The sequence below is a fragment of the Delphinus delphis genome, chromosome 13, assembly GCF_949987515.2.
Source record: "Delphinus delphis chromosome 13, mDelDel1.2, whole genome shotgun sequence".
NCBI classification, from domain to species: domain Eukaryota; kingdom Metazoa; phylum Chordata; class Mammalia; order Artiodactyla; family Delphinidae; genus Delphinus; species Delphinus delphis.
In genome coordinates, this window is record NC_082695.1 from 11,930,291 (window position 1) to 13,083,723 (window position 1,153,433).

At 43.8% G+C, this 1,153,433-nt stretch overlaps 6 protein-coding genes, 4 non-coding genes and 1 pseudogene across 25 annotated transcripts; 7 read left to right on the forward strand and 4 right to left on the reverse strand.

The window, feature by feature from the left end:
- Positions 1-673: 673 nt before the first annotated feature.
- On the forward strand, positions 674-63,601 carry TESC (tescalcin). Its single transcript, XM_060028098.1, has 8 exons — positions 674-879; positions 27,575-27,644; positions 49,342-49,422; positions 55,196-55,335; positions 56,960-57,021; positions 57,118-57,225; positions 61,031-61,078; positions 63,342-63,601. Exons 1-8 carry the CDS (start codon positions 822-824, stop codon positions 63,417-63,419), a joined length of 645 nt encoding a protein of 214 aa, XP_059884081.1. The 5' UTR covers positions 674-821; the 3' UTR covers positions 63,420-63,601.
- A 4,925-nt stretch (positions 63,602-68,526) lies between these two features.
- Positions 68,527-182,987, reverse strand: FBXW8 (F-box and WD repeat domain containing 8). The gene is made up of 11 exons (XM_060028099.2): positions 182,626-182,987; positions 168,081-168,185; positions 155,422-155,586; positions 151,612-151,700; positions 137,907-138,064; positions 116,478-116,674; positions 113,109-113,315; positions 87,825-87,952; positions 74,585-74,758; positions 72,089-72,199; positions 68,527-71,442 (listed from the first exon to the last, which is right to left on the reverse strand). The coding sequence occupies exons 1-11, from the start codon at positions 182,944-182,946 to the stop codon at positions 71,298-71,300; spliced, it is 1,800 nt and encodes a 599-aa protein (XP_059884082.1). The 5' UTR covers positions 182,947-182,987; the 3' UTR covers positions 68,527-71,297.
- Positions 172,916-173,022, forward strand: LOC132436689 (U6 spliceosomal RNA). The gene has a single exon (XR_009521842.1). It is a non-coding gene; the product is annotated as a U6 spliceosomal RNA (small nuclear RNA).
- Positions 182,988-203,043: 20,056 nt separating the features above from the next.
- On the forward strand, positions 203,044-203,319 carry HRK (harakiri, BCL2 interacting protein). Its single transcript, XM_060029379.1, has one exon. It carries the CDS (start codon positions 203,044-203,046, stop codon positions 203,317-203,319), a length of 276 nt encoding a protein of 91 aa, XP_059885362.1.
- Positions 203,320-228,081: 24,762 nt separating this feature from the next.
- RNFT2 (ring finger protein, transmembrane 2) lies at positions 228,082-288,766 on the reverse strand. Of its 3 annotated transcripts, XM_060029380.1 has the most exons (11): positions 288,616-288,766; positions 286,802-286,972; positions 286,230-286,288; positions 280,656-281,134; positions 278,304-278,380; positions 274,798-274,898; positions 271,497-271,650; positions 236,925-237,074; positions 235,537-235,602; positions 235,299-235,400; positions 228,082-229,334 (listed from the first exon to the last, which is right to left on the reverse strand). In XM_060029380.1, exons 2-11 carry the CDS (start codon positions 286,934-286,936, stop codon positions 229,200-229,202), a joined length of 1,458 nt encoding a protein of 485 aa, XP_059885363.1. In that variant the 5' UTR covers positions 286,937-286,972; positions 288,616-288,766; the 3' UTR covers positions 228,082-229,199. The 3 variants fall into 3 exon arrangements, with proteins under 3 accessions (XP_059885363.1, XP_059885364.1, XP_059885365.1); XM_060029381.1 differs by lacking the exon at positions 286,802-286,972; XM_060029382.1 differs by lacking the exons at positions 286,230-286,288; positions 288,616-288,766 and having other exon boundaries at positions 286,802-286,878.
- A 164-nt stretch (positions 288,767-288,930) lies between these two features.
- On the forward strand, positions 288,931-625,881 carry SPRING1 (SREBF pathway regulator in golgi 1). Of its 12 annotated transcripts, none has more exons than XM_060028103.1 (8): positions 288,931-289,171; positions 298,463-298,619; positions 302,519-302,670; positions 303,063-303,176; positions 508,128-508,189; positions 545,403-545,517; positions 597,464-597,512; positions 610,752-610,798. In XM_060028103.1, exons 1-8 carry the CDS (start codon positions 289,061-289,063, stop codon positions 610,781-610,783), a joined length of 792 nt encoding a protein of 263 aa, XP_059884086.1. In that variant the 5' UTR covers positions 288,931-289,060; the 3' UTR covers positions 610,784-610,798. The 12 variants fall into 12 exon arrangements, with proteins under 12 accessions (XP_059884086.1, XP_059884083.1, XP_059884085.1 ...); XM_060028100.1 differs by lacking the exon at positions 610,752-610,798 and adding an exon at positions 600,931-601,403; XM_060028102.1 differs by lacking the exon at positions 610,752-610,798 and adding an exon at positions 600,976-601,403.
- Positions 435,240-435,345, forward strand: LOC132436714 (U6 spliceosomal RNA). The gene has a single exon (XR_009521864.1). It is a non-coding gene; the product is annotated as a U6 spliceosomal RNA (small nuclear RNA).
- A 5,405-nt stretch (positions 625,882-631,286) lies between the features above and the next one.
- Positions 631,287-927,180, forward strand: MED13L (mediator complex subunit 13L). Of its 3 annotated transcripts, none has more exons than XM_060028113.1 (31): positions 631,287-631,392; positions 673,740-673,977; positions 792,758-792,842; positions 804,375-804,458; positions 864,628-864,773; positions 867,650-867,844; positions 868,217-868,405; positions 872,801-872,966; positions 874,895-874,999; positions 879,339-880,070; positions 881,101-881,326; positions 882,313-882,415; positions 882,708-882,832; positions 885,618-885,717; positions 890,723-890,943; positions 891,237-891,442; positions 895,705-896,642; positions 900,815-900,994; positions 901,611-901,834; positions 903,718-903,910; positions 904,597-905,023; positions 905,612-905,831; positions 907,101-907,289; positions 910,658-910,881; positions 911,072-911,214; positions 914,578-914,736; positions 916,111-916,287; positions 917,885-918,042; positions 920,707-920,868; positions 923,165-923,277; positions 924,328-927,179. In XM_060028113.1, exons 1-31 carry the CDS (start codon positions 631,321-631,323, stop codon positions 924,458-924,460), a joined length of 6,633 nt encoding a protein of 2,210 aa, XP_059884096.1. In that variant the 5' UTR covers positions 631,287-631,320; the 3' UTR covers positions 924,461-927,179. The 3 variants fall into 3 exon arrangements, with proteins under 3 accessions (XP_059884096.1, XP_059884097.1, XP_059884098.1); XM_060028114.1 differs by having other exon boundaries at positions 890,726-890,943; XM_060028115.1 differs by lacking the exons at positions 631,287-631,392; positions 673,740-673,977 and adding an exon at positions 821,345-821,435 and having other exon boundaries at positions 792,759-792,842; positions 924,328-927,180.
- On the reverse strand, positions 892,078-892,179 carry LOC132436710 (U6 spliceosomal RNA). The gene has a single exon (XR_009521861.1). It is a non-coding gene; the product is annotated as a U6 spliceosomal RNA (small nuclear RNA).
- Positions 927,181-983,776: 56,596 nt separating the features above from the next.
- On the reverse strand, positions 983,777-984,299 carry LOC132436396 (PRELI domain-containing protein 2 pseudogene; annotated as a pseudogene).
- Positions 984,300-1,009,669: 25,370 nt separating this feature from the next.
- Positions 1,009,670-1,009,742, forward strand: TRNAE-UUC (transfer RNA glutamic acid (anticodon UUC)). The gene has a single exon. It is a non-coding gene; the product is annotated as a tRNA-Glu (tRNA).
- The last annotated feature ends 143,691 nt before the right edge of the window (positions 1,009,743-1,153,433 follow it).

The window sequence follows — 1,153,433 nt, forward strand, 5'->3', positions numbered from 1 at the left end:
GGACTGGCCGGGGTCACCCAACCTGGTTACGGAACCCAACTCCTTCAGTCAGCTTCAGGCAAAACTTCTCCCAGAAGGATGGCATTCTCTCTGGTAGTTTGAAATGCAGCCTCCTGGGCCCTGCCTGAGTCAGAATCCCTGAACCTAAAAACCGAGAACGTCCCCACCCTAAGCAACTAGGCTGAGTAGCTAGGACAGGCCAGTCTTGTACGTGGGTGTGCCCACTTCATCAGGGTGGGCTTTCCTGGAATAAACCAACGAAAGCCCCCCACTTGCGCATTCAGGTTGGATTATGATTATTATATTATCTTTATTGCTGTTCACCATAGAGATAATTAATGCTGTCCTTCTCCATTGTTCCCAGGGAGTTTCCCTCCTGACATCTGGGAGGGTGGCGGAGGGCATGGAACCTCCGTGGGGTCTGATGCCTCCTACCTATACCCCCAACTCTGCTCACACCTTCTTCCCACAGCCGGCAGGGGTGCGGAAGGGGTGAGGCGCGACGAGCACGGCCGCGGTTGTGGGGAATGGGGAACCTGGGTCCCCCTCCTCTCCTCACCCCTCTCCCCGCCGTTTCCGGCCCGGGGCGGGGCGCTCCCCACTCCCGGCAATGCGCGAAGCCGGAGCGCACTAGGACCGTGGCGCTCCGCCCGCCGCCGCTATAAGAGGCCGCGCTCGCACCCCACGCGGAACCCGCGGCTCAGACCAGTTCCTGGCGTCCCGACCTGTGTCGGACCCGAGGCCGGACCCGCCGCTGCGCAGCCGACGCCAGCCCAGGGCCTGGGAGGGACGAGCGCCCCCGGGCCCCCGCCGCGGGCACCATGGGCGCTACCCACTCCGCGTCCGAGGAGGTGCGGGAGCTCGAAGGCAAGACAGGCTGTGAGTATCCCGCGGGGGACGGTGACGGGGACCGCGACCGCCGGCCGGCTGGCACGGGGGCTCCCAGCCCACGGCCACCCGCTGGGCTTCGGGCCACCGCGCTGTGTGACCTTGGACTAGTAGCTGGCTCTCTCTGCGCCTCAGTCTCCCCCTCCTTCAAATGGGTCCCCGCCGGCCACTTTGCAGGCTGCGGTGATGCTGAGTAAGTGTCGCGGCAGCTCTGCCTCGGTGCTCTCGGAGTTGGCTGGGAACCCCTGAACCTGGGACTGCGGACCCGGGAGGGAGCAGTGTCCGGGCTCCCGGGCCGGGAGAGCTGGTGCTCAGCTGTTGTACGCGACCCGCACCTGAAAGTCGTTTGGATTCAGGATTACGCAGGGGGAGGAAAGTTTTTCAGTCGGCGGGAGCTGGGTGGGAGCCCGGCCCCGCGACCTTAGCGCGGGTGAGCGGGTCTCTGAGCCTCCCGTCTGTAAAATGGTTTCAGGCGGGTCCCCCGCTACCCCACCATGGGTAACTGGGAGGATTAAGCGAGGCAGCGCCCGAAGAGCACTTTGCTGGAGCCCGGCGACCTTCGTGGAGCTCGCCCGGACTCCCGGGCCCGCAGAGGCTGTGCGCCCCGTATCCGCCTGGGGCAGGGCGCACTGCACCGGGAGGCCGGGCTGCGGGCCGAGCTGACCGCAGGGAAGTGATGGCGGAAGCGCCTGACCGCCCAAGTCCAGCCGGGCTGGGAACTTGACCCTGGCACCCGGTTCTATTACGGGCTGTGAAGGGGGGTGTGGACTTGAAGACCGAGAGAGGCCAGGTGAGTGGGCAGACTGGCTTTGGCAATGGGCAGACCGGGTGTCAACCCCGCCAGCGCTACTTCCTGGCTGTGTGTCCTTGGGCTAGTCACTTTACCTCTCTCTGTCTCTGTTTCCTTCCTTCTAGAATGGGATTTCTGCTAGTATTTTGTAGATAAATGCTCAAGAAAACGGTAGCTGCAGGGGTAATTTCCAGTCAGGAGCTGGCTTCTGGTGCCTGCTTTGAGTTTAGTGCAGACAGTCAGCGGCCATGGTGGATCAGCTGGAGGGAGCGGCCCCGCCATTTGTGCGTGAGCTGAAAAATGACCCCTCCTGACTCCCAATCTAAACACCTGATTCCCATTACCAATCTAAACACCTCTTTCCAGGAGAATTGGGTGAAAATTACAGAAAGCCCTTAATAATTGGTGTCTGGGTCTACACATGCATACATACACAGACATGTATGCGGACACCTTCCTGCGTACAAATATAGAGCTATCTTCAACTGGAGGAAAAAAAAGTTGTGGTGCATATATATCATATGGCACCCCTTTTTCTTTTTTAAAGAGGGGGAGTAAGAGTATATTTTTGTAACTTTTATTTGCATCAAGGAATTAAGAATAATACTTATTGGGGGATTTGGTAGAAAAGATGAAGGGGGGGTGAGCTTTTCACTGTTAACTTTTTTATGTTTTCATTTTGAACCATGTGTGACTTTCACTTATTCAAAAAGTTTTATAAAGTCTAGTTCAACAAGGCGCACGTGAGAGAGGAGGTAGGATTCCTGTCACCTGAGTTTCTTGAATTTCCCCTGTTTTTATTATTTCTTGAGTGCCCTCTGGCTGCCTTAAATCTGCCTGGTTAGAAATGGGGGTTCTCTGAGGCTGGTATCTCTGCAGGAAGGGTGGGCTGGCCGCAGTCTCTCAGGCAGCCCCTCGTGGCAGGCAGTCTGGGGGAATTCCATCTGGTTGTGGGTTTGACAGGTGACGGGGCTGCAGAGCATGCTGGGAATCTTGTCAGTTTCCTGGGCCCAGCCTCCGACCCGGATGATAGAAGCTGAGGGTCCCGTGCTTTGTTGCTTTCCTAGAGGTGGCTGATTTGACTTCCCTTTTTGCTGCTCAGAACTCAGATTTCACACCCCAAAGAGGGAGGGGAGACAGGAGGTCAGGGAAGGAGTTCTGAGGTCAGACTAGAGGGGAGGATAATGCCTTCCGTTATCTGAACTTCAAGTAGGTGGAAACTTCCCCCTAGTTCTGTGAAAGAGGTTGGCACAGTCTGAGCGCTTTTATCCATTCAGACCCAGAGAGGTTGATTTCCTGAGGGGAGATGCACAGCATAAACAGATCAACCCACTGGTGTCAAGTTCCGTGAAGAAGATACAATCCGATGGCATGAGAGTTGGGGAGGGGCAAGGAAACATTTCTTTCGAGGGGACCAGGAGGGCTTCTCGGGGGAGGTGATAATGGAATAGACCCAAGTAAGAAGGAGCCAGCTGCGTGAAGACCAGTCGGAAGTGCATTTGGAGCAGAGGGCACAGCGAATGCAAAGGTCCTTTGGCAGGAACAAGTTGAGGACAATGAATGAGGTTTGTATGAGATGAGGACGTGGACATGGGGCTCAGGTTGGGATGGGAACCTGATTTAAGGGGTCTTGATAGGTATGCAGCCTTGGGCAAGTCATTTACGCCCTGAGTGCCTCAGTTTCATGCACTATAAAATCGGGATTAAAGTGGTACCTTCCTCTGAGTTGTTGGGAAGGATTAAGTGAGTGAATTCACCTGAAGTATTTAGAACAGGCACAAGTGTTTAGTATCATCAGCCATGCTTTAAATACCTCGAGAGGTCCTGGTTGCTCTGAGCCACAAGTAAGAGTTAAGTCGGTGCCGCTTCTTCACAGCTGCATGACCTTAAGCAAGTCGTTTTACCTCTCTGAGCGTTAGTGCTCCCACCTGGATCGTGGGGTGGCGGTATAGATTCAACAAGAGGGTGTATGTATGTGTGGCAGTGCTTGACTTGGTATGGGAACGTCAGCTCCCAGCATCCTGCGGGCTGGGTGGAGTGTTCCTATAAGAACCCTTGGGAAGCATCCCTGAGAAGGGGGAAGAGCCCTAGGTCCAGGGCAACCAGAGAACAGGCTGTGCCCACAGGGTTTGCTAGGCTTTCCCCGCCTCTCTGAGGACCAGGGTGATCCCTTTGCATGCACTCTCTTGGAATCCTCATGGTAGTCCTCCAGGGAAGGTGGTACTGTGGCCATTTTACAGAGGCTCAGAGGAGTAAAGCAACTTGCCTCCCGTCCCGCAGCTCCTATGCGGAGGAGTAGGGATCTCAGGATCCCCAGGCTCACTGTCCTGCTACTGCTGTGCTTTCACTGTGTTTCGTTGCCCCTCAGATTTCTAGGAACCCAGAAGGGGTAGGAACAGCCTGCCCGTATATTTTTCTCACCACCAGGCCTTTGTACAATCGGTTCCCTGTGCCTGGAGCACTCTTCCCATCTCACATAATGCGGCGTTTGCATATGTCCATACTTCTGTAACCACCACCCAGGTGAAGATCGCGCACGTTTCCTCTTTGCCCCGTCTCTCTCTCTCTTTTTTTTTTTCTTTTTTTGGGTAGGCGGGCCTCTCCCTGCTGCGGCCTCTCCCGTTGTGGAGCACAGGCTCCGGACGCGCAGGCTCAGTGGCCATGGCTCACGGGCCCAGCCGCTCCGCGGCACGTGGGATCCTCCCGGACCGGGGCACGAACCCACGTCCCCTGCATCGGCAGGCGGACTCTCCACCACTGTGCCACCAGGGAAGCCCTGCCGCGTCTCTTTATGAAACTCATGCTCTTCCTCGTTCAGAGCTCAGCTTAGCTATTGTTTCCTTCCAGAAAGCCATCCCTGGCTACCCTCCTTCCTACCTTTGTGTGTTAAATGCCCGTCGTCAGCACTCCTGCAGCCCCTGCATTCCCTCCTGTAATAGCTCACATCACACCCTGTTATAATTGTCAGCTTCGTCGCCTGCCACCCCCTTGAAACTTGGAGCTCCCTGAGAGTGGGGAGTGTTCTCAGTACCTTTGTACTCAGTGAGAACACAAGAGGTTCACGTCGAAGGGGTGAAGGCCCTGGGGACTTTATAACCCAGGGAGTACTGCCCAGGAGCCAGTGTCCGGTATAAAATCTAGTGCCACACCAGCAGCTGGCCTTGGCCACGTCAGCCCTGCCAAAAATAGGCCTGAGCGCAAGCTCGCTCACGCAGGGCATCCTTGGGTCTGCACGCCCACCTCGCCTTGCCTGTCAGAGTCTCATCGACTGATTTAAAACATAGACAAGTACTCCCAAACATCGTTTCTGCGCCAGGAACGCTGACTACCTAGACTGTTAAAATTCATATTAGAAACCCGAGCGAAGGCATTCTGGTCGTGTGTCCGAGTGGTGAGCTGGCCTTTCTCCGTGGCAGGCGTGGTGTCAAACCCAAGGTGTGTCCCAAGGTGTGACGTGGACGCTGGGCAGGAAGACAGGAATCACTCACTGTAGCGTGTTCCCTGTCCCCACCTTGAGCGGGCCTGGAGGTGGCCCCCGCTTCCTGTCCCCCCAACCCCGTGTCTGCTTCTGGAATTGGAAAGGAAAGAATGCGAGGAGGAATCTGGGAAAAGTGGAGGGGTCTGTTTTTTCCTTCGGGCTCCAGGACAGCTCCACAGCTAATGTTTATCGGGCGCCTGTCACCTGCCAAACACTGTGCTGAGCTATGAAGTTTCCCCGCGGTGGCTCATGGAATCCTCCCAGGAACACTGTGGCCTTCCCATTCCAGAGATGGGGAAGTCAAGGTTGAAGAGAGGACGTGACTGCCACAGGCCTCTGAGAAGCAGAGGCGGGATTCAAGTCCTGGTCTGACCCCCGGACCTCATCCTTTGGGGAGGGAACCAGAGATGCGGGAGGCCTGTGTGGCCTGGGCTGCATTTTCCACTGGAATCTCCTGGCTGGGCAGTACTCCTGGGTTATAAAGTCTTCAAGCAGCCCCAGACCACAGCCTCAGCCCCTTCACCACATGCCACATGCCCTGGTGGCATGACACCTCCCCTGCCTTCCTGAAGCTCGGGGCCTTGAGGGGTAAGGGCGGACCGGCCGGTGCCACTGTGTTCATTCCTGTTGTCACCAAGGCTTGTGAAGCTGAATGGCCAACAAGACCTATTGGCTCCTTTCCGTTTCCTCTGGGGTGGACTGTGGTTTTAACTTGGGGTCCTTGGGGAGTCTCTGAAACCCATAAAGTGGGGTGCAGAATTGTGTCCGTGGGGCTCTGGGAGATGTAGACCCTCAACTTCCCTGAGATTCTTAAAACAGTGACGATACATTCCACAGTATGTAAATCAGATCCCAAATAGAGAGTAATAATAAGAGCACTTAAAGCTCTTGAGAAGAATGAATAATGGTGGCTCCCTGCTGAGGGAGGAGCAAACTTATCTGGGAGGACTGATCCCCAAAGGCTGAGCTCTCAGGGGCCCTGGGCGCAGTGGTCATGACCACAGCAGGGAGGGCCAAGGGACCCCAGCCCTCTGGAACCTTTTCTGCCTTGGTCGGGTGGGTTGTCCAGACCTCTGCCCACTCCCTGGGTGCTCCCAGTGTGGAAACGTGCGGGAAAGGGCTGGGTAGCAAGTGAACTAATTCCTGGGCACCCAGAAGCACCCCCTGCCCTGGCCCGTTTTGCACTCTGTGCACCCGGATCCGGTCATCCCACGTTAGCAGTAGCTGCAGAACAGGGCTCGGAGGCCGGCGATCATCGGGCTTGCCCCACGCGGCAGTGCTGGGACGCCTGCTCCAGGCCGCAGCCCTCTCTGAGCCGCCGTCTCCACCCCTTTGAAGACGTGGCAGTCAACGAGACAGTCTAGAGCTGTGGATGAGGTAACAGCTGCTCTTTCTTGGGCCTTTTCCATCCATCATCTCATCCTCCTAAGAGCCCAGTGGGACTTTTGTTACTTGGTTACAGATGAGGAAACTGAGGCTCAGACACGCAGGTGACTGCTCAGGGTCACTTAGATGCATACGTATAACTGAATCACTGTGCTGTACACCTGCAGCTAACACGGTTTTGATATTATAAATCAATTATACTTCAATAAAAACAAAGAAAATATAATTAAAATAATATAATTAAAATAAAAAATATAAAATATAATTAAAATAACTAAAATAAAAACAAAGAAAATATAATTAAAATAAATTAAAATTAGATGTGGTATGTGGAACCCAAATTCAAAACAAGGCCTCTTTCATGGCATAGATGATCTTACTTGCAAAGCAGAAGTAGAGACGGGTAGAGAACAAATGTATGGATGCCAAGGGGGAAAGGGGTGGGGTGGGAGGGACTGGGAGACTGGGATTGACACATATATATTATTGATACTGTGTATAAAATGGACAGCTGATGGGAACATGCTGTATAGGATGGGGAACTCACCTAATGCCCTGTGGTGGCCTAAATGGGAGGGAAGTCCAAAAGGGAGGGAGTATCTGTGTGTGTCCGTATGGCGGATTCATTTTGTTGTGCAGTGGAGGCTAACACAGTGTTGTAAAGCAACCATACTCAATAAAAATAAATTTAGGAATACACTGTAAAAAAAAACAACAAAAAACTCTTTTTTGGGTGCAAAGAGAAACTGCCTCTCCCATGTGACAACATAGGTGGAGAGTGTGAGTGACCCCAAGTCGTGTTATCTGTGAGAGTCAACACTGCTGCCCCGTGACCTTGTTAACAGTGTTCCACACACTTGTTTGCCCAGCTGGCAAGGGGAGAATCGGACCTCAAGGCAGATGGGATTAGCTCTGGGTGATGTGGAAAGTTCTAGAAGTGTGGGCTATGCCCCCCAAACCCCCAGGGAGGGCAAGCTTGGTGATGAGCAGCGTGAGGGGTGTGGGGAGGGCTAAGAAGAAGAGACCCCCTCCATTTCCTGGGTCTGACTGTGTGGCTCACGTCTGTTTCAGAAGTTGTGTTTTCTCTGCGTGAAAGCAACCGGCAATCCACTCCAAGACTTCTCAGCTCCACGGATTAGTAGTGATTAGATCCCTCATGCATCTTTCTTTCTCGCCTCCCCCATCCCCACGCTGGCAGGGTAATTTTTCTGTGAGTTAATGGTCCCCAGAATGTAGCATGGAATTTAATCACTGCTCAGATATGCCATACGGCCCAATCCTACAGAAAAAACGCCGCGATAAGATGCGTCTACTTTTGCAAAGCACTTTAGTATCTGCTATCTCAAGCCCGGGGAACAAGGCGTTTTTGGCTCAGGAGTGCCCACTGCTTTGGGAAGATAAGGCAGGGCCTCCTTTTCCCAGCCTGGAGAGGCTGGGCAAGGTGACGAGGAGCCTGGCACCCTGGTCCTGCCAGCCATCCTGTCGCCGGCTCCATCTTTATTATTAATTCATAAAACCAGAAGGTCAAGTGGGTGATTTCTGCCAGTGGTGGAAATCACCTTAAGCGTGAGGACATAAAGGCCCTTTGTTGTCCCAACAGTGTGACCTTTGTGGACGGGCAGGCTGTCAGAAGTGGGCCTTCTGTTCTCAGCACAGCTCCCTGGGAGGTGAAAGGGAGCAGTTAGGTCTCAGGGCCCAGGTACTCTGGGAGGGAGGGCGGGTGGCCAGGCAGGAGACAGCAGCACGGTTGGTGTGGCTGAGTTATACAGCGATGGAAAGAGAAAGCGGGGGGGGGGGGGCGCCTTCCCAGCTCCTGAGCACCCATGCCAGGGTCTCAGTGATCAGAGAACCCCAGGTGAGCACCCGGCACTTCACAGGCCTAACCCACCTGGTAGTTCTCAGGACTTCCCTTATCTTGTCCTCTCCTGCATCTCCAAGGCCTCAGCCAGAGTCCCACGTGGACACAGACTAGCCTTCCACCACCTTGACCTTTAGCAGCAGGTAGATGTGGGTTTGAATCACGACGCTGCTGTTTACTGTCTAAGCAAGAAACTTCGCCTCCCTGAGTCTTAGTTTCCTCATCTGTATGACGGGAATGTGTCCCAGGGCTGCTGTGAGGATTGAATGAGAATTTGAGTAAAGCTCTTCACACGTCATAAGTGTTCAATAGTTGTTGGCAGGTACAGATGGTTTCGATTGTAAACCTTTCAGAGGCTGGCCATATGTCTCCGTTTTAAGGGTATTCTGTAACTTCCTTCAGTAATTCATATCACTCGTGACACACCTGCCATCTTTGACATGCGTCAAGTTTGTCATTTTCTTGATGTTGTGCTAATGATCAGGGACCTTAGCGTGCTTTAATTTGTATCACTCTGTAGTATTTTTTCTTTAATTTAAAAACCTACATATTGGTTTTTGTTTTATGCAGACTCTATTAATTTTTGCAACCATTCTTCCTTACAGATTCAGGGTTTTTTTAAATATGTGTTTATTTTGGCTGTATGAGGTCTTAGTTGTGGCATGCAGGATCTTCGTTGCGGCATGCAGGATCCTTTTTTAGTTGGGGCGTGCGAGCTTCTTAGTTGTTGCATGCAAACTCTTAGTCACAGCATGCATACGGGATCTAGTTCCCCAACCAGGGATCGAACCCGGGCCCCCTGCCTTGGGAGCACAGAGTCCTACCCACTGGACCACCAGGGAAGTCCCCAAATTCAGTTTCTTCTTATGTAACACACCTTTCCATGGAGTTTGCAACAAGTCTCTGTGAGTTGTCAGCTTGGTCTGAAAATGTCTTTATTTTGCCAGGCTGCAGGAATGGTCATTTGGCTGGGTATAAAATTTGAGGTTGCTGCATGTTTTCTCGCAGCACTGAGTTTTTGGTCTCTTCTTGCTGTGGAAAAGTCATCTCTTTTGTCTGATTGATATTTCTTTGTAGAAATCTGCTTTTTCCCCTCTGTTTAAAAATATTTGTTGGTGGTGTTTTTTTAGGTGCTTTGTGTAGGTGTGGATTTAATTTATCCTGCCTGGGAATGGTTTATGCTGTATTATTATAAATTGACTGATATCTTCCATAATGAAGATATTACCTCTCCCCTTCCTCCTAATCTTTTTCCTCAGTAATTACTTTGGAAGGGGATGAACCGTGTCATCCTGTCCTGAATGCCTCTTTACTTTTCTTGCATATTTCCTATCTTTTTGTTGCTCTGTGCTGTATTTTGATTTGTTTCCTTAGGTCTGTCTTCCAATTCACTAATTCTCTCTTTAGCTATTACAGCTTTGCTGCCTTAACCCAACTTAGTTTTTTAAATTCCATAGACTTAAAAAAAACCATTTTGTAAGTTCTATAAGGTTTTCAGATTCACTGCTTTTGTCATAGGGCACTGTTCTTATATTATTTGTAATAATTTAAAGCTTACTGCATAGTTTCTGCTGTCTCATCTTCTTGGGGGTCCATTCCATTTATTAACTGTGTCTGCTGATTATCCCATATGGTGGTCATTTGCTGTGTAGTTTGGGTTTTGATTCTGAGCTCATCTTTGGGCTGGCTCCCCCCCTGGTTTTCAGTCATCTCCAGATTCATGCTGAGGCCACACCAAGTAGAGATGGGCTTAGCTGAAGTACCTCTCCCATGAGAGTACCCTGTGCCCTGGGCTATAGAAGTACCTCACACAGTGCTTTGCAGTTGTTGTTCTGGGTACCTTAGGGCTTTCGCTGGTCTGGAAACACTTTTTACGTTAATTCCTCAATTTGGCTTTCCTGTGCCACAGAGGTTTGGATTTTTCTCTTGTGAATGACACAGGCCTGGAGTTTTGATTCCTCATAGAGTCCCCCTCCTCTTCTCTGCACCCTGCCACCTCTTCTGCAGAGTCAACTTCCTTGTTGATCCTCTGGGCCAGCAGGGAACATTTTTCTGTCCCACCTTATATGGAGAGGCAGGCCTTTGTGCTCTAGCTTTTGATAGGAGTCTCACTTCTAACTCATGGACCCAAGGCCACTGCTGTCACTCAGTGGGCTAGAAGCCACACCTTTGCTGTGAGAGCCTGGAAATATTCTGGTACCCCTGGGCCACCTCACTTGCTGGGTCTGAGTCCCCTCCTTGCTCTGGCACCTGGGGATTTCCCTCTCTTTCAAGCTTAGTGATGTCTTAAATTTTTTTCTAATTTTGTCCAGTGCTTCACAGGTTCATAGTGGAATGCAAAGTCTGTGTTAGCTCCTTGTAGAAGGAACTGGAGTTTTGTTTTTGTTTTAATATTTTTTGGCCGTGCTGTGTGGCATGTGGGATCTTAGTTCCCCAGTCAGGGGTCTACCCCACGCCCCCTGCTTTGGAAGCGTGGAGTCTTAACCACTGGACCACCAGGGAAGTCCTGATACTGGAGTTCTTTACCTAAATGTCCTACCATAATAAGCCCTCATGCTTTTGGTAAATCTGGAGCTGAAGATAGTTCTGGAAGAATGTGAAAACCAGTTTCCTAGAGACTCTGAAACGTGCCCAAATCTCCGCTGATTAACTGTTGCTTTTCTCCCTTCCTCATCTTTACTCTTTTTATTAAAATGGAGACATCTCTCTTCGTTTAGTGATGTAAATGGTATGTATTCATTGTCCCAGTCGCTTCTTAGTTTTGGCAGACAGCACGGCAGATGGTCATGAGAACAGATTCCGGAGTCACAGACCTGGGTTCAGATCCCAGTTCTGCCACTTATATCCGTGTGACCTTCAGCGAGTGACTTACCCTCTCTGAGAGTCAGTTTCCATATCTGTAAAATGGGTGTGATAACCCCCAGGAGAGGCAGGCACTGTGACGAGGACTAAATAAGATCATGTGTGTCAAGTGTTTGGCTTAGTTCCTGCCTCTGAGTAAGTGCTGACACTTGGTGGTTATTATTACCGCTCTAAGGCAAATGGGAAAGAACAGAGGCTAGCCGTAGGAAGGTGAGCGCGGATGAGCAGAGCATGGTCTGTGCGATTTTGAGTCATGCTCACCCACTCTGACAGCTTCCTGAGTTGTCTCGTTGCTCATGAGGGGAGAATGTTTTCTGAAATCATGTCCCTTCAGCCTGTCCCAGAGTCCCCTCCAGTCCTGAGATTTGGAGGATTCATTCTGTGCAGAAAACAAAACAAAAGGAAATATCCTAACAAGACCCTCGGTACCTAAAATAAATGCCGTCCTCAGGCCGGCATGGGCCCGGGGCAGCTCTTCCTGGGAACCCCTCAGCTTTTGCACTTACAAAGCGGGTTGACGTTTTCGAGCAAAGGGTTGAAAGCTGCTGGAGGAAGGCCAGCAATTAATCTTCTTGTCGTTGCTTCTGCTTTGGAATAGAATTGAGCTTGATAACTTCATTCTCAGGACCGAGGGCACCCAGGTGCATCTTTGGATTACTTTAAATTCCCAGCAGTGAGGTGTGGTCTGGCATGTGTACACGCCCGGCACATGGCTTCCAAGGGGCAGGCAGGTGGAGGAGAGGAACAGGGTATCCGGCACCGTGAAGCATCGTGTGGGTGCCAGGCGTGTGGGGGAGGGTCCCTTCCAGGCTGTGGAGGCCGGTCCCTCGCTCTCCCTGCCCAGGCCCCGGCTTAGTCATTGCTTGGGCTGTAATTCCAGGAGGGGCACAAGTTCTCTCTCCCCTGGGATCCTGGAGGCAGCTGAAGAGCCGCATAGGTACCATGAGATTATTGCTTTGGGGACATAATACTAGCAAGCACGGCGGCTCCAGGATCTTACGCTCTTCCGGCCAGGTTCAGTGCTCAGTGTGTATATCATTTTTTTTTCAATGGGGGCAAAATTCACATAACATGAAATTTACCATCCTAACCATTTTATTTTATTTTTATTATTTATTTATTTATTTTGGCCGCACCGTGCGGCTTGCAGGATCTTAGTTTCCCAACCAGGGATTGAACCTGGGCCCCCAACCGTGGAAGTGTGGAGTCCTAACCACTGGACCAACAGGGAAGCATGCAATTCAGTGTCATTAAGCACATTCACGATGCTATGCCGCCGTCGCCACTGTATTTCCCGACCATCTTCATCACCCCACAAAGAAGCTTCAGCAGTCACTCTAATCTCCCAACTCGTAGCCCCTGGCAACCACTAACCTACTTTCTGTCTCTATGGACTTGCTTCCTTTGGGAGATTCATATAAAAGGAAGCGTACAGTAGTGGCCTTGCGTGTCTGGCTTCTTAATGTCATGTTTTCAAGGTTCATCCAGGTTGTATCAAGCGTCACTGCTTCATTCTGTCTCGTGGTGGAATAATGTTCCATTGGATGGAGATGCCGCATTTTGTTCATCTGTTCACAAGTAGATGGACATTTGGGTTCCCACGTTTTGATGATTATGCATGTTGTTTATGTGATTTGATTGTTTTTCGTGGTATGAACAGCCACGTGTAGGCAGTGCTATTATTATCTCTGAATTACGGAGGAGGAAGTTAACAGTCTTGGGGAGAAGGTTTAGTAAGACGAGAAGCTGGGGGTTGAACCTGCAGCTCTTGGAAGCGATGGGGTTAGCTCACCTTTCTGTCTGGCTGGGCGCATCTCTGTGTTGCAGGACCTCGGCCAATGCCTGGGTTGAGTACTGGCCAGTCTCTCGGGACACAGCCAGCAGGAGAGCTTTGGGGGTCCTGGAAGCCACCAAGCCCTTCCCAGTGATGCCACTTGGAGTCCCAGAGCCTGCATCCAGGCTGGCACTGCAGGGGGAAGCGGAGGGAGGCAGGGTGGCTTTGGGGTGCCCCTGGAGACAGCAGCCAGCATGCTCTCAACCACCCTCGCTTCTCTCAGCTGTGTCTTGAGCGCCCTTCCCTACCTCGACTGCTCCAGCTGCCCGCCTCTCGGTGGGTACCCAGCCCCATCGTCTGCATCAGCCCTCCGTTCGGTTACCGGGCACATGGGATGTGGTTCTGTAGCTTAGCACCCTCCGGAAACTCAGGGTGAAGTCTGAGTGCCTTAGTGTGACGTGTGCGCCCCCCACTCCTGTGCCCCTGTTCCTAGTCTGCCTCCCACCCGTGCTAAAGGGCTTGGAGCTCCCCGAGTTCTTCCCACTCTGCCTGCGCCAGCCCTCAGCCCCTGGGATCCCACTGGGCATCACCTCCCACCCCATCCCCGTGGACCGGAAGCCCTACTCCAACCTTGGTGCTCCTTGGCAAGCGGACACTGCACTTAGGACCCTGGATCCCAGCGAGGTGAGGGCTCTGCCTCTTGTGTCTGCATCCTTGGTATCTGGCAGGTGCCCAGCAAACCAGAGGCACTCAGTAAATATCTCTTAATGAGTGGTGGGGGCACCTGTCAGAGGGTTGAGCAGATACAGGTGTGCCACGGAGGAGTCCGTCAGGCCCTCACACCCCTGAGGGCAGCCCAGATTCTGGGAGGAAGAAGCAAGTGGTATTCTATATGCCCCTCGCCACCAGGCTCAAATAGTCCTGACCGCCCCGTAGCGGACATGGGTAAATGGGGATCTTCGGTTTCCTCGCAAGTCATGTGAGGGAGGCTGGACCTCGTGGGAGATTTTGGGTGCCTAGTCTCCTCCCGCCCTCCTTCCTGAGTGTTGTCTCTGACCCCTGGTCCGTACGACTCTCCTTCCCCAGTGACTCCTTGCTTAGCATACCAGGGCGGCAGCCTGACCGTTGGGGCCAGGGCCAGGCAGAGACCCCATATCCATTAGCACCCCACTCACGCACTTTCTGTGTCCGTAGATTTGCCTGTTCTGGGCATTTCACATCAGTGGAATCACACACTATGTGGCCTTTTGTGTCTGGTTTCTTTGCCTCAGCAGAATGTGTTCCAGGTTCATCCACGTCGTAGCAGGTGTCAGTTACTCCATCCTTTTTTATGGCCAAATAATATTCCATTGTATGGATAGAACACTTTTTTATTAAGTCAATTTTTAATCAAATATTGTTCTTTGTTTCCTTAAATATGTAGTTTTTAGTAAACAAGCAAACTGAATATGGGAGGAAAAAACTATTTGTGCTGCCGGCCTTTTTTCTTCTTCCAGTTTTACTGAGATATAATTGACCTACAGCACTCTATAAGTTTAAGGTGTGCAGCATAATGATTTGACTTACATACATCACGAAGTGATGCTCGCAATAAGTTTAGTGAACATCCATCATTTCATATAGATACAAAATTAAAGAAATAGAAAAAAACCTTTTTTTCTTGTGATGAGAACTCTTAGGATTTTCTCTCAGTAACTTTCATATATAACATACGGCAGTGTTAATTATATTTACCATGTACATTACGCCCCTAGTACTTATTTTTTAAATTTAATTTTAAACTTCTATTGGAGTATAGTTGATTTACAATGTTGTGTTAGTTTCAGGTGTACAGCAAAGTGATTCAGTTATACATATACTTATATCCATTCTTTTTCAGATTCTTTTCCCATATAGGTTGTTACAGAACACTGAGTAGAGTTCCCTGTGCTATGCAGTAGGTCCTTGTTGATTATCGGTTTTAGATGTAGTAGTTTGTTTATGTTCATCCCTAACTCCTGATTTATCCCTCCCCTCCATCTTTCCCCTTTAGTAACCATAAGTTTGTTTTTGAAGTCTGTGAGTCTGTTTCTGTTTTGTAAGTAAGTCCATTTGTATCATTTTTTAAAATTCCACTTATAAGTGATATCATATGATACTTATCTTTCTCTTTCTGACTTACTTCACTCAGTATGACAATCTCTAGGTCCATCCATGTTGCTGCAAATGGCATTATTTCATTCTTTTTTATGGCTGAGCAATATTCCATTGTATATATGTACCCCATCTTCTTTATCCATACCTCTTTCGGTGGACATTTACGTTGCTTCCATGTCCTGGCTATTGTAAGAGTGCTTCAGTGAACATTGGGGTGCATGTATCTTTCAAATTAGTTTTCTCCAGATATATGCCCAGTAGTGGGATTGCTGGGTCGTATGGTAGTACTATTTTCAGTTTTTTAAGGAACCTCCATACTGTTCTCCACAGTGGCTGTATGCATTTACATTTCCACCAACAGTGCAAGAGGGTCCCCTTTTCTCCACACCCTCCCCAGCATTTGTTTGTAGACTTTTTTTTTGAACATCTTTATTAGAGTATAATTGCTTTACAATGGTGTGTTAGTTTCTGCTTTATAGCAAAGTGAATCAGTTATTCATATACATATGTTCCCATATCTCTTCCCTCTTGCGTCTTCCTCCCTCCCACCCTCCCTATCCCACCCCTCTAGGTGGTCACAAAGCACGGAGCTGATCTCCCTGGGCTATGCGGCTGCTTCCCACTAGCTATCTGTTTTACGTTTGGTAGTGTGTATATGTCCACGCCACTCTCTTACTTTGTCCCAGCTTACCCTTCCCCCTCCCCATATCCTCAAGTCCATTCTCTAGTGGGTCTGCATCTTTATTCCCATCTTGCCCCTAGGTTCTTCTGACTTTTTTTTCCTTCTTTTTTTAGATTCCATATATATGTGTTAGCATACAGTATTTGTTTTTCTTTTTCTGACTTACTTCACTCTGTATGACAGACTCTAGGTCTATCCACCTCACTACAAATAACTCAGTTTTCGTTCCTTTTTATGGCTGAGTAATATTCCATTGTATATATCTGCCACATCTTCTTTATCCATTCATCTGTTGATGGACACTTAGGTTACTTCCATGTAAGAATGCTCAGCATCATTAATCATTAGAGAAATGCAAATCCAAACTACAATGAGATATCATCTCACACGGTCAGAATGGTCATCATCAAAAAATCTACAAACAATAAATGCTGGAGAGGGTGTGGAGAAAAGGGAACCCTCTTGCACTGTTGGTGGGAATGTAAATTGATACAGCCACTATGGAGAACAGTATGGAAGTTCCTTCAAAAACTAAAAATAGAACTACCATACGACCCAGCCATCCCACTACTGGGCATCTACCCTGAGAAAACCATAATTCAAAAAGAGTCATGTACCAAGATGTTCATTGCAGCTCTGTTTGTCGACTTTTTGATGACGGCCATTCTGACAGGTATGAGGTGATACCTCATTGTAGTTTTGATTTGCATTTCTCTGATAATTAGTGATGTTGAGCGTCTTTTCATGTGCTCTTTGCCCATCTGTGTGTCTTCTTTGGAGAAATGTCTGTTTAGATCTTCCACCCGTTTTTTGACTGGGTTTTTTTTTGATATTGAGCTGCATGAGCTGCTTGCTTAATCCAGTCACCTGTTGATGGACATCTGGGTTGTTTCTACCTTTTGGCTGTTATGCATCGTAGTGCTGTGAACATTCATTTATGGGTTTTTCTGTGGGCGTATGTTTTCATTTATCTTGGTTATATACTTAGGAGCAGAATTTCTGGATTGTGTGGTAAATCTATGTTTAATTTATTGAGGAGTCACCAAACTCTTTTCCACAGCAGCTGCGCAATTTTCCATTCCCACCAGCAACGTCTGAGGGGTCCAGTTTCTCCACAGTGTCACCAGCGCTAGGTATTTTCTGTTTTACTTTTCATTATAGCTGTTGAAGTTAAAATTTTTTTAATTTAAATAAGATGACACACGTAATCCCTATTAATTGCAGAAAAGTTAAAGGACAGGTAAGCAAAGATAAGGAGCTAGAGGAGGGAAATGTCCTGTCATTCTACTTTCTGGAACAATTTACTATTTTGTTGTGAACCTTTCCTAATTTTTCTTGTGCACACACTTGTATAACAATATGAACTTGGATGTAAATGAGATCTTTGTTGCCTGTTGGTTTTTCCATGTCATGATATTCCATGAACATTTTCCGATGTCCCACGATATTTTAAACATATTTTCTCAGGCCGTCTAGGATGCGCCAGGATTTATTTAACCCGTTTCCCGTGGCCCGGCATTGCCCCAATTTTTTTACTGTTTGAAACAGACAACGATGATTACTCTTATCTGTTTATCTTTGTACATATGTCTCGGTTACTCAGGATTCATTCCTAGGGATCAAGTTCCTGCTTCAGAGCGCGTGTACCAAGCACTCTCCAGCACAAATATAATGCAAGGTGGAATAATTCTAAATTTTCAACGAGCAATAGATGGAATGTAATTCCCGATTTTCTAGTAGCCACATTAAAAAAAAAAAAGTAAAGAAACAGGTGAAGTTAGTTTAATAATATATTTAACCCATTGTAACTAAAATATTATTTCAAATATAATTAATATAAAAATTATTAAGACAGTTTACGTTTTTTTCGTACTAGGTCTTTTAAAGCCAGTATTTTTTTTTACACTTCAGCACATTTCAGTAGCCACATGTGGCTCTGTATTGGACAGTACAGGCGTATACGTTTTGTTTAAACTTTTGATACAAAATGACAAGTCACTCTGCCCTGCCCCCCCCCCCCCCCCCCCCCCCCCCGCAAAATTGGGCAGATTAAACTCCCACCAGCCCCATGGAAGGGTGTATATTTCCCTCAGGTTGAAATCTGATACCCAAAATAATGAGGTGAGATGCCAGGCTCAAGGTGTCTCTGCCTCCCGTTCCCATGGCAGCTGTGACCTCACAGGGGCCTGGAGAGAGGGCTCAGAGTGAGGAGCAGGGAAACTGGAAAAGCTTCCATCCCGGGAACCTTTGAGGGGACAACAGACAGGGCCTTCCAGGGTGTGACATGGGCACCTGTGTATCAGGTGCTCACGGGACAGACCTTATAGGGGGCCCAGGGTCAGCCTGGGGGGCCGGAGTTGAGGGCACAGGAGCTTAGCTGAGGGCTGAGCTCTTGGCTCTGAGGATTTGAGTGCCAAAAAGATGGAACCAGAATTGGGGAGTTTGTCCTCCTAATTCCTCTGCTTTCAATCAAGCAGGACAGAGAGGTGCGTGTGTCACGTGTGCATGCCCTTTGGATGCAATTAGCTGGAAACTCTTCGAGAAATCTGGTCTGAGATGGTTCATGGTTTACACAGTGCTTCCTGTCTGTGTGACCTTGGGCAGATCTCAGTGTTCCCATCTCTAGGTTGGGGAGAAAACTGTGCCTACCTGATAGGATTGATTGAGACTTATGTGGGCCAAGGCTTGTCGAGAGTAAAGTCGAACACAGTGCCCAGGACACAGCTCGACGAATGCCTATTTTTAATTAATGCCTATTGTTGTCATGATTATGCACTAACTTCTTTCTTAATGTCCTTATTGAGATATAACTCACATCCCCTGCATTTCACCCATTTAAAGTGTCCACAGTTGAGGGCTTCCCTGGTGGCGCAGTGGTTGAGAGTCCACCCGCCGATGCAGGGGACACGGGTTCGTGACCCGGTCCGGGAGGATCCCACGTGCCGCGGAGTGGCTGGGCGCGTGAGCCATGGCCGCTGAGCCTGCGCGTCCGGAGCCTGTGCTCCGCAACGGGAGAGGCCACAACAGTGAGAGGCCCGTGTACCGCAAAAAATAAAAAAAAAAAAAGTGTCCTCAGTTTGTCGTGTAATCACAGGGTTGTGTAACAGTCTAATTTTGGAACATTTTCATCCCCGTCAAAGAAACTCCTTTGCTATTAGCAGTGATTCCCTCTCTCTTTCCACAGCCCCAGGCGACCACTGGTCTACTTTCTGTCTCTATGGCTCTGCCTCTCTGAGTGTTTCGTATAAATGGAAACCCGCCAGGCGTGGCTTTGTGACGGGCCCCTCTCACTTATTTTTCATGGAGGTGGTTTAGGAGCGTGTGGTTGGCATTAATTTCTGATCATTATTTCACAACACATCAGTGTATTTTTTTAAAATTACTGAAATATAATTGATTTACGATGTGTTAGTTTCAGGTATATAGCAAAATGACTCAGTTATACATATATATATTCTTTTTTAGATTCTTTTCCATTATAGGTCATTATAAGATATTGAGTATAGTTCTCTGCTATACAGTAGCACCTTGTTGTTCATCTATTTTATATATAGTAGTGTGTGCATGTTAATCCCAAACGCCTCATTTATCCCTCCCTCCCCCCTTTCCCCTTTGGTAAACATAAGTTTGTTTTCTATGTCTGTAAGTCTATTTCTGCTTTGTAAATAAGTTCATTTGTATCATTTTTTAAGATTCCACATATAAGCAATATCATATGATAATTTGTCTTTCTCTGACTTACTTCACTTAGTATGGTGATCTCTAGGTCCATCCATGTTGCTGCAAATGGCATCAGTGTAAGTTTTTTTGATTTGTGAGTTAGAGCTGAGAACTCTAATTGGCCAGTGTCATCTGATCACCTAAAGCGAGGCAGTGTGGGGTGTCAGTTAGAAAGAAAACCTTAACTAAACCACACATGTTCTGCCAGACAAACTAAGTTAAAATCCTGGGTCTGCCTCTTTGAAGTTTAGTGACCTTGAGCAGGTTACTGATCTGCGTATCTGTAAAATGGGAATCGTCTGTCTTTTGGTCATTGGGTCACGGAGATGATTAAATAAGCACACACGTGCCCAGGATACAGTACTTGCCAATGACTGATTCACCACTAACAATATATTTGAGATCCCTCGGCTGTCTCACATGGGGCCATATTGGGTGCTTAAAATATTCATTACATGACTAATAAATATATATTGTATAAGAGACGGTTTGGAAAATATAGATGAATCAAAGCAAAACAAACATAGTCTTTAATCCCAGCCTTGAGAGATAATTGCTATTATTATTTGGGGAAAACAGGTTGATTTTCCTTCCTTACTTATATACATTTGTATATATTTAGATGTTTTCCCAATGGGCGTTCGTGCTGTTTTCATAGCGTTGTTTTTAGACAACATTATGTTGGAATGTATGTTCACATTCAGTACACAACTGTCACTTTTAAACACAGCATCTTTTTTAAAAAATCGGCTGAACCTCCCATAAAGTATTTAACTGATCTGCTCGTGGTGGGCCCTGAGGTTGAGTCGTTTTACACTGTTGTAGAGAATGTAACGGTGAACAGTTATGTACTCATCTTGTTGTACCCGTTGGATTTATTCTTTCAGGATAAATCCCCGCCGAGTAGAATTGCTGAGCTTCTTAAGTAAATGTTTTATTGCGATATCGTATACAGAAGAGTGCATCACTAGTGAGCATGCAGATCCCAAAACTTTCTGAGAACACATCTCTGTAACCTGCAGCTGGATCAAGAATTAAACGCTTCCAGTTCCCAGAAACCCTCTCAAGCCCCATTCAAATTACTGCCCCATCAAGGGCAACTTCTATCCTAACTTTTAAAAAATTAAGATGTTAATATGAGCCATTTTAGGTTAACAGCAAAATTCAGGGGAAGGTACAGAGATTACTCATGGCCCCCTGCCCCCCCCCCACGCACAGCCTCGCCCACTGTCAGCATCCCCCACCAGAGAGGACATTTGTTACAATTGATGGACCTCCATTGATACATCATCACCCAGAGTGCACGGTTTACATGAGGTTCCCTCTTGGCGTCCTACATCCTGTGGGTTTGGACAAATGTATGATGACGTGTATCCATCATTATAGTATCATACAGAGTAGGTTCACTGCCTTAAAAATCCTCTGTGCTTCGCCAACTCATCGCTCCCCTGGTAACCACTGACCTCGTTGCCGTCTCGGTAGTTTTGCCTCTTCCAGAATGTCATGTAGTTGGAATCGTACCGTATGTAGCCTTCCTATCCTGCCTTAACACTGCAGATGAGTGTTGCCCGTTTTTGAGCTTTATGTAAATGGAGTCATAAAGTAGGTACTCTTCCATGTCTGGCTGCTTCTGCTTGTTGTTATGTTTTGGAACTCACCCAAGTTATTGTCCGTACTGTTTGTTCATTTTCACTGCTGTATCCTATTCCATTACTTGCATATACCACACACTTTACTCTGCCATTGCAGGGCGTTTGGATAATTTCCAGCTTAGGGCTCTTCAGATCGTGCTGCCGTGAACTCCTTCTACGCATCTTCTGATGTGTGCAAATATGCATTTCTGTTGGGTATGTACTTAATTTAAGAGTGGACTGGCCAGACCATGGAATACACGAATGTCCGTGCTAACATACATATGATGTAAATGGCTGTATTTTCCTCCAGAAAGGTGATAACTGTCCCCAAGGGTTACCTGACCTTTCCGAGTGTCAGTTTCTACATCTGTAATATGGGATGCAGCCTCCTGCCAGGGCGTCATGAGGAACAGATGAGCTAATGTGTGGAGATGAGCCCCATTCCCCCAGCACATAGCAGGCCTTCGGGATGGGTTGGTCATTGTAAAGCGTATTTTCTAGCCAACAACAGCTTCTAGAAAGGCTTGAGAATTCTGAGTTGCATATTCTTTTTTATTTCGAATATTTATTTATTTACTTACTTTGGCTGCACCGGTTCTTAGTTGCTGCACACGGGATCTTCATCGCGGTATGCGGGATCTTTTTTTTTTTTTTAGTTGCTGGCATGCGGGATCTTTTAGTTGTGGCACGCGGACTTCTTAGTTGCGGCGTACACGCGGGATCTAGTTCCCAGACCAGGGATCGAACCCAGGCCCCCTGCATTCGTAGTGTGGAGTCTTACCCACTGGACCACTGGGGAAGTCCCCTGAGTTGCAGATTCTTGAAGAGATCACAGCTCGAGCCTGAGGCTAAAAAAAAACATGAAGTAAAGTAAGGTGACCAGTTGGCCCCAGAAATTAGCTACCTCTGGAACAGGAAGAGAAAAGATGCTTAAGGGATGAGAAATGCCAAGAGTCTGGTGCGGGGAGAGAGCCCTTCCCCAGCCCAACCACCATTTCGGAAAGTTTTTTTAAATTTATTTATTTTATGTTAATTTTTTTTTTTTGGGGGGTGCATTGGGTCTTCGTTGCTGCACGCAGACTTTCTCTAGTTGTGGCGAGCGGGGGCTGCTTTGCATTGCAGTGCTCAGGCTTCTCATTGCAGTGGCTTCTCGTTGCGGAGCATGGGCCTTAGCCATGCGGGCTTCAGTAGTTGTGGCTCGCGGGCTCTAGAGTGCAGGCTCAGTAGTTGTGACGCACAGGCTTAGTTGCTCTGCAGCATGTGTGATCTTCCCCAACCAGGGCTCGAACCTGTGTCCCCTGCATTGGCAGGCGGATTCTTAACCACTGTGCCACCAGGGAAGCCCCATTTCAGAAAGTTTTGCCGGAACTGTCCATAGTCCCCAGGCACCAGGCCTAAGGGCCTCAAACACTAGGATATTCTGGGAAGAGAGGTGATGTTGTGTAGCGGTTAAGGGTGGGCTGTGCAGCTGGGGAGATGTGAGGTTGAATCCCAGTTCCACCAATCACAGTTGTGTGATCATAGCACCCTCTGAGCTACACTTTTCCAGTGATACAACAGAGGGAAAAAGTATCTATTCACAGGGTTGTTTTGAGGAGGAAGTGAGAAGGTACACATAAGGGTTTAATATTGTGCGTTTCATAAAATAAGCACCGACACGTGGGTGGAAGCCTTCCAAAGCTTGGAACCCACCAGGCCCAGTCTTAGCTGTGGAATAAACAGGGTCTACCCACCAAAAAATGGTAATAAAAAAAAAAAAAAACTGTAGGTTTTCTAAAACAGTTGGGGGTGGGGGGGGGACTTGGATGACGGCAGTCAGAGGGTACGATCTTGCACTTATAAGATAAATCAGTACTAGGGATGTGATGTACCACATGATAAATAGAACGAACGTTGCCGTATGTTATACATGAAAGTTGTTAGGAAAGTAAATCCTAACAGTTCTCATCACATGGAAAAAAATAGTTTTTTCTTTTTTTTTTATTAACTTTTATTGGAGTACAGTTGATTTCCAATGTTGTGTTCATTTCAGGTGTACAGCAAAGAGATTCAGTTATGCATATACATATTTTCATTGGTTTTCAGATCTTTTTCTCATATAGGTTATCACAGAGTATTGAGTAGAGTTCCCTGAGCTGTATAGTAGGTCCTTGTTTGTTATCTGTCTTATATACAGTAGGGTGTGTGTGTGTCAATCCCAAACTCCTGATTTATCCCTCCCCCCAGCTTTTCCCCCTTGGTAACCATAAGTTTGTTTTTGATATCTGTTTCCGTTTTGTAAATAAGTTCATTTGTATCATTTTTTAAAATTAGATTCCACATATAAATGATATATTTGTCTTTGTCTGACTTAGTATAATTTCTAGTTGCATCCATGTTGCTGCAAATGGCATGATTTTCTCCTTTTTTTATGGCTAAGTAATATTCCATTGTATACATGTACCACATCTTCTTTATCCATTCCTCTGTCAGTGGACATTTAGGTTGCTTCCATGTCCTGGCTATTGTAATAGCGCTGCAGTGAACATTGAGGTGCATGTATCTTTTTAAATTATAGTTTTCTCCAGATATGTGCCCAGGAGTAGGATTGCTAGATCATATGGTAGTTCTGTTTTTAGCTTTTTAAGGAACCTCCATACTGTTCTCTATAGCGGCTGTACCAATTTACATTCCTACCAACAGTGTAGGAGAGTTCCCTTTTCTCCACACCCTCTCCAGCATTTATTGTTTGTAGACTTTTTGATGATGGCCATTCTGACTGGTGTGAGGTGATACCTCACTGTAGTTTTGATTTGCATTTCTCTGATAATTAGTGATGTCAAGCATTTTTCATGTGCTTCAGGCTATCTTTATGACTTTTTTGGAGAAATGTCTACTTAGATCTTCTGCCCTTTTTTTGATTGGGTTGTTTGTTTTTTGATATAAGAGCTGCATGAGCTGTTTGTATATTTTGGAGATTAATCAATCCCTTGTTGATTGCTTCATTTGCAAACATTTTCTGCCATTCTGTGGGTTGTCTTTTTGTTTTGTTTATGGTTTTCTTTGCTGTGCAGAAGCTTTTAAGTTTAATTTGGTCTCATTTGTTTATTTTTGTTTTTATTTTCATTACTCTAGGAGGTGAATCAAAGAAGTTATTGCTGCAATTTATGTCAGAGTGTTCTGCCTATGTTTTCCTCTAAGAGTTTTATAGTGTCTGGCCTTACATTTAGGTCATTAATCCATTTTTTAAAATTTATTTATTTGGCTGCATTGGGTCTTCGTTGCTGCGCGCAGGCTTTCTCTAGTTGCGGCGAGCAGGGGCTACTCTTTGTTGTGGGGCACGGACTTCTCATTGCAGTGGCTTCTCTTGTTGTGGAGCACGGGCTCTAGGCACGCAAGCTCAGTAGTTGTGGCTCGCGGGCTCTAGAGCGCAGGCTCAGTAGTTGTGGCGCACGGGCTTAATTGCTCCACAGCATGTGGGATCTTCCCAGACCAGGGCTCAAATCCGCATTGGCAGGCAGATTCTTAACCACTGCACCACCAGCGTAGTCCCCATTAATCCATTTTGTTTATTTTTGTGTATGATGTTAGTGTTCTAATTTCATTCTTCTACATGTAGCTGTCCAGTTTTCCCCAGCACCACTTATTGAAGAGACTGTCTTTTCTCCATTGTATATTCTTGCCTCCTTTGTCATAGATTCATTGACCATAGCTTTGTGGGTTTATTTCTGGGCTTTCTATCCTGTGCCATTGATCTATATTTCTGTTTTTGTGCCAGTACCATACTGCTTCAATTACTGTAGCTTTGTAGTATAGTCTGAAGTCAGGGAGCCTGATTCCTCCAGCTCCATTTTTCTTTCTCAGGGTTGCTTTGGCTATTTGGGGTCTTTTGTATTTCCATACAAATTAAAAAAATTTTTTTGTTCTAGTTCTGTGAAAAACACCATTGGTAACTTGATAGGGATTGCATTGAATCTGTAGATTGCCTTGGGTAGTATAGTCTTTTTGACAGTATTGATTCTTCCAGTTCAATAACGTGGTATATGTCTCTATCTGTTTGTGTCTTTTATTTCTTTCATCATATCTTATAGTTTCCTAAGTACAAGTCTTTTGCCTCCTTAGGTAGGTTTATTCCTAGGTGTTTTATTCTTTTTGCTGCGATGGTAAATAGATTATTTCCTTGATTTCTCTTTCTGATCTTCCGTTGTTAGTGTATAGGAATGAAGAGACTTCTGTGTATTAATTTTGTATCCTACAACTTTACTGAATTCATTGATGAGCTCTAGTAGTCTCCTGGTAGCATCTTTAGGATTTTCTGTGTATAGTGTCATGTCATCTGCAAACAGTGACAGTTTTACTTCTTTTCCAATTTGGGTTCCTTTTGTTTCTTCTTCTTCTCTGTTTGCCATGGCTAGAATTTCCAAAACTGTGTTGCATATAAGTGGTGACATTGGACATCCTTGTCTTGTTCCTGATCTTAGAGGGAATACTTTCAGCTTTTCACCATTGAGAGTGATGTTAGCTGTGGGTTTGTCATATGTGGCCTTTATTATTTTGAGGTAAGTTCTCTCTATACTCACTTTCTGGAGAGTTTTTATCATAGATGGGTGCTGAATTTTGTCAAAAGCTTTTCCTGCATCTGTTGAGATGATTATATGGTTTCTTTTCTTCAGTTTGTTACTGTGGTTTATCACACCGATTGATTTGCAGATACTGAAGAATCCTTGCATCCCTGGGATAAATCCCACTTGATCATGGTGTATGATCCTTTTAATGTGTTGTTGGATTTGGTTTGCTAGTATTTTGTTTAGGATTTTTGCATCTATGTTGATCAGTTTTATTGGTCTGTAATTTTCTTTTTTTGTGTGGTACCTTTGTCTGGTTTTCATATCAGGGTGATGGTGGCCTCATAGAATGAGTTTGAAAGTGTTCCTTCCTCTGCAATTTTTGGAAGAGTTTAAGAAGGATAGGTGTTAATAACTCTTCTCTAAGTGTTCGATAGAATTCACCTGTGAAGCCATCTGGTCCTGGACTTTTGTTTGTTGGAAGTTTTTTAATCACTGTTTCAATTTCAGTACTTGTAATTGGTGTTCATATTTTCTATTTCTTCCTGGTTCAGTCTTGGAAGGTTGTACCTTTCTAAGAATTTGTCCATTTCTCCTAGGTTCTCCATTTTATTGACGTATTGTTGTTTGTAGTAGTCTCTTATGATCCTTTATATTTCTGTGGTGTCTGTTTAACTTCTCCTTTTTTCATTTCCAATTTGATTGATTCGAGTCCTCTCCCTTTTTTTCTTGATGAGTCGGGCTAAAGGTTTATTAATTCTGTTTATCTTTACAAAGAACCAGCTTTTAGTTTCATTGATTTTTCCTGTTGTTTTCTTTGTCTCTATTTCATTTTTTTCTGCTCTGATCTTTATGATTTCTTTCATTCTACTAACATTGGGTTCTATTTGTTCTTCTTTCTCTTGTTGCTTTAGGTATAAGGTTAGGTTGTTTATTTGAGATTTTTCTTGTTTCCTGAGGTAAGATTGTATTGCTATAAACTTCCCTCTTAGAACTGCTTTTGCTGCATCCCATAGGTTTTGGATCATTGTGTTTTCATTGTCATTTGCCTCTAGGTAATTTTTTTTGGTTCCTCTTTGATTTCTTCAGTGATTTATTAAATTTTGCATATGAGATGATGGACATTCACTAAACTTACTGTGGTCATCGTTTCATGGTGTATGTGACTCAAATCATTATGCGGTACACCTTAAACTTACACAGTGCTATACATCAATTATATCTCAATCAAACTGGAAGGAAGAAAATGAAACAATTGAGGTTATCTAAATACATTGCCCACAACAGCAATGATCAAAATTCTATTTCTTTTCCTTCCACTTCTCTTGCTTTACCAGATTCTCTGTACACTTCTTACTACGGGTCTCCCAAATCACTTCCGGCACCAGCCTGAACCACTTTGCCCCTTCCCTCCTCCTGTCTCTTTCAATGTGACATAGGAAGCCCCTTTTTCAGTGGGGAAAAGCCCATCTCCAGGAGTGGGAGGGGAGGAAGTCAGACAAGCAGGTACCATCTCTTTAATGAGCTGAGGAAAGAGAGGGTGACCTGGTTCACGTTTGTCCTGTCCCACAAGCTGTTATTAGTAGTAATTGTCTTACTGCTAAAGGGGCAGAGTTAATAACCTCAGAGCTGTGTTACCAGGAGGAATGGCAAACCCGCTTCTTCATCCTGAGCTTCGTTTTGCCTTGGTAGGAGATGGCGAGAGGATGAATGGAACAGGAGGGTGAGGGTGAGACTCCAGCCTCCCTCCCGTAGCTCCGAGTTCAAAGGTCAATGATGCCTTTCTCACTTCCTTTTTTTCTTTTTTTCTCCTACTTCGTAGTCTCGTCTGACCAGATCGAGCAGCTCCACCGGAGATTTAAGCACCTGAGTGGAGACCAGCCCACCATTCGGTAAGATCAGCAGCTGGGTTTGGGTGTCGGACAGGGCCGTGACCTTCAGGGATGGCCCTTTCCATTTATCTCTTCCCCTGAGTGCTGGCTGGCTCTCCCAGAGCCCCTGGGTAGCCCCATTTCCTGAGACAAAGCTGTAGTTGTCGTAATGCTTTTGGTTCCTTCTAGACAAGATGTCCTCACCCGGGAGGAAAAGAATCTCATCTGTTTCTATTGGGATCAGAAAATTATAACTGGAGTGAAAACAAGGGGTTGGGGACAAAGAGCTGGTCAGCCACCCCTACCTCACCTTGCCTTCCCTGGAGCCCCAGACACACATGACGGGCCTGTTGAGTGCCAGGATCACTCCCAGTGCTGGGCACCCCAAAGATGATCAGTTGTGGTGCGGCTCAGTTCAGGGGCTTGAATGCTGTCATGAGGCGCCGGCTGTTGACCCCGCTTCCTCTGGTTGGTAGTTCCAGCCTCAGATTTCTGTCAGGGAAAATCACCATTTCACATTGCGTTATTTAATGTGAATCTTGTAGAGGCTGGTGGGTTACCTTTCTGTGAGGAGGAACGCCTTGGACTGTTTGCCGCCTTCTACGAGAGTGTGTTCAGTCTTAGGTGGTGGTTGTTATTTAGAACTAAGTTAGTGAGAAGTCCGAGTCAATGAGTCGAGCACAAAGTTGATGAGGAAGCTTCGAGTTGAACTAAAGCAAGCAGTTTCCAATGTAAAATGAGTACTGTTCTACCACAAACTTTCTAACAGATGTAGTTTCCTAGAATAGACATTCAGAGTCTCAAGGTTACAGTCTTGGAACTTTAAAATAAACCTTTAAATAGTCCAGGGAAGCATGTTTTTTTCTTAGTAAATGGACTTAAAATTTAACCAAATTTTTATGGAAAGCAACATGTAAAAACTATCCACTTTCTCTCGTCTGTCTAAACAAAGGCATGTTGTTAATCCAGTGCATTATATTCTCAGAGCATCCGTTTCCAAAGCTCAGAGTCTGGTGGGCTCAAGGTTCTGATGGCCTCTGGTCTCAATTTGATTATATCCAGGGCGGGAGTAAATTAAATCAGGACTGACTTCTTGAATTCTACACATCTCACTCACTCAGCCCACTGAAGAGCCCAGCAAAAGTTCCTCTGGCTTCTCATTGGCTCTGATGGGGTCACATGCCCAGCGCTGAGCCAGTCACCATAGCCAGGGGTTGGAAATGCAAATTGTTTTTTTCCCAGAGCTGTGAGTGAGCAGGGCTGGGTCTTCTGCCAAGGGCAGGGGTGGAGGGTGGAGTGATTTCCAAGGGCTTCCTTGGACCAGGGGCTGAGGAATGGGTGCAGGTCTCAGGGGAGGTGACACATGTGCACCTGGATTTTGGAACATGGAGGTGTGAAGGGCAGCCTTCATTCCCTTAGAAGTTCACGGGCACATGCTCTGTGCCAGGTGGGCAATATCTGTGCTGGCTGGCGGGACCACCATGCAGCTCACAACTGGGGGGGGATGAAGGCGGGGCCCCCTTCTTCAAGATAATTTTCCACCAAGCTGTGCCCCCAGCCCTATCATAAGCTGCCTTGGGCTTCTCATTATTATGGGTCTGGGGTCCGTGGGTCTTGGCTTGGTGAGAGGTCTCAGGTTCAAATTCCACATGTGTTTTCAGACTTGGGGGAAGCAGAGGCAAAACCCAGACTTGGGAAACATACCATATTTGGATCATCCATATCCCTGGCTGTGTGACTTTGGGTTAATTGTTCTGTTTCTCTGAGCCTGTCTCCTCCGTAAAGTGAATGTGGTCATTTGGGATTTGATTTAAGCATTAAAGATGAGCACATGCAGGATGCTTCTGCTCCGAGCTGGGTTCCTTGGCATTTGGCAAACAGGACTGTCATCATTCGGCCGTTGGTGAGGTCGTGAGGACCCACCTTGAGATGTCCGAGCAGTGGCCGTTGATTATCGGGCTGGAGTGGAGGTGGGGAGCACAGGTGCTGTGTGAGCAGGAGGTGGCAGTGCTGGTGGAGGCCCCTCCCACTTTGAGATTCCAGCATCCGAGCCCTGACTGTGTTGCCCAGCGGCCCCTCATGGGCTTTTGCAAGGATGTACTGAAACGTTGAGCTCTACACTTTTTTTTTTTTTTTTTTTAATGTTATTGAAGTATAGCTGATTTACAATGTTCTGTTAATTTCTGCCTGTACAGCAAAGTGATTCAGCTGTACATATATATATTCTTTTTCATTATGGTTTATTACAGGGTATTGAATGTAGTTCCCTGTGCTGTACAGTAGGACCTTGTTGTTTATCCATTATTTTTTTAATTGAAGTATAGTTGGTTTACAAAGTTATGTTAATTTCTGCTGTATGGCAAAGTGACCCAATTATACACATATATACAGACTTTTTTTAAGTTATTTTCTGATCTTTTTAAAATTTTATTTTATTATTTGGTTGCACAGGAGGGATCCATAGTTGCGGCCCACGGGCTCCTTAGCTGTGGCATGTGAACTCCTAGTTGCAGCATATATGTGGGATCTAGTTCCCTGACCAGGATCAGACCCGGGCCCCCTGCATTGGGATCGTGGAGTCTTAACCACTGCGCCACCAGGGAAGTCCCTACATTCTTTTTCATATTCTTTTCCATTATGGTTTATCTAGGAGATTGGATATAGTTCCCTGTGCTATACAGTAGGATCTTGTTGTTTATCCATCCTGTATATACTAGTTTGCATCTGCTAACCCCAAACTCCCAATCCTTCCCTCTCCCTCGGCACCCACAAGTCTGTTCTCTATGTCTGTGAGTCAGTTTCTGTTTTGTAGATAGGTTCATTTGTGTCATATTTTAGATTCCACATATAAGTGATATCATATGGTATTTGTCTTTCTCTTTCTGACTGACTTCACTTAGTATGGTAATCTCTAGGTCCATCCATGTTGCTGCAAATGGCATCATTTCATTCTTTTATATGGCTGAGTAATATCCCAGTGTATATATGTACCACATCTTCTTTATCCATTCATCTGTTGATGGACATTTAGGTTGTTTCCATGTCTTGGCTATTGTGAACAGTGCTGCTATGAACATAGGGGTGTATGTATCTTTTTGAATTATAGTTTTGTCCAGGTACATGCCCAGTAGTGGGATTGCTGGATCATATCGTAATTCTGTTTTTAGTTTTCTGAGAAACCTCCATACTGTTTTCCATAGTGGCTGCGCCAACATACATTCCTGCCAACAGTGTAAGAGGGTTCCCTTTTCTCCACACCCTCTCCAGCATTTGTTGTTTGTATATTTTCTGAGGATGCCCATTCTAACTGGTGTGAGGTGATACCTCATTGTACTTTTGATTTGCATTCTCTAATAATTAGTGATGTTGAGCAGCTTTTCATGTAACTACTAGCCATGTGTATGTCTTCTTTGGAGAAATGTCTGTTTAGGTCTTCTGCCCATTTTTGGAGTGGGTTGTTTGGTTTTTTGTTGTTGAGTTGTATGAGCTGTTTGTATATTTTGGAGATTAAGCCCTTGTCGGTCACATCATTTGCAAGTATTTTCTCCCATTCCGTAGGTTGTCTTTTCATTTTTTTTTAAATGATTTTCTTTGCTGTGAAAAAGTTTGTAAGTTTGATTAGTTCCTATTTGTTTATTTTTGTTTTATTTCTATTGCATTGGGAGACTGACCTAAGAAAACATTAGTATGATTTATGTCAGAGAATGTTTTGCCTATGCTCTCTTCTAGTCTTATGGTGTCATGTCTTATGTTTAAGTCTTCAGGCCATTTTTTAGTTTATTTTTGTGCATGGTGTGAGGGTGTATTCTAACTTCATTGATTTACATGCAGCTGTCCAACTTTTCCAGCACCACTTGCTGAAGAGACTTTTTCCCATTTTATATTCTTGCATCCTTTGTTGAAGATTAATTGACCATAGGCGTGTGGGTTTATTTCTGATTCTCTATTCTGTTTTGTTGATCTGTTTGTCTGTTTTTGTGTCAATACCAAACCGTTTTGATTACTGTAGCTTTGTAGTATTGTCTGAAGTCTGCGAGAGTTATGCCTCCTTGTTGTTGTTTTTTTTCCCTCAGGATTGCTTTGGCAATTCTGTGTTTTTTATGGTTCCAAGTAAATTTTTGGATTATTCTAGTTCTGTGAAAAATGTCATGGGTAATTTGATAGGGGTTACATTAAACCTGTAGATTGCTTTGGGTAGTATTGGTCTTTTAACAATATTAATTCTTCCACTCCAAGAGCATGGGCTATCTTTCCATTTCTTTGAATCTTCTTTAATTTCTTTTATTAATGTTTTATAGTTCTCAGCGTATAAGTCTTTCCACCTCCTTGGTCAGGTTTATTCCTAGGTTTTTTTTGTTTGTTTGTTGTTTTTGGTGTGATTTTAAAAGGTATTATTTTTTTACATTCCCTTTCTAATGATATTTCATTGTTAGTGTAAAGAAATGCAACTGATTTCTGAATGTTAATCTTGTATCCTGCTAGTTTGCTGAATTCATTTATCAGATCTACTAATTTTTGTGTGGAGTCCTTAGGGTTTTCTATATATAGTATCATGTCATCTGCATATAGTGACAGCTTTACCTCTTCCCTTGCAATCATTCTGTATATAATAGTTTACATCTGCTAATCCCAAACTCCCAATCCCTCCCTCTCCCAACCCCCTCGCCCCTAGCAACCACGAGTCTGTGCTCTATGGCTGTGTGTCTGTTTCTGTTTCGTAGATAGGTATATTTGTGTCATGTTTTAGATTCCACGTATAAGTGATATCATATGGTATTTGTCTTTTTCTGACTTACTTCGCTTAATATGATAATCTCTAGGTCCACCCATGTTGCTGCAAATGGCATTAGTTCATTCATTTTTATGGCTGAGTAGTATTCATTGTGTATATACCACATCTTCTTTATCCATTCATCTGTTGATGGACATTTAGGCTGTTTCCATGTCTTGCTATTGTGAATAGTCTACACTGGTTCTTTCCCAGCATGCGTGTACGTGCAAATCACCCGGGTATCTTGCTAAAACACAGGTTTTGATTCACGGGACCGTAGTGGGGCCTGGGACTCTGCATTTTTACCTGTCATGGGCAGTCTTGGTGAGGTGCCTAGAATCTGGGGGTGGCACCCTGTTTGCCCTCCAGGCTTGGCTAGGTGCTGCTGTCCACCCCCAGGTGCTGAGAGGTCCATGTGCAGCCTCCTATTTCCCATGCCTCGTAGGTCAAGCCAGGACTTGGGAAGGTTTGAGCTGGTGACTGTGCCCGCCACCCTGCACCCCACTTACGTATCTCCTGCACACCCACCCCTGGGAGCACCATATGCATTGCCCTTTCCACCCCTGCCCTCAAGCAAGCCCTGATTATATCTACCTGGACGCAGGGAGCAGCCCCTGCTCCCGAGCCCTCGGGGGCTCCCCAGTCAATGTCATGTCCATGCCCTTTAGCTGGGGTCCACCAGGGTCTTCAGCTGCTGGGTTTTGCTTTGCTGAGGTCTCAGTGTGGACACCACCTCCTCCAAGACACCCTCCTGCCTCCTAACCCCCACAGATTCCTCCTGGGGGTGCCCCAGCCCAGAGTTGTAACTGCTCCCCTTCCAGCCACCCATCCCCTGCAACAGACTGTCGGCCCCTTGCGGGGCAGGAACTGGGTCTGCTCCCCTGGCTCTAGTGCTGAGTCCAGGGCTTGTAACAGGGTCGATGCTCTGGGAGGAGTTGATTGATTGAATGAATGAATGAATGAGAGAGCAAAGGAGTGAGGAACAAGTGAGTGAGCGTATTGACTAGAGGAGTTCTCTGTAGTCCATCGAGCATGGCATAGATGAGACCTGTTGTTGTTTGTAGTCTTTCCCTCACAGGGCTTATATATTCCGGGTAGAAGAATTTATCTGGGGGCCCGGCACATGGGGACTGTTCACAGGTAGAAGCTATTGTTTCAGCACATTTTATGCTGCACAGCCTGTTACTTCCGCCTTATACAACCCCACAGGTAGTGGTAGGAACACCTGTTCTCCCCGTTGGACACGTGAAGGTGAGGCTCGGGGAGGTCACGTACCTGGCTCCTGGTCGCACAGCTCATAAGTGGAGGAGCTGATTTGAAGCTGGTGCTGAGATCCTTCTGTAAGCAAGCTGGGGGCATGGCTTTGACTTGCGAGTGTCCTGTGAGGGCCTCAGTCTCCCCGTTCTGCTCTCTGAGGACCCTCCGCCCTTACCGTCCTGGGATGCGGGGTATCATTCCCAACACCACAGCGCCTGCTGCAGTGGCTGCAGTCTCTGCTGGGCGGGTAGTGTCAGCTATACACAGTGATAGCCCGGCCCAGCATGCAGGAAGGAGGTAACACCACTCGACTGCAGCGCTTATGCAAACAGGCCTGCAGGAAGGGCCTCTTCCCAGTGCCCTGGAACTGCTCTGCCTAGTTCTAGTCCACCCTCCAGGGCCTGGAGAAGGGCGATGGGGCGGTTTTTCCAGTCCTCCTAGGCTTTCCTGCACGTTCTCCTTGGGCAGAAGGGATGAGCGGCCCTGGACTGTGATCTGGTCCCTGTTCTGCAAAGGGTTTCCTGTGTGACCCCAGGCTGGGCCTTCAACCTCTCTGATCCCTGGGCATGTCCAGGGGAACATCCAGGAGTCCCTGGGCCACGCTGGGGTTTTGGAGCATAGAACAGAGCTTTGTTTCTTTAGTGTCAAGATTTGTGAAAGTCGTTGACTGGGGTCCCCTGAGCAAGGTCCCCAGTACCCCAGTCTGGGAGGGGTGTGGGATGTGGCCCCCTCTGCCCCCCTCCCTCTCAGAGAACAAAGGTGCCCGAGAGGTTACTAGGGTCCCATGGGGGGACTTTGGAATACTTCCAGTGCAGAAAGCCCCTTAAAAGTGACCATTTACACCTGCAGCATTTATACATAGACTAGTAGGACTTGTACGTTGTGTTTAAAAGTTTAATGAAGAATTGGGTTTCTGAATTTATTTATTTTATTTATTTATTTTTGGCTGCATTGGGTCTTCGTTGCTGCGCGTGGGCTTTCTCCAGTTGCGGCGAGCGAGAGCTACTCTTCGTTGTGGCGCGTGGGCTTCTCACTGCAGTGGCCTCTCTTGTTGCAGAGCACGGGCTCTAGGCACACGGGCTTCAGTAGTTGTGGCACGCAGGCTCAGTAGTTGTCGCTCACGGGCTCTAGAGCACAGGCTCAGTAGTTGTGGCGCATGGGCTTAGTTGCTCCACGGCATGTGGGATCTTCCCGGACCAGGGCTCGAACCCGTGTCCCCTTCATTGGCAGGTGGATTCTTAACCACTGCGCCACCAGGGAAGCCCAGGTTTCTGAACTTATGACTTCAATAAGTTGAATATAGCTTTTAAAAAAATCCTATGGGGTAAAAATCGCGAAAATTGTTTTTAATTTTAACCCACCACTTCCTACCCATATCTGGTCCTGTCCCCTCTTTTTCTGAAAAATCATGTAAGGACATCCAGGGGTGAGTTTACCCTGAGGCTTCAAAGCCAGCGCGTCAGGGCCCCACTCTGTATGGGTTCCTTACAAGTCCCAGCAACTGACTTTTTGAAGAATTCCTAATGCTGAATTCTTTTTCTTCAAGAGGGCCCCCCAGATTATATGTGTTTCTGGACCCCCCAAACCTGAATCCACCCTGATCACAAAGCACTCTGTTCTGAGGCCTCTTGATGAAAAATGCTTGGATAGAAAATGTTCATCTGACTCATTAATTGAGCACCTAATATGCAGAGACTTCTGTCCTCAAAAGCTTTTCTTCTAACAGGGAAGACCTTCCATAAATAAGCTTGTTAAACTATGCTGATTTTAGACAGTGAAGAAAATACAGTACTGGTTTCTTGCACTTCTCCTTTCTTTAATGGGGTCCCTTGAGCATCAAATGTTTTAAACAGCAGCCTTTGACTTCCTGATAGTGCCCTGGCAGGCTCTCCAACCCCCAGAAATAGATGCGATGGAATCCTTCAAATCTAGTGATGGGGGCCAGGAGGGTGCCTGATTAGATAGAGCTGCATTACAAAAATATTTTTAGCTGCATCGAGCCACCACATGTGGAGTGATTCCCGGGATGAACGCAACCACAGATGTACACGGGGAAGAAAAAGGACGCAGCTGCCCACTGTCCAGCGCCACCAAAGTGCCGAGCAGCACTGTGATGGGCCAGATGTCAGCAAAAGTCCTGACTCCAGGGCTTGTTTTGCATCCCTCGGCCGTGCCTCTCACGGCTTTATCCAGTGAGAGGTTAGCTGTTAGCTGTGTGGTCTCGAGGGTCTCGGCATGAAGTTCACACCATTACCCCATTTGTCAGATGAAGAAACTGAGGCTAAGAAGGTGAAGGTCCCACAGCAAGGCTGGCTGTTGGAATAGCCAGAGCCCTGAACCACTGTGATCACATCGCTTTTCCCCAAGTGAAGTCACTTTTTAACCCAGTCGCTTTGTTTTTTAACCTGTCAAATAACTGAGGATTTACTTTTTCTTTTTTTAAGAAGTACTCACAACAGTGAAAGAACTGAGGCCCCACCTAGATGGTGAGGCTGTTTCACTGTCAGTATTTAACGTATTCCAGGAGTTTACAAGGACTCCCTTTAAAGCCTCAGCTAGGATGATACACATTCACTTAAAAAGAAAAACCCGCAGTTACTTGTAAAACTGCCCAGGAAACAGCAGGTGAGAGTGGCCCCGGGGCTCTCACACCTGCTCAGGGGACCGTGTGAGGTCAGATGTGAGAAGGGGACCCATGAAGGCATCAGTTTGGTGTGAAAGGGTGCCCAGGTGTCCCCCAGATCAGGAAGAAGCTCCCTAAATGGTCCTAGATTTAGGGACTCACATACAAAAATTTTTTTTAACAGATTCTTTTCCCAGGACTATTAATACTTGACTCAGTCCTTGCTTTACAAAAGCAGGTGTTAAGACCTTCCATGGCAGGTTCTAGTGCCGAGGAGACCGAATGAGAAGTGAGGCTCCCTCTGCCCCTCGGGGGTGGGGGGGGGCTTCTGTTCAGGTGTGTGCGTGTGAGTGTGAGCGAGGTAACTAGCATATAAGCCAGCTTGTTATATACAGTGACGAAGGAAACGGGGCAGAGAGGGTGCATACCTTGGGACCACCACGTGGAGAAGGACCTTGGGACAGGTGGTCGTGAAGGCCCCCCTGAGGTGGCCGCCCTGAGGCTGAGAGCAGAATGGAAAGAAGGGGCCGGTGTGTGGAGGGAAGAGGGAAGGATGCTCCAGGCGGAGGTGGGACCGAGCTCCATCAGCCCGAGTGATGAGAGGACGGGAGAGTTGGGGGCAGATCTCGGAGGCCCGCCTTGGCCGTAGGAAGGACCCGAAATAAAAGACTCAGTGCTGGCTCAACATACCACCTGGATATTAACTGTCTAATTTGTATCTCCGGCCAGGCCATCTCTGAACTCCAGACTCACCTAGCCCCTGCCCGTCCCCTTGATGTCCCAAAGGCATCTCACGCTTAACACATCCCAGGGCAAAGCCCCCCGTCGCCCCCCACCCCGGACCTCCCATCCAGGCTGCCATCAGCTCTCACCTGGGTTAGTTATCATAGCAGCCACCCCCCCCGCAAGACCTCCTGCTCCTGTTCTCCCTGCCCCGCCCTCGTATAGACCCACAGTGATACATGGTGGGGGGAGACTCCGAAAATGGCACTTCTCTGCTAAGGCTGCTCCGTCTCGCCGAGGAGAAGAAGTCAGGGCCGCCTGGTCAGTGCGTGTCCTGCAGAGCCCTGCGCCCACCACCCCTCCGATCTCCTGACCATCTGCCTTTTACTCCTTCTGTTCCAGCCGCGTGGACGTTCTTCCTGTTCCCGCCTCAGGGCTCTAGCACGCACCGTTCCTTCTTTCTGAAATGCTTTTAGAAGCCAGAGTAGGCTTTCCACGGGCGCTTGGAGCTGGATCACTCTTGTTGCGGGGGGGGGGGAGCCTGTCATGTACGTTGTAGGATGTGGAACCGCACCCCTGGCTGCCTGTAGCACCTCTTCCCAGTGTGACAGCCAGAACTGTCTCCAGACGTTGCCAGGTGTCCCCTGGGGTTGAGCACTCGCCTCCCGCGGGTCTGTGCTCACGTGTCACCTTCACCGTGAGGCCGTTCCCAGACCAGCTCACGGAGACTTGCACCAGCTGCCTGCGGTCTCATCCATCCCCGATGTGCTTGCTGTGTCTGCGAAGCGCTTCTCACTGCCTGAGATGCTCCGTTTTCTTTTCTTTTTTTTCTTTTTTTTAAAAAGTGTGTTGTTTTCCTTCTTTAGCCAGTGTGACTTTGATACCATTAACTCTTAAGTGTCATTTTCTTTCTTAAGTTTTTGGCCACACCCCACGGCATGTGGGATCTGAGTTCCCCAGACAGGGACCGAACCCACGCCTCCTGCACTGGAAGGCAGAGTCTTAACCCCTGGACCACCGGGGAAGTCCCTCCGTTTTCTGTCTCTATCATTTCCCCCACTGGAACCCCAGGAGGGATCATGTCTTTCGCATCGCTGCTGAAGCCAGCACGCAGAACAGGGTCTGCCACCTGGAAGGTGCTGCAATACCTGTCGCTCCCCCTGTAATGAGTACGTGACCGGTATTGGGGTGCGGCCGGGCCGGGCATGGAGCAGCAGTGGGGGGCGGGGCGGGAAGCGCGTGCGGGGAGGAATCAGGTCGCTGATGCTGCCTCAGCTTTTGGAAGAGGCATTTGTCCGGGGGCGGGGGGACCGGGGCTTTCCTGCCGGAATCTGTTGTGCAAAGGCATGTGGATGAGAGAACCGCCTGGTGCAAGTAGGGAATTCTCAGAGCTTCTCAAACACAAACTTGCGTACAGATCCTGGGGATCGAGGTGAAATGCAGGTTCTGAGTCAGCTGGTTGGGCCCAGCCAAGACCCTCCACTTCTCACAAGCTCCCTGGTGCTGCTGCCACTGCTGTCCAGGCTGCCCTTTGAGCGGCTCGGCACTGCCTGCCAAGACACGGGCTAGATGAGACGTGCTCCTTCCTTCATGAGCCCCTGTGGGCCCCCAGTTGCCCTGCTGTTTAACCATCACAAGCTCAACACTAAGTGCAGGGAGGGGGTCCGGGAGGGTAGGGCATGCGGCCCGCAGAGGAGAGAGCCCTGTGTCTTTCCTTGAGCTGTGAAGCCCTGGGCCAGCAGAGAGCAGGGAGGCCGGGGCTCCAGGCTGAGAATCCTCCCCAGACTTGCAGAGAGAACTTTGCAGTTGAGCTGAGCCTCAAAGCCGCCGGAAACCAACCCACACCGCAAGGCAGGAGGAAGTGCCCGGCCCACCCTCCTTCGTGGTTTTTTCGTCTTTCCTTCCTTTGTGGGCTGGACACTTGTCTTGCCCTCTTTCTGGGTCCCCGATGGGGCCTCTCGGGGCTGGGTGGGATCAGATGCCTCATGAAGATCTCTCTCGTTCTCTCTGTTTAAATTAAAAACCACAACTTGAAGGAAATAGCAAGTGTGAGGAAGTGCATGGGGGTGGTGAGAGCTGGATTCAAAGCTCTTCTACTAGCTGTGTGACGATGGCTTAGTCACTTCACCTCTCTGGGCCTCATTTTCTTGCCTGTAAAATGGGGGGTCATTGGCGTCACCCATCATTGGGGTGTGAGGGTGATTAAACATGGCTGAGCTCACAGAGTACTCAGCCTGGCACAGGAAACACGAGGGGGACTCGAGGGGGAAAGTTGTAAACCCACAGAAGCTGTGTGCCCCTGGACCCCTCATGGGTAGACCCCTCCCCACTGGTCACTGGGGCAGCATCGCTGGACCACTGGCCACCGTGTATCAGCTCCAGCCCCAGCCCTGGGCTCAGGGTGAAGCAGAGCTGTTCCCACGGGTGGCAGGGAGACCTTTGGCTGAGTTGGTTCAACCAGCCCCATGGGCACCTGGGGGTGGGAGGGGAAGAAGGAAAAATGAGACTGAAACTGGCCTTTACAGGACTATTGAATCAGAACCTGCATTTTACCACGATCCCCAGGATTCGTGTGCACGTTCATGTTTGAGAAGCGCCAAGAGTTCCCTGCTTTCTTTTTGTATTCTTTTATTTATTTCTTTATACAGCAGGTTCTTAATAGTTATCCATTTTACACACATCAGTGTATACATGTCAATCCCAATCGCCCAATTCATCTCACCACCATCCCCACCCCCACCCCCGCCGCTTTCCCCGCTTTGTGTCTATACGTTTGTTCTCTACATCTGTGTCTCAATTTCTGCCCTGCAAACTGGTTCATCTGTACCATTTTTTAGGTTTCACATATATGCGTTAATATACGGTATTTGTTTTTCTCTTTCTGACTTCACTCTGTATGACAGTCTCTAGATCCATCCACGTCTCTACAGATGACCCAATTTCATTCCTTTTTATGGCTGAGTAATATTCCATTGTATATATGTACCACATCTTCTTTATCCATTCATCTGTCGATGGGCATTTAGGTTGCTTCCATGACCTGGTTATTGTAAATAGGGCTGCAATAAATATTGGGGTGCATGTGTCTTTTTTTTTTTTTTTTGTGGTACGCGGGCCTCTCACTGCTGCGGCCCCTCCCGTTGCGGAGCACAGGCTCCGGATGCGCAGGCTCAGTGGCCATGGCCCACGGACCCAGCTGCTCTGTGGCACGTGGGATCCTCCCGGACCGGGGCACGAACCCGCGTCCCCCACATCAGCAGGCAGACTCCCAACCACTGTGCCACCAGGGAAGCCCACATGTGTCTTTTTGAATTATGGTTTTCTCTGGGTATATGCCCAGTAGTGGGATTACTGGGTCATATGGTAGTTCTATTTGTAGTTTTTGGAGGAACCTCCATACTGTTCTCCATAGTGGCTGTGTCATTTACATTCCCACCAACAATGCAAGAGGGTTCCCTTTTCTCCACACCCTCTCCAGCATTTGTTGTTTGTAGATTTTCTGATGATGCCCATTCTAACTGGTGTGAGGTGACACCTCGTTGTAGTTTTGATTTGCATTTCTCTAATAATTAGTGATGTTGAGCAGCTTTTCATGTGCTTCTCCGCCATCTGTGTGTCTTCTTTGGAGAAATGTCTGTTTAGGTCTTCTGCCCATTTTTGGATTGGGTTGTTTTTTTTAAATATTGAGCTGAATGAGCTGTTTATATACTTTGGAGATTAATCCTTTGTCCATTGAATTGTTTGCAAATATTTTCTCCTATCCTAAGGGTTGTCTTTTCGTCTTGTTTATGGTTTCCTTTGCTGTACAAAAGCTTTTAAGTTTTATTAGGTCCCATTTGTTTACTTTTGTTTTTATTTCCATTGCTCTAGGAGGTGGGTCAGAAAAGATCTTGCTGTGTTTTATGTCAGAGTGTTTTTCCTATGTTTTCCTCTAAGAGTTTTATAGTGTCCTGTCCTATTTTTAGGTCTTTAATCCATTTTGAGTTTATTTTTGTGTATGGTGTTAGGGAGTGTTCTAATTTCATTCTTTCACGTGTAGCTGTCCAGTTTTCCCAGCACCATTTATTGAAGAGACTGTCTTTTCTCCATTGTATATCCTTGCCTCCTTTGTCATAGATTAGTTGACCATAGATTCGTGGGTTTATCTCTGGGCTTTCTATCTTGTTCCACTGATCTATATTTCTGTTTTTGTGCCAGGACCATATTGTCTTGATTACTGTAGCTTTGTAGTATAGTCTAAAGTCAGGGAGTCTGATTCCTCCAGCTCTGTTTTTTTCCCTCAAGACTGTTTTGGCTATTCTTGGTCTTTTGTGTCTCCATACAAATTTTAAGACTTTTTGTTCTAGCTCTGTAAAAAATGCTATTGGTAATTTGATAGGGATTGTATTGAATCTGTAGATTGCTTTGGGTAGTATTTTGGTAGTCATTTTCACAATATTGATTCTTCCAATCCAAGAACATGGTATATCTCTCCATCTGTTGGTATCATCTTTAATTTCTTTCATCAGTGTCTTATAGTTTTCTGTGTACAGGTCTTTTGTCTCCCTAGGTAGGTTTATTCCTAGAAAGTTTATTCTTTTTGCTGCAGTGGTAAATGAGAGCGTTTCCTTAATTCCTCTTTCAGATTTTTCTTCATTAGTGTATAAGAATGCAAGAGATTTCTGTGCATTAATTTTGTATCTGGCAACTTTTCTGTGCATTAATTTTGTATCCTGCAACTTTACCAGATTCATTGATGAGCTCTAGTAGTTTTCTGGTGGCATCTTTAGGATTCTCTATGTCATGTCATCTGCAAACAGTGACAGTTTTACTTCCTGTTTTCCAATTTGTATTCCTTTTATTTTTCTTCTTGATTGCCATGGCTAGGACTTCCAAAACTATGTTGAGTAATAGTGGTGAGAGTGGACATCCTTGTCTTGTTCCTGATCTTAGAGGAAATGCTTTCAGTTTTTCACCATTTAGCAGGATGTTTGCTGTGGGTTTGTTGTATATGGCCTTTATTATGTTGAGATAGGTTCCCTCTATGCCCACTTTTTGGAGAGTTTTTATCATAAATGGGTGTTGAATTTTGTCAAAAGCTTCTTCTGCATCTATTGAGATGATAATATGGTTTTTCTCCTTCAATGTGTTAATATGGTGTATTACATTGATTGATTTGTGTATATTGAAGAATCCTTGCATTCCTGGGATAAATCCCACTTGATCATGGTGTATGATCCTTTTAATGTGGTGTTGGATTCTGTTTGCTAGGATTTTGTTGAGGATTTTTGCATCTATATTCATCAGTTATATTGGCCTGTAATTTTCTTTTTTTGTAGTATCTGTCTGGTTTTGGTATTAGGGTGATGGTGGCCTCATAGAATGAGTTTGGGAGTGTTCCTTCCTCTGCAGTTTTTTGGAAGAGTTTGAGAAGGATGGCTGTTAGCCCTTCTCTAAATGTTTGATAGAATTCACCTGTGAAGGCATCTGGTCCTGGACTTTTGTTTCTTGGAAGATTTTTAATCACAGTTTCAATTTCATTACTTGTGATTGGTCTGTTCACATTTTCTATTTCTTCCTGGTTCTGTCTTGGAAGGTTATCCCTTTCTAAGAATTTGTCCATTTCTTCCAGGTTGTCCATTTTATTGGCATAGAGTTGCTTGTAGTAGTCTCTTAGGATGCTTTGTATTTCTGTGGTGTCTGTTGTAACTTCTCCTTTTTCATTTCTAATTTTGTTGATTTGAGTCCTCTCCCTCTTTTTCTTGATGAGTGTGGCTAATAGTTTATCAATTTTGTTTATCTTCTCGAAGAACCAACTTTTAGTTTTATTGATCTTTGCTATTGTTTTCTTTGTTTCTATTTCATTTATTCCTGCTCTGGTCTTTATGATTTGTTTCCTTCTGCTAACTTTGGGTTTTGTTTGTTCTTCTTTCTCTAGTTCCTTTAGGTGTAAGGTTAGATTGTTTATTTGAGATTTTTCTTGTTTCTTGAGGTAGGCTTGTATAGCTATAAACTGCCCTCTTAGAACTGCTTTTGCTGCATCCCATAGGCTTTGGATCATCGTGTTTTCATTGTCATTTGTCTCTAGGTATTTTTTGATTTCCTCTTTGATTTCTTCAGTGATCTCTTGGTTAGTTAGTAACATTGTTTCGCCTCCATGTGTTTGTGTTTTGTACATTTTTTTCCCTGTAATTGATTTCTAATCTCATAATGTTGTGGTCAGAAAAGATGCTTGATATGATTTCAATTTTCTTAAATTTACTGAGGCTTGATTTGTGACCCAAGGTGTGATCTATCCTGGAGAATGTTCCATGCGCACTTGAGAAGGAAGTGTTATCTGCTGTTTTCAGATGGAATGTCCTATAAATACCAATTAAATCTATCTGGCCTATTGTGTCATTTAAAGCTTGTGTTTCCTGATTAATTTTCTGTCTGGATGATCTGTCCACTGGTGTAAAAGTGAGGTGTTAAAGTCCCCCACTGTTATTGTGTTACTGTCGATTTCCTCTTTTATAGCTGTTAGCAGTTGCCTTATGCATTGAGGTGCACCTATGTTGGGTGCATATATATTTATAATTGTTATATCTTCTTCTTGGATTGATCCCTTGATCATTATGTAGTGTCCTTCCTTGTCTCTTGTGACATTCTTTAAAGTCTATTTTATGTGATATGAGCATTGCTACTCCAGCTTTCTTGTGATTTCCATTTGCATGGAATATATTTTTCCATCCCCTCACTTTAAGTCTGTATGTGTCCCTAGGTCTGAAGTGGGTCTCTTGTAGACAGCACATATATGGGTCTTGTTTTTGTATCCATTCAGCGAGCCTTCAGTGTCTTTGGCTTGGAGCATTTAATCCATTCACGTTTAAGGTAATTATTGATATGTATGTTCCTATGACCATTTTCTTAATGTTTTGGGTTTGTTTTTGTATGTCCTTTTCTTCTCCTGTGTTTCCCACTTAGAGAAGTTCCTTTAGCATTTGTTGTAGAGCTGGTTTGGTGGTGCTGAATCCTCTTAGCTTTTGCTTGTCTGTAAAGCTTTTGATTTCTCTATCGAATCTGAATGAAATCCTTGCCCGGCAGAGTAATCTTGGTTGTAGGTTCTTCCCTTTCATCACTTTAAGTATATCATGCCACTCCCTTCTGGCTTGTAGAGTTTCTGCTGAGAAATCAGCTGTTTACCTTATGGGAGTTCCCTTGTATGTTATTTGTCATTTTTCCCTTGCTGCTTTCAATAACTTTTCTTTGTCTTTATTTTTGCAAATTTGATTACTGTATGTCTCAGCGTGTTTCTCTTTGGGTTTATCCTGTATGGGACTCTCTGCACTTCCTGGACTTGGGTGGCTAAAAACTTTCCCATGTTGGGGAAGTTTTCGAGTATAATCTCTTCAAATATTTTCTCGGGTCCTTTCTCTCTTTCTTCTCCTTCTGGGACCCCTATAACGCGAATGTTGTTGCATTTAATGCTGTCCCAGAGGTCTCTTAGGCTGTCTTCATTTCTTTTCATTCTTTTTTTCTTTTTCTGTTCTGCAGCAGTGAATTCCACCATTCTGTCTTCCAGGTCACTTATCTGTTCTTCTACCTCAGTTTTTCTGCTATTGATTCCTTCTAGTGTAGTTTTCATTCCAGTTATTGTATTGTTCGTCTCTGTTTGTTTGTTCTTTATTTCTTCTAGGTCTTTGTTAAACATCTCTTGCATATTCTCGATCTTTGCCTCCATTGTTTTTCCGAGGTCCTGGGTCATTTTCACTATCATTACTCTGAATTCTTTTTCTGGAAGGTTGCCTATCTCCACTTCATTTAGCTGTTTTTCTGGGGTTTTATCTTGTTCCTTCATCTGGTACATAGTCCTCTGCCTTTGCATCTTGTCTGTCTTCCTGTGAATGTGGTTTTTGTTCCACAGGCTGCAGGATTGTAGTTCTTCTTGCTTCTGCTGTCTACTCTCTCTCCCTGCTTTTTTTTTTTTTTTTTTGGGCTGCACCACATGGCTTGCAGGATCTTAGTTCCTCAACCAGGGATTGAACCCGGGCCATGACAGTGAAAGCACTGAGTCCTAACCACTGGACGGCCAGGCAGGGAATTCCCAAGAATTCCCTACTTGGCACCAGATGGTTCTCCCATCCCCATGCCTTTGCACAAAAAATCCTGGCAGGAAGGTCCTGGTCCCCTCCCCACGCCCCTTAGGAGAAGCTGCTCCCGGGCTAGAGCTTCCAGGTGCCACCTAAGGGGTATTGTTCTTAGCAGTAAGACATTTCTTCAGCTCTCTGCCTCGGTTTCCTCATCTGTAAGGTGGAAATATGTTCTTACCTTGTAGGATAATAATGTAGGGCTCTCAGAACAGTACCTGACACCTTGGGAGTACATAGAAGGTCAGCTGCTGCTGCTGCTATAATTATCACCATCATCATTTTAAAATGACAATCTCACTGCGTGTCAGGCATTATGCTAAGCACCTTACCTGTGTTTATCTCATTCAATCATTTCATTAACCCCATGGTCCTGCTGGGATATTCCCACAATCCCCATTTTACAGATGAGAAATCAAGGCTCTGGGACATGCAGTGGCTCACCCAGGGCCACATGCCTGGTCAGGAGCAGAGCCTGGACCGGCCCCCAGGTGCACTTGACTTCACTTCCCCTTTGATATTGGGGGGTGGTGCTTGGTCTGTACGCAATTCACAGATGAGGAAACTGAGGCTTGGAGAGTCAGTAAGGTGCCCGTGGTGAGGGACAGTGTGGTTCTAGCTTCTGGAGAAAGGCAGCTAGGCTTCAAAGACACCTGCACAGACCTGCCAGGGGCTGTGCGGCCAGGACCCAAAGACACTGTGTCCCCTGTTCGATTCCTGGCACCTGCCTCACCTCTGGGCGGTCAGACCTCTTCTTTGTTGTTAATTTTCTCCTCCAGACACACAGTCAGGCTCTTCGAGGTCCTTCTGCCTCTATCCTCCTCCTGGGGCCTTGCTGTCTGCTCTCCCTCCCAAGTCAGCCAGGGTCCCTCTGGCCCTTTGTAGGATGTCATAGTGCCGGGGGGCCCTTCTTGCCACCTTCACAAGCATGGGGACCGGTGTCTCCCAGTGCCCCCCGAACCTGCAGCATCCCCATTTTTGGCCTCTGTTCCCTCCTGGGGAATTAATCAGATCTACTTCCCAGGCGTGTCCCCACATGTGGTCCTTCCAGCAGCCCTGGGACAAAGCTCCTCTGAGAGCCCCATCCAGGACTCGGCAAGGCAGAGCAGGGTTGTGATGCTCTCCAAGGATCTGCAGACTGACTCCTGGGGGGCACCAAAGGGTGTGGATGGCTGGGGAAGGAGCAGAGCCTGGGGGCCGGGTGCCCTGCCCACACCCGCCGTCCCTTCTGCTCAGCTGTTCGGTCCACACGCCGTGTTTTGAGCCCCTGCGCAGCCCTCAGCTGTGTGAGGCCTTGAGGCTGTGGTGCTGTGGAGACGAGAGTCCTGTCCCCGTGCTCTCGGATGCCTGAAGGCCTCCATCCATGGAGCCCTTGCTCTTCGCCAGGCACTGTGCTGAGAGCGACAGCCGCACGAGGCTTCTGTGTGTAGAGGAGCAAATGGAAGCTCAGAGAGGCTAAGTCACTTGTCCCAGGTAGCAGAGCTGGTAGAACCCAAGTCTGACTCCAGAGGCTGTGCCCACTTCACAGATGAGGAGACTAAGGCTGAGGAAGAGTTAGCAGTAGCCAAGACCCCTGGCCAGTGAGAGCCAGACAGGGCTTGGGGGTCTCCTGCCAACTAGCAGCTGCTCGCTTCCTTTCCCTTCTCCCCACATCCCCTCTCAAGCTCCACGTGGCCCCTTTAACTTGACCTGTTCCCATCCCGGGGGCTCTGGGTTTTCTGTTTCCTCCTGTGGCTGCTTCCCACTCACGAGGAAGGAGGGGAGGATGGGGGTCTGTGCCAGTGTGGGGCGACTGTCATGTGCATGGGGAAAAGGGACAGGGGCGGTGAGATGATCTTTCACAGACTGAACACAGCCGTGACCCCAAACCCAGAGCAAGGGCAGAACATCGTCAGCCCCAAGAGCTCCCTCCTGCTCCCTCCTAGTCAGCATTCCCGGTAGCTGACCGTGAACCTGCACAGGTGAGCGCCTCACGTTTTGTTCTTTATATCGATGGAGCGATAGTGCAGTGGTTCTTCGCTTTTTGGTTTTTAAAAATAGCTTAGGGATATTTTAAAACAGCCTCATTGAGATATATTTCACATGCGACACACTTCGCCCACTTGAAGTCTACAGTCAATTTTAGAATGTTTTCATCACCCCCAAAAGAAACCCTGTGCCTACGAGCCATTACCTATCCCCCGGCCCCTGGCACCCACCAGTCTGCTCTCTGTCTCTATGGATTTGCTCATTCTGGACATTTCGTATAAATGGAATCATACACTGTGTGGCCTTTTGTGTGTCTTCTTTCACTGCTAAGTGGGGAAATAAGGTTCACGCTTGTGAGGTTCATCTGTGTTGTAGCATGAGTCAGTACTGCATTCCTTTTTTTATGGCCAAATAAGTATTCCATTGCTGCAGGCCAGCTGCTCTGTGTCGCCCCCTTTAGGACTGGGCTCTCGGGAATCTAAAATGTTGGCGTCCACTGACGCCGGCTCCTGAGTTTGGCCAAGTGCTGCGAGCAGGCCGAGCTGGGAGCGCTGGGGGATGGGGAGAGGCGGAGACACACAGAGATGGAGAGAACACGGAGGCGTCGGGGCCCCAGGCAGGTCCTCCTTCTCCTCCCTGAGCCTCAGCATCCCCATCTGTAAGGTGGGGGCAGGACAGGGGTCAGCTGTGTCATGACAGGACCTTCCAGCTCTGACGGTGCTGAATTCTCCGTGTATGTGACACTTCCTCCTTCCCAGCATGGGTTGGTTCTAGTTTCAAGTTCTGAATCTGAGGGCTCCTGGACATCCTCGTTTTAAGTGGCTAATATCCTTCCTCCTCTCCCCACTGGGCGTGCCCCCTTGTTCACCGGAATTCCCAGCCTGTGCCCTGGGTCCCTTCCAAGGCCACTGCCCGTTGAAGTCCAGCGAGCTGGAAGCAGATTCCGAGAACAAAGGATGGCCTTATGCAGGAAGGTCAGGTAGATGAGGGACTTGCCTGCCTCCACGCCTGCAAACCCACAGCCTCTAGGACCCAGCAACACCTGTGCGCAGCAACAGAGTGTCTGTGTTTGAAATTCACCCTCTGCTGCAAGCATCTCTCCTCCCTCTCTCTTTTTTCTGGCCGTGCTACTGTTTGGCATGCAGGATCCTGTTCCCCGAGCAGGGAGACCGGGGATGGAACCCACACCCCCTGCGGTGGAAGCGTGGAGTCTTAACCACTGGACCACCAGGGAGGTCCCTCTCTCTCTCTCTTTTTTTAAACAGCTTTGCTGAAATACAGCTCACATATCCTACAATTCACCCACTAAGATGTGCAATGCAGTGGCTTTTAGTATGTTTACAGAGTTATGCATCCATCACCACAGTCAATTTTACAACATTTTCATCATCCGCAAAAGAATCCCCAGACCTGTAGACACCATCCCCAGACCTGTAGACACCATCCCCGCTCCCCATCACTCCCAATCCCCCAGCCCCTGGCAGTCACTAAGCTACTTTCTGTCTCTGTGGATTGATTTATTCTGAACATTTCATGTGAATGAAATCATACGCTATGTGGTCTTTTGCGTCTGCCGTCTTTCACTGAGCGCTGTGTCTTTGAGGTCCGTCCGTGCTGTAGCCTGTGTCTGTATTTCATTCCTTTCTATGGCTGAATACTATTCTCTTATATGGATAGACCATATTTATCCAGTTATCTGCTGGTAGACATTTGGGGCGTTTCTACTTTATGGCTGTTAGGAAGAATGCTTCTATGAATATTCATGGACAAATTTTTATGTGGATGAGTTTTCATTTCTCTAGGGACATACCCAGGTATATACCCAGGAGTGGAATCCCTGGGTCTCATGATAACTCCATGTTTCTCACTTGTTGAGGACCTGCCACACTGTCTTCCAAAGCTCCAAGCCAGCATCCTGCTTCTCTGATTCCAGAAGGGCCAACTGAGGGTTTCCCTGCCTGGGTTCTCTGACCCCTCGGAATGGGGTGCAGATCTTGTGTTGCTGCATCTTCCTGGGGGTGGGTGTCTAGGACGTTTATCAGATTCACAAGGGCATCTCTGAGCCTCCAGACCCTCTGTGGTCCTGCCAGTCCAGAGGTTAGAGGAGGAGACAGACCAGTGCAGCATATTCCAGTCCTGTCTCATTCTGGACTGTTCGCGTGGAGTCTGCTCAGGATAAAACAACACAGCTTGAGAAGCGATGAACATGCTCTCTGACGTCTGCTTTCTTTTCTCACTCTTTCCCCGGTGCGCCCCCTCCTTGGTACCCAGCAAGGAGAACTTCAACAACATCCCTGACCTGGAGCTCAACCCGATCAGATCCAAAATCGTCCGTGCCTTCTTCGACAACAGGTGGGCCTTTCTCCTGGAGCTGCCGATGGTGGGTGACTTTGGGGGAGCATTTGCCCTTGTAACTTCTTGCATGACTCGTGTGCTCGGAACAGCCCCTTAAGCTGACGCAGAGAAGAGGGGGCTTTGTCAGGTAGGAGCTACAAGCCACAGGTCCAGGGTCTGGCAGTCCTGGATTCATGGCTGGGTGACTTGGGACAGCTCACTCAATCTCTCTAGGCCTCTGTATTAGTTAGCTATGGCTGTGAAACAAATTACCCCCAAACTTAGCAGTTTGAAACAATATATATTTATTGGCTAACCATTTTTGAAAGTCAGGGATCTGGGTTCTCAGGCTCAGGGTGGGTCAGCTGGGGCTACATTCACCTGAAGGCTCGATTGGGGGAGGCTCTGCTTCCGAGCTCACTCTCCTGGCTATTGGCTGGAGGCATCTCATGGACCAGTCACCAGGGCTACCACACCTGGCAGCTGGCCTCCTCCAGAGTAAGCTGTTCCAATGAGAGAGAGAGAGAGATTGGACACCTGAGATGGAAAACACCATCTTTTGGTAACTTCATCTTGCAGATAACATGCCATGACTTTTGCTGTATTGTCCTCGTCAGAAGTCACTGGGTCACCTCGCACTTGGAAAGGGGACTACATGGGGCATGAGTACCAGGAGGCAGGGTCACTGGGGCCCCTCTCGGAGGCTGCCTCGATTTTCTCACATATAGAACGGAGGTGATAATAGCATCTGCCTCTCAGGGTTGCTGTGAGGCTGTGCTGAGATGACGTATGTTAAAGAGCCAGGGTAGCTGTCGTTACGCACAGCACCCTGGCTTACAGACTGAGGCAGAGACAGGCACTATGGACAGTATCCCAAAGCTGAGGCTGACACCTGAGTTCATGTCCCCAAATGTCTAGTGTCATCGGAGTTGAAAGACTCACATATCCTCGTGGAGATCACTGTGTCTGAGGCTTGGTGGAGAGGTGCAGGGGTGGGGGGGTGAGGGGGTCACGCCCTCTCCAGGTTGCCAGAACCTGTGGACAAACACACCAGGGGCCCAGGCCTGACACCCTGTGTCTGCAGAGATCGCTGAGAAGCAGAGAGAACTGGCAGAAAGAGGAAGGAAAGGAATAGGCATGTCCCTTCCTTGAGGTCGTATCATGGGTGGGGACTCCCGGTTGGGTTTCAAGTTGTACGAGCCTGAACTGCCCAGCTCTGGTTCTGCCAGGGCTGCAGGGCCCTGAGGAAGACTCCGGGCCTCACCTGTTTATGGGTTGGGGCTACGGGGTCCTCAGGCTGCCCCAGAAAATGCAGAGGCCTTCCTCCCGGACCTGTGGGGTGAGACCTGAGGAGAGAGTGCCCAGGAGTTAACTAGGCAAAGCAGAGAGAGACCAGAACTGCACGTGCAAAGACCCTGTGGCACGGGGAGTGGTGCGAGTGGCAGAGGGGGCCTGGCTGGAGCACAGAAGGCCAAGCATGGTGAGAGGTGTCGGGTGGGCAGGGCCCTCAGCTCCTTTTTAATCCTCGTTCTGCCTGCGGAATCCCAGAGGGAGGCCTGGGTGGGCAGTGAGGCAGAGCAGGATTGGGGGGGACTGACAGCTAGTGGAGAGGGGAGGTGGCAGGGGGAGCGGTGATGCGGCCCCCAAACGTGGAGACGACATGGTTGTCAGGGCCTAGAGTTGGAGGCATCACAAGAAGATGGTGCAGGGTGACCAGAGCCTAGGGACACCTAACATGTGTCTGTATAGACACACGCCTGCATGTATGTGTCTGTGAGGCTTGTTTCCAAACGGCTGGACGAGACTGGGCCAGTTGTGAAGTTGGCCGGGCCCCGGGGACCCAGCCTTCTGTGGGTTGGAGCTAGAGGGGCTGGTGTCTCCTGGCCCTAGGTGTGCTAAGGTGAAGAGAGGATGACACCCCAGAGGTCCTGGCAAACCCTGCTTCCCCCGAGCCTGTGGAGCCCACCCAGGGCCAAGGGCTTGGTTCTTCCATCCTCACCGCCAGCGCAGGAGGAGACAGGTTGGGCTGGAGAGGGGCCCGAGGGAAACCTCTGGTATCCTGATTGGGGGGTGGGTTTCTCAGGTGCACACATTGGTCCAAATGTAAGATATGTGCCTTTTACTGTATGTAATTATTCCTTAAAACAAATCTGGGGACTTCGCGCTGGTGGCGCAGTGGTTAAGAATCCACCTACCAATGCAGGGGACACGGGTTCGAGCCCTGGTCCGGGAAGATCCCACATGCTGCGGAGCAACTAAGCCTGTGTGCCACAACTACTGAGCCCGTGTGCTGTAACTACTGAAGCCCGCACGCCTAGAGCCCGTGCGCCACAACAAGAGAAGCCACCGCAGTGAGAAGCCCGCGCACTGCAACGAAGAGCAGCCCCCCCCCGCCACAACTAGAGAAAGCCCACGTGCAGCAACGAAGACCCAACGCAACCAAAAATAAATAAAAAGTAAATTAAGAAATTTATAAAACAAACAAACAAATCTGGCCCGAGGTGGCTTGGTGCTCAGCTGTCCCCTGTGGGAACCAGAACAGATCCAGGAGTTGCGTTTTCAGCTCTTAGAGTGGAATTTAGGCGTTGCCAGGCTTCTGTCCATGAGCACTGCCTCTGCTGAGGGGACAGTGCGTGGGCAGGGGCCAGAGGACAAGAAGGCGTGCCCTGAGTCCACAGTCCATAGTCAGAGGCAGGAGAGACCCGCTACTGTACTTGAGGCATCTGAGGTTAGGACAGAGCTCTTAAGGGCAGCGCAGGTGCAGTGGCACCTAAAGGGTGGAGGAAGGGGCCTTAGTCGATCAGGGAACGTTGAGTGCCCAGAAGGTGGGCATTGAAACAAGCTTTGGGGCCCCTGGGGAGGGAAAGGTGGTGAGAGCTGGGCGGCTGGGACCAAACCTCTTGGGCCTGGGAGACGAGGTTGGGGGCTTGGGGGTCACCCCAAGAGCTGGAGGAGCTTCCCAGAGGGCATCGAGGAGAGAGCGACAGAGCCTGATTTGCTTTTTGCAAAGCTCATTCTGTCTGCGTGTGGTGTGCTCGCTGAGATGGTGGAGGCTGGACCAGGCTATCCCAGGAGAGACGAGAAGGGATCCCAGAGAGATCGGAGGAGTGAAACTGGAGATGGACTGGATATGATGGGGACGGAGTCAAGGGATTCTCGGGTCTGCAGTGCGGGCAGCTCACGAGGCACCTGCTCTAGGGAATTGCTATCGGAAGATGACGCCTGACAGCAGGAGAGGGAGGGCAGTGGCCAGTAGGGGATGGTGAGAGCCTCCCCTGTGGGGCCTGGGGCCTCGGCCTGGGGCGGTTGCTTAGAGACACGGTGTGGAGAAAGGGAGGCCCCGGGTGAGTCGGTGGGCAGCCCAGAAGTCACCAAATAAGGGAGGATTAAGGAAAGGCTTCCCTAGCCTGGACCCAGAGCAGCTTGGCGCCTGTGCCTCCTTCACATCTCGTCCTGTTTCAGCAAGGAGGTGGGGGAGGACTCAAGAGGAGGGGCTGGAGACGGGATTTTCCTTTCAAGAAATACCAGCGTCCACCTTGCTTCCTAAGACGTTTTGAACCGAGAAGCTGGTCTTGGAGAGCAGTTTGAGCTGGGTTTGTCCCCACCTCCAAGGGCTCTGATCCTTACAGGGTCATCGGAGAGTTAAGGAAGCGAAAAGACTGCTCTAAATCAGGCCTCCTTGCAGAAAGAATGCTCTCGTGCTGCGTTGCAGATTTGGATGTAGCCCCTGTTCTTCTGTCCCCCGACCCAGGTCTCGGGTGCTCCGTTGTGGAAGTGGACTGGAGTGCACGTGGGTCTGGCTCTAGGTGCTGCATCTGGGTTTCCTCGGTCTCTGCGTTGTGGTCACCTTTAGAGACCATGATGCTGGCCCGTGTGGACCTCCTGGGGACACTAGGAGGAGAAGGGATGCCTAGCCCCTGAATCAGGTCCTGATGCTGAAACAGCCAGGTCTCGACCTTCCCTGAGAAGGACCCGTTCGTGGCCAGCCTGCCCCGGGGTTGATCACGTGTCCCCCGAGCTCGTCATCCCTCTCGCTGCAGCCTGAACCCCTTGAGAGGGACGTGCAACCCAAACACAGTGAAAAGACCTCCGAGGAGCCCGATAGATCCTGGGGCTATTTTTACGCCCTGTGAATTTGGACTGTGCCCCTGGCAGCAAGAACTCTGAGATGATTAAAAATCTGCCTGGAGTAGCGGTGGAAAAACTTTGTAAGAGAAGATTTCCGGGAAGATTGAGAGTTTTTACTCCAAGACTAGGCTTCCTGAGTCCAGAAGATCTCGCCTCACCTCTCAGATTTGTTGTTTCATGATCCACCTTCCCGGTTCCAGGCTTGGGAGCCACCTCTTTCTGGAAGATGTCCTGGCATGGAAGATTGGGAATCGCGAGATCTCTAAACTGTGAAGTGTGGTACTTCAGGGGCAGTATTTGAAAAGGAGTAGATGGGCCCCTAGAGAGAGAACCTCGAATGTATTCCTTTAAACCGAGATATGGTCCTAACCGCAGGTGGGACCCAAATGCATTTGACAAGCCCTAGCCCTTGACTGTTATCCCGGGCCAGCTGAGAACTGTCTCTTTGAAAGGATGCACAGTGAGGGCAGAGGGACCCTCAGCCCATCAGCCCGATGGCCACCTGCACCAGCGGAAGTCGGTTAGTGATGAGGGTTTGGCAGCAGTGGGTCAGGAGCCCGTGTTTGGTTGGCGTCATCTCCAAGCTGTTTTCTCAACTCTTCTTCTCTGCCAGGACCCTCACCCAGTGGCTTTTCAGTGCACTCACGCATCTGCTGAGTATCCTCCGTGTGCTAGGCACAGGGCAGACCCAGCCTTGGGTTCGCTCCCAGAGCCCCGCCTGGAACACAAGCCCTTTTCTTGCCCCCTGCAGAAAAGCACATCCATAGGGATGTTGGAGTGGTGGGAAAGTGCACGGGGAAGGGAGGTGTGACGCAGGCCCCCCTGGGACTCTGTGCCGTGATCTATCAGAAAACCTGCCGTCATCGGCGAGTTTTGCACTTTGGTAGGAAACGTCAGTCAGAGCTGCCTGTAACTGATCGTTGTGCTGGAGTTTTAAACAGCTGATAGCAGGAATTGGCAAACTTTCTCTAAAAGGCCAGAGAGTAAATATTTTAGGTTTTGCGGGCCACATGGTCGCTGTCACAGCTGCTCAACTCTGCCTCTGTAGCTTGTAAGCAGCCACGGATACTATGCAAATCAGTGGGCCTGGCCGTGTGCCAATAAAACTTTATTTATGGACGCCGAAATTTGAATTTCATGGAGTTTTCACTTGTCATGAGATGCTATTCTTTTTTTCCCCGGCATTTTTTTCAACCATATAAAAACTCCTCTTAGTTTATGGGCTGTATAAAAATAGGCAGCATGTGGGATTTGGCCCCCAGGCTGCAGTTCGCTGACCCCGATCTAAAGGTAAGGGTCAGGAGATGTACCTGGGGGAATTACTGCCTCGCTTTCCCCGTGTTTAAGTGCCCAGCTCTGTGCACCGCAGCGTGCCCGGGCAGCCCTCCATCCCAGCAGCTGTGCAGTTGCCCGTGTCTCCCCCCAGGCCCTCAGATGGTGATTTCTGGGGGTGGGGGGGGGCCTCCGGGGAGGGGCTGGACTAAACTGCCCTGGGGCCCGGGGCCCCCACGAGCAGGTTGTTGGGAAACAGAACCCAAGGCTGGGACAGCCATCGTAGGTGAAGTGTGTGCGCAGAAGGGCCGGGTTCCCGAGGGCTGTTGGTAGCAGAAGGGCAAGATTCTGTTCTTAATGCATTTCCGACACCCCCTCGTGGCTCCCGTAGGAACCTGCGCAAGGGGCCCAGCGGCCTGGCTGACGAGATCAACTTCGAGGACTTTCTGACCATCATGTCCTACTTCCGGCCCATCGACACCACCATGGATGAGGAGCGGGTGCAGCTGTGCCGGAAAGAGAAGCTAAGATGTGGGTGTCCCGGGGCCCCTCCCCGGTGCGCACCTGGCCGCCCCCAAGGGGGTGTGGGGGAGGGTCGGGTCAGGTTGCGCCAGCCCAGGCCTTGGGGAGGTTGGTCCCGATCTTCACACACAAAGGGTGGCGTTTGCACCTCCCTCTCCTCCGAGGCTGTTGCGTGGCAGCCTCCTTGTTGACACTTCTCAGCAGCTGGTGGTTTTCTGGGAACAGAAAGAGGTGTCAGTGATTGGAAAAGGTTAAGGCCCTTGGTTTGGACAGACCTGGTTCAATCCAGCCCCTTCACTAAGCAGCTGTGTGACCCTGAACCTGACGGTGGGGATGAGGACTGAGCATAAGGATGATTCTGAGGCTGGGTGGGATCTCGGGTGCTTCCTGAAAGTTCCTTTCTTCCCTCCCCTGGCCCATGACTGGCCACTGTACGCAGTTTCACGGGGCGGCCTCTGTGGGGCTCGTCCGTCCCAGAGGAGCCTCTGCTGGCCCTGGGCTCTGAGCAAGTTTAGCTGGGATCGGCCCTGGTGGGGGATGGCACAGAGTCCCAGGGTGGCTTGCGTCACACCTCCCTTCCCCATGCACTTTCCCATGACTCCAGCATCCCTCTCTATCCCACCCGAGTAGCAGCGTCTGCGCAGCGTCTGCAGGGACATGTAAACACGGGGCTTGGGCTATACTTAGCTCGGGCTGTGTACTGAGGGTTGTTGGGGGCAGGGCGGTGATGCCTGGTGTCCGCCCGGCTTCCACACTGTTCCAAGGACCAGGTCAAGGGGTGTGAGGGCTGTGGGATGGGACGGACTCTGGTTCAAACCCCCGGCTGCCCCTCCCTTAATGGGGTGGCTGCGGGCAAATGCCTTAGCTTCTGTGAGCTTGGCAGCCCAGTCTGTGAAATGGGCTCAGGGTAGCCCTGGCCTCACGGGGTCATGTGAGGATGAGAGGAAGAGATGTTTGCACAGCGTCGGGCTGGCTAAATGCCAGGACCGAGGACTTTTATGAGCCTGAGGCTGAGCTAGGGGGCAGAGAGGTCACCTCCCCTTTAGCTCCTGGCTCTGTTGGGCTGCGGGATGCTGAGTGATGTCTGTAAAGGGACCACGTGATGTCACTAAGAGTGAAATAACTGGAGCGGGTGTGAATGCCCCTCGTACCATCAGGGGCCGGCTCAGGTCAGCCAGGGGCAGGATGTAGGCAGCCGGGTCCGTGATCTGCCACAGGCCTGGGATGACGGCCGCCCTCTGGGTCTGTCAGGAATGACACTTTGAAATAACGCTGAGCTGGCTTCCTGTTAATGAGACTGTCACATCATCTGCACTCACAGTGTGCCAGGCGGTCGCTGGCCCTGGTCCACCAGCCTTAGCTCACCTGGCAACACCATGAGGCAGATGTGTGCTTACTCCCATTTTACTGATGGGGAAGCTGAGGCTCAGAAAAGTTAGGTCACTTGCCCAAGGTCACCCACCAGGAAGTGGTCGGTCTGGCCCCATGGCCTTTGCCCTCTATGGCTTTGGCAGGTTTCCGTTACTGGGGTCTTTTGCTCAGTTTGAGGTAGGGGAAGGTTGGGGGGCGGGGCGACCCGGGCTCCCCCCCGCCTTGCCTGACTCAGCCGCTCTCTCCCCCTGCCACCCCCCAGTTCTGTTCCACATGTATGACTCAGACAGCGACGGCCGCATCACCCTGGAAGAGTATCGAAATGTAAAGTATGCTCCCGCGCCGGCGGGCCCCAGCGCCTCCCCTGCCCTGCGGCCGGGACGGAGGCCCAAGTTCACGGCGTCTCTGCTCCACCGGCAGGTGGTCGAGGAGCTGCTCTCCGGAAACCCCCACATCGAGAAGGAATCTGCGCGCTCCATCGCCGACGGGGCCATGATGGAGGCGGCCAGCGTCTGCGTGGGGCGGATGGTGAGAGCCGCCGGGGCCGGACCCCCAGATCCCTCCCTGCCCCTGCTGACCCCGCCGTGCCGTGCCCTGGTACTAGTCTGTGTTTGTGGAAGGCCCCAGCGGGCAGAGGCTGTGCGTGTCCTGCTCGCCGCTCTAACCGGGCCTGGCGCAGACCACTGCTCACAGGCTAATCGCTGCTTTCCTGTCCCCCCAGAAGACCGGCCCCATGTCCCAACCCCTGGGGGGGTCAGGCCAAGCAGGGGAGTCTGGGCTTTGGGGTCTGTAGACCCCACTACGTAGCTCCCTCGGGCCCACAGGCAGTGCCTGGCACAGTGCCAGGCCTGGTTGGCGCACAGCCCGGGCTTGCTCTCATTTAATTATTAATGAGGGGATTTGTGGCCTGGAGGGCAGGGGTCAGCAGGGAGCTCTCTTGAGGGCCCACAGTCTGGGGTCCAGCGAGGAGCTGGGAGCAGCGGGGGGTGACGTGTAGATGAGACAGCAGAGGGGCTGGGCCATCAGGGCTTGTGTGCTGATGAGGGTGGGAGGCTCCGTGCTGACAGAGGCACTTGCAAGGCTGCTACGGTGGCCCAGGCGGAGGGCCGGGCTCGAGCTCTGATGGGGAGGGAGGCGGGTGGGCCACGTGATCAGGAGCTGGGACACAGCTGAGGCTTGTCAGGGTCCCACTGGCGTAGAAGTGGCTGGATCATGTCTCGGAACCGTGCTGTCGGGCCTCCGGTGATGTCAGTGGGTTAGAGCAGGGTTTCTCCGCCCGGCCTTGTTGACACGTGGGCTTGTCCTGGGGTTGCAGGGGCCTGAGCAGCCTCCCTGGCTTCCACCCACTAGATGCCAGTCACCCTCCAAGTCGTGACAACCAACATGTCTCCAGACACGGCCCACCGTCCCTGGGGCGGGGGGCGAAGTCACCCCCCAGTGCAGAACCGTTGGCGCAGAGGGGCACAGGAGCGAACGGTCAGGGCAGTGGTAACTGGCACGTCGTATGAGGGGTCACTGCCGGCTTTTACGTGCTCTGATGGTGCCGTCGTCAGGGTGGGGAGGCACGGACTCTGGCAGGCGCCCCCTGGAGGCTCCAGGCAGCCAGGTGCCCCCAGGGTCACCTGGAGGGTGACCACACAGCGTGTGCAGGCACCGTGCTGGCTTCTTCACGTGCATCGCTTCATAGATTTGTAACCTTGCTTCACTGGTGGGGACATAAAGAATTTTCTGGACTTTGGGGGCAGCGACCTTTTTGCTGCGCTGGGTGGACTCGCTCTTGCAGGGCCGGGTCCACTCCAGACAGCCCCTGACGCAGGGGCTCGGAGCCCCCCGGGAGCCGTGCGGGCAGGCACGTGACCATCTCCTTGGATTTTCTTCCCTGAGGGTTTCGGGTGGTCCCCCTGGGGCCGTCCCCTCTGGCTCCTGTGTATTTATAGTGGCTGCAGCCCCAGACACCATCATGGCTTTGGGGTGACCCCAGCCCAGATGAAGGGGTGTTTTCCTGCTGAAACCTGCTGTCTGTGCCCAGGCCTGTCATCAGGAGATGGCGGGCAGGGGGCTGAGGTCACTTTCTCAGCCTGTATTTCATTTGTCTGCTTCGGGGACCCAGGGAGAGGCTTCTGGCTTTGGCGAAGCCACCCCACTCAGACAGTTAACTGCCGCGGAAAAGGCCGGTGACCTCGGTGGGGAGCGCGGGGATTCCCCTGCCGGGTTGCCCGAGCCAGATTCCCACTTGATTTAATGACAGTCTCCTTCGTTAAATTGCTCCCCGTCCCGCTCCAGTTTCAATTGGCGGCAGTTTTCTTAATTTGCTGTAGTAAAATTGCTGTCAGCTGCTGATCTGCATAAAAGCTGCACAGCCTCAGAAGCCGGGGCTTTCCGGGAGTCCGTGCCGGCTTCCCGGGTGCGCCTCCTGCTCGCCGTGTGCATCTCTCTTTATGTACGGATCCTCTGTGTGCTCTTAGAGGGTTTTCTTGTGTGATCGTCGACCAGATACACACAGAGGCGCAGGGTGAGGGGTGGCCGAGTCAGTTCACACCCTGTGGCCCCTGAGGACGCTTAACATTTCTGCCCGCACCTCTCACCAAAGACAAATGACGCATCGCCCCGCCGTAACGGACCTCCGAAGCCGGCTGTCGACTGCGGCAGTGAGCTCTTTCCAGGGTGTTTCCCTGGAAACCTTGTTGTGGCTGGAGGCTGGGGCAGCTGTGCTGGGGTCTCAGCCTAGAGCGCTGCCCTGACCCTGCAGCCCCTCCACCCGGTGCCCGCCCTCCAGCCCGGGTCTTGGGCCAGGGGGACCTTATCTATAATTAGCTCCCCTCGCTGCCCTAGGAATCCGGAGTCTCTGGCAGGGAGTGGGCGGCCACTTCTGTCTGTGCCCCTGGGCAGGAAGAGCCGACAGCCCTAGGGACAGGGCTGGCCCAGGCCTTCTAAAAAATTGGTGTTTTTCATAAAATTAAAAAGTATATCCAGGGGACTCCCCTGACGGTCCAGTGGTTAAGACTTCGCCTTCCAGTGCAGGGGGTGCAGGTTAGATCCCTGCTCGGGGAGCTAAGATCCCACATGCCTCTTGGCCAAAAAACTAAAACATAAAACGGAATGTTGTAACAAATTCAATAAAGACTTTAAAAATGGTCCACATCCAAAAAAAAAAAAAAAAAGTATATCCAAAATTAGATTAAGAACAGAACCCACCTCTGGGAGCTGTTGTGAGGTTTGCATCAGTTCGTGGTAATAACGTTTGTAAAGTACACACGGCAAGTGCTCAGAGAGCGCCTGCCGACGTTTTCTTAAATACACGTAGGAACAAATCTCCAAGCGGTACAGAAAGAGAAGTGCGTCTTTCTTGGCCCTCCTCCCGTCGGCCCTGGTCCTTTTCCCTAAAGGGAACTGCCCTTGATGGTGTTATTCCTGACACAGACCGACGTGTACACGTGTGTCTTTCGGTTCTGACTCACTCAAAGTGGCACTGAACTGCCGCAGCTCGCTCTCCCCCCTGCTGACCCCACAGGTCCGCGGAGCAGGTGGCAGCCGTCTGCTTAGTGATGTAGGACAGAATCTGCAGCCATCTTTCTGCTCCTTGTTTGTTTTTTTCCCCCGTGTATGTATCTTGGAGCCTTTTCCATATCAGCAGGTCTAGATCGACCCCTTCTTCGTGGTAACCAGTAGCCAGGGCGACCACGATTTATTTGGCTGGTGTTGTATTGACGGGCAGTGGGGTGTCAGCCCAGCTTTCACTGTCACAGAGGGCGCCGTGGGGACTTGGTCTTAGCACCATGGGCAGGAGCCCCATTTATCGTCTCGTGTGTGTGCAGAGACTGGCACTGCCAGTGACTTGGCAGGTGGGAGGCTCCTGGGCTGGATGTTATCAGGGTGACTCACTTGGCCCTTTCCCCAGTGTCTGGAGTGCAGGTCGGCCCAGAACTGGTCTTACCAAGGCTGGTTTGAGGAGGCAGGACCAAGAAATGGCAGGAGGTGTCTGCTGGTGGCCATACTGTTGGGAAGTGGCGGGAGGCGGCTGTGCCGGGTGGAGCGAGCCCTGCCTCTGTGCCCACCCTCTTCCTTTCCCACCCTCATCTGACCTGTCCTCCCTGGGGGGGGTGGGGGGTGGCCCTGGTGAGCCTGCACCACCTTCCGTCACACCGTCGAGCCAGTGAAGGAGACGCTGGAGTTCAGGGCGACCAGCCTCGAGCTGGAGGCGAACAATCCAGAATGTTCTCCCCATTCTCATGATTCTACCTAAATGGCCCCAGCCTTCTGTGTTGCAGGGTGGGGGGAAGATGGAGAGTCTCCAGGCAGAAGCCCCTCACTGCACCCTGTGCTCTGTCCCCAGGAGCCTGACCAGGTGTACGAGGGCATCACTTTCGATGACTTCCTGAAGGTGGGTACCTGGGGGTGGGGGTGGGCACGGGGGCTGTGCTGGGGCCTTGAGGGGGCCCCTGCTGGTCAGGAGATGGGCGTCTCTGTGGAAAGGGGTCAAGCCTGGGTGTGGCCTTTGAAATAGTTTAAACCGGTTTTACTTATTTTTATTGGAAGGGTGATGATAGGTATACACGGTCAGAACAACTAAGCAAGTGCAAAAGGGCCTGTGAGGAAAACTCCATTTTTCTCCCCCCCTCCTCAGAAGCACCCTGTTGACAGTTGGAGCCAGGGTTCTGGAATGTTCTGTGCCTGTAGAGACCTGCCCTTCACAGAAGCACACCCTGGTGTTGACCGCGTGTGCTTCTGCCTTGGGGCTCGCAGCCCATGCTGCTTGTCTGGCTTCCCACCTTCCACCCTTGTTAGTGGACATTCAGGCCTCCCCCAGCCTTCACTGCTACAAACCTGCTCACAGGCTGGGAACTGGGGCCCCTCGCTGCTCTGACAGGCAGATCCCTGTGGCAAGGAGTCGAGCCCCCCATGCCCTGCCCGTGCTTTGGCCCTGAGCATCCCAACAGCGGTGTCCCCGAGCCCCTTCCAGGAGGCGAGGAAGATGGAAGTCAGGGGGACGATACCCAGGGTGGCCCCCTGGCCGGCCGCCGACTCTCCGGGCGGCCCTTAGGGAAACGGGCCTGTCCCTGGGTTGGGGCCGGGGACTCTGGTGAGCTGAGGGGCAGCTCAGCTGGGCGCTCCCCCAAAGTCTGCGCCGCCAACCTGGCCAGTCATGGCAAGAGGAAGGGGGCGGGCGGCACAGACCTGGGCCTGAGGGAGAGACCTGAAGGGCCTACTGGGCCAGAGGACAGGCGCCCCATGCCCCCGCCGCCCCCAGGGCTGGGCAGGGCAGGCAGACTGGGAGCGCCTGAGCTGCCGTCGGTGCCACAGGCCACCTTGGCTTGTTCTGAGGTCTGCGCTCCAGAAAAGTGATGACACCCAAGCAAGAACCAGAATAAGGAGTTAGAAGATCAGGGAGGCCAGGGAAGGTTAGGGAGGAGGGATGGCTGCTTTAAGCCAGAAGATAGGATGAAATCCAATTTTGGCCTCAGAAACCAAGCTTCTTCCCCAGAAGGCCGCCCCCGCCGCTGCCCCGCCTCTAGTGTTCCCAAGGCCGTTGCCTCTGCACCGTGGGACTTTTTCCTGACCAGCCGGCCCATCCCATTCTCTGAGCCCCACCACTAGCCTCTTGACACCTGGCATCACCCGGCCTTTGGCAGAAACCACCCACCCTGGCATCCAGGTATCTTCTCCTGGGAACATCTTGTTCACCTAACAAGGAAAGCACCTGGCGGACCGTAGGCATGTGACAGTGGCAGGAAATGTGCTGAGGCCTCCCTGCCACTTGGGTGCCCACAGGGCTCTGCTTTCCCCAGCCTCAAGGCTGTCCCTGGAGATGTTGAGGGCGACAGCTTGAGAGTTTGAAGTTCTTACATAAGCAGGGAGACAGTGACAAGTCACTGCCCACCACGTCCCTCCGTTCCTGTTTGCATCCTGCCCGCCATCTCTCCATCTGTGGTCCTCCTGGGCCCCGAGTGGCCAAGGAGCTGGCGGGCGCACAGTCCTGCCCGCGCTGGGGCTTCCTAGTGTGGCAGATACAGGGTCTGGTGGCCTGAGTGTCCGCTAGGGCCCTAGCCAGGATGGACCGTGATGGCAGTGCCAGTAGCAGGTATGTGGTGATGGATGTGGGCTTTGGCAGAAATTACCTTTCCTGGGCATGAGCCTTGTCTGTCTGGAACACGGTGACCTCCTATCCCTGGGAAGACCTAACTGTTGTGACCTTTTAATTTATGATGGCTTAATGAAACCTTATAATTGCACAGCCCTTAACAGTTTATAAACCGCTTCCGTGCATGATTCCCCTGGAGCCCCCAAAACATTCCGTGAACGGGCAGCACAGGTGGTGGTCTCGACACTTTTCTGGTGGAAAGGAGGTTTAGTGGGCTTAAGGAATTTGCATGAAAATCATAGAGCCTGAAGTGGCGGGTGGGATTCAAGTGACTTCAGCTAAGAGCTTGGATTCAGTACTTAATAATAACTTGCTGTGACAATCCATAAAGAATCCAAATGTCAGCCCAATTAACCAGCAAAAAGGCAGATGGAAGTTTCTCTTCCACGCTTCGCACTGGATTCCACCTGCGGGAGCTTCTCAGTGGGTGGCGGAGGAGGGCGGGTGGGAATGTGGCCGAGGACTCCGGTGGGGAAGCCCGCTCACACTGCTCCGTCTGTTCCAGATCTGGCAGGGGATAGACATCGAGACAAAGATGCACGTCCGCTTCCTTAACATGGAAACCATCGCCCTGTGCCACTGACCGCCCCTCCCCCATGGAGAACCCGCACTTGGACCCGGGCAGCGAGGCCCACGGGGGCCCTTTTGCTACAGCTTTTGTAAATAGTCAACATCCCTCGCTCATCTCTTTTTCCCGCAGGGTATGGTACATGGGGCTTTGCTGTTTTTATCTCCAATAAAATAGAAAAAGGGTTTGTTAATGAACCTGGCTCCTGTCTGTTCCCCACGTCCATGCACGTGGCCTGGCCGTTTGGCGGCCCAAGGCTGGCTGACTATATGAGGAGCGAGGGGCAGCAGCAGCAAGTCTTCAGAGACTGGTTTGCAAGCGGATTTATTTTTCCCTTCCTTTCTGGTTTATTGTGGGTTAAATATTTGCTGTTTTCCCCGCATGAGTGCTGAGAATTCACCTGCCTTCGCAAGCCTAGGCAGGAAAGTAAGGAGAAGCAGCTCCTCACTCCATGGGGGCCGGGACTTGGGGGGGGGCGGCGGGGGGCTTCCTTGGTGCCACGACCGGATATTCAGACCCAAGGAGGAGACAAGTGGAGCTGAGCCTGGGCCAGCTGCAGTGAGGGCCCGAGCTCACCCCATGGTGCTGGGGCCGCCAGCGGTCCCGGCCTGGCGGGAACAGGCTGGGTGTGCCCTGCGGCCCTTCCTCAGGATGGGGGCCGGCTGCATGGTCTGCACTCCACTGTCCCCAGTGCAGCAGCAGCAGGGGAGGTAGCATCTCCCACAACTCCCGTTGTCACCTTCCAGCAGTGGGGTTTGAGGGGAGGAAGAAACAAAGGTCATTCATCTCGGTTGGTGGCAGTAGCCCATGAGTCAGCAGAGGGCTGGCAGTCGGTGGTGCCCTGGTGACCTGCTGACTCACTCGGGAGAGCTGCCATCACCGTGGTCACTGGTCACTGTTTACATTCCAGGCTTGTTGCTTTCATCAACACTCACTGGGAGGCACCTTCCTAGCCTTCCAGAAAAGTTCCCCTGATAATTGTTCCCCTGATAATTAGCTATTGCTATTATTTGCATTCTTGAATTTGTAATTCAGTTTTGATATTAAGTGTGCTTTATCTATCTTATACCCACATGGTGTGGGGTTCAGAATGTAACAGGCGCCCCCTGGAGTCTTCATCCGATGCCCAGCACCTGGTCTTCCCTTCCCTGAGGCAGTCATGATGGTCCTTCCTCTGACATCCGCCCCCACCCCCCAGCTGTGTTGTGCACACGTTGCTTAGGACGGGATTAACGTCAGTTTTTAAAAGCCAGCAGGCGTCCCGAGGGCGGCAGTGGAGCTGAGAAACCCTCATCATTTAGACAGAGCTGGCGCGGGCATCCCTCCCTAGTGAGCCTGCGGTGGACCAGGCTGGGCCTCCGACCCCAGCCATGCCTGAGGAACGCCAGTCTCCATGATGCGCCTGACAGGCGGCCAGGGGCAGCGCGGCCCCATTTCTGGTAAGTAGAGAGCGGTCTGAAGTCACTTCTAGAGCTCTGCTTTTTTTAACTTTTTTAAAATTTTTATGTTTTAACTCGAAGTATAGTTGATTTACAATGTTGTGCTAATTTCTGCTGTACAGCAAAGTGACTCAGTTATACATATATATATATATATATATATATTCCTTTTTTAATATTTTCCATTATGGTTTATCCCAGGAGATTGGATGTAGTTCCCTGTGCTACACAGTAGAATCTGCTTCTTATTTAGACTTGTGCTTAATTCCACAAATATTTTGACATTTTCAAAGCAGTAGGTCAGGGCCAAGGCTGTGCTGCTTACTCTCCAGGTGCCGGCAATGGGGTGGGAAAGTGGGATGTGATTGCCCTCCCCACTCCCCCCCTTCTCCTGCTGCTGGGATCAGTTGCTCACACCCCTGGGTGCCTGGCTGCCCACGGAAGAAATTTAGAAAGGACTGGTGTGGAGAGATCTGGTCCTGTTTAGGTGCTGGTTAGCTATCGTCCAGGACGGGTCTCCAGTGAGACCCTTGCAGCCTGGCAGAAGCGTGCGTCCCCGTGCCCTCCCCTGCCCCGCACTACTGCCAGGGACCCGTGGAGTTACAGAGCAGCACGGACTGCTGGTGTGGCCACGGTAGGCTGGATTTTCTGGGATTCTCCCAATTTGCTTCCATTTTCTTCTCAACAAAGGCAGTTCATTAATGTAAAGTGTTTTTATAAGTAATAGATCTTCCATCAGCCCCCCTGCAGAGCCTGCGTTTGGGAGACATGGCCACTGTGGGCACAGGCAAGCGTTTGCCCTTGTTCAGACCACCGAGGGCCGGCCTCGTGTCTTTGAAGCTTTGAGCATCCGCTTACCTAAACTAATTAAAATGAGATTTATTCAGCCTGAGCCCAGTCCATACTGCTCAAAACCAAGCTGTTTGTTCACCGTCACTGAGGATGTCATCTAATCGGCAGGGTTGGGGCTCATTTCCACCAGAGGGCGGGCCAGAGTCCGCCTGGGGCTCCCCCGCCGGCTCCCAGGGCACTGTGTGCGTGACGTGTTTTCACTCATTTGGTGGTTCCGGGAGTGATGGGGTCAACTATTAGTTGGTGCGGACCTGCTCCTAGGAAGGGTGGTTATTCCCCCCAGTCTGCTGGCCTTTGATTAGAAAGAACGAGGGTCACTGCTCTGGGTACGCATCTCAGGACGGCTGTCTGGGCAGTGCGGTCTGCAGAGGCTGGAGGCTGGAAGCTCGGAAACAGCCCCTTACCGGCCGGACTGGTGGGCGTGCCCAGGAGGGGCTTTCTGGCTGCAGAGACCCTGAGGGAGTGTAGCACCTTCCCCCCATCTGAAGCAGCCTGAAGCAGGTGATGTTTGTTCTAAAAGTTGAGAAATTAACAAATGCACTTGTTTTACAGCTTTCCTTTTTTTTTTTTTTTTTTTGCGGTACGCGGGCCTCTCACTGTTGCGGCCTCTCCCGTTGCAGAGCACAGGCTCCGGATGCGCGGGCTCAGCGGCCATGGCTCACGGGCCCAGCCGCTCCACGGTATGTGGGATCTTCCCGGACCGGGGCACGAACCCGCGTCCCCTGCATCGGCAGGCGGACTCTCAACCACTGCGCCACCAGGGAAGCCCCGGTTTTCCTTTTATTAGGAATTATATCCCTGTGACTAATCAGTGCTAAGTCAAATATCTGAAGTCAGTGCTTCGAGGGCGTCAGGCTGTGTGTGTGGGTGGAGGACACGGGGAGCAGGGACAGTGCAGCCTGCGGGATGAGGGTGAGGTCACCTCTCTCCATGTTCTCCACCCGTTTCCCAGGAATTGGGTTGAAAGCATATCACCAAGGGGAAAAGTTACCAGAACTGGGCTTTTGGCCGTTAAAAGAATACGGCAGTTTGACACAAACACGCCAATTTGGTAGGTTTACAAAAGGGCTGTGTAATGGAAATCTACTACGAGCAGCTCAGGGGAGAGCTGCTGCAGCCACGTTAAACATGAATTATGGATAAGGGAACGCAGTAAGATGACAGCAGCTTCCAACTGTGGCCAAGCATCCTCTGAGGGAACGACTTGCTGCTAGACTTTAGCAAAACCATTGCATTTTTTCTGATCCCAGGCACTGGCAAGTTCTCCATGTGCGTCATGTATGGATCGGATCCTTGTCCCTGAGCAGCTGAACCTGTCTCCACTGCCTGTGGTTCACCAGGCCGGAGCTGAACTGCAGGCGGCACAGTGACTGACGCAGGCTGATGGAGAGTTAAAGACACAAGTTGCCTTGGCAAGGGTTCTGCAAACACCTGCTTTGCAAGCTGTCCTCCCACACAGCGACCTTGGGAAGGCCTTGGAGAGTTGCGTGGGAGGGGCCGGGGTTTTCACCATGACTTCCCAGGGCGTCAGTGTTGCCTTTGTCTCCAGGCTCTTCTGGAATCAGTGAACAAGTACCAGCAGGGATTCGGCAGCGGATGAACTTGGCCCCAGCAGGACTGAGGACTCTGACGGGCACACGGCGGCTGCTCTTCCTTCTAATCTGCATGTTGACCAAGTGAGCAAGGGGCTAGGTTTCTGGTCTTTACCCCAGGAGTGGCCCAAGGGGCAGCAGTAAGGCTGGAGGATGTGCCGAGCAGCAGTTTACGGCCGCCTCCATCTTAGAGAAACGAGGCGGCTGCGTTAGTGTTAGCACCGGGCGAGGGGACAGGAGAACAGTGGTGGGGCGGGGGGAGCCTGCCCTGCCTTCCTAGGGGATGAAAAGGTCCCCGGCACAGAGCTTCTGCCTGGAAGCCCTTGCCCACCATCAGAGGCAGAGAGCAGGCTGGCACCCGCATGGCACAGGCCGGAGCCCAGCGAGAGGGGCTGTGCCGTTGCCCATCCCAGGCAGCCTCCGTCCAAATCGCTGCATTGCCCACTGCAGCAGCCAGGGAGCCATCTGGCCTGGCCGCTGGTGAGGTGGGCAGGTCTGCGAGGCTCAGGGCGCTGCAGACGGGTGGCCAGCACCACACGCTCCTGGCTGCCACAGCTGCTGCCCAGAGCAAAGGTCCGAGTCGGGAGAGCCAGCCGGCCCCCGCCTCAGTCACTCTCGTAGACCTGCCCGTCCTGACAGGCCGTGGACGGCCTTAAGGCGAAGGCTGTGCCCCTACCAGGAAACCGTTTCTCTCCGAGCTGAGCGAAGTTTGTTTGCAGTGACCGGCGTTTGTCATTTGAATGCAGAGTGGGACGCGCTATCCCCTCAAACGCGGGCCTCTGGTTCCCAGGAGGGGTACGGAGGACTTCATCCTGCGGTGGTCAGCTCTCCTGCACAGAAAGGACCAAAACTCCACTGTTGGGGACATTCAGTTTTTCCTCGAATCAGCTGAATCTGGGCAGCCTTGGTAGGGGAGGTGTTGCTGGCCCTAGGGTGTCTCTGCAAATGGATTATTGCCTGGGCTGCAAAGCACAGCCTAGCGGCCGCTTGGAGAACCTCATGACAGAGCCATACTTCCTCCCAGAAAATGCCCTGATGCACAATTTCACATATGGTTGTGTGGGTTTCTTGGATCCTGGGCTAGGAGGCCCTCTAATAGTGGTTCTGGGAAAAACTATTCAGCATGTCAGGTGAGATTTCCAGGGTGGGGGGAAGCTGGTAAAGTGGTATGCCAGGGGACTGTCACCACACACCTTGCCAGGGTGACAAGTAATATCAGCAATAAATACATTTAAAAAATTTAATACTAGAACCAACATGGACATGTTATAAAGCAGAAAACAAAGTCATACAATGTTTTAAGACAGGGCAGAGATTTCTGGTGTTTGGCCCTCTGGCTCCCCCAGCGGCATATCTGAGTCTCTTCTGTCTTTAGGGGAGACATGGGGCCCGAGTTTGAAAAGCAGAAGAGATACAGAAGAAAAGGAGACGATAAGTCAACTAAGAAGTCAGAACTTGCAAAGAAGCTCCCACAAAATAGCCAACGGAGACCAAGGTAAGATGGGGTGAGCAGATGGGGGTGGACATGGGCCAAGATTTTTTTAAGCCACTGGTAAATGTTGGTTCATAAAGGAACTTTGATCCTTTCCCCATCAGGCTATTTCTTCCAGAATGTAAGGTTTAAAGCAAAAAACACTGACTGAAAGTGGTGTGCTTGGAGATTATTTGGGTCCAATAAACCTCCTTCACAAAACCCAGGTGGTTTCCGTGAATGGGAGATGTTATCAACAGGCTGGGAGGAAAAACCCCATGCTTGTAACATTTACACTGGACCAGCAGTTGGCAGTGAATGAAAGTAGTTTAAAACTGTTTTTACTTTCAGTAAAATTTTTCTGGGTCGAATTTCTTTTGAACTCTTCCATTACTCTTAATTCCTGCAAAGCTAGGAGGGAGAATGTATCTGCAAAATGAACTGTGAAATGAGACTGGAAGGGGCTACTTCTTGAAAGGAAAAATAAACTTTCCGCAGTGGTCCAGTTGCATTAAGACTGTGAGAGGTGAAAACCGTATAAAGCGAGGTCACTAGGGGGTCAGAGCAGCACAAGGCAGCGAGCGTAAATAAAGTACGTACTCCATTTGCCCACTGCACGTTGGCTTCGTTTATGAAGTAACTGGGTTTTCTGAAAGGAAGCAGAAAACCCTCCTGACACAGCTGCCTTCCGGGGAAGGCAGCCTGAAGGAAAGCAGTGCTCTCGCGACTGAGGGGATGGTTCCCGGTCGCGGCTCTCTATGTGGCTCTGTCTAGTTGGATGTGGATTTTTTTATGACTGAGGATCTTAATTTGAAAAACCTTCCAAAACCCTCACGACTCAAAAAGTTGTAGGACTCTGCGTAGTGGTGCATTTCCCAACTGCGTACGCTTGTGAACAACAGGAAAGCTTCACTTCGCTCTTGGATCGGGGGGAAGTGAGGAAGTGATTCCCATGCTGAAAATACTCGGTTTGTCCCTTGTGCCTTTTTTTTCCTTTATCAAGAGTCGTATATTTTGTCTTTCCAAAAACCTGCTTTCCGCTTTGCTTTATGATCAACTTCACTATTTGTTGGTTTTCTAGTTCATTAAAGTATTTTTATCCTTTTTTAACTCCTTTAAAGAAGGATTTAACTCCTTCTTTCTACTTTGTTTTTCTGTCTTATTTTCTATAAAGTCATGACGTCTCCCCGCCCATTCGGGCCTCGTCCCCTGGGTCTTGGTGTTCAGTGCTTCCACTATTACCCTGGTCTGGAGAGTTTCTATTTTCCATTTTTCTTTCCCTGTTTAAAACCAAGTTAATTCAGGAGTGCCTGGGGCTTCCAGGTGTATGTTTTTGTTTAGCTTTTTGTTGATTTCTAATTGTACCACATTGGGACTGGGGGCACCGGATTGGACCTGTCTGGTATTGCTCTTTGTGTAATCTGAGATCTTCCTTGTGGCCTTCATACATGGTCATTTTTTATGCATGTTTTGTGGGTATTTGAAAAGGGACAGAATCCTACCTACATCCATCGTGTCACGCTTATAAATTAAGTAAATCCGCCGCATCACCCAGCATGGGCATGGATTTTGTTTCTCTGAGTAGTTGTCAGTTTTCTGCTTTGCTGTTTTGAAGGTACAGTAGACGGCGGCTGCTGCTCACAACAGTCTAAATCGTGAGTAACGCAAGGCTTTGCCCTCTTAATCCTTGGAAACGGAAGCTAGTTATCACACGGAAGCAGCCTCTCGTGCTGCCCCGTGTTAGCTCGGTGGTTGAACGTAATGGTCCCTCCGCGTTCTCCCCTTCTCAGTCTCTACTCCAGAACCCATCACCTTCCACCCCACGCGGAGGATGGGTGTTTACGGTACGTAGAAAGTGTCTACTTTGTATCGTGCATTGCAGACACAATAGTCAGCAAAACAGTTATTAATGAAGTAGTTGTATAAATATATAATTATAACCATGTTAAAATCTACCAGGAAAAAGCACTGCTCTCCCAGGTTGGGTGATGGTGTCAGAGAAGACGACCCAGAGATGGTCTCAGATCCAGATCCAAGGGCTCAGAGACTAGCATGTCCAAAGGCCCCCAAAGAAGCAAGGGTTTGGAGACAGGAAAGAGGATGAGCAGGGGTGCAGAAGGGCCTTTCTCAGAGCTGGAGCAAGGGCTGTGTGTAGTGTACAGAACGATGTGGGGAGGTCCCAGCTTGGGCCCGGGCGACACTCCTGAGACAGGTGGGGAGCAGATGCAGGGCTGCGGTGGAGGAGCGTGGGGGAAGGAGGTACAAATCTGAGCCATCAGTGTGTGGTACTGAAAGCCCTGAGTGAGAGTGAGAACAGAGTAAGATGAAACGAGCCCTGACAAACGCAGCTGGAGAAAAATGAATTGGCAAAGGAGAAAAGCAAAGGCAGTAGAGGAAGATGTGGGGGTCACATAAGCGCGCCCTGCAGTTGCTTTTTTCCCCCAACACTTAAAACCTAGTGAGGTGCTCCTCTGTAGTTCTAAAATACACAGAATTGGTTCTTCCCATGTTTCTCCCAGCTCCCAAATGAGACAGTTCTCTAACTGTTGTCACAGGGAAAAGCAAGCACCAGGTCATAGTTGTAACCCGGTATGGTGTCGCAGGACGAACGGCAGATGGGCACAGTGCTCTGAAAGGCCAGCCGGTCCACTGCAAACTCGTAGGCCTGGATCAGCCCCCGGTGTCTAGAGAAAGCACAGAGACGGCGGCAGGGTCAGTCCTGGTCCCCAGCCCCCCCAGTGACTTCTGTCTTTGCAGCAGGGACGTGCTGGAGACAGGAGAGCGAGTCATCGTGACACACGTCTGCTTCGGCCCCACAGTGTGTTACGGACGCTCCAGATCCCGCGACTAGAGACCAACAGGTGAGCAGACAAGTTTGATGGAGGGAACTGAGTGCTGGGAGGCATCTGTCTGAACAGGGAGGCAGGAAGGGTCAGCCTCAGGGAAGGCCTCACACGAGGCTGCTTGGAAGCCAGGCCAGTAGTAATCAGAAAGGGTCCCGGGCTTCCCTGGTGGCGCAGCAGTTGAGAGCCCGCCTGCCGATGCAGGGGCCACGGGTCCGTGCCCCGGTCTGCTTTGCCTCTGTCACTGGTATTCAACACCACAGGTCCCTAAGCCTTTTGCCTTGGGCTCTTGGCACGTGTTGTTGGCTGACGCCATCCTGCCCGCATGTACATGTGCGCTCCTGACTTCTATGAAAAGCGCGGCTAAGCCTGAGGGTACCATCCTGTACGGACCAATGTGGCCTGGGATGTTCTATTAATAAAATCAAGCTAAGAGCGTCTCGTCTGAACTCCTACAAACCTGGACCAACCCAGCCCAAGCACTGACCTCCGGTGGGTGACGAAGTTGTCCAGGTCGGCGTTGCGCACCACCCTCTCGTAGGGCACGTGGGCCGTGATGAGGCTGTGGCAGTTGAAGGAGATGTGCCGCACGGGGTGTCTGGAACAGATGGGAGAGAACGCTTGTCAAGGTTAAGTCCACTGGAACTCAGCACATCCCACCTTTGCTGCTTTGGTCTCGGAAGTCTGGAGCTGCAAAGGACTCTAGAACCACCTAAGCCAGCTTTTTCTTTTACAGAGGAGGAAACCGGGCCCCCAGAGGGGCAGTGTCTGCCTCAGTTCCCAAAGCTAGCTGGAGAAGGCCCCACGCCAAGCCTACTCTGTAAACACGTCTCAACATCCCTGTGCTCACTGGCTGATGCCCTAACACCTTGGTGCGTTGGGACACAGAGGACAAACAACCTGAGACAATTCGGACACACGCAGTGGAGAACAGCGCCACTTCTGCCCCCCCGGCTGGCCGGCCGGCCCTGGGCGAGTCACTCCAGCTCTCCGAGCCAGGTTCCCCAGCAGCAGGCTGTGTTGAGCGGTGCCCTACACAGGCCCGCCAGTCCTGAAGTCAGAGGCTACAAATGATACGTGTACTCTGGGTTGTGAAAGCCATTCAGAAAGTTTTGGAACAAAATGGCTTGAAACCTATGTAGCAAAGGCTTTTGTTCATTCTAAAAACTTTTTTCCAGCGGAGCACTGAGCCAGGAGACACAGGATAAGAAAGATGTCTAATGCAAGCAGATGCCTGCCATCAGAGGGATTCCCAACTGTTAAGAAGGTGAGATCCATTCCCACAAAAAATAACCAGTGTTTCTAGAGCACAAGAGGAGACACAGAATTCAGCACTTGGCAGCAGGAACAGGAGACCGCAGCACGGACCGCAAAGGCAGCCAGGCCGCTGCAGAAGGGCGGAGGGCGGCACGGAGGGGCTGAGGAGGAGTCCCTTCAGGCTGAGCCACGGCTGTGCCAGAGGCAGGGACAGGCGTCTTGGCCACAGCAGAGGATTCTCTCAAGAGGGGTGCCTGAGTCGGGGTTTGCAGCACCAACTGGAGAAAGTGTGGCTGGAGGACTTCGCTCAGGGCCCAGTGAGGCAGGAGGGATGGAAAACAAAGCCGCGAGGAGGACAGGGAAGGGAGAGTGGGCTGGGGAGGGCAGGAGACCGAGCAACAGCGGGACCAGAGCTTGAGAGGGAATCAGGCCCACCAGCACGCTGTGCCGCGAGGACGCGCGTGAGCACGAGAACCCGGGCGGGAGCCTTGCTTTGGTGGCCGCCTCTGGGACAAGCCACTAAGCACTGGTGAGAACCGCATGTGCACTTACAAATGAGTTAGGAAGGCTGGGACAGGACGACAGTTCTGGGCACGACCTCGCTTAGCCTGGCTTCCCCTGAATGACCCATCCGAGGGAGTGCAGCTTTTCAGGGAGAGAAATGAGATCTGCTGGAGTGCAGGCCTAGTGAACTAAACGGAGCTGCTGGCGGCGGTCCCTGGGGGCCTGGACTGCTGAGGAGGCTGTCCTGGAGGCCAGGTCAAGCCAGCTCTTTAAAACAGAAGGGTGTCCTTAAAGGCAGACGGTTCTGGGCTTCCCAAGCGTGAGTTTTAGTTGCCTTTTGGCACCACCTGGTGGCAACTCAGTGCATCACCACAGCAGGCAGGGAGGGACAGAGCCAACCAAGAAGCGTGGAGACCACCGTGGTCTGAGAAAGATGCAGGCCCAAGCACCGGTTACGGCCACCCTCCAAGGAAGAAACCAGTTCCTCTTTTGACCTCGTACTTAAGCTGGACTTGTGAGCAGTCTTCATTTTATCACTCTCTGCAGTTAGTGGGGACACGTCTCATCCCAGAGGTGCTGAGGGACAGCCAGGGGAGCTCGGTGCCCGTCTCGCACAGGCATGGGGGCTGGATGGATGTGGGCAACAGGGGAGAGCCTCGGGTCCGCTCCAGCCGACCCCTGCTCCAGGCAAGGCCGCCTCTGCTTTAAAGGTCAGACGCCAGCGCGCAACGTTTAACCGGCTGGGCCACCTTAGTATTCATTTACCTACATCCATACAGCCCTCTGCTGCGCTTGGGAGAACAGCTCTTGAATTTTAGAGCTAAAGGTTAAAGTTACAAATTCCTCCTTAGTTGAAGCCTGAATACTTTCAGTCTGAAGCGCCCTTGTAAACAGTAAGGAAGATCAAGACTTCCTGGAGTGGAGGGGATGGGGGGGGGGGCCTGGGCCCGCCCCACCTGGGGGCGGATGGGCTGCCTGCAGTGCCCCCGCCCGCCGTCTGGCCTGCCCCACTGTGGTCTCTACCCGAGCTGGGAGCTGTGGCAGTCTGAACAGTGACCAGCGCCATTTCTGAGCCCATTTCACAGCAGCTGACTTGCAGGGTTCCAGTGAGGACCACGTGGTAACGTGTGGACAGCACTCGCACAGTACCTGGCTCAGTGGCTGACTGATGCCATCATTGCTGCTACTGTGGTTACTGGAAGCACCTGAAGACCCACCTTACCTGGAGTGCACCTCCCACAGCTTCTGGTTCATCCGATAATCCCACACGGAGACCAGGCCCTCCTCGCCCCCGCTGACAATCTTCCAGTCGTCCATCTGGACTGAAGAGACTCCGAGCTGGTGGGCAGAGATGGACAGGGCGATCGTGTCAGTGCGGAGGTCGTGGATCCTCACCCTGCAGGGCCAGAGATGAGCGCAGAGATTAGCATTAGAGCCTGAAATGACGAATTCCTCCTCAGCCATCCTGGTCTGTGTACAGCAACCCTATGAAAACAGAGTATGAAACCCCTCAGTTACGATATCTAAATACTGATACTAAACTTTCACCACCTCCTTAGCGTCTCTCAGAGGAGGCCAAGAGGCACTAGAAATGAACTAGTTTAGAGCACTCCCCACCGTTCAAAGCACAGAATAAGGAGGACTCAGAACAGATACACTGGCTGCCCTGCTGCTCACTTCAGGGGAGACGCCTGCCCTGGGCACAAGCCCATTGCGATGGAGGCTGACCTGACTGCCATGGGGACGTCGGCCTGAGAAGGCTGTCCAGAGGGTAAGTATACTGCCCAGCATGGCAGTTTTGCTGTTCATATAAAAGTCTGTTAAGAGCAAGTTGTAAAACAGCTACATTTGTCTGAAACCTGAACCCTTACCTGGTTGGGAAAATAACACTTTTCGGGTAATTTAACTCAACTTTTAAGTTCATCACCATCTTGTTGGAATTTGGAAAGGCGATGCATCTACAGTTGACTAAGCATAACAGATCGTGATAAGAGTATGTGGACACTTGGCAGTCACTTATCTAAAGTCTTGAGATAATTACTTACCTTGTAATAATCTGAATTTCTTTAAGAACATCTTTAAAAACTACTTTCTATACAAGTATATGCTGAATTTCCACATAAGGATAAATTAGATGAGACAGAAATCTCTTATCCACTAGAAGTACCAACACAGTTCCTGAAATAAGCCACAAGAGCTAAAACTGAATGTGGCAACATTTCAGTACAGGTAAAATTAACAGCCCCTATGCTGCAAGTCACAAAGGAAAAGACAGTCGCTGCCCTGAAAAGATGCCACTAGCTAGCTAGCAGGGGAGCTGGACAAACATGTCTGACACAAATAATGTGGGGAAAAGGGATCATCTCGAACACGTTCTAGGTCCTAAACTCTTACAGGTACATGAGCACGCACAGACACAAAGTATCTTTGCGTGAGGGGAAATTATTTGAACTGGAAATTCTATACCTAGCTCACCTACCAAGTTTGAGGGCATAATGAAGACTTTTTTTTAAACATAAAAGGACTCAATGTGAGCTACCCATGGATACTCTCTGAAAGAAAGTGGTGTAGAAGGGCCATGAGGCGCCGACACACACGCCACGGAGGGATATATGAAACAAACACTGAATGTTAGCAGACAGCTTAGAAAGCCCTATTGCGTCAGCTGGGTGGGCAGACGCACACAGGACAAACCCACCTCTTAAGAGCCTCAAGTCACAAAGCAAAACTCAATATAGGGACTTCCCTGGTGGCACAGTGGTTAAGACTCTAGTCAGGGAACTAGATCCCACATGCATGCCGCAACTAAGGTGCCTGCCTGCCACAACTAAGACGCAGCACAACCAAATAAATAAATAAATAATTTTAAAAAGCAGGTTTGAAAAAGATTTTAAAAAAACCCCTCAATATATGCTACACACGAAGGGCACATTTGCATGTGACAAGGAAGAGGTGACAATTTTAATACCTGAAAAGGTAGATTTCAGAGCAAAAAGCATTAGCCTGAGAGTACTTCAAAATGATGAGAAGGATACAGTTTACTAAATGTTTGATAAAACGTGCCAGGAAAGAAACAAAAAACCCCACATGATACCCGAAACTAATATAAAACTGTAAATCAACTATATTTCAATTAAAAAACCACACATGGACCTAATTTCTGTAGGTTGATTTTCCCCCCTTTTTAGTAATTCAGTTTCTTTCATCATTATACTCTATTTGGGTTTTTTATTTCTTGAGTTCATTTTTTGAATCTCCATATTTGAAGACCTAGATGAATAAATGACATTGTAGGAAAATAAGAATTATCAAAACTAACCCCCAGGAGACAGAAAATCCAAATAGATCAAGGAACACAGAGCAAGCTGGGAAAGCTGTCGAGGAGCAAGCTGTCCCTGCAAAACAAGAACAAGCAAAATGGGTCCAACCTGGAAGGAACAGACCGCCCCCCCGCATTCCCCAAACCCCGGGCTACATCTACTGTTCCACAGCACAGCAAAGGGAGGAAAGCTCTGACTCTTTACATGGAGCCAGCGTTGTGATTACGCAAAACCTGACACCGCAAGCATGACGGAGACGACAGATCTGCACCAGTGCTAAGACCTGAATAAAATATCAACTAACAGAACTCACAGCAACACGTTAACCAGCAAGTGGACTCTGTCTAGAATGTCCATTCCTGTGGCCCACCATGCCTCTCTGACAATAAGAAACCCATAGAGAGGGTCACTTCCGTGGACACTGAAGAGAGATTTGATGACACAGAACACTTATTCCTAATGAAAAGTCTTTAAAAAATAGTAATCTACTTTTACCAATATTATTTCACATTGTTTTAAAAAAATTAGATACAATTAGATAAAAGAAGAGAAGTGGACAAATTTATCATTAGGGTTGACAATCCAAGGTAATTCAGAATCAAATGTATTTTAATATGTCAAAATCAATAACTATCCTTTGTACAACCACTAGTTTTAAAAATGTAATTGAAGAAAAGATCCCACTTAAATTCGCAATTATAAGCAAAACACCCTGTAACAACTTTCTCAACTTGGAGCTCTACCATATGCATTACACCAACATTAATAACAGAGGGCTCAGAGAGTTAAAACAAATATTCAGGATAGGAAGGCCTTTCTAAACATTACAAAAAAAAAAAAAAAAGTCAAGGCAAATGGTAAACTGGGAAAAATGTTTGCACCAGAGGACTAATTTCTTATAAAAAAAATTCCTTCAAATTTATAGTAAAGACTGATAACCCAGGATTAAACTTTATTAAAGTTTAAGAAAAGAAAAAATAGTTCACAGGAAAAGAAGTACTAATGGCTTTTACACACTGTAAGACGTTCAAGTTCACTGGTAATGAGAATGCACTAAAACTACAATGCAGTAATACCACTCAACCTGCCTACCCAGCAAAGGTAAAGTCTGGTAGTACTCCGAGACCCCTTCCACGCTGGTGAGCCCTGGATAGAGAGGTACTTCTATACGGCTGATGTGAGCACAAGCCCAAAGAAAGTGACTTGGCAATATCTAACAAAATAAAAAATATACTTCACTTTGACTTAGCAGTTCTGCTTCTAGGGTTTTATATAGGCTATATCTAACATACATGTACATCCACATATATACATACAAGGCCATTAGCCACAGTACTTTTTCAGTAGCAAAGATGAGGCTTCTGTTTCAGGCACCCTGTTGACCCTCCCACTGAAAATCACTTCATACTGCTGGATAAGACGTTAACTACATCCTTTCAAGTGCACTGCTGAGCTCACAGAGTAAGCGACCTCCCTAGGGCCCACGCAGAAAACCAGGTTGGAGAGCTCGAGTTGCAATTTTGGTTGCCTCTATGCATGTGCGGTAGGAGTGAGGCTATTGGCAGGTGCCAGTCTCAGGAAGCAACAGGACTGGCTCTTACTGTACCACGGGGGCAAGGCTGTAAGACTGGGGTCCACTCAAAGGGGAGTATTGAGACCTTGCTTTATAAAAAAGCAGTATAGAACTTCTAGACACGAAAACATAATCCCTGCAATTAAACTCATTAGATAGGCTAGAAACAGATTAGACAAAGCATTTGTAAATTAGAAAATAAACCTGAAGTTACCTAGAATGGAGCACAAAGAGAGAAACAGATGAAAAACGTGAATGAAGCGTTAAGAGACAGGAAGGATGGAAGGGGATGATGGTTCCAGCTTACGCCCAAAAGAAATCCCAGAAGAAAAAAAATCTAGTGTGTGGCAAAGAAGCGATATTCAAAGTGTTAATGGCCGATGCTTTTCCAAAAGGAAAGATAGGCGTACTCACACTCATGAGCTCTAATCAGAATAAATGAAAAGAAATACGTATTACAGAGTATCATAATAAAGTAGGGGAACCGCAAAAGACACAAGGGGTCTCAAAAGCAACCTGAGACAGAAAGACTTCTGATAATCAGACCAACAGGAAAAATGAGAAACAGTATTTACACTGCCATGAATTTGAGTGACTCAACGGGGAAGGCACATAACCTATCAGCAGATGCCAGGTAAAGCCGTGACGGTACATCCGGTACAGTGGAGACCTGCACGGGCATCAGAGAATGAGGCAGAGCTACACATACTGAGGACAGCCGTCGCCCGAACAGTCACACCCAGCGCACCAGGCCCAGCTGCGTGACGGCAGCTGGGGGGCGGGGGAGGGGGGCGCGCATCTGTGCGCAGGCACCCTCTAGAGAACGCCGCAGCACAGCCTCCGCTGAGGAAAGAGAAGCTCCCAGGAGACAACTTCTCCCTATATATACTTTTTTGTGCTTTTGAATTCAAAAGGTTACCTGCTTAAGTTAAAAAAATTTAAAGATAAAATTCTGGAAGGACATACTGGAGCTGGTAACAACAGTTACCTTGGGGAAGAGTCTCAATGGAAGAATGAGGGGAATAAATGCGGCTTTTACTTTTTATTCTAGGCGCTGCCATGTTGTTTAAGGAACAAGAACTCGTTCATGACTGGGAGGGGCACCCAGAGGCCTTCACAAGTACTGGTCACACTCTGTTTCTTAAGTGGGTGGGTGGGTGGCGGGAATGCTCAGGTGTTCCGTTCTTTAAATTGTACACAGCATACCTTGTATACACTCCCATGAGGATGTTTTGTTTCAAATAAAACAGGGTTTTAGAAATCTATAGTCTTATGACACGGGGGTGAGTGAGGTCAATGGCTTCTTCCCTGCTGGCGGCGAGGCTGACTGAGAGCTCCCTTAGTACAGCAGGCCAATCAACACCCCCCCCCCACCCCGCCTCCCCTCTTCCCAGGGAGGGGTCTGTGACCAGAGGGATGCCAAGCGAGCAGGAAGCACACAGAAGACAAAGAGCTCCAGAGCTCCCGCAGTCAGCATTTGCAGACACTAATCTTTAGGCATTTGTGGGTTAGAGAAGGGAGAAAAGGTAAAGTTGCCGTGAAAGGAACTCTGCCTGGAGGCTACAGCTGCACTGCTTACTAATGGGAACGTGAAAAGGAAAGGGGAGGGGGGAGAAATGTTTAGCTTGAGTACTTTTCAGTGCGTATTTGGTTAATAAGGGTCTATTTTGCTCTAGTGATTTTCATAAAGAGCTCCTCTGTTGAATATTTATACTCCATAATTTACAGTTTGGCTGTTAAGGAGACAAAGGCAAACACAAATTTGGTCCAGAAGTTCAAAGTTTGCCATCTGTTTTCCTATTGTATTTAGATACCGGCATGGATGGCTCCAAACAAAATACACAAATACACCAAAAGATACAGCCTTAGTGTATTTTATCACTAAGGAAAACAAAAATGGGCCAAAAAACAGACTCGAACTTCTCCCCACAGGGAAAAAGGAGAAGCACTTAGAAGACATCTCCTCAAAAAGGCACTGCTCTGGTTTCTGGCTGACAGAAAGAGATAGCACACAGCGCGGGGTGCGAAGTCCACGCGAACCCTTCGAGTTCACATCATGAAATGCATCTCTGCTTCACACACCTGACGGCGCGGCCCCAGCGTGCACAGCAGCGTTCCCTGGCAGAGCCCATACCCTCAGCGCTCAAATCAAATTCCTGACGTGGGGAAACAGGTAGCACAGCAAATGGGCACAAACATGCCAAGACAACTGATTCCAGGGACAAAAAGAAGCCAACGGTAGACACTGCGAATCCCTATCCAGCGTGTGTTTCATCAACTTTGCCCGTTGAAAAGAAAAAAAATTGGTCTGAAAGCTGTAATTGTATTATGTTTAATATTCATGGTTGGGTTTGGAGGGCTGTTCCAACACTCCCTCTCTCCAGCCCCTCTCTAATGAAAATCACACCATAGGAGTCAGCTCAAGCCCGCCAATTAAAACAAAAGACACCGGAACCTTCCAAAGACTCCAACAGAGGAGCATCCATCAGATGGGCAGGAAAACGTGCCGCGACTGAGAGGGAGGCACGCGCTGGCTGGTCCTGTGCTGAGCGCTTTGAATAACTTATTACAACACTTGCAGATGGAGCAAATGTAACATTTACGCCCCACTCACTCTCCCTAACGGCCAGCAGCAGCACCAGAAGCCACCACAACTCTGCATTTGTCAAGGCGAGAAGCTCCGACACTCTCTAATTAGGGGTCACAACTCAGAGCTTGCTTCCCATTGGTTTGGATAAAACAGTCCCATGAAATAATAAGGCAAACTGTATTTGATGGCAAAGATGAAGCCTGTTCAGGCTCTGGCTCAGCAGTTTCATTAAGAAGGACCTGACCTTCAGCTATATTTCTATCCAGAAAATACAGGGAACAAGCAAGACGGCATTAAAACAGTCTCTCTTTTTTTAAATGACCAAATTAATCAAGAAAACTCATTTTTTTTAAGAAATCAATAACATGATTGTTTTGTCTCATCGAACCTATATGAAAGAGGATTTTTAAAAACAACGTTATATGCCCAAATTAGTAGCTATAACATATATACAGCACCAATGATGGCCTTTGGTGAACGATTCATTTTTAATAGCAACTAGAAAGACATGTATTTTCAGGTAGAACTGCCCAGTTTAATCCAAGCAGGCTATGGTTAGAGCTCTGTGTATTGTAAAGCTGTGTCTCTGAAGTTTAGAGTTCTTTGCTTATTGCCCATAAAGAGTAATAAGCCCCTTGGACTGATCGCTCGACCTTTCTGGACCTGTTTCCTTAGCTGGGCCAGCTATTAGATGGTCTTAAAGAGCTCTGCTAGACCGAAAATTCTGCAACCCTTACGAGCCAGCCCATACCACCACCAGTGGACAAAAATGGTGTATGGAAACACAGAGACATTCAGCTTACTTTAATAAATCCTTTTAAATTTCAATCAGATGAGTGTACCTAGAGTAAGCTCTCTATTTTATGGTCAACTGATTTTCAACAGTGGTGCCAAGACAACTCAATGGGGAAAAAATAGTCTTTTCAACAGATGATGCTAGGACAATGGATATCTACATGCAAAAAAGAATGAGGTTGGACTCCCACCTCACACCATATACAAAAATTAACTCCATATGCATCATAGACCTCAGTGTAGGAGCCAAAATCGTAAAAATTCTTTTAAGTAAACATAGGAGTAAATCTTTGTGACTTTGGGCTAGGAAATGGCTTCTTCAATATGATACCAATAGCACAAATGACAAAGAAAAACTGGATAAATGGAATTTCATCAAAATTAAAAACTTCTGTGCTTCAAAGGACATTATCAAGTGTGAAAAGACAACCCATAGAACGGGGAGAAATATTTACAAGTCATATCTGATAAGAGGTTGGTATCCAGACTATACAAAGAACTCTTGCAACTCAATAAATAAAAAGACAACCTAATTAAAAAATGGGCCAAGGATTTGAATAGACATTTATCCAAAGAGGCCAAAAAGCACATGAAAGGATGTTCAACAACATCATACCTTTAGGACAGCTATAATCAGAGACCATAGCAAGTACTGGTAAGGATGTGGAGAAACTGGAACCCCCATATACTGCTGGTGGTGTAAGATGGTACAGTCACTTTGGAAAAGAGTCTAGCAGTTCCTCAAACAGTTAAACATAGGGTTATATAAGCCAGCAATGCCACTCCTAGGTATATATCCAAGAGAACTGAAAACATATGTCTACACAAAAATCTGTAGTTGAATGGTAACAGCAGCATTATTCATAATAACCAAAAAATGGAAACAACCCAAATGTTAACTGATGAATGAATAAGTAAATGTGGTATACTCGTACAATGGAATATTACTTGGCCATAAAAAGGAATTAAGTGGTGATTCAAGCTACAACACAGGTTTATCTTGGAAACATTATGCTAAGTGGAAGAAGCCAGTCACAAAAAGTCACACGTTCTATGATTCCATTTATATGAAGTATCTAAAACAGATCCGTAGAGGCAGGAAGTGATTAGTGGTTGCCTAGAGCTAGAGAAGTTGGGGGGACATGGAGAGTGACTGCTAATGGGCACAAGGTTTCTATTTGGGGTGATGAAAATGTTCTAAACCTGACCTGGTGATGACTGCACAACCTTGTGAACTTTACACTGGATTGTATAATTTAAATTAGTGAATTGTAGGTATGTGAATTCTATCTCAATAAAGCTAAAAATTTTTTAAATCAATTTAAGATTACAGGAGGAAAAGCAGTGGGATTTGTTGGCTCAGTGCATGTTGCTCTGGCAGCCCACTAACAACCTGATGTACGCCCTTACCACCAACTCTTCTTTTTGGCCCCGCCATGCCGCCTGCGGGATCTTAGTTCCCTGACCAGGGATTGAACCTGGGCCATGGCAGCGAAAGCGCAGAGTCCTAACCACTGGACCGCCAGGGAAGTCCCACCCTTATCACCAACTCTTATTTTGATTCTCCCCAGCAGAGCATTCTCTGGTCTAGATCCCTGATTTCATTCGTTAGAAATGAGCAGATCCCAGATGAGAAGACTAAGAGCAACAGAATGGGAAGGGACCCCCTTTAATACAGCCCTCTACTGCCAACTAAACAGTTTATTTAAATTATTTAAAGAGAGTAGGAGTTCTGCATCTGACCTAAAGTAAGCCCATTACTGCCTCTGTCTTCTGCTGCTACAACCCAAACCTCTGGACAAAACACAAAAAGCAAACACCTGAGGACCCTGGGGAGCTGACTCACTACAGTGGATTGTGGGGGAAGTGGCCACGGAGGAAGGGGCCGTGGGGAAAGGAGTTTCTCTCTCACAGCCTCACCCCGAGTGTGAGCTCCTGTAGCACAGCTGTGTGGTAGCTAAAACGCTAACAGAAACACCCTCTTTCTGAAGAACCAAGGAGAGAAACCCCTAAGTCCAAAGAACGTGGGTGTGGCATTTTTGGGGATTCCCCCATCTCTTTTCTGTCTGGTTTTGCCCCAAGACTGTCCCTATTCACAGAGCTGCATGGTGGTAGGGATGCCAGCAGGTGAAACCCTGAGAGAAACCCCATCTTCTCGTCAGAGGCCCAGGGGACAAGGGCCCTGAAAGCTAGAAATCACAGGGATGAAGAGAGGGAGGAACTGGAGACGGGGAGCCCGTGATACCGCGTGCGACCCCGCGCGTGGCCCAGGCGCAGACCCAAAGCAGTACAGCAAAGGCTCAGGTAAGATTTCAACCACTGCCAGCTCAGACTAACCTCTGGGTGGCACGTGTGCAGGGCAGTCAGAGAAGCACAGCAAAGGTTTTGGAAATTGAACTGACACTGGAATCACCACCCACAGAAGGGAAGACACAGCTTGCAGTCTGAACCTAACCAGGGGGACTGCCTGTTTAAAACAAAAACAAAACTCAACATCCTCCAGAGGATTACGTAACAGGATCGAAAGTGGACACAAAATGTCCAGGATACATCCAAAATTACTTGACATACCCCCACCCCAAAAGCCCCAGGAAAATGTGACCCATTCTCAAGGGAAAATGTCAACCCTAAAATAACCCAGACTTTTGGAATCATCAGTGACTTTAAAGCAGCTATTGTAACTATATTCCATGAGGTTAAGGTACAATGATAAGAATGAATGAAATTCTGAGCAGAGAAACAAACAATGGAAATTTTGAACCAAAAAAGTATAAAATCTGAAATAAAAAATTCACTAGATGGGTTCAACAGCAGAATGGAGGTGACAGAGGAAACAGTTCATGAACCCAAAGTTAAATCAGTAGATATGTGCAACTTGAAGAATGTAAGGCTTAGGAAAGAAAATGAATAGAGCTTCAGTGACCTGTGGGATAATACCAAAAGTCTGTTCTTCACATCACTGAAGTTCCAGAGGAGAGGGGAAAGGGATCAGTGTGGAAAAAAATATCTGAAGAAATAATGGCCAAAAACATCCCAAATTTGGTGGAAGACATAAATTTACAGATTCTAAATGTTCAGTGAACCCCAAAGGTTAAACTAAAGAAACAAAACAAAAAAACTCACAGTGGTCTATTTCCTGCAGACTTTATCTTGGTAACCCATTCAAGTTTCTCATAACTGTTCTAATTCCTAAGATTTATTTTTGCCTTCATTGAACAAATACAGACTTTTGTTTAATTGAAAACACCATCCAATTCAAGAAGCACCATTACTTTATGTAATATTTTAACATGCTGCCATTTGTAAGATGTTATTATAAAAGACACATCTTGATTTTCATAGATGTGAAAATGTAAAGAAAAAAAAAGTGCATCTCAGAATAAATGCAAAACATACACAGTTAAGCCCTCTCTGAGCACTAGACAGACACTGTGGTAAGACACAAGCGTCCTGTCCTAACACCGGATGCACACCGCTCCCTCCCTAATGTTACTTACCACTCTTCTTGGCTTAGCAGGAAAGGACAAAATACGCATTAAAAAAACCTCATTGATCTGTAGTGTTAAAACTCTTGTGCAGAGCCCCACCTATATAACCCCACTTTATAACCCTTCCCTCCCAGCGAGGGAAAAGTACAATCCAACCATAACTCAGTTCCCACCCTGATCATTCTCTTAATCTTTATCAGACTCTACTTAACCTCTAGTGACAAGCTAGGTGAGCTATTTGTTTCATTTTTAATTTCAGCTTATACCCACCCCCCCAAAAAAAACCAACTCCTTAGAAAATTCCACCCATGTTATTAGCAAAGTTACTCAAGCTGATTTCCTTAAAGAAACATTATTTTTGTTTTAACCTTGGACAGTTTTATGTACCTTTCGAGTCCATTTCATTCTCAGGTTATTTATAAAGTACTAAGAGAATGCAATAGAAGTTCAGTTTTTTAAATAAAAATGGAGGTTCCAAGGTTTTCAAACTGCATCTGTCATGAAGTGATAGCCACCTAGCTCTCTTCACAGTGTTTGCCCCCTCCGTCCCACTTCTGAAATAAGACATAAGCTGTACAAGCCTGGGTGTGCATCTCTGATGAGTTCCTACTCATAGCTATTAAGTCTCTGGGAAAAACCCCACAAGACATACCTCTATCACTTAAAAGTCTAGAGTCCTTATTCCTTCCTTTTTCCAGATGTATAGTGCTTTTAAGCCCCATGTTTGAAATTCATATTGCTAACACTGTTAATGTGATTCATAAAGAACAATCTTATATATGATGGCAAGCCTCTGCGGTACCAGTAGTGGTCAAATAGCTGGCACACAGATCTACAAGTGGCCCTGATTAAATGCCATTTTGGATAGCCCCCTCCCCAACTCCAAGTCCCAAGTCTATTCTTTTCATCCAAAAAGACAAAGGGTGTAAAAAACCCCACAAAAAACGTAACTGGTTTACTAATAAAATGGCTTTTAACGTGGTCAGGTCTGGCCTTCAAAATGGCCAGAGAGCCCTGTACACTGCACATTCGGCTTCTCCTCTGGCAACGGGGAGCACGGTCAGGCAGCCCTGCTCCAGAGGAAAACGTCAGCTTTACCGAGTATGTACAGGCCTCCTCACTGACAGCAGGACGTGCAGCTGACAATGGTCATGACAATCTGGCTGTAACTGTGCTTCTGGAGCTAATGAGGTTACGTTATATAGAAAGCAGAGGTCTCTTCTCTGGAACACCATTTTGGTTTCCTGGGAGCCTAGCTGTGGTTGAACACCTAAATGGTCATGCTGTCAACAAACTCTGAAGCATAACTTACAATCCCAAACCCTTCCATCTGGATGCCCCACAGAGCCCTCTGCATTTGCTCTCCTGGAAGGCGAAGAGCTGTTAGGTCCCTGTGGGTAGATCCTATCAGATAAGCTTGAAGCCTTTGTACAGCTCAGTCAGAACTGAAAATGGGAGAGTAAAACTATAAACTGATGTGTTTCATTTGCTGTGCCACAAGTGGGGCCACTTATCAAGCCTAGTTTGTTTTCTTTTTTTTTAAAGAGAAAAACTGCCTGGACATACACTGAGGAGTTCAATTCTCAAGCATGAGAAGTATCAGCTGTTTTAGGAGGGCTCGAGGAAAATAAGATCAGGTATTTTCTTTCAATAAAGCATACTCACATCTTTTTGCTCTCTGGGAGGGAGATAGTAGTAGTGAAGGTCAGAAGTTGAAAATATTATCTGACAAAATAATTATTTTTGCAAGCTGCTGCACTGGTACGACAGAGGTCTGGGATTTGGCACAAAGGAGGACCCGCCTCACGATCTGATACCCCACCAAGTGGCCCACCACCTGCAGCCCGGGGCTGGCCAGGGGAGGGGGCGCCAGCTGAACCTGGCCTCCAGCCATGCTACCTCTCTTCAGGGCACTGGGATCAGACATGACAGATAACCAGTCAAAAAAAGAAGAAAAAAAAAAAAAAAGGAAGAAGAAGAAAGAAAAGGAAAAGACAAGGGGGAGAGGGAAGAGAAAGGAAAAAAGCCTAAAATTTGGACTCAGACAGTCTTTTCAAACACTTTAATCCTTCCATGCTGATGGGTCCTGGAGCGGCCGGAGCTGGCACTGGACCCTGTACCGGGAAAATCCAACTCCCTAAGCCAATACGTTAAAGGGAAGACTGCTAATCAGCTAAATAGAAACTGGAATCTGTTCACATGAAGTCTCTTTTTTTCCCCCATCACCGGAGGGACACCATAGTGGTCTGAAACACACTCTTGACATCATTTGGCAGGCAAACCTATTTTGCTGAACATGATTCATCCCTTAGGTTGTTGTTTTTAATATTAGAAAGTGAGCTTTTAAATGCCAAACAAATTTTACAGCAGGGGGACAAAAGATATTCCAAGTGGTCTCACTGGACCTTCCACCAACTGCGTCCACCAAATGGCCTAAAAGACAACCTTCCCATGGTGTTTCAGAAATGAGGCAGAGACGCAACTCCATCCAACTATTACCTAATACAAGACTTTGTTCTCCAAGTTCACACGGATGGTATTTATGGGATCAGGGCTGAACTCAGGTGGGCAGAGATGTGAGTGAGAAGTGAGGAGGGTGAGCCGGGGAGGAAATCAGTGAGCTCAGTGGAGGCCGAGCGGCCAGGCCTCAAGAGAAGCTGCCTGTGGCTCTAAGATGCGACTCTACTGACACCTACCTCCTGTCCATGTTGCCACTGACCATGAGATTGGGAGGGCTGTCCCGGAGGTTGACGCAGGTGAAGTCGCCAAGCGCGTTGCCCAGCTTCGAGAGGCAGCGTTCCGCTTCCAGGCTATACACCAGGATCTGGGGAGGAGGAAAAACACGTGGGTGTGCGTTAGGGGCAGCAGGCCTGCACAAACAATTTCCACCCAGCGTCGCCCCGGGGCACGGTCACAGCGCCAGCTCCCATTAGAGAAGAGGCTCTAATACTCCATTTCCTGACCCCTTCCAGGTAATGACAGTATAAGGATGGCTCTTAGAACAACAAAAGGAAACACAAGAGAAAAGAAAATCCAAAGAATTCCAGGCCAAGGTGCAAACAAACTCATAGGACACAAAAAAATGCCAAATGGGGAAATTCGGTATCCCAGTTTCTTAACACAGAAAAAGAAGCATGGAAACTAAGGGTCACTGACTGCTTCTGATTAGTTAATGGGGGAGGCTAACAAGAAGTCTGTGTACAGGGTTCTCTCTCGCTTTTCCCCCTCTGTATTTATACCACAGAAGGTAAAAAGAACAAACAGTATAAGCATCCAGGATGATGAAGCTTGTACAGTTAACCACTAGATGATTCCTTTAGATTAAACTACAAACCAAAACATAGTCTTATTCCCAAACGTTAAAAAAAAATTTTTTTAATTGAGGTATAACTGATATTCCCCAACATCTCTCTCTTCAGTCACTCTCCACTAGCTAATTATAGTAAGCTCTGTTCCATAAGGTATGGAGGCAAGTAAGAGAGTATCCTTGATCTCTAGACAATGTATTCATTACATTTGAACACTGCCTTTTCTCCAGCAAATGGGGAAACAAGGATGATTCATAAGGAATCTTTCTGAAGATTATTTAAGTCTTTTACTAAAAAGATCTTAGTAATTCAATTAACATTAAGTGCTTGCCATGGGTCAGTAATTGTTGTAAGTACTGAAGACATAGTTAGTCCTTGCACCCAAATTCACTGTTCAAAATCCTCCTCATTTAAACACACACACACATGTGAGTATACATTATATTCTGTTGATCATGTGGTTAAAATTAATCACTGAACTCAAAAGTTTTAATGTTAATATTTTGTAGAGTCTCCTCTCTTAGCCCACACGTGAAAATGATGTGCTATTTTTTCTTATTAACCTATACATTTATCAATTATCAGTGTACAGATTCCTATTTTAGTACTGAGAGGTTAATAAATTGACTCCACCTTGAAAACCATTGATCTCATTGTTGACACATATTTCTAACAATTGAATCTTTGGAAATTCCTAATAGTCAAAACAACACTATAATATTAAGTAAAACTGCTCACGGTATCTGAAAGGAAAGAGCAATTTCAAAATGTAAAATGCCTTCTTTTTTTTTTTTTTTTTTTTTTTTGCGTTACGCGGGCCTCTCACCGCTGCGGCCTCTCCTGTTGCGGAGAACAGGCTCCGGATGCGCAGGCTCAGCGGCCATGGCTCACGGGCCCAGCCGCTCCGCGGCATGTGGGATCTTCCCGGACCGGGGCATGAACCCGTGTCCCCTGCATCGGCAGGCGGACTCTCAACCACTGTGCCACCAGGGAAGCCCGTAAAATGCCTTCTTAATCCCTAAAGACCATAGAGAACAAGCTAAATTTTATTTTTATTTTCATGCAGTTGAAAATAAAAGTTTCTGAGAAAATTTCAACTGTAAAATATCCAAAATAAGATTCTTCTTCCAAGTATGGACATAGAAATAAATCAAATCTTCCATCTACAGTAAATATCCTAAAAATTGCATGAAAATTGGTTCCTGGAGGGAGGAAAAAAAAAAAAAAACACCAGCAATGTCATGGTCTACCCTGAAAGTAACATTCTGCACTTATATATGACTATACAGCTTTCAAGAGGGCTTTTGAACTCAATCTCTTCTTCTTTTTAAAATACTTCAACATCTATAGCAGGAAGAAATGTTCCATGATAAATATAAGAATTAAAATCTGATATTGAGTCTGTTCCTATGTCTTTATACTCTTTTTTAGAAGTTCTTTTTTGACAAGAGGATAGATCATTTCTGAATGAAACAGTGGGATCTAATCCCTCTTCAAAAAGACTGCAAATTCATCGTATAAGTTAGTAGTCAGGAGTCAAGTATTTTCTAAAATGTTTAATAATTCAATGAATCAGAACTATCCAAAGAGTACCTTGACCATTACGTTTAGTTAAAGACCGCAGAGATTAGAAAACACATTACCCATCTCAGAGGCGGTTCTTCCCACGTTACGAGTCCCTCAACAACCTTTAGCATCTCTCTCTCCCCTCCACGCTCTCTCTCTTTTAATAAGGTTGAGCAAATGGGACTTCATTTTATCTGATTGCCACAGACTAGTGAGATTAATTATTCATGCTCACACTCTCCCTCTTGTTAAGACCATGCATTAGACTAATTTTTCTCTTTATTGCCCTAGTTGGGTGAGTCTCAACCCACGGCCACTTGACTCACTCTCAGAAGTGTATGGATATGCTGGAAAGAAGGAAAAAACAACCCATAGCTAAAACCTTGGAGAAAATGTTCTGCACCAATGTGACCGCCAAATCAATAGATGTTGCTGGGGATATTTTTCTTAAGTACCACATGTATATTACAAAAGGGTTTAAACAGTGATAAAGGCGCAAATTTGTATAGAAGTTGGATGTTTCTTTAAGAATTATCTAAAATGACTGAACCATGTTGTATATTTTACAAAGGTAACTGCAGGAGATGCAGTGTGTAGTCTCGGACGCTGCAGGGTCTACTCCTTTCTCTTTGGCTTCCAGGGAGATCTAGAGGGCACCTGGTGGAAGCAAGCATTGTTTAAAAAGAACTTTCTGGTTTTTTCCTTCTTAGAGATGTTAAGGTATTTTCACAAATCCTAGTCTTAGAATCCTAACTTTCATTGTTGTCAATTATTCAGATTTCTCTGAAATTTCTCTGAAATTAAATAAACTGTTAAACCACTTTAACAGTTTAGTGTATACAGTTGTCCCTTGGTATCCATGGGGGTTTACTGCCGGGACCCCCCGGATACCAAAATCTGCCCACACTCAAGTACGTCCCTTATATAAAATGGTGTACTATTTGTATATAACCTACATCTTCTCATCTACTTTAAATCATTTCTAGATTACTTACAACACCTAATATGATGTAAATGCTATGTAAATAGTTGCTGGTGCTCAGCAAATTCAAGTTTTGCTTTTTGGAACTTTCTAGAATTTTGGGGGGAATATTTTCGAGCCGAGGTTGGTTGAATCCGTGGATTTGCAACCTGTGGATGTGGAGGGCTATGTACTGCTAGACTTTGTCTTGTCTGTTGTGCGCACACTCTCTCTCTCTGTGTATAAAATTATTTTTTTCTCTCGATGGGACTGTCGTTCTACAACTTGTTTTTCCTACTAAATAACATGAGAGTTCTTTCCTCGTCAGTACCTATACATAGATCTTGTTCTTTTTAAAGGCTGCATAGAACTTGTCTATGGATATATGATTCCATATTGATGGGTATTTGGGTTGTTTCTAATATTTTAGACAAAATAAATAATGCTGGAATTCTTTCAACCGCCAGTAAACAAACGTTTATGACTCTTCTCTGTGCAGCACTGGAAGGAACAGGGAGGTGGATGATGTGCAGGAGCCTTGGCTGGCTGCCAGCTGAAACAATCCACCTCTTCACCAGCTAGTGCACAGCCACCAACTGTCCTGGTCTGCCATTTGTGGGGCTCGCCTCTCTAAGGAGACCCACCTTACAGCCATGTTCTAGCAGGTGGTGGTGTAACAGTAGGGGCAGCAGTGTAGAGTCAGGATGGAGGTGGTGGCCACAGGCCTGACATCTGGGAAACATCGGCAACGCGCCGGTGCAGGCAGGCCCCGCCCCTCCCGGGTGTGACCTGAACCATTCGGTGTGCCTAGGACTGGCTTTCCAACCAAACCATGAGGAAAGGGATAAGAAATGGCTACTGCCCCTGCAGTGGGGTGAGCTCAAGGCAGGCCAACTTCCTCCTTCACCCATTAAGAACTGGACTTAGCAATACAAACATTTCCTAATCTGGGACTGCTATTAGCCTCATAATGAAACAGGAACCACTGTATACAGAAATAGCTATGAAGAGATTACAGAGCCTTGCAGTCCCAGACTTTTGGCTGTGTGCTAATGACTGAAAAAAGGAATTCCATTTGTGTTTTCTTTAAGTTTACCAAAATAGTGAGTCTTCCTCACACTCCTATGTGTCATCTGCCAAAGGCATTACACCACCACCAACGTCAACCTGAGCAGCGGGCTCACCGCCTCAGGACCCCAGGCACTGCCTTTCCAAAGGGGTGAGGAGTTGTCAGAAGGCTTCCTTACAAGACTATAGCTTTTTAAAAGGCATTGTGAATTTAAGATAATTTGTCTGCCACCATCTAAAAAAAAGGGAAGCGACAGAGAGAGAAAAGGTTAGGAGACGCTGTGCTGGATTGCAGCGAAGTAAAGATTAAAAAAGGCATGGGGAGGAAGATCTGACTGACATTCCTGGAGATAACAAAGTCTACCTACTTTCTTTTCTGATCTCTAACAACCCACCTCCATCACTACCACATATATTTTGCCCTTCTGAGGGGGTAAAGTCATGATAAGAAGCCAAATTCTAGAGAGTAAAGAAAATAATCCTCATGGTCTCTCCTCTTCCATCCCAATTAAGCTTACTGTGGGTTCTCTTTGAGCCCTTAGCAGAGTTTATTCCCTCTTGTCAGCGCTGAAGGTATTCACCATCTACGCACCCCATCTGGTGTCCCCAGGGGGCCACCTTGAACCGTACATTTGCTTCCTCCAACTTTTCCCCAGACCCATGGTTCTCAAACACTGGAGGGTAGGAGGGTCACCGAGGAGACTGTGATTTTAGCAAGCCAGCTAAGGCACTGTTACCAAGCGCCATGCCACATATTGTAAAATACTGTCCTAGACTTAGACTGTAAGTTCCTTGGGGCAGCAATCCTATCATTCATTCCTGCAGCACTGACTAAGGGCCAGCACGTGCCAGGTACTCAGTAAGTGCTTGTAGATTAACTGACTGGTACACATTTATCAGGCAAACCCAGGGCTTACCATGGTCTGGTACATAGTAAGTACTCAGATAGTCCTTGTTTTGCTTAACACATTCCCCCATTTCTGGATGCCTAATCTTGCTGCCGGCTTGTACAAAGGAACCACTTCCTTGTACTCAAAACAGAAGGTTCCACAGATCTCTCTCCACAGTCTCCAGATTCCAGAACTCCCAAACTGTATCCAGGCCCAAGGTTCCACCTCTGACAACACAGCACACTATGAATGTCTAGAATGTCTGGGAAACCATCCTGTTTAAAACACTGAAGATTCAGTCTAGTAAACATTCCTGTAAACATTCTGTTTAACTCCTACGAAACCCGAGAAAGTCCGAGGAGGCAAAAATGAAGAGAGCACTACAACCTGAAAGGGAAGTAGTACTCACATCAGGGGCTGCTCTGGGGGCGTCTGCCAGCGTCAGAGCCTGGAAAACTGGGGAAATAGGAGGCAAGGTTTCCAGCCAGTGCCAGGTGGAACCAGAACTGATAAGTCTGCCTAAAGCTGGGCCCCTTGGACAGCTATGTACACTCAGCAAAAAGCAAGATAGGAACAAAAATCTATCCACTGGTGAAGAGAGCCTACGTGGCAACTTGCCTGTCTCAGGTTCAGCTCAGGATGGAAAATGTTTGCCCTCGGCCTGCAAGCCTCACGCAGGTTGGGAGTTTGAAGTTATACTACCTGCAAGGCCAAAAGACCCCAGGTCTAGTAATAGAAGTACTTTCATGCTGGTGACATGCTTCCTGGTACCTGGCAGAATCTTCTCAGGAGGAAGATCCTCTCAACCCAGGCCCCACAGGAGATCTACAAATCAAGATCAGCCAAATGTGAGCTCACAATTAAAAAAAGTTTTTTCCCAACACAGAAACAGCTCATCACAAGTGAGAGACAGAAAACAGGCTTCCAAGGATATCAGATATTTATCAGATGAAGAAAAATATGCATGCTGGAAATGTTTACAGAAATAAAAGAGGGTGAGGGGTCAAAAGCAGCAAAACTGATTAAGTAGCTTTGAAAAACAAAACAAATAGAATTTCTAGAAATTAAAAAAAAAAAATCAGGGGACTTCCCTGGTGGTGCAGTGGATAAGACTCTGCACTCACAATGCAGGGGGCCCTGGTCTGATCCCTGGTCAGGGAACTAGCTCCCACGTGCATGCCGCAACTAAGGAGCCCGCATGCCACAACTAAGGAGCCCACGTGCTGCAAATAAGACCCAGTGCAACCAAAGGAAAAAAAAAAATCAATGGATGAGTTAAATGGAGTCCAAGAGAGAATCTGTGAACTGGAAGACAAAGATGAAGAAATTATTCAGGACGCAACACAGAGAGATGGAGATGGAAAAGATGAGTGAGTGAGGAAGAGCACAGAAGGGAGAACAAGTTGGTCTAACACACATCTAACCTGAGTTCTAGATAGAAAGAATAGAGAGAATGAGGGGAAATTTCAACAAGGCAATGGCTGAGACTTTCTGCAACTGAAAGGAAAGAAGTGCAAGAGAACCCCAAACAGGGAAAATAAAACTAAATCCACACCTAGAGACAGCAGAGTGAAACCACAGAAAATTAAAGACAAGGAAAAACCAGCCAAAAGAAGAGAAAAAGTCCTAAATGGGAATGACAGTTAAACAACTTCTCAGTAATAACAGTGGAAGTCAAACCAATCACCTCTTCAAAGGTCTGAGAGAAAACACCTGTCATCCTGGAATGATAAAGAACTGGTAAAACCACCTTTCAAGAATGAGTATGAAATAAAGATGTTCTGGGATAAAAATACCGAGAGCAGAGAGCACTTGTGGCCAAGAGACCCTCACTACACAATACACTTTTGGAAGATATAAAATCATTCCAGAATAAAAGGTCTGAAATGCTGGCAAGAACAGTGAGAGAAGATTCAGGTAGATGTGCACGAATATATGCAAATGTTGACTACACACAACAACAATGCTGATATGGGGTTAAATAAATAGAATAAACCCTATCTAGTCATTATTATTCCAAACAGTCAAGTGCCATGCATCAGGTCAAAGTACCAGGAGGACAAAGATGCCAGGTGCACGGGGGACTCCAGCATCATGGTTTGGAGTGAACAGATACTTTCTTGGATACCTGTACCGTGTTTGGCACAAAGGAAGGACTCAGTATCTATTTGCTGAAAGAATGAATAAGTGCTGCACACCTCTGCCTGTGTCGATTACAGGTGAACGACACACCAGCCTTACATTAAAGATATCCCCCCCCCACAGATGAACACATTAAGTCAATTTGCTTTCCACCAACAGCAGCGTATTTAGCTGGTTCGTAAGTGGGAGGTACAGTTTTATTCCATACAGAACTTAAAGTACAAGACTAGTAATGCTCAACTTAAAAAAAAAAAAAAAGACAGACGAAAAAGACCTCTCAGTCTTTGGGGTAGAATTTACTCATGTAAACGACCCAAGCTGCTCTTCTGACCCAACATAAATATGACCCTCAAAAAATGTGCTCAAAAATTTTACTACAAAAAATGCAGGGTCTGCATATTGATGTTCACATACAAAGCTAAGTGAACAGTCTCTATAAATTCACAGATGAGCTAAGATTGTAAAAAACGATGAGAAAGACAGTTGGGGAGGGAAGGCGAGCTAGTGAGAAAAGAGTAAATCATACAAAAAACAGCCAATAAAAAAATAAAAAAGCAGTTAATATACATGAATAATGGATGTCTGATTTTAAAGCAGTTTACTCTGATATGATGTAATTTTTGACAATCAGCCAGAGAGACTATTTTGTAAGTCCTTGCCAGAGATAAGTCAGTGCAAGAGGCTTGGTAACGTGGCGTATCTGTGAACATGTGGAAAATGACTTTCACCACCATCCCAAAGGTGACTCTGCTGGCAAACAAAAACTTGCCTCTCAGGTGCTTTTAGCAGCAGCAAACAGCAAGATGCAGAGCCGAAGAAATGGACCCCTGACATGAGCACAGCTCCCTGAAACACAGCAGCCCCTCAACAGTCTCCATGACATGCTTCTGGCACAGTCCACCCTCAAGCGCGGCACAAAGGGAGAAGCAGCCTGAACTGCTTTCATGTTTAAGTTTTAATGAGAGTGACAAGCCCACGAGGACAGGATATTTCAGGGATGGGACGGTGTTGCTGAGCCTCGCCAGGCACCGGGTAGGCAGGCCCGTGTGCACTCCCCACTACCACGTGCCAATGCACCTGCAACCCCTGCTGTTCCAGGACTGGACTCTGCCCGGGAAGGCACTGCCAATCACCGCAGACTGTGCCAAACATGGGGCTTTGTGATGTGGGCAGATGTCTACAAAGGACCAGAGCAGGCCAAACCAACACCTATTGTGACCTAAGCCTGAAAAGAACCCAGAGAGCAGGAGTGCACTTGGGTGAAAATGCAGGCCAATATGACCCAATCTCTCTCTCCTCCTACACCCATAGGTGCTGGAAATAATGCAGGAAGGTAGTGACCAGAATATGGTTCTCTGCTTTGCTTCAGGGATCTCTTTAGACAGCCTCTGTCCTAGTGCTAGAAGAAGGACAAGAGGTACGACTAACAAAGAACGGGCTGATGGGGTACATAAAATGAACAGGAAACGCTCACTGTCAGAGCATTTAGCACAATGAAGAGATTATAATTATTATGCAAATATGTAACTCAAAGCTGAAAATCCTCACATACTCCTTTCAGGTTCCCAGCAGGCCTCATCACAATAAAGAGCACAGACAGTTTTGAGCACTTCACAAATATTAACTACATGTAACTAACCAAAGTCCCCACGAGAAAGAAAGTTATCATTAAATCTGTGTTATGTAGGGAGGAAAACTGAGGCTGCAAACTACGAAATGAATTCTTCAGAATTAAAGACAACCTGGACATGATTTTTTTACATGGGAAGATTGCAAGTGAGAGCTGGTCGTGTAACAACACTCGTGAGCCTGTAGACTTCACACTGTATACGCAATTCAGGATATCCGGTGCTTGCGCGTCAGTCTGCAACCGGCCTGGCAACTTCTCATTTGGCCCCAAGTTAGACTGGACAAAGGCTTAGAAGTGGGTAGACAGGCAGAATGTGGCTACAATCAGATCACCGAGACAAATGACAGCTGATGCAGGAGCATGAAAAATTGCAGTGAACTACTGGCGCCTTTGGTGTAGGGCACACAGTCCACCCCAGTCCCCTTCACACGCTTAAGGGCATAACAACCTTTCACTATATGGTGCTACGTGGTACACGACAGTGCCGGCACAAACGTGATCAGCAGCGTCTTGCACACGAAGTACACTGTAAATAGCAGCTGTTAATAATCATCATGATATTCCGTTCACACAAATCCTTTCAGAATATCATTCCATCTGATTCTCACAACCAGCAAAGGAAGACAAACACTACCGTACACATTTTATGCATAAAGAAACTGAGGTTTAAAATAATTTAAATAACTTACTCCAAATTACACAGGTAACAACAGCAGCTGAGGATGCACTAGGCAGAGCCCAGCTAATCTCATTTCTAGGTCAGTGTTTGCCACCATATGACAAGCCTTTTCCTGAGTCCTGGCAAAAATGGGTAGTGATGCCTAAGACTTATAGTGTCCTCTCATGTGCAAAACACTGCGACTACGCGTCCTCTCACCTGATCCCCACCATGCCATACAGTGGCTATCATGACTTTACTCACTTTATATATGAGGAAGCAGAGGTGCAGAGAGGCCAAACCACTTACACAGAACTGAAGGTTTGGAACCAGAATTCAAAGCTGGGTGGGTGGGCCTCCAACTACCCCGGGGCGCTCAAAGTGCGGCTCTGGACCAGCAGCATCGGCAGCGCTGGGCACAACAGACCCTCAGGCCCCAACCCAGACTCGGTGAGTCAGAAGCCTTTGGGGTGGAGGCCCAAGATCTGTATTTTTCTGATACTCCCTGGCGTTTGAGAACCCCCGCACTACACCGACACTGACTGCCTCCCAAGCCAAAAAGGAATCGGAAACATTAAAGCAGTGGTACTCAGCTCTAAATGCTCACGTCCTGCCTCCCAGCTGACAGCAATCTGGTTAAGAATAGCGCTGGGCAGTAACAGTAAGGCAAGGTGAGATGCAGACCCTGTGTACTGTAAGTGTAAGGGAAGGGAGGTGTTCACTGAGAGCCACAACAGTTGAGAAGGCTTCTTCTGATAAGTGGGACCCTGGATGGACCTTTCCTGAAAGGACACGGAGCGACAGGAGGGGAAGAGGGAATGCTGCTGCTAGTCCGGAATAAACATGGCATATTCTGGACTGCACAGGCTCCTTTTGCAGGTGCAGGGTGGAGAGTGGCAGGCTGACTCTCCAGGGTCTGGAAGGTCAGGCAGAAGGTGCGCACCAGCGAGTCACCCACAGTCCTTGGCACGCAGCCACTGCTCCTCCGACAAAATCTGAAAGGGACCATGAGGAGGGACACTGACAGGTGGTACAAGAGACCAAAGGTGGGGAAAGGGCAGGGGCAGGTGAAGGAGGGGGGTGCTGGGGAAGAAGTATTCTCATGTCATTTTCAATATATGCTTTAAAACTTATTGTGGAACATGAGATAGGAGTTCACACCCTAAGGAAACTCCGCAGTCCAGAGAGGCCACCCAGGGGAACAGGCAGAGCCTGGGCCAGAGGTCCTAACCTAGAAAGATCCAAAGAAATGTGGGTATTGAATCTGGTCCTGGTCCAGTTGGTCAGTGCCATATCAATGGACCACCTGCAGCAGGAGACGGTCAGAACCCAGGTCACGGCAGAACTGCTTCCCCTACGTGGCACATTCAGACGATTCCGGGCCTCACTGTGACCCACTGAAAACCTCCCGAGTCCCTTAATCTGGAATGTGATTGTTCAAATGTGGACTGAGCTGGGGTTTTCCTTTGACTATCTACAAAACTGGATTTACCCTGTAAATTAATAACACACTGAGAGGATGCTTAAGAGAGTTAACTTTGCGTCCATTAGAAGAACTCATCTGCAACTCAGTAACTGATAAGTTAATTATAAACCCACTCTCTAACACAGTGCCTTATAGACTAAAGTGCCGGGTAAATTAAAAAATCATATTCATCTACATATTGAATAAAAAGCAAAAGCCCTCTACTTCGTAATATTTTTGTTAGTTTAAGCTGCTACGTGTACTTGCAAACAATAGAATGTCTTAAATATTGTGAAATTCAAACTCACTCAGGCCATTTTCTGTGTGCCCTCTTCTCCTACCCTCTATCAAACCAACACCATCTGTCTCAACTGTCTGGATTTATATACATGGAAAGCCTGCAGCCTATTCTACAGTGTTACTGTTACTGATTATAGAGCAAAGGTAAACATTTCCAATAGGCCCCAGTGATCTTCATTAACTGAAAAACGAGCTGATTTTTAACCCTAACAAACTAGTTGCTGCTCATCTGGCACAAAGAAGCCAAAGCCACCTATTCAAAGAGTGAAATAAACGCCAAGATCAACTCCAAGTTCACACTCTCCCATGGGTATGGAACGGTAAACCTGGATGGAAATCCCACATAAGTAATCAGGAAAGCCATTAGAAAAATTAGGCCCTATATAAAATTCTAAGCTTAATTCAAAAGACAAATGAGGGCTTCCCTGGTGGCACGGTGGTTAAGAATCCACCTGCCAACTCAGGGAATACGGGTTCAAGCACTGGTCCGGGAAGATCCCACATGCCACGGAGCAACTAAGCCCAGGCGCCACAACTACTGAGCCTGCGCTCTGCAGCCCATGAGCCACAACTACTGAGCCGTCGTGCCACAACTACTGAAGCCCACGCACCTACAGCCCGTGCTCCGCAACGAGAAGCCACCGCAACAAGAAGCCTGCACACTGCAACAAAGAGTAGCCCCTGCTTGCTGCAACTAGAGAAAGCCCGCGTGCAGCAACGAAGACCCAATGCAGCCAAAAATAAATTAATTAATTTTTTTTTAAAAGGCACATGAGAAAAAAGGAAATGATCGTCATATATGTCAATGTAATGGTCTTGTAAAAACTTGCTCAGTGCTTCTAGAATTCTGATCAATGTTTTTAGAAATTAGAAAACGATACACGTGTCACGATATACAAAAACTACACCAGTGTGAGCGAAGACAAAAGATACTTAAGACACAGTGCCGGCCCTCTCCAATGAGGCTCCACATCTCAAAGTGACCATACACGAAGTGACTCAGCATTCACATTAATTTAACTGCATTCATCCTGCAAAAAGTTGAATTCCCCCAGCCCTTCCTATTCTGAATGTATTCTTGTAAAACAACTCTCAGGAGAATGGCTCCTAGCAGGTATGGCTTGAGCACAGCTCCCACACCAGCCCACGGCACCTGTGCTCCAGCCCGCCTGGGCCACCCCAGCAATACTTCCTGGCCCCCCAGAAACCCTCCTCCAGGCCTGGTGCCTCTGCCTGGACTGCTCCCTTGCCCAGGATTTCCTGATGAACTCTGACCTGACCCCAAAGCTGGTGGGGATGGGGAGGTGAAGGAGGCGCCTAACAAGTCTTGAGCACCAGCCATAAGCACATTACCTCCTTTCCCCAGATATTCTCCCATTTCCAAATGGGAAGCCTGAGGCACGTAAGCAGCTTGCCTAGGGCTTATCTGACTCCAAGTCCCCAATGGTTATACCACTACCCGACTTAGCTGAAAATACTTTTCCCTATATTCACTTTCTATAACTTCCATCACTCCCTCCCAGGAGTAGCTCAGGATCGCTGGAGATCCTGAAGCACTCTTAACTTCTACAAGAAGTGGCAGGGTTCTAAGAAATAGTTTTTGCAGAATCACCCATCATGGTTGTAGAGAATATCAGAGGTGGTCGGGTCCTCAAAGGTCTCTAAGTCAGAGACATTGTCTTGAGAAGCCCTTGGGGCTCTGTAGAGGCATTTCAGGGTTTTCACAACATGTGAAAACTATTCATTTATTATCAACACACTAACAATTATATCAATTATTGATACATTCTATTTATTTTTTTTATACAGCAGGTTCTTATTAGTCATCCATTTTATACACATCAGTGTATACATGTCAATCCCAACCTTCCAAATCATCCCACCACCGCCACCCCTCCACTTTCCCCTTTGGTGTCTGTACGTTTGTTCTCTACATCTGTGTCTCTATTTCTGCCCTGCAAACCGGTTCATCTGTACCATTTTTCCAGATTCCACATATACGCATTAATATATGACATGTGTGTTTCTCTCTCTGACTTACTTCATTCTGTATGGCAGTCTCTAGGTCCATCCATGTCTCTACAAATGATCCAATTTCGTTCCTTTTAATGGCTGAGTAATATTCCATTGTATATATATATACCACATCTTCTTTATCTATTTGTCTGTCAATGGGCATATAGGTTGCTTCCATGACCTAGCTATTGTAAACACTGCTGCAGTGAACATTGGGGTGCATGTGTCTTTTTGAATTATGGTTTTCTCTGGGTATATGCCCAGTAGTGGGACTGCTGGGTCATATGGTATCTTCTATTTTTACTTTTTTAAGGAACCTCCAGACTGTTCTCCATAGTGGCTGTTATCGATTTACATTCCGACTAACAGTGAAAGAGGGTTCCCTTTTCTCCACACCCTCTCCAGCATTTGTTTGTAGATTTTCTGAAGATGCCCATTCTAACCAGTGTGAGGTGATACCTCATTGCAGTTTTGATTTACATTTCTCTAATAGTTAGTGATGTTGAGCAGTTTTCAATGTGCCTCTTGGCCATCTGTATGTCTTCTTTGGAGAAATGTCTATTTAGGTCTTCTGCCCATTTTTTCATTGGGTTGTTTCTTTTTTTAATATTGAGCTTCATGAGCTGTTTGTATATTTTGGAGATTAGTCCTTTGTCCATTGATTCGTTTGCAAACATTTTCTCCCATTCTGAGGGTTCCCTTTTCATCTTGTTTATAGTTTCCTTTGCTGTGCAAAAGCTTTTAAGTTTCATTAGGTCCCATTTGTTTATTTTTGTTTTTATTTCCATTTCTCTAGCAGGTGGGTCAAAAAGGATCTTGCTGTGATTTATGTCATAGAGTGTTCTGCCTATGTTTTCCTCTAAGAGTTTGATAGTGTCTGGCCTTACATTTAGGTGTTTAATCCATTTTGAGTTTATTTTTGTGTATGGTGTTAGGGAGTGTTCTAATTTCATATTTTTACATGTACCTGTCCAATTTTCCCAGCACCACTTATTGAAGAGACTGTCTTTTCTGCACTGTATATTCTTGCCTCCTTTATCAAAGATAAGGTGGCCATATGTGTGTGGGTTTATCTCTGGGCTTTCTATCCTGTTCCATTGATCTATATTTCTGTGTTTGTGCCAGTACCATACTGTCTTGATTACTGTAGCTTTGCAGTATAGTCTGAAGTCAGGGAGCCTGATTCCGCCAGCTCCATTTTTTTCCCTCAAGACTGCTTTGGCTATTTGGGGTCTTTTGTGTCTCCACACAAATTTTAAGATTTTTTTGTTCTAGTTCTGTAAAAACTGCCACTGGTAATTTGATAGGGATTGCATTGAATCTGTAGATTGCTTTGGGTAGTATAGTCATTTTCACAATATTGATTGTTCCAATCCAAGAACATGGTACATCTCTCCATCTCTTTGTGTCATCTTTGATTTCTTTCATCAGTGTCTTATAGTTTTCTGAGTACAGGTCTTTTACCTCCTTAGGTGGGTTTATTCCTAGGTATTTTATTCTTTTTGTTGCAATGGCGAATGGGATTGTTTTCTTAATTTCTCTTTCTGATCTTTCATGTTAGTATATAGGAATGCAAGAGATTTCTGTGCATTAATTTTGTATCCTACTACTTTACCAAGTTCATTGATTAGCTCTCGTAGTTCTCCGGTGGCATCTTTAGGCTTCTCTATGTATAGTATCACGTCATCTGCAAACAGTGACAGTTTTACTTCTTCTTTTCCAATTTGTATTCCTCTAATTTCTTTTTCTTCTCTGATTGCCATGGCTAGGACTTCCAAAACTATGTTGAATAATAGTGGCCAGAGTGCACATCCTTGTCCTATTTCTGATCTTAGAGGAAATGATTTCAGTTTTTCACCATTGAGAAGGATGTTTGCTGTGTGTTTGTTGTATATGACCTTTATTATGTTGAGGTAGGTTCCCTCTACGCCCACTTTCTGGAGAGTTTTTATCATGAATGAGTGTTGAATTTTGTCAAAAGCTTTTCTGCATCTATTGAGATGATCATATGGTTTTTCTTCTTCAATCTGTTAATGTGGTGTATCACACTGATTTGCGTATGTTGAAGAATCCTTGCATCCCTGGGATAAATCCCACTTGATCATGGTGTATGATCCTTTTAATGTGTTGTTGGATTCTGTTTGCTAGGATTCTGTTGAGGATTTTTGCATCTATATTCATCGGTGGTATTGGTCTGTAATTTTCTCTTTTTGTAGTATCTCTGGTTTTGGTATCAGGGTGATGGTGGCCTCATAGAATGAGTTTGGGAGTGTTCCTTCCTCTGCAATTTTTTGAAAGAGTTTGAGAAGGACGGGTGTTAGTTCTTCTCTAAATGTTTGATAGAATTCACCTGTGAAGCCATCTGGTCCTGGACTTTTGTTTGCTGGAAGATTTTTAATCACAGTTTCAATTTCATTACTTGTGATTGGTCTGTTCATATTTTCTGTTTCTTCCTAGTTTAGTCTTGGAAGGTTATACATTTCTAAGAATTTGTCCATTTCTTCCAGGTTGTCCATTTTATTGGTATAGACTTGCTTGGAGTAGTCTCTTAGGATGCTTTGTATTTCTGCGGTGTCTGTTGTAACTTTCATTTCTAATTTTATTGATTTGAGTCCTCTCCCTCTTTTTCTTGATGAGTCTGGCTAATGCTTTATCAATTTTGTTTATCCTCTCAAAGAACCAGCTTTTAGTTTTATTGATCTTTGCTATTGTTTTCTTTGTTTCTATTTCATTTATTTCTGCTCTGATCTTTATGATTTCTTTCCTCCTACTAACTTTGGGTTTTGTTTGTTTTTCTTTCTCCAGTTCCTTTAGGTGTGAGTGGAGATTGTTTGACATTTTTCTTCTTTCGTGAGGTTGTATTGCTATAAACTTCCCTCTTAGAACTGCTTTTGCTGCATCCCATAGGTTTTGGATCGTTGTGTTTTTGTTGTCATTTGCCTCTATCTTTTGATTTCCTCTTTGATTTCTTCAGTGACCTCTTGGTTATTTAGTAACATATTGTTTAGCCTCCATGTGTTTGTGTTTTCTACATTTTTCCCCCTGTAATTGATTTTTAATCTCATAGCATTGTAGTCAGAAAAGATGCTTGATATGATTTCAATTTTCCTAAATTTACCAAGGCTTGATTTGTGACCCAAGATGTGACCTATCCTGGAGAATGTTCCGTGTGCACTTGAGAAGAAAGTGTAATCTGCTGTTTTCGGATGGAATGTCCTATAAATACCGATTAAATCTATCTGGTCTATTGTGTCATTTAAAGCTTGTGTTTCCTTATTAATTTTCTGTTTGGATGATCTGTCCATTGGTGTAAGTGAGGTGTTAAAGTCCCCCACTATTATTGTGTTACTGTCAATTTCCTCTTTTATAGCTGTTAGCAGTTGCCTTATGCATTGAGGTGCACCTATGTTGGGTGCATATATATTTATAATTGTTATATCTTCTTGGATTGATTCCTTGATCATTATGTAGTGTCCTTCCTTGTCTCTTGTGACATTATTTTAAAGTCTATTTTATGTGATATGAGCATTGCTACTCCAGCTTTCTTTTGATTTCCATTTGCATGGAATATGTTTTCCCATCCCCTCACTTTCAGTCTGTATGTGTCCCTAGGTCTGAAGTGGGTCTCTTGTAGACAGCATATATATGGGTCTTGGTTTTGTATCCATTCAGCAAGCCTGTGTCTTTTGGTTGGAGAATTTAATCCATTCACGTTTAAGGTAATTATCGATATGTATGTTCCTATGACCATTTTCTTAATTGTTTTGGGTTTGTTTTTGTAGGTCTTTTTCTTCTTGTGTTTCCCACTTAGAGAAGTTCCTTTAGCATTTGCTGTACAGCTGGTTTGGTGGTGCTGAATTCTCTTAGCTTTTGCTTGTCTGTAAAGCTTTTGATTTCTCCCTCGAATCTGAATGAAATCCTTGCCGGGTAGAGTAATCTTGGTTGTAGGTTCTTCCCTTTCATCACTTTAAATATGTCATGCCACTCCCTTCTGGCTTGTAGAGTTTCTGCTGAGAAATCAGCTGTTAACCTTATGGGAGTTCCTTTGTATGTTACTTGTCATTTTTCCCTTGTTGCTTTTAATAATTTTTCTTTGGCTTTTTGTCAATTTGATTACTATGTGTCTTGGCGTGTTTCTCCTTGGGTTTTGCTTGCTGGACTTGGGTGGCTATTTCCTTTCCCATGTTAGGGAAGTTTTCGACTGTAATCTCTTCAAATACTTTCTCGAGTCCTTTCTCTCTCTCTTCTCCTTCCGGAACCCCTATAATGTGAACGTTGGTGTATTTAATTTTGTCTCAGAGGTCTCTTAGGCTGTCTTTTCATTCTTTTCTCTTTATTCTGTTTCACAGCAGTGAGTTTCACCATTCTATCTTCCAGGTCACTTATCCGTTCTTCTGCCTCAGATATTCTGCTACTGATTCCTTCCAGTGTATTTTTCATTTCAATTATTGTATTGTTCATCTCTGTTTGTTTGTTCTTTAATTCTTCTAGGTCTTTGTTAAACATTTCTTGCATCTTCTTGATCTTTGCCTCCATTCTTTTTCTGAGGTCCTGGATCATCTTCACTATCATTATTCTCACTTCTTTTTCTGGAAGGTTGCCTGTCTCCACTTCATTTAGTTGTTTTTCTGGGGTTTTATCTTGTTCCTTCATCTGGTACATAGCCCTCTGCCTTTTCATCTTGTCTATCTTTCTGTGAATGCAGTTTTCGTTCCACAGGCTGCAGGATTGTAGTTCTTCTTGCTTCTGCTGTCTGCCCTCTGGTGGATGAGGCTGTCTAAGAGGCTTCTGCCAGCTTCCTGATGGGAGAGAGTGGTGGTGGGTAGAGCTGGGTGTTGCTCTGGTGGGAAGAGCTCAGTAAAACTTTAATCTGATTGTTTGCGGATGGGTGGGGCTGAGTTCCCTCCCTGCTGGTTGTTTGGCCTGAGATGACCCAGCAATGGAGCCTACAGGCTCTTTGGTGGGGTTAATGGCAGACTGCAGGAGGGCTCACGGCAAGGAGTACTTCCCAGAACTTCTGCTGCCAGTGTCCTTGTCCCCGTGGTGAGCCACAGCCGCCCCCCAACTCTGCAGGAGACCCTCCAATACCAGCAGGTGGGTCTGGTTCAGTCTCCTATGGGGGTCACTGCTCCTTCCCCCTGGGTCCTGACACACACACTATTTTGTGTGTGCCCTCCAAGAGTGCAGTCTCTGTTTCCCCCAGTCATGTCGAAGTCCTGCAATCAAATCCTGCTAGCCTTCACAGTCTGATTCTCTGGGAATTCCTCCTCCCGTTGCCGGACCCCCAGGTTGGGAAGCCTGACGTGGGCCTCAGAACCTTCACTCCAGTGGGTGGACTTCTGTGGTATAAATGTTCTCCAGTTTGTGAGTCACCCACCCAGCGGTTATGGGACTTGATTTTATTGTGATTGCGCCCCTCCTACCATCTCATTGCGGCTTCTCCTTTGTCTTTGGATGTGGGGTATCTTTTTGGTGAGTTCCAGTGTTTTCCTGTCGATGACTCTTCAGCAGTTAGTTGTGATTCCGGTGCTCTCCCAAGAGAGAGTGAGCACACGTCCTTCTACTCTGCCACCTTGAACCAACCTCTTACCACTGATACATTTTAATATTAAAACATGTACAAAATGCATATGAATATTCAATCCTCATCTACGTATTTACCTGTATAACTTTTCAGTACTTTGGAATTCAGCAAATTAACCGTGAAGGTCTCCCTACGACCTCATGTCCATCTCAACATGGAGAAAACCACCTCTGTATCACTAAGTTGCTGTTAAAGCCCACGAGGAGGTAAGCCCCGACGTGGATGTCACGTTTGAGACATCCCTGTTTGCAGCATGGTCAGATATCCAGCAAATAGTGTGTGTTCAGTAAGCAGTCGTTCACAATGACAGCAACGTTAGCAACAAAAGCGGACCCTTTGGTAGTCAACATCACTCAACAACCCAGAAAACTGGTCGCCAAGAGCTATTTTCTTAAACTTTTCCAAGCAGAAAGTAAATAAATATGAAAAATGTTAAAGGTTTAAGGTGAAAGTGAAGAGGAAATGAGATACTTATTTACTTTGTGAACTTTCAATTTCAAATTACTCATCCTGCTTGTAAAATACAGTTTTTAGTTCTCCTCTGGAATGGAACCTTGAACAAAAGGAAAGATGGATTTCATATTCTGGTGTAGGTATGGAGAATGGTGCCAGAATCCATGAGCCTTTGATCCCAAAGGCTCTTCCAGACAGGTATTTCAACTTGTGACGAGTGCAATAACCAATCCAGAGTCTTTTCACGTCCGCGTACAGGGAATGATTATCCTAAGAGACGTTAGCAATTATTTTCCAGCGTGATGTAAGCTGAGGCAGCAGCGCCAAGCCAGTGTCCTTGTCAAACACACCCCAGCCTCCTGGATTACTTCACTCACGTCACCCTGATTAGGATGCGTGCCGCGTGCTGCTAAATACAATCTGCCACCGAATGCCAAGCACTTCAGAACTAAATTAGGAAATATGTCCAAATACACAGAATGATGCTGAGAGCTGTAAGTGGGTCTCTCTCTTCCTTTATGAGGCATGAGATTCATCGTCAACATAATGCTCTTAAATGAGGCAATTCTATCTCCTAACCCTCCACCTCTGAGAGCAAAATTTAATTCAGGCAGCAAAAGAATTAATAAAGATGATTAGCATCATAAAAACATTTTCATGGGTGGAAGTATTTTTGACAGATTCAGGAAGTATGAGACTAAAAACAAATTTTAAAGGGCTATTTGGGCACAAAGGGCCACATTAAGAGAGTTGACACTGATCTTTGCCCTGCAACATGATGAAGAGATGAGGCCAGAGTAACTGCTATTCCATTTGTTTTCTTTTACAATCATGTGCCACTTAGCAACGACTACCTTTAAGATCATTTATGCCACTGAAGTGTGAGAACCCAAGAATGCAACGTCAACACTTAAGAGTCCATTTTCATCTAAAAGTAAAAGACATTCAAGCAGCCCTTCTCACCACATACCCCTTGCCCAGAAAGACACAGGAATTGATGAAAAAGTACCAAACAATTTCCTGCCCAATCATTCCTGCCAGCAATAAGCATGGCCCTTAGGAGATCCCGTTAGAGAAGTAACAGGAGAGCAATGGGTTCCTCAATCCATTTCAGAAACCCTCAGCTCCCAAATAGCCTCCAAGGACAGACCAGCTCAACACGACTCCACAGGTAAAGGAAAAAGTTTAAACCACCTAACTGCTTAAAGAATCAAGGGGGCTTCCCTGGTGGCGCAGTGGTTAAGCATCTGCCTGCCAATGCAAGGGACACAGGTTCAAGCCCTGGCCTGAGGAAGATCCCACATGCCACGAAGCAACTAAGCCCATGCGCCACAACTACTGAGCCTGAGCTCTAGAGCCCGCAAGCCACAACTACTGAGCCCACGTGCCACAACTACTGAAGCCTACGTGCCTAGAGCCCATGCTCCGCAGCAAGAGAAGCCACGACAATGAGAAGCCCGCGCACCACAACAAGGAGTAGCCCCCGCTCACCCCAACTAGAGAAAGCCTGCACACAGCAACGAAGACCCAACGCAGCCAATAAATAAATAAATTAATTAAAAAAAAAAAAGAATCAAGGAACGTGAGTGCTGGACAGGAGACCAAAAGTCACATGTCCAACCCTCCTCATTTTACAAAAAAGAGGCAGATGAGCCTACTGTCTTTAAAGAACCATGGGTTCTCCCTCAAATGGTAGCAAACAAGCCAAGAAGGGGCACATATCAGTGTGTGCTGTAGCTCTGTCCACCCTAATGGTGGTCTGATAAGGCTGTCAGTCCCACTGCACTGATTCTAGGTAAAGCATGTGATTCTAGATGAGGTCATTCATCCTCAAAGCAGAGAGCTACAAAATAACTTAAACGAAGGCAGGACCAGACAGAGCTCTGTTTATTCCTTCTGGCCTCATTTTGTTGTGACCCTTCTGTAAAGCCTGTGAGAGGAAAGATGTTAAGAACTGCTAGGAGAATGGGATGCACTGCCATCCTCCACTTTCCAAGGAACACCTACTATAGAGGGCAACAGCTATCAAAATCATGAAGGCACAGCACCCTCTGACCCAGCAAGTCTTTACTTTGAGGAACTAATCCTACAAATACATTCATGTGGACCAAGTGTTGGTCACAACAGCAAAAGACTGGGAGCAAGCTAACATCCATCAATAGGGGGTAGGGTCGCAGAATTACTTAAGGTACAACTACAAGGTGCAATATCATAAAATTGCAAAAAATAAAAAAAACCTACCAGGAAGTTCTTTATTATGTTATAAGAAATGATGAAATCATCTCTAAGAGATTCTGTTGCACAAAAAAGCAAGAGGCAGGACAAAAATAGAGTATTTTACTATTTATATTTTTTAGAAAGAGGGGATTGAGGGCATGTATGGACAATTTGCTTACATGTGCATAAAAAATCTCTGCTGCTCCAGGAAGAGAAACTGGGTGGCAGGTTGAAAAGAGTGGGAAGGAGTCATCCCACTGCACACCCTTCCTTTCATGTCTTTTGATTTCTGAATCAGGTGAATGCATTACCTAGTCAAAAAATACTTTTTTTTTTTTTAAGATGTTTAAAGATCTGCTCTTTTAAGAAAGAGTGCAAATAGATAATAGCCTTTTTTTTTCCTACAACTTTACGTGGCCAAAGAAAGAACATGCTGGCAAACCCAAGCGTGGCCCCTAATGTTAGAGCACTAACACCTTCTCTGAGCCTTCCTACCAGAGCTGGAAATGACTGAACCAGCTGTATTCACAAGCCTTTTCTTAAGATTAAATGGATAAACTTCTGCTAAGTTACTTGGTTTCATTTCCTTAGAAAACTAAGTATGTTTACTAACAGAGCTAAGTTACTTGACAAATACCCGTCTGCTGAAATCTGTGCACAATGTTGTTTTAATGCTCCGGTGCCAGGACACAACTGGTGCTCTGTAACTCTGTGATAAATACATGACAGGCTGGCTAGTAGATATGTGAACGGATGAGTCTGAACCATTATGACTGATGCTCAGACAGCTGTGGTGTCTATAAAATGCTAATGTGATCATCATATGGTGTAAAGACATTTTCCAAGTAAACAAAAGTAACACTGCTGAAATACTCCTACAGGTCAGGGAAATTTCAGTTCCTGACTAAAATTCTATTACCAACATTTGAACTTCATGTCTGCTTTTATCACAGTTAATCAACAGTGGACTCTAGCTAACCCCCAGTTCTGTATCAGGTACAAAGGAAGATAAACCAGACTCTGTGTTCTCATAAAGCCTTCATCTGAATCATAAACATACAGGCCCAGAGGCACAGACACAAACCCTCACATGGACACAGCTCCAGGCAAACTCTACTGCTCCCAGTCTCATACCAACCTAGTAAAACGTGCTGCCAGGCCGGATGGAGACCGACAGGACCAAAGCGTGGAGCTCACAAGCAAGGTGACACAGAGCCTGCACATAAGACTGAAGAATTATGACAGTACATTATGGGGTGGCAGGATGCTACTAAAATCTCACAGAGCCACCCATTACATGGCTTAATTCACACAGAAATGTTGGTTTTTCTGAGGAAGCAGAAAATCCATTAAACATAATCAGACAGAAAGTCCTACCTCTGCAAAAATAAGGAAAGTTTCACAGTTAAAGCTTGGCTTCCCTCACGTTCAAGTGGGTGGCGTTCATGTTGGAAAAGCATCTCAATGCAGTTACCACCAGCACTACTAACAACAACCCATCCACCCACACAAGTGTTTGAAGGTTTGCTGGTGTACTCAAAATACTTGCATGACTAAATGCTACTGTCAGATTTCAAAGAGGCACTTAAACACATTCTTGTAGCAAATTTACTTCCACTCTTAATTTTAAAACACCAATGAAAACTACCCGCTAACAAGTTATTAGAGGGACTATAAACTTTTAATAATGAATTTTTATCAAATTAACAGAAGAATCAGCTAATTCTTATAATTAATGCTTTTTAATTGGGTTGGAAATATTGAGAGGCATCCAAGAAAGTGCTTACTTACATCAACACCTAAAGGATGCTCCCAGTCTATTTTTTTTTCCAATCTAATTTTGTGCTGAGCTATCCCTTTAACTGGTTTCTCAAATATATCCACTGCAACTGTATCACTATAGAAACAGATCCACTCAGGTAAGTCAGAGAAATAGAACCTGTTAGGTGAAAAGTTTATTAAAAATATGAAAAATTTAAACCAGGCTAGGATTAAATAAACTATCACCTCACTACACTGAGAACTGGAGAAATAAGTGAGATAACTGAAACTTGAAAGCATGATGGATGAAAAATTAGAAAGCAAACAGTCTCTCTCCTCTCATCAAATGAGCTCACCAGGGATCAGAAAAGAAAGTGTTTTCGAAGGCCAAGAAAGGAAACTGCCTTAGGAAACCAACTGCTGTCCCTTTCCCCCCACGTCCTGGGAAGACAAAACACAGGAATGACTTCATCACAGACTTTCCAGCTAAGATATGCTGACTATGCTCCAGCGAAGCAGGCCAGCTTGAGCACAAAGGGGTCCCTTCTCACAGTGAGACTGAACTAAGCCACATGTAGTTTCTACGGCTTCATGTAGCTTCCTGGGTGAAGCACATATAATTGGAGTCCATGTTGCAAAACCAGTGAACACCTAGATAGGTGAGATTTGACCTTACAGGTGGCTGCACAGGAGAAACAAGATGTAAAAATCACAACCAGAGGCTAGACTCAAACTATGAGAGCTAGAAAGAACAGGAAGCACACAGTGATCGTTAACTCCAATGCCAGGTACTATGCTTAAAGCTTTACACATATGTTTTCATTTAATCCTACAATTCTGTGAAGTAGGTACCATTATGAACTCCCTTTTACAAATGAGGGAACTGAGGCATAATGAGGGTTAAGCAACCTGTTTAAGGTCACACAGGGTAGCAGGTGGTAGGCCTGCAGCTGGAACGCAGACGGTGTGCATCCAGAGACTGGCTCTTTTCCAGTTCACAACACTGCTACGTGAAAAGGGCCTCCTTCCTTGGGAGAAGGACGTCGTCAGAGGAGCTGCTGGCTCAGAAGTTCCTTCCCAGGGTTACACCCACTGCCAGCAGGGTCAAGACCCAGCAAACTGGAGGAAAAGCAAAATAAAACGAACCTTTATCCCTCTCCCCCGATTCCACTGGAAGAGAAAGAGTTCTGTAAGTCAGTTTTAAGACTAAGTACTTGGCCTGCAGTCAGGATGGTAAAATACTAAGCAGTGATAAAATTGAGTCATTATGCAAAGAATTTCAATTAAAAACTTATCTCCTTGTTTCTGGCTGAAAGAGTATCAGAGACACTTTTACAAACTGTGGATAAGAATATAAATTTTGATGCAACCTTTTTAGAAGGCAACTTGGCAATGTCCATCAACCCTTTGACCAAGCAACATAACTGCTAGCAATTTATCCTAGAGATTTACAAGTTGCAACACACACTGTAGCGCTGTCTATAACAGCCCAAACAGAGAAAGCAACCTAAATGCCCACTAGTGAGGAGACTGGTTAAGCAGACTACGGGTTGTAAGCATCGCTGGAATTCTAGGGAGAGGGAGCTCACATGGAATGCTCTCCAGGGTACATTACTGAATAAAAACGTTGGGCACAGAACAGTATGTACACTATGATCTCATTTCAACAAAGGTATGTTTTTTAGTGTATAAATGTACCTATATATGCATTAAAATTTTCTAGATGGATACCTAAAAACTGTTAATAGTTTCTTCTGTGGAGTAGGGCTGGGGGAAGGGAAGAGAAAGAAAACAATTACTTATATCATTTTGAACTACCTGAATTTTTTTTAACCAGGCTGATATATTTGCCTGAACACATCTTTTAAAAATATATTAGAGATCTTTAATTTTTAAATTGCCTTTAAAAAAATAAAATCCAAAATCTTTTTTGTTAATTGCACATCTTGCTATTTTTGTACCTTGTTTCCTTCGTACACCCATCCCAGACTCTTCACACCAAAAGCAGCCTGGTTGGAGGAGACGTCTAGACATGTGACAGGCTGCCCGTAGACATAATGGAGGGTTCTGGCAGAGTCTTCGGCTTTTAGCAGGTATACCAGATCTCCAGCAGTGGCTACGGCCACAGGATACCTTCCAGTATCTGGAACTATTTCAAGGTAGTCAACCTGTTAAAGAATAAGAGTCATTTTAGTCCTTCAGGTCTCGCCTACAATTCATCCTGACTTGCTCAAAAATACACAATTCCTCCTACACATCAATGAGAAGACCAGCAACCCAACAGAAAAAGACGGGCCAAGGGCCAGTTCACAGGAAGTGAAACACAGCTCCTACACAAATGAAAAGGTGCTCATCGTAAAAGAAACACAACACACTCCTAACAAGAGAAATAAAAGGTGAAAATTCACCAAGATAGCATTTTCATCTGTCATATCAGTAAAGGTCAATTAGTCTGATAAGACATTGGGCTGGAAGTGGAGAGGGGACAACCACATTTATGGATCCCACTAAGGTTGGTGGGATGTAATCTGGTCCAAAATCTGGGAACACTTAACACAATGTCAGATGAGCATAGGCTCTGACACAGCAAGTCACTTCTAGGAATTTATTTACAAATAAACGCACATTTATGCAAAACGACTGTGTACAACATTATTTGCTGTAGCACTATTTGGTCATAGCTAAAAACTAGAAAACCCTAAACATGCCTTACTAAGGGACTAATTAAATTACTTACAGTACATCCATGTATTGGAATACCATGTGGTCACAGAAAAAAGCAGGAAGACAACCTTTATAAACTCATACAAACGGGGTCACCTCTAAGATAAATTTGGGGGAAAAAAACAAGGTAACAGGATTCACAGTGTGCTACTATGTGTAAAGGTGGGGCAGAGGAAGCCTGTGACACGCTTGTCTTATACGTGCACAAATCTAACTAACAACGGCTGCCTTCAGGGACGGAAATGAGTTGTGGGACAGAGTGGAAAGGAGATTCTTACTGTAAACCTTATTGTTTTTTAAATTCTGAACCACAAGGCTAGAATAACTATTCAAAAATAAAAGTTTTTATTTTTTTCACAAGAAACTGAATAAATAACATAAAATTCACTCAGTTCCAAATTAGCCAAAATCACATTTTATTTATTTGTGCAGTACGCAGGCCTCTCACTGTTGTGGCCTCTCCCGTTGCGGAGCACAGGCTCCGGATGCGCAGGCTCAGCGGCCATGGCTTACGGGCCTAGCCGCTGAGCGACATGTGGGATCTTCCCGGACCGGGGCACGAACCCGCGTCCCCTGCATCAGCAGGCGGACTCTCAACCACTGCGCCACCAGGGAAGCCCCAAAATCACATTTTAACATTTGTGCAAATAGCAAAAATGTGTTCCTAAAAGGTTAAAAGCACCCGAGTTATCTACTTTCTCCCGGTTTCAGTGCCATCCTAGGGTAGGAAGGCCACTGCAAGCACTTTTATGCCACACAGTCCTCCGGCCGCATCACTGCTACTACTTTCTCTAATCTGCGTAGGTATGAGGAGCTGCCTTTAAGAGTAACTTGCTTTCCTATGTTCGTTAAGTGGCACGCTTCCCCCGAGTGCAGTTTACATCGGGTTTTCACCTCCCTGAGTAAATTCTGAGAGTACAGAAGCAGAAGGTAAGCCACCTATGTGATTATGAAAATCCATGGTCCCTGACAAGAAGCCAAACGAGTTCAAAGACCTGAATCCTGAGAACTGTCCAGAAGCGCTCGAGAGAGTAAACATCTGGGTGGCTCTGCTAGCCCTGAGGACCCACAGTGTGAGTAGTGGCCCCACATCCCCAGCCGAGGGCCCATCGCGAAGGACAGCTGTTCTAGGCCAGTATGACCACCTGGGAACACTGCCACTGTGATTCAGGGAGCCTATCTGAGGAAGACAAAGATGGCCCAGCAGCCCGGGCCAGGGGCTGCCTTTTCCAGAGACAGTACATTCTGTGGCCAGCCCTCATCCAGGGTGAGAAATAACACATGAAGAGCGTTATAACACAGGGCTCCAGCAACGGCTGCTTCATTCCTCTCTCCCCCATCCTAAAAATCACTTCTTGCTTTCCTAAAATCAACATCCTCAGTCTAGCCATTTAATTCACCTTCATGCTGCATGTGTGACAGACCAAGAGGCTCAGACTGACTGCGGTTGTGCCATCTTCTGGGAACTGTAAACAACTTCAGAAAGCTTCCGGTCGATGCCAGGATGCCACCTTATTGCCAAGGCCGGATTTGCACTTTCTGAAGGGACTCACGTCTCAAGTAATTGTCTGAGTTCATATAGCTATTGTTGATCTACAGTGTTCTTTAGGCAGAAACCAAATAACAAGCACTATGTAGTTTTGAGGACAGAAATATGGTACTTTCACATTTTTCTAATAAAACTCCAAGAGAAGAAGACAGCATCAGGCAGTTTTGAGAACACTACACTAGAACCGCAGAGGCTGAGCATTAAAGGCACAAGCAGCTTACAGAGGTGAAGCAGTGATGCCATGGCTTTTTAGTTATTCATGTCTAACAAGATTTTCACCAGGGGAAAAGGGAGAGGAACAGGATTTGTTCCAGGTCAGGCCATCAATTCATTATTCAGCGTTGGCTTTTCTGTTCACTCCCCCACCAGTGCCAAAATCAAGTTTGCTTTAAATTAAATCCAAATTCAGCATAGACAGATTTCAGCTCTTCCTTCTTACCACCAAATCATCTCCCACCATGCAAATGTTGAGGCTCATGTACAAGTGAACTCAGAAACAGGCTCTATGTAATGAACTAGTAAGGTTAACTGAGCTTCACACATGACGTCATGGAACACGGCTACCCGATTAACACTGACTTGAATCTATACTCACTCAAGAGTTACCCTTAATGCCAAGTGAGAAAATCTTCGGATGGAGAAAGTGTAGGATGGAAACTTTCTTTCCCATATAGCCTTCAATGGTACCACTGAACTCATCTTCACTTATGTATCAGGCCAGATCCTGATCTCAGATTTCCAGGGGTGAACGTTCTGTTAATGTGAAGGAGGCTGAGGACCACAGTGATGAGAAACTGCAACCCCGATGTCAGCCTTGAGGTCAGAATCACAACTTCTTATCAGGGGCAAGTCAATTCACTGCTCTAAGATTTTATTGGCTGCTTGGTAAATGAGGAAAATACAACTACTTATTTTGCAAGGCTGTTGTGAGATTTATGGACATGAGGCCCACAGAAAGCCCTGAGTGAATGAGCACTGCCAACATCATTACTATCTGTTTATATCAGACCCAGAGATTCTAAGAATGAAAAATAAAATGACCAGACTAAAAGCTCACCAGTTTCTGAACTTCAAATTCTGCAGCTATTTGCCAATATCCCTCCTCATTGGGGCGTAACATTACGACATCAAAAGCAGAAGCTGTGGCAACAGTTGCATCTTCCTGGCTGAGGGCTAGTGCTTGTATTCTTGCATCATGCTCAAAACGATGAATAGGATACCTTCCAGTCCTTAGATCCCAAATATTAAGAAATCCTATGTAGAAAAAAAATTCAGGTAACAATTTTAAATTCATTTAGTATGCACAATTATAAAATAATCATGCAACATAAAGAAAATATAAAAGATAAATAATAAATTAGTAAAAAAATCTGCATTACGTATAACAAAGAGCCTATTTCCTTAATATATAAAGAGCTTCTAAGATTCAATAAGAAAAAAGCAACTGAAAAGTGAGCAGAGGACATGAGTGTGCTATGGTGTTCATAGAAAAAGAAATGCAGTTGACATATAAACATTTAAAAAATAAATATAAAAATTCACTCACAATTAGAAAAATAAAAACTAAAATAGGATACTATTTTTCACCAATCAAATTGACAAAGACAAAAAATTTCATAAAACATTTTGTTTTTGAGGATATGGGGAAACAGGCTTTCTCTTAAATTGTTCACAGGAATGTGAACTATTTCAACTAACTCTGGAGGCAATTTGATAATAGCTACCAAATCACAAATGTATATAAGATAGTTACTACGTTTTATATTATGTCAAAAGATTGGAAGCTACCTAAATGTCCACCAATAGAGAAATACTTAAATAATGGTACCTCCATAGTTTGGAATTTAAATAAAATGAGCAATTAAAAGAGTCAGCCTTATACACGAGCTATATAAAATGATCAACAAAATATACTGTTAAATGAAAAAAGGAAGGACAGAATAGTGGTGTAGTATGCTATGTTACTTTTGCATTTTAAAAAATGTACCAGCACACATACACACAAATGTATACACAGAGTATCCTGGAAGGATACTTAAGAAACCTAACAATGAAAAAGAAATTGTTAAGAATTGTTAAGGCCTCTAAGGAAAGAAACCAGGGAAAAGGGAGAAGAGGAGAGAAATTTACTATAACATCCCCTTGTATATTCTGAAAAATTTCCCCAAAATTATCCTTGCCAAAAAGATAAATTTTTTTTTTTTTTTTTTGAAGGAACATTTTATTTATTTATTTTTGCAGTACGCGGGCCTCTCACTGTTGCGGCCTCTCCCGTTGCGGAGCACAGGCTCCGGACGCGCAGGCTCAGCGGCCATGGCCCACGGGCCCAGCCGCTCCGCGGCACGTGGGATCTTCCCGGACCGGGGCACGAACCCGTGTCCCCTGCATCGGCAGGCAGACTCTCAACCACTGCACCACCAGGGAAGCCCAAAGATAAATTTTTAAAAAATACTTTTATGAGAGATCTAAGAAGAATGGGAGGCCATAATTGTTCAGTAGTTTTAACATATGGAGTTCTTAATTCATTCCCTTATTTGTCTATGCAACAGATTTTTTTCTAGTTTTGTTAAAATATAATTGACACAGAACATTATATAAGCTTAAGGTGTACAACAGAATGATTTGATATATGTATATACTGTGAAATGATTACCACAATAAGTTTAGTTAACATCACCTCACATAGTTACAAATGTCCTTTTCCTTATAATGAGAACTTTTAAGATCTATTCTCTCAGCAACTTTCAAATATACAATACAGTATTATTACCTATAGTCATCATGCTGTACATTACATCCCCAGAACTTATTTATTTTATAACTGGAAGTTTGTACCTTTTGACCACCTTCAACCAATTCCTCTACTCCTGGCAACCACAAATCTGATCTCTGTTTCTATGAGGTTCTTCTTTTTTTTAGGATTCCACATATAAATGAGATCATACAGCATTTGTTTTTTTCTCTTATCTCACTTAGCATAATGCCCTCAAGATCCATCTATGTTCCTGCAAATAGCAGGATTTCCTCCTTGGTTATGGCTGAGTAGTGTTCCACTGTATACATACACCACATCTTCTTTATCCACTCATCTGTCAACGGACACTTAGGTTGTTTCCATGTCTTGGCTATTGTGAGTGAACACGAGGGTGCAGATATCTCTTCAACAGTGATTTCATTTCTTTCAGATATACACCCAGAAGTCAAATCGCTGGATCACATGGTAGTTCTATTGTTAATTCTTTGAGGAAACTCCACACTGTTTTCCACAGTGGCTGCACCAGTTTACATGCCCACTAACACTGCATGAGGGCTCCCTTTTCTCCACACCCTCACCATTTGCTATCTCTTGTCTTTGATGATAGCCATTCTAAGAGGTGAAGTAACATGCAAGGAATTATTATTGAGCACTTTTTATATGCCAGGCACCGATCTAGACATTAGCAACATCTGAAAACAGCCACTAACCCACATTCTAAGAGGTTCTTATAAGTATTTTACATCCCTCCTCACCACCACCTTCTTTTAGCCACAGTTAGCAGAGATGTTTTATTTTGCATAGTCTAAAACACGAGCTTGACTATCCCAGACTTGTTAAAAACCATGATTTAAGGAATTCCCTGGCAGTCCAGTGGTTAGGACTCCACGCTTCCACTGCCGGCGGCCCAGGTTCAATCCCTGGTCGGGGAACTAAGATCCTGCAAGATGCATGGGTGGAGCAGTCAAAAAACAAAAAACAAAAAACACCACGATTTACCCACATACTATACACCCTTCTCCCCAGCCCCCTGAATGCTGCTCCCCAGATGAATTCCTCTTCCACACAGTGGCTGTGTCTCCACCCTTCTCAAACTGTCTACAGCAATGATATCCAAGTGTAGACCCTGGACAAGCAGCATCAGCAACACTTGGGGGCTTACTAGAAATGCAGGTTCTCGAGCAGCAAACTCTGGGATATATGCCCAAGTTTGAGAACCAGCTGTCTACAGGAACTTACACTTTTCTATCAGAAATATAAATTTTTCTGTATTTGGAGGGCCACTTATTCTTTTCTTGCCAAATAATTTCTTTTTTACCACTCCCATCCACTAAGCTACCTTTTTACCCACAAAGCTTTATTCAAGAAAATAATTACTTTCTGCATCATGCTGGATAATGTCCTGTTCCAATTCCAACTGATTTTATTTTTCAAAAATCACTGAAAATAATTGTGTGCAGATAACACAGTCTGTGGTTGTTTGAGTTCAAATCCAGCTCCGCTGCTTGCTAGCTGAAGGCCTTGGGCAAGTTACTTAAAGCTGAGAGCCTGTTTTTTCACCTGTAAAACTGAAGGTAACATTACCCATTACACAGGACTGTTGGGCAGATTAAAGGAGATAAACCACACAAAATACTGGAGACAGACCAAGCATTTCTACATTTTTATGTATTCTATAGTGCCTGCCATGTTATAGAACATATTTAATCTATTAATAACACTAATCTCCTCTCTACTGCCCATCCATAAATCCAGTCCTACTTCCTACAACTTTCTAAAATAAAGCTTTCACTTCTCATCTTTTTGCAATCCCTCTTCCCATTTTTCTTGTCTTGTACTTTGTCCTTAAACAGTAAATGCTTTGAACTTAGGATCTTACCATAAGGTATCATTCATCACTAAATAAATACATCGAGTCAGAAGAAAACAATACTTGTGGGTTGCTTTGCAAGCCTTTCAAACTGTCAGTAGGCTAAGTAGGTGATTACAAACAAAAGCAGAGCTTTCTTCAAGTTAAATGTTGCTTCAGACGTAAAACAGTGCACTCTTCTAAGAATTATGATAAACTTGGGGGATAAGCAGATTGCAGAAGGTTCCACAACACATTCCTCTGGCAAATATTTTAGCTAATTCTTTCCATTTTGACTCAGAAGAAGCAGATACACTGCAAAAAATGCCAATGACTCTACACATTAAATAGGAGACAGGCACATTCCAGGATGTGCCTCTTCCAAATAGGCCTGCACTGCATTTGTTTGCAGACATTACAATAAAACAGTAAAGCAACCACTATTGCATGAAGCCTCTGAGTGTTCAATCACTTGTCTCCTCTCCTTCAGCGCTAACTTCCATCTTGGGAAGAGCATCATTATCTTCGTTTGACAAAACAGAAGAAACAGAAGCTCTGAGTGGTTCAACAACTGGTCCAAAGCCACTTGGTACGTGAAGTGGCTGGGCTGGAAGTTAGTTAGAAAGTGCAGGATGAGGGCTTCCCTGGTGGCGCAGTGGTTGAGAGTCCGCCTGCCGATGCAGGGGACACGGGTTCGTGCCCCGGTCCGGGAAGATCCCACGTGCTGCGGAGCGGCTGCGCCCGTGAGCCATGGCCGCTGAGCCTGCGCTCCACAACGGGAGAGGCCACAACAGTGAGAGGCCCGCGTACCGCAAAAAAAAAAAAAAAAAGTGCAGGATGAGCGGCTGCATTTACAAGTGCATGAAGTAACCATGAGTCCATGAGTAACTGACATAAACTTAACCTGTGTTCTGCCAAGTGTGGAAGTTATTCAACCACAGCTCACTCGAAGCACACATGGAGTTTATCTATAAACACATTTTTCATTACTAATCAAGTACTGGTTTTGTTGGCTTCATTTCCCCAACAGAATTGTATGCAACAAAATCCCCTTTACCACAAGGTTGCAGAGCTGTTCTAAGAAGGGTCTTTTTAGAAAATATATTCTGGGTGCCATGTATTTAATGGTCACATCCTTCTCTTCTGAATGCCTGTTGTGTCATGATCTTTGTCTGTTTTCTCTACTGCAGCTATTAAGTGTGTAACTCGGCCAGATCCTCACTTGTCATCAGTGCCACTATCGTTTGCACAGTCCTCCAAGATCACTTTTAGGTGCATTAACACTTAGGATTGTTGTGTCCTCTTGATGAAGTGACCCTGTATTACATGAAATGTCCCTCTTTGTGTTATGTTCTTTGCTCTGAAATCCACTTTGATATTGATACAGTCACTCCAACTTTCTTTCGGTTAGTGTTAGCATGCTATGTGTTTTTCTGTGCTTTCACTTTGTGTTGTCTTTATATCTAAAGTGGGTTTCTTGTAGATGGCATTTAACTGATCTTGCTTTTAACTGGGGTATTTAGACTACTTATCTTTAATGTGATTATCAGTAAGGATGGGTTTAATCTACCATTTTGCCACTTGTTTTCTATCTGTCCCATTTGTTCTTTGCTTCCTTTCCCCCTTCTTCTGCCTTCTTTTGGACTGAGTATTTGGATTAATTATGTGTTTATTTCATTTTAATTCCTTTGTTGGTTTATTAGCCAAAACTCTTTGTGTTTATTTTAGTTGTTGCTTTAGGTCTTTAGCACGCATCTGTAACTACCAGTCTACCTTCAAGCGATATTACACCACTTCACATACAGTGAAGCAGCGCACTTCCATTTCCTCCCTCCCAGCCTCTCTGCTATTGTTGCCACACTTTTTATTTCTACTGTATGTTATAAACCCCACATACATTGTTATTATTTTTGCATAAGCAGGCAATTGTCTTTTAAAGAGAAATAACAAAAAAAGCCATTTATATTTACCCATGTAATTACCACTTCTACTGCTCTTCCCCTTACCACGTTTAACATTATTAAATCCTGCAGCTTTTGCAAGATGTGCAATTTCACTTTGCAACTGTGTTGTTGGATATTTGACCCCAAGACACATGGGCAAGGTGAGCAGGAACAGACACAGCAGCTAACAGGACGGATGCTTGAGTGAAAGCTAATTTTATAAAAGGTCATTTTATTAGTTAATATAGTTTATATCATGCTACCTTTACAACCTCAAAACTGCAGGGGCTTGAACAGTGAATACTTGAATTATAAGAATGTTTTATGATATTGTAGAGGATTATTATCCATGTTAACCAACATTTAGCCAAAAAGGAGTTAATGCAACAATACATTCAACACGTATTTGAGCCCCTGCCTTTCTAAGCACTGGGGAAACTGCAGTGAACAAGACAAAATAAAACAAAAAAGTCCCTGACCGCATGGAGCTGACATTCTAGTGGCATCACCAAGCATCTTGTTTGGGGGCATACAGGAGGGATATGATCTCTGTTCTCACAAAATTCTCACTGCAGAAAGACGTGTTATAGTCACGAAAATATAACAAAAATATAAAAGATATATACACAAACTGCAATGGGACAATAGCTAAGCTTAAAAATGGATAAGTCCTATTGTCAAACTATTTTAAGATTCCCAAAAAGGAGCAGCTAGCTTACGCAGGCATTTCAAGTTGAACTGGGTCCACATACACTGCACAATATTAGTCAATACCTATCAGAGCCAAATAAATTTCCTTCCCAAACAGGTGATGATTTTAAAAATTTGATGTAAATTCATTTGAAAGGCCAAGTTTCATCATATTGCAGACACAGCACTAATATGGATTTGGCTCCTAGTATTGGGTGCATTTCTGAAGTGGCAGGATTGTGTCCTTTTTCTGCTACATTTCCTACGGAGTGACTTCACAGTACTGAAAGTGGCTGAACATCAATAAAGGTTTGCTGAATGTTTGTCTTATGTTTTAGCAATGGAACATTTGGTCGTAAGAAACAAATCCACTGAAACTGGTTTAAATACAAAAGGAAACAGGCTGAAAAGGAACAAGGCTATTTCATGGAACCCAAGGGCAGGAAATACAGCTGGACAGTAAAAGGGATCAGAACCGGAAGTAGGAAAACATTCAGATCAAGGTAGTACGTTTCTTGTTGCACCATACATCTTGCCTCTGCTTCTCTCTGTAACTGCATCCCTCCCTCTCTACACAAAGCAGCTTTCTCTATTCCCCACTTCACAAGGTCTTCTACTCCAAGCACACAATTGAGACTGAAAGTCTGCAGCCCAAATGGTTCAGCCAAGAACATGAATCAGCTGCCCCAGGCCTGGGGTCCCCATCCTTGTCTACTCAGCTGACGTCAAAAGACCAACTCAAATTCTATGAATATGTCTACCTCTAGAGGGGCTTCAGAGCAAGGAGACACTCCAAAAGGTATCTACCACCCTTATCCTGTATGCTAGGCCAAGGTGAAACAAGAGAAAACTTCTCGGCAAATGCAAAGGGAGCTTCTGTGTGGCTCCTCAGTAGTGACTTAGTAAACAGGTCATTGCCATCATTCCCTGAACCAGGCATAAATAACCCTCAGAGCTGGAGCTGACACCCACACCCGGAAAGCTGAAAGGAGACCAGGTGTCTGTCTTTCTCCATGACAAAACCTCAATGGCTGCATAAAAGATGCTGACCTCTGAGCTAGTGCTGGGATCACAATACTGTTTCATTCATGAGAAAAATGAAAAGGACACAGGCAAAAAAAAAACAAAAAAAAAAAAACAAGGGTCTCTCAAAAACTGCGAAAGACCACAATGAGTGAGGGCCATCAGCCCAATAAAGTAGACAGGAGTAGGGCTTGGCAGTCCCACTGCTCTCTGGGCTCAGGGCCCTCCACCTTGACAAGCAGCACCAGGGCTGCAGGAACTCTGAGTTCACCCTAGCCTAGGAACAGTCATTAAGGGGGAGATGAGTAACGATGGCCAGTCTTTGGAGGAGACATAAAGTCTGCTCAGCAGCTGTGGATGGGCACCCATGCCAGTTTGCAGCATGCCCCTTCCACCTCCCAAAGGAGGCCAGCCAGAGTGTGGTAATGAAACTGCACATAGTGGAAATGGGATCTAAATGAGTTTAAACTGATTTATGTTAGCTTTTGTAAAGATTACCCGATATCAGGAAAGTGCTACCACTGTGAAATAATGTCAACAATCCTTAAGACCTCCACCTAATGGTACTTGCACAGAATATTTATATTCCTCATCATAGGAACAAGGACCATAATGGATACCGTTTTTGTTTTATTAGGGATGCATATTTAAATTAATCTGCTATTTGCCTAAACAATTAGCTGCTTCTGTTTGCATGCACAAAGCCAAAACTGCAATTAGGCTTCCATCAAAAAGATAAGTCCCAACTAAAACTGTCCCAGTGGAATCATAAGAGCTCAGGGCAGAACTTCCCAAAATTGCTTTTTAGCATAATGGTAATTATGTTAATTGCTTGAAAGGTAAATAACTGCTGAACTGGTTTTGGAAAAAGACAATTGGTATTATCCCTCCCCTCTGATCTTTTTCATGCACCATTAAATTTAAAACAGGTTAACAGTTTAGAAAGTCATAGACTGGTCACTTATTGAACTGCACAATTTGTCTTGTGGTCTTTCGCGCTTTTTTTCTCTTTTTAAATTAATTATTTATTTTTAGCTGAGTTGGGTCTTCCCTGCTGTGCACGGCTTTCCCTAGTTGTGGCGAGTGGGCGCTACTCTTCCTTGCGGTGCGCAGGCTTCTCATGGCCGTGGCTTCCCTTGTTGCGGAGCTCGGACTCTAGGTGCGCGGGCTTCAGTAGTTGTGGCGCACGGGCTTAGCTGCTCTGCAGCATGTGGGATCTTCCCGGACCAGGGCTCGAACCCATGTCCCCTGCATTGGCAGGCGGATTCTTAACCACTGGCCACCAGGGAAGTCCCATCGCGCTTTCTTGATCGGAACTTATTTTAGCCATGAGCTCCTGTTCACTTGAGCTTGCACAATAAACACCTGACTCTGAGGCTTGGTCTCAGCTTCATAATAACTAAGTAGACAAGATCAACTAACTGCAGTTCAGAGACACTTAGTGACGCTGACTATTCATAAAGCCAGCTGGCAATCTCAATTTCCACCAAGGCAAGTGTAAATAAACACTTGCCTATAAGAAATTAAGGAGGAGTCAAAGGAAATTCTGCAATGAGAAAAAGCATCTTAACAGAAATTTAAAATACACCCATACAGGTCGTAGGTGATCAGTAAATGTTCCTTGCTCTTCCCTGTATGTCAGAGGAGGAGCCATGCAAGAAAGCCAATCCTGCAGATCTCTGGCCGACAGAGAAAAGGCATATTCTTACTACAGTGTAAACCTGGAGCAAACAGGCGCCCAGGGCAGGCCACCTCCCAGCCCTGAGGAGGCTGGCCAAGTGCATCTGTGCGTGTGTGTGCGGGGGGGATGCTTCTGACCCAGGATGGGGTGAGGATGGAGTTGGGCCCCACCCAGTTCAGGGGCCCTGATATTTGTCCTTCAGGCACTGCTCTCAGCCCAAATATTTGGAGGTTTGCCTGCTGAGTTTCTCCTTGGCCCACGGCAGCCATGGGAGTGCCTACTGTGGGGGGCCTGGTGTGTGTGTGTGTGTGTGTGTGTGTGTGTGTGTGTGTGTGTGTGTGTGAGAGTGAGTGAGTGAGAGAGAGAGAGAGAGAGAGAGAGAGAGAGAGAGAGAGAGAGAGAGAGAGAGAGAGAGAGAGAGGGAGGGAGGGAGAGGGAGAGAGAGAGAGATGCAGTAACCAAAAATAGCTCTGATGAAGCCTGGACCAGGCTGGGAAAGTGGGAAGAGCTGGGAGAGGGGAGAGTCAGGAGGCAGCCAAGCTTTTTGGTGGGACTGGGGTTCATTGATATAGAAGCTTCTCACCCACAGCTGAATGACTGCTTTCCCTCTTGCATGTCTCATGTCTAAGCGTAAGGTGCTCCTTGTAACCAGTTGCGTAAAATATCTGCATCATGGGCACGTGTTAAAGAATCTGTGTGTTAAAGAGACATGTACTGAAGAAACCAGTTGTTAGGAGATTTTCAAGGATGCTTCAAGGGTTATTTCTTTGGGCTTCTTCATGTTTGATTCATGTATTAAATCGGGCATTTAGAATAAATAAATAAATATACCCATAGCACTCACTGAACGTGTACCTCTTCACTCATTAAGTCTACACAACATCACTATGAAATGTAAGCCAGAGATGTAAGTGGCGTAAAGTTTGAGAGGACAAAACAAGTTCTGCTTTCATGGGAGAAGAGGCCAGTAGGACATTAAAATCAGTGTAAACAAGGGACATAAAGAAGGGCTAAATCATGGAGGGTCTTGAAACAGAAAAAACTAAATGAAATTTATCTCTCACCTAGATGCTGCATCCACTGTGCATGTCATCCTCACCATCCCAGCTGAACAGAGCTCTAAAGCTGAACTCTCTTGCTTATGGCAGAAAAACAATACATATGAAGTATTCTGGAAGCTGCATTCCAGACTGACAAGGGAATGTGAATGGGCTTGTGGACCAATGAAGTGACTGGTTAGTGCATAAGCAAAGGAACGACAAGACATAAGATCACCAAAGCAGAAACTGAGTCAAGAAGGAGGAAAGATGAATATATTTAGTGGTCTCAAGTTCAAAGCAGAAAGAAAGAACATTCTAAAAAGAAGAATCAAAAACAAAGAGACAGTAAATTAAAAAGGAGGCAAGTGATATAGTGTAGGAATATGACAATGTGACTAAATAGAAGCATTTACAGTTAGCAAAGTCAAAGGAAAAACAGATCGATGGGGAAGAATTTGGACCAGCTCTTCTATAAGGGGAAGTGCAGAGAAGGCAGACAGTGCAAGGAAGACATCATTGTGCACACAGCCACTAACTCCAGCCAATTTTCTCCTGCACCACAACTAAGTGATGTAAACAATATAGAGTATATCTGGAAAACTATATCAGACGCTGGGACTGGTCAACGTCTCTAGAGAAGAGAGGGGGTGACTGGGGGGAACCAGGACCCCGTAGTGGTAGGGAGAGAAAGAACACTTTTTTACTACATGTTTTTTCTACATGTAATACTACATCAAACAATTTGTTATAATTTGTACACATATATTTATAAATATTAATTTTATCAGTGATGAGATATCTTTATTATTTTTCCCAATCACAATCCACATTTTATAATTAATATTTAACACGGATATACAAAATTAAATTAAAAATTCTACTTCCGATTCATTGATGGGTTAAAGTGAATTAAACTCCAAAGGAAAGGGCTTCCCTCGTGGCGCAGCGGTTAGGAGTCCGCCTGCCAATGCAGGGGACATAGGTTCAAGCCCTGGTCCTGGAAGATTTCACATGCCAAGGAGCAACTAAGCCTGTGCGCCACAACTACTGAGCCTGCTCTCTAGAGCCTGCGAGCCTCAACTGCTGAGCCCGCATGCCACAACTACCGAAGCCCGTGTGCCTAGAGCCCGTGTTCTGCAACAGGAGAGCCCACCACAATGAGAAGCCCGCACACCGCCGCAAGGAGTGGCCCCCGCTCGCCACAACTGAAGGGAGCTCACGCGCAGCAGGGAAGACCCAATGCAGCCAAAAATGAATAAATAAAATAAATTTTTTAAAAAACCCAAAAACTCCAAAGGAATCCGTAACATCACCACCACTTCTCCTGGATCAGGCCGGCACAGGGCCTGGGCTAGGACTGGCATTCAGTAAGTCTTAGCCTCCTTGTTCTTTTTCTTTTTAAAATTACTGTTTACTGCTAACAGGAAAATATGTCTGTCTTCAAAAATAGCTCCACTCATATGTTGAGTGATATAACCGTATAATATTTAGAAACCTGTGTAATTTAAAAGCAGTGCTGGTAACTACTGAAGCTGAGGGACAGGGATACGGGGGCTCATCAGACTATTCTTTCCACTTTTGCATGTTTTGAATTTTCCATAATAAAACAGTTTTAAAAAATAATTTGAAAGGCCATCCCTAACAAAAGCAAAAACATATTAACTTGTATCTTACAAATGTTTTCAGTAGCTGCCCTGAAAACTAAGTGACTTCTCAATTAGGATGGAGTTGCAATGAAACTTCTAATGATAACACTGGAGGACTTTTACATCTATGTTCATGAGGACTATCAATCTGCAGTATACTTGTTATCATATATTAGTTATTATTTTTCTTCTTTAGTCTTGATAGGTAATGCTGGCCTCACAAGCTGAGTTGAGAAGTGTTCCTCTTAGTCTATTTTATGGAAGTGTGTAGAATTGGTATTATTTCTTCCTTAAGTGTCTGGTAGAATTCACCAGGAAAGCCATTTGGCTTGCAGTCTCCTTTGTGGAAACTTCTAAATTACAAATTCAATTTCTTTAATGGAAATATAGCTATTCATGTTTTACAGTTCTTATTAAGTGAACTTAGGTAGTTTGTTTTTCAAAAAATCAATTTATCCATTTTATCTAACTGGTTGAATTTACTGGCATAAAGTTGTTCAAAATAGTTCACTGTAACTTTTTAATATCTATAGGATCTGTAGTGATGTCCCCTCTTACATTCCTGATGTTGGTAATTCATTTCTTTTCTTCTCTTTTTGTCCTGATCAATCTGGTTAGGGTTTGTCAATTTGATCAAAATTTTCAAAGGAACAGTTGCCCATTTCATTGATTTTCCTCTATTGTTTTTTTCTCTATTCTATTTCATTGATTTCTGCCCTTATCTTTATTACTTTATTCTTTCCACTTATTTTGTTTAACTTTCTCTTCTTTTTCTAGTTTAAGGTGAAAAGCTATACTGTTAATTTGAGACTTTCTCTTTTCTAATATAAGCGCTTAATGCTATAAATTTCCCTCTAAGCATTGCCTTAGCTACATCCCATATACTGATATACTGTTTCTAATTTTCATTCAGTTCAAAATTTACGCATCGTGCTGTGTCATTAAAAATCAGTGTTCAATATATACGGAATCTAAAAAAATGGTTCTAACGAACCTAGGGGCAGGACAGTAATAAAGACGCAGACGTAGAGAATGGACTTGAGGACATGGAGGGGGAAGGGTAAGCTGGGACGAAGTGAGAGAGTAGCACTGACATATATACAATACCAAATGTAAAATGTATAGCTAGTGGGAAGCAGCTGCAACATACAGGGAGATCAGCTCAGTGCTGTGTGACCACCAAGACGGGTGGGATAAGGAGGGTGGGAGGGAGATGCAAGAGGGAGGGGATATGGGGACATATGTATACATATAGCTGATTCACTTCGTTATACAGCAGAAACACAACATTGTAAAGCGATTATACTCCAGTAAAGATGTTAAAAAACAAAATCAGCGTTCAATATACACTATGGAATATTAGCCGTAAAAAGGAACGAAAATGAGTTATTTTTAGTGAGGTGGATGGACCTAGAGTCTGTCATACAGAGTGAAGTAAGTCAGGAAGAGAAAAACAAATACCGTATGCTAATGCATATATATGGAATCTGGAAAACTGGTACTGATGAACCTAGTGGTAGGGCAGGAATAAAGATGCAGACGTTGAGAACGGACTTGAGGATACAGTGGGGGAAGGGGAGGCTGGGACACAACGAGAGAGTAGCACCGACATATATACACTACCAAATGTAAAATAGATACCTAGTGGGAAGCTACTGCATAGCAGAGGGAGATCAGCTCGGTGCTTTGTGATGACCTAGAGGGGTGGGATAGGGAGGGTGGGAGGGAGGCTCAAGAGGGAGGGATATGGGGATATATGTATGCATATAGCTGATTCACTTTCTTGTACAGCAGAAACTAACACAACATTGTAAAGCGATTATACTCCAATAAAGATGTATTTAAAAAAATATATCAATGTTCAGTAAAACCACCCCCCAATTAACCAAAGGATTAACACCAAACCTTGTATCATAAATGCAATGTGCCACTGTTTCCTGCATGATAAAACTATTTCAAATTATTTTCACTAGTAACTTAAAAATTTTGTAGTTATCCTAGAAGTTGATCATCTGCTATGTGTGCCTAGAGCATGAGAACTTCCCTCTCCAGTGTTTCTTAAATTTGAGAGTTTGCAGACCTCTAAGAATTCATCTATGAATCAGTCAGCGTGAAAAACAAAGCATTACAAGGCACACAGGTGATCACTTGGTGCCAACAGCCTATGACTATAAAATGCAAATTCAAATAATGAGATCTCACAGTATGGTTTAGTTACAAGGTCAAAAGATCCAGATTCCTTTTTAAAATTACGATAAAAATACACAGATTTAAAAAAACTTTCTGGGCTTCCCTGGTGGCGCAGTGGTTGAGAATCTGCCTGCCAATGCAGGGGACACGGGTTCGAGCCCTGGTCTGGGAAGATCCCACATGCCGCAGAGCAACTGGGCCCGTGAGCCACAACTGCTGAGCCTGAGCGTCTGGAGCCTGTGCCCCGCAACAAGAGAGGCCGCGACAGTGAAAGGCCCCCACACTGCGATGAAGAGTGGCCCCCACTTGCCACGGCGAAAGCCCTCACACGAAACGAAGACCCAACACAGCCAAAACTAAATAAATAAATAAATAATCAATCCTTCCCTCTACTAAAAAAAAAAAAATTTCCTAGAGATCTCACAACTCCCACCCACGATTTCATCTGTGGAATGCTACTTAAGGAACACTGAACTATTATTTAGTTACAGTGCATATTCAGTCCAAAGTACATATAAGCAAGTGTAAAACAAATATAACTTCAAACTCCCCTCACTGAGGAATAGAAAAACTTTAAAAAAGCATTTTTATTCAGCAACTTCCTCCATCACATAAACATAGTCTCTATGGCTTGTCTATGAAACAAAATCTAACACCCTAGACCATTCCAGGTGGCAGTCAACTTTAAAGTTCAATGCCCTAAGAAATACTTCCTCAGTACTGAAAGAACCACCTCAGTTCAAAACTCTACATTTCAATTTTTAAATCCACTCTGAATATCTTTAAAATGTGAGCACTCTTACTGTTAAGAAAAAAGGACTCCATCTGGTATTTTTTTGGTTTTTATCAGAAAGTTGTTTCATGTTGTTTTATCCACCAAGTGTCTGAATAAGACTCCTAAGACCTAAGGGTAGGCAACGGTTTCAGGCAAGAATTACTTATTGAAACTTTTAAGAGAAAAATGACCAGAAAAGGCAGGCCTTGAAAAAGCACAAAATTCTCCACAATCCACAGTCAGGTGTCCTAGCCATCTCCCAAGCAATGCATTAGTATGTTAATAATCCACTTCTGAAACACCAGGGGAGAGGAGGAGATTGAATATTACATTCAAAGGTTATGTTATTAAATTGAAATGTCATCATCAACATACAAATGAGAGACATAAACAAAACTATTGAAGAACTGATTTTTTATTAAACATAAAGTTACAAATAAAACTTTAGAAGCACCTAGTCTCTACAGCCGTCTAAAATATGGTCCTACTGTTCACTGCTAAAAAGAAGCTTGGAGAGACCCACTCCCATCCATTGTGTGCACGAGAGTAAATGAGAAATCATAGTCACTTCGGCCCAGGTCAGGCACAGCCCTGGACAATGGAGCATGCGTGCATTCAGACAGCTGCACTAGGAGTGCTGCAGGAGTGGATAAGCCACTCTGCCTTGCTTGACAGCGCCACAGAAAGACGACTGTTGGCTGTCCTATCTAGGCTTCCACGTGCTAATGTGCACTGGGTCTTGTTTCTCCTCTCTCCACTGAGGGGGACAAATAAGAACTTCTTTGCACCTAAGAAGTGTGTAATCTCATTTCTCACTAAAGAGTGAGTTTTCGTGACAAACTCTGAACAGGGAGCGGGTTTCGAGTATGCTGCCATTTCCCAATGCTGTGGCTCCAGGCCAAAGGCAGGCAAGCATGGAGCAGATGGAGTCCTGGCAAGGTCTGCACTGTCCCTGCATTAGTAGCATCTGCTCATTACTCAGAACCTTCGCCTGCTTTATCTAATGCTCCAGGAAAAGCATTTTGATTTGATTCATTTCGGTACGGTAACGTGCAACACAATTAGTGGTAAAATCAAACTGGAGGACGGCCAGTGCTGACAATCGGAAACAAGGCAGAAGAAATATGAGGCCAGTGGGTTGGAATTCAAAAAATCACAACTGTGGATCATCTTGCCAAATCTCAACACCCCAGGTGGGTGGTACAGTGTTCCTGCAGGGCCAGGAGGCTAAGAAGGACGTGGGGATGACTAACTTTTTCCCAAAGCAGTTTCCATCTCCCCCTCTGGACCTGACTCCTTCTGCGGAGAAAATGTGTACAGACAGACCATCAAGGCGGTCTCAATGGCTACAGAGCTTCCCTTTGGCACAAACAGGGAGCTGAAGTTCACTGGCTCATTTTATTATCTTATTCTTCTTTTCTGTGGGGCACAGTCCCGAATTTCAGACCTCACGAGGTGAATTTCCTTTGTGCTAGCATGGCACTGCCTAAGAAGCGCGTGTTCCCCGCTCCTAGAAAGAAGCAATACGAAATGTGTGTTTGATTATTTCAACCTGTCTTTGGCCAGAAGTAGTTACTCAGGAGTATGTTGGTACAAATCGCACAATGACAATCTGTTAAACTGAAGTTAAGACCAAAGACAATGCTACCTGAGGTCTGGGGTGAGGTTGGAGGGGGGAATGAGAAGGTGTTGCTTATCTCAGAAAGTAACAATTCCCATCAGACAGGTAAAACAAGCTGAGTGAGAGAGGAGCAAGAAAACACAAGAGCTTTTATCAAAGAAACAATCCTAATACCAAAAGGAATTCAAGACAAAGCAAAGATTTCAGTGTAAACGATGCAGCCAAGGAAGTACTATAGATTTTACCCACAGAAGGGCAAAATGAAACCCAAAATAATAAGACAGACAAACGTGATGATGTAAGTGTAAACAACCAGACAGATCAACTGAACAGAATGTAACATCCAGAAACAGACCGAAATACTAAAAGAGTTTCATGTGCAGAAACTTGTACAGGCAGCACCTCAAACCAGTGAGGTGGAGATGGGCTTTCTAATAAGAGATGCTGCAAAGATATAATCAGATTCATATACTATTATTCTAGGATGAACTCTATACTGGTCAAGATTCAAATATAAAGATAAGCCATAACACTATCATCCAAAAGAACACAAATAACAAATGTTGGCGAGGATGTGGAGAAAAGGGAACCATTATACACTGCCGGTGGGAATGTAAATTGGTGCAGCCACTGTGGAAAACAGTATGGAGGTTCCTCAAAAAACTAAAATTATAACTACCATATGACTAAGCAATTCCACTGCTGGGTATATATTTGAAAAAAATGAAAACGCTAATTTGAAAAGATACATGCATTCCAATCTTCATAGCAGCATTATTTACAATAGCCAAGATATGGAAGCAACCTAACTGCCCATCAACAGATGAATGGGTAAAGAAGATGTGGTGTGTACACATGCACACACACACACACACACACACACACTGGAATACTTCTCAGCCATAAAAAAGAATGGAATTTTGCCATTTGCAACAACACGGATGGACTTAGAGGGCATTATGGTAAGTGAAATAAGTCAGACAGAGAAAGACAGATACTGTATGATCTCACTTATACGTGGAATCTTAAAAATACAACAAACTAGCAAATACAACAAAAAAGAAGCAGACTCACAGATACAGAGAATAAACTAGTGGTTACTACCGGGAGTAGGGGTTTAAGAGGCACAAACTCCTATGTACAAAATAAATAAGCTACCAGGATATATTGTACAGCACAGGGAATATAGTCAATATTTTATAATAACTATAAATGGAGTACAACCTTTAAAAATTGTGAATCACTATGTTGTACACCTGAAATTTATATAGTATCATCTCAATAAAAAAAAATTTTTTATTAAAGCCCAAACAGTAACAGAAGAAAAAAGAATTACAAGTAGCAGGTACATATGTGAAAAAATTCAACCTCTCTCACACTAAGAGAAATGTAAGTTGAAACATTTGGATACCATTTCTTATCTATCAAAGTGACAAATACTGAACAGTTTGAAACATACTTTGCTGAGAAAATGGGCTCAACTTCATACCCTGCTGGTTCGAGTGCAAAATAATATAAGCCCATGCGCATCCACCTTTTGACCCAGACATTTCTGTAGGAAATAATCCTTCCTGCATTCACATGAAATGTCATACGTACAAGGCTTTTCACTATCACACTGTAATAGCAAAAGCATAACACAACTGTTCCTCAATAAAGGACTGTGTAAATAAACCACAGTGCGTGTACACAATGGAATACCATGAAAAAGGAGCATCTTCTCCATACACTGACATGGACAACGTTTCAAGCTGTGTCATTAACGAGATGTAAGCATTCCCAGGTTTATTACAGCATTATTTACAATAGCCAAGATATGGATACAAGCCAAATGCCCATCAGTGGATGAATGGATAAAAAAGACGTGGTATACAGACACAATAAAACATTATTCAGCCATGAGAAAGAAGGAAATCCTGCCATTTTCAACAACGTGGATGGACTTTGAGCATATTATACTAAGTGAGATAAGTCAGACAGAGAAAGACAAGAACTGTATGGTATCACCTACATGTGAAATCTAAAAAAGTCAAACCTGTTTAAAAAAAACTGAGTAAAACGGTGGTTATGGGGTGGGGCGGGGGAGGAACAGGCGGGATAAGACTGATGGTGTTTAAAGGTACAAACTTGTAACAAGTGGTGAATAAACCACAGGGTTCTAATGTATAGTATAATGAATACAGATACCAATATTGTACTATAACTATGTAATGTGATAAATATCACTACAATGGCAGTCATATTACAGTATATAAATGTATCAAAGTAACACAGTGTACACCTTAAACTTACACAATGTTACATGTCAAATTTATCCAATTAAAAAAAAGATACACCATTAAGTGAAAAAAACCAAGGTATGGAATGATATAAAGTAGTACGCTATCTTTTGTTTAAAAAGGGGGGGGAGGGACTTCCCTGGTGGCGAAGTGGTTAAGAATCCGCCTGCCAATGCGGGGGACACAGGTTCGTTCCCTGGTCCAGGAAGATCCCACGTGCTGCGGAGCAACTAAGCCCGTGCGCCACAACTACTGAAACCCACGCCCCTAGAGCCCGTGCTCTGCAACAAGAGAAACCATCGCAATGACAAGCCTGCACACCACAACGAAGAGTAGCCCCCATTCACCAAAACTAGAGAAAGCCCACGCGCAGCAAAGATGACCCAAAGCAGCCAAAAAAAGAAAAAAAGAAAAAAAGTAATACTTACTTGTATTTACAATAAAGAAATACTAGAAGGATAGAAAACAAACTAAAAAATATGGTTGCTTTAGAATGGAGTGGACAAAAATGGGTAGAAGCAAGACTTTGCAATGCATAACTTTATATATTAGCTTGACCTTACATCCCTTAAAATGTATTACTTAGTCACATGCATTAAATTACAAAATAAAACCCACTCATTTATGGATTAAAAAATTAAAATCACATATTCACATACATACATAACTACTGTCTAGAAAAATAAACCATAAACAAAGTCCATTGAAGAATAAGGGACAAATTGAAAAAATATTTAAAATCAATGACAAGGGTTATTTCCTTAGCCCTTTATTTTCAACTGCAGAAGATAACAACCCAAAGAAAATGGGGAAACAATTTGCAGAGAAAGAAATACAAACACCTAAAAACACAATGAAAAGATGTTCATATATACTTATATAAAGAAAGGTAAACAAAAACAACAGTGAAATACCATGTCCACCTATCAGACAAGCATGAGGAAGCAGTCATTCTCATATACTTTTAGCGAGACTATAAACTAGTGAAACCTTTTTGGAGGGCAATCTGGCAGCATTTATCAAAACGTAAAGCATCTGTAGCCTCCAATCCGGGATTACTGGTAATTTGCTCTGTGACTATACTTGCATAAGTCCATCACGATACTTGTTCAAGGATATTGTTTTGCAGCACTGCTTTTAATAACAACAACAACAAAAACCAATCCAAATGTGCATCGTTAAGGGCCCTAATAAATAAATTATAGTACAGCCACATAATGCAATACTACACAAGCTGAAAAAGAACAGGGTTTACCTATAAGTGCTAATATGGAAAGATCCCAAGATGTGTCATTAGGTGAAAAATCAACATGCAGAAGAGTACACAGAGTGGGACATACGTGTGAAACGTGAGAGGAACTAGGAGTAGGGGAGCAGGGAGGAACACTTCAACTTCTTTTTGTATGCATTTTCTTTTTTTATATATTATCCTTTTGTGCTTTGAATTTTAACTACGAAATTTTTTTAAACCAAGTATTTAAAATACATTATGACAATTATTTGCCAAGTATTTACTGAAAAAAGAAGTTTCCCTAGCCTATCTACAAGGTTTCCTATTATTTCTGTGCAACGACAGGGATAAGGGTGACAACTACAATTCTAACCAACAAACTAAAACCGGCAGCACACTTGCACATCACCAAAAACTCTATTTTCAAGCTCACAAGATATGAGATGTGAGGGTGCAGAAAATTGAGATGCACCTCTTTCTAAGTGTCTCTGTGGAGTTATTACATAAACAGCACTACATCCCTGGCATGGCCCAGAAGACACACCAAAGTTCTCAATTTGCGACTGATGAATGATTCAACCTCAAGGAAATAACTTAGTCGGCTTCTCTGGACCTCAGTTTCCCGATCTGAAGAAGAATGTGTCTGTGGCAGGAAGAGGCTACTGGATGGTTCTAAAACTGTATATGATTCTAACTTAAAAGTATTACAACTTCTGCATAGTTGTTTGAAAAAAACCTCATTGATAATTCGGCACATAGGAATCACACTCAAGCTGCTCTTATGTTATCTATTCAGGATGTTAACAAACATACACGAACTATGACATACCCCAGAGACAGCTTAGCTGAATTTCTAGAGGCTGAAAGGAAAATCCATCAATGGTGCCCAATTAATGTCAAACCAAAAAAACAGAGTTCATGTTAAAGTAATAAAATGAAAATATTTAATATTTCAGCTCTAATTTTTATTTCTTAAATGGCATATGGATATAAAATTCCCCATTAGGTCCTTTACTACAGTCTTGTCCCTCTGAGCTACCTCTGAAGATTTGCAACCACGCCATGACAGGAACGCTAACATTCTGCAATATCTTGTGATCCAACTTTCAGGCAAGTGGGGAGACAAAGCTTTTGGAGACTCAAACTTTACAACATAATGGAAGTTAGGAGCATGAGAGGTAGTATACAATATCACAGCCATCAAAATTATTAGACTCTTCTTACCTAGTTCTGTAAATCCACAGCTGCCCACACACAAAAAGAATTCTGTTGATCCCAGAGAGACAACGTATTACCATAAATTATCTCGTATGGTATGTAAGTGCCAGGAAAAGGTAGGCCCTGCCTACCTTTATTTTTCTATTTCCATATTTGTCAATAGATTATCTATGTCTATCCTCTTTTCACTCTTTCCTTTGGATCAAGCAGAGACGAAAGGAAAAGTAGGCCAAGTATATTTAACACCAAACAAGTTATTTGCTTAAGATGGCTTGGCCAGCCTTGTCTGGCTCTAAAACCTAGCCCTACAGTTCCAGTAGGAATTAAACACCAGTTTGAAAGGGCGCTGTGTTCCAATGCCTACTAATGCATTGAGGGTTATTGGCCAACTTCTTCACATAAAGGCAAGAATAAGGGTGTGTGTGTGAACATGTGTGTGCCCACATGTATGTACGGAGGGATTATGGGTGGAGCCGGCCACAGCTGCTTAATTTTTGTCAAGCTTTTTTTTTTCCTTAACAGGGAGGAGGCCTGTGGTTACTTACCATCCTCGTAAGCCGCTACCGCCAGCGAGCTGTTTATCCTCACAAAGGAGACATATGGCTGCATTCCAGGCTCATCCTCCTCGTAGTCCGATTCCAGGAAGGGGGCTGTGTAGTCCCAGGTGCGGGTGTCCCACACCCTCACGTCCCCTGATGTATATCTGGAAAAGAAGGACACGCTTGGTTCCAAATGGGGAGTGAAGAGCAGGGCCACCATGGAGAGAATGGGGAAGCCTTAAAACGACAGAGGAGTCAGATCTGGCGGGTGTGGAGCCACTGCTGCAACACTTTCCACGAGTCACTCCAACAAGAGGAAATGGCAACTCTGTAACAGAAAGGCCAAGAGCACGTTTCCTGTTCTCGTAGCACAATGGGGACAATTTCAAGTGAGAATACTGTAATAAAAAATTGGGTAGCAAGATCTCCTTGTTTTTCCTTTTTGACTATTATAACCAATCTGTTACCTTAAGTCCTCTCAGTAAAGGGATCACTAGCAGAAATGTGTAGAAGCCACGCTATTTATACACAGACGCACACATGCGAAAGACAGAGAGGGAACTGCTAAGGACTAATGGTCTTACAGGCACAAGCTTTCTAGTACTTCATCCATGCATCAGATTTGACTGATTAAAGTCCCTAAAGACTAATTGATTTGCTGAAACAATTAAATCTTGCCTTTAGCAGCCAGACAGTGCTGCCTTCTCATGAAAAGCTCTTGCCAACATGTATGACACACCCCGGTTTCGCCCGCTTAGAGGACAGGAGCGCTCACTCTCTCCGATTACACCTGCCACTGAAGCAAATGCCTCACTCCATCAACGCCAAGGCAGGGCCAGAACCTGCGCAGACACCAGGCCCCGAAGATAACGGAACGGCCAGATGATGAGGTGGTGCGCTGGCTGCCACTGAGGTGTCTACGCTAAGTTCTTCACATCTGCTACAGGGGGTTTGATTCAACATGTAAAGCAACGGTGGGAAAGCACGTTAGAAACGGGGTAATGTATGTATATCGATGCTCCTCTCACTTCACCCCAGCTTCCACCTCCCCCCTCCGGCCCCGTGTCCTCAAGTCCATTCTCTATGTCTACGTCTTTATTCCCGCCCTGCCACTAGGTTCATCAGTACCTTTTTTTTTTTTTTTTTAGATTTCATATACATGCGTTAGCGTACGGTATTTGTTTTTCTCTTTCTCATTTCACTCTGCATGACAGACTCTAGGTCCACCCACCTCACTACAAATAGCTCAATTTTCTTTCTTTTGATGGCTGAGTACAGGGAGATCAGCTCGGTGCTTTGTGACGACCTAGAGGGAGGCTCAAGAGGGAGGGGATATGGGGATATATGTATGCATATGGCTGATTCACTCTGTTGTACAACAGAAACTAACATAGCACTGTGAAGCAATTATACTCCAATAAAGATTAAAAAAAAGAAAAGAAACGGGGTAAGAGTCTCATGATGAACCCACACAAACACAGAGACAGGCAGACAACTGTAAAGGTGTTCAGTCTTCCTGAGGCCAAGCCATAGTTCCTTCTTTGATCTCATATTACAAGTGTAGAATCGAACAAGATAACTCCAAGATTTATTTAATTACTTAAGTCTATGACATGATGCATCTATGAAGTGGTTATAGATGAATTTCTCATGCGAGGTTTCTTAATAAAGAAACTGGGAATATTCTGATTCAGGAATGCTTCATTTACTAAATGTAGCAGTGTTTCCCTCAAATTATTAGTTGACAGCAAATACGTACATTATGAATTCAAAGGCCATCCTGTCACACACATTCTCTAGGTTGGAGCACTGGACTCTCTCCCTGTAGGACAGTGACTGGAGGGTGTATGCGTAGTGTAAAGAGTCAAATAGGAGAGACGTGCTTTCTAAAACTGGACTGATGGGCCTCTGTTTGACCACTGATCCTCCAGTAAAGAGAAACGCTCACTCCATGAGTGTCATTACACCTGGCGATGCACAAGCAAAGGCAGCTATTGATATCGCCACGGCCGCTGGCTCCCAGACCCTCCAGGCAGAGCTCCATATCACCTTCAATGAGGAAACCTCCATAAGAACACACACTGCACTGCACCAAAGCTACCAGGCTCACCCTGACACCCTGAAAATGACTCCAGCATTCCCTGCAATAAGGCCACATGCTTAGCAACAGAGACACTCAACAGAGATAACGTGGCTGAATTTCTAGTCTGTGTATGATTATTAGATTCTTAAGGTTAAATTCTTCGTGAAAGGAACCGGCCAATTCAGAAAAGAAGGGTAAGAAGGATGGCAACATCTTTCAGAAATACAGAGAAGGTAAGTGAAAGACAGAGGGAACTCAGGAGATCAGAGGACTCAGGAACTTTGAGAGAAAGAAGTACACAAACCAGGAAAACGTATGTACTTTCCATCAGTCTTGGTCACTCTGTTTCTTATGACCTGCATATGGGACCACACCAGCCGTCTTCACGTGGTCCTCTGAGGTGCCCCCTTAGTGGATACAGAGGACAGGATTTGGGTGGCCTGAGCGCCACCATCCGCAAGCTCCCTTTACACAAGGGGTTCCAAGGTAAAGCAACAACCACCAAACCAAAACTTGAAAAACTGCTGAACCACACAACCGTGAGCTATGAAATACGATGTGTCTCTCTCTTTTGGGGAAGAGGAGAGACGGAGGGCAGAGGTCACCCAGAGAGGAGCATCTTTTAACATCGAAAAGGCTCCTGACCAGCCTCTTCTTCCATGCGGCTGTCCCCTTCCCACTGCCATTCCACCCACCTAAAATTAAACACGTGCTCTCCTCAAAAAGCCTCAGCCCACAACCAGACTGGCCGGTTGCAAGTTCCTGATTCTGTCGGTGACAGCATCCATCCCAGGTCACTGGTACAAAACCGAGGGGCTCCTCCATACCTCCTTCCCTGGCCACCCACACTGCTACACATGCGGTCAGCACGCCCTTCCTGCCCTTCTCGTTCCCCGTCTGCCAGCAGGTCCCACTCCCGCATCAGCTCCCGGCCGCCCCACGGCAGCCTCCTCACTCCTGAGCCTCGCCCACCTGCAGCCAGCCCCGCACCAGCCAAGCCCTCAAAAATACCTGACTACGCGGATCTCTCTCCCTCTCTCTCCACACTAGACCCTGAGCCTTATCATCTACCATGACAGCGGCCTAGACTTTCCTCGAGTGGCAACTGTGTGAGTACGTGTGTAGTCATCTGACTGTTCGTCTCCCCTACGAACCCACAAGCTTCTAAGGTCAGGGGTTGGGTCTTGCTCACTGATGTTGATCCAGTGACCAGAACAGTAGAACTACGATAGTACTTGACACCTAGGAAGCCCTCTGTAATCCTGAGGCCTCAACACCACACTGAATGAAGCTTTAACTACCGGCCAGGCACTGAGAACTCTCCACAAACTGGCCTCCACCCCTCTTCCAGCCTCACTTTCTCCTCTTCCTTAGCATGAGCTGGCCTCTAGCCAGGCCTGCCGTTCACTGGCTTCCACACCATAGGTGTCTCTGCACCTTGGCTCCACCTTTCTGGAGCCCCTTCCCTCCCCATGAACCAGCTGGGTGGGTCAACCTTGGCTATACATTAGAGTCACCTGGGATGCTTTTAAAACTCCCAATACCCAAGGGCACACCAGATCAATGAAATCTGACTCTCTGGGGGTGGAACCAGACAACAGTGTTTCCCAACGTGCCACCAAGATTGAGAACAACCTATCTCACTCAAGCCCACCAACGTCTCAAGGCCTAGCCCAGGCCCTCCTCCTCCATGAAGCCTCTCTGACTCAACTACTGCGCCCTTGGACCTGAAGAAATGGCGTTCACTGCTACATCCCACGTCTCCTCACCCTGACCGTGAAGTCCTCGTGAACGCCCTACCTCAATGCCACAGCCTCCATCACAGTGCCTTACACACAGCTGAAAGAAGGGGGTCCCCAGCTGCTTTGAGTGGCATCTCCTTTTCTTTCTGCTGCCCACCTTCTAGTGCTAATGATCAGTGAAACACCGGAATGCGTGCATCGAGATGCGTCAGACTTCTTGCATTTACTTCCAAACTGATTAAAACCTCTCTATAAAACACGGAATAAGCTAAATTATTTTGGTAAACATGAAATTTTCCATATATATCCGTTTAAATCAACTCCATTCTTCATGGCTAAAAAGCATGATAATAGCATAAATGCTGCAAAGCAACTCACAAGGCAAATATAAAAGACTCGGGGTCTCCTTTATGACGGGAAAAGAGAATAAATATCCCATTTCAGCAGGTACTACACGATGACTCAGCAATAGGCTCTAAAATCTGACACATGAAAGCAACCATAGCAGTGGTGCTCAAACTGTGTTAATGAACTCGTGCTAAAGAAACAGACATTTTCATGAGGTTAAAACACTGGTTGGGGCAGAGGGACCTGGACCAAACTCTAAATGTGATCTAAAAGCGCTTAATAACGTTGGCCAGGAGAAGCAAGAACAGATAGGAAAGGGAGGTAGGGAAAAGAGCTGATTCTTCTCCAGAGCTCCAGATGTCTTTATGGCTGCCTAATGACAATTACACTCAACCAATTAAGACACCACTATGACAGTTGCATTGTCAGTAAGCCTTTGGACCCCAATGTTGATGGCTCTCTAATTAGTGTCTGTGCAAAGTACAACTGCGACTAATATATTAGCTGATGTAAGAACGCTAAAGAAAAACTAAGGAAGAAAGAAGCCTTTTCCAAACGAGTAAGGACGTCCCAGCCCACGGCACGGACCAGTGAAGCTGTATGCTTTTCCCAGTCTTTTTTTATGCTTGGCAACGTTGAGTTTACCTCCAAATAAATAGGTCAGAGACCACAGCTGATTTTTTGTTGAAAGAATGGGAATAGAGCCTCTTTCAAGCTCGGCACACCAGAGCAACTGCCAATTTAAAATGATTTACCATGGAAGAGCTTTCATTAACTAGTACATTTCCAATAAGCAGACTACTTATTTGGACTAGGAGACCTGAAGAAAATGGAAGAAGTGCTGTACAGCTGCAAACCACCTTGAACCTTTCTCCTCCTCTAAGGAGCCAAGCAGGTGGGAGCTGTGGGGGGATGGTTCCATTTTGCTTCCAGCTGCCAGTGATTTGCTAAAAAAATTTTTTTCAAGGCTCTTCACAACAACCTGGGGCACTGTTTTAAGAATCTGGTAGTCAGGTTAAGTGACTTACCCAAGGTCACAAGAAACATTTTAATGGCACAGCTGGGGTCAAACCGGGTCCCCAGGCTTTTCTCTAACTGCTGCTCTAGACAACAAGTCACTCTGCCTCCTCCGATGAGTGTCTGTAAACACATACGGCTTTTAAGAACCATCCCCATTTAAGTGCAATATAAGGAATTTACTGTTTTCAATACTGTGACTCAGGCTTGCCGGACATAGCCCCTGACCCTAACTCATCAATTCTACCACTACAGCTCAACTGGAAGGCAAGAAGCCAACAAGAAAAAAGCTCAGTATGCTGGCAAGGGGCGTGGGACTGGGCAGATGCAAAGGTGCCGCCTACACATGCTTCACAGGTGATGTGGGAGCACATGTGGGATGGCTGGTAAAACTTCACCCTCTACAGGACCACAGTCACAGAGCCACCCCCAAAGTCACAAGTCTATTCTGATCAAGTACTCACAGCAGCCAAAAGGAGCCTTGTTATGAGGCCTCAGGCCAGGAACAGCAAATGGTTTCATTTGTGTGTCAAATCCAATAAATCAGTAGTGGCTGCCTACAGCCCTGTGTTGAGAAGGATTCTGAAGCTGTATTCCATCCAACTCACCAGAAAAATAAATGCTGTAATGGATTTTTCATGCCCACCGTTGGTTTGGGAGTGAGGAGCCATGGAATCTATGCAAGTTACTTGCGTCCTTACTCCATACAAAACTCTGCCTGGGGACTTCCCTGGTGGCCCAGTGGGTAAGACTCCACGCTCCCAACGCAGGGGGCCCGGGTTCGATCCCTGGTCAGGGAACTAGGTGCCGAATGCCACAACTAAAGGAGCCTGCGTGCCGCAACTAAGACCTGGTGCAGCCAAATAAATAAATAAAAACTCTGCCTGGCCAACTCCTAGTCATCCCTTCCAGACTCAACTGAGAAGTCACTTCTCAGGAGAAACCCTGCCTGACTTGGAGCCTACACTAGGTGCCTCTCCCCAGTGTGTTAGGGTGCCCGCTCTTCCCCTACCCTAACCTCTCTCACACTGTCCTGTAACCACCTGTAACTGTATCCCTTTGGCCTATGAGCAAGGGATGTGTACCCCTCCCCTCAGCAAGGAAAGCAAGAGATGTGTACCCCTCCCGTCAGCAAGGAATGTGTCTGCAGTATTCATCTGTGCTTAGTACATGCTGAATGAACGATTCTGACTTAAACTCAGAAGATGGAAGTGGTTTAAAGCCTACAAAGCAATCAGGCAGAGGCCCCTACAAGTGCAGTGCCCACATTTCAAGAAATGTTCATTATGCCCTTAACATGCAGAGGTTTTAGGAGCTAGTCACACATACTCCATACTTTCTTTAGTAATACCAAAGATTACAAATCAATGAAAGCAAGAGTATTTACTGTTTTCTATGAAACATGACTGTGTTGTATTATGCAATTAACAAAATGAACTCAATCCCACGGTGCAGTCTTTCTGTGGAAATGCACTACTACAAACATCAAGTGCAGCTTAAGATGCATCAATTGAAAAATAATGAACATCTTAATGGACCTTACGAGATCCATGCACTACACACTTAAAACTGTTTTCCATACATCTTGGTTAATCACAATCAATAGAGTCAGAGCCAATGATGATTATGCAGAGTAACTGTAGCTGTGGCCCTTCCCATTATTCCTTGGAGAACCAGAGATGGATAAATGCAGTCATGAGTTCACCAGTATTTATTAAGGATATTCTGGAGCTCCTTCATTAAGGATATAATAAATGTAAAGCTCTCCTCTGGTCTCTTATCAATATCTTACCTCAGACTTACTTACCAGAAAAGCATGTATACCTCACAGCAGAAAATAAAAGTATTTATAAAAAGAGGTCCCTAATGGGTAATGATCGAATTCCTTATGGGAAACAATCCAATGTCATAATAAGCAGCAGCACAAAGTCTATATAACGCAAGGTTGAAAGGAACTGCCAAGAGAAACAGTTTTTTAAAAAGGAGAAAGACAGAAAGCAAGTCCTTAGTAAGTATAAATATGGGGTGACATTTATCTAATGCAATTTTTATCACCAATCTGTATTTACAAAGCATCTGTTATCATCTCAAGAGCCTCAAACTAATCCTATGTATTATCCATTTTTATACATTCACATGAAGCTAGAGTATTACAAACACCATCCTTGAGGTCCTCAGCTCCTGAATAGCAAGTGTTGTAAAATTCAGGGCAAATACACACTATTTCAGATCAAAGCCATATTTTGGCATGGTACATGGTCAATACAAAGGCACATTTTTAATTACTGGGAAAAGTGGAGAAAAAATGGCTAAAAGCAAGATATTTCAAGTTATCTTAGACACGTGCCTGTGTCTGAACTATTATTTTCCAACAGTTCTTAATTATAAACAATGATAACATTCCAATAAAGTGTCAATAGGCAAAGTGAACCAACCAGAGATTCAGACACCAAATTTTACATATATAAACCGGAAGCTCAAAATGTTGCTTCATGTCTACATAAGACTGGCAACCCTCTCGACTCTGTCCAGGTTGTGACAGACAGAGCTCTAGGAAGGATAAAAGCCAGAACGACAGCCAGAGGTCACTTGGCTGCTAGAGACGTGTGTGTGGTTTTGCTTGGTGTCACTTGCCTCAGAGGGAATGGAGATGGAGGAAGTGCAGGAGACCAAACAGGACAACTGAGTACTTTTCAGGGAAAGAAGACACCTAGCACTTGGTGACATCAGACGATCCAGTTTTCCCTCCAACCACACTTGACAGAGAAGAAACATGGATACACAGTCACTGTTCCTTCCAGTCAAGGCAGGAGTTGCACCCTAAAAAGGCAGATCACCACAGCAGAAAACGGAAGGAGAGGCATTTAGGAGTGCTGAGAAAAACCTTGACACAAAGAGGGGGCTTGATGTTTTTTAAAACCAAAACGGGGCGGGGGCGGGGAATGGTCCTCTAATGTGAATAGTATGCTTTCTTACGCAAACTGAAGCGCTTCAGACTTATGAATCTTAAGTGACAGTGAGGAGGGACTTCACTGCAAAACACCACCATACTCCTGGGCATCTGATAAAAGCTTCTCGTGAGCTAATAGCTTAATGGTTAGCAGAGCTGGCACAAGGCTCCCAGTGAGCCCCCCCGCTTGACTTTCTCCGGCAAGTTTTACCCGAGATGCTCTCCTTCACTAGATGGCAGTAAAGCGAATATATTCCTGGCAAATTATACCTAGACCTACATCTCAGGTTATAATGTGACCCTTCTGAACTCATGATGTCATCTGTTTTCAACACCCTTAACTCCCAGAGTGCAACTGTGGAGAAAGAGGACGGTCTAGGCCTCACAAAACAGGACTGGGATGCCGTCATAGCCTCGTCCCTTCTAGTCTTTTCCCTCAATGATAAACGTATAATTTGAGAGACATTCTAAAATTCTCGGAGCTCTCACCACAAACAAACAAAAACAAAGAAACAAACACCATGCTTCCTAATCACTTATTATCAACCAACTTTCTAGATAACATCTCTTCTTCTAAATCCAAGGAAGACACATGCTAAACCTCACCGCATTTCAGGAACGCTACCAGACCACAAAGAAAACACAGACACAGGCTGAGCTCTGAGAGAAAGAGACAGGTGGCTTATCGCAGAGATTGGTGGCTTCTCAGCACAAATTATTCTCAGGTTAAAGAAATGGGAAATTTTAGCCAGAAAAAATCAAAGTAAAGGTTGTATTTGAATTACATACTTAGTCACCATTGAAGGAACTTCCACTTACCTGACCAGCAAAGAAAACCACTGTTTCTGGTATTTTCTGGGATGCTGCATATCACTGCTAGGTGGCCACATGACACCACAGAGAGGCACGAGGAAGGGCCAGAGTTAAGAGCTTGGTAAGTCAAAGATGCGGTAAGGAGGCTCAGAGAGTGCAGGGTCTCAGAAGTGCAAGAAGTTTTCCTTCTATACATACCTTCCCCAAAGTTTCCTCGGTGCTGGGACTGGTGTTAGGCTCTGAGGTTACAAACATGCTTTATACATGGCCCCCACCATTTGAAAACGGTACAGGCAACAAGATAAAACTCTTGATCTTTATCTTTTTTTTTTTTTAAATTTGTCATTACTTAAACTATATTTTCATATTTTGCTTTTTCACATGTTATAGTAAGAGCATTTTCCTATGTAATAGTATCCTTGGAAAACCATGTTTTGTTGAATTTTTCTTTGAAGACAATGTAGACGCGATAGAATTGTAAGAAATGATACAGAGAGAGCCTGTATATCCTTTGCCCTATGCCTCCTGTGGTAACATCTTGCAAAAACTATTGGTACAATGTCACAACCAAGATATTCACATTTGTTCATTCACATAAAGAGTATTTCCATCACTACAAGATCCCTCATGGTACCCTTTTTTTTTTTTTTTAACATCTTTATTGGGGTATAATTGCTTTACAATGGTGTGTTAGTTTCTGCTTTATAACAAAGTGAATCAGTCATACATAAACATATGTTCCCATATGTCTTCCCTGTTGCGTCTCCCTCCCTCCCACCCTCCCCGATCTTTATCTTTATTTATGGCACTGACCGAAAAAAAGGAAGGTGCACTCAGGAGACCGGGTTTGAGGGATGGTTTAGAGACTTCAAGGCAAAAAGTTATATGGGAAAGAAGTTGAGGATTATGAAGGCATTTTAAAATAATTTCTTTTTTAAAATTTTTTGGCTGTGCCACACGGCATTCAGGATCCTAGTTCCCCACCCATGGATTGAACCCGTGCCCCCTGCAGTGGAAGTGCAGAGTCTTAACCACTGGACTGCCAGGGAAGTCCCTAAAATAATTTCTTAATCTGGAAAAAATAAAAATCCATCCACCTAAATCCAGCAATATTAAAAAACAGGCAGAAAACTAAACGGTACACACCAAAAGCCACAACGGGAATTGTGGCAGCATGCTGGGGTTTAGGTGGATTTCTCGTCTCCACTTTCTAATAGTTTTGCAAAGACAATGTGGTTTTACTGCTGTTTTCATTTTTAACAGAAAGGAAAGGTCCACACATGCCATGAAAGAAACCAAAGTGACGCTATAATAGCCAAGCCATCAGAGTAGCGAGCGAGGGCTGCAGAAGGCAGCGCTGGGGCCCGGCTCTCCACACGCCCCCCGCAGAAGCACAGCGAGGCAGGCAGGGCACGGCTGCCAGCTCACTCCCCGGACCTTGCTGAGCCTCAGCTACCTCACCCAGAATGAGTGTTTCGGAAGAGAGTCTCTAAGTTCCTTCCGGGTTTCAAGCTGTATGATTCTAAGTTGAAAAAAACTAAGAAATCGGAGAACAGACAAAAGAAATTAGGAATTCCTCCAGCTTCCCACGTACCATCGAGTATACAGGTGGGGGGAAGGGAGTCTATCAAATGTTAATCCTTTTTTTCAGACTAAAAAAAAGTATTAGTACTACAGAGCATTTAATGAAATATTATATATCACCTCTAGTTTTAAAAGACGCTTACAAATTAACTGAAAAAAAATACATGGCTGTAAGGTTAAGACAAAAATGCTTAGGCGAAGCCTCAAGGCCACGTGATTAGCTGCCCTATAAGCTGCAGATAATCACCCCTCCGGAGGTGTGAGGAGGGTAGACGCTGGGGCAGAGCGGCAGTGGGGCGCTAACAGGCTAGCACCCCATGGAACCTGTGGGAGGAGGCAAGGCTTGAGCTGGGCGCGAAAAAACGGGGACTGGGTTTCTTTCGGGGGTAATGAAAACGTTCTAGAATTAGATAACGGTGGGCAGTTACACAACCTTGTGAATATACTAAAAATCACTGACTTACACAATTTAAGAGGGTGGATTTTATGGTATGGAAACAGCATCTCAAGTTAAAAAAAAGACATGGTCAGAGGTGACTAGGACAGTGTGGCAGGGCGGGGGGAGGGAACCAAAGGTGCCCTGGGAAGAGTAATGAGGAAAAAGGGAGGTTGGAAACAAATTTCAAAGGCTCCAAACATCAGGAAAAGGTAACTGGAAAACTATCACCCATGAGACAGGAAAGGAAGCAAACACTCATGGACAAGAGTGAAAGATCAAAGCTTTGAGAATAACGTCTGTTTCCTCTGCTGGAAAAACAAGCCTCAGGTAAGAGGCGTCCCGGTCCTTTCACTGGACAGGGACTTGAGTGTCTCCACGTTTCCGAGTGAATGCGCATCTGAAGGGTGCCCTGGTTCTGCGCGCAAAGAAGAGTAAGGCAGAGCCGAGACTGGGTTCGCTCTAAGCTTAAGTGTGACACAAATTAGTCTAAGCCTAAGCAATGCAGTTCCAATCCAGGAACATTTACACAAAAGGACTGAAAAGCTGGGAAGAAGCTGGGGCAAGATTCTGCAACATAATCTTCATCAATTATATAAAATAATTTTACAGGTTTAAATGCAAAAATGTCACATCGGTTAGCTGCAGATATAAAAAAACTAAGCGTCTGAACAGATTCTACTTGTGTAAAAAAATAGAGAAGAAGGAAGGGAAGAAGAAAAATAGGAGAAATGCAAGAGAAGTAAAAGAGAAGGAAATGGTGAGATGGCCACTGTCTCTTTAAGAAGCTCCTTGGAGATACATAACTGCAGAAAGCCTGGTGAATACAACATTGATTGGGAATGAGGTAACCACAAACACCGCTGTCTCAAATGAAAAGGGATTCAAGATCTGACCCAGAAAACAAGCATCGTAACCACCAGATAAAATTTTAATGATAAACACAAAATGCTCTATATACAAGCAAGATTGAAGTATCTGATGCTAGGCCATAAACTAAGGTTCTCTTAGAAAGAGGGGCCATGAGGAGCCTCTCTGACCCACAGATCAAGTTTCATCTTATCGATCCACTAAACTCTGCCATCGCTTTGCTTTGTGCTGGCATAATCTGTAATGTTGAGCAGGCCTCGAGGGAACGGAGAGGCAGGAAAAGAAGGACTGGCATCTGGACTAGTGTCCAGATAAGAAATTCATAATTGGCTTTCGAGAATCGTCTCATTTCTAATTCCTTTTATGACTCTTTCAGTTCAATCTCAATAGTCTGTCCTCAAAGGCCCCTGACACACCAGGAGACTTCTCTAAGCTAGAATGATCCCAGTCCCTTTGGGAGTTATTGAGGAATCTCAGAATTAGCAGGTGAAAAGGATCTTACCTAGCATGAGCTCTCAGGCCCATACTTGAGCAATGAGGGGCAGAAGCCTAGAGCCACACTGATAACTGAAGGGATAAAATTCTAGATTTCTGGTCCATTAGTTTTTCTAAAAGTAATAGTTCTATAGCACTCCCAAGAAGGGTATTTACTGGCCTCGAAATCATGGCCAGTAAAACACAAGGCAATGGAAAGTGTTCCTCCTAAGGCTTATCTTGTTTGAAGCAAAATACTTTTACATAGGTACTACGGACCACAAAATATTAAAATAATCTGACTCTTGGAAATTTCAGTTAAGGAATGCTTCTGAAGGAAAGAGTTTTCTTTAAAGAAAAAGGCTCTCCTACTACTAAGCTGTTAAGTCCAAGGTTTGTTTCTGTTTGCTCCTCCAGGTAGAAAGCTCTTTTGGGTGTCTCGCTGCGAAGTCAATCCAGACTCAGAAGTTTAAGTGTCCTGGTCTCTAAGGCATTAAGTACACAATGTGAGAGACTAGTTCAAGACATCTTGTTAATCCAAGAAGAAAGTCATCTTCTTATTATACATTAAAGAAACACATAAAAACATCTCTGTAATAAAATATGCAGAATTCATGAAAGTGGTTTTTGGAACAGAAGCCAAAGGAATTCACACAGAAGTTAGAATTAAATTTCTCGGCAATGGAGACAAACAAAAAGCGTATTTCAGGACAAGTTAACTGCAAATACGAACTGTGTGGTGGGGAAGGAAGATTACCTGTGGCCACAGCCCTTCCTCATAATAAAGGCTTCAGAACAAGAGATCAAGAATAGCACCTGGGGCTTCCCTGGTGGCGCAGTGGTTGAGAGTCCGCCTGCCGATGCAGGGGACACGGGTTCGTGCCCTGGTCTGGGAAGATCCCACATGCCGCGGGGCGGCTGGGCCTGTGAGCCATGGCCGCTGAGCCTGCGCGTCCGGAACCTGTGTTCCACAACGGGAGAGGCCACAACAGTGAGAGGCCCGCATACCGCAAAAAAAAAAAAAAAAAAAAAAAAAAGAATAGCACCTGTTTCTCCCAACACTTATTATTATTGCTTGACTTCTTTATGTCTTCATAAAATACAAACTGTTTGCCTTAATGAAAATCTAACAGAACATGCCATAAGAGTGATTTAAAAGCTCAAAAGATGCATGGACACAAATGGATCACAGAGCCGCTCCACACCACTAGCTTCAGAGCTCTCAACTACTGGAGGATACAGAGTCATGGAGACGGCCCATCTCCACGAGGGCTATAAGTGGGAAGGCACGCACTCCCAAGGGAGAATAAGGTGGCTGGGACGCAGAGGGTGGTCCATGAAAAGTGAAAGACCTTAGGATGAAGAATATTAACTGAAAAACTGTTTTCGCTTACCCAGCAATGACAACACCATCGTGAGAATGCACATCGCATAAAACCGCGTCAGGAATGTGTTCCAGCTCACTCACGGCGCCTTTGCGATTCTGCATAAGAAAAGGGGGTGCAGTTTATACTACTCTCTGGATAGCCAGGAGACAAAGCATTTCGCTCTCAACTACATTCATGGCAGTTTTTTACGGCATGGGCTGTGTCCATAGTTATCAAGACATTCGAAAGGACAGAGACAACTAATATGTTAAGCTACGTATTTATGAGTTACAAACACACTGAATGAAACTACTGGGCACGGGATGCGCGAGACGAGGGCCCTGTCCTTGAGGGGATTACAGGATGTTAACCACTCCACTCCGCAGTGGGCTGCTACTGAAGAAATGTATAAAGTGTATTTAAAAAGTCCAGTTCAGATGAGAGAAAGTAGTTAATGGTATTTTACCTGTTAACACCCCTTATTAATGCTCTCAGAATAAAATGAAAAAGTATATACAACAAGATAAAAATCAGGATGGGGAAAAGAAAAGACATTGTTTCTGACTGAGAGGTCAGAGGTTCATGGAAAGGGTATTTAAAGGAAACCCTAAAACCCATAACACAGCTGCTCCTGAGGAGGGAACTAGGTGGTAGGTGGAGAGAGGTGAGAAAGAGATGTATTTTCCAGTATATGCCCTTTTATGACTTTTGATTTACTGCATCACGATTGTTTATTTACTGATTCAAAATATGTATAAATAAAATAATTATTTTTAAAATAAAGGGAATCTTGAAGAATAGAAAGTATTTACATGTGGGATGTTGGGAAGGGCAGGGCAGGACAGTTAAGCCAAAAAGCAAGCGTGAATAAAAGGTATTCAAGAACACCAAGCCATGAAAAAATACATACACATAACGGAATTGCTTTGCTGTACGCCTGAAACAATACTGCAAGTCAACTATATACTTCAATTAAAAAAAATACCAAGCCATCCATAATTTCAACTTTGCTGTACCAGCACAAGGATTAGAAATAGTGTGTGTAAGTGGCAAGCACAGTTCTTAGCACACAGCAGGTTTTCAATAAATGGTAGTTACTATTTATATTATTAGGAGACAGATGATGACATCCGTTCCATTAAAACCAATGTTTATTAAGCAGCTGTACTCCAGGCACTGTGCAAGACGATCTACATGGTGATCTCACTGAACTCGAGGACCAAGTCCAAGGCTGAGGGACACAACTGGACACATCCAAGTGGGGCTGTCCTGCTAGTGGAGACATGGGGATGGAAGGACTTGAGAATCATCTGTTCGAGGGCCACAGCCAAAATGACAAGAACAGCAAAGCTCTTTTGAGGGACAAGCTATTGAAAGAAAAGGAGAGGGCCTGTGTGCTCACGTCCTCCACTAAGTTTCATCACGTGGCTTCCTCCCCATCAAGGGCTCCAACCCCACACTGGTATTCTGGATTAGAGAGATCCTAGAATGCTACAGTGAAATGAGTGTATGCAAACACCAGGGAAAGGAACATCATTTGCATGCTGGCTCTGAACTGCAGGTCCAGGTAAGTTCCTGCATTCACAGGTCATCCCCTGTGTGGAAGTACTGAGAACCCTGGGGTCCCTTCTCAGCTTCCTCCAACACCAACCTAGGAGATGCCAAACCAAATCACCTGCCCAACCCATCCTGAGGCTGACCATGAACAGCACCAAACCACAGCATCTGCGTGCCAAGGCCGATGCTAACTGAGCAGCAGACACAGGCCACGCGCTGTGGGAGGAGTGTTAGATATATCATTAGACAGTCATCCTCACGACGGCGCAGAGAGCGCAGCTACTCTCAGCTCCACATTAGAGATGAGAAATCAGAGGCACACAAAGGGAAAGCATCTTGCTCTGCACTACCTTTCATGTTTTCATAAGAATTCCTTTCATTCTAGAATCACAAGAATCCCATCACTACAGTTAATGCAAGAGTCATCATCTGACATTTTACTTCTGTAGTCCTCACAGGTATAACAGTGCAGGAAATGGGCCCGAGACACTCCACAGAGAAGCCTCCCTCCGGTCTCCCTGCAGTTTGACTCCAGGTCATTCAAGCAACGACCTCTTATTGAGCACTTAACAAACACATGGCTTTGGGTTTGTTGGAGAAGAACAACAGAACAGACGTTCAGTTGGATTGTGCGTAATCTGTATACTGGCATTAAGTGCTGGATGCTATGCGGCGGGTCTTTAAACCCCTTCGCTTCGGCCCCCTCCAGCCTGGATGAGGAGGGGGCACCTGCTTCCCTCCCTAGCTTTCTAATACCAAAGAGGAAACAAAGAACTCAGCTGCTGCTTTCTCTCTTAGAATCTGACATTTATGAATTCAAGCCAGGGTACATGGAATATCTCCAGCTCTCATGCTCACGAATCTCAAAAGTATCCCTCCTTCCCAGACAGAAAGGCCCTAGTAAACGCCTCACTCTCAAGCTTTCCTTAAATTATGGCTCCTCCTGCCAGGGTCAGACCCTCTGCTTTCCGGCCCCCAGCCTGTCTAAGCAGCTTTGGCAAACCCAATGCCTGCTCTCACTTATGTCCTTCACACAGACATAACCAAGCCAATGGGCAAGAGGGCGAGGGGGCCCTCACGCGAGTTTATTACCTGGAGTGGACACACAGAGCGGGGGCCAGAGGGATCTGTACTTAGTGGTGGGTCTTCATGGCCAAGCATGGCTATGCTAATCCTCTTTAGAAGGATGGTTCTCACCCAGGGCTGATTTTGCCCTCAGGGGACATCGGACTGGTCTGAAGACTTTTTGGTTGTCAGAGCTGAGGGGAGGAAGAGAATGCTTCTGGCATATACTGGGGAGAGGCTGGACATGCTGCGGAAGATCCTGCAATGCCCAGGACAGACTTCACCGCAAAGTATTGGTCCCAAATGGCACTAGTGCTGGGGTTGAGAAACCCGAGTTAGAGGAACACTACGTCTTATTAGCTTTGCTAGGAACTGTGACGCTGCCCAGATCAAGAGTATCGGTCACTAATCAGGTTATGAGGTGACTGGGGACAGACATGCACATAGGCAATATGTCACTATCAGTAATGAGCAAAAGCTTGTTAATCTCAAAGTCTATTAGGATTGACCTTTACAGGAGGGGAAAGAATACAGTTCTGTCCCTTCCTTCCAACTGAATATCCAGCTACCCAGGTGGGAAGAAACGGGCACCACACTGCTGTCTCGTCATGCCTTAAACAGCTTTATGTAACACTGTTCTTGACAGTTATTTTCTACAGAAACACTGTTCTGTGCAAATTCATAGCTGTGATCTAATATTTCTGTAGAAATTTTGAAGTGATAAATGTTATGGAAGCAAGCCAATAGGTTATGTGAGGGAAGAGAAGACAGTACTTAGAGAAGCTTAATGATCTCCCTCTTAGAATTTACTGGAGATAGCATTTTCAGCCCCTCTTTTGTATTCAGGTGGTGCTTTCTTGGTCCATCCAGGGAGACGGTGGCAGTGAAAAGGGGCTGCACTGAGCACTAGCCTAAAGACCCCGACCACCAGAGGCGAGGGGACCGGATCCTCAGTCTCGCCCCTCCTCTCCTAGAGGACAACAGGACGCTCCCAAAGAGTGTGCTTGAAAACAAGGGCAGATACTCTAATGGGCAACAAAAGGGGCAACAAATCACCAACAGCTGAAGGGACGCTCACCATCCTCCTCCTCTCCTTGTTTTTGGCAGTTAATCTCAGGATGAAATTGGAAGGACTCGGGTGTTTAATCCCAGGCTTGGATTCCTGTGTCCTTGCAGGCTATTCCCCTACAGGTAATGATATTGGCCACTGCCTACCTTCCAGTTGGTTCTTAACATGTGTTCCTTGGCTCGGCACTCTTGGAAGATGAGCTTCCAGCAAGAATAATCGGAGATGCTGCTCTCGGGAAGGTGCCCTTCCTGCTGGCACAGCCGGTACCAGAGTACTTCATCTTCTGCAATCACCTTCCACGTCTTGCTCACCTAAAACAGCAGAAGTGACACAAATGTCAAATTCTGCAATTAGAGAAGTCCCTTGTCATCCAAAAATCAATCAACACCTTTATTACTGCCCTGGGTTTATGGCAGTATAAAATGTCTCATTAACAAAACACTCTGAGGCAAAAAAAAATACAAGCAAATGTTTCCTGTTTTATCTTTCAAGATTTCAAAATTGTTGTACTACCATCTAATATCACATTTTAAACTACTTGGTTAAATTATTTTATATATATATGTATAAAATATAAAGAGAAAAAAATACACAAATACATAAAAGGCATAAAATATACACTGTAACACGTTAATAGATATAAAATCATACACAGCTTTTCAGAACAGAATCTCTTTACTTTTCACCAATAAGCACTTGTCTTTCCATCTTATAGAGCTACAGACCAATGACCTCTGAAGTAGAGAGCTGTAATAAAATATCCATAACCCCAAACTTCTGGTCATATGAGAAATTCAGATTTATACTATGTGCAAAAACTTAGATTATAAATGTGTAGATTAAAAAAATTATTTAACAGAAAACTCAAGCAATTATCTAGGATGGTAAGATCTGATATAGAGAAATTAATATTATGACTGGACCGAATTTCAAATCCCAACAGTATCCAGAGGAAATGGCCATTTTAGCTATTAGTGTGTGTGTGTTTGTTTTACCACCAATGTCTCTTTTTTTTACATCTTTTTTGGAGTATAATTGCTTTACAATAGTGTGTTAGTTTCTGCTTTATAACGCAGTGTATCAGTTATACATATGTTCCCATATCTCTTCCCTCTTGCGTCTCCGTCTCTCCCACCCTCCCTATCCCACCCCTCTAGGTGGTCACAAAGCACCGAGCTGATCTCCCTGTGCTATGCGGCTGCTTCCCACTAGCTACCTATTTTACATTTTGTAGTATATATATGTCCATGCCACTCTCTCACTTTGTCCCAGCTTACCCTTCCCCCTCATATCCTCAAGTCCGTTCTCCAGTAGGTCTGTGTCTTTATTCCCGTCTTACCCCTAGGTTCTTCATGACATTTTTTTTCTTAGATTCCATAAATATGTGTTAGCATACTGTATTTGTCTTTCTCTTTCTGACTTACTTCACTCTGTATGACAGACTCTAGGTCCATCCACCTCACTACAAATAACTCAATTTCGTTTCTTTTTATGGCTGAGTAATATTCCATTGTATATATGTGCCACATCTTCTTTATCCATTCATCCAATGATGGACACTTAGGTTGTTTCCATCTCCTGGCTATTGTAAATAGAGCTGCAATGAACATTGTGGTACATGACTCTTTTTGAATTATGGTTTTCTCAGGGTATATGCCCAGTAGTGGGATTGCTGGGTCATATGATACTTCTATTTGTAGTTTTTTGAGGAACCTCCATACTGTTCTCCGTAGTGGCTGTACCAATTCACATTCCCACCAGCAGTGCAACAGTGTTCCCTTTTCTCCACACCCTAGCTATTAGTGCTTTGTCTTCCAACCCTAACTTTGGGGAAGGATGGATTTACTTCATCATGGGATAATGTACAAAGCTGGGCAGACTGCAAAGATGGACTCTGCTCGCAAAATGAGAAACTGATCCGGCAGATCAACATGATCTGGGGTCTGCAACACATTCTGCTTGCTGTCCACCCAAAGGCTGAGCCTCACTTCTAAGAAAGTAAGAGTCATGACCAGTGGTTCATGGTAACTTGTGCTCCTTAACACTCCCTTGGGGCCACTTCAAGACATCAAGTACTCAGACAAGAAGAGAGAACATGAGACAAAGAGAGAGCACACAGCATGTGCACGGCAGACTCTCGTTACACAAGGGTGCCTCATCTGAGAAATACCAATAGGGAGTTAGCTTCCAGGACTACAGAGTTGAAGATCTCAGAAAATCTGCTCCTCCACAAAACCAACAAGAATACTGCCAAAAATTGTCAAAATCAACTTTTTCAGAACTCTAGAAATTAACTAAAGGCTTGCAACGTTCTGAGAAGCATCTATTCAAGAAAAATGGCTGAATCTTGGTAAGAATAGCAACCTTTGTATTGTTTTCACTTGCATTAATCCCATCCTCATCCTCTAGCTCCATGGTAGCCTTGAAAACCAACAGCCTCCAACTATAGCAGCTGTAAAAACCAGCAGTCTAGCAGCTCCCAGAGAGGCCAAATGGGTTTATAGCTCTCCAAAAGTACCATCCCCAGAGAACCGTCACTATTTGGCCTGTCTGGCAGCTTGCTAGAAAGCTCTGTTCTCGAGGCTTGTCTTTATCTAATCTGACTTAGATCTAACTGTCCTATATCCAGGGCATTTGTCAGAAAAAAATAAGGGACAACTGTTTAACGGTGCAGCTGCCTGACATGGCACTACCAAGTAGGGCTAAAAGGAGGCTAATCGAAAGCCTTAAAAGGAAAACCTGGGGAGTGGGACACCCCATTATAAATATATTCAAAATACTAAAGGAAAGCATATCTAAAGAAATAAACTTATGAGCACAATGTCTCACAAAGTAGAGAATATTGACAAAGAAACAATATTGTATTTTTTTTTAAAAGAACCAAACAGGGCTTCCCTGATGGCACAGTGTTGTTAAGAATCCACCTGCCAATGCAGAGAGCACGGGTTTGAGCCTGGTCCGGGAAGATCCCACATGCCACGGAGCAACTAAGCCCATGTGCCACAACTACTGAGCCTGCGCTCTAGAGCCCACGAGCCACAACTACTGAAGCCCACACACCTAGAGCCCGTGCTCCACAAGAGAAGCCACCACAATGAGAAGCCCGTGCACCACAACAAAGAGTAGCCCCCGCTCGCCACAACTAGAGAAAGCCTGCATGCAGCAACGAAGACCCAACATACTTAAATAAATAAACTTCTTTAAAAAAAAAAAGAAGATAGTAATATAGGAAAAGAGGAACAAAAAAAACATACTGACAGCTCCTTAAATGGCTGAAGGCAGCCATCACATTTCCCCTTAGTCACTTCTTCACTGGTCTAAACACACCCATTTTCTCCAACTAATTGTCATAGGACTAGCTCCCCTACCCATTATCTCTGAAATGTACCCTAGTATTTATGCACCTCTGGTGTCCCTCTTCAAAAGTGATACTCAGGACTAAACAATACCCCAGATATAGACTGTCAAGTGCCATGAACAGAAGGATTTTATCAGATACTAATTTGCTACTTCACTTGAAGATACATCCTCATGGTTACAGAACGTATGGTCCAGAGCTTCTGGAGTCTGTTTATTTTATTAAATATTTAAGGCAGACAAATAGGTATATATTACAAACACCCATGGATACACCACCCTGCTTAAGAAATATTACCAATAAGCTTAAAACTCCTGTGCATCTCCCAGTGTCCACATCCTTTTCTCACCAACAGTAACCTCAGTTCGGTATTTATCAATCTTCAGAGTCTTTTTAAATACAAGTTGCAATTAAAGAAAAATAAATTCCCCATTTCTTACTCACACTATTATGTCTTAAACTTAAATTCTTAACTTTCTAAACTTTCTATCCATTTTAAATCCCAGCTCATCACACATACCCACCCCCAGCATTTTATATCATTTTTGCATCTCAATTCTGTCATCCATTGTAGGTATGCTACTTTTCCTTTACATAAGTCATCAGCAAAATACAGTCTGTGGGGCTTCATGTCTTAATTATTTTAAAAAATTAAGCAGGATAGGGCTGAGGACGGAGCCCGTGGCAAACCACTAGAGCCCTCCCCCAAGGCTGCCATGGATCCATTAAGCAGCCCACCCCAGGCACGGCCACAGCATCAGTTACAAATCCACTTAACCACACTGTCATCCCACACTTCTCCATCTTAGCCATAAGGGCATCGGGGAAACAAACCCTCATCTGATCACAAGTGGTCAGGAAATAAAGAATGGGATAATGACTCGGTAACACTGGAGTTCCAGTTTCGACTAGACAGAACACCATGGTTTTATTTTTGGCATGTTTGGTCCACAGCTGAGCCTGTCCATGACACTGGGTGGTGTCTGTCCATCTGTCTGTGCCAAAGTGAGTCTCAGCACTAGGCAATCATGAAGCACAGACAGGGACAGACCAACATCAGCTGTGACGGAGCCAGGCTACAGCTCAAATAGCTCCAGAGCAGAGTATTTCTGCCACAGGCCCCTGCAATTCAGGGTTAAATAAAGTATAAGGGTGAACACACGGACACCCTCATGGCTTCTCAAAGGCACAAAGTGCTAGCTAACCACACGGCAGTTTACTCTGACCCCTGGGATACATCAGCCCTTTTTTGTAAAAATTATAAAATGTAAAATTTTGTAGAATTTATGAAATGTAACTACTAGACGAAAGACCCAGACTCATTATTTCACTACACAGACCAGCACTTCCTAAAGCATATTCAATAGAATAGCAGCTCCTTAGGGTATTAATAAGTTATTTTAAAAAAGGATTCCACGGTCACACGAGTTTGGAGAACACTGGTTTAAACAAAACTAAGCAGGACTCTTCACTGCAGAACTTCTCAGAGCTTTTAGCAGACTGACACGTGTTGCATATCTCTAAGAAGGAAATATAAGAGGCTGCATTCCTCGAACTTATCTGGCTCCTGAACTCTTCTTACAAGGAGTGTCTCAAAAGCCCAGTGTCCTCCAGAAGACACCTTACAGAACATTGATATGAGTATCAGTCAGTCAATTAAAACATATGTTGGGCACCAACTGTATGCGGGCACTAAGGCCAGCAATTCTTATCTACTTTCCACCTCAACCTGCCAAACTGACACCTTTGCAGGTGGGTGACACCCCACGGACATGACCAGTTTGGGGCCGCCTGCCCATGGCTGGGGAAGCTAGAGGGAAAAGTTCTGGTCTCTGCCCTTACAGTCGAGTTGGATCACAAGACTGGCCCCCAACAGCGGGTAATCTTTGTAATTCTGCAGTCCAAAAATTAGCTACAAGGCTGCACTTTGTTAGATGAAGCCAGTGAATCATCATCATTTCAGGAGAATCCAAATTCAATGCTCAGTGACTACAAACTAGAATATCCCAATTAAACATTCTGGATGAGTTTTAATGAGTACTAAACTGTACAAATTCCAGCCACTTTAAAATAGAGAAACTTTTCAGAGACTTTCAAGAACTCTCAAATACATGTCAGACCTTAAAAATCTTGGAAGCCGAAAACATTTTTTTATATCAGCTTCGAAGAAAATGTCAAATTGTCTTAAATAACACAGTCTGAAATTTGTACAACAGGGTTATGGGATAAAAACCTGAGAACAAAACATTGATGTTTCGGTGCATCATCCCCACCACTGACCCCTAGACCACAGGGCCTCTTCTGTAGAAAATAATATTCAGGATAAAGTTTAATCCTGGAAAACAAACAATAAAGCTCTTTGAGGGATTTATAAAAGCTAGAGGTGAGAATTACTTCCAAAAAGGGATCAGGATTGTATCTACGATCAGGTATTGAACACAGAAATGTGCCAACAATTTCTTTAGCAAATGATAAAGAGAGGGTTGTCTTTTTATTCTTCTTGTAAAGGAGAACAAAAATGATAGGCTTTAAGAATTTCTTTCAATCCTGAAGGGGGAAAAAATCAACAAGAAAAACACCTAGTCAAACTTTCACAAGTAAATTTTAAAGAGTCTCACCAAAAGGAAATCTAATTGTTTTGATTTCTTAAATTACATTAAATCTAGAAAGTTTACGAGCCTGAATTTTCCAAAGGCCTAATGGTCTTTCTTTAATACACCAGGATTGGACTGGCCCTGCCCAGTAAAAGCCCCACTGAGTGAGCCTCAGCTGCAAGAATTTGCTAATAAAAGTGTCTCCAGCATTTTGCTTTATAGCACCACTATGAATTGCAGCATTAAAAGAAAAAAAATTAAAAAGCCCTTGACTCAAAAACTAGCTTTATTAACTCTGCCTGGATTAAGGTTACCAGTGAGGCCCACAACAGGGGAAAAAGTGTCACTGTTCCAGTCACACAATGACATAATGAAGTCTACCTGGGGAGGACACACCACTGACCTCCCATTGCTAAACCCAGCAGTCTCTTCTCAGTCCTCCTCTCACTTGACCGCTTATTACCTTTGATCACTTTCACCTCCTTGAAAATTGCCCTCCCTTGGTTCAGAGGACTGTGCACGCTAGGTTTCTTCCCAGCTCACAGGTACCGCCTTCTCAGTCTGCTTATCGTCTACTCACAGTCTGTGCCAGGGCCCAACCCCTAATCTCCTCCTCTATCTACACTCACTTTCCTGATGATCTCGTTCAGTTTCCTGGCTTTAAATACCATTCATGTGCTGACTGCTTCCAAATTGACATCTTCAACCCTGAGTTCAACCCAGAACTCATCTGCAGCCTCACATTCAAGTACTGATCTTCCCCCCAAACTTGCTCATCCCACCATTTTCCCCTCATTAGTAATGGTAACCTCATCCACCCAGTTGCTCAGGCCAAACACCCTGGAGTCCTGTTGACTCTTCCTCCTCTCCCCACACCCAACCCATCAGCAACCCTGACTCCACCCACTTCTACCAGCACAGTCCTGGTCCAAACCACCATGTAGCCTTCCAACTGGTCTCCTTGCTGCCGGCCTTGTTCCCCGGCATATTCTTCACATGGCAGGGAAAATGATCCCTTTTAACATATAAGTCAGACCTTGTCACTCCTCTGATTAAAACACTTCAATGGCTTCCCATCTCATTCAGAATAAAAGTTCAAGTTCTATTAACAGATTAAGTGCCTTCTGAATTTGGACCATCTCTCCTTCTATTAGCCCTGTCTGCTCACTACATCCCTGTGTTAGTTTCCTATTGATATTCTACAAACTTATCACAAACTTATGGCTTTAAATGACCCACATTTATTCTCTTACAGTTCTGGGGGCCAGAAGTCTAAAATCAAGGTGTTGGGGGAACTCCCTGGTGGTCCACGTTTCCACTGCAGGAGGCACGGGTTCAATCCCAGGTCAGGGAACTAAGACCCCATAAGCTGCACAGCGTGGCCAAAAAATAAAATAAAATCAAGGTGTTGGCAACAGGGTTGCATTCCTCCTGGAGGCTTCAGGGGACGATCTGTTTCTTTACCTTTTCCAGCTTTGAGGGGCCACGTACATTCCTTCGCTTGCAGCCCCTTCCTCCATTTTCAAAGCCAGCAACATAGCATCTCCTCTCCTCTCTGACCTCCTGCCTCCCTCTAAGGAGCTCTGTAGTCACAATGAACCCACCTGGATAATCCAAGATCACTCCATGTGAAGATCCTTAACTTACATCTGCAAAGGTCTTTTTACCATAAAAGATAACGTAGTCATAGGCCTGAGGATTAGGGCATGAACATCTCAGGGAGGCCATTACTCAGTTGCCACAGCCTAGCCAGTCTGACCTTCCTGCTGTTCCTCACACAACAGGTACACTCACCTCAAAGCCTCTGCACCTGCTATTCCCCTCTGCCAGAGACCAGCCCAGCTTCCTTCTTCCCTCCTTCAGGTCTCTGCTGAAAGGTCACCTTCTCTATGAAGTCTTCCCTGGCCACCCCAGATGATGCAACCCCCAACATCATCTCTGCGTCTCATTTTTCTCCATAGCACTTACCACCATCAGATATAGTCTATATTTAATGATATTATTTACTGCACATAATGTAAAGCTTTCCAAAAGGCAGGGGTTTTTATGTTTTGTTCACCGTCTAGAATGGTACATGGCACATAGTAGGCCCTCTGTAAATAACCGAATGAGAAGAATAAGTCCAATTTTTTTTTTTAAGTTCAACACCTAAAAAAACTGGATTGCTGGGCATATACCCAGAGAAAACCATAATTCAAGAAGACACACGCACCCCAATGTTCACTGCAGCACTATTTACAATAGCCAGGTCATGCATGGATGCAACCTAAATGCCCATCGACAGACAAATGGATAAAGAAGATGTGGTACATATATACAATGGAATGTTACTCAGCCATAAAAAGGAATGAAATTGGATCATTTGTAGAGACATGGATGGATCTAGAGACTGTCATACAGAGTGAAGTAAGTCAGAAATAGAAAAACAAATATCGCATATTAACGCATATATGTGGAACCTAGAAAAATGGTACAGATGAACCAGTCTGCAAGGCACAAACAGAGACACAGATGTAGAGAACAAATGTATGGACATCAAGGGGGGAAAGTGGTGATGGGGGGTGGTGGTGGTGTGATGAATTGGGAGGTTGGGATTGACATGTATACACTAATATATATAAAATAGATAACTAATAAGAACCTGCTGTATAAAAAATAAAATAAAATTCAAAAATTACAAAAAAACTGGATTGGTTTTATTTTCAAAGGTCAGCTCCTGGCATGTGCTGCTCTCAGAAGGCTTTGACTTTCTTATTCAAATATAATCTCTTGCTTTCTGATTTTTTTCTCTTTTAAGTTTTAATATGAAAAATTTCAACCACACAGAAGTAAAGTGAACAGCGTAATAAACTCCCAAGTCACCCCCACTCTGTTCAAATGACTATCAATATTTTGCCATTCTTGTTTCATCTAGTTCCCCATCTTTTTTTCTGGAGTTGCTTTGGTTCTCCCTAACCCCTTTTAGAGGGAGCAGCCACTGCAACCTGGGGAATTAAAAGGAAACTCCTGTGGATGCCTGGGTGTCAGGCATGCACATATCTCCCTGAGAGAAGTCTGGGGGCAAAGGTGGAAATTAAGAACTAAGGGAATCCTGCCAGCAACTACAGGTCCTCAGAATAATTTCTGCTCTGAAAATCAACCAGGCACACTTGGCTCTAAATTTCCAACCTTTAAAAATGTCATTAAGATCTGTAGCTAGAAAAACTCAAATTTTAGTTTCTCCTATTTGGACATATGGGAAGATCATAAGATCACATTTGCCTTGAAACTTGAAATATCATAATCTAATACACTGGGCTTTAGTTCCAGAGCTACTTATTTATTTTGGTAATACCTACTTCTTGCTTGCCAATTTTAACATAAATCTTAAGTTTTTAACCTCTCCCATCTTCCTTCTTTTTCTGTATTACATTCTTCAAGGACGTTTTTCTACCTTTTACTTGAAAATCATGGCCCTGTTGCCTTTGCAACTCTATTTCTAAACTTACACATTAGGAAATACACATAACTAAAATATATGCTAAAATTGAAAATGAAAAAATAAAGTTATAGAGATGGAGAACAAATTCGAGGTTGCCAGGGGTTAGGGAAGGGCATGGCTATAAGAGTAGCAGGACTCTTGTGATGAAAATTCTGTATCTTGACCGTGTGGTCACTCAAATCTACACACGTGATAAAACTGCGTAGACTTAAATACACACAAATAAGAGTGTATTAAACTGATGAAATCTGAGTAAGCTCCATGGACTTTGCAAATGTCAATTCCTGGTTTTGATATTGGGCTACAGTCTGCAAGACATTACCAATGGAGGAAACTGGGGGAAGGGTACACAGAACTTCCCTGCACTATTTTTTGCAACTTATGAATTTCTAATTACTTTTAAAGTTTTTTAAATGAACATTGGTAAATACTTAAAAACCTTTACTCCTTAGAATTACTCATGTTGTAATATAACAGCACACTCACTTTTCTCATAAAAACCAAACAATTTTGTAATTTCGAAATCGACAATTTTGTCATTGTTGTCCATTTTAAAATATTACCCTTTAAAGTGTTTGGAAATCCTGTGGACACACACACACAAAAGAACAAAAAATTCTAAGTAGCGAAATGATAAACTGCTCAATGAACCGCCCCAAGCATAACTGCTTACTAAAACCCACACTGTTTGAGACATCCCAGCATGATACTCTCCCAGAGATACTAAATCCCTCGAGGGACAAGTATGGATACCAAGGAGCTAGAGGTCAGCATTCAGGGTACACAGGACCACAAACTAACGTAAGGGGGCTTTAGTTTTGAAGCGTAAAGCCTCACAAAGCAGAAAAGAGAGGGGATGCAGAAAGGAGACAAAGTCAAGCGCCAAATCGATTCCCCAGTACAGTCTGTGGCATAATGAAATCTCAGAAGTCCGCCCCAATCAGGGTTCCTTACTGTTAGTCAGTTACCAATTTGGCATAAGGATCTAAGCAAACAGGTTTTCTCCAAGGGCACACATATAGTTTATGGTGCCAATTCCACATAACTGGCCCGACCACTTTCACTGAAATCCCAAGGCGGCTAGATTAAAAGAGAACCAGAGAGAAAGAGCGAGACGGAAAGAGCGAGCCCCCTCTAAAATAACATCATAAAGCAGCAGGACACTCCATTCAACAGAAGGCCCTTTTCCTGTTTCAAAAATAAAAACACCACGAGAAACAAATGAAAATGCTACTTATTTTTATTACTTTGTGGTTTTCTTTTAATGCTTGAAAAAAACAAAGCCAAGTCACAAACTACTGGCCATCCATCGTCATCTTTGTGCAAAAGCTCTACGAAAAAAATCCTGGCTTAGAAGATCAGAGCCACCTCAGGGGTTCTGTTTAAGTATATTTTCTAATCTTATACATGTGCTCTAAAAATTAGGTTCAACCACAAAAACCCAAATCCAACTGGCCCAAGAGGGAAGAATTCTGGTGCACAATTGGACTACTGTGTTGCAAATTAAACTGTTCACACCTGCAGAATAATCTCACCAGCATAACCAATCTACCCTGGAATGCAGCCCCACGGTACCAAAAGGGGGATTTCTTCTTCCACCAGATCCTATCTTTCACTGATAAACTCTTTGGATGAGAAAACCAGCAGCAGATGTGAAAGCCACATGGCCCTCTACAAAGCAGGAGAGCAAAAGCAACGTAAAAAGAAATGATTCCTTAAACAGCAGCTCCCTATCAAGAATGAAGATTTTATCATCTAAGGCTGACTTTGTGGAAAGCTAGCTATTGGATAGACCCTGTTCCAAGACTTTGGCTAACAGCATCAGGCTGAAATCCAGGAGCTGGACTCGTTTAGCTACACCCTTGTTTTCAACTCTTGGGAACAGGGCCAATGTGTAAAGTTAGAATATAACAAATCCAACTTCCAAGGCAAAGAAGAAGACAATGTAGGTACTCTTACTTCATGCGGTCGATAGGCTCTGAGCATGGTTTACACTTCAAACATTTTTATTTTGTGAATTTTAGCCTCTGCATAGTTTCTTCCGAAAGATTTCCACACCCTGCATCAAAAAATATTTGCCAATACCCCCCCTTAACTGATGCTGTGGCAATCAAAAATACTGAACACTTTCTCAAATTCATATTTAAGTAGAAAAATAGTTTTGATTAAGCAAAATGCTTCACAATAGGGTAAAACCATAATAGGGGAATAAAGTAAAACCAGAAACTCTCTAAATTGTCCTGTATTTTGTGTCATTTCACTGAACTGCCATGGAGTTAGACAGCTCTAGAGTCTGTCTAGTTTTCACCACCCTCAAACTGCCTTAATATTTTTACCTGCATATTCATGGTGGTGTTTCGGATTTTTATTGTATAGTTCTCCTACCACTCAATTTCACCAAACTCTTTCTCCTGAAGGTACAGAAACTTGTATCAAATGCATTATAGGATTCAGGGATGGGAAACAGTAACCACTAAACAAATTACTTCTTTGGCAATGGATACTCCAGTGCCTTCTGGGAACACAGCTGTCCATGAAAAGCCAAATGGTCAATCACATACACATTTAACTTATGAGAAATTAGACATTCTTCACCAAAAGGAAGAGAACAACAGACTAACTTTAATAATATAAATGCTTGCCTCTTAAAGCACGGCCAAAGCCACACTTGGCATCACCTGGTAGAAATGCAGATAATTGGGCCACACCCCAGACCTCCTGAATCCGAATTAGCATTTTATCAAGATCCCCTGTGATTCATGCACACAATAAAGTCCAGCCTAGACTGTATCTCCCACCATTCCACGCCATGGGCACGTGCCCCAGAGTAGGCATGAGATGGGTGACGCCGATCTGCAGTTCCCTCAGTGGATCTCAGCTCTCACATGCCTCTCGCCTCACTAAGTGGAATTCTGATGTTTGAAGGGTAATTTGGATCATACAGTGGAACATGACTTCACTGTTTTGTCCCCAGGCTGACCCTCAGCTCCCAACCTAATGACTGGCGTGACTGAACCAAGGCCTTGCATCTTTGCATTAGAAACGGTGAGGACATTAACAGGTCTGGTGATCTCAGTAAAGGCAAGTACAACCTTGTCAGCCTTGAGCATGCTGCCACCGGTCAGCCATAACTCAGACTGCAGGAGGAACACAGCTCTGGGACAGACGGTCACAAAAAGATAAACATGACATGGTGATATGGAACATAATCGTTTATGTTCAAGGTTGCTTTCCTTCAAGTAAAGCTGCTATCCAACTCATTATTTCTTTAAAGTTTGTCATTCTGTAAAGTAAATTTCTGCTATGGAAGAGCTTCCCATACTTGAATTACACATGTAGGTAGATCCTGACCATCCATTAATGACAGCTTACCTGCGCACACCTTCCTAGTTCTTTTCTGTCCAGATACTGAAATATATTGATTGCCAACTCGTACGGCAGTTGGATATCAAAGAAGGGCACGTCATCCATTTCATTCTGAGGAGGAAAAATAAAAGAAACAAGCTTAAGATTCTGAGATATGAAAATGTTCATATTTACAGGCCCTTTAATGACCAGCAATAGCCTTAAGTGGTGACAAGAGAGACGATGCTGATTCCCAGGAGAAGCAAAGCATTCTCACTATTCTGCAGAGCAGAGTCATGGAACTAATTCAGAGCTTGACAGCTACTCTCAATTCTCCAACCCCCACAAGCTTACCCTCCTTACATTCACTTATAAACTCCACAAGACCATTTCCCGTAATGCTTCAGAAAGGAGAAGCAGGGGTACCATCTCACAACCTGGCGTGTGCCACAGGAATCAGTGCAAAGGTTTGTGGAAAACCTCTCAGCTTCTAAGGAAAGGTGAGTGGTAGGCAGTCAAGAAAGAGCCTTGGAATCAGGGAGGCCACTGGTCCTTCCAGGACAACTGCTACTAGCCCCCAACTTGGAGGGGGGTGAATGCCCACAGCGAAGAAATGCTGACCTAGGTCACTGCAGTGTTTTCATCAGGAAGAGGGGGATAGGGCTGTGAATGTGAGCAAAAAGTAAACAAATGAAGTGCTGCTCTTGAGTAAGGTGAGTCCGTCTCCCCGTGGCCACAGGAGAAGCACAAGGTTTCCTAATGCACCCGGGGGCTTGTGCTGCTTAACCTGAGTGAGCCAGTGCAAACAGAGCAGTTCTTCTTCGGTGTCATTTATTAATGTGGAGAAATTAGAGCTTGCCTGCCTTTGGATAAGCAATTAGGGATGAGGTAACAGGCTTTATTTGAGAGATAAGGCTGTCATGACGATCCTGGTAGCACAAAGAAATACGAGGGTGAAACAGAAAAAAGGCCAAGTGTGCACATGGATCCCTCTGCCTGTTCCCGACTCCACCTGCCAAAGCTCACTTTGGTGTGTGCTCCTGTAAAGCTGAGGAAAGCAGAGCTCTGCATCCCAACAAAACTCGCTTAATAAAATTCATGTTTAATAAGCTTTGGCTGACGTCGGTGACTTACTGGTTGCAAGCAAATTATTAATCCACCACTCAAATACAACAGTTGTATATTGCAAGGCTTCATGAAAAGAATCTCAGCATTTTTAAGGGAGTGTGAGCACCGACTCAAACCCTACCACGATTCAGGGTGAAGATTTTTCTGGAATCATGTTTCCATTCATCTAGGAGTCTCAGGGCTAAAAGATAATCCAGGGCATAAGGAGGTAATGTATTCAACTGCAAAAACAGCGCAAGGCTAAGCACGAAGGCCAAGAAGGATCTCTAGAGGAAAAAAGAGGAAGAGCTGACAGTTCTCGGCGGGTAAAGAAGGAACGGCATGTTAAATCAGGACAGAAGTGTTGGCTTTACAGAAAACAACAGAAAAAAATCTGCAAGTGTAATTGGAAGACAAACGGGTCCTTGCCTAAAAAAATAATGGAAAGTCATTTGTCTAATGTCATGCTAGGTCCCCTCCTACAGCTAATCAGCTTTACTCATCGAGAGAGAGGCATCACTTTCTCTATGCCCAGATCCAACTTGAGACTCCTTACCGTAACTATGGAGGGAATGGAGGAAAGGTGCACACAGTACAAGACTATCCTTCACAGCCCTGGACCTCCTTCTGCTTTCTCTTTTGGAGTTTTTGACTATGGTGAGGTGGAGAAGTCTACCTTATCCACTCAGTAAAGAAACAAGAGAAAAATGTTCCCTATCCTCATACAAGCAGAATAAAGGCAAAGAAAAGTCTGCACTCATGCAAACTGAACTCATAATTAGCTTTTTTTTTTCTCCCCCCTGCCAGAGGCATTGCTTTCTTCAATTGGTCCCTTCGGGACTCCCTATAAACTGATGTCTGTACTTGACACTACTGCGATGAAGCATGAGAAGTCATCTCTGTTCTTAGTTTTGCTGGTGCAGAAAAGTCACAATTCTGGTGGCAGGTGCCTTCTCCCTTTTGCCTGTTCAGTTGGCCAGTTCTCTATTCTCATCCTAGAAAATACCGCCTCTGCCTTAGCATACTCCAAACTCTGCCACCATCCTCCTTCATGCCAGCCCCCATGACCTCTGGGATGCAGCAGAGCATGGAGGGTTAGAGCACAGATTCCAACCGATCATCCTAGTTCTGCATCTGACTAGCCACGAGACCAGGCTAAATGCATCTGATTCTTAGCTTCCTCAGCTATGAAACAGATATTAACACACCTAATACGTTATTCATGGGGCAGTTACGAGAAAAATGAAATAATGCATGGAAAGGGCCTGGCACAAGTACCCAGGCTCAGCATGCAATAACTGATTGCTAATAGTACTATTTTCTTTCCTTGAGTGGCATTCCAGGTCCCTTTTTTTCCTTCAACACATACTTTTGATTAGGTCCACATTCCGCGTAGCCCCCACGTCAGCTTGTTGTTTACACAGAAAGTTGTCTCCCCTTGTCACGAGATAAGCACATGATAGACGATGACAGTGGAAAGGGGGTGGTACAGCAGAAGCTGTCATTCACAAGTATGAATACTGAAAGTATCCACACAACAAGGGCTTTTCCAAGAGGGCTTTAAAAAAAGAATCATCAATTTAAAAAGGTTATACCACAGTAATAACTACAGATGGATCTGCTCTAGTGCACAGAGGATGAGAAGGAGGTAGCCAGCAGGGTGTGAATGACCAGTCCGGGGTATTAGGGCTCCCACACCAACAAACAGTCAGAGACTCCATGCTGGTCTCACTGCTAACACACGGTGTTATGGTTCTTGATCATTTATAAGTTCTGGAGAGCAACAACTGCTTCAAAGCATTGAATTATAATTATATAAACACCAACATCACAAAGCCAAACTTTTTTTTTAAATCACTGTGCTCTTAGAAAAGGGAACTCTCCTACACTGTTGGTGGGAATGTAAATGGATACCGCCACTATGGAGAACGGTATGGTGGTTCCTTCAAAAACTAAAAATAGAATTACCATATGACCCAGCAATCCCACTACTGGGCATACATCCTGCAAAAACCATAATTCAAAAAGAGTCATGTACCACAATGTTCACTGCAGCACTATTTACAATAGCCAGGACATGGAAGCAACCTAAACGTCCACTGACAGATGAATGGATAAAGAAGATGTGGCACATATATACAATGGAATATTACTCAGCCATAAAAAGAAACGAATTTGAGTTATTTGTAGTAAGGTGGATGGACCTAAAATCTGTCGTACAGAGTGAAGTAAGAGAAAAACAAATACCGTATGCTAACACATATACATGGAATCTAAAAAAAAAAAAAGGTTCTGAAGAACTTAGGGTCAAGATAGGAATAAAGAAGCAGACGTAGAGAGTGGACTTAAGGACACGGGGAGGGGGAAGGGTAAGCTGGGACGAAGTGAGAGAGTGGCATGGACATATATACACTACCAAATGTAAAACAGATAGCTAGTGGGAAGCAACCGCATAGCACAGGAAGATCAGCTCAGTGCTCTGTGACCACCTAGAGGGGTGGGATAGGGAGGGTGGGAGGGAGACACAAAAGGGAGGGGATACGGGGATATATGTATACATATAGCTGATTCACTTTGTTATACAGCAGCAACTAACACAACAATGTAAAGCAATTATACTCCAATAAATGTTTAAAATAATAATAAAATAAAAGGTGTGAAGAGTGGGGAAAAAAAAAATCACTGTGCTCTTAGAATTGCATCTAAACTGCAAAATGATGGTCAATCCCAAACAGATCAAGTCCCAGACTCTTATGTAAATGACCTTCCCTGTTGCTACCACTGGCTGGGAATGGCAGGAAAAAAAAAAGAAACCAACATACTAAAGGAAGGTCCACATCTCCACATCTTAAGAAATATGTAGACCCACAAGGTCAGGAGACCAAATGCTGAAGTTTCATGTTGCACCCTTAGCATCCTTCTGGCAAGACATTCTATCATTGGCTCTTGTAGTGGAGGCTGTGGTGGGTCACTCAGATTCCCCCTCTGGATCCATGACACCTTCCCCCCAGATGCCCAGAATGCTGCCTGCCACTGGCTCTAGCTGTGTCCCTTCCCAGGCACTGCCCTTGGCCAAAAAGCTGCCTCATTCCAGGTTACACTCCCTCCTCAAGGGCAGTGTGCACCCAATGACTACTCAACAGCTGAATATAAAGACCTCTATGTGGGACCCCTCAGAAAGGCCAACCCATGAAACCACCTGCATGCAAATCTCTATCTCGGAGACTGTTTCACAGAAATTCTAATCTTTATTCCCAAATAGTCCTGTGTTCAGCACATTCACAAGGGCTCTTATGCACAACTCCAGAGACATTAGGTAACCTACTTCCCTTTCTACTAAGGAGGCAACAGTGGAATGCAGGTAAGTTAGAGTGATGTTATTATACCGAAAAACAAAAAACTAGAGCAGCTTCAGGGTTAAGTAAATCACTCATAAACTTCTCTCTCTTATTATTAGTAACATATCACCTGGGGAACACCTTACAAAAGACTGAGAGTTACGAGCATGCTGGATCCTGTGGTTAAAAATCCAATTCTTTTACAGGTACAGCATAATTTGACAAGGATGTGGAGCCACATCCTGGACAGAGGCTGCAGCCCAGTAACCACATGTACCTTAATAGTAGCAGCAAGAAGGTCCTAAGCACTCTCACTTGGTACTACCCTGGTTCACAAAGTAAAAAAAAAACAAACAAAAAACTACTACTTGCTACTAGTGTGCAGAGAAGTACCCTGCCATCTAAAAGGTGCTATCAGTGCTCGCTTCAGCAGCACATATATTAAAATTGGAACGATACAGGGAAGATTAGCATGGCCCCTGCACAAGGATGACACGCAAATTCGTGAAGCGTCCCCTATTTTTAGCAATTATACTCCAATAAAGATGTTAAAAAAAAGAATTTAACTGCAGTCTCTAAATAGAAAAAAAATTAAAAATAATAAAAGGTGCTATCAGACTTCCATCTAGGCTATTTTGAAGCATACAGCCACCCTAAAAGTTATGGGCCACATTAACCAACTATATCTATAGTAACTTAAATATGGAAATGGACAAGTTGGCAGTTCAGAAACTAAGATATTCCAAGAAGAAAAGAGACACTTGAAATATAGGAAACGTGGTCGTACTATAAAAAAGTCAGTATGACTACAATGTTTAGAGAATAATTTAGAATGGACAAATTTATGCTACAGAAGACCATACAGAAGACCAGTAAATTTAAAGTATTAACATTCCTTCAAATTTAAAGAAGGACACCCTTTGGACAACATACAACTTGGGTTTTAATTTTTTTTTTAATGGTTGAGATATTGATTCTCTCTCCAATATTGGTGACTCTTGTCCTGTATTATACATCAAAATCATCTGTGTGTGTGTGGGGGTGTGTGTGTGTGTGTGTGTGTGTGTGTCTGTGTGTGTGTGTCTGTGTGTGTGTGTGTGTGTGTGTGTGTGTGTTTTAAACCAAAAGCCCAGGGTCTCACTCAGACCTACTGTCCCAAATTCCCAGGGATGGGGCTCAAGCAACTCTTCCTCAGGAATCCTCATACAAACCAAAAGTTGAGAACCACAACCCTAACTTACCAAAAGACTTAAGAATCAATCCTTTCCCAATCAAGCCAAAAGAAAAAAAAAAAAAAAGCCACCACAAAGGGGTCATGTTACTTTGTTAATTCAAAGTCAGTGAATACTAGATTTTCCCAAAGTCTACTGGACTTACTCCAAAAAACGCTAAGAGAAATTGCAAATAGATCCATCCCCAGGGAGGCTGATTTGTACTCTTATGTGCTAATGTAAGACTAAGTCTGTAAATGGACTGGTTTTGTGCCTTACTGTTAGAAATTTAATCTGTCTTCTCTTGTTTAGTAGAAGGAGGGATAATTACTAAGAGCCAAATCAGTAAAAAGTGAAGAAATTGACTTAAAGTTTGTTCCCAGTGTAATCTCCAGGGCAAACAACAGGAAAGATCTCTCTAGATGGTGTTTTAAGAAACTAAGAAAAGCACCTGAGTTCAAACAATAGATACATAGCATTTCTGCTAAATCTGTCACTGAAAGGAGACTGTTTTCTACATGAATTTATCTCAACTTTCTACATACTGCTAAGGAGTAGACGCACACAATCTCAATCAGAAGGAACAGATGAGTTCCAGTTTCACCCGCATTTTCTTTAAGAAAAATAAAATTAGTTGATTAGGGGAAAAAAAGGTCTGAAACACTGTCAAGATAAACAGCCATTCATTTACATTCCCAAATGTGTCTCAAAACACGTTCTTATTTATACAAAAGAAAAAAAATGACGAAAGTCCACCAAAATGTTAACAGCTGTAGCCACTGAGCAATAACATTACAAGAGATTTTTGTTTTTCTATTCTTCTGAATTTCCTCAATATTTTTACAATAACCATGTTTCACAAAGAAAAACAATACATTTGTAAGATAAGGTGTTTTATGTTCAAAACACTATCTGAATTCAGGTCCATGCCAGGTGCTGGGGGGAGGGAGGTACTGTTAGCAAATGTATAAGAAATGATATCAACACCCAAAGAGCTAAAATCTTTTATAGAGCTAAATCACTGTCACATAAAATGGAATAAAAACTGGAGTCTACAAAAGGCAATAGAGATAGCCCCCCAAGGTATTCCCAAGTTCATCAGGAAGCCAGCTATTTAGAACCTGGAAATCACTTCTCCGACGCAACAATGCTGTGAAGAGTGGTTAAGCTCCCAAGCAGTCCACAAAAAGCCAACTTATCTTTTAACATTTAACCTAATCCCTTGCCTCGCTATGAGAAAGAGCAAAAGGTATTCAATAAATTTTTGTTGACAGCATACGTGGATGATATAGCTGAACTTTAACACTACAACATCTAACAGGTACATTGCACTGCATACAGTAGATGCACATTAAACGTCCATGGGATTTGATTTTTTTTTAATGGGCTTCCCAACTTCAAGAGCCATTATCATTCACCACCTACTGGTATGATTCCCCTGGGCACTCTGGCAAGGGGTGGACACAGAGAGCAATCTAAACGACTGGGCAGTGAGGGCTGGGGCAACCCCAGGAGGCTGGGCAGTGGAGAAAGCTAGGGAGGCAGAGGACGCACGACCTCTGGTTTCAAAGCCCCCTTTTAGTCGGATACAGTTTTTCTCTCCAGAAAGAAGTCAGCAGGGGGGGGGGGGGGGAGCTCCCTTATCAAAAGCTTCCGGTCCCAGAGGGGCCTGTGTGGGTATGGTTTGTTTGTGGAAAGAGTTTCACGTCAAGGGTCCCAAATACTCCAAACACATTCGTACCATCAAAATTGGCTATATAATTTGTAGAGCCCAGTGGAAAATGGAAATGCGGGGCCCCTTGTTCAATATTAAGAATGTCAAGATGGCAACAACAGAGCATTAAACCGAGCACAGGGTGCTTCTAAGCCTGGGGCCCTATGTGACCACACAGGTCACATGGGCCCACGAGGCCAGCTGGCCCTGGCCACCACAGAACCTTTGCACTTGCCATTCTCTGCCTAGAATGCCCCCCCCCAATCTCTGCACACTTGCTCCCTCACCTCTTCCATAAGCATGACCTTCCTAGGAAGGCCTCTTGGCTAGCACTATCCCCAACACATACACACTCTGTCCCTTCCACCTGCTTTCTTCTTCTCCAGGGCATCTATTACCTGACAATTATTTGTTCATTGTCCATCTCCCTCTTGCCCAGAATGTGGGCTTTATAAGAGCATGAATTTTTTCTGACTTGTTCACTGCTGTAGCCTCAGTGCCTAGAAGAGTACCTGGTACCAAGAAGCCACCTAATGAGTACTTGAGGAGTGAATGAATGGAGCCCAGGCTGCTTCAAGCAGCAGAACCTTTCAACAAACAGACGTCCTAACTTACAAGTTGTTCCAGTGTACACAGAGACCATTACAAAACATGTCCAAGTAGACATGTGCTCACTCGTAACAGGAAAAAAATACATGGCACTGACAAGAAAACGTTTTAGTTGGAGTAAAGGAAAAGGCAGAGAACCTTGGGCTGGAGGGATCAGGGGAGAGTTAACATAGGAACAAGAATCAAGTTAAGCCTTAAAAGGAAGGAAGGCAAAGGACAGAAAGAGGAAGGAAAGTCCCTCCAGGTAAGCCAGTGCATGAGCTCACATTTGACTCGGTTGCCTTCTCATTTTGTGTTAGTCAGTTCCCCTACTTGTTTCTAACTTTAAAAAAAGAGGAACGTCAAGTCATCAAATTGACCTGCTGACAACATAGATGTAGGCTCTGACAAATTAAATATTGACAAAGTGAGCAATAAATACTGGCCAACAGTATTAAAACTTTCATCAGGCCTGAAAACCCAAATCGTAACGCTCCGAATGTTCGCAGGGGTTCTAACCATCACAGAGCCTCCTTATGAGGCTGTTGCTGGAAGCAGCAGCTCTGCCCATGCTATTTCAATTCCACACGTGCCGACGGGGCCCCCACTGCACTGAGTACCATAGGCGGGGTTACAAGAGGAAGACAAGAGACGCCGCCCTCCAGGGATTCCAGGGGGCGGCCTGAAGCAAGAGGCTCACCAGGGATAAGCTTTAGCAAAGAGGAAGTGAGATAGTATAATGAACTTTTCTGCAATACTAATGATAATAATAGCACCAGCTTTAATTTACTGTCTACTTATTGTAAGCCAGCTTGGTGCACTAAGAATGTCCCAGCCTCTACACAAGATCATACTAGCCTGGTCCTCATCTGATAAGTAAGGCAGGGTAAGTGACCTGCCCAAGGTCAGACAACAAGTCAGCAGCAGAGACCGCACCTGAACTCAGGTCCACCCGATTCTGAGCCTGGACTTGTAACCAAAGCCATCCTGCTCCATTAATGTTACACTTTCATTTAAAAGAAGCAACACTAGGCTTCTGAGGTCAGGGACTGTGTCCATTCTGCTTTCTACTGATTCCCCGGCGCCCAGCTGATCCATAAATGTGTTGGATGAACAGAAAACACCTACATTGCTACAGTTAGTGCCGCTTCAAACAGTTACCCACTTAAAGTGGTCATCTGTTGTTTCTGCCCAACATCCGTCCCCTCTTTTCTTTTAGGAAACCACCCCACTCTTGGTCAACATGGCTTAGGTGGGGCTGACCGCACTCTTACCTTCAGGAGTGGGCAGTGGATATGAGTCTGGCCAGTTTGCGTCAGTGACTGGTTTGAGGATGGCTCCATGACCCAGTCTGGATCAATGGGAATTTAAGTTCATAACTTCTGCTGCATAAAACAGATGCTCTCTTTCCCCCGGGTTGATAAGCTGACAGAATATAAGACTGGAGTTGCTGGCAGCCATTTTATCCCAAATTGGGATAAAGCCAATTCTATGAATAAAGCCAAGGCTGTGAATAAAGCCAACAAAAGGAAAGCAGGACTGAGAGATGGAGAGATTTCTACAGAGAAAAACAATTTTGTAACTATTGAGGTAACTGGTGTTAACTAAACTTACTGTGGTAATCATCTTGTAACATATACATATGTCAAGGCACCGTGCTGTACCTGTTAGTGCTCTATGTCAATTGTATCTCAGGAAAACTGGGGTGGGGGGAGGACAAATAAAAGAGAGATGGAGAGACTGCTAGTTACATCATAAAACCACCCAGAACAAGGACCACACCTGGAATTTTCAGTTACATGAATCAACAGATTCCAGTTTGGTTTTTTTTAAGCCAGTTTGAGTTGGGTGCTGACTGCTTGCAGCCCAGAGTCCTGACACATCATCTAAGTAGAGACGGGACCGAGCAACTGGATTTCATAACCACCACAGTGAAGAGAGCAGCAGCATACTTGCAGTTATACTCCACTATCTGTGAGAAGTCCGAATTTACTGAGAAAGGGAAAAAAGACAAAAAAGACAAAGTGCCTACTGCCTCTAAAATTCTATGCAGGGCTGTATCATTTCTTTCACTAACTCAACCATATACCAAGAAGACAATTTAGGTGTCCCTAACTCACCACCTGAAACAGATGGTTTCTAAGCACTATCACTAAAAGCTTCACAAGAGAAGATGAGGCTCAATGGGAGTCGTTTCTAAGTTTTCGTTTCAGCTGGGCTTGTCCATCAAAGGTCTTGCCTGTACCCAGCCATGTGACACTGTAAGGTGATGCTGTTCATGTGCCCATCAAGAGGCAATTTCACGCCTGACTGCTAACGTACTAGTTGTTCTTGCTCTAGTGATGATACTGAAAACTGAAGTGAAAGAGACCGCACCAGAAGTACAGCAGGATGTGCTGGTAGAACAGAGTGCTCCAAAGGTGGGGAAAAAGGGGAGCGGGGCTGTCAGGAGGTGGTGCCGGCTTTTTATTTCCCTTTCATGTCAACTGGATGCGCCTGTCAGAGTTTCTGGGGAGTCCCAAATGAACTAAATTTTCCTTTTCAGGAGTCACCCACAGATCAAAGGATTCTTGGGAAGACAAAAAGCAAAGATCACAAACTCATGGCCCAAGGCAAATCTAGTCAAAGGAAAGGCGTCGTTTTCTATCGTGTACATATGTTAACAAAAACTAAAAGTGGGAAGAGTTTTTGTGGTAGATAGTTATATTAACTAGTCCCCTAATTTGTTCACGCTTCTCTGTGTTCAAGCATTTGGGTATCTGACTCTGGGTGAGGCCATATGAATTGCATTGGTCAATGAGACAATAACAAACATGACCTAGGCAGAGACTTCAAAAGCACTTGGGCGTTGGGACTTGCCTTTTGCTGCTCTCATAACTCTGGTAAGGTCCACCCAGGGCTAACGTGCTGGAAGATGAGACACATAATCCAGACACACACACACACACACACACACACACACACACACACACACACAACCAGAAGTGGAGCTGCCTCGCTGACAGGAGTTAACCTCAGACAGGTACACGAGCCCACTCACGCCCAGCTCAACTGTCACTCTGCAAGATGGTGAGCTAAATAAATCTTGGTTGTCTTAAACCAAAGTTTTGGGGGTTTTTTGGTAGCAAAAACTGATAGAGCCCACATAAAAATACATAATCGCAATTTGGGGGGAAAAATCCCTAAAGACTCTGCAACACCAGGACCACATTCCTACACGGCAACAAGCAGCTGACCCGGGCAGAGGCTCTCGCTTTTAGCCCAGCTACAGCTTAACATTTTCCAATTCGTCACCATCATCTCATCCACGCTAGGGTCACGTTCAGTTGCCATATGTCGTCTCAGTTGGGTGGTGGTATATTTATGGCAAAGAAGAAAGTGAAATACTATATTCCACATACTCCAGTTACTATGAAAAGTGAAAAACAAAGTACAACCACTTTGGAAAATGGTCATTATCTACTAAGGCTGAACATACACATATCTTGTAACCTAGCAATTCCACTCCTAAGCAAATACCCAAGAAGAGTGTGTACATATGTTCCAAAAGATGTACAAAATGTTCACAGCAGCACTATTCCTGACAGCCCCAAACTGGCTATTAACAAACTAGTTATCAGTAATGCCCATCAGGGCTTCCCTGGTGGCGCAGTGGTTGAGAGTCTGCCTGCGGATGCAGGGGACGCGGGTTCGTGCCCCAGTCCGGGAAGATCCCACATGCCGTGGAGCGGCTGGGCCTGTGAGCCATGGCCGCTGAGCTTGTGCGTCCGGAGCCTGTGCTCCACAACGGGAGAGGCCACAACAGTGAGAGGCCCGCGTACAGCATAAATAAATAAATAAATAATAATGCCCATCAACAGAATTAGTAAGATGTGGCATATTCATAGGGATAAATATCATACATAATGCTGTGCACAAGAACCCAAAAGTATGTGTTGTACGATTCTACTTATATAGTTCAAAATCAGATAAAATTAAAATAAGACGTTAGAAGTCAGGTGAGTGGTTACCCTTGGGCGGAATGGCACACATACGGGTTCTGTAAAGCTGGTAATGCTGTTCTGTAACCTGGGTGCTGTTTACATTGATGTGTACACTCTTGGAAATACATCAAGATGTACATTTATGGTTGGTACACTTCAATAGAGAGGTTGCCTTTTTGTTTTAGTTTTTAAAAAGTGGGGAAACAAGACCAAGAGGAGGGCTGTGCTTCAAGAAAAAATGGTTGAGTATTTTTCTTTAGGGGTATTGTGAAGACAATCTCTACACCATTATGTTTACTACTTAATGTGACAAAAAGAACGGTAGCCGTTATGAAACAAATTATTACAAAAGTATGGCTGGAATCTGAAGACACAACGCCTGATGAACTAGGGAAAGAAGGATCAAATGAGTAACATGTAGCCTACTTCACTCATTTGCATTTCCTCCCTGCCCTCTGTGGGCTTTGGGACTTACAACCCCTGAAATACCTTTTCTATAAAGGCTGCCATCATTTCTCAGACTGAAGATACTGGGTGGGTCCCTTAAAGCAATTACTTTCCTAAACCTCATCTGTCATATGGGGCTAATGCTGTCCACTGGTGAGGGCCATTGGGAGAACTGAAGAAGACAACGTCTCTAAACCCTGACAAGACAATACCCAGGAGACAAACAAGTAAGCACGCAATGAATTATGATTACTTTATTTTTTATTTGTAGCAGTGTTACTGATGATTGCTAAGTACAAAAAACAAAAAAACAAAACCACTAGCGGTGCCCCAAAGTGTGGATGCTCCTCACGGTAGCCTAGAGCCTAGCAGAGCCTAATGTGGTGATTCCAAAGGGAGCAGAAGGGATCAAGGGCATATACTCCAGGGCAGGCTTTTTCTAACTATAAATGAAACAGATTCTGAAGTCCCTTGGATCCTCCAGCAGGCAGGCCGCTTCCATTTTTAGGATACTTCAGTTAGGGCTCCACTATTTTTGGTATCAATGCCTGTGCCTCAGGAATGTTAGGACTAGAAAGACTAGGGAATCCAGGCTTCAAACCAAAATAAGCTGTACAGCTAGAACAATGTCTCAAACTCACCTGATCATCCCAATCACCAGGTTTCTGGGCCCCTCCTCTGGAAACTGATGCAGCAGGGCTGGGAAGGGCCAGAACCTATATTTTAATAAGGCTTAATGTGACTGTTACAGCAAGTCAAGTTTAGGGAACTCCTACCTGGTGAAATTTAAAGTCCAACAGATCTGAATCCAAATTCAATCCCAAGAACTTGCAGCTGGGTAACCCTGGGCAAATTACAGAAAACCTGCATTTCCTCATTTGTAAAATGAGACTGACAATACCTACCTCCCAGGATTGTTGTGACTCCTGAATACAATGCCACATTCAGTGCGGAGGATTTGCGAGGCCCCAAATGTGCCTTTGTCCTAATAATCCACATTCCTGTTTCTCTTTACCCCCAAAGCTGGTCTTGCCTCAGCCTACAAGTTTACTTTTATGGGGATAACTTGTATGTAGATCTGGACTAGCCTGAATGACTTATCAGGTGCTAAGTCACCTTCCCAAGGCATTGACAAATTTAATTTTTACATGTCAGACTTCTTCAGTGATGACCATGACGCCAATATGAATTTTCATATATAAGAATTAACACATTAAATGAGAACGCTTATAACACACACACACACAAAGTTGACATCTAACCTTAGAGATAGGCAGAGCACAGAACCAGAAACTCTGTGAAATCTTATAGCTACTAATGTTATTTGAATATAACTACATATTATGTTGAATAAGCCATTTCTTCTGGAAACAGCTTAGCAATTACACAATTACTCCCTATTGAGAAACCATAGACGCTGCCTTTGAGCCCAATTTAAGTCACTAAAACCTGCTGCCTTTTTCCAACTCTTAAACATGAATGTGTTTCAGGTGATCTTGATTGTGACAACTTCGTGAAAGGGGCTTTTTTTTTTTTTTTTTTTTTTTTTTTTTTTTTTTTAAAGAGAGGGTTCCTAGCTTACTCCAGATTCTGGAAGGGATTCATGCCCCACAAAATGTGCACTATGATTAGCATGGAGGTTCTTATCAAAAGTTTTTTTTCTGCTTTAACTGAAGTAATACATGAACAGTTAGAAAAACTTGAACTGTACAAACACTATATAGAGAAAAGTTAAAATTCCTTCCTATCCACGTCGTGAGTTCTCCTCCACAAAGGCAACCTTGTTAAAAGTTTAGGAACCCTTCTAGATCAGGATTTCTCGGTCTCATACTTGCTGACATTTTAGACCAGATAATTTTTTGTGGGTGCTGTCCCGTGCATTGTAGAATGTTCATGAGCATTCCTGGCCTCTACCCACCAGACGCCTGCAGCGAACACACCCCCGCCCCAATTGTGGCATCTAAAAATGTCTGCAGACACTGCCAAAACGGGGGACAAAATCGCCCCCAGCTGGGAACCACACCTTCCAGACATACTCAATGCACGCACAAACACAGCGGTGTGTACCTCTACTCATTTCCCCACCCCCACACTGGTGGCACACAGTTACTTTCCAACTCATTAGGCCATTTGTACCGGGGCGACGGCCAGCCCGTGCCTCGGCGGGAGGCGACGGCCACTCACCAGGTCCCGGATGAGCTGATCCACCAGCTGCTCCCCGCCGCCGGCAGCCTCGCGGGCCGGAGGGGAGCGGGAACGGCTCGCCGCCTCCTGCCTCTCGGCCCGGGTCGCCCGCGCTGCCGGGGGCCGCCCCGCGCCCTCCAAAAGGCCCTGGGCCAGCGCCAGGTACCCCGAGGCCTGCTGCTCGCCGCGCCCAGGGACCACCTCGGGCCGCCACGGCCGTCGCTCGGCAGCCTCGGGCCGCCGCCGCTTCCTCAGCGCCTGGGCCTGCGCCAGCTCCTCCTGCCAGTGCCGGCGGAACTCGTCCAGACTGTGGTCGGCCATCGCCGCCGCTCCCGGCCAGCCGCGTCCCCGTCGGCCCACCAGGTGCCACGGGACGGTCCCTCCGCGGGAAATGTCCGCCGCCACCGGAAACTGCCGCCGCTGCCGCGCTCGGGTTCCGGGTGGCCTGCCCGGCCCCGCCCCGCCCCCAGTGCTCCCTTCCGGCTGTCCCTGGCGCTGTGGCTTGCGGCAACCCAGGCCGAGGTCTGTGCCCTGCCCCCACCCCCAGCTTCTCAACTTTACGCTTGTGGCTTTTGCCAAGCGCAGACTGTGCGCCAAGCCCTGTTTTTTCATTCAAACATGCATTGAGCAACTACTATGTCAGATGCTGAGAATTCAGTATTTGAATCTGCAGCAACAAAAATAATCTCTTCCCTCTTGGGGTTTGCATTCAAGTGAGGGGGTGGGAAGGAGGAGGCGTTCAACAAACGAATATGAACGTTTGAATCCGTGGGAGGCGTTATGAAGAAGCTAAAACAAGGTAAGGTAATAAAACAAGGCGAGGGACGGGGATGGGAGAATTACTTTTAGAAGGATGGTCAGAGAATGGACTGTCTGATATGTCATGTGAACTAAAAGCTAAATGAGGAGAGAAACCAGCCATGGGAAGATCAGATCTCAGAAGAGATCTTTCCAGAAGGAACTGCAAGTGAGAGGGCTATGAGATTGGAAAGAAAGAGGCATACAATAGCATACCAAATTCTAAGGGCTTTGTATCTGTTGTTCGCTCCTCAGGGACTTTTATCCCCACCTTGACCTGGTTAACTCTTACACATCTTTCATATCTCAGTTCTCCTCCCAAACCCCGCCCCCGCAAATCAGGTCTCCCTGCTATTCATTCTTAACAGCATCCCATACTTATAGCACAGAACACAATTTGTAATTTTATATCTGTATGATGTCTTACTAACATCTCCCTTCCCTACTGGACTGTCAGTTCTTAGCTTGGAGGCCAGTGATTAATAGGAGCTCAATAAATATTTACTTAATAACAACCCTTAAAGTGAGAACTACTGTCTCCACTTTACAGATAAATAGCCACAGATCACGCAGCTGGTAATTTGCAGACCCAGGATTCTAATCCTCTTTCTTACTCCATACCTGACCTATTAATTATCAGAATCATAGAGCCCACACATCTAAACCAGCTAGGAAGCACTTGGCGGCACCTCTGGTTACTATGCGTGTGTGTGTGTGTGTGTGTGTGTGTGTGTGTCTATTTTCAAATTCAGTGATATCACCAGCATGGTTGTTGACAGCCTGGGTGCCAGAGTTGGATCTAGGTGGGAATCCCAGCACCTTCATTTACTCACATCCTTTCTTCCAGCAATTCCACTTCTAGGAATTTATCCAAGAGAAGAAAATTGAGGAGTTCAAAGAATACCTTCAAGGAGGTTTACTGAAGCGTTGTTTATAGTGCTAAATATCAGAAGCGATCTAAGTAGTTGACAATAGGGCGTTGGTTAATTAAGTTATGCTCCATTAGAATGTAAGAAAGATCCTAACTGGCTTGTCAGCTTCATGAGAGCAGAGACCTGATCTATTTGTTCTTTGCTATGTCTTCAGTGCTCAGAACAGTGTCTGGCACATAGTACTACAAATAATGAATGAGTAAATGAAAAACTGTGCAGCTATTGAAAAACTGTGCAACTATTAAATTACATTGGAGAAGAAAACTTAACTATGTGAAAGTTATTCACAATATAGCAAAGGCAGGATACATAACTGTAGGTACGACATGATCCCAGTGGTGTCTCTTAAAGAGAGTGTATGCATTAAGAAGAATATACACCCAAATCTTACCAAAAGAGATCTCTAGAGAGAACAGAATTATGGGTGTTTTAGTGTTCTTTTTCTTTATCTGTATATTATAATTTGCTACAATAAATGTTGTCCCAGCCTGAGTTCCTCCAGAAAGCAGAGCCCGAGACCTAGGCTTGCAGGCAGCTAGTTATTTGTAGGAGTGATTCCAGAGAAGAAGCGTGGGGGACTGAGAATACTGAAACAGGGAAGGAGGGACAGCTAATCCAAACAGCATTCTTGAGCTGGTCCTGTTCTGGGCAACTTACACTCAATCTCACTGGGACCTTCTAAGGAGCCTTGAAGATTGTCCTCCCAAGAAGTAAGAGCTGGAAGGCAACATTTATCCACTGGCTCATCCTCCGTTAGAGAAAGGTTAAACCATGGGTTTTACATAATCTTTCACTTCCAGGTTGAATATAAGTAAACAGATTCCCATGGATGTCCCACACCAAGGCAGTGGAGAGACGCTGGGGCAAAAAGCAAGAGATACTCTACACAGCTAACAGGAGGGACTGTCAGGCACAAGTCAGTTGGTACAGCCAGGGCTAAAGTAAATGGCAAATCAAGAGGATGTAGTGTAGGGCATTAGAAGTGCCCAATAAGTATTTTTAGTTATAAAGATCAAATGAGCTATTTTCCCCCAAAACACTCAGCTAACATCCCACTTCATTCTAGATGCTTTCCATATGAATTCCAAAGATCAAACTTGTTTTTATTTATCTGCTTGTGGGTCAGAAGGCAAATAAGGCTCTTATGGAGCATCTAATACTTGAAAAGCAAACTAGAAAAAGTTTTAAATGCCTAATTTTGATGATCAAAAAGTCAGTTTCCTCTTGCCCCTTTGAAAGAATTTTAAGTGGCTGAGGGGGCAGGCTAATGGGGCAATTAGTCACCCAGGGAAAATGAAGAAAGGGGAGAAAAATGCTAAGAGGAAGGGAAATACTGTCCTTTTCTCAGTATTACCTACCATTCACTAAGAATATCATGTTGATTTTATATCTTGCCAATAAAATAGCAAATTCCTGGGCCTCCATATCCTCAAATGAAAAATAAAGGTAAAGGGCTTCCCTGGTAACGCAGTGGTTAAGAATCCTCCTGCCAATGCAGGGGACACGGGTTCGAGCCCCGGTCCGGGGAGATCCCACATGCTGCGGAGCCACTAAGCCCATGCGCCACAACTACTGAGCCTGCGCTCTAGAGCCCGCGACCCACAACTACTGAGCCCGCGTGCCACAACTACTGAAGCCCGCGCGCCTAGAGCCCGCGCTCTGCAACAAGAAAAGGCACCGCAATGAGAAGCCCGCGCACCGCAACGAAGAGTAGCCCCCGCTCACCGCAACTGGAGAAAGACCACACGCAGCAACGAAGACCCAACACAGCCAAAAGTAAATAAGTAAAATAAATAAATTTATTAAAAAAACAATAAAGGTAAAGATATCTTCCCTTCAGAGTAAGGCTGGTAAGATGCCATAAGATGTGCCATATGCTAGCATCCATGAGGCACAGAGCAGGCGTTCTGTGAATAACCGTTATGATGCACATTAATACGGTCTTGGCAGTTAGATTATGTCTAACCTATCCTCCGTACGTCTAGTGTTCCATGAGCCCCACCTTTTCCCCTATCAACAGTGTTCCTTGCAAGTCCAATCCATTAGAGATCTTTGGTTGCAAGCAACAGATATCAGATCTCGATACCTCAAGCATAAAGTAATCGAACTCGGAGAAATAAAGGAAAAGAGGAATGCCTAGGCCCTTGGAATGCCCAGAACCAGATCAGATTCAGAGATGTCATTATAGGAAATCCTGAACCATCCATTTTGGTTACATTCACCACCTGTCTTCCACATTCTGGGATTCAAAATCCCAGAGCAGGAGCTCTCAGAGTGTGGCCCTTGGACCAGCATCACCTGGGGACTCCTTAGGAATGCAATCCCTCAGGCCAGACTACTGAATAAGATACTCTGATGCAACCCTAGCAACCCGTGCTTTAACAGTCCCTCCAGGTGACTCTGATGCACAATCCAGTTTGAGAACCACCATCCCAGAGGATCACTGGAATGGCCTAGTTTGGGTCACATTCCAGGCCCTGACTAAGGAGCGGGGTCTACAGTGGGGTGGATTTCCAGGACCGTATGAAGTGAGGCAGCAGAGTTCCCCAAAACAGCAGAAGGGGGAAGGGATACTGGACCAGGCTAAAACATCTGCAAGGCTGTCATAGGAAGGAGGCTTTGGGAAGTCAGTCTTAGTACTTCCCATGCCTGCACACCTCCTCTGCCCATGGTCGAGATGTTGTACGCTCCCCTCCAAACCCCAGCTCTGCCAGAGCCCCAGAAAGATGGCTGAAAAATGGCCATCACCCTTCCGCCAAGTACCTCCTGCCTCACACCTCCTCCTCAGACCACTCATATGTTGGACTACAAGGGTTCAAGAACTTCTTCACTGCAGAGTCAGGGAGGTCTCAAAAAAGTAGTTACAGCGGGAGACAGGAGCAAAGATGCTCTCATGTACAAGGTAAGAGGGTTTATCAGTTTCCATGGCCGCTGTAAAAAATTCCTAACACACAAACAAACTAAGTGACTTAAAAACAACACGCAATTATTCTTTTACAGTTCTAGAAGCCAGACGTCCAAGATCCATTGCGTGGGGCTGAAATCAAGGTGCTGGCAGGGCCCTGCTTCCTCAGCGCCTTGAGAGGAGAATCTGTTTTCTTACCTTTTCCAGCTTCTAGAACGTACACTCCTTGCGTTCCTTGGCTCGTGACTCCATCTTCAAAGCCGGCAGGGTAGCGTCTTCCTTCCGCCATCACACTGCCTTCCGTCTCTGTGTTCAGATCTCCCTCTGCCTCCGTCTTATAAGGATTCCTGTGATTACATAAGGCCCACCTGGGGAATCCAGGCTCCTCCTCTCCCCATCTCAAGATCCTTAATTTACTCTTTTTTTTTTTTTTTTTTGGCCACTGCGCAGCATGCAGGATCTTAGTTCCCCAACCAGGGATGGAACCTGTGCCCCTGCAGTGGAAGCGAAGAGTCTTAACCACTGGCCCCCCAGGGAAGTCCCTCAAGACCCTTAATTTAGTCACATCAGCAAAACCCTTTTTGCCATCTAAGGTGGCATTCCAAGGTGCCAGAGATTAGGACCTGGCTACCTTTGGGGGCCATTGTTGGGCCTACCACAGAAGGCCTTCAGCGACCACAGAGCCAAATGCCTTCAGGTGACTCCACGAAATCAAAATGAGGCAAGGAGAGCAGGTGTGGACAGCGGCAAATGGAGTGTGGACGCCCATCTAGAGGGGAAACCGAAACTCGGCTCCAGCCGCCGTTGGATCTTAATCGGAATCTTCCAAATCCCAGTATCTTGATTTTTAATGACTAGCAACAAATTTTGATTTTTAAAGAATAAAGATTTCTATTAAAAGTGTAAATTGCATTCAGTAGCCTCCAAACCCCAAAGGTAGTTCATTCTTGAGCAATCCATCAATTAGGACAAAGCTCCCTTCCACTTACCATTAAGATACCTCTTTAGCTCTTGTGAGCAGGATTGAGAAACGACACCTCATTTGGGGCCACTAATGAGTGAAGGACACCAGGAGACTAACATGAAACTAACAGAAAGAAATAATTGTGACTTCAAAGTACAGTGTTTAGAAACATTAACAGAAACATCAGAATTTTACAAGCAGCCATTTCGCATATCAACATGACCCTGGTGTATTCGTTGCTATAGGCATTATTGCCCTTTGTTGCTGTTTTATGCCTTCATAAATAGCAAAATATAAAATTCCTTGGGGAACAACTCTGGTCTTAAAGAAAAACTATCTATAGCAAGAAACAATTTGCTTGTTCTTGAGAATTCTCCCATCAATAATTCCATTTTTAAAAATGTTGCACAGACGGAATTCAGTGTCAGCTGCCAGTTACAGACTTAATCACTTAAAAGGAGGTTGTCCCATATGGACACCAGTCCCCATATCTGTTTCTCTCTCCTCAGTCTCCTCTTGTTTTTATTGAAGCCCTCACCCCTTTCATCTCCCCAGCCCGGTTCCAAAACCACCCCCTCCGTAGGTGTTACTCTCCCCAGGGTTCTATCCCTGGGTCCCTGTTATTTGTCTTGAAAGTTCAGCTCCACCTGAGGCTCATCAGAGACGCTCTGTTAATGGAGGTGGCCATGGTTTGGGGGCTCTCACTCCTGCTTAGACTCTGAGACTCCAGGAGCTGATTTCCTTGCCTGCCTACTTAAGAAGCAACACACCAAGGCAAGCTTGGGTTTTTCCTGGAGCCGTCCCCGTCTGGGTTCACAGGAACAGATTCTTGTTAGCATGACTTTGACCCTGACTCCGTTAAGACAGGAACGCTGACATCGTTTCTTCAATTCCAAATCCTCCCTCCCAACTTGTTTCTCTGCAACCCCGACCAAGTGTTTCCTATCTCAGCAAATGACGCCGCTGTCCTGACGTTGCAGCCAAGAAGCTGGTTGTCCCTCTCCCCTTCCTCTCACATCAGCAAGTCCTGACAATTCTACCTTCACAATATATCTTGAATCTGTCTGCTTCTCTCCACCGCCCCTGCCACCATCCTGGTCCAAGTAGGGTTGCCAGATAAAATACTGATGCCCAGTTAAATTGGAATTTCAGATAGACAATGATTTATTTTTTTTTTAGTGTAAGCATGCCTAAGCAAAATTTGAATTTCAGATAAGCAAAGAATAAAGTTTTAGTATAAATATGTCCTATGCAATCTGTGGGACATACTTATATTTAAAAAAAATTATTTGCTTATCTGAAATTCCAGTTTAACTAGGTGCCCTTTGTTTTTATTTGTTAAATCTGACAGCCCAAAGCCCAAGGCATCATCATCACACCTGGAGTATCTCCTCACTGGTCTCCCTACCTCCACTCTAGCTCCTGGCAATGAATAAAAACCGACAGAGAGCTTTTGAAAAAGTGAATCATGGATTTCCCTGGCGGTCCAGTGCTTAAGACTCCATACTTCCAATGCAGGGGGCATGGGTTTGATACCTGGTTGGAGAACTAAGATCCCCCATGCCCTGCAGTGAGGCCAAAAAAAATAAAAAGTGAATCAGATCAGCACACTCCCCTGTTGAAAACACCTCAAGGTGCCTCACCTGTTCTTGAAATAACAAATCCATTTTTAAAAACAGCTTTATTGAGATAAAATTCACATACTGTACAATTCACGCATTTAAAATGCACAATTCGGGAATTCCCTGGTGGTCCAATGGTTAGGACTCGGTGCTTTCACTGATGGGGCCCAGGTTCCGTCCCTGATCAGGGAACTAAGATCCCACAAGCTGAGTGGCGTGGCCAAAAAATAATAATAAAATAAAGTAAGTGCACAATTTGATGGCTTTTAGAATATTCACAGATGCACGTAACCATCACCACATTTTAGAACATCACCACCCAAAAAAAATACCCCACTCCCTTTAACCATCACCCCTAATCCTCTCCTGGGCAACCACAATTCTGTTTTCTGTATAGATTTCTCTATTCTGCACAGTTCATAGGAATGGAATATGATATATGGTCACATGCGACTGGCTTCTTTCACTTAGCATAGTGTTTTAAAGGTTCATTCATGTTGTAGCATGTGTCAGTACTCATTCGTTTTTATGGCTGAATAACATTCCATTGTATGAATGGAACACATTTTGATTATCCATTCATCCACTGATGGGCATTTGGGTTGTTTCCACCTTTTGGCTCTTATGAATAACACTGTTATGAACATTCATGGATAGGTTTTTATGTAGTTGTGCTTTTATTTCTCTGGGGTATATACTGAAGAGTGGAATTGCTGGATTACATCATTTTTAATCATGCTGAATCATTTGAGGAACTGCCACACGATTTTTTCAAATTGGCTGTGTCACTTTACATCCCCACCAGCAGTGTATGAGGGTCCAATGTATATCTTACACCTTCCCATTCAAACCTATCTGCGGTCTGAAGAAGCAAGCCGTTTTCTACCTTTGGGGGCCTTTGCACACACTTCTGTTGTGCTAAAGTACTCTTCCCACGTCATTCCTCAGTGCAGCTGACCCTATCCACCCTTTAGTTCTCGGCTTACGTGGGCCCTCCTCAGACAAGCCATCCCTAAGTGCCTCATCTAAGTAATGCACCCACACACCATTTTCTCCATCACTGAAACTGACCCTTACCTTAACAGTTAACTTGTTTTCATTATTATTTACTTGCTTGTGTGTCTCCCGCATTAGAATGTAGCCTCCCTGAGGGTGGGACCATCTCTGTCTTGTTCACCCTTGTGTTCTCAGCTTGGTTCCTAGGATGTGCTAGACAATTGTTAGTTAGTTGGTTGGTTGGTTGGTTGGATGAATGAATGAATGATGAAATGAATGAATCCATGGGTGATGAAGCTAAGAGAAGGAAGAAGGTGTTTCTGAGGTTTGTGACCACACATAGTAGATGCTCAATAAATATCTGTGTCACTGATGAGGCTGCAAGAAATAAAGATATGCACAACTACACACACACACACACACACACACACAAAACGTAAGAGAAAGATGAATTCACTCCTTTAAGAAAGAAGTGAGGGATGTCATTGAAAGTCATAAATCTCAACGTGAGTGCTCATATAGGAGATAGAAAGCGTTGCTTGGTCTATTCCACTTTGCAATCTGCTGAAGACATGCATCTCCTCTCCTCTCTGTTTTATAGAAAAATCACTCTGAGCACTTTGGTGCACTGAGCACTTTGGAACTCTAATTACATGTGACACACAAATGGAAAGAAAAATAGGAAATCAAACAATTGAGCCAATAAGTTGCAATTTATATGGGCACTTAATAGCAGAAAAATGCCCTAAGCCACTCAGAATTTCCTCAAAGCACTTTGCAGATGGACATCACAGGAGCTGTCGTGAGAATGAAGTCGAGAATGTCTAAAATGTGCCTGAGTTCCTTGGTGACATGTCAGTGCTGTGAATCTTAATGTCCATTTTCACAATATTTCTCCAAGGTCAATGCCACGTAAGACTTTCTGAAGTCTGTCTCTAGCTCACCTCTGTAGTCTGATTTCTCAACACTGTCCCTCAGTCTCTAAGCTCTAATCATCTCAATCTCTTAGAGCTTTCCGCCCCATCGTGCTCCTATCCACTCTCACCTGCATCTGCCTAACTCCTACCAGGTTTCATTTTAGAGGTCACCTCCTCCAAGAACCCTTCCTTTCCTTTTTCCTTCTCCAGGCTGAGTTAGATTCTGTATTAGTTAAGATTCTTAGGTTGACTTCTGATTCTACATGTAAAAAGCTTTGAAGTTTCCACTCTGTCCTAACAACAAGTGAAAAGCTGAACAGACTGAAAAACCATCAACTCTTCTCGGATCCATAAGACAGGTGAAGATAGAGCAAACCACTGCCCCCAAGATTGGTGAAACAGGTGAATACAGGAAGTCCAGCTTACTGAAGCAGAGGCTCACAAGCAGAACAGTGCTGGGGAAGGGAAATCGGAGCTGTAGTTGATGAATTGCCTGAGGTTCAGTGTGCACAAGTCTGAGAGTTAAAAGCTCCAGGGGATCCAGTCACGGTGGGGCTCCACACTTTTCTGAGGTTTTCCTACAGAAGCTGCACCAAGGTGTCACAGTAAATATCAGAGAAAAGTCCCCTCATAGTTCCGGCAGGGAGACAGGAAATGAACCATTTTGAAATACACCAGAGTATTCTGTTCTTCTTAACCAGTCCCCTCATAGTTCCGGCAGGGAAACAGGAAATGAACCATTTTGAAATACACCAGAGTATTCTGTTCTTCTTAACCAGGAGAAACTAGTTAACCAGAGGGTAACCTGCTAGGGTATTTTCAGAACCTAACTGACTTGGAGGAAGGGAAATGTCCAAATCCAGCAGCTCCAGCCTCCACATGGGAGAAGGGAAAAAAAGAGAAAGGATGTAAATTACTAATATCAGAAATGAAAGAAGGGATAGCACTACAGATCCCATGGACGTTAAAAGGATAATAAAAGAATATTATAAACAACTCTATGCCCACAAATTTGATAACTTGGATGAGAACCCACACAAGAAGAAATAGATGATCTGAATAGGCTTACATCTACTGAAGAAATTGAATCAGTAGTTAATAACCTTCTAAAACAGAAAGCACCAGGCCCAGATGGGTTCACTAGTGACTTCTATCAAGCATTTAAGGAATAAATTACACAAATTCTCCACAATCTATTTCAGAGGACAGAAGCAGAGGGAATACTTCCTAACTCATTCTATGAGGCCTGCATTACCCTAGTACCCTAACAAAGACATGATCAGAAAACTACAGACTAATATCTCTCATGAAGATAGATGAACATAGATGCAAATAGTCTTAGCAAAATATTAGCAAATCAAATCCACCAATGAATAAAAAGAATTACATACCATGACTGTGATATTGTGACTTTTAAGAAAGACATATCAATATAATTGGTCATTCGGATGACCAAATATATTTCTCACACGTACTTGGTTTTCCCCTTTGGTTCGTGGCTCACAGCTCCTGAAACCTTTGGAATTTCCTAAGTTTAGAGAATGGACAAGTTACCTTTTGTTATGCTAATGAGGTGACTTTTGGAAGGCACCTAAGGATGGGCTGGTTGCCCATAGAACCAACCATGTGATTAGAGGGTTGGAACTTTCAGTCCTACCCCCCTGACCTCTAGGTTAGGGAGACGGTCTGGATATTTGATTCGATCACCAATGGCCAATGATTTCACCAATCATGACTATGCAATTAAGCCTCCATAAAAATCCAAAAGGATGGGGTTTGGAGAGCTTCTGGATTGGTGAACATGTGGAGATGTGGGGAGAGTGATGAGCCTGGAGAGGGCACACTCTCTCCCCTCGTACCTTGCCCTATGCATCTCTTCCATCTGGCTGGTCCTGAGTTATATCCTTTCGTAATAAACCAGTAACATGTTTCTGAGTTCTGTGAGCCACTCTAGCAAATTAATCAAACCTGAGGAGGAGGTCGTGGGAACCTCTGATTTAAAGCCCAGTGGGTCAGAAGTACAGGTAACAACCCAGGCTTTCGACTGGCATCTGAACTAAGGTGGGGGGCAGCCTTGTAGGACTGAACCCTTAACCTGTAGACTCTGATGCTCTCTCCAGGTAGAGAGCATGAGAGTTGACTTGAATCGCAGGACACCCTGCTGGTGTCTGGATAATTGCTTGTTGGTGGAGGGAACCCTCCCCACCAATGTTAGAACTGGATCCAGGAACCCAAAAGAATGACCAAGTAGGATTTATCCCAGCTATGCAAGGCTGGTTCAATACTCAAAAGTCAATTAAGGCAATTCATCACATCAGCAGGCTAAAAAAGAAAAATCTAATGATTATGTCAATAGATGCAGAAAAGGCATTCGACAAAATCCAGCACCCATTCATGATAAAACCTCTCAGTAAAATAAGAAAAGAGGGGAACTTCCTCAAGTTGATAAAGAATATCTACCAAAAGAACCTATAGCTAACATCATACTTAATGGTGAGAAACTAGAAGCTTTCCAACTAAGATTAGGAACAAGGCAAAGATATCCCCTCTTACCACTCCTTTTCATCATACTGGAAAATTCTTAGGTTGACAGAAACAGAAACCCAACTTAAAATGACTTTAGCTAAAAAGAGAATCTATTTTTGCTCTGGGAAGTTCAAGGGTAAAGTAAACTCAGGCTTCTGATCTCTCTTACTCCCCCGCCTTCCTCCCCCACCTTCCTCCTTCTCTCTCTCTTTCTTCCTCCTTCTCTCTCCCTCTTTTTCTCTGTTGGGCTCACTTTCTTCTACTGCAGTTGGGGATAAGCATTCCTGGAACATCAGGTGGCATAAAGGAAAGAGAATTAACTTAACACATGTACTACAATCCCTGACTCCATCTAGTATGGAATCTGGGGACAACTGGTAGGCAGAGTGTTGAGGAAAGAAGAAGCCCAAAGACGTTGGCTGCTGTTCTAACATATCCAGGAGCTAGCTCTGTGATCTTGGGCAAGTCACCTGACCTCTATCATTCCCACTTTCCTCATCAGCAAAATATAAAAAATAACCTAGGCCATCAGTTTTCACACTTTAACGAGCATCAGAAACACAGGGGGTGGGACCCTATGCCACAGTGCCTGACTGACTGGTCTAGTTAAACCTGGAGAATTTGCACTGCCAATAAATTTTCAGACGATCCTATTGCTGCTGGTCCAGGGACACACACTTCGAGATGATTTCTGGGGACTTTCCAAATCTGAGATTCTATGGATCTAAAAGCCATGGGAATAAGCAAAGGAAAAGATTAAGAACGATAAAAGGTTTTTAGATTTGGAATCATGATTGTATGAGGGTGTTTTGTTGCTGTTGATTTGATTTTTTTTTTACTGTGCTAAAATATATATAACATTAGGACTTCCCTGGTGGCGCAGTGGTTAAGAATCCGCCTGCCATTGTAGGGGACACAGGTTCGATCCCTGGTCCGGGAAGATCCCACATGCCGAGGAACATCTAAGCCTGGGCGCCACAACTACTGAGCCTGCATGCTGCAACTACTGAAGTCCGTGCGCCTAGAGCCCATGCTCCACAACAAGAGAAGCCACCTCAATGAGAAGCCCACGCACCGCAACGAAGAGTAGCCCCAGCTCGCAGCAAGTAGATAAAGCCTGCGCGCGGCAACGAAGACCCAAAACAGGCAAAAAAAAAAAAAAAAAAAAAAAATATATATATATATATATATATATGACATAAAATTTACCATCTTAACCATTTTTTTTTGGCTGAGCCACATGGCTTGCAGGATCTTAATTTCCTGACTGGGGACCTCAGGCCCCAGCAGTGAGAGTGCCGAGTCCTAACCACTGGGCCGCCAGGGAACTCCCCCATCTTAGCCATTTTTAAGTGTACAGTTTAGTGACATTAAGTACAATCACACTGTTGTAACCATGACCACCATGCGTCTTCAGAACTTTTTCATCATCCCCAAATGAAACTCTGTATCCATGAAACACTAAATACCCATCTCCCCTCCCCCCAGCCCCTGGCAACCACCATTCTACTGTCTGCCTCTGTGGGTCTGACTACTCTAGAAACCTCATATAAGTGGAATCGTACAGTACTTGTCCTTTTGTGTCTGGCTTATTTCACTTAGCATGTTTTCAAGACTCATTCACTTTGCAGCATGTATCAGAATTTCCTTCCTCTTCAAGGCTGAATAATAGTTCTTTGTATGGATAGAGCACATTTTGCTTACCCATTCAGCCATCCATCCATAGTATAGCTGTCTTTACTATGTGTCAGGGCTTTCATTTCAACAAAGGTGGAAGATTTAACATGGTTATTGTAGGGTTTCCCAGGAAGCCAATCTGAGATGGAGATTAGCATACAGGGGGTTGTTAAGGACACCCTTGGGATTGCCACCTAGGGAAGGGAGGAGAAAGAAGCAGGACCTGGCACAGGGAGAAGTTGAACTATGATGTGGTCCCCATGACAGACAGCTCTGTATCTTAGTCATTTTCCCTCTGTTTATGTCTGTGTCCAAATTTTCCTCCTCTTACGAGGACATCAGTCATTGGATTTGGACACACCCTAATCCTGTATGACCTTGTCTTAACTAGTTTACATGTGCAAAGACTCTATCTTCAAATAAGGTCACATTCACAGCTTCCAGATGGAGACAAACTTTGGAGGACACTATTCAACCCAGTACACATGTGATATCTGGAGATGTGGCAGCCATCTTGCAGCCATGAGGCAATAAACCTGAGGACCAAAACCAAAATACTGAGGACTGTGGAGCAGAAGCAAAGACATAGCCTGATTCTTAATGAAATAATTGTACCACAAACCTAACCCTGAGCTTGTCTTCCTCCACACCAGGGGTTGACATACATTTTCTATAAAGGGCAAGATAATAATATTTTACCATTTGCAGGCCATATGATTTCTGTTGCAACTATTCAGCTCTGCTGTTGCAGCAGAAATGCAGCCAGAAATAATATGTAAATGAATGAGCATGACTGTATTCCAATAAAATTATTACAAAAACAGGCAGCAGACCGATTGGCTCACATACCATAGTTTGCCAATTTCTGCTCTGGACTCATTGTCAAGTAAATAGTAAAAACTCTTATGATTTAAGCCTCTACCAAATGTATACCACCTGCTATATCTAGGACAGGGTTTCCCACACTTGGCACTATTGACGTTTCGGGCTAAATAATTCTTTGCTGTCTGTGCATTGTAGGCTGTTAAGTAGAATCCCAAGCTTCTACCCATTAGATGCTGGTAGCACCCTTCAGTTTTGACAACCAGAAAACATCTCCAGACTTTGCCAAATATCTCCTGGGGAGCAAAACTGTCCTTAGTTGAGAACCACTGATCTAGAGTAAATAGCTAGAAATGTAATCAGCAGGTCATAGGGCATGTGAATTTCCAATTTTTCCAGGTCTGCCAAATTGTTCTCTAGTATTTATCCTCTCATCAGTATAATTTCAAGTCTAGTGATTCACTTGTTTAAAGTAAGCTCAGTTGCCTACAATAAAGTGATTATTGCCTGAGCAAAGGACGATATGTCTGAATTTTCACAGCAGGAGTACAAGTTTAAATTTATATTTTATTGGTTTTTTGCCTGCGTTGGGAATTCGTTGCTGCGTGTGGGCTTTCTCTAGTTGAGGCGAGCGGGGGCTACTCTTTGTTGCGGTGCACGGGCTTCTCATTGCGGTGGCTTCTCTTTGTTGCGGAGCACAGGTTCTAGGCATGTGGGCTTCAGTAGCTGTGGCCCGCGGGCTCAATAGTTGTGGCTCATGGGCTCTAGAGCGCAGGCTCAGCAGTCGTGGCACACGGACTTAGTTGCTCTGCCACATGTGGGATCTTCCTGGACCAGGGCTCCAGCCCATGTCCCCTGCATTGGCAAGCAGATTCTTAACCACACCACTAGGGAAGCCCCATGGGAGTACAAGTTTAATCAGCCCTAACTCCTGTGACTCCAGTAATCAAGGAATTAGGTTTTATTTAAGTGAGCTTTACCCTTTACACTTAAAGTATTGATGAGACTATAATTATGGGCTGGTTAATCTTTTCTCTCCTGCTGTGGACATTCGTCTGCTGTTTTCTCTTTACTTACAACAAAAATATCCTTAAGGGAGAAGTAGCAAATGAATAATTAGGAGAGCCCTAGAGGAATTACCCCATCTTTCCAGGTATCAGAGGGTTAAATAGGATAAATGTGAGAGATGAGCACCGTGCTGCTCTGGCTCTATTGAATGCAAGGGACTTTCCTAGGAATAACTGTGATGTAATTGAATATTGGACTCACTGAAATATTAATCCTCTTGTTTTCCCAGTGGGTTTGGGTCATGGTCCCTGTTCTGTTTCTTAAGTGGATGCTTAATAATCCTGATACATCAACAAGGGCCATAACACATATTTATTGAGTGCCAAGCACTACGCTGAACGCTCGATAACGTTCTTTCTTTTAATCCTCACAACAACCCAGTGAGGTAGGTGTTTTGATTATTATTCCCATTTTACAGATGGGAAAGTGGGGGCTCAGAGAGATGAAAATTATGCCCAAGGCAGGGCCGAACATTGCATGATGGGGCTAGAGTTCAAACCCAGGTTTCTCTGGCACAGAGTGTCAAACCACTGTGCTATAACTCTGATTTAGATTCAAGAACTCTGTTGTTCACCAGGCTAACACCTGGCATCAAATCTGGCCCTGGCATTAATACATGGCTTCAGGAAACACAGCTGTTTGGAGGAGGCAACAGCTGTTCATTCATTTATCACTTCACGAAGCCACATGAATTAAAACACCGTAAGGTAAGGCTCAGTTGGTCTCCAACACCAGGATAGGTTATTATTGATTTAATTAAAGAAAAGAAATACTACCCACCCCCCCCCAATACACATACACTTCCTGCTAGAAACACTTGAGTTTTGATTTCTGTAGAGGTAAAGGAATGATTTGTGGCAAAATTTTTTAATGTTATTGATAATAACAATTCTATGTACGTCACCATGCATGTCTGAAAGTGGGAAAGACAAATCAGGATGCTTACCATTCACTCATTCTTTCCTTCTTTTCTTCCCTCCCTCTTTCTTTCTTCCTCCCTTCCTTTCTTCCTTGCTTTCTTTCTTCCTTTTGACAAACATTTACCGAACACTTACCATGGGTTAAGCCCAGTTTTAAGCACTGGGGCACCACAGGAAGTCTTCGTGGACTTGAAAAATCTATCTTATTTCTTTATAAGAGAGAGGCTGCACATCCTTGCAATTGGTATGGAAAGTTTTCTCTGAATAAATGTATCAACTGGATTTCATGAACTATTTCTCAAAATAATCCCCTTAAACTCCTCCTCCCTTAAAGATCTCCAACAGGACATGAAGGAGGAGGAAGGAAAACGGATGAACAGTCCTAGAAAAATAGCCAGGCACGTGCTCGGCAGTAAAAGTGGCCATAGGCCTTTCTCACCTTCTGAGATGGCCCACACTCTGCCTGGGGAGTGTGTTTCTCTCTATATAAATCCACTTCTTACCTATCACTTTGTATCTCACTGAATTCTTTCTGCGATGAGACATCAAGAACATGAGCTTCATTAAGTCCTGAAACCAGGTGTGTGATCTCAGTTGGAAAACCATGGGTTTTGGCCGGGTTTGAGTCCTGGCACGTGGGTTCAAGTCCCAATCTGAGGTGCACAGTTTCAGAATCAGTAAGGCCTAAAAGCAAATAAAGCAACCTAAAAGAGAAAAAATAATGGGGGGGTGGTGAGGAAAAAGAAAAGAAAAAAAAAGTGGCCATAGTCTGGTGAATATCTGCTTCTAGCTTCTCTTTTAGGGCATTTTTTCCCTCTCACTCCCTCTGTATTAGGGCTGCCATAGCAAAGCACTACAGATTGGGGGGCTAAACATCAAAAGTTATTTTCTCACAGCTCTGAAGGCCAGAAGTCCAAGATCAAGGTGTCAGCAGGGTGGGTTTTATCTGAGGCCTCTCTTCTTGGCTTGCACATCGCCATGTACCCGTGGTGTCTCTCCCTCTTCTTATAAGAAGACCAGTCATATTGGATTGGGGCCCAGCTCTAATGACCTCATTTTAACTTAATTACCTCTTTAAAGGCCTTGTCTCCAAATACAGTCACATTCTGAGGTCCTGGGGCTTAGGACTTCTGCACAGGAATTTTAGGGGGATGCAGTTCAGCCCATAATAGCCGCCCTCCCTCCCTCTTCCTAAGTCCCCAGTGGTGACATAATGCCAAAGAGCATTAACTCTGGGGCCAGACAGCTGTATGACCTTTGGTCAAATTATTTAAATGCTGGGATAGGGAGGGTGGGAGGGAGGGAGACGCAAGAGGGAAGAGATATGGGAACATAGGTATATGTATAACTGATTCACTTTGTTATAAAGCAGAAAGTAACACACCATTGTAAAGCAATTATACTCCAATAAAGATGTTAAAAAATTATTTAAATGCTCTGCCTCAGTTTGCTCATCCAAAATAAAGGACTAATAATCACACGTGTCCTATTACATAGGGTCGTTAAATGAGTTGCTACATCTAAGGCACTTAGAACAGTGCCTGGCACAGAGTAAGCACCGTGTAAGCGTTTATTAAACGTGAAAATCAAAAATGCATTTTTACTAAAGCGTTAGGAGAGTGTTACATGTCACTCTCCCAAAGAATTTGCTTTTTCTAGACAATACTCAACATCAGTGACAGAATCGCCACTTCACAATAGGGGAACCGTATATATTTGAGGGTGCGGGCCTTCCAACATTCTTCAAAACGCACTGTTTAGCGAGCACATGATCTACTATAAAATAGTAACAGTAGCCAACATTTATTAAATGCTCACGGGTGTGCTGGGCACCGTGCTCAGGGCTTCCTGGTATGATCTTATTTATGAGGTAGGTACTATTGAAGTAGGTACTATTATTCCCAATTTACAGTTGAGGAAATGGAGGCTCCAAAAAGCCTCATCTCAAGGCCAAGTTCCCCAGTTAGTGAATGAGGAACTTGGTGGGCCCACTCTACGGTGAGCCAATTTAGGGACTGACTGTCACCTGCAGAGTATTGGGGGGAGAGAAGGAGGTCTTCTCTTCTCCCCGACTTTTCCATCACCCCCTGTTCTCCCTCTGCTGAAGGACACGTCCCCAGTGCCCACGGCCAAGGCTGCACTCTCTCTGCTACAGAAAACATCCAAGCTGCCGGGACCCGACCCAGCGGCACCTCACGAGCCCAGCATTTTGAGGGGCAGGCTTCCAAACAGGGTAATAATCGTCCCATTAAAATTAATGTCCATGAAGTGAGCCGTTAAAAGCGTGCAGATTAAAACGGGGGTGGGGGGGAGGGAACTGTTCAATTTAAATCCAAAGGGCTTTTTAAATAGACACTGTATCTTCATTCTTGGAACACTACCCTGGGCAACGGATCAGGTCCCCTCTGCAAAGACTAGGGGGGATTAAGGAGGTGAGTCCCAGGAGAATGGGGAAGTGGTTTCTGGCCAGAAGCAAAGGGAACCAAGGTTTATCCAGGGCCCGCTGCATGCCAGGTGCTTGGCATACATTTCTCTCATTTAATCTCTGCCCCGATCCTAGGAGGGAGGTATTATTATTCCCAGATTACAGGGGGCAGTATAAAACCACGGTTAAGAGTTTAAAGCCTGCGGCAGACTGCCCTAATTTAGATCCAGGTTTATTCCTCATTAACTCTGTGATCTCCTGGCAAGAGACCTTACCTCCCTGTGCCTCAGTTTCCTCATCTGTAAAACAGGATAGTAACAGCACACTCTTACCACCCTAGAACGTGGAAACTCACTTTAGGCAGTGTAGACAGGGGCCTTAGCCCAGTAACCTACACAGAAGGCACTCAGTAAGTGTTGACCATTATTAAATAGGAGAATTGGGGTTGGGTGGATCTGAAGAACCACCAAGATCACAGAGCACAGCTGGGGTCTGAGCCCTGACCGTGCTGCAGGTCAAGGGGAAATCTCTCCATGATAAATCCAGACCCAAACTAAGTTCATAGTCTTGAAGAATCTTTTCCAAGTGACCAAAGGACTCCTCAGGCCTTGGCAACACCCTGCTGGTGGGAAGAAGAGGATCCGAGCTGCCTCATCAGGACCTAGAAGGCTGGCCTGGAGCCACCTCCAGGCTCCCCCAGTTTCCTGAATCCCCATGGATTCAAGATGGGTGAAGGTCTCATTCTCCTCCAAAGAATCCTGAGAGTCCCTTCACTCATCTGCACCGTCACCAGCATGGACAGTTCCAGATTTCCTACTCTGGAGGGTCATAGGGGCAGTTCTCGGATTGGAAAAAAAAAAAAAGGAGCTAAAATTCCCTGCCGGCGGCCCCCATCCCCGACCCCGCCGACCCCTTAGCGTCGCCATTGCGCGTTAAATCGGGATCACTGCTAGAAACTAACCCCTGTAGGAAAGTAATCTTGACAAAGGAAGCAGACAAAAATAAGTTTCCTTCTGGAAAACCCCTTGTGAGGGTCTTTCGGGCGGAGGCGCGGTGTGCCGGGAACAGCCGAGACTAAGGGCCGACCCCCTAATCCTCTCCCCGCCTCCATCAAGGTTTCTAGCGGCGCTGTGGGCGTTTAAGGGTCTGGAGGCCTATCTCAGATGGGGGTGGGGTTGTGCGTCGGGTGTGCTCATATCCGCAGCCTACAGGTGCGGAGTCAGACCTGAAAGTAGGCAAGTTGGGTTGAATCCGGCCCTCTCATGAGATTTTGAATCGACCCACCTCCCCCAAACCAAACAATAGCTTCGGAACATTTTTTGAATAATGCAGTCGAATTCGATATCGGCTTCATCCAAAACGGCAAATAAGCCTGCCCCCCTCGCCAAATCGGAATTGGAGCTGAATTCAGGAAAAAGAGACGGAGAAAACCTCCCCTGGCGCTCCACGCCTCCGCGAGGGTCTCCCGCGACCCCTGAAACCAGAGACCCAAGCGGCCGGTCGCCTTCAGGCGTCCCAGCGCCCCGCGCTCCTCTTCTCCCAACCCGCGCGCCCCCTCACTGCCGGCGCCGCTAGGGTTAAAAGTTACCTCTCGGTTTCTTCTGCCTGCACCCCCCCCCCGGGGCCGGATGATGTAACCCCCCTCCCCGCGCCCTCCCCGCCCCCTCCACCATGTGACACTTTAATTAATAATAGCGCCGTCAGCACAACAAACGCACAACACAAGGAGAAACTTGGTGTCCAGGGGAGGCCCCCGGCGACTGGAGCGCGGCGGAGGCAGGCGCAGAGGCCGAGGCAGAGGAGGCGAGGGGCGGCCCGACGCGGGGAGGGAGAGAGGCGAGCGGTCATGTGCCCGTGCCCCCTGCACCGCGGCCGCGGCCCGCCGGCGGTGTGCGCCTGCAGCGCGGGCCGCCTGGGTCTGCGCTCGTCCGCCGCGCAGCTCACGGCCGCCCGGCTCAAGGCGCTCGGCGACGAGCTGCACCAGCGCACCATGTGGCGGCGCCGCGCGCGGAGCCGGAGGGCGCCGGCGCCCAGCGCGCTCCCCACCTACTGGCCCTGGCTGTGCGCGGCCGCGCAGGTGGCGGCGCTGGCGGCCTGGCTGCTCGGCAGGCGGAACTTGTAGGAACGCGGGGCTTCTTGGTGGGGCCGAAGCCGAGACCCAGCCGGAGCGAGCAACAGGTACGCTAGCGAGCGAGCGCCAGCGCGCGGTGTCTGGGGACTGGAGACTTGCGGCTGGCTTGGGAGCGGGAGAGCCTCAAGTTTGGCGTTCTTCTCTTCCCATCTCCTTCTTGCTCCGCAAGGATCTCGGTCCCCCTCCTAGGCAGTCCCCATCTCTCCTTCCAAGTACCGGCTCTACCGTTTCTGCCCCTTCTCTCCGAGTCCTTAAGCGCATCTTGCCACTCTCTCCATCGGGGTGGCTTTGGGAGGACTTTAGCCTCCGTAAGCCCCACCAGCGGCTCAAGCAAACACACAGTGCAAGTAAAAACTGGGCTTGCTCTGAGAACAGTTATAGGCCAAGCCAAAGAATTATAATCTATCGCGGTTTCAAGACGAGCCCTCAGTCCTCTTTCAGACGCCTGCCACTCCAGAGTCGCCACCGTTTCCATCACCGCCGCTCCAGACCCCCTTCTCCTTAAGTGTCACTTCTCCAGTTTCTGTTGCCCGTCTCCCGGCGCCCCGAGCACTTCTCGCGACTTCCTCCCCCTCCTGGTTCCTGGCCGGCTCCGTCTTTCTCCCTACCTAAAACTTTGCAGTTTTCCTCCGCTCTGGCAACTTCTTCTCCCCTCCAGCGAGGTGTCCCGTTTGAGGAGCTTGGCCTCCTCTTCACCAAACGGAGGAACTGAGATGAAGGAGATGCCCCCAAGTGAGCTGGGATCGGAGGCTCTCAGGGAAACTCCAAGGGGAAGCCTTAATGAAAGAGCATCAGCTGAGCTCTATCTGGGTGCTAGGCCTTGTTGAGGGAGGAGGTGTTTGAGAGCCTGCAGTATGCTAGGCACTGCGCGGCGGGGGTGGGGAGTGAGTATGGAGCTAGTGTGTCTGGTACCAGTAGGAGAAAGGTACTGAGCACCTACTGTGCGCTAGGCCCTTGGGATTGGGGAATTACTGAGCACCAGCTGTGCGCCTGGCACTGTGCTAGGCGCTTTAGGGGAGCAAACGTGTAAGGATCGTCTTTTCAGATTCTGGAATAGAGAGGAGAGCTGCAGTGAGTGCGAGTGGAGAGAATCAGGCTGAGCTTACCAAAGGTGGGTCTAGGGCCGGAAGGTGAAGGTCGAAGGTGAGAAAGCCAGCCTCGGGATGCCATGGCCCACAGAAACCGAGCTCTCGGGTCGCGGCTGAGCCCCGCGGTGCGCCAACACCCTGGGAAGCTGGCGCGGCGCCCGCAGGGAGAGGCGGCAGCCGGAGCGTGGGGGGTGGCAGCGCCCGGGGAGATGCGGGGGTGCGCGGGGTGTGAGCCGGGAGCGCGGGCGACAGATGTCTCGTGGGCCGGCGCAGCCCGGGCGCTGGCGAAGAGAGGTGCGCGCTTCGGGACGCTCTCTGCCCGGCTCGGAGGTCACATCCGATTCTCCTCCTCCCGGAGGAGAGGCCCGGGGCTGCCCTCGACCGCAGAAGCCCAGGCTGGGGCCGCCGAATCCTAGAGGCAGGAACAGAATTTTGGATGGGGCACGGGGAGGTGGGGCAGAAAAAGGGAGCCAAGCAAGAGACGCGAAGCCCAAAGTGTGTAATTTAGGGAAAGGCGGAATGAAGGTGGGAAAGGAGGCAAAGAAAAAACGGGCGGCGAGACGAGGAAAGAAAGGCGGGGGAGCTGGAGAAAGAGAGAGTTCCTGGAGAACAAGATAGTGGCAACGTGGATTAGAAAGATGGGAAGCGAGGGGAATCCAGTAGAAAGGGCGAGGAGGGCTAGGACACCGCTTCCTCCAGTCTTGGAGACCAGGCGAGGCTGGGGAGGCGCTGCCTTCTCGGGACTAGACGGTGCAGGATGCTGGGCGTCCCACCTAGGGGGCGGAGAGCGCCCACCAGAGCCCGACTGGCGCGCGTCGGGGCCGGGGGTGCTCCCGGGGCCCTCAGGAGTAGGCTGCCGCCCTGGAGGTGGCCCGAAACCTCCGCGAGGGCGCGCGGGGCGAACGCAGCGCGTCTCTCTGAGCTCGGGCGCGAGGAAGGACCCACGCGACAAGGAAGGGGGACGGGAAGGAGTTTTCGCCGGTGCGGCGTCAGCGGATAATTGTCGTCGCAGAGTTTATTTTCCCTTCCTGACTCTGCTTCAGCCCCAGAGCCCCGTGCTACGTCCTGACTCCAGGCCACCTCCTTAGCATACCCCTGGGTTCTCCTCCATCCTGCTGTGTCCCGTCCGGGCGTCCCCAGCAGGCACACCCTCTAGGGTCCTCCCGCCTCGGGTGCCCTGACCCCAGAATGCCCGGCACGGCTTTCCTGCCGCGCTGCACCTCACTCCCTCGGATCTCCGGTAGAATGGTATTGAACAGAATGTATACCACTACCATCCCGGGCTTCGCCTTGCTGGGTCTCCCAGGCTCGGCCCCTATCACAAGGACTTGGCTTCTCTCGCTGCTACCTCCACCTCGGGGCTTTCTTGTGCTTTGGGCTTAACCGGGGGAAACCCATCTTTCTCCAGCCTTCCCTAAGTTAGCAAGACGTGAAAGGAAATCCCCTGGAGAAAGACAGTTTGTTGAGTTGTGTGTGGTCCTCTCCACATTTCCTACCCCAGAAGAGAAATGGGAATGCTCACAGGGTGCCTTATTGGTTTCAGGGAGGCCTGAATCAGCCATCTAGAGCAGACCATTCTCTTAGGTTAAAGGTGAGCTTAGCTATATGCATGACAGCAGTTTCAACAAGCTTGTTTTGAGCCTCTACTGTGAGCCAGCAATAGTTTGCTTAGAAGTCATCATTAAACAGACAAACAAAAATCCAACCTCTCCTCTGAGACTCAGTTTTCCTATATGTAAAATGGGGACAATAATAGTACTTAAATGCACAGCTGTTGTCAAGAGGGTAAAATGAAGTCATTTACAGAGAGCTCTAAAACAGTGCCTGGCACATAAGAAGTGAATATAAATGTGAGCTATCATGACTATGATTGTGCATTTAATATCTTTCTTTCCGAAAGCAGACAACACTTTGCCATTGTCATTGCTGGTGATTCCACACTATTCTTACTTGCCATTTTGGGGAATCAAGGCCACATGGGCCAGGATAGTATAGGGGTTAAGAGCATGGGTTTAGGGATCAGATGAAACTGGATTTAAGTCCCAGCCCAAGACCTTTCTGGCAGTGTGACTTTGGGTAAGAACCGTAACCTCTCTGAGCCTTTATCTGTAAACCGGAGCTGTATCTCTATCAGGATTGTTGGGAGGTTGATAGGAGAGCATCTATTTCACGTGCCCAGTGCAGTGCCTGGCACTTAGTTCAGTTGTCAGAGGATGCTATGAAATGGTTAATGCCATTCAAAAGGGAAACTGAGGCAGAGAGCGTCCACCTGAGTCGTCCCAAAGGATCGATCAATGGCGAAGTCAGAACTGGCATTGGAGTCTCTGCCTTTGAAGGCCTGCAGCACACAGCCCGTCGGATGACTTGAGGGATGCGGGGGAGGAGATGATACCAGGGCGGCAAGCAGAAGGGGTGGTGAGCCTCGAATTCCTGCACTAGAGAGATTCCCTTTCTGAGGGAGCCTCGGGGGAAGCTCCTTGGAGGCTGGGGAGGCCTGGCGGAGAATGAGTGTGATTTAACCAGTCACTGCTCCAAGATACAGGAGAGGGAACAAAAGATGCTTTATGGTGAGCGCTGGCTGGTGGAAGCGTGGGAGGGAGAAGTGTCACTTGCCTTGGGTGGGGGTCGGGGGGAGGGAAAGAGAAGGAGGAGGATTCGGGCTGGGGTGGGCAGAACCTTGCCTTAGGACTAAGGAGAGGGGAGAAAGGGGTACTCTGCGCACCCAAGAGGCGACGTAGTCAGCAGCAAGGAAGATAATGGGCCAGCAGGAGCCTGCTTTAATGAGTTAATGACGGTCTGGCCTGCCCGCCAGACATGCTAACTGGTTCTTGGAAGGTATTTGGGGGATTAAGTGGTTAAACCTGGAGGCGCATCCCTCAGGCCTCCCTCCCAGACTGCTGCACCCCTGCCAGGATTACTTTTAGAGCTTGAAAGCCTAGGCAAGGAAGGAAAGGAGTGAGCGGAGGAAGAGACAGCTGTTGGGGAGGAAACCCCCACCGCTGCCCCCCCAGGAAGCGGCCAGATGTGCAGGACGGTGGCAGCCTTCCTGCCACATGGTCGCTGTCTGGAGTCACACTCTTGCCTACCGAGAGGCCAGGACTCAAGTGACTGAGCTGTGGATGTAAAAACAGCCCCACCCGGGAAGAATTAAATACACCCGCAGGTACGGGCTGCGTGGATTTGGCAACCGCACCTCTGGGTTTTGAAAAGTCAGCTTTCCAGACCTCCATTGGGGGTGGGAGGAGTGGAGTGGGGGCTTCTGTCGCCCTTCTGGTCATCACTGTGTGTGACAGGATTTCATGGTAACAGTGAGCTGCCCCCACACGGTCCCTAGCCCATGGCAACTTGCTTGTCACATAGTAGATACAAAATAACTATGATGAATACATGAATCATTCAGAAACTGTGCACGGTGAGCATTAGTGTTTCCTAAATTCGGCCTCTTTCACTTTTTCTCCTATTAATTATTGAGTTCCTACTGTGTGCAGGGCATGGTGGACACAGGAAGGACCAAGACATAGAAGCCCCTGCTCTCACGGAGCCTACATTTTAGTGGGAAGAGACAGATGATAAATCAGTAAAGATTGTTCTGGTTACAGCTGCTGTGTAACCAATTACTCCAAAACTTAGTGGCTTAAAACAACTATTCAATTAGGCTCATACATTCTGTGGGTTAGAAATTCAGACAAAGCATAGCAGGGGTGACTTGTCTCAGTTCCAGGCTGACTGGGGGCTGGAGTCATTGTGATGGGATCTTCATTTATAGGCCTGGCTGTTGATGCTGGGTGCCAGCTGGGACTGCCAGTCAGAGCATCTACACTCAGTCTCCTCTTGTGTCTTGGGCTTCCCCACAACATGGCAGCCTCACAGTAGATGGATTCTGACCTGGTATCTTAGAGCTCCGAAGGCAAGTGTCTCGGAGGGTCAGATGGAAGCTGCTTTGCCTTTTTTGACCCAGCTTCAGACATCACTTTGGTTCAGCCCAGATTTAAGGGGAGTGGAATTAGACACTACCCCATGGGGGAGTGGCCAGGTTCTAGAATAGCCAATGGGAGAGAAGATATTGCCGTGGCCATCTTTGGATTATGCAGTCTAACACAGAATTTCAGAAAGCGTTCAGGGCTCTAAAGGTAACACACGAAGATAACGTCCAGGCACACCTCGGAGACACTGTGGGTTTGGTTCAGACCACTGCAATACGGCGAGTCACAAATGTTTTGGTTTCCCAGTGCATATAAAAGTTATGTTTACATGATACTGTAGTCTATTAAGTGTGCAGTAGTATTACGTCTTTAAAAACAATGTACACACCTCCATTAAAAAATACTTTATTGCTAAAAAATGCTAACCATCATCTAAACCTTCCATAAGTCATAATCTTTTTGCAACAATCACATCAAAGATCACAGATCACCGTAACAAATATAATAATGACGGAAGATTTGAAATATTGTGAGAATTATCCCAATGTGACACAGAGACACGAAGTGAGCAAATGCTGTTGGAAAGAAAGATGGCATCAATAGACTTGCTCGACACAGGGTTGCCACAAACCTTCGATTTGTAAAAAATGCAAACATCTCCGAGGTCTGCCTTTCATAGCGAGAGCCTGGAGCGCTCCTTACCTGCACTGGTTGGAGATGGTCACTTAGAGGAGGAACCAAGGAACCAATGCTGTGAGTGACGAAAAGGAGCCAACCACGTGAGTACCTGGAAGAAAGGTGTTCTGGGGAGGTGAGACTTTGCACCGTGTGCTTGAGGAGGAGGAAAACGAGCAGTGGGCTAAGACCACGTGAACTTGGGGGAGAGGAAGACAGAGGGCAGGCAGGGGCCAGATCAGGCCATGGTAGGGACGTTGAGTTTTGTTGTCAAGGGATTCACAAGTGCTGACAGTACATGAAGAGGTGCTTTATAAGAGGAGAATTAGATGTGATGCAATGAACTACTCATCCTCATGCATTTGCAAATATGAATTGAGCACCAGCTCAGGGCTAGGCACCAGGATGCAGGGATGCAGAGATGAGTAAGTCCCAGAACCTGGCCTCAGATGCTCCTAGACCTCAGGAGCAGGAGACCCCGGCTCTGACCCCCACTCCAGCCTACTCTCACTGGAGGAGACCTCCCACCAAGGTCTGAGAGATCCTGGCCCTTGTGCCAGCTCTGCCCAGCCCTCAGTGCCCTCAGAAGTTTGTGGATACTGGCTGGATTTCCATTCAATTCCATATTGTCTCCCCTCCCTCCTTCCTGCTTTAAACTGGTGCCCTGCAGTTGGGTGAGGGATCTCTGTTTTAGGCCACATCAGTGAGATGTGTCCTTTTAGTACTGCTGGATACCCAGGAAGAGAGAAAGCTCCTTTCCCTGCCCTGTGGAGAGAAAATTGGCTGCCCCACAGGGTGTTGCCATCTTTGAACTTTTGCCCCACAGGCCATGGACTTGGGCAAGATGGAATTAAATTGTTTTGGGAAACTTAATAATAATAATAAAATAATAATGTAATATTCCTTTTTTTAAGAAAAAATAGCTTTTTCTTGATTACAAAAAATATTACAAGCACGTTATCAAATACTTGGAAAATACTGAAAAAAAGAAAGATTTAATCGATTGTTTTTATCTCACTACCCATTGTTAACATTTTGAGAGGTTTCTTTCCATTTTAAAAAAAATGCACTGAGAGGTACTTTAACAAGTAGAATCCCTCTAAATGCATTCTCTGTAATTTGACTTTGTCATTATATCATGGACATTTCTTCATGCTTTATAGTATTTTCTATGACACGCTTCTTTTTTTTTTTTTTTTTTTTTTTTTTTTGGCGGTATGCGGGCCTCTCACTGTTGTGGCCTCTCCCGTTGCAGAGCACAGGCTCACGGGCCCAGCCGCTCCGGGCATGTGGGATCTTCCTGGACTGGGGCACGAACCCGTGTCCCCTGCATCGGCAGGCGGACTCTCAACCACTGCGCCACCAGGGGAGCCCTACAACATGCTTCTTAGAGGTTGCTTAGTATTTCTGTTTAGCTCTTCCACGATTTACCTTCTCAGGCAGCTATTATTGGACATTTAGACAGTTTCCAGTGTGATGCAGAACATCCTTGGGTGTAACTCTGGATACACCACAGGTGATTTTCTTAAGAATGCCCACAAGTGGAACTTTGATATCAAAAGTGTAGGTAAACATTCTTTTATTATAAAGGTTGTCTAAAAGAGTACAAGATCTTGTAGTTTCTAGATAAACTCTGCTGCTTGTTCCCTTTTCTCATTTACGTCCCTGGCCACCATCCATAATGTGGTTATTGGCTTGTCTGTGGAGCAGGCTGTTACCATCCCCAGCTAAATCTGTGTTATCTTTTTCTGGAATATCCTTCATGGACCGCATCTCTAGCCATTGTTGGAGTGCATGAGTGAGATGACTGCTGACATGCCCATTCCAACTTCAGGGAAAGGCTGCAAGTCATAGCAGTGTCAATAAGAGTTTGAAGAGCTTCTCTGCCTGCCTGGCTGTACTTGGATCTGGTGCATGGTACTTAATAAATACTGTAGGATGCTAACATATTGATGGTGGGGAAACTTAGACAAAGTGAGTTTGGAGGGGTCTTCAGAGGGTGGGAATGTGTCAAGGGCCACGGGATAGATTTAAGAAGAGGTAGCGTTTTCAAAGACAGCCCAGATTTATAATGTTTCAGCCTGTTGGCACACCATGGGGCCTCATTCTTGACTCAGAAGATTTAACTGCTGGTAACTGTTTATCTAATTCACCCAGATTTTATGCTGAGGTAGGACAGCTTGATGGACGGTGACATGAACTTTGGAGTCAGGCTGACTTTCAGATCCGGTCCTGATCGGCCATTTCCCAGTTATGTGACCTTAGGCATGTCCCTCTACCTTCTGAGCAGTATAAGGCATATCACTGCCGTTCAGAAAAGGGTAAATGATAGTGCAGGATATGTGTTGTTCTTATTTGGTGTAAATTTCAGTCCATGGGCCCATATTCAGAGTATGGTGGCAACTCTTAGGGGACTTTTCTGAGCTTTTTGTACAAAGCAGTTGCTAATCCTGCCCCCGCCCCCAACAGCCTTCTTAAGCCACTGCGCCAGGGCTGGGGGAACCTCCAGGACAGGACTCCCCAACCTGGGGGACACTAGCCTCCGGGTCCCGTGAGGGCCCCAGTCCTGGCTTTTTGTCCATCACTGTATCCCAGCACCTGGCATGGTGACCAGTGCAGAATGGGCATTCACTAACTACTGAATGAATGGATGGATGAATGAGTAAATGAATGAATGAATTTGGGAGAGGCTCAGGGAATTGGGGACACCCCCCCAGAAATGAGACATAAAATTGGCTGACTTCATACCCCTCTATTCGCCGCCCCCGCCCCCCGACTTCAGAGAGAAATCATTGCTTTGATCTCAAAAGTATGACCCAAAGAGATCACTGTTCTAAAAACACAGCCAGAAATAGACAGGACTTTAGAAACCACCTGACACAACTCCCTCACCTTATAGATGGGGAAACCAAGGCACAGAGATGGCTTCTGAAGGTGAAAATGAGGTGGGCTTACATGCCAGCTGTCTCTGTCGAAGAATGTCTTAGCGTCTAGGCAGAAGTCGAAACCTGGTAGTTTCCTGGCTGTAATTGGCCTGCCATTTAGCTTTATTTGACTTGCATGTCTTCCGCCACACGCTTAAAAATCAGGCACTTTGGGCTTCCCTGGTGGCGCAGTGGTTGAGCGTCCGCCTGCCGATGCAGGGGACGCGGGTTCGTGCCCCGGTCCGGGAGGATCCCACATGCCGCGGAGCGGCTGGGCCCGTGGGCTATGGCCGCTGGGCCTGCGCGTCCGGAGCCTGTGCTCCGTGGCGGGAGAGGCCACATCAGTGAGAGGCCCACGTACCGCAAAAAAAACAAAAAAAACAAAAACAAAAAAACAAAAAAAACCTGAAGTTCCTAGAGGTGAACTTGTTGGGTGAAAGAATATGTGTGTTGTAACATGTGATACATAAGGCGAGATTGCTTTAAGAAGGGTCTGTCCATTTAGTTTGGTGTCGATTGTGTGCTGTGCTACCCCCAACTTCTTAGTGCTTATTCTTTTGGACATCAAGTTAGTTTGGCATTCAAGGCCCACCTGCCAGAACTTCATAGTGGGCAGAGTTCTGAGGTCTCTGGGCTGTCTCCACAGACTTCATATAATCAATAACTCTTCACTGATAGCATTGATAACTATTCACAGTTAACAGGGGCAATAGATAGGTAGGCAGAGAGAAGGAAGCACATCTTCCAGGAGCTGCCAATGGCCTCTTCCTTTCTCATACACCCCACACCTAGCCTTCTGCTCTTTTAGTCCGCTCAGCCACCGTCTCCTCAGAGCCCAGTGTCCTAACTGGCCAGCATGAGCTACATGGACAGAGATTTAAATGCTAACATGGACCAGAGCATCTTCCCTCTAGGAGGATTCCACATGGAGAGCTTTGTACCCATGATTCTTAGACATCAGGACCGACCACTGGTACCATTTGAACTCCATGGTCAAAATCAACCCGCTGAAACCAAAGATGGAAGAGTGGGTAATAAGAACCTGCTGTCTAGCACAGGAAACTCTACTCAATACTCTGTAATGACCTATATGGGAATAGAATAAAAAAGAGTGGATATATGTACATGTGTAACTGATTCACTTTGCTGTACAGCAGAAACTAACACAACATTGTAAATCAACTATACTCCAATAAAAATTAATTTAAAAAAAACAAAGATGGAAGAGTGGGGAAGTTCCCACCATTATTCACGTGCTCACTTAGCCATTGTCACTCAACAGGTTGAATTGAACACCTGCTCTGTGCAGGGCACGGTGCTGAGCCCTGAGGATGAAATCCTGGGTCAAGGGGAGAGACAAGTGTGTGTAAATGCACAGAAAGTATTCTGGGGGGCTTAGGGGTGGAGTGAAGGCGGCTTTCCTTTTATTTCTATATCCTTCTCTGCTATTTGAACTTCTAACTTATCACATATGCAAACGGCAAGAGCAAAAAAGATATTTTTTTCAACTAAAAATTGGGACCTCTTAGGAGGGAACCCAAGAGTCCTAACTCTTCTCAGATGTAGGGAAAAGGGGGTGAGGCTCCTGCTCTAACGGTGCAGCGGGATTCACAGCTCACAGCTCTCCACCTGCAGCGCCCCAGTCCAGGCAGCCGGTCTCTCGAGGCTTCTCCCTCTCTGTCCCCCGCCCCTCCACTCTGTGGTCGCAAAGTGGAAATAGGGACATTTAAGAACAGGCATTTCATGAATCTCTTCACTTGTGAGCTTTGGTTGTGAGTCAGCATTTGAGAAAGTGCTTTATGAGCCAAGTTTGAGGAAAAACATCCCAGGGGCAGTTCAAGTGGTTCATAGGGAGCTGTGGACTTTATGTTTTTAAACTAGTTTAAAATTGTACAATGACTCCTTACTCCTTTCAAAAAAAGAAAAGAAAAAAATAACATAAACAATACAGAAGTAAAGTATACCAAGTAGAGCGCTGTAATTGTTCTTTTACTCCACCCCCAAAGCCACTCCCCTGGGGTAACTTTCAGGCTGGAGTATATAACAACAATAACAATAATAATAACAACAAATGCAGACCTTATGATGTGCTGGACTTCTAAGTCCTCACATATGTTAACACTTTCAGTCCTTACATCAACACAGTAAGATTCGATATACTCCCCCACCTTTTTCGTATAAGGAAACTGAGACCCAGAGAGGTTAATAACTGGCCCAAGGTCACACAGCTTTTAAGTGTCTGAATCAGGATTCCAACTCAGGTGTCGAGCTCCAGAGTCTGGGTTCTTAACCATTATACTATTTTGCCTCTCTGCCATACTTTTTATATGGATCTATAGATAGATATAGCTATCTGTGTACACACACACACATATTCATTAAAGGAAAAAAATCTGGGGCATGTGCTCTTTTCAATTAAAAATCGTAGCCATCTTTCTGTCTCAGTACATTTAGGTTTACCTCTTTCTGATAGGCAGGCGGCTTAATTTGTTAATCCAGTCTCCTGTCAATAAACACATGGGTTGTTTCCAAACTACAGATTTGTAATAAATTCCAAATTTATTACAAATAAAGCTGGAGGGAACATCCTTGAGCACATTTATCTGACTGCTTCTGTGGGCTAGTGGAGGGTGTCCAATTTAAAGTCCCCCAGAAGAAACAAACAAAAAAAAGAGTTATACTTACTGACATAACATATCCTGAAGTGAAAAAAATGCCAACTAAAAAACGAACAAACAAATCCTCCAGAAGTGTATACAGAGGCCCACCCTCTGTGGAGCGTGCTGTCGTGGTGTTGATGCCGTGCAGAGGTGTGCTTCTAATATTCATCCTTCACTGTGGACGCCAACCGGTAATCAGTACACAAACGGGCACAGGAATTTGTCCATTTAGCAGCCCTGGGAAACCCTTAGAAAGACTCATTATACGCTCAATGATTTACAGGTAGGAAAAGTGAAAATCAGTTGCTGGTCCTAGTTTTGCAAGGAAACAATACAGTTTCTCGCCTGATGCCACTGTTATTTTCCCTTCGTCATCTCCATTCAACTCAGGTATCAACACAGCCTCAATTGTCACAACTTTCAGATGCAGTTCCCTGCTCATCAGGGTCCCCTGTTTGAGCCATACTTGTCACTGCCCTTGCGCCTTGCTTAGGCCCTTCCCCCACCTAAACGATCCTGCCTTCTTCCAAATATGGCAAAAACATTGTCTGGGGCTTCCCTGGTGGCGCAGTGGTTGAGAATCTGCCTGCCAATGCAGGGGACACGGGTTTGAGCCCTGGTCTGGGAAGATCCCACATGCCGCGGAGCAACTAGGCCCTTGAGCCACAACTACTGAGCCTGCGCGTCTGGAGCTTGTGCTCCACAACAAGAGAGGCCGCGATAGTGAGAGGCCCACGAACTGCGATGAAGAGTGGCCCCCGCTCGCCGCAACTAGAGAAAGCCCACGCACAGAAACGAAGACCCAACACAGCCAAAAATAAATAAATAAATAAATAAAATTAAATACACAAAGAAACCATTTAATTAAAAAAAAAAAGGTCTGTGTATCTTCAAGGCCCAGTTCAAATCCTGCTTCCTCTCTGAAGCTTTCCTGGTGAGTGTAACCGCATATCGACTTCTGGGCTCTAAACACACCCAGACCAATGTGTCTGCACACTCATTGTCTGCAGACAATGGTCTTTTACAGTCCTGGCCTCTGGCATTTCATGTCTTCCCCAGTAAGACTGGAGGCCAACTGAGGGCAGGCACTGAGCTTTATCTTGTGCAGAGAACAATGCTTAGCATGAAGTCAGCACACTCCATAGCACACAGTAGGTGCTTAATAAACGTGGTTTCTTTCTCGCCCTCCATCGTTCCTTTTTTGCACCCATGCTTAAGGCAGCATAATCACCTCAGGCTAATGCTGCAGGGTTCCACTGACTTTGACTCTATAGGTCAGTATGACTAGACACCAACCAAGTGAGATTTTTAGAGGTTACAGAAGCTGGTTTCCATGAACTAAATTGAGCGTGCTTCTCGGTTGAGTTGACGGTGACTCTGAGTCAGTACTCCATGAAAACATCTAGCAGCTACACAGTAAAGCAGAATGCCTTCTTCGCTTGTGCCCTGATGGGACAGGAGGGGAACGGGGTGGGGGTTGGTGGTTGGCGGGCTGCAGGGGTCTTCTCCCTCCACCTGAGCAGGTCAAAAGCAAAAGGTTTGAAGTTGCTGATTCAGATCCTTGTGACCAGCAGCTAAGGTCGATTGTGGGGTCCATGTGATTATGGACGCAGTTGTATGTATCGGTCAGGGTCCAAGTAAGAGGCAGAGAGCACCTCCAAACTGAGTAATCAGAGGAGAATTTAGTAAAGGTTCGATGGCAAAGTGTGTGCAGGGTTTAGGAAATCAGTGAGGGATCCTGCAGCCCCACTCCCAGGTTGGCAGCCCCCCTGGCCTAAAGGCGAGGCGAGGGGACAGGACCCAGAGCCTGGAGAGGGGCCTGGAGCTGCGCCAGAGAGCTTCCTGGCAGGTACTCCGGCCGACCTGTGGCCCTGTCTCGCCGTGCCATTGCTGCCTTCTGTGAACCAGACCCCGGAGGAGGCCAGAGGCCAAGGGAGGCTGTTGGTGCAGTTCATACAAGTCAATATCCCAGGCTTTTGTCCACTTGAAGGTCATAAAGTCATCTCTCTCCTACACCATGTGGTTTGTATCACGCACATGGCAGTTTTCCCACCACCTGCTTTAGAGTAATGTACGAATTGTGTTCATCTCCTCTGCTGACTCTCCAACCTCATCTCCCGCCTGGCCCCAGGGCCCAGCCTTTGCTTGCGGCTCATCGAGCTTCCTGACCTAGTCATGGTATGTCCTTCCTCTGTGTCCTGTTTCTTCTCCCTTCCTCCCCTCCTCTCTTCATCCCCTTCCTGTACTCCCTCCCTCTCCTTCTCTCCCTCTTCCTCTCCTCCTCCTGATATGCTTCACATCCTTTTCTGCGGCGGGCCGCTTCCGACCAGCAGAATAACGAGCCGCCACACGCAAGATTCTTCTCGTATCACACTTTATTGGAGCACAGCTTGGTTGAAGAAAGATGGAAGGAAGACCCCGCAATCCTATAGCAGTCTGCTTATATAGGGATTAAGAACATGTGTCGCTCTGTGATTGGCTTTCGCCGATGGTGCGATTTGTGAGCCAGCATCGGATAGGTCGCTACTTTAAAACCTCATTAGTATACTTAGCGCAAGCGCAGTGGCCACAGGAAGGATGACTCAGCTTATTTCAGCTTCCTGCCGCGTAGCAGTTAGCTGACCGCGCCCTACATCTCCCCCTTTTTTATTTATTAGAATCACCAAGCAGAATGTAGCCCGTACAAGTGTTCACCTCATGATGTGCTCACTGTTCGAGGGCAGTTTTCCGTTGGCATGTTTGAGACACCTTCCTGCGTGCAATGCCAACAAGGGCTGCAGGGTGCAAAGGCTGACTCAGAATAATGGCTGATTCCCTATAGAGGTGCAATGGCAACAAGGCCTCTCTGTGCAAGGGCAATCAGGACAATGGCTGACTCCCTATAGAGGTGCAATGGCAACAAGGCCTCTCTGTGCAAGGGCAATCAGGACAATGAATGACTCCCTATAGAGGTGCAATGGCGACAAGGCCTCTCTGTGCAAGGGCAATCATTTCGAATTATTCAGGGCGGAGAGCCAGGCTGCGGGAGAATCTCCTTCCTTAATAGCCAGAAGTGCCTGAGTAAGCAGGACCCTATCTCGATGTGCCCTAATGCGCACACGACAGACCAACCAGAGACACAGCATAATCCCAAATACACAGCAGACTCCAAAGATTCCTACCCCCACCCACTCCCCAAAGGAGGAAAAGGCAGAAGAGAGCCAAGAGGCAAAATCTCCAAAGGCAACGGGCTCCAGCCCGGCAGCACTCAGTTGCACAATCTGAATAATCCTTTGTGGAATTCCAACTAATACAAAGACTTCGATTAAGAATCATCAGGAACATCCAGCTCAGCATCTTCTCTGAAGTTTTCTTCAACAATTCTCGTCAGTCTTGATGGCACCCAGATCGGATCTTGATCCGACGGTTCACTCCGTGTGTCGAGTTCTGAATCGGTCCTCCATGCAGGGCGCGAAGTTCCCGGGTTTCGGCACCACTTGCGGCGGGCCGCTTCCGACCAGCAGAATAACGAGCCGCCACACGCAAGATTCTTCTCGTATCACACTTTATTGGAGCACAGCTTGGTTGAAGAAAGATGGAAGGAAGACCCCGCAATCCTATAGCAGTCTGCTTATATAGGGATTAAGAACATGTGTCGCTCTGTGATTGGCTTTCGCCGATGGTGCGATTTGTGAGCCAGCATCGGATAGGTCGCTACTTTAAAACCTCATTAGTATACTTAGCGCAAGCGCAGTGGCCACAGGAAGGATGACTCAGCTTATTTCAGCTTCCTGCCGCGTAGCAGTTAGCTGACCGCGCCCTACACTTTTCCATTATCTTCGTGTGTTACCTTTAGAGCCCTGAACGCTTTCTGAAATTCTGTGTTAGACTGCATAATCCAAAGATGGCCACGGCAATATCTTCTCTCCCATTGGCTATTCTAGAACCTGGCCACTCCCCCATGGGGTAGTGTCTAATTCCACTCCCCTTAAATCTGGGCTGAGCCAAAGTGATGTCTGAAGCTGGGTCAAAAAAGGCAAAGCAGCTTCCATCTGACCCTCCGAGACACTTGCCTTCGGAGCTCTAAGATACCAGGTCAGAATCCATCTACTGTGAGGCTGCCATGTTGTGGAGAAGCCCAAGCACAAGTCAGTGGTGTTTATTATATTTCCAGAGTTGTGCAGCCGTCCCCGCAATCAATTTTAGAGCATTTTCAGTTCCCCAACAGGAGCCTCGTGTCCATTAGCATTTAGTCCCCAATTGCTTACATTCCTCCCCAGCCCTGGGCAACCACAAATCTGCTTGCTTGCTTTATAGATTTGTTTATTCTAGACATTTCCTGTAAATGGAATCCTACAACATTTGTCCCTTTCGCGTCTGGCTTCTTTCATTTAGCAGCATGTCTTCAAGGTTCATCCGTGTTGTAGCATGTGTCAGTGATTCCTTCCATTTTATGGTCAAATAATGTTCCATTGTATGGAAATACCCTACTTATTTATGCATTCATCAGGTGATGGGCATTTGGGTGGTTTCCACTTTGGAACCATTATAGATAATGCTGCTCTGAACATTTGTGTACAAGCTTTTGCATGGATATATAGTTTCCATTCTCTTGGGTATGCACTGTTTTTCTCTGCCCTGCCGGAATACCTCCCCGGAATACCTCCCCTTATCCTGGCTAATTCACTGGCATCGTTCAGTACTCAGCAGGGGCCTTCCTCTTTCTCTGACTTCCCCTCCTCCCTCATGAGCTGCCTCTCCTGTGGGCTCCCATAGGCCATGTCTACCCAGATTGCAGGCTCTTCCCATGACACTGTCATTATTGATTTCATCTCATCTCCCTTTGTTGGCTTTTGAGCCCCTTAAGGGTAAGAACTGTGTCATTGGATCTGTAACACCTAGTATGGTGCTTGGCATGTTCGTCAATGAATGAGTGAATGGATGGATGGGTGGGTGGATGGATGACAGCAGAGACTGTCCTACAAGTCTGCCTTGAATATGGATCTATGAAATGAATAGATGATGGTCCCGTTCCTGACACGGAGGAGCAAAAAATGTAATGTGTCTCCACATCGTCTTTTTAAATCACAGAAGATGCCTATGTAAACGTGTAGGTCTGAAAACAAGAGGGGTGTGTGTGTGTGTGTGTGTGCGCGTGCACGTGCACATATATGTTTAAGGAAGGCTGCTATATGGACAGAGCTTTGGGGGGAGGGGCAGCACCAAGACTAGCTTTGGGGGAACCTTTCCTTCCAAATCAGGGCTTTGGTATCTAGCAGCTCTCGCCTATCCCCCTCCCCCTCCCGACAAGCGGAGCTGGCTGTGCAGCGGCCCAAGGCGCTGACGTCATCCCCAGTGGCTGTCTGCACGTGCCTACTGACTGAAATACAAATCTTTATTTCTGCAGGTTGGTGAAAACCCTGTGTCCTTGGAGAAAGCCGGTTCCCATTTTCCTGAGGGGGGAGCCCAGAGCTTGAAAGGCCGCAGTTGGCACTTCGAGAAGGAAGTGGAGAATAAAGACGGCGCCTGGAGCAATAGTAGCAACGCGGAATGGGACTGGGGAAGCCCTCTTTGATATCCAGCTGCAGAAACAGACACCCCAACGCTATTTACATACAGCTCTATATATATATAGAAAAAGAAAATATGAATATTATTCTTCAGTGCATGCCTTGTCGAGGATGTGGTCCCCTCCCTTTTCTGCACCTTCCGATGTGAACTTTGATGCTCTTTCATGTCTGGGGCACTGGAAGAGAGATGCTTACTGTGTACCTAGAAATTTTGCAAAGACTGGTGGGAATTAGCCTCAGAGGCGACCAACTGCCTGGGAAGGGATGCCGGTGGAGGAGGAGGTGAAAGTGCAAAAAGCAAAATAGAAAACAAAAAGTGAGGACTCAGGGCCAATTTTGTAGGGGCAGTCTGGGACACCTCCATTTCTAAGTCTTGACAAGTCCTAGCCTCTCTCTACCTACCTAGATAGATGGCTAGTCCCACTGTCATCAAGACAAATGGCATTCCCCACCCCCCCTACCAATCTGGTGTCTCTGGTGCTTCGCTTAAATTTTGCTGGTGCTACATGTGTTCTTGCTGGTGCTGTCATGGTATGCTGTTGCCAGACCTGCAAGGCCAGGGGACGAGAGAGGTTTCTATTTTGCTGTTTCAGATTCTTATTTTAAAGGAATCAGTCACAAAAGTGCCACTTGAGAGTCTTTTCTCTTTCTCTATGTGGGGATGAATACACGGAGGTGTTTTGGAGCAAACCTTGGGCTCTGGGAGGGAGGAAGGGTGGGTGATGGCACTGAGTGGCTTGCTGGTTACGGGGTGGAAAACTGACCTCACGTGTGACTTGTTTGCTGCCTCCTCCGCCCGCAAGTACCCTGCGAGTTCAGACCACAGCCTCCCCGACTCCCCAAGGGGATTTCAGGGCTTAGGTTTTATGGATTGAAGAGCCAAGAAATGGCTACCTTCTGGTCAAGGGTGAATTATAAGCCAGGGACGTTGGGGGAGGGAGAGGGTCATTTCAATGAAATGCACCAGCATCTCACTTTCTGAGGGTCTGATTTTTTTTCTTTTTCCCCAGGATAAGCTACTATTTTCAGAAGTTTCTAGAAGGGCTAAAAAAAGATGTGTGCTGGACTGAGACTTGGCTGCAAAGACTCTTCAGGGAGTGATGATTATGTTTTGCTTTCATTAAAAAAAATATCCAACAACAGGTATTATTCCTCTGTGCAGGGCTCACACTGCCCTTTTCAAAGCTGAGATGGTGAGGCACGAGGCTGCAGGTTCAGTCATTCTACAAGGCTGGATTTGCAGGTCACCACGCGGTACCTGTGGAGAGGGGGTCTGCTGGTCTGGTCTGCAGACACTCTTCCAGTCCTAAGAAACCAGCAGAGGGACCAGCCGTTTTCAGGTTGACATGGGTCTGAAACGGCAATTCTTTCTCATGGGCGTTGCTGAAAATTACCAGGTCCTTTAGAATGCAGGGGCTTTCAGGGCTGCTGCAAGCTGAGAGCTGTCTTTGTTTAAAAAGAAAAATAAATCCATGCCTTATGTTTTCCTAAGTAGCCCTTTAAAGAAAAATGCAACCCAGAACTGCTGAATGTGAGGGCAGCTTCCCACCCACCCCCTCCCCACGGCCGCCCCCCCCCCCCCCCCCCGACAGCTTGGAACTCGGCAAAGCCAAAAAGAAAGCTTGTTTATAGAGAATTTGTTTCCCTTCATGGCTGGAGCCCTTCCTGCAGTTATGTTTACAGGGGATGAGTGTGTAGGCAAGGTCGTCAGGGAGCAGCAGGTGACATCCCCGCCAAGCCGTGAACTCAGAGAAGGCAAATTCATTAGAATGATATGAAATACAGTCTCTGCTTTTATTTAGTCACTTTCCTAGCCAGACACTAGACTTTCCAGCTGACCCCATTTTCTGGGGAGGGGGTTTTCATTACTGTAGTTGTACGCGATCGTAGCTCTCTGCTCCTTTAAGGCTGAACCTTCAAGACCACAGTGGGGACGTGCTGACTACCTAGACACAGGTTAAAGGTCAGAGGATCCTTTTTTTCGACCCTGACTAGCTTATGACATTCCCGCTGGAGGATCCAAACTCCAAATGCTGGGGTTTCAGGCAATTTTGATGTCCATGAAGCCACATCGCTTGAGAGAACCGGGCACCCAGGACCCTCCTCATGGAGCTTTACAGCCAAGTCCCTTGTACATATTCTCTTATATTATTAGAAACTGTGTATTTATCTAACCCTGGCTTTTTCTTGCACATCATTAATTTGAGTGCATTTCTCAAATGCCCCGATTTTTGACAAGGGGTTGTTTTTAATGCTTGTTTTTATATGAGATTTGACTTCTTGATGGACATTTGTATTAGGAAATTGAAGCATGATATATATGTATATATTGTCTCCACCGTCTCTCCTGTTGCATTACTTGGATTGCATGAGATAGTGGGGTGGTGGTTTTTTTTAAAAAAAATATTTCCACAGTGTGCAAAGTGCTGGCACCATTTCCCCCCCCTCCCTGGCTTTTCTCTGGCTGCCAAGGAGTCATTGATTTTGATTAGCTTCACTGCAGAGCGTCTGTGAAGAGAGAGAGAGAGAGAGGGAGGGAGGGAGGCTTTGAAATAAATTTTAAAAAAGACCTCATATCAGGTTTCAGCAGACAGCAGTGTGTGTGTGTGTGTGTGTGTGTGTGTGTGTGTGTGTGTGTGCAAAGCAGAGGGGGGCTTCTGAGATCATCGTTTAGGTAGCTTGCTGCATAATGAGGTGAGAAGCAAACAGAAGGGCCTCCTCCTTTCTGGTTGCTCTCAGAGGGTGAGGGTACGGGAGCCACAGGGATTGGAAGCTCTTGGGACCTCAACATTCCAAATTAGATCCATTCCCTTCTGGAAGGTTCTCTCCCTTACCCCAATGCCCACGAGCAAGTAAGATCTCTTTTCCCCTTTTCAGTTTTGGGTTCCATTTCATAGTCCCTTGAGCATAGCTCGATTAACGGTTTCTTTGGAGGAGCCCTGCACCTCTCTGGCTGCTGTCCATGGTCCTAGGCTGTACGTCTCCTAGAACCCAATTCCCATTTTGTTCCTCTTTCATTGGGATCCTGGAGACGTTTTTTCCACTTCTTCCAGTGATCTCATTTTTAAATTCTTTTCTATTTTGATGAGGGGGAAAAGGGTGATTTAAACAATACGGTCACAGTACAATGGAGCTGTGACTTTGGTTTCACAATTTATATGTCTGATCTCATGTACTCCTAGCTTTATTATCATGTTTCTGACAGTGACAAAATACCACTTCCCCTTGCTTGGGAAATTGAGGGAGTCCTCCTCTGATGCTACCCAAGTGTCTTTTGGGGACACTGGCTTGCCATTGTGGACTTGTTGAGTGTCCACCTGGTATTAGAAGTTGCAGTGACCAGAATACAGGTTTTGTTCTTCCGTGTGGATACCATTTCCTTTTCTGAATGTCCCCTTAAGTCCACCTGGGCCCATCACAGGGTCAGACGCTGGTTTGGGGGGGTGAGGGGGCGGGCCTAGTCCCACGGGAGCTGATGGAGGAAGTTGATATCAAAAGTGTCATTTTGAAGTATAAATCGTAAGCTTATTTTTAAAAGTTTAATTCATTCATTCAGCACCTACTTATCGAGCACCTACCATGTTCCAGGTTGTAGAATCTCCTCTGGGAAGAGACTTACGTATTGATCATGGAGGGGTAGACCTGCTTGGCACCAGATGATGCTCAAATGTCCCTTTCCATTATGGTTCACAGATTTGTCGGGTCATCACTGTGACCCCAAGCCTTGCTGGCAGATCGTTCTATAGAATTTGCATGTACTGAGCTCTACACTATCGTGAAGGCAATTCAGAAGCCGACGACCTCAACTCATCCCCAGCACGAAAAGGCTGGTTCTTGCTACTTCACACAGTAAAGCAGCACTGTGCTAAGAGCTTTACGTGTTTCCCCCTTAGCTATTCCTCACGCCCACTCTGGAAGACAGTGCTGTGATTATTCCCATTTTACAGTTGAGGAAGCTGAGGCTCAGCGAGGTTATGCAACTTGGCCAAAGTTGCACGCGAAGAGAGAAGTGGCTGAGCTGAGATGTGGACTCAGGTGTGCGTGGAGCCCACCCCCACCCTGGCCCCACTTCCCTCCAAGCCCCCCAGCTAAGCTTCCTGCTCCACCGGGTTCCTTCCTGAGCTGGTCCCACTGGCATTGCTAGTTCCAGGGCAAGCACGTGCCTGGGGCCCAGCAAGGAGCAGGGGAGCCTAACTTAGGTTGCATTCGGGGACACTCCAGCACAGCCTGGATGGTTCAGTTGGAGATTTTATGTATTTGTTCCCTGCCCTTTGTGTTCCTGACTTCTGTAAGGTCCCTGGGACAAGCATCTCATTTGCAAACGAGGCCTGTTTGACCTACTTCCTAGGACACGGGAAGTCTTTCTCATCTCCTTCCTGTCCCCTCCCCCACCCGAACCCCCGTTTCCTCCCCTCAAGGTCTTCTGCACTCTAAGCGCCCAGGAACGCCTGTGCGCGGTGGAGATGGCTGTGGGGCTGTCTGGAACCTCAGTGAGCCCTCTGACTCAGCTGGAGAGGCGATACGCTTGGGGACATTCCGTTCTGGTTTCTACCCTTGCTGGCTCGCTGTGCTCTTTTGTAAGAGGAATTTCATACCTTGGAGACGCTTTGTACATATTTGTAATGACTTTATTAAAAAAAAACAAAACAAAACTGGTTGTGTACTTCCAGCCAAAGGCCTCTGCGTTTTCATTTCCTTTTGGAAGGTTGGTCTCCAAAGACTACGGGAGGATCTGGCTACACACGCCAACCTTCCCTGGGACAGAAGGCCACACACTCATCTCCTGTCCCTGTTGTGTTCCTGGGAACACCCCAAGGGGAGGGTTGGCCTAAGCAGTACCCTTGGGTTGAGCAACACGTTGGGGGAACTGGTCTAACAGTTCAAGGTCAGTGCAGAAAAGCATCGTTTATGCATGACATGACGCAGATAAGCAAGTGAGCCTGCAGGCTGATGTCTCCAACTATGGGTGAATGGGCCGCTCAGGGTGGGGTACTTTCACCTGCATTTACCTGGTCTGAGTTGTACCAAGAGACCAAGTTCTAGTTTATTCCTAAGAATGGTAGGTTGAGGACAGGTGGTTTTTCTAGATAATAGATCCTTTTTTCTTCTTTGGGGACCCACCCCTTTCCCACTCTCAGTCCATGCGACTTGGAGGGATGGACTTCATTTCCCACCCACCTCTGTTCCCACGTCCAGAGCTCAACAGCCGACCGAAGCTTGTCCAGTGCTCTGAGTCCCCAAGGCTAAAGTGATTGGTTTGGGGGCAAACTAATGAGAATCAACCTCAAAACTCCAGCTGGAGCTTTGGGGAAGCAGGGGCTCTCTTTGCTGGGGTTGTGAAGCTGGTAGAACATAAGCTCTCTGGAGGCTCTCTTCCCACCATGTGGGATCCGACTGCCTGAAGACTAAACCACCATCTCAAAGGAAAACACTTGAGGGATGGAAAGACATGATTCTACTATCATCCCTGGAGCCCCTGAATCCAGCTGTACCTAAAGCCCATACTGTTACATGAACCAAATAAAGTCCTTCTTTTACTTAAGCTGTATTTGGCTTGGTTCACAAATAATTTCAACCAAAAAGTTCTGCTTGATGATGCTTCTGTGTCTGGCTTCATAACGTTGCCCTGAGAGGCACCAATTGTCACCTAATGCTGTTTACGTTTTAAATATCCATCGTCATCTGAGAAAACCCTTCTTGAATCAGCCCATGCACCTGGGGTCCAATCAACCTATAGTTAATGGCCACAGTGGGCTCTGTAGCTGCCACCCCAAGATCCCTTCTACCAGCTCTGGGTGCCATCCTGCACCTTTATGTGCTTTGTGGCACCCGACACCTTCAGAGGCCTGGGCCTCCTCAGTGGAGTGCCTGAGAGGTCTCCCACCCCCCACATTGGCTCACAGCCGGGAGCACAGAAACCTCAGGGTGGGACAAACTCTGAGATGCAGCTGATGCTCCGGACTCCCGGCAGGACCAAGCTGAGCTGGGACTTCTCTGAGAGTCGCCCTCTTGCTGGGCTTCATCCCCTCCCTCTTCTGTTTCACTCATTCCCTTACTAGTTTCTCCTGGGAGCACTTCCTTAATAAATCAAGCGCCAACTCAACGGGATCTACTTTGGGGAAAACCTGCCATCAGATGACCACCCCCTGCATGAAGTGTGTCTTCGAATTTGTCCTAAAACAGGTCCACCTGGCTTTAAGGGGCAAACGGAGACTCAAGACCGTGGATGTAACTTTCAACGACAGATCATATTTATTGGCAGAATGGAACTTAAGGGGACATTAAAAACACCGAAGGCAGCTCTGTTTGGCCCAGAGCAAAAGTACTAAAAGATTCCAGGACTCCCTTTTTACATTTTCTCTTTCCAACCCCAAGTCTTGGCAGCCTGCAAGTCTCCCAATACACACTCCCCTAAGGAAGGTAATGAACCTATTACATCCAGGTCCAGAGCTTGCTTTTTTTCATCTCATATTTATTATGGTCAAGACCTTTTACGTTAGGAGGGTCATTTACAAAGACTTCGTGGAACTTGAGTCAGTGAGTCATGAGATATTAAGAACAGGATTCTGCGACCTGACAGTCGATTAATCCTGCTTCTAACAGATGAGCTGCAGAGCCGAGACAGGTAAAAGAGGGTGGCATTGTTCTTCCTTTCCAACGGTGGCTCTTGGCTGCTTCTACTAAAAGCTCGTGCTAGGGAAAACATGCTGCTTTATGTTTGGAAACCTCTGCCCTGGCCACGGTTCCTCCCTGAAGCAGAAGTTAAATCCTCCCACCCAAAAGAAAACCTCCAGACATGACTCCCCCCCCCCAGAGGGGAGGGAATGAATAAATAAAATCCTAAACTAAATCATCCCACCTGCCCCCGAATGTTCCCCACATGGGACCCTCTTTAGAGTGTCAGGGACATGGCTCATTATTTGTGGAATGTTAGAGGTTTTTTTTGGTGGCATGAGTGTAATTGACAAAACCGTTGGGGTATTCACCAGTAATCTACATTGTTAGTTTCCCTGGTTCCAGTAGACAATACACTAGGCTTTGTCACCCTGGAGATGGCTCCAGGGAGGTGAAGTGACTTCTCAAAGTCGTGCAGAGTCTGGAATCAGAATTCCAGGCCTGACTCCCCACAGACCGATCTATCTGCTCTGTCACATGCTGCCACTTTAATAAGTAAGTCTTCTCCAGCTGCAATTTCTCATGCTTCTTTGATGGCATCTGCAGGCAGGGCGATCTTTCTGATAAAAACCAGTTGCAGAAGCTCCTGTTGCTTCCCTTCAGTTCTTCCTCAAGGCAGGGGGTACAGAGCAGCCGAATCTGCCTGGCCCCATTTCCCTCCACTTCCCCTTCTGAGCTGATTATCCAGGCAAGTGGGATTGTAACATCGCGGCCATTGCCATAGTAACAGAGCTTGAAAGATGCCACGCTGCCCTGGAAGGGATGTCTTGCTGGGTATCAGGAAATAGCCAGGGATGTCAGGCAAAGGAAAAGGTCCTGGCTTGACAGCACACAGGGGTGAATGCTCTGAATCTCTTGGGGACAGGATGGGCATGTGAATACTGGCTGAGAGTGCGGTGGCAGCAAGGCTCCCACCATTTCTCCTGGGGCTTCCTCGCTAACCTGCTCAGTAGCCACACAGATTGCTTTCTCTGTAATGCCGTTGGCGCTAGCCTGTTGTGCTGAGGTTGACAATGAGAGAATAGAGTTGGGAGACGGGTAGGGCACACAAGATTCCAGTGGCTTCTAAGGGATCACCTGTGCCTTCTCCTCCCAGATTTCAGGGCAGGGAGGGTCTCACGGGTGGAGAACTTGTGTTACAGAAATTAGTAGCTCTGGTATAGAGATTCCAGAAACACTGATCACTGCTGTGCTCTATACCACCACCCTGGCTTGTGGAAAAATCCATAACATGGATCACGCCTTTTGCTCTGAAGGCTACCAGGGGAGAAGGCAATGGCCACAGGAGCTGTTGACAAGCCTGAGTCTTAAGTGAGGGACAGGACAAAAGGAGGAGGAGAGAAATAAAGATGGGAGTGGACACCCCATGACATCTGCATCTGCACCAGAAATGGCCTTTCGTGATAGCCAATCACGATTGAGCATCCCCGCCACAGTCCAGCTAAACAGCAGTTTTAAGGACCAAGTCTTTCCATGGACCCAACCACGACTAGATTTCAGGAGCTAGTGTTCACTATTAGCATTCTCAGTGCAGTCCAAATCGAACGTGCTATGCACCTGAGCCACTGACGGGCGTCAGAATCACCTCTTGTGCTTTTAAAGAAACATGTCTGGGAGGCCCCACACCTGAAGTGTCTGAGCAGTGGGTCAGCATGTGGTTAAGAGTCAGGCTCTGAAGCCAGACAGGCCCGGGCTGGAAACTTGGTCCATCATTGCTCACTGGGTGACCCTGGGAAAGTTTCCACATGGAGCCCTATGCCTCAGTTTTCTCATCTGTGAAACAAAGGAAACAACAGTACCTCCACCATAGGGCTCTTGTGAGGATTACAGGGGGTCGTCCGGGCAGGAGGCTCAATGCTGTGCCCAGCTCACACTAAGTGTCTGGTACACGTAGTTACTGTAGGTATAAGGTGGGGCTCAGCATTTGTATTTGGAAAATACTTCACAGTGATTCTCATCTGCGGACTTGGGCCATTTAGGGGGAGACAGCATCTCCAGGCCTCTCTCTAGTTTGCAGCATCAGGTATTAGGTCACCACGAGCTAAAATAATCAACAGGTGGGACTTGGTCCATTACCAGTTCCTTGACTTGGAGGGAAGTGGGAGACCTACATAGGTGGAGACCGAGTCTGAGTGAGAAGGCGTCCCCATGTGTAGGGGTAGGATGCACACACCATGATCAGAGCAAGAGAAGAAGGTGAAGGTGGGGAAGGGGACAGGGGCCTGGCTTTAGAGGAAGAGATGGAGAGAGGCAGGAAGGAGGACAGTCAGTGCTTGAGGACTTTTTCCCAGGAAGCCCCCGGCGTTGGACCCAACACCGCTGACCCTCCGTCATCTCGCTGGTGTGCCTGGGAGCACCGATGCTGCAGTCTTCAGCCCTAGTACACCTGGAAGTGTGCCGAAGTGGCCCCGTCCTTCCAGCAGCGCAGGGTATCCACGGCAACCGAGCGGCAGAGCGGGCAGGTGCGCTCACGGTCCAGCCAGAGGCAGAGGCACTCCTCACAGAACACGTGCTGCGGGGACAGCAATCAGGACCATTGGGGTCACTTTCCCAAGCATCCACCCTGTGCCCGTCTCGGTCCTAGGAGCTGGAAGCCAGTAGCGAGCAAAACAGACAATTCCTGCCCTCACGGAACTTGTATTCTAGCTGGGGAGACAAATAGCAAGAGGAATCTCTAAGAGGCAGAGTTTGCCAGTGGTAAGTGCTCAGATGGAAAAGCAGGGAAGGGGGGATAAGAGGGCTTGGGAGGCCTGTGATGGTGAATGGGGTGGCCTGGAAGGATGTTCCTGAGATACTGATATTTAGGGAAAACTTGAAGGAGGGTGAGGAGTGAGCCCTGGTGATATCTGGGGAAAGAGTGCTCCAGGCAGAGGGAATAGCACGTGCAAAGGCCCCGAGGCAGGAGTGTGCCTGGTGTGCCCGAGAACGGCAGGAGAGTGGGGCTGAGCCTGGGGGTAGAGGGCGGGATGAGGTCAGAGAGTTGTGTAGGGCCTTGGGCGGGCTTTGGCTTTTATTCTGAGAGAAGCAGGGAGCCATGGCAGGGTTTTGAGTAGAGGGCTGACTTGATATGATTTGTATTTTGAAAAGATCCCTTTGGCAGCTGGGTTGAGAACAGACCACAGGGGTCAAGAGAAACATGGGGAGGCTGGAAACATTAACGGGTTCCACTACCCTCTGGCTACATAACTTGGACAGGTGATTTAACCTCCCTGTGCCTCTTTTTCCTCACCTGTAAAATGGGGATACTACTACTGCCCTCACAGGAAGATTAACTAACATTAAAGTACTTTCACACGATAATCAAATGCACTATATGATTCTTGATTGGATCCTGGATGTGGGGAGAAACCCTAGCTATGAAGGATGTTGAAGACGATTAGAGAAATTTGAATATTAGTATTTTACATCAATTAAAAATTTGATACTGTGATAGTAGAATTGTGGCTATGGGAGAGAATGTCCTTGTTCTTGGGAAATGTCTGCTGAAATATTTAGGGATGATAGAATCAAAATGTCAGCCACTTATTCTCAACAGGTTTAGGGGGAAAAATCTATACTAAGAAAAGGCAATGTGGTAAAACGTTCACGATTAGTGAATCTAGATAAAGGATAAAACGTTGTTCATTCTACTATCCTTCAACTTTTCTGTAGGTTTGAGATTTTTTAAAATAAAATTGATAATATAAAAATCCAAAAATATGTTTTTTAAAAAAAGGCACTTAGACCAATGAATGCCTGGCAAATAATAAGTTTTCTGTAAGTGTTGGCTTGGCTACTATACAGTAATAGTTATTATTACATTATATCTGTTTATTGTTTATTATCTGTCTCTCCATGGCAGACTGTAAGCTTCTTATAAACCCATTCTGGCACAGTATGCAGTAGGTGCCTAATTGTAGAAAGTGTTCTAAAGAAGTGCTCCATGATGCTACAGGAGTATGTTACAGGGGGACTAGTCTGATCTAGGGGGTAGTCGAGGAAGGCTTCTTGGAGGTGGTGACACTTGTGTTGAAGCCTGAAGGATGTCCGGGAGTTACCTAGGTGACGAGAGGGGGTGGGGGCTACAGCATTCCAGGCTGAAGGGAACAGATGTGCAAAGCTCCCAAGGATGGCCAATGTGGCTACAGTGAGGTGGGTGTAGGGGAGTGTGGGAGAGGAGGTGAGCAGGGCACACAGAGTCTGGATGTCCATGCCCAAATTCTCACCATGGGCTGAAGGGCAGGACCCAGGGGTCAGCAGACCCAGCGGGCCCCAGGAGGGCAGTGACTGCTGCTGTTGTCTTCCCGCTGCCCAGCCCTGAGCCTGCACAGAGCAGGGGTTCTGACAATGCCTTTCCAGGCAGGTTAGGTGGGAGATTCTTGAGATTCTAGGAGGATGAAGACCTGGTCCCTGGCCTCCAGGAGCTCACAGTTCCCTTCTCAGATAATCAGGCAGGACCAAATCTGGTGCCAAATTAAGAGATTCAAAGAACACAGGACCGCCCAGGGGCTGGGCTGGAGGAGTTCATGACCCAGGACTGCCTCTAGCATTTGGAGAAAGGAATAAGACCCTACAGAGGGAAGGGGAGGAGGGGTCCTTCCAAGCTGGGTGGGTTTGTGGTCAGTGGAGAATGCAGGTGGTGCTGGACTGTTAACAGCTCCCTGGCTGTGTCTCCTGGAGCACGGAGTTGGGAGAGGTGTCCCTAGGGTGGGACAGGCTACCCCACCCTGATCCCAAGTTCTATCCAGACTCCCCACGTCTTGCTCAAAGATTAAGAGCAGGCTCGCTGAGCCTGTCTCCTTCTCTGTAAAACAGGGCTACTATTTCCCCCACACGGTATCTGTAAGGACGCAAACAGGTAAAGCCCATCACAAAGCATCAAGTGTGAGGCACGTGTAAGGAACAAATCAACGGGGGTCGTTATAGTCTTGCCCTCTTCCCTTTGCATCACCAGCCCTCTGAAACCAAACTCCTGGCAGTGACCAAGAACCGGAGGGCAGTTTGTTCTGGAACATACTCTGACCCTTCTCTTTGGCAAGGAGGGCTTTAAATACGGCAGATTCCTGACTTCGTGTTCAAAATGCCCTTTCCCTGACCCCCCCGTAGGCTGGCAGGAGGCATGCCATAAATATCGTGGAGTGACCGATCAGGCGAGTGTGCTCCGTCTGAGCGGAGAGTTCTAACCTCTGGACATGCTCCGTGTCTGCCTGACTAGCTCCAACTGACAATCTGCTTCTCAGGCCCCAGCTCTGGGAGGCGGTGGTAGGTGGTGGGTGTGAGTGACCCACTGAGCTTAATTTGATGGCCCTTTGAAGGCGAGATAGGACGTTCCTTTAGCCCAGTGGGCTCTTCATCTATCCATGCATGCATCTGCCCTTCTACTCATCAATCCAACTATCCATTCATCCACCCATCCATTCCCCCATCTACCCATCTATTCACCCACCCATCTGTCAAGCCATTTGCCCATCCACCCAGTCACCCACACATTTATCTTTATCCACCCACCTTTGCACTCACCCACACACCCCTCCACTTGGCTACCATCCATCTCCATCCCAACCACCCATCCATCTCCTCTATCCCATCCATCCAACCATCCATCCACCCATCCATCCATCCATCCATCCAATGTTCACTGAGTCAGTACTGTGATTCCACTACTAAGAAAGACAGACATGGTCACCACTCTCAAGTGGCTTATAATTTGGCAAAGAGGAGACAGACCTTACACAACCAGTTGCCCAATTAATCATCTAGCTGACAACTGAGATAAGTGCTATGAAGGAAAAACACAGGATCTGCAAGGACATGTAGCTGGGGGCACTGACGAGACTGGGGAAACAGAATCAGAGAAGCCTTTATTGAGGATGTAAAGGCTCATTACTGACTCATTCATTCATTTGTTCATTCGTTCAGGGCATTTAGGAATTAACAAGGTCCTTTCACCTGTGGAAGTGCCCTTCTAAGCCCGGCTCACAGCAGCAGAGGAAGACTGAGACGTGTGCTAGGCCTGGCCACGTATGTGGGCTTCAACCACCACTGGATGTGGCCCCTGCCCCTGGATCTGGGGTGACGATGTCTTGTCCAACCCCACCCACTAATTCTAATCCAGCTGTGGGAAGACGTAGTGGTACCGGGAGAAGAACGGGAGAGAGGCAAACAGACTAAGGCTTGGAGAGACTGCCAGCAAGGAAGAAGAAAAGCTTTCACCTTGACATCCTGTTCAAAGAATTGCTGCTACCAAAAAGGAAATACAGATGCTCTGAAGCATATGAGAAGATGCTCGTCTGCTCTCATAATTAGGCAAATGCAAATGAAAACTGCACCAAGATAGTGTTTGTCACCTGTCAGATTGGCGACGCTCAAAAAAGGCTTCATAACACGGTATGTTGGTGAGGGAGGAGAGCCAAGAGGGTGCGTCATGCTCCACACTGGGGTTGCAAACGGATACACTCTTTATGGAGGGCGATTTAGCAACATCTGTCAGAACTGCATACCCTCTGACCCAGTAATTCCACCACTAGGAATCTATCCTACTAAGAGCTTGCACACATGTGAAACGGGATACGTGCCAATGAGAGCTAACATTTATGGAACCCTGACCACGCACCAGGCATGGTTCTAAATGCTTCACCTGAATTAACTCATTTCATCAACACGATGAGTCCAGGTAGGTGCTATAGATCTCCCTATTCCTGATCTCTCATAACAGCCATATTTGTCATAACAAAAGATTATGAACTGCTAAATGCCCATCAATAGGAGAATGGTTAAGCAAATTATGGTCTATCCATAAAATAGGATGTTACACAAATAAGGAACAATCTCTTCAGGCAGAGTTTCAAGTCAAAAAGAAAAGATGCAGAATGCAGCTTGGGTAGCATGTGCCACAACTTATGTCTTTTTGGAAAAGATATGTTTGTGTATATGTGTGTGTCTATATATTTAAATTCTGCAAAGCATCTCTGGGAAGATATAAAGGAAACTTTCCCAGTTGCCCATGTGGGTATTTAGGGGCCTAGGGAGCTGGGGATAAGGGTAGGAACCCTGTCACCACTTCCCTTTTTGTATCTTTGAAATATTTTTTTAATGAACTTTTTATTTTGGAATAATTTTAGACTTACAGAAAAGTTGCAAAGGTAGTACAGACAATTCTTGTATGACCCCTCACCTAGTGTCAGTATCCCCTAGTATTATCCTCTTGCATCACCGTGGTACATTTGTCAAAGCTAAGAAATCCACATAGATGCATGACCATGGACTAAACTCCAGACTTTCTTCAGATTTCATGAGGCTAGTTTTTCTCTCCTGTTCTCTCTGTTACAGGTCCCACACTGCATTTAGTCATCATGACTTCTTCATCTCCTTTTTGAATTTTTGAGTCAAACAAATTTACTCTCAATTTAAAAATAAGTACAGTTAAACATTAAAAACGAACCTCCTAAACACCCCCAAACAGCAAAACCAAAAAAATTCTGCTGACGCCGAAAGAGGACCCCACCTCCTGTCCTCCTACCCCTGGAAGGTGCGGGGGAGCCCTATGCTCTCCCATTCCTTCTAGTCTGCAGGCTACGCCTCCCCCGAAGTCTTCTCAGCCTCCAACTCGTCGCTCTCTGGCCTGGTCCCCTGGGACACTGCATGACTCTCTCTTACACAGCACTTATCACTGCCTGCCTTGTTTCATAGTTATTTATGTATGCGTCTGTTTCCCCAAGGAGACCGTGTGTTCTAGAGAAGGGGACAGGGTCTATGTGCCCTCTGCCTGCCTCCCCTCCCCGGTATCTGATAGGATGCTTTGACTCATACACATTTGCTGAATTGACATCTTAGCCCCTTATGTGGGGAGGAGGGGGAGGGGGAGAGCAGGGAGGAGGCAAAGGGATACATTTAGGCAGTTAAAGGTAACTGACCAGTACTGACTACTATGGGTTGGTGACCCACAACTAATAATGAAAACAAACGGTAATAATAATTATAATGATACTAATAACTGTAATAATCGTAAGTTTTAGGGCTGAATAATTAAAATTTAGCTCTTTCCAGAGATGATCTCATTTAATGATAATAATAACTCTATAAAGTAGGCATTATTATGATACCCATTTTATAAATGAAAACGACCAAGGCTCAGGGAGATGGACTGAGCCACTCGGGGTCCACACTGCTGCTGAGATTCAAACTCAGGCTATTCTGACGCTATACCCTACTGAAATGTTCATTTTCTACGTTTTACCACTGAAATCAAAGCTCAGAGAGGTGAAGTAAACCTGCCCAAGGGCAGCCAGCTAGTAAAAAGCAGAACTGAGATTTGACCTTGGGTCTGAGGGACTCCAGGCTTGACTACACTGTTCCCAAAGACCCATCCCAGAGCCCCAAGGTTTGGTCATTTGGTTTTGGTCAAGCGTCCCATGCAGGCACTTGGGACTTCTGCATGGGGCAGGGCCCTGCAGTCCCCCAACCTCCGTCTCCAACAGCCCCGCCCAGCCCTGCTCACCTGGCACATAAGGATCAGAGGCTCTCGGAACTCAGCCTGGCAGATAGCACAGATATCACCAGCTTCTGTGCACTGCTGCCCAGTGGCCCGGACTCCATAATTCTGTTTGATGGAAGGGAGAGAGACACAGACACAGCTGTGGTCCCTCGCTGGAGAGACACCCTCAGAAGCACAGCAAGGTCTGTTTCCGGCTCCTGGCTCCTGTGACCTCGGTCAGGACCATTGGAAGCCAACTCACCTGAGAGGTGCAGAGAAGCTTCAGGGCTTTCCTAACTCCACCCACGCGGCCACAAATGTCGAAAGACTGAAAGGAGAGAGAGGTGATGGCTGAAAAGTATCCAAGGATTGTTCGGGATCTCTCTCACCATTCCTGAACAACCACCATGGACCCTCCTCATCTGTGACTCCAGACATTTTCAGGGCACATCCTCCCATCTGAAACTCCTCATTCCCATCAGTTTTGCTTGGCTTTTGTCTTGCTGCCTTCCATCAGCAGTCTCCCCTGCCAGTGGGGCCAGGATAGCGAATATATGGCATGCCTACTGTCTTTTCCCCCTCCCAAGCCCCAGGCAGGCATTGCTAATTGATCACAGCACTCTTCTTCTGAGTCAGGGCATAATCGTTCTTCTCTGTCCAGCACTCCAGTCAGCCACTGCCAGCAGATCAGAATCAGTAGAGGCAAAATAAGCCCCAGTGGTTGACAGTGCATGGGTTGCCCGGCTAGTCCTGCTTGGAGGAAGGAAAGGGAACACATGCATTCCTCCAGAATTCTCTAAAGCCTTAAATAGATAAGGGAAAAGAAAGAGGAGGATGTGTGTGTTGTTAGGGAGGAAAACCTCATTTGTACTAATGATGAAAAGAGAAGCACTGCATACTGATTTGCAGAGCTGAGGGTATGCAATTTAAGAGGAACAGAGAACAAATTCTGTAGCAGTGTTGCCGGTGGGTTGAGAGCTCCAGACTCGGATGCTTGTTCTGTGATCACTAGCTGAGTGATGCTGGGCAAGTGACTTCTCTCTGAGCCTCAGTACCCTCGCCCATAATCTAGGAGTGATAATGGTATGTATTTTGAAGGGTTGCTGTGAAGAGGATGACATGAAATGATGGCATATGGTGAGGTTTATGGGCAAGAAATTAGGATGGCTGTAACCATAAAAAGGAGTGAAGTACTGATATATGCTGTGACGTGGAGGAACCTCGGAAATGACGCCAAGTGAAAGAAGCCAGACACCAAAGGTTACATAGTGAATGATTCCATTTATATGAAATGCCCAGAACAGGTAAATCCATAGGGTCTTCAGAAAGAAGACTAGTGGTGGCCAGGCATGGGCGGAGGAATGAGGAGTGACTGCTTCACGGGTACAGGGTTTCTCTTTGGGGTGATGAACGTGTCTTGGAACTAGACAGAGGAGGCAGTGGCACGACACTGAGAATCCGCTAAATGCCACTGAATTGTTCACTGTAAAATGGTTAGTGGTTAATTTTGCGTTGTGTGAATTTAATTTTTCAATGAAACAAAGAGATGAGGGTGTTATTCCAGGCTCCCCACTTGCCCTCGCTGCCAGGCCCAGCTAGTGAATGGGTCTTCCTCAGGCCAGCCCTCCAGCCTCCCCCAGGCCACCTCACCTTGCAGAGGCTGTAGAGAACGATCAGGACCCCTCCGAGGAAGTAGCTGTTGGAGGCATCGTCACCCATGATGTATTTATACCACAGCTGGATGGGAACGAGTGATCGGAACAGCTGGCTCAACTCCTCGATGACCAGATAGAACTTTCCCTGCAACCACACAGAAAGCATCAATTATGATTAGCAGTAAAGACCCAAAGGACCCAGCTGGGGGGCCCCCCAGCCCGGGGAGTAATGACATTCCAGGTCACAGGCAGCCCATTAATCAGCTTTGTAAAGCACTCAGGCCTGCTTCTAATGGGCCTGCAATGTGGCCGGGGAGACACGGCCCCTGCCCGCTGCCCTCGCCCGCTGCCCACCAGCCCAGTAGATCAACACTCTGGGGATCACGTCTCAGGGAGGGAGAAACTGGACACCTTTGGCCGAGGGTTGGAGTGTGGGTCACTCCCTGGTGCCTGCTGTGGCTTTGGGGGCTCAAAGCCAATCATGGGGGCACAGTCCCTGGCCCTGCACTCGGATCACTGTCATCTCTAGGGGGCTGACCCAGGCATCGAGGGCGACTGCCCTCAGCGGCGTGGGCAGGGCGGACCACAGGATGCAGGAAGGACAGGCAGAGAAGAGGAGAGGGGGGAAGACGTGTTCTCGTTCCCAGCTGCCCCACCTACTGTCTCCAAGGAGGCGGGATCATATCTGGTGAAAGAACATGGACTTGGGTTCTCAGACCTGGGGGACTCAGCACCTTATCTTGCTGAACGTTCGTGAGCCTCACTGTGCTCATCTACAGAATGGGAATCACAGCTGCTACCTTCTAGGGTGGCTCTGAAGGTTAAAGGGAATAAACAGGAAAAGCATCTAGCGTTCTCTTTCTCTTCCTCTTTTGGCTTTTATTCAAGTCCCTCAAGCTTTCTGGGGCCTGTGCTATAAAATGGACAAGAAAATAACCCACCCTGTCGTGTCTAATAAAGTTAAACAGACACCTGCTTAGGACTCAGTAATTCCACTCCCGGGTGTGCACCTGAGAGAAATGAAAACATATGTCCATCTGCGGGCGAACGTTCACAGCAGCTTTATTCATAATATCTTCAAACTGGAAACAGCCCAAATGTCCATCAATGGAAGAATGGATAAACAAATTGTGGTATATTTATATAATAGGACATTACTCAGCAATAAAAAGGGAACAAATGTTTGCGATACACAGCAACATGAATGAATCTCAAACATTCTCTCCTGTCAAAGGAGACAGATACAAAAGAGTACATAATGGGTAATTCTGATTAATATGAAGGTCTAGAATAGGTAACATAAAACTGCACTGAAGACTTCCCTGGTGGTGCAGTGGTTAAGAATCTGCCTGCTAATGCAGGGGACACGGGTTCGAGCCCTGGCCCGGGACGGTCCCACATGCCATGGAGCAACTAAGCTGTGTGCCACAACTACTGAGCCTGTGCTCTAGAGCCCACGAGCCACAACTACTGGGCCTGCGTGCCACAACTACTGAAGCCCGTGCGCCTAGAGCCCGTGCTCCACAACAAGAGAAGCCACAGCAATGAGAAACCTGCGCACCGCAACGAAGAGTAGCCCCCGCTCACCCCAACTAGAGAAAGCCCGCGTGCAGCAACGAAGATCTAACGCAGCCAAAAATAAAAAATAAAGTTAAAAAAAATAAACTGCACTGATGGAAATAAGATCAGTGGTTGCCTGGGGTGAGCTGGGGGAGGAATGACTGCAAGGGGGCGTCAAGGAATTTTGGGGGATGAAAGAAACTGTAGATTGTATATGTAAATTTTGTATTTTATATAGTGATGGGGGTGGTGGTTACACGTAGGTATACATTTGCCAAAACTCACTGAAACGTGTGCTTCAAATCTATGCATTTTCTTGTACAGATATACAATGTTATACACCTCAATAAAGTTGATTGAAACAAATAAACAAACATAGAAACAAATAGTACCGCCCCAAGCATACACAGCCTTAAAGATGTGAATAATCTTGGCTCCGGCAATTCTACTTCTAGGAATTCATCCTAACAATCAGGGATATGTGCTAATAGATATGCCAGTAGGAATGGCCACTGCAGCATTCTTTGAAACAGTACAAACAAAAACACGTAACAACTAAATGTGCAAAAAGAGGGTCTGGTTATGGTAGGGATCGATAATGCAAAGCCATACAGCCAATCAAATATCATCCTGAAAAGGAGTGACTTTGCAGTGAAGAGATCCACTACATACTGCCTTAACCAAGTGATCAAGGTTAACATCCCCAGTAATAAGTCATATTGAAGCCTAAACCCCTGATAAGATGCCCTGAGAAAAATACAGCATCATCCTGTGTATTCTGGTCAAAAACTTACAAGCTCAATTGAATCATAAAAAACGAGACAAAGCCAAACTAAGGAACATTCTACAAAATAACTGCCCAGCATTCTTCAAAAGTGTGAAGGTCATGAAAGACAAAGAAAAGACCAAGGAATTGTTAGATTAGAGAGGACTAAGGAGACATGACAAATAAATGCAACGTGGGATCTTAGATTCGATCCTAGACCAGGAAAAAGACATTTGTGGAACAACTGGCAAAATGTGATAAGGTCTGTAGTTTAGTTAATAATAACGGTACCAATGTGAATTTCCTGGCTTTGCTATTGCACTATGGTTATATTAGATGTTAATATTAGGGGAAGCTGGGTGATGGATATATGGGAACTCTCTGTATTATTTTTGCAACTTTTCTCTAAGTCTAAAATTATTTCAAAAGAAAAAGTTAGAAAAGAAATCATCCTGGTGAAGGATATCTATTAATTCAGGGAAGTGCTCATATTATAGTTCCAAGTGGAAAAGATACAGAATGCAGAGACTACTCGTTTTCGTTGTGGTTTTCTGCCTTTTCCTTTTTTTTTTTTTTTTTTTTGTGCTGAGCATAGTGCTTAAACTAGAGGGAGAAAAAAGGTATAAAAATGCATTGTGGGGCTTCCCTGGTGGTGCAGTGATTGGGAGTCTGCCTGCCAATGCAGGGGACGCGGGTTCGAGCCCTGGCCCAGGAAGGTCCCACATGCCATGGAGCAACTGGGCCCGTGCGCCACAACTACTGAGCCTGCGCTCAAGAGCCCGCAAGCCACAACTACTGAGCCCACGTGCCACAGCTACTGAGGCCTGCGTGCCTGGAGCCCGTGCTCCGCAGCAGGAGAGGCCGCCGCAATGAGCAGCCTGCGCACCGCAGTGAAGAGTAGCCCCCACTCGCCACAACTGGAGAGAGCCCACGTGCAGCAACGAAGACCAAACGCAGCCAAAAAAAAAAAAAACCCAAATAAATAAATTTATAAAACAAAAAAAAGTGTTGTGTATCCATCAAATGGATGATGTACAGAATGTGGACAGAGACTTTATATCTACCCCATTATATTCTGTCTTGATGGGCTGAGCACAGGTCGCTTGGAAGAGGACTCATTGAGGCAGATGTATCCACATCTTCTAAGGACCAAGGAAAGGCATCCAGTCATCCACTCACCCCAGTAGCTGACCTTGCAGAACTGGAATGTCACCCGAGATCTGCTGAATCAGAATCTGCAATTTAACAAGGTTCCCAGGTGATGTGTGTGCACGTTCAAGTTTGAGGAGCACTATTTCAATGGATAAGTGGAACAAGGGCAGTGAAGTAATATGGGCAGGATGAGGAAAGAAAGGTATTCCAGCAGCCCAGAGGTGATGGAAAGGATGGTCAATCTTTGGCCATCTTGCTGGGCAGCCTCCTGCTTTGTCCTCCTGGCCTCATGACCACCTCATGAAAGGTCCTATGTCCCTGTGTCTCTTGAAACCCCTGCATGCTGGCATCTGGTTGACTCTGGAGACAGACCCTGCTGTCCCCTCTCAGGCTAATCTTGCACAACCAGCCTGGCTTGGTGGTTAAGAGTGTAGCTCGGGAACCAGACAGGCTGGAGTCAGATCCTGTTGCCAACCACCTTGCTATTACTGATCCTTGGTCACTGTCTTTGGATCCCCCAGTTCTCAGGCTCCACTAGCTGCAGGCTGGTCTCCTGGTCCAGACCCCAAGCTTCCCACTCACCTAACACGTGGGTCTGGAACAGAGGTCAGCAATCTTCTGCAAAGGGCCAGATAGTGAATACTTTGGCTTTGAGGTCATACAGCCTCTGTCACCACCATTCCCCTCAGCTATCGACAGTAGGGAAACATATAGGCATGGCTGTGTTCCAATAAAACTTTACTTACAAACACAGATGCTGCGAGGCATATTTGATCTGCAGCTTGCGGTTTAACAACCCCTGGTCTATAACATCAGAACCTAGATAAGTCAAGTCATGATGGGGACTCCAATACATCCCCAGAATTTCAGAGAAGGCTCAGGGACCAGCTTCTTGGCCCTTCTTTCAGGTGCTCTGCTATGTAGACCAAGCTCTTCCTCTGTAGATGGACTAGTAGTCCCCTACTCTTTGCCGAGCTAACACCTGTTCATCTTCTGGGTCTCAGCTAACTGTCACCTCCTATAAGAAGCCTTCCCCAACTCCTTAATTAAATTAAGGGCTCCTGTTACACCCTTTGAATCACCTTAGAGCACTTCTCACAATATTAAAAAAAGTACTTCAGTATCTCTCTCTCCCACTGGACCGTAAGCCCCATTAGCATGAAGATAATTTGGTTCCTGGTCATATTCCCAGCACGCAGCACACAGCAGGTGCTTATTTAAGAGCTAGAGACCTCAGAAGCCTAAGATTTTCCACCCTTATTACTCGGGTCAACATCTAGAGTTTGCTGATGGAGAAGGAGAGTTGGAACATGGAAGAGAGTACTTCTCTTCATAGGCAAGCCCTGATGTCACAGAAGATAAAATAAAGGGAGAGAGGTCTAAAGGCAGCAATTAGCTGCTGGGGGGCCGGCCACTTGGAGAGGAGGTAAAACCACTGGGGAAAACCGGGCATATCCCAGTGAAACCATCTCTCTCTAATTAAGCAGTTTTATAATTCCAGGTTGCTTAAGCAGGTTATTTCTGACGACCACCGAACGGAACATGTGGTTTCTCCGGGGTGTCAGACAACAAGGAAAGCGATCAGATTATGACCCGTCTGCCCTCCCTGCCACCCGTAAAAGGGGAACAGTAGCAATTGCTGCAGAACTTAGGCACAGAGAGCTCGCTGCTGGGATTCTGATAAAGGGGGTTGGGAGCGGTCAAGGAGAGGAAGGCAGGTTCTGTTCTGACTTTTACTGTGAGGATGGGGGAGGGACCAAAAGTGAAGTGGGAAGCAAGGAAACGACAGAGGGCTGACTGGAAGGGAGTGGGAAATCATGGCGAGCAGGATGCTGAAAGCCGAAGAAAGGAACAGGTTAGGAGACTTTCGAAGAACGCACCTACCTGGGAAAGGTGATGTGAAGGATCATGGGGATGAAGAGGAAGGGGAGGGAGACATAATCAGAGCTGTTAGCAGCGTAAATGTACAAAGATATAAAGAATGGATAAACAGGGATAAAAGTTTTTTTCTGCATCAAAATTAATGATGAATATTTATATGGCTTTACCTGTTTATAAATCTCTTTCATACACATTTTCTCACCTAAAGAAGTAGGACAGCACAGCAGTTAAGGGCATGGGAATTGGGCCTCCAAAGTCAAATCCGCTACCTACTAAATTGGTTGATTTTGGACAACAATTTAACTTCTCAGAGCCTCAGTTTCCTCATCTGTAAATGGGGCTGAAAACACATACACACAGACACACACAAACAGAGACACACACACACACACACACACACACACACACACACACACACACACACACACACGGTGGTGTGCTGGCAAATCAGTTCTCCAGAAAACAACCAAAAAAAAAATGGCCCTGATATGTGTGCTTCCAATTTCTGTGGTCTAAGTACTCCCACAGGGCCAATTTCAAGCTTCCTAGGGTTTTAACGACTGCTTGCAAATTTCCTGAAAATGTAACCATTGGCTTTCACAAGCCCATGCAAACTTGCTCCAACAGGCCAAGGTGATTGTGAGGATTGAGTGAGCAAATGCACCTAAAACATAGGTACCCAGGAAGGGCCCAGTGCATAAGAGGTAGTAAAGAACCTCATGATGACCTGGGGATGTGGGCATTATTACTGTCACTCACGTTCTTTTAGAGACAGGACACCTCAGGTTCAAAAGAACTAAGGAATGAACGAGAATGAGGCAGAGGTGCTATCTGGGACTCCCAGGCCCAGGCTGCATGAGACCTGGCAGCTGTCACTGCCTCCCTCTTGCTTGCCCTTCCTCCCCTTCCTTCCTCCTTTCTCACGTTGTGAGAAACCCAAGGGACAAGGGGAGACCACGTGCAGAGGCCAGGTGCAGAGGGAGAGGTTCTGAGCAACACTACACAGGGGAGAAGCAAGGAACCCAGCCAACAGGGAGAACCGAGGCCCCAGATATAGGACCTGAGCAGTCTTCCCACCCATGTCAGCTGAGGCATTAGACCTGTGAGTAGAAAAGTCATTGTGGATGGTCCAGCCTCAGTGGACATCACATCACAGCTGTCCCCAGTGTACCCTGGCTGAACTCCTGACCCACAGAATCATGGGAAATAATAAAATGGTGGCTGTTTTAAGCCAAAAGAAAGAAAAAAAGAGAAAAATGAACTAAAGTACTCATCTAAGGAGGTGATGGTGATGTTTGCCAGTGCTTCTTAAGGCTGGCTTGTTGGGTCAGCACTCCAAGATCCTGTGCCAAAAAGCCAGCCACACTGCCATGAGGAGAGCGATATCTGTGCTTCTTTCTAGAATGTTCTTTGAAGAACACAAATCTGATCATTGCGGACCCCTGCTTATTACCCTAGGCCAGGGGGCCTTTGGGAGGTAATCAGGTTATGAGGGTGGAGCCCTCATGAATGGGATTAGTGCACTTATAAGAAGAGACATGAGAGCATCCTCCCTCCTTCCATGTCTGTCTGTCTGTCTCTCCCAAACCCCTGCAATCATTCTTGACTCTCCTTTCTCTCAGAACCAACATCCAGTTCATCTACAAATTCTGCTGGAAACAGCTCCCTAACAACTTCTGTTGTTGTCCCCCTATGATTTATTCCTGACACGGTATCCAAAATGAGCTTCTCAAAATACAAGGCAGAACAAATCATCCCAGGGCTCAAACCTGCCAGTGTCTTCTATCTCCCTCAGAGTAACATCTGAAACTCTCACCCTATCTTCCAGATCCTATAAGATCTGCCCCCTGCCCACATGTCTGATGTGCCTGATTCTCAAAAAAAAAAAAAAAAAACAAACAAAAAAACAAGCACAGTTCTACCTCAGGGTCTTTGCACTTGCTCCTCCCTCTTCCTGGAGCACTCTTCCTCCTGATGTCTGCCAGCTGGCTCCCTCACTTCCCTTGGGTCTTGGCATGCATGTCATCTCATCAGGAAGGATCACTGAACAATGTACATAAAATAGCACCCCTGCACTTCCTACTTCCCCCCATCCTCCTCATCCTCTGTATTCAGCTTTCATTTTTCTTTTTTGCACTCACCCCCAACACGGACTATATTTCTTTGTTATGCTCCTGAAATACAGGGGCTCTGTGTCTTTTTGGCATCACCATTTCTGTTTGCAGAATCTAGAGGAGTGCTTGGCACCAAACAGGGTGCTCAGCCGAGCGAATAAGTGGGCCTCAGTGTCTTCATCTATAGACTTCAGGTAATAATAGTATGTCCCTCAAAGAGTTTTGATGTTAATAACAGCAAATACATACACTGAAGGCTTATTACTTGCCAAGTGCTGTTCTAAGCACTTTGTATTAATTTAACCCTCACAACAACCTATGAGATAGGAGCTATCATCATCCCCATTTTACAGAAGAGTAAACTGAGGCACAGGGTGGTTAAGTCACTTGCTCAAAGTCACACAGCTGGTATGTGGCAGAGATAGAATTTGAATCCAAGCAGGCTGGTTCCAGAGGCCACTTTATAAATCCTCTCTCATCAGAGAAATAACGTGTAAAGATCTTAAAACAAGGTGTGACAATGTTCATTGCAGCACTATTTTTTTTTTTTTATTGCAGCACTATTTACAATAGCCAGGACATGGAAGCAACCTAAGTGTCTGTCGACAGATGAATGGATAAAGAAGATGTGGCATATATACACAATGGAATATTACTCAGCCATAAAAAGAAATGAAATTGAGTTATTTGTAGTGAGGTGGATGGATCTAGAGTCTGTCATACAGGGTGAAATAAGTCAGAAAGAGAAAAACAAATACCGTATGCTAACACATATATATGGAATCTAAAAAAACAAAACAAAACAAAAAAAATGGTTCTGAAGAACCTAGGGGCAGGACAAGAATAAAGACGCAGACGTAGAGAATGGACTTGAGGATGGGGGAGGGGGAAGGGTAAGCTGGGACGAAATGAGAGTGGCATTGACATATATACGCTACCAAATGTAAAACAGATAGCTAGTGGGAAGGGGCCGCACAGCACAGGGAGACCAGATCAGTGCTTTGTGACCACCTAGAGGGGTGGGATAAGGAGGGTGGGAGGGAGATGCAATAGGGAGGGGATATGGGGATGTATGTATACATATAGCTGATTCACTTTGTTATACAGCAGAAACTAACACAACAATGTAAAGCAATTATACTCCAATAAAGATGTTAAAGAATAAATAAATAAATAATAAATAAAAGGAGAAAAAAAAAAGGTGTGACATACCATACTATTAAATGTTGGCTATTATTATTATCACTACTACTTGCTGCCTGTTAAAGGAAGCTCATTTTGGACTAAGGGCTAAGGAGAGATAAGTCATAGCCATCCTGGGTGCTGACTGTCCCATAAGGCAAGTCTCTTGGGTGGGTCTGATGTGTGGATGGCTGGTGATGTTTGCCAGTGCTTCTTAAGGCTGGCTTGTTGGGTTAGCACTCCAAGACCCTGTGCCAAAAAGCCAGCCACACTGCCACGAGGAGAGCGATACCTGTGCTTCTTTCTAGAATGTTCTTTGAAGGATACAAATCTGATCATTGCGGACCCCTGCTTATAACCCTCCCTGGCTCCCCACTACCCCCAGGACAAAGGCTAAACTACTTACCAAGCCCTCTCGACCTGGCCGTCTACAGTGGAGCCATAGGGCACTGTGGAGGCTCCATGCATGTGCCACATTCTGGGGAAAATTCGTCACCTTGATCGTGACTACTACATAGGGATACTGTAAGCATCCAACTAAATCAGCATTTCTCCAAGTGTGGTCCAGGACCCTGAGGGTCCCCAAAACCCTTCCAGAAGGTCTGTGAAGTCAAAACTATTTTCATCATAACTCTCAGACATTAACTGACATTTTTATTCTCTACCAAGAATACAGTTGAGTTTTTCCTGAGGCTATATGACATGATTTGCAACAAATGAGAAGGCAAGTATCTTCTATCAAGCCAGATATTAATTTATAAAAATGTAAAAACAAGTCCCTTTTCTCATTAATTAAAAAAGTTATGTCTCTTTAAAATGTTATTTATTTTAACACATAATGGGTTGATTATTATTTTAAGTTAATTAGTGAGTACTGTAAAAAGTTCTTGGTTTTAATTTCAATTGTGGTGAATTGATTTTAATTTCTATTATGGTTACAAGGGTCATAGCAATAACCCACGTAAGCAAGTTCTTTAGGGTCTTCAATACTTTCTAAAAGTGTAAAGAGGCCCTAAGTCTAAAATGTTTGCGAATCCCTGAGAAGCATGTGGAATAGAGTGAGTATTCAATAATTTTGACTATTATTATTTTTTTTAAGAAAGCATTTTTTTTTCTTTTTTTGTGGTATGCGGGCCTCTCACTGTTGTGGCCTATGCCGTTGCGGAGCACAGGCTCCGGACACGCAGGCTCAGCAGCCACGGCTCACGAGACTAGCTGCTCCGCGGCATGTGGGATCATTCCCGGACCGGGGCACGAACCCGTGTCCCCTACATCGGCAGGCGGACTCTCAATCACTGCGCCACCAGGGAAGCCCGAAAGCATTTTATTTTTAAAAATTTATTTTTATTTTTTAAAATTTTTATTTTGTGTTGAAGCATAGTTGATTAACAATGTTGTGTTAGTTTCAGGTGTATAGTAAAGTGATTCAGTTATACATATATATGTATCTATCTTTTTCAAATTCTTTTCCCATTTAGGTTATTACAGAATATCAAGCAGTGTTCCTGTGCTACTCAGTAGGTCCTTGTTGGTTATCTATTTTATATTATTATTATTATCTATTTCTTTGATAGGCTGTGAGCTTCATGAATGCAGAGAACCATATCCTGTTCACCATCTTTCCCCTATGCTTAGTCAGGGTGTGTCCCCAGTTGCTGTCAGCTTACATTCTTTCTCTCCTTCTTCCTTAGCACTAGAGTCCTCAATATTTTAGCTGGACGATAGCTTAAACAAAGACTACATCTCCCAGCTTCTCTTGCAACCAGGTGCCATTCTAGTGGCACTTCAGTGGCACTAAGCTATAGTAGAAGTGTCATGTGACAACTTCAGAGAAACTTTCACCTTATTCTTCCCGCTGTCCTCCTTCCTGCTATCTGGAACTTAGATGTGATGGCTAGTGCTCTAGCTGCCATCTTGGACTATGAGGAGGAGTCCCACACCCTAGGATTGGTGAAGTAGTAACCTGGAAGGTGTCACACTACCAGGTTTGGACTGCTTACCTTTGGACTTTACATGGGAAGAAATAAACCCTTCTTAAATTTAAGCTATTATTATTTTTGCTGTTACTGGCTTATCCCAATTCTAACTAATACAAAGGATTTGGCACTGAGTAGGTGATCAAAAAATGTTTTTTGAGTGAATGAATGAACAAATGAACAGGTGGGCTAAATGACCTTGTAGTTCAAATAGCTAGGTTTTCCACAGGTGTGGCTCATAGAGAACCCTGATGCCAAAGGTGCTAGGAAGCAAGGGTCAGTGTATAAGGAAGGGTTTATAAAAAAGATGAGGCTAGGAGAGAGGAAAAGGGGCTGTCTAGTGACTGCTGGGTTCAGCACAGAGCACCATGAGAAAGGCATGCAGTGTAGAAGAAAGGACGATGACTTGGCTCTTACTATGTGCTAGGCACTTACTCTCTGCACAACACTGTGAGGTAGGTGCTATTAATGCTCCCATTTCACAGATAAGGAAAGAGAGAAAGAGAGGATAGCCCCAGGGGACACAGCTAATAGAAAGTTCTGTACACCTCTACCTGGTAGGAAAGATGGCCACTAGTAGCCCCAAGCCAACACTCTCACAGCTTAACTCCAACGGGGGGGGGGGTGGTGGTCTTGTTTCTCCCGGGGGAGGGGGGGCGGGGGGGCATTTGCCAACCAGGACAGCGAGCCTTGGATGGAATGGTCAGATGGGGCAGGGGGTGGGCGGGGCGCCGTGACTGACAGCCGCATCAGGAGAGGGAGAGGCGGTTCCCCACAGAGAGGGGGTGTCAGGAAAGAGGCCGGAAAGCTTCCCCGAGTTAAGGCTAGCACTGGGCCAAAGGGACTCCTCATTGCAGAGCCCTCCCCTAATGTGGGGAAAATAAGCAGGAACTGCGTCCAGCCTCCCGGGTGTTTTCCCTCATTTGCTTTTCTTGCCCTGGACCGCTGGTTAGCTCCCGGCCGCCACAGGGGACAGGGCCACGCTTCCGAAATGGGCGGGCTGGGCCCGCGCAAAGAGCTGAAAACAAAGACTTCTTTTCTTGGGAAGGCGGCCTGCAGGTCTGTTATGACTGCAGGCTGCACGGGGGACCGCGGCTGAAAGAGCTCTTCAGAACAGAACAGCCGCAACATCGACCCGCTGAGGAGCAGGCGGGCCCGTCTAGGACTTCTCAGACTTGAGAAGGCTTGGCGGGTGGGGAAGAGCTTGGTAACTGACCTCAGAACAACGGCCAGGAGTGCTGGGGGCAACAGGTGTTGAGGGCACTGGGACTAGAAGAAAGGCTAGAGAGAAATGCAGGGGGTGGGGGAGGAGAGGGACACCGGAGAGGAACTAGGGGATGTGGGCAAAAGAAGAGAGGGGAGAAATGACAGAGCTAGAGGACAGAAGGAAAAGGGGACCCAGGAGTGAGAGACCAGGCAAAGAGGGGGCCAAGGAGGAGAAAGTAATCTCATTATTAAGCACCTACCATGGGCCAGGAATTGTGCATCAAATGCTCCCCTGGTGGGGTAGTTATGACCCAGTCCCATTTCTCAGATGAGAAAGCTCAACATAGGCACAAGGAGGCAGGAATAAATCGTGGGAGACTGAGCTAATGAGATAAGTACAAGGGGAAAGAGACAAGAAACTAGCAGCAAAAGAGAAGAACTAGGGCCAGTTAACAGGTGAGAAAACAGGCTCTAAGAGGTTGCCCAAGTGCTAGGCAGGGGTAGAGCCAGGTTTAAATGCAGTTGGACTTCCTATCTCGCGCCATTTCGTGCTTTGAGTGCTATGAGGAGCGAAGAAAAGGAGACTCTAGGAGGAGTTAAAGTGAGACGTGGGGAGAGAGAAAGAAAAGATACAAGGTGTGTGGGAGGGTGGAGAATTGAAGAGGGAGGATAAGATTCAGGATAATGGGCACCTTGGCAGGGGTACTGACCAGAGGGGAAACGAAGGAGCCTTTCGGGTGCTGGAAATGTTTTATATCTGTGCTGCCCAATACAGTACAGATAGTACTGTAGTAGTCACATGTGTCTATTGAGCACTTCAAATGTGGTTAAATCTGCACTGAGATGTACTGAAAGTATGGAATACACAGGAAATTTCAAAGTCTTAGAAAAACAACGAAAAGGTAAAATAGCTCATTAAAATTTTTTATATTGATGACATGTTTAAATGATAATAGTTTGGACATTCTGGGATAAATAAAATATATTATTAGAATTAATGTTACTTGTTCCTTTTTGCTTGCTTAATGTGACTACTTGAAAACTGTAAATTGCTTATGTGGCTCGTATTATATTTCTATTGGAGAGCGCTGGTGATATCGACACATATGGGTATACATGTACATATTTTACATATGGATACATACATATGTAAAAACTCATCGAGCTTGTATACTTATAATTAGATCACTTTACAATATGCAATTTATGCCTCAATAAATAAAAAAGGAAAGAAGAGTGAGCCAGGTTGGGTACAGGCTGAGAGCGCGGCAGGTGGGGGGGCGGGGTCGGAGGGGGCGGGGCCAGAGGCAGGCGGCCGCACGTTACCTGGCAACGGGCACTGCAGGTGACGTCACCGGCCAGCGGCCCGTCAGTCCCCCTCCGGGTTGGGCGGGCGGGCCGGGCCTCCTGCCTCCTCCTCCCCCTGGCCCCGATGAGATCACCGCAACGGGCGGCAGGCTGTCCCCGCGCTACCAACAAATCGACTCCTCGGCGAAAGCCAGCATCTCATGATCTCATGGTCCCGCGGGACGGCGCCGGGCGATGAGGTCACAGCCCCGCGACCCGGGCCCGCCCGGGTCTGCGCACCGGCTCCGGGCCGGGACCTCTGGGCGCCCAGCATCACTACCAAGCAAGCCCCCAGCCCCCGGCTCTTCAGCCTTCAGGGACAAAGGAGGTGGCTGTTTGCGAAGGGCAAAGCTGCCCTCTCCACTCTTTTGCTGCATCTTGCCCCGCCCACTTTATTTGAACATTTCACCCCTCGGGCCACGTGTCTATCAGGGAGTGACTGCACCAGCTCTCCAGGACTTGAGGTCAGGCGCAGTGCGAGGCGATTTGCACGCATGATTTCACAGCCGCACAGTGAAAGAAGTTCTATTCTTAGCTGTCTGACAGTCTAGGGAACTGAAGGCTCAGAGGGGTAAAGGCCCTGCCCCAGGTTACCCAGCTAGGAAAGGGTGGCTCTCCCTTTCTTCTCCCTTGCTGCACCCCAAACCTCTGCTCCTTTGTCCCAGTTCCTCCTTGCTCTGGTGGGAACAGTGATCATGGCCACGCTTGCTAGGTGTCCATGATGTGCTGGGCACTTTATATTAAAAGTCACTGTTCCACATGCCAAACCCACAGGAGAGGTATATTATGGACTAGTTTGTGGATGAGAACCAGAAGGCTTAGTCAGAGGGGTGAAATGACTTGTGGCAGAGCTAGGGTTGGATTCTACAGCACAGTCTTTGTATTACTGTATACCACATTCCCCAGCAAAAGATGAGCTTTCCTGTTGACAGTGGACAATATACCCTCTCACCTTTCTCCCTCCCTCCTGGGGTCAGCCATCAAAGGAAGTCAAAGAGGGGCCAGTGAGACCCTCTTAAAGGGCGTCCCAACTCCTTTGCCGGCAGCAGGTTTTCCATCACCTACTGCTCACTAACACAGCACCTCATTCAATCTCCAGCAATATTCACTGCCCAGGTCAACAGGGAGGGAGGGGGATGACATTTACCGAGTGGCTGAGCCAGGCACTGAGTCACGGCCAATACCAAGAGCAGAGCTGTGAGAGGGTCATTTCCAGCTTCATTCTGCAGATGAGAAAACTGAATTTATTTGTTTTTTGAATGAAGTTTTATTTTACCATTATTTTTTGGCCGTGCCGCACTGCTTGCAGGATCTTAGTTCCCCAGCCAGGGATCGAACCTGTGGCCCCTGCAGTGGAAGTGCAAAGTCCTAACCACTGGACTGCCATGGAATTCCCCTGAATTTATTTTAACTAAAGGCAGATAGATGGCAAGGAAGTACAAGTTTCAGCTCCAATATCATTTCCACAGAGAAAGGCCTTCCCATCTTCCTAAACGAGTCCTCCATGAATTCTGTGTTTATTTTATTCTTAGTGCTTATTACACTTTGTAGCTTTATGTTTGTGTGTTTAATGGTGATCTCCCCAACTCAATGAAAGCAGGGACCCTGTCTGTTTCATCCACCACTGCATCCCCACACCTGTGTAGTGCCTGTCATACAACAGACACTCAAGAAATGTTTTTAGAGTGGGTGCAAAGAACTGTTAGCTCAGACTGGTGAGTAGTGCTGATATTCAAACCAAGGCTCATTTGAGCATAAGGCGTGGGCTTATTTTGTACTTTCTAGGAAGTCCAAGCCTCTTTGTACATGTGCTTTATTCACAGCGAAGTCCCTTTGGTGCTCACTCACAGCCTATTAATTGTAAGTTTACTCACGGTACTGACAAGCTTGATGTTCTGGTTTCCCAGCCAGCAGTGTCCTTGCTTGGTAACAGAGAGGAGAGGGCAGGAGGAGGAAGTTGGTAGGAAATCAGGTGTGGAAGGGAGGAAGTTATACATGCTTATGCCTGCTCGGATCTTTACTAATAGCTCAGCAAGGAAGGAGACATAAAAACTACAGAAAAGCAGACACAAGGAAAATGAGGGAGTGGTAACCACAAAACTCTGTGGTTTCTTATGTGCGAAGGGAGGAAAGGAGATGGATGGAACCCAGGGGGTAGGCACAGGGAGTTTCTAAGCCACAATTAATTTTCTGTTTTTTAAGCTGGATACATGAGTACTTATTGTTTACAGACACAGAACACATTGTTTCTTGTTATAAGAAAGAAATACTATGCACCGTGTTCTTTCATAGAACGGAAGATATATTTGAAGTGTGATGCATGTAGTATATTGTTTAAGAGATCTGTAATACTGCTCTTCTAAGCCTTAGAATCTAAGGTACTTTAAGCTGCATGAATCTCTGTGTTCTAAAGGTGAGTAAGATGAAGGCCATTCACAGAGTAGGAAGGAAGCTTGTTTCCCATACAGAAAATGTATATGTTTCTTACAATCTAGGTGAACGGAGTTTTGTACAGATTGTTCTTTCAATGTATGGAACTTGTACACAGGATTTGGAGTAGCCAGTGAAATGTTTGAAAAACCTGCAAACCTACTTTTTCCAGAGTTTAACTGAAAGCTGTATGAAACTGTGTTCAAAGCCCAAATAAGAGTGAAAGCCTTTCAGACTGCATGGAAAGGCTTGTTTCCCATTTAGTAAATGTATGTGTCTCTCATAAGCTAGACAAAAGAATTCGTGTGTGTGTGTGTGTGTGTGTGTGTGTGTGTGTACACACCTTACACGTTATCTTAAAAAAAACCACAAGCAGAACATTTGCTTGCTTGCTTTTTAAACTGACTATAACAACCCCATAAGGCAGGGGGCAAATTAGTACCCCCAATTTCCTAGAAGGTACAAAATAAACCCCTGCTTTATGCTCAAATGAACCTGGGTTTGCCCACTAGCCTGAACCACCAAATCTTGGGAGAAACTGAGGCTCGGTGTCAGAGAAGGTCGTCATTTTGCCTAAGGTCACAGAGCTAATAAGTGGCAGAGGTGGGATTTGAATCCAGGTCTGTCTGATGTCAGCATGGATGCTCTTACCCACCACTACATCCTACCTTCTGATAACTAGAGACTTGTTATTAAAGACCAGAGCCGGTGAAAACACCTGCTACCTTCTCCCTCCGACATCCAATTTCCTACATGGGTCCTCTCTCTGCTCTTCTGGCTTCCATGCCAATGGCTGGGATTGGCCTCTGTGCTGTGGCCCCAGGGGCCAACTGACAGAGAGCCCTTGGGGCTGGGCTGAGGCCGCATAGGAGTCTCTAGGCTGTAAGGAGAAATCTGCCCCCCAACAGCAGCAGTCAGGCGCCCAACTTCATGGGCTCTGGTTCGCCTGATTTAAAAGCTTCCGCCCCATGAACAGGAAGGGCCCAGGCCACGTGTCCCAGCAACACGCATATCAGGAGCTTCCTTACAAACAGGGCCCTGCTCCTTGGGACCCAGGAGAGGCCTAATTATAAGGTGTTGATGATTAAGCCCGAAGTGGCCTGGGACCCTGTTAGCTGCAGAAAGGCGGCCTCTTCCCTCTGTCCCAGTCCCAGGTGGATGGATGTGCTTATCTGTCCCCATGTCAGCTATAATCTTAGGCACAAATGCTCTGGGCCACAACTTCCCAAGCCTGTCTACCTCCTAAAGCACTGGGGGTTGGGTGCATGGGGAGAGGGAGGCCACGATGGGCAGAAGGTGCCTCCTTCCTGGTGGTCTAGAGATCATGACAGGAACTAGATAGACATGGGACCCAACTGCAGGTCTGTCCCTTTTCTGGGAGGGTGATTTTGCCCAAGTTACAGCGCCTCTCTAGGCCTCAGTTTTCTATAAAGTGCGGGAGGTGGTACAGGCTGAGTAATGGCTCCCCCGATATGCCCACATCCTAATCCCTAGAACCTGTGAATGTTACCTTGCATGGCAAAAGAAATTTTGTGCATGTGCAGATGTGATTTAGTTTTAAAGATTTTGAAAAGGGGAGGTTATCCTGGATTATCAGGGGTGGGGTGGGGGCAATGCCATTACAAAGGTTCTTATCTGGGAGGATGGAGGGTCAGAGAGAAGGAAGCAGAGGTTGGAGAGATGTGCTTTGAAGACAGAGGAAGGGGCCACAAGCCAAGGATCACAGGCAGCTTCCAGAAGCTGGAAGAGGCAAAGGAACAGATTCTCCCCTAGAGCCTCCAGACGTAACCAGCCCTACGGACACTTTGACTTTAGCCCCATGAGACTGAGTTTGGACTTCTAACCTCCAGAACTGTAAGAGAATAAATTGTGTTGTTTTAAGCCACTAAGTTTGTGGTAATTGTTACAGTAGCAAGAGGAAACTAATACACCCTATATTAGTTCCCACTGTCATGAGGATAGTGTCAGGACCAAATGGTCAGAGAATCTTAGTTTAAGGCCTCTCCCTGAAGGGTTGGATCTAGGGCAGGATGGGAGGAGGCCAGAAATCACGCTTGGGGCTGGGAGTGGCATCTGGTGCTGTGGTCCCCTACCGCCTCTCTGACTGCATCTCCTATGACCAGGACTGACGACCTAATTTGCAACGCTCGGTGGAAAATGAAAATGCTGGGCCCCTTGTTTTAAAAAAAGTTTAGAATTTCAAGACGGTGACAGCAGATCATTAAAACAAGTGTGGGGCCCTTCTGCACAGGTCGCACACCCACGAGTCTGGTCCTGCTCTGCATTCTGCTCCACCCGTACTGACTTGCTGCTCCTTGAACTCGCTATGCATTCTTCCACCTCAGGGCTTTTGCACGTGCTATTTCCCTTGCCCAGAATACCCTTCCCCAGATATCGGCATGGCATATTCTCTTGCTTCTTTCAAGTCTTTGCACGAATGTCACCTTCCCAGTGAGGCCTCCCTAGCTACCCTATCTAAAACAGCATCCGCCACCACGACACTCCTGGTTTTACTTTTCTCTACCCGATATATTGCTTATTTATTTCAGCCTTTTGTTTACGTAAGTCCCTTGAAAGCAGATAATGTGTTTATTCACTGCTATATACCTAGGACCTGGTACAGGGCCTGGCACAGAGTAGGTGCTCAAAAAAATACTGGTTCAACGAACGAATGGGTTGATGGATGGGTGTAAAGAGACTAGGATGGTGCTTGGCACGTAGTACGTGTGCTGTGATTGGCTTTTGCAATGACAATTCTTATCCTCATTTGTTCCTAGGTAATAACAGGGGTAGGGGTGGTGTCATGCCTTCCAGGGCCCCCTTTCCTCTGCTTACCTTGTATTTTCAGTAAATAATATATTGTGGCTACAGTGATAATAAATAGTAAATTACTGAGCTGCAGTGATTAGACGGCTTCATTCATAAGCATAATCTTGTTTACTCTTCACATCAGTATGATTACCATCCTCATTTTACAGATGAGGAAACTGAGGCTTAGAGATGTCTACTGACTCACCCAAGGTCCCATGGCTAATAAGTGGAGCAACTGAGATGGAGCCTGCTTGTTTGATTCCAAGTCCAGGAGACCCACTCAACTCACTGTGCACTCAGTTTGCCTTTGCAACATTCTCATTAACTAATTACTTAGTCAATGTCTGTGTTTTTGAGTGCCTACTACATGCCAGACACCATACTAGGAAAAAAATGAAATGTACGGGAGACCTGGTCCCTGGTGTCACGAAGCTTGCAGTCTAGCTGGGGAGACAAGCCAGCAGTCACAACGGCACACGATGAATACGTGGGAGCACAAAGGTGGGTGGTCCAGGCCCACCTGGGGCCAGGGAGACAGTCTTCCCAGCAGAGGGAACAGCCACTGCAAAGGCCTGGAGGTGAGAGAACAGGAGCAATGATGGGGGTGGGGGGAGGGACCAAGAGAAGTTCAAAACATCTGGCAAGTGACGGATGGGATGTTAGGCTGGAGAGAGAGGCAAGGAACAGGCAGGTGTTGAAAAGGACTCCAGTGCGCTGAAACCATGGGGATGATTATGGTTCCCCCTCTTAAAATAAGAGCAGCCCTGGACACAGAAGGTGGCTGCAGGGAAGCCTCCGCCTCACCTAGCGTGGGGACAAGTCTGCTCTGGGTAATACCAAGCCCCAGAGACCTACAGCAACCCGGTCAAGTTCATCAAGGAACAGAGCACTCGCCCCTCCCCTCCTCAGCCATCCCGCTGCCCCTGCTGCCATCACTCAGCACGAATTTATGTAGGGACGAAATGTTCCAGGGACCTTGAACAAGGACACGGCAGAGAATAAGTCTCTGTGATCCGGGTGCCTCTCCCTCTGCCCCGTCCTTGTTCTTTTGTGTGTATCTCCCTCCCTGTCTCTGTCGGCCCCTTGAAGGCAGGACCAGCTCTTATCCTCACAGCAAAGATTTTGCAGGCACTGAAAACTCTGTGCTAAGCCTTCTAAATCCATGAGCTCATTCTCTCCTCACTGGGCTCCTCTCTGACATGGGTAATATCGTCTATTAGCCCCATACACAGAGGAGGCAGTGGAAGCTCAAAGCCCTCAGGTACACAGCTAGCGGCAAAGCCAGATTCAAAGCCAGGCTGTTCCAAGACCCAGCCAGGGTAGGAAGTGTAACATTTCTTTCCTTCTTTGGCCCATTCAAGGTCTGACCTTGGCACTCCTAAGCCCCGAGGAGAAGAGGCAGGGGTCCGTCAAGCCTTAGTGGGCTCTCAGCCGCTGAGCAGTAGGCCTGGTGTTTACCTCCAATCTCTAAGCTCCAGCAGAGTCCTGACCTGTGGGTGCCACAGGGGAGAACGCACAGAAAGAGAAACATATACACACGTACTGAGAACCTACTACGTGTCAGGAGTTGCTGAAATCACCTCCACCTGCGTTGTCTCAATTTATTTTTTAGCTTATCTCAAATCTCCCCTAAAACCTGAGGGAAACAGCATTATCTCTTTTACAGATGCGGAAACTCAGGCACGGAGCAGGGAGGTGACTGGCCAGAGGTGATACTGATGGAAATGGCAGAACTAGGGTTCAAACTGGGATCCACCTCTCTCCAGAGCCCAAGGTCTTTCCAAATGACTCTGGAATGTTTTTGGACAAGCTGGAAACTGAGAAGTGGAAGTGGTGGGCTCCTCGGACCAAATCTCAGCTCTAACCCCCTTTCTTGCCCCTGGGGTTACCTGGAGGAGATGTGAGAGCAGGGCAGCCCTACCCACAGCAGTGGAAGCCAACCCCAGAAAAGCAGCAGAGCGGCGGCCCCCCAGCGCAACTCCAGGCCCCCACCCGGAGGGAGGGAGGAGGTAAAGGGGACACCTCCGAGGCCACCTCAGGGAGTCTGGCTGCCTCCCTCATCATTTAGCTGCAGAAGAGCAAAATAATCACCACTTAGCTGGCTAATTAATCCCCGCAGCACCCCAGAGCAGGGGTTGCTCCTGCAGTCATAATGTGGTGTAGAAAGGTACAGGGTGGGCCTGAGAGCCAGGGATCAGGGCCTCCCTGCTCGCCCTGAATGCAAATTCACACCAGCCATTTGCATCACTCCTCTGTTCATTTGAGAGTCACTACACACCTACCACACGTCGCCTCATCACGAGCGCGGCAGACGTCACCCCTGCCCTCCTGGAGCTTAGAGTCTGGTAGGGAGGAGATATTCAACAGTTACCTGGGAAAATGCATTTGCCAAACTGCTTTCCATTTTGGTACCGTGGCTCTGGCTGTCCCCTCTCCCTGGCCTGCCCTTTTGGTTTGCTTTTGCCTGGCTAACTACTACCCATCCTTTAAAACTCAGTTCCAAGGTCACCTTATCAAAAAAGACTCTGCTGGGGGCTGGTTTAGGTACCATCTCTGTTTTCCAAGAGGGCTCTGCTTCCCTGCCTATCACCCCATCAGACTGTGAGCTCTGAGGTTGAAAGTGCTAGGTCTGGGTAGCTCCCGTGCCTAGCAGGGTGCCTGGCACTCTGTTGATGGCTAATAAATACTTGTAGAATGAATATATGAGAGGATAAATCATGTGATCTGGAAGCAGTAACTTTTGGGCCTTGGTTTCCTCACGTGTAGAATAAGAAGGTCTTTCTGGGTCTAACAGTCTGTGAACAGGAGGGCAGGAGTAGAGCCCAGCCTCTGAGGGATTGGGGGGGCCTCTGGAATGTCCAAACTGGGCATTAATCATGGTGGTTTGCCCCCTGCCAAAGCCACCAGCACGCCAAATCCTCTGAATCCCTCCAGCCTCTGCTAAGGGAAGTGGTGTAAATGTTCAAGTTCTCTCTGCCTGCAAGGAACTGAAACTGACTCTGACCTGCCAAAGCCAAAAGGGACTCTGGAAGGATTCTGGGTTCTCTCGGGCTTCAAGGGAGCGCGGGATCACCAGGCCACCTCACAGCCAAAGTGGAAAATCCTCTCCTCTTGACCGGTGTTTTTCCAACTTTCCCATGCACACGAACTACCTGGGGATCTGGTTAACACACAGACTGATGCATGACACTGCTCCCAAGTGTTGAGTGAATGAATGTAACCAGCCTCTGTGTTCCTCTTTCCCTGGAAGAGGGCACTGCATGGGTCCTGCTCGGGCCAGGTACCTGCCCCAAATTTCCAGTGGCAGGCCGGGCAGTAGAGGTGCCAACAACAGCCACGGCCCCAGCCCTGTTCCCAAGTACCCAGTTATTCCCAGAGAAGCGTGGGCCTAGGCATGGGCCGGCCACCCTAAGACAGGTTGACTACAGCTGCGGGAGCTGCACCAGCTCCCTGCGTACTCGGTGACCATCTGAACTGGTGAAAGGTATCATCTTTCAACCTGGAAAGTGATTTCCAAGGGCCCAGTGCTAGGGGGGCAGGTGGAGGAGACTTTAAATAGCAGCTGTGCTCCTAATTTCCCCAGGAGGAGGCCTGGCCGCCCCTCCTCCATGTTGAGTGTTTGCCATTAAAAACAGACAGTATCATTTGGTTCAATAGAAAATGAATTAAAGGGAATTAAACGGCGGGGGTCATGCGACAAGCCCTGTCCCCCACTGTCTGAAGCCGTTTTTCATCTTCCCCAGTGGGGAGCACCAGCTTGGGGGGTGTGGAGCTGAGCAGGGCTAGAAAGATAAACAAATAACGCAAAAGACCCCCCTCCCTCCCAGGGGCGGAGGCTGGGGTGCGGGAAGTCCTGGGTGCCCGCTTGGGCCCTGTCCCTGCTGTGTCCCTTGGAGGCAGAATGTAGCCCTTGAGAGTCTCCCAGGGAACGGAGGGAAGGGAAGCAAACAAGACAAGAACAAAAAATGATACACAGGCTTCTGAGACAGAAGGGGGGTCAGGCTGGCTGAGGGAGGAGATTATGGACCAGAGGGGCCAGGAGAGGGGGGACTCTGGCACCTGGATGGTAGGGAGCGATTCTGGCTGTCCCTCAGCTGCACGAAGCAAGGCTGCTGCGGCCATCCGTGCTGGGGTAAGTGAGTCAGGAGGGCAGGGGTGGGGAAAGATGGGCAGAGAGGACTGGGGAGCGGTTAAGAGTGGGGGTCCTGAAACTAGACTGCCTGAGTTCAAATCCTAGCCCTGCCACTTACCAGCTATGTGCCCTTGGCAAGTCACTTACCCTCTCTGTGCCTCCGTTTCCACATCTGCAAATTGGGAGTAATAAATATCTATCTCATAGGGTTGTTGTGATGATTAAATTAGTTCATGCCTATGAAGCATTCAGAACAGCACTAAGCACACTGGCTACTTGTTACTGCTGTATCTTATTATCATAGAATATTGATTATGTTATTACTGTTGGTCCCTGGGGGCATCTCCCTTGGCATCTGAAGACCTAGCCATAAGCCATAGCTCTGCCCCACAGACTTGCTGTAGGACCCTGGGTAAGTGAACACACCTTGCTGAGTCTCGGGTTCCTCATCTACAAACCAGGAATAATCATCCTGGGACAGAGGGTGCTGGTGCCTCCCAAGGTCCGTTCTTCCTTTCCTCCTTCAAAATAAGAATCCTGATTTTTGCTTAAGTCTACTGGCACCCAGCTGCAAGAAGATGCTCCCCAGCTCCCATGCAGTGATTGTGCCTGAGTGGTGGCCAATGAGATGTAAGTGAAAGTGACAGGAGCAATTTCCAGGAATTGGAAATGCTCACCAATGAAGGCAGAGGAACACTAATGACAGATGATGCAAAAACCCCATGTAAAATGGTAGCATGCAGAATCCAGAAGCATATAAAAAAGATAATCTATTATGACCACGTGGGGTTTGTTCTAAGAATACAGGGCTTAATAGGAAACCTACTAATGCCATTCTTCATATTAACAGATCTAAGGAGAAAAATCAAATGATTTTTGATCAAATTCAATAATCAGTTTTTACTTTCAAAATTTTAATAAACTGGACTTTCTGGATAATTCCTTGACACAATAAAGCATTGGCCTCAGTCCCAAAGTCTATATCTTGTTTTATGGGGGATTGTGATGGTTAGTTTAATGTTTCAATTTAGGCTATGGTATCTAGTGATGCAGTCAAACACTGATCTAGATGTTGCTGTGAAGGTATTTTGTAAGTCTGAGAAACATCTACAATCAGCTGACTTTAAGAAGATTCTCCTCAATAGTCTTGAGGAGACTGTCCCTGCTGTGTCCCTTGGAGGCAGAATGTAGCCCTTGGGCCTCATCCAAACAGCTGAGAAGCCACAGAGCTCTGCAGAGGTCAGAATGTTCCACTTTCTTTAACAAGGAAGAACTGAAGGTAAAGGCTTAGGCTTCATCTTTTGTGCTGACATTGATTGGTAGAGGCTGTCTGGATTGCTGCACTGAGAAAGCTGTATCTGGGTAAAGCAGGGTCATGATTGTTTAGTGATTCCTGACACAAGCACAGGTTGGCAAATGGTAGCTCCTAGGGTGTTTGCCATCTCTGGATTCAGCGCTGCTCTAGGGATTAGTGGGCACCTGCGCTACAAACGTCAAGCAGAGCAAAGAAAGAACAAATCCTAGGGTTGTGTGTGAACATCTGATGCCTTGGGGTAAAACTAAAATTAGCCTCCTGATTTCAAAGAGGTAAGTTGGCCAAATTCACTTCTGATGGCTTCCAGCACAGACTCCCGGCCACATTTCACTCCTTGGGGTCTTCTATTTCCCAAAGTATCTGTGTGCTGCAGAATACTGAGTCCCCCACTCAGACAAAACTTTCCTGCAAAGGCCAAACTAGAAGGAATTAGGAATGCAAATGAATTCAAACTCCTGACCAGGGTTAGCAAAATTTTTCTTAAAGGGCCAGATGGTAAATAGATTAGGCTGTCTGGGCCATAGAGATTGTCAACACTACTCAACCCTGCCATTGTAGCATGAAAGCAGCCACAGACAATACATGAATGAGCATGACTATGTTCCAATAAATCTTTATTTATAAAAACAAGCACTGGGTCCATAAGTTGTAGTCTATCTCTGAACTAGGTTTTGCAGCATATTGTGCTCCTTAATACAAGGTTCCATGGTTAATAAGTTGAGAAAATGTCAGGGAAAACAAAGTGAAACAATTTTCTTGACTGCAGGACTTCTCAGAGCCTTTACTGTGGCAAGTGGAGGATAAAGTTTAAAGCATTTCCCAAAGTCCTCTGACCATGGAACACCTCTTAACAAAATGCCTATCAACATCTCCCCAAGGCCCCAGAATCATAGTTTAGTCAATGGTATTTTCTTCCATCTGATTTTGGTTAGATTCTGACTTTCTTGCTCGCCTTGAACTATAAATGGGTAACTGCAAATGCTCTCTACTTTCTTTAGAATAACAGTACCTAATAAACAACAAGGATTTACTGTATAGCACAGGGAACTATATTCAGTATCTTGTAATAAACTATAATGGAAAGAAGGAAAAATGGATATATACATATATATGTATAACCAAATCACTTTGCTGTACACCTGAAACTAACACAATACTGTAAATCAATTATACTAAAAAAAAAAAAGCATAACTAACCAGCCATCATTTGACTTGTGTTATCTTAATCCTCACAACAATGTTGTGAGTCCTAATATTCCCATTTTAAAGATGGGGAAACTGAGGCTCAGTGAGGTTAATCAGGGTCCCAGAGGGTGAATATCTTATGGGCCTAATCTAATCACGAGCCCTTTAAAAAAAGAAGGGGAAGTCAGGGAGATGTGAAGCACATTCTGGCTTGAAGATAGAGGAGGCCACGTGAACAGACCAGAATGTGGTTTCTGGGAGGTGACAGTGACCCCTGGCCAACAGCCCACAAGAAAACAGGGATCTCAGTCCTACAACCACACAGAACTGAACTCTGCCAACCTGAATAAGCCTGAAAGTCAGTTCTCCTCAAGAACCTCCAGTAGGAGCCCAGCCTAGCTGACACTTTAATTTTGACCTTATGTGACCCTACACAGACAACACGGGCAAGCCCACCTGGCTTTTGACCTACAGAACTGTGAACTAATAAACGGGTGTGTTTTTCAGCCACTGAGTTGGTGGTAATTTGATAGGCAGCAATTGAAAACTAACTCGGGTCCATACTATTGTGATCTCATTTTATAGACGAGGAAGTGAAAGCCCGCAGAGGTGAAGGAACCTGCAGGGTGACACAGCTGGTAAATGGCAAAGGGTTTCTCAAACAGGAACTGAACCCAGGCAGTCTGGCTTTTTACTGTTACGCTGTGTTTTACATATGTACTTGTCTGCAACAATCTCCAACATAGATGGTTAAGTTAAAAAAAAAGCAAGGTGGGAGCTGTGTATAGAATATTACTGTTTGATTACATGAAGATGAATAGGGAGAACATACACATGGGTCTGCTTGTATATGTGCATGGTAGCTATGAAAAGAGTCAAGGATGATATGATTATTTCCCGGGGAGGGGGAAATGGGTGTCTGGGGGCAGGACAGGGAAGGAGACTTTTCACCATATATTGTTTTTGGTGTTTTGACTTCTGAACCCTGTGATTGTATAATGCATTAAAAAAATGAAGTATCCTCAATAATGAGAGGAATGGGGAATACCTGGGAGACATATGAATAGGTGACAAAAACACTCTCAAAAGGGCCCAGTACTGTAGGTAAGCTGGTTTGTGGGTATATTAATTTGCTAGGGCTGGGGGGCTTATACAACAGAAATTAATTTTCTTACAGTTCTGGAGACTAGCAGTCTGAGAACAGGGTGTAAGTCCCTTCTGGGAGCTGTAAGGGAAGTATCTGCTCCACGCCTCACTCCTTGGCTTACAGATGACTGTTATCTCCCTGTGTCTTTACGTGGTCTTCCCTGTGTGGTGTGACTGTGTCCTAATTTTCTTTTTATAAGGACACCAGTCATATTAGGTCAGGTCCCACCCTAATGACTTCACTTTGACTTAATTACCTGTTTAAAGACTCTTTCTCCAAATATAGCCACATTCTGATGCACTACGGGGTTAGGCCTTCAACATATGAATTTTTGCGGGGGACACAATTCAGCCCATAAAACAAACATTTAATCCAGGGTTTCTCAACCTTGGCACTACTGACATTTGGGACTGGGTAATTCTTGGTCTCAGGGGACTGTCCTGTGCACTGTAGGATGTATAGCAGCATCATTGGTCTCTACCCACTAAATACCAGCACCACCCCCATCCCATTATGACAATCAAAAATGTCTCCAGAAATGGCCAAACGTCCCCCTAGTTGGGAACCACTGCTTTAACCCCTTCTAGCCCTGCTGTGTGGGAAGCTGCAGCAAGTACAACTGGCTCTTCCAGAAGTTCTGCACTTTTATACACAGAATGATGTACTGTGAGAACCACAGCTGAGACCTAGCCAACTCAGACCTGCCCTGGTGGAGACCTGCCTCTGCTCAGGAGGGGAGGGGAGAGAGAGAGGAATGACTGACCCCCAGGAGAGAACATGACTCAATCAATGGGAAACCACTTTGAGAGCAAAAGTGCTGGGTTCAGGGCCCAGAAAAGAGAGGGATTTTAATGGCACAAAAAGCCTCATGAATCCTCTTGGCTCTCACATCCAAGAAAACCACCTTTCTTGCTCTTGTCTGCTTCCCCCTGTACTTAAGAGACGAACCACTGGGGCTGAAAGCTCGTGGAATTGCATCCTATGGAAACCTCTCATCCAGGGGCTGGCTGTGCAGGCTGCACTAGGGGTCAGCTAAGATGATTTCAGACATGGGAAGGGCTTCCTCCTTCCCGTTCTTACGGGAGAAGACAGGAAGTTGGTCACATGCTGGGTTTTTTGGAGAAACAGGTCAGCTAAACGTTTCCTTGTTTCTGATACAGCTAGTCCTAGTATCCACTCAGCAACTAGATACCCAGCCTTCTACCTTCTGATAACCTTAATGGGATAAAAACAACCATTTAAGAGATGAGGAAGCCAAGGGCTCCAAAGAGTGAGGTCACCTGTCCAAGGTCACATAGGTAGTAAGTCCAAGAACCAGGATTTGAACCCAGTTTTGCTGACTCGAGGCCAGTTTTCTTCCTGCTGTGCAGTGTTTACTCATGACACACCCGCTACTGAGAGTTTTTAGAGAAGTACCTGCTTTTATATTTCTCCATCTGAAAAATGGGCAGAATGGCAGCTGCCTGCTACCTATGCTAGTGAGAGGTTGAACGAACCCTGCCCTGAGAATGTTCTAGAACAATGCTGTCCACTGGAATGTTCTACATCTGCTTTGCTCAACACTGTGGCTATCGAGCAGTGCAACTGAGAGACTGAATTTTAAATTTAATTAATTTAGATGTAAATAGTCACCTGTGGCTTGTGGCTGTCATACTGGACAGTGCATTTCTAGAATCATAAGCCAAGAGGATTTCATTTTAACAGAAGGAAGGAGCAATGTGGACAAGTCAAGTTTTAAATTATTACTACTATTAATGCCAGGAGTTGGAGTGTCAAGAAAATTTTCCAGGACAAGAAAATTTGCTTTCTTAACTAGGTTCGGGTTAGGTTAAAACAAAAGTTTCACTCGCAGAGAATCAGGGAGTACACGAAGGTGAGGAGGGCGTCTTACTTGTTTTTATATTCTCAGGGCCTAGCATTGCCTTTGTAAGCAAATAAGTCCCAAATAATGTCCACTGGATTGAGGAGAGAAAGGGGATGTGTCTGAGAAGAACTCTACGTGGTGGGGTAGCAGCAGGCCTAGTTTTAACCCCCAACAGGAAATTTACACGAGGCTCTTCATTCAGCCCGTAATATCCATGTGTCAAGACAGACCTAACGGTCCTTGTTCTCATGAGTCTATACTTGAATAGTGGGGACAGAAAATAAACACAAGACAATCCAATCATTTCAGATACTGGCACACGCAAGGAGGGAAATAAAATGGTGATGGGGTAATGCAAACTGGGGACCACCACTCTGAACAGGGTGGTCAGGGAGGCGACAGAGTCTCAGAGGAAGTGACACTTGAATGATGGGAAGGGGACAGCCTTGGGAACATAGAGAAAAACCTCCCCAGGTGGAGGGAGCGGTAAGTGCGAAGGGCCTGAGAAGGAAGGTGCTGGCTGGTCCAGGGTGAGCCAAGGGAGAGGACAAGTCCTGGGTGATGAGGTTGGAGAAGTGGGTAGGAGTCTGATCAGGCAGGGCCAAGATGTATGAACTGTATAAGTTATCTGGATCTATGATGACAAGTGGCTGGTCTAGACACCCAGCCAGTGTGATGGTTTGGGACTGAGGTTATAGATCGGTGGCCGTCATTGTTAACCCACCCCCTTCTTGGCCGGCCAATGAGCACGGCTGTCCTGGGAGGCCCAGGTATGAGAAGATCCCAGACAGACCCTCTGGTGTCCAGAGGCACGTGGGAATCAGCGGCTCACCCAGCCTCACACATCAGGGACCGTGGGGCCATCAAGCAAACCCAAATAGCAGAAGCCCTTCCAATATAATTATAATATTAAAAACCAACCCACCCTCTCAGTGGACGGCATGGAGGCGCAGGAAAGAGCATCTGTGCTGTGAGCCATTAGGGGTCCCTGACAGATGTGCTCCTCTCCCCCCTCCCCCCACCAGCTGCAAATGAAGACCCGTCCTTTTCTTCTGCCCAGACAAGGATTGATGAGGATTCGGGAGAGCACTCAGACAGGCAAGGAAAGGCTGCGAACCTTTTCCAAGCCTGCAATTTATCTTGAGGAGACTATTCACATCACTTTTTACAGGCTGGATTATGCTCTGACCTGGCACATTAATCTCGCCGAATAAAATAATAATAATCAGAAAAAGGGAGCTGGACAGTTGCCAGGGAGGCATTAATAACTGTCGCCCACACCTCAGAGGTGCAGGGAAGGGGTGCCACCTCCCATCCCCGCCCCCTGGCCCCCAGCGGTGCCCGTCGAAAGGGAAGGAAGTGAGGTAGCCATTGCCTGAACTTGGGGGAATTTTATAGAGATGGTGTACGGGGACATTGCTCCTCAGTCAACTCCGAGGAATTTTCCAAGCACATCCAGAGAACTTCCGTGGGAGGGAGTGTGGTCTAGTAACTCCCTCCCAGAGCAAGGGTTCTGGAATCAGATTGCCTGAGTTCAAATCCCCACTCAGCCACTCATACACTGTGTGACCTTGGGCTACTTCTTAACCTCTCACTGCGTTTGTGTTTTCCTCTGGAAAACAGGGATAAAACCAGCAACTGCTGGGAGTGGAAAATGGTGTAGCTGCCGTGGGAAACAGTTTGGTGGTTCCTCAAAAAGTTAAACAGAATTACCATATGACCCAGCCATTCCACTCCTAAGTATTTACCCAGAAAAACTGTGTTCAAACAGATACTTCTACACAAATGTTCAAAGCACTGCTATTCCCAATAGCTAAAAAGTAGAAGCAATCCAAATGTCCATCAATGGATGAATGGATAAACAAAGGGTGGTCTATCCACACAATGGAATATTATTCAGCCATTAACATGGAACGAAGTGCTGATTTCTGCTACAATGTGGATAAATCTTGAAAATATGATGCTAAGTGAAATAAGCCAGACACAAAAGGTCACGTAATGTATGATTCCATTTATATGAAATGCCCAGAACAGGTAAATCCGTAGAGGTAGAAAGCAGATTGGTGGTGGCCAGAGGGAAGGGGGAGTGGCTGAATGGGTACGGGGTTTCCTTTTGGGGTGATGAAAATCTCTTAGGACTAGATAGAGGTGATGGTTGCACAGCACCATAAATGTACTGAATGGCACTGAATTGTATACTTTAAAATGATTGCTGGGACTTCCCTGGTGCTCCAGTGGAAGACTCCATGCTCCCAATGCCGGAGGCCCGGGTTCGACCCCTGGTCAGGGAGCTAAGATCCCACATACCGCAACTAAGCCCGTGCACCACAACTAGAGAAGCTCACAGGCCACAATAAAGACCCAGCGCAGCCTCAATAAATAAACAAACAGACAAATAAATAAATGTCAGTTCTTGAAGATCCACCGAAGCCAAAATAAACAAATAAATGTCAGTTCTAATTTATAAAAATAAAATAAAATAAAATAAAATGCTGGTTAATTTGATGTTATGTGAATTTTACCTCAATTTTTTAAAAACCCACAAAACAACAGCACTTGCCTTGTGAGACAGATGTCAGAGGGAAAAGGGTTAGAGCAGGGCCTGGCCCACGTGCAGGGCTGACTCCACATCAGCTGTTCCTATTGCCATCAGCGTTGTTACTCTGAGGTTTGCAAACTCTGGCAGGTTATTTAACTCAGTTTCTGCTCTGTGCAGAGAGATATCAACAGTATCTACCTCCCAGGATTGCTAAGATTAAACAAGACGATGTCTTCAGTAGACTATAAACTCCATGAGTATGTAGATTTTTGTCTACTTTGTACTTTGATACTGATGTATCCCTGTGCCTAGAACAGTGCCTGGCACACCTCTGGCATTTAGTAACTATTTCTTGAACAAATGGCAGTGCTTAACACACTGCCTGACTCCTGGTAATTGTTCGGCAAGGTTTACTTGCATTTATTACTATCGGTCTGGTTGCTGCATTTCTTTGAAGGTTTGCTGCATGTTCCTTTCTAGCACAGGGAAGTGAGTACTACTTTGCCTTGTAGATTTTGGTGTCTTCATGACAGAGGTATCTGGACACCTACCATATATGAGAGGTTTGAGCTGAGCTGACAATGGAGTCTAAGCTCTCACTGAGGTTACAGGAGGAGGTGATGAGAGTTAGTGTAGCTGTCTAGACTATCAACTCATCCACTCACCCATCCATCTACCAACCTGTCTGTCCATCTTTCTAAATATCCATCTACCCATCTAAATATCCATCCATCCATCCATCCATCCATCCAAGTACCCATCCATCATCTATCTAAATATCCATCCATCCATCTCCCATCCATCTATCCACACAATCACTGGACTATCCATCTGTCCACATATCCACCAACTTTCCCATCCAGCCATCCAATGCATCCATCTACCTATATATCCATTCACCCATCCATCTACCCACCCAAACATATATACATACATACAATGAATGCTTCCGAGTGCACATCAGATGCTGGTGATCCATCAACAAAGAAACCAGATGCATTCATTTCCTGCTGTCACAGAGGTTACAGTCGAGCAGAGCAGGCAGACAATTAAACAAGCAATTACACTCAGGGTGGTGAGTGCTAGAACAGGGGAAGTACAGGATGCTGTGAGAGTCCCCAGTAGGGGCACCATGCCTCACCTGAAGGGGCAGGGGAGGTTTCTAAGAGGCTGTGATCTGCAGGAGGAGCAGGAGGTGGTTAAGACACAAGAAAGGAAAAGGGTCTTTGAGGTAGAAGGGCAGCACACAGCTGACTCTGGAAGCTGTAAGGGTTAGTTACTCAGTCTCAGTTTTCTCATCTGGAAAATGGGGATAGAACATCTACCACATGTCAGATTGGCACTAGTTGGTGTATGGAAGGAAATGAAAGAAGAAGGGTCTGGCTGAAGCACAGGGAACAGAGGGAAGAGGGGCAGGAGAGAGTGAGAGGAAGACTAAGGATGCTGGATAGGCAGGCGGGCTGCAAAGCCTCACCTGCTTCCTCTCCAGGCAATGACAACCCACCCCTCATTTCACCCACATACATAAAGTCTTTTTATGTTTGCAGCATCTCAAACGGGGTTTTGTAAACATCTCAATTTTCTAAGGGAAGAAACATGTTCAGGCACATGTAGTGACTCACCCAAGGCCCCGTGGCTGGAAAATGGCAGGGTCAGGAATGGCCCAGGAATTCCGACATCCATTCAGTGCTGGGCAGATGATCTCCTGACGTGGCCATGGCCTTGGGAGTTGGAAGATGTGAATTCTGATTCTATAACTGACCAGCTGGGTGTTTTTTGGACAAAATATCTCACCCCTCTTTCAGCCACAGTACAGGGTAAGTGAAAGAATGGCCACCCAAAGATACCAGGTCCCAAACCCTGGAAGCTGTGAATGTGACCTCATCTGGAAAAAGGGTATTTGAAGACACAATTAAGTTAAGGCTCTTGGCACGGGGAGCGTGTCCTGGATTGTCTGGGTGGGGCCCAAATGCAGTCACATGTATCTGTATGAGACAGATAGAAGGAGACGTCATACACAGCAGAGGCCAGGTGACCGCAGAGGCAGACTGGAGTGATGCTGCCATGAGCTAAGGAATGCTGCCAGCTACCAGAAGCTGGAAGACGCAAGGAAGGATCCTCCCCTAACATCCAGCACCGCCCCCCCACCACACCTCTGACACCTAGACTTCGTTTCAGTGACACTGATTTTGGACTTCTGACCTCCAGGACTGTGAGAGAACAAATTTCTATTGTTTTCAGCCCCAGGCATGTGGTTATTTATTATAGCACCACAGGAAATGAATACAGTGGGCCCTCTATCCGCAGGTTCCTCGTCTGTGGATTCAACCAATCTCACACAGAAAATCCGAGGATGCGGAACCGCAGATGTGGAGGAGCAAACGGAAGGGACTTGAGCGTCCACGGATTTTGGTATCCGAGGAAGATCTTGGAACCAATCCCTCGCAGATACTGAGGGATGACTGTACTCAGCTTTTCATCTAGAAAGTGGTGATAATAATCTCTCTCTCACTCAGAGGGGTGTTGAGAGCCTTCTATGAGTCAAGACATGGGAAAGAATCTAGCAAGAACCAGAATGCGCTAGGCAATGAGTAACCATTCTCTATCTGTTTTCCTTATCTTTCTCCCATACCCACTGTGAGGTACAGCTTGGGCCCCGAAGCTGAAGCCCTGGGCTGGAGTCCCAACTCTACCACTTAATAGCTGTCTGCCTGCTCAACCTTCCGTCTCCTCCTCATGAACGACAGGAACTGTACCTCCCTGAGAGGAACAGCAAGAGGCTACATAAGGTAATGCATACGTGAAGTACTTAGTACGGTCTCAGGTTCACAGTCGGTGCTCAACAACTGCGAGCCATTATTATTCCAGGCAGTCAGTGCGGAGCCAGCTTCCTCACATGCCTGGATTCACGTCTCCTGCCTTCAACAAAGTGCCACAACTGCTATGAAGGAAGAGGTTCAGGGCATCTAGAACCCAAGGGGCACTGAACCCAAGGAGGGGGTCATGGGAACCCTGATTTGTAGCCGGTTGGTCAGAAGTACAGGTGCCAACTTGGGGCTGGTGACTGGCATCTGAAGTGACAGGGGCAGTCTTGCGCGACTGAGACCTTATCCTGTGGGATCTGACACTATCTCGAGGTGGACAGTGTCAGAACTGTGTTAAACTGAAGGATACCCAGCCGGTGTCAGAGAATTACATGATGTGTGGAAAACCCACACATCTGGTGTCGGAGGTATTGAGTGTGTGTGTGTACAGAAGAAACACAGGAGTGTGTTTTTCCTATACACCTGGCCAGTGATTTGATCAGTTGTCACTCAAGACAGATGGTCAATTCCAACCCGCTCTTCTGCCAACCAATGCCTGGGAAATTCTGAGCTTTCTGACCTAACCGTGATGTCTTTTCCTCACACTGCTCAGTCCTCTGAATTCCAATGATTATCCCCCAAGACCTCTTCATCCCAACACCTCCTGCAGGCCTCTCCCTAAGGTACACTCCAAAGAATCACTGCCACCAGTCTGCTTCCTGTGTCCACGGCAGGCGTCACTCATGGATCACAGAGTCCTTTTCTTCTGAGCCTCGGTACCCTCTATATAACGTGCCCCAGAAGCCACAAAGAGTCAAAAACCTTTGAGAGCCATCCTTCCCTGGGAGAAGCAGGACCCAGGGCATGTCAATGTGCTTTTTTTCCTTCCTTGGGTGAAATTTAGATGAAAATTGCATCAAGGCCAGCTCTGAACAACAAAACTTAGTAAATGCACTTGGAGAGCAGAGGCGTGACAAGAAGGTGGTGACAATAAAGAATGATGCTCAGCTTCAAGGGATGACAAGAGGTGGGAGACAGGATCTGCTAGCTCAGGCTCTGTTCACTTGATGCACTGACATTAGCTCTGCCCAAGTCCAACCTTTCCTTCTCCAGAAGGCATCCTGAAACCCCTGCATGATTGGCGTGATGGGCCTACCTTGGACTTGACGGCCAGGATGATCTTGGGCAGGGCCACGACAAGGCACTTGAGGGCGATGGTGATGTACTTGAGCACAAAGTCTGCGATGCCCACGATCCACAGCAGGTCAAAGAAGTCCAGCGTCTCCAGGTTGGGCTTCAGGAATATGAGGCTGGGGGAGGAGTCAGAGAGTCAGGATGCTCACTTAGGGTCACTGGCCCTTAGGGGCCCTTCTACTCATTCTAGGAGCCTTGTAAATATTACCTGTAGAAAGAGCACTAAGCTGGGAGTCAGATATCTGTGCCCTGTTCCTGAATCTGCTATTAACTTGCTGTGTGACCTCAGGTGGGTATCTTAACCTCTCTGAGCCTCAGTTCCCCTGAGAGTTAAATGATGAGACTGGCCTAGAGCATCATTAGCTAAGGTCCCCTCCAGTTTTATGGGCCACAAAAGGCTTCACAAGAGGAAACAAAAGGAAGGAAGGAAGGCCGACCAATAACATGAAGGAGGGAGAGAGAGAGAAGGAGGGAGGAGGGATTTGATGTGCAGACGCTGTGCTAAGCAATTTACTCACTGTATCTCATTGTCCTGCAGAGTGAGCACTGCTCATCCCCACTTTATAAATGAGGCCCTGAAGCTTGGAGATGTGAAGTTAAGTTGCCCAAGGTCACACTGCATGATAAGCATATGGGCATCAGTATCAAGACAGACTTGAATTTGAATCCAGGCCTCTCCATTACTGGACCCTAGGCAGATAATGTTCTCTCTGTAAGCCTCAGTGTTCTCATCAATAAAATGGGAATCGGTCCCTCCCTCAGTGTTACTGGTGGGATTCAATTTGATAATAGGTATACTACTGACTCTGTCATGCAGCAGTAATAATGATAACAACATCTCTACGGGGCAGGCACTGTTACCTACCCATTTTGCAGATGAGAAAAAAGAGGCACAGAAAGGTAAATGAACATGCACAAGGTCCTACAAATATGATGGAACGGTGGTGGATTCGAACCCAGGTGTCCCGGCTACAGTTACTGCTCTCAGTCCTTATTCCACAGCAGTACTACTCGGAGTGTGTAAACCCATTTTACCCATCCGTGACCAGGTAAGTCACACTCAATTTCTGTACTTCCCTCACTGGGGACAGACAACAAGCCATTCTCGAATTGGCACTGATCCATAGACCACATGCTGAGTAGCACTGCTCTCCATCACCTCTGTGGATGATGATATTAATAATATCTTGGCTTTCTACAGCATGCTGGCCCTAGTCTACATGCTTTGCGTGTCTCAAGTCATCTCATCTTCCCAAAGGCTCTATGTGGTAGGCACTATGATTATCGCATCTTGAGCTGGGGAATCTGGAGCGCTTCGACGTGGAGTCACCGCCCACGGCATCTCAGCTAGAATGTGGCGCTAGGATTGGAACCAGCACCCAAATGGTGCTGGTCCCCTCGCTTTCCCTCCCGCCAGATTAGAGGCTCCAAGCAAAGGCCACCCCGAGTCCTGCCTGTCCACCAAAAAGCAGGGGACAGTGCACACAGCCCAGAGTGAATGCTTTCTAAATGCTTCCCACATACTCTGCTGGGCTGGTGGAAAATGGTGCAAACTGAGGCCCCCTGAGGAGAGCATCCTAGGAATGAACTGGTCTGTTTTTGTACTTTTATTTTTAAAAGTCAATTTCTATTTTGAAGAGCGAGAGTAGGGTTAAATCAATGAAAATAATCTATTTTTGCAATCTCTCATGATACCTTTGGTGTCCTTCCACATCTGAGCCCTGTCTCTGTGGGATGCCTCGTCTGCAAGTCTGAGTGGCATCCGAGTTACGATATGGGGAGAGGCTGGCAGCCCTGAGCTCCCCTTTTTGTCTCTGCTCTTGTCCCTCCCTGGGCACAACCCAGGCTGGCTGGTTGACTTCCATGCCCTGCTTTTCTATTATGCATCTGTGATCGCAAAAGAAATGAAGATCTGCCCTCCACTTTCCATTTGATCTCAGAGACACCGATCTGTTAAATTCACCCACGTAGGTTTTAGTTCATTGTCTTAGAGTTTTTTCTGTTTTGGCTTTTGGAGCCAGAAAGATGCCCAAGTGTTTTTCCGCAGATTGATCACTAAGTCCACTTATTTCTAACGTACACTATGAACTTTAATGGATGAATACATTTTATTGTCAGTTTTCTGCCCCATTAGCCATCACCCCCAATAGACAAAGTAATTTATCATAAAAGAATAATATTATGATATGATTATGACATATCAAATGTTTCACAGTTTGCCCAGTACTTTTCACATATTAACATTTGGCCTCTCTGATAATTAGCCTGTGGGTGGGTAATGACCTTCAGGTGGGTAAGGCAGAAATTAACTTGCTCTTGGTTTCACAAATGCAGAAACTAGGCGAGGTTCGAAGAGGTTCCACTGTTTGCCGAAGGGCACAAAGCTGGTACGTGGCAAGACTAAGAACCTCTGACACTGGTCATCAGACTTCAAATCCGGGGATGATTCAAAGTCTCTGTTACCTACTGGGACTAAGGCTTATTAGAAAGGGTTTCATTAAGCCAAAGTTTCCTCACCTGTAAAACAGGGACAGCAATACCCTGCTGAGTGGGAGGGCAAAATAAGATAATGGCTATTGGTAGCATTTACAAACCCACCCTAGACCACTGACATCAGTAAGGAAGGAGACTCAGCTCTGCTGCTTTTCTCCGGGTCACTCTCTTTCTCTTTGTGTGCTGCCGGTTTGACTCAGCACTGGTTTCATGAGGGCACAGAGGTCTGAGCCTGTGAATGTGATCATGCCCAGAGAATGGCGTGAGCTGGAAATTCCTCCAAGGTTCTGGGAGACTCCATCTCCTTTATCCTCCACCAGGACCTTGATCTTCTGGGCCAGGCAACTAATGCAGTGTGCGGGAGGCATGCTGATGCCTTGGAACTAACTTCCCAAATTGCTTTCATGCAACTTCGGGTGGCCCCAGAAAGTGGTGAAATGGGTCACTCCTCAAAGTCCATTTTTAAAACAGATGGGCATGATCTGAAAGCTTGGCTTGAGTTTCAACTCTGTGCCAGAGACCATTACTGGCCAGTCCTCCCCGCCCCCACGCACTATGTGGCTACTAGAAAATGCAAAATTACACACGTGGCTTGCATTATATTTCTATAAAGAATTATGCTCTAGGCACGTGTATATGACAACAGGGTGGGATGTGAAAGTTACAACATGACCTAGAGCTACTGCATTGTTCTCAAATGAAGGGGCTGTGGGTCCTGAGTCCAACAAAGCCCCCCACTTTCTCACTGGGGGTCAGACTCCCCTGCTCACCTGTTATACAGCTGCTGGGAACTGAACGTGTAGAGCACATACAGGGTGTTCCCCGCCAGAAAGGCTAAGATCCACAAAATGACCAGCACCGACCTCTTCTCCTAGAGACAAAGCAAGAGATCTGTGGAGATGCTGAAACGCCAAAGGTGCACCTGGCAGGATATTCCAGAATGTTCCCCGACAAAGGGCAAATTTTCCCTTTCTCAAAGGTTTGGAGGAAGCGGGGCTAATGGTGAAAGGAAGGGCGTTGGCATCTTTCCATCCCACTGGAACCTAAGGGATGGTTACAGAGAAGGTAACAGAAATGTGTGAACCTGCTTGGAGAACAATCCAGAGAGTCAGAAGGGCACCACGGTTAGCAAATCAGACTCTGGAGCTGAGTGGCCTGGGTTCAAATCCTTGGTCTATTATCTGGAGGCTGTCCAACCCTGGGCAATTACTTAAACTCTCTACATTTCTCTGTAAAATGGGTATACATTATATCTCTCTTCTAGAGTCTGAGAATTAATGTACATGAACTGCTTAGAACAGTACCTGGCATGTAAGAAATGTTAGTTTACATTTACTGTTAGGAACTGAGGCACAGAGAAACTAAGTAACTCTGGCTCAAGGGCACATGTTTTAAGCTCCAGTGTCCTCATTAAAAAATGAGGTTTGGGGACTTCCTGGTGGTGCAGTGGTTAAGAATCCGCCTGCCAATGCAGGGGACATGGGTTTGAGCCCTGGTCCGGGAAGACCCCACATGCTGTGGAGCAGCTAAGCCTGTGTGCCACAACTACTGAAGCCCATGTGCCAGAGCCCGTGCTCCACAACGAGAAGCCACTGCAATGAGAAGCCCGCGCACCACAAAGAAGAGTAACCCCCGCTCGCCACAACTAGAGAAAGCCCGCGTGCAGCAACGAAGACCCAACGCAGCCAAAAATAAATAAGTAAAATTTTTTTTTAAAATCAGGTTTTGTTAAGGATTAAGTAAACTCGATAAATGTAAACATTCAGTCTGGTACAGGCTCACATTTCAGGCTCACTAAATGGTAGGACTTGTTGTTCTGACTTTACAACCCAGCAGTAGATTCAGATCGACAGGTTGGAAACTTCTGTTCTAACTTTTTCCGGCATGGACCTTTGGGCTACTGCCCTGGACTGACCATTCAACATAGGGCCACATTTATAGGATTAAATTCAAACTCGTACACATGGATGTCAAAGCCCTTTGCAATCTAGCCCCGTTTCTCTTTCTCCAGCCTTGTTTCTGATTAGTCCCCAGGAAGACAAGCTGGGAAACCTTCTCAGTTGGCTGTTTCTCAGTAGTCTCTCAGCCCGACAGCAACCTAAGGAAATTCCTAGACGAGGCGTAGAGCAGGGCATTCCTGGGATACATAATCAGACCCCCGTGTACCCTGGGATACATAATCAGACCCCCGTGCTGCTGACAAGCTGAAAAGCTTGTCTTTTCCTGGACCAGGGCGGCTGCATTGCTGGAATAAGATGAGGTCATAACTTTCCCAGTGTAACCTTCCCTGTGGTTTCGGTAAATGCTCCACTGTCTCCAGACACAGCTCAGTGCTCGACACACTGTTACAACACACGTTTCCATAGTGTAGACAAAATAAATGCATCTCCATCCACCCATTATTCCAGGAGGGGTCAAGGTTAACGGCCTGAGAAACCACCTCCAACCAACCAACTGCTCTTATCAATGTGATTAATCCACTCGGCAGCCCTTTTTATGCCAATAAATAATAGATTCCGGTTTAATCCCCTGTAAATCCAAACCAAAAGTGGAAGAGAAAGGGAATTAGCAATGCTCCGAGAAGCCAGACTCTGAAGGACAAATGGGGTACTTCTCTAGTAGTAAGTTGAGATTCCTAAACTTACTAAGAGTCATGCAGACTCTCTTCCACTGAAATGTACACAGACAGGCAAAGCATCACCTGTGTCTTCATAGGGTTCAAAGACCCCCAGAAGCCTGTCCATGGATACAGGCATCCCCTTGCCCCTAAAATTCAAGTCAAGGCACCACGCGGATGTTACTGCATCTGAGAAAGAGCCACAGCCCCAATAGTCTCCACTATGACATTGAGCAACCTGCTGTTCTAATAGCAGCAGAAAGGGGTCTGCATGAAGAAGATGAGACTAAGGGTCAAGAAGAACCTCTGGCTCCATGCCCAACTCCAGACTTCAATGTGCTCATGTAACAAATAAAGACTGAGCTGGCATCTGTGCCTCATGGACGCCTAGGTGCTTCTGAGAAAGCAGACGACCCCAGAGCAAGGTCAGAGAGGATGGTGGCTATTATAGGATCACATGTGCAGCAGAAAACAGGCTTGTTAAAAATAGCTCAATTAAGTTGTTCCTATGAGCCAGGCACTGCACTAAACACCTTCCATGCACCATCTCATTTAATCCTCTCGATGGGTGTATGAAGTTGGTGTGGCAGTTCCTTTTCCAGAGGTGGCACCTGAGGCTGTGATCAGTGAGGTAACCCATCCAAGGGCTTGCAGGAGGGTGGAGGAGCTGGAATTTGAATCTGGGGGGTAGTACAGGCTTTGGGCTCAATGCCTGGGTTCATATCCTGATGCCACCCTTCACACTGGCTGTGTGGCCTTAGGCAAGAAACTCATGTCTTAGCCAAGAAATTCTGGGCCACTATTTCCTCACTGGGAAAATGAGTTCAGAATGATTTTGCCTCCCTCCCAGGTTGCTGGGATGAAACTGCAAGAGGAGCTGTGTAATGGGTCCAGCACCGTGCTGGACATGGTTAGTGCTCGGCAGATACCAGAGGGCATTCGGGGTGACGGTGGTGAAGCCGTACAGCCACCCAGCAGTGCCCGTGGGGCGGCCTTAACCATGGGCGTGGGTTGGAAGTGAGCTAACTGATTGAATGCCGGGAGGATAAGGGGAATGGGCCAGGGGCACATGGGGAGAGGCTGCTGTTGGAAGGGAGAAGGATGGCACATCCGGGGATCTGCCCAGGGTGGGAGGCAGAAGAATGGCCTCCCAAAGGTGTTCCTGTCCCAATCCCTGCAACCTGTGAATATGTTAGGTTACACAGCAAAGGGCAATAAAGGTTGCAGGTGGAATCAAGTTTGCTAATCAGCTGACCCTGTGTGAGGGACAGTCTCCTGGATTATCCAGGAGGGTCCAATGTAATCACAAGGGTCCGTAAAAGTGGAAGAGGGAGACAGAAGAGGAGAGTCAGAGGGAGATGTGTCTATGGAGGGATGGTCACAGAGATACAACGTTGCTGGCTCGAAGAAGGAGGAAGGGGCCATGAGCCAACGAATGTGGGTGACTTCTAGAACCTGGAAAAGGCGAGGAAAGAGACTGTCCTCTGAACCCTTCAGAAGGAACACAGTCCTGTTGACACTCTGATCTTAGGCTAGAGGGACCCACTTCAGGCTTTGATCTACAGAACTGCGAGTAATCCCTCTGTGTTGCTTTAAGCCATCGAGTTTGTGGTCATTTGTTACAGCAGCCCCAGGACAGTAATTTACCAGGTGACTCACCTTTAGAGAGACCTGCTCCCGGAGCGTGGAGTTGGCATAGGCGAAGGTGCTGGCCATCCCGATGCACACAGCAATGCCTGCAGGACAGAGGAGGGGCCGAGACCACCCACTTAGACTCGTCAGACCTGGCCCGGGCTTACTACGGACAATCCCTGGTCCCCTCGGGGTTGACATGCTAACCACAGAGGAGAGAGAAAAATCCCATTTCTGGGGCATTTGGGCTGCCATGTATATCACTGGGAACCCCAAGCCACTCTGAGAAGAGGCCTCTGACTTAGGGATGGGATTGAGGCCCGCCACTGTGGGCGTATTTTATAGAACCAGTTAGAAGCATGGGCGGTGCAGTCTGGTAAGACCTGTGTTCAAATCTCGGCTTGGACTAATCACTGCACCTCTCAGAGCCCCAGTTTCCTCCTCTGTAAAACAGACAGAATAATAACAGTACTTAACTCAAGGAGGGATACTGCTTACAGTGTACAATCTCTAGAAGTTAGTAAGTGGTGCCTATTATTATTTCTACTTCCAAAAAGAATCTGAGGCGTGTTATTTGTAATAAAAGCATATGTAGGGCTTCCCTGGTGGCGCGGTGGTTGAGAGTCCGCCTGCTGATGCAGGGTACACGGGTTCGTGCCCCGGCCCAGGAAGATCCCACATGCCGCGGAGCGGCTGGGCCCGTGAGCCATAGCTGCTGAGCCTGCGCGTCCAGAGCCTGTGCTCCGCAACGGGAGAGGCCACAACAGTGAGAGGCCCGCGTACCGCAACAAAACAAAACAAAACAAAACAAAAAACAAAACAAACAAAAAAAGCATATGTAGAAAAAGACCACAACACCATAAGAAATTGAAGTTTCATGTTAAAGGGGAAAGAATTCCTAGCTGACAGGAAAACATGACCCTTGCAGAGTAGGGAAAAAGAACTGAATTTTATTCCACAATTTAGCAAGCTACTATCTTGGAATTCTCCCTAAATAGGGATTTTCGAATCCTACTTTTTGTTCCCTGTGGAAAGGATTCTGCTTTCACATGACATGCACAGTTCCCAAGCTTGGAGTTCACTTTTACTTTTTAAATAGTACGTGTATTCCAGGCATTCTTCCAGATCTTCTTTGTAAAAGATGTGTTTCTTCATTAAAAACATATAAAATCAAAACCAGTAACCCCACAATCTCTTCTTGTACTATTCTCTTTGATCAAACAAAAAAACCTGCCAACTGAGAAACAAAATGACCAAACTTGAGAATAAAAATTAGTGGTGAGTTTGCTGGAATTCAGGGTAAGGGAGAACACGCCAGGTTCCATTTCTAGGAATAAAAAGGGAGGGACTGACATGGTAGCACCCCAAAAAGGAAGGAGTGATCTGAGTCAGCTGGAACCCACCAGAAAGGGGCAAATGAGACACAAACGATGGCCTAAACTCCTCTAGATATTTCTTGTGGGCTGTAATAAGCCATGAGACAGTAATTAGTACCATAATTTCTATCATAAGATAAAAACAATAGCCTAAACTCTCCAGGACACAGCAACATCATGATCTAATAACAGTACATAACAGATAATAACAACAGTGGACCGGAAGCCACAGTTATTGACTGTTAAGTGTGTGTCAGGTACTAGGCTAAGCACTTTATGAATCATTATCTTACTTCCTAATAATAATATTAGGTAGTATTTACTGAGCACTTGCTATGTGCAGGGTTCTATGTTAGGTATCTTACATGTATTAATAATGAATATAATAAAAATAATAATCTACACTTGCGTAGCACTTACTCTCTGCCAGGCACTGTCCTAAGTGCTTTACATGTTTATTCATTTAACCTCACTCAATCTCACGAAGGCAGATGCTGTTCATATACTATAATAGCATCTGTAACATACTATTAGAGTCTATGTATAGCTATAATACATATGTAATAGTATTTGTAACAGTATATATACTATTTTAACCCCCATTTTTTGGATGATTGGACTGAGGCACAGAGAGGTTAAATAATGTACCCAGCGTCACACAGCTAGGAAGGGGGCAGAGCCCAGGTTCAGACCCAAGCAGTCTGAACTCCTGGGTAGTACACTCTATTCCTTCACATCACCCAACCAGCTGTGGGAGCTTCTACCACAACCCCGCTGGAGAGATGGCGAATCTGAGACTCAAAGAATATGAGTGGCTTGCCCCAAGTCACACAGCTAGTCGGCCAGGATTTGAACCCAGGTCTGACTCAGAATCCTGGACTCTTAAGGACTTTGCACCATAAGGACCTCTACTGCCTTCCCTTGGCACTTGGGATGGAGACGCCATCCCCCTACCCAACGGGTGAGGCGGCAGTCTTTGCACCCTGCATCCCTCCACACTCACCGAGCTTATGTTGGAAGCACACTTTGGCCAGCAGGATGAGGATGAAGGGCAGCCCTTTCTGGAGCCAGCAGATCACGGCCTTCAGCTCGGACAGGGCTGGGGCGGGCGTCCCCGGCTGCTCGTCGCCGGCCTCGTCGGAGTGCGTGCGGTGGTCCCCGCCCACGTGCTGGAGCAGGGAGCCCCCGCGGTGGCCGCCGTGGTGGAAGTGGTGGTGGGGCTGGCGGTGGTGGTAGGCGCCCCCCTCACCGCGGCCCCCACCTTCCTCCCTGGATGTGGGCATCTGGAGAAACACGTCCCCGCCGCCCGCCGCGGCCCCCAGCACCAGGCTGGACGGGAAAGGGGTGGCGGGGAGGCTGCCTGTCGGGAGGCCCGATAAGCCGGAGAAGAGCGCTGGCGGGGAGGCCGCTTCTGCCTTCAGACTCTCAAAGACTCCGCCTTCGTCCACACTCGCCTCAGAGCTGAGCGCTTGACTGCGATTTCTGGGCCAGAAGGGAGGAGAAAGCCGCCACCAAGTCAGGCAGTGGAGGATGGGGGGCAAGGGACCCTATCAGTGATGTTAGGGGCCGAATTGGGGCCCCTGCCCCAGGAAAATCATATGTTGAGACCCTAACCCCCAGTACCTCAGCCTGTGACAGTTTTTGAAGACAGTGCTTTTGCAGAGGTAAGTGAAAATGAGATCATTAGGGCCAGCCTTAATCCAATATGACTGGTGTCCTTATAAGAGGAGGAAATTTGGACACGGGCATGCGGGAGGGAAGACGATGTTAAGACACAGAGAGAAGGCGCCCATCTGTGAGCCAAGAAGAGAGGCCTCAGAAGAAACCAACCCTGCCGATGCCTTGATCTTGGACCTCCAGCCTCCCGAATTGTAGAAAATAAATTTCTGTAGTTTAAGCCACCTAGACTGTGACACCTTGTCACCCTGCAGCCCTAGCAAACTAATATAAGTAATAATAGCAACAGGGTCATAATCTTTACTGAAATTTTACTATGTGCCAGATACTTTTCTAAGTGCTTTCCATCAATTAACTCATTAAATCTTCCTATCAACCCTGTGAACTAGGTACTAATAATACCAACTTACAGATCGAGAAACTGAGGCACAGAACAAAGTAACTTGTCCAGGATCACACAGCTGGTAAGGTATGGAACAGGGAAGAGTCAAACCCAGCAAGGCTACCTCTGGAGCCTGCTTTCTTAACCACTACACTTTACTGAAAAGGGAGCGCAGAGTCCTCTGATTCTAGAATAACCTCAGAAACTCAGGTACCCCTGGTTCTGTAATCTCCAAGTTCAATGATTCCCAGTTCCCAAGAGGATCCACCTTGGTCACAACTGGTATTTGGAGGGCAGCAGAAAGTAATGGGAAGAAGATTTAATTGGAGAAGCCCACATGTGAACCCTAGCTCCACCCTTCCCAGGGGTCTTAACAATCCTACACTCAGTTTTCTCACCTGGAAAATGGGTATAAACACCATTCATGCATAGAATTCCTGGGGATCAAATTTAGAATACCCCTTTCAGTGTACCTCGCACTTAGTAAGTGGGAACTATTATCTCTAGTCCCTATGGAAAACCTCCAGGGCTAACTGCCATTTCTAGTTCCAAGCACAGGCCTGTTGTACTGGAATCAGGTAAAGGATGCTGATGCTCTCTCAGAGCCATTGCTGGAGGAGCAGAGAGCCTAGAGTTACCCTTCTGAGAATGGTGAGCCCCAAACTGGGTGCACTTTCCCATGAACACCATGCCCCGGAGTTCTGGATGTCATGTGTCTTCTCTTGGGCTTGTCCTTTTCGAATGCAATCAGTCTACACAACAGGTGGAGTTGATTAGCTCAATGTGCTGTGTCAGTGGGAGGGGCAAAGAGCCACCCTCCCCTCCTTATCTCACCCCAGAGTAGGGTTCCCAAGGAACCTCCACAGACCCCTATGGTACTCTAAATACATCCTGAGTTTACTGAAAGTGAGTGCTGAGTTCCACTCATCCTGTGGACCCCACAACCCAGGGCATACAACCCAGGTGCTTAATAAAAGTATGCTAGTTATCGGGCTTCTCTGGTGGCGCAGTGGTTTAGAATCCGCCTGCCAATGCAGGGGACACGGGTTTGAGCCCTGGTCCGGGAAGATCCCACATGCTGCAGAGCAGCTAAGCCCACGTGCCACAACTACTGAGCCTGCGCTCTAGAGCCCGTGAGCCACAACTACTGAAGCCTGTGCGCCTAGAGCCCGTGCTCCGCAACAAGAGAAGCCACTGCAATGAGAAGCCCGCACACCGCAACCAAGAGTAGCCCCCGCACCGCAACGAACGGTAGCCCCTGCTCTCCACACCTAAGGAAACCCTGCACGCAGCAACGAAGACGCAACGCAGCCATAAATAAATAAATGAATAATAATAATAATAAAAGTATGCTAGTTACCATCCAGGCACAAAATGGCCCCAGAGGGAGGCTGCAGGGGAGGTTTTACACTGCTTTCGCACTCGATCTTACGTAATCTATTCTCCACTCAGACAAGGGTGCATTAAAAAAAAAAACAAAAAAAACATGTATTTGATTATTTCACTAACCCACTAAAAGGGCTTCCCATTCTAAACTCCTTCCTGCAGTCTCAGATAAACCCTAAAGATAGGAACTAATATCATTTCCATTTTATAGATAAAGAAACTGAGGCTTAGAGAGATGAACTTGCCAGATATCTTGGATTATCTTGCCCTGAACGCCAATCTCACCATGTGCCCTTTTCTTACTGCCCAAGGGCTTCCAGGGCCCTTGCCCAGGCCATCCCCTTCATGGGCTGTCCCCCTGCCCCACCCTGTCCCACCTAGGTAACTTACGCTCATCCCTCAGTTTCTGGCTAAAAATCTCTCTTGCTTGGTGGAGCCTTCCCTACCTCCTGGACGACGACAGGCTCCTTGCTCTTTGTCCTCACTGCACTCTACCCTCCCCTGCACAGGACTGATCATATTTATTGTTTTACTCCTTACCTGTGACTCTCAACCCTGGGTGTACATTGTAATAACTCGAGGGAGCTTTTGAAAAATACAGGTGCCCTGGACCCAATGTTGACCAACTGAATCAAAATCTTTGGGGTTGGGCCTCAGCACCGCTATTTCTTCAGAGCCTTCCGGGTGATTCTAACATGCAGTCAGCACTGAGAACGGCACTTGAGACTGGGCCCTGCTCCGTAAGGTCAAAGACCATGACTGTTTGCTCCCCACTGGATTACCACTACCCAGCACAATGCACCTCGTGCATAGAACATGCTCAATATTATTTGAAAGAGTGAATGAATAAGCATGCTAAAGGCTCTAAGAAGACCTGCAACTGAAAAAATTAACTTTGTTAAACCTAGTGTTTCCCAAACTTATGTGACCATGGAATTATTTTCTTCCATGGAAAACCTATTCAATCTTGTAGAATACTGTGAAACCCAGCAGGGGAGATGCCGGTCTGGAGAAATCTTGGGGTTGGCTTCGCTGGCCTTACAAACTTGAGGTGGGGGTAAGTTATCATAAACCACCAGGTTTACACCCCAGCAAGGGAGGGAACTCGAAGATGGTTACCCACCCCCCTACCTCCCATGGCCCATCCCTCCTGGCTCCAAAAGCCCAGGAAATGAGTGGTCCTATTCTCTTGGGTTTGGGATAATAATAAAGATAGTATTAATAATGACAACAACAACTAACACCATGGCTATGATCGTCAAGGGGACTTGAGCTTTTTCTGCACTTCAAGAAGCTGAGCTCAGAAAGCAGGAGTCCTGGCAGGTGCCCACAGTGGCCGCCCTCTCTCCCCCACCGTCCCACAGGGACCTGGAAAGCCTCCTGTCTGCCTTGAGCTTGCCAGCACTCTGAGTCCACTGGGCTCAGGGGGCCTCCAGTACAACAACCAGGGAAGACTCAACCCACCAAGGACCTTTACATAGCTGGCCCCCCTTCTCTAGGCCTAAACGGGAAAGAATATTCCTTGAGGGGCAGAGGCTGAGCTTCCAACTTAACCACTTAAAGGCTAGAACGTGAGGTAGCCCGGGAGAAGAGTGAATCCACCCAGATAGGAGGCAGATGAAATGTGGTATCTCAAAGCACAGACTTTGCAGGGGTCAAATGGACCAGGGCCTGAATCTCAGTCCTGCCACTTCCTGGCTTTGTGACTTCAGGTAACTTACCCTCTCTGAGCCCCAGTTTTCTCATCGATAAAATGGTGATAAAAACAGTCCTCACTTCCACAGGCTAATGTGAGGGTGACACAAATAGGCACACAATACACAGCGGCCATTATTTCTCCAGCATGGTCTCTGTCCTCAAAGCCCTCACCGTTCATTTGAGAGCAAAGAGTAATTCTGTCTTCAGAGGCTGGAAAAGCTCCAACAGCCATGCTTATTAAATGCCGGGTTCCGTGTTTGTGTATCTTCACTCATTCATAAGCAAACCTGAGTTTTGCTATCTGCCATTTATAGATGGGGAAACTGAGGCCTAGAGGTGAAGGTGCTTGCCAAAGGCAGCAAAGGGGGAAGTGGCTGAGCTGGGATTTTGGCCAAGGGTTGTCTGACTTAAGGCCAGTGCCCTTCCCTGCAGAACAGGCAGGCTTGATGGAAAACTCAATACTGGACTGGTGGGTACTTTGTGATAGTGCGGCCAATCTCAAGAATCGCAGGGGACTTGAAATGGGCTGCAAGGGAGGAAAAGCTTGGCTGCCTGTTCCTTGGATGTACGGTCCAGCATGGTGAGGGGGTTGTGGCTGGGAGACTGTCACAACCTGAGAACAGGTCCCCATGGTCTGTACCCTCTTTGGCTTAAGTAGATGGAAGTTCTAGCTTATTAGTGTTTTAACTGCATTTTCTTAGATTCTGTACTTGTCTATTTGGCATCTGCACATTACAGGGTCAAACTAATGGCCAAAGTTGTTTACAACTCCCCTGTAAACTCACATCCCTAACCACCTCCAGAGCTCACATCCCTAACCACCTCCTTTATCTAATTCCCATTCTTAGCCAATATTTCCTCTGCCCCAAATCACTCAGGGCCAGGTACAGACAACTAGAGACCACTCCTACAGCCTAGAGTCCACCAACATTATTCAAACTAGTCAATCCTAAGTTGTTTCCCCTCCCCTGCCTTACTCTGTGTGGAAAACACAATAAAAGCTGTGACCTATGCTTTCCCTTGCTCCTTTCTGCCTCCTGGCTGACCCCGGTGCTTCCCCATGTGGCCCTGCGTAGGGTGACATGCCCCCTTATCTTGGAAACTGCAAGTAATAAAAATCTTCTTTCAATGTCATCCGCCTCTCCATGTTGCAACTCAGACACCTCTATAAATTAAAATCCCCTGGGTACAATCATTGATACAATGAGTCAAGTGGATCACTGTTTGCACAGGCTTTGAGAATTACCATAAGAGCAACAGCAAGCTGTCACGTGTTGAGGATGTGAGGCCATTGCCGCGCAAAGCAGTGTCCAATCAGATCTCCTCTGCTCTTCTAACGAGTAGCCCTGAGGGGCAGGTATTACTCCATCCAGTTTTGGGTTGCCCTTGACCACCTGAAGCTCAGAGCCTCAGATGGAATGAGGGGATGCCTACCTTTCAGGTGGAACGTTATCCGTGTTGCTGCTGTGGCGTCTCTGCATTTTCCTTAAGACCTAAAAGTCAACACATGCATGAGCCAGAGTCTCCCAATATTCTCAGTGCCTGTCAGATCACCATGGTAACCATAAACAAGTACTACTTGTATCTTACTTCCCTAGAGCTCTCTGACATTTTGCAAACTGTGTTTCAGTCTGTTATGCCATTCAACCCTCAAATCAACACCCTGTCCCATGAAGAAAGTGTCATCAGCCCATTTCATGGATGAGAAGGATGAGACCGGAGGTGGAGGAAGTTCTCATGTCAGAGGAGAAAGAAGTGAACTGTAAAGCAAAGAGGTGCTGGAGGAGGTCAAGTGAGCAGCAGACAGTTAGGAAACATGGATCCTGGACTGATGCCACCCCTAATTTGCTGTGTGACCCTGGACAAATTGGTAACCTCTCTGTGGCCTCAGACTCCCCATAGGTTAAATGGGAGAGGGGTGAAGTGTCCGAACCCAAAGCTTCCTTCCAGCCCTCACATTTAATACAGTGGTAATGAAGATCTGAATTCTCATGGAGACACGTCACCTGGTTCACTGTGAGGAACCACAGGGACTTCAGAACTCCATGTTGACGACACCTGAGGTGGGCATTCAGGTGGGGATGTGACCACTGGATTCCAGAGAAAGCAGGCCTCTCCCTCTTCTTCCTCTCCAAAGGCATGCACGGGTCACAGGAGCTTATCAGAGGCTCCAAACCCTGGATGGAATAGAACACTTAAGTGAATAGTCCATGGGATGCCTTGAACCTGAGAATAAGTCTTAGGGCTTCATGGGTAGTTATAAGCAGATGGTTTTGTTGCCTCCTTGTCCCTTGTTAGCCTTCCATTGATACCTTGTTGGGACTCCTGAGGACCGTTATGCTCTGAATGTATTAATATCTTGTCCTATTGTCAAACTCTGAGTCGTGATTGGGGAATACAGAAAATATGTTTAAGGCCCTCCGCAGGCTACCCACTGCAATCAGAATAAAATTCAAGCTCTGTTCCTGGCCTGCAGGCCTCACCTGTTCCCAACCTCATTTGCCTCCACTCTCCTCCAACCACACTGGCCTTTTCGTTTTTCAAACGTGCCAGCTTGTCCCTGCCTCCGGGCCTTTATACTTGCTGTTCCCTCTCCCTAGAATGCTTTTCCTTCTGGCTAGCTCCCTCAGGACAAATGTCACCTCCTTCCAGAGGCCTTCTCCTCTCACCCTCCTGACCCAACATACATTGCCCCGTTTTACCTTCTTCATAGCACTTATCATTTATTTACATGTTTGCATATTCATTTATGGTCTGTCCTCCATTAGAATGCGAATGTCACAAAAGACACGATCGGCCTGCCTGGTTTGCCCTTCTGCTTCCACATCTAGAACGCTGCCTGGCACAGAGTAGCACTCAACAAGTATTTACTCAATGAGCAAAACATCAATGGGTCTCTCACTTACCTTTTTCTATGTCCCTTGTTCCCTCCCTGACCTCTCACTCTAGAGAAGAAATAAAGGCCAGAGACTTTTCATGAGTTGGTTTAGCTTCCTTGAATATTTGTTTTTGTACCAGGACCAAAGATGGCGCTCTTAGTTCAGGGTGCCATACGGGTTGTTGAGTGACTTCCTGATCCTGACCAGCCTTCTTCAGGGGACAGCACTGGTGTTACCAGGGCCACTGATTAGCGAGACAACCCACCAGCTAAGCCTCCTTTCTCATTTGGAAAATCAGCCAAAAGATGGGTCAGTAGCACCATCTTCATATATGAAGGAAAGCTCATGCCCTAAATCTGTTTCAAGAACTTGCAATCTCGCCTTAATGCCCCCTCCCCCCGCAATGATTCCTCATCGCCTGCAAATCCTTGGGGAAAATAAAATACAGAATCTCAAGTTTCCATCCATAAATTTGACACAGCCCCCTAAATAAAATACCCAAGATTTCACTTTCAGATGCTTGCTTTCGAAGGGGCTTCAGGTCCTGTGTTGGCAGTAGGCCGTACATAATTATTCCAATATCGAATTCTGTAATAAAACGTTTGCACGTGGGATGCATCTGAATGACTGAATGAAATGCCTTTTTACCCTCTGCTCCATACATCGCGCTCCATCCCTAAGGAGGATTTCACCAGAGTTTTCAATGTATGAGAGGTTTTAAGTTGCACCCCCGAGCCGTTATATGACTGCACCGAAATGCACGCAAGAGAGCATCTCCTGCATCACTTGCACTGGAAGCAGGCAGGTGCGCTCCGTATACAACGCTGCAAGCGTTTTTCATTCCTGCAACCAAAGTTTACCGCGAAACGCCCCAGGACTGAAAGGGCAGGAGATTACGCTGACCATACCGGGGGGAAAAAAAAATAACATTATCTTTTTACCTGCCCAGACGATTCGGCAATCTCAGCGGCATCATTCTCGTGCTTCCAAGCCAATCACTCGCTCGGCCCGGGGAGCACCTGACTTCCGAGTGCTTCCGGCCTCTCCCCAGGTTCTTTCTCAGGTCGCGGCGCCCAGCGCTGAGACCCGGGCAACAACTCCACCGGCCGCACGCACACGATTGCCCGCCCCCTTCCCGGAATTCAGCCAATAGAAAGCCGCCGCTATGCAGGGACCAATGAGGAGGAGGCCGAGCGAGGCCGGCGGGTGACGCGCGAGGTGTGCAGGCGGTGTGTGGGGCGAGGTCACGTGGGGAGGCGCGGGGTGGCTGACGGGAGCTGGCTGGGCTGAGGGTTGCGGGGCCGGCGCCCGCCGCGAGCCATGGGGCTGCCGGCCGCGTAGGGGCCATGCCGCCCGGGCCCCGGGCCTGTCCCGCTCCGCGCCGGGATGGTGAACCTGGCGGCCATGGTGTGGCGGCGGCTCCTGCGGAAGAGGTGGGTGCTCGCCTTGGTCTTCGGGCTCTCGCTCGTCTACTTCCTCACCAGCACCTTCAAGCAGGTCAGTGGCCGCCCTCCCTCCCCGGGTGAGGGAAGCTGCCTCTGCAGCCGCGCTGCCCGAGTGTCCGGTGCGCCGGGCCGCCTCCGGAGAGGTGGGCGTTCGTGTCCCGGGGCTGAGGACGGGCGAAGGGACCCGCCCATTTCGTTGGTAGGCCAGGGGCAGAGCTGGGACTCGAACCCGGTGCTGTGGGCCCTTACGCTGTGCTTGTTATCACCCTGAGGGCCGTCTCCTTGCCTCCTACCTGCCAGGCCGAGTGCTGAGCGGGGGCGAGCATTTCTCCCTTCTCCTCACGGCCGTTCTGGGGGGCGGTGTCCCCGGGTTCCAGCAGGTAACTCGAGACTGGAAAAGGTGGAGATGCCTGGGCCAGTAAGATGCCCAGCTGAGCTACGAAGCCAGCGCTGGTGTGCCTGGTTTTCATTTAATTTAGGGGCTCGGTTGTCCGGCAGGGAGACGCCTCAGGACCCACGAGGTGCTCTTTCTGTGCATAACTTGGTTGGGTGGAATTTTCCTTTCACCTCCCCATCCGCTTAGTTTTTCTTCTCTGTGCGAATTTGTGGGAGAAAAGGCAGGATGCTTTGGTGGGAAATGTTACCCAGAGCATTGTCCCTTCGTTTAGAAGTCCAGTTCAGACGTTTAGGTTTTTAGAAAGGGTGAGCATATGCCAGGGTGTACCCGGGACAACCCTGGTTTATGCTGTTGCGCTGATGCAGTTAGAAAAGCTCCCCTTTTCATTCTCAAGGGTCATATTCGTATAAAATTTGTCAATGAATAGAAAAGAAATACTAAGTGATATGGTCACCTTAGTTTTAGGAGATTGTAAAACGGAAAGTTAGGGGACCGTAGCCCACCTCTCACCTCAGGCTAACAGAGAGGCTGAGTGTTGTAAGCCTCTTCTGGTGACTGGGATGCGTCGGTGACATTCATGCAGACTAAGTGCTTGCACTTGTGTTTTCACAACTTTGCAGACACCTGCTCATGGCCACGTGTTGTTCCTTCCCTGTCAGGTGGGTGCTGTAGTGACCCCGGACTCAGCCCTCTACCTTCCTCCCAGCTGACCCAGCTCATCTCTAGCACCATTGGTTTAAATACCAGCTGTATGCTGTTGCTGTTTCTAACTCCAGCCTTGACCTATCCAGAAACCCCACGGTTCATATCCCGTTGCTTGCTTGACGTCCCTTTTTGCGTGCGTTGTCGGCTCCTCATACTTGGCCAAAACAGAACTCCTGATTCTCCACCACCACTTCCTCTCCAGTCTTCCCAGCCTCACTGAGTGGCACTACCATTCCCCAGCCACAGATACCTTCTGCTTTTCCCTGTCCGGACTGCTGTAGTAGCCCACCAACAGGTCTCTGCTTCGTTGCTTTTTTTTTTTTTTTTTTTTTTGCGGTACGCGGGCCTCTCCCCGTTGTGGCCTCTCCCGCTGCGGAGCACAGGCTCCGGACGTGCAGGCTCAGCGGCCATGGCTCACGGGCCCAGCCGCTCCGCGGCATGTGGGATCTTCCCGGACCGGGGCATGAACCCGCGTCCCCTGCATCGTCAGGCGGACTCTCAACCACTGCGCCACCAGGGAAGCCCTGCTTCCTTTCTTATTCTGCAGTCTATTCTCTAACCAGTAGGAGGAGTGATAATCTGAAAAGAAAAAAAAAAAAATCCCAGCACTCCCTTGTGTATAGTTCTTCTTTGGGTTCCTGTTGCACTCAGCTAAAACTCCAGACGCCCGTTCCAGGATCTCTGCATTGTGAGTGTTTTTTTTTTTTTTGGTCAGTTCAGGTGAGGCTAACTATTACTGCTCCAGGTCACAGCAGGTGACACAATCTCAGTGATTTCAGTTCCTTGCCCATAGTCCTGCTTTATTTTCTCTGCGGTAAGCATCACTTACTGAGCATTTCTGGATCATTTACTTGTTTATCTGTCTCCCCTCACTCTCCCTTCTAGAACGTAATTTTTTGGAGACCAGGGACCTTGTCTGTGTTGTTCGTAGAATCTCAGTCCCTAGAATACTGCCAGGCACTTCATGGGTATTCAAATATTGGTTGAACAAACAATCACATCTTTTTAATTGGGGTGACTTTTCCTTTCTTCCCAGCTTGGCACAGTCCTACTAATTTTTCCTGCCTGACTCAGATGCTGTCTACACTGTGACTTTCCCTACAACCACTTTTTTTTTTTGGCTGCACCGCGGGGCTTGTGGGGTCTTAGTTCCCTGACCAGGGATTGAACCCGGACCCTCAGCAGTGAAAGTGCAGAGTCCTAACCACTGGACCACCAGGGAATTCCTCCTACAAATGCCTTTTAAGTACTCTGGTGTACCTTGTTCTTATTTTATTTTTCCCTGTGTGTCTTTTTTTTTTTTTTAAACTTGTGATCTGTGACTACAGTCCTAGGGGTGTGTGTATGTGTGTGTGGGGGGGGGTGATCGTGAATCCCCTGAAACTTTCAGCAACAGTTTTGTTTTGCAGATTTTTCTGGATCTGATTCCCCCACTGCCTAAGAAACGCGTTAGCTATAACCTCTGTATCCCTGCCCATCAAGCCCCTGGCAACCACTAGTCAACTTTCTGTCTCCATGGATTTACGTATTCTGAACATTTCATATAAATGGAAACATACACTATGTGGTCTTCTTTGTCTGTCTTCTTTCAGTTAAAAGCCAGTCAAGTCTCATCCATGTTGTAGCATGTATTAGTACTTCATTTTTATGTCTGAGTAATATGCCGTTGTAGGCATCCAACACATTTTGTTTAGCCATCATCATTTGATGGAGACTTGGCTTGTATCTGCCTTTTGGCTATTATGACTAGGGCTGCCATGGACATTGGTGTACAAGGTTTTGTTCGGAAATATGTTTTCAGTTCTCTTGAGTATGGTCCTAGGAGTGGAATTGATGGGTCACTTGGTAACTGTGTTTAACTTTTTGAAGAACTGCCAGGCTGTTTTCCAAAGTGGCTGCACCATTTGCAGTGAACTTTTAAGAAACTATACTTGTCAAGTTTTGAAGTAGTATCAAAGAAGATTATCCATGATTATCTGGAAGAGCCACTAAAATACTCCTATTTCCAACTGCACATTTGTGTGAGGTAGATTTTCTTCATAAGCTTCAACCTGAACAAGGTATTGCAATAAATTGGATTTAGAGGCAGTTGTGAGAATCCAGCTGTTTTCCGTCAAGCCAGACATTAAAAACATTTGCAGAAATGTAAAGACATTTTCTCATCTCACCAAGTATATTTTTTTGTTTTGAAAAACATTTTTCCCCCCACACACATGAAAAACTGTTGACATGTAATGGGCTCATTATTGTTATTTATTATTATTATTTTTTGCGGTATGCGGGCCTCTCACTGTTGTGGCCTCTCCCGTTGCGGAGCACAGGCTCCGGACGCGCAGGCTCAGCGGCCATGGCTCACGGGCCCAGCCGCTCCGCGGCATGTGGGATCTTCCCGGGCCGGGGCAGGAACCCGTGTCCCCTGCATCGGCAGGCAGACTCTCAACCACTGGGCCACCAGGGAAGACCTCATTATTGTTATTTTTAAACGAATAAATAACTTATTTAAATGTTTTAAGAATTGGTTTTAATTTCCAGTATGATAAATATCATTAGCCATAACCCTCATTAACTCACATACTGAAGTCTTCAATAATTTTTAAAACTGGAAAGGATCCTTGGAGCCTATTCTGACTGATGCCCCTCCTGCGTGCCTGTGAGTTTGCTGCAACTCTGCTCTATTCTCTGCTGCAGTTGCGGTCTTCCAGCACTCCTGAGCTGTGTGGCTTGAGGGAGTCTGCTCCATTTTGCCCAGCCTCAGGCTCCATCTGTAAGGAGCTGTGCTGTAGCACAGCTGTCTGTCTATTGGACGGGAAGGCGGGGTGGGTGTGGTTAGAATTAATTGAGAAGAGGCTGTGAAAAACTCGAAAGCTTTGGAGTTTTTCATATGATCCTTAGCTCTGCTTCAGTGAGACTGTGAACTCATGGAGCAGATGTGGCCACTTTTTGCCTAGAGAATAGTTGATTATTCTCTACAGCTTTGAATTCCTGTTTTGATTTTCATGTTAATTAATGCTTTGGGAGATAGCTTAAATTGTAGGGATGGGAGCACAGGAGAAATTAGTGACCTTGGTGGGGATGCCATTGGGGGTGAGGACTGGGTGCTAGGTGACTTGGGCACATTGATTTAACAAATGTTTAGTGAACACCAGCTGCACCAGGCACTGTCTGCTAGATGATGGAGATACAGTGGGAGGCAAAGCAGATACAGTCTTACTCTCCCAGAGCCTATATTCTGTAGGGGGTGAGGGGTAGAAATGGCAAATGAGCAGAATTATTTCAGATAATAATTTGTGATACAAAGAATACAAAACAAGGTACTGTGATAGAGCGGCAAGGTGGGCCTAACTCTGTGGGGCATTTGAGCTGAGAATAGAGAAATCCGTCTTGGAGTCAGAAGGGTCCTTAGAGGTCCTCTCATGTAAATAACTGTTCTCATAGTTGTTCAAGTGGTGCAGTTCCAGAAAGTGTCAGGGCTATTTGCATAACTCCTTGAAAATATATAAACATCCTTAGCTTTAACGTAATTAAGTATGTAAATTGGTTTCAAGTTAGACACTATATAAAGTATAATAAATCATAAGAGAGAGTTGCTAATCTGTTTTTCTGCTCTGTTTTTCACCGTATCAACAAGGTACATATACCTTTCAGAGTCTGTAAAGTGCTGCACAGGGTAGAGGAGGAAAGCAATTATCTTTAATCTCACCAAACAGAGAGATTTACTGATGATATTTGGGCATATTTTCTTTCTTCATATTTTAAAAATATAATTAGGGCCTACTGTTTCTTCACTTAACATATATGCATTTTCCCCATCTTTAAAAGCTCTTTCGAGGTGTAAGTTTTTATAACTAAAAATTTCCATGATGAGGCTATATTTATTAGCTATTCCCCAAATATTAGACATTGGGATTCCCTCTGGCCTTTATCCCCTTTTTTCTTTTACTTTTGAGAATCATAAGCGATTCTTTTAATGACAGTGCCTTATGTTTAAGTGCTTTACTGCTTACATGGGACACATCTCATTTGACCCTAATGATAACCCCCGAAAAAGAGACAGGACAGTTATTAAAATACCCCTTTTTAAATCAGAGGTTAGGTAATATACATTAGTAATAAAAACATTTCTCTAGCGCCTTGTAGTTTATGAAGAAAATTCTGGAGGCTCCTTTTTTTTTAAAAAATAAATTTATTTATTTATTTATGGCTGCATTGGATCTTAGTTGCTGCATGTGGGCTTCCTCTAGTTGCCGTGAGTGGGGGCTACTCTTTGTTGTGGTGCGCCGGCTTCTCAGTGTGGTGACTTCTTTTGCTGCAGAGCACGGGCTCTAGGCGCATGGACTTCAGTAGTTGTGGCATGCAGGCTTAGTAGTTGTGGCTTGCGGACTCTAGAGTGCAGGCTCAGTAGTTGTGGCACATGGGCTTAGTTGCTCCACTAGCATGTGGGATCTTCCCGGACCAGGGCTCGAACCTGTGTCTCCTGCATTGGCAGGTGGATTCTTAACCACTGCACCACCAGGGAAGGCCCTGGAGGCTCTTTGAAAATAGAGAACCTGCCTATCTTTGTCTCTGTATCTTTAACACATTGTAAGAACTTGATACCTTTGAATGAATCTTGAATTAAAAAATACACACACACACACACACACACACACACACACACACACACACACACACACACACACACACACACACACACACACACACGCGGCGGGGGTGGTGCTCAAAATTGAGACAGCCTAGTAGGGTAGTTTCAGAAAGGTTTAAAGCCACCTGTCCAATGAAGGAATTCCCTCGGTGCCCCTTCACCACACCCTTGCAAGACTGGACCTTCAGGAAAGCGACCATGTGCTAATTCATTACATTTGCCATTATGTCTTACACAATCTCTTGTACGGTCTTTTCTGGTTGTACAACTCTTACCAGTTCTTTTGGAAAGGTCTTAAATATTCATGTTTGAAAACAAGTACAAGTGCTGGGAGAATTGCCATCCTATTTACCAGGAACACAGTAATGTGAAAGAGGTCCTTCTGGGATGCCCTTGTCCGTGAACTCTTCATTTTCTTTCAGAAGGAATAACAGGAAAGTTTGAGAGTGATGTCAAGAGCACTTTCAACCTTGTTGTGAGATCCAGTTTACTGTACTTTGACCAGCTTCTTAAGTCTTTATGGCTGTTAATTTATCTAGGGTAGCATTTCAAGTGCACTTTAGTTTGCACATAGCTTGATTATGCCGTTAATTGACACGGTCCCAGCAGAACTCATGAATTTACAGGTGGTTAAGCATTGTGCACCTAAGTGATTTTTCCCATATTCTCAAGACTTATGCATTTAAGTCCTTTTCTTGCCCCAACCAAGGAATACCGATGTTGTTTTTGTATTGATATAACCCATCCTGTTCCTGCTAGTGCCAGTTCTTTCCTATAAAAGAAACAAAAGAGAGGGGGCGGAATAGAAATGAAAGCCACCTTGAAGGACTGTTTTACCTTTAGTAAATTAAGGAACAAAATTCAATAGTGGAGTGGCACACTGTTATTTAAATTCTGGTAATGTTACAAATGGCATATATAACTTTTGGGAAATTATCAATATTTGGCACTATTTAGCATTGACTCTACTAATAATAATTCCTACCACAAATTACTCAAGAGAATAAGCAAAAGGTCTACATTTTTATTGCAGTGCTATTTATGATAACAGACCCCTCGGTGGGCTTAAACGTTGATCTGTAGAGGATGTTTTTACTAAATTACAGCACATCAAGGTGATGGATTATTATATAGCCTTGAAAATGTGATTATCAAGATAATGTAGGTACTTGAATCGTTTACCATCCAATTAGTGTCAAGAGGAGCTGAATGTGAAGCATACTAATTTGTAGTATAAATGCTGGGGTCAAAGGCTAGAAGTTAATATGCAGAAATAGATACAGCTTTATTCAAGTGATGCGATTGTGGGCAATTTATGTCTTTTATGTTGGCAGTCATTTTTTTTTAAATAAACTTTTAATTTTGGAGTAATTATGGATTTACAGAAAAGTTTCAAGGATAGTACAGAGTTCCTGTAGATTCCTCATTTAGTGTCTCCTGTTGTTAATGATCATCATGTTTTTAATAATTTTTTATCATTTTATTTTAAATTAAAAATGAAACTATTCCAACGATGATGAAAAATGTTAATAATCACCTATGTCCTTTCCATGTTAATGGTTTGTAGTATCTTTGCATGCATTTATCTCAGCTCTTATAAACCCATATGTATGTATTAATACAGTTATCATAATACAATGTGTGATAATATGCACATTATTTTGTAACTTGTTTTTTTCCTTAATATACTATGGACATCCACCAGGGATCTGCAGCCCTCTGTATTAAAATTATCCGAGTGCTTTAAAAATATTGATTCCCAGGTCCCATCCACAGAGCTTTTTACTCAGTCTGGAGTTGGGCTCAGGAATCAGAATTTGAAGTCCTTAATAATCTGATGTGCAAGTCAGGTTTACGGACTCCTGCTCTAGATAAATACACATAAGTCATAGGTAATTTTTAGGTAATAGCTATGGCTATCCAGTGTTTATTCACTCATTTCTCTGTGGTTGGGGTTCCAGGTTTTTTCCACCACATAAACAGTGCTGTAGTAGACATCCTAGTGCACCCTTACACGTCTGTACTTTCCAGAGGCTAGGCCTCAAACATGTGTTTGCTGTGCCAAAGTAGATGTGGATTTGCATGTCTTAAATATTAATAGCTCTTCCCACATAGCTTTCCTAGAGATATCTTAGTAACTGTATAGCTGTTTCCCATTGTCTTAAAGTATAACCTTTGCCATCAACTTTCAAGGTTAGTCCCTTTTTCTCAAACAGTGACACATGACAGATCATTCTTAATGGCAAAAGCCACAGAACTCTATTAAAATGGTAGAATGGTTAAACTATTATGTATAAAAATCCTCTTGGAGGGAGTCTTATCATTGTTTTGTTTTCCAGTGATAGATAGGTTGAAGAATCCTCTGAGAAGATGGCTCTTTCTTGCATGGCTTGTTTTTTTGGCACTCAGGCACCTTACTTAGTTTCTTTAAGAGTATAACAAAGGCAATTTGGAAAGCCCGACTGTGCCTTGGGGGCTAGGAGAAAAGATCTAAACTCTTGCCTCTAGAGAAACTCCTCACTTTGCATGTCTCGGTAAAGGGCTGGCTGGCATGGGTGTCTTTTATAAAGAAAGGTATGTTCTAAGGGTCACATACTTAGTATTTTTTCATAGAAGAAATTTGCAAGTTGACATGCTTCTTCTTGCCCCTGAAATCAACCTCCCAATTCAGCGTTCCCCTTAGTTTACCACTAAACTCCTTACTGCAAATGAAAGTAAGCTTGTGCCCTAGACCTGTCCAGGTATTGTCTGAAATGACAGTTGGAAAGTTTCTTTGAAGTTTCCTTTTCTATTTTAAAAGTGTATTCAGATTTTACATTCTATTCCACAATGTATTTGTTTTAATATAAAAAATATTTTAAATGATTTGCCATCAGAAAAATTTCAAAATTTTTTCCCTCCAAATTTTTTTGACAAAATTAATGCTTTTGTACACATTCATAACATGCACGTAGTCCAAGGGCATTTATGTAAGTCTGCCAGTTTTGAAGCATAGCCCTAATTTATTACTTCTTCCTGCAGGTTTATTTTGCATTTTTTGAAAGAAATACATTTATTTATTCTTGGCTGCATTGGGTCTTCATTGCTGCGCGCAGTCTTTCTCTAGTTGCGGTGAGTGGGGGCTACTCTTCCTTGCGGTGCGCGGGCTTCTCATTGCAGTGGCTTCTCTTGTTGCTGAGCATGGGCTCTAGGCGCACGGGCTTCAGTAGTTGTGGCACGCAGGCTCAGTAGTTGTGGCTCACAGGCTCTAGAGTGCAGGCTCAGTAGTTGTGGCACATGGGCTTAGTTGCTCCGCAGCATATGGGATCTTCCCGGACCAGGGCTCAAACCCATGTCCCCTGCATTGGCAGGCAGATTCTCAACCACTGTGCCACCAGGGAAGTCCTGGTGGGTGGATTCTTAACCACTGTGCCACCAGGGAAGCCCTGCATTTTTTTTCATGACTTTGGCTCAGACTTTACTCATACCAGGGGAGTGCAGATTCCTGTTGTGCAAGCTGTTTTATATTGTTTCTTTCCTATTACTGTAGTTTCTATGAAAAAATTGGTGAAAATGCAAGAAGTGATACTTTAACCTTGTCATTTATGGTGTCTTTGTAGGAGGAGAGGGCAGTGAGAGATCGGAATCTCCTCCAGGTTCACGACCACGATCAGCCCATCCCATGGAAAGTGCAGTTTAACTTGGGCAACAGCAGTCGGCCCAGCAACCAGTGCCGGAACTCCATTCAAGGGAAGCACCTCATCACGGATGAACTTGGTTAGTCTGGCTCCCTTCCTCTCCTGCAGTCCCTGGGCCATTCGTAGGTTTTTAAATAGGGATTTTATATGCTGTCTTTCCCCCTCTTGCCCATTTCAACACTTCTCACGTCTTTTTCTTTTATATCTGACTCATCATTCAAGGTTCCCCTCAACATCAGAGAAGCTTGGTTTGATAAGAGACACTCTCCAGAGTTAGAATTACGGTTTTAGCATTTTATCATGCGTCAGCCCCTTGACTACTTCCTGCCAGTCTCTTCCCAGCCCCAGTACTTTCAGATCTTAACAGTCTTTTTTTTCTCATTTTGATGGTGAACTCTACAAGATAAACAGTTTTCCTTCTTGGTGACGTGAATCGTATCCACATAGTGTTGGCATTTAGGAAGAGAATGAATGCAGTTGTTGACTGCATAATCTCAAATGAATTATAAACACTTCCAAAATGTTTTACTGTTACTATTAAAACATCAGTCTGTTTCTTTTTTGTTATATTCACTAGTTTTATTTTTAGGTTCCACGTATAAGTGATATCATACAACATCAAAGTATTTGTCTTCCTCTGTCTGACTTACTGCACTAAGTGTTATACCCTCCAAATCCATCCACGTTGTTGCGAATGGCAAAATTTCATTCTTTTTACAGCGGCAAGATAGGGCTGGGGATTAAGAGGTACAAACTACTGTGTATAAAATATAAGCTACCGAGGTATATCAAACAGCACAGGGAATATAGCCAATATTTTATAATAACTATAAATGGAGTATAACTCTTAAAAATTATGAATCACTAAGTTGTCACCTGAAACTTATGTAATATTGTAAATCAATGATACCTCAATTAAAAAAAACAATCTGTCTGTTTTGGTGCCTTCTCCCAGAGTTTTAGTGTATAAGAAAGGCGATTCCTGTGCTGGCAAGGCGTTTGGATTAGACAGCCGCTAGAGCTCTAACCACTCTAAGACTGGCCCAGTCCCCCAAGGAGAGACTCCTGGTAATGCTCTGCCTGCATTAATTTAGCCCTTACTACATGCTGGGCACTGGGCTAAAAGCTCTCCTTGAATAACATCTCATTTGATTGTTGTAGCAGTCCTGTGAGGTGTAGGTGTTTCTGTCTTCACTTTGTAGTTGAAGATACACCAAGCGGTTCAGGAACCTGCCCAAGGTGGCAGGGGCTCTTTTACAAACCATAAACGGGATACCATTATCACGCCAAGAGAGTACCACTTTTCCTTAATGTCAGCTATCCAAACAGTGGTCAGAGTTCCCCGACTGGTTTACAGATTGTTTATTCCCTTTTCACCTGGTGGTTTACAATAATCTGGTTAGTTTGCAAGAGTAAAATTGGCTCTCTCTTAGAGAGTCTCCGAACAAATGGGTTATGAACGTCACAATACTGAAACTGATACAGGTAACCTTGAATCGATACCTGATGAAGCCTAACAAAATGAAGACACGTGCTATCTTCAAAATGGAACTATAGTGCTTTTTATATATCTATATTTAAAGTTTGCAACCCCAGCAAAATAATTAAAAAAAAAAAACTTTTCCAAAAAGATCTCAAAGGAATCAGAGCAGATGAGATTATTTGGGATTGAAGGAAGGAATCAGGAAAACCTCCCACCTAGATTAGAAGAGCTGGAAAATTTTGCACAAAAATGCACTGCTGACTCAACAGTGCCCAGCTCTGTTTTTAAGATCACATTGAAAAAGCAGATTAAATTGCAAGTAACATTTGTTTTGCTTTTTTTTTTTTTTTTTTTGCTTTGTTTTAACAGTAAAGTTTAGCGAAGGAAAGTTACTTCCATAAGATGACCCAGCTAGTCAGTCAGGGGCAGACCTAGGACTAAGACCAGGACTGAACTTGGAGTTCAGTGCTTTTTTCTTATAGGCTTTTGTTTGTATGGTACTCAGTGAGAAAGTGTGAAATCTTATGACTTGACTTTAATATTTAATATTAGTTATGAATGACAGTTTGTCCTTTTCTTTTGTCATAGCTAGCAAAAGAATGATTTCCCTCTGCTTAATTCAAGTGAGACAAAGACTCTCAGATTTCTTAAGTTCCAAGAACCAATCAAAAAAAATCCAAGAACCATAGGTTTTATTTTACCTCCATGAATGCAGGAGAGGAGATAAGCAGTGTAATAAAGAAAACTTGCAGGAATTTTTGCCTTTTAGCAAGCAGATGCCACCCCCACGAGTGTTGTCAGGGTGACACCTTATTCAGTAAGACAACCAGCAGAGTTACAAACTTTTCAAAGGTTAGAAGTTGGTTTCCCAGTCAGTAGCAGCACACTCTGAGGTTGTGATCTCACAGGACTCCTCATTGGAAATAATGTTTGCAGGAGTACATTTCTGATGCAAAAGGAGAAATCTTGATGGACTTTCACCAGGAGTTAGAAAGACCCGCCTGGTTTCAAAGCTAAATACTTGCAGTTTGTACTGGGGAAAAACAGAAGGCCTGAGATGCTAACACTTATAACATGGAAAAGAGAAAAGGGCAGAAAGATCATTTCAACAAGTGTAATGTTTTACATCTTTCTGACACAGATCATGTGATAAGATGCTCTGTATCATTTGGGGTAGAATTTTGAGGAACATGCTGGCTTATTCAGATTTTTAATTTATAACCCTTCTGAAGGAAGTGAGTAAGAATAGTTAGGAAGAATCCCAGAAACATTTAATATGGCATTAGAATCATCCTGTCTTAATTTAGAAGACAAAAGGCATAGTTAAAACCACAACAGCAGCGATCTGGTTCTCAGTTTTCCCCGTGTGACGTGAGGGCCCTTCTGGTCCCTTCCACTCTTATTTTAATGGTGCCTCCTGCGTTTGCACAGACTTTGTTTTCCAGTGTAGTTTCTGAAAACAACCTCATGCTTTGTTTTTCCAGAGTGGTTTCTGAAAACAACCTCATGCTTCATGATGTCTCATTCTCTGAGGATTAAGAAGCTGGGGCATTTAGAATGGAATGATGTGAGGAACAGCTGCTCTGCACCTGTGTGCACCCGTGGGCCCGTGTGTGTACCTGTGGGCCTGGGCCTGCACCTGGGAATTTCCCATGGGCCACGTGGTGTCCCTAATGGACTTGTTCTTACATTTTTCTGTCCCACTCCCAGAAGGATATAGAGAAATGTGTATTTAGCAGCTATGAACAATAAATTAGCTTTTGTGAGGAGATTCTTAAAGTTGAGTATGAATGAATGAACTAGGTTGGAGGGGGTGTGTTTAGATGATGAATGGAGGGAATTGGGAGGATTTTTCTTCCTTGGGTATTAGAGTACTCTCATTCCCTAATTCTGAGGGGTAGTTGAATCCCTGCAATGTATACTTAAAAGGAGCCTAAATCAGTTTATAAAGGTTAGGTGTGACTACTATTTTAAAAAATCCTTCAAATTACTAAATGTAAGTATTTAAAAGGTATTTAAATGTAAAAAGTATATGTGGAGGTTTTTTGTTTTAAATCTAGAAGGATCTCACTTTCAGGAGTGAAAACCTTGGTTTTTTCCTCTTTTCAGATTTTTCTTTGAAAAATAATGACATTTTTTCCCAGGCATAGATGAATAATTAGCTTGCATAGGTTAGCACAGGAGAACATAGGCGATGTGTTGATTGCATCAAATATGTGACAGCAGACTAAAACGTAATTTTAGGTAGATTAGGATATATATAGCCTACTTACAAGATGGGAGTCCATGTTTCCTGTAAACTGCTGCATGCAGGAAGCAAGCTCTGATTAGACACTCTCTGATTCCAGGTTCTGTGGTCCTTAGGATGCCCCTGACTCCAGACTCTATCTTTATGTTCTTTGCATGCAGGACTTTCATTGCTGCCTCATGATCGCCCCTGGTGGGCAGGTGGGGGGACTGCTGGGTTTATACTCAGGTTAGTCTCTGACTTTCAGGTTACGTTTGTGAGAGGAAAGATTTGCTGGTAAATGGCTGCTGTAACGTCAACGTCCCTGGCACAAAGCAGTACTGCTGTGATGGCTGCTTGTCCAATGGCTGCTGCAGCGCCTATGAGTACTGTGTCTCCTGCTGCCTGCAGCCCAACAAGGTATGGAGAGTTGCTCCTTGTGCTGCATCTCCTTTATTCTTTCTGCCTGCATTTCACGAGGAGCATTAGAATCTTCTTGTGAGATTCTTCTGGAAATAGAAGGGAACCTTGTCGGTGTCAGAAATGGCTGCTGTGAGGTAGCCTTTGTCTGCAAGGAAAGGAGGTGGTTCCCAGTTCCTCCAGTGGTTCTTTGACAGAATGGGCCATTGTATTCCTAATCAGATATCTAAAGAATAAAACATCAGCCCTCCTGCTCACTTGAGCTCCCCTCTCTCTCTCCTTCCCCTCTTCTTCCCCGTATCAGCAGTCTGTTAGTTTAAGAGAAATTTCCAAGGTTACCTTGTGCTTCTGAGTTTGGAATTTATTACAGGTACTGACTTTTGTTTCCATAGCAACTTCTCCTGGAGCGCTTCCTCAACCGGGCAGCTGTGGCATTCCAGAACCTCTTCATGGCAGTCGAAGATCACTTTGAATTGTGTTTGGCTAAATGCAGGACCTCGTCCCAGGTCAGAAGCTGTGATGCCTGTAGCTGGGGTATTTGCTGGTGGGAGTCAGGGTCTGCAGGAAAACTCGAAAATATGCACTGGGGGCTTTTGGTGGGGTGATAATGGAGAAGAGATTTAAACGACGTTGTGTGGAGCTTTGGTGGATTGATAGTACATCATCCCTTGGTATCTGAGGGTGATTGGTTCCAGGACCCCAAATCCCTAAATGTTTATATAAAATGGCATAATATTTGCCTCTTACCTACTTAAATCCTCCCGTATGCTTTAAATCATCTCTAGATTACTTACAATAACTAATACACTGTAAATACCATGTTTTGCTTTTTGGAATTTCTTGGAGTTTTTTCAAATACTTTTGACCCGTGGTTGGTTGCATCCATGGATGCGGAACCCGTGGTATGGAGGGCTGACTGTATTCAGAATGTGAACATGAGATTTATACAAGTTAGGGATGTAAAATATTTATATCAAATCAAGGTCTGACTAACTTGCATCTTCCCTATCTGATTAGCTTGTCTGTATTTTAACTGGAAGCTTAAAATTATTTTAAAGTCTGGGTGGAGTCTTGATAGTCCAATTCCTGAGAGAAGTTCTCTCCTCCGTCTTTGAAATTTAAGGCTTTCCAGCAACCACTCATTTAGAGTGGGTACTCATTTATTCTGGGACAAAGTTGTGGTTTATTTTAGGATTCAAGGGGATGGGGCAGGTGGGTGTTGAAAAATACACAGGTAAATCTGTAGGTTGCCAAGCTCTCAGTACTTTTCAGCACGTTGTCATTAAATGCTTTGCTCTTGGGCACTAAACACGGCACCAGCTGCTGAAAGCGTCTGAACGTCTTTGCCTTTCCATCATTCCGCATCCTCTGCTCTCAGCCTTTGTGATCGGGCGGTTGTTGGAGCTCTCTTTGTAAAATCACCAGACGTGTTTGTCATACGGGTGCTCTTCCTCTGGCTTCCATTCATGGTGTCTGCAAGACTGTCCTGGCTCCGTCTGAGATGAATGACTCATTTGTCATTCTCTGGAGCTCTTGTACCCTTTGCCAGATTTCTGTAGTCTGCCTTTGGGTTTTACGCCACTCTTTATGTCTCTGGTCTGCTCTTAGAGCATTCAGCATCACTGGGTAAATGTTTCAGGGATTATAATGAGCATTTGAAACATGAAGAAATTCCTGATGTCCTTGTTTTGCTGGAAGAGCTTTCCATTTGAATGGGCTTTAAAGGAAATGTGGAGGATGGCTGAACCCATGACTTACTTTGATTCATACTGTCATTCTGAGAAATGTTAGAAAAGGCCAAGTATTTTCTTTCTTTAACTGATAAAACCCAGGAGTTATTTCCAAACTTGAGTGAAGATGCTAAAATTTCAGACTTTGCATTTTCATTGTAAAGAGAAATTTACCAGTTGGCAATTTGCCTTTATAAGTGTCCCAAGAAAAAGAAGATTTGGCTGCATGTTTGTAAATTGGATTAATACTTACAATTTAGATGTTTAGCCTTGGTTTTAGGCTAATTAATGAATTCTAGACTAGCCAAAAACTCAAGTTGCTTGTATGAAAACAAATTGCTGAAAAATTAGCCACCACGGATGATTGTCTGTGTTAAATCACACTTTGCTTGGCCAGATGAAGCTTGTGTGGTACTGTGGGATTCGGCTTGTGTACCAGCCCTTAGGTACATAAAACTTGACGAAAGCAATTTGAAGTGCATCTCCTTCATCTCTGCAGGGTTCAGTGCGGGGGACTGAATTCCTTTGAAGCACGGGGTCAGGTGCAAAACACCCATTGGATCTTAATCTGACTTAAAATACTTTGAGGAAAATTTTTTGTCTCAAGTTATCCTAGTCACAGCTAGGTTGTTAAAAAAAAAAACTCACTAGTGTGCATAGAAGAAACAGTCCTGTGGTGACACTATGTCCATTTTCATGCCCTTCATTGGCATTCTGTGCTGAGCATCTGCGTTTGCTCCAGAAAGTGCCCTGGACCCTTTTGGTGACATTTGGAGATGGACTCACCCGGGCTTCTGCAGGGAGCGTCTGCCGGACGCCGTCCTGCTCTCTCTCACGGCGCTCTTCTCTTCCCTTTTGCCAACAGAGCGTGCAGCATGAGAACACCTATAGGGATCCCATAGCAAAGTACTGCTACGGAGAGAGCCCTCCCGAGCTCTTCCCCGCGTGACGGTGAGGGAGACTCAACCCACTGGGAGGATGCGCTGCTGAAGAACTTGTAGCCTGAAGCCCTTCTCTGGTCTTCAGGAGAAGACTTGACCTTGACCACTTGTGTTGTGCTCTTTGGCCTCACTCGCCCCCGGGCTTACCAGATGGACTTGTTCCGTAAAGCAGTTGGAAATGCCAGCCAGCGGGTTACATTCAAGAAAAACAAGACTGTGGGCGACCTGGTGAAGGCATCAGCACTCTGAGCGCCTCTCCTCTGCGGCTGCTTGGGGACCTGTGGGCATCTGTGTGTGTTCTCCCCGGGCCCTTCACTGTAAAGTTATTTATTGGACTTCTTTAGAGTAGTGGGAAAATTCTCATGTTTCCTATAGGAAAATTCTTTGATAGTTGAGTATATTCAAGGAGATTGTTCTTGTTGTTTTCTTGTGTTCTTGAGTTTCAAGAATGAGATCGACCCTTCACCCAGATAAAATGTTTGGTCTCTTAGAACATGCATGTTCTCTCGCGGTGGTTTGTTCTTGGTTTTGTTTTAACAGCATCTTCAAGAGTGGGCCCTGAACACCGTGTCCTGACATCTAAAATTGTCTAGAAACTCAGATGCTCTTCCCTTCTCATCCTGTGCCAGCTTTCTAGCAGCTGGCACCATGTGCTCTCAGGTTGTTTCCTAGTGGTATTTGGATATGCTTGTTTACCTATGTGCATGCACCGTTTTAACCAGAAATTCTGCCTTGTTGTCCTGGAGGGTTCTGTTCTTGTTTCCACTGCCCCTGTTGAAATGACTGGTCTTCTCAGCCGTGGGACAGTGGGAGCCTCAGGAAAGTCATCTGCTGGGCGGCCTCCTCCTCTTCTGTCATGGAAACCCCATCTTAAGGCGATTCCTCAGTGGAGATGCATCTCGCAACTGACTGTAAGTGGTCGTCCTTTATCGCTTTCAGCTTCGGGAGATGTAATAGGTACAGACATTTGGTATCCCTGTGATTTACAAAGAAGAACAAAACTCAAGTTTCTGTCGGGGTGCCCTAAGAGACTCACATCTACCTTCCGTGGACATTGGATGTGCAGGCTGCTGGTCCACACGATGGAGGTGTCCTGTGTTTCTAATATGACACTAACCCTCTCTGGTCAAGGCTGAGAGTATTTGGTCCTCAGATCAAGGCGTCGTGCCCCTTTTTCCTCTCCAGAGTCACATTACCGCACACTGTTCTTTCCCAGAGCCCCTCACTAACCCTGGTATTGGGCAAGGTCTTCCTTGTTCTTTTTCGGTTGTTCAGCGGTTGCCCTCAGAGCAGAGCACGAGCTTTACAGCCCGCTTTCAGCATTTTTATTTCAGTGGAGCTTTTCCCTTGGGCCATGTTTGCCTTCCTGTATGTTTCTGCAGTCTACTCAATGGAATAATTTCCCTTAACTCCCTCCTGTTACTTATACTTATCTTCCCAAAGTAGTTTGTCCCCCTAAGTCAACTTTCTTAGAGGGTGAACTGTCTGTCAGTTGTTTTTAATGTTAGATCCCAGGAAATCTATTCAGTTTGCATCAGGTTTTTCAGATTCTGTGTGTGTTCACTGGTGCTAAATCAGACTGTGTGTGAAAGTAATGGACACGTCTGCATGTTTCACCAGCTCATTGCTTGTGGTAACTCAGTCTCCTGGTAGTTGTCACTTTGAGCTTATTTGAACCCTTGGGCAATAACGTAGATTTACTGTGAAAACAGTTTATATCAGAGGTCAGCCATACCTGTTTATTCTGTATTTGAATATTGGCGAGCACATTTTGCATTTTCACTGCTTTCACAGCCTTTGCAACTTAGGTAGAGAATTAAGCTCGTTTGTTCCCACCTCGTAGATGAGGAAATGGAGTGAAGTGACTTCCCTGGGTCCCATGACGGAACCAAAACACGACCTTCATCTCCAGCGCTGGGTCCACTGTCCTTCCCACCACCCCTCGCCAGCTCCAACGCTGACTCATCTGTAAACACTCCTCTGAGAGCATACAGATCTCGGTTGTCCAGGCCAGCAGAGGGGAGAGGTGGTATAAGTAGCCAAATTGGGTCAATAATCCAAAGGTCATTTTCATTCAGCCCTGGAATATGTTTTTCTATACTCCTAAGAGGCATGTTCGCTGTTTTGGAATGTCACGGTACTGCAGACTCTGTAACGAAGCCACCCAAGGACGTGGAACATCATGGGCCTCTCCAGGCTTCTAGCCTGGACCCCTCCCTGCTCCCCTCTCTGGTTTGTTTCTGGTTCCTTCGACTGAAGGTTTTCAGAATTAGGGACCTTGTTGTAGTTTTGTATGCCCAGAACTTAGCAAAGTGCGTGATACACATTGGATTTTAAGAGAAGATCAGAGAAGGAATGAAAACACCTTTAGTTTAGAAGAAAAATTTTTAAATTGTTACGTTTGGGGTGAAAGGTAATTGGGTAATTCAAAGCATTTCCCTCAGTTCTGAATCTTAATTGCCATGCTCATTGCTGGAGCAATAAAGATAAGGTATGTTCTAACAGGGAAAGAAGCATTCTGTAGAAAAAGGCACTGTCTCCGCAGGGCCTGGGACTTGGGGTGGCCCTGGACCTGGCGACGCTGGGGCTGGCATCCAAGGGCGAGCTCAGCAGCTCTTGGAAAAGCGGGCGATAGGATTTTAGAGCAGGGTTTGCAGTTTTTGGCCTGCTCCCGGAGCTGACTTGGAGGCTGTCCAGGGGGTGCCTCAGTTGGTGAGGCTGCAAAGGCGCTGCGGGAGCTGTGTGCAAGGTTCCGAGCAAGCTGTTCCCATCGTTGGGATTTGCAGGTAGATTGTAAATGAACAGATATGTTGCTTATTTAGTCTGCTCTTTTTTCTTTTTTAATGTTTATTGGAGTATAGTTGCTTTACTCTGTTGTGTTAGTTTCTACTGTTATTTAGTCTACTCTTCACAGGCTGGAGAGAATTCGGCCTCGCAGTCAGTAACTCCTACTTATTAAGGCATGGCCTTGGGTAGTCTTTCCTCTTCTGAGTCCCAGGCCCTGCTCTGTGATACGGGATTGCATCTGCTCCTTGTGGGGCTGTTGTGAGGTGTTGGAGTGAGTAAAGGCCCAATGCTGGGCATGAAGTCCACATCTGCAGTCCAGTGGGGGTCTGACATCACATAGTTGGCAAGGTGAGGATGGGTGGGCCCCTTGGGTGGAAGGGTGGCAACTACAGAGTTCTAGGTATTATTTTTACTACTGTTTTTAGAAGAACTCATGCTAAAGATAATTTTTAAAATGCAGGTTATTCAGAAATGTGTCAAAGATGAAAGTAATAATGACCTAAAATCATGCAACCTAGAGATCAGCCCGTTTTTTTTCTCTTTCCCTCATGACTTTCTAGGCAGATATGATAATACTTTTTCTTCTTGAAAGCAATCCTCTGATGGACATCCTTCTATGTGACATATAGGCCTATCTAATAATTTTTAGTGACCACCTGGTGTCAGTTTCATGGATATACTGTAATGTTATTAATCCCTGCTGAGGTCATTTAGCTTATTGCTGTTTTTTTTTTCTTTTTTGGCTGCTACAAATAATGCACTGATGATATGCTTTCACATACACGTTTGTATGTTTATTTGAGAATGATTTTCACCAATTTATACTCCCACCTAAACTATGTGGGGAGTGGGACTTCCCCGGTGGTCCAGTGGTAAAGGATCCGCCTTACAATGCAGGGGACGCAGGCTTGATCCCTGGTCAGGGAACTAAGATCCCACATGCCATGGGGCAACTAAGCCCGCGCGCCACAACTACTGAGCTCGCAAGCCTCAACTAAAGAGCCTGCGTGCCGCAAACTACAGAGCCCACATGCCCTGGAGCCTGCGCGCCACAACTAGAGAAGAGAAAACCTGCACGCCACTACTAGAGAGAAGCCCGCCCACCACAACGAAAGATCCCATGTGCCACAACTAGAGAAGTGAAAACCCGCACGCCACTACTAGAGAGGAGCCCGCGCACCACAACAAAAGATCCCATGTGCCACAACTAAGACCTGACACAGCCAAAAATAAATAAAATAAATAAAGTATGCGAGGAGTGTCTTTTGTCATATACCTACGAACCCCTTGGTATCATTTTTTAACTCTTTTTGCTAATGGATCTCTATGTTCTAATTGATATTTAATTTCTTCCCATATTTTGATTGGGTGTTTATCTTTCACATGTGGTAAACTGCTCTTCTTGACCTTGGCCAGTTTTACTTTTGTTGGTCTTTTTCTTACAGAGCGTTCCTCACTGAAGGAGGCCTTAAATCCCTTTTCTTGTTTTTTTCAACCCTGCATTACTCAGAATCAAGTGGCTCACTTGTTGACTAGCTTTTCCAGTTGATCTAGGGCAGCAAATGGGGGCAGTTTTGCCCCCAGGGAACAGTTGGCAACGTCTGAGACATTCTTATCACAACTGAGGGCAGGCGGTATGTGTAGTGGGTGGAGCCCACCACTGCCCCCGTGACACAGTCATCCAGCTCCACGCATCAGCAGTGCCGGGTGAGGCAGAGAGGCCCTTCTCTCGAGTCACATTTTACCCCCTTCGGTTAAACAGAAAAACTACCAGGAGCTGAGAGTGGACTTGATTATTTCGCTGCCCTTGTCTTCTGCCGCACGCAAGTGCTGCTGATTAAATTACCCTGGAATCCCATAGGACGTGCTGCTTCCTCCTTGGTCTCTACCAGCCCGGTGCTGCCTCCAGGAATGGCATTGTTACTCTGTGGCGGCATCCCTCGCGCGCTGTCACAATCCAGGTGCAGACACCTCCTGTGGGCAGAATGACCAGGTTTACAGAGAGCCCCCCCCAACCCCCCGGCCGCAGATGTGCCCTCCCCATCCCCCTACAGTGGCTCTCTGCAAGGAGGGCCTTTGGGGGTGGGGCGAGGGGAAATGAGTCACTACCGATTCCATTCGGAAAACTGGTCATTCTACTCTAAAAAGGTACCACATAAGTAAGTAGTAATAATTAAAAGAAAAAAGAATCCGGTGGGATTGTGAGAGTTCTTTCCTACACAGCACTTTTCCTGACTCTGTGGCATCAGTGCATTGCCTTCCAGGCCCTTTGCCTTTGTGGACTCTTGTTGCATAGTGTGTTGTCATGGTGTGAGGACAGTTTTGGGTACCAGGATCCCCGTTTTCGCTCAGTCACATGTCTGCAACATTCAGCGTCCAGTCAGCTTACACAGACATGAAGAGGAACAGGTGGCCTCCGAGGGCCTGAGTGGGGAACAACAGCGGTTGTGTTTGTGTGGCCAACTACGTGTCCCGGCAGCCCCTCGCCACGTACCTTCAATTGTACAACTCGATTCATGTCTGCTGTTAGAGCTGAACTGCTGGACTTCTTAAAAATAGAAGTACAGCCTTTAATATTATAATAAACAAAACAACTGGCCAGTTACAACCAGTGGGCCCTGCAGTCAGTCAAATGTTTGGATAGGGGTCCAGCTGTATTGTTTCTCAGGACTGTACAGTCTGTGGGCTCAGAGGAACCAAAACATATCACTGCGAGAAATGCATTTTATTTCTAAGAGGGTACTTTCCAAGTTTTTGGTAGGGTCAGTAGTTCCTCAGGTCTTTGGACTTTCTAAATTCATACATTTTTTTATGCAGCATAGAGTAGGCAAGCTCTCATCAGCTTACATCCGGTTATCAAAATCAGAAGTGTTTGCTAAATGAGAAAAAGTGGTGTTGGCTATCAGTTAAATTCAAGATTTCAGACTATGTTGGTCACATGTCACTATTACTGAGGGAGGAGTGTGTGTGTTTATAAGTGTAACAGCAAAATGAAGTCTGTGAGTAGCATCCTAATTTTACTGATGAGAGCACAGGCATTAATGACCTTGAGTAAATTAACCTCTTCTGGCTTTGGTTTCCTCATTTGTCAGAGGAGGGTGATTGCTAAGGTATCTTGCAGATCCAAAATTCTGATTTTTGTGCCAAAGATCCTGCCACGTGTTAAAGCAAGACCAGAGCCCAGCGACTTGGTCCTTGGCTTTGATTTTCACTGGGTAAGTGGAGACCAGTAATCTGGAGCCTGTTTTCTTCAAATCAGGGCTTCCCCTTCTCTCTTGAAGATTTCAACTGGGGCTCACCACTTTTTGCCTTTTTCTCCTCAGATTTTCAGTAGAGACCATATTCGTCTCTGCTGGGACCAGCTTATTATGTATTGCTGCTCTGCACCTGTGAAGACAGCTGCTGTGTTTTCCATCATAAAAACAGCTGCCTTTTGGCAGGGAAGCCCAGAATGTGCTATGTAGCTATACCTTAATACAGTGCTAAATTATTTAGGCATGCTTAACCCGAGATGCTCAGAGCATCTTGGAATTCCTATTAAGGGCTTCTGTAGTCATCGCTCAGTAAAAGGTTTCCCTTTCATTTCTTTCGTGATTACTAGGCAGAAACCTGAAAATGTAGGGAATTACATTTTAAAATATAGAAAATTACAAAGATACTAAATTGTGCCACAATAGTCAGATCCCCAGCCCCCAAATATAACCACTAATTAAAGTTTTTATGTAAAGTTATCTTTTTTCGTACATGAATGTGTATTTTGTGTTAGTACATAAATAAAGGTAGAATCCTGCTGTACATAATATTTTAAAAGTTCTTGTTGTGTTGGCTTAACCTAACTATAGCTAATTGATTTACGGAGTGGGAAAAGTACACATTTTATTTTTTTAATTTTTATTTATTTTTAAATTTTTATTTATTTATTTTTTTAAAAGTACACATTTTAATTGTGTAATCTGGCCTCTAAAATAAAGCCAGGGTAGGATTGAAAGCCCTTTTGGAAATGCATACAAGTTTGTCATTGCATTTCTGCATCCCTTTTCTATCTGATTTTTACACAGTGGGGAGACAAGTCTTTGTGTTCTTCACAAACAAGTTACAGACATTCTATTTCAGCCAGAGTTGACCTGCAGGAAATGTGCTGAGGTCAAAGCCTGTCACGGCAGAATCCCACTTTCCTGAGAGAGCTAAGAGAAAAAGATGGGGGGGAGCCCCACTCCAGATCTCTGAAGTATGTCATTCATTTCAGTGAATCACTACAGAATTAAAAAAAACAAAAAAATATATAAAATGCCTGGGAAGGACACATGGGGACCGTCTTTCTGGATGTCTAGTTTGGGGAAAGGATGAGCTGAGCTCAAAGCAGCCAAGTTTCCCCAAAAGCCAACTCTGCTTTGTCAAGTTTGTGGCGCATGTGATGGTTTTTGAGGGCAGGAGGGATGTCGTTTTCTAAAGATGTTCCCAGATGCTCTGTGGGCTGCTATTTGGAGCTGGAATCTTCTCTGCTCACCTCCATAGTCCCAGAGGCCTAGAGTTCCCCCCCCCACCCCGCCCCCCGCACATGCTGGACTCAGTTTCTCTCGGGAGGTTTTTGTCTGGGCAGCAATCCAGGGCGTGCTCCGAGAGCTCAGGCCCTGACACCCGTGCCCCTCCTGAGCTTTGCCTGTAGCCTGCTGAGTGCCAGCTTGGAGGCCTGAGATAAATAGTCTTGCAGCTGCTTAGCCGTCAGCCGGGCTCATTTATTTGACACAAATAAGCTCATTGACCTGATTTAGCGCAGGGAGGAACTACGGAGTCAAGTCCAGTATGATCTTAAAGCCCTGTCTTTTCACCGCAGCCTTTTCAGACCTTCAAGGATGGCCACTGAATTAAACCATGGTCGTGGGCACTCTTTCAAGGAAAGAAGGAGGAAGAGAGTTAGATGGGAGGAAGAGGAAGGGGAGAGGAGAGAAGACGGAGGTGCCAGGGGCACAAAGAGCAGTTGCTGTCTGTGCCACTTGGTGGCACCAATTCCTTAGGTTTTCTGTCCTCAGCATAGTCCTTGTTGGGAGACTGTGGGACCTGTGCCTGAGTGGGTTCCCTCTCCTTAAGACAATGAAGGACCATCTGGTAGTGACGACAAACCAAGACTCTTTCCAGGGCCCGTCGATTTTGTGCACAGGGACTCAGAGGAGTATCCATTGCAAGGAGAAGGAAATAGATCTGCTGCTGGTGCCCTCGAAGACACCAGGCTTAACTCGGTGCCCGTGACTGCCCCCTTCTTCCTCCTCTCCCGTTCACCGAGGCAAAATGTACAATAGTCTCTTGACCATTCCTGCCCAGACAAAAAACATTTGCACCATCACTTTCACACGGCACTGTCTTCTGAGGCTGGTATTCTTTCTCATCTTCATTTTAAGAACAAGGCTCTGATGCTCAGGTTAAATTTTGCTCCAGGTTATACTGTTAGATGCCAACTTCAGAGCCCTGGAAGGTGCATGCGGGCCCAGCCTAGGAACACTGTGATAGCAGCGACTGTCTTCCTATCATTTCTGGCGCTAAAGGCCTCTTATTTAATCCTAACAACCACGCTTATGTGATAGTAGGTCTTTTTATCCTCATTCTAAAGAAACGAACTTGGATTAATTTCTTCGCGTAGGGGAACACTGTCTTAGTGGTTTAAACCAGGATAGTGACGGAACCCAGATCTTTTTTTGCTCTTGGACCTGGACTTTTAGCCCCTGTGATGTAGTGCCATACTGGGCTCTTGAGCGGTGAGAAGGAGGTCCTCGGTGGAGGAGGGGTTACTTGCTCTGAAGCTTGCTGTTTGACCTTGGGTTTGGATCATCCTTGATTTAAGCAGAATGTTTCACCTCGCTGCTAGTCCTGCCAGGAAGGGTTTTTGAATAATGCATTGAAAGGGGATCTTAGCCTTTCAGCACAACCCAGGTGAGAGGGCTCTATCTTAACATTCTTTTTCCCACTGAGCAGAGTCCTTATAATGGGCTGAATTGTCTCCTTCCAAAATCCGTATGCTGAATTCCCAACCCCAGTCCATCAGAATGTAACCTATTTAGAGAAAAGGCCTTTGAAGAGGTGATTAAGTTAAAGTGAAGCTGTGAGGGTGGCTTCTAATCTAATAGTACTGTGCCCTTCTAAGAAGAGGGAGAGACACCAGGGCTTCAGGAAGGCAGCCGTCTGCAAGCCAAGGAGGGCCTCAGGAGAAACAAACCTACTGACACCTTCATCTCGGACTTCCAGCCTCCAGAACTGCGAGAGAATAAGTTGCCATTTAAGCTCCCCAGTCTGTGGTATTTTGTTATGACAGCCTCACTGACTGATAAAATCCTTGAAGGAAATGATGCTGAGTTCTACGAAAACCCGAAGGACAGCACGGGGTAGGGAGCAACACTGAGCTGCGTTGCTGAAGCCATCTTGGCTCCAATGTGTCTCTTCTTTTCTGGGCCTGTTTGCCCATCTGTGAAAGTGTACAGGGGAGCACGTATGAGGGTCCTTCCAGCCCTGGCATTCCAGGATTCTAGTTGGTAGCTTCAAGACCTGGAAAGTGCTGCTTTAAACCTGTGGTGTTTAACTGCAGGGAGATTTTGCCCCCCAGGGGACATAAGCCAATGTGTGAAGACAGTTTTTTTTTTTTTTTTTTTTGTGAAGACAGTTTTGATTGTCACGAAGTGTGTGTATAGAAGTACTGTGGGCCTCTAATTGAGGCACAGCCCCCACTGTGTTTTGAAGTGGAGAAACCCTGGGTTAAACTTCGTTGCCCCTTGAATGGTGATGATGTGGAATTGCCAGCCCCAGTCATTCATTCAGCACGTATTTACCTGGCATTTACTGTGTGCTTAGCTCTGTGCTAGGGAGTACAGAGAACTGGAAGACGGTCTTCTGGAATTTAAAATCGAGTTGATCCTGAGCCTCTGGTTTTGGGAACATAGTACCTAAACATTCTTAGGTGTCGATGCTACTGTCCGCCTTAGGATAAACTGTCACTTTGGGTTTCCAGAGAAAGTCTTTTATGCTTGGACATCCAGGAACCATTTATTTAGTCCCACCTCATTCATAGACCTACACTAGTATAGCTTGTTTCTTTTCAAAAAGGATTTGAGGAAACTCTATGTATTTGTATGTAGTACTGATTAGTAAAGCAAATTAAATTATAACCAGTTTAAAATAGAATGCCGACATGCAGTTGTGAGACAGCAACACAGTTGATGCATATACACTATATGCATTTTTCTAATTTTTCCGAATTATAAAGTGACATGTTGCATTATAGAAAATTAGAGAAGAGAACAAAAGCTTTCATAATCCTTCCATTTGTAGATCACCATTATTTGGTGTGTATCTCTTTTCATATACATGCACATATATTAATATATTTAACAAAAAAGAAAATTGTGATCCTATTTTACCATTTTGTAACCAAATGAATGACCCTCTAATGGGGCTTTGACATCTGATTTGGTGATCACAAGGCAGAGAAAGTGGCCTGCATGCCAGGCTGGCTGTGGAGTTACAGAACCAAGGTCACTGCCCACCAAGAATGCATTGATCCAGGGAGGTGGGTGAAGGCCCACATTTCATTTCACAATTCCAGGGGGCATCATTCATTTGGTAACAAAGAGAATGGTGTGTTCCACGCCACCCCTTGCCCCTCCCCCTTTGTGTGACCCAGCAGCCCTGGAACTCTATTTTTGGTAGCAGCTTTGTTGAGAATACAATTCACTTACCATGCAGTTCACCATCTAAAGTGTACAATTCAGTGATTTTAGTATATCCACAGAATTGTGCAGCCATCACCACAATCAATTTTAGAACATTTTCAGCACCCCAGAAGGAAGTCCCATACCCATTAGCTATTGCCTTCCCATTTCCCCCCAGTCCTTCCAGCCCTAGATGACCACTAATCTACTTTCTGTCTGTAGATTTGCCTATTCTGGACATTTCATATAAATGTAATCATACAATATGTGATCTTTTGTGACTGGCTCCTTTCACAAACATGAAAGCACCATGTTTTCATGGTTTGTCCAATTATAGCATGTATCAGTACTTTGTTCTTTTTTAAAAATTTATTTTTTAGTTGAAATATTCATACACCATACAGTTCACCCTTTTTAAGTATACAGTTCAGTAATTTTTCCTATTCACAAAGTTATGCAGACACTACCACTAATTCCAGAACATTTTCATCTCCCCAAAAGAAACCCCATACCTGTTGGCAGTCCACTCCTCATTCTTCCTCCCTGCCAGCCTGTGGCAACAATTAATTTACCTTCTGTCTCTACGGATAGACCTATTATGGATATTTCATATAAATAGAATCATACAGTATGTAGTCTCTTGTTACTAACTTCTTTCACTTAGCATGTTTTCAGAGCTCACTTATGTTGTAGCATGTCTCAGTACTTCATTCCTTTTTATGGCTAAAGAGTATACCATCATATGAATAGACCACATTTGCTTATCCATTCATCAGTTGATGGGCATTTGGGTTGTTTCCACTTTTTGGTTATTGTGGATAACGTTGCTGTGAACATTTGTGTATAAGTTTTGTGCGGACATATACTTTCTGTTCTAGGCATATACCTAGAAGTGGAATTACTGGGTTATATGGTAACTGTATGTTTCATCTTTTGAGGAACTGCCAGACTGTTTTCCAAAGCAATTGTACCATTTCACATTCCCACCAGCAGTGTATGAGGATTCCAGTTACTCCACGTCCTTGCTAAGACTTGTCATTGTCTGTCCTTTTGATTGCAGCCATCCTAGTGATGATGAAGTGGTATCTCATTGTGGCTTTTGACTTAGCATATCCCTGATGCCTAATGATGTTGAACATCTCTTCATTTACTTAGTGGCCACATGGACGTCTTCTTTAGAGAGATGTCTATCCTAATTCTTTGCCCATTTTAAAATTGGGTTGTCTTTTTATTCTTGAATTGTTCGAGTTCTTTATATATTTTGGATATGAGCCCCTTATCAGGTTCATGATTTGCAAACATTTCTCCCATTCTGTGCATTGACATTTCACTTTCTTGATAGTGTTCTTTAAAGCATAAAAGTTGTAATTTTGATGAAGTTCAATTTAACTAGTTTTTCTTTGGTTGCTTGTGCTTTTGGTGTCATATCTAATACCACTTGATTTTTAATGAATGATAATATTCCTTGGAATAGATGTAACATAAAGGCATAATTATTTGATACTAACTTGCATAATGTTTTAATGCCCTTATCCCTACCTCCACCCCCAGTAACTTTATTCTGGTGATATCTGGAGTTAGACCTCAAGCCATTTGCAAATTTCGTCAGATCCCTGTAGCCTTTGTAAACACATCATTGTTCCTCATGTCTCTTTTTCTCCCCTGGAATGTGCTTAGCGATGCCCAGACCTCTGCAGTGCAATTGACAAGGTGCACAAGTCTCCAAGTAGCACAACTTCAGGTGCCCTTTGTCCCTGTGATTCCATCGCCAACGTTGCACTAATGCAACCTTATGGGACCACGTCGCCATCTTCTGGCAAAGATGGGAAAGTGCAATGCCAGGAACTTGAACGTTCTGTGGAAGGTCTTTTCCTTTTTTCCCTTCTCCGTGGTAGATTGTCAGGTACCAACTAATTGTTTTCATTCTGACCTGCTTTTGTTGCTTTAAAAGGTTTTTCCACCTTTGGAGGTAGCGTTTAAAGATTCAACCACTTATGAAAACCAAATCTGTTTTCTATAAGGCAGGGAAGCTTGTGTGTTTCTCATTCTACAGGCAGTTCCCGGCGTGTGAAACATTTCATCATTGAGTAGAAAGCAATACTTTACCTTAGGTGGGGAAAGGAAAATGAATGCAAGTCATTTCTCTTGTCATATGGGTCACATTATCATATTTGTTGAGTCCCTGATAGTCTAGGACTCTCAGGTGTATCATTATACCTTCTCCCAGCCCTCCCAGGTATACCCAGGTGTATGTATTGTCCCTACTTTGCTGATGAGAGTGAGGCCTTGGAAAGATAAATGACTGACCTTTGTTTTCTAGGACAGAATGGGCAAAAACTTTTTTTTTAATGAATGATAGAATGGTCAGGAGGTGAAATCATTAGTATCCAGTATAATGCCTTATACTGTATTTTAATAGGTCTTTATTGAATGAATGAAAAAAGTAAATTCTGTGCCCTGACTCCTGACCTACTTTCTTTTCACCGCATCCAGCTGCTTCTCCTGTCGTACATGCCTCGTCATTTCAACAAATATTTGCAGTGTTGTTCAATGAGAGAACAGGTGTTTATAACTTTCAACCTTTAATAAAAGGAGTAAAAATGTGATTTTTTAAAAAATGTGCAGAAAAACACACAGATATTCATACCAGTGTTGTTCACAACAGCCAAAAAGTGGAAATAATCCAAATGCCTGTCAGAAGATGAATGGGTAAACAAAAATGTGGACTATCCATACGATGGAATATGATTCAGCCAGAAAGGAATGAGGTCCTGACACAAGCTACAGCATGGATGGCCCTTGAAAACATGATGCTGAGTGAAAGAAGCCAGTCCCCAAAGACCACATGTTGTATAATTCCAGTGCAACACATGTTGGGGTGGCTGCACAACTCTGAATATACTAAGGATACACTTGAAATAGGTGTGCATTTTATATTTATATTATGTCCCAATAAAGCTGTTTCTAAAATGTGTACAAGAAGCTTTGCAAAGGGCTGGTGTGGGTGTTGGGGAGAGGTGTTGTGCTTGGGACCCCCACGGAAGAAGTGGAACCCAGAGTGGAGAGCCAGGCTCAGCCAGAAGGACCTGAGCTTAAACTCCAATTCTGCCCCTGACAAGTAGCGTCATTTTACCCTAATACTTAGTTGCTCTGGAGTTTGGTTTTCTTATTTGTAAGACAGGCATGACAGTACCCTCCTCACAGGCTCTTTTTGGCTTAAATAGATTATGTATGTAAAGTTTCTTGCACATGCCGCGTTCAGCAAATACTCATTTCCGTCTTCCAACCCTGAATTGCTATGATTCTGTGACTTTCAGGCTGTGAACGGGCTGTTAAGCCCTTTTACCTTCAGAAGCTTCTAGTGGGCAGTGCAGCTGAGTGGATCCAAAATGTGAAATGAGGGGTTTGGACTAAGCTAAAAGCCTGGCCACTTGCAGGAGTCTGTGGTTTCCTTGTTTAGATGCCCTAAGTTAGCGGTCTGCTTGAGCCCTCTGTGGTCTACACTGCAGGACCCCAGTCCTGCCCATGGCAGTTTGTGAGTCTGTGGGACACACATGCATTGTCCTCTGATTCTGAAAGGCCTGTGCAGCATCTGTAGGCAGGGCCCTTCTCCTGTCTGCTGGACACCCCCAGCTCTGCCTCCCCAGTTCCTTCTTCAAGGGGCCGATTGGCAGAGGGGCCTTGTTGTAAGGGGGACGCTGGGAGTGTTTCCAGCAGCAGAGTTTTTCTTTACCTTCGTAAAGCAGTTTTGTTCTGGATGAATAAGGACCCTTCAAGCTACTCCACACAAAGGCAGATAAGCATGTACCAGTGAGGCTGGGGGAAAAATGGAAGGGGGTGTCTAGAATGTCTCTGCCACCCCCAAGCTGACAAGTCACATCAGTCCTGCTGTCGGACACCTCAGGACCAGAGGAATTGACTTCATTGGTGGCCCCTGACCCCTCCCAACAATCCTAGGCAACCCCGGGACCTGGCGAGCTCCATCCCTGTGCTCTTCCTTGAACTAGAGGCCTCACCCAGTGGGTGGTGCGCAACACAGGGGAGTGAATTCTGAACACGGAATTTTCAGATTGGGTGGTGGGGCCTGGGGAGGGAGGGCTGTTGGGGATGAATTGCAGGGGAAGGCAGGTCCTGCGATTCTTATGAAAATGAAATAAAAGGGAGAAAGAGTCTATTGGGTTTTGACATTTCCTAATTGTCACTTTTACACTGGGGGAGTAAATTCAAATTTCCTTCTTTTTAAAATTACATAACCTTTCTCCTGTCCAAGGACACTTATTCAGAGGCCTTCATTTGGGGTCTTGTGCTAATAACCGTAATGAGACTCTGAGAGGAGAGCTGTGGGGCCAGGACCGGAATGGGGGGGTTTGAATAGGGGGAACACCGGTTAATGGGGGTCGGTCCTCCCTTCTGGCCCTCAGTAGAGGGAGCGTTGTGTGGCAGCACTGACAACGGAGTCTCGAAAGACATAGTGAAACACAGCACAGCATCCCTGCAAAGCAGGTAATGTTTCCCACTTTACACAGGAGGAAACGATCCGTGAGAGGGGATGCAGTTTACCAGGCCCAAGGAGCCAGGAAGTGGGGCTCAGACCCAGCCCTGCATTTTGATGTGATGCAATGGCCTTAGGCAAGAAGTGACTTAAAATGAAGGCCGTCTGTGCTCTTTCCCGGGCCCTCTCTGCCCTTCTGCCAACAGCATGCCCATGTCTAGGCTGAGCCCCTTGTCCTATACAAAGGTTTTCTCCCCACATGGGTGTGCTGGTTCTTGTTTCAGCCTAGAGTGCAGAATCTCAGAAGCCCTATTGATGACATAGACACCTGGAGATGGATGCATGAGATAAGCCTGGTCAGGGCCAGGGGCAGTTTGACCCTCCCAGGTGGAAGATCATGGTCAAGGCAGATGTGAAGTGCAGGAGTCAACACACTTTCTCTGTAAGGGGTCTGAAGGTAAGTATTTCCAGTTTTGAAGTTATACGGGCTCTGTTATAAATGTTTAACTTTGCTGTCGTAGCTTGAGTGCGACCAAAGACACTATGTACACAAATGGGCTTGGCTGTGTTACAGTAAAACTTTATTTACACAGGTCGGGGGCCAGATTCGGCCTGCAGGCTATAGTGTACTGACCTCTGGCTTAGCGAACCAGTCTTAATTGGTCAAACTCCCTTCTTAGTGTTGTCCTTTATTTAGAGACAAAGTGCTAGAAAAGATGGAGTCTTTTCAGTGGTCCCTAGAAGGTTGCTAACAACCATGAAAGGCCACCTTCGGAGAAAGACCTCCACCAAGTGAAAGCAACAGGAGTTCAGAGCTTTTACCCTCCAGCAGATGCTCAGAAATGAAGATTCTACTTTCTTCCCATTGTCCCTCAACGGAAGGCTGGGTGTTTTAATTAGCTAATGTTGGCAAATTGCTTTGAAGAAGATTGTAAAACATTCGTGCTACAAGTGCCAAGAACCCTAATTAGCTTTCCTTAAAGATACCACCTGGAAGTGTGATAGCTTGTTGCTAGAGGTCCGAGCGGACCCAAAACCGGTTTTTAAGCAAACACAACTGAATACAATCGGATCTCTACATTGACGTCACATTTTCTTCCTTCTGCCGAATCTGATTCCAAGCAGCTGGGATATTAAACCATGAAAGTCTGCTAGCGACAGGGGCATGAAACAAATTAACCCATCCATTTGTTGCCGCCGATGTTGCCTTTTGGATTTTTAGCTTGTGCGTTGGAGGCCCTGCCCTGGCGTGTCAAGGTTACAGGGAGGAGGAGGCTGGCAGCCACTTAGTCATACAGCAGGGCTGGCTCCCAGGTCCCCCAGTCTGAGAGAGACATGTATATGCTGTCGCTCTTAACAGCTGGATAATGAATTTGCTCTCCAACACTCTTGTTTCATGTGGTGGCAGCGGCGACAGCAGCAGCATCTGATCTGTGTCACCATCAGAAGCAAGTGAGATGTAGTTAATATGGACCTTAGCCACTGACATGCATTGATTCGGAATCTCCAGGCTCTGATGAAGTCCTGCTAAATTGGTGGGGCCGGGCCCTGTGTGAGAGGATGTGGCAGGGGGCAGGGATGGGGAGGGATTCCTCAGCCTCACCACTGTTGACATTTGGGGCCAGATGATTCTTTGAGGTGGGAGGTGGGGAGGCTCTGCTGTGCACTGTAGGACGCTGAGTAGCATCCGTGGTCTCTACCCACTAGGTGCCAGTAGCAGCCCTCATTCCCAGTGGTGACAGCCCACAATGTCTCCAGACACGGCCTAATGTTCCCTGGAGGGGACAGTCATCCTAGTTGAGAAACACTGGATTAAGGGGAGGAGGGGGGCATGGAGTCATGTTTTCCAGGGATGCACTTGGACCAGGGACCTAGTGGAAAGTGGGCTCCAAGCATCACTCTTGACTCCTCTGTCACACCCTCATCCAATCCATGAGCAAGTCCCAAAGGCTCTACCTTGACGGCGTGTTCTGCACCAGACCACTTCTTGCCACCCCGCCTCTCCTGCTCTTGTTCAGGCCCCTGCGTTTCTGGCCTAGATGATGCTAGCAGCCTCCCAGCTGGTCCTTCTGTGCCCCTTTGCTCTCCATAGGCAGAGGGACTCTCCGGAAAGGTAAGCAAGAGCGTCTCAGCATCTTGCCAGGAACCCCCAGGCTCCCTCGCACTTACACTGAAATCCCTAGTCCAACCAGGTGCTGTGCCCTGTGTGCGCCTCCCCTCTGCCCATAGACGTCCTTCACTCCCCTGGGTCTCTGCTCAAATGTCCCTCTCCAGGGGCCTTCCCGCACCCCTATCCTGAAGAGCACATCTCTGTCTTCTCTGCGCTAGGGGTCCTCAGCCTCAGCGCTAGTGACATTTGGGGCCAGACGATTCTTTGCAGTGGGGGCTGTCATGGGCATTATAAGATGTTCAACAGCATCCATCTCCCTTCCCCACCAGATGACAGTGGACCCCCCCACCCAATTGTGACAACCAACAATGTCTCCACGCATTGCCCACTGTCCCTTAGAGGCAGCATCGCCCTGGTTGAGAATCGCTGCTGTCCTGCAAGTGTTTTTCTTCACGGCGCTCTCCGACAGGGCATCCTGTTTGTCTTCTTCACTGGAATGCCAGCTTTAGGAAGACAGGACTTAGATTTTTCCCCTTCTATATTCTCAGGGCATAGAATAGAGCTTGGGACATAGTAGGTGCTCCGTAATGGTGTTGAATGTTATGAACTGCATGCTTCTAAGCAACCTGTGACGTGATGGGGTCATGGATTGGGGCAGGACTGACCGGCAGAGTGTGTCTTACTGGTTATAGACATCGAAATGCTGTGCCTTGGACATCTGCAAGCTCTTTAAAGCACAGAGAAATCTTTGGGAACCCTAAGCCAGGGCTCTGGTGGAAGGGCAGCTACAGAGCCCCTCCCTGGAAGCGCTTATTCCGGGGATAAGGTGCATTTTCCAGGGGCACCCAGATGAGCCTGCAGACCACACTTGAAGAGACACTAGGCTCTGTTGAGAGTAAATGGTTTCTGGCCAGCAGACATTTCTTGAACTGAAGGGTTTGTGTGGTCTGGAGAGCCAGCGAACATTCTAGCTTCTGTTTGTGGGTGTGTTGAGGATTTCTTTCCTGGCTACAGGTGGTACCTGGAACTTGGCTGATGAGAGCGATTCTCCTCCTTTCCTTCATCCCCCTCTCTCAGCATCACCAAGACATCCAGATGGATGGCTCTGGTTGGGTGTGGTGAGCCCTACGAACACAGCCATGCATCAGCGTCATGGGGGGGTTGGCCATGTGCAAAGCCACTTCTTCCTCCTTCTGGTGCTACTCTTCTAGCTTCTGGCGTTTGCATGTTATTTCTCCCACCCTCTCTTCATAGCGGAGGGGACATACTGTAAAGTGTAGCAATTATGAGAAATCTGACTTCAAACTGAGACTCCTCCACTGGCCACGTGACTTTGGCAAATGACTTAACTTTTTAAAAACTCGGTTTGCCCATCTCTACAGTGGGGATAATACCCAGTTCTCTGTTTCCTCCTGAGGATGCCATGAAATGAGCAGGGTTCCTCACCTGGCCTGGCCAATGTAAGTCCTCACTGAGGAGTTACTGTTGTTATTTCCTGCCTACCAGCGGCGCCTTCCTTCAGCCAGCTCAGCCCTCAGCAGGGTTCACCTGCCTCTTCCCTTTTCCTCTCGAATTTGGCTCCTGTTGCCTCTTTGGTGTCATCGTCCCCACTAGCAAGCAGCTTCCCCCTCCTGACTCTCGCCCCCTCTCCCTCCCTTCCCAGCATGCGTATCTCATCACTGTGATTACACCGTATTAGCCACCGTGATTGTTCCATGCCTTGGCACCTCATTACTGAAATAAAGTTAACATTAATGGGAGTCCTGCAGCTAATCCCTCTGCTCACCTCTCCTGAAAATGCATTCCAGTGATTAGCAGGAGAGACACATGCATATATTCATTTTAAAACTGTTCCCCGGCTTCCCCCCTCTCCCTCCACATCTCCTCCTCAGTCACTGCAGAGACGGAGGCCAGGGGGCCTTTTAGCTGCCAATGGGTGGAGGAGGCAGTGAAATCCTTCCGAACTGGGGCAGGCAGGATTTTGGGAGCAGCCAACTTTTCCCCCTAGAAAAGAAACGCATTGGTTTTTTTAGGGTGGGTGCAATTAAAAACAAAACCAACCCACAAACAAAAGGCCTTAGAGTGAAACAGACTGGGGGTGTGTCCTAGTCTTGCCACTTTCTCCTAGGAGACCTCTGTAAAATTGGTTTAACCTTCCTGAAGTGCAGTTTCCTCCTCTGGTGAAGGGGAGGATTATGTCAGATGAGGAATGTGGAAGAGCCTAACGCCTCAAGGATCGCTTTCCTCCCCTCCCCTGGCCTGCGAAACCAGAGGTCGGGGGTGTCCTCGGGACTCCTTGAGGCCCCCAGTGTTGGGATGGTGCTGAGCACGATGAAGATGAATTTCCCAGTGACGTATTATTTATAAGAACTTGGGTGAAACTCACTCCATCTTCCTGCCCCCTGCCCCGGGGAATCTGCAAATCCACAGACTGACAAATACCCTCCCTCATGGGGCTCAGGAGCTGGGCTCCTAGGTCCTCTCCTTTCCCGCATTTCCTCTGTCCTGATTAAAACTGGGGCCAGGATGACTCCCCCCGCCCCCGCCGTGCAGCTCCCCCTCGGCAGCAGCCAAGAAAAGGGAGCAGGGGAACAGCAGAGGGAGGCGTGGGGCTGTAATGAGATTCACCGGCGCCCTCACTCACCCTCCGTGTCAAGGAGACATTTTCAAAAAGGTTTGACACAGCATCCTCGCAGAGCCCTTTGCCAAAACGCAAGGTGGAGGCCCCCGGAGTACTTTAAGCCGGCTTCTGTTAACAGAGGGGCCCGTCTGCATATTATAATCACGCCGCTCCAATTCCCCGTTAAGCAGCTGTTCCCACAAAGAGGGACAATAGCTCAGCCCCACCCCTTTGAGAGCTGATTTCAGTCTTGTCTTTGCCGGTGCCAATTCTTTGATCAGTTTTCACTTAGGATCTGGAGGGCATGTTACAAAGTGCTTTGGGATGGCTGCCAACAGGCGCCTCACTGGAGCATGACAGGGGCCCAGAAGTGTCAGCGTTGGGAGAGAGACAGAGCTCACAGGATGCCTTTTAAAAAATAATTATATTTGAATTTTAAAAGCAATCTTCATATATGTTAGTAGATTCATTTATATGGAAAGCTATGCCAGTTCCTCTACCCTTTTAATATTTGATGTTGCATCAGCTTCCTTCACAGTTGGGATGAGCGTTCTCTGGCATCTTGGAGACTTTGGGGACTCCTGGGTTAAAGAAAAAGCAATGAGAGGCTGGATACTGTCATTTCTTTCCCATTCCTCATTGGCTCTCCTTCCTCCCACCCCTCAACCAGATGCCTTGTTTCTAAATTGATTGTAGAGGATCCGAGGGAGCAAGGCAGGAAATGGGGGGGGGGTCCAAAATACACTTGGTTTGTTGGTGGTGGGAGAGTAACAATATCTATCATTTATTTTATTTTTTTATTGTGATAAAATATACCTAATATAGAATTTACCATTTTAACCATTTCTCAATGCACAGTTCAGTGTCACGAAGTACATTCATATCGTTGTGCAGTTTTCACCACCATCCAGCTCCTGAACTCTTTGCATTTTCCCAAACTGAAACTGTACCCATTAAACACTCACTCCCCTCCCCGCCAGGCCTTGGCAACCACCTTTCTACTTTCTGTCTCTATGGCTTTGACTTCTCTAGGTACCTCATGTAAGTGGAATCATGCAATATTTATTCCTTAGTGTCTGATTTCTTTCACTGAGCATATTGTCGTCAAGATTCATCCCTGTTGTGGCAGGTTTCAGAACTTTCTTTTTATAACTGAATAATATTTCATTTCTTTATATACTACATTTGCTTATCCATTCATCAGTTGACGGCCACTTGGGTCGCCTCCCACGTATTGAATCTTACAGTTTCCAGCCGGCCACGTGAGGTGTTTGCCTACCTACAGACATTGAATTTAATTCTCACCAATGCCATTTTATGGTTGAGGAAAGGGAACCTGGAGAGATGAAGGGGCTTGCTTGAGGTGACTTGCTGTTAATTGGTGGGGCTGAGATTTGGTTTGGGGAATGTCTCACTCTAAAACTATAGTTCTCAAACATTCCAGGATTGCTTAGGAGGTTCCTGGGCCCTGTCTTGACCTATTCCGGTTCAGAAAGTCTGCAGTAGGACCCAGGACTTTGTGTCTTAACAGGCACCCTTCTCCAATACAGGTTATCAGAGAACTAGAGTCTGCTTAATATGTGTGAAGTCTAGGGTTTTGACAGCTATCCTATATGACCTTGTTCCTAAGGGAATTGGAGGCAGCTTTCCCCCAAACACTTTAAGATAAACAGACGTGTTCTGCATAAAGGGAGAGTTGGGAGAGACTTCTGCATGCAGTCCATAAGGCATTCATACACAGGGGCATGTGTGAGGGGCTGCGGTTTGGGCTGCATGGTCACCTCTGAGCTTCCTAGCAGCCCAAGCAAGGAGTAAAACAAGATTAGCCACAAGATGTATCCAGCTCACAACATAAAACATACCACCAGGAGCACAGCTATTGTGTGCATTTGGTCTGAGGGCTCCTCACTGAGAAGACCCTGTGCTGTGATGGAAAATAGTCACAAGCCCCCCTGAATCAGTTTGACAGAACTGTCGTAGGGCTGTGTCTTTAGGGCAAACTGAGGTGCGATGCTAACGAACCCTCCTGGTAGAGACAGACCTAGAGAAGACTGCACTGAGCCATTTCAAACCTGCTTTCTGCAGGGGTGTGATAGAGTTCTTCGTGTTCTAAAACAGATCCCCTGGCTTTTTGTTAGATTGCTGGCCTGCCTCGGCAGCTCCATTCTTTCCAGCTCCTCTCCTGAGCCTGCAGGTCCCCCTGCCCTGGAGAAAAGAGCCCAGCGGGGGGCCTCTGCTGTAATGACTAGGATGCTTGTCTTTAAAGTTTGCAAAGCCCTTGGCCTCCAACCAGTGGCCAGTGTGGCCCTTCTCTCCTTCGGCATGCAAGAAAAGCTGCTGTCTGGTTGAGTGAGCTCTGCTATAAATCAAAGTGTCACCACTTAGCCAGTAGAAGTGATTTAATTAATCCGCTGTGTTGTCCCCTGAGCATCACTCCACCTGACTGCTAATCAACTTCCATCAGCAAGAGGAAAATACAGGCCCTCTTTTACTGAACCGCATTGCATGAGATGAAGGAAGAGAGGGAGGGGGAGAAAAAGTTAATTGCGGCACGGGAGCTCAAACTGTCACAAGAAAAAAGTCTCTCGTCTGGCATCTGCCTCTTAATACACTGTTGTCCCGTCTCGGGTGAGTTGCAGGAGAGGACCACATTTCAGTGATATTAATAGAGACATTATCTATTGTCCATATCTATTTATAAGAAATAATATCTTGCCTGGAAACCCTTGACAGCTGGCATATTGCAAAAAGGAACTGTTCTTTTTATCATGCACCCAATATTTAGACCTTAAAAAAAAAAACCCACACAAAACCTTCATTGATAATCAGATAAGATTGAAAGTTTATGTATCTATCTCTCGGTCACAGGAACATTTTTGACGGGTGACCACCCCAATTTCTGTCACATTCAGGTGAAATAAATGCAAGGCATTCCTCTGCAATGTAATTAGGCAGATCTAGTTAATGCTCTAGTGCTTTGAAGGTGAAACGAGCTTTTGTAATGAGAATTCTAAGCCCAGGATTCTTGAAACCTTTAAGAGCCTTATATCTCAAACCTCATCACTAACGGGAGCTCGCATGGCTCCATTTTACAGTAGGAGAAACCGAGGCAAACAAGGGTCAGGGAAATTTCCAGAAAGTTGCAGAGCCAATATGAGTGTTCTGAAACTGGGATCCATCCCTTGTTGGGGTGGGGGGAGAGGGGGTGCCTAAGATTCTGTTTTAAAGCATGGGCTTATCTGGAATTGGATTCTTTTCTGATTGCTGAGCACTTACTCGATAAAAAGAAATTTATAAATTCTCTTAAGCAGGATAAAGACCAGAAAATCTTTCATCTGATCCAAAAACTGACATCTTGCATCAATTATGCATAAACCTTGGTTTTTCCCCATCAGAGGACTCCCCTTCCTCCATCCCCCCCCCCCCACTCCCCGCCCCAAGCAAATGTGGAATTCCTGCCTGTGTTTTGTGGGTGAGTCATTGTGTCTTTAAAGGTTAGGGGCAGTGTTTACCTGCTCAGAACACTGTGTTTCAGCAAAGATGTGCTTGGGATCAGAGCCTCTGCTGTACTAAAGTTGATGGATGTGCCATTTAAAAGAAAGAGAGCCCTGGAATCTAATTCCAGTGACTCTGAGTGCCCAGGGCCGTTAAGGACTTCCCTGGGTATCTGCACACGTGACCTCTTTATGTGCATTATCACTGCTGGGCCAGGGCCACCCCTACAATTCTGGATGGGTGACAGGGTGGATGACAAGGGTGCTTCTCCATTATTATTAAGTCAAAATCTGATTAAAATGGATATCTGGGGCAGCTTTAAAGGGAAAGAGCTGCCATAAGAGATGCAGAGGTGTGTGGGGTCCGTCGAATGCTAGAGGGCAGTACAACCTTCTCCCCTACCCTAGGATGTGGCTTCTCTAGGCGGCTTTCCTCTTGCCTGAAGGAAGGCCAGGGCTGCCTGGGCAGAGGAAAGAGGGAGTCACTGGCTTCCACCAGCTAAAGCTCATGGGCACCCAAAGGGCAAGTGCTCCCTCCTTGTAGAGGGTGAGGGCCTGCCCCAGTCTGTTGCTGGGGGTAGTGCAAGGGCTGGGATTGGAGCCCCATGGAGCTGGGTGGAATTCTGACTGAGTGCCCCTCTTTGGACTCAGTTTCCTTATCTGAAGAATGGGAATGCCCATCTCCCAGAAGGGACATCAGGATGAAATGAGATCGTATATACAAACGTCCCCAGCATGGCACTAGGCACATAGGAGCTGCTGGATAAATGCAGCTTCTTTGTCCTCACCTGCACCCTCCTTCCTCCACTCCCCCATTCTCTCATTCCTTTCACCAGCCCTAGAATCTATGCTACAAAGTACTCGATTTGACAGAGGGGACTCAGATCCCAGAGTCACGCAAGGATCCAAATCCTGCCAAGCCTCCCCCCGCGCCCCTGCCCCCCCAGGCAGGCATCAGAGAGTGTCCGCCCCTCAGCTCAGGGCGCTGAGACCCCCCTCTCTCCACCCAGCTCTCTTTTCCTTTCTTGCATTTCTACCACAGCCATTGAACCGCACTCCAGGCTGACGCTGGGCATGTGGGAGCCAGCCAGGGACCCTTCATTATGGCTTTGTTTATTTTTATACACAGTTTAGAAACATCTGTTCTGACATTTTCCGGGGTCGAAGACAGGAAGAGAACAAGGTTGATATTTCTCAGGTGCTGGTGCGCTAGTGCATCTGTAATTGGAAAGCAAAATGGTTGGGTTGCTTCTCCATTTGTCATAAACATTTCATTTGAAAGAGAAGGCAGTGTTATGGTGCCCAGGGGTCACATTGTATGCAAACAGGTAAACATTAAAGGGAAGTCTGAGAAGTGAGAAATGGCAAAGCATTAAGAAACCCATGGTAAAGGTCTGTGCAACTTTCTTTGAGACAAAAGACTGGCCATGGGGAGATGACTGCAGCCCTTGTCTGCTTTCTTGAATTGGAAGCCTATTTTCCTTTTCTCAGTTAATCCCCTTCTTAAGATGAACGTGGTAAAGGTGGTGTCCAGAGGTTCACTGAGGGTAGGTGATGAAATGTATTCGTTCAGAAAATATTTACTGAGCACCTACTCTGCCCAGATCTGTACTAAGTGATACATAAGACACCGCTCATGCCCTGGGTAACATAATTATAATACAAAGTGGTGAGTATCACCATGGGCAAGTGAATTAATACTAAGGGAAGTCAGAGAGGGAGTCAGGAAAGGCTTCATGAGAAGTTTGCCAGGCAGAAGAGGAGGAAGGAGATCAGGGGATGGAAGGCAGAGCTTCTACCAAAACCAGAAGCAGTAACAAAAAAAGTGCTAAAGCCATCAAATAGCATCATTCGATTATATACCGAACAGTATGCTAACTGCTTTCTTGTTAAATCCTCCAACGTCCTGCACGGAGTAGGTGGTATTATCCCTGTTTTTCAGATGATGCTGGGGGGAGACTGTATTGCTCAGCAGAGGTTAAGGCTAATGTGTGGAGAACTAAGATTTCTCCCCAGCCCTGCCTGTCCCTCGTGCCCGCCATGCTTTCCCCCAGTGCCACACTGCGTGGTATGACTCGAACGTGGAGGATGAAGCTGGAGAGGTTAGGGGGATGGATTGCAAAGGACTTTTCATGCTGTGTTATAGAGTTTGGACTTTTTCCTGTAGGCAGTGGGAAGCCACCACGGGTTTTTAAGTGGATATTGATTCCGTTACCAATGGGAGATGGGATGGGTGAAATACCCTATGCCAGACTGTGCCCAGAACCTTGACCGGCCGTCAGATTCAAGTCCTGCCCATCCAGCTTCTTGCCCAGCCTCCAGGATGGCTGGCTGCTCAGCTGAAAGAACTAGACCATTGGGGAGGACAAGTCTCATAAGTGATGTGAAAAGAGAGCCTTTTTCTGTTCTTTATCTTTTTTGGCTTGGGTATGTCTTTTTGTTCTTTGCTATAAAGCTATAGGCATCTGAGATTAAAAAATATAATAATGTGGTATAAAAAGAGAAATAAAAGTAAAAGTCGTCTTCCAGCTCATCTCATTCCCCAGATGTAAGCACTGTTAACAATTTCTTGTATAGCTTTCCTGAAATTTTCTATTCAGGTATAAGGATATGTATTTACATGTAACCTTTTTTAATTTTTAATTTTGTCTATTTCTGAACAGCTAATACATGTACGTGGGTCAACATTAAAAAGGGGTTTACTGTGAAAAGTCCCTCTCCCACTGCTGTCCCCCGTTTCTCTGTTTTCTTCCAATGTCACCATCTTCTTGCGTTTACGCATGTGCAAGCTCATACTTCGCACATGTGATGTCTGCTTTTCCCGTAAGTACAAAAGCTACGAAGAGTGCTATCTGCACCGTTCTATCTCTTGCTCTTTCACTTCATGGTAATTAAAAAAATTCCAGTATTTAGATAGTGCTTACCAACTGCCCCAAATTCATCTAAGTGCTTCATGTATGATCCCACTGAATCCTTTGACAGGGGCAAGTGCTTATAGTCCCCATTCACTTGGAGGAAACTGGGGCACAGAGAGATTGAGTGACTCACCCAGGGTCATTCAGTTAGTAAATTAGCCCTGACTGTTGGGCTGGAATTGAAATAATGCAAGAGAGGCGATACCACTGGTAGTCAGGGCCAGTCTGAAGGTGTTCGAGTCTTGCTTTTTTGGGGATATCAGCATACCTTGGAGATCTTTCCAGATCAACACGTATAGACTTAGTTATTTTACATGGCTGGATGCTTAACTTCAGTTACTTCATCATTTGCCTGTTGATAGATGTTTGGGTTTTTTCTAATGTTCACCTACAGATAGTGCTGCTGCTGGAACTTCCTTGTATGTACACCTTGCAGTGCTAGAGCCAATGTACTGTAGAATAAATTACTAAAGTGGGCTTGCTAGTCACCAGGCATGCACACTTTACATTTCAGAGATATTGTTAAATTGTGCTCCAAATATCTGCACCGGTTTACTGTCCCCAAGAATGTGTGAAAGTTGCAGACTCCAGCCCCATATCCTCACCCTCCCTGGGCGTTATCAACCTGTTTCATCTTTGACAATATTCGTGCTGAAAAACTGGCTCATTGTAACGTGCATGCATTATGAGCACATTTTTTCATGTGTTTATTTGACCATTTATATTTCTTTTATGAACTGGTTTTCCGTGTCCTTTGCACATTTTGTGTTTTGACTTTGTCTTTTATAATAGAGATATATAAGAGCTCTTTGAATACTAAATAAATGTGTTACGAATATTTTTCTAGTTTATTGTTTGCGTTTGTATTTTTTTTCCACCATGGAGGAGATTTTAATTTTTATGTAGTTAGATATATTAATCTTTTCTATATGGCTATTAGGTTTTGTGTTTGCCTTTTCCTCTCCACAATTATATATTTTTTTAATGACCAATTTTTTTCTCCTTAGCCTTTTTATGGCTTTAATTTTTAAATTGAACACTAGTGTGTTTGGAATTTATTTTGGTGTAAGGAGTGATATAGGGGTCTGGCTCAGTTTTTGGCTTTGAGGGGAACCTGTTTGGACTCCTTGGTGACCAGGCTTCACCGGATTGTGGGGGGACCACTAGCAGAAGGCTGGATCGGGTGGGAGAATTTCCAAAGGGCGGGCCAGCGCCACAGCACGCTGGGGCCTCAGCCCCCAGGGGCTGCCGGAAACCCAGAGTGGTCAGCCCTCTGGGCACCTGGAGGAACAGGGACTCCTCTGGGGTGCATATCTGAACCAAACACAGGCCTTATCGTCATAGGGAGAGAAGTGCATCTTATCTGTGTCCGTATATTCTCAGTGCTGCTCTGAGGCCCTGGCACAAGCTGATAATTGTCACGTTGTATGGAATCAACTAATTCTGACCCCCAAGCTGCTGCTCATTTGGTGCATTGTGACCTTGGGTTGTTGAGTGCATCCCTCCATGTCTCTGAGCCACACTGTCCCCATCTGTGAAGAGAAGATGGGTGATCACAATACTTAACCCAGGAGCTATTTCAAGAGGTTTCTAGAGTAAAGGGAGAAATGGGTGTGATTGCACTTGATGAACCCCAACGAGCTCTGTGGATGGAAAGTTGAAACTCTCAGCCACTCTCTGCTGCTATTCATATGTCTTAGCCTGTAATCAGTTGAAGTTGTAAAAATTACAATTCATCTCCTTGTGGGACATGGCTTTTTTATTTTTTAACTCTTAATGAGAAAAGGCAGCTTCTAAGCTTGTTTTTTCTGAATGCGTTCTTATACCTGCCAAAAAGTTATCTACTACTATCCCCAAACCTCTGACATTTGAGAAAATAAAGATGGGCTCAGAATGGGAAGGTCTCTATAAAGCAGAATCAGGTACCTACAAGGAACTGACCAGGGAATTCACTTATGGTTCACGTGGAAGAAAGTCCTGGGCACTCAGGCTTGATTTGATCCTGGGTGAGACTTGGGCCACTTCCGTGCTTCAGTTTCTCTCACTTGGTTAAAAAAGAGACCTCACACCCAAGAAAAATCAATCTAGAATAGCCATCTAGACTAGTAGTCAAGAGGGTAGGTTCCAGAATCTGACTGCCTAACTTCAAATCCCAGCTCCACCATTTACTGGTTGACTTTGGACAACTCACTTACCTTGTTTGTCATGGGGTAGGTGAAAACCTGAGTACCTGAGTACCTAAGGAGCTTAGAACAGAGCCAGGCATACAGCAAGTGCTTAATGAATGCACCTGTTATCATCTTCAAAGATTTCATTGTGATTGGCAGCCTGTTATATATATCAAGTCATCTTTGGTTGATAGTTCCATAGGAGGTTGATAGTCTCAGGGGCGGTGGATACAAAAAGAAATTAGAGGGATGGTCCTCAGAGAACCTAGGAGATACGCTCAGATAGGAGAGATGCCACAAACACATATGAAAAGACTGTAGACTTGGGACTTCCCTGGTGGCGCAGTGGTTAAGAATCCGCTGGCCAATGCAGGGGACAAGGGTTCAAGCCCTGGTCCGGGAAGATCCCACATGCCACGGAGCAGCTAAGCCCATGTGCCACAACTACTGAGCCTGCGCTCTAGAGCCCGTGAGCCACAACTGCTGAGCCCGTGTGCCACAACTATTGAAACCCGCGTGCCTAGAGCCCGTGCTCTGCAACAAGAGAAGCCACCACAATGAGAAGCCTGCACACTGCAACGAAGAGTAGCCCCTGCTCACCGCAACTAGAGAAAGCCCGCGTGCAGCAACGAAGACCCAGCACAGCGAAAAATATATTAAAAAAAAAAAAAAAAAAGACTGCAGGCTTAGGGTTGCAGACTCTAGCGCCTATAGAGGACAGACAGGCATCAGACAGGAGTGATACATACTATCTATATAAATCATACATATATGATTGTGCATATTAAATCACAAAGGAATAATCTTTTTCTCCATAAAGAAATACGCTTTCTCCATTTGTCTTGAAGTTTGCTCAGCTAGATTTTCTCATGTTTGGTGGAGGCCTGGCTGCAGAGAGATGGTTCTCTAGCATCATAAAAACAACAGTGCATGTAAATGATCCATGACAGCTGAGCCTGGCCTCAGAGCCAGGGAGACAAAAGGGAACCGGGGGGTCTTGGCAACTGCAATAGGGTGACCCCATCTGAAAGGCAAGTACTTGTGAGGCTAGAGGTCCTACATTTTCAAGAGAAAGCAGAAATCAAGATTTTTATCATATTTTTAAAATGTTGGATACAATAATTTTATCCAACACAGCATGCCTGTGGGGATGAATTTGGCCTCGGGGCCCCAGGTTTGCACCTTTTGCATATGGCCTGTCTCATAAGCGTACAGATGTGCAAATTCACGCACATTGCAAAGTTGTCACATAGGAAGCATTGCCTAGCTAAGCAGTTTTGTTTTTCCAAATCATTCAGGTGTTGTCTCTTCACAGATTCCACTATTCCAACTCATAGGCTGCCATGATCCCTTCACACAAAACTGCCTTTTAGGAAAAGACAAGATGGAAAGCATAGTGTGTTTTCATACACTGTTAGGTTAGAAGAAAGACATGCAGGGTTTGAAGTTGTGGGATAATCAGTGCAACTGCAATTTTAGACGTTACTTGGTTGAGCGTGCCAACATTCACAGCAGCGTTATTCATAATAGCTCAAAGGTGGAAACAGCTCAAATGTCCATCAGCTGATGAATCAATAAACAAAATGCAACATATCCATACAATGGAATAATATTTGGCAATGAAAATGAATGACGTGGCACAGGTAGATGCTCCAACGTGGATGAACCTTGAAAATATGATGCCAAGTGAAAGCCAATCCCGAAAGATAACATTGTATGATTCTATTTATATGAAAGGTATAGAATAAGCAAGCTGTAGAAACAGAAAGGAGATTCGTGGTTTCCAGGGGGTGGAGGGAAGGGGAACTCAGGACTAACTGCTCTTGGTACAGGGTTTCTTTTAGGGGAGGCAAAAATGTTCTAAAATTAGATTGTGGTGATGGTTGCACAACCCTGTGAATGTACCAAAAACCACTGAGTTGTATGGTATGCGAACGATATCTCAAAAAGTTGTTTAAAGAAAAAGATTATATGGTTCATTCTTTGGTGCTCTTTGCCAGGTACAGGTACAATATCAGCCATCCCTGAATACAAAGGACAGTGACCTAATTAGTGATAATTACAGCCTATTAAATGCATTGTCAGCTGCCATAGGCAAAGGTAACTGCAGTTCAGACGTTGGAGCCCTGGATCATTATTACATTATTTACTAATATGAAGTTCAGCATCCATATCCAGCAGTGTAAACAGTCTTGCTAATTTTAGGTCTGTGAGGACAGGGCAATTTTAAGAATGCTGGTGCCTCTTCCCATAATCTGCCTCGTTCCGGCAAAGGGAAGCCTGACTGCTTTGCCACCAACCCAGAGTCAAGTGTGAACCCAGAGGTCTTGGCTCGTGGCCACCGGTCCATCCTGTTTGCTACCACTTGGGGGTTGTGTGTGTGTGTGTGGGGGGTGTGGTTATGTTTTCCTTTTGGCTGCCAGTCAGGCCTCCCCTTTATCCTCTTCACCCTCCAACCCCATCCAGGTAACCCCACCAGTGAAGGTGAACTGGACAGTCCCCTCCACCTCTGCTGAGTGGAAATGAATGAGGGCAGCCAGGTGGCAAGAACCAAGTGCCACATCTGGCAACAGCCTCATCTGCTTTCTCTCAACGGTCTCCTGTTGTCCTCCAACCGGCTCCACACATTTCCCATCAGCAAAGAGCACGAGTGGCCATGCAGACTGTCCCGGGGGTCCAGGCACCACTCTCCAGTCCTCTTGCCAAGTCTCACCACTTTCCCCCAGAGCACCTTGCCCAGTGATTCAAGCTGGCTTGGCCAGTTCCCCGAGTTCATAATATATTTGTGTTGTTCCCTCTCCTCTTCTCTGAACTCTGAGGTCAATGCCCCTTCCTATTGCTTTTTTGCTTGCTCCGGTGTTTCACTCCGGACTGTCACTTAGCACGCTTCCTGCCCGAATAGGCCAAGACCTGCTAATGAAAGTCCCCCTTCACTCCGGGGGGCCCTTAAGCATTAATGGCCTCTGGAAGCAGATATTGTCTGACTTCCGGGAGTCTAAAGTGCTTGACCTGCACATAATTACAAAATGACCTACCAGACAAGGAAATGTTTGTTTACACTCCATCTCTGTCATCCCTCCCCACAGGCACAACCCCCGCAAGGGGAGAAGTTTGGCAAGGTCCATTCCCCCAAGTCCATTGTGAGCCTTTCCTCTTGGTTTCCGTCCTGTCGCCTCCCCTCGGACCCGCCAGCAAGGCGGGCAGTTAAAAGCAGATCGAGTGAGTGTTCTTGCTTAAAAAGTAGTCTTGAGTTGTGCAGGTGGATTGCCTTCCCTCACACCTGCAGCGTGTATCTCTTGAACTTATAAGATGAGCCAGGTGCCATGTCAGACACGATGCTGTCGGAGCATGTCTCATGTGGTTCCTGCCCTCGTCAAGCCTGCAGTTTAGGGGACAGATGCAAGATGAGAACTGCAGTAAGAGCTCTGATGGAAGAGTTCAGGGCACCTTGCAAGCATTTAATGGGGAGACCTGACCTAGTGGTACTGGGAGATTGAGGAGGTCAGAAAAGGCCCACACTGCATTATTCAGGCCTTGGTGGACCCCGTTCTCATTTAAAAAATTACATTTTACAATGGAGTTAGTATAAACCCAGGCTAGATTCATCAATATATAGTTGTTATTATAATCAGTTTGTTCTTCTGATTTTAAAAGAACTTAAGCATTTTTCTCACGGGCCCCTAACGGTATTGTGGGTCCTTAGCTGTGTTTGATGGAGAAATTAGCCCAGGAAAAGCTGCCCTGAGGAAGAGACAACTGAATTGAGACCCGAGGAATAAACAGGAGTTAATTCAGTGAACCAGGCAATGGAGACAGCATATGCAAAGGCCCTGTGGCTGAGGAACTAACCCTTGGGGAGTGTCAGTGACGTGTAGTGCAGAGAACAAGGGGACACAGGGATAAAGTGAAGCTAGAGAGAAGGCAGGACCATGTGGGCCATGAATGTCATTGTGATCTTTACCCCAGGAGAGTGGGAAATCATCGATAAGTTTCAAGCAGGGGGGAACTTTCCTGGTGGTCCAGTGGTTAAGACTCCGAACTCCCAATGCAGGGGGCCCGGGTTCGATCCCTGGCATGCCACAACTGAAAAAAGATCTCACATGCCGCAACTAAAGATCCCGTATACCACAACAAAGATCTTGCATGCCTCAAGGAAGATCCCACATGCTGCAACTAAGACCCGGTGCAGCCAAATAAATAAATAAATATTAAAAAAGAAGTTTCAAGCAGGGGGGTTTGAATGACTTCTGAAGATATCAATAGGGAAAGCTGACTAGAAAACCATAATGCTCCCCACCCCCAAATTCTCTCTATTAAATCTAATCAACAGAATGAGAACTGGTCTGGAATTGGTCAGGCATCAGTGATACTCATATTAAGAAGAAATTGAGACATGGCTGCTGGTCTGTGGTTAGTGGAGAAGAAAAGACAATATTTGCCCCCAAATTTTGTTAGGCTCCCCCATCCTGGATCGGGTCCTCAGGAAACAGATTCTGAGGCAGAGATTGCGTGTAGATTTATGGGGGTGTGCTCTGGGGAAAAGCATCTAAGGAAGTGAGGGCAGGACCGAGCAGATGTGTCAGGCATTCCCATGGGGCTCCCTGGAGAAACATCACCAGTGGAGGCCAGGGAGCAGGGCCTCTGCAACTGCCAGATGAGGGCTGCCACAGGGGCGGCGGAGAATCTCGGGCGAGCAGCTCTGAGGGCAGTTCCCGTGGAGGGTCTCAATGTCCAGCAGCCAACACCACTGGCCCCTGGGGAATGCACTTTTTCTGTAAAGGGCCTGATAGTAAATGTTTTCAGCTTTTTGGGCCATACAATCTCTCTTGCAACTACTCAGCTCTGCGGTTAAGGCACAAAAGCAGCCGTAGACGCTACGTCATGAGTTGGCATGGCTGTTGGCCAATAAAACTTTTTATGGACAGAAATTTTAAATTTCATATGATTTTAATGTCTCACAAAATATTCTTCTTTTGCTTTTTTCCCCAATCATTTAAAAAGTGTAAAAACCATTCTTAGCTTGCAGGCCTTGGACCAGGTTTGGCCTGCGGGCTGTAGTTTGACAACCCCTGGCCTAGAGGGATTTAGGAGATACAGGAGTTGGAATCTTTGATGTTTGAGTTGTCAGCTGTAGGCTGGTTGACAGGGGACTTTTCCCTTCTACCTTCAGCTTTCTTGTCAGTAAAATAGGAGTAACTCTGAAACCCAAGCTCCCGAGATTGTGGTCGAGTGGGGCTGGGGGCGGGGGCAGACTCTGTTAAAGCAGTCGTGAATCCCATTCAGAATATTGAGTACCGTGGGTGCATTTTGCCATCAGTACCGCCCCTCAGGCCCGAGCCATGCATGAGTCTAAAGAAGGTGAGTGTGTCTGATAAGGAAGCTGGTGACATCCTAAAAGTGTACAAGAGGGAAACAGAGCCATGGCTGGTTGAGGATTTGGGGGCGTTTTCCCCAGCATGAAAGGCACTTGGGGCCCAAACCCAAACCCGACGATTTCCTTTCCTGTTTCTCTTTCTGGAGGGATCAGCAATCCACTCTCCCCACCCCCCTCCCTCCCCTGCCTTCACTTCTCACCCTTTCACACTCCTGTGCGTTAGCAGCCCTTGTGAGTGTCCTAACATAGGCTGCAGTCCGTGGGACTGGGTTTCCAAAGCTGCCTCCAGGAGGCCTCTGCTTACGGATGAAGGGACACAGTCTCTCCGGCAGCCTCCTCTCCCCAGCCCCACACAAGCGAGCGCAGATAACCAGTACACAGCCCAGAAGGCTCCGAGGGAGCATTTGGTCTGGGTTAGTGACCCTAAGACCCACAGATTGCAAGAAGAAACTAATAGAACATCAACCTTGAATTTCACCCCTGTCTCGACCTCTTTCCTCTACAGGTGCGTGTGCCCCTCAACCTGCACTTGTAGTTCACATCATTGTCGGCTGCTGTTTGATTTAGGGGTCAGGAAGTGATTGGGAGGGAGCAGAAGGCCATTTTAGGGAGCCACAGCTCCCAAAACGTGTTGCAGAAGTCATCGGCCCTTCTGAGTGTCTGCAGTCACACCTGACCCTGGGGCCGGTTCTCTGCTTCCGGCACAGCGCGACTTGGCCGCTGCTACTGCGCCTTGTCATTTGTTGTCCCATTTAGCTTGTTCACTTGCACCCCCCTTGTTCTTGTTCTGTTCGATTTCCTTCCTCTCTTCCTCTGGAATTATTCTGGTTCTTGGGGAAGGAAAAAGGTACAGCGTTTCCATCTGTCACCCAGTGGTTGTCTGGGTCCTCAAAGGCAGCACATCTGTGACAACTGGCGCTGAAGGAGCTGGCCAGTCTTTCTGTTCCCTTTCTGCGTTCTGTATGCCTGGGTCCGAGTGCCGTTTTCATTTCTGTCCCTTTAGTCCTGGGATGTGTTTTCTTCTGACAAAGTCTATTAGCCTTGTTGAGAATAGTTAATGGATAGTTACTAGTGGATCAATTAGATATAAACTCCTGCAGGCTCAGGATCATGTCTTGTGTTTATTTTCCTGTATCTCTGCAGTGCCTGGAATAAAATAGCCTTCTAGGGTCACCTATTGGTTGGCGGGACAATTCTGGTATTCCACAGGTGGACTCTTTCCTGGATCCCACCCTCCCTCTGCCACCTCTGTTTCTTGGGCTTTTATAATAATTTCTTATTTCACCTCCCTGCCCTGCCCCATTCTCTGGATGGCTCAAATATTTGAGCCTATGACTTCCACTTTTTGGCCTAAGTCTGTTTGGTGGGGCAGCAGGGAGCCCAGATATTCAGATTTTCCTGGACTGTGTGAGGGTGAAGGGGGCCCATTTCTCATCCATCTTCAAATCTTCATTGTCTATCACAAAGCCCAGCTCTTGTGCACATTTAACAGTGTGTGCTGAGTGAGTGAGTGAATGAATGAATGAGTGAAAAGGAGGAACCTCTTTAACTCTGCATGCCTCTGCCTGCCTCCAGCTCGCTCTAATCCCAGCCAGGATGAATTCTTCTGACTCCAAGCAAAATCTTCTGATTCAGAGTCTACCAGCATATATTGCAAAATCCGCCTCAAAGGAGGGATCCAGAAGGGGCCCAGCATCAAATGAGTTTGAGCACTGCTGCCTCCTCTTTCCATATTTCAAGACTGACCCTGCACTTTGGCATTTAAAGCCTCAGAGACATCCCACATTCAGACACCTCCTTAGCTCCGTTTAATCCCAAATTTCCCAAACTCATTTGACCCTGGATCTCTTGTTCTCAGAGAATCTCCCACAACTAGTCTTCCATAACTTAAGAGGTTAATTTGTACACCTGGTATTCTTATTTATAGAATACAATAATACAATGCCTGATGCCTCAATAGAATTATCTTCACTGGCAGCCCCTGATTCTGTTTAGGTCATTTCTGAGAGTAAATGGTCAGTCCACAGAAACACGCATTAGCAATGCAGACATGCACAGAAGTGAACGTATTGAAATGACACAGATGTACGTAGTGATGCATTCTCATGGATCCCCATGACGCAACATTCACTGGTATATCCGTTCCCATGCCCATTTATTCATTCAACAGACACTTAATGAAAGCCCATTTTGGGACAGGCACTACTCTGGCCGCTGGGGATGTAATAGCGAGCAAAGCAGACATAGTCCCTGAGCAGCGGATGTGGATATAAAGAAATAAACTGATGAAACTGTGCCTCCCAACAGGTATTGGGAGAAGCAGGCCTTCCCTTCCAGAGTCCTTATCCTTCAATTAAAGGAGACTCTTGGAATCTTTAAAGATCCCTTCCTGCTCACAAATAGATTGTTCTATGGAATACGATGATTTCTGTGAAGGCAAGAGTGTGCCTCAGATGCTCATTTTAAATAAACAATGTGTTCTGGATTTAATTTGTATAAATAAAAATTTGTTAAAAGTATAATCCCAGGGTCTTCCCTGGTGGCGCAGTGGTTGGGAGTCCGCCTGCCGATGCAGGGGACACGGGTTCGTGCCCCGGTCCGGGAGGATCCCACATGCCGCGGAGCGGCTGGGCCCGTGAGCCATGGCCGCTGGGCCTGCACGTCTGGAGCCTGTGCTCCGCAGCGGGAGAGGCCACAACAGTGAGAGGCCCGCGTACCGCAAAAAAAAAAAAAAAAAAAAAAAAGTATCCCATTATCTAATAAATGTACATTTTCTTTCTGAGATGTTTAAACCTCATTTCTAATTGAGCTAATGATCACAGTGATACGGGAACAGTTCAGTATTGAAGTCTACCCTCCTCCACCATAGGTAATTGCTAATTTTTTTTTATTGTGGTAAAACAAAAACACATAACATTAAATTTACCATCTTAACCATTTTTAAATGTACGTAGTGTTAACTATATTTACATTGTGTGCAACGAATCTCTAGAATTTTTGACCCTGCCAAACGGAAACTCTGTACTCACTAAACACTTATTCCTCTTGCCCCCTTCCCCCCAGCCCTTGATAACCACCTTTCTCCTTTCTCTTTCTTTGATTTTGACTGTTTTAGATAGGTGCTTCATATGAGTGAAGTCATACATTATTTGCCCTTTTGTGTCTGGCTTATTTCACTAAGCATAATGTCACCCAGGCTCATCCATGTCGAAGCATGTGACAGGATTTCCCTTTTTAAGGCTGCATAATATTCCATTGTATGGATATAGCACATTTCCTTTATCCATTCGTGTGTCGATGGATACTTGGGTTGTTGCTTCCACCTCTTGGCTATGACGAATAATGATGCAATGAATGTGGATGTGCAAATATCTCTTCAAGATCCTGCTTTGAATTCTTTTGGATATATGCCCAGAAGTGGGATTGCCAGATCATATGGTAGTTCTATTTTTAAATTTTTGAGGAACTTCCATACCGTTTGCCGTAATGGCTGCACCATTTTACGTTCCCACCAACAGCACACAAGGAGTCCAGCTCCTCCGTCCTCACCAGCACTTGTTACCTTCTGTTCTTTTGATAGTAGCATCCTGACAGGTGTGAGGTGATATTTCATTGTGGTTTTTATTTGCATTTCTCGTGATGTTGAGCATCTTTTCATATGCTTGTTGCCCATTTGTATATCTTCTTTGAGGAATTGTCTATTCAAGTCCTTTGCCCATTTTTTAATTAGGTCATGTGTCTTTTTGTTGTTGAGTTGTAGAAGTTCCTTACATACACTGGATATTAAACACTTATCAGATATATGGTTTGTAAATATTTTCTCTCATTCTGTAGATATCCTTTTCACTCTGTTGATTGTTTCCCTTGACGCACAGAAGTTTTTACGTTTGATATAGTCTAATTTGTCTATATTTGCATTTGTCGTCTATGCTTTTGGTGTCATATCCATGAAATCATCGCCAACCGCAGTGTCCTGGAGCTCTTCCCCTATGTTTTCTTCTAGAAGTTCTGTAGTTTAAGGTCTTACATTTAGGTCTTTAATCCATTTTGAGTTAGTTTTTGTGTGTGGTGTAAGCTAAGGGTACAGCTTCGTTCTTTTGCGTGTGAATATGCCGTTTTCCCAACACCATTTGTTGAAGAGACTGTCCTTTTGCCCACTGTGTCAGTAACTGCTGATTTTTAAATCAGACCTTAAATGGACCAGGATAGCAGTGGTAGTGGTAGAGGATGGTCTATTAGCATTACCTGGGCCCTAGGGACATCTTTCAACTAACTCCCCTCCCCTGGGAGTGGGAAGCATGGGGACTGGCCAGGTGAATGTTGAAGAAGCTCCAGGTGATCCAGTACACGTGCCCCTCTTCTTCTGGTTAAGAGCCTAGAACCAACAGAGGAAAGAAATCATTACATTGGCTAGAAGGGTCTCTGTGCAGGGTAGAGACACTTTGCCCCATAGGAGTGTGCTTCGCAAATGTGGACTTTGTTCCTGCTGGGTTTTCTCAAAGCAGGGTGCACCTGTGAGCTCTCTAGAGGATCGTGGATCTGGCTGCCCAGGTACTGAGGGAGAAGTGCTGGCTGCCCTGTACCTGGACAGTCCGGGAAGCATCCCGAGCATCTGCAGTCTGCACATGCATTTGAAAGGTCTCCTTGGGAGAAAGGGAAGGAGGAGCAGCTGGAGGGAAGAGGGGAAGAGGGACAGACAGTTCGTCTGCATGGAAGGCAGCGAGCACAGGTGTTTGCAGCAGCAGATGGCAGCCTGCAGCAGAGCCCTCCTTGGACCCCCTGTCCCCGCAAGGGGAAATGAGAGGGAGGGGAGGCCAGCCAGGCTCCTCTGGAGCTGCAGCCTGGAGCGGCAACGCCCACCTCAGTGGATATAGCATGCACATCTGCTCCTCCCCTCCGAGTATCGATCCAAGGCCAGGAGTACACAGGCGTCTCAGAGAGCCAGGTCTTAGCTGCAGGCCTACTAGTGCTTCTAAACGATTGTAGCCCAGAAGCTGTGCTGCTGCATTTCTGAACACCTCCACTTTGGCCGCTAAGTGCATGAGGGAGCGGCCCAGGGCATCCAGCTTTTCCTGCTGGAGAAGGCCATTCACAGGCTGCTCAGCCCTTCAGAACCCTGTAACTTTAGATCAGGCGGAGGAAGAAAGAAGTCCAGAAACAAAGCCTGAGCAGCCTGGATGCAGCAGAGCTTATATCCGTTACTCTCAGTGAAGGCATTATTCTCTGGCAGGCAACCCAGTGGTGGGTGGGAGGTGGAATGGGCAGGAGATGAGTGGGGGCAGCAGGGAAAAGCAGGCACCACCACTCTGTGTTCACAGCAAAGCATAGCTTCCCCATCAGCATCTCTACTGTACTTCAGAATCCTCCTCAACACAGCTCTTCAGGAAGCTACCACTGGCCAGTTGGCATTGGCCCTGGAGAGGGAGAGGGAGACCTGTCTTGTAGGGTACTGATCCTGGTTCTGCCTCAGTGGCCTCTTTGCCTCTGGAGGAGTCCCTACACCCTGGAGACCTTAATTGTCCCAGCTGGAAGAAACAGGAAAGTTACTCCACCCCAAGTATTTGTTCTCTTTGCACGGCAGCTGGAACAGAAGCCCAGAAATCCCTGCTCCCGAGTTCTATGTGGTGTGGAACCTGGGAAGTGTGGGAAATCATCTACACCAAATTGAAAGGGAAGGGATGAGGCAGGGGTATGTGTGTCCAACATTATGAGCGACCAGGGAGATGATAAAAGCCCCATTCAGCGCGCCTGCACGGGCCAGCCTGATCTGAACACTCTGCACGTGTGAGTTCATTCAATGCCCCCAATCACCGTGGAACTAACCCCCGAAACCTTTCCTATTCCACACATGAGGAAACGGACTCTCAGCCAGGATTAACCCATCCACACAGCTGCTGCTACTACTACTACTACTGGGCCAGCATCAGATTTCAGGGAAGCTGGGTGTAAAGTCCATGTTTTTAACCACTGTTCTATGCTACAGAACAAACAAACAAAAACAAACCAAAGACCAAAAGCCGTTTTTCACCCACCAGACTGACGACAAATAATAGGTTTGATACAATCAGTCGCGATGAGGCAGTGGTGAAGGGCCTGCACCTAATTACATCCAGGAAGGCCTGGAGGGCTAGGATTGGGGCTTGAGGTTGGTGGGCACTTTCATCTTATCTGTGTTTATTTTGCAATGCAGAATATAGTTGCACATGGCTTGGGTTCATAACTCATTAGAGAGAGAGAGAGAGAGAGAGAGAGAGAAGTGAAGATGGTCAGGAGACGAGAGCCAAAGATAGATGGAGGGTTTTCAGAATCTAGAACTGCCTTTGAATGTGACCTCTTGGCTGCAGAAACTCTGATGGCTTTGAGCCTAGGGGGAGCTCGTGCTTTTCTCAGCACACCTTTATTTACTGAGGACCCCTATATTCCAGGCTCTGGGTTGGGCTCTCAGCTCTTTCCACGCAAACGCAGGGTGTGTCCTGGTGGTACTGTCTCACGTCTGTCCCCAGTCTGGGTGCCTCTGTGGCGATGAGGTCATGGCCATATACAGGGAGGAACCGGTTTACCCCTCAGCTTCGATTTGTGATGGGCTGTTCCCCCAGAGCAGCTGCTGCAGCAACATTTACTTTGTACAGCGGCCAAGAGAGAGTGAGAGTGAGAGAGAGAGAGAGAGAGAGAGCGAGAGCAGGCGAGCCAGCAAGAGTAAGTGCGCATGAGCCTACCCCATCCCAAAATGTTTCTGACAAAATCTGGCACTCCTGGTTCTAATCAAAATACTGAACTTTGGAACAAATTAACATTCCACAGCCCTTGCAGGGAAGGAGAACTCAGCCGAGACAACTTCAATTCACAACCACAACAAAAATAGCTTCTCCCGGGGAAGACACAGTCTGCTAACAAGGTCACTTTTGTTTTGCTTCCCCTGCCGTCTGGCTGAGTGGCACCAGCGGCTGGATTTGGTACCGGCTTCTTCTGCCGAGAGTGGATGGGAGCCGGGTGGCACTGCAGAAGGCTTCTCAGCCTCCTGGCAAAGGGTGCCGGCACAAAGTTACCTTCAGACACCCCCCAGCAGGCACGCGGGCAGATGGAGCCCCGGTTTCACCCAGCCCGACTCTGCTCTGAGCTCCGAGTGTGCAGAAGGTGTGACACCAGCAGACAGCAACAAGCAGGTGGGAATCAGGGGAGAGCGAAAAACACGACAGGATGGGAAAGCTATCTTCGTCTTGAAAAACATTCCAGGACTCAACGTAATGCTCGTTCTGGCAAGTCGGGAGTCTGAGTTCCAGAAGGCGAACAAAGAAGCATGATTTTGGGTTTGGGTTTGGGTTTTTTTCTTTTTCTCTTCCCTTCTGCTTGCAAGATTCAGCTCCTTTCAGTATTATCAGGGACCTTCAGTAACCTCCCTTGGCCTGTTTCCTCGTCTGTAGGATGGGAATCACCTGCACGGTGTGGGTGAAGGAAGCGGATATCAATTGCCTAAGGGTGCCTGGCTGGGGTTTTCAGAGAACACACATGCACTCTGACCTGGTAGCCCAGGAGGGCTTCCATGTAGAAAGACCCCTTGACAGCCCTCTGCAGAACTTATACCATGACAATGGTCTGCCTAGAGTTACTTCATTTTGAAGGTGTGGAGCTGGGATTTGAACACAATCATTTTGCTTACAAAGATGCTGCTGCTGCTTCTGTATCAATGATTTTCAATCTTTTAAAAAAGGATCAAAAGCCGTGAATGTCCACAAGGGGTACATGACCTACTAAAACCATGCCCCTCCCATGAGGAGTCTAGGGATCTTGGTTAATATCATAGTAGACCTGCTGGGAAAACAGACAAACAAACAAATAAACAAAGCTTTAGTAAAATGGAGAAGGAATCTTTAAAATGACCTAAAGCCTCCCTACCCTTAAATGAAGGAAAATAATTTCATTAGAGCATCTCCTTTAGGATTCTGCCCCACCCCTGCAAAGACACGTAAGGAAACTTTGATTTCAGGTGAGTTGAATCTGGTCTCCAAGGGCTCGGAGGTGGAGTGAGGCTGGTGAAGGTTATGGGACTCTGAGGTTGTGTCACTGCTGTCCCTGGGGAGTGGGGTGAGCAAGGGCGCCCAGGGTCCCACAGATGCAGGTGGTTCCTGAGTCAGAACTGAGCTATGACAGCTGGCATAGGATTTAAAAGGTTGGGAAGAGTCCTGGGGCCATTTGCAAGTGTTAATTGGTATTAAGGACTGAGCCCTTCTCTGCTGCTGGTACCCAAGGTGCTTGCTTCCCCAAATAGCATGGGGAGGACTTGGCACTGCCCCCCAGCAGGGAATATGGTGGAGGGCAGGCCTCTGAGTGTTGATTATATACCAGGCAGTGTGCTCAGCTCTGGTGTACAGCAAAGAAGAGAGATAAAGCTCTTGCCCTCAGAGGACTTTCAGACTTGTAGGGAGCTAGACATTTAACTCAAAGAAATAGCACTTTACATGCCTTGGAGGCAATGAGAATTGTCTGAATCAAAGAATGCATGTGGGAGGAGCTGATGGAGACCGGTGCCCATGGCTAAAGCCTAGACAAGGGCCCTCCTGGACCCCGCCATTGGGAAAGGACTCGCTGCCTTCAGAGGAAAGGAAGGGGACTCGTGCACTTGGGGATCATTAGCCGGGGAGAGTGAGCAACACGGAATGAGAGGAGAGGTTGAGGAGGCCAGATCTGGAGAACAGAATTTCTGAAGGGGAATCCATGGGTCACCCACATCAGAATTTCCTCAGGGACTTGCTCCAGTTGAGATGCTTGGGCCCATCTCAGACTTCTGGAATCAGCATCTCTGGACAAGGAATCTGGAATCTGCTTTATAAGCAAGTGCACTGGGACATTGTTCTATGCACAGGGGTTCATGGTCCACAGGAAGGCTTTCTGGATTTTATCCCAAATGAAAAGGGAGGCCACTAAAGGGTTTGGAAAAGAAAAATGATGCAGTTCATCTTAAAGATGTTGTTCTGCCTCTTGGGTAGGCATTGAGTGCAGTGGGATTGCGGGGGTGGGGGGAGGTGGACAGAACACCTGGGCAGCCGAGGCAGAAGTCCACACTGCTTCCTCGTACTTTGCTTCCCTGCCAGCAGCACTGGGTAGACTAACTCCTTACCTTATTAACCGGTCCTGTGGCACCTCCTGGATTCTCCCTGGTCGTCTAGGCCCTCATGTGGTGGCCTCCTGGGGTCCAGAATTGGTGGATTGACGCTGAGCCTTGGATTGTCCACATCTTGGGCCTCAGAGCGTCCCTTTCTCCTTTAACATCTCACACAGTCTCTCGCTGTCAACACAGCAGTTGGTTATCCAAGGTGTAGGGCAAACTACCCTCTCACCTGTCCAGGATGGCTTAGGTAACATCAGGCTTGAGAACGGGGTGAACCTTTCAGGCATTCTGTCTGTGCTGACGGGCCCTACAAGTCTGTGACATGAGCTTAGGTGGTAGGGAATCAATGAGACTGCCACCTCCAATAGGTCAGGCTCCTCATAGGGGTCCAGGAGACCCCACCAGGGCTCCTGGTTTGCAAATGGGCAAGGAGGAGCCAAGGGTCACAACTCTTCCCAATCAGAGCCTGTGCTAAGTGACTTTTGATTTAGGCTGGTGCTTACTCAAACTGGCCGCCGTCTTTCAAGTAAAGGACACAGTTTTCACTCTCTCTGCGTTTTCAGAGAGAAGCTGACAGAGAGGGAACGTTGCGAATCACAATCAGAGTTCCCTGCCACAGAGCACACAAGATGAGAATTGACTCAAAACTTTTACTGTCATCATTTACTGAGTACTGGAAACACACACACATAAGTCAGCAGAGAAAAACTCAAGAGTCGTGGTCTCTAGCTGCATGTCAGCAGAACGCCTGAATAACATCGCTTGCTGCAACACAAAGCAGAATCAAACCACGACCCAGCCAAGCCTCCTTAGGTTCCCAAAGTATCAAAGAGATCTTCGTGCTGCCTTCATTATTCTTTTAATCAACTTTATTGAGATAATTTACACACAATAAACCCATTTTAAGTGTATGGGTTGATGTTTTGACAAATGTCTACACCCGGGTAACTATCACTTCAATCGAAGTATAGAATATTTCCAACACCCCCCATCCCTGCAAATTCCTTCCAGCCTCTTAGAAGAAGTCAGTCCCCCTTCCACCTCTGCCCTCAGGCAACTACTTATCTGCTCTCTGTCACTCCACTTTTACAATTTGTATAATTTCATGTAATGGAATCAGACAGTGTGTACTCTTGTGTCTGGCTTCTTTTACTGGTTTATGAGATTCAGCCACATTGTTACGTATATCAGTAGTTCATTTCCTTTTACTGTTGAGTAGCATTTCAGTTTGTTTATAGATTTACCTGGTTGATGGGCATTTGGGTTGTTTCCAGGTTTGGGATATTATGAATAAAGGTCTTATAAACATTTGTGTATAAGATTGTGTGGACATATGTTTTCATTTCTCTTGGATAAGATAAATACCTAAGAGTAGCTGAGTTGTATAGTAGGTGTATATTTACTTGAGAAACTGCCAGACCTATTATCCAAAGTAGATGTGCCATTTTCACATTCCTACCAACAATATCTGAGTTCCAGGTGCTCCACATCCTCACCAACAATTGATATTGTCAGTCTTTTTAATGTTATCCATTCTAATGGGTGTGGTGGTGTCTTATTGTGGTTATTATTTGCATTTCCTTGATGACAAGTGTCAGGCACTTTTTTATGTGTTTTTTGGACATTATATACCTTCTTTTAGGACTCTCTTTTTAAATCTTTTTTTCATTAAAAAAAATGAGATTGGGACTTCCCTGCTGGTCCAGTGGTAAAGAATCTGCCTTCCAATGCAGGGGACGCAGGTTTGATCCCTGGTCGGGGAACTAAGATCCTACATGTCGCAGGGCAACTAAGCCTGCATGCCACAACTACTGAGCCCAAGTGCCTAAAATAGAGAGCCCGCGTGCCGCAAACTACAGAGCCCATGTGCTCTGGAGCGTGTGCGCTGCAACTAGAGAGAGAAAACCCACATGCCACAACTAGAGAGAAGCCTGTGCGCTGCAGTGAAGAGCCCACGTGCCGCAACTAGACCCGATGCAGCCAAAAATAATAATTAAATAAACATAAAAAAATGAGATTGTTTGAATTATGAATAAATTGTAAGCATTCTTTTTAGATTCTCTCTACAAGTTCTTTGTCAAATACATATATTTTCTCCCAGTCTGTTGCTTGGCATTTATTTTTCTTTCATTTTCTTAATTGTCTTTCTCAGAGCCAAGTTTTAAATTTGGACAAAGTTTAATTCATCATTTTTTTTATGGTCTTTGTTTTTTGTGTCTTATCTTAGAAACCTTTACCCATCCCAAGATCACATAGTTTTTCTCCTGTGTTTTCTTCTAGAAGTTTTATAGTTTTAGCTTTAATACTTAAATTTATGATCCATGTAGGAGTATTTGAATTTTACTTCTTCCGTGCAGATATTCAGTTGTCCCTTCACCATTTGTTGTAAAACTTTTTTTTTTCTCACTGAATTACCTTGATGTCTATATCAAAAATCAATTGGCTGTATACCTGTGGGTATATTTCTAACTCTCTGTTCTGTTCCATTGATCTATATGTCTATCTTTTCAACCAATACCACATAGTCAGGTTAGTACTCCAATGCTCTTTCGCTTTCTAAAATGTTGCTTTGTCTATTCTAGGTCATTTGCATTTCCACATAAATTTTAGGATCAGCTTGTTTCTATTAAACACTGCTGGAATTTTGGTCGGAGTCATGTTGAATCTATTTGGGGAGAATCAGCATCTTAATAATATGACTCTACCCATCCATGAACATGGTATATCATTCCATTTATTTTAGTCTTTTAAAATTTCTTTCAGCAATGTTTTGTAGTTTTCATTGTACAGTGTACATATTTTTTTTACATTTATTTCATTTTTTGGTGTTATAAATATGGAATTGTATTTCTTTGTGTCCATTTGTCCTCTTCCTCTCCTTCCTTCTTTTTCAGTTATCTCTTCCTTTTTGATTCTAACCTGACATTAAAGCCTTAAATATATCTTCTTATCATTGACACTACTGATATCCAGGGTTCGAAAATTTCCCAGTTGATGGTTTAGTTAAAAATTGGCATTGATGCTACCCTACATCTTAGAATTTACAGCTTTTCTTAGCATAATTCTCAGCTTATCAAACCATCTCCCTTTTATCACTTTCATTCTTTTTCACAGCTCCCACAGTCACACCTCCTCCATATAGCCTTCAAGAAAAATGTGACAGGTTCTCTGGTATCTTTTCAACATTGAATCTTCCGTTACTCACCACCACATTGATTGAAACAATTATCCAGTTGTTCAAAATGAAGGAATTTTATGTTATTTAACTGTTGTATGCCTGTGTTAGTTTCTTTGGGGTGCTGTAACAAGGTACCACAAACTGAGTGGCTTAAACCAATAGAAATTTATTTTCTCACTGTTCTGGAGGCTGCAGTCTAAAATCAAGGAGTTGGCAGGGCTATACTCCCTCTGACTTCTGTAGGGGAGAATCCTTCCTTGCCTTTTCCAGCTTCTGGTGGTTCTCAGCAGTCCTTGGCATTACCTGGCTTGCAACTGCATACCTCAATTTCCACTTCCATCTTCACATGGCATTCTCCCTGTGTGTGACTGTGTTTCTTCCTCTTTTCTTATAAAGACACCAGTCATATTGGATTAAGGGTCTGCATACTCCAGTACGACCTAATCATTACATCTGTAATGACCCTATTTCCAAATAAGGTTACATTCTCAGATATGGAGATTAGGACTTTAACATCTCCTTTGGGGAAATACAGTTCAATACATAACAATGTCTTAGCTCTTTTTGTCTCAAATGTTCTTCCTCATTTTATTCTCTTGAAGAATTACTAGAGGACCTAGTTCAAAATCCACCTTCTTGGTTATTTTTCCTGAATACCCCAGGAGAAGTGAATCGCCTCTTTGCCTATCTTTATAAGCATTTTTAAATGACTATTAGAAAATTTCTCAATTGTGTGCCACCTGGGAACAGAAGCCACCTTATTCATCTGGAAATAGAGCTCGAAGTCCCAGAATCCCATTTAGACTTCCTCAATGGCGTAGCTCTTCCTTATGTGGGCATTTCAGGCGATATTCAAACAATCCCTAGTCTGTAGATTAAGGAAGAAAAATGAGGAAGCTTTCAAGATTCTGTGTTATTTAATTTTTTATTTTAGGAATTTTATCATTGGGAAATACTCTGGATAAACATCTGAGGTCCTATTTATATGTCTTCATATGTAAAATTCGCTTTTCTTATTGACTACTGTATGTTCAAAATATAAAATAAAAATAGTCTTGTAATGTAAATACAATATAACTGAGTTTCTCAACCTTGGCACTATCGATATTCTGGGTTGGATTATTCTTTAGTGTAGGGGGCCGTCCTGTGCATTGTAGGAGGTTGAGCAGCATCCCAACCTCTATCTAATAGATGCCAGTAGCACCTTCTTTCCCAGTTGTGACAACCACAAATGTCACATAGCCAAGAATCCCCCAGTTGAGAGCCACTGTAGAGAATCATAAGGCAAGTTTCTCATCATTCTGCTTTCTTGTTAATACTCTCCTCGGCCTGTAAAGCTGCTCTGCACTGAGGCCACTGGCGTTGGGAGTAAATTGCGTGGCTCGGCTTTCCCTTGCTGCTGCCTCTGTACATCTGGGTCCCGTGGGTGGCCTCATTCACACAGAGGGAAGAATTAATGCCCCTGCTTATCATAAAGACTCAAGGACTCAAGGAACATAAGGAACCAAGTCAGTGCCCCGGCGTGCCGAACCTGTAACTTCACTCTCACCTCAGAATCTTCTAAAGCACTTGCTGAGTTCCTCCTCAACTTATTGAACTAGAAGGAGTAAGACTGTGGTTTTAGAAGAAAGACCAAAAACCAGGGGTGGAAATCATCTGGAGGAAATTTTTTAAAATAGTGTATACGTGGACAGGAGGACTGGGAAAAGAATTCTGTCAGTGGCCCCGAGCTGTCCAGAACTAGAGGTATTTCCTGCAGCGGTTTCCAAACACAGACCTGGCTGCCCTCATTCCCAGGCAGGCCAGATCGTGACCCTTTTAAGTGTAATTTCTGTTTTGTGGTTCAGAGGGAGAGGGCAGGACTTACTGTTAGGAAATGACCTTGAATCTGCCCACTTTTCTCAACACTTTGGTTTCAGTTTGGAAGCTGCTGCATTGCAGGGTGGGGTGCGAAGGCCCCCCTCTTTTGACTGGCTGGCAGGTGTTCCCGAGGAATTAGGAGAATGTTTCATCAGAGTGGAGACCCCGCCTTGGGTGTGGGGCTCTGCTCAGTAATATAAACCCTTCAAATTGTGGGACAGATTTTTACTGAACGAGAAAGCTGTTCCACTCATGCTTTAAAAAAAAAAAATGAGGTAAAATTCACGTCACATAAAATTAACCATTTTTTAGAGTATACATTTCACTTATATTTAGTACATTCACAGTGTTGTGCAACCATCACCTCTATCTAGTTCCAAAATATTTTCATCGCCCCCAAAGGACACTTCATACCCATTAGGTATGAATACCCAGTCCTCCTTCCCCAGCCTTACAGCTATGAATCTACTTTCTGTCTCTATGGATTTGCCTGTTCTGGACATTTCATATAAATGAGATTATACAGTATGTGACTTTTTGTATGTGGCTTCTTACACCTAACGTATGTTTTGGAGGTTCATCCATGTTGTAGCAGGTGTCAGCCCTTCATTCCTTTTAATGGCTGAATAATATTCCATTGTATACATATGCCACCTTTTGTTTATCTACCCATCTACTGATGGACATTTGGGTTGCTTCCACATTTTGGCTATTGTGAATAATGCTATATGAACATTTGTGGTTTTCATACTTAAATTAAAAATTTTTTTATTATTATTTTTTAAAATTTTTATTTATTTTCGGCTATGTTGGGTCTTCTTTGCTACACCCAGGCTTTCTCTAGTTGTGGTGAGCGGGGGCTACTCTTCGTTGTGGTGCTAGGGCTTCTCATTACGGTGGCTTCTCTTGTTGCGGATCATGGGCTCTAGGTGCGCAGCCTTCAGTATTTGTGGCACGCGGGCTCAGTAGTTGTGGCTCATGGGCTTAGTTGCTCCACGGCATGTGGGATCTTCCCCAACCAGGGCTCCAACCTGTGTCCCTTGCATTGGCAGGCAGATTCTTAACCACTGCGCCACCAGGGAAGTCCCAAATTTTTTTTTGAAATTGTGGTAAAATATGCCATTTTAACCATTTTAAAGTGTACAGTCCAGTGGTACTAATTATGTTCATAATGTTGTGCAACCATCACCATAGTCTGCTTCCCAATCTTTTCCATCACCCCTAAAGGAGACCCCTTACCCAGGAAGCAGTAACTCCCTAACCCCCCACCTCAACCCTAGCCTCTGGTAATCACTAATGTACTTTCCATCTCTGTGAATTTGCCTAGTCAAGATAATTCATACAAATGGAATAGTACAATATTTGTTTGTTGCTTCTGGCTTCTTTCACTTAGCATAATGTCTTCAAAGTTCATCCACATTATAGCATGCGTTAGTGCTTTATTCCTTTTTGTGGCTGGATAAATACCCCATTGCAAGGACACACCACATTTTGTTTATCCATTCAGCTGTTGATGGACATTTGGGTTGCTTTCCCTTTTGGCTGTTGTGCATAGTGCTGCTGTGAATAGTCATGTCTCTCACAGGCATTTAAAGAGTGCCCATAACCCTTAGCATAATGTCCTCCTAACTCCTCAGCATGACACCCATCGTGAGGCCCCTTTTATTCCCCTTTCCTGGCGTGCACCCTCCTTATGGCCTGGCCACACGAACTACGTATGATTCCTGGAGTTTGACTAAATATGCTTCCAACTCCTGTGTCTTTGTACAGGCACATCCTTGGCTTGGAACGCATCTTCTGTACCTTCTCCACCTGGGTACCTCTCTCTTAAGCGGCCTTCAAGGTGGGATGAAGTGTCGCCTTCGCTGGGAAGAGTTCCCTAGCTCAGCATACCTTGCCGGCTTAGGCAGAGTAGCCAGGCAGAGACCAGGAATGGACCCAGGAACCCAGGCACTGGTGAACTAGTAGGGCGGTGGAGGGTATGGTGCAGTGAGGCAAGGGGGCATTGTGAAAGGTGTTGCGGGGTCAGGGACAGTTTTACTAGGGGTGGTTTTCTGGCTTCGATGGGACGGATGGGCTAAATGCATCCCAGGTCTGCTGGTTCCTGTTGTGTTCCTGAAGCTCTCTCTGCTTCTCTCTGTCACAGCTCTCATCTTGTCATTGTGTCACAGTCTGTTCATCTGATGGTCTCCTCTAGTGGACACATAGCCTACTACCTGTACTGAAAATAGGCACACTTCCTACGGAAAGAAGACCTACTCTTATTTATTGAGCCAGTTAGACTGAATCTTTTTTTTAAAAAAAAATAGCTTTATTGAGATATAATTTACCCATGTAAAGCGTGCAGATCCGTGGCTTTTAATATATTCACAAAGTTGCACAACTCTCACGATAAGAATTGCATATCCATTGGCAGTCACTTCCCATGCCCCTCGCTCCCCCACCCCACCCTAGGCAGCCGCTTCTCCTTTCTCAGACTGAGTCTTAAATACTCTGAGCATTAGACACCCTACCTCCCCTTTGCATGTCAGGTTTGAACATCCGAGTTAGTGAGAAGATTTTTCTAGTCAGATGAGAGAGAGGAAGGGTTATCAGAGAGAAGAAGGAAGGAGGGGACAGACACTCTGGGGCACAGAGGCAGCATATATATATGAAACTGGGACCATCTGGCTTAGAAGATTCGTAGGAAAGAAAGTATTGGTTTGGCAAAAAGTTCGTTCAGTTAGTGAATACGTTGTTCAATAAAGTTCTTAGTGAAAATGAAAAATGTCATTTATTTTAACTTAGAACCGAGCGAACTTTTTGGCCAACCCAATAGAAGATGCAGAGAAATAAATAGAGAGCCAAAACGTATTCCTTTGGGAAAGTGCAGAGTTCTTTTCTATCGAAAGAAACAGTGATGTCATGGAAATTAGGTGGCTGGGAATATTGTTGGGATGAATGTTCCCACTGATTACATGAGCTGCTGAGGAGCTGCAGCAGAAATGCTGCTGTGTGATCCGTGTGCAACATTTTAAAAGAAAGTGACGAACATTATCCAAGATCCTTTTTCCATCCCCCATTGTCATGTGTATGAGGTAAGTGATCTGCCTTTTGGATTCTAAATCTCCTAATTTAATAGGCTCCTGAATATGTAAACATGTCTGAGTATAAATATTGTATTGAAATGCAGATTTCCATTTTTTTCCACTATGTTCAGTAAAAAAGAAAAAGAAAATAACAGGTCCATTTAGAGGACTTCTTCCCCCTCTAATGGGTGAAGCAGAGCACTGAGGGTTTCCTTGGGAGGCAGAATAATGGCCCCCCCAAAATGTCTACAGCCTAATCCCAGGACCCTGTGAATATGCTGCCTTGTGTGGCAAAGGGGACTTCGCAGATGTGGTTAAGAATCTGGAGATGGGGGGATTAGCGTGGATTATCCAGGTGGGCTCAGTGTAATCATAAGGGTTCTTATCAGAGGGAGGCAGGAGGGTCAGAGTGACAGATGATGTGACCATGGAAGTGGAGGTGGGAGTGAGGCAGGGCCAAGAGTCATGGAACACAGGTGGCCTCTAGAAGCCAGAAAAGGCAAGGAAGCAGATTCTCCAGAAGGAAGGCAGCCCTCACGACGCATTTCAGACTTCTGACCTCCAGGATGGTGAGATGATAATTGGGGTTTTAAGCAACTCAGTCTGTGGTAATTTGCTACAGCAGCAATAGGAAACTCATCTAGATTTCCACCTTCGGTTTGAGTTTTACTTTGAGATGATGGCTTTTCCTTATTGAGATAATATCTCACAACTGCTGTGTGAGTGATGTGGCAGGAACTGTGCCAGACTTGGAACAGATGTCATCCCATTTCATCCTCCCAGTGACACTACTAGACAGGCACCATCATTACCTTATTGTGTGTGTGTGCGTGTGTGATTGTGTGTGTGCATGCACGTGTGCATGCATATTTATACAGTATGTATGTGTGCATAAGTGTGGGCCCAGAATCAAGGTGTCGACAGGACCACATTCCCTCCGGAGGTTCTAAGGGGAATCCACTAAGCCTCTTCCAGCTTCTGGTGGCTGCTGGCTTTCCTTGGCTTGTGTCCACATCACTCCAATCTCTGCCTCTGCCTTCACTTCGCGTTCTCGCCTCTGTTTCAGTGTCAAAACTCCCCCTGCCTGTCTCTTCTGGATACATGTGATTGTGTTTAGGGCTTGTCCAGGTTAATCCAGGATGATCTTCCCATCTCAGTATCCTCAACTTAATCACATCTTTTGCCATATGACTTAATCTTCACAGGTTCTGGGAATTAGGAAGTAAATATGTATCTTTGGAGGGCCATTTTTCAGTGTACCACAAGGGGATAGGCACTTTATACATCTTTCTCTCTCATATCAAGCCTAAAAGGTAGCTATAAGTTTTGAAGTTTTACAGATGAGGAAATCGAGGCTCAGTGAGGTTTACTATCTTGCCAGTATTTGTCACGCAGCTGGTAAGTGGGCCAGCCTCTTCCTGCTACCCCCAGAGAATGTTCATGGGAGAGATACTGGATCATGCTGTACCATCCTATGTGACTTAAGGGAGTTCACTTAGTTTCTCAGATACTTCAGTATCTGAATTTTCATCTGTAAAATGAGAATCAATTAGATAATTTTGGGGGGAAAATTCTTTGAAAAATATTATGTTATATAGATTCAAGGGGTTATTATTATCTAGAGTGGGTCAAAAGAAAGTCTTCATATAAGAGAAAAGAGATGACTTAACTGAGTACCATGAATGAAATGCCAAAACATTCATAGTTATCATCACCCTGGCTTGGAGTGCTGAGTCTTCACTTAAGATAGTGAATAAGGTTCTGATGTAGATACATTTAAAAATCTTCCCTGTTTGAGGAATTATACCTGGAGAAGGACAGGAAGAAATGCTGAATTATTTCAAGTTGAGGGGGGAAGGGAAGGGAAGTTTTACCCCTTCTGACGCTTATTTGTCTCTTCATGCTTCCAGACATTCATAAACCAGTGTGTTAGAATTTGGTTGCAATCGTACCACATGCTGTTTTTGTCTGTTAACTCTCTGTGGTGCTGTCATCTGGGTAATAGAGAAAGGATGGTGGGAGAAAAGTGTGGGTGGGAGGTTGCATAGGTAAGCAGTAAAATGACACCCGCAAGAAAAAGTCAGGCACGGTGAAGAACATTTAGTAAGAACCTAGACGTCTTTATCAAAATTGATCTTTGACTAGTCAGACCTCTACTCTGCATTCATGCTGTATTTATAAATCTAGATCAGACGTGGAAAACATGTCCCCTTAGAATAGAGCATGTCCAGTGCCATGGCAGACCATGCTAATCAATCACAGCAAACCAGCATCCCTACCAGTCAATGAACCCTAGTTTTTGCCTCTGTACTAGATGATGAGCCTAGGACACAAATTTTACTGCATTAACTTCCCTAATTCAGAAGTCTTTAACCTGTTGTTTATACCCAAGCTTAAGCAGCTCGTTTACTATTTTAGTAAAACCTGGTTTCCTTGCGACCCAATAATACCAGCTACTCATCACTCACTGTGTACCAAGCATGCTACATTTAATCCTCACAAGTGTTTTCTAGGTAACCAAAGCGCATCTGAATATGATGTCAATCAAAGGAAGGGTTCTGTTGCTCACACACTATTTGAAGATTACTGCCCTAGAGAGTAGTGTTTCTGGAGATGAGTGAGACATTGCTCTGCATTTATTCTCCAGTGTTTATTGTTAGATGGCTTTGGGAATGCAAAAGATGTTGTTTACCCTCAAAAAACTTATAGTGTGATCCAGTTAAGGAAAATCAAAAACCAAATCGTGTGTGCATGTGTGGAAAGAAAGTGAGAGGGCATTGAAGCAAATATGACAAGATGTTGCCAGTTGTTGAATGTGGGTGGAAGATATTCAGGAATTCATTCTTTCAACTTTATGTTTGGAACTTTTCACAATAAAAAGTTGGGGATGGAATAAAATACAGAGAAAGATGTATTTGGAAAAAAAACCCTCTTCATTTATGAGCTTTTTGTCACTTCTGTTTTTATTTTTTTAATTTTTATTGAAATATAGTTAACATATAATGTAAATTCACCCCTTTAAAGTATATATTTCAGTGGGTTTTTTCTGTGTATTTGCTATATTATACAATAATTACCACGATCTAATTCCAGAACATTTCCATCACTCCAAAGAGGAACCCCGTACTTACGAGCAGTTAGTCTCTATTTTCCCCTCCCCTATCCCCTGGCAACCACTGATATACTACTTTCTGTCTCAACTGATTTGCCTGTTCTGGACATTTCATATAAATGGATTGATACAGTATATGGCCCTTTGTGTCTGGCTTCTTTCACTTAGCATAATGTTTCCAAGGTTCAGCCACCTTTTGGTGTCTGGATAATATTCCATTGTGTGGCTATATAACATTTTATTTACCCATTCATCCATTGATGGAAATTGGGGTCGATTCTGCTTTTTGGCCATTATGAATGATGCTACTATGAATGTTCATGTCCAAGTTTTTGTGTGGACATACGTCTTTAATTCTCTTGGATATATACCTAGGAGCATAATTGCTGGGTCATATGATAACTCTATATTTTACCTTTTGAGGACCTGCCAGATTGTCTTCCAAAGTGCTGCACCATTTGACATTCCCACCAGCAGTGTATGAGGGCTCCAGTTTCCCCACATCGTCACCAACACTTGTTATTGTCCTTTTTCTTTTTTTAATAGCCATCCTATTGAGTGTGAAGTGATATCTCATTGTGGTTTTGACTTGGTGGTTTTGATTTCCACCACTTCTGTTTTCTATTTTAATTCTGATGGCTGACTTTTAGCTGAGAAACCGGACTGAGAAAACCAATAGGGGATCCTAACAGCAACTGCATTCTGCCCTTACTTAGAATCATCTCCTCGTGCTCTACAGACTACCCCTGAGTTGATTGAATCTTGTATTGGTTTTTCTGTTGCTGTCTAACAAGTTACAAGCTCAGTGGCTTAAAATAACACCCAAAGTGTTACCATCTCACAGTTCTATAAGGGTGGAGGTCCAGCATGGGGGAGCTGGGGTCTCTGCTCAGGGTATCACCAGGCTGTAATCAGATGTCATCTGGGCAGAGTTCTCAACTGGAGGCTCTGGGGAAAATTCAGTTTCCAAGGTTGTTCTGGTTGGTGGTGGAATTCAGTTTCTCATGACTCTAGAATTTGCTGACTGTCAGCTGGGAGCCACTCTCAGCTCCTAGAGGCTCTCCACATTCCTTGGCACGTGGCCCCCTCCGTCATTAAGCCAACAATGGCGTATAGAATCCTCATTCTTCAAATCTCGGACTTTTCTGTCTCTGACATTTAGATTCAGCTTTATAGGGCTCATGTGAGTAAGTGAGGCCCACCTGGAAAACTCTGTCTCTTAAGGTCAACTGATTTGCAACCTTAATTACTTCTGCAGAATTCCTTCTTAGCAGTACCTAGATTAGTGTTTGAAGAACTGGGAAAGGTGTATATACAGCAAGAGCTGGGCATCTTGGGGACCACTTTAGAATTCTGCTTCCCACAAGGCTTTTGACACCAACATTAAAATAGGTCTTTTGTTGACCACGGCTTCAAAATGTTTTAATGCACCAGCCATGCAAGAAGTTCCAGCTTTACAGTGGATATTGGCCAACAACCGTTTAAAGTATGACAGTATTCTGCAAATTCGTTGATATTGTCTCTACTGACTCTTGTTGTTGCTAACTGTTGGCTTGTTGTTGAATTGATGGCTCCTGTTGGCTTCAGGGACTCCTAACATGTGGACTGGGACCTTGGTGAACCTTGACAAAGTGATAAATCGCACTTGTACGTCCTTGTTTGATTCTGTGGCTCTTTTGAAAGAAATACCCTTCTGATGTGCCCAATAAAATCCTCTTTGATGTGCCAGTTGAACTTTTAAGGAATTTTAAGCACAAAAAATTAGTATTGGCCCACATTGATGCAAGTACCACTTTATGTTTATTCCTTATGGTGGACATTAGATTTAGGAAACTCCTCATCCTCAGCAATGTCACTTCCCTCCCCTGTATGAGAGTCTACCTCTCACATTCTGAAACGAGAAAAAATTGCCTCTTATTATATTCAGCAAATAAACCACAGTGGGCACATGTGAAAGCAGAAATGACTTTGAAAGAGAAAGCCAATGGGAACAGAGGTCAAGTCAGAAGTGACTAGAAATTCTTTTAATACTGTTGAAATGAAGTAGGTTTCAACTAGTCTAAAAACAGCATTTTCCAGCATGTGTTATTGGGACACGAGTTTCATAAGATGAATAATAGATGTTAAGTGAAAAAGGGTTCTGTGGTCAAATAGGTTTGCCATTAAAGTGTATTAAAATTTCTGAGGGAGAGATACAGTATGTTGTGATTTCCAAACTTAGAGGTTGAATGCTTATTTTGGTTTTCCATTTAGGAAATATTTATGAGACTGGAGCTTTAAAGAACATGCTTTGGGAAGGATTGTGTTGAACACATTCTCTGACTTGGAAAGCAGGACTACGTGTGTTAGCATCTTTGTGGCACCAACCCAGAAATGGACACGTCTCCACATTTATGTCACAAGTACATGTATGTGGGCCATAGATGCATACATTTGGATCATAAAGATAGCAATTTTTTCTGCCTCAAATAAATTTCCCAGTATAATTATTTCCTAATTCCTTAATAGTCTATTAATACTATTCTCAATCTAGCCTTAGAAGTCGCCTCAGACACTTGTTACAATTTTATATCTAGTGAATGGAGAAGAGAAGGAAATGAATATTTATTGATTATCCCCAGTGGGTTGGGCGCTTTGTATACTTTGTCCTACTTAAACTTCACCATAACCCTGCTGAAGTGAGTGTTATTACCTTCAGTGCATAAATGAGGACACTGAAACTCAGAGAGCTTAAGCAGTTTGCCTAAGGTCACACAGCTTAGAAGTAGCAGAGGGCATTCAGATTTGGGGTCCAGGATGGTCTGACTCCAAAGCCCCTCCTCTTCTCAATATACCCCCCTGCTTCTCTGCCCTTGTTGCTGATCTATTTTAATTTATGCTATAAATGAGCTTGCTAAAAGCTGGGTGTAGATCAACATTTCAAATCGAGTTGTATTTTCCCACTGATCAGCATTATGATTTCAGTGATGCTTCATCTGCAACCACCAGTGGTTTGGGGTGTATATTTGAGTTCTCAGTTTCCCCATCCCTTCCCTATTCTCTATCAAGTGATTAATGATCTGAAAAACAAGCTTTTATAATGTACTAGGGAAAACAAATTCTGATTTCATTTATTTTCCATACTTCTGTGCTACGAGGGGAGCGCATTTTTCATTTATTTGCATAGTTATAGAAAGCCTACAGCCAGACAGACTCAGGCTCAACTCATTTGACCTTTGGCAAATGACTGTTTCTCTGCCTGTTTCCTCAGTCTGTAAAATGGGGACGGTAACTCACTCTCAGAGGCTAGATGAGGACTAAGTTCGTGAAATGGGACAATTTAAAGCGCTTTCATAGGGGTGCTGAGAAAAATTGTTAACTTCTCTTCTTCCTCAGTATCAGGGCTTAATTTTGGTGATAAAGATGAAAGACAGGAAAAAAAAATGCCAGGACACCATTTAAGGGCTCTGAAAGTAGTTACGAAGAAACTAGCACCTGTTCCCCCTGTTGCTCTTACCGGTTTTGCTACTAGTTCATTTACGGCCAGTTGGTACCAATTCAGGGTATACTTGAAAATTCGAGCAAACATGAACATACATTAATATTAACCAAAGAGCAAATATTTGTGAAGCTCCTTCATGTTTACCTTCACTCTGAGAAGTGTAGTTAGCAGAAGTAACGTGAAACAAGAAGGCTGTTCCCATCATCCAGGGAAAGGGATGTCCCCTGTTTGCCACACTGGGCCTCTACCTGATCTCTGTCCTAAATTGAGGAAGATACATTGGTGTTTAAGCACAAGGTATTTTTACTTAATATGTCATTTAAAAATGCTCTTATCTTGATATCCACAGACTTAGAGAGCACAGCGCCTTGCCCGTGCTAAGATCATTTTGCTGAATCAATGAATATTTACAGAAACATGCTAAACTCTATTTCCCTGCATATTTAACTCCCAACGGCATGAAAAGGTTTTGTTTTGTGTCTGGACGCAGTTCGGCTCCTGGAAAATATTTTCCCAAGGAGCCCAGTGGAAGATGAAATAGCCTGACTGCTCAAAATAAAAGCTATGCCAGTATTTGTCCCCCAGACTCACCAGCTCTGCCTTTCGGCTGTTTGAGACAGACTTTCATGGCTCAGCAGAGAGAGCAGCAGGGCGTCTCACTTCTGCCTGAAATCTTAGGTTGACTCTAGACCCCACCATACACACACACGCACACACGCGCACGCACACATACACACACGCATACGCACACCATAGTCTTCCTGTTTAGAATCGTCAGCTGTCCAGTTCACTCATACCTCCTTTTGTAGGGTAAATAAAGAGTGCTGAAGCAATCTGGAAAACGCGCCACCTTTCCACCCTGTTAAATGATCCTGTACCCACTGTGTACACACCGCATAACCCATTCCATGCTGCCCCTCCAGCTGCTTCAAAGCAGCTCCTAATCACTGACCTGGGTCAGCTTCGCCTCTCGCCAACTGGAGCGGCAAGGTTTTCCAACCTTGTACCCTTTTGCTTTTGAGTCCTCTGGTGGTCACCTTTTGGATCGTATAGATTAACCCCATTTACAGCAAATTCCGCTCAGAGACCAGGTGGGAGCCGGTCTGACCAGTGAACTGCACAGTCCCAGAGGGAGCGCTTTGCAGAAAGCCTACTGAGACGGTGACAGCGGAGCCTCCCCCCTCGTCACTCACGGTGGCAAATCGGAACAAATTGTCCTCAGTTTTTTATATTTGGGGTAGTCAATGGGTTGAGCAGGGTGGAGCGGGCAGTCTGCCAGTGGAGGAGATGCAGTCTCCCTTTTTGCCAATAGGGGCTTTTAAAATAGTGTCTCAAGAAAATCGTTGCAAACAAGAGATTGCAGGGATGTTACACAGAGATACACAAGGAGGTTGTTGCTATTTCTGTTAGCTGCTTGGGTTAAGATGATGAGTGGTTTTTTTTTTCTTTAATGTGGGGCGGGGGGCAAGGGGAGAGCAGTAGGATTTGAGAAACAGAGAATGCGCTCCAAGATTCTCTCTGCTAACTGGGTCTCTCAAGCCTCAGGCAGCATAGCTTCTCTCTTAGGACAAGTGCAGCTGTGTCCATATTCTCTCCTTCCTCTCTGCTGGGGAAGAACAAAACTCATGACAGAGACAAGAAGTCAAATATCCAACTCCAGTGCTTTTGCCACATCCCTGGCATTTCCCTATTGAACTCAGCTCTAGTTCCTTTTTTCTTTAAATCATTTATTTTACTATTATTTTTAGCTGTAGTAGATATACATACATAAACTTTACCATCCTAACCTACACTTTTAAGTGTATAGTTCAATGACATTAAGTGCATTCACATTACTGTGCAACCATCACCACCAGCCATTCACAGACCTCTTTTCATTTTGCAAAACTGAAACCCCATACCCGTTAAATACTAACTCTCCTTTCCTTACACCCTCCAGCCCTGGTAACCACCATTCCACTTTCTGTCTCTGTGAATTTGACATGTTTTGTTGTCACAACTTGGTTGGGGTGCTACGGGCATCTGGTAGGTAGAGGCCAGGGATGCTATTAAACATCCTGCAGGGCACAGCACAGCCCCCAAAGACCAAGAATTACCTGGCCCTGTCAATAGTGCCAAGATTGAGAAACCCCAGTTTAAGAGATACAAGGAAGGAGGAAGAGGAAGGAAAAGAAATGGACGTTGACCCGGAGAAGGAAGGATGGAGAGAAAGAAACAGGAGTGGACACATTTACCGCAGGGAGCCAGAGCCAGAACTGCAGCCTGGGAGTCGGAAAACGAATTGGGCTTTTCTTCCCGCCTCTCCAGTAAGCCTGGTCCCCTTCCCTAATCACTGAGTCCCTTTTTTTCTCTGCCTCAGTATCTTCCTCTGCTTAGTGGGGCTAACGCCAGCCCCCTGTGCCTGACATAGTGACTGAGAGTGACTTTGCAAGGTACTGCCAGGGGTTGGACATGCTTGACCTCCGGGGCCTTTGATGGCACCCATGTCACCCACCAGCGTAGGTTCGTAGGTTTGACCCTTCTGAGCCTAACGGAGGGGCAGGAGCTGAGAGAGTAGGGAGAAAGCATGACTGTGGTCGCAGGGCAGTTCCCACATGCGTCTTCGCCTAATGCTACCTACAGACTCTCACACTCCACTGACTGACTCCCAAGAGGCTCCCTGGGTTTCAGATCATCAGTTGACATTCCCAGAATAACCAGATGATGCATGTCTTTTGAAAATACTGTTTTCTTCATTTTAAGGCATTCTAGGTTAGTGACAGAATGCAGAGGAGAGCCTGCCCCGTCCTCTCGGGTCCTGTTTGTAATTTGGTGTATTTCCATATGTGTGCCCATCATAACACCAGGTGACGTAATCGTCTTGGTTGCAAGTGCTCACCTGTCTGGCCTGAGCCGAATTTGCAAATGCTCCCTATAAATATTCATTAATGATGAGGTCAGATGAAGCTGTGGAATTCAACAAAGGATCATTATTGACACAAATCACAGCCTTCTCCCCACCTGAAGGGACCCTGGGCCTTCCAGTAGGAGCAAGGAAGGCACAGGATCACATGTCAAGAGCTCAGAAGAAATCAGACTGAGTTTAAATGAAATCAGGACATGAGAAGATGCGCCAGATGTTAATTACAGGGGGAAATACACTCCCGGTGACAAATGCGCTGTTCTTCTAGGCCTTGCTGCCCTCATTTCCTCTATCATGGCAATTTCCCTAAGTGCAGCGGGGGCTGGTGAAAAATCTTTATGCCAATAAAATATTTGTAAGCTACTTTTTTTTTTTTTTAATTTGGTAAGCCCACCTGGAACGCTGGCATACATACTGATGAGCTGGAAAATCAAAATGACCACAGAATTCACCTTCCAACAGGGGAAAGGTAAATACTGAGGATTGTTTTCATTAGTCCACAGATCACATATGAACAGCCTCTGCTGCCAGGGTTTATTGGCCTTCGTGTAGGTCTTTGGATTCTGGAGCGGGGGAGGGGGGCTGCGTCAGTTATAGACAAAATAGATGGCCAGCCCAGTGCCGATTAACCTCCCTTTAATTGATAATTAATTTTAAAACCTATTTACTCTCCCTGGAACAGCTGAGACTTTAAAGAGACCACTGTGAAAACAAATAGAGAATAAAGTCATCTCTCAGGAAATGAAGGGGGCCTCTTGGGGACTGAGAAAGAGCAGACCTCTCGGACAAGCCATTCAATTAAAGGATTCTGAATGTTCATGGAGGTGACAGATAAAGTCATAAGGTGGTAACAGCTGCCTTCTAAGTTTGCTGTCTCTTTACAGAACTGCCTCACTCCCCAGTAGGCTGACCAACTGTCCCCTTGTGCCCGGGACTGAGGGTTTCCCGGGACACAGGATTTTCAGTACTAAAGATGGGACAGCCTCATGCCCTATCTGAGCCCTAAACCCTCTAGATCGATTCTTTCCATTTCCTGCCTCCTTTGGACTCCAGGCATTTGCCAGTCTCCCCTCCAACCTCTTTGGCAATGCTCTCCATCCCCCCACACCCCATCCTTTAGCCTCATTGCCCTGTAGAACTTATAGAATGTCAAGGTTGCCGCACTGATGGATGTCCAGAGTGACTTATCAAATGCATTCCTTTGGCTATTTGTTCAAAAATAGGTTTATTATTATTTTTATTTTATTTTATTTTATTTATTTATTTTTTTGTGGTACGCTGGCCTCTCACCGCTGTGGCCTCACCCGTTGTGGAGCACAGGCTCCGGACGCGCAGGCCCAGCGGCCATGGCTCACGGGCCCAGCCGCTCTGCGGCATGTGGGATCCTCCCGGACCGGGGCACGAACCCGTGTCCCCTGCATCGGCAGGCGGACTCTCAACCACTGCGCCACCAGGGAAGCCCCTTATTATTATTTTTATTTAATTATAAAAACAACTAAAACATCCTTACCAACAAAGAATACCTGGGGTGGGGAAGGGATAAATTAGGAGTTTGGGATTAGCAGATACACATCACTATATATAAAAGAGATAACCAACTAAGACCGACTGTATAGCACAGGGAACTATATTCAATACCTTGTAATAACCTATAATGGAAAAGAATCTGAAAAAAATGTATATATATTATATATGTATATATATAACTGAATCACTTTGTTGTACACCTGAAACTGACATAACATTGTAAATCAACTACCCTTCGATTTAAAATTAATTAATTAATTAAAAAAAGAATACCAACAAACTCAGAAAATGCAGAAAAAATAAAGAGAATATAAATATACAGAGACTATAAATAGAGCAAAACAGAGATCACTTGAATCTCAGCTCTTGGGGGAAACACCATCAATATCTTTGTGCAGACCTGTTTATTTTTCTTTACTTTTTTTTAAATTATTTTTTGTTTTGTTTTTTGTTTTTTCGGTACGCGGGCCTCTCACTGTTGTGGCCTCTCCCGTTGCGGAGCAACAGGCTCCGGACGCGCAGGCTCAGTGGCCACGGCTCACTGGCGCAGCCGCTCCGCGGCACGTGGGATCCTCCCGGACCGGGGCACGAACCCGCGTCCCCTGCATTGGCAGGCAGACTCTCAACCACTGCGCCACCAGGGAAGCCCAGACCTGTTTATTAATCTTTAAAACAAGGAAGTCTCAAATCTTCTGGTCGTATCCTATTTAATTCACTCACTTTTTAATGGCCTGGGGAAAATATGACTGTGGTTTCCACTGTATCTCCATCGTGATTATTCTAGATACTCAGAAGAGACCCAGATATGGAGATTCTGTTGTTCATAACATCATCTGTAATGATATATTATAACATCATAACAGAACAGTTAATGGTAAATATCATCATAATCATGACAAAATGGTATTTTCTACCATTGCTAATGAAAAATGCACTTCGGCTTGTTCAGAATTTAGTCCAAAAAGTGTTTGGGGTGGGGGTGGGGCAGCTAAGAGAATCATTGCCTGAATGTGTGAATTTGACTGTGCTCAGGGTGTGAAATGAGATGTCTTGGAGGGCTCACCTTGGCTAATGTCTAAACCTATTGACCAGCCCAGTTATTCCTGCAGGGTTTAAATTGGGAAGCTCAAACTCTTCTCTTCCTGGAGATCTCTGAGTTTCACAGGAGGGTCTATGAATCAGCACACAGTAAAAGATCTGTGATTCTGAGTTTGAAACCCCAATTCCCTTGTGAGATGTGGATGTAATATTTACTGGTGTCTGGCAGGGGGATTGGTAAAATAACCCACATGCTCTGTGAGTGCAAATGCTCATTACGTACAGCAGCCCTAGTCAGCTTCTATTCAAATAATAGAGTCCTAGGACTCGAAGGAATCCTTAAAGGTTGCCCTGCTTCTGGAAATACTGGACTTATATAATTTTCACTCATTTTTTTCACTCATTACTTTCCCTTCCTCCCTCCCTCTCTTCCTTCCTTCCTTCCTTCAAGGCAGCTCTAGTTGACACTATGGATTCCCAAGCTAGTCTATCTAGGTATAAACTCCACTCTCCATTTACTAGCTGTGTACCCTTGGGCAAATGACCTAACCTTTCTATACTCAATTTTCTCATCTGTAAAATAGGGAGAATAATAGTACCTACATCATAGTGTTAGTTTGAGGATTCAGTGGGTTAATATGTATGTATAGCACAGGTTCTATAACAATTCTAGCTCAGTCAATGCTAATTCATTCGTTCACCTAAGACCTACTGAGTTATTACAATGGAGCAGGGAGTGTGCTAGGTCTGGGGGCCTTGCATTAATGAGAAAACTTGCTAGGTCTGGGGGCCTTGCATTAATGAGAAAATCGACTCTGGTTTAAGCAGAAAAGAGATACTTTAAAACGATGTGAGGTCACTCTCAAAGTTATTGGAGAGGACCAGACTTGAAGCTAAGCTTCCAAGAGCAGCCCCCAAAATGATGCCTGCAAAGGGGCCTGATGCTTAAATCCCTGTGCAGCTGATGCTGAGCGCCACATGCTCCGAGCACAGCTTTCCACCAGGGTCCCAGCTCGACTGGCAGCCTCTGGGCCACTGCTGCTGCTGTTCTGGCCACAGGCAGTCAGGGGTCTCTGCCATGTACACCAGCAAACCCAGACCTTTGGGACTGACTCCTCATCGTGAGGAGCGGCCGATGCGTGGGTTCTGGGTCACACACCTACAATGGGGCCTGGGAATCTGCATTCTATATTCTAAACCATTGAGCGGGTGGGACTCATGTGAGGACAATTCTTTATTCCAAGAGGGCAGCCAAGAACACGTCATATTGCCAGAACACGACAGCAGCCCATGTTGGCAGGGCAGGACACTTGGATCCGGTTGGGAAGCAGTTGCAGTCACGAGGGCAAGAGCCAATGGAGTTGGGACTAGCTCGGTGCCTGGAGCTAGGCAAGGAGCAGCAGGTGGTCTTGAGAAGTGATTTGGAGGTCACAGCTGTAGGACTTATTAATGGCTTGGATGCGGGGGAAGAGGAAGGGAAAAATCAAGGATGAATGCTGAGGTGCCGGTCTCTAGTCTATAGATATTTTGATCATATTTTTCTAAGGAAAAATAAAGATACCTCACCCAGCAACAAGACGGGGTTTTGAAATTAAACAATTCCTGGGAAACTGAGGACAATATCAGATCTATCGGCCTGTTCCTCAGAAGTGGATCTGTTATCCAGAATATTCTTCTGCATCTACTTTCTTTGTATGTCTCAATTTTCTCCAGATACCTTGTGAATGAGTATCTGGAAGGAACTGATAACCTGGGTCATCATGTTAGCTCTTGAACTCCCCCCTCCCCTCCATTGTCTCCTCTACGTGGGCTTCCAGGTGGTGAAATGGACTGATATGGGTTTCAGCTCCTCTGTGACAGAAGTGCTAACAGGCTGTGAAACGGTTGAGGCAGGCTGAAGGAGGTGGCAGGAGAGACCCCGTCCTTCCTGCAGGAAGTGGGACTCACGGGCTCACCCAGCCTGTGGTCCGTGTCAGGTCCTTTGTACATAGCCCTTAATGGGGACAACGGTGCATGGATTTGGTGAGGGACATGCAAAGCCATCAGCTTGAGGGCTCCTGGGTCTGCCTTTGGCTCATATAGAAACACAGTCCAAAGAGTAACTCAATCCTACACATCATGGGTAAACAAAGTCTGCTGTGCTGCATTGGAGGTTTGAGTCAGTCAAGGATGAGAAAACAAGTTAGATGCAGAGAAAGGACCAGAAATCCCCTAGACTCTAGTGAGTCTGGGCTTGTGTCTTGATGACTTCTCCTCTCAGGGTGTCTGCAGTCTTAAAAAGACCAAAGGAACAGTCAGTGTTGTCCCAGAGTCCTGGGGCTCCAGGGTTGTTCTAGAAACATCTTTGTTACTACCCATTAATTCACACTGTGGAGATGGGTGTCTCCTCCCCTGCCCCCCACCATGAGGGTTGGGCTTGCTTTGAGGTTGGCTTCTCACCAATCGCATGTACATGGTGGCTTTACCACGTCACCTTGACTGGGCTCACCCACGTTTCCCAGAATCCCCATCCCTGTATGTTCCCGATGATTCGGTCAATCATGCCTATGTGATGAAATCCCAAATCTCTGCACAGAAAAGCCTGGTAGAGCTTCCTGGTTGGTGAAAACATAGCTCTGCCAGGATTCACGTTGATGATGGAACACATAGATGATGCCCTGATTCCCGGGGAGAGGGCAGGGAGGCTCCATGTTCGGGACCCTCCCAAACCTCACCCTATGTGTCTCTTCCTTCAGCTGGTCCTGATCTGTGTCCTTTACAACAAAACTGTAATCATAAGTATAGCACTTTCTTGAGTTCTGTGAGTTGTTCTAGGGAATAATCAAACCAAAGTGGGTCATGGGAACCCCTTGGTTTTGTGGCCAGACGTGCAGGTGGCCTGGGGACCCCACTTGGGGCTGGTGTCTGAAGTGGGGGCAGGTGTGTCTAGTGGCCCAGGCTTTCTGATTGGCCTCTGGGTGATACACGTGCCTCGTCTGCTAGTGCTCCCTGCCTCCTCTACCCAGGGTATTCTTTGCTATCCACCCAGACCCTCTGCTCTACTCTTTTATCACACACTTGTCATTTTCCAGTTCCCTGGGTGTCAGAGAAGGAGTGATGCCAATCAGTGCTACAGACACTAAATGGGTGAATATTGCAATGGCGCTCCAAAAAAAGGACAAAGCCTTGGCAGATCAGGGCAGGCTGGAAGAAATGCAGCATTTATCGGCTTCAGAAGCTTGGGAGAGATTTCTGTGACTAGAGATTGGTTGAGGTCTTAGCAAGAACCTTTCCTTCCTGAGAATTTTTCTGATACTTGCTACCCAAACCATACAACCCCGGAATTGTATGCAATTTTCCTCCTTGTTTGATTTCCGCTTGCTTTTAAAGATCTTTCTTCACTAGACTGTCAGAGCAATAATAGCAGCTACCATTTGTAAAGAACCCACTCTGTGCCAGGCACTTGCCATACGTTATCCCTAAAGCTTGCAGTCCACGAGTTCGGATTATTAGCTGCACTTTGCAGATGGGAAAACTGAGGCTTATAAAGCCACGTGCTTTGGGCACAGGGCCGTACAAACAAGTATAAATGGCAGAGCTGTGATCCGAACCCAGATCTCTCTGGCTCTGAAGTCCGTGCTTTGCCCTCCCCTCCATGTAAGCTCTTTTAGTCTAGGGAGACACCTCTGCGTCTCTGGCACACAGCACCAGGTCTGGCAAGAGTTGCTTTACCTTTTTTGAAAAATAACTATATTTTGGAAAAAAAAAAAAAAAGAGTTGCTTTACCTTGTATTTGGTGAATTCTTCTGCCCCACCATCTCCACCTCCTTAACTGGCCCCTTTTCTTCCCCGACACAGGGAGGTGGGGGAGAAAGGCTTCCCTGGCCTGCCCCTGCTTGGAGCAGATCGCTGGGTATTTTTAGCAGCCTGGGAGGACTGCTAGTCAGAGGGGCTCAGGTTTTCAACTTGCCTTGTCAGCCCTGCTTCCCAAGTTCCCCACGAAAGGTTTACGGTTAACTCGGAGCAGGTTTGCTGATGCAGCCACAATCAAGCACTCGGAGAGCCCCATCGCTGATTTCTTGCCCATCTCTATCCTGTAACAGAAGATTTTTCAATCGAGTAGGTTCGTCTCATGCACAACATTAGTTTTAAAATAGCTCTAGCCCAGCTCTGAGGATGGCACGAGGCCCCACACAGGGATTTGTACTCGAAGTCATGGAAATACATTTATTTTGCTTTCCTCTTTCTCCCTCTTTGAGAAATACTCACGCAGGAGTATTTCTCGAATGTCAGGAAAAAGACTCGCTCTGCAGTGACTCCGTTTGGGCTCACCCGCAGGCTTCTCAGGACTAGATAATGAGGGGCTTCCTTAGCACTTGACCCCGGGGGTGTGAGCTGGAAACTTGCAGCAATGGTGATCTTCCTGCAATTTCAACACTGGACGCGGGGTTGGCAGAGGGGTGTCGCTTTGCCAGTTTCAGTGTAATGGGAAAGATGAAGCGTACCTGGGTGTGACGAGCCCTACAGACAGCATGAAATCACAGCCTGAGCCTGTTCGTGGACAGAACGGCTGACCTGCAGAGATCAACGCATAACCTCATGCATCATCATTTTGTACCTACTCAGGTGTGTCTACAGGATGAAGTCCTAGAAGTGGGGTTGCTGAGTGGCAGAATGTGTATTAGTTTCCTTTGGCTGCTTAGCCACAAACGAGTGGCTCAGGACAACACAGAATGTATTCTCTCACAGTTCTGGGGGTCAGAAGTCCAAAATCAATTTCATCAGGCTAAAATCAAGGTGTTGGCAGGTCAGATTCCTTCTGCAGGCTCCAGAAAAATCATTTCCTTGCCTTTTTCAACTTCTGGTGGCCACCTGTCTTCCTTGGCTTGTGGCCCCTTCCTCCATTTCCAAAGGACACTAATCTCTGCTCTGTCAGCACATCGCCTCCTCCTCTCTGATCTCCTCCCTCCCTCTTATAAGGACCCCTATGATTACATCAGACCCACCTGGATAACCTAGAATAATTTCCCCATCTCGGAATTCCTAACTTAATCTTAAATCCTTTTTGCCACATAAGGTAACACACATTCTGGGGATTATGATGTGGACCCTAGCATTCAGCCTCAAAGGGTCTGTACTTTTATACTCTTGAAAAAATGTAAATTGCTCTCCATAAATGTGGTAACAATTTACCTCCTCCTTACCATCACTATAAAGGCAAAACTATTTCTTATACCTTACCAGCACAGCTTTCTCAAACTGATTTCTGCAAATGTGATGATAAAAAGTCATACCCATTGTGGTTTTAATTAGCATGTATCTTATGAGTGAGATAGAGAATACGTTTATATGTTGAAGAGCCATTGTATTTCACCTTTGGTCCTCTGTCTTGTCACATCTTTTGCCCATCTTCCTTTGGGTTGTTGGCCTTTTTGGCCTTTGAGTTGAATTGCAAATGGTATTGTTATTATTAACCCCATTTTACAGGTGAGGAGGTTGAAGCACAGAAACCTTAAACAGCTTGCTCAAGTCTGCGGGATGGTAAATGGCAGGGTGGGCATTGAAACCATCCTTGACTTTGAACTTTATCTATGTTGCAGTCTTATCAGCTGGCAGCTAAGTGTAGATTATTTCTCTGTCAAAGCACATGTTAGGGATAACAAACAAAAAACAAAATAACAAACAAAAACAAAAAAGAGGTTTCCCTTATGCTGGATGGTGCTATTGCAGTTTTCCAAGAGCTTTTATTTTTATTACCTCACTTTTACCTTCCTAGATATTATCATCACATTTTATAGGTGAGGAAACTGCGGCTCATAGAGACTTAGGAGCCTGGCCTCAGCCATGTGACTGATGGGTATAAATCTAAGTTCAGAACCTGCTCTTAGCGCAGCGCCTTTGTGCTGTGCCATCAGCCATTTGTGGTTTAAGGCTTTCGTATACCACCTTCAAATTTTGTTACCCCAAGTCCAACTATATAATCACTTCTTTACTATCATTTTAAAATTGACTCATTTTCTAAAAATGTATCCCCATTCTAATCAGTAACAGTCTGATGTGCCCTATTTGTTCCTAATTCCACATATCTAAGAATTTCCGTCTCCCACCTAAAACCCTCTCCTTGTTTCCCATAAGTGGTGAAAATACTGCACATTTTGGAAACACTGCATTACATTCATAAGACCTCATGGAAGATGACAGACCCTTACAACCATTGCCCTTTATTAAGTACCTACTAAATGTCAGATGCTTCATTTAATTCCTATAGCAACCCTAAGAGACTGGGTTTTCTCAGTTCATGGAACAGGAAATGGAGGCTCAGAGAGGTTAGTTGACTTACCCAAGGTCACACAACCAGCAAGTGGCAGAGCTGGGATTTGAGCCCAGGTCTTTCCGACTCAGAAGTCCATGCATTTACCCCAGACCTGCACTGCCCCAGGTCCCCACAGCCTGGGCTCTAGTTTGCTGATTGCAAAGCCTGTCCCCAGTTGATGATCGCTGGCCAGGACCTCAGTCATCTCTGTAAGCTCTTTCACTGTGCACAGTTAGGATTTCTGAGGCAGCCCACCGAATGATTACAGGGCCTTACTGGTATGCCCTCAATTGTTTTATGGGCATAACACCTCCACGAGGTGGGCAAAAACAATGAACCCATTTACAAGTGAGTAAAGTTGGAGAGGTTACATGATTCCCTAAAGTCACCCAGTAAGTGAGCTGCAGAGCCAAGAATAATAAATAATATTATTTCAGGAGACTCAAACTCAGTGAACCTAAGAGCTTCCCAGGGCCCCGTGCTACTCAGGTCATCAGAAGGTGTTTCCCGGCCCTGACCCTTCAGAAGCAACGCTTCCTCACCAGTGCAGAGGTCAGGGTGCAGTGCTTACGTCTGGGAGTTATTCAGACTGTCCATGTGAGCTCAGACCACCCAGAGCATTTTCTCACCGTTATTCCTTTCAGATCATAGCTAGCGTATGTTTTCCATCAAGAGAACGGCACTATGTATTTTGTGGTGGTAAAAGTAATACAGATTTTATTTAGTGGAACACTCCCAGGGTTACTGTGAAGATGAATGAATTAGCATTCCCAAAGCACTTTTGAATCCTAGACAGGCTGAAGTGGAGGGCAATTCTATTGTTGTTCATCCTAACAATAGTACAGGCAGACCCCAGAGATATTGCGGGTTTGGTTCCAGACCACCGCAATAAAGCAAATCCCATGAATTTTTTTGTTTCCCAGTGCATATAAAAGTTATGTTTACACTATACTGTGGTCTGTTAAGTGTATACTAGCATTATGTCTTAAAACAATGTACATACCTTAAGTTAAAAATCCTTTGTTACTCAAAAATGCTAACCATCATCTGAGCCTTCATCAAAGGTCACTGATCACAGATCACTGTAACAAATATAATAATAATGAAAAAGTTTGAAATATTTCGAGAATTACCAAAATGTGACACAGAGACAGGAGGTGAGCAAATGCTGTTGAAAAAAATGGTGCCGATAGACTTGCTTGACGCAGGGTTGCCACAAACCTTCCATTTGCAAAAAATGCAATATCTGCAAAGCATAATAAAATGAGGTATGCCTTTAATTGATTGGCGGGGCCCGGGTTGGGGTGGAGGGAGTATTTCCTTGATAACCTTTTGATTCTGCTATGAAAAACTGGTTGAACAAAAGGTTGTTATTCCCATGGGTATAAAGATAATTCATAGCTTCCGATCTCCACTTCAGCCATTTCCCTGGTATTCTTAGCGATAGTTTTTCAGATTCAAGTGGCCAATGTGACTGACACAGCAGAGTAAATTCCTTTGGGCTTACTTCGAGACTGCAAACTATCAGAAGGATGCTGTATATCCGAGACACAGCTGGTTTGCTTTTTCAGACTTCGGGAGTTAAAAACTTATGTCCACACAAAACCCTGCACACAGATGTTTATAGCAGCTTTATTCATAATTGCCAAAAGTTGGAAGCAACCAAGATGTCCTTCACTAGGTGAATGGATAAATAAGCTGTGGTCCATCCAGACAGTGGTCTATTAATAGCACTAAAAAGAAATGAGCTATCAAACCATGAAAAGGCATGGAGGAAAATTAAATGCATATTAGTAAGTGAAAGAAGGCAATCTGAAAAGGCTACATACTATATGATTCCAACTATATGACATTCTGGAAAAGGCAGAGCTGAGGAGATGGTGAAAAGATAGTGGTTGCCAGCGGTTGGGTGGGAGCAGGAAGAATAGGCAGAGTGCAGAGGATTTTTAGGGCAGTGACACTGTTCTGTTTGATACATGTATGGCTGATGCATGTCGTTATACATTAGTCAGAACCCATAGAATGTACAACACCAAGACTGAACCTGAATGTAAACTATGACTTTGGGTGATTGTAATGTGTCAGTGTAGGTTCATCGATTGTACTGTAACAGATGTACCACTCTGCTGGGGGATGTTGAGAATGAGGGAAGCTGCACATGTGTGGGTATGTAGGAGGTATATGGGAACTCTCTGTACTTTCTGTTTAACACTGCTGTGAACCTAAAACTGCTCCAAAAATTAAAGTCTATTAAAAACAACACACACAAAAAACTTAGAGTATGTCTCCTGGAGATTTCCAGTTTATACATAGGAAAGCTGAGGGTAGACTTGGGCATGCAGTAGGCATCTGATTCCAGATCTGCTGACCTTGAGGTCGTGGTCCTTTCCGCCATGCTCTATCTGCCAAGGAAAATGTCAGCATCACCCCATCCGTGATCTGGTTGCCCACACTCAGAATGGAAGCCGCAAACACTAGCGTCTGTGGCCCCCATGAGCCACCCTCCCCAGAACCTCTTCCTCAAGCATTCTTGCTGTTGAAGCCGGACTGTAGCAATCGCCTCTCAATGGCAGTGGTGCCTGTTGGCCTGGATGGTAGTTGAAATCTTGTGTGCACACTGACTGGGCAATAGGGGGTGTTTATGTTGTGCCTTGAGCAAAGGAAGGCATTACTCACACCAGCATCTGCTCCCAAGAAGTCTGAGAAGCTCACTTATTCAGCAGAGCACGATGGAAAAATGCAACCCCGAGCCAAAGGTCATCCTTTGGCTTGTTTGAATGTGGGGAACCAGGAGTCCTAACCCTTTCCTTTTATTGGCCCCAACTGTTGCTTGAAACTCTTCAATCTTAACTTGAACTCTATAAATACTTCCAGTTTTTAAAAAAGTATATAAAACTTTTTTTTTAGTAAAAAACTTTATACCAGGACAGTTTGCCTCTTATATCTTTGAATGGATTAAGTTTCAATTTATAAAGTCAGATTAAAATGGGGGAGCCAGATTCCCACTCGCACAGGGTGTTTACTCTGCTCCTGGAAGCCTCAGGAGGAGGTCTGGCCCCTTAGCCGTTTCCTCTGACCAGCAGCTGATTCCTTTGATATCCCATCTTGTGTCCTGTCCAAAATAAATGATGGGAGCGATTCAGGCTCCAGTAGCATGGAGAGACCGTCTGCTGGTGCCATCTGATTCCTCAGCAGGCGGAGCTGCACAGCCCTGGGATGCAGTGGCCACCGAAGCGGATTTGTCGGCTGCGGGTTGGGGGATACCACCTTGCCCTTCACACAGGAAAACAGCCTACGAAGAGGGAGCGCTCTGCATAGTCTCAGGTTCCAGGCACTGGAACTTGTGCCAAGAGCTCTCCTGGACCTTTGATCCTACAGGAAGCTGCCTCCTGTGTGATGGATCGCCACCAAGTTGCTGTGTGACCTTGGGCAAGGCACTTCCCCTCTCTGAGAATAATTTTCCTCATATGTAAAAGAAAAGAGCATCATCATAATAATAGTTAATGAGTATATCCTAGGCACTCTCTTAGTACTCCCCTCCCAGAGGTCCTCTGTGATTGACATTATCATCCTTATTTTGCAGACTAGGGATTGTGACTGAAAGGTTTGCCCACAGTCACAGAGCTGGTAACTGACACAGCCAGAATCTGGGCTCAGTCCATCCGACTCCAGAGCCTACGCCATTAACCTCCCACGATATGATTTCAAACACCTTCCGCACGGTCTCTGCGAATCCTCAAAGCAACCATAGGAGGCTGATGCTATCATTACCCACGTTTTATAGGCGAGCAAAGGTCTCGTAACATCTTTTCCACCTGTGAAAAAACTATTATTTTTAAGTTCAGGAGGCCGGTGACAGAAACATGAGTTTAGGAAGGTCAGTGCTCAGACTTCCTGTTGGTGGAGGAGAAGGGACAGAGGGCATAGAGTGAAGGGTAAATGAGAGGAGAGAAAGTGGCTCCTCAGCCAGGTCTGCAAAGCCCTTTCCAGGGGACCCCTTAGCGCTCCCAAATCATTGATTGCAACAACCGTGGGAGGTAGGTGCTGTCACCACCCACTTTTTACAAAGGAGGATGGGGAGAGAGAAAGAAGATGCCCAGGTTACAGAGCTCTTATGTGGAGCCTTGGGGCTTGAGCCCAGGCCCCCATGATTCTAAAGACCGAACTCTTGAGCTCTTTGCCATCCATCCTGCCTCCTGACACTGACCCTTGACCCTCTACTCTGTCCACCCGAGCCCTCCAGATTCTATAAACGCCCCATATACTTTCCAACACCTGTGCCTTTCACTGTGCAGGTTCCTCTGTCCAGAACGCCCCTTCTCCCTTTTGTCTGTTGGCCAGATTCCTTCACAGTTTTCTGATCAAGCCAGCTCTGGGCTTAACTCTTCTGAAGTCTTTCCTGAGACCCCTGGCAGATGGCACGCCTCTCCATCTGTGTCCCCTGAGCTCTGTCATGGAAATGAGAGTATGGGATGATGACGGTGGCTGTAATAATAATCATTGTTGTCGTAAAAACTGCAGCCTTTCTTGAGTCCTTACTGTGTGCCAGGCCGGGTGCTCAACATTCACACATACCTCATTCAACGTGTTCCCATCACCTCTGTCTTTCTGAAGAGGAAACTGGGGCTCAAAGGAGCTAAGTACCTTTCCAGAGACCCCTCAACTAGTACACGCCTGCACCTGTGCTGTCGTCAGCAGTAGGAGATGTGATGATGGAAACGAGACTGGAAGGATGCAGGGAATGCGCCACAAGCCAAGGAACATGGGCAGCCTCCGGAAGTGGAAAAAGGCAAGGAAACCCATCTCCCCTGAAGCCTCCAGAAGGAACCAGCCCTGCTGACACCTTGATTTCAGGCTTCAGGCATCCAGAACATAAACTTGTGTTGCTATAAGCCACTAGGTTTGTGGCCATATGTTATAGTAGCAAGAGGAAACTCATAAGGCAGAAATGCTTTTCAAGAGAGGAGCTGACATTCTGTGGTCAGCACCTCAGCCAGGGCCCTGCTTACAGAAAAACATGCTTGTTCAATGAAGATGTGCCGTCTGGGTGTTATCCATGAGCAGGACTGTCAAAAGATTTCAGTCCACCCCCCTACCCCCTACCCCCATCTGGAATGTTGGCTTTTAAACCCGGACCTCTGGAGTTCAGCCTGGCCTTTCTGTCTACCGTTCCGGGAGAACAAGCACATCACCCCCACCCCCTCTACCCGTCCTGTTCGAATGAATGGTTCTTTTCTATCTGTGTAAGGGATTATTGTTCTAATTATTTGTGCATCTCTATGGAAACATTCCTTAAAAATACTATATGTCAACTTGAATTTTCCACCAGCAACGTCTTTGGAACATCTGTCTGACCATGGACTTGGTTTACATTGAGGGAGGAGGTACTTCCCTTTCGCCCTCGCATCAGTGATAGATAAAGCAATGGAAAAGCCTCTGGGCGTCAGGAAGCCTGAGCTCCGTCCGGCCCAGGCCTGCCCTTAACTTTCTCTGTGACCTTGGACAAGTCACTTCACCCCAAATCCGAGTACTTCAACTTTACTTCCTTACTTGTAAAGTGTGTTGAACTGAATAATCAAGAATACGCCTTTCTGTTCTAAGATTGTATGCTTCTATATCCTCTGCCAGTCAGAAACAATGCTTTTCTACCTACCAGCCAGCCTTGTTGTCCATCACTGTCCCTTTGCACTCTGTGTCCAGGGATTACAAAGCTATTTACATTTTTCTGAATATAGAGTAATAATATTAGTAATAATAATACCAATATCTGCTTCCCATTTGTTGCTACTCTGCTAAGCACTTTATATGCATTATCTCATTTAATCATCACTGCCCCAAGGGTAGATGTTTTTTTTCCCTCTTTTATGTATGAGTAAAATTAGGCTCAGAGAAATTAAGTAATTTTCCTGTGGTCACATAGTTAGTAAGTGGCAGAGCTGGCATTTAAGTGAGCTGTCTGTTTTCAGAGCCAGCAGCACTCTTAACCACTTGTTCATAGACTACGAGGAACATGGTTAGGGCCCCATCAGCATTTGCAGAATGTTTGAATGAATGAACCTGAAAATCATTCCAAGAAGCAAAACAGTTATCACATTTCCCTGCTTGGGGCTGAAGGTACTTCTTAGAGCAGCCAGCCTCCAGCCAAGCTTCCTGGGGGCACACGTAGGAGGTTCCTGGTTGGTTTATGGCATGCCCTGCCTTGGAGGTCAGACCCGCAGGAAAATGGCAAGGTCTGAAGCACGGGTTTGGATTGTCCCTTCGAAGCCAGAAACCCCAGGGGGAGGGTGTCCCAAAGGAATGCATTTTATTGCTTTTGCCTCAGCTATTCATTTACAGCATGAATTTCTCAGGCTCACTCCGAACTTGTGTTCTTAACCATGGAATTGGGTTAGTTATATAGAGAGAGACAACTTTATTCTGGAGTAGACCTGGAAAGAGTTTTAAGCCAGCCCTTGGCTCCCTGCCTTTTAGCCCAGCTGCTCCTGTCAGCAGCCCCTACCTGGTTTCTGAGTGAGAAGTCCAGGCAGGAATTCTTGGAGGCTATAATGAAGAATGAGCATGCTTCCCTTATTCATTTCCCCTTCTGTGGCTAGTTAGGAAGCAAAGAGAAAACCTGAGCATTTCCCCCCTGTACATGCCAGAAAGTCTTTTCACAGAAGATCTTTGCTTAGGTCTAATTCTGTTTAACAGAAGACCAGTCCTAGGTTCCTTCTAGGGCTGCCATGTTTAGTGGTCTGGGTCGTTTCCAGAAGGACACAGAGAAATGCCTCTTTAGAGGGGCTATGCTAGCCTCTTAGAAGAGGTTCATCTTTTTGACCTTTTTTGAGAGCTTGCTGTGTACATGCTAATCACTTAGAACAGGAGTTCTCAGTGGGGGAGGCTTTGCCCCCAGGGGACAGTCGGCAATGTCTGGAGACATTTTTGGTTGTCACAACTGGGTGTGTGTGTGTAGGGGTGCCACTGTCCTCTGGTGGGGAGGGCCCGGGGTTGCTGCTCAGCATGCTACAATGCACAGGACAGCCCTCACCACAGAGAATTGTCTGGCCCCAAATGTCTCTAGTGCTGAGGCTGAGGACCCCTCGCTTGGAGAAGACAGAGTGTGTTCTTCAAGGTAGGGGTCAGGGAAGGCCTCTGGAGAGAGACATTTGAGCAGAGACACAGAGGAGTGAAGGAAATCTGTGAGCAGAGTGGGGGCACACTGCCTGGTGGGACTGGGGGTTTCAGTGTAAGTACAAGGGAGCCTGGGGGTTCCCAGCAGGACGGTGAGATGCTCTCACCCTGTGCTGGTGGGAGTTGGAGGTACTTCGCAGGAAACACGTGGAATTTGTAGTATCATCAGAATACGAATACAAGTACACATTATATTTAAGAGTCTGGAGACTGATAGTGGCAGTAAGTCTATAGGTGCCTACAGCCATTTCCAAATAGTTTTGGGGATTCCATTCAGTCTTTGCGCACCTCTTAGCCATTTGTTCAATAAATACTACTTAGCACCTATCAAGTACTAAGACCAGGGTAGGCACTGAGGCTTCGAAGATGTACCACAGGCAAGAAGGAGGAGAAAAACCCAAGTTCTGGGGTCCAGTAGGTTGCCTCCTGCCACTCACCAGCTGTGTGACCTTGGATAGGACATTTCTTTACCTCTCTGAACTACAGGTACATCGTCTGAACACTGGAGGGAGTTGATAATGTCATCGACCTCCTGGCATTTTTGGGAGTGGGTAAGTCACTTAGCACCACACCTAGTAAACAGGAAATCCCCAGTTAATGGCACCAGTGATGAGATGCTATCCCTGTGGCCCGGGAACTCACAACCAGAGCAGAGAGCACCAGAGAGAACAGTTACTGTCACTGTTTTATTGTTAAATCACATTTACACTCATCTCTACTGCAGTGGATGCGCAAGATACACTGTCAAGTGAAAAAAAAGTATATTGCAAGAATGCAGGCAAAGTACCGTCCCATTTATGTAAAAGAAGAAGTTTTACGTATCACACGTGACTGTGTAGTAGACTAGGTTATGAACAACGTACATAAATACACATATATTAGAGGACGATCTGGAAGGATACCGACCCAGCTGTTACCAGGACCTAGTTACCTCTGCAGAGTGGGATCGGGGCTTGGAGATAACTTTCAGTCTGTGGCAGAGATAGTCATGCTCACTGCATAGCCCTGTGTTCACATCCGTTTCCTCATCTCCATGTGGTCTGATAGGGGCTGAGTGACTCATCTGGCCGTTGGAGTGAGTGTGTCTGTGTGTCCCTTCTGGGTGGAGGTATTTAGAAGCAGGTGGGAGCTTTTTTACTTTACTCTCCCCTTTGTTGCAGTGACTCTGATTCCATGGGCTGAGGCTGGGGGAATCCGCATTGTCCTGCATCAAACTTTGTATAATTGAGAAATGGCCTCGTTAGGAGTGACTGAGATTTGGGGGCTGCAACATAGCATAGCACAGACCAGTTCACACCAGAAATGGCATCTACTTCTGTGCAGTTGGGTTTTTCCACATTAAGCATGCATTTTAAAAGTTAAAATTAAACTTTTCTCTGAAAAGGCTACATACTATACGATTCCAACTATATGACATTCTGGAAAAGGCAGAGCTATGGAGAAAGTAAAAAGTGAGTGGTTGCCAGCAGTTGGATTGAGAGGGATGAACAGGTGGAGCGCAAAGCACTTTTCAGGGCAATGAAAATAGTCTGTGTGATCCTGTAACGGTGGATACATGTCATTATTCATTTGTCCAAACCCATAGAGTGTACGACACCAAGGGAGGACCCTCGTGTCAACTATGGACTTGGGCAATGATGCTGAGTCAGTGTAGGTTCATCGACTGTAAGAAATGCCCCACTGTGACGGGAGGCGTGGATAGTGGGGAGGCTGTGTGTGTTGGTGGGGCGGGGCACATGGGAACTCTCTATACTGTCCACTCAGCTGTGCTGTGAACCTAAAACTGCTCCAGAAACGAAGTCTGTTTTTTAAAAAGTTAAACTTCCGCTGTGGTACGGACAACTCCTGTGACTTTAGAAACATACAAATTCCTGAAAACACCGATTATTATTAGGCTCAGGAATTAACCAGTCATGGGAAGTCTAGGGGTTCAGTGCCAATGTCAGTGTTGATCTACATCCTTGGGTGGAAGGCCAGTCATTTGGGGGAGCTTCCAATAGTTTGGGGACTCTACGGCTTAGGAAGGAAAAGGGGAGTGAAGACATTCAGGAGGATAACGCTGAAAACAGGAGGCTTTGAAATGGAAGGCAGGTTTCTTTTTGTGAGGCTGAGTCTAGGAGCTACGAGCTGCCTCTTTTCCTTTTAGTATCTTTATTCGGAATGAGACCAACAGCCCAGCCAATATCTATAAATAAACAGCCCATGATGATTTGTCCCTCCTGGTTGCAATTGTCCAAACAAAGGAAAGTAGCCCATTCCCGGATCTAAGCCCCCCTGGCCACACTGAAGCCTTGGCAACACTTGAGTCCCCAGAAAGAGATTTTAGTGGTTGCTGTGCAAGAATCCTCAAAGGCGTTTCTGCTCCAGTCCCCGGCCACAATTTAAGGATGGAGTCAGCCAAACATTTGTGAGGCTAAGTGGGAGGAGAAAGAGCAGAAGGAGGAAAAAGGCATTTCCTAGCGCCCAGGGGACCCAAATGAGAAGCAGTCTTTCAGCAGTTTGATTTTTTTTTTAAATCACTTTTGTGGTGCCACAAACTTGCCCTCTGATCTTGGCAAGGGGAGAACTTCTTGAGATAAGAATGCCAGGGCACTGGCATTCTTATCTCAAGGCTCCCGCACTTCCATTCAGCCCACTGTGTAATGCAGTCGGCTTCTGCCTCCCCGCCTCCCGAGAAGCTGGGCTTCCGAAGCCAACAGCAGTGTCCCAGTTGGCAAACAGAGGGGCTCCTTCAACCCCGGTGGCTCTGACTGCGTCTTCCTCTTCCTGCTTCTACTTGCCGGCTACTCCTTGTGAGTTTCTCTTGCGGCTTGCAGTGAGTGTGGCCGTCCGTGTTCTTCCTTAGCTTTCTTCTTCCTTTTTTTTTTCTCTTAGCTTTCTTCTTGTCTCAAAGTCTTTCTTCGTGCCTGCCTTCATATAGATTTCCTGCAGCAGGGCCTGAGACCTGTTTGGTCACACCGGGCCCCACTCTCAGAAGGACTCCGTGCTTGGTTTAATGTTTGCCTCTCACCGTCCTGAAGTTCTTAATACGTTTTGAACAAGGTGTTCTCATTTATATTTTGCAATGAGCCCTGCAAATTACGTAGCCGGTGCTGCCTACAGGTACTTTGTTTTAATACTTCCCCAAAAAAGTATGTGGGCAGGTGACTTAATTTCTCTGTGTCACAATTTTCTTGGGTTATTAAGAGAATTCAGTGACATCGGTCTCGGAAAGTGCTAAGTGCAGTGCCTGGCAGGCATACAGCAGGCACTCAGCAAGTGCTGGTCAGGGTTACTATTGCTTCTGGCCTCTCTCCTCCCTTGAGCTGGTTCCCTCTTGCTCATCTCAGTGAAAGAGATTAGCAGTCATTCAGAAGTGTAATCTGTTCATCGTAGGCTCCTCCCACTTCCCTTCTCCACATCCAAACCGTCATCAACTCCTCTTTATTCTGCATTTGAAATGTTTATTAAACTTTTCCTCTCCCTCCCTCTCTGCTGCCACTGTGCAGACTTAGCTTACACGAGTTATTGCAATGGCTTCCTAATTAATTTCCTCGCCTCCTGTCTTTTCTTTTTTTCTTTTCCAAAACAGAGCCACTTGATCCAGCAGCTGAGATTAAGTCAAGCTGGTCCAACAGGAATTTATGCAAATGTCCAGGTTTGTCCTTGAGGATGGCGTGTGCTCCATTGAAAGAGGTTGGGAAAGGAAAACAAACATGGGTGCCTACTTCCGTGCTGAGCTTTGGACACACAGTTTTGCATGCAGTCGTAACCAGGATGCTATTAGGTGGAGATGGTCATCTCCCATTTTATGGGGCAGAAACCAGGGCTCCGAGAGATGGTAGGGCTTGGGCAATTTCATGGTGACAGAGCTGGGATTCATACCCAAATCTCTCTGACTTGAAAGTACCTGCTCACCAGAAAAAAGACATGAGTGGAAAAACTAGTGAAATGGGAATAGGACCTGTAGGCTAATACCAGTGATGCGCCGATGTCAGTTTCCTGGTTTGGCTCCTTGTGCAATAGTTGTGTAAGATGTTATCAGTAGAGAAAGCTGGGTGAAGCATACACGGGAAATCTCTGTACTATTTTTGAAACTTTTCTTCAACTCTAAATTTATTTCAAAGTACCAAGTTAAAAAAAAAAGAAAAGAAATACCTTTCCACTACGTACTCTGTGCCCTTCACTGAACTTCTTGATCTTATTGTCTAGAACAATCCCCACTTCGCGATACTGTCCCCCCAAAACACACACACATGCACACACATGCACGTGTGCACACACATGCTCATGCATACTCCACACAGTGTCTTGCACAGGAACGTCAGCCCCAGCTCTCTGCACCCATCAGCTGATGCAGCCCTGGCTATGACCTACCCCAAGGCATCAGTGGGAATTATGGAAGGAGACAGTAACCGGGTGCCTGTGATTTACACTATAACTGTGTTCACCCCCCCGCACCCTTTGGCTATAAAAATGCAGCGGTGTTGCAATTTATACATTGCAAAATGCCTCTCCTGCCCCCCACCCATCCCCTGCATCACCTCCTCCCCTGTCTCTGAGTTGGCGTGTAACCTTGATGATCCAGCCAAATGAGTTATTTGAGATGGAAACGTTAATTTATTTGAGCAGATGGGTGTCACCGCTGCTCTGTAAAAAGGTGGCGTTTTGCCGTATTGGCCCAGAGTGCCGCAGATGAAGTCCTGGCTGCGTCGCTGAATCACCGAGTGTGAACGGAATCATATGTTAACGGCACTAAGGGAAATGCCTATTTAAGCCAAGCCCTTCCAGAAAACAAATCCTCGGCCCCCCCCACCCCGATTTTTGTTTTAAATCTGGATTTTCGCATCTCTGATTTGCCGAGGGTCTGAAAAACCTGAAACTCATTATTTCTCAAAGTGTGGTCCAATGTCCGCCCACATCAGAGTCAAGCAAGGGTTTTATTAAAACACAGATTTGTGGGACCCACCCCTGACCTACAACCCCCCACCCTTGGGAGTACAGGCTTGGGGATTCTGCAGTTTTAACAAGCTCCCTGGGTGACTGTCACACACACTGAAAGTGGGACCCCCGTGGCTGAAATGATGCTATCAAACTGCCCAGGAAAATCTTCAAAACAAAACAGAACAAAGCAAGAAACCTTGGGATCCGAGGTGGGGTTTTTTGGGGGGGGTGGGGTGGGGGGGGGAGACCTGTTTTGTTTCTTTCTACTTTCCTCTCCCTTTTCAGATTTTGTGCAAAAAAAGTATTACTTTTGTAGTTGGAAATAAATACGTAAAAGGGATAAAAAGATAGCACAAAGAGATTATTTGTGCACTAGAAGCCAAAGACGGTTTGGAAATGTCAGGAATTTCCAAGACAAGGGGTGTCGCTGTCCTTGGCCCTGAACTTTCAGTCTGTACTCTCTCCTCAGACACCCTCCACCACCCCACCCCACCCCCACCCCTGCTCCCCCGACCGCTGCCTTCTCCAAGTGTTACATCCAATTTTCTCTTGAATACATGTAGTGAAGAAACTCAATGACCTCCCAGGGGACCTCACTTATAGGGAAGAAGCACAACGAGAGGATTTATGGAACGTCTGTAAAATACGTGTGTAGAAACTCGCGACATTTTGATCGCTACCAAGGAGAAAAATGGACAGTTTCTTACCAGTCAGTTGCATGAGCCTTTTTTTTAAGGGTTTTTAAAATTAATTAATTCCCCCCCTTTGTTAGAAATTCTTGGCACAGACACAGGCCCCGAGAAGGGAAACATTGCCCACGGGCTGTATGTCCAAACTGTCAGGATTTCAATCCCAAACCTCTGGGGGCAAAGCCACATTTCTTGTGCTTCCCATGAAGTGGGGAGAGCCCTGTCAACATTCACGGGAAGGAGGGTATTATTAGTAATAGTGCTGCCTCTTTTCTAACAGCCTCCGTGCCACTTCAAGCATCACAGGCTCCCAGATAGCCTCTCCCCCGGGCTGCCTCTGCACCCAGAGCCATTTTCAGGGGAGAAGAGCCTGAGATGTTTGCCATGCGGCATTAGGCCTCGTCCACCTCCAGCCCCTTGTCAAATGCAGGAGCATCGATTAGGCATCTGGTTTTTCTCAGCCTTGCAGGTTCCATTCCTTCCCCCGGGAATTTGCAGCCAAAGACAATGAGCTGAACGGAATTTCCCGAATGGCTGGAGGAGGAAGAGCCCTTGGAGGAAAATTTGGGCCCTGCATCCTGCTTTTGTCACCAACTAGTCTTGGGTCCTTTCTTGGCCTTGGTTTCTTCATCTGTAAAATAAAAATCTAGAGGAGTTATGAAGATCAGAGAAAATCTATAAACAAATAGTTATCAACCAGAAGCGACTTTGTCCCCCATCCCCCCCACCCCGGGACGTTTGGCAATGCCTGGAGACAGTTTTGGTTGTCATGACTGGGGCGGGGGGCAGTGCTACTGGTATCTAGTGCATAGAGGCCAGGGATGCACGGGGCAGCCCCGCACAACCAAGAATTATCCAGCCCAAGTATCAGTGGTGCTGTGATTGAGAAACCCTGATATAAAGGGCCCGGCAAACAATTAGTGATTCAGGTGGTACTTGTGAGAAAGGGTGTGGGAAAAGGAATACAGTAAGTGTATTCAATAAACCTTAGCTATTATTAGTAGATCTGAGTTAATTGGTAGTTGCTTCCTGGAACGCCTTGAAGGATTCTAAGGCTACAAACAAGCTCAGCTAGACAGTGTCATGATTGATTAGCGATGTCTGCCATGGGCTTGGCAGGGGGAAGTGGCAGCATGAGTGCAGTGTATTTTCTGACCCTGGACTCTATGATGTCTAGCATCTGTTTCTACTCTGACATTCTGTGATCCTATTGCTATGATTCTGTGAGTCTATCTATAAAGTTCTGTAGTCAGCATTATTTACAGAATATTTAAGCAGGCCAGGCTCCTGCAGGCTTGCTTGGCAGGGGAGGAGGGTGAATGGAAAGCCAGGACGACAGAGCTGGCTCTGTGCAAGGTAAACTAGATAGCCGCTGACAGGATGTGGGGGATGTGATGCAGGCAACCCCCCTCTTACTGCCCCTAAGTCTTCCCCACCTCGCCTGGGTTAAAAATGTTTATGGTTAGAGTCACTCCACTGGATCAAACACTGTTTCCAGGAGGCCTTTGTTTAAATGCACAGAGATTACCTAGAAGGGATAAGCATGCAATCCATCCCTATGTATTAATTCAATAAACTAGTCGTTGCTCGGCAGAATAGAACTGAGGGACAGGAGACAGGTTATCTGTGAGAGCAGGTGAGGAGGTGGGGGAAAGCACGCCTTACAGGGCAGGAGTTGGAATCAGTATTGCACAACTCCAGGAGGTGCTTTTTGCACTGAATTAGGGTGACCAACTTGTCCCGGGACTTCCCTAGTTTTTTTTTTTTAATGTTTACTTACCAATTTTATTTATTTATTATTTTTTTGGCTGTGCTGCATGGCGTGTGGGATCTTAGTTCCCGGACCAGGGATCAAACCCATGCCCCCTGCATTGGAAGTGCAGAGTCTTAATCACTGGACCACGGGGAAGTCCCAGGGACTTTCCTAGTTTTAAAACGGAAGATCCCATGTCCCAGGAACTCCCTCTGTCCTGGGTGATCCAGGATGGTTGATTATCCTACCTCTAGGCCACATGGCATGGAAGGAACTGTGTAGTCCTTGCTGTAATTTATCCCTCATGCAGCTGCCTGAATTCTCTTTCTGGACATGTTCCTCCCTTGCCTATGAATCCTCTGTGGCTCCCTAGGGCCCTCCAAACTAGCTTGGGACTCTCCATCATGGTGCCCAAGGTGTTCCCAGCCTTGCTTCCTGATGTCACCTGATCCACCTGCCATGAATCACTCCAACTAGTTGCCATATTGGAGACGCGCTGTGTATTACTCTCTCTCTGGGTTAGAGGAGGAGCTTTCCTGGAGAGGGAACTCACTTCTTGGAGTGTATTCAACTTGTGTCAGTAGCAAAAGAGTTACTTAGCCCAGCCTTTGTAAATAGTATACAACTCATCTGAACCCCCCGCCCCCGCAGTGAGTCAGGGCTCAGGGATATGGCTACCACTCTGTGTCAAGAGAAATCCCACATACCCCAGAGAACCCCAGGAATCCTTGGAGGATGAGGGTAAAGCCACCAGGCACATGGAACCACTCTAAATGAAAATAAAGCCTTCCTTCCTTCCTACACTCTTTAAACTTTTCAAAGCAGTTTCACACACAGCCCTGGACAGATCCCCTTTGTATCTCTGAGAAAAAGAGAGGATGGATGTCATGCCCATCTGACAGGTGGAAAAACTGAGGTCCCGGGCAGAGGGTCCTATACTCAATAAAGAAACGTTTCTGGATTAGGAGGATCAGGCACAGTGACGTTTAGTGTCTCATGGCACGTGGGTGCCTGGTCTACAACTAACCAAAGTCTTCTGCCTTCTATCCTCTGATGTTTTCATTCATTCATTAACTGAATGCTTAGTATGTGTCAGGCACCGTGTTCGTCTCATAATAATGATTGTAGCTAGGGTCGTGGGGGATTTTACTACCTGCAAGTCCCTCTGCTAAATTTTGGATGTGCCTTCATTTCAATGCTCAGAGCAAGCTTCGTGGTATGGGTACAACTACTGTCCCAGATACAGGGGAGGAAACAGACTGAAGAGAGAAAAGCAACCCATCCAGGGTCACTCAGCTCACAAGTGGGGGCTCTGCTGAGGCTCATCGTGTTCCCTGGTGTGGTGTGCTTGTGTGGAGCTCTCACTCTTGTAAGGAGAGAGACATGCCAGTTTTCTGAGGTCCAGCCTTTTCCTCTAAGACTCTCCAGGCTGTTCCCTCCCAGTGAGCAGCACTCCAAATAGGAGAGAAAGGAGACCAATGTTATTGAAGCATCTTCTGTGGGCCAGGCATATGCACCTATGTTTTCCACACCACCTGGCGAAGTAGCTGCAGTTGAGTCCAGAAGAAATCAGGGCTCCTTGGGTTGACGTGATTGGCCAAAGCTGGCACAGCTGGTGTGCTGGGAGTGGAGACCTGGCCTTGGACAGTGATGCCACATGACTTGCTTTTTCTGCCAGTCTTGGCTCTCCCAAAGGACGTGCGGTGGGGAGAGTTTGCTGCAAGTCTTCAGGTCACATAGGAACCACAGAACACTTCTCTTGCGCTTGGTACGTGATCTTAAGCACAAACTCTCCGGACAGGAGCCAGAAAGCCACTCTCCCACCCATTCATTGTAGGGCAGGGGAGCTGGGGACAGGACCCAGGGCCGGGCCCAGTGGAGTCCTGCTGCCCATGTCAGGCAGCAGGTGGCGCTGTGGCCCCGGTTTAACAAGGACGGCGGGAAGGTGGAAAGGAGGGGGGAATCCAGAAAGAAAAACTTGTGGAAAACAAGGATTTAGAAAGAAGAACAATTTGTTCCAAAACATTTGCCTTGTGACGGGGTCATCTATAAATTCTGGGATTTCCTGTTTGCCGCTGGGCAGGCTGGCCGGCGGGCAGGCCACTCTCTTCTCTGCAGTCTGGAAGAATCATTTAAGCCCAGCTCACGAGCTCTGGCCTCCCCTGGCCCAGACTGGCTCTGAAATTTCCCGGCTTTTGTGCCCATAAGCAGGATCCTGTGACAGCAGGTCTCCTTGAGCCGTGCTCCAGTTTCCACGGGGGTGGGAGGAGGAGTGAGATCATGGTCATTTTTAAAGGAGAGACTGTCCTCACGAGCTCCCTATGTTCTCCGTGCTGCCAGGCTTGTTTGAAGGCATAAACTGAGGGAAAAGAATAAAATGAAAGAGACAGAGGTGGATTCTTCTATTTTCCATAGTCACGATTTTGTGTGTGTGGTGAGAACACTTAAGATCTACATTCTTAGCAAATTTCAAGTATGCAATTCAGTACTATTAACCAGCAGTATTATTAAATAGCTCCCCAGAACTTACTTATCTTCAAACTGTAAGTTAGTACCCTTTGACCAACTCCTCCCCGTTTCTTGTACTCCCCAGCCAGCCCCGGCAGCCACCATTCTACTCTCTGCTTCTGCAAGAGCGACGTTTTTAGATTCCACACATAAGTGATACCATGCAATATTTGTGCTTCTGTGTCTGTCTTACTTCACTTAGCATAATGTCTTCTTGTTGTTGCAAATGGCAGGATCTCCTTTTTTATGGCCTAATAATATTCCTTTGTGTAAATATGCCACGTTTTCGTTAGACATTCATCTGTCAGTGGACACTTAGGTTGTTCCCATATCATGGCTGTTGTGAATAATGCTTCAGTGATCATGGAAGTTCAGATATCTCTTCAAGATTCTGAGTTCATTTCCTTTGGATTTATAACCAGCAGTGAGATTGCTGGGTCATATGGTAGCTCTATTTTTATTTTCTTGAGGAAGAAGGTAGCCCCTTTAAAAAAGAGAGAGAGCTCTTCTAGTCAATATGGGGAGAAACATTTCACTGGAAAAGAGAGAGAAAATTCTTTTTACCAGCCTGGTAAAACTTGAACCAAGCCTAAAGCCCAAAGCCATCAATGAATGAATGGCTAAAGAAAATGCATGCATGCTTCCACACATCCATCCACTCATTCATCCATCCATCTATCTACCCATCCATGAATCCATCCATCTACCACTCATCCATCCATCTACCACTCATCCATCCATCTGTTCATCCATCCATCCATCCATCCATCCAATTGCTCACTCATTCACTCAGCAAACAATTATGGAGTACCTACCATATGCTTGTACCTTTTCCTGTTTTTACTCTGAGGGTAAACCTAGACCAGCTCTGTGGTCTCCTCCTGGGGTCAGTGGCATGTGGAGGACATACGAGTAACATCTGGAAATGGGATCCAGAAGGTGGGCTTGGGATTCCTGGACAAGAACTGTTAGGAAGGATTGCAACATATTTGGCCAGGGTGAGGCGTACAGTTTGTGGCTGAAAACAGAGTTTTTCTCTGAATAAGTCAAACGAGCCTGTCTGGGATCAAATCCACGAGGGCTGGACAATCTGGTCTCAGCAAATTAAAACAACATGGGCACCAGCCAGCTACATTTTTGAAAACAGTATTTGTGTTGTTTTAATCAAGGACACCACCTTCTCTGTCCTTTGCTCTTGACAAAAAGCTCTGAATTGAAATGGGGCAGAATTTATAAGAAAATAAAACAATTCTTGGGCATCCCAGCACAAACTCATTTTCCTTTTCATTAGCTTCACAGTTTAAGGGCCTCTCTCTATCTCGTTTTACCCTTCTGCCTGCAGGATTATGAGGATTAATGAGCCCATGCCAAGATAGTGTCTAAGTGACACAAGAGCAACACTGCTCTTTCCATATGTAGCTGAACCCAACCTGTTGCGTCCTTCCCACAGGTGGAGAGTCCCTTTTAGTAGGGTCTTGGTCCCTGCAGTGACTGTGGGCAGCCAAGGGGGCAGCTTGAGCCCCAGGCTGAGTCTGTGTATTAACTGTGTCTTATTTTCTATATTCTGATGCCTTGAACATCTTGGAACCTTGCTACCCAGGGAGGGACTGCTCCTCCTGGACTTAGCCAGTTCCTAGAGATAGTGAACAACTAGCCAGGAAGCACGCCTTTCAAATGCAGACCAACCAATCCAAAGCTCACATCTCCAACCCTCTTCTTGATGGGGCTCTCACCCTCTGAGCCACTGTCTACCTGCCCTAATCACCGCAGGACACACAACTTGGGCACAGCCCCCATGCCCCGGATCTTGCTGAGATTATTCAAACTAGCTCCTCTTGAGCCTGTTTACCCTGCCTCACCCGTTCCTTCCAGGAGAAACCACAATAAAAGTTCTTGCCTGTATTTTTCCCTTACCGCCTCTGCCTCCTGACTGACCCTGGTGCTTCCCCATGTGACCCTGCATGCTGGGCCCTGCCTCCTGTTTCTAGGGATCTATGAGTACAGTACACTTCTTACTTCATGACAGTCATTTCTGTGTCTTGAGTGTCTTATCAAACCTGCTGAAAACGAATCCCAGGTACCCTTAATACAGCATGCTCTGACTGTCTGTGTGACTGTGGCAGGTCGCTGTGCTGTCTTACCTGCAGCCTCCTCTTTCATAAAATGGGGACAGTGATGTCCAGTGCTTGTGGGGATCGAGCAGGTGACAGAAGTGATTTCCCAGCCTCAAGGAGCACCTCTCCAGAGACCTTCTTTATACCATCCTCACTGTTCTCTCTCTCTCTTTTTTTTTTTTTTGGCCATGCCACACGGCTTGTGCAATCTTAGTTCCCTGACCAGGGATCGAACCCATGACCCCTGCAGTGGAAGCAAGGCGTCTTAACCACTGGACCTCCAGGAAAGTCCCTGTTCTCTTTTCTTTTTTTTTTTTTTTTTTTTTTTTTGTGGTATGCGGTCCTCTCACTGCTGTGGCCTCTCCCGTTGCGGAGCACAGGCTCTGGACGCGCTGGCTCAGCAGCCATGGCTCATGGGCCCAGCCGCTCCGCGGCATGTGGGATCTTCCCGGACCAGGACACGAACCCGTGTCCCCTGCATCAGCAGGCAGACTCTCAACCACTGCACCACCAGGGAAGCCCTCTCTTTTCTTTATAACATTTATTTGTAGTTGAAATGACTCCTTTCTTTCTTTGCCTGCCCCACCCCCACTAGAATGAATGCTTTTGTTCACTGCTGAACACCTAGACCAACGCTTAGACCAGTGCGTTGCACACAGTAGGTGCTCATTTTACAATATGGAATGTGTGTGAACGCATCTAGCACTTAGCACACATGCTTGTTGCTTTCCTCCCTCCTTAGTCTTTCGATCTTTCGGGATCCTCTTGCGTGAACTGGCATGGGTTTGGGCCACTTTACAGATTGGAAGCTGATGAAGGAGATTCTAGTCCTTTCTGCTGGCCTGTAAAGCTTTGTGCTTGTGTGGAGGCTCTTGTCCAAGACACTCAGAGCACTTTATAAACGTTGATGACATAAATGGTGTACTTTGTTTGCAGCAGGTGGGGCATGATTTGCCGAAGCAGGATGGTTTCCAGTGAAGCCAAACCTGTTCTGGAAGTGAGTGGAAAGTTTAAGCGCAGTCAGAGACCTCAGGGGCCATTTGCCCAGTGACGTCCAGTGAGTGGCTCGGGACAGCGAAGATTCCTGGAAGGCAGCCCCTCACCCCTAGGTACCCCTTCCTCCCTGCACAGCCTCGTGCCCTGGAGTGGGTATTGTTTTGCTCCATTGGCAGAGCTTCCAGAATCGAGTTAAGAGGATTCTTCTGCTGCCAGAAGCCTCCTTGCATGGATTTATTGAGCCCTCACTTAGCGGAGGTGTTGAGGCTGCAAGTCATATGGTACTCACACTCATTCATCCAACAGAGCCTTCTGAGTATCCGGTCTGGGCAAGGGCTGTGGACAGAGGGGTGAGGAGACCCATGAGGGGACAGTGACTCTCACAGAGGAAGTACTTGACTGAGTGCACACAGCACAGGGTCTGTAGGAGCCCAGAGAAGAGGGTTGGGTCAGGACAGGCTTCTTGGAGGTACTCCTGTTGCTTCTGTTGACACCCAGGAGTCTTTTAGTTATAGGTTACAAAACCCCAGCTCAAACAGGCTTAAGCCATAAAGAAAATACATTAACTCACAGAATGGGCAAATCCAGGAGGCTCTGGCTTCAGGCATGACTGGATCAAGGGGCTTAGATGAGAACTCCATCTCTTGGTGCTTGTTTCTCTCTCTGCCTTGGCCTCATTTCCTCCAACCATAGGCAGCATTTACCCCACTTAGTGGAAAAGATGGGAATTGGAAGCTCGCAGTTCCCATTCTTCTCCTTCTATTCATATGTTTACTTAACCAATATTTACTGAGTGGTGAACAAGACGTCTTACAGATTTAGCCAACAGTTAAACTTGTGTTTTTGGGCCAAAGACACATGTGCAAGAATATTCATTATGACGTTGTTTATACTAACCAAAGACCAGAAACAACCTAAGTGGCCTCCAGAAAGGGATTGGGTGGGTAAATTATGCAGCAGAAGACTGGATGGCAATTGGAAGAATGAGGTAGATTTATATCAGTAGTTCTCACTCTGGTCAGCTTTACCCCCTGAAGGACATTTGTCCAAGTCTGGAGACATTTTTGGTTGTCACAACTGAAGGGGGAGGGGCAGCACTACTGGTATGTAGGGGGTGGAGGCCAGGGATGCTGCTACACGTCCCACAATGCATGGCACAGACCCCACAGTGAAGAGTTACGCAGCCCACAGTACCAGTGGTGCCACGACTGAGAAACCCTGCTCTGTATCTGCTGATGCAGAAATCTGTAGGATATGTTAAGTTAAAAAAAAAGCACTGTGGAAAACAATCAATATAGTAGACTACCATTTGTGCAAAACAAGGAGCATATCTATATATGTGCTTATATATCATAGAATTATCTCCTGATGCATAAATAAGAGAATGGGGAGCCGTGTCTTGTGACGGCCTGGGGGAGAGGTGTGGAAGAGAGATTTATTTTCATTGTACAGCTTTTTTTTTTTTTTTTTTTTTTTTACTGTTTGAATATTTTTAAACCACATACGTGGATTCTTAAAAAAATTAAAATATAAAAAGGATGATAGTTTGACTCGACCTATCCACATTCCCTGTCTGACCCCTTCCTACCCATGTCTTCTCCTTTTGAGATGATTAACTTTAAGAGCAATCCCTCAAAGTCACAGTTGGAACTGATCTTAGAGATCATCAAATCTTAGCAGTAATCAAAGAGGTCGTGGAAATGCTGGCTTAGATGCGTTTAAGTGAGTCTTTTCTGGAGGACTTCTTAGAGCTATTTTTTTTCTTTTTAAATTTTTATTTATTTATTTTTGGCTGCGTTGGGTCTTCGTTGCTGCGCGCCGGCTTTCTGTAGTTGCCGCGAGTGGGGGCTACTCTTCGTTGTGGTGAGCGGGCTTCTCATTGCGGTGGCTTCTCCTGTTGTGGAGCACAGGCTCCAGGCACGTGGGCTTCAGTAGTTGTGGCGCATGGACTCAGCTGTGGCTTGCGGGCTCTAGAGCGCAGGCTCAGTAGTTGTGGCTCACGGGCTTAGTTGCTCAGCAGCATGTGGGATCTTCCCGGACGAGGGCTCGAACCTGTGTCCCCTGCACTGGCAGGTGGATTCCCAACCACTGTGCCACTAGGGAAGCCCCTTCTTAGAGCTTTTAATGCAAGAGTATGACTGGTGGTCTCTGAGGGGGTGCGCCGTACAGAATTAGCAGATGTCCTGACTCCTTTAGCAGGGCCCTAGGGCGGCCATAACAAAGCACCACGTACTGGGGGGCTTAAAACAACAGAAGTTTGTTGTCTTACAGTTCTGGAGGCTAGGAGTTTGAAATCAGGATGGCAGAAGAGCCATGAAGTCTCTAGGGACGGACCCTTCCCTGCTTCTTTGTAGCTTCCGGCAGTCTCCGGCAGTCTTTGGCATTCCTTGGCCTGTAGCTACGTCCCTGTGATCTCTGCCTTCATCACCATAAGGCCTTCTTTCTGTGTGTCTGTCTTCACATGGCTGTCATCTTATAAGGACACCAGTCATACTGGACTAGGGGCCTCCCCTACTCCACTGTGACTTTATTTTAGCTAATTACAATTACTCTGTTTCCAAATAAGGGAACGCTCTGAAAGTCTGCGGTTAAGACTTCAGTGTTTCTTTGGCTGGGGGGTGGGGTGGGGACACAATTTAACTCATCACAGTTCCTAAGCATACACATATGTAAATAGTTTTTCCATTTCATTTCAAAAGACTACTGTTCTTCTGATTATGTTTCAAGTAATGTGGATCTCATATAGTTCCGTCACTTTGCAGTTGAGGCATCTGAGGCCCAGAGAGGGACAGTCACTAGCTCAAGATCACACAGCAGATTAGGGGCAGGGCTAAAACGAAAATCTAGGTCACCACTCTCCTGGAGAAGAGAGTCAGTGAACCCTGTCTGTCCTCGATAGGAGCTGCTCTTTATATATGAGGCTGCGACTAACTGGTGATCAAGACAGCATTCATCAATTCATCAACTCATCCACCCACCTACCATTCCACTGTTTTATCTCCCAACATGCAAGCAAAGCTACCTGATGGAGCAGTTCCTACTCCTATGGACACGGGTCTTACTTCTGAATGTTCCCAAGTGTGTTCTCTGGGACTCTAGGTTGTATGTGATAGAAACCACTGTTTGAAGTGGTTGAAGACTGTTGAAGCCATAAGAAGAATTTATTGGCTCATGTATCAGAGGAGACACAGCTGGATCCAGGAGGCCAAACAACGCTGTCCTCGTCCTCCCTCTCTCCTCCTCTCGGTCCTTCTTCTCTTGTGTTGGCATCATTTTCAGACACACTTGCTCTGTGGTGGGAAGCATGGTTCTGGCAGCTCCAGACTCACCAGCGCTGAAAGGAGAGTCTTCCCTTTCCCCAGGCTCCCACCAAGGTCCCTAGGAGGGCTTGCTGCCCACACCCCAGAACCTATTCCTATAACCAAGAGTATTTGGTTCTCTGCTTGGCCAGACCTGGAGCAGGTGAGTGGGGTCAGCTCCACCTGAACCACGATGTCTGAGAATGGGACCGTACTCATTCTCCTCAAAGGTGTTAGTCAGGTGAAACACAGTGCTGCCCCTTTGCTGACTCTTCAGCAAATGCACAGTTACTTACAGTGGTGACTGGGTGGAGACTAAAAGGCTCTGGGCAGCCCCATTCCCACTGCTGTGGGCCAATTTGAACCATGGGTTCTTTGGTCTCCTCTGTGTTTCTCTTGACTCTTTTCACTCTAATGGATGTTTACTTTTCTATCCCCCACCCATAACCAGACTGTAAACTCCTTGAAGGCCCCTGGTTTATTCCCCTTTGCACATCAGTCTGTAGTACAGCAGGCAGAGTAGGCTCTCAGTAAATGCGCATTGAATTGGGAATCTCTCATAGGTCTACGGATCTCCTAGGTACTCCATAAAATTTTGCTGAATGAATTAGTGAATGATTGTATGGTTCTGTGGATGGATGGATGGATGGATGGATGTGAGGATGGATGGATGCATGCATAGGTGGATGGACGCATGGATAAATGGATGGATAGACACGTGAATAGGTGGTGGATAGATGAATAGATGGGTGGCTGGCTGGCTGGCTGGCTGGATCAATTGACTGATGCATTGATGCATGGGTGGATGCATGAATGGATGAATGGATAGGTGAACAAGTCGATGCATGGATGGAGAGGAGAGTTGACAGGTGCTATCATGATCATCACTCTGTCACAGCCTCTACTGCAAAGAGCAACTCCTATCAAGGGCGGAAAACTCACTGATTCTTTCATTGTCTGGCTACCTGTCTGATTTCTGTAACACAACCTGGTCACTTTCATTTACAAGACAAGGTGTTAGTGCTCATTTGCCTAGTGAATTTCATCCTGATTCTACTGTTGATCATCACAGACAGTAATGAACCGTGCTGCAGAGGACAAGGACCCAGCTGCCTGCTCTAAAAAAGAAGGAAACGGTTAAGAAGTAGGAGCTGTGTGCACCCCTCTCTCTTCCTGTAGACAGACTTTATCCATACGGTAGTGGAGATGGCTAGGGTAATCCTCAAATCACATCCTTCCAGCTCCGTAGAGTGGCAGCTGTCTTACCCTCGCTTGTACAAGCCAGGAGAAGGGCCCGGGCATCCTGGATCTGATGCTCTGGAGACAGCCCTGCCGTGACTTCCCTAAATGTGCTGCCCGATGGAGACTCAGCCTGCCTCCGCTTCAGATGGAGTCGATCCCAACAGGGAGAGCATAGCACTCTGCCCTGTGGAACTCTGGCTTCCCTACTCCCCTTGCTCTTGCCCTCATGCCTCCCGGGAAAGGGGCCAACTCAGCAGTCAGTCTCAGAGGGAAACCCTCTTGGGAAACAGCCCAGAGGGACCACCTGCACTGGCGGGCAGCAGAGCTGTTGGTAGCTGGGCAGCCCTCTGGAGTCCAGCTTGCAGTCAGAGAGTGCTCACCATCAAGCACAGCAGACCCCCCGTCTCACTTCGGTGTCAGCTCTTGTGAGGTTCAGTGAAGTAGTTGGCTGGATGCTGAGCGGAAAGGCTCTTTCCTGCTGCCCCTGCCACGCTGTCCACGGGGTGCTGTACAGGAGCAGTGTGCATTCAGCTCCTCCTACGTGCCAGGCTCCCTCCTACCCGCGTGAGACAGCTATTAATATCCCCACTTTACGAAAGAGAAAATGGGCTCAGAGAGATGCGTGGACTCACTCGTGTTCATGCACGAGCCAAGACTCAATCTGGGGCTCCCTGCAAGTTCACAGCCACCTCTGTGGACTGGTGTGGCCAGGACTTCAGTGGTGCTCACTGCTGGTCCATTTTGGAGTTGAGTCAATGGAAACCTCACTTAGCTATTTATCTTTTGTATCAGCAGTTCATGAAGCATCATAGCCTGTGAGGGAGACAAGTTGCCCACGGAAACAAAGATTGATGCTAAAAACTGGAAATGAGTCAGTGTTAAGCGCTTGTGTGCCCTTTCTGTTTTGGCTGCTGAAATTGAGTAAAAAGCATGGGACCCTGGGAGAAGTGATGTGAGGATCCCTAAGAGCTCCCATCACCTAACAGCTCCTTGGTTTCCTGAGATTTCACCTGGAGACCTTCGTTTCTTAGGGTCTGAAATCCTTTTGGATTTTTTTTTTTTTTTTTTTTTGCGGTACGCTGGCCTCTCTCTGCTGTGACCTCTCCCGTTGCGGAGCACAGGCTCTGGACGCGCAGGCTCAGCGGCCATGGCTCACGGGCCCAGCCGCTCCGCGGCATGTGGGATCTTCCCAGACCAGGGCACGAACCCGTGTCCGCTGCATCGGCAGGCGGACTCTCAACCACTGCGCCACCAGGGAAGCCCCCTTTTTGATTTTTGAAAGACTTTAATTAAAATGACAATACCTCTGAGAATGGTCAGTCAGGGTTTGAGCCTGTGCATCAGCTTAGAGCTTAAGCAAAGGAGCAGAGAGTGTGGCCTTAGGAAAGGGCACACGATGCACAAACGTGAATGGGAAGCAGGTGCAGACCCTGAAAAGAGGACCAACTTTGCCTCCATCATGATTTCACCCAAGGCCAGCTGAAAAGGGAGAATATTGTATTGGCTATTTATTGGTGCATTACAGATTATTCTGACACTTAGAAGCTTAAAGCAACAATAAACATTTATCATCGCATACAGTTTCTGTGGGTCAGAAATCTGAAGATGGTTAGCGAGGTGGTTCTGACGCCTGCTCTCTCAAGAGAGAGTGGGTGGGAGCTGGGGCTGCAGTCTCATCTGAAGGCTTGGCTGAGGCTGGAGGATCTGCTCCAAGTGACTCACTCACATGGCTGTTGGCAAGATGATGCTGGCCAATGGCAGGAGGCCTCAGTTCCTCTCCACATTGACGTCCCCCTAGGGCTGCTTGAGCATCCTCACAACATGGTGGCTGGCTTCCCTCAGAGCAAATGAGCTGAGAGAGGGAGAGAGAGAGAGAAGAAAGAGGAGGCTGCAATGTCTTTGACCTTGGCTTAGCAGTCTCACTCCATTTCTGCAATATCCTACTGGTTCCACTATTCATTGCAGGAGAGTCCCACACAAAGGTGTGAAAACCAGGTGGTGAGATTATTGGGGACCATCTTGGACACCAACCCGTGGCTTCTGCAGTCATCCTCTTTATTGTACAAGTGACAAAATGGAAGCATGAAGAGCTTACCTGAACACATCCTGGATTTTTTTGTGAGTCAGGGGTCACATCTGATTGTTCACTATAACATTCCTGGAAGCGCCTACAACAGTGTCCAGCATTTAGTGGCTATTCAGTAAACACTCACTGAATGAGATGTGTGAATGAACTCATGCTTGAGAAAGTAAAGTGGTCCTTGAAACCTAGTCCATTTTATTTACTGTCCCATTAGATGTCTTTAGGGAGCAGGGATCGAGGAAGAGGATTTTGCATTGCTAGATTTCTCATATCGTTGACTTTTTGTGCACGTATGTGTTACCGTGGCCTATCGTTTGTTGAGTCCTCTGTTTCTTTAAGACCCGAGTCTCCTGGTGTGTTGTTGAAGGGAAGGGGTTTGCAGAAACCCCACAGGGAGGAGCCCTCCCCTTCTTTGGATGAAAAAAGGGTCACTGTACTTGCAATAGAGTTATAACTCGTTACCAGATTTAAACACAGGGCCTCTCATATGTCAAAACCTCAGAGCAGAGAGATTATATATATGGGTAGCATATATATAAATGTATGTATAATTTATGCAATATTTCTCCTATTCGCGCTCTCTACCTAAGCTACCCATTAAAGCCCATCACATTAATTTAATTGAAAAATTCTGGGGGAATTGTATTAGTTTTTTTCCCATTAAATTAACATTACAGCCTTTAAATAGATGTCCTGGATGCCTATTGTTGCTAACAAAATTATTATGCAAATTGAAATCTGCCCTTTCTGGATTTGGCCACCAGCTTCTCACCCTCCTCCTCTTTCCGTGACCCCGTTAATTTAATTGCCCTTTCCCCTGAGTTCCCAGGCCACAGAAGTGGGACAGGAACCCTGACCTAAGCCAGAGGCTCCAGGCGGGGCTGTGGGGCTGGATCTGGGCTCAGCAGAGCAGGTTAGAGTTTTAGACTCTGGTCTCCAAGGCCCTTGTGAAAACACTCTTATCCCGAGAAAGAGAAAAAGGGTGGGCGGTCTTTCCCAGGCCCCTCTGTGGCCAAGATTGTGCTTAGTATTAAAGAGGATGGCATGTGAGTCAGAGGGGCTGGGTTCGAAATTGGATTCCACCCCTTAGTGAGTCTGAGATTTTGGGCAAATTTCCTAACCTCTATAAAACCAAAACAACCACCCCTCCCTCAAGGGAAGCTGAAGGAGGACGTGAAATAATGGACAGTGCCTGCCTGGAGCAGGTGCCCCTGAAGGGTTGCTATTATCACTTATCATTCACTCGTTCATTCAGCCATTCATTCAGGAAGTAGTCTTGGAGCCCACTGGGCTGGGTGCAGGGGCTGTGGCGAGAAGCAGATGACCCAGCTCTCTGATCTCCTGTAACTTGTATGGTGGGGTGGGGGGTGGGGAATAAACAAGTAAGTAATATGATTGTGCATAGAGGTAGGTGTTATTGCCATTATTAGCAAATCAGACATGTGTTTAAAAAGTGAAAAATGCAGTTCTGCTAATTAATCAATCACGCTGATTTGCCTGCTCCACTTAAACCTCCAGGAAGTAGAACCGGCCGTTTCCTTTGGGCTGGATCCCAGAGGCCTGGTTAATCCCTGGGTACTAGTTGGAAGGAGCTTTTTCTTTAACGTGAGCTGCTAGTTGGCTGGAAACAGAAGCTGAGTGACAGGGACTCTGGAGCAAGGAGATCTCTTTGTGAAATCGGCCATATTCCAGTTTTGGATGGGGTAGGGGTTCCGCCAGCCCTGCTTTAGGTCTTATCTCTCTGAACAAAGCTCGTGAAGTGATCCCCAGCTAATCTCTCTGGATGAACACCAAGACTTCACTACCCTTCAAGAGTATCCAAGGGGGATGTCTTATCTCATCTTTCCCATCTGTTTGATCTCCAGGAGTCTTTCTCCTTTCATGAATGGGCTCTTCCATTTGCATAGACACTAAGTAGATTGAAATGAGGTTTGAAAAAGGAAAGTCAAAGCTTCCTTTGTCTTTAGGGTTTGAAAACACACCCCTGAAATAAACAGCAGGGGTGGAAACCAGCCTACTCCGGTCCACAGGTTAGTTCTCCCAGTAAAACTAGTGCTAAGCTAGAGCCTGGAAAGATGGGTCCCTTGGCTGGGCAGTTCTAGCTCAGGGTATCTCCTATGGCTAGGGCAGGGGTCACCTCGAAGTTTTCATGCTCATGTCTGGCATCTGGATTGGGAAGACTTGTTGTACAGCTGGGGGCTGGAACAGCTGGGCTCCTTGTGTATATATTACATCTCAATGTGGTCTCTCCAGCGTGGTGGCTTTAGGGCAGCTGGATATCTCACATGGTGGCCAAGGCACCCAGAGCAGATGTCCTGAGACAGAGAGAACCAGGTGGAAACCATATCACTTTCTGTGACCTATCCTTGGAAGTCATGCTGTCACTTCTGCTGCCTTCTGTTGGTTGAGGCGGTCAGAGGGGCCAGCCCAGGTTGAAAAGAAGGAAAAAGAGACTCTACCTCTTGATGGCAAATGGCAAGATTCTGGAAGAACACAAGGGACTGAACATATTGCAGTGGGTAATGTTTACTCCTAAACATTCCTGGTTGAGATTATTAGGATGGTTGTAGACTCAGATGTGCAAGGACAAGACAACAAGAACATTTCTAGGAGATAACGTAGGAGAATGTCTTCATGACTTCAGGATGGGCAAATGTGACATAATAAGACACATGTATTGCACTCTGTGTCTGTTTCCTGACACACAGCTCCTAAATCCCTTGGAATTTCCTGAGTGATAGTAGGTTCTTTTGTTCTAATGAAGCAACTCTTCATGGTCTCCTGGATAGCTTCAGGATGGGGCCTGGTCATCAAAAAGATCAAGCCATGATTAGAGGCTTGGAACTTTCAAACCCACTGTACATCCTCTGGGGAGAGGGGAGGAGCTGGAGGCTGAGTTTAAAGCCAATCATGCCTATATGATGAAGCCTCCATAAAAATCCCTAAACTGTGGGTCCTGGAGAGCTTCTGAGTGGATGAACACATCATATTTCAGGGAGTGGAGCATCCCTACTCCATGGGGATAGAAGCCTCTGTGATTGTGACCCTTCTAGATCTCACCCTATGTACCTCTTCATCTGGTTGCTCATCTATATCCTTTATAAGTGAATGTTTCCCTGAATTTTGTGAGCTGTTCCAGCAAATTATCAAATGTGGGGAGTGGGAACTCCTGACTTTCTAGCCAAGTCAGACAGAATTATGGGTACCTGGGGCAACCATTACTTATGACAGGCGTCTGACTGGGGATAGTCTTGTGGGACTCAGCCCTTAACCTGTGGAGTTTGATGCTAACTGCGTGTAGTTGGTGTCAGAATTGAATTAAATTATAGGACACCTAGTTTGTGTCCCAAAATTGGAAAATTGGTTGGTTTTGGGGGAAAAAAATCCAACACATTTGGTTCAGAAGTGTCGTAAGTATAGAAACAGTTTTCCTTTAACAAATATTTCTGAAACAGGGCACACACACAACTAACCAGAAAAAACAATTGATCAGTTCTTCATTAAAATTAAGAACTTCTGGGGCTTCCCTGGTGGCGCAGTGGTTGAGAGTCCACCTGCCGATGCAGGGGACACGGGTTCGTGCCCCGGTCCGGGAAGATCCCACATGCCGCGGAGCGGCTGGGCCCGTGAGCCGCTGAGCCTGCGCGTCCGGAGCCTGTGCTCCGCAACGGGAGAGGCCACAACAGTGAGAGGCCCGCATACCCACCCAAAAAAAAAAAAAAAATTAAGAACTTCTGTTCATCAAAGGACTCCATTAAGACAATGAAAATGCAAACCACAGAGTGGGAGAAGATAGTTGGAATAAAGATATCAACGGAGGACTCATATTCAGAGTATTCAAGAACTCCCGTAAATCAATAAGGAAAAGAAAAACAATCCATTTTTTTAAAATGAGCAAAACATATGAATATGATTTTCATAAAAGAGGAATCCAGAGGGCCAATAAACCTGTCAAAGAGTCAACATCATTAGTAATTAAGGGAATATGATTCAAACCGCAAAGCATTTTTATATGAGTAAAAGCTTTTAGCTGGACACCTAACATTTTTTAACTTTACTATATATAAATTTTACACATACACATACAAGAATGGCTAAAATTACAAAGAAAGAAATCTGTCAATACCAAGTGTTGGCAATGCTGGGAGCTGCTGGAACACTCATATACTTAAGATAGGAGGGCAGATTAGGATACCCACTTTGGGAAGTTACTTATTCAGTATTTACAAAAACCGGTTGTAGCACATGTACTCTAGGAATATGCTCAATAGCAATAAGTAAATGTGTGCACCAAAAGACGTGGCTAAGAATATTCACAGTGGCATTATTTGTATTAGCCCTGTCTTAGTCCATTCAGGCGGCTATAACAGAATATCATAGACTGAGTGTCTTATAAAAAACAGACATTTATTTCTCACAGTTCTGGAGGCTGGGAAGTCCAAGATCAAAGTTTCAGCCAAGTTAGTGTCCAGTGAGGGTCCACTTCCTGGTTCATAGATGGCCATCTTCTCACTGTGTCTCACATGGTGGAAGGGACAGAGATCACTCTAGGTCTGTTTTATAAGGGCACTAATTCCATTCATGAGGGCTCTACCCTTATGACCTAATTACCTCCCCCAAACCCCACCCCTTAATACCATCACAATGGGGATTAGGTTTCAACATAAGAATTTTTGAGGGACACAAACATTCAGTCTATAGCAAGCCCCAAACTGGACCTAAATCCCAAACTGGACCCAAGCCCCAAACAACCCAAGTATCATCAATAGCAGAACAGATATATACAGTGTGACATATTCTTACAATATGATAATTGCAACACTGTGTATAGAATACTGTATAGCAATGAAATTGGACAACCCACACAATAGCATGGAGGGATCTCTCTCACATATCACTGAGTGAAAGAACGTGCTGTATGATTCAATTTACCTAAAGTTTACAACCAAGCAAAACAAATGATAAGGACAGAAGTAAAATTAGTGGCTATCTTTGGTGGTGGGGGGTGGGGATAACTGGGAGGAGCACAAGGAACACTTTTGGGGTGTTGGTAATGTTCTACATCTTAACCTGGGCGGTAGTTAGAAAGATGTGTTCACTTTGTAAAAATTCATCAGATTGGTGTACTTTTATCATATGTATATTACATATACTTCAATGAAATAGTTTGCTTTTTTTTTAATAGATCTTTATTGGAGTATAATTGCTTCACAATACTGTGTTAGTTTCTGTTTTACAACAAAGTGAATCAGCCATATGCATACGTATATCCCCCATATCCCCTCCCTCTTGAGCCTCCCTCCCATCCTCCCTAACCCACCTCTCTAGGTCATTGCAAAGCACTGAGCTGATCTCCCTGTGCTATGCTGCTGCTTCCCACTAGCTATCTGTTTTACATTTGGTAGTGTATATATGTCAGTGCTACTCTCACTTCGCCCCAGCTTCCCCCTCACCCCACTGTGTCCTCAAGTCCATTCTCTATGTCTACATCGTTATTCCTGCCTTGCCACTAGGTTCATCAGTACTATATATTTTTTTAATTCCATATATATATGTTAGTATACGGTATTTGTTTTTCTCTTTCTGACTTACTTCACTCTGTATGACACTCTAGGTCCATCCACCTCACTACAAATAACTCAGTTTCATTTCTTTTTATGGCTGAGTAATATTCCATTGTATATATGTGCCACATCTTCTTTATCCATTCATCTGTTGATTGACATTTAGGTTGGTTCCATGTCCTGGCTATTGTAAATAGTGCTGCAATGAACATTGGGGTACATGTCTCTTTTTGAATTATGGTTTTCTCAGGGTATATGCCCAGTAGTGGGATAGCTGGGTCATGTTAGTAGTTCTATTTTTAGATTTTTAAGGAACCTCCATACTGTTCTCCATAGTGGCTGTATCAATTTACATTCCCACCAACAGTGCAGGAGGGTTCCCTTTTCACCACACCCTTTCCAGCATTTATTGTTTCTGGATTTTTTGGTAATGGCCATTCTGACCAGGGTGAGGTGATACCTCATTGTAGTTTTGATTTGCATTTCTCTAATAATTAGTGGTGTTGAGCATCTTTTCACGTGCTTCTTGGACATCTGTATGTCTTCTTTGGTGAAATGTCTATTTAGATCTTCCACCATTTTTTAATTGAATTGTTTGTTTTTTTGATATTGAGCTCCATGAGCTGTTTGTGTATTTTGGAGATTAATCCTTTGTCTGTTCTTTCATTTGCAAATATTTTCTCCCATTCTGAGTGTTGTCTCGTTTATGGTTTCCTTTGATGTGCAAAATCTTTTTTTAAATAAATTTATTTATTTATTTATTTATGGCTGTGTTGGGTCCTCGTTGCTGTGCGCGGGCTTTATCTAGTTGCGGTGAGTGGGGGCTACTCTTCGTTGCGGTGTGCTGGCTTCTCATTGTTGTGGCTTCTCTTGTTGCAGAGCACAGGCTCTAGGCATGCGGGCTTCAGTAGTTGTGGCACGAGGGCTCAGTAGTTGTGGAGCGCAGGCTCTAGAGCGCAGGCTCAGTAGTTGTGGTGCACGGGCTTAATTGTTCCGCAACATGTGGGATCTTCTGAGACCAGGGTTTGAACCCGTGTCCCCTGCATTGGCAGGCAGATTCTTAACTACTGCACCACCAGGAAAGCCCCTTGATTACTGTAGCTTTGTAGTATAGTTTGAAGTCAGGGAAGCTGATTCCTCCAGCTCCGTTTTTCTTTCTCAACATTGCTTTGGCTATTTGGGGTCTTTTGTGTTTCCATATGAATTGTAAAATTTTTTGTTCTAATTCTGTGGAAGATGCCATTGGTAGTTTGATAGGGATTGTACTGAATCTGTAAATTGCTTTGGGTAGTTTAGTCATTTTCACAATATTGATTCTTCCAATCCAAGAACATGGTATATTTCTCCATTTGTTTATATCATCTTTGATTTCTTTCATCACTGTTTTATAGTTTTCTGAGTACAAGTCTTTCGCCTCCTTAGGTAGGTTTATTCGTACTTACTATTTTTGTTGCAGTGGTAAATGGGATTGTTTCCTTATTTTCTCTTTCTGATTTTTCGTTGTTAGTATATAGGGCTGCCAGAGATTTCTGTGCATTACTTTTGTATCCTGCAACATTACCAAATTCATTGATTAGTTCTAGTAGTTTTTTGGTGGCATCTTTAGGATTTTCTGTGTATAGTATCATGTCACCTGCAGACAGTGACAGTTTTACTTCTTCTTTTCCAATTTGTATTTCTTTTTCTTCTCTGATTGCCATGGCTAGGACTTCCAAAACTATGTCAAATAAGAGTAGCGAGAGTGGGCATCCTTGTCTTGTTCCTGATTTTAGAGCAAATGGTTTTAGTTTTTCACCATTGAGTATGATGTTTGCTGTGGGTTTGTCATATATGGCCTTTATTATGTTGAGGTAGATTCCCCCTATGCCCATTTTCTGGAGAGTTTTTATCATAAATGGGTGTTGAATTTTGTCAGAAGCTTTTTCTGCATCTATTGAGACGATCATATGGTTTTTATTCCTTAATTTGTTAATGTGGTGTATCACACTGGTTGATTTGCGTATACTGAAGAATCTTTGCATCCCTGGGATAAATCCCACTTGATCATGGTGTATGATCCTTTTAATATGTCGTTGGATTCTGTTTGCTAGTATTTTGTTCAGGATTTTTGCATCTATGTTCATCAGTGATACTGGTCTATAATTTTCTTTTTTTGTGATATCTTTTTCTGGTTTTGGTATCAGGGTGATGGTGGCTTTCTAGAATGAATTTGGGAGTGTTCCTCCCTCTGCAATTTTTTGGAAGAGTTTGAGAAGGATCAGTGTTAGCTCTTCTCTAAATGTTTGATAGAATTCGCCTGTGAAGCCATCTGGTCCTGGACTTTTGTTTGTTGGAAGATTTTTGATTACAGTTTCAATTTCATTATTTGTGATAGGTCTGTTTATATTTTCTAATTCTTCCTGATTCAGTTTTGGAAAATAATACCTTTCCAAGAATTTGTCCATTTCTTCGTGGTTGTCCATTTTATTGGCATATAGTTGTTTGTAGTAGTCTCTTACAATCCTTTGTATTTCTGCAGTGTCAGTTGTGATTTCTCCTTTTTCATTTCTAATTTTATCAATTTGTGTCCTCTCCCTTTTTTTCTTGATGAGTCTGGTTAAGGGTTTATCAATTTTTTTTAACTTCTCAAAGAACCAGCTTTTAGTTTTATTGACCTTTGCTATTGTTTTCTTTGTTTCTATTTCATTTATTTCTGCTCTGATCTTTATGAATTCTTTCCTTCTGCTGACTTTGGGTTTTCTTTGTTCTTCTTTCTCTAGTAGCTTTAGGTGTAGGGTTAAATTATTTATTTGAGATTTTTCTTGTTTCTTGAGGTGAGATTGAATTGCCATAAGCTTCCCTCTTAGAACTGCTTTTGCTGCGTCCCATTGGTTTTGGGTCATGGTGTTTTTGTTGTCATTTGTCTCTATGTATTTTTTTATTTCTTCTTTGATTTCTTCAGTGATCTCTTGGTTATTTAGTAGTGCACTGTTTAGCCTCTATGTATTTGTGGTTTTTACAGTTTTTTCCCTATAATTGATTTCCAGTCTCATAGTATTTTGGTCAGAAAAGATGCTTGATATGATTTCAATTTTCTTAAATTTTCCCAGGCTTGATTTGTGACCCAAGCAAAATGTGATCTATCCTGGAGGATGTTCCATGTGCACTTGACAGGAAAGTGTATTCTGCCACTTTTGGGTGGAATGTTCTATAAATATCATTTAAATCTATCTGGTCTATTGTGTCATTTAAAGCTTGTGTTTCCTGGGCTTCCCTGGTGGCGCAGTGGTTGAGAATCTGCCTGCTAATGCAGGGGACACAGGTTCGAGCCCTGGTCTGGGAGGATCCCACATGCCGCAGAGCAACTAGGCCCATGAGCCACAACTACTGAACCTGCGCGTCTGGAGCCTGTGCTCCGCAACAAGAGAGGCCACGATAGTGAGAGGCCCGTGCACCGCGATGAAGAGTGGCCCCCGCTTGCCACAACTAGAGAAAGCCCTCGCACAGAAACGAAGACCCAACACAGCAAAAATAAATAAATTAATTAATAAACTCCTACCCCCAACGTCTTCTTTAAAAAAAAAAAAAGCTTATGTTTCCTTATTTATTTTCTGTTTTGATGATCTGTCCATTGGTGTAAGTGGAGTGTTAAAATCCCCTACTATTATTGTGTTACTGTCGATTTCCCTTTTCATGGTTGTTAGCATTTGCCTTATGTATTGAGGTGCTCCTATGTTGGGTGCATAAAGATTCATAATCGTTATATCTTCTTCTTGGATTGATCTCTTGACTGTTATGTAGTGTCCTTCCTTATCTCTTGTAACAGTCTTTATTTTAAAGTCCATTTTATCTGATACGGGTATTGCTACTCCAGATTTCTTTTGATTTCCATTTGCATGGAATATCTTTTTCCATTCCTTCACTTTCAGTCTGTATGTGTCCCTAGGTCTGAAGTGGGTCTCTTGTAGACAGCATATATATGGGTCTTGTTTTTGTAGCCATTCAGCCAGTCTGTGTCTTTTGATTGGGGCATTTAGTCCATTTACATTCAAGGTTATTATCAATATGTATGTTCCTATTACCATTTTCTTAATTGTTTGGGGTTTGTTTTTGTGGGTAGTTTTCTTCTCTTGTGCTTCCCGCCTAGAGAAGTTTCTTTAGCATTTGTTGTAAAGCTGGTTTGGTGGTGCTGAATTCTCTTAGCTTTTGCTTGTTTGAAAAGCTTTTGATTTCTCCGTCAAATCTGAATGAGATCCTTGCTGGGTAGAGTAATCTGGGTTGTAGGTTTTTCTCTTTCATCACTTTAAGTATATCTTGAAGTATACTTAAATGAAATAGTTTGCTTTTAAAAAATAATTATATAGGGGCTTCCCTGGTGGCGCAGTGGTTGAGAGGCCACCTGCCGATGTAGGGGACACGGGTTCGTGCCCTGGTCCGGGAGGATCCCACATGCTGCGGAGCGGCTGGGCCCGTGAGCCATGGCCGCTGAGCCTGTGTGTCCGGAGCCTGTGCTCCGCAGCGGGAGAGGCCACAACAGTGAGACGCCCGCGTAACGAAAAAAAATAAAAATAAAAATTATGTCCTTGTTCTGTAGCAGAGGTCAGCAAACTGTAGCCCCTGGGTTAAATCCACCCATTACCTGTTTTATAAATAAAGGTTTTTTAAAAAATATTTATTTATTGTGGTTGTGCTGGGTCTTAGTTGTGGCATGCGGGATCTTTAGTTGCGGCGTGCAGACTTCTTAATTGTGGCATGCGGACTCTTAGTTTTGGCATGCAGACTCTTAGCTGTGGCATGCGTGCGGGATCTAGTTCCATGACCAGGGATCGAACCCAGGCCCCCTGCATTGGGAGCGTGGAGTCTTACCCACCGGACCACCAGGGAAGTCCCTATAAATAAAGTTTTATTGAGACACAGCCATGCCCATTTCATTTACATACTGTCTATGGCTGTTGATGTGCTACAATGACAGAGTTGAGTAGTTGTGACAGAGACCAAATGGGCCACAAACCCTAACATACGTACTATTTGGTCTTTTACAGAAAAAAATTTGCTGACTCCTTTTCTATAGCCTATCACTTTGGGGTCTCATTCAGTCCTTCTGCTTATATTAGAGAAGAGTCAGGACTGTTTTTCAAGGAAAATGTCAGCCCTATTAAAAGGCTCTCCTTCAGTCTACTCCCTTGCATAGTTGGGGTGCCTTCAACTAGCTGTATATCTCCTTGGGTTTAGTGCTTTAAGACCCCATACCAGATGGCCAGCTCCACTCTGCCTTCCAGTGATTGTCAAAGTAATTTGATTTGCTTTGAATTTCCTGTCCTAATTCTGTTTTTAAAAATTCTGGTTATTTGAATTACAAAAGTAATACATATCTTTTGTAACATTTCAAATAATAAAGTATCTAAAATAAAATTAATAGTCTCACCACTCCTCTCCAGTCCAGCTCCCGGTGCAATCAGTGTTAGCAATTAGGTATAAATGTTTCCCTACTGTTTTCTTTATTTATAAAAACATATAGAAACCCGCTTACTGGGTGTGACTTTTTTTGGTCTTTTTTTTTTTTAAATAAAAATAGGATCACATTCGCTTTTATTCTATTTAACAAGGTGTCGCAGGCATATCTCCCAGTCAGTGTATACAATTTTATTTTATAATTTTTGATATCTGTACTGTGTTCCTTAATGTAAATACATCCTGATTTTTTTCAACCATTTTCCTCTTAATGTACATTCAGATTGCTTCCAGGTTTTTTGGTGTTTTTTTTTTAAACTATTACAAATTATGCTGTAATATACTTCTTCATATATTTATGTCTTTATACAATGGCATTTTCATTTCTGGTGGATATATTCCCAGAAGTGGGAGCGCCGGGCTACAGTTTAGATTTTCAAAAATACCAACAGTTGATTTTCCACCACTTTATAATAATTTGCAGTCCTCCCCCAATGGTGTTTGAGAGAACTAGATTCCTTACACCCTTGCCAGCTCTGGATGTTACACATATTTTCCATTTTTGCCAATCTGATGGGTAAAAAATAGTAGCTCATTGTTCTCATTTGCATTTCCCTGACAAGTGAGCCTGAGCATCTTTTCATATGTTTATTGAATATTTGCATTTCTGCTTCTGTGAATTTCTGTAGCCTTGGCCCGTGTTTCTACCGGGTTATTGGTCTTCTCCTTATTAATTTGTAGGATCATTTTATAACCTAAGCATATTAGCTCTTTATTAATTATACGGCTGCACATATTTTCTGTTTATCATATGTTTTGCCATGGCTCTGCTTTTGATTAAAAATAATTAAATTTCTGCCCACTAGGTTCTTGCTAAGAATATAACTAAAACCGTTAACTTTTCAATTCTTATCAGAATCTCAGCTCTGAGAAATAATATATGTGGAGCTTTATTTAAGCAGTGCTTCTCAAACATTTTCTAATTTAAGTAACCGACCCCCCCCCCTTTTTTTCCCCAAATACGTCCTTGGGTTGAAAAAAGAGAAACTGATGTAGTTGAATTGGGTCTGGGGGCTCAGATCTCTGCCTGAGAGAGGCCTCTTCCCCTCTCTTCCAGCAGCCTCTGAGACACTGGGGGAACCACTGGTGCTCCATGGAACCGAGTTTGAGAATCGATATTAAAGGCTCTGCAGTCCCTCCATTCATTTCATTCGTTTTCTACCGTGTGTTCCGTAGCATATGAAGTAGGATATTAACAAGCGCTTTGTGAAGAAAGGACTCTGAGATTGTTCCATGGCCTGCCAAAATCGGGCACGCTTTCCCTTTTCGAACTAGCTCACACTTGGATTCTTTTGAGATGGAAATGCTAGTGTACCAAGAGACAGAAACTGGACAAAGGGTAACACACACCCTTAATTTCTTTTCATAGGCGATGCCAAAACAAACAGACAGTTATTGCCCTTGCTGCTCCCCGCCATCAGCCAAAGGTGCGACTCTTGTTTTCTGACTGGTCTGGGTAAGTACTGCTCATTTAGCGCTCAGTTATGGGTAGCCAAGGACATGGCTATGGTTATGGGTAACTGAGGGGTCTTATCTGACATCTACAGAGGTGACCAGCAAGGAAAAGGGGTATGCTGACCCCTTTTTAGTTTCTCAGGGGCAGAAATTGTGGACTCTTAGTGACGGTCCATCACACCTTTCTTCTGCCTTATTTGGAATTTGAGTGACCAATTTCTTTTCCAAAAATCATTTATTTATTTGAAGTCATGCCTAGAAAAAAAGAGCAAAGAGGAGTTTAAATAAAGGTGCTTTAAGGAAGAGATTTGAACATACTACTTTGTTTCCTTCCTAGGTCCCTTTAAGAAGGGACAGAGGAAAGACATATTGGCATACCTTGCTTAAGAATGGCAGTCTGTTCATCTTACCTGTTCTTATGAGAAAGAAAAACTCTTTACAAGTAGGATCAATGGACCTAAGTCCCGTTTGGAGACTGTCCCTAGGTTCTTGCACAACAGGGGGCAAAGGAGCTTGGGAAGTGCTGGATTTCTTTACTGCAGGACTTCTCAGAGCCTTTAAAAAGCTAGTGTTCGCTGTGAGGTTCCAAGAGGAAGCCATGGGGGGTTTCCCACCTTTCCTTGACTGCAGAACCCTTTGTGGGCAGAGCTTCTCCAGGACTGGTATTCCATCACATGTCCTTTAGGAAAAGCTGGACTAGATAGCCTTACATTTTTCCGTGGATAAAACCAGACTCTCAGAGGATTGCAGCCTTTTATTCCTTTGTTTTGGCCACTTATAGGTTGGCTTGTATTGAACTTCCCTTAACCTGCATTGAGCATAAACTTGCTATCATTTTTAATGCCAGGTGGTTGCAAGTTTACTAGTAGAAGCTGTGCTTTCCTAAGCAATGAGTTTGCTTATATCCAACACCATCAGTTTTGTTTCCCTCTTTGCCCATACTGCCAGGATGCTCAAACCAGATTTCTGGGTCACTGCCAATAATGGTATAGAAATCTGTGGTATATATTTTGGGTACCGATCTTATCCTTTATTTCAACATATTTTCCTACCTTTTCAATGAGTCCCCATTTCCTTGTTTAAAATTTTTTATTATGTTGTATTGATGTATGTAAATAGGCTACCTTCTAATCCTATTTCTGAAATGCAGTGGAGCATAATAATAAGATAAGCACATACCTACATATGTAATCCAACTAGTGTATATTAAATGCTTACCATATGCAAGGTACCCATTAGGGCCCTGGGGAAATAGAGACGAACATGTTGTGGTTGTCGTCCCCGGTGGACCTACAGTGCTGTTGTTGGTGAAGCAGACTAAGTAAATTACCACCATCAACAGGCATAAATAATCACTACAGTATTGTGTGTTAAATTGTAAAAGAAGTAGGTATAAAGTGCTCTGGACGTTCCAGAGAGACTGAGTAGAGAGAGAGGGACAGGCAGAGCTGCCCCAAGCCCCTGGCTACTGCTCCTGGCTGTCTAGGCCTTTGCAGCATCAACCTCCAGGTACAGGTAGGTGAGAGAGTCTTTGGATGATTCCAGCTGCAGTCTCAAGCCACCCCAGCTAACAGAGTGGAGGGTACCTCTGAGCCCTGCCCAAATGACAGATGTATGAGCAAAATAAACTATTGTGGGGTTTTTTTGGCTGCACTGGGTCTTCGTTGCTGCACGTGGGCTTTCTCTAGTTGCGGCCAGCAGGGGCTAATCTTCGTTGCAGTGAGCGGGCTTCTCATGCAGTGGCTTCTCTTGTTGCAGAGCACAGACTCTAGGCACGTGGGCTTCAGTAGTTGCGGTGCATGGGCTCAGTAGTTGCGGCATGCAGGCTCTAGGGCGCACAGGCTTCAGTAGTTGTGGCTCGCAGGCTCTAGAGCGCAGGCTCAGTAGTTGTGGCCCACGGGCTTAGTTGCTCCGCAGCATGTGGGATCTTCCCAGACCAGGGCTCGAAGCCGTGTCCCCTGCATTGGCAGGCGGATTCTTAACCACTGTGCCATCAGGGAAGTCCCAAAATAAACTATTGTTTCGAACTAAAAAGAAAGTGCTGTGGGAACCCAGAGAAGGAGCAAGTAACTTTGTGGGGAAGAAGGAGAGGAGGGTTGGGATTGTTTGGCTGAGACTGTGGGTGAGGTACAGCTGGACAGGATCTGCAAATCCGTGTGTCTGAGTCTGTGCATTTTTTGAGAAGAGGCTCCACTGCTCTCATCAGATTCTCAGAAGAGTTCATGACCCACAAAAGGTTAAGATCCATTGCCTTAAAAGGGTGAGGAGACAATCGCCAGGACAACAAAGAATGGAAAAAATGTGCGAAGCCCTGGAAGCCCTGGGGTCTGTTTTGGCGAATATGTAGGGTAGGAGTGACTGAAGATTCACGTTCACTCCATCTTCTTTCGTTTGACAAATAATTTCCTGAACACCTACCATGGATCGGGCATTGTGCTTGGCTCAGAAATACAACAGTGAACGTGATCTTTTGTCCCTCTACAGACCTCACAGGCTCCAGAAACCTCCCCAGAAGGCTATCCTAATCCCCATATCTTTTTCCCAATGACCTGGGAGGCGAGCTTAGTCACCGGAACGTACCACAATTTCTTTCTTGGGAAAGAAAAAGCCCCAACAAGGAATGAAAAGACTTCTTTCTAAGTCGAACCAGACAATGGATGCAGTTAATAAAGAAAGCTGGAGAAAAAAAACGTAGCCACGTGATTCGATGTGCTTTTACTTGACTATGATTTCAATTTAAATCTTGATTGTATACAAACAGCATCTCTCAACACTGAAAACCCGCACCTGTGAAGACTTGTTTTCCTTTTTATCTTTCTCTCTCCCCTCTCTCTTACCTCCCTGCTCCCCCCGCCCATGCTTTCAAAATTGTTTTCAAGGCATCAGGAGAAATTTATACTGCAGTTGTGAACTTGATTCTTGGTTTTATCACTGACTCACCGTTCCCACGTACTGTACCTCTGATTTTCCATCTCCGAAATGGGTATGATTATACAAGAAAATAATGTCTGTGGAAATATTAAGAACCTCAGGTGATGAGTTTTGTAGAACTTTCACAAATACACACATACACACAGAGGATCTGATTAACCTGTAGGCAGAGTGGGGGTGGCAGAATTTCCTCAGGACAACCTCAGCAGACAGCGTGTGGTTCCCTTACCTGTTGATGCATTTGTTTATATGTTTGGTTGAATTATGTCGCTGGATAAACCAGCCTGCAGCCACCTCATACTTGATCTTGAAACACAACACATTCTCTTTCAGGTACAGAGCTTCCAGCTCTGGCTGCTTATGAGTAGGGGAAGGGGAATGGACACGTTCTGTTCCTTGCTCTGTTCCTAGGACACAGGTTCAAGCTTGCTTCCCCCACCCCCATCCCATGAGTTTTATTCTCTGGAAGTCTTCCCTGAACCTTGGCAGACTCAGAGAATCTGTTACCAATGAGCCCTAAACTGGTGTTTCTCACCTCATGTGAAGTTCATATTGTCTATATGTTGCCCATAAAGAGCAATTGTCGCTGGGAAGGTCTTTCTGTGTTGCAGGGGAAGGTAGGGATATCAGGGGAAGGACAGCTATGCAGTCTAGTGTGGAAACAGCAAAAATAAACACCAAGGCTCTGAGTTTAAAAGTCAACCGTTCTTAAAGATGTTCTCTAGTGGACGTTGGGTACTGTGTCTATTGTTTTTGCTTGCCTATCAGCCTTTCTCCTTTCTTCTGGAAAGAGCAACCCAGTTTTGTTTTGGTGATCCATATTCCCCCATTGGATGTCGTCTTTTTGTTTGTTTAAATACAATCAATTGTACAGATTATTTATTTATTTATTTATGGCTGCGTTGGGTCTTCGTTGCTGTACGCGGGCTTTCTCTAGTTGCAATGAGCGGGGGCTACTCTTTGTTGTGGCGTGTGGGCTTCTCATTGCGGTGGCTTCTGTTGTGGAGCACGGGCTCTAGGTGCACGGTCTTCAGTAGTTGTGGCACGTGGACTCAGTAGTTGTGGCTCACGAGCTCTAGAGTGCAGGCTCAGTAGTTGTGGTGCACGGGCTTAGTTGCTCCACAGCATGTGGGATCTTCCTGGACCAGGGGTCGAACCTGTGTCCCCTGCACTGGCAGGCTGATTCTCAACCACTGCGCCACCAGAGAAGTCCTGGATGTCGTCCTGGTAGTGTCATTAATCAGAGTGCCTTACTCTCCTCTGGCCAAGACACAAGCCCATGACTGTGTCTTGTCCAGATATATTCTCCCAGAAATTTGAGTCTAGAAGGACTCCACAGGGTCGGAGCTCATTCATCCAGGCATCTGTGCCCAGAAGAGACTGACTCTTAGTTCCCCTGGGTCTCCAGAGCTTCTGTGGCCTTCTAAGGACTGTTCTTTGGCTATTACATCTATTCTGTGAATCTCCCTAGGCCCTTCCAATGCATACTTTTTTTTCTCTCAAGTTAGTTAGAGTAAGCTTCTGCCTCTGGCCATAATGAAGTAACTGGCACCAGACTTGTTTTCCAGCTGTACACAACTAGAAAACTGGACAAAATATATGAAACAACTGGTTTCAGACATTGGGCAACAGGCTGTGCAGAACTGTGAGCCTGAAAGAAAGGACGCAAATGAGTGGGCCTGTGATCACCTTTCTGCCTGGAAGTACTTTTTAGATTGCAGCACAGGAAGGATGATTCTAAGCAGAGCATAGTGACCTCTTTGAGTTGAGGAGACATAGATGATCATATGCAGAGGTTGATGAGGCTGGAATTTGTGAGGCAAAGTTCCAGAGAAGATGGTACTACATAGATAAACAGTGCCAGAAATCTGTATAAGGAGCCCTTTGAGTCATTGGCTGAATACTAAGTTGCTCAGGCTTTGGATAAAATGCTACAAAGTTGGCAAAGAACAACTACTGTGGAAGTATACACTGAATAATTCCCAGAGCTCTTATGGGATTGGGGGACGTTCAAATTCAGCAAGTCAGTATGGGAATAACCTATTGAACATCCAGTGCATTCATTAGAGACCACAGTGAGGTCAGACCTTAGTAGTAGGGCTAAACTAGCCTTAGAAGAAAGGCTTCTCTAGATCCACCCCAACAAAGCTTTTCAAAAAGCCTCAAAAAATCAAGCTGACCAGTAAATAACTTAACTTCCCTCCAAAATCAACAACAAAATCTAGACATTCAATTCATAACATTAATAATATCTAGCATCTAATAAAAAATTACTAGACATGTAAAGAAGAAGCATAGAAATGTGAACCATTACCAAGAGAAATATCAGTCACTATAAACAGATTCAAAATGATAAAGATGGTGTAATTAACAGACAAGGACTTTAAAACAGCTATTAGAAATATGTTCAAAGATTTAAAGGAAAACATGAACATAATGAGAAGTGGAAGAAAAAAATTTTAAAGAACCAAATGAAACTTCTAGAAAGGAAATATACAATATCTAAAATGTAAAATTCACTGGATAGGTTTACATATTAAACAGCATATTCAACATATTCTTAGCATATTAAACAACAGCACATTAAAAGTTGCATAAGAAAAAATTAGTACACATGTTGACACAATAATAGAAGTTATTCAAACTGTAGCCCAGGGAGAAAAAAGACTAGGAAAAAAATGACCACAGCATCAGAGACTCTGAAACAATATTAGATGGCTGACCCTACATGTAATTGGAGTCTCAGTATGGAAGGAGGGCAGAAGTTTGGAGGTACTGATGGTTTCAGGCTCTGCTGGATCCAGGAACTCAGACAATGTCATTGGGAATCTCTCTATCTCTCATCTTTGCTTTCCTTGGTTTTGGCCTCATCCTCAGGCAGGCTGTACCCAGATAGTGACAGAGATAGCATCCAGCAGCTCCAGGCTCATATCCCACACAGATGCAGATCCAAGAGAAAGTGAATTTCTCTTTCCCCATATTTCAACCATTATTCAGTCTGATTAACCCACTTAGGATCACACACCCATCCCTGAGTAATTCCTGACTCTGATCGGCCAGGTCTGAGTTGTATATCCTCCTTCCAGGGGGGTGGAAGAGAGATGCTCTCCCAAAGGTAAATTGGTGCCATAGATGTTGAACTGCCAAAAAAAATAGTCAGTTACTACATTGTGTAAAGCACTAAACAATAAGAGCTGTCGAGTACAGCCTCATCCAAGTACAACTTTGCATGTACCAACTCACTTAATCCTTACAACTGTATCAGGATGGAAGCTCATGAAGGACCCAGCTTTATGATGGTTTTCTGGTTCCAGCTCCCAGCCTTGTGTGACCCAAGGTGGTGCCTCCTGTCCCCAGTCACTTCAGGTACTGCACTATCAACTTTGGGCTTTCTTTCCGTCTTTATTTTTGGCCCCTGGGAATTACCCCAATTTCCTTAGAAACTTTGTTATGCATTAGCAGTAATTATTCTTTTCAACATCTCTCTATATGTTTAATAGCAGGATGGTTTTCAGCTCATCTCTCCATTGTACAGATGGATCCCCAATGTATAATGGGTCATGTCCCCATTGTATCAGTGAGGAAACTGAGGCCCAGAGAAGTTAAGTAGCTTACCCCAGGCAACACAGCTAGTAAATGGCAGAACCAGTATTCAAACCCAGAGCCTGTTTTTTTTGTTTTTTGCGGTACATGGGCCTCTCACTGTTGTGGCCTCTCCCGTTGCGGAGCACAGGCTCCGGACGCACAGGCCCAGCGGCCATGGCTCACGGCCTAGCCGCTCCGCGGCATGCGGGATCCTCCCGGACCGGGGCACGAACCCGTGTCCCCTGCATCAGCAGGTGGACCCCCAACCACTGCGCCACCACGGAAGCCCCAGAGCCTGTTTTTTAACGCACCATGCTCTGCTACATCAGTGAATGGTGGCTGGTTAATGAGGTCACACACCTGCGTCTCTGTCTGTGGCAGAGTCTTACCTAGACCTAGGGATCCCAGCTCCTCCCTAGACCCTGGAGTCCTTGAGGCACCATCCTACTTCCTGATAATTACTAAGCCCACAGGAAAGGGAACCTCAATGTTTATGTAAGACACCTTGCAACCAAGATACTCTGAATGTTTTCGTCTGGACAAGGGGAAAGGGGTGGTGGGGAGAAGACCTGGCAAATGGAAGCCATGGTGGTTTGTTAGTTTCCTGTGGCTGCCATACCACATCCTTGGTGTTCCTTGGCTTGGAGGTGCATAAAGTCCAATGTTCCCCCGTCTTCCCCTGGCCTTCCCCTCTGTGTGTCTGTGTGTCTGTGCTCTTCTGAGTGTCTAATCTCCCTTTGCCTCACTCTTCTAAGGATACCTGTCATTGAATGTAGGGCCCACCCAGGTAATCCAGGATGACCTCACCTTGAGATCCTTAAGTTTGTTACATCTGAAAAGACTCCTTTTCCAAGTAAGGTCACATACACAGGTTCCAGTGGTTAGGATACAGACATCTCCCTTTTGGGGGGAAGGGGGCACTACTTAACCTACTACTGTGGTAAAGCTGCCAAACTTTGTTCTGTCTCTGAGCTGTGACCGATGTGGAGAGAGCCACAGGTTTGGCTGAGTGAGCGAGCCGTGGTGGGTTTTTGACAGTGCCTCTTTTATTGTTTTGTACTTTTCTGTTTTGAGGTTTTCTGCCCTCTTTTCTGGAAGGTGCACGATGCTCAGTGCTGGGCTCTGTGGTTATTTTCACCTAACAGCTGTGTTTCCGGCGAGCAGCTGGGGATGCTTCTGACTCAGCAGAACCGTAGCAGTAACCGTCAAGAAGCCGTTCAAGCAAGGCTAGAAATAAAGGAGCAGTTTCTTCCCCCATGTCCCCTCCTCCTTTCACTTCCCCACCCGCGGGGACCTTTCGAAAGTCTCAACAAAGCACTTCTTAAAAAACTCCCGCTTCCACCAGTGTGCTCAAGGCCTGGCTGAAGGTGGCCCTCAGCTAGGCTTTCCGAAGGCAGATGGATTCCAGAAAGGACTCTGGCAAAGCAGCCTGGCTTTGTATGTGGGAGGCCCCTCCCAAGATGCCCACACCCCCTCCCCACACGGCTGTGTCTTACAAGTTTCCCACAGGTCTGAGCAGTGAAAGCAGAGGCTGGCGGGACTTCTGTGGTTTTCCAGGGTGTGGCCACAAGGGCCAGGGTATCTACATTCAGCAGCCCTTCTCTGTTTAAAAGGTAATGATTTCACCCTGGGCCTGGGAGGCAGCTCCAAAGTTTTACCCCCTGGAGAGAGGCCCTGGAAGTCCTGCCTGCAGCAGGAAGGGAACCAACAGGAAAAAAAAAATTTGCGTCCTGGAGAGCCAACGTCTGTGCATGCTGGTGCCTGCAGAAGGCTCACGGGAGAGCGAGACAGCTGCATTCTGAGCCTCGTTGCTGCTGTTCCGAGAAAGAAAGGAACAAATAAATTTAGCTCCGTCCTACGCATCCTTCACAGCTGCTTATTGACTAAACAGAAAGAGGCCTCTATTTCAACCCTGGCTTCTCAGCTTTTTTGCCTGATGAGGTCTGCCACCGCCCTTTACAAGGAGGTGACTGGCCCCCGCCGCCTTTAGCTCTCAACTAGAGGCTGTACAAGGAGCTCAAGTTCAGGGTTTGAGGTGCCTTTTGCCATCCTGAAACAAAATGGCGGCCGGTAAATGTTTCCACCTGGGCCTCGGCTACTGGACTTCCTAATGTATTTCTTTGCAAGGCAGAACGTGGGGAAGGCTTGACTGCTCAGAGGCCAGCCTGTAGTTCCCAGAGCCATTAGTTTAATAGCACCATTTGTGGAAATAAAGAACTCGCTGACTGGATTTGCAAGTTAAGAGACTGGAACGAAGCGCTGAAGAGGTTTCATGGGGCTTCAGCTTGGAGGGGATCCTCTGGGACAGGAGCAAACTGTGGACTTCGAGTCAGACAGATCTGGGTTCAAGTCCTAGCTCCACTACCTAAGAGCAGAATGCTTCTGGGCAGGGAGCGCTGTCTCCTCACCTGGAAGTGAGGCGTTGGCCACGATGTTGAGCTTCTCTGAGCCTCGTGAAACAGCAGTAATGATACAGGGTTGTCGTGACATGACATCATGTATTGAACATGCCCAGCCCAGTTCTTGGTGTTCCAGGATGGCACCAAGTCCGTCCGCTTCACCTGCCTAAGCCTGATCCCTTGGCTTCTGGCCACAGCATCCGACTCTTTTCTGTAAAGATTTCGGGCTCACCTTACCCTCAAACTCTGCAGGTGAGTTCGTGGCCCAGGACTGATCATGGAGAATCTCACACACCCCTGGCCATAGTGATTAGTTCCTGGATGTTCACGGGACCCAAGCTGAGATCATCAGAGCCAACTTCAGGGATGTTGGTGGAATTATTGGGATGGAGAAAATCTTTCTGCTGGGTTTCTAAGGGGTCAAATTTTAAACATGGTGATGGTGGTTGATCTCTTTATGTAAAGGAAGGAAGAATCTCCCTGAGAATAAAGCCAACACAGAAGAACGCAAACAAACCGACAAGCAGACTGTGTTCTGACCATTTGAGGCCCTTGATTCAGCCATGCCTGAAGCCGTCATCCCATGATCTTTCCAGTTATATGAGTCAATACCTTCCTTTTTTGATTTAAGCCAGTCTGAGTTAGGTTCTATCTCTTGCAATCTGACGAATCCTAAGTATTACACAGCTCAGTACATATCTTTTTGTATTTGAATTTACTTGTGGCCTCATCCAGAACCAAGAGGTATGCAGATGACTGCTCACTGCCACCTCCAGGCGTGAGAGTCTCTGAAGAGTCTCTATGTTCTGGCATGCTGATTTCCTTTGGGCCTCTCTTGCAGATAGGGAGGCAGTATAGTGTAGAAAAAAGGAAGGAGTTTTAGGGTAAAACAGATTGAGCTCAAATCTTCTTCATCATTTACTAGCTCAGAGACCTTGGGCAAGTAACTTATTCCCTGTGATCCTCTGTCTTCTCACCTGTGGAATGGGATACTATTACTTGTGAGTTGCAGTGTGTATGGGTACTAGATTCTAAAGCCAGAGTGAAGGCAAAAACATACCTGAGGGCTTCCCTGGTGGCGCAGTCGTTGAGGGTCCGCCTGCCGATGCCGGGGACATGGGTTTGTGCCGCGGTCCAGGAAGATCCCACATGCCGCGGAGCGGCTGGGCCCGTGAGCCATGGCCGCTGAGCCTGCACGTCTGGAGCCTGTGCTCTGCAGTGGGAGAGGCCACAACAGTGAGAGGCCCGCGTACAGGGGAAAAAAAAAAAAAACCTGAAAATCTGATAGACTGCCCTCCCCCTGAAGGGTTGAGAAACCTTGTTCTAGAATCACACTTAGCGCAGACAGCTGTTCATCACAGGAAAGGCTCCCAGGATTGGAGACTGCAGATGAGCAGGTCCATATATTCCATTTCCATGCTTCCTGGGTGGCAAGTCCACATGCGAACAAGACGGGGCATTGTCCACACCCTTTCAATGAGCATTTCTCCCTCTTTCTTTTGGCCAGCGGTGCATGGCTGAATTGGTGTAAGTCAACGCTTGCAGGGTGTGCCAGTCCTGCTTCTGCCTCATAGAGTTGCTGCGAGCATCTGAGAGGCCCTTGTGTAGAATGGGCTTTGCACAGAGCGAACCCTTAGGCGTCAGACTTGGTACTTGTACGATTTTCACACGTAGCGCAAACCTTGTGCACAGTAAGTGTTCAGCATGGGTCTTCTGAACTGCCTTAAATTCGGAACGAGAGCACCCAGCCTTGTGGGGAGGAGGTGACAGTTCCAAGGGAGTCTCAACACGCGTGGTTCTTGTCTGAATTTGCAGCTCTGACAGGGCCTCTCACCACCACCTTCTTCAGTAGCTGTCACCCCTCGTGTGCTTTTCCCAGCCCTCAGCCCCAGCACACGGAACATGGGACCAGTTTGCTTGGAGACCACACTCTGGCCCCCAGCCCCAGCTCCTGCCCTTGACCCTCATCCAGTCCCTTTATCTCTTGGAGCCTCAGTTTCCTCCCAGTTAAAACAGGGATCCTAACTCCCAGCTCTTCACGAGATCGTCTGTCGGGACTTATTAAGTGCACCAGACTTACACCTGGGCACCACAGACCTGAGATTCAGTCTGTGGGCTTGTTTATTTTTTGGCCTATATATTTTCTCTTAAATATTTGAAATACATATTTTCTAGTATTTTTAATTGAGGGGCAATTTACATAATATGAAATTATCCATTTTAAAGTGAACAATTCGGTGGTATTCAGTACAGTCACAGTCTTGTGCAGCTGCCTCCTTGATTTAGTTCTAAAAAACTTTCATCACCCAAAAGGAAGTCCCATACCCATTATTCATTCGTCCCCATTCCCCTCTCCCCCCAGCCCCTGGCAACCAGTAATCTGCTTTCTGTCTCTGTAGTTTTGCCTATGTTGGACACTATATATAAATGGAATCATATACTATGTGACCATTTGTATCTGGCTTCTTTCCTTTAGCATCATGTTCTTGAGGTTCATCCATGTTGTAGCCTCTGTCAGTACTTCATTCCTTTTTATGGCCAAATAATATTCCATTGTACGGATAGACCACATTTTGTTTATGCACTTAGCCCTTCATGGACTTTGGGTTGTTTCTACCTTTTGGCTATTTGTGAATAATGCTGCTATGAACATGCTTGTAGATGAGCTAGTTTGAGCACCTGCTTCCAGTTGTTTTGGGCACATAATGAGGAGTGGAATTGCTGGGTCACATGGTAATTCTATGTTTAACTTTTTGAGAAACCACCACTTTGTTTTCCACAGTGTCTGGGCCACTTTTTATTCCCACCACCAAAGTATGAGTGTTCCAATTTCTCCACATCCTCCCCAACACTTGTTACTTCCCATTTTATTTCTTTTATGATAGCATCCTAGTTGGTGTGATGTGGTACTTCATTATGGTCAGATTAGATAGTAGCAGGTAAAAGGAAAAGATTTCACATGAAAATCCAGAGCAACAGCTTCTCTTGAGAAAGGAAAGAGCTGTCAACACTGGGACTGCATTCGGGAGAAGGCAGGCATTGTCTGAAGCTCAGTGGCAGCTGCCCCTTCAGCGGGGGTGTCCCTTCTGGGTCCTCCACAGGCCCCAGCCCGCCTTAGCGTTCCCCCAACTCTGAGTCAGCTGCTGCTTCTCATCACACTCCACCGCTCTTTTTCTTAAAGAAGAAACCGGCACCCATGTCTCCATCAAAAGTGAGGAAAAAGAGACTTGGAGAGCCCTGTTGTTTTGAAGTAGAGGAAGACCCGCAATTCTCTGTGGAAGTGTTTCATATGCGCCTGCGTCATTTACTCATTTCTGCCACCTGGTCCCCATGGGCATCTGAGCGGGTGACACACCCACAACTAGCTCTGTCCACTGTCCTTCCTTAGGGGTGGTGGGGAGGGCAGAGCGATGGCGCCAGGACTGTGCCCTTCTCCCAGGCTGACGCACCCAGGCCAGCCTGGGCCTTCCTGGGCTCATACACATGTGGTCCTTCTGCCTGGCACTTTCTGTCCTGCTCTTCCCCACCCAGCCCAACTCTGGTCCTTCTCCAGGTCTTAGCGTAAGCGCTGTTTTCTCCAGAGTCTTCCCTGCTGCTCCAGAGCACATCAAGTATCCCTGCTGTGTGTCCTTGCAAGACCCTGGACTCCCCCCAGGTCCTCAGCACAATTATCACTATCTATCCCTTACAGGAGTTCTTCCCTTTGTAAAGTGTGGACCCCGATGCACACATGCATAGATTCACACGTCCCGGTTTAGGCCACAGGCCCAGCGCTTGTCCATCCCAGACCCGTCTCGTGCCTGCCTTCATCTAGGGCTGCCACTGTCCCTGCTTCCCGCGGGCAGCGACTCCAGTGTGCACAACATAAACTTTCCAACCCACTTTCCAGTGCTTATGAAGCATGCATAATGTTGTTCTTTGGGCGTGTATGTTTTAAATTTATGTCACTGGGGTTGTATCATAAATCTCAGTCTAGTTCCTACTTTTTTCATCTCACGCTATGTTTTTAAGATCTATCCATGGTGATATATGCAAATCCAGTGTATTATTTCTGCCTGATGCGTATTATTCCATGATCTGCATTTATCGGATGTGGTTTATCTATTTAGCCTGTCATGGACAGGTAGGTCACCTCTGACTCCTTGCTTTGACAAACCTGGCCTCCACCAACATCCTCAGGCGTGTCTCCTTGTCATCCTAGGCAGGGGTGTCTCTAGGATACACACCTGGGAGAGGCACTGCTGTTTCATATATTGTTATGGGTTGAACTGAGTACCCCCCACAAAGGTACGTTTGAAATCCTAACCAAGAGTACCTCAGGATGTGACCTTGTTTGGAAACAAGGTTGCCGCAGGTGTAATTAGCTAAGATGAAGTCATATTGCAGTAGGCTGGACCTTTAATCCAGTATGACTGGTGTCCTTATAAGAAGAGGGAAAACGATGTGAGAAGACAAAGGCAGGAATTCAAGTAATGTAGCTGCAAGCCAGGGAGCACCAAGGATTGGCAGCCATCGTCAGAAACTAGGACGAGGCAAAGAAGGATTCTACCCAGAGTGTCAGTGGGAGCGTGACCCTGCTGACATACAGCCTAGGTCTGCATTCATAAGCTTCTCTGAACATTTGGAACTAGAACTTTCTCTTGATGGTGAATACTGGTAATTTGGATCACTCTCATTTACAAACAGACTATATCCATCCATTCATCCATCCATCCACTACCTGTACATCCATCCATCATCTGTCTGTTAATCCATCCATCTATCCATCCATCCATTTATTTCTCCATCTATCCATCCATCCATTTATTTCTCCATCTATCCATCCATCCATCTATTTCTCCATCCATCCATCCATCCATTATCTATACATCTGTCTGTCATCCATTCATCCACCTATTTATCTATTATTCATCCATCCCTCCCTCCCTCCCTCCCTTCATCCATCCGTCTATCCATCATCCATCCATCCTCTCATACCACAGATTTTTACTGGGTGCCTGCTCAGTTCTGGATTCACAGTAACGAACAAGACAAACAGTTCTTTGCCCTCATGGAACTCATCATTAGTGGGGAAGACAGACATTAAACTAACAATTACTTAGATACAGGTGTGATAAGCTCTGTAAAGGACAAATATAGTGCCTGTGAGAGCAGAGAATGGGGGGACTTGGCAAAGCCTGGGGGTCATGGAAGACTTCACTGCAAAGGTGACATTGAAGCTGATGCCTGAAGGATGGGTAGGGATTGGCCAGAGGAAACATGGGCAGGAAGGGCCTCCCACACAGAGAACAGGTGTGCATAGTTTGAGATTGGAAAGCATTTGGTGCTTGTAAAGAAGTAAAAGCAGGTCAGCATAGCTGGAGTGGAGGGAGGGTGGGAAAATGCCTGAGACGTGGCTCAACAATTGGCTGAGCCAGTATCCCTGAGTGTCCCCTAGGGACTTGTGCATCGGCAGGGAAGAGCCCCACAGTAGATTAGGAGTAGGAATTACTTCCGTCCACATGGCTCACTTCAAAGCCAGCTCCCTTATTAGTTTGCTGACTAAGAAATGGGCTTAACAATATCCACTCCATAAAAGAGGTGAGCAATGAAACAGTACTCCATAAATGCCTCAAGGCACCTAGGAGAAAACAATTGCATAAATCCATTCATTTTCGCCATTATTTTAAAAATCCCACAGGTTAGTAACGCACACAGCAAAAGCAAAGGAAATGGCTACCCTTAGCATTTACCTGGTTCTGGTCTTTCTTGGGGACTAAAATATGGCTTTTAGAGGCTTGTCTCATTTATCCTAGAGCAGGACTATGAAGTGATAAAGGTGGATCATTACAGATGAGGCAGCGAAGGAGTTGAGAGGTTAAGTTACCTGCTAAGGTCACACCACGAGACGGGGAAAGACGTTGGGGAAGAAGACAGGCTTCCTGCCTCTCGGTCCATTGCCAGACCCCTTACAGCCAGACCAGGGAGGAATTGCTTCTCTCCATAAGTGGGAATACCACTGAGAGCTAATTTCTCCCCACTAGATCCACAGAATGGAGAAGAGCACTTGACCTGGAGTCTTGTTCTTGGGGTGGTCTGTCGTGCAGACTGTGAAAACTATCAGGGAGCCGTCATATTTCCATTTCTCTTGGGCTGCTCCTGTCCAGAGAGAGAGAAAGGGAGCCCCAATCAAGGCTGGAAGAGCCAGCCTGCAACACATCCACTCAGGGCTGTCAATACTTGGGTTTTACGGACACCCAGATTCAGAGGCAATAGCTTAGTGCCTCTTCATCGATTTAACTATCATTTCAGGTCCATAGCTCACAGCTAGAAACCAGCCTGCATAAAACCTCACATTATGGTGCTTCTGTTCTTCTTAAGGACACTACATTCCATTAGGAAAACCAGACTGTTAGGGGCAGGCTTGATGGATGAGCCTGATGTTATTATCTCGCTAAACAATTACAGGGCCAGCCTCTTAGAGGGGGACTCCCCAGTACACACAGTACACACGTAGGATTTGGTCGACGAGATGTGCAGAATGGAGGGAAGGGCTGAGAAGACCCGGGCACTCAACCCTTTAGTGGGCATCCAAGTTTACTCTCAGAAGTCCTTAGGGAATGGTGCTTCAGAGAGAGACCTTTCTTCTGACCTAACTGCAGAGTCCAAACAATGAAAATTAATTACTGAACAAGTATGGATTAAGTGCCTGCTCCATCTAGACCCTGGGCTAGACAGCAGGGACCTTTAGAAGCTTTAAGCTATGGTGTGGTCTGAATGTTCTCAGCATCCCACTGAACATGCTGCTCTGGGTGTTCCCTGCCTGTTTGATCCAGGTTGGTACTAGAGATGAAACCTATTTGTTATCTGTGGTCTGGGAGTTCAGAGTGGTCAAGCGAGGCTCTTTGATAAGGTGGAATGGGCTAGGCTTTGAAGGACAGGCAGAACAGAGTTGAGGGGATTGGGGTGTCTGGTAAGGCAGTATTTTGAGACAGTCCAGTTTTCATCCATTTCCATCTTCCATCCATGGACACCTTAGCTTATCTGGGACATTGGTGAGGCCACTTAAGGGCAGGCTTGTAGACATCTGCTTTGCAGACACACAACAGAGCACACACATGGAGCACGCACACACACAAACACACACAGAGTATATCTATTCTGGGCATGCTCATTAGCAGCTAACTTTAATCTTCTTTAACGCTTGCATCTCAAATCCCAAATACTTTAGTGTGTGCTGTCTATGAACACACACCAAAAATAGTTCTGGGTAGATAAACACATTGAGCCAAGAGGCTGTCTGATTGCAGTTTGAGTCGCGTGAAGTCACTGCCTCCTAGATCCCTTCAGTGCAGCCGAGGAAGGAATCTTAACACAGAATATCAATAAATAACTAACCTGAACCGCACCTCCTCCTACCCACTGCGGCCAGCAACCCATGCAGCTCACCACCCCCTGTGGGAAAGCCGAGATGCTCTGTCCCTAGGCCTTCGGCAGGATGTGTCTGCTTGAGGGTCTGACCATGTGGCTGAAACTCACTGTTTCTTGCGCCCAATTCACCCCCTGCATTGCACACCTAATTGCAAGATGCAGCAGCTCTTGCAATTAGGTGTGCAATGGCTGCAAACTTGCATCGATGAAAGAGTTGATGAACGTCAGTGAAAAGGAAAAGTTGACGGTGCCTTTCTGCCATCTGCCTCTTTCCTTCCACATTGCCAAGTACCTGATGCTGGCTGCTGACTTGATATATTCATCGTTACAAGAATTTAAAAGTTAAGAAAAAAAAGAAAAAAATTACAGGAGTGTGCAGCCTTGTCCCCGTCCACCACCCACAAAAGGAAGGACCCAGTGTCATTTTGTAGTGGGTGAATGCTGGCCCCCCACAAAAGGTATGTCCATATCCTGACCCCCCAGAACCTGTGAATGTGACTTTATTTAGAAAAAGTGTCTTTGCATATGTAATTAAATTAAGGATCTTGAAATGAGATAATCCCGGATTTATCTGGGTTGGCCCTAAATCCGATGACAAATGTTCTCACGAGACACACAGAGGACAGACCCACAGGCAAAGGCCACATGAAGACAGAGGTAGGAAGTGGAGTTGGTGGCCACAAGCACAGGAATGCTAACAGCCACCAGGAACTGGAAGAGGCAAGGAGCAAAAATCTTCCCTGGAGCCTCTGGAGGGAGCACAGCCTTACTGCCACCTTGATTCTGGACTTCTGGCCTCCAGAACTGTGAGAGAATAAATTCTTATTGTTTTAAGCCATGAAGTTTATGGTGATTTGTTTTGGCAGCCCTAGGAAACTCATACACATTTCTTACTGCATTAATGGAAAAGCGGGCCAAGTTAAAAAAAAAAAAAAAAAAGAAGAATGGAGAAGCCAATAGGATTTAAATAACAAGTTGCATTTATGGGGCACTTAACATGCCAGGTTCCTGCTCAAATTAGAGTGACAGAACTGAGTTTGTACCTGGCAAGGTGAGCCCCAGAGCTCATGCTTTTAGCCAGCTACCCTATACTTCTGGAAAAGAGTGGGAGCTGTATTTGGAAAGGGAGATGGGAGGGGAAATGAGAAAAGTTAGATCTGAAAGAGAGTTGGGGAGAATTTGAGAGAGATGTGGGGGCCAGGTGCTGTGGAAGAGAAGTACAAAAGTTCTGAAGTTTTGCTTTACATTATAAATAGGATTTTTTGGGTGTTCCCTGAGAAATTTGGTAAAGATTTAAATTGCTCTCTAGTTAAGTTTTTTTTTTTTTAAGAAAAAATTTTTACATGACATCATGACGAGACTTGCTTATGTGTTACCTGTGTTTTGTACAGGATACTTTTTCACTCGTTTGACATTTCTTTATTCCCTGTGCTCTGGCTTATCTGCCAAAATCTGTGCTAGGTGCTGGGCAGACCTGCAGGTAAATGAGAACCAGACCCTGCCCTGGGGTGCTCAGCTCATGAGGTGGGCAAGGTCCAGCAGACGAAGGTCCTTGAGTTTGGACATCATTCTGTGGGCAGTAGGAAATTTTACGCAGGGGACGCAATTGAGAGAGAGTGAGAACTGGCTCTGTGTTCCCCAGGCCGCTGTGAATCCCTGCCCCCTCTGACCTTTAGCAGCTGGTGGCTAAGTGGATAGACTGATAAACTTGCTAGACTACTGAGGATTAAAGAGTTTCCCATTAAGGTGACACCATCAGATTTTAACTTTTTTTTTTTTTTGGCTGAGCCGCGCAGCTTGCGGGATCTTAGTTCCCTGATCAGTGATTGAACCCAGGCCCTCGGCAGTGGAAGTGGGGAGTCCTAGCCACCGGACCACCAGGGAATTCCCAACATCATCAGATTTTAAAAGTTTTTTTTTTTCTCTAGGCTTTTTTAGTATGGGGTGGGGAGGGAATGGGAAATGGGGCATGGAGTGATGGTGACTGACTTTCTTCAAATCCTATTGCCTTGATGGCCCCTACTGAACCCAGTTGTAGGGTTGGTCCTGGCTTTCAGAAGATATTTACCTTGACAATATGGACAAAACCAGTTTCTATTCATCTTTGCGATTACATGGGAGTCACATGGGAGGATAGTACAGCTCTACGTTAATAGAATTCAGACCATGATCAGAAATTAACCTTGAAAGCCCTTGGAGAGACATTACATTGGAGGCTGTCGTGGTTTCTTGCAGTCAGTCCAGCATAGCTGGGTTTCTATGGAATTGGAGAAGGTTGTTGATTGCTCAGTTGAGCACCAGATGAAGCTGGCCAAAATTTAGAGGCTGTGTTATATGAAAACAGCAGATATTTAAGCACTGGACTCATACTAAGGGCTGAGAGGTGCTTGGAGCTGAGACTACTGCATGGACCCCAGAGAAGAAAGGCAGGTGAACCCTTGCCTGGCACTTACATGTATTTGTTCTATCTTTTCTCTCATTATCATATTATTGTTATTATTACTATTCTGCTGAGTCCCTATTGTTGAATGAATGTACAGAACACAATTGCATACATTGTAGGACTAGACTATAGTATAAATTTTTCTTAAAAGTTCTTGCCTTTCACTATGAGAGTTATCCTTTCTCAGAATAAATTTGGCCGGCTTAGCTGTCCGTGTGGCTCTGCTGAGGGATTACAGTCTTCCAGCCAAGTTGGGTCTTGTCCACAGTGATCCAGAAGCCAATTTTCTGAATAAATCACAAAAATGCTCCAGAGTTGGTATATTTACCCAAAAGCTCATCTTCTCTTGCTATGCACACATAATAGTTGTGAATGTACTTTGCATTTTGCAGTATTTTATATAGTGTGGCATTTCCCAAAGCGTGGTCTGGGGAACACCAGGGTGGCGGAGTGTTCTGTGGAACAAGAGTTTCCTGGGCGGAATACGGTTGGAAACTACCTTCTTTTGGATGTGTATTCACACGTCAACTGAGTCTGAAGTAAAGACATCTGGGTAACTTGGTTTAATGCAGCACTGGCCAAATTTGGTTGCCCATGGAATCACCCTGTTTGGTGCACTCTGGCAGCCAGAAGCACAGGGGAGGGGCAGGGCAAGAGGTGGCCAGGCCCACCCTGGGTTTCTCAGGCCCTGGGGCAAAACTGAGTTGGAGGGTGGGAGACTAAGCTGGATGTTTCATACTGGCCAGACCTGGACGGGACTTGTTAATATTGGAAGCTGGCCAGAAAGCTATAGGATATGCCCAGGCTGCCACTAAGGGCTGGGAAAGGGAGATTTGTACGAATATGGCTGATAACTGTCTTTGGAGGAAAATTCAACCCTTTTCTGTTTGTACCCATTGGGTTCAATAACCTGTTATAAAGAATAGGGTTGAGTAGCATCCCACCAAAATTCATGTCTACTTGGAGTCTTGAAATGTGAACCTATTAGGAAATAAGGTCTTTGCAGAGGTAATTAAGGTGATGATCATACTAGATCAGGGTGGACCCTAAATCCAACAACGAGTGTCCTTATAAGAGATGGAAAAGAGGCACACAGGGAGAAGGCCATGTGAAGACAGAGGCAGAAATTGGAGTGATGTGGCCACAAGCCAAGGAACGCTAGGAACCACCAGAAAATGGAAGAGGTGAGGAAGGATCCTCCCCTAGAGCCTTTGGAGGGAGTGTGGCATGGCCCTGCTGCCACCTTGACTTCAGACTTCTGGCTTCCAGATCTGTGGGAGAATAAATTCCTGTTGTTTTGAGCCACCAAGTTTGTATTGATTCATGATGGCAGCCCCAGGAAATTAATACAAGCCGATGCTAGTCTCACCCTTGGGTGCGACAGGATTTCCACACAGCCTGAAACTGTGAATCAGATACATCCCTGTTGATGAAGGCGTAATGGATACATGTGAACTCGAGACCTGCTAACTTCTGCACCAACGCTGGATAATTAGTTAGAGGCTGCGTGACAGTCTTGAGGGCTCCATGCAACGTGGAAGAGGAGAGATTGCAGAGGAAAGGGGCAATTTTAGGGACACTGAGGGATGATGGGGTACAGGGAGGGCAGGTGAATCCCATGAACTGTGAGAGGTAAGTCAACTAGAAAAGATGTGAGGAGCCTCTTGTTGGCAGACCTGAGAAAGAGTGACTCAATGAAAAGACACAGCTGGGAGGTGCCTCCAGGCTGGGTCCGCAGTGAGTTGCCAGGTCTGGGACCTCAAAGGCCCAGGCAGCCCTTTTGCAATTAATCATTTGTGCCCAGGGTCAGCCTGACATTCCAGTGGACTTGGAGTTACTTCTCATACTGTCATTTAACCTTCCCAGAGCTCAAGTCTCTGCTGTATGACCTTCAACTACTGGCTCCACCTCTCTTAGCCTGTTTTCTGACCTACAAAATGGGGGTAATAATAATTTGAACTTTGTGGGGATTATGTGAGATAATGCACATGCAGGACGCTCCACAGGTTCGTGGCACATGGCAAATACTTGCTTTGTTAGCTACTAGTACTGTTACTGTTCCTGTTTATGACCTGTGATCCTACCTACCAGCTTTCACACACTGAGCACATACTATGTGCCTGACAGCGCTGAGCACCTTACATGTTTTTAATTCTCACAACAACTTCAGGAGGAAGCAATTACAAGTACTGTTGACCCTTGAACAATGCGGGTCTGCTTACACAACCAATTTTTTTCAGTAAATACTACGGTACTACACAACCTGTAGTTGGTTGAATCCTCCGTGAGGAGCCATGGATATGAGGGCCACCTGTAAAGTTATATTCGGATTTTTTGACTGCGTGGGGGTCCGTGCTGCTAACCTGTGCAATATTCAGGGGGGCTGGGGGAGGACAGGACATTGGCCAGGTTCAGATGGCAAAACCAGGATTCAAAGTCAAGGCCAACCACATGCAGAGTCCAGGCTTTTTACTACTGAATCTGAGAGTACACCGGGTGATTTTATGTGCTACACCGGTGAAATTTTTACTTATAATAGTTATATATCTATTCTATTTCCTATTAGAAAAATACAGTTTTCCTATTTATAGTAGTGATTAAATTTTCCTTTTAAAATAAACATTCAGTGCTCACTGCAGCACCACATATCCAAAAAATTGGAACATACAGAAAAGATTAAACAGCCCCTGCGAAAGGATGACATGCAAATGTGTGAAGTGTTTCATGTTTTTACAATATTATATGTCAATTATATTGAAATGAATGAATGAACAAATGAGGTAAACTTATTTAGCAGCACTACTCGCAATAGCCTAAAGGTAGAAAGAGCTCAAATATCTATCAATAGATGAAACAATAGACAAACTGTGGTGGATGTAGACAACGGAATATTATTTGGCCGTAAAAAGGAATGAAGCACTGACACATGCTGCAACATGGATGAACCTCAGAGACATGATGCTAAGTGAAAGGAGCCAGACACAAAAGATCACATCTTATATGATTCAATTTATGTGAAACGTCCAGAATTGGCAAATCCATAGGAACAGGAAGCAGATTAGTGGTTGTGAGGGGGTTTAGGGGAGGTGGGTATGGGGTCTTATGTTGGAGTGATGGAAATGTTTTGGAACTAGACGGAGGTAGTGGTTACACAACACTGCGAATGTACTAAATGCTATTGAATTGTTCAGTTTGAAATGGTTGCTTTTATGTTGTGTCAATTTCACCTCAGTAATTAAACAATTATTTAAGTTTAGAGAAGGAAATTAATTTCCTTAAAAATTAATTTATTTAAAGAAAAATATGAAGTAAATCATAGCACAGGGGGAGAGCGAAGGTGGTACTTAGAAAATATGGCACCGTGTTATGCGTTAAAAGCGCAAGGCATCTCCTTAAGGGCCAAGTCTGGCAGAGTCTGAGTCTTGCCCTCCTTTGTTTTTTTTTCCCCCTGCAGCCAGCTCAGTGCTTAAGAAATACTTGTTGAGTTCAGCGCAGCCTGGCTTAGTTAATTGAGTTAAGGCGAGCTGAGTCGTACTGAATGCACCAGCTGGCTGGCCTGGAGGAGATCCAAGTTGAAGATGTTAAGAATCACACTAATTCAATAAGCGGCTGCAAGGTAGTCTAAGTAATGAGCCCACGCGCCTTTCCTTACCCAACTTACCCGTGTTGTGCCGGCACCTTAGGAGCCTTCTCTTCCTGAAGTCCCCTGTGTGTGCTTGCTGGAGACACCAGGCAAGAGAATGTAGGAGAGGAGGTAAGGGGACATGGAGAACTTTCTGTCTGTGTACAGGTACGGCTACCCCCACACTCATCACGCACCTCACGGACTACCTAACCGTCAGCTCGTGCTTGACTCTGACTGCCTGAGTTGGAAGCTGGCTGAGCACCTTGGAGAAGTTAATTCATCTCTCTGCACCTTTGTCTCCTCACCTGTAAAACGAGGCTAATAATAGTACCTACTGTATGGGGTTCTTGGGAGGATTCGATGAAACAATACCTGTCAAGCGCTTAGCATACACTTTTGGGAACATTGTAAGCACTCAGGAAGGTTAGCTATGATGATTAGCAGTGACCAGCGTTGTAGAGAGGTGGGTTTGAAGTATGTGGCAGGGCTGGTGCCTGGAGACACGGGAGGACAAGAAGAGAAGTTGTTTGTAAATATCTTAAACAGAAGCACATGGCTTACTCATGTAAGTTCTTCTGGGATGCGATGTAAGCTCCCAGTATGAGGCAGGAGTAGCAGAATCTGGCTGTTTTTCTCCATTCTGGTGGGATTTTACCTACAGAGAGTCCCCAGCGGCTGCCTGTACCTGGAGAGCAGAGAGAAAGCCACACACAGTTTCCCTCTTTCTGCTGTCCTCTGGGAAGCTGCTCCATTCTGCATTCTTGGCTAACCAGTCATTGAAGTACCGCAGAGGTGCATGTGGTAATCTCTTTCCCGAATCTCTTTCCCACCCGCAAGGCTGCACATGGGAAGGGCAGGACATGGGAATCCCAAGGTGTGATTTCCCAGACTATGCATTTTGTTGCTGCTGCCCGCCTGGCCTTGGTCAGGCTCCTGCCTCTTTCTGGCTATTGTTCCTCATTTATGAATGAGGGAGAGGGCAAGCATTGTACAAAAATCACTGATTTTCAAGCTGTAAAAATATGAGGAGCTGTCTGATAAAATAAAATTGTTCAAGGGAACTGAATATACAAATGGACACAAGAGTTGCCACATGGTTGGAATAGGGGCGGGGGTCCTATATAGTCCCAGACGCTGAGCTTCTGTCACCCATCCTCCTTGCTTCCCCCTGCTGTCTTCCTCCCTCCAGCAGTGCCCAAGATGCATGTTTTGAAAACTGCCAACTGGAATGAATTCATGGGGCAGGGGCAGGGCTGGAGTTCCAGGTCTAGATAGAGCGTGAGGGGGTCCCCGAGGTAGTCTCCAGCAGCCTGGAGGAGGTGGAGGGCAGATCTATGTGCAGGCTTGCCTGCCCATGTCACACTTGGCAGCATGACATGGGAGTATAGGACACCATGGCTTTCTGCCCGCCCATCATCCATTCCTCCTGATAGGAGCCCTGATATGCTTTGGGGGAACCACTCACTCTCACTCCGCCCCTGTGGGTTAGCTAGGCTTCGGCAGTGAACACTTGACTGGGCTCTGGGCGATCAGATCATTCCAGCCCCCTTGTCCTGGTCATTGGTTTAGCAGTGGGCAGCTGAACCTATCAGAACCCACCAGACATGCCCCTCGGACTTTTACAGAGGCAAGCAAGAGGAAGCCTTGACTTGACTCTGCGACGATGTACAACAGGTGGAGAGAGCCAATCTCAAAATGAAAGCAAAACAGGGAAAAGCAGAGCTGAAGAGATGGGGAGAGGCAGATTCCTGAAAACTTAAAGGAAAGCCTAGATCCTGCAATGCCTGAAGTTAATGAGAAGCAAGAAGCCCTTGCTTCTCGGTTAAAAACTTCAATACATTTTTGATCTGTCTTAAGTCCATTCAAGTTAGGAGTTTGTCATTTTGCAGCTGAAACCTCCCGACTACTACAATGGGCAAGCTTTTCACCTCCGTTAAGTTTCAGTTTTCTCATCTACTAAGTGTCTCTAAAAATCCATAAACCTCACCTTTAATGGGATCTATAAACACATGTATTTTATCACAGCAGCAGTAGCAAGACATTAGCAAGAGTGGTTAAGTATTTTGAATATTTATTAGTTCTAAGGAAAGCAAAACAAGAGTTGGTTAATATCAGTTCACTTTGTTCTCTAAAGGGGGTGGGGGGAGCAAAAGACAAATAAATGTCCATTATAAATGGGAATGGAGAAAGCAGGAGCAGACCCCATATTAACGGGAAAATGCCAGGGGAATGCATGTGAGTCCTCAATTTTGGATTTTTTCAATTAGATGGTGGGGAAGAGGTCTGCAGGGGACTAAGCCTCCTAGAATTATGCAGGTAGGGCTGAGCCCCAGGGAGACCCCACCAGTATAAGCAGGTAGGGCTGAGCCCCAGGGAGACCTCCCCCAGCCCCGCCCCGCCCCGCCCCGCCCAGGCTCTTGAGGCCAGGGAAAATCTAGAGGAAGAGTTGAGACGGATTTGTCTTAGAGCAGAAGGTTCAGAGGCCTGAGCTCTACAACTGTGGATGAGCTCCCAACAAGCCACTGCAGCTCATGGCCAACGCCATGCACGTGGCCAAACCTTCCCTGACAGACTCAGGCTAGCCTTTTGTGGCCCATAAGAGCTGTTTCTGGGGACTGCCAGCTCAGAACACTATTGTGGTCTGCTCAGGAACCTTTGAAATCGAAAGCCCCCAGCTCCCCTTGTCACTGCTGGTGCACATAAATACAACCAGGGGGGATTTCCCACGGAATTTTTTGCAACCACTCAAATGTTTCATTTCCCATTGTTTGCCAGCCCCTCTCCGAGCCTCAACTGTCAAAGCAGCAGCAAACACAGGCTGCTTTTCCCTCAGGACCCCACGCACGGCGCTTGCTCTTGCTCCTGCTCCACATCGGGAAGCTGGCGTTGGCAGGATGTGATGGGCTTGGCCGGGGAATAAGGTCTGTTAGTCAACTAGTGAAGCAAGTCAGCAGAGGGAATACCCGGCCCTACCCAGCCCAGCCTGCTGGGGAGGCACAGCTCTGTGCCATCCCCCTGGTTATTAGTATAATCATGGGGACTAATAATTATATTTATGGGAAGAAATCCCTTCCACAAGTCCAAAGCACTTGACCAAAATATACAATGCAGCTGTTAATTTTTTGCTTTTAAAATATGAACTTGAATCATTTTTTTCCCTGACCCAGCATGTGTTAATGGAATTCTAAGTTGTATTCCATACATCAGTGCTTAGAAAAGGCCATCTTTATTGATTGAAAACATCTGTTTTAGACAGGCAGTGTGCTGGGCATTTGGGGGACCCAAATACCATAAGGAGGTGTAGAGATTTCAAGGCAACATTGGGTGGAGAGTGATAAATGGGAAGTTTATCCAGGGGATGTTGGTCTGAGGGGTGGGTAGGAAGCCAGGCAGACACGTCTGTGATCTGTCACCAGCTGGCACTGAGTACACATAGTATGCGTAACCCTGGGCACCCACAAAGCTGATTCTGTGAGGGTCAGGGATGGTGAAGATACCTGTAAACATCCGTTTACCAGGGCCCACCCTCTGCACCGCAGAGATTACCCTAGTAATGAATTTACTCATGTAGCCATTCATTCACTCGTCCATTAAAGCCACGGATATTTACTGATTTCTTTAGGATGTGCCAATTTGAGGCTATATGTTGGGGACACAGAGATAACCCAAAGTCAACCTGGTGCCTTTCCTCTTAAAGTTTCCATCCCAGTGGGGCAGACAGCCATTAAACAAATACCTACGTAGAAAAATAAAGAAATATACAATACAATAAAGAACAATCAAATACCCATGAGAATCTTCGTGCTCCTCATTTACTGATCTCCCACTCTATGCCACATGCTGTGAGGGCCACAAATTTGAATCAATGCCTGTGCAGCAAACCCCAAAGACCAACCAGAACTCCTGACAGAAAGAGGACGGACCACGGTGACAGTGGCACTTTGCAGTTTACATGGCACTTTTTACACCATGGGCACTCTGGATCCTGCCAGCAAGGCTGGGCTGGCTTGTTAAGGAGTTATTCCCTCCACTTCCCATGGGAGGAATCTGAGGCCTGGAGAGATAAAGGGACTGGCCTGCCTGAGGTCACACGGCTAAAAAGGCCAGGAATGCTATGCCTGTTTTTACAACGACAGAAGCGGAAGCAGAGCAAGGTGGCCATTTTATTTTCCCAAAGTCACACTAAGACACACTATGTGTCAGAGCAGAGGGAACATAAGTGCAAAATTCTACCTGGAAGGAGAACAGATCCTGAGACAGGTGAGTCTCAGAAAGTAGAGACTGAGGAAGATAATAACACAAGACGTGAATTCCAACTCACATCTCTTCGAACGGGACCTCTCCTCTCGGCCTCCCGATGAGTGGGTTTTCGTGTGGCCAGAGCGTGATCTGAAGTCACCGGAACTAACACTTAGCGACCCCTCTGATATCCCAGACATCACAGGATTCCTGCGAGGAGCATATTAAAACTCCCATTGTCCAGATGAGGAGGTTGAAACCCTGACCACACACAACTAGACAGTAGCAGAACCAGAATGTAAACTGTGGTCCCTCTGATACTGGGACCTGTAGAGCTTCTGATACCCAGAGCTGCCTCCCTCTGGGGGCCTAGGAGTCCTGGCAACAGGATGCTGGAGGAGGTGGCCTGCAGAGGCAGGGCCCAGGGGTTGAGGCTGCAGTGCTGCCCAGGAATGCAGCCTAGCCCGCCCACTTTTTAACACAGTGGCATCCCTGACAGACACCCTTGTCCTTTTCCTGTGCTGGCCTTCGTAACACAATAAATAAACCCTGAGAGAAACGTGACCTGAGCCAGGCAGTAAATGATGGCACTGTCAGTTGTACACGACTGTTGAAACAAACACAGACTGTAATCATCGTGCTGTACGGGGAGAAAGACATTTGGCAAATGAGATTCCATTTTCACATTGGTTTGTGCTGAGCATATAAATTTCCTGCGGGCCGGCCAGCGTTGGGGATGTGTAATTGATTGCCTGCATTATAATAAACAAGCCGTGACAGGTGATCATTCATCATATTCCGCTGAACGTTCCAGCACACCAGAAAACGGAGGAAGAGAGGGAACGCGCGAGCGAAGGCAGAGGAGAGGAGGAGCCTGGGGGAGGGGAGAGGGTCGGAAAGACGAAGTATTCCCGACAGACAGAAAGCCAGGGAAGGGGCGGGGGAGAGAATCCGCAGAGCGGGCTCGGGGAAAGTGAAAGCAATTACTATAATTCTTTTGATTATCTAATTTGTTCTTTCTGGTCTTCGTTATGTGACCCTACCCCCATCCCACTCCAACACAGGAGGTCCCCCTCGGGGACTTGGGAAGACACAGAAAATGCTCCTCCCAAGATTGAGGAGAGGAAGGGGAAAGGCGAGGTGGGGGGAGGGGCCGTCTAGTTGTAACCGGAGTAGATATCGGGAAAACCTCGGGAGGGTGCGTGCGTGTGTGTGTGTGTTCGGGAAAACCTCGGGAGGGTGCGTGTGTGTGTGTGTGTGTGTTCGGGAAAACCTCGGGAGGGTGTGTGTGTGTGTGTGTGTGTGTGTGTGCGTGCGTGCGGGAAAACCTCGGGAGGGTGCGCGCGTGTGTGTGTGTGTGTGCGGGAAAACCTTGGGAGGGTGTGTGTGTGTGTGTGGCGCGAGTGTGTGCGGGACTCAGCTTCGCCTTTTGCTCTGTGATGCCTCCAATCAGATGGATGGGAACCCGTTTTTTTTTTAATAAAAAAATTTAAAGCGTTTTTGAAAAAAGAAGTGAAAAGTTCCTTTTATTGAAGGAAAAAACAGAATCCAAGTTGGCACCGGATCTGGTTCCAGAAGCCTGTCATGTGGGGCTCTCACTCCTCCCCCCTCGTCCCCCAACCCCGCCCCAGCCCCAGCCTCTCTCGGCCCTTGGCCCGGGGCTGGGGTCGAACAGGACCTGTTAGGTAGCACCCTCCTTTCCAGGAGCTTCAACCTAGACCCGAGGCGGAAGCACATTGGCATGTGAAGGACAGAAAGACAAATGCAGAGCTCTCGAGGCAGCGCACGCATTATATAAGTACTTACATTATGCAAAAGCCAAGGCCCTCAACAAGGGAGTGAGTGAAGACAGGGGACAGGGAGGGATTCGTCTCCCCAGTTCTCACCCTGTCAATTTCTAGCCCTCCCATCCTCACCCATCAAATGCCCTCTCATCCCCTCTCGGGTACCAAATGCTGAACGCAGGTGGGAGCCTCCAACCCTGGGAGCTGGGAGTTGAGGGGGCGTGGCCAGCGCTAAAATAGGGGGCGGAGACTGGGTGGGGCTTAGCCAGGGGGCGGAGCCCGCCCTGGAGTGGGCGGGGTGAGTACAGAAGAAAGACAGTAACGTGATCGGCGACTTTGCTTCTCATCTCCCACTGCTTCCTACAGTCCTCTGTCTTTTTACCCTAGCTTTAACAAATGTAATCTGTTACTTTGGAGATCATTATAAAGTCGCCGCTTTTGGAAAATCTGTTCAAGAGACCTGCCTTCTGAAAGCTGTGACATCAGCCCCAGCGGTGTGGGCTGCCTTCCCTGGGTGATCTATGTGGTCTTTGAAAGATTAACAGCTCCTTTGGGTCTCCCAAGAATCCCGGAAGAAAGCTAGGGCAGGTGCCGTTTTCTCAATACGCTTATTTCTTCCCATCTCCACATAACAATTTATGAAATGGATCTTAGGGTCCCGATTTTTACAGGGGAAGAAACGGAGACACGAAGAAATAAAGTTACTTGCTTAAGATCTGGCAGCAAAAAGAATAAAAAATTGAATCCAAGGGTCTTCTTCCTGCATGCTTTCCAGACTCCCTGTGAAGACACATACTTTCTCCCTTCAAGCCCCATGAATGATAAGTGCACACATGTACGTGAGGGAGAAGAGTTGGGTCTGTTTGGAATGGCCAAGCCCTCCTGCTACATATCACTCAAATTTGCCCCCTTCTCTCCACCACCACTGTGCCCTCTGGTCCAAGCCATCTTGCTCCTGGACCATGCTCCCACCTCCTCAGGGGTCCCCATCCTAACACTGTTGCCCACTCCCATCCATTTTCCATCTGCAGTCAGGATGATCTGTTCATTGATCTCAGCATGAAAACACCATCCAGGTCTTTCACCAGCTGGCTCAGCCTACCTCCCTAGCTCCATCTTTTATTATTATTATCATTATTATTATAAAATACACATAACATAAAATTTGCTCTTTTAATGATTTTAAAGTGTGCAACTCAGTGACGTTAAGTAGATTCACACTGTTATGCAGCCATCACTACTATCTAGTCCAGAACTTTTTCATCACCCAAACAGAAACCCCTTACCCATTAGAGGTCACTTCGTATTCTGCCCTCCCTCAGCCTCTGACAACCACCAATCTTCTTTCTATCTCTACGGGTTTCCCTACTCTGGAAATTTCATATAAATGAAATCCTACAGTATGTGGTCTTTTATAACTTCTTTCACTTAGCATAACGTTTTCAATGTCCATCCATGTTGTAGCAACTTCATTCCTTTTGATGGTTGAATAATATTTCACTGTATGGATAGATCACCTTTTGTTTATTCATTGATGAACATTTGGGTTGCTTCCAACTTCTGGCTATTGTGAATAGTGCTTCTGTGAATACTTGTGTACAAGGTTTTGTTTGAACATCTGTTTTCAGTTCTTTTGGGTATATACTTAAGAGTGGAATTGTTGGGTCATATGGTAATTCTATGTTTAACTTGTTGAGTAACCACCAAAACTCTTTTCCACAGTGACTGCACCATTTTACATTCTCACTAGCAGAGTACAAGGCTTCCAATTTTTCCACATCCTTGCCAACATTTGTTAGTTTCCTTTTTTGTTTTTTAATGGCCATCCCAATGGGTGTGCCTAGCTCCATCTTTTAGTTCTCTTCCCCTCACTTTTACTTCTCTGGCCTTTCACATCCTCAAATATACCACTTTTTCTTAAAAGGGAGCTTGTATATACAGTGACTTCTGCCTTCCCTTGTCTCCAAAGCTAGATCAGATTCCCCAGTGATGATGCATCTAAGTGCCATAGCCTTCCTTTCATCGGTCCCAACTTGGTTATGAATTTACACTTCCTGTGTGATTACTAATTAACATCTGTCTTCTTGACTTGACTACAACCTCCCCCCAGGCACGGACAGTTCTGCTTTTGCCATCCTCTGTATCCCCAGCACTTAGCACAGTCCCAGGTAGATTCTTGGTGCTCAATAAATACTTGTTGGATGGATGGATGAACAATGAATGAGATCCAAGTTTGGGTCCTGCATCCTTATGAATTTCTCTTTTCTTTTTTTCACTTCTCCGTGGAGTTGGTAGGTCTCCATGAATTACAACCTGAAAAGCCTGCTCCATCCGTAAGGTATGTGGAGGCTGATGAGGTTCTGGTTGCAGAATGCATACTCACTAACAACTCCCTTTAGAGCCATGGTGATTCTGGCCCGGGATTCTGAGTCTTGCGTGGGAATTGTGCTGATTCTGCCCTTCAGTGCTGCCGAAGGTTTAGGAGCTTGAAATATACGTGCTTGGTGTAAACATGACCTCGGCATGACAGGGTGATCCCTGTGTTTGCCAAGCCATTAATTTTTAAGTAATAACAGCCACCACAACAAACTGCATTTCCCCCACATTCTGAGTCATTCTTAAGGTCAGAACTATGGGATGGTATGAGACAAAAACCTTATAAACTAGACTGTAGTGGTGAGTTCTCTGCGTTTACAGCTCTGCTCCTACACGCAGGTCCAAAGAGCTGAAAATAGAGGATTAAAAATTCATGCAGCTACTCTCTTCCAAGGAATTCCAAATGCTTAGAAGACGATCTTTATCCCGCGAAGTCATCAGCCTTCGGATGTCACCATGCCCGTCTTGAAGACAGGGAAACAGAGACCCAGAGATGTGAAGCGACTTTGCCAGGGCCCCCCCGATATGGGAGCCACAGGCTCAGGCAAAGAGCCGCCTCTCACCCATCTTTCTAGCCCATGCCCTCTCCATTAGCTTGATTAAGACAACTGATTTATTCATTCTCGGTGGTTGAGAGGGGAAAAAAAACCCAACATGCCATTTGTGTGATATAAATATCGCTGGAAAAAGCTTAAAAACATTGTGTCATACATATTTCCTTAATACCACAGTCAATCACACATGTCCAAGTGCACAGTTCCATCAACCGAGGATGGGGGTGGGGGGAGACCCAGGAGAGACTTAGCTCTGAATCCTCAGTCCCAGCTAAAGGTACACTGGCGATTTTCTCTTTAGTGTATTGCCTTTAAAAAACCTCCTCGAGGTCTCAGAAGCTTGATGTTGGGCCAGAACATGAGTAGGCAGGGAAGCAAGGGTGCCAGGGTGCCTGTCAAACTGGCCAGTTCCCAAAGAAAAGATGGGGATGGCCATTTCTCATTCAGTGTGCTCCCTGGACTCACAGAGGGATTTGGATCTCAATGTGGTTCCTCTTCCCCCGCCACGCACCTCCCCCCCAACGCCCACCACCATCATCAAAAAGCCTTTAATCCCAGTGATTCTACTGTTAGGAATGTAGCCCAAGGAAATAATTAAAGACGTGTAAAAAGACTTAGTGACAGGATGTTTCTCACAACACATAGACTATGGCAAAAGATTACAAACAGCCTCCATAGCCAACCAACTATAGCTGATTGATAAGTAAATCATGTGGTTCATCCCCTAAAACCCTGCTCAGATTTAAAAAGAAAAAAAGACTAGAAGGAAATAAACCCAGATGTCCACAGAGCTTGTCTTTGGGTGTGGAGATATGGGTCATTTTTCCCTTTCCTGTAGTAAGCTCTTATTTTGGGGTGATCTATTCAAATTTGGTTGACTCTACTGGAAGCTTTATGAAATCACTAAGATTTAGAAGTCATAAATGGAACAGGAAGGGACATAAGTAAAGGCCCAGAGGTAAATCAGTGTCAGGGAGGAAGCAGCCGAACTGCAGTGGGAGATTCCAAATGCTGAATGCTGAGAACTGCGGTGGGTTTGTGGGTTGTAGACAGACTGTGAATCTTTTGAAAGCCAAGGAAAGGAAAGTATACTGGATGTGACAGGCACTTGGGAGCCAGTGTAGATTCTTGAACAAGAAAAGACATGGGCAATTCCAAGTCAGACCAAGGAGAGATAGTCAAAGAAATGAATGAGCTAGGAGTGAATCTGGTGGTCTCATAAATCTTTTATGGAAGGATCTGATTTCATTGGTTTGGAGGTAAAGCGTTTTGGAGAATAGCGAAACTCTAAAGTAGTCTTGAGATTGTTTTCATTTTACAGATATGACAACTTGAGCCCAAAGAGTTAAATAAATTGTTCCCAGATCCACAGCAAGATGGTGGCCAAGTTGGGACTGGCAACTAGGGGTCCTTATTCCCGGCTCCAGTCCCAGCCCACCTCTTTGCTGCCTGGGATCCCAATTCTGAGATGTTAACCATGTGTACAACTTTCTAGGAGAACCAAAGACCCTGGCTTACTTTCTGGAGTCCCACATAAACCTCCATCTGTTCATTCATTCATCTGTCCATCCATCCATCCAACACTTATTAAGCACCTATTAGGAGACAGACATGCTAATTGTTAGAGTGGGGGTAGAGAGGAGATGATGATGGCACATAGTAGGTGCTCAATAAATATTTGTGGAAGGGAAGGAGGGAAGGAGAGAAGGAAAGAATAGTTCCTGCCCTCAAGTCACACAAGATCTAATTCAGGAAACAGAACCTTATGTGCCGGGTGAAAGCCATGCTTTCACGGAGATGTGAACTCATGTACTGCAGCCCCAGGCAAGATACATAACAGAACCAAACCAAAAAGAGTCGACTTCCTCCTCTTTTATAAGAGGACTTAATTCAAATAGCATTTATGGAGCACCTATAATAGGATAGGGATTAAGATTGTCCCTGTTTACACATGAAACCCAAAATGGCCAGGAGGAAGGATCTGTGGAAAGTGAAAAACCAAGGGGTCACCAAGCGTCCAGAAAGGACAGATGTTGTTTGTTTCTTTGAACAGCTTTGACTTCTTTTTCACACTCCAGCCACTTGGTCTGATTTTCCTTTGGTTACTGGTCCTGGGGTCCTTGGCTCTGGTCTGCTGGAGGGTGGGCCAAGCTCATGCCACAATCAGACCCTCCCATCAGCCCCACCCTCCTCCATTTCCCTTTTCCAGTTATTCAGGCTTCTCAGGCCATTGCAACCTCACATTGCCAAGTGAACATAAATCAAGAGGCCACAGCTCCCGGATCTTTGAGAAATGGGGACTTTGCGGAGCCTTTCCAAGGGGGTGCATGGGGAAGGAAGGGGAAAGAGGCATAAAGAGAAAGTTCCATGTGGTTCCTTTAATCACTGGGTGGAAGGAGAGAGGAGAAAGTTCAAACAGAGCCCCGCAAGCCAGGCCGGGAAGCCAGCTCTGAGCTCCACTGTTTAAGCAACTGCTGTTGGCATCACTGAGGTTTGTCTTGGCCCAAACCTGTCCTGGGAAACAAGAGAAGCTCATGCTCTTGGAATTTGCTCCCTTAACGATTCACTCAGCAACTCAGCTTTGGTGGACAATTTTTTAACAAAAAGAAAGAAAGAAGAAAGAAAAGAAAAGCCATGCAACCAATGGTTAGATATGCACTCCCCAAACTCATCAGCTTGGACCGGGCTGGGAGGAAGAGAGAAACTTTCTGAGCTTCCCACGGGGAGCCTCTCCCAACTGTGAACCTCCACTTCCTAGAGTGGGATCCTGGGTGAGACAGAGCGAAGCAGCAATCTGGAACATTGTGATTCAAATGCTATCCATTGAACTCTATGGACTTTGGAGAGAGGCACTCGATAAACAATGAAAGTGCAAGGTGGCTCTCAAACAGTTGTCTTTTACTGAGTGCTTTCCATGCACCAGCATTGTACCAGAACTTTCCATCCCTTGTCTCATTGGGTCCTCACAGCCACTCCACCAGGGCGTATGTTTCAGTCCCACCGCACAGGTGAGAGAGCTGAGTCCTGATCTGTCACTGACCCGCCCAAGGACACACAGCTAATGAGTGGGGGGCATCCAATTGTGAATCTGATCCCCTATGACAGCCCCACCCCCAGTCATGCTCTTGACCACGCTGCCCTCCTGCCTTTATTTGTTGCTTCATCACCACGTGTCATCACCGTACCTTCTCGGATGACATGGAAAAACTGAACAGGCGTGCACTCAATCACAGGACAAGATAGGACAGTGACCCCAGGTGGCGTCTTCCCAGCTTGGTTACTGAGGTTCTCAGTAGCCCTGGCCGCTTATGGAAAGTAGCACAGTGTGTGGAAATGCCACTGGATGAACATGGGTTCGAAACCTGGCATCCTCAGACCCTTTGCAGGTGCATGGGTGCAATTCAGGGGTCCATGAGTTTAGCTGGGGAAAAAAATGACATCTCTACTTTCACTAACCTCTAGTAGAAAGGCAGCATTTTCTCCTATGAGGAATGAAGGTGACAAACCCCTGTAGCATCAGCAGTTCCTGTGACTTCAGCACACGTGCAAATCACAGAGACTTTCCTGTCACTAACAGTTGTTGCAAAGATATCAAAATATTGTCTGTGCTCCTCGCAACTTAAAAATTGCAGTAGTAGACAGACCAGCATCTAGATCTTGATACTTAAGGCATAATAAAGAAGCTCGTATAGTACCGTTCCACAAACTCGCGTTTTCATATTCTGATATCTGTATTATAGTATAATTGGTTTCCTTTGCAATCCTATGTGCTTTATTTTATGTAGCCTGATTCTGAAAAGGGGTCCCTGGCCTTCACCAAATTGCCCAAGGGACGCATCCGTGGCCTATGCCTGGGAAGCTGAGGTGAGGCTCCTGTTCTTAAAAAGTATGCAGTCTAATTGGAGAGTGAGACAGATACACATACCAATATTTAAGATGCAACCTTAAGTGTAAAAGAAAAGAGTAAACTCTTTGAGGGCAAGCACTGCATTTTTTAAAAAACATGCTCTTGAGGGGTGGGGTAAAATATATATTCTTTTTTTGTTTTATAAATTTATTTATTTATTTATTTATTTTTGTCTGTGTTGGGTCTTCGTTTCTGTGCGAGGGCTTTCTCCAGTTGCAGTGAGCGGGGGCCACTCTTCATTGCGGTGCACGGGCCTCTCACTGTCACGGCCTCTCCCATTGTGGAGCACAGGCTCCAGACGCGCAGGCTCAGTAGTTGTGGCGCACGGGCCCAGTTGCTCCGCGGTATGTGGGATCTTCCCAGACCAGGGCTCGAACCCGTGTGCCCTGCATTGGCAGGCAGATTCCCAACCACTGCACCACCAGGGAAGCCCCTCTATATATTCTTATATCCATAGCACCCAAAACAGTGCCTGATAATCAGTTGTGATAGGTCATTAGCAGAGAGTGCAGATGCACAAGCTCAGCCTCTCGACCTACGCCGCCTACAAGCCGAGTGATCTGGGGCCAGTGACGATGACCTTTCTGTCTTGATTTCCTCATTTGGAAGAGGGGCTTAGCAAAACCTTTTTCTCAACGTTGTTGACACAGTCCAATAAGATGAAGGGTGTGCATGTACCTAGCCTGGTTCTGGGCTCATCATAAGGGTCAGTTCAGAATGACAGCAGCCCCTATGGCCCCCAAAGCTCTCTCCTGTTGGAGATCAACTTTGAGAAACCTGCCCAACAGGCTCCACCCCTGGGGTGGAGGTGAGTCACCCTGGAGGGTCTGCATCAGAGCTCAAGACAGATAAATCAGTTGATGTGGGTCTGTCTGTCCCTTTTGGTACCTCTCTGATAGCCTGGACACCCCACACACCTCCATGAAGAAAGCACTGTCTCGCCTCCATTGTCGCACGAGGAGGCAGGGTGGGGGAGGTGAGGCAGGACTGGACAGTCAAGTCCCTTGGCCTCCTGCCCCACCACACGCCTGGTTGGCATGATCCGTGATTGGAGAATGCCTACCTTATCTTGCCACTCTTAAGCTCACACATTTGCTTGGAAGATGTCTGTGTCTGCAAGGGCTGGTAAGAACCTGGAACAGGCTTTGAAGGTATCCAGCCAACTGAACTTAATTAAACTGCAGTTCCAGAAGCCAACAGCATTTTCCTAAGAAAGCAATACAACTTCTAAAAGTCCCCTAACACTCCCGTGCAGCCCATTTCCTGTGCTTCAGACTATGTCATAAAACTGTCCATAGGGTGGTTTCCTTTGATGATGGATCCGGTTAGCAAGACATTTTTTTTTTAAGCCAGCCTCACTGTCTCATCTTTCTTAAGTTAGGAGCATCCTGACCCTCCCCTTACACTGCATTTGTTCTTGCTTCTCCAAGCTGAAGTCATAGGACCTTTATCTTTTCAACTTGGCTTCTTGTTTGGCCCCAGAGGCCACCATCTTGGAGAGTCATGTGCCCGCTAGCTCAAGATGAGGGCACCGTCACACCCTGGAGCCAAATTTGGTTGTATTGCTGCACGAAGTAGGATAAAGTGGTGGCTGAAGAGTGCTCCTGCTTCCAAACATACGTTTCAGCCGTTCATTCTTTAACCGTTGGGCCCTTATTATGTGCTAGGGGCCAGGGATATAACGGTGAAGAAGATAGCACAGCTCCCACTTCCATGGAGCTATATTTATATGGTCAAGGGAGAGGGAGAGATAATGAGGACATAAGCAAATAAAGACATAAAACAGTTACAGATTGTTAAAAGTGCTAAGAAGACAGAAACAGATGGCTGGAGTATAGTGGAGAGATATTCTTAGATAAAGTCAAAGAAGATCTCTCGGAGGAAGTGACATTCAAGCTGAGACCTGAGGGATGAGACTGAGCCAGGCATGGGAACAGCCGGGGCAAGAATATTCCAAGGCAGCAGGAACAGCAAGTGCAAAGGCCCTGGGGTGGGAAAAGCTTGGCAAGAGCTAGGAATTGACAGGTCAGGGTTGCTGGAGTATAAGGAAGAGAGTTGCAAGAGGTGAGGAGAGAGAAAGGCAAGGGGCCGTGGAGACCATTGTGAAGAGTTTGGATTTTATTCAAGTTGGTTGGGGACAGAAATTCACGTGGGAGATGCTCCACATATGAATTTGTTGGATAAATGGATGATTTAGAAATATCCTTCCATTTGGAGGCTTATGCATCAAAAGTCTTCAGCAATTGCATCCCTATCAGAATTTCCCCCAGGACTCATTTTTCTATCATTCAGTTGGTCCATTTGCATATATGCCTATAAATGAGCTCTAAAGACATGGTTATGGGAAGACCCAGGCATGGGTTTACCAGGGCAGCTGCACCGGCTGACTCCAAGAAGGTACCATTCCTAGATTTGGGCAGCACAAGGTCCTGGTCCCAGCTTGGACACTCACTAGCTGCACGACCCTGGGCAAGTTTCGTGCTCCCTCTGGCCCTCGGTTTCATGAAAGAGGATGATGCCACACCTACCTCCCGGGGTTGTTGAGAGTTTTCAAGCCAAGGCAGTGAAAGCACAGCATTTGAACTTGGTAAAGAAGGGTAACCAACTGGGGTCCTAGAATGAGCTTCAGGGATCAGTGGACCCCCTGAAATTGCATACAAAGTGTGCATCATGTGTGTACATCTGCATACAAAGGTCAGTGCATTTTTCAAAGGAGAGGTTCCAAAACTCTCTCCTCTGTTTCTCAGAGACCCGTGATCCACCATAGGGTAAATGGTATTATACACCTGGCAGTTGGGACTGCTACTGGCCCTTGAAGTTGTTCTCTTGCTCTGAGATCTAGTTAAACATTTGCTTGTTGATGTCTTGTTTCCTCTGGAGTCTGTAAGCCGATTGGTGGCAAGCGGCTGCCTGCACTGACCCTTCCCTCCCCACCTTCCAGTCATGCTAACCCCTGACTTCCCACGGACCCACCCAGCAGCGATCCATCAGCCCAGGGCCAATCCCTCCCCACTGTGCACACAGGAGGCTCAGGTCCCAGGTGCATCAGTGACCAAGAGTGGGTGAAATGAGCTAAATCAGTGTGCTGTTCCTGAGCCAGGCATTGCCTTACTCCTCCCAGGTAATAAGATGCCTTAACCCAGATACACATTCTCTGCAGGCTACCCCCAAGGAGCGGTAGCTAATGGCAAGGATTTCTGGCACCAGGTTCCGCCCAGGAGGAAGATGCTCCCGTTTGTGAGAAGGGGAGATGTGAGAGCTTCCATCCCCCACAGAAGGTTGACCCTGGGTGGTTTGTATATGCCTGTGTTCCACACACATCCCACATAGTGCCCAGGACATTACAGGCACTTAACAAAAGCAATAAATAAATAATGGTCATTTCCAGCCCATCTACCCACCACACCCTCTGGGGATCTTAATGCAGTACCCTCACTTCTCATCTAGCCGATTCCTAACTGGTTCCCCCACCTCTTCCTGAGAAGTAATACAGTTAATGATACTTTGTGTAGATGATGCATCTTTCTTCTCAAGAACTCCAAACACTTGACTGTTACTGGCTCTTCATCCTCATTTCTGAGTTAGGTTTAAAAGGCAGGGGTGGGGCTTCCCTGGTGGCGCAGTGGTTGAGAGTCCGCCTGCCAACGCAGGGGACACGGGTTCGTGCCCCGGTCCGGGAGGATCCCACATGCCACGGAGCGGCTGGTCCCGTGAGCCGTGGCTGCTGAGCCTGCGCGTCCGGAGCCTGTGCTCCGCAACGGGAGAGGCCACAACAGTGAGAGGCCTGCGTACCACCAAAAATAAATAAATAAATAAATAAAATAAAAGGCAGGGGTGGGATAGTCTACCCACCCCTATGCCCTCCCACCAAATCGATGTTATTTCAAGGAACTGAGGCCTAGGACAGGAACTTTGCCCAGATCTGAAAGTCACAGGCAGGGGGAACTAGGGGGAACCTGCCCCCCCGGTCCCCATCCCCGAATTTGATCTAAGACTCCCAAAATCTTTTTTGCCTGGAAGCAAAGAAGATCTTTCTAATTCTGCTAACGTCCCTAATATTCTCTCAGTTCCTGAAGTTTGAGAAAACCCCTTGCTTAGGAAGATCCCCACAGGGAAGAAAAGGTCCCGCACAGGGTGATGCAGCCAGACACTGAACCAGGTCGCTGCTGCCATGTGGACCACCTCGAATTCAGATGAAGTCCCTCCAACACACCCCAGAGAGTGTGAGTTAGAGATCCTCAGTGGGCTTGGATCTCCACGGTAAGCACCTCCCTCCACTTCCAGAACAGAGCCCACAGTGCTGAGAGGCTATACCATGGGAAGCAGCATGGCTCAGGGAAACTGAGAGGCCTGCTCCTGGCTCTAATTATCTGAATCACCCAAGGAGAGAATGAGTCGGAAGTTTCCAGACCTCGGTTGCTTCATCAGTTAAATGGGTCTAATATTAGCCATCCTGTGTGCCTCATCAGGAGGTTGGCAGCGCAAAGCCAGACAGATGTGAAAGTGCTTTGAGAAAACTGGACATTCTGTTGAGATGCTGCTGCCGTGGACATCAGGACAGATGCAGTCTGTTCTCTGAGGATCACCTACAGATTTTTGGAGCCAGAGGGGAACTTGAGGCTCACCAGCCTGTCCCTTTTCCAGAAGAGACCAAAGATGGGAAGTGAGTGTAGTAACGTGAAAAATGCCCCCCTGCCACAAAGATAGTCCCATCAGATCCTTGGAACCTCTGAATGTGATCTTATTTGGAAAAAAGTCTTTGCAGATGTGATTAAGTTAATGATCTTGAGATGAGATAATCCTGGATCATCCAGGTAGGCCCTAAATGTTATCACATGTACCTTTATAAATTAGACATGCAGAGAGAAGAGAAGGCCTTGTGACCATGGAGGCAGAGATAAGAGTGATGCGGCCACAAGCCAAGAAATACCTGGAGCCACCAGAAGCTGGAAGAATCAGGAAGGATCCTCCTCTGGAGCCTTGGGAGGGAGGGAGGACATGGCCCTGCTGACACGTTGATTTTGGACTTACAGCCTCCAGAAGTGTGAGAGAATAAACTTCTGTTGTTTTAAGCCACCCAAGTTTGTGGAAGTTTTTGACAGCAGCCCTGGGAAACTAATACATGAGCTGGGCAAACTCCCACCTTTTATTGATGGTAGAACCGGGTGTCCTGGCTCTGCATCCAGCATGTGTCATGTCACATCCCTCCTGGCCTCTTTGAGAGGTGAGGAATGAAGCCGTATGTTACCCAAAGGGCCATCTCCAAAGCTCAGGGTCAAGGGAAGAGAGCAACAGCCGCCGAGACCAGCTCCTTTTGGTGGCACAGAAAGAGGGCAGAAGGAGGCCACTGCACATACAGAAAATGCATCTCATGAACCAGCTGATGCTGGAACCCACAGAATACCCCCGAGACCAAGCCGGCTGACTAGCAGTGTCCTCTGCAAGAAGAGGAATAGGTCTTAGCTACAAACTAGATGCCTGGAGATGCAGAACTCTGTGTCCTCCGTGCCCTGACCTGGATCCCGTGCTCCTGGGCCTCCCAGCGCAGCGCAGAGCTCCACGTGTTTTTGGAGGATGGGTACTTGGATCTGATTTTTGGTGTGTCAGAGGGACAGTGGTTTGTGTTTAGTTCTTGCCTGCCATCTGGCAAGGAAGGCCCTCAGCGCTGAGTGAGTCTTCTCCCCATGAGAATATTCTCATGTTCAGAGAACTCCAAAGATTAATTTCTGACCCGGAGCAGATTTTCACAGCACTGACAGAAACCAGCGCCTTGACTTCTAGTTTCCCAGTTAGCCAATCACTGATGAGGGAAATTCCTGCTTAAGTTATGGCATTTTCTGGTTCTAGTTCCCAGGGTTTCACAGAGGAGTGGCCACAGTGGGATCGGGGAGCAGAGCAGGCTTTGGATGGAAGGAGTCTTTCCTTTTTGGAGTCTTAGCTGAGCGCTGATGACACCTCACATTGTCGGGGCTGCACTAGGGGCTTCCCCTCGCTGATGGGGACTGACACCCATCAGTCCCCAGCTTTCTGCAGGGTGTGCCGGCTGTGTGCCATTCTGGGGTCCACACTGAAGCATGAGGGGTCTGTCTACCCCAGGGGCTCTGAACCAAGGCACGATCAACCTCTGGGACCGGGCATTCTTTGGGACCCCATTCTGTGGGGCATTCTTTGGGACCCCGTTCTGTGTATTGTAGGGCATTTAGCAGTGTCCTTGGCCAGCGGCACCCTCCACCCTGTCGTGACAACCAGAAATGACTCGAGACATTGCCCACATATCCCTGAAGGGCAAAATCACCCCCCTTTGAGACCCGCTGGTCTGTGCACACCTGGTTTCCCTTTCTCCTGGTGATAGAAGCTTCCTCTTTGCAGCGTCACCCCCATGATATCTCAAAGTTCACTGTCCTGTTACACCACTGCTTGTTTCCCCTCTATTGGATGAGAAGTAAAAATAATCGTAACAACAATTTATTGTATGCTGATTTTAAATCAGTCACCTCATTTAAATCCTTGTTAGCAACTCTATAAAATTATTCCATTGTAAAATGTTATGAGTAACCAGGAATAATGTATTACAAGACGAGGAGACCAAGGCAGAAAAAGGTCAGTGAACTTGGTCAAGGTCACACAGCTTTTAAGGAACTGGGCCAGGATTCAAACTCAGGCAGCTGAGCTCTTAAGCACCATTCTATACTACAACTTCAGTCATACGAAATGTTTGGGATGTGCTTTCGAATTCTTAACTTTGTAAGTTGTCATTTATACAATTGGATGCGAGATGGCATGGCAGGTAGCAATATGATATTATTATCATCCCCATTTTTCAGATGAGGAAACTGAGGCTTGTCCAAGGCACGTGGTGTTTCAAACACAGTCCAAGGACCTGAATCCTGGTTTCCTGTCATAGAATTCAAGCTTTTCCTTCTATGCCAGGCTGCATCTGAATAGGAACTTTAGTGAGAGGCGCTGAAGGTGTAAACATTCCTTCAGGTATTCTGGCTGTTAACTGTCAAGCCAGGGAATTGAAAACAGGAAGCTCTGCTTTTCCATAGCAATCCTGGAACCCCAGATGAATACCGCACACGGGTAGCTGGGTGCCTGTGTGCATTCTGCACATTTAACATGAGGTATAGCAGGTGAATTTGTCTTGCACCACCCAGACCCTGGAGACAGCTGCTCCTTTCAAGGGCTGCTGGGCACTGCTGGGAGGTGACAGGCCACAGGTGACCCTGGTGACAGCTGGTCAACTGCAGTTGCTTCCTGGACAGAAAAGCCACCCTTGTTGGCATCCGCCCCTACCACAATCCACTCCCCACGTATCCAGTGTCTCGCTGAACAGCCTGTGTAGGTGTTGTGTTGTTTTACTGGAATGGCAGTCCTGTGGGGGTGGTTATTATCATTCATGTTTTGCTGGTTAGAAGACTGAGGATTGGAGAGTTTCAGGGACTCAGTCAGGATCACACAGCCAGTAGGCGGTAGAGCCAAGGTAGCATGCTGGGCCCCTGGCTTGCCTTCATCTGCTGCCCCCTCTGGTGCCCAGGCCTTCAGGCTTGTCAGGTTTTGAGCACAGAGTGCTAGAGCGGAAACGTGGAGCGCTCAGGGACAGGCCTGCATCCTAAAGATGACCGGTCTCCTTGCTATGGGAGTTCTGTCTGGATTGTTCGCTCGTTCAACACGTAGTAGTCCTTGAGGGCCTACTATGTGCCTGGTGTTGTGCTAGTGTGGGGCACAGAGGTGAATGAGTAGATAAGCAGTGGGGTGAATCGTGACCCAACCCCCCCCACACACACACAAGAGGTACGTCCACCTCTGAATCCCCGTACCTGTGAATGTGACCTTTTTTAGAAATAAGGTCTTTGCAGATGTAATTAAGTTACAGATCTCAAGATAAGATCATCCTGGATCCCTCAATCCAATGACAAGTGTCCTCATAAGAGAAAGACAAAGAGAGATTGGAGACATCCACGTGAGGACAGAGGCAGACACTGGAGAGATGCAGCCACAAGCCAAGGAACGCCCGGAGCGTGAGACGTTGGAAGAGACCATGAAACATCCTCCCCAGGAGCTTTTGGAGGGAGCGTGGCCCCGCCAACACCTTGATTTGGGAGCCCTGGCCTCCAGAACTGTGAGAGAATCAATTTCTGTTGTTTTAAGTCAGTGATTACCAGTTTGTGGTCACTTTTTATGGCTGCCCCAGGAAAAGAATATATCCTGAAAGGGGATAATTTTGAGAATGAAGGGAAAAAAAAGAAGTCTTGGTTGCAAGATGACCCAGGTAGCACATATTAAAATTCACTGGACCAGACCCTCTCATGCCCTGTCAGAACAACAGGCAAGTTCTTCGTGGAAAGTCGCTAAAACAAATGCAGTGGAATCATCCACCCCCGAACTTCCAGCTGGTAAAAGACAGCAGCCGACAAGTCAGCAGGGTAATTAGACAGAGAAAGGAAGTCAAGTTGCTCCAGGCACCTTCACGGGAAGGGTGTCATCAGCCCCAGGTTTATTCATTAATGTCCAAGAATGCCTCCATCCCTCCCTCTCCCACAAACACGGAACGTGTGTGTGCGCACGTGCACACGCTCTGTGGGAGGCCCTGTGCCAGGCTCTGAAGAGGGTACCACACAGCCCCATCCCCATCCCCATGGGGCTCAGAATCTGGTGGGAAAGCAGTGATGTCAGCCCCTGTGCTTAGAGGCAGCGCTGACATTCACTGGGATGTACTGATACAGCAACGCTGTTTGTTGAAATGGTGGAACACTTCTGTCTGGAGCAGTTGGTAATGAGCTGTTGATCTGAACCCCTAAGTGCCACCTGCCACCTCGGCTGTGCCAGCCCCTCTCCTTGCAGGTCCCCATGGACCTCTTCACCATCCAGCAATAGGGGGAGAATGGTACCTCGGTACAGTGGACCCCTCCAGGATCCTGCTTCTGTGCTACAACCAGGATCTGTTCTGACTGGTCCCTGCTGTCCTGAGTGTCACATATTTTGACTATCTTCGCTGACTAGACCTCAGTGCCAAGAGAATAAAAGGCTGGCTTTGAACCTGTGTATCTCAGCTATTTAATCCCAGTTAGTCATCTTGAAACTGCATGCCTTAGGTGCACGGAAGACAAGCGAGGGTGAACCAGTCTGTGTACATCATTCTTCCATGCCTGGAAAGTAGCCTCAGAGATATCACCTGTTCCCACAAAAGCACTGAAAAGATTCTGGGAAGAGCTCTGGAACGCAGACCAGTGAACAGATTGGTCAGACCCATGCCTGCAAGTTACCAAGGTCAAAGAAAGATCAGAAGCCAAGTCCAGGCTGTGGAGCCCACCGTCTGTGGGCCCTGCTGAAAGTCAAGCGTCTGGAGCCAGCAGGCAAGAAGACAAAGCCGGATCCAGGGTTTAGGTAGAGGAGGTTCCAGATGGACCAGAGGTTATCAACTCAAATACTCACAGGAGCCGGGCAGCTAAAGCAGCTGCCCCCAGCCTAATAGTGGGACAGCCTTAACACACTTCCAAAAGCCATTTCTATAATTCTTATAGCATCAAAAAAGAGTATTTTTTCGGGCTTCCCTGTGGCACAGTGGTTGAGAGTCCGCCTGCCGATGCAGGGGATGCAGGTTCATGCCCTGGTCCGGGAAGATCCCACATGCCGCGGAGCAGCTGGGCCTGTGAGCCATGGCCGCTGAGCCTGCGCGTCCGGAGCCTGTGCTCCACAACGGACAGGCCACAACAGTGAGAGGCCCGCATACAGCAAAAAAAAAAAAAAAAAAAAAAGAGTATTTTTGTGGTGGGAGGGCTACTGGCCCAGGGTTATGTCAGGAGATTGGCTGCAGGTGCCGTAGAAGGAGTGCATTTCTATCCTTTTTTATTTTTCTCCATGAGGCCAAGGGGCCAAACATGAAAGTTTCCAGGGTCCTTCCGTGTGCTTTTTGAGAATTGGAGTTGGACAAGCCCCTTCCCCCTGGTCATCAGCATTGTTGCTATTATACAGGGATGAGGATGTTTGGTCCATGAAAGGACAGAGTTTTCCAGGAGTTGGCAGAAACCAAAGATGGAATGGACTTATATCACTTAACCATTAATTCATTCTGCAAATATTTTTGCAAACCCATTATGTGCAGAGCCTTTAGGGGCTGAGGTAGTGAACAAGTCAGAAGTCATCTCTGCCCTTCTGGCACTTTCAGTCAGTTGAGCACCTACTATGTGCCAGGCCCCTTACAAAAATAATGTGAAATAATCCCCACTACCCACACTCATTGAGGGCTTATGCTGCCAGGGACAATCAAGTTCAAGTATATACTTCCACTAATAATTGCAGGAACATGAATTCTCTCTTGTCACTTGGCATGTACGTGCTGCGTGCTTTGTGAGCATTATTGGGGTTAAACCTCCAGCAACATCTCCAGGCTGAACACTACCAGTACCCCCATCATCCAGATGAGTATACAGAGGCACAGAGAGGCTGTGACTTCTTCCAGCTAGTAAGTGGCAGAGGGGTTTGAACTTGCCAGATTCTAGCACAGATGCTCTTAATTATGCTGCCTCCCTTTTAATTCTCAAAACACCCCTATAGATAGTCATTCTTAGCCCCATTTTGCAGATAAACCTGAGGCTCTGAGAGGTTTTTATTGTGTCTGCTGCTGGGGGCTGGGGCTATTGGCTGAAAAAGTTAAAAGGGCACCAAAAAAGTCACTGATCAAGATGATATTATTTTAATGGAATTTTTTTTAAACTCAAAATGAGTGCCAAAAACTCCACAATGAACAAAACATCAGAATTTTAAAGAAAGATTCCACCCTGAACTCGCAGGACCTCGTTTGACAACACCCTAACCCCAGTCCTGTCTTTATTTAAAATTTTCATAATTTGTTCATCATTGATTTTCTAGCATTACTTTTCTTAAAAATATTGTTTTAAAATATTAATCTTGATTACTGGGTTTTGGCCGGCACTTAAATTGTGTACCTAGACAGGGACCTGGAGTCCTGCTTCTCACAGTTGCCTTTTATTGAGCGCTCACTCTGGCGCTATAATCGTGCTTTGCCTGGGTCTCATTTTATCCTCTCAACCGTCTTAGGTAGGCAAGCATCATCGCGCCTGTTTTACAGATGAGGCTACTTCGGACCAGAGAGGTCCAGAGCTCTGATTAAGGTCACACAGCGGAGGGGTGGAAACTTGAACCCAGCCAGGTTTCCTCGAGAGTGGGACTGAGCTCCCGGTACTGGGAACAGCCCAGGCACAGGCGGAGAACTGAGGATCGCCCGGCGTGTAGGGAATTCCTGCTGGGCGTGGGAGGCGGGACTTGATGACCTCCGAGTTCCCAACAACGCCCAGTTCCAGCCTTCTACGATCCCATTGTTTCCGAAGAAACGGTCCCGTGGCTCGGTGGCGGCGCGGGGCTTGGGCCCCTGCCTCGGCCTGGATAACCGGGGTGGGGGACGCAGAGTCCCCGGCGCATCAGCGGGCGGAGGGTCGGGCGCGGCCCTGGGGAAGGGGGTCACAGCCCGCCGGGCGTGCGGAGCCCCGATCCTTACCGCGCCGGAGCAACCCTGGGAGGGCGAGGCATTGCGATGCAAGAAAGCTCTTGGTAATAAGCAGAATTGGGTTTTAATGGGGTTCGCAGAGATAGAACAGAAATCAAATTAGGGCCTAATTGGCACGCACGCGGCAGTGAGAGCGGCGGCGGCGCGGCGGTCCCGCTGGGGCTGAGCAGCGCAGCAGCCCTGGGGACGCGGCGTCCCGCCGGCGGGAGGCCCCAGGATCGCGGGGACCCCTCTGCCGGCGGCGCCCCTTCTCCCGCCCGTGCAGCCCGCGCGCCCGCCCCGCCCCCGGAGGACCCGGGCATGGCCTGGGAATGCGCAAATACCGGCCGGCTGCGGGGCAGGGGACCTGGCGCTGGGGCAGCCATACTCAGCACCCACCCCTGACGTTGACCCGGCTCCTAGAAAATGCCTGAGCGGCTGAGCAGCGTCCACGGCTGGCCTTTTCGTTTGTGTTGATGGAAAAAATAAAAGGGTGTGGGGGGATGGCCGTGGGGAAAGGACAGGAGAGGGAAAAGATTTATCAGCAAAAGAAACCGAGAACCCAGCGCGTAATTATTAATAGTAGTCGTAATATGAGTGATATTGGGCGCTGACCCTGGGCCAGGTCCTCTGCCGGCACGTTTTGCTGTTTTACATCGTGACTTCTGTGAGGTTTGGTAATCCTCTTTCTCTCCATTATACCCACGAGAAATCGGAAGCACAGAGGGGTTTGGTTGCTTACCCAGGGTTATCAACGAGGACACCTTGTAACTGACCCTCCATCCCAAGACAGGGAGGCTATGCTTGTATCTGTTTCTGCCATGAACAGTACATGTAGTTAAATTTCTTTTTTTATCTATCTTTAAAACAAGATTCTCCTTAGACTGATGATGTGTTGGTTTTGTAAGATGACATTTCTTTTTAAGGTTTTTCAATTTGGGTTTTCACTATATCTGAGGAATTTTATTTTATATCTGCCATATTTCCCTGTAGTGTCCTTGGAAGTCTTAACTCTCTTCAGGCCCTGTAGGTCTGTGCCAAAGAGCACTCCTAGTGTTTGGGGGATAGAAACCGAGAGAAGCAAAGAGAGATCCCAGCAGTTCCACAGGTGAGCAGAGCAACGGTGGAATGAATAACTTTAGGGAAATACCAATAGCAACTCTCCCTCCTCAAGCATCCTCTGTATAGTATGTCCATTCCTCAAAAAATTCTTGAAGGGAGGCACTTTAATCCTCATTTTTAAATGTGGAAACAGGTTCAGAGAAGTACAGTGACTTACCCAAGGACACGCAGTGAGTCCATGGTAGAACTGTCCCAGAACTGTCTGACCCCAGATCTCACGGTCTTTAGATCATCTGTTCCAAAAGCACCAAGAATTGGTGGCTGTGCCCTTCTAGCAGTTGGGAGGTGGATGATTTGCTTCCCTCCACACCATGAAGCCTTTGCCAGATTGTTTTTAAATTTTTTTTTTTTTTTTGAACCAGATTGGAGGAAACTTAGAGCACCCAGTACTGACCTTTTTTCAAGCCTGGGCTGGAGCCTTGATCTGCCTCCAAGGGGATCAAACATTTCTTGGTGGCAGCTGATTGAGAACATTCTAGGACAGCATTTTCCAAAGTATATTATATGAAACATGTCCAGAATTGTTCATGAAACAACAGGCTCTGTGATCAAATGATCTGGGGAAATTTAGGGTTGAGCAAAGTTCGACCTGCTTCTTTACTGCAGGACTTTTCAGAGCCTTTAACACACTCAGGCACGCGATCTCCAAGAGGGTCCATTGTAAGAAGCATTTTCCAAATCGTGGACGCTCTTTTTCACAGAGTATTGTGCAGGACTGGGGCTCCACAGAACCTACTCTGGGAAACATGACCTAGTGTGTTCTGGAACTCACGCCTTTAGAATTCTGTCCCTGATTGGGGCTAGAGCTTGCCCTCTTAGTTGCTACCTACTGTCTCCTTTTGTTAGGAGAGATGTTTTAAAGTCTCACTCAGAAAAGTGTTCACAGTTGAACAAGGAGCCCCAACTGTATATTTCCCCAAAGTGTTGCCAATCACACTCCCCAATCAAAAATATTTATTGGGCCCTTATGCCTGCCCAGGGCAGTAAGGGGCTCTGAAGACTTAAAAGTAAATGAAATTAACTAGGTGATGTATGTAGCACGTTTAGCCTGAGGAATGGTGGAGTTAGTATCGGAATTTCTGTTATCTGCACTGCTGTTAGACCTGGTCCCTGCCGTTGTAGAGCTCAGAGACTGGGTGGATAATTAAAACACATGCACTCAACATAATAAAACAGCTTGGCACATCTGTGACAAAGGCCAATTGCAAATATTTTGGAAGCATAGCTATTCTATTCCCCAAGCACATTAAAAAATCTTTATTAGATTTTTAGTTATAAAATTAATACAATGCCTTTTGGAAAAAAATAAACACTTTAGAAAGAAGAAAATGAAAAGCAAAAGGTTCCTGTTCATGCTCTCTACTCTGCCACCCCTAACTCCCTAGAAGTAATCACTGTAAATGCACTGTATACCATTCCAGACTTTTCTGTGCATGAAACAAACATGTAAATGTGGAGTTTTCTTTTTACAAAAAAAGGGGGTCATAAGACACTGCTTGTAACCTACTTTTTCCCACTTCGCTATACATTGTAGACCTTTCTAACACAACAAGATCAACCTCCCTCCACTCCCAGCCATTCCCAAGACCCAAGACACCCCTTGTGTGCCTCACTTTGTGAACCCCTGAGGAGGGAAAAGCCATAAAAGTCCACTCATTTGTTGGACATCTACTGAATGCCATACACATGTGTGCTAGGGGATTGGGAAAGGTGGAAAAGTATTTAAATGGAGGGAACACCATATGCAAAGGTGTGCAGGTGGGAAGTCGGGTGAGTGGTGCCAGGTGTGGGAGATGTGTCTCTCCCTTTTCAGTGCCCAAGGCCATCCCATTCTATGCATGAACCGTGATTTACTTGCCCAGTCCCATTCATTTTAAAATGCTTTTTATAAGAAAGGTTAGAATATTGCTGATCTGGTGTGGCCGGAGCGTAAGCACCTAGAAGGCAGTGGATCAGATCTCTATAGGGTTTTATCCAGCATCCTTTCCCTGTAAATGCCGTGACTATTAAATCTTTTAGCCAATTTCATGATTGTTTCCAAAGGCGCTATGAATTGGAATCACCTGGTGTGAGACCCTTTTACTTAAAGAGCACAGTCAAATGATAAACTCCGCGACACAAATGAGTGACTTGAGCATGTCACCAGCCACTTGTCACGTTCATTCACACACTCAAGGGGTCAGTTGTAGCTGCAATTAGCTGGTTAACTAGCATTTGTTGGGCTCTCAGGAGTTGCTGAAATATAGCAATGATGGCAGGAGGAAGCATTGCAATTGCAAGGGCAAATATCTGTCCCTGTGGCAAAGGGAATAGGGGAGAGGGGCCCCTTTAAGAGTTTCCCCGGGAGGCAGTGAGGAATTAAAAAGCAATCATAATTAGTCTTCAAAATGAAACACGATGGGCCAAATGTCAGACGCTCATCCTTTCTCCATGCCGCAGACTCAACCAGACAGGTCCTCCTTGCGTTCTGGCACTCCGGTTCCCTGCAAGGAGGCCCGGAGACTCTATTAAAAATCCCAAATAGCTGAGATTCTCCAGGATCAGCAAATCCACACAGAAGACCTTAAATCAGCAAAATCTGTGAGCTTTCAGCTTCGGTGGCTGGTGTGCAGGGCTTTTCAATTGTCTCCATTCAGTTCCTCGAGTGGATCTCATAGGCTGAATGAGATCTTTATCATCTGTCACTGGGGCGATGCACACTGGACCTGCCACGGCAGAGTCCATCCCAGCTGCATGAAGACATCAGCAGCTCGCCGGGGCTGAGTCCCTGCCCTGTCGCCACATATGGAATGCATGGTCCCAGCTGAGGATGCCACACGCCCCTGGCTTCACTCACCCGGTCCTGGAATGGCATCACCTCTTTTCCCATTCAGCTACAGCCCTCTCACTGCCAAAGTCAAAACCTCTGAGAAGCAATTTAAGTGGCTTGTCAAAAAGGAGGTCATCATAACCCAGCAGGTGGCTGTAGATAGGTAGTCGGGAGGTAGTGGATCTGGGGGGCTGTCCCAGCTCTGCTACCTGCCTGCTGAGTGCCCTTGGACGTGTCATTAGAGCACTCAGAGCCTCCACTATAAATGGGCATGATAAAATCTCCCACCTTCTTGGGAAGGTGAAATGATTTAGTTAAAGCAGAGACTTAGAGTACTTGACTAATTCAGAAAAGCATGTCTAGTCTCGAGCAAAATAAATACCATTAAGTCTTCTGACATCATCATCGTCAAAACACTTATTGACACAATAATGTGAAGGTACTTAATGCCACCTAACTATACGCTTAAAAACAGTTAAAATGATACATTTTATGTCATGTCTATCTAAATTTAAAACAAAACGTATTGAGCAACTGCTTTATGCTAAATGTTGTACCTGCACTTAATCTGCACAACTCTTTAGGTGGGAGAAATTATCCCCATTTTAAAGAAGAGGAAGTGATCTCTGAGCGGCCACCCAGCTAGCAAGTAGCTGAGTCAGGATTCAAACTGAATCTGTCCGACCCCAAAGTCTGTTCTCTTAACCTCGACGTTTTGTTGTTGTTTTTTTAATATATATATTTTAATATTAAAAAAATCTATTTTTAACTGCGTTGGGTCTTCGTTGCTGTACGCGGGCTTTCTCTAGTTGTGGCGAGCGGGGGCTACTCTTCGTTGCAGTGCACAGGCTTCTCATTGCGGTGGCTTCTCGTTGCAGAGCACGGGCTGTAGGCACATGGGGTTCAGTAGTTGCAGCACGCAGGCTCAGTAGTTGTGGCACGCGGGCTTAGTTGCTCTGCAGCATGTGAGATCGTCCCAGACCAGGTATCGAACCCGTGTCCCCTGCATTAGCAGGCGGATTCTTAACCACTTCGCTACCAGGGAAGTCCCAACCTCGACGTTTTGATGTCTTGTTTGCCCGAGGGTGGTATCATCAGATGTGTCTATTCAGTATATCACAGCAGCTCACAGCCCCATTCATACATTCAGTCAGACTTGGGTGAGTACCCGATGGGTGCCAGGGACCAAGTCAGATACCAGGGAGGCAAAGATGAATGGGAGTCCGAGAGCACTTCTAGCACAGGCCACGACAGGCAGAAACAAAATACCATGTCCTTTAGGAGTGGAGCGAGTTGCAGACAGAGGACCACGAGGAGGGGTGTCTTTGCAAAGGAAGTAACGGCTGAGCAGAGGGGGATGATTTTTTCCCAGGAAGTGGAAGAGGGGAGGGCATTGGCCAAGGCATTAGTGGCAAAGGGGCATGACTACTGTGTCAAGAAGTGCAGAGGGATCCAGGGAAAGGAGTTTAAGAAGATGCTGGGAAGATAGCCAGGCGTAAGCAAAGGAGGCTGCATGGTTATCCTGCAAAAATTTTGAAGGAGAATGACAAGGTCATGTTCATAGAGCTGCAGAGAGAATATCCCACTTCACTTTTTGTTTTTGGCGTGGGGGCAGGGGTGGCGCGGTAAAAACAATATAATGCAAACACCCCAAATGTCTTATCAACTGCTGCATAGATAAACAAAATGTGGTATATACACACTGGAGATACTACAATGGAATAGTATTCAGCCATTAAAAGTAATGGAGTACTAACACATGGATGGACCTTGAAAACATGATGCTAGGTGAAAGAAGTCAGGCATGAAAGGCCATGTACTATATCATTTCACTTACATGAAATGTCCAGAATAGGTAAATGCATAGAGACAGAAAATAGATTACCAATTGCCTGGGGCTGGGTAGGCAGAGGGAATGAGACTAATGAGTGTAGGGTCTAATGAGTGTGGGGTCTCTTTTTGGGGTGATGAAAATACTCTGAAATTAGATCTATGTACAACTTTGAGAATGTACTGAAAGAAATAAAATCGCTGAATTGTCTGATTTTAAAGGGTGAACTTTATGGTATATGAATTATATTTTAGTAAAGCTGTTATTAAAAAACAGTATAACCATATTAAATAAAAGTTTGAAAAATAGAAATCCCCTCTAGTCCTACACCCCCAACATACAGCTATTTACCACTTGTACATTTCCTTCTTTGTCCCCGCACTTATATATTTTACATGTACATTATCAGAGAGTATCATTTTCTATTCCTTTTTTAACTTAGCATTTCATCACAAACATTTGTTCACATTCCTTTGAGGTCTCCATAATTGTTTTCAGATCCAAGTTTTAGGAAGATGAATGAATTCATTCAACAAGTATTTTTTGAGCACATGCCAGGAACTGTTCTAGGCACTGGACAAGGCCCCTGTTCTCCTGGAGCTTATTTTCTGGTTGAGAGGACAGACAACAACAAACTGATAAATGAAGAAGATAATTTCTGATTGTGAGGAGTATGATATGAACAGAAATCCAATAGGGAAATGAGACAGAGAGGCATGGCATGGAGGTAATATTAGAAAGGGTGGTCAGGGACAGAAGTGACCTTTGAGCTAAGACTTAAGTGATGAGAAGACACCAACTATGTAAATTCTGAGAGGAAGTATTCTAGGACAAGGATACAGCAAGTGCAAAGGCCCCGAGGCAGCAACATGCTTACATGCTTTAGGAACAGTAAGAATTTGGGTGACAATGCAAAGGGCAGGTTTGGGGAAGGAAAGATGTGGCAAGGGACCAGGTAGGGGGCAATGGAATTTGAATCATCTGAGACTGCCGTGAACATCACTTTGGCCAGAAGCAAAGACCAACGAGTCCTAGTTGTTCAAGTCCAGTCCTAGCATAGTTGTCAAAGTTACCTTCTGGCCTGTGCCTGGGAAGAAGCCCGAGAGCCAGAGCTCAGGGTACACTCTGAATCAGAGCCGGCACCAGGCCCCTGCTCAGTGCTCTGGCTTTCCCAGGTGCTTTCCAGCACAGCCACATGAAGCCACACCCAGAGAGCCCCGGGGGCCTCCGGAGCCCGGCTAGTGTGTGGGCAGAGCCAGCAAGCGCCAACCTGACAGCTGATGGCAGCCCAGCCCCTCCCTGCCGCCTCACCACCTGCACATCAAAGTGGCAACGCTCCTGGCACATCCGCTTCCTCTGGCCCCAAACCCACAGGGCTGGCACTGCGCCCCCCAGCACAGAGCCTCTACCCCTCACCTCACACCCACGGCTCCCAGCCCTGGGCTTTGTAACTCTCTCCTTCACTCAAATCACAGGCTTGCTTTGGAGACAGACCAATCTGGATCAGGTCCCCTGTGAAACTCGCATGGCTCCCTGATTTCTGCCTGGTAACGCTCATTTTCCTTTGCATTAATCACTTAATATCTATCTGTCTTTCGCTTTTGACTGTAAGCTCCAGGAAGGCAGGAACAATGAATCCATAACGTTTAGTACATCTTACAGTGCTGTCGATAGAAATATAATGTGGGCCACATATGTAATTTAAAATTTCCTAAGAGCCACATTCAATAAGCAAAAAAAGATAGGGGCTTCCCTGGTGGCGCAGTGGTTGAGAGTCCACCTGCCGATGCAGGGGACGCGGGTTCATGTCCGGGTCCGGGAAGATCCCACATGCCGCAGAGCGGCTGGGCCCGTGAGCCATGGCCGCTGAGCCTGCGCGTCCGGAGCCTGTGCTCCGCAACGGGAGAGGCCAAAAAAATAAAATAAAATAAAATAAAAATAAAGGCAAAACAAATTTTAATAATATATTTTCTTTAACCCAACAATCCAAAATATTATTTCAACATGTGGTCAATACAAAGACTGTTAATGAGATATTTTATATTCTTTTTTCCCATACTAAGCAGTCAAATTCCAGTGTATATTTTATATTACAGCACATCTCAATTAGGATGCTAAATTTTCATGGGAAATAATCTTATTTGGATTATATCAAATTTATGGGGAGAGTCCATTCACTTACCCAAGTTGTGCCGAACATACATAAAAGTTTTCCAGTAGTGGAATGAACAGCTTTTAACTTTAAATTTAAATAAAGTAAAATTAAATAAAATTAAAAATACAGTGCCTCAGGCACACTAGCCATATTTCAAGTGCCCCATCGCCCATGTGGCTAACGGCTACCATATTGGAAAGCAAAGCTATCAAAATCCCCATATTTGCAGAGTGAATGGATTGATAAATCCCACTTTCACCATTTCCTTTTAATATGACTTGGGCCTTGGGGTGGTTTTAAATACCCACCAATTCTTTGATACTCCCCCTGTCCAAGGGTAGAGCCTGATTCCTCTCCCCTTGAGTGTGAGCCAGACTTAATGACTCACTTGGAGGGAATGGAATGTGGCTAAGTGACAGTGTGTGACTTCCAAGACTAGGTCATGCTGTGTGCTGTGGGTCTGTCCGCCTGTTCTACGTCTTGACCTCAGATCCCCCCTGAGAGAAGGTCTCCCCGGCTCTCTCACTGCTGTGCAGTGGAAGCCACCTCCGTTGGGCAGTGCTCTCACCCAAGACCACGTCTGAGCCTCAGTCTTCGGATCAAGCCCACGCCTGGTCCAGGAGGCTGTGGTCAGGGTAGCGAGGCCATGAGGTCACAAGGCCAACTTTTCTCAGAAGATGCCCAAAGAACCAAGGACATAATGGTCTTGTCTAAGTAGTGCCCTTGGGTGAGTCCACTAATGAACATGGACCTGTTTCCTTGTCTGTCAAATGACGGATGATAGTAGGACTTAGACCATGCATCAGTTAGCTATGAGGGTCTAAGGAGGTGTTTCAAAGAAAAGTCCTTTCCAACAGGAATGTCTCATTTAAATACTATTGCTGTGACAAAGGTAGCTTGCTGTATACGTGAAATAGAAAAATGTAACCATCGTCCGATTAATCAGGACTGTCCTATTCAAAGAAGTCACAGAGACTTAGGACACTGGGCACATTTTAAACACCAGTGAGATTAAGAAGATGAGGTTCAGTTAAAAAAAAAAAAAAGCAGCAGCTGTTTCTTGCCTGTGGCGTTTCTAGCTTGTGCACATCATCCCTGTAATATTTCTTCTTCCTTTTTTGTTAATGGCTTGGGGATTTGAACACTGTTTTGTTCAGCCACATGGGGAAATGTTTAATGAATCCTTGTGAATATTCATTAAATGCTGTTAATATTTTCTGGTGGGGGAGGCCCTGCTGCCCGTCCGGCGGGTCTTGGAATGGTGGCAGGGAAGCCGCCCACCACTTGATTTCTGTTACTTGTTTTCCATTTCATTTGCCCTATTTTCTGAGACCTCAGGTGGTTTGCAGGGGCCAAGGGTGGAGGCAGAGCTGGCTTCCTTGCCTCCTCTCCCCAGATTCACAGGGATTTTTAGAGAGGGGTGGTGTGGAGTCAAAGATGACTATACCCTACCCCGCAGCGACCACACTCCTTGGTATGTACCTCCAAGAAACCCTCACACGTGCACAAAGAAATATGCAGGGAATGCTCCTGGCAGCACCGCTTGCGACAGCAACAAAGAGAGAAACCACACAAATGTCCCTAACGGGAGGATGGATGGATTTAGAATATTCCTACTAATGGATTACTACGATCCAGGAGTGAAAATGAATGACCAGGGCTGTGTGTTACGGTTGAGTCTTTTTTATGGAGATGTAATTCACACATCAATGCGGTGGTGTTTAGGATATTCACAACATTGGGCAACCATCACCACTAAGTCCAGAATATTTTCATTACCTCCAAAGAAACCCCATACCCGTTAGCAGCCACTCCCCATTCCTCCCCACCTGCAACCCCAGGCCACCCCTAATCTGCTTCCTGCCTCTGGATTTGCCTATTCTGGACCTCTCATATAAATGAAGTCATACAACATGTGGTCTTTGGGGACTGGCTTTTTTCATTTAGCATAATGTTTTCAAGGTTTGTCCACTTTGTAGCACATAACAGTACTTCATTCCTTTTAATGGCTGAATAACATTCCATTGTACAGATAGACCACTTTTGTTTATCCATCAGTTGATGGACATTTGGGTTGTTTCTACATTTTCACTCTTATGAGTAAGACTGCTGTGAACATTCACATACAAGTTTTTGTATAGACATTTGTTTTAATAATCTTTTTAAAAAATATTTATTTTGGCCGCTTTGGGTCTTAGTTGCAGCATGTGGACTTCTTATTTGCGGCCTGCGGACTCATAGTTGCGGCATGCAGGAGGGATCTAGCTCCCTGAACAGGGATCAAACCCGGGCCCCCTGCATTGGGAGTGCGGAATCTTACCCACTGGACCACCAGGGAAGTCCCTATTTTAATAATCTTGAATATATACCTTGGAGTGGAATTGCTAGGTTATAAGGCAACTCCTCATTTAACTTTTTGAGAAACTGCCAGATTGTTTTCCAAAGTGGCCGCACTATTTTACGTTCCTACCAGCAATGTCTGAGGGTTCCAGTTCTTCACACCCTCATATGGTTGAATCTGACAGACATAATGTAGACAAAAAACAAGTTGCCGAAGAATCTGTTCAGTATGACCCCATTTCTACAAAGTTTAGAAACATACAAAATAATACCATAGATTACGCAGAGCTACACTATGTGCAGTTAAAGTACAAAGAAAGTGATGGGCATGGAAAACACTGAAACGTGGATAATGCTTCCCACTGTGGGTGAGGAGACCAATTCGATCAGGTGTATGAACATATGGGACTTCCATTACATGGGTGTTGTTTTATTTCTTAAGCTAGGTGCTGTTCATGGGAATTTTGAATTATTCTTTATACTTCGTAATATATTTTTCATATTTCCTCATAATGTATTGTGTTTACGTTTAGTTTTAGGTAGGACATATTTTAGAGGTATGCCTATCTTTTTCTAAAATTTCTTTCTTTAGGCTGTGCCAGGTCTTAGTTGTGGCACTTAGGAGGCCCACTCTGTGGGGATCTTATGGAACTGCAGAGTTTCCAGGTTGGAAAATCTTCTGAGGGTTTGGGTCTCCATCCCGGCACACAGTTTCCGCCACCGTTAATGTCGTAGGGGTATAAAGAATATTGTCTCTGGGATCTTTATAAGTAAAGACCCAACTACACATAACTGTAGTGGCTTTAAATCCAAAAATTCTTTGCTACCCCTCCCTTTAAGAACTGGAGCTTAATTTCTCTCCTGTTGAGTGTAAGCTGGTGTACATGACTTGCAGCTAGTGAATAGAAAAAGGTAGAAGTGACAATGGGTTATTTTAGAGACTTGGTCATAAAAAGCATTGTGGCTTTTTCCTTTCTCTCTCTTTTGATCACCAATCTTGGGGAAAGCCAGCCACCGTATTACGAGGACACTCAAGCTGTCCTATGGAAACACCCATGTGGTGAGGAGCTGAGACCTCCTGCCAATAGCCAAGTGAGTGAAGCATCTTGGGAAAGGATCCTCCAGCCCCAGTTGAACCTTCAGATGGCTGCAGCCCAGGGCAGCCTCTTAACTGCACTCATGAAACCCTGAGCCAGAACCTCCCAGCTAAGCTGCTCCAGATTCCTGACTCTCCACACTGTGTGAGATAATAAATGTGTGTTGTTTTAAGCTGCTACATTTAGTGGCAATTTGTTAAATAGCAATAGATAAGTGATAAGGGATTTATTATCTCACATAGCAAGCCTCTTGAGGGAGAATATTCCAGAGTGGTTAATTCAGTGATATATTGATACCATCAATGACCCACATTTTTTAAATCTCCTCACTCTACCGTCTTGAATGTGCTGATTTTTGTCTTCAAGTTTGTCTCTTCATGATTTCAAAGTGGCTGCCACAGCTCCAGACACCACATCCCTATAGAACTGCACTGAGTGAAAGAGGTAAAAACACTTTTCCCACAAGTGCACCAATAGCCTTCTCCATATGTCTTATTGGTCCAGGCACATCACATACTCCTGCCCAAACCAGGCACTGCCAAGGGCAATGGAATCACTTCGAATGGCTTGGGCTAAAGCCAAGCACCAGTGGTGGCCATGGAGGCATGCTACTCAGATCTCCCTGATGCGATGAGGGTAGTTACCTGACAGCCTGCAGGTGCTGCACCTTCAGATCTGCTGCAGCATACATGCAGATACCCTGCTCTCCCCAGGCTGTTCCAGAATAGTAACTGTATTCGGTGGGGGTCCTAGAGCTGGGACGTTTCTGTCCCATGCGGGACTCTAACTCCTGGCCGAGACTTCCTCGGAGCTGCACTGCAATCTGAGGCTCCTCTTCACCAATCCTCCTTCCTTCCTTCCCTCTATCCTTTCCCATGTGTCAGACCAGCGTTGTGATCTGAAAGCTCCCTGCTTCCTCGTGCTCCCTTCCTCTGTCCTTCACAGGCGGCTCCCTAGTACGTCTCTCGAGCCAGTCTGTTGTCTTGACGTCTGCTTCCCAGGGGACTCAAATTGCCACATAGCCCCCTGGGTCTAGAAATAGGCTTCATTCCCTATGCATGAAATGGTGTACACACAAACAAAGTCAGGAAAGAGGAATGGCTGTCGGGTAGGTAGCCTGCGACAACAACAAAGAGAGAAACCAGTCCAAGCAGTCCAAGTGGGGCCGGGGCCCCACTTGGACTGCTCGTGTAGGACCTGGAGCGTTACTAACCTCTCTGGTCTCAGCCGGCTCCTCTGTAAACTAACACTCAGGATCATGGACAACTTGAAAGAGCATCTGTAAATCTCCTAGCATATGATAGTAATGACAGCTACCATTTGCGTGATTCCTGGTTTAAGGCACTTTATGTGGCTCATTTATTCCTCAGTTACCCTCTGGGGTGGTGCTATCTGTGGCCCCAAGTCTGAAGCCCAGAGAGGTTAAGCAGTTTGCTGAGTCCCACGGGAGTGAGTGGCAGGGTGGGTATGGAACACAGATGATCCAATCACAGCACTGATGCTTAGGGGGCATCGGGCTGTACGGGACACTGTAGGTGCTTGACGTATGCTGGTGCTGGGCTTGATGGTTCCACGACGGGGCAGTTCAGCATGATGATTGCTATCATTTACGGAGCGCTAGCTGTGTGCCGGATGCTTTAAATAAATTATCTCATTGAAATTTCACAGCAGCCTGTTGAGGGAGGGTCTCTGCAGGCCATTTTACAGTCCAGGAAACAGATGCACAGTGAGGAAGGTACGAGGCTGGGATTCCAGCAGGGCAGAATGACCTCAGAGTCCACAAGCAACTGCTGCACTGCCTCCTGGAAAGAAGCGGAGCTTCCCCCAAAGGGTGGACCTGGTTGGAATCCCAGCTCTACCTGTGAGCCCTGTGACATCGGGCAAGTTACTTAATATCACCAAGCCTCTGTTTCCCCACCTCTTAAACTGGAGATAAGTAACACCTAACTCAAAAGTTTTTTGTTTTCTTTCTCTTTTTTTGCGAGATTTAAATGAGAAAACATCTTTAAAGCTAGGACAGTGTCTGTTACCCGAGGAGGCTCTTAATTAATCATCACGGAATTCCAGGCATTGTTGACATTTATCTCAGATTCTTGTCTTCCCAGAAATCATAAATCTGGTTCTGATTATCACCTCATGCAAAGGTTCTTCCCAAGGATTCTCAGTCTTATTCTTTTATCTATTCTCTAAAATATGATCCAATTTATAAAACTTTGACTTACAACTCCTTTAGAAGCCCAGCTGGTGTGTAAAGTGATGCAGTCTGTGGCACCGCAAAGAGCACAGGCCTCCAGGGACCCGGCCAAGAATGGGATCCTCAGTTCTTTGGTACAATAAAGGATCCTTTTCTAAAACAAGTAATACCAGCTCGTGTGTTTGTGGGGACAATCCAGATTTTCCAGTTTAAAGCAGAGCCCCCAGCATCTCATTCCCACAGGGAAGGCCAGCAGAATAAAAGGCAAATGGCCACACCTCCAGCTGTCTTTAGAACTCCTCACAGATCACAGGGCTGTGGCAGTCGCCCCTCACTCAGTTTCCTTATCTGTAAAATGGGCATGATATTTGCATTCTACAGTATCCTACACCCAGCAGGCGTGTAAAGGGGCTTGGTGCCGTGAATGTTTGTAGAACTGGATTTAGTCATTCACATCACTCAGCAAGGGGTTGTTGTCATTCACATCACTTAACAGGAGTTTGTTGAGCAATTTCTTGGATCCAAAAGAAAGATAAGATGGGATCCCTGCCCTTCGAGAGGGTTACTATTCGAGTGGCATCAGGAAGACGCTTTATTTAAACCCGTGCCTTCTCTCTTAACACACTCAACCGTTCCATGTTTTAATGTTACTTGGAATTTCAAAATAAATGAAACGTGGCCAGGAAGAAAGAAAACAATTAAAACAATACACACTCTAAGAGATGAAAATAAATGTCCACAATTAGAATTTGTACCCGAATGTTCATAGCAGCACTATTCACGATAGCCAAAAGGTGGAAACAACCCAAATGGCCATCAGTGGACGAATGGATAAACCAGATGTGGTCTGTCCATACAATGGAATATTACTCAACCATAAAAAGGAAGGAAGGACCGATTCACACCACCACAAATATTAACCTTGAAAACATTATGCTAAGTGAAAGAAGCTAGTCCCAAAATATCCTGGATTGTATGATTTTGTTCACACAAAAGTCCAGAATAGGGAAATCTATAGAGACAGAAAGTAGATCAGTGGTTACTTAGAGATGAAGGCAGGGAAGCGGGGTTGGAGAATTAAAATAACAACAACAGCAGCAATAATAGTGATAAATATTGACTTTGCATGTCCATCACCCTCTCCCATTTACCAAGACATTTGCCCCCAGAAACAACCATTGAATAGAAATGCACGTCCCCAAACTTATGAGTGTCATAGGAGGTACTGGAGGAGTGTGGGCTGAGAGTATGGAGGAAGCCTTGGCGAGGAGGTGGGAATGAAGGAAAGGTAACATAATCCCCTGACAGGGAGAGTGCGGGGGGTGGGGCCTTGGGGGAGGAGCACAGGGAGCCCATCCCAGGAAGAGTTTGGGGTTGGGAGTTACCAGGGTACACTTGGGGGATGTTGAAGAACCTGTTCTGACTGGAACAGCAGGGTCATTACAGGAGAAAAATAGTAGGTGGGGTCCAAGTGCTAGAAGGATAGGATCATGGGGGTCCTTGGGTGGCCATGGCTTTTGAGCCAGGGGCTAACTGATTTAAGAGGCAGTGAGGCTGTGCTTATGACCAGAAGTCTTTACACACACACACACACACACACACACACACACACACACACACACACACACACACACACACACACACACACACACACACACACAGCAGCAACAGCAGCTCAAGTCCCAGGGCTCAGATACTCAAGCTTTTTTGAAGGAAGCAACCAATAGCCTAACCCAGGGTGGGAGTGCTCAGGGATCCGTTTCCAGGACCTCCTGTCTTCAGAATCAGGCAAAAAGATTAAGCTCAGACCAAACAGCTCCATCTGGACCCGCAGCACCAATAAATTCCACCCCAACCCCAGGAATTGGGCCCCCAATCTGGTCCCCCCTGGGGCGGGACCAGACAATGAGTCCTTACCTGGAGGAGGCCTGGGTCTGTGCACTTCCGCCAGCCCCTGCCTCACCCCTGGGGCGGGCGGGAGGAGATCGGCAGGTGCAAGGGATGGGAACGAACAGGACAGGTGAACTGGGGCGTGTGGGGTGGGGGGTGTGCAGGGAGACTAAGGGCAGATGAGGGGAGCGTTAGCGCCCACAGGCCGGATGTGACTGCTGGGCTGAGCACTTTCTCCCTCGGCTCGGAGCGCCCGGCTGCTTGAATAACCGTGTTAATCTGTGTGCATCCCGATGGGGGAGCCCCTAGACTCCATCTGTAATCAGGTCACTACTCTCATTTAGAGGGTTTAATGTACCATCGTTCATAGTGGGACACACAGTGTCAGCCCATCAGCCGCTCAAAGGAGCTGCTTTTCTGTCTCCTCCACCCCTTTCCCTCCACCTCTGCCCACAAATCTCAACTGGACCCTGGTCTGTTGCCCCAACCTGCCACACAGCTGTCCCTCTCTCCTCTGAGATGTCCTCCCTTGCAGTGCTAGGGGGATGGTCCTAGGGTGCAAATCTGCCCCTACTTCAAATCCTTCCTGTCTCCAGGCCTCACTGCCCAGCCCACCGCCATGGCGTCACTGCCTGCGTTACCTTCCCCAGCTATGCACCAAGTGCGCAGCATGCAGCAGACACCCTGCCTCCTCTGTGCTTTGTGGCGGGAGCCGTCCTGTGCGTTACCAGGTGCTGAGCAGCATCCCTGGCCTCCACCTACTAAATGCCAGTAGCGCCCTCCACCCCAGTTGTGGCAACCAGAGATGGCTCCAGATATTGCCAGATTGCCCAGGGGGCCCGATCATCCCCCCCATTGAGAATCACTGCTCTGTAGGCATATACAGAAGGCCAGGACCACGTGCTCTCAAGCCAAAAGGCCTGGATATACCCCTTTGCCCTCCGAGCTACACAGCACTGGGCAAGTCACCTTAAATGAAGACAGAATGGTTCCTCTCTTGTAGTATTGGGTGACTGTCAAATGAGGTGATCCATGAAAAACAGCTGCACAGCCAGCACGTGATAAACGCTGGCTGGTGCTAGTATGCCCTGCTTTGTTTAGTTCCGTATTCCTGGCATCACCTTTCTCCCCCTTCTGTTGGCCAGCAAACTGTGTTTGTTCTTCAAGATTCAGCTCACCCATCAGCTCCTCCAAGAAGCCCCTCTCAACCTCTCCCAAATCCTGGACATTTCTCCTCCCCCACAGCGTGTCCCACCTTGTACTGAAGTTGTGTGTTTAAGAGTCTGTCTCCTGCACCTGCCTGTGAGCCCTTAGGAGCAGAGGTCTTTAACCCCAGCCCCTGCATTCATGCTTAGCTTTTGTTGGGATGGAAAAGTGCATGTTGGTGCATGTCTCTGTCAGTCTGATCTGCAGAGATTGAAAGCCTGTGTGTCTGGCCCAGGTTAGGTACAGTGGGCTGTAGTCACCACAAAGAAGGCTGGAAGCTCATTAGCTCAGACCATATCACCCACATCCTTGACCTCATCAGTTTAAGGCAGGGATGATGCAGATAAGGTACCCTGTCTCCAGGTCTCAAACCCGATCTCTGTGGCTCACAAAGTCAGTTGACTCTGAGAATCTCAGTTTTCCCATCTGTATAATGGCAATCATCACAGCTACCTCCCAGGGTTACTTTGAGGACAGAGATGATGCACCCTGAGCAGTTTGCTCACGATAAAGACATGCATTAGGCAGCAGGCGAGCAAACCTAGCAGAGGAAAAGGATTCATAGAGCACATTTCTTTACTAGAGAAGACCAGCCAGGGGTGGCAGTGGTGGATGGTATGTTTCCACATCAGGGAGAGTTTCTTCTCCTTTGTTTGTGGTCTTAATCTAGGAGATGTATGGGACACACAGCTTATTTTTCCTGTTGAGCTGTACAGAAAGGTCTCTGTGTCCACGAAGGACAGAAGCAAAAGAAAGCCGCTTAAGTCGTAGCAGCCGATATCTAGCTTGGAATCCAGGAAGAATTAATTGATAACAAGGGTCATTAATCCCCAGAGCAGGATGCCACCAGCACAGATAATAGAATTTCAATTACTGGAGGGTTTCTTGTCTATTAAAGCCCTCCTGTTTCTACAAGGCAGTGTTTAACTACCAGAGCCCCCAGGACACCCTCCCTGCCACATCACTGCAGACCATTCTTGGTATCCTTTGACCTCTAGAAGAACTAACTGCCTCTGTTCTGTCTTGTCGTGTGTGTGTGTGTGTGTGTGTGTGTGTGTGTGTGTGTGTGTGTGCATGCAGAAGGAGAGAGTCCCAACTAGATCCTACCTTGCAGTAGCTTTCTTTACTAAAATGCCTTTGGAAGGTATTCAAACAATATCATTCCTCTTACAATTAAGAAAAAGTTTTAAAATTGCACAGATAACCCATATTCGTTGTAGAAAAATCAGAAAAATCCTGACAAGCCACAAGAGACAGAAACAATCACCCATAATCCCTCTACCCAGAAAGACCCAGTGTTAACATCTTTCCATGGTTCTTCTTTGTTTGTTTTTCAAGTTCAGCCAATTGCATGAATGCATGCAAACTATTGAAGACGAGTTAGGATATAAAAAAGTACCCCTTTTCCTTCTTCCCCAGTCCCTCCCCACAGAGGTCACTGCTATTAACTGTTTGGTGTGAACTTGTCCACTGTCTTGTTTTTTGTAGACATGCATGTATGTATAGATAGATACATAATATTTTTTAAAACACACACAGGACCACGCAATGTGTATGTTTCTCTGATTTGCCTTTTTTGTCACCTGACAATGTGTCTCGGAGAGCTTTCCGTACCCACTCATTCAGATCTTCCTTATTCTCTCTGACACCTGGATAACATGCCACTGCATTCACAAACTGTGGTTTATAGCCCCACTCCCCTCCTGATGGGCACTTAGGTTGCTTCCAATTTGTCACTAATGCAAAGTGTATGTCTTTGTCCACCCGTGCAAGCATTTTTTTTGTGGGAAAGAGTCATAGAAATGAAATTATAGATCACTTGATTTAAATTTTGGTAGACATTATCAAGTGCCTCTCCAAAATGACTGTCCCAAATTATACCTCTCCTTACAGTGCATGAGAAAATAGGATCCCCCATGCCCTTGGCAACACTGGAAATTATCAGTCTTTTTTGGTCAATTTCCTGGGTAAACACATCATCTTCATGTGCATTTGCCTGATTACTATGAAGCTAGGCATCTTTTCATATGTTTGTTGGCCATCAGCCTTCTTTCTATACATATGCAGCCATATACACTTTTTAGATGTATTGCATTGCTTCCTTGTAATCTGCCTTTTTTCTCCACGGTACAGGAAGGACATCTTTCTGTGTCAGCACACGCACTTTTGCATCATTCGTAGTGCTTATATCATGCGTCAGTACCACCCTTTTCAATCAGTTCCTTATTGCTGGGCATTCAAGTAGGTCCCCATCTCTTGCTGTTTTTGCCAAAACTGTGGTGAATATCATTACAGCTAAGTGACACATTGAACACTCTCTGATTTCCTTGGGATGAATCCCTAGGAGTGGAATTGCTGGTCAAGGGACACACATATTTTAAGGCTATTGCTACTTACTGCCAAAGTGCTCCCCAGAACAGCTGGCTGGCAGGTCTGCTTTCCCACCAGAAGTTCATGAGAGTGTCCTTAACCAGACATGGCCAAATGTCCCCTGGTGGGGAAAAGTCACCCCCAGTAGAGACCCACTTATTTAGAGACAGAATGATTTCAATGCCCAGGCAGCTCTAGACAAATATTCCTTTTATTCCCTCCTATGGTCTGACTCAGTGGTTCTCAAACCTGAGTGGTTTATATACAATACTATATATACCCTACTTTATGGGCGGGGAATTTTCAAGGATAAATTGACTCCATCCTTCATGTCTTATGTGCTGACGTGAGAACCTAAAACCTCCCTTAAATTTAACACCACCGGTCTCCTGAAGAGCCCTGCAGTGATCACAAAGGTCTTTCCAGCAGAGAATCTCTCTCACTCCCAGGCTTCTGCTGTGAGGTCAATGATGACAACTGCCATTATTGAACATTTCCCATGGCGTCGGTCCATCCCACTGCATCCTCACGTTGACTCTGTGAGGAAGGCACTATTACTGTCCCATTTCACAGAGGAGACACTGAGGCTCACAAAGCTTAAATAACTTGCCCCACATTACACAGTTAGTGGATGGCGAGGGCATTTGACCCTGAGTTGTAGTGCTTTTCAATAAAAAGCATGCACCAGTGGGTAAGAAAATGTCTGTAACCAGCTCCTGTTTACTGATTGACATTTCTGCCTTCATGATTCCAAATCAAGTAGGTGAAAAGTAAAAAATGCAGCCTCCGTGGCTCCTTGCTTTTGTCTTCAAGGGGGCAGGGGTTGGGATATCCTGAGCTATGGGCATCCAAACCCAAGATTCTGAGTGTTGTTGGAATAATTTCCGCTGTAGGGTTGTGTCAGCTGTTTACACCAGTAGGGTTGCCATTTGGCGTCTGGGAATGATTCTTCTTTTGTAACTTAAAAGAATTTTTTTTTTTTTTTTTTTTTTTGCAGTTGAGGAAACTACCCCTTACCCTCCTCCTTCACCTCCAGAAGGACTCTTGACCCTAATAAAAGCTAAGCCCTTTGAGCTCCTTGGAGGAAGGGGTGCCTGCAAAACCAAGGGTGTGATTAGATCAGGCGGGATCTTCCTGTTCTGACCAAAGGAACCAATTAGATGATCTAATGGGAAACATTTTTGTCATCCAGAAATTATATGATGCTGTAAAGCTGCCCACTATTATGTACCCTTGATGATAATAATGGCTCCTTCCAGGGTCATGTTACAAAATGTAATAAACTCTTCTGAAAGCCTTGGTGTTAATGGCCCTGTACCCATTTGGCTGCTGGTTAGAGTGAGGCAAAGAAACACCAGGGGCCTGGCTCACCTTGCCCCAGCAGGGAGGCTTGTCCAGTGGGCTCAGTGAAAGCAGGAATCATATTTCTATGCCGTCAATCTGAAATTCCAGCTACAGCAGAATTTCCCCAAAGTTTTTTTGGGGAAAAGTAGTGTTTTGGGGAACACTAGTCTCAGAAGAAATTCTGTGGGGAGCTTGGAAAATGCTCATTTCTAGTCTTTCATTGGATTTTCTTATGTACATTGGCATATTAAAGACTCTGAGAAGCCCTGTAGTAAAGGCATCTCTTTAATTGTTTTTAACCAGATAGTTCCAAAACTTATTTGACCGCAGAATATTGCACATATCCCTTAACACCCCCTGGATGCCCTTCTGGTAATTCTGTGTTTGAGATACTTAAATGGTCTCTGTTGTCCCAAAAACTTTTGCAGAGAGGACCTGTAGTCAGGGATAAAGGAGGCAGAGGCCATCATTGGAGGATGGGCTTGGTAATCAGGATAGCAAGACAGCTTCTGAGGAATCTTCCCCACGTTTCACAAATGCCCTAGGTCTCTGAACCTGAAGGCCCCCAGACCTTAAGAATGCCCTTGCCCATGTCAGGTCAGATACAGTTTCACCATTGGCACATGTCAGTATTTTCCAACCATTTTTAAACTGGGGCAGAATTGTTGCCTGGTGCTGAAATTGATGGGAGTATGACCTTGGGGATAGTGTTGGGTTGAACTGAGGAGGATCCCAAGCAGGGAATGAAGACAGAGCCAAGAAAACAAGGAGTGGTGTTGCCCCCCAGGAGCAGTGCACAAGCTTAGGACTCAGGTGAGGAGCCTGTGAAATGCTCCTTTAGATCATGCCAGATGGGCATTGATGGAATGAAAGGAACCAAATGTCACCTACACCAAGGCAATATGGCAGCAGGGATGTCTAGTGTCTGTATGTCTACACGCCTCCTTCCACAACCATCTAAGGCAGCTGAAAAATTCAGCCAAGTGACGTTAACGGAAGGAGATGAATGGGGGAAGGCGGGACAGACAGAGATGGAGACAGAAAATGAGACAGGAATGAGGCTGGTACAATGATGATGACCATAGCGTCCTTGGCATTTGCTGTCTCGCAGCCAGCCACCTGTTGGCTCAAACACGTTAGGTGTTTGTTTGCCTAGGCGGGCTGCAATTTATTGAGCACCTACTCTGTATTGATTCCTGTGCTAAACACGTTCTATATTTTTTTCCAAGGAGAAGACTAAACACATTGTACATTTTCTCCCATGAGGAAGGCTTTTCATCTCCATTACAGAGATGAGGAAGCCAAGAGACTCAAAGGCTAAGCAGTCGGGTAGTGGGGACAGAGCTAGGGTTTGAACTTGGGACTTTCTGAATCTTGAGACTTTCTATTCTCTTGATCCTGTGCTGCACTGCCTGAGCCATATGGACCAACAGATGCCCCCCTTCCCTCCCTGCATTTTCTTTTACTGAGAGGTGACCTACATATGGAAAAGGGCGTGAAACATATATGTCAGTATGAAAATACTTATCAATTATAAATACAATTATAAATACTCATATATCAACCACCTAAGCAAAGAAATAGAACACAGCCAGTGTCTCAGGGGCCCCTGAGTGTCTCTCCCAGAGGCATCCACCATCTAAACTCTTTAGATATTTATTTTTAATTGTTTTGCCACATATGTTTATATCCCTAAACCATTTCATTTTGTTTTGCCTGATTTAGAACTTTATATAAATAGAATCATTCTCATAAATTCTTTTTTTCCCTTGCTTCTTCATGCTCAACAAAATGGGAGATTCAGACATACTCTTGTCCATAGCGGTAGTTCGTTCGTTTTCATTGCTTTGTTGTACTCCATTGTACGAATGTGCAGTAGACCATCCCTTCTACGGTTGATGGACATTTGGGTCATGTCCAGTTTTTGGCAATCATGACAATGATGCATTGTTACATGTGTCTATGAGTGCACACGGTTAAGAGTTTTTCTAGAACATAAACTTGGAGTGGAATTGCTGGGTCATAGACTGTGTGCATTTCAACTTTACTAGAAAGTGGTTGTACAAGAGCTCCTGTTCCTCCAAGTCCTCACCAGCATTTTTTTTTTACTCACTCCTATCTTTTCTTCACCATGATCATCTGCCATCTTTATCCTGCACCAATCTGTTAATAAATTTTCAAAGGCAAGTGGAGGAGCCCAGCATATACACTGGCTGTACCTGCACTGGACCCTGTATTTACTGACTCAGAATCGCCAAGGGAGCAGCCCAGGAATCTGTGCTTTTCATAACCTCCCCTAGTGGTCCAGATAATCGAGTGGCCCTAATCTAGTGACCCTGTTATCTAGAGCCTTGACATATTTTTTTACGTCCTGGGGTCCTTTTCCAAACTAAATCTTATGCAGAATGCTGTATATAAAATAGATAAAATCGGAATTGCCCTGCTTGGAGCAGGAAGTGGGAATGGAGGGTCCCATGAAACAGACTGGCTGGCTCTTCACCACACTCATTCCTCTTCCTCCTGTAACAGAGCCAGACTGCATTTCCCAGCCCCCTTTGCAGGTAGGTGTAGCCATGTGACAGAACTGACTACATTTCCCAGCCTCCTTTGTGAGTAGGTGAGCTCTAGCCAATGACTGGGAGTGGAAGTGATGGGGCATATCCAGGCCTGGCCCGTAAAATGCTGCCCCATCTGTAGGCTAAATGCAGAGGATTCTGAGGCTGAGAGATGGGCAGAGGCAAAAGCTGGAAGGAACTGGGGTCCCCAAAGGATCGTGTGGAAGGCTGCCTGCCAATCAAAAATACCCATCTGGGATTTCACATAGTAAAAAATAAACGTCTGTTGTGTTAAGTCATAGTTTTTTTAGGGGAGGTGGGTGTCAGTTTGTTTCAGCAGCTGGCATTGCCTTAGCCCGTCCCTGCTGTTTGCCCCCAGGGCACCTCCACGGACTCTTGGTTCTCTGTGAAGCCATGTGGAAAACCACAGGTATAGATGAAAGGAAACACCACATGCAGTCACAGGGCCTGGGCTTTGAATCTCCATCCCTCCATAAGAGGAGGGAGAGAGGACCCCGCCTCCCTCCACTTTTGTATGGATTTAATGAGATAATATATCTGGAAAGCACTCTGGGTACAGTGAAAGGCATTTCAGATGTGAGTTATATTTAGTTATTGATACTGTGTTTCTGCATGTGTTTCTTTCCCTACATGCGCAGCCAAGCCTCTCTCCAGTGGCTACTCCACAGAAACTGGAGAAGCATTAATGCAGTAAATCTCGAAACTCAGCCCCTTGCTCCCTACTCCAGGCAAGGCTGGGCCGTGGTCCCCAGAGCAGCTGACCCTGAGCATAATGCAATACTGCGTTCTGTAAGGCTATTTTAAGGCAAGCAAGGAATAAGGCTCCCACTATCCCCATAAGAAATATACATCATTCCCTATTCTCTAATTTCCTTTTGATTAAAAAAAATCAGCCTATCTGAAAACTATCTGCTATCTCTCCTTATGCTGAGAGATGAGAATTATTAAAAAAAAAAAAAAGTCAAATATGCTTCCTGGCCTTTCAGAGTCACAGGGACCATTTAGGACTCTTTGCTGTGAGACTTGTGTGGATGCTTTTGGTGAATGATGAGGGTTTGGGAATCCGATCATCTTAGTTCTCTGGGCTGGAGAAAGAGGCGGGTTTAAATTCCTCTGAAATGTGTGATGGAAGTTGTAGCCTCCAATTTAGCCAAGTCCTGTCTGATGGCTGAAGGAAAGAGAAGAGAGGCAGTCTCTGCTTTTCTTCTGGCCCCCAAACCTTGACCCAGACTCTTTATCTTCTCTCACTTCCCTCCTTTCACTCAATCCGTCTCCAAGGTGGTCACGTGCCCATTCATAGATCAGCACCTAGTAGGGCGGACAGTTCCCATTCTTGCAGGCATACCTGCAGCCCCTTCTGTGTGCCGGGCACTGTGCACAGCCCTGAGCACAGATTCCTGTGGACGAAGCCCTGTTTGCCACTCTCAACCACAGCAGGCTTTCTAACTGGGGTCCAGTCTACCGTCCCCTCTTCTGCTCTGTCAGACCAAAGCAGAGAAAGCCACTCACTCATAACAAAATACATATTACTTTCCTAGAGCTCCCGTAACAAACTGCCACAAGTTGGGTGGCTTAAAGCAATAGAAACGTATTCTCTCATAGTTCTGGAGGCCAGAGATCTGAAATCAAGGTGTCGGTAAGATGCGTTCCTTCTGGAGGCTCTGAGGGAGAATCTGTTCCACATCTCTCTCGTAGCTTCTGGTGGCTGCCAGCAATCGTTGGCGCTCCCTGTCTTGTCACGAAATCACGCCAGACTGCCTCCATAGTCACATCACCTTCCTCTCCTTTTGTCTCTGTGTCCTCTCTTTTATAAGACGCCAGTCATTGGATTTAGGGCCCACCGTAAACCTAGGATGATTTAATCTTGAGTTCCTTAACTAATTACATCTGCAAAGATTCTATTTCCAAATAAGGTCACATTCTGAGATGCCAGATAGACATGAATTTTGGGGGGACACTATTAAACCCACTACGCACTCTGGACCCGCACAATTCACATCTATTCCACAATGCAGAATACTCTCACCCTATCCCAACATCTGGAAATGGAGGGGTGGACACTGGAAAATGGGGCTGATTATAAGACCTCTCACAAAGTGCCATTTGGACAGTAAAATAAGTCATTAACAGGCTTAGCACAGTGTGTGACTGATAAAGAAATAAATGCACCGATGAAAGGTAGCAGTAGAAGTATTTGTACATATACTGTGATGGTGAACAACTGGATAGATTTTCCCAAGGCACTGTTTTTTTGTTTGTTTGTTTAATCACTGTCTTCCTTAAAAACAAACGAGGTTTCCCATTGCCTGCAGAACAAAGTCTGAGCTTGTTCGTTTAGTTAGTAAGGGCTTTGCAATTGGTCCTCCATCAGAATTACCTCTCTCTCTCTCACCTCTTACCCCCAAGCCCAGCTGATAACCTGAATTCTCCCAGTTTTTTCTTTGTGTCCTGTCTACTCGCTTCTACCAAAATCCTCCCGCGTCTGCTAGGCAGTGCCTCCTGAAAGCCTTCTGTTCCCGGTGAAGTCTGCCTCTGCTGGGCTCACATGGCCCATACAGGTGCTCACTTGGGTCACTGACTCTGACCTGTGGTTCTTTTTCCACATGTTCATTTCTCTGCTCCACCGCAGACCATGGCTTCATGAAGGCAGAGACTGTGTTTCTGCACGAGGACTCTGTGCCACAGAGGAAAGCCCTTGGGCTCTGGTCTCACAGTTCTGCCCTTTAGGCAAGAAACATTAATATCTCTGCACCTCAGTTTCCGAATCTATAAAATAGGGGTCATTCTGTCTTCCTGTTAGGGTTCTTGGGGAGTTAAGCAAAGTAACGCAGCTAAAGTGCCTGGTACCTATGTAAGCAGTCAGTAAGTTCCCATCCACAGATGCGTGTTACCCCCTGCATCTGGTACATAATGGGTTTGTACCAGTGGGGGTTTTGTAAATGTTTGTGGGTGCTGGTGAGCATTGAGAGGAAAGGACACATTCTGGCACAAATTAGGGCATAAATTTTTAACCAAAACAACAACAGCAACATGTATCAGGCAAGGTGCTAATGCTTTCCATGCATCGTTATTTAATCCTCCCGTCTTACCAAGAAACGTATGGCACATACAGTGCCCAGTAGAGGTCCTGCTATGTTATAGAAGTCAATAAAGGCAGCCCTGGGAAAAATCATCCTGGCCAAGATTCAATGGGGATGTGCCCCTAACTTTATGCCCCCCCTCCCTCCTTCAAAGTTATCTGGCGGCCCCACAACCACCAAAGTTCCCTCCCTGTCCCCATCCCCAGTGTGCCCTAGCAAAGTGCGCTTGTCACCGAGGTCTTCCAGGGGCCAGAGATCTGACCCAGGGCGCTGGAGGAAATGTACAGGAAAGGGGGTGCAGGAAGAGCCGCTGAGAAATGGATGGGCGCTATTCCCATGGTGACTTGAAAATGTTTATGAGGCAGATGCTATGGGGTGGGGGGCAGGGAAGTTGAGACACGTGATCAAGGAGGCAGCACCAACCAACACAAACGGAGTAACAATTCCTTCTCTTCCTCTGGGGTTCTATAATTGCACAAAGTACTTTCCGGTGGAGGGCAAGGGAAGTACAACACTCTGGCCAAGCCTGGAGCTTGCCAGCCTTTAGGTTCCGAATTTGGAATGTGGGCGGGGCAACTTTTTAAAACAATCCCAGCTGCCTGCAAGGTTGGCACCGGAGTCCTTCCTAGGAAACGTATTTTCACAGCAGCCTGCAGGAGTCAGAAACAGGCTGCCTCGGAGCCCACGAAGGTCAAATATAGGAAGTTCAGGCCACGGCAGGCCAGCCAGCGGGAAGGCAGCGGCAGGGACGGCTGGGGCCAAGTGGTGCCTTTTGCATCCTTCAGATGGCCACCTGTGAGTCAACTCGCTGATAATGGCCCAGCTATGACTCTCAACATTTATATTTACAGCTGGCAGTGTTTGCACCCCTTGTACAAATGCCCCAAACAGCAGACCTTGTACTCTGCATGCGAAGGAAAATTATCACCTTGGATTTGAATAGCTCCTCTTCCCTGGGCAGCTCCAAGGATATGATTTAGTAAATTGTTCCGAGGACATAGAAAATACAGAAGGTAGAGCTGCTCCCTTACTACAGAATAATCCAGCTAAGAGTGCAGTCTCTGGAGAAACGTAAGTGTGAGTTTGAATCCCCTCTCTGCTCACAGAGCTGCTGCTGGTCCATCCATCACCACTGTGGGAATTAGGAAAGGATGCCCATCCTTCAAAAGGACACCACTGAGTCCCCCACCCACCCCCTAGTTGACCTTGACTAAGTCATTTATTCTCCCTGAGCCTCGGTCTCCTCATCTGTGAAATGGGGATAATAACATGAAGTCTGGCATAGCTCCTAGCTGGAGGTCAGTAAATAATAGTTCATATCAGCTGAATGCTTGCCCTCTGCCAGGCCTCTGGTCTCTGCTGTCTATATGCCCTGTCTCATTTAGTCCTCACGACAACCTTGCGTGCGAGCAGCGTTATCATCAAGAGTTCATAGGTGGGGAGGGGAGGAGAGGAACTCCCCTTTTTGTGAAACTCTTAAGAAATCCACTTCTCTCAATACTGCAGTCCCTCCGGCTGGATTTACCCACCTTCCTCTTTGAATGTGGCTTCATCATAGAGAGAGATTGCAATCATACCATCTTTTCTGAAGTCCAGTGATACAACCCAGTGACCAAGTGTAAACTGGCATTTCCAATTAAGAGTCACCTTGACTCAATAGGGCCATCATGTAAATCAAGCCGTTGCTGTATGTGGATATGTTCAAAAGACATGTTCTGTCCCAGGGTTGCTCCGATGTGGATGGAAAAGACTTGGCTACTTCGTATCCGTAGATGGGTCCCCAGCCCTCGGTGCAGCACTGGCCTGGCCAGATTCCGTACTTTGAGCTTCACCTGAAGTTACCACTTTGATCCCTGTTACTCTCACTCTCTTTTGACACACGAGGAAACTAAGGCTCAGAGAGGTAAAGTCAGTTGCCCAGGTCACACAGCAGAGTGGCAGGGCCAGAATTTGAACCCAGATTTCCTGCCTCCAGAGCCCACGATTGTGACCACTTCACTGTACTGCCTTCATCTATACCAGGAAGGCCTTGGACTAGGTCAGGGGGATCTGGGGAGGGGGTTTGGGAGAGCATCTTTTTTTAATAGACTTCATTTTTTAGGACAGCTTTAGATTTACAGAAAAATTATGAAGATAATACCAAGAGTTCCTGTATACCGTATACCCAGTTTCCCCTATAATTAATATCTTACATTAGTCTGGTACATTTGTCACAATGAGTGAACCAATATTAATACATTATTATTAACTAAAACCCATACTTCATTATTCAGATTTCCTTAGCTTTTCCCTAAGGTCCACTCTCTGTCCCAGGATCCCATCCGGGTTGCTACATTACATTTAGTCATTGTGTTTCCTTAGCCTCCTCTGGTCTGTGGCAGTTTCTCAGACTTTCCTTGTTTTCGATGACCTTGGCAGTTTTGAGGAGCAGTGGTCAGGGATTTTGCTGGATGCCCCCCCCCATTAAAATTTGTCTGATGTTTTTCTCTTGATTAGACTGGGGTCATAGGTATTAGGGAGGAAGAGCACAGAGGTAAAGTGCCATGCTTCTCACATCACATGAAGAGTACACGCTATCAACTTGACTTACACTCGAGGTTGACCTTGATCACCTGGCTGAGGTAGTGTTTGTCAGGTTTCTCTCCTGCAAAGTTACTTTTTTTCCTCCTGGGGGTTATCTTTTTATCATTTACAGTTCACATTCTTTCTAGCTAGGGAATCTTTCTTTGTTTCCACCGTATGAAATCTTATTTATAATCACAGCTGACAAGACTCATGGTTGGGGCCGGCTGCATGGGCAGGCGACAGGTGCCACCCCACAGGGCACACACTTGGTCATTGAGGCTGTGCTGTCACCATCTTGAAATTCTTAATACTTTTATCTTTGGATTTCTTTTGTAAGTGGAAGTTGATGGGACAATGCAACGTGCACAGAGGGCGTAGAGCCTTGACCTTGGGGTCTTGCTCCTGCTGCCTTCCCATCTCCCCAGAATGGATTCTCTCTGCCTGCTCCCCAGCCCCACCCAGTGACTGCTGCCACCGTGTCCCTGGCAGGACTATGGGCACTATAGGCAGAGTTGGGGTTGGGCGTGTGTGTCCTGTGGCATCTCAGAGTGGGGACAGAGTGGCAACCATCTGTACCCTAGACTGGCAGCGCCATGGTGCATTCAGCAGGCAGCTCAGAGGGGGCAAGCCTATTACACACCCCAGTTCAGGTGCTAAGTGGGGTCTGGCACGGAGACCGCAATACCCGTGGGGTCACCTGCCCACCAGGACCAGGGTGACAGGCCTGTGGGAAGGGAAGAAGTCCTGGTCAGTTTCCCCACCCTACCCAGGGGAGAGCAAGTTAGGCCGGTGGCTGGTGGGAGGGGATCCAGCAGCCAGTGGGCCACGCATGAGTGCATGCCAAGTCATGGCGGGGCCCTGGGTACCCGGGTCTGCACTTGCCCCCAAGTATCTCGATGCCCGAGAGAGCACAACATTGAAGATCTAATAAAAGCACTCAGGTCAAGAGAGAAAGAGAAAGCTTTTTATATTTTAGTACTTTTAACAGCCCTGTTCCTCTGTTTTGAACAAGAGCCCCACATTTTCAGTTTGCACTGGGCTCCACACATAGCCAGTCCTGCCCTCACTGTCCTTAGTGTCCCCACCCCACACTGTACCCCAAATCTTTCTGAGGAACCCCACCTCTCCATGGGATGGAGCCCTGCAGGTGGCATTTTTGTGGGCCCAGCTGACTCTGACCTGAGGCCGGCCACGGACCCGGAGGGCACAGCCCTTCTGGGCCATGCAAGGCCCAATGTCACCAAGTAATGGATAACTGGAGGAACTGAGGCGCAGTGAGGAAGAATGACTTAACTTATTCTGCACACAGCATGCAAGCCAGGGTTGGACTAGGGGTTTCTTCCAGCCCCACCCAGAGTTGGCTGACAGCTGTGGAACCGTTGCGAAGACCCTGAGGTGGTAGAGAGATTGCTGTGCCAGGAGTTGGACAGAGCTGGGTTCTAGACTCAGCTCAGCCAACTCAGGCAAGTGTGCTTTCCTCTCTGAGCCTCGATGTGCTCATCTGTAGAATGGGTGTAAAACACGAGGTGCCTAGGACTAAGCTTGATCAAGATAACGCACGTGGGTCTCTTAGGTGCGGGAAAGCGTGACTTGGATATGAGGTGTCGTCACCATATACAGCCAAGTATAAGTGTCTGCTGCATCATTTTGCCCATTTCTGCTTCACACTTGGATATATTTCAATGTGTCCCTGCTGCCTGTTTGAGGACGTGAATGCCCAGAGGGCCAAACCCGCCGTCTGTTTAAGTCCCTCCGGGCCCTGGGTGGAGTAGACTCTGGCTTAATAAGAACCTTGAGCAGGGAGGGAGGTGGAGGTGTTCCTGCTTCACCTGGAGCAGGCTCGTCTGTTTCAACTCCATAAACTGTGAAGGCGACAAAGCCCTTTCTGTATTTTGCGAGAGATACAGTTTGCACATGATCTCATTACTCCTGCAGCCATGAACAGAGTTATGTCGGGCCTTTCTAACAAGTGGCAGTAAAACATTTTATAGGCCCCTCGCTCCCCCTCCCTCTCCCGCACTGTGTAATTTGCTCTGTTTGGGGTTAGACTTGGTGTTTTCCCTCTTTCCTTTCTCTTTCTCCTTGCACTTTCTCTCATGTTAATTACATTAGTTGCCATGGAAACAGTGATGTCATTGGCACGGGAGCGCTCAATGACATCCAAAAGCACAGTTTATAGCATGGCTCGAAATTTATTCCATGGCTCGCAGCCTTGAGGGGGTTATACCTCGATTATATTGCAGGCACCATCTGGGCCGGAGGGTGGGAAGTGGTAGGAAAGCAGCTGAGTTTGGGGTGCCTTCCAGAACCCCAGATACTGGGGGATGGTTACATTTGGACAGCCTGGAGGACACCTTGGGTACCGTGAAGGGCTGTCTGTTGGTTTTTACCTACACTCGCTGCCCAAAAAGCGCCATGCCCCATGTTTGTTCCCGGTTTAGGATTTCAGAATCCTGTGTGGAGAGGTGCTTGAAAGTGCTTAACACAAGAGGCATGTGTGCATGTGCACATGCGGGCATGTCTCTAGCGCGCCCAAACCATGCTGTTAGTATGAACGTGCGATCTGCGGCATGCTATGCACGGTAGTTCACGCACTGGGCTCGCACACACATGAGCACACTTGCCCATCTGTGGTTCATTTTGGAAGGTGCAGTTGCATCCACATCAGTGACTTTGGGGCCCTGCGCCCCCGTCCTCCACGGCTCACTTCTCAGTGAGTTGCCTTTGCCCAAGCTCGTGGGGGTCAGGGGGTCAGGGCTGTGCACGGAGGTGGTGGGGCTGTGGCGGAAGTCGGAGCGCTCTGTGCATCTCTCGCGGGGAGGCGTGCAGCTGAGGGCCAGGTGAGCTCGCCCCTACGCCCGGCCTGCCGTTGTTCGTTGGGGAGGCCTCGTGTCTTGATCTGACACTGATCAGACAGACGCCAAGGTGAGAGCCACTCGGCAGTCCCCTCTTCCTCCCTGGGGACCTAAGGATGTGTTTTCAGTTCCTGATCTAAGTACCCCCTTGAGTTTGCTGAGGGAGGGCAGGCAGCAAACAGCGTGCAGAGCTAAGGGGACCCCCAGGTGTCCCTCATCAATTTTGGAGCTCTTGGGTCTGAGATCATAAGCATGAAGGGCTCTCTAGCAAGGAGGACTTGGAAGAGCACTGTAGGAGGCACTGAAGCTCAGAGGGCACTGGTTTGGAAGTCAGGGGGTGTGACATAAAGGGACAGACAGTTCACTCCAAACAGCTTCAAGGAAATAGGCAAATTTTTAGCCCCAGAAGTGGGGAGTTCAAGGTGGAGACTTCAGGCATCACCTGCCCCAGGGCTTCAAATAGTGACATCCGGGCTCTCGCTCCATTTTTCAGTCCTGTCTCTCTCAATTTGGAGTCCCCTCCAGGTGCCATGAAGGCTGCAGGGACCCTCAGGATTGCCTTTAAGTCTTCTTTGTTCCAAAAAATGTCATTGGACCAAGTTGAGTCATGTGCCCATCCATGAGCCAATTGTTGTGGCTGGGGGGGTGGGACTTCCCCTGATTGGGCAGGCCTGGTTCACGTGGCCACCTTTGGCGTCAGTAAGAGAGGGCGGCTGGGCAGGGAGGAGCAAGATGGGGAGAGAAGAATTGGAGCTGGGCCGGCTCCTCTTTTTTCTGCCCCTATCATAGGCTTCCCACCCAAGGTACTTGACCTACTCTCATCAGAATTTTCAGTGATCGCCAAGCCCCAACTGCGTCTGCCACCAGGACACAGAGATGAGTGAGCCATCGCCTCTGCCCCCACCCCCAGCTCCCAGCTTGCGGAGGTGGGGGTGGGCAGGGGCCCACTATGGGAACTGCTGAAAAAGAGATAAGAGCCTCCAATGGAGGAGCCCAAGGGTGCTCCAGGCCCTGAGGAAAGTCTTTAGAGAACCAATCAGATCAGAACCAGGTCCTGGGGGAAGAGGGGGAGGATGCCAGGTGGAGAAAGGGGGTGAGGTCCATGCAAGTAGAGGGAAGGGCAGGTGCAAAAGCACAGAGGCATGAAAGGGCTTAGGGAAACTAAGACCCACATGCAGTAGCAATAATAGTGATAACTACTGGCTTAGCCCTGGGCTAAGAAGCGTTGCTTTATCATGACCAACCTCACCAGCCCTATGAGATAGTGCTGGGAAGTTAGTTCATACATATACAAAGCACTTAGCCCAGTTCCTGGCCACGTAGACAGTCCTAGATAGATGTTCGCATGGTAGTAATAGTAATAATACTTATAGTAGGGAGCCGTGGATGATTTTAGCAAGGGAAAAGATGAGGGTGAGGAATCGGGTAGAAGGAAGGGCACAGAGATGGCTTAGAACTGTGAGTCTCAACCAGGGTGATTTATTTACCCCCACCCCAGGGGACATTTGGCCATGTCTGGTGACATTTTTGGTTGTCACAATTTGGGAGGAGGGGTGCTACTGGCATCTAGTGGGTAGAGGCCAGGGATGCCATTAAATATCCTACAGTGCATAGGACAGCCCTCACCAAAGAATTCTCCAGCCCACATGTCAATAGGTTTGAGGCGGAAAAACCGGAGTTTAGGTGAAATATGCTGGGGGCTGTTGCAGGACAGTGTGGATAGTCAGAAGGAGGCTCTGGGCAGGACAAGGGCCCTGGGGTGGCCAGCGACTGGAGGAGTCTCCCTGCTGCCTCTCATCCTCTCCTTCCCTCACCAAATGAGCATCGGAGAAGGGGCTGGCTGGGGGAGGTGTATGTCGCCAAAAGGTCTGTAGGCCCTGGCAGACTGCAGGCTACGCTCTCTCCAGTTGCGCGTGCAGTTCCCAAGTCACAGGCCTAACAAGTTCCTTGAGTGGGTGCAGATGTCCCACATCCATGCGCCTCTTGCCACTTGGAGCCCCCTGCCAGAAACCTGGACCCCTCACCGCTCAGCTTGCAGATCACAAAGCCTGGGCAGCGGGCCTCCCCTTCAGTCCTCTGAGTCAGAAATGTTGATTTGTTATAGTAACATGAGCACAGGGGAAGGACAAGAGGAAAGTGAGCAAGAGAGAGAGAGACATCGACAGCGAGTCGAAAACAGTGAGGCTGGGGGACTTCCCTGGCGGTCCAGTGGCTAAGACTCCACACTTCCAATGCAGGGGTGCAGGTTCGATCCCTGGTCCGGGAACTAAGACCCCACGTGCCGCATGGTGCGGTAAAAAAAAAACCACACAAAAAAAGAGTGAGGCTGACCAAGAGAGACTGGGAGAGACAGACTCAGCAGGAGAAAGAACCCCCAAAAAAGAAAAACACAGACCAAGACGGAGAGATGGAGACCGAGATGGAAGGAGACATACTGAGAGTTGTGGGGGAAAGAGAGAAAGAGGAAACCAGACTAAGAGAAGGTAGGACAGATTGAGGTTAGCGAAAAGAGAAGCAGACCGAGAAAGAACCAGAGAGAGAAGGATTGAGTGGAAGGGAAGACGGAGAGAGTGAGCAAGAGAAAGATTTCCTTGCAAACCCCATGGTCCTGAGCCCAGTAACTCTCCAAGGCTCTGCCCTATTTGAGCCATGAAACTGGGGAATTGGGGAAGTTTTCCCGTGGCAGGTCCGGGACGAGCAAGCATTGTTCACATTACTGCTGGTGTTCCCTGCTAACTGGACATTAGCCAACAGGAAATTCCTGGGACAAATCTTTCCACTCAGAGTCTTTTAAAATTTTATTTATTTATTTTAATTTTGGGGGGATTAAAAAAAAAGAGGGAGAATGAAAAAAAACAGAAAAAAGAAATGAGCCACTCGGTATAAGAAAAACGTATCTAGCAACAGCCCCAGCCAGGCCAGGGGAGGCTCGGAATCCATTGTGTCCCCTCCATCCTGTTCTTCCTCTGGAAGGATTTATGACCTCACACTCCCATGACATCACAGTGCGTTGCCATGGCCCTGCTTTATTATCATAAACAAAGGGCTGGTCCTTGGGACACTGGCTGGCTGAGCGGGAGGGGGTGGGGAGGCTCTGTGTAATGTGTTTTCTTGGGAAGGCAGCTTGTTCGGAAGTCTGAAAAGCTGTGAAAATAGTTGTACACACACAGTACCCTCCGTGCAGCCCTGTAGCCTCTGGACAAGTTGGGCGATGAAGTCAGCTCCCTGCAGGAGGACCCTCTGGCTCAGTGTGTTCTCACTGCCAAGGAGCAGCTTCCCCGGACTTACCTCAGTGCTCCAAACAAGGTTTTCATTCATTCACCCAAAAGGCACTGAGCGCCTACTATGTGCTAGGCACTGACAGAGCTGGGTTATTATAGATGGATGAAAAACCCAGATACGGGCCCTGCTGCCCCCTCCACCCCCCTCCCGGAACCTGGAATACTCAACAAGTATGCAGATAAATCAACAAGAATGTGTAAAATTGTCTTGGGTTAAGTGTGCCGAAGGAAGCAAACGGGAAATGAGGATGAGAAGAATGGAGGGAGGAGGCTACTTAGACCAGCAATCTGGGAGGGCCTCTCTGAGGAGGTGACATTTTAGACAAGACCTGAAGGAGGAGAAAGAGTCAGCCATGAAGAGTGGGAACAGGTGGCAGGAAGTGAGCAGAGACAGCAGCTCCAGGGAGAGTGACTGTCAAGATTGAAGTTCCCATCAGGGGTCTCTTCCTACATTTTTTACAGCATCCTGGACAGCTGACTCAGATGAGGGGGCTGGTAAAGAGGAGTCATTTCGTGAATCCGAGTTGAGAAAAGATTCTCTCTGGACCTGGCTGCAGCAGTGCCAGTAAACCCCCATTTCCAGCTCGAAGAGAGGTTTGCAGAACTGTCAGACTGGCACTTGGTGAAAACAAGTTAGCCAGGAGTAGAAACACCTGTAGGACCCCAAACCCGCCCTCCCTGGCTGAGTCAGATGATGCTCTTAAGCCACAGAAAGGAGAGAAGGAAGGGCAGGGGAACGGAGGGCAGCAAGTAGGAGAGATGTGGGCACTGCCTGCTGGTCAGGAGGCCAGATGAGGGGTAAGCCATTCCCCCCTCCCAGGAGATGGACTCTGAGGGAGCTAGGACCCTAGACCTAGAACGGGATGAAGACTTCTAGATCATCAGTCCAGTGACGGGGACAGATGGGGACATGAGGCCCAGAAAGGGGAAAGGCCTGGCCTGAGGTGGCACAGGAAGTTAGGGACAGAACTCTGCCCCTCACTTGTTTTGTAACCTTGGGGAGCTCACTTCATGCCTCTGAGCCGCCATCCCCATTGTAAAATGGGAAGAATGTACAGAAAGGGCTTTGCACAGCTGCAACATGGCTGCTGTTTTCTACCCCTACTTTTCCAAGAACACATTTATTAAACCCTGCCAGGCACTGTGCTTTGGACTTCTCATACATTCAGCTCCTTTAATATTCAGGGAAGCCCTAAGAGGCAGACACGGCTGTCCCCATTATGCAACTAAGGAAACTGAGGCCAAGAGAGGCTGAGTAGCATCCGAGGTCCCGGGGCCAGATCCCACCCCTGACCTGACTGACTTCAGGTGGAGCCCATGTGCTCGACCACGGAAGGGTGGCCTGTTTCGTGGTACATAGCTGCGTGCAGGCAGGAGGTGGCGATGGCGACCAGAGAGGGGACCCTTTGACACAGAACTAGGAAGGAGTGAAGGCTGCAGAGCTGTGAGAGCCAGCTTGCAGGCCAGCAAGAGCAATGGCGTGCCAGAGGCCCACGGGACAGCAGAGAAGAAAGGACGTGGGAGAGGAAAGAGGACTCCATTCTTCATGCTGAGTGATGTTACCAGAAGCATGAATCTAATTTTTATGTCCGATGCACGTTTAGGCTTCTCCAGATCAGGGTAACGAAGTGTCAGTTCACACACTAGTAACTCAGCTGAGTCCAGCTAACCAGTTGAAAAAGCATCTATTTGGGAAATTAGGGGGTGGGTGGACCATTAGACTAGGTGTCAGGCACCTCAGCTTCTAGGGAAGTGTCGCATTTAATGAATGTCTACCCCTGGGCTAAGCACTTTACTGACCTTGCTTTATTTAATTCTCACCACATCTTGTGATATTGTTTCCCGATTTATAAATGTAGGAACTAAGGCCCAGAAAGATTCCAGTCCTGGCTGTGTGCCCCAGGGGAGAGATATAATTTCTCTGGGCCTAAGTTTCCTGTTACAAAAAAGTGGAAGGATGGGTCTTAATCAGGGGTTGGTGAACTTTTTCTGTAAAAGGCGACATAGTAAATGTTTTAGGCTTTGCAGGACACATCATCTTTTTTCAACTGTTCAATTCTGCCCTTGTGGCAAAAATCAGCCATAGGCAATATGGAAATGACAGATGAGCATGGCTGTGTTCCAATAAAACACTATTTACAAAAACAGGTGACAACACTTTACACCCACTAGGATGACGATAATTGAAAAGTTGGTGAGGATGTGGAGAAGTCAGAATCCTCATACACTGCTGGTGGGAATGTCAAATGGTATAGCACTTTGGGAAACATGGTACCTCAAAGGTCAAGCATAGAGTTATCACATGACTCAGCAATTCAACTCCTAGGTATATACCCAAGAAAATTGAAGACATATGTTTACACAAAAACTTGTACACTAATGTTCACAGCAGCAAAATAGTCATGAAATAATAGTCAAAAAAAAAAAAAGTGGAAACAACCCAAATGTCCATCAACGGATGACTCGATAAACAAAATGTGGTCTGTCCATACAGTGGAATATTACTTGGTTATAAAAAGCCATGTAGTACATCTGATACATGCTACAACACAGATGAACCTTGAATTATGCTAAGTGAAAGAAGCCAGACACAAAACGCTCCTATTGTATGATTCCACTTATTCGAAGTGTCAGGAATGGGTAAAGCCATAGAGACAGAAAGTAGATTAGTAATTGCTTAGGACTGGAGTGGGGAGAATCAAGGGACTGGGGGCGGGGGAGGGGGGATGCTGATGGCTAAAAGATATGGGGTTTCTTTTTGAAGTGATGAAAATATTCTAAAATTGACTGTGGTGATGGTTGCACCTATCTGTGACTGTACTAAAAGCCTTTGAATTGTACGCTTTAAATGAGCGACGTTTATGGCATGTGAATCACATCTCAGTAAAGCTGCTATTAAAAATTTCATTTACTGGGACTTCCCTGGTGGTCCAGTGGGTAAGTCTCTGTGCTCCGAATGCAGGGGGCCAGGTTCAATCCCTGGTCAGGGAACTAGATCCCACATTCATGCTGCACCTAAGAGTTCGCATGCTGCAACTAAAGATCCCGCGTGCTGCAACTAAGACCCGCCCGGCGTAGCCCAGAAAAAAAAAAATTTTCATTTACTAATAAAGCCAAAAAAAGAGGGGGCAAGAGGGAAATCTTGGGAGTGGATAGAAATGTTCCCAAAATTGATTTTGGTGCCAGTTGCATGACTGTATATATTCACAAAAATATATCAAACTTTACATTTTAAATGGGTGAATAAAGTTATGTAAATTATATCTCACTAAAGTCCTTAATGGAGGGGGGAAAGTAGGCAGCAAATTGGAATTGGCCCATGAGCCGTGTTTTGCTGACCCCAGTCTACATGATGATCATATCAGGACTCTTTAGGTTTCAAGTAGGCTATAACCCAACTCAAGCTGATTTAAGCAAAATGAGGAATTTCTTGATGCACACAACTGAAAAGCCTAGAGGAGAGGTGCGCTTCAGGCACTGTTGGATCTAGCAGTACAAATGTCACCAGAACTCCGTATTGCTTCCACTCTCAACTTCCATGAAATGGCTGCCCGCAGCTCCTGTCAAGGAGTTCGAGTCCAGCAGGAGAGTGAGTAGCCTTTTCCAAAGGCTGTAACAAAAATCATTGTGTCCTGTTGGTTCTGATTGGGCCACATGCCCATTTCTGATTCACTCCCTTTGTCCGGGAAATGCAGGGTTCTGGTTGGCCAGTCCAGAGTCACATGATCCCTGAAGCCCAGGGACTGTGCATAGGGGTGGCAGGGGAGAGGTGGCTCCCTAGAGGAAAATTGGGGAGCTAGACCAGGGGGACCCAACAACAGAATTCAGGAAGTGTTTCTTATGCCAAATAGTTTTGCTTAAGTAGTTCCAAAACACCAAAGGAGTTAAATAAACATTGTTAGTCATGTTCTATCAATGACAAATTGAAGCCCCCAAGAGTGAAGACAGCCTGCAGGTCACTGGCAAAGCAAACCGCCCCCAGCCCCCAGCCCCAGCTACTTCACCTTTGCTCTCAGCACGAGGTTTAACTACCTGTGAGTCAGGACAGAAGGGGTCATTTATTCAACAGACGGTTATTACAGCCAGCCACACACACCATGTCTGTAAAATTATCTGAGATTGGTAAATTGGAAGGCCTGGAAATTAAGGGGCAGACATAAAGGCTGTGCAGCGGAGCACACAGGCTGGCTCTTGGGCTCTGGGGGCAGTACCCCACTGCCCGGACAAGCCAAACCTTTTTGCGGGTGGCAGCAGAGCCTTGAAAGTTCTCCTCCAACACCGCCAGCTGAGTCACTGTCTTCACCTCTTCAGAGGAGGAAACAGGATCAGATCGAGAGGAAATCAGAAAGTCAGGGTCCTGGGTCCTAACCTCAGCTCTGATGCTAACATGCTGTGTCACAAGAGGTAGCTTGTTTGTCTGGGCCTCAGTGTCCAATGAGAATGAGAGCCTTTTCACTCACCTTTCACTTCTGCCAGCCTTGATCTGACCCTGGCCCACTTCTGTACCTGCATCACCTCCCACGTCCCCCAGTCTCCCACTCCATCCATCCTGGCTTCTCTGTTCCTTGCATATTGCTGCTTGTTCCCACCTCTGAGCATTTGCACTTGTTGTTCACTCTGCCTGGAAGACTCCTCCTCTCCCCGCATCTTCCCAAGACTATTACTTCTGGATCACTGGGGGGTCAGCTCAGGGAGACCTTCCCTGACCACCCACACCCCCTCGAGCCCCAAGGTGAGACCCTCAGGTCTCTCTCCCTCACAATATCCAGTTTTGTCTCCTCAGTAATGGGGCCCAGCTCCAAGATGCTCAACACGGGTTTATTCATTGGACAGAAACAATTATAGGACAAGTAGGGACAATGTGCATCTCTGACCCAAACTCCAAGGAAGACGCAGTGCCACCGTCCAATCCCCCAAACTGGGGCCCAAGCATAGGATGGCGTCCAGTGTGTCCTGACTTTTCTTTCTTCTGCTTGTTTCTCCCAGCAGTTGTTGGTCCTGAAGCCAAGGATGCATGTCTTCCCTCCCCTGCACCTTCCCACAGTGCTCTGCGCCAGCAGCCAGGGCAGCTGCCCCGTCCCCAGCCAGAGTGGGTACAGGCCCTAAACACCTCCCTTCAGTCAAGACCCATCCACGGGTCCTGCCAGCTCCATGCTCTGTGCCTTTGCAAAACAGACGCCCTCCTTCCCCTGCCCTTTCCTTGCCCATCTTCATCCTGACGCCCCCCCGCCGCGGGCCCGAGCCTCCTCTCGGCACCAAAGCACCATACTTGTGTTCCCTGTGGGCCCCTGCCTGGCTACCTGTGTTCCAGCCGATCCTTTTGCCTCAACACCCTTCCCTATTCCTCTGACCAGCTCCTGCCACCTCTCAGCGCCACCTCTTTCCAGAAGACTCCTTGAACCACCCCCCCCCCCGCCCTAATAGGGTTGGGAGTCCCTTTTCTCTCCTGAGGCCTATCCAGCCACCAAATTCTGCAGCAGCCCTTCCCGCACTGGAGGGAATTACCTGCCATCCTCTCCCCAAGTAGATGTGAGCATCTTGAGATCAGAAACGACATCACTTATCTTTGCTGTTACTGCACCTGAGTGCCTGGCACCCAGTAGGCGCTCAGGAGGTGCTTTCTTGAATGACAGGTGTGTGCGTGCAAGTATGCCTATGCGAGCGCTCTGGGGGCAGGGGCTGTGTCCAGTGTGCCCAGTGCCTCAAAGAGCCTGGCCTATGGTGAGTCTCAACAGATGTTCAGAGAATGAATGAATGAATGATTCCTTCAAGGCCTGTGTGAAGTTACCTCCTCCACACAGAGTGACCAGCCGTCCCCATTGGCCCAGGATGTGGAACTTCCAGTGCTTAACCCGGGCAAGTCCCAGGCAAACTTGGATGAGTTAGTCATCCTACTCTACCTACTGCTTCTGTGACCCCCTGTAAGACCTGATCCCAGTCAGGCTGCACTAAATCCCAGTCGCTTGCTACTGTTGTGTATTTTAATGGCTTTCTAATAATTTCACACGTTTGTGGCAGTCTTCCAATATTACTAAAGGACAGGGGCCATCTTTCTTTATGGCCTTCTATAACCATTCAGGGCCAGACACAAACAGGCTTGGAAAGGTCTTCATCTTTCTCATCACCATTTCTGAAGGCCTCGTCTAAGTTGTTCTTGTCCATTTTCTTCTTTAATTCTCCCAATGACCGCACGAAGTAGGGATTTTCTTTCTCGTTTTACAGATGAGGCTGTTTTCAAAGGCCAGAGTTGAAGGCAAGACCAAGGTAAGCTCACATACCTTGGAAGTCGCAGGATAGGAACCCAGGACTGTCAGAGATCGTAGCTTTTGCTTAAAGAGCACCCAGAGGTAGCCCCTCTCGGGCACCCGGGTCCTCTGAGGTCTGGTGGTTTCCTTCGCCTCCCTTAGCCCCTGCATGCACAGCTGGAAGAGAGTGCCCCCCACCCCGCCCCAGCCAACGGAGACATCCTTCAGCTGCCAGAGCAGGGACCTGAGTTTTGGAGAGGAGAGAATAAACATGATTCCCAGGTGGTGAGAAAACAAGTCACTCTCCAGCTCTGGAGACTGGACAGGACCGGGTTTGAGGGCCGGGAACCCTTCCTTATCTGTAACAGTTGTGCCGTCATCCCGTCAGACCCAAGAGCAGGCAAAATGGGTCCCCCAAGGACAGGAGGTTGTATTAGTCTCCTGGGGCTGCTGTAACAAGTTACCAGGAACTCAGTGGTGTAAAACAACAGAAAGGATTCTCTCACGGTTCTGGAGGCCAGAAGTCCAAAATCAGGGTGTCAGCAGGCTTTGGTTCCTTTTGGAGGCTTTAGGGGAGAGTCGGTTCCCTGCCTCTCTCTTAGCTCCTGGTGGCTCCAGGCAATCCTTGGCATTTCTTGGCTTGTGTTTGCATCACTCCAATCTCTGCCTCTGTCTTCCCATCACCTTCCTCTCCTTTTGTCTCTGCATCCTCTCCTCTTCTTATAAGACACCAGTCATCAGATTTAGGGCCCAGCATAAACCCAGGATGATTTCATCTCCAGGTCTTTGACCATATTTCCAACTAAGGTCACACTCTGAGGTTACCAATGGACATGAATTTGGGGGGACCCTATTCAACCCAGTACCTACAGAGCTTCATTGCCTTGGGTCCTCCCAGTGTCTGCTGAAAACCTTACCTGCATTCCCATGCCCTCCCTCCGCAGGACACCCCTGCAACAGCTGCCGTCGGGGCAGCCGCACACCCCCTCCCTGCAGACCCATGGAGCCTCCTGACATGCTCACCCCACCCTCCCAGCCTCCCTGGAAGTCTGAGGGCTCCACGACAAGCCCCACATGTTTGCAGGAGACGCGCGGGAAAGGCCACAGTTGCGGAATCCCAGCATTCTGGGAGAAGGAGAAGGAAAGTGCTGACTTAAAGATTGAAACCCTGACAGATGTAGCACTTTTTAACTCTGCGATGGACCATTTGGCACTTGTCGATCCCAGCACGTTTGCTAATGTGCATTTTCATCAAAGGGCTGAGCCTGCCCCAGCTCCCATTGCCTGCCTCACCTCTTTGCTTCCAATTCCTTTGCTGGGTTGGTCCTGCCTGTTCTCTTTCCTGATTACTAACCTCCCCTCCCCTTTCCCTCTCTCTCTCAATGTCTCTCCCCCCGGAGCCCCCTACCCCAGGCTTTTCTTCCTTCTGTCTCCTTTCCTCTCCGACTCTGGGTCCCCTCTCCTCCTCTTCGCTTGGTTCAGCAAGATAAACATTTGTGGAGCAGCTACAGTAAACCGGGGGCTGTGAGGGTGACAGGATGGAAAGACAAACAAGACGGGTTGTACTCACCCCTTCCTGCCCTGCTCTGTTGTTCTCTGTGTCTCTCTCCACGTCCCTCCCCTCCTCGCTCAGCATCTTGTCTCTCTCTTCTGTTTCGCAGGCCGGTTGAACCAACTCTTCCCTGCTTTGTACCAGGCGCCCTGCTAGGTGTTGTGGATGCAAACCGGACCAAGATGAGGTCTCTGCTGTCTCAGAATCTCCTGGTGTTTCTCTCTCTCTTCTTTTTTTTCTTCCTCTGACTTCCTTCCTCTCACTCCTCCCAAACCCTTACCGCCATTGTCCATCGCCTTCGCCCAATCTCAGGCTTCAGCCTCCCAAACGAGAGAGGCAGGGTGCTAATCTCATGGCCCCCTCCACTGATGGGGCCAGGCCCAGCCGTGTTGCCCGACAGTGCTGGAGCCGCTGGCTGGGAACAGCTGATGCATGTGGACAGACAGGATCCAAAAGGCCCTTGCCCCTGCTGGCCTCCGCCCAGAACTGCTGATCAGCCAGATATGTCTGACTGCACAGGAGCAGTTCTGAGAGGCCTCAGCCCTGCGGGCAGTCAGGAAAGGCTGATGCGGGTGGACACATGATCAGGAGCAGGACGGAAAGTTCTCTGGCTGGCTCTGAGCTGGGCTGGCTGATTGGAATGGACGTGCGGGGTCACTGGTTGGCTGGACACTGGCGCGTGGGGGGCAGAGGGGACTGAAGGAGGATGTTGCCCAGGTGTTGGAAACCATGGCTAAAAAGGAAATCAGGAGTGGAGAGTGACTGGGCTGGAGGTTTCAGGACCACCCTTGCCAGGGCTGCTTTCCTGAATATCCAGGAGGCCAAGAGGAAGGCAGCTCCGGGTTCAAACCCTGGATCTGTTCACCGTGCTTAACCCCACCCCTCCCACCTCCCCAGAGTCTGTTCTACCCAAGTGAGGATGTCAGGCATGGGGCTCCCATTTCTCTTGCTGTGATTGGTTCCCCAGTGGTTATGTGATCCAATGACAGCCAAGGAGACACACGGGAAAGTCTGCTGGGGCTTCTGGGAAAACTCCTCCCTCATAAGAAGGTGATGCTGGACAATCATGGTGACATTGCAAATCCTGCAGCCTGAGGCGAAGTCAAGCCTGAGGATGTCAAGTCTGAGATGGGAAGAAATGGTGACCTTGAGGATATCATGCAGCCACCAGCATCACGCCCAGAGTGTGCCCTTCCTCGGATCTCTTATTATGTGAAATAATGACTTTGAGTGTTTAAGGCCATTTGAGCCTAAGTTGTGTTGTCTGTAACTTGCAGCCTAAAGCATCCTAAATAACAGACGAGAATCATTAGAGATCATAATGCCCACACCCCAGGATTGCTGTGAGAATTCATGAAATGATGCATTTCGCTCAGTCCATGGTACATAGAAAGCACTCGTAAACACCACTGTAATTATTACTTACATATCAATACGTTATAAACAACACATTATTTGCAGTCAGTTACACATGGGAGTCACTAGTGCTGTTTGCCAAAGGTTTCTGGTTCTCTTCCCTTGCAAGCATGATGCAGTAGTACAGACCTCTGAGATATTGTGGGTTTCGTTCCAGAGCACCACAATAAGGTGAATATTGAAATAAAGCGAGGCACATAAATCTTTTGGTTTCCCAGTGCATATAAAAATTACATTTACACTATACTGTAGTCTATACCTGAACTAAAAAATACTTTACTGTTAAAAAATGCTAACCATCATCTGAGCCTTCAGTGAGTTGTAATCTTTTCCCTTTAGTCACATCAAAGATCACTGATCACAGATCACCATAATAGATATATAATAATAACAAAGTTTGAAATATGACGAGAATTACCAAAATGTGACAGAGACAGGAAGTGAGTAAATGCTGTTGGAAAAATGGCGCCGATAGACTTGCTTGACACAGGGTTGCCACAAACCTTCCGTTTGTTAAAAAATGCAGTACCTGCGACGCACAATGAAGCAAGGCATGGCTGTTCTTGGTTCCTTCGCGGGTGGGAGAAGTCATGTGACTATTCACACAAGCTGGCCCTGTTCCCACCACCTGCCAGTACCCGAGTGGCCCCTCGTTTTGTCAGTGTTGCCCTGTGCCAGGTCCCTCAGGCCATCAGTGCTCTGGCAGCGCTGGCAAAACATCGCCTCCCTCAGTGACAGTCAGGCAGAGGTGTCCGTGGCAGAGCTGGCTGGGCTCCAAGGGTCTAGGCTATCTCTCAAGTCCACACACAGCCGTTTCCCCCCATGGTACCCACACGGCACCTGGGGGCAGCTTGCCATGTTGAAATCCTCACCAGGCCCCGTAGGACTGGTGTAGCTTGGAGCTGCTGTTTTTATCTGTCTCTTTCCTTGTGATGAATTATTTCTGGGGGGACCCAAATTGTTCGTCCTGCACTCTGGCCTTTATAGGGCTTTCCTGTAATTCCAGAAGACATGGCTCTGTGTTTCAGCCCCAGTGGCAGATGGGAGCTTACCTCAGCCCCCATGAGAAATCAGTGATTATTTTAAAAATGAAAGAAAGAAAAGTGTTGGCAATGGTGGGGAGGTATCGGAACATTTGTGCATTACTTATGGGAATGAAAAATGGTACAGGTGTCATAGAAAGCAGCACAAAGCTCAATATGGGGGGACCCTATGACCCAGCAGTCCCACTCCTGGGTCATGAGATATACGTATATATATACACACACCCAAGGGAACTGAAAACATGACCATACAAAACCTTGTCCACAGATGTTCATAGCATTATTTATAAAAGCCAAAAAGTAGAAACAACCCACTATCTACCAATGGATAAACAAAATGTGGCCTATCCAGACAATGGAATATTATTCGACCATAAAAAGTAATAAAGTGTTGAGGCATGCTCCCACGTGGGTGAACCTGGAAAGCATGAGGCAACGTGAAAGAAGCCAGTCCCCAAAGGTCACGTGTGATCTGATCCCGTTTATATAAAATGTCCAGAGTAGGCAAATCCATAGGGACAGAAAGGAAATTAGTGGCGCCCAGGGGGTAAGTGAGTAACAGGTACAGGGTTTCCTTTTGGGGTGACGAAAATGTTTTGGAACTTGATAGAGATAATGGTTGCAGAAGATTGTGAAGGTACTACACTACTGTATATAAAATAAACAATGAGGACTTACTGTATAGCACAGGGAACTATTTTCAATGTCTCGTAATAACCTATAATGGAAAAGAATAGGAAAAACTGGATATATGTATAACTGAATCACTTTGCTGTACATCTGAAACTAACTAAACTGTGTTAGTTTCAATTTAATGAAAAAGAAGTTGTGCATGTACTAAAGGCCGCCAAATTGTACACTTTTAACATGGTTAATTTTATGTTATGTGAATTTCACCTCAATTTTTAAAATATCAGTTATTAGAAATGTGTGTGGAGGAGGGGAGGGCAGGCAGGCAGGGAGGGGAGGGGCATGACATCCAGTTCCAGAAATGCCCAAGCCCCCTCCTGCCTGGCCCCAAACCAAGTCTCACACGTAGTAGGTGCCGCACAAATGTCTGTTCCTCCCCTCCCCCTCCCCACTACCTGCTCCCTTTATAAAAAGGAAAATAATTCTTTTAACCACCCTCATTGCTGTACTTGAACATTTGGACTGAGTCCTGTCTGCCTTTAGGGAAGGTCTTGTTTACCTTTGTGCCCTGACCACAAGCCTGCCCTGAGATCTGCGTTCCCTCCAGCATTGCTGGAGAAAACGCTGCCCAGCTCCAGCTCCAACCGGCATAATTACACATTATGCTGGGTCTCACTGCCACTGTTTACAGAGCCAGCATCATAATTAACTGTTTATTAGGGTCTTTCGGGCCGGCTGGGATTCCCCAGCTGCAGTGAGCTACAGTGTTTTCTGGCTGCACCTCCCTCCCCCTGCCATTCAGGAAAGACCTGGTTCTGGTGGCCGCCGGCCAGAGTCCCTGCACGCTTCAAGAAAAGTTTCTTCCCTGACAGTTCCTGAGGTTCCCTGGGCTGGAAGCTCTTTTTGGGGTGTTGAGAGGAAGTAGGGGTGGGGACAACAGCTGTGACTCTGGCCACCTCTGTCCCTCTCGGCCAGAAGGGGAGCACCTGCTACCTGCCAGACATGGAGTAGGGTGGATGGAGAGATAAGGTACCTCACAGTCTAGGTGGGGGAGGAAGAAAGAGGAGGAGGTGGTCACCTCCTGTAAGACTCTGAGCAAGACCAGCTACGGAGTTTTCGGGGTCCAGTGCAAAATGAAGATGTGGGGCCCCTTGTTAAAGTTATTGAGAATTTCAAGACAGCGACAGAGCATTAACAGGCATCACCCTTCTAAGTGCCAGGCCCTGTGGAACTGTGCGGGTGGTGCATCGGTGAAGCTGGCCCCGTCTCAGAGCATTAGTAACAGCAGGCGTGAATTGAGCACTTACTGTATGCCCATGGCAGGAGACAGCAGGGCTTAGGAACACAGATCCCAGCTCTGCCTCTTCTCTCTGTGATCGTGGACAAATTATGCAGTATCTCAGTGCCTCACCTTCCTCATCTCTGAAATGGGGGTGATACTAATAAAAAGTGTGGGTCTGTGTCTGGCGCGTAGTAACTGCTATACGAGCATTCACTGCTATTATTTAGTTTGCAAGGATGGATTCAGCTGATAGCCAGAAGAATCTAAAAGGTGGATGCTATTACTGTGCCCAGTTCCAAGTGGGGAGACCAAGGCACATACAGGTTAGATAACTTAACCTCAGTCACTCAGAGGAGAGACTCATATTTGAACCCAGAAACGCTCTAGCACCTGGGCTTTGGTGGTGGTGCTGCCATGGAAGAGGGGGAAGATCAGTGTGAAGGGGCAAGAGGGGAGGGCCTTGCGTCCATTCTCGGGGTCAGAGGGCAGAGCACAGCCCCTCAAGCACCGCACTGTGCCTGGCTCTGAGTCTGCGCTCTGTAAGCATGGGTGGAATGGAAGCTCTGATGCTCCTTTGTGCCAGGCACTGTCTTAACACTTCATTCACATCTCAATGTGTGTTTGATCATTTCCCTTGCAGATGGGGGCCTTCACCCAGCGCTATGAGATGTCTCCCCGCCAGTGTCACCCAACCAGGAAGGGGTGAGTCAGACGCTGCCCTCCCGGCTCTCTCGGATTCCAAACTCCTGGCTCTTTCCTGCTCAGCCAGCTCCCCTCCGGAAGGAAGCTCTGCCCAGAAACATGCCCGGTTGGCATTGCTCAGCCTGGGAGCCTCGGTTGGCCCGAATCCCAGTGCCACCCACGCTGCCCTTCTTCTGGGCCATAAAGATCCTCTCCTCTCACCCCTGCCTGGCCCTGGCAGGTAAAACAGCGAGACCACCCCAGGTGGTGCTCTCAATAACGCTTCCTGACAGAGGGCGGCTGCTCTAGCCCCTCATCTCCATTATCCTCTACTTTGTGGCTCTGACTGGAATCTTCCAAATCCAGATGGGCAAGGAGGGCGGAGCTGTGACTCCATGGCCGTGGGCTCCCGGGAGCTCCCAGGGAAAGCTTTCCCTAGCAGTCCCCTCAGAGCCTGTGGATTCTCGCTGTGAACAGTCCAACACCCAGCCCTGCCTTCAGAGAACCCTGGGCGTGAGTGAGGGTGGGGGGGGTGAGTTTAGCGGTAGCCCAGGCTGGCCGTTGGCTCCCTGTCCCCTGCGTGCCGTGAGAGGGAGATGGGAAAGGAGCAGAAGTCAGCTCGGAGTCAGGCATTTCCAGGGACAGTTCTGCCCCCAGAGGGGATCACTTTTTCCTCTTTGGGGGCAACCATGCGCCCACCACAATTTGCTTCTTTCTTTTTCTTTATTACTTTTTATTTGAATATAATTTGGGGCCTACAAAAAAGTTGCAAGAGCAGTACAAAGAATTCCCATATACCCTTCACCTGGATTCTCCAAATGTAAACGCTTCATCACATTTGCTTTATTCTTTTCTGTTTCTCTCTAGATAGATATATAGGAGAGAAAGATGTATTTTTTTTCAGAACCGTTTCACAGTAAGCTGCAGACAGAACACCTCTTTTACCTCTAAATACTTCAGCGTGTATTTCCTAAAAACAAATGACATTCTCTTACAATATGATATCTTACAATGTAATTACCAAAATCAGGTAATTAACACTGAGACAGCATTATAATCTAATCTACAAACTTTATTCAGATCTTGCCATTTGTCCCTAGAATGTCCTTTATAACAAAAGGAAACTCTGAACCCCATATGGCATTCGGTTGTCATATCTCTCAGCCTCTTTCAATCTAGAAGAGTTCCTTAGTTTTTCTGTCTTTGAAGACATTGACGATTTTTAAGAGAAGTGGTCAGTTAGTTGTAGAATGCCCCTCAGTTTTGGTTTGTCAGATATTTCTTCATGATTACTTTCAGGTTATACACTTTCAACTGGACGATCACAGAAATGTCCTGCATTCTTCTCAATGCCTCCTTAACAATTTGCCCCATTCTGGTGATGGGGTTAACTGTGATCACTGGGTTAAGGGGTGCCTCTATATTTTAAAGCTAAAAACAAATAGAAAAGCTTGAATTCTAGTCATACCCTCTCTAACTCCCAGCTCAGAAGCCACAAAACCCCCCACCACCAATTTGTTTGCTTACTCAGAAAAAACTTAACGTATCAGTTATCTATTGCTGCATAAGAAACCATCCCATGGCACAGTGGCTTAAAATAACAGCTATTTTATTGCTTATGATTCTGTGGATCAGGAATTCAGATGGGGCCCAGTTCTTCATCTTATGTGGCTGCACTCTGCTGGGATCTTGGCTGGGGCTAAAAGATCCAAGATGTCCTCCCTCATCTCTTTGGTAGTTGGTGTTGGCTGTCAGCTGGGGTGCTTGGTTTTCCTCCGTGTGGCCTTTCCAGCAGGATAGCTTGGGCTTCTTGACATGGTGAAAATAGAAGCTGCAAGGCCTCTGAGGGCCGAGGGCTGGAAGCTGACCAGCCTAACTTCTGCTGTGTTCTATTCTGAGGCCAGCCCTGATTCAATCAGAGGGGAGATAACCCTGCCTTTGGATGGGAGCAGGGGCAACGCTGACTGCAAAAGAGCATGTGAGATGGGATTTGTTTGCTCAGCCATCTTTGGAGATAGAGCACACCAAGGGTGCCTGCTTACTCACCCAGAATGTACAAGAGAGCTACAAATGAGGAACTGGGCAGTCGCCTTGGCTATGCCTTTCCCAGGGGAATATCAGTCCCCACGCTTGGAATGTTTCGTTTTCACTCTCCTTCTCAGTTCTGTGCAATTCCAAAAGCCTTTCTTGGGCATCTGTTATGTAGCGATAGATACGGAGCACCTACTGTGTATGCAGGGCTCAGTGCTGAGGATCGAGGCATGAAACTGAGTTAGTCCTTGATCTCCGGGAGCTCATCACCTAGAGATAAAACTGAACTATAAACGAACCTTTGCAGGTGGTTGTCAAGAATGTGGGTGTGTGAAGGGTGGACTCCAGAGAAAGGAGGGGCTAAGTGTGGCTGGGGGCACTGGGGAAGGGACATAGAAGAGACCACGCAAGAGCTGACTCGTGAAGAAGGAGCAGATGGGCAGGCCAGGCAGAGGGGGCAGCCTAGGGTGGGCGGTGGGCGTGTTGGGGAATTACCCCTACCCAGGAATGGCTGTCAGCAAGGTATAGTGGGGCCCAGGGGAGAGTGCAAAGAGATAAGACTAAGGGGTGATCACGGACTGGAGTCTACAACCTCCAATGCTGGTGTTTCTACCTCCTTCCCTTTCTTCCGTCAGAGCGTTTGCCAGCCCAGGTCTAAGTCCTTAACCCTGTAGACTCAGTAGAATCTCCATTCAATACAGACACGGGATGGGACAAGTGAGGAAGGGGGAGAAGACTCTGTAGAGAAACTTCTTTCATCTACATAACTAAGAGCTGGGAAAATGAGAGAGCAAATGCAGTCTTGGAGTTTGGAATGGGGGATGAGAGAACGGGGGAAAGGAGGGGACAACTTGCATTTGGCGCTGCTGTGGGGTTTGGACTCCATACAGTAAGGATTTGATTACTATTTGATAGCTAGACGGCAGTTCTTTGCATGCAGCTAAGTCATAGAAGGAGCCATATGGGAAGCCATAATTTATATGGGTTACATATTTTTATATACATGCACCAACAGTCATGAGGGAGGTCACAGTTTTAAAAGGAATGTATTCTTGAAAATCTTTACATAATTAAAACCTCAACGAATTCAAGCATAGCCCTGAACGGGGTGGTGAGCCTGTCTGTTTATATCCATTAAAATGTCTCTAACACATGGCCACTATGCGCCACCGGTTAAATTTCACTCAAGCCATTCGGCTTTGAAATGATGCAATTACTGATGCCTTTTTTTTAAACTGGGAAGATTTGCATGATTCCACATTTTGCACCTAAAGGGAGGCTTTATTTCCTACATATTTTTATGTTGCAGTATTTCTTATTTCATATTCTCTCTCTCCCATGTTACACACTCACTCACACAGAAGGGAAGACATTGCAGTAGGGTGGGTGTCTTGGGAAGAATCCTGTGGTTAAGAGGGGACCTCTGAGGGTTTCTGGTGCCTCCCTCATCATGAATGAGACAATAGAGGCTTGGCAGGTTTTGTTTCCAAGATGCTACAGTGAAAGGCAATGAAAGGTAACAGAGGAAAATCCCTCACTTGAACTCAGACATGTGGACCGATTTTCCTGTTCCGGCCAAATAACATAGCAGTGGAGAACTTGGGTTTTGTAGTCTCTGCCACCTGCTAGCTTTCTGACCTTGGGCAAGGCATTTTTCACCCCTCTGAGCCTCAGTTTCCTCATCTACAAAATGTGGTTCCTAATAGCCACCTGAAGGTGGAGATAATAGGTAACATGGTTCTTCGCACAGGGCCAGACTCAGTAAATGCTCAGTACCAGGTAGCCGTCACGCTTACCGCTTACCGTTACAACATCACCTTGGCCTGTGCCTTGCTTATCTGTTTACTTTGGTTTCCCAGCCAGACTGTGACTCCCTGAGGGCTCACTGGTGTTTACAGTCCCAGCCCAGTGCACAGAGCCGACCCAGGGAATGCGGGATGTCTGCAGGACTCCACACAATGCACCCCACACAATATGGTGCAGGGAGCTGTGGGGTGGGTTACATATGCCCTTGGGGATCTTCTCCTTCTTCCTTCAAACTGCAATCCCAGGAGCTTCCTTGCTATCTCTGGGGGCAGGAGGGGAAGCAATCCCCACCTCCTCCCTTTCTGGTGAGATGTGGAACCCACGTTTCTCTGTGCCCCACCCTTCCACTCAGGGGTAGATGGAACACGCTGGTAAACGTCTTTTACCCCCAAGCACTGGGGACTCAAAGGGGCAGATCTGCATTTTAAACAACCACTGAGGAGCAAGGGCAGTGCTAAACACAGAGAAAGTGCTCACTAATGCTAATGGGCCAACTATCGAGGGAGACTTTCCTAAAGAGAATAATCTCCTACCTGCTCAACCTACAGAGGGCTGGTGCTGTCAGCACCCTAAGTATTGGTTTCTGTCCCCTAAACAAAAGTTGACAGAGACCAGAACTTGGAGAGGAAAGAAAATAACTTTTACGACACCTATTGCATCTCTGACTTCGAATCTTGCCGAATCCCTCAACTCCCAGCAGTATGACCTCCACTTTGCAGTTCAGGAAACTCCTGCTCAGAGAGGTTAAGTGACTGGTTGGAGAACACACAGCCTACAGGCTGCAAAGCTGGGATCCAGACCTGATCTGTGCCACACCAAGGCCAGTGTGCTTTCTTGCATCTTTCCCTCAGGCAGAGGCCATGAGGCCAACTCAGAGGAATGGAATGTCTGACATTCATGGGCCTCTCTGACTCCCCCAGAAGCTCCTGGGGGATCTTGACTCATGTGCAGGAAGTCAGTCCCCTCAGCCCCAGCCTGCCTCCTCCCCAAATCCACCAGATGTCTCAGCATTCTCAGAACCCACCTTGTACTCCTCGTGGTGCTTTGGTACACACTGTTCCTGAGTCTGGTTTTCCCTTTCCCCACCCCTTTTGCCTTGAAAACTCCTTTACCTCCTTAATGATCCAGATCAAGTGTCTCCCTGACCCTACACATATAACTCACACCCTTATTTTTTCTCCCATTCAAGCAAGGCTTCCATGTACCTTTGTACAGGTTGTGCACTGCACAACTCTAGAGGCACCATTTGCAAAGATCACAGTGGTATTGTCTAGATGCTCCTTTATATGAGTTGTAATAATGTCTGTTTGTGGCTCTAAATCTGAGGGTAAGGATGAAGTCGTGATAGGCACCACACCCAGTGCCTAGTACAGGGCCTACTGCTTAACAAATGTTGAATAGATGAATGAATGAATCTTACAAGATACAACTCTAATGTACGGAGACCACAAACATCCCAGTACTTGCCTTTCCAAACAAGTGTTTCCCCTGCCACAGTCATCTCTCCAGGGACTTACTCTCTTATTCCAGGAAAGCTCTCAATGCTTAAAGCCCTTTTGGAACTCCTCTCTAGGGATTTCCTTCAGAGCCAGGCTCCAAGCCATGCAAGTCATCCCTGCTCATTATTTTGCAATCACGGATCTTTTCTCACCCAGAGCGATCCCAGCCAGCTTCATCTCCTACCTTGTTCATCAGACCGGGCTCCATTTAACTTTGGGCCCCATCCAGAAAGCAAGTCCACTCTCCAAGAGCAAGGACCCGCCTGTCTCTGAGGAAACATCAGGACAAACTGCCGAGGTGCTGAAGACTAGTGAGCAGCCAGCTCCCGAAATACTGTGCCAGGGCCGCTGCGTCCGGGCAGCCTGTCTGGCCAGGGGTCGGGCTTCCCAGGGGCCTCCTCTGAAGGAGCATGCTTACTTCGCCATGTATGTTCTGGTGTGCAGACTTCAAAAATTCACTTTTAATCTCACAGCCTTGTCAGGAACTAACCGAGTGTTAGTTACTGAGCATTCACTGGGTGCTACAATTTTTATGAAAATTGTCTCCTTTAATCTTTGTAACCATTGGGTGGGATGGATCTAACTCTGCCCATTTTACAGATGAGGAAATTGAGGCTTGGAGAGGTAAAGTGACCTTCCCAGGTGCTGTACTGGGTCACTGCAGAGCTGAGACTTGGACCCGGATCTGTCTGCCTTCCAAACCAATGTTTTTTGTTGTTGTTGTTTTGTTTTACTATAAGCACCAGCATTGCCCTTTTACCCTGCAGACACTGTTTCCTGTGCTGGTTTACCATCCAGGAGGTAGAAATCTGGATTTCATGTGATTCGCCACTCGTGAGGCATTGCTGGCTCCTCTCCGTTGCCAGCAGGACGTGCTGGGCTCCTGCCCCCGGGGCTCCTCCAATGAGGTTCATTTGTGTAAATCCCTCCACACTCTTCCCTCGTCCTCCTTGTGATCACGGGCACCCAGATCTCCGGCTGGGTCAGGGGTGCTGTCACTAGATATGAAACCAGGTTCAAAATGTGGGCCACATTAGCACTAGGCTCTAAAACAGGTAAATCTCACAAACTGGATTTTTTTTTTTTGCAGTTAGATACCACAATTCTTCACCCTTGTATTCAAGAGTGTGGGTCACAGAGCATTAGTGATGAGTCTTAGTTGTTTATTAATTTCTGTCCTGAGTCCATCCTCTGTGTTCAATACATTTCAAACACACTGAGGATTGAAGACTCAATCAACACTTACTAAGCACTTCTCCATGTTCTAGAACAAGGGTCATTGATCTATAGCCCTTGGGCCCAATCTAGACAGACACCTGTTTTTGTAAATAAAGTTTCATCGGAACGCAGGCACCCCCCATTTGTTTACAGAATGTCTATGGCTGTTTCCATGCTACAAGGGCAGAGTTGAATAGTTAACTGTATGACCCTCAAGGCTGAAAATATTTACCCTCTGACTCTTTACTGAAAAAATATTGTGACTGGAACTTCTATGGTGGTCCAGTGGGTAAGGCTCCGAGCTCCCAATGCAGGGGGCCCAGGTTCGATCCCTGGTGGGGGAACTAGATCCCACATGCATGCTGCAACTAAAGATCCCACACGCCGCAACAAAGGATCCTGCATGGTACAACAAAGGATCCTGCATGCCGCACGAATATCCCGAGTGCCACAGCCAAGACCCAGTGCAGCCAAAATAAATAAATAAATAAATACTTTTTAAAAAGAAGTCTTTAAAAAAATATTGTGACCTCAGTTCTAGAAGACATTGGATGTTTTTCTGACTTCCCAGCCTCTGAACCCCCTTCTTATAATTAAGGAATCTCCCATCTAATGAGATGGGGCTCACTGCCTACCTTAGAACCTGAAAACACAGATACTCACTGCAGCGGGTTGAATAGTGGCCCCAAAAGATATGTCCACATCCTAAACCCCAGAACCTGTGAATGTGACCTTATTTGGTAAAAGGGTCTTTGCAGAAGCAATTAAGTTAAGGGTCTGGAGATGAGATCTTCCTGGATTATCCAAGTGGGCCCTAAATCCAATGGCAGATATCCTTATAAGAGACACACAGAGGAGAGACACAGAGAGAGAAGAGGAGAAGGCCATGTGAAGACAGAAGCATAGAATGGAGTGACATAGCCACAAGGAATAGTGACAGCCACCAGAGGCAGAAGAGGCAGGGAAGGATTCTTCCCTAGAACCTCCAGAGGAACGGCAGCCCTGCCAACGCCTGGAATTTGGACTTGAGGCCTGCAGAACTGTGAGAGAATAAACTTCTGTGGTTTCAAACCCCCTCGGTGGTGGTTATTTGTTACAGCAGCCACAGAAAACTAATACGCTCACTTTCCCAGCTTCCCTTGCAGTGAGGCACAGACATGTGACTCAAATCTACCAATCAGATGCACCTTCCTAGGTTAAATGGAAGCTAGCTAATGATGAGAGGAAGCAGGGACCACACCTGTCCCGTGCCTTCTCTATGCTGGCGAGAATGGCATTAGGAGCAGCTCTGTGGTGTTTTCAGAGATATCAGTGGCTGCAGTTTTAGTGGCATTGACCAGTGTCCAGAACTGTTGGTGATGACAGGCATGTTACTGTAACTGTGCCAGAGGGGACAGTAGCAGCATCTTCACTATTAGACTGCTTCTCCAGGGATTTAGGGTATAGCTCCTGGCTGCACAAACTCCAAGTTTAATTTACCAGCTGGAAATTCTGCAAGCTACCCCATATCCTCTGAGTGCATTTTCTTTTGTGATAAAATTAGCCAGAGTTTGTGTCTGTTGTCTTCAAGGCTGTACTCAAGCGGGCTTATCTCAGCTCAGAAGACCCAGTGGTTCACTCCTCTTCCCAACTCCTCATTCAGCAATGTCATGTTGGTAGCTTAAAATTGGCAGCGATGGGAGTATTTACACCATAGAAATTGGCAAGTGCTACCAATCAGAGCTTTTTATTTTTCAAGGAGTTGATTTATCAGCAGCAGTACCACAGGATCTTTCCAACTAAAGCTCTGATTGATAGCCATGGAGCATCTCATTTCATCCTTGTATCCCTCCAATAAGGTTTTTTTAAAATATATATATTTATTTATTTGTTTATTTGGTTGTGCTGGGTCTTAGTTGTGGCTCGCCGGCTCCTTAGCTGCAGCAGGCGGGCTCCTTAGTTGCGACTTGCCAGCTTCTTAGTTGCGGCACATGGGCTCCTTAGTTGTGGGATGTGAAGTCTTAGTTACAGCTTGCATGTGGTTTCTAGTTCCCTGACCAGGGATCGAACCCGGGCCCCCTGCATTGGGAGCACAGAGTCTTAACCACTGTGCCACCAGGGAAGTCCCCTGCCAATAAGATTTTACGATCATCTTTCTACAATGAGCAATCCAAGAGAGATGAAGGGATTGTTCAATGTCATATGTCTATGAGGTGATAAATGAGGGACCTGAACTTCTGATTTCCCATCCTCTAAATCAAAATAAGGCTAATGACCACTTTTTTTTTGAAAGTGAAGATTTAAAGATAGACTGCACCAAAAATCAAACAACAAAAACCACACAAACCTCCACAATACCCAAGGGACACTGTCTGGCCTAAACTCATCCAAATCACCAAGGGTCTTGCAGAAGAGGGATCCCTCCTGGCAGAAAGTTTTCAGGTGAGAGCCTGAGTTCAGAGGCGTTTCGATTAGATAGATCTGAAGTACAGTCTGCTTTGCAGTTAAAACTCCCTTGATGCTCTCAATGAAGGAGACAGCCTTCCACATTTGGAGAGGAGTAGACTGCAGGTGCAATAAACAGGCTAGAGGGAGGCAGACAGTCTCACCTTGATGCTCTCAGAGTCCAGGTCTTGCTCTGTGGGCACAGACAGATTTACCATTAGCAGGAGACATAGAGAGCCTCGGTGCTCATTTCCAGGGGAGAGATTTATAATGCCCACACAGCTGTTGGAGCGCAGCTCTAGCCAGATACCATGTGCTGGGCAGCTTCCGGTCTGAAGACACAAATTCACTCCTGCCGGCTCAGCCTGGAGTCTGGAACTTGGGAACAACAGAAGGAATCCTGTGGATGTTTCCCTGATGGAATCACACCACCTTGTCCCTTTGGCTTCCCCTGGACACGTGCTTGCCTATTGTGAAGAATGCCACATCCTGACCTCTGCCCAGAAGACGGACAGGTGCACAGGGATGCTGGGGGTGACGACAGGAGACTGCGCATGACCCCATGCCTGCGTTCCGCCGCTCCCAGCAGGTGCCTGGGGGCGCTGCTGTGGGTCAGGCTGGAAACCACCATAGAAATTGGCAAGAGCCAGAGCTTTACGCCAGCTGCAGGGGGTGGGCACCTCCAAGACAGAGTCCTGCAGTAATAAAGATAAAGGCCTCTTCTGTTTTGTGAGACGTACTATGTGTTCTACATACATGAGTTCAAATCTTTACAACAGCCCTGCTGGGCATGCACTATACCCCCATTTTTCTGATGTTGAAACAGAGGCCTGGCGAGATTAAGAAGTATAACCAAGTCCACAATCTGTAAGTGCAAAGGCAGGATCAGAACCCAGGACTATGTGATTCCAGTGCTTAGGTATTGAACAGGGTTGAACAGTGTCCCCCCAGTTCATGTCCACCCTGAACCTGTGAATGTGACCTTAGTTGGAAATAGTTTGTGATTAGTTAAGATGAGTTCAGGCTGGAGTAGGGTGGTGTCCTTGTGAGAAGAGGGAGATTTCGACACAGAGACCACAGGGAAGGCAATGATGGGAAGATGGAGGGGTTGAGACTGGGGCGATGTGTCTCCAAGGAGCACTAAGGATGGCAAGCAACCACAAAAGCTAGAAAGATCAAGGAAGTATCCTCCCCTAGAGACTTCGGTGGGAGCGTGGCCCTGCTGATGCCTTGATTATAGAATTCTGGCTTCCACAACTGTGAGAACAAATTTCTAGTGTCTTCAACCATTCAGTTTGTGGTACTTTGTTACGGCAGCCCTAGGAGACTAAAACAGCTACTTTGGGAAGATGGGCTTTCATGCCAGGGGGCCTGGGAGAGGCAGGGGAGACTGCTCACACACCCTGTCCTCTTTTGTCCTACCTTCATCTGTGCTCATCTCCTCTCTGCCAGGACCACACCTGGGAAGCTGTAGGACCAGGCTGCTTCCCGGTCCCTGACCAGAGAGAAACCCAAGAGAACTCTCACTGGGCCCGAAGACCCAAGGCCAAATGACTAGCCCCTACCCCTTCCCTTTCCTTTTCCTCAGGAACCTTCCTTAACCAACCCTGTGAGCCTCTGCAGCTGCAGGTTCGATGTAAGGCAGGGACGTTGTGGGGGAGGGAGACCCATTTCTGTCAGTAAACAGCCCTCTGGGGGCTTCTTGACTGGTAGCTGGTGGCCTGGAGGGCCTCGTGTCAATTTGGTGTGATGCTGGGCGAGTCATTTTACCTCAGAGAGGCTCCTGAGGAACCGGGCTGCACCTCAGCCTTCCAAAAAGAGGTCCTACAGGCAGGGACGCCCTCCAAGTGACAGCTCGGCAATGTTCTTCTTCTTATGTTCTTGTTTGTTTGTCTGGGATTGAAAAGCCCTCTGCTGTCACCCTGTGTCTCTGGGGACCACCACAGCAGTTCCAAGACCCTGTGATTGGGTCCACCCTGCCGGTGGGCCCGTCTGCCAGGGAAGCACTGGAAAGGAGCGTGTCACCCTCTGCTTGAGCAAATGTCTCTCAGGAGAGGCATGGCGAGCAGACTACCTATGTTACCACCATTCAGTGGCATCCTTCTCTCCTAGACAGTGGTCCAGTCTCATTTCCCATTGAGTTCCCCAGATCTGACACAGAACAGTTTCTTTGTAAATGTGTGGACCGAACAAACCCCCAACTCACCATAATCATCTTGATTGTCTCAAACCAGTCCATTCATTGACTGAATTGATCCAACCAACAGAGCTGCCATTTTGGACCTCCTACTACGGGCCTGCAGTCTGATATTTGTCATCCCAAGAGAGTGTATTACTATGGCATTGTTTGCTCAGGCCCACACAGCTGAGATGCAACAGAGGCAGGATTTGAGCCCAGGTCTGTAGAGCTCTGGGGTTCCCTCCAACCCCAATCCCTTTCCAAGACCCCTACTCCCCTCACGCCAGTCACCTAGTTGGGGTCTGTGGACACACAGCCTTAGTCCAGATCTTTCAGAGAGTAAGTTTTTTAAAGTTCCGTCTTGAAGTTAAACGTTCTTGATACGGGGTTTCTCAGACACTCTTCAGCCCACACATTCCCCCAGGAAGCGGGGGGACGGCGACCTCTTACCAGGACATCTTGTCGCTATTTTTATGGAGTTGATCTTGTCCCGCAGCAAAAGTGACCTGGAGGGTCCAGGAGTGTGGGGTGAGTTTTCTTAGCCCCCTCAGATCATTGAGCTTTGAGTTTCTCAGGATCTCCATTGCTAGGGAAGTAGTCTTTTCATGGGGAGATGATGATGATGATGATATTATGACACTGACGATTACCACTTCTTAGGTCTGCGCCATACACGGTGCTAAACTCTTCCACATCTACTTAGTCCTCAATGAATCCTGTGCCAAAGGACACTGTCCCCATTTCACAGACGAGAACACTGAGGTCACTCTCACAGGATTCAAACCTTATTCCAACCAATAAGCTGCCTCTTACTCGATGACGCACGGATGCCACTGGACAGAGCTGACCACAGAAGGGTCTTCCAGAATGATCTAACAGTAGCCTGCCTCCTTGGCCTGCAGAGTTTTGCCCTGGAGACATCAATAAGAGACTCAATTTACTTCTGTCCAGAAACCAGCAGGGCCTCCTTGTGCCATGGCCCCCAGGTAAGTGGGACCCAGCATGGGGCCAAGGTTTCCTTGAGCCTCCTTTTGACCTGTCAGTGGATTCCTTCAAATCAGCCCAGTTTTCCTGTGTTTAAAAGGAGACTAATCACAGCTAAGCAGTTTGAAGTCCTGGTCTGAAAAGCATCATTATTACTCCCTTGAGGGCCTTGGCATCTCAGGGCCTGAAGAAAAAGAAAAAGAAAAAAAAAAACCACATTGATTTCTAATGCAAATTGGGTTTGAAGAGGATCCCAGCCTCTCTGGAGTTCCCAGTCACCCACAGAGGAGGGCACACCCCAGGGGGGACTGTTGCCTCCAGCAAAGAATTTCCTCTTGTCAAGACAAAACCCAGATATGGTCCTTTCCCGCTTTCAGACCCCACCCGCTGCCTGCCCCTAGGAATGTGCAGCCTCGACTTGACTTAAGTCAGAGCAGAATTCCCATGTCTGTGATCACAGGGCTGCTTTTCTCTCCCTCCCCTCCTTCCCTCCCACTACCCTACCCACCATGTGTGCACACACACGTCCTCACATATACACGCACGTGTGTACACTCACAAACATAGTTCTCACACGGACACACACAACACACTTACAGACATTCTCACACACACACACACACACACACACACACTCACTCACTCCCTGGCCCTTCCCTGTTAGTACTTGTTTCTCTGTGGCATCATTTTCCTTGCCGTTTTCTTTGTGGTTTTGCCTGCTAATCACCCCCTCTCCCCAGACCCTGGGATCTTCAGCCAGTCTGTCGAAATACCTGATGTATTTGCTCAGAAAGACAAGAGCAAATGCAACTCGGGTTTGATGGAAATTTGCTTCTCCTAAGTCTGCTATCAACTTCACCCTGCCCCCACCCTGCCGAAAAAAAACAAAGGGAAGGAAGTGGATTCTTGAAGGCCTTCTCCCTTCCTGGCACCGGGCACAGCCTTCTCTCCCTCCCATCCACCCTCAGAGATCGAGATGATTTTTCCCATGTCTTGGATGAGGAAGTCAAGGCACAGAGAAGCTTGCTGATTCGTGTTAGGTTAATTAATTCTTTCAAAACGTATTTCTTGAGTACCTACTATGTGCCAGGCCCTGTTCTGGCAGTGGAGGCTGCCACATTGAACAGGACAAAGAACCTGGCCCCTGGGCACACGCTCCAAGACCAGTGAGTCGGAGAACAAAGAGCCGCCCTCTGGTTTCTGTAACTCCAGATCCTTAGTTTTTCTATGTCCCTGCAGGGCCACTCTGGTGCCTTAGTCACTTTTGCCTTTGTGGATCCCTTCCTCCATAATTATATTTTATGGCTTCTTTCGTATAAAGACAAATATAATCTAGGCCAAATTCAAAATTAAAACATTTTTTTCTTTTTTACTTCTGATTTTCAAAGAAATGAAGACATTTTCCTGGGCCGTAGGCACTGTGCTGCTGTACATAACAGGTCCATCGGGGCCCTGTGTCCCTAAACACCCAGGTGGGGTTACCTCCCCTTAAAAAGTGAGCCTTGGGACTATTCACCATAGCTGAAAAGTGAAAATACCCAGATATCCATCAACGGATGGATAAACAAAATGTGGTCCATCCAGACAATGGAATATTATTCAGCCATAAAAAGAAATGAAATAATGACGGATGCTACAGCATGGAAGATCTTTGAAGACATGATGCTAAGTGAAAGGAGCCAGTCGCAGAAGGCCACGTACCGTGGGATTCCATCTATCCGAAAGGCCCAGAATAGGTAAATCGGTAGAGATAGAAAGCAGAGTAGTGGTTGACAGGGGCTGGGTGGGGGGGCAGGGAGTGACCACTTAACAGGTACGGAGTTTCCTTTTGGGGGTGATGAAAGTGTTTTGGAACTAGATCAGGATGGTCGTACGACCTTGTGAATGTTAATGTTATGTTCTGTGAATTCCGTCTCAATTAAGACACAATAACGCTGGTGCCTGCGACTTCCCTGTCTAACTCACGCTGGAGGCTCTGGGTAGGAGCTGCTGGCCGTTCCCCCCATACTTCCACTCCCACCTCCCTCCTCCCATGTCGTGGCCTTTTCCTGGAGTGATAGAAATTACCTTGGCCGAGGAATCCTGGCTGTGCTTCCGATGTCCTGTGGGGTACAGGCCAGAGATTGCACGTGGTGACCCCAGGGCCCAATCTGGCCTGCTGATATATTTTCCTTGGCCTGTACAGCGTTCTTAAGAATTTCCAGTTAGGTGCCAACATTTCAAAACCGAGAGATTTCACATGAAACACACCCGCATATTTCCAGCTTCTCAGGAGAATTTTAGAGGCGCTCACCACTCTGGGCCCCCTTCCCTCATGGCTGTGGGAAACAGGCCGCTGCTGCTGCCCCGTTAAGAGGGGCCCTTCTCTCCAGTTTGCCACAGTTCCCACCACTCCTCATCATCTTGGACAGTGTTGGTTGCTCCTGGCTGACCCTTGTGGCATTGGATTTTGTGACCCCAGCCTTAGGCAAAGGACCGAACCTCTCCAGGCCTCCTCAGCAAAATCAGAAGGTGGATTAGGGGATCGTTAAGGGTCTTTTCAGCTGACAGTCTGTGATTCTTAGCTGCAAACTTGATTGTCTACCTGTGACTTTGCTGGACCTGGGAGTCTGCCTGATGTGAAGGTTCGGGGATGGAGAGTGAGAAGTTGTTCAAGGGATACTCTTGGTGCCTTGCTTAGAATCCCTTTAGAGGGGTGATGTGCACCGCCCCCCCCCCGACTCTGGGAGGAACTGGGAGTGTTGACTGTCCTCGAGAGGCATCCGTCAGACACCATCACCGTCTCCCCTTCTAGGACTGCCAGATTTAGTGAAAAACAAAAACACCTGGCACCCAGTTCGTTTGGCGTTCCAGAGGAGCAGTGGATAGTATTTTTAGTATAAGCGTATCCCATGCAGTAGTTGGGATATACTTATACTAACAAGGCAGCTTGTGTTTTATCTGGCAGCACCCCTTTTACAGAGGAGGAAAAGGAGCCTGGGAAGGGTGAGTCACTTTCCCCAGTAAGTGGCAGATCCAGGAGCCCAAGCTGGGTCAGTCTGAGTCTAGAAGACTCCTCAAGCCTGCGGCCACGAAGACTTCTGGGAGGATCAAAGTACTTGATGCACAGGAAACATGATTTTAAAAGAATAAGCCCCGCTCAGGTGGGAGAGGTGGCTACTTTTTTGTGCATCTCTCTTGCTCTCCAGACTCTTCTGTGGCCTTTCTGTTGGCACAGCGTCCAACATGGGACCCAGCACACAGTAGGCGTTCGTGCAGCATTTTGTCCCAGGGAAGCGAAAGATGGGTTCTGCAAAGTCCTGGCATTCAGCACAGCGCCTGGTGCCTAGTGGGTGCTTGATAAATATTTGATGACTGGGTGATCGTTTTTACAAGGACAGGTGACATTTCCCTCTCTGATCACTGTCAGAGGACACCACAGTGCAGGAAGCCCACGGGGGCCGCCCACTGAAACCCATAAATCACCGCATACCTTAACGGCTGTGCCGCCACCTACATCTGTCTCCCTCGCCTGTGAACATTCTCTGAAACTCACTCATAATCATGACTGAAAGCAACATGTTCCCAATTTCCATATTATTAGAAAGAGGTGGAGCTCGCCATAAATGATTCAAGACGTGTCAATCAAATGACAATACAAATGAGGCATTTATTTATTTTCGCCTCTCGCAGCAGACTTGCTTTGTTCCCACGTTCTCCTTCTGGGGGGTTTCTCGCGCCCTCCTTTTCTCTTTGAAGTGCGTTGGCTAATATTTTATTCATTATAGAATTTAACAAAGGCTGCATGGTGAAAGAATCCAGTGTGGTACCTCTAAGACAGTGGTTAGCAGTACAATGTGAAGACCTCAGGGCTCCACTTGGTTCCAGAAAATTCTGGTTCTTCTTCTGAGTTGATTCAGTCATTGGGGGAGCAGGGACACAGCAGTGAGCAGGGCAGACACAATCCCTGCCCTCGTGGAGCTGACATTCCAATGGTGACGATTTTTGTGTGCCCTCGATGGGAGGCTCAGCCCTTCTGGGCCTCTCCTCTCTGATGGTTGGTTAGGCTGCCAACTCCTACTTCAGCAGAAATCCCACGTAGCCCATTTTAAACAGTTCCTGAGTGGGGAAGGAATGAACAAATCCATCAGAATGTGCATCCTCTTTGACACTGAAGTTGCACTCCCAAGAATTTATCCTGAAGAAACAATTAAGGATGTACCCAAAGACTTAACCATCAGCGGCTTCCTCTTGCCGTCTTTCTCAGTGGAGGGAAAACAGAAACCCTCTATCTGTGCAACAGACTTACAAAGTGGCTCCAGAGCCTGTGGTCTGAAGCTCTGCACCATACGCGCTTGGCACATAGCTTCTAGAAAACTCTGAAAGGGTAAAGGCAAGAGCAGTGCTCTCTGGTGATTGGACCATAGGTGGTTTTGATTTTGTTCCTTTTGGCCTATGTGTGTTTTGAGTTTTCTACTAAGACCATCCACTACTTACATACCTTACCGAAAATAGAAAATAAAAAAGAAATATCAGTATTGAAGCCAATCAATTGATGTGCTATTTCCGTGCGCCTTCTGTTGTGAATGAACCACCCCATGTCACAGCCAGAGTCACTTGTCCCCAGACCTTGTGGCCACGGGGGTTCCCTCCCTGCACTGTCAGCCAGGGTGTACATCGCAGTCCAAGTTGCCTCCTGGTGCCATGTGGGGCTTTTGAAATCAAGGCAGGTTGCACAAGGGTGGCTCGCCCTGGAGACACAGAGCTGTTTATCACCCCTGAGTTATTTTTATTGGTGTGTAAACCGAGCTCTCCTCTTTGGGAACTTCCTGAGGCTGTAGAGAATCCTGAAACCCCTGCCGAGGGAGGATGGGGTTGGCCAGAGCTGGCCTGGGATTTTGCAGGAGGCCCCCTGTCCAGAGTCAGGAAAAGGTGTCAAAAGGAACTTGACGCCTGGCCTGGCATCCTGGGTGTCTGCCAGACCTGTCTGGTGGAGGAGATGATGATGATGATCGCGGTGATGTTACAAATAAAGCAGATAGTCCTTGCTTTACACAGTCATGCAGACCGTAAGAACATGCAGCTGAAATTGTGCATAAACGATCTTAAAAATCAATGCGATAAGATTATTCTGTGACCTTTAACATTTTTTGTCAAAACATTGAATACCCTCTTACTGTCAGTTATAAATGTTTAAGGAAATGTAAAACTAACATGTATTTAGTATACTTCAATTTAGACCATTGCAAACATTTAGAACTAAAGTGTGGTATTTCCTTGTATAAAAATTATCAAGGATAGTTTGAACAGCAGTTGCCTTCTTCTTCTGGTTGTTTAATAATACAGAGGGAGCATCTTTTATATGCCTTGGCAAATTGTCATCTTCCTTTCTAAGACTGGCTCCGTTTCCAACATTTTATCCTTTGTACTTTAATGTTGTGAAATATCCCAGAGTTCCTGCCGGCCTCACTTCCTCTGGGATATCTTCATCCTTTCTGTCACAGCCACTTCCCTCATTCATGTCAGTAAATCTGTCTTCCTCTGGCAGCAGGTCTAGAGGCTCTTAAATGGAGACAGTGTCAACATTCCCATGACGATCTATTTCTTCTATAAGCCTGTAATCCTCTCATGGTTAATTTTATATCAATTTGGCTGGGTCCCAGTACCCAGATATTTGGTCAAACATTATTCTGGCTACTTCTGTGAAGGTATTTTCCAGATGCAATTAACATTTAAATTGGCAGACTTTGAGTAAAGCAGATTACCCTCCTTAATATAGGTGGGCCTTATCCAGTCAGTTGAAGGTCTTAATAGAAGAAGACTGACCTCCCCCAAGGAAGAGAGAATTCTGCCAGCAGATGGCTTTTAGACTCAAGCTGCAGCATGAACTGTCTCTCTAATCTGCCAGCCTACCCTGGAGATTTTTTGTTTGTTTGTTTGTTTTTTGTTTTTTTTGTTTATTTTGGCTGTGTTGTGTCTCTGGTCACTGCGCGCGGGCTTTCTCTAGTTGTGGCGAGCGGGGGCTACTCTTCGTTGCGGTGCATGGGCTTCTCATTGCGGTGGCTTCTCTTGTTGTGGAGCACAGGCTCTAGGCGCATGGGCTCAGTAGTTGCGGCTTGCATGCTCTAGAGCACAGGCTCAGTAGTTGTGGCACACCGGCTTAGTTGCTCCGCAGTATGTGGGATCTTCCCGGACCAGGGCTTGAACCCGTGTCCCCTGCATTGGTAGGCGGGTTCTTAACCACTGCGCCACCAGGGAAGCCCTACCCTGGAGATTTTGTACTTACCTCCTTTATCTGTCTATCTATCTATCTATCTATGGAGAGTATATCATATCTGTGCATAACTGATATATATGTGTATATATACATATGTCTCATATATATACATATATACCTCATATATCATCTATTATTTCTGTTTCTCTGGAGAAGCCCAACCCCTGATGTTCCCCAGTGACAAACCCCACTGAAGCTTGATTCAAATCTCATTTCCAGCTTCACTTCTTCATTTCTTTGCTGCACTGCACTTTCATCTTTGTTGGCCAATTCTTTCTTTTTATTATCTATTTGTGTAAAATGTCTGAGAGACAGGGAGGGAACACAGCTACACGCTCAGCTGTCCGTATGTTGACTGAATGGCAGATGCTCAGTGACCAGTCACCCACAGACTTGGAAAGAAGTGACGTGACGGGTCACTGACCGTGACGCCCATCAATGATTTACATAGTGATCTGGGAACTGAAGAGCTAGCAGCAAAGTTTGTACTTCGTGCAATCACTCACACTTAATATGCTGTGGTCAGTGAAATTTGAACCATATGGTGGGGGGGTGGCCAGTGCTATTTTTTTAAACTTGGTAACTGAAGTTCGTGCATATCACAACCGTGCAAAAGCGAGGACTGCTGTAATAATAAATAATAGCCAAGACTTTATGCCACCTGTGAGTCACGAGCCCCTGGGCCAGAGACATGGCCTTTCAGAGCCTCAGCTTCCCCATCTGTAAAAGGAAGGATCAAGTCCTACCTCATAAAGATCAAATGAGATAATAATACACGTAAAGTGCATCATAACTGGCACACGGCAAGTACTCAGTAAATGTGAACTCGCCTCCTTGTTACCAAGCAGACATTCCAGCACTTACACCGAACTGGAATTGTCTGCTCTCCATCTCCCCAGTGGACTGGGAGCTACTTTAGGAAAATGAACTTTTCAAGCTCTGGCCTCTGCTTCCAGAGCAGTGCCTGGCACAGAGTAGGTGCCCATTAAATGCTTGTTAAATGAGTGAATAAAAACCAAGACGAGCTTGTTCCCCAGCTGCCCATGTTAAATGTAGCTGCAGAGAGTAGCCAATAACATTTACTGAGAACTTGCCATGAGCCAGCAACTCATGATGCCAGATCCTTTATGTGCATATTATCCAGTTCACCATCCAGGCAGCTCCGTAAGGTGGGTGTTGTTATCGTCTATGTATTTAAGTTCCAGAGAGGCAGGGCTGGGGTTTCCACCCAGCCTGCAGGACCTACCAGTGTATGATCCCTGCCCAGCAGGGTCTGGCATGCCAGCAAGTGGCAGGGGAGGCAAGGGGGGAGTGCTTTCTAAAGGGTGAGTCCTCATCAACAGGGTGCAGACCTGCAGTGATTGTGGAGCTATACCAGCCTTTGGTTCTGCCCTTTTTGCTCAGAGAGGCTTCTTGCTGTAACGCTGCACCTCGCCAGTCCTTACCAACTCCCACTGGGTCCCTTCCCTTGTGTCCCCTCCCATCCAAACCTGCCCGGCCCAGGTTTCATGGCTCCAGGCTCCTGCTTCTGTGCTGATCATGGGTGGTGCTGGGTTACTCAGCTAAACACATCCTCGCTCTCCCTTGACCACCCAAGTCACTGCTGAAGCAATTAATTAGGGAACCAGGTGCAGCCGTGGGACAGCTCATCTGTTGCTAAATTGAGCCGTTATTTAATTTTTTTATTGTTCTTCAAGTTTTCACAAGTGGGCTGTTTTGTAAGCTTCCCTTACACTCCCTGAAGTGGCTCTCCCTGCCACTCCAGGCGCAATGCACAATAGGTATTCAAGAAATTCTTGTTTGGTTTTCCTGTTGTATTATCTCTCCTGGAAAATCTAACAGCTTGTACCTCCAGAGATAGAAGAAAAGGGAGTAGATCTTGTCGCCATGTCTGGGGAGCCCGGGGACTAGTGCCACCCACCTGTCAACCCTCTCCCACCTCCCAGTACCCAGGGGACCCCTAGGGCACCAAGTTTGAAAAGCCCTCGACCATTTTCTCAATTGGCTGACTTGTCTGTTTTCTGTAAACTTCCTGAGAGCAGCAGGGATGAAAAAACAAAACAAAAAGCAGCAAGAACTTGGAGCCAGACCCAATTTGCCTGCTCGCTCTGCTACTTACTACATGCTTGAATTGCAATAAGCCCCTTAACGCTTAACCTCATGGGGCCTCAGTTTTCTCCTCTGCAAAATGGGGAGAATCATAAATACCTGCTTTATAGCATTGTTGCGATGATCAAATTAGCTACTCAAATACCACGTAAATTACCAAACGTGAGTGGATCTTTCTCCCACAATGGTCTGTTCGCAATAGGCACTAAAGAGATATTGGATGAGTGTAAGTTGACACATCACATTTCCTGAGACCTTTAGGAGCAGACTGAATGGTGGAAATCTCAGGTGCAGTGACTGGCCTGTGGGTGATTCGGGGGTGGGGGGGTGGGAGGAGGGATTCCTCTCTGCCCCTTCAATCATCTACATGGCAAAACTACTACTCTGTTTACACGTCAGACTAGTCCTGTCTCTAATACCTCTCTGGGTCTGGGCAGCAGTTCTTCCCTAAGAGGGAGAAAGAGGAACTAGTGACTTCATAGATAGCATCATCCCACCCCACTTCCCAGGGCACCCCTCCAAGCTTCCTTCCCTCCTTGGCATATGTTGGGTGGAGCCAGCTTCCTGTGGCCCCAGGAAAGGAAAGCTGGGCTCCAGTCTACACGAATTTAGGTGCCTGGAGTTTGCCAGCTCGCAACTAGGTGAGCTATTCCAATACGTTTCTCGAGAGATCGTTAGCTGAGCATTTACTATGTGCTAAGAATTTTATGTGTGTTCATGAATCCTCACAACAAACCTGCAAGATGAGCACTATTGTTAACCCCATTTTACAGATGAGAAACTGAGGCTTAGCAATGAAAGGGAACCAAGAAGGTGCTGAGTTGGGATTTTGGGCCAAATCTGATGGGCTCCAGAGCACTTGTACTAACCACTGCCCTGCACTGCTCCTAATGCCTACGTCTCCCTCAGGACCCATGGTCACACTGTCATGGTCTGGGTAATGCTCACACTTGCAATGGGGCTCCCTTGTTGGTCCTCATAAAAGGAGAAAAACAGGCTATTTCAGCCCCAGACTCTGACCTTGTGCCTGAGGGTCGTCAGGTCTGACTCTTTGTGTTTTGCAGCTGGGTTTCCCTGATCCTCTGGGGGCCTTGGAGCTCACTCAACAATTTAAAATTTGACACATAATGATGGATCAGTCATGCTATGCCATACACTATGCAGGGCACTGAGATTATAGATATGGTGCCTGCCTGCAGGGGACAGAAAGAAAACAGATGATGGTCTTTGGGACGAAGGCCCTCCTGCTCTCTCATAGGGTGGAGTCCAAACCCAGTAAAGGAGACTCATAGAATCTCAGAGCTTGGCAATCTGTCCTTTTCTCCTGTTTTAGTTATCTATAGCTGCCTAAAAATATTCCCACGGCTCAGAGGCTTCAAACAACACATATCTATTATCTCACAGTTTTTGTGGATCTGGAGTCCAGGCAAGGTTTATCTTGGCCCTCTGCTTAACATCCCTTACTGCAGTCAAGAGGTCAGCTGGGGCTGTGATCTCATCTGAAGCTCAACCAGGAAAAGATCTACAGCTGTGGAAGGAGAGGGACAAAGGTACCCATTAGGGTCTTGCCTCAGCGGGAATAGCTAAAAGGTACCTTTATCGCTAGGAATACTAACCCCCATTGGCTTTTCTACAAGTTACCAAGGTGGAAGGGTATCTATCTTCCTTGTAGCCTTGACTTAACATTACAAAATATCCTCCACCAAATGCAAATTAAGATACCATTTTACACCCATTAGATTATCAAAAATGAACAAAATCTGATGATTTCAAGTGTTGGCAAGAATGTGATGAAATTAGAATTCTTATTTGTTGCTGGTGGGTTGGCAGTTGCTAGCGGATTAGAAATTTGGAAATATCAAGCAGAACTAAAGATACATATACCCTATGCCTCAGCAAATACATTTCTACATGTATGTCCTAGAGAAGCTCTCACATGTATACACAGACGTGCACAAAGATGTTTATTATAGTATTATTGATAAGAACAAAAAATTAGAAAACAATAACTGTCTCTTACTAAGAGGGTAGATTAATAAATGGTGGTTTATTTACAAATTAAATACTGTTCAGCAGTTAGCGTGAATAAATTTGGTCTCAACATACATATAAAAGGAAACCATAAGAGAAGAAGCGGACTGTTAAATTTTATACACGTATGGGAGCACTTCCAGAATGGGAAAGGACCTCTGAAATCCTGCCTCTCCATAAAAGCAATGAGAACACTATAAAAAAATTTGTCAAAATCAACTTTTTGTGGACTCTGGAAATTAACTAAAGGCTTACAACAACCTAAAGATTATTTTTTTAATGGCTGAATTTCAGCGACAACAGTGAGCTTCGCAATGTTTTAACTTACCCTAATTCCATCCTCCTCCCCCTAGCAGCTGCTGGAGGGATCAGATGGGTTTAGAGCTCCCCAAAAGTCCCATCCCCAGAGAACTGTCATCATTTAACCAGTCTGGTGGCTTGCTGGAAAGCTCCATGCTTAGGACTTGTCTTTATCTGACCTGACTCAGAACTCACCCAGTTCTGTAGCCATGGCATTTGTCGAAAACAGTCAGTGACAATTTTTTAACATCACAGTCACCCAAGGCAGTTTTACCATTTAGGGTTAAAAGAGGCTGACCAGGGACTTCCCTGGTGGTCCAATGGTTAAGGATCCACCTTCCAATGCAGGGGGCGTGGGTTCAATCCCTGGTCGGGGAACTAAGATCCCACATGCCATGGGGCAACTAAGCCCATGTGCCACAATTAGAGAGCCCATGCACTGCAGTGAAGGATCCCACATGCCACAACGAAAGATCCTGCATGCCGCAACGAAGATCCCACATGCTACAATGAAGATCCCGTGTGCCGCAACTAAAAAAAACTGATGTAGCCAAATAAAGAAATATTAAAAATACACATATAGGGCTTCCCTGTTGGCGCAGTGGTTGAGAGTCCGCCTGCCGATGCAGGGGACGCGGGTTCGTGCCCCGGTCCGGGAAGATCCCACATGCCGCAGAGCAGCTGGGCCCGTGAGCCATGGCCGCTAAGCCTGCATGTCCGGAGCCTGTGCTCCACAACGGGAGAGGCCACGACAGTGAGAGGCCCACGTACGGCAAAAAAAAAAAAAAAAAAAAAAAAAAAAAAAAAAAATATATATATATATATATATATATATATATATATATTTTAAATGGCATTTAAAAAAAAAAGAGGCTCACCAAACGACTAAAAAGAAAAACAAAAAAGAAAACAGAGCTATCAGCTGTCTGTCGGGGGCTTTGAAAAGCTCTGATATAAACCTGGGAATCTAGAAGGCCATGCACATATGCAAGACTATGTGTATGCTCAAGAAATACGTTAGAAGGCCCTTATGTCTCAACTCTAGCTGACCTTGAGGAGCTTTACAAGCAGAAGTGAAGGTTAAGGTATTTATAAAAACTGCCTGCCACAGCATGGAACCTATAGCCCAACACACATAAGCCTTCAGCAAAGATTGGGAGACTAACTAGTTCAAGGCATTTAAGAAAATCTCTGTTCAATAAAAAGCTGACCACTGGGGCTTCCCTGGTGGCACAGCTGTTAACAATCCGCCTGCCAATGCAGGGGACACGGGTTTGAGCTCTGGTCCAGGAAGATCCCACGTGCCACGGAGCAACTAAGCCCGTGCACCACAACTACTGAGCCTGTGCTCTAGAGCCCGTGAGCCACAACTACTGAGCCTACGTGCCACAACTACTGAAGCCTGCGCACCTAGAGCCCGTGCTCCACAACAAGAGAAGCCACCACAATGAGAAACCCGTGCATTGCAATGAAGAGTAGCCCCCACTTGCTGCAACTAGAGAAAGCCCACGCACAGCAACAAAGACCAATGCAGCCAAAAATAAATTAAATAAATAAATTTATTTTTAAAAAAAGCTGACCACTAAGCTAGCCAAGTAGAGATTTCAGTGACCATGCACAACAAAAATTAAAGACTTCACAGAGTAAGTACAGGAAAGTCACTAAACAAACAGTAACAACAACGAGCAGCAAAAGCGGGAGGAAATCTGATTTCTAGAGTTGCCATATTATGTTACTAAAAATGTCCAGTTTTCTATAAAAAATATTAGACATTCAAAAAACCAGGAATAGGGCTTCCCTGTTGGCGCAGTGGTTGAGAGTCCGCCTGCCGATGCAGGGGACACGGGTTTGTGCCCCGGTCCAGGAAGATCCCACATGCGGCGGAGCAGCTGGGACCGTGAGCCATGGCCGCTGAGCCTGCGCATCCAGAGCCTGTGCTCCGCAACGAGAGGCCACAACAGTGAGAGGCCCGCATACCGCAAAACAAAAACAACAACAAAAACAAAAAAACCAGGAATATATGGTTCATACACAGGAATTAGTCCCTTGGAAAACCAAGACATTTGACTTACTAGACAAAGATTTTAAATCAGATGTTTTAAATTTGTTCAAAGAACTAAAATAAACCATGTCTAAATCATAAAAGGAAAGTATCAGATGAGGTATTGCCAAATAGAGATATCAGTAAAGGGATAGAAATTATTTTTTAAAGATCCACATAGATATTCTGGTGTTGAAAATTGCAGTGCCATAATCAGAATGAAAAATTCAGTGGAGGGACTCAAGAGCAGATCTGAGTTGGCAGAAGAAAGAATTAGCAAACATGAAGACAGGTGAGTTGAGAGTATCCAGTTTGAGCAACAGAAAGAAAAATGAAGATAAATGAACAGAGCCCCAGAGACCTGTGGTATACCATCAAACATACTCACTGTGCATAATGGGAGTCCCCAAAGGAAAAGTGAGAAACGGGCAGAAGGAATATCTGAATAATAATATCGCAAATTTGATTTAAAACAAACTAATCTCACATCCAAGAAGCTTAACAAACTCCAAGTAGGGTAAACTCAAAGAATCCATATCTAGACACAGATATGTTACAGATAGACAAACTGTCAAAAGGGAAGACCAAGAGAAAGTCTCGAAAGCAGAGAAAAGTGGCCCATCACCTCAATAAGATTAACAGTGGATTTCTCATCAGAAATCATGAAGTTTGGGAAGCAGTGGGATGACATATTCAGGATACCAAAAGGAAGACTGCCAACAAAGAATTCCATACACAGTATATCTATCCTTCAAAAATGAAGATGAGAGCTTCCCTGGTGGCGCAGTGGTTGGGAGTCCGCCTGCCGATGCAGGGGACACGGGTTCGTGCCCCGGTCCGGGAGGATCCCACGTGCCATGGAGCGCCTGGGCCCGTGAGCCATGGCCGCTGAGCCTGCGTGTCCGGAGCCTGTGCTCCGCAACGGGAGAGGCCACAGCAGTGAGAGGCCCGCGTACTGCAAAAACAAAAAACAAAAACAAAAACATAATGATAATCAATCACGGAGGCAACAGAGCCCTGAAATGCATGAAGCAAAAACTGACAGAAATGTGAGGAGAACTAGACTACTCAGCAATAAAAGCTGGAGACGTCAGTACTGTACTATCCAAAAGGGAGAAGATAAACAAAGAAATAGAAGACTTGAACAGTACTATAAACCAACCAGACCTCTTAGATGTCCGTAGAACACTTCACCCCAAAACATCAGAAACCATTCTTCTCAAGTGCACATGGAACGTTCTCTAGGCTAGACCATAAGCTAGGCCTTTGAAAAGTTCTCATTAAATTTTAAAGGATTTGATATGTAACTAAATAAACTTCCTATGAAGAAAAGCCCAGGCACAGGTGGCTTCACTGGTGAATTCTACCTAACATTTAAAGAATAATTAACACTGGTCCTTCATACACTCTCCCAAAAAATAGAAGAAGAGAGAATACTTCCCAAATCATTCTATGTGGCCAGTATTACCAAGATACCCAAACCAAAGACATCAAAAGAAAAGTATAGACCAATATCTCTTGTGAATATGGATGCAGGACTTCTCAACAAAGCAAACTAAATCCAGCAACATATAAAGCGGATTATATACCATGACCAAGTGGGATTTATTCCAGGAATGCAAGATCGGTTTAACATATTAAAAAACTAATCAATGTAATGTGCCGTATTAATAGAAAAAAGGGGAAAAGCCATACAATCATTTCAATAGGTGCAGAAAGAGTATTTGACAAAATCCAACATCCTTTCATGATTAAAAAAAACACTCAGAAACTAGGAATAGAAGGGAACTTCTTCAATCTGATACAGGGCATCTATGAAAAACCCCACAGCTACCTCATACTTAATGATGAAAGACTGAATAATTTCTCTCTAAGATCAGAAGCAAGACAAGGATATCCACTGTCACCACTTCTATTCAACATTGTACTGGAGGTTTCAGCTAGGGCAATTAAGCAAGAGGAAGAAATAAAAGGAAACCAGATTAGAAAGGAAGATGTAAAACTATCTCTGTTTGCAGATGGCATGATCTTGTACATAGAAAATCCTAAGGAATCCACAAATGCAAAAAGCAAAGGCAAAAAACTATTAGAACTTTAAAATGAGTTAAGCAAGGTTGTAGGATACAAGATCAATATACAATAATCAATTGTATTTCTATACATTAGCAATAAATAGTCTGAAAATAAAATTAAGAAAACGATTCCACTTACAATGGCAAAAAAAGGATAAAATACTTAAGGATACATTTAACAAAAGAAGTAGAAGACTTGAATATTAAAAACTATAAAATGCCATTGAAAAATTAAAGACCTAAGTAAATTGAAAGAAATCCCATGATTATAAGTCGAAAGCCATAATATTATTACGATGGCGATACCACCCAAATTAATCTACATATTCAATGCAATCTCTACCAAAATTCCAGCTGCCTTTTCCATAGAAATTGACGAACTGATGTTACTATTTAGATGGAAATGCAAGAGATCTAGAAGAGCCAAAACTCTTGGAAAAGAAGAACAGAGGACTTCCCTGGCTGTCCAGTGGTTGAGGCTCCGCACTTCCAGTGCAGAGGGCTCAGATTTGATCCCTGGTCGGGGAACTAAGATGCTGTGCAGCACGGCCAAAAGAAAAAAGAAAAAGAAGAACAAAGTTGGAGGACTGACATTTCCCGATTTCAAAACTTACTGCAAAGCTAAAATAATCAGGACAGAGTGGCACTAGTATAAGAAGAGACATACAGATCAATGAAATAGAATTAAGAGTCCAGAAATTAACCTTTACATTTTGTTCAACTGATTTTCAACAAGGGTCCCAAGACAATTCAGTGGACAAAGGACAATCTTTTCCACAAATTGTGCCGGGACACATGTAAGAATGAAGCTGGAACCCTACTTTATACCATCTACAAAAATTAACTCAAAATGGATCAAAGGTCTCAACATAAGAGCTAAAACTGTAAAATTCTTAGAAGAAAACATAAGCATAAATCTTCATGACCCTGGACTAGGCAATGGTTTCTTAGAAATGACATGAAAGTAAAAGCTAAAGTGACAGGGCTTCCCTGGTGGCGCAGTGGTTGAGAGTCCGCCTGCCGATGCAGGGGACACGGGTTCGTGCCCTGGTCCGGGAGGATCCCACTTGTCGCGAAGCGGCTGGGCCTGTGGGCCATGGCCGCTGAGCCTGCGCGTCCGGGGCCTGTGCTCCGCGGTGGGAGGGGCCACAGCGGTGAGAGGCCCGCGTATCGCAAAAAAAAAAAAAAAAAAAAAGATAGCCAGTAACAAGTATTGGCAAGGATGGGGAGAAATTAGAACCCTTACCATTGCTGGTAGCAAAGTAAAATGATGCAGACACTTTGGAAAACAGTTGAGCAATTCCTCAAAAAGTTAAACGTAGAGTTACCATGTGACCTAGTAATTCCACTCCTAAGTATATACTGAAGAGAATTGAAACACATGTTCACACAAAAACATGTACACGAATGTTCACAGCAGCATTACTCATAATAACCAAAAAGTGGAAACAACCCAAATGTCCATCAACTGATGATGGGATAAACAAAATGTGGTCTATCCGTACAATGGAATATAATTCAGCCATAAAAAGGAATGAAATATTGATACATGCATGCTACAACATAGGTGAAACTTGAAAACATTATGCTAAACTAAAGATCCCCAATGACCACATATATTTCATTTGTATGGAGTGTCCCGAATAGACAAATCCATAGAGACAGGAGGTAGACTAGTGCTTGCCAGAGGTAGGAGGGAAAGGAAAGGTGGGAGCAGGGGTGTGGTTGTTAATAGGTACGGGCTTCTTTCCGGGGTAATGAAAATGGTCTGGAATTAGATACTGTTGGTGGTTTTACAATTCTGTCAATATACTAAAAGCCACTGAGTTGTACACTTTAGAAGGATGAGTTTTATGATGTGTGAATTATATCTTTATAAAGCTGCAGATTTTTTTTTAAGCTGCAGATTTTAAAAGGGATAAATACCATGTAATACCATTTATGTAAAATTTTAAAAACATACAGGAACTGTCAATTGTTTAAAGTTACATACAAATGCAGTGAAAGTATGACAACATGCACGAGAGTGAAAGACCAAATTCAGGCCTGTGGTTCTCTCTAAGGAGAGAAGGAAGGGAAGGGATGTGTTTGTTATGTTTTATATATATATTTTTTTTTTTTTCTGAGACACATCTGAGCAATTACGGGAAAACGTTAACATCTTTTAAATTGGGGTTCTGGGTAGATGGATGTCGGTTATTTTATGTTCTGTACTTTTTAATGTTTAGAAGCATTAATGATTGTAAGTTTTAGGGGGCAAATGAACCCTTCTATTTCCTAAGCCTGTAGCAGGTTGAATGGTGGCCCCCAAAAGATATTTCCACTTGTGGATGTGACCTTATTTGAAAAACAGGTCTTTGTAGATGTAATAAAGTTAAGGATCTCAAGATGAGATTATCCTGGATTGGGGGGGAGGTGCGTAAATCTGAAGACAAGCGTCCTTAGAAGAGAAGAAAAGAGAAGGCGGGGAGACGCACATAGAGGAGAAGGCCATGTGAAGACAGAGACAAGTTTGTGGCCATTTGTTACAGCAGCCACTGGAAGCTCATACACTGCCCGTTTCTTCCTGCTCAGCTGACCCCTCCTTCTCCCAGGCACTGCCCCCACCGTCCCGGAAGTCCACAGCCTTTCCTCTCTCCTCAGTTTCCCTCTTGCTCAGCCAAATCATCTTCCCCGCTGCAAGTAGAAAGGAGGGGTGCCTTTGTGGCTATACCCAGTGGGGCCACATCACATGTGATCTAGGGGACCACGTTCACTGGTTTTGCTGATGGATTTGGAGGTCTCATCGCTCATCCCGCCAAGCTCTCTTCACCCTTCTATGGCTGCTTCCTACTTCCTCCAACCCCTGCCAACGCTCTCGGGCCCCTTCTGCTCGGCTGCTTCCTGGCCTCAGCACCCCAGAGTCTCTGACACACCCGGACACGGTAGCAGACCTCTGCTTCCAGCTGCCAGCAGCCCGAATAATGCCTTACAATTAAAACAACATGCAAGATGAAATGCAATAAGAGCAAATGATCATTTAGCTATGTTCACATATATCATCTCACTTAAATTTATAAACTAGGTACTATTACTCTTCGTGTCTTCAGATGCTCAGAGAAGTTAAATAAGTTGCCCAAGATCCTATAGCCAAGCTGAGCTGGGCTTTGAACTGGGACCTGGCTAATTGCAGACATGCTGGGTGAGCATCCTGGCACAGCTGCTTGCTGGCGCTGTGAAATCAAACCTGTTACTGAACGTCTCTGCTGCTCCATCTCTGCATGTGTAAAAGAGGTAATAGTGGTCATTTCTGTCTCAGAAGTTTGTTGTGAGGATTAAACGAGGTTTCTGTAGAAAGCCATCACTTGGCACCTAAGAAGTACTTGATAAATGTCAAACAGTATTCTCAATGTCAGTGATGGCTCTAGCAAACTTTTGGTCAGCATACATTTTACTCAGTTCAACACTCCGTGGGGAAATGGTTTTGTTTGGTTGGTTAATTTTTAAAAAACAATGGCTCCTTTTAATTTTAGTCCGAGCCAACGTTATCTCTCCGAGTGGACCTAGATGTGCATTTCAGGTTTTCTGTTCACAGCCTGAAGTCAGGGTTGGTGCTTGTGGCTGTCTGTGCCCCTGTGCTCTGGGACTAAAGGGAAGGTTCTCAAAGGGGCTGGCTGTGAGTGGTGAGGGGCTCCGCTGTGCCGCACACCTTTTGCAGCAAGCTTGCTTCCTTGCAAAGTTGAAGATCTCCCAGGCTCTAAGGACTCTGTCAGAGGGAGAATGCCTTCTTCTCTGGCTTATTTGCTCAGGGTTTAAAAGGTATTTCTGGGCTTTGGCTAAGAGGAAATTTAGCTTTCGAGCAAATCCTCGTGCACTGGTTTTCTGTAAACATCTGAATGTAGTGTGTGCATCTTGGAGGCCAGGCTGCCTGGCTTTTCCCAGACTTGACGGCCAGTTAGGATGGAATGAAGTCAGCTTGATATTTGTAGAATGACATCAGCCTTGACAAGCAGGTTCTAGATGTTACTGCTGGGGTTGTCCCCCAGCACCATACTGGGGACATGCAGGGAGGTAGATGAGGGTTAGTTAGCATGAGTATTGGGAAAGGATGGAGGATTAGGTGGCATGATTAAGACCTCCTTCCTGCATCACCATCCAGGAAGCTTCCCAGTGGTCCAAGGACCTCAGAGATGGGAGATTCATTTGGTCACTTCCACAAATATTTCCTGAAGACCTACTGTGTGCCAAGCCCTGCACTTGACACAGGGGACTCTACTTTTATGAAGCTTGAGTTCTGGCGTAGATGAGTCCTTTCCCAAGGAAACCCTAGACCAGAATCTCATTGTATCAAAAACCCTTCCAGTAATATCTGTATGAGTGAGGATAGTCTAGCTGCTGTAACAAACCCCCATCTCAGTGGGTACCCCAATAACGGTTGAGGTGCACATTAAAGTCCAGTATGGCTCAGTGGGAGAGCAGTCACTCAGACATCTTCCAGTTCAGTGGTTCCACCCTCCCCTAGGGTCTCAGAATCTTCCATGGGATCCTCTGCATCTAAGCAGCAGATAGAGGCTCATGGGCTTTTTTCAGGGCCAGGCTTGGAAGTGACCCTCATCACTTACCCCACATTCCATTGGTCAGAATTCAGTGGCATGAACCTGCCTAACTGCCAGAGTTCATCTGTGTGTCTCAGAGAATGAGGACATGGGGTTTGGTGAGCACACGGCACTGTCTCTGTCACAGGATCTATGTGCCCACGACAATGTACGGGTCCCAGAAGGAGTGTCCATGGTGCTGATGGTGAGTGTGGCCAACAAGAACGGGACACACATGCTAAGTGCCAGGCTCTCTGCTCACAATGGGGACAGAGTGTCTTCCGAGCCCAGACTGCCTGCTCTCCACCCAGCTCTTCTGGGTAATAGCCATGCCTCCTTGGGCAAGTTGCCCTGCTTCTCCAAAATGTAGTTTGCTCAGCTGGAAAACAGATGCTAATTGCAGTCCCGACGTCACAGGTTCCTGTGAAGAGCCAAGTGGGCTGGGAGTGGAGAAGCAGGTTGTAAGTCCAGTGTCTGCCACGTGGTCAACACCTTATAAATATGGGTCATGATAAGAGGAAGCTGGGCTTGACTTCCCTCTGCCACTTATGAGGTGTGTAATGACTGTGGCCAGACCACCTTGACCCCTTTGAGCTTCAGTCTCTGAATCTCCAAAACGAAGATAATAATCATCCCTGCCCCAGAAAACAGCGTCAGGATTAAAGGCATTAAATAAAGCCTGCTTAATTTATTGCCTTATTTATTTTTAAAAAAGCTTAGCACCAGCTTGACGCATAACAAGTGCTCAATGAGGATTAGCTATTATCATTATTATTGTCATTATTATTATTATTGAAGCCTTTTTACATATATTACCTCATTTAAGCCTCACATCTACTCCCTGAGATAGAAAACAATCAGTGAGTCTGCCCATGTGTGTCTGTGAGAGACGATTATGTGCTCTGGGAATAAATGAATGAATGCAAGGAGGAATGAACGAATCACCACGATAACCTGTCTTCTGCGGCAGTAGGTGCACAGTCTCCATTTCTCAGAGCAATGGTGAAGTCTGCCCAAATGAATGAACTTTCCCACATCAATGACTCATTTGGCAGGAATAACAGCCGTGCAAACCGAATAGAGAGTGGAGGGGGGGAGGCCACAGGGCCGAGGGTGGGATGGGAATAGGAGCTCTGTGATGACTCAAGATAGAAGAAGCAGCTTTTCGTTCTCTCGCTCTCCCTCTCTCTTCCTTTTTAACCAAAAACATATTATCAATATATAAATGTGTACGTTTAACCTTTTGAAGTGGGGGACGTAGAGGCTCCCAGCTATCGAGTGGCTTTGGATCTCAGGAGCAAAGAAGGGGGCTTAGATACAGCGTCGTCAACCCCTTGCTGGGTGGTTGAGGGTCCAGGGATCACCATGGCTACATCGTGTGTGGCCAGGACAGGCCTCCAGCCAGTGTTCCTTCCTTATCCCAGTGGCTCTGGGTGAGTCCTGGGTCTCCTCGGACACTTGCCCTTGCCCAGTCATTCTCACACCCTGCTATTCTCACACCCTGCTCACGCCTCCCTCAGTGGCTGGGGAAGCTTTAGGGCAGAGGGACGAAAGATCAAAGACTGAGACCACAGGTCCTAGAAGAGAAGGGACTTAATTACCTGCTTCTCGTCCAAGGCGGGGTTATGAGGAGGCCTCTAGGAGGGGTTCTGCCTGTCTCCTAGAAACCAGGCCAGAGGCAGCAAGCCTAGGATAAAAGAGATTGACGACAGACACAAAAAGGAACTTTTTGATCTCTGCAGTGATGACATTCTACCTGAAACGTGGCTCGGACGGGCCACTCGAACTTTCTCCAGCTCCCAGCTGCCTGCAGTACACAATCCATTTTAGACTTGTGGTTAAGACCATGGGCTTTGGGGTCAGAGAGACCTTGGCTGCAATCAGTGCTTGGGAAATTCACTTAACTTTCCCAGCCATTACTCTGTAAAATGGTGTCTTCTTTTGCTAGGGCTGCCGTAACAAAGTACCACAAACTGGGTGGCTTAAACAACAGAAATGCATTGTCTCACAGTTCTGGAAGCTAGAAGTTGGAAATCAAAGTGATGGCAGGTTTGCTTCCTTCTGCGGGCTGTGGAAGGAAGGATCTGTCCCAGGCCTCTCTCCCTAGTGTGTAGTTGGCCATCTCCTCCTTGTATCTCTTCCTACTGCCTTCCTTCTATGTGTGTCCAAATTTCCCCTTTTTATAAGGACACCAGTCACATTGGATAAGGTCCCACCCTAATTACATCATCTTATCTAATTACTTCTTTTTAAAAAATTAATTAACTTATTTGTTTTTGGCTGCGTTGGGTCTTCGTTGTTGCACGCAGGCTTTTCTCTACTTGCAGCCAGTGGGGGCTACTCTTCATTGCGGTGCGCGGACTTCTCACTGTGGTGGCTTCTCTTGTCATGGAGCACAGGCTCCAGGTGCGCAGGCTTCAGTAGTTGTGGTGCATGGGCTTAGTTGCTCCACGGCATGTGGGATCTTCCTGGACCAGGGCTCGAATCCGTGTCCCCCTGAATTGGCAGGTGGATTCTTAACCACTGTGCCACCAGGGAAGTCCTAATTACATCTGCAATGACCGAAATAAGATCACATTCTGAGGTACTTGGCAGGGGGGCGGGCAGGGGAGTAGGACTTCAACATATGAATTTGGGAAGGACATAATTCAACCCATAAAAAATGGGTAGCAGGTAGAACCTATCTCATAGAGTGGCTACAAAGAGTGAATGAGATTATGCATGTGAAGTGCTTAGCCCAGAGCCTGGGGGGTTGTAAGTGTCCCCCAAAAATGTGACCTAAGATAATCATCATTATGGTCGTGGACACTCTTGGTCACTTGCCCAATGACCCCTTCTGTTTTCTTTCTTGATAAATTCCCCTGATGTTGTTCAGATAGCAGACGGTCCAGGCCCAGTAATGGGTCATGTCTAAATTAGAAAAAAAAAAAAAAGGCAGTGTTTCTCTTTGCCAGTAATTTGTTTAGAGGTAGGCAGGTGACCTAGTTCTGCCCAAATAGATATAACAAGAAGTCTTCTATGGGAGTGGTCTTGGAAAGATTTTCTTTCCCAAAGGAAAAAGAATTGCCTAAGAATAGCACATGTAAAAACTCAGTGAATACCTATCAAATGAATGACTAAAAGAGGCTTTAATAAATAACAGAAACCCAATACAAAATGAGTTAAGTAGTAAACAGTATTTATTAGATTATACAACTAAAAATTCCCCAGGGAAAGTTTCAGGCAAGGCTGGATCTAGGGGCTCACACAGTGTCATCAGGCCTGGAATATCTATCTCATGGTGCTAATATTATTTCATTCTCAAGTAGATCCTCTTCACAAGGTAGTCTTTGGCAGCTCCCAACTCTGAGACCAATGGACAGAGCATCTCTTCCCCCTCTGATCTTATAATAGTGCCAGGATTAATCCTAACCCTCACACTAAATCACATGGACAGCCCTGAACTAATCATTGTAGCTGGGGGAATGCAATGCTCTGGTTGATTAGAGTATGTCTACCCTGTCTTAGTTATCTATTACTACATAACAAATGACCCCCAAACTTAGCAATTTAAAACAGCCCACATTTATTATCTCATAGTTTCCATGGGTCAGGAACCTGGGCACAGCTCAGCTGGGTCCTCTGCTTCACATTATCTCACAAGGCTGCTATGAAGGTGTCAGCCCTGGGTCCACAGTCTCATCTGAAGGCTCAACTGGGAAAGGATCCACTTCCAAACTTACTCAGTGGTTGTTGTCAGGGCTCAGTCTTTTATAGGATGTTGGACTGAGGGCCTCAGACTTTCACTGACTGTTGCCTTGGCTAGAGGTTGCCCTTAGTTCCTCACCACACGGTGGCTTATTCATCAAAGCATGCAATCTGAGAGGGAACTAGAGATCGACTGCTGGCATCACAGAAATCACAACCGTTTGTAACTTAATCACAGACATGACATCCGTTACTTTCACTGTATTCTATTGATTAGAAGCCAGTCATTAGGTCAGCCGACACTCAGGAGGAGGGGATCATACAAAGGTGTGAACACCAAGAGACAGGGACCATGGGGTGGGGGGCAAGGGGGGATCTTGGAAGTCTGTCTACCACACACCTGTACAAGCCAGAGGTGAAATCAGTTCCTCCTGAACTATGGGGCTGGAGAGTGGAGGGAGTAATCCCCCCAAGGAATATTGGGGTGCTTTTACCAGAAGAAGGGAGAAGGGGTCCAAGATGGACACAACAGCAAAGGCCTCTGCAAAGCAACTGAGGACATGTGTGGTGAACACCAAGATCAGGATAAGCGTTATCTACCTGGCTTGTTTCTGAAAGGTTGTACCGTTTACCCTGAATGAAAAATGTCTGGCTCACCACATCCTCATCAGCATTGACTACTACTGGGTTTTCTTTTTCCCCCTTAACTTTGCTAGCTTGAAAGTCTAGGGACTTCCCTGGTGGTCCAGTGGTTAAGACTTCACCTTCCAATGCAAGGGGTGTGGGTTCGATCCCTGGTTGGGGAGCTAAGATCCCACATGCCTTGCGGCCAAAAAACCAGAACATAAAACGGAAGCAATATTGTAACAAATTCAATAAAGACTTTAAAAATGGTCCGCATCGGGTTTCCCTGGTGGCGCAGTGGTTGAGAGTCCGCCTGCCGCTGCAGGGGGCACGGGTTCGTGCCCCGGCCCGGGAAGATCCCACATGCCGCAGAGCGGCTGGGCCCGTGAGCCGTGGCCGCTGGGCCTGCGCGTCCGGAGCCTGTGCTCCGCAACAGGAGAGGCCACAGCAGTGAGAGGCCTGCGTACCCCCCGCAAAAAAAAAAAAAGGTCTGCATCAAAAGAAAAAATCTTAAAAACAACAAAAAAAGTCTATACAAATGATTTCCAAGTGTTGTTTGAGGTTGCCTCTCTTGAATAATAGTTGTTGAATTGCCCTCCAGATTGTTAAATACCTGCATTTCCTCTCTCACTTTTCCTCAACCATTTAGTATAGGGTTGCCTTCGAAGCCCCAACAAGATTATAAAATTCCCAGGAGCAAGCATCTGGTCTCTCCAAGGGCACCCAAGCCAAGGTCTCTGCCCTCCTAGACACAGAACAAATGATATTTACCAACCGATGAGTTTCAGGCTTTTCTGATATTTGCTGAGCTCATGATTCTTTCACAAGAGGGACCTTGAATCTACATAAAAATACATGTGTAACTGAAAGAAGCAACAAACTGTGCGGGGTCCACAGAGTTCAGAAGAACTGCAGTTGCAGTCTGCGATTAATAACATTAATTTAGGGCTTCCCTGGTGGCGCAGTGGTTGAGAGTCCGCCTGCTGATGTAGGGGACACGGGTTCGTGCACCGGTCTGGGAAGATCCCACATGCCATGGAGCGGCTGGGCCCGTGAGCCATGGCCGCTGAGCCAGCACGTCTGGAGCCTGTGCTCCGCGACGGGAGAGGCGACAACAGTGAGGGGCCCACGTACCGCAAAAAATAAATAACATTAATTTAACACCACACCTCATCATTTGAAGATAGTGGGTGGGAATTTTGTTTTGTTCTTGGGATAAAGGAAAGATTAATTTTTAAGGCTTCTTTAAGTAACCCTCAAAGAGACGCTAGAGATGAAATTACCTTTAATTGGCCAACTTAGTACTAGTTCTTGAAGGCTCAGGTGAGTGGAATGTGATTTCAGTCTGTTGAAAACTTGACCTTGTCATTTTTTGTCGCTTCCTCTCCCTCCTTTCCAGGCCAAGGATTTACCTACCACTCTTCTCTCTGAATCAGAGACCTTCTGCATGGCTGGCATCTCCAACGACCTTCAGATTTTACTCACCAAACACAAGGCAGTACCTGGAGGCTGGGGTAGGTTGGAAAGGAGTGAGCTTCTGGATTTTTTTCCTATCTTCAGTAGACATGAAGGTGTATCAGTGCAGTGGAAATGGCATGAACTGGGATCTTATCCCAGCCCCATCACTTTCTAGAAGTTGACCTTGGGCAAATCACTTAGCATCTCTGAGCCTCAACTGCTTCATCTGTTCAAAGGGGATGATTAGCACCTACCACAAAGGTTGTGATCAGTGGTATGCAGGTAAAATTTCGATAACTGACTTCCCAGAGGAAACCCCTGATTTGCAGCATTTGCCAATTACAATGGTGTAAATAATTCCGCCATGGCCAGTTTCAAGCTCCCAAAATGAAGTCACTGAATACAGAGTTGGGAAAAGATGTGTAGATGTACAATAGCAAATACCATATAGTATTTTCACCATACAGACATAATAGACATAAAAAAAATCTCAAGAGCATAGATAATAGAATAATGCAGTCAATTGATTAAGTGAGGAGTTTTGAATACTTATTTCCTTTGTTTTTAATAGAATTTATTTAATTGTAAATTTATATAATTTCTTTTAAAAAATGATAGCTGTGCTTCTCTGCTCTCTCAGAGTCTATACCCTAGGGGACATGGGGACCCAAGGCTGAGAGAGGGGGAGAAGTCTGCAGGTAACCGAAGTACAGGATGGCTTACTGGGAAATTTAGGACCCAGAATGTGAAGTCGAACAGAATTGTCTTCAAACCCTGCCTCACTGGGTGGGTGAGCTTGGGCAAGTAGCTCATTCTCTCTAAAATAATCCTGTCGCATAAAATAATTATTTTACGCTCATCTGTAAAATAATCCTCTTCTCTTGGGGTTACTGCCAGGTCTAAATGAGGTAACCTTTTAGCACAGTGCCTGGCACATAGTAACAGCTCAATAAACGATAGATGCACTCATTAAGAATGCGATCATGTGCTAATGGAAAAGTGTGAACTTCACATCGGGAGCTTGACAGAGGGACAGATCAAGGAGCTGGGTTCAAGCCAGGCGTGAGCAAGCAGGCAAGGGCTGTAGTTTGAGCTGGAAGATTGGGAGGGGGTTGCCTTGGGCTAATGGGCAGCCACACCCTTAAAAGAAAAAAATACCCAGATAGGAACTTGGAGCCTGCCCCTTGCTTTGGATGTTCTCTGTCTGGGAACAAGGGTCAGGAGGGCAAATCAATGAGCTTAAAAAGTAAGAGCAGGTAAACAATGTGAGGCCCTGTCTGCCTTCCTCACCGGGTGGGCGGCAGTTGTGGGGCCTGGCAGCCCACCGCCGTCAGCCTGGAGAACTGTGAACTCATGGTGGTGAGGACAGGAGCCTCCACCACCGGCAGGGCATCAGCCAGAGCTGAACTTGAGAAAAGATCTGTCGCTCTGATAAGGAACAGATTGCGCTGCTCAACCCAACCTGTCCTTGTCGCCAGGGACCCAGCCCAATGTCCCCTCTGGCTCAGAAATGCCAGGACACTGGGAGGTGACCAGCTCACATCCGCAGAGCTAAAACTGGGGTACCTGGGACTCTCTCTCCAGAGCTCCCCTACCTGGAGATGGTCTGGGCGGTGCCCACAGGAACTTCGTGGCTGCCGTCCAGACAGGAGGAATTGGCTGGCAAGTGTGACTCCCTGCAAAGGGCTGTGAAGATTCCTAAAGAGCTGTGTGCACCAGCTGCCTCGCCCTTCCAGTCTGAGCCTGGGTTTTTCTTAAACAAGAAATTACCAGTTATCGTTCACTCTGAAGCTACACCCAACCGGCTCGTCCACTTGGCTGGCCACCTCTGATCTGCCAACAGATGCAGCCATTACTCACGTTGCTACCCCCCAACTTCCTCTTTCCGAGCTGCAAATATGGTAACAATAGCTTTAACCAAGTGCCAGGCATTTCTTGTGTCAACTCATTTAATCCCCACCACAACCGATGAGGTAGGTTTTAATCTATTATCCCCATTTTATAGATGAGAAAACTGAGTTCAAATAAGAGAACAGACCCATCCACGGTCATCCAGCTAGTAAGCGGCTAAAGCCAGGATTTACACCCAGATCTGTGTGGCTCCACAGCCCACTTGCTGCCAGTAGCCCAGAATGCCCTCTGTTCCTCTGATAAGTTACGCCCAGGGCAGGCCAGGACTGGGGTGAGGCAAGCAAAATATAAGGAGGCGCTCGCTCTCAGGTTCATGCCAGCCGGGACTGGGCCCTGGCACGACCCCGAGAGTGAGTGCCTCCTTGCATTCTAGGTCCTGGGCACCTGCCCCAGCCCTGCCTCTAGGTAAATACCCAGGTTTAGTAGCAAGGTCAGGGCAGCTCCTGGACGGGAAGACCAGCTGTGACCAGAATTTCTTTCTCTCACAATTACACTGGTGGAATTTTCAGACCCCACCCCTCCTCCCGCCCCCGCCCCCGCCTAGGGACTCAGCCTAGGAAAGGATCCCTGAGATCCCATCTCTCAGACCCCTCAGCACAGCTACCTTGACAGCCTGTTAGCTGGGGGCAAAGGAAGCCAGCGCTTGCCTTCCCTTCCGTCTTTCACAACATCTGTCCCCTGCAGAAATGTCCCTCCTGGGTGAACTCAGCAGTACAGGCTCAGGCACCAGAGTTAGACCTGGGTTTGAATCCTGCCTTCACTTCCAACCAGCTGTGTGATTTTGGACAAAGGACTTTCCCCTCTCTGTGCCTCGATTTCCCCATCCGTAAAATAGGACCAGTGATGCATGATTGGCAGGATGTATTAGTTTCCTGTGGCTGCTGTAACAAATTACTACCAACTGGGTGGGTGAAAACAGCAATTTTTACTGTCTCGCAGTTCCGGAGGCCAGAAGCTGAAAATCAAGGTCTGAGCAGGGCCGCACTCCCTCTCAAGGCTCTAGGGCAGGATCCTTCCTTGCTTCTTCCACCTTCTTGTGGCCCCAGGCGTTCTTTGGGCTTGTGGAGCATCACTCCAGTCTCCGCCTCTGTCTTCACAGGGCCTTCTTCCTTGTGTCTGTCCTCTTCTGTCTCTTATAAGGATATTCTCATTGGATATAGGGCCCAACCTAATCCACTATGGTCTCATCTCAATTCTAGCTTAACTGTGTCTGCAAAGACCCTATTTCCAATGAAGGTCACATTCTGAGGTTCTGGGTAGAAATGGATTTGGGGGGGACACTAGTCAACCCTACTGTACAGAAATGGGCCTGACCCTCAGCCCTCAAGCAGCCTTCCCCTCTGCTCTCTCCTACCCCAGTTGGAGGCTGTGATGTTCAATTTCCTGTGTCAACTTGATAAAGCCACAGGGTGTCCAGTTATTTGGTTAAACATTTTCTGGGTACGTCTATGAGGGTGTTTAAGGATGAGATTATCATCTGGATGGGTAGACTGAGTAAAGCTGATGGCCCTCCCACATTCAATCCCTTGAGGGCCTGAATAGAACAAAAAGGTGGAGAAAAAGAGAATTCACTCTCTGCCTGATGATTTTTGAGCTGGGAGGCAGTCTTTTCCTGCCCTCAGACTGAAACTTACACCACTGGCTCTCCCGGGTCTCCAGCTTACAGACAGCAGACTGTGGGACAGCTCAGCCCCTATAATTGTGCAAGCCAATTTCTTATAGTAAATCTCTTTCTCTCCCTCTCCCTCTCAATAGATAGGTAGATAGACAGATAGGTAGATATAGATAGATGTATAGGTATATGTGACATCTGTATCATATATATCTTTACAGTTGTCCCTTGGTATTCGTGGGGGATTGGTTGCAGAGCCCCAGCAGATACCAAAATTCAAAGATGTGAGTTTCCTGGTGGCCTAGTGGTTAGGACTCTGCGCTTTCACTGCCGTGGCCCTGGTTCAATCCCTGTTTGGGGAACTGAGATCCCACAAGCTGCGGTGTGGCCAAAAACAAACAAACAAACAAATGAAACAACGAAAAAAAGATGCTCAAGTCCCTTACATACAATGGCATAGCACAGAGAATACAGCCAGCCGCCTGTATCCGCAGATGAGAAGCCCACAGATGAGGAGGGCCGACTGTACATCTAAATATATATATGGATTTATCTATATCATATCTATCCTACATATAGGATATCTATCTCATATCTATATCTCTACATACAGAACTATCTATATAGATACGGTTATAGAGAAACGCATGTCTCCATATGGATAGCTCTGCTTGTTTCTCTGGAGAACCCTAAGACAGAGGCTTTTCTTTCCCCCATGGAAAGAGAAAGGATGCTTCCAAGAGCCCTGTACTTGGACGGGTGGCAGACGTTCCCTGTGCGGGCAGCCAGTTCCCTCCTCATCCCAGCTTTCCTCTCTGGTTTCTGAGTAAGTGTGGAGGAGGGTGAATCCAGGCCAGATCCTCCCCTCATCTGAACTGTACTTTCCATGGAAATGAACTTTCCCAAGGAGGCTCGCTGCCCCCTGCTATTCTTCGCCCAGAGGCTGAGTTGACACCCATGTGAGTCAGAACAGGAACACCCTCGCGAGGTCCCGGCTTGTGGAGTGTCACATCCAGTTGTCACAGGCCCGTCGGGGAAGCATGACGATGGCAGTTTGCAGGGGGAGAGCTGCGGGTCAGAGGAGTCCAGTAAGGAGCCCAGGGGCACACAGCTTTTATTTCCGGGATGCGGGGTGTGGTTTGAAAGTTACGACGATTGCACTCCACCCCAGCCCTGAGCCCAGGCCGTTCGAGATGAGACACGCTTTGCGCCGGGCTGGGCACGATGACTTGCGTCCACCTGCTTCATCCTCATAGCCGCCTTGCGAGGTGGCTGTCACCCTCCGCCTGCGAACAGGGCTCAGAGAGGCTCGAAGAAGGGCTCTCCTGACTCCGGGCTCTGCAGCTGTCAGCGCCAGGGTCCAGCCTGAGTCCGCGCATCCCCGAAGCCCTCCTCCTCCCTCTCCCCACCCCTTCCCAGCTCACACTTCTCTACCTTCCTGATCCTTCCCCAGGTGGGGCAGGTGAGGGAGGAGCGGCTCCCTGAGGAGGGGGCGGGCCTGCTCCTTCATCTGGTCCGCTTTCTGCAGAGAGCGAGAAAGCGCCTGGGTGTGTGAGTGTGTGAATGTGTGTGACTGGGGGTCTGTGTGTGTGTGAGCCTGAGTGTGTATGTGAGAATGTCTCTGTGTGTGAGTGTGTGTGTGTGTGTGTGTGTGTGTGTGTGTGTGTGGCTTGGGTGGGGGGCAGGGAAGGGACAAGGGTGGGAACAGACATTCCTGGGAGGTTGGGCCAGGGCTGGGGAGGTACCCACCTCCCCCCTCCCTCCCCTCTCTCCGCCTCTCCTCTCCTTTTCCTCCCCTGGCCCATTCCCCGAGGATTCTGTCGGGCAGCCTGGGACAAATGCAGAGAGCGAAGCTAGGGCGGGCACACCGCAGGGGGGTCAACGGGGGCTAAGCCCTCGTCAGGGGTCAGGGCCCTCGTCTCTGCCTCCCCGGGTTCCTGAACGCCGAGGATTACAGCTTCAACTTCTGCTGTTTAATCAGCTGGTAGCAATTTAACCATTACACCCCAGTGAGAGAATCCAAGACATTTCCTACAGGAGGGGGAGAGGGAAGACTAAGATGGGAGGAATGCAGGAAAGGGGGAGCGGTGGAGACACAAAACGGCTTTATTAAAAAGAAAAAGGGGGGAAGAAAAGGAACATGATCTGTAATTGTATCTCAGATTGAAATAGAGCTCCCAGGGCTGGGTGGGGAAGCAGACCCCTGGAGACGCTGGGGCGGGGGAGGCTGAAGGGTTGAAATGGGGAAGGTGGGTGCTGGTTGGGGGCAGGGGCGGGGGACACCAGAGGAGCCTGGCTGTGGGATGTGGGAAGGAGTTTTGTCTCCTGCATTGAGGGGCGGTCTCCAGACCCAAGGAAGGCCCTGCCCCTGGCAAGCCGTGCTGAGTCTGGCCCCTCTGAAACTGGAAACAGCAGAGCAGCTAAGCAAGGATTGATTCGCTTTACACCACGGGTTTATCTGTAAAGTGCTTGGAAGATGAGATCGGCAGGCTAGGTGAGATTCTTTATCAAATGCATTTTCATTCTGTAAAAAAACAAAAATCTTCTCCAGCCCACTCCCTTTTTTTCTGGGCCCCAGTGTGCCTTAAATGCTCACACCTGAGCCCAGGTGGCCCTGTTGTCAGCTACTGCACTTGGCCCCCAAGCCAGGTGGGAGGGAGCCTCCTCTGTGTGGCTTGATGCCGAGCACTGGGGTACATCTGTGGAAGGGGACTTGGAAGAAAGCCAGAATGGCATTTGGGGCATAGAAAGGGCACCACTTTGAAGCCTGGGGTTCCAGGTTTGAACCCCAAGGCTGTCCTTGGCTGGCTGAGTTAACCGGGGCAAGTTGCTAAGCCTCTCTGAACTTCAGGTCTTTACTTTGATTTACAGAGGCCACCATACTTTTTCTACAAAGGATTGGATAGTAAATATCTTTGCAGGCCATGCAGTTTCTGTGGCAACTATTCAACTCTGTCTCTGTAGCATGAAAGCAGCTGTGGACATACACAAATGAACAAGCATAGCTGTGTCCAATACAACTTTATTTACAAAAACAGGCAGCTGGCCCACAGGCTGTAGTTTGCTTTCCCGTAATCTAGAAAATAGAAATGGTGATGCTTCTGGGGACCCATTAATTAAACGCAGTGTGTTAGCACATTGTCAGGGTCTGAAACGCGATGGCTGATTGTCATCCAGATGGGGTGAGCAAGACAGCTGAGACTTCCCTGACCAACAGACTTTCCGCCAACTTTCCATCATTTCATGGCAGGCACGGGCAGATGCTATGATTAAGTCAGTAAAGAAGCCACTAATGGGAGTCTAAAGGGACAAGGGCCTGGACATTAACGAGCTGGGCTTTGCAGGGTGAATAGTTTTCAGAGAGAGAGGATGTAGGGTGTTAAGGGAAAGTCACTATGTTCCCTTGAGTAGGGAAAATACGTGCATACATAGACACAGAGGCAGGAGGGTCCAGGATGGGCAGTGGGTGTGGGAGAGAAAGGGGAGGGAGAAAGGCAGGTCTCAAATATCAGGCCCCTCCCCATGCCCTACCTTGGGATTGTTCCAGGCTGGAGCCAGTGTTCAAGGCCCGACAACAAAAGGGCTTCTCAGCTCTGCCCACTGACCTTCCCTCTCCATTCCTTCTGTAATGCCTTACAGCCCCAAGTGACGCTCCACTCCTTCCATCCAAAGGAGGCTACAGGGCATTGTGCTAAAAAGCATGGACATTGGAGTAACACTGATGTGGTTTCAAATGTCCCATTGAACATTTGCTTGCTGTGTGGTCTTTGGTAAATGTCTTCACCTCTCCAGATCTCCATTTCCTCATCTGCAAAATAGGGGCTCTGATCTCACTTACCCAGCAGGTGTCCTGCTGGGGGGTTACATGGGATGAGGAAGGACAGTGTTTCCTGGCACATAGTAAGCACTTAATACACAGAAGCCATCATTAGTATTACCATGATTACTATAATATTTTATAATTATACAATATTTTATAATGCAAATATACTGCTTTATAATTATAATGTATTACCATTATTATTATTATAATACCTCTTGTGCTCCTCAGCCCCCACTGCCAAAGGGTCTAAATGAGCATGGGGACACGTTGGTGCCCAAGACTGGGAGGTCTGGGTGGTGGCCTCAGCCCTTCACTCTGCCACAGGACATGGATTTTGAGCACTTCAAATGCATCCGGTGGGACTCCCTCATTATTAGTTCAGGGAACCAGGAGACTATGTAGTAGGTGTAGAACACACATCGCTTCCTCCATCAATTACAGCACTTCTGCACAATATACTTTCTCAGCTCCATTTTCCAGATGAGGAAACTGAGGTTTAGTGAGGGCTTAAGTGACTTCCTCAGATTCAAATGACTGTTATAGCATTGGCAGAGCTGGGGTTTGAAACTAAGAAGAGGGCATTCCAGGGCTTCCCTGGTGGCGCAGTGGTTGAGAGTCCACCTGCCGATGCAGGGGACACGGGTTCGTGCCCTGATCCGGGAAGATCCCACATGCTGCGGAGCGGCTGGGCCTGTGAGCCATGGCCGCTGAGCCTGCGCGTCCGGAGCCTGTGCTCCGCAACGGGAGAGACCACAACAGTGAGAGGCCCACGTACCGCAAAAAAAAAAAAAAAAAAAAAAAGAAGAGGGTATTCCAAACTCTGGGCTCTTTCTATGTCACACCAAGAGCTCCTCCACCTGCTAAGAACCAGCCTATTCAAGCATCAAACCTGCCATCTTGGTAGGGTGACCAACCATCCTGCTTTGTCCAGAACTGAGGGGGTTCCCGGGTGCCAGACTTTCAGGGCTAAACGGAGCAGAAGTTTTAGGTGAACACAGCTTCCCCCTACATCTTGGTGCTATGGACACCAGGCCCATAAGCCATTGGCCTCCCCAGTCTGCCTTCAAGTGTGTCTGCTTCCTGCCCTGTATTCGGACCCTCTTTCCTCTGTGCTGTGCTGTGTGTGGGTAGAGCCTCCAATGGCTGCCACTGTGAATCCCTGTCGATTTTCCAAAGTGAACTTTTGTGAAATCACCAAAGGGCACAACATCCTAAAATTAAAGCATTAGTTAAAATACATAAAACATGAAACAGCAAAAGCAATGGAAACAGCTGAAATAGTATAATAAAACATGTCATTACAGCAGATTAGGATGAAAAATAGTTCTTGCATTATGCCCCGAAGGTTGGCAAACTGGGACTTCGTAAATATGTCAAGAAATGTACACACAAACGCACACACAGAGATATTTATATAAGAAATCTCAGAAGCAGTGGAAACAGCTGAAATGGTAGAATGATGTGCATTTCGAGTACATAGTGTGCGTTCTTGCCCCGGTTTATATAACACGATCAGGTACATATTGGGGAGGCGGGGTGCAGAGATTCTGGACTCTGCAGAGTGTCACCGGGCTCTGCAATTTTCCATCAAGAGTTCTCCGGGAAGTTAAAAGCAGTCTGTACAAGATCAGCTTTCGGACCCCCGCGCCTTTGCCTATCAGAGGTCTCCCTGGACGTTTACCTCGGTGTGTGCAGCTCTCCTGCACTAGTCCCACGTGACCCCACATTCCTGCTGCTAATGGGTTCACAGTCTGTTTCGCCATATGGGGGGAGGTAGAATTTCTAACGGGGAAGCCACAAGCCAGCTTCTGCCCACTATTACCCCGACCAGGATTGACTGATACTCATACTTGGGGCCTCAGGGAGGGGACATAAGCAGGGTGACCAACCATCCCTGTTTGCCCGGGACTGTCCCAGCTCTCGCACTGAAACCCCTCAGTCCCAGGCAAACTGGGATGACTGGTCCCCCTACAGTCAAGTCCCAATGCCATTGGCTCTTTCAGTGTTCAACTTCCTTCTATTACCTTTTAAAATCAAAGATGGACAAAGCCAGTGAAATCACCTCAGCCCATTCCTGAGTCATCTTTCCCCCGGTGGATGCAAAAAGGAACCTGTAACTCAGGTTATAAAAACTAGCAGAAAGACGTGAATTTTTGGCGTGCCACCAAAATCCTACTGTCCACTGCTGATCAGCAAATTAGCGAATTGCTTCTGGGTTGATCTTTCCGGTGGGTCTTAGTGTCTGTTTTATTTAACTGACGGCATCTGTCTCTGATAGCAGGGCTCTCTTGGAGTGATGAACTGCGTCCATATTTACTCTTCTTCCTAAAGCTAATTGTTGGGGGGTTGTGTTTTAAATACCTTTTTGATGTGCTAAGAGCTCCCCGTGAGGTAAATAAACAGACCGTTAGGTTTCGCCCAGAAGTGTCTGCAGAAGCACCGTCTCCTAATTCGTGGTAGTTAATGGACATTAACCTCTCCAGCTCAACCCTCATCCTATAATCATTGTCATTACTTATAATAACATTTTACACTTGTAGGTCAGCTTTTCTTTCTAAGTGCCCGAGTCTCGCCTAATGAGTAGCTTTTGGATCTAAATAATGAAGTATTTGCCCTTCTCAAGTTTCCATGTCTAGGAACGAGAACGCTCTTCCCCTGACCTTTGGCTGGAGCCTGTGCGCGAGTGCACAGACACACACATTCACACTCACGGGCACAGGCACACATGCGTACGTGCACTGGAACACACATGCGCACGCACATACAAACACACACACACCCTCTGAGTTACCAACGGGAGCTAATACCACTTGTCATTTCCTTATCTTCAACATGCACATAATCATGATAGCCACCATTGCTGGAGCGCTTCGGCCCAGTTGCTGCGCTAAAGGCACTCAGCATGCGTTTCGTTTTTATAGCAACACTTTGAAGTAGAGAATCAGCCCATTCTACAGACAGGGAAACTGAGGGTCCCAGAGGTGCAGTAACCTTCTCAGGTTCACACAGCTAATAAGTTACAAAGCGCCATCCCAACCCCCGTGACTGTCACCAGGGCCCACACTCTTAAGCCACCAATGACCCAAATGACCCCAGCCGACTCAGATCCTTCAAATGCCCTTGACCACTGTCCTGGGGCAAATCCCAGTGGGAGAAGAGTGCCGGGGGCCCCTGCTTCTGGGTAGCATTTTGCAGCTCCAGACCACTCGAGACAGTTTGCCCGATCACAGGGGCCAGGAATGGCGCTGACCTTTCTGGACCCAGCGTGGGGTTGGGGCAGTCTGGACCCGGAGCTGCCATCTCTCAGAGGAGGCTGAGATGGGCCTGGCTGGACCCTACTGAGCCCCGACCCAGTCCCCTGCCTCCCCTTCTGGAAGGGTATAGCACTTTTCCCTCTTCCCATCCAGGAAGGAGGAGAATGTCTGTGGTCTGTGTCACAGCTGCTACCGCAAGGGAAGGGCCTCCGAGGGACAGAAGCCCTACAGAGACAAGACTATGGCAAAGAGAAAAAGAACCAATCCTCTCAGCATCCTTTCTGCTGGCAGCTTGAAGCTATTTGAGGCGTCAAACGTCCCCCATTTGGTTTCGAGGCAAACGCCACTTGGCTGGGGAGGGGCCCCATTTTCAGCAAGTGTTTTAGCAGAATGCCAGAGACCAAAATTATATGCCTTCCCCTCACGGCTTAAAAAGCAGCCTTCAAGGGGGTTTTGCCCATGTATAATTCAAGAAGCGCCAAAGCTGGAAACTGCAAACTCGGTTAGATTTTCCTTCCCCGGGCGGATCTTCGTCTCAAGCCACAATTGTTTAAAATTGCAGTGTCGCGTGCGTGGAAGGGAATGGCTCTGACCCCTTGTTCGGGTGACACTTGTCAGGACCTCCTCATTGAGGAGGCTACAAGAGGACACACAGCGGAAAACCTGAGTGGCTTTGGTCTGCATCCAAAGTTCTTTTTCTCTCTTTTTCTTTGTCCTTTTGAAGAACACAGAAGCATGAAGCAAATAGCAGCCCGGTCTGCTGGAGTTTGGTACTCGGTGTCTCAGAGGCCCTGAGGACATCTTGCTGCTTGGGGGTGGCAGCTTAAATGTCCAGAGACTCTCAAACGACCAACTTGAGCATGTCACCCAGCTCCCACCCAAATTAGCAGGCAACCAAGAGGCCAGGACACTGGGGTCCTCCTGCAGGTTGCTTCCACAGTATGGGCCTCGCAGGAGCTGGCTCTGAATATAATCATAGTTTCCATAACTGAGGGACACGATCACTCAGGGTTGGCAGCCCTCCAGATTATCTCACTTCCTGGGGCATGACAGCAGGGCAGACTCCAGAATCAGGGGATCTGGATTCAAATCTGCCCTGCTACTCAGTGGCTGTGTGACCTTGAGCAAGTTGCTCAGCCTCTCTGGGCCTTCTTTTCATCATCTATAAGGTGGAGCTAATAATGTCTGCCTTGTGACGTTGTGAAGATTAAAAGATTAAGTGCTTGCCTGTAGTGCCCAGCTCTGACCTCTCCAACGGGCACAGCAAGCAGAGTGCCGCGGCCATGGTACTTTCAGGAGCCCCCCCCCCCCACACCAAATACTTTGCTTCTTGAAATAAGCAAGATGCATACCTTGAGTGCATTGGAATAAAGGTGAATATAATTGAAGCGGATTGCATTCATCTTTATAACTATGTAGGGATAAAAAATAATTTTTAGTATTTTTAATGGGGAAAGGAGCCCACAAAAATCAAGATGTGGCCCTGTTGAGCCCCACCGAGCACATTATAATCATCTCCTGTAAACCTCACAGCCCACGGTGGCAAATATTGTGAGCCGCATTCTAGAGGTAAAGAGTGTGGGACTCAGAGAGGTTTGGTGACTGTCAAGGCCACACTTCTGATAAGCCCCGTTCTCTTCTTCTTAAGCTCCTGCTTTAAATCAGAAGTCACCTTCATACAACAAGGAATAGAAGAGAAAGTTAGCTTGGCCCTGCCTTCGGAGGGGTCACGGGTGGAGCCTTTGCCCAAGTATCCCCCCACCAGGATCTTGGCGCCATGCACATACCACTGGCTCTATTATTCACTAAATAAATTTCTTTAAATTATTTATTGAAATTAATGTATTTTTAAAAGAAAAATGGTATATCTCTACCACGAATAGAAAGCTGGGATCGCTTGCCATAATTTTTAAAAAATACTTAAGTATTAAAATTTTAAATGTTCACATGTAGACCACTTAAAATCATCTTGCATTAGGGTTGGAAATATAGAGAGATGAGTGAGGATCAAGATCATGCAAGTGAGGGTCAAGGCCATGTGAGTGAGTGTCAAGGTCATGTCAATGAGGGTCAAGGTCATTTGAGTGAGGGTCAAGATCATGCAAGTGAGGGTCAAGGCCATGTGAGTGAGTGTCAAGGTCATGTCAATGAGGGTCAAGGTCATTTGAGTGAGGATCCAAGTAGAATGAGTAAGGATAAGATCCCTGTCTTTATTATAAATTTTGTTATTTTGTTCATCAGGGATGTTTTTCATTAATCTTATTTTTTTAATATATTGCCTGTATTTATTTTATCTTAATGACTGAGTTTTTTGTCAACCCCTTAAATTTTGGACCAGAGGTGAGTGCCTCACTTGTGTTATGTCACCTGTGTTGCATACAGAAGGAACGTGCTCCCCACTTTGAGAAACCCAGTCCAAGGTCAGTGACTTCCTGGGCCGGTGCCTTGGAGTAAATCAGACCAAGGAACAGTGAATGGAGATGTTCCAGGGAGGCATGGGCAGGGTGTGGAGATCAGTGTGGGCCGAAGTGGTCAGCAAGTGGATTTTGAGAACTAGTTTCAAGGCCGAATTAACTTCCAGGCCTGGAGGGACCATTAACGTCTGCTCTCAGACTCCCCTTAATGGACTGAAGGCTCACTCCTGACCCAAGGTAAACCGTTTACTCCGCCTTCCTCGCTCGCCCTAGGCCTGGTGTTTATAAAGCCATTTGCACTCGCAGGAGAAGGGAGAATGAATGGTGATTGTTTCATCATTAAGTTAACTCTGCGACAACTCAGACGCAGCACAGGGGTGTCCCCATTCCTGTCCTCCCGCTGACCCACGAGCGTCTACTGTCTGTAAATACCACCCAGCGCTGTGAACAGGTGTAAGATCCGGCTGAGTGAGCCCAGGCTGGGGCTGGAATGCAGAATTGTGCCTTGAGTGTGCAGCCTTCTCCGGCTGCAGAGTTCCAAACATTTCACAGGCCCTTTCTAGCAAAGCTAATTAACTTCCCACTCCCCCCGGTCACCGGTGTAGAGCAAGGCATAGGAATTATTGATGTGACCGAGTTTCCTAGTAGCTGGTGGGTTGGGGTCACCTTCTTGCACTGATCTGAGGGGGGAACTGAGGACCTCGAGCTATACACACGTGCATGTGAGCACAGGAACATACGGGCCTGAAATCCCACATTTGATGTCATTAAGCGTGTGGGGAGCTTTCTGCAATGCACTAGGCAAATGCAGGTCTCTTTGAAAGGGGGGTCCCTGAGCCTTTGTGGGTAAATAATCTCACATGGTTGGGGGACATTCTCAAAGCTAGGGTTTGGGATGCATGGGACACCAAAGGGAAGACAGGAAGCCTGTGGGGGGGGAAGGAGATGCTAAAATACGTACAGGGAACATGTCGAGAGTGTAGGAGGCAGTGTGGGAACACATTCGTCCATGGATTCAGCCAATATTTACTGAGTACCTGCCATGTGCCGAGCACTGGGCTAGAGGCTAGGGTTACAGTGGTGAACAAGACGGACAAGGGCCCTGCTCTCATGGAGCTCACAGTCTAGCTGGGAGACAAACCACAATGAACCAACTCCTTATCTCAGCCTCTAAGGCCTTTTATGATCTGGCCCCAGCCTTGTCTCATCTCCTGTCACCCTCCTCGGGACTGCCAAGCTCTAGCCATTTGGCTTTCTTTTACTTCTTGAACACACCAAACTCATTCCCACCCCAGGGCCTTGGCACGTGCTTTTCCTTCTGCTTGGAGCTTGCTTCCCTGGATTTTCATATGACTTTCCTTCTCACTTCTCAGATCTCATCAAAAACATCACCTCCCCAAGAAGCCTTCCCTAACCACACACATCTAAATTTCCCTTTCTCTCTCTGTCACTTTGCAGTCCGTTGCCTAGTTTTATTTTCTTCTCAACACTTATCACCATCCTGGATAACTATTGGTTTCTGGGTTCCATGTCTTTCTTCTCCATGTAAATGTGAGCTCCTTGGAAGTAAAGCCTTTGCCTAGATAAAGGAAGCAAACAAAAAGTTAATAAGTGATTGTGCTTGTGACGCAGTGAGCACCTCAGTGAGAGAGGATAACGTGGACAGGTGTGGCCTGTTCAGGGCTTGGGGGATGGGGGTGGTCAGGAAAGGCCTCCCCAAAAGGCGCTGTTTAAACTGAAGCCTGCAGTACAAGAAGCAGCCAAAGTGGAAAGCAGATGGGGGCTGGGGCGGGTTCAGCCGAGGAGCGGCGCCTGCAGGAGAAAACCCCAAGATGGCATTTTTTAGTTGACATTTTTCAAGGAACCGAAAAAGACACCTCTCTGGACAGTCAGGCCTGGGTTTGAATTTCGGCTCGGCTACCTCCAGCTGTATGACCCTCGGGCAAGTCACCTCCCTCTCTTGGCATTAATCTCTATCTTTATAAAATGGGGATTAAAATGCCTTCCTTGGGGGCTTCCCTGGTGGTGCAGTGGTTGAGAGTCCGCCTGCCGATGCAGGGGACACGGGTTCGTGCCCCGGTCTGGGAAGATCCCACATGCCGCGGAGCGGCTGGGCCCGTGAGCCATGGCCACTGAGCCTGCATGTCCGGAGCCTGTGCTCCGCAATAGGAGAGGCCACAGCAGTGAGAGGCCCGCGCGCCGGAAAAAAAAAAAAAAAAAAAAATGCCTTCCTTGAACTGTTACTAAAATTACATAAGATAATATAGAGAGAGAGTTTGGTACACAGTTGGAGCTTAATAGATGTTCATTTCTACCTCTCTGCCCTTCACGAGGTTGCTAGGAGACACCCCAGGCTCCTAGGATTGGCCTCCTTTAAGACAGGACCCTCTCCACCCCCATCCCTCATGCCTGCTACCTTTGCCCCCTCCTTGTATTGAATCCCAAGCCTTCCCCTACCTCCACCCCCGCTTCTTCCATCTGTAAAGCCCGCCTGGCCCCCCACGGGCCTTCGTCTACAATCCCCTCACTGAAGGCTGCTCAGAGATGGCAGTGACAGCTTGTCCCACATCAGAGCTGAGCTGGGATCAGACCCCAGATCATCTAAATCCAAGACCAGCGTTCCTTCCATTGTACCAGCCTGAGGTTCAGAGCCGGGACGTTGTAGTTGTTCACTACCAAGGATGCTCCCTCCGTCAGGTTCAAGACCCAGGGAGTAATAATGCTGACCTGCCCACTCCTGAGCTGAGACATCGCCAGCAGGATACAGTAACTACCAGTTACCAAGCGCTGTCAAGGAGCTAGGTGTGCTTCTAAGTTCTTTACAGACATGATCTGATTCTGCAGTCTCAGTAATCACAGGAGGGATTATAGTCCCATTTTATAAATGAGCACGTTAAAACTCAGAGGTGAAGGGACTTGTACAAGATCCCCTAGCTGTGAAGACACAGAGTTCATAACCCAAGCAGGGGTAATGTTACAGGTCTTTAATAACTGGCACAGCATGACCACTGGCCAATCAGAAGAGACATCAGCTTTGCAAACCTGGCCTGGCATACCTATGAACATCAGCTCCCATGAGGCCGACTGCAACCCATGATGCCGTGGGGCCCCCCGGGGAAGCCAGTGCACTTGGGGTAAAAATGAGGAAGCTCCCTGCTGGGTCAGACAGTTTGGGAGAGGACTAGAGAGCTGGCCCCAGCACCAGGGTGTAGAGAATATGATATCCAGACAAGACGTCATCTCCCTGAGACCACTTAGCACAGTTTGAAGTAGGAGGCAAATCCCAGAAGCATGGCCCAGAGTCTGGGTGCAGTCAAGTGGAGGGACACGGCCTGGCAAATCCAAGTAGAGGAGCTGAGGTTGATGTTCAGAGACCCACAGGGGCCTGAAGCCACCAAAGCAAGTGAGGCCTGAACATCTAGGCCAAGGTCCATGTCTCTGAACCCAGTCTGGGTTCCTTCACATTATTCAGCCATAATTCCTTTACTTCGATCCAAGACGGCAGCCCTTTGGTCAAACTGCCTGGCCATAAGCCCAGATTCATTACCTGTAAGCTCTGCAACCTTGACTGAGTTGCTTAATCTCTCTGTGTTTCACATTCTTCATCTACAAAATTTTATTGCAGCAACGATGACATAAATTGTACTTTTTAAGCCCTGTGAGTAGTACTCAATAAATAAATAATTTTCCCAGGATGCTTTTATGAAACACCAGTCATACCAAACTATTTGCTTTTCTCCTGTCACTTTCACAACTTGTATTGGTTAGGACTTGTGCCTGGCTGCTGGTAACAGAGACCTAAAATAACAGTGGTTTAAACAAGGTAGGGGTTTAATTTCTTCTCACTTAGAAAGAAGTCCAGGGATGGCATACTATGTCCTCAAAATCATCAATGTCCCATGTTCATTTTTTTTTCCATTATCCTTGGTGCATGGTTTCCATTATCAAGGTCACAAAATCACTGCTGCAACTCCAGCCATCATGTCTTCATTCCAGGCATGCAGAAAGAGGAAGAGAGAAAAGCAAAAGGGTGCAGTGGCTGAGTCAACCCATCTTTAAGGAGCTTTCCTGAAAGCTCTACCCAATTACTTTCCACATACTATTGACTGGAAATGGCTTGTGTATCTGCAGAGGAAGCTGGGAAATGTAGTTATTTTAGTTGGTCTGTTGCCACTTAACAAAAATCAAAGTTAGGCTGCTGAGGAAGGGGGATATAGATATTGCGTGGGCAACCAGCAGACTTTGCCTCTTTTTGTCCATGGTGGTTTGTGTACTTGACATATTCCCTCCCTGTTAAAATCATACTGATCCTTTGAGGCTTGGCTCAAATGCATCACTTCCCTAAAGTCTTACCTAGAATCCTCTGTCTAGCACACACCCCTTTCTACCTGCATTGCTCAACACAGTAGCAGCCACTGAGCAATGAAATGTGGCTAGTGCAACTGAATAATGGAATTTTTAATTTAAATGACTTAATTTTAATTAATTTAAATCTAAGTTTAAAAAACTAATATTGCATTCAGTTATTGGAAAACTTTAAGTATGTTTGGAACAACTTGGGTATGCAAATCTAGCTTTTCAACCATAAATTATATAATCTAAATACAGATCAAGTATTTTCAAGGAAACTTTAACATCTGAATTGAGATGTGTTATATTTACACACAGATTTCAAAGACGTAGTACCAAAAAACAAAGAAGAACGTAAAATATCTCATTAATTTTTATATTGATTACATGTTGAAATGATACTGTTTGGGGTATATCAGGTTAGATAAAATATCCTATTAAAATATTGCATCTGAAAAAATATAATTGCATCTGTTCCATTTTACCTTTTGGATGTGGCTACTAGAAAAATTTTAATTATATATGTGGCTCTGAATATATTTCTACTTCACATCTCTGCTTTCTATTTTCTGTATTTCTTTCTATTTTCTGTCAGTTATTAATATAGCAGTCTCCCTCCTCCATGTACATGGCTACATAAGAGCTGGAATCCTAGTAGGATTTATAGCAGCTACTTACTGAGCACTCTTTCTGTGCTAGAAACTATGCTTTTTTTTTTTTTTTAAACTTAAAAACATTTTAAATAATTGTAGATTCACAGGAAAGTTTCAAAAAAAAGGACAGGGAGGTCCCATGTACCCTTCACCCAGTTTCCCCCAGTGAGAACATCTTGCATAACTATAGTATAATATCCAAACCAGGAATTGGCATTGATACAATTGACCAATTACTCAGATTCTGCCGGCTTCAGGTGTACTCATTTGTGTGTATGTGGACATTTCTATGCGGTTTTAGCACATGCAGATCTGTGTAAACATCAGCACAATCAAGATACAGACCATTCCATCACCACAAAGCTCCCTCATACTACCTTTTATAGCTACTATTCCCCTCCCCCAGTCCCTGACAACCATTCATCTATTCTCCATTGTTTTATTTTGAAAATGTTACATAAATGAAATCATACAGTATGCAAACTTTTGAGATTGGCTTTTTTCACTCACTGGAGATATATCCGAGCCATTGTGTGTGTCAATAGCTCACTCGTTCCCATTACTGAATAATATTCCATTGTATGGATGTACCACAGATTTTTTATCCATCCTCTAATTGAGGGACATTTAGGTTGTTTCTAGTTTTGGATAATTATGAATAAAGCCACAGTAGACATTCATGTACAGTTTTTTGTGTGAACATTGGTTTTTATTTCTCTGGGATAAAGGCCCACAAGTGCGACTGTGCACTACGTTTTTTCATGTGACATCATTCCACTATATTCTCTCTATTGTGGTAAACAGCATGTGAGAGGAGAGGGAAGAATACGGGCTTTGAAGAAACACACCAGGATTCAGATCTTGACTCCATCACCCACGGTGGGCAGTGCTCAGTTTGTGCCTCTGTAAAATGGGTGTGTTTAACACAACTCTCAGGGTTCCTGAGGCCAGCATATAAGCAAAGGCAATTGTGTGGCAGGTGATAGGTGCTTTACTAATGCAGATTTCTTTCCTTGCACCCCCTGTGGATCTAGCATAGGCACTAGCATAGTGCCTATGGCGTGGAAGGTGTGGGATCAAGGAAGGAAGCTGGGGGTGGGAGATGGGACAGGCAAAGAACGGAGCCCAGCTGGGGTTTCAGAACAGGTGGGTGGGCTCACGTACTCAGCACACAGCCAGGACCTAGCCTAGGCTGGAGGCCGCCTGCTCTGGCTGGACTGGAATCCCTTCTTGGAGTGGCAGGTGGCAGGTGCACGCTGCCCGCTTAGCAGGTGCTTGTGGCTGGCAGTGTCAACAGAGGCTCAGAATTGTTGGTTAGAACCACAGTGAAGGCTTTCAGAGCCCTCCCCTCCATTGTCCCCACATCGCACCGGAGGCCGGGGAAGAGAATCCATCTCTTCTACCGTGGGTTGTCTAGAATTAGCTAATGGCTGCTCTTTCTTGAGCATTTACTATGCACCAGACACTGAGCATAAAACATCCATACAACGGGGAGAGACTTTCATTCTTCCCATGTTACAGATGAGAGAAGTGAGGCTCAGAGAAGTGATGTTAGTTGCCCAGTCCTATCTAACCCCAGTACCCTTCATTTGATCCTTTTGCTATACCACTCCAGAATAACCAGTCTCCTCTGTCACCTATATGCCATCACACCAACACTTCCCTGCCTCCACCAACTAAGCATAAGGAACCAGTAAGAAACCACACAGGGGCTTCCCTGGTGGCACAGTGGTAGAGAGTCTGCCTGCCGATGCAGGGGACATGGGTTCGTGCCCCGGTCCGGGAGGATCCCACATGCCGCGGAGCGGCTGGGCCCGTGAGCCATGGCCGCTGAGCCTGCGCGTCCAGAGTCTGTGCTCCGCAACAGGAGAGGCCACAACAGTGAGAGGCCTGCGTACCACAAAAAATATATAAATAAATAAATAAAAGAAACCACACAGGAAGGGTCTAATGTATCCTTAAATCCATCCTTGAGAGTAAGAGTAAGCCTTGCCTGGTGGTTGGATATATAAGTGAGGACTCTTTTTACCAAGTTAACAGATACTCAACCTGATCTGACTTACACCAAAATGAAAATATATTGGCTCCATTGACTAAAATGTGCAGGGCACAGATGGATCCAGGTGCTCCAAAAACATTATCAGAAATCTGTCTCTCTCTCTTTTTTTTTTTTTAATATTGACTTCATTGTTGAAGAGCTTCTTTCTTTCTTTCTTTTTGTCTTTTTGTGTCTGGTGTATTTCACTTAGCATGATTCAAGGTCCATTCATGTTATAGTACATATCAGAACTTCATTACTTTTTATAGCTGAATAGTACATACAGACATATCTATATGTTCCTTCCTGTCTGTCTACCTATCTATCATCTCACATTTTATCTATTCATCTATTCTTGTTTTCAGAACGGTTGGGTTATATGGTAATTCTGTTTAACTTTTTGAGGATGCTTTTTTTTTTAACATCTTTACTGGAGTATAATTGCTTTACAATGCTGTGTTAGTTTCTGCTTTATAACAAAGTGAATCAGCTATACATATACATATATCCCCATATCTCCTCCCTCTTGCCTCTCCCTCCCACCCTCCCTATCCCACCCCTCTAGGTGGTCACAAAGCACTGAGCTGATCTCCCTGTGCTCTGCGGCTACTTCCCACTAGCTATCTATTTTACATTTGGTAGTGTATATAAGTCCATGCCACTCTCTTACTTCGTCTCAGCTTACCCTTCCCCCTCCCCATGTCCTCAAGTCCATTCTCTACATCTGTGTATTTATTGCTGTCCTGCACCTAGGTTCCTCAGAACTTTTTTTTTTTTTAGATTCCATATATATGTGTTAGCATACGGTATTTGTTTTTCTCTTTCTGACTTACTTCACTCTGTATGACAGACTCTAGGTCCATCCACCTCACTACAAATAACTCAATTTCGTTTCTTTTTATGGCTGAGTAATATTCCATTGTATATATGTGCCACATCTTCTTTATCCATTCATCTATCGATGGACACTTAGGTTGCTTCCATGTCCTGGCTATTGTAAGTAAAGCTGCAATGAGCATTGTGGTACATGAGTCTTCTTGAATTATGGTTTTCTCAGGGTATATGCCCAGTAGTGGGATTGCTGTAGCTTCTTTGTAGGGGCAAAGATGGTCACCATCAGCTCCATGGCTGCTTTCTATCAGTTTAGCAATCTCAATGAGAAAGAGAGCACCTATTCTCAGAGTTCCCATCAGTGTCCCAGGATTGACCATCACTGGACCACACATGCATGACATGCCCAGTCCTGATCAGTCACTGTGTAGCCAGGAGAATGGGACATGCCGATCGCCAGGCATGGGACACATGCCCATCTCTTGAGTTGGTGGGGGGCTCCCCCTCCATTCAAACAAAGACTGACAGTGATGATGGGATGATTCCCCAAAGGAAAAAAATGGATGCTATTCTCAGGAGATAAAATGGTATCTGGCCAAACCAAACAAACAACGTAGAGTGTCCCCCTGCCCCCAATTTCCCATGAAACATTTCAACTGTGTCACATCTCTGCCTGTGCCAGTTTGGGGAGGAGGGTGTTCCCTGTGGTGAGAGACGTTGGAAAAATTCCTAGTGGCTTTAGGAGACCAAATAGGCAGTATCATAGGAACTGCCAGACATTTCAAGGGCAATTGTTTGAGAAGGACAAGCTTTTAGGGTGTGTGAAGCTTGAAGTTATCTTTTTTTTTTTTTTTTTTTTTTTTTTGCGGTACGCGGCCTCTCACTGTTGTGGCCTCTCCCGTTGCGGAGCACAGGCTCCGGACGCGCAGGCCCAGCGGCCATGGCTCACGGGCCCAGCCTTTCCGCGCGGCTTGTGGGATCCTCCCGGACCGGGGCACGAACCTGTGTCCCCTGCATTGGCAGGCGGACTCTCAACCACTGCGCCACCAGGGAAGCCCTGAAGTTATCTATTTTGTTACCTCTACATAAGCTCTCTCTCTCTCGTTTCTAATAGATTTCAACTCTTCAGAGGTATTGAAATTGGGAACTTCACACTGAGGGGCCAATTGCCAGAAGCTCACAAGTCAGGGAACTTGATTCTCTCTTTGCCTTGAACCTGGCAAAGAGAGGTAGGAAAAAGTCAGGGAGGCCCCAACCTCCTATGCTTGCATTTCTTTCGCTTTGGAGTCAAGATCACAGCCAAAGACTTCTACTAGCTAGCTGGCTCACAGAGTTTGGGTCAGGCTGGGGCTTCTCAGAAACCACTAAGCTGCAGAGGTTCGTGAAGTCCCCATGGCTCATTTGGAATTCACCGCTTTCCCTCATGTCGTTTTTGTTCAAAACACCAGTCAACCCTAAGTAAAGGGATAGAGCCGCCACACAGAGAACAAAATGCTCTTCGGCCCTGCGTCTTTCAGCTCTGGCTGTACAAGAGTACTTTTCTTTTCCCCTAACAGGAAATTCAGGAACCCAGCACCAGCTGATTTTTTTAAAGGGGCTCACACATATAATAATGATAATAATAATTAATAATAATAAAAGCTTTTCAACTTATCCAGAAACTTGCCCAGGGCAATTCTGACCACGTTTGGGCTGGGCCTTTGTGACGTCACACTAGCAATCAGCCAATGGACGGGTGGCTCCGACTTCCTAATCTGCATATTGCCTCGCATTGGTTCAAATTTCAGGACCATCTGTATTGTGGTGGTTTCTTTATGTTCAAGGTTACCCACGTCAGGCAGAAGAGAAACTCCGCTTCTGGCCTTCCTGCCTGGTTAGATTTAAGGATTGGAATCAAGGCAGTCAGTCGCTTCTGGGAAAGGGGCCTCGTGGTTATGAAATCCAGCGGGGCGTGGAAGGAGAAAGTGTTGGCAATCCAGAAGGGTTGGAGGCAGGAGTTGGCTCGGTGAACCCGTCTTTATTTTCTTGACCCTACCAGCACTCCCCCTGCATTTCCCAAGTGATTTAATTATCTATTCTTTGGCTCAAGGGCGGTCAGCCCTGAAATTTGGGTGAGGAGAAGTCAGACACAGGTTACTTAAATTATTATGCTTGATTTTATCTTGCTGACTGGTAGCTCAGGCATGTGAATTGAACGTATGCAAATGTGAGCACAACAACATGCATAATTTAAGATCCTCAAATTAACAAGAGGGAAGCAATTGTAATCTTACTGCTTTCGCAGAAGCCCAGTTTTCTGAGAATGTTGTAACTTTTTTTTTTTTTTCCAGCTGTCTGAAAGGAGGGCTTGGAAAACAAGGAATTTGAAACAGAAGGGTGTATGTAGCTACTAGTGGCAAGGAAAAAAAGCAGGAAGACTGTGATATTAAAATACAGTCAGATTTCACTTAGGTGTCATTTAATTTGGGTCTGGTGTAAATAAACTCAAACAAGCTTTTCTTTACTTTGTACAATCAATAAATATGGCATCTACTAGAGCTCTGGTTCTCAACCCCCCCAAGGTTTTGATTCAACAGGTCTGGGCAGAAAGAAAGACATTTAAACAGATGTCCCAAGTGTTTTCTGCCAGAAGAGGACTACCCTTGAGAGGCTCTGCCTTGATTTTTTTAATATTTACCCCAATGGTCTTCAGAAACTGTTGAAATATCTCAGCAACTGTAATATTTTTGCATGCAGTCTTTATCTCTTCAGTTGCCTCTCATACCCAAAAGCTATGCAGAAACCCCTAATCCAGACATTCACAGATCTGAACTTGAAACTGGAGCCACCCTAACTATGAAGAGAGGTGGACCAACCATGACAATGTGCCTTGAGGACCTCTTACCGCAGGGCTTGTAACTGATCAAGGGCCCCAGGGCTGGCTCTGACGTTCCAGCGATGGAGCACAGCAGCTGTGCTCCATGGGCCTTGCTGCACCTTCCTCAGACTGCACGGTGGTCTAGGATGCTTCCCACAAGACCTTTCTTCCCGTTCCTCTTCACTGGGGGTTTGATGGTCCTCCTAACTTCCCTGGCTCCCTCCCTGTTTTGTCTCACACGGACCTTCCCCCTAATAAAATCCTTCTGCTTTAAATCCGGCAAGGTTTTGACAGAAATTAATAGTGTAACAAGTATAACTGGGATGGCATTTTTGGACCTTCCTTTATTGAGAAGCTTCTCCCCCTGCACCTTGTCTACCTTATGTTCTAAGAGGAAGAGCAGAGTGAATGTCATCTCAAGAAAGCAGACCATATGATGTAGGGGAAGCCCATCCAGACAGGAATAGGAAGGGCAAGCACTTTCTTGAGGACTTCAGGCATCATTTCATGAACACAATTATGTTCTATTACCAAATAAGCTTCCTACATTCATTTGAGGAGATCTCTCCCCCACTTCCTAACATTCCTTCTTTTGCAACTATACTCTCTTCCAGGTAATTAAATCGTTTCTTTCCAAATAAATTCTAGCATTTGAACTACTTACTCGTTTAGACTTTCTCTCCTCACACAGGTCATATTAGTGAGTTCAGATTTCCAGGTGCCATGCTGTGAGTATTAGCTAAGAATAGGCATGTGGGAGAGGGGAACAAACCTTACTTTTGTGGCATTTATTTTGCTCTTTTCTTTGACTTGGTCTGACCCCAGGACTTCCATACTGCATTGTTTCTTGGTTTCTCATCTCATGGAGACAAGAGCTCAGCTTCCTTCTAATTTTTTTCTTAGAATCAAGGAGCTCTTTCAAAGCCCTGTCCCCATTATCTCAGGGCAGAATTTAACATCATTGTGTTTTCAGTAATTTCTCCAACTCTTTCCTTTTAGGCAGAAACACCATGTTTGCTTTAGAGCAATATTTCTTTGGAGAGGGGGGGCTCGATAAAGTCTCCCTCCGTGCGGACAGTGCCTGGCTGGCCCTCCAGAGCCTGTTTATCAGACCAGCTCACGTGGCCTTGGTGGTCGCCATTCTTGGACCATCAGTACTTCCCCCCAAGAGGAGGAAGTGGCTCTGGTTTCCAGGGCAGGGAACTCTGGGGCAGTAATTCCCTGGGGTTTCCATTTGGAACCCATTTGGCGTCTGGCACCATTTTCATCTCCTTTATTCTAATTCTGACTTCTCCTTGTTGGGAGGTGCTGTGATGGTTCACAGAGCTCTCATCCTTGTGTTTTGGCTCTTAGCAAGCTGCAATGCAGTTGCCTGTTTACATATCTGTCTCTCCAAGAGGTTTTCATGTAATGACTGTATATGTCCAGGCTGCAATTAAATCCCTCAGGCCTGGTACAGTGCCTGACACATAGTAGATATTTGATAAATGTTTGATGAAGGAACACTGCCAAGAGAGATCAGGAAAGGCCGGTGTTGGGGACCTAAGCAGACCCACAGGTGTAGACATCCTCCTCTCATTCCTAAGGCCAGATGGACCCAGGAGAGAGAAGGCTACAAGATGCTATGGGTGTAGGGTCCTGGATCTGGCTGAATGTTAACCCAAGGCTGCCAAGGGTGATGTAGTCAAAGGGATTGGCTTGCACCCTCATTGAGGAGAGAAGGCAGAGCTCAGTGACGCAGTTTTGGTGTAGGAAGTCAAGTGTGACCCATTGTCCCGGAGGGAGCTATGAGATCACTGCCAATATGGAAACATAAATCAATCTGGGGGTTAATATAGGGGCTGGAGCCAAGATACCTAGAAGATATTAGGAACAAAAGCCAAGCTAACCAGGTCAAGGTGAATGATCCTTGACAAAGACTGTGAATGAGTTGACCATGTCAGTGGTTCATCTGGATTGAACGCTAGCCATGTGGCTAGGGTGAGACCTGCCAGCTCAAAGGCACATGGCCAGGCCAGGCCCCATCAAATGTCTAAACATTGAAACAAGCCCAGGAACCAGGCATCCTAGGCTCAGGCACACAGGGCCAAGAATCCCCAGCCGAGTTGGGCACTTGGGATTCTCTCCAGGGGAGAGTAGAGCCTATTAATCAAGATCCGCCCGGTCCCAGCCCAGACAGAAGGGTCAGTCAGTGGAGATCCAGGTGGATGGAGTCAATACATCAGCAGTTATCTCTGAAGAACCAAGATTTGAGATTCGGGACATTTTTTTTTTTTTAACATCTTTATTGGAGTATAATTGCTTTACAATGGTGTGTTAGTTTCTGCTTTATAACAAAGTGAATCAGTTATACATATACATATATCCCCATATCCCCTCCCTCTTGCGTCTCCCTCCCTCCCACCCTCCCTATCCCACCCCTCTAGGTGGTCACAAAGCACCGAGCTGATCTCCCTGTCAGGACATATTGTATAGAGTTCATCCACCCACCCATCCCTCCATCCAACCATTCATTCATTCATTCATTCACTCATTCTTGTATGTATTGGGCAAGCAGGAGGATAGTGTAGTATCCCTGTATCTGGTATACTAACCTGGGAACCTAGTCCCTGGCGTTGAGGTCCTGAAGCCTGAGCAGGACCAGGTGTAATCACACTCCTTTCTGGATCTTTGAAGCTGTAGACTCTCTTGTGACTCTCAGAACAGTGACAGGATAGGTCAGAAAGTCTAGACCAAGACTGAGCTGGAAGGTAGGGTTTTAAGTAGACCCAGTTTCCATGGATTGGCTAATGCAGAAAGAGGACACCAGGCACACACAGACACACACATATGCACACACACTCCTCATGCTTCAAATAGCAGTCTAGTTGACCTTCTTGATACAGACAGCTCTTGACTGCCAATATATGGATTATCTACCTAATGATCCCAGCACCTAGCAAACTTCCCTCCGCCATCACTCAATCTGTGCAAAGTAAGTTCTGTGTTAGCCAAAGAAGAACCTAATTAGGAAGGTAAATTTGCAGAATTCAAATTATATAATGCATTCCAAAGTCAAATAGAAATTACTGTGGATTAGCACAGACAGTAGCAGGATGGAATCTGCAGGACCTGCTCATTCATGCATTCAGTCACTCACTCAGCAAATGTTTATGCATGGGGGGGGGATGCAGTGGGGAGAAGGAACTACAGCCCCTTGGCGTTTTAAGCCTACTGCCCTATCATCTTTCTACCTTATTCTGAGCAGCAAGTGAATAAAGGGAGAGGCTGTAAAAATAAGACCTCATGAGAGGCAATCAGAGAAACAAAATGCCAGGTCTATTGAGGAAACAGGGCATGTGGTAGAGTGGGAACCTCAGAGCCAGTCAGGTGTCAGGGTGTTTGAGCCCCTCTTGTCCCAGCCGGAGACCCATTCTTCTGGCCTCGACGCGCCCCAACCTGCCAGGTTGGGTGGAGGTACTTCTTCCTCCTCCGATTAATCCGCTGCCGAGTTTCTGGCTTAGGAAAGGGGCAGTCAGCTTCTCTGTGTTCCAGTCTTGGCCTTACTGCCAGGACCGGAGTTCTAAGTTGCTGAGCTTGCCTGGTAACCTGGCTCTAGGCCCCAGACTCCCATGACTTTGGTTCTTTGGTTTGGTGTTCTTGGCTCTGAACAGAAAGCCTGTCCCTCAGCAACCCTGCTCAACCAGTCAGGATCACCTTTGGCACTGACTGTAACCAAAACCATTACAATGGCTAAACACGTGAGGGTCTATCTTTTCACCAAAAAATTGTGGTGTTGGTTGAGTGGCTCAGTCATGTCAGGACTAGTCTCTGAGGGTCTCTTGACCACTTGCTCATGACCACATGGAGGCTGCCACAGCTCCAGCCATCACTTTCCCAATTCAATGCAGGAAGACGATGGCAGAGGCAATGCCAGCTGGGACCTCATTTGTCAAGAAAGCAAAAGCCTTCTGCTTAGGTCTCATTGGCCAAAACTGGGTCACATGGCCGGACTGGCTTAGACCCATCACCACCCAACTTCAGAGGCTGGCACGTTGCTAACCCAAACAAAATTGTATTCTGTTAGCAAGGGAGAATGAGGGAATGGATGTTGGGTAAACAACTAACAGGCTCTACACAGCTGTCAAAGCTGCTAAAAGGCTGGAGTCAGATTCCTCCCCAAGAGATATTCATTAAGAAATGATAACTGTCAGTATCATTTCATTAAGAAATGATAACTGTCAGTATCTAGCATCCATCTCCCCTTCTCTCTTTTTTTTTTTTAATAAATTATTTATTTATTTTTGGCTGTGTTGGGTCTTCGTTTCTGTGCGAGGGCTTTCTCTAGTTGCGGTGAGCGGGGGCCACTCTTCATCGCGGTGCGCGGGCCTCTCACTGTCGCGGCCTCTCTTGTTGCGGAGCACAGGCTCCAGATGCGCAGGCTCAGTAGTTGTGGCTCAGGGGCCCAGTCGCTCCGCGGCATGTGGGATCTTCCCAGACCAGGGCTCGAACCCATGTCCCCTGCATTGGCAGGCAGATTCTCAACCACTGCACCACCAGGGAAGCCCATCTCCCCTTCTCTTGCCTGTGGGTGGGGAGTAGGCAGGAGGGAGCAGTTGGTAAAGATAAATATACATAACAATATCTAGCTTTTTAGCCCCTAAATGTTTTGCTGCCTCGTTACATTTTAGCCCGATGACAGCCCTGTGGAGCTCTCTCATCACCTCCACCGTTTAGATCTGGAAACTGAAGCACAGAAAAGCTTCAGCATCTCTCCCGGCCTCCCACAGCAGCCAATTAGACATTGTGGGTCTAACCAAAAAAAGGCGGGGACCTAGCAAGCCTTTCAAACTACATTGAAGAAGGAGCTACCGGTGTAACAATATGCCAAGATCGCAAGGACCGTCTCTACTTTTCCCTTGTGCTGGGATTTGGATGCCTGAGCCCCCTTCACATCTGGGCCACCCCCCCATTTATCCTTCAAGGGCAACTCACACTCCTTCCCCTCTAAGAAGCCCCTAGGGCTGAACCTTTAGGGTGAACTGATTCCTCTTTCCGGCGAGCCCCCTGAAATGTGTGCCTGGCTGCGCCTCTCACCTTTAAGCTCCTTGAGGACAGGAACCATGTCACTCTTGTATAGAACAGTGCTTTGTTGCTTAGATGTTCAGTTACACAGTTTTGCTAAGTCTGTTCTTTTTTTTTTTTTTTTTTTTGCGTGGGCCTCTCACTGTTGTGGCCTCTCCCGTTGCGGAGCACAGGCTCCGGACGCGCAGGCTCAGCGGCCATGGCTCACGGGCCCAGCCGTTCCGCGGCATGTGGGATCTTCCCAGACCAGGGCACGAACCCGTGTCCCCTGCATCGGCAGGTGGACTCTCAACCACTGCGCCACCAGGGAAGCCCTCTTTTTGTTTCTTATTACTTTTAAAAAATGTCAATGCCTCCAGTGCCTATAGAAGAGTCCAAATTACTTAACATGGTACGGAAGCCCCTCACTGTTGAATGAATGAATGAATGAATGAATGAAATAGATTATGAACCATTTTGGTACAGCAAGATACTGATTGCATTTGGGGTGAGGAAGTTTGACCAATAGACAGTCCATACCCCCTGGGAATAAGGACAAGCCTGCAAATCGTAGGCACTGCTATTTAACACATCTACTGAAATGATACTAACAGCTGTCCACCAGGACCCACCACGGACCAGGCACCAAGCCAGGCCCTTCATGTACTTTGCCTCGTTTAATCCACCCAAAAAGCCTATGATGGAGGCATCATTAATCCATTTTACTTTTTGGTGGTCTGCTGTGACAAGATTGAAGTGGAAGAATTGGGGGGCATGAAAAACTAGGTGAAGCTGAATAAAACTGGAAGGTTAAGACATGGGGTTTTCTACTCCAAGGGCACAGGTGGGTGATACCGGAGGTTGGATGGTGAGAATTTCGGGAAAACTGCAGTGAGAACAGAGGCAGAGCGATAAGGAAACAGCAGACCCCGCAGGCTCTGTTGAGTCAGGGGCTTTCGGTCACATATGAGGCATCCGCTGTCTAATATTTGTTTTTATTTCCCCACGTGGTTAATTATTGTAGCCAGTGTGTGATAAGGCAGCCTCCCTCCCACCCCGAGAGCCAGAGTTATCTGCAGTTTTATGGCCCTGTCACACAGTAGTGAAGCAGATAAGCTGCTAGGTGGCGGCTGCTCGGACAGTCATTGCAAGTCCTGCTGAGAAATACGAGTGAGAAGTGGGGACTATGGATGGCAGATGAGACAAAGGGGTGATGAGAACAGAAGTCGTGATCGGAGCTGGTCCAGCAGCCCCTGGGCCTCCAGAGCGAGCTGCCTGGGGCCTGGCTCAGCACCCCTGCTCCTGATTATGTGGGGAAACTCAATCTTGACACCCCAAAGGGAAATTCTGTTCTAGGTGCATAGCCCGTATTCCCCCAACTTATGCCCAAGTATTATAGGTATTAATACAATGGGCAGGGGCAGGTAGCCCATCATCTGTTCAAGGAAACAGCCTCAGAGAGGCCAGTGGACTCCTTTAAGCTTAAACCATTGCTGGTCAGGTTTCGTGTCAAGTGTTTCCCACATTTTAACTCAGGAGTCAGCAAAGTATGGCCCGTGGACCAAATTGGGACTGTCATCCATTTTGTATCACCCATGAGCTAAGAATGTTTATACACCTATAAATTGGAGGAGTGAAATCAAAAGAAGAATACTTTTGTGATATGTGAAAATCACATAAAATTCAAATTGCAGCCACAGTTTTTAAACAGCTCCACTGAGATATAATTTTTATATTTTAAAGGTCTTTTGAAAGTGCACATTTCAATGCTTTTCAATACAATTAAGGGGGTGCCAAAAAAATTGGGGTCAAGGTAAGTAATATTTTAATATGATATTTTTAAAAAATAAAAATCGATGCTTCCAAATCTATAATGAATAAAATATTAGCATTTCATTTATTTATTTATTTTTAAACATCTTTATTGGAGTCTAATTGCTTTACAATGGTGTGTTAATTTCTGCTGTACAACAAAGTGAATCAGCTATACATATACATACATCCCCATATCCCCTCCCTCTTGCGTCTCCCTCCCACCCGGCCTACTCCACCCCTCTAGGTGATCACAAAGCACCGAGCTGATCTCCCTGTGCTATCCAGCTGCTTCCCACTAGCTATCTGTTTTACATTTGGTAGTGTATATATGTCCATGCCTCTCTCTCACTTCGTCCCAGCTTACCCTTCCCCCTCCCCAATATCAGCATTTTATTTTTGTTTTTGTTTTTGTTTTCTTTTTGCGGTACGCGGGCCTCTCACTGTTGTGGCCTCTCCCGTTGCGGAGCACAGGCTCCGGACGCGCAGGCTCAGCGGCCATGGCTCACAGTCCCAGCCGCTCCGCGGCATGTGGGATCTTCCCGGACCAGGGCACGAACCCGTGTCCCCTGCATTGGCAGGCGGACTCTCAACCACTGCGCCACCAGGGAAGCCCATATCAGCATTCTAAATAAGGATAGTCACAGTGCAGTGCCAAGCCATATTGTGCCCTGAGGCAAAAGGAAAAATCAGTCATACTGATCCTGTCTTTATTTAAAATGTTAATATTTCGTTCATTATGAATTTTTCCCATTAATTTTAATTTTTGAAAAATACAGTATTAAAATATTTATCGTGACCACTGAGTTTTTTGGTGTCACCTTAAATTTTGAACCCAAAGCAAGAGCCTCAGTCCTCTCGTGACCTCAAGCCTGTGTCAGAGAGCCTCAGGCTGGAGGATGTAGCATTTAAGGTGGAGGCAGTGTTGCAAGGCGGCCAGCAGCTGGGAGGGGACATTTTTACTCAGATTCCTGTGACTTTGGCTGCGTTGTAAATGGCACATTTTTCTTTTTTACTGGAAAAACATTTTAACAACATTAAAAAAAGTTTTTATGAGAATACTTTCTTATTCTAAAAATAATAAATGGTCCTTGCAAGAAAACACCCTAAATCTTCAAATAGCAAAAAGAAAAAAATTCACCCCAAATTCCATCACCCAGAGATACCTGCTGTAAACATAGTCGATGTCTCTCCTTCCAGATTGTTCTCCATCCTCATACATAGAGATGGATCCGTATTCAATGTAAAGGCGAGATACTTTGGGTTCAGTTCTAAGATCACTGTGCTAGAGCGAGTATCGCCATAAAGCGAGTCACACACAATTTTTGGTTTCCCGGTGCATATAGAAGTTATGTTTATAGTATACTGTAGTCTATTAACTGTGCAATAGCATGATGTCTAAAAAAATAATGTACAAACCTTAATTTAAGAATACTTTATTGGGACTTCCCTGGCAGTCCAGCGGTTAAGACTCCGTGCTTCCACTGCAGGGGGCACAGGTTCCATCCCTGGTCAGGGAACTAAATCCCGCATGCGGTGCCCTACGGTGTGGTGAGGAGGGGCTGGGGTGTGTGGCAGAATACTTTGTTTCTAAAAAATGCTAACCACCATCTGAGGCTTCAGCAAGTCAATCTTTTTGCAACAGTGACATCAGAGTTCACTGATCACCACAACAAATATAATAACAAAAAAGCTGAAAATATTGCTAGAATTACCAACCTGTGACACAGACACAAAGTGAGCAAATGCTATTGGAAAAAGGGTACTGTTGCTACAAACCTCGAATTTGTAAAAAATGTAATGTCTGCAAAGCACAATAAACCAAAGTGCAATAAAACGAGGTGTGCGTGGATATAAATGATATCACACTGCACATACTGCTGTGTAACGTGCCTTCTCACTTGACATATGTCATGGGTGTCTTTCCATCTCAGTAAGTACAGGCCCACAGCATCCATTCTTGATGGCTGCATAGTACTCCATCATAAGGACACAGCATTTACACGATAAACCCCCTACCCTTGAGCATCTGGGCTGTTTCCAATAAGAAGGAATTCTTTTAAGAAAAATAAATCATTTAAAATTACTCCCGAGCAACAGGTTTCATTTTTTGCCTTATCTTCCCCTCTGTATGGCATGACATATTTTTACATGGTTGATATCATAGCAAGCACTCCATTTATATTTTGCCAAGCTTATTATAAACATTTCCCCGTGTTGTTTTACAGTCTTCATCCAGTTTTCTCTTCCTCCAGGGTCTGCACTTCACATATCCTTTGCTTGCTTGTTTTAACAATCTTTTCAGAATGCTTTAAAAAAATTTCTTTTTAGCTTGTTGGCCATATAAAAACAGGTCTCTGGCTGAACTTTGTCCGTAGATTTGCCAGCCTACAGGTTATTTTGCCACCCCTGTCTCTGTGCTGCCGGGAAGGTCTCTATGTATACAGCTTTTTCCTTCTTTTGAACCACTTCCTTTGGATAACTTCCCAGGAATGAGATTACTGGATCAATGGACAGCACTGTTTTTAAAGGCCCCTGGTATATATTGCCGTATTGTAAAACTGTGCCAACCAGCAACTTGTGAACATATAGGTTTCTTACAACCTCACCAAAACTTGTTATTATCAGGTTAAATCTTATGCTAATTTAGTAGATATAAAATGATACCTTGTTTTTATCTCCATATCCCATTGTTCTCAAAGTAGGGGATTTTTTGCATGTGTTTGATTGCTCTTTGTTGAGTAACTTTAGAGAAGCCGAACGTTAGAATCAGCTAAAAAGGAACTATCCCCCCAGCCCTTTCTTCAGTTCAAGAGATGAGATGCTCCTCTGGTTCAAATCTGAGTTTGCATGTAACTTCTCAGTGAGTTCTGCCGCATTAAAATGACAGAGAGAAACCCAGTGAGGCCTTATCCCTCTGTGGCAGCAAAAAGGACTGGAAAGTAGGTCGAGGAATTAATCCTGCTGGTTCCAGTAATTAGAGTAGACAATGGGGTCGAAAGTTCAGGCTGAGCTGGGGAATGCAGCTGAAGAGTCTCTTACCAGCCTTGGACGCATTGCCCCCGGCCCTCTGCACTGTCCCTGGACCAGGCTTCCCCATCATGGCAGTCCCAAAGTGTATTTTCTTTTGCCCGCTCTTTAGAGAAGCACTTTTTGGCTTTTCCTCCCATGAGAAGTCAGGTGGTCCCAGAGGCAGAAATGATTCCCACTGAGAACCTACTCCCTTCCAAAGGGAACACCTGAGGTTATTTTCCTCCTCGAGCTTCAGCAACTGGTGAGAAGTATTAGTTCTCCATCTGTGCTTGAGTCCAAAACAATGTGAGATGCTCCTTTTGCTTTCAATGCAGGTTTGCATCTAACTCTTTAGCACGTTAGATGCATGAAAATGATGAACAGAGGTTGATAAGGTGGGAGGGACTCTGGTAGAAAGATTTCAAGTGTGAAGTCAGGGTTGAACTTAATGATAGAGTCCTTCTAACCCTTTCTTACCAGATTTTTTTTTTACATAAAGCACAGATGGTAATCTCAGCTGGCTGCAGAAGCCAGACAAGGGAAGGAAGCATTGGATGGAAGATTATAGGGTGTGGTGAGGACTATGGTGAACAAAAGTGCTTTCCTATCCCAAAGCATTTACACTCAAATGTTTGAAAATCATAGTTCCAGTCCAAACAAACATGTTTGCAAGGCTGAAGTTGGGCCCCCAGTCACCCCAGTTTCTGAATTCTAGAAGCACTGCCAGCCTCTTCCATCCATCCAGCAGCCTCCATTGTCATGTTTCCATTTCATGTCTCCACTTCCCTATCCTTCCTCAGCTCTTCTCTACTAGGCTTACCTTGACTCCACCATGATAAAAAGCCAGCTTCAATCTGAACACTCTCCCAAGGGATCAGCTTAGGGTGGGCAGACAGCACTTCTCCAGATAATGACACTCTGGGCTCTACTGGATAACACAACTGAGGGCAAAATTGAAAGCAGGTGGTCTAGTCTGAACGTAAGAAACAGAGACCCACTCAGTCTCCCCCGAGCAATACAAGATTTATTGTAAAGACACAATTCTCTCAGGAATCAATAAAGAACTGAGAAGCCTCCTGAGAAACAGAAAGCCACTGGGAAGCATTCCAGGGCAGGGTGGAGGCAGGACCTCAGCAATGGGACCTCTGGGCAGGCAGGTATCTTAAAACAAATCAGTTTCATAGGATTTAGGCGCAGATTTTTCATTCAGTTTAATAAGCTTGGGATTTTGACTGTTTTAAACTGAAGATCCAATGAGTGCCCACCAGGAATTCAACTTAAGGCTGAGAACCATGCAGACACACCCACCCATCTGTTTTCCCAGCCTGCACATAGAATTCAACTTTACACCAAGGCATCAGAAATAAGTTGATAAAGGCTCATTAATTAAGCTTAACGAGCTGTGTGTGGCCACTAATTAAGAGATATGTGGAAGGATTTCTCCTTCCCTGGTGCTGAATTGGAGCTCCACAAAATGAGCCTGGGTAGTGAGATGGGGAGAAAGTCCACCTTGTCTGATGCCTGGCCTTGTGTTTTCAGAGGGTCTCCACTGGGTTCAGGCTGGGGTTTTGTTCATGGGGTCAGAACTGGAATGGGCAAGTATGATATTCCAAGTAACTAAGAGTGGGATGAGCCAGAGACAACTGAAAGCTGAGTCCTTAGAGAAGTGGATGGTCAAGGAGAGTGAATCTGAGTTGGGTCAGCAAGTCCAAGGACATGAGAGTGGCACCAGAAACATGAGTCCAAGCTAAAAGCTTGAAAATAGAGAAAATGGAAACAGAGTAAGTAATAAGAATGAGGATGTTCCAGCCATGCTGACCTTCTTTCAATTCCTAAAAACTGCCAGTTGCTTTCCTACCTCAGATCTTTGAGCATGTGATTCTCGGACCTAGAACACTTCACCTGATTCTTTGGCTGATTACTTTGCAAGCTTTAGGCCTCAGCATTTTTGGTCACTTTCTCAGCAAGGTTTTCAATAGTTGATACCCATTAATTTTGCCTGCCCAACATCCATACCAATTTTGGGGTACCAGCATCATTTTCAGTGTATTGGTCAGTTTTGTTGCAGTAACAAACAGCCCCAAATTTTGTGGCTTACAACAACAGATTTATTTCAGGTTTGGCCCATTTCAGCTGCTGCAGCTCAGCTCCATGCATCTCTCATTCTGGGACAGAGGCTGAAGAAGCAGCCTGCATTTGGGACAAGTTGCCTTGCGGTTGACAGAAACAGCAGGTAACAACTGAAATGCACAATCTCTCTTAAAGCTTTTAGTTTGGATTTGGCATGTGAAAGACAGTCTTATCTGCTGACATTCCATTGGCCAAAATAAGTCACATGTCCAAGTCTGTCAGGATGGGAAAGGATAGAACACCTCTGGGAGGGACTGCAATTCATGTGGCAGTGGACAGGGATGTATAATCTTGCTATAGGGAAGGGAGCAAATGGTTGGGAACAGTGATACAATCTACCACAATTTTCTGAAAATATAGTTGGCTGCAAGTAACAGGAGAATGCCTGGCAAACAATAGCTTAAAAAAAGTGGTTTAGGGGCTTCCCTGGTGGTGCAGTGGTTGAGAGTCTACCTGCTGATGCAGGGGACACGGGTTCGTGCCCCAGTCCGGGAGGATCCCACATGCTGCGGAGCGGCTGGGCCCGTGAGCCATGGCCGCTGAGCCTGTGCGTCCAGAGCCTGTGCTCCGCAACGGGAGAGGCCACAACAGTGAGAGGCCCGCATACCGCAAAAAAAAAAAAAAAAAGTGGTTTATTTTTCTCACAAAACAAGGTCTCAGGTGATTCCAGAGTTTGTTTGGCGACACAGCAATATCCAGACCAGTATGTCTGTAATCCTCTTGGGCTATCTCTCATGGTTGTTAAGAAGGCTAATGGCTGCCATTCCAAGCTTTTTTTCTACATTCCAACCAGGAAGAAGTGGGAAGTGGTGGTACTGGCAACTTCTGTCCCTTTTTATTCCGAAACAAAAGCTTTTCCAGAACCCTCTACCTGACCCCCAGCAGCTTGTTTCATTGGCCAGACCTGTGTCATGTGGCCACCCCTTCCTGCAAGGGAGGCTGGGAAGGCAAGGAAGTAGCTTGCATTACCTTTGACAGTGGAAACACGCAGAAGGGAAGGAGGTGGAGACGTATATTGGTCTGGCCAGCCAATGGGATCTGCCATAGAACCCCTATTTCCCTCCCCCTGTTCCATGTGGTCTTGGAACAACTGTCAGTCAAGGTGTCCTGCCCTTTCACTACTTCTCCAGCAAGGGAGGGGCCCTTGACTCAAATGAACCAGGAGTGGGAAATGGTCAGCCCTGATAAATCCTGTCTATGAGACATTTAAGACACTCCATTCCTCTTGCACCCTAGATCCCCAGCATTTCCCTGGTTCCTGTTCTTCCTGCACCTTGTCTAGTTTTTTCATTGCTTCTGTGAGCCACCTCACATCCTTCCAACCAAATTCCAGCATCATTTTCTGTTGCCTGCAACCACAGAAGCCTGGCTGATAACAGCTTCCTTGACACGCGGTGTTTAAATAGGGCCTCCCCTGCTATTCTCTACTTCAATACCTCGTTTAGTATTTTAAGCCCCTAGAATTGTATAACTGCTTTGCCGTTCACTTGCGTCATGTCTTTTTCTGACACCAGACTGTAAGCTTAATGCAGACAGGGAATGTGACAGACAATTATCCCTGTAATGCCCCAGAACTAACACATGCCTTATACGTTTTAAAGTCTTAATGAGTATTTATTAAATGTATGAAGGAGGTCTTAGGTATCTGGAGGTCAGAACTGGAATTTTAATGTTATTTATGGATACTTGTTGCCTAAAACGTGTTGTATGGGTAACTCCTGGTTTAAATGTGTGTAGTCAGTATGATGTAGGAGCAGCTGGAAATGTCAGGGCTACTGAAATGTGTTGTGGGAGCACTAAAGCACCCCAGAGAGGGGCTTTCTGAATTTCCAGATCCTGGAAGAGTGGCTCTCAAGTTCTTCTGACCTTTGGCTCACTTAGGCATGGCCAAAGACCCTTCATCCCGTCTCCATCACCAGTTCCCACTTTCTGATTTGTGCAGTAGGAGTTTTACAATGTTGGCAAACATGGAGCAGGGGCCAGGCTTCCAAGAAGAACGCTGCAGCTGAGTTCTTAGTAAAGCCTAGTAACAGACTAATTTTAGTTAGGAGTAGTAAATTGTAGTAACTCAGTTAGTAGTTTCCTAGAAAGTGGCACTTAGTCATTCCTAAAGCTGGCAATCCATGGATGTCCTTGTTACTTTCTCGGAAGAACTAGAAGAAGAGATGGCCTTTCGGGACCAGGTCATGGCCTTCAGGAGGCAGCGGCAGACCCTCTCAGTGGGCTGCAGGCCACAAACTGAGAGCGGCTCCATTGTGACCTCCAGGCGGCAGAGTCTGCGGGGGTGGGCTCCAGAGTCACAGCGAGGGCCTGCACCTCCGAAGTGCAGCTGGAGTTGTCCATAGAATGAATACACAATACCTCCCACACAAAGACATATGACTAGATTTTCAGCACTAGTGAAATGAAAAAAAAAATTCCTTTAAAAGCAGAGAATAATTCATAGTGGCTTTCTGTTGTTATCACTTCTTTCAAGCAATTGTTTCATGAGCAGGTCGGTGAGATCTTGAGAGGTTTTAAAAAGGGCATCCGAAGGTGCTGAACATTGGGATGGTTGGGAACCAGAGGGCAGAAGGGAGGGGTTTGGCTTGGAGCCTCCCTCGGCTACGGAAGCCACTGAGGGACAAATTCAGTCCTCACCTTTCCAGCGGGCACCCAGCACCTCGTACCTGGCCCTTTGCTTCCTGAGGACTGCACTCACTTCCACATCACCAAGGCGAGGGCGTAGAATTGGATTTGCATAAGTTAAATGCGTGTATGGTGCAAGCCCCTGGTAGTAAGTTTTTTGGGTTAATTTGGGGGTGGGGGGTCATTTTTAAAGTTACATTTTTTAAAACGTCGTCACTTTCTGTCCACCTCTCAGCTCTGCCTTCTCTGGGTTGGCTTCCTTTGCAGGCGGGACCTCCCACAGCTGGCCCCCAGCAGCTCCCGGCTCACATCCTACCAGTTTAGCAATCCTACGGAGAAAAGAAAGCCTCTCTCCCCATGGTTTTGGCCAAAAATTAGCTGCCATTCATTGAGTGCTTCTTCAGAGCCAAGCCCACCTCCTGAGCACGTTCCAGGATTCGCTCACTGATTCCTCACAATGACTGTCTGATGTCGTTGCTATTATTATCCCACTTAAAAGCCAGGAGACTGAGGTTACATAAACTAGCCCAAGGTCACAGGGCTACTAAATGACAGCTGATGCTCTTAATCATCACGCTTTACTGCCCGCTGCTACCTCGGACTTCCCTGTAGTTATTTCCCGTATCTCTGGGATTGGGCAGGGCCTGTTTTTAACACTTACTGAGTATTAGCTCTGTTCCACCTGCTTTGTGGGTATTATCTAATTTTTATCCGTTTCCCATATAAGGAAACTGAGGCTCAGAGAGGTTAATTAACTTTCCCAAGCTCACACAGACAGAAAGTAGAGCATTAGCAATTGGAACCCCGATCTGCGGGATTCTAAAGCTCTTCACTTAGGGACATTGCACTTATGGGCCCGCAACACCCTTACTCCAGGCACCCGTGTGGCGCAGCAGCTGTTCTTTCCTCCAGTTTCTCCGTAGGGAGGCCACTGCTGGCTGAGTACAGGTAGACCTCATTCACTGTGCTTTGCTTTATTGTGCTGCACAGATACTGCATTTTTTTTTTTTTAACAAATTCAAGGTTTGTGGCAACTCTGCCTCAAGCAAGTCTGTAGTCGCCATTTTTCCCAATAGCTTTGGCTCACTTCATGTCTCTGTGTCACATTTGGATAATTCTCACAATACTTCAGACATTTTCATCACTGTGTGTGTGATGGTGATCTGTGACCAGGGATCTTTTATGTGACTCTGGCAAAAAGATCACGACTCATGGAAGGCTCAAATGATTGTTATCATTTTTTAGCAGTAAAATATTCTTTTTTTTTTTGCGGTACGCGGGCCTCTCACTGTTGTGGCCTCTCCCGTTGCGGAGCACAGGCTCCGGACGTGCAAGCTGAGTGGCCATGGCTCACGGGCCCAGCCGCTCCACGGCGTGTGGGATCTTCCCAGACCGGGGCACAAACCCATGTCCCCTGCATCGGCAGGCAGACTCTCAACCACTGTGCCACCAGGGAAGCCCTAAAGTATTCTTAAATTAAGGAATGTGCATTGTTTTTTGACATCATGCTATTGAATACTTAATAGACTACAGTATAGTGTAAACATAACTTTTATATGCACTGGGAAACCAAAAAATTCATGTGACTCGCTTTATTGCAGTATTTGCTTTATTGTGGTGGACTGGAACTGAACCCACAACATCTCAAGGAATGCCTATAATCTGTTTAAAACTGTAACCTGCCCCTCTACTTCTTCCTAATCTCCTTACCTTGTCCGACTTTTTCTCCTAGAGGATTTATAACCTTTTAATATACTAGATTATTTGCTCATTTATTATGATCTGTTACTTATTATTTATTCCTCCTGCTGTAAGCTTGACAAGGGCAGGAATCTGATATATCCCAACTTTCCAGAACGAGGCCATGCGTAGTAGGTGCTCAATAAATATTTGATAAATGAATGATGCTAAGACATGAGTCTTGACGGATGGCAGGTCAAGAAATCATCACAACATTGTGTCATAAATTCTGTAGAGTCCAATCAGAGTTGACAGGAGCATGGAAGGGGGCTAAGGGCATGTGGACCCAGAACATCAAATGGACCTTGATTGATAGGTGTAGGAGCCAGGAGGAACCCAAGCCCAAGAAGAGAGGGGCTTGGTTTTGTGTCTCCTTCAGTTATGGAAGCCACCAAGGAACAAATTCAGTCCTCACCTTTCCAGATGGCATGCAGCACCTCCTACCTGGTCCTTTGCTTCCCAAGGATTACACTCACTTCCGTACTACCAGGTGGAGGTCAGGCTGCCAACAAAAGGGTGGGCACTTGGAAAACAGAGTAAAAGGGCTGCGTCTTGTTCTGAGTTGGCTATTGACCAGCCAAGCTCAACAGGAACTCAGGAAAAGCTCCTCAAAGCCCACAAGTGATACTGGCTCTGGGATGTGGGGCAAGCCCATGCCTCAGTTTCCTCCTCTGCAAATGAGCCTCAGTTATGAAGATCAGTATATGGTTAGGGTTCTGTGATGGAGGAGCAGAAACAGTCACATGGACAAGAAATAATTGATTAGAAGGTTGTAGGGTAGTTCTGGAATTAAAGAAGAGATGAGCCCCTGGGTCCCAGGAAGAGGGTGGACCAAAGCAGACCTGCAGCCCTCAGCCATGACCAATGACCACCAGATGACTGGGCAGGCACCCAACTCCTGGGTGAAATCTTTCACTGGCCTTGCTTACGTGACATCCCCAAGACTGGGTCAGTTGAGACAGGTTTTTTGAGCCCCTACAATATCTGAGGCTCTGTTCTAGGAGCTGGGGATGCAGCTGTGAACAAGACAGACAAGATCTCACCCCAGGAGCCTCATGGTAGGGAAGACAGACCATAATCACATAAACAAGTAAGGGAGCCTTAGGTCCTGACCGGTGCTTTGAAGAAAATAAAATAAGGCAGATCAGGAAAGGGTTCCTGGAAAAGGTGGCCTTCGTGACAGGCTTGTAGGATTTCCATAGGGAGGGACAGAGGGAGGAACATGCTGGACTTGAGAAATAGAGTAAACACACAAAGGATGGAAAGTACAGGGCACAACCTGGAAATGGGAATAAGCCAAGGAGGAGTGTGTAGAAGAAGAAAAAGAATGTTGGCCTCACACCATGGAGAGGCCCAAAGGGCTGAAGTGTTTATACTTTACCTCCCAGTTCAGGTGGGTCTAGGGGACAGCACCAACTCATACAAAGTGGAATCTACCTTCCTCCTGCTAAAACTACATTTTAGAATTACCCATTGGGGGTGCTGCTACCAGAAAAAGGAGGAAGGAGTACTGAACACAGTATAAAAAGAGATCCGTTGTAAGCAAATCCATTCATTCATTCAACAACAAACACATACTGAGCACCTACTCTGATGTTCCAAGCCTGGGCTTGACATAGAGCCGTGGAATCTTGGGCTACAGCCTACATTACAGGACCCACCATGGGACACAAAATAGCCGACAGTGGCTCCTCAAAGCATGGCTGTTTCCATACAAAGGGAAGTTGGGTGGATGGGCGCCATGTCAGCATAACGCTCACAGTCATAAGCTAGGATCATTGTAGCAGGTCAGCCTCATCTCCTCCTTTACTGAAGCCAGTGCGTAACTCCTGACTCGTAACCAGAGTTACCTTAATGGTATTGGCCAGAGTCCTGTGCCAAGACTGTGGATCCAGCCCCACAGGCTGGGGGAAAATGGGTTATGAACTCTCCCAGCGCAAGCAGTAATGATGATAGGGATGCAAATTGTTACTGACAGATTTTTACTGCTGCATTTTCATTAAACCATTTGAATACTATTAAACAATTTATACTTTGAAAAGGTCCCCACTCCCCATTACAGGGGGTGGGAGGCACAATTAGCTAAGGACTAGTAATCTCTGAGGAAGAGGCATAATGGGACAGAGTGGAAAAACAGAAACTCATGTGTTTCTGTGGGATTGTACACTGGGCCTGCCTTCCTGAAGAGCAACTTGGCAATACACTAAAACACTAAAAATACCCAATCCCTTTGATCCAACAATTATAGGAATTTATCCTAAGGACGTAATCAGAGATGTATTTGAAAAAGTTCCTCCGAGGTGGCTCACTCTAACATTTAATATAATCCTGAAAAATTAGAAGTAACCTAAGTGTCCAATAATCAGCAATTAGTTGAGTAAATTATGGCACATCCATATGACAGATTCAATCAGTCCAAAAAAATTGCATAGAAGCATATTAAATAACATGGGCAAAAGTGGTATATGAAAAAGCAGGCCATAAAACATTATGAACACTATGTCCTTTTTGTAAGGTTAATTTTGGAACTCTTTGGGTAATAGGATAGAGTGGAGGAGTAATAGAGGGGATAAGGATGAAGGCTTGGAGATCAGATTCAGTTTCCAGTTCTACTTATCAGCTGGAATGCTGTAAGCCTCAGTTTCCTCATCTGTGAAATGGGGCTAGGATGGTTCCTGGACTATACCTAGGGCAAGGTACTCATTAAATAGATATTTCTAACTAAAATGGTGGATGATGGTATTTCTAACTAAAATGGTGTATATGTGTGAGTATGCTCACTGTGGTGCTTTCTGGATGTGTTCAATTCTTTCTGAATTAGGTCGATATTGCTTTTGTAATTAGGAGCAAAGTCGATAACATAAAAATGGAGAGGCAGAAAGGAACCCTGAGAATATTATTCAACATAAGAAGTGTCATCAGGACCAGAGGAATGTCAACAGTGTGTTAATTTGCCATCTCTGTCTGCTCTCAGAGTTGTCTGTTTTGAATCATTCTGTGGCATTTCTGTTCCTCTTTTTTTAAGGACTAGTTCCAAGAATTAGAAAAAAAAAAAAGAAAAGAAAGAAAGAAAGATAGAAAGAAACCCCCCCAAACTTCAAGTCATGTGGGTGAGTGCAATTTGCAGAAAACCATTTCCAAAATGTTGCAGCCAATACAGGTCACATTTTAAACCTCAGATATCTAAGCAAATATCTAAATTATGCTTGTAAAGTTTCCCTGCTTGATAACACCTTGCTTGTTGGAGATAATTTAGAGAGAAGTTTCCAAGGACATTCATTGGTTTTGCCTGCCCACCACCCACCCTCTCTGTACCCCTGCCCCCATTGTCTGGAATCAGAATTTGGATACTTCTCTGGGAAAATGCTCCTGTCTCCCTTGATCCTTGTGGCTCCAAGTGGGCCTGACCATGTCTTGGCTTTAGAGGTAGGCTGATCCAGTCCTGACTAATAAGAATACAGTGTTGTTCTGGCCACTGGGATTGGCTCAGGGATGGACATGTGACCCAAGCTGGGCCAATAAGAGCCAAAGAATCTTAGCCCTGTGATTTTTTTTGGTGGAAGTATTGATAACAAGAGTGCTCTCTTTCCACTGGGATGCTAAGCTGGTAGAATGTAAAGCTGGAACTGCCAGGAATGGCTTTAACATCATTTAGGGGAAGCCTGCTTGAGAATGGAGCAAACACAAAGGAAGAAAAGCCAGGAAACGACAAAGTCAGATTCCTGCTGACATCCTTTAAGCACAGGGATTCAGCCCTGCCTAATGCTAACAAACATTCCTTTCTGTTTAAGCCAATTTGAGTTGGTTTTCTGCTGCTTGCAATTGAAAAAGTCCTGACCGCTCCAGAAGATCAGTCTGAAGTGGCAGATACATTCATTTCATTTTAAGTTCTAAGAGTCTATAGTGTTTATAGTATTTCAGGTGCTAATGACTCATTCAGTGTTTCTTAAGTAGAGCTCCTCCAGGACTGGCTGCAGTGAACACCTAAGAGCCCTTTGCAATTAGCTCATTAAAGGAACCCTGGCAAAGTGGTTGTCAACTTGCTTGAAAACAGCTGTCTTGAGTAGTCTAAGCCTTTCCCCTGCTACCTTGCATACACGATTGGGCTTTGCAATGCATTTTTCAGAGTTAGGACAAATATAGGCCCACATTCAACTCCTGGCCCAATTAATAGAATTCTCACTAAAATATTTAACTCTTTATTTGTAATCCTTTCACACTAACAGAAACAGTAACACAAACAAAACATTGCAAAGAGGTTGTGTTTTCTATAGAGAGCAGACCAGCCACTGTTATGCATTATAATGTGCTCTGCAGATAATGGTAAGGCTATTTATATTTCATTTCACCACCCTGTTTCCACTCCTTTTGGTGTGTTTACCAAGCTATAGATTGCTTGAAATGTTGAGCTCCTGCGTAATTGTTCTTTTTGCCTTGTCAAAATGTTTTAAAGGACAGTCAACAATCTAAGAGGTTGATTCACGTCAAAACAAGCTTTATTGAATTCTTAGGGTCAGGTTTGGGGGAAACAGAAAGATGAAGAACTCTAATCTAAGTCTCCTGGGGATCACTGCCTAGCTGGGGAGAAAGGAATGTGGTTTAGTGTAGATGGCCCAGTCTCTTGGGGTTCAAATACTGGTTCTGTCACTTCCTAGCTAAGTTCTTGCTCAAATTATGGAATCTCTCCATACCTCAGTTTTTCATCTGTGAAATGGGAATAATAATGATAGTACCTACCAAATAGGCATGTTTGATGATTAAATGAGTTAGTATATATAAACTTCATAGAACAATGCCTAGCACTCAAAAAAATATCAAAGTTTTCTTTCTTTCTTGTTTTATGTCTTCATAGATCTCTTGCATAAGGTCTGGTTTTGATGTTTTCCCAATAATTCTCAGGTATATCTTGGGATCAGAAATCGGCATATTTGGTGATAGTCACACGCATCCCTCAAAAATCCCTTAGGAAGCAGCCACGTTGGTCATCCACAGACCATCTCTCAATACAGTAAGTTCTGTCCAGCCAGTTTATCCCACATTATTCTTTGGTTTAGTACCAGAAGAAGCAATATCCTTGTATCTACGGGTCAGATTGGATGAGAAATGATGACCCTTAAATACTTTAAAGCATTTATAAACACTGGACTCCCACTCAGGGCAGCCAAAGGCCACATATGAGAAGAGGCTGATAATTCCTGAGACTGGGAATCAAGGGATCAGCCATCCTCCTGTCCCACCCAAAAGTCACCACGGACATGCCCACATCCCATAGCTTGCTATGAGAACTACCTGTACTTCTTACATTGTTCTCTCTTTCTCTCCACAAGCAATGTGAGGCTGAATCCATGAACACTAAAGGCTTGTAGGAAGCAATTTCCCTATGTTTAATTTGCTTCATAGTAAGACAGTTCAGAAACGTTAGATGTCAGGGGCAATGCCAGCACCTGGGGTTCCCAACCCACCTTTACCTTGGAAGCCCTTATTGTAAAAAAGCATGAGATCTGGGGTTCAAAGCCTGAGACTTGAGTCCACAGTTTTCCACAAGGTGACCTCGTCACTGGTCACTTTATCTTTCTCAACTTCAGTCTCTTCCTGTGAAAAAGAGGCTCTTGAAAATATATGCCGCCCACGATTACTGAGAGAACGGAGATAAAGTATGCGTGTTAGGTTAAAAAGTGTATTCATGTATTATTCACTAACTCAACAATTATAGTGTGGGACCAGGGTCTAGTGACGATGAGTAAGTTGGTCCCTGACCTCAAGAAGCACTCAGCCATGTGGGAAAACGTAGTAGCAAATGTGTAATGATACTACGATGTGACAAGTATGATGGTGATTATTTTATAGTACCTGCCAATACCCAGTCTTCCCATAGTTCCAAAGGAAATGATCTATTTTATTTTGACAGTTAGTTAATACATGTTTCGGTAGCTTCTGTTTTGTGTTTTAGAAGAGAAACACAGTTTGGGGTATATATACGTATATATCCTGAATATCCCTGTCCTTGCTAGCCATGAGGTTAGGAGGATTGGGCAATCCAATCAGGCTTCTTCCGTTCAGCGAAAGAATTTTGAATAACTGCTCGTGATCAAATTAGACAGATTTGTTTCCCACTAGTAAACAGTCACTAATGGTTATTGAGTGTATGCTGTGCATATTTTCTTTTGAAAAGCCATACAGCTTGGCATCAAGTGGGTTCCACCATCTACTAGCTGTGTAATTTGTGACAAGTTATTTAACCTGTGTGAGCCTCAGTGTCTCCTCTTGAAATGGGGCAGAAAAAGTACCTACCTCATGGTGTCGACGTGAGGATTTAGTGAGATGGTGGGACACCAGGGGAAGTGTTCAATAATGGCAGTTGTCACCTTTGGCTTCATGGGAAAGGCCTGGGCATGAGGGAGATTCTGTGCTGGAAAGATCTTTGTGATCACTGCAGGGCTCTTCAGGAGACCAGTGGTGTTAAATTTAAAGGAGGTTTTAGGTTCTCATGTCAGCACATAAGGCAAAAAAGGATGCAGTCAAGTTAGCCTTGAAAATGCCCTGCCCATAAAGTTGGGCATATATGGTATTGTGTATAAACCACTAAGGTTTGAAAACCACTGAGTCAGACCATAGGAGGGAATAAAAGGAATGCTTATCTACAGCTGCCTGAGGATTCAAATCATTCTGTCTCTAAGGAAGAGGGTCTCAACTGGGGGCAATTTTGCTCTCCCAGAGAACGTTTGGCAATGTCTAGAAGGCGTTTTTGGTTGTCATAACTAGGATGGGGTGTGCTATTGGCATCTAGTGGGTAGTGGCCAGGGATGCTGCTAAATGTCCTACAATGCACAGGACAATCTCCCAAAACACAGAATTATCCAGCCTAAAATGCCAATAGTGCTGAGGTTGAGAAACCCTGCTGTGAGGTAACTATCAAATCCACATTTAGGAAGGAGAGATGAAGGAGTCTGCCTGGATGGTTCTGCTTGTCAAGGCTGGAGGTTGAGGTGGGGTGGGGAGATGAATGAGATGCCATATGTAAGGGTCCTTAGTACAGGGCCTGGCGCAAAGTAGGTGCTGAATAAATATTTGCTGGGTTTATAGTTAAATCTTGCTTGATGGGTCCCATCACATACATTCAGTTTTTGAGACGTGGTGGAGACATGCTGGGCCACCTGCTTCCCGTCTTCCCAAGCCGGCAGTTGCACGTTTGCCCCACTAATCAGTGATGGACCTCATGTGGGTATCTTCCAGGAGGGGCAGGTTCTGAAGCCAGCATCAACTTCAGATGTGATTCTGCTATATCGTTATTACCTAAACTTTCTAATTTGGATTCAAAAGTACTGATCTCTCAGCTCTTCGTGGAAAGCCTTCCCTCACAGCCACATGATTTTAAAAAGGAGCTCTCACGAATACAAACTCCATTTCCCCCCCAAACAGAATGGGTCTGAAATAGGAGTCCATGTGTCCAAAACAAAGCTGGACGATGGTGGTTGGCACTCACAACCTAGGAAATTCTCAAGGACCACCAAGGCCAGAAAATTGCTTTTAAATGGAAGAGATATTTCCATTTCATTTTAGCCCCTAATGTATCACATAACTCTAATATCACTCCTTGTCCAACTGAAATACTTGAATCCAAATAATTCTTAAGTCATTTGGACTCTATTCAAATGTGAATTCATCTCTTTAATCACCCTTCCCCTTATTTTTGAAATAAAGACTAATATTGAAAGTTGAGTCTATTTGTGGATTCTTTTTTTTCACTCTTTTTTTATGGTCACTGTTGCTTTCTTCCCCATCATTACTTACTCATCAGTGTCTTGAAAATCCTAAACTTGTCTTTTTCCATTTTTTCATTTCCCTTCATTTAAATATTGTGGACAGCAAGCAGACTGAATAATGATGAATATGATTAATATTCAGACTTAATAAGTCTTATGAAAAGACCTTTTTATTCCAAGGAAGGAGGATGTGTTGTTTCGGCAGCATATGGTGTCACGGTGACAGAGTCGAATGTAGGGTAACCGGATGGGGGGAAACGGCATGTCCTGGCCATACTGACCCTGAGACGGGGGGTCACACATATGGTATCCTCTTCCAACATGTCCAGAGGAGGAAGGGAAATGTCCCCCAGAAGTGCGTTTCTATGTCACGTCTGTCTTGGGAGCTTTCTTGAATTGAAAGATTGTCTTGGTGTGTCTCTGTGACATGGAGTGAGACACATCACGCTCAGATGTGCAGCACCTTCTCCTTGATGTTCTCCTTTTCCTAAAACACCTATGATAGAGAAGACCATATGAGTATCCAGAAATGGCAAATACTCAGCTATTTCACCACAACTCTCCACTCCTCTGCCTATGGCAGACATCACCAACCGATCATAGCACTGTTTTCCGAAAAACACACATACAGCCACTACCAGTTAATTGCAGAGTAAGCACACAAGATAAAGAAGATTTTCTGCCTCTACTAAGTAAAGAAGGATAATACTTAGAAGAGCACTGGAATGTCACCACCACCGTATCCTTTTCCAGAAACCTCTTCAGTGCTCCAAATCCCAGTTGTCCAAAGTTTGAAAGAGAAGAGGGAGAGGTCAGCTTTGCTTTCTACGTAGCAATTTGGTTTGAAAACTTGTCTCCAAGTCTCTGAGTGTGTAGAAACAAGCAAATTGAATGAATTCACTTTTTTTCTTAATAGAACCCCAGTCCATAGCTTTTGAGCAAGGTGCAGATTTATCTTTATTTATTTGCAATTTTCCTCTTGAAATCATATAAGATTAACCCTCCCCCCCCCCAAACCCTACAACTACTGTTGTTTCCTCGAATTCATGGTGTTTTTAACTACAGGGATTTTTTTTTTTTCCCAAATAAGTTCCTGATGTTACTTTATCCATGAGGCCTCAGTCTGAGATGGAGTTTTAGAATCAATCTAGAACAAAAATTAATTCTACCATTTTATAATTTGCCCAGTCAGATGCAAAAAGAAAAAAAGTATATGATTTTCAAGTACTTTCTACACTTGAGACTAAAAATGGCATTTTTTTTTTCTTTAAGCAAATGCAACTCTCTGGGTACTTACTGTAAGAGGATTTTAGTCACTGGAGACTTTTAAAAAAAGATCTCAAGCGAGAAGCTTCATTTTTTTTTTTTCAAAAGGATATTTACTTTGGAAAATGCTACGTTTAGAAAAATTGTGCCTTGGATGACAACTGGCCCACTAAGTTTTACTGTTTTTTGAGGGGTAGAGAGGGGCGGAGGTTGGAGACTGTTTGAAGGCAGTTCTGTTCACCCACCAGCCAAGCAGGATTTGGGAGTTCATTTTCATTCATTTATTTTCTTTCATTCAGTCAGTCAGTCAGTCATCAAATGCATATTTAGGGTCCGCCATGTACAGAGCGCTGTGCTAGACAATGGGACCATAGCCATGGGCAAAACACTTTCCTTGACTTCCCACTGTTCTCAGCTGGGCATGCCAGAGGATGATGCCCTAATGTCCTAAGGCAGTAGTTCCTGTAGGGGCAATGTTGCCTCCCAGGGGACCTTGGGCAATTTCTGGAGATCTTTTTGGATGTCACAATTGGGGGATGGTGCTACCGGCATCTAGTGGGCAGAGGCCAGGGATGCTGCTAAACGTCCCACAATACACAGCCCCTCACCACAAAGAATTATCCAACCCTAGATGTCAACAGCATGGAGGTTGAAAAACCTTGCCTTAAGGCATACAAGATGTTTAAGGAACTAACTTCTAGTCAGTGCTTCTAGCTAAGCACCATCCTTAGGAGAACTGAGAAGATAGTAGCTCAACTCATTTTCTGGCAGGCTTTCTTCTCTCACTGAACTGTGATTGAGAGAGGTGGGTGCCATTGCTCTCAGGGCGTGGTCCATGGGCCAGCAGCATCAGTGTCACCCGGGAGCTTGTTAGAAACGCACACTCTCAGACCCCACCCCAGGTCAGCTGGATCAGAATCTGCACGTTAACACAATCTCAGGTGATCCGTGTGCACATTATAGTTTGAGAAGTTACAGCTCTAATCAAGCACGAAACAGAGGTTTTAAGTTACAATTTTGATAAGTGCGAGTGCCATGGACTGAATGTTTGTGTCCTCCTCAAGTTCATATGCTGAAATCCTAACCCCCAATGTGAAGGTATCAGGAGGTGGGGTCTTTAGGAGGCAGTTAGGTCATGAAGGCAGAGTCCTTACGAATGGGATTAGTGCCCTTGCAAGAGAGACCTCAGAAAGCTCGCTCGTGCCTTCCATCACGTGAGGATGTGGCAAGAAGACAGCCACCTGTGAACCAGGAAGTGAACCCTCACCAGACACTGACTCTGCCTTGATTTTGGATTTCCCAGCCTCCAGAACTGTGTGAAATAAATGTCTATTGTTTAAGACACCCCGTCTACGGCATTTTTGTTACAGTTGCCCAAATGGACTAAAGCAGCTACCAAGCAGCCCAGTCTGAGGGGTCAGGGAAGCCGTCCATGAAAAGTCAGCCTGTAAATTGAGGGATAGATTAGGAATCAGCCAGGAGAGTAGGGTTCCTGGCAGGGGGAGTATCACGCGCAAAGGCTCAGAGGCAGGAGAGAGCTTGGTCAATGGAGGATCTGAAAGAAGATGCTTTGTGTCTAGAGTCCTTTAGCATGGTGTCCTAAGTAGCTGAGTGAACTGGTCAGACCAGGGTTGGAATCCCATGAATGATAATTGTCCCAGGTGCCCCAAGTCTTCTGGGAGACAAAGCAAGAATGATCCTGCTGAGAACAAATGCTGCTCCCCAAGCCCTCTGACTTAAGGCTACAGAGCCATTATGTCGATATATCTCAGTACAGATTTTGTAGTTTATGACACATTCTGGCAACGTTTAGATGCAATTTCAATGAGCCAGAATGTAGTATTGTAAACCTAAAACTGGATATCCCTTGAAGCTGTTAGAATCTGGCAGGAGACCTGCTCCCAATTACAAGCACAGTTTCCAACTTCACTGTTCCGTCCTCTAAGCGTTGAAAACAAAATCAATTTTTAATGAGGGACTACTAAACACTTTGCATTCTATTAACGTCCCCTTTGGACTTCCAAGCCCCAGTATATCTTACACCCAAGAAATGAAATCACCCCTGCTAACCTATTTGCCAGGGCAAGCGGGTATCCTGGAGCTCCTGCTGCCAGTGCAAATATGGCGACAAATGGATGGGAACTAAAGCATTCTGTTCCCATCCCCCCTGATTCCCATCAGCACGTGGCCAGCCTCCCAGGGCTGGGTGGGAAATCGGGATCAAGAGAAGTTATTTCAATGCACACAGACAGTAAACCCTTGGCTGCTTTACTCCTCATCCCTAGCCTATTACTAATCTTACAAACCATCCATTATCCACTCGGTATCTGGCAAATGTGAACTTGGCCCCCGTCAAAGCCGAATGATGAGATCCAAGTTAGAAGAAGTGGGAGAAAGAAGAGAAAGTACAAAGATGAGCCAGACGGTTTTCCAACCTGTAAGGACATGTTGTATTTACCAGGCCGGCTACGAAAGCCAAGCTCTGTTCCCGTTGTTTGTCTTCTGCTCGGGGCCTGGGTTATGTTTGGTGCAAACAGGTCAGTGGCTCCCCCTCACTTCCATCTGATGATTGGCGTATTGTTTAGAGCCGACGAGGGATGATCTTGTGCTCTGGAGGAAGTTGGCAAGAAAGTTTAATTCTATAAAAAGAAACGCGCGGTCAGGATACGGTTTTCTATTCTGAGTCAAGGCAGAGAAGGGAGTCAGAAATTCCAACCCAGAGGGTCAGGACGGGCTCCAGGACCTGTTGAATCACATCTGAAACATGTTTCCCATCCTCCTTTCCCCTCCCTGTTCTTACAACTGGCCAACTGGGATTACACAACTTGCACTAATTTTATTCCACATGTGGCTGTTTCTTATTAGGAGGCTGTATCTTATTTTTTCCTGTACCGTGTCATCTCTCCGGATTCAGGTGAGTAATTCCATTTCTTAACAGGGGGATTCTGTTCACACTCTTGGCTGGACTCAAAAAAAAATGTGCACTCAAACTTTTTCATAAGGTGAGAACATTTCTGTGTCTTTTAACCCTAGAATCTTTGTGGTAGAGCCTTTGTTTCCCCATTCTGAAGAGCTCAACCCTTCAACAGGAACCGATGGAAAAGTGAATATTTGAGTCAATTGGCAGAATGGTCTTGGTCACCCAATACCCAACAACTGTTCCTAAAGGGTTTTGTCCCCACCTCCACCCCCCAGCCCCCAACTGGAGTGGCGCATTTTCTTTTTAACTGAATTCACCAGATGTTTTGGCGGTGCATAAACCTGGCTTTCCTGTCTTCCAAGTAGATGAAATAGGATCCAAGTCACAGCATGTCGCCTCCGCTTCTCCAACCCAGTACTTAATGGTTCTTGAGACTCATGTAAAGATCGAGTCCAGTTTTCTTTAGGCCTTGAGCCTATCGGATCCAGGTGTTGGCGTTTTCTGGCCTTCGCCTTAGAAGGTTTCTAGGGAAACCCCAGATTCATGAGTATGAGTCGATTTCCCCCCGTTACCTTTCTCTATCACTTTAATGTTCCTGACCATGTATCAGAAACTGTAAAAGCACAGCCCCAAATCCCCCGAAGCGAGAGCTGCAGCAGTGGCAGACACAGGATTCAGCCACATCTGGAGAAAAACTGCTCGCGATTCCCCTTCTGTCTTTGCAACTCCGGGCCCCCCTGAACCAAAGGGGAAATGGGACCCTTTCATCGGCCTCCAACCTCCCTCTGCCTCATGCCCTGTTTTGCTTAGAACAAGCCTCGGCATCCATGCCACCTCGCCAGCCCTTTGCCAAAATCCACGAGTGGCACAGAGAGCGCATTAAACAGATGGAATGCAACATACATGTAAAGAAATAAGAGCTCTGCCAGGAAAGTTGGCAGCAGCGCTGGAATGCTTTAAACAGTGTGTGTGTGGGTAGAAAGAGTGAGCCCAGAGTCGGCGAGGCTGCCTCGTTCTCAAGAGCTGTTTCTTTTACAGCCATGACCTGTTTTGCCAGTCAAAATAAATACGGTGTTAAATGCCCCCTTTTACTGGCTCCCGATACCTTGGCAATGCAGTTTGAAATATGACCTGCTCTCACTGGAGAAATGGCCTTTTAACTGAGTGGAAAGGATGTGCCCCTTCTAGGCAGTAAGTAGGAGGGTCATGGATGGCGGGGCCTTCTGAACACAGACCTACTCAGGAAGCAGGAGCAGGAATGGCCGTGGAGTCAATATTGCTTGTTTAGAAGTCGCTGCCTTTAGAAGGTTCCTGGCAGACACAGGGCGACACTTTGGGAGCACAGGGCTGACTTTCAAGGCTTTGTGTCCCCTTTGATTTCAGCAGGAACAACAAAGCAGGAGGCCTGAGTGTGGGCACCTCACGAGGCACCTCGAGACAGCCAGACCCTTCCTTCTGGCCATGTTAACCAGGAACGGCCACAGGGTCACCCCGCTCATGCCGTTCAGCTTTGTGCGCACCCCATAACCACATTAGCATCTTGCCTAGATGGAAGCTAGGTGGATTTCCCCCCAAGAGTCATCATCCCATTTTCTGCATACTAGGCACATCAGATGTCTTTTCTGAATCATCCCATTACCACATGAGATAAGGATATTGCTACTGCTATTTTATATATGAAGAAACTAAAGTTCAGAGAGGTTGAGTCACCTGTCCAAGATCGCACAGTGGTTAAAAGGGAAGCTGGAATTTGAACCCAAGTCTGTCTGTTCTCAATGATCAGGCTGTAAGGGCCCCATGCTGGCTTCTCCTCTACCCAAACAGCTCAAGGCAGGAAACCTGCAGGATCACTCTTCTTCATCCTCAGAAACGCCCTGCGAGGCAAGGTATTGCATTCCCCATTAAGGATGCCATAGGATGCGTTAGTTTTCTGGGCGGCTGTAACAGATGATCACAAACTGCGTGCTTAAAACAATAGAAGTATCTTTGCTCGCAATTCTGGGGGGAGGCCAGAAATGAAGGTGTTGGCAGGGCCATGCTCCCTCTGAAGGCTCTAGGGGAGGATCCTTCCTTGTTTTTGAGTGGTTGCCGGCATTCTTTGGCTTGTGGCTCCATCACTCCAATCTCTGCCTCTGTCTTCACGTGGCCTTCATATGTCTCCCCCCTTTCTCTTCTCTTCTAAGGACACTTGAATTGGACTTAGGGTCCCTTCTTATCCCAAGACGCTTAACTTAATTACATCTGCAAAGATCCTTTTTCCAATAAGATCACATTCCCAGGTTCCAGGGATTTGACTCTAAATCTTGGCGGGGGCATGAGGGGGCATTTTTCAGTCTACCATGTCGGGAGATGATGAGATGATTTATGCAGTGAGGGTCTTCCCGATTTTGCAGGTCTGCAGGGTATATTATAAAATTTTTAAGTATTTTTGCCATTCCATATCCTTTTTTAAAAAAAGATTTACTTATTATTTATTTACTTTATTTTTGGCTGCATTGGGTCTTAGGTGTGGCACGTGGGATCTTTCTTTGTGGTGTGTGGGTTCTTACTTTGGGCGCGTGGACTCCTCTCTAGTTGTGGTGTGCAGGTTTTCTCTCTCTAGTTGTGGTGCATAGGCTCCAGGGCACGTGGGCTCTCTGGTTGTGGCCTGCAGGTTCTAGAGCGTGTGGGCTCTGTAGTGTGCGGCACGTGGGCTCTAGTTAAGGCGCACGAGCTTAGTAGTTGTGGCATGTGGGCTTAGTTGCCCAGCAGCATGTGGGATCTTAGTTCCCTGACCAGGGATCGAACCCACATCCCCTGCATTGTAAGGCAGATTCTTTAGCACTGGACCACCAGGGAAGATTGAAATATCCTCTTTTTTTTTTAAAAAACAATGAGTATAATAACAACCAACGCTTCATGGAATCTCACCAAGTTCTGCCACTTAGTGTCACTTAGTCCTCACAGAAACTCTGCCATATAGACATTGTTCTTTCCTTGCTGGACAGCATAGGAAAATAAAACTATGACAGGTTAAGAGCCTTGTCCAGTATCTCACAGCCAGGAACTGGTAAGGGTAGGATTGGAACTCCAATCTGATTCTGTAGTCTGAGTTCTCAGGCTGGATACAAAACTGCCTTTTCTTGGAAATTCAGGACTTGGTTGGGATACCGTGGTTTGGAAGGAGGTGGAAGTGTGGGGGCAATGGGACAATTTATGCCATGTTTAGCCAAGAATTATTCTTGGGCGGAATATCCATAAAGGCAGAAAACAAGGCGTTTGATTGGGAAGGCAATCAGTGCGTTGGTTTCTCTCTTGATTTTTGTGATTGAGGACCACTGTCTTCTCTCTCTGGGCTGAAATTGGAGTCTTCCTACAGAGAAGCAAGAAGGTGGAGGCCAACGAGAAAATGCCCATTTTTATTGTCTTCCAGATTTCTGTTCAGTGACATCTGCCAATAGTTATATTCTTATTGCAGAGAAATTTTCACTTTGTTGTGCAATCATCTGACGCAGGAGATGAGGTCGACCATGGAAGACAAAAGTCAGAGCTGCCTATTTGAGGATGGCTGCGAATGGCAGATGACTTCTTTTCCTGTCATCCGGTGACCACATCTACCGATTCAGGCTCCCTGGTGAACAAGATCCAACTTCTCTTTCAGTCAGAGCTGCTGATGGCTAAGTGTTTTGCAGATATTGTCTCCTTTGAGCTTCTCAACAACCCTGTGAAGCCAGTTCAATACTGACCTGGTCTGATGCTCAGGGAGGTCAAGTCTCTTGCCTGAGCATGCCAACCGGCAAGTGCTAGGATCTCTCCAGGTTGCCTGAGTCCAGAGTCTGAGATCTTAGCTGCTGCAATACCCCCTCACCAAACCCATGTACCAAGTCTCCCCACTGCCTCGATTAAAGGAACTATAGATAAGGTAAAGCGAACATTCAATCATTCATTCGTTCACACATCCATTCACACGTGTGTATCTGTGTCTGCAACATGTGCCAGGAAAGCCAAAAGAAAACCCTTTCACTCATGTGTGCACCCTGGTCTCTGTGGGTCTGGCACCTTGCTGGACTATGGGAACAGGAAGACACCTGCTCAGCCTTAAAGAACTGGAGAAGACAGATGTCAGTTCATCTAGGACGGTGTGGTAGATGCTATTATGGAGATATGCAAGGAGAGATCAAGAGAGAAGGTGGGGTCAGGGAAGGCTTCCTGGAGGAGAAGACCCTTAAGCTGAGATTTGAAGGAGGAGGAGGAACGTGTCAGCCAGAGAAGGAAGGGCTGGCCCGCATTTTAGGTGGTGGGTTGAGTATCGGGAGGCACATACGGATCTGGCGATGCCAGGTCACGTGTTTGATCACCTCTGTGTTGATTGGTAGTTAGTGCCTGCAGCCCACCGCGTGCCTCCCTCCCCACCCTCTCTCCCCGGGACTCCAACCGCTTCCCCGTAATGTGGAAATGGAAGGGTTAACACCCGGCACAGCGGGAAGCTCCAGGACTCCAGTCCAGCTCCTTAGTCCTTTCCAGGTAGTGCTGATGCCCTGCCGGTTATTAATATTTGATTTTTTACTCCTGGGCGGCCGGGAAGCAGTTGAGTAAGAAGGCATAGAGGTGGGGCACGCTGCAGCCAGCACAGCTGAAAAATAGGGAGCCACAGAAGTGCTGGAGGTGAGACTGGAAAACTATGACTGGCCCCCTGGGGAAGGACCTTGTGTGACATATAACAAAAACAGACTTTATCCTGAGGTTAATGTGGAGCTATTGGGGCTGTGTAGGCTATTTCTTATTTGATGTGCAGTGATACTCAGTGTAACGCAGTCCTCTGAAGTCTAGTTTGATGAGTTTTGACAAGTGTTTACGCCCCGTGACCACCACCCCTACATCGATATAGAGCATTTCTGTTCCTCCAGAAGTTTCCCTCTGTCCCGTCCACAGGAGGACAGGGGAGCTCCATGATGACGCTCTGCATTTTTCAGGCTTGCATTTGGAAAATTCTTTTGCTCATTTCTTGAGCCCCTCTTGGATGCCGCACACTGTTCCAGCTGTAGAGACGAGGGATGGGGTGCTTTCTGGTGGGGAGATGCCTTTGGGGAAAAGGCAAAAGGCGATCGTGGTATGCAGAACTGGCTTCACCGGCAGGTGACCTAAGCAGTCACAGGGCCCCACGTTGGATTTAACACTCTGCTGTCACCATCTTGAAATCCCACATAATTTTTGACCAAGGGGATCCATGTTTTTATTTTGCACCAGACCCCACAAACAATGCAGGTGGGCCTGGTGGTACAATAGAAATTAACAGGGAGCCACGAGAGAGAGGATGTAGAGGGTCTTACACGGAAGACCGTCTCGGGAGGAGTAAGGAAAGGGGTCGGGTGAAGAATGAATGTCACCTGAAGGATCCAATCCCCCAAAGTTCTCTTTCTAGGGATAAGCGCAGGTGGTGGAGACCTTTCATATCTGCTGCTGTTCCTATAACTCTCCCCACGGCACCAGTAAATGTACATGGACTCAATTAATTACAATGACTAACACATCTGACAATCCAAATATTAGCTCAAGAACTGAGCACACTTATAGGTATTAAGTACAGATACAAACAATTAACAATAAGCTCACTGGCATTATTATCTTCTAATCAACTGTAAAAAAAAAAATCACACCTTAATCCAGAGCAAAATGAAAAAAGAAAGGGAAGTGAGACCTGTGCCAGCTCTAGAAATGCAGGTGATACAACGAAGAGAGATACGGTTTGGTAGGTTTTATTTGCTCTCATGATGAATTTAATCAGCCTTCCTTTGCTGATGTCAAAACCAAAGTAAGTGCCTTGGTCCCTGTTTCTCCCTGCTGGGGCCAGACGTCTGATGGGAAGAGGTTGGCAGAGGGCTTCCAGGGGGCATAATTACCAGAGGCTCAAGGAGTGATGCTGGCATCCCCCTTGGAAAAATCCATCTGTATCAGCCTCAGAAACGAGCTCTTGTCTCATCTCTGGGATTTGGAACGAAGAGAAGGTAAGTGGCAAGGAATCCAGTTGACTCTTGGCGATTGGTTCTTCTTCTTAAAAGGAATTCTGGAGTTAGGCATTCAATCAAAAACCCCTAAATAAATACCTGGGCTGCAATGATATTGCAAGTAAATATTTCCGAAGCCAGGGAATCTCGAAACAAACATTTCTCCCAACGGATGTTGCCTTCCACGCACTATGAGAAGGAAGCTTTTGCAATTATCTGAAAAGCTTGCCCCTAAAATCTCTGTTTTGGCCTAAATGATGTGGTTTTGCTGCTTTGGGCTTCCCAGTTCTCTGGAAGGTGCAGAAGCCCTTGTCTTCATTATGTTAAAGTCTTGTTACCTTTGGTGGCCTTATGACTCACTGCAAATCACACAGGAAACTGAATACATTCTCTCTTGCCCACCTTGATAACAATGGTGACTACCATTATTTTGTATTAACTACATGCAGGCTCTGTGATGAGAATTTTGCCTGCATTATCTTATTTAATCCCCCCAGTAGGAAATTGTGTTGGCTCTGCCTTCAGAATGTATTCAGAACCTGGCATTTCTCACCACCTCCGTGCCAGCACCCTGGTCCAAGCCCCCATCTTCTCTCACCTGCATGACTGCAGTATGTGCCTAACTGGTCTGCCCACTGCTGCCCCTGTCTGTCTGTGGTCTACTTTCAACATAGCAGATTAAATGATGCCTTTGAGATAGAAGTCAGCTCAGGTCAAAAACCTACCAGGGCTCGTTATCTCTCTCAGAGTAAAATCCAAAGTCCTCAGCATGGCCCACAAAATCAGCTCCTTCTCTTCTCCCCCAAATGCACGCTAGGCCCGGCACACCAGTTTCCTCTGCTTTCTGTGAGCACGGCAGAATACTCGTGCCTCAGGGCCTTTGCACGACCTGTTCCTCTTCCTCCCAGATAGCCACATGACTTATCCTCCTTCTTTCTTCAAGTCTTTGTTCAAAAGTCACCTTCTTAGTGGGGCTTATGCTGATCACACCATTTAAAATGCAGACCTTCCCTCAGCTCTCCTGGTCTACTTTTTTCCTCATAAAATGTATCACCATCGAACTACTTCATAATTACTTATTGTTATGTTTATTTTTTGTCTCTCCCCACAAGGCCAGGGACCTCTTTCTGTTTTAGTCAGTGCTGGTTAACAGTATGTGTTGCACAGTGGGTGTATTGATGTAATAAATGTTTGTCGAATGAGCCATGAAGTATGTCCTATAACCATATTACAGAGGATGGAACTGGGGGACTCAGAGGGGTTAAGTGACTTCCCCAAGGTAAGTTAGTTGACGGCAGAGTTGGGACTTGAATCCAGGTCCTACTGTCCCAAAGCAATTTAACTACTATGGTTTTACTGATCCCAAGTTAAGCCCACCTTAAGATACGCTGATTATTGCAAGCTACCATTCAGGAAAAGCCCATTTCAAGACCCTGCTCACCTGGTCTGGTATTTGGACAATTCAAAGTTAGTGCGATTGTGCTTAGTCATAGTCAGAATTGTTAAATTTCCACAAGTGTAACAGAAAGTGAAACTTACATGACAAATCCTGGGTTAACCGTTTGATTAGTGTACTTTGAATAACAGTTCCCCAGTTGCTCATGTGATAGTGATAGTTGGGATATTCTAAAAGTGAGATCTTAGCAGATGGAGTTTAAAGCATAGATAAGGTAATTACATAGTAATTATCTTCATCTATGTACTTACCTCCTAGACTGGGGGGACATGATAGAGAAACTTAGGGGAAGTTTTTCCCACTCAAGCTATGTCCTCTGTGGTCAGGAGACCAGCCTTCTGAGATTTTAAAAGCAAATCTTGATAAGGTTAAACATATCACCCCACAATTCCATTCCTACGTATATACCCAAAAGAGTAGAAAACAGGTGCTCAACGAAAATATGTATGGGAATGTTCATAGCAGCGTTATTCATAATATCTAAAAGATAAAAACATCCAAAATGTCGATCAACTGATGAATACATGAATTGTGGTCTATCCATACAATGGAATATTAGCCATAAAAAAGAATGAAGTACTGATACATGCTACAACATGGATGAACCTTGAAAACATGTTATGCCAAAGGAGCCAGTCAAAAAGGCCACGTGTGGTATAATTCCATGTGTATGAAATGCAATTCCATGTGTATGATTCCATGTGTATGAAATGTCTGGAATAGGCAAGTCCATAGTGACAGAAAGCAGGTTAGTGGTTTAAGAGGGGCTGCAGAGAGGGGAATGAAGAGTGACTGTTAATGTGTATGAGGATTTCTTTTGGAGTGATGAGAAAATTCTAGAACCACACAGTGCCGGTGGTTGCTTAACACTGTGGAAGTACACAATGCCACTGAATTGTACACTTGAAAATGGTTAAAATGGTACATTTTATGTTATATATTTTTTTGCCACAAATTTTTAAAGTAAATCTTTAAATCCTGGCCTTGGTAGCAGGACATTTTGGTTTGGTTCTGATTTGGTACGCAGATAGCTAAGGTTGAAGTCTCTTGGTGACAACTCTAGGCTAAGAAGAGCTGCAACCTGTCAGATTAGGCTGTGTAACAGACTTGCATCTGTGGCTTGATCGGATGGTAAGCACTGTGGAATAGAGGCCTGATTCTCTGCACTCTCAGAAATGGTGGTGAGTACAGTACTATTCAGACATGCAGGAAAGCCAATTCTTTATTTCCTTCACCATTGCCAAAGTCATATACCCTTGTTGTAAAAAATCTAAATCTATGGAAGGGATGTTTTCCCTCTCATCTTCACTATTCCCACTTCTAGGTTTAGCCACCACCATCTACAACCACGTGTGTATCCTTTCAGGCCTTTCTCTACTCAGGTAGAATCATCTACATATAAATGTGTGCATCGTTGAATAGGCTTTTCTTTTTTTTTTTTTTTTTTTGGCGGTACGCGGGCCTCTCACCACTGCAGCCTCTCCCGTTGCAGAGCACAGGCTCCGGACACGCCGGCCGGCCATGGCTCACGGGCCCAGCCGCTCTGCGGCATGTGGGATCCTCCTGGACCAGGGCACGAACCCGCGTCCCCTGCATCAGCAGGCGGACTCCCAACCGCTGCGCCACCAGGGAAGCCCTGAATAGGCTTTTTTATTTTTTTAACAAAAACAAACTTATACTATATATATTGGTCTGCAGTTTGCTTTTTTTCACTCAATATCATATCACAAAAATCTTTCCACATGACTACATACAGATTTATCTGTTTCTTCTTAATGGCTACATAGCCTGGAAATATCACCATTTATTTAACCAGTCTCCTCTTGTCGGACAAATGATCTTTCACCCTCACAAACCAGGTTGTGAGGAATACCCTGTTCATATATTCTTGCTTACTCATGGGAGTTTTTCAGTGGGAGAGATTCCTAGAAGTGAAATTGCTGGGTTGAAGTCAGATCCTTTCTGTTCTGTGACTTTTCAAGATCACGTCAGTTTGGGACACAAATGTATACTGTCTGTGGCCTTAGGACAAAAAGTCTAGAACTTAGAGCTTGTGATCAGGCTTTGCTCAGCTCAGCGTTCTACCCTGCATTTTGCAACTGTAGCTATTTTCATTCATTTTATAGGCTCACTGTCTTCAGATTGATTCCAGCAGAGGGAAAAGAAATCAGGTCCTTCTGTGCCATTCTTCAAACATTTAGAGGAAATTGATTTTCCACATGGGCTGTAGCCAAGCGAGGGATGCGCCGGCACAGAAGTCCCTGCGACAAGCTATTACAACCAACACTTGCAACAATTAGACTCAACCCAACTTGAGATACTTTATTAGTGAGTGTAATTCCTCATCAGGCTAATATTGCAGATTGCCAAAAGCAGCAGCGATTCTAAAATAGGATTTCCTTCATAATCCCTTTTAAAGGGAAGAACTTGAGGAGACTTGAACTGTCTGGAGAAAGAAAGCTTTTATTCTCTTGACTGAGGAAAGAAAGCAGTTGGTCCAAGAAGCTGATAGCCTACCTTCCCTTTCTGCTCTTACCTCTTTAAGGTGCTTTCTCATGGCATTAGCTAGGAGGTTTTCACCTGCAGAGAACAGAAACAGGCAGGTTTGGGGTTGGTTGACTCAGCATCTCAACAATCTCACTGGGAATTCAGGTTCTTCCCAAAGTGCTTAAGAACACTGACTCTGGAGCCAGACATTTTGGTAGTGAATCTCAAGTCTACCTCGTAATAGCTGTGTGACCTTGGGCAAATTACTTAACCTCTCTGAGCCTCAGTTTTCTCATCTGTTAAAAACAGGATAGTAATAGTACACCAACTCATAGGGCTGTTGTCTCTGCTAAAGCAAGGGAAGGCAAACTTCATAAAGGACCAGGTAGTAAATATTTTAGGCTTTGCTCTTGGCAAGGTAGTTGGTAGTTTCTGTCCAACCACTCAACTCTGCTCTTGTAGCATGAAAGCAGCTGTAGACACCAGATAAATGAGTGGGCATGGCTGTGTTCCAATGAAATTTTATTTATGGACACTAAAAGTTGAATTTTATATACTTTTCATGTGTTGTGAAATACTGTTGTTTTGATTTTTCTTTAACCATTACAAAATGTAAAAACCATTCTTAGTTCACAGGCCACCAAAATAGGTATGGTCACCCCTCTAAGGTGAAGCACATAATACATTTAGAATAGTACCTGGCAAGCCCTAAATGCTCAATAAATGTTTGCTACTATTACTGTTGTTATTATTACCACATCCACCATCATCCTCTGGCCACTCTTCCACCTTTCCATGTTGCCTTCATCTCCCAGCCTGATAGCAAGATGGTGGCCAGAGTTCAAGGTGGGGCACCCAGAGGGAAAGGAAAGACTCTCCTTTCCTGTGACACTTTGTTAGGAGCAAGGAGATCTTCCCTCACATGTCTCACACGTGCCCACTGTCTCAGTCACCAGAGTGGGGTCACATGGCCTCTGCAGAACCAATCACTGGAAAGAGGAGGGATTATTCTTTGACCAATCAGGCCCACCCCTGCAGCTGGGGGTGGAGTCAGTTTGCCCTGAGTCACGTGCTGAATGGGGAATTGGCAAATGCCTGACCCAAACAGAGCTTTTGTTAGGACAGAGCAAAGTAGGACATGGATACCGGGTAGACAACCAGCAAAGCCTGCTACAGCCACTCTTTCAAATCCCCATGAATCTATCACAAGCAGAGGACCCGCTAATCCGGTTTATATATTGATATATAGTCTTTAACAAGAGCCAGCCTTTAAAAGATTTGGGCTGGAGAACATTGGCTCTGCTGACCTTTAAGTCTTTTTAAATAGACACTGTGGTCATAACTCACTGATCATAAGCATTCCAAACAACTTCATGGCTCTTTTGAGTTTACTACACACCCTCCCCATCCGATCCCTCATTTGACCTTCACAGTTCTCTGAAGCAAGGACTGTGATCCTCATTCTGCAGGAAAGAGGAGAAGTGACATGACCAAGGGCATGTGGTTAGGCCCTGAAGCTGGACCTTGAACCTTGGTTTCCAGCCTCCAGATTCCTGGCCCTTTTTTACGCTACCTCCTGGTTGCAGTGGCAGCTGCTGTATGGCAGGAAGAGTTGGTGGCTGAGAAGGTATTGGTGACAAATAGGGGATTTGCTGGGAGTCAACACAGCCCAAAACATTTGTTTTGGGTGAAGACGTTTAGGTATAATTAAGGATTTTCTCTGGAGTATCCACAGGTTTTTTATACTATGAAATCTCAGGAAATAGTAAAATAATTATTATAATATAATAATAATAATAGCATTAATATTATATTATTATAATAATAGCAATAATTATTCTGATGGAATACAAACGTGCCTTTTTCTGATCTCAAAAGGGAAACATAATTGTCCAAGCATCTCTTTATATTTAAGTCGTAATTGTAATGTGTGCCTCCCTACATGTAAGCCCTGTTTGGGGCTTACAGACTTGCAAGATGAGAAAAGGGAATTCCCCCTCAAATAAAAGAAACCTCGTTGAGTAAACTGGGTGTACCCAAGTGAAGGAATATTACGCAACCATTAGCTTTAATGCTTATGAAAACTTCTTAATGCCTTGAGAACACTCTGAAGATAGAGCATTAAGGGATAGAAGCAGGGCACAAAATTACATGCAGAGATGAGATCAACTTTGTTATAAAGACCATGGAAAAGATTGGCAGTCAAGAAACCAAAGCATTAACCCATTTGCCTCTGGGTCATGAAGTCATGAGTGGTTTCTTCCCCCCAGCTTCTTTATATATTTTTTCTATTCTTTCCAGTCTGTCTACAGTACTCATTTTTATGATCAAAGAAAAACATAAAGTAAAAGCCAGAGGAAGACTGGGTAGTTTCGCAGGCTAGGATTTCTTATTATATAGACAGATCCTGGCAATAAAGGACTAAGTGAGGCAAACCAGGGCTGTTTGCAGAGTGAAAGGATGAAAACTGCACCTCGAAGGATGCTCGTCCTCCAGAAGTAGCTGTGCAGCCTCAGCACAGCTGGCTGGCAAGGAGAAAATGGACAGAATCCTCCAGCTATGGAGTGTGGCTTTGAGCAAATTAACCACTCTGACCTTCAGTTTCTTCATCTGTTACATGAGAATAATAACACCTAGTACATTGGGTTGAACGTCTTTCAATTACAGAACATATATTTATTGAGTTCTTACTGTCGTAGGAGCTAAAGATGCAACAGTGATCAAAGAAATAAGGTCCCTGTTCTCCAGCACATTCATTCTAGTGGAGGGTTAGGGTGGGGAGATGAGTTGAATATTGGGGGAGCAACAAAAGCAAATGTCCTGGGACAGACAATAGCTTGGCACTTTATACCAGAGAGGGGTCTTATGTGTCTGGAGCTTAGTGCGTAAGTGGGGAGTGGAGCAGTTAGGGAGAAGTAGACAGGGGGCGAGCCTGGCAGGCCAGGGCAAGAAACTTTGATTTCATTCTAAATATAATGGGAAGCCACTTAAAGGTTTTTAGCCACAGACTAGCATGATCTGATTTAGAGTTTATGTCTTAAAAAGGCCACTTTGCTGCCATGTAGAGAATGGATTGTAAGATTGTGTGGGACAATCAATACACAAAAGCACTTAACATTGGGTCTGGCACAGAGTAAGTGTCTTAATAAGTGGTAACTGTTTTTCATTATTATCATCATTATCCTCATTATTATTACTACTCTTTTGTCTGCCTAGAGCGAGCTCATGATTCTTGGACATTTAGCGTCACGAGATATCGACAAAGCGTTCTGATGAGCCGGTGAATTTTCCAAATTTGTTTTCCAGGTGTTTCACATCCTCAGAGAGGTGATAGTTAGAAGTCAAACACAAGCTGATACCTGTAAACGGAAAAGAAAACACCAAACGAACAAAAACAGTGAACACATGCCTGAATCCAGTATTCTTTCATCCTTCGAGGGTGAGCTCTGGTTATCGCGTAGCTCAAAGAAGACCCTGGGTCTTGATTACAGGTTTTAATCTCCACCAAAGTACTGACGAAGCGCCATCCCTGTTGTGAAATCCAGCATATTTGGGTATATTTAAGAATACCTCCCCTCCTGCCAACTTCTCCTTCCTCCAGACTTGGCTCAGAGATGACTCTCTCTGGGAAGCCTCCTGTGACCTCGTCCCAGGCCACACCCCACGCCAAGGCTGTCTTCTCTTCTCTATGCCCTTGGAACTTGGGCAGGGCCATAGCATAACACCTACTGCCTTGATTAACGTGAATTTCTTCATCTAGACTCTGAGTTCCTAGAACTGTACTAGTTAATGCAAGAGCCACCAGCCAACTGTGGCTATTTAAATCTACATTGAAATTAACACAAATTAAATAAACTTTAAGATCCAATTCCTCGGTGGCATTAGCCACATTTCACATCCTCAGTAGCCACTGTATTGGACAGCACAGAGAGCAAATATTTCTGTCATTGCAGAAAGTTCTAGTGGACAGAACTGGCCTGAGGAGGTGGGGCAGGAATCGTGTTATTTATTAGTTTAGAGCTAGCAGAGTGTTGAAGACATAGACTTGAGAGGTGGGCAGACCCTAGTTCAAATCTCAGCTCCTAATCTTACTAGCTGTGTGATCTTGGCCAAGTTCATCTTCTCAATACAGGTGTCCCTTGCTTATCAGAAGTTTGCTTTACACCCCTTCACTTTTACCAGAGACCTACATCAGTACCTGTTTTGCTAACTGAAAGAAATCTGAAGAGGATTTTCACTTTTACGGAAAAAAAGGCTAAAGGCCAAAATAGGGTTCAGTGTTTGTTTTGCTGTTTGCTTGTTTATAGAGGCAGCAGGTGTCCCAAGCAGCAAGAGTCGTGCCGCCCATCTCCCTCCCCGGGAGCGACGCTCGGCATCTCGGCATCAAGTCACCATAGCGTTGGACTGTGTGAGTGTCTGTGCTTTATCTCGATTTATTTTGTGCAACCGTTAGCAAGATGTGTCCTAAGGTAATTGCTTCTTTGCTTTAAGCCGTTTTGGCTTGCAAAGGTGTCATAGGAACGCTGTACTTTCAGACAGCGGGGGAGGAAAATGTACCCACCCCACAGCGTGCTTGTGAAGCTTGTATAAGTTAATATATGTGAAGGGCTTGCAACAGCGCTTAATTCAGAGTACGCCCCAAGCAAACGATAGCTGCTATTATCATCACCTCCAGTAAAATAACCAGCACATAGTAGGCCCCGATCACTGCTTACTGATTGCCTGAACAAATGAATGAAAGAACAAGTGAATGAATGGACTTTAGTTTTGGCTTTGATGAAAACAGACTACCTCTTCTGAAACCAAGTATACTGCCATTAATAATAGCTTCTACTTATTCAGCACTTACTACATACCAGGCGCTGTGCTAAATGCATTGCACACATTTCTCCCAACAGCCCCGTGAGCAAGGGACTATTATTAACCGCCTCTTTTTAGTGATGAGGACACGGGCTCAGAGATCGGAAGCCAAAGGGTATAACGCTAGCAAGATGGGAAGCTGCACCTCTCTGCCTTGGTGGAGACATTACTGCTTCTAGAGTACTGGCTGCCGTGATTGCTTCTAGAAGTGATTGAATCTCGCCCTCTCTGCTTCTGCTCTCTTGGAGGGATGGGGGCTGCGGGCAGATGCAGGCAGGGGCCTTGATGCTCCCCTTCCTCCCTGACCCTTGGGCAGGGCCATGGCTCCGCACGGTGAGAACACACCTGCAAGGAGCAAGGCGGCCTGCTCAGTTTTCTTTCCCCTTCCCAGAAAGACTTTTGACCCCGGTTTCTCGGATTCTTTTCTTTCCCTATCCATCCCCAGGGTTGCTGGCCCTCTGGCCATGCCCACCCCTCCCCACCGCCCCACGCGTACCACCGAGCAATGGCCAGGCCGCAGACAAGGGCGCCTTTCTTCAAAGTGGTTCCCCTTCATCTCATAAATTCTCAGCCCCGGCCTGATTGGCTGCGACAAAAAGGAGCCAGGCCCCCGCTCTGCTCCTCAGATACAAAGTGAGTTGTGTGCAGTTTTTGCCCACATGAGGCCAATCACAGGGGCCTGTGCCTCTCAGAAATCCCAGAGGACAAAATACCAGCAAGCCCTCAACACAGCAACTGCCCAGTCACAGGATCAAAATTATCTCTGGCCAGACAATGGACAGCAGATAGCTGGGAAAGCCAAGACAATGAAGGGGCACCTCCCCAGTCACTTCTAACCTGAAGACTGAAAGGACGTTTAACCCTTTCCCACCTGAACCTTTTAACTTCCAGCCACATTGAGTCTGTGTACAGATTGGGATGGTGCCCAAACCTTGAGGGAATGGTTCCCAATTCAACCCATCCTGATGGTTCCTTTTGCCACTTTCGAGAACTTGCCTTTCCTATGAAGCGTGATTCCAATGTTTCCAATTTTTAGGCACTAAAATTAGTCCAACTGTGCCTTCTAATTCTGTAGACACAACCCAGCTTGTGCAAATGTCCCTCTCTCCCATTTCTGGGTGAATTTTTGCATAGTACAGACTGCCAATTTTGTCGCGTGTTCTTGGGGGAAGATAGAAGTTTAAAATCATCTAGCTGCTTACCATGAAACAAATGCTGTGGAACACAAAGTTCTGATTTAGAATGCTTCATGTAACATTCTCATGAAGAGAAAAATACAGACAAATGTCCTACATGGATCACTGCTGAACATAGCAGTAGGAATAGGAACTAGAAGTTATTGAACAGTTACTATATACCTACTCATTCTCCAGGCTTTTATTTCTTTGTCAGAATTTTATTTGATCCTCCCAGCCACCTTCCCTCTGAGGTAGATAACCCTTTATCCCCATTTTACAGATGAGGAAACTCAGTCCCAGCAAGATTAAGGAACTTGCCCAAAGATATAGCTAGAAATGGACAGAGCTGAGATTGGAACCCAAATCTGTCTACAAAGGCTGAATTCTTAACCACGTGCTTAATAAATGGCAATCATTATTGTTATTGTCATAAAATACAACACTTTATCTGCAGCAATACAAAGATGCTCCCAACATATAAGTGAAAATACAGGCAACAAGATTGCACATAGTCTGTGGTACTATTAAACATAGGTAAATGATAGATAGATGGATAGGAGGAAAAATACTAGAACAATCTTTGCCAAAAGTTGAGTGATTTTCTCTTGTGATTTTTTGCTTTTTTCTCCCCCTTGGTGCTTTTCTTTGCTTTCCAATGTTCTTCGTGAAGCATGTATAACTTTTGCCATTAGGAAAGAAGTGTGTGAGTGTTTGTGTGTGTCTATGTGTGCGTGTGTGTGTGTGTGTGTGTGTGTGTGCTTTAAAAGCCAGAGCGAACAGAGAATATGGCAAAGTAGGCCAAAGAAGCTGGAATTGCAGTTATTTAAATCTTGCCCACAATTGCAATTTGGGGAGTTCAACGTTATCTCAAAATGATGAAGCAAAAGTCTTAAGCCATCTTCCCCCTAGACCAAGTGAAGCCAAGTGACAGTGACAGTGAGAAAGTCCTTTAAACAATGACCTAAAGGGTGTGCTGTGAGCGGAGGAGAAGCAGAATGAGGGGAAAGTGGTAAAGTTCAGCTAGGGAACCATAAGAGGTTTTCTTCCTAACGACCCTCCCTCCTAAGCCATTGTATTTGCTGCTTGGATTCAGTCAGCTCCAGCTTGACTGAGAGAAACCAGAGCAGTCAGGGAAGAAGGGGCAGAAAACCTTCAGCCTGGCCCCCAAGACAAATCCCTAGGAGTCTGGCAGGAGGCAGCCTTGCTGATTCCAGGCCTATATTTTTCATTTCTTGTTTTAACAGTCATAAACGCCTTCCGATGCCAAAGCAGAACATGACTTTAATCCAGATAAAATAAAATTCCCAAACCCTGAAAACTGTACAGAGATTTACAAGCCAATTTTAAAAAGCAAAAGCCTCGGTTCCAAGAGTGGCACATTCCACATGGCCAGCACTGGGGGCTGCCCCGTAGCCTGGCCTCCTGGGGACGAGGTCCCAGGACTCACCACTCAGCCCCCAAATCCACAGCCCCCTTGGCAAAGAGAACGCAGGCAAACTCGGCCCTTGACGTGGACTCTTCTCAGATTCCTGGGCTCTGGGGTCTCTTGGCTTTCAGGAGTCCTAATAGATTCCAGCTCCCCTCTCTCCGCCTCCCCTCCACCCCCCAGCTGTTGCAGAAAACCACAGTCAACCTCTTTTTGCTCTCAGCTGCCAACTTTTCTCTAAGTAAACACGGAATGTAGCAGGAGATCAGCTCAGTTCCATTCCCAGCACTGTAGGTTGGGTCAAGCCTGGCCTGATACCAACCTCAAGAACCCAGGCTAGGGTGGGTTCCGAGGTACCCACGGGCTGCCACTTAGCGAAGCCTGATTATGTGCTAAATGCTGTATGGATATGAACTCACTTAACCCCATTGATCCTCTGAGGTGGGACCTTTGTATATTAGATTTCATCGCTTTGCTCCTCTAGGTCTTCTGACCCCTTTCACCTCTTGCTCTGAGCCCAGGAGGCTGACCTGTGTGAATGGCACCAGTGGGCTCCCATGCACTCTGGCCTCTGGTTGGGTTTACCCAAGAAGAGAAGAGGCACTGGCAGGAGATCAGAGGAAGGAAGCCAATGAGTTGGGGCCGTTAATCCCCCAGATTCCTCCTTGCTGTGTGGCTATGGGCTGGCTCTGCCTCTTCCAAAAGCCACAGCTCCTGTTGGGTGATTCTCTTCATACGGGCTCCCCTTTCCAGGTTCTGGAATTACCCTTCTTCTTGCTCCTGCAGACCCAGGGCAGGAACAGCACCTCCCTCTGCTAGCCCCAGGTACGGCACTCTGCCTTGATCTCTCCCAGCACTGCCCACACCTGCGCAAATAATCTCTCTATTAAACTCCCCTCAGATTACCCGATTTCAGTGCGCCCTCTGTTTCCTGCCAGGCTGCTGAGCAGTGCAGTTGCATCATCTCTGGTTTACAGAGGAGGAGACTGAAGCTTGGAGAAATTAAGTCACTTGCCCAGGGGCAATTATCTGGGATTGGAATTTGGAGCAGCCTGACTCCAGAGCCCATACTCTTAACCTCCTAACTACTTTATAAAAAATGAAACGAAATAAGCTTTTAGTCGGTGCCTATTGTGTGCCATACGGTGTGCTAAGCCCCTCATGACTTCGTTTCGCAGGCACTCTATGGACAATACTATTAATGCTTATTATCCCCATTTCACAGATGAGAAAACTGAGGCTCAGAAAGGGGAATTCATCTGCCCATGGACACAAAGTTGAAAAGAGGCAGAGCTGAGGCATGAACTCAGGGCTACCCCAGCCTTCTCTCCACCTTAGGTAACCTGCTTTCCACAGAAACCGTGGGGATCAGTGGAAGCCAGAAGAGAGGATGAATCCATGTTCCAAGAGGACCTCCCAGGGTAGGGCTGGAGAAGTGGGTTCGTTCGTCATGTCCAAGAGACAAGCTTGAGTAGAAGCCGGAAGGCAGAGCCAGAGGCTGGGGGACTGTGGGAACAGAGGCAGGGCCAGGCCAGGAGTGGGAAGGTGGTCCAGGCCTTTGCCAGGAGGAGGGCTGGGTCCCTTGGGACACCTGTGTGATAGTGCTGACTGCATGGGGCTTCGATGGGGACTGTTCATGTTGACGAACATCTACTGAGTGCCCACTGTGTGCCAGGCACAGTGCTTGGCCCTGGGGCCACCTGTATTGGGGCTGAGGGGCCTAGAAGAGGCCCATCCCATGGATGGAAGCTACTGTGGCTTGGGCTCAGATGTGAGGCCATTTGCCTTGCCCATCTCCTCATCCCTAGAAGCCCTACTATTCAAGGCTGCCCCCAAAACACCTCTCCACACTGTGGTGTCCCGCTGCAGCCCATATTATACTTGTCTCGGCCTTTTACCCCAGTCCCCAGCCCAACAAACTAAACCGGTCTCTGCCGGATCTCTTTTCTCTTGTTGACCTTAAAATGTACCACCCCCCCAAATGTCTGTCTATCACCATCTATTTTATAGCTTTATTCAATTATAACTGACATGCAATAATCTGCTTGTATTTAAACTTGGTAATTTGATACGTTTTGACCTGTGTATATACCTGTGAAAATATCGCCACAATCAAGATGATGGATATATTACCAGGCAGAAAGCTTCCTCGTCCGCCTTTGTCATCCCTCCTGTCAGCCTCACATCCCAACACCCAGGCAACTGTTGATCTGCTTTCTATCTCAGATCTTATATAAATCGAAGAATATATATATATATATACAGAAGTCTGGCTTCTTTCACTCAGCATAATTAATTTTAGATTCATCCATGTTGTTGTGTATCACAGTACTTCATTCCTTTTTATTGCTGAGTGGTATTCTATTGTACAGACGTACCACAATTTACTTATTTGTTTCTCTGTTTATTTCCTTCCTTCCTTCCTTCTTCCCTCCTATCTATCTGTTTATCTACCTACCTATCATCTATCCTTCATCTACCTATCTATTCACTTCCGTTAGAATTGAGCCTACTTGTAAGGATGTTCATCACAGCATTTATATTTAATAGCAAAAGCGCTTATAACAACCTACATGTCTGCCCATAGGGAAATGATTAAATGAAGTTTAACGAGGCCTTGGAACCTCGTCAGAGGAGAGGCAAATACAGAATCCTAAGCCAGCTTGCTGCAGTTGCTAGGAGGGCTGTGTAATTCTTGGTTCATGGCTAACTTTCTACTGTGCCCTGCCACAGTTCTTGATTGGAGGGAGATAAAACCATTCACTGGCACCTGGCTAGCATGTCCAAAGTGCCACCTCTCCTTGTTTCTTTGCTTTGTGAATATCTATCTATCTATCTATCCATCCATCCATTCATCCATCTATCATCTATCCACCCACACATCCATCAATCTATCTATCCATCCATCCATCCCTATCTATTTCTTTATTTATATATATTTTCTTCCTTTTCCTTTGACCATCCTTTATCTGTCCGCTGATATCCATAAGGTCAATAGACGTCAATGTCCTCCTGTAGCTGGAAGAAGACACAGATTACTTTAATAGTAAATATGACCATCTAGTAGGAACCTATTAGTTACCAGGCACAGCATGAAGAAATCAGAAAGTGCTTAGCACGTGGGCTGACACACATAAGTGTCATGGAAAAGAACATTATATTGAGTTCCTTCCTTTGTTGGTGGTTGTAATTACAGATCTTTGCTACTGCTTCAATAAAACCTCATTCATTCATGACAGTATGTATGAAGGGCAGGTTAAGAGATCCGTCTGCATTAAAAGACCTGTTTAGAATCCTTAAACAAAATGAACCTTTCTTTCTTTTGGTACAGAGCAGAATTTGACAAAGAAAGAGTTCCCAAGTAGTATTACTTCCTGGCTGCTCTAATCAACATTTAAAACTCATCTGGATTTGGCAGGAATTTCTTCGGGTAAGATGAGGTGCTAAAAGCCTTAAAACAGTTGATTCTTTTAAAGACATGAAACGCTCCTTACACAATCTTTACGCGCCGGTAAAGTTTTCTTCGCAGGTAGAGCAAAGGTAAACTGTGACTTAGGCCAGGCTGACTTATAACAAATTCCATTATTAGCACAGTTCAAATTAATGAGATTTTCCTTTACTTGGTTTCAAAAGAGGCTCAAAGCCACTTAGTAACTTGAGACCTCTTGTGAATCTCATTACTAGAAGAGTTTTTAAAACACAGTTTGGTCTTCGGTTACCATAGGAAATTGCGAAGGCCCAATGACTGTGTTTCATTCTGGATCCAAGTTTCATGTCGGGTGATTCATTGGAGCGTTGATGATTTTTTAATTTAAAAAACTCCCCATTAATGCTCAAAAAAAGAAAAAAAATCTATTAGCATACGGTGAACACATGAGAAGGATACTGACCAGTCGAGTTCATTGTCTGAGTTCTATGCCAAAAACAAAAACAAGGATGAAAAGTAAACAAAACTTTCAAACTTTACAATATTTACCTTTAAGCTCTTAGTAGCCACAGATGCAAAAGTCTTTACTTGTGTTTTAAGTCGGGCAACCTCCTAAATTAAGTTGGACTTGTCCCAAGGACCAAATCAGAAAATTAATTCATGAACTAGGGCCCTCCAGAAGGCTTTTTCCTTTCATTTTGTTTAATCACTTTTATAGTCCTTTCCTCCTTCGAAGTAATTTGGATTTGATTGCTTCTTCGTGAAATTCTAATGTCAAGACTGTGTCTAATTTCTGTTTTATGAAGAAATCTGGAAACTATACAAAGGAATGAATTGAGATGCAGAGTCAAATGAAATCTGTAATGTGATAACTCTATCAACCCTGCCTGGAAAGATACTGTATTTCAATTAGATCTTGAGACATGTTCTTATATAAACTGACAGCATCGGATTGACAGCGTTCATCTTCCCAGAGAACACAATTTACAAGGACAGAGTAGTGAATTTGGTTCGGTGTTCCAAAGGTATGTTGGGTTGCTTACCCCACCCCAGCCTGAATAGAGGTGTGATTTAACAGACAGGCTCCCTTTCAGCATAAAATAAAAATGGCAAACATGAAAAATTCCCACCAGCACCCAAAAAAAGGTATTTAAAATGTAAAGTAATAATAATAATAACAATACTTAGCATTTAAACAGTACTTTACATCTTCAAAGCACTCCATAAACATTGGTTCCAATTCTCCAGGCGTTCAACGGTCTTTGATGTGGAGGAGAACTCCAGGCACAGTGGGGGAGATAAAGCTACATCCAGAAGAACTGAGTCCAATTAGCTAATTGTAACACTTTCATTTCTTCCCTCATTCAGTTTCATTTTTTTTCCAACTACCTTTTGTGGTTCTCAGGTAAAGCCCTTGCAGGGTCACCTACGCAGGCCTGCTGGTATTAACCAGGCTCCCATCCAAACTCATCTGCAAGACCCGGCTGCATTCTTTTCCATTCTTTTCCCCAATTCACGGTGAAATGGAAAAACCAAGTCCAACTGGATGACAATTAGACCGATTTTATTCTCAGAGTTTGCCTTTCCAATTTTTCAATGGAGCGAGATATCCTTTTATTTATAAGACCATAGGAGGTACTATGTTTTATAGATAGATTTATTTTAGTCTTGATGCTTTTTTTTTTTTTTTTTGGTCCTTTCTTAGCAAAACAAGAAGCTAGCTGTCTTGTGTCAGTCTCCACCATTCTTTCTGGAGAGTGTAAAATCCAAAAATCCAGGAAGCCCTGGTCTTGATGACTCTGACACCTTCAGCAGCAGAGATTTAACACTTATCCCAACTGGCCATCCTCACTGTAGGTAAGGCTGTGGCGAAGCAGATAATCTCTCGCAGCAGGCTATGTCCTCCACTCTTGGCAGAAATGTAAATTGGTGTAACCTTTTTGCAGAATCTATGCAAGTTGCAATCTTTTGTATCCTTTGACTCAGCAATTCTACTTCCAGGAATTTGTTTTAATGAAAAACTCACACAAGTTTGCAAAGAAATATGCAAGCCCATCAATTTAGTCTCGTCTCTAAGTGAAAAACTGAAGGGTACCAAGGACTCACAACAAGGGGACTAGTGGAGACAAGTGAGACACAGCCAGACAGCAACATCCACGGCGCTGCCACTGGCGGGTTAATTACGTGGTTCTATGTTTCCTCACACGGAAGGAGGTCTGTGGGCTCAGAACTCATTCATCCTACTGACGTTTCTTGAGCACAGACTATGTTCCAGGCACTGTTCTAGGCAGAGGATGCAGGGGTGAAGAAAGGAGACAATGTCCTTGCCCTCGTGGAGCTTACGTTCTGACGGGAAAGTTTTTCACAAACAAATAAATACATATTATCAGGTAATAACATATCTGCTAAGTCAAAAGTAAAAGCAAGGAGTGTGGAAAAGCCCCTTTGGAACACAGTTCGGCTGTTTCATATAAAGTTAAATATATATATCTACCATATGGTCCAACCATCCCACCCGTGAGTATTTACCCAAGAGAAATGAAAACTTATATTCACCCCCAAAACTTGTGTGTGAATGTTTATAGTGACTTTATTTGTAATCCCCTCAAAATGGAAACAACCCTAATGTCCTTCAACTGATGAATGGGTAAACAAAACATGGTACATCCATACAATGGAATATTATACACCAACAAAAGGAAGGAGCCACTAATTCATGCAACAAAATGGAGGAACCTCAAATACATTATGTTGAGTGGAAGGCCATGTACTCTGTAATTCCATTTGTAAGACATTCTGGCAAAGGTAAAACATAAGGACAGAGAACAGCTTAGTCATTGCCAGGAGCCTGGGGTGGAGGAAGGGGTTGGTTACAAAGGGGCAATTGGGAGGATATTGGAACTGTACTAAATCTCTATTGTGGTGAGGCTTACACAACCCTAGATGTTTTGTCAAAACTTGTAGAACTCTACACTAAGGCCAGTGGATTTTACTATATGTAGATCATACCTCAATAAACCCGATTAAGGGAAAAAAGCAAAGTGCAGAAGCTGTATACAGTATGATCCCATTTTTGTAAGTAATAAGAATAATAGTAAATGTTAGAATATGCTTAGGGAAGAAAAAAATCTAGATGAATATCCAGTACGCTGAATTGTTAACAGTAAGTTACCTGGGTTGGGGTGTTTCATTTTCTAAATTACACGTTTCTTTGATGCTTGAATATTTTATAGGGCATGTGTTACTTTCAGAATTACAGGGAAAATCGAATTATGATACAGAATTTAATCCTCCGTGCAGGCCAGTCTGTTTGGTGAGGCACAGAACTCAACTGAGATGCTCAGGCTACGTCATGTGACTCTGATTCTGGCTCTGGAGGGCAATTGTCTGCTCAGGCTATTAAAGATACACTGTGACTTTGCAGACCCCTGAGAAGCCTTGGGAGACGCCCTCCTCTTTGGCTTGGGACCCCTGCCCCGCCTCCAGGCAAGGAAGGGCTGCTGTCCTCTCTAAGCTGCTCCTGGGGGGAGCCAGCCCTTTGGTAGCTCTCGTGGGACTCATTTTTCTGGACAGAGGTGGAGTAAGGCTCAGGGCTGGCGCTGCCCCCGTCCTCCTGCCATGGAGAAGAGCAGTCTGTGGCCCAAGGTGGTTTAACACCTCTGATAATAACAGACAATGTTTATTGACACTTGCTCTGCGCCAGGCACTGGCCAAGGACTTACTACTTAGTATCGGTTTGTAATTCCTTCATTTAACAAACATTTGTTAAACACCAACAATGTTCTAGGCACTGAGGATACAGTAGTGAACGAAGAGGAGAAAAAAAACCAACCTTGTATTCTATCACCCTGATATTCTAATAGGAGGAGGGGGAGACAGCAAAAATATATAAAAGCAAATATATGTCAGGGGATTTTAAATGCTAAGAGAAAACTAAACAGAGTGAGGGGTGTAAGAAGGAGGGATGGGGCACACTGTCTTAGGTGCAGTGGTCCGAGAGGGTCTTTCCACTGTGGGGGCCATCTAAGCCAAGGGGAGGAGAGGCCTGCAAGGGCCAGGGCCCTGAGGCTGAGTCTGTGAGAAGAGCTCCAGGGAGGTCACGGGCCTGCAGCAGAGCATGCATGGGGGACACTGGCAAGAGAGCAAGAGGCCAAGGGCCTCACACAGGGCCCTGCAGGCGCTGATGGAGTGTTTGGCTTTTACCTTGAATGAGGTGGGAGTCATGGAAGAGTTTAGAGCAGAGAGGAGTGACGTGATCTGACCTAGGTTTGATTAGGCTCCCTCTGACTGCTGTGTGGAAAAGAGAACATAGTGGGGGTGGGAGCAACAGAGGGGCCAGTGGCTTAGGCTTGGAGGGGGCACATTCTGGATATTTCCATCTCAGCCTTCACTTTCCCAATCTGCAAATGGGATGATAATAGTATCTCCCTCACAGGAGGATTAAACAAGCTCATGGTATTAAAGTACCTGGGCCTGGGCCTGGCACATGGGAAGTGCTCAATAAATATGCCCGTGCTTGTTATTATTATTACCAAAGTTCCCATGAAGCCAGGATAATTATGCCCACGTTATGGATGAGAAGACTGAGGCTCAGAGCGGTGAGGCTGCTTCTCCAAGAGCAGATGGCTGGTAAGTGGCAGAGCTGCATTGCTCCAGGCCCCTGTGGAACATTTGTGGGGAGGCACAGTGGGCCTATGAAGAAGACAGGAAGCCCAAATAAGGGGCAGAGGGTGTCGAAGCATGGGGGAGCCCTCTAACCTCATCTTAGTACAGATGGCAGCAGTGAGCAAGCTTCAGGTAGGATAGGATCCTAGGATAGGGATAGGATCTACCTCATAAGATAGTTCTGACAAGTAGATACCCGGCATAAAATGAGCTCCGTAAACACATTCAGAAGACAGCCCCCTCCTGAAAAGATGGTACAGTAAGGAGGAGCGTAACTGGGTATATGGTTGGCGGCATGTCTTTACTGGCCTCCTTCTGTTGCACCACACAGCTCTGCCTGGGAGAAGAAAGCCCGTCTTCTGTTGGGATTTTGAGATGTGGCTGATTAGATTATAATGAACAGGCTCATCGGGGTGCACGTGCTGTGTAAACAGCGACCTCTTCATAAAACCACAAATATAGAACAACGCAAAATGTGGTTTGAGTTACGGCATGGTTAACATGAAATAAAGTCTGCTCATTGGAAAATCGTTTTAAGGGTCTATTATTTTTTTTAAGCGAGGGGAATATTTACCGAGGTATTTTTGGTAGAATAAAGAAGGGGCTTCTATGTTCAGTAACCGTTGTGAAATGCCGGTAGCAAATCCCCATAACACAACTCGCTAACATTTACAGAAGCTGTTGTGATTAAGTGGGAACCAAGCTACCGGAAAACTACAAGAAGTCAGCAAAGTAAGATCAAGAGACTATAAAGTAAACAATAGATAGAGAATGAAATGTAATTTATTTCCTTGGGGAAGCGATCTGTACCGACAATAGCAACAGAGTGACTCTGTAGATATACTCCATTTCCATCCTCAACCGACTATTGCAGTCAGCACATTTGAAAATGGAGAAATTGTGTACGCAATTAAAAAAAAAAACAATGGATTATAACTCACCGGCGTCCTGAGAGGTTGGCAGCCCATTTTAAAAAGGAAAAACTGAGACTCAAGCGGGAGAGATGAGTTGCTTGACTCATCCTTGCTGAGAACCTATAACCCAGGTGACCGGAGGAGCCCAGTGAACCTGTCACTGAAGCCACGTGAAGACAAAATGATGACTCAAGTTTCACATGTGGCATTTTTCCTGCCTCCAAAGTGCTGCCTGAGCAAAGGAGCGTGCTCTTTCTAAGGTTTGCTTTTAAATAAAATGATCTGTTGCAGAAAAGCAAGATCTGGCCCCCAGGCAGGGACCCAGCCAGCAAGGAGCTGGCACCCCTCTGCCAGGGAGCAGGAAAAGTGTCCTCTCAGGCTGGGAACTTAAAGTGCCAGATAGTTTGGAGGGAACTGGTCTGGTCCCTGGAGGATGGTGGCCTTTGTCTAACGTGCCAGGACCTGGATGTCCCTTCTCAAAGAGCAGTATCACACGGGTACGGCGGCTCCATCAGTTGCCTTCTCACCTATCCAGACCTCAGCTGAAGTCCCTGATTTAGGCCACCAGTGAAAAGACCTTTTCTTCCTTACAAAACCCCTGGACACTTGGGTCTGGCCTGGAGCACAGAAAGCAGAAAGGGTGAGATAGGCTGGCACAGTTGCCAGAGAAGTTGGCATCTCCCCTCCCAGTGCACAGTCTGGCTCTGGGCCACCCAGGCAGGCCGTTTCTTTCGTGAGCACTGACTTCGCACTTGCACAACCCTGGAGAGGAAAAGTTACGGAATCCACCTTGTGGACACCCTCTTCTCTTAGAGGTGATTTTGTTCACCCTAAAAGCAGAGTTGGCTGTCGTAAGTGAGGCCGTTCAGATTCCAAGAGAGTGTATGTGTATATGTGGGTCCATCCAGAGGAAACAGAATTTAGTTTCATATAATATATTTCACCACCTGCCATGGCCAGAGTGTGCAATATGTCAACTTAGTGGAGGCCGAAAATTTATGCATGTGGTCACTTGTTTTTGGTCAAGTGGCAGCACAGTCAAAGAAAAATTTCGGGGGACATTCACACACTTCTTTATTATTGGCTATTAGAAAGCCATTTGGCGTGGGCTGCTAAATTCATTCAAAACTCAGCACTACCAGAAGCAAGAGTCCTTTGTATGTAAGTGTAGGTAAAATGCCACTGAGTACAGTTAATTGAAGCTCATTGGGATTTTTAAAAACTCAAATCATGGCTTAAATGATCTCTTTGGTGGTGTTTCTTGGAGTTCCATCTCCGCCTACATTTTATAAAAAGCTCTGGGTCTGAAGAGTCACTGACATTTATTGAACACCTATTATGTGTTGGGCGGGTGCTGAGTGCTTTGTGTGCAATAACTCATTGAATAGTCACATTGGCTGTAAGAGGCAGATACAAGGATGACCCTGCTTTAGGGATGAGGAAACTGAGGCACAGAAAGTTTAAATCACCGTCCAAGAGGTCAAAAAGTTCAGTGGCAAGGCTGGGATCTGGACCAGGTGTTGTCCAGCCCTAAAATTCTCGCCCTTCGCCAGACCTCAAGCCGTGCTCCGAGCCAGCAACAACTGCTATTGTTTTTACTTCATCCTCTGCACCACCTTAGGGGAGGGGTTAGAACAGTTAGGAAATCCTTGATGGTTAGGAGCGGAGCTGTTATTGCCCAAGGCACCACAGCTTGACTGGTATAAGACCATTCTCTCAGAGGGAACCTAAAACCTCAACTTAAAAATTGAATTATGAAAGTGAAGGAATGAAAAGAATAGGCCTGCTTCGTGGAAGCGTCTGTAAGTGTCTTTATGGAATTATGGAATGAATGGCCTGTCCACACCATGTGAGAGGGACCCAAGACCGGTGTTTGTCATTGTGCCAAACCCCTGACTGATCTCACTGGGACTGCCTTTGTTTCTCTTTTTGTTCTCAGCTGCTGACTTGAATAGCAAAAAAAAAAAAAAAACCTCAAGAGGAAGTGCAAATGGTCAAGAGACCTAAGAGAAGATCTACCTCACTGGAGTTTGGGAAAGCAAATTCAAACAGCAATGACGCCATTTTTCACCATCAGGTTGGCAAAAATTTTAAAAAGATTGGCAACTTCCAAGTGCTGGCAAGGTGGTGAGGAAGTATACTCTCTTCCGGTATTGCTTGAGGGAGTGTGAATTGCTACAATGTTTGGGGAAAGACTTCTGGTTGTATTTATTAACAGTAAAAATACACATTTATTAACAATAAAAAAGCAATCCTATTTTGGGGACTTTATTCTACAGAAATAAAAGTGTCAGTACATAAGGATATATGGATAAGGATATTACTGCACCCTTAGTTATAGTAGGAAAAAACTGGAAACCACCCAAAGGTTCAGAAATAGGGGAATAATTGGATAAATTATGGCACAGGTGTTCTATGAAACACTATACAACGAATAAAAGATGGAGTTGGATCTAGATATATAGGCCTAGAGGTATATTTGTGATAAATTAAGTGAAAAAAAAAACAGCTTGCAAAGTAATATATGTGACATGATCCCTTTTTCATAAAAAGTAAAAAAAAAAAATTCCCTTAGGAATGTGTGTTTACATTGCATGATTTGGTATGAGCTTGTAGGAAGCAGAGTAAGGATTCATAACAATTTGGTTGAGTTTGGATAATTCAGTGGTAGAGAAAAGAGTGTTCCTTTTTCCTTAGCATACTCCTGTATTGTTTAACTTGTTACAGCTAGCATTTTGTAACTTTTGTTATTTACAACAAGATAAATCCAATAAACCTGAGGTTAAAGGGAAAAAAACCCCAAGTGATGTGACTGGGTGCCACTTTCCATTGTACGAGGATGGACAAGTGATTGTGCTTGTTATAATTTATTGATCACTGCCGATGGGGATGTGCACTGTCCTAAGACCTCGCCCTGTGCTGTCACTCTGGGAGGTCCACCCACCGGAAGAAATGGGGGTCACAGGGCTTAAGTGACCTGCTCAAGGCTGCACAGCTAGTGCACCACAGAGCAGAGATTGGAACCCAGGTCTGTCTTACTCTGAAGCTGTATTCTTAACTCCTACAAAATACTCCCACCCTGCAGCTGTGGCGACTTCCTGTGGTCTTTCTAGTAGGGTGGTTCCTCCTCTGGTTATATTTTTGCTTCCATCTTCTCTCTGCCATTACATTTGGTAACCATGAAAGGGAACTAAACTGTCATTCTCAGAATATGACCTGAGACTTGTGCAGAGGGACACGTCTATTTCCTGCCTGGGCAGTTAGGCGTTTTCACTAATGGGGAAACTTGGTCATGAACAAGGATGCTTCTGATGAGCCCCCCACATGGGGAACTGGACTCAGAAGTACCTGATGTCTTGCTGCTTCCTAGTCACCAGTATGGGTTTGGTTTGGTTTTGATCTTATCTCCTGAGGCTCTCCATCACATCCCATTGCTTTCTCTATTAAAGACTCTGCAGATATTTATCAGTCATCTCCACAGTGCAGAGTCAAGGGTTTCTTTGCTAGAAATGAGCTAGCATGGAGGATCACCCATGTTGCCTTTTCACACAGGAGGAAACTGAGGCCCAGAGCAGTCGGGAGGCTTGTCTAAGATAACAGGGCCGCTCAGTGGCACATCTGAGACTAGAACCTGGTTCCCTTGGGTCCTCATTCTGTACTTATGTTGCCAGGGCAATTGCACACTGCACTTCTGACCTTTTCTCTTCTACTCTGGGGCCTTGGCTTTGACAGTCAAGCAAATCTCCCCAGATGAAGTTTTTATCCCCTTTTGCATTGTTTATTTGCTTTTTTATTTGATTGATTATTCTGTTTTCAATTTTATTGATTGATTTGTGTTGTTTATAACTTATTGTATTGAATAGGTAATATATATATTTGGCTAAAAAAATGTAAACAGTACAGTGAAAAGTAATTTCTCTTCCCACTGTGACTCTCTATCCCCAGAGGCAACTGATATTACCATTGTCTCTGGTGCAACCTTCCATGGATATCTCAATTAATAATCCCTTTTTGTGCTAATGATAGTTAGCACTGTCAGTACACATAGTGCTAACTCATTATTTTTAATGGCTGCATGGGATTAAATTATACTGTTAACTACTCCCCAAATAATGGGCATGTAAGTTGATTTCTACAAGCAGTACTATAGTTCACATCCTTGCACTACAGGTCTTTATACATCTGTGCAAGTATCTCTGTAGGATAACCTCCTACAAGTAGAATTGCTCGGTCAAAGGGAATGTCCATTATAAATTTTGATCTTTTCCAAATTGACACCCAAAGCTGTGGTGCTAATTTATATTCCCACTGACAGTGAGAGTTCTGCTTCTCTTCACAGTTGCCTAAGCTTTTAAAATATTGTCAATACTTATTATGCTTTTTTTTTGTTTTTTGGCTGCACCACACGGCATGCGGGATCTTAGTTCCCCGACCAGGGATGGAACCCACGCCCCCTGCAGTGGAAGCTCAGAGTCTTAATGACTGGACCATCAAGGAAGTCCCTTATTATGGTTTTAATTGCTGTTTTTCTTATGATGAGTGTCTTAGTCTGCTTGTTGGGCTGCTGTAACAAGTTACCATAGACTGGGTGGCTTAAACAGGAGAAATCTACTCCTCACAGTTCTGGAGGCTGGGAAGTCTAAGATCAAGGTGCCAGCCAATATGGTTCCTGGTAAGAACCCTTTTCCTGGTTCTGTCTTCACAGGGCAGGGGGGTTGGTGGGTGGGGCAAGGTGGGGAGAGAGAGATGGAGGGAGGTTAGGAGGGAGGGAGGGAGAGTGTTTGAAGGCTGGAAATCTTTCCTGTCTCTTCATACAAGGGCACTAATCCAATCATGAGGGCTATACCCTTGTGACCTAATTACCTGCCAAAGGCTCTATCTCCAAATACCATCACAGTGGGAAAGTTACAGCATATTAATTTTAGGGGGACACCAACATTCTGTCCATTGCAACAAGTGAGGTTGAACATCTTTTTATATATTTGAAATCCATATGTCTTTCCTACTCTGTAAACTGTCCATGTACTGTTCTCATTTTTCTAATATTAGGTTGCTTTGGGAGACTTTTGAAAACCTTACTGAAGAATGAGAATTTGGTGACCAGGTGTGTAAGATGATATCCTGGGATATAAACACACCTGGATATGATGGACCATCACACTGTCTGATTGCTCAGGCCGAAGTAACACCATGCATGTTGATAAAGTGGTTTGACTTTTTTTTCCTAAACATTTTCATCAACAAATCTTAATAGAAATGCACAAAATTGGCCTGAGGTCAGTGGGTCAGCAACTGGGACCCCTTTTTGACAGATTGAGAAATGAGGGTCAGAGAGTTGAACCATGGTGGTCAAGGTAACACAACGGGGGGTGCCAAAGTCATCTCCAGGCCTCTGCTCACAGAGCCTTCTGGATTCAGGTTTGGGCTCTGGAGCCACACAGACCTGGGTTTGAGCCACTCACTAACTGGAGAGCTTGGAGGTGTCACTGCACTTCTGAGCCTTGACTTGTAGTCTAAGGATAATAACAGTATCTTCTTTATGTGACTGTTTTGAGGACTATGTGAAATAATGTAGGTACATTCGTTTTAACGGTGTCGGTGGGTTATAACATAGTGTCAGCCATGGTAATACTACATGCTGCTCCTGGGTTTTGCTTTAACAGTTATTTGCGGTAGTTCCAAAGCTCAATTCGCATGTCTAAGACTTCTTTCCTTTTATTACACTCCATCTTTCTGCTGTTTTCCCATTCTTCCTTTTTTAAATCCAATCTGCATGGCTTTTCCACGTTTGGGGGCTTATTAATGAAGTTATCTCTTCCCCACCTTTGCAGGGAGCACAGGCCTTGAGGGCTGGGGAAGAGCCTCCTTATACTGGCATTCCTCCAGACTCCCATGCTGTATGCTCAAGAAATGTTGGTTATTGACTGAATGGAGCCAGGAGGGAAGGTCTGCTCCCAACCAGACCTAGTACAGTGTCTGGTAGTTTAAAAAATATATACATATTCTGGCACAAAGCAAGAGATCAGGAAGCATTTATGCAAAGAATGAATGCATACACACAGTGCCTAGGAGTAAGGGCTCGAAAGGCATTTCTGTATTCACAGTTAGCGCTCCCTGGGTGAGGCTTATAAACCTTAACGCAAGACCTTAGCTGCGCTGTGCCTGGGTGCAGGGGTTCGAATCCCACCCCCTCCTCTTCCCAGCTGTGCAACCTCGGGCAAGTGACTTAATCTCTTTGTGCTTCAGTTTTCTCATCTGCAAAACGCGGAGGACGGAGTGAGACCTCGAGGAGACACCCCCGAAACACTTGGATCTTCTGCTTGGCCCACGGCGAGCCCTTGCCACGCAGCCGGCCGGGGCGGTCCGGGGCACAGGCAGGGGGCCCCGAGTCCTCCGCAGCCACCTCCACGGGCATTCCCGGGGCTCGCAGTCGCGCCCAGCGGAGGTCTAAGCACCCGAGGGGGCGGGGCGCGAGGCCGCCGGCCCGGCCGCTGCCCGCGCGCCCGCCCCAGAGCCGCGTCGCCTGCACTTCTTTCTCTCCCTCTCCGTCTCGGTCTCCGTCTCCCTCCCTCTCTCGGCCGGAGAATCCGGCCCCACTCGGCTCAGCAGCGCCGCCCGCGAGCCGCCGCGGCCGCCGCTCCGACCCCTCCCCCGCCCCCTCCGCCACCCCCCCGCGCGGCCGGCGCCCGTCACGTGACGCAGCGCCAGCCAATGGCGGGCCGAGCCGCGGTCGGCGGCCGCCATTGCTGTCAGAGCGAGCGAGCCCCGGGAGGGAGGAGAAGCGAGGCTGACTGGGGAGGAGGGGGGGGTGGGGGAGGAAGAGGAAGGAGGGGACGTCGCTCGGCTGCCGGGGTCGCCCGCTGGCTTCGTCCGCACCCCCCCCTTCGCGAGTTCGCGCTCCGCGGCGGCGGCGGCTCCGAGGCGGCGGCGGCGACTCGGGCTCGCCTCCCCTCACGCGCCGGCGGGGGCCGAGGGGGAGTCGGTGGCTGGAGATAAACAAGGCGGCGGCGGCGGCGGCGGCTGAGGAACAGGGAAGGCGGAGGCGGCGGCCGGCCCGCAGCGGCGGCCCGGGAGGCAGCGGCGGCCCTGAGAGGCGGGGAGGGCGCCGGGCCGCGCGGACAGCGCCCCCCGCCGCCGCCGGAGCCGCGGGAGCCGCCGCCGCCGCCCGAGCAGGAAGGAGCCGCGCGGTCGCCGCGGACCCCCCCGCCGGCCCGGGCCCGCCGCCCCCAGCGCGGCGTCGCCGCGGCGCCTCCCGACCGCCCGCCGGCCCTCGCGCCCTCCACCGGCGGCGGCGGCGGCCCGGCCGCCCCGCGCTCCCCGGCGAGGCGCCGCCGCCCGGCCCGGCCTCGCCTCGGACGCCTCGCTCCGACATGCCCCGCTCTGGCGGCCGGGCTCGCGGAGGATCATGACTGCGGCAGCGAACTGGGTGGCGAACGGGGCGAGCCTGGAGGATTGTCACTCCAACCTCTTCTCGCTGGTGAGTAGTCGGGCTGCGAGGAGGGGGTTGTGTCGGGGGGGGGGTCCCCGACCTCTGCCGCCGACCTCCGCCGCCGACCAACTTTCTCCTCCCGCCGCCGGGACTTCGCCCCTCCCTCGCCTCTCCCCGCCGTTCGCCTCTCGCCGATTCTCCCCCTTTTGGATCGTCTCTCCCTCGCCTTGGATCCCTTCCAGTGTTTATTTGGCTCTTTAAAAATCATTTGTGAGCGCGGCGCTCGGCGTGGAATTTGCATGTGGAAGTCTCAAAGCTGCGGATTCTGGGTCGCACTTCGAACGCCCACCCTCTGTTGCAATCGCACTCCCCTTCCCCTCCCATTTCCCCCCCTTTTCTTCCCTAAATGTGGAAGGCTTTGCCTTGTGATGCCCGCGCCTGCGATAAGCAGCTTTTTCCCCCTTGTGTCGGATCGGCTGCCCGCCCGCCCGCCTTTTGAATTTTAAAAAAATTCCATAATGACACCTGCAATTTCGCCCGAAAACAGTTGATTGAATGCGATTGTGTCAGTAAAGGACTCTTGCACCCGAAGCTCCCGGGATTGTAAACATCGACAGCCGTCTGCCTCTCGGGGCTTACTACGCTGGAGAGCCCTAAAGCCATTGCACCGAGCCGACGGAAGGTGGAGAAAGCTTTTTCTTCTTTCTCTCCTCCTGTGTCTTTTAAAAACTGTTTTCTCTCTCCTAACAACGAATCCACACACACACACAAAAGCAACAAGCTGGGCGGTTTGATAACATCGCTTTTATCTGCCTTCGCCTCTCTCGCGCTGTCTCTCTGATAATTGACAACTTTTCCTTCGGATTTGAATCGCCTGCCTTAATCTTGAAGCAGTTAGGGTGTCAATTGTTCTCCTGGAAGCCTGGCACCCGACGACGCCGTCTAGGTTCATCGAAATTAAAAATGTATAGGGTTCCAGCAACTCTTTCCTGGCGGTGGCAGTGACATTTGGTGGTAAATGCCATCTTTGCTTTTTATTGGGTCGTATTACCTAGCTCTGAAAACATTCACGTTGTTAAACCTGGCGTTTAGGCTAATAATTGCAGTGCGTGGTCTTTAAATATGTGCTTTGTGCATGAGTTACTGTATGTAGAACTATGTGCCCGGGAGACTACGAATTTGTTTAAATATTGAGCAAAGATTTGTAAACAGATGTAGGGCAATTATGTTTCAAGCGTAGAATATAATTGGAAAATTGGCTGAACGGTTTAATTTAGGCTTGAAAAAACTCAACTTAGTTTAAGTTGTGTACCCTTTTGGGGGGACTGCCTTTGGGGAACATGCATTTTGGAAATTGTTTTCTGTAACCTCTGCTGTAGATAGAGCTTTATTTCCTCTTAATCCTTGTTTACACTGGATAAATAATTTAGTGTTCAAATTGTAATTAGTTACATTTAATTATGGGTAGCATAGATTTGTTTTTCTTTGAGACTAGTGGAGAAGTACAAATTCTTGCCAACTTTTCGAATGGAAGCTTTATTTTATTAAATATATTTCATTATGCAGATAAAAAAAAGTCAAAGTGTAATTTTTACCTACAAAGACCGAGTGACATAGTATCTGTGCTTTGTACTAGGATCAGGTCTTTTTTTTTCCTAGCATTTTTTTCGGATATTTAATCTTAAAATCAGTTATAAGTTGCGATTCTTACTCTCTGTACTGTGATAATTTTCCCTTGATCATTTGATATATGGGAATAAAACTCATTTTGCCTCCTGTTTTCTTCTCTCAGTCTATCATTTAGTATTAGTCAGATTCAGGGACTTCCATAGATTAGCAAACATTGATTAAGGGGTATTTAAAAGGTTTTTGTTTGGCGGCTGGTGACCACGTTGACACTTTATCAGGGAATTAAAATAACCAAGTAGACCAATATTAGTGAGGAGAGAGCCCCCAAATAACCATATATCATGCTGACTGGTAATGGCTTGTATATATGTGGCTAATTTATATACAGTACATTTTGTAGACAAATAAAAATCCATGTGTAGCCAGTCTTTAGTATATATCATTTCTTCTACCTTTTTTCTTTTTCTTTTCTTTTAAAGCTTAAGTAAGGATGATAATGTTGATAGAGATAAGATGTTTAAGATTCTTTTGTAGAAACAATTTGTGGGAGCGGACTCTGTGCTTTATGACTGACTAAAGGTTTGTGCTTTGGGTATTTCTCTCCTAAACCTCTTTAAACCAGGAATTGATTTTTGAATATACTCTTTTTCTTTTTTAAATCAGAATTGCTCTTTAGGTAGCAACTTTGAAATGCGGAAAGGCGTGGGTTGATTTTTTTTTTTTTAAAGGACTATAGAATGTCTACATTCTCTTTTAGGTGGAGGGTGGATTGGTGCTAATTAAAAAAATTACGAATCGGTTAAAGAACTGCTGATATTGTAAATTTTTCTCATTCCAAATTGAGCATTTTCTTGTAAATTAGATATAGCAGCAACCTGGGATAACAAAAATATGTTGCCTGAAGTACATTGTATAGAATAATTCCAAAGGAGATAAAATCATTACCCGTTCAAAATAAAGCATGTATTATAAGAACTCTTGGTGCTTTATAATGGCATGTATTTTTCTTTTTGGCCTGCAGTTGTTTTGAGCAGAGAAAACTATTGTTTATAGAGAATTTATCTAGATACTCATATTAATGTAGATTGAAATGTAAGCTAGAGATTATAAAGTTCTGTAACACAGTAATGATCCACCCACTTTGTGTTACCTTGAGGTGTTCCTATGGCTTAGCAAAAGTTGATTTGTGCAGTCAGATGCCTTAAGGTTTTTGTCAGTCCTTTACTTACTTTGCTTTCTGATATTTCTGCTGCATGGCATCACATTTCCTAAATTCTTTGTCACCCCCTGCCCCCTTTTCCTAACATGTGAAAGATGCCATTGTGTATATATGATATGGGTCATTGTATGTGTTTCTTATTCTTACAGTTGTGAAATTTGTAGCTACTGCATTAAATGCATGCCTGGCTGTGCCTTTGTGACTCAAAACTGTTTTCTCATGCTGTCCATCACATTTCCGGGAGACTCTTGTTATATATTCACTCAGTTATAATTCAGTTAAGTGTGTTAAATCTGCCCTTTTGGAAAGTGTACGAGTGCACCCTATGGTATGTCAACTCACCCTTGTGGAAAGATATAATTTCCAGATGTTAAGTATATCTTTAGTTTTGTTTCTTTACTTTTGTTTCTCAGTCGAGGTGATGTGGAGAAAAGCGATTTTGTGTCCTTTAACTAGATTTAAGTATATACTGTTTGACACAACAGCAGTCTAATTCTTAATTATGTGTGCTGCACATTCATGTTGTTTTATTTGCTTAGCATCTTCCTGACTATGGGGTAGTTGGGGGATGGTATCATTCTTCCTTCCTCAATTGAAACACACATTAGTACATAATTCCTATTAAGGACCATTCATTCTATATTTGAAGATTTTAAGGTAATCTGTTGTTGACCTGCTTCCTTTTTTCTGAAGAGATTTATTATAGTTTTTGCAGAGAAGGAAGATAGTTGTAAATGTAGAAACTTTGAGATCTATTCTTTTGAGTTAGAACCAGATGGGGAGGACTATCAATTGAAAATGAGGAAGAAGGAATGATTAATCTTCTCAAGTGCCAGTAAATATGCAGGGTATTTTTTCATCTCAATTTCCAATTTTAGTATTTACACATAAAGCATCTTTTTTTCATGACGGTTCATTTTGTTGAATGAAAATGTTTATAATTTGCTAATGTATGTTTTCTGTTCAGTGTTTAGTTGTTAGTAGTGCATGGTGTTGCAGTATTTATATATTTTTAATAGCAATAATAGCTACCCAGTAATAATTGCCATATTAACCTCCAATTGCTAGTAAATATTTTTAAGTACATAATAGACAGCAATTTAAGGCATAGTGTAGCAGTTTATTGGACCATTTTAAAGAGCCATTTGTATGTGTTCATAATTTTAAAGAGAAAATAATGTACCTAAGACTTATATGCTGCAAAATATCTGTGTTATTGCTTGAAGTGCTCATTGAGAGGAAGTTAGGTTGGGGCTGTTTCTTTGTGAGAATAAAGGCGGGGGGGGGGGGGTGCCTGAGGACAATGAGTGTTGAGTTTATGCCAGGTGCTTATGTAGTTTAGCACTTTCTTTGGAATATTTTGGCATTTTTTTTTCATGATTGTGTTAGGTATTTGGAGAAAAAAATCTCTTAAGGCACTCTTTTAATTAACATTAAGTTATAGTAGTGGATTATATTAATTAGGTTTGGAAAGATTGATTCATCTTTTTTGTTCACTGGCTAATTTAGCCTAGTTAATTGTGAGTTAATTGTATTCATCAAACACTTTCAAAGGTCTCCTCTGCTCTTGAGAGTAATAAGAAAGATACTGTCACCAGTTTATACTGTATTCTCTGTATCATATATTTGCAAAAGATAAGCGTATTCTATAGTTATATTTGTTAAATTATTTAAAATTGAAGTGAAATTCAGTGTAAATAGTAATAAGATTGTTTATGTGGATTTTTTTTTTTAATGAACAGTTAATTCAACTGTTCCTCAAAGTTTGATTCAAAGGTAGACTAGATATTTTTCTTTTTTTTGGCCATGCCGCCTGGCTTGTGGGATCTTAGTTCCCTGAACAGGGGTCGGACCCGTGCCCTGGCAGAGAGTCCTCACCACTGGACTGCCAGGGAATTCGCAGACTAGATATTTTTCTGAATGGTTTGACTTATTTTCAGTAGAAGAAAATAATAATCTCCTCCTCTGAAATAGTAGTAGAAGGTACTGATTTGTTGTTTTTTCTGAAAGTGGGTGATATGTTAATTTCACAGAAAAGTTAGCTAGTGAGAGAGATTAGACAAAGTTTATAAGAATTAGTAATATGGTTGAATATTAGGTATTATTACTGAGCTGTGCATTGCAGCCATTTATTAGAAATGGAGAAAAAAGATTTCTGTGACATTTCTTTTAGTGTCACTTATTTAAAATGTATTGTGTGCTAATCTGCTTTACAAACAATGTGTGTTGTAGCCACCAGAATTCCTGTTTTTGTCATTGTATAAACATTGTAATTTCGAGAAATTACATTTAATGCATTGCAAAGTGAGGTAGTTAGGTAGATAGCCTAAAAATGTGCTGTGGGAATAGTTAAAAAAAAAATTTGCACCCACATTTGTTTCATAGGACTTGCTTAGAGATTTGGAGTTAATGAATCAATATTTGTAGTGTGTGTTGGAATTTCGGACTTTTCTTCCCACTTGAATCATTTAACAACTTTCTGATCCTGTTTAGATAATTTCCTTTTATAGTATAAGCTTTCATTGTTTATTCGAAAGATTTGAAGGTGTTAGCTTTGTTCTGTTGGGGGAATTCACTTCATTACATAGGGGAGATGATTTTCCATTAATCTTGGTAAATATTAACATAAATGAGGAATTGTAAATTCACGTTCATTTGCATGAATGAAATGTATATGTTTGCCCAATTTTTGTTTAGTATAAAGTCACTTATGTACATCAGTATAGTTTTCTATCTTTGCTTTAGCTGATACAAAAATAGTTTTAAATGCTTTTAAAATGTTATGGTAGCTCCCCATCCTACTATAGTGTTTTGTTACTTAAGTTTTGAAATCGTTGGATTCTGTCCTCATAAATTGGCTATCATAGTCTTCTTTTAGGAACTCCCGTTTTACTTGCATTTATATTAGCATGTTTTAGTTATGTTTGTTGGAGTACAGTTGTTTTCCTTTTTTAAGCTGATAAAATGTCTTAGAGTGCATTTGGATTCTAGTCAAGGAAGATTAAGTTTTTTCCATTAATTTCTAGGTGAGAATTAGAAGAATCAATGGTGTCCAAGGGAGAACGTTTATGTCACTGGCATTTTCATACTCTGTAGTTTATTATGTATATTTCTGAGTGTTTATTTTCTCATTCCAGATGAATTGTGGTAGAAACTTATTAAAACCGTATTTCTACTACTGTGAAATAGCACAGAGCCCTGGTTGACAGCTTTCTGCATTTTGTACTTTTTCCAGTACAGTGAAATTCCATTACTGTTAAAGGAACCTCCTGAGTTGATTATTTGAAAATTTCATTTGTACCTTTATTTTACATTGTTTAGATTTGTAACTTAAAAAAATGAAAAGGGGAAGATAAAGAGAATTAGGTAGATTTGCAGGTAAATTTTTTTTTCTCAGTCTTCACTAGATTTCTTTACTGGAATAATTCTTAATTTGTATTAAGTCACTACTTTAATTGGATATATTTAAGACAGTTGATATTAAAATTAAATTTGAGGAAATGATTTGTTTCAAATAAAATATGTAATTGTGCATAGAATTCTTTATAATATTGAGTAGAAATTTTAAAGATTGATCATCTAAAAGGTATTAAATTGCATGAAAACTGTGATCCCCCTCCCCCCCAAGATCATTGATACATTTCTGAGGAAGTATTTTTGCATAAGACACATAAAGCTTCCTCATATAGTTCCACAGTCCATCTGCGCTTAATTTGAGAGGTAATAAGGTATTCAAAAGTATAATTGGTGTTACAAAACATTTTGTGTTGGTAATTCTCATGATTGAATGTTAATATCCTAAAGAGAAATGAGGAAGAAGGTACATCTATCCAACTCAGGAACCAGCTCCTAGTTTTTTTGCACGTGTATATGTCTGGCACAATCCTACTCATCTTTTAAGGAGGTCAAATGTCACCTCCTCTGTGAAGATTTCCTAGACTCCCACAGGTAGAACTTGTCACTCTTGCTCCTTCCGTGTACCTCCTTCTCTCTACCTGTGATAATCATATGAGCTTCTGTAGGGCTGTGACCCTAAGTCATCTTTCCATTCTCTTCACAGTTAAGTGCTAATTAACTCTGTTAAATGAACGAATGACTGGAAAACTATTCTCTTTGTCACCTTGTTCCCTAAGGGAGTTCTCATTGCCCATTTAGGTCCTGATCACAATATGTTATTTATTATTATTTTAAAAATTTATTTAGCTGTTTAGCTCTGTGTTCTGAATATACATTATCTAGGCTGTATGTACTGTGGCTTGGTAATATTTTAGATGAGTTATAGAAAATCTTTATTAAAGAGAATTCCAGCTGATCAAGGGAGACATGCTTATACCTCAAAGGAATAGGAATTCAGTTAGTATTTAGGTTTTGTCTAATGTGGTAGGCAACCTATAGATTTTGGAACCTGTTGGAGATTTTGTTCGGGGCTTGATCCAGAATTCCTTCATTTCCATTCTCTAAGCCATATAAGAGGGCTTTTGCTCAACCTTCAGTTATAAGATTACTTTGCATGAGCTCAGTAAAATGGGTAGTAAACTGGTCGGTAATAGGGAAAGTTGAGTGGTATTCAAACTTTTTATTTTTTCTACTAGTGACTACATCTGGTTGCTTGCATAATGGTTTTGTGCCTCAGTTCCTCCTATAAACTTGAAGGAAATATGGGGGTCAGGAGGTGTGAAAAATCCTTTTGAGTATCTTTTAAGAAAAGTATTTTGGATGACTAGATAATGTTTTTTAATAGGAAGAGACTTCTGGCAAATTACAACTGAAGTTATAGAGTAGCCCTAGGCAGTTAACCAGGAAGTTGGAATGGCAAAATTACTTGTTTTAAGTATGGCAGCTATATTGTATTTGTGCTTTTTTGGAGGGAGCAGAAGATTAAATTGTTCTTGTGTTTTCTTTGTAAATAAGCCATCTTTAGATGTTAACAACTTTTCACTTGTTTATGTGATTCTCAGTTGTGTGGTGTCTTTAATAAGCTAGGTGATTCTGCTGTACCAGCCCTGAGTTCTGACTGGCTGAGACTGGAGATTGAACCGTGGCTCTTATTTAGTAGTTTAAGCTATTAATTCCTTGGCAGCTCTGGAGTGCTCTTTGAACTTTAAATAGCAGTTGTATTAACATTTTGAGAGTTGTCTCAGGGAATGTCAGAAATAGTACTTAATAAATATCTTTTTCTTTTTAAAGACTAAATCATGTTTTAGTTTCACACACATGTCACAACCCTTACTTTGTTTTGAACAAAGTATATATCCTCAGCTACCAACCAGTTTCTATTTTCCATTTAATAATGTGGCAACATCTAAAAATATTGTTTAGACTTTGTTGAAGGAAGGAAAGCCCCTCCCCCATCTGTAGTTTTTGTCTTAGTCATGTCGAATATGAATAGTGTTCTAAGTTTTTATCCGAAGTGTAGAATTTTACATGTAGGTGGTTTTCAGCATTCTGAATATCAGAAAAAGTTAATTTGTATGTAAGTTTGCTTTCACATAAAAACATACCCTTAATTCTGTTGCTATAAATGATGGTTTGCCTATTGTATTGTACTTAATTACTTGTGTTATAGAACTCGAATGCTATTTATGGGAGCATCTTTATGGGAAAGTTTAGAATATTAGGAGTACTTTTCCTCTGAGTAGTTTGCTGGCAATCAGAGCAGGCACTCCCTAAAACCCACCTTAGATGCTGCAGGCAGTGGGAGTGAGGTGAGGATGACCCAGACTCTAGGCCCACTTCAAGGCCTAGGAGAGGATTGCTGTCTGAAAGAGAGGCTTGAAGAGGGTGTCGAGAGGTGAGGGTGGTTCCTTCCCAATGGAAGAACAGCAGTTTTGGAGCAAGGATTGAAGCCAATTTTCCCATCCCTACCTGAAGGTATCCGCTGCTCTGCTGCTTCCTCTTTACTGATATACTTTTATTAAAACGTAGGGAATAGTGATAGGTTCTGTGATGTCATCAGGAAAAGATTTTGTATTTCTTTGCCCTTTAGCTCTTCCCTTCTTTCCTCTTTCACTCACTCCTAGAGAAAAACTTTCTACTTGATATTTTGTGTGGTAAATGAGGACTTAACGAGCCTCAGTGAAGTGAAAAGGGAATTGGGGGTGACCACACTGGATGGTGTAACCAATAAATTAGTATTTAGATATTAATTTTTTTGTATGTTATGCTTGAGAAATCTAGGACAATATATATTCATTTTCCAGTCATGTATATACATCAGAAATGATTGAAATCAGTCTTGGGCTTACAAAAGGGCTAAGGGTCTGATGTGTAGAATAAAGACCTACATATACTATTTAGTTTCTAAGATTGTAGATGGTAAATGCAGAGGGAAGGCAGCATGGACAGACAGCATAGTAACTCAGCCAGAAAAACTCAGAAGGGGGGTTTTAAACTGGATCTTGAAGGAATGGATGGATATGGATTGCTAGAGGGGAATGCAAAGGATATTCTTTGGAAGCTCAGTTGACAGCTCTGGGTCTGTCCTTGAGAATATTTCCTGAAGTGGTATATAGGAGAGCACTTCTAATTTATGGTCTTGCTTCTTGGTTTCCTTTTAAAAAACAGTACAAAAACTTGTTGAAATCTGGTTTTTGTTAGGTGGAAAATTTGAAGTGTGGGCAGGCTGCTTTAGGTTAAGAAATGGTGATGTTAAAATAATCAGTTTTCTAAAATAATTCGGTTCTGAACTTTAAAAAAAACAGTGCTATATTACACAAAATGCTAATGACTAAAGTGACAAATATTTCAGAAACTGGACAGACGTGAATCTTAAATGAGCAGATGGGATATGAAACTAAAAGCGGGAGATAATCCAAGACAATATAGAAACTATTATGAGAAATGAATTGAGGAAAAACAAGTGTGTTAAATGGTATTACATTTACTAATATGTTTAAAAGCTTTTCTAGGATTGCTCTCTTACATAGACAAATTGGAATTGTTGAACTGTGTAACCTATCATTTAAAAAATTTCGTTCATTTAAAACAAATTGGATTTTGATCCAGAATTACTTCTCATGAAGCCTAGACATTTAAGTCATGAATATATATGTTAATGTGCTTTCAGTGGGCAATATAATTTGCTTTATCTGACTTAAAAATAAAAAAAAAGAATAATCATAATTTTCAAAGACAACTGTGGTGGACCTTGAAGGGGAGAGGTTAGGAGTGAAAGATGAGGAATTTTGCTGTTTGGGCAGCTTGGTACTTGAAATCATTACATATGACTGTTGAGGGTAGAATCTGGATTACAGTGGCTTGCAGAATGAATGAATGGTACACTTTTCAGTTGAAGGAGGTTGATGTGAGGCAAGCAGTGATGTGGGAGTGAGGAAGGTAAGAGATTGAAAGGTAGATGAAGGAAATTTTTCAGAAGGCAAGAGCCTCATTTGTGTTTATACATTAGTAGCAACAGTAGTGGAGAGATGGAAAGAAAGATGAAAGACATAAGTTGATAATTGATGAAACAATCTGGCTGGAAATGGTATTAGGAACCCAGGTGATGGGGTTAGCGCTGGAAAAGAGCAAGACACCTGTGAGAAATAAAAGATGTGAGCATATAAGAAATGAGTAAGTGTGGACAATCTCAGTTGTAACTTGAGTGCTTTTTAAATTCACAGATTAAAGATACTGAGCTTGAGCCTGAATAAACACTTAAAAATTTTTTTTAGCTAAAAAAATGTGCATTTTACTTGATGTGCTTGTTACTGTTAACCATTTTTGTTTTTATTTTCCTTTAATGGTTGTTTTAAGTAGGTCAAATGTCACCTCCTTGGGTTGTACACTTCACAGTTACGAAACTGATTTTGAGCTAGTCACACCAGAACAGGTACATATCTGCCCAAATGAGAAGCCTTTTTCAAAATACGCCCCCTTGAAATGAATCAAATATTGATGCCATTGTCCGTAATATGTTTTTGGTCCTTTTCCTATGGAATTTCTTTTAGAGACAGTTTAGTCAGCCACCCCAGAAAATTTTATAAATTTTAAAGTATACTTCTTTGGTCAGTGTCTTTTCTTCTCTCTCTTTAGTTCTGCTTTGTGCTGTAAATTTTGTTGCTGAAGTCAGTATTTAGTGCCTTCTGATGGGGGTCTTACAGATGATGAGCAAAAATCCTGGGAAGAACTCTACTTTTGGATATACAGTTGACTCTTGAACAACATGGGTTTGAACTGTATGGGTCCATTTATGCTCGGGTTTATTTCAATAAATAAATACTACAGTACTATGCGATCTGCAGTTGATTGAGTTCGTGGATAAGGAGGGCTGACTGTAAAGTTACATGTGGATTTTCAACTCTGCAGGGTGGGCAGTTCAAGCGCCAACTCTGTTGGCATGTATACATTATGCATGTGTGCCAAGAGTTCCAGCCTTGCTTGTACGGTTGCCTCCCAGGTTCTTTGTCTAGTGCTTCAGTGTCCTTTGTTTCAGTACGGTTTCAGTGGAGGTAGATTTAGTGGCCCATTGATTGGTAAGACTAGATATTGGGACAGATTAAGGGGAGGTGGCATTTTTGCTTTCTGGGGATCAAAGCAAATTATCATAAGAGGAGGAATAGAATTGTAAGTTGTGCCCTGTCTGTGTCTGTCTAGCAAATGTTCGATATCATCCTGAGGTTCATTTTTGGCTAGGCTGAAGAATTAAAAAGAAGAGCCTTGGGATAAATAAATTGAGATAATTTCTTAAGGTTTTAACAGAAAGTTTGGTCTGTGAGACCAAAGTACTTACCTTTTCCACTTAGCATTGCTTTACTCATTTGAGACTGCCTAGGAAGTCATCCAGTGTCCCATACATGTTCTTTCAGCAGCTTCTTCCACAGGTGAAGATTAGCATTCATACGTATTTAGGATTTTAATTTCTCATGGTCTGCCTTAATATTCAGTGTTAGGGGAGGTGCAGAGGATGTTTTACCTATAGCAGGCATGCCTATATTATTTAGATTGAGTTGCAGTGGCAAGTATTATTTTCTACTTCTGAATTCAATGAGATTTTTCTCAATAATGGTTTTCATGTTACATAGATGATTTTATTTATAATTCCTTCCCTTCTTAAAATACTTTTCACATTAAAAAATGGGAATTGAAATCCTGTCAGAAAGTGTGGCAATATAATCCTAGAGCTATAAATATTTTAGGAAAATTTACTTAAATGATAATTATGCTAAATAAATAATAGGCACTTTTAAATTGTACAGATTTATTTAACACCTGAACAGTCTAACATTTAGAATTTATACCAGAGCATAAATCTACATCATAGCTACTAAAGACCATAAATATTTACCTTCTGAAATATAAATCCTAAAGTCTAAGTTACTAAAAACATTTTTCAAAGTATATTGGTTTACATACAGCGTGTACAGAGTGTAATCATCTGCATGGATTGAATCAAGTGTCGTGATCCCAGATGACTAAATTCTTTAGTTGTCTGTAAATTACTTGAGATATGTATGAAAATAATATTTTGTTGCTGTTTGGTGATACCATGGTGAAACTGAGCTTTGTAACCCAGACAGATGGTGCTATTCTTGAGTCTGTCTGCAAGGTCCTATAACATTTAATTAAACAGAATGATTCTCATGAGAACCCCTACTTAGATATGTGTAAGCTAATAAACTGTCTTCTTTAGTAAATTTTATAAATTTGATTTGAAAAAGAAGTATTTACTTGTTCTTAGGAAACTTTTCTAATGACTGTGTTAGGATGAGTAGTCTGGTTTGGTAGTTTATATGGTAAACTCAAGGAATAGTCTAGAAGGAAAACAAATGGGATTCACTAAGGTAGGTGCTTATCTCCTACAGTAACTTTGATTTTGTTGTCAAACTTTCTCATATGGTAGATGTGATACACTGTTAAGAACTCTTAAGAGCTGACTTTAACAATTTCCAGAAAACTGTGAGAAATTTGGCAATATATGTTAACATTCATTTTAGAAAATAGCTATTGATTTAAAATCCTTGTGATCTACCTTACATTTTAATATTAGAATTGAAAATAGAAACAGCTCAATCCAGTTTTAATACATTAGGTAGACAGAACTTTATTTAGCTGTTTTGTAAAAGTTTGAGTTTGGAGGTAATAGTATATGGTTGAGATGAATAAATCTATCAGTTACCTAAATAATTACATAAATAATACATTAATGAGTCATACAATATTTCTAGATATCTTTGGAAATTATTCTTTTATTAAATTAACTTATTTTTATTTAATGCTTAGTCTTTAATAGATAGGAGACAAGCCTGAAAGGTGATGTTTGACGCCAGATTGGATGACATGAAGAAGCTGGACGTTTATTCTGTATGCACAGGGGAATGCCTGAAGGCTTTTGAGGAGGATAATGACCTGATCAGATTTATGTTTCAGAGAGAAAACCGAGGTGGGCTTTGTGTAGTGTTGATTGTAATAGTGGAGAAACCAAAGGCAGAGAGAAGACTCTTAGAATAGTCTAGATCTGAGAAATTATGCAGGGCCAGTAGGAATAGAGAGAAAGAAATGGGTTCAAGTAGTATTTTGGAGGTAGAATTTGACAGGACTTGGTGACCAATATTGTATGTCATAGGAGAGGAATCAAATGGCAAACAGATATTCTTGGTTTTATAGCATTTGCATTCTCATTTATACAAAACAAAGAAAACTGTTGGCAACATCCATGAGCTGTAGTTGTTAGCAGAAGACCTACGCTTTGATCACAGGCATATATGAAAGTATTCACTGAGCCTGGGTTCTTGCTGTTAAATTAAGCCTTGTGGAACTCAAAAGTTTTAAAATTAACTACAGACAAGAGCTGGGGGCAGAAAGACAAGAGATAGTGAAAAGAAAGTAAAAACAAACATTAGCCTATGTAATCTGCCTATTTTCAGAAAAGGTTTGAAGCAGTGGGAACAAGATTTTTTTCCTAAATTGAGAATAAGATTTATGAGAAAAGAGGGATGGATTAAAAAGTTGGGGAAGATGTTATAAAGCAGAAACTAACACACCATTGTAAAGCAATTATATTCCAATAAAGATGTAAAAAAATGATATTAAGGAATAAAAGTCCTATATTTTAAAAATACATACCAAAAATGTATAGATGGGGCTTCCCTGGTGGCGCAGTGGTTAAGAATCTGCCTGCCAATGCAGGGGACACGGGTTCGAACCCTGGTATGGGAAGATCCCACATGCCGCAGAATAACTAGGTCCGTGAGCCACAACTACTGAGCCTGCGTGTCCGGAGCCTCTGCTCTACAACGAGAGGCCACCGTAGTGAGAGGCCCGCGCACCGCAATGTAGAGTGGCCCCCGCTTGCCGCAGCTAGAGAAAGCCCTCGCACAAAAATGAAGACCCAACACAGCCCCCCCGCAAAAAAAATTTAATTAAAAAAAAAAAGTTGGGGAAGAAAGGAGAAGGCAAGACTGGTGGGGTAGGTGGAGAGGTGTGGGTTGTGAGTGGTGGTGGTTGTAGGTGGGAATCAAGAATATTTTGGTAGGGGAAGAGCTCTTGAATTTTTGATTATCAGAAATGGGCATGGAGAAACTCTGATAGAAAGAAAGAAAATAGAGGGGGGAGTGCCCTAACAGCAATTGACTCTATCAGCGTTTGTTCCATAGAGCCTCTGCTTTTAATAGTGGTAAGCTCACAACATCATGGATGAACCTCAGAAACACAATGTAGAGACCAACAGTTGACTACCGGCTCATAAGGAATGCAGTAGAGGTTAGAAGAACTCTCCACTGTATATTCCCTTGTAATAATAAATATGTTGAATTAAACCAAAAAAAAAAAAAAGTGGTAAGCTCAGAAAGCAGATTACATTCTCCCTCTGTAAATCTTTGAATTATTTTCACTTAGTTTTTTATTTAAAGGTTTTCTTTCTATCAATTTCATATTAGTGATATTTTTGGTAGGATGAAATAGACTTTTACCCCTATTTTTCTTCTTGCCTTTGTGGAAATTACCAGTTTTTAGGAATTGGCATAGTGGATAGAATAGAGAGGACATTTGTAAAGACCACAAAACAGTGTGTATCTTTGGTGCTATTCTTCATTCTCATTTTGGGTTCCTTTAAATTTTCATTCCTGTCATTCTATTCTCTGTTCCCTCAGCACTTAGCTTTCTGATTGGACAATATTTTTATAGATACTGAGAGTGTAATTGTTATGCCGTATCAGATTTCTGCCTCGCATATTGGGAAAACTTTTTCCTTCCTCTCTCCCTCTCTGCCCATCCTTCCATACCCCTTTCCTTTTTAAGCACATTCCTGGACTCCCTGTACTCTGGAGCTTTCCCTACCCCGCTGCACTTTTACTTGGCAGCACCAGTTCTCAGTTAAGCGCTAAAATGTACATATGCACTTCAGAACCTTTTGATGTAATCTCCTTGCTGTGGTGGGGATCCTCTCCAGTTGTTTTGAGTGCACTTACTGGCACAGCATGTGCTATCCATTGTCAATTGGCTGTAATTCATTCAGCCTTCCCATGTGGGTAGATTTTTCACTTGGCTATCCTGAAGGTGGAGAGTTGGCTTTCTTGCAGTTGTCATTTTTCTTTAATTTCTCTCCAAGTGAGGTCATACTAATGAAAAACAAAATATTTCCAAGAAATAAAACTTCCAAGAAATTAAAACTACATATAAAAAAATTACACATAATCCAGGCACTCCATTAGATCATATAAATTCCAGCTCTTCCTGTTAATGTGCACATTTTTTGGTAAGTAGATGTAATCACAGGGTAAATATAGTTCTTTATTCAGCTGTATGCCTAACGTATTTTCCATGTGGTTACCATTTTCACAATTATAATTTTTAAGAGAAAAGTACTTTATAAATTTAACTAATTTTATAATTTATAATTTAACAATCCAGTATTGTTAATTGGTGGATCTGACATAAAACATGAAGGTTCCCCTCCCCCATATAGAGGTAACTACCGGTAGTTTAATTTTTATCATTCCAAATTTGTTTTTTTTAATATGTTTGTGTGCCTATACAATGCAGTTTCAAAATTGTTTTCATTAGATAATAGTGTGTATAAATCATACATAAGGTAGAAACGATCATGATACAGTGAACACCCATGTACTTAATACTCAGAGTAAGAAAAAGAACATTTTAGCATTTGTGAAGTCCTTATGATATCTTTCCTTTCCATTCTCTTTCCTCTCCTTTCAGAGGTAACTATTCTGGATTTTATGTTTATCATCTTCTATTTTTTAAAAAAGGTTTTAATCATGAGTATTTAATGTGTGTATGTATATATACACATATATATATAATTTTGGTTTTTGGAACTTTTCATAAATGAACTATATTCCTCTGCAGCTTGCTATTTTAGTTTAATATTATGTTCCAACAATTATAATTCACTCTTACACCACAGTTTATGCATATTGCATATGCATATTGATGATGGACATATTTGTAGTTAAAAAAATTACGGGTAGGGGCTAATTCTCCAGCGTTTCCTGCAACATGCTTTTTCTGCTTAGCATTTAAAAATATTAGTCATAAAATCAGTCTCAATATTTTCAAGTCAGTAAATTTAGATATACTTCACTCTTTTATTATTATTATTTTTAAACAGTTGTATCCTGTTTCACAGGATGGGATGTACTATTGTTTATTTAACCATCAACTGTGAGAAACATTAAGATTCAGTTTTTTTCTGTAACAGTACAGTTAAGCATTTTGATAGTTATAACCATAAATTCCTTAAAAAGATGTGTCAGTTTACATTTCTTTGGGCAATACATAAATGCCCAATTCTTCTGTCCTCGCCTATTGTGAAACTTACTCATTTTAATTTTTTATACTCTGAGCAAAAATAATCTCAGTATTAAAATTTTCAGGTTTTTTATTCCTAATGAGGTTATCAGCATCTTTTCATACAAACGGGCATACATATTTTGTGAGTTTTATTTTTCAAAAGCATTTAATCTCTAAAAAGCCTTTTGTTTTCTTTTTCTATTTAAAATTTCCAACCATTCACTAACAAGAATCTTTATTTCAAGTCAGATCTTTACATGTTAAACACATTCTCATCTCAGAGATTTTGCCCTTTCTAAAAGTGCTTACTGAATGCCTGTAATTGCTTAACTGTTTGCCAGCTACATAAATTTTCTCATCAAGATCCTGATGAGGTAGATACTACTGTTCCCATTTTTCAGATAAGAAAACTGAAGCAAGAGTTTAAAGTAACTTGCCCTGGGTCACACAGCCAGCAAATGATGGAGCCCAGTCACTGACTTCAGAGCCCGAACGCTTAACCAGTGCATTGTATTGTGTACTCTTCTTTCTTTTCTTGTCTAAGTCCTTTAGAGCTTCTGTGGAGCTTCTCCTAACTATTCCAAACATTATTGATCTCTTTCTTTTCTGAGCCTTTTAAAAATTAACAGTGTAGACCATATAATTTAGCATAAGCATGAAGGTAGAAATCACTGGAGCATGTAGGTTTGCCTGAGATTAATGGAGTGATAAAACAGTTTACATTTTTAAAAAGTTTCATCAGATTCATGGAGTAATAAGGCAGCTTAAAATTTCTTCCCACAGATAGGCAGATTTTTCTCTCCTAGACTACTTTATTCCAAATAGAGAAAACCAGATGGAAAATGAAAAATTAAGATAGTTTATTTTGATCAATGAATGGGGCAAGATAAAAACCTCGGTAATAGTCTCAAAAAAATTCATCACCACTAAAAGTCTTTTAGTTTTTTAAAAATAAAAAGCCAGTTGCTGAAATGCTCATCAGAAATGATTTATTATGGTAACATAATCATGTGCTTATTAAAAAGTAGACAAATAGCTTAAACAAGATAGAAATTTCTTTTTTGCATACACGCAAGCTGGAGGCAGCATTTCAGAACTGGTTTGGTTACTTCTCAGTCATCAAGGGACCCAGGTTCGTTCTTTCTTACTATTCCATCATCTCTAGTTTATCACAAGTAGCATATTGTCCAAGATGGCTGCTCAAACTCTATAATCATCATGGTGGCATTCTAGATAGAAGGCTGAGGAAATGTAGGAAGGCCACACCCCTCCTTTTAAAGGAAACTTCTAGGAAGTTCCTTACAACACATCTGGCCATGCTTAACCTCAGGGAGGCTGGGAAATGTAGTTCTTCAAGTGAGCACATTGTTATCCCCAGCAGTATAGAGTGTATGTTACTGTGGAGGAAGGAGCTGTTCATGTTTGGGTCGGCAGCCAACAATGTCTGCTATACTGAGAAAGTAATATAAATTTGTGTTTATAGTCTGTTATCACAGTTGCGTAAGAAATCATCCCAATTCACTAATGAACTACATTAAATAGTTCAGTTCCCAGAAATTTCACAAGTTCTCTTTTAGTTAAGGTTAATAAATGTAAATCATTAACCAGTGTTCTGATGTAGTTAGGCATGAAAATAATGTTTTCGAAAATATCTTTCTAAGAGAGATTCACAGTTACCTTGGAGATACAGAAGATGGTTACTTTGGCTATATTAAAAATAGATTTTTTTCTTTGAGAGTTTTTTTTTACATGGATTCTTCCATTAATACATAAATTTTTGATGATCTTTATTGAGGTATAGTTTACATACAATAAAATGTTACCCAGTTTAAGCAAGTACAGTTTTATGAGTTTTGACTAACGTGTAGTCTGTGAAACCACCTCCCACCTCCAGGCAACCACTGATCTGCTGTTACTGTAGACTCATTTTGCCTTTTCTAGAATATTTTATAAATGGAATCATATAGTATATAGTCTTCTGTCTGGCTTCATATTGTTTCTTAAGTACGTAATTCCTTTTTAGTGCTAAGTTGTAGTCCCTTGTATTGGTAAACCACAGTTTGCTTATCCATTCATTTATTAATGATTATGAACTTTCATGTACTGGTTTTTGTGTGGGGCATATGTTTTTATTTCTGTAAACAACCAGGAGTGCCCTTGCTGAATCATGTGGGAAATACAGATTTCACTTTGTAAAGTACTGCTCAACTTTAAAAAGATGATTGTACTGTTTTACATCCAGCCAGCTATATATGAGTTCTAATTGCTATTCCAGGGTAGCAAAGATTTCCTCTTATGATTTCTTCCAGAAGTATCACAGTGTTCATTATTAGGTTTAGGTCTGTGATTAAGTGATCCATTTTGAGTTTTTTTTGTGTGGTGTGAGGTAAGGATTGAAGTTCTTTTTGCATGTGGGATATCTAGTTATTCCTGCACCATTTGTTGAAAAGACTGTGTTTTTCCTATCACTGTCAAAAATCAATTGAATGTATTGAATGTGTGTGTGTAGTGCGGCTTGCGGGATCTTAGTTCCTCTACCAGGGATCAAACCTGGGCCCTCCGTAATGAAAGTGCAGAGTCCTAACCACTCCGCCAGGGAATTCTGCCAGGAAATTCCCTATAATCTGTTCCTTTGATCTACATGCCTCTTCTGCCGCTACCACACTGTCATGATTACTGAAATCTTACAGTACATCTTAAAGTCAGGGTAAATTTCCAACTTTGTTCTTTTTCAAAATTGTTTTTGCTCTCCTGGGTACTTTGCATTTCAATGTAAGTTTTAGAGTCAACCTGTCAATTTGTTAAAAAAAATAAAAGACAAACAAGAAAACAACCTGCAGGGATTTGATTGTGATCTTGTTGAATCCATAGATCAGTTTGCGGAGGATTGATAGGTTAACAGTTTTAGGTATTCTAAGCCGTAAACATGTTCTGGCTCTCCGTTTCTTTAAGTCTTTAATTTCTCTGAACATTGTTTATAGTTTTTGGTGTACAGGTCTGCAACATGTGTTATCAGATTTATCCCTGAGTAGTTCATGTTTTTCAGTGCTCTTATAAGTGGCATTGCTTTTAAATATTATTTTTAAATTGTTCACTGCTAGTATGTAGAATATAATTAACTTTTGTATATTTTTCTTACATACTATGTAAATTCCCTAAACTCAATTACAGTTGACCCTTGAACAATATGGAGGTTATGGGAACCAACCCTCCCCACAGTTGAAAATCCGAGTATAACTTATAGTCAGCCCTACATACCCACAGTTCCGCCTCCACAGATTGAACTAACCACGGATCATGTAGTACTGTAGTATTTCAAAAAATGTGCATATAAGTAGACCTGCACAGTTCAAACCTGTGTTGTGGAAGGTCAACTGTATTAGTTTTAGTAGATTTTCTGAAGTCCTTTAATTTTTGTAAACGTACATGATGATGATGTCTGTGAATAAAGATGATGTTATCTTCCTTTCCAATCTGTATGCCTTTTATGTCTTGTTTTATTGCATTGATTAGGACCTACAGTACAAAGCTGAATAGAAGTGTGTTAAGAATGTGCTTCCTTGCTTTGTTCCTGATGTTAGGTGGAAAGTGGTCAATTTTTCATCATTAATTGTGATATTAGCTGTAGGTTTTTGAATATACCCTTAATCAGGCTGAGTAAGTTCCCTTTAATTCCTAGTTTGCTAAGTCTTTTTACCATGACTAGGTGTTGAATTTTATTTGATTAATTAATTAATTTATTTATTTTTGGCTGTGTTGGGCCTTCGTTGCTGTGCGGGGGCTTTCTCTACTTGCGGCGAGCGGGGGCTACTCTTCGTTGCGGTGGGCTTCTCATTGCGGTGGCTTCTCGTTGTGGAGTACGGGCTCTAGGCGTGCGGGTTTCGGTAGTTGTGGCTCACAGGCTCTAGAGCGCAGGCTCAGTAGTTGTGGTGCACTGGTTTAGTTGCTCGCGGCATGTGGTATCTTCCTGGTCCAGGGCTTGAACCCATGTCCCCTGCATTGGCAGGCGGATTCTTAACCACTGCGCCACCAGGGAAGCTCTAGGTGTTGAATTTTGTTAAATGTTCTCTGTTGATATGATCACAGGTTTTGTTTTGTTAATATGGGGAATTTTACTGATGGGTTTTTGAACTAAGCTTGATTCAAATTACATAGATGGCCTTTCAGACTAATGCAACTGAGCTTAAATTCCCAAGATAAACTCTATGTGGAGGGTATGTTATTTTTATATATTGTTGGATTTGATTTGCTAATATTTTGTTACTGATTTTTAAATCTGTGTTCATGAAGGATATTGGCATGTAGACTTCTTTTCTTGTAATGTTTTTGGTCTTAGTAATGTTGGTCTCTTAAAAATGATTTGGGAAGTAGTCCCTCTGTTTTTTGAAAGTTTGTGTAGAACTGGTGGTATTTCTTCCTTAGATGTTTGATAGAATTTACTAGTGAAACCATCTTGCCTTGGAGAATTCTTTGAGGGAAGATTTTAATTTATGAATTCCATTTCTTTGATACAGGGCTGTTCAGATCTTTGTGTGTTACTTTGGTAATTGTTGCAAAGGGCTAGTCCATTTAATCTAAATAGTTTTAATTATTGACATAGCATTGTTTATAGTAATTTCATTATCTTTACAGTGTTATTATGATGTGAAGTAATTTCTCATCTTTCATTCCTGATGTTGGTAATTTGTCTTTTCTTCCCATCTTCATTACCCTAGTAAGAAGTTTGTCAATTATATTGATCTTTTAAAATAACCAGCTTTTCATTTTATTGGTTTTCTTTATTGTTAGTCTGTTCTATATTTCATTTATTTCTTTTCTTCATCATTTCTATTAATTTACATTTGGTTTAATTTACACCTTTTCTAGCTTCCAAAGGAGGAAGCTTAGAGCAATTTTATATCTTTCTTCCTTTCTAATGTAAATATTTAAAGCTACAGATCTTTGAGCACTGTTTGACTTGTATCCCTCGTATTTTGGTATATATTTTTTTTTCATATTCAGTTCAAAATATTTTCTAGTTTCCCTTGTGATTTTTTGGGGGGTGGTTCTATGCATTATTTATAAGTATTATTTATTTACAGATTTTGTGGGGGAGGGGAGCATTAGAGTTATTTTGTTAATTTCTAACTTAATTCTATTCAGAAGTTTCAACTTTTAAAAATATATTGATAGAGGACTTCCTTGGAATCCACCTGCCAATGCAAGCGACATGGGTTCAATCCCTAGTCCGGGAAGATCCCACATGCTGCGGAGCAACTAAGCCCGTGCGCCACAACTACTGAGCCTGTGTGCCACAACTGCTGAAGCCTGCATGCTCTAGGGCCTGAGTGCTGCAGCTGCTGAGCCCGAGTGCTGCAACTGCTGAAGCCCGTGCACCTAGAGCCCATGCTCTGCAACAAGAGAAGCCACCACAATGAGAAGCCCGCACACTGCAATGAACAGTAGCCCCCACTCACCGCAACTAGAGAAAGCCCACGCGCAGCAACAAAAACCCAACACAGCCAAAAATAAATAAAAAATGAAGAAAAAAATTAAAAATATTTTGATATTTATTTTATGGCCCAGCATATGGTTTCTCTTGGTGAATGTTCCATGTGCATTTGAAAAAAAATGTATTTTTTTGTTGAGTTATAATGTTTTATAAATGTCAGTTTGGTTATGTTGGTGGATAGTGTTCACGTTTTTCTATATTCTTATTGATTTTCTGTCTACTTGTTTTATCAGTTGTTGAGAGGAGACCTGTTGAAATCTCCAATTATAATTCTGGATTTGTCAGTTTCTCCTTTTAGATATATCTGTTTGTGCTTCATATATTTTGAAATTTTGTTATTAGGTACCTACACATTTGGGATTTATGTCTTCTTGAAGATTTGACATTTTTATCATTATAAAATTTCTCTCTCTATTCCTAGTAATAGTATTCTTGGAGTCAAGAGGTATTGGTATTAATCCAGTCACGGCAGCTCTCTTATAAGTTATGTTTGCATGATGTATCCTTTTCTACCATTTCACTCTTAATCTAACTTATCTTTAAGTGCATTTCTTGTGAGCAGTATGTGGTTGGGCCTTTAAAAATTTTATCCATTCTGAGAATTGATATCTTTTAATACTTAGTACTTAGTACTAGTACTTAGACTAGACTAAGTACATAGTACTTAGACTATATTTAATATAATTATATTGATATGATTGAGTTTAAGTCTACTACCTTGGCTTTTTTTTTCCTGCCTGGTCCCATCCATTTTTTGCTCCCCCCCTTTTATTTTTGTCTTTTTCTACTTACTTTGGATTATTTTGAGTTTTTTTTTTTTTTAATGAGTCCATTCTGTCTTCAGTATTGGTTTGTTAGATATACCTCTTTGTTTTACTTTTTAAGGACTTGTCAAGAGTTTATAATATGCATCTTTAACTTATTTCAGTGTGCCTTTAAGTAATAAATTTTTTCATTTATAATGTTAAAACCTTAGAACAGTATACCATCCATTTTCTCTTTCTAGTCTTTGTTCTGTTGTCATAAATTTTTCTCCTATATGTAGTATGCAGTCCATGATCCATTATTTTTGCTGTAAACAGTTAATTAGCTTTTAAGGAAATTTTTAAATTAGAAAACATGTTTTGTATTTATTTATATATTAACTTTCTGGTGCTTGTTATTCTTTTGTATAGATCCAGGTTTCCATCTATTTTCCTTGTACTGGAAGAACTTTTTAAAATAGCATTTATTCTAGTTACATTTATTAAAGTGAAGTTCCATTGGCTTCTGTTAAGCTAAGAAAATCTGTATTTTATCTTCATTTTTGAAAGATATTTGCTTGATTTAGAGTTCTAGATTTGGAGGGTTTTTTATTCTTTCAGCTTGTTCCATTGTTTTCCGGTTGCATATTTTCTGATGAGCAGTCTGTTGTAAATATTGTGTTTGCTTCTGCTTATGTAATGAGTCTTTTTTTTTCTCTCAGCAGCTTTTAAGATTTTCCTTTTTATACTGGTTTTCAGAAAGTTAATTGTATATTTTGATTTTTTTTCTTTTGGTTTATATTGTTTTGGGTTCACTGAACTCCTTGGTTCTGAGATTTATTGTTCTCATGAAACTTTGAGACAGTTTGGCCATTATTAAATAATATTGTTTTTGGTTTTGTCTTTGTTTTTTTTCTGGTCCTCCCTTTCCCCCTTTGTGTGCCAGGACCCTAATTACATGTATGGTAGAGGCTACTTGATATTATTCTGACTGCTTCGGCTTTACTCATTATTCTTTGAGTTTAAAAAAATTCTTTATTCTTAAGCTTGGATAATTATATTGTATGTTTTCAAGTCCCCTGATCTTTGCTTTGGCAGTGCCTAATCTGTTAAATCCATTCAGTGAATTTGTCATTTCATATTTTGAATATTTGAGGACTAGAAATTTTTTGGTCTCTTTTTTATATCTTTAATTTCTCTCTTTCAGCTTGTGTTTTTCTTTAAATCCTTGACCATACTTATAATAGCTGTTTTTAAACTGATTTTTAATTCCATCATCACACTCATTTCCAGGTTTGTTTCTCTTCAGTGATTTTTCTCCTGGTCATGGGTCTCCTTTTGCTGTTTCTTTGAATGTCTATTATTCTTTTATTGGATACTAGACATTGTGAGTATTATGTCATTGAAAGTCTGGATTTTATTTTTTCTTTTAAAGAGTTGAATTTTGTTTTGGCTGGCAGTTAGGTTACTAATAGGTAAGATGATGATCATACTACTAGATAAGATGGGGTGGTGGTGGTGGTGGTGGTGGTTGAGGCCTGATTATTAGGATGGGTTAAAGCAGTCTTGACTTTTCTGTGGTCTCTATCTTATGCCCAAGGTTTTTAACAATGTTGTGGTTTTTTGTTTTGTTTTGTTTTTAAACTGGCTGTTCAGAACTAGATTATTCCCCAGCTTCCTCTCCCCTCCCTCCCTCCCTGTCTACCCCCCCCCCGCCCCCCACCCCTCCCCACCCCAGCTTTGTGTGAGCTGTTGGAATGATGATAGCTCTCTAGTAGTTCTTTGCCTGGCCCCATTGAATTTTGTTGTTTGAATGTGCAACTTGGTATTTAGGAACAGTCTCAAAAGAACCCCCATCAGGTCCCTGGAGCTCTTTTTTTGCATAACTTTCTCCTTTCTGGTGATCTGCTTTCACATATTCTATCTGCCTTAGGCTTTATAGAACCTACTTCATTTGTTTTCTTTCTCTCCGATATTCTACCTCTGTGTTGTTTGCTGTCCAATGTCTGAAAACAGTAGTTTCATTTTTTTTGGTCTGGTTTTCTAATTGTTTATGGTGGGAGGATAATTCTGGTGCTTCTTATTTATATTTTAAATCTCATATTTGCCTATGTATATTATCCTAGCTTAGGGATGAGCAGACTTTCTCTTAGAGAACCAGAGAGTTAATTACTTAAGGCTCAACATTGTGGTTGTAGTGGGGAAGCTGCCACAGACAATATGTGGTGTAGTTGTGTACTAATAAAACTTAATTTACAAAAACAAGTTGCCTGCCTGTGGGCCCTAGTTTGCTAACCCCTGAGCTAGTTGACTGAGATACAAATGATATTAGAGTTATGAAATCTTACGCTTGAAAGGAACGAATCTTTGAGATTCATATTTCAGGTTTGAAAGGAACCTTATAAATCATACTGTTTAACCAGCTCTTTGGTGTTTGAAGCCACATCTACTATTGAACAACTTCTCCCTAACCCCCCATATCTATGATTCTCAGGGATGTCAGTCAGGGTTTTTTTCTTGAGTGAGCTCTCACAGTTGTTGTTTTAGTTTTTTCCATTTGATTTCTCTGCTACCACTTGGGTTAGTTCTGAGCAAATTGAATCCATCTTTCATTTATCTGTCTTCTGTGTAACTGAAGACTTTTCAAATTTCTTCAGAATCTTAACTTCATATTAAATTCATTCAACTATGGCTTTATTATTTTATTTTATTTTTGCTGTTATGTTTATTCGCCTGAAAGGATTGAACATGAGGCCATATAGCCTTGTAGTCATTTGACATGTTTAGATTTCCTCACTAACCCAGTCCTTCATTTGTTAATTTGTTCCACCGTATGTAGATTCCTCTCAAACTCTGGAGCTAGGAGTTAAAAGCAATATTGACTAGTGACTCTTACGATCTGTTATGTAGGATCTAGATACTATACTTCTATCAAAGTAGCTTATTAAGATGGCAGTAACTTTTAAAATAGTTACTTGACATTGTTTAATTGTGTTAAAGTCATTGTCAATAAAACCTTGGCCCTTTTCACTCATGCTTATGCTAAATTCCATTTTTTATCCTTATATTTTTGAATTAATATTGGTAAACTGAGGACTGGAAAGAAAATTATAGTTGAGGAAAAAAGTTATTATGAATCAGCAAAAGTATGTATGTGTTAGAAAGCATCTTTAATCTACAACTTTATTGTATGAAGAGTTATCACATTGCATTTCTCACAACATGAAAATACCATGTTATATGAGAGTCAGATGAGAGGCCCAATGCCCTGCTGTCCTCATCCCCTCTGTGGAGGGGATCCCTGGTAAGCCACTTAGCTCAGAGTAGGAAGAGTTTGAGCAGAGCTAGGTGTGTGTGTGTGTGTGGGGAGCATGCAGCTGGAAGTGTGTCTCTGCCCAGCTAGAGTTTTAATAGTCTAAAAATGGAGAGAAGAGAGAGCCAACCCATTTTAACACCTGGTAAATAACTCTTTGGCTTTTGCAACACAATTTATGGGATGCTAAGTTGTTCTTAAGGTTAGGAATTTGTCTAGAATCAGTCTATAAAAAGGTGTGAGTTCTCAATATTAATAGTAACTTTTTGTATATATTAAATATATTTTGTTACCACATTTTGATTAGTTTAAAAAATTTTTAAAGCAGAGTGGTACTCTGACATAGTTAAAGAATCAAATAGTTCTACATGGTTTTTTTTTTTTTTTCTTTTGGCTGTGCCTTGCAGCTTGTGGGATCTTAGTTCCCCACCAGGGACTGAACCCAGGCCACGGCAGTGACAGCACCAAGTCCTAACCACTGGAGCACAGGGAATTCCTAGGTTTAGTGAATAGTGTTCCCCTACTCCTGGCCCCTGTTTTACCTTCTCCAGAGATACACACATTCACCTACTTTTGTTGATTATCCTGATTATTTTTTTTTTTCTTCTTTTCTTTTGTGGTATGCGGGCCTCTCACTGTTGCGGCCTCTTCCGTTGCGGAGCACAGGCTCCGGATGCGCAGGCTCAGCGGCCATGGCTCACGGGCCCAGCCGCTCCGCGGCATGTGGGATCTTCCCAGACCGGGGCACGAACCCGTGTCCCCTGCATCGGCAGGCGGACTCTTAACCACTGTGCCACCAGGGAAGCCCCTATCCTGATTCTTAAATGTTACTAAATACTAAGTTTATAGTTATTTTAGGTTTTAAAAATGTGGATCTTTCACTATTGAAGATGAGGATTTAGCTTATTCTCTCTCCCTCTTACTAAGCAAACATGCCTTTTTCCATCCTTCCATTTTACCAAAATAGTGGTATAGTAATTTTGGTTAGCTTAATATTCGGTGTTAACATTCACTTGATTATGTTAATGTATGGCAAAGTCATGCAGTAAACTCTGATTACTTTTCCTTCTCTGTGTAACTCGAAGATGGTAATTATCTGGGTTTTGTTTGTTTGCTTGTTTTTGGACTGTTTACTATGTATTTTAAACTAATTCATCCCCAAACTTTTTGCCTATTATTTGAATCTTCTTTTAAGTTTTTCAAATATTGGGTGTTCTTTCAGTTTCAGATTCTTTAACAAAAGTCTTTCGTAGAGCCATCTGACCTGTCATGATCTGGATTGATTGCCCTCTACACTGGTGCGCAGTTCACAACCTGGAATCATCTGATTATTGACTGTAATCTTAGGGATTTGTTTTGCTCCCTCCCTTGTTGGATCTATTTCCTAAACCTCATGGCTTCTTACTTGATTTATTCCCTCCTTTTGGTGGGGTATACCTACAGTAGCTTCCTGAGAAAGGGTGCCGTTTTTTTTAAACGCCTTGCATATTTTGAAATGTATTTATTCTGCTTTTACACTTGATAGATAATTTAGATTGCCATAGACATCTAGTTTGGAGTACTTTTTCTTTAGAATTTTGGAGTTATTGCACCATTGCCTTCTTCTAGTATTACTGTTGAGAAGTCAGAAATCCTTTTGATTCCTGATTCTCTGTATGTGTCCCCTTTTTACTATATGGAAGCTTTGAGGCCCTTCTCTTTGTCTGCAATGTGTTGAAAGTTTACAGTAATATGCTTTCTGTGAGTCTCTTTTAATCTGTTGTTCTGGATACTCAGTGAGCCCTTTCAATCTAGAAATTTGTATTCTTCTCTCATCACCCGCCCCCCCCGGAATTTTTGTGAATTATTTTATTGGTCATTTCCTCTTTCTCATTTTCTGTGTTTTCTCTTTCTGAAAGCTCTTGTATTTAGTTTTGAACTTCCTGGGCTGCTCCTATAGTTTTATCTCCCCCCACCCTCTTATTTTTTGTTTGTTTATTTGCTTTACTTTCTGGGGGAAATTTTATCTTCCAGCCCTTCTGTGGAGTTTTATCATTTCTGGCATCATTGTTTTAAAATTTCCAAGAGCCATCTTTTAGGTCTCTGTGCTGCTTTTCTGAAATAGCATCCTGTTCTTTTTTTTTTTTTTTTTTTTTTTTTTTGCAGTACGTGGGCCTCTCACTGTTGTGGCCTCTCCCATTGCGGAGCACAGGCTCTGGACGCGCAGGCCCAGCGGCCATGGCTCACGGGCCCAGCCTCTCCGTGACATGTTGGAATCTTCCCGGACCGGGGCACGAACCCGTGTCCCCTGCATCGGCAGGCGGACTCTCAACCACTGCGCCACCAGGGAAGCCCCATCCTGTTCTTTTTTAATGGTTGCACTATTTTATCTCTTTGAGAATATTAATGATAGATTTTTTAAAAGTTTTCTTCTCCCGATGTAGTCTGTTAACTCCAAGTCACTTTTCTGTATTTTTTGTCTCTATAATTCCTCAGTGGTTTTCCTCAACTTTTTAGTAATTCCTGGTCATCTGTTCATGTTTAGGAAAGATGGACTAAAAAACTGCTTCGAAGTAGTATGGGAGTGACATTTGTTTACTGTGCAGTTCACTGATTGGGGTGGACTCTTTAGTTGGGGAAGCTTTGATGTCATTATCTTGAGGTCTTTTCTGTTGAGCTGTCAGTTTTCCCAGAGAAGACTTTTCCAGACTCCTTTCTGGGGGATGAAAGACTGGCTACCAGCTTTCTAGGTGCTTAGAGGGAGAGGGTTGGAGAGGGTGATTTTTGACCTTCATTCTGTACGTGGTCACCTGATGTACTGTTTCCTGGTTTCCTGCCTTCATCTGCACCTGTGTCCATGAGTTCAGATACCCTGTGTTTTACTGGCCCCAGAGAATACCCTTCCAGTGATTTGCTACTGTAAAGACAGGCAGTGGGGAGGGTACCTGGGTTCTGAGTGTCTTCTAAGCAGGCTTTCAACTAGTTTTCCTTATTTGCTCTTTTCTCTGCCTTTCTACTTCCACAAGATACGTCCATAACTGTGGGTTCTGCATTTGTGGATTCAATCAACTGCAGACCAAAAATATTCAGAAAAAAATTCCAGAAAGTTCCAAAAAGAAAAACTTGCATTTGCTTTGCACCTGCAACTATTTACATAGCATTTACATTGTTTTAGGTATCATAAGTAACCCAAAGATTACTTAAAGGATATGCATAGGTTATATGCAAATACTACACCATTTATATAAGGGACTTGAGCATCCACAGATTTTGGTATTTGTGGGGGCATTCTGGAACCAATCCTCCATGGATACTGAGGGACGACTGTACCTGTATTTATAATTCTGTGTAAATTGGGTTGTAGCTCCGCTTTCTCCACAGTTTTCTTTGGTGTTATAAGACTCTTGACCTCGAGCATCTGCTTCTTGCCTTTCAAAACCTGGATGCGCTCATCACTACTACCTACCATTGTGATTTTATGGTTTAAGGGAAAAAAACAAAACAAAGAAACAAACTTCTTTACTGGTTTTTTTTTGAGGGATTTAAGAGAGAGCAAAAGCAGATGTGTGTGTTTACTCTGCCGTCTTTACCTGGAGCTGATTAGTTATGTTTTAACAGACGTTTTCTATGATCCTGACTTTTTTCCTTCCTATGACTACAGTTGAGAGGTGACTTAATATGTTTGTTAGCTGTATTTCTTTGGTCTACTAGTGTAGTAACCCTATCACAGGAGGAAGTGAGGTGAGGCAGACTTGGAATTTCCTAATGTACTCATGTAGTCTCAAGTGATCACAGCTGCCTTTTCGACATACCATCCTAGAATCCTGTCAAGGATTGATATTAAGTTAATTGTTCTGTAGTTGGAGAAATCTTTCTTTCGACTATTCTTGAAAATTCATAAAGTATCTTCTGGTCGCTCTCCTATTCCCGCTGATCATTGTAAGGCATCTTATAAGGGTCAGTCTCATTTACAGGTTGCCTTTGTGAGTGGGATGTAATTAGCCTGGGTCAGGAGACTTGAACTCATTTATAGTATCTAGGTCAACCATATCACCTTACAGGCCAGGAAGCCAAGGTGCCCAGAGATGGAGATTTCCTGATATTGTTTAGGTAAATAGTTGAAAAACTAGGACTTGAACCTAGATCTCCCGACCTGCGACCAGGGTTTTTTCCATGATACTACACTCTGGGTTCATTCTTACCGAGTTACGTTAGTTTTATTCTATTCCATGACCTCTGAATACAGGTTTAACTTTGGAGAGCCACACTGAAAGTATATGTTGGTCATGAGGGATCTGATTACCAAGGGTTAGTGCAAATAAATGACCTCCATTGGGAAAATTTATCAGCTCATTTCCTATGTATAGTACCTAAAGAATAGGATATTAAGAATCAATATAAATTTTCTTTAAATACATTCATGTCATAAGAAAGTGCATTTATCCTGATTCTGTTGTAATCTTTTTAATGTGAACCATTCTGTATTGAACTTCTGTTTAGGCCAGGGTAGTCTCTGCCAGTTAAGTTCAGTTCCCGGAGGATGCCGACTACCTGTACAGCTGATACCAGCCACGGCTGAGAAAATTTTCCTCCAGTCTCTCTTGCTATTAGAATAGTTATTTTCTTGGTTTGTTATACATATCCTCTAAAAATTAGCTTGTGTGAGTATGGTCTTATAGTGGTAACATGTAAAGAAGGCATGTAATTATCTGAGTGAAATGAAACAGGTCTCTCCTATTTATGGAATGGTGTAGTGGGCAGTCTTATACTAGTTTCCTCTTTTTTTTTTTGTTTTTTTGGTACGCAGGCCTCTCACTGTTGTGTCTTCTCCCATTGCGGAGCACAGGCTCCGGACGTGCAGGCTCAGCGGCCACGGCTCACGGGCCCAGCTGCTCCGCGGCATGTGGGATCTTCCCGGACCGGGGCACGAACCCGTGTCCCCTGCATCGGCAGGCGGACTCTAAACCACTGCGCCACCAGGGAAGCCCTTATACTAATTTTCTTAATAACTCAGGATGAGTAAAGAAAGATTCAGGAACTTTCTTAAATTAGAAAGTTTGGCCGTGAGCTCTTGTCATTGCTAAATTGAGTTGATGACTGTTTCTTTGTACTATTTTATAATCCTCTAGGGCTAATTTTTACCATTAGCCCTGTGAAACAGTATGGCAGAGCAGAAAGAGTTTATGCTTTAAATTCAGTTATGCTTTAAATCCAGTTATGTTTGGGATCTGCCAGTTGCTACCTGTGTGGTTATTGGAGAATTATTTAAGCTTTGTGTTTCTGAGAATTATTTTAACTGTTTGAGAAGATTAGAAATTATATATGAAGACACTAGTATGGTGCCTCATATTAGAAATTCTATGAGAAGACCCTAGTATGCTGCCTGGTATTAAGTAGGTGATGAATAAATGATGATGGTTGTGGTTATCGTTCTATCTATGCGCAATACTGATTTTTTTCCTTGCATACTTTTTTCCGATTCTATATTTTAAAAACCATGTAATCTTAAATATAAATTGTTCATCTTTGACAGTGAGAAATAATTGCATTTTTGGGATAATTTGCACCTAGAAATACTTTAAAGGGTTGCTTCAAGAATTTTGAGTCTTGGAAGTACACATTTGTCAGAAATTGGGTCAACAGAACTTTGTGTGGAATTGATTTTTAATTATAAACATGGTCACGGTATGTGAAGATATATTTTAATAGTGTAATTAAATATACATCCATTCTAGGATTTTTTTTCTTGGACAAGGTGTTTCAGTCATTTTTCCTCTTAATCAAATATTAACTCAAAATTTAAAGCTAAGTCTTTGAACATTCATTTTATACCTAGGTGTCTGTTAGGCTTGAATGGTGTTTCATTGTTACATTTTCCAGTGAAGACTGGTATAGTGATATTTAATTTTAGTTTTAAGGTAAAGGGATAAATTGTTTTTAAATGATTGGACATTTTTAGTACTTCTGGCTGAATTAGTTATGAAGAGATTAAGTTTGTAGCCTTGATGTTATGTCACTTGCATTTGTATTACATCACTTGCTAGAACAACTCCATAAAGATATAGAGCAGGTGGCAGCGGCTTTCTTTTACCACTGAGACCATAGAAACACTGATAGGAAGTTAGTGCAAGTGCTAGGATTAGGAAACCATTCTCCTGAATCAAAGCCAAGTTTTTTTTTTGTTTTCTTTTTCGGTACGCGGGCCTCTCACTGCTGTGGCCTCTCCTGTTGCGGAGCACAGGCTCCGGACGTGCAGGCTTAGCGGCCATGGCCCACAGGCCCAGCCGCTCCACGGCACGTGGGATCCTCCCAGACCGGGGCACGAACCCGCGTCCCCCACATCGGCAGGCGGACTCTCAACCACTGTGCCACCAAGGAAGCCCAAAGCCAAGTATTTTGTCTGCTGAACCATGCTGGGTGTTACAGGTGAAAGTATTCTTGTGATTAAGTTGCTGTGTAGATTTTCTTGGGGACTGACTCACCTGATATTTAAATCTCTGATGTATTTTAATTTTCTAACCTTTTAAATATGGTTAATGTAAGCATTAGTGATTCATTTTTATTGGTATGTTTTCCTCCTCTTCTCTTCTCCCCTCCACTTCCTCAGGATCCTTAGGCACAGAACACTAGCTTAGGTGATATAAGAAAAGTTAGTCTTCTACTTGACTTTTCTGATTTCAGCTGCCCCCACTTAGTCTTATTTAGTTTCCTTCTTTGATATTTATTTAAAAATTGATCTTAGGCTTTCTGATTAAAACATAACATACACACACACTGCTTTTATTTGAGGAAACGAACTTCTATGATAGAAAAACAGAAACGATGTGGACAGACAACTAAAGGGAAGTAGTACTACTACACTAGTACTACTAGTAATGAACCAGTATCATTTATATTTTTTGCTATGTGCCAGGCACTGTCCTAAGCGCTTTCTGTATATACTAACTCATTTAATCAACTCTCAATACCATTATTCTAATTTTACCGGTAAGGCAACTGAGAGACAAAGATTAAATAATTTGCTAGGTACTTGCTACTTTCAGCTAGTAAGTACACAGCTGGGAATCAAACCCAAGAAGACTGGCCCCAGGTTATACTTCTGATCAAATATATGATAATAATTTCCTCTTAGTAGAATGAAGACTACCAATTGGTACAAGAGCATATCATTTTATTAAATCAACAGGTATTTTAAAAGATATGCAGTTTGGCAGGAGGTTATTTGTATGGGTGAGACTACTAAAAAGCAGTGTGGTAGCATTCTTTCATGAGTCCTAAAATATTTGTATTCTTTGGTAATTCTACAGCAAGCAATCTCTCGTAAGGAAAGTAATCAGGAAAATAATGTTCAAGGATGTTCACCAATTATAATAATTATAATAGTGAAATAGGAAGATTGTCCAGTTGTTATGGAATAAATTTTTTTTTTGAGAAAGCAAACCAAACCATCAATTTTTAATCAGATTATTATATTAGACACTGCATGATATCAATGTGTTTTAATAGAGATTACCAATTAAATTCAACTATTTGTTTTAGCAATTTGCTTTTTTTTTAACATCTTTATTGGCGTATAATTGCTTTACAATGGTGTGTTAGTTTCTGCTTTACAACAAAATGAATCAGTTCTATACATACATATGTTCCCATATCTCTTCCTTCTTGCGTCTCCCTCCCTCCCACCCTCCCTATCCCACCCCTCCAGGCGGTCACAAAGCACCAAGCTGATCTCCCTGTGCTATGCGGCTGCTTCCCACTAGCTATCTACCTTATGTTTGGTAGTGTATATATGTCCATGCCTCTCTCTCGCTTTGTCACAGCTTACCCTTCCCCCTCCCCATATCCTCAAGTCCATTCTCTAGTAGGTCTGTGTCTTTATTCCTGTTTTACCCCTAGGTTCTTCATGACATCTTTTTTTTCTAAAATTCCATATATATGTGTTAGCATACGGAATTTGTCTCTCTCTTTCTGACTTACTTCACTTTGACAGACTCTAGGTCTATCCACCTCATTACAAATAGCTCAATTTCGTTTCTTTTTATGGCTGAGTAATATTCCATTGTATATATGTGCCACATCTTCTTTATCCATTCATCCGATGATGGACACTTAGGTTGTTTCCATTTTCGGGCTATTGTAAATAGAGCTGCAATGAACATTTTGGTACATGACTCTTTTTGAGTTATGGTTTTCTCAGGGTATATGCCCAGTAGTGGGATTGCTGGGTCATATGGTAGTTCTATTTGTAGTTTTTTAAGGAACCTCCATACTGTTCTCCACAGTGGCTGTGTCAATTTACATTCCCACCAACAGTGCAAGAGGGTTCCCTTTTCTCCACACCCTCTCCAGCATTTATTGTTTCTAGATTTTTTGATGATGGCCATTCTAACTGGTGTGAGATGATATCTCATTGTAGTTTTGATTTGCATTTCTCTAATGATTAATGATGTTGAGCATACTTTCATGTGTTTGTTGGCAGTCTGTATATCTTCTTTGGAGAAATGTCTATTTAGGTCTTCTGCCCATTTTTGGATTGGGTTGTTTGCTTTTTGATATTGAGCTGCATGAGCTGCTTATAAATTTTGGAGATTAATCCTTTGTCAGTTGCTTCATTTGCAAATATTTTCTCCCATTCTGAGGGTTGTCTTTTGGTCTTGTTTATGGTTTCCTTTGCTGTGCAAAAGCTTTGAAGTTTCATTAGGTCCCATTTGTTTATTTTTGTTTTTATTTCCATTTCTCTAGGAGGTGGGTCAAAAAGGATCTTGCTGTGATTTATGTCATAGAGTGTCCTGCCTATGTTTTCCTCTAAGTGTTTGATAGTTTCTGGCCTTACATTTAGGTCTTTAATCCATTTTGAGCTTATTTTTGTGTATGGTGTTAGGGAGTGATCTAATTTCGTACTTTTACACGTACCTGTCCAGTTTTCCCAGCACCACTTATTGAAGAGGCTGTCCTTTCTCCACTGTACATTCCTTCCTCTTTTATCAAAGATAAGGTGACCATATGTGCGTGGGTTTATCTCTGGGCTTTCTATCCTGTTCCATTGATTTATATTTCTGTTTTTGTGCCAGTACCATACTGTCTTGATTACTGTAGCTTTGTGGTATAGTCTGAAGTCAGGGAGCCTGACTCCTCCAGCTCCGTTTTTCATTCTCAAGATTGCTTTGGCTATTCGGGGTCTTTTGTGTTTCCATACAAATTGTGAAATTTTTTGTTCTAGTTCTGTGAAAAATGCCAGTGGTAGTTTGATAGGGATTGCATTGAATCTGTAGATTGCTTTGGGTAGTAGAGTCATTTTCACAATGTTGATTCTTCCAATCCAAGAACATGGTATATCTCTCCATCTATTTGTAGCATCTTTAATTTCTTTCATCAGTGTCTTATAATTTTCTGCATACAGGTCTTTTGTCTCCTTAGGTAGGTTTATTCCTAGGTATTTTATTCTTTTTGTTGCAATGGTAAATGGGAGTGTTTTCTTGATTTCACTTTCAGATTTTTCGTCATTAGTGTATAGGAATGCCAGAGAGTTTTGTGCATTAATTTTGTATCCTGCTAATTTACCAGATTCACTGATTAGCTCTAGTAGTTTTCTGGTAGCATCTTTAGGATTCTCTATGTATAGTATCATGTCATCTGCAGATAGTGACAGCTTTACTACTTCTTTTGCGATTTGGATTCCTTTTATTTCCTTTTCTTCTTTGATTGCTGTGGCTAAAACTTCCAAAACTATGTTGAATAAGAGTGGTGAGAGTGGGCAACCTGGTCTTGTTCCTATCTTAGTGGAAATGGTTTCTGTTTTTCACCATTGAGGACAATGTTGGCTGTGGGTTTGTCATATATGGCCTTTATTATGTTGAGGTAAGTTCCCTCTATGCCTACTTTCTGGAGGATTTTCATCATAAATGGGTGTTGAATTTTGTCGAAAGCTTTCTCTGCATCTATTGAGATGATCATATGGTTTTTCCTCCTTCAATTTGTTAATATGGTGTATCACGTTGATTGATTTGCATATATTGAAGAATCCTTGCATTCCTGGAATAAACCCCACTTGATCATGGTGTATGATCTGTTTAATGTGCTGTTGGATTCTGTTTGCTAGTATTTTGTTGAGGATTTTTGCATCTATGTTCATCAGTGATATTGGCCTGTAGTTTTCTTTCTTTGTGACATCCTTGTCTGGTTTTGGTATCAGGGTGATGGTGGCCTCGTAGAATGAGTTTGGGAGTGTTCCTCCCTCTGCTATATTTTGGAAGAGTTTGAGAAAGATAGGTGTTACCTCTTCTCTAAATGTTTGATAGAATTCGCCTGTGAAGCCATCTGGTCCTGGGCTTTTGTTTGTTGGAAGATTTTTAATCACAGTTTCAACTTCAGTGCTTGTGATTGGCCTGTTCATATTTTCTATTTCTTCCTGATTCAGTCTTGGCAGGTTGTGCCTTTCTAAGAATTTGTCCATTTCTTCCAGGTTGTCCATTTTATTGGCATAGAGTTGCTTGTAGTAATCTCTTACGATCTTTAGTATTTCTGCAGTGTCAGTTGTTACTTCTCCTTTTTCATTTCTAATTCTATTGATTTGAGTCTTCTCCCTTTTTTTCTTGATGAGTCTGGCTAATGGTTTATCAATTTTGTTTATCTTCTCAAAGAACCAGCTTTTAGTTCTATTGATCTTTGCTATCGTTTCCTTCATTTCTTTTTCATTTATTTCTGATCTGATTTTGATGATTTCTTTCCTTCTGCTAAGTTTGGGGTGTTTTTGTTCTTCTTTCTCTGATTGCTTTAGGTGCAAGGTTAGGTTGTTTATTTGAGATGTTTCCTATTTCTTAAGATAGGATTGTATTGCTATAAACTTCCCTCTTAGAACTGCTTTTGCCGCATCCCATAGATTTTGGGTCATCGTGTCTCCATTGTCATTTATTTCTAGGTATTTTTTGATTTCCTCTTTGATTTCTTCAGTGATCACTTCGTTATTAAGTAGTGTATTGTTTAGCCTTCATGTGTTTGTATTTTTTACAGATCTTTTCCTGTAATTGATGTCTAGTCTCATAGTGTTGTGGTTGGAATAGATACTTGGTACAATTTCAGTTTTCTTAGATTTACCAAGGCTTGATTTGTGACCCAAGGTATGATCTATCCTGAAGAATGTTCCATGAGCACTAGAGAAAAATGTGTATTCTGTTGTTTTTGGTTGGAATGTCCTATAAATATCAATTAAGTCCATCTTGTTTAATGTATCATTTAAAGCTTGTGTTTCCTTATTTATTTTCATTTTGGATGATCTGTCCATTGGTGAAAGTGGGCTGTTAAAGTCCCCTACTATGAATGTGTTACTGTCGATTTCCCTTTTTATGGCTGTTAGTATTTGCCTTATGTATTGAGGTGCTCCTATGTTGGGTGCATAAATATTTACAATTGTTATATCTTCTTCTTGGATCGATCCCTTGATCATTATGTAGTGTCCTTCTTTGTCTCTTCTGATAGTCTTTATTTTAAAGTCTATTTTGTCTGATATGAGAATTGCTACTCCAGCTTTCTTTTGGTTTCCATTTGCATGAAATATCTTTTTCCATCCCCTTGCTTTCAGTCTGTATGTGTCTCTAGGTCTGAAGTGGGTCTCTTGTAGACAGCAAATATATGGTTCTTGTTTTTGTATCCATTCAGCCAATCTGTGTCTTCTGGTGGGAGCATTTAGTCCATTTACATTTAAGGTAATTATCAATATGTATGTTCCTATTCCCATTTTCTTAATTGTTTTGGGTTCGTTATTGTAGGTCTTTTCCTTCTCTTGTGTTTTTTGCCTATAGAAGTTCCTTTAGCCGTTGTTGTAGAGCTGGTTTGGTGGTGCTGAACTCTCTCAGCTTTTGCTTGTCTGTAAAGGTTTTAATTTCTCCATCAAATCTGAATGAGATCCTTGCTGGGTAGAGTAATCTTGGTTGCAGGTTTTTCTCCTTCATCACTTTAAATATGTCCTGCCAGTCCCTTCTGGCTTGCAGAGTTTCTGCTGAAAGATCAGCTGTTAACCTTATGGGGATTCCCTTGTGTGTTATTTGTTGTTTTTCCCTTGCTGTTTTTAATACGTTTTCTTTGTATTTAATTTTTGACAGTTTGATTAATATGTGTCTTGGCGTATTTCTCCTTGGATTTATCCTGTATGGGACTCTCTGTGCTTCCTGGACTTGATGAACTATTTCCTTTCCCATATTAGGGAAGTTTTCAACTATAATCTCTTCAAATATTTTCTCAGTCCCTTTCTTTTTCTCTTCTTCTTCTGGAACCCCTATAATTCGAATGTTGGTGTGTTTAATGTTGTCCCAGAGGTCTCTGAGACTGTCTTCAGTTCTTTTCATTCTTTATTCTGCTCTGCAGTAGTTATTTCCACTATTTTATCTTCCAGGTCACTTATCCATTCTCTGCCTCAGTTATTCTGCTATTGATCCCATCTAGAGTATTTTTCATTTCATTTATCGTGCTGTTCATCATTGTTTCATCTTTAGTTCTTCTAGGTCCTTGTTAAATGTTTCTTGCATTTTGTCTATTCTATTTCCAAGATTTTGGATCATCTTTACTATTATTATTCTGAATTCTTTTTCAGGTAGACTGCCTATTTCCTCTTCATTTGTTAGGTCTGGTGGGTTTTTATCTTGCTCCTTCATCTGCTGTGTGTTTTTCTGTCTTCTCATTTTGCTTATCTTACTGTGTTTGGGGTCTCCTTTTTGCAGGCTGCAGGTTCGTAGTTTCCATTGTTTTTGGTGTCTGTCCCCAGTGGCTAAGGTTGGTTCAGTGGGTTGTGTAGGCTTCCTGGTGGAGGGGACTAGTGCCTGTGTTCTGGTGGATGAGGCTGGATCTTGTCTTTCTGGTGGGCAGGTCCACGTCTGGTGGTGTGTTTTGGGGTGTCTGTGGACTTATTATGATTTGGGGCAGCCTCTCTGCTAATGGGTGGGGTTGTATTCCTGTCTTGCTAGTTGTTTGGCATAGGATGTCCAGCACTGTAGCTTGCTGGTCGTCGAGTGAAGCTGGGTGCTGGTGTTGAGATGAAGATCTCTGGGAGATTTTCGCTGTTTGATGTTATGTGGAGCTGGGAGGTCTCTTGTGGACCAGTGTCCTCAAGTTGGCTCTCCCACCTCAGAGGCACAGCACTAACTCCTCGCTGCAGCACCAAGAGGCTTTCATCCACAAGGCTCAGAAGGAGAGGGAGAAAATGTAGAAAAAAAGAATTAGTAGAAGAAAGAAAGAAAGAAAGAAAAGAATGGAGGGAGGGAGGGAGGAAGGAAGGAGGGAAGGAAGGAAAAAAGATAAAGTAAAATAAAATAAAGTAAGATAAAATATAATAAAGTTATTAAAATAAAAAAATAATTATTAAGAGAAAACAAAAAACAAAAAAATGGACGGATAGAACCCTGGGACAAATGGTGGAAGAAAAGCTATACAGACAAAATCTCACACAGAAGCATATACATACACACTCACAAAAAGAGGCAAAGGGGAAAAAATCATAAAGCTTGCTCTCAAAGTCCACCTCCTCAGTTTGGGATGATTGGTTGTCTATTCAGGTATTCCACAGATGCAGGGTACATCAAGTTGATTGTGGAGCTTTAATCCGCTGCTTCTGAGGCTGCTGGGAGAGATTTTCCCTTTCTCTTCTTTGTTCTCACAGCTCCCAGGGGCTCAGTTTTGGATTTGGCCCCGCCTCTGTGTGTAGGTTGCCGGAGGGCGTCTGTTCTTCGCTCAGACAGGACGGGGTTAAAGGAGCCGCTGATTCGGGGGCTCTGGCTCACTCAGGCCGGGGGCAGGGAGGGGCACGGAGTGTGGGGCGAGCCTGCGGCAGCAGAGGCCAACATGACGTTGCACCAGGCTGAGGCGCGCCGTGCATTCTCCCGGGGTGTTGTCCCTGGATCCTGGGACCCTGGCAGTGGCGGGCCGCACAGGCTCCCCGGAAGGGGTGTGTGGATAGTGACCTGTGCTCGCACACAGGCTTCTTGGTGGCGGCAGCAGCAGCCTAAGCGTCTCATGCCTGTCTCTGGGGTCCGCGCTTTTAGTAGCGGCTCGCGCCCGTGTCTGGAGCTCCTTTAAGCAGCACTCTTAATCCCCTCTCCTTGCACACCAGGAAACAAAGAGGGAAGAAAAAGTCTCTTGCCTCTTCGGCAGGTCCAGACTTTTCCCGGACTCCCTCCCGGCTAGACGTGGCGCACTAACCCCCTGCAGGATGTGTTCACGCTGCCAACCCCAGTCCTCTCCCTGCGCTTCGGCCGAAGCCAGAGCCTCAGCTCCCAGCCCCGCCCGCCCTGGCGGGGAAGCAGACAAGCCTCTCGGGCTGGTGAGTGCCGGTCGGCACTGATCCTCTGTGCAGGAATCTCTCTGCTTTGCCCTCCGCACCCCTGTTGCTGTGCTCTCCTCCGCGGCCCCGAAGCTTCCCCCCTCCGCTACCTGCAGTCTCCGCCCGCGAAGGGGCTTCCTAGTGTGTGGAAACCTTTCCTCCTTCACAGCTCCTTCCCACTGGTGCCGGTCCCGTCCCTATCCTTTTGTCTCTGTTTATTCTTTTTTCTTTTTCCCTACCCAGGTACGTGGGGGGTTTCTTGCCTTTTGGGAGGTCTGAGGTCTTCTGCCAGCATTCAGTAGGTGTTCTGTAGGAGTTGTTCCACGTGTAGATGTATTTCTGGTGTATCTGTGGGGAGGAAGGCGATCTCCGCGTCTTACTCTTCCGCCATCTTCCCGGAAGTCCTCTGAGTAAATTGTTTTCTTCAAAGAGTGAATAGTATGAAAATATTAAGAATTGTTTTTAATAATAATTAGTAATATATAGAAATATTTATAGTATGTGAAAAAGGATATAAAACCATGCAATATGATTCTAACTTCAAAAAGTTTAAGTACAGAAAAACAGGAAGAACATAAAGTAGGATGCTGATAATTATTTCTGATGTGATTATGGAGAATAATTATTTCTTGTGTGATTAGTTTACTCTTTGTTTGAACTTTTTCATCGGCCAGGTCGTTCTTTTATAGCTGGAGGAAACCAAGTGGTACAAAGGGAAAGCCTAAATGATGCCAATACCAGTTTTTACGAAGACTATTCATTAAAGATTAGATTTCCATATCTCATAATGTGAAAGGAAAAGTTAGTGACTTTCAGACAGTTTTAGTTTGGATATTATTATTTTTGGAGTCATTTTTTAAGTGAAGCTTTTTTGGGGGATTGAAGAAAACTGATATTTTTTTCTTAGAGATGTTCATTATAGTGATTGTTTTAGCACTTTAAATTTGTTTCAGTTATGGTAGTAGAAGATGCAGTTATTTTTCTCCCCTGCGGTACTTGTTTTTTGAAAAACAACTTCTTGACCAAAATTACTAACTTGGTTGTGGTGGGAGGGTGAGGAGGGGGGACTGTGAGTGAGTAAGGATTAAATGCAAGGGACACATGGACTGTTTGGTACAGAATCAGTTTTACTATCAGTTTTGAATACATAGTTGTAGTTTATAGTTATTTAAGTAAGGAATTTAACTTTTGTTTGTGTTGAAACATCCTTGAAATTTAGTTCCTTTTAAACCTAAGATTTAAAAATTTTAGAATACAAATACATGTAACAGAATAAAGACAGAGGATCAGCTGTCAGCTGGTTTAAAGTTACCATGTTTTAAAATGTGTTTAAAAAACAAAAGACGAAGCTATGTTAGGGAATTGTTACAGAAGCAAAGCTTTTCTGTGTGCTACACGTTAAATTACATGAATAAATTGCTGATAATTTTCCATCAGTTTTATTAGCAGGCTATTTTGGCTTTCATAGTGAAGCACTGTGGTACTGCATACTGTTTCCCTGATTAAAAAATATTTAAACTGTAGCTTCTGGATGGGACGAAATTGAGGAAATTCTTCAAAAGAAATTATTTCAGTTCTACAAACTTATTTTTTAAACTCTTACTTCATTTCTAAATATAATTTATGAATTAAATAAGTCATAATAATATAGAAAATTTTATTTATAGGGACTTTCAAGTAAATTTCAGTTAAAAAAATGGTTCAACAGGAAATAATGACTCTGTTTGCTGTATTTTGGTATTTAATATAAAGAGCTATGTAGAAATCTTGATAGGAGGAAATGAGTTGTTTTCCCCTTAAAAAAAAATCGAGGGTTGACATAAATTTTTCAGTGGAAGAAATCTTACTATATGAGGTATACTGTAAATATTTATTTTAGCAAATTTATTTATCTGTATGGAAGCCTGTTTTTAGTATTCAGTAGAAAGAACAGTCAAAACTGTTGTAATTTTCTTTACTTTTTCCAGGCTGAACTCACAGGAATCAAATGGCGTAGGTACAATTTTGGAGGGCATGGGGACTGCGGACCCATAATTTCAGCCCCAGCCCAAGATGATCCAATCCTGTTAAGTTTCATCCGCTGTCTGCAAGCCAACTTGCTGTGTGTATGGCGTCGTGATGTCAAACCAGATTGCAAAGAGTTATGGATATTCTGGTGGGGAGATGAACCCAACTTAGTGGGTGTAATACATCATGAACTACAGGGTAAGTTTTTTGTTTTTTCTTAAAAATTAATTTGCATTGTATATTTTTGAACAGTGGTAAATTCTGAAGAGGTTATTAAGACTTGCTGAGAAGAAAAATCCGAGTGTTTAATGGGCTGTGTGTCAAAGGAACATCCTTACTCTCACCCCTCTTCTTTCCACCCCCCGTTTTTTTCAAATTTTCTTGTTTGTTCTCAGTCATGCTGGGAATCAGAACCTTGTGAGCCACTCCTATTAAAGGAAAGTATAGTGTCCCCTGGGTGTTAGGGTTGGGATTGAGGCTAAAATCCATTGTTTTAAAATGATAGTGAAACGTGCTAAAATCCATTGTTTTAAAATGATAGTGAAATGTGAGTAATTAGCAAGTCAGTGAAATGAACAGAATTGGTTTTTTTTGGACTGTTGCTGTTATGGTTTATTGCCAGATGAACTCTGGTGGAAAATTGTAAAGTGATAATAGAAATTTAGTGCAAGCCTTGTTGGACAAAGTTATGAGATGACATTGGATAATATTTTGAAGAAAGATTTATGTAAAGAACCTACTCCGATTTTGGCATAGCAAGTTTTCCTGTGTTTTGTTCCTGCTTTTTATGTAATTAGGTGATTCCAAGAAATATTTGCTCCAATGCTGTCTAATTTTTAGCTTCAGATTACATCTGATATCTGGAAATTTTGAACTAATGTAAGAGTTTCATTATTCTGAGCTACTTTTTGTATTTACCACAGATTTATAACCAGAGGAAATTTTATCGATATTCTTTGAATTTCTAGTAAAACTTTACACCTCTTCACCTAAATCTTTCTATCTAGTATGCTAAAGAATTTTTCTAAATCAGGACTAATTCTGATCTTTAGTTAGGGTAGGGCATTAACTCTTTTTGACTTAGTCTCCTTGAGCCAGCTTTTATTGTGTCTAAATTACTCTGTATTTTATTAATTTGTGGTTGAAAAATTTCAGATGGTGTTTGAAATGTTGTGTTACTTCATATTGTTTTTAAAAGAAGGATTGAAACTAACTTTAATGTATTTGAGGATCTATTCCAAAGCGTTGAAATTTGCCTAAAGGATTTCCTGCCAACTTCTGCCTGACACCTTCCTAGCTTTTCTTTACAGCCATTTTTGATCTGTGATATCTCCTGCCACAACAGCCAGAGGGCAGTAAACCACAGTGGACTAACTGAGCTGTTTACTTTATGGCCCATTTGTTCAACTCAAACCTTTCTCCTATAGTTTTTAGCGTATTTGGTTTATAAATATAAGAATCTGTTCTGGGTAAGATTGCTTACTTAGCTGGTTAGTCAACAATATCTCAGAATTATATGCATCTCGAAGCTTATTTCATGTAGTTAGCAGTGAACTCAGGTAAAAATTAGTTTTAAACATCTGGTTTCTGGTTATCAGAATTTTAAAAATAAAATACCTCCTGAAAGATACTTATAACATTTATATTTGTCCATTTAAGTATCAAAACATATCTTTTTGTTCTTTAAAAAATTTTTTATACATGTGGTAGAGGAATATAGCATTTTTGTTTGTTTTACTAAGTTTCATTTTGTGTGATTGTTTCTGACTCTTAATCTCCTTCCATTTTTCTATTCCCTATTGATCCCTTATGTTTTAACTTTTTGGTCTGGTCTTTATTTGTTGGCAACACAAATCATCATTTTACAGTGATGATGAAACCAAACCCTACGGTTATTTACGCTTATTTAATTGATGTATAAAGTTATTTTTCCATACCAACAAAGCACAGGATCAGTGTTTTTAGAAATAAGTTATTAAGTTATTGTGTTATTTCTCATAGATTTTGTTACTGAGTTAACAAAAAGATGTAGGCTGTTTAAATATTTTATAGCTGTTTTAGATTGCATATGTAGATTCGTTAGTGTATTGTTTTCATGGTAAAGAATTAAGCAAAGATTAACTTCTTTTAAATTGTTTTTATAAATTACAGAAATACTGCATTTTAATTAGAAAATTAGGAAAGTAGAACCACTAAAGGAAGAGAACAAAGAAACAAAAATCCTAAAGTCCAAAGCAGAGTTTTAATATTTGGTGTTTCTGTGTATAAATGAAAGTGGTATTGTACTGTTTTGTAACTCAGGCCTTCTCACTTAACAGTATCTTGTGAATGTTTTTGCCTCATAATGATTACTTTTTAATTTTCTTCCCTTTTGAGTCTGAAAACGGTGTAAACTGTTTATTTTTTTGCGTGCCCCCAGGGAAGTATTACAGTGATGGAACAATCATAACTTTGTTAAGTACATCTACCCTTTTTAATTTGTTGAATTTGTGAAAGTTATTAGATTGAAGCAAATGATCTTTTCTGTAGGTAAAAGTGGTTGTAAAGGATAGTTTTGTGTTTCAACCTAATATTAGAAAATATTTGAAACATAATTAGAAAAATGAGTGGCATAAAGACAACTTTGTTTCAAGTGAGGGAGAATATGACAGGCAGAGCAATCATGAAAAAAGGATACCAGGGGAATATTTTAATTGGTAGTCTTACACATTGAGGATATTTTGCAATCTATTTCATTCTCTAGTATATATGAGTCATTTCATTTTGGCTAAAATAAATTTTATCAGAATCCTTTAATGTTAAGATGATGGTACTATTATTTGTAGCATTCTCTTTTTTAGGGACATTTTACTGTTCTTTAAAATACTTTTTAGTTATGTTATTAGGCATTTCCCTTTGTTTTTACAGTGTAGCCCAAATAGCATACTATTAAGAAACCTCACAAAGCACCATCTTGGATTTAAATGTGTAAAGTAATCCCTACAGAAAGAGAATAAGCCTGTGGGATACACGCAGTTTTATACTAGACTTTTTGTTTAAATGCTTTGAATACCTGTGAAATAGCCTGTGAGAAGACCAAGACACATTTATAACCTGTTCCTGTCACTTGGATAAACACTTTTGGGCTCTTGTTTGGGGAATTGCTATTTATATTGTATGGCATAGTGGTTCAGAGGCTTGGATTTGAATCCCTGCTCGTTGACTTGCTAGCTCTGTATCCTTGGTCAAGTTATTTAACTTATCTGTGCTTCAGTTTCCTCACTCTAAATTGGGTTATAAGGATAAAAGAAAAGTTAAAGTACTTAGAACAGCACAGAGAACGGTAATCTATAATTGTAACTCTTGCTGCTACTACTACAATGCCAGCAATTACTCAAACATCAAAATTAAAACATTTTGGCAATTGGTCCATTCTGTATAACATTCAGTATTTGCTAATGTTTGTCAAATATTAGTTTTCAATGTATACTTTTAGGTTGAAGTAATCATTTTTGAGTTTGTTAATGTCTGGTGGAATAACTGGGAATAATAAAATATTAGAGAGGAGGGAAGATACCCCTGCTCATAGGAAATTTGTCTAGATTTAGGCTGTAAATGGAGTTTCACAACAAACCTTAAATTATGTTATAAAGAGATCAGAACTTTAAGATTTGACTCTGTTGGATCCCTGTAAAGTAGATTAGTAACTTAACTGCCTTCTCTGCATAGTGGTATTGAAGGGCACTGGCTGAACACTGAATATATGCATATTTCCTTCCTTGTGTCCATCCATAAGTACCTGTATCAGCAGGTCCAATTATAGGGGTTTGATGGAATCTCTGCCTTTGATAAGTTATAGTCTAGAAAGGGTATAAGACAAGCACACAAATATGTATAATGCAGAGAACACTGTAAGTATATGAGAGAAATATAGTAGATTGACTACTTTCCACATGAACAGACATTCAATTCCAGGACTAATGCATAAATAAGTGTTCTGTAAACTTACAGCAAGAACACTGTGAGCCCTAGTGAGAAGCCTTCTTGGTTTCTGGTCTGTTTACTCAGCCTTTATTAGGCAAGAGCTGTGATGCAGTCCTGGATATGTAAAATGAGTCCTCATCCTTAAGGAGCTCATAGTCTTACTGGGGAGGTAGCTGAATGACTCCATAATTATGATACAGTGGAGTAAGCAGCAACTGATTAAGTTAGGGATCTTGCAGAAGTATCAGATTCAACCTCAAGGGAAAAGAATAGGGAGATAGTGGTGAAGCTCAGAGTTGGTGAGGCTTGAGGTGAGTCTTACAGGATACATATGTTACCTAGGTTGGGACGGAACTTGTCCTAGTCAGAGGAAGTAGCTTCTATAAAAGGGCCTGATGGCAGTGAATGAATTGTGGGAAGGGCATGTTTGCCCAGAACATAGTGTGTGAGTGAGCTAGTTGGGGGAAACTGAAAGACTGGGGAGGTGGGCCCATAGTGTGGAGTACACTGAAGCAATGACTTAATCTGATAGATTTTGAGGAATTGTTAGAGGTTTCTGATCAGGAAAGAGATACAATTAGATTATACATAAGATGAATATGGACAGGAAGACCATACTATTTTAATAAATTATTTTATTCTAAGTTGACCTATGAACTTAAGCATTCTGTTTAGGATATAGATTTAGTTAAAAAATACCTGTGACTATATACTGAACTTTATATTGATAGTCTTTGCCAATTTTATTTTATTATAACTTTGCTCTTTTTTTTTTTTTTTTTTTTGCGGTACGTGGGCCTCTCACTGTTGTGGCCTCTCCTGTTGCGGAGCACAGGCTCCGGACGCGCAGACTCAGTGGCCATGGCTCACGGGCCCAGCCGCTCCGTGGCATGTGGGAGCTTCCCGGACTGGGGCACGAACCCGCGTCCCCTGCATCGGCAGGCGGACTCTCAACCACTGCGCCACCAGGGAAGCCCTAACTTTGCTCTTTTTGCTTGATTAAATTCTTCCCCACATTTTTAATTTGAATTTTAGAGAATAATACAGTATGCTAAATTGACTTCTCCTAATCTACCAAACAAAATAATTTGACAAACACAATCTTTTGGCCATTTCATTGCCTGTTAGTCAGTAGTGTGAAAGACGTGCAATCTGGAAACCCCAGAATGGTACAGACAGCAAGCACAGACTTCTAGGGGTTGGAGATGGCTTGACCCAAAGCATTAAGAGTCCCTGGCCCAGAAGAAGTATTGTATACAGATTAGTAGTATGTGTGCTTAATAACATTTGTTGAATAATGAATGAAACTTATCTTAAATGATTATAACATAGCACAGTTTGTACTCTCAGAAGGTTGACTTACAATGAATACACTTAAAATTTTTAATGATTTGGTAATGTGAGGAGATTGAAACCTAGTTAAAATAAGGCATTATTACTTCTGTTTTTAACTCCCAGTGAGATATAAACATCCAGTTTTTGGTATATGTTCTATAAAGAAATTTAGCTGTAAATACCTACTGTCTGTAATTTAAAAATTTAACTTATCTGTGCTCTGCCCTTTCCTTTTGATGATCACAAATAGACATGTAAATTGTAATGGGAATATATCTGTCCACCTCTATGATTGTCCCACTATGAGTATTAGATGACTGTCCCATTATGAGTATTAGAAATCTTAAGAGTTGGCTTTATTATCATTGTAGAGGCACATTGGCAGTTATTAGCACTTTGTTGTTGTATTAGTCATAAGTATTGCCTTTTCCATTTTTCAGTGTACTGTCACCTATGCCAGGAGCTGTGGGCCATTGCAAAAACAGCATTAGACATTAGAGAGCTAGGAAAAATGGATCTGGCTTTCTGACATTTACCAGTGTAAGATAATTTAACACACTCTCATACTGTTTTTTATACCACTGAACTGATTGCAAGCCTCTGGAAGAAGTGGACATTTTGTAGGGATGGAGAAGGGCTGAAAGAAGAGAGTGGAGAGCCAGTTTGCTATTATTATAATCTGCATATATAGATTATAGTCTGTAATCTCAAATGATGGGATTGATGTAACCTTTGTTTAGATATCTCCAAGGAAGGATCTAACTCCCTCCCCTCAACTTTTTATTTTGAAAAATATTTACACACATACATATGTGTGTAAATATATATATATATATATATATATATATATATATAAACATATATATATATACCTTTTATTCTGGCTAAACCATCTGAGGGTAATTTACAGAGTTCATGAATCTTTACCCCTGAATACTTTTGCTTGTAACTCCTTTAAGAATATGGGACTTTTTTTTTTTTTAAACATAACCATAATGTAATCATACTCAAGAAATTTAACATTGATATAATTAAATTCTCAACTTTTCAGTCTACATTCTCAGTCTTTTCCCAATAATGCCTTTTATAGCCTCCTCTCCCCAATCTGGTATCCAATCAGAAATCACATGTTGCATTTAGATGTTTCCTCTCTTTAGTCTCCCCTAATTTAGAACATTCCCTAAGTTGTCGTTTTCTGCGGGGGATGATCCTTCAATGATATGGATGTTATTTGAAGGGAGAAGTTGTCCTGTCAAATGTTCCATATTCTAAATTTGTCTAATTGTTTCCTCATGGTGAGATTCAGGTTAAACATTTTTGGTAAGAATATTGAGTAGGTGATGTGTACTTCTTGTGGCATCACACTGTAGGCACATCATATCAATTTGTCCCAGTATTGATCCTGCTAAGTTCGATTGCTTGGTTATGGTAGTGTCTGTCAGATTTCTCCAGTGTAAACATACCTTTTTACTTTTGTAACTGTTAAATAAATTTGGGGCAAAACTTTGAGACTCTGATTATTATTTCCCCAATAACTTTTCACTCTGGCTTGAGGAAAAACCTAACTTTGAGCCTGTTTAAAAATAACAGAAAACTTTTTTAAAATTAATTAATTTTATTTTATTTATTTTATTTTTGGCTGTGTTGGGTCTTCGTTGCTGCACGTGGGCTTCTTCTCTGGTTGCGGGGAGCGGGGGCTACTCTTCGTTGTGGTGCATGGGCTTCTCATTGTGGTGGCTTCTCTTGTTGTGGAGCATGGGCTCTAGGCGTGCAGGCTTCAGTAGTTGTGGCACACGGGCTCAGTAGTTGTGGCTCGCGGGCTCTAGAGTGCAGGCTCAGTAGTTGTGGCGCACAAGCTTAGTTGTTCTGCGGCATGTGGGATCTTCCCGGACCAGGACTCGAACCCACGTCTCCTGCATTGGCAGGCGGATTCTTAACCACTGCGCCACCAGGGAAGCCCCCAGAAAACTTCTTGAATCATATGCTTTTACAAAAGTAGTTAAAAGTTCAGATGAACACTATTCTTAAGTCATAATAAAGAAGGGGGGTGGGCAGAGGAGAGGAGATATGAAGAAAAACATTCAGAATGTAGCAAAGGCAAACTATGATGGTAAAGCCAAACTTTGAAAATTAATAGCCACTTATTGCTTAGCATACTAAGAAGAGAAGTATTGACATTGAATTTTCTAAAATCGTAGACAATAAAGTATGCACGAATGTATTACATGTTATAGTCTGTGAATTTTCAGTTGATTTTTGGTGATTTCTGGTTATCTTTGACTAAATGAAATGAATTTTAGTCAGCACTGTGAATGGGTTTATTCTCATTTGAAATGAAAAACAATTGCTTTCTGTGAAAATAATGGCCCCTTTACATATAAAATTAACAGGAATGAAATTATCTTTAGGTAAAATGTCATTCAGCTTGAAAATTTTTTCTAAAGAGAAAATCTGATCCCTGACTTCCTACTCTGTTTTTATGTTTTTTTCATATTGATGGTCCGTTTATGATTCATGAAAATTAATCTCTGACTAGCTTGAAAAAGACTTTTTTACATTGTTTGCATTTATTTATTCTTCAAGTATACAAATCTGATGATTTTGAAAACAGGTGAATTATATCATTCTACAGCATTCTATATTTGTAGTATTTTATGTATCAACATTTATATGAAGATTTCATCACATGGCATTAATAATTCTTGAGATTGTTAACACCATGTACCTGAAAAGTAAATTTTATTTTAATTTTCATATTTGCTGTTACTTTGTGGAGAATAATATTCAATAGAAAAATACATTTGTGTTTCAAGAGAAACAAGCACTTTGAGGGAAAACATGGACCCAGTGGTAAATGGTAGCTAGTTCTAAGTAGTTATGAAGTAAGTTATTCCTTGTTTTCAGTGTTCAGTTTTGAAAGAATTAGTTTGCTAACAAACTATAAAATGGTAATAGCTTTCATTGTATGATTATCCAAATGATTCTACTGTATAATTACTAAAATATTAGATTTAATAGAAAATTATACATTTTATCCTTAAAAGAGAAAGTAAAATACTTATTAAGACTTTGGTAAGCAGTAAATTTATATTATAAAATTATGGTTAAGATCATAATCACTTCAGAATTCTTTCATATGAAGAATAGGAAAAGATCTAATGGATTAGAGAGAATTATTAAGCTAAATGTGCTTGAAATTGAGAGAATAAGCTAAAGTCTTAACTTCTTTTTTTTTTTTGCGGTATGCGGGCCTCTCCCGTTGTGGAGCACAGGCTCCGGATGCGCAGGCTCAGTGACCATGGCTCACGGGCCCAGCTGCTCCGCGGCACGTGGGATCTTCCCAGACTGGGGTACGAACCTGTGTCCCCTGCATCGGCAGGCGGACTCTCAACCACTGCGCCACCAGGGAAGCCCTAAAGTCTAACTTTTGAATGTAAATAAAATCGATGTGTTACCACAGGCAACTTGCTGAACCATGTAATTAGTTTTTTTCTATGAAAAATGAACCATTTATACAGAGATTGTAGTGAAATAGCATGTAAAGGGCTTATGTTCTAATGATTTGAAAGTTAAAGAGTTGGTAAAAAAAATTACACTTTGGGGGCTTCCCTGGTGGCGCAGGGACTTGATATCAATATACTCAGCCATGAGCACCATTAGGAGCTAAAGTTTTTTGTTCTGTATAAAAATTGTTTTAATGGCAGAAATAACACATAAATATGCTTCTTTCCTCCCTCCTCCCAAAAGATCCCAAAGGTTTAGAAGTGTTTCAAGCACTAGAGAATTATGAAATTGGATTCTGTTGTTTTAAATATTTCATACCTAAGCTGGCCCGATGCTACCTGAAGAGTTTCTCATTGAGTATCATTATGGCAAGTGTTTGATAATTTTCTTTACTGCTCCATCTACATAAATATTCTTGTACAATTTTCCACAAGTACTGGGCCACATACCTATTTCTTATAAACCCAACATTGCTAAAATGCACTCTTTGTATAATGGGTCTTTTTTTAAAAAAATAAATTTATTTATTATTTATCTATTTATTTATTTTTGACTGCGTTGGGTCTTCATTGCTGCGCGTGGGTTTTCTCTAGTTGCGGCGAGCAGGGGCTGCTCTTTGTTGCTGAGCGCCGACTTCTCATTGCGGTGGCTTCTCTTGTTGCGGAGCAGTGGCTCTAGGTGTGCAGGCTTCAGTACTTGTGGCACATGGGCTCTAGAGCGCAGGCTCAGTAGTTGTGGCGCATGGGCCTTAGTTGCTCCGTGGCATGTGGGATCTTCCCAGATGAGGGCTCGAACTCATGTCCCCTGCGTTGGCAAGCGGATTCTTAACCACTGCGCCACCAGGGAAGTTCCTGGGTCTTGTTTTGATCCTGGCTCTTTCATATTGTGATTTGTGAGTTCAACAGAATAAGCATTATCCTCTTGAGGTCCATCTAGGATTGAGCTAAAGGACTTCTGCAGTATCCACATGATCATACAATTAGGTTTTATTTTTTTTTTATGGGTGCTCTGACGGTGTAACTGAACATGAGCTGGTTACCAGGGTGTTGTGGTAGAATAATACCCTGCAGTTTGCAGTTAATCGTGCAGCAAAACTGGCTTGACTTAAAAATATATTTAAGAATAAAATTAAAAATTGGATAAAGATGAAGTGTCTTTGTGTTGAAAAGGATTGTGTGAATACAGTGGTAAAGCGAAGTAGAGCATTCACAAATCTTTTTGTCATCAAAAATCTTTCTCGGGGGCTTCCCTGGTGGCGCAGTGGTTGAGAGTCCGCCTGCCAGTGCAGGGGACACGGGTTCGTGCCCCAGTCCGGGAGGATCCCACATGCCACGGAGCGGCTGGGCCCGTGAGCCATGGCCGCTGAGCCTGCGTGTCCGGAGCCTGTGCTCTGCAATGGGAGAGGCTGCAGCAGTGAGAGGCCCTTAAAAAAAAAAAAAAATCTTTCTCATTTAATACAATGTCATATGCAAAATATATTTCATTAAAAAAACTAGTTTTATTTATGGCTTTACTAGCCTTGGGGGGAGGTGAGACTTTTTGCTCATCTTCTTGAAGGTTTATTATACTCTGCCATCAGTAGGAAATAAGTAAATATTTGTGGAGTGACTGTCTGAAGAAGGAAAGTATGAACATCATCAAGATGAGGTCTCTTCATTAAGATTATTTTATTTTTTCACTGGTAATCTTGCGCTTGTTTAAATGCTAAGCAGTTTTGATGGTTGCTCTTTATAAGAGGGCATGTTATTCACATTGAAATATATTTAGTCTAAAGGAAAAATTTAGATTCATTTCAGTTTCAGGCAGTATATTTTTAACTTACTTTAAAAGTAGCCTAGTAGATATTAATAATGGAAAGGACGCCTGCTTTGGCATCCTTGGACAAATTGCATACAACTCTGTTTAGGGAGGAAATAACATTTGTTGGCAATGACTGTTATGGAAAAATTTATTATGCCATTTATTGGTTTCATAAAGAGTGTAACAAGGAGGGGCCCTTGGTTCCAGTAGCAAATCTGGGGCTGGGGCAGTTATCCCCACTGTTACCGTAAAGGTTTTGTTAACCACAACTCAGTTTGCCAGAGCCGTCACTATCAGTTTGATTCACAGTATGATTGGGACAATGAGGTAGACTATACTCAGGGGGCAAAAACATTTTCCTAGGATGTCCTGGAGTGCTGATTCAGCTCAGTTGCCCACACATTTAAATTTATAATATTCTGTAACAGCAATAAAATAATGTGTGAAAGGATGTTTTAAAAACATTCTTTTTTTTTTTGCGGTACGTGGGCCTCTCACTGCCGTGGCCCCTCCCTCTGCGGAGCACAGGCTCCGGACGCGCAGGCCCAGCAGCCATGGCTCACGGGCCCAGCTGCTCCGCGGCATGTGGGATCTTCCCGGACCGGAGCACGAACCCGTGTCCCCTGCATCGGCAGGCGGACTCTCAACCACTGCACCACCAGGGAAGCCCTTATAAACATTCTTTGAGCCTTATAAATTGTTATCACTCTTTAATGATCTTTAATATTTAGAATTACCATCGTGTATTTATCCAAAAGATATTTATTGAGCCTATATTGTTTTAGGTGCTGTACAGAATACAGAAATGAATCAGAAACATGCTCTGTTTTTCAGAAGCTGACAGTCTAATAGGGGAGATAGCATACGTACCTAGAGCGTTATTACAAATGTCCTAAGAGGGGCACACAGTATTATTGGAGTTATTTGGAAGGAGACAGAGCTTTGAGGAACAGTTAATTCTTAAGCTGAGCCTTAAAGAATGGGTAGAATTTGGGTATTTGGATATATGGGTATGTTAGGGCAAGAACATTTCATTTGTATGAAATTGCATGTGCAAAGACACAGAGTAGGAAAGTTTGGAATATCTGTTGAGGAAGAGTTACAGTTGATTGAAACTGCATATTTGTGCCTGCTGGTGATGGAGCTTAAATACTAGGCTGAGGAGTTTGGACTTACAGGTAGTTTGGTGGTTTTGAGAGTTTTTGGATAGGATTAGATGGGAAGCTCCCTATAGGCTGTAAACTGCACTGGGGGCAAGACCTGCATCTGGCTTTGCCCATTATTGTGATTGCAGGACCAGCATAATTCCTGACACATTTATGGGATAAATTAATTAGTAAATGAATGTGAGTGCAAGAGAAGTTTGTATAAAGATTATCAGTCTAGCACCACTGCATACTATGAACTCCTTCTAGTATTCTGGATCACATAGGAAAGAAAACATGCTGTTATAGAATACTGTTTTAAAGAAGATATACGACCACATTTGAAAGATTTTCTTGGTGCATTGATTGCTTTTTAACTGCATATTAAAAAGACAGTGATATAATTTTCTTCACTTTTTTGGGGGTAGTTGCTTATTTTTTATAGTTTAATTTTAAAGGTTTTATTAAAATTAATTGAATAAGTTTATTCAATTATTTTCCATAAATTTTCCGTAAATTATTTTTATTAGTTTGTAGATAGCAAGTAGTTTGGACAGTTGGAAAAAAGCTTGTGTCATGTATTGATAGAACAGGGGCTTTGGAAGAGTACTATTTATTGGATTAAAGTGCTTAATGATATTTGTATGTCAGAACCTTGTTAACTTACGAATATGTCATGGATTGGATGACCTTGGCTATCCTACATGTGTTATAAATTGCCAGCCCAATACTAAAGTTCATTATTGCTACATAGAAATGATTAGCTAAGATTGCTTGGCCGAGGCTCTCACTGGTAACCGCATGTTTTACTATAAAATTAAATTGACCAAAAGCTTTCATTGAGCTTTCTCACCCTAAAATCCTTAATTAATTACTAACCTCTTTAAATATCATGTCTATAGACTACATGATAAAATGAGTTAGTATACAATTTAGGCAAACATTTTCAAGGAAATCTTTGATAGACTTTTTTAGTGTCAGTATACATCTCTTTTTCTTTTCTTTTAAAAATAGCCTTTTGGTTCAATCTACTTTGTAAATATTTAAGATGGCAAGTTATTGCTTTGTTAGTTATATAATTTTAAAATGGCATTTTTCAAAGACAAAGTTGATCTGTCCTCTCCAAAGATGCTTGAAACATAGTCACATGTATACCCGCAATTACTCGAATTTCCTGTGCTAGTTGAAATTTCCATTTGGCAGCACATGGAATGCAGCCCTGTCTCACAGAGAATGCTTGAAGAGTCCTTCCACCTTCAGCAAGTCGCACCTTCTTGGCTAGAAACCATTTCTCATTCTCTTTTTCTATTTGTGACCTAAGCTCAGCTGGCATTCAGCAGAAGTATAGGTCACAGATTGTGGATTACTCCCTCCTGTTCAATCTCACATATCCAAAATGAAACAGAGGCCAGGAGGAAATTTACCATTCTTTTGTTATCTTTTACCTTTGTAGAGGTAGAGACCATAAGTATGATAAGTAAACTAAAAAAAAGATTGAGTGTTCATAGCATGTCTCTTCCTGTGATACTTGTCATGACAGACAAGTCATTTAAATTTGCTTCGTCTTTTATTCTTGGCTGTAATATGGGAATTACAGCTTTACTTTATGATATAACATGAAGTGAATACAAAAAGTTCATAGATTTTAAATGCTGTATAAATGCTTTTCATAGTCATACATTTCCTTTAATGAACTCCGCTGTCAGAATATTTAAATCTTCATGAACTTATTTTATAATTCATAGTTTTGGTCATAATTTCTGCCTGTAGATAAAATTTGAATTCTTTTTCACCTGGCATTGTCAGTGTCATCTTAGTTAAATTATATGTAGCCATTTGATTTTTTAAAAAGTTGTCTCTTATAACTGTTTTCTGGCTTTGGCAGTACAAGGATGATGATAATATCTATGCCTGTGCTGAAGGGATTTTAGAATAAAAAATTAAAATTGTGTCCCATATTGTTTTAAATAGGGATTGTGACCTTGTGATCCTTGATAATTATGGTAAATGTATGGTGTATGTGAATTATTAATTGACCAGAGTGTTTGGGACTTTTATTGACTGTTGCATATAGATAATTAGCAAGAATATTTGATTAACAAGGATTACTACAGATTTGTGTTACATGCCATAATCAGCCTATTTCTCTTTCCACATTTGGTTTTTTATTTGCAGAATAGTTTTTATTTATGCTTATTGTTTCTAATTTTATAGTAGTAATAAACTAAGAGTAAATGATAGCTTGAAATAATTATATGTTGAAACTGGGAACCAGACAAAAATCAAATATTTATAGTTCACTTGTTATGTGCTAGGCATCATGCTGGGTACTTGATGATCAATCCTGCATTGGAAAATAGTTTTCTTTCTTTTTAAATCTTAATTTGAATGATTTACAGGGAAAAATGTAAGATTCTGCTGATATTTTTTGTACCTTGTTTTGTGTTTATTAAATTCATTTTTATTTAATATGTGGAATAGATTTAGTAGTTAAGAAATAAGCAGCAGTCTTTACCAATTCGAGACTGTTAATGTAACTAGTTGAACACTAGAGGGACTGCAAACTAACCACTGACTTTTTAGTTCAGTAGTATATTAATTGAGATGCTTTATTTAAATAGCAGAGCCACACAGCTTTTTCCAGCTGTTAGTTTTCCTAAGGTTAAATTTTGTGTGCAAAAGTTTACCTGGCATCTTATTTGGTTGATTCATTCTCAAGTGTATGGACTATAAAATTTAAGCTCTGCCAGCCTAGGTCTATCAAAGCAAAAAACCTTTGATTGGTTGTAGCCTTCTTTAAAACTCAGTCTCTATATTTGTCCTGCTGAAAGAAGTGGGAAATTATATAAATAAATAGTTTTCTGTTGGTAATCTCTGAGTAGAAGAAAATAAGAGTTTGGAAAAATATTAATTGGAACAATAATTCAGATTATTATCATATGGAGATTTAAAATGATTCTGTGATTATTGAATATGTATTTTGTGAAAAGATTCATCAGTTTATAATAGCACTGACAGAGCTTAGGTAATCCATACATTATAGTTTTAGTCTCTATAGGTGGCTTTACAGATATTTTTGCTATTTCACATGAAAAGATGTTTGGCAGTTGAACTTAATTTGAGAAGAGCGTTCTGGAATTCAGTCTTTAGGCATTAAAAGGTTGAATACTTCTTGAAGAAGAACTGTGGTTCAGTTTTTCTATTAACATTTTACTCTCAAAATTATTTTGCCTTGGAAATGACGTAAATTTGAAATTACAAAATTTAAATTACAATTGATGTACAATAGATGAATGCTTTTGATTTGTTGGTTTGGTTTGTCAGCTATCCAGGGATTTTATTTGGGGTCACATTATGAACATAAAAAAAGAATCAATCTGCATATTTATATATTTCTCTTTAAGAAGTCCTAAAGATCATAAAATGAATGAGTTGGGTGTAGAAATCTTTATTTTCTTCTGAAATAAATTTATTTCATCATTTTTATATTTATAATGCTGATCTAAAGTTTATCCCCTAAATAGTTTGTTATAATACTGGAACACTGGTAAAAATAGACATCTGCCTTTACCCTTGACAGTTTGCTAGATTTTTTTTAATGTGGCAGAAATATGAACTACACTAATAACATAAATTTAATTATTCATGTTTGTTTTAATTTCATTTTCCTTGATTATATATTTTAAAAATTAAGTATAAATTACAAATAAGTCCAGTTAGGAAAAGAAAATTTTAAATCCCATCTCTTTATTATTAATATTCTGTCTGCTTCCAGAATATTTTGAGCTGACTAAAATGGTGTATGGAATTGACTATTATACCTTAAATATCCATTGATACTTTCATTCTAACTTATAAGAACTATGATATAAATTCTTAAGGTATACATTTGTTTAGATCATTTAAAAATTATATATGTATCCAGTTCATTTGTGTTCCTTTTATAATTGGCAGAGTCTTTAAAGTTATCCTTTGTGGGCTTCTGGATTTCTGAAAATAGTGAGGAAAATATAAATTACCATGGAATTCTAAATGTAATCAGTTCTTTGGTAAAACCAGCATTAGAATATTTTACTGCTAGTCTTAAGTGCTTTGCAAAATGCTGATAAGTATTGTATTAAATTACAGAATTTGTCTTGGGTTATTTGAAGAAGAAATTAGATATTAGAGAGTCTTTTTAAAAATTTTTATTTATTTAATTTATCTTTGGCTGCATTGGGTCTTCCTAGTTGCGGTGAGCGGGGGCTACTCTTCGTTGCAGTGTGTGGGTTTCTCATCTTAGTGGCTTCTTTGTTGTAGAGCACAGGCTCTAGGCGTGTGGGCTTCAGTAGTTGTGGCACGCAGGCTCAGTAGTTGTGGCTCGCGGGCTCTAGAGCGCAGACTTAGTTGCTCCACAGCATGTGGGATCTTCCTGGACCAGGGCTCAAACCCATGTCCCCTTCATTGGCAGGTGGATTCTTAACCACTGCGCCACCAGGGAAGCCCTAGAGTCTTTAACACCTTCATTATTGTTTTCTCAGAAGTGTGGTCTCAGTGTCATAAAAAAAATCCTGGTGTGTCAAGAATGAAACTGTTTTCTGGAGACTGAATTTCTGGAAAATGCCAAGAAGTACAGAGTACCAAACTGTGAATTGTAGAGTTAGGATAAAGGCATATTGGATATAAAAAGCATGTTTTTATTGCTGATGTTGGCTAGTTGACATAATTATAATTGTTGGCATTGCAGGAGTTGTCTTCAAGCGCCTGTTGTTGTTGTTGTTTTAATTAATTAATTTATTTTTGATTGCATTGGGTCTTCGTTGCTGTGCGGGCTTTCTCTAGCTGCAGCGAGCGGGGGCTGCTCTTCTTTGCAGTGCATGGGCTTCTCATCTTGGTGGCTTCTCTTGTTGCAGAGCACAGGCTCTAGGCACGCGGGCTTCAGTAGTTGTGCATGCGCACTCAGTAGTTGTGGCTCGTGGGCTCTAGAGCGCAGGCTCAGTAGTTGTGGCGCACGGGCTTAGTTGCTCCACAGCATGTGGGATCTTCCCGGACCAGGGCTCGAACCCGTGTCCCCTGCATTGGCAGGTGGATCCTTAACCACTGTGCCACCAGGGAAGCCCGTGCCTGTTGTTTTGAACAGAGTTATATTTAGGGGCAGTGTGTAATAATTGTTTTGACTTGGTTATATTTAGAGGCAATGGGTAATAATTGCCTAATATATTGAATAATAGATTTAAAGAGAGTTTTTTGCTTATAGAGCTAGATTAAGGTTAAGATTAAGGGCACTATTAAGGAAAGTTAGAAGAATTAAAATCCCGTCTTTTATTGTGTTTTAGCTTAAAAAAAAAAGTATTATTTGAGGTAAATTTGATCACCGAATGCCTCTGGGTTAAAATAAAATTCTGTACCTCCTAAAATGACCTGGCAAAGGTTTAATTAGAAAAAGACTAATTAGATAGTTATTTTACTGAATTTCTTTGTATTATATCTCTCATACTTGGAGGAGGAGGGAAGTGTAGAATTCAGTTCAACATGCATTTGTCAAGTGCTAGGCAGTCCTCTGTGCTGGGAATGACAATGATTATTGCCTTCTAGGATCTTGACATATGTAATTGTTCATTTTCCCAGAAATTTAATTAATGAAAATTTGAATTTAGATCATCTTATTTTGATGTAATTCTCAGGAGCTTGTGAGGTTTTAGTGAGTTTTCTTTACTCTTGCTTTTTGTTTATTCAGTCTTCAGGTATTATGGTACTTTGAACATGGGCCAGATACCATGCTAGGCATTTGGCATTCACTGGTAAATTGGACAACTCAGTTCTTGATCTCTCAGATTTATTCTTTAGTGGGACAATTAGATAAGTACACAATACTTATCTAAGAGTGTGATAAATGCTCTGATATGGGTAGTACTTTTGTTCATGTTTTGTTTCTCCTCCAGGTTCCTTCCGTGACATCAGGGATTTGTTTCTTTAGTTTAAAATGTTTAGCCAGCTAAGTTTTTCGAGTTTTTGTCTTTTGTAAGATGCCATCTTGAGATGATAGAAAGATGAGCTAGACATGAACTTTTTTTTTTCCTGTGGGAAGAAGATGATAGAACTTTAGTACTAATCTATGTTTGAAACTCAAGGGGTATGTAGTTATGGTTCAAGACAGCTAAAGTTGCAGGTCCAAAATATAAAGTTAAAAAAAAATTGTGTATTTATCTTTTCCTGCATCCCCAAATTGTCTTTCCATGTTGAGTACTTAGTAGCAAAAGACAGATGGTTATAAAAACTCAACTTTTCTCTCTGGGCTCCTGCTTCTTTCCCATATAGGTTGTTACTTTCATCTAGATAGATAGGTGCTCAAGCAACTTCTTAGTCATGCTCATGTGTTGCTCTGTCTTTGTTGGGTAGTGATAACCTTCAGAGGGTGAGAGTAACATTTCAACCCAATTGAGTGAGGGTCTTCAATTAATATTCTATAAAGCTTAGGGTTAAGACTTCCCAAGTTATCAGGTTTGTCAAAAATGTCAGAATATTAAAGCTTTCTTCGAGTGCAATACAAATGGATTTTGCCCAAAGTTTCCTGTCCTTAATATCAACTTTGCTGTCATATATTAATATGACATGTTTTTATGTATTACACATACCAGATCTCCTTGTAGTTAGATACATCTTTGTTGGGGATTTTCAGTGTCAAATCAGACATAGTAGTAGCATGTTGATTTTTGCTACAGTTACTGTCTCTCAAGCCGCCAAATTTTTCTTGACCAGCTGTAGTTCTCTTATGTTGAAGACGATGTTTGTTGAGTATGGAATGCAGGAGGATGGATTCAATACTCAGCGTGGCTTGTGCTTCTTACATTGACCAGTAAAGAAAAATGATGCTTTTGGGACATGGGACTTTAAGGGGCAGGAGGAAGAAAAGATAATCTAATAAAAGTGACTAACCAGGGGCAAAGGCAAAGTAGAGAAGTATTGGTCATAGCTAGAATTTCAGCTTGGCTGTTGAGAAGGGTGTGATAAAGAGAAGAGGAAGAAATAAGATTGGAAAGGTAGTTCAAATCAGATAACGGGGGACCTTGAGTAGTGGGTCAAGGCATTAGCACCATTTGGTAGACCATTAGTAGGATCTCTTCAGAGTCTTGAGCAGTTAGAAGGATTAATCTGGGCTGCAGTATGTTAAATAAATTGGAACAAGGAAGTTGGTGGCAAGGAGAATATTAGGAGTCTGTTCTATCATTCTTGGTGAAATACAAGAGCCATTAAATAGCTGTTTTGTATATTTTTAATCACATCTATTTTTTTGATTCTTTATTGAATTTATGTGTGTTTTAATTTATTGATATTAAAATTAATCAACCTGAAGTGTAGGGAAAGAGGCTGGATCCACATTTTGTCTATTAAACATACTTTGAATAATTACACTGTCCTAAATACTTTGTTAGGCATTGTGGATCTAAAAGTAAGAAAGATATGATCCCAGCGCTTTAGGTTTTTGTATTTTAACAGAATAGGAGAAGTTGAATTGAATTGAGGCTGATTAACTCCATTTGTTCAGGGCTTACAGGATATGTGGTAGAAGAGGTGACTGGATAGGGGAGGGTGGTTGAGGCTGGAAAGAGATAGATAGGAATCAGGTTGTGCAAGGCTTCCTTGGGTTTACCCCTGAGACGGTAGACAGAGCCACTGAAAGTTATATGGAATGCATGGTGACCGATTTCTATGACTGCTGGGAAAAATAGCCTGTAAATATGCTTTTGTCATTTCTGAAAGAAAGATATTAGGGAATGTTCACTTAAAGGAAGTATTGATTATCATTTAGACAACTTCATTTGCGGGTGAGAAAGAACAAAGATCGTATTATAATAGCTAGATTATTGAGCATAACAAAAGCAAAAATAAAATCTTTTAAACCACTCCCTTCCCCAAAAGTGTTTTTATTGGAACATTTAAAGAATTAACCTATTATTAGTTCAGTTTGTACATATATAATGATATCCTTTGAAATTTTTATGTAGATTTTGATAATTTGTAAGATAAGAGTGCCCCAAAAACATGAGGATACACTATTTGATTGTAGTTGTATGAAGCGAGATTGGTGGGCATACATTTTCAAATAAGGCAGCCTGAATTTAGTTTGTCAGTCCAATAAATGCATATATCTGTGGGGCAGCAAAGATTATTATGTATGAGGATATTTTTTAGTGATAAAGTAGCGCAGAGCTTACCAAATACACTTTGGGGCCACTTTATAGCAATTACAATGAGTTAGATAAAAAGTTTTTAGTTGTAATATGGACTGGGCTATTTTATTTACTTTTGCATATGTTGAATAAAGTGATTTTGAGCTAACATTTTTACTCATTCCTATATCTAAGATGTTTGATAGGAAACCAAGAGAAAGAAGCTGTTTCTGAAAACCATGTTTTCCTTAGATATTGCTGGTGCATGAATGGGGGGAAATTTTAGTGTTACTTCTATTTCATCCAAATTGGGGGTGAATATAAATATAGTATTGAAGTTTTGATTTGGGGTTAATTGGGTTTTTAGTTAATATTTTGAACATATTTGATCCAGCTTCACACCTTTGAAATAGGTGTTGCAAAGCTTTTTTTCCTTTTCCTTTCCTTTTTGTTTTTTAAAAAATCTTTTTACAGTCTAAGGGAAGATAGATGGTTTCTTTGTAAGTAATTCCAGTTTCATTAAGTGGCTCTTGACTCTCAGAACTGAGTTATTACATAACAAGATGAGTCAGATGGGAAAGAAATAGTTTAGTATTTTGTTGTTGTTACCATGACTACAACATATTGGCAGGAGAATATTATATTTTGTAGCTGTTATTTAACCTGACCTGTTGATTAGAAAAAAAGTTTCAGAACTTTGTATCCAGTAGAGTTGTTTACATCACTAAGGAATCCTACTTACACTTTACTCTGTGACTTAATTGTGCTTTTAGAGATACCTCAGGTTTTTTGTTTTTTCCTTAAGGGGGTATGTGTGTGGGGGGAGGGGGTGACAGAGGGAATCTATACAAGATGGATGTAATTCTTTTTTGCCTAGATATAAACTTTAAATTATGGGCTTATGAGCATTTCTTGGCTTTTCTACCTTGTAACTAAGTTTAGTCTTCACCAGAAATATGCCCTTTGAAATAAAAGGATCTCTTATTTGGTAGTGATCATTATGTCCAAGTGAATCAGAAGCATCAGATTTAGGAATTTGGAAGAATAGGTTGCAAAATGGTAGGCAGGGGGCTTCCCTGGTGGCGCAGTGGATAAGAATCTGCCTGCCAATGCAAGGGACACGGGTTTGATCCCTGGTCCAGGAAAATCCCACATGCCGCGGAGCAGCTCAGCCCGTGGGCCACAACTACTGAGCCTGCACTCTAGAGCCCACGAGCCACAACTGCTGAGCCCGCGCGCCACAAGTACTGAAGCCCATGTGCCTAGAGCCCGTGCTCTGCAACAAGAGAAGCCACTGCAATGCGGAGCTCGCGCACCACAACGAAGAGTAGCCCTGCTCACCACAACTAGAGAAAGTATGCGTGTAGCAACGAAGACCCAACACAACCCCCCCCCCCCAAAAAAAATTATTTTTTCGGGAAAAAAGTAACCTGTACTGCAGGAGAAACTTGCAAGTAATTTTAGTATTTATTTATTTTTTAGTTCTAAAATATTTTGCCTTCCGTACTTGCTTTTGCCTTTGATTTGGAAGCAAAGGTAAAAACTCATGGTTTGTTTTTATACAGCTGGGAGGTCTCACCTCCGTCTCTGTTCCCCTTCCTTTCCCGCCTATCTCTCAGTCCATTGGTCCCTGTATCCTTGTGAAGGGGAATTGGTGGGAAGAAAACCTGCTTGGTTTATTGAAGGAGAATGAAAACTGAAGTTTAAACTGTAGAAGTTCATCAGGCCATGCAAATTACGGGAGCAGTAGGTTTTATACTTCATTTAAGAAATGGTTTTTCTTCCAGTATTGGATTTGTTTTGAGATGCTGGTATTGAGACTATAATTGATAATGGTAGCTGCTTTTTTCTTTTTAGGGTAGCCATCTCTGATTGCCATAGCAGCATGCCAGAAGACAGTCTACTTGATCTAATGGCAGCATGTCAGGGAGTTGCTTTGAGCGTTACTCTCGACTTCCGAGATTGTATTGGGTTTTTCAGTTTCAGAAGGAAGGCGATAATGTATGTTATAGTTCTCTCAGTGTCCTTTCTGCTGTAGTTCTGTTGTCTGTGAGAACTATATATTTTTATGAATCACTTGAGTTTCCTGATACTATATAAAGCCTGTTTTTGTTTTTTTTTGTATAATTTGATTATTAGGGCAGAACATATTCGATTTTGTTTCCTGTACGTGCGTTTTGCTCAGGCTGTAGGTTAAAATTTTGTGTGTGTGTGTTGTTTTTGTTTTGGCTATATGAGTTGCAGGAGATGAAGTGTGAATACTGTATTAGGTTGGAGAAGTAGATTTTATTTTAACATGCTCCATATGTACTATATTTATGGAATAGTTTTAACTATCTGTAATTGTTTGGCTTAAAAAAAAAATCATTCTGGTAGAAAGCCCAGGTTATAAGGAATATCATCATAGTTGAAAAGACCAGAGAAAATTGTGGGGTCAAATTCTGTGGTTCTCAGAAGTTTTGATGATTTCAGATGAGAGAAGGTGTTATTCTTGAGTTATATTTTTCAAATAGGGAAGTAATAATATCAATTGTAATCATTTATAAAAATTAACTTAGTATCATTTTCATTTTTTATAAATTCATTTATTTATTTTTGGCTGCGTTGGGTCTTTGTTGCTGCGTGCGAGCTTTCACTAGTTGTGGTGAGTGGGGGCTACTCTTCGTTGCGGTGCGCAGGCTTCTCATTGCGGTGGCTTCTCTTGGTGTGGAGCACAGGCTCTAGGCACACGGGCTTCAGTAGTTGTGGCTCGTGGGCTCTAGAGTGCAGGCTCAGTAGTTGTGGTGCACGGGCTTAGTTGCTCCGCGGCATGTGGGATCTTCACGGACTAGGGCTTGAACCTGTGTCCCCTGCATTGGCAGGCGGATTCTTAACCACTGCACCACCAGGGAAGCCCTTAATATCATTATTAAACAATTAGCAACTTAATCTCGTGGGTTTCTAAGAGGATGTTATTTGCAAACTTTAAAATTTAATTACAGAAGTATAATATGATTATCTGGTAGATTTGGCTTCCTCAGGGAAAATGTTATATATACTTAATTTAATAAACATTAAAAAAAGCTGTTTTTCATTATTTCAACTTATTTCAGTGGTTATTTATTGAACTACTATAGTCCTGTTTACATATTGCCTTACAGTGTTCTTAAGAATATGTTACAATATTCTTAGAAAATGTTACCTAACAGAGCCATGTATAACAAAGTTTTAAAACTGAATGTAATGAAAGATTAAAATATGATACAGACAGTAGTATAATTGAGAAGGAAACTTTTTTTTTTTTTTTTTTGCGGTACGTGGGCCTCTCACTGCTGTGGCCTCTCCTGCTGTGGAGCACAGGCTCCGGACGCTCAGGCCCAGTAGCCATGGCCCATGGGTGCAGCCGCTCCACGGCATGTGGGATCTTCCCGGACCGGGGCACGAACCCCCGTCCCCTGCATCGGCAGGCGGACTCTCAACCACTGCGCCACCAGGGAAGCCCGAGAAGGAAACTTTTTAATAGAGATGTAGTGATTGGCACTTTGGGACCTGTGATGAGTAGCTACTTCTATTTTATTCTTTTGGCCGTGCCACGGGGCTTATAGGATCTTAGTTCCCCAACTAGGGATTGAACCCGAGCCCCGGCAGTAAAACTGCCAAGTCCTAACCACTGGACCGCCAGGGAATTCCTGTTTTTATTTTTATTTATTTATTTATTTATTTATTTATTTTTTTGCTGTACACGAGCCTCTCACTGTTGTGGCCTCTCCTGTTGCGGAGCACAGGCTCCGGACGCGCAGGCTCAGCGGCCATGGCTCACGGGCCCAGCCGCTCCGCGGCATGTGGGATCTTCCCGGACCGGGGCACGAACCCGTGTCCCCTGCATCGGCAGGCGGACTCTCAACCACTGCGCCACCAGGGAAGCCCCCTGTTTTTATTTTTAAACAGGTTAAACTAAGAAAAATCTTGGAGCTTTCTGATTTATTTTTTATTCTATTGTCACTTATCTTTCTTGCATATCATAAAAATTATTTCAGACTCCAAAATTCAGCTGTCTTAAAGTATAAATAAAGCAGTTTCGGGGTATGCCTTTCAGTGCAAAAGACCCTGCATGGCTGATGTATAGAGAGATGTATTCAAGAAAAAATTCTTTTTCTGAGTTTATGCCTCAGTCAGCCACATTAAAGGTACCTTTTATCAGTAAAACTTCCTTCAACAATAAAATATCAGATTACTCATTTTGACTCTAGGGTTGCATTATTCGGCGTGGTAGCTACTTACTGTGTGTGGTGTGGCTATTTAAATTTAAATTAATTAAAATTAAATAAAATGAAAAACGTAGAACCTTTATCACACAACATATTTCAGGTGTGCAGTTGCCATACGTGGCCACCCTGTTGGATAGTGCAGACCTTTCCATCACCACAGAAAGTTTGGTTGGCGGGGCTGGCTGATCAAGGGGGCAAAACCAACAATGGTTGGAAGTGGCAGAAAGGCCATTTTTGACACCATCTTTTTAAGGCAGAGGCACTAAAGGGTTCTAACAGAAGGCCATTGATCAGGGGAATGTGATAGAAAGTTTTCTTCATCTGGCTGGGGGCTTAATAAGGGTACCCTGAAGTTTTCCCTAAGTCCTCCCTTGGCCCCTCCCTCTTTTCTTCTATTTGTGTGTTCCCTCCTTTTCTTCCTTTTTGAGATGGTGGTGAACTTATTATGCAGGGAATTAGTCTTCTTGATGATTTTCCTAGGCTTTTCAAGTTTACAGCTTCAAGTGGTAAACCTAAGAGTGCTTTTCAACGTCTCCATTTCACATGATTTATCTTGATCTCCTGATGAGCTTTCATTTGTAAATACCTCTCCACTTCCATTAGCTTTAGGTAGAGGTTTCTTTATTCATGATCTTGCCAGTTTACTACTTACCTTTTTCCTAAATCCAGGCAGGATTTATGAAGGCTTATTTTGGTACAATTCTGCTTGTGTGCAAATATAAATATGATAGATTAGTTGTGCCAGTTTTGGATTTTAGAATCCTTGGTGACTTTTTTGTAGTCTGTGCAATGAACGTTATGTGCTATACAGAACATACTCGTTTTCCCTGAAGGACATGTGGTTGGATTTTAGGGGTCTGTGATACCATTATGGAAATGTCATATATGTTCGTTACCTTCTAAGATTGATTTTGGTCCATTTGTTCTATTTTGGGGAAATGGTAGAAAGATAATTAGGAGCGATAATATGTATTTCATGAAATAAGGCAATTCATTTAGTAAACATTTACTAAATGCCCTCAGGTTTGGGAAAAGTGAGAATGTTATTCATACCATTTGTTTAGTGGTTTTTGTGATTTCCTTTAGAATGTAAATGTGGCAGCATTTCAAAGCAGTCTACTTTCCTTCAGTGTAGCTGAAGTTCCAGATGTGCAATTTAACTTTCACTCTATCCTGAAATGATTTCACTGAAGATTCTGATCCTTTGAATGTAGTATAGAGAATGTCTGTGTGCTATTGTGGTGATTGGAATTCATTTTCAGGTGCCTCTGCTAACTAACGAGACTTACTCTTTTTTTTTTTTTTTTTTTTTTTTTTGGTGGTACGCAGGCCTCTCACTGTTGTGGCCTCTCCCGTTGCGGAGCACAGGCTCCGGATGTGCAGGCTCAGCAGCCATGGCTCACGGGCCCAGCCGCTCCGCGGCCTGTGGGATCTTCTCGGACCGGGGCACGAACCCATGTCCCCTGCATTGGCAGGCGGACTCTCAACCACTGAGCCACCAGGGAAGCCCATGAGGCTTATTCTTTAGAGTAAACCTGCCTGCCCTCCCTCCTGTGATGCTATATCTCATGTAGTGTGTAAGTTGAAATGGGAAGGGAAAGCAGTTGAATTTGTCTTCACTTAAATTCGCTTAGTGTAGTTTGTGGCAATTGACTGCCCATAACATTAGAGAAATTTAGGGGAAAGATAGTTAACTTTCTTAGTTTTTAGAAGAGTATTTCAGGAGGAAGGCTAATTTTGGTTATGCCATGGTTAAGTGTTATTAGCATTAAGAGCCTAGATTAGAGTAGAACCACTTGAAAATCTTTGGGGCTTACACAGTTTGAGGACTCTGTATCATTTGAGGAAGTGTCATCTTGGTTTTATTTTGGCTTTGGGACCGTGTAAGTAGGTCTGGAACACATCTCACTGTGGTAGGAGGTTGGCCCTAATAATTATCTGACCACTCCCTTAGCATTTGATAGAAAGCAATGAGGAGTAGTAAGAAAATTACTTCGGAAGGAAAGCATGGTAGAGGATAGTTGGATTTATATACTCTAATATGTAAACTGGGAAAAGAGCAGTGATTTTTTTTGAGTCAGAGTTCGGAAAAAGTGTGGGATGCTCTTGGTTAGCTGGACAAGGCATCAGAAAAGTCCTGAGATCGATCATGCTGCACAGTTGTAGTAGTAATCTTTTTTTTTTAAACAAAGCCATAAAATTCAAGAGGCATAAACCTCTAGCTTGTGTGATTTTTCGCGGGACGATTTAAAAATATTTCCTCAGTGTGGCCTTAGGGTTCTCATTTAGTCCAAAATAGAAGTTATTTAAGGATGTTGAAAGTTGAGGTGTTTGTCCTTGGTTTGTAATTTTTACTCAGGAATCAGAAACTTCAAGTCCTTCCCCTCTCTGTAATATACTTGCAATACTTAAAGTCCACTGGTAACGGGTACCTAAAATGTTGGCAATTTAAAAAACCATTAGACTCTCAGCAGTCCCCTTAATCATTGATAATTCTTGCATAGATTTTTTTTTAAAAACCAGGACATGTACATGTAGACACTTTGATTGGAATGCATAAAATATACACGACGAACCTTTTTGGGGAGGGGGGCGTTAACATTTCCGTCTTTTATATCACACTTTTGACCAGGTAACACCGTTTCTTCTTTTTTCTTTTCTTTTTTATTCCTGATGCTTTACTCTTCATACAGAATATATGAATTACTTTTGCTTCCATTCCCCTATGAATAGAACATTTGAATCTTAGTAGAGTTATTATTGAAATGGCAGGTGTGATGTGACTAGTATTTGAAGAAAACTCTTTAATTTATGGAGTGAGAGTCAACTGTTCTTCAAAAACTGACCTGTGAGTTTTTATTTTTGAATGTTTTGAACTCGTGGATTTAAGCACATTGTTTCAGTCAGTTGCTGTTGTCATCCTTCTTGATGTTTAAATTGTCTTGTCTTTGGTTAGTAGAAGCCTATGCAAGATGGCTTCTGGGTCCTTTTTGATATAACTCTAGCAGTCATTGATACAGTCTAGTAATAACCCCTGTCTTTGTTCCCAAGTAACTAATGAGAAGAGGTCTGGTCCTAATTGAGTGTCAACTAGGTGAAAAGAAGCTAGGGGAAAAGAGGTAAAAAAAAATGACTTGGAAAACAATTTTTTTGCAGTACATGTTTTTGAAGTGCCATCTTATTTTTCATGCATTATTGGAATACACTAGGGTTTTATGCTAAGTTAGATTCTGTTAAGTTCACTTCTCTCTCAAAGTAGACAGATTTCAAGATTGTGGTCCATAAAATCTTCATCTGTATGCAGACACGTCAAGTTATGTTGACTTTTGGAAGCAGATCACTAGTTTATTGTGATATAGTACATCATTAACATTTGGAAGAGATGCATCTTGAAGCCTTCTGAAAGTCCCCTTTTTTTGCAGATAGCATTATGACATAGAATTTTCCTCCGTAAAATATAATTTTTGCCCTGGCTGGTCCACTTACCAAAAATACTTTTGCAGATTACTTTTTTTTCTTGTTTCTGACTAAGCATATGGTTCACTGGTTCAGTTCGTAAGTCTGAGTGGTCCCCAGTGACTTTCCTCCCTTGTATTTTTGGCTAACACTAGTCATTCCTTAGACCTCTTCATATCTACCACCAGCTTTAGCAATTGGCTGGTTTTTTATTTTTATGTCCATTTCTGATTAAAAAAAAACTTTTAGAACAATAACTTCAGGAAAGTTACTGTATTTCTGGCAACAAGTAGAGAGAAATAAACAGCAAAAAACCATAAACAATCCACTTGTGGGGCTTATTTGCAAGTGAAATGACTGCTCCCTTTCACCAACCTCACTGTGCCAGCAGTTCACATTCTAGCCTTTGCAAAATTGCAGGTTACTGCATTTCAGTGGCCCTTCTTTTGCGTCTTGAGTAGTTGAAAGTAAAAACTTTAAATCTGTCAGTGCCAAGGAATTTCTGTATATTCTTACTTTCATATGTGGGTTTTCTTTGGAAAAAATTCAAAGCAATTCATTTGTAAATTAACACTAACTTTAGCAATAATTGGGTTGCAGGGATTTTATAATTTTAACCATATTAAAGTTCTTACAAGAGACGTAGAAGAATTAAACTGTGTATTTCTGTATCTGACTTTGTTAGTTTTCTCGTGTTTCCCTCTAAAACTTCATGAAGATAGCATTTTAGATGTTACCTTTGTCCCAAGGTGGGGATAAATGTAATGGTATAATTTTCTGACATCCTGCTTATCTGGAAACATATGTTTGTGATTTCTTTGGGTTACTGCTTGCTTTTTTTTTTATTTGGAAATCTCATCAGTTTATAAGTTACTGTAGCTGTTATATTTTGGTGCGTTACCTTCTGTTATCCATGTTTTCTACTCTCATCCTGCCACCACCATTTTTCATAAACTCTATCAATTAGTAATGTCATGGTCTGAACGCGGGTTGGAAAAGAATTTCCAGACATAAGACAGAATGTAAAGAAGAGAGAATTTATTAGAGGGAAGGGTCGCCGGCCGACTTCCTAGTAGTCTGGGAGAGTTGAGCCCGAACATGTGCTATTGATCAGTTTTTATAGCCAGAAAACAAAGGAATGGTCCGAGGTGAAAATTTCGTTTACTAATTGGTCGAGGCACATATACCTTCCTTCTGTAGGGTGGGAGTGGGGCAGGGCATATGCCTTTCCTTATTTGGGACAGGTCCCGTTGCCTGGGCGTCACCCAGGGGGGCTCAGGAATTTCGTAACCATCTCAACATGGTTGGAGGGCAATTAAGAGTCCGGTAGGGGCTGCAATGCTGAAACTTTTTCAGGCAGGGTCGTCCTTTGTCCTTGAATCACCATTGTCCTTGGAATACCGCAAGTAACATTTCCTGCCCATAGAAGTAAGAAAGTAAGCATGATTGTTTGGACCTATCATTAAGGAAAGGCTAAATATTTATTGGTTTTTCTTACACGTCTTTAAAAGTGAATCTCTTGCATTGTCTTTGAAGATATATAGATCAATTTTGGTACTACATTTGAAAACCATGGTTAAATATATTTAATACTTCAGCTGTGTGACTGAGAATTCTTCTTGATATAGAAGAATTTTGAAATTTTGAAGTTTATAAAATGTTTATTGCATATTTTGTTCAATGAATTTCATTTAGAAATTCTTTCGGTGGAATAAAATTGTGTCCATAAAATAATTGAGTACAAGGACTTTATCTCTCTCCTCCCCTCCTTTAAATTTTTGCTATCAAATACTTTAATATGTCTAATTTTCAAGTTATAGTTTCTTTCAAAGTTTGGTTTTAAATGTTATGTACCATAATGTTAAATATATCTTGATGCTGTAGTTATTGGGACTTCTTACTTAATCATTTATCCCTCATTGTGTTGCTTTTGGGGGATCCCTATGCTATAATAATTTACAGTTGGGGTGGGTCCCTTTAGTTGTAATGCCAGGCTTTCAAGTTTATAGCATTTCAAACTTTTCTTAGTTCTGACTGAAAGAATTAATGAGTTTCAGTAAGAGTTTTAACATTTAATAAAGAAAGTCATCTTTATTTTACCCATTCTTTTGAATTATGTTGAGGCTTTCAATTAACTTTTATAGGTGGCACCACACCATGATATTACTTGAAAAGTAATACTAGGTATCTCTTGCAGTATTATTAAATAGGTGTAGCCTATCATTGTATCTACTGCAAAAGCAAATTTCTCTAAAGCAAATCTCATTTTACTGTTAAATTCCATTTCAAAATGATAGTCATGAACTTAGAGAATGTCAGAACTTTAAGAACTATTTATTTTGTGCATCATTTGCCAGCATTTATAACCAGAACCTACTTGTAAGACAAAATCTTACATGGAATACTTAACATGATTTTACCCTAATGTAAAACCACATCATACGTAAAACAATACAACTGTTACTTTTCCTGCTTGAAGATGGTGTGAAGACATTGGTCCTGAGACTTATGAGGTACTTTCACAGGACCTGAGAGTTCAGAGGAATGTGGTTTGAAAGGCACTGATTTTAGTGCATACTCCGCCTCTCACCTCCCCCTACCACACACACATACCTTGGCCGGTGAGGAAACTCATACTAAAGGTCCCACATAGATTTCTGTGGAAAGCAATCATGAATCAAATCTGAAGTTTTAGCAAAGCTTATTTCTCTGATTTCCAGGTATTTAGCTTGGATCCTGGCAAAAACAGCAGTGCTTTTGTAAAACTTTGTAATTTCTTTCTTTTGTCCTTCTCTTAAAAGATGTTTTTACATTTTTGAGAATCTTCTAGCTTTGCATTTACTCCCAAGCCTTTTGTGAGAAGGAATTTAAATTTTCCTAAAGCACTAAAATTGTCTTATTAAGGAAGACTTGAGCTATGGGGTGGATAGGGGTTGGTGGTTAATAGGGGAGATTAGGAGTTCCTTGTGCATCACGGCTCCAGGCAGCTTATTTATTTATTTATTTAAAATTTATTTTTTATTGAAGTGTAGTTGAATTACAGTGTTGTGGTACTTACTGCTGTACAGCAAAGTGCCTCAGTTATACATATATATATATATATGTATACACACACACATATTCTTTTTCATATTCTTTTCCATTATGGTTTATCACAGGATATTGAATATAGTTCCCTGTGCTATACAGTAGAACCTTGTTATGTATCCACTCTATATATGCCAGTTTGCATCTGCTAATCCCAAACTCCCAATCCATCCCTCTCCCACCCCTCTCCCCCTTGGCAACCACTAGTCTATTTTCTATGTCCCCGATTCTGTTTCTGTCTCATAGATAGGTTCATTTGTGTCATGTTTTAGATTCCACATGTAAGTGATATCGTATAGTATTTGTCACTCTCTTTCTGCCTTCAGTTTGTATGATAATCTCTAGTTGCATTCATGTTGCTGCAAATGGAATTATTTCGTTCTTTTTTATGGCTGAGTAGTATTCCCTTGTGTATATATACCACATTTTCTTTATCCATTCATCTGTCGATGGACATTTAGGTTGTCTCCGTGTCTTGGCTATTGTGAATAGTGCTGCTATGAACGTAGGGGTGCATGTATCTTTTTGAATTATAGTTTTTTCTGGATATATGCCCAGGAGTGGGATTGCTGGATCATATGGTAGTTCTATTTTTAGTTTTCTGAGGAACCTCAGTGTTTTCCACAGTGGGTACACCAACTTACATTCCCACCAACAGTGTAGGAGGGTTCCCTTTTCTCACACCCTCTCCAGCATTTGTTATTTGTAGACTTTTTAATGATGGTCATTCTGACCGATGTGAGGTGGTACCTCATTGTAGTTTTGATTTGCATTTCTCTGATAATTAGTGATGTTGAGCATTTTTTCATGTGCCTGTTGGCCACCTGTATTCTTTGGAGAAGTGTCTATTTAGCTCTTCCGCCCATTTTTTGATTAGGTTGTTTGTTTTTTTGTTGTTGAGTTGTATGAGTTGTTTGTATATTTTGGAAATTAAGCCCTTGTCCATTGCATTGTTTGCAAATATTTTCTCCCATTCAGTAGGTTGTCTTTTCGTTTCGTTTATGGTTTCCTTTGCTGTGCAAAAGCTTGTAAGTTTGATTAGTTTTGTCTGGATATATGCCATTGTTTATTTTCCCATTTGTTTATTTTTATTTCTATTGCCTTGGGAGACTGACTTAAGAAAACATTAATATGATTTATGTCAGAGAGTGTTTTGCCTATGTTCTCTTCTAGGAGTTTTACGATGTCATGTCTTATGTTTGGGTCTTTAAGCCATTTTTAGTTTATTTTTGTGTATGGCGAGAGGGTGTGTTCTAATAACTTCATTGATTTACAAATGGCTGTCCAACTTGCCCAATGCCGCTTGACAAAGAGAATGTCTCTTTCCCATTATATATTCTCCCTCTTTAAAGATTAATTGACTGTAGGTGTGTGGGTTTATTTCTGGGCTCTCTATTCTGTTCCATTGATCCATATGCCTGTTTTTGTGCCAGTACCATGCTGTTTCGATTACTGTAGCTTTATAGTATTGAAGTCTGGGATGGTTATGCCTCCTGCTTTGTTCTTTTTCTTCAGGATTGTCTTGGCAATTCTGGGTCTTTATGGTTCCATATGCATTTTAGGATTATTTGTTCTAGTTCTGTGAAAAAGGTCATGGGTAATTTGATAGGGATTGCGTTAAATCTGTAGATTGCTTTGGGTAGTATGACCATTTTAACAATATTAATTCTTCCAGTCCAAGAGCATGGGATATCTTTCCATTTCTTTGAATCATCTTCAACTTCCTTTATTAATGTTTCATAGTTCTCAGTGTATAAGTCTTTCACCTCCTTGGTGAGATTTATTCCTAAGTATTTTATTTTCGGGGGGGTTGTGATTTTAAAAGGTATTGTTTTTTTACATTCCCATTCTGGTATTTTCATTGTTGGTGTAAAGAAATGCAGCTGATTTCTGTATGTGAATCTTGTATCCTGCTACCTTGCTGAATTTGTTTATTAGTTCTAGTAGTTTTTGTGTGGAGTCTTTAGGGTTTTCTATATGTAGTATCATATCATCTGCATATAATGACAATTTTACCTCTTACCTTCCAATTTGGATACCTTTTCTTTTTCTTGTCTGATTGCTGTGGCCAGGACTTCCAGTACTATGTTGAAGAGAAGTGGTGAGAGTCAGCATCCTTGTCTCATTCCAAATTTTAGCAGGAAGGCTTTCAACTTTTCACCATTGAGTAGTAGTATATTGGCTGTTGGTTTGTCATAAATAGCTTTTACTATTTTGAGATATGGTCCTTCTGTACCCACTTTGGTAAGAGTTTTCATCATGCATGGATGTTGAATTTTGTCAAATGCTTTTTCTGTATTTGTTGAGATGATCATGTGGTTTTTTGTCTTTTGTTGCTGTGGTGTATCACATTGACTGATTTGTGTGTGTTGAACCATCCTTGTGAACTTGGGATGAATCCTACTTGGTCGTGGTGTATGATCTTTTTTATGTGTTGTTGGATTCAGTTTGCTAATATTTTGTTGAGTAAACCAAGGCATAACAAGGTGAAGTAACTTGCTCAAAGCCATATAGTTTGCTGGTGGCAGAGCCAGAATTACAGCCTGATCTATAATAAGGCTGTGCTTTTTCCTTTTCCACTGTGCTCTTTTGCCTCTAACTGTTGGCTGTAATATTTGAGAGGAGGCAGTGTTATATTTCTCAAGTAGGTGACATTTCATCCTTAAATTCAAGACTTACATCCTATAAATTGGTGTTTTTCTCTCTCTCTTTTTTTTTTTTGCGGTACGCGGGCCTCTCACTGTTGTGGCCTCTCCCGTTGCGGAGCACAGGCTCTGGATGCGGCCATGGCTCACGGAGCCAGGCTCAGCGGCCATGGCTCACGGGCCCAGCCGCTCTGCGGCATGTGGGATCTTCCGGGACCGGGGCACGAACCCATGTCCCCTACATCGGCAGGGACTCTCAACCACTGCGCCACCAGGGAAGCCCTCTTTCTCTTTTAAAGAATCTTAAGCTGTGTAAAATGATTCTGCTTTGAACGAGAGGTACTGATATCTGCCAGAATCATTATTGAACTTCTCTAGTCATTTACTTTCTTGAAACTGAAATGAAACTTTTCTGAACACAGCCTTACTGAATATGGATTTCAGAGCCGTAATAATGCTTCTTGCCTCTGCAGATTTTGAATTGATCTGAGTTTGGCAGTGAATTATGTATGTGTTATTTCAGGAATTTTGCACATGCCCTGCTTTAAACCACTGATTATTTTTGTAAAATGCTGTTGTGTGGATTCGGCTCATTCCATTGACGCTGAAATCATCAGATGGCTATATTGTCTTCTAGGAATGTGACTTGAATTGATTAAGTAGCATAGGCAAAAACATCTGTTTTGTAAAGCTAGTTTAGTTTCATAAAACTTTAAATTTTCAAATTTACAGCTTATAAAGTGAATAAAGTATTTTTCTTTTATGCTGTAAAAAAATTTCCACTGAGTTTTATGATAGCTTGTTTTAACCTTATTCTTAAGCTAATTGTTCTTATAATTTGTTTTCTTATTGTTCATTGTCAGGGAAAATTAATATCAGGAATGTTGGAAACTTACAGTCTTAGGTGAGTGACTCTTAACTTTTTTAGGTCACTTATCCATTTGAGATCTGCAGAAAGCTTTGGATGGTCTAGAAAAAGCACCTATGCACATGCTTCTAAAACTGTACAGTTGCAGGGAGGTCGAGCTCACGGGCAGATCCCGTGAAGTACATTGCTTCCTGGTTGATGTCCTTTGTTTGACATGTGTTATTATTAAGTACATTAATAATGTTGTTGACTATGGACCAAAGTTACCTTCTTTGTATGTGGATTTTAGATTCATTGAATATTTGAGTCACTATTTTAAATAAAATTTATTATATTGATCTACATATGTATCATTTTAATTTCCCTGTCTTACTGTCTATTTTTATTCTTTTTCCTCGTTCTTACAGTTTTTTCAGTGAAGGAAACATATCCATCTCAGGGTTTCTTGGTTTCTACAGACCTTATTTGGATACATTTGATCACCAAAGTTTATAAGATAGATTATATGGTATTAAAATAAGAATAGGCTTATCTGTTTCATCTTGTAGAGGTTCTTTCCTTTATGCTCTCTGTGTATAATAACATTTCCAAATGGTATTTTCAAATTGGGATAGAATACTTTAGAGAAAATTAAGACTTAGGTGGAGATAGATACTCTCATATGACAAGCCATGGGGGCCCATTTATCAAACCAGTGGATGTGTATTATTATATTTCGTTGATTCAGTAGTCTTTGTGTAGTCAGTTTTCTGTTACAGTTTGGAATCTTGCCAGTGGCTTCAAGGCTGGCATGTATATTTATTAATTTATCTTGAGGATGGCTGTTCTTCTTTTGTAACCTCCTCTCCAAATTGGATCTCTGTCTATTTTAAACTCAGAGGATGGGCCCATTTGTATGGTACTCCCCTCTCCCCCTTTTAAGTTATAACAACAACAATAGCTATCATATCTACTGTGTGACAGGAACTTTTATGATATTCTCTATCTCCAGCCCTTTATTTTAGAATTTTAACTTGCTGACTAATGTTCTCTAATTTTATCATTTATCTTTACTCATTAAAACAATTAGAATTTATTGATAGAAATTGAGGTTCTGTGAGGGTACTGTCTTTGAAGCGTGCTTCATATGTATGTATCAGTTGTGTTATCATAGGTTTCATGCACCAGAACTGTTAGCTTACTCACCCTCCCAATGGGGCTGTAGGCTCATTGAGGATGGTCTCCATACATACTGTTAGCACTGTGAACATAGTGTTTACTAAGTAATTCAACAGTAGTTGAACAGTTGCTAGTTGAATGAATTCCCAAGAGTTTTACCATTTAGACCTGGTAAGAAAGATTACTTTCTTTACTTGTTTCTGTTGATGGTTCAAATTATTTTGAACTACAAATGGTGGTGTTCTAATAACTGTGATAATTTATTGTGAATATAATTGATGTCTTGGTTTAGTATCATTTATGCAGCCTGTGATGAGAACGGTGGCTAAATTATATTGAACTGTTAACATTATAAAAGTGCTTTTGGGGCTTCCCTGGTGGGGCAGTGGTTAAGACTCCGCATTCCCAATGCAGGGGGCCCAGGTTCGATCCCTGGTCTGGGAACTAGATCCCACATGCATGCTGCAACTGAGAGTTCTCATGCCACAAGTTAAGGAGCCAGCAAGCCGCAACTAAGGAGCCTGCCTGCCACAACTAAGACCCAGTGCAACCAAATAAATCAATAAATAAATATATTTTTTAAAAAGTTATAAAAAGTGTTTTGGAAATGTTGAATGACTGCCACGTGGCCATTATTGCTTTTTTTCCTGGTCTAAGAAGGAAATGAGACACTTAAAAAAGGCGGGGGGGGGCTTCCCTGGTGGTGCAGTGGTTGGGGGTCCGCCTGCCAATGCAGGGGACACGGGTTTGTGCCCCGGTCCGGGAGGATCCCACATGCCGCGGAGCGGCTGGGCCCGTGAGCCATGGCCGCTGAGCCTGCGCGTCCGGAGCCTGTGCTCTGCAACGGGAGACGCCACGGCAGTGAGAGGCCAGCGTACCACAAAAAAAAAAAAAAAAAAAAAAGGCAGAGGATTGGTGTCACTTTATCAACCAAAACTTTATGTTGGTAAGTGAATTTAATTACATATGATGTTTTCAATAGGCTGCTTAAAATGTTTGTTTTTCCTCCTTTATTTCAGACATAACAAAGTATTTTGGCTCTTTGCTGATTTAAATTATATTACCTAGACAACACAGTCTAGGATAGAAAATGCTCATATAGGGAATTCCCTGGCAGTCCAGTGGTTTGGACTTGGCTCTCTCAGTGCCGGGGCCCAGGTTCGATCCCTGGTTGGGGATGTAAGATCCCGCAAGCCATGTTGCGTGGCCACAAAAAAAAAAAAAGAAAAGAGAGAGAGAGAATGCTCGTATAACCTTGAACGTGAAATTATTTTCCTGAGAAAATAATTTGCCCTTTTAATTGATGTCCTTTACTGTATAAAGTTAATAGTTTTAGTTGATTAGCTTCTTAAATGTGGGAAGTATGGTGTTAGGGAAGATATTGATACATTTCTTTATTTGGGGGAATGTGGGGAAGAGTAGAATTTGATACTGTATCAAAATATTATTTCTTTTGGTACAGGTTTGACATCCTCTCCCCCCCCCCCAACCCCCCACCAAAGTGTGTAAGTATGGAGTCCCAGTCTTAAAATTTGATGACAGTTTAACCAAATAGGAACTGTTTTCCTGAAAGTGCTTTAGGGCAATCAGTGGTAATGTTTTTACACTTACTGAAAGTAGAAATTTAGACATTTGATGAAAGTATTTTCTAATAGAGAATGTTTAGAAGTCAGATGATAAGGTTCTGTAAGCCTCAAGGGTGACACAATTTAGCACTCCTAAATAAGGACTTAGTGTTTACTACAGATGAGGATATTGCTATAGGAAGCTACTTGACATAAAAATAAAGTGTGCATGAAGCCTGTATCACTTTTGTGTAAACTCTTTCCTCGATTTTCTTAGGCAGAAATGGCTGAGATTATGTTTACAGTCTATAAAAATCAAAGCTTGCTTTACTGCATAGAATAAAATGTGTTTCCCTGGTTGACTAGCATTGTATAAAATGGGCCAGCCCTCTCATGTAAAAGCTGATATATGAAAGAAGATAGAAGAGATGGGAGAGACGAATGGGACTGGAGAGGGAAGGGAATCAGGGAGGTGGCCAGTATCAGATGCTTACAGCAGACAGAAGAAACAGCAGATAAGAAGATTGTAACTTTTTCTCTGAGTGTATCAGACAGTAACCCATACATACTTAACAGTCCCAGGTCAGTGTGTCAAGCTGTAGATGTATACATTTTAGTGGTTCCTAGGGGTAGAGAGGGTGGGTATTAGGGCTTAGAGAGACATAGTAGGAGACATTAACTTTGTGTAATTGTACTCTTAAAGCCTTACGTTCCTTAGCATCTATGTCTTTATCCAAAGATATAGCTGTAATTCATTGTACTAATTTTCTCGAAGTGTGTTCATGCTTTCAGTTTTCATTATTCATCAAACAGTTTTTGCATGGTCATCATGTGGAGAGCTGTAAGCTCTATGTGGTAAGAGGCATTTCTTGAGGCCCTGCTTTGAAGGAGCTTTTAGGCAGGATGACTGACACTGAGAAAGGTAACCATCATGCTGTACATTGTGGCAACAGTAACTACTATTCAGGATGTTTTCCAGTTGAAACACTCTGCTTGCCCTTAACCCCATGAATGAAGTCAGACAAGTCTCAATGTAAGGAGGCAGGCCTAAAATTCTGTATGGAGTCATAGGAAGAAAGCAATTTATTCTATTTGGTTATTGATGAAAACTTAGCAAAAGTGGGTGGAGCTACCATCTTTAAAAAGAGTAGGATTTCACTAGGAAAGGAAAGAAAAGTCACTCAAAGCAGACAGTACAATATAAGAAAGACATGTTTTTTGTTATTTGTTTATTTATTTGAGTATACAACACACACAGGATACATTGAATACTCTTAGGTCATTTAAACATAGAATATTATGTCAGTGGGGGAGAAAAGGGGCAGATTGAGGCTAGGGCGTGTGATGTTAGATTGATGGTACAGTTCAGACCTAAGCAGGAAAAAGGATGAAGTGCTTTTTTTTTTTTTTTTTTTTTTTTTTTTTTTTTTTTTTTTTTACATTCATTGAAGAATTATTGGGTTGATTTTTTTTTTTGATGTGGACCAATTTTAAAGTCTTTATTGAATTTGTTACAATATTGCTTCTGTTTTATGTTTTGGTTTTTTGGCCCAAGGCATGTGGGATCTTAGCTCCCCCACCAGGGATCGAACCTGCACCCCCTGCATTGGAAGGCGAAGTCATAACCACTGGACCTCCAGGGAAGTCCCAATTATTGGATTCTTGATGTGTGGAAGGAAAGTAACAACAGCTGATGTTTTGGTTATCTGTTATACTTAAATAAACACTGTTGAAGTTATTTCTGATTGTTAATGAGTTTGTGATTTCATGGACATTTTCTAAGTAAGTGTTCACTTATATAAAATTTTTATTAGTGGTTGCTTTTATGTGAACATGATAATATGTATATATTGATACATATATGTGTGTGTGTGTGTGTGTGTATATATATATATATTTGGCTTTCTATAAAAGAGGATGGATTGCTGGGTGGTAAATGCCAATTTGAAATGTTATGCTCCTTTGATTAAAAAAATCACAAAGTGTTGCTTTCTAATTTTCATGATTTTAGCTGCCAGCTGGTGAGTAACTGCTTTTGAAGCAGTTGGAGCTCCCATTTTTGTCCCAGAAGAACATCTTACTGATGAAAATAGAGTAGTGGTTGTGCTAAATGACTGAAGAATGGACAGAGAGATAAAGCAGAGAACAGAGATAGGAGCTCCTTATGGCAGCGAGCCAGAGGGCTACTGACATTTACAGATAACTGAAAAAAGCACTTGGAGTGTTTCTCTACTGTCAGCTAGATGATACCTGAACTTGGCTTGTTAGCAAGGCCAACCCCTCCGCTGCATACACAGTTTCGTTTTTGCAGTTAGGCTGCATGTCTTCTGCTGTATTTTCATCAATTGGAGCTCAGTGTAATTTTATGGATCACCTGGGTGGAGTTTTAGACTGACGCCGAACAGATGTTCTGTCTATAGTTCACGTTTCATTCTTGCGTAATTTTCAAACTATATCTCTGAAGAATGCCTAAATATGTATTCCCGTCAAAATAAATGATTAGTGCAGATGATTATTTGAAGCCATGTCTGCATAATGATAAATGCAGTAGTCCTGCATTAATCTAGTAGTCCTGCTAAAATACACAAAACTTAGCCAGTTGTGTATCTTAACCAGTTCAGGTAAAATCAGCAGATTCTTCAGCCTTACAGATAGCTGAACTACCAAAAACTTTACTGTAAATGCAGGCTCCATTGTCAACTTCACAGTTTTTCTGACTACTTGTTTTAAATATAGAGGGGAAAGTGTTTTTTTTTTTTTTAAATATAAATTTATTTTTTTTTTGGCTGCATTGGGTCTTTGTTGCTGGGTGTGGGCTTTCTCTAGTTGTGGCGAGCGGGGGCTGCTACCCTTGGTTGCGGTGCACGGGCTTCTCATTGCGGTGGCTTCTCTTGTTGTGGAGCACGGGCTCTAGGCGCACGGGCTTCAGTAGTTGTGGCACACGGGCTTAATTGCTCTGCGGCATGTGGGATCTTCCCGGACCAGGGATTGAACCTGTGTCCCCTGCATTGGCAGGCAGATTCTTAACCACTGCGCCATCAGGGAAGTCCCTAGAGGGGAAAGTTAACAGATACTTTTGGTTGAATAATTTATTGTTGACAGCTCTAGTTTTACTTTTTGTTTATTTATGTGATTTTAGTAAACAAGAATTTTATTCTTTGTTGGAATTCCTGTTATTCAGTTCTATAATCTATTTTGTTATTTTTCTACCCCATTCACGAATTTTATTACTACACTTTTGACAAGAAAAGTACTCTCATCTGGTGCCTCATTTCTCTGAGTGTTAAAACTGAATTTCAATGACTATTGGGATGCAGCTGAAGACTGGGCCAGCTGAACTTTTTCATTAATTACATCTTATTTATTGGCCCTCCATTTCAGTTTTACTCTATAAAAACACCCAGAAACCCCTGTGGTGTTCTTGGGTAGCATGTAGGCGATACAGATTTTGGCTCTCCAAGACAAGGTCACCTTTAAAAAAACTTTCAGGGACTTCCCTGGTGGTCCAGTGGCTAAGACTCCATGCTCCCAATGCAGGGGGCCGGTGTTCGATCCCTGGTCTGGGAACTAGATCCCACATGCGGCAATTAAAGATGCTGTGTGCTGCAGCTAACAGCCCACTTGCGTCGAGTAAAAGACCTGCTGGCGGCAACAAAGATCCTGCATGCCGCACTAAGACCCAGCGCAGCCAAATGGATAGATAGATAGATAGATAATTTACACACACACAAAACCTTTCAACATGTAGTTTTAGAATTAGATGAGTTGTTAGTATTTTTTTCCTTGCCACTTGAAATATTTTACATTAGTTTAGAATGTTCCCTTTGTGTAAGATATTTTTATATTATTCATCCATCTGGGTAATACGTGATTCATTGCAATTTTTTCTTTCCTAACGTAAGGTTAAATCTCTTACCAGTGCCTCTTTGCTTGTTCTGAAACTGCTGTTAAATACATTTTGAAACCTCGGTATCTGTCCTTCATAGTGTGTATTTTTAAAAACTTTGTCTCTGTTACACCCTTAGTTAAATTCTTCATTATTATCTTCTAGTTCATTAATTCTTTTTCAGGTTTTCCAGTTTAAACTTTATCTCTTCTATTGAATTTTAACTTTCATTACTCATTTAAAATTTTAAAAACTTAATTTTCAACCTTTCTGATTTTCTCATTTCCACCTAATCTTGTAATCTCAGGTAATTTTCTGATTCTCTTTTGTTTGGAGGGATTTCATATTGCAGTTGCCGTATTTGTAGGCTGTCTTTCTTACTAGTTTTCCTCATATGTCACGGTACAACCTTACTAACAAGGCATGCCCCCCACCCCCCCAGTCCCTTCTTAGCTAGTGGTTTTGCAGGTGTTCTTAACTGGCCCTGCCTACTGTCCTCTTCCCCCCAACCCCCAATCCAAAACCAGGTCTTAGACTGACTGGTCCTCTTGTGATGCTAGATATATCTTTGTTCCATTGGCCAGGCAACTAGATGGTGTGGCTCAAGTCCTAGTTGTTAAGTTGGATATTCTCACTTTCCTAGACAGTTTAGAAGCCACACTTCCATGCACACAGCTTACTTACCCATGGGCAGCTATTAACAGCAATTCTTTTTCGGCCCAATTTCGGCTCTAGTATCTCATCTTGGGTGGACCATTTTTATTTCTTTTCTCACAGGATCTGAAATCTACGCCTCTGCGGTATTCTTCTAAAACCAGAGCTCGGTAGGCTCACAGCTTACTCTTGTGTGTTTCTTTGTCGTGATGTTTGTCTTTTTTTTAAGTGTAGTCATGCCTTGTAAGTTTGTCTTTCTGTATTTTATCTGTCATTGCTATATATTTGGAGCAGGATGGGTTTCCAAAGCAATTTATGATGTCATCTTGACTGAAGTCCTGAGGTTTATTACTTTAAGAATGACTGAATTAATTAAAAAATTAGAATGGATTCTAGCTTATTATATTCCCAGTCATAGTTCATATTTAACTCCTTTGATTTTTTTTAAAAAACAATCTTCTGAATCTCTTTATATTCTGTAAGACATATAAATTTTTGTCCTTATGTAGTTCAGCCAAAATTTATTTTGCTTTGTGGGCTTTATATTTTTGAAGTACTTATCAGTGCGGTGAAAGTGAATTTAATCAGATTGATTAAAAATTTATGGATGAAGTAGTCTTAAAATATATGATTTTTGCTATCCCTCTAATGATTAGAAATCCCCCTGTACTTAAAAAAAATAGGGGTGTGGCTACAGATAGGATTTTCTTCCCCTTCCTTTTTTCCTTCTCTCTCCCTTCTTTGTCATTTTTGTTAAAAAATGGAATATAGAAGAGACTCTGCTTTAATATTCTTATTTTTGAGGTACTCGTCAAGTAATCAGTTTCCTGGTGAATTGAATTTCTTCTTTGGACTAGAGGCAGTTTCTGATTATCACTATTCCCAGGATGATGTCCTTCTGAGGCATACACATGTGGTTTTCATTTCTTTGTGCCTTTTCCTTTAATTTTGGGACTCTGATTACGAGGAATTAGGAATTCTTACTTATCTTTTTTTGGGGGGGGCATTGGCGATTGTCAGGAGCTGGGTTTACCTGTGAGGAGCTGGGTTTTCCTGAGATTTCTATTTAATGCTAAATCTTCATCTTGACTAGATTTGATAATGTACTTAAATATGCTACTTGAGATTTTTTTTTTGTAGAAGTAGATGGCTCACATTTCAAGTTATTTCTAAAATAATAATATGTAGACATATTTTCGATTGATATTTGTGCTTACTTAAATTTAAAGTTCAGGGTTTTAGGTTCTAAGACAAAACACTGGCAATATCATACTTCTGTTACTTTGAAAAATACTTCTAATTATTTTAAAAAGAAATTAGTTTTTAAATGATTTAATTTAGTGGTGAAGTATAAAAACAAGAGTCAGTTTTTCTTGTTTCCTTCCCTTGTTCTTGTCACTGTCCTGGAAATTGATGAGTATAGAACTGTCCAGTTCCTGAGTATGTTTGTAACAGAAGTTTAACACTTGTGTATTCCGGTCCCCAATATATCTTATGTAACTTAAGGAAGTACAGTTCTGCATTTGCAGAATAAGTCCTATGAAATTATAGACAATAAAACCTTTTATTAGTGATATATTCTGTTAATTGAGATTAACTTCTAATTTTCATTTCTGCTTTTCTCAGTTTTGTTTTTGCATTTGTATTTCTGTTTTCTTACTCTTCCTTTGTTTACTCTTTTAGATTAAGCAGGTAGAAATCCCATTTATTTCCTTTATCTTTAATGCAAACATAACTAACAGATATTAGAGAGCTAAATTTTCTCCAACTATGCTAGCTAGCAATTTTCAAATTTTGCTACACTTGATTTAAAAAGTATTTTATTATGCTTTGTCATTTGGGGTGCAGAAGCGCCTAGCTGCAGTAGATCAGGGGTGGGGTATCTTCACTGAGAGGAATATGTGGAGGGGGCTGGTTCTCCAAGGGCAACAGCCACAACCCTTTCATAGCCCTATTGCTTTTGGTTCTCTTTCATTAATTGTTTTAGTGGATGGTAAACTTTAAAGAAATCTTACTTTAATAATTTTAATCTGCTTTTCTAGCATTTGAATGTTAACTAGTTTAGCATACCTGTTTTAACTACTTTTTTTCTATTTATTGCCCTTGTTGACTAAGGAAATTACTACCATTTTAGGTAGGATACAGATTATTGATACTTTGGGTGTATTTGCCTCTCCTTTGTCTTCCCTTTGATAGTCCCTTGGTTGTTTGAAATAATTGGACTTTTAAATTTTGATGCTATAGTTTAAATTTAAATTAAATTTCTATGCCCTTAAAATTCTCAGTTTTAAAATTGAGTTAAACAGATGCATGTTTAAATTCAGAGTTTGATTAGTGTTTTACCACTAATCCTTGAGTGGTACTCCTTGAGATTACTACTGCAGTTTAATACTAGATAAATAGTGACTGGAGGATAGAATTTTGTTTGAGGTATTTGACAGGAAATGACTGTTTCTTGACTGAACTAAGCTGTGATTTTCAAGGTAGCAACAGAAACATCCCAGGATAAGAAAATCACTCATCTTTCCATTGACAAGGTCAGATTGTGTTGTTTTTATGTTTAAAATGGTACAGTACATCAAATTTTATGCTGAAATTAAAACAAGTTAACTTTTAAGAGTCTAGAATGCAAAGCAGTACTTAGTTTTGATGAGTATCAGGTTGTTGACATGTTGCCCAAATGATCGTGTTTTGGATTGCTTCCTGGAAAAAAAAACCAAAAAAAACCCCTGGAAGCTATTGATATAAGGCATAGTTGTATAATAAAGAAGAATGCACTTTAATTCAGACTTGATATAGTGAGTACCTTTCTCTATCCACAAGCTTCATACTTAAAGAACAAACAATTGAAAACTACTTCAGAGCAATACTTCATGAATTCCCTTTGCAAATAGTGACAAACTCAAGTCCAAAAATTAATATCCATTCATTGTAAACACTCTCAGAAAAATAGTAATGGGGGAATTTCCTCAATTGGTAAAGAACATCTACAAAAATCAACAGCTAACATTATATTTAATAATGAAAGACTGAATACTTTCCCCCCTAAGATCGGGAACAAGGCAAGGATGTCTGCTTTAACCATTCTTTTAGTCAATTTAATGTTGAAGTTCTAGCCAGTGCAGTAAGGCAAGAAAAAGAAATAAGAGGCAGATCAGAAAGAAGGAAATAAAACTGTCCCTATTTGCAGATAAAATGTTTTTTGTAGAAAATTCCAAGGAAGCTACCAAAAAAAAAAGAAAAAAAAGAGACAAGTCTAGAACTAATAAGTGAGTTCAAGGTCACAGGATACAAGATAAACATACAAAAATCATTTGTATTTCTATTTCTGTTTGTATTTCTATATTAGCAGTGAACATGTGGATAACAAAATTGAGAATACATTACCATTTATAACAAAAAGTGTATAGGTCTCATATGCTGACAGTTCATACACCTTTTCGACGATTGGTAGTGGAGTAATTGAACATCCAAAAACCAAAAAAAAATGTACCTTGACCCAGGTCTCATACCTTATCCAAAAATTAACTCAAAGTGAACCACAGGCTTGGGCTTCCCTGGTGGCGCAGTGGTTAAGAATCTGCCTGCCAGTGAAGGGGACACGGCTTCGAGCCCTGGTCCGGGAAGATCCCACATGCCACGGAGAAACTAAGCCCGTGCGCCACAACTACTGAGCCTGCGCTCTAGAGCCCACATGCCACAACTACTGAAGCCTGTGCGCCTAGAGCCCGTGCTCCACAACAAGAGAAGCCACCACAATAAGAAGCCCGCACACTGCAATGAAGAGTAACCCCCCCGCTTGCTGCAACTAGAGAAAGCCTGCGTGCAGCAACGAAGACCGAACACAGCAAAAAAAAAAAAAAAAAAAGTGAATCACAGGTGTTGAATGTAAAATGTAAAACTATAGAACTTTTGGAAAAAATAATGTATATGAAAATCTTTATGATCTAGGAGATTTTAGACCCGATAGCAAAAGCACAATTTATAAAAGGAAAAAGTAACAAATTGATTATTAATTTAAAAACTGGTGCTCTGCAAAAAACCCCTTTGAGAGGATTAAAAGCTAGAGTGGGGGAAAGTATTTGCAGACCCTGTATCTGACAAAGATCTAGTGTCTAAAATATGTAAATATTTCTTAAAAGCTCAGTAAAAAGCCAAATAGTTCACTTAGAAAATGGCCAAAAGACATGAAGAGACAAATACACAGGCAAATATATATATTAAAAGCTTTTCAATATCATTAGCCATTCAGGAAATCTAAATTAAAACTATAATCAGTTATCACTACATATCTATCACAATGGCGAAAATGAAAAATAGTGACACCACCAAATGCTGGGGAGGATGTGGAGAAATGATCACATACGTTTCTGGTGGGATTGTAAAATGGTACAGCCACTATGAAGAACAGTTGGGCGGTTTCTTACAAAACTAAACATACAACTACCATACAACCCAGTAACTATACTCCTGGGCATTTATCCCAGATATGTGAAAATGTATGTTCACATAAAAACAAGTTTTAGGGCTTCCCTGGTGGCGCAGTGGTTGGGGGTCCGCCTGCCGATGCAGGGGACACAGGTTTGTGCCCCAGTCTGGGAGGATGCCACATGCCGCGGAGTGGCTGGGCCCGTGAGCCATGGCCGCTGGGCCTGTGCGCCCGGAGCCTGTGCTCCGCAGCGGGAGAGGCCACAACAGTGAGAGGCCTGTGTACCGCAAAAAAACCCCAAGTTTTAATGTGTATAGCTATAAACAAAATAGCTGCTTTATTCATAAAAGTTCCACATTGGAAACAATGCAGATGTCTTTCAACACGTGAAAGGTTAAACAAACTCAGATACAGCCATACAGTGGAATACTACTGGTTAATAACTAGGAGTAAACTGATACACACAACAACCTGGATGAATCTCCAGAAAATTATGCTGAGTGAAAAAGCAAACCCCAGGTTACATACTCTGTGATTCCATTTATATAGCATTCTTGAAATGACTTAATTATACACGTAGAGAACAGATAAGTAGTTGCCAGGAGTTTAGGTCCTGGTGGGAGAGGTGTAAAGCTAGCATGGCTGTAAAAAGGGAACATGAAGGATCCTGGTGGTGATGGAAATGTTCTCTATTTTGATGTATCAATGTCAGTATCCTGGTTGTGAAATTGTACTATGGTTTTGTAAGTACTTAGCATTGAGGACACTGGATAAAAGGTACATGAGATCTTTCAGTGTTTTTTTTCTTACAACTGCATGTAAATACACAGTTATCTCAAAATGCTTAATTAAAAATTAATGTAAGTGAATTATTTCCCTTTTTACTAGATAGGGACTTACTTTCTGTTTTACTTTGCTTCTTGGCATCTGTATCATTTGCTGGCTGTATAAAATTTAAACTCAAATCATTATCTATTTCCATGACTATTCTTATCCTTTTAGAGTTGTTGAAAATTGAGGATCTTTGAATAATACATCCTTTAATCTGGGCACAGACTCCCCCCTCCCCCGCCTTTTTAAAAACATGAATACTTAGCTATCCTCAAACTACTCAAAAAAATACGGTTTTAGAAATGTAAAATTGGTCTCATTAGTCATAATACAGTTTTTTCCTTCATGTTTAGAATTTCATTTCAGGACTAATAGCAGCTGTGATACGACAGTGATTTTTATGATTTGTTAATTATGTTATGTAAAATGTAATACTGGTGAGGAGTTAATAACATTGCACAGATTATTGTAGTCCTGAAAAAACAGGAATAAATCCAGTGAATGAGAAAAGTGACACTATTGTTGGCACTCTGAAATTCTGTAGGGACTTACATTGTATCTAAAAATCAACCTTATCTTCTTGCTGTGTTCAAGAGGCTTTTCATTAATTTCTGTTGAGAGGAAAAGCCTTTTTTAACTTAAAAAAGAAAAAGAAAAAAGGCAGTACTCTCTAGGCCCTGTGAATTATTAAGATCTTTTAGCAGGCACTTGCTCTTTCTCTGAGAAATTGGCTGTTAAAGTGAGAAGGAACTCTTAATAGTCTGCATGGTGTTTGATTAAATGAAGGGAACAGTTGGATCAGTACAGATTCCAGATTTAATGGAGCAGATATTCACCTCTATTCATCCCCTATGACTAGCATAGTTATATTTTCTGTACTATTGAAAATAAACATTTAGCATGTACTGGTTTGCCTTATTAAACAAAAGAGATCTCAGAGAAAACATGATAAATTGACCTTTTTTGGAAAGACTTAAAAGCATATTATTAAAATATAACTTACAAATGAAACAATATGTGTGTAGCATTGTGGGGTAGTTAATAGTTCTGAGGAGATAAAACTAACCATGGTACTGGAAGAAATGACAATGATAGCGCTAACTTTGGAGCATTATTTACATGTTGGGCATTGTTCAAAGCATTTTTAAAAAATTAATTTATTTTTGGCTGCGTTGGGTCTTCGTTGCTGTGTGCGGGATTTCTCTAGTTGCGGCTAGTGGGGGCTACTCTTCATTGTGGTGCGCGGGTTTCTCATTGCAGTGGCTTCTCATTGCAGAGCACGGGCTCTGGGCACGTGGGCTTCAGTAGTTGTGGCATGTGGGCTTCGGTGGTTGTGGCACACGGGCTGAGTTGCTTGGTGGCATGTGGGATCTTCCTGGACCAGGGATTGAACCCATGTCCCCTGCGTTAGCAGGCGGATTCTTAACCACTGTGCCACTGGGGAAGTCCAAAGCATTTTTTTTTTTTTTGTATTAACTCATTTTATCATGATATCATTACTGTGAGGTAGGGACTATACTATGATTTCCTGTTTATAAATGGGGAAATTGAGGCATGCATAAGTTAAGAACTCCTAGAGGACACATAAGTGGAAGAGAAGGGGCATCTGGCTCTGGTCTTTGGTTTTAACCATTACTATATACTGTCTTCTGCAGAGAACTAAGAGCACATATAATAAAATGTGAAATGTGATTTCGTAGGTAATAGGCATTAAGGCAGTTTGCCTGGAGAAAACAAAAAATTAGGACACGTGTACATAGGAATGTGTTAGCAGCCTGAGCACAAAGCATTGAGTATTACTAAACATGCTGCATGTGGCATAGCAGTAAGCAGCTGTTGGGAGCTGAAAGTTTGTTTGGGAGAGCAGCAGAAAACATGGGTAAGTTAGTTAGGGTAAGAATTTTGAATTGGAAGTGTGGACTTGGGAACACATTTTCTAGGTTGCTGTTTAGAGGAACAACAGCAACAAAATCTATCATAGATACATTGTATGCGGACTCTTACAGCTAGAGCTGACTATAAAGGTTGCTCTTTAGTCTCTCTGCCCCTAGGCTAAGTTTTGTATTGGTTATCCACAGGTGGGGTAGTGTGGTGAAACAAAGCAATAAACCAAGTATCACAAAGCTTGGACTCTAGTACCAGCTTTTCCACTTTCTTGGTATAATGACCTTGAAATGGGTTACTTAATCACAAGATTTAATTTCCTCAGCTGTATAATGGGCCAATTTCACGTACCTAATTTAAGATTTCTGTGACAATTAAGTGAGATATTCTAAGGCTTTTAACTTACTGGATCCATATAAATTATTCCTCAAAACACAATTGGCTAAGCAATAAAGTTGCTAAACAGGAGTTAAAATACAGGTGAGTGGGAAGACGTTGCTTCTTTCTATACACCTGATATCTAATCTCTTCTGGCTTTGCAGTTTATGGCTCACTGATGTTGTTTATTCAGCAGGTATGATTCGGTCACAGGACACTCAGTCAAGTAGAGGAGAGAAACATATTCAATATAATGTTGTATACAAAATGATGTTTATGAAATAATTATGGCTACGCTATGCTAATTCAAAAGAGATTATTGCTGCTTGGGAGAAGTGGGAAGGCTTTGTGGAGGAGGAGGAGGAAGTACTGAAAGAGGGGTATGATGAGATGCTGAAATGAAGAGGTTTTATTTATTTCAGGAGAAGAGAATACAGTGAATAAAGGCACAGAGAAAGAAAAGTGTGTGGTCACAAAATTTGGTAGTTTTATAATAAGTGGGCTGGGCCAGAGTAATAGGAAGTAGATCAAAAAGGTAGGATGGGACCAGATTACCAAGGGGCTTGATTGGTATGCTCAGGAACTTTGAACTCTACATGTTAAATGTCATGATCAGCAATCCTGTTGATTATCATAAGTTATTACGTGAGAGCAATTTATTGCTTTCCACTGACTACTTTTTAAGAGAGTACAGATTCTGTAGTTTTTCAAAGTTTGGTTGAATTGTATCCTAGTTTTCAACAGTTAAGAATTTTTACCAGATGAGACACTTCAGGAATAAAGATGTTTGGGGACTTCCCTGATGGTCCAGTAAAGACTCCGTGCTCCTAATGCAGGGGATCCGGGTTCGATCCCTGGTGAGGGAACTAGATCCCACATGCATGCTGCAACTAAGACCTGGCGCAGCCAAATAAATAAATATTAAAAAAAAAAGAATAAAGCTATTTGTATGTTAAAATTTCTGGTGGTAAAACTTCCTGCTGATAATTTGAAACAAATCTTTTGGGTGTGCTGGCTTCTCTTAGGCCTTTTGTGATTCCCTAACGGCGGAGACACTTACTATGATGATATTCCTGAATGTTTCAAATCCCACTACCACACACAATGCTGTTTCTAATAGGCTCATAGATGTTTGGTAGTGATTGTCAAGTAAGCCTTGTACTGAAACTTTAATAGGAATGACTTTTATTTCTCTTGTAAAACCAAGAACGCCAGTTCAAGTGAAGAATAGTTAATGTTTTTTAGATATGTGATTTAAATCAAAATAGTGACTTCTTTTGATTGTGTGTGTGTGTGTGTGTCTGTGTGTGTGTGTGTGTGTGTGTGTGTGAGAGAGAGAGAGAGAGAGAGAGAGGGAGGGAGGGAGAGAGAAAATATTTGACATCAGTAAAGTATTGATAGTTCAAACCTGCAGCTTAAATAGAGGTCTGGTTTAATTGACGTCTCCGGAAATTGTTCATATTTGAGGTTGGATAAAATGATTTTGTTACTTTACTGATATTTTGAGTATTTGCCACAGAATTTTTTCTTAAGCTCGGTTTCTTTGAAGCCTACAGTTTTATTATTCTTATTGCTTCCTGGAAAACCTCATTTCAGTCACAGATTTGATTCAAAGTGAGACGTTGGCTAGTTGCCACTTAGCTGAAAACATCCCTCTCTTTGTTATACAAACTCCACATTTCCTGAAAGTATTCAGTTTCCATTTGTGCACTTTTAAAAACTCTGTTTTGCATACCATCCATGTTCTTTAATTGCTAATTTACTTCTGTTAGTTTTTGTTATTTAATATTGCAGTAGAATATTGTTCACCACATTTACTTCAGATTGATTGTAATTACTATAAAAGTTTATAAGGTTTAACTAAAGTTTGTGGCAGCCTTACCAGAGGGGGTCTGACTTTCTGAACATTGAATAGCCTTCTCCATTGTGTTCTCTGTAACTTATGAAGAGTACATTTGCTGAAACCCCATGTTTGTTTAGTCAGTTCTTTGGACTTACACTGAAGCAGTGGCAACAGTGAGGTTAGATTGTAGGCAGTAATCCTGAAATGAGACTTAAGGGGAATTGGAATGGTGGTTTGTAAACTATTTGGAGCTTTTCTGGTTTCCCCCCAGTGTAATCTTCAAACCTCTGAGAGTTCTCTCAGTTATTTTCCAAAGAATCTATTGTTTTATTTTGTTGTTCATCTTCTTTACACTTACACACACACACACACACACACACACACACACACACACACACACACACACACACACACACACACACACACACACACACCCCTTCCTTTTTTCTACACAGGGAGAATGTATAACCCATTTAGGAAAGAATCTAATGTTGATATCCCCCTCCCATCACACTAAAAACGTAGTGCTGTTTAATTTCATTGACTCCTATGAATTTTATTTTATTTTATTTTTTAACATCTTTATTAGAGTATAATTGCTTTACAATGGTGTGTTGGTTTCTGCTTTATAACAGAGTGAATCAGTTATACATATATCCCCATATCTCTTCCCTCTTGCGTCTCCCTCCCTCCCACCCTGCCTATCCCACCCCTCTAGGTGGTCACAAAGCACCGAGCTGATCTCCCTGTGCTATGCGTCTACTTCCCACTAGCTATCTATTTTACATTTGGTAGTGTATATATGTCCATGCCACTCTCTCACTTTGTCCCAGCTTACCCTTCCCCCTCCCCATTATCCTCAAGTCCATTCTCTAGTAGGTCTGCATCTTTATTCCCATCTTGCCCCTAGGTTCTTCATTACCTTTTTTTTTTTCTTCTTAGATTTCATATATATGAGTTAGCATACGGTATTTGTTTTTCTCTTTCTGACTTTCTTCACTCTGTATGACAGACTCTAGGTTCACCCACCTCACTACAAATAACTCAATTTCGTTTCTTTTTATGGCTGAGTAAATATTCCATTGTATATATGTGCCACATCTTCTTTATCCGTTAATCTGTTGATGGCCACTTAGGTTGCTTCCATGTCCTGGCTGTTGTACATAGAGCTGCAATGAACATTTTGGTACATGACTCTTTGAATTACAGTTTTCTTAGGGTATATGCCCAGTCATGGGATTGCTGGGTCGTATGGTAGTTCTATTTTTAGTTTTTTAAGGAACCTCCGTACTGTTCTCCGTAGTGGCTGTATCAATTTATATTCTCACCAACAGTGCAAGAGGGGTCCCTTTTCTCCACACCCTCTCCAGCATTTATTGTTTGTAGACTTTTTGATGATGGCCGTTCTGACCTGTGTGAGATGATATCTCACTGTAGTTTTGATTTGCATTTCTCTAATGATTAATGATGTTGAGCATTCTTTCATGTGTTTGTTGGCAATCTGTATATCTTCTTTGGAGAAATGTCTATTTAGGTCTTCTGCCCATTTTTGGATTGGGTTGTTTATTTTTATGATATTGAGCTGCATGAGCTGCTTGTAAATTTTGGAGATTAATCCTTTGTCAGTTGCTTCATTTGCAAATATTTTCTCCCATTCTGAGGGTTGTCTTTTGGTCTTGTTTATGGTTTTCTTTGCTGTGCAAAAGCTTTGAAGTTTCATTAGGTCCCATTTGTTTATTTTTGTTTTTATTTCCATTTCTCTAGGAGGTGGGTCAGAAAGGATCTTGCTGTGATTTATGTCATGGAGTGTTCTGCCTATGTTTTCCTCTAAGAGTTTAATACTGTCTGGCCTTACATTTAGGGCTTTAATCCATTTTGAGTTTATTTTTGTGTATGGTATTAGGGAGTGTTCTAATTTCATTCTTTTACATGTAGCTGTCCAGTTTTCCCAGCACCACTTATTGAAGAGGCTGTCTTTTCTCCACTGTATATTCTTGCCTCCTTTATCAAAGATAAGTTGACCATATGTGCGTGGGTTTATCTCTGGGCTTTCTATCCTGTTCCATTGATTTATATTTCCGTTTTTGTGCCAGTACCATACTGTCTTGATTACTGTAGCTTTGTAGTACAGTCTGAAGTAAGGGGGCCTGATTCCTCCAGTTCCATTTTTCTTTCTCAAGATTGCTTTGGCTATTCAGGGTCTTTTGTGTTTCCATACATATTGTGAGATTTTTTTGTTCTAGTTCTGTGAAAAATGCCAGTGGTAGTTTGATAGGGATTGCATTGAATCTGTAGATTGCTTTGGGTATTATAGTCATTTTCACAATGTTGATTCTTCCAATACAAGAACATGGCATATCTCTCCATCTATTTGTATCATCTTTAATTTCTTTCATCAGTGTCTTATAATTTTCTGCATACAGGTCTTTTGTCTCCTTAGGTAGGTTTATCCCTAGATATTTTATTCTTTTTGTTGGTAAATGGGAGTGTTTTCTGTTTTTTTTTTTTTTATTTGCGTTACGCGGGCCTCTCACTGTTGTGGCCTCTCCCATTGCAGAGCACAGGCTCCGACGCACAGGCTCAGCAGCCACGGCTCATGGGCCCAGCCGCTCCGCGGCATGTGGGATCTTCCCGGACCGGGGCACGAACCCGTGTCCCCTGCATCGGCAGGCGGACTCTCAACCACTGCGCCACCAGGGAAGTCCGGGAGTGTTTTCTTAATTTCACTTTCAGATGTTTCATCATTAGTGTATAGGAATACAAGAGATTTCTGTGCATTAATTTTGTGTCCTGCTAATTTACCAAGTTCATTGATTAGCTCTAGTAGTTTTCTGGTAGCATCTTTAGGATTCTCTATGTATAGTATCATGTCATCTGCATACAGTGACAGCTTTCCTCCTTCTTTTCCGATTTGGATTCCTTTTATTTCTTTTTCTTCTCTGATTGCTATGGCTAAAACTTCCAAAACTATGTTGAATAATAGTGGTGAGAGTGGGCAACCTTGTCTTGTTCCTGATCTTAGTGGAAATGGTTTCAGTTTTTCACCATTGAGGACGATGTTGGCTGTGGGTTTGTCATATATGGCCTTTATTATGTTGAGGTAAGTTCCCTCTATGCCTACTTTCTGGAGGATTTTTATCATAAATGGGTGTTGAATTTTGTCAAAAGCTTTCTCTGCATCTATTGAGATGATCATATGGTTTTTCTCCTTCAGTTTATTAATGTGATGTATCACATTGATTGATTTGCGTATATTGAAGAATCCTTGCATTCTTGGAATAAACCCCACTTGATCATGGTATGATCCTTTTAATGTGCTGTTGGATTCTGTTTGCCAATATTTTGTTGAGGATTTTTGCATCTATGTTCATCAGTGATATTGGCCTGTAGTTTTCTTTCTTCGTGACATCTTTGTCTGGTTTTGGTATCAGGGTGATGGTGGCGTCATGGAATGAGTTTGGGAGTGTTCCTCCCTCTGCTATATTTTGGAAGAGTTTGAGAAAGATAGGTGTTAGCTCTTCTCTAAATGTTTGATAGAATTCGCCTGTGAAGCCATCTGGTACTGAGCTTTTGTTTGTTGGAAGATTTTTAACCACAGTTCCAATTTCAGTGCTTGTGATTTGGTCTGTTCATATTTTCTGGTTCTTCCTGGTTCAGTTTCGGGAGGTTGTGCATGTCTAAGAATTTGTCCACTTCTTGCATGTTGTCCATTTTATTGGCATATAGTTGCTTGTAGTAATCTCTCATCCTTTGTATTTCTGCAGTGTCAGTTATTCTCCTTTTTCATTTCTAATTCTGTTGATTTGAGTCTTCTCCCTTTTTTTCTTGATGAGTCTGGCTAATGGTTTATCAATTTTTTGAATCTTCTCAAAGAACCACCTTTTAGTTTTATTGATCTTTGCTATAGTTTCTTTCATTTCTTTTTCATTTCTTTCTGATCTGATCTTTATGATTTCTTTCCTTCTGCTAACTTTGGGGTTTTTTTTGTTCTTCTTTCTCTAGTTGCTTTAGGTGTAAGGTTAGGTTGTTTATTTGAGGTGTTTCTTTTTTCTTAAGGTAGGATTGATTGTATTGCGATAAACTTCCCTCTTAGGACAGCTTTTGGTGCATCCATAGGTTTTGGGTTGTCGTGTTTTCATTGTCATTTGTTTATAGGCATTTTTTGATTTCCTCTTTGGTTTCTTCAGTGATCTCTTAGTTATTAAGTAGTGTATTGTTTAGCCTCCATGTGTTTGTATTTTTTACAGATTTTTTTCCTGCAATTGATAAGTAGTCTCATAGCATTGTGGTCAGAGAAGATACTTGAAACGATTTCAATTTTCTTAAATTTACCAAGGCTTGATTTGTGACCCAAGGTATGATCTATCCTGGAGAATGTTCCATGAGCATTTGAGGAGAAAGTGTATTCTGTTGTTTTTGGATGGAATGTCCTATAAATATCAATTAAGTCCATCTTGTTTAATGACTCCTATGAATTTTAAAACAGAAATAAACTTTCAGAGATTGTGAACATATTTATCTTATAGTTGAAAGTTGACATTTCACCTTAATGGTTGTTTTGCTTGTATTACAGAATTGACTTAAAGGTCTTAGTACCAAAGTACCTATTTGTTAATAAATGCTAGGAATTTGCAGTTAAGGAATTTATAAGGTGGTGTTCAGAAATTTGAAATTTGGTATTTTAAAATCAAATGTGATTCTTGGTGGTACTTAGTCATTTTATTTAGTATGCTTTATAATACTATTTTATGCATTAACTCAGTTTTAGAGATTGAGATTTTAAAATGTGCATTTGAAAATTTAGCCCACTGATCTTTAAGTATCAGTGAAAAGTTGCTCATAGGTGATGTTTCATTTAAGAACTATATTAAAATATTTAATTGCCCACAGCAGGGTTTGTGAAAATCTCAGAAGTTTTAGCACTGTCAAAATCTGCACAGCTTCTTTAACCACTGCGAATTTATTTGCCAGTATTTACACCCAAGGAAGTATCTGTTATAAACTCTTTTCACTTGTGGATTCGCATTAAGTTCACATTGTTCTCTGATCCTTTTTAAAGGTGCTTACAATACATTTATTTAAATCAGCTTTTCTCTCAAGAGATTTTTGGTCATGTTTTTTCAAATTTGTAAACTACAGGAAATATATGCAAAAATTCATTCATTTCTTCCTTTGATGAACATTCACACACATCAGGGAACTTAAAATCTCAAGAGGGGGGTAAACATATGTATCTTTGTGCAGTACTTGAAGAGCGGTGTGTTAGCAGGGTGATCAAAGTGCTCTGATACTGCCCTGCAGGAACTTTAAGGGGGAGGGCACTTTATAAAGGGCGTGGTCGTTGAATAGTGACCAAGATTTCCCAGTGGGGAGAGTAATCATGTGATGTTTGTTGTTTGGAGTCCATTGCTTCCCACGTTGTGTTTTGTGGATCTCTGCGTTTATGAGAAGGTATCTGTGTCTCTCTACTTCTCCCTTCTTTTCTTTACTTGTTTTATATGTTGGGAATGATACAGTAGAGAATGAGAAATTGACAGTGCCAGAGGGGATAGGTAGAATTTGCTGGAGCAGTGTTCCTCAGTAAGCCATAGGAAATGGGGGAAAGTGCAGAACTGAGAGGTTGGCTATAGATAAGAGCAAGGACATATGTGTAGTAATAAGAGAGAAGACGGAGTTGATGAGTACGGATGCAGGTAGGTGGTAGATGTGGAATGTGGAATTTCTCTTTCAGTGGTTTTTAACTGTTATTGAAAAAGGAAGCAAGGTCATCACTTGAGAGCAAAGATAGAGGAAGAGGTGTCAGAGGTTTGTGGAGGGTAAAGAAGAAAAGGGTTAGTCTTCTAGGAGAGCAGTAAAGTGAAGGGCCTAGGGAAAGGTGATTTAATTCCCTGCATGATGGCAAGAGCCCACTTGAGTTGTGGTTTTGAATTTACAGTGTGACCACTTTGTGGTTTTGTAGTCACATTCAACTGTACAGGTTGAGGCACTGATTAGTTGGGGAGTTGGATTTAAATAGAGTTTTTGTCAGAGTATACAAGGAAACGAGAGAGGGCCAAGGTAGATGAAGGTTTATGCACAGGAGTGACTATAATGTGCAACTATGGAATTTAAACTAGGAGAAAGCATGAGAGAGTGAGGGACGTGAAAGGTGGTGGGACCTGTGGGTTATGAACTCCACAGAGTTTTCCAGTTGCCTGAAGTTCACTGTGGTAATACCAATTTGAAATATGACTTTAGGTCTTAGCATTGGTAGTAAGAGTGTGTTAATCTTCCCCCCCCAAAAAAAAATATGTTTGTTTTGAGATTCTTCTAGTGGTTCCAATTTTTTTAAAGTCGTAATCTGTAGAAATACACTCTTTTCCCCCTTTTTTTCCATCTCACAAACATTATTTCAGTTAAAACTTTGATTTACTTAAAAGAAATGATTGTTTTACAGTGTAATTTGTGATGACATGAGAGAGTGTTTTGTATTCTTGTCTAAATTGCTGGTGCCAGATTCCAGTTGGATGATGTGCAAAGGAAATTTAGGTTTAGCTGATGTCATGTATAATCTCAAACAGAAGACCGAATGCTTGAATGAGAATTTTCTTAAAAGTTAGATTGTACTTTTTTTTTAAAAAAAGAAAATGTTCATAAATGATGTATTTAGATAAAAATTTCAAGACTTGTTTCTATTTAACAAAGAGCTTCTTTCCAAGTTCTAAAAGTTTCTTCCACATACAAACAATGTAATTATATAGTAAGGAGGAACTGCTATATAATTACAGTTATAGTTTTGATTAGCCCCTTAGGTTTGATTAGTACTGTAGATAGCTTAAAATATATATTACTTTAAATAAAATTCGATTGGATCCCTTGAATTAAGATTCTGCCTTTTATTGCACACAAATTGATATAATAGTGATGGTTAGAATTGTTGGACCAGTGTCTTGTAGTAGTTGAGGGGAATGGGATCTAGTGCATCCTCTTAGGGACTTGCTTTAGCTAGCAGCATGGATAATTCATTTGTACCAGGGTTTCTCAGTCTTGATTGACACTGTTGACATTTTGGGCTAGATAATTCTTTCTTTGGGGGGCTGTCCTGTGCACTCTCTTGACAATCAAAAACTTCGACCTTAGAGGTCCAAATTGCCCCATGTTGAGTACCAGTGATTTATGGTAATAGAAGAGAGACCAAGGTTCTGGTGTTTGGGTAGATGTGGAGTTCTGAGTCTGAGGAGATTATTTTCCAATTACTTTCCTTATTGAAGTTGGAAGTGAGGTCATGAGAGGAAGTGGCAGGCAGGTGGATATTTCTTTAGCTTCGTCTTTGTTCTATGATAGTTGACACTGAAACACTGGCATTTTAGAAATTTATGTTGGTTGGTCAAGATACGGTCCCAGTAGCACTTCAGCCTGCCATGGTCAGCTGTAATCTTTATAGACTTATTCAACAAGTCATATTTTTCTATGTATATCCGGTGGACTTACTAAAAAATAAAGTTCTCATTCTTTTTGACTTGACTTCGGGCACATCTAACCATTTGTTCTATCCAGAAAATATTTCCATTCTTGCCTTCTGTTGAGCCTCACTTTCTTGACTTTCTTTCTTCTCCACTTTCTTGAGCTCCATTGCACAGATAGGCAATAATAGTAATAAAGAGACTTCTGTTGTAAACAGCACTAGGTTGGGGATTTATGACCAAGGCAGTGTGGCCAAGCCACAGAGACTGAGGTGAAATCCTTACAGTTGCTCCTGTTAGCAGTTTGGAATGGAAAAAGCCATGAAGTAAGTCACTTAGATTATAGAGACACTCAAATAAAGAATGTTGATAGTTATGAGATGTGACCAGCATCTTAACTGGTGCTTACTGGTATGTCATTGGAATCTTTTACAGTAACCCTTTTAAGTAGTTACTTCAATTCCTTTTAATAGATATGCTTCTAGATTCAGAATATAGATGGCGGTAGCTGGGTAAACAGCTACTATTTCTGTAATGAGGGACTGTTCCATGGAGAATGGCCATATCATCTATAGTTGTACTTCAAGATTTTGCCCTGAATCTCTTTAGTTTCTCTTCCCTTCTCCCTTCTCTTTCTTCCAGTCTACTCTCCTGTAGCATTTGTTTTTAAATCAATTTATGTATTTAATTTTTGGCTGCGTTGGGTCTTCATTGCTGCACGCGGGCTTTCTCTAGTTGTGACGAGCAGGAGTTACTTTTCATTGTGGTGCGCGGGCTTCTCATTGTGGCAGCTTCTCTTGTTGCTCCTTATTGAAGTTGGAAGTGAGGTCATGAGAGGAAGTGGCAGGCAGGTGAATATTTCTTTAGCTTTGTCTTTGTTCTATGATAGTTGACACTGAAAACACTGGCATTTTAGAAATTTATGTTGGTTGGTCAAGATACGGTCCCGGTAGCACTTCAGCCTGCCATGGTCAGCTGACATGGGTCAGCCCATGCGGGCTCTAGGCGCATGGGTTTCAGTAGTTGTGGCACGTGGGCTCAGTAGTTGTGGCTTGCAGGCTCTAGAGCACAGGCTAGGTAGTTGTGGTGCACGGGCTTAGTTGCTCCACGGCATGTGGTATCTTCCTGGACCAGGGCTCAAACCCGTGTCCCCTGCATTGGCAGGCGGATTCTTAACCACTGCGCCAACAGGGAAGTCCTTCCTGTAGCATTTTAAAAACAGTTTGTTTCCTGCTCAGGTACATGATTGTCCCCATTACTTGACACCAGTGTTTGACCTTGAGAAGCCTTCTCAGTTATCTTTAACCCATATAGACAATGTTATTTTTTACCTGTGTCCACAGTTTCTCTGAGTTTAAATACAGGCAAAACGGGTTTTATATTAAAATTCTATATTGCAGTATGAGTTTTAAAAAAGGAGATAATCTGTACTACTTCTTGACACAAAAATATTCTCTCTCTCTCTTTTTTAGTATTTATTTATTTATTTTTGGCTTGTGTTGGGTCTTAGTTGCAGCACACGAGCTCCAGAGTGCGTGGGCTCTGTAGTTGTGGCGTGCGGGCTTAGTTGGCCCGCAGCATGTCGGATCTTAGTTCCCTGACCAGGGATTGAACCCATGCCCCCTGCACCAGAAGGCGGACTCTTAACCACTGGACCACCAGGGAAGTCCCCCCAAATATTCTCTTTTTAAAAAATTGTGTACATATACACACATAAGTAAATTGGAGATTTTAAGTCTTTATTGGAAGAACTTCTTAAACAACTCTGTCTAGTCTTAAGAAGCATAACCATAATTACGCATTACCTTTCCAGTTTGGACAACTGTGTTCTGCTTTCAGTATTCCCCTTTTACTTTTGTTTTATACAAACAATATATGTATGTATTTTTAAAGTTCTGTGGAGAAAATAAGTATACTTTAAAATGGGCAGTGCAGAATATTAATTCACTTCACAAAAATTCATTCCAATACAGATTGCTTTGCTAACAGCAAAACTGTGTAGTCTCTAGTAAGTTCTTCATATTAATTCAGAACCCACTTAACAAAAAAATGAGTTAGATATTTTTCTCATTTCAAACTGCTAAGTAACCAGAATATTTTAGGAGTGAAAAGTCATCAGGAAAAAGTTTGGAATTCCTAATACGTCCTGGGTGCTACAAGGTTGATTAAGACACTCCTTTGTCAAGAGGCTAATAGGTGGTCAGTCAGGAAGGATGTTATTCTTTACTAAGAGGTGAAGACAAGGTAAGTGCGTTATTAAGAATGGTATAAATGTATCACAGGATTACAGCGTTATTTTGCTATCAATAAAAATATATTCATTTCTTTTGTTTGTGTAACGTGAGTAGGGAAATTAATATTTTTTCTTTCAAATGACTGCATAGCTTTCCATAGTTACATAGTTGAGTTTAGCTCTAAATTTGACTTTAATTTTCAGGATTATTTATTACATATAGCTTTGCAGGTTAGTCTCAAAGAACAATTAGCTCTGCAAGTCCTTAGGACTCTAGGTCTTCCTAACTATGCAGAAATTAGGATCTTTTGTCAAATTGTATAAAGTTAAATTTCTGCAAATATTTCAATACAAAATATTCTGTTATCAGAGTTTTTGTCTGAGTACCATAGAGTACTATAATACCTGGCCATCATAAATATAACACAGATCTGTGGAATTAATTCTGAAAATTCTGTGATCTATATTAAGAATTCTATCTTGGGAATTCCAGTGAAAGAATTGATCTTATAAAATTTAAGTTGCTGTTAGTAAATATTTTTTCTGACACTGGCTTTCTTCTAAATGTTATAATGTACTCTTTTAATGTAATAATTTTTTTCACATGACAGATTTATCTTTTGGTGTGTTTTTAATAACACAAAATTAACTATGCAGGGAGATAATCAATAATGAAAGAGGCCTATTAAATATAGTAAGAACAGTGTGGTTGGGTACCAAATTAATAATATCAGTGTAAAATGAAATTTTAAGATTATACTAATTATACTTGAAAAATTTTCATGTGAAGTGTCTGAGATTTAAGGCAGAGTGATATTTCTAAGTACTTAGGCACAGGGAGAACAAGAATTACATTGGGGAGACAGATGAATAACTATAAAAATGTATATAAATTATGTAAGAAGCCTTACATCTTTTATTATGTGGTGACTTTTTCTAGTTTGTATACTTGTAGCTGGAATTTTTTCTGCTTAGCCAGTAAGAAACCTTCATCTCTTTAGGTTATTATCTTGTCTATTTATATTGTGTAGTACTTTGGTTAACCTTTGCCTGCAAATATGGAGTTATGTTCTCAAATTTAATATCAGTGTTTGCACTGGGTTATCCTGGCTTTGCCATTTTTCCTCTTTCTCATATATAGTATATAGTGTGGGATTATTTTCTCAATTGACCCTTTATATGGATAGTCCTTTTTCCTTTTGATTCCTGTAATGCAAATTGTGTGATACTGAAATGTTTAGTCTTATTAATTTGGTGAGATGGAAATAATATGTGGTATTTTGTTTGTCAGTCATTGGGCCAATATTTAGGAATAGTTACCAATTTCACTGCATCTCATATTCTTTATCTTGATATCTAACAAATGTACACACTATCAGGCAGTTGAGGAAAGGAAATGTAGTATGTTAAACATCTCTGATTGAATTGTCTTGCCATGCTTGCAAGGGAAGAAAGAAACAAGAATGTGTGCTTTTTATTATAGCATATATGTGTTTTATTATACTATATTTAAAATATCTCCTTTACTACCCTATATCCTGCCATATTAAAATAAGTCAGTCCTATGTCTTTATCTCTGGATCATGGTGACATAGTTTCTTGATCTTGTTGTTCTCTTTGCTTATAGTGGTTTTATTGTTGTATGTGATAATTATATTTGAAGAACACCTACAGTGCCATACCTAGCCAAGTTATATTTAGCCATTGAAATTTTTATTTTGGGGTCTTACCGTTGTGTTTTCAAAAACATGCGATGGGTGCTTTTGATTGAAAAAAATTCACTCTTAAATCTGTACTTTTTTCCATGGGTGATAGTTTTTTAGGTTGAGGATCACTAGTTTGGCAAACTTTTTCCTTCCCTTCCCTTCCCTTCCCTTCCCTTCCCTTCCCTTTTTCCTTCCCTTTTTCCTTCCCTTTTTCCTTCCCTTTTTCCTTCCCTCTTTCCTTCCCTCTTTCCTTCCCTCTTTCCTTCCCTCTTTCCTTCCCCTTTCCCTTTCCTTTCCCTTTCCTTTCCTTTCCTTTCCTTTCCTTTCCTTTCCTTTCCTTTCTTCTTTTCTTTTCTTTTCTTTTCCCTCCCTCCCTCCCTCCCTCCCTCCCTTCCTTCCTTCCTTCCTTCCTTCCTCCCTCTTCTAGTGTGCCATGCACCTATATCCAAAGATGAGCAGGGCCTATTTTCTGATCAATTTTATCTCAATCTGTAATGCTCTGTATGAAACCTGTTATCTCTTGGACTGGGAGTGACAGCTTTTGTCTTCTGTGGGAACTCAGAATAATACTTGGTTTTTACCTTAAGTGGGTTGGAAGGAATCACAATGTTGTAATGCGGGAATGCTTACTCCTTGGAAGATACTGTGGCAAGAAGGATGGAAACTCATGTATATTGAGAACTTGCCTTTATGCTAGACAGTTTATGAGGCATCTTCATGTTTGTTATCTCAGTTATTATTCTTTACAGTTACGCTATGATGTATGAAATTTTCTGAGTCTGCTGAGGTTCCAATAAATGGACAGATTCAGGGTTACACAGATGCAAAGTGAAGGCTCACGGTCACCCAGTTTTAAGGTGGTGAAGCTAGGGCTCTAGGAATTTTTGACTTCAAACCTTTTTAGTATGCTTTGTAGCTTTGGGGGTAGATGCTTAGCATTCCAGATAAAGCAGCTAGTAGGGAGTAGAAAATGGCCTAAATTCTATAAAATGTATTTTCATTTTCTGTGGCCATTTACAGAAAACAGGAGGTTTCTCGTTTCTAGAGCATAGAAACTGGAAGATGTTCTTTCAGATAATGTTTATTAGTCTAGGATTTATGGCAAAAAGGATCTCTTTGGTAGTGACATAACTGGCTACCTGAAATAATACAATAACACTTTGCTATGACCTTTCTCTTTGAAGCTGAAGGGAGGAACTCACATGCTGGTATCTGACTGAATTTTTTACATCTGAAAACATGTGAGTCTTTGATTTTAGAAAGGAGCTTTTCGGTCCTTTTCTAGAGTCATTGACTTAGAGGTAAGCAGTTGTACAGACTTTTAACTTCTATGAAATTTAGGGGTATGTGTTAGGGGGACTTACACCCAAGTGGGTCTTGATTGAGTTTTTTGTGGCCCAGAAGGAGACTCCACAGTTTGATGTCACTGGGCTTTGCCTGTGGTTTTGTCTTATTCACCACTTGTTGATTTAGAAACAAAAACAGGACAAGTCTTGGATAATGAGAAAGAAGTCATATTTGTAAAATCCACTTAAAGCCGATTTAAAAAATAATAATAAAGTTGAGAATTTTCAAAAGATTACCTTTGGTCTGTGTATCTGATCGATAGAGTAAAATGTAATAAGGATAAAGGTGAAGCCCTGCATTGACGTTTTAAAAACACAGATTGGCAGGTATAGTAGGAGGAGATGGGGCTTAACAGTATTGTGAGTGAAAAAAAGCTTGTTGCTGTTTTGGTGTGTGACTAATGAAGTTAATAGGCTGTCTTGGTATAAGCATTGTGTCCAGATCAGGGTACTTTAATAGTTTCACTGCTCTCTATCTTCATCAGAGATGTCTGGAATTAGATGCTCATTTTAGAAAGCTTCATTTTACAGAAGGACTTTGAAAACTGGAGCCATGACAGGACAGAAAGGGTGGTTGGGATGGGGCTAAATCTGGGGACCATGATGTATGGGGAATGGTTATAACAATGATATATTTAGCCTAGAGAGGAAAATAAAAATATTGGTCTTTTGGAGACCTATAAAATAGTCTCCACTGTAGGCAGAAACTTATTTTGTGTTATTCTATAAGAAGTGGATGTAAATTACAGGACTACAGATTAGCTCGGTATAAGAATTATTAGAGGTCTATATAAATCCATTGTCTCACTAGGTAGGGAGCTTCTATCTTTGCAGCTAAAAGAAATTTCTGGGAGAGAAGCCATTTGGCTATTTCTAACAAGGCTTTCCAGTGGATGTTTTTTAGATGCTCGCTCAAGAAACCTTAGAAGTTGATATATAATCCATCAGTTTCAAGTATGGTCTGCAGTCACAGGGGTGAGAGGGAGTCCTTTAGACTCTTTTCAGGGACTGAAAACAGTTTTTATAGTATTTGCCTTTTTCACTGTGTTGACATTTGCACTGATGGTGCAAAAGCAATGGTGGGTAAAACTGCTGGTACCTCAGTATGAATCAAGGCAGAGACATCAAACTGTAGTAGTGATTGTATTATTCTTCACTGTCACACATTCACAGAAGACAATACCTTATATTTAAGAGTGTCATTGATCAAGATGTAAAAATTATTAATTTTATTAAATCTTGCCCTTGAGTACGTGTCTTTTTAATATTCTGTGAGAGAAACTAGCAAGTATAAACATACATAAAGCACTTCTGCTGCATATGGTGGTTAGCTCAAGGGAAAGCATTTGTGCAATTATCTGAGTGTTGTGTTAAACCAGCCACTTTTTTGGTTTTCAAAGAACAACTGACAAACTATAGTTTCTCAGATTTAGGTGCAGATATTTTCTCTAAAATGAACTTGAAGTGAGCTTGTCAAGGAAGACCGACAGTATTTGTTGCTTATGATAAAATTCATGATTTAATGTGAAAATTATGGTTTTAAAAACTTGTATCAGGGACTTCCCTGGTGGCGCAGTGGTTGAGAGTCCGCCTGTCAGTGCAGGGGACACAGGTTCGATCCCTGGTGTGGGAAGATCCCACATGCCACGGAGCAACTAAGTCCGTGTGCCACAACTACTGAGCCCGCGTGCCGCAACTCCTGAGGCCCATGCACCTAGAGCCTGTGCTCCGCAACGAGGGAGGCCACCGCAGTGAGAAGCCCGCGCACCACAACGAAGAGTAGCGCCCGCTCGACACAACTGGAGAAAACCCAAGCGCAGCAATGAAGACCCAGTGCAGCCAAAATAAAAACTTGTATCAGCTGCTGTGTGTTGTTAAGTTCCTAATACTTAAAGATTTTTCTGATGAGATCATTGGTGATAACAATAAATGTGATTTATTTTTATATTGTAAGGTAAAATGTGTCAGCATATAGAAGATCTGCATAACTCAGAACGAGTATCTTCCAAACAATCAATGCATGATATTACAAAATCTTGCATGGGTAAAAGGTCCATTCAGAGGGCAAGACAAACTGTTGGATTTTAATGTGACAGACTATGGAAAGTTCATTGATACAGGTGTTTAGATTCTACTAATGTTTTGGAAACTACCATTTATCAGCTTTGGTATAGTAACCACAGTTAACTGAAAGGGTTATAAAAATGCTCCTGTCTTTTCCAGGTACCTGTTTGTGTAGAGGTAAATTTTCTTTGTAAACTTTAACCAAGACAACATATTAAAACGTATTGCATTTAGAAGCAGATTGACAATCTAGTTATATTCTATTAAGGCATACATAAAAGCGTACCTGAGACACTTTCAGAAAGAAGTTGGTTTAGTCAATTAACTTGTTAGTTAATTGACAGTGGACTTATTAGGAAACCTCGTTGCTCTCCAACATCTCTTTTTCATGGTGTCTTGGTACCTGGGAAACTAAACTAGCAGTGTTAAAGGGTTGCTTGGCAAACATGGGGTCAAAGGAATTGGATATGTTTCTGGGACATTTTACTTGGATTATGAGAAACCTGATACTGTGTTCGTGCTCCACAGTAGTGAGCTCCGCTCTGCTGTCTAGTGTCTGTATGTTTACCATTGCTTCTGCTTCGGACAAACTCCTTTTTTTTTTTTTTTTTAAATGAGTGAGTGTTTTGTTTTTTCGTTTTTTTTAATTAATTAATTTATTTTTGGCTGTGTTGGGTCTTCGTTCCTGTGCGAGGGCTTTCTCTAGTTGCAGCGAGCGGGGGCCACCTTTCATCGCGGTGCGCGGGCCTCTCAATGTCGTGGCCTCTCTTGTTGCGGAGCACGAGCTCCAGACATGCAGGCTCAGTAGTTGTGGCTCACGGACCCAGTTGCTCTGCGGCATGTGGGATCCTCCCATACCAGGGCTCGAACCCGTGTCCCCTGCATTGGCAGGCAGGCTCTCAACCACTGTGCCACCAGGGAAACCCCTGGACAAACTCCTTTTAAATTACTCTTTTTTTAAAATTTTAATTAATTAATTTATGGCTGTATTGGGTCTTTGTTACTGTGTGCGGGCTTTCTCTACCTGCGGTGAGCAGGGGCTACTCTTTGTTGCAGTGTGCAGGCTTCTCATTGCGGTGGCTTCTCTTGTTGCGGAGCACGGGCTCTAGGCGCGCAGGCTTCAGTAGTTGTGGCACGCAGGCTCAGTAGTTGTGGCTCGTGGGCTCTAGAGCACAGGCTCAGTAGCTGTGGCACACGGGCTTAGTTGCGTCGTTGCATGTGGGATCTTCCCGGACCAGGGCTCGAACCCGTGTCCCCTGCATTGGCAGGTGGATTCTTGACCACTGTGCCACCAGGGAAGCCCTTAAATTCGTTAAAAAATGTATATTCCCCAAAGCCCCATTGTCTCATAATTGATTCAGTGTAACAATTGTAACAATTGTATATAATATTAACGCTTTAGTAATGTTTTTCTAAGGCCAGAGTCTGATCATTTTGATTTGACTCACCAGACAACTTAGTTCTGTCACATTTTGAAGACTCCTTTAGGCAGCTTATGCTTCTTATTGGCTTTCATTTCATAGGGTGTTTTTTTCCCCACCCTGACCCTGTCTGTAGCATCTGGAGGGTTTCCATTTTGGATCATGTTCTTTCAAGAAGTATTTCAGTGTCTATATTATATGCCTGGCACTTGTTTTTTCCTCCCTCATACAGTCATTGTTGGAATTGTTTAAACAGAAGACTGTCTTTTCAGGAGTGTTGAAGAAGAAGATTCTAATTTTAGTTTGCATCTCGGATCATGGTAGTTTATAAAACAGGGAGACTTCCAAGAAGTATCTGGCAGGATTAAATAGTTGTACATGTAGAATTAGTTGGATTCTGTAGGCTATGTAAGACAGGTTTAGTTTTCTCACCTTCCTTCTGGTTAGAGTCCAGGGAAGAAGTGGGGAAGGAGCCTAATAGCTTCTCGTCACAAAGATTTGTGCCATTTATTTGTTCATTCACTTAGAAAATGTTTATTAAGCACCAGGCACTATTCTAGCAGTTAAAGAAGTGTGTTCCTTCTGTTTAGTACTCTTATTTGTTCTCATGACTAATTTAGTTAAATCTTTGTCACATTTAGGATTTTATATATAGGAATAACAATTTCTTCATTTTGAACTTCGAGAACTACAGTCACATAAGGCTCTTTATTTTATACTCCTGACAGGTGGGTAGCACAAGATTAGGTTGGCTTAACAGGTGTTGGTGATAGACTTGGTACGCCTTAGGTGGTCTATGAAAATTACATGTGGTAAATTTGTTATAAAGTGTTAAAAGATTCTCTAAGTTACGCTTTTAAAAAAAAATCTAACATATATTTTATCTTGAGTGTTTTAAATGTGAAAATGTCTTAGAAAATGTTCTTCCTTTGAATAGACATCATTAAACAAACTTGTTTGTCAGTTCATATGAATTTTTATAAAATACAGTCCGTTTCAGGCACAAAAAGCAGTATTATAGCTATTAGCGTGATCAATACACATCAAAAGGAAATGTTAACAATGAAGCAATAATGAATAAGGAAGTCAAGAAAATAAAAATCTAGGTGAGGAAAGAACACAATGGGATATCTACATGACAGTAGCGCCGTCTTTTTTGAGGTAGCTAAGTTTAAATGGTTACTATTTGACATTGTGTATTCGGGTCTCTCTAGTAAATTGTGTCATAAGGGAATACACGTAATATGGTGAATTGATCTCTTGACACTTCATAGTGACCTCTACATAAAAGAAGTACTTGTGATGGCCTTTACTTAGGGAATGAGATTTTTAGAAGTGTAAATATTATGCGGAAAAATTAAACCTCCACGTTAAGTCAATATAACTCTAACAAGGAAAAATGAATGTTACACGTAATATGTGCTGGGCTGTTGATTATGACACTTTTATAGTAAAGTATTACATCCTTAACAGGCTTGCATCTAATCTGCATCTTCCCAATTTAAAAAGAAATCAGTTGTTTAATCTGCCTTCATTTAGGGGATCCATTTAAAAAAAATAATATTTATTTATTTTTGGCTGTGTTGCGTCTTCGTTGCTGCGCGCGGGCTTTCTCTAGTTGTGGCGAGGGGGGCTACTCTTTGTTGCGGTGCGCGGGCTTCTTATTGCGATGGCTTCTCATGTTGCAGAGCATGGGGTCTAGGCGCACGTGCTTCAGTAGTTGTGGCTCACGGGCTCTAGAGCGCTGGCTCAGTAGTTGTGGTGCACAGGCCTAGTTGCTCTGCGGCATGTGGGATCTTCCCGGACCACGGCTCGAACCCGTGTCCCCTGAATTGGCAGGCGGATTCTTAACCACTGTGCCACCAGGGAAAGTCCCAGGGGATTCTTTTATGTATAAAAAAATCATATTAATCTTTTCTTGCCAACAATTTCTAGTATCTTTTTATTTTAACAGTGAATTAAAATATATTCTTTTCTGTAAACCATTTTATACCCTTCAGGAAGTTGCTTTACTTTCTGAGTTGTTTTTTTTTTTTCAATCCCTTGCTTTGTCGTTGAAACTAGCAACACTCTTACAGATGTAAATTATGGTAGGTAGCAGTTATTTATCATTAATCTGTGGTCCTGTGTGTAATATTGTCAGTGATATCTATACTGAAGCTGTAGCAGAAAACTAGTGTCCTCTTCTTTGGCAGATGTGAGAGTGGGAGATAATGCCTGAAGCCTTTTTAGCCAAATAGCCGTCTGTTCAAAGTGTGTGTTTTAAAATTTAGGGACTCACCTCCTAGAGAAATGGAAATAAAAACAAAAATAAACAAATGGGACCTAATGAAACTTCAAAGCTTTTGCACAGCAAAGAAAACCATAAACAAGACCAAAAGACAACCCTCAGAATAGGAGAAAATATTTGCAAATGAAGCAGCTGACAAAGGATTAATCTCCAAGATTTACAAGCAGCTCATGCAAAAAAACAATAACAAAAAACAAACAATAACAAAAAAACAAACAACCCAATCCAAAAATGGGCAGAAGACCTAAATAAACATTTCTCCAAAGAAGATATACAGATTGCCAACAAACACATGAAAGAATGCTCAACATCATTAATCATTAGAGAAATGCAAATCAAAACTACAATGAGATATCATCTCACACCAGTCAGAACGGCCATCATCAAAAAGTACAAACAATACAGTACAAACAATAAATGCTGGAGAGGGTGTGGAGAAAAGGGAACCCTCTTGCACTGTTGGTGGGAATGTAAATTGATACAGCCACTATGGAGAACAGTATGGAGGTTCCTTAAAAAACTAAAAGTAGAACTACCATACGACCCAGCAATCCCACTACTGGGCATATACCCTGAGAAAACCATAATTCAAAAAGAATCATGTACCAAAATGTTCATTGCAGCTCTATTTACAATAGCCAGGACATGGAAGAAACCTAAGTGGCCATCGTCGGATAAATGGATAAAGAAGATGTGGCACATATATACAATGGAATATTACTCAGCCATAAAAGAAACAAAATTGAGGTATTTGTAGTGAGGTGGATGGACCTAGAGTCTGTCATACAGAGTGAAGTAAGTCAGAAAGAGAAAAACAAATACCGTATGCTAACACATATATATGGAATCTAAGAAAAAAAAAAGTTCATGAAGAACCTAGGGGCAAGACGGGAATAAAGAAACAGACCTACTAGAGAATGGACTTGAGGATATGGGGAGGGGGAAGGGTAAGCTGTGACAAAGTGAGAGAGTGGCATGGACATATATACACTACCAAATGTAAAATAGATAGCTAGTGGGAAGTAGACGCATAGCACAGGGAGATCAGCTCGGTGCTTTGTGACCACCTAGAGGGGTGGGATAGGGAGGGTGGGAGGGAGGGAGACGCAAGAGGGAAGAGAGATGGGAACATGTGTATATGTATAACTGATTCACTTTGTTATAAAGCAGAAACTAACATACCATTGTAAAGCAATTATACTCCAATAAAGCTGTTAAAAAAAAATGTAGGGACTCATTACAGAAGAGGTTCCTTGCAGCTGCTTCTGTTTTACTTTATTTTTATTTATTTTATTATTATTATTATTTTTTTTTTTTCGGTACGCGGGCCTCTCACTGTTGTGGCCTCTGCTGTTGCGGAGCACAGGCTCCGGACGCGCAGGCTCAGCGGCCATGGCTCACGGGCCCAGCCGCTCCGCGGCATGTGGGATCTTCCAGGACCGGGCCATGAATCCGTGTCCCCTGCATCGGCAGGCGGACTCTCAACCACTGCGCCACCAGGGAAGCCCACAGCTTCTGTTTTAAATAAACAATAAGTGTTTCTCCTTCATATTTTATTGCTCTGTTCCTAAGTCTCCTTTTTGTTTTTTTAATAAATTTATTTATTTAATTTATTTTTGGCTGCTTGGGTCTTTGTTGCTGTGCATGGGCTTTCTTTAGTTGTAGTGAGCGGGGGCTATCTTAGTTGCGGTGCGCACGCTTTTCATTGCGGTGGCTTCTCTTGTTGCGGAGCATGGGCTCTAGGTGTGTGGCCTTCGGTAGCTGTGGCGCGCAGGCTCAGTAGTTGTGGCTCACGGGCTCTAGAGCACCGGGTCAGTAGTTGTGGCTCACGGGCTTAGTTGCTTGGCATGTGGGCACTTCCCAGACCAGGGATCGAACCCTTGCCCCTGCATTGGCAGGCAGATTCTTAACCACTGTGCCACTCGGGAAGTCCCCTAAGTCTCCTTTTTTTTGTTTGTTTCCTGTACGCGGGCCTCTCACTGCTGTGGCCTCTCCCGTTGCGGAGCACAGGCTCCATACGCGCTGGCCCAGTGGCCATGGCTCACGGGCCCAGCCGCTTCGCGGCATGTGGCATCCTCCCGGACTGGGGCACGAACCCACGTCCCCTGCATCGTCAGGCGGACTCGCAACCACTGCGCCACCAGGGAAGCCCTAAGTCTCCTTTTTGTTGTTGGATTTTTTTCTTTTGTATACATAAGATTTTGGTTGAGTAAATTGACTTGTTTATAGACAGGTGGGTTCAGCTTATGAGTGAATGATCTGAGAGTGTTGAATACTTTTTTATGGCAATCTGAAGTAATAAAGGTAAAACTATGGGGAGGAACGATTTAATTTTTTTTTCTTGATGCGCACGTTCACAGTGCCTTGGCACACAGTACTGATGGGAAAAGAATGACATGGATAGGATCAGAGATTATGCTTGAAGAGCAGCAAGTAAGTACCTGTGGGGTAAGCAAACCCACAGCATTTGAACCCAGTATAACTTATGAATCTGTGAGTGGACCTGTATTTTTTTAAAGATGTAAGATTTTATGATAAATATTACATAGGCCATCTTGCCTTTGCAACTTAATGTGTTTTCCCCCTTTCCTCAAGATTTTCAGTTTTACTTCTTTTGTCATGTGATGCATTCAGTGATTTAAAAAAATCATTATTTTGTTCTTTTGATATTAGAGCATTGAAAATACATTATTGTGAGTTTGATTACTATAAAAGGCTTAGCAATTTGAAAATATTACTGGAAAGTCAGTTTATATTAGTCTGTTTTATAAAATTTTTAAAAACTCAATTTCAGGTTAATTTATCTCTAAACAGATATTATGTGTGATATGTGTGTACTTTTCTATTTAGAAGACCTTTACTATGAATCTTTTAAAAACCCTTTCCGTGTACATTTAAAAATTATTCATCTTATGTACAATGCAGTTATTTACAAATTTTTATTATATAAAGAGAGGTGTAGTTAATGAGTATCTTGGACTTGATATATATTTTTCATTATTAAGGGTGATATGGTAATAAGCTTATTGATTTTAAGTAAATACCTGCTTTGGTTGTCTTCTATTATACCTAAAGCTTTGTGGGTTTCTGTTTCTCCCCAAGTATATTAAGCAGCTTTGTTCATATTTGTTACTATTTGAGAGTTGTAAAATGTTGTATTTTGCATTGAAAATGTCTTGATTTAGTAGGACTTTAATGGCCAGTTGAACTTGAATTTTTTCATCAACTAAAATGTTAAGATGTAGTAAAAGAGAAAAATGGGTAAAAATCACTTGCCCCCAAACTATAATTTATAAGGAATTAAATATAAAAATTGAAGGTCATGATAGCAAATTAGGGCTTCCCTTGTGGCGCAGTGGTTGAGAGTCCGCCTGCCGATGCAGGGGACACGGGTTCGTGCCCCGGTCCGGGAGGATCCCACATGCCGCGGAGCGGCTGGGCCCGTGAGCCATGGCCGCTGAGCCTGCGTGTCCGGAGCCTGTGCTCCGCAACGGGAGAGGCCACAACAGTGAGAGGCCTGCGTACCGCCAAAAAAAAAAAAAAAATAGCAAATTAATCAAAGTATACTACTTCCATCATAGGGTTATTTGGAGACATAAAATTTTATTGGTTCTGAAGAAATCTCATAGTTAATATATATATATTATATATATATAGTTAATATGTAATGTATATAGTTTATATATAGTTAATATAGTTAATATATATATATCCTCAGATCTTCTCAAAACAATTAATTTCTCTGTTGGGTTGAGACATGTGACAACATTGAAACATTTAAAATATCTTTGGACCTTAAGAATATACTGAGCATAAAGTAGCCCTTACCCTCAGTAGAAATGCATGGATAAAGTTTATATCAATAACCATGCAGCCTTACTCCTCTGTAGCCCTCTGGTATTAACTCACACCCATGTGGATATTTCCATATAGTGCTCACTCTTGAAAGCATATTATTTTTCTTAAATGAGATACTCACGTGGACATACCCATTGTCAGTATTACTGAGAACAGTAGAATAAAAATGAGTAGGTTAGGGGCTTCCCTGGTGGCATGGTGGTTAAGAATCTGCCTGCCAATGCAGGGGACATGGGTTCGAGCCCTGGTCCAGTAAGATCCCACATGCTGCGCAGCAGCTAAGCCTGTGTGCCACAACTACTGAGGCTGTGCTATAGAGCTGCAAGCCACAACTGCTGAGCCCACGTGCCACAACTACTGAAGCCCGCGTGCCTGTAGCCCTTGTTCTGCAACGAGAAGCCACTGCAATGAGAAGCCCGTGCACTGCAACGAAGAGTAGCCCCCGCTTGCTGCAGCTAGAGAAAGCCTGTACACAGCAACGAAGACCCAACGCAGCCAAAAATAAATAAATAAAAGAACTTTATTTAAAAAAAAAAAATGAGTAGGTTAGAATGTGTGGGGAGTAAGGGGGAGACTTGCGAGGAGTGGTTAGAAAAGTGAGTGAATTCACTCAAGTTAGAACACTGTAATTTATGACATATATGGCATATATATCTTCAGTATGTATTTCATTTGTTAGCTTACATGTAATTTTTTCTGGCAAGCCTTTCCTGACACCTCCAATTTGAATAAGCTGCCCCTCCTATGTGTCTTAGTAGCATTTTCTGCTACTCCCACAATAGCTTTTGTTTGTTTGCATTGTAATTGGTTGTACCTGTGTCTCCTGTAGCTTTTTAAGGGAGGCTCATTTTAGGGGAGGGACTATGTCTTATTTGCCATTAATCCTCAAGATCTAGTGCCTGGTAGATAATTCAGTAAATATTTATTACATGTAATTGCTTTATCCAGTTTCTGATTGATATTTTTGGGAGTGGCAGTGCATTGTGATTGTGTTAATTTAATCTCAGTACATAACATCTGGGAGTTAAGTGCTGGCAGCTGTTTGAGTAGTAATAAGTATTTTCAAACCCCCAGATTTCTGGTTGCACTCTACTGAGGCCCTAGGTGCTTGCTCTGTACCGCTTCAGGAGTTGCTGCTGGAGAGAGTTCAGTGCAGGTCTACTTTTATCTGTTTTATTCTGGGGGCATAATTGTAGCCAGGATTCTCCTTTAAAAGTCTGCAAACTAAATTTCTAGTTCAGTTTCCTCCTACAGATGAGAGCCAAGGCCCAGGGGGCTAAGTGACTTGTCCAGTTCCATAGCAAGTAGTAGGAGAGGGGGATCTTGGTTCCCATCGCTTTGCTCTTGCTGTTTCCTGCTATACCATAGTGCTTCTGGGGTGGCTATTGCAGTGCTTACAGACCTTTGGAAGAATAAGAGTTGGTCACTACTGTGATGCTTTCATGGTTCATATTAACTGTTTCATGTTGACAAGGTTGTTTCATTCAGTAGCATTGAAATGTATATTCATATACATCATAACAGTTGCTTAAAATCATTGTTTTTAAAACTATAAGTTAATGAATACTTATTTGGGACTTCTATATTCCTTTGTGAAAAATTTGAAATTTCTCTTGATTTCATTGTAATGAAATTTGACCTGATGATATGTTGATGATTTGAATTGTAAGGGAATCATTGGAAAACTCAGCTATAAAAATGGTATAAATTATTTCTTAGTTTATGTTATTTTTGTTGCTGTGCAAGTAGTGAAGTAATGTTTATGGAGAAGAAATCACAGGGTCTGCATAACTGACTCCATATGGCCAGAAGCATGTAGTGAGTCCTTAAATGGGACAAAGATGAAATTTTAATGAAATGTACAGTAATCGTTAGGACCACATTAGCCCTTTATTATTTCACACTGACACTTTGAAATAAAGAACAGGATGTTGCACATTTATAATTCTTTCCTCTTGAGAACTGGTTAGCATAAAGTTCAAGATTTAATTTAAAAAGCAAGAGAAGCTGTTATGGAATTGAATGTATAGATGCTGCACATATGATCTATAGATAACTTTATATATTTATATGTATTCACAAACACAGTGCAACCTTTCTAATTCTTTCCAGACAGTTAAATAAACCCATGTATGTTCTTTTAATATTATATCCTTTTCACAGATGTTACCTTACAAAACAAGATATCAGTTTTGGTGGTTTAGTGCTTTTTTCCTTAAATCTCCAAAATTCAATTGAAATATAACTTTAAAATATATAAGAATGTGAACTGTAAGTTAAAGTGATCAGATATGAATTACTGGATGTAAAAAAATTACCTATTCACTTCCCAAGTCTAATTATATGTAAAAGTAATGAGAGGAAATTGTGGTGTTATGTAGACCTTAGTAGATTTAAAGTGGAGTTCAAATCTATCCCATTTTGTTTTCTGTCCACTTCGTTAAAACGTATTCTGGTATTCTCTGGGCAGACAGCCAGTACTAAAATAAACGCTTATCATTGAAACGGTTTTTGTAATGTCTACATAAGCTTTAGATTGGGACCTTCATTTGTTGGACATAAAATCTCAGAGCCCCTACTATGACCCTATTGTATTCAATGATGCAGGAAAGAGAATTCATTTATTTATTATTTTTTAAGAAACTGAATACTGTAGATCTTCAACTCTTAATGTTGCCCTTCTTTTAAAACTTAAAACTCAATAAAGAAAATCCTTTCCTAGAAAGTTGTGGTTGTGGGTTGTGTTGTTGTTGTTGAAGGAAGGTGAAATTGAATGTGTTTTTTGGTTTCCAGAGAGAAATAAGATGTTAAGAACTGTTGTTTGATGGTTGACAGAAACCCATTTGTTCTAAATTTCTGGGTTTGTTACAGAATAGAAAAACATTTAAAGCCAAATGAACCACTCACTAGCCATGTGACTTTGGAAACATTACTTTAGCTTTATGTGTCCTCATCTGTAATATGGGGATATTAATGGTATTTACCTCATAGGGTTATAGAAATTAATAAATGAGATAATATCCAATATCTTTTAACCATTATCAACATTATCAAAATGCTAGTCACATGAGCAGTAATTTTGGTTCCTTATCTCTTCTCCTTACTCCATTTCATCTCTAATTTATGTCTGCCGTTTTGTTGGTGTTGTGTTTCCTTGTATTTGCAAGTACTGAATCTTTTATGAACGTACTCTGTTAGGTGAGTCATATACTCTCTATTTCTCTTTCTTTCAGATTCTCAGAGTTAATATCATGCATTGGTTTAAATAACACCAAATCTGACTTAACTTTACCTATTGCTTCTGCATACATACACCTATAATTGTTGTTTATACTTTTGATGCTTTGATGTTGGTGGGATAAGGGGGAGGTTGGTACTTGGAAACCTGACTTGCAGGGTGCAGCATCTGTTCCTTAACTTACCACTGATGTTTGATTTGGAATGAACATCACTTTTCTCCCCTCAGATGTACTGAACTTAATTTTGGACTATTAAAGCTTTTTCTTAGGCATTGGATATGCTTCGCATTTATCGTTTGCCGCGTTTAATTCAGTGTTCTTTCATTAGTTAATTTGGAGTAAAAAATGGCATCTTAATGGATGTACTCGTGTTATGTATAGTATATACTTCAGTGAAAAGTTATGAGTTATAACTTATTTTTGCTGGAGAATGTTGATCATACAGTTGGAGAGATATTTAGGACCATTGCAAAACTAAAACTGAAGTCAGTGTACTCGAACCTTAACATATTGCTAATAGTAATACAGACTTAAGAGATTTCACTTATTTTTTTTTTTGAGAAATAAAATCATGACAATTGTTTACAATAAAAGAATTAAGAAAAATTCTTAGGCTGAATAAAAGGTTTAAGAAAAAAACATTCTAAAGGGCTTCCCTGGTGGCGCAGTGGTTGAGAGTCTGCCTGCCGATGCAGGGGACACGGGTTCGTGCCCGGTCCGGGAGGATCCCACATGCCGCGGAGCGTCTGGGCCCGTGAGCCATGGCCGCTGAGCCTGCGCTCTGCAACGGGAGAAGCCACAGCAGTGAGAGGCCCACGTACCGCCAAAAAAAACCCAAAAAACAAAAAAAGAAACAAAAAAACGTTCTAGAGTGAATTGTTTGTAGAAACATGGAAATAATTGATGTGCAGACATTTTTCCTCTACTGAGTTGAGTAAAAAATTAATTGGAGTATAAATTTGTATATACAGTAATGGAAATAGTATTTTAAATTCTACTTACTACCTTGCTTTTTAATCATTAAAATATATAGTATATAGTCAAAAATTGATGGGTATGCTTACATATCTTTGATTATTAAAATGAAAGAATGAATACTTGGAAACAAGAATCAGTATATTTATGTTTTTGTGTTTTGGAGGACAAAAAAATTCTATGAATAGAATCAGTAAAGAATACCTAATATGTCAACAGTTTCAAGTTTGTTTTTTAAATCTTGGTTATAGATAAGTATGAACCAGACACTTATTTAAGACAGTGTTTGGCAAAATGCTACTCCCAACAGTTAAGTGAACCCCAGCACTGCCCTAATACGCTCAGATCAAAAGGCCTGTCCTACTTCAGGCTGTGAGCATTTTTCATGAGCAAATATGAAATGCACATATTGTGACTGAACTGTGGTATATTTCCTTTATCTACCTTATTGGCTTTCCTTTATTAAATTTTATTAATTTAAAATAAATATGGAATTTGGAAGTATTCAGAGCCTGAAAAAGTATTTTTAAATTTTTATATTATAAAGAGTATTTTTTTAATATTACTTTTAAAATTTGAGTATTTTCTGTGGGTGGGATTAAATATCTGTCTCTTTTAATAGGTTTTAAAAAGTAAAAGTTGAGTGTGTTATGTTATGCTAACATGTACTTTACATGTTATTTTATTGAATTACTAGTGCCTCTCTGAATCATTGGCACAAAATTTCCATTCTTAAGTACATTAACGCTTTAATTGTCTGAAACCCTGAGAGAACGAATCATTGTAAACAGAAGTTTCTGAATAAGATGAGTTTGAACTCACAATGTGGGAAAAATAAGTGCCTTGCATGGAACTAATTCTAAAAAAACAGTAGAACTTTTAAAAAGTATACTTACTAGAATTCGCTTTTAACATTTTTTTTTTTTTTAATTGGGAGGTGGCAAGATGATTGTGGTTTATCATTGTCAGTGCCCCTAATTGGCCTTGGCAATAACAGAGTCGTAGCTCCAGGCTTATGGAAGCTGTAGGGATCCACTCTTGAGAGGCTGTGAAGTTCAGTAATTAACAGCATGGGCTTTGGCGTTAGACTCAGGTTCAAGTCCCATCTCTCCTGGATGCTAGCTGTATGACCTTTGGCAAACTACTAAATTTAATTTTCTTCATTTGCAAAGTGGGGAATTAGAGTCATAATAGTTCATTGAATTCAAGGATTATATGAGTTAACACATGGAAATCACTTAGCACAGCACTTAGTTCATAGAAGACTAAGCATAAGCTGTTAATGTGAATATCATCACTATTTCTGCTACTGCCACAAGAACAGTGCTCCAGGCAGTAATGACTTTTCTTCTTGTTGCTGTTATGTCTACTATTCATTAGTTTTCCTTTCACTGACATTGATATGTATTAGGGTGTTTTCTATTTTCTATTTTTAATGAAGGGGTTGTTTCCTTTTTATCTGAATGTTGTCAGTTTGGGGAAGGGAAGAACCTGTGAGGCTATGGTGTAAGTCTTCAGCCTGCTCGTGGGCAAATATATTCTAAGCACAAAAGGAAGAATTAAGCTAAGTATATAGTCTTTGCATATTTAAGTTAGAAGGTTTTTCTGTTCGGTTACAAAAATTTTCTGCAGTAAGGGGAATGGGTTGAAGTAGAAGCAGATGTGTCTGGTCTGTTTCTTTTGAGAGAAGATAAATCATTTGCTTCCCGTGTGCAGGTGCCATTGGAATACTGATGATCATTTCTTGTCAGAGAGTGAATTTAACTTGCTCTCAGCCTTTAAGTGTACACAACTCTTACCTTTAATTCTTTATTGTACAAGTAACAACTGATTTTTGTGGTTGACAGATCACATTCTTGCTGTTAAAAAAACTTGATTGCTTCCAGTTCTCTGTTACTTGTTTGTGGAGGTGGAGGTCGTGGCAGTGGGGATTTGTGGCAGCTGTCAGTCACAAAAGTAAGCTCTGCATTCTCTTGCTGATGGAGGTGGCACTTTAGCTTCTTCCTTTGTTTTATTTTGTGGCTTTTAGCTGCCTCCGTAATTTCTTTACAAATACTGGACCAGAGAAAGGGGTTTGATCTTTTCCTCTAGGTACCCCCTCTGCCATCAGCAGTAAGTTCTGTATATAGTGGGAAAATACAACTGTTTAACCAGGTTATTCCACCTTCCAGCAGGAATAGTAGTAATAATAGCTAACACATATGGTGTAATTACTGTGTGATGTCACCACCCTCATTATGTTACATACTGATTTAATCCTGGAAGCTTTGTATTAATCTGTATTTAATCTGAGCATTGTATGATTGTCATTTTTTAACAAATGAAGAACTAAGACTCACAGAGGTTTAGTTTACTTGTCTGTGTCCATCAGTACCTGCCCTAGCTGGGACTGGAATTCACGTCTCACAGCTCAATATTTTTTTCAAGTTTTTTATTCTTTTTAAATTTTATTATGAAAAATTTGAAATATATGAAAAGCTAGATAGAATATTTTACTGAATACCTCACATACATTTCACCTCTATTTAAAAGTTAATGCTGTTTTGCCATATTTGCTTCATCATTTTTTTCTTGGAAGTTTTAAAACAAGTTCTATAAATTATTTCATTATAATTCTTTTTTAAAAAAGGTTGTATTCTTATAACCACACTGCACTGTTCACACATTTCATTTAGTTATTTCTCTTAGATTTGTTTTTGATTGTTGAACAGCTCTCCCCCCATCCTGCTCCTGTTTCCCCATACCATTGGATTTTTGCAAAGACTGGGTCTTGTGACTCCAAATTCTTACCCACGATCCCCTTTTGCTTTCTGAGGCCCGGGTGCAAAGGAAGTGGGGAGCGGAGGGCAAGTGTGTAGGAAGCCCCCAAGGTGTTGTATAAAATGTTACTAAATCGTGGCTTGCATTCTTTGAGTAGTAGACATGTGCTGGAATTTGAAGCAACTTTAACTGCAGACAAAATTTGATACTTTAATCACCTATTTCCACACACCCCCAAAAAATCCACAAAATACTATCTTTTTATTACCTCCTGTAAGTTAGCAGGACATGGACCATTGTTGCTATTAAAGTTTGTTTAGGTATGGAACAGTAATACAATTATGCTAGAACATAATTATGCTAAAAATAATTTCAGACTTTGCAAAAATTACTTGTTACTTCCCTTTCATTCAGCAAACATTTACTGAATATTTACTCTTTCACAATTCTTTTGGGGCTTTATAAGAACATTCTGTCGACAGTGAGTTTGTAATCCATTGGGGGAATGAAACAAAAGACGTTTCCATATAATATGGAGCATGAAAGTACTACAAGTCAGGGTAAGTGAAAATGCTGAAGAGATTGTGAAGGGAGGGCGGGGGGCAGGAAGAGATGGTATTTGAGTGGTCCAGACAAGCAGAGTTTGGCATTCAGGCATCTTGGACAAACTGAAGAAGATAAACAGAAGTATAGAGGTGAGAAAGCATAGGGAATAGAAGTTGAGTGTTAATGTATTTTACTGTCTTTCAAATTTAGGAAATACCTAATTTTTAGATTTAGGAAATGTCTTTCTAAAAGACCTACATTACCTTTTGCTTCCCTGTGTTTTTGTACTTACCATCACCTTTGGGAATGTTAACAATCAACATACATTGGTTTGCACCGTTTCTATAGCTGTTGTGGGCAGAAGGCATTTTACTTTCTGACATTATGGTTAATTCTGGTTTTCCGAAACTTGCTGTAGATCTGTTCCTGCAGTTAGGTCTGTTGTAATTGGCTTCCTGTTGCTCAGGTTCAGCTACTCCATGGGATGCATCACATCCACATTTTCCTACAGGCAGTGTATAATATAGTTTCACTGTTTTATTCCAAAATCAGTGCAAGAAAGGAATTCCACTGTATATATTTATTGTTACATCTCTGTCCTAACCCCTTGCTAATGGAGTCTCTTCATGATACCTTTTAAAATAATTTTCTTTTTCATCGAAGAAGCAATTTAAAGATAGAATGTGATGAAACATTTTCGCTTAAAGCATTTAACAGTTCTGACATTTCTGTAGTAACTTAAGACATCTCTGATCTCTTAACCAATTATATGTAAAAACTGGCTTCTTCATGAAGACCTCTTATATATATTTCTTTTGAATAACAATGTTATAACTAAACAGCACCCCCCCCACACACAAGTGATTCTGGTGGCAGCAAGCCTGGTTAAGATGAAATTTAAATTGTGGGCCCAGTTTCTTCTCTGTCATTTTAGTTTTCTCTCTCTTTCTTTCTTTTTTTTTAATAGTAAGGTGATGTGATGGACCTGTGGGGAGTTGAGTGGAGGGGTATACAATGCTGAATGACAATAATAACTACCATGTATTAGGTCTTACTATGTGCCTGGTGTAGTGCCAGATGCTTTACATACACTAGCTCTAATTCTTTGAATAACTGGTACTGATATAGTATAGATTGCATTTACAGAAAAAGAAACTTAGATTGAGAGAAATAAATGGCCTGCCTAGGACTATACAACCAAGAATCAGCAGATCTGGGTTTCAAATCAAGATCTATCTAATTCCAAAGCTTGTATTTTTTGCATTATTCTAGAGTACCCATTAATAAGGTAAGTTTTCACTATCTTCCCAGCTTTAGAATCCTATACAGATAACCGTAAAAGTTAGGAAATGCCAGATGTAAGAGCAGTGTACTTGAGTTCTATGGGAGGGTCAGAGAAATAACAGATGATTCTGAGTGTCAGTGGAGCTCCTTCAGGGAGCAGCCAGTGGAATTGAGCTGGAGAATAGAGGTGCATTCAAGGGAGCAATAGACGATGAGACCAGGATGGATCCTTGGGAGATTTGGAATGCCAGCCTGGTGAATTAAGGCTTTCTCATCTTACTAATTATAGAAATTTGGTTTACTAAATGATGACAATATCTAGATGTTAATAAGAAGAGCAGAAATGACTTTTTTTTGGTCTTCTTGGATTTCTTTCCAAGACTTTGTTGTAATATTTTGAGTATGTTGGTAATCTACTCTACTGTAAGTGAAGGTAGAATCTGGCCTTAGGCAGACACAAGAGGACTAGATACTTGGTGGCTTGTTGCATGTTATGTGAAGTTAATGTCCAATGACACAGTCTGCATGGTCAGCCAGAACAGGAGGTTTGGCTTAGGGCCATACTGGTATAGCAGCGATCTCTACGTCAGCTCTGATTCCAATTAGGTCTTCGAAAGATTTTTACAGTTAGAGCCATTCTTTTGACAGCTAAATCTCTCCATGTGTGCATTTATTAAATGTATATACTTAAGGATTTTTTTTTTGTACATGATTCAGTATGAGGGAAATGAGTGTATCCATTTATGTCACTATGGAATTATCTATCAGAGGCCAAAATGAAAGAAATGTCATACCTCTCTGTCCCTCTCCTTCTGTCTGTCTTTCCCTTTCTTCTCCCTCCCCCCACCCCCAGCCCCTTTTCCTTGAACGTCATTTTATCATTAATTTACCAAATATATGTCATTGCCAACGAGTTCCAGGCTCTGTGGGGGCATCTGAAAGGAACCTAACATTTTCCACTCATTTCTTCTCTAGCCAAACCATTCTCAATGCCAATTCTCTCTGTGCCTTTATTCATGTTGTTTCCTCTGCTTGGGTCATCTCCGTTCTCCCATCTCTCCTTCATCTCCCTGTTGCCTTATTCCAATTATTACCTGCTCTTCAAGGTCTGATTAAGCATTGGTGGAGGATTGGCATTTAGATAAACTGTGAGAAACTTCTGTCAAAAATACCAGATATCAATCTTCAAGTTGCTTTCTTGTTCAGTCACAAGCCATTTGAGTTTTTGGACAGAGCCTGGCATCTTCTTTATGAAGCTAGCTCTGTCTGTCAGATGAGAATAAAAAGAGAAAACATGGAAGCATGTTTCACAGAATCACAGGTGAATCTAACATTTATTGACTAAGATGTGGAATTCTTTTTTAGGGTTGTTGGGTATATTTAAAAATAGGAAGTGATTGCTGAATTCTAGGCAGTTCCTTTTGATAAGCTTATAATCTATTGGGGTGTAAGACTTATTTTACATAGCTGATTATAGTGTATGACAAGATGTGAGCAGGTCTGTAATATAAGAATGCCTTGAGAAGTCATGAAAGAGAGAAATTAATTCCATTTGGAGTTATATGAGGAAAATTGTATGAAAAACATGGCATAGTAGTAGGCAGAGACAGAAGCTGGGTAACCTATTACAGGTACATGGTATAGTCACTATACTATAGTATATGAGCGAAGGCATGAATATAGGGTATGATCAACGTAAAATGGAGAACGGTTAGTGGTTGGGAATGTATAGACAGAAGGAAGAAAAGACAAATAGGTGGGGCAAGAAAAGTGCAATTCTGAGATCATTGGACTCTATTTAGGCAGTGAAATTTTTTGAACAAGGAAGTTGCATGATCAGAGCTGTGTATAAGACAGCCTGAGAAGTGGTGAGAAGAGTGAATCAAAGGCAGTAATGAGGAACAAATTTAGTTGGGAAACTGAAGACAAGTGAAAAATTTGAAAGGGTCAGTATTGATTGAATAGATGGACACTGTATCCAGTCCCCCTCCCCCTCAATGCAAGGCTGGCATTCTCCAGAAAGTACCCTGAATTCCAGTACTTCCCCTTCCTTTTACTCTCCTCTCTCCAAGATAACAGAATCAAAATAAGCTACTTTTATTTATTTATTTTTGAAAGCAGGGTAGTTTTAGCTTAAAAATGGAAAGCGGGTTAGTGGGTATACATAAAACAAGCAAACAAATTTCTGGTATAGATTGAAAACTGAACACATCACTTTGCTGATTTTATCTCTAGGCGGTTACTATATAAAGTACATTTTTGCTATTGACATACAATTTATTTTAGACTTTATTCCCTCTTTTTCGTTTTTTGAGCTACCTGCACTAGCTCTCTTCACTTTGCAGGCACGAGAGAAATATAATCCACATTTATAAAGTTTCACCAACAACAATTACACAAATAATTTTAATGTAAGATATTGCATAGCTCCACAAAAGTACATTTAATATTTGTTCTTTTTAAAAAACAAAATATAATTGTAGAGAGGACACTTGAGTACTGGTAGAGTGAGAAATTCAGGAAATAGTTGAATTTCTTTAATACTTTTTTCTTCCCCACCTGAACTTTCATGTAATTAAATAAATGAACATGTGTGTATATGTATGCATGAATGATTGTAAACAAGTGACTTTAACACTAAATCACTCCTAGCAGCTTGAAAAAAATTCATCTTTTAGCAGTATATTTAACAATTTCCTGTTATCCAACACCAATAATATTAATAGGGTAGTTTCTTAGATTAAGGAGTCATTTTTATTTATAACTTACTTTTCATGATCACAAAATTTTTAACACATGCTCTCAGACTTCCCTGGTGGCGCAGTGGTTAAGAATCCGCCTGCCAGGGCTTCCCTGGTGGCGCAGTGGTTGAGAGTCCGCCTTCCGATGCAGGGGACACTGGTTCATGCCCCGGTCACCACACACACACACAAAAAAGAATCCACCTGCCAGTGCAGGATGGGTTCGATCCCTGGTTGGGGAAGATCCCACATGTCGTGGAGCAACTAAGCCCGCGAGCCACAACCACTGAGCCCATGTGCCTAGAGCCTGTGCTCCGCAACAACAGAAGCCACCGGGATGAGAAGCCTGCGCACCACAACGAAAAGTAGCCCCCACTCGCCACAACTAGAGAAAGCCCGCGCGCAGCAACGAAGACCCAACGCAGCCAAAAAAAACCCAAAAACCAAACCAAAAAAAAAAAAAAACCATGCTCCCTGTATAAAAGCACTTGAAAACTTTGTATGAAGTGTAAGTCCACATCATTCTACCTGTAAGGTAACAAAATTATAGTTTGGTATACTAAGGATGAGTTATTTTAAAGCCTAGAAAGAAATCTTTAGCGTTTAAGTTTCGAATTTTATTCTTATAATAAGGTTTGGATTTTGCATCTGTCACCTGAGTCTTTATCTGATTAGACTAAAAAAAAAATCGGAAAAGAAAATTTCGTTCTTTTTCATCCTATAAAGGCTGTCCTATATAACCTGTTCTCCCAATTTGTAGGGCAAGACTAAATCTTTATGCGTTTCTATGCTCATCTTAGCCTCAAATCCCACCCCCATCCCCCACTCCCACGGGCATTCTCTGATTTTGTTGCTATTATTTCAGTGCCAGAGTAACAAGGGTGATCCTCATATACAGTGAGGGAGAAATTTTGTTACCATCATTAGGGTATTAATAATAACTTGCTATCAAGATTTCTGTGGCAGATTTGTCAGTGCCAGATTGCCTTCTTCAGGTTGCTGTTAAGCCAGAAATTGCTCTGTTGTCTACAGGAATGTTTATAGGTGTGGACATATTTTCCCATACCTTTTACAGTGGTTGTATCCAGCAAGGATAGCAGTAACAGTAAAACAATTCTGTTTTATATTTTATTGCTACTGATAAGAATTATTCATGATGTGAATAGTCCTATAAGATAAACTATCTGGTATTTCTCTTAAGTTTCAAGGTCAGCAGTATACCCAGGCCATGAAGAAAACTAGATGCATAGATCCAATATAATATTGTTAAATTAGACAAGTATATGGAAGTAAGGTGCTGTATTTTAGTATGTGGAATAAGTGATATCAGGGCTTCAGAAACATGGCTGTTCCTTACATTTGTAATAGGAAAAGCAAAAAAGCTATTTCTCGTAAGTTTTTTTTGTTGTTTTGTTTTTGTTTGTTTTGTTTTGTTTTGTTTTGTTTTTTTGCGGTACGCGGGCCTCTCACTGTTGTGGCCTCTCCCATTGCGGAGCACAGGCTCCGGACGTGCAGGCTTAGCGGCCATGGCTTAGGGACCCAGCCAGTCCGCGGCATGTGGGATCTTCCTGGACCGGGGCAAGAACCCATGTCCCCTGCATCGGCAGGCGGACTCCCAACCACTGTGCCACCAGGGAAGCCCTCTCGTAAGTTTTTGATTGACTACATTTTTTTCATTTTTGCCAGAACCTGACAGTGGATACATGGATTAGCACTCTCCTTCCCCCCGCCCCCCACCAGTGCAAGCTGTCTAAATAAGCCTAAATTTTGCAAAATAAATATTTGTTGCAGGAATTCCCTGGTGGTCCAATGGTTAGGACTCCGTGCTTCCACTGCAGGGGACATGGGTTCAATCCCTGGTCAGGGAACTAAGGTCCCTCATGCTGCGTAGCCAAAAAAAACCACACTCATATATATATATATATATATATATATATATTTGTTGAATATTAGTTAAATGGATATATATCTCGTCGTCTCTGAGGGCATGGGCCCAGTGGTATAATTATTGTTGTAGCTCCAGTAATACCGTCTTGCACATAAAAGGCACACCACAAATATTTGAGAGGTATTTGTCTTTGTTGTAATAGACATATATTTGATATTTTGGTCTGTACCATTGCCACTCTTCTTGAGTTGGGGCCACTTAGAGGATTTTATCAAAATTTAAAGTACATTTGATCCTTGAACAACATGGGTTTGAACTCCACAGGTCCAATAGTATATACTACAGTACTGCACAATGCACTGTTGGTGAAATGCAGGAATGTGGAACTCTGGATGCAGATAGAAGCAGATTTTCCACTGCACCAAGGGTCGTTGCTGCTAACCTGCGTTATTCAAGGGTCACTTGTAATTGTATTGCTAGCACAATTTTTGAACATTTCTTGTCACAAAAAGGAAAGGATTCAATTTTTCTTATTTGTTGATTTGTTTAGATATTGCAGAGAACCTGGAACATGCTATTCAAACATGTTATTATTGTGCGGGGGATTTTTAAAATTTTCCCTCATTAGGCTGAGACTAATTGATAAAGTACCTGAAACAGTTCCTCAGGAACTACTATATGCTATTTACTTTGAAAACCGTAAAGGAGTAGGAGAGAATATAAAATCTCAGGACTGGAAGGGACCTTTAAAGATGAGCTAGGCCAAGCATCCAACTACCCTGGGACTCAGCTCTAGGAAATCCATCCCAAGTTGTTTTTCAGCCTATGATAAGTAACTCTTAGAGGAAACATACTGATGTGCATAGAGGTTAAGTGTCAGAAAAAATTGAAAATTTTTATCTGCCATTTAGACCTGTCATTGGTTTGGTTGACGTTAGCATTGCCTTGTCAAACAATATACCAGGAGCTATAGAAGAAGTAAACTTCCCTCCATCTCCTCCAAAGAGCACTTTGTCTTCTAGAAGTTTGGCTGCCCTATTTGGTATCAGATGGATAATAATTTGTTGATCAGAAGGAGATGATTTTGATAAGCCAGTTTTATTTAAATGGCTATGTGAAGGTAATGGAGTCATAATATGAAGTTAGTGTCCTGACAACAGAGTCATTTGCCCTGCAGTGTGATTTTGTTGGATACACAGACACGTGTAATTACCTTTGTAAGTGGTATGGGGTGAATTAAGTGGAGCAACCATACGGCAGAAACACTGTAGCGATGCTGTGAAGTGCAACTTGAAAGCAGTGTAGCATAGATGTTGATTATTAGATAGCAAATAATTAAATCCGTTAGATGTATTAGCATACAGCAATCAGACTGCTTATGTGCACAGACTACCATAATCTTTTAAGGAACATTTACTCTCTGCTGGAGACGCTGTTTTAGGTACCTTTAGATATTATCTCAGTTAATCCTTTAAAAGTCTCTCCATGAAGTTGTTGGAGTTTTAGAGAATGTACATTCATAGTGGCTATGAATTCATAGTGAAAAGTACAGTACGTGAGCCTTTAGTTATATTAGCCAAATTGATTAACCATTAGCATGCAGAATTTATATTAAGAATGCTTTGAGCAAAAGTTCCATGTTTTGGGGTAGGCTCTCTCATTAAAGGAAAAAAAAATTTTTTTGGTGGGAAAATAGATTTGGGACAAAGATCCTCAGATATGTCAGTGTCAAAATCACCCAGAATTTTAGAAAAGCTATCTGAAATCAGTCTTACTTAGGGTTGGACAGTAGGGGAGCCAAGCTGTTTGGAACAGTGGAGGGCAGGAGATAGGGGAATTTTCGGGAATACTTGGGCACCAACTTTGCTTTCTCACCCTAGATGAGGATGTGGCCTTGTTGCTGCTAAGTTTGATTTAGGAATCAGGCAAGCTTATTTTCAAACATTGCTTTAAATGGAATCATGGTGTGAGTACTTCCAAATGGTGAGTTAAGCCTTTGGGACAGTGGAATAGCAAGAATTTCTCATTTCAGTCAGGACCCTTGCTAGTGTGTGGCATGTGGAACCCAGGGGCAAAGGAAAAGCCAAACAAAGATAAGCTGCATATGTACCTATTCTGTGGCTCTGTCTAGCCACCTGGCTTTTATTAAGTTCTGTGCATTGGCTAAATAATTGGGAATTTTAAGGAGGGGTATGTATGTGGTCTCTTTTAGCCAATCTATAACCTAATTTTATAAAGGTACAAATTACTGTGATTTTCTTTTTGCTTGAAAGTACGTTTTGTATACTCAATTTACATAGTTTAGGATTTGTAACTTTAATCTATCCCATTGACGAACATGAACAACTCATCTGGGTCTAGGCCTCTCCAGAGACATGAAGAACAGAAAGTATTCTCAGTTACTCTTCTTTTTTTGCCTTGCCCTGCAGTTTGCTTGTTTTCATAGCAATATATAGGAAGCATGGTGGTGATACCTAGCTTAGACCACAAAAGTCAATTAATACACAATTTAATTAAAACCTTTTAGAAGAAAGGGATCCCAGAGAAGAGTAATGGAGGTGAGTTAACTCTTAAGAGGAAGTGTAAATTAAGGTAGTATCAGCTGTTGTGGACAAGCTGGAAGCCTAATGGCCATATTTTTTTAACATTGCTCCCATGAGAGAACAAAGTTTTGGATTCCAAGTTAGTGATTTACAAACGAAAGTTCGGAGCACAACCCATTTGTAATTGAGATCTTTCTAAGCCAACTTTCAGGAAACAAGGCTATATCTAAGTTTACATGGCTCTGGTCATCAAAGTTTCTTTGTAGTTAACTTGTGCCCAAGAAATAATTTTGTGTTGTATTTATTTGTTATGTGCATAAGATGTGGCATGATAGTTTCCTGTGTACATTGCTGTGGCAAAGTAGCACATGGCCTTGTTTAGTATGACACCGAAGGAACAAGAAAAATATTCCACATTCGTTAAATTCTAAAATTTCTCTTCATACTCTGTTACCCTTCCTCTCCCCTCTCCCTACTCTGAACAACAACCAAACAATACAAAGCAAAACGAAGACAAGAACCTTTCCCAAGCAATTTTATAACCTTTTCTTTGGAACATGTACAAGTGTGCTTATGTGGAAAAAAAACAATTGCCACATATTACAGTTAAGTGACAGTGATGGCTCTTTCACATATGTGTTTAGATGCTTTCAAAGTCACTTTTTTAGGAGGTTAGCTATAATATTGATCATCCTGACAAAGGACATGTGAGAGTTTTAAAGGTGTACTATGTTTTGAAGATTCCTTAAGGTTCTTTTTTTTATGGTACGCGGGCCTCTCACTGTTGCGGCCTCTCCCGTTACGGAGCACAGGCTCCAGACACACAGGCTCAGCGGCCATGGCTCACGGGCCCAGCCGCTCCGCGGCATGTGGGATCCTCCCAGACCGGGGCACAAACCTGTGTCCCCTGCATCGGCAGGCGGACTCTCAACCACTGCGCCACCAGGGAAGCCCCTTAAGGTTCTTTTTTATCTCTTGCTCAAATGTTTATTCTACAGAATGTAAACAGTAAAGAAAATAGACTAAATCTAAGCATTTTATAATCAGTGGTTGGCTACTGATGTAGTTCAGAATTAAGCAATCAGCACCGATTATAGAGTCATTTGGTGGAGAGCAAACCTGTAATTCTTTCTCTCTCTGAAGCCAGCAGAGCCTGAACCCACAAAGCTTGTCAGTAGACACGAGAAAATATAGCAGGCAATTTTGAATTCACCTGTTTGATTTGAGTTGAAGAACTTGGCTACATGCAATTCTGATATTTAAAGACACTAACAATAGTTCTTATTTTTAAAAAATATGATTCTAACTTATCAATATATTTTAAAAATATTCTAACAAAAATATAATGCTAAGATATTAAGTCACTGTAACACATTTGACTTAAGTTCATATTGCTTTAAAATGTATTTTAAAAAGTCACTTCATTTTTATACATACACTCGAATTGTGCATACTTGAACTTAAAAGTAGTGAATAAACCAGTAGTAGTCTTGAACTTTTAATGCAGTCTTATGTCTTAAGTAAGAAACAGGTGTAAAATTATTGCTATATGCTTGTTTGATAGTAGGAGTCATTTACTGACAAATATTTGACTGCCACTACTTACCTCCTGGTACTGTTTAAGGCACTGGACCAAATAGTGACCAAAACATACTAAAATGTTGGTTATTGTGGCTTTTAAGTTCCAGAGGAGGTGGTAAAGAAGTAAACACAAAATATAAAGTGTGTCAGATCCCGATTAGTATCATGGAGAAAAACAGAAGTAGTTAGGATACAGTTGCTGTTTTAAATAGAGTGGTCATACAAAGTCTCACTGATTAAGGTGGCATTTGAGCAGAGACCTGAAGGAGATGTGTGGGAAAAACTGGATGGCTGTCAGAAGAGCATACCAGGAAGAGAGGACAGCAAATGCAAAGGCCTTTGAGGTGGAGAGTGCTTGTTGACTTGATGAAGGATGAATATGGTTGGAGTGGAGTGAGCTTGGAGAAGAGTAGTGGGGGTGAAGTTGGGGTAGGGTGTGCATGTGGTGGGGGGCAGTTCACAAAGGGTATTGAAGACAAAGTAGGACCTTCCTCTGAGTTGGGAAGTCATTGAAGGGTTCTGAGCAGAGTAAATGAGGTGACCTAACTTAACTTGTTTAAAGGATCCCTCTAGCTACCCTGCGGAGAGTAGATTGGGTGGGGCTGGGTGGGGCTGGAATGGGGAGGGCACAGCACAGAAGCAGGGGAAGCTGTTGTAATGATCCAGGTGAATGCTGATGGTGGCTTGGACTGCAGTTGGTATGGTGAGAAGCGGTCATATTGTAGATATAATTTTGAAGGTAGGAATTGGCTGCTTGGATGTAGATTGTGAGAGAGCCAGTATAAAGCAAAAATTTTAATACATTTATAGGAAATTGCCAGTGCTTTTTGATATTGCTCAGTTATTAAAGAAATAATTTGAAAAATCTGGATACAAAGAGATAATGTTATTTTTATGTTTTATTATTGTATTTCAGTTCCTTTTGCACATTTTATATGGGAGATTATTTAAATGTAGCCCCATTTATGGATCAGATTTCTATATATGAGGATATAAAAAATCAATTTCAGGTTTATAGTACAGTGTACTGCTGCTGCCACCTAATGTTTATAGCCCTTCATTTATATAATTACAATAACTGGTTATGCATAGCTTTAATATTGGTTTGAAACAGAACGTTAACAGATTGAGGCTTACTTAATTGCCTTCCTATTAGATCCTGGTATGGATCTTTGATATGATAATTGAATTGTCTAGAAATAAGGTTGCAGATTGAAGATTAATTTTATTGGCATCTTGATCTCTGTATTGAATTCAGTTCAACAAATATTTATTTGTTGTGCTCAGCTCTGTCATCTCTCTGCCCTCATGATTATTGTGTTCTAATTGACAGGAGACAGGTTTTTGTTTTGTTCTGTTTTGTTTTGTTTTTTGAATAAACAAATAATGAAGTAATTAACAACTGATGGAGACAAACAGGGCAACAGGTACAGACCCTGTAGACCAGGAACTTATAGTTGAACAAAGCAGGTAGACATTTAAAATGTAATTAGATTAAAATGTAATGACTGTCATTTTAGCCATTTTTCTTGCTGCATAGGAATAATGCTAGTTAGACACCTCCCTGAAATAACTTAAGAAGTTACAGGAATAGTGTTAGTAATGTGATATTTTCCAAGTCAGTGCTGAATCGGGTTTTTGCTGTTGCATGAGAGATATTTAACCTGAGGGATGACCAATTGTTATTAAAGGTTATGGTTTTACACTAGTTTTAGTAGTTGTCTGCTTTTCTGGGTCCTTTTTTGTGATTAGATGAGGATGTGATGGCTTGCTATCTTTAACATGCCTTTCTCCAGGTACTTGCTATATTACAACTCAAAGATAGCAGTATTTCGTAAGGGATGAAATAATTTTTGATTATGTGCATATACGTCTGTAAGACTTACTCATTTGTTGGTATAAAGCCAGAGCTCTAAAGATGTTGCTAGAAGAAATAAAAACACCATTAATGAACCCTGAAGATGGACTTGACAGATACTTACTGAATGTTTACTGTGTCCCAGGGAATCTTCTGAGCACTGGGAATATAACCTTGAAATAAAGCATGCAAATCTTTGCCTTCATTAAGCTTACATTCTAGTAGGGGATGGGGTGAGGAGACAGACAATAAACACACAAGTATATAGCAAGATAAGGAGGATAGCGCATGCTGGAAAAAGGGAGGGGGATATGCTTTTTGCTCATTTTATGCAAAATTTCCTTTCCAGATAATTTTGTTCCTAGGTGAGTTATAAAGTATACTTAAAATTGTTTTAAATGTCCTATCTGCCTTGGAAACTGGAACAGTTCACATCCATCTATTCATCTAGTGAATACTCAGCAAGCATATTACCTTGTCCTGTGTACTCCATGAAACAAAGGAGATAAAAGACACATTCTCTACCCTTAAGGAGTTCAAAATCAGATGGGAAAGATATTTTAAAAAATAACATGTTATGGTAACTTGTAGGAGAATCATTTATCTTTTTTCTTTAAAAAAAGAAGGGGTAGATATAACAAAACATTTTAGCTTTGACTTTATATGACAAACTATTTCTCTTATGAGCTGGGACCCCATGGTGGGATTATAATACCAACTGCTGAAAATCAGTATTTTCTCTAGAGGCTGTGATATCTGTCTCTGAAAAAAAGGAGAATCTGCATTATGATTCATTATTTCCTGCTGAGTATATTTGGAAAACCTACCAAGTTTTCATCAGTCCATCAATGAATCACCTTGTGATTTATCTTTTAGTTTATGTGATCAGGACACTATATAAAGTTCCCTTTTTTCAAACTTTGAAATGTTGGCATAGTTAAAATTTGAGAAACATGCTCAATGATGTTCTTGGTTCAAAGGGCCTCTGGTTAAGCAGTGTTAAGGATTGGCATATCATTGCATTTCTGTTTTTCTCATGAAAGCTCAGTGTGTCATCTATAGCACACTTCCTTCCTTTTTTTTTTTTATTGGAGTAAAATTGCTTTACAGTGTTGTGTTAGTTTCTGCTGTACAGTGAAGTGAATCAGCTATATGTATACCTATATCCCCTCCTTCTTGGACCTCCCTCTCACCCACCCACCCCCGTCCCACCCATCTAGGTTGTCACAGAGCACCAAGCTGAGCTCCCTGTGCTATACAGCAGGTTCCCACTAGCTATCTGTTTTACACATGGTAGTGTATTTATGTCAAACATAACCTGCCAATTTGTCCCACTCTCTCCTTCCCCCAACCCTGTGTCCATATGTCAGTTCTCTACATCTGCATCTCTATTCCTGCCCTACAAATAGGTTCATCTGTACCATTTTTCTAGATTTCACATATATGTGTTAATAGACGATATTTGTTTTTCTCTTTCTGGCTTACTTCACTCTGTATTACAGACCCTAGGTCCTTCCACATCTCTACAAATGACCCAATTTCGTTCCTTTTTATGGCTGAGTAATATTCCATTGTCTGTATGTACCACATCTTCTTTATCCATTCATCTATCATTGGACATTTAGGTTGTTTCCATGTCCTGCCTATTGTAAATAGTGCTTCAGTGAACATTGGGGAACATGTGTCCTTTTGAATTATGGTTTTCTCAGGGTATATGCCCAGTAGTGGGATTGCTGGGTCATATGGTAGTTCTATTTTTAGTTTTTTAAGGAGCCTCCATACTTTCTCCATAGTGGCTGTATCACTTCCCACCAACAATGCAAAATAGTTCCCTTTTCTCCACACCCTCTCCAGCATTTATTGTTTGTAGATTTTTTGATGATGGCCATTCTGACTGGGGTGAGGTGATACCTCACTGTAGTTTTGATTTGCATTTCTCTAATAATTAATGATGTTGAGCATCTTTTCATGTGCCTCTTGGTCATCTGTATGTCTTCTTCAGAGAAATGTCTGTTTAGGTCTTCCGCCCCCCCCCCCCCTTTTTTTTAGATGTTGGGGGTAGGAGTTTATTAATTTATTTATTTTTGCTGTGTTGGGTCTTCGTTTCTGTGTGAGGGCCTTCCCCAGTTGTGGCAAGTGGGGGCCACTCCTCACCGCGGTGCGCGGGCCTCCCACCATCGCGGCCTCTCCCGTTGCGGAGCACAGGCTCCAGACATGCAGGCTCAGCAGCTGTGGCCACGGGCCCAGCTGCTCCGCGGCATATGGGATCCTCCCAGACCAGGGCCCAAACCCGCGTCCCCTGCATTAGCAGGCAGACCCTCAACCACTGTGCCACCAGGGATGACCCCCCCCCCCCCCCCGCCCATTTTTTAATTGGGTTGTTTGTTTGTTTTGGTATTGAGCTCCCTGAGCTGTTTGTATATTTTTGAGATTAATCCTTTGTTGCTTCATTTGCAAATATTTTCTCCTATTCTGAAGGTTATCTTTTCCTCTTATTTATGGTTTCCTTTCTGTGCAAAAGCTTTTAAGTTTAGTTAGGTCCCATTTGTTTATTTTTGTTTTTATTTTCATTACTGCAGGAGGTGGGCCAAAAAAGATCTTGGTGTGGTTTATGTCAAACAGTGTCTTTCCTGTGTTTTCCTCTAAGACTTTTATAGTCTCTGGTCTTACATTTAGGTCTTTAATCCATTTGGAGTTTATTTTTGTGTATGGTGTTAGATAGTGTTCTAATTTCATTCTTTTACATGTAGCTATCCAGTTTTCCCAGCACCACTTTTTTTTTTTGTGGTAAGCGGGCCTCTCACTGTTGTGGCCTCTCCTGTTGTGGAGCACAGGCTCCGGACGCGCAGGCTCAGCGCCCATGGCTCACGGGCCCAGCTGCTCCGCGGCATGTGGGATCTTCCCGGACCGGGGGCACGAACCCGTGTCCCTTGCATCGGCAGGCGAACTCTCAACCACTGTGCCACCAGGGAAGTCCCAAGCACCACTTATTGAAGAGGCTTTCTTATCTCCATTTTATGTTCTTGCCTCCTTTGTCATAAATTAGGTGATCATACATGCGTGGGTTTATCTCTGGGCTTTCTATCCTGTACCATTGATCTATATTTCTGTTTTTGTGCCAGTACCATGCTGTATTGAGTACTGTAGCTTTGTAGTATAGTTTGAAGTCGGGGAGCCTGATTCCTCCAGCTCCGTTTTTCTTTCTCAAAATTGCTTTGGCTATTTTGGGTCTTTTGTGTTTCCATACAAATTGTAAAAATTTTTTTTGTTCTAATTCTGTGAAGAATGTCATTGGTAGTTTGATAGGGATTGCATGTAGCACACTTATTTCTTGACCCCTTGGTTACCTCTAAGGTGGTAATCATTGTAGATTCAGAGAATCCAGAAATGTTTCTCAACTATATTATGGTTTTGTGACGTCTTCTATTAACTAAATGTGTTAATTGCTCTGATTTTCAGCAGTTACTAATAAAATAGGCATTTAAGGGTGGTTTGATTTGAAAATACTGGTTCTTTCCTTTTTTCTTGTATAATAAAATGTCCTAAGGCCGAGATTTTAGTTGTCTTAAAACACCTTGGACGTAGTACCTTAGATTCATTGGTTAAACAAAGCAGAACAAAGAAAATACTACAGAATAAAAATTTCACACCTTTCACACCTTCTGGTAGGTCACAATATTACAGATGTATTTTGAGGAATTATGACTTGACCAGGGTCAGACATGTGTTAAGTTGAGCTTTCCCAGATTTATCCTGATGGCCACAGACAAATGTTTGGTATAGAAAACAGCAGTTTAACTCACCACCCACCTCACTGAATCATAAAACTCTAGAGCCAGATAGAAAAAGTAAAAAGACACTGTAGCTGTAGGAGCATTCCAGCTTGGCCTTTGCTACTCCTGCAGAATAGAGGGTTGACAGACAACAGGGACCACCCAAGAGGTTTTTGGTTCTTTCCCTTTCTTTATAGTCTTTCCCCTATCAGCCTTCTATGTCGTTACCATCCATTCCCTTTCCTGTACTCAACCCCTCCAGTCTTTATACTTAACAACACCAACAGACTCCTATATGTTTAAAAAAAAAATCCTTGAAAACATGGAAATTATCGTTGTTTTCTAAGTGTAGACTGTATATACCTATAGAATGGGGACTACGTTTTATAAAATTTATCTTGTAGAGTAATTAGATCTAATAATAGATTATATTTTATATAATTTATATTATATATTTTTAAACTATAAAATTTAAATAATGGCTTATTTTTGTCTGTATTCTTTAGACAAGGGAGAGCTATGTAAGATTGTTTATATCCTGAAAAATATAATCTAGACGGAGGCACCCAGTGCTATTCAGGTGCAGTGTGTTTCTTAATCTTCATTGTATATAGGAATGTACCTGGGAAGCTTGTTAATAGATTCTCAAAATCATTTCCCCTAGATTTTAGTGTAATTTAGGGTACCTAAGAATTTCTGTCTAACTTACCCCGGTGATTCTGTTATTTCAAAGGCCCATTCTTTGATTAACACTGGTGTTACAAAACAGATCAGAGTTTTTGAATTCTAGCTCATCCAGTAGTTTTTGTGGCCTTGAGAAAATTTCATAATTATCTGTAAGATGGAGGAACTTCCCTGGTGGTCCAGTGGTTAAAACTTTGCCTTCCAATGCACGGGGTGTGGGTTTGATCCTTGGTCGGGCAGCTGAGATCCCACATGCCTTGCAGCCAAAAAAAAAACCCCCCAAAAACAAAAAAAACCAAAAACATAGAACAGAAGCAGTGTTATAACAAATTCAATAAAGAGTTAAAAAAAAAAAGATCGAGATTATCATGGAGAGTGAATTTTCTGCTTGGAATGTAAATTATCACTTAGTAGAGGATAGCTGCTGCCATTGTTATCACAGCACCTACATCACCATTGTCATCTCATCATCAGCCATCTTAGTGACAAGAATGCACAATGTCAGGAAGCATGCCTAGGAATGGCGTAGACATTATCTGGGAGCTCAGAGGTACTGAAAAGAACTTGTGCTGGAGTAGCCTGGGATGTTCATGTAGAGAGATGGTACTTAAGTTAGACTTTGAAGAATGAAAAAGATTTAGTCAAGTAAAGACAAGTTGGAAGGAGAAGACTATTCTTTAAAACACAGAATTATTTCAAAATAACTATTGTTTATTTACTGTTGATTCACCTCAGTTACCTTGTGTTTATGCTAATTTAAAATAATTACGTAGGGATCTTAAGTTTACTCAGGAAAATAAAATGTTGATGAAAATGTGCATATAACATGTGTCATACTATATGATGTGAAAGTCACCGATTTATAATATTCATATATATGACAGCATTTTATTATATTGTGATATTAAAGACAAACACCACTAATTTGAAATAAATGCCTTATGCTTATATTATAGCATGTATAATTATAAAACTTAAAACTATAAAGCAATTTTACAGGTTAAATGTAACTATCAAAACTAACCAATGAAAACAGAGTAACAACAGTATTTTATGCTACCTGATGTTTACTTGAATGTAACTTTCTGCAAGAGTTTGGTACTGTCTGCTTTGAAAGAGATCTGTTATTTTGACTTGCCTATTCTGTGGATGGTGTGATGACTCAGTTCTGCCATTTCCTCCTGTTGGAACTGCTGTAAAACTTTCCTTTATGTAGCTTACTGGAGCTTCATTCTGCCCTCATGTGGTGTGAATGCAACATACACTCCCTCCCTCTGTCTCTCTCTCTCTCTCTCTCTCTCTCTCTCTCTCTCTCTCTCTCTCTCTCTCCTCTGTGTTCTTTGCTCATTACACCTCCATGGGGGAAACACACATGTAAATGCATGCACCCAGAAATTGTGTGGTGGCATTCAGTTATGAGGAGGTCATTCTGATGACCCAAATAAGTGAAAATACGAGGTAAATGTATTGTGGAGAGCTTAAGGATGTTCTAGATTTGAAAAACACTGAGTGTATGGATGGTAGACCTAAAGGAATCATGACATTTAGTTCAGTTTCCTCATTTAACATCAAGAAACACAGCTGCCAAAAGGATCTTTGAAAGACTGTCCTACTTTTAAAACATTACAGTGGCTTCCTTGTACACCGAAGATAATTTCTGAATAGCTCATCAAGGTGTACAAAACTGTATCATCTAGGCTTTGCCATCTGATTGACTTATCTCGTACCTCCAAGTTCCTTCCTGCTTTAGGACTTGTACTTGCTGTTCTCCCTTTTTGGACACCTTTTTCTTCACATCCTCATGGCTTGATAGCATTAGCTCTTGGAACAATTGCTACCTCCTTGTAGTGATCTTCCCCTTATCATTTTCTCCAATTATCTATTGCTGTGTAACAAACCACCCTAAACTTGGTAAATGGCAACCATTTTTTATGCTCACAGATTCTTTAGGTTAATAATCTGGACAGGGCATAGTAGATCTGTTTTGCCTTTGCATCAAGGTGTCTGAGGGCTCAGCTGGGAAAACTAGGACACCTGAATGGCTGGGTGCTAGAATTATCTGGCAGCTTCTTTACTCATCTGTCTGAATACCATCCTAGTATTCTGTTTCCATCATAATATTTCTCATAGAAATTTCCTATATTAATATAATGCTGTAAATTACAAATTCACTATTTCATTTCACTGAATCTCTATATCTTTGTTTATATTGTGCTTGGTAATGAAATCATGTGCCTTTAAAATGTAACATTTTTACTGTCAGTATACCACCTAGACCTTAATGATTTGTGACCCAGCAATAAATCATCCAGATTATGTTATTGCAAAACTGGTGTGAAATACCGTAATGACTGTTTTTGTGAATGAGGTACTGAATCTTGAATCTACTCTTCCTAGGATGATGGTTGCACTGGATGAGTTACTTAGTGACAAAAAACAGCTATTTTATTATGCCCAGGGACTCTGTGGGTCAGAACTTCAGATACAACAGGGACTACTAGTTTGTGCTCCAGGATGTCTGAGGACCCCTAGCAAGACTCCAAGACTTGGAGTGACTCTATGGCTGGGGCCTGATATTCTCTGGAGATGTCTTTACTCACATAGTGATGCTGGCCTAGTGATGCTGGCTGTTGGCTAGAACCTGAGCTCAGACAGCCAGAACAACCACATGTGGCCTCACCATGTGAACTGGGTTTCCTCACAGCAAGGTGGTTGGATTCTAGAAATGAGCATTCCAAGAGGCAGGACGTGGAGACTGCCAGTTTCTGAAGGTTTGAACCTGGAGACTGGCATACTGTCACTTTGGCCAAATTTTGTGTGTTGAGGCACTCACAAAGAGTCATCTATATTCAGGGGAGGTGACATATTCCCTATTACTTGATGGGAAGAGTGACAATATCACAATGTAAAAAGAACATGTAGAATGGAATATGTTGTGCCAGCCATCTTTGGAAAATAGACTGTCAAACTGGGTGAGCTATGGCCTTGAGGGCCTGTCTATATCCAGAGGCCACAAATTAGTCACCATGGTCTTGAAGCCTGTTGAGGCCAGTTTTTGAGCAGACCGTGAGTTGTAGTACCAGCTCTATAGTCATCCTGGATCTAGCTCTCCTCCATGCTTACAGAGTTCCCAGATTGTTAGGAGTTCCTGTTTCTACTCTTAGATTGAGCCTTTGCATTTGGAGAGGGAAGCCCAGTATTGGACTTCTAGGCAGTGCTGACTGGCAGGGTGAGTGTTGCAGGGTAAAGTGCTATGTTTTATGGATGTACTTTGAGAATTTGAAAATAAAGGCTGCTTGTGTAGTGAAGAACACAGAGAAGTTCAGAAGAAGAAGAAAATCTGTGGGGCCTGCCAGAAATTGGTTCTGATTTTGTTCAGTATTGCTAATGGCCTCTACTAGTTGGGGGAAAATTTTCCCCTTCATTCATGTCCTTCTATCAGATTACCAAGAATTCTTCTCTTTATGCCTATATTATCATCAGTAAATCCAATTTACTCATAGTTTTCAAAAATTTCTAGTTTTAACTTTTCCTAATCAAAGAATTGCAACTGTGCAGTAAGTAATGTTGAGTGCATTTCCCCCAGTTAGTCTATTCTTCCCACCTCCGCTCTTTATCCACCTTTTTTGCCCAGTAGTAAAATTGCAAAAAGAACAGGCAGAAAGAGAATGAGGAGAAAGAGAACTACATTTCCAGGTGCAAATAGCATACTTAATCTGATTATGGGACATTTACTCCAAGTGCTAATATTTTGTAGTATCCTAAAACAATATTTTAAAAGAGATTTTGTGCTTTATACTTAAGAAGAGCATTACATTAGAGGTGCTGCAAAAATGACAAACTAATCCTCTCCCGAATAACTTGAGTACATTTGTCAGGTTCCAGAGATGTGCAAGTAAAATAACATGGTCATACTTAATTTGGTACCCATATTTCTCAAATGTGACTACATTGGGATTTTGAGTATATTACGTACACACACATTTGTATGTATATGCATAAATATGACTTTTTTAAAAAAAAACCAGAACATAAAACCTAGAGAGTTTCATCTCTAAGCATCTGTTAAAGTTGACAATTATGTAAATCAGTGCCCAGCATAATGGAGAATTTATTTGATGAGAATTTGTGATGGAAGTATCATCAATATCATTTGTATACAGCGTTATAGCAAAGCTATGAATTTTTTCCTGTTTTGCAGAGAGAATCAAGCACACTTCTCATGTTTGTTGATGGAAGTTGCCTTTCCAGTTCCCTCTGCAACCTGTTGAACAATTTTGCCACTGAATCTTTAGATGGCCTTTCCTCTTCATAGTAATATGTACTTAGCTGATCCACTCTGTATAGATTATGTTTGAGTATTTTGCGTATAATTTCCATGAATAAATACTCCCCTTATACTCTCTCCCTCCCCTCCAAAATGCACATTAGAATTAGAGGAGTGCAATTCTAGACTGTCTTCTCCAGTGGTTCTTAACAAGGGTGGTAGTGTTGTCCCCCAGGGGACATTTAGCAGTGTTTGGATACATTTTTTGGTTGTTACCACTGGGGGTAGGGTGCCATTGCCATCTAATGGGTAGAGGCCAGGGATGATGCTAACCATCCTGTAATGCACAAGATAGCCCCCTACAACAAAGAATTATTTCACACAAAATGTCTATATCACCCAGGTTGTGAAACGTGAAAATCAGGCCCACAATGGATGTTTTTTCTATGTACACTTGTATTTCTAGCTAACCTGGTTATGAGACTCTAATAACTTTTTGAGCAATATATATTTTTCATATGTTTTTAAGTGAAAAATGTTACTTTAAGTTCTTTCCTGTTTTTCTATTTAGTTCTTAGCTTGCCCAGTGTTTACTTTCTTTCTGTTTTCAAGGTGGCATAGATACTTGCAGAGAGCTTACATTGTATGATCATCCACATATATTCAACCTACAGACTGTCAAAGGACTGCATGCAGTTACTTACTGAATGCCAGGATTGCTTGCATTGTCTGTTGTAGGACTTCTGTAGTCACTAAATTATCAGTCTCCATACAGTACATCACAGGAAGTTGGCAGATACAATGATCCATCTGTTATCACACCCATCAAGTGCATTGGCTCAGAGGGAAATGGCTGCAGATTGGCTCAGTGTGTGAGAGATGTAGTGAGATTCCAAGATGCTTATCAGTCTTTCCAGAAAGTCCTTTCTGGTCTTTAGATGAGCTTGACTCGCTCATTTCTAAAAACCAACTTTCAGTTTATGCTATCATTACCTTTTCATTAGTATTTACAGAAAAACTGGATATGTTATCAAATATATTTATTTTTCTGAGAAAAAGGTTTCAGAATATCATCTCCTCTCCTCACCAGAGAAATTCTTGGTCAGATTGTCATAGAAAATGAGCAGTGGAAAATTGAAACTGCACAATCTGGAGTTTTATTTTAAAAATAGTTGTTTTTAACCTGAACTAAAGCAAAGCAAGTATAAAACATCTTTATGTTATTTCATTGTGGCCAAGAAATTTTTTTTCTTAAATTTATACAAGTATGATCAATCACCTTCAAAGAAAGAGGTTGTGACTTTCATTGCTAATAAGAAATGTTTAGGCAGTTTCTTGTGAACTTAAGAAACCTGTTTGTTTCCTGGAAAGTCTTAGATATTTATGAAACCAAGATCACTTACAGTTTCTGAGATCTTTTAGACAAAAGCATTGATACTGTGCGTAATGGCGCTTTGAAGTTTCAGTGACTACCCTGAAGATAAATGGGCATGTGCTGATGCTTCCTATCTTGTGAATAGCCTTATTTATACAGTTTCTCCCTTGGCAAGGCATAATGTCTGGTTTGGGGAGGCAAAAATCCACTCCCAAATTACTGTCTGTGTATTATATGTTTTTGACTTAATCTGAGTTCACCTTCAAAAGGGCAAAATAGTTAGAGAAAAAATTAAATGGGACAGCATATGACTAATTGAAAGTTAGAAGGGGCCTTACTTTTTCCAGACTGAAGGATACAAAATGAATGTGAACAGTGAATAGTTGTCTAGTCAATTTAAAAGAGCCATTGTGTTACGGTTTCTTCTCTATTCACCTTCATTTTTAAACATCTCTGCTGAAAATGGGGTTTTTAATAACTAGCTCAAAGTATAATATTTGGGTTATCCTCATAGATAAAATATGTCTTTTAAATATTGTCTCTCAAATTGAGAATTTACTGTTGGTAAATTGATCAAGTTATACTTTGATTAAAAACAATAAATTCAGTTAACTTTTTTTTTGAGAATCACAAAATTTGGTGTCCATGAATAAGCCAGAGATAAGTTGAGAATAATGGTATTGAAGCTGATGTTCCAGGAAGAAAATCATATGAAATTGCTAAAACTTACACAGAAATGATTCTGCAATTTTTTTTTTTTTTTTCTTTTTGCCGTACACGGGCCTCTCACTGTTGTGTTGTGGCCTCTCCCATTGCGGAGCACAAGCTCCGGACGCACAGGCTCAGCGGCCATGGCTCACAGGCCCAGCTGCTCCGCGGCATTTGGGATCTTCCCGGACCGGGGCACGAACGCATGTTCCCTGCATCGGCAGGCAGACTCTCAACCACTGCGCCAGCAGGGAAGCCCTGCAATATTCTTTTACAAAATTTTTTTTGCCCTCCCCCTCCCCGGGAAAATAGAAAGTTCCCGTGGCCTTTGTAGATGTGGCTTCAGATAACTATAGTGAGCCTTTTGGCTCACTGTACCTTATAGAATGGAAAAGTAACACATTTATATACAGCTATATCAATATATAATATGAATTTAACAATTTAATATTGCTCCATAATTGTGTAACTTTATTTTGTTGTTCTAAATTTGATGAATGTGACTGATAGTCATTAGAAACTTGAGAACATTGTGAATTTATAGTGGTGAAGAGCCCTTATTAATAATAATACTAATAACAACTATCTATAATTGATTACTAGAATGAATTATGCCTAGGAAAGACAAAAAGTTAATAATTCCATTTCTAAATGTTGCTTATTGGGATAGAAGTTTTATAATTTAGAGTTGGCTGATTTTAACACACAAAACTCATAGGCTCACATCCTTACATTAACTGCTTTAAATTGTGATAGTTTATTGTCATTATTTTAAAGCACTTTAATTTAATCTAATTCAATTGATTTTTTTCCCATCAAGAATCCTTCACATTAGTCTAATCTTGCTAATGATCATAGGTTCAAATAAGATCTTATTTTCATCGCATCTTTCATTTATACTGTTTCTCTAGAAATGTTTTTATGCTTTAATTATGACCCTATTTGGTTTCCATGAAAACCGTATAAAATCACAACTCTGAGAATGCAACTTTCCTTAAATCATCAATAGGAAAAAAGCTAAGCATTCTGTGGAAGTGTCTGTTTTCATAGTTTCCAAACCCTTAGGCTCATACTATACTATGCTACCATATCATATATAATTCCCTTGTCTGAAAAGTTGAGTAACATTAAATTGTCTTTGGGTGGTAGGTTGCCTTTTGTTCTACTTTGAATGTTTTTAATTTTTTTTGAGATCACAGTGTTTTTCCTTGTGGAAGGTTCTGTGTGGTATACTAAGCACAGAAGTATTGACATTCCCCTTGTGCATATGGAAGTGGCATTTTTCTGTGCATAAAAGACAGATGATAAACAAATAAACAAATAATTTCATATGGTCATGGGCTACAATGCAAATGATGAGAAAGTGAGTGACTAGGAAAGGGCAGGGATACTATATTTAGCTAAGGGGGTTAGTTAGCAAAAGCTTCTGGGAGGAAACAACATTTGGGTTGAGACTTGAAACCATCCAGGCATGCAGACACAGGGAAAAGTAAGGGCAAAAGCCTCCAAGCTCACTTTGTTGGAGAAACAGATAGAAGGTCAGTGCTGTTGACACTGGTAAACTAGTGGAGATGGAAGAGGTAGCTAGAGATGAGATCATATGGAACTTTGTAGGCCATGGTAAGGCGCTTAAATAGATTATTAATGCCATGTGAAGCCATTGGAGTAGGGTTTTAAGCAGAGGAATGCTATGGTGTGATTTAAGTTTTGAAAAGATCACCTTGGCTCTCTCATGGAGAATGGACTTTAGGATGCTAAGAGTGAAAGCAGTGAGAGTAGTTTAGAAGCTTTTGCTTCTTCATGAAGCTGGATTGTAAAACAGTATCTTTACATAGTGTTAGTATATGTTTTGTCCAAACGACATCTATTTCATGTTTACTGAATTTTGTCTTTAGGCTATTTTCTTTATTATCTGATAAACATTTGATTCGCTAAGCCCTTCCTAGGAATAATATTGCCTTGAATATATGCATATTTTAGTGAGGGTTTTCACTGTTATTTTAAGGACTATATGCATGTACTTAAGTTTAAAATTTATAGCAATTATTATAATTTTTGTTTATTCCATTACAAGATACTTGAACATGCATCTTAAAAGTTGTGATTATAGTATATATACAATTGAATTTTAACCTTGTATTATTCCATATATATTTTTTGTTTCTGGAGCATAGTTGGAAGCAAGCTTTAAAATTGTGAGCTATGATAGAGAATTACATTCAAAATAAACGAATTATTGTACAACAAACATCTAATATATAGCTCCTGAGAAATTTTACAGGCACCCCAGAAGCTTCCTGAGTTTCTTCTTCACTATCAAAACTCTCTCCTTTTCCTTTCAGTAATAAATGCTTATTAAGGTAACTTAATTGTTGTATTTTTAATAGCTGGTTTTAAAAACTAGAAAGGAGACTCAACATGGACAAACACCAGTTGACAAAGTAAGTATTAATACCGTGTTTTCCAAAAGGTCATTTATAAGTTAATTATTTGGAAAATGCATATTTTTTTTCCCCATGAAAAACCTGTTCCAACCGGTGGATAGATTCTAAGGCTAGCCTATGTAAACTGATTTAACCAGTAATGCTTAACTTTAGTGTTGAGTTGTGTACTGGGTTTTGTGATGAGAACCAGTGGATTGGGTAGGAATTGACTCTGTATTTGAAGTCCTCACCATCTGTCTTGGAAGGCTTTCCCACCTTCTAGAGCACATAGTTAGAATCATGCAATTGCCAAGCTGGAAAGAATCTCAAGGAAGGTGGAGATAACTGTGAAGGAAGCAGCGGTGCCGGGGAGTGTTAGTGCTAGGGAGTGATCCAGGCTTTGTGGGTTTCTGGTCCTATTTACTCCTTTTCCTTTTCCGGTGGTTTGCAAGTTCTGTCCTCTTTACAAACTCTTTGTACTTATTTATGTTTTCAAACGAACCCTCAGAAGAACTCCATTATTTATAACTGGATAAAACTGTAGCCATACTACTTTAAATGTGGAGATGGAAAAGACCAGAAACTTGCTGGGGCTCTTTCACAGGATATCCTGCTCCCAGGATCACAGGGACTAAACCACTGCCTTCTGTGTTATTGAACCTACTCATCCCTTCCCAGCTCCAGATTGTGCCCTATCCAAAATTACTGGGTCGCCCCATCCTCCAATCAAAATGCCATTCTGGCCAAGTTTAGAAAGAAAATAGGATTGAACTCATTCACACCATTGTGTAAATAACTGATCTTCATTTCCCAAAGCACTTGTAAATTTCATAATTGAAGTGTGTTATTGCAAAGGAATCTTTTAGTGTTGAAACACCTATGTGAAGTAAAAATGTTGGCAGTTTTGGAATATTTAGGTCATTTTTAAATTTTTTCGCTTATGAGTTGGAAACTGTTTAAAAGTATGTCAGAAGTTTTGGAATAAAGACAATGTCTTTCTGGATATGTTTCAATTTAAAGTTTTGAGAAGCTTTTATTGCTTTCTAATAGGTTGTTTAAAAAATTTTTTTAAGCATAAATTAACTTTGAAGACTTCAGGGGAGAATTACACATTCCATCTTATAAAAGTGAAAAATAATGATATGAGATTCTTCTAAGAGCTGGGTTAATATAATGGAAATTCATATGTAAACCAACAAGTTATTTATTAAAGTAAGAATTCATTTATACTGAAGTTTTAAAAATAATGCTTGTGGTGACATATTTGATATTGGTGGTTAATTTTGTATTTTCCAAGCATAAAACAGTCCGGGAAAGCTTGTGGAAGTAATTTGATTAGTTTGGGGGGAGTCATGCTTTGTTACAGTAAAAAAGACCAAAATAAGGGAGGCAAGATGGGCACTTAGAGAGTAGAAATTGTATAGATGTTATCTTCTATAGTAGATGTTATTTTATGCCAGATGATAAAATTTTTAAATGTGTAATTCTAACATAGTGTGGTGCACATCAGACTTCTCTTCAAAACACACTCTGTTTAAATGCGTATTAGGGGTCAGTGGTCCTCTTACAGAAACATTAAAGATAGGCAGCAGATTTCCTAGTTTCTAGCCTGGTGTGGTAGCTCAGGTCAGCAAACTCTAAAATCCAACAGCTAAAAATTGCTTAAGCATTTTGCTGTTTTACAAAAATTCATTTGCTCTACATAACAATTTTTTTAAAAGGCTATTTTTAGGACTCAAAGTTTTGTGAACCAGACTTTTTCAATTATTTGCTCACTTTTGGTTCTTTACTGTTTTAACAAATGTTCACATGTACAGATTGTTTTGGTAGTTTTGTAGCACATTCTTGGTGTAAAATAGAGTAGTGTTATAGAAAGCTTAAAAGAGAGACTGACCATCTTTTAAAAAATGTTTATATAGTCTGCTAACCTTGAAAAAAATACTTTCCAATATTTTGGTTTAACATATAAACTTTCAATTCCTGGCTAATAAATATATTTTTTATGTCAACTATCAAACTCCCCATAAACAATAATCCAGCAACATACATACATGAACCCACAAAAGACTGCAATTGTATGGGTATATGGAGAAGTAACAAAATTCCTGTTAAGAAAATTGACTTTACATGTTGTCAGTATAATGTGGCTTATGACTTTTTTCAGTTTAAATTAGGTCTTTTAAATTTATAATTCAAACCTTTGTTGGGTGCTTTGAGTTCGATTGAGGAAGCTGGGTGATATAAAATAATTATTCTATATTCCTGTTTTTAATCAAAATTACATTTTTTGCTGTTTTTCTTTAAATAGGAAGCAGGTTTTCTGTTTTGGCCTAGCATTTTATGTAAAAGAGGGTAAATTATTTTGTAGTAAAAGTAGGATAATGGAAAAAGAGAAGAGGATTAATACTACTGTTGAATTCTGTAGTCCTATGGTGAAAGAAGTGGAAAGAAGGGAGGTCAGTAATAATTACACATGAAGTGACCAAAGAAATTCTGTAATTTTTACATGTAAAGAATTAGATGTATAGAATGAGATTGCTTGATAAGGGCCTGTTCTATTTGTCATAGACGGTGTAGCTTAAATATAAGCCAAGGTACCCACCAGGTCTCAAGGATATGACACTGAGCCTCGTCTAAGAAACCTCCGTGTACGAAGTCTTCAATAGTAGTCATCTCCTCTCCCCAACCCCTCCCCCCTCCCCTCCCCTCCCCAGCCCCTCCCCCTCCCAGCCCCTCCCCTTCCCCTCCCCCTCAGGCAGATGTTATTTTTGCTACATTTGCTATTTTAACCTGTCAGTTAAAAAAATAATTATTCTGTCAGTATGGCTGGCGGCTCATATAGGAAAAATATGCTGTCTCTTAATCAAAGGTGATTACAGTTTTTTCCTGTCTATAAATGTGCTTGTTGTGTAACGAGAATGCATTAGTCTCAGCCTGATGTAGGAAATGAAAGGCAGCAAGAAGCAGCACCATTGTTATCACTCCAGGCGTGTCTAATGAATCGTGTTTCCATGTTCTCTCGGTCATGCCGTAGAGTGCCCTCAGCCAGGGCTAAGCCTCCTGTAAAATGCTCTGTAAGATTATTGTAGCAAGAACAGAAATGCTGGATGAGTGGGGGTGGGGAGAGAATGCCAGCGAGACAGCTGCATTTCAAACAGTTACAGCTGCATGGATTACTCACTGTAAGAGCAGTGACAGACAACTGTTTGAGCTTTAGTGTAAAAGGCAATCTGGGGACTTGCTCTCTCAGAATTTTAGTAGCAGTCTGGTGTGTGAGTGTGTGTGTGTGTTGTGTTTCAAATCAGGTTGTGTCTGAAGAGTGGAAGGAAGTATTTTTAATTTTTACTGCTCAATTGTGCCAATCTTGAAATCAGTAGTTGAGTCATCTTGATTAAAGTCATTGTCTTAGAGGAAGTTTATAAAATGTTTGTTTTGCAGTGTTGACGGATTTAAATATAAACGTTCTACCTGAATCACATATCTGGTTTTCCTCCTCTTTCAAAATTTAATTTTCTCCTGTGGCGATTCCTGTCCTAAGAATGTTGATCTTTCTTGTAATTTAAGAACACACAGCATTATGTTTTTAAAAAGCATGTGGCTGTTTAATAAATAATAGTAGCCTTATTTTAAAAAATCTATTTCAAATATGATGTATCTTTTTAAAGGAACATGTTCATTGAAGAAAATCTCTAACGTACACAAAGAGGTAAAGAAGAAAATAATTATTCCAGCAACCAAAGATAACTGTTAATTTTGATGGCTGTCCCTCTAGGCCTTTATTTGTTTACGTGTATTATTAACAAAATTAAGAACATATTAATAGCTTGAAAGGGGAAAAAGTAATAATTACTTAAAAATCTTTGAAAAGAGTAGCAAATGGGGGCAAGTTTAGTTCTTAGAAGTCAGTAACAGCCATTGTGCAAGATTTCTTTTTCACTGTGTGACTATTAAAGTAACACTGCAGCCTGACTGTTTTCTGTAGCAGTTGTCTTTTGAAGGTCTTGTTCAATTTATCTAGAAATTTAGTTTTATGGTCTCCGTCAATTTAAAGTTTAGTGGCTTTACATGGAGTCCTGTGATCCATTGAAATGCTAACTTGGGTCATGTCTCAACTGCTACAGTGCTGTGTAGAAACCGTCATTAAAATTCTGGTTATCCTGCAACTGGCAGAGAACTCATGCTGTTAGAGATTCCTTAGTTAGACATTATACTGTTAAAATTTTGAATTACAACGGTGCTTCTGTCTGATGAATATTGTCAACGTTCATAATCATTTAAAGTGGCAAATAGGTCAAAACAAATGGAGCATTTTGATATATATATCTTCTATCTCTAATTCTTATTTGATTGATGAATTGACATTGGGATAGTTAAAATCCATTTCAACATAGATTTGTTAACTGATACCAAATATTCTACACCCACAAGCAAATCAAGGAAATCAGAACTCTAAGTGGGTTGAATTTGAATTAAGTAATAAGTCAGTCCATTTAGTTATTAATGACTTCAAATATAGATTTTACAAGGCAGTCGATGGCAACATAACTGTGATCAATCAATAGTGTTGTTATGTAATTGGATTTTTTATGGGTATAATGCTGTATTTCAGAATTAACATAGCATTATGCTACTTTGTTACTCAGTTTTTTTGTGAGTCAGTTTTAAGAAGACACTGTAAATCAACTATAGCCCATTGAAAAAAGAAAAGAAAGCAGACACTTCAAAAATCTCTATATATTTATCTTTAAAATATTTCATTTGTTGCAACCCTTAAAATTAAATGGATAAATGATAAATTGATAAACGTTATTATAATATTTGCTTAGTACAATTCCTAGGTAGTAGATTTAATAGTTAAAAATAACAAAACTAGTGGGCTTTATATATTGCAGATAAAGGTTGAACATAAAGGCAGTGGGAAAATTATAAATCCTGGATTCAGAGCTGCATTATCTTTAGCATTTTGTCACTGAAATCTAACTGGCAAATAATCTCCTTGTTTCATGTGCCTGCTTTAATCTATTTGTGTTTCTGGAGTTTGGAGTACAATTTGATTTTCAGTAATTTTAATGGCTGAATAAGGAGTGCCATCCCTGAAAGTGTCCCTCCACCCTCCAGTATTTGCAATGGCCAATGTGGTTACTGAACTCAGTGTTCTGGATAATAGGTTTCATTAGTTTTGATGCCTGAGGTAAAAAAGCAGTAGGTGGGAGCAAGAAGTGTTTTTGATGTCTAGACGTTCATTTCAGCTGTTGCTGCAATATGATACATTAAAAGGAAATATGTATCATAGCTCAGAGGAAATATGTATTCTTTGAAAGTAATTCTACTTTTAAACTGTGTAAGGCATGGTGACCTGAATTCTAAAAGCATGAGCTTGAATTTCTTGAAGGTTTCACAATCTTTATGCTCCTCCCTAGCCTATTCCATTCTCCCTCTTCCCATTTTTTTCCCCTTCAAGTAAAGTATGTCAGTTTCATTTCTCGAGTTGGAAAAGATATCTTTCCATGATCTCTGCTGGGAAACACAAAATCATTGAAGTATATGCTGCTTTGATATTTTGCCATATTGACTTTTTTTTCCTGAACCTTTTATTTGATTTTTCTTTCAGAGAAGCTTATTAGTTCTGCAAGGAGGCATGTTTCGCAAAGTTGAAAGAAGTTGTATTACAATTTGTGATGATTTTGAAAAATTATTTGGGAACTAAGCAGTAATTAGACTGCTATTTAAATTTTCCTTTCTAAAACACTGTCTCTCTGCTAAAAGAAAACATTTATATAATACTTTTGCAGCTTAAATATTTGATTATGAGAATTACTATATTAAAAAAGGTTAAATAAGAGCCATTTAAACAAATTCTGATTATAGCTTTTGCAATTTAAGTGAAGTAACTTTAGTGCCAAAATAGTTTTTCTTTTTAAGTAGGCAGCTGTGGTAGTACTTAGTTTTATTTTTCAGTTTCAGTCTGGCTATAATTGACCACATAACATCAAGAGAAAGTTTTAATTTAGGAATTTATTTTGGTTGAGTTTTGCCAGTCATTTATTGTACATTCATTTTACTTCTCTTGTTGCATTTATTTCCTGAGACTATTAACAAAGTTTTAGAAACAATTTTCCATTATACCTAAGTATACACTATAGAGATAGTCTTCTTACTAATTTATAATCTTAAGGAGTTGATAAACATTTAAGTTGAAACTTGAAAGATCAAAAGAATTAGAAAGGCTTTTTTCTTTTCTTTTAAAGATGAAGACAGTTATGCCCTGGGGAGATTGTAGGTTTCATAAGGATAGGGCCCTGCACCTGCTGGCCTTCTTGTAAAACTTCTTGGCAGTTGTTATTCTTCTCTGTGCACATTGGAAGGGAGATAGAGAATTAAGTAGTAAATGCGCCTCATGTCATTTATAGAAACTTAACCTAGAGCAACTATGCCCTGACTCCCCTCCCCCCACCCCCCTCAAAAGAGGATACTTTCTGAAAAATCTCAGTATGAAGCAAATGAAGTGTTGGTTTAAATTATACCTTGGGAGGAGGATGTATCAGATAAATTAGTTAAAAAACCTGTTTCTGTGATTTCAGTTTTGTTTAACCTTTGAAAAGGTTACTTTGCAGCTATTTAGAAGACAATAATTTAAGGTGCAAATTGTGAATCCAAGGGGAAATTTAAGTGTTGAAGTTTGCGTTTCTAGTCAGTCCTAAGAATAAAAGGGGGATGGGGTAGTTTAACAACACAAGCCTTATGGAGAAGTGGTGTAATGGAAAGAGCATGGGCGATAGGCAGAAAAGTTGGATTTGAATCCCATCTTTGCTACTAATCCTCTTTACTGAATATAAGGAGATTTTAGATTGAAGCTAATTCCAATGAAATTTGAAAAGTATGTGCACACATAATAACAAGTCAGTTCAAAACAGGTTTATGAATATCTGAAATGTCCTAGTCGGTGCAGTTATGAAAATAAATTGCTTCCCCTGAGGAGTTTAATTAATGGAATAATTTGTATATTTACTACTTATAAAAATAGATATAAAACGCATTTGATCCCGTTAGCTGTTGAGTATAGATACATTTAAACTAGATTTTTGAATATATTATGTGACCTTGGGCAAGTTTAAGATTTTTAAGCCTTAGTTTTTTCATTTATAAAATAGAGATAAGAATAAACTATTGATCATTGTTCTTAGTTGTAAACTAAGAAAAGGAGGTGGTTAAAAGAATACTGAGTATTCACTTTTAGGATCAGTGCTCCAGGTTGGTCTGATGAGAAACTGGTGCTATCAATACCAAGCACTGGATGCTACAGTACCTCTGCTATTTGAACCTCAGGAAACTTGATCTTGTAGCCTCTCTTTTTAGTGCTGACAGAAAGATCTCTCCATCCACTCCCTTTTGAGTCCCTAGATCCATGGTCAAAGTATGGTGCCGGAGCATCTAGTAGTTAGGATATATATCCTTGTCCATATTGTAGGTGAATCAGCATTTTCAACTCCTGTTAAGGGTGACTGACCATCTTCGTCCCCAACCAGAACTCATGAAATAGGCAGTTTGCCTATGGGAAGAAGTCAGGTACTGAGTGGCAAAAGTGGCAAAAGTGAATGTTTTGTGTCCTTTACTCTGTCTCATAGCGTTGTGGTGGAAAGTAGCACTCCCCCTCCCCTCCATTTATATGTAGTGCATGGTTCAAACTTGGTACATAAAGCCTTATAAAATGAGAAAGATTGTTTTCTGGGTAGAAAACTAACCTTGACTGTTTAAGTTATTTTACTTTCTTCTTATTATTTTATTTTTATTTTTTATTTTTTGCGGTACGCGGGCCTCTCACTGTTGTGGCCTCTCCCGTTGCTCCGGGCGCGCAGGCTCAGGTGCCATGGCTCACGGGCCCAGCCGCTCTGCAGCGTGTGGGATCTTCCCGGACCAGGGCACGAACCCGTGTCCCCTGCATCGGCAGGCGGACCCTAAACCACTGCGCCACCAGGGAAGCCCTCTTCTTATTATTTTAAAATAAAAGACTTTAAACATTTGATAGCAGTTCTGCCAAGTATTTAAAGTAATTTTGCCTCACAGTGGTTTTCAAAGTCTTTATTTAATTTTTGAGAGCATTCCTAATTTCTGTCCTGGTGCTTGAAGTATAACACAGCCAAGAACTGTTGGACAGTGATTATCGGCCAAATATCTATTATTAGACTCCAAAAATGTCATTCTAGATTTAACTTATTTTGGAATTTTAGAGATTCATTGAAATATACATCACTCTTGTATTTCTGGAAATTTTTAATGTGAAATAGATAAGAAATAAAGTATGGTCTGACTTATATTCCTTTCCACAAGTTTATTTGCTATATACAGATAGTAAATTAAAAGGGTTAGCATGTTAATGCATTAACCTTAAATCCATAGCTTAAATAATAGTATTTATTAGAGTGGTTAATCTTGGATCACAGTTGTTGACTTCTAGTAAATTACTGACTGCTTTCAAATCCTTAGTAAAATATGTAACTTATGAAATTTTAATGTTTATATGAAGTCCAAACACTGTATCCTTTTTAATTACCTCTACTGACTTATTTAAAATTTTACTGGTTAACTTATAGGATAATTCATAATTTTTTTTTTCACCTTTAGTTTACTTTTCTTAAACAAGAGCTTAATGTAGTGGGATCTGTTTTACTTCATGTAATTACTTTCTTCCTTGTTTTCATTTACATTATTTCCTAAACTTTTTAATACTATATGAGGGAGATATAAGAATTTAATTATTTAATAATATTAATAAAGGTTCGTTTTCAAATTAATTTTTAATATTTAAAAACAAAAATATTTTCCTGAATTACTTTGTTCTATTTGTATTATAGGAATTAACATAAAGTACATAATATAAATAACAGTATATTGTGTTGTTGGGGAGGAACACTGTGGTCGGGTCTGCGGTCTCTTTTTGCTTAAACTGTTTTTTTGTTTTTTGCTTTTAATAATTTATGAGTGAAGGTTAACCAAATAGACACCAATCCTTTGGGTAAAAACAATTATGTTTAGAATACATATTTAGAATAGGAGTCCTTTTAATTCACACCCTGTTCTCATTTTTAGCACTAAAAATGAATTTCAAAAAATCAATGTAAGCATAATCTAGAACCTGCCCCCCCCAACCCCCATCCACCTCTTGCCCCAATTTCTCATGTCCCTTTGTTATCAGCCCTCCTCCAACCACCCCCATCCCTGGAGACCATTGAGCAGTTTATGTTACCTCATTTACCTTTGCAGGAATGTTATGTGCATGAAATCTTATAGCATGTGGTCTTTTGAGTATGGCTTTTTTCACTTAGCATAATGACATTCATTCATGGTTTGAGTGTATCAGTAGTTCCTTTTATTTCTGAATAGTATCCCGTTATATGGATTTTCCACTGTTTGTCCTTTCCCCAGTTGAGAGACAACTGTTTCCACTTTTTGTCAATTATGGGGGGGTAAAAAAAAACAAGTAAAAACATTTGCTGAAGTTTTTCATGTGAACCTAAGTTCTTATTCTACTTGAATATATACTTAGGAAGGATATCGCTGGGCTGTATGTAAAGTGTATGTTTAACTTTAGAAAAATTGCCAAAGTCAACTTCCACAGTGACTGTACTAATTTTGCATTTCTGTTAGCAGTATAGGACAATTCTAGTTACTCTGTATGCTCACTAGCACTTAGTATTTTCAGTTTTTCTTTTAAGCCATTATAATGGGTGTTATCTTACTGTGATTTTAATTTGCATTTCCTTAATGACTAGTGATGTTTTGAGCATATTTTCATGTTTTTATTTACCATTCATGTATCTTTTTTGGTGAAGTATCTGTTCAAATCTTTTGTCCATTCTCTAAAAATTTTTCTTTAATTTGTGTTGTTTAGGGATTTTTTTTCAAGAATAGCATCTTCTGAATACAAGTCCTTGTCAGATATGTGATTTGTAACTGCTTTTCCCCCATCTGTGGCTTATCTTCTCCATAGCTTAATGTAACTTTTGAGTGCTTTTTAAGGAACTGAGTTCTTCATACTGATGAAGCTCTTTTTAACAGTTTTTATTTATGGATCATGCTTTTGGTGTCGTATCTTTGAAGTCTTTGGTTAACCTAAGCTTATAAAAGCTTTCTCCTATATTTTCACAGTTTTATAGTTTCAGGTTTTGCATTTTGTTTTATGATCCATTTTGAGGTTTTCTGTATGGTGTGAGAGGTAGGGTTTGAGGCTGAGTTTTTTACATTGGGATATTCATTAAATCCAGCACCATTTGTTGAAAAGACTGTTCTTTCTCCACTGTATTGCCGTTGCAAGCTGTGTTGAAAATCAGTTGACCATATATTTGTGGGTCTATATCTGGACTCTATTCTGTTCTATTGATCTGTATATCTGTCCTTTCTGTAGTGTACCATATTGTTTTGTTTATTCTAGCTTTATAGTAAATCTGGAAATCAGTTGGTGTAAGTCTCCCAACTGTAAGATTTAGATCCAAGGATTTCTTGGGTTTTGGTGCTATTATAAATGGTACTCAAATTTTTAAAATATTCTAATTATTCATTACAGTTTATAGAAATATGACTGTTTTGTATCTGTTGACCTTAACTGACTTAAACTCAGTTTTAGTTCTAGTAGCTTTTTTTTTTGTTGATTCTTTAGGACTTTCTAATAGTCATGTCATCTGCAAAAAAAAGATCATTTCATTTCTTCCATTCCAGTTAGTATGCCTGGTACTTCTTTTTCTTGTATTGGCTGAGGCCTCCACTGTAATGTGGAATAAGAGTGGTAAGACCAGACATCCTTGCTTTGTTTTTGATATTAGGGGAAAATATTCAGGGTTTTAACTGTAAGTACGATGTTAGGTGTAGGTTTTTTGTAATTGCTCTTGTAAGATTATTTTTCAAGAAAAAATTTCTAAGACCTATTTTAAAAATTGTTAAAATCAGGATAAAATCATAATGGTATCTTAAGACGGTGATGTAATTGGCATTGCCTGTGCATGCTCACATTTGTTTAGTATTCCACATTGCATGTCTAGACAGTTATAACCCTTCAACATTTCAGTTAACAAATTATTTAAGGATCATTTGAGGAAGAAATAGAGCTCTGTTGTTTGAGAACTTTCCTTTGACATCTTCTGTTAAGGTCAACGTAGCGCCAACATTAAAAAATAATATCATGAGGAAACAATCAGATGACAATGTGAGGTATTCTATAAAACAGCTAACCTGGTTTCTTCAGTAAATAAATGCCATGTTTGAAAAGAGGAGATGAGTTGTTGCAAATTATGGAGACTTAAGAGATATAAATTGAGAGGTAATTGATAGACCTTGTTTAGATTCTGATTTGATATATAATGAAGTACTTGGGAGTGGGATTTGCCTCAGAATATATGAAGAAAAACAAAAAGAAAGAAAGAAAAAAGGGTGGTTAAGCAGATGACACAATGTTGATAATTTGGTTTAGGAATTTATTTGAGGCCTGTTATTCTATATTAAAATGTTTGAAGGTTTTAATTATAAAAGTTTTTTTTTTAATATGCAGAATGGGTGTCACCAACTTGGAAGAAAATCTTGGAAAGATGAATGGGACACTTTTTTCATAAATACTGCATCACCAGTACTCTTTACGGCACAAAAGACTAATATGTAGAAAAAACTGTTACTGGTGACTGATTTGAAGAGTAATTCAGAAGAGTTGGACTTTGAATGTTGATGAAGTTTTAGGAATTTTTAGCGTACATTAGGAAATAAAAGCAAATTAATATGGGATGTTCCTTTTATTGAAATGTTAGCTTGCTTTCTCACTCAGGAAAGCTCTACCCCAAAGATAAATGTGTGAAAATAGAGATTCATGATGCCTTTAGAGGACTGTAGAAAATTTTTGGATGTTTTGTCTTGAACAGAGATAATGTATTGATAGCAGGAATGTTTGTTTATTTGCTGTACTTTATTTCCATTTCTCTAGTTATAAATAATATAAAATGTCTCTGAAGAGGTTAATTTGGAAAAATTTGGTAGGTCATGATTAGCCACATAGTCAGGAAGATAAAGAGTTATCTGACATCCCAAGAAAAAAAATATTTATCCAGTTTTATCATTTAAAAAAAGTCCTGTAGAGAAAACCCTTAAATGTAACTACACTTTTTTGAATTCTTTCTGATTGGAAAATAAGGAGAGATGCATTTTGAGATGTCAGTTGGTGTAGTAAATGCATTAAAAATGCGTTGTGGATTTAACATGTGTTTCAATTCTCTGTCAAAATTTTCTCTGGTGAGTACTTTTGTCAAGACACCAAGTAAAAGACAGAGGAAATTTTCTTCTGCAGATGTTGTTTGCATCCTTTCAATTTTTTGCTATGTTGAAATGAACTAATATAGTATAGAAGAAAATTAACTATCTTCTCTAGGGCATTTTATAATTTTTACATATGAAAAGAACATTAGGAATACATGAAACATTGTTAGTCTGTTGGATTCTCTTGTGTTAGAGTTACTTGTGGCTCTAAGTAATGCTACAACATATTTCAAAGGCAAATATGATGCTTCCCCAAATGTTAAACATTAATGAAATCATGAGTTCAGGAAATAAATTTGATGTTATATTAAGATTTAATTTTCTGACATTCTCCCTATAATCATGTCCTTAAAATCATATTCACATACTGCTTTCAAAACATTTAAAGAAATTTGTGTAATGTCATTTTTGGATATTTTTTCCTGGTTTTCTCTCTTAAAATACATATGGTAACCTTTGTATTAATTTGTGACATTTTGTTACTTTAAATAGAACTTTAATAACAAAATTAGTCTTTGTGACATTATTAGGTAGAAAGATTAATTTGAGAATTTTGGATGATTTCAAACTTTGAAGAGGCAGGTTGGTAAGACCTTTATGTGGGGGGGATTGTACCATGCCTATATTTCAATAACTTTAAAATCAAAACACATTATTCCCTTCTGTACATAAGTATCTTATGACTTTGGGCAATTATTTAACTTCTTTTCTGTGTTTCAGTGCGATTTAATCTACTTAAATTAGCTCATTAACCTTGCTTTAGAAAAATATTTTTAAAGTTTCTTTTATTTTTATTTGGATGCCCTGCTTACTGGTTCATTTTTTTGTTTTGCTTTGTTTTGTTTTATTTTCAGTTGTGGAAGAAGGACTCTGGGAAAATGGCCTTTCCTACGAATGTCGGACGCTGCTCTTCAAAGCGATCCACAATCTGTTAGAAAGGTAAGAGAAGGAATATCATCACGGTGGTTTTGACACACCCACGTATAATGCTAGATACTCAGAGGGTTTCCTGTAATTCTGAAAACACTTTCACATACAACTTTATAAAAATGTATATAAATCTCTTCTTTCTTTTTATATTGATACAATTTCAAACTTAGAGAATTTCTAGGAGTGGCACAAAGTACTCCATATATCCTTTCACACAGCTTCACTAACAGTTTTTCTTTTGCCCAGTTTGCTTTATAATTTGTGTGATTCCTCACCCTCTCACCCACCCTGCTTTTGCACCCAATGTGAATCACGTGTGTGCATGTGTGTGCATTCAGATTTATTCCCTTAAACGCCTGAGAGTCATTTACACACTTGAGATTCTTTTTCTGTAACTCCGAAGTATTTAGGTATACATTTCCTGAGGACAAGGACATCCTCTCCTATAAGCCCAGTACAATTATGAAAATTAGGAAATAAAACCTTGATAAAATGCCATTATCTAATCCATAGTTCAACTCAGATGTTCCCATTTGTCCCAGTTACGTTCATTTTAGCTTAACTTCCCTCCCCCAAGATTAGTAGTAATCATGCATTATATTTAGTTCTCATGTCATTTTAAATCTAGAAGAGTTCCTTAACCTTTCTTTTTCTTCCTCAACATTGACATTTTGGATGAGTTAAGGCCATATGTTTTATATAATGTACCTCAATTTGAGATAGTTTCCTCATGATTAGATTTAGTTTATGCTTCTTCAATAGGAGTACCATAGAAATCATGTTGTGTCCTTCTCAGTGTATCGAAAGAGGAGGCCCATTTGTTGAGCCTCTCATTATTGACGATTATTAGCATTGATCCCTCTTGTGAGTGGTGTTCTGCCAAGGTTCTCCACTGTAGATTAATAAGTAACTATGATCTTTGTTATTTCTGTCTTTGAAATTAATAAGTAATTTGTGGCCAGATCCAATGAGATTGTGTAATTATCCCATTTGTTATGAAATTCTGAGTCACTTGGTTAAGCTTCTATTGGTGGTCCTTGTCTCTATCAGTTATTACTTGTATGACTGTAATGTCACCATTCCTTCTATTTGTTGGCATTCTTTTGTAAGGAAAAGATTTTCAGTTTCTGCCATGGATTGATTATGTATTTCTCTTTCTCCCTTAATCTTTCTATCTATATAAATTTGGAAAAGAGGGATTCCTGTTCTACTCAGTGAATTATAATTTATCACTATCATTTAATTTGATGCCTAAGTACTTGCAGATTCGGCCGGGGGGAAGCCCCTTCATGAGGGCTCCTGTGGTTTTTTGACCTGTCCTCATCATTGTTTGAGCACCTCCTTACTTGCTGGCATAACAATATGTCCCAGGCTCTGGATGGTGTTTTAAGGGGAGGCATAGATGAGAAAGAATGGATTATTTAAGAATGTCTATGGGAAAAACTTCGTACTTCCTTCCCTGAGTTTATATATAGTTCTTTTAGGTGATCAAAACTGGAAGGACATTCTAGTACCTTTAAGTTTCTTATCCAAGCTATTATCTAGGGTAATATCACTGCTTAGGATTCTTAAGTTACAGTTAATAAGTTGTCATAATTTAAGTCACTCAGAAAGACTTTTCCCACCAAATTTATCTATTTTTCATTCTGAACTTTTGTTCCTGCTTCTGTGATTTGGAGTAGACCTAGAGGCTATCTGTTACTAAGGCAGTATATTTTAGAAGCACTGATTTTAAGAGTTGAGTACTCTTAAATATTCCAGATATTTGGCAGTTCTTTCTCCCATTGCAAAACAAAACAAAACACACGTATACACAAAGTCCCTTCAGGAAAATGTGGAAAATTTACTATTTCCATAATTCTGTGCCAGAATAAAGCTCTTATATCTGTATAGTAATTAATGTACCTTTAAACACAGTCCTTTTAACATAATTTTTTAAAATTAATTAATTAATTTTATTTTTGGCTGCGTTGGGTCTTCATTTCTGCGTGCAGGCTTTCTCTAGTTGCGGCGAGCAGGGGCTACTCGTGATGCGCGGGCTTCTCATTGCGGTGGCTTCTCTTGTTGCGGAGCACAGGCTCTAGGCGCATGGGCTTCAGTAGTTGTGGCTCACGGGCTCAGTAGTTGTGGCTCGCGGGCTCTAGAGCACAGGCTCAGTTGTTGTGGCACATGGGCTTGGTTGCTCTGCAGCATGTGGGATCTCCCTGGACCAGGGCTCGAATCCATGTCCCCTGCATTGGCAGGCGGATTCTCAATCACTGCGCCACCAGGGAAGCCCCAATAATTTTTTAATGTATATGGAACAAAGTACATATTTTTAAAAATTGTAGCTCACTGTGTTGTTTTTTATATCATAATTCTTTTCAGAAAAATATTAATGAATTTGTGATTGAATTGTATTCTTTTTAGTATTTTGTGTTTTAAATGGTAGCATGTTTCTTTGTTGGAAGAAAATTAGAAGAGCAGAAAAACTGGGAGAAAAGAGAAATGCAGAAAATTAATTCATTCTGTGCTCATGTATTCAGAGTTTATGATAGAAACTGTAGTCTAGGTCAGATTGAATTATTATTTTATAAGAAAGTTAATTGTGTCATATGCAGTATGTCATGCAATAAAGCTTGAGATAGTTCAGAAGAACTTTGGGTTGGGCCTTGGTTTGATTTCAGGGTCTGTTATTTGGACAGTTGCCCTAACCTCACAAAGTCTTAGTTAATGCCCTTTAAGTTAAATGTAGGATACTATGCATCTTGAGCTTTTGTTAGATGTTGTATATGATGCCTGCCACATAATACTTGACCTATTTTCAGTAATTATTAATTCCTTTTCCCCATAAATTATTATTTTGCGTATTTTAATTTGAATTCTCCTATAGGAGTTTATTTTGAAACAAAACAGTGTTTCTTTTAGAAAATAATGAATAATTAAGCTGTTCCGCTCCCTTTCTACTATTAGAATGGGTGAGTTGAGATTCTTTTGAAAATTTTTAATAGTTCTTTTGTCCTTTAAAATAATATTGTCTTTTCATCAAACTTTAAGTAACTGTGTTATATGAATGAAAATTACCCTACTCATGAGACAGGGAAGCATTTTACATGATTGTTTTTAGCTCTCTTTATTCATTGTCAACAGAAACTGGGTTGGCTAATACATGCTTGCCCTTTTGTTCTTCTCATAGCTTAGAGCACTTGCTGTAACTTACTTATCTGTTTACAACCTAAATTTATTGAAATACAGTTTACTATCTTACTCTCAGCAATTTTCTGTTATGTCTTTGCATTTCTGTTTAGATAAGATTGACTTAGTTTCGCTAACAGAAGTATTGATATTACTATTTCCAAGGTTGGACACAACATTAAAAGTCATTTAGTCTGTTTACCCAGCTAATTCTGGAATACCATTCTAAATATAATATCCTTTTTATGTATTCCTTGAATACTTCTGATTATGTGAGCCGAACTTTCCAAAGTTCTTTTCATCTTCTGAGAATACTCACTGTTAGAAAGTCTTTCTTATGCTGAGCAGAAGTCTGTCTCCCTGTAGTTTTCTTTTCTTTACCTTGATTCTGTTCTTTGGGGGTCATATATAATTCATCTAACCCTACTTCATGGGGTGGCCTGTTTACTCTCTTGGTCCCCTAAGTTATTTATTTTTCCTTGTTTGTGGTTCTTACTATATATTACTATATATCCTTATATATTCTTATTATATATCCTCACCGCTTTCCTCCAGCCTACCAGATATTCCTCTAGTCAGTTCAGTTCTCTTCATTTTGATTGCCACTGACCTACTTTAAAACTTCATAAGTGTTTCACGAAGTATTGCAGTGGCCTCTTTAATCAATCAGGTTAGACTCAGTTATGCTGCAGTAACAAAAGACCTTGAAAGCTCTTACTGTCTTTTGACAGTTGAGGTTCATTTCTTGCTCATGCTGCTGACCATTGTGAGTCATTTACTGCAGCACTGCTCTATGTCCTCTTACCTCCAGGCAGGAATTATGCTGTTGGGGCACCCCCTGTCAAAGATTCCTGCTAAAGAGCAAAGAGCAATGGCAAAATACATAATAGCGCATTCATTGAAGCCTCTGTTCAGAAGTGGTACATGCCATCTCTGCTCATATTTCATTGACCAGGACATTTACCACCAAGCTTAAAGTCAAGTGGATGAGAAGGTATTATCCATCAGTGGGAGGTACCAAAGTCACATGGCCAAGCTTGATGTCAGTGGGACAGGGAGCGATAGCACATATTTGGGAAAAGGATACAATCTACCATACCTCTTAATTGAGGTCTTCTCTCTTCTATTAACCTATACTCCAAACAGGTGCTGTTTATATTACTAAAAACACAGATATGTTTCTAAGACACAATTATCGGTGTATTTATACATGTTTTTGAAACCTTTGAGCCATATTGGCTTCTTACGGTATTTTCTTCACCTGTGATTTCTGAGTCACAATTTCAGTATCTGAAAGTGTGTAGGCCTTCTAAGTCTTATGGTTTTAGATCATACAATCATGGTTATTTTTCCTCTCTTAGAAGGTAGTGTGCTTCCTGTTTTCTTAATGATCAATTATCCCTTTTTGGCAAAATGACCAGAATAATAAAATACCATTTTGTTTTTTTACTTCTATAGAATATGCTAATTTGACTTGACTCCCCCGCTTCACCCTTTTGTGCCTGCTTTCTCTCTCTTTCTCTTTTTAAAAATAATGCTCTATTTCAGACTGTCTTCGTCAGTCTTTGCAATTTCATGGGATTTTGTATGTATTTCTAATGAACTTGTCAAAGGTTACACTTTGTATTTTAAGTTTAGGTTGTCTCACACTCAGTAATAGAAAAGCACTTTGCTGTGAATAGAGTTTGGAAAACAAAAACCTGCAGGTTTTTTCAGAAATTTCATTTGGCATTTTTAACATTGCAGATTTAATGGCTATTACTCTTATGTTATTATAATTTGTATAGTTTTCATAATATACCATATCCTTCTCATGTAACTATTTAAATAAAGTAGAACATTTGGTTGAAAAGCTTTAAAACAAATCCAGGATATGTGTGCAGTTCATATCACCCAGAGTTTTTATTAATGCTTCAGTGATTTGCACCACATATGGGACTTACGAAAATCTTGCTTTTGTAGCTTTGAAGAAATACTTAAAATGTCTGCCATAATGCTGTCAAATTGTTATTATGTGTGGTAGTATACTTTAATTATAATTTTCTTAATTTTTTAAAATTAAACACAGCTGATTTTGATGGAAAGGTTTTGTTGTGTTTTTTTTTCCCCCCTCTAAAATGCAAATCATTGCTTTGCACACAGTGGAAGATTACACGGGTCTCTTGAAGCTGTTACGCTCTGTCCGGTCCATGCTTACTTAGGGAGACTTTAATCTATGGGTATTTGATATTTGTAAAACATAATGGCTCTTTGGAGTAGTCCATTGGTGCTGCTTTCCTAATGGATTGTCAGCCTATTCACCCACGGTAGTTTATAACACAGCTGTAAAATTGCCTTGGCTCAGAGCTTCTTATTTGCCAAGAGTTGGTGTTTAGAGTGAAGATACTCAATTTGGAAAAGTACAGTAAAAATAACATGGAGAAAATTGGAATTATATGATAACAGTAACATTATATTTGTAAATTAGTAGCTTTCAATGCCCTGTGGTACTGTGATCCAATAGAGGTGATTATCAGAGGGCAAAGGAGCAAGGTCCTTGGATGTGGCGGTTCAAGGATTTCAAGGCGACGAATATATTCAGTAGAGAATGGTGATAGAGTATAGCCCTAGTTGAAGAAATGGTTATGTGATACTGCAACATTGAGGATCCTTTGGTAAATAAGGTGATTAGAGGAGCTGGAAATGAGTAATTAATAAATTCCTGTTTTGTTAAATTGCTACAGTGTGCAGTTCTTTAAAAGAAGTAGAAAAATGAGCCTTTAGACCTAAGGGGCATGTGCATTAAAGGAAGAGACACTACAGACATTGTAGACACAAGTGAATGAAAGCATATATCTAATTGTAAATGTCTAGAGAAAAACATGTTCACCCTAAGACTAATTATTTCATCTATTAATATTTTTAGGACTGGGAAAGGATTAAGACTTTAAATTTATTATTATTATTAGTGTGGTTAGAGAGTGGGATTAGACACTAAATGTTTGAAAGTCAAATGGATGTTTCAGGTGAGGCTAGTCCTACAAAAGACCTTAGCCTTGCAGAGATTTTGGAGAGGGTGGAAATAATAGGAATTACTTGGCCAGAGGAGACAGCATCCACTAGGGCACAGTAGGAATCCGAAGTAATGAAGATAGAAGGGATTAGTTGAAAAAGGTTTCTTCAGCCTTAAATGATATGGGTTGGGTTTTTTTTTGGGTTTTTTTTGTTTTTAGTTGGGAATTGAGAGCACTGCAGTTTCTTGGGAGGAGACTTCATACATGTTTCATGTAAATTGGATTGGTAAGGTAAAGATTTTGATGCTGGTGAGGATGTTCTGGTATGAAGTTATATAAAATTTAGTCTATCTAAGTAGCTCTGTAAGTAGATGATAACACTGAGGGGCAGTTTAGTTGAGGATGCGGTAGAGGAACACTATCCTTGGACTTTTTAAATCTATGAAAACTGTCACACCTGCGTAATATGAGGGGCACAGAAGAGCCAGGCCAGTGGTGGCTCCCTTCTAAACCTCCCAACTATCCCGTCTGCGAAATGGCTTGCTGATGATTTATGCTGCGGCTGCGGCTGCGGCTCTTGTAAACTTAGGTCAGGTCAGCCCATGGCTTTGGGGTTAGAGATTGGGGCTTGCCAGCTTCAGAGTCAGGTTGTTCTTGTAGTTAATTATTTAGAACTGTTGGGCATGACACAGAAACATGTACACACACACAACCTGATTTCTTTTTTATTTTTCAGCACGTGTTTGTTTCTTTTCTTCTTGAAACAGTGATTTTCTAGGGAGGTAGTAGGGGGCTTGGAATTATTTCTAAAGAGGAATACTTACCTAGAACTGTTGCTTAGTAAACATTTTATAAATCTGAAATCACATTGTGATCTTTAAAGATAATATTGAACTACTTTACAGAATTTTGTCCTATCTTAATAGTAAGGTAATTTTGAAAATCTCAATAACAATGCTTGGCATTACTGAGTGGACAGCCAGGGTTAACTGATACATAGTCTTAGCACTATTTGTGATGTTGATTTAAAGCACTTTTTGGCAGATGAAGTTTGTCTGCTAGGTTTATATATTTATCAACTTAAATATAAATTTTGTCCCTCAAAAACAGTAAAATAAAGGTCGATAGACTTATAAAAGAGGGAAATTATATTTCTGATATTCTGTAGTTTTTATACCTTAGCATTCTCTCTCTTAAAAAGATTTGCTTAGCTTTGTTCTTCAAGTATAATTAAAACATATGGGCAGTAGTGCCAGTCTTCCTAAACATTTATTCTATTCTATTGTGTTCTGTTCTCTTCTCTTCTCTTCTGTTTATATTTGGCTGCGTTGGGTCTTTGTTGCTGCACACGGCTTTCTCTAGTTGCGGTGAGCGGAGACTACTCTTCACTGCGGTGCGTGGGCTTCTCCTTGCGGTGGGTTCTCTTGTTGTGGAGCATGGGCTCTAGGCGCCCGGGCTTCAGTAGTTGTGTCACGCGCACTTAGTAGTTGTGGCTCGCGGGCTCTAGAGCGCAGGCTCAGTAGTTGTGGCACACGAGCTTTGTTGCTCTACGGCATGTGGGATCTTCCTGGACCAGAGCTCCAACCGGTGTCCCCTGCATTGGTAGCCAGATTATTAACCACTGCGCCACCAGGGAAGTCCCTTCCTAAAGTTTTTTAACACCTATGTGAATTTCCACACGTTGAGTATCTACTATGATTTTAGTCTGGAGTGAGTGGTGATGGACTACAAAGAAATGAAGTACATAATTTTTTTCTACCTCAAACACATGCACACAAGAAAATTCAAATAACAGTGTGAGTCTGGCCATGATTAGTGGTTACAAACAAGAAGGGTAACAGTATTATACTGCAAATGGGAAAATACTCATTGGTGTATAATAGCATTCATTTCTCAGATATTTATTGAAGACCTATTACTTTAGAGCAGAACATAAAGCATATTACATAATAGGCACTTAAATATTTGTTGAATATTGCCAGTAAATAAGGTAGATAACTGTGTCTGCCCCCAAATTGCTCATAGCTTCTTGGGAGAAAAGAGCCACAGAAATGATTCATTACAACTCAGTGGAGAAAGTACAGAGTTGTAGATGTTAGAATGCTGTGCTGATCTGGGACAGAAAGGATGAATAGAATTAAATAGAGGAGGAAGGGATATAATGGGATAGGCAGGGATTCTAGGCCAAAGCAGGGTTAGTAGTGATTAATGGTAGTGTTTAGTACAGAAGTTCTCACTCTAGGATCTGCTTCCGAGTTCATCAACACTATGGAATTGTATGTAGTATTTTGCTTTTCCTTGCGGTTTTTAGGAGAAAGAGTCTATAATAACTTTCATTAGATTTTTTTTAAAACATAGAATCATGACCCCAGAATGATTGAGAACCAAGAGCTTATTAGTACCACAATATATTATCTGCTCCTGAGCCAGCATAGTCCCAGGTATCAATCAGGTGGTAGAACTGTCTTTCTTAGCAAAGCCACATGTCTCATCACATTTCTTCCCATAACTTAAAGTACAAAACACCAGATGGAAATACTTTCTGTATTGCTTAGTCTTGGAGGCTCCATGTGTATCTGTATATGTGTGTGTGTATCTGTGTGTGTGTGTGTGTGTGTGTGTGTGTGTGTGTGTGTGTGAGAGAGAGAGAGAGAGAGAGAGAGAGAGAGAGAGAGAGAGAGAGGGAGAGGCAGAGAGAGTTTCTCTTTTGGACCAACCACAGTTGAGATTTAAGAGACTGAGGAGTGTAAAAATTGATGGTGATAGTTGCTGAGTTCTTTTTACCTGTTTTTTGAGTAAAAAGAAACTTTGCCTTCATACTTAACCATATCTACATCGAACTCAGCAATTCTTTAATTCTCTATTGAGTTGCAGGTCAGGGCAGAGAAAGGGGGCACATTCAGCGTCTTCATTAATTTGGTCCCAACCTTCTCTGAGGTACTTGGTGACTTTGCTAACTTTCTGCCACATCACTGGTGACAGTATGACTTTTGACGACTCCCTTATGCAGAAATAAGTCAGTTGCAAATCCAAACTGTGTTAAAAACACTGCTCATTCAGTGCAATTGTGTGTTTTCATGTTTTCCTTTCAGTGAGAGGGAAATCACTGATCACATAGAAGCTGATTAGTGGTTGAAAATCACGTAAATCATTCATGACTCTCATTTGGAACCAGATGATTTTGGATTGAAGAATCAGTAGTTTCCATGGCTGTTTTGTGTATTAGTGATAATAACCTTTTGTTGACTTTGCCTGACAAAGAAATATGATCTGTAGTGGAAACTCCAGGAGATACATTAGCACAGAGAGTTAGGCTCCCAGCATTTTCATTAGCTTTTTGCCTTTTGCCTTTGTCCTTGAGTGGTCTTGGCTGTGCACTGCTGCTCTTCCACTCCAATCCCTCATTTGTTCTGGAATGAAAACAGTAAATAGAATTTGTGGGTTTTACTTCATAGAAGGGCAAGGGTTTTGAAACAAACTTTGTACATTGTCCTCTTTAATCAGAGATATTTTATGTTTTTCTTTCATATTATACTGTCTAAAGCCTTGAAGTTTTTTCTATCCATAACCTGTAAATTCATGTTTTCTCTGTTGTTGAATAAATGATTATTTTGAATTCTGACCTTCAAGACTTATGAGATAATGAAGTGGTATTTATTTAAGTGAAGATGTGTGTCAGTAGAAGACATTGTTTAATGTTTGATGTGATTCTGTACATGTCCTATTGCTTTCATTCTAAGCATTTTTGATTTTAAGATACACCTTCAATTTAATAACAGCTTTTGGAGAATAAAGAAACATTAATCAATTACAAGATAGATCTGGGCTTTAAAAATGAGTAAAGAACTGAGGAAATGTGACAGTATATATGTAGTCTACCTAAAAAACACAGTTAAGTCCCTTAACTAGGGAATAAACTGTGGCAATTTTATTTTTCAGTTTTGCTTCTTGAGCACTTTCACCTTATTGTGTATTCCATATTTTCTATTCTAACTTTAATGGGGTCATATAGTCTTTAACCCTAAAAAGCAAGTTTACTTATCATCCTAGGAAAACAGACTGGTTACTTTGAAAATGATTTTTTTTTTTCACTGTGAGCAAGGAAGATTGTTGTAGAAGTTCATTTTCAAAATAAAACTAGTTGAAGCAAGTGACTTTTTGATGAGACACTGCTTCAGATTGGCTCTGCCCATAGGGAGTTACATTGTGGCCAGCAGAAACTATTGCCATTTACTAATGCAAATCTGTAATGAGTTGGGTGAAGGCTTGAATTGTTTCCATCCTCCTTGATGGAGTGGAAATTACAGAGCCAAAAGCCACGTGCAGAATTGCCTGAATATTCAACAAAGAATTGCTGTGCTGTTCTTTTGCTGGTAGGTAGAACCTTGTATAGAAGAATTATATCCACCTTTCTGACAGGTTTTCTTACAAAATACGTATCATTTCATTGAATAGTATTAGAGATTACTGTATTTCATCAGTTTCAAAATGCACATTTTCTCCCACATTTTTATATTGTTAAAATTAGGGATGCTCTTTACAAATGATGGCATCTCACAATTGACTGGAGTTATGATATAGTTGTCATCTGCCTGTACTCTAGTGAACTTGAGCATAGCTACTTATATTTTTGTCACTTCAGCTGAATTGTGTGCACCTTGGGTATTATATGAGTTGAGTTCAGTTGCCATTAACATGTCTTCAGAAAGAGTACCCTGTGATTTGACACGGAAAAACAATGTACACAAAACGGCATGAAAACAGAAGCGGGGCACAATTTAGATATGAAGAAAGTAAAATATTCATTACTGAAGAAATGACTGCAGTTCCTCATTTTTTTGCAAAGCCATAATCAAGTGCTTTACCATGTCTACAAAAGGAAAATACCTAATTAGAAGAGGCTGTGCTATGCTTTTATTACCGAAATCCCTGCTAAAGAATTGACTACCACACACCAAGCAAGAAAGATCCAGCATTAAAACTTGCAAAAAGGGTGTCAGTGGCTTGGAAGAATATCTCTGAAGTACTCTTAAGAAATGCTGCCTATATTCCCAACATTCTTGATCACACAAAAGTTAATATAGAAGTGTGATTGGATTTGAAGTTCAAAAGTGTAAGATGTTTCAGGAATATATCAGCCAATTAATTCTGATTTTTTTTTACATGTATAAGAATAATACATAATAAAAATCTATACCCAAAGTCAGAAAATTCTTTCAGTAAGTATAGTGTAAGAATTTTAAGTACTAGGAAAACATTTTGACAGTTTAATTGGTGATGTTTTTATTTTCAATGGTGGATCTTATCTGTGATTATTAATTCAGCGACTTGCTAATTTGTTATTGAAACTGTATTCTTGATGTAATTATTGTAGGTGCCTAATGGATAAGAACTTCGTTAGGATTGGGAAATGGTTTGTCCGACCCTATGAAAAAGATGAAAAGCCGGTCAACAAAAGGTGAGTCTTTAGAATTCTTTTGGGTTTTTGGTTTCTTTTGCTTGACCACAGCTATCTTTGGGGAAGAGGTGAATGGAGGAAGTAGCTTTTATTTATTTTCCAATAATGTTAGTAGTTTAGATGTTTGAAATAGATTCCTGGATCACATTTTATTAAATACTCTATTATTAAATGTTTGTGGAATATTAAATCTTGACTAGAAAAATGATTATCAGTAACCCATGTCTAAGTCCCTTATAACCACACTATTTGGAATTGAATTACTCTATTTTGTTATTTTCATTATTCTAATTTATCTTTCTTCCTTATAGTGTTATGTGGCATAACTTTAAATCAACAGTCGAGTGAATTCAAATGGTGACAGTTTTTGTAGAATTGTTTGATGCCCCTTAAAAGTCAGTCAACACATCCTTGACAGTTGTCAAACCAGAACTGGGAATTACTTCTCTAAATAATCCTAAACTTTTAACCATCATTTATTATATGCATGGCTTTAAAGGCAGCCTTTGATACTAAACAAATACGGAGTTTTAGATCAATCAAGCCAGAATCAAAAACGAAAACCGTCAAAATCTAATATTTATCTCACTTTCCTTTGAACACAGTGTAGATTTAATTGGAAGTTGGTGACTATTTCTTTTTTTTGTAGAGCTGGGTACACAATCTTGATTCTATTTTACTATCCATGAACTTGCCCTAAGCTAAGGGTCCCACCTTCTGGCTGCAGACAGGTGCTCTTGAAACCTTATGTGGTAGATTAGATCTTTTGGATAGCTGGCCAGAATTTCAGCTGGCTACTCCTGCCACTTCTTCCTGTAAGAGATTTAATAGCAGCCTTCTCTCCAGCCTGTATGTCTTAAAGCTTTGATGAAGTGGTTGTGTTAAAGCTTTGATGAAGTGATTTCTGAGCAATGTAACCACTTCCTCATTAACTAAATCTAATTTATGAAAATTGGGATTTCTTTTTTCAAATCAGATAAATTAGGGCCTGGCTTTTTTTTTTTCCCCCCAAATCACCATGAACTTCCTTGAAATATTTCCCTCTTTTTAGTACATTTAGGATTTATTAAAAATTATATTTAAGTAGACAGTAGGTATTATGTGTATCAAAGTTTGCCTGTAAAGGATAATACAGATTTTAGAAAAAGGTACTAGTGTGCATGGGTGTGATTCTGTTTACAGATGCTTTGATTGATGGAGAGGAACTTTTTTTTCCTTCTATTTTTATCGATTTGGTCTAACTAATGAATGTTTCATGGACATAATTCATCTTAGCATTTCCCTAAAATTTACAGAGGACTTAGAAGTTTGGACTTTTACTGTCGAGCAGTCTGAATGGTTATATATGGATTTGCTTTAGTGCATTGTTCTTCTTTGCCATTCCTAGTGTGCCTCTCCATGCGTAGTGTGCATTCTCACAGCTGGTCACTGATGAATTGACTGAGCCAGTCCTAAAACTTTAGATCAATAGGTATAGATGTTTGTGTGATGATTTGAGAGGAATTTGGGGATGAAGAAGAAATGTAGAAATAAAAAAGGGATTGAAGGAGTAGCAATTAGTATTTTAATGTAAAAAATAATGTTTAAAAGTCAGATGTGCTTAATGATCTTTGTATAGCTTGTATATCTTTACACTTTATTTAGATACTCAGAGTCTTCCTAACTTAAGCCAGATGTAAATAATACATGTAATATATTTGGATATTTGATTTTGTGTAAAACTGGGAGGCTGTTGATTTCTGAGGAATGTAATTAAGTTATTTTATTATTTTTAAGACTTTATATTTGTGGTTGAACCTCGTGGAACTTCGTTTTCTTGTAGTGTAGAAATATTGATGATTAAAAAAACTATTTTAGAAGACTTTAACAATTAGAAAACATTTTAAAGCAAAGATTCAATTTAAAAATTCAGCATTTGCTATAATAAAACTTTATTAGGTGTAATGACTTTTCCACTCATTCTCTGAGTGGAAAATAGAGCATCTTCTTGGATGTTGAAACAGGATCTCAGGGCTTAAGTCATTTTGGATGGACAGAGTGGCCCTGTAGAGGAGGGCATTTAGAATAAGAAGAGTTGGGATCACATCCCGTACCTCTCTTTACAAGTTATTTGCTTTTAGAAAAGTTGTTTAATTTTTCTGGGGTGAACTTTTATTTTTGCTGTTATTGAATTGATAATAATCAGTATCTTAGAGGGTTATTGTGAAGATTAAATGAGTTAATTTATGTGGCTAGTTTATAATTTAGTTGAGAAAAAGCAAGAACAAATTAATCTTCTTGAAGCTTTTTTTTTTTTTTTTTTTAGTACATACCGATTTAGTAACCAGGAGAGAGGAAAATTTGCTGCCCAGTGTTAAACACATTGTATATACACATTAATATTTTTAGGAATTCTCTTATTTGATATCATTAGACCCAGATAAAAGGAATACACTTTTAAAGTAGTGATATTAGCCTATAGATACTTTTTTCAATAGATTAAAAAGACGATTTAACACACTATTTTATGTAAGCTAAAATAATTCTAATAGTGGCGACAAATGAACATATTGATGATTAGGTTTCACCTGTTCGATTAATAGCATATTACTTTTTGAGCTATCATTTCTCTCCATATTGATAGCAAAACTAAATCATTTGCTGGTGGACTGTAAAAGAGTTCTCAGTGTTAGATATGAGATGAAGTTTGGGATATTTATAGAAATTTGACCAGGCAGTTTCAAAAAGATAAAAGAAATTTATATCGTTTTTTTGCTATAGTAGCATATCTTTTGTTACTCATCCTTGGGAATATAATAAGTAGGAAAGAGAACTTGGCTTTGTCCTAAAGAGTTGTGACAACTAACATCAAGCATACAAAATTTCTGATTTCTAAGGTATGTTGAACTTGAAAAAGCCTTTGCTTTCAGAATATTCTTAAAAACAAACCAGTAAAAAAAATATGTTCTTTTAAAATAATTTAGAAATTGTTCCAATGATGGAGTTTCTTTCTATTGGAAAGGTGTTTATTTTCTAATTTAGTCTAGTTTCAACCCACATTTGACTACCACAGAATTTGAAGTTTATAATTCCTTAGTCTTTGAATGCCAATTTTAGCAAAATAATTGATTGCCCCCAATAACAGTTTGGACCTTTGATCTTTCCTAGTATCAGGTGTACAGTAGCTGAGTTAACACAAATACCAACTTGCCAGTGCATTTTCTGAATTAATTCACCATTTCTTCCTTGTGAGCAAACCTGCCCTACTGTGGGGTGATACTCCAAATAGCCTCACATGTTTTCAACTATTCTAATTATTTTTGTGTGTGCTGTTAACAGATGCACACACACATACACAATGGGAAGTACATTACTTTGGGTGCTTTTGTGTCATTTCATCTGGATATTTTCTTGACTCTTAAGCCTGAGATTATTTCTTTAACTTCTTTTTTTATGTTCTAACACTACCTAATGTGCAAGAGATGCCCTTGTCTTTTGGTTTTAGTAGCAAAAATCAGTTTTTGTGTAACAAGATGAAATATTTTGATGTAGGAGAATATTTTTTAGCACTTTAAAACTTTCATTCCCTCTTTTTCCTCACCTTCCCCTATCGCTTCACCTCTTCTTATTTTCTTTCCCATCCTCCTCTTTCCTGTACTTCCCTTATATTATAGCCCAGTCATCTGTGTTTCCTTCTTGAGGTGCAAAGATGAAAAGTCAGGGAAAGGGATCTCTCATTAGAGGGTAGACAGACATGTAAACAATTACTTACAGTGTGAAAGATAAAGGGAATCTCTTATTAATGTCCAGAAAAATTAAGGTCATTAGTGATGTGGTACCTTTAACAAGGACTAGCCAATGGGAAATTCATAAATAATAGTAATGGGACAACTTGGATTTATTAATCAACATAATAGTTTTACCATATTTTTTGTCTGTTTTTGGTGGATCTATAAAATAATGTAGTCATTTTCTGCTGGTTTATTTGATGGAAGATATATCAAAAGGTTCTGTGTATTTCGTCACTTGGATTTGAGAATTGTGTGAAAAGTGAGAAGACAGTGAGGTTAGAGTCCTGGGGAGCATCTACATTTACAGGATGGGTAGAGAAAAAGGAGTACATAAAGGAGACTAGGAAAGGTCAGTGAGAAATGAGAACCAGGAGGATCGGTGTCACCAAAACCATGAATTTTTAAAGTTTCAAGATTAATCAGCTGTGTCTACCAGAGAGACCATATAAAATACATTCTAAAAGGCAGTTATGCAGCCATGATGGACATAACATGAGCAGTTTCAGTGCAGTAGTCAATTTCAGGTTGCAGTAGTGAATTTCAGGTTGCAGTAGCCTGAGTTACAAATGGCAGTTGAAATGAAGATAGGAACGTAGACTTCTTATTATATTTTGTTATAAGTAGCTGCAAAGTAGAAAACTGTTGGATCTAGGAAGGGAGGAGACAAACTTTTAATAAGAGCCTATGATAAAACTAAGTGGTACTGTCTTTTGTTTTTAAAAGTATCTTTCATGTACCAGGCACTCTGCTTTGTACTTTCACACATTATGCATAGAGTGTCAAATTGAAAGACCAGCTCAACCAGAGGTAGCTTGTTTACTTTTTAAAAATTACTTTTTTTTCTTAATAACTGAAAGGCAATTATCAGTGTTAGTTTTTGTTTTTTGTCCTATTAGCAGTCTAAAAAGTACACAATAAAAACTTATATCCTGAATATCAATAATTTATTTTCACAGTTTAAATATATACTGTCAGTTTCAAAAAGGATTTTAAACACCTTACAGTAAGAGGTACACCTTTAAAAAATGTATATATCGGGCTTCCCTTGATGGCACAGTGGTTAAGAATCTGCCTGCCAATGCAGGGGACATGGGTTCGAGCCCTGTTCCGAGAAGATCCCACATGCCACGAAGCAGCTAAGCCCATGCGCCAAAACTGCTGAGCCTGCGCTCTGGAGCCCGCGAGCCACAACTACTGAGCCCGCGTGCCTGGAGCCGGTGCTCCACAGCAGGAGAGGCCACCGCACTGGGAAGCCCGTGCACCACAACGAAGAGTGGCCCCCGCTTGCCACAACTAGAGAAGGCCCGCGCATAGCAACGAAGACTCAACGCAGCGAAAAACAAATAAATAAAATAAATACATTTATTTTAGAAATGTATATATATACTAGAGAGGTTTTGTGAATATCATTGTTGTAATTCCTCCTAGAGGACTGAAACTAGGCTGGAAACAGAGCTCTCCTTGATCACCAGTCCATCTAGAAATATGGATGATCTTCCATTAACTGTCTGACTTTGTGGGACTTACTGAATCCCTCTGGACTTTAGTTTTAGCATTTATCATTTCTAAAATAATTTTCAGTTTTTCAGTTCTCTGATTCTAGGGAAATTGTAGAATCTAGGCATGTCTCCAGAAAGTACATAATGTACTTTATAAGTATTTGGTTTACTTCTTTGATGTTTTTGGAGTGTTAGAGGATATTATAAAAATAAAGATTTATTAAGAGTGGTTCTTAGAAAGTATTAAATTCCTATCTGAGAACCTGACAGGAGAGAGTGACAGTGTACTTCATGTAGAGTTTTATTAATAGTTGTGTAAGTTCGAAGTATTATTATAACTTAATATTTATGGCTAAAGAATATAGAACGCTGTGAGTGCTAAGATGAAATACTAAATTATGTAACTGAAGCTTCCTCTTTGTTATAATGTTCATATCTGGTCTGTTGTTACAGTCTTCTGCCTGTCTGGGTCTTCTGACTTCAAACTGCTTATGTTTCTAATCCCTCTGCTCTGTGTATCCTTCTGTTAGTCTACTTTTGGTGAAGCACTCTCCCACATAAGAGCATAATGTGGTGTCAGTGTTTAGGATGTTACCCAAACTTTATCGGGCATTCCTGTTCCCCAGTCGAAGCCTTTTGTCCAGCCATAGTTGCCCTTCACAATTCCTAGCATAGTCTAAACTCCATTTCTCTTTTGTTAGTGTTTTTTTTTCCCCCACTCTTTCTGTCTTCCCTGGCAAGTTAACTTTGATCTCTCTTCTTTGAGCTGCTCCCCTGAGGCGTGTTTTCTGGCTGGCTGTTTCTGACATTTTACCTCTATATTTATCAACAGTATGTTTTTACTGTTCTTTTGAATTTTATTTTATTATTTTAAAAATTTTATTTTTCTCTTGAATTTGTACTAAGGAAGATGAGAATTTACTCTCCTTCCTCCTTTTCCCATTCCTTCATTATTCCTAAATTGAATCTTTAAAACAGAATCATACTTATTTTGGTGTTTACTATACATCATTATTTCTCCTTTTATTCTATTCAGCATCTATTACAATCCCTAGTACAAAGGATATTACAGGTTTGGAGGAACTGAATGGAACTTCTTTCTGTTGTAAATCTATTTAGTTTTCTAGGATCAAAATAAAAAATGAGGTCTTAAAACTCATTTAGTGTAAAACAAAATATTGAGTTATGTCATTAAAACAGCATTCTCTTTATCATTCTTATTTTAAAAGATGATCCTTTAAAATACTATCTTTTATAAATGGGTTAAAATCCTTGTTTCTTATAATTGTCAGTTTTGCATGAGTTTTTCCTCAGTATTATTTCTTACTGAGTGGTTTGTTCAAGTTTCAAGTTTGAGCAGTTGGGCTCTTTATGATGGTTACTTTAATTCAAGTATTCCCTAGTAGAAAGCATACGTTATATACCCTGTTGGACTTTGTCCCCCATTGCTAGCCCATGAATTGCAATTCTGCTAGTGGAAGCAGACTCAACACATTTTGAGATCTTAACAGGCCTCATAGAAAGAAGGAGCCCTCTCTAATTGGTTGCACACAGAAGAGGGAGCATTGTTGGGGAACATTTGAAGGATTATTATGTATCACTGAAATTGACCAGTGTTGTTTACAGAGTTTATCTGGTACTGAGAATCTAAGAAAACAAAGGAACGTCTTAGTATGTATAATTGAAGAGAGTTGACTAAAGTATTTCTACGTTAGATGAATTTTTAAAAAATAAAAGACTATAGAAGGTAAGTTTCACTGAATGAGAAAATTGGACTATTAGCTGGAGAATTTTGAGTTTGTCTCAGTGGTCTTTAAAGTATTCTATCAATTTCACTGTAGCATGCCACCTCCTCTCCTTTGTTTCTTACTTAACATTTCAAGATCTAGAACTGAAGCTTTCTATCACAGTATGGTTCACATTCCTGAAATAAATAACAGCTTTCTTCTGCTAATGATTTGCTGTGTCCTTAAGTATTTCTAGGCCTTGATTTCAACTAGAGTTTCTTAGGGAAAGAATAAGACATTGTGATAGCCCATAAACACCCAGTTTGTGAAAACAGAAAAATTGGGATTATATGCTTTTACTTTTCAACTTTATCCCAGTAGCCCTTCCTTTTCCCAGTCTCTATGTTCAAGTATTAAATTAAACATGTACTGTCTTGTATTACCCTTCATCATTTTAAGCGTGTTTTGTAGGTTCAAAAAGGTAAATTACAATACTAAAGGACACTACTTTAATAATGGCAAGGCCTCCCTGTCCCCCAACCCTTAGAAACACATGCTGTTAAAAATACCCAGTGAAGACTCAATAAAATACTTGCTAAGTACATTTCAAACCAGAGGATGCTTTAGTTGAAGTATATTATGGATACGTTCGAACGTGACTGTGTGTTTGAAGTACAATACAGGGTATGTTCTGTAGCTGCTAGAGCAAAGCATTCTGTATTTGTGCTTTGATTTTCTGTAAACTAAGCTTCCCAAGTTTCAGAGCTCTTTTAATTCTTCTGAGTATATCATGGAGAAGCCTTCAGTTGGGCTATTGGCACCTTGTGTATCTGATCTCTTTTAAGGATGCATGCAGTACTCCTGCAACTCCTTTGAACAAGTCAGTTATTTTCAGAAACAGCTGAAGTTACCGAGCAACCAAGTTGGAGCTGAACCTGGGGTGAGGCAGATGAGTAGGGGCCAATCATCCTGACCCGCAGTGTAAGTATTCAGAATCATAAATATTGACTTCAGGAATTAGAACTTCTTGTGCATGCGACTTTTTTAGGAATCTGATGCACATACATATACATTATTACAAGTATTATTGATGGGAGTAAATGACAGAAGTTTAGAACTTTGTTATAACTCCTAGTTATGTTCTCAGTGAAGCACAGTCAAACTGATCCACTTACTATATATCCTGTGTTTCTGTTCCTGTGTTTTTTAAACTCTGAGTAGGAATAATAATAAAGGTATAATGATGTCTACCTTATATAGGTTGTTTTGAGGATTAAATGAGATAATGTGAAAGTCTAAATAATTAGACAAATTATTTAAAGCCTGTTTCATAAATTTCTTCCTAGATTCTTATAAAGCACTTTATATACTATTCACTATATTATGAATGAAACCATTCAACTTTTCAAAATTAAATGATCATAATTTTGGAATAGCATTATGTATCATTTTATTTTTCCATTTTCAGATCATTTAATATTATATATATGAAAGTTGTATAATTTATATAAACCATGCATTAAAAGCAGATGATAGAACTTCCATAAAATTCACCTCCTTTACACCAAGTATTTTCATAGGTTTGATTTTGGTCTCATATACATATGTAGTTATAAAGAAGCCTGTTGACTATTAAGATTCACTATAAAGCATGAGAGTCCATTTTCCATATTTCACATAGAAAATACACTTCTAGGTAACGTTAAGCCAAGTGTCTTTAGTAGTAAGGTGAGATAGCTACCCTGGATAATAAAAGGAGGCAGCATAGGTGAAAAGTGACCCAGACAGAAATGGATCCAGCAGTCACAATTACCAGATGAGGAAAGAAGGAAGCTCCTTACAAACCACCACCACTTCCAGGATTTTCTTTTCACTTGGACAGGTGTCATTCAGACCTTCTAGAAACATATTTATGCACTTGCTTTTTACTTTGCTTTTTTCCCTACCATTCCTCATAAGGGTACCAAAAAGGGGAACGTTTTTCCTATGCTTTTTCCTTCTTAAACACATTTATCACTTATGTAGCTTGAAATGAGAAGACTGGTCTAGATAAGAATATTTGATATGGAGTGAAGAAAAATAGAAAAAAAAAGTGGGAGGTTGAGGATAAAATAAATTGTTATCTATATTTTTAGTTTACTGGCATATCTGGCATTAAAAGTACTAATTATACAAATGTGGCCATTTGTTCTTTTGTTCTTAGCCCTGTGTTTAATGAATAATATTAAAATGTTTCCCTGGAGGGAATTTAATTCCATATTACTCACCCACTTTTTAAAGCTTTCCTTTATACTGCTTTGTTTGAAGAATGTGTTCATAAGTCATTCCAAACGTCTTAAAAAAATCTGTTGTGTATTTTCCTATAACAAAAAGATTGAATGTATTTATTAAAAATAGTAAAATTCAGAAAACCACATAGAATTATGAGAGTTTAATTGAATTCTAACACATAGATATGTCCTTTATTTGAACATAGTAATGTATATGGAGTCTTTCTTGATACTTTATATATTCCTATATATACATCCCTCCATAGTGCTTGATGATTACTTAGTGAATTCTTGAAAATTTAGCTTTTAAAAATAGAGTTATTTCTAGATACACTGGAAAAGGGTCACTTCAGCACACTAAAGTATAATTCACAGAAAGGTAAAATTTGGACTCTAATGCAAATATAAAATGAACAAATGGCATACATTTTAATCAACTCATTAATTAGTGAAAGAACAGGTAAGATGTGAAAACCAGTTCAAAGAGTATTTGAGTAGCTAGGTTTTTCTAGAAAATTAATAGGTATATATGCATCTACAACTTAGTAGCTGTTTGAACAATGAACATAAATTGAAAGGATAAAATGTATTTTCTTCTTACCCAGAATTGCTGATAAATAGAACATGTATGCCTGTTGAGCACTGTACAACTTCTCAAACCTTGGAATCAGATTGGATGCTACTACTCTCATTTCCTGTCCATATTGATTTTACTTTATGTCATAGTCACAGCTGAGGGCCCCCCCCGCCCCCCGCCACCAGATTTAAAATATCCCACCACATCCATGTGAATTTGCTGCAGTGTTTTGGGGGGTTTGGTGCACAGCTGAGGAACTGAGGCACTAGATAATCCTTGGATGGGCATTTCCCCTATATGGCATTGAAAGGACAAGCTGTCTTCCATTGACCTTACTTCAAAGTTTTGAATAAATCTCCCTTATTTATTTATTTATTTAGCTAGCCACGTCAGGTCTTCATTACAGCACACAGGATCATCTTTGAGGCATGTGGGATCTTTCGTTGTGGCGCGTGGGCTTCTCTAGTTGTGGCGTGTGGTTCTCTCTCTAGTTGTGGCGCGTGGGTTCCAGAGCGCATGGGCTCTGTAGTTTGCAGCACGCTGGCTTAGTTGCCCTGCAGCATGTGGGATCTTAGTTCCCTGACCAGGGATGGAACCCACGTCCCCTACATTGGAAGGTGGATCCTTTACCACTGGACCACCAGGGAAGTCCCTTGAGTAAATGTCTTAAAAAGTCCCCTGAGGAGCTTCTAATGAGAATTGTCAAATTTTCCTTCAAAAACAGCTTGAGGGATGGGGTGTTGTCATTGATTGTCCTGGTAATGTCCATGATTAATAAACGACTGTGCTTATCCACAATCCCTGCCCAGTGTATTGACTGTTCTAGTAGGCCAGTTAATCATGCTGCTGTGATGCACTAGAGCTATAGTATAGCAGATTCTTGAACTTTTTGTTGTCAAAACACCTATAAACGTTACTGAGCATCCAAAAGAGCTTTTGTTTATTGGGTTATACTTATCAATATTTACTCCAAAGAATTAAAACTGAGAAAAGTTAAAATATTTATGACTTTTTAAAGTAACAGTAACAAACCCATTATATGTTAACACAACCTTTTTAACTAAAATAACACTTTTCTAAAAGAAAAAAATATTTAGTCAGAAGAGTGGCACTGTTTTTGCAAATCTCTTTAAACTCTGGCTTAAGGGAAAACAGCTGTATTCTTGTGTCTGCTTCTGCTTGTAGTCTATTGTGACATCACACACGATGTAGCCTCTGGAAAACTCCATTGTGCACTTGGAGAAAATTAGAGTGAAAAGGATAAATAATGTCTTCATGTTATTTTGAAAATAGTTTTGACCTGCTGCCTGCTCGGCATTCCAATACTTTAAAAAATTTCAACAAAGATGTGGTTTGTCTGCATTTTATTCTTAGGCTGGAGCAGGTAAACTTTTCCTGCAGATAGTAAATATTTTCAGCTTTGCAGGGCATATGGTTGATGTCAAAACTAGTCAAGTCGACATTGCACTGTGAAAGCAGCCATAGACAATATGTAAGCAAATGGGCAATAGACTGTTCCAGTAAAATTTTATTTTACAAAAAATAGGTGACCGTGAAATGGAGCAGGACCCTGTGGTCCTCCCCCCACTCCCACCCATGTCCTCAGCCTGCCTTTTTTCTGTGGAAAAACTTTAGCCAAAGGATAAGTTTAATCAGAGAAGTGAGAAAATGCAGAAACAAAGGAAAACAGTCAAAGGAGACCAAATGATAATCATAGTTTACTCATTAAGCAAAGTCAAGGACCTTTAGCTTCTCCTCAAGGGCTATAGATAATATTCTGAGCCATACCCTGTGAGCTGTCTTATAGATACTAAAACCCCAGCAGGTGAAGGACGTTAACTACATGATGACCAGACTGTAGCCATGACATAAGCTACAGTTCCGAGAAATGACCTCAAAGAAATGGGAACAAACCGATCCTGGAACTGAAGATTAACTGTACTTAAAACAGTCAAGATGACGACGCTGGTCAGACCACCGATGACCAATTTCAAGATGACTGTCAGAGCTGACTGTGCTGTTTCTACCTGTAGCCCCTTCCCTCTGTCTGTAAAAGCTCTTGCCCACTGATTGTCAGTGGCAGGGAGTCGGCCTTTGGACAGGAGTCTGCCCTGCCCCTGGTAGCCAGCATCCGAAATAAAGCAAACTTTCCTTTCCACCAACTTGCCTCTTTATTGGCTTTAGAGTGATGAGCAGCCAGACCCCCACTTTCGGTTACAATGGGATGGAATTGGCCCTGGTACCTAACTTTGCTGACCTCTGCCCTTAAGAGGAAATTTGCTGTCCAGATACGCTGAAGTGGTTAGCTGAGAAGCCACACAACTAGAAAGCTGAGGATTCAGATCTAGGCATTTCTAGTTTCACAACTGCTATTTTTCTCAGTTCTTCATGCTGTCTTCACTAATAAGGTTAATGATTATACCTTTAATGTAGGAGGAGTGATTATTGATTAGAAATAAATTTTTAAGGTAAAAATTTGTCTGATTACAAAGTTATATAAGGGCTAGAATTTAGAATCTTCATAGATACCCGAGAAATGATTGGATGAGTATGTGTCTTTGTCATAATAAATCTTATGCACAGCACAGCATTTTAATTCTTGTGATAATTCACTAAAATATACATACCTGAAAGTGTTTTCTTTTCAACTGATGAGCTCTCTGAGTAATTATTATTATTATTATTTTTTAATTTATTTATTTATGGCTGCATTGGGTCTTTGTTGCTGCATGTGGGCTTTCTCTAATTGTGTTGAGCCGGGGTGGGGGGCTACTCTTCACTGCAATGTGCGGGCTTCTTATTGCAGTGGCTTCTCTTGTTGTGGAGCATGGGTTCTAGGCGCACAGGCTTCAGTAGTTGTGGCACGTGGTCTCAGTAGTTGTGGCTCGCGGGCTCTAGAGCGCGCAGACTCAGTAGTTGTGGCACACAGGCTTAGTTGCTCTGCGGCATGTGGGATCTTCCTGGACCAGGGCTCAAACCCATGTCCCCTGCATTGGCAGGCGGATTCTTAACCACTTCGCCACCCAGGAAGTCCCTGAGTAATTATTTTTATCTTATTTAAATTATTATGTGGAATGGGCAATACATGTATGTAGTATAAAATTTAAACAGCACAAAATTATATAGGCAAAAAAAGTCTCTTCCCCACTCACTGCCCAGCCAGCCAATTTCTCTCCTAGTGTTAAATCATATTACCTGTTTCTTTTTGTCTTTCCAGCGATTGGTTTATGCAGATATACAGTGTGTTATATATATTTCCCTTTTCTGTACACATAGTATAGCAAATGATACCCATACCCTACCCATTGTTCCATTGCTTTATTTTACTTAATAGATAGTGATGATGTGTTGAAGATCAATCCAAGACATGCATATAGGACTATATAGGAAATTTTCTAATTTCAGAATTTGTTTGCTTTGTTATCTGTGTTCTGTGAGTAGCTTTTCTAACAGTTTTCTTTTTTGTTCTTTTTGGTTTTTTTTAAAAAATCGTTTTGTTTTGGTATTTGGTTGACATAAGTAAGATAACTTGACAAAGTCCTGCTAAAGAACTTAGTATTATCAGGAAGGTAAGATATAAACACTTAAAGCAATTAGAGATAAGACACTATATATAATTAGTGTCTTGGTTTGTGGAATATTAAGTGCTAAAGGTGAAAATTGGAAGATACTGATGTGGGTTCTAGTGAAGAGAAAAGATTCTTGAAGTTAAATGTGTTTTGTTAAATCTGAGGTTTGGATGACTTGGGGTAGAATCGTGGAAAGGAAAATAGCAGTAACAAAGACATGTACACAATGGTGTCTCAAGGAAAGACTTGGCTTCTAGAGAGGAAAGTTCAGCTTAACAGCAATGAAGATAGCAAGAGATAACTTCTAATAAGAGAACTCCTTGAGTGATCTAGACAGTTAGAAGTTCTGTGACAAAGTTCTAAATTAATGAAGCTTAGATTAATTGTGATGGTTCATGAGAATAGAGACTTAAACGTTGTTTTAGTAATGACTAAATAATTAGAGTAGTTCCTTGTTAGAATTTAAGAATTGCAGAAGAGCCACCAATAAGCGTTGTCCTGAGAGTTAAAGATCTTAAACAAACAAACAAACAGGAATACCAAGCCTTCTTTTGATGACCCAGCCCAAACTTGCCACTAAATTATGGCAATTCATGTATAACTTTTCCCTATTGCTCTTGCCTCCTTGCTTCTTCAGATTTTATTAACGTATCCTGGGACTGTTTTTAGTTAGTGCCTTTTGTATTGTCATATTTTGTCTCTTGCCAAGGATTTTAGCATTTACAACCTGCAGGCTCTTATTGCTCATGATAAAATTTTTTTTGAAGCTACGGTATGCCTCACATTATTGCAGTTGAGAAGCACCTAAGCCTTATTATAGCATTAAAGTGAATTTCTTTATAGCGCTCCCTGGTGCCACTATAGCCTCTCTGTATGGGTTTAATCAGTTGGCCTCTACTTGAAACTCGAAGAGAAGGCACCAGTAGAAAGGTAATCATGCTTCCCAGAGTCCACAGTACAGGTTTGGATGTGCTCTGAAAGACAAATTGAAATGGTAGAATAAAAAGCAACCAAGATAGAGATACTCAGTAAAACAACTTCAAGTTGGAAGGAAAGGGAGCTAATATTTGTTTAAGACTATTATTTATTGAGATACTGTGCTAAATGCTCAACATAAATTATTTCCAGTCTTCACTATATACCTGCAGCTTTGTGTTATTTACTTTGGTTTTACAGGTGAGAACGTGGAGACCTAGAGAATTTCAGTAAAAGACTAAGAAAGTGCCAGAGCTAAGAGCACATTTTCTGGGAGAGGGACAGGACCTTTCTGCATACTGCTTGCTAGGTACTTGTGTCTTGTTACTCCTCACAGCAACCCTGTGAGGTCAGTGATAGGAGTGGTGGTGAGAGATGGGGAGATGAGACTGCTATGGGGCAGAGCTAGATCTCTGTGCTACCAAGGCTCTTGCCCTTAATCTTAGCAAACAAATAATAAGTACTGTCTTCTTCCAAAACAAATAAAAAACAAATGATTCACTTTTTAGTTCCCGGGCTAACTGCAAACAATGGAAAAACTATTTGTGGAGAAGGGACACAAAGAGAAGACTGCAGAGATGGCAGTGCTCAAGGTTCTGAAGGAGATTCCTAATCATGCTTCTTCTGGACCTTGTTTGCACAATAAAGTCCCAAATAGGAAATTTCAATGCATATTTAGAAGGAAGAAAGAGGTTCTGGGCCTTGGGCATTGGTCAGGGCACTTGCCCTAAGGGGCTAAGCTGGAAGCTGCTCAGTTGACAGCTCCCTTGTGGTAGTTACATGGTTTGCATATTCCCCTAGAGCTGTCAAACTGGAAGTCTTTCTAGGTATCAGTTTGAATCCTTGGGTCAAAGGAATAGAGATCAGGGATATGGAGAGGTGAATTTCTGTCTGTCTTTTGAAGCTTTGCCTAAATATTCAGTGACTGGTACTTTTTTTTTTTTTTTCGGTACGCGGGCCTCTCACTGTTGTGGCCTCTCCCCTTGCGGAGCACAGGCTCCGGATGCGCAGGCTCAGCGGCCATGGCTCACGGGCCCAGCCGCTCCGCGGCATGTGGGATCTTCCCAGACCGGGGTGGGGCACGAACCCGTGTCCCCTGCATCGGCAGGCGGACTCTCAACCACTGCGCCACCAGGGAAGCCCATCAGTGACTGGTACTTAATAGTAAATTTAAGAATACAATTTATTTGTGGCATTTAGCCAAATTTAGAATTACGGAGGAGAAAAATGTTACTTTCTCCTCTTTTATTCACTTATCTATTAGGTGAGGTATAAGAAAAAGAGCAGCATCCTTTCAAACCTCAAAAATTGAACATAACTTAAATCCTTAAGAAAACTTTAATCCTTAAGAAAACTTTAAGTTTTAATATTTAACAGTATGTTTTTTTCCACGGGATGTGAAATGGGAGAAAAATACAATAGAGAGATGCATGTTAATAATAAGTTTTGAGAAAACTGCTTTGATAACCACATGACCCTTTTATTGGTCACATAAAGCTGGGAAGGACGATACAATAACCTTATTTTTCTCTGATAATAGGATGAATGTTAAGCTACAAAGAATAATTTCAGGCATTCAGATCCATCATTAGGAAGATCAATAATGGGGTTAGTATTTAGAGACAGAAAGTTTGACCATCAGTAAATTAAGAAACAGAAGACAGTATCCTAACCCCAGCAGAGTTGTAATTTATGTGATTGATAATAATTTTTTAATTTAATTAATTTACTGACATATGTTTGGAAAGCATTCTAATAAAACATTCAGGTCAAGGTCTGAGTATATATTTATTTACTTTTCTCAGTAATAGATTTTGGATTTTCACCAAGTTTATCTTTTATCCCTTATTTTTCTTCAGCAAATTAAACATTTCCAGAACTCTGTTAGATTGTTTTTGGCTGTTAATTATTTTTATTATAGGGAAATTAATTTTTACGCTATCTTACTTTTGTTTAGTTCCTGCTGCTCTTTCAGTGTTTGATGGATGCACTTAATGACTAAATGAGAGAAAAGTAACCTAAGACCATTTAATATAAAATTGAGTCCAGCGGGATAGTTACCACACTGAGTAGTCTCATTCTTGTTTTCATAAGAAAGCTAGAATGTTGTAACTCAAATATACTTCCCAAGGTCACAGAGCTAGAGAGGCAGACTAGTAATCTTTTCTCCCCTTCTGTAGTTCATTGTACTTTCTGCTACGTTACATTGCCTTCTATGATTTAAGTGCTCATAAGTTTTTTAAAAATTGGAGATTTAAAAAAATTATAAAAGTAATACATGCCCTTGAAAAAGTTAGGTAGTTTCGAAGGCAACAAAAACCTCCCTCTTCACCTCTTTTGCTCCCAGACTTGCACGAGTTAGTCCCTATGAATGGTCTTTTATGTATTCTTTTAGAATTTTATTCAGAAGACTCTAATATTGTATCTCTGTAATTTTTCTTTAATCTACCATAAAATTAAGGAAAATTAAACATTTTCCATCTTAATCCAATTTCCTAGCTTCCAAGTGTGGACTTTCAAACTACTCAGTGCTGCTTTTTAATAAAAGAATCCGATTTGTTATGTTACTGGAGTTGGAAGGACCTGTGAGGTAAGAAAGTCCCCTTAGCTTTTAAAATAAGAGGTTAAGTGATTTGCGTAGAGCTCCACAGTATTTAATTCCGGTAAGTGGTTCCAGATTTTTGTTCTTCCCACTAATCCGTACTGCCTCTTAACTCATCTTATAGGCTTAAAAGTGAACTGTATATCATAAACAGGCGTGTTTCATGTGTGTACTCAAGAAGTCTCTTTTAAAAATCTAATCCATAAACTAATACCCAGCACACAGCAGATACTTGAATATTTGGATTGAAATAATTTAAACTAATTTTTCACTACAGTTCGTTAAGAAAATGAGGGGGTTGGACCAGATCATTTTAAGGACTTTTCCACAGTAAATGTCTATGATTTTAATTTTAGTTTCATTCTGTCCTCAGAATATCAAGCTGTTTTTCTCCAGACTCAAAAGCTATTGTGTTGGGTGGCTAGTCCTGACTACCTTTCCCAGCAAGACAAGAATCTACCTGTGCCCTGTGCAGTGTTTGGTACACTCAAGTGCCAGGTTTCCTGTTAATCCTTTTCCTTCAGCTAAAGGGAAATTTAAAAATTATGTAAAGTTGCAAAATGGAACCAGGTTCCATACATTTCAGATCAGATTACAACTCTGTCCTGCATACTTTAGTGAGCTGATTTATTACCCAATAGTCCCCCTCATACGGGGGTGGGGGGGAGTAAGGCTGGAAATTGGAGTATGAAGTTTGGGGCAGCAAGCTGGTTGGAATTTAAGTGGTGGTCCTGGTGGTAGTGTAGTGTTAAGCGGGATAGTAGTTTTAAGGGCCTGTGTAAAATAATGTTTATTGGCCAAGATTTGGCAGGAATGCATCTACCAGTTACCTTGACATACTATAGTGTGCAGTCAGCCATGGGTACATAAACATCTGTGAAGTTTAAGGGAACTCTATGGTTTTATAAAATTCATTCATCGAAAGAATTCTTGCTTTGTTTTGTCACTGTATATGAAATATAACAAAAATATTCCTTGTGTTTAAACAGTGTGGTTAAAGACAGGGCATAAAGGGTCATTAACAAGAGTATCTGGCAGAATGGCAAGCCTACTTATTCTTCAAATAGCAGATCAACAACTTGCTTAAAAACCTGTTTGAACATATATTAAAAATCAGTGCTAGCTTGATTAACATTAAATCAAATAAGATATAGAAACTGAAAGCTTTTACAAGTTTAATTTCCTGAAGTGTAAGGAGTCGCTTCCCAAAACTGATGTGAATACTGAATTACCACAGTATTGGAGTGCCTTTACTAACCTATTTGAGGTGACTCAAATTAATGGATTTAAAATTAAATTAATTTATTTAATTTAAGTTAAAATTAAATTAATGGATTTAAAATGACAAAAAAAGATACTAAAAAGAATTATTTTAAGCATTAAGTCTTAATGGTTACTAGTTTGGAAAATTGGAAGGTACATAAAGAGTCTTATCTGTCCTGTAAATTAAGAGTAAGATAAAATCATATCAAATAAGCCTTTATTATGGTAGAAAACCCAGAAAGATTCCATAAGACTATCAGGGTACAGGTGCAGGAGGAGAAGGGCGATTTACTTGAATACTTTTTAACACTATTTTCCTTGCCCTTTGTTGGAATTTGAAGGTTGGCCTCTGAGGACTATTGATGTTAATATACTGAAAGGGTAAATGCCTTTTGAATAGGTATTCATCTAAATAGTACTGGTTTTGCCTGAAAGTTCTTTTTCATAGGGTACTCCATTTAGAAGAAGAAAAGTTACTTTTCTCTTCCAATTTGTTAGCATATCTGGAACCAAGCTAAAACATGTTATGCTTAAGCAATACCAACTGAGTGATTTGGCCTTATCTGTACTGTGGAAGAGAATTAATTTTAATTCCAGTGTTTGTCATTAATTAGTAATCAGTTTCTAAACATGTGACTGATTTTATCAAAATTTGTTTAAATTGTTTTAAAAAACATTTTAGTCGGATTCAGTCAATCATGTCTGTTGACTGAACTTAGTTTATATTAAGCATAAAGAGTGGAGAAAACATTCATTATTTAAAACGATAGTAAGTGGAGCTAATGTTTCTCACTTAATTGAAGAACATTTCTTTTTGAAGCACCTTGACAATAATTACTTTAGTTCATGAAATTTCATCTGTTTTCAGAATTGAAAGAAAGCAGCTGTCATCATCTGAAAATTAAATATCTCAAACTGTACACGATGATATTGAATTACTGGTGATTCTTGTTTTCTTCTCCCAAACCCCCTGTATTTCTTAGTTTTCTGTCATGAACATATATTACATTATTAATCAGAACAAATAATGCTGGTATTTTTAAAAAGTAAACATAAAATAATACATTTAATTTTCTTCTGAATCTTTATAGTAATAAATACACTTGAGCACTTCCTTTTAAAAATTAGTGCCTCTAGCTTATAATTGAAATTGAGTGCTAAATGTCGATAGTACCAAAATATCAACTGCTAGTTATTTTTAAGATTCATTTAACAATGTTAAGAGAAAAACCAGGCTCTCAGTGGGAGAGTGTTTTATAGTATAGTTCATTAGTGATTTCTTTTTAAATTCTTAAAGCAGTATTATTAATTTGTATTTTTAGAGATTTCTGTACTGTGTAATTTTAATCTAGAAGTACTTGTATATTTTATATGTCATCTTGATCAACATTGGGGCCCCCAGCCATCTTTGGGCCTCTGGAGGACTGTATGTTTCTATGCTAAGCTGGGCACTGTGTGCTTTATCATCATTGTTATCATTATGCTGGGTGCCAGGCAAGTGCTTTTCAGTATTTTGAGAGACACTTAAGTGTGGTGCTTAAGAGCGTGGACTTTGAGGTCAGACTGCCTGGATTCAAACCCTAGCTTTCCCAGTTACTAATGGTGTGACCTTAGGCAAGTAAAAGTTACTTAACCTCTTTTTTCAGTTTATCTGTAAAAGAACGGTAATTGTTCTCCGTATGTCATCGGATTGTTATGAGAATTAAATGAGTTAATATTTACAAAGTACTTAGAAGAGTGCCTGACATATTTAATGTTTATTAGTCAAATGAACATTCATGTAATCCTCATAATAACTTTAAGGGAGAGATGATTATTTTACAGACGAGAGATTATGGGATTTGTTTAAGGTCACACAGCTAGTGATGTGGATCTGAGATTTAATTCTGGGCTGTCCAAAAATGTGTGTTGGGATTATAAGTGCCTATCTTATAATAGCCCTTGCATTTGGACATGTCCCCTGGCAGTTATTTTATCTAGTCTATCCCTTAATGCATCATGTCAAAAGTGATTGATGCTTATGCTATATAAAACTTGGCATAATTATAGTCAAGTATGCATGAAAAAAAATCAGGCATGATTCTAATGGGTAAAAAGGACATATGTGGGATTGTATCACCCGTTTCTAAGACATTAAAAAAGTACAAGTTGTTTAAATTTTATGATCTTAAAACCCAGCAACCCCCCCCCCCCCGAAAAAAAAGTTACGCAGGATACATAGTTTAGAATAGAATCAACTGTATATGAATATAACAAATACCTGTTTGGGTGAAATAAAATTATTGGGAAAAGGAACATTATAATAAACTGAGAAAAGTATGTGTTAATATGGAAAAAACCTGAAAATGATAAGTCAGGATATATACGTTGAAGTCAAACGTGGAATGAAACATCCTCATTTAAAAATACATACACCAGGGCTTCCCTGGTGGTGCAGTGGTTGAGAGTCCGCCTGCCGATGCAGGGGACACGTTCGTGCCCCGGTCTGGGAGGATCCCACATGCCACGGAGCGGCTGGGCCCGTGAGCCATGGCTGCTGAGCCTGCGTGTCCGGAGCCTGTGTTCCGCAACGGGAGAGGCCACAACAGTGAGAGGCCCACGTACCGCAAAAAAAAAAAAACAAAAAAACCCCCCAAAAAACACCATACACCAGAAAAGTTTATTTATCTTGGCTGTACTTCAAAATAAAGCTTTAAGAAAACCCTATTGAAGCAATAGTAATTTATCTGTATTTTGGTGGTTTCATTAAAATTTTTTCAAAAAGTACTTCAAAACCAGCAATACTAAAAAAAGAAAAGCAACGGTCTGATCACGAGAAATATATAAAGTATAATACCCAGAAAATACTAAAACTGAAAACCTTAATTAGACCATTCTCCTCTGTGCAAATGGTTGATAAATAAAAACAGCCATTATTTATGAAGCAAAGGCTCAGTTTTAGCCTTTTTTTTTTTTTTTTTTTTTTTTTTTTTGGCTGTGTTGGGTCTTTGTTGCTGCGTGTGGGCTTTCTCTAGTTGTGGCTAGTGGGCGCTACTCTTTGTTGCGGTGCATGGGCTTATTGCGGCGGCTTCTCTTGTGGAGCATGGGCTCTAGGCACGCGGGCTTCAGTAGTTGTGGCGCGCAGGCTTCAGTAGTTGTGGTGCACGGGCTTAGTTGCCCTGCGGCATGTGGGATCTTCGCAGACCAGGTCTTGAACCCATGTCCCCTGCATTGGCAGGTGGATTCTTAACCACTGCATCACTAGGGAGTCCCTCAGTCAGTCTTTACAATAATCTTTTTAACAAACTTTACAAGGAAAGTATTTTGTTCATCCATCCTATTTCTTAAAACAAATGAAGATGGAAACAGATGGGAGGTACCCATTCACATGTATTAAAGAAGCAAAAATAAATAAAATGGACAAAACCAAGGCTGGTGATATTGAAGGGTAGCCTACTCATTTATTGCTACTCTTCAAAAAAAAGTCAATAAATCCAGTCTTTCTAAATAGTGATATGGTACCACAAAATGAGAACTGTAAAATTCATGTCATTCTTTCACCTAGTAATACCATTTCTGACAAATGGTATTATGGAAAAAACTCTTTTTCGTTGATGTTTCTAGTTATATTATTTATATTTAGCCAAAAACTGGGATCTCCCTTAATTTTCAATAGCTATGCAAAAATATTTGTTCAAATATGGATTTATATTTTCACTATTGAGGTTTCTTAATAAAATCTAACATGTGCTTCTAAGTAATCAAGAATACCAAATGTACATGATGCTTACATACATATAAAATACCTTATTAATAATGATAAAGGTTCTGTACAAATTTTCTTTCTAAATACCAGTTTCTTCATCTGTAAAATGAAGGTGTGGGACAAAATAATACCTGACACTGATTCTGTGAAGGCTGTGAACCAAAAATGGCAAGAGGGGATGGATTCTTACAATTATTTTTTGTGGCCATGAAGTCCCCCTCTTCTCTCTGCCCACCCCTGCTTGACTGATACTTGACTGATACTTGATACTTGACTGATGACTAATGTGTTAAGCACAGGGCCCAGTCTTTTGTGTAGGATTTCAGTAAGTCAGTGGATGATATGTGGATAGATGAATTAATGACTAATCCTGTTATAGTTTTTATTTCTTTAAATTTTTCCAGTTTTATTGAGATATAATTGACATTAACTAGTTTTTATTTCTTTTGTAAAGCTGGTTAAATAAGGAACAAATAATACTCTTGCAGTGTTTTTTTGCAGTAAGCCTTTTGTTCATATAAAATATAAATGAAATAATATCTTAACATTTATTGATTAAAGTAGTACTGTGTACTACTCTTCTAAGCATTTTTTCAAAGATTTAATCCTGATATTAATCCTATTAGGTAATAATTATCCTCAGTTTATGGATGTAAAACGTAAGGTACAGTAAGGTTAAGTAACCTACTCAAAGTCGGACAGCCAGCAAGTTAAAGGGGGCTGGGCTTTGAGCCTGTCTTCATACCTTCTGCTCCCATAACTCTGCTCATACCTCAGTGCCCTTGACTTTGGTGGGTTCTGATAGGCATGTGTTGAGACTGGGTAGCCTAGGCAAGAATGTGGGTCAGGCAGGGTTTTACCACTAGACCAGGCAGTACACCTGCTGGTTGGAGATGGGGAACCCAGGCCAGTTGAAAAGACTCATCAGGACTTGAAGAGTGAAGGAAGCTAGGGTAGGCATCATCTTTTAGGGAAAAAGACTAAAGCTAGGATTGTTTTAAATGAGGAATGAGTTTGGCTAACAAGTCTTAGTTCCAAGTATTGGCTTTAACAGGGCTGTTTAGGATCGCTTTGTTATTATTATCCATTTGTACCACTAAGTTTCTGGCTGATAAGAAGCATCTACTTTATGAGCTGTTGCAGGGAGAAGATGTTAAATCTTCAAATGAGCTAGAACCTCCGTATTCCTTGGCCCTTGAGTTTTTCTCAGTCACTTTTGGAAGCAGCACCTTTATCATTCTCATGGACTAGGTCATGATATCAATGTTGCATTCTTTTGAGTACCTTGGCCTTGTGCCCAGGTTATTTCCCATGTTACAACCAGAGCTCTCTTGTGGTGGACCTCAAATTGGGGCCCTGCCTTTTTTCCCCCATTCGATTTTTTTTTTTTTTTCCGGTACGCGGGCCTCTCACTGCTGTGGCCTCTCCCGTTGTGGAGCAGAGGCTCCGGACGCACAGGCTCAGTGGCCATGGCTCACGGGCCCAGCCGCTCCGTGGCACGTGGGAACTTCCCAGACCGGGGCACGAACCCGCGTCCCCTGCGTCGGCAGGTGGACTCCCAACCACCGCGCCACCAGGGAAGCCCTATGTTTTTTTAATTTTATTTCTCTTTCGATTTTTATATCTTGGAAACATGCTTTTTTAATGTGGGCCACCATGAGTACATAAAAGGTGATGCCAGTGCTAGCATATGGTTGTGCACAACAGTAACAGACCGGTATTATTTCAGGTTAGAATCCTAACAGTTCTAGAGAGAGCACAGACTGAGTGTCCTTAAAATGTAATTTAAGAGTTCAAATCCAAAACACTGACATTCTGAAAAGCATATGTGGCAAGTCAGTTCAAGGTAGTACATAGAATTCAGATTCCTTATTTTGAGAAAAGCTATTGCCAATCCTAAGGCAATAAAATAAACAGAGGCAGCAGGGGTCAGGAAACAAACTTATAGGCCAGTGATTCCTGTTTACCACAAACGTTGTCAATATTTCATCACCCACATTTGGGTTTATGCCCAGGTAGAATTCTTCAGTTGACCATTTTGGAAATTCTAAACCATATATCAGGAGTGTTTATATTCGAAAAATGTTAGTGTTTGAAAAGTGGTAATCAATAGAATACATTCTTACAGAACAGATTATCAATAAATTCTTACTTAAACTGGTATTTCTTTTAAAGACACTTGTTAAGAAGACCGTGTCTTGTTAAAATGAACCCTGCTGTTTTTGGAGATTCTTCTGGCTTTGTGTTGTTGACTGTGTACTTTGCTGTCCCATTAGTATTGTCAGCTGTCAGATACATCCGAGGCCTCCCCAGGGCTAGATTAACAAAGCACCCCACCACCCAGATCCTGATGTCAAATAAAGAAGGCAGTATGTAATTTTTGGTGCTGTTCCCTTATTTGATCTTTCCTCAAGGTTATAGATAAAAATGGGTTTTGATTTAAGGATTCTTCCCATGAATATTTGTGTTAGAGTGACATCTAAACATAGTCTTGGTGAATAAGACTGATTTTAAGTCAAATACTTTCAAATATCATTTTTGCACCTGTCACCTCAGGTAATCTAAAGTAATTTAAAATGTGAAATTAATTCCCATGTATGATCCCTGTGTTGCCATTTATTGAGTCTTGTTATGTTCTGAGAATCTGCTAAAAGCTTTATGTGCACTTACTCATTTGATCCCCCATTTTAATCCTGTGATGTAAGAACTGTTACCTTCATTTTATAGGTGAGAACACTGAAGTATCCATGGTGCTTTTCATAGTGAGTGGCATAGTCATGCTACAAATTCAGAGTTGTTCTGCTCTAAAATCTGTGCTCTTTACTCCTACATTTACTCTAATGAAGAAGTTAAGAGGGGTGGTAATTTATGAGAAATATTTATTGTCTGCTTTTCCTCCTTTTTTCTTGTTGAGTTCATCACAGATCATGTTCATGTGATGTGTAATAAACGTAATAGAGGAGATAAAGCATCTACTTCTTCATTCAGTAACCATTTATTTATTGAGATCTAACATCATCTTCTACCAGTTTCCTTCTTTCATCCATCTATTCTGATAAGGATCTCCAACCTTGTGTGCAAAAGACAATCTGTTTAAGTGCACAAATAAAAATGTTACTTTGTTTCTTTTTTCCTTTCTATTTAAAATTCCAACTTTGTGGATGTTTTAGAGCTTACAAATAGATTAGTGTTAACCACATACTACATTTCATTGGCTCTAAGATGTATCCCCCGCCCACCCCCCGCATTTTAACATCTCAAATTGTGGTATTTCTTACGTAAGAATTAATTAGTGTTTTTTATTCCTTAGTGGTTAATAAAATGACAGTATCTACAATTTATTGTTTCTTAGAGTCAATGAAATACAGAGTTATGTGTAGAAAATTAGAATGTAAACAAATAGACACATATTGGGGGATGTGTGCTCATTTATTATTTAGCTGATAGGAGTATGTAGTCAAAATGGTTTGTTTTTACTTTTATCTCGCCTGCTTAGAATTTTCTGATTTCCCATCATCTGTGTTACAGGAATGCTCTTGCCAATATAAGCGCTACCCAAGTGTCTTTTCCCAAGGCATACTGAAGTGGACCATTTTAGAATTGTTGAGGCAGGTAAACTCCCATCGGATGATCAGCATAGGTGTCATAGAGAGCTACATTGTTGTAGCACCCATTTCAGTGTTGTGTAGATTTCATCTGGCCTTGAGCCCATTCACTGAATTCTTTCTCTGAATATTTTAATTCTGTTTATCCTCTAAATTCTCCTGAATTAGTAGTATTGGGCCAGAAAGCTTTCAAACACTGATGCTATTCTTCATACTGTGTTTTCCCATCTTGCACCTTCTCCTTAGGTCTCGTTTTGTTTTGTTTGTTTGTTTTGTTTTGGCCACGCCATGCGGCTTGCAAGATCTTAGTTCCCCAACCAGGGATCAAACCCCAGCCTCCTCCTCCTGGCAGTGAAAGCACTGAGTCCTAGCCACTGGACTGCCAGGGAATTCCTGACCTTATCTCATGTTGATTATTGTTGTTTCCAGTAGTGCAGGGCTCACTTTGTATCCTCCACAGTTATTTCCACTGATGTTCATCATTTTCTCATCACTTTTAGTTTTAAAAATGATCTCGGATTTTATTTACGTAGACTATACATTTTTTCTTTGTCCTGCTTTTTTGTTTGTTAAACACGATAGGGTCAGTCATCTTATTAAAACTCCATAAAACTAAACATGAACCTGCCAATTATAGAGGATGAGATAGCAGATATTGGAGTGGCTGCTTGTGACCACCTGTGCCATCTGTTGGTAGCTGGTAGAGTTGATTCTTTTGCTCAAGAGATTTTTCTTCTTTACAATGAAAATTTGAAAGTTGAAAATTCATAAATAAGGGTTTTCTGTTTTTTGTTACAGATAAAACTCTTACATGATTTTGTAATGAGATTCTATATGAACTTAAAAGTAAAGCTCTTATATTTTTATAACCATAGTATTGAAGGGTTCTTATAATTTTTTCTAAAACTTTAACAGTATAGTAGTGTATAAAATGAAGATCTCACACAGTACTTTAAGATAGCACAATAAAGAGGTTAAAGTAAAGCAGTGGTCTTTAGAAGTAAATCTGATATTTTATAATATCTTTTAAGGTTAAAGGTAAGAGCCCAGTTTTATTCTCTGAATCCCATGAAAATAAATCACTCATTCTTGCTATTTTCCTGTACAAGATGTGACACAAATTGGTTTTCTTTGTCTAGAAATTAAGTTGGTTTCTTAGATCATAGACCACGTTAAAGAAATCTCCTTCTTTATTTTTATGTCTTATTATTTTCATGGGAAAATATTAATGTTCCCCCCAATAAAGAGTATTGACCTTTTTACGTATGTGTTTCCCAGGGGCATGTGCTTTTTTTCATGGTGGCTGCCCATGGTAGTCTTATTTAGAAGAGAATGGAAATGTATGTGTGTGACTGAATCTGACTTGTGATCGCTTTTACAAAATAAATTTCCCTCTTCTCTCACCTTTCTCTTCCTTATGCATTTACACCCAGATTCTGAAGAATTACGTGCTTATATAGCTCCTTCTCACACATGGCTGAGTGCTCTACTTGAGCAGAAAAACTACAGCTGATGCACTGTTTTCTTTACTGCAGTTGTCCAGTGCTGCATAGAGCAGCTGTCATTGTTTTGCACAGTTCTCTTTTTCCTCCAAAACTGCCTGTGGCAATTTGTACTCATTCTTTATTACCCAAGGGTTTTGCAAGCAATAAAATAATGTATCTGACTACTTAATGGCCTAATGTGATTCCCTTTTCAGAGAAGCAGCAAAGTAGAAGACTCCTTTCACTTTTCCTCTTCGCTGACCATGCAATATTAGGCCTGTTGGGACAGGTTTTTTGATGTGCTGCCAGAATGCAGAAGGAGATTCTACTGTATTGCAGTCGTATTTTCTTCAGATTCTTAAAAACTGTTTATACATTAAGCTCAGATCTGGTCAGAAATAATATTAAATATTCTACGTATAATCCTGCCTTGCAGGGAAATTTATTAATGTGATAGCTTATATTTAACGTAATTTAAAAACTATCTTCAGGTCATATTCTAAAAAATCAATATGACATGGTGATGGTGAGCGTGAAAACGCTTTTCTTTGTTCTTGCCATCCATTTATTATACTCAGCATATATGTATACATATACATAGATTCCCCCACCCCCACCCCCCTTTTAAAAGAGCCTGCTGTATGCCATACATTGTGCTAGATGCAAGGGGTTTAACAATGGACAGAAGTGATATGGCCCCTGTCCTCACGCTGTTTATAATTGAATAGTTCACTATAAAGCAGAGATCGACTGTGTGCTGCTGTGATGAGTCTTAATGCTGAAGGAGTGTAAGATGGAAGAGCTGTAAGGAGAGGAATCTGCCCTTTCGGCAGCTTAGTACTGTAGAAGGCTCAGTTGCTTTGTTGTGTGTTTAAGCACTCTTCCTTGTGTGCCTTCGCCAAAGCAGCCCTCTGTTAGACTAGCTGAGTATTAATGAGACCCTGGGAACGCCCTTCTTACTCTAAGACTTAACTAAGCTGTTGTCAAAGCCTCTTGCTTTCTCAATCATGCTTTCTTCCCCAGGCAGTCATGCTCCAGACATCCGGGGCACCAAATTCCAAAGATTTTAGGAGCAGAGAAGTTTAATCAAATTAACCTCTTTCTGTAAGAAGTAAATACTAACTGTTGTTTGTATTTTTGTGTTAATAATAGCATAGCAGTACTACTTAATGGAACTAAGTGTTTGTAGCACAATTTTGCAATATTGCAATTAAAAAATTTTTTTATGTTGGAGGTTAAAAAAGGCTTTTGCCTTAGGTCAATGAGATTGTTTTGGAGGTATGTGAAACTAGCAGTAGCTTAGATAATCCAAAACAGTGCGTAATTATAATAAAATGACCCCCCCCCCCCCCCATTTCTCAAAGCACACTCAGTGCCTACAACTAATACAAAAAAGTGATCTGCTGGGTTTTCTTCAGGACTGTTCAGAGGCTAACACATACCTTGTTCTCACGGGTGGGACTAGGTATGCAGAGAAGACAGAAATGCCCCAACTTGAATAATATCAAGCAAGGTGCTGTCCTGAGGGTCCAGATGAGTGATACAGAAAGAATACTCCAAGTTCAAAGAAGGGTATTGTTCTGGGCTATCCTGTAGAGCCTATGGGAACAATCTTGATCTTCTTTTGAGGAATAAAGCAGACAGAAAGGTGGAGGAGCCGGTACCTTGCAAGAAGGCGGGAAAGGCACAAAGTGTGTCCACTTTCTGTATGGAACATCATGTAGACAGATTAGATTGGCATAGAGTAAGCAGTTCTCAGGTAAGGGGTATGAAGAGCTCTGGGACTTTGTGTGGTGTGCAGGACTGTGAGGCCATCTGAGTGAAAATAGCCTTCACTCCAGTCTGGGCCCCTCTGGTCTTTCCTTTTTAAAATAGATTCGGGTGCTGTGTAAAATTTTGTGTGAAAGGAAGACAGTATTGCTCAGAAGAGTTTAAAAACCAGTGGCACAATTGATTTGTTTGGATGTGACTTTTGTAATACTTTGTTATTTGGATTTTTGGAGTGGATTTTCCTTTCTAGTATGTTTTCTCTCTCTTTTTTAAAAAGTTATTTATTTATTTATTTGGCTGCATTGGGTCTTTGTTGCTACGCATGGGCTTTTTTCTAGTTGTGGCGAGCGGGGGCTACTCTTCGTTGCAGTGCGCGGGCTTCTCGTTCGGTGGCTTCTCTTGTTGCAGAGCACGGGCTCTAGGCACACGGGCTTCAGTAGCTGCAGCATGTGGGCTCAGTAGTTGTGGCGCACGGGCTTAGTTGCTCCGCAGCACATGGGATTTTCCCGGACCAGGGCTGGAAACCATGTCCCCTGCATTGGCAGGCGGATTCTTAACCACTGCGCCACCAGGGAAGCCCTAGTATGTTTTCTAATATGTTTACTTGAATTGTAAAATTTGAACTTACATTCCCAAACTCACATTAGGTAATTTGAGATGAGTACTGATGAGTAGATGATTTCATTCTGATTTGTAGTGAGAACTTTAATTAATTTCAGTAACTATTATATACAGAGCATGATCACATCTTATCTTATTTAATGTTTATATCTCTGTGAGTTAGGCATTATTATCTCTATTTTAGAGCCTTGAAAACTGAAATACAGAAAGGTTAATTAACTTAAGGCAGTTAATAATGGATCACACTTGAACTCAGGTCTGCCTAATTGTAAGACCCTCTGACATTGCCCTTCTTAGTGCTGAACAACTGAGAACTGATTTTATAGCCTTGCATTAAAATAGCCATGTTATGTGTAACTACAGTTTTTTTAAGTACGTTTTTATTTGAATACCTGGGTTTTTGTTTGTTTGGTTTGGTTTTGGCTGCGCTGGGTCTTAGTTGCGGCACATGGGATCTTTAGTTGCAGCATGCGTGCTCTTTTAATTGCAGCGTGTGAACTCTTAGTTGAGCAGCTTGCAGGATCTAGTTCCTTGACCAAGGATCGAACCCGGGCGTCCTGCATTGGGAGCATGGACTCTTAACCACTGGACCACCAGGGAAGTCCCTAACTACAATTTATTTTCAAATAAACAAAAAATGCATCTGAGTAAAAAATGTTTATGTGGACAACTTTAGAAGGTGGAATTTAAAAGTTAGGCAGGACAAACAGTGAAGGTTTAGTTTTGGAAATAAGTGAGTCTCATGACTTGAAAGAAACCTTTCCCCTATCCCCAAATTGCTTTAAAATTACTTAGAATTTTTAAAGTTAAAGATGAAGAAAAGTAATTTATATTCTTATCAAGTTAGTGATAAGAAGGCTTTGGGTTAGTGGTTAGCATGTTTATAGATGTGAGCTGAGCCTCAGAGATGGAAGGGGAAGGAAAGCAGACTGTAGAGAATAACAGGAGACACAGATACTCTTACACCACTGTCTTCAGTTTCCACTTCCTCTTCTTAAAGATGACACCATGCTTTTATGTCTTTAACTTTTTTCTTATCTCTGTCCTTTCACTTCCATTTATCTTCAGTGAATTAATAATTCTGCAGAAGTCAAAGCTCTATAAAACAAGCGTCATTTGTGTTGGTGTGTGTATACTTAAGATATGGTTGAATCTAGAATCTTTCCTCCCAATGCAGTCCAATAATTGTAATCTATAGTTAAATTATCAAATTATTGGCATACATATGGTTGCTTTTTAACACCTTAGGCCTTAAAATATTTCTCAGATTTTTAATACTGAGTATATTAATACAAAGTGACACCTCCTGGCTTACTAGAAATTTGCCTAGTTGGCACAACTCCGGATACCTTTAGGGATACACAGAGATGTTCTCCAAGTTCAGAGAAGGTGATCCTGGACTGTTTCCTGTGGAGTGTGCAGGAATAATCTTGAACTTATTTTACTTTTCTCTCACAATATATGAATTTCATACGTGGAATTGTATAGTATTTGAAGGGTTTTTTTGCCTCACAGTTGAGAAAAAGACTTTTTCCAAGTATTTCATTTAAGGTGATAATGTTGGATTTTATGACACTGATTTATTTTTGTTACTTCTGTAACTTTTTTATTATGTTAAAAATAATAGCACATAAATCAGAATTAAAGTATAATTTCAAGCCCTTTTCTTGGTGCCTCATTTATGTTTTTAGTTCCTCAGTGTTTTTTCTTCTGTTTCATTACTGTAATATTTTCCCTCAATATTTAAACAATTACATTTTATATATTTTATACTATAAAACATTTTTCTGCACAGTATGATTTTTGGGGAGGCATTGCCTGTGAAATCAAGCTTATTTAAGGACACTTGACATACAAATTTAAAATTTTTGTTCTATTACATCTATTTCATATAAACCTATAAATGGAAATGATTATTTCATGTGTCTTTATAAGCATAACAACTTATTACTTTATTAAGTACCATCTACATATACTTGTACCATACTAAGATCTTTAATTAACGTACTTGTATTTTACACTTGTGTTTATAAGACATTCAACTAAAAGGGATGAAAAACTACTGATGTTTTAGAATGTTAACTGAGGGGGAATGGAGGAATATGATAATATTTGAGAATACATAAATGCTAAATTTGGAAGTCCATAAACCACTATGTACTCTGTTATGCTGTCCTTGTTTTACAGTTGGTTAAATTGCTTTTAATTCAACTTTCCCAATTGGACAGTATTCTCTTTCCAGCAACACTGATTAAAAACAGTTATTAGCAACTTATGTCTGAAAGAAAGCCTTCCCATTTCATCTTTTGATGACCTTAAAAAACATTTGGGGAGTTAAAAATGGCTGTATAAATGGTTAACAAGATACCAGATTAGCCTGTGGTCTGTTTCTTTTCCATTATAGAGATGAAAAAGTGAAAGGTCTTATTGCTGATTTATGCTATAGTATAAACTTCTTTGGACTTTTAATAATCTCAACATTTGTTTTAATTTTACTACTTATACAGATGTATGAGTATAATAATTATATATACTTATCTCCAGAATATATATGAAATAGTACTTTTGAATTTTAGAAGTTTAACATTGCTTAGGTTGAAAATAAACAAATGAAGGTATATTTTCTTTGTGTCCTTGTTCACGTCTTAAAATGAGAAATCAGATCAACTGAGAAGGATGGGTGCCTCAAATCAGAAGCTGATGCTGTTCCTTTAGAACTTAAGTGGGAAATAATCGCCGCTTTTCAGTTTAAGAGTGCTAGCTGATTCCTTTTCTTGGTCAGGAAGAAGATACAATTTATGTCTTTTGATTGGCTACAGTTGAATTCTTTTAGTAATTTTTTTTTTTTTTTTTGCGGTACGTGGGCCTCTCACTGTTGTGGCCTCTCCCGTTGCGGAGCACAGGCTCCGGACACGCAGGCTCAGCGGCCATGGCTCACAGGCCCAGCTGCTCCGCGGCATGTGGGATCTTCCCAGACCGGGGCACGAACCCGTGTCCCCTGCATCGGCAGGCGGACTTTCAACCACTGCGCCACCAGGGAAACCCTCTTTTAGTAATTTAAAGGGCTTAAAAACTTTTCTGTTACACATCTTACCAGAAATAAGTAAGAAAAATATGTGAAGTTTTGGTTGAGTCCTTGACTAAATGATAGTTATTTCAGAATTCATAAGACACTGTATCAAAAAACATATGCAATAATACATTTTAATGAACTGAATCCTGTTTATAAATGTGCTAGATTGCCAGGTGAATGTAAAGGTACTGAAATTGACTTTTGGACTGTCTCCATGTGTAAACTGTTTCAGAGATTGCAATAAAGACCATTAGTCTGAATATGGGACAGACTAGGCTTATCCAGCAGCAAAAGAGCAGTCACCAGTATTTCATAAACAGAATGCTACATCTTCATTTATTAGATCATTACCTAGAAAGCTCTCACTGGAATTTAAGTGCTGATGACAGGGCTGATGGCAGAGATGGCATGCAACTCTGGATAGCATGTGAATACTGAACTACTCATTTAATGCAGCTAATTAGCTCTGCTGCACAAAATACGAGTAGATAGAGCTTCGGAGTTTGGATGCTGAAGATTTGGCTTCTCTTCTGAGGTTTACTGCTACTGTCTTTGTCATCATTTAAGAGTATATTGTATCTTTTGTGTGGAATGGGCCTTGGCCGTTTCAGGGAGATTATGAAATGTAGTCTCTTTGAGACTGGTCTGTAATGCAAACCAGAGTCCAACACATGACTAGTGATTTTTGTTCTTAACTGGCTGTCTTCAAGAGTGAATGATGCTTTCCAGCTTTTACCCCCACAAAGATCACAATTGATTTAACACCATTTTAGAATGACACCAAAACATTTTTCTCAATGGATGATAAAGAATTAATTTCCAAAGCAAAACTCCGTAAAATCTTGGAGCAGTTTTCCCATTAGTTAAATGTCTTTAGGTTCTGTCTCTTGCAGAATGAAACAGATGCCTTTAGGCATCCAAGATTGAGTTTTGGGCCCGGTAAGACCCACTTCCAGTAATATTGGACCTAACAACACTCCCTCTCTCTCAACCTTTGTATTTCCTAAAGACTTTCATCATCCTTTCAGTCTGACCTTTTTGTGTCTCTGTCCTGTGTATCAGGTCATCTCTTTGAGCTCACAAAAGACAAGTCACTCATGGCTTTGAATTCTAATCCTTGCCCCCTAATGACTCCTTTACTCTGTGAAAGACATTTACCCCAAGACACTGTCTTTCTGCTTCTCAGCCAAGTGAAATGTGCTTTTGAAAGTTAGTTAAGCACGTAATATACTTTAGACTTCAATAACAGAAAACTGGTTGGCTGCTGCTGTTAAATTGAGTGGCAAGCTATCATTTGATTGTGGCTTTTTGGCATGTGGTTTCTCAGCGTACGCATCTCTTTAAATGCTAGAAGTATGGCTGTGGTTCACCTTGTTTCTTGTCTTCTTATCAATTAGCGTGCCTCCTTAGGGCCTATCTCTTGATAAAATTTGTTGCCATTTATCGTTACTCTTTGCATATGACCCTATTAGCCAACTTTTACTCCTAATGACAGAGTTAATATCTAGGTTAATTAGAATTAATTTTTCATTTATGATTTTGAAATCATAGAGATTATACAGAAGATTTACTCCCTTTATAGGGAGAGTAAAACTGTATTTCTAGTTTAAAAAAATTATTTAAATGAAATACTGACTAACTGGATTCTACTGTTTTGTCTTAGCAAAATATATCTTCTGTTTCTTGATGTTATATAATATTCTTTCATATTTTCATTCTGTGGGAATTGCTTATGATATAGAAGAATCTACAAATAACCCATTTTTTTAGGATTAGACTTTATAAAACATTGGCTTCCTAATTTATGTATTTTTATATGTTCGTTTTATGAATACAGTTTTGTACAGTATATGTTTTTAAAGTATATTGTTAAATATTTGAAAAATGAGCATTTTTATTAAGTTTGAAGAATGTACATTTCTTGAACTATAAACTTAAAACAAGTGAATTTGGATATCTATAAATGGAGCTTGCATAACGATTTAATGAAAAAAAGAATTACCATCTTCTATGTACGATGTGCTTTTAATTCAGAGGGAGAAGTCTTTAAATTTACTGCTTTTGTATGAACCAGGCTTGGCTTCCTGCCACTGGTTATTAGAATGTCTCAGTGGTGTTGGCTCTTAATTTCCCATTCAGTAGATACGTTTAGTTTATAGAGAGTTTTAGTATTGATGGTCCCTATTCCATGTGTACACAGAGAAATTTTTTGTTTGTTTTTTAAAATTTATTTATTTTTGGCTGCATTGGGTCTTCGTTGCTGCATGCGGGCTTCTCATTGTGGTGGCTTCTCTTTGTTGCGGAGCACGGGCTCTAGGCATGTGGGCTTCAGTGGTTGCAGCACGTGGGCTCAGTAGTTGTGGCTCACGGGCTCTAGAGCGCAGGCTCAGTAGTTGTGGTACACGGGCTTAGTTGCTCCGCGACATGTGGGATCTTCCTGGGCCAGGGCTCGAACCCGTGTCCCCTGCATTGGCAGGCAGATTCTTAACCACCGTGCCACCTGGGAAGTCCCGCACAGAGAAATTTTATAGCACGCACAGACTGGTCTAATAAATTTTAGTGAAATTGTTATTTCTATTTTCAGACTTCGTGCATCTTCTTGATTATTTTCTGAGTGCATATACTGTCCTGGCCTGCTAGGGTACCAGTATTAGAAAAGCAGTGCTGTGTCTTGTATCATGAAGGAGTTAATTGAACTCTTAGAGTCAAAATGTTAACTTTTGAGTTATGGTGTTATACCTAGAAGAATCTAGCTGTGAATTATGGTTTAGGGTTTTAACAGCATTTTCAAAGGCCAATATTAATGAAAAATCTTCATGTTATTGGGATATTAAATTGAGGTTTACCACAATATTTGATCTTTGAAAGAACTTTTAAATTATTCTTACCTGCATTCAAAGAAATGAATCTTACATTGCAACTAGCGTACATGTGTTTGTGTCTCTCTCTCGCTTTCTTGAAAACAAGTCTGAGATTCTGTTATGTTTTCTATTCTATTTTATTCTGTTCTATTTAGTTAAAAGATATTGGTTGAAATTCACTAAACTGGTTTCATGACCCCAACTGTTTGAAAAATCCTGTCCTAGAATTTTATTCTCCAGGGATTTCCTTTTTTCTTTCTTTTTTTCTGTTCTCTCCTTTCTTCCTTTTCCCTTTTTCTTTTTCTTTCCCTCTCTCTTTCTCTTTATCTCTCTCTCCCTTTTTTTTCTCTCTCTCTCAAAATTCCTTTTTCATTTTCCTCTTTTTAATGTAAATCTCTCAAATATGTTCCCTAATTCTCTGTCTTTGTAATCAGAATATTTGGAATATATTTAATAGTTCCCGGAGGATGTGGGACCATCATCATGAATCTCGGTTGTCACATCTGAAATCATATCATTATTATGCTCCCAGAACCATTTCTCCCCATGTGGAAGGGCCCTGGATGGGTGCACTTTCTGTAAGGTTCTGTCTCCCAGGTGTTTTCCTAATGTTTATTTTAGTTTGTTGAAGTATAGTGGTAAATGAGGCTAAGTTTTGAGTTAACCAGGCTTCCTTTACCATTTGTATATTTTGGGCAAAATAAAATGTCCATGCAATGTTACATTTTTAGACTCAATACCAGTTATGTTAGAACTGCCTGGTTTAAATATTTCTAAATCTTTAACAAGAAAACATTTATTTAGAAGTATAGAGGTTTTGACTGTAATTATGGAATTCTCTGTATTTCATTTACTTTTTCCTAAGTCTGCAAATGATTCATGTATCACTCTTTCTTTGGCTATGCCAAATTGTTAAATGCTTTCTCTAGAAAAGGGCTGGTTATAAAAGGTAGGAGATTCACAGTTATATTATTAGAAATTATGTAGTATATTCAAGAAGATTTATGTTTAATTGTTGTTGGGTTCTTTTACTAATATAAAATGTATAAAATTTAAATCATTTTAATCTCAAGCTATTTGGTCATGGGAAATATGTTCATCTATGGTGGTTTATGAGCAGTTATCTCCACTTTTAACGGAATGACTTCAAAGCTGAGTTTCTTCCAAGAGGCCGTCCCTAGTATCTAAAAATAAAGATGGTTTCAGTTACATCTTTGTTTTAATCTAGAATAGAATGCCACTGAAAATAGTAACATTCTGCACTTGAGAACATGTTAAGTAATGTAACCTATTCCTGTCAGCATATGCTTAGTAGAAAGTATTGGTCTCTATATGAAAACCAGAGATTTTTGTTTGATATTAAGGCAAAAACCAAGCTGGCCATTTTCATTCTGCTAAAGTGCAGTGTCTCATTGTAGCATACTTCCTTTGTAGTCAACAATTATGCAGGGTCTGATTTTGAGACTTAAGCTGTTTCCTTGGGAACAAGGTTAAGTAGAGACAATGTAAGTATCACTGTCTCCTCCTTTAAAAAATTATTTAAAAACACAGAGATTTAAAAAATAGAAATCAATAATAGTAATGGCTGTCTGTAACTTGATGCACTGCCTCACCTCCCAGTTAAAAGGCATAAGAAAAGACTGCAAGTAAGATGTGGATAACTTAGCTCATTTTTCTGCAGAAAAATAATTTCTCTGGATATTTAAAAAGACGAAGCTTCATTCTGATTTATAAATTAGTTTATGTCTTAAACATTACCAGTTGACGAATGTACCCATTACGGTATCAAAAGGTTACACTTCTTGGTTTGTCTGCCTATAAAATGTATTTCCTTTTCATTTTCACTGTCATGTTCTAATCTTAAATTTTCATCACTGCACTCTGGGGTACTGCACTAGCCTTTTTTAATGCTTTACTCCCTACTCCTTTCACTGTATCTCATCACACACCCCACCCCATACCCCTTTCCTGAAATGGTCACATACAGATATCAGGGTTATGGGTTCTAATAGGTGCGATCTACTGGAGAGACGAGAACTCACTCTTTCTATCCCAGTTTCAAGTGCTGGGAAGGAATTGGCAGGGTGGGTTGGGTTCCCACCCCTCATTCAGCCCAGTGGTTTCTGAGGAACTGCCCCCACGACTATTTCTACTCTTGGTTCCCTGAGTAGGTATCAGTGCCTGTTCCCCTTTGTGACTAGTGATAGTCAGAGATTTATTTATTCTATTCCAAATTTTTGTCCCCAGAGTTTTCAGATAGTAGTAAATGGGTTTTTAAGTTGAACAATTAAAAGTAACATATCTTTGTAAGCACAGCTGTTACTGTAGTTTTTTCATAAAATCAAATAAAAACTAACCTGAATAAAAACACATTCCATAAATGTTGTAGTTAAACTTCTCTTTTTCTTAACACCATCTAGCCTTTCCATACTATTGAAAGAGAAAGCAAGAGGGAAGACTTTAACCCTACCTTTATTTAACCTTTTAGTATCTCAGATACAGTGTACAGGTTATTCAAATAGAAGGGCAAGGGGAAGAGTTCCAGTATTGAGGACTGGGATTTTATCACGAGGACTTTGCTAGAGGGTGGAGTGGGGCAGGAACTACTAGTAAAGATCCCTAGGTCTCACTAGGAGACCCTGGAGAATATCCTTGAGCTGTCTCTGGATAATGTTACTGTCAGCTTCTGTTTCCTCATTATCTTAATCTAGTTTCTTTAATTCTGTGTTTTTAATCACTGACATTATTTTACCTTAAGTTATATTGACTATCAAGAACATGTCACTTGTACCAAGTAGCTAACCTAGGCAGATTTGTTGGATAAAGGGAACCCACTTATCAAATAAAATGAAAGCAGTAGTTTTTTCCCACTATCAACATTTTTCTATAAACCTGTAAAACAGCTAGCTCGATATTTTTGTTATGTCCTTGTCAGTAAGGGTCGATGTCCTACTTGTGTGCTGAGGAAAGGAAAGCATTTTCTTTTATCTTTTTAAAAAGAAAATTTAGGGCTTCCCTGGTGGCGCAGTGGTTGAGAGTCTGCCTGCCAATGCAGGGGACATGGGTTCGTGCCCCGGTCTAGGAAGATCCCACATGCCGCGGAGCAGCTGGGCCCGTGAGCCATGGCCGCTGAGCCTGCGCGTCCGGAGCCTGTGCTCCGTGGCGGGAGAGGCCACGGCAGTGAGAGGCCCGCGTACCGCAAAAAAAAAAAAAAAAGAAAGAAAATTTAATTCACTGTATGCAGGTGGAAATGAAAAAGAAATACTATGCTGATTTTCCCTGCTATTAAAAATTTCCTTATGAAGAGAAAGACAGATACCATGTGAGATATCACTTATATGTGGAATCTAAAATATAACACAAATGAACATATCTGTGAAACAAACAGACTCACAGACTTTGAGAACAGACTTGTGGTTGCCATGGGACGAGGGGAGGGGAGGGTGGGGAGGGAAGGTTTGGGAGCTTGAGATTAGCATATGCAAACTAGTATATATAGGATGGATAAATAACAAGGTCCTACTGTACAGCACAGGGAGCTATATTCAATATCTGTGATAAACCATAATGGAAAAGAATATGAAAAAGAATATATATATTTATAACTGAGTCACTTTGCTGTAGAGCAGAAATTAACACATTGTAGATCAATTACACTTCAATGAAGTTGTAAAAAAAAAATAAGTAGTATAGATTCCTAAAAAACAAATTTCCTTATGAATTGAATAGGTATATTTAATTATATTTTCACGTGTTACTACATATATATTAATTATTAAAATATTCTAATACATATAAAGTACTGTTGAAGTTATGTTTGAATGTTGAATTAATTCCATTTAACAAAGAAGATAACGGAATGTAAGATAAATGCGTTACATATACAGAATTTCTTTGAAATGGCCACTCCAGCTATTATTTTGGGAGGTGGAATTATTTACCTCCATTTGGCTCTGGATTTTATATCACAGTATTAACTATTTCTTTTGTGATTTTTTTTTTTAAAATGAGTCAGTGGAGGGGCATTCCAGTGCCTTTCAAATAGATACTCAATGTGTTTGTGTTCGGTTTTTTAAAAAACAATGACTATTTAAAATTAACTGATCCAACTTTTTAAAATAACAGAAGAATTCTTTCCCTTGTGTGAATAACTATAAGCCAGCCTATCATATTTTGATTTAGACATGGTATATTAAAGAATATGTAGAGAATAATGATTAAATTTTAATATTAGCTTTACAACTAAGATGTTTTTATAAACCTGTTTTTCCTTTTTTAAGCATTAGTCTCTTCCAGAGTAACTTTTATATGTTGACTTAGAAATACCACCATTTATTCACCTAATTTTTATTTATTACCTACTACATCTTGTTATTGATAATTTTGAAAGGCTGCTTAAAAACTTTGTGAATTAATAATTTTTGTTGCATTAATATGCTTCCTTTCCCTTTTTACTTGTAATTCGTCTGAAGATGACTGCTAATATAATAGTAACTCTAAATTGGATTGTCTTTGGTAATCATAATGCTTACTGGGTTATTTATTTGACAGTCTGGTGTCTTGATATTGATCAAATTATGTTCAATGTAAGATTTATAGAAGAACACCAGATATGCTGTGCCTCATACTTTGTGTCACACTATAGTTTTCAATACTGACTGTCCATAGATATGTTAGTCGCAAGTACAAACAGCCTAGTAAAAGAAGAGAGAACCTACCACGTCGGGGGCTCTTAAGAAGTACCCGAGGGACTTCCCTGGTGGCGCAGTGGTTAAGAATCCGCCTGTCAGTGCCGGGGACATGGGTTCGAGCCCTGGTCCGGGAAGATCCCACGTGCCGTGGAGCAACTAAGCCCGTGTGCCACAACTACTGAGCCCATGTGCCACAACTACTGAAGCCTGCGCACCTAGAGCCTGTGCTCCACAACAAGAGAAGCTGCCGCAATGAGAAGCTCGCGCCCCGCAACGAAGAGCAGCCCCCGCTCGCTGCAACTATAGAAAGGCTGCACGCAGCAACAAAGACCCAATGCAGCCAAAAATAAATAAATACTAAATAATAATTAGTATAAAAATTTTTTTAAAGAAAAGAAGAGGTACCTGAGATCCCTATCTAGAGGCTTTGCAGCCTCTGCTGCCAGGATGATGGGAGAGGATTGTGCAGAGCAGCTCAGATTGGGGCTGACCCTGAGAGAGGAGCACTCTGGGGACGTGGTAAGGTTTTCATCTGCTGTCTCAGCCAGGGGACGTCAGTGCCATCCGGGCCCAGATTTAAGATAACTAGATTAGAGATCGAGAAGAGAAAGGAAAGATACACCAGTGTTCAAAAAGACTGTCTAGCATTTTATGATCTTCTTTTGAACACTATCCTAAACTGAATCCAGAAAGCATGTAGCGTTTTACCCCTTGGGATTCACCATCTGAGAGGTACAGTCCCTGAAATACAGTAAGAGTGCATTTTACCCAAACACATACAGGAGGCTTTTTTCCCCCTTGCATTTAACTCCTGGGATTTGTTTTTTTAGTGATCTGTATGGTCTCTTACCATCTTGTCTATCTGTGGCACTTTTAATTCTCGCTTAGCAAGGGGAAACTAGACTGAGGAGTGTGAATGAATCGCCACCACCATGAACTCAACACAAGGCAGACACATCCTGCTGATGGTAGCTTGTTAGCTGGTGTGACTTCATATTCTAGGGACAAGATGATTTTTGATGATAAGCTTTGGTTCACTTGTTTAATCTCGGTTAGAAGTGTTCTATTCTGAGAAGAAAAAAAGACAAAAGGCTTTTGTTCTTTCTAAATGTTTCTTTGATATGACTATTCTAGGGATTAGAGAGAAATGACACTATTTTTCCACCTGATGATTATTTGTAGGTCATAATTGTCAAACAGATTCTCAGAGGCTGTCACAGTTCACACACCAGAGAAATATTTCTTCAATGTGACAGTGTAGCCAGGCTTTTGAATTTCTTTCTTTAGATGCTGTGTGCTCTTATGAGTTCAGATTACCGCCTATATCATGGCCTCTTTTTAAATTATTCTTCCTACTAGTATTATAGACCTGATCTTAAACTGTTGCCATTTGATTTCTCTGTGTTGGTGTGAAGTGAACACAGAGCTAACATTCACTGTGTGCTTCCCTCCCTTTGGAACTGTTTGAACTGGCAGAGCTCCTGAGTCAGCAGTGCATTTGGGTTATGCCAGGATACAGACACCACTTTTTTCAGTGCTGGATTTACAGCCAAAGTTAATCAGTTAAAAATTTTTGAAAATACTCACTTATGGACTGTTTGAAAAGTGCTTACATTTGCTTTGAAATTTCTGAAACTAAACCCCGCATTTATAATCCATGGTGTGGCCACTAGAATACAAAATTGACTTATTCTTGTGGTGAATAAGATCCAGGAACAAAAAGGAGCACCTCCTTCTCATGCTGTTGGTGAGAGTAAGAAGTAGCATTCTAAATCACATGAACTCTTAATGCTTTCTTGACACATTTATTTAGGGAAAATATTCTTAAACATGAACAACTGCTTTACATGCAGTGGTAAGGATCTTCAGACAACACATAACTATTGCATTGAATTAATGCTATTAATTAGGCTTCAGAGTTATTCAAGGAAAAGGACACAGCTTTGTGGCAAGGTGCCAAACACAGGCCAGTTTGAATAAAATACATGCTTTTCTGTTACTTTTCCCGTTTCCCATTGTTTGAGCATCATCAAGTCATTCTGCTTTGGGTTGGGATGGGGGAGAGGAATCTGACAGCAGTGGGGGGGAGGGGTTGTATAGAGTGGCTTTATTCCTGGATATATATTTTATACATAATCAAATACATAGATACAAAAAAATAAAAATAAATAGATACATGCATTTGGCATACTGCAAAAAGGCAGATGAAGGGTACATTCTTAGCTCCAGGTTTAACTTCCCTGTTTTACTTAAGAAAATGACAACACATACTGATTATGATAACATGTTTTAGAGCATGTTTTACTTTCTGTAAGAGATTTCTCTGATAATGCATTTCTTTTTCTATTACTAAACATGATTAATGTGCCACATAAGTGTTAACTGTGCTTTTTCCCCAAAGACATCAAATGGGAGGCAGCATGTAGAAGCTAAATTATTCGGAGAGGAGTCAGTGATTGATTTAAATATAAAAGGATTAATTGGTCCCTGAACTAGACTATTAAACTGTACTGTGATCTTGACTGAAAGAATTACAAGTGCATTGCGTAGAATAAATTAATACATTTTCATGGCTTTAATCCTTTTTTCTCTATTGCTTATTATGGTTTTATGTACTGTACTCTGTTGTATGCTTAGCTGATGCAGAGGGGATTCAGTGTATAATGATTAAATGGGATAGAGGGATGGAACCATCAATTGAGTCTTTTTTTAAAAAATTTATTTAATTTATTTATTTTTGGCTGCCTTGGGTCCTCGCTGCTGTGCATGGGCTTTCTCTAGTTGCAGTGAGCGGGGGCTGCTCATTGTGGAGCATGGGCTCTGGGCACGTGGGTTCAGTAGTTGTGGCTGGCGGGCTCTAGAGTGCAGACTCAGTAGTTGTGGCTTGCGGGCTCTAGAGTGCAGGCTCAGTAGTTGTGGCACACGGGCTTAGTTGCTCCGCGGTATGTGGGATCTTCCTGGACCAGGGCTTGAACCCGTGTCCCCTGCATTGGCAGGCGGATTCTTAACCACTGCACCACCAGGGAAGCCCCATCCATTGGTTTTAAGATGGTAGTTCTTCCAGGGTAGCTGAAAATATCTCCAGAGAAAGAATATTTCTAAGAGCTCTTACCAATGATGACCCCGAGCACAGAAGTTAAATGTTACTGAATAAGAAATTTAAAAGTTTATGTTCTGTGAGTACATTGTTCAAGATGAACATGGGCTAACACTGGGTAAATACAGCCCTTTATCCATGAGAGAATTGAATTGAGACTTAAGCTTTTGACGGTAAACAGTGTAACGGCACCATACCCAGTGAATGTTTTCTTCTTTTTATAACTTTTTCTATTCAACGATACTGATTTTTCTCATTCTAACTCACAGGCTGATACTTCAGTCTGACAGGATGCTGCTCTTGAAGGCTATCAGATCAGTCTCATGTCTCCTTTCCAGGGAGAGTAAATTTGTGTTTATTCACCTCTGTTATATTGCTGCTTTTACAAATAGGTATTCATGTAAGCTCTGCTTTCAAAAAGTAATCCTGGTAACAAAAGGAGAGCAGAAAAGTTTGGTTTGGTAGACTTGATTTAAGAATTTATAGGGATAAATTAGGAGTTTGGGGTTAACGTATACATACTACTATATATGAAATAGATAAACAACAAGGACCTAATGTACAGCACAGGGGACTATACTATATTCAATATCTTATAATAACCTATAATGGAGAAGAATCTGAAAAAGAAATATATATAACTGAACCACTTTGCTGTACACCTGAAACTAACACAACATTGTAAATCAGCTGTACTTCAATTAAAAAATTAATGAAAGGATTCCCCTGGTGGCACAGTGGTTAAGAATCCGCCTGCCAATGCAGGGGACACAGGTTCGATCTCTGGTCCAGGAAGATCCCACATGCTGCGCCCCAGCTAAGCCCATGTGCCACAACTACTGAGTCTGTGCTCTAGAGCCCATGAGCCACAACTACTGAGCCCACGTGCCGCAACTACTGAAGTCCATGGGCCTAGAGCCCATGCTGTGTGCAACAAAAGAAGCCATCGCAATGAGAAGCCCACGCACCGCACTGAAGAGTAGCCTCCGCTCGCTGCCACTAGAGAAAGCCCACGTGCAGCAACGAAGACCCAACACAGCCAAAAATAAATTTAAAAACATGTTTTTTTAAATTAAAAACAAATTCATGTATTTGTGGCTTTACTAGCAATATACATTTCAAGTTTCAAGAATAGTGTCTTCAGAAAAAAAAAAAAGAATAGTGTCTTCAAGATACTTCTCTTTACCCTGTCTCAGTACATCTTCCCTTTATAATTTGATGTGCTTTCCATTTTAGTATTCTATTTGCTTCTGAATAATCAGTCCATATGGGATATTTTAAAATAGGCACAACTGGGGCTCCCCTGGTGGCGCAGTGGTTGAGAGTCCGCCTGCTGATGCAGGGGACGCGGGTTCGTGCCCCGGTCTGGGAGGATCCCACATGCCGCGGAGCGGCTGGGCCCGTGAGTCATGGCCGCTGGGCCTGTGTGTCCGGAGCCAACGGGAGAGACCACAGCAGTGAGAAGCCCGCATACCACCAAAAAAAAAAAAAAAAAAAAAATAGGCACAACTTATCTGAGAATCGAAATGTGGAATCATTAGAATCTCAGGATCAAAGGAACCATTAAAGGTCATCCTGTCCCTTTCCCTTTTCAATACTCTTGAGTTTCCTTCGTCACACCTTCAGGTACAGCAAATATATTACCCTTCTTGTAAGCCCATTTTTTATTTAAACAACCCAGTTAGAAAGTCTTTATACTGAATTGAAATCTATTTTTCTGTAATGTCTACATCAGTGGTGCTTGGCCAGTGTGCCTGTGTTCTCTAGTATACCATGAAGTTTTGACCAGTGTGTTGCCACATTTTAATCAGTGTGTAGAATTGATATTTGCCACAGTTGAGGGCAGCACATACTGTTGCAACAATGATTGTAAAATACCATACTGAGCAAAATAGTTTTCATGACATGGTATACTTGAGTGTGGCTTGTGTATGATTATGTCTCTTCCCTAAGTTGTCTTGTCTCTTGGTTAAATATCTCCACTTCCTTCAATTGTTGTCATGTTGGGTGGCTTTAAGTTCTTTTGGTCATTTTCTTTTGAGTGTGTTCCAGTTTGCATAATATCCTTTTAAATGTGGCATCCAGAATTAAACCAAACACTCTAAGCATTCTCTGACTAGCATAGAGCTGGAGCAGAGTAGATCATTAGCTCCCTTTACAAATTTATTATCTTCTCAGTTCTGGAAATCAGAAGTCTGAAATGAGCCTCACCAGGCTAAAATCAAGATGTTGGCAGGGTTGCATTCCTTCTTGGACACTCTAGGGGCAAATCTATTTCTTTGCATTTTCCAGCTTCTAAAGGCTGCCCACATTCCTTGGCTTGTGGCTCCCTTCTGTTGTCAAAGCCAGCAGTGGCTAGTTGGGTCTTTCTGACATTCTGCAGCTCTGACATTGACTCTTCTGCCTCCTTCTTGCACAATTAAATAAATTTATTTAAATAAATTATTTAAAATTATTTTTTAATAAATTAAATAAATAAAATTATTAAACAATAAATTAAATTAAATTAATGACTCTTGTAATTACATTGGGCTCACTTCATAATCCAAGATAATCTCCCTATTTTAAGGTTATTTGATTAGCACCTTAATTCCCCATTGCTGTGTAGCATAACATATTCACAGGTTCAGGAGATTAGGACACAGGCATATTTGGGAAACCATTTTTCTGTTTATCACAGTGAGTAAGATAAATACTCATGCTTTTACAACTCGTTTAACCTAATGAGGTCCGGAATGTTTACATTTTGCTATATTTCTTTCACATTTCATGTGTATAACTTTTTATTGAAGTATAATATATAGTACAATGTATAAAGCTCAATGAGTTTTTCCAAATTGAGCACATTTATATAATCTGCACTCATATCAAGAAATAGAATATTACCAGCACCCCGAAAACCTCCCTCATTCTCCTTACGTCACTGCCTCTCCCCTCCCAAGCATGAGCACTATTCTAACAGTTTAGTTGAGTTTAATTTGTTTTTATATTTCATATAAATAGAATCCTACGTATGTATTTTTTTTATTTCTGTCTTCTCTTGTTCAACATTGGTTGTGCTAGTTATTCAGGTGGTTGTGTGTAGTTGTAGTTCACTTATTCTGTTTGCTGTATAGTTTTCCATTGTGTGAATATACCCCAGTTTATTTATCTCTTCTACTATTGATGGGAGTTTGGGTAGTTTCCAGTCCTGATATATGTTTAAAGTTAGTAAATGACTTTGTCAGAGTCATTCAATGAGAAAGTGGTAGATCTGTTGGAGTCTGGTGTTTTGAGTGGATGACCCAGCCTGATTCATAGAAAAGCAATGACTAACACATTTCTCCATCACCTTTATTAGCATTATGAAAGGGGAAAATTATTTTAATTGGAAATCTCTGAATTTAATGTAAAATAAATTGTATGATTGATTCATTTATTGTTAAGATTGTGATGTTAATCAGAGTTGTAGGTGTGATTACTAATTAGAAAAACTGGTATTCAGATGATAATTTGAATCAAATAGTATTTTATAACTTCATTATTTGTTTTCAGTTAATTTTATTACTAAACTTAGCGAATTCTTTTTAAAAAGATGATTTTGAAAGGAGAAAACCTGAATGGGTTCGTTTGATTCAGTTAAATTCGTTAAATATCAGATGGAAGTCAGCACGTGGGGGTGGAGGGTGGGGGAGTTTCTGTCACAGAAAAGAATAAAAATTAAGAAAAATACACCGTAACTTTCTTTTCTCTCTTTACCTATTGTTTGGAGAAAGATCATTAAAAGATAGGCTTCACATACTGGCTTACTGAAAACATGGTTGCGTTCCCCCCCCCCCCCCGCCACCTCTTTAAAGAACCAACAGAGGTTGAGTTGTATCATTTTTCTATATCTGGAGTCTTTCAGACTCAGACCTGTGTGCTCTGACTTATCCCCTTGATTTAACTACCATCTCTAAGTTAACATCTTCCAAGTATGATATGTCACCCTTACCTCTTTCCTTACTAATGTGTCCGACTCCCTTCATAGTGTGTCTGCCTGCATGTCCTGTCAGCTCTCTTTTTGAAATACATTTCGAATCCATGTCCCTTAGTCTTCACTGCTACCACCCTACTCTAAGCCATGTTTTTCTCTCACTTGGGCTTCCAAGCTAGCCTTCTAGCTGGTCTTCCTGCTTCTACTCTTAACTCCTTCATGATGAATTATCCGAGAGAGTAACTAAAGGTGATCCTTTCAGAATATAAATGAGACCATGGTAATTCCTTTGCTTTAAAATCCTGCAGGGTTTATCAGTGTATTTGGAATAAAATTCAAGCCCCATCTCATTGTTGAAAGGTTTACATGATGCAAACCCTGCTCACCTCTTTGATCTTATTTTGTACCTGTCTCCTTCCTATTTATGAGCTTTCAAACACAGTGACCATTCTGTTCCCCAAACATATTAAGCTTCTTCCTGTACTTCTGGCTTTCGTATGTGCCCTCTACCTAAACTCCTCTCTCTGAGGTCTCACCAGGGCTGACTTCTCGTTTGCCCTTCCTCAGAGAAGGCGCCTTCTGTACCCACCACTGCCTCCCATCTTATGTGTCATCTCTTCTCCCCTGCTTCCCTCCACTGCCACTCTTAAACACAGCATCTGTTTTGTTTTCTTCAGAGCTTTCTTTTCCCCCTGAAACTATCTTTTAAAAAACTTCTAAACTGTCTGAAAGGTGGCTAAGCTACTGATTCTTGATGATGAAAGGAGATTCTCTGTCAGAATTTTTTTTTCCTCGAAACCTTTTGCAAATTGGTGCTCTCAAAAAAAAAAATATCAAACATCCATAATTTAAAGCATTCATACTGTTGGTAATGACCAGATGCTGATTGTATGTCATTATCATTAAATAAGTGTTGATATAACAACTGTATATATTAGAATAGTTTGAAGAGTGAGTTTTTATTGGGTGTCTCTGGGGTATACACCAACTCTTTAGGTGCTGCATCCATCACCTGAAGGATCTTGTGTATTCTGTTGATCTCTTAAAGGAGATGCTAATGCCATCCTTATTTATAGCAACTAATGACTCCGTTAGTTCCAGTATCTACTTTTTCTTTTATGTCCTCTCAGCTGAATTTTACCTCATTAGGAGAAATTGCTTTTAACTGTTAAGAATCAAAGTTAATTCTGTTCAGAATTTGTTTAACATATTGCTAAACCTGTAGCTATCTTTGACTTCATAGTTTTAAGTACACTATAAGAAAAGTATAGAAGCATCTTATGTTTATTTTTGTTCATTTTAGCCAACAGATTTATTTTTCTTATAATAGGGATAGGGGAGTTGGGATTGCAAGCAATGCTGATGATTAAAGGCTGCACTGTGTTTTGAATAAAGAAGAGAAAAAACTAGCTTCTGGTGTAGGCCTGTGGCATGGGAAGAGTATGGAAGATAAATACTTGCTGATAACAGCATTCTACCAAATAAGTGTCAGCTCCAATTTTATTTTCCTTTTGCTGGGAAAACTGTGACCTCCTTTGAGTACTGGTGAGTGAGACATTTTGCAGCAAAGCTGAATATAAAAGGCCCTGCTCTCTGGTAGGCTAATGCCAAATGTTGGAAAGCCTTTAAAGAACTTGCCAAGCTACATTGAGTGTCAGCTGCTAGATCTGAAATAGAGCAATATAAAAAGTTAGATGTTCTTCCTGCTTTATTGTAGACAGTGCCTTAAAAATATAGCTAGAACCATCACTGTAAATAGAGACATAAAATAATTTTGTTGTACTGTTTCTTTATGTATTAGCTCTCATTAAATACATACTATAACATAACTCTGTAACACTATCAGTTCCTTAAATATTGGTTTGGCCAAAAAGTTCGTTCGGGCTTTTTGGTAACATGTTATGGAGTAGAATTAGGGTATGAGACAGAAAGAAAATCTCAACATGGATCCTTCCCTCTTTAACCTGCCTCATCTTGTTCTAGAAGTGTTAAGGTAGTTTACGTATAATATAATGAGGCAGGAAAAAACAATAAGGGTTGATACTCATATGTGATGGAAACTATAGTAATGGAGTATGGAAAAATAACAGTCTATGAAAGCAAAAAGGCTATATACCTAGCACTCATTTGTTAACAGATTTTCTTTCTATTTTTGTCTCTGTTTTTTTGTTTGACCACATAGGTAAAGTCCTACTTGCTGTTGCTCACCTGATGAATGGCAGCATAGTGGAATTCCCATCTGCTTTATGCTTTTTGGCAAGTTATTTCTCCCACTGTGAGCTGCTTGTGGGAATCTAGACAGATGTCAGAGGTCTGTCCCTATGTTTCTTTCAAGCTGGCAAGGACTCCACCATGTCTGTCACTCAGGCTCCTCCTCCAGCAGCAGAATCTGTCATGGTGGTTGGACGTTTGTGTAAAATACCAAGTAAACAGTCACTGATTTTAAGATGTACTATACAAATGTATTTTGTAGTTTGGGAAGATATAGCATTTCAGTTTAGCAGTAAGGAGTGACAGACAAAGGCTAGTTTATGCTCTCAGGCATATATATAAAATCTTAGCTATTTTAGTGTCAGTTGATCCTTTTTTGTTCTTAGCAATATATAATGCCTAATTAGTACTTCATGAGAAAATGGTAGAAAAATGTATGTGGTTCCCTATACCCTTCCACTACTCTACCCCCCACCCCTACCCCCCAACGTTGTTACTGTCTTTTAAAGTAACCAAAAAATAGATTAAAGTTTTGTTTCATACTTTAAAAAAAAAAAAAGAATCCAAGCACGTCTTAAAGTGAGCAGTAAAAGTACTTTAATGGTTATGAGTTACCTAATATAAATGTCACTTTAATCTGTATTCTCTGCCAGGCAGTCTCCCATTGAATTTTCAAAGGGTTATCCAGAGACTGAGACTAGATAACCTGGCCTAGTTTAGTAAACCTCAAGAGAGATTTTAATAAGATGACTTTCGTAAGTCTCCTCAAATATTGTGTATATCAGCTTCTGATTTCCAAGCACACATCACTGACTAGAGCAGCTCCTGTGTCTATTTTGGCATCTTGAAAATTAATAGTTTGTACCATCAGGATGGGAACCCTCACACTCTTCCTGCCTTTTGATCAAAGATATACTGAGTCAGAGCCTCCACACTGTCATTTGCTTCTAGTACGTGAGATACCCAGGGAGAAACATTAAGTCCTTTAGGCCACTAGAGCATTGTTTTTGCATTAATGCAAGAGGCGTTGCTGCTCTGTTACCACTACAGTGCCAGGAACAGTACCCTTGTGATGGGGAAGAATTAATGCACCACCACAGTGCCGAATTTACTGCTGAGGAGGACCGACTTAGCTTTGAGGTTGGAAGGGTAGAAAGGAACAGTCATAGAGCTTGCTGATTTAATTTCTCTTATATATATTATATTGCATGTGTGTGTGTATTTATAAATATATACATATGTGTTGTATCACATATGTGTATACCTATATACATGAAGAAAAATTGTTCACTGAGGCAATTTTGTATTGAAACAGTGTAACTGGTAACTTTCTTAGAAGGGTGACTATTCATAGAGTTGTAATGATAATTTAACAGTTATAATGCAAGTACTCTCTCATTTAAAAAAAAAACTATGTGCCATTAACTTTCCTGGACATTTTCATTGCCTTTGTAATCAGGTTTAACTTCTAATTTAAAGGGAAGATATCTGAAATAGTGAGAGCATCTCAGGATTTTATAAAATAATTTAATCAACTCTTATTTGAATATTATATAATGTCACCATCTTTTAAAAAGGAAATGAAAGTTAAGGCCTGTCCAGTAAGAGAAAGGTCAGTATGCCAGTGAGCAAAGGATCTCAACGTAGTCTTTGTGAAGGCTGACAAAGTAAATGGTATATTTTTAAGGAAAGGAAATGATAAAGTAACATTAGCAAAATATTCCCAAATGAGGATGTATAGAGGGAGGCAAATTACTTCTTGCAAGAGATTGGGTTAATGACAGCTTGGAAAATTTTAAGATAATAATTTCATAACACAGAAAGCATTTAGATGAAATTATCTAAATGCATTCTGCATTGTGAATCTGTTACCAAAACACTTTTACACTGTGAGAAGAACAGGAGTTTATTAATATTCATTAATGCATTTTGAAAGCACATGTGATACTTGCATTCTGAAAACTCAGTGTAAGAAGTAAAAAAAAAAAAATGGTTCTTAGATTTAGAATATTGTAAGAGAATAAAATGATTTGGAAGACAGTACCTCCTTTTTTGCTTTTTTGCAAATCCTTTCCCAACTACACAGATGCAACCCACACCAGCCCCCCTTGTGTTTCCTAAGTAAACAGTTTTTAAAGTTCCCTTTTTTCTCTCACTGAAATTACATTTACCTCCTTCTCTTAATAATAATTAATCTACTCACTTTAAAAATATTCATTGTGTACATCAACTGTTCTTGTTCTCTTCATGATGGAACTCGCTAAAGAAAAGTCATTTAGTCTTTGGTTATGACTAAAACTGCATTCATCCATTCAGTGACTATTAAGTGTTACATGTCTAGGTGCTGAGGATACAGAGGGCAGTGGGACAGACATGGTTCCTCCTTTCAGGGGGCTTACATTATGGTGGGGGAGACCATCAAAATAAATACTTGCAAATTATGACAGAGGCTTATGAAGGAAACAAATTGGGTGATGGAACCACTGGATGTATGAATTAATATAGCAAGAGATGACACTGGAAGATAGATTGAAACCAGCTTTCTTGAAATATAGTTTAATTTTACTTACTGGACCCCTGAGAAGATAGAATTTGAGTCAATTATAACACTAAGATGGAATATATGATATTTTATAAATAATAGGAAAGTTTGTTTTGTTTTGATTTTTTTGCTAAACCTCTCCTCATTCCCATGGGTTCATTTCATTCCTTCTATAAACTGTTAATTCTTTAAGATTGCATAGGGTACAAACCAATATAAGATATTGTAATTATATGATGAGGGCCCCTTTTTTGAGATTTAATATTAAAGCACACAGTTTTAACTGAGGGTAACCAGAATGTCTTAATCTTCGTATTTCTACCCCTTTGAAAGTCTCTGGGGTCTTGCTACCTTTTAAAGTTTTTAGGTACTTTGCTTAAGAAACTATAAAATACCCAAGGGCTGATTCTGGTCTTGTTTATTTCCACATGTCTAAGTCCAGCAGAGTGTTTGGTACAAGATTGGTAGGTGTGCTTGGTAAATACTTGTTAATTAAATGAGTTCTTTTGAAAGTATGGGTGCCAAACAAGGGTAAATACTCTTGGTAGCACAGAATGAAGAGGTCTGTGTGAAAAGAGCTTATATGAGACGGCTCTATGGAGAAAGTAGAAGTGATATTGGACTTTGAAAGATGGGATTTAAGGAGAAGGAAGGAGTAGGAAATTGTGTGGAGTTATAGGAATGTAGGTGGGATATGCACAGAGTATTAACCGTTCCAAACTGGCTGTCATTGAGAGTTTATACATGGAAGTAAGGTTTTAAATACTACATTTAAAAAAAAAAAGTGGGTTGTACCAGAGTCTAGAAGGCCTTGCCTGATATGAAGGGGGTGTAGTTTTTTCCCTCTGGGCAGTGGGGACTATGACATGGGATTGATTTAGTAGTATAGATTTTGATAATAAATGTTTTAGGAGGACTGATTTGGCCATACTACTTAGAGTAGATAATAGACAGAGTAAAGGAACAGAATTCCTCAATGGCATTTACAGAAGAGAATACCCTGTTGATCTGTATGGTTAGTCCTTATTTATTCTGTGCTAGTCTCCTTTCTAGTTCAGAGAATATAAACTATCTTGGGTCCCAAAGAGAGTCATACCATAGTATACTCCATAGCTGTCAGTGATATCCCCCAAGCAGGTTCCCTCTAGAAGAACGGATAGAGGGATCGTCAGAAATTCTCAAGACTAGGGCTAGGTTTCCCCTAATAAATTCTTGGCTGGAGTATCACAGCTTTTTTTCCCCCTCATATTCTTCACTGTCTCATGACTCAGAATTCCATGGTTATTTCACAGTCTCCAAATAAAATGCCGGAAAATTTTAGAAGAAAGTTACAAAGTATCACAAACTCAAGTAAGTGATTAATGCAGCATCTACCCAGTCCAAGCACCATGCTAAGTATGGGTGTCCAAAAATGATAGATAAAACATGATTTTTGTCCTCACAAAACTTAGTCAGATGGACTAGACATAAAACTTAAGAACACTGAGGTGCTTTGACTGAGATATATACAGAGTAGTTTGGGAGCATTTTGCCTGTTCTGGGGCTTTAAAGATGATTTCTTGAAAGAGACGAGTAGGAATTAGATGAAAGAGAGGGGAAGTTTATTCTAGACAAAAGAACATCATGAACAACAACAAAAAAAGGCATTTGCAGTAAGTGTCCAGTCTTGGTGCCCAGTGGTCAGTGCCTCAGGTTACTTCCTCTTTTTGGTTTTCAGGATTGTTTGATGGTGACCCTCCCTCCTTGCATAGGCATCTTCCCTCCTTCCCTTCCTCGAATCAGTTGGCTTAGTGGTTTGTTTTATTTTAGTGTGCTCAAAGAACAAGTTTTGATTTTGTTTTTTTTAATAAAGGATACATTTCTTTTTTTAAATTAATTTATTTTATCTCTGGCTGTGTTGGGTCTTCGTTGCTGCGCGTGGCCTTTCTCTAGTTGCAGCGAGCGAGGGCTGCTCTCCGTTGCAGTGCGTGGGCTTCTCATTGCGGTGGCTTCTCTTGTTGCGGAGCACAGGCTCTAGGCACGCAGGCTTCAGTAGTTGTGGCACACGGGCCCACTAGTTGTGGCTCGCGGGCTCTAGAGCGCAGGCTCAGTAGTTGTGGCTCGTGGGCTCTAGAGCACAGGCTCAATAGTTGTGGTGCATGGGCTTAGTTGCTCCACAGCATGTGAGATCTTCCTGGACCAGGGCTCAAACCCATGTCCCCTGCACTGGCAGGCGGATTCTTAACCACTGCACCACCAGGGAAGTCCAAGTTTTGATTTTGTTAATCATTTCTATTGCCTCTCTTCTCCCCCTGCACCCTAAGTTTTTGTGTTTTTGTCATTATTTTCATCCCTCTATTTCCATTGAGTTGACTTTTTTGTTGTCTCCCTGTCCAACTTCTTGATTTGAAAGCTTATCTCACTTATTTTAAGACTTCCTTTTAGGCATATAAGGATATAAATTACTCTCAAAGCACTGTATCTCTCAGATTTTGACATGTATCACTTTTGTTGTCATTCAGTTTTAAACATTTTTTGATTTCCATTGTGATTTCCTCTGTAACCCATGATTTATTTAGGGAGTGCATATTCAAGTTTCCAAACAAAGGGATTTTACTTTAACCTTTATTTTTTAAACTGTTGATTTCTAACTAAATTGCACTGGGATTAAAGAGTGTATAGTCTGTGTGATATCAATTCTTTGAAATTTAGGACTTGTCTTGTATCCTAGTTCCCAGTCCTTTCTTGTACATCTTCCATGTGTCCTTGGAAAGAGATTAGATTATTTCTTGAAAGCCAACATATATATTTAAGTTTGTATATTTTTATCTTTTTTTTGGTATTCTGAATAATTTGCTTATTAAATACTGAGAAAAGTGTGTTAAAATATTTATCAAAGATTTATAAGTTTCTCCTTGTAATTCTACCATTTTTTTCTTTACATATTTCTAAGTTACGTTGCATACCATATGGCTGTGTACTTACACACTCAGGATTGTTTAAATTTCTTATTGGATTCTCTGTTTGTTATTCTGTAATGATGAACCTAAGTTTTTAAAATATTTTGTTTATTGCTGTTTCTGTACCAGCTTTATTTTTATTTAGATTTACCTGGAATATCATTTTCTACTCTTTTTTTTTGGTGTGGTTTGATTTTGTATGTCTTGTGTAAGCATTATCTAGATGGATTTATTATTTTTCAGCCCTTCTGATGATCTTTATCTTTTTGATAGAGAGGGAACAAATTATATCCGTATTTCCAAATTCATCTTACAGTTGTCTTCATTTTCACAATGATGCAGCCGTTAAAATGTTTTAAAATTTTTTAAAATTTCCTTTTTTAATCAACTATAATAAATTTTTTTAAAGAATAAATGCTTTAAAAATTTCCTTTTTAAAATTTCCTTTCCTTTTAAAAAGGAAATATCTCTAATTCAATATCTTTGCACATATAATTTTCTTAAGATTCATACCTGTTTAAATGCTCCCCCTTCTTTCAGAAAAGTTTTTCTCTGACCTATTCCTTTTTAAAATAGCACTCCCATTATTTTATATCTTAGTATATTTATTTCTTTTTTAAAATTTCTTTTATAACACAAAAGTTATTTATAGACAGGTTATTTAGTGATATTAGTATTAATACTACTATTATACTGATCATTTTATTTACATGTTGATTATTTGATCTTAGTCAATAGAGGGAGAAAGATAAAGGAGCCCTAAAGGAGTAACATGCTCAAGTGAAGAGCAAGTAAAGAGGTAGAAATAAAGACTACTCAGGAGTGGCAGAGAATGATAATGGGAGTACTTTTACAGAGAAAAGGAAATCTGTAACCTTCTAGGATTCTGGGGAAGAGTGAGGTAAGTGTAACTACATACATGTTTAAGGCGAAAAGGAGGTTAAATGAAGAATTGCCTACAGCAGACCTTATTTACTGAGTAAACAGGGGAGAATAAACAGAGCTGAGAACGTTGGAATATTTGTTAAGTGGAGCACCCTAAAAGAACAGAGGTTAGGCTCCAACTTTAGTTAGGGTGAAATTACAATGTGTATTCATTTGAATAGTACCTTCTGGTCTATGGCAGTAGGGGGTTAATAGAAATGATGCAGGGAGTGACTTAAGTTACAAAGTATGTGGTCATGCTGATGATGGAATGTATTATACAGGGCGAAGGTAGCATTGACCTAAGGTAGAAACATCAAAGGTAGAAACATCATGAATGCACTGTGAACACCATGTTAAGAGGGGGACCTGAATTCTTATTCCAACTGTGCTCTAAACTATTGTGTAACTTTGAGCACAGATTTGCCTTCCCCCGAATTAGAAAGGGGTTGAGCCTGATCATCTCTAAAGCCCTTTTCAATTGTCAGATGATGAGAGTATATGAAATAGATGGAGTTGAGTGATTAAAGGTTCAGGTAAGAGTGGGTAATGGGTGAGAAGAAGCAAGAACATGTATGAAGCTTGTAATAAGTTTTACCTCCTAACTTTGTAATAAATGTTACAAAGTTCATTGTAATCAATGAACTTGTTTTCAGTGTTCATTCACAATTCTGATCTCATTTACCTATTTAAAAATATAAGTTGGTAGAGATAGAAATTAGTATTCTCATTTATAGACAATCTAGCTAGAGGAAAGATCACTAAATTTCAAGTCTAATTCCAGCTGTGTTTCTAAGAATGGCATTTGCAAGCCACAGGTTTTATCCTTATTTTCTCATCTGTAGATTAGGGGGGTTGACTTCTGTATCATACTACCTGAATTTTACTTTTAGGCAGGTTTCTAGGTCAGGGTAATGTGGTAGTTGTTATGTGTCTGCATTTTATAAAGACATTTGACATATTAATCTTTTAGATTGTCCTTTGTAGACAAGAAATAGTAAATGTGTGGCAGCACTTGGGAGAATTTGCAACTTGGGAATTACCTCATAAAATGACACAGGATTCTTTCCTCAGTATAGTCTTATTCACTGTTTTTAGCAATGACATGAATAAAGATATCGATGGCTTGCTGATTAGATATCCTATATGCTGGATAACAGAATCAAAGTCAAAGATGATCTCAGCAGACTTCAACTAAGAGCCGAATGGCGAGATGAAACCCTGTGGATTCCTCTGGTTGGGCCAGCAAGCACACTGCATAAGATGAGAGGCAGGGGCTTCCTTCAGATCTTGCCTCCATTACTTCTGTGTGACACATGGCCCCACATGCAAAAAGCATAAAAGAAAATTGTGAATTCTTTCTTTATCCTGGGGTCATGCCACTTCATTCCCCAAAGGCAACCAAAATTAGTAGGTTTTCAAGTGTATACTTCAGGAGAATTCTACTCTCTAGTGTCAGAGTTGTCCTCCTTGCCCTCTTGTTTCATGTAATATTAGAGAAAAATAAATTTTATAGCTGGAAAAAGATTTATGTACCATAGAGTTCAGTGATTCTCAAAGTGTGGTCCTTGGGCTAGGAGTAGCAGCAGCAGCATCACTGAGAACTTGGTAGAAATGTAGCTTCTTGGGGCCCATCCTGGACCTTCTGAATTATTACTTCTGGGGGGCCCAGCAATTTGTGCCAGCAGCTGATTTTACATATGAGGAAACTATGATCAGAACAGTGAAGTAACATACCAAACATTATATAGTTACTGGTGGCTTCTGTTATATTTCACCCATAACTTGCTCTTTTTCTCGTGTAGTTTTGTCTCTTTTAAAAAAACATGTTTTGTTTTTAAAGTTATCAATATAAAAAATAGGCCATTGATTCACTTCCTACCTTTTTCATTTGTGCTTCTCTGTGTCTTTTGGGACATAGCAAATTCAGATGAATGCTATTTTGAAGTTTTTATCACGATTCTTTAGACTTAGCTGACTTTTAAAAACCAAACCTTAAATCGGCTCCCTGCTATTTTTTACATGCAAGACTTTTTGGTTGTCTCAAGGGTGACCTCTGACTTCTTTTCCAGACTCCTTTCCCATCATGTCATGTCTCTCCTCCTTTTAGAATTTCGAAGCTATATCCTGTTCTCACTGCATCTACTCCTTGCCTCATATTTCCTCTCTTTCTTTTCTCTCTGCACTGAAATCAGCCTTTCATTTGATTTCATCTTCTTAAAGCATTTGGATCTTCCAAATTGAAAAAATTAGTATCCTTTAGCCTTCCCGTGGCATTTTGGGTTTTCTATTTCTGTATTTGTGCTTGGCTTTATTTTGTTAATATGCATTTATATCAATCTTTTGTTAGTTTATATGCTCCTTGAGGACAAGGATCGTGTTTTATTTGTTGTCACTTCAGGCTTCTTGCACCATTCTCCTCACTTACTGGTTGATAGACAAATGTTGGTTGCATTTGTGTTCAGTGGAATGAGAACATACTCTGGGCTGTACTCAGTATCCGTAACTCTAACCAGTTGTCTTATAAATATTCTGATGACTGCATGGGATAGTAGGCACAGTAGGGATAAGTCAGCTCCAACTCCTCCACTGAATTTTACAAATGGAAAATTACAAATCCACAATCAGTTAATCTATATTTTGGTGTTCTTATGTGCCTGGCGTAATGTTGTGCATGGAGGATATGTTTTCAGTGTCATTTCCATAAATAAAGGACAGCACATTTTTACTATTGATACTGCTTTATACTTATGTACATTTAAATTACATGCATTGTTCCTCTTTGTGAACTTGAAACTTAGGTGTATGGTGTTAAGGAGATGTTTAAATTTTTCAAAATTCTTAACAAAATTTTAGTTGGTATCTTAAGATTAAGATAACTCTGTTGTGGGGCTTTTCTGGTGGCGCAGTGGTTGAGAATCTGCCTGCCAATGAAGGGGACACGGGTTCGAGCCCTGGTCTGGGAAGATCCCACACGCCGCGGAGCAGCTGGGCCCGTGAGCCACAACTACTGAGCCTGCGCACCTGGAGCCTGTGCTCCGCAACAAGAGAGGCCACGACAGTGAGAGGCCCGCGCACTGCAATGAAGAGTGGCCCCTGCTCACTGCAACTAGAGAAAGCCCTTGCACAGAAACGAAGACCCAACACAGCCAAAAATAAATAAATAAATTTAAAAAGAAAAGATACTCTGTTGTGCTAAATACCCAAATATCAAGACTAGGTGTTTCCTATTGACGAAGCTTCACATTCTAGTAAAATACAAAATTTTCTCAGATCATCTCAACATACTTGTCAAGGAAGAATATATATGCTTCACTGTGGGATAGAGTGGAAATTTTATCATTTTTATTTCAATTTTTCTGTAAAGCGTTACAATTTTATACTTAAATTTTAACTTTTTGAGTAGTACTCAAAGTACACTTTATAATATTTTAGAGAACTTTTGAAAAGAAGGAAATGTTGGAGATGAGTTTTTAAATTGTGGTTGCCTGGAATACAGTGATTTTGGTTCATCAGGCAAATGTTCTTATAAGCTGTCTTGAGAAATGGAGATGTTATGGGTGGCTTAGGACCAAAGTTAACAACTTTGAAAGAATGTGCCACTATATTAATTTTGAAATTATTTTTCTCCAAGAGACATCATTTTTATCAATTTTTAGCTAACTGTGTGGAAAATGGAGAAGTGGAATGCTTTAATAAAATTTTGTGATCAGAGGTAAATTGTAAAAATTAAATATAATAGATTACCAGCCCATTTAGAGGCTCATATTACCTTAGCAGTTGTATATGGGGAATTTACATACAGCAGGGTTGTTGATTGCTGTTTTTAGAGCAATAATTTTAACCTTACTGTAACATTGTAAGCTTGTAAATTTGATCTTATTGTTATGTCATACCAAACATATGCAGAACTCTTTTGTCATTGTTCTAGAGCCATTTAAAAGGCAGTTCAGATAGTAATACATGAGAAGGTAGAAAAATGTTATGATTCTTCTTCTGTCCTTAGGAGTTTATAGTTGGCATAGGAGACTTTATGCAAAGGAAACAGAAAGCATTCTGCGCAATAGCTTTCAATTTCAGAGTGGAACATAACTAATTTTTCTGTTTATCTGGCATTTTAAATTTAGTTTGTCAAGTTATTGTTATTTGTCCACAGTCAACTAATTAATATCTTATTATATTATATAATATATATAATATATTAAGATATATATAAAAATTATATAATAAGATATATATAAAATATATCTTATTATATAATTAATGCTTATTAATATCATCAGGGGCAGGCTTTGCTGGATGGTAATAAAGTAAAGCTGTGTCACATCTGTAGTTCCTGTCTCTAGCACCTGTTTCCTACGAAAATGTAGAGCTGAGTTTCTCATTTTTTCTATTTTAGTGAGCATTTGTCCTGTGCTTTCACATTCTTTCTTCATGGGGAAAGTAATGTATGCACAAGTGTGGAGATTGCCCAACACCAGCCAATTTATTTGATCAATGAGGAGCATATACACATGGCTCAGTCTTCACCTGCACCATTTCAAGGTAAGTAAAAGATGATGTCCCTGCTCTCCACCCTTCCCCACCAAGTGGATAGCCACCTTTCCCAGTAAGGTTTTACAGAATGAGATACTATCTTGAATAGTTAAGCTAAGCAATAAGGATCGATTTCTGAAGAAGAAAGAGAAGACCACAAGTAAGTGATAACAGCTTGCTAGTTTTTTACTGAAAGCTTCTCACATACAACATGGTCTTATGTGTATTGAGGAATAAAATGTGGAGAATTTCCTTTATATCAAAAGAGGCTTAATAAGTATTTGAAAAATGTAATCCAATGAGTAATTGACAAATATTATAAATTAAAGGTTTTCATTGTCCCGTGGTTTTAGGAATGTAATGACTTACAGAAAATTACTGTTAAACTTTGTACTATTTGAAATTTCAACCAAAATCAAATTTCTAGAGTTGTATAGTATGTAGTTTCTTCATTGATATTAATATCTTATTTTCTTTTAATTACAGACTACATTGTTTGTAGGTATTTGGTTGTAATTTAACTTACATTCATATTCTCATTAGTTCTCAACTAATCACCTAGATATCACCAAAATAATGCTATGTCCCTTTTTCTCTAGCTGTGCATTCTAAAGCTTTGGTTTTGTGTTTGGAATTCATAATTTTCGATGAATAACTCTTTTTAAATGTTATAATATTAAATCGAACCATATAGAAATATCTTTTTTAGTTCAATCTAATTTATCAGTTCTAGCGATGTCTGGTTGAAACAGTATTAGTATATCACAAAATGTAATTAAAAAATGTTTTTTAATAAAATTAACTAAAGTATTTTTATTGATACAATAGTCTGTCAAATGAGTATTTAGCCTCCATATTATTTATGATGGCTTTTTGGTTTCCTACAAATGATTCTGATTTAATTTGATGAAAGCATCTTTTTCTTACCTTAAGGATTATTAAGGTTTTTTTTAAGGTAAAAAAGAACATTGAACCTCATGTAATTGTGTCCTGATTATTGCCTACATTTTCCTCCATCTTGCAACACATTTTAATCTATTTACTTTATTATTCTGTAATTTTGGATGTTTTGTGTATGAACTACTATGTAATTCGAAATGACCCAATTCTCAAACTGTACACTTAAGAGTTGTACAGTATGTGCATATTTAAAAACTGTGTTATTTAAATACTGTGTCAGGATTATTTAAATACCGTGTTTCCTTGGTCTAGAGTCATTTAAAAGGCAGTTCAGATAGTAATACATGAGATTATTTAAATATTGTGTTTCCTTGACTCTGAAAGTGTTGAGGATCATCTGACTTTAGATTTTATTTATTTATTTATTTTTTGGCGTTGGGTCTTCGTTGCTGTGCGCGGGCTTTTTCTAGTTGTGGCGAGCGGGGGCTACTCTTTGTTGCGGTGCGTGGCCTTCTCATTGCAGTGGCTTCTCTTTGTTGCGGAACACAGGCTCTAGGCACACGGGCTGCAGTAGTTGTGGCTCACGGGCTTAGTTGCTCCGCGGCATATGAGATCTTCCTGGACCAGGGCTCGAACCCGTGTCCCCTGCATTGGCAGGAGGATTCTTAACCACTGTGCCACCAGGGAAGTCCCTGACTTTAGATTTTGTCAAGCAAAATAAAAGGATTTACTTATGATAATAGCAGAGGGCATTACTAGTCATGAGGAAAGATGGTATTGGCAATACCAGGTCCCTATAGACTACTTATTTTAAATCTTACTGGTTTCTTACTAATACCTTGAATCATGGAAGACTTTGTGGGGCATTATCCTGCCTATTTCCCATGATTGGTGAGGAGAAGGTACATTCTTAGGGCAGGTGTTGGCATATAGATAATTATAGTGAACATAACCATATTGATGTGGAGATTTCCTAGAAGTGTGAAAACAGGAAAATTGCCCTTGATTATGTGTGTTGGTTAGATCAGTATTTTTATCCCATTTGCATCAGTACGGAACAGCAGAAAGGCAACACGAAATATATGATGTCTACAGCCATCTCTGTCTTGATTTATGTGATACATCATCCAGCTGTTAAAAAAATAAAGCCATCCCCCAAAATGGACTTCCCAGTTAACGCCTATGCTGAGGTTTGTTTATAAATCAGGATTAAGGAGAAGTAACCTTTATCCCCAGAAAAGTGTTATTCAGAAGGTCAAAATACTCACCATGAGACTAAGAACTGGCTGAGTTATACAGTATTACATTAGCTACATTTTTGTGTCTAGCTCAGTGAAAATGACATCAAGGTCAAACAGTGAAAGAATAAGAGAGAGAGGGACTTTGAATCCTTTATTTTGCGTAAAGTAAATTTTATTTAGAGTTGTTTAATCAGCAGACCTCCAAAACAGTCATAATTGAAATTATACATAACATTATGTTTCAGACTTGGTACATTAAGGCTTTCCTGCTATTAGATGTTTTATGTATATATTATTTTCAAATTACCTCAAATATTTAGGAAGTCTCAGGAAACCATAGGAAGAATGTTCAAGTCCTAGACTGGTTTTGGGGTATATGTATTGAATGGTCTTCTTCTGTCATGGAAGATTCAGTATTCACATTGTATAAGCTATTACCAAACAGACGTTTATATGCTTTAATGTATAGATAGTTTATATATTGTGTGTTGATATAGCTGTCAGACAGTGTTATACCTCCCCCATCTGATTTCAAAAATTGATTTGCGTTGAGAGACATATAAATAAGAAGTACTAAAATGAGAAAGTTTTAAAAAGTACACTTTAAAAGGAGTTAGGAAATAAAGAGCAATATACATTAAGTGATACTGTGCTTCACTCTAAAAATTACCGTACATGTAGCATCACACTTAAGCAAGAATTATTACTGTGATCTGTAACGTATGTTTCTCCTCTCTGCTTCAGTACTGGTAAGTCCTTATGGCTTAAATGGCACGCTAACAGGCCAAGCATACAAGATGTCAGACCCAGCCACCCGTAAGTTGATTGAGGAATGGCAGTATTTCTACCCAATGGTGCTGAAAAAGAAAGAAGAATTGAAAGAAGAGGAGGAGTTGGGGTATGATGATGATTTCCCCGTGGCAGTAGAAGTAATTGTTGGTAAGAGAAAATATTTTGCCTGAAGAACTTAATTCTATCTTCTTCATCTTCCTTAATTTAAAGAGATAATCATTCAGATTCATCAAAAATAATCTCCATAATTTTCCCATCTTTTTGAATTCTCTTGACACAGTGGTATTTGCTGAGTAGTTAGTTATCTTGCCTGAAGCACCAATGGTCCCCGTATTCCAAATGCTATTATGATAATGTTGGAACACATGTTTAAATAGCTATTAACTTATGAAAGGACGAAACCTATCACTTTTGGCAGTACCTAGTGAGCTTTGACTCTGACCACTGGAATAATGAATTTGGCGGTCGAGTGTGAACTTTTTCTCAGGCCTTGTGCTCTCTCTCTCTCTTGCCTCACAGGTGGTGTTCGGATGGTTTATCCTTCAGCTTTTGTTTTGATCTCTCAGAATGACCTCCCAGTTCCTCAGAGTGTTGCTGGTACCGGAGGCCATATTACAGCTGGGCAGCAGGGACTTGGTAGTGTGAAGGACCCAAGTAACTGTGGGATGCCGCTCACCCCGCCCACCTCTCCAGAACAGGCTGTCATAGGTGAGTGCGGTCTGGGTGTGGAAGAGATCCCAGAAAATCGTGTAGTTCCCTTGCCGTGGAACAGGTGAGAAAACACATTGAGAAATTCCTGGTGGAAGAGATGGAGATAGAGTAATATGGGGATTTTACAAAATGGAGAAAGAAAATTGTAAACAAACAGAATTTATGAGCTCAGAATTTTAATTGTGCCTGTATTAGTCTTTACTCAAATTACACAGTTTAATTGTTTCTCGTAAGTTCTCCATGTGCATCTGCTCTTTTATACTGATGTGGGTGCATTTAGGAGACAAGATGTGAGTTTCTTTTCTTTCTTTCTTTTTTTTTTTTTTTTAAAAAAAAAGGAAAATACTAAATCAGAGAATAGTTGATGCCTTTGCCCAATTGGCTGTTGCCAGCCAGGGACAAGTCTTGGATGAATTCTCTTTCCTTATTATATTATAAAGTTAGTCTAACATCCAGGATTTCTGAATAAATGCCTTGTCCTTTCAATAATGTATTTATCTACAGTAATGACAAATATTAATTACATTTGAAAAATTTGTCAATTTCAACATTCTTCCTTCTTGGAAAAATACAGAAATTGTTTAATTTGGGAGAATGTTGCCTTCTTTGTTGAGTAGTATATATCCTATATTAACTTTTTTGTTGTTGTAGTTGACTTCATTTTAATTGAAAATGTAGTCAATGAGAAAAGGATACTCATCATACTTGAGCTGAAATGAGATTAATTATAGGTATTTAATGTGGGCCGTGTTGGCAGGAGTAAGTAAAGCCTTGGCTGCTAAACTTTGAAAACAGACTATCAGGCATGATACATGCTCATCATGTGGTGAGTTTCGTGAGGGTCAGATAAGACAGTTTTTCAGAGTTTCTAGCATAGTGCTTGGCATGTAGTGGCATTCAGTAAATGTTCATGGTTAAATAATATATTGGGGAAAAGTATAGACTTTGTGATTGAATCTAATTTTAAAACCTAGCTGTAGTTCCTACTATGTGAGTGACCTTATTTAATTCTCATACTTGCTCTGAACACCAGTTTCCTTCTCTGTTAAATACTATAAAGTTTCCAGGGTTATTATACATATTAGATCATGTACTTGACAGTGCTTGGTAAACAATAAAGCAATATACAAACAGTAGTGTAAGAAATTTAAAGCAGTGCTCAAAACTCCAGTTTCAGCACACAGTATTAAGTTATCTGGAAGGAATTACTCAGATACTGTGTGGGAGACAGAAATGGACAACACGTAGCCTTTGTGTTTTCTGGGGGGGTGGGGAGGGGGAGGGTTTGGCCGTGCCACATGGCTTGCGGAATCTTAGTTCCTCTAACAGGGATCGAACCCCTGCCCCTTGGAGTGGAAGCGTGGAGTCCTGGCCACTGGACCACCAGGGACGTCCCTAGCCTTTGTTTTTAAGAGCCTTGTAGTTACTAAGATGGTGAAAAAATGTACTATGTCCAGCTCTAATATGGTAGAGCAGAGAATTTGGATGATCTCCTATGAAAGGATTTGCTATCAATCAGTTTTTATTAAAACTACTTTAAACTGGGGCTTCCCTGGTGGCTCAGTGGTTGAGAGTCCGCCTGCTGATGCAGGGGACACGGGTTCGTGCCCCGGTCCGGGAAGACCCCACATGCCGCGGAGCGGCTGGGCCCGTGAGCCATGGCCACTGAGCCTGTGCATCCAGAGCCTGTGCTCCTCAACGGGAGAGGCCACAACAGTAAGAGGCCCGCGTACCGCAAAAAAAAAAAAAAAAACTACTTTAAACTGAAAAAGCATAAAAATACTTGTACAGTTTTTTATAATAATATCATAGAGAAGATATATTTTAAAGAGTCTAGAATTACCAGTATTTTGAAAAAAAAGCTACTGAAAAAACATTACCAGTATTTAAAATATATTTTAAAGAGTCTAGAATTACCAGTATTTTGAAAAATGTTAATCATATTTCATATCAAAGCTTGGATTTGGATTTTTAACAGTTATACTACATAAGTTGGCATCAGTTTTTGTTTATGTTTGTTTTTGTTTTGCCTGGTACTTAGTGAAATTTGTGTTCACCTTAAAACTGAAGGCCTGCTGTATGCATGATGCCTTGATCTTTGATCAGTTCAGAACTCTAAATCCATAATTCAAAAAAAAGAAGTTTGGGGACTTCCTTGGTGGTCCAGTGGTTAGGACTCTATGCTTCCACTTCAGGGGGCACGGGTTCGATCCCTGGTCTGGGAACTAAGATCCCACATGCCGTGTGGGGCAAAAAAAAAAGAGAGAGAGAGTAAACCTAAAAAAAAAAGTTGTTTTGTTATGGTGGGTTTCAAGTGTACCTTGTAACTATAGATATTCAGATTTCTTCCCTTCTAACTCTGTGTATGTCATTGTGCTAGGCCCTGGGTAAATAAATCTCTTGATGCCTCCTCATTCCCAAAAACAAACAAAACTAAAAGTGACTGATATATTTGTAATAAAATTAATTTGTCCAAGTTTATACATCATAATAATGTTGAATTACAGCTTAGGACTCCTAATATTCCATCAGCAAGAGTCCTGCTCAGCCTTGTCATTCTGCACTTGACTGATGTTGAGCATTGCCGTGTTTTCCTAGACATAGGACAAAGTGGGTTACTTTGCCCCTTAAAATGGCCAAGAGTCTCCTAGATTAGCATGGATTCTCGGAGGGCCAAACAGTTCTGCCTCGTGTGGATAGGTACATCAGCTTGTGTTTTCTGTTTATGGAGATAATTGTGAGAAGAAACATTCAATATGCATTTAACAGCATGGAGCACAGTTCTCATTTAATTCCATATAAGGTCTGACTCACATTTTAGTTAAATCATTAAAAGCTACTGAAAAGCATTTACCCAACTTTAATCAGAAAAGATTTTGTGGCTTGCTTTCCCCGTGCCCTCTCCTGTTTTCGCCATAAATAATTCCCTTATGATACCATGGATTTACGATCTGTTTGGCTGTATTGTAGGGTGTTTGGGGGCAAAGGGCTATGTTATCTACTTCTCTTTGTTTCTTCACTTTGCCTAGTTTTATAATAGGCATTTGAAAATCCACTGTAAAATCAAAATGATTTATTTTGTACCATGAACCAAGTCAGAGGACTTTTAAGATAAAAGGTAGCAATGAAAGATCAAATTTCTTGTCTCCGTTAATTTATCTCACTTGTATTATAACAGTACTTTTCTGGAGAACAAGAAAGTTTCTGTTCCTAAGAATGCAAGCATTGGGGTTTGTTTTTTCTTTCTTTTTTTAAAAAATAGAGCTGAGGGGCTTCCCCGGTGGCGCAGTGGGAAGATCCCACATGCCGCGGAGTGGCTGGGCCCGTGAGCCATGGCTGCTGAGCCTGTGCGTCCGGAGCCTGTGCTCCGCAATGGGAGAGGCCACAACAGTGAGAGGCCCGGGTACCGCAAAAAAATAGAGCTGAGACTAACCATTCAACTCATATAATGGTTGTTTTGCAGTGATACCAAGAATATTAGTTTGTGATATAAGGTTGTTTCTTTCTTTTTCACACGACAGTGGAGGCCTTTCAGAGCGCTTAAAATTGATTATTTCAATCAAGATGTTTTGCATCGTAGTACTATCAAGAGTAAAACCCACAATATGTTTATGAACTCAAATAGATAAAAGTAGTTGAATCAGAATTTAATACTGGAAATTGACTTCAGTATTTGTCTTGTATGAGATGGAAGTAGTAAAATACTTATAACCAATAACTAGTATTATCAGCAATTATAGTAGACATAGAAAATGGATTGTAACACCAAGTACAGTTGGAAAAACTGAGTGGAGTTGTTAGAGAGAAACCAGTGAATTTTTAATCCTCTGATATAAAATGTTGAGTCAACTTCTTTCAGTGTTTTAGTATTAAGCTTTCATAAGTAGTGTTAGGCATAAGGATGAACAGTTCCACACACAGATTTGAAATTTGACCTTCTTAAGAATTTCTTTCTCTTACCCAGGGCACTGCGTGCAGATGTTACACAGCCATTTAGCTACATGAGCATAAAGCTCCCTCTACTGTTTTGTTCTGCCTTGAGACTTATTTACTGCATTGGGCTTTAAAAATTCAAACGACCCATGCATGTTTACATCTTTAATATTGTCATGTTTGAATCCTCCCATGTAAGTTGTCTCCAATACCTGTGGAGCAGGAATGCCTCTGGATGGATATGCCATTGAGGGTATGTGAGTGTGAGTATTGATGTGATTGAAAGCTATACTGATGCAAATTTACTCATAGCTACAGATAGTGTTATTGTCAGGGGCAGCAGCAAAGTTACATGATCAGTTTCAACAATTAAATATTTATGTTAAATAAGCCAGCAGTCTGTGCACTAGGAGACCTTTTCAGAAAATTCTGACATTCCAAATTGTCCTTCTTTCCTAGGTGAGAGTGGAGGGACACAGAGTGCTGTCAGTCACCTAGGTTCCCAAGATGGGGGGATGATAACTATGCACAGTCCAAAGAGATCGGGGAAGATTCCTCCAAAACTCCACAATCACATGGTCCATCGAGTCTGGAAGGAATGCATCCTCAACAGAACGCAGTCCAAGTATGTTTTTTGCATTCTGTCTGGATTGTGGTTTAGTAACCATGTCTTTTATTACTACATGAAGAGGATCAATCACATTGTGCTGTTGTGTGACCACACCCTGAGGGGGTCACTGGATTGTTAGTTCATCTTTTTGAACATAATAGGGTAAAATTCAAAACAAAGATGTTAAAATAATTTGACTATCCAGGAAAAATTTGAAGTTCCTGATCATCTCAAGATTGTCATGGTGTTCATCTGACATTTTTTAGCACAGCTGGCTCAGAGATTCACTCTGAGTGTCAGGACAGTAATTGTGGGTTTGGTTTTTCCCTGTATACCTACTAATGAATGTTTCCTGTTTACAAAGGGAAATGACCTTCTTTGCCATGTTTTCTATTATACATTAGCCTCATGCTTTAATTGACAATGCATTTCTGAACTGAACTGATGACAATTAGAGGGATGTTTAGTAGCTGCTGTGCTTCTGTTTGTTGACTTGGGGAAATTCTTTTCTTCCCCTACTCAACTTCCCTTCCTTGCCCCACCTCCCTCCCATCCATCCCCTCTGACCTCCCTCCTTCCTTAACATAGTTTTGGAAAAGAAGAGGAATTGATTCTAAGAAGAGATGGCTGGTGATTATTTTAATTGCATGAATGATAATGTCAAACAGTAGTCAGTAAATACTATTTCACTTATCAAGATTTACATAAACATATTCAGCATATTTTCACATCTGTTTTGATATGACTGAGGTGTGCAACTTTTTGATTGATACAGATAAACAAAAGAGTCTTCATTCTCTAGAGCAGAATAAATATGGACATTCTTGTCAGTAATTCCTAAGAACTCATTTAGAAGCCAATTAAGTGTTTCTTCAGTGACTGCTACTCAAAGCTTTATATACACAATTAAAACCTGTCCTTTGGACCTAGCTTTTAGGAAATTCCTACTATGTATTTATTTCCCAAATAGTTGGCTCTAGAATAGGCTACTAAAGAAGATTTAGTAGAAAAAAATCTAAAATAATTGCAGTGGGAAATCATATGTCAAGTTCTAGAATTTAAAAGGTATCTCTATTCACTTTAAAATGATCTTTTCCTTTAGAATTATTGGTACAGATATTTTCACTTATGTCTGCAATGCCTAGACAATTTCCATGTTAACATTTTCTTTTTCTTTTCCTTTTATTTACCATCTTTGATTTTTATCACTACTAACCTTTCCACCAAGTCTAACAAATCAGAGGCCTTCTATCAGCAGCACCGAACAGGGAAGTGAGACACCCAGAAAGGCGGGGGGGGGGGGGGGGGCGTGGAGAGCAAGCAAAGTCCTTGCAGAGCCATCAGTGAAACACTTTGCAGTATCAGCTGTAGCAAAATCAACAATACAGAAATACTGCCGAGTGTTCTTATTTATGCAGTAGTAGACATCTACTTTTTGCTACCAATTATTAGTAACATGCAGGAGATATATTTGATTTTTGTGTTTTAGTTCACATCACTTGTGTGGAGTGCTGCCCTTAAATGCTAGTAAATATAGGTGTTTTAAGAGTGATTTAAACAGTCTATCTGAGGGTATATAATTCATAGATGCTGTGAAAAGATAATTTTTAAAAATCTAGGTTATTTCTGCAGAATTTAGGTGACTTTTTAAAAACCAACAGATAATATTGCCAGGTAGTGTTTTAATTGCTATGTGTAGCACCCATGTTAAAATGTATATTAAACTTAAATAAAAATATTTGGAATCCTGACTCTTCTAGTGCATGGCAGTAGTAAGTTGCCTTTCCCACCCCAGCAACCTCCCACCTTGAGTTGCTTTCAATCATCTATCAGCAAGATACCATTACTGTGTAAAATATATTCATGTCTTTCTAACATTTTCCCCCCAGAGGTATGGATATTATCTCATGTTTACACAAGCCACATTTTTTAACCTTTTTTAGGAGGAGCCAGATGTCAACTCCAACTCTTGAAGAAGAGCCTGCTAACAATCCTGCTACTTGGGATTTTGTGGATCCAACCCAAAGAGTCAGCTGCTCTTGCTCTAGGTGGGTAGGGGCCAAGGCAGAACAGTATGATAGAACATTTCGTTGGTTGTCTCCTGGCCTCTCAGACCACTTCTTTCACATCATTTTGCTTTATTTTGTTTTATTATTTATGTATTTTTAATTTTTTATTATTTTAAAAATATTTATTTATTTATTTGGCTATGCTAGGTCTTAGTTGCGGCATGTGGGATCTTCGTTGTGCCTTGCAGGGTCTTTAGTTGAGGCATGTGAACTCTTAGTTGCGGCATGTGAGATTAGTTTCCTGGCCAGGGATCGAACCTGGGCCCCCTGCATTGGGAGCGCGGAATCCTAACCACTGGACCACCAAGGAGGTCCCCGCTTTGTTTTGTTTTTAAATCTTCTGCTTCCAGTGGTGGAAAAAAGCTTGGTGTTTTTCTTCTATGCAGATGCTACAGTTTTATTGTCGGGACTCAGAATGAGCCTTTTTAGACAACTGGCCCTGTTACCAAATTGCTCCCACAGATTTCTTCAGGATAACTTCTTCAGAACCGAAAGCATCAGTTTGACAAGACAGTCTCTTGCCATTTAACTGAGTTTATTTAATTACTCTTAATTATAAAGTTGAGATAAATATCAAGCAGGTTGGCTTGAATTAATAGAATTTGGATTAAATAGACCTTTCATAGAAAATTTTTGTTGTTGGTGCTCGTGTTTTTTGGTGACTGAAGTAGGTATGTGGTGATAACACCTGCTGAAAGCTAAAATTGTTGCTCATTCATTTAGATATTTGAATAGAAACCCAAATTATTTTCTGTAGAAAATTTTTGCACTCCTCATTTATGTTCCCTTGACTTATCACTCCTTGTGGTAATAGAGAATCTTATTGTCACAGATTTTCATGGGGGTTCTTAAATTTCTTAAGTGTATATCAGCCTTACCCCCCTCCCCCACCAGCTCAGCTCACTGTAGGAGCATGTGGTGATGATTATTCACTTAGTGAGCAACTCAGAGTGTCTTTGCTTCCATGTGATACTGCTCAATACTTAGGTCAGTTGAGATAAGTGTACTTGGAAGATGGCCATTCATTTCTCTAGTTTAGATCATGGGGTTCTTAATGTGGCATATATGAATAGGCTTTGGGCTAGGGAGGTGGTCATGATGCCCGAGAATCTCTGCAAACACACATACACACGTGTGCACATGTCTGTTTGTACACTTAGGCAGCAGTTTTGACAGCTTCTTCCTGTTCCCCCTTCCCTATAAATTGATTCTCTTTTATCAAGCTCTGCCTTGGTAGTCAGCTTTTTGTTGAGATGCTGTAAGTACCTAATGAAACTCTTTGATTGATTTTTCAAGGAAGATGTTTTCAATGATATTATTTGCTCATTAAGGGTCCTCTTTCTGAGCATGTGAGAATCTCTCTAGTCTCAGGATAGGTGTGGTATACCAGCTGAATACCTGGTTTACTTTCATCTCTAGACCATTGTAAATTGTGTGACAAAAAGTATTTTCCTATTAACAGTGGCTTCTAAACAGCTTACAGCCAAGTTATGGTCCACCTTTAGAAAGTACATAGGATAAAAAGTTTAGTGTATTTAACTTCACTTGTGCCTGCATCTTATTTTTCCTGCTCTTTCCTTAATCTATATTTTTTTCACTTTTTAAAAATAACTTTTTTACTGATTTCTATCACATTTTTATTTACTACCTTACATTATTTTTACCTGAAGTGTAAATAAACAAATAACACTTTTTCTTTTGTCCTCCGGAGTTATTGCTCTATTTCCTCACCAAATTCTTATACCCTTCAGGTCTTATTTGTAGACATGCATTTGCATTCTATTCCATTGACTTCTAAATGTTTATCTCTAGACCTGACTTCTTATATGTACTCTAGTCTTGTATTTTGGGGAGTGCTTTTTTTTTTTTTTTTTTTTTTTGCGGTATGCGGGCTTCCCACTGTTGTGGCTTCTCCCGTTGCGGAGCACAGGCTCCGGACGCGCAGGCTCAGCGGCCATGGCTCCCGGGCCCAGTCGCTCCGCGGCACGTGGGATCCTCCCGGACCGGGGCATGAACCCGCGTCCCCTGCATCGGCAGGCGGACTCCCAACAACTGCGCCACCAGGGAAGCCCTGGGGAGTGCTTTTAAGATAAACCCTTACTATCAATATACCTGTTTCCTCACAAACCAGGTACCCGATTGCAGTCATTTTTGTCACAGTTTTCCCCTTCTCAGCCTAGAAACTTTATCATTTATTTATTTTTCTTAATTTTCTAGATCAATTTTATCATTGCATTTCACAATGATTTCCTTTGAAATGTCTGTTATAGTCATTCTACTTTCCTTATTCTTTTAGTCACCATGTGTTTCTGCACTATTTGGCCCTGCCTCTGATTTCCCTCCCATTAAGGCCAAACCACTCATATAGTTAGCCTTCTGAGCCCGATCTTCCTGCTGCCTGCCTCAGTGAGGTCCCTTACCTGTTCACAGATTTGCAATGATGGTCTGTTACTTACTGGTGTATCCCTTATTCTAACCATTCCACAATGTAGTTGAGTTGTTAAATGCAGTTGAAAAAAAATGACTTTATAAGATTATCCACTTTGCAAAAAGTCCTTACTTTGAAGAGGCTACTATAAAATATCTATCAAAGGACTGGTGTGGTTAAATGCTCTCTGAGAAAATCCAAATCAAAAAGTTTTATGTGAAAGACTTTTAGAACTTAGATCTTAAAGTAAGCACCCTTAGAAGATATTGAGATAATTGAGATATTTTCAGATGAGACATTTCATCTCTTACTGTGGTACTTTGCCCTGGAGATTTAAAGTCCAATTTTTGCCTTATTGACAATAGCCTTATGCATAGACAACCTTCTTCAAAGTCAGGATTTTTTTTTTTTTTTTTTTTAAAGTGTAGCAAAGACTTTGGCAAGAGTGTTTTCAGATTATCTACTGCAGGATTACCGAACCCGTTATGGAATGGTCCTCTCCTCACACTATTTAACGGCCTTATGGGGCAGGGTGGCCATCCTGCTGTCCCACTAAACCATCCCATTATGCCACACAAATCCGTTTTACTTCCCACTAGGGCATTGTTTAGTGCAATGCAACAGTAATTTAATGCCACCCTAGTGGCCTCAGAGAGTTACTGATACACTGGCAGGAGAGCTTACATTTTTTCTGGGAGTGATTTATATATTGGGAGGAACTAGCTGACCTGCTATATAACTTTTTTGCACAGATTAAACCTTAGGATCATCTAGTGGGCCCTTACTGAGCATTTCTCACACCCGTGCTTGCCAAGAAGTGTGTTAGGATGTGAGCAGACTTACTATTCCTGCTTAGATAGTACAGATGCATTTGTATGTGTGTGTTGTTTTAATATTCACTCACAACCTTCTGCTTCTGTCTCATTTTAACATGTTTCTGTAAGATCCAAAGTTGTCTTTTATCCCTTCTTTCTTGGATAATAGTAGCATATAAAGTTCCTAGTATATTTATCCTATTAAATATTCTTATTTATTTATTTTATTTATTTATTTTTGCCTGCTTTGGGTCTTCGTTGCTGCACGCAAGCTTTCTCTAGTTGTGGCGAGTGGGGGCTACTCTTCCTTGTGGTGCGCGGGCTTCCCATTGCAGTGGCTTCTCTTGTTGCGGAGCACAGGCTCTAGGGCGCCTGGGCTTCAGTAGTTGTGGCGCACAGGCTTAGTTGCTCCTTGGCATGTGGGATCTTCCCGGACCAGAGATCGAACCGGTGTCTCCTGCACTGGCAGGCGGATTCTCAACCACTGCGCCACGAGGGAAGTCCCCCTATTATATATTCTTAAAACTGACCCTTAGTTTCACACTTTGGGGGAGAGTTGCATAGTTATCTTATTCCTGATTTACAACACTATAAGCTTTTATAAACCATTCTTTTTTTTTTTTGATTAGCCATTCTATATTGGAGTTGGTAGAGTGTTGTAAAATAGAAATTGGAAGCTTTGTTTTGGTTCTTTTCTTGACAGATGATCTCATTACTGTTAGTTTTAAAATGCAATATGAATAGATTGTCTGAGGACCTCACCAAATTTGAAAGATTTGGGGATTTTCAAATTAGTATTTTTATAGAGGTTAGCAGCATATTAATTAATGTTTCTTAAGTTCATCTCTTATCTACTTAACTTGTATATAACTGGTTCATTGTTTTCTGTCAGGGTGTGTTGCAGTTTTTAGTCATTATCAATATATTTAACACCCAGAGTCCATTTAGATGTATTATTGCATATAACGTGTGCTTAAAAAGACATAACCTTGTTAGAGGCATCTCTTTTGTAATTAGAATGATGCAGTTATTTTCATCTGTGTATTTACTGACTTCATGTTAATTCTCATTTCAGGCATAAACTTTTAAAACGTTGTGCAGTAGGACCCAGTCGACCTCCCACAATATCACAACCAGGGTTCAGTGCAGGACCATCATCATCTTCATCTTTACCACCTCCTGCTTCTTCTAAGCACAAAACAACAGAAAGACAGGAAAAGGGAGACAAGTTGCAAAAGAGACCCTTGATACCATTTCACCATAGGCCCTCTGTGGCTGAAGAGTTATGCATGGAACAAGATCCACCAGGACAGAAGCTAGGCTTGGCAGGGATAGACTCCTCCTTAGAGGTGGCTAGCAGTAGGAAGTATGATAAGCAAATGGCCGTGCCTTCCAGAAATACAAGCAAGCAAATGAATCTGAATCCTATGGATTCACCTCATTCCCCTATTTCCCCTCTGCCGCCAACACTCAGCCCTCAGCCACGAGGTCAGGAAACGGAGAATTTGGACCCACCATCTGTCCCTGTGAATCCGGCCCTCTATGGAAATGGGCTAGAACTCCAGCAGTTGTCTACTCTGGATGACAGAACTGTCCTCGTAGGCCAAAGACTGCCTCTGATGGCAGAGGTCAGTGAGACCGCCTTATATTGTGGGATTAGGCCCTCGAACCCAGAGTCATCAGATAAGTGGTGGCATAGTTATCATCTCCCATCCATTGATGATGCTGAGTTCCGGCCTCCAGAGCTCCAGGGTGAGAGATGTGATGCCAAAATGGAGGTAAACTCAGAGAGCACTGCATTGCAAAGGTAAGGTGACTCTCCACCCCACCCACATGATCACCCATCACAAGCCCAAGGCCGTAGGTTCCCAAGAATCAGGGCCTTCAGATCCAAAATTGAAGAGGCCTTTCTTCACCATTCTAGACTCTGCATTTGGAAAATGTTTAAAAGTCAAATGCTTTATCCATCGTGAGGTTTAACACACATGTCATTATTTAAATGCTGGCATAAAAAGGTTTCATCATAGGATTAGCTATACTAGTATCGCTTTATTTTTGGCCTGCTGTTTGTTAATCAAAGAATATAGCTTTATGGGACCTTCCATATTGTGGTCAGTGCCCTCTTTGTATGTTCACACTTTTAAGGAAGGCTTTGCATGCATTCAGGTATGTATCACGCATCTAGTAATAATACTTCAGAGTGCTTTTGAGCTACCCATTATTCTAAACAGTTTACACAGATTATCTCATTTAATTTTCACCACAGCTGTATTGCTACCTTAATTTCATAGCTGAGAAAGAAACTAGGGTCATGCAGTTAGTAAATGACACAGGTGGAATTTGAACCTGGACAGTCTTGTCAGAGCCCACCTATGCTCTTAAGTGGAATCCATAGAATCAGAGACAAAAGTATATGTTCTTGATAAAAGCTACTGAGATTTATTTAATTGTGAATACAATCTCTAAAATACACCTGTAGGTGAATATTTAGGTGTTTTTTGTTTTTGTTTTTTTTTGTGGTACGCGGGCCTCTCACTGTTGTGGCCTCTCCCGTTGCGGAGCACAGGCTCCGGACGCGCAGGCTCAGCAGCCATGGCTCATGGGCCCAGCCTCTCCGCGGCATGTGGGATCTTCCCGGACCGGGGCACGAACCTGTGTCCCCTGCATCGGCAGGCAGACTCTCAACCACTTGCACCACCAGAGAAGCCCTTTAGGTGTTTTTTTTTTTAAGTTTAGTTTAAGCTTTACAAATGCTTTAAATCATAAAATGTTGCTTTAAAAAAAAATCTAATCTCTTTATGTTTCTTGCTTAAATTGTCATTTGTTTTCTATTTCAGACTCTTAGCACAACCTAACAAACGGTTTAAAATCTGGCAAGACAAGCAGCCCCAGATGCAGCCACTCCACTTCCTTGACCCATTGCCTCTATCACAACAACCTGGAGACAGTTTGGGAGAAGTCAATGACCCGTACACCTTTGAGGATGGTGACATAAAATACATCTTCACAGCGAACAAAAAATGCAAACAAGGGACAGAGAAAGATTCCCTGAAAAAGAATAAGGTACCATTTAACATAGAGAGAGTCCAGCCTGGTGTGGGTTTCAGTCTATGTCAGTACAGCACATGTGGGAAGACTTTGGAGGCAGAATGTTTGAGATAGTCTTGCCTGATTGCTCTGTCCCCATATTCATGCTCTTGGTACTATTGTATCGAACAGCGTATTGTTCCTTTTTATGTCATGGCTCACCTTTGTTCAAAAGTCAGCCGAACATAAATGAAGCCTCATATTTTCCAGGCTATAGCTTGTACAGTGCATGTTTCCTCTCATATGCTAATTCTTGTTGGCCTATGCTCCCTGCTTATTTCTTTTTAATTATTATTCCAAAATACCCAAAATGTAAGAAAAAATCTTGGTAACAACATCTCCTGTTTATTGAGCGCTCACTGTGTTTACTGTGCTAAGCGCTTTACCTCTATGTCTCTCTGAATTAATACCAGCACCACTCCAAGACTGTGTCAGTATAATTGTACTGGTTCCATTGTCATAAAAATGAGTACTGTGGGTGTCTGCTGTCTTTAGCCTTAAGTTTTAAAACATTCTAAAATACTGGGCCATTTAAAGAGGTATTCTTAAGAATAGAGGAAGTAAGACAAAAGGGACCAGTATAGTTCAGGAGAATACTTCTTAGAGTCCTTTACAGAGATCCATCTAGATCCAAAAAGCTTGAAGCATAATTCAACATCCAAACTACTATATTAAAGGCAGCTTTTACCACCATAGCAGGCCTGTAAGCACATGCCACCAGTACCATGAGGCATAAAACCCTGACTGACCCAGATTGAGGGGAAAGCGTGGGAGTTTTTGGTTCAGTTTAAATTCAGGGAAAAGGACATATCTTTTATTTCCTTTGGTTGCATAGACCATGGTTTATCATACTTGTGCTCATAACAATTTCCATTCTACCCTCTAATTCTTTGTGTTCTCCCTCATATTCCACACTTTGGGTTGGTGTTCATGTGTTTTGTTTGGCTGAATTTATTATACAGTCAGAGGATGGATTTGGTACCAAGGATGTCACTACACCAGGTCATTCCACGCCGGTGCCTGAAGGGAAAAATGCCATGTCCCTTTTCAGTTCTACTAAAACAGGTGTGTACAATGATTATTTGCCTCACTTGGATTGTTGCTAAAATAAATGCGAGGGAGATGCTTCTCTATTTAAAATTATATCCTTATTGTAATAGCAATAATTTGATCTCATCTTTAATCTATTTTTCAGTTCCTTTCAAAACTGATAAACGTATTTGGCAGTAATTGTCGCTAAATTTAACCGAAAACATAGGGAAACAGTTGGCAGGCAGGGCTTGCTCATTGTCCTCTCCTCGCTCCTTCTCCCTTGATGAAGTCGCTCATTCTGTGCCTTTTGCCTCCTTTCCCACAGATGTTCGGCAGGATAGTGCTGCTGGCAGGGCTGGCTCCAGTAGCCTCACACAGGTGACAGATCTGGCGCCTTCCCTTCATGACTTAGACAACATCTTTGACAATTCTGATGACGACGAACTTGGGGTGAGTCTGCTGTGGCTACACAAACAAAAATTCACTTAAGTGCATGGACTTATATCAGTGTTTCAGTATTTCTTTATAGTTTGGTCTACTGGATTGGGGGCTCTTACTTCAGGTTCTGAATGTTCTTCAAAAACGTTTGTATACCTTGAAAGGATTCTAAAAGTTACTAGTGTAGTCTGTAATACCCCTTGGGTTTTGTTTGTTGGTGGCTTTCTTTCCATTAGTGTTATTCCTGTTGTAAATATTAAAATCTTACACATTAAAAAAAAATCCTTCTCAATATCATGAGACTAACAGGAATGTATTATGTAGTCCCTTTAGCTCAGATTTTAAAAATAATGCCCATATAACTTTTTATTCATCTAATAAGTCATAGGTTAGTCAACATTTTGAGAGAGATTACAAGTATGATCTATATACTTTTTAGGATTATAGCATCGTAAGTTGGGAAATAGAATTTATACACATAGACGTTAAATAATACAAGGCGTCATATGATGAAAGTGACAGATAAGAATTTATAATTCTCTGGAGAGTAACTGAGCTAAGTCAGGAAATTTGTGTCCTCGTCCTCCTAACCAACCCTGTACCTTTGTGCAAATAAAAGTGCCTGTTATCTCTGGGGGACCTAGAGATGAGTAAGATAGGCCTCTCTTCAAGGAGGTCAGTTTATTAGTTTATTTTTCTTTCATTTATATATTTACTTTCCCATCTATCCAGTTTACATGTATTCGTTAATCATTTATTGATCAGTTCCTTTGTGGCAGGTACTCTAGGTTTACAGATACAATTAAATTACCACTCTTAATACTTGAGATACCCACAGACTTCAGGAGAAATAGCATATAAATAAAGTTAAAAATATACTGAGTCCTGTGAGGGCAGTAATTGACCTGAATCTAAAGATGCTACATGTTCAAGTGCAATATGACAGGCAAGCAGTATCTAAGTAAAGGCTTGAAGGTTAAGTAGGAATCAGATTTCTACAGCCCCTTCTCACTTTAAAATAAAATGTATCCGATTAACAGATATTGTACACCATTACTATTCTAAGTACTTAGAAGATGAGATAATAATGACCTCAAAGAACAAAATTGACTTGAAATGTGGAACGACTAGGTTAGGGGGAGGCAGGGGAGGAATGTTACTTTGAGCCTGGAAGGAGCCTTGGTTAAGCTACAAGAATGAACTAGCTGGGCTTTGGGGGACACTGTGCACATGGATCTGTTTTCTGAATGGAGGGTAAAGATTGGTGGGACTGGGAAGGTTTGTGGCCACTCTTAAGGCTTTAGACTTCAAACTGTGCTGGTAATGTGCCCTTCTGGAGGCTGCTGAGTGTGGAACTGACCTGGTAGAAGTGAGTGTCGTTTTCCATCAGTCCGATACACAGAAAGCAGGAGTACTATTTGGTAACTTGTTGGATTGAAACATGAGGACCGAAAATCGGGCAGTGGCTGCATGAAGGGAAAGGACATGGCAATGTGAAAAACTTTAGTAGAAGAAATGACACGTTTCCTTATTCTGTGACCCAGGCATTGGAGATCCTTTTTGAACTTGACTGTCTCCATTAAGCCATGCATTATCTAGGATTGGTTTTAACAAGGGCTAGTTCAGATGCTTTGGTGTGGGGACGGTGGGAAGAAAGTATGAAAAGTAAAGGAATCAAAGGGAAGTAGGAAGGGAGATGTAAGAAAAGAAAAGAAACAAACCGTAGAGTAGCCTGGTTTCTGTTCACAGCCACCATCCCTAGTGATTGCTGTGCTCTGAGCCATTGTCCTTACTCTCTGTATAAATTATGAATTACTGTTGGACTAAATGAATAAATGTTTACTCTGTTGTTTGAATGTATTGTTAGTAATGTTAATATGCAAAGGAGATTGGACATTGTTTATCTAATTTTCATTTCTCTGAAATGATTGTTTCTACTTTGAGTTCTAGCCTGACATTTAATCAAGGGAACAGTTTACCTTAGAGTCATTTTACTAATTCAACTTATTAGTAACTGGAATTGAGAGACTGTTGTCCAAGTTTTCATCTCATAGGTTTTAAAGTTAGTTTTATATGTTTCAACTCTATGATATTGAATAAGTGTACATAAATAAAAGACCTTCTATTTGTGAGAATCTTTTTGCTTTATTTTATCTTGCCATCAGTTCATTTGAGTTCTTAAAGATAATCTTGCTTACTAAAGGACTTAATTTGTTTTGAATAACAAATCAGAGAAAAACCTCTGTGCATTTCAATAATTTTGTGAGATAAGGTTATTTTTCATGAAGATGAACAGTAACTGTAGAAATAGGAATAGGAGATATGTATTTTTTTGTGGTGAAAGATAAAAGAATAATAGTTTGGGGAGGGCTTGAGGTCCTCCCTTTTAGCTGCCTGCTTCCAAACAGAAGGAAAACCAGACTGATAACCAATCACTACTTGGAGGCACCACCCTAATGTGATTACTGTGTCCCTGAAACTGCGTCTCTAATGACCTGGGTGGGAAGATTTGCTGAAGGTCTGCAAGCTCTGCTTTGATGGCACAGTCTGCTCTCACCAGATCCATGACAAGAAGACTCAGTCAGTCTGTTTCTCATACTTGACAAGCTTGTAACCATCTCTTCTGTGTCACTGTCTGCTGGTATTTCTAGAAGTTCACCTGATGAATGCTATGTAAGGAAGCATCTTTCCTTTATTTTAAAATATCAATAGGCGTACACTCTAAGGAATAGTGGACTCTCACCCTACTTACATACAAATGTGTTGCTCCGCTTTAATAATAATAATCTGTTCTTAGGCTGTGTCACCTGCACTACGCTCATCAAAAATGCCTACAGTTGGGACAGAAGACCGACCTCTTGGGAAGGATGGAAGAGCTGCTGTTCCTTACCCACCAAGTAAGAAAAGGAAACTAAGCTTCAGCTCACTGCTTATAATTTACATATTGTGTTTTCATACTCAGTGGTGCCTTGTCTGAGATTCCCCTCCTTCCCCTCCCCCCATTTTAACAGAATACTGGCAGTGAATTAAAACTTGTATAAATTGGTGTTCCTAAGGTGGCAGGCAGCTGAGAGACCCATTTAAATTTGAATTCCTTTTCCTTTTGTTTTCAAATTAACTTCTGTGGTTTAAAATGTGAAGAAAACATGTTTTAGGTTTATTTTTGCAATAGCCCTTTCCTAGTAGGATAAATGCTGCATAGTGGTTTTCAGAGCAATATTCCACTGCAAGAGCTTGTGTAAAATGTTTCAGTTTTCATAAATTTACTTCACACAAGGATAATGAATGTTTGTTTTCTGTGGTCCTTTTTCCAACAGTTACTGAAGTTTTTGTGTTTCCTTAAGAGATCAACTAGTTTTATTATGTATGTGGACAAAAAGAGAAACTGGCTTTTCTCTACTTATTCTTTACCCTAAGAAACATTCTACAAGAGAAAAGAAAGTCAGGATAGCTTATATGGATACTCTGAAGCTGAAACACAATTCCATTGCAAATCATTCTTTAATATCTTCTCATTAATTCAGCTGGTAATGAGAACAAATTGAGGGGAAAAACCACCATGTCATAGGGATGAGTCAAAAAGTTTTATGAACCTATAAATGTAGTGCTGATTTACTCAAATGTAGAAGTGTGAAGTATACAGAGATTGGATTTTGACAGCTTTAGTGGATCCATAGCTTTTTAAAATATGCAAAGCTTTCTCAAGCATGACATGTATGAAAATGAATGATGATAGCCAGCCAGTTGCTGTAGTTTTTTTTTAATTAAACATTTTTCTTTTTTTATTACTCTGCACTGCAGAATTTTACAAACATGAAACTCACAGATTAAAAGAAACATGATTAAAGTAGATTCATCTGGAATAGGGCAGATGAATGAATTTTTCCCTTGTATTTATTAACCAGTTGCTCCTGCTTTTTTTGACATTAAGTGATATGTAGCGATGTTAAATGTTAAAATGTCTGATAATTTGTCCAAGATTATTTACTCACAAACCATCCTGCTAGTAAGTGTCATTACCCAGTAAAGTATATGGTGTACTCTCTCTTCTTTCTCTCATTTTTATTCCAAAAGAAATTGTTTCAAAAAGAAGCTACTCAGAATTTTATGATAAAGTACAGGTTATAAAAATTAATGAATTTGAAATATAGCAAAAATATTGGCATGAGGAAAATACAGATAAACCAAGGTCAAGAGGATCTTATTAATGCCTCAAAGTATGTGTGTATAAGTGTGTGTGGGGGACACATACATAGTATTTCCTCCCAAGACATGGCAATGGAAATAGCATGGCAAGAAACTATCATCTCTGCAGTAGCTTACTGTACATGGAAATGGAGAGACATATAATATGTAATGTCTAGAATAACACCATCCAACAGAAGTGCAAGGTAAGCCACAAAGGAGGGCCACATAAGTAATTTTAAATTTTCTAATGGTTACATTAAAAAAGTAAAAAGAATCATGTGAAATTAATTTTAATAATATATTTTAACTCAGTGTATCCAAAACATTGTCATTTTTATATGTAGTCAGCATAAAAATATTGAGATGTTTTACATTCCATTTTTGTACTAACTGTTTGGAATCTGGGGTATATTTTATATATGCAGCTCATCTCAGGTTGGATGGGGCCCATTTTGAATGCTCTGTAGCCATGTGGCTAGTGGATACTGTGTTGGACAGCATAGATCCATAATTATTCATTTGTGTATATAATAATGAAAGAAAGTGACACACAGTATCAGTGAGGTTTAGTTTAGTATCAAGTCTGTGTTAAGATAGTATTGTGTTATATTAATTAAAACAGAAGTGTTTTTCTTAGGTTTTATTGTTAACCAGTCACTTACGAATTTTTGTCTTTGAAAGCATGTCAGTTTTGAAGTATGGGTCTTTGAGGAGGCAAAATGAAAGAGTTGGACATTTTATTCTACAAGAACACTTACTGGGCTTCCCTGGTGGCGCAGTGGTTGAGAGTCCGCCTGCCGATGCAGGGGACACGGGTTCGTGCCGCGGTCCGGGAAGATCCCACATGCTGCGGAGCGGCTGGGTCCGTGAGCCATGGCCGCTGAGCCTGCGCGTCCGGAGCCTGTGCTCCACAATGGGAGAGGCCACAACAGTGAGAGGCCCGTGTACCACAAAAAACAAACAAAAACACTATTTGTGAGGGACTCTGCTAGGTGCTCTGGGCTGGGAAGAATACTGAGAAATTAGTGATGATGCTTTTGTTGGAGGGCTTCAGTCTTGTGCATAAATACTTGATGTTCAGAATAGGAGATGGTTGGTGTCCTTAATGGTGAGCTCCTGCTGAAGGGCAGTGAATCTTGAGGATAGGTGGGTATAAGTAAGTGGAGCATTGTGGGAAAGACATGTCAACTCCAGTCCATCCTGGTAGCTGTTCCCCACACTCACTTTAGTCATTTTATGGGAAGAAAATTGAACAGGCAAGCCATGTATTTCTACTTTGGAGGACCAGAATGTTTCTCTGGGTTTCTATTTTCTTTCTGCCTTACCCACTTTGAGTCCAGTTCCCTGTTTTTCATCTCAAAACTTCTTTAGGTTGATTTCTTTTCAGAAATTCATTCCCTGTGACTGAACAGCATTTCCATCTTTTTCTAATCAAACCAAAATTGGGAGGAAGGACTAATTACCGCTGACTCTCATCACTTTTTGAGTGTTTAGATGTACCTATAGCAAAGTGTTTACTTCAGTGCATACTTTATCTCATTTAATGTGCACAAAAAAATGAGGGAAATATTATTCTCATTTTGTAGATGAGGAAATTGAAGCTAGAGAGGTTAAGAGTCTTCCTGAAGAATATCTGATAATAAGAATGGTGAAGACCACTTTTTAACGTGAATCTCTGGCAGGTGGAATCTCATTTCATCCATGCTTTTTGTGTATGTTCTCTTTTACCTTTGACAAAAATTACCAAGGTGGCTGAGGCTTTGAAAACTGAGATACATAACTGTGTTAGGTAACATCAAAGAAGTTGAGCAGCCCTGAATGGAAAATGCCTTTATTACATTTCTTAGGGAAGATTCTAAAAATTTAATAAAATAATTTGAGGATAAAATTTTGTACCACAGCCCAAATATTTAATAAATTAAGGAAAGGCTATGTTTAAGTTCACTGTCATTTTAACTCAAAGTGAATTTATATAGTTTCATATTTTCCAAATACTTTGTTAATTAAGATTTGTCATGTAATATGAGTTTGAAGATTTTATGAAGCAGACTTGTGGTTTAAAATACACCACTTACAAATTAATTTTATATTAAAATTGACCAGTAGCTGCTCTTTGGCTTGGGAAAAGGTATAGGGACTAAAAGTTAAAGATGATGAATGTATTTCAACTTTATATTTTGAATGTACTTCAACTTTATATTAAAGTCTTCAGCCTTGTTTTAAAAAAAATGTGTTGATCTGGTTGGTGCTACATCTGAAGAGCTGTTTTTCAGCCACAGAACTTATCAATTATATAGTCTGTCCAATGGTTCTATGATAGTTTCTGGCTTGGCTTGTATCCCTAATTCTGTGAATTGTTGTATGTTCTTAAGGGTAAAATACTGTCACAGCAAGGTGACTTGAAGATCAACTTGGGGGGTGTAGGTTTTCTTCTTCTTTTCTGTCTTTTAAAAAATTTTTTCCATAGCAGCAGCAGGTACCATTTTGTCTAATGAAATCTCATACAGAATTGTATTGTAGAAAATAAATAGAAGTGCAGCTTCTCTTAATGGAAGTGAAAGTTTAGATCTGAAACCTTGCCTGTTGGCCTTGTTCTCCCCTTGTTGGCCCCTGAGGCCAAGAGAGGGTAAATTATTCAGGATTATATAATTGTTTAACTAGGAAACATGGTAAAAATCGTCTAATGCAGAGGTTCTCACCTTTCTTCTGCTGCATATCATGGAGGCTTTCCCTTCCCCCCATAAACAAAGGAAAGAAAGCAAGCCTAATGAGAATCACACATCTAGTCAAGCCTTCCCTTTTAGATGATGGAACTGAGGCCCTGAGGGAGGAAGTGACCAGACCACAGCAGCGCTGTGCTGGGAGCTCGTGGGTTGGGGAACCCAGCCCACTGCAGCTTCTCTATACAGCTCTCCCTTAGACTCTAGCTCAGGTCAGAGCATGGTACAGCTATTCTTTATTAATTTCTGATTCAGAGCTGTAAGTCATATTAAGATCTGTCCAGTGGTTACTATTTACCTGTTTAAATATTGAAGTTGCTAGAAAGAGCAATGTAATTGGAAATTGGGACACCAGATATGATTCCAAATCACTGATTTGAACTTGTGGCTACAAATGTGTAAATAAATTTGCTGTACAGGACACCCCCTAGTGGCCAAATTTCACAACCGCAACTTGCATTTCATTGCATACACTCCTTAAGAATCAGTTCCTTAATGAGACACTATTAGTGATGATGGTTAACCTAATGTATATAACAATGATTTTTTTTTAAGGTTGAGAATCACTGATGTAAGTATTTCTTAAAAGGTACTTTTTTTCCCAGCTGATTTTCAATAATTGTCTTTTGGTTCTAGATAGGATTATTAACCCTGACTATGAAGTTTCATCTCCTTAGATTTTTCAGGGAATCAGCTGTTGGAAGAAAAAATGTATGTTATGTAGACTTTGTTCACATAATTAATGTGAAGCCAAATCATAAAGCATCAAGAGGATAGTGATAAAGTTGCAGCAAAGGATAATTTCCTGCTGATGGCCTTCTTCTTAGATACTTCCATTATTAATAGTCTATTATGTAACTGATATGACCATTCAGTCAGCATTATTTCTGATGCCAACTAGAGGGCCTGGCTATGAACTAGGTTGTTTTCTTTTTTTTAGAAGTCAGGCCTGTTACAAATTTTTTTTTCTTATTTTTTATCTTTATTTTTTTAGCAGTTGCAGACCTGCAAAGGATGTTCCCCACCCCTCCTTCTTTGGAACAGCACCCTGCATTTTCTCCTGTGATGAATTATAAAGATGGAATCAGTTCAGAGACAGTGACAGCGTTAGGCATGATGGAGAGCCCTATGGTCAGTATGGTTTCAACACAGCTTACTGAATTCAAAGTGGAAGTGGAAGACGGGTTAGGAAGTCCCAAGCCAGAGGAAATAAAGGTAATTGCCAATATATTAGTTATACAAAGACAGGGTGGTTTGAAAGCAGATTTTTATACAACTTCTTTAAAATAGTATTGTCTGTATGCCATGTATGCATAAGTTCCTAAGAGTTCTCTGATTTAGGTCATGAGGTAATGATAGTGTTTTGATTAAGTTAAAATTTTGGCTTTAGCATTTTTCTGTTGATCAGATAAAAGAGAAGTATTAAATTATAGTGATTTTTGTTGCTATTATGGTGTGTCCTAAAGTTGTTTACCAGCATTATCACCGGCCCCACTTTGTTGTCACAGGACTTTTCATATGTGCACAAAGTTCCAACTTTACAACCTTTTGTGGGATCCTCCATGTTTGCTCCACTGAAAATGTTGCCGAGCCAATGCCTGCTACCTCTGAAGATTCCTGATGCCTGTCTGTTTCGGCCTTCGTGGGCAATCCCTCCTAAAATTGAACAACTGCCCATGCCACCTGCAGCCACTTTCATTAGAGATGGCTACAAGTATGTGCTGGGATTGTGTCGAGTTATCTGCTGTATTTAATATGATTTTTTTTTAACATCTTTACTGGAGTATAATTGCTTTACAATGGTGTGTTAGTTTCTGCTTTATAACAAAGTGAATCAGCTATACATATACATATATCCCCATATCTCCACCCTGTTGTGTCTCCCTCCCACCCTCCCTATCCCACCCCTCTAGGTGGTCTCAAAGCACCTAGCTGATCTCCCTGTGCTATGCGGCTGCTTCCCACTAGCTATCTGTTTTACATTTGGTAGTGTATATATGTCCATATGTCCATGCCTCTCTGTCACTTCGTCCCAGCTTACCCTTCCCCCTCCCCGTGACCTCAAGTCCATTCTCTATGTCTGTGTCTTTATTCCTGTCCTGCCCCTGGGTTCTTCAGAACCTTTTTTTTTTTTTTAGATTCCATATATATGTGTTAGCATACAGCATTTGTTTTTCGCTTTCTGACTTCCTTCACTCTATGACAGACTCTAGGTCCATCCACCTCACTGCAAATAACTCAATTTCGTTTCTTTTTATGCCTGAGTAATGTTCCATTGTATATATGTGCCACATCTTTTTTGTTTGTTTTTTTGTTTTGTTTTAATAGTTCTATAGTGATCTTCTTTTTTAAAGTATTTATTTATTTTTAACATCTTATCCTTGCCCTGGGGCCATGCTAATCTTCTCTGTATCGTTCCAACTTTAGTATATGTGCTGCCGAAGCGAGCACTGTGCCACATCTTCTTTATCCATTCAGCTGTCGATGGACGCTTAGGTTGCTTCCTGATTTTTATCTTAACTAAATATTTACTTTAAATGATGACAGCATTTCATTTGAAACTTTCCTTTATTGGCCATTCATGTTTTTGTGCATATTATTTTCTGTTGAAAATATACGTTGAAAAATTTTCTAAACTAAATTTCATATACATGGAAAAATTAAGGTTATTTGTATAGAGAACCATGATGTTCATGGTCATTCAGTGTGAAATCAGTGTCTATCACAGAATCAAGCATTAGTTAGAGTGGGTAATATTTTTAGGGTGATGGTGGTAAGTACTTTGTTTTATATAATTTGATGATTTCAAATGTGTTTACTTAAGGCACTTTAAAATGAAGTATTCACATGATAATTTTTCTGTTACTGACACCATGTCATGTAAGAAAGTAGCAACAGAGTGGTGCTATGATACGGGGGAAGGAAAAGGAAGTGTTTATTGTAGCTTAGACATGTTTCATACTGTCACCAAAAAAGTTCTTACTGCAACAGTGTAGAATCAGTTTCCCCTTTGAGTGATAATTTCTTAATAAAATAATTTAAATTCCATAAAATAAAAAGCCACAAACTCAAATTTCTATCAGGACCAGGTAAGCAATATGTGGATGAAATGGGCTGGGCAAAGCAGAAGACTTGGCACTACTGATGCTCGGCGTCATTGAGAGAGGCAGTGGGAGCGAGCAGGGTCAATGATGAACTGTTGAGAGTACACCCCTTTTAAAGGGACTTTTTTTTTTTTTTTTGCTATTCAAATACAGGGAATTGGAGACCTGGAATTAAATGTGTCAATGTATTTCCGTTTTAAAAATGCTGACAGTTGCGAATTCCCTGGTGGTCCAGTGGTTAGGATTCGGTGCTTTCACTGCCTAGGGCACAGGTTCAATCCCTGGTCGGGAAACTAAGATCCTGCAAGCCATGCAGCAAGGCACACCCCCCGACCCCCCCGGCAAAAAAAAAGAAAAAGTGTTGACAGTTAATCCAGAGTTACATTCTAGGAGCTGAGAAAAATTCATGATCTAGGTCCAGTCTGTGGGCTACTTCTTTGTGACCTCATATAAATATCATCTTGATGAAATCAAGTTTAATTTTATAAACAGGCTTTATGCTTGTGTATATAAAGTCTGTATGGGAATGAAAAAGTGTGGCAGAGAAGTGGTTTAAAAGAACCTTAGACTTGGGGAAGTACAGCTATAGGGCTGTACAGTCATAGGGCTCAGATTCCTGCCTTTTTTGTTTAGTCTCTGTATGGCCTTAAATGACCGTTTTACTGGGTCTTCCCTTCTTTAAAATGGGGTTATCTTGCCCTACTTCCCACATAAGTTTTTTTCTGAGAACTCTGAGTATTTCCACAACCACCAGCAGTGTGAAAGCATGTGTTCAAAAGCACCCTGGATGGGAGGGCCTGGCTAGTTCTCTGCTGCTGTTCTCCAGTTGTGCCCTAGCTTATTTAATCTGAGACTGGTCCAGCATAGCTAGAGCGACTAGCACACCAGGAGTTAGCAGGCCATTTGCAAGTAGTGCAACAGCTTCCGAACCCATTCCACAGCTTAATCTCTTACACACACAAGCTTCTCAAACAGTGACATGCAACCCATTGCTGTATGATGGTTTCAATGACAAATAATTTAGATCATTGTTTAGATCTATCAAATCTATCATTTGCCACCCCAAAGATTCTTGGTATTCTAAACTGGTGCTGTTAATAGAACTGTCTCTGATGAAATAAGTGTTTGTATCTGCACCTTCCAGTGCGGCATCCACTACCCTTACATTGTAGCTGTGCACCATTTGAAATGTGGCTAGTTGAGATCAAGACTGAATTTTTATTTAAGTTGATTTAAATTCATCACATGGGGGTAGTGACTACCTTACTTACTGGACAGGACAGTTCTAGGCTATGGGAAATCCTCCTGCTGTGGCCTCCATCGCCCTGGACCCCCGCTTTATCACAGAGCACACCAGCACTCACTTGATGCCTGTCATACTTGCTATGAGCTAACTTTTCTTCCTCTTTTTCACTGTTGCGTATGCAGCCTCTAGCATGGGTTTGGTACTCAATTCATTTTTATTGAATGGGAAAAGTCAGGTTACTGTACAAGATAAACCATTTTTACTGCCTCGGGAGGAATTTTAATTATTTAGGTTTTCAGTTAATCGTCATAGTTCTTTTTGTGATCTGAACTGCATAACAATTTGGGGGTTTTGTTGAACAGAAAAATTTGAAAGGAGTCCAATTAGACTCATATTCCACACTTATTATTTTGGTCTCTGAGATAGCAATGATTGCTGATCGAGGTTTCTGGGTCATTTGTTCTCTGTACTACAAGATACCACTGTGCCTCAGATTTAACATTTCGTTGCAGTGACTGATTTGGATTTTCGGGTTGATAAGTTAGGCATAGCTGATTAAAAGTCATAAGAAAATGATTTGAAGAGCCATTACTTTATGACATTCTTCTTTCAAATTATAAGTGAATAAATACGTACTTTATTGGAGGAACATTAGTTTAAGCACAGTATTAACAGATTTCAGAAGAATTTTAAGTATTTAAAAAATCTATTTCTTTTGATACCTTCTAACTGGAAAGAATAATCCTGCGCTGTTTTACATGTTCATCTAAGAATATATATCAAGAAAATTTTATTACAATAATAAAATAGCAGAACATTGCAGACACTGTTTTGTTTTCCATGTGGCTCTTCCAAAAAGAAGTCGCTGCTTATGAGAAAATAGGTAGCACAGTGTGATCAGTCTCTGGGAGCTAAAAATAATTGTGCTATATAATGCATGACATATTGAAACATAAAAAATGAACGAATTGCCTACCACCCTCCAGAAATCTGTTAGAAGTTTGGAAACTGTGGTGCAATATCTATACTTCTGGGCAGCTACTTAACTAATACTAAGTCCTTTTAGCAGCATGTGTAGTATTTGTATTGATTGTAATATAGTACTGGCCAGTGGGTTTCCTAAAATAGAATTCCCTCATGGTCACTCATTACTATAAAAATGGCTAGCCTAGATAGGACTACATTTTGGAAATTAGAAAAATGTTAAATTTTCATGTGCATTTGATTATAACTACTTTAGAATCATATGTAGATTATAGCCTCAGAGAACAAGTACACTGGCAGAATTTCAATTTCAAAAAATGACAAAAATGTAATTGCAAATTAGATGGAAATTTCATCCTATGGTCTTCTAGCTACTTTGGCATCTGAGCTCAAGTGTTAAAGTTCTATTTAGTAGTTATAGGTTTTCAAAACTACATTGCCCAAATCCAGCATCATGTTTTCTTGTAAAAGTAGTTACAGTTCCCTCAAAAGATTAAGATGAGGCTTAATAGAAAACTGAATAAACCAAGTGATAACGTGCATAAATAGGAAATGCACAGGCCAGGTTGGGGTGATTATGTGTGTATTCCAGCACCTGTGACCGGCCTCCCATTCTCACTTGGTGCTGTCTCTTTGTTGCAGTAATGTGCCTAGTGTCGGGAGCCTAGCAGATCCAGATTATCTGAACACACCACAGATGAACACCCCGGTGACGCTGAACAGCGCTGCCCCAGCCAGCAACAGTGGAGCAGGAGTTTTGCCATCTCCAGCAACCCCTCGCTTCTCTGTCCCCACACCACGAACCCCCAGGACCCCAAGAACTCCCAGAGGAGGGGGCACTGCCAGTGGTCAAGGGTCTGTTAAATATGACAGCACCGATCAGGGGTCACCAGCCTCTACCCCCTCTACCACACGGCCTCTTAATTCTGTGGAGCCCGCCACCATGCAGCCAATTCCTGAAGCTCACAGTCTCTATGTGACTCTGATTCTTTCTGATTCCGTGATGAATATCTTTAAAGACAGAAACTTTGACAGCTGTTGCATCTGTGCCTGCAACATGAACATCAAAGGGGCGGATGTTGGGCTTTACATCCCCGATTCTTCCAATGAGGACCAGTACCGCTGTACCTGTGGGTTTAGTGCGATCATGAATCGCAAACTTGGTTACAATTCGGGACTCTTCCTGGAAGATGAGTTGGATATTTTTGGGAAGAATTCTGATATTGGTCAGGCTGCCGAAAGGCGCTTAATGATGTGTCAGACCACCTTCCTTCCGCAGATGGAAGGAGCCAGAAAATCCCAGGAGCCACCGATAAGCCTTCTCCTCCTCCTGCAGAATCAACATACACAACCTTTTGCTTCACTGAGTTTCCTGGACTACATTTCCTGTAACAATCGCCAAACTCTTCCCTGTGTGAGCTGGAGTTACGACCGGGTGCAAGCAGATAATAATGATTACTGGACGGAATGCTTTAATGCCTTGGAGCAGGGTCGGCAGTATGTGGATAATCCCACGGGTGGCAAAGTGGATGAAGCGCTGGTGAGAAGTGCCACTGTGCACTCTTGGCCTCATAGCAATGGTAGGTTTCCCAGAATACAAATTTGCTTTGAAAATTGTCTTGGTGTGATGACAACTTGCAAACTTTCTTTACTTTGTTATATATGACAAAATTTTAAATTTCATTTATTAAAAAATAGACATAACTAAAGTGAGAGCTATGTTGGTATCACCCTAAAGTTAAGAACGGGGAGATGTTTTATATTGAAACACATTTGGAGAAGAGTAATTATTTTGTGGAAAAAAAGTTGTCTAGATTATACAAACTGATAATTTGCATACCCTTTCATGTTTAAGTCTATGTATTCTTCTGGGTCGAGTTTCCATGATACTTCTTCCAGGAAGCCTTCTATCCATTTACCAGAGTATTTTCTCTTTCCTCTGATTTCCCAGCATTTTGTGTCTCTGGTAACAATGATCACATTTTACTTTGCATTGTGGTTACTGGGGCACGTCACTGTCTTAAAAACTCCAGTTGATAGGGCTTCCCTGGTGGCGCGGTGGTTGAGAGTCCGCCTGCCGATGCAGGGGACACGGGTTCGTGCCCCAGTCCGGGAGGATCCCACATGCCGCGGAGCGGCTGGGCCCGTGAGCCATGGCCGCTGAGCCTGCGCGTCCGGAGCCTGTGCTCCGCAATGGGAGAGGCCACAACAGTGAGAGGCCCGCGTACCAGGAAAAAAAAAAAAAAAAAAAAAAACTCCAGTTGATAAACGTCTTTGGAGTTGGGCTGTAAGAGTGCTGAGCAGCCTTGCTGTTCCCTTTCCTTATTGATTCACTATCTATGCTATAATGTGTCCTGAAGGGATACAATGGTGAATGAAAGGGACAAGGTACCTGCCCTCAGGGACTTTCTAATCTATTTTGGAAAATGGATAAGCCTTCTCCTCCATCCTCCAATTAAATAATATGCTTATTTATTTAATTATTCGAATCAAATAAATAAATAAGCATATTATTACAAACCATTATAAGTGATGAAAGCACGGTATGTCAGGGGACACTTCCTTGAAGAAGCAGTAACATTTGAGATCCCAACGATGAGTTAACTGGGTGACGAGGGAGGGGGCGGGGAGCCGTGTCCCAGGCAGAGGAGGGGCGAGTGCAATGGCCCAGCGTTATGTAGAGCGTGGGGCCTTCAGAGAACTCAGAGAAGCCTAGAGACCAGCAGCGCTAGCTTGTCAAGAGCCTTTTGAGACATGCTGGGCACTGGGTCTTCATCCGAAGAGTCTCAAGTCAATGGTGGGTTTTACGAAGAGACATTGACATCAGATTTGTATAGTTAGGAAAAAATCTACTCTATAAGGTGGACTGTGGATTAGAAAATGGCGAGAATGGATTTGAGGAGACTGAGAAGTTCCTGCAGTAGATGAAATAAGAAACAGTAGCTTGGCTCTGTGTCCTAGCAAAGGAGATGGAAAAGAAGTGGAAACAGTCAAGAGATGTTTGGGAAGTATTATTGCAGGACTTGGAAATGGGTTGGATTTGGGGGATCAGGGAGAGTGAGATATTAAGGAAGACACCCAGGTTTTTGACATGTATACCTGGACGGACAGTGGTGTCGTTCAAAGACAAGTGTACTGGGAGCTTCCCTGGTGACACATTGGTTAAGAGTCTGCCTGCCAATGCAGGGGACACTGGTTCGATCCCTGGTCCGGGAAGATCCCACATGCCGTGGAGCAACTAGGCCCATGCACCGCAACTGCTGAGCCTGTGCTCTAGAGCCCGCGAGCCTAGAGCCTGTGCCCCGCAACAAGAGAAGCCACCACAATGAGAAGCCCGCGCACCGCACCGAAGGGTAGACCCTGCTTGCCACAGCTAGAGAAAGCCCGCACACAGCAACAAAGACCCAACACAGCCAAAAATAAATAAAATTATTTTAAAAAGATGAGTGTACTGGAGGAATATCAGGTCTGGGGAGAAAGGTCATAAATTGAGTTTTGGAAGTTTTAAAGATTTCTCTTGAGATATCCAGGTAGAGGTGTCAAGTAGACACTTGGGACTTCATGACCTGGAGCGCAGGGGAAAGGGAGTATATGGCACGTAGATGATAACTCAAGTCAGGGGCTCGGAGGAGGAGGAGAGCTCACTGGGGAGGAGGACTGTATGGAAAGAGCGGAGGGCCTGGGACAGAGCTTTACTGAGTTCTGCCATGTAACCAAGTTTCATGAACGAGAGTGTGGTCAACAGGCATTCAGATTCAGCCAGGCTTTTAAGATAAGGATTAAACCAGTCTTTTGACCATGGTAAGAGCTGTTTCTGTAGACAGGTGGGAGCAGAGGCCAAGCTGGAGGAGTCTATGTGTGAAAGAAACATGGACCCTGCTTCAGAATAGTCGTCAGTCTTGCAGGGGAGAAGGTTAGATAAGCAAGGAGACTTCTTGGAGGTGGAGACTCCTGAGGAAGTATTTCAAGGGTTATACTCATTTTTATAACTGCTTAGGTTTAAGTAGAGTACCTTATACTTAGCAGGCCTTTAATTAATGTCTGCTGCATGAATTTATGAATTAAAGTCTTGCCCCTAAAGAATTGTGGGTGATTATCTTAGGTGGCTTCTTTTACTAGACAGTGGCCTTCAGGTAGAAAAGCAGTCTGTGTGGGTGGATCAGTAGTGGCATCTTTGGATATGAAGAATAGCACATTTTTTTGTAGGCGAGATGTGGGTTCCAAATTCAGATGCTTAAAACTACCAGACAGATAATGTAAATGAATGATGTGAAGATCCAGGTTTGCAAAAGGCAATGACCTAAATTGTGTCGTTTTGCAACATACTTTCTATTTCGTATGCACAGGAATAGAGTTCACAAAGAATTACTTCTACTTTTATTTTTCTCTAACCTGTGGTTCTCTTGGTGTGTCATTTTCCTACTTCTGTTAGAGCCATGGGTACAAGAGGTACTTTACTTTTTCCTTTCCTATAAGAAGAAAAGAAGCACAGGCTTGAAGATCAAGGTGATAAATGCTGCTTCAGTCTCAGGCCAGCTGGGGTGGGGGGAGGCGCGGGGGGAGCGTCAAGAACTGTCTGAAGGGGACAGCTACTCCTTGGCTCCAAGTGGTGGTCATCCAGGAATATGATGGCCTCAGCCCCAGGGCTGTCAGGCAGTTTTCCAGTTTTTCAAGAGAAGCTGGAAATCCAGATTTGCATATGAAATTTCCTGAGAAATTCCTTCCAGATTGAAAAACAAAAACTCTGTGCCATCAAGTTGCAGCCTGTGTTTGATGTGGGGACACATCTAAAAATGTCTTAAGACCCCCTTAAGCACCCTGTGGTTCAGATTTAGTTGGTAAATAAACCACAGATTTCCATCCATGCCACTTTCCTAATCAGCTGGAAAAGCAAGAGGAATGAAAGGTCTTTAGGAACCCAGCTGTGCAGATTCATAGCTGACCATCTCCAGCTTAAGTAGTTCTTTCTTCAGATCTTTTTGAGAATTTGACGAGCATTATGGACCTTCTCCCTTGGGGTAAAATACACCTGTGCTCATGCATGCATATGCAGTTTGGGGTGGAGTTTCAGAGGTTTTTCAAATTCTAGGTTAAGAAACCCTCTTGCAGGAAGAACATGTTCTGAAACCATGAATCTCCTACCTTCCTCTCTGTACAGATGAATTTCAGGCCTGTCAATGCCTCTGCCCTGTTTTCACGTGCCTCTGCCTGTGTAGAAGGTCATCTTTCTCTTTATGCATTTTGTATTTTGTGAAAATATTTTCATTAAGAGCAGTTTTTAAAGTTTTTAAAAGCTTCAAGTTCCTTTTTCCCACTCATCATATAATCAAAACATGGATTTTTGTAAATAAAAGTAATTAAGAAACTAAAAGTAAGAAACAATAATTAAGAAATTTTTGCCGCTCTCTTTTCTTAAGAACAACCTTGGAAACAAGTCTGTATGATTTTTAAAAGTCAGGCCTATCTACCTTTCCACTTTTAGGCAGTCCTGTAGTTAACCTCTTTTATATAGAGTAAACTATTTTCCCTTTTATTATTTCCAATAATAAATGATAAACTATCTTCTACTTTAGAAGATTGTCTTTCCTCTTGACTCCTAAGTCGGGTATTTTAGAATCTACTGTAAGTAGACCCTGCTGCCAGTGATGTCTCTGTCGTGGAGTATAACTGAGGTCCACAATGATGGCAAGAAGAGGAGTGTGCCAGCCCCCCTTTATGATTTCCCTTCCTTTTCATTTCATTTCTCTTCCAGTGCTGGACATCAGCATGCTCTCCTCCCAAGATGTGGTCCGTATGCTGTTGTCCCTGCAGCCCTTTCTCCAAGACGCCATCCAGAAGAAGCGCACGGGCAGGACCTGGGAGAATATCCAGCACGTGCAGGGACCACTCACCTGGCAGCAGTTCCACAAAATGGCAGGACGGGGAACCTACGGTAGAATCCTTCCCCTGTTTAAATTCCTTCAGATTTTTGTTCTATGAAAAGCAGCTTTAGTTACTGTCAAGTCCTTCCCTCACTGACAAAATAGAACCTTTTTCCTCCTGACTATTAAGTTTTATAATCTGCCTGTTTTCCAGTAGTCAGTTTTGGAGATAATTTTTCTAAATGTCTTTGGCATAATCAAGGTCAGTGGGGCAAATAATCCCTAAATAGACCATTTGTTAGGGTCTCCTTATCTTCATGGTCCTCACTGCATTTTCATCTGGATGAACTTCTGAACTAGTTCTGTCAACTTCTTCATAGTCAGGATTATAGTGCTTATCTTAAAGGAAATGACATAGTGCTGTTTGGAAAACTAACTTTAACCTGCTCTAGTCTGCTCTCTGATCTTACTGAAACTTTATAAGCATGTTCTGACTCATTTAATTAAGGTTCTTCATCAGGGGCCATTTAATTAGAGGATTTGAAGAGTACTTTTAAGAGTATCATGTCAACCTACAGTAAAATTTCTGATGCCAGAAATAAGACTAATGCACCAGAGAATTCTCAGTTGTCGAGGTTGTGGGAAACAGACCCTGAAGCACTTTCCTAAACTGCAATCTTGTTTTAGGTTCTGAAGAATCTCCTGAGCCGTTGCCCATCCCCACTCTGCTGGTAGGCTATGACAAGGACTTCCTCACCATCTCGCCATTCTCCTTGCCATTTTGGGAGAGGCTGTTGTTGGACCCATACGGGGGCCACCGTGATGTTGCCTATATTGTGGTGTGTCCAGAAAATGAGGCCTTGCTCGAAGGAGCCAAAACTTTTTTCAGGGACTTGAGCGCTGTATATGAGGTGAGAAGGATATGAAAGATGAAAATTGTTTGTATGATACAAGTCCTCAGGTTGTTTCTAGTTATGACTAAATTTTAAAGAACAAATATTTTCAAAGTAGGACTCAAAGAAAATTTTCACATAGTTGGAGGATGAAGAAAAGGATTACATTGGCAAGTTTTTCAAGGAGTACATTGCTTTCCCATCTTAGCTTTTATATTTTATTAGATTTAAAGATTTTCCTCTACCAGCCTTACCACCCATCTTAAAGTCCCGTCAGCTGTTTTTTCCCCATTTATGTGCTCAAGTTTAAAAGTATTACTCACCAGGGGATAGTGGTTGTTCAGAAGATGAGCTTTATGAAAAGAAAGCACATCTACTCTTGGGGCGGGTGGGTGGGGGGAGTTCCTGAAAACAGTATAAAAATGTTTAGCTTGAAAATTTCTGAATCATAATAAGTTTAATGACTCATGTCCCTGTTTTATTTAACACTCCATTCATCTTAATACTAAAATTTTGGTACAGATTAATAATGTGATAACCATAGTAATATATAAGCCACTTAGATAATTTTATATATTTAGTACATAAATTCCTGTTACTTTTGAAAAATTAGAATCATGTCTGTCTTTGAAGAGTTAGTGCCACATTTCTTCTGCTAAAGTACATAGACATAAGGTTTTTGTACGTTATACTTCTGTTATCTTTATATTTGACAAGAATAAATGAAATTGCTATTTATAAAGTATTTAGAGCTGCGACAGGCATATTATAAGCATTACAAAAGTGTTTGCTAAATAAGATGCCAAGTTGAATTTCAAAAATACTCCATAACGGAACATCCACTATCTATAAGTGTATGAGTACACACGAAATAGTAAACTTACATGTTGCTACCAAGAAGTGAGAAGATGCTGAAGTATGAGATAATGGCATCAATTAAGCCACTGAAGGAAATCCTTGGATACAGTAATTTCTAAACAGTGCCTGGTTCATGATGCCTAATAATATTAAATCATAGTCACCCTAACACAGAAAACTTGTCTAAGCAATCTTAAAGCCCAGCCTTACTTCTGAGTGAAGCTTTCAACATAAGTTCCAAAACATAAAAGGACTGCCAGATCATTTTAGGATTGCTCTTTTGGCAGTAATGCGTACCTGCTTCAGAAGAGTGTACACTAGAGAATTTTCAGGGGCTTGGTAAGCCTCCTGTTCATCAACTCTAGTAAGGGCTAATAATATGGGCTCTTCTGCTGGTGAACAGGTAGCTAGGTAGCTTACTTTGTGCAGGTATATTAATTCTCTGCCATAAGCACCCATTTAATGTCCTGCACGTCAGTAACAGAATCTCATTGTGCTAAAACAACTATTTACTTTTAAAAAGTGATCAGCATATCCACTGTTTCCGTGGCCTTTGCTATTGGTGATCTCCAAATGTCTGTAACAATGTAACAGATGGCCCATAAAATTTTAATGTTATCTTATGGGAGAACATCATAAGTCGGGATTACTTAAGAGGTTTTAGTGGACATATGTCTCAGTCAGCCTAAGTAGGCAGGAATCTGGTTAATTCTTTATTTGACCATTAGCAATCAGGTAGTGCTCAGCAATCTTCCCTTGTGCTGGAGGAAGTGGTTGGGGTGAAGAAACATTCATTTTTCTTTAAAAGAAACAATTTTCCTTAGAGAGCCTAGTCCAGGTTTTGGAGAGACAGAGAACAGTTTCAGGTACATTATAATTACCAGAAGGGACCAGCATATAATGTTGGTTTGGTTGCGTGTGGTAACGCTAAAAGACAAAGGAAAATGCTTCCATGTGTATGGTCAAGGATCTCTGTGGTAACGATGTGTACTGAACGAAGGAGTGGCTCCTGTTGTAAACGGTGATCTGTTTTGTGCCATCAGATGTGTAGGCTTGGGCAGCACAAGCCTATCTGCAAAGTGCTGCGCGACGGGATCATGCGCGTGGGGAAGACCGTGGCACAGAAGCTGGCGGAAGAGCTTGTGAGCGAGTGGTTTAACCAGCCGTGGGGCAGCGAGGAGAGTGACAATCATTCCAGACTCAAACTTTATGCGCAAGTTTGCCGCCATCACCTAGGTAAATGGGGATGTATTTGGCAAAGTAGAATTTGAGAAATAGCAAATCATTCCCCCTGCTCCCTATTAGACATGCCACATTATACTTCTTTTGTCTCGGGAAATGTTAGTGTTCCATTACTGTATTTATTTAGGTCTAATTTTTGCATTCTAAGTAGTTAAATGCTAATTTTTATGTGCATGTATATTCTTTAAAAGCTATTTACAGTAGCCTAAGGAAGTCATATCTAATTTACTCCACATTTCGAAAATGTAGCAGCATGACTTGGTATTAACTGCTTTATTTTAACCCAGATTCCCAAGAGAATCTTAGATGCTTACATAAGCCTTACGCACATAGGAGCATAATATACCATGATGGCTGTAGAATATACGGCCTCTCCGTTTTCAGTGAATGCGTATGGAATCAGTCTGAAAGGCAAATGTTACAAATGACTGATTTTCTCCTCTCCCCCACCCCCCCTAAATAAGGCTCTTCCCCAGAATTTATAATAAGTAACTCCATGTTTATTTCCATGTTTACAGAACATAGAAGCTTATGTTCAGTGGTAGAGATAGCATTTTGGGTGTCATAGAGTAATGCAACCTGGAAGCATAATTTTTTTTAAAGTGACTATTCTAAATATCTGCTTCAGCCAGACACTGCAGAACATCCCTAAAGTCACCTCTCTGCGTGTACACTTTCAGCACCTTATCTAGCCACTCTGCAGCTCGACAGCAGCCTGTTGATACCACCTAAGTACCAGACCCCACCAGCAGCAGCACAGGGACAAGCTACACCTGGGAATGCGGGGCCTTTAGCTTCAAATCCAGGATCGGCAGCCCCCTCAGCTGGCAGTGCATTTAATCCCACCTCCAATGGCAGTTCTGTGAACCCGGCAGCAAGTAGCTCCGCATCTGGTTCCTCTGTGCCACCAGCCTCGACATCTGCCTCTGCTCCCATTATTAACCAGATAAGCACTACCTCTTCTTCAGGATTCAGTGGTAGTGTCGGAGCGCAGAACCCCAGCGCTGGGGCCAGCTCTGCAGAGAGAACGCAAGGGAACATAGGCTGTGGTGGAGACACTGAGCCTGGGCAGAGCTCCTCTCAGCCCTCACAGGATGGACAGGAAAGGTACGGTACTCTGACCAAGACGAGTGGCTTCAGCTCGGACCCCTTGTCTACTCTTCCTCTGCACCCCCAGCCCCCTCGACTTCATGAGTCTCTAAACCTTGTAAAGGGTGGTATTTCTCTTCTTCCCTCCAGAGAGTAACAACTGTCAGTCTATAGTTCAGTGTTAAGAAATTTGAGAACTTCTTATAAACTTACTATATTACTAGTATAATGGTAATATATACTTACTAATTAATATACTTAATGTAATTAATATTACTGTTAATACTCTTATTATATGAACATAATATATGGATAATAGTAATAGTAAGCTCTTACTATTAACGTAACAGCATTATAAAACATCTTTGTAGAATGAAGCCACGGTGTGGTGGGGGGGAGTTAAAAAAAGAGATCTCATTTTAGAGGAGCATGTTGTTGTTTTCCATCCATCTGGATGCTAACTGATTTGGTTTGCCTTCATTTTGGTACATATTAATGTTGCATTTAATCTGTAATCATTGTCCAGGAGTCAGTGTGCTCTGGAATTGATTTATTTTGTATAATTTATATTTATGTTGTGCATCTCATAAGTGACTCTCTCTGCAGTGTTACAGAAAGGGAGAGGATAGGAATTCCCACGGAGCCTGACTCTGCAGACAGCCAAGCCTACCCTCCAGCTGTTGTCATTTACATGGTGGACCCCTTCACTTACACCGCAGAGGAAGACTCCACTTCTGGAAATTTTTGGCTGTTGAGTTTGATGCGCTGCTACACAGAAATGCTGGATAATTTACCTGAGCATATGAGAAATTCTTTCATTCTCCAGGTAACTATTTGCAAGTTTATTTTTTACATTGTTGTTTTTATGAAAGTAAACAGGTTCATGATTTTTTAAAAAATTGTATGTATGAGAAAAAAGTATTCTTAATTCTGCCTTTTAGATTCAGCCATTATTAGCATTTTGGTGTTTTTCTAGCCTTTTTTCTGTGTTTGTTTACACAATTGACCATACTTTTCACATAATTTTTAGTCTTTTTGTACTTAAAGTTATTCATGAATATTTTTCCACCTTATTTAAAATTCTCACCAAGCAGCATATTTTTTATAGACTGCATATTTTCCATGTGTAACTGTTTCTCTACAGTTAGATATAATTACTTTTTTTTTTTTTTTTACCTTTTCACTGTTACAAATACAACTATAAGGTGGTCCAGTGGTTGGGACTCTGTGCCTCCAATTCCGGGGCCTGGGTTCAATCCCTGGTCGGAGAACTAAGGTCCCACAAGCTGCACAGCATGACCAATAAATAAATAAGTAAATGAATGAATAAATAAATAAAGCCATAATAAACATCTTCAGGTATAATCTGTCTTTCACATTTCAAGTAATTTCTTAAAGTGGATTCTTTGATAAAGATACTGATAAATAATGCCAGATTCCTCTCTCAAAATGTTATAGTTATTTACATTTCTTTCAGGAGTGAAGGAGCATGCCCATTTTCAGTGCACCCTTGCCAGTGTTATAGTGTAATAATTTTTAAAAATTTATAATTTAATAGGTGAAAAATGATGTCTTGGGTGTTTGGATTCTTGTTTTTCTGTCACTTTAACTCAAGCTATTATAGAATTAAAAGATTGAAATTAAAGCTACCAGTATAGTTTGTTGATAGTTTTTCATTGATTTGAAGTTTGTGCCTCAGATAACTAGACAATAATTCCAAAGATGCCATGCATACTATGCGTATAACCTTACAAAAGTGAGAAGTATATTTAAAAGCAAGTTTTTAAATTTAGGGGCATGGCAACAATAAATTGATAATTTATCTCTAAAATGGGAACAGGGTAATTTCTAAGTGACAGTGTAACTTGACCAGCAGAGTGACACCTCTTCTTAAATTGCTGGTATATTTGGAATATAGGACTTTATGTCACTGAAAGGAATTAAGATTGAATTATACTATGTTTGGCATTTCTGTATTTTAAAACTAAAGTTGCATCCCCCATTCAAGTAAAGAATTCATACCATTTCATTTTCGAACTGCCTTGTTAGCATATTAGATCTCTATTTCTTGTTTTATTTGTATTTGTGTCTGTAGATTGTGCCTTGCCAGTACATGCTGCAGACAATGAAGGATGAACAAGTTTTCTACATTCAATACTTGAAGTCCATGGCATTTTCAGTGTACTGCCAGTGCAGGCGACCTCTGCCTACACAGATACACATTAAATCCCTCACAGGATTTGGGCCTGCCGCCAGCATTGAGATGACTCTCAAGAACCCAGAGGTGGGTAGCAGCAACAGGGCAGAAATTTGCAAAAAGACTACTTTTATGCTAAAGATGCAAACCAGGAGAGTTGCTTGCTTGGTTGGTCTTCTACCTTTATTATAAGAGTGGTAGGTTTCTTTAATCCTTAAGTTGAAATAGAGGAGATACTTCTCTGAACTTGTATAATTTTTTGAGAAAAGAGGCAAGCAAACTCTTGCCATTTTTTGATGTAAGACCTAAGGCAACGATACACTTACCCCTTTTACTTATGAAAGTTCAGTTTTCCTATATTTATTTTGTTCATCATTGTTGGAAGCTAATTTGTGTCTTCAATCGCTCTCCACCTTCCGCAGCTCATTTTGTTCCCTTGGAACAGCCGCTGTGTATGTGTTTACTCTGCACAGGCCCCACATTTTCTGATGCTTCTCCTCCCCTTGTCTCAGTGCTTCTGTCTGTAACTGAACGCTTTTGCTCTCCATCTTTGTAAACCTGTTTCCCACAGATAAGTACCTCAGGGGGAATTCTAAAACACCAAAGCAAAACATGTTTTAAACAGAAGTTGTACACTTCTTTTGTTTTACTAATCACCTTATCCTGAAGGTAGATATACAGGGCAGTGTTTAGAACTCTCAAAGCCTTCAAAAATCAGTTCCCACAACTTTTGCATGAAAAATTACCCATTAATAAAGGCCAGCAAACACCTCTTCACCATTAGAGAACTTAAAAACACCAAAAATTGCTAATTTTAGTTGGTTAATGTGAGTTTTTGTGGAAAACTAAAGAAATGACGCACTACTTAATACTGCATTTGTTGTAACTTGGTTCAGGTCAGCTTGGTCCCAAGAGAGGAAACTGCTTAGCTGACAACTTATATTCGCTCTGGGGTTATAGAAAATTTCTATCTTTGGCAGTTTTAGATTAGTTTATTCTCTTGAGTCTGTATTTTTTACTTTTGTGAGCATGTCATATGTTTTCTTTACTACTAGCTTTTTCTGGAATAAAAATAAATATGTTTCTACTTGTTTCAAATTTGTGTCCAGGAATTGAGTTTATGCCTTTCTTTATAAACTTTGAATCTTTTAGTTTTTTACCTCTTGTGGTTATTCTGCAATTCAGATGCAATCATTCCTTATGCTTTGGTAAGAAGTTACCACAATTTCAAATGACAACTAATAGTAGTCTGCATTTTCAGAGAAGAGAGTAAAGGCTGACTACCTATATTAAGATCCGAGGCATTATGTAATGTTTTAAAAGATTATATAACATACTGGCAGAACACCATGAGAGTTCATGAGATATATAGTGAGGCTTAGATTAAAATAAATCACAAAAAATATATTCTTTCTTTCCCTTTGCTTTGGAACAGGAAGAGAGAAATCAATCATTTGACTTAATTAAAAATGTAAGAACCAAATGTTGTGAACATTTACTGAGGTTTATAAATTTTTACTTGCATTAAGGTGCAATGGCTAATTGCTAAATACTGCCTCTCCCCCAGTCTGCAGCTAGAATTTTGTACTTTCATTCAGCAACTATAGCAGAGTGTCTACCGTGTGCCAGACACTGTATTAGGTGTCGACTGTGCAGTGGTGAACAAGACACCAGTCCCCTGCTTCCAGGAATTCTCATTTTCTGCAGTGGCACAGTCTCATGCAAGCTCCTGGCAACCACTGTTCTACTTGGTGTCTCTGTGGGGTTGCCTGTTCTGGACGTTTTTTGTAAATGGAATCTTCCAATATAGAATGTTTTATGTCTGCCTTCTTTCACTTAACATAATGTTTTCGAGGTTCATCCATGTCATAGCATGTATCAGTACTTCATTTCTTTTTATGGCTAAGTACTGTTCCATTATATGGATAGACCACATTTTGTTTATCCATTTATTAGTGGATGGGCATATGGATTTTTCCACTTTTTGGCTATTGTGACTAACCCTGTTCTAAACATTTGTGTATGAGTTTTTGTGTGGCTATATGTTTTCAGTTTTCTTAGTAAGTACCTAGGAGTAGAATTTCCGGGTCTGTGGAGAGTGAATGGATCAGTGATAAGGTTAGCTTTGAAACTTGAGCAAGTTGTTGAATAAGTATCCCTAAAATGAAGGAATTGGATTAATTTATCTCCAAGGTCTCTTTTAAGTTTAAAATTCTGTAATTCCATTATTACTGTTTCTTATGCTATGTAGTTCAGGGGTTGGCAACTCTGTGGGCTAAATCCAGCCTGCAGCCTGCATTTGTATGACCAGCTAGGTAAGAATGATTATTACATTTTTACAAAGAGAAGATTATGTGACAGAGACTCATAAAGCCTAAAGTATTTACTGTCTGATCCTTTACAGAAGTTTGCTGACCCCTGCCGTAGTTTACTAAATATTGAAATGTATATAAAGCTAGAAACAAAGATGACAGTTAAATTTCATCACAGTTTATCTAAAATACTTGTCTTAGGTAACAGCTAACACTTTGATCTCTTTAATTACTTACACACACACATCATAAAGTATAATATACATACTGAAAAGTACCCAGTCTTAAGTATACTGCTTGATGAATTTCCACTAAGTAAAAATATTACATAACTAGCACTAGAAACAAAACATAACAAGCATCCAGGAACCTCTCTAATGTCCCTTCCAGTCACTCCAATGGTAATCACTATTCTGACTTATAACATATAACAGCATAATTTTGCCTGTTTTTGGCTTTATATAAATGGAATCATAATTTACAGTGTTTTGCGCCTGGCTTCTTCTACTCAGTGTTGAGAATCATCCATTTTGTTGCTTGTAGCAGTAGTTTTTTTCATTCTCTTTGCTGCTGTTTAATATTCTGCTTGTGTAACTTTGTCACAATTTATTATCCATTTTACTGTTGATGGTTATTTAGGTTATTTTCTCTTTGGAGCTATTAAGATTGACAGTGTTGTAAACATGCTTATACCTGTCCTTTGTAAACATATATGTGCATTTTGGGGGGTCAGAAGGTATGCGTTTGTTCAGCTTTTACAGGTGTTGTCAAATACTTTTCCGAAGCACATCATACTCCAGCAATGTATGAAAGTTCTAATTGCCCTGTACTCTCACCAATACTTGATGTTTTCTGTCCTTTATATTTCAGACATTCTGGTGGGTGTGTAGTGGTTTTAATCCGCTTTCCTAATGACTAATGAAGTTGGGCCAATAATAATTTCTTTTAATAAGGAAATAATTGGCTTGATTGGGTGCCCTACCTTAAACAATTTTTTTTGTATCATTATTATTTGTATATATAGGACTAGTCGGGAAGCAATCTATTGTCATTTCTCCCTGTTGGTTTCCCTCAGTGCTGTATGGATTTTGTTGTAAACATGGAGTGGCTTTGTGCTGATACTGATTTTGATTTTGATTTCAGCGGCCCAGCCCAATCCAGCTTTACTCCCCTCCTTTTATATTGGCCCCAATCAAAGACAAGCAGACAGAGCTGGGAGAGACATTTGGTGAAGCGAGCCAGAAATACAATGTGCTCTTTGTGGGCTATTGTCTGTCTCACGACCAGCGCTGGCTTTTGGCTTCCTGCACTGACCTCCATGGAGAATTATTAGAAACATGTATTGTAAATATTGCTTTACCAAACAGGTGAGGAGCCTTGGTGTTTATGGTGTGTGTAAATTGATGCTGTGCCTTTTCTCAGATAATGGATCTTTCTAACTTTCCTATCTAAATGCAGTGGGTAACATGTGGGTGGGTTCTTTGGAATTTTCTTGGTTTTGTCGTACTAAATGATAGCTTTGATTCATTTGGGGGCCCTTTTCCATGTCTGTTTTAGATCACGGAGGAGTAAAGTATCTGCACGGAAAATTGGACTACAGAAGTTATGGGAATGGTGCATAGGTATTGTCCAAATGACATCTCTGCCCTGGAGAGTTGTAATTGGGCGACTTGGGCGTCTTGGCCATGGGGAACTTAAAGGTGAGAAATTCCTGAAACAAAGGAAAGGAAAAGGGCTGAGCTAATGTCATTAACTAAGCTGAGGGAGAAAATTATAAAGTTGGTAGTAAGAATAAAGCAGATTATATTTTCTGATTCTTTTAAATGTACAGGATAAACCAGTGGCTTTTAGACTTTTCATTAGCAACGAAATCATCACGAAGAAAATCTTAAATATAATATTGAACCCCAGTATATAAAACAGAAAAATATTTTTAATATAAAAATGATACTTGGTAAATTAGAATTTCTAACATTTATTTATATATTGTGAGAAGAACAAGTCAGTTTTAACTGGAAAATTTTATATCAGAGATTATGGATGAGAGTAGAAGTCATATACAGCCTTTACTTTCATTTGCTGGTTTGTTTTTGGTGGTTGCTGGTGATGAGCTTTGTATTTATTTTTGTTTCGGTGGCTTGATTGCAAGATAATCCTGATTGACAAGGACAAGTAGTTGCAAATTGGAAGAGTCTTTATTCACATTGCCACTGTCTGATACTCTTCAGTGTGGAAATTTAAGAGAGCAGATTTTTTTTAAGTTGAATCCCCCAATATATCTACTGACTGCGTATATTTCTTACCATAAATATAAGAAAGCACTAAAAGTAACTGCAACATAACACAACTGACCACCACAGGCAGCTGCCTTGCCTGGCGTTGAGCCCAGCTCATTTATTATCCTTGCGTAGCTACTTGTACAGTTTTATATGAGCAATATGAACAGGCCTAGATTATTAATTTAAAGCCCTATCGATTAATGACACATTTATAAAAAGTTCAGTATATGAATATAGGTGGGAGAAGTTTTTGTTTTTGTTTTTAATATTTATTTATTTTTGCGGTACGCGGGCCTCTCACTGTTGTGGCCTCTCCCGTTGCGGAGCACAGGCTCTGGACGTGCAGGCTCAGCGGCCATGGCTCACGGGCCCAGCCACTCCGCGGCATGTGGGATCTTCCCGGACCGGGACACAAACCCGTGTCCCTTGCATCGGCAGGCGGACTCTCAACTACTGCGCCACCAGGGAAGCCCTTTAGTATTTATTTATTTGATTTTGCCAGGTCTTAGTTGCGGCACATCGGCTCCTTAGTTGCAGCTCGCGGGCTCCTTAGTCATGGCATGCGAACTCTTAGTTGCAGCATGCATGTGGGATCTAGTTCCCTGACCAGGGATCGAACCCGGGCCCCCTGCATTGGGAGCGTGGAGTCTTAACCACTGCGCCACCAGGGAAGTCCCGGGAGAGGTTTTTTTCTAACGTCTGCACGAAAGCAAGCATATGTCACAAATCAGCTTGGTGGTTTTGCACGTGCCAAGTATATATCAGAACAGAGTTGGCAAACTTTCTTTGTAAAGGGCAAGGTAGTAAATATTTTTGACCTTGCAGGTTAGCTGGTCACTGTTGAACTACTCAACTCTGCTACTGTAATGCCAAAGCAGCCATAGACAATACCCCAGTGAATTGGTGTGGCTGTTCCAATAAAACCTTGTTTACTAACAGGTGGTGGGCAGGATGTGAGCTGTGGACCGTAGTTTGCTGACCCTTGCGTTAGAGTGTGCATCTTATTTCTTTACATGAAATTTATATCTGGTATTTGTGGAAACCCTGAAATAAAACCCCTGATATAGATGTAACTTGCCTTGTAGTAAGTGCCTAAGTGAGTTAATTATTACGGTTTAACAGCAATTTATACAAATATTATATAATATGTATTAAGTGTTTTCTTAGGAATCTGTTATACACAGAATTTTTTTGTATTAAATTATACTGTAGACCAATAGAAAATATTATCCTTTTCATTTTTAAAAGAATATTATAATGAGTCTGTATCAGTAGCCTGGAGGTCTAATACATTAGGGGATTCATCATTTCATTTCTGTCAGAATTCCTATCTTCTCTCTTAGTATGCCTTTTAGTCAATCTTATTTCTTAAAGGCTTTGAGCTACTCTTAACCCTTGGGAAAAGTTAGAATATAATAGAAAAGAAGTAGAGGGGATAAAAATGTAGCCTAGTAGTCTAGTTACTTGGTATTTTGGAAAATTATTAAAGCCATCGCCTTCCCTTTTATGATTTTTTAGAAGGGACACACTCTTCTTTTTTATCTCTTGGGGGAGAAGAATGTAAGTGTGACTGAGGGCTCCATCAAAAGACTGAGAGCAAATGTACTTTCAAGGAGTAAAAACACAGACAAAAGCCTAGTGTCCAGGACATCAGCCTCCCAATCTACAGTTTCTTCCTTTGGGGAACTGAGGTCTGCACCACGTTGCATTTCTGTGGGGCAGTATCAGATATGAGTCCACAGATTTCAGAGTCAGTTTTGTGAATCTCTGTTCTTTATCACCAGAGTGTTTGTGATAAAAATAATCATACTGTCTTTTCCTTCTTACTTGGTTTTTATATACCAAACTCACTTCTCTTTGGTATTTCTGTGGTTTTTAAAAATACTCCCTCCTGTATGTTCCTTGACCCTTTTATTTCAGCCACTTCAGTTCAGTGTTCATTAGGAATATGAAATGTGAAAGTTTTTTTTTTTCACTTGCTTTTTAAGGGGAGAGCAGGTTGTTTGAAAAAAGTATATGGAGGTAGAGAGGTGGAGTGGTGTTACATCAGTGGGATGTGACATGACAGCAGTGTACGGCTGCAGTAATGTGACGTGCTTCATGTGTGTCGGGGGTCAAAATAAAGGGAGTACCAAGTGCTTTTCAATTCCTGGAGTAACATTACCCTCAACAGTTCTGTGAGGAGACGTAGTGCTTTTGTTTGGAGGAAATAAACAGACGATAGAAAATTTATGACATCTTTTTAATCTGAACAATTAATGTGGCATCATTTGGAGCACTTTACTTGCACCCATTGCTTTGGGCATGCCAGGAAAGGGTCCCCTTCATTTCTTCTGCTGCTTGCATTTCATGAAACAACCAATCTACGCTAGCAGTAAACAAAACTGAGGTTCACCCCAAACTGTGCTCTCTTCTAAAGAAAAGTGTTCATAGGGGTAGTGAAAGAACCAGACCTGGAGAAGGAGAAAGGACAGAACATACTGGCATCACCATTGAAAACTATTTTAAGTGCCTAAGTCTGCCCGGGTCTGTGCCGGACTCAAAGGTCATTTCAGACATGATTTCAGCCTCTATAGTCGTTGGCCTTTGTTTCTTTGTTAATGAAGTGTAATCGAGGTCAAGTAACATTTTCTTTGTAGCAAGGAGGGGAACCTCTATAAAGCCATATTCCCTTCAGGGCCCAATCCTGGAAATTCAATTATCAGGCAAAACTGGTAAAATGCTCAAACCTCACATCAATATGAATTTCTGAAGACTGTGTGCGATTGTGATATTTGATTCCAGATTGGAGTATCCTCCTTGGAGAATGTTCACTACAGACAATCAGTAAACGGCTCAAGGACGTGTGCCGGATGTGTGGAATCTCTGCCGCAGACTCTCCTTCTATCCTTAGTGCCTGCCTGGTTGCCATGGAGCCCCAGGGGTCCTTTGTAGTGATGCCAGGTAAATCTCGTCAGTTTTGTTAATTAGGTATCAGAACAGTCCAGTCCATTCAATCTTAAGTCCACACACAAGTATAGAATGATCTTTATTATCTTTATGAGAAAAAATTGTACTTAGGGCTCAAAATGGAAACCATCTGGTCTCATCCAAGGGGAGTGGTTTGTGATTTTATCATCTTTGTTGACCATCACTTGGGAGAGAGCCCAAGTCCTGGGTGTGATTGAGAGCTCTTAGAGTCCTGGCGAATTATTTGACCCCAACCTGTTGTTAGTTTATGAAGAGCCCAAGTCCTGGGTGTGATTGAGAGCTCTTAGAGTCCTGGCGAATTATTTGACCCCAACCTGTTGTTAGTTTATGAAGTTCACCCTCCAAAAATGACTTAAGCGGGCACCAACATGATACGTATTTTAATACCCTTTTGAAGAAAGGTATTTGATAGACTCTTCAAGCAGCCTCAAGAGGACGTTTAGAGTCTCTCTGTGGTTGAGGATGAATGTGAAGTAGACAGGGGTAGAGCATTTATCACAGTGTCTGGTAGCCACAGTAACTCAATAAGTGCCAAGATGTGGGCAGATGAAACATCATGGCCACAGAATTTTTTTAAAACAGCAACTAAGCTGTTTTATAATTTAATAGCTAAGAAGTTTTATACTTTTTAAACCTGTTTTTACCATCCAGGTATTTCTTTGATCAAACAGCAGACCCTTGTCCCCTCCCTGTAAAGACCAACAGAAGTGTTGTGGTATGAGAACGTGGTTGCTTGTGGCCAGTCTAGAGAGAGACAGATGTCTGTACTGGCCTGCTGGTCAGACCTTGGGTTAATTGTCACCTGCACCAGTTGGGCAAGTTACATCATTTCTTTGTGTTCTGTCCTCCTCATGAAATGGGGGTAGTAGTTCCTACCTCTGAGGTGTAGCTTTGATGATTGAATGATATGATATGAATAAAGAATTCAGTACAGAATCTGGCATGTAGTATGCATTCAATAAATATTAGTTGTAACAATTATTAGTTGAATGATACCATTTCTACAGAATTGCATGGTTTGGGGGAACAGTCCGTTATAAATTATTAGCAGTCACAGGAGGAAAGAAAGTTTTATTTTTAGAAATACTTCTTATTTAAGTAATTAAAACATATTTGGTTGACTCAATCCAATTTTTTCCTAACCTTGCCAGTGTGAAATGTGGCTTGAGTTATGATAGCTATCTGCTCTGAGTCAGTTTCTTGAAATATTTAGACACGTGGGCTCAACTGTAAATGTGTACCCATCATGGCAGTTGTGTCAGACTCACATCAGTCCAGCTCGGGTCATTTCTGGAGTTGTTCACTGCTGCACAAAGGGCATTGATACATTTTTCCCCCCATTTTAAGATGCTGTCACAATGGGCTCTGTTTTTGGCCGAAGTACTGCACTGAACATGCAGTCATCTCAACTTAACACCCCTCAAGATGCTTCTTGTACACACATCTTGGTGTTCCCAACATCGTCAACCATCCAAGTGGCTCCAGCCAACTATCCCAATGAAGATGGGTTTAGCCCCAACAATGGTGAGTGGAAGACCCTGTATGCATAGAGCGGCTCCGCTCCTTCAACAAGACACAGTGCTAGAGTAAAGAGTCGCCTGGCTGCTGCAGGTTCTTCTGTGTCGTAGTAAACAGCATATGAAACGTGAAGAGGGAATTGAAGGTTTGAGAATCTTTTTGGTTTTGAAGATTTAATTTGCACTGTTGCCAAGACCAAATAAACACTTTCCTCTCTTGGGTAATTAACTTTCTCCTGTTTTTCATTAATGGCAAAAAAATAGTATCTGCTTGATAGTGTCCTGTACATGGGTGTCACTCTTTCAATAAAGATTTCTTGATCTGATTTGAAATGTATGAAGACTGCTAGGCAGTATGAAGATAGCACCTGTCTTTAGCTGATCATTGGGAATCTAACTTGCTCTAAAACAACTCCTTATTTGATTAGTCTTGAAATTTTTTTCTAAGTAATTTATTTTTGGCTGTATTGGGTCTTCGTTGCTGCGCGGGCTTTCTCTAGCTGCGGCGAGCGGGGGTGGCTCTTCGTTGCGGTGCGCGGGCTTCTCCTTGCGGTGGCTTCTCTTGTTGTGGAGCACGGGCTCTAGGCACTTGGGCTTTGGTAGTTGTGGCGTGCGGGCTCAGTAGTTGTGGCTCGTGGGCTCTAGAGTGCAGGCTCAGTAGTTGTGGCACCCGGGCTTAGTTGTTCTGTGGCATGTGGGATCTTCCTGGACCAGGGCTCCAACCCGTGTCCCCTGCATTGGCAGGTGGATTTTTAACCACTGCGCCACCAGTGAAGTCCCCTTATTTGATTATTCTTAATAGATTTTTATGGTTTGAATATCTTAAGGCATTTGTTAAGCAATGATTATTTATAAACTGTAAAATGTTCAATATTATGCAGCCGTTTGCATTGTTTTTTGAAGAATTTTTAGCAGCTACCAACATTTACTCCTGTTAAATGGGGAGGGTAAAAGGATACTGTCCTGCGTGTGTGTTTATAGAAAACACACATAATATCACAGTGTAATAATAAATACAGAAAAAGGATCAGCAAAAATGTTCATGGTGATTGGGTTTCCCCTTTTATACTTTTCTTTCCAAATTTTCTGCTGTGCATGTACCTTACTTTTATGATATGGGAAAGAGGATTTCTTAACAAAAACATCATGCTTTGATCTGCTCGTATAATAGGCCTCCAGTTTGAGGGCAAGTTCACACTTATTAACATGCATTAATTCAGCCTTAAGTATTTTAGATGCTAATTGGATGCATAGATGGTGTCTGCTGTTTTCTTGGATGGTGTCAGTTTTAACTTTAATAATTAAATTGCTTCTTTAGCTGTTTTGCCTTCTTTTTATGTGCCTTTGGAGGCTATGCAGAGTGCAGAGTTTTACGTTCTTTATTTCTCCGTTCTGTTAATACCTCACATTAGGAGATCATTGGAGAGAGTACAAAATGCAAGAATAATTTGCAGCACCTTGAACCCAGTGGGCACGCATTAAGCCTTACTAAGTTGTTAACAACACATGCCTGTAATAGTCATAGGCCAATAAACTGTGCATTGGTTTAAATTGGGGCTGTGGATTAGCTTTTTAATTTTTGTCCTTTTTTTCTCTCCCTCTAGATGACATGTTTGTTGACCTTCCATTCCCAGATGATATGGACAATGATATTGGCATATTAATGACTGGGAACCTCCATTCCTCTCCCAACTCCTCCCCAGTTCCCTCCCCAGGCTCTCCTTCTGGAATTGGTGTGGGCTCTCACTTCCAGCATAGTCGGGTAAGGACGACTTGAAATAGGTTGTTTAAAACCACCTCAGCCTTCAGGAAAATCCTCCAGAAGTGCTGTCGTCTTTTACTACACGCACCTTTCTCCCTGATGGTCTTGGTCCCTGGTACAAGAGGAGTAAGTGTGGGACAGCGACCCTGTAGTTCCATTTCGAACAAAGCAGGAATTCTAAAGAAATGTTATTATTATTCCTGATGAATGTGTTTAATCAGAATAGTCCCATTACAGCTGCAAGGGTTTTATGCAGTTACTGTGTTCTGAGCAAAAATTAATTTTGGTTGCTTGCTGCTTCCCAGTTATTTTTTAATTTTTTGCCAGAACAGTGGCTTTTCAGAGGCTAGTTCAATAACCCTGCTTATTTAACATTCAGAGTAACTGTGTTAATTGAATAACACATTGTTGATGGTTAATTAATTCGGAAAGGAGCTTAACTGGTCTTGGTTTAGGTCATGGCGCCTTTATTTAGGCGTGTTAGGTGTTCTCTGTGGCCAGCCTGCGGGAGTGGGAGGAGCCCACAGGAGGCTGAGTTTGGAGAAGTGCGCAGGTTAGTACCAGCATTATCAAGGGAAAAACAGGGCTTACAGCTGCTTTCACCTTTAAATATCCCAGGATATTGGAGGTGAAGTAGCAGACGATTGAGGCGTTAAAGGTTCTGCCATCAGCTCACGTTAAGTTTCTTTAAAAGCTAGGTGATTCATGCCTTATCACTGTATTACACTTTTTACTTAAAATGTTAAGAGATTGAGGGGTTAAGACACAGAAAAATAGCTATGTGTCTAATATCTTAAACTGGACAAGTATAAGCAACCTGCTTACACTCATTAGGCACAAAGATGTTCTTCGAGGACTTAGGTTTCTGTCAGGTGGGACTTTTATTGCCAGCCCTGAGTTCACTGAAGGACAGTCTAGAGAAAAGAAGATTGAAAACTTTAGTTTCAGAGAAGATGAAACCAGGGAAGGCCACCTCAGTAGACTGCCCTCATGTTACTGCCTGCCCCCTAATTCTCCCTTCTGCAAGGAAGGGATTGTAAATGTCTCTGTTTCCTCCAGTCATTTGCCAGTTAATGACAATTTATTGGTTCGTTGGAGATTGTTGTGATGGGGACCAAAAACACAAATTTTACACGGGATAGTTTTAATTTAGGATTAACGTGAATTCTAGAGGCAAATAGCATTGCAGCTAAGAATGCATGCCCTGGAGCTTGATAAATATCGCTCTGAATTATAGCCGAACATCTTCCTAGCTTTGTGACTTTGGGCAAGCTTACTTTACCTTTCTCAGCCTTAGTTACCTTATCTGTGAAATGGAAATAATAGCAGCTACCTCCCAGTACTGGTTGTTATAATTTAGCTCCTCCGTTAACAAAGAATTGGTAACTGAAGTGTAGTGTTAGTTTTGTGAGAAACAGAGGCGTGCTTTATTTTCTCCCTGTGTTGGCACCTCAAGCCACTGAATGTCACACTTCAAACAGTACTATGCTGAAGCTGGTCAGGTGGCCTTTTCTAATCCTGAGCACCTGCAGCCAGGTGACCCTGAGAGGCTTTCGGCATTTCCTCGTTCCGAACCATTAAACATTCTTTGATATCCAGTTAAGAAATTACCACAGGAGAAAAAATTTGTTCAAGGTTGCAGTAAGTTTTTATTTTTTAACCAACTCAGAAATGATACAACTTGGTGTAGTAGTTGAGGATTTTTTTTTTCTTCCTTAAACAGAAGGCTTTTGAGAACAAATGGATGACTTATTATTGCTTTTGCATAAAAGGTACATTTTCAACTCTCGAAGCTAGCTAAGAGTCAAAGAAGGAAAATGTCAACTGCAGAAACGCCCAGTGGCTCTCACAGGAGTCCCTTATTACCGGGACTGCTGTAAATTGAAACAGGGCTTCTTCAGGAGCAGATCTCACGCTGCTGGCAGGTCCGATACCGGTGAAGTGTTAGAACGTTATTAACAGTGGACAGTCAGGTGTGCGTGTGTATTTTTGGTTGGTTGCTGGTGAAAGAGCATGTGGGTGTGGTGGTACCTTCAGCTGTCAGATTCCACTCTTTCCATTTTTAGTTTATTACCTAATAATGCCACGGAGCAGATTTTACATTCTGCAGAAAAGGAAACAGAGAAAAGAAACCTGTATTTACTTGGCTGATGTTGTTAGTTTTACTGGTACCTTCTTCCTGAGCCATAGTTTTCATCAGATATCTGTGTGTGCAGCAAAGACACTGCCTCGCCTGTTGACCTTTCTTGGTCAGTTGACATTTTGGTGTGAGATGCTGCCAGGAAGGGGATTAGTCACTACAGTGTGCAGGGAGAATTGATAAAAAGTTGGGTGAAGGTGGTCAAAAAGCACAAACTTCGAGTTATAAAATAAGTGTCCTGGGGATGTAATGTATGGTGATTTTAGTTAATAATACCATATTGTATATTTGAAAGTTACTGAGAGTAAATCTTAAAAGTTCTCATCAGAAGAAAAACAATTATAACTCTGTATGGTGGTGGATGTTAACTAGACTTATTGTGGTGATTATTTCCCACAGTTAGAATCATTATGTTGTACACCTGAAACTAATATGTCATATCAATTTCTTTTAAAAAGTTGGTTTTTAAAAAAGCTTTATTTGGTAATAAATGCTAATCATGCTTTTGGGACTTTGTTTTTCAGAGCCAGGGTGAGCGTCTTCTTTCTAGGGAAGCGCCTGAGGAGCTGAAACAGCAGCCTCTGGCCCTTGGGTATTTTGTATCGACTGCCAAAGCTGAGAATCTCCCCCAGTGGTTTTGGTCATCGTGTCCCCAGGCTCAGAACCAGTGTCCCCTCTTCCTCAAGGTTGGTTTGGTGTTGTATTTGAAGTTGGGGCGTGAGTGACTTATGCTCAAAATCAGTCTTGGTTAGAATTTGCCTTGGGCACCGTCGTCTTATTCTGCTCCCCGACTCGCTCACATCTACTTAAGAGTCTGAGGGTATGTTAATTACAGGTAGAGGTGAAGAGCAGAATTTAGGAGAGGAGCCCAAAACCATGTCACAAAGAAATGAATGACATTCACCCAAGGAGGAGACTTCCCGCGGCCCAAAGGACACATCTAGGGTGGCCACGTTTCTGTATAAGGCACTGCGGTCAGGGAAGTTACGCCGGGGGGATGATGAAGACTAGTTGTCCTCTTCCTCCACTGCCACAGGCAGTCAGCGTTCCTTTTTAGAGTAGGGCAGGAGTCAGCTAAAAAATTCCATGTTTCTGCTTGCGCCTTCCTGTATATTTCTTGGAAATTTTTAATCCAAATTAAGAGTTAAAAACAAAAGATCTGTCACTTCCAGTTTGGATGAGAGAACCTAGAATGAAATCCATGGATTGCCAAAAAGCCAACGGTTTGACAACACACTGTATTGGCAGAGCTGTGGGGAGCTGGCCGTGGTACGGTGGGAAGGCCAAATATTACAACCCTGCACATTTCCCTTTGGATGCAGAAGTCCCACTACAGAGTAATCACTAAGATACACACACGTACACATACATACATACATACATACACACACACACACACACACACACACACACAAATCTGGAAGGTTAAAACCAAAAACAATTGAAGTAATTTTCTTTTCCTGATGACTTTAACATAGTATTATGAAATCAAAGATTTATATAAAAATCCTGCAATCTCTCAATTAGAATTACTAGTCTGAACCTAGATTTATCTTTTCTTCTCTGAAAAGTATACACATTCTTTAGCTCTGTTTACTGAAAAGGCTCAGGAGCCATGATAGCCTAGCAGCAATAAACAGCTTTATTGACACAATTATGGTTTCTCAATACTGTTTATCATTCAAAAGAACCAGAGTTCTTTGAGGAAATGACTGATTCCAGGGCTAAAGTAAGAAATATTCGAGGTGTACCTGAGACATCCTGTCATGCCTAAAAAGCAAGGAAGCTACCAAAGATTATTAGAGTCTTATCAAAGGACCCAGTAGCCAACTTGGAGGGGTTCCCATTGCCCAGGGATGGGATGATTTAGTCATTAAAATGAACAATGGTGGCAGTAGATTGACATCAATCTATGGGTTCATAGTTGTGCTGAAAAACAAAACATTTGTAAGTCACCTTTTGAAGCTGCCAGAACAGCAGCTCATTAATCAGAAAATTGAAAAGTAAGGAGAATCAAGCATTTATATCGCCTCTTCTTTTTTTTTTTTTTTTTGCGGTACGCGGGCCTCTCACTGTTGTGGCCTCTCCCGTTGCGGAGCACAGGCTCAGAGGCCATGGCTCACGGGCCCAGCCGCTCCGCGGCATGTGGGATCTTCCCAGACCAGGGCACGAACCCATGTCCCCTGCATCGGCAGGCGGACTCTCAACCACTGCGCCACCAGGGAAGCCCATATATTGCGTCCTCTTATATTTTACAATTAATAAAGTAAAACTATACTAAAACTGTTAAGTTAAAAATTGATGGGGAACTTTATAGTAGATGGACTGTGCTGGTACTTGCTGGATCCAGGGATCTGTCATATTCTGATGACAGCAGACATCAGGTGCCTTTGGATGTGATGCTGTAAGAAGAGCACAGACCCGGTTATGAAGTACGGGGATCAGGATAGAAGACCACCACAACAACACAGTCAGCCACATCCCGACTGTGGAGCCTTCTACAGATTAAAACCTGAAGAGGGGGCTTCCCTGGTGGTGCAGTGGTTGAGAGTCCACCTGCCGATGCAGGGGACGCGGGTTGGTGCTCTGGTCTGGGAAGATCCCACATGCCGCGGAGCAGATGGGCCCGTGAGCCATGGCCGCTGAGCCTGCGCGTCCGGAGCCTGTGCTCCGCACGGAGAGGCCACAACAGTGAGAGGCCCGCGTACCGCAAAAAAACAAAACAAAACAAAAAAAACCTGAAGAGGGACACTAATTATTTTCAGTCCATTTGCAAAGCTAGCTTTTTTTTTTTCCCTCTACCCTGGGATATAGAGTTATTTGGGATCACATTGGGGTTACTGAGCAGCTTAAATTCATGGACTTAGAATAGAAGCCCTGACTACAATGGACTTTAGAGCATCTCCTTCTGGTAGACGTGGCCTTATTTCTGCCCCATGGTTGACTAGACCAGGAAGGTAACTGTCTTTGTTCTTTCACCAGGCTTCGCTACATCACCACATTTCTGTAGCACAGACGGACGAACTTCTCCCTGCCAGGAATTCTCAGCGGGTTCCACATCCTCTTGACTCCAAAACCACGTCTGATGTTTTAAGGTAGATTCAGACCTAGGCAACATGGCAGTACAGTTTGAAATGATATACTTTACTCTTGTTTTTCCAAGGTGTTTTAATTAAAGTGTGGTATTTGTGGAAGAGGTGCTACCTCTTGTGCAGTGGAGCACTGTCTGATTAGCCAGTGAGAGCCACATCCCCCCGCAATACCTGCATAGGACAGACAGTGTAGCATACTTTGTTAAATCCGGCAGTTATGTGCAAGTACAACTGCCCTTTTTTCCCATTCAGAGGAGGCATTTCATGGTGATGAAAATAGATCAGAATAAGGGGGTGGATAGTTAGAAGACAAAGTCTGGAACTTAAAGCACTTGACTTTGGAAACATTTTCTGCCCTCCCTGACATAGATTATGTAAATAAAGTTAAGTAAAACATAAATTCCATAGCTGGGAAATACCTCCCAGATTTGTCTTGTACTTTAGCAGGCTGTAAACATTCCTCATGTACCTTGAGAAAATATGCAAGCTCTTCCTAATGTTTTCTAACTCTTAAATGATTTGGAAATTATAGTTAAAGCAAGAACCTACCTAATCTACATGATTTTGGCTTCCAGGGCCTCTAGAGCAACCCTGTCCAATAGAAGTATAATGTGAGTCACATATAATTACTAGTTTAATGTGGCTACTAGAAAAGTGGTAATCTTAGTAATAACTTTATCAGTTATATAAAAACATGTGATAACGATGTCAAAATATAAAAAATAGTATCATTTGAACAGTAATCAATATAAAAATATTCATGAGCTGTTTTCCATGCTTTTTTAAATACTAAGTCTTTGAAATCCCGGTGCCTGTTCTCTATGTACAGCATATCTGAGTTCACGGAGTTGGGGGCCGGTGGCTGCCATATTGGACAGTGCAGGTCTAGAAGGAAGGGGGGGACATGAGGAAACGAACTCTGGGAGAGAGCTTGGGGCAACTTATGAAATGATATTAGGCCTTCTTCCTGCTGACACTGGCACGTTAGAACTTTCAGACCAGCCTTAACTTCTGTCGTGCCTGATGCCCTGACGCGTGTGTTCTCTCCGGCAGGTTTGTTTTGGAGCAGTACAACGCTCTGTCCTGGCTCACGTGCAATCCGGCCACCCAGGACCGTACCTCCTGCCTTCCCGTCCACTTTGTGGTGCTCACTCAGTTGTACAACGCCATCATGAATATACTCTAATTGGAAAAGCACTTGTTCTCTCTGGCTCAGTTCCTTCTCCCCGCAACCTCAGTCCAAGGAACCTGCTACACTCTTCAAATACCCTACTCCCTCCTCCTGAGACCACTCTGCACAGTCCTGCACTGTGATTACTTCTCAGCAGGCACATGTCATTTCTGCAGTGTTCATTACCAGAGTGACTCACAGACACTTCTCTCATGGACCTGGAAACTTCCATAAGCAGTGACTTTCAGCCAGTGTTATGGTGTGTGCGGCCCCAAACCGCTGGGCCACAGGAAGTTTTTTGTTGTTGGTTTTCAAGAGGGAACCAGAAGAGACAGTATCCTTTTGCACAAGAGTCTGTGTTTTCAGCCTCTGTTTAATAAGGGCAGTTCAGCCCTCTGGATGAAATCCTCTAGTTATTGGTGTATGGCCTGTGGGTTACCTGAACTCCATAATCTGGGACTTTTGAGAAACAAGAACCAGCTCAAGTACATGATTTCATAATGGGGTTTCTGTCTCCCTAGTGCTCCCATCTAGATTGGCATGAGTGCTTTGGTTGACTTTATACCTGTGTGTAGATACAAAAGGTCTGGAGACATCTTCATTTTGTTTATTTATTTTAGGTTGTTTTGTCATATGGTTTTTGTGACTTACTTTTAATTTTTTTCATTCGCAAGGACCAGGTACAGTAGCTGAAACCCAACTCAGATCCACTATAGGATTCTTTGACTACATACCTCTGTCCTAGAAGCCAGAAAAGGAGTGAAAACAAATCGGGGAGATCCTGCTTACAAGTAATATATTCAAAACCACCCAGCAGTAGGTTTTGTTGAGAATAAACTGGGTAAACATTCTGCCATATTCCTTATTAAAAGTGGCCAGCGTTTCCTGAAGGACAACATTTTTATACAGAAGGCAGTCAAGCTCAACCCAGAGCCATGGAGGCAAGTACCTTCACTAGTTTTATATAGTCACAATGGAAATATATTTTCTAGTGAATTCTTACTGAAAGCCAGGTCTCTCCTCTCATTAGATCAAAAGGGACTCATGTATATATCACAATCGAAAGTGTTTGCTCATAAAATCAGTTATAAATATGGTAAATTTTTTCTGGACCATAGGAATATTATTTCAAAGAAATATTCAACTTAACCATTAAATTAGTACTTGAAGTTGAGCCTTCGTGGTGGGACTTTTTTTAAAAAAACATGCCTTTTTAAATCATTAAGGCTAATTGAAGTATTTTATCCAGGCCCGAGAGGGTTGTCTTTAGGACTCCATTTCTACCCCTACCTTGCTGTGCGTTGCTGTCTGAGGGCAGTGGGCGTGGGCTTGCCTCCCATGAGCCGCTCTGGTCAGGCTGTTGAGCTCTAGTCACCTGTGGAGAGAATCATGCAAATTTTAAAAGTTCTTCCAAGAGACTTCCATATTCTGGTTATTAACAAAAAAAGGAAAAATGTAATAACTGATATGATTTTGTAAAAGTATTTTTCTTGAAATAATCTAACGTTTAAAACATATTAAAAAAAAAGTTGTGTGGTGGGAATGTGAAAGCAGAGAAGTAACTTGTAAATGGATAATTTTGTTCTCTGTACCACCAATTGGGGGGGAGGGGTCGACTTTCGCAGTGTATAGGTTAAAAAAATCTGATATATCAAACCATTTGTATCTAATGTGTACAGTGTAAAATTGACTTTAAAAATATTGCAGTGCTATTTTTTCTTAATCAGAAAGGAAAAATTCTCAAGGCCTTTTGAAGAGCATAAGATGATGAAGATTGTAAACTTGTATAAAACTATCTTGGTGAGAAGACAAATTGTAAAGTAGATATTTGTAATCTTTTACCACTTTGGGGTTGCTTTTTTTCCCAGAATTCATCAGAACTTTGAATTTTTTTTTTTTAAATGGGCTGTTTTTAATGCAGGGGCTTTTCTTCCCTAGAAACCCAATTCTCAGCAAAAAAAAAAAGAAAAAAAATACAAAAAACAAAAAAACCCCTACAAAAATTAAAAAAAAAAAGGCAGCAAAGGGTAGTTTTCATCTGGTGTCTTTTATTTAAGTTTTTTAAGTTAAGAAAAGCTGGTGACATATTTATACGTTTTTGTGCAAAAATAAATGAATGGCAATAGATTTTAAAAAAATCTTATTATGTACTTCTGTGTGAAAAAGTCTGTATAATATTTCCCTTAAATATGCATTATTTTACTTGTGAGTTTTTTACTGAATTAATCTGAAATGTACAAGCCCTGGATTTGCTACAGAGTGAGAACTTATTTTATTTTTTTTTTATTTTTAATTTTGGAAATTCTGCAGAAATCAGAACTCTTACCATGGTTTGAACTAAAGAGGGGAAATGGGGGAGGGGAGAGGGGTGGGATTGTCCAGCATGCTTGTATGTATATTTCAGAACCTTTTTTAAATGTAAAAGCTGTACATTTCTGGGAAGTTCTGAATTTCTTTTGTTTCCTTTTTTTCCTTCAAGCATTTTGCAGTGAGCTTCTTTTATATATAGCAAACAATTTGAAAGAATACAAAAATATGTGAAGTTCATTTAAAAAAACTACAGTATAGCGCTGGTACAGTACACTAAAAGACTTTGATAAAAAGAAACAATACTAAAAGGCCTCCATTTTAAATGTCATTCATATATACCTTGTGAATGAGAGCTATATACTTTTACACACTTTTTTAGAGGAATAAATTATTGAATTACTGAAACGTTGAGTGGCTTTTTTCCCCTTCCATCCTGCTTTTGTAATGGGAGTGATCTACGCCTATTCAAAAGGTGTTAAGTATTATGAACAGTCCTTGACCAGCAGCCAGGCTCTACCTTCCAGCGTAAAGTTTTACTCCGCTGATCAGCACATCTCCTAGCTGTTCTCAGACGGTTTTCACATATTCCAGGATACAAGGGCATTCCTGGATCAGTTTTAGCGTGCACACACACACACACACACACACAGCATTGGATTTGGAGCTCTGGTGTTTAGTTCCTTAACTGTCCTGAGTAGGTCACATCTAACAGTGATCACACGTGTAACAGTGAGCTACTTGTCTCCTAGCTCTTAAGAGTGCGGTCAATACTAGAACAGTTGACAAGTCTGTTTTCTACTTGCCTTCTCTTCACGGTCTCAGCCAGTTTCTTTTTGATGTTCCTTAAAAAGAACAGTTCCATCGCTTTGCTGTTTTCCCAGTTCACAGCCTGGTGACAGTAGTATGCCATCTAACACACACACAAGCAAGGCTCTCATTGACTGCATGGCACCCGCTACGTTGTTCTCTTCTCCTTGGGTCCATTCCGTAGGAAAAACCCCTGTGGGGGCAGAAGCTCTCGCTAAAACAGTAAACAGGACCTGGCAGAACCTACTGTCGAAATTTGAATACATTGGAAGATCTTGTCTTTAATCTTCCTCCAACTCTTTGGCAGTATACATTGTTCTGAATCTAACGATAAAGTGTTGAGACTACTCAGCCTCAGTTATTTCATCTGCAAATGAGGGATGAGGGCAATTCCATGAGAAATGCTTTGCAGACTAAAAAGCTGTGTCCATGTTATTATAGTTGTACTATTGAAGAGGCCTGAGAAAAGTGAGGCCACTTTTCTGTCAACAGATAATATCGGTCTCTGTCTCATCCAGTTGCACTGCCTTATGCATAGTTCACAGCACTCTTGGTAACGCTGCCTGCCCAAAGCATTAAAGAACCACACATTTCCTAGATCCTATGTGATCAGGTCAGTCCGATGATTCCTGTGCCCCGTAAAAATCAGAATTAGGTGGTATTTTTCCAACCAATTGATCTACTTGGGTTCTGTGCTCATACAGCGGACGGCACTTTATCCAACAATCAATGAATATGGATTTTATGCTATAGGAGCTTCGTTTTCATAGCCACTATTTGCTGTACCAATTCAGCAATACTAGCTGAATCTCCTTGAGGTAGGAAAAATTATTTGTCAAATGCATTGAAACATTTTACAAATTAGATGTAGGTAAATCTGACCTGTCACTCAAGAACCATCTGCCGCTAGCCGTTTGCGCTGCTCAGATTCTGCTTAACACCAGTTCATCCCCTCCAAGGATGCCATCAAATAGTTTTATGTTCCTGCTATTCGAGAAGTCACAGGGCCAGGAATTTGTCCCCAACTGGTGTCAAAGAGCGAATAAAAATCTTATAAAAAGTGCAGTTTGTCCATAGGAGTTTTTAAAGACAGACTTTTCATAAGACTTAGTGCCTAAGCGTGAGAGCCACATAACTGAAAACAGCCTTTGCCGCTTGTCATTTCTTTCTCTTCTGAATTCGCCACTTGCTAAAATCCTATCAAGAGGCAATTTGAATGTATTACCAGTAAAATTTTTATCTTGGTGTTAAATGATTCGCTTGTTTATATCCCCTTGACAAAAATGTCACTTTAACAGTAATTATTTCATGTCATTAATACCTAATGAGACGCCATTAGAAAATTCTGTGGTGCCAGGTAATACGTGGTTGCAGCAGTTGCCCTGGGCATCTTACTCTGCTGGGAACCAGATTTACCAGTCTCCCACCACTTAACTTGAAATTCTCAGGTCAACTTTATTAAAGATTTTTTGGCACTTAACTGCTTCTGGTTAGAACTCCAAAGTAATGAAGCAGGTAAGAAATAGTTGATGAGGAAGAAGACTTGGACAAGACTAAAAGTACTGAATTTTCTCTGCAAAGGTTATTTCCTCAATGAGCATTAGTTACCAGGGAAGATGCAGACAGACACTGGGGTCAGCCTCACTTTTTCCTTTAAGAAAAGCAGGGAAGTGAGAAAAGCCTGTTTTATCTTAATAATCTAAAAACTGTGTGTGTACGGGCTATGACTCAGTGCTCTGTTCAGATGTAGGAATCAAAGCAGGTCTGCTGCAGAGTGCTTAAAATCACCCACATCTCAGAACAGGCAAACACGTTGAAATCAGCAGCCCCTTTCAGCATTTCTCTGGCTGTTGCTATTTTATGCCTTCATTGCCTTACTAGCAAATTAGGCAGGTTTCAATCTACCAGTTTCATAAAACCACATGATATTCAGGAAAATTGGCCCCGCAAGAGCTAAGATGAGAGGGCTGACACAAGGAGATGTTTGCTATGGGAGTAATCAATTTAATTTAACGTGTAAGATAGTAATTGTCTTATTTCATTTGAGCTTGAGCACTTTCAGTAAGCATTTACAAGTAGCCCCTCTTACGTAAATCTTACTCCATTCACTTAGAGGCTTGGCTTCATGTAGCTCTTATTAACGTATATGCATTATTTAATACGTAAATAATTTCCTGTCTGCTTCCTTTAAGTATGTGATTTTTAATTGTAGAAGAGAATGTTTATACAGTTATACATGCACACACCAATATTTTTTTTCCCTGTTGATCTCTCTTATATCACCACAAAGCTTAGGAATTTATCTCCTTATCAGGTCTAGAGATCAAGGTCATTTTTGTTTCACAGGATGAACTAATGACCTTCCAGTCATTTCTGTGACATGGGAGAGTTTACCTTACCTGACTTATAGATTGGGCTGACTATATATACCGCACTGAGAGTAGGCACCCAGGAAATGTTTGTGGAAAGAGTGGAGTGCACATCAATAATCTGAAATTTACCAGCAAATTCATCCCATTCTGCTGCTTTTTGGAGGAGCAGAAAATATATATTTTATATACTAGAAAATATAAGAATTTCTTTTATTTTTCTGTTGCTGATTTAGGTTTTCTATTTCTTATGTCAATTTTGGTAATTTGGATTTTTACAGGGGAAAAAAAATTGAGTTTGTCAACATATTACTATGCAATTGTGTAGAGTATTCCCTTAATTCCGAACCTATTGTTTTTGGTAACGTATGCTCCTCCTCATTTCTAACTGTTTATGCATTTTTTTCCCTTCTCCATGGATTATTCTAACAGTTGCTGTTTTTTAGTTTTGTTTGATTTTTCCAAAGAAACAGCTCATGCATTTAACAATTATGCTGTTTTTATCCTGGCTTTTAATCTTGTTCCTTTTCCTAGTTTCCTTGAGGGTTTTGTTTTAGTTTCCTTGACTCTTAATTGCCTGCTTAGTTAATTTATTTTCCGTTTTTATGATACAGGCATTTATAGCCCGGGGGCTTTTGGATGTGTGTGGCCCTCCTCAAATTATATGCAAAATTCTTTGTATTTGCATTTTTTCTAGGGAGGGGATCTATTGTATCAGATTCTCAGAGGTATCTGATCCTAAAAGAGATAAAAATTACTGCTCTGGGACTATGTTAAAGCTGATTGCATCCTACAAGTTTTGATGTTTAATGTTTTCATTTTTATTTTTAGACTCAGTGTTTTATTTCTTTTTTGATCTGCCCTTTTTTTAATAAAGGAAAGTTCTCTTTGGATTTCAAGTCTCTTGGACTGTAATTTTCTCTTACTACACATAATCTAGTATTGATTGGGCTTTACAAACAGTCTCCAAAGCCTTTAAAGCAAGGTGTATCCATTTCCTAGTGCTGTCCAACAGAAATATAATGTGAGCCATATAAATGTTATTTTATATTTTCTAGTAGCCACATTAAAAATGTGAAGACAACAGGTGAAATTAATATTTGTATTAATCCCATATATATATTTTCATGTTTTAACATGAAATATAGAAGTTATCGGTGAGATATTTAGCATTTTTGCAATGTCTTCAACATCCAATATTTATTTCATGTTTACAGTGTATCTAAATTTGGATGCTAAATTTTCAGTGGTTAAGGCAAAATGTAGTTGTACCAAAACAAGTTGGATTTAACAGAAAAACATTGTATACTGCTTCTGGTTTTAAATTTAAAATTTTTTTTAATTAACTTGTCCCTGATAATTTTTTTTTATAAATTTATTTATCTTTTATTTATTTATTTTTGGTTGTGTTGGGTCTTTGTTGCTGCGCACGGGCTTTCTTTAGTTGCGGTGAGTGGGGGCTACTCTTTCTTGCGGTGCGCAGGCTTCTCATTGCGGTGGCTTCTCTTGTTGCGGAGCATGGGCTCTAGGCGCGCGGGCTCAGTAGTTGTGGCTCATGGACTTAGTTGCTCCGCAGCATGTGGGATCTTCCCAGACAGGGCTTGAACCCATGTCCCCTGCATTGGCAGGCGGATTCTTAACCACTGCACCACCAGCGAAGTCCCTTAAATTTAAATTTTAATGAAAATTTTAAAAAATTTAAAAATTAGTTCCCTCAGCCATGCTCGTCACGTTTCCAAGTGTTCAACAGCCAGCCACACACTAACCTGCTGGACAGGGCAGTGCCAGCCTGTAAGATTTGAGATGGATTAATTCTGCCTCAAGTATATTTTCCATATCTTCTGTCTGGATCTCAACTCTGTCTCAGGCAGACAGGAGTCAAAATTTCCCACTGTGATTTTGGCTGTCCTTTTTCCTTTTGCCCTACATTATTGCTGCATAAAGGTTTATGATGTATCTCTGTATAATGACTATTCTGCATATATTTTTTGCTTTAAATTATCCTTTGATATGGATATTACCACCCCTATTTCTTTTTATTTTTTTTGACTGTGTTGCGTCTTCATTACTGCGCACAAGCTTTTCTCTCTAGTTGCGGTGAGCAGGGCTACTCTTCATTGCAGCACAAGGGCTTCTCATTGCAGTGGCTTCTCGTTGCAGAGCACGGGCTGTAGGCGTGTGGGCTTCAGTTGTTTTAGCGTGCGGGCTCAGTAGTTGTGGCACACGGGCTTAGTTGCTCTGCTGCATGTGGGATATTCCCCAATCAGGGATCAAACCTGTGTCCCCTGCATTGGCAGGCAGATTCTTAACCATTGCGCCACCAGGGAAGCCCCCCCTATTTCCTTTAATTAAAATTCTGGTGTTATATCTTTGACCAACTATTTATTTCCAAACTGTCATTTTGTGTTAGTTGTTCTTCATACGAATCATTGCGTTTCATTGTCCCATAGAATTATAATCTCCTTTCAATAGGGTAATTTTTACCATTTGCATTTCCTGTTCTGTGTTACCCTTTGACTTATCAGCCAGTTCTTACAAATGCACGTATATATTTATTTGCTTCCTTTTACTTTTCAATTTTGCCTTTTTGTGTATGAAGTCTGCTTTTATCTTTCAAACATTTTGGAAAGAAACCTTCATTTTCAATTAGTGATTACCTTACAACAGTCCACAAACATTCACAATGCACTTATTGCTCTACAAGTACCCATTCTAATTAAAAAAAAAAAATCCTCTCATCCATCAGTCCCACCTCCACCTCCATCCTATTCTCTCAAGACTCACTCCGCTGTGTTCATTTCCTAGGCCCCGGGGAAATCTGTGAATCAGAGCAGAATTTTTGCTCATCTCTGTCCTCCTTTTCCTTGGATGCTGCCCTTCAGTCTTGAGTAGCTCCCTTAGTTTCAGGCTTCTCTCCCTAAGAAATGCAGAAGCCACTTCACACCGGAACATTTTTTACCATCAGGTTCCCTCAGTCCCTGTCATACAGAACCATACACAGAACCATAACATATCTGCAGAATGAATCTGTTGATTCTGTCAACAGATACCCTGTGCCTCTAAGGTGCCAGCCCTGTGCTAGCGAATGAAGAGATACCCCACCCGTATCCTGAGGGTCAAGGAGGCCAGTGTCCGTGACACAGTGGTCCCGCCTCTGAAGGAGCCCCAAAAAGGAGCACGCTTCCCAGCCCAGCCTGGGCAATGAGTAACCCCCATGCCTGTCTTCAATTTCAAGTCTTCTCGGCTCTGTCCCCAACCAGTTTCCGTCAGAGTGCCTCTGTCATAGGGCGGAAGTATTCCTCGTCCAGTTCTGTCACCACAGTTGAGCCGTACAGCACTCTGAGCTCCTCTCTTGCTGACACCCTCAATTCCTTACCCCGATGATTTCTTTTTAATTGAACTATAGTTGATTTACAATGTTGTGCTAGTTTCTGGTGTACAACAAAATGATTCCGTTTATGTGTATACATATATATATATTTTTTTAATATATATATTCTTTCCATTATGGTTTATTACAGGATATTGAATATAGTTCCGTGTTCCACACAGTAAGTCCTTGTTATCTGTTTTATATATTGTAGTGTATATATGTTAATCCCAAACTCCTAATATATCCCTTCCCCACCCCCCCTTAACCCCTTTGATAACTGTAAGTTTGTTTTCTATGTCTGTGAGTCTATTTCTGTTTTGTAAATAAGTTCATTTGTATATTTTAGATTCCACATATAAGTGATATCATGTGGCATTTGTCTTTCTCTGTCTGACTTCACTTAGTATGATAATCTCTAGGTCCATCCATGTTGCTACAAATGGCATTTTTTTTTTTTTTTACAGCTGAGTAGTATTCCATATTGTGTGTGTGTGTGTGTGTGTATGTCACATCTTCTTTATCCATGCATCTGTTGATGGACATTTAGGTTGCTTCCATGTCTTGGTTATTGTAAAATAGTGCTGCTATGAACATTGGGATGCATGTATCTTTTCAAATTAGAGTTTTCTCCAGATATATGCCCAGGAGTAGGATTGCTGGGTCATATGGTAGTTCTATTCTTAGTTTTTTAAGGAACCTCCATACTGTTTTCCGTAGTGGTTGCACCAATTTATATTTCTACCGACAGTGTAGGAGGGTTCCCTTTTCTCCACACCCTCTCCAGCACCTGTTATTTTAATGATGGCCATTCTCACCAGTGTGAAGTGATACCTCATTGTACTTTTGATATACATTTCTCTAATAGCTAGCGGTGTTGAGCATCTTTTTATGTGCCTTTTGGCCATCTGTATGTCTTCTTTAGAGAACTATTTAGGTCTGCTGTCTTCTTTTTTGATTGAGTTATTTGGTTTTTTGTTACTGAGTTATATGAGCTGTATATATCAATATATTTTGTAAATTAAGCCCTTGTCGGTTGCATCGTTTGAAAATATTTTCTTCCATTCTATAGGTTGTCTTTTCTTTTTGTTTATGGCTTCCTTTGCTGTGCAAAAGCTTAACAGTTTGATTAGGTCCCATTTGTTTGTTTTTGCTTTTATTTCTATTGCCTTGGGAGACTGACCTAAGAAAACATTGGTATGATTTATGTCAGAGAATGTTTTGCCTGTGTTCTTTTCTAGGAGTTTTATGGTGTCATGTCTTATAGTTAAGTCTTTAAGCTATTTTAAGTTCATTTGTGTGTATGGTGTGAGGGAGTGTTCTAACTTCATTGATTTACATGCAGCTATCCAGCTGTGGGAAAGATGTTTTTGCCCATGTCAGAGAGGTGCCAGTGAGGGATCTCCATTATGGGCTCCATTGTGGGCAAATCTCCAAAGAACTCACCGAAGCACCCAGGACACAGAGTCAGACTCACGTGCCTGCCGAGACTGCGGTTTGTAACTTAAAGTAATAGTGATCAGAAAAGTTATGAGGCCTACCCTAAATTTTATCTAGGAGCAAGGGGAGAAATAACTCGAATAAATTTAAGGGGTCAGCGGAAAACAAAAATAAAGCTGCTTTAAAGTGACCTCCCCAATGTTGTGCCTGTTCAAAGTACTCGTTACATTTGGAGCGATGCACTGCAGGTAAAATGGCTAAACTAGAGGAATCAACATAGATTAAGCTTTCCCAACACCACTTGCTGAAGAGACTGTCTTTTCTCCATTGAATATACTTGCCTTCTTTGTCAAAGATATATTGACCGTAGATGTGTGGGTTTATTTCTTCATTTTACTTATATTTCTCTGACTCTAAGTTTGGGAGAAACAGTTATCTTCTGTCGTCCTGAAGGGCTGTTTTGTTTTGGTTTTTTTATAAACTTATTTATTTGTTTATTTTTGGCTCTGTTGGGTCTTTGTTGCTGCTTGCACACTTTCTCTAGTTGCAGCGAGCGGAGGCTACTCTTCGTTGTGGTGCGCAGGCTTCTCATTGCAGTGGCTTCTCTTGTTGAGGAGCCCGAGCTCTAGGCACGTGGGCTTCAGTAGTTGTGGCACACGGGATTCAGTAGTTGAGGCACATGGGCTCAGCAGTTGTGGCTCGCGGGCTCTAGAGCACAGGCTCAGTAGTTGTGGCGCACGGGCTTAGTTGACCTGCAGCATGTGGGATCTTCCCGGACCAGGGCTCGAACCTGTGTCCCCTGCATTGGCAGGCGGATTCTTAATCACTGCACCACCAGGGACGCCCCAGGGCTGTTTTTTTGTGGGAGCGTCCCTGTGTAGCCTGTGTGAGTCTAATATTTTCAGTGCGAGGACTGGTTTTAGCATGGATGCCTGCCGTGTCTTCCTCGGTGTGTGCTAGCCATTATCCCCTTGAAAGGGGGTGTGATTGGTGGTGTGGTGACCAGAGCCTGCACTGGATGTTGAGCAGGGCCTCCTCTTTGCTCTGTGGTTATCACAGCCCTGTCGGGGGCAGGGACTGTCCTTTAGTTGTTGGAGCCCCCAGATCTGTTTCTGCTCTGCACTATGAGGTAGGTGCACTGGAGCACTTCTGCTGGGGGAGAAGCCACTGAGGATTCCTCTACAGGAGCTGTCCACCAGGGACTGCGCTCTGTAGTGTCACCTGTTACCTAATGTGCAGACTTACAGGTGAGCCCTGTTGTTGGCACTGCCCTCGGCCCCTCCTTAACGATGGGAGTGCAGGCAACTGGCCTGAGTGTCCCTTGGGCACTGTGCTCACAAAGCCACCAGCAGATCTGTTGGCCCAGATCCACTGAAGTCAGGCACTGGGACAACTGCAGTCATGCACCTGGACCCTCCACAGGGGCTATGGAATGGGCCCAGACCTCAGTCCCACCTCCGTGTGCGGGTGCAGGCAAAGCCCACAGCTGCTAATTCCAGACGAGCCCAACCCCCGGAGCACCGGCAATCCACTGGGATGTCCCACAGGCACTGAGCTTACAGAGCCACAGATGGCAGCGTAAATCTGCAGGTGGCACAACCGCTGGGACACTGCTCAGGTTTCAGCCCCGCGTCCACGTGCGGGCAACCCCCTGGTGTGGTGTGCTCCCAGCACTTGTAGAGGCAGAGCTGTGCCCCCTGTGAGAACGAGGCTGCTATGGCGGCGCCCCTCCCTTCATGCACGTGTTAACAATGGTGCTCCTATGGTGGACACAGGCTCCATCCTGTGCATACCCCCAGTTGCAGCCCAGCCCACACTCCAGCCCCTTCAGGCTGTCTCCACACAGCCAACCCCAGTCCTCTTTCCAGGTCTGTCCGCTGAAGCCCAAGTTGCAGCGCCCAGCCCCATGTGCACCAGCAGACGTGCGTCTGGGGCTGGGAGTGCAAGGAAGTGGCCAGGACTGTCTGTGCTGGTCTCTCTCTGTTCTGCGTGCTGCAACCCAGCTGCTGCGTTCTCCTCTGAGCCTCTGAAGCTCCCTTTCTGTCCTGGCTGATCTCCTAGCCAGTGAAGGTTTCCAGGGTGAGGGAACCTCTCCTCTTTCACAGCTCCCTGCCAGGGGTGCAGGTCCTGTCCTGATTACTTTTTATTTTTCTTGTGTCCTACCCAGTTGCCTGATGATCTTTCTTGCAACTTTGGTTGTATGAAATCTTCTGCCAGCGTTCAGTAGGTATTCTGAGAGAATTGTTCCACGTGTCGCTGTATTTTTGATGTATTTGTGGGAGGAGGTGAGTTTCAAGCCCTTCTATTCCACCATCTTGACCTCCTCTCCCACTGAGGATTCTTCATGCCTCTTGGCATAGTCTCAGCCCTTGATCTGCTGGGAGCTGATTAACATGCAGATTCCCAGGCCATCCACAGTTTCTGGTCCAGTGAGTGGGGGGTAGGCCCCAGGAGTCTGCATTAAATGCTCTCTACACCCCAGGTAACTCTGATACAGGGGTCAGTAGACTGCAGTTTGAGAAATACTTGTCCAATTCAACTTTTTTGTACTAGGGCAATATGGGCAGGCAGGAGTTAGCAAAGGATACCTTAGTACATCAGACTGCGTTTACTCTGTTAAAACTTGGGATATTTTTTCTCCTATACACTTTTGTTAGATGAGCTCATCCTTCCCCACAACTCCCAAATCTGTAGCTATGGATTCCGTACTTCTATCTACCTACCAGATAGTTCCACCAGGAAAGCCACAGTCACTCTGGATTGAGTCCATCCTTCCTTCAAACTCTGTTCTTTCTCCTCCTCCTCATCAAGCCTGTACAAGCCTCTAGACCAGCCTCACCCAGCCGGGGGCAGACACCAGAAGCAAGAAAACTACAGTTCTGCAGTCTGCAGAGTAAGCCCACAAATGCAGGCCAGACACTACTCTGGGACCAGCTGGCCCCTGGCCCTTGCAGGACAGGAGGGGAGTGCACTGCTGGGACACACAGGACATCTCCTACAGAGAACCACTTCTCCAAGGTTGAGAAATGTAACCAACCTGCCACATACATAAATATACAAATATCAATTTAGACAAAATGAGGTGACAGAGGAATATGTTTCAGACAAAGTAACAAGGTAAAACCCCAGAAGAATAACTAAGTGACGTGAAGATAGGCAATCTACCCGAGAAAGAGTTCAGAGTAACAATCGTAAAGATGATCAAAGAACTCGGGAGGAGAATGGATGCACAGAGTGAGAAATTAAAGTCTTGTTTTTTGGCCCTGCCACGCAGCTTGCAGGATCTTAGCTCCACAACCAGGGATTGAACCTGAGACACAGCAGTGAAAGCACTGAGTTCTAACCACTGGACCGCCAGGGAATTCCTAGAAGTTTTAAACAAATAATTAGAAAATATAAAGAACCACCAAACAGAATTAAAGGAAACAATAAGTGGAATGAAAAATACACTAGAAGGAATCAGTAGTAGAATAAATGAGGTGGAAGAATGGATCAGTGAGATGGAAGACAGAGTGGCAGAAATCACTGTCACCAAACAGAGAAAAGAATGAAAAGAAATGAGGACAGTTTAAGAGACCTCTGGGACAACATCAAGCATGCTAATATTCACATTATAGGGGTTCCAGAAGGAGGAGAGAGAGAGAAAGGGCCTGAGAAAATATTTGAAGAGATAATAGCTGAAAACTTCCCTAACCTGGGGGAAGGCAACAGTCACCCAAGTCCAGAAAGTGCAGAGGCCCATACAGGATTAACCCACAGAGGAATCCATCACAGCACATTGTGATCAAACTGACAAAAATTAAACAGAGAATATTAAAAGCAACAAGGGAAAAGCAACAAATAACATACAAGGGAACACCCATAAGGTTATCAGATGATTTTTTTTTCATCAAAAACTCTGCAGGCCAGAAGAGAGTGGCAAAATATATTTAAAATGATAGAAGAGAAAAACCTACACACAACCAAGAATACCCCGCAAAGCTCCCATTCAGATTTGATGGAGAAATCACAACTTTACAGATGAGCAAAGCCAAAAGAATTCAGCACCACCAAACCAGCGTTACAGCAAATGCTAAAGGGAATTCTCCAGGCAGAAAAGAAAAGGCCACAACTGGAAACAAGAAAATTATGCAATGGAAAATCCCACTGGTGAAGGCGAACATAAAATAAAGGTAGGAAATCATCCACACACAGAGCTAGTGGGGAGGTTAAAAGACAAAGGGGGTAAAATCATTTGTAGCCACAATAAGCAATTAAGGGATACAAAAAACAATTAGATGTAAAATATAAAAACAAAAACAGTAATTGAGGAGAGTACAAATGCAGTGTATCTAAAATGTGTTTGAAATTAAGAGATCAGCAACTTAAAACAAGCATGTATAAATATAGACTCCTATACAAAAACCTCATGGTAACCGCAAAACAAAAATCTATAATAGATATACACACAAAAAAGCAAAAGGAATCCACACGTAACACTAAAGCTCGTCATCAAGTCAGAAGAGAAGAGAACAGAAGAAGGGGGAAAAAAGACCTACAAACGCAAATCCAAAACAATAACAAAATGGCAGTAGGAACATACCTAATGATAATTACCTTAAATGTAAACAGCCTTAAGGCTCCAACCAAAAGACACAGCCTGGCTGAATGGATACAAAAACAAGACCCATATGTTTGCTGCCTACAAGAGACTCACTTCAGATCTACAGACACATACAGACTGAAAGTGAGAGGATGGAAAAAGGTATTCCACACAAATGGAAATCAAAAGAAAGCTAGAGGTGCAATACTTATATCAGACAAAATAGACTTTAAAGACTGTTTCAAGAGACGAAGAAGAACTCTACATAATGATCAAAGAATCAATCCAAGAAGAAAATATAACAATTATAAATATATATACACCCAACAAAGGTGCACCCGCAAGTCACCTCAATATATGAGGCAAATGTTAACAGACATAAAAGGAGAAATTGACAGTAACACAATAATAGTGGGGACTTTATACCCCACTTCCATCAATGGACAGATCATCCAGACAGAAAACCAATAAGGAAACACAGGCCTTAAATGATACATTAGACCAGATGGACTTAATCGATATTTATAGGCATTCCATCTGAAAGCAGCAGAGTGCACATTCTTTTCAAGTGCACATGGAACATTCTCCATGACAGATCACATCCTGAGTGACAAAGCAAGCCTCAGTAAATTGAAGAAAACTGAAATCGTATCAAGCATCTTTTCCAACCACAACACTATGAGGCTAAAGTCAACTACAAGAAAAAAAAAAACTGCAAAAAAACACAAACACATGGAGGCTAAACAATATGCTACTAATCAACCAATGGATCACTGAAGAAATAAAAAAATACCTAGAGAAAAATGAAAACACGATGATCCAAAACCTCTGGGATGCACCAAAAGCAGTTTTAAAAGGGAAGTTAATAGTGATACAAGCTTATCTCAGGAAACAAGAAAAATCTCAAATAAACAACCTAAACTTATTCTTAAAGCAACTAGAGAAAGAAGAACAAAGAAAACCCAAAGTTAGTAGAAGGAAAAAACATCATAAAGATCAGAGCAGAAATAAATGGAGACTAAAAAAAAAAAAAAATAGAAAAGATCAGTGAAACTAAAAGCTGGTTCTTTGAAAAGTTAAACAAAAACAAAATTGATACATCTTTAGCCAGACTCATCAGGAAAAAAAGGGAGAGGGCCCAAATCAATAAAATTGGAATGACAAAGGAGAATTTACAACACTACAGAAATACAAAGGATCATAAGAGACTACTATAAGCAACTATATGCCAATAAAATGGACAACCTAGAAGAAATGGACAAACTCACAGAAAAGTTTAATCTACCAAGACTGAACCAGGAAGAAATAGAAAATATGAAAACACCAATTACCAGTACCGAAATTGAATCAGTAATTTAAAAACTCCCAACAAGCAAAAGTCCAGGACCAGGTGCCTTCACAGTTGAATTCTACCAAACATTTAGAGTTAACACCTATCCTTCTGAAACTATTCCAAAAAAGCACAGAGAAAGGAACAGTTCCAGACTCATTCTATGAGGCCACCATCACCCTGATACCAAAACTAGACAAGATATCACAAAAAAAGAAAATTAGAGGCCAGTATCAGTGATGAACATAGATGCAAAAATTCTCAACAAGATACTAGCAAACTAGGACTTCCCTGGTGGTGCAGTGGTTAAGAATCTGCCTGCCAGCACAGGGGACACAGGTTTGAGCCCTGGTCTGGGAAGATCCCACATGCCGCGGAGCAACTAAGCCAGTGCACTACAACTCCTGAGCCTGCGCTCTACAGCCTGCAAGCTATAACTACTGAGCCCGCATGCCACAGCTAATGAAGCCTGCGCACCTAGAGCCCATGCTCTGCAATGAGAAGCCTGTGCACTGCAACGAAGAGTAGTCCTTGCTCATCACAACTAGAGAAAGCCCATGTGCAGCCACGAAGACCCCGCGCAGCCATTAGAAAAAAAAAAAGATACTAGCAAACTGACTCCAACAATACATTATAAAGATCATACATCATGATCAAGTGGGATTTATCCCAGGGATGCAAGGATTTTTCAGTATCCTCAAATCAATCAATGTGATATAGCACATCAACAAACTGAAGAATAAAAACCATATGATCATCTCAATAAATGCAGAAAAGGCAAAATTCAACATCCATTTTTTTATGATAAAAATTTCTTCAGAAAGTAGTCCTAGAGGGAACCTACCTCAACATAATAAAGACCATATATGACAAACCCACAGCTAACATCATTCTCAATGGTGAAAAGCTGAAAGCATTTCCTCTAAGATCACAAACAAGTCAAGAATGCCCACTCTCGCCACTTTTATTCAACATAGTTTTGGATGTCCTAGCCACAGCAATCAGAGAAGAAAAAGAAACAAAAGGCATCCAAATTGGAAAAGAAGAAATAAAACTGTCACTGTTTGTAAGTGACACAATGCTATACATAGAAAATCCTGAAGACACAACTAGAAAACTACGAGAGCACATCAATGAATTCAGTAAAGTTGCTGGATACAAACTTAATATAGAGAAATCTGTTGCATTTCTATACACTATCAACAAAATATCAGAAAGAGGAATTAAGGGAACGATTCCATTTACCATTGCATCAAAAAGAATAAAATACCTAGGAATAAACCTTCCTAAGGAGGCAAAAGACCTGTACTCCAAAAACTATAAGATGCTGATGAAAGAAATTGAAGATGACACAAACAGATGGAGAGATATACCATGTTCTTGGATTGGAAGAATCAATATTGTGAAAATGACTATACTACCCAAGGCAATCTACAGATTCAATGCAGTTCCTATCAAATTACCAATAGCATTTTTCACAGAATTAGAACAAAAAATGTTTAGTTTGTATGGAAACACAAAAGACCTTGAATAGCCAAAACAATCTTGAGAAAGAAGAACTGAGCTGGAGGAATCATGCTCCCTGACTTCAGGCTACACTACAAAGCTACAGTAATCAAAACAGTATGGTACTGGCACAAAAACAGCCAAATAGATCAATGGAACAGGATAGAAAGCCCAGAAATAAACCTACACACTGTGGTCAATTAATCCACAACAAAAGGAGGCAAGAAAAACAATGGAGAAAAGACAGTCTCTTCAATAAGTGGTGCTGGGAAAACTGGACAGCTACATGTAAAAGAATAAAATCAGAACATTCTCTAACACCATATATAAAAATAAACTCAAAATGGATTAAAGACCCAAATGTAAGACCGGATACTATCAAACTCCTAGAGGAAAACATAAGCAGAACACTGTTTGACATAAATCACAGCAATAATTTTTTGGATTCATCTCCTAGAGTAATGGAAATAAAGACAAAAATAAACAAATGGAACCTAATTAAACGTAAAAGCTTTTGCACAGCAAAAGAAAACCATAAACAAAATGAAACGACATCCTACAGACTGGGAGAAAATATTTGCAAATGATGTGACTGACAAGGGATTTATTTCCAAAGTATACAAACAGCTCATACAACCTAATATCAAAAATGGGCAGACGACCTAAATACACATTTCTGCAAAGAAGACATACAGATGGACAACAGGCACATGAAAAGATGCTCATTGCTAATTACTAGAGAAATGCAAATCAAAACTACAATGAGGTATTACCTCAAACCAGTCAGAATGGCCATCCTTAAAAAGTCTATAAATAATAAATGCTGGAGAGGGTGTGAAGAAAAGGGAACCTTCCTTTACTGTTGGTGGTAATATAAATTGGTGCAGCCACAATGGAAAACAGTATGGAGGTTCCTTAGAAAACTAAAAATAGAACTACCATATGATCCAGCAATCCCACTACTGGGTATAAATCTGGAGAAAACTGTAATTTGAAAGGATACATGCAATGCACCCTGATGTTCACAGCAGCACTATTTACAATAGCCAAGACATGAAAGCAACCTAAATGTCCATCGACAGATGAATGCATCAAGAAGATGTGGTATATATACACAATGGAATATTACTCAGGCATAAAAAAGAATGAAATAATGCCATTTGCAGCAACATGGATGGACCTAGAGATTATCATATTAAATGAAGTAAGTCACAAAGAGAAAGACAAATATCATATGATATCACTTATATGTGGAATCTAAAAAAATGATACAGAAACAGACTCACAGACATAGAAAACAAACTGATGGTTACCAAAGGAAATAGTGGGGGCGGGGAGCTAAATTAGGAGTTTGGAATTAACACATACACACTACCATATATAAAATGGGTAAACAAGGACCTACTGGGAACTATACTCAATATCTTGTAATAACCTATAATGGAAAATAATCTGAAAAGGCATATATATACACACACACATATGTGTGTGCATGTGTGTGTGTGTATCTGAATCACTTTGTTGTCCACCTGAAACTAACACAACATTGTAAATTAACTACACTTCAATAAAATAAAAACAACAAAACACGCACAATAAACAAAGCCTGGCAACCAATGTACTGTGGTATTACAGTAGTGCTGTCAGTGCATTTCACCTCCCTTACCCTAACCTGAGAACACTACATTAAGTAGGATTCTGAAGTCCTGTCTGAGCTCACAGGAAAGTGTGCAATGATTGATTAGTGATGTCTGCATAGGTGCAGAACGTCAGTGGAGGCTGGGCTGCCTTCACCTGCTATCTTTAATGAGCATTATTATCAGCAAATACATATTTCTAGGTCTGATTTTGAGATCCAGGCAGTTCGTTGACCACGGAGCCCACAGCCTGCTCACAAACATGCCTGAAGGCAACAAGAGAGGGAAATCAGGTGCAGTCACACCCACTGCAGAACACAGCTCATTGTAAGGACCTCAGAGATGGCCTCAAAGACGGATGCAATCATGTTATCATAAAGCAGATCCCACTTTCCCAGAGGAACAATGTTACACTTGGTGCACGGCCAATGATTGGGCCCCAAGCAAACCAAAACAGGACACAAAGTGGCACTATGTACACAATTATAAAATGTAAATAGCATCTAAGATCTTTTTAACCCCCACCCTCACAGCTCTGCCAAAGAACCAGTTTTTGCCCCCTTAGGGATGATGCAGCCCTTTTGCCATGAGAATGCATGGACTAGACTAGGTGGGAGTAATTTACAAGAAGCTGCCTTGATTCAGGGAGTCATACTGATCACTGAGAGTCAGGGAGGGAGGAAGGGAAATTCACTTGAACTGTTTACCTTTGGAGTCCTTTGAACTCTGTACGTATATTGCCTATTCACCAATAAGTTCCAAAAACTTAAAACCATCACCGCTATCATTTCAAAGAGAAAGGGCATTTTCTAATAACCACGGGAAAAATAAAAAGGACACCGTCACACAGTATAAGACCATCTTTCCACATAAAGAAGAGGTGGCAACTTTACACTGAATAATAAACAAAATGTACAGTCATATTTTTGTGTGCTTTTTTCTAATGCAAAAATAAAACTTATTTTGCGATATTGCATTGCATGTAATAGTCTTCTTAATCAAAGGTTGTTATTTGGGGGGAACTCTTAGGTGGTATAACTTGAGTGTAACCAAGCAGGACGCTATGGGGCCTTCCTGGGACAGACCCTTCCCCCATCTCCTCTGCTTTAGCTCCTCCCTGAAGTGCCTGGATAACAGTATCTGATGCACATTCCCTGAGTTGTTTTTCAGCTCCTAAAACCACCACCAAATGGAAGAAATTAACTACCTGATGATCACGAGCACGTAGCCCCAAGCTTCTGGCACCTAAGGATTGATCACCATCAACCAGTCAGAGAATTGTGCACGAGCTGATCACATACTCTGGGAAGAACCTCCCTCACCTAGCTTTTAAAATGCTTTGCTGAGGGGCTTCCCTGGTGGCGCAGTGGATAAGAATCTGCCTGCCAATGCAGGGAACACAGATTCGAGCCCTGGTCCGGGAAGATCCCACATGCCGCGGATCTTCCCGGACCAGGAAGCAGCTAAGCCCACGCGCCACAACTACTGAGCCCGCACTCTAGAGCCCGTGAGCCACAACTACTGAAGCCCGTGCACCTAGAGCCCATGCTCCACAACAAGAGAAGCCACTGCAATGAGAAGCCTGTGCACCGCAACGAAGAGTAGCCCCCGCTCGCCGCAACTAGAGAAAGCCCGTGCACAGCATCAAAGACACAACACAGCCAAAAATAAAATAAATAAATAAGCAATCATTAAAAAAAAATGCTTTGCTGAAAGCCTTGAGGGAGCTCAGGGTTTTGGGGCACGACTACCTGTCCTCCTTCTACTGGCACCTTTACAATAAAGCTGTACTTTCCTTCACCACAGCCGGGTGTCAGGAGATGGGCTTTACTGCTTACGGGTGAGCAGACCTGAGTTTGGTAAAACTCGTGTAATTTATTCTGGCCAATTATTTTCATATCATTGACAGAAAATCCGTTTTCCTCTATGAATGTGGGCAACACCCACAGCACCTTCATTGACCTTTCAGAGTCTTAACTATTCTGGGAAAAGCTAGAAAAATTCAGGAAACAGGCCTGTAGGTCTCTGGCTATTTCTCCTGCCTTCTCACTTCAGGGCCTTAACAAAACAAAAGTAGTGACTACAGGTCTGAGTTCCAACCAGCAAGGGTTACAGTGAATACATATTTCTTCAACTAATTTACTTTTAAAAGACAAAAAAACTAATCTCCTCCAGGTCCAGGTACTTTAAGAGCTTGTTAAGGTCTCAAAATGGCCATGTGGGGCTTCCCTGGTGGCGCAGTGGTTGAGAGTCCGCCTGCCGATGCAGGGGACACGGGTTCGTGCCCCGGTCCGGGAAGATCCCACATGTCGCGGAACGGCTGGGCCCGTGAGCCATGGCCGCTAAGCCTGCGCATCCGGAGCCTGTGCTCCGCAATGGGAGAGGCCACAACAGTGAGAGGCCCGCATAACGCAAAAAAAAAAAAAAAAATGGCCATGTGAAGTAGAGAGTACATCACCCATTTCACAAAGGAGACAATTAAAGCTCAGAGCAGTTAAGTGACTTGTCCAGGATCACACAGCATGAAAGAAATAAAGACAAATTCAAACCCAGCTCAGCCAGATGGCCAGGCTTACTCAGGATGCATGCACGTGGTGCTCACTCAGGGCTGGCTCCCTTTCTAATTTCTACTCCCAATGGGTCCTGCCAGGAGTATTCCAGCTGAGGGAGAAGGGACAGTCAAGAGACACAGGCCTGAAATCGTCTGGGCTGGAAGCAGGGTCAGACACTGGCCCATCCTTGGACTTGGTGCTGCTTCCAGCACACAACCCGAGTCCAGCTGGGCTTCTCCACAAATACAACACTGTCAGGCGCCCTGGTCCAGGTGCCAGTGAAATCCAACCTAAAGAAATGACTCAGGGGCTTCCCTGGTGACGCAGTGGTTAAGAATCTGCTTGCCGATGCAGGGGGCATGGGTTCGAGCCCTGGTCCGGGAAGATCCCACATGCTGCGGAGCAACTAAGCCCATGCGCCACAACTACTGATCCTGCGCTCTAGAGCCTGTGAGCCACAAATACCGAGTCTGAGTGCCATAACTACTCAAGCCCGCGCGCCTAGAGCCCGTGCTCCGCAACAAGAGAAGCCACCGCAATGAGAAGCCCACGCACCACAGTGAGTAGCTCCCTATTCCCACAACTAGAGAAAGCCTGTGCACAGCAACGAAGACCAAGTGCAGCCAAAAATAAATAAATAAATATTAAAAAAAAAAAAAAAAAATGTTTCAGGGGACACCAGGCTCCACAGGCTTGATGAGCAGAAAGGGCCTCTAAGGATACATGCATTCAAAACCCACTAGGCCAGGTCCTGTGTACCGCTCCCTCCACCCGGCCCTGAGCCTGGAAACCTTTTCTTAAATATTAAAACGTGGCCTCTAAGCTGGGAGATTAACCGAGACGCAGCCTTCTTATCTCAGGTAGGAGTTTCAGAGGCCCTCCTGGTGGAACCGTAGCAAGATCCCTCCATGAGGGGAACTAATCACTGTGAAAGCTTTGGAGGGTGGAGGGGAAGCCAGGAGCAGAGAGACAGCCCCACCCAGCCCAGCCTCATTCCCCACAGTGACCCAAATGAGGGGAAGAAATCTACCTGCTGCAAACCTGGGCCTCAGCCTCCCCGCAGATGCAGAGCCCAGAGCTGCAGACACGGAAGGCAAGCCATGGCCAGACCCATTTCACAGGTGGGGCTCATCAAGTAACGCTCAGTAAGCCATCCAGGGCCCGGGAGGTGCAGGGTCCTCTTGCAGTTGTAATGAACAGCGTCGTTGGCCTACGGCCCAATCTGAAAGGTGATCCAGGAGCGTGCTGGACTCGGATAGTTAAAGAGTCAGGGGTTTTGTGAGTCGGTAGTCGAACTGTCGGTAGCTTGAAATCAGCCACCACAATCCTTCTCCCAGCAATTGTTTTTATGGCCCAGACTGCGGGCGTCCTTTGAAAGCCCACGTGCCTGGGTTATCATGATACGAAGGCAGAAGGAGGTAACTGAAAGAATCTGAACTTTAGAACCCCAAAGACCCGTGCAGCGTCCCAGCGCCTCAGCAACTAACTCTCTGCAGGTGCTTGATTGAGTCACGTGACTGCTCTGACCCATGCTGTCCTCCTGCGTTAAAGCGAGAGAGGATATCTACCAGCAAGGCAGCTTCCAGAATTAAATGAAATAAACGTTTGTAAAGCATCCACAGGGCTTGCCGCAGGGCATGGCGGCCGATGAAATTGACACGGGGGTCATTTTCAGGCCCATCCTCCCCACCGAATTGTGAGTCTTGCAAAGGCAGGTTCTGTTCCTGGAGCACGGTAGGTGCTCAGTGAATTCTAATTGAAGGAAATCAACACCAAGACTTTAACAAATGCCTTTCTCACCTCCACTCTCCCGGGAGGGCCATCAGCTCTGTTGCCAGCAGCAGAATAAATGTTGGGTGGTGCCCTTCAGAAGCCAGAGGCATCACGGGACCCAAGCCACCCTTCTAATCAATACCTCTTATCATAAGAGGTACATAGGGGCCAGCTGGTCTGGTTTTTTAAATTATAATCCCCGTTTCCCAACAAAACATACACTATGCCATCTGCACCAGTTTGCCCAAGCCCTTCCCTCTACTCGGAATGTGTTCCCTCCCCTGCTCTGGGAGTGCTGCGCAGCCTTCAAGGCTCAGCTCAGGTATCTCCTGCCCAGTGAAGCTTCCCTACAGAGGAGGGAACCTGCCTCTGGTTAGGGACATGCCGACCTTCTCTGCTCGAGGCTGAGACACAGGCTCCAGACACACAGACCTGGGTCCCCATCCACTTGGGTGACTTTGAGCAAATCATGTGATTTCCCAGAGGCTTGAGTTTTTGAAAAACTCCCCAGAACTACTGCAGGCCTTGAACAAAAGTATGTAAAGCTCAGGACCTGGGACTTAGTGAGCCCTTGATGAATGGGACTTGTTATTTTTACTGAGGACAAGGCCCATATTCTCCAACTCTACCCCCCACTCCCCAACAGACACACGCACGTACACGTATGCTCACACACGCAGGCCTCTCTAAACACACGGGATGCTCAGCGGGCCCTGGTTGGTGAGTGGCTGGTGGTGCAGGACAGCAGAGGGCAAGCAGCACACCTTGTCTCCATCACGCACCTACTGGGTGCCAGAACCACACACTGAGAAAAATGGGGATAAAGGGAGGAGCTGGGGCGTCTGCACGGGAGGGAGGCCGAGCTGCAAGGGGAACAGGATCTGTCTGCTTCGGGAAACAGGACCAAGCTGTCGACCATCAAGCTACAGAACTGCCCTGAGTCCCAAACTTCCTCGTCTGTAAAAATGTTCTAGGATTCACGTCATGGGATTATGTGAGCATTAGACAACCCACATAAAGTACTAACACAGAGGAAGTGTTAAAAAAGGTTAGCCTTTATCCATGTGCTTGTTACTAGTGGTGATAAACCCTGGGAGGTATTAGCATTGGGCACCTTGAAGTCAAGGGAGAAAAAAGTGATGAAAGCAAGCCTGGGCCTCGGGCTTTCCTTCTGTCTTCAAACGGGGAATGGACCCTAGCTGGGAAGAGTTGTATTAGTTAGGATGTGCTCAGCTGCAGGTAACAGACTAGCTCGCCTTAAACAACCGAGTTTAACTTCCCAACTAACGAGGCAGAGCCGGCTGCCGGGGCTGTTTGGGAGCCCAGGGAGGCCAAGGTTCTGGATCGATGTCACTGAACTCTCTAGACCTCAGTTCCTGGACTCAGCTCCGCAATGGCCCTCACCTGCCAGCCTCCAGAAGCAGTGGGGAGGGGAGGGGAGGGGAGGGACATTTCCTGGAGCCCCACCCCCCAGAGCTGCGTCACAGGGCTTCCCAGAAGCCTAGGAAGCCCAGGCGAAGGGAATGGGTTTACCATGACTACTTAGGGCCTCAAGGTGAAGGCGGTTCATTCCCTGGGGCTGCGCCCACCTCTCCTGCAGACTACACACACCCCCTTGTTTGCCACAAGTGATGAGATTCTATTAGCAGGAGCGCCAGGGGGAGGCTGGCGCTGCCCACCATGGTCTTCCCTGGATGCCCATGTGGGAAGAGCAAACGGCGGGAGCAGAGTATTCCATCCCCAATGCCCCCAGGAGCTGAAGGTCAACTAAGGTCTCAGGTGGGACTTATTAGATGCCTACTGTGTTCCCGGTCCTGGGCCTGATACAGTGGGGGTGGGGGGTACAGGAGACCGGGCTCCTGCCCCTAAAAGGACAATAAGGTCAAGTCATAGACACAGCTGTCTAAAGAGCGGACCCCTCGACTGCTCCAGGCTGGCCAGATCCTGTGGGTCTCAGTGCCCTGGGCCTGCAGAGCGAGCCGGGCCAGGGGGTGTGGAAGAGGCGAGAGCACTGAAAGTAAATAAAAAGTAATTCAATTAAAAATAGGGTGTTATTTGGGATCTAAAAAAATGGTACAAATGAACGTATTTATGAAACAGAAATAGAGCCACAGATGTAGATAACAAACTTACGGTTACCAGGGGGGAAGAGGGGACGGATAAACTGGGAGATTGGGATTGACATATATACACTACTGTATATAAAACAGATAACTAATAAGGACCTACTGTCTAGCACAGGGAGCTCTTCTCAATACTCTGTAATGACCTATATGGGAAAAGAATTTTTAAAAAGAGTGGATATATGCTTTTTAAAAAAAGATTTGAAATATCAATACATTGGTTTAGAACAGTGGAAAAAATTTAGGCTGTGTCTCTCAGAAGGTCAGAACCTTGTGGGCAAGTAACCTGATCAGAGCTCGACCTCTGGAGGCAGACCTGGGTTCAGATCTCTAGTCTGCAACTTGCTGAGTGGGTGCTGGGTGACCCTGAGCAACTGACCTCATCTCTCTGGTCCTCTCTCCTGCCTCTGTAAAACGGAAGTAAGCAAACTACCGACTTCAGAGAACTATCCTGAGGCTCCACGAAATACACTGACTGATGAGTGAAAGTTATTTCTCAGAACCACAGGAAAGCACCTCAGGGGTTTGACGGAGACCAAGAACGCTGGGGCGGGACTTGAGCAGAGTCGCCCAGCGGGGTAGAGAGCCAAGGAGCACAAGCTTCCAGGTTCCGAGCCTGGCCACCTCCCTCCACCCGCGGGGCCAGGGAGCCTGACTCACCTGGTCCCCAGGCGAGGGGTGGGGCTCCGGGCTCTCACATGGCGCTACAGGCGGCCCACACCCGCCACCCGCCTTTCATCTCCCCTCGCCGTGGCTCCGGGCACTGCTTTCCCAATTGCCCAGGTGACGCCAGGGCCCGGGCTCTCGGCTTCCGCGGGGTGCGGGCGGGCAGGTGCGGCCGCCGCCAGGTGAGGCCGCTGCCAAGTGAAGCCACCCCGCGGGAGGCCCGCCCACCGCGCCGCTTCTCCTCCTCCCGGTCTGTGGCGCCATCTGCTGGTCTTCCCTGGAAGGACACAACCTCTGCTCTGATTTCTGCCTCAGTTCAACAAATTAATGGATATGGTGTTAGGTGTCCGGGATTCGCATCATCCCATGCTCTCCAGGAATCTGCAGACTACCAGAAAGCTCGGACGTAGAGAAGACAAGCAAAGAAAAGATGCAAGTTGCAATCATTCCTTGTTCAGATACAGAATAACTTTAGTTGGGGAAGTACCAGCCCATCCTCTCTGAGGAGATGACAGGGGAAGACTTCAAAGAAACCAAGAAAATCTCCACGGAAAGAGGGTGAAAGTAATCCACGCAGTGGGAACAGAATGTGCAAAGGCCCTGAGGTAGGAAGATACCTGGCTTTTTAAAGAAAGTGAAAAGCCCAGAGGCTGGAATATAATGGCTGTGGTATGAATGAAATAGGTAGAGATCAGATAAGACCCTCTATCTATACTCTCACTGTTCCCACAAGAGAACCAAGATCCAGGGAAAGGACTTGCCCTACTTGCAGAGTGAGGCAGTGACAGCCGAGCCTAGAGGACTCCTAGCCCAGAGCTCTTTTCACCACTCCACCACCCTCTCTCCAGCCTTGACTGCCGTTGGTGTCCGAGAATGCATTCATTCATTCATTCAACGAACATTTCTGGAGCAGCTATTATGTGCCAAAGACTGTGCTAAGCATTAAGGACAAAATGGTAAATGAGATATATTCCTTGAGATCCTCCTAATATAGTGAGGGCATCAAACCAGTCTAGGAAGATTAGAGAACGTTCCCCATCACTCACAAGAGACAAACCCAAAGGAATGAAACTCTAATGGTGGAAATCTGGGACAAGCAGAGGCCAATAGAGGAGACATCTCAGCATTCTTCAAAGGATACCATAGGAACAAATTATTATTATTTCTTTTTTTTTTTTTTTTTTGCAGTACACGGGCCTCTCACTGTTTTGGCCTCTCCCATTGCGGAGCACAGGCTCCGGACGCGCAGGCTCAGCAGCCAAGGCTCGGGCCCAGCCGCTCCGCGGCATGTGGGATCTTCCCGGACCGGGGCACGAACCCGTGTCCCCTGCATCGGCAGGCGGACTCTCAACCACTGCGCCACCAGGGAAGCCCCGTATGCTTTCTTAAAGAAAAGATCTGTGCATTCCGTGTTCATCACTGAGTTTCCCCTGCCTAGCAAAGAGCTTCACACCTTGTAGATCCTCAATTAACGTTTGCAAATGAATACGTATTGAATGAAACTCTTCATTGTATAGATGAGAAAGCTGGGGCTCACAGTGAAATGGTTTAGCTCAAACCAGCTGCTGATGTAGAGGGAGAACACAGGCCCAGCACCTGAGACCCTCAAATTCTCCACATGGTTCCTGCACTGGCGCTTCTCAAAATGTGTTCCCTCTCTGTTTTGGGGAGGCAGGGCCAGCAGTAAACCTGCACAGCCTTGCCCCAATTGTCCTGTTCTCTGCCCTAACATAGCCCACAGAGGCCTCCATTTCCCTGGTTCACTACATTGAGAACATCATGCTGATGGGATCTGCTGAGCAGGAAGTAGCCAGGTCTTCAGAGGCTTTCAAAACACATGCAAACAAGAGAGAAGAGAACCGCCACAAGCACTCAGGGCCCTGTCCTCAGTGAAGGGTCTGGGACACAGTGGTCTGGAGTTGGTGGAGATGTCTCCCCCAGGGTGAAAGACAAGTTACTGCACCTCCTGCCACCTGCAACCCAAAGCCAGATGCTACGCTTGGCGTGCCCTCTTAGATTCTAGAGGCAACAGAGAACATGTGTGAGTGAGCTCCTTATCCATCTACACAGTCACCCAGAAGGCTGCCAGCTTCGAGTGGGGACCAGAACAGGGGGCAGCTCTGCAGAAAGTCCAGGCTGCAGCACAAGTTGCCTACAACCTGGCCCCGTGATCTGCTGGAGACACCAAGGCAACAACGGCTGCACAAGAAGGAGACCACCCACTGGATACTGTGCACTCGTTATACCACTGAAACAGCAGGGGAAACCAGAAGGAGTTAACTTACTGGCTGGAGTGGTTGATCCCTACTACCAAGTGGAAGCTGAGTTGCTTCGACTCAGTGGGGGTCAGGAGGATGCTGTCTGGAACCAGGCGGGGGGGGGGGGGGGTCTCTGGGTGCCCCAGCACTTCCAAGCCAGATAATAAAGGTGGATGGAAAACCACAGCAGCCAATCATGTCAGGATGGTTGAGGACTCAGACCCCTCAGAGATGAAGGCTTGGGTCACACCACCAGGGAAAATACTCGCACCAGCTGGCGTTCTGGCTGAGAGTGGGGGAAGATGCAGAACGAGGGGGTGGGAGGAGGAATTTGTACATATCTAGGAGGGCCTCACACCACGATTACAGAAACGAGGACGTAATGACTTGGCATATCTTCTATTGCTGTGTTTTAGGGATGTATTTATTTTTATGTGCTAACCATCCTCTTTTCTTCCCATCATTACTTTATACACGATTGTCAGACATTTAGTTTACGATTTAGCCTTTAGGGACTGGAATATTCAGCAGCGCTGTGACTGAATTTCAGGAGTGATGTATATACAAATCAGTTACACATTCAGTGACCCTTAAAACTGTGCATCCCCTCATTTTTAGGAAAAGAGTGAGAATTTATTTGGAAGAAGCATGGCTGTATCTTGTCAGATAGGAACATAAAGTTGTTTGATGTGTATAAAATTACAATGTGTGGAGCAGGTACATATGGAAGCTGAGTCGTGGAAGGAGGAGACTGTGCTCTTTTCAGTTTATTGCCTCCAGTTCCAAATTCACCCATTTTGCCTGCTCAGAGGAGAGGAATCTGGACCTCTTAAGCATTTTCCCTTTCCCACATGGCACGATGTTAAGTGTTGCCAGGAGAGGGCGCTGGAGAGACACTGCGGGAGGAAAGGGCTCTTCCTAGACGTGATGGGTTGCTCACCAGGCTTCTCCAGCACGCCCCCTAGTGGCCGGCTGCTGCAGTGCATGGCAGTCAGCCTCATCCAGAGGCTTCCCCCGACCTCCGCCCCACCCCACAGGGCAGTTTTGTAACAGCGTGCCTCCAGTGAGACCCCTCCCAGTGCCAGCTTTCCCTGGCAGCCTGGGAGGGGCAGGTGTCCATGAGTCCTCCAGCATGGCACTGCAGCGCTGATGCCATCTGCTGAGCCATGGCCATGCCCTCCCAACGAAGTCTGGATCTCAGCCCTGTTGGGGTCCAGGGTGTGAGGGTCTCTTGGGCGCTCCACCTCAGCCCCAGGGGGAGGAGCTAGTCCTTACAGCTGCTCTTCCTGGATTCTTCAGACGTCTCTGAACTTCTAACTTATTTCTCACTAACAACATAAGGCAAATCCAAAGTGCCTTCAAGGAGGGGGGCACCCGGCAGTCATCTCAGGACTGCCCTCCCCCCACAGCCCCTCTTCTACCTTTCTGCCTCCTCCCATGCCCCCCATATCCGTCCTTTCCTCTCTGTCCCCCTGTTCTCCCTCCCCCTCTTCCTTGCCTTATCACCGTCCTCCCACCACCTTTGAAAAATAAACAGTCCAACTTTTCTGCACTTGAGACGAAGGTTGCATCAAATCCCTTAGTGCCTGGCAGAGGGCTCCCTTCTTTCCCTGTGATGTCACACTGGGAAGGGGTGGGCAGAGGGCACCAGGCGGCCACCAAGGGCCCTCATGGTCACCTCCCCAGCCCGGAGGCCCACACAGCACTGGCCTCCCTTCAGGCACTTCCTGCCGTCTTGCTCTCCACAACTCCTTCAGTGACCGTGGATTGAAAAAGGTGCACAGAAGAGTCTAAGGAAAAACTGAGACACACGAAGACGCCCCAAGGCACGGAGGGGCTGGAAACTTCCTTCTGGAACCAGAGTGATTGTTCCCCCCACCCCGCCCCTGTGGGAGTGAGGAAATTGGCAGGGCGCGGGACGGTCAGTGTGCCCCCTACTGGCCATTGTATGTATGGACGTAGAGAAACACGCACATTGTATGTTACATGATAGCGTGAGTTATATGTTATTAGGTGGCTCTTGATAACAGATTGCAGGATACGCTGTGCCTGTCCATCAACCAGGGGCTGTTGGGTGGATTACAGGAGACCCACACGTTGGACTGCAAGGCAGCCATTTAAAGAAAGGGCTAGATCTGTGTGTTAGCACGGAAGCGTGGCTGTGATGCACTGATGAGGAAACAAGCGGCCTGTAAAAGTATATGTAAACATGACATTTTCTATTAAACCTGGAAGGGTTAAGCCCCACCTCGTTAAAAATCATAATCTCAAGGGCGAAGGTGCTGAGGAGCAGACGCCATCACTTTCAACCTAGGCTCTGGTGATATTTGACTACAGTGTGCACACGAGCATTCTGTAATAGAACTGAGGTATTTCCAGTTGGAAAATGGATATATGAAAGACACAAACAGACTTAAGGCTGGTCAAGTCCCCTCCCCAGGCCTCAGTTTTCTCATCTGTAAAATGGGGATGACCTTCTCTTCCTCTCGTAGTTTTATCTGTGTAACAAAGATTTGTAGAAACCGTTTCTCTGTGCCAGGTACCATTCTAAGCGCTTTCTACATATTAACTAAATCAATCTTTATAACAAGCTAATGAGGGAGGGACTATTATTATCCCCATTTTATAGATGGAGAAACTGAGGCCCAGAGAGGTTGAGGAAATTAGCCAAGCTCACCCAGCTAATAAATGGCAGAGCTGGGATTTGAACTCAAGAAGTCAGGCTCCTGGGCCTGGCTTCTGAGGTACCATACAACGTAGCAAAGAGTCAGTGAGAATGTATGTGAAGTGCATTCCGCATAATATGTGTCAGTGATATTTGTGGAAGGAGACAATGCTTCTCAGATCTACCTAAAGTGTGTGCTCCCCACAAGCTCCTAGAACGGCCCCTGGCTCAGAAAAGCACACAGGACCCAACTGCTGAATTAATGAATGTGTGAATGAATGAATCCACAGAAACCTGGATTAAAACCTTGCTTTTCTAAGCAGTTTTTTGCATGGCAGCATCTAGCCCACGAGTTGCCACATAGTAGGGCTAAGAGATGCAGAGATGAATAGTGAGATGAACAGCATCTGGCACACAGTAGGCCGGCAGGAAATGACGGATGAATTACAGCAGGATGGTTTTCCTTCTGTTTCCTACAGCCCCATCCTGACTCCCACTCGCCTGGGAGCTTCAAGCAGGCAGGGACCCCGGCACCCAGCCCAGGGCCTGGCACACAGTAGGCGCTCAGGAAAGGCTGAAGAACATGTGTCTGACGAGAGAGGGGCCTGCAGGACCAGAGGGGGTCAGAGCTGGGCAAGCCTCAGTCCTGAGAGCTCAGGCAGGATGACCGCAAGGGGCCAGCCCACCGCCTCCGTGGGCAGCTCAGGATGGCGCCTGGACGCGCCTTGGGTGACAGACAGGAGGGTCTGCCTCTGGAGGGGAGGAAAGTGGAGAGGAAGGCAGCTGCGGGGCGGCCGGAGCCCCAGGCAGGCAGGGCCCAGGAGGAAGCCCGCCGGCCTGAACTGCGGGTCTGAGGCCAGGAAGAGCTTCCCCGCACCACGTCTTCTGGGGGGACCTCCTCCTGGTTCCCTCCAGCAAAAAGCATCCTGACCTCAAGGAAAAGGCTCCTGAAGGAAGATACATGCGGGCTCCCCGCCAAGTCCTCCTTCCACCCCGCAAAGCTCCCACGTCCACCCTATAAGTAATCCCACGCCGGGAAGAGTGTCCCTGCCTTGAAGCCCCCAGAGGCAGAATTAACAATCCAGCTTCCTTCTCCCTGTGTGCCCAGGCCCCACCCACCCCTCCTGAAACCTGGTCCCTTGCAGCCGCTTCCACCTCCTGCCCTCCCGGGGAGGAGCCTCCCATCACTCATCCTCGGAAACGTCCCTGTGCTTGCTGAGAACGTGGGTTTCTAACTGTGCGGTTCTAGGTGTGTCCATCAGAGCTGGGCCGTTAGTTGTGTGGTTCCACTCGTCTGCGTTCTCACCTCCTTGTTACACAGCTGTCAACTGCTGAGAGAGGCCTGTCAAAATCTTCTGCTGTCATTGTGAATTGGGGATATGATAAGTGCGCCCAAGTTAAAATGATTATACCTTCCAGTGAATTAATTAAGTCTTTGGACATTATATCGTAAGCCTCTTCATTTCTGACAGCGCTCTTTGCCGGAAAGTCTTCTTGGTCAGATATTAATACAGTCTTACATGCTTGTTCTTAGTATTTTATCTTTGCACTTGTAGTCTTTCTGTGCCCTTATAGTTTTAGCGGCATCTTTTACGGACGGTGTATTGCTGATTATTATTTTTATTTCTGTTGTTAATCCAACATGACACGGCTTCGTCTCGCTATTACTGATATACTTAGATTTACTGTGATTGCTGATATATTTGAATCTAGATCTACCATCTTCTTTTCGCACGATTTTTCATGTTTTTTCTATGCATTTCTTTTTTTCTTCCCTTTTCGGCCTTCTGCTGGACTGAGTTTTCTCTATCTCCCCTTTTATTTCTCATGTTGGAAGCTGTACATTCTGGCCCTATTATTTTAATGTCGACAATGACATTTAAATTTTTCCCCTTGGCTTCAAGCTAATTGTGGGTAATTGAGTTAATCAATATCTATACCGTCCTCTCCAGCAATACAAGGACTTAGATCACTTTTATTCAGATCATCCTGTGAGAGGATTTATTTCCACATGGTTTTATAACCTCAAAAACACTCATTGTTATTGTTGTCTTCTATAAATTGTGCACTTTGTTTTACCCACATAGTTACCAATTTCCCTTCCCCACTTCTTCCCGTGGTCCATGCTTCCTCCTGCATTTGGCTTCCTTCTTCCTAAAGCATGTGTCTCAGCAGTTATTTCAGCATGGCAGGTGATGATTAAAGCTCCTTTTGAAAACAAAATATTTATTTATTTATTTGGCTGTGCCAGGTCTTAATTGCAACACGGGATCTTCGATCTTTGTTGCAACATGTGGGATCTTTTTCACTGCAGCACAAGGGATCTAGTTCCCTGACCAGGGATCGAACCCTGGCCCCTTGCACTGGGAGTGCAGCATCTTAGCCACCGGACCACCAGGGAAGTCCCAAAGCTGTTCTTTTGTCTAGTTGAAACTGTCTACTTCAGCTCTCATTGTTGACTGATAGTTTCGCTGGGTATAGAATTCCAGATTGTCAGTCACTGTGTTCTTGGCACTTTGAGGACGGTGACCTTTATCTTCTGTTGTTGCCATGGAGATGTGTGATGTCAGGCCTTCCTTGGCAATCTTTCCTTTCAATTGATTGTGATATTTTCTTTGCCTCTGTGTTCTGCAGTCATATTATGTCATGGATTTCTTTTTACTTATCCTGCTTGCTTTTTATATATGATCCAAAATTTTTAGGTATTTTGTACGTGCAGGGGTTTTTGGTTTGGTAGTTCACAGTATAGCAGCGGGGCGGGGGGAAGGGGGGAGCCGAAATCACTCTTGGAGGTGCAAGTGTGTCCCCAGCACTGCCTGGCCCCTGGCCATGTGCAGGTGTGGCAGGAGAGGGACGGAGTCGGAAAATTCCAGGCCTCAGCTCTCAAATGAGCCTGGCCTTCAGCTAGCCCTCTGGGTGCAGGCCATCGGGGTGGGAATAATTGGCACAAGTAAGATAACTTGTTAGATACTCAGCAATGTTGCTTTGGAAGGGGATCTCCATGACTGAGAGCGGAGAGAGGGGTGAACTCCTGCCACGTGCCAGGGCTGGTCCAGGCGCTGAGAGAACAGGGACAGATGAGGGGAGAACCCCCCACAGTGCAACAAGGCCAGGGCCGCTCTAATGTAACATCGGGGGCGGGGGAAGCTGAGACTCCCCAGTGCTCCCCCAGTTGTTAGCAAACATGTAGCCACGTGGCAGGCGCCTGGTGCACAGGCTGCCCCTCAGCAGCAATGATGCACCCGTGCGACACTCTTCAGAGCTTGCAAATTGCTTTCATCCTCACAGCAGGCTGTTGAGACCCTCCACTTAAAGACGGGGAAGCTGAGGCTCAGAGGGCGAATAGGCTAACTTCTCTGTGCCTCAGTTTCTTCATCTGTCAGATGGGATAATACTGGTACCAATCTCTTCCGGCTCGTATGAGAATGCAGTGAGTTGATATCTATGAAGCGCTTTCAGTAGAGCAGGAGTTAATAGTAAAGGAAGGTACCACACAAGTGTTAGTGACGAATATTCCCCACGCCAGCCCAGAATCCACCCCTCCCCACTGCCCTTCACCCCCTCTACCGCAGTGCCCTGTCATCGTTTTCTTCGTAGCCCTTGCCCCTGTGTGAAATCACACGTTCACTTACCTGTGCACCTGTTTAGTGCGTCTCCCACACGCATCCCACGTGCCACGAGGGCAGGACCTCACCTGTTCATTCACTGAGTGTCCCTGACCAGGTGGCACTCCATAGATGTCTCTGAGTCTGAGAGTAACTAAGCAACCGATGGAGGCTACGTTTCAAGGAATCCCAATTGACCTTGATCCACTGGCCAACCACTCACTCTGAGCCATGGAAAATAGCCTCTGGAACGCACATTCCCGGTCAGGCACAGCCACACTTAGAGCCAGCCCCGCCTCCTCCAAGGGCATCCTCGTCCCTGGGCTGCATTTATTTTGTGCTCATAATACTCTCTCCTTGGACCTCTATTTGTTACACCCATTGGCAATTACTGAGCCCCTCCCTGCACAGCCGGGGAAGGTTCTCACGGCAGGAACTAAACCAGTCATCTGAGTCTCCAGCAGGTGCCAGGTATCTGGAAGGTATTCCTTCACCCGGATTCGGCAATTTTCTAAGTTTGTCCAACCTCATCTTATTTAGGCCCTCCCCCCGCCCCCCGCCAGCATGCACTTATTTCCCCCATGAGTATTTTTAAAGCAAATCTCAGACGTTGCATCATTTTATCCAACTTTACAATTCTAAGGGGTTTACACAACCACCAGCTTCTCTCTGAGAGGTGGGTGCCATAACCCCATTTTACACATGTGGAAACTGAGGCCCAGAGAGCTGAAGTTCTTGTCCAGAGTGACAGAGGTGAATGGTGGGGCCGGCACTAGGCTGGCTGGACACCCGGTCCTAAGACGCCCCTCCCTCCACGAGGCCCCTGGCCAGCCCTCCTCCCCTTCCCCGGGGCAGGGCTCCCAGGGCCAGACTTTGATCTCTTCCAGGGCCAAATTCCAGATGCAGGCCTCACCAGCCGGCTCAGGCAGGACGATTGATGGGGTGTTGATGACGTCAGGGTTTACAGACAAGCTCCGGGCTGGGCCGGGGTGCTGTGGGCCGATTGTCAGGCGTGATGGGAACCAGACACCTCGGCCCCTGGGCTCCCGGAGGAGAAGGCGAGGGGCCAGGAGAGGGGCCTGGGGGCTTCTCACCCTGGGGCAGCCACAGAATCAGGAGTACCTGTCAGGTGAGAGCAGGTTTCCTGGTTCCTTGAGGATCTCAGGGTGGCCCTCGAGGTGTCGGGGGTGCCCTGAATCCCCTCCGCGTAGGATCTAGCAGGAAGGGCTCTCGATTCAGAGTCCAGTGTCGGCCGCTGAAAATGACCTCACTCTGCCTTTCCCTCTCTGGCCCTCAGTCTGTTCATCAACAACAAAAGAAGGTGAGGCTACCCTGGGGGTCAACACACTTTTCCTGTAAAGGGCCAAATACTTCGGCTTTGAGAACCACACAGCCTCTATTGCCACTACCAGACTCTTCCACTGTAGCCTGAAAGCCACCAGATGCAAGATCTAATCAAGTGGGAGAGGCTGTGTTCCAATAAAACTTTATTTACAAAAGCAGGTGGTGGGCCAGATTTGGCCCTCCAGCTGTAGTTGGCTCACCCCTGGAGTCGCCAGTCACTAAAGGCCCTTTGAACTCTGGAAAATGTGCAAGTCAGAGAATAGGGGGCCTTGTGGGGGCTGGTAGATAATGTGAATGAGCCAAGCAAAAGCCAGCAGAGGCATTAGGGAGTGGTGAGGACTGCAGCAAACTACAGAGCTGTGCCGTGACTCAAAGGGGATGTGGTGGGTTATGCCTTGCTCTCGCCAATCATGGCCAGGTGGAAAACAACTTACTCCCAGATATAAACGAGTATTCAAAAGAAGCTGGAAATCTGCTTGTTAAAAAAATGTGAGGTACCCGATTTTGAAATGTTACTTATAAAACTCAAACTTGTAAAAACCATCGTGTGGTCCAAATCCCATCACACAGGCTCACGGGCCATATTAGGCCCAGGGCCACTCTTTGCAAACTCTGCTCTCCATTCAGATCTTTCCCCCCAACTGCAGATGCCGGGTTAGTGTTTGCAGAAGCTCAGAGATTTGGGGGCTCACCTCGGTGGGCTGGCTATTTTCTTCCACCCTTGGGCGTCCACAGGGTGATGGGAAACTTACAAACGCTGATGAGGGAAGAACCCGGCCTCAGCTCGTGGACCTGCATAGGCTTCGGGGACCTGGACCACAGAATCCCCTTGGGGAAGCGGCTTTGCTGCCAGGCTGGGAGGAGTGATCTCCCAGGGTTCCCTGCCCGGGGCTGCGGGCAGCACAGGGGCTTCTCTGCTTGGGAGGGAAGCAAGCAAGGCTGTCACTCCAGCCACCTGCCCTATGTCCCCAGATGGCCAACCAGCTCAGGCCCCTGGAGGCTTGTCCCTCTGAGCGGTCTCCCCTGGGAGGCCCACACTGCTCTTGTCAATCGCCGTTCTCCTGCTGGCATGGAAGGGGCCCGGGTCTCCAGCCTGTTGCGGTTTCAGTGCCAAGTGTCTCTAAGGCAACGTCCAACCAAGATGTGCGATTCTGGAAATGGCTGTGAGAGGCGGGAGGCCGTGGGCGGAGGCGGAGGCGTGGGGCTGGCCCGGGACCGGGATGTTTATTCTTCCTTCGGGGCCTGTGGGCCTGGGAGCCATTAAAAATGCCGATTAATCTTCCTGCTGGTCTCAGAGGGTAAAATTAGAGCCAGAAATGAGTCTGGAGCTACAAGGACATGGGAAGGATATGCAGAGCCTCTGCCCCTGTGAACTGGTGAGGAAAACAAGATGCCTTCCACTGCCACTCCAGAGTGATCCAGTGGGTCTGTCTGTTCATCTGCCTTTGAAAATCAGGTTTATTGAGTATAATTTACCTTCCAAGAAATACACCCATTTTGGTGCAGCTCCCGTGGAAAACAGGAGAGGGGACTCCCGTGGCGGTCCAGTGGTTAGGATTCTGTGCTTCCGCTGCAGGGGCGTGCGTTGGTTCCCTGGTCAGAGGAGTGAGATGATTCCACATGCCACACTGCGTGGCCAAACACAGAAACACTAAAAAGAGAATGACTGTATGATCCAGCAATCCCACTTCTGGGGATCGACCCCCAGAGAACTGAAAGCAGGATCTCAAAGAGATGTGCACGTGGCAGCAGCAGCCTTCACAGTAGCCAAAGGTGGAAGCAACCCACGTGCCCACGGATGGACAAACAGAACGCCGCCTATTCCAACAGTGGACTATTATCCAACCTTAAAAAGGGAGGAGATTCTGACACACGCCACAACTTGGACACACCTTGAGGACATGATGCTCAGTGAACTAAGCCAGTCCCAGAAAGACACATGCTGAGTGATTCCACGCGTATGAGGTTCCTGGAAGTGTCAGATTCATAGAGACAGAAATAGATGGTGGTTACCAGGCTGAGGAGGGGGAGGGAGGGTGGGGAGTTGTTGTTTAACGGGGACAGAGTTTCAGTTTTGCAAGATGGAAAAGTTCTGGAGATCAGTTGTAGCAAACTGTGAATATACTGCACACTGCTTAAAAGTGGTTAAGATGGTAAATTTTATGTTGTATGCTTTTCCCCACAATTAAACATTAAAAAGTTTTAAATGCGCCCATTTTACGTGTACAATTCCTTGGACTTTGCCAGATAGAACATCACCCCAGTCAAAATAGAAAGCGTTCCCTCACCCGGAGAGTCCTTTGTGCCTCACTGCAGTCTATGCTGGTTTTAAACATCCTGCTGAATTCAAGTTTAATTAAAAGGGAAGGATACCCCCAACTGCCCTGGGGTCTGGGTCAAGCCTAAACCTCTGTGACTGCTGCGAGCTGTTTCCCACTCAGGCTCCGTCCTACCTGGTCCTCGAACCTGTCTGTGGGAGGGGACGGCGGCGAGCAAGGGAGACACATTTGCTTTGGCTTCTTAATTTCTAATCAGCTGTCCAGGTATTGAAAGTAGCAGCATGAAACACCGGCTCGACAGAGGCAGACAGACACACACACGGACACGCACACATGAACACGGACACACACACACACACGCACTCCCCCTGGCGGCTCCCCAGCCTTTGCTCACTGCCCGCTGTGCTGTAATTGGCCACACAGGAGCCAGGCTGCTCTTGAAAACCACCTCCACCCATGGCCCTGGTGTGCAGCCGGCAGTGTGTCCCCTGGGGCTGTTCACCCAGGCGAGGGCTCCCCTGGGAGAGTGAACGCAGACCAGCCTCCTTGAATGCTCCCTCCTCACTGCCCCCCCCCACCCCCAGCCTCGACCTCTGGCTTTCAAACTCCCTGACTTCTGCCTGTAAAGAGTGGTCAGTGAAGGTCGCCCCCTGGTGGAATATCTGGGACATAACAAGAATTGGTCTCTGCTTTCGTGGTTTCGTTGAATTCATTCAATTCCAAATATTTGAGGAGGGGGGAATATGACAGTGGAGAAAGCTGGAAGACACCTTAACCAAGTGATCAGGTTCATGTCACCTGGAAGGGGACAGAGGGACATCGTGTACCCCTGGCGTGATGCACTGAGAAGGGCACCTCCTTTCTCAGGTATTCTTACCCTCAAGTCTGTACTACTTTTGCAACTCATTCCTGAATAAGTAACATCGTGTGGTGGATCGTGCTCAGTGCTGTGGGCAGGAAGCAGGGGAGGGGGGCTGGCAGCAAGGAAAGGGGGTGCATGTGCTTTTCAAACAGAACATGTGTGTGACACAGGTCTTGCTGGGCGAGTGATGGGCGAGCAGAGGCCAGAGGAGAAGGAGTGCGAATTTCTGGTGGAGGGAACAGGACGTGCAAAGGTCCGGAGGTGGGCTTCTCACTCACAGCACTGAGCACAATGTGAGACACAGTGTTACTTATTGACTGAATTTTTTTCTCTGCCTACCTGGAAGGTAAGCACTGCGAGGGACACAGAATCTGCTCACTGCTGTGTCCCCAAGCGCCCAGCACATAGCGGGCTCTGGGATAATATCTGCTGGTTTAATGAATGAGTTTGTGTGCCCCCCTCAGCCACTCACGGCCTTGCCATTAGTCACCTCCACAGAGAGCTTGCCCTGACCACCAGCCACCAGCTGCCCTCGGCCCTTCACCCCTGACCCTTTGTCCTTCCTTCTTTTGCTTCCCAGCCCTTATTACTTGACATAGATGCAAACATTGGGTTGGTTTGTGTCTTCTCTCCCATGAGAACATTAGTTCCATGAAGGCGTGTATCCCCAGTTTAAAGATCAGTGCCTTCCACATATGTAAGAAGGCCCGCAAATACTCTAACTTTTTATTTTGAAATTTTGGAAAATTCTTTGAAAGAATTTTAGGCTCATGGAAAAGTTGGAAAAGTAGTACAGACTTGGGGGGTAAGAATACCTGAGAAAGGAGGTGCCCTTCTCAGTGCATCACGCCAGGGGTACACGATGTCCCTCTGTCCCCTTCCAGGTGACATGAACCTGATCACTTGGTTAAGGTGTCTTCCAGCTTTCTCCACTGTCATATTCCCCCCTCCTCAAATATTTGGAATTGAATGAATTCAACGAAACCACGAAAGCAGAGACCAATTCTTGTTATGTCCCAGATATTCCACCAGGGGGCGACCTTCACTGACCACTCTTTACAGGCAGAAGTCAGGGAGTTTGAAAGCCAGAGGTCGAGGCTGGGGGTGGGGGGTGGGCAGTGAGGAGGGAGCATTCAAGGAGGCTGGTCTGCGTTCACTCTCCCAGGGGAGCCCTCGCCTGGGTGAACAGCCCCAGGGGACACACTGCCGGCTGCACACCAGGGCCATGGGTGGAGGTGGTTTTCAAGAGCAGCCTGGCTCCTGTGTGGCCAATTACAGCACAGCGGGCAGTGAGCAAAGGCTGGGGAGCCGCCAGGGGGAGTGCGTGTGTGTGTGTGTGTCCGTGTTCATGTGTGCGTGTCCGTGTGTGTGTCTGTCTGCCTCTGTCGAGCCGGTGTTTCATGCTGCTACTTTCAATACCTGGACAGCTGATTAGAAATTAAGAAGCCAAAGCAAATGTGTCTCCCTTGCTCGCCGCCGTCCCCTCCCACAGACAGGTTCGAGGACCAGGTAGGACGGAGCCTGAGTGGGAAACAGCTCGCAGCAGTCACAGAGGTTTAGGCTTGACCCAGACCCCAGGGCAGTTGGGGGTATCCTTCCCTTTTAATTAAACTTGAATTCAGCAGGATGTTTAAAACCAGCATAGACTGCAGTGAGGCACAAAGGACTCTCCGGGTGAGGGAACGCTTTCTATTTTGACTGGGGTGATGTTCTATCTGGCAAAGTCCAAGGAATTGTACACGTAAAATGGGCGCATTTAAAACTTTTTAATGTTTAATTGTGGGGAAAAGCATACAACATAAAATTTACCATCTTAACCACTTTTAAGCAGTGTGCAGTATATTCACAGTTTGCTACAACTGATCTCCAGAACTTTTCCATCTTGCAAAACTGAAACTCTGTCCCCGTTAAACAACAACTCCCCACCCTCCCTCCCCCTCCTCAGCCTGGTAACCACCATCTATTTCTGTCTCTATGAATCTGACACTTCCAGGAACCTCATACGCGTGGAATCACTCAGCATGTGTCTTTCTGGGACTGGCTTAGTTCACTGAGCATCATGTCCTCAAGGTGTGTCCAAGTTGTGGCGTGTGTCAGAATCTCCTCCCTTTTTAAGGTTGGATAATAGTCCACTGTTGGAATAGGTGGCGTTCTGTTTGTCCATCCGTGGGCACGTGGGTTGCTTCCACCTTTGGCTACTGTGAAGGCTGCTGCTGCCACGTGCACATCTCTTTGAGATCCTGCTTTCAGTTCTCTGGGGGTCGATCCCCAGAAGTGGGATTGCTGGATCATACAGTCATTCTCTTTTTAGTGTTTCTGTGTTTGGCCACGCAGTGTGGCATGTGGAATCATCTCACTCCTCTGACCAGGGAACCAACGCACGCCCCTGCAGCGGAAGCACAGAATCCTAACCACTGGACCGCCACGGGAGTCCCCTCTCCTGTTTTCCACGGGAGCTGCACCAAAATGGGTGTATTTCTTGGAAGGTAAATTATACTCAATAAACCTGATTTTCAAAGGCAGATGAACAGACAGACCCACTGGATCACTCTGGAGTGGCAGTGGAAGGCATCTTGTTTTCCTCACCAGTTCACAGGGGCAGAGGCTCTGCATATCCTTCCCATGTCCTTGTAGCTCCAGACTCATTTCTGGCTCTAATTTTACCCTCTGAGACCAGCAGGAAGATTAATCGGCATTTTTAATGGCTCCCAGGCCCACAGGCCCCGAAGGAAGAATAAACATCCCGGTCCCGGGCCAGCCCCACGCCTCCGCCTCCGCCCACGGCCTCCCGCCTCTCACAGCCATTTCCAGAATCGCACATCTTGGTTGGACGTTGCCTTAGAGACACTTGGCACTGAAACCGCAACAGGCTGGAGACCCGGGCCCCTTCCATGCCAGCAGGAGAACGGCGATTGACAAGAGCAGTGTGGGCCTCCCAGGGGAGACCGCTCAGAGGGACAAGCCTCCAGGGGCCTGAGCTGGTTGGCCATCTGGGGACATAGGGCAGGTGGCTGGAGTGACAGCCTTGCTTGCTTCCCTCCCAAGCAGAGAAGCCCCTGTGCTGCCCGCAGCCCCGGGCAGGGAACCCTGGGAGATCACTCCTCCCAGCCTGGCAGCAAAGCCGCTTCCCCAAGGGGATTCTGTGGTCCAGGTCCCCGAAGCCTATGCAGGTCCACGAGCTGAGGCCGGGTTCTTCCCTCATCAGCGTTTGTAAGTTTCCCATCACCCTGTGGACGCCCAAGGGTGGAAGAAAATAGCCAGCCCACCGAGGTGAGCCCCCAAATCTCTGAGCTTCTGCAAACACTAACCCGGCATCTGCAGTTGGGGGGAAAGATCTGAATGGAGAGCAGAGTTTGCAAAGAGTGGCCCTGGGCCTAATATGGCCCGTGAGCCTGTGTGATGGGATTTGGACCACACGATGGTTTTTACAAGTTTGAGTTTTATAAGTAACATTTCAAAATCGGGTACCTCACATTTTTTTAACAAGCAGATTTCCAGCTTCTTTTGAATACTCGTTTATATCTGGGAGTAAGTTGTTTTCCACCTGGCCATGATTGGCGAGAGCAAGGCATAACCCACCACATCCCCTTTGAGTCACGGCACAGCTCTGTAGTTTGCTGCAGTCCTCACCACTCCCTAATGCCTCTGCTGGCTTTTGCTTGGCTCATTCACATTATCTACCAGCCCCCACAAGGCCCCCTATTCTCTGACTTGCACATTTTCCAGAGTTCAAAGGGCCTTTAGTGACTGGCGACTCCAGGGGTGAGCCAACTACAGCTGGAGGGCCAAATCTGGCCCACCACCTGCTTTTGTAAATAAAGTTTTATTGGAACACAGCCTCTCCCACTTGATTAGATCTTGCATCTGGTGGCTTTCAGGCTACAGTGGAAGAGTCTGGTAGTGGCAATAGAGGCTGTGTGGTTCTCAAAGCCGAAGTATTTGGCCCTTTACAGGAAAAGTGTGTTGACCCCCAGGGTAGCCTCACCTTCTTTTGTTGTTGATGAACAGACTGAGGGCCAGAGAGGGAAAGGCAGAGTGAGGTCATTTTCAGCGGCCGACACTGGACTCTGAATCGAGAGCCCTTCCTGCTAGATCCTACGCGGAGGGGATTCAGGGCACCCCCGACACCTCGAGGGCCACCCTGAGATCCTCAAGGAACCAGGAAACCTGCTCTCACCTGACAGGTACTCCTGATTCTGTGGCTGCCCCAGGGTGAGAAGCCCCCAGGCCCCTCTCCTGGCCCCTCGCCTTCTCCTCCGGGAGCCCAGGGGCCGAGGTGTCTGGTTCCCATCACGCCTGACAATCGGCCCACAGCACCCCGGCCCAGCCCGGAGCTTGTCTGTAAACCCTGACGTCATCAACACCCCATCAATCGTCCTGCCTGAGCCGGCTGGTGAGGCCTGCATCTGGAATTTGGCCCTGGAAGAGATCAAAGTCTGGCCCTGGGAGCCCTGCCCCGGGGAAGGGGAGGAGGGCTGGCCAGGGGCCTCGTGGAGGGAGGGGCGTCTTAGGACCGGGTGTCCAGCCAGCCTAGTGCCGGCCCCACCATTCACCTCTGTCACTCTGGACAAGAACTTCAGCTCTCTGGGCCTCAGTTTCCACATGTGTAAAATGGGGTTATGGCACCCACCTCTCAGAGAGAAGCTGGTGGTTGTGTAAACCCCTTAGAATTGTAAAGTTGGATAAAATGATGCAACGTCTGAGATTTGCTTTAAAAATACTCATGGGGGAAATAAGTGCATGCTGGCGGGGGGCGGGGGGAGGGCCTAAATAAGATGAGGTTGGACAAACTTAGAAAATTGCCGAATCCGGGTGAAGGAATACCTTCCAGATACCTGGCACCTGCTGGAGACTCAGATGACTGGTTTAGTTCCTGCCGTGAGAACCTTCCCCGGCTGTGCAGGGAGGGGCTCAGTAATTGCCAATGGGTGTAACAAATAGAGGTCCAAGGAGAGAGTATTATGAGCACAAAATAAATGCAGCCCAGGGACGAGGATGCCCTTGGAGGAGGCGGGGCTGGCTCTAAGTGTGGCTGTGCCTGACCGGGAATGTGCGTTCCAGAGGCTATTTTCCATGGCTCAGAGTGAGTGGTTGGCCAGTGGATCAAGGTCAATTGGGATTCCTTGAAACGTAGCCTCCATCGGTTGCTTAGTTACTCTCAGACTCAGAGACATCTATGGAGTGCCACCTGGTCAGGGACACTCAGTGAATGAACAGGTGAGGTCCTGCCCTCGTGGCACGTGGGATGCGTGTGGGAGACGCACTAAACAGGTGCACAGGTAAGTGAACGTGTGATTTCACACAGGGGCAAGGGCTACGAAGAAAACGATGACAGGGCACTGCGGTAGAGGGGGTGAAGGGCAGTGGGGAGGGGTGGATTCTGGGCTGGCGTGGGGAATATTCGTCACTAACACTTGTGTGGTACCTTCCTTTACTATTAACTCCTGCTCTACTGAAAGCGCTTCATAGATATCAACTCACTGCATTCTCATACGAGCCGGAAGAGATTGGTACCAGTATTATCCCATCTGACAGATGAAGAAACTGAGGCACAGAGAAGTTAGCCTATTCGCCCTCTGAGCCTCAGCTTCCCCGTCTTTAAGTGGAGGGTCTCAACAGCCTGCTGTGAGGATGAAAGCAATTTGCAAGCTCTGAAGAGTGTCGCACGGGTGCATCATTGCTGCTGAGGGGCAGCCTGTGCACCAGGCGCCTGCCACGTGGCTACATGTTTGCTAACAACTGGGGGAGCACTGGGGAGTCTCAGCTTCCCCCGCCCCCGATGTTACATTAGAGCGGCCCTGGCCTTGTTGCACTGTGGGGGGTTCTCCCCTCATCTGTCCCTGTTCTCTCAGCGCCTGGACCAGCCCTGGCACGTGGCAGGAGTTCACCCCTCTCTCCGCTCTCAGTCATGGAGATCCCCTTCCAAAGCAACATTGCTGAGTATCTAACAAGTTATCTTACTTGTGCCAATTATTCCCACCCCGATGGCCTGCACCCAGAGGGCTAGCTGAAGGCCAGGCTCATTTGAGAGCTGAGGCCTGGAATTTTCCGACTCCGTCCCTCTCCTGCCACACCTGCACATGGCCAGGGGCCAGGCAGTGCTGGGGACACACTTGCACCTCCAAGAGTGATTTCGGCTCCCCCCTTCCCCCCGCCCCGCTGCTATACTGTGAACTACCAAACCAAAAACCCCTGCACGTACAAAATACCTAAAAATTTTGGATCATATATAAAAAGCAAGCAGGATAAGTAAAAAGAAATCCATGACATAATATGACTGCAGAACACAGAGGCAAAGAAAATATCACAATCAATTGAAAGGAAAGATTGCCAAGGAAGGCCTGACATCACACATCTCCATGGCAACAACAGAAGATAAAGGTCACCGTCCTCAAAGTGCCAAGAACACAGTGACTGACAATCTGGAATTCTATACCCAGCGAAACTATCAGTCAACAATGAGAGCTGAAGTAGACAGTTTCAACTAGACAAAAGAACAGCTTTGGGACTTCCCTGGTGGTCCGGTGGCTAAGATGCTGCACTCCCAGTGCAAGGGGCCAGGGTTCGATCCCTGGTCAGGGAACTAGATCCCTTGTGCTGCAGTGAAAAAGATCCCACATGTTGCAACAAAGATCGAAGATCCCGTGTTGCAATTAAGACCTGGCACAGCCAAATAAATAAATAAATATTTTGTTTTCAAAAGGAGCTTTAATCATCACCTGCCATGCTGAAATAACTGCTGAGACACATGCTTTAGGAAGAAGGAAGCCAAATGCAGGAGGAAGCATGGACCACGGGAAGAAGTGGGGAAGGGAAATTGGTAACTATGTGGGTAAAACAAAGTGCACAATTTATAGAAGACAACAATAACAATGAGTGTTTTTGAGGTTATAAAACCATGTGGAAATAAATCCTCTCACAGGATGATCTGAATAAAAGTGATCTAAGTCCTTGTATTGCTGGAGAGGACGGTATAGATATTGATTAACTCAATTACCCACAATTAGCTTGAAGCCAAGGGGAAAAATTTAAATGTCATTGTCGACATTAAAATAATAGGGCCAGAATGTACAGCTTCCAACATGAGAAATAAAAGGGGAGATAGAGAAAACTCAGTCCAGCAGAAGGCCGAAAAGGGAAGAAAAAAAGAAATGCATAGAAAAAACATGAAAAATCGTGCGAAAAGAAGATGGTAGATCTAGATTCAAATATATCAGCAATCACAGTAAATCTAAGTATATCAGTAATAGCGAGACGAAGCCGTGTCATGTTGGATTAACAACAGAAATAAAAATAATAATCAGCAATACACCGTCCGTAAAAGATGCCGCTAAAACTATAAGGGCACAGAAAGACTACAAGTGCAAAGATAAAATACTAAGAACAAGCATGTAAGACTGTATTAATATCTGACCAAGAAGACTTTCCGGCAAAGAGCGCTGTCAGAAATGAAGAGGCTTACGATATAATGTCCAAAGACTTAATTAATTCACTGGAAGGTATAATCATTTTAACTTGGGCGCACTTATCATATCCCCAATTCACAATGACAGCAGAAGATTTTGACAGGCCTCTCTCAGCAGTTGACAGCTGTGTAACAAGGAGGTGAGAACGCAGACGAGTGGAACCACACAACTAACGGCCCAGCTCTGATGGACACACCTAGAACCGCACAGTTAGAAACCCACGTTCTCAGCAAGCACAGGGACGTTTCCGAGGATGAGTGATGGGAGGCTCCTCCCCGGGAGGGCAGGAGGTGGAAGCGGCTGCAAGGGACCAGGTTTCAGGAGGGGTGGGTGGGGCCTGGGCACACAGGGAGAAGGAAGCTGGATTGTTAATTCTGCCTCTGGGGGCTTCAAGGCAGGGACACTCTTCCCGGCGTGGGATTACTTATAGGGTGGACGTGGGAGCTTTGCGGGGTGGAAGGAGGACTTGGCGGGGAGCCCGCATGTATCTTCCTTCAGGAGCCTTTTCCTTGAGGTCAGGATGCTTTTTGCTGGAGGGAACCAGGAGGAGGTCCCCCCAGAAGACGTGGTGCGGGGAAGCTCTTCCTGGCCTCAGACCCGCAGTTCAGGCCGGCGGGCTTCCTCCTGGGCCCTGCCTGCCTGGGGCTCCGGCCGCCCCGCAGCTGCCTTCCTCTCCACTTTCCTCCCCTCCAGAGGCAGACCCTCCTGTCTGTCACCCAAGGCGCGTCCAGGCGCCATCCTGAGCTGCCCACGGAGGCGGTGGGCTGGCCCCTTGCGGTCATCCTGCCTGAGCTCTCAGGACTGAGGCTTGCCCAGCTCTGACCCCCTCTGGTCCTGCAGGCCCCTCTCTCGTCAGACACATGTTCTTCAGCCTTTCCTGAGCGCCTACTGTGTGCCAGGCCCTGGGCTGGGTGCCGGGGTCCCTGCCTGCTTGAAGCTCCCAGGCGAGTGGGAGTCAGGATGGGGCTGTAGGAAACAGAAGGAAAACCATCCTGCTGTAATTCATCCGTCATTTCCTGCCGGCCTACTGTGTGCCAGATGCTGTTCATCTCACTATTCATCTCTGCATCTCTTAGCCCTACTATGTGGCAACTCGTGGGCTAGATGCTGCCATGCAAAAAACTGCTTAGAAAAGCAAGGTTTTAATCCAGGTTTCTGTGGATTCATTCATTCACACATTCATTAATTCAGCAGTTGGGTCCTGTGTGCTTTTCTGAGCCAGGGGCCGTTCTAGGAGTTTGTGGGGAGCACACACTTTAGGTAGATCTGAGAAGCATTGTCTCCTTCCACAAATATCACTGACACATATTATGCGGAATGCACTTCACATACATTCTCACTGACTCTTTGCTACGTTGTATGGTACCTCAGAAGCCAGGCCCAGGAGCCTGACTTCTTGAGTTCAAATCCCAGCTCTGCCATTTATTAGCTGGGTGAGCTTGGCTAATTTCCTCAACCTCTCTGGGCCTCAGTTTCTCCATCTATAAAATGGGGATAATAATAGTCCCTCCCTCATTAGCTTGTTATAAAGATTGATTTAGTTAATATGTAGAAAGCGCTTAGAATGGTACCTGGCACAGAGAAACGGTTTCTACAAATCTTTGTTACACAGATAAAACTACGAGAGGAAGAGAAGGTCATCCCCATTTTACAGATGAGAAAACTGAGGCCTGGGGAGGGGACTTGACCAGCCTTAAGTCTGTTTGTGTCTTTCATATATCCATTTTCCAACTGGAAATACCTCAGTTCTATTACAGAATGCTCGTGTGCACACTGTAGTCAAATATCACCAGAGCCTAGGTTGAAAGTGATGGCGTCTGCTCCTCAGCACCTTCGCCCTTGAGATTATGATTTTTAACGAGGTGGGGCTTAACCCTTCCAGGTTTAATAGAAAATGTCATGTTTACATATACTTTTACAGGCCGCTTGTTTCCTCATCAGTGCATCACAGCCACGCTTCCGTGCTAACACACAGATCTAGCCCTTTCTTTAAATGGCTGCCTTGCAGTCCAACGTGTGGGTCTCCTGTAATCCACCCAACAGCCCCTGGTTGATGGACAGGCACAGCGTATCCTGCAATCTGTTATCAAGAGCCACCTAATAACATATAACTCACGCTATCATGTAACATACAATGTGCGTGTTTCTCTACGTCCATACATACAATGGCCAGTAGGGGGCACACTGACCGTCCCGCGCCCTGCCAATTTCCTCACTCCCACAGGGGCGGGGTGGGGGGAACAATCACTCTGGTTCCAGAAGGAAGTTTCCAGCCCCTCCGTGCCTTGGGGCGTCTTCGTGTGTCTCAGTTTTTCCTTAGACTCTTCTGTGCACCTTTTTCAATCCACGGTCACTGAAGGAGTTGTGGAGAGCAAGACGGCAGGAAGTGCCTGAAGGGAGGCCAGTGCTGTGTGGGCCTCCGGGCTGGGGAGGTGACCATGAGGGCCCTTGGTGGCCGCCTGGTGCCCTCTGCCCACCCCTTCCCAGTGTGACATCACAGGGAAAGAAGGGAGCCCTCTGCCAGGCACTAAGGGATTTCATGCAACCTTCGTCTCAAGTGTAGGAAAATTGGTGATAAGGCAAGGAAGAGGGGGAGGGAGAACAGGGGGACAGAGAGGAAAGGACGGATATGGGGGGCATGGGAGGAGGCAGAAAGGTAGAAGAGGGGCTGTGGGGGGAGGGCAGTCCTGAGATGACTGCCGGGTGCCCCCCTCCTTGAAGGCACTTTGGATTTGCCTTATGTTGTTAGTGAGAAATAAGTTAGAAGTTCAGAGACGTCTGAAGAATCCAGGAAGAGCAGCTGTAAGGACTAGCTCCTCCCCCTGGGGCTGAGGTGGAGCGCCCAAGAGACCCTCACACCCTGGACCCCAACAGGGCTGAGATCCAGACTTCGTTGGGAGGGCATGGCCATGGCTCAGCAGATGGCATCAGCGCTGCAGTGCCATGCTGGAGGACTCATGGACACCTGCCCCTCCCAGGCTGCCAGGGAAAGCTGGCACTGGGAGGGGTCTCACAGGAGGCACGCTGTTACAAAACTGCCCTGTGGGGTGGGGCGGAGGTCGGGGGAAGCCTCTGGATGAGGCTGACTGCCATGCACTGCAGCAGCCGGCCACTAGGGGGCGTGCTGGAGAAGCCTGGTGAGCAACCCATCACGTCTAGGAAGAGCCCTTTCCTCCCGCAGTGTCTCTCCAGCGCCCTCTCCTGGCAACACTTAACATCGTGCCATGTGGGAAAGGGAAAATGCTTAAGAGGTCCAGATTCCTCTCCGCGGAGCAGGTAACAATGGGTGAACTTGGAACTAGAGGCAACAAATTGAAAACTGCACAGTGTCCTCCTTCCACAACTCAGCTTCCATATGTACCTGCTACACACATTGTAATTTTATACACAACAAACAACTTTATGTTCCTATCTGACAAGATACAGCCATGCTTCTTCCAAATAAATTCTCACTCTTTTCCCCAAAATGAGGGGATGCACAGTTTCAAGGGTCACTGAATGCGTAACTGATTTGTATATACATCACTTATGAAATTCAGTCACAGCGCCGCTGAACATTCTAGTCCCTAAAGGCTAAATCGTAAACTAAATGTCTGACAATCGTGTATAAAGTAATGATGGGAAGAAAAGAGGATGGTTAACACATAAAAACAAATACATCCCTAAAACACAGCAACAGAAGATATGCCAAGTCATTACATCCTCGTTTCTGTAATCCTGGTTGTGAGGCCCTCATAGATATGTACAAATTCCTCCTTCCACCCCTTCCACCAGTAACTTGTCTTTCACCCTGGGGGAGACATCTCCAACTACTCCAGACCACTGTGTCCCAGACCCTTCACTGAGGACGGGGCCCTGAGTGCTTGTGGCGGTTCTCTTCTCTGTCATTTTCATGTGTTTTGAAAGCCTCTGAAGACCTGGCTACTTCCTGCTCAGCAGATCCCATCAGCATGATGTTCTCAATGTAGTGAACCAGGGAAATGGAGGCCTCTGTGGGCTATATTAGGGCAGAGAACAGGAGAATTGGGGCAAGGCTGTGCAGGTTTACTGCTGGCCCTGCCTCCCCAAAACAGAGAGGGAACACATTTCGAGAAGCGCCAGTGCAGGAACCATGTGGAGAATTTGAGGGTCTCAGGTGCTGGGCCTGTGTTCTCCCTCTACATAAGCAGCTGGTTTGAGCTAAACCATTTCACTGTGAGGCCCAGCTTTCTCATCTATAGGATGAAGAATTTTATGAGTCAATAAGCAAATCAAAGAGGAAATTTAAAAATACCTTGATAGGGCTTCCCTGGTGGCACAGTGGTTGAGAGTCCGCCTGCCGATGCAGGGGACACGGCTTCGTGCCCCCGTCCGGGAAGATCCCACATGCCACGGAGCGGCTGGGCCCGTGAGCCATGGCCGCTGAGCCTGCGCGTCCGGAACCTGTTCTCCGCAACAGGAGAGGCCACAACAGTGAGAGGCCCTCGCACCGCAAAACAAAACAAAACAAAATGAAAAAACCTTGATGTAAATGACAAAACACTACTATACAAAGTCTATGGGATGCTGCAAGGGCAGTCCTTGGAAACATTCATAGCGATTCAGGCCTTCCTGGAAAAATCTCAAAGAGCCTAAACTACCACTTAAAAGAATTGGAAAAAGAAAAACAAACAAAATCTAATGTCAGCAGAAGGAAGGAAATAATAAAGATCAGAGAGGATATAAATATTAAAACAATAATAGTAAAAAAAAGATAAAACCAAGAGCTGGTTCTTTGAAAGAGTAGACAAAATTGACAACCCCTGGCCAGGCTCACCATGAAGAAAAGAGAGAGGACTCAAAGAAACAAAATACGAAATGAAAGAGGAGAAATAATAACTGATACTCCAGGGGAAAAACCCCATCAGAGTACTGTGAACAATTATGTGCTATCAAACTGGACAACTTAGAAAAAATAGACACGTTTTTAGAAACCCAAACTGAATCAAGAAGAAATAGTTTGAACAGACCAATTACTAGAAGTGAAATAGAATCTGTAAAAAAACAAAACAACAAACTCCCTGCAAACAAAAGTTCAGGACCAGATGGCTTCACTGGCGAATTCTACCAAACATAAAAGAAGAACTTATACCCATCCTTCTCAAACTCTTCCAGAAGATTGAAGAGGAGGGAACACTCCCAAACTCATTCTATGAAAGCACCACCACCCTGATTCCAAAACCAGACAAAGATGCTACCAAAATAGAAAATTACAGGTCAATATCTTTGATGAGATGCAATAATTTTCAACCAAATATTAGCGAACCGAATCCAACAACACATAAAAAAGATCATATACCACAATCAAGTTGGATTCATTCTAGGGTCACAGGGATCGTTCAACCTATACCACATCAACAAAAGAAATAAAACACATGATCATCTCAATAGATGCAGAAAAAGCATTTGATAAAATTCAACATCCATTCATGATAAAAAAAAAAAACCTCTTACCAAAAGTGGGTATAGAGGGAACATATCTCAACATAATAAAAAGCTGTTTATGACAAACCCACAGCCAACATAATACTCAGTGGTGAAAAGCCAAAAGCCTTCCTGTTAACATCTGGAACAAGACAAGGATGCCTACTCTCACTACTTCTACTCAACGTAGTATTGAAAGTCCTAGCCACAGCAATCAGACAACAAGAAGAAATAGAAAGGTATCCAAATTGGAAGGGAAGAGGTAAAATTGTGATTTTATGCAGATGACATGATACCATATATAGAGAAAACCCTAAAAACTCCACCCCAAAACTACTAGAACTAATAAACGAATTCAGCAAGGTAGCAGTATACAAGATTAACCTACAGAAATCTGTTGCATTTCTTTACACTAACAATAAAATATCAGAAAGGGAAAGTTAAAAAAAATTCTCCTTTAAAATTGCATAAAAAAATACTTAAGAATTAACCTGACCAAGGAGGTGAAAGACTCATATGCTGAGCAAAAGAAAAAGACTGATAAAGGAAATTGAAGATGATTCAAAGAAATGGAAAGATATCCCATGCTCTTGGATTGGAAGAGTATTATTAAAATGGCCATACAACCCTAAGCAATCTATAGACTTAATGTGATCCCTATCAAATTACCCATGACATTTTTCACAGAACAAATAATCCTAAAATTTATATGGAACCATAAAAGAATTGCCAAAGCAATCCTCAGGAAAAAGAACAAAGGTGGAGGCATAACCCTCCCAGACTTCAGACAATACTACAAAACGACAGTAATCAAAACAGTGTGAGATTGGCACAAAAACAGACATGTGGCTCAATGGAACAGAATAGAGAGCCCAGAAATAAACCCACACACCTACGGCCAATTAACCTTCAACAAAGTGGGCAAGAAAATACAATGGAGAAAAGACAGTCTCTTCAGCAAGTGGTGCTGGGAAAGCTGGACAGTCACATGTAAATCAATGAAGTTAGAACATACCATACACAAAAATAAAACTCAAAATGGCTTAAAGACTTAAATATAAGACGTGACACCATAGAACTCCTAGAAGAGAACATAGGCAAAACATATTCTGACATAAATTGTAGCAATGTTTTCTTAGGTCAGTCTCCAAGGCAAAAGAAATAAAAGCAAACCGTCAAACAAACAAAACCAAAACTAAATGGGACCTAATCAAACCTTTAAGCTTTTGCACAGCAAAGGAAACCATAAACAAAATGAAAAGACAAGCTATAGAATGGGAGAAAATATTTGCAAACGATGCAACCAACGAGGGCTTAATTTCCAAAATATACAAACAGCTTATATATCTCAATAAAAAGCAAACAGCCCAATAAAAAAATCAGCAGAAGACCTAAATAGACATTTCTCCAAAGAAGACATACAGATGGACAACAGGCACATGAAAAGATGCTCAATGTCACTAATCATTAGAGAAATGCAAATCAAAACCACAGTGAGGTATCACCTCACACCAGTCAGATTGGCCATCATTAAAAAGTCTACAAACAACAAATGCTGGAGAGGGTGTGGAGAAAAGGGAACCCTCCTGCACTGTTGGTGGGAATGTAAATTGGTGCATCCACTATGGAAAACAGTATGGAGGGTCCTTAAAAAACTAAATAGAGTTACCATATGATCTTGCAATCCCACGCCTGGGCATGTATCTGCAGAAAACTCTAATGAAAAGATACATGCACCCCAATGTTCATCGCAGCACTATTTATAATAGCCAAGATATGAAAGCAACCTAAATGTCCGTCAACAGAGGAATGGATAAAGAAGGTGTGGTATATATACACAGTGGAATGCTACTCAGCCACAAAAAAGAATGAAAATGCCATTTGCAGCAACATGAATGGACCTAGAGATTATCATAGTTAAGTCAGAAAGAGAAAGACAAATAGCATACGATATCACTTATATGTGGAATCTAAAATATGATACAAATGAACTTATTTACAATCAAAAACAGACTCAGACATAGAAAACAAATTTATGGTTACTGAAGGGGAAAGGGGATGGGGGAGGGATAAATTAGGAGTTTGGGATTAGCAGATACAAACCACTGTATATAAAACAGATAACAAGGTCCTACTGTATAGCACAGGGAACTATATTCAATATGCTGTAATAAACCATTGGAAAAGAATATGAAAAGATATATATGTACATACATGTATGTCTATATATAACTGAATTACTTTGTTGTACACCAGAAACTAACACAACATTGTAAATCAACTATACTTCAATTTAAAAAAAAAAGCAAATACAGATCACTTAAAGGCAAGTAAATTCATACCATGTGTTATCAAAATCAGCATTCTAGGGCTCCCCTCGTGGCACAGTGGTTAAGAATCCGCCTGCCAATGCAGGGGACAAGGGTTCGATCCCTGGTCCGGGAAGATCCCACATGCTGCGGAGCAACTAAGCCCGTGCACCACAACTACTGAGGCTGCGCTCTACAGCCCACAAACCACAACTACTGAGCCCACATGCCGCACCTACTGAAGCCCGTGCGCCTAGAGCCCGTGCTCTGCAACATGAGAAGCCACCGTAATGAGAAGCCCGCGTACCGCAAGAAGCGTAGCCCCCACTCACCGCAACTAGAGAAAGCCCACACGCAGCAATGAAGACCCAACACAGCCAAAATATAAATTAATTAATTAAAAAAGATATAATTTAATATAAAAATCAGGATTCTAAGTATACTTATTCTCTTTAGAGGAACAAATCTAGTCCTGCACCAGCCTACTTTTTTTTTTTAAATTAGTTGTGGAACTTTATTTCAGAATGAACTTCACAGGTGTACAACTAATTTATAGCTCTAAATCACAATAACACTGAATCAAAAACACTTTATCCTGCAAAGAAACTTGGCACAGAAATGTTCATTTGTAATCTACTTACGTTTCGCATTATAGGACAGGACATATAGAAACACGAACACAACCGGGGAGACAACAGCTTACAGATTTAAGTAAATCATTTGTTGTGATATCTCAGTTATCTTGAGGTCACAGATCTGACAACTGCAGTCAAGGATCAGGATAAGTCAGAGGAAGTAGCAGAGCCACTAAAACAACGTCACCAAGTCAGGGCAGCAACGTTCATCCATTTCACCGCTAAAGAAAGCCTCCCAGAGACTCACTCAGCTCCTGTTTACTGTTACTTGACATACAGTATGCAATGACAGCATTTCCCAACTCCATACAGCAAGGGAGGGCAAAGTTCCTAGAGACGGGCAGAGGTAAGGAGGAGAGAAACAACAGGGAACAGGGACGGAAAAGAAGAAACTATGAAAAACATGGCAAAACTCAAAAGAGCAGAGCCATTCAGCGGAGGGGCTTTAACAAACCTAAACAGGACCTGAAAGAATTCAAAACATAAATGATGACCCTGAAATGACTTCATTATCTTCAGTACATTCTGTTTGCAAAAGCAGGGAAAGGTATACTAAATTAAGAGAAGGCTCAAGACGGAGGGGATGTGGGGATACACATCTACGTATAGCTGATACCCCCTGCTGCACAGCAGGAACCAACACAACACTGCAAAGCGTCCACACTCCAATAAAGATGCGAAAAAAAAGAGTTCCGTGTAAATGGCTGAAATAGAGCAAAACAAGAGGTGCAACTTAAAAGAATAAACTCGAGTCAGCTGTACCACGCACCACGATGTCGATACACGGGATATTACTACACAGGTACTGTTTATAAAATACACAAAGCAACTTATATCAAAAGAATAGAGCACCTTTTTTAACCCCATGATTGAAACCATAAAAGCCCGTTCATGGTGAAGCACCCTCATCACGTAGGGATAGCCTAAGTCAGCTTCTCTGTGCATGAGAACTTCATATTGTGTCCTGAGCGATCAGCTGTATTGATCAGTGGGCCCGAACGGCTATAAACCCTTCTTCAATGATAGGAGACACAGAAGCCACAAACACCTCCCCTAAATCACTGTTTCTCAAAATTTGGTCTGTGTAACAGCGCAACCAAGTCTCCTGGTGAACTTGTTTTAAAATGCAGGTCCCCGAGTCCCATTGGAAGTTCCATGAATCAGAATCTCCAGGGGAGGCCCTGGGAACCAGCAGGTGAGCCCACCTACCCAGGGATTTCTGGTACAAGTAGAAGCCTGGGAATCACTGTAATACGTCCGCACCTTCCTGTGTAGGATCAGCAGCAGGCCAGGAGCCTGGCCAGGTCTGTGAATGAACCCTTCTCACCCTTGTTCCTCATGTACCCAGTAAGGCTCTACTCCCAGTATTGACATTTTCTAGATAATCAAATTAAATGTGGACTTCTAAATATTTTATCACAGGAAGAAGATTCTGACACATAATAAAAATAAAGTTTAACAAGCCCTAATTAATTTTAAAAGGAGCATACGGTTTCTAAGCCACATATGTGAAGCTTGAAATGAGGGATGCCTGCAGGGGTGAAAAAAACAAGGAAAAGTGTCTGATGCAAGTTCAGAGGATTGCTTGGGAATGGGGAGGAAAATACATGTAAAAGCAGTCTTGGAGGAGAGACAGAAAGCAGCTTACATCCAGAATAGGGAAGTGAAAATCTCTTAAAAGTTGGCTGAGATGTTTAAGCTGGTCCGTAACACTCTTGAAGCAAAGGCTGGGAACTGCTGGCAATCATGTTTTGTTTGGCCGGCACCATGCTTTAAACAATCCGGAATTCGTTGCCAACACATAAAAATTGGGCGATTTCTTTCTTTTTTTTATTCTATCTTTTCCTGGAAAATTGGAAATTGGAAGAACTAGGGAAACCAGCCGGTTGGCAACACTGCGCTGGAGCCAGGCAGCAGCTGCCCACCTTTTGCCAGCCACATACTCCTGGAGTCTCCCCAGTGGCCGCCAGCCTGCTTCACGCGTCAGGTCACCTGCCAGACCCCTGTAGGCATTTCCATTGGCCACCCCAGCTTTAAGGAATTAAAGCAAAAAGTCAGCCTCTCTGTACTTCACTCTTTCTAACAATAATTCTTGCTACAAAGATACTTTCCTACTCTGGAGGTGTTAAGAAAGGAATCAGATAATATCTGCAAATCACCTAGAATTCACTGTAGTGTTCGCTGCCCATTGGAATCACCTAGGGAGCTTTAAAAAACACTGATGCCTGGGTTCCACCCCAGAGATTCTGACTTATTGGTCTGGGATGTAACCTAGGCAGCAGGAGTGCAGAAAGCTCCCAGGTGGTTCCAATGGACCAGCCAAGGTTGAGAACTCCTGCCTTCACAGAATGCAAGTTGTTGAGTATGAAGGGTTACGTTTATTCTTTTTTTTTTTTTGGCTGTACCACGGGTCTTGCGGGATCTCAATTTCCCGACCAGGGATTGAACCCGGGCCCTGGCAGTGTAAGTTCGGAGTCTCAACTACTGGGCCATCAGGGAACTCCCAGGGTTACATTCATTCTAGCATCAGCCTCCAAGTACAGATTTCTTGCCTCTCACCTCTGTGATAATTCGCACCACCTTTTATTTTTGGAAATGCGCCATTATTCCAAAAGCCTACCAACTGCCGTTTACAAACTGGAAAAGGAGGTCAAAGTGTGTTCTGGTTCCTACCATTCATCTTCCCTCCAACACAATTGAGGAATGAAACACTAAGGAAATGAAGGGAAATTATCCTAAGACACAAAACTCAGGCAGCACAAACAGCTCAAATACAGTAAGAGGAGCTCACAGTGGCAGGCTTGTATAAAAAACAAAACAAAAAAACAATTGCTTTGAAATTCATCAGTTCGCTAAATGGAAAAATTTTCAAATATTAAAAAAATGATTTCCCCAAGACCTTCCAGTAATGGTCCAATTTTTTTATTTTAAGAAGATGAATTCCAAATTATTGCCCCTCGTCAAGCTTTCTTTTAGGTAGTGTGCATTTACGTCTTGGCTTCCGATCGCGGGAAATGCAAACTACCGTCATCTAACTTTCAAACAGTCATCCTACGTTACGTTACGTCAGAAGAGTACATTTCCAAACTGGTTTCGTGTACTAATAATAGCTTCTATTTACTTCTGTGCACCAGGTGACATGGTAGGCACTTTATCACACGATCTCCAATCGTTCCAACAACATCATAAGGTTAACTCTATAATCTCATTTTACAAACCTAAAAAATGAATTCCAGAAAGATTTTAAATTACGTACGTGATCACCGAGTTATTGCGTGGCCATGCTCAAATTCAAACCCGAGTCTCTGACTCCCAAACCTGTGCTTTTCATACCAAACCACCTGTTTAATCATCACAAATAGAAAGATCTGTGCCCAATTATCCCCCTTTGCCCAGTGAAAGACAGAGTGGTCACATGATCTGCTCCAGATCCCAGAGTGAGTTAGAAGGAGTCAAGAGGATAGTCCACCTCCCCACTCCCCAGCGTCTTTCAAGGACCAATCACAGTTCACGTGTTTCGTTATACGAGTCAGCTGATGGCAGTTAGGTAGTACTGATGGGTAGAAATCAAATGCTCCTGATTTCTGAGAATCTTCAACATTACTATGAATATGGCTTAACTTCAAAACAGGTCTGGTATATTCCTTTCTGTTCCAGGCCACCTAAGAATCAGGTATCAGGTTTAACTCCTTTATTTGTCCCAGAATCCTCTCATGAATCCCGAAGAAGGGCAGACACCACCTTCTACGGGATTTTTCCTATTTGTAAAATCATAGAGATTATGCCACAAGAATCAGCCAGAAGGTCTCAGCTCCACCAGAGCCGCTATTTGAGGCCAGCTCCCAGGGCAGTGTATCTTGTCATGTCCTGGCAGGAAGGTCTCCTCTTCTGTAAGCTGCCAACACCACATCCTTAAACCTGTATTTCGAAAATTGTGTTGTGTCTGAGAAAAGATTCTCGAGGAAAAGTAGACACAGCACAACTTCCTGGGGATTCTTTATTCAGCTAAGGGGGCACCACTGTTCCCTTAGCAGCATCTCCGTTATTCTAATTCCCTTCTGGGCGCCCTGTCTTAAAAATGTGCTGGCAAAAGTTTCCAAAACACAGTTGAGAAAACCAGCCCCTGTGATTGAAATCCCGTCTTTTTGAATGAACTCCGTCCAATTTGGATTTTTCATACTTTCCCAGAAGACAGACTCTCCCTTCACGGATGCATATGGTGTCCACGTAAGACAGTGGCTCCTTATAGCCACTTTCCTTTCCTGAGGATTGAACCACGATTCCTCTTCTAACTGGATAAGAGGCACCTTTAAAATGTTCACCTTCCTTAAAATTTCTGGAACCACACTCTGACAGACTGCAATCCTCTTTCTATAGATGATCCCTGTTGACACATCCTGTTTTTCCTACACAATTTTTTACAGAGATGACATTTTTATCCATGGAGTTCAGATACTTTCGGAGGAAGCCGGTGACCACCTGCTCGAAGGGGTACTTGAACACCTCGTGCACGTCCACGGTGACCCCCACGATGACCGCCAACCACACCTCCACAAGCACACTACTCTGCTGGAGCTCTCCACCAGCCTACTTTTAATAACAAAATCCATTTACCTAATCACGTTTACTCTAATCTCAGCCTGACCATGCACAGAACTTTTTCAGGGCTCCCTTTCCACAAACCTTCCACAGCCTTCTGCATCCGTATTAGTTATGGCCCATATTTTTTTCCCATCTAGAAACAACCAGCACTAGGACCAAATCACTTTATCTTCTTTAATAAAATGCAATTCCATTCCTCATACCTTCTTTTACTCAAAACATATATCCTACTTTCCTCCTGTACAGTGAAATGTTCCCTTTATTGTTTTTAGTAGCTTTAATTACGTACGTAAATTAGAATCCTCAACTCTCAAAAACCTTTATTTCTAGTGAAAACCAAGAAGCAATTATAACCTGTCTTTTACATTAGCATTCTGTAAATTGGTAAACATAAATACCAATAATAATTTCTAAAAACATGTGCTTTTTATAGAAAATATCTCAGTGTGGCACCAAACATTTAGTAATACCCCTAAAGACGTTCAGTTTCTCTGTAAAGGGAAGCCAATGTTTAGTAATTAATTTTCAGTATCTTATTATGTTTGGGAATGACTTATTCAATAAACTTCCATCATTTAACTTAATGTAGCACAACTCTAATCATCATTTAACTTAATGTAGCACAACTCTAAAATTTCAACTTACCAAATACCTGGAGAGATCATTTTAAAGTAGACGTTCCTAAAACACAATTATTTCTAAAGAGTTCACCCAAAAGCTCTTCTCTCATTTGCATTTATTTATAAGAATTTCATCATACCAAGTTAATTTTTTTCTTTCTGCCAACAAACTGCAAACAAGTAACATAAAGTCATTGACCTTCAGTAAAGCTAGGCCCAATCAGAGACACCTGTATCGAGTATGCCAACAAGCTTAAGCTACGTTTAATACCAGATATTAATTTAATAGCGAATAATTCCTAGATCATGTGAACCTGAAATTTGTTCTGGCTAGCATCTTTTATACTTAGAAGTATTTAATTTACAAGCGCTTACTTTTAAGTCAATTAAATATAGCTTATTTACAAGTTAAGTTTTACATAAACACAGAACCAGAAATCTTAGTTTTTCTGCTTGAGAAAAAAAGAGCCTTTTTTTTCCCCCCCTCAGCCTCAGGGACACAGATTATTAGATATGTTTCTGAGATCCCAGGTAGATCCTGAGATCCCAAGTAGATCATTTACATCTCAAAGGCGCAGGAAGACAAATGTAGATTCCTCCTTGAAAACTGCCCAGCCATCTTGGCCATTTTCAGGATCCTCTCCCCCGCCCCCACCCCCCGCCAATTTCCAAATACCCAATTCAGTTTAAACAAATAACAGTAATAGAAAATAATATATCCATAATTTGCTCACATTCGCATGCCTCACTTTCAGCAAAACCAGGAAGAGTACCGAGGACTCAGGTGCCGAGACACACACACACCCCCAAGGTAAAAGCCAAAGCAATGGAAAAGCTCACTAGACGCCCCTGTTCTCCAGATCTCAGGGAGTACTGAGGCCACACAATGTTACAATCAAAACATCATTTTCTTTCATTTACGAGAACATAGCTGAAGATCTCCCAATTTTGCTAAATTCACCCTAGGGGGATTGTAAGATGAACAGAGCTCTGATTACCCATAATTAACTATTTACGGCAGGTGTTATGAAATACATCCAATGCAAAACTGCCTCTCAGGGTCAAAGTTCCCGAGCCCCAGAAAGGGCGAACCCCAACTAAAGGCCCATCAGAGATGAGGCTGAATGAAATACCAAGGCTGGTCCAAAAGGGAAAATCCCAACCAATGCTCTGCCGCAGGCAAAGCCAACGCGATAGGGAAGAGTAGACGGGTGTTACCACACCGCAAGCCCCATTACTCACCAAAGATGGCTCCAATGGCCAGTGCGAGTGCCTTGTTTCCATCACCACCAAAATCCAAAGCGCCGAGGGCCAGGGACGCCCGCTGGCCAGTTCTGGGGGCGTCTCTGAGACAAAGGTGCTCAGGCAGCTGCTGGACAGGCCCCCAGGAGCAGCTGCCAGCCAGGGCCCATGCGCCAGGGTGAGGCGCCCATGCGCCAGGGTGAGGCGTCCACGCGCGACTGAGCCCCAAGTTGGTTGCCAAATTGCTACCAAACCAAACGCAGGCCCGCTTGCTCATGCGCAGTAAGAGCCAATCTACTGACACCTGGCTGTGGTGAAGGAAAGTGCAGCTTAAGGGAAACACAAGGAGGACAGGTGCTTTCGCTCAAACCCGCCCCCGCCCCCCCGCCCCCAGCTCCCTGAGTTTCAGATTCAGAATTTGCATTTTTAACAAGTCCCCAAGTGGCGAAAATGCTGCTGCTTCAGGACAGCATTTGAGAACTACTCAAAGTACGTAGTACTTTGAGAACTACGGGACTGGAGGTTCACATGAAGGTTTTTTTTTTTTTTTTGCAGTACGCGGGCCTCTCACTTTTGTGGCCTCTCCCGTTGCGGAGCACAGGCTCCGGACGCGCAGGCTCAGCGGCCATGGCTCACGGGCCCAGCCGCTCTGCGGCATGTGGGATCTTCCCGGACCAGGGCATCAACCTGCGTCCCCTGCATCGGCAGGCGGACTCTCAACCACTGCGCCACCAGGGAAGCCCCAGATGAAGGTTTTTGTGGTTCACACAGGACTTCTCTCTCAAGACCTCCCCAGGCAGGATGAATCCATGGTCTTACTGTGCTTCTTCCCAAGTGGAAAGTAGCACCATTGCAGCACTTTTTTCACACCAGGTTGAAATGATTTGTTTAAATATCAACCTGCCTCTTCCATGAGCTGTTCAAGGGCGGCTTTTACCTTTCTAAGTGTGTCCCAACCCCAAATGCAATGCTGGGACAGGGGCGGTGATCAATAAGTCTTTTTGGTTTAATAAATCAAGAATTGGAAGGTGGCTGAGAGTAATTTCTGAATAATGCCAATGATGATGAGTCCAAATGATGATGATGATGATGAAGAGGAGGAGGACGGGCGTGGGTCACACTGGCCATCGGCCTGACTGGCCCACTATGTGTTGAGGACCCTCTTGCAGAAGGCTGAGGACAAGCTGTCTCCTCTGGGAACTGGGGTGAACTCCTATTACTAACATATCCCCTGAGCTGAATCTGCCCCCAGGATTCTGGCATCTCAGTAGAGGTCCATCTGTGTATCCTGACTCAATCCCTCTAGGACCTAATGTTTCACTTCTACAAAAAGGTGGGGATAGGGTTTGATTAAAATAATTTGTTCCTATGGTATGCTTTGAAGAATGCTGAGACGTCTCCTCTATTGGCCTCTGCTTGTCCCAGATTTCCACCATTAGAGTTTCATTCCTTTGGGTTTGTCTCTTGTGAGTGATGGGGAACGTTCTCTAATCTTCCTAGACTGGTTTGATGCCCTCACTATATTAGGAGGATCTCAAGGAATATATCTCATTTACCATTTTGTCCTTAATGCTTAGCACAGTCTTTGGCACATAATAGCTGCTCCAGAAATGTTCGTTGAATGAATGAATGAATGCATTCTCGGACACCAACGGCAGTCAAGGCTGGAGAGAGGGTGGTGGAGTGGTGAAAAGAGCTCTGGGCTAGGAGTCCTCTAGGCTCGGCTGTCACTGCCTCACTCTGCAAGTAGGGCAAGTCCTTTCCCTGGATCTTGGTTCTCTTGTGGGAACAGTGAGAGTATAGATAGAGGGTCTTATCTGATCTCTACCTATTTCATTCATACCACAGCCATTATATTCCAGCCTCTGGGCTTTTCAGTTTCTTTAAAAAGCCAGGTCTCTCCTACCTCAGGGCCTTCGCACATTCTGTTTCCACTGCGTGGATTACTTTCACCCTCTTTCCGTGGAGATTTTCTTGGTTTCTTTGAAGTCTTCCCCTGTCATCTCCTCAGAGAGGATGGGCTGGTACCTCCCCAACTAAAGTTATTCTGTATCTGAACAAGGAATGATTGCAACTTGCATCTTTTCTTTGCTTGTCTTCTCTACATCCGAGCTTTCTGGTAGTCTGCAGATTCCTGGAGAGCATGGGATGGTGCGAATCGCGGACACCTAACACCGTACCCATTAGTTTGTTGAACTGAGGCAGAAGTCAGAGCAGAGGTTGTGTCCTTCCGGAGAAGGCCAGCAGATGGCGCCACAGACCGGGAGGAGGAGAAGCGGCGCGGTGGGCGGGCCTCCCGCGGGGTGGCCTCACCTGGCGGCGGCCGCACCTGCCCGCCCCGCACCCCGCGGAAGCCGAGAGCCGGGCCCTGGCGTCACCTGGGCAATTGGGAAAGCAGCGCCCGGAGCCACGGCGAGGGGAGCTGAAATGCAGGTGGCGGGTGTGGGCCTCCTGCAGTGCCAGGTGAGAGCCGGGAGCCCCACCCCTCGCCTGGGGACCAGGTGAGTCAGGCTCCCTGGCCCCGCGGGTGGAGGGAGGTGGCCAGGCTCGGAACCTGGAAGCTTGTGCTCCTTGGCTCTCTACCCCGCTGGGCGACTCTGCTCAAGTCCCGCCCCAGCGTTCTTGGTCTCCGTCAAACCCCTGAGGTGCTTTCCTGTGGTTCTGAGAAATAACTTTCACTCATCAGTCAGTGTGTTTCGTGGAGCCTCAGGATAGTTCTCTGAAGTCGGTAGTTTGCTTACCTCCGTTTTACAGAGGCAGGAGAGAGGACCAGAGAGGTGAGGTCAGTTGCTCAGGGTCACCCAGCACCCACTCAGCAAGTTGCAGACTAGAGATCTGAACCCAGGTCTGCCTCCAGAGGTCGAACTCTGACCAGGTTCCTCCCCTTGCTTGCCCTCAAAGTTTTGACCTTCCTAGAGACACAGCCTATTTTTAATTGAATTACTTAATTTGTATTCATTTTCTTTTTTTGTGTGGTAAAATATACATAACAAAATTTACCTTTTTTTTTTTTTTTTTTTTGCGGTGCGCAGGCCTCTCACTGTTGTGGCCTCTCCCGTTGCGGAGCACAGGCTCCGGACGCGCAGGCTCAGCGGCCATGGCTCACGGGCCCAGGCGCTCCGCGGCATGTGGGATCTTCCCGGACCGGGGCACAAACCCGTGTCCCCTGCATCGGCAGGCGGACCCTCAACCACTGCGCCACCAGGGAAGCCCAAAATTGACCATTTTCAAGTGTACAATTCAGGGGCATATAGTTCCTCCACAGTGTTGTACAACCATCACCCCGATGTAGAGCCTGGATATTTTCATGTCCTTTTGGAAACTGAGACCCATTGAACAGTCTCTCCCATTACCTCCCCTCCCACCCTCCCAAGCAACCACTAACCTGCTTTCTGTGTCTGTGGGTTTGGCTATTCGGGATATTTAAATTTGGCTCAATCATCTTCTTTCTATACCAGGCCAACCGTGTGCTATCACAGGAGGCCAGGAAATTTCCATCCTTATCCCCAAACTTGTCTACAGGTGGGAATCACCTGGAGACCTAAAAACCAAACCAAAACAAAAAAACGCAGATGCCTGGCTCCCATGCCCAGACTTTCTGATTTAACTGGCCTGTGATCTGACGAGGGTTATCAGGAGTTTTGAAAGGTCCTCAGGTGTTTCTAATATGCAGCAAAGTTTGAGAACCCCCGCTCAGAACCTTCTGGCCCATGGAACACCCCTTTTATAGGCAGGAAAGCTGAGGCCCTCTTGCTCCATCACGCAGAGCAGAGCGTCTCTGGCTGAGCCAAGATTGGAACATAGAATTCTTTCCTCCCACTGACACACCCCTCCCATCCTACTGCTTTTCTAGATACTTAATGTCTTCGTGCCTCAATTTCCTCATTTGTAATATGCTGGCCTTAATGGTACCTATGGGTAGGGTGGTCGTGCGGACCAAATAAGATTATACCTGGGCATCGAGACCCACAAAATTTGGCCAACCTGGAGCAATCAATGGGTCCGCCTTTAGAGAGCTGCGTGTGCATTTTGTTTCTAGGACTTGCCTTTTTTTAAAAAAAAAAGTTTATTTAGTTGCATTGGGTCTTAATTGCGGGTTGCGGGATCTACTTCCCTGACGAGGGATCGAACCCAGGACCCGTCTATTGAGAGCTTGGAGTCTTAACCACTGGACCATCAGGGAAGACCCTAAGACATGACTTTTTTGTCCTTTTAGGGTCAGGAGCCGGGTCTCCTGTACCGCCCCCCCCCCCACTCTATCAGGCCCAGGACCGGGAACACAGTAGGCATCTAATAAGTCCCACGTGAGACTTTGATTGACCTTCAGCTCCTGGGGGCATTGGGGATGGAATCCTCTGCCCCCGCCGTTTGCTCTTCCCACATGGGCATCCAGGGAAGACCATGGTGGGCAGCGCCAGCCTCACCCCGGTGCTCCTGCTAATGGAATCTCATCACTTGTGGCAAACAAGGGGGTGTGTGTAGTCTGCAGGAGAGGTGGGCGCAGCCCCAGGGAATGAACCGCCTTCACCTTGAGGCCCTAAGTAGTCATGGTAAACCCATTCCCTTCGCCTGGGTTTCCTGGGCTTCTGGGAAGCCGCGTGACGCAGCTCTGGGGGGTGGGGCTCCAGGAAATGTCCCTCCCCTCCCCTCCCCTCCCCTCCCCTCCCCACTGCTTCTGGAGGCTGGCAGGTGAGGGCCATCGCGGAGCTGAGTCCAGGAACTGAGGTCTAGAGAGTTCAGTGACATCGATCCAGAACCTTGGCCTCCCTGGGCTCCCAAACAGCCCCGGCAGCCGGCTCTGCCTCGTTAGTTGGGAAGTTAAACTCGGTTGTTTAAGGCGAGCTAGTCTGTTACCTGCAGCTGAGCACATCCTAACTAATACAACTCTTCCCAGCGAGGGTCCATTCCCCGTTTGAAGACAGAAGGAAAGCCCGAGGCCCAGGCTTGCTTTCATCACTTTTTTCTCCCTTGACTTCAAGGTGCCCAATGCTAATACCTCCCAGGGTTTATCACCACTAGTAACAAGCACATGGATAAAGGCTAACCTTTTTTAACACTTCCTCTGTGTTAGTACTTTATGTGGGTTGTCTAATGCTCACATAATCCCATGACGTGAATCCTAGAACATTTTTACAGACGAGGAAGTTTGGGACTCAGGGCAGTTCTGTAGCTTGATGGTCGACAGCTTGGTCCTGTTTCCCGAAGCAGACAGATCCTGTTCCCCTTGCAGCTCGGCCTCCCTCCCGTGCAGACGCCCCAGCTCCTCCCTTTATCCCCATTTTTCTCAGTGTGTGGTTCTGGCACCCAGTAGGTGCGTGATGGAGACAAGGTGTGCTGCTTGCCCTCTGCTGTCCTGCACCACCAGCCACTCACCAACCAGGGCCTGCTGAGCATCCCGTGTGTTTAGAGAGGCCTGCGTGTGTGAGCATACGTGTACGTGCGTGTGTCTGTTGGGGAGTGGGGGGTAGAGTTGGAGAATATGGGCCTTGTCCTCAGTAAAAATAACAAGTCCCATTCATCAAGGGCTCACTAAGTCCCAGGTCCTGAGCTTTACATACTTTTGTTCAAGGCCTGCAGTAGTTCTGGGGAGTTTTTCAAAAACTCAAGCCTCTGGGAAATCACATGATTTGCTCAAAGTCACCCAAGTGGATGGGGACCCAGGTCTGTGTGTCTGGAGCCTGTGTCTCAGCCTCGAGCAGAGAAGGTCGGCGTGTCCCTAACCAGAGGCAGGTTCCCTCCTCTGTAGGGAAGCTTCACTGGGCAGGAGATACCTGAGCTGAGCCTTGAAGGCTGCGCAGGACTCCCAGAGCAGGGGAGGGAACGCATTCCGAGTAGAGGGAAGGGCTTGGGCAAACTGGTGCAGATGGCATAGTGTATGTTGGGAAATGGGGATTATAATTTAAAAAACCAGACCAGCTGGCCCCTATGTACCTCTTATGATAAGAGGTATTGATTAGAAGGGTGGCTTAGGTCCCGTGATGCCTCTGGCTTCTGAAGGGCAGCACCCAACATTTATTCTGCTGCTGGCAACAGAGCTGACGCCCCCCGCCCCTCCAGGAGAGTGGAGGTGAGAAAGGCATTTGTTAATGTCTTGGTGTTGATTTCCTTCAATTGGAATTCACTGAGCACCTACCGCGCGCCAGGAACAGAACCTGCCTTTGCAAGACTCACAATTCGGTGGGGAGGATGGGCCCGAAAATGACCCCCGTGTCAATTTCATCGGCCGCCATGCCCTGCGGCAAGCCCTGTGGATGCCTTACAAACATTTATTTCATTTAATTCTGGAAGCAGCCTTGCTGGTAGATATCCTCTCTCGCTTTAACGCAGGAGGACAGCATGGGTCAGAGCAGTCACGTGACTCAATCAAGCACCTGCAGAGAGTTAGTTGCTGAGGCGCTGGGACGCTGCACGGGTCTTTGGGGTTCGAAAGTTCAGATTCTTTCAGTTACCTCCTTCTGCCTTCATATCATGATAACCCAGGCACGTGGGCTTTCAAAGGACGCCCGCAATCTGGGCCATAAAAACAATTGCTGGGAGAAGGATTGTGGTGGCTGATTTCAAGCTACCGACAGTTCGACTACCGACTCACAAAACCCCTGACTCTTTAACTATCCGAGTCCAGCACGCTCCTGGATCACCTTTCAGATTGGGCCGCAGGCCAACCACGCTGTTTATTACAACTGCAAGAAGACCCTGCACGTCATGGGCCCTGGATGGCTTACTGAGCGTTACTTGATGAGCCCTACCTGTGAAATGGGTCTGGCCATGGCTTGCCTTCCGTGTCTGCAGCTCTGGGCTCTGCATCTGCGGGGAGGCTGAGGCCCAGGTTTGCAGCAGGTAGTTTTCCTCCCCTCATTTGGGTCACTGTGGGGAATGAGGCTGGGCTGGGTGGGGCTGTCTCTCTGCTCCTGGCTTCCCCTCCACCCTCCAAAGCTTTCACAGTGATTAGTTCCCCTCATGGAGGGATGTTGCTACGGTTCCACCAGGAGGGCCTCTGAAACTCCTACCTGAGATAAGAAGGCTGCGTCTCGGTTAATCTCCCAGCTTAGAGGCCACGTTTTAATATTTAAGAAAAGGTTTCCAGGCTCAGGGCCGGGTGGAGGGAGCGGTACACGGGACCTGGCCTAGTGGGTTTTGAATGCATGTATCGTTAGAGGCCCTTTCTGCTCATCAAGCCTGTGGGGCCTGGTGTCCCCTGAGTCATTTCTTTAGGTTGGATTTCACTGGTACCTGGACCAGGGGGCCTGACAGGGCGTTGTATTTGTGGAGAAGCCCAGCTGCACTCGGGTTGTGTGCTGGAAGCAGCACCAAGCCCAAGGATGGGCCAGTGTCTGACCCTGCTTCCAGCCCAAACGATTTCAGGCCTGTGTCTCTTCACTGTCTTCCTTCTCCCTCAGCTGGCGTATTCCTGGCAGGACCCATCGGGAGCAGAAATTCGAGAAGGGAGCTAGCCCTGAGTTAGCACCATGTGCATGCGTTCTGAGTAAGTAAGCCTGGCCACCTGGCTGAGCTGCGTTTGAATCTGTCTTCACTCCTTTCATGCTGTGTGATCCTGGGCAAGTCACTTAACTGCTCTGAGCTTTAATTTTCTCCTTTGTGAGGTGCGTGCTGTAGTATGTACTTCACATGGCGGTTTTGAGACCTTAATAGGCTCTTAAAGTGCCTGGTAGTAGGTTAGATTTAAAAAACAGAAAAATCAGTTGAAAAAATATGTATTCATTGTAACACTTGCTGGTTGGAACTCACACCTGTAGCCGCTGTTTTTTTCCCTAGGCCCTGAAGTGAGAAGGCAGGAGAAATAGCCAGAGACCTACAGGCCTGGTTCCTGTATTTTTTTAGCTTTGCCCAGAATAGTTAAGACTCTGAAAAATCAGTGAAGGTGCTGTGGGTGTTTCCCACATTCATAGGGGAAAACGGATTTTCAGTCAATGATATGAAAATAATTGGCTGGAATAAATTAGATGAGTTTTACTTCATATTACACCACCTAAGAGTTCCTCCCAGAGAACAACCTTCTATTTAGAAGACAATCACATGCAATGTATATTGCAATATAAGTTTCTATTTTTGCCTTTAAACAAAGCATGAAACTATGACTGTATGTTTTGTTTCTTATTCAGTGTAAATTTGCAATTCCTTCTTTTATATTTCTAAAATTAATTTATTTATGTGTTTATTTTTGGCTGTGTTGGGTCTTCGTTGCTGCACGCGGGCTTTCTCTAGTTGCAGTGAGCGGGGGCTACTCTTCGTTGCGTTGCGCGGGCTTCTCATTGCGGTGACTTCTCTTGTTGCGGAGCATGGGCACTAGGCATGTGGGCTTCAGTAGTTGTAGCACGCAGGCTCAGTTGTTGCGCTCACGGGCTCTAGAGTGCAGGCTCAGTAGTTGTGGCGCACGGGCTTAGCTGCTCTGCGGCATGTGAGATCTTCCCGGACCAGGGCCCGAACCCGTGTCCCCTGCATCGGCAAGCGGATTCTTAACCATTGTGCCACCAGGGGAGCCCTAAATAACCTTTAACCTACAAGTTCAAAGAGAGCAGGAGAGAAGAGTTTTGGTTGCAAAAGATCATGACTCTTATCTTGGGTACTTCGTTGCTTACCTCCTCCTCTAGACACACCATCAAGAAATTTCAGAAGTCTAGTGACAAAATAGAATGGAGATCAGCAAACTTTTTCTGTAAAGGGCCAGATTGTAAACGTTTTAGTCTCTGCAGGCCACACAATCTCTGTTGCAACTACTCATCTCTGCCATTGTAGCAGGAAAGCAGCTATAGATGACATGTGAGCAAATGGGCGTGGCTGTGTGCCAATAAAACTTTATTAACAGAAACCATCAGTGGTCTTGCCAGTGGTGAACCACTGATTGTCTCCTGACATAGTATTGTCTAAGCCAGTGGTTCTCAAAGAGTGGTCCCTGGTACCCCATCATCAACATCACCTGGGAACTTGTTAGAAATACAAATTCTTGGGTCACCACCCCAGACTTTCCGAGTCAGAAATGTTAGGGTGGGACCCAGCAATCTGTGTTTAACAAGCTCTCCCCTTGATTCTGCTACATGCTCAATTTCGAGAACCACTGATCAAATTCTTTCTCCATGTGAATCTTGGCTGCTGCCTGAGGATACTTTCCCCCTACAGCACCCTTCAGGGAGGCTGTGGTTTCCTCCTAGCTCCCAAGGAACTCCGCACCTGGAGATGGGGTTGGTGTCCTCTTTGCTTCCCGTTGACGCTTTGAAATGATCTCTAGTCCTTCCTCCATAAAAACTCCCAGCTAATGTGAAGGGCTTTTCAATAAACTCCTGCCTGTCTTGCCTGTCTGGTTCTCTGTCCCACTTTCCATCACTTCTCTTACCATCATGCTTCTGGCTTCAGCCATGACATTGCAGATCAACACTCAACACTCTTCCCTCTCAGTTCCTGGACCTTCTTGGCTCCAGTGATTATTTTCCTTGCCCTTCAACCATCCACTTATGTTGTCATTACTCTGGACTTGACTTAAATGTCACTTTCTCAGAGAGGCCTTTTCTAAGCTAGCTTCCACCCGCAAGCCAGTCCTTTCCATATTTACCTTATTCCCAGCACTGATTAGCACCTGAAAGTATCTCATTTCACAGTTAACTTGCATGTCTGTTGTCTGTGGTCTTAGGTCTAGTTCTCTGAAAACAGAGCCTGTGATGGGAATGTTACACAAGTGATTCATGAAGAGAGTTCTCTTAGGAGATGAGGGGTGAGGGAAAGATGGTAAAGCAGGGAAAAAAAATCTAAGCAAGAATATGACCTCAGGGATAAACAAATAGATCAATGCAACAGAATCCAGAAATAGATTCACACACGCATAATTTTCAGCAAATGCCCCAATTTTATGAGGAAAATCTTTTCAGCAACTGGATAAATGTTTGAAAAAATGAACCACAATCCCTGCTTCACATTAGACACAAAAACTAATTTGGGAAGGATCATAGGCCTAAATGTGAGAGCTAAACTCAAATTTCTAGAAGAAAACAGTGGGGAATATCTTAGCAATTTTGGGGTAGCAAAAGACTTATTAGAAAAAACACAAAATGCATTAACCATAAAAAAATAGATAAATTGTACTTCATCAAAATTAAAAATTCCTGCTTACCAAAAGACCCCATTAAGAAAATGAAAAGGCAAGCCACAGATATGAGAAAATATAACACATATATCAGTTGTGGGCTTGTATCCAGAATATATTTAAAATACTGACAAATCAATGATAAAAAGACAACTCAATAAAACGGGCAAATACTTGAAGAGACATTTTGGAAGGAAAGATACATGAATGGCTTGTAAGCACATGGAAAGATGCTCAACATCATTATCCATCAGGGAAATGCAAATTGAAACCACAATGAGATAGCATTTCACACCCACTAGAGTGGCTAAAGTAAAAAATCTGACAACACTAAATGTTGACAAGAATGTGGAACAATTAGAACTCTTATACATTGTTGGCGTAAAATGGTACAATCACTTTGGAAAACTGGAGGGTTCTTATAATGTTAAGTTATACATCCACCTATTACCCAGTCATTCCACTCCTAGGTAGTTGCCCAGGAGAAATAAAAACGTGTGCTCACAGAAAATCTTGTGCAGGAATGATTATAGCAGCTTTAACCTATAGTAGGTAAAAATTAGAAACCCAAATTTCCATCCACAGAAGAATGGAAAAATAAATCATTGTTTATTCATACAGTTGAATAGTACTCAGCAATAAAAAATGAACCTCTGATATATACAACAGAGATTAAACTCAGAAATATTATGTTGATGGAAATCTATATATACAAAAGAATCCATACTGTGTGATTCCATATATATAAAGCTCAAGAATAGACAAAGTTAATCTGTGGTGATAAAAATCAGAAAAGTGGGTGTTCAGTGGTTGGGATTGACTGGAAGGAAGGGGGCAGGAGCTGATGTTGGGAATGTTTAATTGTTGATTGGGTTGTTGGTTACATTGGAAGACATTTGTCAAACTCATTGAATTGTACTTCTAATATCTGTGCTTTTTACTGTATATAAATTTTATCTCAATTGACAAAATGCAAAACATCAAAAAAAGAAACAAAAGAATATAACAGCTGGAGACAACTTCAGTCTGATCCCAGGGGGAACTCTGGAACATAAATTGCACCATGGAGTTGGTCTCTCTTTATGGCAAGGGGCTGGGATTTTGTACCCCCATGTCATTTAGTCAGTCTCCCCCATGGGGGGGTAGCTTAGCTTCCTGGAAGAGGTTGTTCCATGTTGGCTTAGGGCAATTATCTGGAGAAGGAATGAGCTGTGAGTTGTATTGAGCCAACAACAGTGCAGCTGGGGGATGGGTGCACAGTCCAGTTAAGAGGATCCGGATGGGGCACCAACATCTTCTCCCACACTCCGCCCCCAGCACAGGCTGGAGCCATTTGCTTCTCACATACGTTCATTTCATCCAAGTGTGGTTTCTCCAGGACTCTGGTTGGCCACAATTTCTGAAGACATTTCTAAGACGAGGGGTAGTGGGCTGAACGAGAGCCCCCACTATTGCAGGTGGTGTCCATGTCATCACGAATACTCATCATCTTCCTCCACCACCACTCATTCCAGGTTCCCCTCTCCCTCTGGTTGTCTGAGTGGCTGGCCTGGTGAGGTGACCCAGACCCTCATCCTGGAGGGGTCTGAGCCCCTGGTGACCATGTCCTTATCAGGCTGGGGTGGCTGTATTGCCCATGTACAGTTACTCCTAGGCACGCAGGCAACAAGAGATGTCCTAGCAAACTGCCCGAGCACCAAGCAGTTACCTCCCTGTCTCCGCTGTGTGTCTGCAGCCCCTCCTTCTGATAATGATCAAGGTCAATGCCCTATGCCAGCATGGTGGCTGCTTCCCCTTCTGAATGGCTGGCATGTGTGACTCAAAGTGACCAGGAGGCAGCCATAGCTTTGCGTTGAATGGGGTTATTATTGAGTCCTGAGGGGGAAGCATCCTCCCTCTGGGTACTAGTGTTTCTAGACCCACAGAGTTCCAAGTCACAGAGAATTCCTCAAGCAAGTTGCTGGAGAACGTGGTGGGCAGAGCTGCTTCTGCCCTCGTCTTCCTGCCGTTAAACTGTCAGACCTTTGAAGTCAGCTGCTCTCTGTCTATTCACCACTGTATCTTCAATGCCAAGAACAGTACCTGGCGTGTATTTAGCGCTTGGTTATTATACTTGCAGACCGATTGCCAGAAACTGACTTGATGCTTTATGGGGTATGTTTAGGGAATATCAAACAATGCCAGTTTTCTTTAAGACGTTCCAATTTATTTTATGATTATGGAGTTATAAATGTTCATCATAGAGAATTTAAAATGCAGAAAAAGCAGAAGAAAAATCAGAATCGCCTGGAGATAACCTACATTAACCAGAACTACGCCATGAGCTTGGTCTACGTAGTGGTTTTCGAGCAGCTCTTGGGAGCACTTGTGTTTCAGAGAAGGTGCCCCAGGAATTGTCTTGAGAGTAAAGGGGAGGGTATGTCTCCCCCAGAACAGGAACGTTTTTCACCATTTTATTGAAATTTTGTTTGAAAAAAAGGATTTGCGGCAAAGACAATTAAAAAAAGGTGGAAACCCACCAGTCTACACTGTGGAGCTGGTAGTTTTCATTCAGCTGACTTTCAATTTCATATCACCATCAATAAATAGTGTAGATGGTCCAGGCTCTGCTATCGTACATGGCAGTTCCTGGCATTTGACCAGCCCCTGGTGTAGACTCCTCTTCTAAGAACACCGCAGAGTTATGTGACAGACAGAGGGAAACTTTTACTGCAAAAAACCAGATGTTGCCGACTGGAAGCGACCAGTGGTGGTGGAAAACGGAACCATGAATGAGTCATGTTCAATCATCTCAGACAAGCATAAAAGTATATAAAAGATTAGTGCAGAAGAGAATTTATACCAGGCTCTGTGCTGTCTGGGAACATGATTTAGATTAAAAAGAGGAAAAAAAAATATCTCTGAGCCACCTGGAGCACCATAGTCAGAAGGCTTTTAGGATTTGGATTTCAATATCCATCACTGTACCCCTTAGAATATTTTTATTTTTGAAAGGCACTTGGATGCCTGTCAAAACAACCAGACCTGCATTCGGGCAATATGTCAAGAGAGAGATGACTGTCCACGTACCCATTGGCTCTCCAGACACAAGTTTCAAGCATGCAGCTGTGTCAGAGATGGCGTATCCATCCCTGCCCCCTTTGGTTTGGTGCTGAGGTCCAAATATATGCCCCTAGTCAACTGTGCTTGGCTTTATAGCCTTAATGGGGAAAACCAAGCTGGATGAGGGGCTTAGGAGGGAGAATGGTAAATTTGAGGTGAGGGAGGGCTGGAGAATTTGCCTGGTGTCTGTGTTTATATTGAAGAGCTGCTTGGTTGATTTGAAGTCTGTAATCAGTTGCTCTGGTTCTTGGTTTCCTTTGGTTTTGGTGAACACAGTCAATTTCTCATCCAGGAACCTGGTTACCACCCAGCTTGGCTTGATGAAAGAGGAATGCTGGGGTACCGCATCCTTCCCGACACTTGGTATTTTCCAGCTTTTAATATTAGCCATTCTGGTGGGTATGTAGCAGTATCCCCTTTTGCTTTTAATTAGCATTTCCCTGGTAACCAATGATGTTGAGCATCTTTCATGTGTCTATTAGCCATTTGGAGAAATTCTTTTACTACCTTCCTGTTGACTCGAAAGACCATTACAGTAGAATGGAAAATTGGGTGTCTTTGTGCTGAGCGATATTATACAGCAATAAAAACGGGAGGCCCAGGCCTTTGTACCCCTGTGTGGATCAGTCTTTGGATGTGGGTCACCCTGTATTTAAGCGTGTCTTTGTATCCTGATGTTTTGACATCTGGGCCCTTGCTGCCCCTGCAGGGACTGTCCCTCCCAGGGCTAGCCAGTCCCTAGGGAGAGTAAATGGTCCACCTGTGAGCTCACCTTTCCTGTGCAAACCAACCAGTTCAGAGTTCACACCCCAAGGACCTCCTTCATGGGGCTCTCCTGTTCTGGGCTACTATCCACCTGCCCGAATCACCCCAGGGCCAGTTACCACACAACTGGGGCCAGCCCCTTACACCCCAGAGCCTGCACCAACGATTCAGCCCAGCCAACCCTAAGCCTGCTTACCCTGCCTCACGTCACCCATGTTCCTTCCTGTGGAAACCACAATAAAGGCTCTTGCCCCTGTTCCCTCCTGCTCTGCCCGGCCCTGGTGCTTCCCCAGGCGGCCCTGTGTGGTGTGGTGAGCCCCTCCTCTTCGACTCTGTGAGTATAACAAGCTGTCTTCTCAATGGTAATTATCTCCTGATCTGTTGGCCTTACCATACCTGAAAGATAACAGCATCCTGACTTAAAAGCACACCCTGGGTGGGACTTCCCTGGTGGTCCAGTGGTTAGGGCTCTGTGCTTCCACTGCAGGGGGCATGGGTTCGATCCCTGCTTGGGGAACTAAGATCCCACATGCTACACAGTGCGGCCAAAAAGGAAAAAAAAGCACACCCTGGGAAGGGGTGGGTCTCTGGAGGAGGCAGGTCCTTGCATCTAGGGCCATCCCTTTGGGAATCAGCAACTGGAGACCATCTGCCAGCAGCACCCCCGGTGGGTGGGGCTACGAGGCCTTCCTTGGAGGGGGTGGTTGGTGTCCATCGCAAATTCCTCGCATCAAGGTGTAGGTGACCCTTTGTTCCAGGGTCTCACCCGCCTCACCCTAGTCCCTATCAGAGTGATCCTGTTGTCCCTCCTCTGTCCAAAGCCCACCCGGGACCCCCTTCTCACTCAGGATAAAAACAAAGGCCTTCCTGTACCCTATGAGGCCCTATGGGATCTGCCCCTTCTCCCACTGGCCCCCCTACTTTGCCCCAACCACTGGCCCCTTCACTGTTCCTCCACAGGCATGTCCCACCCCAGGACATTTGCACATCCTTTGCCTTCTGCCTGGAATGCTCTTTCCCTAGATCTACCCTTGGCTCATGCCTTCACTCCCTTCAGATCTTCGCCCATCTGTCACCCCCTTCTTGGCCACCTGCTCTAAAATTTCAACACTTGCCCCATCCCTGACGCTTCCTATCCCCCTTCCCTGCTTTCTTTTTTCTCTGCATAAGGTACCATGCATTGTACTCACTATTTCATTTAATGTCTGTTTTCCCTGCTTGAGTGTGTCAGCTCCCGGGAAAAGGGGAAGGATTGTTGTCTAGTTTGTTCATTGCTGCATCCCCACTACTGAAAACAGGGTCAAACTCAGAGCATCAGCAAGTGATCTGTTGGTTGAATGCAGAGGTGCACGTTTTGGAGAAGGTGTTCAGGTCTGTTCCTGCTGCTCCTTTGGGTAAATGCTGGTCCAACACCCAGAATGTGCAGTTTAATTACAGATGCATCTTAGTTTCTCCCCGCTCTGCCCTCTCGTATTCCTCTTTCATGCCTCCCCCCTCCCTCTCCTCTTTCATATCCATTTTCTTTCTTTCTCCCACTCCTTCCCGCTTTTTGGTACTTGATGGCATCACAGTAAACTAATAAAGCTTTCATTACTGGGTTGTACCCGTAATTACGCACACTGAGAGCCAGGTTTGTTTTGATTTTCTGTGGACTTTTGGTCGCTGATGCTTTTGAACACTTGCTTTTATTCTTCAGTTGCCACTTGACCCCCCCATGTTTTAAAAAGGATGAAAAGCTTAGAAAAACATCAGAAATATCCTTTTATTTTTTTCCTGCAAATTGATTTGGAGGGTTTTGTTTTGATTTCCCTCTTGGAAATGGTGGGTGTTAAAGAAGAATCGCACGTTTCTAAACTGGCCACAAGGCTGTGAATTCTGAGATGGGAAGGAGATAAAGTTTATCATTTATTGGGGGGCTCTGAAAGTATCCCCACGAAAGGGCAAGCGTCGTATAGTCCCTATGCACCCACGGAGGCTGGGAGAGGTTGGATTAGAGCAGGGTCTCTCCGCCGCAGCACTAGTGATGTTTGTGGCTGGATCATGCCTGTGGTGAGGGCGTCCTGTGCACTGTAGGATGTTGAACAGCATCCCTGGCCTCTAATTAGTAGATGCTAAGAGCACCTTGCCTCCTTTGTGACGATCAAGAATGTCTCCAAAAAAAAAAAAAAAGAATGTCTCCAGACGCGGCCAAATGTCCCGCTGGGTGGGGGCACAAGGGCCCTCTGTTGACAACCACCGAATTAGATCAAAACTTGTATGTTAAGCGTGCATAACATCACTATTTAACAGGGGCTAAAAGATGGAAACAATCTAAACATCCATCAGCGGATGAATGGATAAACAAAGGGTGGTCTGTCCATACGATGGAATATTATACAGAATGATGTAGTGATACATGCTACAACATGGATGACCCTTGAAAAAATCATGCTAAGTGAAAGAAGCCAGACACGAAAGATCATGTATCGTCTGTTTCCATTTATATGAAATGTACCAAAGAGGCCGGTCCATAGAGACAGAAAGTAGATAAGTGGTTTCCTGGGGTTGAGGCAGGGAGCGAATGAGGAATGACTGCTTAGTGGGTAAAGGGTTTTCTGTTTGGGGTGATGAAAAAGTATGGCATTAGACAGTGGTGGCGGTCGCATAATATGGTGACTGTACCCCGTGTTGCTGAAATGTACACTTTAAAATGGTTAAAATGGTAAATTTTATGTTATGTGGAACACTCGCTTTTATTCTTAAATTTTCCCACACTTAATTTAATTTTCCCACAATTAAAAAACTCAACAACTCATGAGAGCGGCTTTTACCGGCGTGTATGAGCTTGAAAGATAAAAGGTTTGGTCCTTCCGTCCTCTTCTAGGAGAAGAGGGGTCCTCCCATCCCCCAATCCCTTTTACTCCACCCCAGGGATAGGAATCACTGATTTGCATAACTGAGATTCTAATACACTGATTGGAGACTCTTTCTTGGGGAGGGATGTTTATTTCCGTTATCTCTTGCTATAAACAAGAGATAGTGGCTTAAATAGCAACCGTTTATTGGCTCAGGGCTCTGCTGGGACCACACACTTCTGCTCTGCGGTGTGTTGACTGGGGTCATTCATGTGGCTGCAATCTGTTGAGAGCATGGCGGGGGCTGGAATGTCTGAGAGGGCTTCATTTTCACAACTGGCCATTGGTCTGGCTCTTGGCGGGGGGCCTCGGTTCTCCATGTGGTCTCTCTGCCTCCAGTGTTCTGGACCAGCTTCTTCACAGCATGGTGCTGGGTTCCCAGGGGATAAATGTGGAAGCTGAAAGTATCGTGCTCTGGAATCCCCAGATGTCACTCCTACCATTTTCTATTAGTCAAAGCAAGTCACAAGGACATTATGCTCAGGGAAATAAGCCAGACACAGAAATACAAATACTGCATGATCTCACTTACATGTGGACTCTAAAATGGTTAAACAGTAGAATGGTGTTTAACTATTTAAACACCATTAAATAGAAACATAGAAACAGTAGAATAGTGGTTTCCAGGGGCGGGGGAGGAGAAAATGTGGAGTTGAGAGTCTAGTGGTACAAAGTTTCAATTATGCAGTTAAGTTCTGGAGATCTGACATACAGCATGGTGACTGTAGTTAATAATACCATATTGTAAACTTGAATTTTGCTAAGTGGGTAGATCTTTAAGTGTTCTCAACACACACACATACACACACACACACACACACACACACACACACTCACACACCCACACACACCCCCACACACAGACATAAAGGTAACTATGTGAGGTGGGGGCTATGTTAATTAGCTTGATTGTGGGGGTTATTTTCACAATGTATTCATATACCACAACATCAAATTGTATGCCTTATACCATCTTTATTTGTCAATACCTCAATAAAGATGTCAAGAAAGCATTAGTAAACATTAGAGAAGGTTCAGGAAAAACATGGAGAAAGCCCAGTTAGAAGTCTGTTGTGATCATCCAGGCGGGAAATAGGGCAGACTTGGAGGGGACCAGTGAGTGAATCCCTGCATCAAAAGTAGTGATGCTGAAACGTAGGCTTGAATGTAGGGGATGAAATAAATGGAAAGGGCTCTGGTCTGCTTTTGTTCTAGGGCTACTGTAACTGAAGTTTCTTTCCACGGTCCAGGTGTGATCATTTGAATTAGGCATGAGCGTTTATGGTCAGTCTGCAGATTCACCTCCCGTGTGTCCGTCCCATGCATGGAATTCCCTCAGGACCTCATGTGGTCTGGGGCAGGGTTCCAATATTCCTGAATCCTCTGGCCATATCATCTAGTAGCATTCCAACTAAATTAGGTTCCTGGACCCAATTCCAACTTTCCCACACCAACAAGCAATTCTCAGACACCAGCAGGATTTCAACTCAGTCCTGACACTATCTACGCTGAGATAGAATCAGATTCCACAGGAGCTCCGTCCCTCAAGAATTCAAATGCCAATCCAATCGTAAGCCCAGGTCAGAAGCCCTTCTGACCAACCAACTACAAATTGGAGGTTTCAATGACCCCCTTCTTGGGTTCAATTAATTTGCTAGAATAGCTCGCAGAGCTCAGGAAACCCATTAACTCACTAGATTACCAGTTTATTATAAAAGAATATGTAACTCAGGAACAGCCAGATGGAAGAGATACATAGGAAAAGGTCCTGAACAAAGAAACTTCTGTCCTCCTAGGACTTGGAGCCCAGCATGACGGCACGTGGAAGTGTTTTGGTTCCCCAACCTGGAAGTTCTCTGAACCCCCTCCTTTTTGAGTTTTTATGGAGGCTTCATTATATAGACATGATTGATTAACTCATTGGCCATTGGTGATTGATTCAACCTCCAGCCCCTCTCCCCTCCCCAGAAATCAGGAGGTAGGATTGAAAATTCCAACCCTCTTGGTGTGGAGAAAAGGAAGCCCCCTTGCACTGTTGGTGGGAATGTAAATTGATATAGCCACTGTGGAGAACAGTATAGAGGTTCCTTCAAAAACTAAAAATAGAACTACTATATGACCCAGCAATCCCACTACTGGGCATATACCCTGAGAAAACCATAATTCAAAAAGACACATGCACCCCAATGTTCATTGCAGCACTATTTACAATAGCCAGGTCATAGAAGCAACTTAAATGCCCATCAACAGATGAATAGATAAAGAAGATGTGGTATATATATACAATGGAATATTACTCAGCCATATAAAGGAATGAAATTGGGTCATTTGTAGAGACATGGATGGACCTAGAGACTGTCATACAGAGTGAAGTAAGTCAGAAAGAGAAAAACAAATATCGTATATTAATACATATATGTGGAATCTAGAAAAATGGTACAGATGAACCGGTTTGCAAGGTAGAAATAGACACAGATGTAGAGAACACATGTATGGACACCAAGGGGGGAAAGTGGGGGGGGGTGGTGGGATGAACTGGGAGATTGGGATTGACATGTATACACTAATATGTATAAAATAGATAACTAATAAGAACCTGCTGCATAAAAAATAAATAAAATAAAATTCAAAAAAAAAGGAAAATTCCAACCCTCTAATTACATGGTTACTGGGCTAGTTATGAAAAACAAGACACCCATTTCACCTTTAAGGCTCTGAAGCATTTTTTAAAGGAACTGAGCATGAGACCAAATATTATAACAAAAGATGCTCCTATTGCTTTTATCTCAGGAAATTCTAAAGATTTTGGGAGCTGTGAGCCAGAACTGTGGATGAAGACCCAATATTGATATATGTGAGAAATATATTTTTATAGATCACAACATTGCACCAACATTACCCCGATTTCCAACATACTTGCTATAAATTCAGTGACGAGCAAAACAACCTCAGTGACGAAACGTCCTGGCCAAAGCAGCAACGTAATGTGCCCTATTATTTCTCTGCTCATAGGACTAGAAGAGGCTCTAGATTGCCCTTAAAAAGCTTTCCCTGATAACTCTTCCATAACCTTTGGTGAACTTTCTTGCTTCTCAAGGAAAGCGGGGAAATGTGATCAAAGTTGGAGAGGATGCGAACATCCGTAGGAGGCAACTGGGAAGAGTAGCTCTTAAAGGTAACAGTGGAAGTTTCTCAGAAATGATTGTGTGATCGAATAGCTTCCCTTCCAAGGAAAAAGCATGTCAAATCAGGAGACTTGAAGTTCTAGAAAAGACTCTTTGGGATTGTCATCTTCTGCCTTCCTGAGGGAAACACATGAGGGAGTGGGGTTCCTGAGAGGGGACAGAACCTGCCCAAGGACACACAAGGCGTTCACTTCAGTGTGAAGACTGAAGTCCTGGGCACTTGCCCCAGAACCTGACGATCCCGGATGGCTTTGCTTGCAGTGGGGTTTGCAAACACATGGCCCTCACATAGGTTTTCTGGCCCCCATAATGGGGTTTTGTTTTGCCTTCACTTAAAAAAGGGCAAGATTCCACGTGAGAATCTGGATTTCTGTCTCTTAGTTTTTTCCTCTCGTGGGGACTCAGTATCCCTGTCTGTAAATTGGGGACACTGATATGGTGGTTGTTATCCATCTGCCCCTCCCCTACCCCCATATCTTCCCCTCACCCTTCTCTCCCTGCTCGGTGCTCCCTCCTGGGGGCCGACCTGCATGGACTAGATTCCCTTGCCTTCTGTTTCCTGGGATGGGAGCCCAGCACGGTAGCACGTGGAGGTGTTCTCGTTCCCCAGCCTGGAAGCTCTCTGAACCCCCTCCTTTTTGGATTTTACGGAGGCTTTATTACGGAGGCACGGTTGATTCACTCATTGGCTATTGGTGATTGATTCAACCTCAGTCAATTGGCCAGTGGAAATCGCTGGTGAGAGACTGGAGGGTAGTAGGAGGGAACAACTGGCATATTCTATTTCCCCAGCTCCTGTTGGGTGGCCCGTCTCCCATGGTCCCTCACCAGCGAGCCCTACACCCCTTCATTTGGCTGGTACCAGCTCCCCACCCATTGCTGGCCCCAGGAGTTTAAATATCCCTTGCTGGTCCCTTTAACCCTGTTAGCACCTGTGAAAATAGACCCCTTTATTAGATCCCCAGGACTTATCAGCACTGTATTATGTACCTGAAATTTGCTAAGAGAGTAGATATTACATGTTCTCACCACAAAAAAGAAATGGTTATTGTGTGACATGATGGAGGTGTTAGGTAAGGCCATTGTGGTGGTAATCTTATTGCAACATATAAATGTCTCAGATCAACACTTTGTACACCTTAAACGTATTCAATGTTACATGTCAATTACATCTCAATAAAGCTGGGGAAAAAGAAAACCATGGCAATACATCTGCAAAAAAAGAGAGACCCTTTATTAAACTCTCCTCAATTAAACCCTTTGAATGTACTACCTATTTCCCACTGGGACCCTGACAGATGACATAATATCCCAGAGAGATCATGACACATGGGCTGGCACCTAGCAAATGCTCAATCCACTTGTTGTTATTGTCATATTATGACACTCCTGTTATTTTCATTACTGTCATCTCGGTGTAATTAGAATTATAGACTCTGCTAGTTGGAAAGAACCATAGAAATAATTTCCTATGCAGTGCCAGGAGAATAGTACCTGGCCTGTTTGTTGAGTGAATCAATGAATTTTTTCACCTGGGGATACCTCTCCTTTCACACCTCCTGTCATGGGGAGCTCACCAGTGGAAAAGGTAGTTCCTTATTTCATTGAATGGCTTTGTTAATTTTACCAGGAAGATGGGCAAACACGGGGCAGGTTATCTAGTGTTTTGCTGCCGTTGGCTGGGTGGCTGGGGGTGGGGACACAGGAATCTTGGGGACACAGAGCTGAGAACACAGACACTGTAGACCAAAGACAAATTCTCACCCCAATCCTCAACCCTCCCAGACACCTCGCACGGCCCAGGAGGAAAAAGTCAGTCCCCAATTCAGTATCAGCTAGACTCTCCAGAGTCCGCAAGGTGGAAAAGCATCCAGAGATTTCCCAATGCCCCCATTTCCCCTGATTTCCCACATAACTTCATAGGAGACACTGTGATGAGCAAAACAACTTCTGTCACAAAATGATCTGCCCAAACCAGCAACTGAGGGGATGAAGGCTGAGTAAGGAAGGATGCGCTATTATTTTTATTCTCGGGACTAGATGATCCTGGAAGACTCTATACTGTCCTTAAAGATTCTTACACCTTTGCTGCGCCTGTCATGAGATCTACACTGCGGATGGCAGATCCAGAGGGGAAAATAAGTAAATAAACACACGCAGAAAATCAGACAACATCGCCGCCTCGGCTGCCAGCCCCTGTGGCCCCAGGTGCGCGGGGTAGAGTGCATCACCTTGCCTTTGGACTGCAATCAATGGAGCAGGCAGGAAATGAGAGGAAATTAATTTCCCCCCCTCTCCTCTTTTCCTCCCCTGCTGTCCCTCCTGTTTTTACACAAGGGCCTTTTAAAATGTTGGTTCCTCTCTGATTAGAGCGCCATAGAGGTTCGAAACAGCCTCTTCTGGACTAACCCCCCTCTGCCCTTAACCAGAATGATTGGCTGGTTGCCTTGGTAATTGTCCTCATTCGCTGTGTAGAAGCCACAATTATGAAGGTTTTTCTGGGTACCGATCCTCTTAGTGCCTTTTTCTTATAAGTTCACAACAAGATGGGACAAAGGAGACCTAATAGATTTCATTGCTCCAGCCCCTTGGAGTACTCAGAGCCCATGACCTGCGGGCATGAGCTGTGAGTGCCATTTAAATTGGTTGGCTTTGCCTGGAGATAAAGCTTTACGTTCAAGAGAGTGGCTGAGGTTCTATTAGCTGGAGAGCCAGGGCCAGAGAATGAACTCGCAGACCCGGTTGGTCTACCTCCGCTCATAATGGAAAACCCAGATGGGCATCTGAGGCTGACGGCTGGAGCACTTAACCTTTCACTGATAATCGAAGAAAATGGACATGTAACTGCTCTCTCCAAACTCGGGCATGATTCAGGTTCAAGGCAGGAGAGCTCTGTGGGCTGTTGAAGAACCCAAGCTGGAAATGTTCTGGGCAGAAGCTGCTTTGTACACTTTAAAGGGAAACGGGACTCCATTAGCTGTGGTAATTGGAGAGCAGAGAAAGGGGGAAAGATGATGATTATGATGATGTTGGTAATCACGATCACTATAATCAAATAATTTAGCCATAAAGGGTACAAGATGCTCACATTCATTACCTTAGCTGGTCCTTCTAACAGCCTGGGGGTTGTGTGTTCCTTATTGGAGATGGGGAAACTGAGGCACAGGAAGGTTAAAGCAACTTGTCAAGTTGGAAGGTGTGTTGGAAGAGATGGTATCAAACACAAAGGAATCTGACTGCTAGAATCTTCCAACCACATAGAACCTCCTTTCACCAAAGTAAAATCAATTCTAAGTTTTGGTGGAAGTAAGGTTTTGAATGGTAGTTTGTAGACCCTCTACCTAGGTGTTCCAGGGGCTAATGCGCCTTCATTAGAAAGGCTTTGGGGCATTCCCTGGTGGTCCAGTGGTTAGGACTCTGCACTTTCAATGCGGAGGGCCTGGGTTCAATCCCTGGTTGGGGAACTAAGATCCCACAAGTGTGACCAAAAAAAAAAAAAGTGTAGAAAGGCTTTGAATTTTGACGAGTCCCCATTGGAACTGAATACTCTCAGAAAGGGGTCAAGTCCATGGCTATTTCATCCAGAGAGTCAGCTCGTTTGCTTGGTAGTAGCTGTGTTGAGAAGGATTCTGAGTTTGTGTCTGGATTTACTATTAAAGATGCATCTTGATTGGTAATGTTTACCCCGAAAGAGGGATCGGGAATCATGTGTTTGCCTCCTCTGCAGGCTTATCTGCTGATGCCCTACTGGAGATTAGCTCAGTAGATAGTTCTTCAGGTGTAACAATTATCTGAAAACCCAGAACTGTAATTTGGTGGTTGCAGATTCATTCCATAATTTGAAAAAAATCTTTCTATCTGGAAATAATTTCAAACTTATTGAAAAGTTTCAAGAATAAGAATAGCATGAATAATACCTATAGTCCTTTACCTGGAGTCACTTGTCAATATTTTACTCTGCTTTTTCCTTTTCTCTCACATGTGTCTGATTTTTCTGAAACATTTGAGAGTAAATTGCGTCTGTCATGGTCTTCTGAACATTTCAGTGTATATTTCCGAAGAATACGGATAGCCTCATGTAACCACACTAGTTGTCAACTTCAGGGAATTTAGCATTGATGCAATACTTTCATCTCATCTTCATCTGTAACCCCGCTTTGTCAATGGACCCAAGAATGTCCTTCTTAGCATCAGCTATTACATTTAGCTGTCACGTCTCTTTAGCTTCCTGCCATGATGCTGACATGTTTGACATTCTCAGAATTTTGAAGTGTCCTGGCAGAGAGGTTTAAAATATCCATTTAAGTGTTCAATATTTTTTTTTCGAAGTTTAAAATAGCAAAGGAAAGTCAGTCTTCTCCTTTTTAAATCTTTATTGGAGTATAATTGCTTTACAATGTTGTGTTAGTTTCTGCTGTATAACAAAGTGAATCAGCTATACGTGTACATATCCCTGTATCCCCTCCCTCTTCAGCCTCCCTCCCATCCTCCCTATCCCATCCCTCTAGGTCGTCTAAGTGTTCAATACGTTTTGTTTTTTTTTTGCGGTACGCGGGCCTCTCACTGTTGTGGCCTCTCCTGTTGCGGAGCACAGGTTCCGGAAGTGCAGGCTCAGCAGCCATGGGCCACGGGCCCAGCCGCTCCACGGCATGTGGGATCCTCCCAGACCGGGGCACGAACCCGCGTCCCCTGCATCGGGCAGGCGGACTCTCAACCACTGCGCCACCAGGGAAGCCCTAAGTGTTCAATATTTTTGAGAAGCAAATGTGTGCACTCTGCTAGGCGTTGGGGCTTACAAAGATGAACTTGACAGTTCGTGCTGAAGTGAGGTAATAATCAGAACAATAAAGCTAACGTTTACTGAGTACTTGTGGTGCCCAGCACTTTACGTGCATTATCTCATTTAAACCTGCAATCGTCCCATGAGGTGTGGGCAGTATGATTGTTCTCCTTTGTAGGTGGGGAAAGGGAGGCTCAGAAATGTTAACGAGCTTGCCCAGCACCATGCAGGTGGTAAAAAGAGTTAAAATTTCATCTCAGGCAGCCTGTCTCTAGAAACCACACTTTTCTTTTTTTCAGTTTCTGTTATTGAGCAGAGTTGATTTGCAATGTTGTGTTAATTTCTACTATACAGCAAAGTGATTCAGTTGTACAAATATACTTTTTTTCATATTCTTTTCCATGATGGTTTATCATAGGATATTGAATATAGTTCCCTGTGCTATACAGTAGGACCTTGTTTGTCCATCCTATATATGCCAGTCTGCATCTGCTAATCCCAAACTCCCCATCCATCCCTCCTCCACTCCCCTCCCCCTTGGCAGCCAGAAGTCTGTTCTCTATGTCTGTGAGTCTGTTAGAAACCATACTTTCAACCACTGCATTATTCTGTCTTTGAAACATAAATTCAACAGCATGGTAGAGATTGGATAAATAGCATATAAATGATTCATTCATTGATTCACTTGATTAATTCATTGATTCATCATTCATTCCTTGTTTCATTCACTGGTTAATTCACTCAACCATTCATTGATTAATCCATTTATCCATCCAACCATCCATCCATCCATCCATTCATCCTTCCATTCATGCCTCCTGTGGTCAAGGCACTGTGCTAGGTTCTAGGGATACAGCAGTGAAACAGAGCAGATACAGTCTTATGTCCCATGAAACTTACTGTCCAAGAGGGGAAGACAGATAATAAAGAAAGCATAATTAGTGATATGAGAGTAAAAGTATAAGAAGTAGGAAAATCTGACCTCATACAGAAAGCCAGAGAAGGTTCCCCTGACAAAGTAGCATTTAAACTAAGTTCCCAAAAGCTGTGTGGAAGTTAGCTCAAAAGAAGGAGGGGTTGCTTCTGTGTAGGAAAAAGAAAAGAGAGCTTCATGGAGGAGGTCGCACGCAAGCTGGGTTTTAAAATGTGGGTGGGATGTGAAGATTCAGAGGTGGGTGAAGTATTTCCCAGGTGCGAGTAACAGCGGAAGCAGAGGTAGAGCACTGGTGGGAACGCATTAAGGGAAGTCCCAACCATTTAGTCTATTCTCCTAGCTGCAGAGATTCATCAGTGGTCATCCCTGCCTCTGGGACTGTTAATTGGGAAGCCATGTCATAATCTTAATGCAAATGAAAGACATTGGGCCTCTAGATCTCTTGTTTTCTTGACTTGGTACCCCAAATGGGTACCACTTTGGATACAGAGCCTACTCAGCACTACATGCATCTCTTGAATCCAGGGACAATTGCTCCTGAAAGCTTATTCCAGAGAAATGTATTATCACCACATAGCAGCTGCTAGTCTAGGTGCTGAGGTTACGGTGTTGAAGAAGGCAGAAAATAATCCATGGTGCTGTCAAGTTTTCATTCTGCGATTTTAGCTTGTAACTTTAATCACAAACCTATTTATAATTTACAATTAAAGGGCATCTTGGAGTTTGAAGATCCCTCTGGCTTGAGTGCAACAGATAAAGTGGGAAACTTAGCACCCGACAGGCAGGTGACCTACAGTCAAATCTGGAGCCAGTCAGCCCCTCCTCTGAGCCTCAGTTTCCTCATTTGTCAAATGAGTGGGCTTGGTCAGACCTTTAAGACCTTCCTAGCCTTGAAATTCTTGGATTCTACAAACCAGAGGAGCAGACGCACCCTGGGAACCGCAGGCGTCTGTGTCTCGGCAAACCTGGACATTTAATGCTTTTGTTCCCTGTTTTGACAAGGGGCTCCGGGGGCTCTTCCTGACAGTTCGCCCCTCTTGGCTAATCAGAATTCTCTTTCTGTCTGCCTTGGTTTTCTGCACTTCAACTTGCATCATAAATTATTCTTTCTCTAAATGGCAGGCGTAGGTAAGTTACCAAAAGGTCACTCAAAACCCCAATCAATCCCAGCTGCTTTAATTACTTTAGTGCTGTTTGGACGTGTGTGTGTGTGTGTGTGTGTGTGTGTGTGTGTGTGTGTGTGTGTGTGTGTGTGTGTGTGTGTGTGTGTGTGTTGTAGCAGCAACTCACAGGAGAGGATCAAGAACCATTTTTCTCAAAGGTGATGGAATTTCCTTAAGGAAAGTTAATTGTGTTGGCTTCTGTGTGTGGTAGGAAAACCCCCATCCAAAGAGACATTCATATATATTATATGAATAACAAAAGAGAACATAGTTGCTGAAGAATCACTTGTCTTTGACAAGCTGATGGCAAATTCTGGAGACTAAATAAAAGCTGAAACAAATGTGAAACTAAGATTAAAACCAGATGAAAATAAGCCATTTAGTAAAATAGTCACCCCCTACCCCCCCAATCCCATAACTTTGTCTCAGAGCTCCCACGAAGGTTCTAAAATGTTGTGTTTCATCTTCAGTAGGAATTTAGAGGCAAAGCAAAGTGTGGTAAATACTATTCAGCTTTGACTCTGCTGGTTTCAGTGTGGCTGTCTCCTGGCTGGCCTGTGGGTGCAGAGAAAGACATTTTTACACTCAGTGTCTTCGGTGAAAGGCTCACATCTTAAAGAGTTTTGGGGAAAGGCAAGGTTCTTGGTGCTGTTTTCTTTGCTTGTGAAGGAATTTTCCCCTTACTCTGTTGATTGAATCTCTTCTCTGTGAGAAACATTATAAAACAATAATTTATAATTTATCCTATTATAACAAAACAATAACTCAAGCTAACTTTTGAGTGCTTTCACAGGTATTATTCTAAACATTTTGCATTCGTTGTTTTATTGAATTCTCATGACTGTTATTATTCCTACTTTACATACGGGAAAGTCAGGCACAGAGAGGTTTCATCACTTGCCCAAGGTCACCCAGCTGGGAAGGGGTGGAGCTATGTTCAGAACCTTGGCAGTCTAGACCAGACAGTGGTAACAGCTAACTTTTATCCTGGTGTACTGAGTTCCCAGAATGATGTGAAATACTTTGTATTTAAAACGTGAGGATTCTCACAGCAACATGGTGAAGCTGGTACTCTTATTTTTCTGAATTTTCACATGAGGGAGACTAAGGCTCGAGAGACTTAGGTGACATACAAGGACACACAGCACAGTGCAGCTGGGATTTCACAGCTGTTCCATTTGGATCTAGATCCTGGGTTGGTAAACTTACGGCCCAGGGGCCAAATCTGGCCCACTGCCTATTTTTGTAAATAAAGTTTTATTAGAAAACAGCTATACCCATTTGTTTCTGTGCTGCCTATGGCCACTGTGTGCCACAGTGACTGTCTGCCTGTGGAGCTGAAATATGTACCGTTTGGTTCATTACAGAAGAAGTTTGGCAGCACCTGCTCCAGGCCCTGTGTTCTCAGCTTACTTCCATCTCCTGCTTTTCCATGTACCATGATTCCTAAGGCTGGTGGTTCCAATGCTCTGGTCTGATATTGGAATGCAAGCTGGTCTTAGCCAGAGGTGGAGAAAGCCATCTCATCTGAATTCCTGCCCCTCTTGGGGGGGGGGAATTGTAAACTCTATCTTGTTCAGGCTCTCTCCCTTGCTGGCTTTGATAAAGCAACTTGCCATGTTGGGGAGACCCATGTGACAAGGAACTGAGGGTGGCTTCTGGTTAACAGCCATCTGGGAACTGATGCTCTCAGCCCAGTAGCCCAGAAGGAACTGAATCCTGACAACGACATAAGTGAGCTTGGAAGAAAAACCTTCCCCAGTTGAGCTTTCAGATGGGACCCCAACCCTGGCCAATACTTAGATTTCAAGCTTGTGAGAGACTCAAAAAGAGGGAGCCTAGGTAAATTATGCCTGAATTTCTGATGTGCAGAAACTGTGAGATAATAAATGTGCATTGTTTTAAGATGCTGAATTCATGGTGATTTTTTATGCAGAAATAGATAACTAATACAACCATGGAGAAGGAAGATCTCATAAAAAGAGATATAAATATATAATCTAAATATACTGATTTAGACCATATACTTTATTGACATTACTCTATGAAATCCATATGACAAATCTAAGAGCGTGTTGTTTCTATTCACATTTATATAGATGAAAAAACCAAGACTCAAAATATAAGGGACTAGTCCACAGTCATACACCTACAAAGTAGCAGAAATGGGATTTGAACCAAGTCCTATCTGACTCAAAAACTACCATGCTCAGACATTTCATCCAGTTCCGTAAAGACTGGGGACTAATGTCTCTTTCTTGGACTAGAGACCCAGAGTACTGAAAATATACCCTTTAAATTCAATTTTTTAAATATAAATTTATTTATTTTATTTATATTTATTTTTGGCTGTGTTGGGTCTTTGTTGTTGCATGCGGGCTTTCTCTAGTTGCAGCGAGCGGGGGCTACTCTTCGTTGTCATGTGTGGGCTTCTCATTGCGGTGGATTCTCTTGTTGCGGAACACAGGCTTCAGTAGTTGCGGCGCGTGGGCTCAGTAATTGTGGCACGTGAGCTCAGTAGTTGTGGCTCGCGGGCTCTAGAGCTCAGGCTCAGTAGTTGTGGCGCACGGGCTTAGTTGCTCCACGGCATGTGGGATCTTCCCGGACCAGGGCTCAAACCCATGTCCCCTGCAGATTCTTAACCACTGCGCCACCAGGGAAGCCCTTCAGACATCTCTTGATAGTCTTTGTCCAACTCAGGTTGTTAGTTGCTTCCTCCTTCACTCAAAGCATTTTTACACTGTGTTAAATTCCCTGTGTATGTTTTTTTGATGCACTGGTGAGTTCATGGAGGATAGGCAGAACCTCTCATTCACCCAGAACCCTGTGGGGTCTTAATCAGTGTTTGCTGATGAATGCTATTCTATAAAGGAAGCAGAGCTGAAGAGTTAAAAGCTCACATTCTGGGGCTTCCCTGGTGGCGCAGTGGTTGAGAGTCCGCCTGCCGATGCAGGGGACACGGGTTCGTGCCCCGGTCCGGGAAGATCCCACATGCCACAGAGCGGCTGGGCCCGTGAGCCATGGCTGCTGAGCCTGCGCGTCAGGAGCCTGTGCTCCGCAACGGGAGAGGCCACAACAGTGAGAGGCCAGTGTGTCCCCGCCCCCCCAAAAAAAGCTCACATTCTGGGAACTTCCCTGGTGGTCCAGTAGTTAAGACTCTGCACTTACAATGCAGGGTGCGTGGGTTCGGTCCCTGGTCAGGGAACTAAGATCCTACATGCTTCATGGTATGGCCAAAAAATTAAAAAAAAAAAAAAAAAGCTCAGATTCTGGAGTCGGGCTGCCTAAGATTTAAAATCTTACTTCCGCCATTTACTAGCTGTGTGACTTAGGTGATTGACTCAACCTCTCTGAGCCTTTGAAATTATCTGTGAGGTTTTGGTGAAGATTGAACAATGTTGTATTTATAGATATATAAAATGCTTAGCACAGAGCCTGACACATACAAAACACATAGTAAAATGTGGGCCGCTTTTATTATTACTGTGGTTGTTACTGTTGTTATTTAAAGAAGAGGCGTTCTAGGAACCAGGAAACCAATAATCCCAGTCTGTGTTTAGGCAGGACACTTTCCATCTGTGTCTCAGTTTCCACATCTACAAAATAAGGAGAGTTTCTTCTTCTAAGATACTAGGCAACAAGTTTCCCTCCCTGTGCTTTCTACCTGCTATAAAACATTCAAACGGTGAGTCAGCATTTATCTTCTAAGTCCATCACAATATTACCCCCAAGTCTGACCAGTTCAGCCTGTCAGAGCACCTTCTGCCCTGAACTGTGCTGGGAAAAACAAACAATGAACAAAAATACCCTTTCTTTCCAATTCGGGCCTCACCAAGCTCTCTGCCCTGACACCTTTATAATTCCCCTCTGCTAGATTCCATCCATTTCCTCCCTTCTAGGTTGGATGAGGCCAACCTCGATTGAGAGACCTGGGTTCAAATCCCAGCTCCACCACTTAACTAGCTGGGTAACTTTGGGTGAGTGACTTAACTTCTCTGAGCCTCACCTGTAAAATAGGGATAAAAGTAAGTGCCTCTTAGGGCTTTTGTATTAAATGAGAGAATGCATCTAGAGCGCTCAGCAGGAATGTTTGGTGCATACAAGTGATTTCAAAGGGCTCTGCTTGTTATGTTTAAGTCCTTATTATTCCAGCAGTTTGGGATTAGCGCACTCTTGAGGATCATGGGTCCCGTTTAGTTTTACTGCCTCAGTTTCTCCAAGGCAGTGATGTTTACCAAGTTCCCCCAAGGTCATCTCAGTTTCCCCAAGGTCAGAGTGATTCGGGCAATGCTTCTGATGGAGGGCAGGTGCCCGAGGGTTATTTATGGGCCATCGTGGGCTGGAGAGAAAGATCATCTCCTAGAGAGGCTCACCTCTGACCGATGGGTCCCAGTGTCCTCTAGGACAAAGCACATTGTTGGTGCGTTTAGAAAACTGTGTTCATCCCTGGAAGTTCAGTTGATCAGAATCCCAGCTGATTGCCTTCCTGGGCTCTCAGTTTGTGACCTTTTAAATGCCCTGGAGCCAGCCTGTCTGCTGCTAGTGTCCAAAGCTCCACTAATGGGTAAACAAGGCATTCTGATATAAGAGGGATTGGGCTGGATCCCATCTGAGAAAACTCTCAGCCTCCGTGTGCACCTCTGCCCCCAATGACACTGATGGTTCTGAAGTTATGGAGGTGGGGGGGACAGTTCGTTCTCACCTCAAGGATACGTAGTGGGAGCGGGAAGAAGATGCAGAGAATGTTTGTTTTGTGAGCAGGTGGGGAAGTTGTGGGCACTGATGGCCAGGAGAGGAGAATACTTGCTTTCTACAACTCACCTGCCTGCTCCAGGTGTTACAGGCACCTGGCATAGATGAACATCTTTGCATTAGGTGTTTCCTGCCTCAATCAATGATTAGACCCTCCTAGGGAGTCATTACTTGGACCCTCCCTGCATTTTATAGAGTGCCTATAGCAGCCTATCGTGTCCAGCAGGGGCTTAATAAATGCTTTGTGGGTCCCAGTACTTATGTATGGGGCCTGTTACAAAAGTTGGGCTCAGAGAAGGATGTTCAGAAATACATACATCAAAAGAGAGGCCAGTTCAGTTTGTTTTCAGTGTTTTCATCACACACCTTATTTAATGCCTTCCAAGATCGGGGGTCAATTTTCCTTTTCAGCTTTGTCCTGCCGTATACTTACCACCATGTATGCAAGGCTTCCTCAGACCAGAGGATAAAGGGCTAGTAATTTTGGGTTAGAGTCCAGCGAATCCAGTTCTCAGAATCCTAGGTTGGAGTTTGGAACTCACTCACAAGCTGGAAGAGTAGCAGCATATTTTGAAAGCCATCATTGGTTGATAGAACATAGCAGTTAAGCATCTGTGCCTGGAAGTCCAGAAAATCTGAGTTCAGTTCCTGCTTTTCTCACTATCATCATCTGGAAGATGAGGATGTTACCTTCCTTGTGGGGTTGTTGGCTAGGTTTGATGAGTACCCACCCATCAACCCCACGAGGACGGTGATATCCTTAACGCAAGGTGCATTCACCACCTTGCCAAGTGCCTGCCAAAAGGTCTCTCCTCAAAAGTTGGTCATTATGATTGTAATATTATTATCTCTATTATTATCACCAATCATTATTATGAACTATTTGTTATTATTATTATTAGTTTTCCTAGAATCATGGCCATGGCCATGGCCATCCAAGAAGCAACCTACAGGCCCCTTCTCTGCTGGGAGGCTCCCCTAGGTCTTTGGCTGGATGATGCCATGCTGCATAGGCACTAGAAACAGATGCCAGAAACAGGGTCCTGACATGAATGGGGCACGGCGCCTGCTGCTGGGGCATAGTCTAATTACACCTGGCGGCTCCTGGCCCCCCAAGCGAGCGGTGCCTGCCTCTGGGAGGACAGATCACGTTTCTGTCTTCTGAGTAAGCTGTCTTGTGTCATCTTCTGAGTCCTGCAGTGCTCTCACCCCTGCCCCCGCCCCACTGCCCCCTCCGGCCTCCGCATTTTGGCATCTGGGTGAGCTCTCCCATGGGCAGGGAGAGGTGAAGGGGAGTGCTGGGAGATCGTGGCTGCGGGGAGACTGTGGAGGGGGGCAGAAATTGCTGAGCTCCTGGAAACAACCCCTGGATTGGAAAATGGAATGATCAGGAATGTTCAGCTGTTTGTGGGTCATTTTGACCTCCTCCCAGGTCAGGTCACACATGTGCTTCTCCCGGCCACACATGCCAGCAGAAATTAGATACCAGACACACTCCCACGCCTACCATGGGGTTCTAGGCAAAGGTCCATGCCTGCTCGCTCATCCCTCCCCACATGTGTACTTCATTCCCTCTTTTCCCCTTCCTCCCCCCGCTTCCTCTTCTCCTCCTTCCCTTCTTCCTCTTCCTCCCTCTCCCCCTCACCCCCTTCTCCATCTCTCTCTCTCTCTGCTAGGTATGGAATACAATGTCACTTAAATAATTCCTCTTATTGACTTGGCCTAATAAGGCTGCAGAGCCCCAAATGAATCAAGACATATGTTCCCAATTCCATCACTTGAGAAATGTCTTCATGGTTCAAGCCAGGCAGAAAGTCTTTGAGTCTAATTTTGAGGCCTTCCCTGACAGCTCTGAAGGTTTTAAGAGGTCTGGGAGGTGCTTTGTCTTTCTCTATTTTGAATTAAACCTCTCATCACTCTTTGATGTATTTCTTCATGTACAGGTTGTTAGATGTTAATCTAGGTACTTCCTGATTTGTGTAGAAAGGAAAAAGAAGAAGGAACAAATGCTCTGGCATACTTTGATCTTGGACATCTCAAAGTGCCTATAAAGATTGATTGGTTGGCATGGCTGGGGCCAAAGACTACCCAGGCCAAGATGACTTAAAGAAGAGACCAAATGAACCACAGAAACTCAGAATTTGAGTAATAGTTATCAGTTGTTGAACGCACTGTGTGCCAGGCACAGTGCCGATAGTTGCTTATGGATCATTTCATTTAATTCTCTCTACCAGCCTGTGAAGGTGGTACAGTGACTCCCAGGCTATGGGTCATAATTGGTCTAAGTTCTGATCCCTAATTTCCCAGTTTTCTTTGCACCTGGAGGGAACGTGACCCAGTTCTGTCCAAAAGGTCTGTTGCAAGAGATTCTGGGAAAAAATTTATTCTCCTAGAAAAAGGGGACAGATGTGGCACTTTCCCCTTCCGTGTTCTTCCTGTCTTGAATTTAGATGTGATGGCTGGAGCTGTGGGAGCTCTTCTGTCAAAACTTTGGTCAGGACATTGTTGAGCTGCTGAATCAGATGTATAGCTGACCACCTCCAGAATTCTTAGGTAAGAAAAATGAATGCCTATTAATTTAAGACACTGTAATGAGACATTCTGTTCCTTGAAGCTGAATGTATTACTCATGGATAAAAGGATATTTCCAAACCTTTCCCTCAAGTGTGAAATAAAGTCCTAATATTTATAGGCTTACACTGACCCTGCCTCCCTTCCCTCAAAGACTTTAAGACCTTTTATTCTGTTCCAGAATAAAACACTGCTGTACCCATCTAAAAGATGATAATGCAGGGGAATGAGGGGCAGAGTTTCGCCATTCAGAATTTCAGAGTGTGTCCAAGAGCCTTGAAGTACACGCTGTGGCTTCCATTCAGAGACCACATGCGATCTCTCATTGGCTTAACACACTATCCATATCCCTTGGAAGGATGAAAGGGCCATATTGATGCTGCCAGAACCCCAGACAGTGGTTCCAGGGAGTCTAGAGGGTTGAAACCCAGCACTTAAGGCTTCCATGCTTTTCTTCTGGCTTGGAAATGTATACCACAGCTTTGAGATCCTGGAATCCATTGAACGGTGATTTGTGACTGGAAGGGGGTGCTTAGGCAGTAGAATTGCTTGCATCTTCATGAAGATGGCAGATACTGACCTGAGCCTACAAACTGCTCACATCCTGCGTATCAACATACGCACACCCATCAGTGCTCGAGCAGGGACATTATGCTGACAGAGAATGTCATTGAGAGCAAGTGGGTAGGAAGGAAGACTTACCAGGAAATGTCAAGATATTTTCTTCCCCAAAGGAAACCACCAAGTCATCGATTCCAAATGTTGAATACAGTGGAGCTCTCTCTAACAAAGAGGCTGACTTATATTCAGTCTTTCAAGCCTGACTCCTTTATGCATTTTCAGCATCTTTTCACTTAGTCAAAACCCATTTTAACTCAATTTTGTTAGCTATAAATATCTTGGTCCAAAACGTAATCCCATCATCATAAGACACTTTATTTTCAGATTTGCGATTTCCCTTTATTTTTTTTCCAAGGCTTTATTTGCTTTACATTTCACTGAAGATGGTTCGTACATTGCACTTTCCCCAGGCTCCTTTAGCCATTCCATTTCTCTTTTGTACTAGTTCCAGAAATTTCCTGTCCTTTATAGTCATTAAAAAAAAGCTAACTCTTACATAGTCTTTACTATATGCTGGGCACTGTTATAATTGCTCTATATGTAATAACTCACTTAATTCTCACAGCACCCTATGAGGTAAGTACAATGATTGATCCCCATTTTACAGAAGAGAAAACTGAAGCACAGAGAGGTTAACTAACACACCCAATGACACACAGCAAGTAGGTAGCCAAGCCAAGAGTCAAACTGGGCAGCGTTTTGCATTTCCAGTGTGAGTTCTCCACTGGAATGTCCTCTCCCCTCCACCCCACCTCTCTGCTTGGCTCATTCCTGCTTATTGCCCTCTCTCTGGAGACTCTTGCATGGTGTCCCCACAGTCTGATTTAGATGCCCCGGCTCTGTGTGTACATTACCATATACTGTAGTAGCTGATTTCCTTATCTATCCCCCCACCAGACTGTGAATTCTTTTTTTTTTTAATAAACTTATATATTTATTTATTTATTTATATTTTAAATTTTTGGCTGTGTTGGGTCTTTGTTGCTGTGTGCAGACTTTCTCTAGTTTTGATGAGCGGGGGCTACTCTCCGTTGTGGTGTGCGGGCTTCTCACTGCAGTGGCCTCTCTTGTTGAGGAGCACGGGCTTCAGTAGTTGTGGCTCGTGGGCTCTAGAGCACAGGCTCAGTAGTTGTGGCGCACGGGCTTAGTTGCTCCGCGGCATATGGGATCTTCCTGGACCAGGGGTTGAACCCGTGTCCCCTGCATTGGCAGGTGGATTCTTAACCACTGCGCCACCAGGGAAGTCCTGTGAATTCTTTTTTTTGTTTTTTTTTTGTTTTTCTTTGCGGTATGCGGGCCTCTCACTGTTGTGGCCTCTCCTGTTGCGGAGCACAGGCTCCGGACGCGCAGGCTCAGCGGCCATGGCTCACGGGCCCAGCCGCTCCGTGGCATGTGGGATCTTTCCGGACCGGGGCACGAACCCGTGTCCCCTGCATCGGCAGGCGGACTCTCAATCACTGCGCCACCAGGGAAGCCCCAGACTGTGAATTCTTTATACAACATATAGTCATAGTAAAACAAGTATTAAAAACACCACAAATTATGAAGAAGAAAACAAAATCAAGTCCTTGGTAGCATCTAGACATCTCTCCTATTAAAAAAAAAAAAAAATATATATATATATAAGTACACATATTTTATATGTTTGTAAAGTAGACAGCATAAAATTACCATTTTAACCTTTTTGACCATTTTTAAGTGTACAATTCAGTGACGTTAAGTACATTTACAATATTGTACAACCGTCACCGCTATCTGTTTTCGGAACTTTTTCATCATCCCAAACAGAAACTCTGTACCCCTCTTCAACACTAACACCCATTTCCTCCAGCCCCGGTAACCTCTGTTCTACTTTCTTTCTCTATGAATTTTTCTGTTCTAAGTACCTCATGTAAGAGGAATCATACAATATTTGTCCTTTCATGCCTCACTTCTTTCACTAAGCGTCATGTTTTCAAGGTTCCTCCATGTTGTAGCCTGTGTCAGAACTTCATTTCTTTTTAAGGCTGGATACTATTGCATCGTAGGTACGTACCACGTCTTGTTTATCCATGCATCTGTTGATGGACACTTGAGTTGCTTCCACCTTTTGGCTATCGTGAATAATGCTGCTGTGAACATTGGTGTACGAGTATCTGTTTGGGTCCCTGCTTTCAGTTCTATCGTGTATGTTCCTAGGAGTGGAGCTGCTTGGTTATATAGTAATTCTGTGTTTAGCTCTGAGGAGCCACCAAACTATTTTCCACAACGGCTGCACCATGTAACAGTCTCACGACTAATGTATGAGGCCTCCAATTTCTCTGCATTTTCACCAACACTTGTTATTTTGTTTTGTTTTTGATAATAGCCGTCCTACTAGGTGTGAAGTGGTATATCATGGTGATTTTGATTTGCATTTCCGCATGACTGATGAAGATGACGAAAGTCTTTTCATACATATGTGTATCTTCTTTGGAGAAGTGTGTGTTCAAGTCCTTAAGCTCCCTGTTTTTAAAATACTTTAAAAATCAAAGCATAATTTAAATACAGTAGAATTGTAGTGAACAGTTCAATACATCTAGTCTGGTGGCCACCCTATATGTTTCCTGTGACTGCTGTAACAAATTAACACAAGCTTGGTCTTACACGACAGAAATTTATTCTCTTACAGTTCTGGAAGCCAGCAGTCTGAAACCAAGGTGGCAGCAGGGTCACGCTCCCTCTGAAGGCCCTAGGGAAGGACCCTTCTTTGCCTCTTCCAGCTCCAGGCATTCCCTGGTTTGTGACTGCATCACTCCGATCTCTGCCTCTGTCTTCCCATGTCCTCTTCCCCATGTGTATCAAATCTCCCTTCCCGTCCTCTTATGAGGACACTCTCATTGGATTTAGGACCTTCCCTAATCCAGGATGATCTCATCTTGATCCTTGCCTAATTACATCAGCAAAGACCCTGTTGCCAAATAAGGTCATAGTCACAGGTACCATGGGTTAGGACTTGGACGTATCTTTTTGGGGGATGCAATTCAACCCATGACATAGCTCCCACAATCAAGATAGAGAACAATTCTATCACCCCTCCCTCAAATTCCATTATTTTTTTCTTTCATTTAAAAAGAAAATCAACATGGAACCGTAGTGTCCTTACTGTTTTATAACCTGCCTCATCCATGTAATGCTGGACCCTGCACACCTTTTGCATGTCAATCAATTCAAATCAAAGTGCTCCGTTATCATGTAAACTAAATGCATATTTATAGATGTGAGTTTCTTGAATGACATGTTGTACTGAACTTGAACCCTCAGGGCCTAGTATAATGCCCAGTGCAGAGTAGGTGCCTGATCTGTGTTTGTTGAGTGACTAAATGAAGGAATGACCTTTCCAGCAGCGGTGAGAATGCTGCCTATGGCTGCGGCAGGCCTGGGCTCTCCACATCTCCAAGCTCCTCCTGCCCTTTCTAGGTGAGACTTGCACTGTCCAGTCCCAGATCCGACCAAAATGACTTGCTTCCCTTTCCTTCCCTAGAAACCTCCAGAGACTTTGCCGCTGAGTGCCTGGGAGATCAGAGGTGTGTTTCTCCCCACTTTGGGTGCTCCCCCCTTGAGGGTTTTCATTCCAAAGAGGGCTAAGTCGACTCTCTCCAGGTTTTATAAGCTGATAGAACAGAGCTGTCAAATGCTTTTTATGGGAGAAGAAACAGGAAGATGGTTTGTTTTTCAGACAGCGGGTTATTGGTTAATTACATTTTTATAGAGCGGTTGTGGGACAAATCAGGGCCCTGCTGTCTCCTTTGATGCTAAAAGGCAGACGGCCCCATAAAGATCAGAACAAGGGAAGGTGAAAGGGGTCAGGGACAGAGCTGCCCCTTGCGGGTCTGCCTGGAAGCCTCCCAACCAGGTGCCCCTTTGGGAAATGTCCTCCTCTTCCTACGTGTTTTGGTTAGAGCCATATTCATGCCAAACTCTCCTACCTCCCTCGCTAATGGCATATAGAGAAAAGGAGAGACAGAAAAAAGGTATGAACCCCAGGGCCACCCCTGAGGGAGCCATCACTATTCATTCTCAGTCTTTTGCTTACTTATTCACTCATTTAATCACCCGTTCATTCATTCTCTCACTCATTCATCTCGTTCATTCATTCGCTCATTCATTTTTTCGCTCACTCATTCATTCATTCGCTCATTCACTCATTCGTGCATACATTCAAGAGTTTGGACGCTTGCCTCGGAGCCTGAGCGCATTTTTTTCTGAGGGTCCATTTATTCATTCATTGAACCCATATTAATTGAGGGCCTACTATGTGTCATGCACTGTGGCCCTCATGGTGAGCATGGCAGAAGGACTGGAGAAGAATGGCAATAGACAGTTGCCCCTGTATCACATGGGAGATGCTAGTTGTGATAAGCATCGGCAAGGTACATTTTGGAGAGAGGGTAGGTACAGGAGAGTCCGTTGCGTGGCGTCTGGGCTTGTCAGAGTGATCAGAGGAGGCTTCCCTGGAGGACCGAGGTCTAAAGGATGAGAAGGTGGTGACGGTGGGGATGGTCGGGGTGGTGTGGAGAGAGTGTTCCAGACAAAGTGAGAAAACTCTGCACGGCTCCATGGAAGAAGAGAGCATGCAGCTTTCGGGAAAGGAGAGCAGCAGTGCTCAAGGCAGCCTGGCTCTTGGAGACGCGCCCCATCCCGGGTGCACTGCCCAGAGCTTCCCTGCCCAGGAATTCCCTGTTCAGACCTTGTCTTGGTTCCGTTTCCAAGACAACCTCCTTTTGCAGAAACAAAACACGCCACTGGGCTACCATCTTAGCTCCAGCCAGAAACCCAGAGGAAGCCGTGTGGGGACAGGTCTGGTGGGAGCTCAGGCAATGTAGCCTGCGTGGTGGCCTGGAGAGGGCCATTCTTTCGGGCCTGGAAGTTTCTAGAAAGCTGTTCATTGCTCTTCCTTTTCCTGCAAGGTTTGAAACCAGTCTGAGGGCCTGTGTTTTTACTGGTCTCATCTGGAGACAAGTGTTTCAAATCAAGTTTCCTTCCCCCCTCTCTCTTAAAGATGCTTGCCCTCTTTGGGAGGCTTGAGACCCCCATGCTGATTTCCTGCTGTGGAGACAAGTACCTTAATAAATGTCTCTTTATCTGGCGGGGCAGCCCTTCTGTGTGTGTTTGGTTTCCTGCTGAGACCTCCATCCAGAGTCCAGAGGTGTCTTTCTTAAAGGGGTAGAGGAGATGCAGACCCTTTCTAGTATTTTTTTTTTTTCCTGTTTATTTGCTGTGAGCTGACAATGCTCCACTAGGCGGCTTTGCTCTAGGGATGCATCCCTCTCCCCCAAAGTCTTTCCCTCATTCTGCTAGATACAGGCTCTCCCCAGGCCCCCCAAGCTGCTGGTGGGGACTGGCTGGCTGTACATCTAGCCTTGGGGGCTGGAGACTAAGGCGGCAGCGGCCCTGGGAAAGGACGAGGGAGATAAAGAAGGGTTTGGATGACGTGTCAGTCCAAAGTGTTTTAGCTGGGATTCTAAGGAATCAACGCATCTGAGTTTTTGGTGGTATGCAGAGGCCATTTCCGTAATTGAAGAGGTGAAGCCAGGTCAAAGGAACCATCTGTGGCTCCTGCTGGGGCCATGCTCTGTTCCCCGCTGCCATGCCTTTGCTCAGGCTGTGCCCCCTTTGCCCGAAACACCCTTCCCTCCTGCCTCTTGGGGGAGCTATTATTTACCAGGGTCCCGAAGGGTGAGAGGTCCTGTCCTAAGTGTCGGGGATGCAGCGATGAACAAAGCAGAGGACTTACCTGCCCCCATCAAGCTTATGTTTAAGGATGAGATATGAATCCACAAATAAACAGATATATGGTGATAAGTGTGGGGGAGAAATAACCCATCAGGATAAGGAGGTAGGTGGTCAGGGACAATTGGCTTGATAAGGGACACTTGTGCGAGATTTGAAGTGGCCAAGGGAGCCACGTGCAGTGGGGGGAGGGGTACCTGTGAGAAGGGCCTTCCTGGCAGAGGGAACAAAAGGTCCAAAGGCCTGCGGGCAGGGCGGAGTTGGGTGTGTTTAAGGCACCACCAGGAAGCCGGTTGACCAATGAGGAGTGAGTTAAAGGATGAGACCAGAGAGGGAGGTAGCTGGACAACCAAGCCCTTGTCAGACCTCTGGGCCCCTCCCTGGAAGGAATTAGGGTTTTATTCCAAGTGAGATAGGAGCCAATGAAAGGGTTTAGTGGAAGAGTGATGTGATCTGATTGATGTTTTTAAAGGGCTCACTGGCTGCAGCAATTAACACGAATGAGCTCATCTCATCTTCACAATTCTAGGAAGGAGTACTTTTATTGTTCCCATTTTAGGGATGCAAAAATGGAGGCACAGAGAGCTTAAGGAACTTGCTCAGGGTCCCACAGTGAGTGAACAGCAGAGCCCGGATATGATCCCATGCATCTGGTAGCAGAGTCTGTAGTCGGGCACCGCCACCTCCAGGAAGCCCCCTCTGTGTTCTCCAAAGCTGGGTGAGGAACCCTTATGGACTTAACCTTTCTGAGCCTCAGTTTTCTCTAAAATGGGTATGATAGAAGCCATCCTTGTCTTATTTAATGCAAAGAGCTATTGGCAAAACCAATTGAGGTAACCTGTAAAATAAATTATACTACGAAAAAATATTGTTTTAATAACTAGCTCCTATTTATTGAGCTCTCATGGGGTGCAAATTCCTGCTTATTGGGTGTCATTTAATCACCAAACCACCCCAAGGCACAGGTGCTATTATTATCCCACAGAGCCTGGAGTAGAGAAAATGATCACGACACTTGGAGTGAATTAGTAGAGGTGATTTCCTTGGATTCTTTTCTTTTTGCCCCAGTGGGTCTTCAGGAATGCTCTGTTCATAGTGTCTTCATCTCCAATGATTATAATAATATTTTTTACCTAAAAAGATTGTGAGGCTGCCCTGCAGCCACCCAGGTCCCTTCCTAGGAAGCAAGGAGTTACCCGTTTCTTTTGCTTTTTTCCAGAGATAGTCTACACGAAGAATGCATGCAAAGAAGTTACAAAGCTCTAAATATTTGTAATGCGAATGGTATCATACAAAAACCTCTTACTCATTTCATTTAACAATAGGCCTTGAGATGATTTCATTATAATACAATAGACTACTTTGTGTTTTTAAAGAGTTACCTAGTATCTTATCCTATGGCTATCTCATAATTCAGCCTTTTGCTATTAACCAGAGCTGCAATGACTATTATTCTATGTCTCTTGGCACACAGGTAAGAGTATTGGTTGGGTAAATATCCAGAAGAAGACGTGCTGGGTTAAATTATATGTACATTAAAATTTTGGATAGACGTTGCCAAATTCCATTTCCTAGAGATTGTATCAATGCACACCACCCACCAGTAATGAATGAGAGAGCTTCTTAGTCCACAAGCTTGCTAACACAGTATATTATCAAACTTTAAAAAAACATACTGTGAGAACTTGTTATACATACAACTTTTTTGATATGCTTATTTTTGACTCAGTATTAAATTACAAACATCTTTCCGTTTCAAAAAATATTTTTCAGCAAAGTAATTTTTAATAGCTATACAGTATTACACTGCATGGGCATACCATAGTTTATTTGATCCGTTCCCTCTTGTCAAATATTTAGTGTTTTTTGTTTTTTGTTTAAAAAAAGAAAAAGATGGATAAACTTGACTGTTAAAATCAAGAATTTTGCTCATCAACAGAAACCTTAAAAGGTGAAAGACACATTACCAACTGGGAGAAAATACAATACACAGAACTCACAAAGGAGAGTATTATCAGGCATATGTAAAGAATTTTTAGAAATCAGTAAGTATAGCTCAACGGCCCAATAGAAAAATGGGCAAAATACATGAACAGACATTTCAAATGAGGGACATATGTGGCTAATAAATACATGAAGAGATGTTGAACATCATATCAGGCACATCACAGGGAGAATGAGATAGTATTTTACACTCATTTGTTTGGCAAAAATTAAAAAAAAAAGTCTGACAAACCAGGATGAAAAAGGGTGTGGGGTGCAGCGGGAATGCAAAGTGGCACAAGGGTTTTGGCAAAACAGCTTCATGTTGTAGTCTCATGTTGAAAATTCATAATCCTCTGATCTAGTAATTTTTCTCCTACATGTCTATCCAAGAGAAATAAGAATGATCCCAGCTACTGTTTACAATAATGGTTAGAGACAAACTGAGTGCACATTGGTGATAAAGTGGATGAAAAAAGTGAGGTGTTTTTAAACACTGAAACGTAACACAGCAGGCAAAACAATGAAGAATGCTGATGGCAACAGTGTGTGAACTTTGGTGCGGGTGACACTGTTGACACCTGCTCTACCTGTGACTCTGTGCTTGTATCTTCAGCGCCACCAGCTGGAGCCCACTTACTTTGCCATTTCCATTGCAGGCTGGAAGTGCCTGCGAAATTGCATCCTTTAGGGAGAGTTCTCAACCCTGGACTGACATTTGACACCCCAGATCCTTCACCATTTGGGGGAGATAACTCTGATGTGCATGGATGACACACCCTGAGTTTCCCCAGAAAGATTAAGCTCCACAGTGAGTTTAAGAAATTAAGAGATTAAATCATCCACAGTGTGGTAAAATTGATAAAACACTTAAAAAATGAGACAAAATTCGTATAACATAAGTTAACCATTTTAAAGTGAAAGATTCAGTGGCATTTACTGTATTCACAATGTGGACCAACCACCGCCTTTTCTAGTTCCAAACATTCTCATTATCTCCAAAGGAAATTCATATCTATGCAGCTGTTGCACCCCAGGTAATGTGCATTTACTGGCTGTCTTCCTCTCTGTGATGGTCTGAATGTTTGTGTCTCTCTCCAAATTCCGGATATTGAAACTTATCCCCTCCACCCAGCAGGTGGTGGTATGAGGAGGCAGGACCTTTGGGAGGTGATGAGGTCAAGAGGGTGGAACACTCACTGATGAGATTAGTGCCCTTTCTCACCCGAACCTGGACCATACTAGCTCCTCGATCTGGAAGCCATAAGATGAAGAGTCAAAAAATTATATATTACTTAAGTATGTGTAACGGTAATCAGTTCTTTTACTTGTATAACTGTGTTAAATTCTTCAGAGTGTGTCCTCAACCATTCTCTCCTTGCCTATGAAAGTGGGTAAATCCACACTGTCCTTTAAATTATGTTGCTTTCGTCCCACAGAATCCACATTTTATCACCAATGACTTTTCCTCCTCATCTTGAAACCTCTTTGAAAAACATTTCCCTTCCTGCTCGCTTCTTTTTCCACTCTCTTAGCCAAGTCTATGTCCTTTGGTCTAAAGTTGCATTTTTTAAAAAAGACTAGTTGCTATAAAATATGATGTTCATCTGTGACATAGATGAATGTTAACGGCATTGTTGTCCAGTGTATAATTTGATGACAGTGTTCTGGGAGATTCTGTATGGAGAGAAAACTTCTGCCCCTGACATTTGAAAACCCAGAGCTGTAGCAATTTTAGAAAATTGAAAACATGAGTGGCAACAAAAGAAGAAAATGAAAATTACTCCATGTCTTGGACAGAGTGGTTATTCTTCCTTGCCTCACTCTGCCTGGAATGATCTCTCCTTCACGTGTCCCCTGGCACACTGTTATTCTTCTGCCTTGACATGGAGACTAGGACTTTTCCAGTGGCTGAAATGGTAAGGAAATTAGACACAACTATATTTCTTTTTTTTTTATTATTCTACTAAAATATACATACCATAAAACTGAACATCTTAACGATTTTAAATATACCGTTCAGTAGCGTGGAGTGCATTCACAACGTTGTACAAGCATCATCACCATCCACCCCCAGAACTCTTTCATCATCTCAGGCTGAAGCTCCATTCTCCAAAAATACTAACTCTCCGTTCCCCTCTCCCCCCAGCCCCTGGCAACTACCACTACTTTCTGTCTCTATGAATTTGACTGTCTTGGGCCCTATGAGTGGGACTGTGCAATATTTGTCCTTTTGTGTCTGGCTTGTTTCACTTAGCGTAATGTCTTCAAGGTACATCCATGTGGTAGTATGTGGTGGGATTTCCATCCTTTTAAAGGCTGAATAATATTGCATGGTATGTAGTACCACAGTTTTGTTCATTTTTTTCATCATTTGATGAACACTTGGGTTGTTTCCACCTTGTGGCTATTATGAATAATGCTGGTAGAAACATGGATGTACAAATATCTGTTCGAGTCCCTGCTTTCAGTTCTTTTGGGTATATAGCTAGAGGTGGACTTGCTGGATCATATGGTAATTCCATGTTTAATTTCTTGAGGAACCACCATACTGTTGTCCACAGTGGCTGCACCATTTTGCATTCTTACCAGTGGTAATGCGGGAGGGTTCCAATTTTTCCACGTCCTTGCCAACATTTGTTGTTTTCTGTTTTTGTGTGTTTGTTTGTTTTCATAGTAGCCATCATGATGGGTGTGAAGTGATATCTCGTTGTGGTTTTGGTTTGCATGGTATTTGTTTTGAATGCAGTCTGAGGACCTTTCTTCCTGTGAGTGTGGTTTTAGGTGTCTTACCGGGAACCTAGGAAGTGCTTTTTTTTCATGATATCAGCTTATCACAATCTGTGTCTGGAATTACCTGGACCTTATCTGGATCCTGATTCTTAACAAATCAAAAAAAAAAAAAAAACCTGGAAAAATGGTGATTAGACTTATCATGGAGATTATTTTGAAATGTCTAGAAATATTGAATTACTGTGTTGTGTAACAGGGACTGACATAGTGTTGTAGATCAATTATACTTTAAAAACAAACAAACAGCCTCATAGAAGAAGAGATCAAATTTGTGGCTAGCAGAGGCGGGGGGGTGGGAGGTAGGGGAATTGGATGAAGGTGGTCAAAAGGTACAAACTTCCAGTTATAAGATAAATAAGTACTAGGGATATAACGTACAACATGATAAATATAATTAACACTGCTGGATGTTACAGATGAAAGTTGCTAGGAGAGTAAATCCTAAGAGTTCTCATCACAAGGAAAAAAATATAGTTTTTCTGTTCCTTTAATTTTGTATCTATATGAGATGATGGAGGTTCACTAAACCTACTGTGGTCATCATTTCATGATGTATTTAAGTCAAATCATTATGCTGGACACCTTAAACTTCTACAGTGCTGTGTGTCAGTTATATTTCAATAAAATTGGAAGAAAAAAGAAAAATACATAAATATGAAAAAAATTTTAAAAACTGAAAAAATAATTAATGACACATGAGATTACTAGAAATCTGAATACTGGACTGGACGTTTGATAATATTAAAGATTATTGTTAAATTGTTAAATTTGGGGGTGTGACAGTGGTATTGTGGTTATGTTAAAACAGAAAGCCCTTATCTTTTAGAGATACATTCTGAAATATTTGTGAACGGCTTGATGATGGGTATGATGTTTGGGATTTGCTTCCAGATAATGGAAGAGATGAGGGAGGGAGATGGAAGGTGTAGATGAACTAGAATAGCTATGAGCTGATAATTGTTGAAGCTAGGAGATGGGTAGGAGGGATTTATTATATATTTCCTCTACCTTACCTGATTTATTATATGTTGAAAATTTCCAGAATTAAAAAATGCCCAGGGCTTCCCTGGTGGCGCAGTGGTTGAGAGTCCGCCTGCCGATGCAGGGGACACGAGTTCGTGCCCCGGTCCGGGAAGATCCCACATGCCGCGGAGCGGCTGGGCCTGTGAAACATGGCCGCTGAGCCTGCGCGTCCGGAGCCTGTGCTCCGCAATGGGAGAGCCCACAACAGTGAGAGGCCCGAGTACCGCAAAAAAACAACAACAACAAAACAAAACAAAACAAAACAAAATGTCCAATTGAATTAGGTTATGAGTGTAGCATTGGGCCACCTTAAAGAGCATGAACTTTGGGGTCAGAGCAACCTGGGTTGGAGTCTGACCCTGACTGATCTCAGATGGACAATTCTGTGTGGGGCTGGGACCAGCTGGGGGGCTGGGGCTTGGAACGTGTGGGAGACTAATTTGGAAGGAGGTAATCCCAGACAAAGGAAGTTTTGTGAGTAAAGACACAAAAGTGACAATGGACAGGAGTAACGAGGCTTGAGGCAGGGAGGCTAGTTTTGAGGCTGGTCCAGGCTTCTCCAGAGAAACAGAACAGATAGCATGCATATATATAAATTATAAATATAAATAACCCATATATTATTTATTATATAGTACATAATCTTTTATTATAACTTATGAATTATAATTACTATCCATAAACTATAATTTATGAATATGTATACATTTATATACAATTTATAATTATATAAATATGTTTATGTAAATATAAATATGTTTATAAAATATAAAAAGTATACATAGAGAGAATGAGACACAGAGAGAGAAAGAGATTTTAAAGAATTGACTAATGTGATTGTGGATGCTGGTAAGTTCAGAATTTTCAGGGCAGGCCAGCAGGCTGCCTGGGGACCCAGGGAAGAGTTGCTATTGCAGTTTGAGTCTGAAGACACTCTGGAACAGAATTTCCTGTCCCTGGAGGAATCTCAGCCTTTTTGTCACAAGGCCGTCAACTGATTGGGTGAGGCCCACGCACATCGTGGAGAGTAACCTGCTTTATTCAAAATCTCCTGATTTAAATGTTAATCTCATTTTTTTAAAAAAACGCCTTTACAGTGACACGTGGACCGACGTTTGACCAAATATTTGGCTACCATGGTCTAGCCACATTGACACATAAAACTAACCATGACAGAGGCCATTGCAGTGCTCCAGACAAGATGAACTGAGAGTCTTATCCAAGACACAGGCAGGGAAAATGTAGATGAGGGGATAGATGTGAGTGTTGTTGAGGTAGTAGAATTGACAGCACCGAGTGGGAGATACACGTGTAGACCCGGTTACCAGCATGAGTGCTGGGGTAGATGGTGGCAATATTTAGCCCGATGAGAAGAAAGAGGATTCTAGATAATTCACAGGTCATTATTGAGCAGCTGCTTTGTCCCTGGCACTGTGCTGGGTTCTTGGGATGTGCAGCTCTGGAGGTCAGATGTGGTCTCACTGGGCTAAAATCAAGGTTGGGCTGCGTGCCTTCCGGAGGCTCTAGGGAAGAATTGTTGGCTTGCCTTTTCCAGTTTCTCAAGGCTGCCCCCACTCCTTGGCTCATGGCCCCTTCCATTTTCAAAGCAGCGCTGGCTGATCAAGCCTTTCACATCATATCACTGTAACACTGACTCTCCTCCCTCCTTCTGCCCACCTCCCTTCCCACCCCCCAGTTACATTGGGTCCACCCAGATAAGCCAGTGTATGTTACAGTCAACTGAGTAGCAACCGTAATTCCACCTGCTACCCCAATTCCCCCTTGCCATCATGGAACATAGCAGATTCACAGGTCCTGAGGTTTAGGATGTGGCCATCTTTAGAGATGCCTACTACACCCTTTTAATTTCCTTATGGTCCAGATAAACCGGCAGTCATGGTGTGTGCAGTGGGAAGAGAGAAGGAAGGGAGGGGCAAGGGCCCATTGTGGGTAGGGAGGACCTTCCTCTGTAGATCGTACTATTGTAGAATGTAGGGTTGTTGCCTAAAACATCAGACTTTTCTTGAAGCGTTGATCTGCTTCTCAGATGCTGGAATGGATCTCCCCTAAAGAGGACTGGACATATATGAATTGATAGCTGGGGTTTATTTTCCCATCTGGTCCATTGGCTGCTGACGGATGAGCTTGGTACCCCTTCCATAGAACACACTGCGATACTGTCATGTCACAGTGGTGTGTGGGGTGAGGGCTCCCTTCCCCCCACTACCTTCCTTAATTAAACGGAGGCTCAACCTCTGCCTGATTTGCATCTCTTTTCCTTGATTCTCCCTCACTCACCCTCTGGTTCAAAACTAAGAAAGGAGGAAGAAGACGATGCAGGGCATGCGGCGGGTGATTAAGTACACAGGCTCCAGGTTAAGACACATCTGAGCTTTCAGCCCAGCTGCGCCACTCAAGAGCTGCATGACCTTGGCAGGTCACCTACCTGCAGCCCAGATTCCTCATCTGGAGCCTGGGTGTGGTAGGACCACCCACAGCCTATGCCCGTTGGGTGGATTAAAAGAGGTAGCCATTTGGAAATCCCTCTGCACGGGGAGTGCTGCATCCAGTAGGTGCTCAATAAATGCTCAGTCTTGATATCACTGTTCTTGTGTTATTGAAATTACCTGCTTCATGTCCCAGTTCAAAATTTACCTCCCCTCAGTCAGGAATTCTTTCCAGGTGTCCCTGCCCTATTCTGAAAACAACCGTACTCTGTTATTCCAGAGAGGTCTGTGCTCCATGATGGCAGACTGGATGACATGCTTCATTCATCTTAGTGCACATTAAAGAGTGTGCCAGGCTCTGACGTGTTCCCAGAGAGCAGGGACCGCGCCTGCTGATGTAGGTCTAGGACTTGTACCGGGTAGGTGTTTGGCAAACTCCTGGAGGGAAATGACGGCCAGTGTGTGTGGCTTGTGAGCCCTGCTCCCCAGAAGCCCCTTTCCCATATTTTCCACCTTTTAGAAGAGAGGGATGACAGGAAGGGGGCTTTGGACCCCTGCACACGTAATAGGGAGAATCCTACAGAGAGAGGTATTTCCTTTATCCTAAAGCACCTCCAGGCACTTAGCTTCACTCCAGTGAACACAATACCCAGGTACTGGATTAACCTCTAAGCACAACCTGGGCTATGTCACTCACCCCCTTGGTGGTTCCCCTCCGCCCACAGGGCAAACCCATGCTCGTTAACCCTGACTTACAGAGTCCTTCCCCACCTGGATTCCACCCTGTGTCCTCTGTCCTCAAATGCACCCGTTTTGTCTCACCTCTGGACCCTCTCTTCGGCTGGTCCCTCTGCCTTTAGCACTGTTCCCTCCCAGTCTATGTCTAGCCAACTCCAATCATCTTTACACTTCAGCAGAAAACTCACCTCTTCCTGGAAGCCTTCCATGATACCTCCATGCTAGGTGCCCCTCATCTGCCCTCCAGATAGCCCTGGGCTCTCTCTTTCCCAGAACTCACCACATTGCATTATAACTGCCTCATCCTTGTCTTTCTCCCAGGGACACTGGAGGCTCCTGTAGGTAGCAGCTGGCTCTGTTTTACTCACCGCTGAGACCATGGTGCCTGTTCTAGTGTCCTGGGGCTGATGTAACAAGTTACCACAAACTGGGTGACCTGAAACAACAGAAATGTATTCTCTCATGATTCAGGAGGTCAGAAGTCCAAAACCAGGGTGTCAGCAAGGTTGATTCCTTCTGGTGACCTCCGAGGGAGACTATGTTCCATGCCTCTCCCCCAGCTTCTGGTGTTGCCGGTGAAGCTTGGCCTTTCTCGGCCTGTGGCTGCGTCACTCCAGTCTCTGCCTTCGTTGTCACACGGCCTCATCCCTGTGTGTCTGTCTTCCTCTAAGGACAGCAGTCATTGGCTTTAGGGCTCTCCTAATCCGGTACAACTTCATCTTAATCAGATTACATCTGCAAAGACTCTATTTCTGGTTTTTTTTTTTTGGCCTCCTCGTGGCTTGTAGGATCTTAGTTCTCCAACCAGGGATCAAACCCGTGCCCCCTGCGTTGGGAGCGCAGAGTCTTAACCACTGGACCACCAGGGAAGTCCCCCTATTTCTAAATTAGGTCACATTCACAGGTATGAGGGGTTAGGATTTGAAACATATCCTCTGAGGGGCACAATTCAGCTCGCAACAGTGCCTACCATATTTATTCATCCTAAATATTTGATGAGTGAATGATTGCATGGAGAAATAAATGAATACATGCATTGACTGGGGGTCCCTGTTTCTCTAGGAAATGTCAAATCTAAGTTGGTACGTGAAAGGTTCTGTGGAGAGTGGAGACTAGGAAAATACATTGTACGAGAGGATTCGGGTGAAAATACACACACGTACACACTCTCAGCCTCCCTCCACGGCAGCACTGGGAGCGGTGGCCTTTCGGTGGGACCCTGGATGGCTCTTCCGCCCCCGACCTGTCCTGCAGGGCCGCGCTGCGGTGGGGCTCAGGCACCGTTTTATTAGTTGTGACTACTGTTGTTAATTCCCTTAATCTAGACTTGCTTGCCCATAAAGCCCAGACCTCAGGTATTGGATTTCCCTGATCAAAGGGCGGTGTGTGGAGAGTGCTGCCCAGGAGGGCTTGGCGCGGCTCGTAAACGCAGCCGGCCCGGGGCACAGCACGTACCCTCCCAAAGATGGGCCCGTCGATGTCTGGAGCAATCCCACGTGAAATATTACTGCCGCTTAAATGCTGCTTCTGGGATTTACAGCTGGGTATTAATCGGCCCTGCTTAATGCATTGACCATTGCCCTCCAGCAATTCAGGGAACGGTGCCGGTAGGGCCAGAAGCTAATTCCGTGGATTAAAGCAGAAAGAGCCCCCAGCATTTGGAAGTGTAAGGGACAGTTTTGACACCAGCAAAATGTCTACGGCTTTCCCCATCACAGCAGCCGGAAGTCAGGGCTTTCCAACAGGCTACATGTAGAAGGAGAGGAAAGTCCCTTTTGCTAAATGCCATCAGTTTCTCCGTCTTGTTCAGCCCTACTTTACTTAGCCACTCTCCCCTTCTGCTCCAGGACTTTGTGCATCTGTTTCCTACCCACTGCAATGCTCTTCCTTCCCTGCGTCCTCAGGTCGTGCCTTGGAAGTCACTTCCTCCAGGCAGTCTTCCTAACCCCCAAGTTTTGTTCAGCCCATCATCGTGATCATAAGGTTGTCTCGCAATTGTCACTGTGATTTTTCTAGCCTGGCTCATCCAGCAAACTGTAAGCTGCTGGAGGGCAGGAGTTGAGTTGTTGCCCAGATCTCCTATTCACAGAACTAAGCTCAGAGTAGACACTCAGTAAATCTTTATTACGTGGATGAATCAGAAGAGGCCAGCCACAGCCAAGGGTGCAGTTGACAGTTTTTAGTGATGACATAATTGCACTTGGTGTGTTAAGTCTTTTGACCAGGGATGAATAGGTGGAACACAGAGGATTTTTAGGGCAGTGAAACTATTCTGTATGATGTATAATGGTGAATGCATGTCATTATACATTTATCCAAACTCATAGAGTGTATAATACCAAGAGTGCACCCTCATGTCAACTATGGTCTTTGGCGATGATGGTGAATCAGTGTAGGTTCATCGATTTTAACAAATGTCCCACTCTGCTGGGAGCTGCTGGTAATGGGTGAGGCCGTCTTTGTGCGGGAGGTAAGGGGTGTATAGGAAATCTCTGTACCTCCTGTTCAATTTTGCTGTGAACTTAAAACTGCTCTAAAAAATAAAGTCTGTTACAAAATCTATTGAGCCAACACTAAATATCAGATTTCATATAAAAATCTCAACCTCTCAGCTTGAAAAGGTGGGAGATCTAGCCACACCGGGCTCACGTCCTGATTGCCAGCAATCCGTAGAAGGTGAGCAGGGGCGGCCCTTTCGGACGGGGCACGTGGCTCCGAGTTTGCCGGAGTCCCCACCGCTCCGCTATGTCTGCTTATGTATTTCTGCTCAGATGCCTGCGGTGTTGGTTTGTGTTCCTCACTTGGTGTTGACCCAGAGGGAGAAGACAGACCTAAGAAAGGGCACAGGGACTTCCCTGGTGGCCCAGTGGTTAAGAATCCGCCTGCCAATGCAGGGGACACGGGTTTGAGCCCTGGTCCTGGAAGATCCCACGTGCTGCGGAGCAACTAAGCCCGCGAGCCACAACTACTGAGCCTGCGCTCTAGAGCCCGCGAGCCACAACTACTGAAGCCCCCGCGCCTAGAGCCCGTGCTCCACAACAAGAGAAGCCACCGCAATGAGAAGCCCGTGCACCGCAACGAAGAGTAGCCCCTGCTCGCCACAACTAGAGAAAGCCCGCACGCAGCAGTGAAGACCCAACACAGCCATAAATAAATAAGAGTAAATAAGTAAGTAAATAAAAGAGCACAGACGGCAGGGCAGGGCAGGCTTCCTGGGAGCAGAGCAGGCAGAGGGGGCTGACCTCACAGCACCCATGCTCTCAGTGTCTCCCTCTGCATGCTTGGGCTGGCCTCAGCTGCACCCATCCCAGGTAGAGCTCCAGGAGGGGCACTGCTCCTCTGTGGTTCTACAGAGTTGTGGGAAGCTGATTATGGACAGATGGGAACTTTCCGTGTGGAGGGCAGGGATTGCAGGGGTGAGAAGCATCTTGATCTCAGACGACAGTCACGCAGGGGAATTTGCATCCAGGACAACTTGTGCTGTCCAGCGCAGCAGCCACCAGCCACGTGTGGCCATCGAGCACATGAAATGTGGGTGATCCAAACTGAGATGGGCTGTAAGTGCCGCACATGCGCCGGCTTCCGAAGACTCACAAATGACACAACATGTAAAATTCCTAACATTTTTCACTTGATTGTATGTTAAAATGATACCACTCCTCCTCTAGGTAGACATAAATAGCTTTGGGAGAAAGCTATTCGTGGAGCGAGCCTGGAATGAGATAATATTGGGAAAAGACTCACTCAAAAACTGGTAGGCACTCAGAAACTTGTTGATTCAAATTAAAGGGCAATACAGCCCATGAATTAAAAAGAATTAAACCTTAATATTTATGGAGTACTTAGTATGTGCCAAGCACTTTGCACGGACCATCTCACTTAAGTCTCCCAATATTCCCGGGAGACTAGAACTGTCCCTATTTTATGGATGACGTACAGAGATGTTAAGTAAGTTGCCTAAGGTCACACAGCTGGTAACTGGTGGAGTCAGGATTTGAACCCAGGTCCGTACAGTCTTCCTATAAATCCTCGCTGATGCCAGCGTATGTCCTGGGAAGAACTGAGTTAAGAAGTATTAAAAGGCAATGTATAGTTTTTCTTATTTTGGTCTTTATCTGGTTTTAAAGTGGCAGGTGCTATAATCAGATCAGTTAGATAAAGCTTTATGAAAAGAATTTAGGAACTCCGCACCTCCGGATCTGTGATGGTGGTGGGTGACAAACCTAGAAGAAAGTTCTCTAAGGTTATGAAAGTTGGGTTAGCAGCTTTCTCTCTTTTTTTTCTGGGCTGTGGATTTTACATGGCAACAGTGCTGGTCTCCACCTAGGGATCTAGTTTGGGTATTTGATATCCTACCTTTGGGCTCAGATGTGGTTAAGGTTCTTGAAGAGAAATCCTGGACCCCAGGGGGCTCCAAACCCTCTGGGTTCATCTGTCCCTTCTGAGCTCACATGGAAAGGTCTCAGGCTTTCAAACCGCAGGGACTGGGGCGACATACCAGCTCTGACACTTACCAGCTTGGTACCCCCATAAATTAGCTGATTCCTCTGACCCTCAGGTCGCTCATCTGTAAATTGCATTAATAGTAATTTTTGCTTAACTGTGTTATGAAGAACATTTTTAAAAAGGTCATATTTATCATGTAATTCCTTGAAAAAATATTTGATTGCCAACTGTGGCCCAGGCACTGTTTAGGTGCAGAGGACACAGCAGTAAATAATGCAGGCAAAGCCCCTCATCTCAGTAGGACATACCTTCTGGTTTGGGGAGCCAGACAAGAAACAAATGATAAGTATTACAAAGTCAGTTAAAGTAGGATATAGGGCTTTTATAAATAGGGTAGTCATGGAAGACCTCTCTGATAAGGTGACGTTTGGGTGGAGAGATGTAGGAAATGAGGGATTGAGACGTGCAAGTATTGGACTAAGGTGTTCCAGGCAGAAGGATTTGCAAGTGCAAAGGCCCTGGGGTGGGCTGTGCTTGGCATATTCAGAGAACAGCCAGGAGACCCATGTGGCTGGAGCAGAGTGAGTGATGGGAAGGCGGGTAGAAGATGAAATCAGAGAGGTCCAGGGGGCCTGATCACATAGGTAAACCGTGGTAAGGATTTTGGATTATACTCTCAGTGAGACAGGGACCTGATCTGACTTAACCTTTACGAGGTTAACTCTTGTGGCTGTGCTGAGTGGACGGCAGGGTGCAAAGGTGGAGATGGGGAGACTTAAGAGATTATTGCAATAATAATATACATCAAATTATTGGCAATGTTTTAGGGAAACAAAAGCATCAGTATATCAACTGTACACATCAGTTTTATACATATTTGGATTTCAGAATTTTTTTTTGGAGAATCAAGGCAATAGGGTGCTGAACGTTTTTAACTGAAAGAATATGTACTGGGAACTCAAAGTTTGTTCTCTTTATTTCCAAGTTTGGTCACCTTTGGAGCTTCTAGTAGGTCGACAGTAAACATTATGTTTCTGTAGCATCCCTGGAGTTGCTTTATGTAATACATTATATGTATGTATTTACATGTATGAACTCTTTTGATTTGTAAAAAGAAATCTCAAAAACCAAAACATTAGGGTTTGGGGACTACCCCAATTGACTGGAAATAGGAGACGTGCTCAGTGATGTGATACTGAATATGGGATTCTGGTTAATCCAGTGTCATGGTGGACTGAGCTTTATGCTTTGCAGTTTTGGGGTATGGCCCCTTAACTCTAATGATACTAAATATGACCTTAAAAACATCTGCTTGGGGCTTCCCTGGTGGCGCAGTGGTTGAGAGTCCGGCTGCCGATGCAGGGGACACGGGTTCATGCCCCGGTCCGGGAAGATCCCACATGCCGCGGAGCGGCTGGGCCCGTGAGCCATGGCCGCTGAGCCTGCGCGTCCGGAGCCTGTGCTCTGCAGCGGGAGAGTCCACAACAGTGAGAAGCCCGCATACCGCAAAAACAAACAAACAAACAAAAACAAAAAAACAAAACATCTGCTTGGCCTTATGACGTTCCCTGGATCCTTGCTGCTCCCTCCAAGTATTTGAGGACCAGCAGCCTGCATATCACCTGGGACTTTGTAAGAAATGCAGAGTGTCAGACACCAGTTAGAATCTACATAGTAACAAGGTCCCTAGGAGATTTATATGCTTTCTAAAGCATGAGAAGTACAGGTTTGGTTTGGTACCAATCTCCAGTAAGGAACTGAGACCATCAGTTGTACAACCTGCAAGATACTGGATCCTGCTAATGACACAGGAGCTTGGGAGTGGATCCTTCCCCAGTAGAGCCTTCAGATGAGACCCCAGCCCTGGTCGACTCCTTGACTGTTGCCTCATAAGAGATACTGAAGCAGAGGCTCCAGCTGAGTCATGCTCAGATTCCTGGCCCATAGAAACCATGAGACAACACGTGTGTTGTTTTGAGCCCCTGTGTTTGTGGTAATTTGTGATGCAGCAAAAGACAACTAACACAATCACGTAAGAAACTCAGAGAGCAAACACAAAACAGCCGAGTCCAACTTCTGGCCAAATAAACCAGAATTGCCAGGGTTGGTCCAAGCAGCGGTATTCGAGAAACTCTTTCCCCGAGATGCTGATGCGTAGCTGAGGCTGAGGAGTCCTGCCCAAGATACTGCTGTTGGAAAACTGTCTCCACTGATTATGGGTTCCCTGGGCACTCTCCCCCCACACCCTCACCCCATCGTGTGGTCATTTGAGCTTTCTGATTGCTTACCCCTGGGTTAGCAGGAGTTTAATCTTCCCCCCGGCTTTCTTCTTCCGGCCTCACTCTGGGCTGAGGGGGTTCTGGTGCCCTTTCTGTCAGAAAGACAAAGACCTTTGGGAAGGTGACGCCACTGCAGTCATGTGTGATGGCTCCATCCATCCATCGATCCATTCGTCCGTCCATCCATCCATCCATCCATCCATCTGTCCGTCTATGGGAAAGGACCTTACTGAAGAGCCTGGGGACCAAGGGGCTGGAGCCTCAGTCCACAGGGGCTTTGAAATCAGAGCTTTCATATCATATTCACACATCTGAAAAACATCAGAGGGTGAAGGACAGACAGGGGTGATGGATCTGGCAAGATTGGGGACGGACGAGAGGAGACCTCTGGTGACTTCCCTGTGGTGTCTCTCTGGGTCAGGCCATTTTGCAGGGGGAGGGGAGGGTTGGCTGGTCTGCTGCCATCGCGCAGCTGGAATGTCAGGAGCGTCACCCGGATACTCCGCGTCCCCTGGCCATCTGCGTTATGACTTGGCCTGCCCCTACCCAGCTTTATCCCGGGTCATGTATTCCAAAGATAAGCTGTTAAGGGGCGTGTGAGAGACAGGGAATTTATGGCTGAGAAACTTAACTTCCCTGGCCTGGCTGTCCCCTGATCCTGCCTGGGGCTGCCAAGACTGACCTATGGAAGAATAATGTGCATAAGAGGATTTCCAGGAAGCAGGACTAAGGGTGCGTCTACACCTAAGAACTGCAATGTTAAGATCTGGAAAGGGCTTGAATATCACCCAGTGAGGCTGCTGAGCAAAATGTTCTAAATCTATAGCATCAAACAGCCCAGGGTTCGAAACCTGCCTTTGCCACGTGGCTTAGCCAACCTCAGTGTTCTCATCTGTGAAATGGGGGTAACAAGAATATATGCTACAGAGGGTTGATATGATGCTTATGTGAGATGTAATGTCTATCAATGTATGTAATCACTAGCGTAGTATCTGAAAAGGATAAATGCTCAATAAAAGGGAGTTGTCAACCCAGTTTTTCTTTTCATAGGCAGGAGAGATGAGGTGTCCCATACGGATAGAGCATCCTTGCAGTATTATCGCAGGGAAGAGGGGGCCACACAGAATATCCCAGCAGGAGTCTGTCTGCTAGCTTAGGACCTGTGTGAGCAGACTGCTCCCAGATTTAAGTTCATATACCTTTTTTCCCCTGATTAACCAAAGGTTCATCAGATAATTTCTTTTCTGTAGTGGTTTTTCCAAAGCTTGTTTGTTGAGGGTCTTTCCAGAATGGCTCGATGCCTTGTCTGGTGACTGCATTTGACTTTTTATGGAGGAAATTCTTGAGGAAAGCTCGTTCGTGGCTCTCATCATAGTTAGAGCAACGGTAAAGGCCAGCTCGGCAGAGCACAGTCTACACACCAGGGGCTACGTTCAAGGTCTTGTGTTTCTCATGTAATTCTCAGGCTAGCCAGTCTTTACAAAAACAGGCTCAGAGAGGTAAAGGTAAGCTTGGCTAACATGACAGATGTGAAAAGTATGGGAGGGCTTCCCTGGTGGCGCAGTGGTTGAGAGTCCGCCTGCTGATGCAGGGGACGTGGGTTCGTGTCCTGGTCTGGGAAGATCCCACATGCCACGGAGCGGCTGGGCCCGTGAGCCATGGCCGCTGAGCCTGCGCGTCCGGAGCCTGTGCTCCGCAACGGGAGAGGCCGCAACAGTGAGAGACCCGCATACCGCCAAAAAAAAAAAAGTATGGGAATGAGGATGAAAATACGGGTCCTGATCCATAAAAAGTTACTTAAAAAATGAAATTCCTGACAACCATTTATTTATTTTTTTTATTTATTTATTTTTTACATCTTTATTGGAGTATAATTGCTTTACAGTGGTGTGTTAGTTTCTGTTTTATAACAAAGTGAATCAGCTATACGTATACATATATCCCCATACCCCTCCCTCTTGCGTCTCCCTCCCATCCTCCCTATCCCACCCCTCTAGGTGGTCACAAAGCACTGAGCTTATCTCCCTGTGCTATGCGGCTGCTTCCCACTAGCTATCTGCCTTACGTTTGGTAGTGTATATATGTCCATGCCACTCTCTCGCTTTGTCACAGTTTACCCTTCCCCCTCCCCATATCCTCATTTATTTTTTTAACCTTTTCCACCTGAGAGTGTGGAAACCAGATTAGAGTTAATTGAGGCTCCTACTGAAAATGTCCTCTTCCAGGGTCACCCTGTGTGTTTGTGAGAATGGTGTTAGCGAGAATGGTGTTAGCACGGAATGGCATGTGGGATGAGACAGTTGGGGCAAAGACAGATGGTTGCCCCAGAGTGGCAGTTGGAGGTGGTCCATAGGCGCACTGGTTTAGGAGCCAGAAAAGTGGAGTTCAAATCCCGGCTTCAGCACTATGAGCTCTCTGCTTCAGAGCAAGACGTTTCACTTTTCATGGCCTCAGTTTCCCTTCTAGGAAAATGGGGATAATAATACTTACCTGGAAAGTTGAAGGGAATCATAAATAGAAAAGCAAAAGTGGAGGACTTCCCTGCTAGTGCAGTGGTTAAGGCTCTGTGCTTCCACTCCAGGGGCACGGGTTCAATCCCTGGTGAGGGAACTAAGATCCCACATCCTGGGCAGAGCAGCCAAAAAATAAAACAAAACAAACAAACAAACAAAAAAGAAAAGCAAAAGTGCTGTGTAAAGGCAAAGCGATAATAACACTCTGGCCCGTCCGCTTGTCCGGGGAACTGTGCTCAAGCCATGCGTGTCTATCCCTCATCCCCACCTTATTCCAACCTCCTTTCCAAAATCTCTCCTTATCTTCCTTTTGCTTATGCAAGCAAACAAACAAAGCAAAACCCAAAAGCCCTAAGTTAAGACACGTCAAGGACATCCTTTGCTGCTTGGGCAAGTGACTAAACCTCCTTGACCTGGGTTCTTACCTGTGAAATGGAGCTGAGATGTAGCATCAGTCTCATGAGCCTGCTGCTACCTTCCAGCCCTATCTCATTCCTTGCTCTCCATAGCCCTCCTCCCTTTCTACCCTCCAGCAGTACTCCCTGTAACCACAGGGCCTTTGCACCAGCTTTTCCCATTGCCTGGAACACTTTTCCACTCCCCTCCTTGCCTGCTTAACTCCTATGTACTATTCTTCAGCTCTTAGCTTTCCCCAATCAGTCCCCTCTCCTGACCCCATGGTCAGATCCCTCTGTAAACACTCTCATCACCTTGGATAATTTCTCCTTGGTGTACCTGTCTATGGTCTGAAATAATATACTTATCTATACAATCAACAGAGCTATTAGCTCCATGTTGGAAGGGACATTGTCTGTTTATTTTTCCCCTTTATCTTCCTGGAGCCTGGAACAGTTCCTAACACATAGAGATGCTCAACAACTACTTACTGAAAGAAAGAATGAATGAATGAACAAATGAAGTGATCTTTCTTCTTGGGTCTGAGGGCACAAGGGAGCTTGCGAAGTCCCTGTGCCCTGTTTCTCTGTTGAGTGCCATGATTGATTAGCTTGAAGTCATTTGTAAGATTTATGGCTGTCCCATCGCTCCTGTTGCATTTCTGGGAAGCCGGGGCCACGTCCTCAGGGCAGATTCCCACGGTGCAGGAGCCGGATGACTTTACCCCCAGTCCTCTGTGGTCCTGAAAAATCTTTGCTGATGGCTGGATGCCTCTAAAAAGGATGCCAAGGAGAATGTCTGTGGGCTGAGATTGAGGGAGGGGAAAAGGATGGTCCCTTTGCATCTTTCCTCCACAGTCAGGGAAGCCCATGGCCACACAGACGTTTCCGGCTCACCCAATAATAATAACACAAATAAAAATGATGGAGAACATTTACTGAGTACTTCTTATATGCCTAGTGTGGTGCCTGGCCCATACGTGGGTCCAACAATTATGAATGGAATGAATGAATGAATTCCAGGCATTATCTTAAGCACTTTCTACACCAAGTGTCATTTGACTCTCAGCAAATCTTACGAGAGAGATTCTATTATGATCCCCATTTTGTGGAAAGACAAACTGAGGCTCAGAGAGATGCAGAGTTGTGTGTCAGGCCCTCTCAGAAGCATTGGAAGGAGCAGGATCTTTTCTTTTTCAGGTTTTCTCTCTGCATTTCTCCAGCCTGTCTCTGGGGTCCCTTTCCTCCCCACGTATGTGGGGAGGTCTTCTCTACTTTTATCCTGCCCTCCCCAGCTCTTCCCAGCTCTCTCTCCCAGACCTCTGATGTCTGGGGCTGGTCTACAAGAATGACACGTTGCTTCCTCTTTCCCTTTGTGTGTGCTAGACAGTTGTCTCAAGTCATGGGGATGGTCTGTTCATGACTCTCCCCTCTGTAATTGACAGGCTTGTGAGAATTATAATGATAGCAGCCCTGAAGACAGCCTTGAATCGAATCTTTCTGCCACCGCTGAGGGGTAGATGTTACTATTGTACCCATTTTAAAGTCAGTAAAACAGAGGTTTAGAGAGGAGAAATGAAACGGCTTGCCTGGTATCACATCTCTATTGGTTTCTAGGACTGCTAAACTTGGTGGCTTACCACAACAGAAATTTATTCTCTAAGTTCTGGAGGCGAGAAGTTTAAAATCAAGGTGTCAGCAGGGTCATGGCTGTCTCTGGAGGCTCTAGGGGAGGATCCTTCCTTGCCTCTTCGGTTTCTGGAGGTGCCCAGCATTCCTTGGGTTGCAGACTCATCACGCCAGTCTCTGCCTCTGTCTTCAACTGGCTTCTCCTTGGGGTTTCACTGTGTGATTTCCCTTTTCTTTCTTTTATAATGACACCCATCATTGGATATAGGGTTCACCTGAAATTCAGGGGGGTTTTATCTTGAGATTCTTACCTAATTACCTTTGCAAAGACCCTTATTGCAAACAGGGTCACATTCTGAGGTTCCAAGTAGACACAGCTTTGCGGGGACTGGTATTTAACCCACTACAACCTCTCTGCCAAATGCTAGAACAGAGAATTACCACCAGATGGGACTAACTCCAAAGCCCATGCATTTAACTGACACGTGATACTAGGATTGTTCCTTAGAAAACTCACAATGGTAGGGAGCTTCCTTTACTAGGGACCTGGGACCTGTGGCTCGCCTCCGGCTTCTCATTTTGTGTGAAGTTGTCTGTGTCAAGCATAGATTTGTAATTTTCAAACGAAAGAGAAGAAACTTGACTTTGCATTTAGATGCACTCTTTCCTTGGTCCCCACCATGCGCCCCTGGTCCAGCCACTCACTAGATGTGTGTCTGAGCTCTTCCTGCCTCCACACCCTAACTTCCTTCACATCCCCAGGTGCCTCCTCATTTCTTACCTCCTGTTCCAGATGGAAGCCATTATGGTGGCATTTTCGGCTGGAACAGAGGGGAGGAAAAGGGAAGTGCTGAGATGACCTCTCGTGAGAATGTTCCATTGACAATAAGGCAGTCACTTACCGGAAGCGCAAAGGAAATCAGAGGAACCGCCGTACTGTTTTCCATAGTGGCCACACCATGTTACATTCTGACCAACAGTGCACACGAGTTCCCTTTCTCCACACTCTCACCAGCACTTATCTCCTGTTTTTTTGATAATAGCCATCCTAACAGCTGTGAGATGATGTCTCATTGCGGTTTTTTTAAAATATTTATTTATTTTCTCAATATTTTTGGCTGTGTTGGGTCTTTGTTGTGGCGCTCGGGCTTCTCTCTGGTTGAGGCACGCGAGCTCAGTAGTTGTGGCGCGCGGGCTTAGTTGCCCCATAGCATGTAGGATATTAGTTCCCCAACCAGGGATTGAACCCGCGTCCCCTGCATTGGAAGGCGGATTCTCTACCTCTGGACCACCAGGGAAGTCCCCTCATTGTGGTTTTGATTTGCATTTCCCTGATGATTAGTGATGTTGGCCATTTGTACATCTTTAGAGAAATGTCTATTCAGGTCCTTTGCCTGTCTTTTAATCAAATTATTTGCTTTTATTTTTGGTGTGTGTATGTTTTGGGGTTGTATGCATTCCTTACATATTTTGGTTACTAACCTCTTATCAGATACATGGTTTGCAAATATTTTCTCCCATTCCAGATTTTCAGTTATGTAAGATGAGTACGTTCTGAAGATCTAATGTACAGTCTGATGATTATAGTCAACGGTACTGTATTGTATACTTGAAATTTGCTAAGAGAGTAGACTTTTTTTTTTTGCAGCATGCGGGCCTCTCACTGTTGCGGCCTCTCCCGTTGCGGAGCACAGGCTCCGGACGCGCAGGCTCAGCAGCCATGGCTCACGGACCCAGCCGCTCTGCGGCATGTGGGATCTTCCCAGACCGGGGCACGAACCCGTGTCCCCTGCATCGGCAGGCAGACTCTCAACCACTGCGCCACCAGGGAAGCCCCAAGGAGAGAATTTTATTCAGTCTTGGAACATAAGTTGGATTTGATCCAGGTTCTGAAGAATCTTGTGAAGGGGTTTAGCATTTCAATGGCAAGAGGGAGCCATAGAAGGTTCTTGAGTAGAGGAGTGCATCAGTAAGAGTTCATAATTGCCAGCAACAGCATCTGCTTTAGCCCAGGGGGCCCCAACCCGCAGGCTGTGGACCGGTACTGGTACACGGCCTGTTAGGAACCGGGCACACAGCAGGAGGTGAGCGGTGGGTGAGCGAGCAAAGTGTCATCTGCCGCTCCCCATCTCTCACATTACCGCCTGAACCATCCCCTCCAGCCCCGGTCCGTGGAAAAATTGTCTTCCGCGAAACCGGTGCTTGGTGCCAAAAAGGTTGGGGACCGTTGCTTTAGTTAGTTTAGGCAGAAGAGGATTGCGTTGAGGGTACCAGAAAGCTTACTGAATTTCCAGGACAGAAAATAAGGCTTAAAATCTGCACAGTTTGAATTGTACCCCTGGGTTGCTCCACCAGGCCTGGGCACTGCAACGTGACCCACTAACACTACTGAAAACAGCACCACTAAGACACCCGTCCCTGGTCCCTCTGCAGGCTGGATGTCTCCCCACCAGAATGTCAGAGTGCATTCCAGGCCATCCACCTTTCAGTGCAATGGATGTTACACCTGAACACATCTGATTGGCTGATCCTGGGTCACATGATTGGGTTCTAGCTGCAAGGGAAGCTGGGAGAGTGAGTTTCAGGCTCTACCTCTAGGAGACTGACTTCATAAAGTGGGTGTGCCCTTTTTCTTTGTTTGTTTGTTTGTTTTTTTTCCATTAGCTCTTCCAGATCCACTTTCTCATCCTGGGACGCTGTCCCAACTGGAATGCAGCAGTGGGGTTATCTGCATTCTGGCTTTGGTTGGATTCAGCCATTGGGAGGAACCAGCACGAGATGTGGGGTTGGTTTGGGAGAGGTGGAGCTGAGTGTTTATAATCCAGGCTCCTCCTGCCAGTTTGATCGTGGCCCTCCACCAAAGCTCTGTTCTTAGCGACGCTGCCTCATCTACTTGACTTTCTTCTTTCAGGTTTTAGTATCACTTTCCCCCTTGACTCTTGAGAACCAGGGTAGTAATGGCTCCCACCTGCTGTCAGCCCCTGGGTACGACACCATCCCTTGCTGAATCTCCTTGATCCTGCTAAACCTTTGTAAATAATCCTCTCGGCAGCACAGATGGAGTGGGTCATCTTTCTTTCCAGGACTCTGACATATACTAGGGTCACTTCCTGAAGGATCCTGGCCGAAGAGGCAGATGAGATATTTCACCCTGGCAGTCTGGTTAGGTGATGAATTTATATGGTAGATTTTTTTCCCTTTAGGATCTTAGAATCTTTTCTTCTATCTACCCTCCTAATAGCCCAGAAAGAAGACAGAAACGAAGGAACAGGAGCACGTGAAAGGCCAGAGGGTCTCCAGAGTTGAGAGTAAATCAAAGGTTGGCTGATTCGCAAACTCTTACACACTTGACCCAGACTTGTTCCCTCTTGGAAAAAGAGGGTCGAAACTTGTCTTGGATTCTTCGCTAACTCCTCTGAGCTAGTATGGTGCTATGGTAAAAATCAGGCTCAGGAATCAAACAGATCTGAGCTGGAAACCCAGCCCTCTGGCTTACTGGCTGTGCAATCACAGGCACGTGACTTAACGCTCCTGAGGCGCAGTTTTTTAATCTGTATAAAGCGAATTAACATCAGGCTTATTGTGGGTAGACCTGGGAGAGCTAGAATGCTCAGAGCAGTGCCTGGTGCATACAACAGCACTCCAAAGATGTTGGCTATGACTAATTATCCTCTCTGTGCCTTACCCACCTCTCATCCAGCAGTCCTTAGAGCTTCGGGCGTGAGTGAGGTGGTGATTCACGCTCTCTCTCCCACCCAAGTAGGGCAGCTGGCCGGAGTTCCTGGTACTCTGTGTCCCTGTGCTCTGATCCCATCTTGAGTCGGTGCCACGCATTCCCATCTCACCGTGAAGCATGCAGCTTTTTCTCTGCTTGTTTTTTTCTTTCCTATTTGCTGAGGGTTGATGTCATTAGTTTAATGCAGGCTCCCAGACATCAAGGTCTGCGTCTCTGTAACTTGTTTTATATTTATACTGAAAGAATGCTTAATAGTGTTTGGGGACGCTGGTGTATGACAGATGACAGCTGAGTCAAGAATGCTCTCCCACTGGCTCGAATTGGTCAAGGGAGGGTTTGAATCATCATTCTTACCACAAACAGATGTTTAGCACATAATAAATGCTAGGTGGGAGGGATGTAAAGATGATTAGGATGGGTCTCTATCTTGTCTACTTATCTGCCCGATCTGAGCTTTTATCCATTGTTGATTTGAGAATTATTTTTGTACTATCTACTGTACGTGAGCCTCTGTCCAAGACTTTGGAAGACAACAGTGAAACAAAATAGGCAGTCTTCTAGGGGGGTGACAGATGTGTAAATGAGTAATTAAATTCACGATGACAAGTCTTGGAGTAGAGGTGAGCTGGGACCCCAGAGAACAATTGGTCAGCCCTACATGGAGGAGTTGCAAAATAGGAGTATTTGAGTTGGGTCTTGACAGAGGAGTAGGAGTTCACCAGGTGAAGAATGGTGACAGAGGTGTTCGGACAGAGGGGACAACATGTGCCAGGTCATAGAGGTGAGAAAGCACCTGGTATTTTCAGGAATGACAAATGACTTGTTATGGCCAGAGCTCAAAGGATGAATAAAGGAATGAATTTGGAAAGAGAATTTGAAGGCAAATTAGCTATGGAGGCATTGATACGGAATGCCTGAGTCAGATTTGTGTTTTCTGAGGATGGATTGGGGATGGTAAACAGATCCTTCTCTGATCCTCTTGGTGGATATGAAGAATAAAAAAGGTCATGATTTGTAGCTTTTGCCAGTTTCCAGGTAAATATCCCACCATGGCTGATTCCAGCTCCCAACATTATGTTGACAAATGCGGAGTGGGAAGAGATGTGTGCCCTCTTGGTGAGTGTGGTGGGAAACATTAGAGCCAAAAAACTTTATTATGTTCCTTACAGAGCCTTTGTAAGGTTCCATAGGTATCATCTGTGGGAAAGAGCTTTGGAAATTGTAAAAAGGTAACCTAAACGTGAGGTGGTGGCGTGTAGTGGGCATACCATCGTTCAGTCCACTCTTTCCCCACTAGCACTACCTAGAGTTTCTCTCTGCAGGGATTTTTCCCTCTTAGCCGCAAGGTTTGGGTGGGATGGGCCCGACACCCAGCTCCCAGGTGCAACTGGTGCAAGCAATGAGCAGATCTCTATCCAGACTGCAGTCATTGGCTCAGGGATGAATATCTAACCCATCAGAGCCTGTGAAATGCAGGAAGACGTTTGATTGGGTTTCTGAGAGAAGGGTGCCTTCCCCTTCTGAGGGGGCTACCAGTGGAGACCCTCTAACTTCCTCAGAATGGGGGATGAGCCATTGGCAACCACGCTCCTTGAACATCACAGGGCGGTCTTGTATAGAACTCCAGCAGCAAACTAATGCTACCTAAAGCTCTCAGTTTCCAAGACCGAGTGGAAAGATGGAGAGCAGCTGGGTGCTTGTTTTAACTCCTGGGTCGTTGTTTTAAGTTGCCTGACCTGACATGGAATTTTTGGTTAGGTGGACCAATGCATGCCCCACCCCACTCCCCGCCTCTCTTTTGTTAAGCTAATTAGAATTGGGCTTCTATTCTTTCTAGCCGATGGTATGATTCTTACTATCACTGGCACTCCCCACAACTATCATGACTCAGTTTATGAAATGACCAACCCTGAATGCACAGCCTGTTTGTGAGGCAGATTGAATGGCCGTAACCTCAAGGAGGTTTCAGTTTGTACAATCCATCCCATTATTGGGCAGATGGGGCTGTCAATCCACTCCAGTGGGATTGTAGAAGACGTTGCTTGGGTTTCAATTTCATTATTTCTTATACAAATGCGTATTAGCATTTACTATGTGTTAGGCTCTGTTCTAGGGGTTGGAGATATAGCACAGAGAACCGACATCTGCCTTCATGAAGTGTATATGCTTTCCCACCTCTTTGCTCATTTGGACTTCAGGTGACCATCTGAGATGTGCAGGGGAAATCAGATTACCCTCTCTTGCAGTAGAGGAAAGCCATGAATTGTAGACAACAAGAAGCAGCATAGTACAGTGTCTTTATATCTGAGAAGGAATTGCAGATCTGAGCTCCAGAATGTGACATGTGGGGAAGGTCACATGATCTGGGTGACCACTGGTACAAGGAGGATGAAAGACACTTGAAACAGATTTGAACTCAATTCACAGCCTGGAGCCCACAGTCAAGAATCTGGAGGCTGAAACCTATCTTACCTCTGCTGGTTGCACTCAACTCACTGATCTGCAAACATAAGAAGGGTGGGAGGGAGACGCAAGAGGGAGGGGATATGGGGATATATGTGTATGTATAGCTGATTCACTTTGTTATAAAGCAGAAACTAACACACCATTGTAAAGCAATTATACTCCAATAAATATGTTTAAAAAAAAAGAATACCTGATTGTCCTTACAGTCCACTGAATTTTGGGATATTTTGTTATGCAGCATTGTTGTGGCCTGGCTGACTAACACAGATGGCTTGGGTCACTTGGGCAATGGTTCTCCTATGCAGCAATGTTGGGTCAATGACCCCCGTATATTGTATTTGATAAATCAGCCAACCTCCCACTTCAATTTTGCAATCATGTGCCTGCCTCTGAAACCCCATGCAGATTAGCTCTGTTATTTCTTTTCCTGATAACGTCTGTACTCCGTGGTGGATGGGGCTTATGAACATATCATTGGAAACAAGACCTATGGGTTAATGAATTAGAAAATCAGAAAGTCCTTTCCCCAACCACCTTTCACCCACCTTCCTGCTGCCCCTTAAGCCATGCAGTTTAGGATACCTCTGAGCTTTGAGTGACTCAAAATTTATTTGGGGGAAGGACACATGGAAGAAGTTACTTACCCAACACTGAAGACGTCATTTAAATGTAGGAAGGCAGAAACCCACCAAACCAGGGTGAGACATTTCCTCTAGGAAACAGCGTGCCCTGATGTATTGAGTGTTTGGCTGTGTTCAGCACGAACACAACTTAGCTTTTCTTTTTATGAAAGCAATCAGCATTTATAAAATTCTACCCCTTCCACCCTTCACCTAACTTATGAGCCCTTTAGCTATAACCTTCTTATGACCTGCCGCTCATATGGGCCCGGGTCATTTAAAACTCAATCCAAAGTGAAACACGTTTCAGCCGTGGTAAAATTAATTCCCTCACTCTTCATTGGTCTGAGACCTCATGGGGGAATCTGTGGCTTGAGGGGGGTTGGGGGGGAAAAAAAAGCAAAGAAGGAGAGTTTTGTGAATAGAAAGAGGCTTCTAACAGGAAAGATATTTATAAAGCTGCATTTGGGTACCGTTCAGTTTGGAAGGAATTTGTTATAATGGCAATATATAAATCTTTGAATGGTCTCATAAATCATAGCTTCGTGCCCAGCCAATCAGAAGCCACGAAAACCTGGCACTTTGGAACACTCAAATCGTTACTAGAAAGATCCAGTGTGGCTCCTTGGAAGTGGAATCGGAAAATCTGGCTACATTTGGGGATGTGTGGAATGTCTTGAATTACTTCTCAAACATTTTAGATTTGATAAAACCCAAGACACGGCTTTTCCAGCCCCATTTCCCTTCTCCCCCACCTCCTATAATTATTAAACCCATGTGTACATCAAGAGAAGCTTAATCCATGTGTTTCTGATTCATTTACACTTAACTCATCAAAATATTGTTTTTAAAGGGCTGTTTGTTGTCCAAAAAGCCTTTTCCCCTAAGCTTGAAAGCTTTAACGTCGCAGAAGCAGGAAGCTGCTTGTTGCCAAGAGTAAATGGGTGAGAAGTCCAAGGGATAGGGTTTTGAAGTATGTGCAACGAATGTTCAAACAGGTTCTGAATGGAGCCAAACCTACTTTTCTATCTCTGAGCAATCTCGGGAGAGCCACGGGGCGGAAGTTTCAAGGAACATCATCTCTTCCCAAACCGCGTGAAATTGCATTCCAGGGAGAAGCATGGCCAAACCAACCAGAAATACAAAATGCAGGCAATAGAAGGAGACTGGGGCCGGTGACCCTGTGAAATGAGAAAGCACTGCCTTGAAAGTTAGTAAAAGCCACATGGTTTTTGTCACAGCAAAGTCACTCATATGCTTTTTTTTTTTTTTAAATAAATTTATTTATTTTTAGCGGTGTTGGGTCTTCATTGCTGTGCGCGGGCTTTCTCTAGTGACGAGCGGCGGCTACTCTTTGTTGTGGTGCGCGGGCTCCTCATTGCAGTGGCTTCTCTTGTTGCGGAGCACGGGCTCTAGGTGTGTGGGCTCAGTAGTTGTGGGGCACGGGCTTAGTTGCTCTGCGGCATGAGGGATCTTCCCGGACTAGGGCTCGAACCTGTGTCCCCTGCATTGACAGCAGGATTCTTAACCACTGCGCCACCAGGGAAGTCCCGCTCATATGCTTATTTGGGCGTTCCCTGCCTGAAGGGCTATCGTTGTGTTCTTGCCCTGCTTCAGGCACCGGTGTCCGTATTTTCCATGTGTATTCATTCACTGAACATCCTGAGGAAGGAGGTACCGTTATTATTCCCGTTTTCCAGAAGGGAAAACTGAGTCGTGGACCAAGATCATTCCTCCAGGAAGGAGTGGTGGTTGGGATTCAAATCCAGGTGGTCTGCCTCCGAAACCTGAGCCTGTAAACCTCACACTACCCTGTCTGTGGCTAGTTTGTGACTGGTTAATTCATTGAATAAATATGGGTGGAGGTCCTACTATGTGCTGGTCACCAGAAATAGTACATAGAGGAGGCAGTACAGTCCCTAGGTCGTGGGACTTAATCTGGTGGTGGGGGAGGAACATAAAACAAATAATTTATTTGAGCTCTGAGAAGTGCCACAAAGGGATAATGCGTATGGGGATGGGGGAGGGGCACTACTTAGTCTGGGGAGTCCGGGGAGACTGTCTGGTGTGACATTTTAATTTCAGACTTGAAGGATGGTGTTGTGGGTTGAACTGTGTCCCCCGCTGACTCCCCCAATTTACATGTTGAAGTTTTAACCCCCAGTACCTCAGAAGGGGACCGTATTTGGAAGTAGGGTCATTATAGATGCAATTAGTTAAGATACAGTCATCCTGGAGCAGGGTAGGCGCCTAATGCAATATGACTAGTGTCCTTATGGAAAGGGGAAATTTGGAGACAGACACGCACACAGGAAGAACGCCCTTGAGAATATGAAGGCAGAGATCAGGGTGAGGCCCCTACAAGCCAAGGAACGCCGGAGATTGACGGCAAACCCCCAGAAGCCAGGAGAGGGGCGTGGAACCATCGTTCCCTAGCACCTTCAGAAGGAGCCTGCCCCTGCCCACACCTTGATCTTGGACGTCTAGCGTCTAGAATTGTGACGCGACTCCAGAACTGGGTTTCAGCTGTTCAGTTTGCGGTGCTTTACCATGGCAGCCCTAGTGAACTCATACAAGTGGGAAGGTGTTAGCCACGTGCAAGGGGCGTGGGGCGTAGGAAGGAGGCGGGAGGAAGAGAAATCCAGGAAGAAGAATGGGCTTTGCCAAATCCCCGAGGGAGGAGGGAACTTGTAGCATCTGGGGACTCGGAACCAGGGAGCGAGGGCGATAACGGGTAGAAGATGAGGCAGATTGAAACCAGACCCTGGCATCTGAAATACATCATGCGGCATCTGTGTAAGGGAGAGTGTGGAACCAGGGCGGGGCTTTAACTGGGGGATGGACATGATTGGAGGTGAACTTTACTTATTCATTTGGCTGTGCCGATCTTAGCTGCAGGACGCGGGATCTTCGTTGCGGCATGCAGAGGCTTTAGTTGCGCCACGTGGACTTCTTAGTTGCGGCACGCGGGACCTAGTTCCCTGACCAGGGATTGAACCTGGGCCCCCTGCATTGGGAGCGTGGAATCTTACCCGCCGGACCGCCAGGGAAGCCCCAGAGGTGAATTTTAGAAGCAGTGCACTGACTGCTGGAGGGAGATTGAATTTGGGTGGTGGGGAGCAAGAAAGGGTCTAGAAGTACCGTTTGGAAGTACTGTGTCACGCCCAGGGGTTCCGGCTTAACTGCTCCTCTTAAAAGGCCATATTCATCAAGTCATCCCCTCCCCACCCACCCGCAGGCTTCACGTGCCTGAGGAAGTAGGGTAGACTAGGATATGGAGGGAGAGCCAACCATGTATTCTGTGCACTGTGAGCTCCTCTGACCGTGTGCTCCTACTTCAGCTGTGAGCCCTAGCACATCCTCTGCAGCGGCAGACATCTGTGATTTCCACCTGCTTGCCATCCATTCCCCCTTCTTTCCAGTAACATCTGTCTGCTTTTGCTCTGGGGAAGCCACCCCTCTCCCAAGGGTGGGCATGTCAATCAAAGTTCCATCCTCCCCGAGTCGTGGGGTGAGCGTGAAACCCCAGACGATCAGTTGGGCTCTCCCGAAAATTGTCTTGAGTGGAGTGATGCAAGGACTAAAAAGGGTTGGAGCTGATTCATCCAGAGGGTGACGCCTTGAAGAGTGTCACCACTCGTTCTTGCTTTTGGACGTCGTGTTCTGCTTCTTGTTTTCTGAGTCTATTCTTTAGGCTTTGTGAGCTACCCAGTAATCTTCCAGAAAAGTCCTGCTTTGCATATGGCATCCAGAGTTGGCATCTGTAGTTCACAACTGAGAACGCCCTAGATGAACACTCTTGTATAGAGTCAGGGCTCAAAAATGGATAGATGGAACTAATCAACATGGATCACAAAACCCTCCCCTTGCCAGCTTCAGAAAACGGCTGTGTTTGAATTGGGTCAGGACATGGATGATTTATGTGACCTGAGGCACCATTCAAAGAGGAGGGAACGTTTGAGCTCACGGGGTTTTAGATGTCACAACCCCCAGTCCCCCAGTCTAAGAGGGTCTCATGTTTTACATGCTTGTCAGATTCATAAATCTGAGATGGAGAAGGTAAAAAAAAACCCCTCAGTCCACTTCCTGGAGACCCATGCCAAATATTTCCCTGCCATGGATTATTTATCTTTAGATGCTCCTTGGTCTGGATCTTTGTAAAAGTTGCCCTCTACGAATGATGGTGCCCTTATTTCTGGACCATCAAATTCATCCTAAACAGTGAGATCGTTAGGCAAACTCGTTAAACAATTTAACACTCAAGGATTAGGCTACTACCTTCACCTTTCACCTTTCCGAAGATTGGGAGCATCTCTGCGAGTCTTCCTGTCTCGTTCCAATCATCACCATCACCACCACTCCATCTTAGGCCCCATAAGCTTTTGAGGGATTCAGACAAATGCCGCCTCATGAGTGGGATGTGTTCCAAAAATTTACAGTAAGTCAGTGGATGGGAGTAAATAGGTATTTTACCATAGAAGCAGTGTTACACATGTGCAGAGTGATATGCTTATTAGAAAGATCTCATTTTTGTTAACCGCCCTCAAAAAAAACCCGTCACGCTCACACACACACACACACACACACACACACACACATATCCGTGTCTATCTAAAGATATATAAAAATGTAGGCTACACACCAGATTGCTGATGCAGATATCGTTGAGTAACAAGATACTGGGCAATTTCTCTTTCCACCTCTTATTTACATTAAAATTCTTTTCCTTTCAATGAGCACGATTAGTTGTCTAATTAATCAACCAACAACTACAGAACTATGAAAAGAGAAAATATATAATTAACCAAAAACTACAAAACTATGAAAAGAGAAAATATAGTTCCAAAGGTATTGCGTGCTCCAGGCCAGTGATCACTATTCTAATAATTTAATTGCAGTGGTTTTAGAATATTAATATTTACAAACCAACACAAACGTAATGCTGATTCTGTAAGTGAGCTTATTTAAAAAATGGTTTCTGAGTATAGCACCAGGCTGGAGGCATGAACGCAGGGACTGTGTGTTGGTGTACCGTATCCCTAGTTGTTTACCACATAATGAAAAGAGGAAGACAGGAAGGTAGGGAGGAAGGGGCCATCTAGTACAGTGGAGAGAGTTTTAAAAAGTGCAGTCAACATTTTAGGCTTTCAGCTTGAGCTCTGACTTGACCTAGGTGTGTGGCCTTGGGCAAGTCATTTCCTCCCTTGAGCCTTGGTTTTTCCATCTGTAAAATGAGAAGATAGGACTAAATTGTCCTGGATCAGGGGTTGATGAACTCTGGCCCTTGGGTCAAAGTTGGCCCACTACTTGCTTTTGTCAATAAAGTGTTATTGGAACGACTCACACTCCTTTCTTTACATATGGTTATGGCTGCTTTCATGATACACTAGCAGAGTTGGGTGGTTGCTACAGAGACCTTATGATATGCAAAATCTTAAATATTTACTATCTGGCCCTTTAAAGAAAAAGTTTGCTGGCCCCTGGTCTAGAGGACTCTCAGTTGAATCCATATAGGAATCTGTACTGCTTAGGGTTTGGTTTCCCACTCCTGTGACCTTGGGTTTGTATTTTCCTCCCTCCCATCTCAGCCCAGTGATAGGGAGGGAGGGTGGGCAAGAGTTGCCTTTGAACTTCTGTGAGTCACTCTAGTGCAGCGTTCACCCCCTTAGTCTCCTGATCTGCTGTTGGAGGGTGCGTGGGATCAGCTGGTCTGGGAGGAGGGATTTGAGGGGTGGGAAAAGTCTGCCTTTTGCACGATGCTCCTCAAATTAGAAAATTGCCTGAGTAATTGATCACGCCGTCAGCACCTTTAAACGCTCTGTAAAATAGATACTCAGATCCTTCCTGTCCTGTCTCTTACGCCAGCTTATGGACATTTCTGAATACGAATCTTCATTGATTATTGGAAACATTTTTTCTTCCTGTGCAAAATAATCATAATCATTTTCCCTAGATGGTCAGTGACGGAACCCATCCTGCACGTGCATGTGCTTTTCCCTCTGATGTACTTCTCCTGCTCTGCTTGGGCTCATGAATTATAGATTATATTCTTCTCTTTGCCTTTTAATTTGTCCCATGGATGCTGAAACCATTTCAACCGACCCTGCACTTTCCCCGCTTAGGGCTTTGTAGGCAAGATAGACTTAATTTTCTGGGCAAATAACCCCTTGCTGCACCAGCTGTATCTCATCAAATTCCAGGGCCTTCTTCCCACCAATGATAACACTGATTCACTAGTATGATTCTTCGGGGGAGACAGACCTCTGGTCCCAAAGGCTTGGAGACGCTGAAGTTGTGTGTAACCAATGCTGGTAATTGCTCCCCTTTCTGGGACGTTGCAAGAACTTGTTACAAAGGGCTCTCCCGCCTCCTGGGAAAGCACACTAGTCATGACTCAGTGCGGCTGTTTGGTCCTGGTTTTTCTCAGGAGAATCTGTCCCCATTTGACTCTGATTCTGGGGTAAGCTGAACAGAAAACGAAGACCAAACATTTCTGCGTTTCCTCCCTTCCGAGCCCTTTCCAGATCCAAGTGTTTCTCCTGAGTCGTGCCTCTGCAGCCCACATGGTCATTGTATTTCTCCAGGGCTATTAACAGAAGTTACAATAAGTCAAAGATGAGGGAGAGGGATGACGTAGTCATATTTTGCTGATGGCTCCATATCTTTTAATGTCTTTCTTCCAAGGATGAAATTAAATGATGGGTCCAGAGTGTTTTGTAGAACAATGAGTCTCAACCTATAATGCTCCTACAAACCTGTTAAAAATGCAGATTCTGACTCTGTAGATCTGGGTTGGACCAGGGTTGCTGCATTTCTAATAAGCTCCCAGGTGATGCTGACGTTGCTGGCCTGAAGACTTTCATTAACAGGTTGGGTAACATAACAAGGTTTGAATGAAAGACATCCCATTGTATAGAGGTTGGCTTTCCCTTACAAGTACACTAGACCCTAAGAAATGGGGTAGGGATCCAAACCCAGGTCTGCTGGACAAGCCTGCTACAGTGCTCTAGGGACTTCTGGTATACCTACAACAGCTTGACTGGGTAAAGTGAGGATGGCTCAGGACTAAACAGGTGAGAGTTTCTTCTGTTCAAGCAACAAGTAGGTACTGAACACCTACTCCTTTTTTCAAACCCAGTGATAATTCTGAGTTTTGGCTGGAGGGGCTTTTATATGTCCTCATTTCTGTCTCAGTGTGTTTGAACTTGTACCCCCTTCTTGAAATATGCTTTCGCCAGGTCTTCCTCTTGGCTTGCCCATGCAGTCCTTTTAGGTCACAGCTGAAATGTCACCTCCTCTTAGAGACCTTCCCTGACCATCCAGTCAGTCCAAACTACGCCTCCCATCGTGCTCCACACTATTTTGTTTCCTTCAGAGCCCTTATCACTCTTTGACATTGTCTCGTTCACTTGTTTATTTTCTGTCTCTGTCCACTGGACCGTCAGCCCCACGAGAGCAAAATTTGCCATGCTTTGTTCACTGTTTCTCTCCCGGGGCCTGGCACAATACTGGATACACGGTTGGTGTGCAATAAATGTTTGTTGGATGGATGAATGACCCCCAGGAAAGTTAACAGGGACAATGTTTATACTGCTTCTAATAACCCCTTCTGATCATACCTAGCAGGATTTATAGGACATCTACTAATATAGTAATGGCAAATTACTCTTAAAGGGCCAATAAAGCCACTCCCATTAAGACCTTTGTGGTATGTCAGTATTAACAGAGTCTCAGCTAATATATGTGACTGAAAGCCACGAAACCAAATACGCTTGGTGTGTTAGTCTGCTTGGACTGCTGTAACAAAGCCCTGTGGACATGCTGGCTTGAACAACAGAAATTTATTTTCGAACAGTTCTGGAGGCTGGAAGTCCAAGATCAGGGTACCAGCAGGATTGGTTCCTAGTGAGACCTCTGTCCTTGGTTTGCAGATGGTACTCTCTTGCTGTGCTCTCACGTGGCCTTTTCTCTGTGTGTACGCACAGAGAGAGCTCTGGAGTCTCTTCCTTTTCTTATAAAGACACCAGCTCTATTGGTTTAAGGCCCCACCCTTATGACCTCATTTAATCTTAATTATGTCCTCAAAAGCCTTATCTCCAAATATAGTCACATTGGGGGTTAAGGCTTTGAATAGGAATTGGGGTGGGCAGGGAGTCACAATTCAGTCCATAACACTTGGTTTGTAGAGATTCTGACTTAGGCGAACTCGAGGTAAAAGGGCTTATTACAGGAATATAAGGGGGAATTCAGGAGGGTTTCTTGGTAGAAGGGGCCCTAGGGTCCACAGAAGCTAGTCTGTGATTTATATTCTAGCTTCTACCATCAAGGTGACGGCTCTTTACTGAGCATCTGCAGTGAACATTTCTTTCCATCTCATTTCTTTTTTTAAACCACTTTATTCAGGTTTGTTTGACAGACACAAAGCTGTACCTCTTTATTGTACAACTTGATGAGCTTGGAGATAAGTAGGCACCTGTGAAACCATCATCACAACCAATGACATAAACATATCCATCACCTACAAAAATTTCAAACACTTAACGTAAGATGTATCCTCTTAGCAAAATTTTAATTATACTATACAGTGTTGTTAACTATAATCATTATGCTTTACAATAGATCTCTAGGACTGCGCCACCAGGGAAGTCTGTCCCTTTTCATTGTTATGAACACCATCCTGCTTTCTAATTTTTGCTGAATTTTAAACCATCAGGGCCCCAAATATTATAGAGTAGAATGTTAAACTAGCGTGACTTCCTATTTGCAGAGCACACTTTTGCAAGTACTGGATCCTGAACCAAGACATTTCACCAAGTAACAGGAGTTGATTCTGTCCCAGAAAGCTTGTTAGTGTGGTCCTGTCCCTCTCCTCACATCAGCTTCATGAGTTCTACTCGTTTTGGTCTTGTGTAGACAGGCTTTGACAGATAAGGAATTCCAAAGATACTCTTGAATGTTAAACACCTTAGCACTCATTGTAAACCTTCCAGGGTGCAGGGTAGGCATCCATCAGAGCTGATGGGGATTATTTTGCATTTGGTTGATTTCACTAAACATCTTTTTCTCTTGTTGCTTTTATTTTTATTTTAAAATCTTGACCCAACGCTGTCTGTCAAGTTTGAATAGAGATGCAGAAAGACTTTTAAATCAAATTCCCCACCTGTCCAGAATCTAGGAAAAACCCCACAGGATGTTATGTCAAAGGCCACATGAATAGTTCATTTCTGGGGAGGGTTAGAAATACATGGAGAAGTGTGTTTCCTAGAATCTACTTTATTGTCCAAGCAGGGCTTGGGCCCTGCCCTCAAGCCTTAGTCAGAAGCCCTGGGGTTAATCTTCCTAAATGACGATTAACAGGTGGGACATCTTGAAATCCCTGTGGCAAGACCTCTGGGTCTATAAATCTGCAATGGGACCAATGCTCTGAATTCTTAATCAAGCCTGTTTCCTTTATTAATCTCTAAGAGCGGCAGTGATTTATAAGATGGGTTTCCATTTGGTCCAGAAAATGAAATTCATTTCACAAACCTATAAGTGTGGTCCAAATCAATTGGCCATGAGACTTTCCTATTTCATGCTCTGTGTCACACTGCTCTTTTAACTTGATTGTTCCATTACCAAGTATTCACTTAAAAGCCTCTGCTGGGTCTCTGTGTCCGACACAAATAATATCAACTCCAATGCAATGATCACAACGGTGACTAAGACTGGGTTTTCAGATGACTGCAATTGGAAAGGAACAGGAGATGAGCTGAGAAAAGAGGGGGAGGTAATGGAGACCTAAATCATCTGATGCTGAGGTTCCTGAACTGATGGAGGATGGGGTGATCATGGGGAACCCATTCAAATGCAGGTTTCCGGGCCCACCCATGCCCTGTCAAACTGGAACCTCTGGGAATGGGAAAAACATCTGGAGAATCCTACATGTGAAGCCAAAGATTCTAGGGATACAGGGAATTTCTCCCTCAGTCTAACAAGACCAGCCCGTTCATTCATTCAAACATTTGTTGGACACCTACTATGTGCCAGGCACCATGGCGGGAGCCTGGGATACAACAGTGAACAAATAGAAAAGAATCTCTAGCTTTGCGGATATGGTGACCGCTTCATCGATAGTGGAAAATATAATAATAGTGATTATTAGTGCTCCTTGAATACTCACTATAATATCTCATTTAATCCTCAGTGTAGCTATAAGAAGTGGTGAGGCTACCCCCCATTTAGAGATGGGAAAACTAGGACTAGAAAAATTGAGTTACCCAGAGTCACTGCCGATAAGTCGTGGAGCGGAGATCTGGACCAAGGTCTGCCGAACCAGCCTGCTACAGTGTGCTGTGGACTGTGTGTCTTCATCTGCTTCAGGTGAGGATGGTATTTGACTGAACACGTGACTGGTCCTGGTGTTCAAGCAACAGGCCGTTATAGAGAATCTGCTCTGAGAAGACCCCTTCCCCAGAGGCGGAGACCCAAGGGCGAATGAGATAGCATGTCTGGCAGATGGGAGAGCCTCACCAAGGCACAATATGACACAGGTGGTAAGAGCTGCAGTGGGGTTCTGGACTGGTTACTCAGCCCACATGGCAGGGGCTCCTGCCCATGGTTTGGAGGTCTGCAGAGGATTTGTGGAGGACGAGGACCTGTGAGAACTGAACGGCCTGGATGATGGAGAACGGCATGCACAGTAGTTCTCAGGTTCTTAGCCTGGCCAGAGGGGCTGGTGGGAGATGAAGCTGGAGAGGAAGGTAGAGGCCAAGTCATGGTGGCGTCCTAAGGAGTCCGGACCTTCCCGAGGGTGTTTGGAACACGTTGAATAGTTTGATAGTTCCGCACGTAAATTTCAAAAAGAGACTGCCTGCTGCAGCGGATTTGGGAGATGAGTTTAGGTGAAGCAAGGAGCCCACTTAGCCAGGTCGGAGGTAATGGGAGGAGACATTGTCAAAGGATATCTCAACAGCCTCACACGTGTGTGCGTCCATGAGCTGGAAATGTTGGGGGATCTCCTTGCTGAAGAAACGGTGCTATGGTACTACTCAGCTGGGATGCTAGCCATCTGAGGAGGACTAGTTGCCCTTTGGAATAGCTTCCAGGAGTCAAGAGCCAGGATGAGGCAGGCACTGGTTCGATGATGTCAACACTGATAGCCTGAGCCCTGTCAGTTGCTGTTAATACTGTCCAGATAATTTGGACCCATATACCACATATTACCCAGGCAGTGATCCGCTTGGTTTGGGCAAAAGGCCATGAGTGACGAACACATGATATCCATGGGGGCAGTTGGTTGGATTCAGGGAATTTCTGCTGATACCAGAAGGAAGTGTAGAACAGGGATGTGTAAGCAGAACAAGTGTTAGTCCTGCTAATGGATGCCACCTGGTGACCTTTCGGTGATAACGGTGTCAGGCACATGATAAAGGCTCGTGGTGACAGGCAACACCCTATGTTTACAGAACAATTGTCTCAGCATGGGTTCAAAGTGCAGATTGCCTGTGTTAATTTGGAAATCCTCAGAACAACTCAGAAAGGTGAGAGTGTGTCTGTGTTAAGCCAGGACGCTATTGCTGGAGGGCTGGGTGCCACAGCATATCACGTCGCTGTCATCATTGCCATCATCACCGTCAGCATCAGCATCTTTGCCATCATCTTCATCACCAGTCTTCCACTTCTTGGAATCTGCTATGGGCCAAGTTGTGGTAATCATTTCATAGGCTCGTGTCCTTATAGTGGCCACAAGGTCCTGCGGGATCGGATCCCTTGTTTCTTCTCTGTCCATCTCCTTGCTTACTCTTCTCTAACCTCGATAGGTTGCTTGCTGCGTTTGACTATACCAGACACATTCCCACCTCAGGACCTTTGCACTGGCTGCTTTCTCTGACTGGACCACTCTTCCCCACCTCCCCACCCCCTCACTCACCTGCTTCAAGTCTCTGCTCAAATATCGCCTTCTCAGTGCGACTCACCCTGACCATCTTATTCAATACTGAAACTTTTCTTTCATATACTCTTAATCTCTGCTGCTTTGATCTACATTTCCCCCTATAAAACTTATCTTTTAACACTCAGAATAACTTACTTATTTCTTAATGTCTATTGTCTGTTTCCCTTGCTAGAATATAAGCTCCGTAATGGTGGAGAAGTTTGTTGATTTTGTTTCTTTTTATATTTCCCAGTACCTAGCACTGTGCCAGACGAGCGTAGATGTTCAAATAATGCTGAATGAATGATTAACCCTCAGAACAACTCTATACAGTAGAGGTTATTTAACCTCATTTTATGGATGAGGAAATGGAGATTCAAAGAAGTTAATTCACTAGCCCCAGGTTACACAGGAGAGCTGCCAATTTGAACACATCTCTGATTGCAAAGAAGCTTTCATCCACCACTCTTTGTTGGCTAGAATCGAGTGAGGGGCTTAAAGAGATCATTGGGCTTGATTGAAGTTACTCCTTGAGATGAAGAAAGAAATCCCTCTTTTTGGAACCTAACCCCACATGTTCCCTGTGGGGTCAAGCCTCTTCTCATGAGCAGTTTGCCTTTGATGTAACGTTTAAGCCACAGTTAAGCCAACTGAGTTGAAAGTTCAACAGGTCAGCAGATTTTAGAACATCAGGAAATGGGGTGAAACTCCAGAGGGGGACTAACCTGTCTTGAGGAGCTCTTATGGGGATCATTGAAATTAGTCCTGCCTCTGTATTCACCCACCCCTGGGATCGACAATTTTCTGTGTGAGAACCCAGAACAATTTACTGCACTGGTCTGTTCAGGAGCCTCGTAGGGACCCTGCTGCTTCCCTGCCCAGAATCCCTTCCTTCTTCACTGGAAGCAGCCTCCTCATTTCTCTTTGGAGGATCACCCCTCTCCACTTACAGGTCATGTGGCTTGGGTGGGGCTGACACCCATCAGATTCAGAGCTGTGCATGAGACATAGTCTGGCCAACTGGGCAGTCCATCCCTGGGCCCCAGTGATTGGTTGAGGAACGGGTGTGAGACTCAGATGGGTTCAGTGAGAAATAGCTCTGGGACTTTTGCTGGAGCTCTTAGGAAAGAGTTCTTCTCCTTCGAGTGAGTTTCTGAGCTGGCAGAAGGCGAGTCTGGAGCTCCCTGTGGCCTTTTTTGAGACTACATGTGGAAAGTCTGTCTAGAAATGACGTTAACAAAGAGGGAGGAGAAGAACCGAGAGCTGGAAAAAGGTTTTACTGGCATATAATTTGAGCCCCTGGATCCAGCCATGCCTGAAATCAGCCCTCTACACTTCAAAGCTACGCAAGCCAATAATGTTTTTCTTTTGCTCAGGCTGGTTTCAATTTGATTTCTGTCACTGGCAATCAAAAAAGATTTCTGCTTAATCCAAACGGGTTTGGGTTTTAAGTTGGAGCAATAAACAAGCAGGATTACTTGTGTACCAACACAGTCCTAATAGGAAAGTCCACTAAAAGGGAGGGGATCGTTTCAGACCCTCCTTAATAGAAATGAATGATACTCAAGTCACTTTACAGCTACCTGTATGAGCCTGTGCTCTTATTCCTTTAAATAGGGGTTTGAGCTGGAAGGTTCATGTTTTTCTGCATTTGGGATCCCTCTCAGTCAAGAAGCCTGGGTCCTTTTTCCTCCTCTTTTATACCTTCCTTTCCCTTCCATTGAAACTTGCTGTGACCCAACTGTGCAGAGAATTAATCGCCTTTGTACTCCTCAGTGTAGCAGCCCTCAGCCCTCCCTTCCTCCAGATAGATTTCTATCTTCTGAAGGTATCCTTCTATGTCCTGTTCCCAGAGCCTTAAGTAGAGTGGACAGACTAACTCATACTAAAGTGTAAATGGCTAACAACTCAATATTTTAAGTGGAGTATTTGGATAGGGCAATACTTTAATCCAAAAGATGGGAATGGTAGGAAATGTTAGCATGGGATTCCTTTCGGAAGGAGTGGGGAGATTCCCAGCATGGTTGTTCGTCTGTTGCACCTGTATGTGAGTTTAGCCTCCCCCGTGTTGGAGGACGGTGGGGGCATTTTCCAAACCTCGTAGGCTGTAAAAAGTCAGAGGGGTAAAGGAGCAATGACAGTCCAGCCTGGGCCTCTGCATCGCTCCCCGCACTCCCATCCCATGGGGTTGGGCGTTGACACGCCGCTGACCGGCAGCCGAGAATAGCCTGGCACTGGTCCCAGAGGCCATCCTCCCCCATCAAGGACTTGGAGGACAGAACAATCCATGCCCTGTAGCAGGAGGGTTTCCACCTAGCACCTGATAAGCTGGAGCTGAGTTTAAAGAAAGCCCATCAGATGGGACATGTTTTCAGGAATAAGACGCCCCTATCGGTCCCAAGTTGGGGGGTGATGGAGACACTGGTGGACTTAATGCATTGCTGGCCCAGACCCAGGCTCTGGCGGCCCATTCCTCTCAAATTCCTCTGTAATCAGCTAAATTAGCCCATTGATAGAACAGCTCATCAAGGGGCAGCTCGGAGGAGGGATTGATGGACGGTCACCTTTTCAAGGGGCTCCGGACTGGGGGATAAATGGCCCATTTACTCATGAGGTTGCTATCGAGTGCTCTCCCTAGGTCAATAATTTTTTCTTTCTTGCCCTCACTTCCTGGTGCTGGGCAGAAAGAGGCCCATGCCATATCAGGTCTGACTCTTTCCCAAGCTGGAGTGCAAAGCTTGTCCTTAACCCACTCATTGCCGACAGAGTACAGCCATCCTATTGGAGGGGAGGTCTTTCCTTTACATACACTGCACATGCACAACTGTAACGTGAGAGGCCCCTCCCATAATTATCCTGCAGGAGAGAAGAAGTTGCAGACACTTAGGTCCCTGTGAGGTGTCTCACACGATGGGGCACTCCTGCGATTATTTTATTTAGACCAGCAAGGTCCTATTTAAGAATAACTTGGACATCAAAGCTAGTTCTTTGGAAGATTCCAGCATTCACCTGTCAGAACCAAAGAGACGTAACAGTAATTCCAGGAGCTATGACTCAGAACTGCCAGTATTTGATGTCAGTGTAAACAAGCCTTCTACAGATGGCTTTACAAACAGCTCTGTAAGCAGTGGTGTTGTAGAGGTCACATCGAGACACCTACAGGATGAATGAGGGAAAAACACAATTGTCCCAGCCGTCACCATGTTGTATTTATCAGTACCTGTGGTCTGAAATAACATTTCTAGTGATGGCGTATTGCATGGGTCAAAAACGGCTGCGTTTCTAAAACACTTGGGCAGAAGCGAACATGACTTGAGCTGCAACGCCATGTGAGATGGTACAGAAAGGGGCTTTCTTAAGACGACGGTGCAGGCAGAGTTTGAATGAAATTGTTTCATGGTATGTGAGAGTGGGAGAAAGTAGATTTTCTACATCAACATTATTTTATATTATATGTAATTTAAAAATATATGTCAAACTCAATAAATTACATATGATAAGTATAAACACTGGACTCCATCTAGGTCCCTAAAAGTTGTAAAGTCAAGTTATATATACATATATATGTGTACATATATATATGTATATATAATTAAAAATTATTTTTAGATGTTCCCATTGGGAAAAGCATGGGTTCGTCTTATAGGTGTGGTCACCTTGTATTTGGAATTCTCTCGTAGTCAGGTATATACCTAAGAATCTTGGGTATTTCTGAAGGCACAGGGATGATTTCGGGAGAGACCTGGATAATTTTTCTTTCGGTCTTAGATTTAAATGTGTTTAAACTTTTCTACTGTTTTTTTTTAATATGCTTGGAAAAACAAGCAAGGAAAAAAGAAGGGATGTTTGATTTGGGATAGCATTTTCCAAAGTGAATTCTGTCCTGGGAGCTGCTTCATGAGAAAAAGGGTTCCATCATCAAAAAGTTTGAGCAACAGTGTACTCAGTTGCACCTTTTTGAGGAGTCAGATATACTTGGCATATCAAAGGCTCTGAAATGTCTTGCAATAAGGGAATGTACCCAAGAAAACTAATTTAACTTAGAGCTCCCTAAAATCACTAGATCTTGAAACTCTTTTCTTACAAAACACTTATTACCATCACACAAAATAAAACTGAATGGTATCCCAGAAACAATGAATTTGAGCTGGCATTAAAAATTTCAAGGGAGGTCACAAATATGAAATATTTTGCACTTATATTTGGGAGATATAGTAGAGGGCGTCTAGGTATTTAATTGACCACGTAAGAGTCCATCCCTTTTTCTCTCTGACGGAGTACACAAATTGTGTACCGTGGAAGGCTTAGATTTTGTGGCCAGGTAGGCGTAGAATCAAACTCTGGCTTTGCTGCCATCAGCTGTGTGTCCTTGAACAAGTGTCTTCACCTCTCTGAGCCTCTATTGCTACCTCTATAAAATAGGGGACCAATCAGTACTTACCTTACAGGATATCTATAAGAGATGACATGAGATGGTACAGAAGTATCTAGCATCGTGCCTGACACTTTTAAGGACTCAGGGAATTATCGCTGCTGTTTACTATAATATTTCTTCTCACAGCCCCTGAAGTTTTGTAGGTTTGCTCACTTGGCCCAGCTTTATCTGGTTAGCATGCTTGAATTGAGTTGAAAAAAGAGGGATTGTAGCGATCAAGTTAGGGCAGACTTCATTGTCAAGGCATTTATCTTGGGAGTATGCAAATGACCTTGCCGATTCCCACCTGGAAGACTCCCTCTCCTATTCTCCACGCCACAGAGAAGAAACCTTGTCCCAGGAGTGCGGACACATCACAACCAGCTCACCAGAAATGAGGCTACTGGAAACTTCAGAAGTCATACAATTTCTTTCAGGAGAGCTGTCAGCTTCATTCATCAAAAAACGAAGCTCCACTTTATTGTATTTTAATGACGAAAGTCAAACATACACATGATAGAAATTCAAATACGACAAACGTCTGATGTAAACAGTGAGAGCCTCGCTCAAACAGTGAGAGCCTCGCTCTCGTTGACACTCTTCTCCGGGGGCTGGACACCGTGAAAAATTTGCCGGGTTTTCTTAAGGACCTTTTCAATATCATCATCATCATCATCTTACAAGCATCTTTTGAGTGCTTAATGTACCAAGCCAATGAAAATCCCTTCCATCCATCTCTCATTTCACCCTCACGCCACATTGCGCATGGGCTGGGCACTAGGGTTTCCTCTTATTTTACGGGGGAGGCAATTGGGGCTCAGAGAGGTTAAGAAAACCCAAGGTCACACAGCTAGGAAGTAATGGAACTGGGTTGTGAACTCCAGTTGGTTCGACTAGGGTCCATATCCTTAGTGATTATTACACACACACAGACACACGAACACCCCACAATTTTCTATCACCAGATAGGATCATATTATCCCTAGTGGTTTGCAACTTATCTTTTTTCCTTAGCTATATATCATGAACACCCTTCCTTGACAGGACCTATAGCCCTCATTCCTTTTAACAGCTTGCATACATTCCATTATGGGGAGGAACATAATTTATTTAACCAGTTTCCTGCTGACGGGAATTTGTCCATTTGTGACGGTTCCCTGTCCCTCCTTGGCCCCAGAAGGGCTGAGCTTCCTTCAGCTCTCCGGCTTTCAGAGGAGAATCAGCATCGTGTCTCCATCAATCTAAGCTATGTGGTCTTTAAAAATACATAACCCAAAAAATAAGGCTCCATTAAACAAACTTATAAAATATTAATTAGTTGCTTACCCTGCTCCCTGTTCAAGAGCATAAGGGTCATCCCCCCGGAACTTAGGAATGGGGATCTTCTCTGGTCTTCCGCCCTAGGTTTACAGGAGGGGTGTCACCCTCTCAGATATGGGGTCTTGAACCCAGTTAAATTGTGCATCTCGAAAGGAAAGGACTTAAGTAATTTGCTGAGCCATGAAGCATAGCTAAATGTACTTGAGTGAGTGAGCGTGTGTGTGTGTGTGTGTGTGTGTGTGTGTGTGTGTATTCAGGTACGCTTTTATCAAATCATGCACTGAACAAAAATGTGTTCAGATAAACTCTTAGGAAAACAGTGAATTGACCACTGATGGAGAGGCTGGGGAGTTCTGGGGTTAAGGCCATGGATGTGAAGCCAGACCACCTGGTTTGGAGGCTTGACTCTGCCATGTGCCAGCTTTGTCATCTTGGGCAGTCACTTAATCTCTCTGTGCCTCAGTTTCTTCATCTGGAAAATGGAGATAATAACAGTCCCTACCTGGTGGGGTAATTGTGAGGGTTAAATGAATTCAAATAAATAAAACAGTAAGTACCTGACACATCCTATCATACATGGGCTGGCTGTCATAGTGGTTAGATATGTGTACACTATTATAAATCTTTTAGAATTACACAATTAATATATGATATGATATATCATGATATGATATATATATGATATGATATGATATGATATGATATATCATATATGATATGATATAATATATGATATATGGCAGTATTGATTAGTAGCAACAAGGAACCATGCCCTGGCTCCCTCAAATCACCTGTACTCCCATGTGGAAAGAACCACTGTGAACACTTTGGTCTGTAACATGGCAAACATTTTCCTTTGTCGGTGGGCACTCTTTTGCACGCACACAGATGCACGCCCCTCCACATTCGCATGTGTGATTTAATTATACAAAACTTGTATCTTATGTACTCTTTTATAACTTAATTTTTCACCTAACAAATTATCAACATACCCACTGTATTAGTTTGTCAGGGCTACCAAAACAAAATACCATACGCTAGGTGGCTTAAACAGCAGAAATTTATTTTCTCACAGTTCTGGAGGCCAGCAGTCTGAGATCAAGATGTCGACGGGGTTGATTTCTTCTGAGGCCTCTCTCCTTGGTTTATAGTTGGCTGTCTTCTTCCTGTGTCCTCACATGGTGTTCCTTCTGTGTGTGTCTGTGTCCTAATTTCTTCTTCTTATAATGACATCAGTCATATGAGATTAGCATCCACCCTGATGACCTCATTTTACCTTAATCACCTCTGCAAAGATCCTGTCTTCAAATACTGTCACATTCCAGGGTACTGGGGCTTCGGACTTCAACGTATGAATTTTTAGAGGACGCAACCCAGTTCATAATACCCGTTTTTGGGACATCAGGTATTCTCTGAACCAGAAATCATAGATATATTTTGTCTTGTGTGATGACTCTGATCAGCTGGTATATCAGCTGGTATAGCCTGGAAGGTTCAGTGTTGTGAAGGATTCTGAGGTCCTCTCTGGGCACAGTGGGGAAGGTTAAGATGACCTCTGCTGTAGGTGAAGGCCTGGGGAGTGGTGATACGCGTGTAGTGGGTTGTGCTTTTGACTGAATCCAACTTGAGCTGGCCTGCTTTGTGACTTAGCTTTAGTCCATCTCATTACAGAGAGTCATGTTGTGTGGTAGCCACACCTGGAATGTGGCTTTGCCCACACCGGTTCCTCCCATCCTGACCGCCAGGGTGATAATGATGCTTCAGGAGTGGATGGACATGGTTGAGTCCATATGGCTGACACCACTGGCCACATAACTCTCAGCTCTGAAGAATCACCTGCAATGGGCTTGACTAGATTTTCTCCCCTCTGAAATGACCAGGTGCTTTGGATCATCTGGCCACAGTGACTGATGTTTATTCTGCTTGTGCCACTGCTAAGTAAGGCCTGATTTAGGGCAAGGAAATAGAGTCCATGTGTATCCTTCCTTGGCTCACAATTTCATTTTGAGGGACCCTAATCAATTTGTCAATATACAGTTTTTAGCTACATCCTACCAGTGATTTGGAGATCAGCAAGAAAAAAAAAAAACTTGTGGAAATAGGTTTCTATATCACTCATTCATTCATTTCATCTTTTTTTTTTTTTTTTTTTTTTTTTTTTTGCGGTACGCGGGCCTCTCACTGTTGTGGCCTCTCCCATTGTGGAGCACAGGCTCCGGACGCGCAGGCTCAGCGGCCATGGCTCACGGGCCCAGCCGCTCTGCGGCATGTGGGATCTTCCTGGACCGGGGCACGAACCCGTGTCCCGTGCATTGGCAGGCGGACTCTCAACCACTGTGCCACCAGGGAAGCCCTCATCTTTTATTTTAATTCAGCAAATATTTACTGAGCGCTTAAACATACAAAGCATTATAGCCCACTTAAGAAATGCAGAAAGTGAAGCAGAGGAAAGGTTAGAAACTCTCTCTTGTATTTGATGGTTAGTCCATTTTTCTTGACTCCCATCCCATTATTCTTTCTCTTCCCTCTTGTGCAGAAATGCACATCTTAAGACACCAGGAAGACCTGGCACTGAGAAGGGAAGTAAACAACATGTCAGCATCGGGGCAGGGCTGGGGAGAAAGCTTTTATAGATCAAATTTAGCTCCTGCATTACTCAGGTGGTGAAATGGAGTTTGTGAGAAATTAAATCATTGTCAAAGTCATATAGGTTGTTGGTGGCAGAGCACGATCCTGGAGCCAGGCATTCTCCTTCTTGGCTTGATCTCATTCTTGGGCATCCCAAATTTGACTCTTTTGTTATGTGGGAACCCCCAAATGTGTAGGAATCAGGTGTTGTTTTTGTAAGCATTTGCCAAGAAGAGTTACGTTCAAAAACTTTCCGCCTGAGGGAAATTGCCGGTCACCTGAAATGTTTCCAAGGGGTCTTTCAGTAATGTACATTCCTCTCACCTAGGCAGGAGAGCACCTGGTCCACCTCATCTCCATTCTCACTGGATGTAGCCATTCACAGTAAGGACAACCACAGAAACAAAACTTTGCTAATTCGATAGCGGGAAAGATGACATCACAGTCATTTTCATGTTTCCTTCTTTGACCTACAGTGTTGTTGTGCATTTTCTGATATGTTAATTGCCTGTATGTATTTACTCTGATCTGAATTGCCTATTCATGTCCTTTGCTCATTTTTCTATCATAAGGTTTCGCAAGTATGCTTTACATAGGAATATTAATAACTGTTTTTATAATTAAAACATGAACCTTGTGGATGCTGCAAATATTTCAGCAAATGTTTTTGTATGGATTAAGAGGCTTTGCCATTTTTAATCTTTGCCATCTCTGTGGTTATTCCACCAACTCCCTTCCTCCTAATTATGTGTATCTTGCTTATTTTTTTCTTGATTAAACCCCTCGGAGTTTTGTTTCTTTGCTTTGGATTTTTAAAATCTAAACTCACATATTTCTCCTTTTCTCTTTGTTAATAGTTCTTTGTATTTTCCTCCGGTTGTTTTTTGTCCTTTTCTAACTTCCTGAGTTGATGCCCAACTCATTTATTTGTATCCTTTAAAATCTAATAACGGTAGCATTTAATACTATGACTTGCACTTCTGATTACAGCTTTGGGCACCTCCCATGTGATTTTTAAAATACACAGTATTCTCATTATTGTTATTTTCCTTGTTGTAATTGTTGGGTTTGATTTCCTCTTTGTCTCATGCTATTTGGGACGGGCCTTTAAATTTCTAAATGGGCAGGGTTTTAAAAAATAAAGTAATATCTAGTTTTATTACCCTGTGGTCAGACAATTCAACTTTGAGCCAATGCTTGACATTTTGAGTTCAGAAGCTCATGTATCTGAGATAGGCCTGAGAATGCCCCTGCTCTTTGGGAAGGTCAGAAGATCCTCTGATCCAGGATGGAGTTGAAACTCTCTCCAGAGAGTTCTCATCTGTAAGCCTGGTGTGGATAATAGTGATGGTTGTTAAAAAGTCAAGGGTTAGAGGGGCAGCTTCAGAATCTGCTTTTTTATCCCCGCCCCACCACTGTATAGTTTAAAGCTGAAAGGTACCTGGCAATATTGGAGGCTAGAATTTTCTCCTTTTCAGTAGATGACGGTGTGAATGATATAGAACGTAATAGTGTTCCCTCACTGCAGGGACCTAGGGTTCGAAGCTGCTTATGCTGCTTCATCCAGAGAGAGTCCCAGGACTGAGTATGTTTCTTAGGGACTTCACCATACCTTGTGCTGGGTTCTCACTATACCCCAGAACTGTTGGTCTGGTTGATTACTCGCTACCCATAAAGTTGAGCTTTAAGAGGGGGGCCTAGCCAGTGGGCTGCAACTACCTTCTTGAGTCACTGGAAAGGCGTGTTGTTGAACCGTGGATTTTCATTTGAAGAAAAGAAGTGTTGCCCATTATAGCATCCACTTAAAAAACAGAGCAAGGGAGAGATTTTTATTTCCATATGGGTTATGTTAAGGAACGTGTGCGCACGTATGTGTGTGTGAATGTGTACACATACGTTAGAAAGAGAAATGGCCCTATTATGGGAAGCCTCATTAAAGAGGCCTGGAAAGGGTTAGTCCATTTGCAGACTATACATCTTAATCTCCTTACACAGCACACTAACCTGGAAGGAGACAGAGAATCTATGGCCAGAGGGACCCTGGCTTCATTCCAAGCCCTGGATCAAGTAGACCTTGCCTTTTCCCACCGGCTACCCGTCATTACCACTATATATTAATCTGGAGAAACTGTTCTCCCAGGGGCCCCAGGAAATGGGAGGACATGGAAGCCGGAGCAGAGTGGGGGAGACCCACGTCTCTCCTCTGGCTGCTGCTCGTTTGCTGGCAGGTGCATCTGGGGATTGAGCCCCTGGAAACTGGGGAGAGGAAGCCAGGAGCATGCTATAGCTTAAAGCAGTGCTGATAGGTTGAGCGGCCTTTCACCTGTTGCTGGCTGGTTCCCATGTGTGTTAACAGCTTCCAACTGGCCTCGTTATTTGAGAAACCAGAGGCCTTTTGACAAGGACCCTGAAGCTGTTTCTGCATACGCCCCCAGGTCCTCTCAGGGCCCCATTTTAGGTTCCGTGTCACAACACAGAGGAGGGGGAATAGGCAGGGGCTGGCTGCTGGGATTCTGGCTTGACTCCACCCGAAGTGTAACCTGTGACTAGTTGCTCATCCTTCCGAGCCTCAGTTTCCCCATGTGAAAGGTGTGCATGTGTGTGCGTGTGTGTGTGTGTGTGTGTGTGTATGTTGGGTTGGGTGGGAAACAGCAATTCCACCTACTTCTAAGGTAGAAGGATTAAGGGGAGAAGGAAGATGGGAACTTTTTATTTAATTTTTAATCATGTGTCAGGCTTTAGACTGGTACTTTCATGCAGATGTTCAGAACATCACTCATTTCCCTTCCTACCCTTGTCCCGTGCAGTGCAGCTTCCCCTCTCCCTAGTTCCCTTCTCTGCCTTCCCACAGCATCTAGTCTGTCCATTAGCCAGCCCCTTGCTTCTCAAAGTGAGCCAGCACCATGGGCATCACCTGGAAGCTTGTTAGAAATGCAGCATCTCTGGCCCCACCCCCGATCTATTGAATGAGGTGCGTCAGTTGAACAAGATCCCCAGGTGACTCCTGTGCGTCGTAAGGTCATCAGTCCTGCCCAAGAGGCTCTTCTCCACTTGTGTGCACGTGCTGGTAACTCAGGAGGCTTTCTCCATGAGTAGCTTCTGTTCTGGGCATTGGCATGAACAAAGGAAGCACTGAATGGGCCAGGCCTAAACGTTTAGTCACGCAGGGGACCGTGTTCTGGATACACAGTGTTCTCTCTTTGTCAGTGCTCTTCCAAGTTTTCTGATTACATCAAGAAGGGAGCCTCTGTGGGGGGCTTTATAAGGCTTGGTGCATTATAAAGGGGTCCTGACTCCATAGTCAGGAGCAGAGACAGCTGCTCAATCAGCACTAAAGATGTTCCTTGGAACTGAAGACAATTAAACCTGGGGGAAGTGGGTAGGAGTCCCTGGGATCATCTGAGGCTGAGAGTCCATCTGATATCCAGATGCTTTCCTAAATGTCCGGTCTTCCCAGTTAAAAGTAAGCTCCTTCATAGAACAAAGCCTACATTCAAAGCTTCATTTTGTATGGTCCCTCTGAGGGATGCACCATGTGTGCTCCAAAATTTATTGCCTTGACCTGGATTTTAGCCTGTTAGAGCAGGAAGGTGTCATCAAGATATTCCATGGTAAGACGTATATTGCAAACATGCTCCTATCCTTCTTGCTTGTGCCCAGGGCAGACATCACTAATCAATTATTGCACTCTTCCACTCTGAGCTCAGATCTGGATACAGCACTATAGACCATCGTCAATTGATGAGAACTGGTTTGGTCTGCATCAGCACAGTTGGCCTCAGTCCAGATCTCCTGAGTGCCAGAGAACCCGTCTGGCAGGTCTGTTTCTGAACAACCCCTCTGAATGCCCCTACAAGCTAAGTATTGGTAATGGTGATGGATGTAGTGAGGATGATAATTAGGGTCCTTTGGAGAGAGAAAACCTCTTTCTTTTTTTCGGTATGCGGGCCTCTCACTGTTGCGGCCTCTCCCGTTGCGGAGCACAGGCTCCGGACGCGCAGGCTCAGCGGCCATGGCTCACGGGCCCAGCCGCTCCGCGGCATGTGGGATCTTCCCGGACCGGGACACGAAGCCGTGTCCCCTGCATCGGCAGGCGGACTCTCAACCACTGCGCCACCAGGGAAGCCCGAGAAAACCTCTTTGAGTGTGGAATTGGAGACAGGAATGATCTCAAATAATTGGTTCCTTTAGCACAGATGGAAGGAATATGTCATTTTTGTTGTTCCAGCATCCATCATCCTTATTTTCTTTGGGAAACTCCACTCTTAGTTCTAGTGGTTCAGGTAGGATAGACATTATCTCCCTAGTCCAGGGACTAGCATGTGACCAATCAGAGCACTCCATCCCTCTAGCCTCAGTGATTGGTTCAGAGGAGAGCATGTGACCCAAGCCAGGTGTGTTAGACTAGATCACAAGGTTTAGTCCAAGTTTGAAGATGGACAAGGGTAAGTCCTTTGGACTTGGTGCCTCTTACTTTTTTTGTTTTGCTACTAAAGTAGTTGATAAGCAATATGAAGGATATAAAGGACACAAGCCTGTAGGTAGTGAATGTGGTTCATTATCTCATTGGGGCATCTGTGACCTTTGATTGTCTCAGTACAGTGGGATGTCTGCCGTGTCGAAGGTGGGAAGGATAGGGACTTCTTGTCTTTTATATTCCACCATATCATCACCCAGGCACAATATTTATTATATATAAGGTAATAATTCTCTGACTCAGAAACCACATGGTCAAGTTCTGAGGTTCTAGGCCTTGAACTCAGCACTGGGGCAATGTCTTCTTATCTGCATCTTTGCTGTAGGCCTAGGAGATTTTCACTTGGGACTTTTTAGCAGGCAGGTCTGGATATAGCTATATCATCCCAGGCTTCCATTCCAGGACTCATTGGACTGTTGGCAAAGAAGTTCTTGCTGTCTAGTGGAGTAGGATCTGGGAGGAAGTAAGCTTAGAGATACTATAAAAAAAGAAAGACCTCAAGCTCTAATGATTTCGCTTTAGCCCCTGGATCCAGCTATGCCTGAAGCTTGTTGCCTGTAGATTTTTTTTCAGTTAATTGGGCCTTCCCCTTTTTGCTTAAGCTAGTTTGAGTTGGGCCTCTGTCGCTTCCACAAAAACAGTCCTGACTAAGGCAGATGGAAAGTGGGGGTGTATGAAGTGTCTTGTTTGAGTTGTATTGCCACTCAATATTCATCACTGGAAAAGGTAATGGCATGTGAACCAGGAAACCTCCAGCTTCAATCATCTCCCCACAATCACTCACCTTCTTGGAGTAGCAGTTTCTGCTTCTGTGGTAGAAGAGGGTTTTGCTGGATGGTTGCTAATGTGATAGAGACACTCTAAAGGCAGAGGAGAAATTCCTCAAGAACAGCCAGGAACAACCAGATAAGCTACACCACAACACTAATGGTCTGAGTCCTACCAACAACCCTATGAGGTAGGTACTGTTGTTATTCCCATTTTACAGATGGTGAGACTGAGGCACTGAGGCGGGGGGAAGTAATTTGCCTAGGGTGGTCTTGCTAACAAATGGCAGAAAGAAAGAAAGGGGAAGAGAGAGGGCAAGAGAGAGAGAGAGTGAGAGAGAGATGGTGGAGTGCTTTGCCTTGCAAGCCCTTTTCCACGTGCATGAGACTGGCAGATTACTGGCCCAGGAATAGGTTCCACTGTGGTAGCTCATGCGGCAGCGCTCACCATAAAGGAAACAACATCTTCTTGGGTGGGTGCACGTGCTTATACCCACTTGGCTGGTGTAGACTCCAAGTTAATCTACCGATCTCACTAGCTACTGCCTATTTAATCAGGTATGCTTTGTTCACATTTAAAATATGCTGCATCTGACAAGATCCAGGGATGGATACTGAGACAAGTGGGCCAAAGTCTGAGAAGTAGGCTATTTATCTAATCTCAACTATAGTATCTCCTCCAAGACGTTTATTCATTACAAAGGGGTAAATCGTAACTTTATAGTAGAGAAACCTGGCAGACACCCATATTAACCGAGTGATCAAGGTTAATATCACTAGTAAATTAGACATCACAACATCTTAAACCTCTTGACACAATGCACTGAGAAGGATGCACCATTGTTTCTGTAGCATTCTTGCCCCCAAATGCAAAACCACGCTGCAATCATGGGAAAAATCAACAAATCCAAATCAAGGGACATTCTACTCAATAAGTGGCCAGTCCTCCTTAAAAGGCAAAGAAAGACAGTGGAATTGGTACATATTGGAGAGGATTAAAGAGAAATGACAACTAAATGTAATGTGGGATCCCAGATTGGATCCTGGAACAGAGAAAAAACATTAGTGAAAAACTGGTAAAATCCAAATAAAGCCTGTAGACTAGTTGATAGCATTGTACCAATGTTAATCTCCTGGTCTGGATAATTGTACTTCAGTTATATAAGATGTTAACATTTGAAGCTGGGTGAAGGGTATATGGGAACTCACTGTACTAAGTACTTTTACAACTTTTCTGTAAGGCTGAAGTTATTTAGAAATAAAAAGTTAAAAAAAAAACCCTGATGCTGCATCTGTATTTGTAAGCCAAGGATGTGGAAAAACTGGCAATTTTCACATACTGCTGGTGGGTTGACAAGTTGAGAAATAAATTTAGAGGACTGAGGAATATGTATCAAGAGTCTTATTAAACATATGAGTCCCTTTGCCCTAGCAATCACATTTCCAGGAATTGACTTTAAAAAAAAAAAAAAAAAAAAACAGGAATGGTGTGCAAGATGTATGAACGAAGATGTTCATTGCTGTGTTGTTTATAATATTGAAAAATTGGAAACAATCTTTTTTTAATCTTAATTTTATTTTTATTTTTTGAGGCAATAAAACAATTTTTTATTGAGAGAAAAGATGCAGGGAAAAAAAAGAAAACCTTGATTACAGTGTGTATTACCATTATTTGAAATGAACATTTCTCTCATAATTTTCAGGGTTAATTACATTTTAGGACAGATTGCCAGTTAAAAATTGGAAACAAATCTTAATGTCATATTTAAGTGAAAAAATGTAAATTACAAGATAATATGTGTCGTATAATCTTATTTATCTAAAAAAAGTCTTTAAAGTCTGGAAGGACGCATCAAACTGGTAACTATAGCTATCCATGGGAGGTGAGATGAAGGAAGTATTTTTATTTTCTCTATATTGGAACTTTAACATACATCAGATATATTATGGGGGAAAATGAACGTATGCCCTTCTTTTTGAGAAACAGGCATGAAGGACTGCTAGGAATAAATGAAGTCAGCCCTTCCCTTTGCTCCCCCGGCTGTGGGGTTTTCCATGAGTGACTCCTAATATCAGGCCCCTGATTTGCCTCCATCAGCTAGAGCTGTAAGCCCAGCCGATGGGAGGGAATATGCCTGTTAGAGAAGCTGCAGAATTGCAGGTACTTTCTGCTGACTGTGAACTCAGAGCAAAGGTTAAGGCATGGGTCTGTCTGGGTAATCTCCTGGCAGGAAGTGGTCTGGTCCGCTTGGGTTGGACTCTTGAAAGTAGGAGATCACTGCTCCCTGGGGAGCCCCCGATAGAGCCTCCACAGGAACTCAAAACCCAGAATGGGGAAGGAGAAGGGAATTTTAGAGGGCAGGGGAGGAAACAGGAGAATTCATGAATCTAAATTCCAGGCATGGAGCATCTTACTTTCACTCTCCACCGGGAGATGGTGGATAGGAACTTTGGGGGAAAGATGAATTGACAGAGGGGAAATTCAGCAGCAAGGGTTAACACCTACCTATAGCTACAGAAACAGAGAAAGTACTGAGAAATAGCTGTGGAGCTTAGCCCTCCTTTGATGTTTGGGGCAAGTCATGTAATTAAAAAAATTTTTTTTATTGAAGTATAGTTGATTTACAATGTTGTGTTAGTTTCAGGTGTAGAGCAAAGTGATTCAGTTATATATATATATATATAAATTCTTTTAAGATTCTTTTCCATTGTAGGCTATTAAATGATACTGAGTATATAGTTCCCTGTGCTATACAGGGTTATCTATTTTATATATAGTAGTTTGTATCTGTTAATCCCAAATTCCAAATTTACCCCTCCCCCCTTCCCCCTTTGGTAACCATAAGCTTGTTTTCTATGTGTGTGAGTCTATTTCTATTTTGTAAATAAGTTCATTTGTACATTTTTTAATTCCATATATAAGCAATATCATATGATATTTGTCTTTGACTTCACTTAGTATGATAATCTCTAGGTTCATCTGTGTTGCTGTAAATGGCATTATTTCATTTTTTTATGGCTGAGTAATATGCCATTGTATATATGAACCACACCTTCTTTATCAGTTCATCTGTTCATGGACATTTAGGTTGCTTCCATATCCTGGCTATTGTACATAGTGCTGCTGTGAACATTGGGGTGCATGTGTCTTTTCGAATTAGAGTTTTCTCTAGATACGTGCCCAGGAGTGGGATCACGGGGCAAGTCATGGATTCTTTCTGGGCCTCGGTTTCTCCATCCACAAAATGGATGCGACACTATCCCAGAGCGTGGCTGTAATGATGCAAAATGTGATGATGCAGACGACGCACTCAGCACGATGCCTGGCATACAGAAAGGGCTCCCCAAATGGTACCCGTTATTAGAAATGTTGTTATTGAGGATCTTCCCATTGTCTTCTCTCATGGTCCCAGTCAACTGGGACCCACCCCTTCCTTATTTATAGTTTATACCAAATACTTTGGCCCTTAAGTATGTGTTATCTTGGATGGTTATTTAACCGTTTTGCATGTGATGTTCACGTTCATGCCACTTACGAGCTCTACCTGAGTTGAGAGTCAATGCTGCACTTCTGATACCGAATGCGGTGGTGAGCATAAAGGAGTACTATGGCCAGTAATCATTTGATAAAGTGGTTGGAATTTTTCAGTTTTTGGGTCTGTCTAGGTGGGGCGCCCCAGGTCTGACTTCCAAGTTGGAGTAGAGTGACTTCTTTTTTTTTTTTGCGGTACGCCGGCCTCTCACTGTTGTGGCCTCTCCCGTTGCGGAGCACAGGCTCCGGACGCACAGGCTCAGCGGCCATGGCTCACGGGCCCAGCCGCTCCGCGGCATGTGGGATCCTCCCGGACCGGGGCACGAACCCATGTCCCCTGCATCGGCAGGCGGACTCTCCACCACTGCGCCACCAGGGAAGCCCAGAGTGACTTCTTAAAAAGTAAACATTCCTTAAATTTCTTTCCAGAAAAATCCCTTATGGGTATTAGCAGGGAAGGACCCAGGTTTTCTGGGGGCTAACAAGTGTGTATAATCCGAGAGGCCCTTTTAAATAATTTGAACCCCAAATTATGATTGCAGAATTGTTAGGGCCTAGCAAGGACTCTGTGTGTGTGTGTGTGTGTGTGTGTGTGTGTGTGCGCGCACGCGCACACGCACATACAACAGAATCATCCAGGGTATGTCCAGGAATTAAAGGGATACAAAGAGAAGCAGCCTCTCTGTATAGGTCTGGATGAATATTCATCCATTCATGAGTGAGTAAATGCTGCTGAAGGTTGTGGCTTTGGCTCTTTTCTCTGCCTCTTTTGTATTTTTCTGGGATCATTTATCCACTTCAAAAGCCCTGTGGCAAGTCTCTCTGTCTGGTACCAGTCTGGGTGCCGAGCACACAGCAGAGAAGGAGGCCTCATGGAGCTCATGGTCTAGTGGGGAGACAAGCGCCCCAAGAGGCAATGATTGTGCAGGGCAAGCTGTGCACAGGGGCAGGGGGCGCGGGAGGAAGGGCATCTAACCTGATAGGGGAGTCAGTGATTTCCAAGCTGAGAGATGAGGATGACAAGTGTTAGCTGGAGAAGGTGAGGGTGGGGTTAGCAGCAAAGTGTCAGCTGGGGACGCGGAGACTTGAGTAAAGGGAACTTGCTCCAGGCGGGGGTCAGTGATCCCTCCTGGGCTCTGCCTGTTTCACACTGATTCCTTCTTCCCTCATCTCTTGTCTCTCCTCTCCTTTCCCTCTGTCGAGACACCTTTTCTTACCTCCTCCACCCTAAAGCTCAGAGTGAGAGTTGGATAACTCACTTGGGCAGAAAATATGGATGGGAAAACTTTCCTCTTCATTTGTGCAGTCCCTTGAGTGTCAAGCCCCAGCTTGACACTGATTCTCCATGGGAGCCAATGAAGAAGTGAGACAACAAAGACCCTGCACCTTTGCTCAAGCCGTGACTCCCACCTGGAATACCATATGCTGCTTTATATCCAAGTGTGTCCCGACCTTTAAGGTCTAGCTCAAATGCCACCTCCTCGATGAATCTTTCTCTGATTTCCAAGATGGGACTGACCCACTGTTCTGATACCCCCCAGCCGCCATCTGAACCCTTGTACCTGCATTATAGCACTGAAGTCATTCTGCTGTGTATGAAAATCGAGGGAGTAGGGTGTAGTGGTTAGGAGCTTGGCTTTGGAGTCAGATGCATGTTGGGGTCCAGTGCTAGCTCTATCACTTATTTGCTGTGTGACCTTGGGCAAATTACCTGGCTCCTCTGAACCTCACTTCATTTATCTGTTAAATGAAATGAATTCTGTAGAGAGATGCCATGTGTAAAGCATTGGCTGCAGTGCTGGCCATAAAGCAACCACCAAAGCATTACGAACTGCCATTGTGGCACGGTTTGCATATCTCTCTCCCTCACTGTACGCCTCCAAGGAAAGGTCCCGTCCCTCGTTCACTTCTGCATCATAGTAAGTGTCTGGTAAATATCAATTGAAGAGAATCCAGAAAGTACCTCCTCTACCCAGAAGAATCTTTCAGCAGCCTGCCTGGAGGGAATGTCATGGACTTCATTTAGTGAAATATGTATTGAGGACCAGGGTCAGGGATTTGGGAGGACACAAGCCCTGGCCACATGGAGATTCTATTTTAGAGGGGAAGGCTGGTATTAAAACAAGGACCCAAGAAATTATTTAAATACAATTGTGGTAAGTTCCAGAAAGGAGAGGCACAGGGACTACCAGAGTGTATGCAAGTGGCCCTTGATGAACTCTGGAGAAGGTGTCAGTGAAGGTTTCCCTGAGGGAGGGATGTTAGATGAGATATGGAAGATGCACTGGAGTTAACTGGGGGAAGAACTTTCAAGGTGGAGGGAGCAGCTTGTGCAAATGTCCTGGGGTGGATGGGAGCATGGAACATTGGAGAAGAGGAGGAAGGCCTGCGCGTTTGGAGCCCAAGGGTGAGGGGTCGCGTGGGGTGGGATGGGGCCAGAGAGGCGGGCAGGAGTAAGACTGTGGTGGGCCATGGTGAGGAATCTGGATTTTATTCTGGGGATGACAGTCCAGGAAAGGACACTGGAGGCTGAACAGGCACTCAGGTGCCTTCTGAACCCCTGGGAATGTTGGAATGCCCTTGGCCTCTCTCCCGCCTGGGACTTACCGGAGAACCATCTCAAGCCTGGGAATTCCCTCATAAGGCCCAGGATATGGCCAGGTAAACAGAATGTCATCATGCAGCCCCCTCCAGTCACATGAGCCATGGAGGCACGGGGTGGGGGAAGCAGTAGAGAGTGGCGGGGATTTCCACAACTTCCTTCACACACCAAGGAAAGGCCACACCAGCGACCAGGGGGCCAGAGTGGGAAAGGAAGGGACATTGTTGAGGAGTAGTGGCGGTGAACTTGGCTCAAATCCTTGCCACGTACCAGACTAGTTATAGAACTTGTCTAAGCCTCAGTTTCTGTCTCTGTAAAATGGGTATAAGAACAGGGCGCATTCCCAGAGAACTTGTAGGAAATTAACTGAGATTAACTAAGTGTTTAGCACAATGCTTGGTGCTTAGCATGTACCCAGTTACTCCCCCAACCAGGGGAAGCAATTCCTCCTCCAAGAAAAACCCATGAACACCAGGCTGTGGTTGGCTGCTGTGTCACATATTGTTGTTGTTAATACTTTATCTCTAAGCATCTTATCCATCTCTATCATATAAGCTTTGGAGAATATCTTTTTAGCTGAAACATGGAAGACGAATCTCCGTAGTGGTTGAATGTGGCTTCAAATCCCATGGGTGTGCAGTAGAGTTTCCCCCCAGCAAAGCTCTCCTTGTGGCCCCACTAATGTTCTCTAGACACTCCTATCCATGGTTTTTCTGTGTCACCTCCACCTGTGATACACTTTCCTTCTTCTCCTTCAGTCCAAATTCCACTAACCTTTAGGACCAGCTTCAAACACACCATCTCCCTGAAGACTCTGAATGTTCTATTCATCTATGTCCTCTTTGAAGCCTTATATTTCAGTTCTGAGCTTTCAATTGTAGTGTCTCACTTCCTCTACATGATCTTGGAGGTCAGAGAGATGAGTCTTTCCTCATTGCTGCAAAATGGCTGCAGGGGCTCCAGACCTCACATCCTCTAAGCTTCTTGTACAGAGAAAAAGAGAACTTTCATTGGCCTGATTTGGGTCAGATTTAATCTATGGACCAATCATGGTACCCAGTGAATGGGTAGGGTGATTAGTTCAGACCCGGGATTGGCAAAATATTTTCTTAGACAGCCAGACAGTAAATATTTTAGGCTGTGAGCCATATGATCTGTATTGCAACTCAGCTCTGCTGTTATAGCATGAAAAGAATCATAGACCATATGTAAATGAATGGGCATGGGTGTATTTAAATAAAACAAAAGTTTTGTTATTTACAAAAGTAGGTGACTGGCCCTTGGGCTGTAGTTTGCTGACTCCTGGTTTAGACCAGTTAAAGCCCCATCCCTGGAGAAAGATGGACCCAAAGTAGATGGACTGAGTGTGTGGAGGGTCTGAAAGGAAATTCAGTGTACTAGTTTGCCATGAGAAAAGTTAAGGGTTGATGGGCAGAAAAAAGCAACTTATTGACTACAAGGATTATTGTCAAACAAGGGTCCCCTAGCTATCAATCAGTCTCATGCAATGTATTTAAGTAGCAAGAAGAGAAACAGGTTTATCTTCTCAGAGAACCTCCTTACTCCCAAGGGCTCCTCCCCACGTCATGGGGAGGAGGGAGTTGGCTGGGAAGCTCTCACATTTATGTATATCCTATATCTTTCCAAAGCGCTTTTAAATTTACGATTTCAAAGTCTTCCTGTGAGGCAAGAAGGTCAAGCATAGGTATTATCCTTGTTTTACAGGTGAGGACACTTAACCTCTAAGTGTGAAATGGAAGACTTGAAGAAGGAAACAATATATCTTAAATATTGGCCATACAAGATTAGTAGCATATGTACCCCTACTCCCCACCCCATTCTCATGGCAGACATCAGTAATCCATCACTGCTTCCCACTGAGCTCAGATGGTATCTAAGAGGCCTTGCCTCCACAGGGCTCTAGGCAGCCAACTCCCACATGATCAGAGATGGCACATGAGAGGAAACATTTGTCATTTTGAGTTGACCATGTAGTACTTGCGGAATTACCAAGTTACTCAACACTCCCACTTGGAGCTCATATTTATTGAGTGCATTGAGTGCTTATTATCTGCCAGGATCCATGCTCATCTCATTTATTTTTTGTCGAAGAGTTTTAGGTAGATGTCCCAGGTGCTGTCCCTGTTCCACATCTTCTCCAGTCAATTCTGATTTCAGCCTCAGCAGTGGTGGACGGTTCTCTGGGAACACAGACACACCTTACGTTGACAGTCTCAAGGACTTGTTCCCTGGATTTCTGCATTTGTCCCAGGACCTTCTCTGGTGCTCTGAGAGCCTGCTAGGTGGCACCCAAGCTCTTTCTAGAAGTGCAGGGACTTAACCAATAGACCACTGAATAAATACTCCATGCAAAATCAAGACCCTGTTGCCTGTGGCAGAGACCTTGATAACACAGTTATAAAAATGGTCTTTTTCCTTCCTCATTTGCTCACTCCTACTTTCTGAGATCACGTTCCAAATAAATTACCTGCACACAAGTTCATGACGTAGGGTCTGCTTTCGGGAGAACACCAACTAGAACAATTAGGACATCAACCAGGACAACCATGGGTCCCCATTTTGCCTATTCGAAAACTAACTCTAAGAATTCAGATAACTTCCCCAAGGTCACACAGCTGGTCTTTCTGATTCTAGAGTTCATGCTCTTACCCACAAGGCAGTACTACCAATAGGACTTCAGACCACAGTTGGGCACCAAGCAACAGTGTCCTGGTACATTCAGCGCTACATTTTGGTAGGTGAAAGAAGCTAACTGGATTTGACAAAGAGGAAATGAGCCAGTTTTCACTCTTAAAAATAGCCTGATTTTCAGTCATCCCTTTCAGGAACAACCACGCTTACCCAAGGAAACACCACCAATGTTTCAGAGAGAGTTTCTAGGTAATTACGGTACTTCACTAAATCAAATCCCATGAGAAGAGTATGGCAAAGATAAGCCTTGCAAAGCCCACAAAATGGAAATTATGAGCAGGCATTCCTCTGTCCTTTATGGTAGCAGTTTCAATCCAGGTCAATGCCTAGGTACAGACAAGGGTAGAGGATGTGGCCAAATGATGCTCCATAAGGCATCAAGGGAAACTCCTGCCTAGTTGAGTTGAGGCTGAAAAGTGTGCCTTTTGTTGACTGTTTAGTTCCCAGTGCAGGTCTGCTTGGTCAGGGGCCATTGTGGCTGGATCTTTTTTCTGATGGTCAATAGATGCCCAGTTGCAACTCTTCTGAATAGGAAGCTCTAATGCTATGTCCTAGTTTAAATACAGTCTCAGAGACCACTAATGTTTACTGATTTCCACTGAGTGCCAGGGCCTGCCCTAAGCATTTTGCATCCATAATCTTGTGTATCCCTCACCATAATCCAATGAAGCAGGTTCATTTCAAATCCTATTCTATCAATGAGAAAACTGAACCTCAAAGAGGGTAAACCACTTGCCCAAGGCCACCGAGTTCTTAGGTGGCAAAGCTAGGATATGAACCCAGGTACCTTTAAGCTGAAATTCGGTTCTCTGTGAACTAAAATAAGAATTTTTGGTGGGAGAAAAGTCAGCTGGTTTCAGCTTGACCAAATGTGAAAGCAGTTTAAGTTCTCTCCCTTCATCTATTTAAATCTATTTATTGATAATCCCCCCTGAGGATTATCCACCTGTGTTAGGTGCTGAGGTTAGGACAGTGAAGCAAACAGGTCTGTCCTTCTCTTGTGGCATTTAGAGGTTAGTGGGGTCTCAGTGATAGCTCAGCGACATTCCAGGCTCAAATCACCTGTGGCTGGGTTAGGAGCACAGGATAGCCCCACCTGAATGCCTTCAAATGCATTCTCCAAAGGAGGAAGGATTTTCTGTTACCAGAGAAGAAAGAGAGAGATGTGAGACTAAGAAAACAACACTATCATTCAAAGATGCTTAACACTCTTTGGGAAGAGGGGTCAAGAAAACGTCCTGAAGAGGCTACATCTATGTTGAGGGATAAGTAAGAGTGAGGCAGCCAGTGAGTGGGCGAGAGGACACTGGCGGTGTTGGAAGACTGCTCCAAGGAAGGTGGGCAGAAAGCTTAAAAGCCTGGGGGCCAGGGGGCACTGCAAAAATGTTGGTATAGCCACAGCTTGGATTGGAAGGAACGGGGACGGGGAGCATGTGAAAGAGATGAAACTCAAGAGGCTGGACAATGAAATGCTTTGTACACCATGTTGAGGGCTTTGGACTTGATCCTGTGGGCAATGGGGAACCATTGAAGGTTTTAGACAGGGAGTATGACATGATCAGATCTATGGTTCAAAAGATGGTTTTGGGAAAGCTGTCTTGTTCACAGCTGTGTCCTCAGTACCTAGAACAGTGGCTGGCACATAGTAGGTGCTCAATAAATATTGGTTGACTGGAGAGTCTAGGTACAGATTGCTGTGGGTCATCAGAACCTCTTTTTCTCCCCCGGAAAGAAAACTAACACTGAACATAGATTTAAAAGTGCTTTTGGATTGGGGGTTCAAAGCAGTGTAAGTGATAAGAATATTATGTCATTTTCCTCATCTTGTCTGCTTTCAAAGGCTTCTGTCCTGCTTTATTCCATACCCGTCAGACACCCTCATTTTCATATTTTTGCCTTTGTATTAACAAGTGGGCTGTCCTAACTGCCTTCCACACACACAGGCACTGATTCCTGGAAGCGGAGGGAACCTGCTGGATGTTGGCAGCCACGGCCCTGGGTATATTTCCTCTCGGGATCAAACTACCTGTAAGCAGTTGTGCTGCTGAAAAGAAACATTTCTTGTATCAGGATGTGCCTGGTTAATTTCAGACCTTCAGGCTCAGGCAACCCCTTGACATATCAGAGCAGAAAGAGAAGAGGGAGAACTCCATTGAAAATGCTGGCATCCAAACCAATGTGTCATTGATGGAGGTGACAGTCGGATGTAGTTTAAAAAAAAAAAAAAAGGGATAGATTTTAAAGTTACACGGTCTTGGTTCAAAACTCCAGGCTCTGCCACTCGTTAATTAAGTGGCAATTTAATTGCTCTATGGCTCAGTTTTCTCCTCTGCAAAATGGATATAACTTTTCTATTTTGCAGGTTTTTGTGAGGATTAAATGAGCTAAAGTAGAAAAAAAGTGGTAGCTGTTTGGTAAAGAGTAGCCATGATTTTCTGGGGAAACTCAAACCCCGATGACATCGATGCATGAGCTATGGCCTGGGTCAGAGACTGAGCCGAGACTGGATGCGGAAGAAATGGCGATTTGGGGCCTCTTTTTCTCTCCATATTTCTTCCTTGCCTCTTTTTCTCCCTGATGCCCTTTTCCAGATCTGTTTCACAATTCTAAGTAGTAGATGTAGAGTGTGTGTGTGTGTGTGTGTGTGTGTGTGTGTGTGTGTGTGTGTGTGTGTGTGTGTGTGTGAGAGAGAGAGAGAGATGGGATATGGCTACAAGTATGCAAGACTGGTCAAAAACCCCTCTTAGGGCTTCCCTGGTGGTGCAGTAGTTGAGAGTCCGCCTGCCGATGCAGGGGACACGGGTTCGTGCCCCGGTCCGGGAAGATCCCACATGCCGCGGAGCGGCTGCGCCCGCGAGTCATGGCCGCTGAGCCTGCGCTTCCCGAGCCTGTGCTCCGCAACGGGAGAGGCCACAACAGTGAGAGGCCCGTGTACCGCAAAAAAAAAAAAAAAAAAAAACCAAAAAAAACTCCTCTTAGGATTCTATTGAGCCTAATGACCAAATGACCAGATCACAGCTCAGACCCTTATTGGCTCAGTAACTGGGAAGGACAGGTGTGGAGCTGGTTTCAGCAGCCCATCCATGCGGTGAGGGTTCCTCTCTTCTTTTCTCCCATTTCAGTTTCTCCGTTGGCCACATTCTTCTCTCTGACAGGGGGCTTCCCTTTCATGGCACCGATGGGTAGGGTGGCCGTGGGGCAAGGTCATCGGAAACTCTAAGCTTCTATCATTCCAGCTTAGCAGCTCTAGAGAAAAGAAAAAGCCTCTCTTTCCCAACTTCAGACCAGGGGAGGGCTGTGATTGGCTGTCTTGGGTCACATGTCCAGTACAAGAGCCCATCACCAATCATTGTGACCAGGCCACGGCTACTCTCGCACTAGGCTAGAGCAAGCGTGGGTCACGTGACCTAGGTCCGACGTGACTGCTGCTGTTGAGAGGGTTGTGTGATTGGTGGTTCTATCAGAACTACAAGGATGGCAGAGGAATATCCCCTAAAACTTTGTATATCTGTATATGTGTGAGGCACACCTTTACACACACACACACACACCCACCACCAAAAAAAAGGAAAAAGGGAGGCTGGGCAAACAATAATGATGTTGCTACCACAAACAGTCCTTTTCCTCTTTTGTCTTTGCCTCACATGCTAACTAGGGAATCTATGTCTGTGTTCAGTAAACACAGGCCCTGCCAGGACCTGTTAGATTTGTGGACAAAGGAAGGGGAGGGCGGACTTTGGGTTTAGACACGTCTGAGATCAAATTCCATCTTTTCCCTTTCCTGGCTGTGTTACTTTGGGTAAGGTACATAACCTCTCTGAACTTCAGTTTCTTCCCGTGTAAAAATGAAGAGCATAGATCTACCTTATATGACAGTTGCAAAGATGAAATAAAAGTGCTTCAATAAGTGGTAGCTAGTATAAGAATAATTACTATTATTGTCACAATTATTATTAATATTTCTGGAGCCGAGGTGGATGGATAGGAAGGGGTTCCAAGAAAAGAACCTAAGACAGACTAACAGTGTTAGCGTTGGATTAGATCTGTTCTAACCCAACGACTTCATTTTACAGGTGGGGAAAATGAGGCCCAGCATGTAGCCTGGCCTGTGTTAGGTCCATGAGGGTGAACTGAGGAACGGCAAAGATGAGATCTTTGTAGGAGACTTGAGCCTGGAGTCAGTTAGCCTTGCCAAAAGCTTTCAGAAATTAGGAGGCCACAGAAATGCTTTTTGGCTGGAAGCATCCACATGGGTCCCACCCATCTCGCTTACAGTCAGGCCTGCTTCTCACTCCCGGACCCTGTGTTGCCAGGTTGGTGAGTCTGTATTTTTTTTTTCCCAATAATTTGTTCGGAAATTATTTAGATTCACTGGGTTTTTTCATAGGAATTAGACCTTTGAAAAACTTGGTTATGGCATGACTTTTCTCCAGTACTCACATAGGATGTTTTTTTCTTCCTCCTTTCCTCTCCTCCCTTCTTTCCTCCCTCCCTCCCTCCCTTCCTTCCTTCCTTCCTTCCTTCCTTCCTTCCTTCCTTCCTTCCTTCTGCTTCTTCCCTCCTTCCCTCCCTCCCTTTCTCTTTCCTCCCTTCTTTTGTCCAAAGTTTAAACCTTCAGTGCATTGTGCTAGGCACTATGCCAAGGGTGGGGTCAAAGAATCACTCATTTGTACATGTACAATATTTCTCAAGTTCATCTATATGCCTGGCATTGTGCCAGGACCCTGAGTACCGGGGATGCTGCAGGAAACAAAACACACGTTGTTTCTGCTCCTATGGGGCTTACAGTGTAGTGTTTCCCATTCTGGAAACTGGATGTTTAGTCTGGGTTGAGTGTCTTCAGTGAGAAAGGCTGGCATGGGGTAAGGTGGAGTGGTGAGCGGGGCCAGAACATAGTGAGGGGTTTGGAGTTCATTGTGAGGGCAGGGGGCAGTCACTGAAGCGTTCTTAGCAGGTGAGGGTCACACTAGGACTCATGTTTGGGAGTGGGCACTGCCCTCTGCCCACCTCTGTAGCACCATCTAGCATCACTCCTTCCTGCATGCTCTGGGCTCTGGTCCCTCTGAGCTCTCATTTTCAGCAATGTGCTGTGCTTCTACCCCTCCAGGCTTTTGCAGAAGCTGTTCCTTCCACCTGGAAACCCATCCCCCTCTTTGCCTAGTTAACTCCTCATTCTTAAGTGTTCACCTCAAATGTGTCTTCCTCTGGGACACATTCTTTGGTTCCTACCCTCACCTTTCCCTACCAAGCTAAGCTGAGTCTCTGATCTCTGCTCTCAGAGCATCCAGTATTTTTCTTTGTTGCAATGATCACAATTAAAAAGAAATAACGAATTGTGTAATTGTTAAATTTCATTTTTTCTGTTAGACTGTAAGCTCCCTGTAGACAGGGTTGAGTCTGTCTTGTTCATTTTTATGTCTCCAGAATCTGGGACGGTGTTTGGCACACAGAATGCAGAATAAGTAAATACTGGTTAAATTAAAGAATGAATGACAGAGGGAATGAGTGAATGAATGATTGAGGGGTGAGTGATTGAAGGAATGAATGAACAAGAAAATGAATAAGAGAGTGAATGAATAGATGAGTGAGTGAATGAATGAGTGGATGAACAAATGGATGGATGGATTAGTGAATGAATGAATGAAATGTCACCCACAATGTTTGGAATGTGACTAGACTGGGAAGCCTAAATCTGGCTGTAACCTCTCCCCTGACCTAGTCACTTAATGGCTTTTTCAGCAGGCACAAGACCTTATGAATCATTTATGGGTCTCCCACATGCTAAGTGGAAAATCATTTTCATCTGTGGGTCCACTCGGATCGATTGCTCATGGCTGCCTAGAGCTCTGTGAGAATCCTTGGGAGGCCGCTTTGGGCTTGGTGGAGGATGCCACTATCTGTTAGTAATGTCTGCCATGGGTACCTTAAGGGAAACAGCATCACCCATTCTTCCTATTGTTAGCTTTGGGCTTTTGGGGTAGCTGTCCCCTGATGGTAGGGCTCCTTTAAATCTTAAAAGTAATTTTTCTCTCATAATTGGGAAAACAGAGTGCTCTTTGGGGATGTGCGCTGACTCAAAATATCAATTTTGCTGTTCCTTGGCATGAAATATATGTTCTTTTCCTTTCTCATGCTCTTCTTTCCCTTCAAATCTGGTTTCTCACAGGCTTGATCACAAGCCCCTTGAGGGGCCACTTAGCCCTTTCTGGAAAATTAAATGGACAAATTCAATAGGTTATTTTGTCTCTTGGGCTGAAACCAGAAAGTAAATTCCGTTCGGGAGAATTTCTCAGAATGCAGTTGTGGGACCAGCTGCAATAGGATCACTGGGAGCTACTGGTTAAAAAGCAGCTTGCTGGGGCTTCCCTGGTGGCGCAGTGGTGGAGAGTCCGCCTGCCGATGCCGGGGACACGGGTTCGTGCCCCGGTCCGGGAAGATCCCACATGCCGCGGAGCGGCTGGGCCCGTGAGCCATGGCCGCTGAGCCTGCGTGTCCGGAGCCTGTGCTCCGCAACGGGAGAGGCCACAGCAGTGAGAGGCCCGCGTACCCCCCCCCCACACACACACAAAGCATCTTGCTGGACCTCACCTTCCCTTACCTCTCAGTTAAACATCAGGAGGTGGCATCGTCCATAAAAGGCAGTGGATGAGGTCTGGTGAGGACAGAGTGATTTCTCTGGCATTGTAAAATGAGCCCGGAGTGGAGGGGAGGCCAAAACCACACTGATTCTCAGCCATGACCTGACCTGCAGTTCCCAGCTTCCTTCAGCCAAATCCTACTCCACTTATTTTTAGCATGGGACAGTGGCAGAGGCAGTGGGCCAGCTCCGGGGGAGATGGATTTCTACTTTCAGCTAGGCTGGTTATTAGAGTAAAACGTTGGGGTCTTAATTTTCTTAGCTGTTATCTGGGTGAATTAACATCATCACCATCATTCCCTTCACGATCGGAGTCATCACCTCCATCATCGCAATCGTCACCAATATCATCATCTCCATCACCATTTTTACCATACCACCATCATCATCACCATCATCACCCACTGTTATTACCACCGTCCTCATCAACTCCACCACCACCATCATCCTTATTCTGGGTAACTCTTACTGAACATCCCCAATGTTCCTGGCACTCTGCCCTTCACTGTATAAAGCATTTTCTTATCTTAACGCTCACAACCCTCTGGGATATGTATTTATGTCTGTGTTATTAATACTATTATTCCAGTTTTATAGGTGAGGCCACAGAGGCCCACGTTCCTAGTGAGTGGTGGAGCACAAAGTACACCCAGGCTGCTTTTGTGCTTAACAACTTGATGAAGCCTCTCTAAATAATCTCTTCAGGTCCATTCCAGATTTAGAAACCCTACTTTCAAAAGAATAGATACAGGTGTGTGTATAACTGAATCACTTTGCTGTACACCTGAAACTAACACAACATTTTAAATCAACTCTACTCCAATATAAAATAAAAATTTTAAAAATGCAGAAAACGAACAAACAAACAAAAAACCCCCTAGTCTTTTCGAGTTTTGCCATCACTGGGTACAGACAGAACGTCTGATGAATTTTTGAAAACATATTTCTTGACAGAGCCAAGATTGGTGAATGATAAAATTATTTGACGGAGCTGCTGTTAGAGGACCTCTCTGACTTTGTCCAGGGAAAACTGAGGTCCTGAGGAACACGCCTTGTCCATGGTCAAACAGCAAATTAGGGCCAGTCTTGGAAGTCATTCATTTTTCCCCTAGGTAGGGAGAAAATTGGCAACAAGATCACTGGTTAATTTTCCCCATGCTCACAGAGGAGAGGAATAGGAAAGCTGGGTTTGGAATCCATGGATCTGGGTTCAAAATCTTGCTGTTCTCTTTACTATTATACAGTCTCAGTTGGTAAATGGCTGAACTCTCTGGGCCTCAGTTTCCTCGCCTGTAAAATGGGGATCACAGTACCTCCCTAATTGTGGGACCATAGGATTAAATAAGACAATGTAGTCTAAGTACTTACTTAGCACATACCTAGGACATAGTGAATACCTTCTGCAGTTTTATTATAATGACTATGTTATTTTGCAATACAGTTTATAAATTATATAGAATATATTTTTACTATATCTTGTATTAACCCTCACAGCTTTGGTTTTTTCTCTGCATATCATTTCTCTCCACTATATTATTTCATTGAGACAAAAAGGCTTCATACAATGTAAACTAAACCCAGAATTCCTTTTTAAACTCAGCCTACAAGAGTTTCAAAGCAACAAGGTTTTGCTAGAATTGTGCAGCAAGGGGCCTCAAGATTTCCCCTGACTTATTACATCTGTGTGCAGCTGAGAAATTGACTTCTCCCCGCCCAGTCAAATTATTAATTAGTTGCCTTATTGACTAATTTCTAAGTAAGCACTCAGTCAAATTGGGTCACCAATCCAATAGAACAGCGAAAGCTTTACTTCATCCATTTTTTCAATTGGGTGCTTGTCATTGTCTGGAAAAGGGACTTTGAAACAAGGCCTCGAAACCTCACTCGAGGTTGGAAAATCCAGGGACAGTGATTACTGAGCAGTTTTATCTTATCTTCATTTCTTCCTCAGCTTGATTTCCTGTAATAAAAGGGGTGGGGGGGAAACCTTTCCAGTGTACAGGTGGGACGAAAGAGTTTGAAAGGCTATTACTACTATTAAAATTAAATAATAGCTATTGAATGTTTCCTCTGTGCTGGGTACTTTTCCCTATTCATAATAATGATTAGGCACTTTTAATGCCTTCTCTTATATATTCTTTGTCATTCTGACCAACGGGATGTCAGGAATAGAATGAAAGTCACTGTCGTAATGTAAAAAAAAAAAACAACTCAGTGTTTTTACACAGCTACTTGCTTTTAAGGATCCCCAAATCTTTCGTAAACATCTTCTCTGACATCTTCCAGATGGAGGGCGGTAGATCTTGCTGTTGATTTACAAAGGTAAAGATATTAAGGTGCAGAAAATCTGGGCTGTTTTCTGAAGAGTAGCAATCACTTCGACAGCCCTGTGTGTTGGCAGAGATCCTAAAACAGCCCGTGAGCGGGAAACAAAGACGAAGCGGCTACCGGTTTGTCGACCTGGCAGGTACTTTCTCTTTCCTTTCTGGGTAACACTGAGGAGGCATTTAGCCCACGACTAGAGCCAACGCGTCCCCCCATGTTCTCCCATCGGAGTGAGACCCAAGTAGGGTGGTCCAAACCCCAGCTCTCTCTCAGAAAATCCTTTTGCGGAAATCAAAACAAATAGCATAGAAAAGTGGCTTTCCACGTTGGGGCGGGGGAAGGCCTGGTACCACCCCTCCATCCCAAACAGGCTTTGGATTCGGTTTTATTGGCTAGTGAAAAGAATCGTTTAATAGTCAAGAGCCAAGTGGTGACAAAGGAATTCAGGTAAATTAGTTTCAGTTCTTACGTAGATAGTCCTTCTTCTGTGGAATTAGAGCTTTAGAAATTAAAGCCTCTTTACCGCTCATTTCCCCACCCCTCCCTGTCCTCTAAGCTTTTTAAAAAGGATTTCTCTTCCCTTGCTAAATCTCTTCGAGAAAGAATTTCTTTTGTTTCATACAGAAGATTTGGGGGAATTAAATTCACCAAAATATCCTAACATCAGTGCATGCGGAAAATTCAATGAAATCCAAATTTAGGCGCATTAAAAAAAAAAAAGTTGTTTTTTTGCTGGGACCGTTAAAATATGCAGACATACACCAAGAGAGAGCTTCAAAGCCCATTTTAATAACTAACTACTTACCTGCTCAAAGCATTTACTCACAGGTCCCCCTTTCACCCCAGTCCCAAATACTTAAAGTGTAGTTAAAATTTAAGCTTTTAGCCTCTGAAAGTACTAGCAGGCGCTTGTACAGAAGCGGTGTCCATAAAATCGACAAGCCCGGTTTTCCATTACTCCGTTGTAATTAACAATCCAGTAGTAAATTAATGATCTGGAATCCACAAATGGTGTGGAACTTGAGGGTTTAAATATTTAGCAAGGGCTCCTGACAGCGTGTTGGGTTCTATAATTTGATTTTGTAACTGAAGCCTACACAAAGGCGTGAGTCCCTGACGGTTAATGATTTTCTAGGCACAGCCCCCAAAAGTGCCATGGACACAATCTGGGGTTCCCCTACCCCCCCAATTCTCCACCTTTTCATCTGACTTATCTTTACCTTTTTATTTGCTCCATATCCTCGGTGTCTCTCAGCTTGGAAACCCCGATTCTATGATGCTTCTCTTCTCCTGTTAAATTGAAAGAAGAATTCAGTTTCCCCAGAAAGTATATCAGTCACTGGGGTTAAAATGCAATATAATGTATACATTTCAGGTGATGTGAAACAAAGACCAGCAAAGATATAAAATATACATGGGGAAATACAAGAAGCAAAAAAGAAAAAAAAAAAAGGCAATCCTTCTATGACCGACTGATGTTTAAATAACAATTTAGTGTTTAGACATGAGACGCTGGAAGTCAGGAAATTTGAGGTTCCCCTAGACATTCTGGGCTCTTAAATCTGCTGTCAGTAAAGGGGCACAATGGTGTGAATTTTTAGCTGAGCATCAGTTGAACCTCGAATTTCCTGGGTTTTTGTTGGCTCGTATCACAGTGAAACCTTATATTCTTTTTCCCCAAATATATATCTAATTTCCTTTACAAAGAGCAAAAAAAAATTTTTCCCACCAAGCTATAAGAAAACACACGTTATCTTTCCCAATAAGGCATTATCTATTATTGGGTTTTTTTGGAGAGCTAAAAAACATGCACTAAAATAATGTTCCAAACCCGTTTATTGTGTTTTGTCAGATAAAAAAAGCTGAGTTTGATTTATTATTTCATGTAGATATTATGTAGACGCTCGTGTTCGACATTTCCTGAGAAATATTTCCGTCTCTGAGGTCTTTAAAAAAAATACGTATTTTAGAAGAATTAGGTGTTGTTGTTTTCATTTTCTGTGTGTGGATGTGTGGTGGCGGGTGGGGGACTGCTTTTAAGGTTCTTCATGTTTAAGATGTTTATTAACTTAAAAGAATTTACTGGGAAATTATGAACTTTATAAAAGACAGACATTTCTTGAGAGTCAATTGCTTCCAACAATCCCTTTCTTTAAAGCCGTTTTTCTATTCTTTCTTCCTATAATTACAGAGTGTTTTAAATGTGAGTAATTATACCTTGACGTAGCTCATGATTTAAAATGGACCTTTGAGAATGATAGCAAAGTGGTTTCTGCGTTTCGTAGTTCAATAAAATCAGAAGCAGTTAAAAAAATAAGTATACAACTGGATTTGTTATTCTTTCAAAATCAGTCATACATATAGACCGTTTTGGGGGGGTGGCGGGGTGAGGGTGGGTGAAATTTCAGATTAGAACGAAGTTATAACCCACATCAGGAAAATCGGACCTTTAATGAAAGAAATGGAAAAGACTTAATCACCAAGACCCCTCCAACGTGACACTTCAAATTACATCAGAACCCTACCCGGTAATGCAAAATGAGAGCCTTTCATCTGAAAAATGAAATGTTTAATGATTTCAATGAGTTCGTACCTCCCCAAATTCTAGATCAGAATAGAGCCTGGATTTCTTTTATATCTGGGAAATATGTATGGAAATGATTCTTTCTCTTGGGTTTTCCACCTCCCTCCCCCCCCAAACCCCTCTTGCCACAGGAAGGTAATTTGTTTTCTCTGGGGGAGTTGGAGGGGTGGAGGAGAGCAATGTAGTTATAGAAAATGCTAAATGGCATTTCCTAGCTATCTGAGAATATTAACGTTTGAGTGGGTCAGGTCTGCCCAGAGGCAGAAGGCAGAACTCAAGATCATTTTTTCTCAGCTGAGTTTTGGTGATTAAATGTATTTGTCTGGAAAAAAAAAAAAAAAAAAAAAAGGGAATGAAAAGGAGAGAAAAAAAGACTTAAATGTAAGGAGAGTACCTAATGAACTAGTTAACATTCTTACTATCAGGAAAGTCTAACCCATTCATAAATAAACAACTTTAAACCACCTTTCTCTCTCTCTCTCTCTCTCTCTCTCTCTCTCTGTCTCTCTGTCTCTGTCTCTCTCTCTCTCTCACACACACACACACACACACACACACTCTCTCTCTCTCTCTCTCTCTCTCTCTCTCTTTGAGCTCCTTTTAGCAATTTGGAGTACAGGAGATTAAAGTCTTTTGGAAATTTCCAAGGTCAGACCTCAACTAAAATAGGATTAAGGGGGTAAGGGGGAAGGCAAAAAAAAAATGAAGAGAAGGAAGGGTTTCATTCCCTCCTTCCCCTTTCCCCTAACTATCCGAAAGAAATAGGAAGTTATTTCTCAAAATCCTCTCTTCAAAAGGTTCTGAGATTGTTTCAAAATTTTCCAATCCTCTTCTCCCCTCCTCCCCTCCCCACGGTAAGAAAAACAAGTGAAGAGTGGGGAGTTAAAGGGGGAAGTTAGGGTCCCTTCCAGGACGTACTCCAGGGGGCACTGTGACATCAACAACTTTTGCTGAAAGAGGCTGCTAGTTTGACCACTGCTGAAAGAAGAACAATTCTCCAACTTTGTGACCGTTTTCTCTTCAGATGTTCCAAACCAGTATTCCAACAAAGGAAGTGAACAAGGGAAACTGACTATTTTAACCCCCTCTTTTTGCTGTGTCCCATATGTAATGTTTAATTTCTGCACCAAGGATGTAGGGCTTTGAATACGGAAACACAGGAAGATAAAACAGCTCGGTAAATGTTTCTCTCTTTCTCTCTCTCTTCTTCCTCCCTCCTTTCTTTCTTCCTCCCTCCCTCCCTCCCTCCTTCTCTGTTTCTTGCCCCTTCTCTATAAATGTTTTCTTTTCTCTTTTTCATTTTCCCTTCCATCCCCTTCCTCCCATTTTCCTCTCTCCTTCCCTTCTCTTTCCGAATGCGTCTCTACAAGAAAACAACAACAGAAAGCACATCTTTTCATCTACCTTGGTTGCATTTCTCCTGATTCTTCATTTCATCCATCCTTTTAAAAAGCCTTCCTAGACACTGCTTGCCTGTTCATTCATCAGATTTGAGTAAGGAGCGCTGTCTCTCAGTACATTTTGGTAGATCTTAACAGTAATTATGTAGCAACTTCAAAGCAAAACTATCTGTGTGCTTTTCTCTCTTTTTCTCGATCTTTCTGCGCACACACACGCGCCTGCAGACACACTCTCAATCCTAACGCCACTAAACCCAAACAAAAAATCCTTTTCAAACAGGGCAGAAAATTGGGTTGAAGTTAGCTGCTGGTATTTCAAATGTAAGATGATTGCAAAAACCTCCCCAAATTTCTGGGGAAATAATGAAAAGACCTTGGAAAGAAATAAAACTTTTAAAAACAAAGAGAAAAAAAAGAAATAGAACTTCTTACTGGACTAGTTTCAATTAAAAATATTATTTGCTCATGTCTCAAAGTTTCAATATTTTAGACCAGGGACCATGAATAACACATAATGATAAAAAAAAACAAACAACAAACAAAAAAACAAAACAAATCCAAGCAAACAAAAAAACCAGGCTGAGACATACATTTAATTAGGATCTGCCAGAATTGAAGCTGGGGCTGACATACGCTAGTTCCTAAAGTGAATGAGTTGGTCTTAGCAAACCTGTGCTTTTGCAAAGGCAATTTTACCGCAAAGAACAAACATTTAAAATAAGATTTTTACATCTTAAGATATTTAAAAACTCCACCCAATTCTGCCTTTGTGTCTGCCTTTAAATAATCAGAGCTGGGTTTCCAGGTTTCAAGGGGGGGAAAAAAAAACAACAAAAAAAACCCTTCATTCAATAAAATAATGAACAGCAAAGCTGAATGTTTCATTGACGAAATGTTTTCCAGGGATTTTGACTTTATTATAAATGAGGTTTTATCTCAGGAACTAAAAATACTAGAAAGGAAGGAAATCAACGAAGGGGCTGAAAATACTAGCACTATTAACCAAATCCTCCCCTTGAAGTAAGGACTGTAGCTTATAGATGCCTCTGGAAGCCTGAGCAGAGCACAGACAAAAGGAATGATTAGAATCCCAAAGACTTGTTCGGTGTAGAAAACTTACAAGCATTCAACCAGAGGACCAGCCGTCTCCAGAGTGGACATTTCCAAGTGTGGCGGATCTGTGTGTGTGTATGCGATTTGTACTATTCTCCATATATGTGTCTACACTTGTGTAGATGGTCATTTAGGAGAACTTCCATATGGAGCGATTGGAAAGAGAATGTCTGACTTTTGTATGTTACTGACACACTTCCCGGCGAATATTACAAATAAAAACGTTCTGTAAGTTCTTTCAGAGAAAGGCGTCTCCTTCCCTTCTGCCAGTTTTGCCACTTCACTGTTTAATTTGAAACCAGAAAGAATAGAAGCAAAGTAAGCTCTAAAGAAGCACATTTACACATGAGATTTTCTGTTTTCTCTCTTGGAAGAGGCTCATGATTTAAAAGGGAGAATCCCCGGTGTTTCCTCTGGATTTTAGGAGACTACACAAATGTAATAGCCTGGAAGAAAGAAATGAACACATAGGACCTTGAATAGAAATGCTTATTAACACATGGAACATATCAGCCTCATCACAAAAATTGAGGTTCGTTAGCTGTATTCTTGCTCCTTTGGAAAGGGGATCGTTCATTTCAGTCTTATTTTTCTTCTTTTCCTTTATTTTCTTGCCTTTGTTGTGTGAAAGTCTCGTAAACGTGCCGAGGATCATAAATCCCTTTGCAAACCACGATATGCTGATTTACGGGGTCCTGATTACGAGTGTAAAACTGAGTTTCCTAAGAGTTTATTATTATTATTCACCAATATAACACGGTAACAACAACAATTAAAGAAAGCAATTATAAGCAGAGTCAGTCTCTCCCAGATTTCCGATTTTGCCTTTAAATACCTAAAAAATTAGTGAAAGGCATTTATTTCTAAATGCCTATTCTCAATAATAGGATATTAATACAGTAAAAATCATTTGTTCCTAGGCCAGACCGTCAGACTCTTCCAGCAGCTTTGAGATGAGGGAACGTTTTCTAGTGTGGGCTGAGAAGCTGGAAGCTGTCTTATAAAAGTGGCCAGCAGATGGCACTCCACCCCAGGTTACTGCTCCTGGACATGATTTTGGTGCTATTCTTGGTCCTTTGGACAAGGGTGTGGACAGGCAGTTTGAGGCTGATTCTGGGCAGTCAACAATAGCATCAAAAGACAAAGAGAAGGAGAAACGTGATAAAGCCAAGGAGCTGTATTTGCAGGTTGTGGGGCTGTCTTGCTTTTGAGAAGCTTGCTAGAGCTAAAAAAGAACCATTTGTCTTGGTGTGGGTGGATTTTGGTCTCGCACTACTGAACAGAAAACAAGACTATTACTTTGTAGGATTATCCCAATCCTTTTAGGTATTCAGGAAAAAATGGATTCTTTGGTTAGGAGTGTAATTACAACACCTTCACTTACTCTGTGGTAACGAAAGGCATTTTTGTTTTTTTTCTCAAAGCTTTTAACCAAAATTTTTGTTAGCCATAAATCATAATAATGGGGATGCCCGTGGTGGAGGGAGAGAAGGGAGTTGACCGTGTGTGGTGTTCGGGTGCGTGTGTATGTGCATTTGTGTATGTGTGCGTGACATTGTTAGAAATGGGGAAGGTGATTGACAGATGAATATAATGATTGGACGATAGGGAAGGATAGTTGGATGAAGGAGAAAATGAGATGTATCATGAATATAGAGTCAAATGATCTGAATTAAAATGGGGAATGCTCAGAACTAACGAAGAATTTTTCTTGAGCACTTCTCAGTGTGAGAGGCAAGGCAGGGAATTACAGTTTAGATGCCAAAACGCTCTACTTTCTGGGACAACTGATAGTTATGGAATCATTGCTACAGAGCATTTGAACTTGGACAGTCCTCCAACTCTGAGGGGTATTTGGCCACCACACTCTGGGGAGAAAGGGGAAGAAAAGGAAGTTTTCATTTTCGTGGAGGCTTCAAGGTTTTCATAACATAGCTTCCAAATGCAGTAAGAACCTCAAGAAACTGGAACTCGGCCAATCAGAGCCAGAGAGGCAAATAACCAGGAAACAAGTGGCTATCAGGAATGTATTAACAACAGAAATAACAAAACTTCTTCATGATACATCCTGGAGTCAATGCAAACCGGCTCTTTGTCTCGTGTGGATTTTCTGAGGCTCTACATGTGTATAAAACAGAAAAATCTATTTTTGTTTATTCAACGTACTTTGTTAGGATTACAGAATCGGGGTTGGAAAAAACAGTGGTTTTAGGCAAGTCCTCATTCAAGAAAAGAGTGTACTCCAATGCAGCAAATAATCATTGCTGGGGATAGGTGCTTTGTGGAAGCCATGCTTGGTGCCTTCCCTCTAACATCTCATTTCATCTTCACAAAACTTTGTGAGAGAGCTCTATTATTATCCTACTTTACAGACAAATCTCTGAGGGGTTAGCTCACTTGCCTGAGGTCACACAGCCTGAAGGATGTAAAGGTAGGGTTCAAACACCTGGGAGAGTGTGCATCAAATTAGGATAGCAAAGCATGGTTCTCAAGCATAAGTTTTGAGGTAAGAAAGGGTTCTTCCGTTCAAGAGGAAAACTCACTGAGCCTGGAGTCCTTTTGCACTCTCCTTAGAGTGATGACCCAGGGACAAGAGAAATCTGAGGTTCTGAGGAAGAGAAGTGTAAACTGACTGTCCCAAAGAGATGCCATGTAGGTGGAGGCTGAGAGAGCCCAGTCGTTCTTGCTTAGCAGTGAGCTTTGCACCACCACTCTCCTGGAGCAGAATGGCAAAGCCCACTCACCTGGTAAAGCGCTGTGTGGGACAAAGCAGGCGAAGGGGAAAATGGAGTTTTCCCCAGGACTCTGAAATTTGGAGGCAAAAAGTCTCTTCCAGTTTTTAAGAGCCTTTGCCACCCATTTCCCACTGTAGCTTTATTATTGAGCCCTGGCTTCATGGCGGTTGCTGGACAGGAATATACACAGAACGCAAAGCCAAACAGAGACAGCATTCCTGTCCAAGTATCTCTGTCTTCCCATCGTTGCCTTTTCTTCTTAACCAACCTTCTCCATGACCTTGAGGGCTCATTCCAAGTGGCTTGTCTTGGAAGCCAAATCCTCTGGGTCAGCCTGTGGGGCAAAGTTAGCTGGCTTGAAGAACCATAAGCAGACCTGTTTGGCTGGAATTATGTTGTAGGTCCAAGTTGATTTCCTTGTTGGGACCATGGTAGGGGAGCTTTAGTCTTTGTGCCCCTTGGGGTTGAGGGAAAGGGTTGGAATGTGACTGTCATCATGATAACGTGCGGCACTGTGCAGCTCAAACATTTTAATGAGGAAAATTCAACGTCTTCCTACCTGGATTCTATGCACCCTCCCTTGTCCTGCACACATTTATGTGTTTATCCTGTTCACTCAGCTGTTCGTGGAGGGCTTAATATATGCCAGATTCTGAGACTCGGCGCTTAAGGAATTAGGGTCCAGTGAGAGTGACGGAGAAATAAATGGGCATTTATAATATGGCCATCAGTTCTGGAAGGGGTGAGATGTGATAGTGCTGGGGAGCACACTTGATTCAATTCTTCCAGTGGTGGGTAGAGGGAAGAAGCAGGGAAGGCTTCCTGGAGGAGGTGACATCAAAGCTGACCCCTGATGCTGAGTAGAATAAATAAGGTGGGACAGAGAAGATGTTTCAGGCAGCGGGAAGAGCACATGCAAAAGGGCTGGTGGGGAAGTGGGGAAGCAGGATGCTGGATACTGCAAATAACTTACTTGGCTGGAGTCCAGGAGGGGCAGACTTGAGGTTAGAGCGTAGGCAGAATTGAGGCTTGTGAACCATGCTAAGGCATCCGTTCATTATCCAGATGGAGCTATGGAAGAATGTAGGGCAAGGGGTTGATTCAACCAACTCCGGCTGTATAACTCAGTGGATTTGGAGAATCATGTTTTCTTAAGGACCATCATCTTTCCAAAATTTCGATGCCGTCTCCACTCCATAGCTTCTGCTTCCCCAGGCTCTGGGATGCAGGGACTCCGGAGAGAAGAAGGTGCAGAGTCTCTATTTAAGCTGAGTTGTAATTAATGGTCAAACCAAGGCAGACACAAGAGCCAGAATGCACCTCCAAGGAGCTGCAAAAATCAGGAAGAAATAAAACAAACCCAGTGAAATCATATCTTACAGATTGTTCTTGATACTCTTTTGGGGAGGGGAAGCTAGATCTCAATGAGAAATGATTTTTGGCCAGTCACAGTGAGCAGCCCATGCCAGCCAAAGAAACATTTTAAAAGACACATTAAACAAAGGCATAGATTTTTTTTCCCTCCGCCAAAAGGACCTTATCCCACCAGCATCTTTTCTACAAAGGGAAAACATCTTGCATGTTGTGACCGATTTCTCGTCCGCCTGGCTGTCCTTCTCCAATGGAAGTAATTGGGGGAGAAAGGTCTGCGAGCATAAGCTTTGATGTCTGGGGGAAGGGGGCACCTTTGCAGCAAATGTCTGCCGCAGTCACAGTGATTGAGAAAGGCACATCCGTTTTGGAAAATGCCTGCTAATTAAATGAATGTTTTCAACTGGAAAGCATGTCTGAGCTGTTAAGATACATCCCTGATGAAGCTGGAAGGAATGCTTTAGACGTTGGCCTGAAGTGGGTGTTTTATATACCTGACCTCCTCAAGTCTCAGATATCACATTTCATTCATTCACTTGCTCATTCAACAAAAGTTTGGTGGGCTCCTCTGTGCCAGGCACCGTGGTAGGTGCTGGGTCTTCAGTAATGAACCAGGCTCCTTATAAGAGCTTATATGCTAATGTGTAAGACAGATCGTTATTAAGAAACGTTTTGTGTCACATGTTCTTACCTCTAAACATGAATAAAGAAAGGACAAAACTGAGACACGAGTCCCGGTCGGTCCAGTCTCCTCTGTTTATTAGCTCCATGACCTTGAACAATTGCTTAGTCTTTTCCAGCCTCAGCCTCCCCATCTATATAATGGTCACTACAGGGACTTCCCCGGTGGTCCAATGGTTAAGAATCCGCCTTCCAATGCGGGGGACGCGGGTTTGATCCCTGGTCGGGGAACCGAGATTCCACATGCCACGGGGCAACTAAGCCCGCATACTCTAGAGCCCATGAGCCACAGCTAGAGAGAAGCCCGCATGCCCCAACGAAGAGCGTGCGTGCCGCAACGAAAGATCCTTCATGCTGCAACTAAGACCCAACTCAGCCAAATAAATAAGTAAATAATATTAAAAATAATGGTCATTACAACAGTACTTACGTTATAGGGTGAGAGTGCATATTAGGTGAGATAATACATGGAAAGTGCTCAGTTTAGTGTTTGAGCCACAGCGAGTGCTTGACACAGGTGAGTTATGTTTATTACTGAGGCCAAGGACATCAAAGAATTTTTAAAAAGTAAATTCATGCTCATTGTGAAAAAAATCAAACAAAAATAGAAGCCCCTGGAATTAAAAGGGGAGGTCGTCCTCTTACCCTACTGGCCAATGCTACCTATGCATTAATGAAGGTTGCACGAATGAGGAATCTGTTGACTTCCTACTGGGCAGTGCTGCCTTCGACCAGTGTTTCCAAAAAAATAGCATCAGCTCTCCACTTGCATCTTGATCATCTGGGAAGAGAGTACTTGATGAAATGAAGATTCCTGGGCTTCCCCCCTCCCACCCACCTTTTGAACGTGGCTACTAGAAAATTAAAAATTACAAGTGGGGCTCGTCAGCTCATGCAGCTCAATATCAAAAATCCAAACAACCCAATCCAAAAATAGGCAGAAGACCTAAACAGACATTTCTCCAAAGAAGATGTTACAGATTGCCAACAAACACATGAAAGGATGCTCAACATCACTAATCATTAGAGAAATGCAAATCAAAACTACAATGAGGTATCACCTCACACTAGTCAGAGTGGCCATCATCAAAACATCTGCAAACAATAAATGCTGGAAAGGGTGTGAAGAAAAGGGAACCCTCTTGCACTGTTGGTAGGAATGTAAATGGATACAGCCACTATGGAGAACAGTATGGAGGTTCCTTCAAAAACTAAAAATAGAACTACCATATGACCCAGCAATCCCACTACTGGGTATATACCCTGAGAAAACCATAATTCAGAAAGAGTCATGTACCACAATGTTCATTGCAGCTCTATTTACAATAGCCAGGACATGGAAGCAACCTAAGTGTCCATCGACAGATGAATGGGTAAAGAAGATGTGGCACATATATACAATGGAATATTACTCAACCATAAAAAGAAACAAAATTGAGTTATTTGTAGTGAGGTAGATGGACCTAGAGACTGTCATACAGTGAAGTAAGTCAGAAAGAGAAAAACAAATACCGTATGCTAACACATATATATGGAATCTAAAAAAAAAAAAAAAGGTCCTGAAGAACCTAGAGGCAGGGCAGGAATAAAGACGCAGATGTAGAGAATGGACTTGAGGGCACGGGGAGGGGGAAGGGTAAGCTGGGACAGAGTGAGAGAGTGGCATGGACATATATACACTACCAGACGTAAAACAGATAGCTAGTGGGAAGCAGCCGCATAGCATAGGGCGATCAGCTCGGTGCTCTGTGACCACCTAGAGGGGTGGGATAGGGAGGGTGGGAGGGAGACGCAAGAGGGAGGGGATACGGGGATATATGTACATGTATAGCTGATTCACTTTGTTATACAGCAGAAACTAGCACACCACTGTAAAGCAATTATACTCTAATAAAGATGTTAAAAAAACCCCAGACAAATGGGGGCTTGTGTCATCTTTCTTTTGGGCGGTGCTGATGGAGACCCTCACACGCTCCAGGCCCCAATGACTGCAACCTAACAATTATGCATAAAACAGTTGAAAAAATAGCAGCGCATGTCTGTCCCTCCCCTTTCCGGAGAAAAGCCTCAGATCACCCCCTGCCATCTCACTGCACCTTCCTTGGTTGGAGGAGCCCCATCTGTGGCTCATGCCTTGCGTGTTGCCACCTCCATTAGCACATTAAGTGGCAGCAGGTTCAAAGCCCATCCAAGGTCACCCTCCATGACACCCAGCCTGGCGCCTCGGGCTCCTAGTGTCCAGGGCTGGGCAGCTGTTTCTCGGTTTGGCACAGCTGCTCACCAGGTGATTTTTTACGGCTCTGAGTTCATAAGAGCTTCTTTAGCAAAGCAGAAAATGTTTCAAGTGAGCTTGGAGAGATGAGTGTATTTACCAGGACAAATATCTCGCTCTTTGTCAGCCTTTGATGATATCTGACTGCACTTTCCTCTCTGAATGGAGTTGGGAAAAAACAGTTCATTTAAAGCTTGAAGATACTCATCTTCTCTTCCATTTTGTACCAGCCTTTTTCTTGCCCTAAACAACAACACTTGTGTCTGCCTCCTTTCCCTGGTTTGTTTTCCAGCACAAGCTCGCTTCCCTTTGGCCTTTGTTCTGCTCTGCTTCTGTAAATCAGTTTACCTTGCTAATAATAATAATGATCTATAATATCAGGGAAGTGCTTTCCTAGAGCCTTAACTCATCTGACGTGTATGAAATCTTTATGAGATGGGCTGGGGAAATGAGCTTCATGTACGGTCAACACCGAGTGAGTGTTGGATGTTACGTGCATTGAATACTTCTCACAGCTTCAGCAAGTAGGCACTGTCCCCATTTTACAGATGAAGAAACTGAGGCTCAGGGCAGTAAAGTAACTCACCCAAGCTCTTGCAGCTAATGAGTGACGGAGCACAAATCTGGATCTAAATCTGTTGACTCCAAATCTATGCTTTTAACAATTCCCATCTTCTTCATGTGTTCCTACAAGTATGACAAATGAGGAAACTGAGGCACAAAGAGAGGAAGGGGCTGCAGCTATTTGTAATCTTTCAAGTGTTAGTAGACCCAGCTGAAACTGGATTTCACACAAAAAGGAATTTAATGTAATTGAAATTTTAGCAGTAGCAGGCTTCAGGCAAGCCCTGATCCAGGAGCTCGGTGTTTCAAGGAACCCGATTTTACCATGATAGTTCTCTCAGTCACTCAGCGAACACTTGTTAGCGTTGACTACTGACCCAGAACTGTGCTAGATTCTGGATAGGGGTCAACTCTGGCTCCAGTCATGGAGGTCTCAGCTCCCAGGAGAATGGGGAGAGAATGATAATTAAAGCAGAAAATTCCCGTAGAGCCTGGTATTTGTTCTCTCTCTCACATGCTTATTTTAACACAGCATTACAGATACAGTTGAATGTCCTGGGGAACCCTTCCCTAGCACATTCCCCTCCCACCTTCCTTACTAGATAAAAACCGATAGGAATGAACTGCTCTGGGTTCACTGTGTTTGGAAGCCTGAAGTCTTATCCACCTGGCCTCTATTCTGCTCCGGGGGCCCCTCTCCCTAATGAGAATTAGGAATTCCACATGTCTCTCTAGGAAACAAAATTTTAAAACTACTCTTTTTCATCATTAAAGTTTTTTCATTGGACTATAATATACATTCAGAAGAAATGCACATATCAAAAAGCAGAGTTCAGTGAATTTTCACAAAGTCAATACGTCCTTGGAAACAATACCCGGATCAAGAAACAGGAGATGTTAGCCCCTTTCCCAGTCTCAGTCTCCCCAACAAAATGGGGTATCTTGATTTTGACACCATAGATCAGTTTTGCCTGTTTTCTACTGCATACAAAACAGAGTCACATAAGTATATACTCCTCTGCGTATAGTGTCTTCTGCTTGACGTTACGTTTATGAGATTTCTACCCTAATTTTAATGGGTACATGATACTCTATTTTACGAATATCTCATAATTCACTTAACTGATCTTACATTGTTATAAATAATTAGGTTGCTTGTAATTTATGCTTATTGATTTTCTTTTCAGTTTTGTTTTCTTTATTGGGAACTAATGCATTTGCCCAAAGCAATGATAAAGTATTGGTTAGACTTTACTGCTTGGAAGCGACAGAACCAACCCTGGTTTGCTCAAGCCAAGAGACAGTTCATCAGAGATGCTCACAGGAATGAAGGGAGTGCTGAGGGACCAGGCCAACGAGAGGCCACAGGCAGTGGGGCTCTATCTGGAAATACACAGGGACAATTCACTGAAGGGAAATCAGTGTGGTCAGAGGCTGGGCAGTAAAAGCCAATGTCCTTTTAGGTGGCTTTTAGCCATGTAGAAATTTGGGCTTGAAGGAGGTGTTTGGGGGAAAGTAAGTTCTTCCTGGTAACCAGGAAACACTATATGGACTGGTTTACCTATTTTTAAGACTGGCCCTGGCTTGTCTCCTTGTGGCTTGTTCCAGGATTGAGATATTCGTAGGGCAGGAATTCTCAAACTTTTCTTCTCAAGGAACTCCATGCATATCAGAGAAGTGTGGATAAGAATCTCTGATGGTCCTGGCGATGTGTTTCTCTGTGTCTTCAAAACCTTGGGATTTATTTTAAAAGTTCATGTGAACTTTTCATTCTCTTCCCTCTATATCCATGTTTATATGGCATAAAAATAATTTTATTTTCCAAATCCTCAAACAAGTAGATACTCTAGGACCCTGTTACCAAGCATGGCAAGTAGACCAGCAGCATCAGAATCACCTGGAACTAGTTAGAAATGCAGAGTCCCAGCATTTTAACGTAATTCCCAGAGTCTGCAGTTTCATACAATTCCTAGTTGACTCATGTGCATAGTAAAGCCTGAGTAGCACTGCTCTGTCTTTCATCCATCCACTCATCCATCCATCCATCCATTCATTCATCAAAAATGTATTTAGCATTTGCTCTGTACCAGGCCCTGGGTTTACTGCAGTGAACAGAGGAGACAAAAGTTCCTGACCTCATGGATGTCCAGCCAAGTAGTGAAGACAGACATTGAATAAGTACTTACAGAGGAAGAAAGTGTGCAAGGATCTGTGTGGATGTATATATCCAGGAGGATGGGGGAGGTCAGGGCAGGCTCCCTGGAGCAAATGAAGTTTCAGTGGAGACCAGAAGGATGGGTATAATATAGTTAGGCTGAGGGAGGGCTGCAAGGAGTCAGAAAATGAGTGCTAGTGTCCTGGGCAGAGGATGTGATATGTGTCAAGGCCTCAGGAAGGAAAATCTGGCTTATCAATGCAAAACTACTTCATTCATTCATTCACTCATTCAGCTGACTTAGATAAGACGCCTGTTACATTTGTAGCCAGCACTTTGCTTAACGCTGGAGAGGTGCTGATGCTGGTGATGGAGATGATGACAATAATGAACACTTAAATAGCCAGACATTATTCTAGACTCTTTATGTATATTAACTCACCCAACCATCATCATTAACAGCCCTATGAGACAAATTCTAGGATTTTCCCCATTTTACAGATTAGGAAACTGAGGCAGGGAAAAGTTAGTTAACTTACCCAAGATGATGCAGCAGAGCCTAAATTCAAGCCCGCAGAGCCCAGCTTGGAAATTCATGGTCTTCATCATTACATTCTAAATAAGATGTGGATCTGACCTCCAAGACCCTGCCCACTGCCATTTTAGGCACCCTTTTCCCTACAAAATTTCTAGGATCTTCCATGCAAAATCAACATCTGGTTCTGAGCTTCTCACATCTAGTTGTCCTCTTCACAGGTTTGTCGGGGACTGTAATAGGCATGACTTTGTGGTTTCACTCTCTGAGGTTGACTCCAAGACCACCCACCCTCCATCTCATCTCTGCTTTCCCACACGAGTGCCTCTTGCCTGGAGAGCCGAGGTCTCCCTCCATCTCTGGTCCCTGCTCCGTGTCCCTTTCTCCTTGCTTGGCACTTAGTACATCTTTTCAAATACCACCATGGCTTGGTTTAAAGCTCTTGCTAACTTATACACACACACACACACACACACACACACACACATACACTCACATTCACTCACATGGACACAAGAGACAAAAGGACATCCCCACATTCATTCATAGCCTTCTACTTATTGACACACATACACTCACACTTATACACACAACATGTACATACCTATATCCAAAGCACACTCACGTACTTACATACTCATTCACACACCCACTGAAACATATGCACAAACACATATGCCACTTTCTTTCACACACTCTTTCTGTGCTAATATGTTTATTATTAGCACACACACACATATACCCCACACATATACACACACCCCTCCCGCCCTGCACATAAACACACACTCACGCCAGCAGATTCTCTGTCGCATACACACACTGGGGCCTTGTTGGCTGCCATCTACCAAAGAACTTTGCAATCATGTCAGAGAGGAAGAGTTCAAATGAAAATCAGACCCGGTAATTATAGGGTTTTCTATACGCACATTTTTTTTTTCCCAGGCTTGAAAACGAAAGAGGCCCAGGAGATGAGAACCTTTCCAGGGGGCTGGGGAGCAAGTAAGCGAAACCACATTTAAGAGAGTGAGAAAAACTCCCTAAACTATTTTTAAAAACCGCTGGATGGAGAAGAAGAGGACTGGTGACACAACTTGCTTGTCAACTGTTAGGTCTGACTCTGGCGTCTTGGTGCAGTGAGGTTCTGTGGGTTTTTCAAGGACAAAGCCAAGGCGTTTCCCTGTCAAGTCCCCAATTCTATCTAAAGCAAGACACTGAATACCCAGATCAACTCACTTTGGCAAACATGTAGTGAATATCTAATAGATGCTGGGCATTGGAGAAGCCACCTGGGGTACACGGATAACTAAGGGGCGTCCAGAATGGTAGGGGAAAGAGGTAAGTATTAGCTGGGGTGAGTTCATTGCAAAGGACAGAAAAGGAAAGGAAACATCTGAGGGTAGCTGGCTTCAGACACTGCTGGATCCAGAGGCTCAGACAGACTTTTATCACATAATCACACTCAGGGTGTGGCATGGTCAGATGTGGTCACTTGGGCTGCAGGGTGGAGAAAAGACTGGGACAAGCATGGGAGCTGGAAATCCAGTTTTGGGGAGGGGAGCATTGCAATAGTCCAGGCAGAAGAGCGTGGTGGCTTGGACCAAGCAGATGTGAGGCTGGGAAGAAGTGAATGAGAGATGAGATAAGTTGCAAAGATTCGGTGATGGAGGATGTGGGGCGTAAGGAAGAGGGAGGTGTCAAGAATAATTCCTAAGTTTCTGGATTTTACGGCTGCATGGCTGGCTGAGATAGGTTATTTCTCTAACCTTAACCAAGAAGATGGGTATACAAATTTTGACTGAAAAATGATGGTCCTTTTTTCCCCCAGCATTATTGAGCTGTAATTGACAAAACTGTAAGTGTTAAGTGTACAACGTAACGATATGACATATGTATACATTGTGAAAGGATTCCCACCATCGGATTAATGAACACATCCATCACCTCGTGTAGTTATCCTTTCTGGTTTTTACTTTTTTGTGAGAACACTTAAATTCTACTGTCTTAGCAAATTTTAAATTAGGCAACATGGTATTATTAACTAGAGTCACCATGTTAAACATTCTATCCTCAAATCAGATTCATCTTGTACATGAAAATTTGTACCCTTTTGTCGACCTCTCCCTATTTCTCCCACCCCACAGCCCCTGGCAACCACCATTCTACTCTCTGTTTCTAAGAGTTCAACTTTTTTTTTTTTTTTTAACATTCTACATATAAGTGAGATCATGCAGTATTTGTCTTTGTCTGGCTTATTTCACTTAGCATGGTGTCTTCCAGGTTCATCCATGTTATTGCAAATGGCAGGATTTCCTTCTTTTTTTTAAAAAATTATTTATTTAATTTATTTATTTTTGGCTGCGTCGGGTCTTCGTTGCTGTGCGCAGGCTTTTTCTAGTTGCAGCGAGCGGGGGCTACTCTTCGTTGTGATGCGCAGTCTTCTCATTGCAGTGGCTTCTCTTGTTGCGGAGCTCGGGCTCTAGGCATGTGGGCTTCACTAGTTGTGGCACGTGGGCTCAGTAGTTGTGGCTCGCGGGCTCAGTAGTTGTGGTGCACGGACTTAGTTGCTCCGTGGCATGTGGGATCTTCCCGGACCAGGACTCAAACCTGTGTCCCCTGCATTGGCAGGTGGATTCTTAACCACTGCGCCACCAGGGAAACCCTGGATTTCCTTATTTTTTAAGGCTGAATAGTATTTCATGGTATGTATATACCGCATTTTCTTTATCCATTCAAATGTTATTGGCCATTTATATGTCTTGGCTATTTTGAATAACTCTGTAACGAACATGAAAGGCAGATTTCTCTTTGAGATAGCAGTTTCCTTCCCCTTGGGTATATACCCAGAAGTGAAATTGCTGGACCATATGGTAGCTCTTTTTTTAATTTTTTGAGGAACATCCATACTGTTTTCCATAGTGGGTGCACCAATTTATGTTTCCACCAAAAGTGTACAAGGGTTCCCTTTTCTCTGCATCCTCACCAGCACTTTTTATCTCTTGTCTTTCTGATAATCACCATCCTAACAGGTGTGAGGCTATATCTCATTGTGGTTTTGATTTACATTTTTCTGATGTTTAGTGGTGTCGAGCACTTTTTCATATACCTGTTGGTCACCTTCTTTGGAAAATATGTCTATTCAAGTCTTGTGCCCATTTTTTAATTGGATTACTTATTTATTTATCTTTGCTGTGAAGTTGTATGAGTTCCTTGTATATTTTGGATATTAACCCCTTATCAGAGATGTGGTTTGCAAATATTTTCTTCCATTCTGTAAATTGTCTTTTCATTCTGTTGATTGTTTCTAAGTGTCCATCAAACCAGATAATGTATGGTAAAACTGTACATTAGGGAGCCATTTTGCTTTACTTTCTCAGGCCACCTACATAAAAATCACAAGAGTCAGGAATTATCATTATCATTGCATAGATAAGGAAGAGTGGGCTAAGAGAGGGGTATTAGTAATGGTAGCAATAGTAGCCCTGGAAGGCATTATTGTAGAACTGTTAAGAGGACAAGATCTAGAGGCAGCCTACCTACTTGGGTTCAAGTCTCAGCCCAACATTTTACCAGCTAGGTGGCCTTGGGCAAATCATTCTACTTTCCTATTCCTCAGTTTTTTTTTGTCTTTAAAGTGGGGTAAATTTGCTGGTCTCATAGAGCTGTCCTAAAGGTTAAATGAGACAATATGTGCAAACTGTTTAAACTCACCTCTGCATATAGGAAGCAGTCAATAAAGATGAGCTATGTCATTATTGTCAATGACACCCTCCTCATAGATAGTGGGATGTGGTTATAGTCGAGGTCATCATTGCTACTCAGTATTTCCTGACCTCGTTTGGGAGGGTTTGCACTTCCCCAAAGCTTGGGGTTAGGAATGACCATGGCTAAATGACTTACTTTGGCCACAAAATGTAAGTAGAAGTGATATGTCACTTCTGAGTGGAAGTTTTAAGAGCTGGTATGAAATTGAACACATCTGTCTTTCTCTCTGCCATGGTGACCAGCAAGGTTCTGGAGGTTGGATGATCTGTCGACCTGGTTCCAGAGTGAGGACATAGGGACAGAGCCCCCAGTTGACCTACAATAGCAATGTAGTGTGAATGAGAAATAGAGCTTTGCTGTTTCAAGATCCTGAAACTGGGGGTTGTTTGTTACTGCAGCAAAATCTGTCCTATTCTGACTGATACACTGATGGGCACTAGGAACTGAACCATAGGAATCTTTGTTAATCAAATAAATATTTCAGAGATTCACACCTCCATGACGATGTGCAGTAATCCCACTGTATAGATCCAAATAAAGACAGGGGGAAAAACTTCTTTAGCTTTTGGAGAGAGATTCTACTCAGCTCTGAAGTACCCTGAAATGGATGTTTATTGAAAGAAAATACAGGCTTGATGGCAAGTATAAGCTTTTATATATAATGAAAATGGAAGTGAGTATCACTGTACACGTGAAAAGGAAATCTATAAAAACCACAGAGCATTTCACAGAACTAGAACAAAAAATTTCACAATTTGTATGGAAACACAAAAGACCCCGAATAGCCAAAGCAATCTTGAGAAAGAAAAACGAAGCTGGAGGAATCAGGCTCCCGGACTTCAGACTATACTACAAAGCTACAGTAATCAAGACAGTACGGTACTGGCACAAAAACAGAAATATAGATCAATGGAACAGGATAGAAAGCCCAGAGATAAACCCACGCACATATGGTCACCTTATTTTTGATAAAGGAGGCAAGAATATACAGTGGAGAAAAGACAGCCTCTTCAATAAGTGGTGCTGGGAAAACTGGACAGCTACATGTAAAAGAATGAAATTAGAACACTCCCTAACACCATACACAAAAATAAGCTCAAAATGGATTAAAGACCTAAATGTAAGGCCAGACACTATAAAACTCTTAGAGGAAAACATAGGCAGAACACTCTATGACATAAATCACAGCAAGATCCTTTTTGACCCACCTCCTAGAGAAATGGAAATAAAAACAAAAATAAACAAATGGGACCTAAGGAAAGTTAAAAGCTTTTGCACAGCAAAGGAAACCATAAACAAGACGAAAAGACAACCCTCAGAATGGGAGAAAATATTTGCAAATGAAGCAATTGACAAAGGATTAATCTCCAAAATTTACAAGCAGCTCATGCAGCTCAATATCATAAAAACAAAAAACCCAATCCAAAAATGGGCAGAAGACCTAAATAGACATTTCTCCAAAGAAGATATACAGATTGCCAACAAATACATGAAAGGATGCTCAACATCACTAATCATTAGAGAAATGCAAATCAAAACTACAATAAGGTGTCACCTCACACTCGTCAGAATGGCCATCATCAAAAAATCTATAAACAGTAAATGCTGGAGAGGGTGTGGAGAAAAGGGAACCCTCTTGCACTGTTGGTGGGAATGTAAATGGATACAACCACTATGGAGAACAGTATGGAGGTTCCTTCAAAAACTAAAAATAGAACTACCGTATGACCCAGCAATCCCACTACTGGGCATATACCCTGAGAAAACCATAATTCAGAAAGAGTCATGTACCACAATGTTCATTGCAGCTCTACTCTATTTACAATAGCCAGGACATGGAAGCAACCTAAGTGTCCATCGACAGATGAATGGGTAAAAAAATGTGGCACATATATACAACGGAATATTAGCCATAAAAAGAAATGAAATTGAGTTATTTGTAGTGAGGTGGGTGGACCTAGAATCTGTCATACAGAGTGAAGTAAGTCAGAAAGAGAAAAACAAATACCGTATGCTAACACATATATATGGAATCTAAAAAAAAAAGGGTTCTGAAGAACCTAGAGGTAGAACAGGAATAAAGACGCAGACATAGAGAATGAACTTGAGGACATGGGGAGGGGGAAGGGTAAGCTGGGACGAAATGAGAGAGTGGCACAGACATATATATACTACCAAATGTAAAACAGATAGCTAGTGGGAAGCAGCCGCATAGCACAGGGAGATCAGCTCCGTGCTTTGTGACCACCTAGAGGGGTGGGATAGGGAGAGTGGGAGGGAGATGCAAGAGGGAGGGGATATGGGGATATATGTATATGTATAGCTGATTCACTTTGTCATAAAGTAGAAACTAGCGCACCATTGTAAAGCAATTATACCCCAATAAATAAGTTTAAAAAAAACCAAACCCACAGAGCATTTTAAGGGGTTAAAGGTAAAAGGAAATGGGCTTGTTATGTGCCAGTTAAATAAACAAGGGCTTCTTGGACCAGAATGGGAGTGTTTCTAGTCACCATTCAACCTTCCAGAGATGTATTTAAAATATGGCATTAGGTGCCTGTGGAGTTGTGTTTTTGTCTTTTGCCACCATTCTAAACTGAACACATAAGAGCAGAGAACTAGACTTAGAAACTGGGAGTTTTAGATGTCTCAGAAAATTGAAATAAAACCCAGGCTTCCAGGAGGGTTTGCAGATCTTGGGAAACTAAGGGTTTAAACTCAGTCATGATCTGTGAGTTTATTTTTCCCAATTTCAGAAATGTATTTAATACTTCAGACATATTTACTGTGGACCCTGGAAATGATGTTATTGAGGGTGAGACACTCCCAATCCTGTTTCTTGACAGTAGGTATTTTGGTGTGTGTGGTTAACATAGAAATTAATTTCCATGTTCTTGTGGCTTGGTTGTTGATGTTGTCTGGGAAAGGAGTGGGACAGAATTCACAGTCCTCCAGGTGCTCACATGGGCTTGTCTGTGGTTTGCATGCTGTGATGTCAGTGGGAATAGATTTGCTGGAGCCCATGTGTGCAGAGCTGTGGCCTCAATGACAATAATGGTAAAGGGCACAGACTTAGCAATGGATAAACCTCAATTTCTATCTCAGTTCCACCTTAGGCAATTTGTATTCTCTCTCGAAGCCTCAGTTTATTCATCTGCAAAATGGGCACACCGGTGTGTCTTAGGGTTGTTGTGAGGATAAACTGAGACAAAAATGTAAAGTAAGGCGTATCCCAGTACATAGTATATGCTCAATAAATCTGAGTGATGATGATGATAAACTGTCATGAGATGGTGGCCTGTGATGAGATCAGGTCAGACCTCGGTCTTTAGTAATTTAATTTTGCTCAGTGAAATACCGTATCCAAAAGCACAATCGGGATGACCCAATGACCACTGAGATGCCAGGATAGTGGAAGTGATGTTTGGGATTTTATTAGCCAATCCCACAGCTGTAGTGAAAGCCAAGGCCTTGCTCTCTTTCAACTTGAGCTTTTACCCAAGCGTGAATTTATAAATAATTTATTTCTTCTTTTTAAAGCATCATTTTGATACCTAATGACTGGCTGCATGAGAAGAAGATCAGGTTCCCAAGCTTTTGTGGTCAGGAACCAAATATCATGTAACTGCCTTGTAGTTATTCCGTATACTATAGTCCTAATTTTATTTGGAGTCTCTCTTTTTCGAGAGCTCACGATTGCTCCTTCTTGTCCATTAAATCAAGTCCAAGCTCCGTGTCCTGACAGAAAATAACTCTCTGTGGTGCTTCCTAAGATAGATATTCCACCTTCTTGCTTGCTCATTCTTTAACATACTCTGTTCACTGCATCTTATAAGGGCAGATACATGGTACTTGTACTACCAGGTTCTAATCTAGTGTCCATGGCAGACATCACTAAGTGATTTTCACTTTGACTTCTTACCTGGTGTCACCGTTGTCCTCACATAGTACTCCAGGCAACCCCTCTCCATTGATGAAGCACGGTGTATGAATAAACCTGACTTACCACCCATGACCCATAGGCAGACTGGCTTTTTTTCCTGAACATTCTAGGTATTCCCCATACTTATGTGGTTTTAAGTGCTGGCCTTTTTACCCAGAATTCCTTTGTCTCTGCCCAATTAAGCCCCATTCATTGTTCAAGATTTAATGCAGTTCATCAAGTTTCTACAAGCAGCCTCGGTATTATAAAATCACAAATAGCGTTTCTTTTCTTGAGTTGATTTGAAATCCTATGTGATAGTTTTTCCTGATGACACAAACTCAGTTGACCTTTCCTTGTCCTGACCTCATAAAGCATATATTATCTGAGTATGATCACATCCACTGTATTTTTAAGCCTACGATGAATAACTTTTTGCCTATTTGGGCTTTACGACTAGATTCTTGAGGGTAGGAGCCACATGGTTTTTTTAGAGCAGGCAGCTCTGAGTTCAAATCCTGCCTTTGCCATTTCCTAGCAAAATGAACTTAACCTCACTGAATGTCGGGTTCCTTAAATGAAAAACGAACAGGGTAATAAAACCTACCTCCTGAGGTTTGTTGTAAGTATTCAATGCATGTAAATACCTTAGCCCAGTTTCTGAGAAATAATAAGGGGAAAATATAATGTATCTTTACATTCTGTATAAGTCATAGTGAGATGCAAAGAGCCTGGAAACAAAAGTCCCCATTTCCAACCCTGGTTTGGCCATCAGTTAGCTTGGAGAAGTCACTTCAGAGTCTTATCTTGTTCATCTACAAAATGACCTTTATGGTCCATTCTTTGGTCTGCTCCCACTTTGGTTTGTGATATAAATGGGATGCTGCTGGTGAAAGCAAAGGTGATACCCAAAATATTTATCAATCTGTATACCATGAGGATGGACCAGTTGGAACAGCTGTTGGACAGATGCCGGCTGTAACAAGTAGGACGGCCGCTCTGAGTATCCACCCTTGGGGAAGGCATTCTGGAAAGCACTGCCCAGATGTGAGGAATCCCTATTGTCCTTAATCCCTAGGTAAAGTGAAGATGGAAATAGTTCCTACGAATAACAGATAGCTCATAATATCGCGGGAACCTCAAAAAAGGCTGGCGCGCTCAGGACTCTCAGCTGAGAGCAACGGAATCCCAACTCAGTGGGGTAAGTGAAAGATAGATTTGGATTTAGGTGTGACTGTATCCAAGGGCTCAAATGTTACGTTTAAGACAGTTTTATTACGTTCACTTTTCACACCTGCTTTCCTCTGAACGCGCTCCAATCTCAGGCCGCTTTCCCCTTCGTGTTGACAAGACAAGATGGTACCAGCAGGTCCAGGTTTATATACTGTTCCGCCAGCTTGAAGGACACCAGAAAGAGAGCTCCTTGTTTCCCAATAATCCCAGCGAAAGACCTGGAATTTCTCACTTCTCTGATTGCCTATCAGTTGGCATTTGCCCATCTCTGAGCTGATTGCTGTCTGTTGGGAGGCATTGCTCTGATTGGCAGAGCAAGTGTCTGCTTCACACATGGAAATAAGTCCCCTACGTATGAACCTTCAAGTTGCGAACTTTCAAAGGTGTGAACGTGTGTGAGTGAAAGACATCAACGTCAGGCGTGAGTGAAATTGCAGGTTGCCCTCTGTCTCCTGTCGCTGACATCCTTCAGCTCTACCATCTCCCACCTCCTCTCCCTCCTCCAGTCAGTAACTCTTCTTGCCCATTCGCTTGACACCAGCCCCTGTATGCCAGCTGTTGCGCTGTACTACTGTACTTTTCAAGGTACTGTACTGTAAGATTAAAAGTGTTCGCTTTATTTTTTGTGTTTGATGTATTATTTGTGTGAAAAGTGTTATAAACCGATTACAGTACGGTACTATATAGCCGACTGTGTTAGTTGGATACCTAGGCTACCTTTGTTGCACTTACAAACAATTGGACTTATGAATGCACTCTTGGAATGGAACTCGTTCATAGGTAGGGGACTTACTGTACTACAGGGACCAGGGGCCTTAACTGCATGGACATCCTCATGAGATAGAGCTCTGTACATCCCCACTGAAGGGAAAAGTGGGTACTACCCAGGCTAAAACAACAGCTGTCCATTACCATGGTGTAATGCAGATGAGCTAGAGAAGAACAAGATGGTCCTGTTCTTATCCGGGCTTTGTCACTTCCTGTTCACCATGAATACATAGCTCTCACATGAAAACGAAGAGTGTTGTGTCTGAATTCCTTCCGCTAAGAATCCCACTAGTCTGTGAGACTCTGCTTCCACTCATTAATACATGAGAACATGAATCTGTCATCCCACATCCTTCTTGCCCACAGAGGACAGCACGGAGAAGATGCTTCAGGGTAGGGCGTTAGTAGGATGTGGTGGCTGATGTCAAATGGGTTTGGCATGTTCTCTAAGACTATGAATTTGCAAAGTTTTGGAATCATGAAGGAAAGGAAAAACCACGATGTACTCATCCAGGCATTTCTTTCTTTCCTCTTATTTTTCCTCAAAGCCCTGGTACTTCGAGGGAAATGTAATCCTTATGTTTCTGTTTAATTTGTAGTATACTTAGGTCATCAAAATGGAGCCTATAAAGAGTCATTTGATGTCCAGGAAGAATTATGAGCTTGTATATAAGCCTCTTAAAATGTGTGTGTGCTTGTGCACGTGTGTGTGAGTGAATGTGTGTATGTATGTTAGCACTTGGGATTTACCCCTTCAAAGCTCTGCATTTCATTAAGTTTGAACTCATCAGAAAGTGAAGTTCAGGGCTCACAGTTAGATAGAAAGATCTATTGAGAGACTAGATGTCTTTCCCTTTTCAGAGCCACACGTGGAATAATGGAAGCATAATGCATACTGCCTCCGACTCAGACAATCAAGGGTGTAGGTATCCCTCTTGATGACAGCTTTTCCATAGCGTTCTCTGTACCCATAATTCCCATTTCCTCTTAACCCTCTGCAGTCCGGCTTACATCCCTCACCTCCCCACCCACACCCGATTCCATACAGGTGGACCTTGAGGATATCCAGGCTACTGTTAAAGCTAGTGTATGTGCTCGTTTTTACTTGGCCATCCAATGGGTGTTTTTTCCGACTTCTCAGCAGCATCTGGCACAATCAAACACTCTCCCCTCTTTTTTTCCTTTAAAATTTTTTTTTTTTTATTGTGGTAACATTGATTTACAATGTTGTGTTAGTTTCAGGTGTACGGCAGAGTGAATCTGTTGTACATATATCCACTCTTTTCTAGATTCTTCTCCCATATAGGCCATTACAGAGCACTGAGCAGAGTTCCTCACGCTATGCAACAGGTCCTTATTAGTGGTCTATGTTATATCTAGTAGTGCAACACTCTCCCCTCTTGACAGAACCTCCTCACTTGGTTTGAGTAATTTCATAATCTCCCATCAATCTTCCAATGTTCCCTGTCTCGCTGGCTGCTTCCCTTATCCTTATTACCCTTCTCCTTCTCCTTATCTTAGCCCTATCCTCTTCCTCTACCCAGCCATTGGATATTGGAAGTCTTCTAGGCTTAGTCCCTGTATTTCCTCCCTATATTCTCATCCACTCCCATGGATTCAATGCCATCTGTATACTAGTGGCTCTCAAATTTATATCTGTCTCCCAGACAGCTCTGTTGAGCTCTAGGGCACGTAGCCAGGTGCCCTCTAACCATCTCCACTTGGGTATCTCAAAGGCACCCAAAACATAACAAGTTCTGGACTGAAGTCATCATCTCCAATCCCCACCCTCCCAATATATTTGTTCCCTGGTGTCTTTGCTCTGGTGAAAATCACATCATAGCATCTCTTTCATTTTTCTATCTCCATCACTGCCATGCTAGTCCAAATTACCATCATTTATTGTCTGGGCCACTGCAATGGTCTACTAATTCGACTCTCATGTCTACTCCATCCATTCTCATTCTCTCTCTGCACTGTAGTCATAGCTGTCTTTTTCATGTACTAATCTTGCCGTGTCAACTCCCACGTAAATGGTTTGCCATTGCTTTTAGGATAAAAATGAAGATCCTTCACAATGTTTATCTGCATGCACTGGTCCCTGTCTACTTCTCCAGCTTCATGCCAACACTCTGCCCTTGCATCCTGGGCTACAGCCACTCTGGTTTCCTTTCCTTGAAGGTGCCATTTCTCCTTCCAGAACAGGCACTTTGCATGTTCTCTTCCATCTGTCTGGAATTTCCTCCCACTCCATTCCCATTTACCTAGGGAACTCCTATTCGTCATTCCAACCTTAGCATAAGGGTCGCCACACTAGGGAAGTGTCCTGTGAACCCATGACCTATGTCAGGTGACTTTGTTCCCTGTATCCATAACATTGTGCACCTTTCCTTTTGAACACCTATCTTGGCTTGCAATTATATTTTAAAGTATGTATATATAATACATCATCTCATATAGGATAATATATTTCTATTTAATGTATTAATATAGATCTCATTTTATGATTACATATATGACATACATTTTCATACATATACATGTTAATATTGCCCATTAGACTTTGAGAACAGAAACCATGTCTGTCTTAATCACTATTATATCCTCAGTGTCTAGTACATTTTGGACATGTAGTAGATATTTCAGGTTAGATGGGGTTTATCAGTCTGGTGGCTATGAAGATACACCACGCAGATCTCCTGCCATGAGACGTATGATTGACTGAAGACTCCAGCTACCTTCTCTCTGAATCCACCACCATGTTTGCACATGTCCCTTGGACTGTCCCAGCCAGTAACAGCCCTTCGGGGAAACCGATGCCGGTTTATTCATGCACGACTCTTCTAATATGCAACTTGAGTTCAAGGACTTCTCACTGGCCTAACCAAAACATTCTAGGAACCAAGCTGCAAGACTTGGTTCAAGACTCTTCCTTCCTTTTCTCTATGCTTCCATGGGTATTGGGTCTGCATCATGGTCTGAAGACTCTGCTTCCTCCCCTTTATCTTTCATGAGCATTTCCCTCGGTGAATCTCTTGCAGGTTTAGTCTTGTCTTTGTGTCTGCATTTTTGGAGGATCCTAACTAACACAGCTGATACCAGGACTAATCCAAGAAAGCAGATGGTGTAGGGAGGGGATTTGGGACCGGTCTACTCACAGCCCAGAAGGCAAAGAAGATCACATTCCTAGTGTTCTTGGATCTCTCTAGGGTTTTCATGAACCCCTAGAGCTTGAGGAGTCTGCTTACCCCTTCCTAGTAAGTTCCTGGAATTCCTGCATGATGGAAGGTTCTGCAGAGATCTGGCCCTCCCATCTAGGAACCACTATCTCCTTCCCAAAACTTCTTCAAATGAAAATGAAGCTGGAAACCGGGGCTCAGAACCCTCATTTCATCTGCTCAGCCTCTAGGGGGCGGTATGGAACTCAGAGGCCCGGGACAACAGACGCCCGTTACTTACCCCAGGAGCTCCCTCCACCTACCTCCTCTCCTGGCTGCCAGGCTCATACCTAGGGTTACATCCCAGCATAACCTGGCTGCCAATATGCTAGGCCTGGTAATGGAGGAAAGCCCAAGCTTGGTTATGGACGAGTCAGGTTGATATGTGAGTTCAAGCTGAAAACGGATGGTGTTGCCCAGTAGCCACATCCAGGAGTAGCTCTGAAAGAAGGGTAAAGAGAGAAAATGGTCCTAATTGGCATAGCTGTGACCCGTGCACTGGCCATCCATTTTCTATGGAAGGAAAAGTGACCCAGAGGTGAGACTATATATAGACTCCTGGGCAGTGGCTAATGACCTGACCAAAGAAAAGAAGGCCTGGGATACAGGCATGTGTGAATAGGACTAAGGGCATACACACACACTGTGAAGATTTTAGTATGCGTGGTAATGCTTCCTGTAAAAGGCATAAGGAAAAGACAAGTAGACAAAATTACTCAGCCATTTGACATTCATGGAAGCCCAATAAAATGGACTCCTCTCCATGGCTGATCGAATAATTACTGTTGTTTCTGAATGTGCAATGGGCGAGCAACAGAGAGTAAGGCAGTATTCCTTGAAAAGACAAGCTAGCAGCTTTGTGGCAGGTTGATGACATTGGGCTTTGTTCATCGTGGTAGAGACTGGTTCCAGGTGTGGGTTTGCCTCTGCTGCCCACAGATCTTTGGCTGGCCCCACTCTCTGGTTGCTTGCTGAATGCCTGATCTACAGGCGTGGAACCCCATACAACAGGGCATGTGACTAGGGGGCTCATTTTACAGCTCTTTGTTAGTTGTAAAATATATCACACCCCACAGGAAAAGCTGGCCTCATAAAGTTCGGGAACAGTCTTCCAAAGGTGCAACTAAAGCAACTGGGAGGTGACACTCCGGATGGATAGGGAGACATCTTTCAAGATGCAGGGTATGTACTAGATCAGAGACCCATAAATGGTGTTCCCAGCAGGAAAATTTAGTCCAGTAAGTTAAGGGATAGAAGCAGGAGTGGCCTCACTCACTATCACTCCCAATGACCTATTGGGAGATTTTGTGTTTCCTATCCCCTCTGCTCTGGGTTCTCCCAGGCTGGAGGTCCTGGTCCCCAAAGGGAACATCTTGGGGCACAGCAGATGTCACATTGAATTATAAGCTCCAGCTAAGGCCAGACCACTTTTGATTCCTTGCGTCCAGAAACAAGCCAGTGAGAAGAGGAGTTACCATATTGAGAGGAATTATTGACCCTGATCTGCAGGAGGATGTAGGGCTTGTTTACATAATGGGGGCAGGGAACTCAGGTATGTAGAACTCAGATCATTACCTGAGGCCTCTTGGTACTCCCTTGTCCCATTATAAGTAAGTTGTCCAGGTCACCAGTATTGCCATTATCATTATTGGTACTAGAATGATAACATAGTTATTGAATGATCAGTTTGTATTAGGCACTGTGATAAGCATTTGAACTCATCTTAAGCCTACAAGCCCTGAGAGGTACATATGAATACTCTCTCCAGTTTCACAAGTGGAAATGGAGGGCTGGAGAGGGGAGTGATTTGTCTAAGCTTTGCCATCTTGGCCAGAAAGAGGGTGAAAAGGAAAGTCTGTCTCTCCAGGGTTGGAGTTCCTGACCACTATGCTACTTCTGTGAACAGGCTGAAATTCTAATAAACCTACGATATTTTATTAGATACTCTGCATGGAAACCGGGGCTCAGAACTCTCATTTCATCTTCTCAGCCTCTAGGGGGCGGTATGGAACTCAGAGACCCAGGACAACAGATGCCCCTTATTTACCCCAAGAGCTCCCTCCACCTACCTCCTCTCCTGGCTGCCAGGCTCAGGGGGCACCTGTTACTTTTCTTCTGTTTTAAAATTAAACTTAGCAGGAGAAAAATTACAAAATGTTCTCCCTGTTCTATGAATACAAAAATATCAGAGAACCCATCACACATGGTAAGTGTAACCATAACAGCTTCCCAAGCCATCTGGTTTGACTGGATGAACCTATCAACACCCCCATCTTTTTAGTTGGGGAAACTGAGTCTCAGGCCCCTTGAGGAGCATGTGGGTGTGTCAGGGCCATCACTCAGGCCTGAGGCGTCTCTGTCAGAGCTTTGTTGAGCAGAGCTGCTTGCCCCCATAGGCAGTGAAAAAACGAACAGGGATCAATACCTGTCGCTGTTCTTCTTGTCTACATTCCCTTGATGATGGCCTAAGAACAGGAGGCCAGATTCACCACGAAACTTCAGCCTACAGTAGAAACTCAGTATAGCCTTGCTGGAGCTAACTTTTCCTCGTTGAACCATGAGAGATATTGAAAGGGGTGATAGGAAAGGTCAGAGGGAATTCACCGGGATCTAAGTCTTGTATGCCAGTGAGCTAATGTGGCTAAGTTTCCATAAACAGACACCCAGCCATCAACAAATGTTTATTCAATAGTCAACATAAACCCAACTATGAAGCAGGATAGCCCAATAGTTAAAGTGTACTCTGAATCCAGGCAGATCTGGGGTCAAATTCCATTTCTGCTGTTTACTTGCTGTGGGAATTTGTGCAAGTCCTTCTGCTTCCTTCCTTTCCTCCCTCCCTTCTTTGCACATTTATTTAGGTATAACACAAAAAAGCAAAGTGCATAAAATACACAAATGCTAAGTGATTATTGATATCTCTCTACCTATCTGTCATCCAGCAATCTATCCATCATCTCTCTCTGACTCTATGTGTCTATCCTCCTATCCATCCATCCATCCATCCACCCATCCATCCATCCATCCATCCACCCATCCATCCATCCACCCATCCACCCATCCATCCATCCATCCATCCATCCATCCGTCCATCCATCTTTCTATCTACCCATCTATCCATCTATCCATCATCTCTCTCGGACTCTATTATCTACCTACCTATCTATCTGTCTATCTATCTATCATCTATCGTGTATGTGTGTGTGTGTGTGTGTGTGTGTGTGTGTGTGTGTGTGTGTGTGTAACCATCACTCAGATCGGGATAAAGCACCCCATAATGTTCCCTTATGCTGCTTCTCAATCTATATGTCCAACAAGAGGCAATCACCACTCTATCTTCCACTGATAAATTTTGCCTGTCCTTGAAACTCACATAAATGGAATCGGACAGAGCATACTCTTTTGTGTCTGGCTTCTGTCATTCAAAATAGTATCTGTGAGATTCATCCACGTTGCTGTGTGTAGCAATGGTTAATTTCTTACTTTGACATAGTATTATATTCCGGTGTCTGAACACAGCCTCATGTGGTCATCTGTTCCTCTCTTGAGAGGTGTTTATACAATTCTGAGTGTTTGCTGTTATAAGTAAAGATGCTGGGAACATTCTTGTGCTTGTTTTCTTGTGACCAGTGCCATCACTTCTGTGGGGTAGATAGCTGGGAGTGATGGGCCATTTTGCTTCTGCCTTGGGAGCCTCAGTTTCCCTACTTAATCTGCTTAGATTAAATGAGGGGCATAGTCTAACACATTATAACCACCCAATCATTTTAAGAGTTATTCTAACTGTGTGTTTTAATGCTGTCTTGCATCAGCCTAGCCTCTCCTCAGAAGCAGTGCCAGCTCACCATTCTAGGAGCTGCTGCAGTCATGGTGAATTTGGGTTGAGCACACCAGGAATCTCTGCATGCAGGTTCTGCATGGAAAGTTTAGGCATAGTACTCAAGGCGCACCTGCCACAGTTAACAGTGGGTTCCTCCCACCGTCATTTATTCAGGGGACACTTCTTTGCCATTTGCTTTATTTCATCTGACCACAGAGAATGCCAAAGCTCCATTACTTCCGGCCGAGCAGGAGGGTCATAGACCATAACCTCCAAAGAAGAACATTTTCCTATCTTGGCTTTTTTTTTTTTTTTGAACTCACTGTCCTAAAATGATATCTCAATTAGCCAGATGAGCTTCTGAAACATGAGGGAAACAAAACCTTATGTGAAGGACTCTGAAGAAATGTGGAGTGCCCCCCGGCTTCCAGAGGGGGGCCAGGCTCACAGCATGGCATGTGAGAAATCCCCAGGGACCCTTCTTCCACTCCGGGCTTGTGGTCCTGCCCTTGAATCTGCATGAGCAGAAACTTGGGTGTACCCAAATGGATCGTGGTTGGAGCTAGAAGACAGCCTCAGAGATGCAATAAATCAAGGACAATTGTAAAGGTGTTTGTGTTCTAGGCTGTTGAAACATCTCTCTCCATCTAATGGAACCTTCCCCAAGGTGCTATTAACTGTAGGCATAGGATAACATGAAGAGCTCCCCTCCCCGTCCCCTTTTTCTCCTGCAAATAATGGGATGATGTTTTATCTCCAAAAATAGCCCATTGGGCTCGGAACACTTTCCTTCCCCTCTTAGGGCTCCATGGGATTATTGGATTATGAAGCAAAGGGCTTTTTCAGGCTTGCTGGCGTGGCTGACTGGTGTTAGAGGGCAGAAAGCCAAGGCTAGCTGAAGTGCATGACATCTTGCAGGTTTAATAATATTCGACACCCATGTATTGAGCACTTACTAAGCTCTGTGCTGGGTGTTTCATGGTCGCAACTAATTCTTACAATGACTTTATTATAAAATAGATGCCTCCTTTCCCCTCTCCCATTTTGAGAGAAAGAATCAAGGAGGTTATCACCCAAGACCATGCAGTTAGAAGGTAGCAGAGCTGAGATGAGCATCCCATAGCCCATGCCTTTAATCTGGAAAATAATGTCATTTAGAAATGGCAGTTACCACTGTTGTAGTTTAATTTTTAGATTCCTAACATTTCTCACTGACGTGCTTATTTTTCTAACAAGAAAATAGAATTCACTTTATTTTGAGAATTTTATTGTCCTCCTAACACCTAACCCAATGCCTGACAAAATCTAACCGTAGTTAATTTTAGCCAAACTAACCTTCAACTAATGATTTATAAAATAAGTGAATAAAATGGTACTCGCCCAGCTTGCTCTGAGTGTTCTCTTCCCAGCTGAAGAATCTACTCTCCCCCCAGGTTTCCCAGTTGCCTTTGCAGTGATAGGGGGCACCTGTTGCTCTTCTTGATTGTCCTGTGTTTTGGACTGCCCTTCTCTGCCCCATGTCATTCTGCTGTGACTTCCCATCAAGGGTCCCTTTCTCAACTCCCCTACTATTCACCAGCCTGGCTATTTAGGGCATTTCCAACCCCTTGGATGTAGTGGATTCGTTCGGGGTGAACACGTGAGTCTGTTGCTGAGATCAGGGCGGACCCTGGGATAGAGTGGGTTTCCCTCCTTTAGAAATTCTGAGCTTCTCTAGGAATAATCTAGGCCTGATATGGTTGAGAGCCATCTTTGGTTTGGTGTCAGTTGAGCCCAGAAGAAATAGAAAGCCATGAAGCCAATGGATAGGAAAGAAGAGATGGGAGATGAGAGATGTGTGTGTGTATGTGTGTGTGTGTGTGTGTGTGTGTGTGTGTGTGTGTGAGAGAGAGAGAGAGAGAGAGAGAGAGAGAGAGAGAGAAGTGGGGAGGGGGAGGGGGGGAGAGGGAAATCTAATGATATTCTCTTGGAACTTTGGATCCGGCTATGCCTGAAGCTTCTCTCTGGGCTGCCTGGGGGTACCAGGGAGATGTGCCACTGTGAGTGGCATAGTTGGAAGCCTCCGACTCCTGTAACTTTGGGTTTGCCCCAGCATTCACTCTGGGCCCACACTCTCCCTGTGCTGCTCCAGCCAATGACTGAGCCTGGTGTGGGTGCTAGAGCAGGGCCATTTCTCTTTACTCTGAGGCTTCCCATTGGTCTCACTGAGGCTGGATTGGGCTGCACTATGGTTTGAGGCTCTTTCTACCCAATCCTCCTTCCTTCCCTCTTCCTTTCCCAGGTGGCTGACCAGTGTCATCATAGGAAGCCTCTCCCCATCTATCCTTGTCTCCTCTTCCTTTATCCTTAACTGGCATTCCCCCCGCCCCCCAATACGTCTCATGACTGTCTAATTCTATCTTGGCTTCTGCTTCCTGTAGGGACTGAACCAACACACCAACCAATACATTCCATTGTTGTTGAAGCTAGTTGGAATTGACTCTCTGTCATTTGCAACCCAAAGGATCCTATTACAGAAGTGGGATCTAGTATGTAAAGCTGCTTTGAAAACCGTAGGTCCTATAGAGATATTGGTTATCATGATTATTTTTCTCATAATTATCTACTGGGAGTTAAATAACAAGAGATCAAGAGTAACTCTCCTGGATGGAGGGAGGGGAGCACTGCATTTTTATAGGAAATCCTTGAAGATGGATGTCTTCTAAACTTGGACAAGCTGTGAGGGTAGTGAGATGCTGGATGGGTCTCATACAAAGATTATCTGGGACAGGGACTTCCCTGGCGGTCCAATTGTTAAGACTCCGCGCTTCCACTGCAGGGGGTTCGGGTTCAATCCCTGGTCAGGGAACTAAGATCCCACAAAAAAAAAAAAAAATTCTCTGGGACAATCTACATGGCTGGTGTTGAAACACAAGTCTCTAGCTCCTCGCCTCTCCTGGACTTCAAACCCATCTGTCCTAAAAGTGCTTGCGTGCTGGTACTTCAGTGTCTTTCTTAGGCACTGGGAACTTTTCAGGTCTAAAATGCAACTTTTAATTTTTCTCCTGAATCCTCTATTTTTTTCTTTCTCTGATGTTTCTTAGGTTGCAAAATGCCCACAGTCAATTCAGTCGTTTAGGACAAAAGTCTGGCAGTCGTTCTTTTTTTTTCTTGCGGTACGCGGGCCTCTCACTGTTGTGGCCTCTCCCGTTGCGGAGCACAGGCTCCGGACGCGCAGGCTCAGCGGCCATGGCTCACGGGCCCAGCCGCTCCGCAGCATGTGGGATCCTCCCGGACCGGGGCACGAACCCGTGTCCCCTGCATCGGCAGGCGGACTCTCAACCACTGCGCCACCAGGGAAGCCCTGGCAGTCGTTCTTGATCCTTTCCACTCCTCCTACCCTATCCCATCAATCACAATTTCTCCTTTATGAAAGCGCTCATTACCTCATTCCCCGCCCCCTAAGTAAGACACACCATGTATGTTAGCCTGTGTCTGCCCTGTGGAAGTTACTTCCAAACATTAAATGTTAATTTCCATTTCTATTACCTCCCAAACCTGGGCTCATATAGGCTTTCATAAGTCAATAGTCAGCTTTTTAAAAAGTATTGAGATTGTTGATTTTAATTAAACTCAAAAGACGGCTTATCCTCCTAGTTTTGTTTTAGGAAGAGACCCCATTATATCCAGAATAAAAGGGACAGCCTTGGAGAAAAATCAACTTCGTATGCCAAAGAAGCGCAAACTCGAGAAGGTCACCCCAACAGTGCGATCCTAAAACTCGTTGGAGATTGATGTAGGGTTGCCAATATTTTTCTTTTGCCGAGTAATATTTTTAAAAATTGCTATCTGCAATTACTAACAGTTTGTAAATGTGGAAGTCAATTAAAACTCCGGCCTCAAAGTTTCAGTTCTGAAGTGAAGCTGCTTTTAAAGATGTCCAAGTCCAAACCCTCAGCCCCTTCTGCAAGGTTTTTACTTTCTCCCCATCTCTGGTCTCATCCTTCCTTCCGCACCGCACTCCAGCTCTGTGCCACGCAGATTGACTTACCTCCCACCCTCTTGGTCCTTTCCGTTTTCCATTCTTCTTTCTGGTTGTCAGTGTTTTCCTCCCTTTCTCTGATCCAGCGTCAGAAAACCCCCCTCCCTACCCCTCTCCTGCTTGTCCATCAAATGCAGACCTGTCCTGCAGAGGTGCAGCAGTGGAGGACACTGGGCAGTAATAAGCTGAATCCTTTTAGCTGGCAGGCATTCATCGCTCGTGTTCCATTGCAAACGAGAGAATCTTTTCATAATAAATATGGAGAGAAAAGAATCTTAGAATAAGGGGCAGCCCTTGATATTGAATGCATTAACCTGTATGAACAACTCGTCATATTTTCCTTCCTTTTCAGTTTGCCATTGACTGACGGACACTTGGGGGCCCTCTTGTTTATCATTCCCTTGGTGGTTTTGCCTCTTTCTTTCCAGGTACGCTGAACCCTGAGTGAGTGACACATCTTCACCAAATTTCCATAAGACTGAGGTAGAAACTGGACTCTAATGGGGTAACTGATGGTGCTTCTTTATTTTTTGGCCACACCACATGGCTTGTGGGATCTTAGTTCCCCGACCAGGGATCAAACCCAGGTCCTTAGCTGTGAGAGCGCGGAATCCTGACCACTGGACCACCAGGAAATTCCCTGTATTTATTCTTTCTTATCACATACCCTAGGCTCTACTATCGTGGACTTCCTAATTCCTGAGACAGGGAAACCAAGTTACACTCAAGGTTGATCAGAGAACATGGAAGGAGAGCAAGTCCGATCTCCAATGAGTTCTTGTACGTTCTCATCCTAGAGGGAGGCGTACTTTATTTATTTATTTATTTTACATCTTTATTGGAGTATAATTGCTTTACAATGGTGTGTTAGTTTCTGCTTTATAACAGAGTGAATCAGTTATACATATACATATGTTCCCATATCTCTTCCCTCTTGCGTCTCCCTCCCTCCCACCCTCCCTATCCCACCCCTCTAGGTGGTCACAAAGCACCGAGCTTATCTCCCTGTGCTATGCGGCTGCTTCCCACTAGCTATCTGTTTTACGTTTGGTAGTGTATATATGTCCATGCCACTCTCTCGCTCTGTCACTGCTTACCCTTCCCCCTCCCCATATGGAGGCATACTTTAAAGGACAGTTTTCTCATCTGACAGATTTAGGATCAGATTTTGAACTAATGCTTTATCTTCTCTGAGCCTCAGTTTCCCAATTTTCCAAATAATCCTGAGTTTTCCAAATTATTATAAGGATCTAATAGCATAATGTATGTGGACCGTTCAGTATACTTTCAGGCAAATAATAGACACTCAGCAATGGATATCTGGAAAGAACATGTAATTAAATTAATCTTCACAATTCCCCCAAAGATCCCCATTTTATAGCTGTGCAAACTGAGGCACAGAGGAGCTAAGTATCTTATAATAGTAGGTATCACTTATTGGACACATACAGGTGCCAAGTACTGTGCTAAAAGTTATCTCATTTCATCATAACAACCACACAGGTTGTACTCATATTCCTCCCATTTCACAGATGAGAAAACTGAGGCACACAGGGTTTGCCCACGTGGAGAGGGGCAATATAGGATTTGTACTTGGGTTACTAACTTCAGAATCCTTATGCTTAACCAGGGATTGGGATGGTGGGAAGGCTGCGGAGAGAGCACTGGTCACGTAAGGGAGATGGGCCGGTGCGTCTGCTTTCTGCACCAGGATCTGCACAGCCCAAATATCCATGCTTCCAGAGGTTGTCCTTGACCATATGTATGCAAGGGGGATTCTGGGCCAAACCCTGCTGCCTGGGAAGGGATGTTTATAGAGGGGACATCTCCTCCACACCCAGGACGATGTGCTTCTTACATGGTTTAGGCTCCAAGAACCTGGCTTCAAATGCACCAGCGATTCAGAAAAGAAAAACAAAAAGAAGTTCATGCTTGCTCTCTTAGGGGATAAAAAAAAAAAAAAGCAACAAGAAACCTCTCTTATCCATCTGTAACCAAATATATTTTGTGCTTGGTTTCCTTGGGCGGCCCTTCTCTTAACGGCTTCTAATTCATAGAGACAAAAAACATAAAACAATTTAAGGCATTGGCACACTCAGCTTGGCGAGGCAGTTTACTCCCCGGAGAGCGTTTTGGCAGGGACCTCTTGAGGTTGGCTAAGCTAGGAGGCTGGGAGGCTTACGGGGATGGAGGAAGGAAGGTTTTTTGCTTATGCCGTTCCCTGCTTGCCGAGCTGAGAGGTATTTGAGGGAAGTGGGTTGGCCCAATAATTATCTAGCTGCTAATTACAGCCAGTTGTGCAGGAATACAGCACAGAGCCCCAGTGCTTGCCACGCCAGCTGGGAAGAGCCCTCATCCAGTGATGGATTTATGGCTGGCCGTGCAGAGCGGGATGTATGTCTTGGCTTGTGTATTTGCGAGAGCACAGCTTCTCCCTCTTTCTTTGCCTCTCTCCCTCTCTTTAATCTCGACTTCAGAAGGGAAGGAGTTGGTCATTAATTCATTTGGATTTAGAATCTGGGCTTTTTCATGTGAAAGAGGCAGAAGCCATGAGGATTCTGTGTCAAGTATACTCTGTTCAGTTAGTATTTACTGAATGAAATAAATGCATCCATAACGAGTCTTATATAATATTTACAGAACACTTTCTGGGATGCCAAAGCCTCATTATAAATACTTTTCATGGATTGTGCAATAGATTCCCATTATTACCCACATTTTACAGATGAGGAAATTTACTGAGGCTCAGGGAGGTGGGTGATTTATCCAAGGTCACACAGTGTGATGAAGCGTGTAGTTAGGCCCGGCAGCCAACCAGGATACGATATGGGTGGGCGTGGTGGAGGATACTGGGATGATAGATGGATGCCTTTGGGGGAAATTTAACCCAATCTCACCTGTTCAGTGGCTGAGGAAGCATCCGAAGGAGTCCAGTTTTAAGCAATGGATTTGTGGCAGAATCGGGTCTTCTAACATGTTGGCCAGAGTTCCCGCCTCTCTCCCTGTTGCCTTAGAGAAGTTTTCTAAGCCCTAGAAGACTGAATTTTCACACTCTTAAACTCTGCCTTCCCGGGCCTGGCTGCCGGAAGGGAAGCAGAGACACAGCCTTGACCCCACAAAGGGTGAATAACCATTCCGGTCTGCCTGGGACTGAGAAGCTTTCCAGAATGTGGGCTTCTCAGTGCAAAAACTAGGCAAGTTCCAGAACTGGGACAAGTAGGGCCCCCTGTGCCCACGTGACTTGGTAAACTCTGATAAATCATGCCTATTTAAGTCAGCGTCATCTAAGACATTTCCAGAACGCCATCCAGTGTCGGGCCGAGAACCTGGGCTTTGGCATCAGGCCGATGTCATCATCTGTGCCATTGTAGGATGCATTGTAGGATGTTCGTCAACATCCCTGGCTTCCACCCACTAGATGCCAGTAGCACCCCAACCCGCTGTTGTGACAACTAAACGTGTCTCCAGACATTGCCAAGTGTCCCTTGGGTCGGGGAGCAAAATTGGTCCCAGTTGAGAACAACTGATCTACATCTTTGTTGTCTGATATGATCATTTCTGGGATCCAAGTGAATGGACTGTTTTCCGTAAAGGTTCTTGATACATGGTGCCCAGCCATCTTCCACACAAGTTGTACCAATTTATAAGACCACCTACAGTGCATGACAATGCTGTTTCCCTACATGCTTGCCAAGAACCATTGTTACCCATTTGGGCCTTAAGGAATCCTTGAGAAGTACTTACCCACTTCTAGATATGTATTGATAGAACAGAGAGGCCCTTATAGGTGACCCAAACCCCACATTTCACACGGGGAAAACTGAGACTGGAAGGGACAGTGGCTTGCCCCAGGTCACACAGTGAATGAGTGATCAAGTTGGTCCTGAGTGTTGATAAATTTGCAACTTGCATTGTAATCCCGCGTTCCCAGTAATAGCCTTGATCATTCCCAATTAGATTGATTCATTGAGGTAAATCTTATTTTCCAGATTTTTCTCCCAGATGGCATGGGATTCCTTAACATTTTTTTTTTATCGTGCTGGCCATGGTTAAAGGCGGTGCTTTGGTGGCGAGGCAGGGAGTGATGTATTCTCAGCAGTTGAGGGGCCGGTAGAATTTTATGGGCTTGCAGCCTGCCACGGACTGGGTTTATTATCCTTTGTAAATTCTCCACTATTTTTTCCCCTTTGAAGTCAGGAGTGATGGAACCAGTGGTCTAATTGATACAGGATGGGAAGGGGCTGGTGATGCTTACAGAGATAGGGCCAGCTCGCTCCTGCAATTGTCTACAGTTCAATCCATGGGCTTCTCAAAGGGGAATGATCTGTTGGCCCAACACAACTTAGAATAAGCTCAGGGCTTTTACGCTCTGGTCTGCACCTAGCTCTCTGACTTTGTCTCCCACCTTACCTCCTTGGGCTTACCATGCTGCAGCCACTACTGCCTTCTTTCTTTTTCTTTAAGAGCTATATCTGTTCCTACCTCAGGACCTTTGCATCTGCAGTTCCCTCTGCCTGGGACTCCCTTTCTCGAGTCCTTTTCATGGCTGATTCCTTTGATTGCTTGAGGCTTTGACTGCTATTCCACCTCCTCAGAGAGGCTTCCTTGAGCACCTTATTTAAGGAAGCTTCCCCTCACCGCATTCACTGTCCACTATATTGTGTTAATCAATTCATCTCCTTTCTAGTACCGTTCACTGTGTGAAATTTTCTTATTTGTTTACTTGTTCATGATGTGGTCCCTCTACTGAGAGCAGGGACTTTGCATATCTTGTTCACAAAGCTGATTTATCATGACCCAAACAATACTAGACACACAGGAACTACTTGTTAACTGAATGAAATAGGTGAGGAGGGTTTACTCCCTGTAAGATCTGGGAAGATATAATCAAAGCAGGGAAATAAAGTATGGGCACATAAAATAACCACCAGGAAGCAGGTGGAGGTGGTGGTTTGGAATGTTTGAGGTGTGCTTAACAGACAGAGGTGCTATGACAGTTCTGAGGGGGGGACCTGGGGGCTCTGGGAGCTTTCCTACAGGAAAACTGGACCTATTGATACATTTGAACTAGACCTTCAAGAATGCAAAAGGTTTGGGTGGATGGGAAGGAGAGGGCAGGGTATTTCTGGCCAGGGATTATGTGGGAACTTGGTGAAAGGCTGAGGTTTGCTCTGGATGGGGGTACAGCTCTTTGTGCAAGAAGACGGAGTCAGTGAAGCAGGTGGCACGTGGCACTGCATGTATATGTTGGACAAGGTTTTGGAATTTGAGTTTCACTAGAGGATTTGAAGGGTGAATAATGAAGTGTTTAAGAGCAAGCGAGGTCTAGAGGTGGATGGAACTGAGGTTTACATCTGTGTCCTTGAAACTAGAGATGATGATCCCAAGTGACGTAGGCCAGACAGAGGAAGACAAATATCCTAGGATATCGCTTACATGAGGAATCTAAAAAAATGACACAAATGAACTTATTTACAAAACAGAAATAGACTCACAGACTTAGAAAACAGACTTATGGGTCCCAAAGGCAAAAGGGGTGAGGGGTAAATTTGGAATTTGGGATTAACAAATACACGCTACTAGGTATAAAATAGATAACCAGCAAGGACCGACTGTATAGCACAGGAATTCTACTCAATACCTTGTAATAAACTATAAGGGAAAATCATCTGAAAAAGGATATACATATAAATATATAAATAAAATGTAAAATAAATATAAAAACAATCATTTTTCTGTACACCTGAAACTCACACAACATTGTAAAATAACTGTACTTCAATAAAAATGATGAAATGAAGTAGTAAAAGAAAATCTGTATCATTAGGCAAGTTACTTACCCTCTCTGGGCCTCACTTTTCTCATCTATAACATGGGGCTAAGGAGTATATAACCTCATAGAGGTTATATAAAGAGTAAATGAGTAATACACATAAAAAACTCAGAATGGTACCTGGACAAATAGGGCTGAAAAGTGTTAGCAATCGTAGTTAATATTAACAATAGTACCTACATGAATAGGGTAGTATCACTACCACGACCATAATTACAGGTCTAGGGAGTAGGGTGTGAGACACCCCACCCCCCTCTGTTTTACAGATGGGAAAATCTAGGGCTAAAGCAATCAGTGGCTACCTCAAGGCCCTGGGGTTTATTAAATGACAGAGCAGGGATTTGAACCCCCAGCTGCAGATCTTGCCCCTCACGGGGTTCTGTTTAAAATCACTGCACAGCTATCTCCAGTCAACAATTGACTGTTCCGTCTTGCCCAGACGCTGTCCTGTTTGAGAGGCAACCAGTGACTGTTTGATCTCTCTTGGTGATGCCCCATGGCATCCCCGTTCCATTCAGAGGGTTTGGGGTTGACTTTGCTTTCATTTTGTGACACTTCATGACCCAGCACCCAAGCCCTTCCCGTCCCTTAGAGGATACAGATGTTGCATGATCACCCCCAGTGGCATGGCCTCTGCTCACCTTTCTAGCTCATTTCTTTCTTTTTTTTTTTTGCGGTACGCGGGCCTCTCACGGTTGTGGCCTCTCCTGTTGTGGAGCACAGGCTCTGGACGCGCAGGCTCAGCGGCCATGGCTCACGGGCCCAGCCGCTCCGCGGCATGTGGGATCTTCCCGGACCGTGGCACGAACCCGTGTCCCCTGCATCGGCAGGCGGACTCTCAACCACTGCGCCACCAGGGAAGCCCCATTTCTTTCTTTTTTTTCTTTCTTTCTCCCTTTCTTCCTTCCTTCCTTCCTTTCAAAAAAATTTTATTAGAGCGTAGTTGATTTACAATGTTGTGTTAGTTTCTGCTGTACAGCGAAGTGTTTCAGTTATACATATACATATATCCACGGGTATTCTGTGGATATATTGAGTAGAGTTCCCTGTGCTATACAGCAGGTCCTTATTAGTGATCTATTTTATATACAGTAGTGTGTATTTGTCAATCCCTGTCTCCCAGTTTAAGTCAGACAGAGAAAGACACATATCATGATATCGCTTATATGTGGAATCTAAAAAAATGCTACAAATGAACTTACTTACAAAACAGAAAATGTGTCACAGATGTAGAATTAAATCCAGCTCATTTCCTGCCACCCTCACCAGGTCCCTCCATGCACCTCACCCTTTCTTGCCTATACGCCTTTTCTCATTCTTTGCCCGGGGCCTCGATAACCCTTCACTTGGCCACCTACTAATCGCTCCTGGAGACTTAGCCCTACTCAGGGCTCAGCATGTTTCTGAATAAGGAAATGAATGAATTCATGGATGCCTTGAAGATCATAATACCCCCAAGGCCACCCAAAGACGTGAACTTGGGAAAAATCAAGATCGGGATCTCCCCTCATCCTCTGGTAACACTCAGCACATTCACTGAATGTACGTGGCTACAGGGAGATGCTAACGACAGAAAGAGCCCCCAGATAACTGAGAACTTCAAGCTTCTCATAAGGAGTCCAGGCCTTCGCTTTTCTTTATTTTCCCTTGTTGGGCACATAGGAGGGGCCCCGTCCATGTTTGTTGAATGAATGACTAAACATCTGAATGAATGAAGATAGCCATGTGAAAACTGCCACTGTGGGATGGAAAATGGTGAGCTCCTAAGTCAGGAGACTGATTTGTGCTCCATCTCGTATCCCCAGCTCCTGGGGCAGTGGCTGGGACGCAGTAGGTGCTCAGATGCCAAGAGTCAGGAAAACTGACCATCCATCCACACTCGAGAGACCTGAGTATCAGAGAGCACACAACTGTCCTTTGTACTCTAGCGGGGCACTTTTTCTGCCGTTGCAAAGTTCTTTCCACTTCTATGGTCTACAGCCAGTTCCTTAACATTGTGTAAACATGGTTTTGTGCGGTTGAAAATGTATTTTAAAAATGTCACTAATTACCCAATGGCCTGTAACCACTCTTTCAGGACCATAATTGGTTTGTCATGTAAATACCTAATTAGGGGCCTTGGAGAATGGGGAGGGTGGGAGGGCCGGGCATCCTGAGGCCTCCTGGCTTCTCTCTCTCTGGAGGCCCAGAGGAGACACTGGGGTCCCCTGCGTCAGTGGCCAGAGGAGGAGGGAAGCTCTCGGGCTGCATCAGGGCCTCTGGAACTCTGGCCTCCTGGATGGAGCTGGGGCTGGCGTATATCCGCATGCAGGGAATTCTCAAGCTACCAAAGCTTAATGGGAACCAACTGCCCAGCCCCTCCTCCCCACTCCATGCCCAGCAGAATGTGTTCATTTCAGCTCAAATGACTCACAGATGTGTCTCCGGATCCCCACTTTCCTCTTCTCCCCGCAGAGCCCGGGCCGCTAGGGTTCTGCCCTGACTATAAGAACATCTACTCTCCTTTACTAGTTACAGAGTCTGGATGAGGCACGCAAACTCCCAGGTGAATCTGTTTTCAAGGATTAAACATCACATCTCCCACACCTCACACTTTCTTTTTCATTGATGCCTCAAAAGACAAGAATGATGTTTTGTTTGTTCTGGATAAAAGCACCTCTTTTCATCCCAGGTACGATTTGGGGTACCAACTTTTATCTGCCGCCTTGGAGATTTCATTTTATGACATCCCGTCCATGGGATGGGAAGGACAGAATTGTATTGATTGCATCAGGTCAGACAGTAGCCATTATTTCAGAGATCTGGCAGAAAAAAAAGCAATGTCCCAGTCCCTTGAGCTTGTTCTGCTTCAAAGCCTTCCCCTATAACCAGACCTAGGTCTGGGAAGGGCTGGGTCATCATGATGTGGGCAGCAGACACTTTGCCTGCTTCTCTTGGAAGTCACCCTCTGTGCACTTGAGGGGATTTTCTCTTCCTTGGGCCAGAGCAGGCGAGAATACCTGTGTGACAGCAGGAAGCATCCAGGTTACATATCAGAAGGTGCTCCCTGTAAGGGAGGGATGGTACCATTTATTAGGGGTCTACTAAGTGCCTGTATAACTCTAAGTTTTGCAGGTGGGGAGAGAGGGCTAAGGGAGAATCTTGCCTCTACCTGTGAGCTGGGTGACCTTGGTCCGACCCATTACTCTTCTGAGCCTCAGTGTTCTTACCTAGAAAATGGGTATAATAATGGACCAGCTGGGGGAGTTGGATGGAAGGAGACCACGGTCTAGCTACAAAGTAAGCATCCCACCCTTGTCACGATGACTTACAGGTCTGCCTTCTCATCTGCGAAATCCATTAGATTTGGGGAAAATAGCGCCTACCGTAGTGGACTGTCTTGAGGTTTAACTGACTTTGTGAGTGTGACGCACTTATTACAATGCCTGGCACACTCTAGGAGGTCAGTATATGTTAATCATTACTTTGACTACTCTTACTTTGTTATTATTATTTATCATGTTCCCAAATAAATATTTTGTCTATTATCAGGCTTGGAAACTGCAGCACAGAGGAATTATGGGACTTGCCCAAGTTTGCACAGCTGGGAAGTGGCAGAGGCAGGATTTGAACCCAGGTTCATGTTATGCTCGAGTCAATGGTCCCTGCTTCTCCCTGTCATCCTATCTGAGTTCACACAGAAGGCACTAAGGCTGTGGACAAGTGAAGGTCGCAAAGAAAGGCTATAGGGACTCAGTCACAAGAAGAGGGGCAAATGCACAAAGAAAGACTATAATTTCTGGAAGGAGGGAAATAGTGGGTGTGGGTGTGAAGACTTTGTGTGGCCAGAAGGGCGATGTATACAAGAGCAAGGAGAAAAGAAACACACAGAAAAAGAGCAAATATTTTTATTTATTGTGCTAAAAAGAAGCCAAAATGGTGAATTAGTGATCCTGATATTTTAATTTTTTGTGGACATTTCTTTTGCTTCTATGACGATAAAACATTTATAAATGCATGCAGTATTTTAATACTTTTTATAATAATACTCAGAAAAAAATACCCAGTGGATTATTTTTCCTTGGATGCCTTTAAATTTTCCTTGCGGTGAGAGAATACTACCTGTATATTCAATGATGCATTGACTATTATTTTTATTCCTCAAACTGATTCATAATGTTTTCTTTAAATTTGGAAATTTAGAAGAAAATTTAAAAATGGCTCATAGTTTTCCTATCCAAACATAACCATGCTTAAACTTTAGTGTTTTCATTTTAGGCTTTTTCTCTAACAGTTAAAGAATCACCAGATTTTAATAATACTGTAATGGTAATATTGTAGCTTTCATATTTTGCCATAGACATTTCTGTATTACTGTAAAAGTTTCTATGAACGAGGTTTTAGTAACCCATCAAAGTAGGGCTGCACCAAAGTTAATCACTCCTGTAGTGGTGTTGCTAGTCAGTGTTTCTGTATCGATATCAATATAAATGGTGAAATTCTTCACTATTACAAAGAACATGGCAATGAACATCATTTCTCTGCATGGAGTTTTTCTTTCCTTTTTCCCTTCCCCTCCCCCTTCCTCCTCCCCCTCTCTCCTCCCCCTCCCCTCCCCTTCTTGATGCTGGGAATTCTCCTTTGGATGAATCCTTGGAAGAAAACGGAACCCAAGTTATGGACAGTTCAAATTTCTAGATTTGAATTGCCCTTTTTTTTTTTTGGCCAAGATAGTCCATGTGACATGTTGAGGTCCCTCTAATTTTTCAGTTTCCTAACTATGGGGACAGCATACAGTCATTCATTATTCATTTGACAACATCCATCGAGTACTCACTCAATAGACTGTTCAAGGAGTTTGTTATGTTTCTCAAGGCATAACTATTGAGCCTTTCCAGTTATGAGTCAGAAGTCACAATGAATCAAAGATGTGGCCAATCTCAGATTTTCAACTTTTTCCTGGGAACTGGGCCCTCCAAGATCTCCGAGGGGCCCCCTGACTCTTTGGGGGGGTGCCTGAAGGTCCAGAGTTTCCAGGAATGCTGTCCTGCTGTGTTCTAACAGCCAGCTTCCATGGACAAAAGCAGCAAATGCTCATTGTTTGAGCTCCAGGGAGTGAATACTTAAGTGACCCAGTAGCATTAAAGCACTCTGCCTCCCCCCCACCCACTTCTCTCCCACAAAGCTTTTATACGGGGCACGAGCGCCCATAAATAACAGGCCAACCTATAAATAAATACAGCTGGGAGCCCACAAAAGCCCTTGACAAATGCTGTTTATTTAATTTCTCAAGTGTGGTCCATTTGAGATCCAATTGGAAAGGCTCGCTAAGCTTTTAAAAGGCCAGCTTATGTGCTTAATCTTGAGTCCCTCTTTGACGGGCCATCCTGCCATCTCCCCCACACCTGCTTAGTTCAGGAAAACAGCACAGTTGTCACCAGGGGCAGGATTTGGGACAAAGAAGGGTTTCTCAGGTCCTTCCCAATGAAGGGCACTCAACTCTGGACAGGGGAAGTCACACCATCATTATTAATCTTGCTCCAGCTTAGCCAGTTTGATCCACTCTCATTACTCATTTCCTAGGTGGGAAGGTCTGGGTCTTCCTTAACTTCCTCCAGAGAAGTGAAAAAAAACTGTGGTAACAGCCATGTGGAGCCAGTGTGGACCTCTTGCTGTGAAGCGTCTGAACCATTAATTATTTCAGAGACGAGTAAATAGGGCAGACATCGCAGAAGGAGAATGTGTTCTTATGAGCATCCAAATGCCACACTTGCCCACCTCGTTCCTGCCCCAGGACCTTTGCTCATGCTCTTCCTTCTGCTTGAGCCCCCTTTCTCATCCTCATTGAACTAACTCGAGCCCATCCTTCAGGTTGAAGCCTTCTCTGCCACTTCTTCAGAGAAGCCTTTTCTGCCTGATATCTGCTCTCCTCCCCGCAAAGAAACAAACTACCAATCTCCTTGTTATACATTCTTATAGCATCCTGTACCTCTTTTGTATTTCAATTAAATTGTTCATTGTGCAATTATGTATTTTTTAAAAATTATTTATTTGTTTACTTTTGGCTGCGTTGGGTCTTCTCTGCTGCGCGCGGGCTTTCTAGTTGAGGCGTGCGGGGACTACTCTTTGTTGCGGTACACAGGCTTCTCATTGTGGTGTCTTCTCTTCTTGTGGAGCACGGGCTCTATGTGTGCGGGCTTCAGTAGTTGTGGCACGCGAGCTCAGTAGTTGTGGCACACGGGCTGTAGAGCGCAGGCTCAGTAGTTGTGGCGCATGGGCTTAGTTGCTCCACGGCATGTGGGATCTTCCTGGACCAGGGATCGACCCCGTGTCCCCTGCACTGGCAGGCGGATTCTTAACCACTGTGCCACCAGGGAAGTCCTGCAATTATGTATTGATTATTTATCTTGCTCGCTCGAATATCACTTCTCACCTGTACCCCCAAGTTGGAGCCACCATCGCCTCTCACCTGAGCAAAGGCAGCAGGTGCCTTGAAGGTCTATCTGCTTCTCCCGTCTCTGCCCCTGTAGTCTCTGCTTAGCGCGGCAGCCAGAGGGACACTTTTTTTAAGAAGTTAATTTTTATTGGCATATAATTGATTTACAAAGTTGTGTTAGTTTCAGGTGTACAGCAAAGTGAATCAGTTATACATATGCATATATCCACTCTTTTTTTAGATTCTTTTCCTATACAGGCCATTACAGAGTATTGAGTAGAGTTCCCTGTGCTATACAGTAGGTTCTTATTAGTTATCTATTTTTATCAAAGGGACGCTTTGACAACATGAGTCCTATTATGTCCCTCCTCTGCTCAGAACCTTCCAGGAGCTCCCATCTGACCCCGAGTGAGAGCCAAAGTTTTTTCAGTGAGCCACTAGGCTCTACAAGATCTGGCCCCCATGACCTCTCCAGCCTCATTTCTGGCCACTCCCCACTCTCTCACTCTGTTTCAGCCATACTGGTCTCCCTAGGGTTCTAGAAGATTCCAACCACACTCCTGTAATTCACTCAAATAGCTGCAGGGCTCTCTTCCTCATTGGCAAGTTCCTACTCAAATAGCATATTATCTGAGGGGTCGTCCCCCATCACCTGTTCACCCCTCCCCATTATCCATTTCCCTTTGCCTGGCTTCATTTTCTGCATAGCCTTTATCACCACATGTCGTGCCTTTTATTAGTTCATCATCGCTTATCCCTGCAAAGCATGCGGGCCAAGCCTGCTGCTCTATCCCCAGTTCCTGAACCAGTCCCTGACACATAGGAGGGGCTCCATTAAAATATTTGGCATAAACGAATGTCCTATTTTAAACGATGCAGGCTCTTGCCTAGATTTGGCCAACAAGTAAGACAATCAAATTCTTGAAGTGGGACTTTCTGATCTTGTACAGGGCTTATCAGCAGATGTCTGTGCATCTTATCTTTTTTTCCCCAGCTATGGGCAATCCTTCTACAACAAAGGTCTTAGAGATTCCTGGTGGAGTAGAGTGAGAAGGCAGGGATGCACTCCCCAAGAAAGACCCAAGATGGGGGGAAGGATGGAGCCTTCTAGAAAAAAGGAGCCAGTGAGAAGTGGTCATCCTTAGGCGGAGAGCTGGGCGTGCTGCCGCAGGGGAACTTGTCATGAGGATCTGGGGTGTGTGAGCTACAGGAGGAATAGCATGGGGCAGACGCAGCTGAGGCAAGGTTAGTTCAGACAGAGCTGGAGCGTCCAGCCATCACCTCTTTCATTAGACTTCCTGATGTATAAGGTCTTCTTCACCTACATGAAAAAGTCCCCGCTTGGCACTTAGCTCAGGAGGCAGAAAGGGACAGTGGAGAGAGTGTGGGCTTTGAATTCAGATGATTGCAGGTCCAAATCCTCGTTCTACCACGCGCTAGCTATTTTCGTGACTTTGTTGAGTTTTATATTCCTTAAAAGTAATCGTACCTCTCTCCAAGGATCGTCTTACCTCCTGGACTTCATCTGGCATCTTTCTTCCTCTTACTTATTATACTTCAGTCACATTGGCCTTCTTTCTAATCCTCTAGTCCCGCCTTGGGAACTTTGCACTGCTCTTCCTCTTGCTAGAACATTCTGCTCCCAATCCTGCACGGATGGTTCCATCTCGTCATTCAAGTCCTGGGTCAAATGTCATCTCCTCAAGAGAGGCCTTCCTTAACTACTTTATCAAAAATTGCCTCTGGACACCTAACAGGCAGTCACTCTGTTATATTTACCTTATAGCATTTTACACCATCTACAAGTATCTTATATATGTATTTATTCACTTGTTTACTATTTGTATCTTTTTTAAACATCTTTATTGGAGTGTAATTGCTTTACAATGGTGTGTTAGTTTCTGCTTTATAACAAAGTGAATCAGCTATACATATACATATATCCCCATATCTCCTCCCCCCTGCATCTCCCTCCCGCGTCTCCCTCCCACCCTCCCTATCCCACCCCTCGGTCACAAAGCACTGAGCTGATCTCCCTGTGCTATGTGGCTGCTTCCCACTAGCTATCTATTTTACATTTGGTAGTACTTATAAGTCCGTACTATTTGTATCTTATCTTCCATGAAATTACATTTCATGTGAGGAGGACTTTCTTTTGTTCACTACTTGTGTCCTCAGCACCTAGAACAGAGTCTGGCACATAGTAGGTGGTCAATAAATATTTGTTGGGAGAATGGATAAAGGGTTTGTGATAACGAAGAAAGGGGTTGTGGTAGAATAATTGCAAAACAACCGCAATTCTCCACCCCTTCTGGACCTTTTGCAGTGATTTTGCAGCTCTTTCCAACAAAAGGTGGAGTTGATCACCACACTAGTCAATCTAAGCTGGGCTTACAACTTAGGACCAATGAAGTGCTGCAGACATGACCAGCTCCAAGTCTGGGTCTCAAGAGGTCTTGCACGCTTCTAATCTATCTCTTGAAACCCTGACTTCACTATGAGAGACACATAGCCTAGACACCCCTGTCACCCTAACTAACAGCCAGTTAATAGCCAGACATGTAAGTGAGCTCATACGACACTAACAGCCCCCTGCCAATCGACCAGCTGAACATAGATGCATGGGATCAGATGAGCTTGGCCTAGATCAGCAGCACCAACCAGCTGAGACACAGACTCATGAAATGCCACTGCGTTTTGGGGTAGTTTGTTATACAGCAATAGCTGACTGATACATAGAGTACACACACACACACACACACACACACACACACACGCACACACACACATAGCCTAGCACATCACAGATGCTCTATAGGTGGTGGTTATTTACTGATGGGTGGGTACACATTATTTGGTAGTCAGAGGGGCCTTTTCTGTCTGGGGAGTCATAGTTTAACAATGACATGTATTGCCATAAAACCAGGAGAGGTGCATCCCCGCTAGACCCTGGGCAGCCCGTTTCTGCTCTTAGCAAATATCCCTCCAGCCTTGCACTTGGTCCCTTGACCTCAGGGTCAGAAGAGCATTGAGGAGACTTACGTAGATCTGGCTCTTTGTTTGACCTGAATAATACATGCATTTTCCTGTTTCTATGATGTTTTTAGGCCTCTGATTTATGGCCATGAACATGCCCCTCCGTTTGCCCTGGCTTTTGTTAATGACCTATCATGAATTATCCAGGAAAGAAATGTTAAACGAGATAATTAGGCATTAACCTTACATTGTAGATCAACCGCACGATTGGATCCTTCACAGCTACGAATGTGACAGCACAAGGCATTAAGTATTGATGGTCCCAGGAAGGGCTGAGAGGAGGGAGGGGGAGAAGCAAAGTCCTGTGGGGGAGGGAAGCAATGAAGATGCATACGCTTAAGCCTACTGGTAGGAAGGGAAATCAGAGGGATGAAATCAGACTGCCTGGGGATGGAACCTTAGTGTATCCACTTATTAACTGTGTGATCTCATAAAATAAGGAACGACAACAACTCGTATAAAGCTGGGAAGAGTAAGTGAGGCACCATATCATAGGGACCTGCCATGGACTTGAGCCTTAAAAAATATTCTTTCTCTTTTCTTCCTTTTGGAAAATTTGTCTTTTAAATCCCAGAATTAAAGCTTAGGTGCTCTCCCCTCCAGAGGGGAGCCACTTTGTAAGGTATTTAATTCCTGGTAGGATCAAGTTAGCACCATGAACGTGAGTGCTGCACACATTAGTCAAGGTGGAAGAGGGACAAGTATGAGGGGATTTGAGACAGTGATTTTCAAGGTCAAAATACTGGGCGTCGTGAGCTCTGCATTGCGTATCCTTGGCATGCCATGGGGGCAAAAGGGACATTTCTTTGAAAAAAAAAAAAAAAACCTGAGAGACTATTGTCCTCTGAATCAGTTGGATGGTGGTGTGAAGGGGACAGAGAGCGCCTAAGGCAGACTTCCTGGTCCCGATGGATGTTGACCGTGACCTAATGCCTTCCGCCACTATCTCGGAGGAGCAGTCTAGTATCAAAGGGGAGCTGGATGGATGCTGGCGCGGTGAATGCTCTCCACCCCCGCTCAAGTGGTACCAGGTGTCCTTGTAAGATAAGAGTCTACAAAGGCCCCTGCCCGTTACATCAGTGCAGAGGATGTATCATGGGAGCTGAAAGTCACTGCTGGTATGTTACCTACCGTATGCCCGGTATCAGACACTTCCCCAGGCCAGGTGCCAGAAATCTACACGAGAAAGCAAAGCCCTAGCTGGGATGGTGGTACGACGAGTGATGTCAGGTGAGATGTGATTCTTGGGTGGACCCTGTGAATCTGTAATTGGAGAGGGGCAGCTTCATGCTGCTCCACGCACCTGATGATCGGGCCACGATTCGAGATTTCCACCGCAAACTCTGTGGGGGACAAAAACCTTACATCCCAAGACTTGAAACTGTGACACATCAAGAATGCCTTCTTGCACGCTTTGAATTTTATTAACACTGAAAAGAAATCTACACGAAGCACGAGTGGTTGTTAAGTTTCATTTTGCAAAAATTTGCTGTGGTTTTTCTTTTTAAGGCTCTTTTTGAGAAAAAGCACATTTGAAACCACCAAACCACCCCTTTCATCTTTTCCTTTTTTGAGCCCTTGATGAGCAAAGGCATTTGAAGAAGGAATTGAGCAGGTGTTCTTGACTGCTTGTGGTGAGGCCAGTAATTCTCCCTTCAGGTGTGTGAGGCAAGGGAGGGTTTTCCTGTGTTCTGTACGTGTCTAGAGACGAGGAAGAGATTTAATAACTCAAGGTGACCCTGCCTTCCTGCCTCCCCGAATCCTCTCCCGACCGGCCTGCCGTCTTCCTAACTCCATTTCCCACCTTCCTCTCTTTTCCTCTTCTTCTAGTCTGCTTTATTTCTTTCCCTCCTTCTCTCTTTGCTTTTTTTTTAAAAAAATGATAAAACAACAAAACGTTGCTCATTTAAACCATTTTTAAGTGACGCTTCAGTGGCCTTGAGTGCATTCACATCACTGTGCAACCGTCGCTACCATTCATCCCTAGAACTTTGTCATCACCCAAACTGGAACTCGGTACCCAGTAAACGCTAACTCCCCATCCTCCCCTTCCCCCAGCCCCTGGCAACCACTATTCTACTTTCTCTTTGTATGGGTTTGACTTCTCTAGGTACCGCCTATAAATGGAATCGTGCAATATTTGTCTTTTAGTGACTGGTTTCTTTTTTTTTTTTTTTTACATCTTTATTGGAGTATAATTGCTTTACAATGGTGTGTTAGTTTCTGCTTTATAACAAAGTGAATCAGCTATACATTTACATATGTTCCCATATCTCTTCCCTCTTGCGTCTCCCACCCTCCCTATCCCACCCCTCTAGGTGGTCACAAAGCACCGAGCTGATCTCCCTGTGCTATGTGGCTGCTTCCCACTAGCTATCTACCTTACGTTTGGTAGTGTATATATGTCCATGCCAGTGACTGGTTTCTACAGTCAGGATTCTCCAGAGATACAGAACCAATAGAATATATATATATATATATATATATATATATATATATATATATATATATATATAAACATTATCTATAAAAACATATATAAAATATTATATATTAGTATTATATATATCAGTATATGTTAATATTATATATATATAAGATTTACTATAAGGAACTGGTTCATGCAATTATGAAGGCTGAGAAGTTTTACAAACTGCATTTGGCCAACTGGAAACCCAGGAAAGCCGATGGTGTATGTTCTGGTCTGAGGGCAAGAGAAGAAGAACGTCCCAGCTTAAACAGTCAGGAAGAGAGAGAGCGAATCCTCTTCTGCTCCACTTTTTTTTCTATTCAGGTCATAATGTTTTCAAGGTTCATCTATACTGTATCGTGTATCAGGATCTCATTCCTTTTGAAGGTTGAATAATATTCCATTGTGTGAGCACACCATTATTTGTTTATCCACCCATCCGTTGATGGACATTTGGGTTGTTTCCACTTCTTGGCTATTGTAAAGAATGCTGCTGTGAACATTTGTGTATAAGAATCTCTTCCTGCCTTTGTTGTCTTCTCGAGAGAAGCATTTTAAGGCTCCCACAATGGGCAAGCATCCTCTCTCTGGGATTCACTCTGGCTTTGTCCTTTTAGCCCATGACAAAGTTGGCTCGGTCATATCAGCCATATCTAGGGGTACAGCAAGTGTTGCCCATCAACTTGGTACCTGGTTCTAGGGTGGGTGGGACAGAGGAGACAGAATAAGGAAAAGACATGGTCCCTTCTAATGTCCCTTCTAGGTAACAGTCAGAGGTGGTCCCCAACAGGACACGTGGATTCTAAGCGTCAGGGAAGGAGGCTGTCGAAGAAAGAACTTAGGCTTGCCATCACACAAGCTGGGGTCAAATGGAGGCCCTTTCCAGCCTCAGTCGCCTCATCTGGAAGATGGGGACGACGCTTCCTATGCTGCAGGGCTGTGTTAGAGATTAAAGATAAGGGGCAGGTACACAGAGGCATTGGAGGATTGGCATTGATAAGGGGCAGGTACACAGAGGCATTGGAGGATTGGCATTGATAAGGGGCAGGTACACAGAGGCATTGGAGGATTGGCATTGATAAGGGGCAGGTACACAGAGGCATTGGAGGGTTCTTCTTAGCTCCTTCTTTCCTTGTGCAGCGCAGACCTTAAACAGCCCAGGACCATGAAGACCAAGAGTTCAAATGGCTGGTTCCCTTGTTATGTTTCAGCAGAGGAGTATTAAAGTCTGAAATTGGGGTTTGCTTCAAGCAGGGCAGAGGGTGTGGTGGCTTCAGGCTTCCAGTTTCCCCCAGGAATGGCTCGCTCTGTGGCTCCCTGCCCTGGGAGAGCTTGTTGGCTTCCAAGAATCTGTGGCTTGAATAACCTTTTTCTCCATCTTGATATTCAGATCTTGGCATCGGCCCCGTTGAGTTGGAAGGCTGCCTTTGAAGCCTTTTGAGAAGAGCTGATCTTTCTCTGTTTCGCTCTCCGCCCCCCCTCCTTTATTTGGTGCACAGAAGCGGGGGGTCTCTTCTACCCAACACTGGGAAACTGGACTCTGAATAGGAGTTACCCCTGGCAGATAAGGAGGGAGAAGGGCGAATAAGGGAGATAAGGAGGGTTCCCAGGCCCTCAATTAAGTGGGGGGCTTTTCCAGATGTTAAGGCCTCTACTTTTCTTGTGTCCCAGATAGGGGATTCTGAGCCCATTTCGTTTTTCAAGCAGAGAAGAGGGTGTGGTCCTGTCCCTGTGGTTCACTCGACAAACACTTCCTGAGCACCTACTACATGCCAGGCTTCATGTTGTTGTGAGTGTGCACGCAGCGATGTCAGTTTGTTGCCCTCAGGGCACTCAGGGTCTTGAAGGAATGAGAGAGACAAGTTAAATGACGGGATAAGTGGTGTGACTAGAGGCACAGGGTGCTATGGGACCAGATAAAAGGGGCATCAAATGCAGGGAAGGCTTCCTGGAGGCGGGGGTGTGATCTGAGAGAAGTGTACAGAATGTGGATGAAGTAGCCAAGTTAAGAAGTACAGGGAAGTCATGCCAGGTGGAAGGAACAGAACATGCAAAGACCTGGATGTGAAAAGGATCATGGCTTCTTGGGAATTATAGGCAACCTTGGAGATATTGTGGGTTGGGTTCCAGACCACCGCCATAAAGCGAATATCATGATAAAAAAGTCACGCGAATTCTTTTTGTTTCCCAGTGCACATAAAAGTTATGTTTACGCCATGCTGTAGTCTATGAAGTGTGCAACAGCATTATGTCTAAGAAGACAATGTACTACTTAA

What these genes read in the sequence shown, in the direction of transcription:
- TESC (XM_060028098.1), top strand. Translation starts at nt 822, where the DNA reads ATGGGCGCTACCCACTCCGCGTCCGAGGAGGTGCGGGAGCTCGAAGGC. An exon ending in CCGGAAAGAGAAGCTAAGAT is followed by an intron (nt 55,336 to 56,959) that starts GTGGGTGTCCCG and finishes GCCACCCCCCAG; the next exon opens with TTCTGTTCCACATGTATGAC. An exon ending in CTTTCGATGACTTCCTGAAG is followed by an intron (nt 61,079 to 63,341) that starts GTGGGTACCTGG and finishes CGTCTGTTCCAG; the next exon opens with ATCTGGCAGGGGATAGACAT.
- FBXW8 (XM_060028099.2), bottom strand. Translation starts at nt 182,946, where the DNA reads ATGGCCGACCACAGTCTGGACGAGTTCCGCCGGCACTGGCAGGAGGAG. An exon ending in GGGTGTACGAAGGAAACAAG is followed by an intron (nt 87,953 to 113,108) that starts GTACAAAAATAG and finishes CCTCCTCCCCAG; the next exon opens with ATCCTGGTGTATAGCCTGGA. An exon ending in AGTGGCAACATGGACAGGAG is followed by an intron (nt 74,759 to 87,824) that starts GTAGGTGTCAGT and finishes CTGGCCCTGCAG; the next exon opens with GGTGAGGATCCACGACCTCC.
- HRK (XM_060029379.1), top strand. Translation starts at nt 203,044, where the DNA reads ATGTGCCCGTGCCCCCTGCACCGCGGCCGCGGCCCGCCGGCGGTGTGC.
- RNFT2 (XM_060029380.1), bottom strand. Translation starts at nt 286,936, where the DNA reads ATGCCTTTGGAGAGGAAGAAGAGGGAGAGGCCTGCTTTCTCTGGAATC. An exon ending in GTGCTTCCAACATAAGCTCG is followed by an intron (nt 278,381 to 280,655) that starts GTGAGTGTGGAG and finishes TCTGTCCTGCAG; the next exon opens with GCATTGCTGTGTGCATCGGG. An exon ending in TCCCAGCAGCTGTATAACAG is followed by an intron (nt 271,651 to 274,797) that starts GTGAGCAGGGGA and finishes CTCCTCCCCCAG; the next exon opens with CCTCATATTCCTGAAGCCCA.
- SPRING1 (XM_060028100.1), top strand. Translation starts at nt 289,061, where the DNA reads ATGGTGAACCTGGCGGCCATGGTGTGGCGGCGGCTCCTGCGGAAGAGG. An exon ending in TCACCAGCACCTTCAAGCAG is followed by an intron (nt 289,172 to 298,462) that starts GTCAGTGGCCGC and finishes GTGTCTTTGTAG; the next exon opens with GAGGAGAGGGCAGTGAGAGA. An exon ending in CCTCATCACGGATGAACTTG is followed by an intron (nt 298,620 to 302,518) that starts GTTAGTCTGGCT and finishes TCTGACTTTCAG; the next exon opens with GTTACGTTTGTGAGAGGAAA.
- MED13L (XM_060028113.1), top strand. Translation starts at nt 631,321, where the DNA reads ATGACTGCGGCAGCGAACTGGGTGGCGAACGGGGCGAGCCTGGAGGAT. An exon ending in GGCAGTAGAAGTAATTGTTG is followed by an intron (nt 867,845 to 868,216) that starts GTAAGAGAAAAT and finishes CTTGCCTCACAG; the next exon opens with GTGGTGTTCGGATGGTTTAT. An exon ending in TTTCAGTTCTACTAAAACAG is followed by an intron (nt 882,416 to 882,707) that starts GTGTGTACAATG and finishes CCTTTCCCACAG; the next exon opens with ATGTTCGGCAGGATAGTGCT.